The following is a 1,153,433-nucleotide window of genomic DNA, read 5'->3' as shown; positions in this document are numbered from 1 at the left end:
TTAGAGGATTACGCCGGTTATGTCTCGGTTAGTTCTGGTATTTGCAATCATCTGGCTCGTGCCTTCGCATTTTTCGCATTCTTGTTGGGAAGATCCTGTGTTTTTTCTGGTTGGGATCCCGTAGTAATGTGGTTCCACACCGAAACAGTCAATCAAACCTGGTTCCGATTAGTATTTTAGAGGATAACGCTGGTTATGTCTGGGTTAGTTCTGGTATTTGCAATCATCTGGCTCGTACCTTCGCATTTTTCGCATACTTGTTGGCCAGATCCTCACCTTTTTCTGGTTTGGATCACGTAGTAATGCAGTACCACACCGAAACAGTCAATTAAACTTGTTTGCGCTTAATATATTAGAGGATAACGCCGGTTATGTCTCGGTTAGGTCTGGGATTTGCCCTCATCTGGCTCGTACTTTCGCATTTTTCGCATTCTGGTTGGCCAGATCCTGGGATATTTCTGATTTGCATCACGTAATAGTGAGGTACCACACCGAAACAGTCATTTAGACCTGGTTGCGATTAATATTATAGAGGTTAACGCCGGTTATGTCTCGGTTAGGTCTGGTATTTGCCCTCATCTGTCTCGTACTTTGGCATTTTTCGCATACTTGTTGGCCAGATCCTCACCTTTTTCAGGTTTGGATCACGCAGTAATGCGGTACCACACCGAAACAGTCAATTAAACCTGGTTGCGATTCATATTTTAGAGGATAACGCCGGTTATGTCTCGGTCAGGTCTGGTACTTGCCCTCATCTGGCTCGTACTTTCGCATTTTTCGCATACTTGTTGGCCAGGTCCAGGGCTTTTTCTGGATTGGATCACGTAGTAATGCGGTACCACACCGAAACATTCAATTAAGCATGGCTGCGATTAATATTTTAGAGGATAACGCCGGTTATGTCTGTGTTAGGTCTGGTATTTGCCCTCATCTGGCTCGTACTTTCGCATTTTTCGCATACTTGTTGGCCAGATCCAGGGCTATTTCTAGATTGGATCACGTAGTAATGCGATACCACGCCGAAACTGTTAATAAAACCTGGTTGTGATTAATATTTTAGAGGATAACGCCGGATATGTCTCGGTTAGTTCTGGGATTTGCCCTCATCTGGCTCGTTCTTTCGCGTTTTTCGCATACTTGCTGGCCAGATCCGGGGTTTTTTCTGGTTTGGATCCCGTTGAAATGTGGTTCCACACCGAAACAGTCAATTAAACCCGATTGCGATTAATATTTTAGAGGAGAACGCCGGTTATGTCTCGGTTAGGTCTGGGATTTGCCCTCATCTGGCACGTACTTTCGCATTTTTCGCATTCTGGTTGGCCAGATCCTGGGATATTTCTGATTTGCATCACGTAATAGTGAGGTACCACACCGAAACAGTCATTTAGACCTGGTTGCGATTAATATTATAGAGGTTAACGCCGGTTATGTCTCGGTTAGGTCTGGTATTTGCCCTCATCTGTCTCGTACTTTGGCATTTTTCGCATACTTGTTGGCCAGATCCTCACCTTTTTCAGGTTTGGATCACGCAGTAATGCGGTACCACACCGAAACAGTCAATTAAAACTGGTTGCGATTAATATTTAAGAGGATAACGCCAGTTATGTCTCGGTTAGGTCTGGGATTTGACCTCATCTGGCTCGTACTTTCGCATTTTTCGCATACTTGTTGGCCAGATACAGTGCTCTTTCTGGCTTGTATCACGTAGTAATGCGGCACCACACCGAAACAGTCAATTAAAGCAGGTGGCGATTAATATTATAGAGGATAACGCCGGTTATGTCTCGGTTACGTCTGGGGTTTGCCCTCATCTGCCTCGTACTCTCGCATTTTTCGCATACTTGTTGGTCAGGTCCTGGCTTTTTTCTGGCTTGGACCACGTAGTAATGTGGTACCACACTGAAACAGCCAATAAAAGCTTGTTCCGATTAGTATTTTACAGGATAAAGCTGGTTATGACTGGGTCACGTCTGGTATTTGCCCTCCCCTGGCTCGTACGTTCGCATTTTTCGGATATTTGTTGGCCAGATCCTCGCCATTTTCTCGTTTGGATCACGCAGTAATGCGGTTCCACACCGAAATGGTCAATGAAACCTGGTTGCGAGTAATATTTTAGAGGATAACGCTGGTTATGTCTGGGTTAGGTCTGGTATTTGCCCTGATCTGGCTCGTACCTTCGCATTTTTCGCATACTTCTTGACATCATCCTGGCCTTTTTCAGGTTTGGAACACGTAGTAATGCGGTGCCACACCGATACAGTCAAGTAAACCTGGTTGCGCTTAATATTTAAGAGGATAACGCCGGTTATGTCTCGGTTAGGTCTGGGATTTGCCCTCATCTGGCTCGTACTTTCGCAATTTTCGCATACTTGTTCGCCAGATCCTGGGCATTTTCTGGCTTGCATCACGTAGTAATGCGGTACCACATCGAAACAGTCAATTAAACCTGGTTGCGATTAATATTTTCGTGGATAACGCCGGTTATGTCTCGGATAGGTCTGGGATTTGCCCTCATCTGGCTCGTACTTTCGCATTTTTCGCTTACTTGTTGGCCAGATCCTGGCCTCTTTCTGCTTTGGATCCCGCACTAATGTGGTTCCGCACCAAAACAGTCAATTAAACCTGGTTGCGATTAATATTTTAGAGGATAACGCCGGTTATGTCTGGGTTAGTCATGGTATTTACAATCATCTGGCTCATACTTTCGCGTTTTCCGCATACTTGTTGGCCAGATCCACGCCTTTTTCTGGTTTGGATCACGCAGTAATGCGGTACCACACCGAAATGGTCAATGAAACCTGGTTGCGAGTAATATTTTAGAGGATAACGCCGGTTATGTCTCGGTTAGGTCTGGGATTTGCCCTCATCTGGCTCGTGCTTTCGCATTTTTCGCTTACTTGTTGGCCAGATCCTGGCCTCTTTCTGGTTTGGATCACGTAGTAATGCGGTACCACACCGAAACAGTCAATTAAACCTGGTTGCGATTAATATTTTCGTGGATAACGCCGGCTATATCTCGGTTAGGTCTGGGATTTGCCCTCATCTGGCTCGTACTTTCGCATTTTTCGCATACTTGATGGCCAGATCCTGGCCTTTTTCTGGTTTGGACCACGTAGTAATGCGGTACCACACCGAAACAGTCCATTAAACCTGGTTGCGATTAATATTTTGGTGGATAACGCCGGTTATGTCTTGGTTAGCACTGGGATTTGCCCTCATCTGCCTCGGTACTTTCGCATTTATCTTATAATTGTTGGCCAGGTCCTGGCTTTTTTCTGGTTTGGACCACGTAGTAATGTGGTACCACACTGAAACAGTCAATAAAAGCTTGTTCCGATTAGTATTTTAGAGGAAGACTCTGGTTATGTCTGGGTTAGTTCTGGTATCTGCAATCATCTGGCTCGTACTTTGGCATTTTCCGCATACTTGTTGGCCAGATCCTCGCCTTTTTCTGGTTTGGATCACGCAGTAATGCGGTACCACACCGAAGCAGTCAATTAAACCTGGTTGCGATTAATATTTAAGAGGATAACGCCGGTTATGTCTCTGTTAGGTCTGGGATATGCCCGCATCTGGCTCGTACTTTCGCATTTTTCGCATACTTGATGGCCAGATCCTGGCCCCTTTCTGGTTTGGATCCCGCACTAATGTGGTTCCGCACCGAAACAGTCATTTAAACCTGGTTGCGATTAATATTTTAGAGGATAACGCCGGTTATGTCTCGGTTAGGTCTGGGATTTGAGCTCATCTGGCTCGTACTTTCGCATTTTTCGCATATTTGTTGGCCAGATCCTGGCCTTTTTCTGGTTTGGATCAGGTAGTAATGCGGTACCACGCAGAAACAGTCAATTAAACCAGGTTGCGATTAATGTTTTAGAGGTTATCGCCGGTTATGTCTCGGTTAGGTCTGGTATTTCCAATCATTTGGCACATACCTTCGCTTTTTTCGCATACTTGTTGGCCATATCCTGGGCTTTTTCAGGTTTGGATCACGTAGTAATGTGGTACCACACCGAAACAATCAATTAAACCTGGTTGCGATTAATATTTAAGAGGATAACGCCAGTTATGTCTAGGTTAGGTCTGGGATTTGCCCTCATCTGGCTCGTACTTTCGCATTTTTCGCATACTTGTTGGCCAGATACAGGGCTCTTTCTGGCTTGTATCACGCAGTAATGCGGTACCACACCGAAACAGTTAATTAAACCAGGTTGCGATTAATATTTTAGAGGATAACGCCGGTTATGTCACGGTTAGGTCTGGGATACGCCCGCATCTGGCTCGTACTTTCGCATTTTTCGCATACTTGATGGCCAGATCCTGGCCTCTTTCTGGTTTCGATCCCGCACTAATGTGGTTCCACACCGAAACAGTCAATTAAACCTGGTTGCGATTAATATTTTAGGGGATAACGCCGGTTATGTCTCGGTTAGGTCTGGGATTTGAGCTCATCTGGCTCGTACTTTCGCATTTTTCGCATACTTGTTGGCCAGATCCTGGCCTTTTTCTGGTTTGGATCAGGTAGTAATGCGGTACCACGCTGAAGCAGTCAATTAAACCTGGTTGCGATTAATATTTTAGAGGTTATCGCCGGTTATGTCTCGGTTAGGTCTGGGATATGCCCGCATCTGGCTCGTACTTTCGCCTTTTTCGCATACTTGATGGCCAGATCCTGGCCTCTTTCTGGTTTGGATCCCGCACGAATGTGGTTCCGCACCAAAACAGTCAATTAAACCTGGTTGCGATTAATATTTTAGAGGATAACGCCGGTTATGTCTGGGTTAGTCATGGTATTTACAATCATCTGGCTCATACTTTTGCGTTTTTCGCATACTTGTTGGCCAGATCCTGACCTCTTTCTGGTATGGATCCCGCACAAATGTGGTTCCACACCGAAACAGTCAATTAAACCTGGTTGCGATTAATATTTTCGAGGATAACGCCGGTTATGTCTCGGTTAGGTCTGGGATTTGCCTTCATCTGGCTTGTACTTTCGCATTTTCCGCATACTTGTTGGCCAGATACAGGGCTTTTTCTGGCTTGTATCACGTAGTAATGGGGTACCACACCGAAACAGTCGATTAAACCAGGTTGCGATTAATATTTTAGAGGATAACGCCCGTTATGTCTGGGTTAGGTCTGGGGTTTGCCCTCATCAGGTTCGTACTTTCGCATTTTTCGCATACTTGTTGGCCAGATACAGGGCTCTTTCTGGCTTGTATCACGCAGTAATGCGGTACCACACCGAAACAGTTAATTAAACCAGGTTGCGATTAATATTTTAGAGGATAACGCCGGTTATGTCACGGTTAGGTCTGGGATACGCCCGCATCTGGCTCGTACTTTCGCATTTTTCGCATACTTGATGGCCAGATCCTGGCCTCTTTCTGGTTTCGATCCCGCACTAATGTGGATCCACACCGAAACAGTCAATTAAACCTGGTTGCGATTAATATTTTAGAGGATAACGCCGGTTATGTCTCGGTTAGGTCTGGGGTTTGCCCTCATCTGGCCAGTACCTTCGCATTTTTCGCATACTTGTTGGCAAGATCCTGGGCTTTTTCTGGTTTGGATCACGTAGTAATGCTGTACCACACCGAAGCAGTCAATTAAACCTGGTTGCGATTAATATTTTCGAGGATAACGCCGGTTATGTCTGGGTTAGGTCTGGTATTTGCCCTGATCTGGCACGTACTTTCGCATTTTTCGCATACTTGTTCGCCAGATCCTGAGCATTTTCTGGCTTGCATCACGTAGTAATGCGGTACCACATCGAAACAGTCAATTAAACCTGGTTGCGATTAATATTTTAGAGGATAACGCCCGTTATGTCTGGGTTAGGTCTGGGGTTTGCCCTCATCAGGTTCGTACCTTCGCATTTTTCGCATACTTGTTGGCCAGGTCCTGGCTTTTTTCTGGTTTGGACCACGTAGTAATGTGGTACCACACTGAAACAGTCAATAAAAGCTTGTTCCGATTAGTATTTTAGAGGAAGACTCTGGTTATGTCTGGGTTAGTTCTGGTATTTGCAATCATCTGGCTCATACTATCGCGTTTTTCGCATACTTGTTGGCCAGATCCTGGCGTCATTCTGGTATGGATCCCGCACAAATGTGGTTCCACACCGAAACAGTCAATTAATCCTGGTTGCGATTAATAATTTAGAGGATAACGCCGGTTATGTCTCGGTTAGGTCTGGGATTTGCCTTCATCTGGCTTGTACTTTCGCATCTTCCGCATACTTGTTGGCCAGATACAGGGCTTTTTCTGGCTTGTATCACGTAGTAATGCGGTACCACACCGAAACAGTCAATTAAACCAGGTTGCGATTAATATTTTGGTGGATAACGCCGGTTATGTCTCGGTTAGGTCTGGGATTTGCCCCCATCTGGCTCGTACTTTCGCATTTTTCGCATACTTGTAGGCCAGATCCTGGCCTTTTGCTGGTTTGGATCACGTAGTAATGCGGTACCACACCGAAGCAGTCAATTAAACCTGGTTGCGATTAATATTTTGGTGGATCACGCCGGTTATGTCTCGGTTAGGTCTGGGATTTGCACACATCTGGCTCGTACTTTCGCAATTTCCACATACTTGTTGGCCAGATCATGGCCTCTGTCTGGTATGGATCCCGCACTAATGTGGTTCCACACCGAAACAGTCAATTAAACCTGGTTGCGATTAATATTTTCGAGGATAACGCCGGTTATGACTCGGTTAGGTCTGGGATTTGCCCTCATCTGGCTTGTACTTTCGCATTTTCCGCTTACTTGTTGGCCAGATCCTGGCCTCTTTCTGGTTTGGATCACGTAGTAATGCGGTACCACACCGAAACAGTCAATTAAACCTGGTTGCGATTAATATTTTCGTGGATAACGCCGGCTATATCTCGGTTAGGTCTGGGATTTGCCCTCATCTGGCTCGTACTTTCGCATTTTTCGCATACTTGATGGCCAGATCCTGGCCTTTTTCTGGTTTGGATCACGTAGTAATGCGGTACCACACCGAAACAGTCCATTAAACCTGGTTGCGATTAATATTTTGGTGGATAACGCCGGTTATGTCTTGGTTAGCACTGGGATTTGCCCTCATCTGCCTCGGTACTTTCGCATTTATCTTATAATTGTTGGCCAGGTCCTGGCTTTTTTCTGGTTTGGACCACGTAGTAATGTGGTACCACACTGAAACAGTCAATAAAAGCTTGTTCCGATTAGTATTTTAGAGGAAGACTCTGGTTATGTCTGGGTTAGTTCTGGTATCTGCAATCATCTGGCTCGTACTTTGGCATTTTCCGCATACTTGTTGGCCAGATCCTCGCCTTTTTCTGGTTTGGATCACGCAGTAATGCGGTACCACACCGAAGCAGTCAATTAAACCTGGTTGCGATTAATATTTAAGAGGATAACGCCGGTTATGTCTCTGTTAGGTCTGGGATATGCCCGCATCTGGCTCGTACTTTCGCATTTTTCGCATACTTGATGGCCAGATCCTGGCCCCTTTCTGGTTTGGATCCCGCACTAATGTGGTTCCGCACCGAAACAGTCATTTAAACCTGGTTGCGATTAATATTTTAGAGGATAACGCCCGTTATGTCTCGGTTAGGTCTGGGATTTGAGCTCATCTGGCTCGTACTTTCGCATTTTTCGCATATTTGTTGGCCAGATCCTGGCCTTTTTCTGGTTTGGATCAGGTAGTAATGCGGTACCACGCAGAAACAGTCAATTAAACCAGGTTGCGATTAATGTTTTAGAGGTTATCGCCGGTTATGTCTCGGTTAGGTCTGGTATTTCCAATCATTTGGCACATACCTTCGCTTTTTTCGCATACTTGTTGGCCATATCCTGGGCTTTTTCAGGTTTGGATCACGTAGTAATGTGGTACCACACCGAAACAATCAATTAAACCTGGTTGCGATTAATATTTAAGAGGATAACGCCAGTTATGTCTAGGTTAGGTCTGGGATTTGCCCTCATCTGGCTCGTACTTTCGCATTTTTCGCATACTTGTTGGCCAGATACAGGGCTCTTTCTGGCTTGTATCACGCAGTAATGCGGTACCACACCGAAACAGTTAATTAAACCAGGTTGCGATTAATATTTTAGAGGATAACGCCGGTTATGTCACGGTTAGGTCTGGGATACGCCCGCATCTGGCTCGTACTTTCGCATTTTTCGCATACTTGATGGCCAGATCCTGGCCTCTTTCTGGTTTCGAACCCGCACTAATGTGGTTCCACACCGAAACAGTCAATTAAACCTGGTTGCGATTAATATTTTAGGGGATAACGCCGGTTATGTCTCGGTTAGGTCTGGGATTTGAGCTCATCTGGCTCGTACTTTCGCATTTTTCGCATACTTGTTGGCCAGATCCTGGCCTTTTTCTGGTTTGGATCAGGTAGTAATGCGGTACCACGCTGAAGCAGTCAATTAAACCTGGTTGCGATTAATATTTTAGAGGTTATCGCCGGTTATGTCTCGGTTAGGTCTGGGATATGCCCGCATCTGGCTCGTACTTTCGCCTTTTTCGCATACTTGATGGCCAGATCCTGGCCTCTTTCTGGTTTGGATCCCGCACGAATGTGGTTCCGCACCAAAACAGTCAATTAAACCTGGTTGCGATTAATATTTTAGAGGATAACGCCGGTTATGTCTGGGTTAGTCATGGTATTTACAATCATCTGGCTCATACTTTTGCGTTTTTCGCATACTTGTTGGCCAGATCCTGACCTCTTTCTGGTATGGATCCCGCACAAATGTGGTTCCACACCGAAACAGTCAATTAAACCTGGTTGCGATTAATATTTTCGAGGATAACGCCGGTTATGTCTCGGTTAGGTCTGGGATTTGCCTTCATCTGGCTTGTACTTTCGCATTTTCCGCATACTTGTTGGCCAGATACAGGGCTTTTTCTGGCTTGTATCACGTAGTAATGGGGTACCACACCGAAACAGTCGATTAAACCAGGTTGCGATTAATATTTTAGAGGATAACGCCCGTTATGTCTGGGTTAGGTCTGGGGTTTGCCCTCATCAGGTTCGTACTTTCGCATTTTTCGCATACTTGTTGGCCAGATACAGGGCTCTTTCTGGCTTGTATCACGCAGTAATGCGGTACCACACCGAAACAGTTAATTAAACCAGGTTGCGATTAATATTTTAGAGGATAACGCCGGTTATGTCACGGTTAGGTCTGGGATACGCCCGCATCTGGCTCGTACTTTCGCATTTTTCGCATACTTGATGGCCAGATCCTGGCCTCTTTCTGGTTTCGATCCCGCACTAATGTGGATCCACACCGAAACAGTCAATTAAACCTGGTTGCGATTAATATTTTAGAGGATAACGCCGGTTATGTCTCGGTTAGGTCTGGGGTTTGCCCTCATCTGGCCAGTACCTTCGCATTTTTCGCATACTTGTTGGCAAGATCCTGGGCTTTTTCTGGTTTGGATCACGTAGTAATGCTGTACCACACCGAAGCAGTCAATTAAACCTGGTTGCGATTAATATTTTCGAGGATAACGCCGGTTATGTCTGGGTTAGGTCTGGTATTTGCCCTGATCTGGCACGTACTTTCGCATTTTTCGCATACTTGTTCGCCAGATCCTGAGCATTTTCTGGCTTGCATCACGTAGTAATGCGGTACCACATCGAAACAGTCAATTAAACCTGGTTGCGATTAATATTTTAGAGGATAACGCCCGTTATGTCTGGGTTAGGTCTGGGGTTTGCCCTCATCAGGTTCGTACCTTCGCATTTTTCGCATACTTGTTGGCCAGGTCCTGGCTTTTTTCTGGTTTGGACCACGTAGTAATATGGTACCACACTGAAACAGTCAATAAAAGCTTGTTCCGATTAGTATTTTAGAGGAAGACTCTGGTTATGTCTGGGTTAGTTCTGGTATTTGCAATCATCTGGCTCATACTATCGCGTTTTTCGCATACTTGTTGGCCAGATCCTGGCGTCATTCTGGTATGGATCCCGCACAAATGTGGTTCCACACCGAAACAGTCAATTAATCCTGGTTGCGATTAATAATTTAGAGGATAACGCCGGTTATGTCTCGGTTAGGTCTGGGATTTGCCTTCATCTGGCTTGTACTTTCGCATCTTCCGCATACTTGTTGGCCAGATACAGGGCTTTTTCTGGCTTGTATCACGTAGTAATGCGGTACCACACCGAAACAGTCAATTAAACCAGGTTGCGATTAATATTTTGGTGGATAACGCCGGTTATGTCTCGGTTAGGTCTGGGATTTGCCCCCATCTGGCTCGTACTTTCGCATTTTTCGCATACTTGTAGGCCAGATCCTGGCCTTTTGCTGGTTTGGATCACGTAGTAATGCGGTACCACACCGAAGCAGTCAATTAAACCTGGTTGCGATTAATATTTTGGTGGATCACGCCGGTTATGTCTCGGTTAGGTCTGGGATTTGCACACATCTGGCTCGTACTTTCGCAATTTCCACATACTTGTTGGCCAGATCATGGCCTCTGTCTGGTATGGATCCCGCACTAATGTGGTTCCACACCGAAACAGTCAATTAAACCTGGTTGCGATTAATATTTTCGAGGATAACGCCGGTTATGACTCGGTTAGGTCTGGGATTTGCCCTCATCTGGCTTGTACTTTCGCATTTTCCGCATACTTGTTGGCCAGATACAGGGCTTTTTCTGGCTTGGATCACGTAGTAATGCTGTACCACGCCGAAACAGTCAATTAAACCTGGTTGCGATTAATATTTAACTGGATAACGCCGGTTATGTCTCGGTTAGGTCTGGGATTTGCCCTCATCTGGCTCGTACTTTCGCATTTTTCGCTTACTTGTTGGCCAGATCCTGGCCTTTTTCAGGTTTGGAACACGTAGTAATGCGGTACCACACCGAAGCAGTCAATTAAACCTGGTTGCGATTAATATTTTGGTGGATCACGCCGGTTATGTCTCGGTTAGGTCTGGGATTTGCACACATCTGGCTCGTACTTTCGCAATTTCCACATACTTGTTGGCCAGATCATGGCCTCTGTCTGGTATGGATCCCGCACTAATGTGGTTCCACACCGAAACAGTCAATTAAACCTGGTTGCGATTAATATTTTCGAGGATAACGCCGGTTATGTCTCGGTTAGGTCTGGGATTTGCACACATCTGGCTCGTACTTTCGCAATTTCCACATACTTGTTGGCCAGATCATGGCCTCTGTCTGCTTTGGATCCCGCACTAATGTGGTTCCGCACCAAAACAGTCAATTAAACCTGGTTGCGATTAATATTTTAGAGGATAACGCCGGTTATGTCTGGGTTAGTCATGGTATTTACAATCATCTGGCTCATACTTTCGCGTTTTCCGCATACTTGTTGGCCAGATCCTCGCCTTTTTCTGGTTTGGATCACGCAGTAATGCGGTACCACACCGAAATAGTCAATGAAACCTGGTTGCGAGTAGTATTTTAGAGGATAACGCCGGTTATGTCTCGGTTAGGTCTGGGATTTGCCCTCATCTGGCTCGTACTTTCGCATTTTTCGCATACTTGTTCGCCAGATCCTGGGCATTTTCTGGCTTGCATCACGTAGTAATGCGGTACCACATCGAAACAGTCAATTAAACCTGGTTGCGATTAATATTTTCGTGTATAACGCCGGTTAAGTCTCGGTTAGGTCTCGTTATTGCCCTCATCTAGCTCATACTTTCACATTTTTCACATACTTGTTGGCCAGATCCTCGCCTTTTTCTCGTTTGGATCACGCAGTAATGCGGTACCACACCGAAATGGTCAATGAAACCTCGTTGCGAGTAATATTTTAGAGGATAACGCCGGTTATGTCTGGGTTAGGTCTGGTATTTGCTCTGATCTGGCTCGTACTTTCGCATTTTTCGCATACTTCTTGACCTCCTCCTTGCCTTTTTCAGGTTTGGAACACGTAGTAATGCGGTACCACACCGATACAGTCAATTAAACCTGGTTGCGATTAATATTTTCGTGGATAACGCCGGTTATGTCTCGGATAGGTCTGGGATTTGCCCTCATCTGGCCAGTACCTTCGCATTTTTCGCATACTTGTTGGCAAGATCCTGGGCTTTTTCTGGTTTGGATCACGTAGTAATGCTGTACCACACCGAAGCAGTCAATTAAACCTGGTTGCGATTAATATTTTCGAGGATAACGCCGGTTATGTCTGGGTTAGGTCTGGTATTTGCCCTGATCTGGCACGTACTTTCGCATTTTTCGCATACTTGTTCGCCAGATCCTGAGCATTTTCTGGCTTGCATCACGTAGTAATGCGGTACCACATCGAAACAGTCAATTAAACCTGGTTGCGATTAATATTTTCGAGGATAACGCCGGTTATGTCTCGGTTAGGTCTGGGATTTGCCCTCATCTGGCTCGTACTTTCGCATTTTTCTTATACTTGTTGGCCAGGTCCTGGCTTTTTTCTGACTTGGACCACGTAGTAATGTGGTACCACACTGAAACAGTCAATAAAAGCTTTTTCCGATTAATATTTTAGAGGATAACGCTGGTTATGACAGGGTTAGTCATGGTATTTGCAATCGTCTGGCTCATACTTTCGCGTTTTTCGCATACTTGTTGGCCAGATCCTGGACTTTTTCCGGTTTGGATCACGTAGTAATGCGGTACCACACCGAAACAGTCAATTAAACCTGGTTGCGATTAATATTTAACAGGATAACGCCGGTTATGTCTTGGTTAGGTCTGGGATTTGCAGTCATCTGGCTCGTACTTTCGCATTTTCCGCATAATTGTTGACCAGATACAGGGCTTTTTCTGGCTTGTATCACGTAGTAATGCGGTACCACACCGAAACAGTCAATTAAACCAGGTTGCGATTTATATTTTAGAGGATAACGCCGGTTATGTCTGGGTTAGTTCTGGGGTTTGCCCCCATTTAAGGTCGTACCTTCGCATTTTTCTTATACTTGTTGGCCAGGTCCTGGCTTTTTTCTGGTTTGGACCACGTAGTAATGTGGTACCACACTGAAACAGTCAATAAAAGCTTGTTCCGAATAGTATTTTAGAGCAAGACTCTGGTTATGTCTGGGTTAGTTCTGGTATTTGCAATCATCTGGATCATACTTTCGCAATATTCGCATACTCCTTGACCTCATCCTGGCCTTTTTCTGGTTTGGAACACGTAGTAATGCGGTACCACACCGATACAGTCAATTAAACCTGGTTTCGATTAATATTTAGGAGGTTAACGCCGGTTATGTCTCGGTTAGGTCTGGGATTTGCCCTCATCTGGCTCGTGCTTTCACATTTTTCGCATACTTGTTCGCTAGATCCTGGGCATTTTCTGGCTTGCATCACGTAGTAATGCGGTACCACATCGAAACAGTCAATTAAACCTGATTGCGATTAATATTTTCGAGGATAACGCCGGTTATCTCTCGGTTAGGTCTGGGATTTGCCCCTATCTGGCTCGTACTTTCGCATTTTTCGCATACTTGATGGCCAGATCCTGGCCTTTTTCTGGTTTGGATCACGTAGTAATGCGGTACCACACCGAAACAGTCCATTAAACCTGGTTGCGATTAATATTTTGGTGGATAACGCCGGTTATGTCTTGGTTAGCACTGGGATTTGCCCTCATCTGCCTCGGTACTTTCGCATTCATCTTATAATTGTTGGCCAGGTCCTGGCTTTTTTCTGGTTTGGACCACGTAGTAATGTGGTACCACACTGAAACAGTCAATAAAAGCTTGTTCCGATTAGTATTTTAGAGGAAGACTCTGGTTATGTCTGGGTTAGTTCTGGTATTTGCAATCATCTGGCTCGTACTTTGGCATTTTCCGCATACTTGTTGGCCAGATCCTCGCCTTTTTCTGGTTTGGATCACGCAGTAATGCGGTACAACACCGAAGCAGTCAATTAAACCTGGTTGCGATTAATATTTAAGAGGATAACGCCGGTTATGTCTCTGTTAGGTCTGGGATATGCCCGCATCTGGCTCGTACTTTCGCATTTTTCGCATACTTGATGGCCAGATCCTGGCCCCTTTCTGGTTGGGATCCCGCACTAATGTGGTTCCGCACCGAAACAGTCATTTAAACCTGGTTGCGATTAATATTTTAGAGGATAACGCCGGTTATGTCTCGGTTAGGTCTGGGATTTGAGCTCATCTGGCTCGTACTATCGCATTTTTCGCATATTTGTTGGCCAGATCCTGGCCTTTTTCTGGTTTGGATCAGGTAGTAATGCGGTACCACGCTGAAACAGTCAATTAAACCAGGTTGCGATTAATATTTTAGAGGTTATCGCCGGTTATGTCTCGGTTAGGTCTGGTATTTCCAATCATTTGGCACATACTTTCGCTTTTTTCGCATACTTGTTGGCCATATCCTGGGCTTTTTCAGGTTTGGATCACGTAGTAATGTGGTACCACACCGAAACAATCAATTAAACCTGGTTGCGATTAATATTTAAGAGGATAACGCCAGTTATGTCTAGGTTAGGTCTGGGATTTGCCCTCATCTGGCTCGTACTTTCGCATTTTTCGCATACTTGTTGGCCAGATACAGGGCTCTTTCTGGCTTGTATCACGCAGTAATGCGGTACCACACCGAAACAGTTAATTAAACCAGGTTGCGATTAATATTTTAGAGGACAACGCCGGTTATGTCACGGTTAGGTCTGGGATACGCCCGCATCTGGCTCGTACTTTCGCATTTTTCGCATACTTGATGGCCAGATCCTGGCCTCTTTCTGGTTTCGATCCCGCACTAATGTGGTTCCACACCGAAACAGTCAATTAAACCTGGTTGCGATTAATATTTTAGAGGATAACGCCGGTTATGTCTCGGTTAGGTCTGGGGTTTGCCCTCATCTGGCCAGTACCATCGCATTTTTCGCATACTTGTTGGCAAGATCCTGGGCTTTTTCTGGTTTGGATCACGTAGTAATGCTGTACCACACCGAAGCAGTCAATTAAACCTGGTTGCGATTAATATTTTCGAGGATAATGCCGGTTATGTCTGGGTTAGGTCTGGTATTTGCCCTGATCTGGCACGTACTTTCGCATTTTTCGCATACTTGTTCGCCAGATCCTGAGCATTTTCTGGCTTGCATCACGTAGTAATGCGGTACCACATCGAAACAGTCAATTAAACCTGGTTGTGATTAATATTTTCGAGGATAACGCCGGTTATGTCTCGGTTAGGTCTGGGATTTGCCCTCATCTGGCTCGTACTTTCGCATTTTTCTTATACTTGTTGGCCAGGTCCTGGCTTTTTTCTGACTTGGACCACGTAGTAATGTGGTACCACACTGAAACAGTCAATAAAAGCTTGTTCCGAATAGTATTTTAGAGCAAGACTCTGGTTATGTCTGGGTTAGTTCTGGTATTTGCAATCATCTGGATCATACTTTCGCAATATTCGCATACTCCTTGACCTCATCCTGGCCTTTTTCTGGTTTGGAACACGTAGTAATGCGGTACCACACCGATAGAGTCAATTAAACCTGGTTTCGATTAATATTTTAGAGGATAACGCCCGTTATGTCTGGGTTAGGTCTGGGGTTTGCCATCATCAGGTTCGTACCTTCGCATTTTTCGCATACTTGTTGGCCAGGTCCTGGCTTTTTTCTGGTTTGGACCACGTAGTAATGTGGTACCACACTGAAACAGTCAATAAAAGCTTGTTCCGATTAGTATTTTAGAGGAAGACTCTGGTTATGTCTGGGTTAGTTCTGGTATTTGCAATCATCTGGCTCATACTATCGCGTTTTTCGCATACTTGTTGGCCAGATCCTGGCGTCATTCTGGTATGGATCCCGCACAAATGTGGTTCCACACCGAAACAGTCAATTAATCCTGGTTGCGATTAATAATTTAGAGGATAACGCCGGTTATGTCTCGGTTAGGTCTGGGATTTGCCTTCATCTGGCTTGTACTTTCGCATCTTCCGCATACTTGTTGGCCAGATACAGGGCTTTTTCTGGCTTGTATCACGTAGTAATGCGGTACCACACCGAAACAGTCAATTAAACCAGGTTGCGATTAATATTTTGGTGGATAACGCCGGTTATGTCTCGGTTAGGTCTGGGATTTGCCCCCATCTGGCTCGTACTTTCGCATTTTTCGCATACTTGTAGGCCAGATCCTGGCCTTTTGCTGGTTTGGATCACGTAGTAATGCGGTACCACACCGAAGCAGTCAATTAAACCTGGTTGCGATTAATATTTTGGTGGATCACGCCGGTTATGTCTCGGTTAGGTCTGGGATTTGCACACATCTGGCTCGTACTTTCGCATTTTCCACATTCTTGTTGGCCAGATCATGGCCTCTGTCTGGTATGCATCCCGCACTAATGTGGTTCCACACCGAAACAGTCAATTAAACCTGGTTGCGATTAATATTTTCGAGGATAACGCCGGTTATGTCTGGGTTAGGTGTTTGCCTTCATCTGTCTCATACTTTGGCATTTTTCGCATACTTGTTGGCCAGATCCTCGCCTTTTTCAGGTTTGGATCACGCAGTAGTGCGGTACCACACCGAAACAGTCAATTAAACCTGGTTGCGATTAATATTTTCGAGGATAACGCCGGTTATGACTCGGTTAGGTCTGGGATTTGCCCTCATCTGACTTGTACTTTCGCATTTTCCGCATACTTGTTGGCCAGGTACAGGGCTCTTTCTGGCTTGTATAACGTAGTAATGCTGTACCACACCGAAGCAGTCAATTAAACCTGGTTGCGATTAATATTTTCGAGGATAACGCCGGTTATGTCTGGGTTGGTCATGGTATTTGCAATCATCTGGCTCATACTTTCTCGTTTTTCGCATACGTGTTGGCCAGATCCTGGCCTCATTCTGGTTTGGATCCCGCACTAATGTGGTTCCACACCGAAACAGTCAATTGAACCTGGTTGGGATTAATATTTTAGAGGATAACGCCGGTTATGGCTTGGTTAGCACTGGGATTTGCCCTCATCTGGCTCGTACTTTCGCATTTTTCTTATACTTGTTGGCCAGCTCCTGGCTTTTTCCTGGCTTGTATCACGTAGTAATGCGGTACCACACCGAAACAGTCAATTAAACCAGGTTGCGATTAATATTTTAGAGGATAACGCCGGTTATGTCTCGGTTAGGTCTGGGATACGCCAGCATCTGGCTCGTACTTTCGCATTTTTCGCATACTTGATGGCCAGATCCTGGCCTCTTTCTGGTTTGGATCCCGCACTAATGTGGTACCACACTGAAACAGTCAATTAAGCCTGGTTCCGATTAATATTTTAGAGGATAACGCCGGTTATGTCTCGGTCAGGTCTCGTAATTGCCTTCATATAGCTCGTACTTTCACATTTTTAGCATACTTGTTGGCCAGATCCTCGCCTTTTTCTGGTTTGGATCACGCAGTAATGCGGTACCACACCGAAATAGTCAATGAAACCTGGTTGCGAGTAATATTTTAGAGGATAACGCCGGTTATGTCTGGGTTAGGTCTGGGGTTTGCCCTCATCTGGCCCGTACCTTCGCATTTTTCGCATACTTGTTGGCAGGATCCTGGGCTTTTTCTGGTTTGGATCACGTAGTAATGCTGTACCACACCGAAGCAGTCAATTAAACCTGGTTGCGATTAATATTTTCGAGGATAACGCCGGTTATGTCAGGGTTAGGTCCGGTATTTGCCCTGATCTGGCTCGTACTTTCGAATTTTTCGCATACTTCTTGACCTCATCCTGGCCTCTTTCAGGTTTGGAACACGTAGTAATGCGGTACCACACCGATACAGTCAATTAAACCTGGTTGCGATTAATATTTAAGAGGATAACGCCGGTAATGTCTCGGTTAGGTCTGGGATTTGCCCTCATCTGGCTCGTACTTTCGCATTTTTCGCATACTTGTTCGCCAGATCCTGGGCATTTTCTGGCTTGCATCACGTAGTAATGCGGTACCACATCGAAACAGTCAATTAAACCTGGTTGCGATTAATATTTTCGTGGATAACGACGGTTATGTCTCGGTTAGGTCTGGGATTTGCCCTCATCTGGCTCGTACTTTCGCATTTTTCGCATACTTGTTGGCCAGATCCAGCCCTTTTTTTAGCTTGGCCCACGTAGTAATGTAGTGCCACACTGAAACAGACAATTATACCTGGTTCCGATTAATATTTTAGAGGATAACGTCGGTTATGTCAGGGTTAGTTCAGCTATTTGCAATCATCTGGCTCATACTTTCGCGTTTCTCGCATACTTGTTGGCCAGATACTCGCCTTTTTCTGGTTTGGATCACGTAGTAATGCGGTACCATACCGAAACAGTCAATTAAACCTGGTTGCGATTAATATTTTAGAGGATAACGCCGGTTATGTCTGGGTTAGGTATGAGATTTGCCCTCATCTGGCTCGTACTTTCGCAATTTTCGCATACTTGTTGGCCAGATCGTGGCCTTTTTCTGGTTTGGTACACGTAGTAATGCGGTACCACACTGAAAGAGTCAATTAAACCTGGTTGTGATTAATATTTAAGAGGATAACGCCGGTTATGTCTGGGTTAGGCCTGGTATATGCCCTCATCTGGCTCGTACTTTCGCATTTTCCGCATACTTGTTGGCCAGATACAGGGCTTTTTCTGGCTTGTATCACGTAGTAATGCGGTACCACACTGAAACAGTCAATTAAACCTGGTTGCGATTAATACTTTAGAGGATAACGCCGGTTATGTCTGGGTTAGGTCTGGGGTTTGCCCTTATCTGGTTCGTACCTTCGCAGTTTTCGCATACTTGTTGGCAATATCCTGGGCTTTTTCTGGTTTGGATCACATAGTAATGCGGTACCACAGCGAAACAGACAATTAAGCCTGGTTGCGATTAATATTTAAGAGGAAAACGCCGGTTATGTCTTAGTTAGCACTGGGATTTGCCCTCATCTGGCTCGTACTTTCGCAATTTTCTTATACTTGTTGGCCAGGTCCTGGGATTTTTCTGGTTTGGATCACGTAGTAATGTGGTACCACACTGAAACAGTCAATAAAAGCTTGCTCCGATTAGTATTTTAGAGGAAAACTCTGGTTATGTCAGGGTTAGTTCTGGTATATGCAATCATCTGGCTCTTACTTTCGCGTTTTTCGCATACTTGTTGGCCAGATCCAGCGCTCTTTCAGGTTTGTGTCACGTAGTAAGGAGGTATCACACTGAAACAGTCAATAAAAGCTTGTCCCGATTAGTATTTTAGAGGATAATGCTGGTTATGACTGGGTTAGTCATGGTATTTGCAATCATCTGGCTCATACTTTCGCGTTTTTCGCATACTAGTTGGCCAGATCCTGGCCTCTTTCTGGTTTGGATCCCGCACTAATGTGGTTCCACACCGAAACAGTCAATTAAACCTGGTTGCGATTAATATTTAAGAGGATAACGCCGGTTATGTCCCGGTTAGGTCTGGGATTTGCCCTCATCTGGCTCGTACTTTCGCATTTTTCGCATACTTGTAGGCCAGATCCTGGCCTTTTGCTGGTTTGGATCACGTAGTAATGCGGTACCACACCGAAGCAGTCAATTAAACCTGGTTGCGATTAATATTTTGGTGGATCACGCCGGTTATGTCTCGGTTAGGTCTGGGATTTGCACACATCTGGCTCGTACTTTCGCATTTTCCACATTCTTGTTGGCCAGATCATGGCCTCTGTCTGGTATGGATCCCGCACTAATGTGGTTCCACACCGAAACAGTCAATTAAACCTGGTTGCGATTAATATTTTCGAGGATAACGCCGGTTATGACTCGGTTAGGTCTGGGATTTGCCCTCATCTGACTTGTACTTTCGCATTTTCCGCATACTTGTTGGCCAGATACAGGGCTTTTTCTGGCTTGTATCACGTAGTAATGCTGCACCACACCGAAACAGTCAATTAAACCAGGTTGCGATTAATATTTTAGAGGATAACGCCGGCTATGGCTGGGTTAGGTCTGGGGTTTGCCCTCATCAGGTTCGTACCTTCGCATTTTTCGCATACTTGTTGGCAAGATCCTGCGCTTTTTCTGGTTTGGATCACGTAGTAATGTGGTACCACACCGAAACAGTCAATAAAAGCTTGTTCCGATTAGTATTTTAGAGGATAACGCTGGTTATGACTGGGTTAGTCATGGTATTTGCAATCGTCTGGCTCATACTTTCGCGTTTTTCGCATACTTGTTGGCCAGATCCTGGGCTTTTTCTGGTTTGGATCACGTAGTAATGCGGTACCACACCGAAACAGTCAATTAAACCTGGTTGCGATTAATAATTTAGAGGATAACGCCGGCTATGTCTCGGTTAGGTCTGGGATTTGCCCCCATCTGACACGTACTTTCGCATTATTCGCATACTTGTAGGCCAGATCCTGGCCTTTTGCTGGTTTGGATCACGTAGTAATGCGGTACCACACCGAAGCAGTCAATTAAACTTGGTTGCGATTAATATTTTGGTGGATCACGCCGGTTATGTCTCGGTTAGGTCTGGGACTTGCGCCCATCTGGCTCGTACTTTCGCATTTTTCGCATACTTGTAGGCCAGATCCTGGCCTTTTTCTGGTTTGGATCACGTAGTAATGCGGTGCCACACCGAAGCAGTCAATTAAACCTGGTTGCGATTAATATTTTGGTGGATCACGCCGGTTATGTCTTTGTTAGCACTGGGATTTGCCCTCATCTGGATCGTACTTTCGCATTTTTCTGTTACTTGTTGGCCAGGTCCTGGCTTTTTTCTGACTTGTACCACGTAGCAATGTGGTACCACACCGAAACAGTCAATTAAACCTGGTTGCGATTAATATTTAACAGGATAACGCCGGTTATGTCTCGGTTAGGTCTGGGATTTGCACTCATCTGGCTCGTACTTTCGCATTTTCCACATACTTGTTGGCCAGATCATGGCCTCTGTCTGGTATGGATCCCGCACTAATGTGGTTCCACACCGAAACAGTCAATTAAACCTGGTTGCGATTAATATTTTCGAGGATAACGCCGGTTATGTCTCGGTTAGGTCTGGGATTTGCCCTCATCTGGCATGTACTTTCGCATTTTCCGCATACTTGTTGGCCAGATACAGGGCTTTTTCTGGCTTGTATCACGTAGTAATGCGGCACCACACCGAAACAGTCAAATAAACCAGGTTGCGATTAATATTTTAGAGGATAACGCCGGTTATGTCTGGGTTAGGTCTGGGGTTTGCCCTCATCAGGTTCGTACCTTCGCATTTTTCGCATACTTGTTGGCGAAATCCTGCGCTTTTTCTGGTTTGGATCACGTAGTAATGTGGTACCACACCGAAACAGTCAATAAAAGCTTGTTCCGATTAGTATTTTAGAGGATAACGCTGGTTATGACTGGGTTAGTCATGGTATTTGCAATCGTCTGGCTCATACTTTCGCGTTTTTCGCATACTTGTTGGCCAGATCCTGGGCTTTTTCTGGTTTGGATCACGTAGTAATGCGGTACCACACCGAAACAGTCAATTAAACCTGGTTGCGATTAATATTTTACAGGATAACGCCGGTTATGTCTCGGTTAGGTCTGGGATACGCCCGCATCTGGCTCGTACTTTCGCATTTTCCGCATACTTGTTGGCCAGATCCTGGCCTCTTTCTGGTTTGGATCCCGCACTAATGTGGTTCCACACCGAAACAGTCAATTAAACCTGGTTGCGATTAACATTTTGGAGGATAACGCCGGTTATGTCTGGGTTAGCACTGGGATTTGCCCTCATCTGGCTCGTACTTTCGCATTTTTCGCATACTTGTTGGCCAGATCCCGGCCTTTTTCTGGTTTGGATCACGTAGTAATGCGGTACCACACGGAAACTGTCAATTAAACCTGGTTGCGATTAATATTTTGGTGGATAACGCCGGTTATGGCTTGGTTAGCACTGGGATTTGCCCTCATCTGGCTCGTACTTTCGCATTTTTCTTATACTTGTTGGCCAGCTCCTGGCTTTTTTCTGGTTTGGATCGCGCAGTAATGTGGTACCACACTGAAACAGTCAATAAAAGCTTGTTCCGATTAGTATTTTAGTTGAAAACTCTGCTTATGTCTGGGTTAGTTCTGGTATTTGCAATCATCTGGCTCATACATTCGCATTTTTCGCATACTTGTTGGCCAGATACAGGGCTTTTTCAGGTTGGGATCACATAGTAATGCGGTACCACACCGAGACAGTCAATTAAACCTGGTTGCGATTAATATTTTAGAGGGTAACGCCGGTTATGTCTCGGTTAGGTCTGGGATTTGCCCCCATCTGGCTCGTACTTTCGCATTTTTCGCATACTTGTTGGCCAGATCCTGGCCTTTTTTTGGCTTGGCCCACGTAGTAATCTAGTGCCACACTGAAACAGACAATTAAACCTGGTTCCGATTAATATTTTAGAGGATAACGTCGGTTATGTCAGGGATAGTTCAGCTATTTGCAATCATCTGGCTCATACTTTCGCGTTTTTCGCATACTTGTTGGCCAGATCCAGCGCTCTTTCAGGTTTGTGTCACGTAGTAATGTGGTACCACACTGAAACAGTCAATAAAAGCGTGTTCCGATTAGTATTTTAGAGGATAACGCTGGTTATGACTGGGTTAGTCATTGTATTTGCCCTCATCTAGCTCGTACTTTCGCATTTTTCGCATACCTGTTGGCCAGATCGTGGCCTTTTTCTGGTTTGGAACACGTAGTAATGCGGTACCACACAGAAACAGTCAATTAAACCTGGTTGTGATTAATATTTAAGAGGATAACGCCGGTTATGTCAGGGTTAGGCCTGGTATATGCCCTCATCTGGCTCGTACTTTCGCATTTTCCGCATACTTGTTGGCCAGATACGGGGCTTTTTCTGGCTTGTATCACGTAGTAATGCGGTACCACACCGAAACAGTCAATTAAACCAGGTTGCGATTAATACTTTAGAGGATAACGCCGGTTATGTCTGGGTTAGGTCTGGGGTTTGCCCTTATCTGGCTCGTACCTTCGCAGTTTTCGCATACTTGTTGGCAATATCCTGGGCTTTTTCTGGTTTGGATCACATAGTAATGCGGTACCACACGGAAACAGTCAATTAAACCTGGTTGCGATTAATATTTTGGTGGATAACGCCGGTTATGGCTTGCTTAGCACTGGGATTTGCCCTCATCTGGCTCGTACTTTCGCATTTTTCTTATACTTCTTGGCCAGCTCCTGGCTTTTTTCTGGATTGGATCGCGCAGTAATGTGGTACCACACGGAAACAGTCAATTAAACCTGGTTGCGATTAATATTTTGGTGGATAACGCCTGTTATGTCTGGGCTAGGTCTGAGGTTTGCCCTCATCTGGCTCGTGCCTTCGCATTTTTCGCATACTTGTTGGCAAGATCCTGGGCTTTTTCTGGTTTGGATCACGTAGTAATGCGGTACCACACCGAAGCAGTCAATTGAACCTGGTTGCGATTATTATTTTAGAGGATAACGCTGGTTATGACTGGGTTAGTCATGGTATTTGCAATCATCTGGCTCATACTTTCGCGTTTTTCGCAAACTTGTTGGCCAGATCCTGGCCTCTTTCTGGTTTGGATCCCGCACTAGTGTGGTTCCACACCGAAACAGTCAATTAAACCTGGTTGCGATTAATATTTTAGAGGATAACGCCGGTTATGTCTGGGCTAGGTCTGAGGTTTGCCCTCATCTGGCTCGTGCCTTCGCATTTTTCGCATACTTGTTGGCAAGATCCTGGGCTTTTTCTGGTTTGGATCACGTAGTAATGCGGTACCACACCGAAGCAGTCAATTGAACCTGGTTGCGATTAATATTTTTGAGGATAAGGCCGGTTACGTCTGGGTTAGGTCTGGGATTTTCCCTCATCAGGCTCGTACTTTCGCATTTTTCGCTTACTTGTTGGCCAGATACAGGGCTTTTTCTGGCTTGTATCACGTAGTAATGCGGTACCACACCGAAACAGTCAATTAAACCTGGTTGCGATTAATATTTTAGAGGGTAACGCCGGTTATGTCTCGGTTAGGTCTGGGATTTGCCCCCATCTGGCTCGTACTTTCGCATTTTTCGCCAACTTGTTGGCCAGATACTCGCCTTTTTCTGGTTTGGATCACGTAGTAATGCGGCACCATACCGAAACTGTCAATTAAACCTGGTTGCGATTAATATTTAAGAGGAAAACGCCGGTTATGTCTTAGTTAGCACTGGGATTTGCCCTCATCTGGCTTGTACTTTCGCATTTTTCTTATACTTGTTGGCCAGGTCCTGGGCTTTTTCTGGTTTGGATCACGTAGTAATGTGGTTCCACACCGAAACAGTCAATTAAACCTGGTTGCGATTAATATTTAAGAGGATAACGCCGGTTATGTCTCGGTTAGGTCTGGGATTTGCCCTCATCTGGGTCGTACCTTCGCATTTTTCTTATACTTGTTGGCCAGGTCCTGGCTTTTTTCTGATTTGGACCACGTAGTAATGTGGTACCATACTGAAACAGTCAATAAAATCTTGTTCCGATTAGTATTTTAGAGGAAGACTCTGGTTATGTCTGGCTTAGTTCTGGTATTTGCAATCATCTGGCTCATACTTTCGCATTTTTCGCATACTTGTTGGCCAGATCCTGGGCTTTCTCTGGTTTGGATCACGTAGTAATGCGGTACCACACCGAAACAGTCAATTAAACCTGGTTGCGATTAATAATTTAGAGGATAACGCCGGTTATGTCAGGGTTAGGCCTGGTATATGCCCTCATCTGGCTCGTACTTTCGCATTTTCCGCATACTTGTTGGCCAGATACGGGGCTTTTTCTGGCTTGTGTCACGTAGTAATGCGGTACCACACCGAAACAGTCAATTAAACCAGGTTGCGATTAATACTTTAGAGGATAACGCCGGTTATGTCTGGGTTAGGTCTGGGGTTTGCCCTTATCTGGCTCGTACCTTCGCAGTTTTCGCATACTTGTTGGCAATATCCTGGGCTTTTTCTGGTTTGGATCACATAGTAATGCGGTACCACACGGCAACAGTCAATTAAACCTGGTTGCGATTAATATTTTGGTGGATAACGCCGGTTATGGCTTGCTTAGCACTGGGATTTGCCCTCATCTGGCTCGTACTTTCGCATTTTTCTTATACTTGTTGGTCAGGTCCTGGGCTTTTTCTGGTTTGGATCACGTAGTAATGTGGTTCCACACCGAAACAGTCAATTAAACCTGGTTGCGATTAATATTTAAGAGGATAACGCCGGTTATGTCTCGGTTAGGTCTGGGATTTGGCCTCATCTGGCTCGTACTTTCGCAATTTTCGCATACTTGTTCGCCAGATCCTGGGCATTTTCTGGCTTGTATCACGTAGTAATGCGGTACCACATCGAAACAGTCAATTAAACCTGGTTGCGATTAATATTTAAGAGGATAACGCCGGTTATGTCTTAGTTAGCACTGGGATTTGCCCTCATCTGGCTTGTACTTTCGCATTTTTCTTATACTTGTTGGTCAGGTCCTGGGCTTTTTCTGGTTTGGATCACGTAGTAATGTGGTTCCACACCGAAACAGTCAATTAAACCTGGTTGCGATTAATATTTAAGAGGATAACGCCGGTTATGTCTCGGTTAGGTCTGGGATTTGGCCTCATCTGGCTCGTACTTTCGCAATTTTCGCATACTTGTTCGCCAGATCCTGGGCATTTTCTGGCTTGTATCACGTAGTAATGCGGTACCACATCGAAACAGTCAATTAAACCTGGTTGCGATTAATATTTAAGAGGATAACGCCGGTTATGTCTCGGTTAGGTCTGGGATTTGCCCTCATCTGGGTCGTACCTTCGCATTTTTCTTATTCTTGTTGGCCAGGTCCTGGCTTTTTTCTGATTTGGACCACGTAGTAATGTGGTACCATACTGAAACAGTCAATAAAAGCTTGTTCCGATTAGTATTTTAGATGAAGACTCTGGTTATGTCTGGGTTAGTTCTGGTATTTGCAATCATCTGGCTCATACTTTCGCATTTTTCGCATACTTGTTGGCCAGATCCTGGGCTTTCTCTGGTTTGGATCACGTAGTAATGCGGTACCACACCGAAACAGTCAATTAAACCTGGTTGCGATTAATATTTAAGAGGATAACGCCGGTAATGTCTCGGTTAGGTCTGGGATTTGCCCTCATCTGGCTCGTACTTTTTTTTTTTTTTTTTTTTTTTTTTTTGTCGTGGGGAAAATCTTCGAAAGACTCCCTCCCACCTCCTTGGGGAGAGGTGGGAGGGGTGTGTGGGATTCCCCGCGCCCGTACAACGACAGGCGCGGGACCTACCCACTAAAAACCCCACGGTGACCCTTCGGCACGCTTTGGGAGGATACCGGGAATCGCTCGAAGCATTCTTCCGGTATCCTCCCCGTGCCCGCGCTTTCGCGCCCATCCCCCGGGGGGACAATCGGTCCCCCCAGTAGACACACTGCCTCATAGCGGCGGGACGGGGCCACTCCATCCCGCCGCTATCCGTCCCGGGGCCGCGTTTAGTGGCGGCTGCGAGCCCCAACTCGCAACCGCCCGCGACCCCGTTTCCACCCCTCGGCGGCCGGGCGTTCATGGCCGCACCAGACCGCCGAGGGTGCCTCCCCTTGCGTCGGACCGGTAGGGGGAGGCACTCCTACCCCCAACCGGTCCGACCCGGCGCCGCCTGGCGGGAGGAGGGTCCCCTCAGGACCCCCCTCCCAGCCTAGGTCATCCGCCACGCCGAGGCGGCCGCCCGTGACGCCTCGCGACCGGGCGACGACCTCGGGCCACCGCACGAGCGCGAGCTTCAGCACGCCGCTGAAGCTCGCGCTCCCTCCCCGCGGCCTCCTTCTGCAACATTACGTTCTCGCAGAAGGAGGCCACGGCCCTCCACTTCTCCTCGCTGCCGAGCATGGCGCGCACCACGCCCGGCAGCGAGACATCCCGCCCGACGACGCCGACCAGGACATGGCGCTCCCCCTCCCACGCGGGGCATACCTCCAGGGTATGATCCGCCGTGTCCTGCTCAGCGTCGCAGTGGCAGCAACGCGCCGTCGGCTCCTTCCCTATCCGGCACAGGTACCTTCCGAAGCTGCCATGCCCGGAAAATACCTGTGCCAGCCGGTAGGTGAGGCTGCCATGGCCTCTGTCCAGCCACTCCTTCAGGAGTGGCCGAACAGCCCCGACAGTCCGGTGCCCCGCGGTTGGCAGAGCCAGCCGCTCCTGCCACGCGAGCAACACGGACTGCCGGGCCTGGCGCTTCAAATCGCCCCAAGCAGGTTCCTGCCCGCCCGGGACCGCCCCCACCCCCGCGCGACGGTCGACGCGGTGCCGGTACATCACCGCGTGCGACCGCGCGAGCAGGTCCATGGGCGGCATCCCCGCTAGAACCGTCGCCGCCTCATGTGACATGGTCCGATACCCGCGGACGACCCTGAGCGCCATGCGCCTCTGCACCCGACGCAGCATAGTCATGCTGCGCCGGGAGGCAGCCAGGTCGTCCGCCCAGACGGGGGCCCCGTATAGGGCCACCGACTGGACCATTGCCACATAGAGGCGACGAACTCGGCCCGCCGGGCCCCCCAAGTTGGGCAGGATCCGGCCCAGAGCCGCAACCATCCTTTCCAACCGGGGGACCAGGCAGCGGAAATGCTTCTCGAAACGCCAGTGGCTATCGAGGATCAGCCCCAGATACCTGATCTGGGGCTTCACCTCGATGTCAGCCCCACCCACCCGAATCAGAGGGGGTGGCGGATCCTGCCGAGGTGAATGAAACGCAATCACCTCGGTCTTATGGACCGCCACCGTCAACCCCATCCCCCTGATCTGGTCGACGACGCGTTGCGACCCCTCCTCCGCGCGACGCATGGCCCTCCCCCAGTGCGCCCCGACGGCCAGCACCAGTGTGTCATCCGCATAACACACCGTGCTGACGCCGTCGGGGAGGCCGGCCCGCAACACCGAGTCGTACGCGATGTTCCACAGGAGTGGACCGAGGACCGACCCCTGCGGAACACCGCAGTACACCTCCCTCCGCATATCACCATCCCGGCCCGGATACTCGATCCACCTGCCGCGGAGATAATCCCCGACGACCGCCCTGAGACAAGGGGGGACTCGATGATATTCGAGTCCCCTCCTTATCTCTTCCCAGGGGAGGGTGTTAAAGGCATTGGCAATATCCAAGGATACTGCCAATGCCACCCCTCCCCGGGAGACGGCAGCCTCCGAGAGGGCCCTCACACGACCTATCGCGTCGATAGTCGATCGGCCCCCCCGGAAACCGAACTGGCAGTCGGCCAGACCGGGATCACCCCGCGACAGGTGCTCGACGAGGCGGGCAGCAATCACACGCTCGAAGAGCTTGCCCACCTCGTCGAGGAGACAAATGGGCCGGTATGCGGAGGGAGACTCCGCGGGCCGACCCTCCTTCCGGAGGAGGACCATCCTCGCCACCTTCCAACTGGGGGGGAATCGCCCGTCCCTCAGGCAGCGGTCGAACAACCGCCTGAGGTCGGCCCCAAGGACGCCCTGGGTCAAGACCCAAACCCGGCCGGGCACACCATCCGGACCCGGGGCCGTGTTACGAACCCCGAGCCGTCTGATGGCCGCTGCCAGCTCCTCCTGCGTGACCCCCAGCTCGGCCGTCCACTCCACTGGGACAGCCGCCGCCGCCGGAGGACGCGGTCCCCTCTCCCCAATTGGGAAGAGTGTATTGACCACGTCCTCCAGCAGCCGGGGGTCAAGACCCTCGGTGACTGGGGGCGCCCACGGGCGGAGCTTATTCAGCACCACCTTATATGGGCGCCCCCATGGATCGTCATCAAGAGTCTGGAGGAGCTCCTTCCATGCCTGGGTCTTGGCCCGTTTGATGGCGACCTGCAGAGCAACCCGCGCCACGCGGTATGCTCCATACAGGTCATCAGCTGCCCTCGCTCGCGCCACGCCGTCGCCTGTACGTATCTGGCTCGTACTTTCGCATTTTTCGCATACTTGTTCGCCAGATCCTGGGCATTTTCTGGCTTGCATCACGTAGTAATGCGGTACCACATCGAAACAGTCAATTAAACCTGGTTGCGATTAATATTTTCGTGGATAACGACGGTTATGTCTCGGTTAGGTCTGGGATTTGCCCTCATCTGGCTCGTACTTTCGCATTTTTCGCATACTTGTTGGCCAGATCCAGCCCTTTTTTTGGCTTGACCCACGTAGTAATGTAGTGCCACACTGAAACAGACAATTATACCTGGTTCCGATTAATATTTTAGAGGATAACGTCGGTTATGTCAGGGTTAGTTCAGCTATTTGCAATCATCTGGCTCATACTTTCGCGTTTTTCGCATACTTGTTGGCCAGACGCTCGCCTTTTTCTGGTTTGGATCACGTAGTAATGCGGTACCATACCGAAACAGTCAATTAAACCTGGTTGCGATTAATATTTTAGAGGATAACGCCGGTTATGTCTGGGTTAGGTCTGAGATTTGCCCTCATCTGGCTCGTACTTTCGCAATTTTCGCATACTTGTTGGCCAGATCGTGGCCTTTTTCTGGTTTGGAACACGTAGTAATGCGGTACCACACTGAAAGAGTCAATTAAACCTGGTTGTGATTAATATTTAAGAGGATAACGCCGGTTATGTCTGGGTTAGGCCTGGTATATGCCCTCATCTGGCTCGTACTTTCGCATTTTCCGCATACTTGTTGGCCAGATACAGGGCTTTTTCTGGCTTGTATCACGTAGTAATGCGGTACCACACTGAAACAGTCAATTAAACCTGGTTGCGATTAATACTTTAGAGGATAACGCCGGTTATGTCTGGGTTAGGTCTGGGGTTTGCCCTTATCTGGTTCGTACCTTCGCAGTTTTCGCATACTTGTTGGCAATATCCTGGGCTTTTTCTGGTTTGGATCACATAGTAATGCGGTACCACACCGAAACAGACAATTAAGCCTGGTTGCGATTAATATTTAAGAGGAAAACGCCGGTTATGTCTTAGTTAGCACTGGGATTTGCCCTCATCTGGCTCGTACTTTCGCAATTTTCTTATACTTGTTGGCCAGGTCCTGGGCTTTTTCTGGTTTGGATCACGTAGTAATGTGGTACCACACTGAAACAGTCAATAAAAGCTTGTTCCGATTAGTATTTTAGAGGAAAACTCTGGTTATGTCTGGGTTAGTTCTGGTATATGCAATCATCTGGCTCTTACTTTCGCGTTTTTCGCATACTTGTTGGCCAGATACAGGGCTTTTTCTGGTTGGGATCACATAGTAATGCGGTACCACACTGAAACAGTCAATAAAAGCTTGTCCCGATTAGTATTTTAGAGGGTAACGCCGGTTATGTCTCGGTTAGGTCTGGGATTTGCCCCCATCTGGCTCGTATTTTCGCATTTTTCGCATACTTGTTGGCCAGATCCTGGCCTTTTTTTGGCTTGGCCCACGTAGTAATGTAGTGCCACACTGAAACAGACAATTAAACCTGGTTCCGATTAATATTTTAGAGGATAACGTCGGTTATGTCAGGGTTAGTTCAGCTATTTGCAATCATCTGGCTCATACTTTCGCGTTTTTCGCATACTTGTTGGCCAGATCCAGCGCTCTTTCAGGTTTGTGTCACGTAGTAATGTGGTACCACACTGAAACAGTCAATAAAAGCGTGTTCCGATCAGTATTTTAGAGGATAACGCTGGTTATGACTGGGTTAGTCATGGTATTTGCCCTCATCTGGCTCGTACTTTCGCATTTTTCGCATACTTGTTGGCCAGATCGTGGCCTTTTTCTGGTTTGGAACACGTAGTAATGCGGTACCACACAGAAACAGTCAATTAAACCTGGTTGTGATTAATATTTAAGAGGATAACGCCGGTTATGTCAGGGTTAGGCCTGGTATATGCCCTCATCTGGCTCGTACTTTCGCATTTTCCGCATACTTGTTGGCCAGATACGGGGCTTTTTCTGGCTTGTATCACGTAGTAATGCGGTACCACACCGAAACAGTCAATTAAACCAGGTTGCGATTAATACTTTAGAGGATAACGCCGGTTATGTCTGGGCTAGGTCTGAGGTTTGCCCTCATCTGGCTCGTGCCTTCGCATTTTTCGCATACTTGTTGGCAAGATCCTGGGCTTTTTCTGGTTTGGATCACGTAGTAATGTGGTTCCACACCGAAACAGTCAATTAAACCTGGTTGCGATTAATATTTAAGAGGAAAACGCCGGTTATGTCTTAGTTAGCACTGGGATTTGCCCTCATCTGGCTTGTACTTTCGGATTTTTCTTATACTTGTTGGCCAGGTCCTGGGCTTTTTCTGGTTTGGATCACGTAGTAATGTGGTTCCACACCGAAACAGTCAATTAAACCTGGTTGCGATTAATATTTAAGAGGATAACGCCGGTTATGTCTCGGTTAGGTCTGGGATTTGCCCTCATCTGGCTCGTACTTTCGCAATTTTCGCATACTTGTTCGCCAGATCCTGGGCATTTTCTGGCTTGCATCACGTAGTAATGCGGTACCACATCGAAACAGTCAATTAAACCTGGTTGCGATTAATATTTAAGAGGATAACGCCGGTTATGTCTCGGTTAGGTCTGGGATTTGCCCTCATCTGGGTCGTACCTTCGCATTTTTCTTATACTTGTTGGCCAGGTCCTGGCTTTTTTCTGATTTGGACCACGTAGTAATGTGGTACCATACTGAAACAGTCAATAAAAGCTTGTTCCGATTAGTATTTTAGAGGAAGACTCTGGTTATGTCTGGGTTAGTTCTGGTATTTGCAATCATCTGGCTCATACTTTCGCATTTTTCGCATACTTGTTGGCCAGATCCTGGGCTTTCTCTGGTTTGGATCACGTAGTAATGCGGTACCACACCGAAACAGTCAATTAAACCTGGTTGCGATTAATATTTAAGAGGATAACGCCGGTAATGTCTCGGTTAGGTCTGGGATTTGCCCTCATCTGGCTCGTACTTTCGCATTTTTCGCATACTTGTTCGCCAGATCCTGGGCATTTTCTGGCTTGCATCACGTAGTAATGCGGTACCACATCGAAACAGTCAATTAAACCTGGTTGCGATTAATATTTTCGTGGATAACGACGGTTATGTCTCGGTTAGGTCTGGGATTTGCCCTCATCTGGCTCGTACTTTCGCATTTTTCGCATACTTGTTGGCCAGATCCAGCCCTTTTTTTGGCTTGGCCCACGTAGTAATGTAGTGCCACACTGAAACAGACAATTATACCTGGTTCCGATTAATATTTTAGAGGATAACGTCGGTTATGTCAGGGTTAGTTCAGCTATTTGCAATCATCTGGCTCATACTTTCGCGTTTTTCGCATACTTGTTGGCCAGATACTCGCCTTTTTCTGGTTTGGATCACGTAGTAATGCGGTACCATACCGAAACAGTCAATTAAACCTGGTTGCGATTAATATTTTAGAGGATAACGCCGGTTATGTCTGGGTTAGGTCTGAGATTTGCCCTCATCTGGCTCGTACTTTCGCAATTTTCGCATACTTGTTGGCCAGATCGTGGCCTTTTTCTGGTTTGGAACACGTAGTAATGCGGTACCACACTGAAAGAGTCAATTAAACCTGGTTGTGATTAATATTTAAGAGGATAACGCCGGTTATGTCTGGGTTAGGCCTGGTATATGCCCTCATCTGGCTCGTACTTTCGCATTTTCCGCATACTTGTTGGCCAGATACAGGGCTTTTTCTGGCTTGTATCACGTAGTAATGCGGTACCACACTGAAACAGTCAATTAAACCTGGTTGCGATTAATACTTTAGAGGATAACGCCGGTTATGTCTGGGTTAGGTCTGGGGTTTGCCCTTATCTGGTTCGTACCTTCGCAGTTTTCGCATACTTGTTGGCAATATCCTGGGCTTTTTCTGGTTTGGATCACATAGTAATGCGGTACCACACCGAAACAGACAATTAAGCCTGGTTGCGATTAATATTTAAGAGGAAAACGCCGGTTATGTCTTAGTTAGCACAGGGATTTGCCCTCATCTGGCTCGTACTTTCGCAATTTTCTTATACTTGTTGGCCAGGTCCTGGGCTTTTTCTGGTTTGGATCACGTAGTAATGTGGTACCACACTGAAACAGTCAATAAAAGCTTGTTCCGATTAGTATTTTAGAGGAAAACTCTGGTTATGTCTGGGTTAGTTCTGGTATATGCAATCATCTGGCTCTTACTTTCGCGTTTTTCGCATACTTGTTGGCCAGATACAGGGCTTTTTCTGGTTTGGATCACGTAGTAATGTGGTTCCACACCGAAACAGTCAATTAAACCTGGTTGCGATTAATATTTAAGAGGAAAACGCCGGTTATGTCTTAGTTAGCACTGGGATTTGCCCTCATCTGGCTTGTACTTTCGCATTTTTCTTATACTTGTTGGCCAGGTCCTGGGCTTTTTCTGGTTTGGATCACGTAGTAATGTGGTTCCACACCGAAACAGTCAATTAAACCTGGTTGCGATTAATATTTAAGAGGATAACGCCGGTTATGTCTCGGTTAGGTCTGGGATTTGCCCTCATCTGGCTCGTACTTTCGCATTTTCCGCATACTTGTAGGCCAGATCATGGCCTCTGTCTGGTATGGATCCCGCACTAATGTGGTTCCACACCGAAACAGTCAATTAAACCTGGTTGCGATTAATATTTTCGAGGATAACGCCGGTTATGTCTCGGTTAGGTCTGGGATTTGCCCTCATCTGGGTCGTACCTTCGCATTTTTCTTATACTTGTTGGCCAGGTCCTGGTTTTTTTCTGATTTGGACCACGTAGTAATGTGGTACCATACTGAAACAGTCAATAAAAGCTTGTTCCGATTAGTATTTTAGAGGAAGACTCTGGTTATGTCTGGGTTAGTTCTGGTATTTGCAATCATCTGGCTCATACTTTCGCATTTTTCGCATACTTGTTGGCCAGATCCTGGCCTTTTTCTGGTTTGGATCACGTAGTAATGCGGTACCACACCGAAGCAGTCAATTAAACCTGGTTGCGATTAATATTTTGGTGGATCACGCCGGCTATGTCTCGGTTAGGTCTGGGATTTGCCCCCATCTGGCTCGTACTTTCGCATTTTTCGCATAGTTGTAGGCCAGATCCTGGCCTTTTTCTGGTTTGGATCACGTAGTAATGCGGTACCACACCGAAGCAGTCAATTAAACCTGGTTGCGATTAATATTTAACAGGATAACGCCGGTTATGTCTCGGTTAGGTCTGGGATTTGCACTCATCTGGCTCGTACTTTCGCATTTTCCGCATACTTGTTCGCCAGATCCTGGGCATTTTCTGGCTTGCATCACGTAGTAATGCGGTACCGCATCGAAACAGTTAATTAAACCTGGTTCCGATTAATATTTTCGTGGATAACGCCGGTTATGTCTCGGTTAGGTCTGGGATTTGCCCTCATCTGACTCGTACTTTCGCATTTTTCTTATACTTGTTGGCCAGGTCCTGGCTTTTTTCTGATTTGGACCACGTAGTAATGTGGTACCACACTGAAACAGTCAATAAAAGCCTTTCCGATTAGTATCTTAGAGGAAGAGATTGGTTATGTCTGGGATAGTTCTGGTATTTGCAATCATCTGGCTCATACTTTCGCGTTTTTCGCATACTTGTTGGCCAGATCCTGGCCTCTTTCTGGTATGGATCCCGCACTAATGTGGTTCCACACCGAAGCAGTCAATTAAACCTGGTTGCGATTAATATTTTCGAGGATAACGCCAGTTATGTATCGGTTAGGTCTAGGATTTGCCCTCATCTGGCTTGTACTTTCGCATTTTCCGCATACTTGTTGGCCAGATACAGGGCTTTTTCTGGCTTGTATCACGTAGTAATGCGGTACCGCACCGAAACAGTCAATTAAACCAGGTTGCGATTAATAATTTAGAGGATAACGCCGGTTATGTCTGGGTTAGGTTTGGGGTTTGCCCTCATCAGGTTCGTACCTACGCATTTTTCGCATACTTGTAGGCCAGATCCGGCCCTTTTTCTGGTTTGGATCACGTAGTAATGTAGTACCACACCGAAACAGTCAATAAATCTTGTTCCGATTAGTATTTTAGAGGATAACGCTGGTTATGACAGGGATAGTCATGCTATTTGCAATCGTCTGGCTCATACTTTCGCGTTTTTCGCATACTTGTTGGCCAGATCCTGGGCTTTTTCTGGTTTGGATCACGTAGTAATGTGGTACCACACCGACACAGTCAATTAAACCAGGTTGCGATTTAAACTTTAGAGGATAACGCCGGTTATGTCTGGGTTAGGTCTGGGGTTTGCCTTCATCTGGGTCGTACCTTCGCATTTTTCTTATACTTGTTGGCCAGGTCCTGGCTATTTTCTGATTTGGACCACGTAGTAATGTGGTACCACACTGAAGCAGTCAATAAAAGCTTGTTCCGATTAGTATTTTAGAGGATAACGCTGGTTATGACAGGGATAGTCATGGTATTTGCAATCGTCTGGCTCATACTTTCGCGTTTTTCGTATAGTTGTTGGCCAGATCCTGGGCTTTCTCTGGTTTGGATCACGTAGTAATGCGGTACCACACCGAAACAGTCAATTAAACCTGGTTGCGATTAATAATTTAGAGGATAACGCCGGTTATGTCTCGGTTAGGTCTGGGATTTACACTCATCTGGCTCGTACTTTCGCATTTTCCGCATACTTGTTGGCCAGCTCCAGGGCTTTTTCTGGCTTGTATCACGTAGTAATGCGGTACCACGCCGAATCAGTCAATTAAACCAGGTTGCGATTAATATTTTAGAGGATAACGCCGGTTATGTCTCGGTTAGGTCTGGGATTTGCTCTCATCTGGCTCGTACTTTCGCGTTTTTCGCATATTTGTTGGCCAGATCCTGGCCTTTCTCTGGTTTGGATCACGTAGTAATGCGGTACCACACCGAAACAGTCAATTAAACCTGGTTGCGATTGATAATATAGAGGATAACGCCGGTTATGTCTCGGTAAGGTCTGGGATTTGCACTCATCTGGCTCGTACTTTCGCATTTTTCTTATACTCGTTGGCCAGATTCTGGGCTTTTTCTGGTTTGGATCACGTAGTAATGTGGTACGACACTGAAACAGTCAATAAAAGCTTGTTCCGATTGTTATTTTAGAGGAAAACTCTGTATATGTCTGGGTAGGTTCTGGAATTTACAATCATCTGGCTGATACTTTCGCGTTTTTCGCATACTTGTTGGCCATATCCAGCGCTTTTTCTGGTTTGGGTCACGTAGTAATGTGGTACCACACTGAAACAGTCAATTAAACCTGGTTGCGATTAATATTTTAGAGGATAACACCGGTTATGTTTGGGATAGGTCTAGTATTTGCCCTCACCTGGCTCGTACTTTCGCATTTTTCGCATACTTGCTGGCCAGATCCTGGCCTTTTTCAGGTTTGGAACACGTAGTAATGCGGTACCACACCGAAACAGTCAATTAAACCTGGTTGCGATTAATATTTAAGAGGATAACACCGGTTATGTCTGGGTTCGGTCTGGGATTTGCCCTCATCTGGCTCGTACTTTCGCATTTTCGTATAATTGTTGGCCAGATCCGGGGCTTTTTCTCGCTTGCGTCACGTAGCAATGCGGTACCACACCGAAACAGTCAATTAAACCTGGTTGCGATTAATATTTATGTGGATAACGCCGGTTATGTCATGGTTAGCACTGGGATATGCCCCCATCTGGCTCGTACTTTCGCATTTTTCGCATACTTGTTGGCCAGATACAGGCCTTTTTCTGATTTGGATCACGTAGTAACGCGGTACCACACCGAAACAGTCAATTAAACCTGGTTGCGATTAATATTTTAGAGGATAACGCCGGTTATGGCTTGGTTAGGTCTGGGATTTGCCCTCACCTGGCTCGTACATTCGCATTTTTCGCATAATTGTTGGCCAGATCCAGGGCTTTTTCTGGCTCGCATCACGTAGTAATGCGGTACCACACCGAAACAGTCAATTAAACCTGGTTGCGATTAATATTTTAGAGGAAAACTCTGGTTATGCCTGGGTAGGTTCTGGTATTTGCAATCATCTGGCTCATACTTTCGCGTGTTTCGCATACTTGTTGGCCAGATCCTGGCCTCATTCTGGTTTGGATGCCGCACTAATGTGGTTCCACACCGAAACAGTCAACTAAACCTGGTTGCAATTAATATTTTAGTGGATAACGCCGGTTATGTCTGGGTTAGGTCTGGTATTTGCCCTCATCTGGCTCGTACATTCGCATTTTTCGCATACATGTTCCCGGATCCTGGGCTTTTTCTGGCTTGGATCACGCAGTAATGTGGGACCACACTGAAACAGTTAATAAAAGCTGGTTCGATTAGTATTTTAGAGGACAACGCTTGTTATGTCTCGGTTAGGTCTGGGATACGCCCGCATCTGGCTCGTGCCTTCGCATTTTTCGCATACTTGTTGGCAAGATACAGGGCTTTTTCTGGCTTGTATCACGTAGTAATGCGGTACCACAGCCGAAACAGTCAATTAAACCTGGTTGGCGTTAATATTTATGTGGATAACGCCGGTTATGTCATGGTTAGCACTGGGATATGCCCCCATCTGGCTCGTACTTTCGCATTTTTCGCATACTTGTTGGCCAGATACAGGCCTTTTTCTGATTTGGATCACGTAGTAACGCGGTACCACACCGAAACAGTCAATTAAACCTGGTTGCGATTAATATTTTAGAGGATAACGCCGGTTATGGCTTGGTTAGGTCTGGGATTTGCCCCCAACTGGCTCGTACTTTCGCATTTTTCGCATAATTGTTGGCCAGATCCAGGGCTTCTTCTGGCTTGGATCACGTAGTAATGCGGTACCACAGCCGAAACAGTCAATTAAACCTGGTTGGCGTTAATATTTTGGAGGATAACGACGGTTATGTCTTGGTTAGCACTGGGATTTGCCCTCATCTGGCTCGTACTTTCGCATTTTTCTCATACTTGTTGGCCAGATCCCGGCCTTTTTCTGGTTTAGAACACGTAGTAATGCGGTACCACACCGAAACAGTCAATTAAACCTGGTTGCGATTAATATTTAAGAGGATAACGCCAGTTATGTCTCGGTTATGTCTGGGATTTGCCCCCATCTGGCTCGTACTTTCGCATTTTTCGCATACTTGTTGGCCAGATACGGGGCTCTTTCTGGCTTGTATAACGTAGTAATGCGGTACCACACAGAAACAGTCAATTAAACCAGCTTGCGATTAATATTTTAGAGGATAACGCCGGTTATGTCTCGGTTAGGTCTGGGATACGCCCGCATCTGGCTCGTGCCGTCGCATTTTTCGCATACTTGTTGGCAAGATACAGGGCTTTTTCTGGCTTGTATCACGTAGTAATGCGGTACCACACCGAAACAGTCAATTAAACCTGGTTGCGATTAATATTTTAGAGGAAAACTCTGGTTATGCCTGGGTAGGTTCTGGTATTTGCAATCATCTGGCTCATACTTTCGCGTGTTTCGCATACTTGTTGGCCAGATCCTGGCCTCATTCTGGTTTGGATGCCGCACTAATGTGGTTCCACACCGAAACAGTCAACTAAACCTGGTTGCAATTAATATTTTAGTGGATAACGCCGGTTATGTCTGGGTTAGGTCTGGTATTTGCCCTCATCTGGCTCGTACATTCGCATTTTTCGCATACATGTTCCCGGATCCTGGGCTTTTTCTGGCTTGGATCACGCAGTAATGTGGGACCACACTGAAACAGTTAATAAAAGCTGGTTCGATTAGTATTTTAGAGGACAACGCTTGTTATGTCTCGGTTAGGTCTGGGATACGCCCGCATCTGGCTCGTGCCTTCGCATTTTTCGCATACTTGTTGGCAAGATACAGGGCTTTTTCTGGCTTGTATCACGTAGTAATGCGGTACCACAGCCGAAACAGTCAATTAAACCTGGTTGGCGTTAATATTTATGTGGATAACGCCGGTTATGTCATGGTTAGCACTGGGATATGCCCCCATCTGGCTCGTACTTTCGCATTTTTCGCATACTTGTTGGCCAGATACAGGCCTTTTTCTGATTTGGATCACGTAGTAACGCGGTACCACACCGAAACAGTCAATTAAACCTGGTTGCGATTAATATTTTAGAGGATAACGCCGGTTATGGCTTGGTTAGGTCTGGGATTTGCCCCCAACTGGCTCGTACTTTCGCATTTTTCGCATAATTGTTGGCCAGATCCAGGGCTTCTTCTGGCTTGGATCACGTAGTAATGCGGTACCACAGCCGAAACAGTCAATTAAACCTGGTTGGCGTTAATATTTTGGAGGATAACGACGGTTATGTCTTGGTTAGCACTGGGATTTGCCCTCATCTGGCTCGTACTTTCGCATTTTTCTCATACTTGTTGGCCAGATCCCGGCCTTTTTCTGGTTTAGAACACGTAGTAATGCGGTACCACACCGAAACAGTCAATTAAACCTGGTTGCGATTAATATTTAAGAGGATAACGCCAGTTATGTCTCGGTTATGTCTGGGATTTGCCCCCATCTGGCTCGTACTTTCGCATTTTTCGCATACTTGTTGGCCAGATACGGGGCTCTTTCTGGCTTGTATAACGTAGTAATGCGGTACCACACAGAAACAGTCAATTAAACCAGCTTGCGATTAATATTTTAGAGGATAACGCCGGTTATGTCTCGGTTAGGTCTGGGATACGCCCGCATCTGGCTCGTGCCGTCGCATTTTCCGCATACTTGTTGGCCAGATACAGGGCTTTTTCTGGCTTGTACCACGTAGTAATGCGGTACCACACCGAAACGGTCAATTAAACCAGGTTGCGATTAATATTTTAGAGGATAACGCCGGTTATGTCTGGGTTAGGTCTGGGGTTTGCCCTTATCTGGCTCGTACCTTCCCAGTTTTCGCATACTTGTTGGCAAGATCCTGGGCTTTTTCTGGTTTGGATCACATAGTAATGCGGTACCACACCGAAACAGACAATTAAGCCTGGTTGCGATTAATATTTTCGTGGATAACGCCGGTTATGTCTCGGTTAGGTCTGGGATTTGCCCTCATCTGGCTCGTACTTTCGCATTTTTCTTATACTTGTTGGCCAGGTCCTGGCTTTTTTCTGACTTGGACCACGTAGTAATGTGGTACCACACTGAAACAGTCAATAAAAGCTTTTTCCGATTAGCATCTTAGAGGAAGACATTGGTTATGTCTGGGATAGTTCTGGTATTTGCAATTATCTGGCTCATTCTTTCGCGTTTTTCGCATACTTGTTGGCCTGATCCTGGCCACTTTCTGGTATGGATCCCGCTCTAATGTGGTTCCACGCCGAAGCAGTCAATTAATCCTGGTTGCGATTAATATTTTCGAGGATAACGCCGGTTATGTCTCGGTTAGGTCTGGGATTTGCCCTCATCTGGCTTGTACTTTCGCATTTTCCCCATACTTGTTGGCCAGATACAGGGCTTTTTCTGGCTTGTATCACGTAGTAATGCGGTACCACACCGTAACAGTCAATTAAACCAGGTTGCGATTAATAATTTAGAGGATAACGCCGGTTATGTCTGGGTTAGGTTTGGGGTTTGCCCTCATCAGGTTCGTACCTTCGCATTTTTCGCATACTTGTAGGCAAGATCCTGGGCTTTTTCTGGTTTGGATCACGTAGTAATGCGGTACCACACAGAATCAGTCAATGAAAGCTTGTTCCGATTAGTATTCTAGAGGAAAACTCTGGTTATGTCAGGGTTAGTTCTGGTATTTGCAACCATCTGGCTCATACTTTCGCGTTTTTCGCATACTTGTTGGCCAGATCCAGCGCTCTTTCAGGTTTGTGTCACGTAGTAATGTGGTACCACACAGAAACAGTCAATAAAAGCTTGTTCCGATTAGTATTTTAGAGGATAACGCTTGTTTGACTGGGTTAGTCATGGTATTTGCAATCATCTGGCTCATACTTTCGCGTTTTTCGCATACTTGTTGGCCAGATCCTGGCCTCTTTCTGGTTTGGATCCCGCACTAATGTGGTTCCACACCGAAACAGTCAATTAAACCTGGTTGCGATTAATATTTTAGAGGATAACACCGGTTATGTCTGGGATAGGTCTGAGGTTTGCCCTCATCTGGCACGTGCCTTCGCATTTTTCGCATACTTGTTGGCACGATCCTAGGCTTTTTCTGGTTTGGATCACGTAGTAATGCGGTACCACACTGAAGCAGTCAATTGAACCTGGTTGCGATTAATATTTTCGAGGATAACGCCGGTTACGTCTGGGTTAGGTCTGGGATTTGCCCTGATCTGGCTCGTACTTTTGCAATTTTCGCTTACTTCTTGGCCAGATACAGGGCTTTTTCTGGCTTGTATCACGTAGTAATGCGGTACCACACCGAAGCAGTCAATTAAACCTGGTTGCGATTAATATTTTAGAGGGTAACGCCGGTTATGTCTCGGTTAGGTCTGGGATTTGCCCCCATCTGGCTCGTACTTTCGCATTTTTCGCATACTTGTTGGCCAGATCCTGGTCTTTTTCTGGCTTGGCCCACGTAGTAATGTAGTACCACACTGAAACAGTCAATTAAACCTGGTTGCGATTGATAATATAGAGGATAACGCCGGTTATGTCTCGGTAAGGTCTGGGATTTGCACTCATCTGGCTCGTACTTTCGCATTTTTCTTATACTCGTTGGCCAGATTCTGGGCTTTTTCTGGTTTGGATCACGTAGTAATGTGGTACCACACTGAAACAGTCAATAAAAGCTTGTTCCGATTGTTATTTTAGAGGCAAACTCTGTATATGTCTGGGTAGGTTCTGGAATTTACAATCATCTGGCTGATACTTTCGCGTTTTTCGCATACTTGTTGGCCATATCCAGCGCTTTTTCTGGTTTGGGTCACGTAGTAATGTGGTACCACACTGAAACAGTCAATTAAACCTGGATGCGATTAATATTTTAGAGGATAACACCGGTTATGTTTGGGATAGGTCTAGTATTTGCCCTCTCCTGGCTCGTACTTTCGCATTTTTCGCATACTTGTTGGCCAGAACCTGGCCTTTTTCAGGTTTGGAACACGTAGTAATGCGGTACCACACCGAAACAGTCAATTAAACCTGGTTGCGATTAATATTTAAGAGGATAACACCGGTTATGTCTGGGTTCGGTCTGGGATTTGCCCTCATCTGGCTCGTACTTTCGCATTTTTCGCATACTTGTTGGCCAGATACAGGCCTTTTTCTGATTTGGATCACGTAGTAATGCGGTACCACACCGAAACAGTCAATTAAACCTGGTTGCGATTAATATTTTAGAGGAAAACTCTGGTTATGCCTGGGTAGGTTCTGGTATTTGCAATCATCTGGCTCATACTTTCGCGTGTTTCGCATACTTGTTGGCCAGATCCTGGCCTCATTCTGGTTTGGATGCCGCACTAATGTGGTTCCACACCGAAACAGTCAACTAGACCTGGTTGCAATTAATATTTTAGTGGATAACGCCGGTTATGTCTGGGTTAGGTCTGGTATTTGCCCTCATCTGGCTCGTACATTCGCATTTTTCGCATACTTGTTGCCGGATTCTGGGCTTTTTCTGGCTTGGATCACGCAGTAATGTGGGACCACACTGAAACAGTTAATAAAAGCTGGTTCGATTAGTATTTTAGAGGACAACGCTTGTTATGTCTGGTTTCGGTCTGGGATTTGCCCCCAACTGGCTCGTACTTTCGCATTTTTCGCATAATTGTTGGCCAGATCCAGGGCTTCTTCTGGCTTGGATCACGTAGTAATGCGGTACCACACCGAAACAGTCAATTAAACCTGGTTGGCGTTAATATTTTGGAGGATAACGACGGTTATGTCTTGGTTAGCACTGGGATTTGCCCTCATCTGGCTCGTACTTTCGCATTTTTCTCATACTTGTTGGCGAGATCCCGGCCTTTTTCTGGTTTAGAACACGTAGTAATGCGGTACCACACCGAAACAGTCAAGCAACAGTGGTTGCGATTAATATTTTAGAGGATAACGCCGGTTATGTCTGGGTTAGGTATTTGCCCTCATCTGTCTCATACTTTGGCATTTTTCGCATACTTGTTGGCCAGATACAGGGCTCTTTCTGGCTTGTATAACGTAGTAATGCGGTACCACACAGAATCAGTCAATTAAACCAGCTTGCGATTAATATTTTAGAGGATAACGCCGGTTATGTCTCGGTTAGGTCTGGGATTTGCCCTCATCTGGCTCGTACTTTCGCATTTTTCTTATACTTGTTGGCCAGGTCCTGGCTTTTTTCTGACTTGGACCACGTAGTAATGTGGTACCACACTGAAACAGTCAATAAAAGCTTTTTCCGATTAGTATCTTAGAGGAAGACATTGGTTATGTCTGGGATAGTTCTGGTATTTGCAATTATCTGGCTCATTCTTTCGCGTTTTTCGCATACTTGTTGGCCTGATCCTGGCCACTTTCTGGTATGGATCCCGCTCTAATGTGGTTCCACGCCGAAGCAGTCAATTAATCCTGGTTGCGATTAATATTTTCGAGGATAACGCCGGTTATGTCTCGGTTAGGTCTGGGATTTGCCCTCATCTGGCTTGTACTTTCGCATTTTCCGCATACTTGTTGGCCAGATACAGGGCTTTTTCTGGCTTGTATCACGTAGTAATGCGGTACCACACCGTAACAGTCAATTAAACCAGGTTGCGATTAATAATTTAGAGGATAACGCCGGTTATGTCTGGGTTAGGTTTGGGGTTTGCCCTCATCAGGTTCGTACCTTCGCATTTTTCGCATACTTGTAGGCAAGATCCTGGGGTTTTTCTGGTTTGGATCACATAGTAATGCGGTACCACACCGAAACTGTCAATTAAACCTGGTTGCGATTATTATTTAAGAGGAAAACGCCGGTTATGTCTTAGTTAGCACTGGGATTTGCCCTCATCTGGCTTGTACTTTCGCATTTTTCTTATACTTGTTGGCCAGATCCTGGCCTCTTTCTGGTTTGGATCCCGCACTAATGTGGTTCCACACCGAAACAGTCAATTAAACCTGGTTGCGATTAATATTTTAGAGGATAACACCGGTTATGTCTGGGCTAGGTCTGAGGTTTGCCCTCATCTGGCACGTGCCTTCGCATTTTTCGCATACTTGTTGGCACGATCCTAGGCTCTTTCTGGTTTGGATCGCGTAGTAATGCGGTACCACACTGAAGCAGTCAATTGAACCTGGTTGCGATTAATATTTTCGAGGATAACGCCGGTTACGTCTGGGTTAGGTCTGGGATTTGCCCTGATCTGGCTCGTACTTTTGCAATTTTCGCTTACTTCTTGGCCAGATGCAGGGGTTTTTCTGGCTTGTATCACGTAGTAATGCGGTACCACACCGAAGCAGTCAATTAAACCTGGTTGCGATTAATATTTTAGAGGGTAACGCCGGTTATGTCTCGGTTAGGTCTGGGATTTGCCCCCATCTGGCTCGTACTTTCGCATTTTTCGCATACTTGTTGGCCAGATCCTGGTCTTTTTCTGGCTTGGCCCACGTAGTAATGTAGTACCACACTGAAACAGTCAATTAAACCTGGTTCCGATTAATATTTTAGAGGATAACGTCGGTTATGTCGGGGTTAGGTCTGGTATTTGCCCTCATCTGGCTCGAACGTTCGCATTTTTCGCTTACTTGTTGGCCAGATACTGGCCTTTTTCTGGTTTGGATCACGTAGTAATGCGGTACCATACCGAAAAAGTCAATTAAACCTGGCTGCGATTAATATTTTAGAGGGTAACGCCGGTTATGTCTGGGTTAGGTCTGGTATTTGCCCTCATCTGGCTCGTACTTTCGCATTTTCCGCATACTTGTTGGCCAGATACAGGGCTTTTTCTGGCTTGTATCACGTAGTAATGCGGTACCACACCGAAACGGTCAATTAAACCTGGTTGCGATTAATATTTAAGAGGAAAACGCCGGTTTTGTCTTAGTTAGCACTGGGATTTGCCCTTATCTGGCGTGTACTTTCGCATTTTTCTTATACTTGTTGGCCAGATCCAGGGCTTTTTCTAGATTGGATCACGTAGTAATGTGGTACCATACTGAAACAGTCAATAAAAGCTTGTTCCGAATAGTATTTTAGAGGAAAACTCTGGATATGTCAGGGTTAGTTCTGCTATTTGCAATCATCTGGCTCATACTTTCGCGTTTTTCGCTTACTTGTTGGCCAGATCCAGCGCTCTTTCAGGTTTGTGTCACGTAGTAATGTGGTACCACACTGAAACAGTCAATAAAAGCTTGTTCCGATTAGTATTTTAGAGGATAACGCCGGTTATGTCTCGGTTAGGTCTGGGATTTGCCCTCAACTGGCTCGTACTTTCGCATTTTTAGCTTACTTGTTGGCCAGATCCTGGGCTTTTTCTGGTTTGGTTCACGTAGTAATGTGGTACCACACCGAAACAGTCACTTAAACCTGGCTGCGATTAATATTCAAGAGGATAACGCCGGTTATGTCTTGGTTAGGTCTGGGATTTGCCCTCATCCGGCCCGTACTTTCGCAGTTTTCGCATACTTGTTGGCAAGATCCTGGGCTTTTTCTGGTTTGGATCACGTGGTAATGCGGGACCACACCGAAGCAGTCAATTAAACCTGGTGGCGATTAATATTTTCGTGGATAACGCCGGTTACGTCTGGGTTAGGTCTGGGATTTTCCCTCATCTGGCTCGTACTTTCGCATTTTTCGCTTACTTGTTGGCCAGATACAGGGCTTTTTCTGGCTTGTATCACGTAGTAATGCGGTACCACACCGAAACAGTCAATTAAACCTGGTTGCGATTAATATTTTGGAGGATAACGCCAGTTATGTCTAGGTTAACACTGGGATTTGCCCTCATCTGGCTCGTACTTTCGCATTTTTCGCATACTTGTTGGCCAGATCCTGGCATTTTTCTGGTTTGGATCACGTAGTAATGTGGTACGACAGTGAAACAGTCAATAAAATGTGGTTCCGATTAGGATTTTAGGGGATAACACGGGTTATGTCTGGGTTAGTTCAGGTATTTGCAATCATCTGGCTCATACTTTCGCATTTTCGCATACTTGTTGGCCAGATCCTGGCCATTTTCTGGTTTGGATCACGTAGTAATGAGGTACCACACTGAAACTGTCAATAAAAGCTGGTTCCGATTAATATTTTCGAGGATAACGCCGGTTATGTCTCGGTTAAGTCTGGGATTTGCCCTCATCTGGCTCGTACTTTCGCATTTTTCTTATACCTGTTGGCCAGGTCCTGACTTTTTTCTGGCTTGGACCACGTAGTAATGTGGTAACACACTGAAACAGTCAATAAAAGCTTGTTCCGATTAGTATTTTAGCGGATAACGCCGGTTATGTCTGGGTTAGGTCTGGGATTTGCCCTCAACTGGCTCGTACTTTCGCATTTTTAGCTTAATGTTGGCCAGATCCTGGGCTTTTTCTGGTTTGGTTCACGTAGTAATGTGGTACCACACCGAAACAGTCACTTAAAACTGGTTGCGATTAATATTTAAGAGGATAACGCCGGTTATGTCTTGGTTAGGTCCGGGATTTGCCCTCATCCGGCCCGTACTTTCGCATTTTTCGCATACTTGTTGGCCAGATCCTCGCCTTTTTCTGGTTTGGATCACGCTGTAATGCGGTACCACACCGAAATAGTCAATTAAACCTGGTTGCGAGTAATATTTTAGAGGATAACGCCGGTTATGTCTGGGTTAGGTCTGGTATTTGCCCTCATCTGGCTCGTGCTTTCGCATTTTCCGCATACTTGTTGGCAAGATCCTGGGCTTTTTCTGGTTTGGATCACGTAGTAATGCGGTACCACACCGAAGCAGTCAATTGAACCTGGTTGCGATTAATATTTTCGAGGATAACGCCGGTTACGTCTTAGTTAGCACTCGGATTTGCCCTCATCTGGCTCGTTCTTTCGCATTTTTCGCTTACTTCTTGGCCAGATACAGGGCTTTTTCTGGCTTGTATCACGTAGTAATGCGGTACCACACCGAAACAGTCAATTAAACCTGGTTGCGATTAATATTTTAGAGGATAACGCCGGTTATGTCTGGGCTAGGTCTGGTATTTGCCCTCATCTGGCTCGTGCCTTCGCATTTTTCGCATACTTGTTGGCAAGATCCTGGGCTTTTTCTGGTTTGGATTACATAGTAATGCGATACCACACCGAAGCTGTCAATTAAACCTGGTGGCGATTAATATTTTCGAGGATAACGCCGGTTACGTCTGGGTTAGGTCTGGGATTTGCCCTCATCTGGCTCGTACTTTCGCATTTTTCACTTACTTGTTGGCCAGATACAGGGCTTTTTCTGGCTTGTATCACGTAGTAATGCGGTACCACACCGAAACTGTCAATTAAACCTGGTTGCGATTAATATTTTAGAGAATAACGCCGGTTATGTCTCGGTTAGGTCTGGGATTTGCCCTCAACTGGCTCGTACTTTCGCATTTTTCACTTACTTGTTGGCCAGATACAGGGCTTTTTCTGGCTTGTATCACGTAGTAATGCGGTACCACACCGAAACAGTAAATTAAACCTGGTTGCGATTAATATTTAAGAGGATAACGCCGGTTATGTCTTGGTTAGGTCTGGGATTTGCCCTCATCTGGCTCATACTTCCGCGTTTTTCGCATACTTGTTGGCCAGATCCTGGCCTCCTTCTGGTTTGGATCCCGCACTTATGTAATTCCATGCCGAAACAGGCAATTAAACCTGGTTGCGATTAATATTTCCGAGGATAACGCCGGTTATGTCTGGGTTAGGTCTGGTATTTGCCCTCATCTGACTCGTGCCTTCGCATTTTCCGCATACTTGATGGGCAGATCCTGGCGTTTTTCTGGCTTGGAACACGTAGTAATGCGGTACCACACCGAAACAGTCATGTAAACATGGTTGCGATTAATATTTAAGTGGAGAACGCCGGTTATGTCTTAGTTAGCACTGGGATTTGCCCTCATCTGGCTCATACTTTCGCGTCATTCGCATACTTGTTGGCCAGATCCAGCGCTTTTTCTGGTTTGGATCACGTAGTAATGTTGTACCACACTGCAACAGTCAATAAAAGCTTGTTCCGATTATTATTTTAGAGGAAAACTCTGGTTATGTCTGGGTAGGTTCTGGCATTTGCAATCATCTGGCACATACTCCCGCATTTTTCGCATACTTGTTGTACAGATCCTGGGCTTTTTCTGGTTTGGATCACGTAGTAATGAGGTACCACACTGAAACTGACAATAAAAGCTGGCTCCGATCAATATTTTCGAGGATAACGCCGGTTATGTCTCGGTTAAGTCTGGGATTTGCCCTCATCTGGCTCGTACTTTCGCATTTATCTTATACTTGTTGGCCAGGTCCTGACTTTTTTCTGGCTTGGACCACGTAGTAATGTGGTACCACACTGAAACAGTCAATAAAAGCTTGTTCTGATTAGTATTTTAGCGGATAACGCTGGTTATGTTTGGGTTAGTTCTGGTATTTGCTATCATCTGGCACATGCTTCCGCATTTTTCGCATACTTGTTGGCCAGATCCTGGGATATTTCAGGTTTGGATCACGTAGTAATGCGGTACCACACCGAAGCAGTCAATTAAACCTGGTTTGGGATTAATATTACAGTGGATAACGCCGGTTATGTTTCGGTTAGGTCTGGTATTTGCCCTCATCTGGCTCGGACTTTCGCATTTTTCGCATACTTGTTGGCAAGATTCTGGGCTTTTTCTGGTTTAGATCACGTTGTAATGCGGTACCACACCGAAGCAGTCAATGAAACCTGGTTGCGATTAATATTTTCGAGGATAACGCCGGTTATGTCTGGGTTAGGTCTGGTATTTGCCTTTATCTGGCTCGTACTTTCGCATTTTTCGCATACTTGTTGGCCAGATCCTGGCCTTTTTCTGGTTTGGATCACATAGTAATGGGGTACCACACCGAAACATTCAATTAAACCTGGTTGCGATTAATATTTAAGAAGAGAACGCCGGTTTTGTCTTAGTTAGCGCTGGGATTTGCCCTCATCTGGCTTGTACTTTCGCATTTTTCTTATACTTGGTGGCCAGATCCAGGGCTTTTTCTGGTTTGGATCACGTAGTAATGTGGTACCACACTGAAACAGGCAATAAAATCTGGTTGCGATTAATATTTTAGAGGATAACGCCGGTTATGTCTGGGCTAGGTCTGAGGTTTGCCCTCATCTGGCTCGGACTTTCGCATTTTTCGCATACTTGTTGGCAAGATCCTGGGCTTTTTCTGGTTTGGATCACGTAGTAATGCGGTACCACACCGAAGCAGTCAATTGAACCTGGTTGCGATTAATGTTTCCGAGGATAACGCCGGTTATGTCTGGGTTAGGTCTGGTATTTGCCCTCATCTGGCTCGTACTTTCGCATCTTTCGCATACTTGTTGGCCAGATCCTCGCCTTTTTCTGGTTTGGATCACGCTGTAGTGCGGTACCACACCGAAATAGTCAATTAAACCTGGTTCCGAGTAATATTTTAGAGGATAACGCCGGTTATGTCTGGGTTAGGTCTGGTATTTGCCCTCATCTGGCTCGTGCTTTCGCATTTTCCGCATACTTGTTGGGCAGATCCTGGCCTCTTTCTGGCTTGGAACACGTAGTAATGCGGTACCACACCGAAACAGTCAAGTAAACCTGGTTGCGATTAATATTTTAGAGGATAACGCCGGTTATGTCTGGGTTAGGTCTGGTATTTGCCCTCATCTGGCTCGTACTTTCGCATTTTTCGCATACTTGTTGGCCAGATCCGCGCCTTTGACTGGTTTGGATCACGCAGTATTGTGGTACCACACCGAAACAGTCACTTCAACCTGGTTGCGATTAATATTCAAGAGGATAACGCCGGTTATGTCTCGGTTAGGTCTGGGATTTGCCCTCATCTTGCTCGTACTTTCGCATTTTTCGCATACTTGTTGGCCAGATACAAGCGTTTTTCTGGCTTGTATCACGGAGAAATGCGGTACCACACCGAAACAGTCAATTAAACCAGGTTGCGATTAATATTTTAGAGGATAACGCCGGTTATGTCTCGGTTAGGTCTGGGATATGCCCGCATCTGGCTTGAACTTTCGCATATTTCGCATACTTGTTGGCCAGATCCTCGCCTTTTTCTGGTTTGGATCACGCTGTAATGGGGTACCACACCGAAATAGTCAATTAAAGCTGGTTGCGAGTAATATTTTCGAGGATAACGCCGGTTATGTCCGGGTTAGGTCTGGTATTTGCCCTCATCTGGCTCGTGCTTTCGAATTTTTCGCATACCTGTTGGGCAGATCCCGGCCTTTTTCTGGTTTGGAACACGTAGTAATGCGGTACCACACCGAAACAGTCACTTCAACCTGGTTGCGATTAATATTCAAGAGGATAACGCCGGTTATGTCTCGGTTAGGTCTGGGATATGCCCGCATCTGGCTTGAACTTTCGCATATTTCGCATACTTGTTGGCCAGATCCTCGCCTTTTTCTGGTTTGGATCACGCTGTAATGGGGTACCACACCGAAATAGTCAATTAAAGCTGGTTGCGATTAATATTTTGGAGGATAACGCTGGTTATGTTTGGGTTAGTTCTGGTATTTGCAATCATCTGGCTCATACTTTCGCATTTTTCGCATACTTGTTGGCCAGATCCTGGGTTTCTTCTGGTTTGGATCCCGTAGTAAAGTGGTTCCACACTGAAACAGTCAATTAAACCTGCTTGCGATTAATATTTTAGAGGATAACGCCGGTTATGTCTCGGTTATGTCTGGGATATGCCCTCATCTGGCTCGTACCTTCGCATTTTTCGCATACCTGTTGGCAAGATCCTGGGCTTTTTCTGGTTTGGATCACGTAGTAATGCGGTACCACGCCGAAACAGTCAACTAAACCTGGTTGCGATTAATATTTTAGAGGATAACGTCAGTTATGTCTCGTTTGGGTCTGGAATTTGCTCTCATCCGGCACGTACTTTCGCATTTTTCGCATACTTGTTGGCCATATCCTGCGCTTTTTCTGGATTGGATCACATAGTAATGCGGTACCACACCGAAACAGTCAATCAAACCTGGTTGCGATTAATATTTTGGAGGATAACGCTGGTTATGTTTGGGTTAGTTCTGGTATTTGCAATCATCTGGCTCATACTTCCGCGTTTTTCACATACTTGTTGGCCAGATCCTGGGTTGTTTCTGGTTTGGATCCCGTAGTAATGTGGTTCCACACCGAAACAGTCATTTAAACCTGGTTGCGATTAATATTTTAGAGGATAACGCCGGTTATGTCTCGGTTAGGTCTGGGATTTGAACTCATCTGGCTCGTACTTTCGCATTTTTCGCATACTTGTTGGCCAGATCCTGGCCTTTTTCTGGTTTGTATCAGGTAGTAATGCGGTACCACGCCGAAACAGTCAACTAAACCTGGTTGCGATTAATATTTTAGAGGTTAACGCCGGTTATGTCTCGGTTAGGTTTAGTATTTGCCCTCATCTGGCTCGTACATTCGCATTTGTCGCATACTTGTTGGGCAGATCCCGGCCTTTTTCTGGTTTGGAACACGTAGTAATGCGGTACCACACCGAAACAGTCAAGTAAACCTGGTTGCGATTAATATTTAAGTGGAAATCGCCGGTTATGGCTTAGTTAGCACTGGGATTTGCCCTCATCTGGCTCGTACTTTCGCATTTTTCGCATACTTGTCGGCCAGATCCTCGCCTTTTTCTGGTTTGGATCACGTCGTAATGTGGTACCACACTGAAACAGTCAATAAAAGCTTGTTCCGATTAGTATTTTAGAGGAAAACTCTGGTTATGTCTGGGTTTGGTCTGGGATTTGCCGTCATCTGACTCATACTTTCGCGTTTTTCACATACTTGTTGGCCAGATCCTGGGTTTTTTCTGGTTTGGATCACGTAATAATGTGTTACCACACCGAAACAGTCAATTAAATCTGGTTGCCCTTAATATTTTAGAGGATAACACCGTTTAGGTTTGTGTTAGGTCTGGTACTTGCAATCATCTGGCTCATACTTTCGCATTTTTCGCATACTTTTTGGCCAGATCCTGGCTTTATCTGGTTTGGATCACGTAGTAATATGGTACCAGAATGAAACAGTCAATTAAACCTGGATTCGATCAATATTTTAGAGGATCACACCGGTTATGTCGAGGTTTGGCCTGGTCATTGCCATCACCTAGGTCATACTTCCGCATTTTTCGCATACTTCTTGGCCAGATCCTGGGTTTTTTCTGGTTTGGATCCCGTAGTAATGTGGTTCCACACCGAAACAGTCAACTAAACCTGGTTCCGATTAGTATTTTAGAGGATAACGCTGGTTATGTTTGGGTTGGTTCTGCTATTTGCAATCATCTGGCACATACTTCCGGCTTTTTCGCATACTAGTTGGCCAGATCCTGGGATATTTCTGGTTTGGATCACGTAGTAATGTGGTACCACACCGAAACAGTCAATTAAACCTGTTTGCGATTAATATTCTTGAGGATAACGCCGGTTATGTCTCGTTTAGTTCTGGTATTTGCAATCATCTGGCTCATACTTTCTCGTTTTTCGCATACTTGTTGGCCAGATCCTGGTCTTTTTCTGGTTTGGACCAGGTAGTAATGCGGTACCACGCCGAAACAGTCAATTAAACCTGGTTGCGATTAATATTTTAGAGGTTAACGCCGGTTATGTCTCGGTTAGGTCTGGTATTTGCCCTCATCAGGCACATACTTTCGCTTTTTTCGCATACTTGTTGGCCAGATCCTGGGATTTTTCTGGTTTGGATCACGTAGTAATGTGGTACCACACCGAGACAGTCAATTAAACCTGGTTGCGATTAAGATTTTAGTGGATAACGCCGGTTATGTCTCGGTTAGGTCTGGGATTTGCCCTCATCTGCCTCGTACCTTCGCATTTTTCGCATACTTGTTGGCAAGATCCTGGGCTTTTTCTGGTTTGGATCACGTGGTAATATGGTACCAGAATGAAACAGTCAATTAAACCTGGATTCGATCAATATTTTAGAGGATCACACCGGTTATGTCGAAGTTTGGCCTGGTCATTGCCATCAACTAGGTCATACTTTCGCATTTTTCGCATACTTGTTGGCCAGACCCTGGGTTTTTTCTGGTTTGGATCCCGTAGTAATGTGGTTCCACACCGAAACAGTCAACTAAACCTGGTTCCGATTAATATTTAAGAGGATAACGCTGGTTATGTTTGGGTTAGTTCTGCTATTTGCAATCATCTGGCTCATACTTTCGCGATTTTCGCACACTTGTTGGCCAGATCCTGGGTTTTTTCTGGTTTGGATCCCGTAGTAATGTGGTTCCACACCGAAACAGTCAACTAAACCTGGATCCGATTAGTATTTTAGAGGATAACGCTGGTTATGTTTGGGTTAGTTCTGCTATTTGCAATCATCTGGCACATACTTCCGCATTTCTCACATACTTGTTGGCCAGATCCTGGGTTTTTTCTGGTTTGGATCCCGTAGTAATGTGGTTCCACACCGAAACAGTCATTTAAACCTGGTTGCGATTAATATTTGTGAAGATAACGTCAGTTATGTCTCGGTTGGGTCTGGTATTTGCCCTCATCCGGCTCATACTTTCGCATTTTTCGCATACTTGTTGGCCAGATCCTGGGTTTTTTCTGGATTGGATCACATAGTAATGGGGTACCACACCGAGACAGTCAATTAAACCTGGTTGCGATTAATATTTTGGAGGATAACGCTGGTTATGTTTGGGTTAGTTCTGGTATTTGCAATCATCTGGCTCATACTTTCGCATTTTTCGCATACTTGTTGGCCAGATCCTGGGTTTCTTCTGGTTTGGATCCCGTAGTAAAGTGGTTCCACACTGAAACAGTCAATTAAACCTGCTTGCGATTAATATTTTAGAGGATAACGCCGGTTATGTCTCGGTTATGTCTGGGATATGCCCTCATCTGGCTCGTACCTTCGCATTTTTCGCATACCTGTTGGCAAGATCCTGGGCTTTTTCTGGTTTGGATCACGTAGTAATGCGGTACCACGCCGAAACAGTCAACTAAACCTGGTTGCGATTAATATTTTAGAGGATAACGTCAGTTATGTCTCGTTTGGGTCTGGAATTTGCTCTCATCCGGCACGTACTTTCGCATTTTTCGCATACTTGTTGGCCATATCCTGCGCTTTTTCTGGATTGGATCACATAGTAATGCGGTACCACACCGAAACAGTCAATTAAACCTGGTTGCGATTAATATTTTGGAGGATAACGCTGGTTATGTTTGGGTTAGTTCTGGTATTTGCAATCATCTGGCTCATACTTCCGCGTTTTTCACATACTTGTTGGCCAGATCCTGGGTTGTTTCTGGTTTGGATCCCGTAGTAATGTGGTTCCACACCGAAACAGTCATTTAAACCTGGTTGCGATTAATATTTTAGAGGATAACGCCGGTTATGTCTCGGTTAGGTCTGGGATTTGAACTCATCTGGCTCGTACTTTCGCATTTTTCGCATACTTGTTGGCCAGATCCTGGCCTTTTTCTGGTTTGTATCAGGTAGTAATGCGGTACCACGCCGAAACAGTCAACTAAACCTGGTTGCGATTAATATTTTAGAGGTTAACGCCGGTTATGTCTCGGTTAGGTTTAGTATTTGCCCTCATCTGGCTCGTACATTCGCATTTGTCGCATACTTGTTGGCCAGATCTAGGGCTTTTTCTGGTTTGGATCACGTAGTAACATGGTACCAGAATGAAACAGTCAATTAAACCTGGATTCGATCAATCTTTTAGAGGATAACACCGGTTATGTCGAGGTTTGGCCTGGTCATTGCCATCACCTAGGTCATACTTCCGCATTTTTCGCATACTTGTTGGCCAGATCCTGGGTTTCTTCTGGTTTGGATCCCGTAGTAATGTGGTTCCACACCGAAACAGTCAACTAAACCTGGTTCCGATTAATATTTTAGAGGATAACGCTGGTTATGTTTGGGTTAGTTCTGCTATTTGCAATCCTCTGGCACATACTTCCGCATTTTTCGCATACTAGTTGGCCAGATCCTGGGATATTTCTGGTTTGGATCACGTAGTAATGTGGTTCCACACCGAAACTGTCATTTAAACCTGGTTGCGATTATTATTTTAGAGGATAACGTCAGTTATGTCTCGGTTGGGTCTGGTATTTGCCCTCATCCGGCTCGTACTTTCGCATTTTTCGCATACTTGTTGGCCAGATCCTGGGTTTTTTCTGGATTGGATCACATAGTAATGGGGTACCACACCGAGACAGTCAATTAAACCTGGTTGCGATTAATATTTTGGAGGATAACGCTGGTTATGTTTGGGTTAGTTCTGGTATTTGCAATCATCTGGCTCATACTTTCGCATTTTTCGCATACTTGTTGGCCAGATCCTGGGTTTCTTCTGGTTTGGATCCCGTAGTAAAGTGGTTCCACACTGAAACAGTCAATTAAACCTGCTTGCGATTAATATTTTAGAGGATAACGCCGGTTATGTCTCGGTTATGTCTGGGATTTGCCCTCATCTGGCTCGTACCTTCGCATTTTTCGCATACCTGTTGGCAAGATCCTGGGCTTTTTCTGGTTTGGATCACGTAGTAATGCGGTACCACGCCGAAACAGTCAACTAAACCTGGTTGCGATTAATATTTTAGAGGATAACGTCAGTTATGTCTCGTTTGGGTCTGGAATTTGCTCTCATCCGGCACGTACTTTCGCATTTTTCGCATACTTGTTGGCCATATCCTGCGCTTTTTCTGGATTGGATCACATAGTAATGCGGTACCACACCGAAACAGTCAATTAAACCTGGTTGCGATTAATATTTTGGAGGATAACGCTGGTTATGTTTGGGTTAGTTCTGGTATTTGCAATCATCTGGCTCATACTTCCGCGTTTTTCACATACTTGTTGGCCAGATCCTGGGTTGTTTCTGGTTTGGATCCCGTAGTAATGTGGTTCCACACCGAAACAGTCATTTAAACCTGGTTGCGATTAATATTTTAGAGGATAACGCCGGTTATGTCTCGGTTAGGTCTGGGATTTGAACTCATCTGGCTCGTACTTTCGCATTTTTCGCATACTTGTTGGCCAGATCCTGGCCTTTTTCTGGTTTGTATCAGGTAGTAATGCGGTACCACGCCGAAACAGTCAACTAAACCTGGTTGCGATTAATATTTTAGAGGTTAACGCCGGTTATGTCTCGGTTAGGTTTAGTATTTGCCCTCATCTGGCTCGTACATTCGCATTTGTCGCATACTTGTTGGCCAGATCTAGGGCTTTTTCTGGGTTGGATCACGTAGTAATGTGTTACCACACCGAAACAGTCAATTAATCCTAGTTGCCCTTAATATTTTAGAGGATAACACCGTTTAGGATTGTGTTAGGTCTGGTATTTGCAATCATCTGGCTCATACTTTCGCATTTTTTGCATACTTGTTGGCCAGATCCTGGGCTTTTTCTGGTTTGGATCACGTAGTAATATGGTACCAGAATGAAACAGTCAATTAAACCTGGATTCGATCAATATTTTAGAGGATAACACCGGTTATGTCCAGGTTTGGCCTGGTCATTGCCATCACCTAGGTCATACTTCCGCATTTTTCGCATACTTGTTGGCCAGATCCTGGGTTTCTTCTGGTTTGGATCCCGTAGTAATGTGGTTCCACACCGAAACAGTCAACTAAACCTGGTTCCGATTAATATTTTAGAGGACAACGCTGGTTATGTTTGGGTTAGTTCTGCTATTTGCAATCCTCTGGCACATACTTCCGCATTTTTCGCATACTAGTTGGCCAGATCCTGGGATATTTCTGGTTTGGATCACGTAGTAATGTGGTTCCACACCGAAACAGTCATTTAAACCTGGTTGCCCTTAATATTTTAGAGGATAACACCGTTTAGGTTTGTGTTAGGTCTGGTATTTGCAATCATCTGGCTCATAATTTCGCGTTTTTCACATACTTGTTGGCCAGATCCTGGGCTTTTTCTGGTTTGGATCACGTAGTAATGTGGTACCACACCGAAACTGTCAATTAAACCTGGTTGCGATTAATATTTTAGTGGATAACGCCGGTTATGTCTCGGTTAGGTCTGGGATTTGCCCTCATCTGCCTCGTACTTTCGCATTTTTCGCATACTTGTTGGCCAGATCCTGGCCTTTTTCTGGTTTGGATCACGTAGTAATGTGGTACCGCACTGAAACAGTCAATAGAAGCTGGTTCCGAATAGTATTTTAGATGATAACGCCGGTTATGTCTCGGCGAGGTCTGGTCTTTGCCCTCATCTGGCTCGTACTTTCGCATTTTTCGCATACTTGTTGGCCAGATCCTGGGTTTTTTCTGGTTTGGATCACGTAGTACTGCGGTACCACACCGAAGGAGTCAATTAAACCTGGTTGCGATTAATATTATAGAGGATAACGCCGGTTATGTCCCGGTTAGGTTTGCTATTTGCCCTCATCTGGCACATACTTTCGCGTTTTTCGCATACTTGTTGGCTAGATCTTGGGTTTTTTGTGGGTTGTATCCCGTCGTAATGTGGTTCCACACCGAAACAGTCAATTAAACGTGGTTGCGATTAATATTTTGGTGGATAACGCTGGTTATGTTTGGGTTAGTTCTGGTGTTTGCCCTCATCTGGCTCGTACTTTCGCATATTTCGCATACTTGTTGGCCAGATCCTGGCCTTTTTCTGGCTTGGACAAAGCAGTAATGTGATTCCACGCCGAAACAGTCAATTAAACCTGTTTGCGATTAATATTTTTGAGTATAACGGCGGTTATGTTTCGGTTAGGTCTAGGATTTGCCCTCATCTGGCTCGTACTTTCGCATTTTTCGCATACTAGTTGGCCAGATCCTGGGATATTTCTGGTTTGGACCACGTAGTAATGTGGTACCACACCGAAACAGTCAATTAAACCTGTTTGCGATTAATATTTTTCAGGATAACGCCGGTTATGTCTCGGTTATGTCTGGGATTTGCCCTTCATCTGGCTTGTACCTTCGCATTTTTCGCATACTTGTTGGCAAGATCCTGGGTTTTTTCTGTTTTGGATCCCGTAGTAATGTGGTTCCACACCGAAACAGTCAACTAAACCTGGTTCCGATTAATATTTTAGAGGATAACGCCGGTTATGTCTCGGTTATGTCTGGGATTTGCCCTCATCTGGCTCGTACCTTCGCATTTTTCGCATACCTGTTGGCAAGATCCTGGGCTTTTTCTGGTTTGGATCACGTAGTAATGCGGTACCACGCCGAAACAGTCAACTAAACCTGGTTGCGATTAATATTTTAGAGGATAACGTCAGTTATGTCTCGTTTGGGTCTGGAATTTGCTCTCATCCGGCACGTACTTTCGCATTTTTCGCATACTTGTTGGCCATATCCTGCGCTTTTTCTGGATTGGATCACATAGTAATGCGGTACCACACCGAAACAGTCAATTAAACCTGGTTGCGATTAATATTTTGGAGGATAACGCTGGTTATGTTTGGGTTAGTTCTGGTATTTGCAATCATCTGGCTCATACTTCCGCGTTTTTCACATACTTGTTGGCCAGATCCTGGGTTGTTTCTGGTTTGGATCCCGTAGTAATGTGGTTCCACACCGAAACAGTCATTTAAACCTGGTTGCGATTAATATTTTAGAGGATAACGCCGGTTATGTCTCGGTTAGGTCTGGGATTTGAACTCATCTGGCTCGTACTTTCGCATTTTTCGCATACTTGTTGGCCAGATCCTGGCCTTTTTCTGGTTTGTATCAGGTAGTAATGCGGTACCACGCCGAAACAGTCAACTAAACCTGGTTGCGATTAATATTTTAGAGGTTAACGCCGGTTATGTCTCGGTTAGGTTTAGTATTTGCCCTCATCTGGCTCGTACATTCGCATTTGTCGCATACTTGTTGGCCAGATCTAGGGCTTTTTCTGGGTTGGATCACGTAGTAATGTGTTACCACACCGAAACAGTCAATTAATCCTAGTTGCCCTTAATATTTTAGAGGATAACACCGTTTAGGATTGTGTTAGGTCTGGTATTTGCAATCATCTGGCTCATACTTTCGCATTTTTTGCATACTTGTTGGCCAGATCCTGGGCTTTTTCTGGTTTGGATCACGTAGTAATATGGTACCAGAATGAAACAGTCAATTAAACCTGGATTCGATCAATATTTTAGAGGATAACACCGGTTATGTCCAGGTTTGGCCTGGTCATTGCCATCACCTAGGTCATACTTCCGCATTTTTCGCATACTTGTTGGCCAGATCCTGGGTTTCTTCTGGTTTGGATCCCGTAGTAATGTGGTTCCACACCGAAACAGTCAACTAAACCTGGTTCCGATTAATATTTTAGAGGACAACGCTGGTTATGTTTGGGTTAGTTCTGCTATTTGCAATCCTCTGGCACATACTTCCGCATTTTTCGCATACTAGTTGGCCAGATCCTGGGATATTTCTGGTTTGGATCACGTAGTAATGTGGTTCCACACCGAAACAGTCATTTAAACCTGGTTGCGATTATTATTTTAGAGGATAACGTCAGTTATGTCTCGGTTGGGTCTGGTATTTGCCCTCATCCGGCTCGTACTTTCGCATTTTTCGCATACTTGTTGGCCAGATCCACGGCTTTTTCTGGGTTGGATCACGTAGTAATGTGTTACCACACCGAAACAGTCAATTAAACCTGGTTGCCCTTAATATTTTAGAGGATAACACCGTTTAGGTTTGTGTTAGGTCTGGTATTTGCAATCATCTGGCTCATAATTTCGCGTTTTTCACATACTTGTTGGCCAGATCCTGGGCTTTTTCTGGTTTGGATCACGTAGTAATGTGGTACCACACCGAAACTGTCAATTAAACCTGGTTGCGATTAATATTTTAGTGGATAACGCCGGTTATGTCTCGGTTAGGTCTGGGATTTGCCCTCATCTGCCTCGTACTTTCGCATTTTTCGCATACTTGTTGGCCAGATCCTGGCCTTTTTCTGGTTTGGATCACGTAGTAATGTGGTACCGCACTGAAACAGTCAATAGAAGCTGGTTCCGAATAGTATTTTAGATGATAACGCCGGTTATGTCTCGGCGAGGTCTGGTCTTTGCCCTCATCTGGCTCGTACTTTCGCATTTTTCGCATACTTGTTGGCCAGATCCTGGGTTTTTTCTGGTTTGGATCACGTAGTACTGCGGTACCACACCGAAGCAGTCAATTAAACCTGGTTGCGATTAATATTATAGAGGATAACGCCGGTTATGTCCCGGTTAGGTTTGCTATTTGCCCTCATCTGGCACATACTTTCGCGTTTTTCGCATACTTGTTGGCTAGATCTTGGGTTTTTTGTGGGTTGTATCCCGTCGTAATGTGGTTCCACACCGAAACAGTCAATTAAACGTGGTTGCGATTAATATTTTGGTGGATAACGCTGGTTATGTTTGGGTTAGTTCTGGTGTTTGCCCTCATCTGGCTCGTACTTTCGCATATTTCGCATACTTGTTGGCCAGATCCTGGCCTTTTTCTGGCTTGGACCAAGCAGTAATGTGATTCCACGCCGAAACAGTCAATTAAACCTGTTTGCGATTAATATTTTTGAGTATAACGGCGGTTATGTTTCGGTTAGGTCTAGGATTTGCCCTCATCTGGCTCGTACTTTCGCATTTTTCGCATACTAGTTGGCCAGATCCTGGGATATTTCTGGTTTGGACCACGTAGTAATGTGGTACCACACCGAAACAGTCAATTAAACCTGTTTGCGATTAATATTTTTCAGGATAACGCCGGTTATGTCTCGGTTATGTCTGGGATTTGCCCTTCATCTGGCTTGTACCTTCGCATTTTTCGCATACTTGTTGGCAAGATCCTGGGTTTTTTCTGTTTTGGATCCCGTAGTAATGTGGTTCCACACCGAAACAGTCAACTAAACCTGGTTCCGATTAATATTTTAGAGGATAATGCTGGTTATGTTTGGGTTAGTTCTGGTATTTGCAATCATCTGGCTCATACTTTCGCGTTTTTCACATACTTGTTGGCCAGATCCAGGGCTTTTTCTGGGTTGGATCACGTAGTAATGTGTTACCACACCGAAACAGTCAATTAAACCTGGTTGCCCTTAATATTTTAGAGGATAACACCGTTTAGGTTTGTGTTAGGTCTGGTACTTGCAACCATCTGGCTCATACTTTCGCATTTTTCGCATACTTCTTGGCCAGATCCTGGGCTTTTTCTGGTTTGGATCACGTAGTAATATGGTACCAGAATGAAACAGTCAATTAAACCTGGATTCGATCAATATTTTAGAGGATCACACCGGTTATGTCGAGGTTTGGCCAGGACATTGCCATCACCTAGGTCATACTTCCGCATTTTTCGCATACTAGTTGGCCAGATCCTGGGATATTTCTGGTTTGGACCACGTAGTAATGTGGTACCACACCGAAACAGTCAATTAAACCTGTTTGCGATTAATATTCTTGAGGATAACGCCGGTTATGTCTCGGTTAGTTCTGGTATTTGCAATCATCTGGCTCATACTTTCGCGTTTTTCACATACTTGTTGGCCAGATCCTGGCCTTTTTCAGGCTTGGACCAAGTAGTAATGTGGTTCCACACCGAAACAGTCAATTAAACCTGTTTGCGATTAATATTTTGGAGTATAACGCCGGTTATGACTCGGTTAGTTCTGGTATTTGCAACCATCTGGCTCATACTTTCGCATTTTTCGCATAATTGTTGGCCAGATCCTCGCCTATTTCTGGTTTGGATCACGTAGTAATGCGGTACCACACCGAAATAGTCAATTAAACCCGGTTGCGATTAATATTTTAGAGGATAACGACGGTTATGTCTGGGTTAGGTCTGGGATTTGCCGTCATCTGGCTCGTACTTTCGCATTTTTCGCATACTTGATGGCCAGATCCAGGGCTTTTTCCGGTTTGGATCACGTAGTAATGCGGTACCACACCGAAACAGTCAATTAAACCTGGTTGCGATTAATATTTTAGAGGATAACGCCGGTTTTGTCTCGGCCAGGTCTGGGATTTCCACTCATCTGGCTCGTACTTCGCATTTTTCGCATACTTGTTGGCCAGATCCTGGGCTTTTTCTGGTTTGGATCACGTAGTAATGTGGTACCACACTGAAACAGTCAATAAAAGCTTTTTCCGATTAGTATTTTAGAGGATAACCCTGGTTTTGTCTGGGTTAGTTCTGGTATTTGCAATCATCTGGCTCATACTTTCGCGTTTTTCTCATTGTTGTTGGCCAGATCCTGGGCTTTTTCTGGATTGGATCACACAGTAGTGCGGTACCACACCGAAACAGTCAATTAAACCTGGTTCCGATTAATATTTTGGAGGATAACGCTGGTTATGTTTGGGTTAGTTCTGGTATGTGCAATCATCGGGCGCATTCTTTCGCATTTTTCGCATACTTGTTGGCCAGATCCTGGGCTTTTTCTGGATTGGATCACATAGTAGTGCGGTACCACACCGAAACAGTCAATTAAACCTGGTTCCGATTAATATTTTAGAGGATAACGCCGGTTATGTCTCGGTTATGTCTGGGATATGCCCTCATCTGGCTCGTACCTTCGCATTTTTCGCATACCTGTTGGCAAGATCCTGGGCTTTTTCTGGTTTGGATCACGTAGTAATGCGGTACCACGCCGAAACAGTCAACTAAACCTGGTTGCGATTAATATTTTAGAGGATAACGTCAGTTATGTCTCGTTTGGGTCTGGAATTTGCTCTCATCCGGCACGTACTTTCGCATTTTTCGCATACTTGTTGGCCATATCCTGCGCTTTTTCTGGATTGGATCACATAGTAATGCGGTACCACACCGAAACAGTCAATTAAACCTGGTTGCGATTAATATTTTGGAGGATAACGCTGGTTATGTTTGGGTTAGTTCTGGTATTTGCAATCATCTGGCTCATACTTCCGCGTTTTTCACATACTTGTTGGCCAGATCCTGGGTTGTTTCTGGTTTGGATCCCGTAGTAATGTGGTTCCACACCGAAACAGTCAACTAAACCTGGTTCCGATTAATATTTTAGAGGATAACGCTGGTTATGTTTGGGTTAGTTCTGCTATTTGCAATCATCTGGCACATACTTCCGCATTTTTCGCATACTAGTTGGCCAGATCCTGGGATATTTCTGGTTTGGACCACGTAGTAATGTGGTACCACACCGAAACAGTCAATTAAACCTGTTTGCGATTAATATTCTTGAGGATAACGCCGGTTATGTCTCGGTTAGTTCTGGTATTTGCAATCATCTGGCTCATACTTTCGCGTTTTTCACATACTTGTTGGCCAGATCCTGGCCTTTTTCAGGCTTGGACCAAGTAGTAATGTGGTTCCACACCGAAACAGTCAATTAAACCTGTTTGCGATTAATATTTTGGAGTATAACGCCGGTTATGACTCGGTTAGTTCTGGTATTTGCAACCATCTGGCTCATACTTTCGCGTTTTTCTCATTGTTGTTGGCCAGATCCAGCGTTTTTTCTGGATTGGATCACATAGTAATGCCGTACCACACCGAGACAGTCAATTAAACCTGGTTGCGATTAATATTTTGGAGGATAACGCTGGTTATGTTTGGGTTAGTTCTGGTATTTGCAATCATCTGGGTCATACTTTCGCGTTTTTCAGATACGTGTTGGCCAGATCCTGGGTTTTTTCTGGTTTGGATACCGTAGTAATGTGGTTCCACACCGAAACAGTCAATGAAACCTGGTTGCGATTAATATTTTAGAGGATACCGCCGGTAATGTCTGGGTTAAGTCTGGTATTTGCCCTCATCTGGCTCGTACTTTCGCATTTTTCGCATAATTGTTGGCCAGATCCTCGCCTATTTCTGGTTTGGATCACGTAGTAATGCGGTACCACACCGAAATAGTCAATTAAACCCGGTTGCGATTAATATTTTAGAGGATAACGACGGTTATGTCTGGGTTAGGTCTGGGATTTGCCGTCATCTGGCTCGTACTTTCGCATTTTTCGCATACTTGATGGCCAGATCCAGGGTTTTTTCCGGTTTGGATCACGTAGTAATGCGGTACCACACCGAAACAGTCAATTAAACCTGGTTGCGATTAATATTTTAGAGGATAACGCCGGTTTTGTCTCGGCCAGGTCTGGGATTTCCACTCATCTGGCTCGTTCTTCGCATTTTTCGCATACTTGTTGGCCAGATCCTGGGCTTTTTCTGGTTTGGATCACGTAGTAATGTGGTACCACACTGAAACAGTCAATAAAAGCTTTTTCCGATTAGTATTTTAGAGGATAACCCTGGTTTTGTCTGGGTTAGTTCTGGTATTTGCAATCATCTGGCTCATACTTTCGCGTTTTTCTCATTGTTGTTGGCCAGATCCTGGGCTTTTTCTGGATTGGATCACACAGTAGTGCGGTACCACACCGAAACAGTCAATTAAACCTGGTTCCGATTAATATTTTGGAGGATAACGCTGGTTATGTTTGGGTTAGTTCTGGTATGTGCAATCATCGGGCGCATTCTTTCGCATTTTTCGCATACTTGTTGGCCAGATCCTGGGCTTTTTCTGGATTGGATCACATAGTAGTGCGGTACCACACCGAAACAGTCAATTAAACCTGGTTCCGATTAATATTTTAGAGGATAACGCCGGTTATGTCTCGGTTATGTCTGGGATATGCCCTCATCTGGCTCGTACCTTCGCATTTTTCGCATACCTGTTGGCAAGATCCTGGGCTTTTTCTGGTTTGGATCACGTAGTAATGCGGTACCACGCCGAAACAGTCAACTAAACCTGGTTGCGATTAATATTTTAGAGGATAACGTCAGTTATGTCTCGTTTGGGTCTGGAATTTGCTCTCATCCGGCACGTACTTTCGCATTTTTCGCATACTTGTTGGCCATATCCTGCGCTTTTTCTGGATTGGATCACATAGTAATGCGGTACCACACCGAAACAGTCAATTAAACCTGGTTGCGATTAATATTTTGGAGGATAACGCTGGTTATGTTTGGGTTAGTTCTGGTATTTGCAATCATCTGGCTCATACTTCCGCGTTTTTCACATACTTGTTGGCCAGATCCTGGGTTGTTTCTGGTTTGGATCCCGTAGTAATGTGGTTCCACACCGAAACAGTCAACTAAACCTGGTTGCGATTAATATTTTAGAGGATAACGTCAGTTATGTCTCGTTTGGGTCTGGAATTTGCTCCCATCCGGCACGTACTTTCGCATTTTTCGCATACTTGTTGGCCAGATCCACGGCTTTTTCTGGGTTGGATCACGTAGTAATGTGTTACCACACCGAAACAGTCAATTAAACCTGGTTGCCCTTAATATTTTAGAGGATAACACCGTTTAGGTTTGTGTTAGGTCTGGTATTTGCAATCATCTGGCTCATAATTTCGCGTTTTTCACATACTTGTTGGCCAGATCCTGGGCTTTTTCTGGTTTGGATCACGTAGTAATGTGGTACCACACCGAAACTGTCAATTAAACCTGGTTGCGATTAATATTTTAGAGGATAACGCCTGTTATGTCTCAGTTAGGTCTGGAATTTGCCCTCATCTGGCTCGTACTTTCGCATTTTTCGCATACTTGTTGGCCAGATCCAGGGCTATTTCTGGTTTGGATCACGCAGTAATGCGATACCACGCCGAAACAGTCAATAGAACCTGGTTGTGATTAATATTATAGAGGTTAACGCCGGTTATGTCTCGGTTAGTTCTGGGATTTGCCCTCATCTGGCTCGTACTTTCGCATTTTTCGCATACTTGTTGGCCAGATCCTGGGTTTTTTCAGGCTTGGATCCCGAAGTAATGTGGTTCCACACCGAAACAGTCAATTAAACCTGGTTGCGATTAATATTTTAGAGGATAACGCCTGTTATGTCTCAGTTAGGTCTGGAATTTGCCCTCATCTGGCTCGTACTTTCGCATTTTTCGCATACTTGTTGGCCAGATCCAGGCCTTATTCTGGTTTGGATCACGAAGTAATGCGGTACCATACAGAAACAGTCAATCAATCCTGGTTGCGATTAATATTTTAGAGGATAACGCCGGTTTTGTCTCGGTTAGGTCTGGGATTTACCCTCATCTGGCTCGTACTTTCGCATTTTTCGCATACTTGTTGGCCAGATCCAGGGCTATTTCTGGTTTGGATCACGTAGTATTGCGGCATCACACCGAAACAGACAGTTAAACCTGGTTGCGATTAATATTTTCGAGGATAAAGCCGCTTATGTCTGGGTTAGTTCTGGTATTTGCAATCATCTGGCTCATACCTTCGCGTTTTTCGCATTCTTGTTGGCCAGATCCTCACCTTTTTCTGATTTGGATCACGTAGTAATGCGGTACCACACCGAAACAGTCAATTATACCAATTTGCGCTTAATATTTTAGAGGATAACGCCGGTTGTGTCTCGGTTAGGTCTGGGATTTGCCCTCATCAGGCTCGTACTTTCGCGTTTTTCGCCTACTTCTTGGCCAAATCCTGGAGCTTTTTCTGGTTTGGATCCCGTAGTAATGTGAAAACACACCGAAACAGTCAATAAAAGCTGTTTCCGATTAGTAGTTTAGAGGATAGCGCTGGTTATGTCTGGGTTAGTTCTGGTATTATCCCTCATCTGGCTCGCACTTTCGCATTTTTCGCATACTTGTTGGTCAGATCCAGGGCTTTTTCTGGTTTAGATCACGTAGTATTGCGTTACCACACCGAAACAGTCAATTAAACCTTGTTGCGATTAATATTTTAGAGGATAACGCCGGTTATGTCTCGGTTAGGTCTGGGATTTGCCCTCATCTGGCTCGTACTTTCGCATTTTTCGCATACTTGTTGGCCAGATCCAGGGCTTTTTCTGGTTTGGATCACGTAGTATTGCGTTACCACACCGAAACAGTCAATTAAACCTTGTTGCGATTAATATTTTAGAGGATAACGCCGGTTATGTCTCGGTTAGGTCTGGGATTTGCCCTCATCGGGCTCGTGCTTTCGCATTTTACGCATACTTGTTGGCCAGATCCTGGGATATTTCTGGTTTGGATCACGAAGTAATGTGGTTCCACACCGAAACAGTCAATTAAACCTGGTTGCGATTAATATTTTAGAGGATAACGCCGGTTATGTCTCGGTTAGGTCTGGGATTTACCCTCATCTGGCTCGTACTTTCGCATCTTTCGCATATTTGTTGGCCAGATCCAGGGCTATTTCTGGATTGGAACACGTAGTATTGCGGTACCACACCGAAACAGACAGTTAAACCTGGTTGCGATTAATATTTTCGAGGATAACGCCGCTTATCTCTGGGGTAGTTCTGGTATTTGCAATCATCTGGCTCATACTTTCACGTTTTTCGCATTCTTGTTGGCCAGATCCTCGCCTTTTTCTAATTTGGATCACGTAGTAATGCGGTACCACACCGAAACAGTCAATTAAACCTGGTTGCGATTAATATTTTAGAGGAGAACGCCGGTGATGTCTCGGTTAGTTCTGGGATTTGGCCTCATCTGGCTCGTACATTCGCATTTTTCGCATACTTGTTGGCCAGATCCTGGCCTTTTCCTGGTTTGGATCACGTAGTAATGCGGTTCCACACCGAAACAGTCAATTAAACCTGGTTGCGATTAATATTTTAGAGGATAACGCCTGTTATGTCTCAGTTAGGTCTGGAATTTGCCCTCATCTGGCTCGTACTTACGCATTTTTCGCATTCTGGTTGGCCAGATCCTGGGATATTTCTGGTTTGGATCACGTAGTAATGCGGTACCACACAGAAACAGTCAATTAAACCTGGTTGCGATTAATATTTTAGAGGATAACGCCGGTTATGTCTCGGTTAGGTCTGGGATTTACCCTCTTCTGGCTCGTACATTCGCATTTTTCGCATATTTGTTGGCCAGATCCAGGACTATTTCTGGTTTGGATCACGTAGTATTGCGGTACCACACCGAAACAGACAGTTAAACCTGGTTGCGATTATTATTTTCGAGGATAACGCCGCTTATGTCTGGGTTAGGTCTGGGATTTGCCCTCATCTGGCTCGTACTTTCGCGTTTTTCGCATACCCGTTGGCCAGATCCTGGGATTTTTCAGGCTTGGATCCCGAAGTAATGTGGTTCCACACCGAAACAGTCAATTAAACCTGGTTGCGATTAATATTTTAGAGGATAACGCCGGTGATGTCTCGGTTAGTTCTGGGATTTGGCCTCATCTGGCTCGTACATTCGCATTTTTCGCATACTTGTTAGCCAGATCCTGGCCTTTTCCTGGTTTGGATCACGTAGTAATGCGGTTCCACACCGAAACAGTCAATTAAACCTGGTTGCGATTAATATTTTAGAGGATAACGCCTGTTATGTCTCAGTTAGGTCTGGAATTTGCCCTCATCTGGCTCGTACTTTCGCATTTTTCGCATACTTGTTGGCCAGATCCAGGGCTATTTCTGGTTTGGATCACGCAGTAATGCGATACCACGCCGAAACAGTCAATAGAACCTGGTTGTGATTAATATTATAGAGGTTAACGCCGGTTATGTCTCGGTTAGTTCTGGGATTTGCCCTCATCTGGCTCGTACTTTCGCATTTTTCGCATACTTGTTGGCCAGATCCTGGGTTTTTTCAGGCTTGGATCCCGAAGTAATGTGGTTCCACACCGAAACAGTCAATTAAACCTGGTTGCGATTAATATTTTAGAGGATAACGCCTGTTATGTCTCAGTTAGGTCTGGAATTTGCCCTCATCTGGCTCGTACTTTCGCATTTTTCGCATACTTGTTGGCCAGATCCAGGCCTTATTCTGGTTTGGATCACGAAGTAATGCGGTACCATACAGAAACAGTCAATCAATCCTGGTTGCGATTAATATTTTAGAGGATAACGCCGGTTTTGTCTCGGTTAGGTCTGGGATTTACCCTCATCTGGCTCGTACTTTCGCATTTTTCGCATACTTGTTGGCCAGATCCAGGGCTATTTCTGGTTTGGATCACGTAGTATTGCGGCATCACACCGAAACAGACAGTTAAACCTGGTTGCGATTAATATTTTCGAGGATAAAGCCGCTTATGTCTGGGTTAGTTCTGGTATTTGCAATCATCTGGCTCATACCTTCGCGTTTTTCGCATTCTTGTTGGCCAGATCCTCATCTTTTTCTGATTTGGATCACGTAGTAATGCGGTCCCACACCGAAACAGTCAATTAAACCTGTTTGCGCTTAATATTTTAGAGGATAACGCCGGTTATGTCTCGGTTAGGTTTGGGATTTGCCCTCATCCGGCTCGTACTTTCGCGTTTTTCGCATACCCGTTGGCCACATCCTGGGTTTTCTCTGGTTTGGATCCCGTAGTAATGTGGTTCCACACCGAAACAGTCAATTAAACCTGGTTGCGATTAATATTTTAGAGGAGAACGCCGGTGATGTCTCGGTTAGTTCTGGGATTTGGCCTCATCTGGCTCGTACATTCGCATTTTTCGCATACTTGTTAGCCAGATCCTGGCCTTTTCCTGGTTTGGATCACGTAGTAATGCGGTTCCACACCGAAACAGTCAATTAAACCTGGTTGCGATTAATATTTTAGAGGATAACGCCTGTTATGTCTCAGTTAGGTCTGGAATTTGCCCTCATCTGGCTCGTACTTTCGCATTTTTCGCATACTTGTTGGCCAGATCCAGGGCTATTTCTGGTTTGGATCACGCAGTAATGCGATACCACGCCGAAACAGTCAATAGAACCTGGTTGTGATTAATATTATAGAGGTTAACGCCGGTTATGTCTCGGTTAGTTCTGGGATTTGCCCTCATCTGGCTCGTACTTTCGCATTTTTCGCATACTTGTTGGCCAGATCCTGGGTTTTTTCAGGCTTGGATCCCGAAGTAATGTGGTTCCACACCGAAACAGTCAATTAAACCTGGTTGCGATTAATATTTTAGAGGATAACGCCTGTTATGTCTCAGTTAGGTCTGGAATTTGCCCTCATCTGGCTCGTACTTTCGCATTTTTCGCATACTTGTTGGCCAGATCCAGGCCTTATTCTGGTTTGGATCACGAAGTAATGCGGTACCATACAGAAACAGTCAATCAATCCTGGTTGCGATTAATATTTTAGAGGATAACGCCGGTTTTGTCTCGGTTAGGTCTGGGATTTACCCTCATCTGGCTCGTACTTTCGCATTTTTCGCATACTTGTTGGCCAGATCCAGGGCTATTTCTGGTTTGGATCACGTAGTATTGCGGCATCACACCGAAACAGACAGTTAAACCTGGTTGCGATTAATATTTTCGAGGATAAAGCCGCTTATGTCTGGGTTAGTTCTGGTATTTGCAATCATCTGGCTCATACCTTCGCGTTTTTCGCATTCTTGTTGGCCAGATCCTCATCTTTTTCTGATTTGGATCACGTAGTAATGCGGTCCCACACCGAAACAGTCAATTAAACCTGTTTGCGCTTAATATTTTAGAGGATAACGCCGGTTATGTCTCGGTTAGGTTTGGGATTTGCCCTCATCCGGCTCGTACTTTCGCGTTTTTCGCATACCCGTTGGCCACATCCTGGGTTTTTTCTGGTTTGGATCCCGTAGTAATGTGGTTCCACACCGAAACAGTCAATTAAACCTGGTTGCGATTAATATTTTAGAGGAGAACGCCGGTGATGTCTCGGTTAGTTCTGGGATTTGGCCTCATCTGGCTCGTACATTCGCATTTTTCGCATACTTGTTAGCCAGATCCTGGCCTTTTCCTGGTTTGGATCACGTAGTAATGCGGTTCCACACCGAAACAGTCAATTAAACCTGGTTGCGATTAATATTTTAGAGGATAACGCCTGTTATGTCTCAGTTAGGTCTGGAATTTGCCCTCATCTGGCTCGTACTTTCGCATTTTTCGCATACTTGTTGGCCAGATCCAGGGCTATTTCTGGTTTGGATCACGCAGTAATGCGATACCACGCCGAAACAGTCAATAGAACCTGGTTGTGATTAATATTATAGAGGTTAACGCCGGTTATGTCTCGGTTAGTTCTGGGATTTGCCCTCATCTGGCTCGTACCTTCGCATTTTTCGCGTACTTGTTGGCAGGATCCTGGGCTTTACAGGTTTGGATCACGTAGTAAGGCGGTACCACACGGAAACAGTCAATGAAACCTCGTCGCGATTAATATTTTAGAGGATACCGCTGGTTATGTCTGGGTTAGTTCTGGTATTTGCAATCATCTGGCTCATACTTTCGCAATTTTCGCATACGTGTTGGCCAGATCCTGGGTTTTTTCTGGCTTGGATCCCGTAGTATTGAGGTTTCACACCGGAACAGTCAATTACACCCGGTTGCGATTAATATTTTAGAGGATAACGCTGGTTATGTCTTGGTTAGTTCTGGTATTTGCAATCATCTGGCTCGTACCTTCGCATTCTTCGCATCCTTGTTGGCAAGATCCTGGCCTTTTTCTGGTTTGGATCACGTAGTAATGCGGTTCCACACCGAAACAGTCAATTAAACCTGGTTGCGATTAATATTTCAGAGGCTAACGCCGGTTGTGTCTCGGTTAGGTCTGTGATTTGCCATCATCTTGCTCATGCTTTCGGGTTTTTCTCATACTTGTGGGCCAGATCCAGGGGTTTTTCTGGATTGGATCATGTAGTATTGCGGTACCACACCTAAACAGTCAATTAAACCTTGTGGCGATTAATATTTTAGAGGATAACGCCGGTTATGTCTCGGTTAGGTCTGGGATTTGCCCTCATCTGGCTCGTATTTACGCGTTTTTCCCATTCCTGTTGGTCAGATCCTCGCCTTTTTCTGGCTTGGATGACGTAGTAATGCGGTACCACGCCGAAACAGTCAACCAAACTTGTTTGCGCTTAATATTTTAGAGGATAACGCCGGTTATGTCTCGGTTAGTTCTGGGATTTGCCCTCATCTGGCTCATACTTTCGCGTTTTTCGCATACTTGTTGGCCATGTCCTCGCCTTTTTCTGATTTGGATCACGTAGTAATGAGGTACCACACCGAAACAGTCAACTAAACCTGGTTGCGATTAATATTTTAGGGGACAACGCCGGTTATGTCTGGGATTTGCCCTCATCTGGCTCGTACTTTCGCATTTAACGCATATTTGTTGGCCAGATCCTGAGATATTTCTGGTATGGATCACGTAGTAATGCGGTACCACACCGAAATTGTCAATTAAACCTGGTTGCGATTAATATTTTAGAAGATAACGCCGGTTATGTCTGGGTTAGGTCTGGTATTTGCCCTCATCTGGCTCATACTTTCGGGTTTTTCGCTTACATGTTGGCCAGATCCTCGCCTTTTTCTGGTTTGGATCACGTAGTAATGCGGTACCACACCGAAACAGTCAATTAAACCTGTTTGCGCTTAATATTTTAGAGGATAACGCCGGTTATGTCTGGGTTAGTTCTGGTATTTGCCCTCATCTGGCTCGTACTTTCGCATTTTTCGCATACTTGTTGGCCAGATCCAGGGCTTTTTCTGGTTTAGATCACGTAGTATTGCGTTACCACACCGAAACAGTCAATTAAACCTTGTTGCGATTAATATTTTAGAGGATAACGCCGGTTATGTCTGGGTTAGGTCTGGTATTTGCCCTCATCTGGCTCATACTTTCGCGTTTTTCGCATACTTGTTGGCCAGATCCAGGGCTTTTTCTGGTTTGGATCACGTAGTATTGCGTTACCACACCGAAACAGTCAATTAAACCTTGTTGCGATTAATATTTTAGAGGACACCGCCGGTTATGTCTGGGATTTGCCCTCATCTGGCTCGTACTTTCGCATTTAACGCATATTTGTTGGCCAGATCCTGAGATATTTCTGGTATGGATCACGTAGTAATGCGGTACCACACCGAAATTGTCAATTAAACCTGGATGCGATTAATATTTTAGAAGATAACGCCGGTTATGTCTGCGTTAGGACTGGTATTTGCCCTCATCTGGCTCATACTTTCGGGTTTTTCGCTTACTTGTTGGCCAGATCCTCGCCTTTTTCTGGTTTGGATCACGTAGTAATGCGGTACCACACCGAAACAGTCAATTATACCAGTTTGCGCTTAATATTTTACAGGATAACGCCGGTTGTGTCTCGGTTAGGTCTGGGATTTGCCCTCATCAGGCTCGTACTTTCGCGTTTTTCGCATACTTGTTGGCCAAATCCTGGAGCTTTTTCTGGTTTGGATCCCGTAGTAATGTGAAAACACACCGAAACAGTCAATAAAAGCTGTTTCCGATTAGTATTTTAGAGGATAGCGCTGGTTATGTCTGGGTTAGTTCTGGTATTTGCCCTCATCTGGCTCGCACTTTCGCATCTTTCGCATATTTGTTGGCCAGATCCAGGGCTATTTCTGGATTGGATCACGTAGTATTGCGGTACCACACCGAAACAGACAGTTAAACCTGGTTGCGATTAATATTTTCGAGGATAACGCCGCTTATGTCTGGGGTAGTTCTGGTATTTGCAATCATCTGGCTCATACTTTCGCGTTTTTCGCATACCCGTTGGCCACATCCTGGGTTTTTTCTGGCTCGGATCCCGTAGTAATGTGGTTCCACACCGAAACAGTCAATTAAACCTTGTTGCGATTAATATTTTAGAGGAGAACGCCGGTGATGTCTCGGTTAGTTCTGGGATTTGGCCTCATCTGGCTCGTACATTCGCATTTTTCGCATACTTGTTGGCCAGATCCTGGCCTTTTCCTGGTTTGGATCACGTAGTAATGCGGTTCCACACCGAAACAGTCAATTAAACCTGGTTGCGATTAATATTTTAGAGGATAACGCCTGTTATGTCTCAGTTAGGTCTGGAATTTGCCCTCATCTGGCTCGTACTTACGCATTTTTCGCATTCTGGTTGGCCAGATCCTGGGATATTTCTGGTTTGGATCACGTAGTAATGCGGTACCACACAGAAACAGTCAATTAAACCTGGTTGCGATTAATATTTTAGAGGATAACGCCGGTTAGGTCTCGGTTAGGTCTGGGATTTGCCCTCATCCGGCTCATACTTTCGCGTTTTTCGCATACCTGTTGGCCAGATCCAGGGCTATTTCTGGTTTGGATCACGTAGTATTGCGGTACCACACCGAAACAGACAGTTAAACCTGGTTGGGATTAATATTTTCAAGGATAACGCCGCTTATGCCTGGGTTAGTTCTGGTATTTGCAATCATCTGGCTCATACTTTCGCGTTTTTCGCATTCTTGTTGGCCAGATCCTCGCCTTTTTGTGATTTGGATCACGTAGTAATGCAGTACCACACCGAAACAGTCAATTAAACCTGTTTGCGCTTAATATTTTAGAGGATAACGCCGGTTATGTCTCGGTTAGGTCTGGGATTTGCCCTCATCCGGCTCGTACTTTCGCGTTTTTCGCATACCTGTTGGCCAAATCCTGGGTTTTTTCTGGCTTGGATCACGTAGTAATGAGATTCCACACCGGAACAGTCAACTACACCTGGTTGCGATTAATATTTTAGAGGATAACGCTGGTTATGTCTGGGTTAGTTCTGGGATTTGCCCTCATCTGGCTCGTACTTTCGCATTTTTCGCATACTTGTTGGCCAGATCCTGGGTTTTTTCAGGCTTGGATCCCGAAGTAATGTGGTTCCACACCGAAACAGTCAATTAAACCTTGTTGCGATTAATATTTTAGAGGATAACGCCGGTTATGTCTCGGTTAGGTCTGGGATTTGCCCTCATCTGGCTCGTACTTTCGCGTTTTTCGCATACTTGTTGGCCAGATCCTGGGTTTTTTCTGGCTTGGATCCCGAAGTAATGTGGTTCCACACCGAAACAGTCAATTAAACCTTGTTGCGATTAATATTTTAGAGGATAATGCCGGTTATGTCTGGGTTAGTTCTGGTATTTGCCCTCATCTGGCTCGTACTTTCGCATTTTTCGCATACTTGTTGGCCAGATCCAGGGGTTTTTCTGGTTTGGATCACGTAGTATTGCGGTACCACACCGAAACAGTCAATTAAACCTGGTTGCGATTAATATTTTAGAGGATAACGCCGGTTATGTCTCGGTTAGGTCTGGGATTTGCCCTCATCGGGCTCGTGCTTTCGCATTTTACGCATACTTGTTGGCCAGATCCTGGGATATTTCTGGTTTGGATCACGAAGTAATGTGGTTCCACACCGAAACAGTCAATTAAACCTGGTTGCGATTAATATTTTAGAGGATAACGCCGGTTATGTCTCGGTTAGGTCTGGGATTTACCCTCATCTGGCTCGTACTTTCGCATCTTTCGCATATTTGTTGGCCAGATCCAGGCCTATTTCTGGATTGGAACACGTAGTAATGCGGTACCACACCGAAACAGTCAATTAAACCTGGTTGCGATTAATATTTTAGAGGAGAACGCCGGTGATGTCTCGGTTAGTTCTGGGATTTGGCCTCATCTGGCTCGTACATTCGCATTTTTCGCATACTTGTTGGCCAGATCCTGGCCTTTTCCTGGTTTGGGTCACGTAGTAATGCGGTTCCACACCGAAACAGTCAATTAAACCTGGTTGCGATTAATATTTTAGAGGATAACGCCTGTTATGTCTCAGTTAGGTCTGGAATTTGCCCTCATCTGGCTCGTACTTACGCATTTTTCGCATTCTGGTTGGCCAGATCCTGGGATATTTCTGGTTTGGATCACGTAGTAATGCGGTACCACACAGAAACAGTCAATTAAACATGGTTGCGATTAATATTTTAGAGGATAACGCCGGTTATGTCTCGGTTAGGTCTGGGATTTACCCTCTTCTGGCTCGTACATTCGCATTTTTCGCATATTTGTTGGCCAGATCCAGGACTATTTCTGGTTTGGATCACGTAGTATTGCGGTACCACACCGAAACAGACAGTTAAACCTGGTTGCGATTATTATTTTCGAGGATAACGCCGCTTATGTCTGGGTTAGGTCTGGGATTTGCCCTCATCTGGCTCGTACTTTCGCGTTTTTCGCATACCCGTTGGCCACATCCTGGGTTTTTTCTGGTTTGGATCCCGTAGTAATGTGGTTCCACACCGAAACAGTCAATTAAACCTGGTTGCGATTAATATTTTAGAGGAGAACGCCGGTGATGTCTCGGTTAGTTCTGGGATTTGGCCTCATCTGGCTCGTACATTCGCATTTTTCGCATACTTGTTAGCCAGATCCTGGCCTTTTCCTGGTTTGGATCACGTAGTAATGCGGTTCCACACCGAAACAGTCAATTAAACCTGGTTGCGATTAATATTTTAGAGGATAACGCCTGTTATGTCTCAGTTAGGTCTGGAATTTGCCCTCATCTGGCTCGTACTTTCGCATTTTTCGCATACTTGTTGGCCAGATCCAGGGCTATTTCTGGTTTGGATCACGCAGTAATGCGATACCACGCCGAAACAGTCAATAGAACCTGGTTGTGATTAATATTATAGAGGTTAACGCCGGTTATGTCTCGGTTAGGTCTGGGATTTACCCTCATCTGGCTCGTACTTTCGCATTTTTCGCATACTTGTTGGCCAGATCCAGGGCTATTTCTGGTTTGGATCACGTAGTATTGCGGCATCACACCGAAACAGACAGTTAAACCTGGTTGCGATTAATATTTTCGAGGATAAAGCCGCTTATGTCTGGGTTAGTTCTGGTATTTGCAATCATCTGGCTCATACCTTCGCGTTTTTCGCATTCTTGTTGGCCAGATCCTCATCTTTTTCTGATTTAGATCATTTTAGAGGATAACGCCGGTTATGTCTCGGTTAGGTTTGGGATTTGCCCTCATCCGGCTCGTACTTTCGCGTTTTTCGCATACCTGTTGGCCAAATCCTGGGTTTTCCCTGGCTTGGATCCCGTAGTAATGAGGTTCCACACCGGAACAGTTAATTACACCCGGTTGCGATAAATATTTTATAGGATAACGCTGGTTATGTCTTGGTTAGGTATGGGATATGCCCTCATCTGGCTTGTACTTTCGCATTTTTCGCATACTAGTTGGTCAGATCCAGGGCTATTTCTAGTTTGGATCACGTAGTAATGCGATACCACGCCGAAACAGTCAATAAAACCTGGTTGTGATTAATAGTTTAGAGGATAACGCCGGATATGTCTCGGTTAGTTCTGGGATTTGCCATCATCTGGCTCGTTCTTTCACGTTTTTCGCATACTTGCTGGCCAGATCCGGGGTTTTTTCTGTTATGGATCCCGTTGAAATGTGGTTCCACACCGAAACAGTCAATTAAGCCCTGTGGCGATTAATATTTTAGAGGAGAACGCCGGTTATGTCTGGGTTAGTTCTGGGATTTGCCCTCATCTGGCTCGTACCTTCGCATTTTTCGCGTACTTGTTGGCAGGATCCTGGGCTTTACAGGTTTGGATCACGTAGTAAGGCGGTACCACACGGAAACAGTCAATGAAACCTCGTCGCGATTAATATTTTAGAGGATACCGCTGGTTATGTCTGGGTTAGTTCTGGTATTTGCAATCATCTGGCTCATACTTTCGCAATTTTCGCATACGTGTTGGCCAGATCCTGGGTTTTTTCTGGCTTGGATCCCGTAGTATTGAGGTTTCACACCGGAACAGTCAATTACACCCGGTTGCGATTAATATTTTAGAGGATAACGCTGGTTATGTCTTGGTTAGTTCTGGTATTTGCAATCATCTGGCTCGTACCTTCGCATTCTTCGCATCCTTGTTGGCAAGATCCTGGCCTTTTTCTGGTTTGGATCACGTAGTAATGCGGTTCCACACCGAAACAGTCAATTAAACCTGGTTGCGATTAATATTTCAGAGGCTAACGCCGGTTGTGTCTCGGTTAGGTCTGTGATTTGCCATCATCTTGCTCGTACTTTCGCGTTTTTCGCATACTTGTCGGCCAAATCCTGGGGTTTTTTCTGGTTTGGATCTCGTAGTAATGTGGTACCACACTGAAACAGTCAATAAAAGCTGGTTCCGATTAGTATTTTAGAGGATAACGCTGGTTATGGCTGGGTTAGTTCTGGTATTTGCAATCATCTGGCTCGTACCTTCGCATTTTTCGCATTCTTGTTGCAAGATCCTGGGTTTTTTCTGGTTTGGATCCCGTAGTAATGTGGTTCCACACCGAAACAGTCAATCAAACCTGGTTGCGATTAATATTTTAGAGGATAACGCCGGTTATGTCTGGGTTAGTTCTGGGATTTGCCCTCATCTGGCTCGTACCTTCGCATTTTTCGCGTACTTGTTGGCAGGATCCTGGGCTTTACAGGTTTGGATCACGTAGTAAGGCGGTACCACACGGAAACAGTCAATGAAACCTCGTCGCGATTAATATTTTAGAGGATACCGCTGGTTATGTCTGGGTTAGTTCTGGTATTTGCAATCATCTGGCTCATACTTTCGCAATTTTCGCATACGTGTTGGCCAGATCCTGGGTTTTTTCTGGCTTGGATCCCGTAGTAATGTGGTTCCACACCGAAACAGTCAATTACACCTGGTTGCGATTAATATTTTAGAGGATAACGCTGGTTATGTCTGGGTTAGTTCTGGTATTTGCAATCATCTGGCGCATACTTTCGCGTTTTTCGCACACTTGTTGGCCACATCCTCGCCTTTTTCTGGTTCGGATCACGTAGTAATGTGGTACCACACAGAAACAGACAGTTAAACCTGGTTGCCATTAATATTTTAGAGGATAACGCCGTTATGTCTCGGTTAGGTCTGGGATTTGCCCTCATCTGGCTCGTACCTTCGCATTTTTCCCATACTTGTTGGCAGGATCCTGGGATTTTTCTGGTTTGGATCACGTAGTAATGCGGTACCAAAGCGAAACAGTCAATTAAACCTGGTTGCGATTAATATTTTAGAGGATAACGCCGGTTATGTCTGGGTTAGGTCTGGGATTTGCCCTCATCTGGCTCGTACTTTCGCATTTTTCGCATACTTATTGGCCAGATCCTGGCCATTTTCTGACTTGGCCCACGTAGTAATGCTGTACCAGACTGAAACAGTCAATAAAAGCTGGTCCAGATTAGTAGTTTAGATGATAACGCTGGTTATGTCTGGGTTAGTTCGGGTATTTGCAGCCATCTGGCACATACTTTCGCGTTTTTTGCATACTTGTTGGGCAGATCTTGGGTTTTTCCTGGCTTGGATCCCGTAGTAATGTGGGTTCACAACAAAGCAGACACTAAAAGCTGGTTCCGATTTATATTTTAGAGGAGAACGCCGGTTATGCCTGGGTAAGGTCTGGTATTTGCCATCATCTAGCTCATACTTCCGCATTTTTCGCATACTTGTTGATCAGATCCTGGCCTTTTTCTGGTTTGGATCACGCAGTAATGCGGTACCACACCGAAACAGTCAATTAAACCTGGTTGCGATTAATATTTTGGAGGATAACGCTGGTTATGTCTGGGGTAGTTCTGGTATTTGCAATCATCTGGCTCATGCTTTCGGGTTTTTCTCATACTTGTGGGCCAGATCCAGGGGTTTTTCTGGATTGGATCATGTAGTATTGCGGTACCACACCTAAACAGTCAATTAAACCTTGTGGCGATTAATATTTTAGAGGATAACGCCGGTTATGTCTCGGTTAGGTCTGGGATTTGCCCTCATCTGGCTCGTATTTACGCGTTTTTCCCATTCCTGTTGGTCAGATCCTCGCCTTTTTCTGGCTTGGATGACGTAGTAATGCGGTACCACGCCGAAACAGTCAACCAAACTTGTTTGCGCTTAATATTTTAGAGGATAACGCCGGTTATGTCTCGGTTAGTTCTGGGATTTGCCCTCATCTGGCTCATACTTTCGCGTTTTTCGCATACTTGTTGGCCATGTCCTCGCCTTTTTCTGATTTGGATCACGTAGTAATGAGGTACCACACCGAAACAGTCAACTAAACCTGGTTGCGATTAATATTTTAGGGGACAACGCCGGTTATGTCTGGGATTTGCCCTCATCTGGCTCGTACTTTCGCATTTAACGCATATTTGTTGGCCAGATCCTGAGATATTTCTGGTATGGATCACGTAGTAATGCGGTACCACACCGAAATTGTCAATTAAACCTGGTTGCGATTAATATTTTAGAAGATAACGCCGGTTATGTCTGGGTTAGGTCTGGTATTTGCCCTCATCTGGCTCATACTTTCGGGTTTTTCGCTTACATGTTGGCCAGATCCTCGCCTTTTTCTGGTTTGGATCACGTAGTAATGCGGTACCACACCGAAACAGTCAATTAAACCTGTTTGCGCTTAATATTTTAGAGAATAACGCCGGTTATGTCTGGGTTAGTTCTGGTATTTGCCCTCATCTGGCTCGTACTTTCGCATTTTTCGCATACTTGTTGGCCAGATCCAGGGCTTTTTCTGGTTTAGATCACGTAGTATTGCGTTACCACACCGAAACAGTCAATTAAACCTTGTTGCGATTAATATTTTAGAGGATAACGCCGGTTATGTCTGGGTTAGGTCTGGTATTTGCCCTCATCTGGCTCATACTTTCGCGTTTTTCGCATACTTGTTGGCCAGATCCAGGGCTTTTTCTGGTTTGGATCACGTAGTATTGCGTTACCACACCGAAACAGTCAATTAAACCTTGTTGCGATTAATATTTTAGAGGACACCGCCGGTTATGTCTGGGATTTGCCCTCATCTGGCTCGTACTTTCGCATTTAACGCATATTTGTTGGCCAGATCCTGAGATATTTCTGGTATGGATCACGTAGTAATGCGGTACCACACCGAAATTGTCAATTAAACCTGGATGCGATTAATATTTTAGAAGATAACGCCGGTTATGTCTGGGTTAGGACTGGTATTTGCCCTCATCTGGCTCATACTTTCGGGTTTTTCGCTTACTTGTTGGCCAGATCCTCGCCTTTTTCTGGTTTGGATCACGTAGTAATGCGGTACCACACCGAAACAGTCAATTATACCAGTTTGCGCTTAATATTTTACAGGATAACGCCGGTTGTGTCTCGGTTAGGTCTGGGATTTGCCCTCATCAGGCTCGTACTTTCGCGTTTTTCGCATACTTGTTGGCCAAATCCTGGAGCTTTTTCTGGTTTGGATCCCGTAGTAATGTGAAAACACACCGAAACAGTCAATAAAAGCTGTTTCCGATTAGTATTTTAGAGGATAGCGCTGGTTATGTCTGGGTTAGTTCTGGTATTTGCCCTCATCTGGCTCGCACTTTCGCATCTTTCGCATATTTGTTGGCCAGATCCAGGGCTATTTCTGGATTGGATCACGTAGTATTGCGGTACCACACCGAAACAGACAGTTAAACCTGGTTGCGATTAATATTTTCGAGGATAACGCCGCTTATGTCTGGGGTAGTTCTGGTATTTGCAATCATCTGGCTCATACTTTCGCGTTTTTCGCATTCTTGTTGGCCAGATCCTCGCCTTTTTCTGATTTGGATCACGTAGTAATGCGGTACCACACCGAAACTGTCAGTTAAACCTGTTTGCGCTTAATATTTTAGAGGATAACGCCGGTTATGTCACGGTTAGGTCTGGGATTTGCCCTCATCTGGCTCGTACTTTCGCGTTTTTCGCATACCCGTTGGCCACATCCTGGGTTTTTTCTGGCTCGGATCCCGTAGTAATGTGGTTCCACACCGAAACAGTCAATTAAACCTTGTTGCGATTAATATTTTAGAGGAGAACGCCGGTGATGTCTCGGTTAGTTCTGGGATTTGGCCTCATCTGGCTCGTACATTCGCATTTTTCGCATACTTGTTGGCCAGATCCTCGCCTTTTCCTGGTTTGGATCACGTAGTAATGCGGTTCCACACCGAAACAGTCAATTAAACCTGGTTGCGATTAATATTTTAGAGGATAACGCCTGTTATGTCTCAGTTAGGTCTGGAATTTGCCCTCATCTGGCTCGTACTTACGCATTTTTCGCATTCTGGTTGGCCAGATCCTGGGATATTTCTGGTTTGGATCACGTAGTAATGCGGTACCACACAGAAACAGTCAATTAAACCTGGTTGCGATTAATATTTTAGAGGATAACGCCGGTTATGTCTCGGTTAGGTCTGGGATTTGCCCTCATCCGGCTCATACTTTCGCGTTTTTCGCATACCTGTTGGCCAGATCCAGGGCTATTTCTGGTTTGGATCACGTAGTATTGCGGTACCACACCGAAACAGACAGTTAAACCTGGTTGGGATTAATATTTTCAAGGATAACGCCGCTTATGCCTGGGTTAGTTCTGGTATTTGCAATCATCTGGCTCATACTTTCGCGTTTTTCGCATTCTTGTTGGCCAGATCCTCGCGTTTTTGTGATTTGGATCACGTAGTAATGCAGTACCACACCGAAACAGTCAATTAAACCTGTTTGCGCTTAATATTTTAGAGGATAACGCCGGTTATGTCTCGGTTAGGTCTGGGATTTGCCCTCATCCGGCTCGTACTTTCGCGTTTTTCGCATACCTGTTGGCCAAATCCTGGGTTTTTTCTGGCTTGGATCACGTAGTAATGAGATTCCACACCGGAACAGTCAACTACACCTGGTTGCGATTAATATTTTAGAGGATAACGCTGGTTATGTCTGGGTTAGTTCTGGTATTTGCAATCATCTGGCTCGTACCTTCGCAATTTTCGCATTCTTGTTGGCCAGATCCAGGGCTATTTCTGGTTTGGATCACGTAGTAATGCGATACCACGCCGAAACAGTCAATAGAACCTGGTTGTGATTAATATTATAGAGGTTAACGCCGGTTATGTCTCGGTTAGTTCTGGGATTTGCCCTCATCTGGCTCGTACTTTCGCATTTTTCGCATACTTGTTGGCCAGATCCTGGGTTTTTTCAGGCTTGGATCCCGAAGTAATGTGGTTCCACACCGAAACAGTCAATTAAACCTTGTTGCGATTAATATTTTAGAGGATAACGCCGGTTATGTCTCGGTTAGGTCTGGGATTTGCCCTCATCTGGCTCGTACTTTCGCGTTTTTCGCATACTTGTTGGCCAGATCCTGGGTTTTTTCTGGCTTGGATCCCGAAGTAATGTGGTTCCACACCGAAACAGTCAATTAAACCTTGTTGCGATTAATATTTTAGAGGATAATGCCGGTTATGTCTGGGTTAGTTCTGGTATTTGCCCTCATCTGGCTCGTACTTTCGCATTTTTCGCATACTTGTTGGCCAGATCCAGGGGTTTTTCTGGTTTGGATCACGTAGTATTGCGGTACCACACCGAAACAGTCAATTAAACCTGGTTGCGATTAATATTTTAGAGGATAACGCCGGTTATGTCTCGGTTAGGTCTGGGATTTGCCCTCATCTGGCTCGTACTTTCGCATTTTTCGCATACTTGTTGGCCAGATCCAGGGCTTTTTCTGGTTTGGATCACGTAGTGTTGCGTTACCACACCGAAACAGTCAATTAAACCTTGTTGCGATTAATATTTTAGAGGATAACGCCGGTTATGTCTCGGTTAGGTCTGGGATTTACCCTCATCTGGCTCGTACTTTCGCATTTTACGCATACTTGTTGGCCAGATCCTGGGATATTTCTGGTTTGGATCACGAAGTAATGCGGTACCATACAGAAACAGTCAATAAAACCTGGTTGTGATTAATATTATAGAGGCTAACGCCGGTTATGTCTCGGATATGTCTGGGATTTGCCCTCATCTGGCTCGTACTTTCGCATTTTTCGCATAATTGTTGGCCAGATCCACGCCTTTTTGTGATTTGGATCACGTAGTAATGCGGTACCACACCGAAACAGTCAATTAAACCTGTTTGCGCTTAATATTTTAGAGGATAACGCCGGTTATGTCTCGGTTATGTCTGGGATTTGCCCTCACCTGGCTCGTACTTTCGCATTTGTCGCATAGTTGTTGGCCAGATCCTGGGTTTTTTCAGGCTTGGATCCCGAAGTAATGTGGTTCCACACCGAAACAGTCAATTAAACCTTGTTGCGATTAATATTTTAGAGGATAACGCCGGTTATGTCTCGGTTAGGTCTGGGATTTGCCCTCATCCGGCTCGTACTTTCGCGTTTTTCGCATACCTGTTGGCCAAATCCTGGGTTTTTTCTGGCTTGGATCACGTAGTAATGAGGTTCCACACCGGAACAGTCAACTACACCTGGTTGCGATTAATATTTTAGAGGATAACGCTGGTTATGTCTGGGTTAGTTCTGGTATTTGCTATCATCTGGCTCGTACCTTCGCAATTTTCGCATTCTTGTTGGCCAGATCCTGGGTTTTCTCAGGCTTGGATCCCGAAGTAATGTGGTTCCACACCGAAACAGTCAATTAAACCTTGTTGCGATTAATATTTTAGAGGATAACGCCGGTTATGTCTCGGTTAGGTCTGGGATTTGCCCTCACCTGGCTCGTACTTTCGCATTTGTCGCATAGTTGTTGGCCAGATCCTGGGTTTTTTCTGGCTTGGATCCCGAAGTAATGTGGTTCCACACCGAAACAGTCAATTAAACCTTGTTGCGATTAATATTTTAGATGATAACGCCGTTTATGCCCCGGTTATGTCTGGGATATGCTTTCATCTGGCTTGTACATTCGCATTTTTCGCATTCTGGTTGGCCTGATCCTGGGAGATTTGTGGTTTGGATCACGTAGTATTGCGGTACCACGCCGAAACAGACAATTAAACCTGGTTGCGATTAATATTTTAGAGGATAACGCCGGTTGTGTCTCGGTTATGTCTGTGATTTGCCATCATCTTGCTCGTACTTTCGCGTTTTTCGCATACCTGTTGGCCAAATCCTGGGTTTTTTCTGGCTTGGATCACGTAGTAATGAGATTCCACACCGGAACAGTCAACTACACCTGGTTGCGATTAATATTTTAGAGGATAACGCTGGTTATGTCTGGGTTAGTTCTGGTATTTGCAATCATCTGGCTCGTACCTTCGCAATTTTCGCATTCTTGTTGGCCAGATCCAGGGCTATTTCTGGTTTGGATCACGTAGTAATGCGATACCACGCCGAAACAGTCAATAGAACCTGGTTGTGATTAATATTATAGAGGTTAACGCCGGTTATGTCTCGGTTAGTTCTGGGATTTGCCCTCATCTGGCTCGTACTTTCGCATTTTTCGCATACTTGTTGGCCAGATCCTGGGTTTTTTCAGGCTTGGATCCCGAAGTAATGTGGTTCCACACCGAAACAGTCAATTAAACCTTGTTGCGATTAATATTTTAGAGGATAACGCCGGTTATGTCTCGGTTAGGTCTGGGATTTGCCCTCATCTGGCTCGTACTTTCGCGTTTTTCGCATACTTGTTGGCCAGATCCTGGGTTTTTTCTGGCTTGGATCCCGAAGTAATGTGGTTCCACACCGAAACAGTCAATTAAACCTTGTTGCGATTAATATTTTAGAGGATAATGCCGGTTATGTCTGGGTTAGTTCTGGTATTTGCCCTCATCTGGCTCGTACTTTCGCATTTTTCGCATACTTGTTGGCCAGATCCAGGGGTTTTTCTGGTTTGGATCACGTAGTATTGCGGTACCACACCGAAACAGTCAATTAAACCTGGTTGCGATTAATATTTTAGAGGATAACGCCGGTTATGTCTCGGTTAGGTCTGGGATTTGCCCTCATCTGGCTCGTACTTTCGCATTTTTCGCATACTTGTTGGCCAGATCCAGGGCTTTTTCTGGTTTGGATCACGTAGTGTTGCGTTACCACACCGAAACAGTCAATTAAACCTTGTTGCGATTAATATTTTAGAGGATAACGCCGGTTATGTCTCGGTTAGGTCTGGGATTTACCCTCATCTGGCTCGTACTTTCGCATTTTACGCATACTTGTTGGCCAGATCCTGGGATATTTCTGGTTTGGATCACGAAGTAATGCGGTACCATACAGAAACAGTCAATAAAACCTGGTTGTGATTAATATTATAGAGGCTAACGCCGGTTATGTCTCGGATATGTCTGGGATTTGCCCTCATCTGGCTCGTACTTTCGCATTTTTCGCATACTTGTTGGCCAGATCCACGCCTTTTTGTGATTTGGATCACGTAGTAATGCGGTACCACACCGAAACAGTCAATTAAACCTGTTTGCGCTTAATATTTTAGAGGATAACGCCGGTTATGTCTCGGTTATGTCTGGGATTTGCCCTCACCTGGCTCGTACTTTCGCATTTGTCGCATAGTTGTTGGCCAGATCCTGGGTTTTTTCAGGCTTGGATCCCGAAGTAATGTGGTTCCACACCGAAACAGTCAATTAAACCTTGTTGCGATTAATATTTTAGAGGATAACGCCGGTTATGTCTCGGTTAGGTCTGGGATTTGCCCTCATCCGGCTCGTACTTTCGCGTTTTTCGCATACCTGTTGGCCAAATCCTGGGTTTTTTCTGGCTTGGATCACGTAGTAATGAGGTTCCACACCGGAACAGTCAACTACACCTGGTTGCGATTAATATTTTAGAGGATAACGCTGGTTATGTCTGGGTTAGTTCTGGTATTTGCTATCATCTGGCTCGTACCTTCGCAATTTTCGCATTCTTGTTGGCCAGATCCTGGGTTTTCTCAGGCTTGGATCCCGAAGTAATGTGGTTCCACACCGAAACAGTCAATTAAACCTTGTTGCGATTAATATTTTAGAGGATAACGCCGGTTATGTCTCGGTTAGGTCTGGGATTTGCCCTCACCTGGCTCGTACTTTCGCATTTGTCGCATAGTTGTTGGCCAGATCCTGGGTTTTTTCTGGTTTGGATCCCGTAGTAATGGGGTACCACACTGAAACAGTCAATAAAAGCTGGTTCCGATTAGTATTTTAGAGGATAACGCTGGTTATGTCTGGGTTAGTTCTGGTATTTGCAATCATCTGGCTCGTACCTTCGCATTTTTCGCATTCTTGTTGCAAGATCCTGGGTTTTTTCTGGTTTGGATCCCGTTGTAATGTGGTTCCACACCGAAACAGTCAACTACACCTGGTTGCGATTAATATTTTACAGGATAACGCCGGTTATGTCTGGGTTAGTTCTGGTATTTGCAAACATCTGGTTCATACTTTTGCGTTTTTCGCATACTTGTTGGCCAGATCCTCGCCTTTTGCTGGTTTGGATCACATAGTAATGCGGTACCACACCGAAGCTGTCAATTAAACCTGTTTGCGCTTAATATTTTAGAGGATAACGCCGGTTATGTCTCGGTTAGTTCTGGGATTTGCCCTCATCCGGCTCGTACCTTCGCAATTTTCGCATTCTTGTTGGCAAGATCCTGGGCTTCTTCTGGTTTGGATCACGTAATAATGCGGTACCACACCGAAATAGTCAATTAAACCTGGTTGCGATTAATATTTTAGAGGATAACTCCGGTTATGTCTGGGTTAGTTCTGGGATTTGCCCTCATCTGGCTCGTACTTTCGCATTTTTCGCATACTTGTTGGCCAGATCCTGGGTTTTTTCTGGCTTGGAAACCGAAGTAATGTGGTTCCACACCGAAACAGTCAACTAAACATTGTTGCGATTAATATTTTAGAGGATAACGCCGGTTATGTCTCGGTTAGGTCTCGGATTTGCCCTCATCTGGCTCGTACTTTCGCATTTTTCGCATACTTGTTGGCCAGATCCAGGGCTTTTTCCGGTTTGGATCACGTAGTATTGCGTTACCACACCGAAACAGTCAATTAAACCTTGTTGCGATTAATATTTAAAGAGGATAACGCCGGTTATGTCTCGGTTAGGTCTGGGATTTGCCCTCACCTGGCTCGTATTTACGCGTTTTTCGCCTACTTGTTGCCAGATACTGGCCTCTTTCTGGTTTGCATCACGTAGTAATGCGATACCGCACAGAAACAGTCAATTAAACCAGGTTGCGATTAATATTTTAGAGGATAAAGCCGGTTATGTCTCGGTTAGGTCTGGGATTTGCCTTCATCTGGCTCGTACTTTCGCGTTTTTCGCATACCTGTTGGCCACATCCTGGGTTTTTTTCTGGCTTGGATCCCGTAGTAATGTGGTTCCACACCGAAACAGTCAATTAAACCTGGTTGCGAATAATATTTTAGAGGAGAACGCCGGTTATGTCTCGGTTAGGTCTGGGATTTGCCCTCATCTGGCTCGTATTTACGCGTTTTTCGCATACTTGTTTGCCAGATCCTGGCCTTTTTCTGGTTTGGATCACGTAGTAATGCGATACCACACCGAAACAGTCAATTAAACCTGGTTGCAATTAATATTTTAGAGGATAACGCCGGTTGTAACTCGGTTAGTTCTGGGATTTGCCCTCATCTGGCTCGTACTTTCGCATTTTTCGCATACTTGTTGGCCAAATCCTGGGTTTTTTCTGGCTTGGATCCCGTAGTAATGTGGTTTTACACCGAAACAGCCAATTAAACCTGGTTGCGATTAATATTTTAGAGGAGAACGCCGGTTATGTCTCGGTTAGGTCTGGGATTTGCCCTCATCGGGCTCGTACTTTCGCATTTTACGCTTACTTGTTGGCCAGATCCAGGGCTATTCCTGGTTTGGATTACGTAGTAATGCGGTACCACACAGAAACAGTCAATTAAACCTGGTTGCGATTAATGTTTTAGAGGATAACGCCGGTTATGTCTCCGTTAGGTCTGGGATTTGCCCTCATCTGGCTCGAACTTTCGCATTTTACGCATACTTGTTGGCCAGATCCTGGGATATTTCTGGTTTGGATCCCGTAGTAATGTGGTTCCACACCGAAACAGTCAATTAAACCTGGTTGCGATTAATATGATAGAGGAGAACGCCGGTTATGTCTCGGTTAGTTCTGGGATTTGCCCTCATCTGGCTCGTACTTTCGCATTTTTCGCATACTTGTTGGCCAGATCCTGGGTTTTTTCTGGCTTGGATCCCGAAGTAATGTGGTTCCACACCGAAACAGTCAATTAAACCTTGTTGCGATTAATATTTTAGAGGATAACGCCGGTTATGTCTCGGTTAGGTCTGGGATTTGCCCTCATCTGGCTCGTACTTTCGCATTTTTCGCATACTTGTTGGCCAGATCCAGGGCTTTTTCTGGATTGGATCACGTAGTATTGCGTTACCTCACCGAAACAGTCAATTAAACCGTGTTGCGATTAATATTTTAGAGGATAACGTCGGTTATGTCTCGGTTAGGTCTGGGATTTGCCCTCATCGGGCTCGTACATTCGCATTTTACGCATACCTGTTGGCCAGATCCTGGGATATTGCTGGTTTGGATCACGTAGTAATGCGGTACCACACCGAAATTGTCAATTAAACCTTGTTGCGATTAATATTTTAGAGGATAACGCCGGTTATGTCTGGGATTTGCCCTCATCGGGCTCGTACTTTCGCATTTTACGCATACTTGTTGGCCAGATCCTGGAATATTGCTGGTTTGGATCACGTAGTAATGCGGTACCGCACCGAAACAGTCAATTAAACCTGTTTGCGGTTAATATTTTAGAGGACACCGCCGGTTATGTCTGGGATTTGCCCTCATCTGGCTCGTACTTTCGCATTTAACGCATATTTGTTGGCCAGATCCTGAGATATTTCTGGTATGGATCACGTAGTAATGCGGTACCACACCGAAATTGTCAATTAAACCTGGATGCGATTAATATTTTAGAAGATAACGCCGGTTATGTCTGGGTTAGGACTGGTATTTGCCCTCATCTGGCTCATACTTTCGGGTTTTTCGCTTACTTGTTGGCCAGATCCTCGCCTTTTTCTGGTTTGGATCACGTAGTAATGCGGTACCACACCGAAACAGTCAATTATACCAGTTTGCGCTTAATATTTTACAGGATAACGCCGGTTGTGTCTCGGTTAGGTCTGGGATTTGCCCTCATCAGGCTCGTACTTTCGCGTTTTTCGCATACTTGTTGGCCAAATCCTGGAGCTTTTTCTGGTTTGGATCCCGTAGTAATGTGAAAACACACCGAAACAGTCAATAAAAGCTGTTTCCGATTAGTATTTTAGAGGATAGCGCTGGTTATGTCTGGGTTAGTTCTGGTATTTGCCCTCATCTGGCTCGCACTTTCGCATCTTTCGCATATTTGTTGGCCAGATCCAGGGCTATTTCTGGATTGGATCACGTAGTATTGCGGTACCACACCGAAACAGACAGTTAAACCTGGTTGCGATTAATATTTTCGAGGATAACGCCGCTTATGTCTGGGGTAGTTCTGGTATTTGCAATCATCTGGCTCATACTTTCGCGTTTTTCGCATTCTTGTTGGCCAGATCCTCGCCTTTTTCTGATTTGGATCACGTAGTAATGCGGTACCACACCGAAACTGTCAATTAAACCTGTTTGCGCTTAATATTTTAGAGGATAACGCCGGTTATGTCACGGTTAGGTCTGGGATTTGCCCTCATCTGGCTCGTACTTTCGCGTTTTTCGCATACCCGTTGGCCACATCCTGGGTTTTTTCTGGCTCGGATCCCGTAGTAATGTGGTTCCACACCGAAACAGTCAATTAAACCTTGTTGCGATTAATATTTTAGAGGAGAACGCCGGTGATGTCTCGGTTAGTTCTGGGATTTGGCCTCATCTGGCTCGTACATTCGCATTTTTCGCATACTTGTTGGCCAGATCCTGGCCTTTTCCTGGTTTGGATCACGTAGTAATGCGGTTCCACACCGAAACAGTCAATTAAACCTGGTTGCGATTAATATTTTAGAGGATAACGCCTGTTATGTCTCAGTTAGGTCTGGAATTTGCCCTCATCTGGCTCGTACTTACGCATTTTTCGCATTCTGGTTGGCCAGATCCTGGGATATTTCTGGTTTGGATCACGTAGTAATGCGGTACCACACAGAAACAGTCAATTAAACCTGGTTGCGATTAATATTTTAGAGGATAACGCCGGTTATGTCTCGGTTAGGTCTGGGATTTGCCCTCATCCGGCTCATACTTTCGCGTTTTTCGCATACCTGTTGGCCAGATCCAGGGCTATTTCTGGTTTGGATCACGTAGTATTGCGGTACCACACCGAAACAGACAGTTAAACCTGGTTGGGATTAATATTTTCAAGGATAACGCCGCTTATGCCTGGGTTAGTTCTGGTATTTGCAATCATCTGGCTCATACTTTCGCGTTTTTCGCATTCTTGTTGGCCAGATCCTCGCCTTTTTGTGATTTGGATCACGTAGTAATGCGGTACCACACCGAAACAGTCAATTAAACCTGTTTGCGCTTAATATTTTAGAGGATAACGCCGGTTACGTCTCGGTTAGGTCTGGGATTTGCCCTCATCCGGCTCGTACTTTCGCGTTTTTCGCATACCTGTTGGCCAAGTCCTGGGTTTTTTCTGGCTTGGATCACGTAGTAATGAGATTCCACACCGGAACAGTCAACTACACCTGGTTGCGATTAATATTTTAGAGGATAACGCTGGTTATGTCTGGGTTAGTTCTGGTATTTGCAATCATCTGGCTCGTACCTTCGCAATTTTCGCATTCTTGTTGGCCAGATTCAGGGCTATTTCTGGTTTGGATCACGTAGTAATGCGATACCACGCCGAAACAGTCAATAGAACCTGGTTGTGATTAATATTATAGAGGTTAACGCCGGTTATGTCTCGGTTAGTTCTGGGATTTGCCCTCATCTGGCTCGTACTTTCGCATTTTTCGCATACTTGTTGGCCAGATCCTGGGTTTTTCAGGCTTGGATCCCGAAGTAATGTGGTTCCACACCGAAACAGTCAATTAAACCGTGTTGCGATTAATATTTTAGAGGATAACGGCTGTTATGTCTCGGTTAGGTCTGGGATTTGCCCTCATCTGGCTCGTACTTTCGCGTTTTTCGCATACTTGTTGGCCAGATCCTGGGTTTTTTCTGGCTTGGATCCCGAAGTAATGTGGTTCCACACCGAAACAGTCAATTAAACCTTGTTGCGATTAATATTTTAGAGGATAATGCCGGTTATGTCTGGGTTAGTTCTGGTATTTGCCCTCATCTGGCTCGTACTTTCGCATTTTTCGCATACTTGTTGGCCAGATCCAGGGCTTTTTCTGGTTTGGATCACGTAGTGTTGCGGTACCACACCGAAACAGTCAATTAAACCTGGTTGCGATTAATATTTTAGAGGATAACGCCGGTTATGTCTCGGTTAGGTCTGGGATTTGCCCTCATCTGGCTCGTACTTTCGCATTTTTCGCATACTTGTTGGCCAGATCCAGGGCTTTTTCTGGTTTGGATCACGTAGTGTTGCGTTACCACACCGAAACAGTCAATTAAACCTTGTTGCGATTAATATTTTAGAGGATAACGCCGGTTATGTCTCGGTTAGGTCTGGGATTTACCCTCATCTGGCTCGTACTTTCGCATTTTACGCATACTTGTTGGCCAGATCCTGGGATATTTCTGGTTTGGATCACGAAGTAATGTGGTACCATACTGAAACAGTCAATAAAACCTGGTTGTGATTAATATTATAGAGGCTAACGCCGGTTATGTCTCGGATATGTCTGGGATTTGCCCTCATCTGGCTCGTACTTTCGCATTTTTCGCATACTTGTTGGCCAGATCCACGCCTTTTTGTGATTTGGATCACGTAGTAATGCGGTACCACACCGAAACAGTCAATTAAACCTGTTTGCGCTTAATATTTTAGAGGATAACGCCGGTTATGTCTCGGTTAGGTCTGGGATTTGCCCTCATCCGGCTCGTACTTTCGCGTTTTTCGCATACCTGTTGGCCAAATCCTGGGTTTTTTCTGGCTTGGATCACGTAGTAATGAGGTTCCACACCGGAACAGTCAACTACACCTGGTTGCGATTAATATTTTAGAGGATAACGCTGGTTATGTCTGGGTTAGTTCTGGTATTTGCTATCATCTGGCTCGTACCTTCGCAATTTTCGCATTCTTGTTGGCCAGATCCAGGCCTATTTCTGGTTTGGATCACGTAGTAATGCGATACCACGCCGAAACAGTCAATAAAACCTGGTTGTGATTAATATTATAGAGGTTAACGCCGGTTATGTCTCGGATATGTCTGGGATTTGCCCTCATCTGGCTCGTACTTTCGCATTTTTCGCATACTTATTGGCCAGATCCTGGGTTTTCTCAGGCTTGGATCCCGAAGTAATGTGGTTCCACACCGAAACAGTCAATTAAACCTTGTAGCGATTAATATTTTAGAGGATAACGCCGGTTATGTCGCGGTTAGGTCTGGGATTTGCCCTCACCTGGCTCGTACTTTCGCATTTGTCGCATAGTTGTTGGCCAGATCCTGGGTTTTTTCTGGCTTGGATCCCGAAGTAATGTGGTTCCACACCGAAACAGTCAATTAAACCTTGTTGCGATTAATATTTTAGAGGATAACGCCGGTTATGTCTCGGTAAGGTCTGGGATTTGCCCTCATCTGGCTCGTACTTTCGCATTTTTCGCGTACTTGTTGGCCAGATCCTCGCCTTTTTCTGATTTGGATCACGTAGTAATGCGGTACCACACCGAAACAGTCAATTAAACCAGTTTGCGCTTAACATTTTAGATGATAACGCCGTTTATGCCCCGGTTATGTCTGGGATATGCATTCATCTGGCTTGTACATTCGCATTTTTCGCATTCTGGTTGGCCTGATCTTGGGAGATTTGTGGTTTGGATCACGTAGTATTGCGGTACCACACTGAAACAGACAATTAAACCTGGTTGCGATTAATATTTTAGAGGATAACGCCGGTTGTGTCTCGGTAATGTCTGTGATTTGCCATCATCTTGCTCGTACTTTCGCGTTTTTCGCATACTTGTTGGCCAAATCCGGGGGTTTTTTCTGGTTTGGATCCCGTAGTAATGTGGTACCACACTGAAACAGTCAATAAAAGCTGGTTCCGATTAGTATTTTAGAGGATAACGCTGGTTATGTCTGGGTTAGTTCTGGTATTTGCAATCATCTGGCTCGTACCTTCGCATTTTTCGCATTCTTGTTGCAAGATCCTGGGTTTTTTCTGGTTTGGATCCCGTTGTAATGTGGTTCCACACCGAAACAGTCAACTACACCTGGTTGCGATTAATATTTTACAGGATAACGCCGGTTATGTCTGGGTTAGTTCTGGTATTTGCAATCATCTGGTTCATACTTTTGCGTTTTTCGCATACTTGTTGGCCAGATCCTCGCCTTTTGCTGGTTTGGATCACATAGTAATGCGGTACCACACCGAAGCTGTCAATTAAACCTGTTTGCGCTTAATATTTTAGAGGATAACGCCGGTTATGTCTCGGTTAGGTCTGGGATTTGCCCTCATCCGGCTCGTACTTTCGCGTTTTTCGTATACCTGTTGGCCAAATCCTGGGTTTTTTCTGGCTTGGATCACGTAGTAATGAGGTTCCACACCGGAACAGTCAACTACACCTGGTTGCGATTAATATTTTAGAGGATAACGCTGGTTATGTCTGGGTTAGTTCTGGTATTTGCTATCATCTGGCTCGTACCTTCGCAATTTTCGCATTCTTGTTGGCAAGATCCTGGGCTTCTTCTGGTTTGGATCACGTAATAATGCGGTACCACACCGAAATAGTCAATTAAACCTGGTTGCGATTAATATTTTAGAGGATAACTCCGGTTATGTCTGGGTTAGTTCTGGGATTTGCCCTCATCTGGCTCGTACTTTCGCATTTTTCGCATACTTGTTGGCAAGATCCTGGGTTTTTTCTGGCTTGGAACCCGAAGTAATGTGGTTCCACACCGAAACAGTCAACTAAACATTGTTGCGATTAATATTTTAGAGGATAACGCCGGTTATATCTCGGTTAGGTCTCGGATTTGCCCTCATCTGGCTCGTACTTTCGCATTTTTCGCATACTTGTTGGCCAGATCCAGGGCTTTTTCTGGTTTGGATCACGTAGTATTGCGTTACCACACCGAAACAGTCAATTAAACCTTGTTGCGATTAATATTTAAAGAGGATAACGCCGGTTATGTCTCGGTTAGGTCTGGGATTTGCCCTCACCTGGCTCGTATTTACGCGTTTTTCGCCTACTTGTTGCCAGATACTGGCCTCTTTCTGGTTCGCATCACGTAGTAATGCGATACCACACAGAAACAGTCAATTAAACCAGGTTGCGATTAATATTTTAGAGGATAAAGCCGGTTATGTCTCGGTTAGGTCTGGGATTTGCCCTAATCTGGCTCGTACTTTCGCGTTTTTCGCATACCTGTTGGCCACATCCTGGGTTTTTTTCTGGCTTGGATCCCGTAGTAATGTGGTTCCACACCGAAACAGTCAATTAAACCTGGTTGCGAATAATATTTTAGAGGAGAACGCCGGTTATGTCTCGGTTAGGTCTGGGATTTGCCCTCATCTGGCTCGTATTTATGCGTTTTTCGCATACTTGTTTGCCAGATCCTGGCCTTTTTCTGGTTTGGATCACGTAGTAATGCGATACCACACCGAAACAGTCAATTAAACCTGGTTGCAATTAATATTTTAGAGGATAACGCCGGTTGTAACTCGGTTAGTTCTGGGATTTGCCCTCATCTGGCTCGTACTTTCGCATTTTTCGCATACTTGTTGGCCAAATCCTGGGTTTTTTCTGGCTTGGATCCCGTAGTAATGTGGTTTTACACCGAAACAGTCAATTAAACCTGGTTGCGATTAATATTTTAGAGGAGAACGCCGGTTATGTCTCGGTTAGGTCTGGGATTTGCCCTCATCGGGCTCGTACTTTCGCATTTTACGCTTACTTGTTGGCCAGATCCAGGGCTATTCCTGGTTTGGATTACGTAGTAATGCGGTACCACACAGAAACAGTCAATTAAACCTGGTTGCGATTAATATTATAGAGGATAACGCCGGTTATGTCTCCGTTAGGTCTGGGATTTGCCCTCATCTGGCTCGTACTTTCGCATTTTACGCATACTTGTTGGCCAGATCCTGGGATATTGCTGGTTTGGATTACGTAGTAATGCGGTACCACACCGAAACAGTCAATTAAACTTGTTTGCACTTAATATTTTAGAGTATAACGCCGGTTATGTCTCGGTTAGGTCTGGGATTTGCCCTCATCGAGCTCGAACTTTCGCATTTTACGCATACTTGTTGGCCAGATCCTGGGATATTTCTGGTTTGGATCCCGTAGTAATGTGGTTCCACACCGAAACAGTCAATTAAACCTGGTTGCGATTAATATGATAGAGGAGAACGCCGGTTATGTCTCGGTTAGGTCAGGGATTTGCCCTCATCTGGCTCGTACTTTCGCATTTTTCGCATACTTGTTGGCCAGATCCAGGGCTTTTTCTGGATTGGATCACGTAGTATTGCGTTACCTCACCGAAACAGTCAATTAAACCGTGTTGCGATTAATATTTTAGAGGATAACGTCGGTTATGTCTCGGTTAGGTCTGGGATTTGCCCTCATCGGGCTCGTACATTCGCATTTTACGCATACCTGTTGGCCAGATCCTGGGATATTGCTGGTTTGGATCACGTAGTAATGCGGTACCACACCGAAATTGTCAATTAAACCTTGTTGCGATTAATATTTTAGAGGATAACGCCGGTTATGTCTGGGATTTGCCCTCATCGGGCTCGTACTTTCGCATTTTACGCATACTTGTTGGCCAGATCCTGGGATATTGCTGGTTTGGATCACGTAGTAATGCGGTACCGCACCGAAACAGTCAATTAAACCTGTTTGCGGTTAATATTTTAGAGGATAACGCCGGTTATGTCTCGGTTTGTTCTGGGATTTGCCCTCATCTGGCTCGTACTTTCGCGTTTTTCGCATACCTGTTGGCCACATCCTGGGTTTTTTCTGGCTTGGATCCCGTAGTAATGTGGTTCCACACAGAAACAGTCAATTAAACCTGGTTGCGAATAATATTTTAGAGGTGAACGCCAGTTATGTCTCGCTTAGTTCTGGGATTTGCCCTCATCTGGCTCGTACATTCGCATTTTTCGCATACTTGATGGCCAGATCCTGGCCTTTTTCTGGTTTGGATCACGTAGTAATGCGGTTCCACACCGAAACAGTCAATTAAACCTGGTTGCGATTAATATTTTAGAGGATAACGCCGGTTATGTCTCAGTTAGGACTGGAATTTGCCCTCATCTGGCTCGTACTTTCGCATTTTTCGCATACTTGTTGACCAGATCCTGGGTTTTTTCTGGTTTGGATCCCGTAGTAATGTGGTTCCACACCGAAACAGTCAATCAAACCTGGTTGCGATTAATATTTTAGAGGATAACGCCGGTTATGTCTGGGTTAGTTCTGGTATTTGCAATCATCTGGTTCATACCTTCGCATTTTTCGCATACTTGTTGGCCAGATCCTGGGTTTTTTCTGGCTTGGAACCCGAAGTAATGTGGTTCCACACCGGAACAGTCAATTAAACCTTGTTGCGATTAATATTTCAGAGGATAACGCCGGTTATGTCTCGGTTAGGTCTGGGATTTGGCCTCATCTGGCTCGTACTTTCGCATTTTTCGCATACTTGTTGACCAGATCCAGGGCTATTCCTGGTTTGGATTACGTAGTAATGCGGTACCACACAGAAACAGTCAATTAAACCTGGTTGCGATTAATATTTTCGGGGATAACGCCGGTTATGTCTGGGTTAGTTCTGGTATTTGCAACCATCTGGCTCATACTTTCGCGTTTTTCGCATACTTGTTGGCCAGATCCTCGCCTTATTCTGGTTTGGATCACGTAGTAATGCAGTACCACACCGAAACAGTCAATTAAACTTGTTTGCGCTTAATATATTAGAGGATAACGCCGGTTATGTCTCGGTTAGGTCTGGGATTTGCCCTCATCGGGCTCGTACTTTCGCATTTTACGCATACTTGTTGGCCAGATCCTTGGATATTGTTGGTTTGGATCACGTAGTAATGCGGTACCACACCGAAATAGTCAATTAAACCCGGTTGCGATTAATATTTTAGAGGATAACGCCGGTTATGTCTGGGATTTGCCCTCATCGGGCTCGTACTTCCGCATTTTACGCATACTTGTTGCAAGATCCTGGGTTTTTTCTGGTTTGGATCCCGTTGTAATGTGGTTCCACACCGAAACAGTCAATCAAACCTGGTTGCGATTAATATTTTAGAGGATAACGCCAGTTATGTCTGGGTTAGTTCTGGTATTTGCAATCATCTGGTTCGTGCCTTCGCATTTTTCGCATTCTTGTTGGGAAGATCCTGTGTCTTTTCTGGTTGGGATCCCGTAGTAATGTGGTTCCACACCGAAACAGTCAATCAAACCTGGTTCCGATTAGTATTTTAGAGGATAACGCTGGTTATGTCTGGGTTAGTTCTGGTATTTGCAATCATCTGGCTCGTACCTTCGCATTTTTCGCATTCTTGTTGGCAAGATCCTGGGCTTCTTCTGGTTTGGATCACGTAATAATGCGGTACCACACCGAAATAGTCAATTAAACCTGGTTGCGATTAATATTTTAGAGGATAACTCCGGTTATGTCTGGGTTAGTTCTGGGATTTGCCCTCATCTGGCTCGTACTTTCGCATTTTTCGCATACTTGTTGGCCAGATCCAGGGCTTTTTCTGGTTTGGATCACGTAGTATTGCGTTACCACACCGAAACAGTCAATTAAATCTTGTTGCGATTAATATTTAAAGAGGATAACGCCGGTTATGTCTCGGTTAGGTCTGGGATTTGCCCTCACCTGGCTCGTACTTACGCGTTTTTCGCCTACTTGTTGCCAGATACTGGCCTCTTTCTGGTTTGCATCACGTAGTAATGCGATACCACACAGAAACAGTCAATTAAACCAGGTTGCGATTAATATTTTAGAGGATAACGCCGGTTATGTCTCGGTTAGGTCTGGGATTTGCCCTCATCTGGCTCGTACTTTCGCGTTTTTCGCATACCTGTTGGCCACATCCTGGGTTTTTTCTGGCTTGGATCCCGTAGTAATGTGGTTCCACACCGAAACAGTCAATTAAACCTGGTTGCGAATTATATTTTAGAGGAGAACGCCGGTTATGTCTCGGTTAGGTCTGGGATTTGCCCTCATCTGGCTCGTATTTACGCGTTTTTCGCATACTTGTTTGCCAGATCCTGGCCATTTCTGGTTTGGATCACGTAGTAATGCGATACCACACCGAAACAGTCAATTAAACCTGGTTGCAATTAATATTTTAGAGGATAACGCCGGTTGTAACTCGGTTAGGTCTGGGATTTGCCCTCATCTGGCTCGTACTTTCGCATTTTTCGCATACTTGTTGGCTAAATCCTGGGTTTTTTCTGGCTTGGATCCCGTAGTAATGTGGTTCTACACCGAAGCAGTCAATTAAACCTAGTTGCGATTAATATTTTAGAGGAGAACGCCGGTTATGTCTCGGTTAGGTCTGGGATTTGCCCTCATCGGGCTCGTACTTTCGCATTTTACGCTTACTTATGGCCAGATCCAGGGCTATTCCTGGTTTGGATTACGTAGTAATGCGGTACCACACAGAAACAGTCAATTAAACCTGGTTGCGATTAATATTTTAGAGGATAACGCCGGTTATGTCTCCGTTAGGTCTGGGATTTGCCCTCATCTGGCTCGTACTTTCGCATTTTACGCATACTTGTTGGCCAGATCCTGGGATATTGCTGTTTTGGATCACGTAGTAATGCGGTACCGCACCGAAACAGTCAATTAAACCTGTTTGCGCTCAATATTTTAGAGGATAACGCCGGTTATGTCTCGGTTTGTTCTGGGATTTGCCCTCATCTGGCTCGTACTTTCGCGTTTTTCGCATACCTGTTGGACACATCCTGGGTTTTTTCAGGCTTGGATCCCGTAGTAATGTGGTTCCACACTGAAACAGTCAATTAAACCTGGTTGCGATTATTATTTTAGAGGAGAACGCCAGTTATGTCTCGGTTAGTTCTGGGATTTGCCCTCATCTTGCTCGTACATTCGCATTTTTCGCATACTTGTTGGCCAGATCCTGGCCTTTTTCTGGTTTGGATCACGTAGTAATGCGGTTCCACACCGAAACAGTCAATTAAACCTGTTTGCGCTTAATATTTTAGAGGAGAACGCCGGTTATGTCTCGGTTAGGTCTGGGATTTGCCCTCATCTGGCTCGTACTTTCACATTTTTCGCATACTTGTTGGCCAGATCCTGGGTTTTTTCTGGCTTGGATCCCGAAGTAATGTGGTTCCACACCGAAACAGTCAATTAAACCTGGTTGCGATTAATATTTTAGAGGATAACGTCGGTTATGTCTCGGTTAGGTCTGGGATTTGCCCTCATCGGGCTCGTACTTTCGCATTTTACGCATACTCGTTGGCCAGATCCTGGGATATTTCTGGTTTGGATCCCGTAGTAATGTGGTTCCACACCGAAACAGTCAATTAAACCTTGTTGCGATTAATATTTTAGAGGATAACGCCGGTTATGTCTCGGTTAGGTCAGGGATTTGCCCTCATCTGGCTCGTACTTTCGCGTTTTTCGCATACTTGTTGGCCAGATCCTCGCCTTTTTCTGGTTTGGATCACGTAGTAATGCAGTACCACACCGAAACTGTCAATTAAACTTGTTTGCGCTTAATATTTTAGAGGATAACGCCGGTTATGTCTCGGTTAGGTCTGGGATTTGCTCTCATCGGGCTCGTACTTTCGCATTTTACGCATACTTGTTGGCCAGATCCTGCGATATTGCTGGTTTGGATCACGTAGTAATGCGGTACCACACCGAAATTGTCAATTAAACCTTGTTGCGATTAATATTTTCGAGGATAACGCCGGTTATGTCTGGGATTTGCCCTCATCGGGCTCGTACTTTCGCATTTTACGCATACTTGTTGGCCAGATCCTGGGATATTGCTGGTTTGGATCACGTAGTAATGCGTGACCGCACCGAAACAGTCAATTAAACCTGTTTGCGGTTAATATTTTAGAGGATAACGCCGGTTATGTCTCGGTTTGTTCTGGGATTTGCCCTCATCTGGCTCGTACTTTCGCGTTTTTCGCATACCTGTTGGCCACATCCTGGGTTTTTTCTGGCTTGGATCCCGTAGTAATGTGGTTCCACACAGAAACAGTCAATTAAACCTGGTTGCGAATAATATTTTAGAGGAGAACGCCAGTTATGTCTCGCTTAGTTCTGGGATTTGCCCTCATCTGGCTCGTACATTCGCATTTTTCGCATACTTGATGGCCAGATCCTGGCCTTTTTCTGGTTTGGATCACGTAGTAATGCGGTTCCACACAGAAACAGTCAATTAAACCTGGTTGCGATTAATATTTTCGGGGATAACGCCGGTTATGTCTGGGTTAGTTCTGGTATTTGCAACCATCTGGCTCATACTTTCGCGTTTTTCGCATACTTGTTGGCCAGATCCTCGCCTTTTTCTGGTTTGGATCACGTATTAGTGCGGTACCACACCGAAACTGTCAATTAAACCTGTTTGCCCCTAATATTTTAGAGGATAACGCCGGTTATGTCTCGGTTAGTTCTGGTATTTGCAATCATCTGGCTCATACTTTCGCGTTTTTCGCATTCTTGTTGACCAGATCCTCGCCTTTTGCTGGTTTGGATCACATAGTAATGCGGTACCACACCGAAGCTGTCAATTAAACCTGTTTGCGCATAATATTTTAGAGGATTACGCCGGTTATGTCTCGGTTAGTTCTGGTATTTGCAATCATCTGGCTCGTGCCATCGCATTTTTCGCATTCTTGTTGGGAAGATCCTGTGTTTTTTCTGGTTGGGATCCCGTAGTAATGTGGTTCCACACCGAAACAGTCAATCAAACCTGGTTCCGATTAGTATTTTAGAGGATAACGCTGGTTATGTCTGGGTTAGTTCTGGTGTTTGCAATCATCTGGCTCGTACCTTCGCATTTTTCGCATACTTGTTGGCCAGATCCTCACCTTTTTCTGGTTTGGATCACGTAGTAATGCAGTACCACACCGAAACAGTCAATTAAACTTGTTTGCGCTTAATATATTAGAGGATAACGCCGGTTATGTCTCGGTTAGGTCTGGGATTTGCCCTCATCTGGCTCGTACTTTCGCATTTTTCGCATTCTGGTTGGCCAGATCCTGGGATATTTCTGATTTGCATCACGTAATAGTGAGGTACCACACCGAAACAGTCATTTAGACCTGGTTGCGATTAATATTATAGAGGTTAACGCCGGTTATGTCTCGGTTAGGTCTGGTATTTGCCCTCATCTGTCTCGTACTTTGGCATTTTTCGCATACTTGTTGGCCAGATCCTCACCTTTTTCAGGTTTGGATCACGCAGTAATGCGGTACCACACCGAAACAGTCAATTAAACCTGGTTGCGATTCATATTTTAGAGGATAACGCCGGTTATGTCTCGGTCAGGTCTGGTACTTGCCCTCATCTGGCTCGTACTTTCGCATTTTTCGCATACTTGTTGGCCAGGTCCAGGGCTTTTTCTGGATTGGATCACGTAGTAATGCGGTACCACACCGAAACATTCAATTAAGCATGGCTGCGATTAATATTTTAGAGGATAACGCCGGTTATGTCTGTGTTAGGTCTGGTATTTGCCCTCATCTGGCTCGTACTTTCGCATTTTTCGCATACTTGTTGGCCAGATCCAGGGCTATTTCTAGATTGGATCACGTAGTAATGCGATACCACGCCGAAACTGTTAATAAAACCTGGTTGTGATTAATATTTTAGAGGATAACGCCGGATATGTCTCGGTTAGTTCTGGGATTTGCCCTCATCTGGCTCGTTCTTTCGCGTTTTTCGCATACTTGCTGGCCAGATCCGGGGTTTTTTCTGGTTTGGATCCCGTTGAAATGTGGTTCCACACCGAAACAGTCAATTAAACCCGATTGCGATTAATATTTTAGAGGAGAACGCCGGTTATGTCTCGGTTAGGTCTGGGATTTGCCCTCATCTGGCTCGTACTTTCGCATTTTTCGCATTCTGGTTGGCCAGATCCTGGGATATTTCTGATTTGCATCACGTAATAGTGAGGTACCACACCGAAACAGTCATTTAGACCTGGTTGCGATTAATATTATAGAGGTTAACGCCGGTTATGTCTCGGTTAGGTCTGGTATTTGCCCTCATCTGTCTCGTACTTTGGCATTTTTCGCATACTTGTTGGCCAGATCCTCACCTTTTTCAGGTTTGGATCACGCAGTAATGCGGTACCACACCGAAACAGTCAATTAAAACTGGTTGCGATTAATATTTAAGAGGATAACGCCAGTTATGTCTCGGTTAGGTCTGGGATTTGACCTCATCTGGCTCGTACTTTCGCATTTTTCGCATACTTGTTGGCCAGATACAGTGCTCTTTCTGGCTTGTATCACGTAGTAATGCGGCACCACACCGAAACAGTCAATTAAAGCAGGTAGCGATTAATATTATAGAGGATAACGCCGGTTATGTCTCGGTTACGTCTGGGGTTTGCCCTCATCTGCCTCGTACTCTCGCATTTTTCGCATACTTGTTGGTCAGGTCCTGGCTTTTTTCTGGCTTGGACCACGTAGTAATGTGGTACCACACTGAAACAGCCAATAAAAGCTTGTTCCGATTAGTATTTTACAGGATAAAGCTGGTTATGACTGGGTCACGTCTGGTATTTGCCCTCCCCTGGCTCGTACGTTCGCATTTTTCGGATATTTGTTGGCCAGATCCTCGCCATTTTCTCGTTTGGATCACGCAGTAATGCGGTTCCACACCGAAATGGTCAATGAAACCTGGTTGCGAGTAATATTTTAGAGGATAACGCTGGTTATGTCTGGGTTAGGTCTGGTATTTGCCCTGATCTGGCTCGTACCTTCGCATTTTTCGCATACTTCTTGACATCATCCTGGCCTTTTTCAGGTTTGGAACACGTAGTAATGCGGTGCCACACCGATACAGTCAAGTAAACCTGGTTGCGCTTAATATTTAAGAGGATAACGCCGGTTATGTCTCGGTTAGGTCTGGGATTTGCCCTCATCTGGCTCGTACTTTCGCAATTTTCGCATACTTGTTCGCCAGATCCTGGGCATTTTCTGGCTTGCATCACGTAGTAATGCGGTACCACATCGAAACAGTCAATTAAACCTGGTTGCGATTAATATTTTCGTGGATAACGCCGGTTATGTCTCGGATAGGTCTGGGATTTGCCCTCATCTGGCTCGTACTTTCGCATTTTTCGCTTACTTGTTGGCCAGATCCTGGCCTCTTTCTGCTTTGGATCCCGCACTAATGTGGTTCCGCACCAAAACAGTCAATTAAACCTGGTTGCGATTAATATTTTAGAGGATAACGCCGGTTATGTCTGGGTTAGTCATGGTATTTACAATCATCTGGCTCATACTTTCGCGTTTTCCGCATACTTGTTGGCCAGATCCACGCCTTTTTCTGGTTTGGATCACGCAGTAATGCGGTACCACACCGAAATGGTCAATGAAACCTGGTTGCGAGTAATATTTTAGAGGATAACGCCGGTTATGTCTCGGTTAGGTCTGGGATTTGCCCTCATCTGGCTCGTGCTTTCGCATTTTTCGCTTACTTGTTGGCCAGATCCTGGCCTCTTTCTGGTTTGGATCACGTAGTAATGCGGTACCACACCGAAACAGTCAATTAAACCTGGTTGCGATTAATATTTTCGTGGATAACGCCGGCTATATCTCGGTTAGGTCTGGGATTTGCCCTCATCTGGCTCGTACTTTCGCATTTTTCGCATACTTGATGGCCAGATCCTGGCCTTTTTCTGGTTTGGATCACGTAGTAATGCGGTACCACACCGAAACAGTCCATTAAACCTGGTTGCGATTAATATTTTGGTGGATAACGCCGGTTATGTCTTGGTTAGCACTGGGATTTGCCCTCATCTGCCTCGGTACTTTCGCATTTATCTTATAATTGTTGGCCAGGTCCTGGCTTTTTTCTGGTTTGGACCACGTAGTAATGTGGTACCACACTGAAACAGTCAATAAAAGCTTGTTCCGATTAGTATTTTAGAGGAAGACTCTGGTTATGTCTGGGTTAGTTCTGGTATCTGCAATCATCTGGCTCGTACTTTGGCATTTTCCGCATACTTGTTGGCCAGATCCTCGCCTTTTTCTGGTTTGGATCACGCAGTAATGCGGTACCACACCGAAGCAGTCAATTAAACCTGGTTGCGATTAATATTTAAGAGGATAACGCCGGTTATGTCTCTGTTAGGTCTGGGATATGCCCGCATCTGGCTCGTACTTTCGCATTTTTCGCATACTTGATGGCCAGATCCTGGCCCCTTTCTGGTTTGGATCCCGCACTAATGTGGTTCCGCACCGAAACAGTCATTTAAACCTGGTTGCGATTAATATTTTAGAGGATAACGCCGGTTATGTCTCGGTTAGGTCTGGGATTTGAGCTCATCTGGCTCGTACTTTCGCATTTTTCGCATATTTGTTGGCCAGATCCTGGCCTTTTTCTGGTTTGGATCAGGTAGTAATGCGGTACCACGCAGAAACAGTCAATTAAACCAGGTTGCGATTAATGTTTTAGAGGTTATCGCCGGTTATGTGTCGGTTAGGTCTGGTATTTCCAATCATTTGGCACATACCTTCGCTTTTTTCGCATACTTGTTGGCCATATCCTGGGCTTTTTCAGGTTTGGATCACGTAGTAATGTGGTACCACACCGAAACAATCAATTAAACCTGGTTGCGATTAATATTTAAGAGGATAACGCCAGTTATGTCTAGGTTAGGTCTGGGATTTGCCCTCATCTGGCTCGTACTTTCGCATTTTTCGCATACTTGTTGGCCAGATACAGGGCTCTTTCTGGCTTGTATCACGCAGTAATGCGGTACCACACCGAAACAGTTAATTAAACCAGGTTGCGATTAATATTTTAGAGGATAACGCCGGTTATGTCACGGTTAGGTCTGGGATACGCCCGCATCTGGCTCGTACTTTCGCATTTTTCGCATACTTGATGGCCAGATCCTGGCCTCTTTCTGGTTTCGATCCCGCACTAATGTGGTTCCACACCGAAACAGTCAATTAAACCTGGTTGCGATTAATATTTTAGGGGATAACGCCGGTTATGTCTCGGTTAGGTCTGGGATTTGAGCTCATCTGGCTCGTACTTTCGCATTTTTCGCATACTTGTTGGCCAGATCCTGGCCTTTTTCTGGTTTGGATCAGGTAGTAATGCGGTACCACGCTGAAGCAGTCAATTAAACCTGGTTGCGATTAATATTTTAGAGGTTATCGCCGGTTATGTCTCGGTTAGGTCTGGGATATGCCCGCATCTGGCTCGTACTTTCGCCTTTTTCGCATACTTGATGGCCAGATCCTGGCCTCTTTCTGGTTTGGATCCCGCACGAATGTGGTTCCGCACCAAAACAGTCAATTAAACCTGGTTGCGATTAATATTTTAGAGGATAACGCCGGTTATGTCTGGGTTAGTCATGGTATTTACAATCATCTGGCTCATACTTTTGCGTTTTTCGCATACTTGTTGGCCAGATCCTGACCTCTTTCTGGTATGGATCCCGCACAAATGTGGTTCCACACCGAAACAGTCAATTAAACCTGGTTGCGATTAATATTTTCGAGGATAACGCCGGTTATGTCTCGGTTAGGTCTGGGATTTGCCTTCATCTGGCTTGTACTTTCGCATTTTCCGCATACTTGTTGGCCAGATACAGGGCTTTTTCTGGCTTGTATCACGTAGTAATGGGGTACCACACCGAAACAGTCGATTAAACCAGGTTGCGATTAATATTTTAGAGGATAACGCCCGTTATGTCTGGGTTAGGTCTGGGGTTTGCCCTCATCAGGTTCGTACTTTCGCATTTTTCGCATACTTGTTGGCCAGATACAGGGCTCTTTCTGGCTTGTATCACGCAGTAATGCGGTACCACACCGAAACAGTTAATTAAACCAGGTTGCGATTAATATTTTAGAGGATAACGCCGGTTATGTCACGGTTAGGTCTGGGATACGCCCGCATCTGGCTCGTACTTTCGCATTTTTCGCATACTTGATGGCCAGATCCTGGCCTCTTTCTGGTTTCGATCCCGCACTAATGTGGATCCACACCGAAACAGTCAATTAAACCTGGTTGCGATTAATATTTTAGAGGATAACGCCGGTTATGTCTCGGTTAGGTCTGGGGTTTGCCCTCATCTGGCCAGTACCTTCGCATTTTTCGCATACTTGTTGGCAAGATCCTGGGCTTTTTCTGGTTTGGATCACGTAGTAATGCTGTACCACACCGAAGCAGTCAATTAAACCTGGTTGCGATTAATATTTTCGAGGATAACGCCGGTTATGTCTGGGTTAGGTCTGGTATTTGCCCTGATCTGGCACGTACTTTCGCATTTTTCGCATACTTGTTCGCCAGATCCTGAGCATTTTCTGGCTTGCATCACGTAGTAATGCGGTACCACATCGAAACAGTCAATTAAACCTGGTTGCGATTAATATTTTAGAGGATAACGCCCGTTATGTCTGGGTTAGGTCTGGGGTTTGCCCTCATCAGGTTCGTACCTTCGCATTTTTCGCATACTTGTTGGCCAGGTCCTGGCTTTTTTCTGGTTTGGACCACGTAGTAATGTGGTACCACACTGAAACAGTCAATAAAAGCTTGTTCCGATTAGTATTTTAGAGGAAGACTCTGGTTATGTCTGGGTTAGTTCTGGTATTTGCAATCATCTGGCTCATACTATCGCGTTTTTCGCATACTTGTTGGCCAGATCCTGGCGTCATTCTGGTATGGATCCCGCACAAATGTGGTTCCACACCGAAACAGTCAATTAATCCTGGTTGCGATTAATAATTTAGAGGATAACGCCGGTTATGTCTCGGTTAGGTCTGGGATTTGCCTTCATCTGGCTTGTACTTTCGCATCTTCCGCATACTTGTTGGCCAGATACAGGGCTTTTTCTGGCTTGTATCACGTAGTAATGCGGTACCACACCGAAACAGTCAATTAAACCAGGTTGCGATTAATATTTTGGTGGATAACGCCGGTTATGTCTCGGTTAGGTCTGGGATTTGCCCCCATCTGGCTCGTACTTTCGCATTTTTCGCATACTTGTAGGCCAGATCCTGGCCTTTTGCTGGTTTGGATCACGTAGTAATGCGGTACCACACCGAAGCAGTCAATTAAACCTGGTTGCGATTAATATTTTGGTGGATCACGCCGGTTATGTCTCGGTTAGGTCTGGGATTTGCACACATCTGGCTCGTACTTTCGCAATTTCCACATACTTGTTGGCCAGATCATGGCCTCTGTCTGGTATGGATCCCGCACTAATGTGGTTCCACACCGAAACAGTCAATTAAACCTGGTTGCGATTAATATTTTCGAGGATAACGCCGGTTATGACTCGGTTAGGTCTGGGATTTGCCCTCATCTGGCTTGTACTTTCGCATTTTCCGCTTACTTGTTGGCCAGATCCTGGCCTCTTTCTGGTTTGGATCACGTAGTAATGCGGTACCACACCGAAACAGTCAATTAAACCTGGTTGCGATTAATATTTTCGTGGATAACGCCGGCTATATCTCGGTTAGGTCTGGGATTTGCCCTCATCTGGCTCGTACTTTCGCATTTTTCGCATACTTGATGGCCAGATCCTGGCCTTTTTCTGGTTTGGATCACGTAGTAATGCGGTACCACACCGAAACAGTCCATTAAACCTGGTTGCGATTAATATTTTGGTGGATAACGCCGGTTATGTCTTGGTTAGCACTGGGATTTACCCTCATCTGCCTCGGTACTTTCGCATTTATCTTATAATTGTTGGCCAGGTCCTGGCTTTTTTCTGGTTTGGACCACGTAGTAATGTGGTACCACACTGAAACAGTCAATAAAAGCTTGTTCCGATTAGTATTTTAGAGGAAGACTCTGGTTATGTCTGGGTTAGTTCTGGTATCTGCAATCATCTGGCTCGTACTTTGGCATTTTCCGCATACTTGTTGGCCAGATCCTCGCCTTTTTCTGGTTTGGATCACGCAGTAATGCGGTACCACACCGAAGCAGTCAATTAAACCTGGTTGCGATTAATATTTAAGAGGATAACGCCGGTTATGTCTCTGTTAGGTCTGGGATATGCCCGCATCTGGCTCGTACTTTCGCATTTTTCGCATACTTGATGGCCAGATCCTGGCCCCTTTCTGGTTTGGATCCCGCACTAATGTGGTTCCGCACCGAAACAGTCATTTAAACCTGGTTGCGATTAATATTTTAGAGGATAACGCCGGTTATGTCTCGGTTAGGTCTGGGATTTGAGCTCATCTGGCTCGTACTTTCGCATTTTTCGCATATTTGTTGGCCAGATCCTGGCCTTTTTCTGGTTTGGATCAGGTAGTAATGCGGTACCACGCAGAAACAGTCAATTAAACCAGGTTGCGATTAATGTTTTAGAGGTTATCGCCGGTTATGTCTCGGTTAGGTCTGGTATTTCCAATCATTTGGCACATACCTTCGCTTTTTTCGCATACTTGTTGGCCATATCCTGGGCTTTTTCAGGTTTGGATCACGTAGTAATGTGGTACCACACCGAAACAATCAATTAAACCTGGTTGCGATTAATATTTAAGAGGATAACGCCAGTTATGTCTAGGTTAGGTCTGGGATTTGCCCTCATCTGGCTCGTACTTTCGCATTTTTCGCATACTTGTTGGCCAGATACAGGGCTCTTTCTGGCTTGTATCACGCAGTAATGCGGTACCACACCGAAACAGTTAATTAAACCAGGTTGCGATTAATATTTTAGAGGATAACGCCGGTTATGTCACGGTTAGGTCTGGGATACGCCCGCATCTGGCTCGTACTTTCGCATTTTTCGCATACTTGATGGCCAGATCCTGGCCTCTTTCTGGTTTCGATCCCGCACTAATGTGGTTCCACACCGAAACAGTCAATTAAACCTGGTTGCGATTAATATTTTAGGGGATAACGCCGGTTATGTCTCGGTTAGGTCTGGGATTTGAGCTCATCTGGCTCGTACTTTCGCATTTTTCGCATACTTGTTGGCCAGATCCTGGCCTTTTTCTGGTTTGGATCAGGTAGTAATGCGGTACCACGCTGAAGCAGTCAATTAAACCTGGTTGCGATTAATATTTTAGAGGTTATCGCCGGTTATGTCTCGGTTAGGTCTGGGATATGCCCGCATCTGGCTCGTACTTTCGCCTTTTTCGCATACTTGATGGCCAGATCCTGGCCTCTTTCTGGTTTGGATCCCGCACGAATGTGGTTCCGCACCAAAACAGTCAATTAAACCTGGTTGCGATTAATATTTTAGAGGATAACGCCGGTTATGTCTGGGTTAGTCATGGTATTTACAATCATCTGGCTCATACTTTTGCGTTTTTCGCATACTTGTTGGCCAGATCCTGACCTCTTTCTGGTATGGATCCCGCACAAATGTGGTTCCACACCGAAACAGTCAATTAAACCTGGTTGCGATTAATATTTTCGAGGATAACGCCGGTTATGTCTCGGTTAGGTCTGGGATTTGCCTTCATCTGGCTTGTACTTTCGCATTTTCCGCATACTTGTTGGCCAGATACAGGGCTTTTTCTGGCTTGTATCACGTAGTAATGGGGTACCACACCGAAACAGTCGATTAAACCAGGTTGCGATTAATATTTTAGAGGATAACGCCCGTTATGTCTGGGTTAGGTCTGGGGTTTGCCCTCATCAGGTTCGTACTTTCGCATTTTTCGCATACTTGTTGGCCAGATACAGGGCTCTTTCTGGCTTGTATCACGCAGTAATGCGGTACCACACCGAAACAGTTAATTAAACCAGGTTGCGATTAATATTTTAGAGGATAACGCCGGTTATGTCACGGTTAGGTCTGGGATACGCCCGCATCTGGCTCGTACTTTCGCATTTTTCGCATACTTGATGGCCAGATCCTGGCCTCTTTCTGGTTTCGATCCCGCACTAATGTGGATCCACACCGAAACAGTCAATTAAACCTGGTTGCGATTAATATTTTAGAGGATAACGCCGGTTATGTCTCGGTTAGGTCTGGGGTTTGCCCTCATCTGGCCAGTACCTTCGCATTTTTCGCATACTTGTTGGCAAGATCCTGGGCTTTTTCTGGTTTGGATCACGTAGTAATGCTGTACCACACCGAAGCAGTCAATTAAACCTGGTTGCGATTAATATTTTCGAGGATAACGCCGGTTATGTCTGGGTTAGGTCTGGTATTTGCCCTGATCTGGCACGTACTTTCGCATTTTTCGCATACTTGTTCGCCAGATCCTGAGCATTTTCTGGCTTGCATCACGTAGTAATGCGGTACCACATCGAAACAGTCAATTAAACCTGGTTGCGATTAATATTTTAGAGGATAACGCCCGTTATGGTTGGGTTAGGTCTGGGGTTTGCCCTCATCAGGTTCGTACCTTCGCATTTTTCGCATACTTGTTGGCCAGGTCCTGGCTTTTTTCTGGTTTGGACCACGTAGTAATGTGGTACCACACTGAAACAGTCAATAAAAGCTTGTTCCGATTAGTATTTTAGAGGAAGACTCTGGTTATGTCTGGGTTAGTTCTGGTATTTGCAATCATCTGGCTCATACTATCGCGTTTTTCGCATACTTGTTGGCCAGATCCTGGCGTCATTCTGGTATGGATCCCGCACAAATGTGGTTCCACACCGAAACAGTCAATTAATCCTGGTTGCGATTAATAATTTAGAGGATAACGCCGGTTATGTCTCGGTTAGGTCTGGGATTTGCCTTCATCTGGCTTGTACTTTCGCATCTTCCGCATACTTGTTGGCCAGATACAGGGCTTTTTCTGGCTTGTATCACGTAGTAATGCGGTACCACACCGAAACAGTCAATTAAACCAGGTTGCGATTAATATTTTGGTGGATAACGCCGGTTATGTCTCGGTTAGGTCTGGGATTTGCCCCCATCTGGCTCGTACTTTCGCATTTTTCGCATACTTGTAGGCCAGATCCTGGCCTTTTGCTGGTTTGGATCACGTAGTAATGCGGTACCACACCGAAGCAGTCAATTAAACCTGGTTGCGATTATTATTTTGGTGGATCACGCCGGTTATGTCTCGGTTAGGTCTGGGATTTGCACACATCTGGCTCGTACTTTCGCAATTTCCACATACTTGTTGGCCAGATCATGGCCTCTGTCTGGTATGGATCCCGCACTAATGTGGTTCCACACCGAAGCAGTCAATTAAACCTGGTTGCGATTAATATTTTCGAGGATAACGCCGGTTATGACTCGGTTAGGTCTGGGATTTGCCCTCATCTGGCTTGTACTTTCGCATTTTCCGCATACTTGTTGGCCAGATACAGGGCTTTTTCTGGCTTGGATCACGTAGTAATGCTGTACCACGCCGAAACAGTCAATTAAACCTGGTTGCGATTAATATTTAACTGGATAACGCCGGTTATGTCTCGGTTAGGTCTGGGATTTGCCCTCATCTGGCTCGTACTTTCGCATTTTTCGCTTACTTGTTGGCCAGATCCTGGCCTTTTTCAGGTTTGGAACACGTAGTAATGCGGTACCACACCGAAGCAGTCAATTAAACCTGGTTGCGATTAATATTTTGGTGGATCACGCCGGTTATGTCTCGGTTAGGTCTGGGATTTGCACACATCTGGCTCGTACTTTCGCAATTTCCACATACTTGTTGGCCAGATCATGGCCTCTGTCTGGTATGGATCCCGCACTAATGTGGTTCCACACCGAAACAGTCAATTAAACCTGGTTGCGATTAATATTTTCGAGGATAACGCCGGTTATGTCTCGGTTAGGTCTGGGATTTGCACACATCTGGCTCGTACTTTCGCAATTTCCACATACTTGTTGGCCAGATCATGGCCTCTGTCTGCTTTGGATCCCGCACTAATGTGGTTCCGCACCAAAACAGTCAATTAAACCTGGTTGCGATTAATATTTTAGAGGATAACGCCGGTTATGTCTGGGTTAGTCATGGTATTTACAATCATCTGGCTCATACTTTCGCGTTTTCCGCATACTTGTTGGCCAGATCCTCGCCTTTTTCTGGTTTGGATCACGCAGTAATGCGGTACCACACCGAAATAGTCAATGAAACCTGGTTGCGAGTAGTATTTTAGAGGATAACGCCGGTTATGTCTCGGTTAGGTCTGGGATTTGCCCTCATCTGGCTCGTACTTTCGCATTTTTCGCATACTTGTTCGCCAGATCCTGGGCATTTTCTGGCTTGCATCACGTAGTAATGCGGTACCACATCGAAACAGTCAATTAAACCTGGTTGCGATTAATATTTTCGTGTATAACGCCGGTTAAGTCTCGGTTAGGTCTCGTTATTGCCCTCATCTAGCTCATACTTTCACATTTTTCACATACTTGTTGGCCAGATCCTCGCCTTTTTCTCGTTTGGATCACGCAGTAATGCGGTACCACACCGAAATGGTCAATGAAACCTCGTTGCGAGTAATATTTTAGAGGATAACGCCGGTTATGTCTGGGTTAGGTCTGGTATTTGCCCTGATCTGGCTCGTACTTTCGCATTTTTCGCATACTTCTTGACCTCCTCCTTGCCTTTTTCAGGTTTGGAACACGTAGTAATGCGGTACCACACCGATACAGTCAATTAAACCTGGTTGCGATTAATATTTAAGAGGATAACGCCGGTTAAGTTTCGGTTAGGTCTGGGATTTGCCCTCATCTGGCTCGTACTTTCGCAATTTTCGCATACTTGTTCGCCAGATCCTGGGCATTTTCTGGCTTGCATCACGTAGTAATGCGGTACCACATCGAGACAGTCAATTAAACCTGGTTGCGATTAATATTTTCGTGGATAACGCCGGTTATGTCTCGGATAGGTCTGGGATTTGCCCTCATCTGGCCAGTACCTTCGCATTTTTCGCATACTTGTTGGCAAGATCCTGGGCTTTTTCTGGTTTGGATCACGTAGTAATGCTGTACCACACCGAAGCAGTCAATTAAACCTGGTTGCGATTAATATTTTCGAGGATAACGCCGGTTATGTCTGGGTTAGGTCTGGTATTTGCCCTGATCTGGCACGTACTTTCGCATTTTTCGCATACTTGTTCGCCAGATCCTGAGCATTTTCTGGCTTGCATCACGTAGTAATGCGGTACCACATCGAAACAGTCAATTAAACCTGGTTGCGATTAATATTTTCGAGGATAACGCCGGTTATGTCTCGGTTAGGTCTGGGATTTGCCCTCATCTGGCTCGTACTTTCGCATTTTTCTTATACTTGTTGGCCAGGTCCTGGCTTTTTTCTGACTTGGACCACGTAGTAATGTGGTACCACACTGAAACAGTCAATAAAAGCTTTTTCCGATTAATATTTTAGAGGATAACGCTGGTTATGACAGGGTTAGTCATGGTATTTGCAATCGTCTGGCTCATACTTTCGCGTTTTTCGCATACTTGTTGGCCAGATCCTGGACTTTTTCCGGTTTGGATCACGTAGTAATGCGGTACCACACCGAAACAGTCAATTAAACCTGGTTGCGATTAATATTTAACAGGATAACGCCGGTTATGTCTTGGTTAGGTCTGGGATTTGCAGTCATCTGGCTCGTACTTTCGCATTTTCCGCATAATTGTTGACCAGATACAGGGCTTTTTCTGGCTTGTATCACGTAGTAATGCGGTACCACACCGAAACAGTCAATTAAACCAGGTTGCGATTTATATTTTAGAGGATAACGCCGGTTATGTCTGGGTTAGTTCTGGGGTTTGCCCCCATTTAAGGTCGTACCTTCGCATTTTTCTTATACTTGTTGGCCAGGTCCTGGCTTTTTTCTGGTTTGGACCACGTAGTAATGTGGTACCACACTGAAACAGTCAATAAAAGCTTGTTCCGAATAGTATTTTAGAGCAAGACTCTGGTTATGTCTGGGTTAGTTCTGGTATTTGCAATCATCTGGATCATACTTTCGCAATATTCGCATACTCCTTGACCTCATCCTGGCCTTTTTCTGGTTTGGAACACGTAGTAATGCGGTACCACACCGATACAGTCAATTAAACCTGGTTTCGATTAATATTTAGGAGGTTAACGCCGGTTATGTCTCGGTTAGGTCTGGGATTTGCCCTCATCTGGCTCGTGCTTTCACATTTTTCGCATACTTGTTCGCTAGATCCTGGGCATTTTCTGGCTTGCATCACGTAGTAATGCGGTACCACATCGAAACAGTCAATTAAACCTGATTGCGATTAATATTTTCGAGGATAACGCCGGTTATCTCTCGGTTAGGTCTGGGATTTGCCCCTATCTGGCTCGTACTTTCGCATTTTTCGCATACTTGATGGCCAGATCCTGGCCTTTTTCTGGTTTGGATCACGTAGTAATGCGGTACCACACCGAAACAGTCCATTAAACCTGGTTGCGATTAATATTTTGGTGGATAACGCCGGTTATGTCTTGGTTAGCACTGGGATTTGCCCTCATCTGCCTCGGTACTTTCGCATTCATCTTATAATTGTTGGCCAGGTCCTGGCTTTTTTCTGGTTTGGACCACGTAGTAATGTGGTACCACACTGAAACAGTCAATAAAAGCTTGTTCCGATTAGTATTTTAGAGGAAGACTCTGGTTATGTCTGGGTTAGTTCTGGTATTTGCAATCATCTGGCTCGTACTTTGGCATTTTCCGCATACTTGTTGGCCAGATCCTCGCCTTTTTCTGGTTTGGATCACGCAGTAATGCGGTACAACACCGAAGCAGTCAATTAAACCTGGTTGCGATTAATATTTAAGAGGATAACGCCGGTTATGTCTCTGTTAGGTCTGGGATATGCCCGCATCTGGCTCGTACTTTCGCATTTTTCGCATACTTGATGGCCAGATCCTGGCCCCTTTCTGGTTGGGATCCCGCACTAATGTGGTTCCGCACCGAAACAGTCATTTAAACCTGGTTGCGATTAATATTTTAGAGGATAACGCCGGTTATGTCTCGGTTAGGTCTGGGATTTGAGCTCATCTGGCTCGTACTATCGCATTTTTCGCATATTTGTTGGCCAGATCCTGGCCTTTTTCTGGTTTGGATCAGGTAGTAATGCGGTACCACGCTGAAACAGTCAATTAAACCAGGTTGCGATTAATATTTTAGAGGTTATCGCCGGTTATGTCTCGGTTAGGTCTGGTATTTCCAATCATTTGGCACATACTTTCGCTTTTTTCGCATACTTGTTGGCCATATCCTGGGCTTTTTCAGGTTTGGATCACGTAGTAATGTGGTACCACACCGAAACAATCAATTAAACCTGGTTGCGATTAATATTTAAGAGGATAACGCCAGTTATGTCTAGGTTAGGTCTGGGATTTGCCCTCATCTGGCTCGTACTTTCGCATTTTTCGCATACTTGTTGGCCAGATACAGGGCTCTTTCTGGCTTGTATCACGCAGTAATGCGGTACCACACCGAAACAGTTAATTAAACCAGGTTGCGATTAATATTTTAGAGGATAACGCCGGTTATGTCACGGTTAGGTCTGGGATACGCCCGCATCTGGCTCGTACTTTCGCATTTTTCGCATACTTGATGGCCAGATCCTGGCCTCTTTCTGGTTTCGATCCCGCACTAATGTGGTTCCACACCGAAACAGTCAATTAAACCTGGTTGCGATTAATATTTTAGAGGATAACGCCGGTTATGTCTCGGTTAGGTCTGGGGTTTGCCCTCATCTGGCCAGTACCATCGCATTTTTCGCATACTTGTTGGCAAGATCCTGGGCTTTTTCTGGTTTGGATCACGTAGTAATGCTGTACCACACCGAAGCAGTCAATTAAACCTGGTTGCGATTAATATTTTCGAGGATAATGCCGGTTATGTCTGGGTTAGGTCTGGTATTTGCCCTGATCTGGCACGTACTTTCGCATTTTTCGCATACTTGTTCGCCAGATCCTGAGCATTTTCTGGCTTGCATCACGTAGTAATGCGGTACCACATCGAAACAGTCAATTAAACCTGGTTGTGATTAATATTTTCGAGGATAACGCCGGTTATGTCTCGGTTAGGTCTGGGATTTGCCCTCATCTGGCTCGTACTTTCGCATTTTTCTTATACTTGTTGGCCAGGTCCTGGCTTTTTTCTGACTTGGACCACGTAGTAATGTGGTACCACACTGAAACAGTCAATAAAAGCTTGTTCCGAATAGTATTTTAGAGCAAGACTCTGGTTATGTCTGGGTTAGTTCTGGTATTTGCAATCATCTGGATCATACTTTCGCAATATTCGCATACTCCTTGACCTCATCCTGGCCTTTTTCTGGTTTGGAACACGTAGTAATGCGGTACCACACCGATAGAGTCAATTAAACCTGGTTTCGATTAATATTTTAGAGGATAACGCCCGTTATGTCTGGGTTAGGTCTGGGGTTTGCCATCATCAGGTTCGTACCTTCGCATTTTTCGCATACTTGTTGGCCAGGTCCTGGCTTTTTTCTGGTTTGGACCACGTAGTAATGTGGTACCACACTGAAACAGTCAATAAAAGCTTGTTCCGATTAGTATTTTAGAGGAAGACTCTGGTTATGTCTGGGTTAGTTCTGGTATTTGCAATCATCTGGCTCATACTATCGCGTTTTTCGCATACTTGTTGGCCAGATCCTGGCGTCATTCTGGTATGGATCCCGCACAAATGTGGTTCCACACCGAAACAGTCAATTAATCCTGGTTGCGATTAATAATTTAGAGGATAACGCCGGTTATGTCTCGGTTAGGTCTGGGATTTGCCTTCATCTGGCTTGTACTTTCGCATCATCCGCATACTTGTTGGCCAGATACAGGGCTTTTTCTGGCTTGTATCACGTAGTAATGCGGTACCACACCGAAACAGTCAATTAAACCAGGTTGCGATTAATATTTTGGTGGATAACGCCGGTTATGTCTCGGTTAGGTCTGGGATTTGCCCCCATCTGGCTCGTACTTTCGCATTTTTCGCATACTTGTAGGCCAGATCCTGGCCTTTTGCTGGTTTGGATCACGTAGTAATGCGGTACCACACCGAAGCAGTCAATTAAACCTGGTTGCGATTAATATTTTGGTGGATCACGCCGGTTATGTCTCGGTTAGGTCTGGGATTTGCACACATCTGGCTCGTACTTTCGCATTTTCCACATTCTTGTTGGCCAGATCATGGCCTCTGTCTGGTATGCATCCCGCACTAATGTGGTTCCACACCGAAACAGTCAATTAAACCTGGTTGCGATTAATATTTTCGAGGATAACGCCGGTTATGACTCGGTTAGGTCTGGGATTTGCCCTCATCTGACTTGTACTTTCGCATTTTCCGCATACTTGTTGGCCAGATACAGGGCTTTTTCTGGCTTGTATCACGTAGTAATGCGGCACCACACCGAAACAGTCAATTAAACCAGGTTGCGATTAATATTTTACAGGATAACGCCGGCTATGTCTGGGTTAGGTCTGGGGTTTGCCCTCATCAGGTTCGTACCTTCGCATTTTTCGCATACTTGTTGGCAAGATCCTGCGCTTTTTCTGGTTTGGATCACGTAGTAATGTGGTACCACACCGAAACAGTCAATAAAAGCTTGTTCCGATTAGTATTTTAGAGGATAACGCTGGTTATGACTGGGTTAGTCATGGTATTTGCAATCGTCTGGCTCATACTTTCGCGTTTTTCGCATACTTGTTGGCCAGATCCTGGGCTTTTTCTGGTTTGGATCACGTAGTAATGCGGTACCACACCGAAACAGTCAATTAAACCTGGTTGCGATTAATATTTAACAGGATAACGCCGGTTATGTCTCGGTTAGATCTGGGATACGCCCGCATCTGGCTCGTACTTTCGCATTTTCCGCATACTTGTTGGCCAGATCCTGGCCTCTTTCTGGTTTGGATCCCGCACTAATGTGGTTCCACACCGAAACAGTCAATTAAACCTGGTTGGCGTTAATATTTTGGAGGATAACGACGGTTATGTCTTGGTTAGCACTGGGATTTGCCCTCATCTGGCTCGTACTTTCGCATTTTTCTCATACTTGTTGGCCAGATCCTGGCCTTTTTCTGGTTTAGAACACGTAGTAATGCGGTACCACACCGAAACAGTCAATTAACAGTGGTTGCGATTAATATTTTAGAGGATAACGCCGGTTATGTCTGGGTTAGGTGTTTGCCTTCATCTGTCTCATACTTTGGCATTTTTCGCATACTTGTTGGCCAGATCCTCGCCTTTTTCAGGTTTGGATCACGCAGTAGTGCGGTACCACACCGAAACAGTCAATTAAACCTGGTTGCGATTAATATTTTCGAGGATAACGCCGGTTATGACTCGGTTAGGTCTGGGATTTGCCCTCATCTGACTTGTACTTTCGCATTTTCCGCATACTTGTTGGCCAGGTACAGGGCTCTTTCTGGCTTGTATAACGTAGTAATGCTGTACCACACCGAAGCAGTCAATTAAACCTGGTTGCGATTAATATTTTCGAGGATAACGCCGGTTATGTCTGGGTTGGTCATGGTATTTGCAATCATCTGGCTCATACTTTCTCGTTTTTCGCATACGTGTTGGCCAGATCCTGGCCTCATTCTGGTTTGGATCCCGCACTAATGTGGTTCCACACCGAAACAGTCAATTGAACCTGGTTGGGATTAATATTTTAGAGGATAACGCCGGTTATGGCTTGGTTAGCACTGGGATTTGCCCTCATCTGGCTCGTACTTTCGCATTTTTCTTATACTTGTTGGCCAGCTCCTGGCTTTTTCCTGGCTTGTATCACGTAGTAATGCGGTACCACACCGAAACAGTCAATTAAACCAGGTTGCGATTAATATTTTAGAGGATAACGCCGGTTATGTCTCGGTTAGGTCTGGGATACGCCAGCATCTGGCTCGTACTTTCGCATTTTTCGCATACTTGATGGCCAGATCCTGGCCTCTTTCTGGTTTGGATCCCGCACTAATGTGGTACCACACTGAAACAGTCAATTAAGCCTGGTTCCGATTAATATTTTAGAGGATAACGCCGGTTATGTCTCGGTCAGGTCTCGTAATTGCCTTCATATAGCTCGTACTTTCACATTTTTAGCATACTTGTTGGCCAGATCCTCGCCTTTTTCTGGTTTGGATCACGCAGTAATGCGGTACCACACCGAAATAGTCAATGAAACCTGGTTGCGAGTAATATTTTAGAGGATAACGCCGGTTATGTCTGGGTTAGGTCTGGGGTTTGCCCTCATCTGGCCCGTACCTTCGCATTTTTCGCATACTTGTTGGCAGGATCCTGGGCTTTTTCTGGTTTGGATCACGTAGTAATGCTGTACCACACCGAAGCAGTCAATTAAACCTGGTTGCGATTAATATTTTCGAGGATAACGCCGGTTATGTCAGGGTTAGGTCCGGTATTTGCCCTGATCTGGCTCGTACTTTCGAATTTTTCGCATACTTCTTGACCTCATCCTGGCCTCTTTCAGGTTTGGAACACGTAGTAATGCGGTACCACACCGATACAGTCAATTAAACCTGGTTGCGATTAATATTTAAGAGGATAACGCCGGTAATGTCTCGGTTAGGTCTGGGATTTGCCCTCATCTGGCTCGTACTTTCGCATTTTTCGCATACTTGTTCGCCAGATCCTGGGCATTTTCTGGCTTGCATCACGTAGTAATGCGGTACCACATCGAAACAGTCAATTAAACCTGGTTGCGATTAATATTTTCGTGGATAACGACGGTTATGTCTCGGTTAGGTCTGGGATTTGCCCTCATCTGGCTCGTACTTTCGCATTTTTCGCATACTTGTTGGCCAGATCCAGCCCTTTTTTTAGCTTGGCCCACGTAGTAATGTAGTGCCACACTGAAACAGACAATTATACCTGGTTCCGATTAATATTTTAGAGGATAACGTCGGTTATGTCAGGGTTAGTTCAGCTATTTGCAATCATCTGGCTCATACTTTCGCGTTTCTCGCATACTTGTTGGCCAGATACTCGCCTTTTTCTGGTTTGGATCACGTAGTAATGCGGTACCATACCGAAACAGTCAATTAAACCTGGTTGCGATTAATATTTTAGAGGATAACGCCGGTTATGTCTGGGTTAGGTATGAGATTTGCCCTCATCTGGCTCGTACTTTCGCAATTTTCGCATACTTGTTGGCCAGATCGTGGCCTTTTTCTGGTTTGGTACACGTAGTAATGCGGTACCACACCGAAGCAGTCAATTAAACTTGGTTGCGATTAATATTTTGGTGGATCACGCCGGTTATGTCTCGGTTAGGTCTGGGACTTGCGCCCATCTGGCTCGTACTTTCGCATTTTTCGCATACTTGTAGGCCAGATCCTGGCCTTTTTCTGGTTTGGATCACGTAGTAATGCGGTGCCACACCGAAGCAGTCAATTAAACCTGGTTGCGATTAATATTTTGGTGGATCACGCCGGTTATGTCTTTGTTAGCACTGGGATTTGCCCTCATCTGGATCGTACTTTCGCATTTTTCTGTTACTTGTTGGCCAGGTCCTGGCTTTTTTCTGACTTGTACCACGTAGCAATGTGGTACCACACCGAAACAGTCAATTAAACCTGGTTGCGATTAATATTTAACAGGATAACGCCGGTTATGTCTCGGTTAGGTCTGGGATTTGCACTCATCTGGCTCGTACTTTCGCATTTTCCACATACTTGTTGGCCAGATCATGGCCTCTGTCTGGTATGGATCCCGCACTAATGTGGTTCCACACCGAAACAGTCAATTAAACCTGGTTGCGATTAATATTTTCGAGGATAACGCCGGTTATGTCTCGGTTAGGTCTGGGATTTGCCCTCATCTGGCATGTACTTTCGCATTTTCCGCATACTTGTTGGCCAGATCCTCGCCTTTTTCTGGTTTGGATCACGCAGTAATGCGGTACCACACCGAAATAGTCAAATAAACCAGGTTGCGATTAATATTTTAGAGGATAACGCCGGTTATGTCTGGGTTAGGTCTGGGGTTTGCCCTCATCAGGTTCGTACCTTCGCATTTTTCGCATACTTGTTGGCGAAATCCTGCGCTTTTTCTGGTTTGGATCACGTAGTAATGTGGTACCACACCGAAACAGTCAATAAAAGCTTGTTCCGATTAGTATTTTAGAGGATAACGCTGGTTATGACTGGGTTAGTCATGGTATTTGCAATCGTCTGGCTCATACTTTCGCGTTTTTCGCATACTTGTTGGCCAGATCCTGGGCTTTTTCTGGTTTGGATCACGTAGTAATGCGGTACCACACCGATACAGTCAATTAAACCTGGTTGCGATTAATATTTAAGAGGATAACGCCGGTAATGTCTCGGTTAGGTCTGGGATTTGCCCTCATCTGGCTCGTACTTTCGCATTTTTCGCATACTTGTTCGCCAGATCCTGGGCATTTTCTGGCTTGCATCACGTAGTAATGCGGTACCACATCGAAACAGTCAATTAAACCTGGTTGCGATTAATATTTTCGTGGATAACGACGGTTATGTCTCGGTTAGGTCTGGGATTTGCCCTCATCTGGCTCGTACTTTCGCATTTTTCGCATACTTGTTGGCCAGATCCAGCCCTTTTTTTAGCTTGGCCCACGTAGTAATGTAGTGCCACACTGAAACAGACAATTATACCTGGTTCCGATTAATATTTTAGAGGATAACGTCGGTTATGTCAGGGTTAGTTCAGCTATTTGCAATCATCTGGCTCATACTTTCGCGTTTCTCGCATACTTGTTGGCCAGATACTCGCCTTTTTCTGGTTTGGATCACGTAGTAATGCGGTACCATACCGAAACAGTCAATTAAACCTGGTTGCGATTAATATTTTAGAGGATAACGCCGGTTATGTCTGGGTTAGGTATGAGATTTGCCCTCATCTGGCTCGTACTTTCGCAATTTTCGCATACTTGTTGGCCAGATCGTGGCCTTTTTCTGGTTTGGTACACGTAGTAATGCGGTACCACACTGAAAGAGTCAATTAAACCTGGTTGTGATTAATATTTAAGAGGATAACGCCGGTTATGTCTGGGTTAGGCCTGGTATATGCCCTCATCTGGCTCGTACTTTCGCATTTTCCGCATACTTGTTGGCCAGATACAGGGCTTTTTCTGGCTTGTATCACGTAGTAATGCGGTACCACACTGAAACAGTCAATTAAACCTGGTTGCGATTAATACTTTAGAGGATAACGCCGGTTATGTCTGGGTTAGGTCTGGGGTTTGCCCTTATCTGGTTCGTACCTTCGCAGTTTTCGCATACTTGTTGGCAATATCCTGGGCTTTTTCTGGTTTGGATCACATAGTAATGCGGTACCACAGCGAAACAGACAATTAAGCCTGGTTGCGATTAATATTTAAGAGGAAAACGCCGGTTATGTCTTAGTTAGCACTGGGATTTGCCCTCATCTGGCTCGTACTTTCGCAATTTTCTTATACTTGTTGGCCAGGTCCTGGGATTTTTCTGGTTTGGATCACGTAGTAATGTGGTACCACACTGAAACAGTCAATAAAAGCTTGCTCCGATTAGTATTTTAGAGGAAAACTCTGGTTATGTCAGGGTTAGTTCTGGTATATGCAATCATCTGGCTCTTACTTTCGCGTTTTTCGCATACTTGTTGGCCAGATCCAGCGCTCTTTCAGGTTTGTGTCACGTAGTAAGGAGGTATCACACTGAAACAGTCAATAAAAGCTTGTCCCGATTAGTATTTTAGAGGATAATGCTGGTTATGACTGGGTTAGTCATGGTATTTGCAATCATCTGGCTCATACTTTCGCGTTTTTCGCATACTAGTTGGCCAGATCCTGGCCTCTTTCTGGTTTGGATCCCGCACTAATGTGGTTCCACACCGAAACAGTCAATTAAACCTGGTTGCGATTAATATTTAAGAGGATAACGCCGGTTATGTCCCGGTTAGGTCTGGGATTTGCCCTCATCTGGCTCGTACTTTCGCATTTTTCGCATACTTGTAGGCCAGATCCTGGCCTTTTGCTGGTTTGGATCACGTAGTAATGCGGTACCACACCGAAGCAGTCAATTAAACCTGGTTGCGATTAATATTTTGGTGGATCACGCCGGTTATGTCTCGGTTAGGTCTGGGATTTGCACACATCTGGCTCGTACTTTCGCATTTTCCACATTCTTGTTGGCCAGATCATGGCCTCTGTCTGGTATGGATCCCGCACTAATGTGGTTCCACACCGAAACAGTCAATTAAACCTGGTTGCGATTAATATTTTCGAGGATAACGCCGGTTATGACTCGGTTAGGTCTGGGATTTGCCCTCATCTGACTTGTACTTTCGCATTTTCCGCATACTTGTTGGCCAGATACAGGGCTTTTTCTGGCTTGTATCACGTAGTAATGCGGCACCACACCGAAACAGTCAATTAAACCAGGTTGCGATTAATATTTTAGAGGATAACGCCGGCTATGGCTGGGTTAGGTCTGGGGTTTGCCCTCATCAGGTTCGTACCTTCGCATTTTTCGCATACTTGTTGGCAAGATCCTGCGCTTTTTCTGGTTTGGATCACGTAGTAATGTGGTACCACACCGAAACAGTCAATAAAAGCTTGTTCCGATTAGTATTTTAGAGGATAACGCCGGTTATGTCTCGGTTAGTCATGGTATTTGCAATCGTCTGGCTCATACTTTCGCGTTTTTCGCATACTTGTTGGCCAGATCCTGGGCTTTTTCTGGTTTGGATCACGTAGTAATGCGGTACCACACCGAAACAGTCAATTAAACCTGGTTGCGATTAATAATTTAGAGGATAACGCCGGCTATGTCTCGGTTAGGTCTGGGATTTGCCCCCATCTGACACGTACTTTCGCATTATTCGCATACTTGTAGGCCAGATCCTGGCCTTTTGCTGGTTTGGATCACGTAGTAATGCGGTACCACACCGAAGCAGTCAATTAAACTTGGTTGCGATTAATATTTTGGTGGATCACGCCGGTTATGTCTCGGTTAGGTCTGGGACTTGCGCCCATCTGGCTCGTACTTTCGCATTTTTCGCATACTTGTAGGCCAGATCCTGGCCTTTTTCTGGTTTGGATCACGTAGTAATGCGGTGCCACACCGAAGCAGTCAATTAAACCTGGTTGCGATTAATATTTTGGTGGATCACGCCGGTTATGTCTTTGTTAGCACTGGGATTTGCCCTCATCTGGATCGTACTTTCGCATTTTTCTGTTACTTGTTGGCCAGGTCCTGGCTTTTTTCTGACTTGTACCACGTAGCAATGTGGTACCACACCGAAACAGTCAATTAAACCTGGTTGCGATTAATATTTAACAGGATAACGCCGGTTATGTCTCGGTTAGGTCTGGGATTTGCACTCATCTGGCTCGTACTTTCGCATTTTCCACATACTTGTTGGCCAGATCATGGCCTCTGTCTGGTATGGATCCCGCACTAATGTGGTTCCACACCGAAACAGTCAATTAAACCTGGTTGCGATTAATATTTTCGAGGATAACGCCGGTTATGTCTCGGTTAGGTCTGGGATTTGCCCTCATCTGGCATGTACTTTCGCATTTTCCGCATACTTGTTGGCCAGATACAGGGCTTTTTCTGGCTTGTATCACGTAGTAATGCGGCACCACACCGAAACAGTCAAATAAACCAGGTTGCGATTAATATTTTAGAGGATAACGCCGGTTATGTCTGGGTTAGGTCTGGGGTTTGCCCTCATCAGGTTCGTACCTTCGCATTTTTCGCATACTTGTTGGCGAAATCCTGCGCTTTTTCTGGTTTGGATCACGTAGTAATGTGGTACCACACCGAAACAGTCAATAAAAGCTTGTTCCGATCAGTATTTTAGAGGATAACGCTGGTTATGACTGGGTTAGTCATGGTATTTGCAATCGTCTGGCTCATACTTTCGCGTTTTTCGCATACTTGTTGGCCAGATCCTGGGCTTTTTCTGGTTTGGATCACGTAGTAATGCGGTACCACACCGAAACAGTCAATTAAACCTGGTTGCGATTAATATTTTACAGGATAACGCCGGTTATGTCTCGGTTAGGTCTGGGATACGCCCGCATCTGGCTCGTACTTTCGCATTTTCCGCATACTTGTTGGCCAGATCCTGGCCTCTTTCTGGTTTGGATCCCGCACTAATGTGGTTCCACACCGAAACAGTCAATTAAACCTGGTTGCGATTAACATTTTGGAGGATAACGCCGGTTATGTCTGGGTTAGCACTGGGATTTGCCCTCATCTGGCTCGTACTTTCGCATTTTTCGCATACTTGTTGGCCAGATCCCGGCCTTTTTCTGGTTTGGATCACGTAGTAATGCGGTACCACACGGAAACAGTCAATTAAACCTGGTTGCGATTAATATTTTGGTGGATAACGCCGGTTATGGCTTGGTTAGCACTGGGATTTGCCCTCATCTGGCTCGTACTTTCGCATTTTTCTTATACTTGTTGGCCAGCTCCTGGCTTTTTTCTGGTTTGGATCGCGCAGTAATGTGGTACCACACTGAAACAGTCAATAAAAGCTTGTTCCGATTAGTATTTTAGTTGAAAACTCTGCTTATGTCTGGGTTAGTTCTGGTATTTGCAATCATCTGGCTCATACATTCGCATTTTTCGCATACTTGTTGGCCAGATACAGGGCTTTTTCAGGTTGGGATCACATAGTAATGCGGTACCACACCGAGACAGTCAATTAAACCTGGTTGCGATTAATATTTTAGAGGGTAACGCCGGTTATGTCTCGGTTAGGTCTGGGATTTGCCCCCATCTGGCTCGTACTTTCGCATTTTTCGCAAACTTGTTGGCCAGATCCTGGCCTTTTTTTGGCTTGGCCCACGTAGTAATATAGTGCCACACTGAAACAGACAATTAAACCTGGTTCCGATTAATATTTTAGAGGATAACGTCGGTTATGTCAGGGATAGTTCAGCTATTTGCAATCATCTGGCTCATACTTTCGCGTTTTTCGCATACTTGTTGGCCAGATCCAGCGCTCTTTCAGGTTTGTGTCACGTAGTAATGTGGTACCACACTGAAACAGTCAATAAAAGCGTGTTCCGATTAGTATTTTAGAGGATAACGCTGGTTATGACTGGGTTAGTCATTGTATTTGCCCTCATCTAGCTCGTACTTTCGCATTTTTCGCATACCTGTTGGCCAGATCGTGGCCTTTTTCTGGTTTGGAACACGTAGTAATGCGGTACCACACAGAAACAGTCAATTAAACCTGGTTGTGATTAATATTTAAGAGGATAACGCCGGTTATGTCAGGGTTAGGCCTGGTATATGCCCTCATCTGGCTCGTACTTTCGCATTTTCCGCATACTTGTTGGCCAGATACGGGGCTTTTTCTGGCTTGTATCACGTAGTAATGCGGTACCACACCGAAACAGTCAATTAAACCAGGTTGCGATTAATACTTTAGAGGATAACGCCGGTTATGTCTGGGTTAGGTCTGGGGTTTGCCCTTATCTGGCTCGTACCTTCGCAGTTTTCGCATACTTGTTGGCAATATCCTGGGCTTTTTCTGGTTTGGATCACATAGTAATGCGGTACCACACGGAAACAGTCAATTAAACCTGGTTGCGATTAATATTTTGGTGGATAACGCCGGTTATGGCTTGCTTAGCACTGGGATTTGCCCTCATCTGGCTCGCACTTTCGCATTTTTCTTATACTTCTTGGCCAGCTCCTGGCTTTTTTCTGGATTGGATCGCGCAGTAATGTGGTACCACACGGAAACAGTCAATTAAACCTGGTTGCGATTAATATTTTGGTGGATAACGCCTGTTATGTCTGGGCTAGGTCTGAGGTTTGCCCTCATCTGGCTCGTGCCTTCGCATTTTTCGCATACTTGTTGGCAAGATCCTGGGCTTTTTCTGGTTTGGATCACGTAGTAATGCGGTACCACACCGAAGCAGTCAATTGAACCTGGTTGCGATTATTATTTTAGAGGATAACGCTGGTTATGACTGGGTTAGTCATGGTATTTGCAATCATCTGGCTCATACTTTCGCGTTTTTCGCAAACTTGTTGGCCAGATCCTGGCCTCTTTCTGGTTTGGATCCCGCACTAGTGTGGTTCCACACCGAAACAGTCAATTAAACCTGGTTGCGATTAATATTTTAGAGGATAACGCCGGTTATGTCTGGGCTAGGTCTGAGGTTTGCCCTCATCTGGCTCGTGCCTTCGCATTTTTCGCATACTTGTTGGCAAGATCCTGGGCTTTTTCTGGTTTGGATCACGTAGTAATGCGGTACCACACCGAAGCAGTCAATTGAACCTGGTTGCGATTAATATTTTTGAGGATAACGCCGGTTACGTCTGGGTTAGGTCTGGGATTTTCCCTCATCAGGCTCGTACTTTCGCATTTTTCGCTTACTTGTTGGCCAGATACAGGGCTTTTTCTGGCTTGTATCACGTAGTAATGCGGTACCACACCGAAACAGTCAATTAAACCTGGTTGCGATTAATATTTTAGAGGGTAACGCCGGTTATGTCTTAGTTAGCACTGGGATTTGCCCTCATCTGGCTCGTACTTTCGCAATTTTCTTATACTTGTTGGCCAGGTCCTGGGCTTTTTCTGGTTTGGATCACGTAGTAATGTGGTACCACACTGAAACAGTCAATAAAAGCTTGTTCCGATTAGTATTTTAGAGGAAAACTCTGGTTATGTCTGGGTTAGTTCTGGTATATGCAATCATCTGGCTCTTACTTTCGCGTTTTTCGCATACTTGTTGGCCAGATACAGGGCTTTTTCTGGTTGGGATCACATAGTAATGCGGTACCACACTGAAACAGTCAATAAAAGCTTGTCCCGATTAGTATTTTAGAGGGTAACGCCGGTTATGTCTCGGTTAGGTCTGGGATTTGCCCCCATCTGGCTCGTATTTTCGCATTTTTCGCATACTTGTTGGCCAGATCCTGGCCTTTTTTTGGCTTGGCCCACGTAGTAATGTAGTGCCACACTGAAACAGACAATTAAACCTGGTTCCGATTAATATTTTAGAGGATAACGTCGGTTATGTCAGGGTTAGTTCAGCTATTTGCAATCATCTGGCTCATACTTTCGCGTTTTTCGCATACTTGTTGGCCAGATCCAGCGCTCTTTCAGGTTTGTGTCACGTAGTAATGTGGTACCACACTGAAACAGTCAATAAAAGCGTGTTCCGATCAGTATTTTAGAGGATAACGCTGGTTATGACTGGGTTAGTCATGGTATTTGCCCTCATCTGGCTCGTACTTTCGCATTTTTCGCATACTTGTTGGCCAGATCGTGGCCTTTTTCTGGTTTGGAACACGTAGTAATGCGGTACCACACAGAAACAGTCAATTAAACCTGGTTGTGATTAATATTTAAGAGGATAACGCCGGTTATGTCAGGGTTAGGCCTGGTATATGCCCTCATCTGGCTCGTACTTTCGCATTTTCCGCATACTTGTTGGCCAGATACGGGGCTTTTTCTGGCTTGTATCACGTAGTAATGCGGTACCACACCGAAACAGTCAATTAAACCAGGTTGCGATTAATACTTTAGAGGATAACGCCGGTTATGTCTGGGCTAGGTCTGAGGTTTGCCCTCATCTGGCTCGTGCCTTCGCATTTTTCGCATACTTGTTGGCAAGATCCTGGGCTTTTTCTGGTTTGGATCACGTAGTAATGTGGTTCCACACCGAAACAGTCAATTAAACCTGGTTGCGATTAATATTTAAGAGGAAAACGCCGGTTATGTCTTAGTTAGCACTGGGATTTGCCCTCATCTGGCTTGTACTTTCGGATTTTTCTTATACTTGTTGGCCAGGTCCTGGGCTTTTTCTGGTTTGGATCACGTAGTAATGTGGTTCCACACCGAAACAGTCAATTAAACCTGGTTGCGATTAATATTTAAGAGGATAACGCCGGTTATGTCTCGGTTAGGTCTGGGATTTGCCCTCATCTGGCTCGTACTTTCGCAATTTTCGCATACTTGTTCGCCAGATCCTGGGCATTTTCTGGCTTGCATCACGTAGTAATGCGGTACCACATCGAAACAGTCAATTAAACCTGGTTGCGATTAATATTTAAGAGGATAACGCCGGTTATGTCTCGGTTAGGTCTGGGATTTGCCCTCATCTGGGTCGTACCTTCGCATTTTTCTTATACTTGTTGGCCAGGTCCTGGCTTTTTTCTGATTTGGACCACGTAGTAATGTGGTACCATACTGAAACAGTCAATAAAAGCTTGTTCCGATTAGTATTTTAGAGGAAGACTCTGGTTATGTCTGGGTTAGTTCTGGTATTTGCAATCATCTGGCTCATACTTTCGCATTTTTCGCATACTTGTTGGCCAGATCCTGGGCTTTCTCTGGTTTGGATCACGTAGTAATGCGGTACCACACCGAAACAGTCAATTAAACCTGGTTGCGATTAATATTTAAGAGGATAACGCCGGTAATGTCTCGGTTAGGTCTGGGATTTGCCCTCATCTGGCTCGTACTTTCGCATTTTTCGCATACTTGTTCGCCAGATCCTGGGCATTTTCTGGCTTGCATCACGTAGTAATGCGGTACCACATCGAAACAGTCAATTAAACCTGGTTGCGATTAATATTTTCGTGGATAACGACGGTTATGTCTCGGTTAGGTCTGGGATTTGCCCTCATCTGGCTCGTACTTTCGCATTTTTCGCATACTTGTTGGCCAGATCCAGCCCTTTTTTTGGCTTGGCCCACGTAGTAATGTAGTGCCACACTGAAACAGACAATTATACCTGGTTCCGATTAATATTTTAGAGGATAACGTCGGTTATGTCAGGGTTAGTTCAGCTATTTGCAATCATCTGGCTCATACTTTCGCGTTTTTCGCATACTTGTTGGCCAGATACTCGCCTTTTTCTGGTTTGGATCACGTAGTAATGCGGTACCATACCGAAACAGTCAATTAAACCTGGTTGCGATTAATATTTTAGAGGATAACGCCGGTTATGTCTGGGTTAGGTCTGAGATTTGCCCTCATCTGGCTCGTACTTTCGCAATTTTCGCATACTTGTTGGCCAGATCGTGGCCTTTTTCTGGTTTGGAACACGTAGTAATGCGGTACCACACTGAAAGAGTCAATTAAACTTGGTTGTGATTAATATTTAAGAGGATAACGCCGGTTATGTCTGGGTTAGGCCTGGTATATGCCCTCATCTGGCTCGTACTTTCGCATTTTCCGCATACTTGTTGGCCAGATACAGGGCTTTTTCTGGCTTGTATCACGTAGTAATGCGGTACCACACTGAAACAGTCAATTAAACCTGGTTGCGATTAATACTTTAGAGGATAACGCCGGTTATGTCTGGGTTAGGTCTGGGGTTTGCCCTTATCTGGTTCGTACCTTCGCAGTTTTCGCATACTTGTTGGCAATATCCTGGGCTTTTTCTGGTTTGGATCACATAGTAATGCGGTACCACACCGAAACAGACAATTAAGCCTGGTTGCGATTAATATTTAAGAGGAAAACGCCGGTTATGTCTTAGTTAGCACAGGGATTTGCCCTCATCTGGCTCGTACTTTCGCAATTTTCTTATACTTGTTGGCCAGGTCCTGGGCTTTTTCTGGTTTGGATCACGTAGTAATGTGGTACCACACTGAAACAGTCAATAAAAGCTTGTTCCGATTAGTATTTTAGAGGAAAACTCTGGTTATGTCTGGGTTAGTTCTGGTATATGCAATCATCTGGCTCTTACTTTCGCGTTTTTCGCATACTTGTTGGCCAGATACAGGGCTTTTTCTGGTTTGGATCACGTAGTAATGTGGTTCCACACCGAAACAGTCAATTAAACCTGGTTGCGATTAATATTTAAGAGGAAAACGCCGGTTATGTCTTAGTTAGCACTGGGATTTGCCCTCATCTGGCTTGTACTTTCGCATTTTTCTTATACTTGTTGGCCAGGTCCTGGGCTTTTTCTGGTTTGGATCACGTAGTAATGTGGTTCCACACCGAAACAGTCAATTAAACCTGGTTGCGATTAATATTTAAGAGGATAACGCCGGTTATGTCTCGGTTAGGTCTGGGATTTGCCCTCATCTGGCTCGTACTTTCGCATTTTCCGCATACTTGTAGGCCAGATCATGGCCTCTGTCTGGTATGGATCCCGCACTAATGTGGTTCCACACCGAAACAGTCAATTAAACCTGGTTGCGATTAATATTTTCGAGGATAACGCCGGTTATGTCTCGGTTAGGTCTGGGATTTGCCCTCATCTGGGTCGTACCTTCGCATTTTTCTTATACTTGTTGGCCAGGTCCTGGTTTTTTTCTGATTTGGACCACGTAGTAATGTGGTACCATACTGAAACAGTCAATAAAAGCTTGTTCCGATTAGTATTTTAGAGGAAGACTCTGGTTATGTCTGGGTTAGTTCTGGTATTTGCAATCATCTGGCTCATACTTTCGCATTTTTCGCATACTTGTTGGCCAGATCCTGGCCTTTTTCTGGTTTGGATCACGTAGTAATGCGGTACCACACCGAAGCAGTCAATTAAACCTGGTTGCGATTAATATTTTGGTGGATCACGCCGGCTATGTCTCGGTTAGGTCTGGGATTTGCCCCCATCTGGCTCGTACTTTCGCATTTTTCGCATAGTTGTAGGCCAGATCCTGGCCTTTTTCTGGTTTGGATCACGTAGTAATGCGGTACCACACCGAAGCAGTCAATTAAACCTGGTTGCGATTAATATTTTGGTGGATCACGCCGGTTATGTCTTTGTTAGCACTGGGATTTGCCCTCATCTGGAACGTACTTTCGCATTTTTCTGATACTTGTTGGCCAGGTCCTGGCTTTTTTCTGACTTGTACCACGTAGCAATGTGGTACCACACCGAAACAGTCAATTAAACCTGGTTGCGATTAATATTTAACAGGATAACGCCGGTTATGTCTCGGTTAGGTCTGGGATTTGCACTCATCTGGCTCGTACTTTCGCATTTTCCGCATACTTGTTGGCCAGATTATGGCCTCTGTCTGGTATGGATCCCGCACTAATGTGGTTCCACACCGAAACAGTCAATTAAACCTGGTTGCGATTAATATTTTCGAGGATAACGCCGGTTATGTCTCGGTTAGGTCTGGGATTTGCCCTCATCTGGCTTGTACTTTCGCATTTTCCGCATACTTGTTGGCCAGATACAGGGCTTTTTCTGGCTTGTATCACGTAGTAATGCGGCACCACACCGAAACAGTCAATTAAACCAGGTTGCGATTAATATTTTAGAGGATAACGCCGGTTATGTCTGGGTCAGGTCTGGGGTTTGCCCTCATCAGGTTCGTACCTTCGCATTTTTCGCATACTTGTTGGCAAGATACTGCGCTTTTTCTGGTTTGGATCACGTAGTAATGCGGTACCACACCGAAAGAGTCAATAAAAGCTTGTTCCGATTAGTATTTTAGAGGATAACGCTGGTTATGTCTGGGTTAGTCATGGTATTTGCAATCGTCTGGCTCATACTTTCGCGTTTTTCGCATACTTGTTGGCCAGATCCTGGGCTTTTTCTGGTTTGGATCACGTAGTAATGCGGTACCACAGCGAAACAGTCAATTAAACCTGGTTGCGATTAATATTTAACAGGATAACGCCGGTTATGTCTCGGTTAGGTCTGGGATTTGCACTCAGCTGGCTCGTACTTTCGCATTTTTCGCATACTTGTTGGCCAGATCCTGAGCTTTTTCTGGTATGGATCACGTAGTAATGCGGTACCACACCGAAGCAGTCAATTGAACCTGGTTGCGATTAATATTTTAGAGGGTAACGCCGGTTATGTCTCGGTTAGGTCTGGGATTTGCCCCCATCTGGCTCGTACTTTCGCATTTTTCGCTTACTTGTTGGCCAGTTACTCGACTTTTTCTGGTTTGGATCACGTAGTAATGCGGTACCATACCGAAACAGTCAATTAAACCTGGTTGCGATTAATATTTTAGAGGATAACGCCGGTTATGTCTGGGTTAGGTCTGCTTTTTGCCCTCATCTGGCTCGTACTTTCGGATTTTTCGCATACTTGTTGGCCAGATCGTGGCCTTTTTCTGGTTTGGAACACGTAGTAATGCGGTACCACTCCGAAACAGACAATTAAGCCTGGTTGCGATTAATATTTTAGAGGGTAACGCCGGTTATGTCTCGGTTAGGTCTGGGATTTGCCCCCATCTGGCTCGTACTTTCGCATTTTTCGCATACTTGTTGGCCACATCCTGGCCTTTTTTTGGCTTGGCCCACGTAGTAATGTAGTGCCACACTGAAACAGACAATTAAACCTGGTTCCGATTAATATTTTAGAGGATAACGTCGGTTATGTCGGGGTTAGGTCTGGTATTTGCCCTCATCTGGCTCGTACGTTCGCATTTTTCGCTTACTTGTTGGCCAGATCCTGGCCTCTTTCTGGTTTGGACCACGTAGTAATGTGGTACCACACTGAAACAGTCAATTAAGCCTGGTTCCGATTAATATTTTAGAGGATAACGCCGGTTATGTCTCGGTCAGGTCTCGTAATTGCCCTCATCTAGCTCGTACTTTCACATTTTTCGCATACTTATTGGTCAGATCCTCGCCTTTTTCTGGTTTGGATCACGCAGTAATGCGGTACCACACCGAAATAGTCAATTAAACCTGGTTGCGATTAATATTTTAGAGGGTAACGCCGGTTATGTCTCGGTTAGGTCTGGGATTCGCCCTCATCTGGCTCGTACTTTCGCAATTTTCGCATACTTGTTCGCCAGATCCTGGGCATTTTCTGGCTTGCATCACGTAGTAATGCGGTACCACATCGAAACAGTCAATTAAACCTGGTTGCGATTAATATTTTCGTGGGTAACGCCGGTTATGTCTCGGTTAGGTCTGGGATTTGCCCTCATCTGGGTCGTACCTTCGCATTTTTCTTATACTTGTTAGCCAGGTCCTGGCTTTTTTCTGATTTGGACCACGTAGTAATGTGGTACCATACTGAAACAGTCAATAAAAGCTTGTTCCGATTAGTATTTTAGAGGAAGACTCTGGTTATGTCTGGGTTAGTTCTGGTATTTGCAATCATCTGGCTCATACTTTCGCATTTTTCGCATACTTGTTGGCCAGATCCTGGGCTTTCTCTGGTTTGGATCACGTAGTAATGCGGTACCACACCGAAACAGTCAATTAAACCTGGTCGCGATTAATAATTTAGAGGATAACGCCGGTTATGACTCGGTTAGGTCTGGGATTTGCCCCCATCTGACTCGTACTTTCGCATTTTTCGCATACTTGTATGCCAGATCCTGGCCTTTTTCTGGTTTGGATCACGTAGTAATGCGGTACCACACCGAAGCAGTCAATTAAACCTGGTTGCGATTAATATTTAACAGGATAACGCCGGTTATGTCTCGGTTAGGTCTGGGATTTGCACTCATCTGGCTCGTACTTTCGCATTTTCCGCATACTTGTTCGCCAGATCCTGGGCATTTTCTGGCTTGCATCACGTAGTAATGCGGTACCGCATCGAAACAGTTAATTAAACCTGGTTCCGATTAATATTTTCGTGGATAACGCCGGTTATGTCTCGGTTAGGTCTGGGATTTGCCCTCATCTGACTCGTACTTTCGCATTTTTCTTATACTTGTTGGCCAGGTCCTGGCTTTTTTCTGATTTGGACCACGTAGTAATGTGGTACCACACTGAAACAGTCAATAAAAGCTTTTCCGATTAGTATCTTAGAGGAAGAGATTGGTTATGTCTGGGATAGTTCTGGTATTTGCAATCATCTGGCTCATACTTTCGCGTTTTTCGCATACTTGTTGGCCAGATCCTGGCCTCTTTCTGGTATGGATCCCGCACTAATGTGGTTCCACACCGAAGCAGTCAATTAAACCTGGTTGCGATTAATATTTTCGAGGATAACGCCAGTTATGTATCGGTTAGGTCTAGGATTTGCCCTCATCTGGCTTGTACTTTCGCATTTTCCGCATACTTGTTGGCCAGATACAGGGCTTTTTCTGGCTTGTATCACGTAGTAATGCGGTACCGCACCGAAACAGTCAATTAAACCAGGTTGCGATTAATAATTTAGAGGATAACGCCGGTTATGTCTGGGTTAGGTTTGGGGTTTGCCCTCATCAGGTTCGTACCTTCGCATTTTTCGCATACTTGTAGGCCAGATCCGGCCCTTTTTCTGGTTTGGATCACGTAGTAATGTAGTACCACACCGAAACAGTCAATAAATCTTGTTCCGATTAGTATTTTAGAGGATAACGCTGGTTATGACAGGGATAGTCATGCTATTTGCAATCGTCTGGCTCATACTTTCGCGTTTTTCGCATACTTGTTGGCCAGATCCTGGGCTTTTTCTGGTTTGGATCACGTAGTAATGTGGTACCACACCGACACAGTCAATTAAACCAGGTTGCGATTTAAACTTTAGAGGATAACGCCGGTTATGTCTGGGTTAGGTCTGGGGTTTGCCTTCATCTGGGTCGTACCTTCGCATTTTTCTTATACTTGTTGGCCAGGTCCTGGCTATTTTCTGATTTGGACCACGTAGTAATGTGGTACCACACTGAAGCAGTCAATAAAAGCTTGTTCCGATTAGTATTTTAGAGGATAACGCTGGTTATGACAGGGATAGTCATGGTATTTGCAATCGTCTGGCTCATACTTTCGCGTTTTTCGTATAGTTGTTGGCCAGATCCTGGGCTTTCTCTGGTTTGGATCACGTAGTAATGCGGTACCACACCGAAACAGTCAATTAAACCTGGTTGCGATTAATAATTTAGAGGATAACGCCGGTTATGTCTCGGTTAGGTCTGGGATTTACACTCATCTGGCTCGTACTTTCGCATTTTCCGCATACTTGTTGGCCAGCTCCAGGGCTTTTTCTGGCTTGTATCACGTAGTAATGCGGTACCACGCCGAATCAGTCAATTAAACCAGGTTGCGATTAATATTTTAGAGGATAACGCCGGTTATGTCTCGGTTAGGTCTGGGATTTGCTCTCATCTGGCTCGTACTTTCGCGTTTTTCGCATATTTGTTGGCCAGATCCTGGCCTTTCTCTGGTTTGGATCACGTAGTAATGCGGTACCACACCGAAACAGTCAATTAAATCTGGTTGCGATTGATAATATAGAGGATAACGCCGGTTATGTCTCGGTAAGGTCTGGGATTTGCACTCATCTGGCTCGTACTTTCGCATTTTTCTTATACTCGTTGGCCAGATTCTGGGCTTTTTCTGGTTTGGATCACGTAGTAATGTGGTACGACACTGAAACAGTCAATAAAAGCTTGTTCCGATTGTTATTTTAGAGGAAAACTCTGTATATGTCTGGGTAGGTTCTGGAATTTACAATCATCTGGCTGATACTTTCGCGTTTTTCGCATACTTGTTGGCCATATCCAGCGCTTTTTCTGGTTTGGGTCACGTAGTAATGTGGTACCACACTGAAACAGTCAATTAAACCTGGTTGCGATTAATATTTTAGAGGATAACACCGGTTATGTTTGGGATAGGTCTAGTATTTGCCCTCACCTGGCTCGTACTTTCGCATTTTTCGCATACTTGCTGGCCAGATCCTGGCCTTTTTCAGGTTTGGAACACGTAGTAATGCGGTACCACACCGAAACAGTCAATTAAACCTGGTTGCGATTAATATTTAAGAGGATAACGTCAGTTATGTCTCGTTTGGGTCTGGAATTTGCTCTCATCCGGCACGTACTTTCGCATTTTTCGCATACTTGTTGGCCATATCCTGCGCTTTTTCTGGATTGGATCACATAGTAATGCGGTACCACACCGAAACAGTCAATTAAAGCTGGTTGCGATTAATATTTTGGAGGATAACGCTGGTTATGTTTGGGTTAGTTCTGGTATTTGCAATCATCTGGCTCATACTTTCGCATTTTTCGCATACTTGTTGGCCAGATCCTGGGTTTCTTCTGGTTTGGATCCCGTAGTAAAGTGGTTCCACACTGAAACAGTCAATTAAACCTGCTTGCGATTAATATTTTAGAGGATAACGCCGGTTATGTCTCGGTTATGTCTGGGATATGCCCTCATCTGGCTCGTACCTTCGCATTTTTCGCATACCTGTTGGCAAGATCCTGGGCTTTTTCTGGTTTGGATCACGTAGTAATGCGGTACCACGCCGAAACAGTCAACTAAACCTGGTTGCGATTAATATTTTAGAGGATAACGTCAGTTATGTCTCGTTTGGGTCTGGAATTTGCTCTCATCCGGCACGTACTTTCGCATTTTTCGCATACTTGTTGGCCATATCCTGCGCTTTTTCTGGATTGGATCACATAGTAATGCGGTACCACACCGAAACAGTCAATTAAACCTGGTTGCGATTAATATTTTGGAGGATAACGCTGGTTATGTTTGGGTTAGTTCTGGTATTTGCAATCATCTGGCTCATACTTCCGCGTTTTTCACATACTTGTTGGCCAGATCCTGGGTTGTTTCTGGTTTGGATCCCGTAGTAATGTGGTTCCACACCGAAACAGTCATTTAAACCTGGTTGCGATTAATATTTTAGAGGATAACGCCGGTTATGTCTCGGTTAGCACTGGGATTTGCCCTCATCTGGCTCGTACTTTCGCATTTTTCGCATACTTGTCGGCCAGATCCTCGCCTTTTTCTGGTTTGGATCACGTCGTAATGTGGTACCACACTGAAACAGTCAATAAAAGCTTGTTCCGATTAGTATTTTAGAGGAAAACTCTGGTTATGTCTGGGTTTGGTCTGGGATTTGCCGTCATCTGACTCATACTTTCGCGTTTTTCACATACTTGTTGGCCAGATCCTGGGTTTTTTCTGGTTTGGATCACGTAATAATGTGTTACCACACCGAAACAGTCAATTAAATCTGGTTGCCCTTAATATTTTAGAGGATAACACCGTTTAGGTTTGTGTTAGGTCTGGTACTTGCAATCATCTGGCTCATACTTTCGCATTTTTCGCATACTTTTTGGCCAGATCCTGGCTTTATCTGGTTTGGATCACGTAGTAATATGGTACCAGAATGAAACAGTCAATTAAACCTGGATTCGATCAATATTTTAGAGGATCACACCGGTTATGTCGAGGTTTGGCCTGGTCATTGCCATCACCTAGGTCATACTTCCGCATTTTTCGCATACTTCTTGGCCAGATCCTGGGTTTTTTCTGGTTTGGATCCCGTAGTAATGTGGTTCCACACCGAAACAGTCAACTAAACCTGGTTCCGATTAGTATTTTAGAGGATAACGCTGGTTATGTTTGGGTTGGTTCTGCTATTTGCAATCATCTGGCACATACTTCCGGCTTTTTCGCATACTAGTTGGCCAGATCCTGGGATATTTCTGGTTTGGATCACGTAGTAATGTGGTACCACACCGAAACAGTCAATTAAACCTGTTTGCGATTAATATTCTTGAGGATAACGCCGGTTATGTCTCGTTTAGTTCTGGTATTTGCAACCATCTGGCTCATACTTTCTCGTTTTTCGCATACTTGTTGGCCATATCCTGGGATATTTCTGGTTTGGATCACGTAGTAATGCTGTACCACACCGAAACAGTCAATTAAACCTGGTTGCGCTTAATATTTTAGAGGATAACGTCAGTTATGTCTCGGTTCGGTCTGGTATTTGCCCTCATCCGGCTCGTACTTTCGCATTTTTCGCATACTTGTTGGCCAGATCCACGGCTTTTTCCGGATTGGATCACATAGTAATGCGGTTCCACACCGAAACAGTCATTTAAACCTGGTTGCGATTAATATTTTAGAGGATAACGCCGGTTATGACTCGGTTAGGTCTGGGATTTGAGCTCATCTGTCTCGTACTTTCGCATTTTTCGCATACTTGTTGGCCAGATCCTGGTCTTTTTCTGGTTTGGACCAGGTAGTAATGCGGTACCACGCCGAAACAGTCAATTAAACCTGGTTGCGATTAATATTTTAGAGGTTAACGCCGGTTATGTCTCGGTTAGGTCTGGTATTTGCCCTCATCAGGCACATACTTTCGCTTTTTTCGCATACTTGTTGGCCAGATCCTGGGATTTTTCTGGTTTGGATCACGTAGTAATGTGGTACCACACCGAGACAGTCAATTAAACCTGGTTGCGATTAAGATTTTAGTGGATAACGCCGGTTATGTCTCGGTTAGGTCTGGGATTTGCCCTCATCTGCCTCGTACCTTCGCATTTTTCGCATACTTGTTGGCAAGATCCTGGGCTTTTTCTGGTTTGGATCACGTGGTAATATGGTACCAGAATGAAACAGTCAATTAAACCTGGATTCGATCAATATTTTAGAGGATCACACCGGTTATGTCGAAGTTTGGCCTGGTCATTGCCATCAACTAGGTCATACTTTCGCATTTTTCGCATACTTGTTGGCCAGACCCTGGGTTTTTTCTGGTTTGGATCCCGTAGTAATGTGGTTCCACACCGAAACAGTCAACTAAACCTGGTTCCGATTAATATTTAAGAGGATAACGCTGGTTATGTTTGGGTTAGTTCTGCTATTTGCAATCATCTGGCTCATACTTTCGCGATTTTCGCACACTTGTTGGCCAGATCCTGGGTTTTTTCTGGTTTGGATCCCGTAGTAATGTGGTTCCACACCGAAACAGTCAACTAAACCTGGATCCGATTAGTATTTTAGAGGATAACGCTGGTTATGTTTGGGTTAGTTCTGCTATTTGCAATCATCTGGCACATACTTCCGCATTTCTCACATACTTGTTGGCCAGATCCTGGGTTTTTTCTGGTTTGGATCCCGTAGTAATGTGGTTCCACACCGAAACAGTCATTTAAACCTGGTTGCGATTAATATTTGTGAAGATAACGTCAGTTATGTCTCGGTTGGGTCTGGTATTTGCCCTCATCCGGCTCATACTTTCGCATTTTTCGCATACTTGTTGGCCAGATCCTGGGTTTTTTCTGGATTGGATCACATAGTAATGGGGTACCACACCGAGACAGTCAATTAAACCTGGTTGCGATTAATATTTTGGAGGATAACGCTGGTTATGTTTGGGTTAGTTCTGGTATTTGCAATCATCTGGCTCATACTTTCGCATTCTTCGCATACTTGTTGGCCAGATCCTGGGTTTCTTCTGGTTTGGATCCCGTAGTAAAGTGGTTCCACACTGAAACAGTCAATTAAACCTGCTTGCGATTAATATTTTAGAGGATAACGCCGGTTATGTCTCGGTTATGTCTGGGATATGCCCTCATCTGGCTCGTACCTTCGCATTTTTCGCATACCTGTTGGCAAGATCCTGGGCGTTTTCTGGTTTGGATCACGTAGTAATGCGGTACCACGCCGAAACAGTCAACTAAACCTGGTTGCGATTAATATTTTAGAGGATAACGTCAGTTATGTCTCGTTTGGGTCTGGAATTTGCTCTCATCCGGCACGTACTTTCGCATTTTTCGCATACTTGTTGGCCATATCCTGCGCTTTTTCTGGATTGGATCACATAGTAATGCGGTACCACACCGAAACAGTCAATTAAACCTGGTTGCGATTAATATTTTGGAGGATAACGCTGGTTATGTTTGGGTTAGTTCTGGTATTTGCAATCATCTGGCTCATACTTCCGCGTTTTTCACATACTTGTTGGCCAGATCCTGGGTTGTTTCTGGTTTGGATCCCGTAGTAATGTGGTTCCACACCGAAACAGTCATTTAAACCTGGTTGCGATTAATATTTTAGAGGATAACGCCGGTTATGTCTCGGTTAGGTCTGGGATTTGAACTCATCTGGCTCGTACTTTCGCATTTTTCGCATACTTGTTGGCCAGATCCTGGCCTTTTTCTGGTTTGTATCAGGTAGTAATGCGGTACCACGCCGAAACAGTCAACTAAACCTGGTTGCGATTAATATTTTAGAGGTTAACGCCGGTTATGTCTCGATTAGGTTTAGTATTTGCCCTCATCTGGCTCGTACATTCGCATTTGTCGCATACTTGTTGGCCAGATCTAGGGCTTTTTCTGGTTTGGATCACGTAGTAACATGGTACCAGAATGAAACAGTCAATTAAACCTGGATTCGATCAATCTTTTAGAGGATAACACCGGTTATGTCGAGGTTTGGCCTGGTCATTGCCATCACCTAGGTCATACTTCCGCATTTTTCGCATACTTGTTGGCCAGATCCTGGGTTTCTTCTGGTTTGGATCCCGTAGTAATGTGGTTCCACACCGAAACAGTCAACTAAACCTGGTTCCGATTAATATTTTAGAGGATAACGCTGGTTATGTTTGGGTTAGTTCTGCTATTTGCAATCCTCTGGCACATACTTCCGCATTTTTCGCATACTAGTTGGCCAGATCCTGGGATATTTCTGGTTTGGATCACGTAGTAATGTGGTTCCACACCGAAACTGTCATTTAAACCTGGTTGCGATTATTATTTTAGAGGATAACGTCAGTTATGTCTCGGTTGGGTCTGGTATTTGCCCTCATCCGGCTCGTACTTTCGCATTTTTCGCATACTTGTTGGCCAGATCCTGGGTTTTTTCTGGATTGGATCACATAGTAATGGGGTACCACACCGAGACAGTCAATTAAACCTGGTTGCGATTAATATTTTGGAGGATAACGCTGGTTATGTTTGGGTTAGTTCTGGTATTTGCAATCATCTGGCTCATACTTTCGCATTTTTCGCATACTTGTTGGCCAGATCCTGGGTTTCTTCTGGTTTGGATCCCGTAGTAAAGTGGTTCCACACTGAAACAGTCAATTAAACCTGCTTGCGATTAATATTTTAGAGGATAACGCCGGTTATGTCTCGGTTATGTCTGGGATTTGCCCTCATCTGGCTCGTACCTTCGCATTTTTCGCATACCTGTTGGCAAGATCCTGGGCTTTTTCTGGTTTGGATCACGTAGTAATGCGGTACCACGCCGAAACAGTCAACTAAACCTGGTTGCGATTAATATTTTAGAGGATAACGTCAGTTATGTCTCGTTTGGGTCTGGAATTTGCTCTCATCCGGCACGTACTTTCGCATTTTTCGCATACTTGTTGGCCATATCCTGCGCTTTTTCTGGATTGGATCACATAGTAATGCGGTACCACACCGAAACAGTCAATTAAACCTGGTTGCGATTAATATTTTGGAGGATAACGCTGGTTATGTTTGGGTTAGTTCTGGTATTTGCAATCATCTGGCTCATACTTCCGCGTTTTTCACATACTTGTTGGCCAGATCCTGGGTTGTTTCTGGTTTGGATCCCGTAGTAATGTGGTTCCACACCGAAACAGTCATTTAAACCTGGTTGCGATTAATATTTTAGAGGATAACGCCGGTTATGTCTCGGTTAGGTCTGGGATTTGAACTCATCTGGCTCGTACTTTCGCATTTTTCGCATACTTGTTGGCCAGATCCTGGCCTTTTTCTGGTTTGTATCAGGTAGTAATGCGGTACCACGCCGAAACAGTCAACTAAACCTGGTTGCGATTAATATTTTAGAGGTTAACGCCGGTTATGTCTCGGTTAGGTTTAGTATTTGCCCTCATCTGGCTCGTACATTCGCATTTGTCGCATACTTGTTGGCCAGATCTAGGGCTTTTTCTGGGTTGGATCACGTAGTAATGTGTTACCACACCGAAACAGTCAATTAATCCTAGTTGCCCTTAATATTTTAGAGGATAACACCGTTTAGGATTGTGTTAGGTCTGGTATTTGCAATCATCTGGCTCATACTTTCGCATTTTTTGCATACTTGTTGGCCAGATCCTGGGCTTTTTCTGGTTTGGATCACGTAGTAATATGGTACCAGAATGAAACAGTCAATTAAACCTGGATTCGATCAATATTTTAGAGGATAACACCGGTTATGTCCAGGTTTGGCCTGGTCATTGCCATCACCTAGGTCATACTTCCGCATTTTTCGCATACTTGTTGGCCAGATCCTGGGTTTCTTCTGGTTTGGATCCCGTAGTAATGTGGTTCCACACCGAAACAGTCAACTAAACCTGGTTCCGATTAATATTTTAGAGGACAACGCTGGTTATGTTTGGGTTAGTTCTGCTATTTGCAATCCTCTGGCACATACTTCCGCATTTTTCGCATACTAGTTGGCCAGATCCTGGGATATTTCTGGTTTGGATCACGTAGTAATGTGGTTCCACACCGAAACAGTCATTTAAACCTGGTTGCCCTTAATATTTTAGAGGATAACACCGTTTAGGTTTGTGTTAGGTCTGGTATTTGCAATCATCTGGCTCATAATTTCGCGTTTTTCACATACTTGTTGGCCAGATCCTGGGCTTTTTCTGGTTTGGATCACGTAGTAATGTGGTACCACACCGAAACTGTCAATTAAACCTGGTTGCGATTAATATTTTAGTGGATAACGCCGGTTATGTCTCGGTTAGGTCTGGGATTTGCCCTCATCTGCCTCGTACTTTCGCATTTTTCGCATACTTGTTGGCCAGATCCTGGCCTTTTTCTGGTTTGGATCACGTAGTAATGTGGTACCGCACTGAAACAGTCAATAGAAGCTGGTTCCGAATAGTATTTTAGATGATAACGCCGGTTATGTCTCGGCGAGGTCTGGTCTTTGCCCTCATCTGGCTCGTACTTTCGCATTTTTCGCATACTTGTTGGCCAGATCCTGGGTTTTTTCTGGTTTGGATCACGTAGTACTGCGGTACCACACCGAAGGAGTCAATTAAACCTGGTTGCGATTAATATTATAGAGGATAACGCCGGTTATGTCCCGGTTAGGTTTGCTATTTGCCCTCATCTGGCACATACTTTCGCGTTTTTCGCATACTTGTTGGCTAGATCTTGGGTTTTTTGTGGGTTGTATCCCGTCGTAATGTGGTTCCACACCGAAACAGTCAATTAAACGTGGTTGCGATTAATATTTTGGTGGATAACGCTGGTTATGTTTGGGTTAGTTCTGGTGTTTGCCCTCATCTGGCTCGTACTTTCGCATATTTCGCATACTTGTTGGCCAGATCCTGGCCTTTTTCTGGCTTGGACAAAGCAGTAATGTGATTCCACGCCGAAACAGTCAATTAAACCTGTTTGCGATTAATATTTTTGAGTATAACGGCGGTTATGTTTCGGTTAGGTCTAGGATTTGCCCTCATCTGGCTCGTACTTTCGCATTTTTCGCATACTAGTTGGCCAGATCCTGGGATATTTCTGGTTTGGACCACGTAGTAATGTGGTACCACACCGAAACAGTCAATTAAACCTGTTTGCGATTAATATTTTTCAGGATAACGCCGGTTATGTCTCGGTTATGTCTGGGATTTGCCCTTCATCTGGCTTGTACCTTCGCATTTTTCGCATACTTGTTGGCAAGATCCTGGGTTTTTTCTGTTTTGGATCCCGTAGTAATGTGGTTCCACACCGAAACAGTCAACTAAACCTGGTTCCGATTAATATTTTAGAGGATAACGCCGGTTATGTCTCGGTTATGTCTGGGATTTGCCCTCATCTGGCTCGTACCTTCGCATTTTTCGCATACCTGTTGGCAAGATCCTGGGCTTTTTCTGGTTTGGATCACGTAGTAATGCGGTACCACGCCGAAACAGTCAACTAAACCTGGTTGCGATTAATATTTTAGAGGATAACGTCAGTTATGTCTCGTTTGGGTCTGGAATTTGCTCTCATCCGGCACGTACTTTCGCATTTTTCGCATACTTGTTGGCCATATCCTGCGCTTTTTCTGGATTGGATCACATAGTAATGCGGTACCACACCGAAACAGTCAATTAAACCTGGTTGCGATTAATATTTTGGAGGATAACGCTGGTTATGTTTGGGTTAGTTCTGGTATTTGCAATCATCTGGCTCATACTTCCGCGTTTTTCACATACTTGTTGGCCAGATCCTGGGTTGTTTCTGGTTTGGATCCCGTAGTAATGTGGTTCCACACCGAAACAGTCATTTAAACCTGGTTGCGATTAATATTTTAGAGGATAACGCCGGTTATGTCTCGGTTAGGTCTGGGATTTGAACTCATCTGGCTCGTACTTTCGCATTTTTCGCATACTTGTTGGCCAGATCCTGGCCTTTTTCTGGTTTGTATCAGGTAGTAATGCGGTACCACGCCGAAACAGTCAACTAAACCTGGTTGCGATTAATATTTTAGAGGTTAACGCCGGTTATGTCTCGGTTAGGTTTAGTATTTGCCCTCATCTGGCTCGTACATTCGCATTTGTCGCATACTTGTTGGCCAGATCTAGGGCTTTTTCTGGGTTGGATCACGTAGTAATGTGTTACCACACCGAAACAGTCAATTAATCCTAGTTGCCCTTAATATTTTAGAGGATAACACCGTTTAGGATTGTGTTAGGTCTGGTATTTGCAATCATCTGGCTCATACTTTCGCATTTTTTGCATACTTGTTGGCCAGATCCTGGGCTTTTTCTGGTTTGGATCACGTAGTAATATGGTACCAGAATGAAACAGTCAATTAAACCTGGATTCGATCAATATTTTAGAGGATAACACCGGTTATGTCCAGGTTTGGCCTGGTCATTGCCATCACCTAGGTCATACTTCCGCATTTTTCGCATACTTGTTGGCCAGATCCTGGGTTTCTTCTGGTTTGGATCCCGTAGTAATGTGGTTCCACACCGAAACAGTCAACTAAACCTGGTTCCGATTAATATTTTAGAGGACAACGCTGGTTATGTTTGGGTTAGTTCTGCTATTTGCAATCCTCTGGCACATACTTCCGCATTTTTCGCATACTAGTTGGCCAGATCCTGGGATATTTCTGGTTTGGATCACGTAGTAATGTGGTTCCACACCGAAACAGTCATTTAAACCTGGTTGCGATTATTATTTTAGAGGATAACGTCAGTTATGTCTCGGTTGGGTCTGGTATTTGCCCTCATCCGGCTCGTACTTTCGCATTTTTCGCATACTTGTTGGCCAGATCCACGGCTTTTTCTGGGTTGGATCACGTAGTAATGTGTTACCACACCGAAACAGTCAATTAAACCTGGTTGCCCTTAATATTTTAGAGGATAACACCGTTTAGGTTTGTGTTAGGTCTGGTATTTGCAATCATCTGGCTCATAATTTCGCGTTTTTCACATACTTGTTGGCCAGATCCTGGGCTTTTTCTGGTTTGGATCACGTAGTAATGTGGTACCACACCGAAACTGTCAATTAAACCTGGTTGCGATTAATATTTTAGTGGATAACGCCGGTTATGTCTCGGTTAGGTCTGGGATTTGCCCTCATCTGCCTCGTACTTTCACATTTTTCGCATACTTGTTGGCCAGATCCTGGCCTTTTTCTGGTTTGGATCACGTAGTAATGTGGTACCGCACTGAAACAGTCAATAGAAGCTGGTTCCGAATAGTATTTTAGATGATAACGCCGGTTATGTCTCGGCGAGGTCTGGTCTTTGCCCTCATCTGGCTCGTACTTTCGCATTTTTCGCATACTTGTTGGCCAGATCCTGGGTTTTTTCTGGTTTGGATCACGTAGTACTGCGGTACCACACCGAAGCAGTCAATTAAACCTGGTTGCGATTAATATTATAGAGGATAACGCCGGTTATGTCCCGGTTAGGTTTGCTATTTGCCCTCATCTGGCACATACTTTCGCGTTTTTCGCATACTTGTTGGCTAGATCTTGGGTTTTTTGTGGGTTGTATCCCGTCGTAATGTGGTTCCACACCGAAACAGTCAATTAAACGTGGTTGCGATTAATATTTTGGTGGATAACGCTGGTTATGTTTGGGTTAGTTCTGGTGTTTGCCCTCATCTGGCTCGTACTTTCGCATATTTCGCATACTTGTTGGCCAGATCCTGGCCTTTTTCTGGCTTGGACCAAGCAGTAATGTGATTCCACGCCGAAACAGTCAATTAAACCTGTTTGCGATTAATATTTTTGAGTATAACGGCGGTTATGTTTCGGTTAGGTCTAGGATTTGCCCTCATCTGGCTCGTACTTTCGCATTTTTCGCATACTAGTTGGCCAGATCCTGGGATATTTCTGGTTTGGACCACGTAGTAATGTGGTACCACACCGAAACAGTCAATTAAACCTGTTTGCGATTAATATTTTTCAGGATAACGCCGGTTATGTCTCGGTTATGTCTGGGATTTGCCCTTCATCTGGCTTGTACCTTCGCATTTTTCGCATACTTGTTGGCAAGATCCTGGGTTTTTTCTGTTTTGGATCCCGTAGTAATGTGGTTCCACACCGAAACAGTCAACTAAACCTGGTTCCGATTAATATTTTAGAGGATAATGCTGGTTATGTTTGGGTTAGTTCTGGTATTTGCAATCATCTGGCTCATACTTTCGCGTTTTTCACATACTTGTTGGCCAGATCCAGGGCTTTTTCTGGGTTGGATCACGTAGTAATGTGTTACCACACCGAAACAGTCAATTAAACCTGGTTGCCCTTAATATTTTAGAGGATAACACCGTTTAGGTTTGTGTTAGGTCTGGTACTTGCAACCATCTGGCTCATACTTTCGCATTTTTCGCATACTTCTTGGCCAGATCCTGGGCTTTTTCTGGTTTGGATCACGTAGTAATATGGTACCAGAATGAAACAGTCAATTAAACCTGGATTCGATCAATATTTTAGAGGATCACACCGGTTATGTCGAGGTTTGGCCAGGACATTGCCATCACCTAGGTCATACTTCCGCATTTTTCGCATACTAGTTGGCCAGATCCTGGGATATTTCTGGTTTGGACCACGTAGTAATGTGGTACCACACCGAAACAGTCAATTAAACCTGTTTGCGATTAATATTCTTGAGGATAACGCCGGTTATGTCTCGGTTAGTTCTGGTATTTGCAATCATCTGGCTCATACTTTCGCGTTTTTCACATACTTGTTGGCCAGATCCTGGCCTTTTTCAGGCTTGGACCAAGTAGTAATGTGGTTCCACACCGAAACAGTCAATTAAACCTGTTTGCGATTAATATTTTGGAGTATAACGCCGGTTATGACTCGGTTAGTTCTGGTATTTGCAACCATCTGGCTCATACTTTCGCATTTTTCGCATAATTGTTGGCCAGATCCTCGCCTATTTCTGGTTTGGATCACGTAGTAATGCGGTACCACACCGAAATAGTCAATTAAACCCGGTTGCGATTAATATTTTAGAGGATAACGACGGTTATGTCTGGGTTAGGTCTGGGATTTGCCGTCATCTGGCTCGTACTTTCGCATTTTTCGCATACTTGATGGCCAGATCCAGGGCTTTTTCCGGTTTGGATCACGTAGTAATGCGGTACCACACCGAAACAGTCAATTAAACCTGGTTGCGATTAATATTTTAGAGGATAACGCCGGTTTTGTCTCGGCCAGGTCTAGGATTTCCACTCATCTGGCTCGTACTTCGCATTTTTCGCATACTTGTTGGCCAGATCCTGGGCTTTTTCTGGTTTGGATCACGTAGTAATGTGGTACCACACTGAAACAGTCAATAAAAGCTTTTTCCGATTAGTATTTTAGAGGATAACCCTGGTTTTGTCTGGGTTAGTTCTGGTATTTGCAATCATCTGGCTCATACTTTCGCGTTTTTCTCATTGTTGTTGGCCAGATCCTGGGCTTTTTCTGGATTGGATCACACAGTAGTGCGGTACCACACCGAAACAGTCAATTAAACCTGGTTCCGATTAATATTTTGGAGGATAACGCTGGTTATGTTTGGGTTAGTTCTGGTATGTGCAATCATCGGGCGCATTCTTTCGCATTTTTCGCATACTTGTTGGCCAGATCCTGGGCTTTTTCTGGATTGGATCACATAGTAGTGCGGTACCACACCGAAACAGTCAATTAAACCTGGTTCCGATTAATATTTTAGAGGATAACGCCGGTTATGTCTCGGTTATGTCTGGGATATGCCCTCATCTGGCTCGTACCTTCGCATTTTTCGCATACCTGTTGGCAAGATCCTGGGCTTTTTCTGGTTTGGATCACGTAGTAATGCGGTACCACGCCGAAACAGTCAACTAAACCTGGTTGCGATTAATATTTTAGAGGATAACGTCAGTTATGTCTCGTTTGGGTCTGGAATTTGCTCTCATCCGGCACGTACTTTCGCATTTTTCGCATACTTGTTGGCCATATCCTGCGCTTTTTCTGGATTGGATCACATAGTAATGCGGTACCACACCGAAACAGTCAATTAAACCTGGTTGCGATTAATATTTTGGAGGATAACGCTGGTTATGTTTGGGTTAGTTCTGGTATTTGCAATCATCTGGCTCATACTTCCGCGTTTTTCACATACTTGTTGGCCAGATCCTGGGTTGTTTCTGGTTTGGATCCCGTAGTAATGTGGTTCCACACCGAAACAGTCAACTAAACCTGGTTCCGATTAATATTTTAGAGGATAACGCTGGTTATGTTTGGGTTAGTTCTGCTATTTGCAATCATCTGGCACATACTTCCGCATTTTTCGCATACTAGTTGGCCAGATCCTGGGATATTTCTGGTTTGGACCACGTAGTAATGTGGTACCACACCGAAACAGTCAATTAAACCTGTTTGCGATTAATATTCTTGAGGATAACGCCGGTTATGTCTCGGTTAGTTCTGGTATTTGCAATCATCTGGCTCATACTTTCGCGTTTTTCACATACTTGTTGGCCAGATCCTGGCCTTTTTCAGGCTTGGACCAAGTAGTAATGTGGTTCCACACCGAAACAGTCAATTAAACCTGTTTGCGATTAATATTTTGGAGTATAACGCCGGTTATGACTCGGTTAGTTCTGGTATTTGCAACCATCTGGCTCATACTTTCGCGTTTTTCTCATTGTTGTTGGCCAGATCCAGCGTTTTTTCTGGATTGGATCACATAGTAATGCCGTACCACACCGAGACAGTCAATTAAACCTGGTTGCGATTAATATTTTGGAGGATAACGCTGGTTATGTTTGGGTTAGTTCTGGTATTTGCAATCATCTGGGTCATACTTTCGCGTTTTTCAGATACGTGTTGGCCAGATCCTGGGTTTTTTCTGGTTTGGATACCGTAGTAATGTGGTTCCACACCGAAACAGTCAATGAAACCTGGTTGCGATTAATATTTTAGAGGATACCGCCGGTAATGTCTGGGTTAAGTCTGGTATTTGCCCTCATCTGGCTCGTACTTTCGCATTTTTCGCATAATTGTTGGCCAGATCCTCGCCTATTTCTGGTTTGGATCACGTAGTAATGCGGTACCACACCGAAATAGTCAATTAAACCCGGTTGCGATTAATATTTTAGAGGATAACGACGGTTATGTCTGGGTTAGGTCTGGGATTTGCCGTCATCTGGCTCGTACTTTCGCATTTTTCGCATACTTGATGGCCAGATCCAGGGTTTTTTCCGGTTTGGATCACGTAGTAATGCGGTACCACACCGAAACAGTCAATTAAACCTGGTTGCGATTAATATTTTAGAGGATAACGCCGGTTTTGTCTCGGCCAGGTCTGGGATTTCCACTCATCTGGCTCGTTCTTCGCATTTTTCGCATACTTGTTGGCCAGATCCTGGGCTTTTTCTGGTTTGGATCACGTAGTAATGTGGTACCACACTGAAACAGTCAATAAAAGCTTTTTCCGATTAGTATTTTAGAGGATAACCCTGGTTTTGTCTGGGTTAGTTCTGGTATTTGCAATCATCTGGCTCATACTTTCGCGTTTTTCTCATTGTTGTTGGCCAGATCCTGGGCTTTTTCTGGATTGGATCACACAGTAGTGCGGTACCACACCGAAACAGTCAATTAAACCTGGTTCCGATTAATATTTTGGAGGATAACGCTGGTTATGTTTGGGTTAGTTCTGGTATGTGCAATCATCGGGCGCATTCTTTCGCATTTTTCGCATACTTGTTGGCCAGATCCTGGGCTTTTTCTGGATTGGATCACATAGTAGTGCGGTACCACACCGAAACAGTCAATTAAACCTGGTTCCGATTAATATTTTAGAGGATAACGCCGGTTATGTCTCGGTTATGTCTGGGATATGCCCTCATCTGGCTCGTACCTTCGCATTTTTCGCATACCTGTTGGCAAGATCCTGGGCTTTTTCTGGTTTGGATCACGTAGTAATGCGGTACCACGCCGAAACAGTCAACTAAACCTGGTTGCGATTAATATTTTAGAGGATAACGTCAGTTATGTCTCGTTTGGGTCTGGAATTTGCTCTCATCCGGCACGTACTTTCGCATTTTTCGCATACTTGTTGGCCATATCCTGCGCTTTTTCTGGATTGGATCACATAGTACTGCGGTACCACACCGAAACAGTCAATTAAACCTGGTTGCGATTAATATTTTGGAGGATAACGCTGGTTATGTTTGGGTTAGTTCTGGTATTTGCAATCATCTGGCTCATACTTTCGCGTTTTTCACATACTTGTTGGCCAGATCCTGGGTTGTTTCTGGTTTGGATCCCGTAGTAATGTGGTTCCACACCGAAACAGTCAACTAAACCTGGTTCCGATTAATATTTTAGAGGATAACGCTGGTTATGTTTGGGTTAGTTCTGCTATTTGCAATCATCTGGCACATACTTCCGCATTTTTCGCATACTAGTTGGCCAGATCCTGGGATATTTCTGGTTTGGACCACGTAGTAATGTGGTACCACACCGAAACAGTCAATTAAACCTGTTTGCGATTAATATTCTTGAGGATAACGCCGGTTATGTCTCGGTTAGTTCTGGTATTTGCAATCATCTGGCTCATACTTTCGCGTTTTTCACATACTTGTTGGCCAGATCCTGGCCTTTTTCAGGCTTGGACCAAGTAGTAATGTGGTTCCACACCGAAACAGTCAATTAAACCTGTTTGCGATTAATATTTTGGAGTATAACGCCGGTTATGACTCGGTTAGTTCTGGTATTTGCAACCATCTGGCTCATACTTTCGCGTTTTTCTCATTGTTGTTGGCCAGATCCAGCGTTTTTTCTGGATTGGATCACATAGTAATGCCGTACCACACCGAGACAGTCAATTAAACCTGGTTGCGATTAATATTTTGGAGGATAACGCTGGTTATGTTTGGGTTAGTTCTGGTATTTGCAATCATCTGGGTCATACTTTCGCGTTTTTCAGATACGTGTTGGCCAGATCCTGGGTTTTTTCTGGTTTGGATACCGTAGTAATGTGGTTCCACACCGAAACAGTCAATGAAACCTGGTTGCGATTAATATTTTAGAGGATACCGCCGGTAATGTCTGGGTTAAGTCTGGTATTTGCCCTCATCTGGCTCGTACTTTCGCATTTTTCGCATAATTGTTGGCCAGATCCTCGCCTATTTCTGGTTTGGATCACGTAGTAATGCGGTACCACACCGAAATAGTCAATTAAACCCGGTTGCGATTAATATTTTAGAGGATAACGACGGTTATGTCTGGGTTAGGTCTGGGATTTGCCGTCATCTGGCTCGTACTTTCGCATTTTTCGCATACTTGATGGCCAGATCCAGGGTTTTTTCCGGTTTGGATCACGTAGTAATGCGGTACCACACCGAAACAGTCAATTAAACCTGGTTGCGTTTAATATTTTAGAGGATAACGCCGGTTTTGTCTCGGCCAGGTCTGGGATTTCCACTCATCTGGCTCGTTCTTCGCATTTTTCGCATACTTGTTGGCCAGATCCTGGGCTTTTTCTGGTTTGGATCACGTAGTAATGTGGTACCACACTGAAACAGTCAATAAAAGCTTTTTCCGATTAGTATTTTAGAGGATAACCCTGGTTTTGTCTGGGTTAGTTCTGGTATTTGCAATCATCTGGCTCATACTTTCGCGTTTTTCTCATTGTTGTTGGCCAGATCCTGGGCTTTTTCTGGATTGGATCACACAGTAGTGCGGTACCACACCGAAACAGTCAATTAAACCTGGTTCCGATTAATATTTTGGAGGATAACGCTGGTTATGTTTGGGTTAGTTCTGGTATGTGCAATCATCGGGCGCATTCTTTCGCATTTTTCGCATACTTGTTGGCCAGATCCTGGGCTTTTTCTGGATTGGATCACATAGTAGTGCGGTACCACACCGAAACAGTCAATTAAACCTGGTTCCGATTAATATTTTAGAGGATAACGCCGGTTATGTCTCGGTTATGTCTGGGATATGCCCTCATCTGGCTCGTACCTTCGCATTTTTCGCATACCTGTTGGCAAGATCCTGGGCTTTTTCTGGTTTGGATCACGTAGTAATGCGGTACCACGCCGAAACAGTCAACTAAACCTGGTTGCGATTAATATTTTAGAGGATAACGTCAGTTATGTCTCGTTTGGGTCTGGAATTTGCTCTCATCCGGCACGTACTTTCGCATTTTTCGCATACTTGTTGGCCATATCCTGCGCTTTTTCTGGATTGGATCACATAGTAATGCGGTACCACACCGAAACAGTCAATTAAACCTGGTTGCGATTAATATTTTGGAGGATAACGCTGGTTATGTTTGGGTTAGTTCTGGTATTTGCAATCATCTGGCTCATACTTCCGCGTTTTTCACATACTTGTTGGCCAGATCCTGGGTTGTTTCTGGTTTGGATCCCGTAGTAATGTGGTTCCACACCGAAACAGTCAATTAAACCTGGTTGCGATTAATATTTTGGAGGATAACGCTGGTTATGTTTGGGTTAGTTCTGGTATTTGCAATCATCTGGCTCATACTTCCGCGTTTTTCACATACTTGTTGGCCAGATCCTGGCCTTTTTCTGGCTTGGACCAAGCAGTAATGTGATTCCACGCCGAAACAGTCAATTAAACCTGTTTGCGATTAATATTTTTGAGTATAACGGCGGTTATGTTTCGGTTAGGTCTAGGATTTGCCCTCATCTGGCTCGTACTTTCGCATTTTTCGCATACTAGTTGGCCAGATCCTGGGATATTTCTGGTTTGGACCACGTAGTAATGTGGTACCACACCGAAACAGTCAATTAAACCTGTTTGCGATTAATATTTTTCAGGATAACGCCGGTTATGTCTCGGTTATGTCTGGGATTTGCCCTTCATCTGGCTCGTACCTTCGCATTTTTCGCATACTTGTTGGCAAGATCCTGGGTTTTTTCTGTTTTGGATCCCGTAGTAATGTGGTTCCACACCGAAACAGTCAACTAAACCTGGTTCCGATTAATATTTTAGAGGATAATGCTGGTTATGTTTGGGTTAGTTCTGGTATTTGCAATCATCTGGCTCATACTTTCGCGTTTTTCACATACTTGTTGGCCAGATCCAGGGCTTTTTCTGGGTTGGATCACGTAGTAATGTGTTACCACACCGAAACAGTCTATTAAACCTGGTTGCCCTTAATATTTTAGAGGATAACACCGTTTAGGTTTGTGTTAGGTCTGGTACTTGCAACCATCTGGCTCATACTTTCGCATTTTTCGCATACTTCTTGGCCAGATCCTGGGCTTTTTCTGGTTTGGATCACGTAGTAATATGGTACCAGAATGAAACAGTCAATTAAACCTGGATTCGATCAATATTTTAGAGGATCACACCGGTTATGTCGAGGTTTGGCCAGGACATTGCCATCACCTAGGTCATACTTCCGCATTTTTCGCATACTTGTTGGCCAGATCCTGGGTTTTTTCTGGTTTGGATCCCGTAGTAATGTGGTTCCACACCGAAACAGTCAACTAAACCTGGTTCCGATTAATATTTTAGAGGATAACGCTGGTTATGTTTGGGTTAGTTCTGCTATTTGCAATCATCTGGCATATACTTCAGCATTTTTCGCATACTAGTTGGCCAGATCCTGGGATATTTCTGGTTTGGACCACGTAGTAATGTGGTACCACACCGAAACAGTCAATTAAACCTGTTTGCGATTAATATTCTTGAGAATAACGCCGGTTATGTCTCGGTTAGTTCTGGTATTTGCAATCATCTGGCTCATACTTTCGCGTTTTTCACATACTTGTTGGCCAGATCCTGGGATATTTCAGGCTTGGACCAAGTAGTAATGTGGTTCCACACCGAAACAGTCAATTAAACCTGTTTGCGATTAATATTTTAGAGGATAACGCCGGTTATGTCTCGGTTATGTCTGGGATTTGCCCTCATCTGGCTCGTACCTACGCATTTTTCGCATACTTGTTGGCGAGATCCTGGGGTTTTTCTGGTTTGGATCCCGTAGTAATGTGGTTCCACACCGAAACAGTCAATTAAACCTGTTTGCGATTAATATTTTGGAGTATAACGCCGGTTATGACTCGGTTAGTTCTGGTATTTGCAACCATCTGGCTCATACTTTCTCGTTTTTCGCATACTTGTTGGCCAGATCCTGGGATATTTCTGGTTTGGATCACGTAGTAATGCTGTACCACACCGAAACTGTCAATTAAACTTGGATGCGATTAATATTTTAGAGGATAACGCGGGTTATGTCTCTGTTGGGTCTGGTATTTGCCCTCATCTGGCTCGTACTTTCGCATTTTTCTCATACTTGTTGGCCAGATCCTGGGTTTCTTCTGGTTTGGATCCCGTAGTAAAGTGGTTCCACACTGAAACAGTCAATTAAACCTGCTTGCGATTAATATTTTAGAGGATAACGCCGGTTATGTCTCGGTTATGTCTGGGATTTGCCCTCATCTGGCTCGTACCTACGCATTTTTCGCATACTTGTTGGCGAGATCCTGGGGTTTTTCTGGTTTGGATCCCGTAGTAATGTGGTTCCACACCGAAACAGTCAACTAAACCTGGTTCCGATTAATATTTTAGAGGATAACACTGGTTAAGTTTGGGTTAGCTCTGCTATGTGCAATCATCTGGCACATACTTCCGCATTTTTCGCATACTAGTTGGCCAGATCCTGGGATATTTCTGGTTTGGATCACGTAGTAATGCGGTACCACACCGAAACAGTCAATTAAACCTGTTTGCGATTAATATTCTTGAGGATAACGCCGGTTATGTCTCGGTTAGTTCTGGTATTTGCAACCATCTGGCTCATACTTTCGCGTTTTGCACATACTTATTGGCCAGATCCTGGCCTTTTTCTGGTTTGGATCACGTAGTAATGTGGTACCGCAATGAAACAGTCAATAGAAGCTGGTTCCGAATAGTATTTTAGATGATAACTCTAGTTATTTCTGGGTTTGTTCCGGTATTTGCAATCATCTGGCTCATACTTTCGCATTTTTCTCATACTTGTTGGCCAGATCCTGGGTTTCTTCTGGTTTGGATCCCGTAGTAAAGTGGTTCCACACTGAAACAGTCAATTAAACCTGCTTGCGATTAATATTTTAGAGGATAACGCCGGTTATGTCTCGGTTATGTCTGGGATTTGCCCTCATCTGCCTCGTACTTTCGCGTTTTTCACATACTTGTTGGCCAGATCCTGGGCTTTTTCTGGTTTGGATCACGTAGTAATGTGGTACCACACCGAAACTGTCAATTAAACCTGGTTGCGATTAATATTTTAGTGGATAACGCCGGTTATGTCTCGGTTAGGTCTGGGATTTGCCCTCATCTGCCTCGTACTTTCGCATTTTTTGCATACTTGTTGGCCAGATCCTGGCCTTTTTCTGGTTTGGATCACGTAGTAATGTGGTACCGCACTGAAACAGTCAATAGAAGCTGGTTCCGAATAGTATTTTAGATGATAACGCCGGTTATGTCTCGGCGAGGTCTGGTCTTTGCCCTCATCTGGCTCGTACTTTCGCATTTTTCGCATACTTGTTGGCCAGATCCTGGGTTTTTTCTGGTTTGGATCACGTAGTACTGCGGTACCACACCGAAGCAGTCAATTAAACCTGGTTGCGATTAATATTATAGAGGATAACGCCGGTTATGTCCCGGTTAGGTTTGCTATTTGCCCACATCTGGCACATACTTTCGCGTTTTTCGCATACTTGTTGGCTAGATCTTGGGTTTTTTGTGGGTTGTATCCCGTCGTAATGTGGTTCCACACCGAAACAGTCAATTAAACGTGGTTGCGATTAATATTTTGGTGGATAACGCTGGTTATGTTTGGGTTAGTTCTGGTGTTTGCCCTCATCTGGCTCGTACTTTCGCATATTTCGCATACTTGTTGGCCAGATCCTGGCCTTTTTCTGGCTTGGACCAAGCAGTAATGTGATTCCACGCCGAAACAGTCAATTAAACCTGTTTGCGATTAATATTTTTGAGTATAACGGCGGTTATGTTTCGGTTAGGTCTAGGATTTGCCCTCATCTGGCTCGTACTTTCGCATTTTTCGCATACTAGTTGGCCAGATCCTGGGATATTTCTGGTTTGGACCACGTAGTAATGTGGTACCACACCGAAACAGTCAATTAAACCTGTTTGCGATTAATATTTTTCAGGATAACGCCGGTTATGTCTCGGTTATGTCTGGGATTTGCCCTTCATCTGGCTCGTACCTTCGCATTTTTCGCATACTTGTTGGCAAGATCCTGGGTTTTTTCTGTTTTGGATCCCGTAGTAATGTGGTTCCACACCGAAACAGTCAACTAAACCTGGTTCCGATTAATATTTTAGAGGATAATGCTGGTTATGTTTGGGTTAGTTCTGGTATTTGCAATCATCTGGCTCATACTTTCGCGTTTTTCACATACTTGTTGGCCAGATCCAGGGCTTTTTCTGGGTTGGATCACGTAGTAATGTGTTACCACACCGAAACAGTCTATTAAACCTGGTTGCCCTTAATATTTTAGAGGATAACACCGTTTAGGTTTGTGTTAGGTCTGGTACTTGCAACCATCTGGCTCATACTTTCGCATTTTTCGCATACTTCTTGGCCAGATCCTGGGCTTTTTCTGGTTTGGATCACGTAGTAATATGGTACCAGAATGAAACAGTCAATTAAACCTGGATTCGATCAATATTTTAGAGGATCACACCGGTTATGTCGAGGTTTGGCCAGGACATTGCCATCACCTAGGTCATACTTCCGCATTTTTCGCATACTTGTTGGCCAGATCCTGGGTTTTTTCTGGTTTGGATCCCGTAGTAATGTGGTTCCACACCGAAACAGTCAACTAAACCTGGTTCCGATTAATATTTTAGAGGATAACGCTGGTTATGTTTGGGTTAGTTCTGCTATTTGCAATCATCTGGCATATACTTCAGCATTTTTCGCATACTAGTTGGCCAGATCCTGGGATATTTCTGGTTTGGACCACGTAGTAATGTGGTACCACACCGAAACAGTCAATTAAACCTGTTTGCGATTAATATTCTTGAGAATAACGCCGGTTATGTCTCGGTTAGTTCTGGTATTTGCAATCATCTGGCTCATACTTTCGCGTTTTTCACATACTTGTTGGCCAGATCCTGGGATATTTCAGGCTTGGACCAAGTAGTAATGTGGTTCCACACCGAAACAGTCAATTAAACCTGTTTGCGATTAATATTTTAGAGGATAACGCCGGTTATGTCTCGGTTATGTCTGGGATTTGCCCTCATCTGGCTCGTACCTACGCATTTTTCGCATACTTGTTGGCGAGATCCTGGGGTTTTTCTGGTTTGGATCCCGTAGTAATGTGGTTCCACACCGAAACAGTCAATTAAACCTGTTTGCGATTAATATTTTGGAGTATAACGCCGGTTATGACTCGGTTAGTTCTGGTATTTGCAACCATCTGGCTCATACTTTCTCGTTTTTCGCATACTTGTTGGCCAGATCCTGGGATATTTCTGGTTTGGATCACGTAGTAATGCTGTACCACACCGAAACTGTCAATTAAACTTGGATGCGATTAATATTTTAGAGGATAACGCGGGTTATGTCTCTGTTGGGTCTGGTATTTGCCCTCATCTGGCTCGTACTTTCGCATTTTTCTCATACTTGTTGGCCAGATCCTGGGTTTCTTCTGGTTTGGATCCCGTAGTAAAGTGGTTCCACACTGAAACAGTCAATTAAACCTGCTTGCGATTAATATTTTAGAGGATAACGCCGGTTATGTCTCGGTTATGTCTGGGATTTGCCCTCATCTGGCTCGTACCTACGCATTTTTCGCATACTTGTTGGCGAGATCCTGGGGTTTTTCTGGTTTGGATCCCGTAGTAATGTGGTTCCACACCGAAACAGTCAACTAAACCTGGTTCCGATTAATATTTTAGAGGATAACACTGGTTAAGTTTGGGTTAGCTCTGCTATGTGCAATCATCTGGCACATACTTCCGCATTTTTCGCATACTAGTTGGCCAGATCCTGGGATATTTCTGGTTTGGATCACGTAGTAATGCGGTACCACACCGAAACAGTCAATTAAACCTGTTTGCGATTAATATTCTTGAGGATAACGCCGGTTATGTCTCGGTTAGTTCTGGTATTTGCAACCATCTGGCTCATACTTTCGCGTTTTGCACATACTTATTGGCCAGATCCTGGCCTTTTTCTGGTTTGGATCACGTAGTAATGTGGTACCGCAATGAAACAGTCAATAGAAGCTGGTTCCGAATAGTATTTTAGATGATAACTCTAGTTATTTCTGGGTTTGTTCCGGTATTTGCAATCATCTGGCTCATACTTTCGCATTTTTCTCATACTTGTTGGCCAGATCCTGGGTTTCTTCTGGTTTGGATCCCGTAGTAAAGTGGTTCCACACTGAAACAGTCAATTAAACCTGCTTGCGATTAATATTTTAGAGGATAACGCCGGTTATGTCTCGGTTATGTCTGGGATTTGCCCTCATCTGCCTCGTACTTTCGCGTTTTTCACATACTTGTTGGCCAGATCCTGGGCTTTTTCTGGTTTGGATCACGTAGTAATGTGGTACCACACCGAAACTGTCAATTAAACCTGGTTGCGATTAATATTTTAGTGGATAACGCCGGTTATGTCTCGGTTAGGTCTGGGATTTGCCCTCATCTGCCTCGTACTTTCGCATTTTTCGCATACTTGTTGGCCAGATCCTGGCCTTTTTCTGGTTTGGATCACGTAGTAATGTGGTACCGCACTGAAACAGTCAATAGAAGCTGGTTCCGAATAGTATTTTAGATGATAACGCCGGTTATGTCTCGGCGAGGTCTGGTCTTTGCCCTCATCTGGCTCGTACTTTCGCATTTTTCGCATACTTGTTGGCCAGATCCTGGGTTTTTTCTGGTTTGGATCACGTAGTACTGCGGTACCACACCGAAGCAGTCAATTAAACCTGGTTGCGATTAATATTATAGAGGATAACGCCGGTTATGTCCCGGTTAGGTTTGCTATTTGCCCACATCTGGCACATACTTTCGCGTTTTTCGCATACTTGTTGGCTAGATCTTGGGTTTTTTGTGGGTTGTATCCCGTCGTAATGTGGTTCCACACCGAAACAGTCAATTAAACGTGGTTGCGATTAATATTTTGGTGGATAACGCTGGTTATGTTTGGGTTAGTTCTGGTGTTTGCCCTCATCTGGCTCGTACTTTCGCATATTTCGCATACTTGTTGGCCAGATCCTGGCCTTTTTCTGGCTTGGACCAAGCAGTAATGTGATTCCACGCCGAAACAGTCAATTAAACCTGTTTGCGATTAATATTTTTGAGTATAACGGCGGTTATGTTTCGGTTAGGTCTAGGATTTGCCCTCATCTGGCTCGTACTTTCGCATTTTTCGCATACTAGTTGGCCAGATCCTGGGATATTTCTGGTTTGGACCACGTAGTAATGTGGTACCACACCGAAACAGTCAATTAAACCTGTTTGCGATTAATATTTTTCAGGATAACGCCGGTTATGTCTCGGTTATGTCTGGGATTTGCCCTTCATCTGGCTCGTACCTTCGCATTTTTCGCATACTTGTTGGCAAGATCCTGGGTTTTTTCTGTTTTGGATCCCGTAGTAATGTGGTTCCACACCGAAACAGTCAACTAAACCTGGTTCCGATTAATATTTTAGAGGATAATGCTGGTTATGTTTGGGTTAGTTCTGGTATTTGCAATCATCTGGCTCATACTTTCGCGTTTTTCACATACTTGTTGGCCAGATCCAGGGCTTTTTCTGGGTTGGATCACGTAGTAATGTGTTACCACACCGAAACAGTCTATTAAACCTGGTTGCCCTTAATATTTTAGAGGATAACACCGTTTAGGTTTGTGTTAGGTCTGGTACTTGCAACCATCTGGCTCATACTTTCGCATTTTTCGCATACTTCTTGGCCAGATCCTGGGCTTTTTCTGGTTTGGATCACGTAGTAATATGGTACCAGAATGAAACAGTCAATTAAACCTGGATTCGATCAATATTTTAGAGGATCACACCGGTTATGTCGAGGTTTGGCCAGGACATTGCCATCACCTAGGTCATACTTCCGCATTTTTCGCATACTTGTTGGCCAGATCCTGGGTTTTTTCTGGTTTGGATCCCGTAGTAATGTGGTTCCACACCGAAACAGTCAACTAAACCTGGTTCCGATTAATATTTTAGAGGATAACGCTGGTTATGTTTGGGTTAGTTCTGCTATTTGCAATCATCTGGCATATACTTCAGCATTTTTCGCATACTAGTTGGCCAGATCCTGGGATATTTCTGGTTTGGACCACGTAGTAATGTGGTACCACACCGAAACAGTCAATTAAACCTGTTTGCGATTAATATTCTTGAGAATAACGCCGGTTATGTCTCGGTTAGTTCTGGTATTTGCAATCATCTGGCTCATACTTTCGCGTTTTTCACATACTTGTTGGCCAGATCCTGGGATATTTCAGGCTTGGACCAAGTAGTAATGTGGTTCCACACCGAAACAGTCAATTAAACCTGTTTGCGATTAATATTTTAGAGGATAACGCCGGTTATGTCTCGGTTATGTCTGGGATTTGCCCTCATCTGGCTCGTACCTACGCATTTTTCGCATACTTGTTGGCGAGATCCTGGGGTTTTTCTGGTTTGGATCCCGTAGTAATGTGGTTCCACACCGAAACAGTCAATTAAACCTGTTTGCGATTAATATTTTGGAGTATAACGCCGGTTATGACTCGGTTAGTTCTGGTATTTGCAACCATCTGGCTCATACTTTCTCGTTTTTCGCATACTTGTTGGCCAGATCCTGGGATATTTCTGGTTTGGATCACGTAGTAATGCTGTACCACACCGAAACTGTCAATTAAACTTGGATGCGATTAATATTTTAGAGGATAACGCGGGTTATGTCTCTGTTGGGTCTGGTATTTGCCCTCATCTGGCTCGTACTTTCGCATTTTTCTCATACTTGTTGGCCAGATCCTGGGTTTCTTCTGGTTTGGATCCCGTAGTAAAGTGGTTCCACACTGAAACAGTCAATTAAACCTGCTTGCGATTAATATTTTAGAGGATAACGCCGGTTATGTCTCGGTTATGTCTGGGATTTGCCCTCATCTGGCTCGTACCTACGCATTTTTCTCATACTAGTTGGACAGATCCTGGGATATTTCTGGTTTGGATCACGTAGTAATGCGGTACCACACCGAAACAGTCAATTAAACCTGTTTGCGATTAATATTCTTGAGGATAACGCCGGTTATGTCTCGGTTAGTTCTGGTATTTGCAACCATCTGGCTCATACTTTCGCGTTTTGCACATACTTATTGGCCAGATCCTGGCCTTTTTCTGGTTTGGATCACGTAGTAATGTGGTACCGCAATGAAACAGTCAATAGAAGCTGGTTCCGAATAGTATTTTAGATGATAACTCTAGTTATTTCTGGGTTTGTTCCGGTATTTGCAATCATCTGGCTCATACTTTCGCATTTTTCTCATACTTGTTGGCCAGATCCTGGGTTTCTTCTGGTTTGGATCCCGTAGTAAAGTGGTTCCACACTGAAACAGTCAATTAAACCTGCTTGCGATTAATATTTTAGAGGATAACGCCGGTTATGTCTCGGTTATGTCTGGGATTTGCCCTCATCTGGCTCGTACCTACGCATTTTTCGCATACTAGTTGGCCAGATCCTGGGATATTTCTGGTTTGGATCACGTAGTAATGCGGTACCACACCGAAACAGTCAATGAAACCTGGTTGCGATTAATATTTTAGAGGATACCGCCAGTAATGTCTGGGTTAAGTCTGGTATTTGCCCTCATCTGGCTCGTACTTTCGCATTTTTCGCATAATTGTTGGCCAGATCCTCGCCTATTTCTGGTTTGGATCACGTAGTAATGCGGTACCACACCGAAATAGTCAATTAAACCTGGTTGCGATTAATATTTTAGAGGATAACGACGGTTATGTCTGGGTTAGGTCTGGGATTTGCCGTCATCTGGCTCGTACTTTCTCATTTTTCGCATACTTGATGGCCAGATCCAGGGCTTTTTCCGGTTTGGATCACGTAGTAATGCGGTACCACACCGAAACAGTCAATTAAACCTGGATGCGATTAATATTTTAGAGGATAACGCCGGTTTTGTCTCGGCCAGGTCTGGGATTTCCACTCATCTGGCTCGTACTTCGCATTTTTCGCATACTTGTTGGCCAGATCCTGGGCTTTTTCTGGTTTGGATCACGTAGTAATGTGGTACCACACTGAAACAGTCAATAAAAGCTTTTTCCGATTAGTATTTTAGAGGATAACCCTGGTTTTGTCTGGGTTAGTTCTGGTATTGGCAATCATCTGGCTCATACTTTCGCGTTTTTCTCATTGTTGTTGGCCAGATCCTGGGCTTTTTCTGGATTGGATCACATAGTAGTGCGGTACCACACCGAAACAGTCAATTAAACCTGGTTCCGATTAATATTTTGGAGGATAACGCTGGTTATGTTTGGGTTAGTTCTGGTATGTGCAATCATCGGGCTCATTCTTTCGCGTTTTTCACATACTTGTTGGCCAGATCCTGGGTTTTTTCTGGTTTGGATCCCGTAGTAATGTGGTTCCACACCGAAACAGTCATTTAAACCTGGTTGCGATTAATATTTTAGAGGATAACGCCGGTTATGTCTCGGTTACGTCTGGGATTTGAGCTCATCTGGCTCGTACCTTCGCATTTTTCGCATACTTGTTGGCCAGATCCAGGACTTTATCTCGATTGGATCACATAGTAATGCGGTACCACACCGAAACAGTCAATAAAAGCTGGCTCCCATTAGTATTTTAGAGGATAACGCTGGTTATGTCTGGGTTAGTTCTGGTATTTGCAATCATCTGGCTTATACTTTCGCGTTTTTCGCATAGTTGTTGGCCAGATCCAGCGTTTTTTCTGGATTAGAACCCGTAGTAATGTGGTTCCACACCGAAGCAGTCAATTAAACCTGGTTGCGATTAATATTTTGGAGGATAACTCTGGTTGTGTTTGGGTTAGATGTGGTACTTGCAATCATCTGGAACATACTTTCGCATTTTTCGCATACTTGTTGGCCAGATCCTGGGTTTTTTCTGGTTTGGATTCCGTAGTAATGTGGTTCCACACCGAAACAGTCAACTAAACCTGGTTCCGATTAATATTTTAGAGGATAACGCTGGTTATGTTTGGGTTAGTTCTGCTATTTGCAATCATCTGGAACATACTTTCGCATTTTTCGCATACTTGTTGGCCAGATCCTGGCCTTTTTCTGGTTTGGATCAGGTAGTAATGCGGTACCACGCCGAAGCAGTCAATTAAACCAAGTTGCGATTAATATTTTTGTGGATAACGCCGGTTATGTCTCGGTTAGGTCTGGTATATGCAACCATCTGGCTCATACTTTCTCGTTTTTCGCATACTTGTGGCCAGATCCAGGGATATTTCTGGTTTGGATCACGTAGTAATGTGGTACCACACCGAAACAGTCAATTAAACCTGTTTGCGATTAATATTTTTGAGGATAACGCCGGTTATGTCTCGGTTAGGTCTGGTATTTGCAACCATCCGGCTCATTCTTTCTCGTTTTTCGCATACTTGTTGGCCAGATCCTGGGATATTTCTGGTTTGGATCACGTAGTAATGCTGTACCACACCGATACAGTCAATGAAACCTGGTTGTGATTAATATTTTAGAGGATAACGCCGGTTATGCCTCAGTTATGTTTGGGATTTGCCCTCATCTGGCTCGTACCTTCGCATTTTTCGCATACTTGTTGGCCATATCCAGGGCTTTTTCTGGATTGGATCACATAGTAGTGCGGTACCACACCGAAACAGTCAATTAAACCTGGTTCCGATTAATATCTTGGAGGATAGCGCTGGTTATGTTTGGGTTAGTTCTGGTATGTGCAATCATCGGGCTCATTCTTTCGCGTTTTTCACATACTTGTTGGCCAGACCCTGGGTTTTTTCTGGTTTGGATCCCGTAGTAATGTGGTTCCACACCGAAACAGTCATTTAAACCTGGTTGCGATTAATATTTTAGAGGATAACGCCGGTTATGTCTCGGTTAGGTCTGGGATTTGAGCTCATCTGGCTCGTACCTTCGCATTTTTCGCATACTTGTTGGCCAGATCCAGGACTTTTTCTCGATTGGATCACATAGTAATGCGGTACCACACCGAAACAGTCAATTAAACCTGCTTGCGATTAATATTTTAGAGGATAACGCCGGTTATGTCTCGGTTATGTCTGGGATTTGCAATCATCGGGCTCATACTTTCGCGTTTTTCACATACTTGTTGGCCAGATCCTGGGTTTTTTCTGGTTTGGATCCCGTAGTAATGTGGTTCCACACCGAAACAGTCAACTAAACCTGGTTCCGATTACTATTTTAGAGGAGAACGCTGGTTATGTTTGGGTTAGTTCTGCTATTTGGAATCAACTGGCACATACTTCCGCATTTTTCGCATACTTGTTGGCCAGATCCTGGCCTTTTTCTGATTTGGATCAGGAAGTAATGTGGTTCCACACCGAGGCAGTCAATTAAACCTGGTTGCGATTAATATTTTGGAGGATAACGCTGGTAATGTTTGGGTTAGATGTGGTATTTGCAATCATCTGGCACATACTTTCGCTTTTTTCGCATACTTGTTTGCCAGATCCTGGGATATTTCTGGTTTGGATCACGTAGTAATGCTGTACCACACCGATACAGTCAATTAAACCTGGTTGCGATTAATATTTTAGAGGATAACGCCGGTTATGTCTCGGCCAGGTCTGGGATTTGCCCTCATCTGGCTCGTACATTCGCATTTTTCGCATACTAGTTGGCCAGATCCTGGGATATTTCTGGCTTGGACCACGTAGTAATGTGGTACCACACCGAAACAGTCAATTAAACCTGTTTGCGATTAATATTTTTGTGGATAACGCCGGTTATGTCTCGGTTAGGTCTGGTATTTGCAACCATCCGGCTCATTCTTTCTCGTTTTTCGCATACTTGTTGGCCAGATCCTGGGATATTTCTGGTTTGGATCACGTAGTAATGCTGTACCACACCGTTACAGTCAATTAAACCTGGTTGTGATTAATATTTTAGAAGATAACGCCGGTTATGTCTCGGTTAGGCCTGGTATTTGCCCTCATCTGGCTGGTACTTTCGCATTTTTCGCATACTTGTTGGCCAGATCCTGGCCTTTTTCTGGCTTGGACCAAGTAGTAATGTGGTTCCACACCGAAACAGTCAACTAAACCTGGTTCCGATTAATATTTTAGAGGATAACACTGGTTAAGTTTGGGTTAGCTCTGCTATGTGCAATCATCTGGCACATACTTCCGCATTTTTCGCATACTAGTTGGCCAGATCCTGGGATATTTCTGGTTTGGATCACGTAGTAATGCGGTACCACACCGAAACAGTCAATTAAACCTGTTTGCGATTAATATTCTTGAGGATAACGCCGGTTATGTCTCGGTCAGTTCTGGTATTTGCAACCATCTGGCTCATACTTTCGCGTTTTGCACATACTTATTGGCCAGATCCTGGCCTTTTTCTGGTTTGGATCACGTAGTAATGTGGTACCGCAATGAAACAGTCAATAGAAGCTGGTTCCGAATAGTATTTTAGATGATAACTCTAGTTATTTCTGGGATTGTTCCGGTATTTGCAATCATCTGGCTCATACTTTCGCATTTTTCTCATACTTGTTGGCCAGATCCTGGGTTTCTTCTGGTTTGGATCCCGTAGTAAAGTGGTTCCACACTGAAACAGTCAATTAAACCTGCTTGCGATTAATATTTTAGAGGATAACGCCGGTTATGTCTCGGTTATGTCTGGGATTTGCCCTCATCTGGCTCGTACCTACGCATTTTTCGCATACTAGTTGGCCAGATCCTGGGATATTTCTGGTTTGGATCACGTAGTAATGCGGTACCACACCGAAACAGTCAATGAAACCTGGTTGCGATTAATATTTTAGAGGATACCGCCAGTAATGTCTGGGTTAAGTCTGGTATTTGCCCTCATCTGGCTCGTACTTTCGCATTTTTCGCATAATTGTTGGCCAGATCCTCGCCTATTTCTGGTTTGGATCACGTAGTAATGCGGTACCACACCGAAATAGTCAATTAAACCTGGTTGCGATTAATATTTTAGAGGATAACGACGGTTATGTCTGGGTTAGGTCTGGGATTTGCCGTCATCTGGCTCGTACTTTCTCATTTTTCGCATACTTGATGGCCAGATCCAGGGCTTTTTCCGGTTTGGATCACGTAGTAATGCGGTACCACACCGAAACAGTCAATTAAACCTGGATGCGATTAATATTTTAGAGGATAACGCCGGTTTTGTCTCGGCCAGGTCTGGGATTTCCACTCATCTGGCTCGTACTTCGCATTTTTCGCATACTTGTTGGCCAGATCCTGGGCTTTTTCTGGTTTGGATCACGTAGTAATGTGGTACCACACTGAAACAGTCAATAAAAGCTTTTTCCGATTAGTATTTTAGAGGATAACCCTGGTTTTGTCTGGGTTAGTTCTGGTATTGGCAATCATCTGGCTCATACTTTCGCGTTTTTCTCATTGTTGTTGGCCAGATCCTGGGCTTTTTCTGGATTGGATCACATAGTAGTGCGGTACCACACCGAAACAGTCTATTAAACCTGGTTCCGATTAATATTTTGGAGGATAACGCTGGTTATGTTTGGGTTAGTTCTGGTATGTGCAATCATCGGGCTCATTCTTTCGCGTTTTTCACATACTTGTTGGCCAGATCCTGGGTTTTTTCTGGTTTGGATCCCGTAGTAATGTGGTTCCACACCGAAACAGTCATTTAAACCTGGTTGCGATTAATATTTTAGAGGATAACGCCGGTTATGTCTCGGTTACGTCTGGGATTTGAGCTCATCTGGCTCGTACCTTCGCATTTTTCGCATACTTGTTGGCCAGATCCAGGACTTTATCTCGATTGGATCACATAGTAATGCGGTACCACACCGAAACAGTCAATAAAAGCTGGCTCCCATTAGTATTTTAGAGGATAACGCTGGTTATGTCTGGGTTAGTTCTGGTATTTGCAATCATCTGGCTTATACTTTCGCGTTTTTCGCATAGTTGTTGGCCAGATCCAGCGTTTTTTCTGGATTAGAACCCGTAGTAATGTGGTTCCACACCGAAGCAGTCAATTAAACCTGGTTGCGATTAATATTTTGGAGGATAACTCTGGTTGTGTTTGGGTTAGATGTGGTACTTGCAATCATCTGGAACATACTTTCGCATTTTTCGCATACTTGTTGGCCAGATCCTGGGTTTTTTCTGGTTTGGATTCCGTAGTAATGTGGTTCCACACCGAAGCAGTCAACTAAACCTGGTTCCGATTAATATTTTAGAGGATAACGCTGGTTATGTTTGGGTTAGTTCTGCTATTTGCAATCATCTGGAACATACTTTCGCATTTTTCGCATACTTGTTGGCCAGATCCTGGCCTTTTTCTGGTTTGGATCAGGTAGTAATGCGGTACCACGCCGAAGCAGTCAATTAAACCAAGTTGCGATTAATATTTTTGTGGATAACGCCGGTTATGTCTCGGTTAGGTCTGGTATATGCAACCATCTGGCTCATACTTTCTCGTTTTTCGCATACTTGTGGCCAGATCCAGGGATATTTCTGGTTTGGATCACGTAGTAATGTGGTACCACACCGAAACAGTCAATTAAACCTGTTTGCGATTAATATTTTTGAGGATAACGCCGGTTATGTCTCGGTTAGGTCTGGTATTTGCAACCATCCGGCTCATTCTTTCTCGTTTTTCGCATACTTGTTGGCCAGATCCTGGGATATTTCTGGTTTGGATCACGTAGTAATGCTGTACCACACCGATACAGTCAATGAAACCTGGTTGTGATTAATATTTTAGAGGATAACGCCGGTTATGCCTCAGTTATGTTTGGGATTTGCCCTCATCTGGCTCGTACCTTCGCATTTTTCGCATACTTGTTGGCCATATCCAGGGCTTTTTCTGGATTGGATCACATAGTAGTGCGGTACCACACCGAAACAGTCAATTAAACCTGGTTCCGATTAATATCTTGGAGGATAGCGCTGGTTATGTTTGGGTTAGTTCTGGTATGTGCAATCATCGGGCTCATTCTTTCGCGTTTTTCACATACTTGTTGGCCAGACCCTGGGTTTTTTCTGGTTTGGATCCCGTAGTAATGTGGTTCCACACCGAAACAGTCATTTAAACCTGGTTGCGATTAATATTTTAGAGGATAACGCCGGTTATGTCTCGGTTAGGTCTGGGATTTGAGCTCATCTGGCTCGTACCTTCGCATTTTTCGCATACTTGTTGGCCAGATCCAGGACTTTTTCTCGATTGGATCACATAGTAATGCGGTACCACACCGAAACAGTCAATTAAACCTGCTTGCGATTAATATTTTAGAGGATAACGCCGGTTATGTCTCGGTTATGTCTGGGATTTGCAATCATCGGGCTCATACTTTCGCGTTTTTCACATACTTGTTGGCCAGATCCTGGGTTTTTTCTGGTTTGGATCCCGTAGTAATGTGGTTCCACACCGAAACAGTCAACTAAACCTGGTTCCGATTACTATTTTAGAGGAGAACGCTGGTTATGTTTGGGTTAGTTCTGCTATTTGGAATCAACTGGCACATACTTCCGCATTTTTCGCATACTTGTTGGCCAGATCCTGGCCTTTTTCTGATTTGGATCAGGAAGTAATGTGGTTCCACACCGAGGCAGTCAATTAAACCTGGTTGCGATTAATATTTTGGAGGATAACGCTGGTAATGTTTGGGTTAGATGTGGTATTTGCAATCATCTGGCACATACTTTCGCTTTTTTCGCATACTTGTTTGCCAGATCCTGGGATATTTCTGGTTTGGATCACGTAGTAATGCTGTACCACACCGATACAGTCAATTAAACCTGGTTGCGATTAATATTTTAGAGGATAACGCCGGTTATGTCTCGGCCAGGTCTGGGATTTGCCCTCATCTGGCTCGTACATTCGCATTTTTCGCATACTAGTTGGCCAGATCCTGGGATATTTCTGGCTTGGACCACGTAGTAATGTGGTACCACACCGAAACAGTCAATTAAACCTGTTTGCGATTAATATTTTTGTGGATAACGCCGGTTATGTCTCGGTTAGGTCTGGTATTTGCAACCATCCGGCTCATTCTTTCTCGTTTTTCGCATACTTGTTGGCCAGATCCTGGGATATTTCTGGTTTGGATCACGTAGTAATGCTGTACCACACCGTTACAGTCAATTAAACCTGGTTGTGATTAATATTTTAGAAGATAACGCCGGTTATGTCTCGGTTAGGCCTGGTATTTGCCCTCATCTGGCTGGTACTTTCGCATTTTTCGCATACTTGTTGGCCAGATCCTGGCCTTTTTCTGGCTTGGACCAAGTAGTAATGTGGTACCACACCGAAACAGTCAATTAAACCTGGTTGCGATTAATATTTTAGTGGATAACGCCGGTTATGTCTCGATTAGGTTTGGGATTTGCCGTCATCTGTCTCGTACATTCGCATTTCTCGCATACTTGTTGGCCAGATCCTGGGCTTTTTCTGGTTTGAATCACGTAGTAATGTGGTACCACACAGAAACAGTCAATAAAAGCTGGTTCCGAATAGTATTTTAGGGGATAACGCTGGTTATGTCTGGGTTAGTTCTGGTATTTGCAATCATCTGGCTTATACTTTCGCGTTTTTCGCATAGTTGTTGGCCAAATCCAGCGTTTTTTCTGGTTTGGAACCCGTAGTAATGTGGTTCCACACCGAAGCAGTCAATTAAACCTGGTTGCGATTAATATTTTGGAGGATAACGCTGGTTATGTTTGGGTTACATGTGGTATTTGCAATCATCTGGCACATACTTTCGCTATTTCGCATACTTGTTGTCCAGATCCTGGGCTTTTTCTGGTTTGGATCACGTACTAATGTGGTACCACACCGAAACAGTCAATTACACCTGGTTGCGATTAATATTTTAGTGGATAACGCCGGTTATGTCTCGGTTAGGTCTGGGATCTGCCCTCATCTGGCTCGTACTTTCGCATTTTTCGCATACTTGTTGGCCAGATCCTGACCTTATTCTGGCTTGGACCAAGTAGTAATGTGGGACCACTCTGGAACAGTCAATTAAACCTGGTTGCGATTAATATTTTAGAGGATAACGCTGGTTATGTTTGGGTTAGATGTGGTATTTGCAATCATCTGGCACATACTTTCGCTTTTTTCGCATACTTGTTGGCCAGATCCTGGCCTTTTTCTGGCTTGGACCAAGTAGTAATGTGGGACCACACTGAAACAGTCAATTAAACCTGGTTGCGATTAATATTTTAGAGGATAACGCCGGTTATGTCTCGGTTAGGTCTGGGATTTGCCGTCATCTGTCTCGTACATTCGCATTTTTCGCAAACTTGTTGGCCACATCCTGGCCTTTTTCTGGCCTGGACCAAGTAGTAATGTGGGACCACACTGGAACAGTCAATTAAACCTGGTTGCGATTACTATTTTAGAGGATAACGCTGGTTATGTTTGGGTTAGTTCTGCTATTTGCAATCATCTGGCACATACTTCCGCATTTTTCGCATACTTGTTGGCCGGATCCAGGGCTTTTTCTGGTTTGGATCAGGAAGTAATGCGGTACCACACCGATACAGTCAATTAAACCTGGTTGTGATTAATATTTTAGAAGATAACGCCGGTTATGTCTCGGTTAGGCCTGGTATTTGCCCTTATCTGGCTCGTACTTTCGCATTTTTCGCATACTTGTTGGCCAGATCCAGGGCTTTTTCTGGTTTGGATACCGTACTAATGTGGTTCCACACTGAAACAGTCAATGAAAGCTGCTTGAAATTAATATTTTAGAGGATAACGCCGGTTATGCCTCAGTTATGTCTGGGATTTGCCCTCATCTGGCTCGTACCTTCGCATTTTTCGCATACTTGTTGGCCATATCCAGGGCTTTTTCTGGATTGGATCACATAGTAATGCGGTACCACACCGAAACAGTCAATTAAACCTGGTTCCGATTAATATTTTGGAGGATAACGCTGGTTATGTTTGGGTTAGTTCTGGTATGTGCAATCATCGGGCTCATAATTTCGCGTTTTTCACATACTTGTTGACCAGATCCTCGGTTTTTTATGGTTGGATCCCGTAGTAATGAGGTTCCACACCGAAACAGTCATTTAAACCTGGTTGCGATTAATATTTTAGAGGATAACGCCGGTTATGTCTCGGTTAGGTCTGGGATTTCAGCTCATCTGGCTCGTACCTTCGCATTTTTCGCATACTTGTTGGCCAGATCCAGGACTTTTTCTGGATTGGATCACATAGTAATGCGGGACCACACCGAAATAGTCAATTCAACCTGCTTGCGATTAATATTTTAGAGGATAACGCCGGTTATGCCTCAGATATGTCTGGGATTTGCCCTCATCTGGCTCGTACCTTCGCATTTTTCGCATACTTGTTGGCCATATCCAGGGCTTTTTCTGAATTGGATCACATAGTAATGCGGTACCACACCGAAACAGTCAATTAAACCTGGTTCCGATTAATATTTTGGAGGATAGCGCTGGTTATGTTTGGGTTAGTTCTGGTATGTGGAATCATCGGGCTCATAATTTCGCGTTTTTCACATACTTGTTGACCAGATCCTGGGTTTTTTCTGGTTGGATCCCGTAGTAATGTGGTTCCACACCGAATCAGTCATTTAAACCTGGTTGCGATTAATATTTTAGAGGATAACGCCGGTTATGTCTCGGTTAGGTCTGGGATTTGTGCTCATCTGGCTCATACTTTCGCGTTTTTCACATACTTGTGGGCCAGATACTGGGTTTTTTTTGTTTGGGATCCCGTAGTAATGTGGTTCCACACCGAAACAGTCAACTAAACCTGGTTCCGATTAATATTTTAGAGGATAACGCTGGTTATGTTTGGGTTAGTTCTGCTATTCGGAGTCATCTGGCACATACGTCCGCATTTTTCGCATACTTGTTGGCCAGATCCTGGCCTTTTTCTGGTTTGGATCGGGAAGTAATGTGGTTCCACACCGAAACAGTCATTTAAACCTGGTTGCGATTAATATTTTAGAGGATAACGCCGGTTATGTCTCGGTTAGGTCTGGGATTTGTGCTCATCTGGCTCGTACCTTCGTATTTTTCGCATACTTGTTGGCCAAATCCAGGACTTTTTCTGGATTGGATCACATAGTAATGCGGTACCACACCGAAACAGTCAATTAAACCTGCTTGCGATTAATATTTTAGAGGATAACGCCGGTTATGTCTCGGTTATGTCTGGGATTTGCAACCATCGGGCTCATACTTTCGCGTTTTTCACATACTTGTTGGCCAGATCCTGGGTTTTTTCTGGTTTGGATCCCGTAGTAATGTGGTTCCACACCGAAACAGTCAACTAAACCTGGTTCCGATTAATATTTTAGAGGATAGCGCTGGTTATGTTTGGGTTAGTTCTGCTATTTGGAGTCATCTGGCACATACCTCCGCATTTTTCGCATACTTGTTGGCCAGATCCTGGCCTTTTTCTGGTTTGGATCAGGAAGTAATGTGGTTCCACACCGAGGCAGTCAATTAAACCTGGTTGCGATTAATATTTTGGAGGATAACGCTGGTAATGTTTGGGTTCGATGTGGTATTTGCAATCATCTGGCACATACTTTCGCTTTTTTCGCATACTTGTTGGCCAGATCCTGGGATATTTCTGGTTTGGATCACGTAGTAATGCTGTACCACACCGATACAGTCAATTAAACCTGGTTGCGATTAATATTTTAGAGGATAACGCCGGTTATGTCTCGGCCAGGTCTGGGATTTGCCCTCATCTGGCTCGTACATTCGCATTTTTCGCATACTAGTTGGCCATATCCTGGGATATTTCTGGCTTGGACCACGTAGTAATGTGGTACCACACCGAAACAGTCAATTAAACCTGTTTGCGATTAATATTTTTGTGGATAACGCCGGTTATGTCTCGGTTAGGTCTGGTATTTGCAACCATCCGGCTCATTCTTTCTCGTATTTCGCATACTTGTTGGCCAGATCCTGGGATATTTCTGGTTTGGATCACGTAGTAATGCTGTACCACACCGTTACAGTCAATTAAACCTGGTTGCGATTAATATTTTAGTGGATAACGCCGGTTATGTCTCGATTAGGTTTGGGATTTGCCGTCATCTGTCTCGTACATTCGCATTTTTCGCATACTTGTTGGCCAGATCCTGGGCTTTTTCTGGTTTGATTCACGTAGTAATGTGGTACCACACAGAAACAGTCAATAAAAGCTGGTTCCGAATAGTATTTTAGGGGATAACGCTGGTTATGTCTGGGTTAGTTCTGGTATTTGCAATCATCTGGCTTATACTTTCGCGTTTTTCGCATAGTTGTTGGCCAAATCCAGCGTTTTTTCTAGATTGGAACCCGTAGTAATGTGGGTCCACAATGAAACAGTCAATTAAAGCTGCTTGAAATTAATATTTTAGAGGATAACGCCGGTTATGCCTCAGTTATGTCTGGGATTTGCCCTCATCTGGCTCGTACCTTCGCATTTTTCGCATACTTGTTGGCCATATCCAGGGCTCTTTCTGGATTGGATCACATAGTAATGCGGTACCACACCGAAACAGTCAATTAAACCTGGTTCCGATTAATATTTTGGAGGATAACGCTGGTTATGTTTGGGTTAGTTCTGGTATGTGCAATCATCGGGCTCATAATTTCGCGTTTTTCACATACTTGTTGACCAGATCCTCGGTTTTTTCTGGTTGGATCCCGTAGTAATGAGGTTCCACACCGAAACAGTCATTTAAACCTGGTTGCGATTAATATTTTAGAGGATAACGCCGGTTATGTCTCGGTTAGGTCTGGGATTTGAGCTCATCTGGCTCGTACCTTCGCATTTTTCGCATACTTGTTGGCCAGATCCAGGACTTTTACTGGACTGGATCACATAGTAATGCGGTACCACACCGAAACAGTCAATTAAACCTGCCTGTGATTAATATTTTAGAGGACAACGCCGGTTATGTCTCGGTTATGTCTGGGATTTGCAATCATCGGGCTCATTCTTTCGCGTTTTTCACATACTTGTTGGCCAGATCCTGGGTTTTTTCTGGTTTGGATCCCGTAGTAATGTGGTTCCACACCGAAACAGTCAACTAAACCTGGTTCCGATTAATATTTTAGAGGATAACGCTGGTTATGTTTGGGATAGTTCTGCTATTTGGAGTCATCTGGCTCATACTTCCTCATTTTTCGCATACTTGTTGGCCAGATCCTGGCCTTTTTCTGGTTTGGATCAGGAAGTAATGCGGTACCACGCCAAAGCAGTCAATTAAACCAGGTTGCGATTAATATTTTAGCGGATAACGCCGGTTATGTCCCGGTTAGGTCTGGGATTTGCCCTCATCTGGCTCGTACTTTCGCATTTTTCGCATACTTGTTGGCCAGATCCCGGCCTTCTTCTGGCTTGGACCATGTAGTAATGTGGGACCACTCTGAAACAGTCAATTAAACCTGGTCGCGATTAATATTTTAGAGGATAACGCCTGTTATGTCTCGGTTAGGTCTGGGATTTGCCCTCATCTGGCTCGTACTTTCGCATTGTTCGCATACTTGTTGTCCAGATCCTGGGCTTTTTCTGGTTTGGATCACGTACTAATGTGGTACCACACCGAAACAGTCAATTAAACCTGGTTGCAATTAATATCTTAGAGGATAACGCCGGTTATGTCTCGGTTAGGCCTGGTATTTGCCCTTATCTGGCTCGTACTTTCGCATTTTTCGCATTCTTGTTGGCCAGATCTTGGGTTTTTTGTGGGTTTTATCCCGTCGTAATGTGGTACCACACAGAAACAGTCAATAAAAGCTGGCTCCCATTAGTGTTTTAGAGGATAACGCTGGTTATGTCTGGGTTAGTTCTGGTACATTGCAATCATCTGGCTTATACTTTCGCGTTTTTCGCATAGTTGTTGGCCAGATCCAGCGTTTTTTCTGGATTGGAACCCGTAGTAATGTGGTTCCACACCGAGGCAGTCAATTAAACCTGGTTGCGATTAATATTTTGGAGGATAACGCTGGTAATGTTTGGGTTAGATGTGGTATTTGCAATCATCTGGCACATACTTTAGCTTTTTTCGCATACTTGTTGGCCAGATCCTGGGATATTTCTGGTTTGGATCACGTAGTAATGCTGTACCACACCGATACAGTCAATTAAACCTGGTTGCGATTAATATTTTAGAGGATAACGCCGGTTATGTCTCGGCCAGGTCTGGGATTTGCCCTCATCTGGCTCGTACATTCGCATTTTTCGCATACTAGTTGGCCAGATCCTGGGATATTTCTGGCTTGGACCACGTAGTAATGTGGTACCACACCGAAACAGTCAATTAAACCTGTTTGCGATTAATATTTTTGTGGATAACGCCGGTTATGTCTCGGTTAGGTCTGGTATTTGCAACCATCCGGCTCATTCTTTCTCGTTTTTCGCATACTTGTTGGCCAGATCCTGGGATATTTCTGGTTTGGATCACGTAGTAATGCTGTACCACACCGTTACAGTCAATTAAACCTGGTTGTGATTAATATTTTAGAAGATAACGCCGGTTATGTCTCGGTTAGGCCTGGTATTTGCCCTTATCTAGCTCGTACTTTCGCATTTTTCGCATACTTGTTGGCCAGATCCTGGCCTTTTTCTGGCTTGGACCATGTAGTAATGTGGGACCACTCTGAAACAGTCAATTAAACCTGGTTGCGATTAATATTTTAGAGGATAACGCCTGTTATGTCTCGGTTAGGTCTGGGATTTGCCCTCATCTGGCTGGTACTTTCGCATTTTTCGCATACTTGTTGGCCAGATCCTGGCCTTTTTCTGGCTTGGACCAAGTAGTAATGTGATACCACACCGGAACAGTCAATTAAACCTGGTTGCGATTAATATTTTAGTGGATAACGCCGGTTATGTCTCGATTAGGTTTGGGATTTGCCGTCATCTGTCTCGTACATTCGCATTTTTCGCATACTTGTTGGCCAGATCCTGGGCTTTTTCTGGTTTGAATCACGTAGTAATGTGGTACCACACAGAAACAGTCAATAAAAGCTGGTTCCGAATAGTATTTTAGGGGATAACGCTGGTTATGTCTGGGATAGTTCTGGTATTTGCAATCATCTGGCTTATACTTTCGCGTTTTTCGCATAGTTGTTGGCTAAATCCAGCGTTTTTTCTAGTTTGGAACCCGTAGTAATGTGGGTCCACACTGAAACAGTCAATTAAAGCTGCTTGAAATTAATATTTTAGAGGATAACGCCGGTTATGCCACAGTTATGTCTGGGATTTGCCCTCATCTGGCTCGTACCTTCGCATTTTTCGCATACTTGTTGGCCATATCCAGGGCTTTTCTGGATTGGATCACATAGTAATGCGGTACCACACCGAAACAGTCAATTAAACCTGGTTCCGATTAATATTTTGGAGGATAACGCTGGTTATGTTTGGGTTAGTTCTGGTATGTGCAATCATCGGGCTCATAATTTCGCGTTTTTCACATACTTGATGGTCAGATCCTGGGCTTTTTCTGGTTTGGATCACGTAGTAATGTGGTACCACACCGAAACAGTCAATTACACCTGGTTGCGATTAATATTTCAGAGGATAACGCCTGTTATGTCTCGGTTAGGTCTGGGATTTGCCCTCATCTGGCTCGTACTTTCGCATTTTTCGCATACTTGTTGGCCAGATCCTGGCCTTTTTCTGGCTTGGACCAAGTAGTAATGTGGTACCACACCGAAACAGTCAATTAAACCTGGTTGCGATTAATATTTTAGTGGATAACGCCGGTTATGTCTCGATTAGGTCTGGGATTTGCCGTCATCTGTCTCGTACATTCGCATTTTTCGCATACTTGATGGTCAGATCCTGGGCTTTTTCTGGTTTGGATCACGTAGTAATGTGGTACCACACCGAAACAGTCAATTAAACCTGGTTGCGATTAATATTTTTGAGGATAACGCCGGTTATGTCTCGGTTAGGTCTGGTATTTGCAACCATCCGGCTCATTCTTTCTCGTTTTTCGCATACTTGTTGGCCAGATCCTGGGATATTTCTGGTTTGGATCACGTAGTAATGCTGTACCACACCGATACAGTCAATTAAACCTGGTTGTGATTAATATTTTAGAAGATAACGCCGGTTATGTCTCGGTTAGGCCTGGTATTTGCCCTTATCTGGCTCGTACTTTCGCATTTTTCGCATACTTGTTGGCCAGATCCTGGCCTTTTTCTGGCTTGGACCAAGTAGTAATGTGGTACCACACCGAAACAGTCAATTAAACCTGGTTGCGATTAATATTTTAGTGGATAACGCCGGTTATGTCTCGATTAGGTCTGGGATTTGCCGTCATCTGTCTCGTACATTCGCATTTTTCGCATACTTGTTGGCTAGATCCTGGGCTTTTTCTGGTTTGGATCACGTAGTAATGTGGTACCACACAGAAACAGTCAACTAAACCTGGTTCCGATTAATATTTTAGAGGATAGCGCTGGTTATGTTTGGGTTAGTTCTGCTATTTGGAGTCATCTGGCACATACCTCCGCATTTTTCGCATACTTGTTGGCCAGATCCTGGCCTTTTTCTGGTTTGGATCAGGAAGTAATGTGGTTCCACACCGAGGCAGTCAATTAAACCTGGTTGCGATTAATATTTTGGAGGATAACGCTGGTAATGTTTGGGTTCGATGTGGTATTTGCAATCATCTGGCACATACTTTCGCTTTTTTCGCATACTTGTTGGCCAGATCCTGGGATATTTCTGGTTTGGATCACGTAGTAATGCTGTACCACACCGATACAGTCAATTAAACCTGGTTGCGATTAATATTTTAGAGGATAACGCCGGTTATGTCTCGGCCAGGTCTGGGATTTGCCCTCATCTGGCTCGTACATTCGCATTTTTCGCATACTAGTTGGCCATATCCTGGGATATTTCTGGCTTGGACCACGTAGTAATGTGGTACCACACCGAAACAGTCAATTAAACCTGTTTGCGATTAATATTTTTGTGGATAACGCCGGTTATGTCTCGGTTAGGTCTGGTATTTGCAACCATCCGGCTCATTCTTTCTCGTATTTCGCATACTTGTTGGCCAGATCCTGGGATATTTCTGGTTTGGATCACGTAGTAATGCTGTACCACACCGTTACAGTCAATTAAACCTGGTTGCGATTAATATTTTAGTGGATAACGCCGGTTATGTCTCGATTAGGTTTGGGATTTGCCGTCATCTGTCTCGTACATTCGCATTTTTCGCATACTTGTTGGCCAGATCCTGGGCTTTTTCTGGTTTGATTCACGTAGTAATGTGGTACCACACAGAAACAGTCAATAAAAGCTGGTTCCGAATAGTATTTTAGGGGATAACGCTGGTTATGTCTGGGTTAGTTCTGGTATTTGCAATCATCTGGCTTATACTTTCGCGTTTTTCGCATAGTTGTTGGCCAAATCCAGCGTTTTTTCTAGATTGGAACCCGTAGTAATGTGGGTCCACAATGAAACAGTCAATTAAAGCTGCTTGAAATTAATATTTTAGAGGATAACGCCGGTTATGCCTCAGTTATGTCTGGGATTTGCCCTCATCTGGCTCGTACCTTCGCATTTTTCGCATACTTGTTGGCCATATCCAGGGCTCTTTCTGGATTGGATCACATAGTAATGCGGTACCACACCGAAACAGTCAATTAAACCTGGTTCCGATTAATATTTTGGAGGATAACGCTGGTTATGTTTGGGTTAGTTCTGGTATGTGCAATCATCGGGCTCATAATTTCGCGTTTTTCACATACTTGTTGACCAGATCCTCGGTTTTTTCTGGTTGGATCCCGTAGTAATGAGGTTCCACACCGAAACAGTCATTTAAACCTGGTTGCGATTAATATTTTAGAGGATAACGCCGGTTATGTCTCGGTTAGGTCTGGGATTTGAGCTCATCTGGCTCGTACCTTCGCATTTTTCGCATACTTGTTGGCCAGATCCAGGACTTTTACTGGACTGGATCACATAGTAATGCGGTACCACACCGAAACAGTCAATTAAACCTGCCTGTGATTAATATTTTAGAGGACAACGCCGGTTATGTCTCGGTTATGTCTGGGATTTGCAATCATCGGGCTCATTCTTTCGCGTTTTTCACATACTTGTTGGCCAGATCCTGGGTTTTTTCTGGTTTGGATCCCGTAGTAATGTGGTTCCACACCGAAACAGTCAACTAAACCTGGTTCCGATTAATATTTTAGAGGATAACGCTGGTTATGTTTGGGATAGTTCTGCTATTTGGAGTCATCTGGCTCATACTTCCTCATTTTTCGCATACTTGTTGGCCAGATCCTGGCCTTTTTCTGGTTTGGATCAGGAAGTAATGCGGTACCACGCCAAAGCAGTCAATTAAACCAGGTTGCGATTAATATTTTAGCGGATAACGCCGGTTATGTCCCGGTTAGGTCTGGGATTTGCCCTCATCTGGCTCGTACTTTCGCATTTTTCGCATACTTGTTGGCCAGATCCCGGCCTTCTTCTGGCTTGGACCATGTAGTAATGTGGGACCACTCTGAAACAGTCAATTAAACCTGGTCGCGATTAATATTTTAGAGGATAACGCCTGTTATGTCTCGGTTAGGTCTGGGATTTGCCCTCATCTGGCTCGTACTTTCGCATTGTTCGCATACTTGTTGTCCAGATCCTGGGCTTTTTCTGGTTTGGATCACGTACTAATGTGGTACCACACCGAAACAGTCAATTAAACCTGGTTGCAATTAATATCTTAGAGGATAACGCCGGTTATGTCTCGGTTAGGCCTGGTATTTGCCCTTATCTGGCTCGTACTTTCGCATTTTTCGCATTCTTGTTGGCCAGATCTTGGGTTTTTTGTGGGTTTTATCCCGTCGTAATGTGGTACCACACAGAAACAGTCAATAAAAGCTGGCTCCCATTAGTGTTTTAGAGGATAACGCTGGTTATGTCTGGGTTAGTTCTGGTACATTGCAATCATCTGGCTTATACTTTCGCGTTTTTCGCATAGTTGTTGGCCAGATCCAGCGTTTTTTCTGGATTGGAACCCGTAGTAATGTGGTTCCACACCGAGGCAGTCAATTAAACCTGGTTGCGATTAATATTTTGGAGGATAACGCTGGTAATGTTTGGGTTAGATGTGGTATTTGCAATCATCTGGCACATACTTTAGCTTTTTTCGCATACTTGTTGGCCAGATCCTGGGATATTTCTGGTTTGGATCACGTAGTAATGCTGTACCACACCGATACAGTCAATTAAACCTGGTTGCGATTAATATTTTAGAGGATAACGCCGGTTATGTCTCGGCCAGGTCTGGGATTTGCCCTCATCTGGCTCGTACATTCGCATTTTTCGCATACTAGTTGGCCAGATCCTGGGATATTTCTGGCTTGGACCACGTAGTAATGTGGTACCACACCGAAACAGTCAATTAAACCTGTTTGCGATTAATATTTTTGTGGATAACGCCGGTTATGTCTCGGTTAGGTCTGGTATTTGCAACCATCCGGCTCATTCTTTCTCGTTTTTCGCATACTTGTTGGCCAGATCCTGGGATATTTCTGGTTTGGATCACGTAGTAATGCTGTACCACACCGTTACAGTCAATTAAACCTGGTTGTGATTAATATTTTAGAAGATAACGCCGGTTATGTCTCGGTTAGGCCTGGTATTTGCCCTTATCTAGCTCGTACTTTCGCATTTTTCGCATACTTGTTGGCCAGATCCTGGCCTTTTTCTGGCTTGGACCATGTAGTAATGTGGGACCACTCTGAAACAGTCAATTAAACCTGGTTGCGATTAATATTTTAGAGGATAACGCCTGTTATGTCTCGGTTAGGTCTGGGATTTGCCCTCATCTGGCTGGTACTTTCGCATTTTTCGCATACTTGTTGGCCAGATCCTGGCCTTTTTCTGGCTTGGACCAAGTAGTAATGTGATACCACACCGGAACAGTCAATTAAACCTGGTTGCGATTAATATTTTAGTGGATAACGCCGGTTATGTCTCGATTAGGTTTGGGATTTGCCGTCATCTGTCTCGTACATTCGCATTTTTCGCATACTTGTTGGCCAGATCCTGGGCTTTTTCTGGTTTGAATCACGTAGTAATGTGGTACCACACAGAAACAGTCAATAAAAGCTGGTTCCGAATAGTATTTTAGGGGATAACGCTGGTTATGTCTGGGATAGTTCTGGTATTTGCAATCATCTGGCTTATACTTTCGCGTTTTTCGCATAGTTGTTGGCTAAATCCAGCGTTTTTTCTAGTTTGGAACCCGTAGTAATGTGGGTCCACACTGAAACAGTCAATTAAAGCTGCTTGAAATTAATATTTTAGAGGATAACGCCGGTTATGCCACAGTTATGTCTGGGATTTGCCCTCATCTGGCTCGTACCTTCGCATTTTTCGCATACTTGTTGGCCATATCCAGGGCTTTTCTGGATTGGATCACATAGTAATGCGGTACCACACCGAAACAGTCAATTAAACCTGGTTCCGATTAATATTTTGGAGGATAACGCTGGTTATGTTTGGGTTAGTTCTGGTATGTGCAATCATCGGGCTCATAATTTCGCGTTTTTCACATACTTGTTGACCAGATCCTCGGTTTTTTCTGGTTGGATCCCGTAGTAATGAGGTTCCACACCGAAACAGTCATTTAAACCTGGTTGCGATTAATATTTTAGAGGATAACGCCGTTTATGTCTCGGTTAGGTCTGGGATTTGAGCTCATCTGGCTCGTACCTTCGCATTTTTCGCATACTTGTTGGCCAGATCCAGGACTTTTTCTGGATTGGATCACATAGTAATGCGGTACCACACCGAAACAGTCAATTAAACCTGCTTGCGATTAATATTTTAGAGGATAACGCCGGTTATGTCTCGGCCAGGTCTGGGATTTGCCCTCATCTGGCTCATACTTTCTCGTTTTTCGCATACTAGTTGGCCAGATCCTGGGATATTTCTGGCATGGACCACGTAGTAATGTGGTACCACACCGAAACAGTCAATTAAACCTGTTTGCGATTAATATTTTTGAGGATAACGCCGGTTATGTCTCGGTTAGGTCTGGTATTTGCAACCATCCGGCTCATTCTTTCTCGTTTTTCGCATACTTGTTGGCCAGATCCTGGGATATTTCTGGTTTGGATCACGTAGTAATGCTGTACCACACCGATACAGTCAATTAAACCTGGTTGTGATTAATATTTTAGAAGATAACGCCGGTTATGTCTCGGTTAGGCCTGGTATTTGCCCTTATCTGGCTCGTACTTTCGCATTTTTCGCATACTTGTTGGCCAGATCCAGGGCTTTTTCTGGTTTGGATCCCGTAGTAATGTGGTTCCACACTGAAACAGTCAATTAAAGCTGCTTGCGATTAATATTTTAGAGGATAACGCCGGTTATGCCTCAGTTATGTCTGGGATTTGCCCTCATCTGGCTCGTACCTTCGCATTTTTCGCATACTTGTTGGCCATATCCAGGGCTTTTTCTGGTTTGGATCCCGTAGTAATGCTGTACCACACCGATACAGTCAATTAAACCTGGTTGCGATTAATATTTTAGGGGATAACGCCGGTTATGTCTCGGCCAGGCCTGGGATTTGCCCTCATCTGGGTCGTACTTTCGCATTTTTCGCATACTTGTTGGCCAGATCTTGGGGTTTTTGTGGGTTGTATCCCGTCGTAATGTGGTTCCGCACCGAAACAGTCTATTAAAATTTGTTCCGATTAATATTTTGGTGAATAACGCTGGTTATGTCTCGATTAGGTATGGGATTTGCCGTCATCTGTCTCGTACATTCGCATTTTTCGCATACTTGATGGTCAGATCCTGGGCTTTTTCTGGCTTGGACCAAGTAGTAATGTGGTACCACACCGAAACAGTCAATTAAGCCTGGTTGCGATTAATATTTTAGTGGATAACGCCGGCTATGTCTCGATTAGGTCTGGGATTTGCCGTCATCTGTCTCGTACATTCGCATTTTTCGCATACTTGATGGTCAGATCCTGGGCTTTTTCTGGTTTGGATCACGTAGTAATGTGGTACCACACCGAAACAGTCAATTACACCTGGTTGCGATTAATATTTCAGAGGATAACGCCTGTTATGTCTCGGTTAGGTCTGGGATTTGCCCTCATCTGGCTCGTACTTTCGCATTTTTCGCATACTTGTTGGCCAGATCCTGGCCTTTTTCTGGCTTGGACCAAGTAGTAATGTGGTACCACACCGAAACAGTCAATTAAACCTGGTTGCGATTAATATTTTAGTGGATAACGCCGGTTATGTCTCGATTAGGTCTGGGATTTGCCGTCATCTGTCTCGTACATTCGCATTTTTCGCATACTTGATGGTCAGATCCTGGGCTTTTTCTGGTTTGGATCACGTAGTAATGTGGTACCACACCGAAACAGTCAATTAAACCTGGTTGCGATTAATATTTTTGAGGATAACGCCGGTTATGTCTCGGTTAGGTCTGGTATTTGCAACCATCCGGCTCATTCTTTCTCGTTTTTCGCATACTTGTTGGCCAGATCCTGGGATATTTCTGGTTTGGATCACGTAGTAATGCTGTACCACACCGATACAGTCAATTAAACCTGGTTGTGATTAATATTTTAGAAGATAACGCCGGTTATGTCTCGGTTAGGCCTGGTATTTGCCCTTATCTGGCTCGTACTTTCGCATTTTTCGCATACTTGTTGGCCAGATCCTGGCCTTTTTCTGGCTTGGACCAAGTAGTAATGTGGTACCACACCGAAACAGTCAATTAAACCTGGTTGCGATTAATATTTTAGTGGATAACGCCGGTTATGTCTCGATTAGGTCTGGGATTTGCCGTCATCTGTCTCGTACATTCGCATTTTTCGCATACTTGTTGGCTAGATCCTGGGCTTTTTCTGGTTTGGATCACGTAGTAATGTGGTACCACACAGAAACAGTCAATAAAAGCTGGTTCCGAATAGTATTTTAGGGGATAACGCTGGTTATGTCTGGGTTAGTTCTGGTATTTGCAATCATCTGGCTTATACTTTCGCGTTTTTCGCATAGTTGTTGGCCAGATCCAGCGTTTTTTCTGGTTTGGAACCCGTAGTAATGTGGTTCCACACCGAAGCAGTCAATTAAACCTGGTTGCGATTAATATTTTGGAGGATTACGCTGGTTATGTTTGGGTTAGATGTGGTATTTGCAATCATCTGGCACATACTTTCGCTTTTTTCGCATACTTGTTGTCCAGATCCTGGGCTTTTTCTGGTTTGGATCACGTACTAATGTGGTACCATACCGAAACAGTCAATTAAACCTGTTTGCGATTAATATTTTGGACTATAACGCCGGTTATGTCACGATTAGGTCTGGGATTTGCCGTCATCTGTCTCGTACATTCGCATTTTTCGCATACTTGTTGGCTAGATCCTGGGCTTTTTCTGGTTTGGATCACGTAGTAATGTGGTACCACACAGAAACAGTCAATAAAAGCTGGTTCCGAATAGTATTTTAGGGGATAACGCTGGTTATGTCTGGGATAGTTCTGGTATTTGCAATCATCTGGCTTATACTTTCGCGTTTTTCGCATAGTTGTTGGCTAAATCCAGCGTTTTTTCTAGTTTGGAACCCGTAGTAATGTGGGTCCACACTGAAACAGTCAATTAAAGCTGCTTGAAATTAATATTTTAGAGGATAACGCCGGTTATGCCACAGTTATGTCTGGGATTTGCCCTCATCTGGCTCGTACCTTCGCATTTTTCGCATACAAGTTGGCCATATCCAGGGCTTTTTCTGGATTGGATCACATAGTAATGCGGTACCACACCGAAACAGTCAATTAAACCTGGTTCCGATTAATATTTTGGAGGATAACGCTGGTTATGTTTGGGTTGTTTCTGGTATGTGCAATCATCGGGCTCATAATTTCGCGTTTTTCACATATTTGTTGACCAGATCCTCGGTTTTTTCTGGTTGGATCCCGTAGTAATGAGGTTCCACACCGAAACAGTCATTTAAACCTGGTTGCGATTAATATTTTAGAGGATAACGCCGGTTATGTCTCGGTTAGGTCTGGGATTTGAGCTCATCTGGCTCGTACCTTCGCATTTTTCGCATACTTGTTGGCCAGATCCAGGACTTTTTCTGGATTGGATCACATAGTAATGCGGTACCACACCGAAACAGTCAATTAAACCTGCTTGCGATTAATATTTTAGAGGATAACGCCGGTTATGTCTCTGTTATGTCTGGGATTTGCGATCATCTGGCTCATACTTCCGCATTTTTCGCATACTTGTTGGCCAGATCCTGGCCTTTTTCTGGTTTGGATCAGGAAGTAATGCGGTACCACGCCGAAGCAGTCAATTAAACCAGGTTGCGATTAATATTTTAGTGGATAACGCCGGTTATGTCCCGGTTAGGTCTGGGATTTGCCCTCATCTGGCTCGTACTTTCGCATTTTTCGCATACTTGTTGGCCAGATCCTGGCCTTTTTCTGGCTTGGACCATGTAGTAATGTGGGACCACTCTGAAACAGTCAATTAAACCTGGTTGCGATTAATATTTTAGAGGATAACGCCTGTTATGTCTCGGTTAGGTCTGGGATTTGCCCTCATCTGGCTCGTACTTTCGCATTGTTCGCATACTTGTTGGCCAGATCCTGGCCTTTTTCTGGCTTGGACCATGTAGTAATGTGGTACCACACCGAAACAGTCAATTAAACCTGGTTGCGATTAATATTTTGGAGGATAACGCTGGTTATGTTTGGGTTAGATGTGGTACATTGCAATCATCTGGCTTATACTTTCGCGTTTTTCGCATAGTTGTTGGCCAGATCCAGCGTTTTTTCTGGATTGGAACCCGTAGTAATGTGGTTCCACACCGAGGCAGTCAATTAAACCTGGTTGCGATTAATATTTTGGAGGATAACGCTGGTAATGTTTGGGTTAGATGCGGTATTTGCAATCATCTGGCACATACTTTCGCTTTTTTCGCATACTTGTTGGCCCGATCCTGGGATATTTCTGATTTGGATCACGTAGTAATGCTGTACCACACCGATACAGTCAATTAAACCTGGTTGCGATTAATATTTTAGAGGATAACGCCGGTTATGTCTCGGCCAGGTCTGGGATTTGCCCTCATCTGGCTCATACTTTCGCATTTTTCGCATACTTGTTGGCCAGATCTTGGGGTTCTTGTGGGTGGTATCCCGTCGTAGTTTGGTTCCGCACCGAAACAGTCAATTAAAATTTGTTCCGATTAATATATTGGTGGATAACGCTGGTTATGTTTGGGTTAGTTCTGGTATTTGCAATCATCTGGCACATACTTTCGCTTTTTTCGCATACTTGTTGGCCAGATCCTGGGCTTTTTCTGGTTTGGATCACGTAGTAATGTGGTACCACACCGAAACAGTCAATTACACCTGGTTGCGATTAATATTTTAGTGGATAACGCCGGTTATGTCTCGGTTAGGTCTGGGATTTGCCCTCATCTGGCTCGTACTTTCACATTTTTCGCATACTTGTTGGCCAGATCCTGGCCTGTTTCTGGCTTGGACCAAGTAGTAATGTGGTACCACACCGAAACAGTCAATTAAACCTGCTTGCGATTAATATTTTAGTGGATAACGCCGGTTATGTCTCGATTAGGTCTGGGACTTGCCGTCATCTGTCTCGTACATTCGCATTTTTCGCATACTTGATGGTCAGATCCTGGGCTTTTTCTGGTTTGGATCACGTAGTAATGTGGTACCACACCGAAACAGTCAATTACACCTGGTTGCGATTAATATTTTGGTGGATAACGCCGGTTATGTCTCGGTTAGGTCTGGGATTTGCCCTCATCTGGCTCGTACTTTCACATTTTTCGCATACTTGTTGGCCAGATCCTGACCTCATTCTGGCTTGGACCAAGTAGTAATGTGGGACCATTCTGGAACAGTCAATTAAACCTGGTTGCGATTAATATTTTAGAGGATAACGCTGGTTATGTTTGGGTTAGATGTGGTATTTGCAATCATCTGGCACATACTTTCGCTTTTTTCGTATACTTGTTGGCCAGATCCGGGCCTTTTTGTGGCCTGGACCAAGTAGTAATGTGGGACCACACTGAAACAGTCAATTAAACCTGGTTGCGATTAATATTTTAGAGGATAACGCTGGTTATGTTTGGGTTAGTTCTGCTATTTGCAATCATCTGGCACATACTTCCGCATTTTTCGCATACTTGTTGGCCAGATCCTGGGCTTTTTCCGGATTGGAACCCGTAGTAATGTGGTTCCACACCGAAGCAGTCAATTAAACCAGGTTGCGATTAATATTTTGGAGAATAATGCTGGTTATGTTTGGGTTAGATGTGGTATTTGCAATCATCTGGCACATACTTTCGCTTTTTTCGTATACTTGTAGTCCAGATCCTGGGCTTTTTCTGGTTTGGATCACGTAGTAATGTGGTACCACACCGAAACAGTCAATTAAACCTGTTTGCGATTAATATTTTGGAGTATAACGCCGGTTATGTCTCGGTTAGGTCTGGGATTTGCTGTCATCCGGCTCGTACTTTCGCATTTTTCGCATACTTGATGGTCAGATCCAGGGCTTTTTCTGGTTTGGATCACATAGTAATGCGGTACCACACCGAAACAGTCAATTACACCTGGTTGCGATTAATATTGTAGTGGATAACGCCGGTTATGTCTCGGTTAGGTCTGGGATTTGCCCTCATCTGGCTCGAACTTTCGCATTTTTCGCATACTTGAATGGTCGGATCCTGCCTTTTTCTGGGTAGGACCACGTAGTAATGTGGTACGACACCGAAACAGTCAATTAAACCTGGTTGCGATTAATATTTTAGAGGATAACGCCAGTTATGACTTGGTTACGGCTGGTATTTGCAATCATCTTCCTCATACTTTCGCATTTTTCCCATACTTGTTGGCCATGTCCAGGACTTTTTCTGGTTTGGAGCACGTAGTAATGTGGTACCACACTGAAACAGTCAATGAAAGCTGGTTCCGATTACTATTTTAGAGGATAACGCTGGTTATGTCTGGGTTAGTTCTGGTATTTGCAATCATCTGGCTCATACTTTCGCATTCTTCGCATACTGGTTGGCCAGATCCTGTGTTTCTTTCTGGTGTGGATCACGTAGTAAAGTGGTATCAGACTGAAACAGCCAATTCAACTTGGTTTCGATCAATATTTTGGAGGATAGCGCTGGTTATGTTTGGGTTAGATGTGGTATTTGCAATCATCTGTCACATACTTTCGCTTTTTTCGCATACTTGTTTTCCAGATCCTGGGCATTTTCTGGTTTGGATCACGTAGTAATGTGGTACCACACCGAAACAGTCAATTACACCTGGTTGCGATTAATTTTTCAGAGGATGACGCCGGTTATGTCTCGGCCAGGCCTGGGATTTGCCCTCAGCTGGGTCGTACTTTCGCATTTTTCGCATACTTGAATGGTCAGATCCTTGCCTTTTTCTGGGTAGGACCACGTAGTAATGTGGTACGACACCGAAACAGTCAATTAAACCTGGTTGCGATTAATATTTTAGGGGATAACGCCAGTTATGACTTGGTTACGTCTGGTATTTGCAATCATCTTCCTCATACTTTCGCATTTTTCCCATACTTGTTGGCCATGTCCAGGACTTTTTCTGGTTTGGAGCACGTAGTAATGTGGTACCACACTGAAACAGTCAATGAAAGCTGGTTCCGATTAGTATTTTAGAGGATAACGCTTGTTATGTCTGGGTTAGTTCTGGTATTTGCAATCATCTGGCTCATACTTTCGCATTCTTCCCATACTGGTTGGCCAGATCCTGTGTTTCTTTCTGGTGTGGATCACGTAGTAAAGTGGTATCAGACTGAAACAGCCAATTCAACTTGGTTTCGATCAATATTTAAGAGGATAACACCGTTTAGGTTTGTGTTAGGTCTGGTATTTGCAATCATCTGGCTCATACTTTCGCATTTTTCGCATACTTGTTGGCCAGATCCTGGGCTTTTTCTGGATTGGAACCCGTAGTAATGTGGTTCCACACCGAAGCAGTCAATTAAACCAGGTTGCGATTAATATTTTGGAGGATAATGCTGGTTATGTTTAGGTTAGATGTGGTATTTGCAATCATCTGGCTCATACTTTCGCATTTTTCGCATACTTGATGGTCAGATCCAGGGCTTTTTCTGGTTTGGATCACATAGTAATGCGGTACCACACCGAAACAGTCAATTACACCTGGTTGCGATTAATATTTTAGAGGATAACGCCGGTTATGTCTCGGTTAGGTCTGGGATTTGCCCTCATCTGGCTCGTACTTTCGCATTTTTCGCGTACTTGTTGGCCAGATCCTGGCCTTTTTCTGGCTTGGACCAAGTAGTAATGTGGGACCACTCTGAAACAGTCAATAAAACCTGGTTGCGATTAATATTTTAGAGGATAACGCCGGTTATGTCTCGGTTAGGTCTGGGATTTGCCGTCATCAGTCTCGTACATTCGCATTTTTCGCATACTTGTTGGCCAGATCCTGGGCTTTTTCTGGTTTGGATCACGTACTAATGTGGTACCACACAGAAACAGTCAATGACAGCTGGTTCCGATTAGTATTTTAGAGGATAACGCTGGTTATGTCTTGGTTAGTTCTGGTATTTGCAATCATCTGGCTTATACTTTCGCGTCTTTCGCATAGTTGTTGGCCAGATCCAGCGATTTTTCTGGTTTGGATCACGTAGTAATGTGGTACCACACCGAAACAGTCAATTAAACCTGTTTGCGATTAATATTTTGCTGGATAACGCTGGTTATGTTTGGGTTAGATGTGGTATTTGCAATCATCTGGCACATACTTTCGCTTTTTTCGCATACTTGTTGGCCAGATCCTGGGCTTTTTCTGGATTGGAACCCGTAGTAATGTGGTTCCACACCGAAGCAGTCAATTAAACCTGGTTGCGATTAATATTTTGGAGGATAACGCTGGTTATGTTTGGGTTAGATGTGGTATTTGCAATCATCTGGCACATACTTTCGCTTTTTTCGTATACTTGTTGTCCAGATCCTGGGCTTTATCTGGTTTGGATCACGTAGTAATGTGGTACCACACCGAAACAGTCAATTAAACCTGTTTGCGATTAATATTTTGGAGTATAACGCCGGTTATGTCTCGGTTAGGTCTGGGAATTGCCGTCATCTGGCTCGTACTTTCGCATTTTTCGCATACTTGATGGCCAGATCCAGGGCATTTTCTGGTTTGGATCACGTAGTAATGCGGTACCACACCGAAACAGTCAATTACACCTGGTTGCGATTAATTTTTCAGAGGATAACGCCGGTTATGCCTCGGCCAGACCTGGGATTTGCCCTCATCTGGGTCGTACTTTCACATTTTTCGCATACTTGTTGGCCAGATCTTGGGGTTTTTGTGGGTTGTATCCCGTCGTAATGTGGTTCCGCACCTAAACAGTCAATTAAAATTTGTTCCGATTAATATTTTGGTGGATAACGCTGGTTATGTTTGGGTTAGTTCTGGTATTTGCAATCATCTGGCACATACTTTCGCTTTTTTCGCATACTTGTTGGCCAGATCCTGGGCTTTTTCTGGTTTGGATCACGTAGTAATGCGGTACCACACCGAAACAGTCAATTACACCAGGTTGCGATTAATATTCTCGTGGATAACGCCGGTTATGTCTCGGTTAGGTCTGGGATTTGCCCTCATCTGGCTCGTAACTTTCGCATTTTTCGCATACTTGTTGGTCAGATCCTGGCCTCTTTCTGGCTTGGACCAAGTTGTAATGTGGGACCACTCTGAAACAGTCAATTAAACCTGGTTGCGATTAATATTTTTGAGGATAACGCCGGTTATGTCTCGGTTAGGTCTAGTATTTGCAACCATCTGGCTCATACTTTCTCGTTTTTCGCATACTTGTTGGCCATATCCTGGGATATTTTTGGTTTGGATCACGTAGTAATGCTGTACCACACCCAAACAGTCAATTAAACCTAGTTGCGATTAATATCTTAGAGGATAACGCCGGTTATGTCTCGGTTAGGTCTGGGATTTGCCCTCATCTGGCTCGTACTTTCGCATTTTTCGCATACTTGTTGGCCAGATCTTGGTTTTTTTGTGGGTTTTATCCCGTCGTAATGTGGTACCACACAGAAACAGTCAATAAAAGCTGGCTCCCATTAGTATTTTAGAGGATAACGCTGGTTATGTCTGGGTTAGTTCTGGTATTTGCAATCATCTGGCTTATACTTTCGCGTTTTTCGCATAGTTGTTGGCCCGATCCAGCGTTTTTTCTGGATTGGAACCCGCAGTAATGTGGTTCCACACCGAAGCAGTCAATTAAACCTGGTTGCGATTAATATTTTGGAGGACAACGCTGGTAATGTTTGGGTTAGATGTGGTATTTGCAATCATCTGGCACATACTTTCGCTTTTTTCGCATACTTGTTGGCCAGATCCTGGCCTTTTTCTGGCTTGGACCAAGTAGTAATGTGGGACCACACTGAAACAGTCAATTAAACCTGGTTGCGATTATTATTTCAGAGGATAACGCCGGTTATGTCTCGGTTAGGCCTGGTATTTGCCCTTATCTGGCTCGTACTTTCGCATTTTTCGCATACATGTTGGCCAGATCCTGGGATATTTCTGGTTTGGATCACGTAGTAATGCTGTACCACACCGATACAGTCAATTAAACCTGGTTGCGATTAATATTTTAGAGGATAACGTCGGTTATGTCTCGGCCAGGTCTGGGATTTGCCCTCATCTGGCTCGTACATTCGCATTTTTCGCATACTAGTTGGCCAGATCCTGGGATATTTCTGGTTTGGATCACGTAGTAATGTGGTACCACACCGAAACAGTCAATTAAACCTGTTTGCGATTAATATTTTTGAGGATAACGCCGGTTGTGTCTCGTTTAGGTCTGGTATTTGCAACCATCTGGCTCATACTTTCTCGTATTTCGCATACTTGTTGGCCAGATCCTGGGATATTTCTGGTTTGGATCACGTAGTAATGCTGTACCACACCGAAACAGTCAATTAAAGCTGGTTGCGATTAATATTTTAGAGGATCTCACCGGTTATGTCTCGGTTAGGTCTGGGATTTGCCCTCATCTGGCTCGTACTTTCGCATTTTTCGCATACTGGTTGGCCAGATCCTGGGATATTTCTGGTTTGGACTACGTAGTAATGTGGTACCACACCGAAACAGTCAACTAAACCTGTTTGCGATTAATATTTTTGAGGATAACGCCGGTTATGTCTCGGATAGGTCTGGTATTTGCAACCATCCGTCTCATTCTTTCTCGTTTTTCGCATACTTGTTGGCCAGATCCTGGTATATTTCTGGTTTGGATCACGTAGTAATGCTGTACCACACCGATACAGTCAATTAAACCTGGTTGTGATTAATTTTTCAGAGGATAACGCCGGTTATGTCTCGGCCAGGCCTGGGATTTGCCCTCATCTGGGTCGTACTTTCACATTTTTCGCATACTTGTTGGCCAGATCTTGGGGTTTTTGTGGGTTGTATCCCGTCGTAGTGGTGTTCCGCACCGAAACAGTCAATTAAAATTTGTTCCGATTAATATTTTGGTGGATAACGCCGGTTATGTTTGGGTTAGTTCTGGTATTTGCAATCATCTGGCACATACTTTCGCTTTTTCGCATACTTGTTGGCCAGATCCTGGGCTTTTTCTGGTTTGGATCACGTAGTAATGTGGTACCACACCGAAACAGTCAATTACACCTGGTTGCGATTAATATTTTAGTGGATAACGCCGTTATGTCTCGGTTAGGTCTGGGATTTGCCCTCATCTGGCTCGTACTTTCGCATTTTTCGCATACTTGTTGGCCAGATCCTGGCCTTTTTCTGGCTTGGACCAAGTAGTAATGTGGTACCACACCGAAACAGTCAATTAAACCTGGTGGCGATTAATATTTTAGTGGATAACGCCGGTTATGTCTCGATTAGGTCTGGGATTTGCCGTCATCTGTCTCGTACATTCGCATTTTTCGCATACTTGATGGTCAGAACCTGGGCTTTTTCTGGTTTGGATCACGTAGTAATGTGGTACCACACCGAAACAGTCAATTACACCTGGTTGCGATTAATATTTTAGTGGATAACGCCGGTTATGTCTCGGTTAGGTCTGGGATTTGCCCTCATCTGGCTCGTACTTTCGCATTTTTCGCATACTTGTTGGCCAGATCCTGACCTCATTCTGGCTTGGACCAAGTAGTAATGTGGGACCACTCTGGAACAGTCAATTAAACCTGGTTGCGATTAATATTTTAGAGGATAACACTGGTTATGTTTGGGTTAGATGTGGTATTTGCAATCATCTGGCACATACTTTCGCTTTTTTCGCATACTTGTTGGCCAGATCCTGGCCTTTTTCTGGCTTGGACCAAGTAGTAATGTGGGACCACACTGAAACAGTCAATTAAACCTGGTTGCGATTAATATTTTAGAGGATAACGCCGGTTATGTCTCGGTTAGGTCTGGGATTTGCCGTCATCTGTCTCGTACATTCGCATTTTTCGCAAACTTGTTGGCCAGATCCTGGCCTTTTTCTGGCCTGGACCAAGTAGTAATGTGGGACCACACTGAAACAGTCAATTAAACCTGGTTGCGATTAATATTTTCGAGGATAACGCTGGTTATGTTTGGGTTAGTTCTGCTATTTGCAATCATCTGGCACATACTTCCGCATTTTTCGCATACTTGTTGGCCAGATCCTGACCTTATTCTGGCTTGGACCAAGTAGTAATGTGGGACCACTCTGGAACAGTCAATTAAACCTGGTTGCGATTAATATTTTAGAGGATAACGCCGGTTATGTCTCGGTTAGGTCTGGGATTTACCCTCATCTGGCTCGTACTTTCGCATTTTTCGCGTACTTGTTGGCCAGATCCTGGCCTTTTTCTGGCTTGGACCAAGTAGTAATGTGGGACCACTCTGAAACAGTCAATTAAACCTGGTTGCGATTAATATTTTAGAGGATAACGCCGGTTATGTCTCGGTTAGGTCTGGGATTTACCCTCATCTGGCTCGTACTTTCGCATTTTTCGCGTACTTGTTGGCCAGATCCTGGCCTTTTTCTGGCTTGGACCAAGTAGTAATGTGGGACCACACGGAAACAGTCATTTAAACCTGGTTGCGATTAATATTTTAGAGGATAACGCTGGTTATGTTTGGGTTAGTTCTGCTATTTGCAATCATCTGGCACATACTTCCGCATTTTTCGCATACTTGTTGGCCGGATCCAGGGCTTTTTCTGGTTTGGATCACGTAGTAATGCGGTACCACAGCGAAACAGTCAATTAAACCTGGTTGCGATTAATATTTTAGAGGATAACGCCGGTTATGTCTCGGCCAGGTCTAGGATTTGCCCTCATCTGGCTCGTACTTTCGCATTTTTCGCATACTAGTTGGCCAGATCCTGGGATATTTCTGGTTTGGATCACGTAGTAATGTGGTACCACACCGAAACAGTCAATTAAACCTGTTTGCGATTAATATTTTAGAGGATAACGCCGGCTATGTCTCGGTTAGGTCTGGTATTTGCAACCATCTGGCTCATACTTTCTCGGTTTTCGCATACTTGTTGGCCAGATCCTGGGATATTTCTGGTTTGGAACACGTAGTAATGCTGTACCACACCGAAACAGTCAATTAAACCTGGTTGCGATTAATATTTTAGAGGATAACGCCGGTTATGTCTCGGTTAGGCCAGGGATTTGCCGTCATCAGTCTCGTACATTCGCAATTTTCGCATACTTGTTGGCCAGATCCTGGGCTTTTTCTGGTTTGGATCACGTAATAATGTGGTACCACACAGAAACAGTCAATGACAGCTGGTTCCGATTAGTATTTTAGAGGATAACGCTGGTTATGGCTTGGTTAGTTCTGGTATTTGCAATCATCTGGCTTATACTTTCGCGTCTTTCGCATAGTTGTTGGCCAGATCCAGCGTTTTTTCTGGTTTGGATCACGTAGTAATGTGGTACCACACCGAAACAGTCAATTAAACCTGTTTGAGATTAATATTTTGCAGGATAACGCTGGTTATGTTTGGGTTAGATGTGGTATTTGCAATCATCTGGCATATACTTTCGCTTTTTTCGCATACTTGTTGGCCAGATCCTGGGCTTTTTCTGGTTTGGATCACCTAGTAATGTGGTACGACACCGAAACAGTCAATTAAACCTGGTTGCGATTAATATTTTAGAGGATAACGCCAGTTATGACTTGGTTACGTCTGGTATTGGAATCATCTTCCTCATACTTTCGCATTTTTCCCATACTTGTTGGCCATATCCAGGACTTTTTCTGGTTTGGAGCACGTAGTAGTGTGGTACCACACTGAAACAGTCAATGAAAGCTGGTTCCGATTAGTATTTTAGAGGATAACGCTGCTTATGTCTGGGTTAGTTCTGGCATTTGCAATCATCTGGCTCATACTTTCGCATTCTTCGTATACTGGTTTGCCAGATCCTGTGTTTCTTTCTGGTGTGGATCACGTAGTAAAGAGGTATCAGACTGAAACAGCCAATTCAACTTGGTTTCGATCAATATTTAAGAGGATAACACCGTTTAGGTTTGTGTTAGGTCTGGTATTTGCAATCATCTGGCTCATACTTTCGCATTTTTCGCATACTTGTTGGCCAGATCCTGGGCTTTTTCTGGATTGGAACCCGTAGTAATGTGGTTCCACACCGAAGCAGTCAATGAAAGCTGGTTCCGATTAGTATTTTAGAGGACAACGCTGCTTATGTCTGGGTTAGTTCTGGCATTTGCAATCATCTGGCTCATACTTTCGCATTCTTCGTATACTGGTTTGCCACATCCTGTGTTTCTTTCTGGTGTGGATCACGTAGTAAAGAGGTATCAGACTGAAACAGCCAATTCAACTTGGTTTCGATCAATATTTAAGAGGATAACACCGTTTAGGTTTGTGTTAGGTCTGGTATTTGCAATCATCTGGCTCATACTTTCGCTTTTTTCGTATACTTGTTGGCCAGATCCTGGCCTTTTTCTGGCTTGGACCAGGTAGTAATGTGGGACCACACTGAAACAGTCAATTAAACCTGGTTGCGATTAATATTTTAGAGGATAACGCCGGTTATGTCTCGGTTAGGTCTGGGATTTGCCGTCATCTGTCTCGTACATTCGCATTTTTCGCATACTTGTTGGCCAGATCCTGGGCTTTTTCTGGATTGGAACCCGTAGTAATGTGGTTCCACACCGAAGCAGTCAATTAAACCAGGTTGCGATTAATATTTTGGAGAATAATGCTGGTTATGTTTGGGTTAGATGTGGTATTTGCAATCATCTGGCACATACTTTCGCTTTTTTCGTATACTTGTAGTCCAGATCCTGGGCTTTTTCTGGTTTGGATCACGTAGTAATGTGGTACCACACCGAAACAGTCAATTAAACCTGTTTGCGATTAATATTTTGGAGTATAACGCCGGTTATGTCTCGGTTAGGTCTGGGATTTGCTGTCATCTGGCTCGTACTTTCGCATTTTTCGCATACTTGATGGTCAGATCCAGGGCTTTTTCTGGTTTGGATCACATAGTAATGCGGTACCACACCGAAACAGTCAATTACACCTGGTTGCGATTAATATTGTAGTGGATAACGCCGGTTATGTCTCGGTTAGGTCTGGGATTTGCCCTCATCTGGCTCGAACTTTCGCATTTTTCGCATACTTGAATGGTCGGATCCTTGCCTTTTTCTGGGTAGGACCACGTAGTAATGTGGTACGACACCGAAACAGTCAATTAAACCTGGTTGCGATTAATATTTTAGAGGATAACGCCAGTTATGACTTGGTTACGGCTGGTATTTGCAATCATCTTCCTCATACTTTCGCATTTTTCCCATACTTGTTGGCCATGTCCAGGACTTTTTCTGGTTTGGAGCACGTAGTAATGTGGTACCACACTGAAACAGTCAATGAAAGCTGGTTCCGATTACTATTTTAGAGGATAACGCTGGTTATGTCTGGGTTAGTTCTGGTATTTGCAATCATCTGGCTCATACTTTCGCATTCTTCGCATACTGGTTGGCCAGATCCTGTGTTTCTTTCTGGTGTGGATCACGTAGTAAAGTGGTATCAGACTGAAACAGCCAATTCAACTTGGTTTCGATCAATATTTAAGAGGATAACACCATTTAGGCTTGTGTTAGGTCTGGTATTTGCAATCATCTGGCTCATACTTTCGCATTTTTCGCATACTTGTTGGCCAGATCCTGGGCTTTTTCTGGATTGGAACCCGTAGTAATGTGGTTCCACACCGAAGCAGTCAATTAAACCAGGTTGCGATTAATATTTTGGAGGATAATGCTGGTTATGTTTGGGTTAGATGTGGTATTTGCAATCATCTGGCACATACTTTCGCTTTTTTCGCATACTTGTTGGACAGATCCTGGGCTTTTTCTGGTTTGGATCACGTAGTAATGTGGTACCACACAGAAACAGTCAATAAAAGCTGGTTCCGAATAGTATTTTAGGGGATAACGCTGGTTATGTCTGGGATAGTTCTGGTATTTGCAATCATCTGGCTTATACTTTCGCGTTTTTCGCATAGTTGTTGGCCAGATCCGGCGTTTTTTCTGGATTGGAACCCGTAGTAATGTGGTTCCACACCGAAGCAGTCAATTAAACCTGGTTGCGATTAATATTTTGGAGGATAGCGCTGGTTATGTTTGGGTTAGATGTGGTATTTGCAATCATCTGTCACATACTTTCGCTTTTTTCGCATACTTGTTTTCCAGATCCTGGGCATTTTCTGGTTTGGATCACGTAGTAATGTGGTACCACACCGAAACAGTCAATTACACCTGGTTGCGATTAATTTTTCAGAGGATGACGCCGGTTATGTCTCGGCCAGGCCTGGGATTTGCCCTCATCTGGGTCGTACTTTCGCATTTTTCGCATACTTGAATGGTCAGATCCTTGCCTTTTTCTGGGTAGGACCACGTAGTAATGTGGTACGACACCGAAACAGTCAATTAAACCTGGTTGCGATTAATATTTTAGGGGATAACGCCAGTTATGACTTGGTTACGTCTGGTATTTGCAATCATCTTCCTCATACTTTCGCATTTTTCCCATACTTGTTGGCCATGTCCAGGACTTTTTCTGGTTTGGAGCACGTAGTAATGTGGTACCACACTGAAACAGTCAATGAAAGCTGGTTCCGATTAGTATTTTAGAGGATAACGCTTGTTATGTCTGGGTTAGTTCTGGTATTTGCAATCATCTGGCTCATACTTTCGCATTCTTCCCATACTGGTTGGCCAGATCCTGTGTTTCTTTCTGGTGTGGATCACGTAGTAAAGTGGTATCAGACTGAAACAGCCAATTCAACTTGGTTTCGATCAATATTTAAGAGGATAACACCGTTTAGGTTTGTGTTAGGTCTGGTATTTGCAATCATCTGGCTCATACTTTCGCATTTTTCGCATACTTGTTGGCCAGATCCTGGGCTTTTTCTGGATTGGAACCCGTAGTAATGTGGTTCCACACCGAAGCAGTCAATTAAACCAGGTTGCGATTAATATTTTGGAGGATAATGCTGGTTATGTTTAGGTTAGATGTGGTATTTGCAATCATCTGGCTCATACTTTCGCATTTTTCGCATACTTGATGGTCAGATCCAGGGCTTTTTCTGGTTTGGATCACATAGTAATGCGGTACCACACCGAAACAGTCAATTACACCTGGTTGCGATTAATATTTTAGAGGATAACGCCGGTTATGTCTCGGTTAGGTCTGGGATTTGCCCTCATCTGGCTCGTACTTTCGCATTTTTCGCGTACTTGTTGGCCAGATCCTGGCCTTTTTCTGGCTTGGACCAAGTAGTAATGTGGGACCACTCTGAAACAGTCAATAAAACCTGGTTGCGATTAATATTTTAGAGGATAACGCCGGTTATGTCTCGGTTAGGTCTGGGATTTGCCGTCATCAGTCTCGTACATTCGCATTTTTCGCATACTTGTTGGCCAGATCCTGGGCTTTTTCTGGTTTGGATCACGTACTAATGTGGTTCCACACCGAAGCAGTCAATTAAACCTGGTTGCGATTAATATTTTGGAGGATAACGCTGGTTATGTTTGGGTTAGATGTGGTATTTGCAATCATCTGGCACATACTTTCGCTTTTTTCGTATACTTGTTGTCCAGATCCTGGGCTTTATCTGGTTTGGATCACGTAGTAATGTGGTACCACACCGAAACAGTCAATTAAACCTGTTTGCGATTAATATTTTGGAGTATAACGCCGGTTATGTCTCGGTTAGGTCTGGGAATTGCCGTCATCTGGCTCGTACTTTCGCATTTTTCGCATACTTGATGGCCAGATCCAGGGCATTTTCTGGTTTGGATCACGTAGTAATGCGGTACCACACCGAAACAGTCAATTACACCTGGTTGCGATTAATTTTTCAGAGGATAACGCCGGTTATGCCTCGGCCAGACCTGGGATTTGCCCTCATCTGGGTCGTACTTTCACATTTTTCGCATACTTGTTGGCCAGATCTTGGGGTTTTTGTGGGTTGTATCCCGTCGTAATGTGGTTCCGCACCTAAACAGTCAATTAAAATTTGTTCCGATTAATATTTTGGTGGATAACGCTGGTTATGTTTGGGTTAGTTCTGGTATTTGCAATCATCTGGCACATACTTTCGCTTTTTTCGCATACTTGTTGGCCAGATCCTGGGCTTTTTCTGGTTTGGATCACGTAGTAATGCGGTACCACACCGAAACAGTCAATTACACCAGGTTGCGATTAATATTCTCGTGGATAACGCCGGTTATGTCTCGGTTAGGTCTGGGATTTGCCCTCATCTGGCTCGTAACTTTCGCATTTTTCGCATACTTGTTGGTCAGATCCTGGCCTCTTTCTGGCTTGGACCAAGTTGTAATGTGGGACCACTCTGAAACAGTCAATTAAACCTGGTTGCGATTAATATTTTTGAGGATAACGCCGGTTATGTCTCGGTTAGGTCTAGTATTTGCAACCATCTGGCTCATACTTTCTCGTTTTTCGCATACTTGTTGGCCATATCCTGGGATATTTTTGGTTTGGATCACGTAGTAATGCTGTACCACACCCAAACAGTCAATTAAACCTAGTTGCGATTAATATCTTAGAGGATAACGCCGGTTATGTCTCGGTTAGGTCTGGGATTTGCCCTCATCTGGCTCGTACTTTCGCATTTCTCGCATACTTGTTGGCCAGATCTTGGTTTTTTTGTGGGTTTTATCCCGTCGTAATGTGGTACCACACAGAAACAGTCAATAAAAGCTGGCTCCCATTAGTATTTTAGAGGATAACGCTGGTTATGTCAGGGTTAGTTCTGGTATTTGCAATCATCTGGCTTATACTTTCGCGTTTTTCGCATAGTTGTTGGCCCGATCCAGCGTTTTTTCTGGATTGGAACCCGCAGTAATGTGGTTCCACACCGAAGCAGTCAATTAAACCTGGTTGCGATTAATATTTTGGAGGACAACGCTGGTAATGTTTGGGTTAGATGTGGTATTTGCAATCATCTGGCACATACTTTCGCTTTTTTCGCATACTTGTTGGCCAGATCCTGGCCTTTTTCTGGCTTGGACCAAGTAGTAATGTGGGACCACACTGAAACAGTCAATTAAACCTGGTTGCGATTATTATTTCAGAGGATAACGCCGGTTATGTCTCGGTTAGGCCTGGTATTTGCCCTTATCTGGCTCGTACTTTCGCATTTTTCGCATACATGTTGGCCAGATCCTGGGATATTTCTGGTTTGGATCACGTAGTAATGCTGTACCACACCGATACAGTCAATTAAACCTGGTTGCGATTAATATTTTAGAGGATAACGTCGGTTATGTCTCGGCCAGGTCTGGGATTTGCCCTCATCTGGCTCGTACATTCGCATTTTTCGCATACTAGTTGGCCAGATCCTGGGATATTTCTGGTTTGGATCACGTAGTAATGTGGTACCACACCGAAACAGTCAATTAAACCTGTTTGCGATTAATATTTTTGAGGATAACGCCGGTTGTGTCTCGTTTAGGTCTGGTATTTGCAACCATCTGGCTCATACTTTCTCGTTTTTCGCATACTTGTTGGCCAGATCCTGGGATATTTCTGGTTTGGATCACGTAGTAATGCTGTACCACACCGAAACAGTCAATTAAAGCTGGTTGCGATTAATATTTTAGAGGATCTCACCGGTTATGTCTCGGTTAGGTCTGGGATTTGCCCTCATCTGGCTCGTACTTTCGCATTTTTCGCATACTGGTTGGCCAGATCCTGGGATATTTCTGGTTTGGACTACGTAGTAATGTGGTACCACACCGAAACAGTCAACTAAACCTGTTTGCGATTAATATTTTTGAGGATAACGCCGGTTATGTCTCGGATAGGTCTGGTATTTGCAACCATCCGTCTCATTCTTTCTCGTTTTTCGCATACTTGTTGGCCAGATCCTGGTATATTTCTGGTTTGGATCACGTAGTAATGCTGTACCACACCGATACAGTCAATTAAACCTGGTTGTGATTAATTTTTCAGAGGATAACGCCGGTTATGTCTCGGCCAGGCCTGGGATTTGCCCTCATCTGGGTCGTACTTTCACATTTTTCGCATACTTGTTGGCCAGATCTTGGGGTTTTTGTGGGTTGTATCCCGTCGTAGTGGTGTTCCGCACCGAAACAGTCAATTAAAATTTGTTCCGATTAATATTTTGGTGGATAACGCCGGTTATGTTTGGGTTAGTTCTGGTATTTGCAATCATCTGGCACATACTTTCGCTTTTTCGCATACTTGTTGGCCAGATCCTGGGCTTTTTCTGGTTTGGATCACGTAGTAATGTGGTACCACACCGAAACAGTCAATTACACCTGGTTGCGATTAATATTTTAGTGGATAACGCCGTTATGTCTCGGTTAGGTCTGGGATTTGCCCTCATCTGGCTCGTACTTTCGCATTTTTCGCATACTTGTTGGCCAGATCCTGGCCTTTTTCTGGCTTGGACCAAGTAGTAATGTGGTACCACACCGAAACAGTCAATTAAACCTGGTGGCGATTAATATTTTAGTGGATAACGCCGGTTATGTCTCGATTAGGTCTGGGATTTGCCGTCATCTGTCTCGTACATTCGCATTTTTCGCATACTTGATGGTCAGAACCTGGGCTTTTTCTGGTTTGGATCACGTAGTAATGTGGTACCACACCGAAACAGTCAATTACACCTGGTTGCGATTAATATTTTAGTGGATAACGCCGGTTATGTCTCGGTTAGGTCTGGGATTTGCCGTCATCTGTCTCGTACATTCGCATTTTTCGCAAACTTGTTGGCCAGATCCTGGCCTTTTTCTGGCCTGGACCAAGTAGTAATGTGGGACCACACTGAAACAGTCAATTAAACCTGGTTGCGATTAATATTTTCGAGGATAACGCTGGTTATGTTTGGGTTAGTTCTGCTATTTGCAATCATCTGGCACATACTTCCGCATTTTTCGCATACTTGTTGGCCAGATCCTGACCTTATTCTGGCTTGGACCAAGTAGTAATGTGGGACCACTCTGGAACAGTCAATTAAACCTGGTTGCGATTAATATTTTAGAGGATAACGCCGGTTATGTCTCGGTTAGGTCTGGGATTTACCCTCATCTGGCTCGTACTTTCGCATTTTTCGCGTACTTGTTGGCCAGATCCTGGCCTTTTTCTGGCTTGGACCAAGTAGTAATGTGGGACCACTCTGAAACAGTCAATTAAACCTGGTTGCGATTAATATTTTAGAGGATAACGCCGGTTATGTCTCGGTTAGGTCTGGGATTTGCCCTCATCTGGCTCGTACTTTCGCATTTTTCGCATACTAGTTGGCCAGATCCTGGGATATTTCTGGTTTGGATCACGTAGTAATGTGGTACCACACCGAAACAGTCAATTAAACCTGTTTGCGATTAATATTTTAGAGGATAACGCCGGTTATGTCTCGGTTAGGCCAGGGATTTGCCGTCATCAGTCTCGTACATTCGCAATTTTCGCATACTTGTTGGCCAGATCCTGGGCTTTTTCTGGTTTGGATCACGTAGTAATGTGGTACCACACAGAAACAGTCAATGACAGCTGGTTCCGATTAGTATTTTAGAGGATAACGCTGGTTATGGCTTGGTTAGTTCTGGTATTTGCAATCATCTGGCTTATACTTTCGCGTCTTTCGCATAGTTGTTGGCCAGATCCAGCGTTTTTTCTGGTTTGGATCACGTAGTAATGTGGTACCACACCGAAACAGTCAATTAAACCTGTTTGAGATTAATATTTTGCAGGATAACGCTGGTTATGTTTGGGTTAGATGTGGTATTTGCAATCATCTGGCATATACTTTCGCTTTTTTCGCATACTTGTTGGCCAGATCCTGGGCTTTTTCTGGTTTGGATCACCTAGTAATGTGGTACGACACCGAAACAGTCAATTAAACCTGGTTGCGATTAATATTTTAGAGGATAACGCCAGTTATGACTTGGTTACGTCTGGTATTGGAATCATCTTCCTCATACTTTCGCATTTTTCCCATACTTGTTGGCCATATCCAGGACTTTTTCTGGTTTGGAGCACGTAGTAGTGTGGTACCACACTGAAACAGTCAATGAAAGCTGGTTCCGATTAATATTTTAGAGGATAACGCCGGTTATGTCTCGGTTAGGCCAGGGATTTGCCGTCATCAGTCTCGTACATTCGCAATTTTCGCATACTTGTTGGCCAGATCCTGGGCTTTTTCTGGTTTGGATCACGTAGTAATGTGGTACCACACAGAAACAGTCAATGACAGCTGGTTCCGATTAGTATTTTAGAGGATAACGCTGGTTATGGCTTGGTTAGTTCTGGTATTTGCAATCATCTGGCTTATACTTTCGCGTCTTTCGCATAGTTGTTGGCCAGATCCAGCGTTTTTTCTGGTTTGGATCACGTAGTAATGTGGTACCACACCGAAACAGTCAATTAAACCTGTTTGAGATTAATATTTTGCAGGATAACGCTGGTTATGTTTGGGTTAGATGTGGTATTTGCAATCATCTGGCATATACTTTCGCTTTTTTCGCATACTTGTTGGCCAGATCCTGGGCTTTTTCTGGTTTGGATCACCTAGTAATGTGGTACGACACCGAAACAGTCAATTAAACCTGGTTGCGATTAATATTTTAGAGGATAACGCCAGTTATGACTTGGTTACGTCTGGTATTGGAATCATCTTCCTCATACTTTCGCATTTTTCCCATACTTGTTGGCCATATCCAGGACTTTTTCTGGTTTGGAGCACGTAGTAGTGTGGTACCACACTGAAACAGTCAATGAAAGCTGGTTCCGATTAGTATTTTAGAGGATAACGCTGCTTATGTCTGGGTTAGTTCTGGCATTTGCAATCATCTGGCTCATACTTTCGCATTCTTCGTATACTGGTTTGCCAGATCCTGTGTTTCTTTCTGGTGTGGATCACGTAGTAAAGAGGTATCAGACTGAAACAGCCAATTCAACTTGGTTTCGATCAATATTTAAGAGGATAACACCGTTTAGGTTTGTGTTAGGTCTGGTATTTGCAATCATCTGGCTCATACTTTCGCATTTTTCGCATACTTGTTGGCCAGATCCTGGGCTTTTTCTGGATTGGAACCCGTAGTAATGTGGTTCCACACCGAAGCAGTCAATTAAACCAGGTTGCGATTAATATTTTGGAGGATAACGCTGGTTATGTTTGGGTTAGATGTGGTATTTGCAATCATCTGGCACATACTTTCGCTTTTTTCGTATACTTGTTGTCCAGATCCTGGGCTTTTTCTGGTTTGGATCACGTAGTAATGTGGTACCACACCGAAACAGTCAATTAAACCTGTTTGCGATTAATATTTTGGAGTATAACGCCGGTTATGTCTCGGTTAGGTCTGGGATTTGCCGTCATCTGGCTCGTACTTTCGCATTTTTCGCATACTTGATGGCCAGATCCAGGGCTTTTTCTGGTTTGGATCACGTAGTAATGCGGTACCACACCGAAACAGTCAATTACACCTGGTTGCGATTAATTTTTCAGAGGATAACGCCGGTTATGCCTCGGCCAGGCCTGGGATTTGCCCACATCTGGGTCGTACTTTCACATTTTTCGCATACTTGTTGGCCAGATCTTGGGGTTTTTGTGGGTTGTATCCCGTCGTAATGTGGTTCCGCACCGAAACAGTCAATTAAAATTTGTTCCGATTAATATTTTGGTGGATAACGCTGGTTATGTTTGGGTTAGTTCTGGTATTTGCAATCATCTGGCACATACTTTCGCTTTTTTCGCATACTTGTTGGCCAGATCCTGGGCTTTTTCTGGTTTGGATCACGTAGTAATGCGGTACCACACCGAAACAGTCAATTACACCTGGTTGCGATTCATATTTTCGTGGATAACGCCGGTTATGTCTCGGTTAGGTATGGGATTTGCCCTCATCTGGCTCGTACTTTCGCATTTTTCGCATACTTGTTGGCCAGATCCTGGCCTCTTTCTGGCTTGGACCAAGTAGTAATGTGGGACCACTCTGAAACAGTTAATTAAACCTGGTTGCGATTAATATTTTGGAGGATAACGCCGGTTATGTCTCGGTTAGGTCTTGGATTTGCCGTCATCTGTCTCGTACATTCGCATTTTTCGCATACTTCATGGCCAGATCCAGGGCTTTTTCTGGTTTGGATCACGTAGTAATGTGGTACCACACCGAAACAGTCAATTAAACCTGTTTGCGATTAATATTTTTGAGGATAACGCCGGTTATGTCTCGGTTAGGTCTAGTATTTGCAACCATCTGGCTCATACTTTCTCGTTTTTCGCATACTTGTTGGCCATATCCTGGGATATTTTTGGTTTGGATCACGTAGTAATGCTGTACCACACCGAAACAGTCAATTAAACCTGTTTGCGATTAATATTTTTGAGGATAACGCCGGTTATGTCTCGGTTAGGTCTGGGATTTGCCCTCATCTGGCTCGTACTTTCGCATTTTTCGCATACTTGTTGGCCAGATCTTGGGTTTTTTGTGGGTTTTATCCCGTCGTAATGTGGTACCACACAGAAACAGTCAATAAAAGCTGGCTCCCATTAGTATTTTAGAGGATAACGCTGGTTATGTCTGGGTTAGTTCTGGTATTTGCAATCATCTGGCTTATACTTTCGCGTTTTTCGCATAATTGTTGGCCCGATCCAGCGTTTTTTCTGGATTGGAACCCGTAGTAATGTGGTTCCACACCGAAGCAGTCAATTAAACCTGGTTGCGATTAATATTTTGGAGGATAACGCTGGTAATGTTTGGGTTAGATGTGGTATTTGCAATCATCTGGCACATACTTTCGCTTTTTTCGCATACTTGTTGGCCAGATCCTGGCCTTTTTCTGGCTTGGACCAAGTAGTAATGTGGGACCACACTGAAACAGTCAATTAAACCTGGTTGCGATTAATATTTCAGAGGATAACGCCGGTTATGTCTCGGTTAGGCCTGGTATTTGCCCTTATCTGGCTCGTACTTTCGCATTTTTCGCATACTTGTTGGCCAGATCCTGGGATATTTCTGGTTTGGATCACGTAGTAATGCTGTACCACACCGATACAGTCAATTAAACCTGGTAGCGATTAATATTTTAGAGGATAACGCCGGTTATGTCTCGGCCAGGTCTGGGATTTGCCCTCATCTGGCTCGTACTTTCGCATTTTTCGCATACTAGTTGGCCAGATCCTGGGATATTTCTGGTTTGGCTCACGTAGCAATGTGGTACCACACCGAAACAGTCAATTAAACCTGTTTGCGATTAATATTTTTGAGGATAACGCCGGTTATGTCTCGTTTAGGTCTGGTATTTGCAACCATCTGGCTCATACTTTCTCGTTTTTCGCATACTTGTTGGCCAGATCCTGGGATATTTCTGGTTTGGATCACGTAGTAATGCTGTACCACACCGAAACAGTCAATTAAACCTGGTTGCGATTAATATTTTAGAGGATCTCACCGGTTATGTCTCGGTTAGGTCTGGGATTTGCCCTCATCTGGCTCGTACTTTCGCATTTTTCGCATACTGGTTGGCCAGATCCTGCGATATTTCTGGTTTGGACCACGTAGTAATGTGGTACCACACCGAAACAGTCAACTAAACCTGTTTGCGATAAATATTTTTGAGGATAACGCTGGTAATGTTTTGGTTAGATGTGGTATTTGCAACCATCCGGCTCATTCTTTCTCGTTTTTCGCATACTTGTTGGCCAGATCCTGGGATATTTCTGGTTTGGATCACGTAGTAATGCTGTACCACACCGATACAGTTAATTAAACCTGGTTGTGATTAATATTTTAGAAGATAACGCCGGTTATGTCTCGGTTAGGCCTGGTATTTGCCCTTATCTGGCTCGTACTTTCGCATTTTTCGCATACTTGTTGGCCAGATCTTGGGGTTCTTGTGGGTGGTATCCCGTCGTAGTTTGGTTCCGCACCGAAACAGTCAATTAAAATTTGTTCCGATTGATATATTGGTGGATAACGCTGGTTATGTTTGGGTTAGTTCTGGTATTTGCAATCATCTGGCACATACTTTCGCATTTTTCGCATACTTGTTGGCCAGATCCTGGGCTTTTTCTGGTTTGGAGCACGTAGTAATGTGGTACCACACTGAAACAGTCAATGAAAGCTGGTTCCGATTAGTATTTTAGAGGATAACGCTGGTTATGTCTGGGTTAGTTCTGGTATTTGCAATCATCTGGCTCATACTTTCGCATTCTTCGCATACTGGTTGGCCAGATCCTGCGTTTCTTTCTGGTGTGGATCACGTAGTAATGTGGTACCACACCGAAACAGTCAATTAAACCTGTTTGCGATTAATATTTTGGAGTATAACGCCGGTTATGTCTCGGTTAGGTCTGGGATTTGCTGTCATCTGGCTCGTACTTTCGCATTTTTCGCATACTTGATGGTCAGATCCAGGGCTTTTTCTGGTTTGGATCACATAGTAATGCGGTACCACACCGAAACAGTCAATTACACCTGGTTGCGATTAATATTTTAGAGGATAACGCCGGTTATGTCTCGGTTAGGTCTGGGATTTGCCCTCATCTGGCTCGTACTTTCGCATTTTTCGCATACTTGTTGGCCAGATCCTGGCCTTTTTCTGGCTTGGACCAAGTAGTAATGTGGGACCACTCTGAAACAATCAATTAAACCTGGTTGCGATTAATATTTTAGAGGATAACGCAGGTTATGTCTCGGTTAGGTCTGGTATTTGCAACCATCTGGCTCATACTTTCTCGGTTTTCGCATACTTGTTGGACAGATCCTGGGATATTTCTGGTTTCGAACACGTAGTAATGCTGTACCACACCGAAACAGTCAATTAAACCTGGTTGCGATTAATATTTTAGAGGATAACGCCGGTTATGTCTCGGTTAGGTCTGGGATTTGCCGTCATCAGTCTCGTACATTCGCATTTTTCGCATACTTGTTGGCCAGATCCTGGGCTTTTTCTGGTTTGGATCACGTACTAATGTGGTACCACACAGAAACAGTCAATGACAGCTGGTTCCGATTAGTATTTTAGAGGATAACGCTGGTTATGTCATGGTTAGTTCTGGTATTTGCAATCATCTGGCTTATACTTTCGCGTTTTTCGCATAGTTGTTGGCCAGATCCAGCGTTTTTTCTGGATTGGAACCCGTAGTAATGTGGTTCCACACCGAAGCAGTCAATTAAACCTGGTTGCGATTAATATTTTGGAGGATAGCGCTGGTTATGTTTGGGTTAGATGTGGTATTCGCAATCATCTGTCACATACTTTCGCTTTTTTCGCATACTTGTTTTCCAGATCCTGGCCATTTCCTGGTTTGGATCACGTAGTAATGTGGTACCACACCGAAACAGTCAATTACACCTGGTTGCGATTAATTTTTCAGAGGATAACGCCGGTTATGTCTCGGCCAGGTCTGGGATTTGCCCTCATCTGGGTCGTACTTTCGCATTTTTCGCATACATGTTGGCCAGATCTTGGGGTTTTTGGGGGTTGTATCCCGTCGTAATGTGGTTCCGCACCGAAACAGTCAATTAAAATTTGTTCCGATTAATATTTTGGTGGATAACGCTGGTTATGTTTGGGTTAGTTCTGGTATTTGCAATCATCTGCCACATACTTTCGCTTTTTTCGCATACTTGTTGGCCAGATCCTGGGCTTTTTCTGGTTTGGATCACGTAGTAATGTGGTACCACACCGAAACAGTCAATTACACCTGGTTGCGATTAATATTGTAGTGGATAACGCCGGTTATGTCTCGGTTAGGTCTGGGATTTGCCCTCATCTGGCTCGAACTTTCGCATTTTTCGCATACTTGAATGGTCGGATCCTTGCCTTTTTCTGGGTAGGACCACGTAGTAATGTGGTACGACACCGAAACAGTCAATTAAACCTGGTTGCGATTAATATTTTAGAGGATAACGCCAGTTATGACTTGGTTACGGCTGGTATTTGCAATCATCTTCCTCATACTTTCGCATTTTTCCCATACTTGTTGGCCATGTCCAGGACTTTTTCTGGTTTGGAGCACGTAGTAATGTGGTACCACACTGAAACAGTCAATGAAAGCTGGTTCCGATTAGTATTTTAGAGGATAACGCTGGTTATGTCTGGGTTAGTTCTGGTATTTGCAATCATCTGGCTCATACTTTCGCATTCTTCGCATACTGGTTGGCCAGATCCTGTGTTTCTTTCTGGTGTGGATCACGTAGTAAAGTGGTATCAGACTGAAACAGCCAATTCAACTTGGTTTCGATCAATATTTAAGAGGATAACACCATTTAGGTGTGTGTTAGGTCTGGTATTTGCAATCATCTGGCTCATACTTTCGCATTTTTCGCATACTTGTTGGCCAGATCCTGGGCTTTTTCTGGATTGGAACCCGTAGTAATGTGGTTCCACACCGAAGCAGTCAATTAAACCAGGTTGCGATTAATATTTTGGAGAATAATGCTGGTTATGTTTGGGTTAGATGTGGTATTTGCAATCATCTGGCACATACTTTCGCTTTTTTCGTATACTTGTAGTCCAGATCCTGGGCTTTTTCTGGTTTGGATCACGTAGTAATGTGGTACCACACCGAAACAGTCAATTAAACCTGTTTGCGATTAATATTTTGGAGTATAACGCCGGTTATGTCTCGGTTAGGTCTGGGATTTGCTGTCATCTGGCTCGTACTTTCGCATTTTTCGCATACTTGATGGTCAGATCCAGGGCTTTTTCTGGTTTGGATCACATAGTAATGCGGTACCACACCGAAACAGTCAATTACACCTGGTTGCGATTAATATTTTAGAGGATAACGCCGGTTATGTCTCGGTTAGGTCTGGGATTTGCCCTCATCTGGCTCGTACTTTCGCATTTTTCGCATACTTGTTGGCCAGATCCTGGCCTTTTTCTGGCTTGGACCAAGTAGTAATGTGGGACCACTCTGAAACAATCAATTAAACCTGGTTGCGATTAATATTTTAGAGGATAACGCAGGTTATGTCTCGGTTAGGTCTGGTATTTGCAACCATCTGGCTCATACTTTCTCGGTTTTCGCATACTTGTTGGACAGATCCTGGGATATTTCTGGTTTCGAACACGTAGTAATGCTGTACCACACCGAAACAGTCAATTAAACCTGGTTGCGATTAATATTTTAGAGGATAACGCCGGTTATGTCTCGGTTAGGTCTGGGATTTGCCGTCATCAGTCTCGTACATTCGCATTTTTCGCATACTTGTTGGCCAGATCCTGGGCTTTTTCTGGTTTGGATCACGTACTAATGTGGTACCACACAGAAACAGTCAATGACAGCTGGTTCCGATTAGTATTTTAGAGGATAACGCTGGTTATGACATGGTTAGTTCTGGTATTTGCAATCATCTGGCTTATACTTTCGCGTTTTTCGCATAGTTGTTGGCCAGATCCAGCGTTTTTTCCTGATTGGAACCCGTAGTAATGTGGTTCCACACCGAAGCAGTCAATTAAACCTGGTTGCGATTAATATTTTCGAGGATAGCGCTGGTTATGTTTGGGTTAGATGTGGTATTCGCAATCATCTGTCACATACTTTCGCTTTTTTCGCATACTTGTTTTCCAGATCCTGGGCATTTCCTGGTTTGGATCACGTAGTAATGTGGTACCACACCGAAACAGTCAATTACACCTGGTTGCGATTAATATTGTAGTGGATAACGCCGGTTATGTCTCGGCCAGGTCTGGTATTTGCAATCATCTGGCTTATACTTTCGCGTTTTTCGCATAGTTGTTGGCCCGATCCAGCGTTTTTCCTGGATTGGAACCCGCAGTAATGTGGTTCCACACCGAAGCAGTCAATTAAACCTGGTTGCGATTAATATTTTGGAGGACAACGCTGGTAATGTTTGGGTTAGATGTGGTATTTGCAATCATCTGGCACATACTTTCGCTTTTTTCGCATACTTGTTGGCCAGATCCTGGGCTTTTTCTGGTTTGGATCACGTAGTAATGCGGTACCACACCGAGACAGTCAATTACACCTGGTTGCGATTAATTTTTCAGAGGATAACGCCGGTTATGCCTCGGCCAGACCTGGGATTTGCCCTCATCTGGGTCGTACTTTCACATTTTTCGCATACTTGTTGGCCAGATCTTGGGGTTTTTGTGGGTTGTATCCCGTCGTAATGTGGTTCCGCACCTAAACAGTCAATTAAAATTTGTTCCGATTAATATTTTGGTGGATAACGCTGGTTATGTTTGGGTTAGTTCTGGTATTTGCAATCATCTGGCACATACTTTCGCTTTTTTCGCATACTTGTTGGCCAGATCCTGGGCTTTTTCTGGTTTGGATCACGTAGTAATGCGGTACCACACCGAAACAGTCAATTACACCAGGTTGCGATTAATATTCTCGTGGATAACGCCGGTTATGTCTCGGTTAGGTCTGGGATTTGCCCTCATCTGGCTCGTACTTTCGCATTTTTCGCATACTTGTTGGTCAGATCCTGGCCTCTTTCTGGCTTGGACCAAGTTGTAATGTGGGACCACTCTGAAACAGTCAATTAAACCTGGTTGCGATTAATATTTTTGAGGATAACGCCGGTTATGTCTCGGTTAGGTCTAGTGTTTGCAACCATCTGGCTCATACTTTCTCGTTTTCCCCATACTTGTTGGCCATATCCTGGGATATTTTTGGTTTGGATCACGTAGTAATGCTGTACCACACCGAAACAGTCAATTAAACCTAGTTGCGATTAATATCTTAGAGGATAACGCCGGTTATGTCTCGGTTAGGTCTGGTATTTGCAATCATCTGGCTTATACTTTCGCGTTTTTCGCATAGTTGTTGGCCCGATCCAGCGTTTTTCCTGGATTGGAACCCGCAGTAATGTGGTTCCACACCGAAGCAGTCAATTAAACCTGGTTGCGATTAATATTTTGGAGGACAACGCTGGTAATGTTTGGGTTAGATGTGGTATTTGCAATCATCTGGCACATACTTTCGCTTTTTTCGCATACTTGTTGGCCAGATCCTGGCCTTTTTCTGGCTTGGACCAAGTAGTAATGTGGGACCACACTGAAACAGTCAATTAAACCTGGTTGCGATTATTATTTCAGAGGATAACGCCGGTTATGTCTCGGTTAGGCCTGGTATTTGCCCTTATCTGGCTCGTACTTTCGCATTTTTCGCATACATGTTGGCCAGATCCTGGGATATTTCTGGTTTGGATCACGTAGTAATGCTGTACCACACCGATACAGTCAATTAAACCTGGTTGCGATTAATATTTTAGAGGATAACGCCGGTTATGTCTCGGCCAGGTCTGGGATTTGCCCTCATCTGGCTCGTACTTTCGCATTTTTCGCATACTAGTTGGCCAGATCCTGGGATATTTCTGGTTTGGATCACGTAGTAATGTGGTACCACACCGAAACAGTCAATTAAACCTGTTTGCGATTAATATTTTTGAGGATAACGCCGGTTGTGTCTCGTTTAGGTCTGGTATTTGCAACCATCTGGCTCATACTTTCTCGTTTTTCGCATACTTGTTGGCCAGATCCTGGGATATTTCTGGTTTGGATCACGTAGTAATGCTGTACCACACCGAAACAGTCAATTAAACCTGGTTGCGATTAATATTTTAGAGGATCTCACCGGTTATGTCTCGGTTAGGTCTGGGATTTGCCCTCATCTGGCTCGTACTTTCGCATTTTTCGCATACTGGTTGGCCAGATCCTGGGATATTTCTGGTTTGGACCACGTAGTAATGTGGTACCACACCGAAACAGTCAACTAAACCTGTTTGCGATTAATATTTTTGAGGATAACGCCGGTTATGTCTCGGATAGGTCTGGTATTTGCAACCATCCGTCTCATTCTTTCTCGTTTTTCGCATACTTGTTGGCCAGATCCTGGGCTTTTTCTGGTTTGGATCACGTAGTAATGTGGTACCACACAGAAACAGTCAATTACACCTGGTTGCGATTAATATTTTAGTGGATAACGCCGTTATGTCTCGGTTAGGTCTGGGATTTGCCCTCATCTGGCTCGTACTTTCGCATTTTTCGCATACTTGTTGGCCAGATCGTGGCCTTTTTCTGGCTTGGACCAAGTAGTAATGTGGTACCACACCGAAACAGTCAATTAAACCTGGTGGCGATTAATATTTTAGTGAATAACGCCGGTTATGTCTCGATTAGGTCTGGGATTTGCCGTCATCTGTCTCGTACATTCGCATTTTTCGCATACTTGATGGTCAGATCCTGGGCTTTTTCTGGTTTGGATCACGTAGTAATGTGGTACCACACCGAAACAGTCAATTACACCTGGTTGCGATTAATATTTTAGTGGATAACGCCGGTTATGTCTCGGTTAGGTCTGGGATTTGCCCTCATCTGGCTCGTACTTTCGCATTTTTCGCATACTTGTTGGCCAGATCCTGACCTCATTCTGGCTTGGACCAAGTAGTAATGTGGGACCACTCTGGAACAGTCAATTAAACCTGGTTGCGATTAATATTTTAGAGGATAACGCTGGTTATGTTTGGGTTAGATGTGGTATTTGCAACCATCTGGCACATACTTTCGCTTTTTTCGCATACTTGTTGGCCAGATCCTGGCCTTTTTCTGGCTTGGACCAAGTAGTAATGTGGGACCACACTGAAACAGTCAATTAAACCTGGTTGCGATTAATATTTTAGAGGATAACGCCGGTTATGTCTCGGTTAGGTCTGGGATTTACCCTCATCTGGCTCGTACTTTCGCATTTTTCGCGTACTTGTTGGCCAGATCCTGGCCTTTTTCTGGCTTGGACCAAGTAGTAATGTGGGACCACTCTGAAACAGTCAATTAAACCTGGTTGCGATTAATATTTTAGAGGATAACGCCGGCTATGTCTCGGTTAGGTCTGGGATTTACCCTCATCTGGCTCGTACTTTCGCATTTTTCGCGTACTTGTTGGCCAGATCCTGGCCTTTTTCTGGCTTGGACCAAGTAGTAATGTGGGACCACTCTGAAACAGTCAATTAAACCTGGTTGCGATTAATATTTTAGAGGATAACGGCGGTTATGTCTCGGTTAGGTCTGGGATTTGCCGTCATCTGTCTCGTACTTTCGCATTTTTCGCGTACTTGTTGGCCAGATCCTGGCCTTTTTCTGGCTTGGACCAAGTAGTAATGTGGGACCACTCTGAAACAGTCAATTAAACCTGGTTGTGATTAATATTTTAGAGGATAACGCCGGTTATGTCTCGATTAGGTCTGGGATTTGCCGTCATCTGGCTCGTACTTTCGCATTTTTCGCATACATGATGGTCAGATCCAGGGCTTTTTCTGGTTTGGATCACATAGTAATGCGGTACCACACCGAAACAGTCAATTACACCTGGATGCGATTAATTTTTCAGAAGATAACGCCGGTTATGCCTCGGCCACGCCTGGGATTTGCCCTCATCTGGGTCGTACTTTCGCATTTTTCGCATACTTGTTGGCCAGATCTTGGGGTTTTTGTGGGTTGTATCCCGTCGTAATGTGGTTCCGCACCGAAACAGTCAATTAAAATTTGTTCCGATTAATATTTTGGTGGATAACGCTGGTTATGTTTGGGTTAGTTCTGGTATTTGCAATCATCTGGCACATACTTTCGCATTTTTCGCATACTTGTTGGCCAGATCCTGGCCTTTTTCTGGCTTGGACCAAGTAGTAATGTGGGACCACTCTGAAACAGTCAATTAAACCTGGTTGCGATTAATATTTTAGAGGATAACGGCGGTTATGTCTCGGTTAGGTCTGGGATTTGCCGTCATCTGTCTCGTACATTCGCATTTTTCACATACTAGATGGCCAGATCCAGGGCTTTTTCTGGTTTGGATTACGTAGTAATGCGGTACCACGCCGAAACAGTCAATTAGACCTGGTTGCGATTACTATTTTAGAGGATAATGCCGGTTATGTCTCGGCCAGGTCTGGGATTTGCCCTCACCTGGCTCGTACTTTCGCACTTTTCGCATACTTGAATGGTCAGATCCTTGCCTTTTTCTGGGTTGGACCACGTAGTAATGTGGTACGACACCGAAACAGTCAATTAAACCTGGTTGCGATTAATATTTTAGAGGATAACGCCAGTTATGACTGGGTTACGTCTGGTATTTGCAATCATCTTCCTCATACTTTCGCATTTTTCCCATACTTGTTGGCCATATCCAGGACTTTTTCTGGTTTGGAGCACGTAGTAATGTGGTACCACACTGAAACAGTCAATGAAAGCTGGTTCCGATTAGTATTTTAGAGGATAACGCTGGTTATGTCTGGGTTAGTTCTGGTATTTGCAATCATCTGACTCATACTTTCGCATTTTTCGCATACTGGTTGGCCAGATCCTGTGTTTCTTTCTGGTGTGGATCACGTAGTAAAGTGGTATCAGACTGAGACAGTCAATTAAGCCTGGATTCGATCAATATTTTAGAGGATATCACCGTTTAGGTTTGTGTTAAGTCTGGTACTTGCAATCATCTGGCTCATACTTTCGCATCCTTCGCACACTAGTTTGCCATATCCTGGGCTTTTTCTGGTTTGGATCACGTAGTAATGTGGTATCAGACTGAAACAGCTAATTCAACTTGGTTTCGATCAATATTTAAGAGGGTAACACCGTTTAGGTTTGTGTTAGGTCTGTTATTTGCAATCATCTGGCTCGTACTTACGCATTTTTCGCATACTTGTTGGCCAGATCCTGGGCTTTCACTGGATTGGATCACGTAGAAATGTGGTACCAGAGTGAAACAGTCAACTAAACCTGGATTCGATCAATATTTTAGAGTTTCACACCAGTTAGGTTTGTGTTAGGTCTGGTATTTGCAATCATCTGGCTCATACTTTCGCATTCTTCACATACTTGTTAGCCAGATCCTGGGCTTTTTCTGCTTTGGATCACGTAGTAATGTGGTACCACACAGAAACAGTCAATTACACCTGGTTGCGATTAATTTTTCAGAGGATAACGTCGGTTATGTCTCGGCCAGGCCTGGGATTTGCCCTCATCTGGGTCGTACATTCGCACTTTTCGCATACATGTTGGCCAGATCTTGGGGTTTTTGGGGGTTGTATCCCGTCGTAATGTGGCTCCGCACCGAAACAGTCAATTAAAATTTGTTCCGATTAATATTTTGGTGGATAACGCTGGTTATGTTTGGGTTAGTTCTGGTATTTGCAATCATCTGCCACATACTTTCGCTTTTTTCGCATACTTGTTGGCCAGATCCTGGGCTTTTTCTGGTTTGGATCACGTAGTAATGTGGTACCACACCGAAACAGTCAATTACACCTGGTTGCGATTAATATTTTAGTGGATAACGCCGGTTATGTCTCGGTTAGGTCTGGGATTTGCCCTCATCTGGCTCGTACTTTCGCATATTTCCCATACTTGTTGGCCATGTCCAGGACTTTTTCTGGTTTGGAGCACGTAGTAATGTGGTACCACACTGAAACAGTCAATGAAAGCTGGTTCCGATTAGTATTTTACAGGATAACGCTGGTTATGTCTGGGTTAGTTCTGGTATTTGCAATCATCTGGCTCATACTTTCGCATTCTTCGCATACTGGTTGGCCAGATCCTGTGTTTCTTTCTGGTGTGGATCACGCAGTAAAGTTGTATCAGACTGAAACAGCCAATTCAACTTGGTTTCGATCAATATTTAAGAGGATAACACCGTTTAGGTTTGTGTTAGGTCTGGTATTTGCAATCATCTGGCTCATACTTTCGCATTTTTCGCATACTTGTTGGCCAGATCCTGGGCTTTTTCTGGATTGGAACCCGTAGTAATGTGGTTCCACACCGAAGCAGTCAATTAAACCAGGTTGCGATTAATATTTTGGAGGATAATGCGGGTTATGTTTGTGTTAGATGTGGTATTTGCAATCATCTGGCACATACTTTCGCTTTTTTCGTATACTTGTAGTCCAGATCCTGGGCTTTTTCTGGTTTGGATCACGTAGTAATGCGGTACCACACCGAAACAGTCAATTACACCTGGTTGCGATTAATATTTTCGTGGATAACGCCGGTTATGTCTCGGTTAGGTCTGGGATTTGCCCTCATCTGGCTCGTACTTTCGCATTTTTCGCATACTTGTTGGCCAGATCCTGGCCTTTTTCTGGCTTGGACCAAGTAGTAATGTGGGACCACTCTGAAACAGTCAACTAAACCTGGTTGCGATTAATATTTTAGAGGATATCACCGTTTAGGTTTGTGTTAAGTCTGGTACTTGCAATCATCTGGCTCATACTTTCGCATCCTTCGCACACTAGTTTGCCTTATCCTGGGCTTTTTCTGGTTTGGATCACGTAGTAATGTGGTATCAGACTGAAACAGCTAATTCAACTTGGTTTCGATCAATATTTAAGAGGATAACACCGTTTAGGTTTGTGTTAGGTCTGGTATTTGCAATCATCTGGCTCGTACTTTCGCATTTTTCGCATACTTGTTGGCCAGATCCTGGGCTTTCTCTGGTTTGGATCACGTAGAAATGTGGTACCAGAGTGAAACAGTCAACTAAACCTGGATTCGATCAATATTTTAGAGTTTCACACCAGTTAGGTTTGTGTTAGGTCTGGTATTTGCAATCATCTGGCTCATACTTTCGCATTTTTCACATACTTGTTAGCCAGATCCTGGGCTTTTTCTGGTTTGGATCACGTACTAATGTGGTACCACACAGAAACAGTCAATAAAAGCTGGTTCCGAATAGTATTTTAGGGGATAACGCTGGTTATGTCTGGGATAGTTCTGGTATTTGCAATCATCTGGCTTATACTTTCGCGTTTTTCGCATAGTTGTTGGCCAGATCCAGCGTTTTTTCTGGATTGGAACCCGTAGTAATGTGGTTCCACACCGAAGCAGTCAATTAAACCTGGTTGCGATTAATATTTTGGAGGATAGCGCTGGTTATGTTTGGGTTAGATGTGGTATTTGCAATCATCTGTCACATACTTTCGCTTTTTTCGCATACTTGTTTTGCAGATCCTGGGCATTTTCTGGTTTGGATCACGTAGTATTGCGGTACCACACCGAAACAGTCAATTACACCTGGTTGCGATTAATTTTTCAGAAGATAACGCCGGTTATGTCTCGGCCAGGCCTGGGATTTGCCCTCATCTGGGTCGTACTTTCGCATTTTTCGCATACATGTTGGCCAGATCTTGGGGTTTTTGGGGGTTGTATCCCGTCGTAATGTGGTTCCGCACCGAAACAGTCAATTAAAATTTGTTCCGATTAATATTTTGGTGGATAACGCTGGTTATGTTTGGGTTAGTTCTGGTATTTGCAATCATCTGGCTCATACTTTCGCATTCTTCACATACTGGTTGGCCAGATCCTGTGTTCCTTTCTGGTGTGGATCACGTAGTAATGTGGTACGACACCGAAACAGTCAACTAAACCTGGATTCGATCAATATTTTAGAGGATCACACCGGTTTGGTTTGTGTTAGGCCTGGTATTTGCAATCCTCTGGCTCATACTTTCGCATTTTTCGCATACTTGTTGGCCAGATCCTGGACTTTTTCTGGTTTGGATCTCGTAGTAATGTGGTACCACACTGGAACAGTCAGTTAAACGTGGCCGCGATCAATATTTTATAGGATAACTCCGGTTGGGTCTCCTTTAGGTCTGGGATTTGCCCTCATCTGGCTAATACTTTCGCATTTTTCGCATGCTTGTCGGCCAGATTCTGGGCTTTTTCTTGTGTGGATCACGTAGTAAAGTGGTATCAGAATGAAACAGCTAATTCAACTTGGTTTCGATCAATATTTAAGAGGATAACACTGTTTAGGTTTGTGTTAGGTCTGGTATTTGCAATCATCTGGCTCATACTTTCGCATTTTTCGCATACTTGTTGGCCAGATTCCTGACTTTTTCAGTTTTGGATCACGTAGTAATGCGGTGCCACACTGAAACAGTCAACTAAACCTGCCCACGATCAATATTTTAAAGTATAACGCCGGTAGGGTCACGTTGAGGTCTGGAATTTGCAATCATCTGGTTCATACTTCCGCATTTTTCGCATACTTGTTGGCCAGATCCTGTGTTTTTTTCTGGTGTGGATCACGTAGTAAAGTGGTATCAGACTGAAACAGCTAATTCAAGAGGTAATTTTAGAGCTAATTTTAGAGGATCACACCGGTTAGGTTTGTGTTAGGCCTGGTATTTGCAATTATCTGGCTCATACTTTCGCTTTCTTCGGACACTTATTTGCCAGATCCTGTACTTTTTCTGGTTTGGATCTCGTAGTAATGTGGTACCACACTGAAACAGTCAGTTAAATGTGGCCTCGATCAATATTTTAAAGGAAAACTCCGGTTGGGTATCGTTTAGGTCTGGGATTGGCCCACATTTTTTTTTGTCGTGGGGAAAATCTTCGAAAGACTCCCTCCCACCTCTTTGGGGAGAGGCGGGAGGGTTGTGTGGGATTCCCCGCGCCCGTAGAATGACGGGCGCGGGACCTACCCACTAAAAACCCCACGGTGACCCTTCCGCACGATTTAGGAGGATACCGGGAATCGCTCGAAGCATTCTTCCGGTATCCTCCCCGTGCCCGCGGCTTGCGCCCATCCCCGGGGGGGACAAACGGTCCCCCCTGTAGGCACTCTGTCTCATAGCGGCAGGACGGGGCCACTCCATCCCGCCGCCATCCGTCCCGGGGCCGCATTTAGTGGCGGGCTGCGAGCCCCAACTCGCACCCGCCTGCGACCCCGTTTCTACCCCTCGGCGGCCGGAAGCTCATGGCCGCTCCAGGCCACCGAGGGTGCCTCCCCGTGGGCCGGACCCACCCGGTCCGACCCATCGCCGCTTGGCGGGAGGAGGCTCCCCTCAGGGCCCCCCTCCCAGCCAGGGTCATCCGCCGCGCAAAGGCCGCCGCCCGCGACGCCCTCGCGCCACCATACGAGCGCGAGCCTCAGCGCGCCGCTGAAGCTCGCGCTCCCTTCCCGCGGCCTCCTTCTGCAGCATTACGGTCTCGCAGAAGGAGGCCACGGCCCTCCACTTCCTCTCGCTGCCGAGCATGGCGCGCACCACACCCGGCAGCGAGACATCCCGCCCTATGACGCCGACCAGGACACGGCGCTCCCCCTCCCACGCTGGGCATACCTGGAAGGTATGATCAGCCGTGTCCTGCTCGGCGTCACAATGGTAGCAACGCGCCGTCGGCTCCTTCCCTATCCGGCACAGGTATCTTCCGAAGCTACCATGCCCGGAAAATACCTGTGCCATCCGGTAAGTAAGGCTTCCATGGCCTCTGTCCAGCCACTCACACAGGAGTGGCCGAACTGCCCCGACTGTCCGGTGCCCCGCAGTTGGCAGGGCCAACCGCTCCTGCCACGCGAGCACCACGAATTGCCTGACCTGGCGCTTCATATCGCCCCAAGCAGGTTCCTCCTCCCCCGGGACCGCCCTCACTCCCGCGCGACGGTCGACACGATGACGATACATCATCGCGTGCGACCGCGCGAGGAGATCCATGGGCGGCATCCCCGCAAGAACCGTCGCCGCCTCATGCGACACGGTCCGGTAGCCGCGGACGACCCTCAGCGCCATCCGCCTCTGCACCCGACGCAGCATCGTCATGCTGCGCCGGGAGGCCGCCAGGTCGTCCGCCCAGACGGGGGCCCCGTATAGGGCCACCGACTGAACCATTGCCACATAGAGGCGGCGAACTCGTCCTGCCGGGCCCCCCAGGTTGGGGAGGATCCGGCCTAAAGCCGAGACCATCCTCCCCAACCGGGGAACCAGGCAGCGGAAATGCTCCTCGAAGCGCCAGTGGCTATCGAGGATCAGCCCCAGATACCTCATCCGGGGCTTCACCTCGATATCAGCCCCACCCACCCGGATCAGAGGGGGTGGCGGATCCTGCCGAGGTGAATGGAACGCTATCACCTCGGTCTTATGGACCGCGACCGTCATCCCCATCCCCCTGATCCGGTCGACGACGCGTTGCGCCCCCTCCTCGGCGAGGCGCTTGGCCCTCCCCCACTGAGCCCCGACGGCCAGCACCAGTGTGTCATCCGCGTAACACACGGCACTGACGCCGTCGGGGAGGTCGGCCCGCAACACCGCGTCGTACGCGATGTTCCGCAGGAGTGGCCCGAGGATCGACCCCTGCGGAACCCCGCAGTAGACCTCCCTCCGCATATCACCATCCCGGCCCGGATACTCGATCCACCTGCCGCGGAGATAATCCCCGACGACTGCCCTGAGACACGGGGGTACCCGATGATATTCGAGCCCCCTCCGTATCTCCCCCCAGGGAAGGGTGTTAAACGCGTTGGCAATATCCAGCGATACCGCTAACGCCAACCCTCCCCGGGAGACGGCCGACTCCGAGAGGACCCTGACCCGACTGATCGCGTCGACAGTCGACCGGCCCCCCCGGAAACCGTACTGGCAGTCGGCCAGGCCCGGAGCACCCCGCGACAGGTGCTCGACGAGGCGGGCAGCAATCACTCGCTCGAAGAGCTTGCCCACCTCGTCGAGGAGACAGATGGGCCGGTATGCGGATGGAGACTCCGCGGGCCGACCCTCCTTCCGGAGGAGGACCATCCTCGCCACCTTCCAACTGGCGGGGAATCGCCCGTCCCTCAGGCATCGGTTGAACAACCGCCTGAGGTCGGCCCCAAGGACGCCGTGGGTTAAGACCCAAACCCGGCCAGGCACACCATCCGGACCCGGGGCCGTGTTACGCGCCCCGAGCCGTCTGATGGCCGCGGCCAGCTCCCCCTGCGTGACCCCCGGCTCGGCCACCCACTCTAACGGGGCCATCGCCTCTGCCGGAGGACGTGGTCCCATCTCCCCAATAGGGAAGAGAGTATTGACCACGCCCTCCAGCAGCAGGGGGTCAAGACCCTCGGTGACGGGGGGCGCCCACGGGCGGAGCTTGTTCAACACCACCTTATAAGGGCGCCCCCAAGGGTCGTCATCAAGGGTCTCGAGGAGCTCCTTCCATGCCCGGGTCTTGGCCCGTTTGATGGCGACCTGCAGAGACATCCGCGACATGCGGTATGCCTCATACAGGTCATCTGCCCTCGCTCGCGCCACGCTATCGTCTCTCCGTAGACGACGGCGCGCGCGGGTGTACTGGCGTCGGGCGCAGACACTCGCGTCTCGCATTTCCGCGATCGCGGCCGGCCACCAGTACACCGCCCGGCGAGGAGAAGCCCGCCCGACCCGGGGCATCGCCGCGTCACATATGTTCGCGACCATCCCCCCGAGCCAGGCGACCTCCTCCTCTATACTCGGCAACTCGGCCGCCCCCTGCGGCCAAGTTACAGCGAGGGCAGCTGCCATCAGGGCGTCCTTGTCCAGGCGCCGAAGCGCCCAGCGGCGCGGTGGGTTACCACCCGGACGGTGGTGTCGGGATGCATCCCCCGCGGCGGCAGAGACCTCCACCCGGATATACCGGTGGTCCGAGAGTGTCTCTGCCCCCGCGACCACGTGCCACCCCGACACCATGCGCACGGCGTTGGGGGTCGCGAATCCAACATCCACGATAGACCCCCCATATCGCCGCACACATGTGTGCTCCGACCCCCGGTTCAGTAACCGAAGGTCGAGCCCCGCCGCCCAGTCACCCAGGATCCCGCCGCGAACGGAAGTCCTGGGGGACCCCCACGCCACCGACTTGGCGTTGAAGTCCCCCAGGACGAGCACCGGCCGGGCCGCGCAGCGCTGCACGTATGCCGCGACCTCGGCCAGGTACTGCTCGAACGCGACGTGACCGCTGCGAGGCGATATGTAGCACCCCACCACGGCGACTCCCCCCCAGTCCACGGCGACGAATCCCCGACCGCGCTCCAGCATGGAGTCGCCACCTCCCCATACTGTCGCCACCAAGCCGTCCGCGTCGCCCACCCAATAAGGGTGATCAGGGACGCGGTACGGCTCGGCGGCGACAGCCAGGCCAACCCCCCACTCCGCGAGGACTTGGGACATCATATCCTGTGCCACGCGGCAGTGGTTGAGGTTGGCCTGGAGGAGGAGGCGGGGCGGCATTAATTAATGGCCGCGCCAGCCTCCTCCCGGCCGTCCGTCCCCGTAGCACCGTCCACCTCCATGGAGGACGATGCCACCGCCCTCGGCACCGGAGCCGGTGCAGCCCGCCTCTTCCTCTCCTTCCGGGAGGGGGGGGAGCACTTCTTGCTCCCCACCCTGTGATCGGCTGGCCTCCCCATGTCCGCACACAGCGGGCAGTGGAGGGCCGCCGAGCACTGGCTCGCACGGTGCTCTTTGGCACCGCAGCGGTAACACTGACCGCTGCGGTCCACCGGCGAGGTGCACCACTGCCTCACGTGCCCCAATTCGAGGCAGCGGTGACACTGGAGCGGGCGCGGCGCGAGAATTTCCACTCGCGCCGAAACCCACCCCACCAACACCCTCCCGGATTCCGCCACCTTACGGGCGGCGGAGAGGGGGCAGCGGGCCCACACGGACCCCAGGCCGGAAGGAGATCTGCGGATCTCCCCGACCCGCAAATCCCCCTCACGGCAATCCCCCGCCCTTGCTAGGGCACGCGCCACGTCCTCCGCGGTGGCCGAGTCGTCCAGCCCACACACGCGCATCTCCGTGCGCTTCGTGGGCCGGGCGACCCGGACACCCCGCTCGCCCAGCTGCTCCCGGAGCCTCTGGGCGAGTCGGTCGGCCTTCACGCCGCCGTCTGGACCGGGGATCTCCAGCAGCAGACCCCCAGTCACGGCCCGCTTCGCCCTGACGGAAGCGATGCCAAGCTCTTCCAGGGACACATTGTCCCTGGCGAGCCGCATCGCCTCCGCGAGGGTCATGTCGCACCCCTGCGCAACGGTCAGCGCTACCGCTGCCGTTTTAGGGGGGCGGGCAAGTCGCGCCTTCGCGGGCTTTCCTTTGGCCGTGGGCGGCGGGGGCGGAGGCTGCGCCTGCGAGGCCTTCCTCGCCGCCCTTCTCGCCCTCCGCCCCCCAAAACCTCGCTCCACGACACCCCCCCTTGGGGCGGTGCCGCGGAGGACGCGGGAACCGGGACCACGCGTACGCTTCCCCCCTTGGGGGTCACGACCCGTGGCCCCGGAGTCGCCATGGTGGGCGGAGCCTTCGCTCCCCCCACCTTCGCCTTCCCCGACCTTGCTGGCACTGGTCGGGGTTGCACCACCCTCCCACCGACCGCTCTTCCGGGGAGGAGCTCCTCCCGGAAGGCGGCCAGCCTCTTATCAATCATGTCCCCTATCCTCCTCAGGAGATCGCTCTCTGAGGAGGATGGGGACCTCTGCGCGGGCGGAGTGCGTGTGGAAGGGCCCGTGCGGGCCCGCACCTCTGTTCCAGCGCACCTCTGCCCTCATCCTCCCCCGTCGCTCCTCCTCCAACAGGAGCTGCAGACGGACGTTTCGCCCGCTTAGCTCCCGCGCCGCGTCCCTCATCATTTGGGCAGCCTCCCTCAGAGCCTCTGCCCGCCGCTCTTCTGCCCCTTAAAAGAGCAGGCAGCGGCCACTTTCTCCACTCTTCTCAGGGACGAGGAGATCCTCTCCGATATCTCCTCAGTCACCTCGTCCCTGAGACAACTTATCCGGACAACCGGGCTCATCGCCCTGCCCACTCCATTGACGGCCTGCCCCGTCCTCTTTCTCTTGGAGTCTATGAGGCTTCTGGTGGAGGAGAAGGACGAGACTGACACAGTCTCGTCGTCCTCCTGCACCCTCCACGAAGCCGGGCCAGGCGCTGGAGGCGGCGCGAGCGCCGTCACTCCAGTCCCAACACCGCCTTCGTCCTCCTCCTCTGACTTACCCCGTCCCATCCCCGTTTTAATTTTGAACTCCATAGTATTCCCACGAGCAGGTCGGAAGAAAAGGTCCGCCCGGGCAGAGCCGCCTTACCCGGGTAAGCCTATATACTCCGGGGGTTCGGCAGGTGCCCCGGAGGTGGTCGCTTGGGATTGGGCCTCCTCCCCCAACCATGCATCCCATCGCCGCGCACCATAACTTAGGATTGGAGGGCGATTTTATAGAGTCGCCATACTCGCGGTCCCGGGCGGTTAAGCCAAGGCCCCCGTTCCTCCTGCCGTCACGTACCATTCACAAAACCAAAAAAGGAATTGTGAATGGGTCTTTGCGACGACCAACAGGAGGCTTACGGTGTGATAAGCATCAGGTACCTCGGGTTCGCTACGCCCCGTACTGCGGCCGACGATTGCCGGACACAGCCCCTGAGGAACTGGCTCGTACCTTCGCATTTTTCGCTTACCTGTTGGCCAGATCTCGGGTTTTTTGGGGTTTGAAACTCGTCGTAATGTGGTTCCACACCGAAACCGTCAATTAAACCTGGTTGCGATTAATATTTTAGAGGATAGCGCCGGTTATGTCTCGGTTAGGTCTGGTAATTGCCCTCATCTGGCTCGTACTTTCGCATTTTTCGCATACTTGTTGCCCAGATCCAGGGATTTTTCTGGTTTGGATCACGTAGTAATGCGGTACCACACCATAACAGTCAATTAAACCTGGTGGCGATTAATATTTTAGAGGATAACGCCGGTTATGTCTCGGTTAGGTCTGGTATTTGCCATCATCTAGCTCATACTTCCGCAATTTTCGCATACTTGAATGGCAAGATCCTGGGTGTATTCTGGTTTGGATCCCGTAGTAATGTGGTACCACGCCGAAACAGGCAATGAAACCTGGTTGCGATTAATATTTTAGGGGGTAACGCCGGTTATGTCTGGGTTAGGTTTGGTAATTGCCAAGATCTGGCTCATACTGTCGCATTTTTCGCGTACTTGTTGGACAGATCCAGGGCTTTTTCTGGTTTGGATCACGTAGTAATGTGGTACCACACTGAAACATTCAATAAAAGCTGGTGTGATTAATATTTTAGTGGAGAACGCCGGTTATGCCTGGATTAGGTCTGGTATTTGCCATCATTTAGTACATACTTTCGCATTTTTCACATACTTGTTGGCCAGATCTTGGGTTTCTTGTGGTTTGGATCCCGTCGTAATGTGGTTCCACACCGCAACACCCAGTTAAACGTGGTTGCGATTGATATTTTAGTGGATAACGCCGGTTACGTCTCGGTTAAGTCTGGTATTTGCCCCCATATGGCTCGTACTTTCGCATTTTTCGCATACTTGCTGGACAGATCCTGGGCTTTTTCTGGTTTGCATCACGTAGTAATGCGTTACCACACCGCAACAGTCAATTAAACCTGGTTGCGATTAATATTTTAGATGATAACGCCGGTTATGACTGGGTTACGTGTGGTATTTGCATTTATCTTCCTCATACTTTCGCACTTTTGACATACTTGTTGGCCAGATCCTGGGCATTTTCTGGCTTGGCCCACGTAGTAATGTGGTACCACACTGAAACTGACAATTAAACCTGGTTCCGATTGATATTTAAGAGGATAACGCTGGTTATATCTGGGTTAGATCTGGTATTTGCAATCATCCGGCACATACTTTCGCATTTTTCGCATACTTGCTTGCCAGATCCTGGGCTTTTTCTGGTTTGGATCACGTAGTAATGCGTTACCACACCGCAACAGTCAATTAAACTTGGTTGCGATTAGTATTTTAGAGGATAACGCCGGTTATGTCTCGGTTAGGTCTGCGCTTTGCCCTCAACAGCTCGCACTTTCGCATTTTTCGCATACTTGTTGGCCAGATCCTGGCCTTTTTCTGTTTTGTATCACGTAGTAATGCGTTACCACATCGGAGCAGTCATTTAAACCTGTTTGCGATTAATATTTTAGACGATAACGCCGGTTATGTCTCGGTTAGGTCTGGGATTTGAGCTCATCTGGCTCGTACTGTCGCATTTTTCGCATACTTGTTGGCCAGATCCAGGGCTTTTTCTGGTTTGGATCACGTAGTAATGTGGTACCACAATGAAACATTCAATAAAAGCTGGTCCGATTAATATTTTAGAGGATAACGCTGGTTATGTCTGGGTTAGTTCTGGTATTTCCAATCATCTGGCTCATACTTTCGCATTTTTCGCATACTTGTTGCCCAGAATCCGGGGTTTATTCTAACTCGGATCACGTACTAATGCGGTACCACACCGAAACAGTCAATTAAAACTTGTTGCGATTAATATTTTAGAGGATAACGCCGGTTATGTCTGGGTTAGGTCTGGGATTTGCCTTCATCTGGCTCGTACTTTTGCATTTTTCGCATACTTGTTGGCCTGATCCAGGGCTTTTTCTGGTTTGGATCACGTAGTAATGCGGTACCACACCGGAACAGTCAATTAAACCTGGTTGCGATTAATATTTTAGAGGATAACGCCGGTTATGTCTCGGTTCGGTCTGCGATTTGCCCTCAACAGCTCGTACTTTCGCATTTTTCGCATAGTTGTTGGCCAGACCCAGGGCTTTTTCTGGTTTGGATCACGTAGTAATGCGGTACCACACCGGAACAGTCAATTAAACCTGGTTGCGATTAATATTTTAGAGGACAACGCCGGTTATGTCTCGGTTAGGCCTGGGAATTGCCCTCATCTGGCTCGTACTTTCGCATTTTTCGCATACTTGTTGCCAGATCCTAGGATATTTCTGGTTTGGATCACGTATTAATGTGGTACCACAACGAAACATTCAATAAAAGCTGGTTCCGATTAATATTTTAGAGGATAGCGCTGGTTAGGTCTGGGTTAGATCTGGTATTTGCCCTCATCTGGCTCGTACTTTCGCATTTTTCGCGTACTTGTTGCCAGATCTTGGGATATTTCTGGCTTGGACCCCGTAGTAATGCGGTACCATAACGAGACAGTCAATTAAACCTGGTTGCGATTAATATTTTAGTGGATAATGTCGGTTATGTCTCGGCTAGGTCTGGTATTTGCCCTCATCTGGCTCGTACTTTCGCATTTTTCGCATACTTGTTGGCCAGATCCTGGCCTTTTTCTATTTTGGATCACGTAGTAATGCGTTACCACACCGGAGCAGTTATTTAAACCTGGTTGCGATTAATATTTTAGACGATAATGCCGGTTATGGCTCGGTTAGGTCTGGGATTTGAGCTCATCTGGCTCGTACTTTCGCATTTTTCGCATACTTGTTGGCCAGATCCTGGGCTTTTTCTGGTTTGGATCACGTAGTAATGTGGTACCACACTGAAACAGTCAATTAAACCTGGTTGCGATTAACATTTTAGAGGATAATGCCGGTTATGGCTGGGTTACGTCTGGTATTCGCAATTATCTTCCTCATACTTTCGCACTTTTGACATACTTGTTGGCCAGATCCTGGGCTTTTTCTGGTTTGGATCACGTAGTAATGTCGTACCACACTGAAACGGTCAATAAAAGCTGGTGTGATTAATATTTTAGTGGAGAACGCCGGTTATGCCTGGGTTAGGTCTGGTATTTGCCATCATTTAGTACATACTTTCGCATTTTTCACATACTTGTTTGCCAGATCTTGGGTTTCTTGTGGTTTGGATCCCGTCGTAATGTAGTTCCACACCGCAACAGTCAGTTAAACCTGGTTGCGATTAATATTTTAGAGGATAACGCCGGTTACGTCTAAGTTAGGTCTGGTATTTGCCCCCATATGGCTCGTACTTTCGCATTTTTCGCATACTTGTTGGCCAGATCCTGGGCTTTTTCTGGTTTGGATCACGTAGTAATGTGGTACCACACTGAAACATTCAATAAAAGCTGGTCCGGTTAATATTTTAGAGGATAACGCTGGTTATGACTGGGTTAGTTCTGGTATTTCCAATCATCTGGCTCATACTTTCGCATTTTTCGCATACTTGTTGGCCAGATCATGGGTTTTTTCTGGCATGGACCCCGTAGTAATGCGGTACCACACCGAAACAGTCAATTAAACCTGGTTGCGATTAACATTTTAGAGGATAATGCCGGTTACGTCTAAGTTAGGTCTGGTATTTGCCCCCATATGGCTCGTACTTTCGCATTTTTCGCATACTTGTTGGCCAGATCCTGAGCTTTTTCTGGTTTGGATCACGTAGTAATGCGGTACCACAACGGAACAGTCTATTAAACCTGGTTGCGATTAATATTTTAGAGGATAGCGACGGGTATGTCTCGGTTAGGACTGGGATTTGCCCTCATCTGGCTCGTACTTTCGCATTTTTCGCATACTTGCTGGCCAAATCCTGGGCTTTTTCTGGTTTGGATCACGTAGTAATGCGTTACCACACCGCAACAGTCAATTAAACCTGGTTGCGATTAATATTTTAGAGGATAACGCCGGTTATGCCACGGTTAGGTCTGGTTTTTGCCCTCATCTGGCTCGTACTTTCGCATTTTTCGCATACTTGTTGGCCAGATCCAGGGATTTTTCTGGTTTGGATCACGTAGTAATGCGGTACCACACCGAAACAGTCAATTAAACCTGGTTGCGATTAATATTTTAAAGTATAACACCGGTTGGTTCGCGTCTAGGTCTGGGATTTGCCCTCATCTGGCTCGTACTTTCGCATTCTTCGGACACTTGTTTGCCTTATCCTGGGCTTTTTCTGGTTTGGATCACGCAGTAATGTGGGACCACACTGAACAGTCAGTTAAATGTGTCCTCGATCAATATTTTAAAGGAAAACTCCGGTTGGCCATCGTTTATGTCTGGGATTTGCCCACACCTGGCTCGTACCTTCGCATTTTTCGCTTACTTGTTGGCCAGATGCTGGGTTTCTTCTGGTTTGGATCACGTAGTAATGTGGTACAACACTGAAACAGTCAATAAAAGCTGGTTCCGATTTGTATTTTAGAGGAAAACGCTGGATATGTCTGGGTTAGTTCTGGTATTTGCAATCATCTGGCTCATACTATCGCGTTTTTCGCATACTTGTTCGCCAGATCCTGGGTTTTTTCTGGTATGGATCACGTAGTAATGCGGAAACACGGCGAAACAGTCAATTAAACCTGGTTCCGATTAATATTTTAGACGATAACGCCGGTTATGTCTCGGTTAGGTCTGGGATTTGAGCACATCTGGCTCGTACTTTCGCATTTTTCGCATACTTGTTGGCCAGATCCTGGGCTTTTTCTGGTTTGGATCACGTAGTAATGTGGTACCACACTGAAACATTCAATAAAAGCTGGTTCCGATTAATATTTTAGAGGATAACGCTGGTTATGTCTGGGTTAGATCTGGTATTTGCAATCATCTGGCTCATACTGTCTCATTTTTCGCATACTTGTTGGCCAGAGCCAGGGCTTTTTCTGGTTTGGATCACGTAGTAATGCGCTACCACACCGGAACAGTCAATTAAACCTGGTTGCGATTAATATTTTAGAGGATAACGCCGGTTATGTATCGGTTTGGTCAGGGATTTGCCCTCATGAGCTCGTGCTTTCCCATTTTTCGCATACTTGTTGGCCAGACCCAGGGCATTTTCTGGTTTGGATCACGTAGTAATGCGGTACCACACCGGAACAGTCAATTAAACCTGGTTGCGATTAATATTTTAGAGGATAACGCCGGTTATGTCTCGGTTAGGTCTGGGAATTGCCCTCATCTGGCTCGTACTTTGGCATTTTTCGCTTAGTTGTTGCCAGATGCTGGGATATTTCTTGTTTGGATCACGTATTAATGTGGTACCACAACGAAACATTCAATAAAAGCTGGTTCCGATTAATATTTTAGAGGATAACGCTGGTCATATCTGGGTTAGATCTGGTATTTGCAATCATCTGGCTCATACTGTCGCATTTTTCGCATACTTGTTGGCCAGATCATGGGTTTTTTCTGGCTTGGACCCCGTAGTAATGCGGTACCACACCGAAACAGTCAATTAAACCTGGTTGCGATTAACATTTTAGAGGATAATGCCGGTTATGACTGGGTTACGTCTGGTATTTGCAATTATCTTCCTCATACTTTCGCACTTTCGACATACTTGTTGGCCAGATACTGGGCTTTTTCTGGTTTGGATCACGTAGTAATGTGGTACCACACTGAAACGGTCAATAAAAGCTGGTGTGATTAATATTTTAGTGGAGAACGCCGGTTATGCCTGGGTTAGGTCTGGTATTTGCCATCATTTAGTACATACTTTCGCATTTTTCACATACTTGTTGGCCAGATCTTGGGTTTCTTGTGGTTTGGATCCCGTCGTAATGTGGTTCCACACCGCAACACCCAGTTAAACGTGGTTGCGATTGATATTTTAGTGGATAACGCCGGTTACGTCTCGGTTAAGTCTGGTATTTGCCCCCATATGGCTCGTACTTTCGCATTTTTCGCATACTTGCTGGACAGATCCTGGGCTTTTTCTGGTTTGGATCACGTAGTAATGCGTTACCACACCGCAACAGTCAATTAAACCTGGTTGCGATTAATATTTTAGATGATAACGCCGGTTATGACTGGGTTACGTGTGGTATTTGCATTTATCTTCCTCATACTTTCGCACTTTTGACATACTTGTTGGCCAGATCCTGGGCTTTTTCTGGTTTGGGTCACGTATTAATGTGGTACCACAACGAAACATTCAATAAAAGCTGGTTCCGATTAATATTTTAGAGGATAACGCTGGTTAGGTCTGGGTTAGATCTGGTATTTGCAATCATCTGGCTCATACTGTCGCATTTTTCGCATACTTGTAGGCCAGATCCTGGGCTTTTTCTGGCTTGGACCCCGTAGTAATGCGGTACCACACCGAAACAGCCAATTAAACCTGGTTGCGATTAACACTTTAGAGGATAATGCCGGTTATGTCTCGGTTAGGTCTGGTATTTGCCCTCATCTGGCTCGTACTTTCGCATTTTTCGCATACTTGTTGCCAGATCCTAGGATCTTTCTGGTTTGGATCACGTAGTAATGCGGTACCATAACGAAACAGTCAATTAAGCCTGGTTGCGATTAATATTTTAGTGGATAATGTCGGTTATGTCTCGGCTAGGTCAGGTATTTGCCCTCATCAGGCTCGTACTTTCGCATTTTTCGCATACTTGTTGGCCAGATCCAGGGCTTTTTCTGGTTTGGATCACGTAGTAATGTGGTACCACACTGAAACATTCAATAAAAGCTGGTCCGATTAATATTTTAGAGGATAACGCCGGTTATGTCTCGGTTCGGTCTGCGATTTGCCCTCAACAGCTCGTACTTTCGCATTTTTCGCATAGTTGTTGGCCAGACCCAGGGCTTTTTCTGGTTTGGATCACGTAGTAATGCGGTACCACACCCGAACAGTCAATTAAACCTGGTTGCGATTAATATTTTAGAGGATAACGCCGGTTATGTCTCGGTTAGGTCTGGGATTTGCCCCTCATCTGGCTCGTACCTTCGCATTTTTCGCATACTTGTTGGCCAGATCCTGGGTTTCTTCTGGTTTGGATCCCGTAGATATGTGGCTCCACACCGAAACAGTCAATTAAACCTGGTTGCGGTTCATATTTTAGAGGATAACGCCGGTTATGGCTCGGTTAGGTCTGGGATTTGAGCTCATCTGGCTCGTACTTTCGCATTTTTCGCATACTTGTTGGCCAGATCCTGGGCTTTTTCTGGTTTGGATCACGTAGTAATGTGGTACCACACTGAAACATTCAATAAAAGCTGGTCCGATTAATATTTTAGAGGATAACGCTGGTTATGTCTGGGTTAGTTCTGGTATTTCCAATCATCTGGCTCATACTTTCGCATTTTTCGCATACTTGTTGCCCAGAATCCGGGGTTTATTCTAACTCGGATCACGTACTAATACGATACCACACCGAAACAGTCAATTAAAACTTGTTGCGATTAATATTTTAGAGGATAACGCCGGTTATGTCTGGGTTAGATCTGGTATTTGCAATCATCTGGCTCATACTGTCTCCTTTTTCGCATACTTGTTGGCCAGAGCCAGGGCTTTTTCTGGTTTGGATCACGTAGTAATGCGGTACCACACCGGAACAGTCAATTAAACCTGGTTGCGATTAATATTTTAGAGGATAACGCCGGTTATGTATCGGTTTGGTCTGGGATTTGCCCTCATCTGGCTCGTACTTTCGCATTTTTCGCTTAGTTGTTGCCAGATGCTGGGATATTTCTGGTTTGGATCACGTATTAATGTGGTACCACAACGAAACATTCAATAAAAGCTGGTTCCGATTAATATTTTAGAGGATAACGCTGGTCATATCTGGGTTAGATCTGGTATTTGCAATCATCTGGCTCATACTGTCGCATTTTTCGCATACTTGTTGGCCAGATCATGGGTTTTTTCTGGCTTGGACCCCGTAGTAATGCGGTACCACACCGAAACAGTCAATTAAACCTGGTTGCGATTAACATTTTAGAGGATAATGCCGGTTATGACTGGGTTACGTCTGGTATTTGCAATTATCTTCCTCATACTTTCGCACTTTCGACATACTTGTTGGCCAGATACTGGGCTTTTTCTGGTTTGGATCACGTAGTAATGTGGTACCACACTGAAACGGTCAATAAAAGCTGGTGTGATTAATATTTTAGTGGAGAACGCCGGTTATGCCTGGGTTAGGTCTGGTATTTGCCATCATTTAGTACATACTTTCGCATTTTTCACATACTTGTTGGCCAGATCTTGGGTTTCTTGTGGTTTGGATCCCGTCGTAATGTGGTTCCACACCGCAACACCCAGTTAAACCTGGTTGCGATTGATATTTTAGTGGATAACGCCGGTTACGTCTCGGTTAAATCTGGTATTTGCCCCCATATGGCTCGTACTTTCGCATTTTTCGCATACTTGCTGGACAGATCCTGTGCTTTTTCTGGTTTGGATCACGTAGTAATGCGTTACCACACCGCAACAGTCAATTAAACCCGGTTGCGATTAATATTTTAGATGATAACGCCGGTTATGACTGGGTTACGTCTGGTATTTGCATTTATCTTCCTCATACTTTCGCACTTTTGACATACTTGTTGGCCAGATCCTGGGCTTTTTCTGGTTTAGATCACGTACCAATGTGGTAGCACACTGAAACAGTCAATTAAACCAGGTTCCGAGTAATATTTTGGAGGATAACGCCGGTTATGTCTGGGTTAGGTCTGGTATTTGCCATCATCTAGCACATACTTTCGCACCTTTCGCATACTTGAATGGTCAGATCCTGGCCTTTTTCTGGCTTGGCCCACGTAGTAATGTGGTACCACACTGAAACTGTCAATTAAACCTGGTTCCGATTGATATTTTAGAGGATAACGCTGGTTATATCTGGGTTAGGTCTGGTATTTGTAATCATCCGGCTCATACTTTCGCATTTTTCGCATACTTGCTTGCCAGATCCTGGGCTTTTTCTGGTTTGGATCACGTAGTAATGCGTTACCACACAGCAACAGTCAATTAAACCTGGTTGCGATTAGTATTTTAGAGGATAACGCCGGTTATGTCTCGGTTAGGTCTGGGATTTGCCCCTCATCTGGCTCGTACCTTCGCATTTTTCGCATACTTGTTGGCCAGATCCTGGGTTTCTTCTGGTTTGGATCCCGTAGATATGTGGTTCCACACCGAAACAGTCAATTAAACCTGGTTGCGGTTCATATTTTAGAGGATAACGCCGGATATGTCTCGGTTAGGTCTGGGAATTGCCCTCATCTGGCTCGTACTTTCGCATTTTTCGCATACTTGTTGCCAGATCCTGGGATATTTCTGGTTTGGATCACGTATTAATGTGGTACCACAACGAAACATTCAATAAAAGCTGGTTCCGATTAATATTTTAGAGGATAACGCTGGTTATGTCTGGGTTAGATCTGGTATTTGCAATCATCTGGCTCATACTGTCGCATTTTTCGCATACTTGTGGGCCAGATCCAGGGCTTTTTCTGGTTTGGATCACGTAGTAATGCGGTACCACACCGGAACAGTCAATTAAACCTGGTTGCGATTAATATTTTAGAGGATAGCGACGGTTATGTCTCGTTTAGGACTGGGATTTGCCCTCATCTGGCTCGTACTTTCGCATTTTTCGCATACTTGAATGGTCAGATCCTTGCCTTTTTCTGGGTTGGACCACGTAGTAATGTGGTACGGCACCGAAACAGTCAATTAAACCTGGTTGCGATTAATATTTTAGAGGATAACGCCAGTTATGTCTGGGTTACGTCTGGTATTTGCAATCATCTTTGTTTAAATATGTTAAAAAACTATTTAAAATCGCGTTAGTCTGAAAACATAAATTCTCGGCTGCGATTCCCGTATCCGTTTGTGTACGTGACACTGCGGAAGGTTAAGCGTTCGTCAGGTTCGTTGAACGTTCGGACGATTTAAAACCGCGGCCGTTTACGTGTTTTTGTACGCCGACCTCACGCGAAGATTCGCTTCGCACCGGTTTAAACGGTATCGTGACGTCAGCGTCGAGAGAGAGAACCGTATAATATATTGAAAAGAGATCGATAGCTGAATTCGGCAGCGCCGCGTCGCGACGACAAGGCGCGACCGAGTCTTCGTCTGTCGATCCGCGACGATATTCGTAATTATTCACGAGCCGACTGCCAACGGGAGCGGATCCCAGAAGATCTCGCTCCTCAAGTACGGACTCACATAATATTTGGACTTGTTTAACAAAGAATTCTCTCCGTTGCTGCGGTTAGAGTTTCCCAGACAAAAGGGAGGTCGTAATACACGCTGCGCGTGACGCGACCGCCTTCGCTAGGAAGGATTGTACGTTGCAGTCGTTGCCGCGACCGCGACGTAAGGGACTCAGGGTGCTCCCACCCAGAATCCCTTTAAAGCTATACGGCTTTGGAGCCTCCCAAAGGTCATACCGTTGAATCGGTACCGCCTCGTGTAGTGCTCTTCGTGCAAAGGTCGCCAAAAAACCCTCTCCAAAAACCCGTCGGTGTAGGAGTCGACCGTACACCCTACGGAGGAGTTCGGGTTCAAGGTCGCCTCACCTTCCGTCACGCCGCCTACCAAATACGGTCCCCGTGCAACACGGTCGCCGGGTAGGCTTTATAGTGCGGTTGGACCCGCGAGGGATTTTTTGCAAAGGACACTTTACTGTCACGGTCCCCGGTAGAAACGGTCGCCGTGCAGTAATTTTACAGTGTCGCAGGAAATCTCCTCGCACGACGTTCCTACGTCACCCGCACGGAGAGCGTGCTCACGGGATCCACCCATTTGGAGCTTTACGACCTCCATTTGGTGACCCGTCCGTGGCTAAGTCGCCCCCGACAGATACGAGTGAATTCTCTTCTGTTCAGGGCAAAAGTATCGCTGATAATTTCAATAAATAATTATCAGCGTACAAGTACAAATTTACAGTCCACTGATTCACGTTAAACGACAGCTGATTCCCCCCTCCCTGCGCACCGCTGGTCACTAGGAGAGCAAGGCGAACAGCTGACGAGCGTGTTTACGATACGTGTACGCACGTATTTAATCTGAACAAACCTTTGTTCCAGCAACCAAGGTCCATCCCAACCGGGGCAACGCCGGTGAAGCCACACCCCTGGCTGGATTATAAAATAATTCTTTTTGTAATTTATATTTTTTTTTATTTTTTTCATTTTTTTGTTAAATTTAAATAAAAGGCTTGTCGCGAAGCGACAAGCGAAAATTACAAAATAAAAAACTTATCAATCACTCTCCCTAGTATTTCCCTCGTCCGGACCCCGGTTAGAACCCTTAGTTTCTAACAAACGGTCCTTCGAGCCGGATCGAGGTTGAAGGAACAGGAAAGAGTTGCAAGTACGTTCACGTAAGTCGCTGCTTACGGGACAACTTAATTTCGAGTAGATTGTAAAATCCTCGAATCAGAGATCACCATGTCTGTCGCCAAGGATGAAGGTCGAAGCGAGTTCGAAGGCGATCTCGACGACCTGATCACCCGGTTCGACATGATGTCAAGGTCGATCTCTTATTTAAAGAAACGGGGCCGAGCTCAATTCACTGAGGAGCTCCTCAGGACAAAGCTCGCCACCGTATCCGAACAATACAAGGAAGCTATTGAGCAGTACTTGTCGATTCGGAGAAAATATGCCCCTGCGAAACGCATCACGTGCGACTTCCTCGCAAAAGGTGGCGTAGAGAATAAGGAGACGGAATATATGGATTTCCAGGCGTACGTTACCACGGAGCTGACTAGACTGGCCGCTGAATCAAAAGCGGCACCCACGTCGGTCAGCCCCCATGACGTCGCTATCGAACTTCCAAAACAACGGCTCCCCAAGTTCGGAGGTGACCCACGTGAATGGAGACATTTCGCGGATCTGTTCACCTCCGGCATAATAAATAATCCGAGGCTTGCAGATGTGCATCGATTGCAATATCTGAACGCCTGTCTGGAGGATAAAGCGTTGGCAGCGATCGCGCACCTCGAAGTTACCGATGAGAATTTCGAAGTGGCGTGGAAAACCCTGAAAGAACAATTCGGGTTACCACGTATCGTGACCGCCAAATTGCTTAATCAACTGACCAAATTGAAAACGATCAAAAGAGATGATCTCGATAGCCTAAATCAGGTCGTCGTCGTTTTCAAACAGGCCCTTGCGGCATTCGAAAAACAGGGCACGATTTTACAGCAGCGAAATTGGCTGCTAGCCCATACTATTCGAAGCCATTTAGAAGGGCCTCTGAAAGCTGAGTGGGAACGGTCGCAACGTCTCACCCCGGACTATCCCTCGCATATCGAGCTGATAGAGTTCCTGGAGGGGCATGCAAGGGCTCTAACTATGTTAGATGAAGGTCCGAGCAAGCCTGCGACCGAACACCCACCGAAACATAAAGTACGGAGTCACAACTCCGTTCTAGAAAGTCCAGCTGAGAAAACTGTGACCTGCGGATTTTGCGGCCTTGAGCACAGAATGACCAAATGTGGTGCATTCAGAAACTTGACGCCGAACCGCCGCTATCAGTTTATAAAAGATAGCCAGCGGTGCATTCTCTGCTTGTCACCTCAGCATGGAAACGCGCGTTGTCCATCCAAGGAGGGGTGCCCGAAGTGCAATGGCAGACATCATGCTCTGCTGCATTTTGAGACCTTTCGGAACGAAACCGAAAGTCGCAAACCTGCGACAACGGTTTCGTCGGACAAACGCCCGAAAAAGCGGTATACGGCTCCATCGAGCCGGCCGCAACCTGCCGAACGAGCAGCTCGTACCACGACGTCACAGGCAACGACGTCGCAGCCCGGTACGTCACACTGTACCGCGCTCGGTGCAGACGTACCGAAGGCTGTGCTGTTAGCCACGGCGAGCGTGCGTGTGTACGGAGAGAACGGTGCGTCGCGAATCGCGCGCGCACTGATCGATCAGGGTTCCGAGTCGTCTTTCATCTCCGCGAATTTGACAAATGACCTCAAATTCTCGCGGAGGAAATCCCCAGCCACAGTGACGGGCTTGGGGGGCGGCCGAACCCAACAAATTAAATACAGCGTGCAGATGCATTTGGGAACGGTACAAGATACCGCGCCGATAGTCGAGACGAGAGCGTACATCGTACACAAAATTACGAGCTACGCCTCGCCCTTGGCCGGTGCACTCAAATGCGACGCGCTGCGGGATCTGCCGCTTGCAGATCCAAATCCAGCTTCCGGTCAACCGATTGAAGTGTTGATCGGTGCGGACCTGTACGCGCAAATTATTCGACCGGGTTTCCGTCGAATAAGCAGTACAGGTCCAATCGCCCAAGAAACTGCATTTGGCTGGATTCTTTCCGGCCCAATAAATGCTCAGGGCAGTAAAAACAAAACTTTGCGGACGTTGCACTGTAACGTCCTCGAATCGCTGGCCACGGCGATTCGCAAGTTTTGGGAAGTCGAAGAACTCCCTTCGACCTCGGTACACACCAAGGCGGAGGAGGAGTGTGAAACGCACTTCCAAAAAACCGTCGCTCGAGATGCGACAGGACGGTTTGTCGTCCGATTGCCTTTTTCTCACCCGAGACCGGACGAAGCGTTAGGAAACTCCTATCGCATCGCTCTCTCCGCCCTTGGGAGGTTGAGGAAAAAATTGGACACAGACCAGACCCTCGTAAGAGAATATACGACGTTTCTCGAGGAATATGAGGAGCTGGGTCATATGACTCGCATAGAGCCTATTGACGAGACCAGACTCTATATTCCACATCGAGCGGTCATACGCACCGAGAGTGCAACGACTAAATTAAGAGTCGTATTTAACGCGACAAGCCGAACTACCGACGGTCGTTCATTAAATGACATCCTACACGTAGGTCCAAAATTGCAGAACGACATCACGTCAGTCTTGACCCGATGGCGTCTGTATGAATACGTGTTGGTGGCTGACATTGAGAAAATGTTCCGACAGATTCTCGTCGCCCCGCAGGATCGTCGTTTTCAATGCATCCTATGGCGCACACCCGAAAACGAACAGCTCAATGCGTTCGAATTAAATACCGTAACGTACGGTACGGCGTGTGCACCATACCTGTCGATGCGAACCCTCCTTGAGTTAAAAAATCAGGACGGGCACAGGTACCCCCTTGCCGCCCCGATTCTCGAGCAGGACATTTATGTAGACGACGTTTTTATGGGAGCACCCGATACGTCTTTGTTGGAGAAAATTCGCAACCAAGTTTGCGAGCTCCTACAAAGAGGTGGGTTTAAGCTGCGAAAATGGGCAGGAAATTCGCCATTGTTATTGCGAAATATCCCCCAAAGCGCTCACTCCCACGCCGTCGACCTTACCTTGTTCGATGACAGCGAATTAAAGGTATTAGGTTTACGCTGGATACCGTCCGGCGATTATTTTTATTTCAATCTGCAACGGTTTCAGCCGTCTGCCTTGCCGATGACAAAACGGAATTTGTTTTCGGAGATTGCTAAGTTGTTCGATCCGCTCGGCTGGTTATCACCAGTCGTGATTCGCGCAAAGATTCTGATGCAATCCCAATGGCTGGAAAAAATCCAGTGGGATGATCAAATCTCAGCGAATACGCTCAATACGTGGAATACGTTTTGCGTGGATTGGAGCAGCTTAAATAAGCTAAAAATCCCCAGATGGATTAATTATGGAGCCGACACAATTTCCGTGGAAATTCATGAATTTTGTGACGCTTCGCTCGCAGCCTACTCAGCGGTCACTTACTTATGAGTGACCACAATGAGCAATGTCACCTCCTCGACATTGATAATGGCAAAAACGCGAGTGGCTCCAATTAAAACGCAGTCAATTCCTGTACTGGAATTGAACGGCGCCGTGCTGCTCGCCGAGCTTATTGTGCACGTGGAGAAGTCACTTTCATTGAAGGTCGACAGAATAATCTGCTGGACAGATTCCACGATCGCATTGGCATGGTTGAGAAAGCACGCCTCCACATGGAAGGTTTTAATCGCCAACCGTGTGTCAAAGGTCCAAACGTTACTTCCGAAGGCTGAATGGAGGCACGTTCCCACCCGCTTCAATCCCGCGGATCTGAATTCGCGCGGAGTGGAAGCTGCGGAACTCCTTCAATCTAAGCTGTGGATTTCAGGACCAAGTTGGCTAACGGAATCGAAAGATTGTTGGCCGAAAACGCCTTCGTCCATCGAGACCGAAGAAGGGAAGCGCAAAGTGCACGCCCACGTAGCAATTCCGGAGAAAGAATGGGAATTTGTATTTCGATTCTCGACCTGGAATAAGCTACTTCGCGTAACCGCATACTGTCTCCGACTGAGGGGACCGATGCAAGGTGAGCGAAGGTCGTATGATGCGAAGATCGTTGACGCGTCTGAGATGCAGCTCGCAAGCGAGAGAATTGTCCGCTACATCCAGCGCACGCATTTTGCAAAGGAGTACCGGTGTTTGAAAAACCACCGAAAAATCCCAGCAAAATCAACATTAAAAAGTCTGAACCCTTTTCTCGATGACAAAGATGTCTTGAGAGTCGGAGGCAGACTGGAAAATACAACACTGTCATGGGAAACCAAGCACCCCATAATTTTGCCGAAACATCACGTTTCCACGATGATAATTCGGCAGTGCCACATTGACACGTTGCACGGGGGATTGCAGTTGACCATGTACACAGTAAGACAAAGATTTTGGATTCTCGGCTGTCGAAATGCAGCGCGAACGGTAATCCATGGATGCATGCGATGCGTTAGATGGAGGGCAAAAACCTCCACGCAAATCATGCAGGATTTAATACCTGAGCGTTGCCGCGAGGCGAGAGCATTTTCGAGCTGTGGAGTGGATTATGCGGGACCTTTTCGTGTCCGCGACTCCGCCGGTCGAGGAAAAACCGCCCACAAAGCGTACATAGCAGTTTTTGTCTGTTACGCGACACGGGCCATCCACATCGAACTCGTCCACGATTATACAACGAGTGCCTTTTTGGCAGCATTAGATCGATTCATTGCACGAAGGGGAGTTCCGTCCTGCATTTTCAGTGACAATGGAACGAACTTTGTCGGGGCAGATCGAGAATTACGTGAAAATTTCGAAGCAGTGTACAACACGCAAGAAATGCGTAATAAATGCAGTCAAAAAGGAATTAGATGGAAATTTAACCCACCGAGTGCACCGCACTTCGGTGGCATGCAAGAGGCCGGTGTGAAATCAGTGAAATTTCACCTGAAGCGGACTCTGGGTGAATTCACTCCCACAAGCGAAGAGTTACAAACATTGCTTTGTAAAATCGAAGCGAGTTTAAACTCGCGACCGATTGCCGCTTTGAGTGATAGCCCGGACGATTACGCGCCGCTCACACCGGGGCATTTCTTAGACGGAAGTCCGCTGAACGCGCTTCCGACACAATCAGTGGAAACTGAAAAACTCTCCCGTTTGACACGATGGAGGGCGATTCAAAAATTCCACGAACAAATCTGGAGGCATTGGACACGTGATTATCTCACGCACCTCCAGAATCGTTATAAGTGGCGTACAGCCCAAAAAACATTAAAACTAAACGACTTAGTTTTAGTGCAAAATCCTCTCCTCCCCCCGAATCAATGGGAAATGGGACGAGTAGAGGAGGTATTCACCGGCAGGGATGGAAATGCACGTGTTGTTAAAATACGCACGGAAAAATCCATTTTTACGCGACCTATTACGCGGTTGTGTAAGCTGCCTGTGGAAGAAACCGAGTCGGCAACGGTTAGCGACGCCGACGAGGTCACATGAAAACCATAACATCCAACGGCCGAAAGTGATCGAAAGGTGAGAAACGACCGTTTCTAGTAATAAACGGTGTTGATTCTCACCTGACCGTTGTCACTGAAAGTTCAAACGGATTAGTGGGGGTTACGAATCCACCGATCTGAGTTGGATTATTGGTAGGGCGTAACGAATAATCCGAGCGCCCCCGAATCGTAACGGAATTCGCGGAATCGAAAACCGCTCAGTTCCTAAACGACAGCAATGAGCGACGCAAGCTTTGAAGTCAGTTCGGTCGCCGATAGCCGGGAGGAAGAGCTTTCGATCTCGGGCGACCCCGAGATCGACGAAAGGTTCGGACGCATTCTTCAGCTGGGCGAAGCTTCTAGATCGGGGGGCTCCACCCAGGTACCCGAACCAGCGGCGGAGCCCGAAATCACACTGTGTTTCGGTAGAGAGACGTTCAAGATCCCGGCACGGATCCCGTTGACCTCCCGAAAATACCACTGCCGGTTTTCCGGAGGGCAGTATGTGATACGATGGGGCCCGGAGGGACAACTCCGGTCCTGTAACTGGAAGGCAGACAAGCCCGCGGACCCCATCCCACCACCCGCGCCGACCACGGCCACGGCCGCCTCCGCGGAGGGAGTCCCGCAGCCGAAAAAGCGGAAACGGAGGAAACCGGCGAAACCCGCCCCGGCCACCCCTGGACCGTCCACCAGCGGCCTGCAGCCGCAGACCCCAGCGGCCCCGGCAAAGAAAAAAAGAAGGACCTGGCAGCCGGCGTTCGGTCAGATCGCCATGGCTTTCGCCATGGCGGACCAGATGCTGACCACGTCCATGAGATTCCTTCAACAGGCTGCAGCTGGTCAACAGTAAGTACTTTTGATTTTTTACAATTAAAAGTGCGCGAGTTCTCTCTCTCCGCGTAAAAAAGTGACCGTACGGGACTACCGCGTCCTCCGGGTATTGCACAATTCGTGCAAGGGGGGCGGTATGTTTAAATATGTTAAAAAACTATTTAAAATCGCGTTAGTCTGAAAACATTAAATTCTCGGCTGCGATTCCCGTATCCGTTTGTGTACGTAACACTGCGGAAGGTTAAGCGTTCGTCAGGTTCGTTGAACGTTCGGACGATTTAAAACCGCGGCCGTTTACGTGTTTTTGTACGCCGACCTCACGCGAAGATTCGCTTCGCACCGGTTTAAACGGTATCGTGACGTCAGCGTCGAGAGAGAGAACCGTATAATATATTGAAAAGAGATCGATAGCTGAATTCGGCAGCGCCGCGTCGCGACGACAAGGCGCGACCGAGTCTTCGTCTGTCGATCCGCGACGATATTCGTAATTATTCACGAGCCGACTGCCAACAGGAGCGGATCCCAGAAGATCTCGCTCCTCAAGTACGGACTCACATAATATTTGGACTTGTTTAACAAAGAATTCTCTCCGTTGCTGCGGTTAGAGTTTCCCAGAACAATCTACCTGCGACAAAAGGGAGGTCATAATACACGCTGCGCGTGACGCGACCGCCTTCGCTAGGAAGGATTGTACGTTGCAGTCGTTGCCGCGACCGCGACGTAAGGGACTCAGGGTGCACCCACCCAGAATCCCTTTAAAGCTATACGGCTTTGGAGCCTCCCAAAGGTCATACCGTTGAATCGGTACCGCCTCGTGTAGTGCTCTTCGTGCAAAGGTCGCCAAAAAACCCTCTCCAAAAACCCGTCGGTGTACGAGTCGACCGTACACCCTACGGAGGAGTTCGGGTTCAAGGTCGCCTCACCTTCCGTCACGCCGCCTACCAAATACGGTCCCCGTGCAACACGGTCGCCGGGTAGGCTTTATAGTGCGGTTGGACCCGCGAGGGATTTTTTGCAAAGGACACTTTACTGTCACGGTCCCCGGTAGAAACGGTCGCCGTGCAGTAATTTTACAGTGTCGCAGGAAATCTCCTCGCACGACGTTCCTACGTCACCCGCACGGAGAGCGTGCTCACGGGATCCACCCATTTGGAGCTTTACGACCTCCATTTGGTGACCCGTCCGTGGCTAAGTCGCCCCCGACAGATACGAGTGAATTCTCTTCTGTTCAGGGCAAAAGTATCGCTGATAATTTCAATAAATAATTATCAGCGTACAAGTACAAATTTACAGTCCACTGATTCACGTTAAACGACAGCTGATTCCCCCCTCCCTGCGCACCGCTGGTCACTAGGAGAGCAAGGCGAACAGCTGACGAGCGTGTTTACGATACGTGTACGCACGTATTTAATCTGAACAAACCTTTGTTCCAGCAACCAAGGTCCATCCCAACCGGGGCAACGCCGGTGAAGCCACACCCCTGGCTGGATTATAAAATAATTCTTTTTGTAATTTATATTTTTTTTTATTTTTTTCATTTTTTTGTTAAATTTAAATAAAAGGCTTGTCGCGAAGCGACAAGCGAAAATTACAAAATAAAAAACTTATCAATCACTCTCCCTAGTATTTCCCTCGTCCGGACCCCGGTTAGAACCCTTAGTTTCTAACAATCTTCCTCATACTTTTTTTTTTTTTTTTTTTTTTTTTGTCGTGGGGAAAATCTTCGAAAGACTCCCTCCCACCTCCTTGGGGAGAGGTGGGAGGCGTGTGTGGGATTCCCCGCGCCCGTACAACGACAGGCGCGGGACCTACCCACTAAAAACCCCACGGTGACCCTTCGGCACGCTTTGGGAGGATACCGGGAATCGCTCGAAGCATTCTTCCGGTATCCTCCCCGTGCCCGCGCTTTCGCGCCCATCCCCCGGGGGGACACTCGGTCCCCCCAGTAGACACACTGCCTCATAGCGGCGGGACGGGGCCACTCCATCCCGCCGCTATCCGTCCCGGGGCCGCGTTTAGTGGCGGCTGCGAGCCCCAACTCGCAACCGCCCGCGACCCCGTTTCCATCCCTCGGCGGCCGGGCGTTCATGGCCGCACCAGACCGCCGAGGGTGCCTCCCCTTGCGTCGGACCGGTAGGGGAAGGCACTCCTACCCCCAACCGGTCCGACCCGGCGCCGCCTGGCGGGCGGAGGGTCCCCTCAGGACCCCCCTCCCAGCCTAGGTCATCCGCCACGCCGAGGCGGCCGCCCGCGACGCCTCGCGACCGGGCGACGACCTCGGGCCACCGCACGAGCGCGCGCTTCAGCACGCCGCTGAAGCTCGCGCTCCCTCCCCGCGGCCTCCTTCTGCAACATTACGTTCTCGCAGAAGGAGGCCACGGCCCTCCACTTCTCCTCGCTGCCGAGCATGGCGCGCACCACGCCCGGCAGCGAGACATCCCGCCCGACGACGCCGACCAGGACACGGCGCTCCCCCTCCCACGCGGGGCATACCTCCAGGGTATGATCCGCCGGGTCCTGCTCAGCGTCGCAGTGGCAGCAACGCGCCGTCGGCTCCTTCCCTATCCGGCACAGGTATCTTCCGAAGCTGCCATGCCCGGAAAATACCTGTGCCAGCCGGTAGGTGAGGCTGCCATGGCCTCTGTCCAGCCACTCCTTCAGGAGTGGCCGAACAGCCCCGACAGTCCGGTGCCCCGCGGTTGGCAGAGCCAGCCGCTCCTGCCACGCGAGCAACACGGACTGCCGGGCCTGGCGCTTCAAATCGCCCCAAGCAGGTTCCTGCCCGCCCGGGACCGCCCCCACCCCCGCGCGACGGTCGACGCGGTGCCGGTACATCACCGCGTGCGACCGCGCGAGCAGGTCCATGGGCGGCATCCCCGCTAGAACCGTCGCCGCCTCATGTGACATGGTCCGATACCCGCGGACGACCCTGAGCGCCATGCGCCTCTGCACCCGACGCAGCATAGTCATGCTGCGCCGGGAGGCAGCCAGGTCGTCCGCCCAGACGGGGGCCCCGTATAGGGCCACCGACTGGACCATTGCCACATAGAGGCGACGAACTCGGCCCGCCGGGCCCCCCAGGTTGGGCAGGATCCGGCCCAGAGCCGCAACCATCCTTTCCAACCGGGGGACCAGGCAGCAGAAATGCTTCTCGAAACGCCAGTGGCTATCGAGGATCAGCCCTAGATACCTGATCTGGGGCTTCACCTCGATGTCAGCCCCACCCACCCGAATCAGAGGGGGTGGCGGATCCTGCCGAGGTGAATGAAACGCAATCACCTCGGTCTTATGGACCGCCACCGTCATCCCCATCCCCCTGATCCGGTCGACGACGCGTTGCGACCCCTCCTCCGCGCGACGCATGGCCCTCCCCCAGTGCGCCCCGACGGCCAGCACCAGTGTGTCATCCGCATAACACACCGTGCTGACGCCGTCGGGGAGGCCGGCCCGCAACACCGAGTCGTACGCGATGTTCCACAGGAGTGGCCCGAGGACCGACCCCTGCGGAACACCGCAGTACACCTCCCTCCGCATATCACCATCCCGGCCCGGATACTCGATCCACCTGCCGCGGAGATAATCCCCGACGACCGCCCTGAGACAAGGGGGGACTCGATGATATTCGAGTCCCCTCCTTATCTCTTCCCAGGGGAGGGTGTTAAAGGCATTGGCAATATCCAAGGATATTGCCAATGCCACCCCTCCCCGGGAGACGGCCGCCTCCGAGAGGGCCCTCACACGACCTATCGCGTCGATAGTCGATCGGCCCCCCCGGAAACCGAACTGGCAGTCGGCCAGACCGGGATCACCCCGCGACAGGTGCTCGACGAGGCGGGCAGCAATCACACGCTCGAAGAGCTTGCCCACCTCGTCGAGGAGACAAATGGGCCGGTATGCGGAGGGAGACTCCGCGGGCCGACCCTCCTTCCGGAGGAGGACCATCCTCGCCACCTTCCAACTGGGGGGGAATCGCCCGTCCCTCAGGCAGCGGTCGAACAACCGCCTGAGGTCGGCCCCAAGGACGCCCTGGGTCAAGACCCAAACCCGGCCGGGCACACCATCCGGACCCGGGGCCGTGTTACGAACCCCGAGCCGTCTGATGGCCGCTGCCAGCTCCTCCTGCGTGATTCCCAGCTCGGCCGTCCACTCCACTGGGACAGCCGCCGCCGCCGGAGGACGCGGTCCCCTCTCCCCAATTGGGAAGAGTGTATTGACCACGTCCTCCAGCAGCCGGGGGTCAAGACCCTCGGTAACGGGGGCCGCCCACAGGCGGAGCTTATTCAGCACCACCTTATATGGGCGCCCCCATGGATCGTCATCAAGGGTCTGGAGGAGCTCCTTCCATGCCTGGGTCTTGGCCCGTTTGATGGCGACCTGCAGAGCAACCCGCGCCACGCGGTATGCTCCATACAGGTCATCAGCTGCCCTCGCTCGCGCCACGCCGTCGCCTGTACGTTGACGACGGCGCGCGCGGGTGTACTGGCGTCGGGCGCGGACAGTCGCGACTCGCAACTCCGCGATCGCGTCCGACCACCAGTACACCGCCCGGCGAGGAGAAGCCCGCCCGACCCGAGGCATCGCCGCGTCGCAAATACCCGCGACCAATGCTCCGAGCCGGGCGACCTCCTCCTCTATGCTCGGCAACTCGGCCGCTCCCTGCGGCCAAGTTGCAGCGAGGGCAGCTGCCATCAGGGCGTCCTTGTCCAGGCGCCGAAGCGCCCAGCGGCGTGGTGGGGTGCCACGCAGGCGGCCGTGTCGGGATGCACTCGCGGCGGCAGAGACCTCCATCCGGATGTACCGGTGATCGGAGAGTGTCTCTGCCCCCGCGACCACGTGCCAACCCGACACCATGCGCACGGCGTTGGGGGTCGCGAATCCAACATCCACGATGGACCCCCCATATCGCCGCACGCATGTGTTCTCCGACCCCCGGTTCAATACCCGGAGGTCGAGCCCCGCCGCCCAATCGCCAAGGATCCCGCCGCGAACGGAGGTCCTGGGGGATCCCCAAGCCACCGACTTGGCATTAAAATCCCCCAGGACCAGCACCGGCCGGGCCGCGTAGCGCTGCACGCATGCCGCGACCTCGGCCAAGTACAGCTCGAACGCAGCGTGACCGCTACGGGGCGAAATGTAGCACCCCACCACAGCGACTCCCCCCCAGTCCACGGCGACGAATCCCCGACCGCGCTCCAACAAGGAGAACGGTGGGGACCCGTCGCCCCCTCCCCATACCGTCGCCACCAAGCCGTCCGCGTCGCCCACCCAATGAGGGTGATCAGGGACGCGGTACGGCTCGGCGGCGACCGCCAGGCCAACCCCCCACTCCGCGAGGACTTGGGACATCAAGTCCTGTGCCGCGCGGCAGTGGTTGAGGTTGGCCTGGAGGAGGAGGCGGGGCGGCATTAATTAATGGCCGCGCCAGCCTCCTCCCGGCCGTCCGTCCCCGTAGCACCGTCCACCTCCATGGAGGACGATGCCACCGCCCTCGGCACCGGAGCCGGTGCAGCCCGCCTCTTCCTCTCCTTCCGGGAGGGGGGGGAGCACTTCTTGCTCCCCACCCTGTGATCGGCTGGCCTCCCCATGTCCGCACACAGCGGGCAGTGGGGGGCCGCCGAGCACTGGCTCGCACGGTGCTCTTTGGCACCGCAGCGGTAACACTGACCGCTGCGGTCCACCGGCGAGGTGCACCACTGCCTCACGTGCCCCAATTCGAGGCAGCGGTGACACTGGAGCGGGCGCGGCGCGAGAATTACCACTCGCGCCGAAACCCACCCCACCAACACCCTCCCGGATTCCGCCACCTTACGGGCGGCGGAGAGGGGGCACCGGGCCCACACCGACCCGAGGCCGGAGGGCGACCTGCGGATCTCTCCGATCCGCAGGTCCTCCACAGGACAGTCCCCCGCCCTCGCAAGGGCACGGGACACATCCTGTGCGCTGACCGAGTCGTCCAGCCCACAAACGCGCATCTCCGTGCGCTTCGTGGGCCGGGCGACCCGGACACCTCGCTCGCCCAGCTGCTCCCGGAGCCTCTGGGCGAGACGATCCGCCTTCGCGCCGCCTTCTGCACCGGGGATCTCCAGCAAGAGACCCCCGGTCACGGCCCTCTTCGCCCTCACGGAGGCGATGCCCAGCTCTTCCAGGGAGATATTCTCCCTGGCGAGCCGCATCGCCTCCGCGAGGGTCAGGTCGCCCCCCTGCGCAACGGTCAGCGTCACCGCTGCCGTTTTTGGGGGACGACCTGGTCGTGCCTTCCCGACCTTCGCGGCCTTTACCTTGGCCGCCGGCGGCGGAGGCGGAGGCTGCGGTTGCGAGGCCTTCCTCGCCGCCCGCTTCGCCTTCCGCCCCACCACCTCACTCCACGCCACCCCCTCTTGGGAGGGTGCTGTGGAGGACGCGACCACCGCGACCACGGGTACACCACCCCCCTTGGGGGTCGCGACCCGGGGCCCTGGTGCCGCAACGCTGGGCGGAGCCTTCACTCCGCCCTTCTTTGCCTTCCCCGACTGTACCGGAACAGGTCGGGGAGGCACCGCCTTCCTGCTGACCGCTCTTCCGGCGAGGAGCTCCTCCCGGAAGGCGGCCAGCTTGCCATCAATCATGTCCCCAATCCTCCTCAGAAGATCGTCTTTTGAGGAGGACGGGGACTTCTTCACGGGCGGAGTGCGGGTGGAGGGGCCCGCGGTGCCCCGCACCACTGCTGCCGCACCCCGTTTATTTACCTCCGCCGAGGGACGCGGCGGTGGAGGAGGAGGGAGGATGGGAGGGAGGGCCGCGCTGTTCCACAGCGCCTCTGCCCTCCTCCTCCCCTGTCGCTCCTCCTCCAACAGGAGCTGCAGACGGGCGTTCCGCCCTCTGAGCTCCCGCGCCGCCTCCCTCATTTCCTCCGCCGCGGCCTTCAGGGCCTCCGCGCCACCGCTTTTCTGCCCCTTAAAGGCGCAGGCAGCGGCGACTTTCTCCACCCGCCTCAGGGACGAGGAGATCCTCTCCGATATCTCCTCGGTCACCTCGTCCCTGAGGCAACTCAGCCTCACCGACGGGCTCATCGCCCCGCCCACCTCGACGACGGCCTGCCCCGTCCTCTTCCTCTTAGAGCCTATGTGGCTCGTGCTGGAGGAGAAGGACGAGACCGACGCCGTCTCGTCGTCCTCCTCCACCCTCCACGAAGCCGGACCTGGCGCTGAGTGGGGCGCGAGCGCCGCCACCCTAACCCCAACCCCGTCTCCGTCCTCCCCAACCGACAAAACCCGCCCCATCCCCATTTTATTTTCTGTGTCCATAATAGTCCCACGAGATGGTCGGAAATAAAGGTCCACCCGGGCAGAGCCGCCTTACCCGGGTAAGCCTAATACTCCGGGGGTTCGGCAGGTTCCCCGGAGGTGGTCGCTTGGGATTGGGCCTTCTCCCCCAACCATGCATCCCATCGCCGCGCACCATAGCTTAGGATTGGAGGGCGATTTTATAGAGTCGCCATACTCGTGGCCCAGGCGGTTAAGCCAAGACCCCCGTTCCTCCTGCCGTCACGTACCATTCACAAAACCAATAGGGAATTGTGAATGGGTCGTTGTGACGACCAACAGGAGGCTTACGGTGTGTGTATGACTCGGGTACCCCGGGTTCGTTAAGCCCGTACTGCAGCTGAAAGGCTGGCAGCCCCTGAGGGTATCTTCCTCATACTTTCGCATTTTTCGCATACTTGATGGCCAGATCCTGGGCATTTTCTGGTTTGGCTCACGTAGTAATGTGGTACGACACCGAAACAGTCAATTAAACCTGGTTCCTAGTAATATTTTGGAGGATAACGCCGGTTATGTCTCGGTTAGGTCTGGTATTTGCCCCCATATGGCTCGTACTTTCGCATTTTTCGCATCCTTGCTGGCCAGATCCTGGGCTTTTTCTGGTATGGATCACGTAGTAATGCGTTACCACACCGCAACAGTCAATTAAACCTGGTTGCGATTAATATTTTAGAGGATAACGTCGGTTATGTCTCGGCTAGGTCTGGTATTTGCCCTCATCTGGCTCGTACTTTTTTTTTTTTTTTTTTTTTTTTTTTTTTTTTTTTTTTGTCGTGGGGAAAATCTTCGAAAGACTCCCTCCCACCTCCTTGGGGAGAGGTGGGAGGGGTGTGTGGGATTCCCCGCGCCCGTACAACGACAGGCGCGGGACCTACCCACTAAAAACCCCACGGTGACCCTTCGGCACGCTTTGGGAGGATACCGGGAATCGCTCGAAGCATTCTTCCGGTATCCTCCCCGTGCCCGCGCTTTCGCGCCCATCCCCCGGGGGGACCGGTCCCCCCAGTAGACACACTGCCTCATAGCGGCGGGACGGGGCCACTCCATCCCGCCGCTATCCGTCCCGGGGTCGCGTTTAGTGGCGGCTGCGAGCCCCAACTCGCAACCGCCCGCGACCCCGTTTCCACCCCTCGGCGGCCGGGCGTTCATGGCCGCACCAGACCGCCGAGGGTGCCTCCCCTTGCGTCGGATCGGTAGGGTGAGGCACTCCTACCCCCAACCGGTCCGACCTGGCGCCGCCTGGCGGGAGGAGGGTCCCCTCAGGACCCCCCTCCCAGCCTAGGTCATCCGCCACGCCGAGGCGGCCGCCCGCGACGCCTCGCGACCGGGCGACGACCTCGGGCCACCGCACGAGCGCGCGCTTCAGCACGCCGCTGAAGCTCGCGCTCCCTCCCCGCGGCCTCCTTCTGCAACATTACGTTCTCGCAGAAGGAGGCCACGGCCCTCCACTTCTCCTCGCTGCCGAGCATGGCGCGCACCACGCCCGGCAGCGAGACATCCCGCCCGACGACGCCGACCAGGACACGGCGCTCCCCCTCCCACGCGGGGCATACCTCCAGGGTATGATCCGCCGTGTCCTGCTCAGCGTCGCAGTGGCAGCAACGCGCCGTCGGCTCCTTCCCTATCCGGCACAGGTATCTTCCGAAGCTGCCATGCCCGGAAAATACCTGTGCCAGCCGGTAGGTGAGGCTGCCATGGCCTCTGTCCAGCCACTCCTTCAGGAGTGGCCGAACAGCCCCGACAGTCCGGTGCCCCGCGGTTGGCAGAGCCAGCCGCTCCTGCCACGCGAGCAACACGGACTGCCGGGCCTGGCGCTTCAAATCGCCCCAAGCAGGTTCCTGCCCGCCCGGGACCGCCCCCACCCCCGCGCGACGGTCGACGCGGTGCCGGTACATCACCGCGTGCGACCGCGCGAGCAGGTCCATGGGCGGCATCCCCGCTAGAACCGTCGCCGCCTCATGTGACATGGTCCGATACCCGCGGACGACCCTGAGCGCCATGCGCCTCTGCACCCGACGCAGCATAGTCATGCTGCGCCGGGAGGCAGCCAGGTCGTCCGCCCAGACGGGGGCCGCGTATAGGGCCACCGACTGGACCATTGCCACATAGAGGCGACGAACTCGGCCCGCCGGGCCCCCCAGGTTGGGCAGGATCCGGCCCAGAGCCGCAACCATCCTTTCCAACCGGGGGACCAGGCAGCGGAAATGCTTCTCGAAACGCCAGTGGCTAATCTGGCTCGTACTTTCGCATTTTTCGCATACTTGTTGGCCAGATCCTGGCCTTTTTCTGTTTTGTATCACGTAGTAATGCGTTACCACATCGGAGCAGTCATTTAAACCTGGTTGCGATTAATATTTTAGACGATAACGCCGGTTATGTCTCGGTTAGGTCTGGGATTTGAGCTCATCTGGCTCGTACTGTCGCATTTTCCGCATACTTGTTGGCCAGATCCAGGGCTTTTTCTGGTTTGGATCACGTAGTAATGTGGTACCACACTGAAACATTCAATAAAAGTTGGTCCGATTAATATTTTAGAGGATAACGCTGGTTATGTCTGGGTTAGTTCTGGTATTTCCAATAATCTGGCTCATACTTTCGCATTTTTGACATACTTGTTGGCCAGATCCTGGGCTTTTTCTGACTTAGATCACGTAGCAATGTGGCACCACACTGAAACAGTCAATTAAACCTGGTTCCGAGTAATATTTTGGAGGATAACGCCGGTTATGTCTCGATAGGGCTTGTATTTGCCCCCATATGGCTCGTACTTTCGCATTTTTCGCATACTTGTTGGCCAGATCCAGGGATTTTTCTGATTTGGATCACGTAGTAATGCGGTACCACACCGAAACAGTCAATTAAACCTGGTTGCGATTAATATTTTAAAGTATAACACCGGTTGGTTCGCGTCTAGGTCTGGGATTTGCCCTCATCTGGCTCGTACTTTCGCATTCTTCGCACACTTGTTTGCCTTATCCTGGGCTTTTTCTGGTTTGGATCACGCAGTAATGTGGGACCACACTGAACAGTCAGTTAAATGTGTCCTCGATCAATATTTTAAAGGAAAACTCCGGTTGGGCATCGTTTAGGTCTGGGATTTGCCCACATCTGGCTCGTACCTTCGCATTTTTCGCTTACTTGTTGGCCAGATGATGGGTTTCTTCTGGTTTGGATCACGTAGTAGTGTGGTACAACACTGAAACAGTCAATAAAAGCTGGTTCCGATTTGTATTTTAGAGGAAAACGCTGGATATGTCTGGGTTAGTTCTGGTATTTGCAATCATCTGGCTCATACTATCGCGTTTTTCGCATACTTGTTCGCCAGATCCTGGGTTTTTTCTGGTATGGATCACGTACTAATGCGGAAACACGGCGAAACAGTCAATTAAACCTGGTTGCGATTAATATTTTAGACGATAACGCCGGTTATGTCTCGGTTAGGTCTGGGATTTGTGCACATCTGGCTCGTACTTTCGCATTTTTCGCATACTTGTTGGCCAGATCCTGGGCTTTTTCTGGTTTGGATCACGTAGTAATGGGGTACCACACTGAAACATTCAATAAAAGCTGGTTCCGATTAATATTTTAGAGGATAACGCCGGTTATGTCTGGGTTAGGTCTGGTATTTGTCATCATCTAGCACATACTTTCGCACTTTTCGCATACTTGAATGGTCACATCCTGGCCTTTTTCTGGCTTGGCCCACGTAGTAATGTGGTACCACACTGAAACTGTCAATTAAACCTGGTTCCGATTGATATTTTAGAGGATAACGCTGGTTATATCTGGGTTAGATCTGGTATTTGCAATCATCCGGCTCATACTTTCGCATTTTTTGCATACTTGCTTGCCAGATCCTGGGCTTTTTCTGGTTTGGATCACGTAGTAATGCGTTACCACACCGCAACAGTCAATTAAACCTGGTTGCGATTAGTATTTTAGAGGATAACGCCGGTTATGTCTCTGTTAGGTCTGGGATTTGCCCCTCATCTGGCTCGTACCTTCGCATTTTTCGCATACTTGTTGGCCAGATCCTGGGTTTCTTCTGGTTTGGATCCCGTAGATATGTGGTTCCACACCGAAACAGTCAATTAAACCTGGTTGCGATTCATATTTTAGAGGATAACGCCGGTTTTGTCTCGGTTAGGTCTGGGAATTGCCCTCATCTGACTCGTGCTTTCGCATTTTTCGCATACTTGTTGCCAGATCCTGGGATATTTCTGGTTTGGGTCACGTATTAATGTGGTACCACAACGAAACATTCAATAAAAGCTGGTTCCGATTAATATTTTAGAGGATAACGCTGGTTATATCTGGGTTAGATCTGGTAGTTGCAATCATCTGGCTCATCCTGTCGTTTTTTTCGCATACTTGTGGGCAAGATCCAGGGCTTTTTCAGGTTTGGATCACGTATTAATGCGGTACCACACCGGAACAGTCAATTAAACCTGGTTGCGATTAATATTTTAGAGGATAGCGACGGTTATGTCTCGTTTAGGACTGGGATTTGCCCTCATCTGGCTCGTACTTTCGCATTTTTCGCATACTTGAATGGTCAGATCCTTGCCTTTTTCTGGGTTGGACCACGTAGTAATGAGGTACGACAACGAAACATTCAATAAAAGCTGGTTCCGATTAATATTTTAGAGGATAACGCTGGTTATATCTGGGTTAGATCTGGTATTTGCAATCATCTGGCTCATACTGTCGCATTTTTCGCATACTTGTTGGCCAGATCCTGGGTTTCTTCTGGTTTGGATCCCGTAGAAATGTGGTTCCACACCGAAACAGTCAATTAAACCTGGTTGCGATTCATATTTTAGAGGATAACGCCGGTTATGTCACGGTTAGGTCTGGGAATTGCCCTCATCTGGCTCGTACTTTCGCATTTTTCGCATACTTGTTGCCAGATCCTGGGATATTTCTGGTTTGGATCACGTATTACTGTGGTACCACAACGAAACATTCAATAAAAGCTGGTTCCGATTAATATTTTAGAGGATAACGCTGGTTATATCTGGGTTAGATCTGGTATTTGCAATCATCTGGCTCATACTGTCGCATTTTTCGCATACTTGTCGGCCAGATCCTGGGTTTTTTCTGGTATGGATCACGTAGTAATGCGGCAACACGGCGAAACAGTCAATTAAACCTGGTTGCGATTAATATTTTAGACGATAACGCCGGTTATGTATCGGTTAGGTCTGGGATTTGCCCCTCATCTGGCTCGTACCTTCGCATTTTTCGCATACTTGTTGGCCAGATCCAGGGCTCTTTCTGGTTTGGATCACGTAGTAATGTGGTACCACACTGAAACATTCAATAAAAGCTGGTTCCGGTTAATATTTTAGAGGATAACGCTGGTTATGGCTGGGTTAGATCTGGTATTTGCAATCATCTGGCTCATACTGTCGCATTTTTCGCATACTTGTTGGCCAGAGCCCGGGCTTTTTCTGGTTTGGATCACGTAGTAATGCGGTACCACACCGGAACAGTCAATTAAACCTGGTTGCGACTAATATTTTAGAGGATAACGCGGTTATGTCTCGGTTTGGTCTGGGATTTGCCCTCAAGAGCTCGTACTTTCGCATTTTTCGCATACTTGTTGGCCAGACCCAGGGCTTTTTCTGGTTTGGATCACGTAGTAATGCGGTACCACACCGGAACAGTCAATTAAACCTGGTTGCGATTAATATTTTAGAGGATAACGCCGGTTATGTCTCGGTTAGGTCTGGGAATTGCCCTCATCTGGCTCGTACTGTCGCATTTTTCGCATACTTGTTGGCCAGACCCAGGGCTTTTTCTGGTTTGGATCACGTAGTAATGCGGTACCACACCGGAACAGTCAATTAAACCTGGTTGCGATTAATATTTTAGAGGATAACGCCGGTTATGTCTCGGTTAGGTCTGGGAATTGCCCTTATCTGGCTCGTACAGTCGCATTTTTCGCATACTTGTTGGCCAGATCATGGGTTTTTTCTGGCTTGGAACCCGTAGTAATGCGGTACCACACCGAAACAGTCAATTAAACCTGGTTGCGAATAACATTTTAGAGGATAATGCCGGTTATGACTGAGTTACGTCTGGTATTTGCAATTATCTTCCTCATACTTTCGCACTTTTGACATACTTGTTGGCCAGATACTGGGCTTTTGCTGGTTTGGATCACGTACCAATGTGGTACCACATTGAAACAGTCAATTAAACCAGGTTCCGAGTAATATTTTGGAGGATAACGCCGGTTATGTCTGGGTTAGGTCTGGTATTTGCCATCATCTAGCACATACTTTCGCACTTTTCGCATACTTGAATGGTCAGATCCTGGCCTTTTTCTGGCTTGGCCCACGTAGTAATGTGGTACCACACTGAAACTGTCAATTAAACCTGGTTCCGATTGATATTTTAGAGGATAACGCTGGTTATATCTGGGTTAGATCTGATATTTGCAATCATCCGGCTCATACTTTCGCATTTTTCGCATACTTGTTGGCCAGATGCTGGACTTTTTCTGGTTTGGATCACGTAGTAATGCGGTACCACACCGGAAGAGTCAATTAAACCTGGTTGCGATAAAGATTTTAGAGGATACCGCCGGTTATGACTGGGTTACGTCTGGTATTTGCAATCATCTTCCCCATACTTTCGCATTTTAGACATACTTGTTGGCCAGATCCTGGGCTTTTTCTGACTTAGATCACGTGGCAATGTGGTACCACACTGAAACAATCAATTAAACCTGGTTCCGAGTAATATTTTGGAGGATAACGCCGGTTATGTCTTGGTTAGGTCTGGAATTTGCCATCATCTAGCTCATACTTTCGCATTTTGCGCACACTTGATGGCCAGATCCTGGCATTTTTCAGGCTTGGACCACGTAGTAATGTGGTACGTCACCGAAACAGTCAATTAAACCTGGTTGCGATTAATATTTTAGAGGATAACGCCAGGTATGTCTGGGTTGCGTCTGGTATTTGCAATCATCTTCCTCATACTTTCGCATTTTTCGCATACTTGTTGGCCAGATCCTGGGCTTTTCCTGGTTTGGATCACGTAGTAATGCGTTACCACACCGCAACAGTCAATTAAACCTGGTTGCTATTAATATTTTAGAGGATAACGCCGGTTATGTCTCGGTTAGGTCTGGGATTTGCCCCTCATCTGGCCCGTACCTTCGCATTTTTCGCATACTTGTTGGCCAGATCCTGGGCTTTTTCTGGTTTGGATCACGTAGTAATGTGGTACCACACTGAAACAGTCAAGAAAACCTGGTTACGAACAATATTTCAGAGGGTGACACCGGTTAGGTCTGGGTTAGGTCTGGAATTTGCCATCATCTAGCTCATACTTTCGCATTTTGCGCACACTTGTTGGCCAGATCCTGGCATTTTTCAGACTTGGACCACGTAGTAATGTGGTGCCACACCGAAACTGTCAATTAAACCTGGTTGCGATTAATATTTTACAGGATAACGCCGGTTATGTCTGGGTGAGTTCTGGTATTTGCAATCATCGGGACTCATACTTTCGCATTTTTCGCATACCTGTTGGCCAGCTCCTGGGCTTTTTCTGGTTTGGACCACGTAGTAATGTGGTACCACACCGCAACAGTCAATTAAACCAGGTTGCTATTAATATTTTAGAGGAAAACGCCGGTTATGTCTCGGTTAGGTCTGGTATTTGCCCCCATATGGCTCGTACTTTCGCATTTTTCGCATACTTGCTGGCCAAATCCTGGGCTTTTTCTGGTTTGGATCACGTAGTAGTGCGTTACCACACCGCAACAGTCAAGAAAACCTGGTTACGAACAATATTTCAGAGGGTGACACCGGTTAGGTCTGGGTTAGGTCTGGTATTTGCCATCATCTAGCACATACTTTCGCATCTTTCGCATACTTGTTGGCCAGGTCCTGGGTTTTTTTCTGGTTGGACCACGTAGTACTGTGGTACGGCACCGAAACAGTCAATTAAACCTGGTTGCGATTAATATTTTAGAGGATAACGCCATGTATGTCTGGGTTAGGTCTGGTTTTTGCAATCATCTTCCTCATACTTTCGCATTTTTGACATACTTGTTGGCCTGATCTTGGGCTTTTTCTGGTTTGGATCACGTAGTAATGTGGTACGACACCGAAACAGTCAATTAAACCTGGTTGCGATAATGATTTTAGAGGATACCGCCGGTTATGTCTGGGTTACGGCTGGTATTTGCAATAATCTTCCTCATACTTTCGCATTTTTGACATACTTGTTGGCCAGATCCTGGGCTTTTTCTGACTTAGATCATGTAGCAATGTGGTACCACACTGAAACAGTCAATTAAACCTGGTTCCGAGTAATATTTTGGAGGATAACGCCGGTTATGTCTGGGTTAGGTCTGGTATTTGCCATCATCTAGCACATACTTTCGCATCTTTCGCATACTTGTTGGCCAGGCCCTGGGTTTTTTTCTGGTTGGGATCACGTATTAATGTGGTACCACACTGAAACAGTCAAGTAAACCTGGTTTCGAACAATATTTCAGAGGATAACACCGGTTAGGTCTGGGTTAGGACTGGAATTTGCCATCATCTAGCTGATACTTTCGCATTTTGCGCACACTTGTTGGCCAGATCCTGGCATTTTTCAGGCTTGGACCACGTAGTAATGTGGTACCACACTGAAACAGTCAATTAAACCAGGTTCCGAGTAATATTTTGGAGGATAACGCCGGTTATGTCTGGGTTAGGTCTGGGGTTTGCCCTCATCTGGCTCGTACCTTCGCATTTTTGGCATACTTTTTGGCAAGATCCTGGGCTTTTTCTGGTTTGGACCACGTAGTAATGCGGTACCACACCGAAACAGTCAATTAAACCTGGTTGCGATTAATAGTTGAGAGGATAATGCCGGTTATGTCTTGGTTAGCACTGGGATTTGCCCTCATCTGGCTCGTACTTTCGCATTTTTCGCATACTTGTTCGCCAGATCCTGGCCTTTTTCTGGTTTGGATGACGTAGTAATGTGGTACCACACCGAAACAGCCAATTAAACCTGGTTGCGATTAATATTTAAGAGGATAACGCCGGTTATGTCTTGGTTAGCACTGGGATTTGCCCTCATCTGGCTCGTACTTTCGCATTTTTCGCATACTTGTTCGCCAGATCCTGGGCATTTTCTGAGTTTGACCACGTAGTAATGTGGTACCACTCTGAAACAGTCAATAAAAGCTTTTTCCGATTAGTATTTTACAGGAAGTCACTGGTTATGTCTGGGATAGTTCTGGTATTTGCAATCATCTGGCTCATACTTTCGCGTTTTTCGCATACTTGTTGGCCAGATCCTCGCCTTTTTCAGGTTTGGATCACGCAGTAATGCGGTACCACACCGAAGCAGTCAATTAAACCTGGTTGCAATTAATATTTAAGAGGATAACGCCGGTTATGTCTCGGTTAGGTCTGGTATTTGCCATCATCTAGCACATACTTTCGCATCTTTCGCATACTTGTTGGCCAGGCCCTGGGTTTTTTTCTCGTTGGGATCACGTATTAATGTGGTACCACAGTGAAACAGTCAAGTAAACCTGGTTTCGAACAATATTTCAGAGGATAACACCGGTTAGGTCTGGGTTAGGTCTGGAATTTGCCATCATCTAGCTGATACTTTCGCATTTTGCGCACACTTGTTGGCCAGATCCTGGCATTTTTCAGGCTTGGACCACGTAGTAATGTGGTACCACACTGAAACAGTCAATTAAACCAGGTTCCGAGTAATATTTTGGAGGATAACGCCGGTTATGTCTGGGTTAGGTCTGGGGTTTGCCCTCATCTGGCTCGTACCTTCGCATTTTTGGCATACTTTTTGGCAAGATCCTGGGCTTTTTCTGGTTTGGACCACGTAGTAATGCGGTACCACACCGAAACAGTCAATTAAACCTGGTTGCGATTAATAGTTGAGAGGATAATGCCGGTTATGTCTTGGTTAGCACTGGGATTTGCCCTCATCTGGCTCGTACTTTCGCATTTTTCGCATACTTGTTCGCCAGATCCTGGCCTTTTTCTGGTTTGGATGACGTAGTAATGTGGTACCACACCGAAACAGCCAATTAAACCTGGTTGCGATTAATATTTAAGAGGATAACGCCGGTTATGTCTTGGTTAGCACTGGGATTTGCCCTCATCTGGCTCGTACTTTCGCATTTTCCGCATACTTGATGGCCAGATCCTGGCCTTTTTCTGGTTTGGAACACGTTGCAATGCGGTACCACACCGAAACAGCCAATTAAACCTGGTTGCGATTAATATTTAAGAGGATAACGCCGGTTATGTCTGTGTTAGGTCTGGGGTTTGCCCTCATCAGGTTCGTACCTTCGCATTTTTCGCATACTTGTTGGCCAGGTCCTGGCTTTTTTGTGGTTTGGATCACGCAGTAATGCGGTACCACACCGAAGCAGTCAATTAAACCTGGTTGCGATTAATATTTAAGAGGATAACGCCAGTTATGTCTCGGTTAGGTCTGGGATTTGCCCTCAACTTGCTCGTACTTTCGCATTTTTCGCATTCTTGTTGGCCAGATACAGGGCTCTTTCTGGCTTGTATCACATAGTAATGCGGTACCACACCGAAACAGTCAATTAAACCAGGTTGCGATTAATATTTTAGAGGATAACGCCGGTTATGTCTCGGTTAGGTCTGGGATACGCCCGCATCTGGCTCGTTCTTTCGCATTTTTCGCATACTTGATGGCCAGATCCTGGCCTCTTTCTGGTTTGGATCACGTAGTAATGTGATACCACACCGAAACAGTCAATTGAACCTGGTTGCGATTAATAATTTAGAGGATAACGCCGGTTATGTCTCGGTTAGGTCTAGGATTTAACCGCATCTGGCTCGTACTATCGCATTTTCCGCATACTTGTTGGCCAGATACAGGGCTTTTTCTGGCTTGTATCACGTAGTAATGAATGCGGTACCACACCGAAACAGTCAATTAAACCACGTTGCGATTAATATTTAAGAGCATAACGCCGGTTATGGCTGGGTTAGGTCTGGGGTTTGCCCTCATCTGGCTCGTACCTTCGCATTTTTGGCATACTTTTTGGCAAGATCCTGGGCTTTTTCTGGTTTGGACCACGAAGTAATGCGGTACCACACCGAAACAGTCAATTAAACCTGGTTGCGATTAATAGTTGAGAGGATAATGCCGGTTATGTCTCGGTTAGGTCCGGGATTTGCCCGCATCTGGCTCGTACTTTCGCATTTTTCGCATACTTGTTCGCCAGATCCTGGCCTTTTTCTGGTTTGGATCACGTAGTAATGTGGTACCACACCGAAACAGACAATTAAACCTGGTTGCGATTAATATTTAAGAGGATAACGCCGGTTATGTCTTGGTTAGCACTGGGATTTGCCCTCATCTGGCTCGTACTTTCGCATTTTTCGCATACTTGTTCGCCAGATCCTGGGCATTTTCTGACTTGGACCACGTAGTAACGTGGTACCACACTGAAACAGTCAATAAAAGCATTTTCCGATTAGTATTTTAGAGGAAGTCACTGGTTATGTCTGGGATAGATCTGGTATTTGCAATCAGCTGGCTCATACTTTCGCGTTTTTCGCATACTTGTTGGCCAGATCCTTGCATCTTTCTGGTATGGATACAGCACTAATGTGGTTCCACACCGAAACAGTCAATTAAACCTGGTTGCGATTAATATTTTCGATGATAACGCCGGTTATGTCTCGGTTAGGTCTGGGATTTGCCCTCATCTGGCTTGTACTTCCGCATTTTCCGCATACTTGTTGGCCAGATACATGGCTTTTTCTGGCTTGTATCACGTAGTAATGCGGTACCACACCGAAACAGTCAATTACACCAGGTTGCGATTAATATTTTAGAGGATAACGCCGGTTATGTCTCGGTTAGGTCTGGGGTTTGCCCTCATCAGGTTCGTACCTTCGCATTTTTCGCATACTTGTTGGCCAGGTCCTGGCTTTTTTCTGGTTTGGACCACGCAGTAATGCGGTATCACACCGAAACAGTCAATTAAACCTGGTTGCGATTAATATTTAAGAGGATAACGCCGGTTATGTCTCGGTTAGGTCTGGGGTTTGCCCTCATCAGGTTCGTACCTTCGCATTTTTCGCATACTTGTTGGCTAGTTCCTGGCTTTTTTCTGGTTTGGACCACGCAGTAATGCGGTATCACACCGAAACAGTCAATTAAACCTGGTTGCGATTAATATTTAAGAGGATAACGCCGGTTATGTCTCGGTTAGGTCTGGGGTTTGCCCTCATCAGGTTCGTACCTTCGCATTTTTCGCATACTTGTTGGCTAGTTCCTGGCTTTTTTCTGGTTTGGACCACGCAGTAATGCGGTATCACACCGAAACAGTCAATTAAACCTGGTTGCGATTAATATTTAAGAGGATAACGCCAGTTATGTCTCGGTTAGTACTGGGATTTGCCCTCATCTGGCTCGTACTTTCGCATTTTCCGCATACTTGTTGGCCAGATACAGGGCCCTTTCTGGCTTGTATCACATAGTAATGCGGTACCACACCGAAACAGTCAATTAAACCAGGTTGCGATTAATATTTTAGAGGATAACGCCGGTTATGTCTGTGTTAGGTCTGGGGTTTGCCCTCATCAGGTTCGTACCTTCGCATTTTTCGCATACTTGTTGGCCAGGTCCTGGCCTTTTTCTGGTTTGGACCACGTAGTAATGTGGTACCACACTGAAACAGTCAATAAAAGCTTGTTCCGAGTTGTATTTTAGAGGATAACGCTGGTTATGACTGGGTTAGTCATGGTATTTGCAATCATCTGGCTCATACTTTCGCGTTTTTCGCATACTTGTTGGCCAGATCCTGGCCTCTTTCTGGTTTGGACCACGTAGTAATGTGGTACCACACTGAAACAGTCAATTAAGCCTGGTTCCGATTAATATTTTAGAGGATAACGCTGGTTATGTCTCGGTCAGGTCTGGTAATTGCCCTCATCTGGCTCGTAGTTTCGCATTTTTCGCATACTTGTTGGCCAGATCCTGGGCTTTTTCTGATTTGGACCACGTAGTAATGCGGTACCACACCGAAACAGTCAAGTGAACCTGGTTGCGATTAATAGTTGAGAGGATAATGCCGGTTATGTCTCGGTTAGGTCTGGGATTTGCCCGCATCTGGCTCGTACTTTCGCATTTTTCGCATACTTGTTCGCCAGATCCTGGCCTTTTTCTGGTTTGGATCACGTAGTAATGTGGTACCACACCGAAACAGTCAATAAAAGCTTGTTCCGAGTTGTATTTTAGAGGATAACGCTGGTTATGACTGGGTTAGTCATGGTATTTGCAATCATCTGGCTCATACTTACGCGTTTTTCGCATACTTGTTGGCCAGATCCTGGCCACTTTCTGGTTTGGATCCCGCACTAATGTGGGTCCGCACCGAAACAGTCAATTAAACCTGGTTGCGATTAATATTTTAGAGGATAACGCCGGTTATGTGTGGGTTAGGTCTGGTATTTGCCCTGATCTGGCTCGTACTTTCGCATTTTTCGCATACTTGTTCGCCAGATCCAGAGCATTTTCTGGCTTGCATCACTTAGTAATGCGGTATCACATCGAAACGGTCAATTAAACCTGGTTGCGATTAACATTTTCGAGGATAACGCCGGTTATGTCTCGGTTAGGTCTGGGATTTGCCCTCATCTGGCTCGTACTTTCGCATTTTTCGCATACTTGTTGGCCAGATCCTCGCCTTTTTCAGGTTTGGATCACGTAGTAATGCGGTACCACAGCGAAACAGCCAATTAAACCTGGTTGTATTAATATTTAAGAGGATAACGCCGGTTATGTCTGTGTTAGGTCTGGGGTTTGCCCTCATCAGGTTCGTACCTTCGCATTTTTCGCATACTTGTTGGCCAGGTCCTGGCTTTTTTGTGGTTTGGATCACGCAGTAATGCGGTACCACACCGAAGCAGTCAATTAAACCTGGTTGCGATTAATATTTAAGAGGATAACGCCAGTTATGTCTCGGTTAGGTCTGGGATTTGCCCTCAACTTGCTCGTACTTTCGCGTTCTTCGCATACTTGTTGGCCAGATCCTGGCCTCTTTCTGGATTGGACTACGTAGTAATGTGGTACCACACTGAAACAGTCAATTAAGCCTGGTTGCGATTAATATTTTAGAGGATAACGCTGGTTATGTCACGGTCAGGTCTGGTATTTGCCATCATCTAGCACATACTTTCGCATCTTACGCATACTTGTTGGCCAGGTCCTGGGTTTTTTTCTGGTTGGGATCACGTATTAATGTGGTACATCACTGAAACAGTCAAGTAAACCTGGTTTCGACCAATATTTCAGAGGATAACACCGGTTAGGTCTGGGTTAGGTCTGGTATTTGCAATCATCTGGCTCATACTTTCGCATTTTTCGCATACTTGTTGGCCAGATCCTGGGCTTTTTCTGGTTTGGATCACGTAGTAATGCGGTACCACACCGGAACGGTCAATTAAACCTGGTTGCGATTAATATTTTACAAGATAGCGACGACTATGTCTCGGTTAGGACTGGGATTTGCCCTCATCTGGCTCGTACTTTCGCATTTTTCGCATACTTGAATGGTCAGATCCTTGCCTTTTTCTGGGTTGGACCACGTAGTAATGTGGTACGACACCGAAACAGTCAATTAAACCTGGTTGCGATTAATATTTTAGAGGATAACGCCAGTTATGTCTGGGTTACGTCTGGTATTTGCAATCATCTTCCTCATACTTTCGCATTTTTCGCATACTTGTTGGCCAGATCCTGGGCTTTTCCTGGTTTGGATCACGTAGTAATGCGTTACCACACCGCAACAGTCAATTAAACCTGGTTGCTATTAATATTTTAGAGGATAATGCCGGTTATGTCTCGGTTAGGTCTGGGGGTTTGCCCCTCATCTGGCTCGTACCTTCGCATTTTTCGCATACTTGTTGGCCAGATCCTGGGCTTTTTCTGGTTTGGATCACGTAGTAATGCGGTACCACACCGAAACAGTCAATTAAACCTGGTTGCGATTAATATTTTAGAGGAAGTCACTGGTTATGTCTGGGATAGTTCTGGTATTTGCAATCATCTGGCTCATACTTTCGCGTTTTTCGCATACTTGTTGGCCAGATCCTGGCCTCTTTCTGGTATGGATCCCGCACTAATGTGGTTCCACACCGAAACAGTCAATTAAACCTGGTTGCGATTAATATTTAAGAGGCTAACGCCAGTTATGTCTCGGTTAGGTCTGGGATTTGCAACCATCTGGCTCGTACTTTCGCATTTTTCGCATACTTGTTGGCCAGATACAGGGCTCTTTCTGGCTTGTATCACATAGTAATGCGGTACCACACCGAAACAGTCAATTAAACCAGGCTGCGATTAATATTTTAGAGGATAACGCCGGTTATGTCTCGGTTAGGTCCGGGATACGCCCGCATCCGGCTCGTACTTTCGCATTTTTCGCATACTTGATGGCCAGATCCTGGCCTCTTTCTGGTTTGGATCACGTAGTAATGCGGTACCACACCGAAGCAGTCAATTAAACCTGGTTGCGATTAATATTTAAGAGGATAACGCCAGTTATGTCTCGGTTAGGTCTGGGATTTGCCCTCATCTTGCTCGTACTTCCGCATTTTTCGCATTCTTGTTGGCCAGATACAGGGCTCTTTCTGGCTTGTATCACATAGTAATGCGGTACCACACCGAAACAGTCAATTAAACCAGGTTGCGATTAATATTTTAGAGGATAACGCCGGTTATGTCTCGGTTAGGTCTGGGATACGCCCGCATCTGGCTCGTACTTTCGCATTTTTCACACACTTGATGGCCAGATCCTGGCCTCTTTCTGGTTTGGATCCCGCACTAATGTGGTTCCACACCGAAACAGTCAATTAAACCTGGTTGCGATTAATATTTTAGAGGATAACGCCGGTTATGTCTGGGTTAGGTCTGGTATTTGCCCTCATCTGGCTCGTGCTTTGGCACTTTTCGCATACTTGTTGGCCAGATCCTCGCCATTTTCTAGTTTGGATCACGCAGTAATGCGGTACCACACCGAAACAGTCAATTAAACCTGGTTGCGATTAATATTTAAGAGGATAACGCCGGTTATGTCTCGGTTAGGTCTGGGGTTTGCCCTCATCTGGCTCGTACCTTCGCATTTTTGGCATACTTTTTGGCAAGATCCTGGGCTTTTTCTGGTTTGGAACACGTAGTAATGCGGTACCACACCGAAACAGTCAATTAAACCTGGTTGCGATTAATAGTTGAGAGGATAATGCCGGTTATGTCTTGGTTAGCACTGGGATTTGCCCTCATCTGGCTCGTACTTTCGCATTTTTCGCATACTTGTTCGCCAGATCCTGGCCTTTTTCTGGTTTGGATCACGTAGTAATGTGGTACCACACCGAAACAGCCAATTAAACCTGGTTGGGATTAATATTTAAGAGGATAACGCCGGTTATGTCTTGGTTAGCACTGGGATTTGCCCTCATCTGGCTCGTACTTTCGCATTTTTCGCATACTTGTTCGCCAGATCCTGGCCTTCTTCTGGTTTGGATCACGTAGTAATGTGGTACCACACCGAAACAGTCAATTAAACCTGGTTGCGATTAATATTTTCGAGGATAACGCCGGTTATGTCTGGGTTAGGTCTGGTATTTGCCCTGATCTGCCTCGTACTTTCGCATTTTTCGCATACTTCTTGACCTCATCCTGGCCTTTTTCTGGTTTGGAACACGTAGTAATGCGGTACCACACCGAAACAGCCAGTTAAACCTGGTTGCGATTAATATTTAAGAGGATAAAGCCGGTTATGGCGTGGTTAGCACTGGGATTTGCCCTCATCTGTCTCGTACTATCGCATTTTTCGCATACTTGTTCGCCAGATCCTGGGCATTTTCTGAGTTTGACCACGTAGTAATGTGGTACCACTCTGAAACAGTCAATAAAAGCTTTTTCCGATTAGTATTTTAGAGGAAGTCACTGGTTATGTCTGGGATAGTTCTGGTATTTGCAATCATCTGGCTCATACTTTCGCGTTTTTCGCATACTTGTTGGCCAGATCGTGGCCTCTTTCTGGTTTGGATCACGTAGTAATGTGGTACCACACCGAAGCAGCCAATTAAACCTGGTTGCGATTAATATTTAAGAGGATAACGCCGGTTATGTCTTGGTTAGCTCTGGGATTTGCCCTCATCTGGCTCGTACTTTCGCATTTTTCGCATACTTGTTCGCCAGATCCTGGGCATTTTCTGACTTTGACCACGTAGTAACGTGGTACCACACTGAAACAGTCAATAAAAGCTTTTTCCGATTAGTATTTTAGAGGAAGTCACTGGTTATGTCTGGGATAGTTCTGGTATTTGCAATCATCTGGCCCATACTTTCGCGTTTTTCGCATACTTGTTGGCCAGATCCTTGCATCTTTCTGGTATGGATACCGCACCAATGTGGTTCCACACCGAAACAGTCAATTAAACCTGGTTTGCGATTAATATTTTCGAGGATAACGCCGGTTATGTCTCGGTTAGGTCTGTTATTTGCCCTCATCTGGCTTGTACTTTCGCATTTTCCGCATACTTGTTGGCCAGATACAGGGCTTTTTCTGGCTTGTATCACGTAGTAATGCGGTACCACACCGGAACAGTCAATTGAACCTGGTTGCGATTAATAATTTAGAGGATAACGCCGGTTATGTCTCGGTTAGGTCTGGGATTTAACCGCATCTGGCTCGTACTTTCGCATTTTCCGCATACTTGTTGGCCAGATACAGGGCTTTTTCTGGCTTGTATCACGTAGTAATGCGGTACCACACCGAAACAGTCAATTAAACCAGGTTGCGATTAATATTTAAGAGGATAACGCCGGTTATGGCTGGGTTAGGTCAGGGGTTTGCCCTCATCTGGCTCGTACCTTCGCATTTTTGGCATACTTGTTGGCAAGATCCTGGGCTTTTTCTTGTTTGGACCACGAAGAAATGCGGTACCACACCGAAACAGTCAATTAAACCTGGTTGCGATTAATAGTTGAGAGGATAATGCCGGTTATGTCTCGGTTAGGTCTGGGATTTGCCCGCATCTGGCTCGTACTTTCGCATTTTTCGCATACTTGTTCGCCAGATCCTGGGCATTTTCTGAGTTGGACCACGTAGTAATGTGGTACCACACTGAAACAGTCAATAAAAGCTTTTTCCGATTAGTATTTTAGAGGAAGTCACTGGTTATGTCTGGGATAGTTCTGGTATTTGCAATCATCTGGCTCATACTTTCGCGTTTTTCGCATACTTGTTGGCCAGATCCTGGCCTCTTTCTGGTTTGGACCACGTAGTAATGTGGTACCACACTGAAACAGTCAATTAAGCCTGGTTCCGATTAATATTTTAGAGGATAACGCTGGCTATGTCTCGGTCAGGTCTGGTAATTGCCCTCATCTGGCTCGTAGTTTCGCATTTTTCGCATACTTGTTGGCCAGATCCTGGGCTTTTTCTGATTTGGACCACGTAGTAAAGCGGTACCACACCGAAACAGTCAAGTAAACCTGGTTGCGATTAATAGTTGAGAGGATAATGCCGGTTATGTCTCGGTTAGGTCTGGGATTTGCCCGCATCTGGCTCGTACTTTCGCATTTTTCGCATACTTGTTCGCCAGATCCTGGCCTTCTTCTGGTTTGGATCACGTAGTAATGTGGTACCACACCGAAACAGTCAATAAAAGCTTGTTCCGAGTTGTATTTTAGAGGATAACGCTGGTTATGACTGGGTTAGTCATGGTATTTGCAATCATCTGGCTCATACTTTCGCGTTTTTCGCATACTTGTTGGCCAGATCCTGGCCACTTTCTGGTTTGGATCCCGCACTAATGTGGGTCCGCACCGAAACAGTCAATTAAACCTGGTTGCGGTTAATATTTTAGAGGATAACGCCGGTTATGTGTGGGTTAGGTCTGGTATTTGCCCTGATCTGGCTCGTACTTTCGCATTTTTCGCATACTTGTTCGCCAGATCCTGAGCATTTTCTGGCTTGCATCACTTAGTAATGCGGCATCACATCGAAACGGTCAATTAAACCTGGTTGCGATTAATATTTTCGAGGATAACGCCGGTTATGTCTCGGTTAGGTCTGGGATTTGCCCTCATCTGGCTCGTACTTTCGCATTTTTCGCATACTTGTAGGTCAGATCCTGGCCTTTTTCTGGTTTGGATCACGTAGTAATGCGGTACCACACCGAAACAGACAATTAAACCTGGTTGCGGTTAATATTTTAAAGGATAACGCCGGTGTTGCCTGGGTTGGTCATGGTATTTGCAATCATCTGGCTCGTACTTTCGCATTTTTCGCATACTTGTTGGCGAGATCCTGGCCTTTTTCTGGTTTGGATCACGTAGTAATGCTGTACCACACCGAAGCAGTCAATTAAACCTGGTTGCGATTAATATTTTCGAGGATAACGCCGGTTATGTCTCGGTTAGGTCTGGGATTTGCCCTCATCTGGCTCGTACTTTCGCATTTATCGCATACTTGTTGGCCAGATCCTGGCCTTTTTCTGGTTTGGATCACGTAGTAATGCGGTACCACACCGAAACAGTCAATTAAACCTGGCTGCGATTAATATTTTAGAGGATAACGCCGGTGTTGCCTGGGTTAGTCATGGTATTTGCAATCATCTGGATCATACTTTCGCGGTTTTCGCATACTTGTTGGCCAGATCCTGGCCTCTTTCTGGTTTGGACCACGTAGTAATGTGGTACCACACTGAAACAGTCAATTACGCCTGGTTCCGATTAATATTTTAGAGGATAACGCTGGTTACGTCTCGGTCAGGTCTGGTAATTGCCCTCATCTGGCTCGTACTTTCGCATTTTTCGCATACTTGTTGGCGAGATCCTGGCCTTTTTCTGGTTTGGATCACGTAGTATTGCTGTACCACACCGAAGCAGTCAATTAAACCTGGTTGCGTTTAATATTTTCGAGGATAACGCCGGTTATGTCTGGGTTAGGTCTGGTATTTGCCCTGATCTGGCGCGTACTTTCGCATTTTTCGCATACTTCTTGACCTCATCCTGGCCTTTTTCTGGCTTGTATCACGTAGTAATGCGGTACCACACCGAAACAGTCAATGAAACCAGGTTGCGATTAATATTCTAGAGGATAACGCCGGTTATGTCTGTGTTAGGTCTGGGGTTTGCCCTCATCAGGTTCGTACCTTCGCATATTTCGCATACTTGTTGGCCAGGTCCTGGCTTTTTCTGGTTTGGACCACGTAGTAATGTCGTACCACACTGAAACAGTCAATAAAAGCTTTTTCCGATTAGTATTTTGAGGAAGACTCTGGTTATGTCTGGGTTAATTCTGGTATTTGCAATCATCTGGCTCATACTTTCGCGTTTTTCGCATACTTGTTGGCCAGATCCTCGCCTTTTTCAGGTTTGGATCACGCAGTAATGCGGTACCACACCGAAGCAGTCAATTAAACCTGGTTGCGATTAATATTTAAGAGGATAACGCCAGTTATGTCTCGGTTAGGTCTGGCATTTGCCCTCATCTGGCTCGTACTTTCGCATTTTTCGCATACTTGTTGGCCAGATACAGGGCTCTTTCTGGCTTGTATCACATAGTAATGCGGTACCACACCGAAACAGTCAATTAAACCAGGTTGCGATTAATATTTTAGAGGATAACGCCGGTTATGTCTCGGTTAGGTCTGGGATACGCCCGCATCCGGCTCGTACTTTCGCATTTTTCGCATACTTGATGGCCAGATCCTGGCCTCTTTCTGGTTTGGATCACGCAGTAATGCGGTAACACACCGAAGCAGTCAATTAAACCTGGTTGCGATTAATATTTTAGAGGATAACGCCGGTTATGTCTGGGTTAGGTCTGGTATTTGCCCTCATCTGGCTCGTGCTTTGGCATTTTTCCCATACTTGTTGGCCAGATCCTGGCCTCTTTCTGGTATGGATCCCGCACTAATATGGTTCCACACCGAAACACTCAATTAAACCTGGTTGCGATTAATATTTTCGAGGATAACACCGGTTATGTCTCCGTTAGGTCTGGGGTTTTCCCTCATCTGGCTCGTACCTTCGCATTTTTCGCATACTTGTTGGCAAGATCCTGGGCTTTTTCTTGTTTAGACCACGTAGTAATGCGGTACCACACCGAAACAGTCAATTAAACCTGGTTCCGATTAATATTTTAGAGGATAACGCTGGTTATGTCTCGGTCAGGTCTGGTAATTGCCCTCATCTGGCTCGTACTTTCGCATTTTTCGCATACTTGTTGGCCAGATCCAGGCCTTTTTCTGGTTTGGATCACGTAGTAATGCTGTACCACACCGAAGCAGTCAACTAAACCTGGTTGCGATTAATATTTTCGAGGATAACGCCGTTTATGTCTCGGGTTAGGTCTGGCATTTGCCCTCATCTGGCTCGTACTTTCGCATTTTTCGCATACTTGATGGCCAGATGCAGGGCTTTTTCTGGCTTGTATCACGTAGTAATGCGGTACCACACCGAAACAGACAATTAAACCAGGTTGCGATTAATATTTTAGAGGATAACGCCGGTTATGTCTGTGTTAGGTCTGGGGTTTGCCCTCATCAGGTTCGTACCTTCGCATTTTTCGCATACTTGTTGGCAAGATCCTGGGCTTTTTCTTGTTTAGACCACGTAGTAATGCGGTACCACACCGAAACAGTCAATTAAACCTGGTTGCGATTAATAGGTGAGAGGATGATGCCGTTTATGTCTCGGGTTAGGTCTGGCATTTGCCCTCATCTGGCTCGTACTTTCGCATTGTTCGCATACTTGTTGGCAAGATCCTGGGCTTTTTCTGGTTTGGACCACGTAGTAATGCGGTACCACACCGAAACAGTCAATTAAACCTGGTTGCGATTAATATTTAAGAGGATAACACCGGTTATGGCTGCGTTAGGTCTGGGGTTTGCCCTCATCTGGCTCGTACCTTCGCATTTTTCGCATACTTGTTGGCAAGATCCTGGGCTTTTTCTTGTTTAGACCACGTAGTAATGCGGTACCACACCGAAACAGTCAATTAAACCTGGTTGCGATTAATAGTTGAGAGGATAATGCCGGTTATGTCTCGGTTAGGTCTGGGATTTGCCCGCATCCGGCTCGTACTTTCGCATTTTTCGCATACTTGTTCGCCAGATCCTGGCCTCTTTCTGGTTTGGATCACGCAGTAATGCGGTAACACACCGAAGCAGTCAATTAAACCTGGTTGCGATTAATATTTTAGAGGATAACGCCAGTTATGTCTGGGTTAGGTCTGGCATTTGCCCTGATCTGGCTCGTACTTTCGCATTTTTCGCATTCTTGTTGGCCAGATACAGGGCTCTTTCTGGTATGGATCCCGCACTAATGTGGTTCCACACCGAAACAGTCAATTAAACCTGGTTGCGATTAATATTTTCGAGGATAACGCTGGTTATGTCTCGGTTAGGTCTGGGATTTGCCCGCATCTGGCTTGTACTTTCGCATTTTCCGCATACTTGTTGGCCAGATACAGGGCTTTTTCTGGCTTGTATCACGTAGTAATGCGGTACCACACCGAAACAGACAATTAAACCAGGTTGCGATTAATATTTAAGAGGATAACGCCGGTTATGTCTTGGTTAGCACTGGGATTTGCCCTCATCTGGCTCGTACTTTCGCATTTTTCGCATACTTGTTCGCCAGGTCCTGGCTTGTTTCTGGTTTGGACCACGTAGTAATGGGGTACCACACCGAAACAGTCAATTAAACCTGGTTGCGATTAATATTTTCGAGGATAAGGCCGGTTATGTCTGGGTTAGGTCTGGTATTTGCCCTGATCTGGCTCGTACTTTCGCATTTTTCGCATACTTCTTGACCTCATCCTGGCCTTTTTCTGATTTGGAACACGTAGTATTGCGGCACCACACCGAAACAGCCAGTTAAACCTGGTTGCGATTAATATTTAAGAGGATAAAGCCGGTTATGGCGTGGTTAGCACTGGGATTTGCCCTCATCTGGCTCGTACTATCGCATTTTTCGCATACTTGTTCGCCAGATCCTGGGCATTTTCTGAGTTTGACCACGTAGTAATGTGGTACCACTCTGAAACAGTCAATAAAAGCTTTTTCCGATTAGTATTTTAGAGGAAGTCACTGGTTATGTCTGGGATAGTTCTGGTATTTGCAATCATCTGGCCCATACTTTCGCGTTTTTCGCATACTTGTTGGCCAGATCCTTGCATCTTTCTGGTATGGATACCGCACCAATGTGGTTCCACACCGAAACAGTCAATTAAACCTGGTTTGCGATTAATATTTTCGAGGATAACGCCGGTTATGTCTCGGTTAAGTCTGTGATTTGCCCTCATCTGGCTCGTACCTTCGCATTTTTGGCATACTTGTTGGCAAGATCCTGGGCTTTTTCTGGTTTGGACCACGAAGTAATGCGGTACCACACCGAAACAGTCAATTAAACATGGTTGCGATTAATAGTTGAGAGGATAATGCCGGTTATGTCTCGGTTAGGTCTGGGATTTGCCCGCATCTGGCTCGTACTTTCGCATTTTTCGCATACTTGTTCGCCAGATCCTGGGCATTTTCTGAGTTCGACCACGTAGTAATGTGGTACAACACTGAAACAGTCAATAAAAGCTTTCTCCGATTAGTATTTTAGAGGAAGTCACTGGTTATGTCTGGGATAGTTCTGGTATTTGCAATCATCTGGCTCATACTTTCGCGTTTTTCGCATACTTGTTGGCCAGATCCTGGCCTCTTTCTGGTTTGGACCACGTAGTAATGTGGTACCACACTGAAACAGTCAATTAAGCCTGGTTCCGATTAATATTTTAGAGGATAACGCTGGTTATGTCTCGGTCAGGTCTGGTAATTGCCCTCATCTGGCTCGTAGTTTCGCATTTTTCGCATACTTGTTGGCCAGATCCTGGGCTTTTTCTGATTTGGACCACGTGGTAAAGCGGTACCACACCGAAACAGTCAAGTAAACCTGGTTGCGATTAATAGTTGAGAGGATAATGCCGGTTATATCTCGGTTAGGTCTGGGATTTGCCCGCATCTGGCTCGTACTTTCGCATTTTTCGCATACTTGTTCGCCAGATCCTGGCCTTTTTCTGGTTTGGATCACGTAGTAATGTGGTACCACACCGAAACAGTCAATAAAAGCTTGTTCCGAGTTGTATTTTAGAGGATAACGCTGGTTATGACTGGGTTAGTCATGGTATTTGCAATCATCTGGCTCATACTTTCGCGTTTTTCGCATACTTGTTGGCCAGATCCTGGCCACTTTCTGGTTTGGATCCCGCACTAATGTGGGTCCGCACCGAAACAGTCAATTAAACCTGGTTGCGATTAATATTTTAGAGGATAACGCCGGTTATGTGTGGGTTAGGTCTGGTATTTGCCCTGATCTGGCTCGTACTTTCGCATTTTTCGCATACTTGTTCGCCAGATCCTGAGCATTTTCTGGCTTGCATCACTTAGTAATGCGGCATCACATCGAAACGGTCAATTAAACCTGGTTGCGATTAATATTTTCGAGGATAACGCCGGTTATGTCTCGGTTAGGTCTGGGATTTGCCCTCATCTGGCTCGTACTTTCGCATTTTTCGCATACTTGTAGGTCAGATCCTGGCCTTTTTCTGGTTTGGATCACGTAGTAATGCGGTACCACACCGAAACAGACAATTAAACCTGGTTGCGGTTAATATTTTAAAGGATAACGCCGGTGTTGCCTGGGTTGGTCATGGTATTTGCAATCATCTGGCTCGTACTTTCGCATTTTTCGCATACTTGTTGGCGAGATCCTGGCCTTTTTCTGGTTTGGATCACGTAGTAATGCTGTACCACACCGAAGCAGTCAATTAAACCTGGTTGCGATTAATATTTTCGAGGATAACGCCGGTTATGTCTCGGTTAGGTCTGGGATTTGCCCTCATCTGGCTCGTACTTTCGCATTTATCGCATACTTGTTGGCCAGATCCTGGCCTTTTTCTGGTTTGGATCACGTAGTAATGCGGTACCACACCGAAACAGTCAATTAAACCTGGCTGCGATTAATATTTTAGAGGATAACGCCGGTGTTGCCTGGGTTAGTCATGGTATTTGCAATCATCTGGATCATACTTTCGCGTTTTTCGCATACTTGTTGGCCAGATCCTGGCCTCTTTCTGGTTTGGACCACGTAGTAATGTGGTACCACACTGAAACAGTCAATTACGCCTGGTTCCGATTAATATTTTAGAGGATAACGCTGGTTACGTCTCGGTCAGGTCTGGTAATTGCCCTCATCTGGCTCGTACTTTCGCATTTTTCGCATACTTGTTGGCGAGATCCTGGCCTTTTTCTGGTTTGGATCACGTAGTATTGCTGTACCACACCGAAGCAGTCAATTAAACCTGGTTGCGTTTAATATTTTCGAGGATAACGCCGGTTATGTCTGGGTTAGGTCTGGTATTTGCCCTGATCTGGCGCGTACTTTCGCATTTTTCGCATACTTCTTGACCTCATCCTGGCCTTTTTCTGGCTTGTATCACGTAGTAATGCGGTGCCACACCGAAACAGTCAATTAAACCAGGTTGCGATTAATATTCTAGAGGATAACGCCGGTTATGTCTGTGTTAGGTCTGGGGTTAGCCCTCATCAGGTTCGTACCTTCGCATATTTCGCATACTTGTTGGCCAGGACCTGGCTTTTTCTGGTTTGGACCACGTAGTAATGTCGTACCACACTGAAACAGTCAATAAAAGCTTTTCCCGATTAGTATTTTGAGGAAGACTCTGGTTATGTCTGGGTTAATTCTGGTATTTGCAATCATCTGGCTCATACTTTCGCGTTTTTCGCATACTTGTTGGCCAGATACAGGGCTCTTTCTGGCTTGTATCACATAGTAATGCGGTACCACACCGAAACAGTCAATTAAACCAGGTTGCGATTAATATTTTAGAGGATAACGCCGGTTATGTCTCGGTTAGGTCTGGGATACGCCCGCATCCGGCTCGTACTTTCGCATTTTTCGCATACTTGATGGCCAGATCCTGGCCTCTTTCTGGTTTGGATCACGCAGTAATGCGGTAACACACCGAAGCAGTCAATTAAACCTGGTTGCGATTAATATTTTAGAGGATAACGCCGGTTATGTCTGGGTTAGGTCTGGTATTTGCCCTCATCTGGCTCGTGCTTTGGCATTTTTCCCATACTTGTTGGCCAGATCCTGGCCTCTTTCTGGTATGGATCCCGCACTAATATGGTTCCACACCGAAACACTCAATTAAACCTGGTTGCGATTAATATTTTCGAGGATAACACCGGTTATGTCTCCGTTAGGTCTGGGGTTTTCCCTCATCTGGCTCGTACCTTCGCATTTTTCGCATACTTGATGGCCATATACAGGGCTTTTTCTGGCTTGTATCACGTAGTAATGCGGTACCACACCGAAACAGACAATTAAACCAGGTTGCGAATAATATTTTAGAGGATAACGCCGGTTATGTCTGTGTTAGGTCTGGGGTTTGCCCTCATCAGGTTCGTACCTTCGCATTTTTCGCATACTTGTTGGCAAGATCCTGGGCTTTTTCTTGTTTAGACCACGTAGTAATGCGGTACCACACCGAAACAGTCAATTAAACCTGGTTGCGATTAATAGGTGAGAGGATAATGCCGTTTATGTCTCGGGTTAGGTCTGGCATTTGCCCTCATCTGGCTCGTACTTTCGCATTGTTCGCATACTTGTTGGCAATATACTGGGCTTTTTCTGGTTTGGACCACGTAGTAATGCGGTACCACACCGAAACAGTCAATTAAACCTGGTTGCGATTAATATTTAAGAGGATAACACCGGTTATGGCTCCGTTAGGTCTGGGGTTTGCCCTCATCTGGCTCGTACCTTCGCATTTTTCGCATACTTGTTGGCAAGATCCTGGGCTTTTTCTTGTTTAGACCACGTAGTAATGCGGTACCACACCGAAACAGTCAATTAAACCTGGTTGCGATTAATAGTTGAGAGGATAATGCCGGTTATGTCTCGGTTAGGTCTGGGATTTGCCCGCATCCGGCTCGTACTTTCGCATTTTTCGCATACTTGTTCGCCAGATCCTGGCCTCTTTCTGGTTTGGATCACGCTGTAATGCGGTAACACACCGAAGCAGTCAATTAAACCTGGTTGCGATTAATATTTTAGAGGATAACGCCAGTTATGTCTGGGTTAGGTCTGGCATTTGCCCTGATCTGGCTCGTACTTTCGCATTTTTCGCATTCTTGTTGGCCAGATACAGGGCTCTTTCTGGTATGGATCCCGCACTAATGTGGTTCCACACCGAAACAGTCAATTAAACCTGGTTGCGATTAATATTTTCGAGGATAACGCTGGTTATGTCTCGGTTAGCTCTGGGATTTGCCCGCATCTGGCTTGTACTTTCGCATTTTCCGCATACTTGTTGGCCAGATACAGGGCTTTTTCTGGCTTGTATCACGTAGTAATGCGATACCACACCGAAACAGACAATTAAACCAGGTTGCGATTAATATTTTAGAGGATAACGCCGGTTATGTCTGTGTTAGGTCTGGGGTTTGCCCTCATCAGGTTCGTACCTTCGCATTTTTCGCATACTTGTTGGCCAGGTCCTGGCTTGTTTCTGGTTTGGACCACGTAGTAATGGGGTACCACACTGAAACAGTCAATAAAAGCTTGTTCCGATTAGTATTTTAGAGGAAGACTCTGGTTATGTCTGGGTTAATTCTGGTATTTGCAATCATCTGGCTCATACTTTCGCGTTTTTCGCATACTTGTTGGCCAGATCCTCGCCTTTTTCAGGTTTGGATCACGCAGTAATGCGGTACCACACCGAAACAGTCAATTAAACCAGGTTGCGATTAATATTTTAGAGGATAACGCCGGTTATGTCTCGGTTAGGTCTGGGATACGCCCGCATCCGGCTCGTACTTTCTCATTTTTCGCATACTTGATGGCCAGATCCTGGCCTATTTCTGGTTTGGATCACGCAGTAATGCGGTACCACACCGAAGCAGTCAATTAAACCTGGTTGCGATTAATATTTAAGAGGATAACGACAGTTATGTCTCGGTTAGGTCTGGGATTTGCCCTCATCTGGCTCGTGCTTTGGCATTTTTCGCATACTTGTTGGCCAGAGCCTCGCCATTTTCTGGTTTGGATCACGCAGTAATGCGGTACCACACCGAAACAGTCAATTAAACCTGGTTGCGATTAATATTTAAGAGGATAACGCCGGTTATGTCTCGGTTAGGTCTGGGGTTTGTCCTCATCTGGCTCGTACCTTCGCATTTTTCGCATTCTTGTTGGCCAGATCCTGGCCTCTTTCTGGTTTGGATCCCGCACTAATGTGGTTCCACAGCGAAACAGTCAATTAAACCTGGTTGCGATTAATATTTTAGAGGATAACGCCGGTTATGTCTGGGTTAGGTCTGGTATTTACCCTCATCTGGCTCGTGCTTTGGCATTTTTCGCATACTTGTTGGCCAGATCCTCGCCATTTTCTGGTTTGGATCACGCAGTAATGTGTTACCACACTGAAACAGTCAATAAAAGCTTTTTCCGATTAGTATTTTAGAGGAAGACACTGGTTATGTCTTGGTTAGCACTGGGATTTGCCCTCATCTGGCTCGTACTTTCGCATTTTTCGCATTCTTGTTGGCCAGATCCTGGCCTCTTTCTGGTTTGGATCACGTAGTAATGTGGTACCACACCGAAACAGTCAATAAAAGCTTGTTCCGATTTGTATTTTAGAGGATAACGCTGGTTATGACTGGGTTAGTCATGGTATTTCCAATCATCTGGCTCATACTTTCGCGTTTTTTGCATACTTGTTGGCCAGATCCTGGCCTCTTTCAGGTTTGGATCCCGCACTAATGTGGTTCCACGCCGAAACAGTCAATTAAGCCTGGTTGTGATTAATATTTTAGAGGATAACGCCGGTTATGTCTGGGTTAGGCCTGGGATTTGCCCCCATCTGGCTCGTACTTTCGCATTTTTCGCATACTTGTTGGCCAGATCCTGAGCATTTTCTGGCTTGCATCACTTAGTAATGCGGTATCACATCGAAACGGTCAATTAAACCTGGTTGCGATTAATATTTTCGAGGATAACGCCGGTTATGTCTCGGTTAGGTCTGGGATTTGCCCTCATCTGGCTCGTACTTTCGCATTTTTCGCATTCTTGTTGGCCAGATACAGGGCTCTTTCTGGTATGGATCCCGCACTAATGTGGTTCCACACCGAAACAGTCAATTAAACCTGGTTGCGATTAATATTTTCGAGGATAACGCTGGTTATGTCTGGGTCTGGTCTGGTAATTGCCCTCATCTGGCTCGTACTTTCGCATTTTTCGCATACTTGTTGGCCCGATCCTGGCCTTTTTCTGGTTTGGATCACGTAGTAATGCGGTACCACACCGAAACAGTCAATTAAACCTGGTTGCGATTAATATTTTAGAGGATAACGCCGGTGTTGCCTGGGTTAGTCATGGTATTTCCAAGCATCTGGATCATACTTTCGCGTATTTCGCATACTTGTTGACCTCATCCTGGCCTTTTTCTGGTTTGGAACACGTAGTAATGCGGTACCACACCGAAACAGCCAATTAAACCTGGTTGCGATTAATATTTAAGAGGATAACGCCGGTTATGTCATGGTTAGCACTGGGATTTGCCCTCATCTGGCTCGTAGTTTCGCATTTTTCGCATAGTTGTTGGCCAGATACAGGGCTCTTTCTGGCTTGTATCACATAGTAATGCGGTACCACACCGAAACAGTCAATTAAACCAGGTTGCGATTAATATTTTAGAGGATAACGCCGGTTATGTCTCGGTTAGGTCTGGGATACGCCCGCATCCGGCTCGTACTTTCGCATTTTTCGCATACTTGATGGCCAGATCCTGGACTCTTTCTGGTTTGGATCACGCAGTAATGCGGTACCACACCGAAGCAGTCAATTAAACCTGGTTGCGATTAATATTTAAGAGGATAACGCCGGTTATGTCTCGGTTAGGTCTGTGATACGCCCGCATCTGGCTCGTACTTTCGCATTTTACGCATACTTGATGGCCAGATCCTGGCCTCTTTCTGGTTTGGATCCCACACTAATGTGGTTCCACAGCGAAACAGTCCATTAAACCTGGTTGCGATTAATATTTTAGTGGATAACGCCGGTTATGTCTGGGTTAGGTCTGGTATTTGCCCTCATCTGGCTCGTGCTTTGGCATTTTTCGCATACTTGTTGGGCAGATCCTCGCCATTTTCTGGTTTGGATCACGCAGTAATGCGGTACCACACCGAAACAGTCAATTAAACCTGGTTGCGATTAATATTTAAGAGGATAACGCCGGTTATGTCTCGGTTAGGTCTGGGGTTTGCCCTGATCTGGCTCGTACCTTCGCATTTTTCGCATACTTGTTGGCAAGATCCTGGGCTTTTTCTGGTTTGGACCACGTAGTAATGCGGTACCACACCGAAACAGTCAATTAAACCTGCTTGCGATTAATAGTTGAGAGGATAGTGCCGGTTATGTCTCGGTTAGGTCTGGGATTTGACCGCATCTGGTTCGTACTTTCGCATTTTTCGCATACTTGTTCGCCAGATCCTGGCCTTATTCTGGTTTGGATCACGTAGTAATGTGGTACCACACCTAAACAGCCAATTAAACCTGGTTGCGATTAATATTTGAGAGGATAACGCCGGTTATGTCTTGGTTACCACTGGGATTTGCCCTCATCTGGCTCGTACTTTCGCATTTTTCTTATACTTGTTGGCCAGACCCTGGCTTTTTTCTGGCTTGGACCACGTAGTAATGTGTTACCACCCTGAAACAGTCAATAAAAGCTTTTTCCGATTAGTATTTTAGAGGAAGACACTGGTTATGTCTGGGTTAGTTCTGGTATTTGCAATCATCTGGCTCATACTTTCGCGTTTTTCGCATACTTGTTGGCCAGATACAGAGCTCTTTCTGGCTTGTATCACATAGTAATGCGGTACCACACCGATACAGTCAATTAAACCTGGTTGCGATTAATATTATCGAGGATAACGCCGGTTATGTCTGGGTTAATTCTGGTATTTGCAATCATCTGGCTCATACTTTCGCGTTTTTCGCATACTTGTTGGCCAGATCCTCGCCTTTTTCAGGTTTGGATCACGCAGTAATGCGGTACCACACCGAAGCAGTCAATTAAACCTGGTTGCGATTAATATTTAAGAGGATAACGCCAGTTATGTCTCGGTTAGGTCTGGGATTTGCCCTCATCTGGCTCGTACTTACGCATTTTTCGCATACTTGTTGGCCAGATACAGAGCTCTTTCTGGCTTGTATCACATAGTAATGCGGTACCACACCGAAACAGTCAATTAAACCAGGTTGCGATTAATATTTTAGAGGATAACGCCGGTTATGTCTCGGTTTGTTCTGGGTTACGCCCGCATCCGGCTCGTACTTTCGCATTTTTCGCATACTTGATGGCCAGATCCTGGCCTCTTTCTGGTTTGGATCACGCAGTAATGCGGTACCACACCGAAGCAGTCAATTAAACCTGGTTGCGATTAATATTTAAGAGGATAACGCCAGTTATGTCTTGGTTAGGTCTGGGATTTGCCCTCATCTTGCTCGTACTTTCGCATTTTTCGCATTCTTGTTGGCCAGATACAGGGCTCTTTCTGGCTTGTATCACATAGTAATGCGGTACCACACCGAGACAGTCAATTAAACCAGGTTGCGATTAATATTTTAGAGAATAACGCCGGTTATGTCTCGGATAGTTCTGGGATACGCCAGCATCTGGCTCGTACTTTCGCATTTCTCGCATACTTGATGGCCAGATCCTGGCCTCTTTCTGGTTTGGATCCCGCACTAATGTGGTTCCACACCGAAACAGTCAATTAAACCTGGTTGCGATTAATATTTTAGAGGATAACGCCGGTTATGTCTGGGTTAGTCATTGTATTTGCTACCATCTGGATCATAATTTCGCGTTTTTCGCATACTTGTTGGCCAGATCCTGGCCTCTTTCTGGTTTGGATCACATAGTAATGCGGTACCACACCGAAAGAGCCAATTAAACCTGGTTGCGATTAATATTTTGGTGGATAACGCCGGTTATGTCTTGGTTAGCACTGGGATTTGCCCTCATCTGGCTCGTACTTTCGCATTTCTCGCATACTTGTTGGCCAGATCCTGGCCTTTTTCTGGTTTGGATCACGTAGTAATGCGGTACCACACCGAAACAGTCAATTAAACCTGGTTCCGATTAATAGTTTGGTGGATAACGCCGGTTATGTCTTGGTTAGCACTGGGATTTGCCTTCATCTGGCTCGGTACTTTCGCATTTTTCTGATAATTGTTGGGCAGGTCCTGGCTTTTTTCTGGTTTGGACCACGTAGTAATGTGGTACCACACTGAAACAGCCAATAAAAGCTTGTTCCGATTAGTATTTTAGAGGAAGACTCTGGTTTTGTCTGGGTTAGTTCTGGTATTTGCAATCATCTGGCTCATACTTTCGCGTTTCTCGCATACTTGTTGGCCAGATCCTGGCCTCTTTCTGGTTTGGATCCCGCACTAATGTGGTTCCACACCGAAACGGTCAATTAAACCTGGTTGCGATTAATATTTAAGGGGATAACGCCGGTTATGTCTCGGTTAGGTCTGGGATATGCCCGCATCTGGCTCGTACTTTCGCATCTTTCGCATACTTGATGGCCAGATCCTGGCCTCTTTCTGGTTTGGATCCCGCACTATTGTGGTTCCGCACCAAAACACTCAATTAAACCTGGTTGCGATTAATATTTTAGAGGATAACGCCGGTTATGTCTGGGTTAGTCATGGTATTTACAATCATCTGGCTCATACTTCCGCGTTTTTCGCATACTTGTTGGCCAGATCCTAGCCTGATTCTGGTTTGGATCCCGCACTAATGTGGTTCCACACCGAAACAGTCAATTAAACCTGGTTGCGATTAATATTTTAGAGGATAACGCCGGTTATGACTGGGTTAGTCATGGTATTTGCAATCATCTGGATCATACTTTCGCGTTTTTCGCATACTTGTTGGCCAGATCCTGGCCTCTCCCTGGTTTGGACCACGTAGTAATGTGTTACCACACTGAAACAGTCAATTAAGCCTGGTTCCGATTAATATTTTAGAGGATAACGCCGGTTATGTCACGGTCAGGTCTGGTAATTGCCCTCATCTAGCTCGTACTTTCACATTTTTCGCATACTTGTTGGCCAGATCCTCGCCTTTTTCTGGTTTGGATCACGCAGTAATGCGGTACCACACCGAAATAGTCAATGAAACCTGGTTGCGAGTAATATTTTAGAGGATAACGCCGGTTATGTCTGGGTTAGGTCTGGGGTTTGCCCTCATCTGGCTCGTACTTTCGCATTTTTCTTATACTTGTTGGCCAGGTCCTGGCCTTTTTCTGGTTTGGATCACGTAGTAATGCGGTACCACACCGAAATAGTCAATGAAACCTAGTTGCGAGTAATATTTAAGAGGATAACGCCGGTTATGTCTCGGATAGGTCTGGGATTTGCCCTCATCTGGCTCGTACTTTCGCATTTTTCGCATACTTGTTCGCCAGATCCTGGGCATTTTCTGGCTTGCATCACGTAGTAATGCGGTATCACATCGAAACAGTCAATTAAACCTGGTTGCGATTAATATTTTGGTGGATAACGCCGGTTATGTCTTGGTTAGCATTGGGATTTGCCCTCATCTGTCTCGTACTTTCGCATTTTTCGCATACTTGTTGGCCAGTTCCTGGCCTTTTTCTGGTTTGCATCACGTAGTAATGCGGTATCACATCGAAACAGTCAATTAAACCTGGTTGCGATTAATATTTTCGTGGATAACGCCGGCTATGTCTCGGTTAGGTCTGGGATTTGCCCTCATCTGTCTCGTACTTTCGCATTTTTCGCATATTTGTTGGCCAGATCCTGGCCTTTTTCTGGTTTGGATCACGTAGTAATGCGGTACCACACCGAAACAGTCAATTAAACCTGGTTCCGATTAATAGTTTGGTGGATAACGCCGGTTATGTCTTGGTTAGCACTGGGATTTGCCTTCATCTGGCTCGGTACTTTCTCATTTTTCTTATAATTGTTGGGCAGGTCCTGGCTTTTTTCTGGTTTGGACCACGTAGTAATGTGGTACCACACTGAAACAGTCAATAAAAGCTTGTTCCGATTAGTATTTTAGAGGAAGACTCTGGTTTTGTCTGGGTTAGTTCTGGTATTTACAATCATCTGGCTCATACTTTCGCGTTTTTCGCATACATGTTGGCCAGATCCTGGCCTCTTTCTGGTTTGGATCCCGCACTAATGTGGTTCCACACCGAAACGGTCAATTAAACCTGGTTGCGATTAATATTTAAGGGGATAACGCCGGTTATGTCTCGGTTAGGTCTGGGATATGCACGCATCTGGCTCGTACTTTCGCATTTTTCGCATACTTGATGGCCAGATCCTGGCCTCTTTCTGGTTTGGATCCCGCACTATTGTGGTTCCGCACCAAAACACTCAATTAAACCTGGTTGCGATTAATATTTTAGAGGATAACGCCGGTTATGTCTGGGTTAGTCATGGTATTTACAATCATCTGGCTCATACTTTCGCGTTTTTCGCTTACTTGTTGGCCAGATCCTGGCCTCATTCTGGGTTGGATCCCGCACTAATGTGGTTCCACACCGAAACAGTCAATTAAACCTGGTTGCGATTAATATTTTAGAGGATAACGCCGGTTATGTCTGGGTTAGGTCTAGGGTTTGCCCTCATCTGGCTCGTACTTTCGCATTTTTCTTATACTTGTTGGCCAGGTCCTGGCCTCTTTCTGGTTTGGATCACGTAGTAATGCGGTACCACACCGAAATAGTCAATGAAACCTGGTTGCAAGTAATATTGTTTAAAGACCTTAACCGCCCTAAGGGGGGGGTTATTTTAGTCTGACGTGGTCCGGATTACGAGGGAAAGGACACTGGGAAAAAGTATTGAATAAATTGATGCACCAGAATTTGCTCAAGAAATTAACGTTTATTTCAATCAAAAAAGAAAAAAAGGAACGGAAAAAAACCGCCTAGACGTCGGTCCGACGTCTGGGGAAAAAAACCTGGGCCGGCTTCTCCTGGCCAAGTTCGCGATGTGTTGTTCTGTAACAAGGAAAGGCAAAGCTGGATTTAAATACCTATTAACGCTTGTCGCGTCGCCTGTCTCGCTCTATCTTGCACGCTCCTGTCTGTGCCGTTCGCACTCGAGAGCGGAGATTACAGACACGTCTCGACGAACTGAGATATGTATAAGTGGACTGTATATGTGAACGTTCTCACAAATCGAGAACGTTCGATCGCTGTGCGGAAGAAGAGATCTAATTTCTCAATTCTCCGCTTTTTAGCGATCGTTGAATGCCGCAGGAAAGGACAACAGGTGGAGGTCGTAAAGCTCCAAATGCTGTCCAAACCGCAGTTTCTCACCGTTCCCTGCGTACAAGACGCGGTGTGGTGTAGCCCTTAACGGCGCACGTAGCGTCTTACGTTTAAAGGAGCATACACCACGGTGCTCATTATGCGTTGCTCTACGCACAGGGTACGTACTCACTGGCGGTCGAGGAGCGTTTCTCGAGCCGGTTGAGCTAAGAAGTCCGGAATTTCTTAGCCCCGACCTGAGAAACGGTGAGCCCACGTAGGGTATCGGTCAGAGACCACCCTAGGGGTGATATACAAAACCGTGCGGACAATTCAACTTGTCGCACGACCGCGTCAAATGCAGCAGTCCGTACGACAAATTCTTACACGACCGCGAAACTCAAACGTCACGTGAAGATAATCAGCCTCACACGACCGCGTCAAATGCAGCAGTCCGTGGAGAAATCAGTAGTGAGTTGGCCGTAGCCACTGGCCGAAACTGGACTTCTGACGACCGCTGGTTGCAGCGAGACGTTGGAAAGTCAGCCTCACGACCGCGTCAAATGCAGCAGTCCGTGATAATGCCAGCCTCGCACGACCGCGTCAAATGCAGCAGTCCGTGGAGTCGTCAGTACTGATCGGGCCGTAGCCCTTGCTGAGACTGGAGTTTCGACATACGGGAAACGATTCTTATCTCGATTCCCCTTTCATGACCGCGTAGCACAAACGTCACATGAAAGTTGGACGAAAACCCACAGTCTTTTAAATTTTATTAATAATCTCGCCAAGCGGGAACCGAAGTTTTTTCAATTCCCTCACACGACCACGTAGCTCGAGCGTCACGTGCTATTCGGCGAGATTGTACAGTCAATAATCGGGGCTGATAAAATGCCTCACCGATTTAGTTAATCTTGAGCAATAATTTAAACTTCTCAACGAAAGGTTCGAGTGTTCTCAGAACCTATATTCGGAGATTTGGTTTCGTCGCGGAGCGGAATCGTTTGTCGATCTGCTCGCTGCGCGGACTCGCTATCGAGTCTTGCAGCTAAGAAGCGAACAGACACCCGCAGTCGCGGCCACGAGAGGGGTAATCACCACCTCGCGGCGCTATCTCTGCTCTTCAATGTCTATCTCTTCTTAATTTCAATATTCCTCTACCCTCTCTGTTTATGGATCTTCGACGATCGATCCCAAGTAAATATATTGGGTCGATCACGTGACTGAGAGCAACCAACACTCGCGTATGGTTTTTCTAACCTGTATCGTTCCGTGTACCGAACTACGCATCAGAGAGTCTCTGGAATGTCGCGTACACGAAAAACAATACCGTACGAGGAATTTATGGTTCCCAGATATAATTCACGTTAACTTGATGTTTCTCTAAACGGTTCTCAAATCCGTCAATTAACGCGATATTTAAACAAATATTTAAGAGGATAACGCCGGTTATGTCTCGGATAGGTCTGGGACTTGCCCTCATCTGGATCGTACTTTCGCATTTTTCGCATACTTGTTCGCCAGATCCTGGGCATTTTCTGGCTTGCATCACGTAGTAATGCGGTATCACATCGAAACAGTCAGTTAAACTTAGTTGCGATTAATATTTTAGAGAATAACGCTGGTTATGTCTCGGTCAGGTCTGGTAAATGCCCTCATCCAGCTCGTACTTTCACATTTTTCGCATACTTGTTGGCCAGATCCTCGCCTTTTTCTGGTTTGGATCACGCAGTAATGCGGTACCACACCGAAATAGTCAATGAAACCTGGTTGCGAGTAATATTTTAGAGGATAACGCTGGTTATGTCTGTGTTAGTTCTGGTATTTGCAATCATCTGGCTCATACATTCGCGTTTTTCGCATACTTGTTGGCCCAATCCTGGGATTTTTCTGGTTTGGATCACGTAGTAATGCGGTACCACACCGAAATAGTCAATGAAACCTGGTTGCGAGTAATATTTAAGAGGATAACGCCGGTTATGTCTCGGATAGGTCTGGGATTTGCCCTCATCTGGCTCGTACTTTCGCATTTTTCGCATACTTGTTCGCCAGATCCTGGGCATTTTCTGGCTTGCATCACGTAGTAATGCGGTATCACATCGAAACAGTCAATTAAACCTGGTTGCGATTAATATTTTGGTGGATAACGCCGGTTATGTCTTGGTTAGCACTGGGATTTGCCCTCATCTGGCTCGTACTTTCGCATTTTTCGCATACTTGTTGGCCAGTTCCTGGCCTTTTTCTGGTTTGCATCACGTAGTAATGCGGTATCACATCGAAACAGTCAATTAAACCTGGTTGCGATTAATATTTTCGTGGATAACGCCGGCTATGTCTCGGTTAGGTCTGGGATTTGCCCTCATCTGTCTCGTACTTTCGCATTTTTCGCATACTTGTTGGCCAGATCCTGGCCTTTTTCTGGTTTGGATCCCGTCGTAATGTGGTTCCACACCGAAACAGTCAATTAAACCTGCTTGCGATTATTATTTTAGAGGATAACGCCGGTTATGTCTCGGTTAGTCATGGTATTTGCAATCATCTGGCTCATACTTTCGCGTTTTTCGCATACATGTTGGCCAGATCCTGGCCTCTTTCTGGTTTGGATCCCGCACTAATGTGGTTCCACATCGAAACGGTCAATTAAACCTGGTTGCGATTAATATTTAAGGGGATAACGCCGGTTATGTCTCGGTTAGGTCTGGGATATGCACGCATCTGGCTCGTACTTTCGCATTTTTCGCATACTTGATGGCCAGATCCTGGCCTCTTTCTGGTTTGGATCCCGCACTATTGTGGTTCCGCACCAAAACACTCAATTAAACCTGGTTGCGATTAATATTTTAGAGGATAACGCCGGTTATGTCTGGGTTAGTCATGGTATTTACAATCATCTGGCTCATACTTTCGCGTTTTTCGCTTACTTGTTGGCCAGATCCTGGCCTCATTCTGGGTTGGATCCCGCACTAATGTGGTTCCACACCGAAACAGTCAATTAAACCTGGTTGCGATTAATATTTTAGAGGATAACGCCGGTTATGTCTGGGTTAGGTCTAGGGTTTGCCCTCATCTGGCTCGTACTTTCGCATTTTTCTTATACTTGTTGGCCAGGTCCTGGCCTCTTTCTGGTTTGGATCACGTAGTAATGCGGTACCACACCGAAATAGTCAATGAAACCTGGTTGCAAGTAATATTGTTTAAAGACCTTAACCGCCCTAAGGGGGGGGTTATTTTAGTCTGACGTGGTCCGGATTACGAGGGAAAGGACACTGGGAAAAAGTATTGAATAAATTGATGCACCAGAATTTGCTCAAGAAATTAACGTTTATTTCAATCAAAAAAGAAAAAAAGGAACGGAAAAAAACCGCCTAGACGTCGGTCCGACGTCTGGGGAAAAAAACCTGGGCCGGCTTCTCCTGGCCAAGTTCGCGATGTGTTGTTCTGTAACAAGGAAAGGCAAAGCTGGATTTAAATACCTATTAACGCTTGTCGCGTCGCCTGTCTCGCTCTATCTTGCACGCTCCTGTCTGTGCCGTTCGCACTCGAGAGCGGAGATTACAGACACGTCTCGACGAACTGAGATATGTATAAGTGGACTGTATATGTGAACGTTCTCACAAATCGAGAACGTTCGATCGCTGTGCGGAAGAAGAGATCTAATTTCTCAATTCTCCGCTTTTTAGCGATCGTTGAATGCCGCAGGAAAGGACAACAGGTGGAGGTCGTAAAGCTCCAAATGCTGTCCAAACCGCAGTTTCTCACCGTTCCCTGCGTACAAGACGCGGTGTGGTGTAGCCCTTAACGGCGCACGTAGCGTCTTACGTTTAAAGGAGCATACACCACGGTGCTCATTATGCGTTGCTCTACGCACAGGGTACGTACTCACTGGCGGTCGAGGAGCGTTTCTCGAGCCGGTTGAGCTAAGAAGTCCGGAATTTCTTAGCCCCGACCTGAGAAACGGTGAGCCCACGTAGGGTATCGGTCAGAGACCACCCTAGGGGTGATATACAAAACCGTGCGGACAATTCAACTTGTCGCACGACCGCGTCAAATGCAGCAGTCCGTACGACAAATTCTTACACGACCGCGAAACTCAAACGTCACGTGAAGATAATCAGCCTCACACGACCGCGTCAAATGCAGCAGTCCGTGGAGAAATCAGTAGTGAGTTGGCCGTAGCCACTGGCCGAAACTGGACTTCTGACGACCGCTGGTTGCAGCGAGACGTTGGAAAGTCAGCCTCACGACCGCGTCAAATGCAGCAGTCCGTGATAATGCCAGCCTCGCACGACCGCGTCAAATGCAGCAGTCCGTGGAGTCGTCAGTACTGATCGGGCCGTAGCCCTTGCTGAGACTGGAGTTTCGACATACGGGAAACGATTCTTATCTCGATTCCCCTTTCATGACCGCGTAGCACAAACGTCACATGAAAGTTGGACGAAAACCCACAGTCTTTTAAATTTTATTAATAATCTCGCCAAGCGGGAACCGAAGTTTTTTCAATTCCCTCACACGACCACGTAGCTCGAGCGTCACGTGCTATTCGGCGAGATTGTACAGTCAATAATCGGGGCTGATAAAATGCCTCACCGATTTAGTTAATCTTGAGCAATAATTTAAACTTCTCAACGAAAGGTTCGAGTGTTCTCAGAACCTATATTCGGAGATTTGGTTTCGTCGCGGAGCGGAATCGTTTGTCGATCTGCTCGCTGCGCGGACTCGCTATCGAGTCTTGCAGCTAAGAAGCGAACAGACACCCGCAGTCGCGGCCACGAGAGGGGTAATCACCACCTCGCGGCGCTATCTCTGCTCTTCAATGTCTATCTCTTCTTAATTTCAATATTCCTCTACCCTCTCTGTTTATGGATCTTCGACGATCGATCCCAAGTAAATATATTGGGTCGATCACGTGACTGAGAGCAACCAACACTCGCGTATGGTTTTTCTAACCTGTATCGTTCCGTGTACCGAACTACGCATCAGAGAGTCTCTGGAATGTCGCGTACACGAAAAACAATACCGTACGAGGAATTTATGGTTCCCAGATATAATTCACGTTAACTTGATGTTTCTCTAAACGGTTCTCAAATCCGTCAATTAACGCGATATTTAAACAAATATTTAAGAGGATAACGCCGGTTATGTCTCGGATAGGTCTGGGACTTGCCCTCATCTGGATCGTACTTTCGCATTTTTCGCATACTTGTTCGCCAGATCCTGGGCATTTTCTGGCTTGCATCACGTAGTAATGCGGTATCACATCGAAACAGTCAGTTAAACTTAGTTGCGATTAATATTTTAGAGAATAACGCTGGTTATGTCTCGGTCAGGTCTGGTAAATGCCCTCATCCAGCTCGTACTTTCACATTTTTCGCATACTTGTTGGCCAGATCCTCGCCTTTTTCTGGTTTGGATCACGCAGTAATGCGGTACCACACCGAAATAGTCAATGAAACCTGGTTGCGAGTAATATTTTAGAGGATAACGCTGGTTATGTCTGTGTTAGTTCTGGTATTTGCAATCATCTGGCTCATACATTCGCGTTTTTCGCATACTTGTTGGCCCAATCCTGGGATTTTTCTGGTTTGGATCACGTAGTAATGCGGTACCACACCGAAATAGTCAATGAAACCTGGTTGCGAGTAATATTTAAGAGGATAACGCCGGTTATGTCTCGGATAGGTCTGGGATTTGCCCTCATCTGGCTCGTACTTTCGCATTTTTCGCATACTTGTTCGCCAGATCCTGGGCATTTTCTGGCTTGCATCACGTAGTAATGCGGTATCACATCGAAACAGTCAATTAAACCTGGTTGCGATTAATATTTTGGTGGATAACGCCGGTTATGTCTTGGTTAGCACTGGGATTTGCCCTCATCTGGCTCGTACTTTCGCATTTTTCGCATACTTGTTGGCCAGTTCCTGGCCTTTTTCTGGTTTGCATCACGTAGTAATGCGGTATCACATCGAAACAGTCAATTAAACCTGGTTGCGATTAATATTTTCGTGGATAACGCCGGCTATGTCTCGGTTAGGTCTGGGATTTGCCCTCATCTGTCTCGTACTTTCGCATTTTTCGCATACTTGTTGGCCAGATCCTGGCCTTTTTCTGGTTTGGATCCCGTCGTAATGTGGTTCCACACCGAAACAGTCAATTAAACCTGCTTGCGATTATTATTTTAGAGGATAACGCCGGTTATGTCTCGGTTAGTCATGGTATTTGCAATCATCTGGCTCATACTTTCGCGTTTTTCGCATACGTGTTGGCCAATCCTGGCCTCTTTCTGGTTTGGATCCCGCACTAATGTGGTTCCACACCGAAACAGTCAATTAAACCTAGTTGCGATTAATATTTTCGAGGATAACGCCGGTTATGTCTGGGTTAGTTCTGGTATTTGCAATCATCTGGCTCATACATTCGCGTTTTTCGCATACTTGTTGGCCCAATCCTGGGATTTTTCTGGTTTGGATCACGTAGTAATGCGGTACCACACCGAATAGTCAATGAAACCTGGTTGCGAGTAATATTTAAGAGGATAACGCCGGTTATGTCTCGGATAGGTCTGGGATTTGCCCTCATCTGGCTCGTACTTTCGCATTTTTCGCATACTTGTTCGCCAGATCCTGGGCATTTTCTGGCTTGCATCACGTAGTAATGCGGTATCACATCGAAACAGTCAATTAAACCTGGTTGCGATTAATATTTTGGTGGATAACGCCGGTTATGTCTTGGTTAGCACTGGGATTTGCCCTCATCTGGCTCGTACTTTCGCATTTTTCGCATACTTGTTGGCCAGTTCCTGGCCTTTTTCTGGTTTGCATCACGTAGTAATGCGGTATCACATCGAAACAGTCAATTAAACCTGGTTGCGATTAATATTTTCGTGGATAACGCCGGCTATGTCTCGGTTAGGTCTGGGATTTGCCCTCATCTGTCTCGTACTTTCGCATTTTTCGCATACTTGTTGGCCAGATCCTGGCCTTTTTCTGGTTTGGATCCCGTCGTAATGTGGTTCCACACCGAAACAGTTAAGTAAACCTGCTTGCGATTATTATTTTAGAGGATAACGCCGGTTATGTCTGTGTTAGGTCTGGCTTTGCCCTCATCTGGCTCGTACTTTCGCGTTTTTCGCATACTTGTTGGCCAATCCTGGCCTCATTCTGGTTTGGATCCCGCACTAATGTGGTTCCACACCGAAACAGTCAATTAAACCTGGTTGCGATTAATATTTTAGAGGATAACGCCGGTTATGTCTCGGTTAGTCATGGTATTTGCAATCATCTGGCTCATACTTTCGCGTTTTTCGCATACTTGTTGGCCAATCCTGGCCTCATTCTGGTTTGGATCCCGCACTAATGTGGTTCCACACCGAAACAGTCAATTAAACCTAGTTGCGATTAATATTTTCGAGGATAACGCCGGTTATGTCTGGGTTAGGTCTGGGGTTTGCCCTCATCTGCCTCGTACTTTCGTATTTTTCGCATACTTGTTGGCCAGGTCCTGGCATTTTCTGGCTTGGACCACGTAGTAATGTGGTACCACACTGAAACAGTCAATACAAGCTTGTTCCGATCAGTATTTTAGAGGATAACGCTGGTTATGACTGGGTCAGGTCTGGTATTTGCCCTCACCTGGCTCGTACTTTCGCATTTTTCGCATACTTGTTGGCCAATCCTGGCCACATTCTGGTTTGGATCCCGCACTAATGTGGTTCCACACCGAAACAGTCAATTAAACCTAGTTGCGATTAATATTTTCGAGGATAACGCCGGTTATGTCTGGGTTAGGTCTGGGGTTTGCCCTCATCTGCCTCGTACTTTCGTATTTTTCGCATACTTGTTGGCCAGGTCCTGGCCTTTTTCTGGCTTGGACCACGTAGTAATGTGGTACCACACTGAAACTGTCAATAAAAGCTTGTTCCGATCAGTATTTTAGAGGATAACGCCGGTAATGTCACGGTCAGGTCTGTTAATTGCCCTCATCTAGCTCGTACTTTCACATTTTTCGCATACTTGTTGGCCAGATCCTGGCCTTTTTCTGGTTTGGAACACGTAGTAATGCGGTACCACACCGAAACAGTCAATTAAACCTGGTTGCGATTAATATTTAAGAGGATAACGCCGGTTATGTCTCGGTTCGGTCTGGGATTTACCCTCATCTGGCTCGTACTTTCGCATTTTTCGCATAATTATTGGGCAGATCCAGGGCTTTTTCTAGCTTGCATCACGTAGGAATGCGGTACCACACCCAAACTTTCAATTAACCCTGGTTGGCGTTAATATTTTGGAGGATAACGACGGTTATGTTTTGGTTAGCACTGGGATTTGCCCTCATCTGTCTCGTGCTTTCGCATTTTTCGCATACTTGTTGGCCAGATCCTGGCCTTTTTCTGGTTTTGATCACGCAGTAATGCGGCACCACACCGAAACAGTCAATTAAACCTGGTTGCGATTAATATTTAAGAGGATAACGCCGGTTATGTCTCGGTTCGGTCTGGGATTTACCCTCATCTGGCTCGTACTTTCGCATTTTTCGTATAATTATTGGGCAGATCCAGGGCTTTTTCTAGCTTGCATCACGTAGGAATGCGGTACCACACCAATACTGTCAATTAACCCTGGTTGGCGTTAATATTTTGGAGGATAACGACGGTTATGTTTTGGTTAGCACTGGGATTTGCCCTCATCTGTCTCGTGCTTTCGCATTTTTCGCATGCTTGTTGGCCAGATCCTGGCCTTTTTCTGGTTTGGATCACGCAGTAATGCGGCACCACACCGAAACAGTCAATTAAGCCTGGTTGCGATTAATATTTTAGAGGATAACGCTGGTTATGTCTCGGTCAGGTCTGGTAAATGCCCTCATCCAGCTCGTACTTTCACATTTTTCGCATACTTGTTGGCCAGATCCTCGCCTTTTTCTGGTTTGGATCACGCAGTAATGCGGTACCACACCGAAATAGTCAATGAAACCTGGTTGCGAGTAATATTTTAGAGGATAACGCTGGTTATGTCTGGGTTTGGTCTGGGGTTTGCCCTCATCTGGCTCGTACTTTCGCATTTTTCTTATACTTGTTGGCCAGGTCCTGGCCTTTTTCTGGTTTGGATCACGTAGTAATGCGGTACCACACCGAAATAGTCAATGAAACCTGGTTGCGAGTAATATTCAAGAGGATAACGCCGGTTATGTCTCGGATAGGTCTGGGATTTGCCCTCATCTGGCTCGTACTTTCGCATTTTTCGCATACTTGTTCGCCAGATCCTGGGCATTTTCTGGCTTGCATCACGTAGTAATGCGGTATCACATCGAAACAGTCAATTAAACCTGGTTGCGATTAATATTTTCGAGGATAACGCCGGTTATGTCTCGGTTAGGTCTGGGATTTGCCCTCATGTGGCTCATACTTTTGCATTTTTCGCATACTTGTTGGCCAGATCCTGGCCTTTTGCTGGTTTGGATCACGTAGTAATGCGGTACCACACCGAAACAGTCAATGAAACCTGGTTGCGATTAATATTTTGGTGAGTAACGCCGGTTATGTCATGGTTAGCACTGGGATTTGCCCTCATCTGGCTCGGTACTTTCGCATTTTTCTTATACTTGTTGGCCAGGTCCTGGCTTTTTTCTGGTTTGGACCACGTAGTAATGTGGTTCCACACTGAAACAGTCAATAAAAGCTTGTTCCGATTAGTATTTTAGAGGAAGACTCTGGTTATGTCTGGGCTAATTCTGGTATTTGCAATCATCTGGCTTATACTTTCGCGTTTTTCGCATACTTGTTGGCCAGATCCTGGCCTCTTTCTGGTTTGGATCCCGCACTAATGGGGTTCCACACCGGAGCAGTCAATTAAACCTGGTTGCGATTAATATTTAAGAAGATAATGCCGGTTATGTCTCGGTTAGGTCTGGGAAATGCCCGCATCTGGCTCGTACTTTCGCATTTTTCGCATACTTGATGGCCAGACCCTGGCCTCATTCTGGTTTGGATCCCGCACTAATGTGGTTCCGCAACGAAACAGTCAAATAAACCTAGTTGCGATTAATATTTTCGGGGATATCGCCGGTTATGTCACGGTTAGGTCTGGTATTTGCCCTCATCTGGCACATGCTTTCGCAATTTTCGCATAATTGTTGGCCAGCTCTTGGGTTTTTTGTGGTTTGGATCCCGTCGTAATGTGGTTGCACACCGAAACAGTCAATTAAACCTGCTTGCGATTAATATTTTAGAGGATAACGCCGGTTATGTCTGTGTTAGGTCTGGTTTTGCCCTCATCAGGCTCGACTTCCGCGTTTTTCGCATAGTTGTTGGCCAGTTCCTTGCCTTTTTCTGGTTTGCATCACGTAGTAATGTGGTACCACACGGAGACACTCAATAAAAGCACCAGCTCCGATTAGAATTTTAGAGGATAACGCTGGTTATGTCTGGGTTAGTTCTGGTATTTGCTATCATATGGCACATACTTTCGCGTCTTTCGCATACTTGTTGGCCAGATCCTTAACTTTTTCTGGTTTGGATCCCGTAGTAATGTGGTACCACACCGAAACAGTCAATTAAACCTGGTTGCGATTAATATTTTAGAGGATAACGGTGGTTATGCTTGAGTTAGGTCTGGTTTTGCCCTCACCTGGCTCGTACTTTCGCATTTTTTGCATACTTGTTGGCCAGATCCTCGCCTTTTTCTGGCTTGGACCAAGTAGTAATGTGGGGCCACACTGAAACAGTCAATAGAAGCTGGTTCCGATTAGTATTTTAGAGGATAACGCTGGTTACGTCTGGGTCAGTTCTGGTATTTGGAATCATCTGGCACATACTTTCGCGTTTTTCATATACCTGTTGGCCAGATTCTGTGTTTTTTCTGGTTTGGATCACGTAGTAACGCGGTACCACACCGAAACAGTCAATTAAACCTGGTTGCGATTAATATTTTAGAGGATAACGCCGGTTATGTCTCGGGTAGGTCTGGGATTTGTCCTCATCTGGCTCGTACATTCGCGTTTCTCGCATACTTGTTGGCCAGATCCTGGCCTTTTTCTGGTTTGGATCACGTAATAATGTGGTACCACACTGAAACAGTCAATAGAAGCTGGTTCCGATTAGTATTTTAGAGGATAACGCTGGTTATGTCTGGGTTAGTTCTGGTATTTGCAGTCACCTGGCTCCTACTATCGCGTTTTTCGCATACTTGTTGGCCAGATCCTGGGTTTTCTCAGGTTTGGATCCAGTAGTAATGTGGTTCCACACCGAAACGATCAATTTAACCCGGCAGCGATTAATATTTTAGAGGATAGCGCCGGTGATGTCTGGGTTAGGTCTGGTATTTGCCCTCATCTGGCTCGTACTTTCGCATTTTTCGCACACTTGTTGGCCAGATCTTGGGTTTTTTGTGGATTGGATCCCGTAGTAATGTGGGGCCACACTGAAACAGTCAATAGAAGCTGGTTCCGATTAGTATTTTAGAGGATAACGCTGGTTATGTCTGGGTTAGTTCTGGTATTTGCAATCATCTGGCTCCTACTTTCGCGTTTTTCGCATACTTGTTGGCCATATCCTCGCCTTTTTCTGGCTTGGACCAAGTAGTAATGTGGGGCCACACTGAAGCAGTCAATTAAACCTGGTTGCGATTAAGATTTTAGAGGATATCGCCGGTTATGTCTCGGTTAGGTCTAGTATTTGCCCTCATCTGGTACATACTTTCGCAATTTTCGCATAATTCTTGGCCAGCTCTTGGGTTTTTTGTGGATTGGATCCCGTGGTAATGTGGTTCCACACCGAAACAGTCAATTAAACCTGGTTCCGATTAATATTTTAGAGGATAACGCCGGTTATGTCTAGGTTAGGTCCGGTATTTGTCCTCATCTGGCTCGTACTTTCGCGTTTTTCGCATACTTCTTGGCCAGATCCTGGATTTTTTCTGGTTTGGATCCCGTAGTAATGTGGTTCCACACCGAAACTGTCAATTAAACGTGGTTGCGATTAATATTTTAGAGGATAACGCCGGTTATGTCTCTGGTAGGTCTGGGATTTGTCCTCGTCTGGCTCGTACTTTCGCTTTTTTCGCATACTTGTTGGCCAGATCCTGGCCTTTTTCTGGCTTGGACCCCGTAGTAATGTGGTATCACACTGAAACAGTCATTTAAACCTGGGTCCGATTAATATTTTAGAGGATAACGCCGGTTATGTCTGGGTTATGTCTGGTATTTGCCGTCATCTGTCACATACTTTTGCAATTTTCGCATAATTCTTGGCTAGCTCTTGGGTTTTTTGTGGATTGGATCCCGTCGTAATGTGGTTCCACACCGAAACAGTCAATTAAACCTGGTTGCGATTAATATTGTTGCGCCGGGGCGGGGCTTTCTTCCAATAACTCATATTGACACAACACAATTAAAATACCACAACGTAACACAACTAATGCAAACTAGGAACTTTATTAACAAGAGTGCTTTTCGATACGTTTGTTCGCCTTGCGATCTGTCGTAATTCTAATCTTCAAAACGTTGCCGGTTTCTCAGCAACCGGAAGGCTCGGGATCTCGCATTCGCTCGTTTTTGTGTGGCAGCTTCACCTCATCGCGAAGCCTCTTCACACCATTGCGACGATGCAATTTCGCGGTATTGCGCGGCATCTTCATACCGTCGCAACACTGCTCCCTCTTCCTTCAGAGCGGTCGTCCCGACCGCTGCAAATTCCGTTCGAACAGCCAACTTCACCCGTAGTCTCCTAACCTCCGGGTTGTCACGAAGCTGCGTCGAACCTGTACACCTCTGTCTGTAAAGTAGATAAACTAATAGGTCGAACATTTACCTGAGTGGCCTTTATCAGACAGTCAGCGCCTTGACATTCGTCCTTCGTCCCAAGGAAAACCACTCAAAAACCTTGAGCAAGTCGCCGGTGTAAGTCCTTTGTGCGATTCCTCTGGATGGAACTTAAATCTCGACCGCTCCTCGCCCTCCTCTTGACTCTTACGACTTGCGTACTTCTTTCTTGATGTCTTCCCGGATGCGGATTCCCCCCCAGCATCACGAGAGAACTTTCCATGGGATGTTCCCCAATCTCCAAGGAGAATTTCCTCGTAGATCGGTTGTGGAACATACCACAATTCCGCCATCCGACCGTCTGTGCCCCAGTCCGCTATTAGAGTCGAGCATGACTGGGGGGCGACCCTCCCCGGGGAGAATCGCACTTCCCCGGCCGTTCTGACCTGCGGAAATGGAGAGTCCTCCGCGGCCGGTAAGAAAACCCGATCCTCGCCTTCTGCGATGAAACGTCCTCTTCTTGGGCGAAGATGTCGGCCATCTTTCTCAATCCTCACCTCGCAGTTCCTTCGCAGGGGGCCTCTCGTGAATCGTACCGGGCCAGTCGATTCACATGCACCACCCTTGGTTTGGACTTCGGGGAACGGACTATCCGGTAGATCAACTCATTCAGCCGATTTTTCACCTCGTAGGGTCCTTCCCAGTCGTATTGGAGCTTCGGGCATCTTCCTTTCGTCCTTCGAGGATTGTATAACCACACCCTCTCTCCTGGAGCAAAGGAAATTGATCTCGAGAACGAATCATACCACGATTTCGTCCTCTCCGAACAAATTCGCATCCGCTGTCGAACGAATTTGTGTACTTCTTCAATCCTTTTCTTGGTTTCCTCAATGAAATCATCTTCATCCTTTCTCTCAGCAGGAACAGCTCCCCTTAGAAGATCCAGAGGAAGGCGCAGCTCCCGTCCCGTGAGGACCATCGACGGAGTATTCTGTGTCACTTCATGTTGCGAGGAACGATAAGCAAGCAAGAACGTTGGAATCCATTCGTCCCAGTCCTTTTGATGTTCTGCAACAAACTGAGACAAATATCGCAACAAGGTTCTAATCATCCGCTCAACGAGCCCGTCCGACTGAGGGTGTAATGGAGTTGTCCTTGTTTTCTTAATTCCAAGTATCTTCATCAGTTCTCTGAAGATGCTTGATTCGAAACTCCGACCCTGATCAGAATGCAGCTCTAGCGGAACTCCATGTCGGCTTATCACTTCCTTCAGCAACGCCGTGGAAATCGTTGTCGCCCGCTGGTTGGGAAGTGGAATAACCTCTGGCCACTTTTTTTTTTTTTTTTTTTTTTTTTTTTTTTTGTCGTGGGGAAAAATCTTCGAAAGACTCCCTCCCACCTCCTTGGGGAGAGGTGGGAGGGGTGTGTGGGATTCCCCGCGCCCGTACAACGACAGGCGCGGGACCTACCCACTAAAAACCCCACGGTGACCCTTCGGCACGCTTTGGGAGGATACCGGGAATCGCTCGAAGCATTCTTCCGGTATCCTCCCCGTGCCCGCGCTTTCGCGCCCATCCCCCGGGGGGACAATCGGTCCCCCCAGTAGACACACTGCCTCATAGCGGCGGGACGGGGCCACTCCATCCCGCCGCTATCCGTCCCGGGGCCGCGTTTAGTGGCGGCTGCGAGCCCCAACTCGCAACCGCCCGCGACCCCGTTTCCACCCCTCGGCGGCCGGGCGTTCACGGCCGCACCAGACCGCCGAAGGTGCCTCCCCTTGCGTCGGACCGGTAGGGGGAGGCACTCCTACCCCCAACCGGTCCGACCCGGCGCCGCCTGGCGGGAGGAGGGTCCCCTCAGGACCCCCCTCCCAGCCTAGGTCATCCGCCACGCCGTGGCGGCCGCCCGCGACGCCTCGCGACCGGGCGACGACCTCGGGCCACCGCACGAGCGCGAGCTTCAGCGCGCCGCTGAAGCTCGCGTTCCCTCCCCGCGGCCTCCTTCTGCAGCATTACGTTCTCGCAGAAGGAGGCCACGGCCCTCCACTTCTCCTCGCTGCCGAGCATGGCGCGCACCACGCCCGGCAGCGAGACATCCCGCCCGACGACGCCGACCAGGACACGGCGCTCCCCCTCCCACGCGGGGCATACCTCCAGGGTATGATCCGCCGTGTCCTGCTCAGCGTCGCAGTGGCAGCAACGCGCCGTCGGCTCCTTCCCTATCCGGCACAGGTATCTTCCGAAGCTGCCATGGCCGGAAAATACCTGTGCCATCCGGTAGGTGAGGCCGCCATGGCCTCTGTCCAGCCACTCCTTCAGGAGTGGCCGAACCGCCCCGACAGTCCGGTGCCCCGCGGTTGGCAGAGCCAGCCGCTCCTGCCACGCGAGCAACACGGACTGCCGGGCCTGGCGCTTCAAATCGCCCCAAGCAGGTTCCTGCCCGCCCGGGACCGCCCCCACCCCCGCGCGACGGTCGACGCGGTGCCGGTACATCACCGCGTGCGACCGCGCGAGCAGGTCCATGGGCGGCATCCCCGCTAGAACCGTCGCCGCCTCATGTGACATGGTCCGATACCCGCGGACGACCCTGAGCGCCATGCGCCTCTGCACCCGACGCAGCATAGTCATGCTGCGCCGGGAGGCAGCCAGGTCGTCCGCCCAGACGGGGGCCCCGTATAGGGCCACCGACTGGACCATTGCCACATAGAGGCGACGAACTCGGCCCGCCGGGCCCCCCAGGTTGGGCAGGATCCGGCCCAGAGCCGCAACCATCCTTTCCAACCGGGGGACCAGGCAGCGGAAATGCTCCACGAAACGCCAGTGGCTATCGAGGATCAGCCCCAGATACCTGATCTGGGGCTTCACCTCGATGTCAGCCCCACCCACCCGGATCAGAGGGGGTGGCGGATCCTGCCGAGGTGAATGAAACGCAATCACCTCGGTCTTATGGACCGCCACCGTCATCCCCATTCCCCTGATCCGGACCTCTGGCCACTTCGAAAAATAATCCATCACAACCAGCGCGAATCTGTTCCCAGCGAAAGACCTCGGCAGGGGACCAACAACGTCGAGCGCTATCCTCTCAAAAGGTGCTCCTACGTTATAAACCTTCATGGTTCCTCTTCCCTTCTCCGCAGGTCCTTTCCTCGCAGAACAGCTATGGCACCGGCGACACCAATCTTCCACGTCCCGACGGTGGTTCGGCCAAAAGAAGCGCTGTCGAATTTTCGCCAATGTCTTCCTCACCCCAAAGTGTCCTCCAGAAGGCGCATCATGGCATTCCTGAAGGGCTTCGGCAATTTTGCTTTTCGGTACAACCAATAACCGATTGAACTCATTTCCATCAGCAGATTCCCACCTCCGGAACAATAATCCACGTTGTACTTCCAAGGAATCCCACGTTTTCCAGAAGTACTTCGCTTCAGGAGAAAGTGCTGAAACATCCTGCCAAGTAGGCTTATTCTCTTCAATCTTCGCTTGTCGAATAAATCGCAGATCCTCATCCTCTTCCTGGGCCTTAATTCAATCTTCCGTCTTCGCAGATACGCAGGTGGTCCTGAGAACAAGATGCTCTTCTTCGCGATCTTGCTCCAGACGTAAGCAGCGTTTGCATTGCAAAGCTTCGCATGGTCTCCGGGAAAGGCTGTCTGCATTCCCGTGGTTCTTTCCTTCACGATGTTTGATCTCGAACTCGTACTGTTGAAGACGCTCTATCCATCTTGCAGTTTGTCCTTCGGGATTCTTGAAAGAGAGGAGCCATCTTAAGGAAGCATGATCCGTCCTCACCAAGAACTTGCGGCCATAGAGGTAATGGTGGAAATGCTCAATGGATTTTACGATGGCTAATAGTTCCCTTCTTGTCACACAATAATTTCTTTCCGCCTTTCCCAGCACCTTCGAGAAATACGCAATCACCTTTTCCTGCCCACCTTGAATCTGGGAAAGGACTGCACCAATTCCATTGCTCGATGCGTCGGTGTCCACGATGAAATCCGCATCAGGCAAGGGGTAAGCCAAGATAGGGGACTTCGCAAGATGTGTCTTCAAGTCTTCGAATACCTTCTGGCATTCCTCTGTCCATTGGAGCGAAACCTTACTCTCCGTCAAACGATACAAGGGCTTTGCAATCGCTGAAAAGTTTCGGACAAATTTCCTGTAATAAGTGCAAAGTCCTAAGAAACTTCGCAGTTCCGTCTGATTTTTGGGTACAGGCCATTCTCGTACCGCGGCTATCTTCTCGGGGTCCGTCTTAACGCCTTGCTCGGAAACCATGTGACCGAGGTATTTAACCTCCCGGCAAAAGAAATTGCATTTCTTCGGGCTCATGACCAATTTCGCCTTGCGCAGGCGGGTGAAAACTTTCCTCAAATTTTCAATTTCCTCCTCGAAACTTCTTTCGAAAATTATAACATCGTCCAGGTATACCAGACAGATTTTCCAGTTTAAATCCGTCAATACTGTATCCATAAGACGTTCGAAAGTAGCAGGGGCATTGCAGAGTCCAAACGGCATCACCTTGAATTGCCAAAGACCAGCACCAACACAAAAGGCGGTTTTCTCCTTATCCTCTTCGTGTACAGCAATTTGCCAGTAACCACTTTGCAAATCTATCGTCGAGAACCAGGTTGCACCAGCCAGGGCATCCAGCGTGTCCTCAATCCTGGGAAGCGGATAGGAGTCCTTCTTCGAGACTTCGTTAAGACGACGATAGTCTACACAGAATCGGGTGCTTCCATCCTTCTTCTTCACCAGTACAATTGGAGAAGACCACGGACTTCCTGATTTCTCAATTACTCCCTGCCTTTCCATTTTCGCAAGCAGCTCTTCAACTTCACCACGACGATGTATAGGCAAACGCCGCGGTGGTTGTTTAATCGGACGATGATCCCCAGTGTCAATTCTGTGTTGAACGACATCGCATCTTCCTACTTGATCGGGATCCCTTGCGAAAACGTCTTGAAATTCGTTTAATAACTTTCGGAATTCAGTCTTCTGCTGTTCGGAAAGGTCGACAGAACAACGTCCATACAGATCTTGAAGAAATTCCGGAGTAGAAGCTTCGTTCTTCATTTCCGCAAGCCTCAAGACCTGGTCTTCAGGATGATTCCTCTTCAAATCCATATCTTGATGTCCTTTAATCCGGAGTTTTCGTAGGATGAAATCCAGCTGGCAAGAATGCTTTCGGAGAAAGTTCGTTCCTAAAATGCATTCTTCAACCATTCCAATCAAAAGAAAATCTTCCTCGGTTCGGAGGCTACCAATGGTAACAGAGAAACGTCGTTTTCCTAGAATTTGTAACTTTTCACCGGAAACAGAGTAAATGTTAATGTTTTCTTGTACTCCCGCCGCGCAAGACTTGTCATTCTTGTGAAATTTCATTAAGTTCACACTTGAGCCCGTGTCGATGACGAACCGACACCTCCTTCCCTCGACGGTTCCCTCGACGCTAGTCGAATCTTCTGACAAGTTTGTCTTCCTTACGATGGGGGTAGAAGAAAACGAAGCCGGAGTCTCCCCCTTTACGCCGACTTCTTCAAGTTTCCCTTCTTCATGTTCTTCTTAGGACAGTCTCGCTGCATGTGTCCGGTTTGTTTACAATTCCAACATTCCACGATCCTCTCGCTACCATCCTCCTTGCCCAAAAGTTTTCCTTCTTCGTCCTGAAATCTCCGTTTGCGGGGCTCTCCCCCCGAAAAAGAAAAAGGTTTGAATGACCGTTCGGGCCTCACATACGGCGTCGATACTGCCTCGACGGCTTCAATTTCGAGAGCTCTCACGACGGCGGCTCGCAACGAAATGAAACCGCCGAGTCGCAAGGTCCGCCTCATCTCTTCATTGACCAGCGCAGCAATGAATTGAGAGGCCGCGAGCTTGTCTCTGACTTCGGCCGGGCAATCGCCGAACGCAGCCTGCGCCAGCCTCTCAATCTCCGCTGCCAAATCGGAGATGGACTCCCCTCTCCGTTGTTTATAATTTTGGAACCTTACGTAATTTAAATTAGCGAAATTTTTCATTCCATAACGGAATTCCAAAGCCGAAATCAACGCGGTGTAATCGAAGCGTCTTTCAACGGGGAGAGTCGTCAAAATGCTTCGAGCCGGTCCCTCCAACGATGAGACCAAGGCCAACGCCTTCCTTGGTCCATCCCATCCGTTCGCCTCCGCAACGGTCTCGAATTGGATCTTGTACTCTTCCCAACAAGATTTTTCATCAAACACAGAGGGTTTCAGAGTGTAACCCAAATCGGAAACACTCCCATCCACCCTTCTCCCACCTTGAGGGACCGACTGTGAAGTTGAAAGGCCCGCGAGCCCGTCAGAAGTAACAGGCTCGCGCTCCCTATCGCGGACCGTGGCTCCCGAAAGCCGTTCTAAAATTCGCTCGACATTTGAGGATAGGACCTGATACTGGTCTTTGACCGCTCCGATCCTCTCCTCGACGGCAGCGTCTCTGGCCGAAGCGGCAGCCCTCTCCATTGTCCGCCTCTCTTCGGCTCGCTCCCGTTCCTCAGCAAATAAGCGTTGCTGCTCCTGGAACTGCGTTGCGATGTTCCGCTGTAGCCCTTCCAAGAGCACCTCCAACGACGAAAAAGTCTCCGCCCTGGCAGCAGAACGAGTCGTAATCCCACTTCTGACACCACTGTTGCGCCGGGGCGGGGCTTTCTTCCAATAACTCATATTGACACAACACAATTAAAATACCACAACGTAACACAACTAATGCAAACTAGGAACTTTATTAACAAGAGTGCTTTTCGATACGTTTGTTCGCCTTGCGATCTGTCGTAATTCTAATCTTCAAAACGTTGCCGGATTCTCAGCAACCGGAAGGCTCGGGATCTCGCATCCGCTCGTTTTTGTGTGGCAGCTTCAACTCATCGCGAAGCTTCTTCACACCATTGCGACGATGCAATTTCGCGGTATTGCGCGGCATCTTCATACCGTCGCAACAATATCTTAGAGGATAACGCTTGTTACGTCTAGGTCAGTTCTGGTATTTGGAATCATCTAGCACATACTTTCGCGTTTTTCGCATATCTGTTGGCCAGATCCTGGGTTTCTTCTGGTTTCGATCACGTTGTAAAGTGGTACCACACTGAAACAGTCAATTAAACCTGGTTTCGATCAATATTTTTGAGGATAACGCAAGTTAGGTCTGGGATAGGTCTGGAATTTGGCCCCATCAGGTTCATATTTTCGCGTTCTTCACATACTTGTTGAACAGATCCTGGGTTTTTTCTGGTTTGGATCACGTAGTAATGTGGTACCACACTGAAACAGTCCATTAAACCTGGTTTCGATCAATATTTTAGAGAATAACGCATGTTAGGTCTTGGTTAGGTCTGGGATTTGCCCTCATCAGGGTCATACATTCGCATATTTCTAATACTTGATTGCTAGATCCTGGGCTTTTTCTGGATTGGATCACGTAGTAATGTGGTACCACACTGAAACAGTCAATTAAACCTGGAAGCGATTAATATTTTAGAGGATAACACTGGTTATGTGTCGGGTAGGTCTGGGATTTGCCCTCATCTGGCTCGTACTTTCGCATATTTCTCATACTTGATGGCCAGATCCTGGCCTTTTTGTGGCTTGGATCACGTAGTAATGCGGTACCACACCGAAACAGTCAATTAAACCTGGAAGCGATTAATATTTTAGAGGATAACACTGGTTATGTGTCGGGTAGGTCTGGGATTTGCCCTCATCTGGCTCGTACTTTCGCTTTCTTCGTATACATGTTGGCCAGATCCTGGGCTTTTTCCGGTTTCGATCACGTTGTAAAGTGGTACCACACTGAAACAGTCAATTAAACCTGGTTTCGATCAATATTTTTGAGGATAACGCAAGTTAGGTCTGGGATAGGTCTGGAATTTGGCCCCATCAGGTTCATATTTTCGAATTTTCACATTTTTGTTGAACAGATCCCTGGACTTTTCTGGTTTGGATCACGTAGTAATGTGGTACCACACTGAAACAGTCCATTAAACCTGGTTTCGATCAATATTTTAGAGGTTAACGCATGTTAGGTCTGGGATAGTTCTGGGATTTGCCCTCATCAGGCTCATACTTTCGCATATTTCTCATACTTGATGGCTAGATCCTGGGCTTTTTCTGGATTGGATCACGTATTAATGTGGTACCACACTGAAACAGTCGATTAAACCTGGTTTCGATCAATATTTTTGAGGGTAACGCATGTTAGGTCTAGGTTAGGCCTGGGATTTTCCCTCATCAGATACATACTTTCGCATTCTCTACATACTTGTTGTACAGATCCTGCGTTTTTTTCTGGTTTGGATCACGTAGTAATGTGGTACCACACTGAAACAGACGATCAAACCTGGTTTCGATCAATATCTTTGAGGGAAACGCATGTTAGGTCTAGGTTAGTCCTGGGATTTCCCCACATCGGACACATACTATCGCATTCTTCACATACTTCTTGTACGGATCCTGTGTCTTTTTGGTTTGAATCACGTAGTAATGTGGTACCACACTGAAACAATCCATTAAACCTTGTCTCGATCAATATATTAGAGGATAAAGCATGTTATGTCTAGGTTAGGCCTGGGATTTGCCCTCATCAGGGTCATATTTTCGCGTTCTTCACATACTTGTTGAACAGATCCTGGGTTTTTTCTGGTTTGGATCACGTAGTAATGTGGTACCACACTGAAACAGTCCATTAAACCTGGTTTCGATCAATATTTTAGAGAATAACGCATGTTAGGTCTTGGTTAGGTCTGGGATTTGCCCTCATCAGGGTCATACATTCGCATATTTCTAATACTTGATTGCTAGATCCTGGGCTTTTTCTGGATTGGATCACGTAGTAATGTGGTACCACACTGAAACGGTCCATTTAACCTGGGGTCGTTCAATATTTTAGAGGATAACGCAAGTTATGTCTGGGATAGTACTGAGATTTGCCCTCATCAGGCTCATACTTTCGCGTTTTTCACATACTAGTTGAACAGATCCTGGGTTTTTTCTGGATTGGATCACGTAGTAATATGGTACCACACTGTGACATTCAAATAGACCTGGTCTTGATAAATATTTTAGAGGATAACGCATGATAGGTCTGGGTTAGGTCTAGGATTTGCCCTCAGCAGGCTCATACTTTCGCATATTTCTCATACTTCATGGCCAGATTCTGGGCTTTTTCTGGTTTGGATCACGTAGTAATGTGGTACCACACTGAAACAATCGATTAAACCTGGTTTCGATCAATATTTTAGAGGATAACGCAAGTTAAGTCTGGGATAGTTCTGGCATTTGCCCTCATCAGGGTCATACATTCGCATATTTCTCATAGTTGATGGCCAGATCCCTGGCTTTTTCTGGTTTGGATCACGTTGCAAAGAGGTACCATCCTGAAACAGTCAATTAAGCCTGGTTTCGATCAATATTTTATAGGATAACGCATGTTAGGTCTAGGTTAGGCCTGGGATTTTCCCTCATCAGACACATACTTTCGCATTCTCCACATACTTGTTGAACAGATCCTGGGTTTTTTTCTGGTTTGGATCACGTACCAATGTAGTACCACACTAAAACAGTAAACTAAACCTCGATTCGATCAATATTTTAGAGGATAACGCAAGCTTGGTCTGGGGAAGGTCTGGGATTTGCCCTCATCAGGGTCATATTTTCGCATTTTTCACATACTTGTTGAACAGATCCCTGGCTTTTTCTGGTTTGGATCACGTTGTAATTTGGTACCAAACAGTAACAGTCCATTAAACCTGGTTTCGATCAATATTTTAGAGGATAACGCATGTTATGTCTAGTTTAGGCCGGGGATTTGCCCTCATCAGGGTCATATTTACGCGTTCTTCACATACTTGTTAAACAGATCCTGGGTATTTTTCTGGTTTGGATCAGGTAGTAATGTGGTACCACACTGAAACAGTCGTTTAAACCTGGTTTCGATCAATATTTTTGAGGATAACGCATGTTAGGTCTTGGTTGGGCCTGCGATTTTCCCTCATCAGACACATACATTCGCATTCTCCACACACTTGTTCAACGGATCCTGGGTTTTTTCTGGTTTGCATCACGTAGTAATGCGGTACCACACTGAAGCAGTCCATTAAACCTGGTTTCGATCAATATTTAAGAGGATAACGCATGTTAGGTCTGAGATAGGTCTGGGATTTGCCCTCATCAGGGTCATATTTTCGCATTTTTCACATACTTGTTGTACAGATCCCTGGCTTTTTCTGGTTTGGATCACGTAGAAATGTGGTACCACACTGAAACAGTCCATTAAACCTGGTTTCGATCAATATTTAAGAGGATAACGCATGTTAGGTCTGAGATAGGTCTGGGATTTGCCCTCATCAGGCTCATAGTTTCGCGTTTTTCACATACTTGTTGAATAGATTCTGGGTTTTTTCTGGTTTGGATCACGTAGTAATGTGGTACAACACTGCAACAGTCCATTAAACCTGGTTTCGATCAATATTTTAGAGGATAACGCATGTTATGTCTAGTTTAGGCCGGGGATTTGCCCTCATCAGGGTCATATTTTCGCGTTCTTCACATACTTGTTAAACAGATCCTGGGTATTTTTCTGGTTTGGATCAGGTAGTAATGTGGTACCACACTGAAACAGTCGTTTAAACCTGGTTTCGATCAATATTTTTGAGGATAACGCATGTTAGGTCTTGGTTGGGCCTGCGATTTTCCCTCATCAGACACATACATTCGCATTCTCCACATACTTGTTCAACGGATCCTGGGTTTTTTCTGGTTTGCATCACGTAGTAATGCGGTACCACACTGAAGCAGTCCATTAAACCTGGTTTCGATCAATATTTAAGAGGATAACGCATGTTAGGTCTGAGATAGGTCTGGGATTTGCCCTCATCAGGGTCATATTTTCGCATTTTTCACATACTTGTTGTACAGATCCCTGGCTTTTTCTGGTTTGGATCACGTAGAAATGTGGCACCACACTGAAACAGTCCATTAAACCTGGTTTCGATCAATATTTAAGAGGATAACGCATGTTAGGTCTGAGATAGGTCTGGGATTTGCCCTCATCAGGCTCGTACTTTCACATATTTCTCATAGTTGATGGCCAGATTCTGGGCTTTTTCTGGTTTGGATCAGGTAGTAATGTGCTACCGCATTGAAACAGTCGATTAAACCTGGTTTCGATCAATATTTTTGAGGATAACGCATGGTAGGTCTAGGTTAGGCCTGGGATTTTCCTTCATCAGACTCATACCTTCGCATTCCTTACATACTTGTTGCACGGATCCTGGGTTTTTTCTGGTTTGGATCACGTAGTAATGTGGTACCACACAGAAACAGTCCATTAACCCTGGTTTCGATCAATATTTTAGAGAATAACGCTTGTTAGGTCTTGGTTAGGTCTGGGATTTGCTCTCATCAGGCTCGTACTTTCACATATTTCTCATAGTTGATGGCCAGATTCCGGGCTTTTTCTGGTCTGGATCACGTAGTAATGTGGTACCACACTGGAACAGTCCATTAAACCTGGCTTCGATCCATATTTTAGAGAATAACGCATGTTACGTCTTGGTTAGGTCAGGGATTTGCTCTCATCAGGCTCGTACTTTCGCTTTCTTCACATACTCGTTGTACAGATCCTGGGTTTCTTTCTGGTTTGGATCAAGTAGTAATGTGGTACCCCACTGAAACAGTCCATCAAACCTGGTTTTGATCAATATTTTAGAGAATAACGCTTGTTAGGTCTTGGTTAGGTCTGGGATTTGTTCTCATCAGGGTAATACTTTCGCGTTTTTCACATTCTTGTTGAACAGATCCCTGACTTATTCTGGTTTGGCTCACGTACTAATGTGGTACCACACTGAAACAGTTCATTAAACCTGGTTTCGATCAATATTTTAGAGGACAACGCATGTTAGGAGTGGGATATGTCAGGGATTTGCCCTCATCAGGCTCATTGTTTCGCGTTTTTCACATACATGTTGAACAGATCCTGGGTTTTTTCTGGTTTGGATCACGTAGTAATGCGGTACAACACTGAAACAGTCCATTAAACCTGGTTTCGATCAATATTTAAGAGAATAACGCATGTTAGGTCTTGGTTAGGTCTGGGATTTGCTCTCATCAGGGTCATACTTTCGCGTTTTTCACATTCTTGTTGAACAGATTCCTGGCCTTCTCTGGTTTGGAACACGTAGTTATGTGGTACCACACTGAAACAGTCGATTAAATCTGGTTCCGATCAATACTTTAGAGGATAATGCAAGTTATGTCTGGGATAGGACTGGGATTTGCCCTCATCAGGCTCATACTTTCGCGTTTTTCACATACATGTTGAACAGATCCTGGGTTTTTTCTGGTTTGGATAACGTAGTAATGTGGTACAACACTGAAACAGTCCATTAAACCTGGTTTCGATCATTATTTAAGAGAATAACGCATGTTAGGTCTGGGTTAGGTCTAGGATTTGCCCTCAGCAGGCTCATACTTTCGCATATTTCTCATACTTCATGGCCAGATTCTGGGCTTTTTCAGGTTTGGATCACGTAGTAATGTGGTACCCCACTGAAACAGTCCATTAAGCCTGGTTTCGATCAATATTTTATAGGATAACGCATGTTAGGTCTAGGTTAGGACCTGGGATTTTCCCTCATCAGACACATACTTTCGCATTCTCCCCATAATTGTTGAACAGATCCTGGGTTTTTTTCTGGTTTGGATCACGTGCCAATGTAGTACCACACTGAAACAGTAAACTAAACCTCGTTTCGATCAATATTTTAGAGGATAACGCAAGCTTGGTCTGGGGAAGGTCTGGGATTTGCCCTCATCAGGGTCATATTTTCGCATTTTTCACATACTTGTTGAACAGATCCCTGGCTTTTTCTGGTTTGGATCACGTTGTAATGTGGTACCACACTGAAACAGTACATTAAACCTGGTTTCGATCAATATTTTAGAGGATAATGCATGTTAGGTCATGGTTAGGCCTGGGATTTGCCCTCATCAGGGTCATACTTTCGCATATTTCTCATTCTTGGTGGCCAGATTCCGGGCTTCTTCTGGTTTGGATCACGTTGCAAAGTGGTACCACACTGAATCAGTCCATTAAACTGGTTTCGATCAATATTTTAGAGGATAACGCATGTTAGGTCTTGGTTAGGTCTGGGATTTGCTCTCATCAGGCTCGTACTTTCGCATATTTCCCATAGTTGGTGGCCAGATTCTTGGTTTTTCTGGTTTGGATCACGTAGTAATGTGGTTCCACTCTGAAACAGTCCATTAACCTGGTTTCGATCAATATTTTAGAGAATAACGCATGTTATGTCTAGGTTAGTCCTGGGATTTGCCCTCATGAGGGTCATACTTTCGCAGTTTTAACATACATACTGACCTGATCGAGGGTTTTTTCTACTTTCGATCACGTAATAAAGTGGTACCACACTGCAACAGTCAATTAAACCTGGTTTCGATCAATATTTTTGAGGATAAAGCATGTTAGGTCTTGGTTAGGCCTGGGATTTGCCCTCATCAGGGTCATACTTTCGCATATTTCTCATACTTCATGGCCAGATTCTGGGCTTTTTCTGGTTTGGATCACGTAGTAATGTGGTACCACACTGAAACAGTCCATTAAACCTGGTTTCGATCAATATTTTAGAGGATAACGCTAGTTATGTCTGGGATAGGTTAGGGATTTGCCCTCGTCAGGCTCATACTTTCGCATTCCTCACATACTTGTTGTACAGATCCTGGGTTTTTTCTGGATTGGATCACGTAGTAATGTGGTACCACACTGAAACGGTCCATTTAACCTGGGGTTGTTCAATATTTTAGAGGATAACGCAAGTTATGTCTGGGATAGTACTGATATTTGCCCTCATCAGGCTCATACTTTCGCGTTTTTCACATACTTGTTGAACAGATCCTGGGTTTTTTCTGGATTGGATCACGTAGTAATGTGGTACCACACTGTGACATTCCACTAGACTTGGTCTTGATAAATATTTTAAAGGATAACGCATGTTAGATCTGGGTTAGGTCTAGGATTTGCCCACAGCAGGCTCATACTTTCGCATATTACTCATACTTCATGGCCAGATTCTGGGCTTTTTCTGGTTTGGATCACGTAGTAATGTGGTGCCACACTGAAACAGTCCATTAAACCTGGTTTCGATCAATATTTTAGAGGATAACGCATGTTATGTCTAGGTTAGGCCTGGGATTTGCCCTCATCAGGGTCATATTTTCGCGTGCTTCACATACTTGTTGAAGAGATCCTGGGTATTTTTCTGGTTTGGATCACGTAGTAATGCGGTACCACACTGAAACAGTCCATTAAACCTGGTTACGATCAATGTTTTAGAGGATAACGCATGTTATGTCTAGGTTAGGCCTGGGACATGCCCTCATCAGACACATACTTTCGCATTCTCCACATACTTGTTGAACAGATCCTGTGTTTTTCTCTGGTTTGGATCACGTACCAATGTGGTACCACACTGAAACAGTCCATTAAACCTGGTTTCGATCAATATTTTAGAGAATAACGCATGTTATGTCTAGGTTAGGCCTGGGATTTGCCCTCATCAGGGTCATATTTTGGCGTTCTTCACATACTTGTTGTACAGATCCTGCGTTTTTTTCTGGTTTGGTTCACGTAGTAATGTGGTACCACACTGAAACAGACGATCAAACCTGGTCTCGATCAATATCATTGAGGGTAACGCATAACCAGGGATAGGTCTGGGATTTGCCCTCATCAGGGTCATACTTTCGCGTTTTTCACATACTTGTTGAACAGATCCTGGGTTTTTTCTGGTTTGAATCACGTAGTAATGTGGTACCACACTGAAACAGTCAATTAAACCTGGTTTCGATCAATATTTTAGAGGATAACGCAATTTATGTCTGGGATAGGTCTGGGATTTGCCCACATCAGGCTCATACTTTCGCATATTTCTCATACTTCATGGCTAGATCCTGAGCTTTTTCTGGATTGAATCGCGTAGTAATATGGTACCACACTGAAACAGTCAACAAAACCTGGTTTCGATCAATATTTTAGAGGATAACGCATGTTATGTCCAGGTTAGGCCTGGGAGTTGCCCACATCCGGGTCATACTTTCGCAGTTTTAATATACATGTTGTCCAGATCGAGGGTTTTTTCTGCTTTGGATCACGTAGTTATGTGGTACCACACTGAAACAGTCAATCAAACCAGGTTTCGATCAACATTTTAGAGGATAACGTAAGTTATGTTTGGGATAGGTCTCGGGATTTGCCCTCATGAGGCTCATACTTTCGCGTTTTTCATATACTTGTTGAACAGATCCTGGCTTTTTTCTGGTTTGGATCACGGTGTCATGTGGTACCACACTGAAACAGTCCATTAAACCTCTCTTCGATCAATATTTTAGAGGATAACGCATGTTAGGTCTTGGTTAGGCCTGGGATTTGCCCCTATTAGGGTCATACTTTCGCAGTTTTAACATACATGTTGACCTGTTCGAGGGTTTTTTCTGCTTTGGATCACCTAGTAAGGTGGTACCACACTAAAACAGTCCATTAAACCTGGTTTCGATCAATATTTTAGAGGATAACGCAAGTTAGGTCTGGGATAGGTCTGGGATTTGCCCTCATCAGGCTCATACTTTCGCGTTTTTCACATACTTGTTGAACAGATCCTGGTTTTCTTCTGGATTGGATCATGTAGTAATGTGGTACCACACTGAGACATTCAAATAAACCTGGTCTTGATAAATATTTTAGAGGATAACGCATGTTAGGTCTGGGTTAGGTCTAGGATTAGCCCTCAGCAGGCTCATACTTTCGCGTATTTCACATACTTCATGGTCAGATTCTGGGGTTTTTCTGGTTTGGATCACGTAGTAATGTGGTACCACACTGAAGCAGTCGATTAAACCTGGTTTCGATCAATTTCATAGAGGATAACGCATGTTAGGTCTTGGTTAGGCCTGGGATTTGCCATCATCAGGGTAATACTTTCGCAGTTTTAATATACATGTTTACCTGATCGAGGGTTTTTTCTGCTTTGGATCACGTAGTAAAGTGGTACCACACTGAAACAGTCAATTAAACCTGGTTTGGATCAATATTTTTGAGGATAACGCAAGTTAGGTCAGGATATGTCTGGGATTTGGCCTCATCAGGGTCATATTTTCGCATTTTTCACATATTTGTTGAACAGATCCCTGGCATTTTCTGGTTTGGATCACGTAGTAATGTGGTACCACACTGAAGCAGTCGATTAAACCTGGTTTCGATCAATTTCATAGAGGATAACGCAAGTTAGGTCTAGGTTAGGCCTGGGATTTGCCCTAATCAGGGTCATACTTTCGCAGTTTTAACATACATGTTGACATGATCGAGGGTTTTTTCTATTATCGATCACGTAGTAAAGTGGTACCACACTGCAACCGTCAATTAAACCTGGTTTCGATCAATATTTAAGAGGATAACGCATGTTAGGTCTAGGATAGGTCAGGGATATGCTCTCATCAGGCTCGTACTTTCGTATGTTTCTCATACTTGATGGTCAGATTCTGGGCTTTTTCCGGTTTCGATCACGTTGTAAAGTGGTACCACACTGAAACAGTCAATTAAACCTGGTTTCGATCAATATCTTTGAGGATAACGCAAGTTAGGTCTGGGATAGGTCTGGAATTTGGCCCCATCAGGTTCATATTTTCGAATTTTTCACATTTTTGTTGAACAGATCCCTGGACTTTTCTGGTTTGGATCACGTAGTAATGTGGTACCACACTGAAACAGTCCATTAAACCTGGTTTCGATCAATATTTTAGAGGTTAACGCATGTTAGGTCTGGGATAGTTCTGGGATTTGCCCTCATCAGGCTCATACTTTCGCATATTTCTCATACTTGATGGCTAGATCCTGGGCTTTTTCTGGATTGGATAACGTATTAATGTGGTACCACACTGAAACAGTCGATTAAACCTGGTTTCGATCAATATTTTTGAGGGTAACGCATGTTACGTCTAGGTTAGGCCTGGGATTTTCCCTCATCAGATACATACTTTCGCATTCTCTACATACTTGTTGTACAGATCCTGCGTTTTTTTCTGGTTTGGATCACGTAGTAATGTGGTACCACACTGAAACAGACGATCAAACCTGGTTTCGATCAATATCTTGGAGGGAAACGCATGTTAGGTCTAGGTTAGTCCTGGGATTTTCCCACATCGGACACATACTATCGCATTCTTCACATACTTCTTGTACGGATCCTGTGTCTTTTCTGGTTTGAATCACGTAGTAATGTGGTACCACACTGAAACAATCCATTAAACCTTGTCTCGATCAATATATTAGAGGATAAAGCATGTTATGTCTAGGTTAGGCCTGGGATTTGCCCTCATCAGGGTCATATTTTCGCGTTCTTCACAAACTTGTTGAACAGATCCTGGGTTTTTTCTGGTTTGGATCACGTAGTAATGTGGTACCACACTGAAACAGTCCATTAAACCTGGTTTCGATCAATATTTTAGAGAATAACGCATGTTAGGTCTTGGTTAGGTCTGGGATTTGCCCTCATCAGGGTCATACATTTGCATATTTCTAATACTTGATTGCTAGATCCTGGGCTTTTTCTGGATTGGATCACGTAGTAATGTGGTACCACACTGAAACGGTCCATTTAACCTGGGGTCGTTCAATATTTTAGAGGATAACGCAAGTTATGTCTGGGATAGTACTGAGATTTGCCCACATCAGGCTCATACTTTCGCATTCTCCACATACTTGTTGAACAGATCCTGGGTTTTTCTCTGGTTTGGATCACGTACCAATGTAGTACCACACTAAAACAGTAAACTAAACCTCGATTCGATCAATATTTTAGAGGATAACGCAAGCTTGGTCTGGGGAAGGTCTGGGATTTGCCCTCATCAGGGTCATATTTTCGCATGTTTCACATACTTGTTGAACAGATCCCTGGCTTTTTCTGGTTTGGATCACGTTGTAATGTGGTACCACACAGTAACAGTCCACTAAACCTGGTTTCGATCAATATTTTAGAGGATAACGCATGTTATGTCTAGTTTAGGCCGGGGATTTGCCCTCATCAGGGTCATATTTTCGCGTTCTTCACATACTGGTTAAACAGATCCTGGGTATTTTTCTGGTTTGGATCAGGTAGTAATGTGATACCACACTGAAACAGTCGTTTAAACCTGGTTTCGATCAATATTTTTGAGGATAACGCATGTTATGTCTAGGTTAGGCCTGGGATTTGCCCTCATCAGGGTCATATTTTGGCGTTCTTCACATACTTGTTGTACAGATCCTGCGTTTTTTTCTGGTTTGGTTCACGTAGTAATGTGGTACCACACTGAAACAGACGATCAAACCTGGTCTCGATCAATATCATTGAGGGTAACGCATAACCAGGGATATGTCTGGGATTTGCCCTCATCAGGGTCATACTTTCGCGTTTTTCACATACTTGTTGAACAGATCCTGGGTTTTTTCTGGTTTGAATCACGTAGTAATGTGGTACCACACTGAAACAGTCAATTAAACCTGGTTTCGATCAATATTTTAGAGGATAACGCAATTTAGGTCTGGGATAGGTCTGGGATTTGCCCACATCAGGCTCATACTTTCGCATATTTCTCATATTTCATGGCTAGATCCTGAGCTTTTTCTGGATTGAATCGCGTAGTAATATGGTACCACACTGAAACAGTCAACAAAACCTGGTTTCGATCAATATTTTAGAGGATAACGCATGTTATGTCCAGGTTAGGCCTGGGAGTTGCCCTCATCCGGGTCATACTTTCGCAGTTTTAATATACATGTTGTCCAGATCGAGGGTTTTTTCTGCTTTGGATCACGTAGTTATGTGGTACCACACTGAAACAGTCAATCAAACCAGGTTTCGATCAACATTTTAGAGGATAACGTAAGTTATGTTTGGGATAGGTCTCGGGATTTGCCCTCATGAGGCTCATACTTTCGCGTTTTTCATATACTTGTTGAACAGATCCTGGCTTTTTTCTGGTTTGGATCACGGTGTCATGTGGTACCACACTGAAACAGTCCATTAAACCTCTCTTCGATCAATATTTTAGAGGATAACGCATGTTAGGTCTTGGTTAGGCCTGGGATTTGCCCTCATCAGGCTCATACTTTCGCGTTTTTCACATACTTGTTGAACAGATCCTGGTTTTTTTCTGGATTGGATCATGTAGTAATGTGGTACCACACTGAGACATTCAAATAAACCTGGTCTTGATAAATATTTTAGAGGATAACGCATGTTAGGTCTGGGTTAGGTCTAGGATTAGCCCTCAGCAGGCTCATACTTTCGCGTATTTCACATACTTCATGGTCAGATTCTGGGGTTTTTCTGGTTTGGATCACGTAGTAATGTGGTACCACACTGAAGCAGTCGATTAAACCTGGTTTCGATCAATTTCATAGAGGATAACGCAAGTTAGGTCTAGTTTAGGCCTGGGATTTTCCCTAATCAGGGTCATACTTTCGCAGTTTTAACATACATGTTGACATGATCGAGGGTTTTTTCTATTATCGATCACGTAGTAAAGTGGTACCACACTGCAACCGTCAATTAAACCTGGTTTCGATCAATATTTTTGAGGATAACGCATGTTAGGTCTTGGTTAGGCCTGGGATTTGCCATCATCAGGGTAATACTTTCGCAGTTTTAATATACATGTTTACCTGATCGAGGGTTTTTTCTGCTTTGGATCACGTAGTAAAGTGGTACCACACTGAAACAGTCAATTAAACCTGGTTTGGATCAATATTTTTGAGGATAACGCAAGTTAGGTCAGGATATGTCTGGGATTTGGCCTCATCAGGGTCATATTTTCGCATTTTTCACATATTTGTTGAACAGATCCCTGGCATTTTCTGGTTTGGATCACGTAGTAATGTGGTACCACACTGAAGCAGTCGATTAAACCTGGTTTCGATCAATTTCATAGAGGATAACGCAAGTTAGGTCTAGGTTAGGCCTGGGATTTGCCCTAATCAGGGTCATACTTTCGCAGTTTTAACATACATGTTGACATGATCGAGGGTTTTTTCTATTATCGATCACGTAGTAAAGTGGTACCACACTGCAACCGTCAATTAAACCTGGTTTCGATCAATATTTTTGAGGATAACGCATGTTAGGTCTTAGTTAGGTCAGGGATATGCTCTCATCAGGCTCGTACTTTCGTATGTTTCTCATACTTGATGGTCAGATTCTCGGCTTTTTCCGGTTTCGATCACGTTGTAAAGTGGTACCACACTGAAACAGTCAATTAAACCTGGTTTCGATCAATATCTTTGAGGATAACGCAAGTTAGGTCTGGGATAGGTCTGGAATTTGGCCCCATCAGGTTCATATTTTCGAATTTTTCACATTTTTGTTGAACAGATCCCTGGACTTTTCTGGTTTGGATCACGTAGTAATGTGGTACCACACTGAAACAGTCCATTAAACCTGGTTTCGATCAATATTTTAGAGGTTAACGCATGTTAGGTCTGGGATAGTTCTGGGATTTGCCCTCATCAGGCTCATACTTTCGCATATTTCTCATACTTGATGGCTAGATCCTGGGCTTTTTCTGGATTGGATAACGTATTAATGTGGTACCACACTGAAACAGTCGATTAAACCTGGTTTCGATCAATATTTTTGAGGGTAACGCATGTTACGTCTAGGTTAGGCCTGGGATTTTCCCTCATCAGATACATACTTTCGCATTCTCTACATGCTTGTTGTACAGATCCTGCGTTTTTTTCTGGTTTGGATCACGTAGTAATGTGGTACCACACTGAAACAGACGATCAAACCTGGTTTCGATCAATATCTTGGAGGGAAACGCATGTTAGGTCTAGGTTAGTCCTGGGATTTTCCCACATCGGACACATACTATCGCATTCTTCACATACTTCTTGTACGGATCCTGTGTCTTTTCTGGTTTGAATCACGTAGTAATGTGGTACCACACTGAAACAATCCATTAAACCTTGTCTCGATCAATATATTAGAGGATAAAGCATGTTATGTCTAGGTTAGGCCTGGGATTTGCCCTCATCAGGGTCATATTTTCGCGTTCTTCACAAACTTGTTGAACAGATCCTGGGTTTTTTCTGGTTTGGATCACGTAGTAATGTGGTACCACACTGAAACAGTCCATTAAACCTGGTTTCGATCAATATTTTAGAGAATAACGCATGTTAGGTCTTGGTTAGGTCTGGGATTTGCCCTCATCCGGGTCATACATTTGCATATTTCTAATACTTGATTGCTAGATCCTGGGCTTTTTCTGGATTGGATCACGTAGTAATGTGGTACCACACTGAAACGGTCCATTTAACCTGGGGTCGTTCAATATTTTAGAGGATAACGCAAGTTATGTCTGGGATAGTACTGAGATTTGCCCACATCAGGCTCATACTTTCGCATTCTCCACATACTTGTTGAACAGATCCTGGGTTTTTCTCTGGTTTGGATCACGTACCAATGTAGTACCACACTAAAACAGTAAACTAAACCTCGATTCGATCAATATTTTAGAGGATAACGCAAGCTTGGTCTGGGGAAGGTCTGGGATTTGCCCTCATCAGGGTCATATTTTCGCATGTTTCACATACTTGTTGAACAGATCCCTGGCTTTTTCTGGTTTGGATCACGTTGTAATGTGGTACCACACAGTAACAGTCCACTAAACCTGGTTTCGATCAATATTTTAGAGGATAACGCATGTTATGTCTAGTTTAGGCCGGGGATTTGCCCTCATCAGGGTCATATTTTCGCGTTCTTCACATACTGGTTAAACAGATCCTGGGTATTTTTCTGGTTTGGATCAGGTAGTAATGTGATACCACACTGAAACAGTCGTTTAAACCTGGTTTCGATCAATATTTTTGAGGATAACGCATGTTAGGTCTTGGTTGGGCCTGCGGTTTTCCCTCATCAGACACATACATTCGCATTCTCCACATACTTGTTCAACGGATCCTGGGTTTTTTCTGGTTTGCATCACGTAGTAATGCGGTACCACACTGAAGCAGTCCATTAAACCTGGTTTCGATCAATATTTAAGAGGATAACGCATGTTAGGTCTAGGATAGGTCAGGGATATGCTCTCATCAGGCTCGTACTTTCGTATGTTTCTCATACTTGATGGTCAGATTCTGGGCTTTTTCCGGTTTCGATCACGTTGTAAAGTGGTACCACACTGAAACAGTCAATTAAACCTGGTTTCGATCAATATCTTTGAGGATAACGCAAGTTAGGTCTGGGATAGGTCTGGAATTTGGCCCCATCAGGTTCATATTTTCGAATTTTTCACATTTTTGTTGAACAGATCCCTGGACTTTTCTGGTTTGGATCACGTAGTAATGTGGTACCACACTGAAACAGTCCATTAAACCTGGTTTCGATCAATATTTTAGAGGTTAACGCATGTTAGGTCTGGGATAGTTCTGGGATTTGCCCTCATCAGGCTCATACTTTCGCATATTTCTCATACTTGATGGCTAGATCCTGGGCTTTTTCTGGATTGGATAACGTATTAATGTGGTACCACACTGAAACAGTCGATTAAACCTGGTTTCGATCAATATTTTTGAGGGTAACGCATGTTACGTCTAGGTTAGGCCTGGGATTTTCCCTCATCAGATACATACTTTCGCATTCTCTACATACTTGTTGTACAGATCCTGCGTTTTTTTCTGGTTTGGATCACGTAGTAATGTGGTACCACACTGAAACAGACGATCAAACCTGGTTTCGATCAATATCTTGGAGGGAAACGCATGTTAGGTCTAGGTTAGTCCTGGGATTTTCCCACATCGGACACATACTATCGCATTCTTCACATACTTCTTGTACGGATCCTGTGTCTTTTCTGGTTTGAATCACGTAGTAATGTGGTACCACACTGAAACAATCCATTAAACCTTGTCTCGATCAATATATTAGAGGATAAAGCATGTTATGTCTAGGTTAGGCCTGGGATTTGCCCTCATCAGGGTCATACATTTGCATATTTCTAATACTTGATTGCTAGATCCTGGGCTTTTTCTGGATTGGATCACGTAGTAATGTGGTACCACACTGAAACGGTCCATTTAACCTGGGGTCGTTCAATATTTTAGAGGATAACGCAAGTTATGTCTGGGATAGTACTGAGATTTGCCCACATCAGGCTCATACTTTCGCATTCTCCACATACTTGTTGAACAGATCCTGGGTTTTTCTCTGGTTTGGATCACGTACCAATGTAGTACCACACTAAAACAGTAAACTAAACCTCGATTCGATCAATATTTTAGAGGATAACGCAAGCTTGGTCTGGGGAAGGTCTGGGATTTGCCCTCATCAGGGTCATATTTTCGCATGTTTCACATACTTGTTGAACAGATCCCTGGCTTTTTCTGGTTTGGATCACGTTGTAATGTGGTACCACACAGTAACAGTCCACTAAACCTGGTTTCGATCAATATTTTAGAGGATAACGCATGTTATGTCTAGTTTAGGCCGGGGATTTGCCCTCATCAGGGTCATATTTTCGCGTTCTTCACATACTGGTTAAACAGATCCTGGGTATTTTTCTGGTTTGGATCAGGTAGTAATGTGATACCACACTGAAACAGTCGTTTAAACCTGGTTTCGATCAATATTTTTGAGGATAACGCATGTTAGGTCTTGGTTGGGCCTGCGGTTTTCCCTCATCAGACACATACATTCGCATTCTCCACATACTTGTTCAACGGATCCTGGGTTTTTTCTGGTTTGCATCACGTAGTAATGCGGTACCACACTGAAGCAGTCCATTAAACCTGGTTTCGATCAATATTTAAGAGGATAACGCATGTTAGGTCTAGGATAGGTCTGGGATTTGCCCTCATCAGGGTCATATTTTCGCATTTTTCACATTTTTGTTGAACAGATCCCTGGACTTTTCTGGTTTGGATCACGTAGTAATGTGGTACCACACTGAAACAGTCCATTAAACCTGGTTTCGATCAATATTTTAGAGGTTAACGCAAGTTAGGTCTAGGTTAGGCCTGGGATTTGCCCTAATCAGGGTCATACTTTCGCAGTTTTAACATACATGTTGACATGATCGAGGGTTTTTTCTATTATCGATCACGTAGTAAAGTGGTACCACACTGCAACCGTCAATTAAACCTGGTTTCGATCAATATTTTTGAGGATAACGCATGTTAGGTCTTAGTTAGGTCAGGGATATGCTCTCATCAGGCTCGTACTTTCGTATGTTTCTCATACTTGATGGTCAGATTCTGGGCTTTTTCCGGTTTCGATCACGTTGTAAAGTGGTACCACACTGAAACAGTCAATTAAACCTGGTTTCGATCAATATCTTTGAGGATAACGCAAGTTAGGTCTGGGATAGGTCTGGAATTTGGCCCCATCAGGTTCATATTTTCGAATTTTTCACATTTTTGTTGAACAGATCCCTGGACTTTTCTGGTTTGGATCACGTAGTAATGTGGTACCACACTGAAACAGTCCATTAAACCTGGTTTCGATCAATATTTTAGAGAATAACGCATGTTAGGTCTTGGTTAGGTCTGGGATTTGCCCTCATCAGGGTCATACATTTGCATATTTCTAATACTTGATTGCTAGATCCTGGGCTTTTTCTGGATTGGATCACGTAGTAATGTGGTACCACACTGAAACGGTCCATTTAACCTGGGGTCGTTCAATATTTTAGAGGATAACGCAAGTTATGTCTGGGATAGTACTGAGATTTGCCCACATCAGGCTCATACTTTCGCATTCTCCACATACTTGTTGAACAGATCCTGGGTTTTTCTCTGGTTTGGATCACGTACCAATGTAGTACCACACTAAAACAGTAAACTAAACCTCGATTCGATCAATATTTTAGAGGATAACGCAAGCTTGGTCTGGGGAAGGTCTGGGATTTGCCCTCATCAGGGTCATATTTTCGCATGTTTCACATACTTGTTGAACAGATCCCTGGCTTTTTCTGGTTTGGATCACGTTGTAATGTGGTACCACACAGTAACAGTCCACTAAACCTGGTTTCGATCAATATTTTAGAGGATAACGCATGTTATGTCTAGTTTAGGCCGGGGATTTGCCCTCATCAGGGTCATATTTTCGCGTTCTTCACATACTGGTTAAACAGATCCTGGGTATTTTTCTGGTTTGGATCAGGTAGTAATGTGATACCACACTGAAACAGTCGTTTAAACCTGGTTTCGATCAATATTTTTGAGGATAACGCATGTTAGGTCTTGGTTGGGCCTGCGGTTTTCCCTCATCAGACACATACATTCGCATTCTCCACATACTTGTTCAACGGATCCTGGGTTTTTTCTGGTTTGCATCACGTAGTAATGCGGTACCACACTGAAGCAGTCCATTAAACCTGGTTTCGATCAATATTTAAGAGGATAACGCATGTTAGGTCTAGGATAGGTCTGGGATTTGCCCTCATCAGGGTCATATTTTCGCATTTTTCACATACTTGTTGTACAGATCCCTGGCTTTTTCTGGTTTGGATCACGTAGAAATGTGGTACCACACTGAAACAGTCCATTAAACCTGGTTTCGATCAATATTTAAGAGGATAACGCATGTTAGGTCTGAGATAGGTCTGGGATTTGCCTTCATCAGGCTCATAGTTTCGCGTTTTTCACATACTTGTTGAATAGATTCTGGGTTTTTTCTGGTTTGGATCACGTAGTAATGTGGTACAACACTGCAACAGTCCATTAAACCTGGTTTCGATCAATATTTAAGAGGATAACGCATGTTAGGTCTGAGATAGGTCTGGGATTTGCCTTCATCAGGCTCATAGTTTCGCGTTTTTCACATACTTGTTGAATAGATTCTGGGCTTTTTCTGGTTTGGATCAGGTAGTAATGTGCTACCGCATTGAAACAGTCGATTAAACCTGGTTTCGATCAATATTTTTGAGGATAACGCATGGTAGGTCTAGGTTAGGCCTGGGATTTTCCTTCATCAGACTCATACCTTCGCATTCTTTACATACTTGTTGCACGGATCCTGGGTTTTTTCTGGTTTGGATCACGTAGTAATGTGGTACCACACAGAAACAGTCCATTAACCCTGGTTTCGATCAATATTTTAGAGAATAACGCTTGTTAGGTCTTGGTTAGGTCTTGGTTAGGTCTGGGATTTGCTCTCATCAGGCTCGTACTTTCACATATTTCTCATAGTTGATGGCCAGATTCCGGGATTTTTCTGGTCTGGATCACGTAGTAATGTGGTACCACACTGGAACAGTCCATTAAGCCTGGCTTCGATCCATATTTTAGAGAATAACGCATGTTACGTCTTGGTTAGGTCAGGGATTTGCTCTCATCAGGCTCGTACTTTCGCATTCTTCACATACTCGTTGTACAGATCCTGGGTTTCTTTCTGGTTTGGATCAAGTAGTAATGTGGTACCCCACTGAAACAGTCCATTAAACCTGGTTTTGATCAATATTTTAGAGAATAACGCATGTTAGGAGTGGGATATGTCAGGGATTTGCCCTCATCAGGCTCATTGTTTCGCGTTTTTCACATACATGTTGAACAGATCCTGGGTTTTTTCTGGTTTGGATCACGTAGCAATGTGGTACAACACTGAAACAGTCCATTAAACCTGGTTTCGATCAATATTTAAGAGAATAACGCATGTTAGGTCTTGGTTAGGTCTGGGATTTGCTCTCATCAGGGTCATACTTTCGCGTTTTTCACATTCTTGTTGAACAGATTCCTGGCCTTTTCTGGTTTGGAACACGTAGTAATGTGGTACCACACTGAAACAGTCGATTAAATCTGGTTCCGATCAATACTTTAGAGGATAATGCAAGTTATGTCTGGGATAGGACTGGGATGTGCCCTCATCAGGCTCATACTTTCGCGTTTTTCACATACATGTTGAACAGATCCTGGGTTTTTTCTGGTTTGGATAACGTAGTAATGTGGTACAACACTGAAACAGTCCATTAAACCTGGTTTCGATCATTATTTAAGAGAATAACGCATGTTAGGAGTGGGATATGTCAGGGATTTGCCCTCATCAGGCTCATTGTTTCGCGTTTTTCACATACATGTTGAACAGATCCTGGGTTTTTTCTGGTTTGGATCACGTAGTAATGTGGTACCCCACTGAAACAGTCCATTAAGCCTGGTTTCGATCAATATTTTATAGGATAACGCATGTTAGGTCTAGGTTAGGACCTGGGATTTTCCCTCATCAGACACATACTTTCGCATTCTCCCCATACTTGTTGAACAGATCCTGGGTTATTTTCTGGTTTGGATCACGTACCAATGTAGTACCACACTGAAACAGTAAACTAAACCTCGATTCGATCAATATTTTAGAGGATAACGCAAGCTTGGTCTGGGGAAGGTCTGGGATTTGCCCTCATCAGGGTCATATTTTCGCATTTTTCACATACTTGTTGAACAGATCCCTGGCTTTTTCTGGTTTGGATCACGTTGTAATGTGGTACCACACTGAAAGAGTACATTAAACCTGGTTTCGATCAATATTTTAGAGGATAACGCATGTTAGGTCATGGGTAGGCCTGGGATTTGCCCTCATCAGGGTCATACTTTCGCAGTTTTAATATACATGTTTACCTGATCGATGGTTTTTTCTGCTTTGGATCATGTAGTAAAGTGGTACCACACTGAAACAGTCAATTAAACCTGGTTTCGACCGATATTTTTGAGGATAACGCAAGTTAGGCTGGGATAGGTCTGGGATTTGGCCTCATCAGGGTCATATTTTCGCATTTTTCATATATTTGTTGAACAGATCCCTGGCTTTTTCTGGTTTGGATCACGTAGTAATGTGGTACCACACTGGAGCAGTCCATTAAACCTGGTTTCGATCCATATTTTAGAGAATAACGCATGTTAGGTCTTGGTTAGGTCAGGGATTTGCTCTCATCAGGCTCGTACTTTCGCATATTTCTCTTACTTGATGGCCAGATTCTGGGCTTTTTCTGCTTTGGATCACGTATTAAAGTGGTACCACACTGAAACAGTAAATTAAACCTGGTTTCGATCAATATTTTAGAGGATAACGCAAGTTAGGTCTGGTATAGGTCTTGGATCTGCCCACATCAGGCTCATACCTTCGCATTTTTCACATACTTGTTTAACAGATCCTGGGTTATTCTGTTTTGGATCACGTAGTAATGTGGTACCACACTGAAACTGTCCATTGAACCTGGTTTCCATCAATATTTTAGAGGATAACGCAAGTTAGCTCTGGTATAGTTCATGGATCTGCCCACATCAGGCTCAAACCTTCGCATTTTTCTCATACTTGTATAACAGATCCTGGGTTTTTTCTAGATTGGATCACTTAGTAATGTGGTACCTCACTGAAACATTCAATTAAACCTGGTCTTGATAAATATTTTAGAGGATAACGCATGTTAGGTCTGGGTTAGGTCTAGGATTTGCCCTCAGCAGGCTCATACTTTCGCATATTTCTCTTACTTGATGGCAACTAGATCCTGGGCATTTTCTGGATTGGATCACGTAGTAATGTGGGTACCACACTGAAACAGTCCATTAAACCTCTTTTCGATCAATATTTTACAGGATTACGCAAGTTATGTTTGGAATAGGTCCGGGGATTTGCCCTCATCAGGCTCATTCTTTCGCGTTTTTCATATACTTGTTGAACAGATCCCGGCTTTTTTCTGGTTTGGATCACGTAGTCATGTGGTACCACACTGAAACAGTCCATTAAACCTATTTTCGATCAATATTTAAGAGGATAACGCATGTTAGGTCTAGGTTAGGCCTGGCATTTGCCCCTATTAGGGTCATACTTTCGCAGTTTTAACATACATGTTGACCTGTTCGAGGGTTTTTTCTGCTTTGGATCACCTAGTAAAGTGGTACCACACTAAAACAGTCAATTAAACCTGGTTTCGATCAATATTTTAGAGGATAACGCAAGTTATGTTTGGGATAGGTCTGGGGATTTGCCCTCATCAGGCTCATACTTTCGCGTTTTTCATATACTTGTTGAACAGATCCTGGCTTTTTTCTGGTTTTGATCACGTAGTCATGTGGTACCACACTGAAGCAGTCCATTAAACCTCTTTTCGATCAATATTTTAGAGGATAACGCATGTTAGGTCTAGGTTAGGCCTGGGATTTGCCCCTATTAGGGTCATACTTTCGCAGTTTTAACATACATGTTGACCTTTTCGAGGGTTTTTTCTGCATTGGATCACCTAGGAAAGTGGTACCACACTAAAACAGTCAATTAAACCTGGTTTCGATCAATATTTTAGAGGATAACGCAAGTTAGGTCTGGGATAGGTCTGGGATTTGCCCTCATCAGGGTCATACTTTCGCATTTTTCACATACCTGTTGAACAGATCCCTGGCTTTTTCTAGTTTGGATCACGTAGTAATGTGGTACCACACTGAAGCATTCAATTAAACCTCTTTTCGATCAATATTTTAGAGGATAACGCATGTTAGGTCTAGGTTAGGCCTGGGATTTGCCCCTATTAGGGTCATACTTTCGCAGTTTTAACATACATGTTGACCTTTTCGAGGGTTTTTTCTGCTTTGGATCACCTAGTAAAGTGGTACCACACTAAAACAGTCAATTAAACCTGGTTTCGATCAATATCATAGAGGATAACGCAAGTTAGGTCTAGGTTAGGCCTGGGATTTGCCCTAATCAGGGTCATACTTTCGCAGTTTTAACATACATGTTGACCTGATCGAGGGTTTTTTCTACTTTCGATCACGCAGTAAAGTGGTACCACACTGCAACAGTCAATTAAACCTGGTTTCGATCAATATTTTAGAGGTTAACGCATGTTAGGTCTGGGTTAGGTCTGGGATTTGCCCTCATCAGGCTCATTGTTTCGCGTTTTTCACATACATGTTGAACAGATCCTGGGTTTTTTCTGGTTTGGATAACGTAGTAATGTGGTACAACACTGAAACAGTCCATTAAACCTGGTTTCGATCATTATTTAAGAGAATAACGCATGTTAGGTCTTGGTTAGGCCTGGGATTTGCCCTCACCAGGGTAATACTTTCGCAGTTTTAATATACATGTTTACCTGATCGAGGGTTTTTTCTGCTTTGGATCACGTAGTAAAGTGGTACCACACTGAAACAGTCAATTAAACCTGGTTTGGATCAATATTTTTGAGGATAACGCAAGTTAGGTCAGGATCTGCAACTTGGCCGCAGGGAGCGGCCGAGTTGCCGAGCATAGAGGAGGAGGTCGCCCGGCTCGGGGCATTGGTCGCGGGTATTTGCGACGCGGCGATGCCTCGGGTCGGGCGGGCTTCTCCTCGCCGGGCGGTGTACTGGTGGTCGGACGCGATCGCGGAGTTGCGAGTCGCGACTGTCCGCGCCCGACGCCAGTACACCCGCGCGCGCCGTCGTCAACGTACAGGCGACGGCGTGGCGCGAGCGAGGGCAGCTGATGACCTGTATGGAGCATACCGTGTGGCGCGGGTTGCTCTGCAGGTCGCCATCAAACGGGCCAAGACCCAGGCATGGAAGGAGCTCCTCCAGACCCTTGATGACGATCCATGGGGGCGCCCATATAAGGTGGTGCTGAATAAGCTCCGCCCGTGGGCGCCCCCCGTCACCGAGGGTCTTGACCCCCGGCTGCTGGAGGACGTGGTCAATACACTCTTCCCAATTGGGGAGAGGGGACCGCGTCCTCCGGCGGCGGCAGCTGTCCCAGTGGAGTGGACGGCCGAGCTGGGGGTTACGCAGGGGGAGCTGGCAGCGGCCATCAGACGGCTCGGGGTTCGTAACACGGCCCCGGGTCCGGATGGTGTGCCCGGCCGGGTTTGGGTCTTGACCCAGGGCGTCCTTGGGGCCGACCTCAGGCGGTTGTTCGACCGCTGCCTGAGGGATGGGCGATTCCCCCCCAGTTGGAAGGTGGCGAGGATGGTCCTCCTCCGGAAGGAGGGTCGGCCCGCGGAGTCTCCCTCCGCATACCGGCCCATTTGTCTCCTCGACGAGGTGGGCAAGCTCTTCGAGCGGGTGATTGCTGCCCGCCTCGTCGAGCACCTGTCGCGGGGTGATCCCGGTCTGGCCGACTGCCAGTTCGGTTTCCGGGGGGGCCGATCGACTATCGACGCGATAGGTCGTGTGAGGGCCCTCTCGGAGGCGGCCGTCTCCCGGGGAGGGGTGGCATTGGCAATATCCTTGGATATTGCCAATGCCTTTAACACCCTCCCCTGGGAAGAGATAAGGAGGGGACTCGAATATCATCGGGTCCCCCCTTGTCTCAGGGCGGTCGTCGGGGATTATCTCCGCGGCAGGTGGATCGAGTATCCGGGCCGGGATGGTGATATGCGGAGGGAGGTGTACTGCGGTGTTCCGCAGGGGTCGGTCCTCGGGCCACTCCTGTGGAACATCGCGTACGACTCGGTGTTGCGGGCCGGCCTTCCCGACGGCGTCAGCACGGTGTGTTATGCGGATGACACACTGGTGCTGGCCGTCGGGGCGCACTGGGGGAGGGCCATGCGTCGCGCGGAGGAGGGGTCGCAACGCGTCGTCGACCGGATCAGGGGGATGGGGATGACGGTGGCGGTCCATAAGACCGAGGTGATTGCGTTTCATTCACCTCGGCAGGATCCGCCACCCCCTCTGATCCGGGTGGGTGGGGCTGACATCGAGGTGAAGCCCCAGATCAGGTATCTGGGGCTGATCCTCGATAGCCACTGGCGTTTCGAGAAGCATTTCCGCTGCCTGGTCCCCCGGTTGGAAAGGATGGTTGCGGCTCTGGGCCGGATCCTGCCCAACCTGGGGGGCCCGGCGGGCCGAGTTCGTCGCCTCTATGTGGCAATGGTCCAGTCGGTGGCCCTATACGGGGCCCCCGTCTGGGCGGACGACCTGGCTGCCTCCCGGCGCAGCATGACTATGCTGCGTCGGGTGCAGAGGCGCATGGCGCTCAGGGTCGTCCGCGGGTATCGGACCATGTCACATGAGGCGGCGACGGTTCTAGCGGGGATGCCGCCCATGGACCTGCTCGCGCGGTCGCACGCGGTGATGTACTGGCACCGCGTCGACCGTCGCGCGGGGGTGGGTGCGGTCCCGGGCGGGCAGGAACCTGCTTGGGGCGATTTGAAGCGCCAGGCCCGGCAGTCCGTGTTGCTCGCGTGGCAGGAGCGGCTGGCTCTGCCAACCGCGGGACACCGGACTGTCGGGGCGGTTCGGCCACTCCTGAAGGAGTGGCTGGACAGAGGCCATGGCAGCCTCACCTACCGGATGGCACAGGTATTTTCCGGGCATGGCAGCTTCGGAAGATACCTGTGCCGGATAGGGAAGGAGCCGACGGCGCGTTGCTGCCACTGCGACGCTGAGCAGGACACGGCGGATCATACCCTGGAGGTATGCCCCGCGTGGGAGGGGGAGCGCCGTGTCCTGGTCGGCGTCGTCGGGCGGGATGTCTCGCTGCCGGGCGTGGTGCGCGCCATGCTCGGCAGCGAGGAGAAGTGGAGGGCCGTGGCCTCCTTCTGCGAGAACGTAATGTTGCAGAAGGAGGCCGCGGGGAGGGAGCGCGAGCTTCAGCGGCGCGCTGAAGCTCGCGCTCGTGCGGTGGCCCGAGGTCGTCGCCCGGACGCGAGGCGTCGCGGGCGGCGGCCTCGGCGTGGCGGATGACCTAGGCTGGGAGGCGGGTCCTGAGGGGACCCTCCTCCCGCCAGGCGGCGCCGGGTCGGACCGGTTGGGGGTAGGAGTGCCTCCCCCTACCGGTCCGACGCAAGGGGAGGCACCCTCGGCGGTCTGGTGCGGCCATGAACGCCCGGCCGCCGAGGGGTGGAAACGGGGTCGCGGGCGGATGCGAGTTGGGGCTCGCAGCCGCCACTAAACGCGGCCCCGGGACGGATAGCGGCGGGATGGAGTGGCCCCGTCCCGCCGCTATGAGGCAGTGTGTCTACTGGGAGGACCGATTGTCCCCCCGGGGGTGGGCGCGAAAGCGCGGGCACGGGGAGGATACCGGAAGAATGCTTCGAGCGATTCCCGGTATCCTCCCAAAGCGTGCCGAAGGGTCACCGTGGGGTTTTTAGTGGGTAGGTCCCGCGCCTGTCGTTGTACGGGCGCGGGGAATCCCACACACCCCTCCCACCTCTCCCCAAGGAGGTGGGAGGGAGTCTTTCGAAGATTTTCCCCACGACAAAAAAAAAAAAAAAAAAAAAAAAAACAGTTAGGTCAGGATATGTCTGGGATTTGGCCTCATCAGGGTCATATTTTCGCATTTATCACATATTTGTTGAACAGATCCCTGGCATTTTCTGGTTTGGATCACGTAGTAATGTGGTACCACACTGGAACAGTCCATTAAACCTGGTTTCGATCCATATTTTAGAGAATAACGCATGTTAGGTCTTAGTTAGGTCAGGGATATGCTCTCATCAGGCTCGTACTTTCGTATGTTTCTCATACTTGATGGTCAGATTCTGGGCTTTTTCCGGTTTCGATCACGTTGTAAAGTGGTGCCACACTGAAACAGTCAATTAAACCTGGTTTCGATCAATATTTTTGAGGATAACGCAAGTTAGGTCTGGGATAGGTCTGGAATTTGGCCCCATCAGGTTCATATTTTCGAATTTTTCACATTTTTGTTGAACAGATCCCTGGACTTTTCTGGTTTGGATCACGTAGTAATGTGGTACCACACTGAAACAGTCCATTAAACCTGGTTTCGATCAATATTTTAGAGGTTAACGCATGTTAGGTCTGGGACAGTTCTGGGATTTGCCCTCATCAGGCTCATACTTTCGCATATTTCTCATACTTGATGGCTAGATCCTGGGCTTTTTCTGGATTGGATAACGTATTAATGTGGTACCACACTGAAACAGTCGATTAAACCTGGTTTCGATCAATATTTTTGAGGGTAACGCATGTTAGGTCTAGGTTAGGCCTGGGATTTTCCCTCATCAGACACATACATTCGCATTCTCCACATACTTGTTCAACGGATCCTGGGTTTTTTCTGGTTTGCATCACGTAGTAATGCGGTACCACACTGAAACAGTCGTTTAAACCTGGTTTCGATCAATATTTTTGAGGATAACGCATGTTAGGTCTTGGTTGGGCCTGCGATTTTCCCTCATCAGACACATACATTCGCATTCTCCACATACTTGTTCAACGGATCCTGGGTTTTTTCTGGTTTGCATCACGTAGTAATGCGGTACCACACTGAAGCAGTCCATTAAACCTGGTTTCGATCAATATTTAAGAGGATAACGCATGTTAGGTCTAGGATAGGTCTGGGATTTGCCCTCATCAGGGTCATATTTTCGCATTTTTCACATACTTGTTGTACAGATCCCTGGCTTTTTCTGGTTTGGATCACGTAGAAATGTGGTACCACACTGAAACAGTCCATTAAACCTGGTTTCGATCAATATTTAAGAGGATAACGCATGTTAGGTCTGAGATAGGTCTGGGTTTTGCCTTCATCAGGCTCATAGTTTCGCGTTTTTCACATACTTGTTGAATAGATTCTGGGTTTTTTCTGGTTTGGATCACGTAGTAATGTGGTACAACACTGCAACAGTCCATTAAACCTGGATTCGATCAATATTTTAGAGGATAACGCATGTTATGTCTAGTTTAGGCCGGGGATTTGCCCTCATCAGGGTCATATTTTCGCGTTCTTCACATACTTGTTAAACAGATCCTGGGTATTTTTCTGGTTTGGATCAGGTAGTAATGTGGAAGCACACTGAAACAGTCGTTTAAACCTGGTTTCGATCAATATTTTTGAGGATAACGCATGTTAGGTCTTGGTTGGGCCTGCGATTTTCCCTCATCAGACACATACATTCGCATTCTCCACATACTTGTTCAACGGATCCTGGGTTTTTTCTGGTTTGCATCACGTAGTAATGCGGTACCACACTGAAGCAGTCCATTAAACCTGGTTTCGATCAATATTTAAGAGGATAACGCATGTTAGGTCTTAGTTAGGTCAGGGATATGCTCTCATCAGGCTCGTACTTTCGTATGTTTCTCATACTTGATGGTCAGATTCTGGGCTTTTTCCGGTTTCGATCACGTTGTAAAGTGGTGCCACACTGAAACAGTCAATTAAACCTGGTTTCGATCAATATTTTTGAGGATAACGCAAGTTAGGTCTGGGATAGGTCTGGAATTTGGCCCCATCAGGTTCATATTTTCGAATTTTTCACATTTTTGTTGAACAGATCCCTGGACTTTTCTGGTTTGGATCACGTAGTAATGTGGTACCACACTGAAACAGTCCATTAAACCTGGTTTCGATCAATATTTTAGAGGTTAACGCATGTTAGGTCTGGGACAGTTCTGGGATTTGCCCTCATCAGGCTCATACTTTCGCATATTTCTCATACTTGATGGCTAGATCCTGGGCTTTTTCTGGATTGGATAACGTATTAATGTGGTACCACACTGAAACAGTCGATTAAACCTGGTTTCGATCAATATTTTTGAGGGTAACGCATGTTAGGTCTAGGTTAGGCCTGGGATTTTCCCTCATCAGACACATACATTCGCATTCTCCACATACTTGTTCAACGGATCCTGGGTTTTTTCTGGTTTGCATCACGTAGTAATGCGGTACCACACTGAAACAGTCGTTTAAACCTGGTTTCGATCAATATTTTTGAGGATAACGCATGTTAGGTCTTGGTTGGGCCTGCGATTTTCCCTCATCAGACACATACATTCGCATTCTCCACATACTTGTTCAACGGATCCTGGGTTTTTTCTGGTTTGCATCACGTAGTAATGCGGTACCACACTGAAGCAGTCCATTAAACCTGGTTTCGATCAATATTTAAGAGGATAACGCATGTTAGGTCTAGGATAGGTCTGGGATTTGCCCTCATCAGGGTCATATTTTCGCATTTTTCACATACTTGTTGTACAGATCCCTGGCTTTTTCTGGTTTGGATCACGTAGAAATGTGGTACCACACTGAAACAGTCCATTAAACCTGGTTTCGATCAATATTTAAGAGGATAACGCATGTTAGGTCTGAGATAGGTCTGGGTTTTGCCTTCATCAGGCTCATAGTTTCGCGTTTTTCACATACTTGTTGAATAGATTCGGGGTTTTTTCTGGTTTGGATCACGTAGTAATGTGGTACAACACTGCAACAGTCCATTAAACCTGGATTCGATCAATATTTTAGAGGATAACGCATGTTATGTCTAGTTTAGGCCGGGGATTTGCCCTCATCAGGGTCATATTTTCGCGTTCTTCACATACTTGTTAAACAGATCCTGGGTATTTTTCTGGTTTGGATCAGGTAGTAATGTGGAAGCACACTGAAACAGTCGTTTAAACCTGGTTTCGATCAATATTTTTGAGGATAACGCATGTTAGGTCTTGGTTGGGCCTGCGATTTTCCCTCATCAGACACATACATTCGCATTCTCCACATACTTGTTCAACGGATCCTGGGTTTTTTCTGGTTTGCATCACGTAGTAATGCGGTACCACACTGAAGCAGTCCATTAAACCTGGTTTCGATCAATATTTAAGAGGATAACGCATGTTAGGTCTGAGATAGGTCTGGGATTTGCCCTCATCAGGGTCATATTTTCGCATTTTTCACATACTTGTTGTACAGATCCCTGGCTTTTTCTGGTTTGGATCACGTAGAAATGTGGCACCACACTGAAACAGTCCATTAAACCTGGTTTCGATCAATATTTAAGAGGATAACGCATGTTAGGTCTGAGATAGGTCTGGGATTTGCCCTCATCAGGCTCATAGTTTCGCGTTTTTCACATACTTGTTGAACAGATTCTGGGTTTTTTCTGGTTTGGATCACGTAGTAATGTGGTACAACACTGCAATAGTCCATTAAACCTGGTTTCGATCAATATTTTAGAGAATAACGCATGTTAGGTCTTGGTTAGGTCTGGGATTTGCTCTCATCAGGCTCGTACTTTCGCATATTTCTCATAGTTGATGGCCAGATTCTGGGCTTTTTCTGGTTTGGATCAGGTAGTAATGTGCTACCGCATTGAAACAGTCGATTAAACCTGTTTTCGATCAATATTTTTGAGGATAACGCATGGTAGGTCTAGGTTAGGCCTGGGATTTTCCTTCATCAGACTCATACCTTCGCATTCTTTACATACTTGTTGCACGGATCCTGGGTTTTTTCTGGTTTGGATCACGTAGTAATGTGGTACCACACAGAAACAGTCCATTAACCCTGGTTTCGATCAATATTTTAGAGAATAACGCTTGTTAGGTCTTGGTTAGGTCTTGGTTAGGTCTGGGATTTGCTCTCATCAGGCTCGTACTTTCACATATTTCTCATAGTTGATGGCCAGATTCCGGGCTTTTTCTGGTCTGGATCACGTAGTAATGTGGTACCACACTGGAACAGTCCATTAAACCTGGCTTCGATCCATATTTTAGAGAATAACGCATGTTACGTCTTGGTTAGGTCAGGGATTTGCTCTCATCAGGCTCGTACTTTCGCATTCTTCACATACTCGTTGTACAGATCCTGGGTTTCTTTCTGGTTTGGATCAAGTAGTAATGTGGTACCCCACTGAAACAGTCCATTAAACCTGGTTTTGATCAATATTTAAGAGAATAACGCATGTTAGGTCTTGGTTAGGTCTGGGATTTGCTCTCATCAGGGTCATACTTTCGCGTTTTTCACATTCTTGTTGAACAGATCCCTGACTTATTCTGGTTTGGCTCACGTACTAATGTGGTACCACACTGAAACAGTCGATTAAATCTGGTTTCGATCAATATTTTAGAGGACAACGCATGTTAGGAGTGGGATATGTCAGGGATTTGCCCTCATCAGGCTCATTGTTTCGCGTTTTTCACATACATGTTGAACAGATCCTGGGTTTTTTCTGGTTTGGATCACGCAGTAATGTGGTACAACACTGAAACAGTCCATTAAACCTGGTTTCGATCAATATTTAAGAGAATAACGCATGTTAGGTCTTGGTTAGGTCTGGGATTTGCTCTCATCAGGGTCATACTTTCGCGTTTTTCACATTCTTGTTGAACAGATTCCTGGCCTTTTCTGGTTTGGAACACGTAGTAATGTGGTACCACACTGAAACAGTCGATTAAATCTGGTTCCGATCAATACTTTAGAGGATAATGCAAGTTATGTCTAGGTTAGGACCTGGGATTTTCCCTCATCAGACACATACTTTCGCATTCTCCCCATACTTGTTGAACAGATCCTGGGTTTTTTTCTGGTTTGGATCACGTACCAATGTAGTACCACACTGAAACAGTAAACTAAACCCCGATTCGATCAATATTTTAGAGGATAACGCAAGCTTGGTCTGGGGAAGGTCTGGGATTTGCCCTCATCAGGGTCATATTTTCGCATTTTTCACATACTTGTTGAACAGATCCCTGGCTTTTTCTGGTTTGGATCACGTTGTAATGTGGTACCACACTGAAACAGTACATTAAACCTGGTTTCGATCAATATTTTAGAGGATAACGCATGTTAGGTCATGGTTAGGCCTGGGATTTGCCCTCATCAGGGTCATACTTTCGCAGTTTTAATATACATGTTTACCTGATCGATGGTTTTTTCTGCTTTGGATCACGTAGTAAAATGGTACCACACTGAAACAGTCAATTAAACCTGGTTTCGACCGATATTTTTGAGGATAACGCAAGTTAGGCTGGGATAGGTCTGGGATTTGGCCTCATCAGGGTCATATTTTCGCATTTTTCACATATTTGTTGAACAGATCCCTGGCTTTTTCTGGTTTGGATCACGTAGTAATGTGGTACCACACTGGAACAGTCCATTAAACCTGGTTTCGATCCATATTTTAGAGAATAACGCATGTTAGGTCTTGGTTAGGTCAGGGATTTGCTCTCATCAGGCTCGTACTTTCGCATATTTCTCTTACTTGATGGCCAGATTCTGGGCTTTTTCTGCTTTGGATCACGTATTAAAGTGGTACCACACTCAAACAGTAAATTAAACCTGGTTCGATCAATATTTTAGAGGATAACGCAAGTTAGGTCTGGTATAGGTCTTGGATCTGCCCACATCAGGCTCATACCTCCGCATCTTTCTCATACTTGTTTAACAGATCCTGGGTTATTCTGTTTTGGATCACGTAGTAATGTGGTACCACACTGAAACTGTCCATTGAACCTGGTTTCCATCAATATTTTAGAGGATAACGCAAGTTAGCTCTGGTATAGTTCATGGATCTGCCCACATCAGGCTCAAGCCTTCGCATTTTTCTCATACTTGTATAACAGATCCTGGGTTTTTTCTAGATTGGATCGCTTAGTAATGTGGTACCTCACTGAAACATTCAATTAAACCTGGTCTTGATAAATATTTTAGAGGATAACGCATGTTAGGTCTGGGTTAGGTCTAGGATTTGCCCTCAGCAGGCTCATACTTTCGCATATTTCTCTTACTTGATGGCAACTAGATCCTGGGCATTTTCTGGATTGGATCACGTAGTAATGTGGGTACCACACTGAAACAGTCCATTAAACCTCTTTTCGATCAATATTTTACAGGATTACGCAAGTTATGTTTGGAATAGGTCCGGGGATTTGCCCTCATCAGGCTCATTCTTTCGCGTTTTTCATATACTTGTTGAACAGATCCCGGCTTTTTTCTGGTTTGGATCACGTAGTCATGTGGTACCACACTGAAACAGTCCATTAAACCTATTTTCGATCAATATTTAAGAGGATAACGCATGTTAGGTCTAGGTTAGGCCTGAGATTTGCTCCTATTAGGGTCATACTTTCGCAGTTTTAACATACATGTTGACCTGTTCGAGGGTTTTTTCTGCTTTGGATCACCTAGTAAAGTGGTACCACACTAAAACAGTCAATTAAACCTGGTTTCGATCAATATTTTAGAGGATAACGCAAGTTATGTTTGGGATAGGTCTGGGAATTTGCCCTCATCAGGCTCATACTTTCGCGTTTTTCATATACTTGTTGAACAGATCCTGGCTTTTCTCTGGTTCTGATCACGTAGTCATGTGGTACCACACTGAAGCAGTCCATTAAACCTCTTTTCGATCAATATTTTAGAGGATAACGCATGTTAGGTCTAGGTTAGGCCTGGGATTTGCCCTAATCAGGGTCATACTTTCGCAGTCTTAATATACATGTTTACCTGATCGAGGGTTTTTTCTGCTTTGGATCACGTAGTAAAGTGGTACCACACTGAAACAGTCCGTTAAACCTGGTTTCGATCAATATTTTAGAGGTTAACGCATGATAGGTCTGGGATAGTTCTGGGATTTGCTCTCATCAGGCTCGTACTTTCGTATGTTTCTCATACTTGATGGTCAGATTCTGGGCTTTTTCCGGTTTCGATCACGTTGTAAAGTGGTACCACACTGAAACAGTCAACTAAACATGGTTTCGATCAACATTTTTGAGGATACCGCATATTAGGTCTGGGATAGGTCTGGGATTTGGCCCCATCAGGGTCATATTTTCGAATTTTTCACATATTTGTTGAACAGATCCCTGGTTTTTTCTGGTTTGGATCGCGTAGTAATGTGGTACCACACTGAAACAGTCCATTAAACCTGGTTTCGATCAATATTTTAGAGGTTAACGCATGATAGGTCTGGGATAGTTCTGGGATTTGCCCTCATCAGGCTCATACTTTCGCATATTTCTCATACTTGATGGCTAGATCCTGGGCTTTTTCTGGATTGGATCACGTAGTAATGTTGTACCACACTGAAACAGTCCATTAAACCTGGTTTCGATCAATATTTTAGAGGATAACGCATGTTATGTGTGGGATAGGTCAGGGATTCGCCCGCGACAGTCTCATACTTTCGCATTCTTCACATACTTGTTGTACAGATCCTAGGTTTTTTTCTGGTTTGGATCACGTAGTAATGTGGTACCACACTGAAACAGTCGATTAAACCTGTTTTCGATCAATATTTTTGAGGGTAACGCATGTTAGGTCAAGGTTAGGCCAAGGATTTGCTCCCATCAGGCTCGTACTTACGCATATTTCTCATACTTGATGACCAAATTCTGGGCTTTTTCTGGTTTCGATCCCGTAGTAGTGTGGTACCGCACTGAAAGAGTCCATTAAACCTGGTTTCGATCAATATTTTAGAGAATAACGCATGTTATGTCTAGGTTAGTCCTGTGATTTGCCCTCATCAGGGTCATATTTTCGCGTTCTTCACATACTTGTTGTACAGATCCTGGGTATTTTTCTCGTTTTGATCAGGTAGTAATGTGGTACCACACTGAAACAGTCCATTAAACCTGGTTTCGTTCAATATTTTAGAGGATAACGCATGTTAGGTCTTGGTTAGGTCTGGGATTTGCTCTCATCAGGCTCGTACTTTCGCATATTTCTCATTGTTGATGGCCAGATTCTTGGTTTTTCTGGTTTGGATCACGTAGTAATGTGGTTCCACTCTGAAACAGTCCATTAAACTGGTTTCGATAAATATTTTAGAGAATAACGCATGTTATGTCTAGGTTAGTCCTGGGATTTGCCCTCATGAGGGTCATACTTTCGCAGTTTTAACAAACATACTGACCTGATCGAGGGTTTTTTCTACTTTCGATCACGTAATAAAGTGGTACCACACTGCAACAGTCAATTAAACCTGGTTTCGATCAATATTTTTGAGGATAAAGCATGTTAGGTCTTGGTTAGGCCTGGGATTTGCCCTCATCAGGGTCATACTTTCGCATATTTCTCATACTTCATGGCCAAATTCTGGGCTTTTTCTGGTTTGGATCACGTAGTAATGTGGTACCACACTGAAACAGTCCATTAAACCTGGCTTCGATCAATATTTTAGAGGATAACGCTAGTTATGTCTGGGATAGGTTAGGGATTTGCCCTCTCAGGCTCATACTTTCGCATTCCTCACATACTTGTTGTACAGATCCTGGGCTTTTTCTGGATTGGATCACGTAGTAATGTGGTACCACACTGAAACGGTCCATTTAACCTGGGGTCGTTCAATATTTTAGAGGATAACGCAAGTCATGTCTGGGATAGTACTGAGATTTTCCCACATCGGACACATACTATCGCATTCTTCACATGCTTCTTGAACGGATCCTGTATCTTTTCTGGTTTGAATCACGTAGTAATGTGGTACCACACTGAAACAGGCCATTAAACCTGGTTTCGATCAATGTATTAGAGGATAACGCATGTTATGTCTAGGTTAGGCCTGGGATTTGCCTTCATCAGGGTCATATTTTCGCGTTCTTCACATACTTGTTTAACAGATCCCTGGCTTTTTCTGGTTTGGATCACGTAGTAATGTGGTACCACACTGAAACAGTCCATTAAACCTGGTTTCGATCAATATTTTAGAGGATAACGCATGTTATGTCTAGGTTAGGCCAGGGATTTGCCCTCATCAGGGTCATATTTTCGCGTGCTTCACATACTTGTTGAAGAGATCCTGGGTATTTTTCTGGTTTGGATCAGGTAGTAATACGGTACCACACTGAAACAGTCGATTAAACCTGGTTTCGATCAATATTTTTGAGGATAACGCATGTTAGGTCTAGGTTAGGCCTGGGATTTTCCCTCATCAGACACATACTTTCGCATTCTCCACATACTTGTTGAACATATCCTGGCTTTTTTCTGGTTTGGATCACGTAGTAATGTGGTACCACACTGAAACAGTCCATTAAACATGGTTTCGTTCAATATTTTAGAGGATAACGCATGTTAGGTCTGGGGTATGTCTGGGATTTGCGCTCATCAGGCTCATACTTTCGCGTTTTTCATATACTTGTTGAACAGATCCTGACTTTTTTCTGGTTTGGATCACGTAGTCATGTGGTACCACACTGAAACAGTCGATTAAACCTGGTTTCGATCAATATTATCCCCCCGGGGGATGGGCGCGAAAGCGCGGGCACGGGGAGGATACCGGAAGAATGCTTCGAGCGATTCCCGGTATCCTCCCAAAGCGTGCCGAAGGGTCACCGTGGGGTTTTTAGTGGGTAGGTCCCGCGCCTGTCGTTGTACGGGCGCGGGGAATCCCACACACCCCTCCCACCTCTCCCCAAGGAGGTGGGAGGGAGTCTTTCGAAGATTTTCCCCACGACAAAAAAAAAAAAAAAAAAAAAAAAAAAAGTTAGGTCAGGATATGTCTGGGATTTGGCCTCATCAGGGTCATATTTTCGCATTTATCACATATTTGTTGAACAGATCCCTGGCATTTTCTGGTTTGGATCACGTAGTAATGTGGTACCACACTGGAACAGTCCATTAAACCTGGTTTCGATCCATATTTTAGAGAATAACGCATGTTAGGTCTTAGTTAGGTCAGGGATATGCTCTCATCAGGCTCGTACTTTCGTATGTTTCTCATACTTGATGGTCAGATTCTGGGCTTTTTCCGGTTTCGATCACGTTGTAAAGTGGTGCCACACTGAAACAGTCAATTAAACCTGGTTTCGATCAATATTTTTGAGGATAACGCAAGTTAGGTCTGGGATAGGTCTGGAATTTGGCCCCATCAGGTTCATATTTTCGAATTTTTCACATTTTTGTTGAACAGATCCCTGGACTTTTCTGGTTTGGATCACGTAGTAATGTGGTACCACACTGAAACAGTCCATTAAACCTGGTTTCGATCAATATTTTAGAGGTTAACGCATGTTAGGTCTGGGACAGTTCTGGGATTTGCCCTCATCAGGCTCATACTTTCGCATATTTCTCATACTTGATGGCTAGATCCTGGGCTTTTTCTGGATTGGATAACGTATTAATGTGGTACCACACTGAAACAGTCGATTAAACCTGGTTTCGATCAATATTTTTGAGGGTAACGCATGTTAGGTCTAGGTTAGGCCTGGGATTTTCCCTCATCAGACACATACATTCGCATTCTCCACATACTTGTTCAACGGATCCTGGGTTTTTTCTGGTTTGCATCACGTAGTAATGCGGTACCACACTGAAGCAGTCCATTAAACCTGGTTTCGATCAATATTTAAGAGGATAACGCATGTTAGGTCTGAGATAGGTCTGGGATTTGCCCTCATCAGGGTCATATTTTCGCATTTTTCACATACTTGTTGTACAGATCCCTGGCTTTTTCTGGTTTGGATCACGTAGAAATGTGGCACCACACTGAAACAGTCCATTAAACCTGGTTTCGATCAATATTTAAGAGGATAACGCATGTTAGGTCTGAGATAGGTCTGGGATTTGCCCTCATCAGGCTCATAGTTTCGCGTTTTTCACATACTTGTTGAACAGATTCTGGGTTTTTTCTGGTTTGGATCACGTAGTAATGTGGTACAACACGGCAATAGTCCATTAAACCTGGTTTCGATCAATATTTTAGAGAATAACGCATGTTAGGTCTTGGTTAGGTCTGGGATTTGCTCTCATCAGGCTCGTACTTTCGCATATTTCTCATAGTTGATGGCCAGATTCTGGGCTTTTTCTGGTTTGGATCAGGTAGTAATGTGCTACCGCATTGAAACAGTCGATTAAACCTGTTTTCGATCAATATTTTTGAGGATAACGCATGGTAGGTCTAGGTTAGGCCTGGGATTTTCCTTCATCAGACTCATACCTTCGCATTCTTTACATACTTGTTGCACGGATCCTGGGTTTTTTCTGGTTTGGATCACGTAGTAATGTGGTACCACACAGAAACAGTCCATTAACCCTGGTTTCGATCAATATTTTAGAGAATAACGCTTGTTAGGTCTTGGTTAGGTCTTGGTTAGGTCTGGGATTTGCTCTCATCAGGCTCGTACTTTCACATATTTCTCATAGTTGATGGCCAGATTCCGGGCTTTTTCTGGTCTGGATCACGTAGTAATGTGGTACCACACTGGAACAGTCCATTAAACCTGGCTTCGATCCATATTTTAGAGAATAACGCATGTTACGTCTTGGTTAGGTCAGGGATTTGCTCTCATCAGGCTCGTACTTTCGCATTCTTCACATACTCGTTGTACAGATCCTGGGTTTCTTTCTGGTTTGGATCAAGTAGTAATGTGGTACCCCACTGAAACAGTCCATTAAACCTGGTTTTGATCAATATTTAAGAGAATAACGCATGTTAGGTCTTGGTTAGGTCTGGGATTTGCTCTCATCAGGGTCATACTTTCGCGTTTTTCACATTCTTGTTGAACAGATCCCTGACTTATTCTGGTTTGGCTCACGTACTAATGTGGTACCACACTGAAACAGTCGATTAAATCTGGTTCCGATCAATATTTTAGAGGATAACGCATGTTAGGTCATGGTTAGGCCTGGGATTTGCCCTCATCAGGGTCATACTTTCGCAGTTTTAATATACATGTTTACCTGATCGATGGTTTTTTCTGCTTTGGATCACGTAGTAAAATGGTACCACACTGAAACAGTCAATTAAACCTGGTTTCGACCGATATTTTTGAGGATAACGCAAGTTAGGCTGGGATAGGTCTGGGATTTGGCCTCATCAGGGTCATATTTTCGCATTTTTCACATATTTGTTGAACAGATCCCTGGCTTTTTCTGGTTTGGATCACGTAGTAATGTGGTACCACACTGGAACAGTCCATTAAACCTGGTTTCGATCCATATTTTAGAGAATAACGCATGTTAGGTCTTAGTTAGGTCAGGGATATGCTCTCATCAGGCTCGTACTTTCGTATGTTTCTCATACTTGATGGTCAGATTCTGGGCTTTTTCCGGTTTCGATCACGTTGTAAAGTGGTGCCACACTGAAACAGTCAATTAAACCTGGTTTCGATCAATATTTTTGAGGATAACGCAAGTTAGGTCTGGGATAGGTCTGGAATTTGGCCCCATCAGGTTCATATTTTCGAATTTTTCACATTTTTGTTGAACAGATCCCTGGACTTTTCTGGTTTGGATCACGTAGTAATGTGGTACCACACTGAAACAGTCCATTAAACCTGGTTTCGATCAATATTTTAGAGGTTAACGCATGTTAGGTCTGGGACAGTTCTGGGATTTGCCCTCATCAGGCTCATACTTTCGCATATTTCTCATACTTGATGGCTAGATCCTGGGCTTTTTCTGGATTGGATAACGTATTAATGTGGTACCACACTGAAACAGTCGATTAAACCTGGTTTCGATCAATATTTTTGAGGGTAACGCATGTTAGGTCTAGGTTAGGCCTGGGATTTTCCCTCATCAGACACATACATTCGCATTCTCCACATACTTGTTCAACGGATCCTGGGTTTTTTCTGGTTTGCATCACGTAGTAATGCGGTACCACACTGAAGCAGTCCATTAAACCTGGTTTCGATCAATATTTAAGAGGATAACGCATGTTAGGTCTGAGATAGGTCTGGGATTTGCCCTCATCAGGGTCATATTTTCGCATTTTTCACATACTTGTTGTACAGATCCCTGGCTTTTTCTGGTTTGGATCACGTAGAAATGTGGCACCACACTGAAACAGTCCATTAAACCTGGTTTCGATCAATATTTAAGAGGATAACGCATGTTAGGTCTGAGATAGGTCTGGGATTTGCCCTCATCAGGCTCATAGTTTCGCGTTTTTCACATACTTGTTGAACAGATTCTGGGTTTTTTCTGGTTTGGATCACGTAGTAATGTGGTACAACACGGCAATAGTCCATTAAACCTGGTTTCGATCAATATTTTAGAGAATAACGCATGTTAGGTCTTGGTTAGGTCTGGGATTTGCTCTCATCAGGCTCGTACTTTCGCATATTTCTCATAGTTGATGGCCAGATTCTGGGCTTTTTCTGGTTTGGATCAGGTAGTAATGTGCTACCGCATTGAAACAGTCGATTAAACCTGTTTTCGATCAATATTTTTGAGGATAACGCATGGTAGGTCTAGGTTAGGCCTGGGATTTTCCTTCATCAGACTCATACCTTCGCATTCTTTACATACTTGTTGCACGGATCCTGGGTTTTTTCTGGTTTGGATCACGTAGTAATGTGGTACCACACAGAAACAGTCCATTAACCCTGGTTTCGATCAATATTTTAGAGAATAACGCTTGTTAGGTCTTGGTTAGGTCTTGGTTAGGTCTGGGATTTGCTCTCATCAGGCTCGTACTTTCACATATTTCTCATAGTTGATGGCCAGATTCCGGGCTTTTTCTGGTCTGGATCACGTAGTAATGTGGTACCACACTGGAACAGTCCATTAAACCTGGCTTCGATCCATATTTTAGAGAATAACGCATGTTACGTCTTGGTTAGGTCAGGGATTTGCTCTCATCAGGCTCGTACTTTCGCATTCTTCACATACTCGTTGTACAGATCCTGGGTTTCTTTCTGGTTTGGATCAAGTAGTAATGTGGTACCCCACTGAAACAGTCCATTAAACCTGGTTTTGATCAATATTTAAGAGAATAACGCATGTTAGGTCTTGGTTAGGTCTGGGATTTGCTCTCATCAGGGTCATACTTTCGCGTTTTTCACATTCTTGTTGAACAGATCCCTGACTTATTCTGGTTTGGCTCACGTACTAATGTGGTACCACACTGAAACAGTCGATTAAATCTGGTTCCGATCAATATTTTAGAGGATAACGCATGTTAGGTCATGGTTAGGCCTGGGATTTGCCCTCATCAGGGTCATACTTTCGCAGTTTTAATATACATGTTTACCTGATCGATGGTTTTTTCTGCTTTGGATCACGTAGTAAAATGGTACCACACTGAAACAGTCAATTAAACCTGGTTTCGACCGATATTTTTGAGGATAACGCAAGTTAGGCTGGGATAGGTCTGGGATTTGGCCTCATCAGGGTCATATTTTCGCATTTTTCACATATTTGTTGAACAGATCCCTGGCTTTTTCTGGTTTGGATCACGTAGTAATGTGGTACCACACTGGAACAGTCCATTAAACCTGGTTTCGATCCATATTTTAGAGAATAACGCATGTTAGGTCTTGGTTAGGTCAGGGATTTGCTCTCATCAGGCTCGTACTTTCGCATATTTCTCTTACTTGATGGCCAGATTCTGGGCTTTTTCTGCTTTGGATCACGTATTAAAGTGGTACCACACTCAAACAGTAAATTAAACCTGGTTCGATCAATATTTTAGAGGATAACGCAAGTTAGGTCTGGTATAGGTCTTGGATCTGCCCACATCAGGCTCATACCTCCGCATCTTTCTCATACTTGTTTAACAGATCCTGGGTTATTCTGTTTTGGATCACGTAGTAATGTGGTACCACACTGAAACTGTCCATTGAACCTGGTTTCCATCAATATTTTAGAGGATAACGCAAGTTAGCTCTGGTATAGTTCATGGATCTGCCCACATCAGGCTCAAGCCTTCGCATTTTTCTCATACTTGTATAACAGATCCTGGGTTTTTTCTAGATTGGATCGCTTAGTAATGTGGTACCTCACTGAAACATTCAATTAAACCTGGTCTTGATAAATATTTTAGAGGATAACGCATGTTAGGTCTGGGTTAGGTCTAGGATTTGCCCTCAGCAGGCTCATACTTTCGCATATTTCTCTTACTTGATGGCAACTAGATCCTGGGCATTTTCTGGATTGGATCACGTAGTAATGTGGGTACCACACTGAAACAGTCCATTAAACCTCTTTTCGATCAATATTTTACAGGATTACGCAAGTTATGTTTGGAATAGGTCCGGGGATTTGCCCTCATCAGGCTCATTCTTTCGCGTTTTTCATATACTTGTTGAACAGATCCCGGCTTTTTTCTGGTTTGGATCACGTAGTCATGTGGTACCACACTGAAACAGTCCATTAAACCTATTTTCGATCAATATTTAAGAGGATAACGCATGTTAGGTCTAGGTTAGGCCTGAGATTTGCTCCTATTAGGGTCATACTTTCGCAGTTTTAACATACATGTTGACCTGTTCGAGGGTTTTTTCTGCTTTGGATCACCTAGTAAAGTGGTACCACACTAAAACAGTCAATTAAACCTGGTTTCGATCAATATTTTAGAGGATAACGCAAGTTATGTTTGGGATAGGTCTGGGAATTTGCCCTCATCAGGCTCATACTTTCGCGTTTTTCATATACTTGTTGAACAGATCCTGGCTTTTCTCTGGTTTTGATCACGTAGTCATGTGGTACCACACTGAAGCAGTCCATTAAACCTCTTTTCGATCAATATTTTAGAGGATAACGCATGTTAGGTCTAGGTTAGGCCTGGGATTTGCCCTAATCAGGGTCATACTTTCGCAGTCTTAATATACATGTTTACCTGATCGAGGGTTTTTTCTGCTTTGGATCACGTAGTAAAGTGGTACCACACTGAAACAGTCCGTTAAACCTGGTTTCGATCAATATTTTAGAGGTTAACGCATGATAGGTCTGGGATAGTTCTGGGATTTGCTCTCATCAGGCTCGTACTTTCGTATGTCTCTCATACTTGATGGTCAGATTCTGGGCTTTTTCCGGTTTCGATCACGTTGTAAAGTGGTACCACACTGAAACAGTCAACTAAACATGGTTTCGATCAACATTTTTGAGGATACCGCATATTAGGTCTGGGATAGGTCTGGGATTTGGCCCCATCAGGGTCATATTTTCGAATTTTTCACATATTTGTTGAACAGATCCCTGGTTTTTTCTGGTTTGGATCGCGTAGTAATGTGGTACCACACTGAAACAGTCCATTAAACCTGGTTTCGATCAATATTTTAGAGGTTAACGCATGATAGGTCTGGGATAGTTCTGGGATTTGCCCTCATCAGGCTCATACTTTCGCATATTTCTCATACTTGATGGCTAGATCCTGGGCTTTTTCTGGATTGGATCACGTAGTAATGTTGTACCACACTGAAACAGTCCATTAAACCTGGTTTCGATCAATATTTTAGAGGATAACGCATGTTATGTGTGGGATAGGTCAGGGATTCGCCCGCGACAGTCTCATACTTTCGCATTCTTCACATACTTGTTGTACAGATCCTAGGTTTTTTTCTGGTTTGGATCACGTAGTAATGTGGTACCACACTGAAACAGTCGATTAAACCTGTTTTCGATCAATATTTTTGAGGGTAACGCATGTTAGGTCAAGGTTAGGCCAAGGATTTGCTCCCATCAGGCTCGTACTTACGCATATTTCTCATACTTGATGACCAAATTCTGGGCTTTTTCTGGTTTCGATCCCGTAGTAGTGTGGTACCGCACTGAAAGAGTCCATTAAACCTGGTTTCGATCAATATTTTAGAGAATAACGCATGTTATGTCTAGGTTAGTCCTGTGATTTGCCCTCATCAGGGTCATATTTTCGCGTTCTTCACATACTTGTTGTACAGATCCTGGGTATTTTTCTCGTTTTGATCAGGTAGTAATGTGGTACCACACTGAAACAGTCCATTAAACCTGGTTTCGTTCAATATTTTAGAGGATAACGCATGTTAGGTCTTGGTTAGGTCTGGGATTTGCTCTCATCAGGCTCGTACTTTCGCATATTTCTCATTGTTGATGGCCAGATTCTTGGTTTTTCTGGTTTGGATCACGTAGTAATGTGGTTCCACTCTGAAACAGTCCATTAAACTGGTTTCGATAAATATTTTAGAGAATAACGCATGTTATGTCTAGGTTAGTCCTGGGATTTGCCCTCATGAGGGTCATACTTTCGCAGTTTTAACAAACATACTGACCTGATCGAGGGTTTTTTCTACTTTCGATCACGTAATAAAGTGGTACCACACTGCAACAGTCAATTAAACCTGGTTTCGATCAATATTTTTGAGGATAAAGCATGTTAGGTCTTGGTTAGGCCTGGGATTTGCCCTCATCAGGGTCATACTTTCGCATATTTCTCATACTTCATGGCCAAATTCTGGGCTTTTTCTGGTTTGGATCACGTAGTAATGTGGTACCACACTGAAACAGTCCATTAAACCTGGCTTCGATCAATATTTTAGAGGATAACGCTAGTTATGTCTGGGATAGGTTAGGGATTTGCCCTCTCAGGCTCATACTTTCGCATTCCTCACATACTTGTTGTACAGATCCTGGGTTTTTTCTGGATTGGATCACGTAGTAATGTGGTACCACACTGAAACGGTCCATTTAACCTGGGGTCGTTCAATATTTTAGAGGATAACGCAAGTCATGTCTGGGATAGTACTGAGATTTTCCCACATCGGACACATACTATCGCATTCTTCACATGCTTCTTGAACGGATCCTGTATCTTTTCTGGTTTGAATCACGTAGTAATGTGGTACCACACTGAAACAGGCCATTAAACCTGGTTTCGATCCATATTTTAGAGAATAACGCATGTTAGGTCTTAGTTAGGTCAGGGATATGCTCTCATCAGGCTCGTACTTTCGTATGTTTCTCATACTTGATGGTCAGATTCTGGGCTTTTTCCGGTTTCGATCACGTTGTAAAGTGGTGCCACACTGAAACAGTCAATTAAACCTGGTTTCGATCAATATTTTTGAGGATAACGCAAGTTAGGTCTGGGATAGGTCTGGAATTTGGCCCCATCAGGTTCATATTTTCGAATTTTTCACATTTTTGTTGAACAGATCCCTGGACTTTTCTGGTTTGGATCACGTAGTAATGTGGTACCACACTGAAACAGTCCATTAAACCTGGTTTCGATCAATATTTTAGAGGTTAACGCATGTTAGGTCTGGGACAGTTCTGGGATTTGCCCTCATCAGGCTCATACTTTCGCATATTTCTCATACTTGATGGCTAGATCCTGGGCTTTTTCTGGATTGGATAACGTATTAATGTGGTACCACACTGAAACAGTCGATTAAACCTGGTTTCGATCAATATTTTTGAGGGTAACGCATGTTAGGTCTAGGTTAGGCCTGGGATTTTCCCTCATCAGACACATACATTCGCATTCTCCACATACTTGTTCAACGGATCCTGGGTTTTTTCTGGTTTGCATCACGTAGTAATGCGGTACCACACTGAAGCAGTCCATTAAACCTGGTTTCGATCAATATTTAAGAGGATAACGCATGTTAGGTCTGAGATAGGTCTGGGATTTGCCCTCATCAGGGTCATATTTTCGCATTTTTCACATACTTGTTGTACAGATCCCTGGCTTTTTCTGGTTTGGATCACGTAGAAATGTGGCACCACACTGAAACAGTCCATTAAACCTGGTTTCGATCAATATTTAAGAGGATAACGCATGTTAGGTCTGAGATAGGTCTGGGATTTGCCCTCATCAGGCTCATAGTTTCGCGTTTTTCACATACTTGTTGAACAGATTCTGGGTTTTTTCTGGTTTGGATCACGTAGTAATGTGGTACAACACGGCAATAGTCCATTAAACCTGGTTTCGATCAATATTTTAGAGAATAACGCATGTTAGGTCTTGGTTAGGTCTGGGATTTGCTCTCATCAGGCTCGTACTTTCGCATATTTCTCATAGTTGATGGCCAGATTCTGGGCTTTTTCTGGTTTGGATCAGGTAGTAATGTGCTACCGCATTGAAACAGTCGATTAAACCTGTTTTCGATCAATATTTTTGAGGATAACGCATGGTAGGTCTAGGTTAGGCCTGGGATTTTCCTTCATCAGACTCATACCTTCGCATTCTTTACATACTTGTTGCACGGATCCTGGGTTTTTTCTGGTTTGGATCACGTAGTAATGTGGTACCACACAGAAACAGTCCATTAACCCTGGTTTCGATCAATATTTTAGAGAATAACGCTTGTTAGGTCTTGGTTAGGTCTTGGTTAGGTCTGGGATTTGCTCTCATCAGGCTCGTACTTTCACATATTTCTCATAGTTGATGGCCAGATTCCGGGCTTTTTCTGGTCTGGATCACGTAGTAATGTGGTACCACACTGGAACAGTCCATTAAACCTGGCTTCGATCCATATTTTAGAGAATAACGCATGTTACGTCTTGGTTAGGTCAGGGATTTGCTCTCATCAGGCTCGTACTTTCGCATTCTTCACATACTCGTTGTACAGATCCTGGGTTTCTTTCTGGTTTGGATCAAGTAGTAATGTGGTACCCCACTGAAACAGTCCATTAAACCTGGTTTTGATCAATATTTAAGAGAATAACGCATGTTAGGTCTTGGTTAGGTCTGGGATTTGCTCTCATCAGGGTCATACTTTCGCGTTTTTCACATTCTTGTTGAACAGATCCCTGACTTATTCTGGTTTGGCTCACGTACTAATGTGGTACCACACTGAAACAGTCGATTAAATCTGGTTTCGATCAATATTTTAGAGGACAACGCATGTTAGGAGTGGGATATGTCAGGGATTTGCCCTCATCAGGCTCATTGTTTCGCGTTTTTCACATACATGTTGAACAGATCCTGGGTTTTTTCTGGTTTGGATCACGCAGTAATGTGGTACAACACTGAAACAGTCCATTAAACCTGGTTTCGATCAATATTTAAGAGAATAACGCATGTTAGGTCTTGGTTAGGTCTGGGATTTGCTCTCATCAGGGTCATACTTTCGCGTTTTTCACATTCTTGTTGAACAGATTCCTGGCCTTTTCTGGTTTGGAACACGTAGTAATGTGGTACCACACTGAAACAGTCGATTAAATCTGGTTCCGATCAATACTTTAGAGGATAATGCAAGTTATGTCTAGGTTAGGACCTGGGATTTTCCCTCATCAGACACATACTTTCGCATTCTCCCCATACTTGTTGAACAGATCCTGGGTTTTTTTCTGGTTTGGATCACGTACCAATGTAGTACCACACTGAAACAGTAAACTAAACCCCGATTCGATCAATATTTTAGAGGATAACGCAAGCTTGGTCTGGGGAAGGTCTGGGATTTGCCCTCATCAGGGTCATATTTTCGCATTTTTCACATACTTGTTGAACAGATCCCTGGCTTTTTCTGGTTTGGATCACGTTGTAATGTGGTACCACACTGAAACAGTACATTAAACCTGGTTTCGATCAATATTTTAGAGGATAACGCATGTTAGGTCATGGTTAGGCCTGGGATTTGCCCTCATCAGGGTCATACTTTCGCAGTTTTAATATACATGTTTACCTGATCGATGGTTTTTTCTGCTTTGGATCACGTAGTAAAATCGTACCACACTGAAACAGTCAATTAAACCTGGTTTCGACCGATATTTTTGAGGATAACGCAAGTTAGGCTGGGATAGGTCTGGGATTTGGCCTCATCAGGGTCATATTTTCGCATTTTTCACATATTTGTTGAACAGATCCCTGGCTTTTTCTGGTTTGGATCACGTAGTAATGTGGTACCACACTGGAACAGTCCATTAAACCTGGTTTCGATCCATATTTTAGAGAATAACGCATGTTAGGTCTTGGTTAGGTCAGGGATTTGCTCTCATCAGGCTCGTACTTTCGCATATTTCTCTTACTTGATGGCCAGATTCTGGGCTTTTTCTGCTTTGGATCACGTATTAAAGTGGTATCACACTCAAACAGTAAATTAAACCTGGTTCGATCAATATTTTAGAGGATAACGCAAGTTAGGTCTGGTATAGGTCTTGGATCTGCCCACATCAGGCTCATACCTCCGCATCTTTCTCATACTTGTTTAACAGATCCTGGGTTATTCTGTTTTGGATCACGTAGTAATGTGGTACCACACTGAAACTGTCCATTGAACCTGGTTTCCATCAATATTTTAGAGGATAACGCAAGTTAGCTCTGGTATAGTTCATGGATCTGCCCACATCAGGCTCAAGCCTTCGCATTTTTCTCATACTTGTATAACAGATCCTGGGTTTTTTCTAGATTGGATCGCTTAGTAATGTGGTACCTCACTGAAACATTCAATTAAACCTGGTCTTGATAAATATTTTAGAGGATAACGCATGTTAGGTCTGGGTTAGGTCTAGGATTTGCCCTCAGCAGGCTCATACTTTCGCATATTTCTCTTACTTGATGGCAACTAGATCCTGGGCATTTTCTGGATTGGATCACGTAGTAATGTGGGTACCACACTGAAACAGTCCATTAAACCTCTTTTCGATCAATATTTTACAGGATTACGCAAGTTATGTTTGGAATAGGTCCGGGGATTTGCCCTCATCAGGCTCATTCTTTCGCGTTTTTCATATACTTGTTGAACAGATCCCGGCTTTTTTCTGGTTTGGATCACGTAGTCATGTGGTACCACACTGAAACAGTCCATTAAACCTATTTTCGATCAATATTTAAGAGGATAACGCATGTTAGGTCTAGGTTAGGCCTGAGATTTGCTCCTATTAGGGTCATACTTTCGCAGTTTTAACATACATGTTGACCTGTTCGAGGGTTTTTTCTGCTTTGGATCACCTAGTAAAGTGGTACCACACTAAAACAGTCAATTAAACCTGGTTTCGATCAATATTTTAGAGGATAACGCAAGTTATGTTTGGGATAGGTCTGGGAATTTGCCCTCATCAGGCTCATACTTTCGCGTTTTTCATATACTTGTTGAACAGATCCTGGCTTTTCTCTGGTTTTGATCACGTAGTCATGTGGTACCACACTGAAGCAGTCCATTAAACCTCTTTTCGATCAATATTTTAGAGGATAACGCATGTTAGGTCTAGGTTAGGCCTGGGATTTGCCCTAATCAGGGTCATACTTTCGCAGTCTTAATATACATGTTTACCTGATCGAGGGTTTTTTCTGCTTTGGATCACGTAGTAAAGTGGTACCACACTGAAACAGTCCGTTAAACCTGGTTTCGATCAATATTTTAGAGGTTAACGCATGATAGGTCTGGGATAGTTCTGGGATTTGCTCTCATCAGGCTCGTACTTTCGTATGTTTCTCATACTTGATGGTCAGATTCTGGGCTTTTTCCGGTTTCGATCACGTTGTAAAGTGGTACCACACTGAAACAGTCAACTAAACATGGTTTCGATCAACATTTTTGAGGATACCGCATATTAGGTCTGGGATAGGTCTGGGATTTGGCCCCATCAGGGTCATATTTTCGAATTTTTCACATATTTGTTGAACAGATCCCTGGTTTTTTCTGGTTTGGATCGCGTAGTAATGTGGTACCACACTGAAACAGTCCATTAAACCTGGTTTCGATCAATATTTTAGAGGTTAACGCATGATAGGTCTGGGATAGTTCTGGGATTTGCCCTCATCAGGCTCATACTTTCGCATATTTCTCATACTTGATGGCTAGATCCTGGGCTTTTTCTGGATTGGATCACGTAGTAATGTTGTACCACACTGAAACAGTCCATTAAACCTGGTTTCGATCAATATTTTAGAGGATAACGCATGTTATGTGTGGGATAGGTCAGGGATTCGCCCGCGACAGTCTCATACTTTCGCATTCTTCACATACTTGTTGTACAGATCCTAGGTTTTTTTCTGGTTTGGATCACGTAGTAATGTGGTACCACACTGAAACAGTCGATTAAACCTGTTTTCGATCAATATTTTTGAGGGTAACGCATGTTAGGTCAAGGTTAGGCCAAGGATTTGCTCCCATCAGGCTCGTACTTACGCATATTTCTCATACTTGATGACCAAATTCTGGGCTTTTTCTGGTTTCGATCCCGTAGTAGTGTGGTACCGCACTGAAAGAGTCCATTAAACCTGGTTTCGATCAATATTTTAGAGAATAACGCATGTTATGTCTAGGTTAGTCCTGTGATTTGCCCTCATCAGGGTCATATTTTCGCGTTCTTCACATACTTGTTGTACAGATCCTGGGTATTTTTCTCGTTTTGATTAGGTAGTAATGTGGTACCACACTGAAACAGTCCATTAAACCTGGTTTCGTTCAATATTTTAGAGGATAACGCATGTTAGGTCTTGGTTAGGTCTGGGATTTGCTCTCATCAGGCTCGTACTTTCGCATATTTCTCATTGTTGATGGCCAGATTCTTGGTTTTTCTGGTTTGGATCACGTAGTAATGTGGTTCCACTCTGAAACAGTCCATTAAACTGGTTTCGATAAATATTTTAGAGAATAACGCATGTTATGTCTAGGTTAGTCCTGGGATTTGCCCTCATGAGGGTCATACTTTCGCAGTTTTAACAAACATACTGACCTGATCGAGGGTTTTTTCTACTTTCGATCACGTAATAAAGTGGTACCACACTGCAACAGTCAATTAAACCTGGTTTCGATCAATATTTTTGAGGATAAAGCATGTTAGGTCTTGGTTAGGCCTGGGATTTGCCCTCATCAGGGTCATACTTTCGCATATTTCTCATACTTCATGGCCAAATTCTGGGCTTTTTCTGGTTTGGATCACGTAGTAATGTGGTACCACACTGAAACAGTCCATTAAACCTGGCTTCGATCAATATTTTAGAGGATAACGCTAGTTATGTCTGGGATAGGTTAGGGATTTGCCCTCTCAGGCTCATACTTTCGCATTCCTCACATACTTGTTGTACAGATCCTGGGTTTTTTCTGGATTGGATCACGTAGTAATGTGGTACCACACTGAAACGGTCCATTTAACCTGGGGTCGTTCAATATTTTAGAGGATAACGCAAGTCATGTCTGGGATAGTACTGAGATTTTCCCACATCGGACACATACTATCGCATTCTTCACATGCTTCTTGAACGGATCCTGTATCTTTTCTGGTTTGAATCACGTAGTAATGTGGTACCACACTGAAACAGGCCATTAAACCTGGTTTCGATCAATGTATTAGAGGATAACGCATGTTATGTCTAGGTTAGGCCTGGGATTTGCCTTCATCAGGGTCATATTTTCGCGTTCTTCACATACTTGTTTAACAGATCCCTGGCTTTTTCTGGTTTGGATCACGTAGTAATGTGGTACCACACTGAAACAGTCCATTAAACCTGGTTTCGATCAATATTTTAGAGGATAACGCATGTTATGTCTAGGTTAGGCCAGGGATTTGCCCTCATCAGGGTCATATTTTCGCGTGCTTCACATACTTGTTGAAGAGATCCTGGGTATTTTTCTGGTTTGGATCAGGTAGTAATACGGTACCACACTGAAACAGTCGATTAAACCTGGTTTCGATCAATATTTTTGAGGATAACGCATGTTAGGTCTAGGTTAGGCCTGGGATTTTCCCTCATCAGACACATACTTTCGCATTCTCCACATACTTGTTGAACATATCCTGGCTTTTTTCTGGTTTGGATCACGTAGTAATGTGGTACCACACTGAAACAGTCCATTAAACATGGTTTCGTTCAATATTTTAGAGGATAACGCATGTTAGGTCTGGGGTATGTCTGGGATTTGCGCTCATCAGGCTCATACTTTCGCGTTTTTCATATACTTGTTGAACAGATCCTGACTTTTTTCTGGTTTGGATCACGTAGTCATGTGGTACCACACTGAAACAGTCGATTAAACCTGGTTTCGATCAATATTTTAGAGAATAACGTATGTTATGTCTAGGTTAGTCCTGTGATTTGCCCACATCAGGGTCATATTTTCGCGTGCTTCACATACTTGTTGAAGAGATCCTGGGTATTTTTCTGGTTTGGATCACGTAGTTATGCGGTACCACACTGAAACAGTCGATTAAACCTGGTTTCGATCAATATTTTAGAGGATAACGCAAGTTATGTCTGGGATAGGTTTGTGATTTGCCCTCGTGAGGCTCATACTTTCGCATTCCTCACATACTTGTTGTACAGATCCTGGGTTTTTTCTGGTTTGGATCACGTAGTTATGTGGTACCACACTGAAACAGTCCATTAAACCTGGTTTCGATCAATATTTTAGAGAATAACGCATGTTAGGTCTAGGTCAGGTCTGGGTCTTGCTCTCATCAGGCTCGTACTTTCGCATATTTCTCAAAGTTGATGGCCAGGTTCTTTTGATGGTTTGGATCACGTAGCAATGTGGTACCACACTGAAACAGTCGATTAAACCTGGTTTCGATCAATATCTTACAGGATAGCGCAAGTTATGTCTGGGATAGGTCTGGGATTTGCCCACGTCAGGCTCATACTTTCGCATTCTTCACATACTTGTTGTACTGATCCTGGGTTTTTCTCTGGTTTGGATCACGTAGTAATGTGGTACCACACTGAAACAGTCGATTAACACTGGTTTCGATCAATATTTTTGAGGGTAACGCATGTTAGGTCTAGGTTAGGCCTGGGATTTGCCCTCACCAGGGTCATATTTTCGCGTTCTTCACATACTTGTTGTACAGATCCTGCGTTTTTTTCTGGTTTGGATCACGTAGTAATGTGGTACCACACTGAAACAGTCCATTAAACATGGTTTCGATCAATATTTTAGAGGATAACGCATGTTAGGTCTGGGGTATGTCTGGGATTTGCGCTCATCAGGCTCATACTTTCGCGTTTTTCATATACTTGTGAACAGATCCTGACTTTTTTCTGGTTTGGATCACGTAGTCATGTGGTACCACACTGAAACAGTCGATTAAACCTGGTTTCGATCAATATTTTAGAGAATAACGCATGTTATGTCTAGGTTAGTCCTGTGATTTGCCCACATCAGGGTCATATTTTTGCGTGCTTCACATACTTGTTGAAGAGATCCTGGGTATTTTTCTGGTTTGGATCACGTAGTTATGCGGTACCACACTGAAACAGTCGATTAAACCTGGTTTCGATCAATATTTTAGAGGATAACGCAAGTTATGTCTGGGATAGGTTTGTGATTTGCCCTCGTGAGGCTCATACTTTCGCATTCCTCACATACTTGTTGTACAGATCCTGGGTTTTTTCTGGTTTGGATCACGTAGTTATGTGGTACCACACTGAAACAGACGATCAAACCTGGTCTCGATCAATATCATTGAGGGTAACGCATGTTAGGTCTAGGTTAGTCCTGGGATTTTCGCACATCGGACACATACTATCGCATTCTTCACATACTTCTTGAACGGATCCAGTGTCTTTTCTGGTTTGAATCACGTAGTAATGTGGTACCACACTGAAACAGTCTATTAAACCTGGTCTCGATCAATATATTAGAGGATAACGCTTGTTATGTCTAGGTTAGGCCTGGGATTTGCCCTCATGAGGGTCATATTTTCGCATTTTTCACATACCTGTTGAAAAGATCGCTGGTTGTTTCTAGTTTGGATCACGTAGTAATGTGGTACCACACTGAAGCATTCAATTAAACCTGGTTTCGATCAATATTTTAGGGGATAACGCAAGTTAGGTCTGGGATAGATCTGGGATTTGCACTCATCAGGGTCGTACTTTCGCGTTTTTCATATACTTGTTGAACAGATCCTGGCTTTTTTCTGGTTTGGATCACGTAGTCATGTGGTACCACACTGAAACAGTCCATTAAACCTCTTTTCGATCAATATTTTAGAGAATAACGCATGTTAGGTCTAGGTTAGGTCTCGGATTTGCTCTCATCAGGCACGTACTTTCGCATATTTCACATACTTCATGGCCAGATTCTGGGCTTTTTCTGGTTTGGATCACGTAGTAATGTGGTACCACAGTGAAACAGTCCATTAAACCTGGTTTCGATCAATATTTTAGAGGATAACGCATGTTATGTGTGGGATAGGTCAGGGATTTGCCCTCGTCAGGCTCATACTTTCGCATTCCTCACATACTTGTTGTACAGATCCTGGGTTTTTTCTGGATTGGATCACGTAGTAATGTGGTACCACACTGAAACGGTCCATTTAACCTGGGGTCGTTCAATATTTTAGAGGATAACGCAAGTTATGTCTGGGATAGTACAGAGATTTTCCCACATCGGACACATACTATCGCATTCTTCACATACTTCTTGAACGGATCCTGTATCTTTTCTGGTTTGAATCACGTAGTAATGTGGTACCACACTGAAACAGGCCATTAAACCTGGTTTCGATCAATGTATTAGAGGATAACGCAAGTTATGTCTAGGTTAGGCCTGGGATTTGCCTTCATCAGGGTCATATTTTCGCGTTCTTCACATACTTGTTTAACAGATCCCTGGCTTTTTCTGGTTTGGATCACGTAGTAATGTGGTACCACACTGAAACAGTCGATTAAACCTGGTTTCGATCAATATTTTTGAGGATAACGCATGTTAGGTCTAGGTTAGGCCTGGGATTTTCCCTCATCAGACACATACTTTCGCATTCTCCACATACTTGTTGAACATATCCTGGCTTTGTTCTGGTTTGGATCACGTAGTAATGTGGTACCACACTGAAACAGTCCATTAAACATGGTTTCGATCAATATTTTAGAGGATAACGCATGTTAGGTCTGGGGTATGTCTGGGATTTGCGCTCATCAGGCTCATACTTTCGCGTTTTTCATATACTTGTTGAACAGATCCTGACTTTTTTCTGGTTTGGATCACGTAGTAATGTGGTACCACACTGAAACAGTCCATTAAACATGGTTTCGATCAATATTTTAGAGGATAACGCATGTTAGGTCTGGGGTATGTCTGGGATTTGCGCTCATCAGGCTCATACTTTCGCGTTTTTCATATACTTGTTGAACAGATCCTGAATTTTTTCTGGTTTGTATCACGTAGTCATGTGGTACCACACTGAAACAGTCGATTAAACCTGGTTTCGATCAATATTTTAGAGAATAACGCATGTTATGTCTAGGTTAGTCCTGTGATTTGCCCACATCAGGGTCATATTTTCGCGTGCTTCACATACTTGTTGAAGAGATCCTGGGTATTTTTCTGGTTTGGATCACGTAGTTATGCGGTACCACACTGAAACAGTCGATTAAACCTGGTTTCGATCAATATTTTAGAGGATAACGCAAGTTATGTCTGGGATAGGTTTGTGATTTGCCCTCGTGAGGCTCATACTTTCGCATTCCTCACTTACTTGTTGTACAGATCCTGGGTTTTTTCTGGTTTGGATCACGTAGTTATGTGGTATCACACTGAAACAGTCCATTAAACCTGGTTTCGATCAATATTTTAGAGAATAACGCATGTTAGGTCTAGGTCAGGTCTGGGTCTTGCTCTCATCAGGCTCGTACTTTCGCATATTTCTCAAAGTCGATGGCCGGGTTCTTATGATGGTTTGGATCACGTAGTAATGTGGTACCACACTGAAACAGTCGATTAAACCTGGTTTCGATCAATATCTTAGAGGATAGCGCACGTTATGTCTGGGATAGGTCTGGGATTTGCCCACGTCAGGCTCATACTTTCGCATTCTTCACATACTTGTTGTACAGATCCTGGGTTTTTCTCTGGTTTGGATCACGTAGTAATGTGGTACCACACTGAAACAGTCGATTAACACTGGTTTCGATCAATATTTTTGAGGGTAACGCATGTTAGGTCTAGGTTAGGCCTGGGATTTGCCCTCACCAGGGTCATATTTTCGCGTTCTTCACATACTTGTAGTACAGATCCTGCGTTTTTTTCTGGTTTGGATCACGTAGTAATGTGGTACCACACTGAAACAGTCCATTAAACATGGTTTCGATCAATATTTTAGAGGATAACGCATGTTAGGTCTGGGGTATGTCTGGGATTTGCGCTCATCAGGCTCATACTTTCGCGTTTTTCATATACTTGTTGAACAGACCCTGACTTTTTTCTGGTTTGGATCACGTAGTCATGTGGTACCACACTGAAACAGTCGATTAAACCTGGTTTCGATCAATATTTTAGAGAATAACGCATGTTATGTCTAGGTTAGTCCTGTGATTTGCCCACATCAGGGTCATATTTTCGCGTGCTTCACATACTTGTTGTACAGATCCTGGGTTTTTCTCTGGTTTGGATCACGTAGTAATGTGGTACCACACTGAAACAGTCGATTAACACTGGTTTCGATCAATATTTTTGAGGGTAACGCATGTTAGGTCTAGGTTAGGCCTGGGATTTGCCCTCATCAGGGACATATTTTCGCGTTCTTCACATACTTGTTGTACAGATCCTGCGTTTTTTTCTGGTTTGGATCACGTAGTAATGTGGTACCACACTGAAACAGACGATCAACCCTGGTTTCGATCAATATCTTTGAGGGTAACGCATGTTAGGTCTAGGTTAGTCCTGGGATTTTCCCACATCGGACACATACTATCGCATTCTTCACATACTTCTTGAACGGATCCTGTGTCTTTTCTGGTTTGAATCACGTAGTAATGTGGTACCACACTGAAACAGTCCATTAAACCTGGTCTCGATCAATATATTAGAGGATAACGCATGTTATGTCTAGGTTAGGCCTGGGTTTCGCCCTCATCAGGGTCATATTTTCGCGTTCTTCACATACTTGTTTAACAGATCCCTGGCTTTTTCTGGTTTGGATCACGTAGTAATGTGGTACCACACTGAAACAGTCCATTAGACCCGGTTTCGATCGATATTTTAGAGGATAACGCATGTTAGGTTTGTGTTACGTCTGGGATTTGCCCTCATCAGGCTCATCCTTTCGTATTTTTCATATACTAGTTGAACAGATCCAGGGTTTTTTCAGGTTTGGATCACGTAGTAATGTGGTACCACACTGAAACAGTCCATTAAACCTGGTTTCGATCAATATTTTAGAGGATAACGCATGTTAGGTCTTGGTTAGGTCTAGGATTTGCCCTCAGCAGGCTCATACTTTCGCATCTTTCTCATACTTGATGGCCAGATCCTGGGCTTTTTCTGGAGTGGTTCACGTAGTAATGTGGTACCACACTGAAACAGTCCATTAAACATGGTTTCGATCAATATTTTTGAGGATAACGCATGTTAGGTCTAGGTTAGGCCTGGGATTTTCCCTCATCAGACACATACTTTCGCATTCTCCACATACTTGTTGAACAGATCCTGGGTTTTTTCTGGTTTGGATCACGTAGTCATGTGGTACCACACTGAAACAGTCGATTAAACCTGGTTTCGATCAATATTTTAGAGAATAACGCATGTTATGTCTAGGTTAGTCCTGTGATTTGCCCACATCAGGGTCATATTTTCGCGTGCTTCACATACGTGTTGAAGAGATCCTGGGTATTTTTCTGGTTTGGATCACGTAGTTATGCGGTACCACACTGAAACAGTCGATTAAACCTGGTTTCGATCAATATTTTAGAGGATAACGCAACTTACGTCTGGGATAGGTTTGTGATTTGCCCTCGTGAGGCTCGTACTTTCGCATTCCTCACATACTTGTTGTACAGATCCTGGGTTTTTTCTGGTTTGGATCACGTAGTTATGTGGTACCACACGGAAACAGTCCATTAAACCTGGTTTCGATCAATATTTTAGAGAATAACGCATGTTAGGTCTAGGTCAGGTCTGGGTCTTGCTCTCATCAGGCTCGTACTTTCGCATATTTCTCAAAGTTGATGGCCAGGTTCTTTTGATGGTTTGGATCACGTAGCAATGTGGTACCACACTGAAACAGTCGATTAAACCTGGTTTCGATCAATATCTTACAGGATAGCGCAAGTTATGTCTGGGATAGGTCTGGGATTTGCCCACGTCAGGCTCATGCTTTCGCATTCTTCACATACTTGTTGTACAGATCCTGGGTTTTTCTCTGGTTTGGATCACGTAGTAATGTGGTACCACACTGAAACAGTCGATTAACACTGGTTTCGATCAATATTTTTGAGGGTAACGCATGTTAGGTCTAGGTTAGGCCTGGGATTTGCCCTCACCAGGGTCATATTTTCGCGTTCTTCACATACTTGTAGTACAGATCCTGCGTTTTTTTCTGGTTTGGATCACGTAGTAATGTGGTACCACACTGAAACAGTCCATTAAACATGGTTTCGATCAATATTTTAGAGGATAACGCATGTTAGGTCTGGGGTATGTCTGGGATTTGCGCTCATCAGGCTCATACTTTCGCGTTTTTCATATACTTGTTGAACAGACCCTGACTTTTTTCTGGTTTGGATCACGTAGTCATGTGGTACCACACTGAAACAGTCGATTAAACCTGGTTTCGATCAATATTTTAGAGAATAACGCATGTTATGTCTAGGTTAGTCCTGTGATTTGCCCACATCAGGGTCATATTTTCGCGTGCTTCACATACTTGTTGTACAGATCCTGGGTTTTTCTCTGGTTTGGATCACGTAGTAATGTGGTACCACACTGAAACAGTCGATTAACACTGGTTTCGATCAATATTTTTGAGGGTAACGCATGTTAGGTCTAGGTTAGGCCTGGGATTTGCCCTCATCAGGGACATATTTTCGCGTTCTTCACATACTTGTTGTACAGATCCTGCGTTTTTTTCTGGTTTGGATCACGTAGTAATGTGGTACCACACTGAAACAGACGATCAACCCTGGTTTCGATCAATATCTTTGAGGGTAACGCATGTTAGGTCTAGGTTAGTCCTGGGATTTTCCCACATCGGACACATACTATCGCATTCTTCACATACTTCTTGAACGGATCCTGTGTCTTTTCTGGTTTGAATCACGTAGTAATGTGGTACCACACTGAAACAGTCCATTAAACCTGGTCTCGATCAATATATTAGAGGATAACGCATGTTATGTCTAGGTTAGGCCTGGGTTTCGCCCTCATCAGGGTCATATTTTCGCGTTCTTCACATACTTGTTTAACAGATCCCTGGCTTTTTCTGGTTTGGATCACGTAGTAATGTGGTACCACACTGAAACAGTCCATTAGACCCGGTTTCGATCGATATTTTAGAGGATAACGCATGTTAGGTTTGTGTTACGTCTGGGATTTGCCCTCATCAGGCTCATCCTTTCGTATTTTTCATATACTAGTTGAACAGATCCAGGGTTTTTTCAGGTTTGGATCACGTAGTAATGTGGTACCACACTGAAACAGTCCATTAAACCTGGTTTCGATCAATATTTTAGAGGATAACGCATGTTAGGTCTTGGTTAGGTCTAGGATTTGCCCTCAGCAGGCTCATACTTTCGCATCTTTCTCATACTTGATGGCCAGATCCTGGGCTTTTTCTGGAGTGGTTCACGTAGTAATGTGGTACCACACTGAAACAGTCCATTAAACATGGTTTCGATCAATATTTTTGAGGATAACGCATGTTAGGTCTAGGTTAGGCCTGGGATTTTCCCTCATCAGACACATACTTTCGCATTCTCCACATACTTGTTGAACAGATCCTGGGTTTTTTCTGGTTTGGATCACGTAGTCATGTGGTACCACACTGAAACAGTCGATTAAACCTGGTTTCGATCAATATTTTAGAGAATAACGCATGTTATGTCTAGGTTAGTCCTGTGATTTGCCCACATCAGGGTCATATTTTCGCGTGCTTCACATACGTGTTGAAGAGATCCTGGGTATTTTTCTGGTTTGGATCACGTAGTTATGCGGTACCACACTGAAACAGTCGATTAAACCTGGTTTCGATCAATATTTTAGAGGATAACGCAACTTACGTCTGGGATAGGTTTGTGATTTGCCCTCGTGAGGCTCGTACTTTCGCATTCCTCACATACTTGTTGTACAGATCCTGGGTTTTTTCTGGTTTGGATCACGTAGTTATGTGGTACCACACGGAAACAGTCCATTAAACCTGGTTTCGATCAATATTTTAGAGAATAACGCATGTTAGGTCTAGGTCAGGTCTGGGTCTTGCTCTCATCAGGCTCGTACTTTCGCATATTTCTCAAAGTTGATGGCCAGGTTCTTTTGATGGTTTGGATCACGTAGCAATGTGGTACCACACTGAAACAGTCGATTAAACCTGGTTTCGATCAATATCTTACAGGATAGCGCAAGTTATGTCTGGGATAGGTCTGGGATTTGCCCACGTCAGGCTCATGCTTTCGCATTCTTCACATACTTGTTGTACAGATCCTGGGTTTTTCTCTGGTTTGGATCACGTAGTAATGTGGTACCACACTGAAACAGTCGATTAACACTGGTTTCGATCAATATTTTTGAGGGTAACGCATGTTAGGTCTAGGTTAGGCCTGGGATTTGCCCTCACCTGGGTCATATTTTCGCGTTCTTCACATACTTGTTGTACAGATCCTGCGTTTTTTTCTGGTTTGGATCACGTAGTAATGTGGTACCACACTGAAACAGTCCATTAAACATGGTTTCGATCAATATTTTAGAGGATAACGCATGTTAGGTCTGGGGTATGTCTGGGATTTGCGCTCATCAGGCTCATACTTTCGCGTTTTTCATATACCTGTTGAACAGATCCTGAATTTTTTCTGGTTTGGATCACGTAGTCATGTGGTACCACACTGAAACAGTCGATTAAACCTGGTTTCGATCAATATTTTAGAGAATAACGCATGTTATGTCTAGGTTAGTCCTGTGATTTGCCCACATCAGGGTCATATTTTCGCGTGCTTCACATACTTGTTGAAGAGATCCTGGGTATTTTTCTGGTTTGGATCACGTAGTTATGCGGTACCACACTGAAACAGTCGATTAAACCTGGTTTCGATCAATATTTTAGAGGATAACGCAAGTTATGTCTGGGATAGGTTTGTGATTTGCCCTCGTGAGGCTCATACTTTCGCATTCCTCACATACTTGTTGTACAGATCCTGGTTTTTTTCTGGTTTGGATCACGTAGTTATGTGGTACCACACTGAAACAGTCCATTAAACCTGGTTTCGATCAATATTTTAGAGAATAACGCATGTTAGGTCTAGGTCAGGTCTGGGTCTTGCTCTCATCAGGCTCGTACTTTCGCATATTTCTCAAAGTCGATGGCCAGGTTCTTATGATGGTTTGGATCACGTAGTAATGTGGTACCACACTGAAACAGTCGATTAACACTGGTTTCGATCAATATTTTTGAGGGTAACGCATGTTAGGTCTAGGTTAGGCCTGGGATTTGCCCTCACCAGGGTCATATTTTCGCGTTCTTCACATACTTGTAGTACAGATCCTGCGTTTTTTTCTAGTTTGGATCACGTAGTAATGTGGTACCACACTGAAACAGTCCATTAAACATGGTTTCGATCAATATTTTAGAGGATAACGCATGTTAGGTCTGGGGTATGTCTGGGATTTGCGCTCATCAGGCTCATACTTTCGCGTTTTTCATATACTTGTTGAACAGATCCTGACTTTTTTCTGGTTTGGATCACGTAGTCATGTGGTACCACACTGAAACAGTCGATTAAACCTGGTTTCGATCAATATTTTAGAGAATAACGCATGTTATGTCTAGGTTAGACCTGTGATTTGCCCACATCAGGGTCATATTTTCGCGTGCTTCACATACTTGTTGAAGAGATCCTGGGTATTTTTCTGGTTTGGATCACGTAGTTATGCGGTACCACACTGAAACAGTCGATTAAACCTGGTTTCCATCAATATTTTAGAGGATAACGCAAGTTATGTCTGGGATAGGTTTGTGATTTGCCCTCGTGAGGCTCATACTTTCGCATTCCTCACATACTTGTTGTACAGATCCTGGGTTTTTTCTGGTTTGGATCACGTAGTTATGTGGTACCACACTGAAACAGTCCATTAAACCTGGTTTCGATCAATATTTTAGAGAATATCGCATGTTAGGTCTAGGTCAGGTCTGGGTCTTGCTCTCATCAGGTTCGTACTTTCGCATATTTCTCAAAGTTGATGGCCAGGTTCTTTTGATGGTTTGGATCACGTAGTAATGTGGTACCACACTGAAACAGTCGATTAAACCTGGTTTCGATCAATATCTTAGAGGATAGCGCAAGTTATGTCTGGGATAGGTCTGGGATTTGCCCTCATCAGGCTCATCCTTTCGTATTTTTCATATACTAGTTGAACAGATCCAGGGTTTTTTCAGGTTTGGATCACGTAGTAATGTGGTACCACACTGAAACAGTCCATTAAACCTGGTTTCGATCAATATTTTAGAGGATAACGCATGTTAGGTCTTGGTTAGGTCTAGGATTTGCACTCAGCAGGCTCATACTTTCGCATCTTTCTCATACTTGATGGCCAGATCCTGGGCTTTTTCTGGAGTGGTTCACGTAGTAATGTGGTACCACACCGGAACAGTCGATTAAACCTGGTTTCGATCAATATTTTTGAGGATAACGCATGTTAGGTCTAGGTTAGGCCTGGGATTTTCCCTCATCAGACACATACTTTCGCATTCTCCACATACTTGTTGAACAGATCCTGGGTTTTTTCTGGATTGGATCACGTAGTAATGCGGTACCACACTGTGACATTGAAATAGTCCTGGTGTTGATAAATATTTTAGAGGATAACGCATGTTAGGTCTGGGTTAGGTCTAGGATTTGCCCTCAGCAGGCTCATACTTTCGCATATTTCTCATACTTCATGGCCAGATTCTGGGCTTTTTCTGGTTTGGATCACGTAGTAATGTGGTACCACACTGAAACAATCGATTAAACCTGGTTTCGATCAATATTTTAGAGGATAACGCAAGCTAAGTCTGGGATAGTTCTGGGATTTGCCCTCATCAGGCTCATACATTCGCATATTTCTCATAGTTGATGGCCAGATCCCTGGCTTTTTCTGGTTTGGATCACGTTGCAAACTGGTACCTTACTGAAACAGTCAATTAAGCCTGGTTTCGATCAATATTTTATAGGATAACGCATGTTAGGTCTAGGTTAGGCCTGGGATTTTCCCTCATCAGACACATATTTTCGCATTCTCCACATACTTGTTGTACACATTCTGGGTTTCTCTCTGGTTTGGATCACGTAGTAATGTGGTACCACACTGAAACAGTCGATTAAACCTGGTTTCGATCAATATTTTTGAGGGTAACGCATGTTAGGTCTAGGTTAGGCCTGGGATTTTCCCTCATCAGACACATCCTTTCGCATTCTTCACATACTTGTTGAACGGATCCTAGGTTTTTTCTGGATTGGATCACGTAGTAATTTGGTACCACACTGAAAGAGTCCATTAAACCTGGTTTCGATCAATGTTTTAGAGGATAACGCATGTTATGTCTAGGTTAGGCCTGGGATATGCCCTCATCAGACACATACTTTCGCATTCTCCACATACTTGTTGAACAGACCCTGGGTTTTTCTCTGGTTTGGATCACGTACCAATGTTGTACCACACAGAAACAGTCCAATAAACCCGGTTTCGATCTATATTTTAGAAGATAACGCATGTTAGGTCTTGGTTAGGTCTGGGATTTGCTCCCATCAGGCTCGTACTTACGCATATTTCTCATACTTGAACGACCAGATTCTGGGCTTTTTCTGGTTTCGATCCCGTAGTAGTGGGGTACCACACTGAAACAGTCCATTAAACCTGGTCTCGATCAATATATTACAGGATAACGCATGTTATGTCTAGGTTAGGCCTGGGATTTGCCCTCATCAGGGTCATATTTTCGCGTTCTTCACGTACTTGTTTAACAGATCCCTGGCTTTTTCTGGTTTGAATCACGTAGTAATGTGGTACCACACTGAAACAGTCCATTAGACCCGGTTTCGATCGATATTTTAGAGGATAACGCATGTTAGGTTTGTGTTACGTCTGGGATTTGCCCTCATCAGGCTCATACTTTCGTATTTTTCACATACTATTTGAACAGATCCAGGGTTTTTTCAGGTTCGGATCACGCAGTAATGTGGTACCACACAGAAACAGTCCACTAAACTTGGTTTCGATCAATATTTTAGAGAATAACTCATGTTAGGTCTAGGATAGGTCTGGGATTTGCCCTCATCAGGCTCATACTTTCGCGTTTTTCACATACTTGTTGAACAGATCCTGGGTTCTTTCTGCTTTGGATCACATAGTAATGTGGTACCACACGGAAACAGTCCATTAAACCTGGTTTCGATCAACATTTTAGTGGATAACGCATGTTAGGTCTAGGCTAGGCCTGGGATTTGCCCTCATCAGGGTCATATTTTCGCGTTCTTCACATACTTGTTGTACAGATCCTGCGTTTTTTTCTGGTTTGGATCAGGTAGTAATGTGGTACCACACTGAAACAGACGATCAAACCTGGTTTCGATCAATATCTTTGAGGGTAACGCATGTTAGGTCTAGGTTAGTCCTGGGATTTTCCTACATCGGACACATACTATCGCATTCTTCACATACTTCTTGAACAGATCCTGTGTCTTTTCTGGTTTGAATCACGTAGTAATGTGGTACCACACTGAAACAGTCCATTAAACCTGGTTTCGATCAATGTATTAGAGGATAACGCATGTTATGTCTAGGTTAGGCCTGGGATTTGCCCTCATCAGTGTCATATTTTCGCATTCTCCACATACTTGTTGAACAGATCCTGGGTTTTTTCTGGTTTGGATCACGTAGTAGTGTGGTACCACACTGAAACAGTCCATTAAACCTGGTTTCGATCAACATTTTAGAGGATAACGCATGTTAGGTCTGGGTTAGGTCTAGGATTTGACCTGAGCAGGCTCATACTTTTGCATATTTCTCATACTTGATTGCTAGATCCTGGGCTTTTTCTGGATTGGATCACGTAGTAATGTGGTACCACACTGAAACGGTCCATTTAACCTGGGGTCGTTCAATATTTTAGAGGATAACGCAAGTTATGTCTGGGATAGTACTGAGATTTGCCCGCGTCAGGCTCATACTTTCGCGTTTTTCACATACTTGTTGAACAGATCCTGGGTTTTTTCTGGATTGGATCACGTAGTAATGCGGTACCACACTGTGACATTCAAATAGACCTGGTGTTGATAAATATTTTAGAGGATAACGCATGTTAGGTCTGGGTTAGGTCTAGGATTTGCCCTCAGCAGGCTCATACTTTCGCATATTTCTCATACTTCATGGCCAGATTCTGGGCTTTTTCTGGTTTGGATCACGTAGTAATGTGGTACCACACTGAAACAATCGATTAAACCTGGTTTCGATCAATATTTTAGAGGATAACGCAAGTTAAGTCTGGGATAGTTCTGGGATTTGCCCTCATCAGGCTCATACATTCGCATATTTCTCATAGTTGATGGCCAGATCCCTGGCTTTTTCTGGTTTGGATCACGTTGCAAAGTGGTACCTTACTGAAACAGTCAATTAAGCCTGGTTTCGATCAATATTTTATAGGATAACGCATGTTAGGTCTAGGTTAGGCCTGGGATTTTCCCTCATCAGACACATATTTTCGCATTCTCCACATACTTGTTGTACAGATTCTGGGTTTCTCTCTGGTTTGGATCACGTAGCAATGTGGTACCACACTGAAACAGTCGATTAAACCTGGTTTCGATCAATATTTTTGAGGGTAACGCATGTTAGGTCTAGGTTAGGCCTGGGATTTTCCCTCATCAGACACATCCTTTCGCATTCTTCACATACTTGTTGAACGGATCCTAGGTTTTTTCTGGTTTGGGTCACGTAGTAATTTGGTACCACACTGAAAGGGTCCATTGAACCTGGTTTCGATCAATGTTTTAGAGGATAACGCATGTTATGTCTAGGTTAGGCCTGGGATATGCCCTCATCAGACACATACTTTCGCATTCTCCACATACTTGTTGAACAGATCCTGGGTTTTTCTCTTTGTTTGGATCACGTACCAATGTGGTACCACACTGAAACAGTCCATTAAACCTGGTTTCGATCAATATCTTTGAGAATAACTCATGTTAGGTCTAGGTCAGGTCTGGGATTTGCTCTCATCAGGCTCGCACTTTCGCATATTTCTCATTCTTGATGGCCAGATTCCGGGCTTTTTCTGGTTTGGATCCCGTAGTAATGTGGTACCACACTGAAACAGTCCATTAAACCTGGTTTCGATCAATGTTTTAGAGGATAACGCATGTTATGTCTAGGTTAGGCCTGGGATATGCCCTCATCAGACACATACTTTCGCATTCTCCACATACTTGTTGAACAGATCCTGGGTTTTTCTCTGGTTTGGATCACGTACCAATGCGGTACCACACTGAAACAGTTCAATAAACCGGGTTTCGATCTATATTTTAGAGGATAACGCATGTTAGGTCTTGGTTAGGTCTGGGATTTGCTCCCATCAGGCTCGTACTTACGCATATTTCTCATACTTGAACGACCAGATTCTGGGCTTTTTCTGGTTTCGATCCCGTAGTAGTCGGGTACCACACTGAAACAGTCCATTAAACCTGGTTACGATCAATGTTTTAGAGGATAACGCATGTTATGTCTAGGTTAGGCCTGGGATATGCCCTCATCAGACACATACTTTCGCATTCTTCACATACTTGTTGAACGGATCCTAGGTTTTTTCTGGTTTGGATCACGTAGTAATTTGGTACCACACTGAAACAGTCCATTAAACCTGGTTTCGATCAATATTTTAGAGAATAACGCATGTTATGTCTAGGTTAGGCCTGGGATTTGCCCTCATCAGGGTCATATTTTCGCGTTCTTCACATACTTGTTGTACAGATCCTGCGTTTTTTTCTGGTTTGGACCACGTAGTAATGTGGTACCACACTGAAACAGACGATCAAACCTGGTTTCGATCAATATCTTTGAGGGTAACGCATGTTAGGTCTAGATTTGTCCTGGGATTTTCCCACATCGGACACATACTATCGCATTCTTCACATACTTCTTGAACGGATCCTGTGTCTTTTCTGATTTGAATCACGTAGTAATGTGGTACCACACTGAAACAGTCCATTAAACCTGGTCTCGATCAATATATTAGAGGATAACGCATGTTATGTCTAGGTTAGGCCTGGGATTTGCCCTCATCAGGGTCATATTTTCGCGTTCTTCACGTACTTGTTTAACAGATCCCTGGCTTTTTCTGGTTTGGGTCACGTAGTAATGTGGTACCACACTGAAACAGTCCATTAAACCTGGTTTCGATCAATATTTTAGCGGGTAACGCATGTTATGTCTAGGTTAGGCCTGGGATTTGCCCTAATCAGGCTCATAATTTCGCATATTTCTCATACTTCAAGGCTTGATCCTGGGCTTTTTCTGGATTGGATCACGTAGTAATGTGGTACCACACTGAAACAGTAAACTAAACCTCGATTCGATCAATATTTTAGAGGATAACGCAAGCTTGGTCTGGGGAAGGTCTGGGATTTGCCCTCATCAGGGTCATATTTTCGCATTTTTCACATACTTGTTGAACAGATCCCTAGCTTTTTCTGGTTTGGATCACGTTGTAATGTGGTACCACACTGAAACAGTTCATTAAACCTGGGCTCGATCAATATTTTAGAGGATAGCGCATGTTATGTCTGGGATAGGTCTGGGATTTGCCCTCATCAGACACATACTTTCGCATTCTCCACATACTTGTTAAACAGATCCTGGGTTTTTTCTGGTCTGGATCACGTAGTAATGTGGTACCACACTGAAACAGACGATCAAACCTGGTTTCGATCATTATCTTTGAGGGTAACGCATGGTAGGTCTAGGTTAGTCCTGGGATTTGCCCACGTCAGGCTCGTACTTTCGCATTCTTCACATACTTGTTGTACAGATCCTGCGTTTTTTTCTGGTTTGAATCACGTAGTAATGTGGTACCACACTGAAACAGACGATTAAACCTGGTTTCGATCAATATTTTAGAGAATAACTCATGTTAGGTCTAGGTTAGGTCTGGGATTTTCCTTCAACAGACACATACTATCGCATTCTTCACATACTTGTTGAACGGATCCTGGGTTTTTTCTGGTTTGGATCACGTAGTAATGTGGTACCACACTGAAACAGTAAATTAAACCAGGTTTCGATCAATATTTTAGAGGATAACGCATGTTAGGTCTGGGTTAGGTCTAGGATTTGCCCTCATCAGGCTCATACTTTCGCATATTTCTCATACTTGATGGCTAAAACCTGGGCTTTTTCTGGATTGGATAACGTAGTAATGTGGTACCACACTGAAACAGTCCATTAAACCTGGTTTCGATCAATGTTTTAGAGAATAACTCATGTTAGGTCTAGGTCAGATCTGGGAATTGCTCTCATCAGGCTCGTACTTTCGCATATTTCTCATACTTGATGGCCAGATTCTGGGCTTTTTCTGGTTTGGATCCCGTAGTAATGTGATACCACAATGAAACTGTCAATTAAACCTGGTTTCGATCAATATTTTAGAGGATAACGCATGTTATGTCTAGTTTAGGCCGGGGTTTTGCCCTCATCAGGGTCATATTTTCGCGTTCTTCACATACTTGTTAAACAGATCCTGTGTATTTTTCTTGTTTGTATCAGGTAGTAATGTGGTACCACACTGAAACAGTCGTTTAAACCTGGTTTCGATCAATATTTCTGAGGATAACGCATGTTAGGTCTTGGTTGGGCCTGGGATTTTCCCTCATCAGACACATACATTCGCATTCTCCACAAACTTGTTGAACGGATCCAGGGTTTTTTCTGGTTTGCATCACGTAGTAATGTGGTACCACACTGAAACAGTCCATTAAACCTGGTTTCGATCAATATTTAAGAGGATAACGCATGTTAGGTCTGAGATAGTTCCTGGATTTGCGCTCATCAGGCTCATAGTTTCGCGTTTTTCACATACTTGTTGAACAGATTCTGGGTTTTTTCTGGTTTGGTTCACGTAGTAATGTGGTGCAACACTTGAACAGTCCATTAAACCTGGTTTCGATCAATATTTTAGAGAATAACGCATGTTAGGTCTTGGTTAGGTCTGGGATTTGCTCTCATCAGGCTCGTACTTTCGCATATTTCTCATAGTTGATGGCCAGATTCTGGGCTTTCTCTGGTTTGGATCAGGTAGTAATGTGCTACCACGTTGAAACAGTCGATTAAACCTGGTTTCGATCAATATTTTTGAGGATAACGCATGTTATGTCTAGGTTAGGCCTGGGATATGCCCTCATCAGACACATACTTTCGCATTCTCCACATACTTGTTGAACAGACCCTGGGTTTTTCTCTGGTTTGGATCACGTACCAATGTGGTACCACACAGAAACAGTCCAATAAACCCGGTTTCGATCTATATTTTAGAAGATAACGCATGTTAGGTCTTGGTTAGGTCTGGGATTTGCTCCCATCAGGCTCGTACTTACGCATATTTCTCATACTTGAACGACCAGATTCTGGGCTTTTTCTGGTTTCGATCCCGTAGTAGTGGGGTACCACACTGAAACAGTCCATTAAACCTGGCCTCGATCAATATATTACAGGATAACGCATGCTATGTCTAGGTTAGGCCTGGGATTTGCCCTCATCAGGGTCATATTTTCGCGTTCTTCACGTACTTGTTTAACAGATCCCTGGCTTTTTCTGGTTTGAATCACGTAGTAATGTGGTACCACACTGAAACAGTCCATTAGACCCGGTTTCGATCGATATTTTAGAGGATAACGCATGTTAGGTTTGTGTTACGTCTGGGATTTGCCCTCATCAGGCTCATACTTTCGTATTTTTCACATACTAGTTGAACAGATCCAGGGTTTTTTCAGGTTCGGATCACGCAGTAATGTGGTACCACACAGAAACAGTCCACTAAACTTGGTTTCGATCAATATTTTAGAGAATAACTCATGTTAGGTCTAGGATAGGTCTGGGATTTGCCCTCATCAGGCTCATACTTTCGCGTTTTTCACATACTTGTTGAACAGATCCTGGGTTCTTTCTGCTTTGGATCACATAGTAATGTGGTACCACACGGAAACAGTCCATTAAACCTGGTTTCGATCAACATTTTAGTGGATAACGCATGTTAGGTCTAGGCTAGGCCTGGGATTTGCCCTCATCAGGGTCATATTTTCGCGTTCTTCACATACTTGTTGTACAGATCCTGCGTTTTTTTCTTGTTTGGATCACGTAGTAATGTGGTACCACACTGAAACAGACGATCAAACCTGGTTTCGATCAATATCTTTGAGGGTAACGCATGTTAGGTCTAGGTTAGTCCTGGGATTTTCCTACATCGGACACATACTATCGCATTCTTCACATACTTCTTGAACAGATCCTGTGTCTTTTCTGGTTTGAATCACGTAGTAATGTGGTACCACACTGAAACAGTCCATTAAACCTGGTTTCGATCAATGTATTAGAGGATAACGCATGTTATGTCTAGGTTAGGCCTGGGATTTGCCCTCATCAGTGTCATATTTTCGCGTTCTTCACATACTTGTTTAACAGATCCCTGGCTTTTTCTGGTTTGGATCACGTAGTAATGTGGTACCACACTGAAACAGTCCATTAAACCTGGTTTCGATCAATATTTTAGAGGATAACGCATGTTAGGTCTTGGTTAGGTCTAGGATTTGCCCTCAGCAGGCTCATACTTTCGCATCTTTCTCATACTTGATGGCCAGATCCTGGGCTTTTTCTGGAGTGGTTCACGTAGTAATGTGGTACCACTCCGGAACAGTCGATTAAACCTGGTTTCGATCAATATTTTTGAGGATAACGCATGTTAGGTCTAGGTTAGGCCTGGGATTTTCCCTCATCAGACACATACTTTCGCATTCTCCACATACTTGTTGAACAGATCCAGGGTTTTTTCTGGTTTGGATCACGTAGTAGTGTGGTACCACACTGAAACAGTCCATTAAACCTGGTTTCGATCAACATTTTAGAGGATAACGCATGTTAGGTCTGGGTTAGGTCTAGGATTTGCCCTGAGCAGGCTCATACTTTTGCATATTTCTCATACTTGATTGCTAGATCCTGGGCTTTTTCTGGATTGGATCACGTAGTAATGTGGTACCACACTGAAACGGTCCATTTAACCTGGGGTCGTTCAATATTTTAGAGGATAACGCAAGTTATGTCTGGGATAGTACTGAGATTTGCCCTCATCAGGCTCATACTTTCGCGTTTTTCACATACTTGTTGAACAGATCCTGGGTTTTTTCTGGATTGGATCACGTAGTAGTGCGGTACCACACTGTGACATTCAAATAGTCCTGGTGTTGATAAATATTTTAGAGGATAACGCATGTTAGGTCTGGGTTAGGTCTAGGATTTGCCCTCAGCAGGCTCATACTTTCGCATATTTCTCATACTTCATGGCCAGATTCTGGGCTTTTTCTGGTTTGGATCACGTAGTAATGTGGTACCACACTGAAACAATCGATTAAACCTGGTTTCGATCAATATTTTAGAGGATAACGCAAGTTAAGTCTGGGATAGTTCTGGGATTTGCCCTCATCAGGCTCATACATTCGCATATTTCTCATAGTTGATGGCCAGATCCCTGGCTTTTTCTGGTTTGGATCACGTTGCAAAGTGGTACCTTACTGAAACAGTCAATTAAGCCTGGTTTCGATCAATATTTTATAGGATAACGCATGTTAGGTCTAGGTTAGGCCTGGGATTTTCCCTCATCAGACACATATTTTCGCATTCTCCACATACTTGTTGTACAGATTCTGGGTTTCTCTCTGGTTTGGATCACGTAGCAATGTGGTACCACACTGAAACAGTCGATTAAACCTGGTTTCGATCAATATTTTTGAGGGTAACGCATGTTAGGTCTAGGTTAGGCCTGGGATTTTCCCTCATCAGACACATCCTTTCGCATTCTTCACATACTTGTTGAACGGATCCTAGGTTTTTTCTGGTTTGGGTCACGTAGTAATTTGGTACCACACAGAAAGAGTCCATTAAACCTGGTTTCGATCAATGTTTTAGAGGATAACGCATGTTATGTCTAGGTTAGGCCTGGGATATGCCCTCATCAGACACATACTTTCGCATTCTCCACATACTTGTTGAACAGATCCTGGGTTTTTCTCTTTGTTTGGATCACGTACCAATGTGGTACCACACTGAAACAGTCCATTAAACCTGGTTTCGATCAATATCTTTGAGAATAACTCATGTTAGGTCTAGGTTAGGTCTGGGATTTGCTCTCATTAGGCTCGTACTTTCGCATATTTCTCATTCTTGATGGCCAGATTCCCGGCTTTTTCTGGTTTGGATCCCGTAGTAATGTGGTACCACACTGAAACAGTCCATTAAACCTGGTTTCGATCAATATTTTTGAGGGTAACTCATGTTAGGTATAGGTTAGGTCTGGGATTTGCTCTCATCTGGCTCGTACTTTCGCATACTTCACATACTTGTTGAACAGATCCTGGATTTTTTTCTGGTTTCGATCCCGTAGTAGTGGGGTACCACACTGAAACAGTCCATTAAACCTGGTTTCGATCAATGTTTTAGAGGATAACGCATGTTATGTCTAGGTTAGGCCTGGGATATGCCCTCATCAGACACATACTTTCGCTTTCTCCACATACTTGTTGAACAGATCCTGGGTTTTTCTCTGGTTTGGATCACGTACCAATGCGGTACCACACTGAAACAGTCCAATAAACCCGGTTTCGATCTATATTTTAGAGGATAACGCATGTTAGGTCTTGGTTAGGTCTGGGATTTGCTCCCATCAGGCTCGTACTTACGCATATTTCTCATACTTGAACGACCAGATTCTGGGCTTTTTCTGGTTTCGATCCCGTAGTAGTCGGGTACCACACTGAAACAGTCCATTAAACCTGGTTACGATCAATGTTTTAGAGGATAACGCATGTTATGTCTAGGTTAGGCCTGGGATTTGCCCTCATCAGGGTCATATTTTCGCGTTCTTCACATACTTGTTGTACAGATCCCTGGCTTTTTCTGGTTTGGATCACGTAGTAATGTGGTACCACACTGAAACAGTCCATTAAACCTGGTTTCGATCAATATTTTAGCGGGTAACGCATGTTATGTCTAGGTTAGGCCTGGGATTTGCCCTAATCAGGCTCATAATTTCGCATATTTCTCATACTTCAAGGCTTGATCCTGGGCTTTTTCTGGATTGGATCACGTAGTAATGTGGTACCACACTGAAACAGTAAACTAAACCTCGATTCGATCAATATTTTAGAGGATAACGCAAGCTTGGTCTGGGGAAGGTCTGGGATTTGCCCTCATCAGGGTCATATTTTCGCATTTTTCACATACTTGTTGAACAGATCCCTAGCTTTTTCTGGTTTGGATCACGTTGTAATGTGGTACCACACTGAAACAGTAAATTAAACCAGGTTTCGATCCATATTTTAGAGGATAACGCATGTTAGGTCTGGGTTAGGTCTAGGATTTGCCCTCATCAGGCTCATACTTTCGCATATTTCTCATACTTGATGGCTAAAACCTGGGCTTTTTCTGGATTGGATAACGTAGTAATGTGGTACCACACTGAAACAGTCCATTAAACCTGGTTTCGATCAATGTTTTAGAGAATAACTCATGTTAGGTCTAGGTCAGATCTGGGAATTGCTCTCATCAGGCTCGTACTTTCGCATATTTCTCATACTTGATGGCCAGATTCTGGGCTTTTTCTGGTTTGGATCCCGTAGTAATGTGATACCACAATGAAACTGTCAATTAAACCTGGTTTCGATCAATATTTTAGAGGATAACGCATGTTATGTCTAGTTTAGGCCGGGGTTTTGCCCTCATCAGGGTCATATTTTCGCGTTCTTCACATACTTGTTAAACAGATCCTGGGTATTTTTCTTGTTTGTATCAGGTAGTAATGTGGTACCACACTGAAACAGTCGTTTAAACCTGGTTTCGATCAATATTTCTGAGGATAACGCATGTTAGGTCTTGGTTGGGCCTGGGATTTTCCCTCATCAGACACATACATTCGCATTCTCCACAAACTTGTTGAACGGATCCAGGGTTTTTTCTGGTTTGCATCACGTAGTAATGTGGTACCACACTGAAACAGTCCATTAAACCTGGTTTCGATCAATATTTAAGAGGATAACGCATGTTAGGTCTGAGATAGTTCTGGGATTTGCGCTCATCAGGCTCATAGTTTCGCGTTTTTCACATACTTGTTGAACAGATTCTGGGTTTTTTCTGGTTTGGTTCACGTAGTAATGTGGAGCAACACTTGACCAGTCCATTAAACCTGGTTTCGATCAATATTTTAGAGAATAACGCATGTTAGGTCTTGGTTAGGTCTGGGATTTGCTCTCATCAGGCTCGTACTTTCGCAAATTTCTCATAGTTGATGGCCAGATTCTGGGCTTTCTCTGGTTTGGATCAGGTAGTAATGTGCTACCACGTTGAAACAGTCGATTAAACCTGGTTTCGATCAATATTTTTGAGGATAACGCATGGTAGGTCTAGGTTAGGCCTGAGATTTTCCTTCATCAGACTCATACCTTCGCATTCTTCACATACTTGTTGCACGGATCCTGGGTTTTTTCTGGTTTGAATCACGTAGTAATGTGGTACCACACCGAAAAAGTCCAATAAACCTGGTTTCGATGAATATTTTAGAGGATAACGCAAGTTAGGTCTGGGATAGGTCTGGGTTTTGCCCTCATCAGGGTCATATTTTCGCATTTTTCACATACTTGTTGAACAGATCCTGGGTTTCTTCTGGTTTGGATCACGTAGTAATGTGGTACCACACTGAAACAATCCATTTAACCTGGTTCCGATCAATATTTTAGAGGATAACACATGTTAGGTCTGGGATAGGTCTGGCAGTTGCCCTCATCAGGCTCATAGTTTCGCGTTTTTCACATAATTGTTGAACAGATCCTGGGTTTTTTCTAGTTTGGATCACGTAGTAATGTGGTACCACACAGAAACAGTCCATTAAACCTGGTTTCGATCAATATATAAGAGAATAACGCATGTTAGGTCTTGGTTAGGTCTGGGATTTTCCCTCAACAGACACATACTATCGCATTCTTCACATACTTGTTGAACGGATCCTGGGTTTTTTCTGGTTTGAATCACGTAGTAATGTGGTACCACACCGAAAAAGTCCAATAAACCTGGTTTCGATGAATATTTTAGAGGATAACGCAAGTTAGGTCTGGGATAGGTCTGGGTTTTGCCCTCATCAGGGTCATATTTTCGCATTTTTCACATACTTGTTGAACAGATCCTGGGTTTCTTCTGGTTTGGATCACGTAGTAATGTGGTACCACACTGTAACATTCGATTAAACCTTGTTTCGATCAATATTTTTGAGGATAACGCATGGTAGGTCTAGGTTAGGCCTGGGATTTTCCTTCATCAGACTCATACTTTCGCATTCTTCACATACTTGTTGAACGGATCCTGGGTTTTTTCTGGTTTGGATCACGTAGTAATGTGGTACCACACTGAAACAATCAATTAAACCTGGTCTGGATAAATATTTTAGAGGATAGCGCATGTTAGGTCTGGGTTAGGTCTAGGATTTGCTCTAATCAGGCTCATAATTTCGCATATTTCTCATACTTCATGGCTACATCCTGGGCTTTTTCTGGTCTGGATCACGTAGTAATGTGGTACCACACTGGAACAGTCCATTAAACCTGGTTTCGATCCATATTTAAGAGAATCACGCATGTTAGGTCTTGGTTAGGTCAGGGATTTGCTCTCATCAGGCTCGTACTTTCGCATTTTTCCCATACTTGTTGAACAGATCCTGGGTTTTTCTGGTTTGGATCACGTAGGAAATGTGGTACCACACTGGAACTGTCCATTTAACCTGGTTTCGATCAATACTTTAGAGGATCACACATGTTAGGTCTGGGATAGGTCTAGGATTTGCCCTCATCAGGCTCATAGTTTCGCGATTTTCACATACTTGTTGAACAGATCCTGGGTTTTTTCTGGTTTGGATCACGTAGTAATGGGGTACCCCACTGAAACAGTCCATTAAACCTGGTTTTGATCAATATTTTAGAGGATAGCGCATGTTATGTCTAGGTTAGGCCTGGGACTTGCCCTCATCAGGTTCATATTTTCGCATTCTTCACATACTTGTTGAACGGATCCTGGGTTTTTTCTGGATTGGATCACGTAGTAATGTGGTACCACACTGAAACAGTCCACTAAACCTGGTTTCGATCAATGTTTTAGAGAATAACTCATGTTAGGTCTAGGTCAGGTCTGGGAATTGCTCTCATCAGGCTCGTACTTTCGCATATTTCTCATACTTGATGGCCAGATCCTGGGCTTTTTCTGGTTTGGATCCCGTAGTAATGTGATACCACAATGAAACTGTCAATTAAACCTGGTTTCGATCAATATTTTAGGGGATAACGCATGTTATGTCTAGTTTAGGCCGGGGTTTTGCCCTCATCAGGGTCATATTTTCGCGTTCTTCACATACTTGTTAAACAGATCCTGGGTATTTTTCTGGTTTGTATCAGGTAGTAATGTGGTACCACACTGAAACAGTCGTTTAAACCTGGTTTCGATCAATATTTCTGAGGATAACGCATGTTAGGTCTTGGTTGGGCCTGGGATTTTCCCTCATCAGACACATACATTCGCATTCTCCACAAACTTGTTGAACGGATCCAGGGTTTTTTCTGGTTTGCATCACGTACCAATGTGGTACCACACTGAAACAGTCCATTAAACCTGGTTTCGATCAATATCTTTGAGAATAACTCATGTTAGGTCTAGGTTAGGTCTGGGATTTGCTCTCATCAGGCTCGTACTTTCGCATATTTCTCATTCTTGATGGCCAGATTCCGGGCTTTTTCTGGTTTGGATCCCGTAGTAATGTGGTACCACACTGAAACAGTCCATTAAACCTGGTTTCGATCAATATTTTTGAGGGTAACTCATGTTAGGTCTAGGTTAGGTCTGGGATTTGCTCTCATCTGGCTCGTACTTTCGCATACTTCACATACTTGTTGAACAGATCCTGGATTTTTTTCTGGTTTCGATCCCGTAGTAGTGGGGTACCACACTGAAACAGTCCATTAAACCTGGTTTCGATCAATGTTTTAGAGGATAACGCATGTTATGTCTAGGTTAGGCCTGGGATATGCCCTCATCAGACACATACTTTCGCTTTCTCCACATACTTGTTGAACAGATCCTGGGTTTTTCTCTGGTTTGGATCACGTACCAATGCGGTACCACACTGAAACAGTCCAATAAACCCGGTTTCGATCTATATTTTAGAGGATAACGCATGTTAGGTCTTGGTTAGGTCTGGGATTTGCTCCCATCAGGCTCGTACTTACGCATATTTCTCATACTTGAACGACCAGATTCTGGGCTTTTTCTGGTTTCGATCCCGTAGTAGTCGGGTACCACACTGAAACAGTCCATTAAACCTGGTTACGATCAATGTTTTGGAGGATAACGCATGTTATGTCTAGGTTAGGCCTGGGATTTGCCCTCATCAGGGTCATATTTTCGCGTTCTTCACATACTTGTTGTACAGATCCCTGGCTTTTTCTGGTTTGGATCACGTAGTAATGTGGTACCACACTGGAACAGTCCATTAAACCTGGTTTCGATCAATATTTTAGCGGGTAACGCATGTTATGTCTAGGTTAGGCCTGGGATTTGCCCTAATCAGGCTCATAATTTCGCATATTTCTCATACTTCAAGGCTTGATCCTGGGCTTTTTCTGGATTGGATCACGTAGTAATGTGGTACCACACTGAAACAGTAAACTAAACCTCGATTCGATCAATATTTTAGAGGATAACGCAAGCTTGGTCTGGGGAAGGTCTGGGATTTGCCCTCATCAGGGTCATATTTTCGCATTTTTCACATACTTGTTGAACAGATCCCTAGCTTTTTCTGGTTTGGATCACGTTGTAATGTGGTACCACACTGAAACAGTAAATTAAACCAGGTTTCGATCAATATTTTAGAAGATAACGCATGTTAGGTCTGGGTTAGGTCTAGGATTTGCCCTCATCAGGCTCATACTTTCGCATATTTCTCATACTTGATGGCTAAAACCTGGGCTTTTTCTGGATTGGATAACGTAGTAATGTGGTACCACACTGAAACAGTCCATTAAACCTGGTTTCGATCAATGTTTTAGAGAATAACTCATGTTAGGTCTAGGTCAGATCTGGGAATTGCTCTCATCAGGCTCGTACTTTCGCATATTTCTCATACTTGATGGCCAGATTCTGGGCTTTTTCTGGTTTGGATCCCGTAGTAATGTGATACCACAATGAAACTGTCAATTAAACCTGGTTTCGATCAATATTTTAGAGGATAACGCATGTTATGTCTAGTTTAGGCCGGGGTTTTGCCCTCATCAGGGTCATATTTTCGCGTTCTTCACATACTTGTTAAACAGTTCCTGGGTATTTTTCTTGTTTGTATCAGGTAGTAATGTGGTACCACACTGAAACAGTCGTTTAAACCTGGTTTCGATCAATATTTCTGAGGATAACGCATGTTAGGTCTTGGTTGGGCCTGGGATTTTCCCTCATCAGACACATACATTCGCATTCTCCACAAACTTGTTGAACGGATCCAGGGTTTTTTCTGGTTTGCATCACGTAGTAATGTGGTACCACACTGAAACAGTCCATTAAACCTGGTTTCGATCAATATTTAAGAGGATAACGCATGTTAGGTCTGAGATAGTTCTGGGATTTGCGCTCATCAGGCTCATAGTTTCGCGTTTTTCACATACTTGTTGAACAGATTCTGGGTTTTTTCTGGTTTGGTTCACGTAGTAATGTGGTGCAACACTTGAACAGTCCATTAAACCTGGTTTCGATCAATATTTTAGAGAATAACGCATGTTAGGTCTTGGTTAGGTCTGGGATTTGCTCTCATCAGGCTCGTACTTTCGCATATTTCTCATAGTTGATGGCCAGATTCTGGGCTTTCTCTGGTTTGGATCAGGTAGTAATGTGCTACCACGTTGAAACAGTCGATTAAACCTGGTTTCGATCAATATTTTTGAGGATAACGCATGGTAGGTCTAGGTTAGGCCTGAGATTTTCCTTCATCAGACTCATACCTTCGCATTCTTCACATACTTGCTGCACGGATCCTGGGTTTTTTCTGGTTTGAATCACGTAGTAATGTGGTACCACACCGAAAAAGTCCAATAAACCTGGTTTCGATGAATATTTTAGAGGATAACGCAAGTTAGGTCTGGGATAGGTCTGGGTTTTGCCCTCATCAGGGTCATATTTTCGCATTTTTCACATACTTGTTGAACAGATCCTGGGTTTCTTCTGGTTTGGATCACGTAGTAATGTGGTACCACACTGAAACAATCCATTTAACCTGGTTCCGATCAATATTTTAGAGGATAACACATGTTAGGTCTGGGATAGGTCTGGCAGTTGCCCTCATCAGGCTCATAGTTTCGCGTTTTTCACATAAATGTTGAACAGATCCTGGGTTTTTTCTAGTTTGGATCACGTAGTAATGTGGTACCACACAGAAACAGTCCATTAAACCTGGTTTCGATCAATATATAAGAGAATAACGCATGTTAGGTCTTGGTTAGGTCTGGGATTTTCCCTCAACAGACACATACTATCGCATTCTTCACATACTTGTTGAACGGATCCTGGGTTTTTTCTGGTTTGAATCACGTAGTAATGTGGTACCACACCGAAGAAGTCCAATAAACCTGGTTTCGATGAATATTTTAGAGGATAACGCAGGTCTGGGATAGGTCTGGGTTTTGCCCTCATCAGGGTCATATTTTCGCATTTTTCACATACTTGTTGAACAGATCCTGGGTTTCTTCTGGTTTGGATCACGTAGTAATGTGGTACCACACTGTAACATTCGATTAAACCTTGTTTCGATCAATATTTTTGAGGATAACGCATGGTAGGTCTAGGTTAGGCCTGGGATTTTCCTTCATCAGACTCATACTTTCGCATTCTTCACATACTTGTTGAACGGATCCTGGGTTTTTTCTGGTTTGGATCACGTAGTAATGTGGAACCACACTGAAACAATCAATTAAACCTGGTCTGGATAAATATTTTAGAGGATAGCGCATGTTAGGTCTGGGTTAGGTCTAGGATTTGCTCTAATCAGGCTCATAATTTCGCATATTTCTCATACTTCATGGCTACATCCTGGGCTTTTTCTGGTCTGGATCACGTAGTAATGTGGTACCACACTGGAACAGTCCATTAAACCTGGTTTCGATCCATATTTAAGAGAATCACGCATGTTAGGTCTTGGTTAGGTCAGGGATTTGCTCTCATCAGGCTCGTACTTTCGCATTTTTCCCATACTTGTTGAACAGATCCTGGGTTTTTCTGGTTTGGATCACGTAGGAAATGTGGTACCACACTGGAACTGTCCATTTAACCTGGTTTCGATCAATACTTTAGAGGATCACACATGTTAGGTCTGGGATAGGTCTAGGATTTGCCCTCATCAGGCTCATAGTTTCGCGATTTTCACATACTTGTTGAACAGATCCTGGGTTTTTTCTGGTTTGGATCACGTAGTAATGGGGTACCCCACTGAAACAGTCCATTAAACCTGGTTTTGATCAATATTTTAGAGGATAGCGCATGTTATGTCTAGGTTAGGCCTGGGACTTGCCCTCATCAGGTTCATATTTTCGCATTCTTCACATACTTGTTGAACGGATCCTGGGTTTTTTCTGGATTGGATCACGTAGTAATGTGGTACCACACTGAAACAGTCCACTAAACCTGGTTTCGATCAATGTTTTAGAGAATAACTCATGTTAGGTCTTGGTTAGGTCTGGGATTTGCTCTCATCAGGCTCGTACTTTCGCATATTTCTCATACTTGATGGCCAGATCCTGGGCTTTTTCTGGTTTGGATCCCGTAGTAATGTGATACCACAATGAAACTGTCAATTAAACCTGGTTTCGATCAATATTTTAGGGGATAACGCATGTTATGTCTAGTTTAGGCCGGGGTTTTGCCCTCATCAGGGTCATATTTTCGCGTTCTTCACATACTTGTTAAACAGATCCTGGGTATTTTTCTGGTTTGTATCAGGTAGTAATGTGGTACCACACTGAAACAGTCGTTTAAACCTGGTTTCGATCAATATTTCTGAGGATAACGCATGTTAGGTCTTGGTTGGGCCTGGGATTTTCCCTCATCAGACACATACATTCGCATTCTCCACAAACTTGTTGAACGGATCCAGGGTTTTTTCTGGTTTGCATCACGTAGTAATGTGGTACCACACTGAAACAGTCCATTATACCTGGTTTCGATCAATATTTAAGAGGATAACGCATGTTAGGTCTGAGATAGTTCTGGGATTTGCACTCATCAGGCTCATAGTTTCGCGTTTTTCACATACTTGTTGAACAGATTCTGGGTTTTTTCTGGTTTGGTTCACGTAGTAATGTGGTGCAACACTTGAACAGTCCATTAAACCTGGTTTCGATCAATATTTTAGAGAATATCGCATGTTAGGTCTTGGTTAGGTCTGGGATTTGCTCTCATCAGGCTCGTACTTTCGCATATTTCTCATAGTTGATGGCCAGATTCTGGGCTTTCTCTGGTTTGGATCAGGTAGTAATGTGCTACCACATTGAAACAGTCGATTAAACCTGGTTTCGATCAATATTTTTGAGGATAACGCATGGTAGGTCTAGGTTAGGCCTGAGATTTTCCTTCATCAGACTCATACCTTCGCATTCTTCACATACTTGTTGCACGGATCCTGGGTTTCTTCTGGCTTGGATCACGTAGTAATGTGGTACCACCCAGAAACAGTCCATTAATGCTGGTTTCGATTAATATTTTAGAGAATAACGCTTGTTAGGTCTTGGTTAGGTCTGGTATTTGCTCTCATCAGGCTCGTACTTTCACATATTTCGCATAGTTGGTGGCCAAATTCCGGGCTTTTTCTGGTCTGGATCACGTAGTAATGTGGTACCACACTGGAACAGTCCATTAAACCTGGCTTCGATCCATATTTTAGAGAATAACGCATGTTAGGTCTTGGTTAGGTCAGGGATTTGCTCTCATCAGGCTCGTACTCTCGCATTCTTCACATACTCGTGGTACAGATCCTGGGTTTCTTTCTGGCTTGGATCAAGTAGTAATGTGGTACCACACTGAAACATTCAATTAAACCTGGTCTTGATAAATATATTAGAGGATAACGCATGTTAGGTCTATGTTAGGCCTGGGATTTTCCCTCATCAGACTCATACTTTCGCATTCCTCACATACTTGTTGAACGGATCCTGGGTTTTTTCTGGTTTGGATCACGTTGTAATGTGGTACCACACTGAAACAGTCCATTTAACCTGGTTCCGATCAATATTTTAGAGGATAACACATGTTAGGTCTGGGATAGGTCTGGCGTTTGCCCTCATCAGGCTCATAGTTTCGCGTTTCTCACATACTTGTTGAACAGATCCTGGGTTTTTTCTAGTTTGGATCACGTAGTAATGTGGTACCACACAGAAACAGTCCATTAAACCTGGTTTCGATCAATATATAAGAGAATAACGCATGTTAGGTCTTGGTTAGGTCTGGGATTTTCCCTCAACAGACACATACTATCGCATTCTTCACATACTTGTTGAACGGATCCTGGGTTTTTTCTGGTTTGAATCACGTAGTAATGTGGTACCACACCGAAAAAGTCCAATAAACCTGGTTTCGATGAATATTTTAGAGGATAACGCAAGTTAGGTCTGGGATAGGTCTGGGTTTTGCCCTCATCAGGGTCATATTTTCGCATTTTTCACATACTTGTTGAACAGATCCTGGGTTTCTTCTGGTTTGGATCACGTAGTAATGTGGTACCACACTGTAACAGTCGCTTAAACCTTGTTTCGATCAATATTTTTGAGGATAACGCGTGGTAGGTCTAGGTTAGGCCTGGGATTTTCCTTCATCAGACTCATACTTTCGCATTCTTCACATACCTGTTGAACGGATCCTGGGTTTTTTCTGGTTTGGATCACGTAGTAATGTGGTACCACACTGAAACAATCAATTAAACCTGGTCTGGATAAATATTTTAGAGGATAGCGCATGTTAGGTCTGGGTTAGGTCTAGGATTTGCTCTAATCAGGCTCATAATTTCGCATATTTCTCATACTTCATGGCCACATCCTGGGCTTTTTCTGGTCTGGATCACGTAGTAATGTGGTACCACATTGGAGCAGTCCATTAAACCTGGTTTCGATCCATATTTAAGAGAATCACGCATGTTAGGTCTTGGTTAGGTCAGGGATTTGCTCTCATCAGGCTCGTACTTTCGCATTTTCCCCATACTTGTTGAACAGATCCTGGGTTTTTCTGGTTTGGATCACGTAGGAAATGTGGTACCACACTGAAACTGTCCATTTAACCTGGTTTCGATCAATACTTTAGTGGATCACACATGTTAGGTCTGGGATAGGTCTAGGATTTGCCCTCATCAGGCTCATAGTTTCGCGATTTTCACATACTTGTTGAACAGTTCCTGGGTTTTTTCTGGTTTGGATCACGTAGTAATGGGGTACCCCACTGAAACAGTCGATTAAACCTGGTTTCGATCAATATCTTAGAGGATAGCGCAAGTTATGTCTGGGATAGGTCTGGGACTTGCCCTCATCAGGTTCATATTTTCGCATTCTTCACATACTTGTTGAACGGATCCCGGGTTTTTTCTGGTTTGGATCACGTAGTCATGTGGTAACACACTGAAACATTCAATTAAACCTGGTCTTGATATATATTTTAGGGGATAACTCATGTTAGGTCTGGGTTAGGTCTAGGATTTGCCCTCATCAGGCTCATACTTTCGTATTTTTCACATACTAGTTGAACAGATCCAGGGTTTTTTCAGGTTCGGATCACGCAGTAATGTGGTACCACACAGAAACAGTCGATTAAACCTGGTTTCGATCAATATTTTAGAGAATAACGCATGTTAGGTCTAGGTCAGGTCTGGGTCTTGCTCTCATCAGGCTCGTACTTTCGCATATTTCTCAAAGTTGATGGCCAGGTTCTTTTGATGGTTTGGATCACGTAGTAATGTGGTACCACACTGAAACAGTCGATTAAACCTGGTTTCGATCAATATCTTAGAGGATAGCGCAAGTTATGTCTGGGATAGGTCTGGGATTTGCCCACGTCAGGCTCATACTTTCGCATTCTTCACATACTTGTTGTACAGATCCTGGGTTTTTCTCTGGTTTGGATCACGTAGTAATGTGGTACCACACTGAAACAGTCGATTAACACTGGTTTCGATCAATATTTTTGAGGGTAACGCATGTTAGGTCTAGGTTAGGCCTGGGATTTGCCCTCATCAGGGTCATATTTTCGCGTTCTTCACATACTTGTTGTACAGATCCTGCGTTTTTTTCTGGTTTGGATTACGTAGTAATGTGGTACCACACTGAAACAGACGATCAACCCTGGTTTCGATCAATATCTTTGAGGGTAACGCATGTTAGGTCTAGGTTAGTCCTGGGATTTTCCCACATCGGACACATACTATCGCATTCTTCACATACTTCTTGAACGGATCCTGTGTCTTTTCTGGTTTGAATCACGTAGTAATGTGGTACCACACTGAAACAGTCCATTAAACCTGGTTTCGATCAATATTTTAGAGGATAACGCATGTTATGTCTAGGTTAGGCCAGGGATTTGCCCTCATCAGGCTCATACTTTCGCGTTTTTCACATACTTGTTGAACAGATCCTGGGTTTTTTCTGGATCGGATCACGTAGTAATGCGGTACCACACTGTGACATTCAAATAGACCTGGTGTTGATAAATATTTTAGAGGATAACGCATGTTAGGTCTGGGTTAGGTCTAGGATTTGCCCTCAGCAGGCTCATACTTTCGCATATTTCTCATACTTCATGGCCAGATTCGGGGCTTTTTCTGGTTTGGATCACGTAGAAATGTGGTACCACACTGAAACAATCGATTAAACCTGGTTTCGATCAATATTTTAGAGGATAACGCAAGTTAGGTCTAGGTTAGGCCTGGGATTTTCCCTCATCAGACACATCCTTTCGCATTCTTCACATACTTGTTCAACGGATCCTAGGTTTTTTCTGGTTTGGATCACGTAGTAATTTGGTACCACACTGAAAGAGTCCATTAAACCTGGTTTCGATCAATGTTTTAGAGGATAACGCATGTTATGTCTAGGTTAGGCCTGGGATATGCCCTCATCAGACACATACTTTCGCATTCTCCACATACTTGTTGAACAGATCCTGGGTTTTTCTCTGGTTTGGATCACGTACCAATGTGGTACCACACTGAAACAGTCCATTAAACCTGGTTTCGATCAATATCTTTGAGAATAACTCATGTTAGGTCTAGGTTAGGTCTGGGATTTGCTCTCATCAGGCTCGTACTTTCGCATATTTCTCATTCTTGATGGCCAGATTCCGGGCTTTTTCTGGTTTGGATCCCGTAGTAATGTGGTACCACACTGAAACAGTCCATTAAACCTGGTTTCGATCAATATTTTTGAGGGTAACGCATGTTAGGTCTGCGATAGTTCTGGGATTTGCTCCCATCAGGCTCGTACTTACGCATATTTCTCATACTTGATGAACAGATTCTGGGCTTTTTCTGGTTTCGATCCCGTAGTAGTGGGGTACCACACTGAAACAGTCCATTAAACCTGGTTTCGATCAATGTTTTAGAGGATAACGCATGTTATGTCTAGGTTAGGCCTGGGATATGCCCTCATCAGACACATACTTTCGCATTCTCCACATACTTGTTGAACAGACCCTGGGTTTTTCTCTGGTTTGGATCACGTACCAATGTGGTACCACACAGAAACAGTCCAATAAACCCGGTTTCGATCTATATTTTAGAGGATAACGCATGTTAGGTCTTGGTTAGGTCTGGGATTTGCTCCCATCAGGCTCGTACTTACGCATATTTCTCATACTTGAACGACCAGATTCTGGGCTTTTTCTGGTTTCGATCCCGTAGTAGTGGGGTACCACACTGAAACAGTCCATTAAACCTGGTCTCGATCAATATATTAGAGGATAACGCATGTTATGTCTAGGTTAGGCCTGGGATTTGCCCTCATCAGGGTCATATTTTCGCGTTCTTCACGTACTTGTTTAACAGATCCCTGGCTTTTTCTGGTTTGGATCACGTAGTAATGTGGTACCACACTGAAACAGTCCATTAGACCCGGTTTCGATTGATATTTTAGAGGATAACGCATGTTAGGTTTGTGTTACGTCTGGGATTTGCCCTCATCAGGCTCATACTTTCGTATTTTTCACATACTAGTTGAACAGATCCAGGGTTTTTTCAGGTTCGGATCACGCAGTAATGTTGTACCACACAGAAACAGTCCACTAAACTTGGTTTCGATCAATATTTTAGAGAATAACTCATGTTAGGTCTAGGATAGGTCTGGGATTTGCCCTCATCAGGCTCATACTTTCGCGTTTTTCACATACTTGTTGAACAGATCCTGGGTTCTTTCTGCTTTGGATCACGTAGTAATGTGGTACCACACGGAAACAGTCCATTAAACCTGGTTTCGATCAACATTTTAGTGGATAACGCATGTTAGGTCTAGGCTAGGCCTGGGATTTGCCCTCATCAGGGTCATATTTTCGCGTTCTTCACATACTTGTTGTACAGATTCTGCGTTTTTTTCTGGTTTGGATCACGTAGTAATGTGGTACCACAATGAAACAGACGATCAAACCTGGTTTCGATCAATATCTTTGAGGGTAACGCATGTTAGGTCTAGGTTAGTCCTGGGATTTTCCCACATCGGACACATACTATCGCATTCTTCACATACTTCTTGAACAGATCCTGTGTCTTTTCTGGTTTGAATCACGTAGTAATGTGGTACCACACTGAAACAGTCCATTAAACCTGGTTTCGATCAATGTATTAGAGGATAACGCATGTTATGTCTAGGTTAGGCCTGGGATTTTCCCTCATCAGACACATACTTTCGCATTCTCCACATACTTGTTGAACAGATCCTGGGTTTTTTCTGGTTTGGATCACGTAGTAATGTGGTACCACACTGAAACAGTCCATTAAACCTGGTTTCGATCAACATTTTAGAGGATAACGCATGTTAGGTCTGGGTTAGGTCTAGGATTTGCCCTGAGCAGGCTCATACTTTTGCATATTTCTCATACTTGATTGCTAGATCCTGGGCTTTTTCTGGAGTGGTTCACGTAGTAATGTGGTACCACACCGGAACAGTCGATTAAACCTGGTTTCGATCAATATTTTTGAGGATAACGCATGTTAGGTCTAGGTTAGGCCTGGGATTTTCCCTCATCAGACACATACTTTCGCATTCTCCACATACTTGTTGAACAGATCCTGGGTTTTTTCTGGTTTGGATCACGTAGTAATGTGGTACCACACTGAAACAGTCCATTAAACCTGGTTTCGATCAACATTTTAGAGGATAACGCATGTTAGGTCTGGGTTAGGTCTAGGATTTGCCCTGAGCAGGCTCATACTTTTGCATATTTCTCATACTTGATTGCTAGATCCTGGGCTTTTTCTGGATTGGATCACGTAGTAATGTGGTACCACACTGAAACGGTCCATTTAACCTGGGGTCGTTCAATATTTTAGAGGATAACGCAAGTTCTGTCTGGGATAGTACTGAGATTTGCCCTCAGCAGGCTCATACTTTTGCATATTTCTCATACTTGATTGCTGGATCCTGGGTTTTTTCTGGATTGGATCACGTAGTAATGCGGTACCACACTGTGACATTCAAATAGACCTGGTGTTGATAAATATTTTAGAGGATAACGCATGTTAGGTCTGGGTTAGGTCTAGGATTTGCTCTCAGCAGGCTCATACTTTCGCATATTTCTCATACTTCATGGCCAGATTCTGGGCTTTTTCTGGTTTGGATCACGTAGTAATGTGGTACCACACTGAAACAATCGATTAAACCTGGTTTCGATCAATAATTTAGAGGATAACGCAAGTTAAGTCTGGGATAGTTCTGGGATTTGCCCTCATCAGGCTCATACATTCGCATATTTCTCATAGTTGATGGCCAGATCCCTGGCTTTTTCTGGTTTGGATCACGTTGCAAAGTGGTACCTTACTGAAACAGTCAATTAAGCCTGGTTTCGATCAATATTTTATAGGATAACGCATGTTAGGTCTAGGTAGGCCTGGGATTTTCCCTCATCAGACACATATTTTCGCATTCTCCACATACTTGTTGTACAGATTCTGGGTTTCTCTCTGGTTTGGATCACGTAGTAATGTGGTACCACACTGAAACAGTCGATTAAACCTGGTTTCGATCAATATTTTTGAGGGTAACGCATGTTAGGTCTAGGTTAGGCCTGGGATTTTCCCTCATCAGACACATCCTTTCGCATTCTTCACATACTTGTTGAACGGATCCTAGGTTTTTTCTGGTTTGGATCACGTAGTAATTTGGTACCACACTGAAAGAGTCCATTAAACCTGGTTTCGATCAATGTTTTAGAGGATAACGCATGTTATGTCTAGGTTAGGCCTGGGATATGCCCTCATCAGACACATACTTTCGCATTCTCCACATACTTGTTGAACAGATCCTGGGTTTTTCTCTGGTTTGGATCACGTACCAATGTGGTACCACACTGAAACAGTCCATTAAACCTGGTTTCGATCAATATCTTTGAGAATAACTCATGTTAGGTCTAGGTTAGGTCTGGGATTTGCTCTCATCAGGCTCGTACTTTCGCATATTTCTCATTCTTGATGGCCAGATTCCGGGCTTTTTCTGGTTTGGATCCCGTAGTAATGTGGTACCACACTGAAACAGTCCATTAAACCTGGTTTCGATCAATATTTTTGAGGGTAACGCATGTTAGGTCTGCGATAGTTCTGGGATTTGCTCCCATCAGGCTCGTACTTACGCATATTTCTCACACTTGATGACCAGATTCTGGGCTTTTTCTGGTTTCGATCCCGTAGTAGTGGGGTACCACACTGAAACAGTCCATTAAACCTGGTTTCGATCAATGTTTTAGAGGGTACCGCATGTTACGTCTAGGTTAGGCCGTGGATATGCCCTCATCAGACACATACTTTCGCATTCTCCACATACTTGTTGAACAGACCCTGGGTTTTTCTCTGGTTTGGATCACGTACCAATGTGGTACCACACAGAAACAGTCCAATAAACCCGGTTTCGATCTATATTTTAGAGGATAACGCATGTTAGGTCTTGGTTAGGTCTGGGATTTGCTCCCATCAGGCTCGTACTTACGCATATTTCTCATACTTGAACGACCAGATTCTGGGCTTTTTCTGGTTTCGATCCCGTAGTAGTGGGGTACCACACTGAAACAGTCCATTAAACCTGGTCTCGATCAATATATTAGAGGATAACGCATGTTATGTCTAGGTTAGGCCTGGGATTTGCCCTCATCAGGGTCATATTTTCGCGTTCTTCACGTACTTGTTTAACAGATCCCTGGCTTTTTCTGGTTTGGATCACGTAGTAATGTGGTACCACACTGAAACAGTCCATTAGACCCGGTTTCGATCGATATTATAGAGGATAACGCATGTTAGGTTTGTGTTACGTCTGGGATTTGCCCTCATCAGGCTCATACTTTCGTATTTTTCACATACTAGTTGGACAGATCCAGGGTTTTTTCAGGTTCGGATCACGCAGTAATGTGGTACCACACAGAAACAGTCCACTAAACTTGGTTTCGATCAATATTTTAGAGAATAACTCATGTTAGGTCTAGGATAGGTCTGGGATTTGCCCTCATCAGGCTCATACTTTCGCGTTTTTCACATACTTGTTGAACAGATCCTGGGTACTTTCTGCTTTGGATCACGTAGTAATGTGGTACCACACGGAAACAGTCCATTAAACCTGGTTTCGATCAACATTTTAGTGGATAACGCATGTTAGGTCTAGGCTAGGCCTGGGATTTGCCCTCATCAGGGTCATATTTTCGCGTTCTTCACATACTTGTTGTACAGATCCTGCGTTTTTTTTCTGGTTTGGATCACGTAGTAATGTGGTACCACACTGAAACAGACGATCAAACCTGGTTTCGATCAATATCTTTGAGGGTAACGCATGTTAGGTCTAGGTTAGTCCTGGGATTTTCCTACATCGGACACATACTATCGCATTCTTCACATACTTCTTGAACAGATCCTGTGTCTTTTCTGGTTTGAATCACGTAGTAATGTGGTACCACACTGAAACAGTCCATTAAACCTGGTTTCGATCAATGTATTAGAGGATAACGCATGTTATGTCTAGGTTAGGCCTGGGATTTTCCCTCATCAGACACATACTTTCGCATTCTCCACATACTTGTTGAACAGATCCTGGGTTTTTTCTGGTTTGGATCACGTAGTAATGTGGTACCACACTGAAACAGTCCATTAAACCTGGTTTCGATCAACATTTTAGAGGATAACGCATGTTAGGTCTGGGTTAGGTCTAGGATTTGCCCTGAGCAGGCTCATACTTTTGCATATTTCTCATACTTGATTGCTAGATCCTGGGCTTTTTCTGGAGTGGTTCACGTAGTAATGTGGTACCACACCGGAACAGTCGATTAAACCTGGTTTCGATCAATATTTTTGAGGATAACGCATGTTAGGTCTAGGTTAGGCCTGGGATTTTCCCTCATCAGACACATACTTTCGCATTCTCCACATACTTGTTGAACAGATCCTGGGTTTTTTCTGGTTTGGATCACGTAGTAATGTGGTACCACACTGAAACAGTCCATTAAACCTGGTTTCGATCAACATTTTAGAGGATAACGCATGTTAGGTCTGGGTTAGGTCTAGGATTTGCCCTGAGCAGGCTCATACTTTTGCATATTTCTCATACTTGATTGCTAGATCCTGGGCTTTTTCTGGATTGGATCACGTAGTAATGTGGTACCACACTGAAACGGTCCATTTAACCTGGGGTCGTTCAATATTTTAGAGGATAACGCAAGTTCTGTCTGGGATAGTACTGAGATTTGCCCTCAGCAGGCTCATACTTTTGCATATTTCTCATACTTGATTGCTGGATCCTGGGTTTTTTCTGGATTGGATCACGTAGTAATGCGGTACCACACTGTGACATTCAAATAGACCTGGTGTTGATAAATATTTTAGAGGATAACGCATGTTAGGTCTGGGTTAGGTCTAGGATTTGCTCTCAGCAGGCTCATACTTTCGCATATTTCTCATACTTCATGGCCAGATTCTGGGCTTTTTCTGGTTTGGATCACGTAGTAATGTGGTACCACACTGAAACAATCGATTAAACCTGGTTTCGATCAATAATTTAGAGGATAACGCAAGTTAAGTCTGGGATAGTTCTGGGATTTGCCCTCATCAGGCTCATACATTCGCATATTTCTCATAGTTGATGGCCAGATCCCTGGCTTTTTCTGGTTTGGATCACGTTGCAAAGTGGTACCTTACTGAAACAGTCAATTAAGCCTGGTTTCGATCAATATTTTATAGGATAACGCATGTTAGGTCTAGGTAGGCCTGGGATTTTCCCTCATCAGACACATATTTTCGCATTCTCCACATACTTGTTGTACAGATTCTGGGTTTCTCTCTGGTTTGGATCACGTAGTAATGTGGTACCACACTGAAACAGTCGATTAAACCTGGTTTCGATCAATATTTTTGAGGGTAACGCATGTTAGGTCTAGGTTAGGCCTGGGATTTTCCCTCATCAGACACATCCTTTCGCATTCTTCACATACTTGTTGAACGGATCCTAGGTTTTTTCTGGTTTGGATCACGTAGTAATTTGGTACCACACTGAACGAGTCCATTAAACCTGGTTTCGATCAATGTTTTAGAGGATAACGCATGTTATGTCTAGGTTAGGCCTGGGATATGCCCTCATCAGACACATACTTTCGCATTCTCCACATACTTGTTGAACAGATCCTGGGTTTTTCTCTGGTTTGGATCACGTACCAATGTGGTACCACACTGAAACAGTCCATTAAACCTTGTTTCGATCAATATCTTTGAGAATAACTCATGTTAGGTCTAGGTTAGGTCTGGGATTTGCTCTCATCAGGCTCGTACTTTCGCATATTTCTCATTCTTGATGGCCAGATTCCGGGCTTTTTCTGGTTTGGATCCCGTAGTAATGTGGTACCACACTGAAACAGTCCATTAAACCTGGTTTCGATCAATATTTTTGAGGGTAACGCATGTTAGGTCTTGGTTAGGTCTGGGATTTGCTCCCATCAGGCTCGTACTTACGCATATTTCTCATACTTGAACGACCAGATTCTGGGCTTTTTCTGGTTTCGATCCCGTAGTAGTGGGGTACCACACTGAAACAGTCCATTAAACCTGGTCTCGATCAATATATTAGAGGATAACGCATGTTATGTCTAGGTTAGGCCTGGGATTTGCCCTCATCAGGGTCATATTTTCGCGTTCTTCACGTACTTGTTTAACAGATCCCTGGCTTTTTCTGGTTTGGATCACGTAGTAATGTGGTACCACACTGAAACAGTCCATTAGACCCGGTTTCGATCGATATTATAGAGGATAACGCATGTTAGGTTTGTGTTACGTCTGGGATTTGCCCTCATCAGGCTCATACTTTCGTATTTTTCACATACTAGTTGGACAGATCCAGGGTTTTTTCAGGTTCGGATCACGCAGTAATGTGGTACCACACAGAAACAGTCCACTAAACTTGGTTTCGATCAATATTTTAGAGAATAACTCATGTTAGGTCTAGGATAGGTCTGGGATTTGCCCTCATCAGGCTCATACTTTCGCGTTTTTCACATACTTGTTGAACAGATCCTGGGTTCTTTCTGCTTTGGATCACGTAGTAATGTGGTACCACACGGAAACAGTCCATTAAACCTGGTTTCGATCAACATTTTAGTGGATAACGCATGTTAGGTCTAGGCTAGGCCTGGGATTTGCCCTCATCAGGGTCATATTTTCGCGTTCTTCACATACTTGTTGTACAGATCCTGCGTTTTTTTTCTGGTTTGGATCACGTAGTAATGTGGTACCACACTGAAACAGACGATCAAACCTGGTTTCGATCAATATCTTTGAGGGTAACGCATGTTAGGTCTAGGTTAGTCCTGGGATTTTCCTACATCGGACACATACTATCGCATTCTTCACATACTTCTTGAACAGATCCTGTGTCTTTTCTGGTTTGAATCACGTAGTAATGTGGTACCACACTGAAACAGTCGATTAAACCTGGTTTCGATCAATATCTTAGAGGATAGCGCAAGTTATGTCTGGGATAGTTCTGGGATTTGCCCACGTCAGGCTCATACTTTCGCATTCTTCACATACTTGTTGCACAGATCCTGGGTTTTTCTCTGGTTTGGATCACGTAGTAATGTGGGACCACACTGAAACAGTCGATTAACACTGGTTTCGATCAATATTTTTGAGGGTAACGCATGTTAGGTCTAGGTTAGGCCTGGGATTTGCCCTCACCAGGGTCATATTTTCGCGTTCTTCACATACTTGTTGTACAGATCCTGCGTTTTTTTCTGGTCTGGATCACGTAGTAATGTGGTACCACACTGAAACAGTCCATTAAACATGGTTTCGATCAATATTTTAGAGGATAACGCATGTTAGGTCTGGGGTATGTCTGGGATTTGCGCTCATCAGGCTCATACTTTCGCGTTTTTCATATACTTGTTGAACAGATCCTGACTTTTTTCTGGTTTGGATCACGTAGTCATGTGGTACCACACTGAAACAGTCGATTAAACCTGGTTTCGATCAATATTTTAGAGAATAACGCATGTTATGTCTAGGTTAGTCCTGTGATTTGCCCACATCAGGGTCATATTTTCGCGTGCTTCACATACTTGTTGAAGAGATCCTGGGTATTTTTCTGGTTTGGATCACGTAGTTATGCGGTACCACACTGAAACAGTCGATTAAACCTGGTTTCCATCAATATTATAGAGGATAACGCAAGTTATGTCTGGGATAGGTTTGTGATTTGCCCTCGTGAGGCTCATACTTTCGCATTCCTCACATACTTGTTGTACAGATCCTGGGTTTTTTCTGGTTTGGATCACGTAGTTATGTGGTACCACACTGAAACAGTCCATTAAACCTGGTTTCGATGAATATTTTAGAGAATAACGCATGTTAGGTCTAGGTCAGGTCTGGGTCTTGCTCTCATCAGGCTCGTACTTTCGCATATTTCTCAAAGTTGATGGCCAGGTTCTTTTGATGGTTTGGATCACGTAGTAATGTGGTACCACACTGAAACAGTCGATTAAACCTGGTTTCGATCAATATCTTAGAGGATAGCGCAAGTTATGTCTGGGATAGGTCTGGGATTTGCCCACGTCAGGCTCATACTTTCGCATTCTTCACATACTTGTTGTACAGATCCTGGGTTTTTCTCTGGTTTGGATCACGTTGTAATGTGGTACCACACTGAAACAGTCGATTAACACTGGTTTCGATCAATATTTTTGAGGGTAACGCATGTTAGGTCTAGGTTAGGCCTGGGATTTGCCCTCATCAGGGTCATATTTTCGCGTTCTTCACATACTTGTTTAACAGATCCCTGGCTTTTTCTGGTTTGGATCACGTAGTAATGTGGTACCACACTGAAACAGTCCATTAGTCCCGGTTTCGATCGATATTTTAGAGGATAACGCATGTTAGGTTTGTGTTACGTCTGGGATTTGCCCTCATCAGGCTCATACTTTCGTATTTTTCACATACTAGTTGAACAGATCCAGGGTTTTTTCAGGTTCGGATCACGCAGTAATGTGGTACCACACAGAAACAGTCCACTAAACTTGGTTTCGATCAATATTTTAGAGAATAACTCATGTTAGGTCTAGGATAGGTCTGGGATTTGCCCTCATCAGGCTCATACTTTCGCGTTTTTCACACACTTGTTGAACAGATCCTGGGTTCTTTCTGCTTTGGATCACGTAGTAATGTGGTACCACACGGAAACAGTCCATTAAACCTGGTTTCGATCAACATTTTATTGGATAACGCATGTTAGGTCTAGGCTAGGCCTGGGATTTGCCCTCATCAGGGTCATATTTTCGCGTTCTTCACATACTTGTTGTACAGATCCTGCGTTTTTTTCTGGTTTGGATCTCGTAGTAATGTGGTACCACACTGAAACAGACGATCAAACCTGGTTTCGATCAATATCTTTGAGGGTAACGCATGTTAGGTCTAGGTTAGTTCTGGGATTTTCCCACATCGGACACATACTATCGCATTCTTCACATACTTCTTGAACAGATCCTGTGTCTTTTCTGGTTTGAATCACGTAGTAATGTGGTACCACACTGAAACAGTCCATTAAACCTGGTTTCGATCAATGTATTAGAGGATAACGCATGTTATGTCTAGGTTAGGCCTGGGATTTGCCCTCATCAGGGTCATATTTTCGCGTTCTTCACATACTTGTTTAACAGATCCCTGGCTTTTTCTGGTTTGGATCACGTAGTAATGTGGTACCACACTGAAACAGTCCATTAAACCTGGTTTCGATCAATATTTTAGAGGATAACGCATGTTAGGTCTTGGTTAGGTCTAGGATTTGCCCTCAGCAGGCTCATACTTTCGCATCTTTCTCATACTTGGTGGCCAGATCCTGGGCTTTTTCTGGAGTTGTTCACGTAGTAATGTGGTACCACACCGGAACAGTCGATTAAACCTGGTTTCGATCAATATTTTTGAGGATAACGCATGTTAGGTCTAGGTTAGGCCTGGGATTTTCCCTCATCAGACACATACTTTCGCATTCTCCACATACTTGTTGAACAGATCCTGGGTTTTTTCTGGTTTGGATCACGTAGTAATGTGGTACCACACTGAAACAGTCCATTAAACCTGGTTTCGATCAACATTTTAGAGGATAACGCATGTTAGGTCTGGGTTAGGTCTAGGATTTGCCCTGAGCAGGCTCATACTTTTGCAGATTTCTCATACTTGATTGCTAGATCCTGGGCTTTTTCTGGATTGGATCACGTAGTAATGTGGTACCACACTGAAACGGTCCATTTAACCTGGGGTCGTTCAATATTTTAGAGGATAACGCAAGTTCTGTCTGGGATAGTACTGAGATTTGCCCTCATCAGGCTCATACTTTCGCGTTTTTCACATACTTGTTGAACAGATCCTGGGTTTTTTCTGGATTGGATCACGTAGTAATGCGGTACCACACTGTGACATTCAAATAGACCTGTTGTTGATAAATATTTTAGAGGATAACGCATGTTAGGTCTGGGTTAGCTCTAGGATTTGCCCTCAGCAGGCTCATACTTTCGCATATTTCTCATACTTCATGGCCAGATTCTGGGCTTTTTATGTTTGGATCACGTAGTAATGTGGTACCACACTGAAACAATCGATTAAACCTGGTTTCGATCAATATTTTAGAGGATAACCCAAGTTAAGTCTGGGATAGTTCTGGGATTTGCCCTCATCAGGCTCATACATTCGCATATTTCTCATAGTTGATGGCCAGATCCCTGGCTTTTTCTGGTTTGGATCACGTTGCAAAGTGGTACCTTACTGAAACAGTCAATTAAGCCTGGTTTCGATCAATATTTTATAGGATAGCGCATGTTAGGTCTAGGTTAGGCCTGGGATTTTCCCTCATCAGACACATATTTTCGCGTTCTCCACATACTTGTTGTACAGATTCTGGGTTTCTCTCTGGTTTGGATCACGTAGTAATGTGGTACCACACTGAAACAGTCGATTAAACCTGGCTTCGATCAATATTTTTGAGGGTAACGCATGTTAGGTCTAGGTTAAGCCTGGGATTTTCCCTCATCAGACACATCCTTTCGCATTCTTCACATACTTGTTGAACGGATCCTAGGTTTTTTCTGGTTTGGATCACGTAGTAATTTGGTACCACACTGAAAGAGACCATTAAACCTGGTTTCGATCAATGTTTTAGAGGATAACGCATGTTATGTCTAGGTTAGGCCTGGGATATGCCCTCATCAGACACATACTTTCGCATTCTCCACATACTTGTTGAACAGATCCTGGGTTTTTCTCTGGTTTGGATCACGTACCAATGTGGTACCACACTGAAACAGTCCATTAAACCTGGTTTCGATCAATATCTTTGAGAATAACTCATGTTAAGTCTAGGTTAGGTCTGGGATTTGCTCTCATCAGGCTCGTACTTTCGCATATTTCTCATTCTTGATGGCCAGATTCCGGGCTTTTTCTGGTTTGGATCCCGTAGTAATGTGGTACCACACTGAAGCAGTCCATTAAACCTGGTTTCGATCAATATTTTTGAGGGTAACGCATGTTAGGTCTGCGATAGTTCTGGGATTTGCTCCCATCAGGCTCGTACTTACGCATATTTCTCATACTTGATGACCAGATTCTGGGCTTTTTCTGGTTTCGATCCCGTAGTAGTGGGGTACCACACTGAAACAGTCCATTAAACCTGGTTTCGATCAATGTTTTAGAGGATAACGCATGTTATGTCTAGGTTAGGCCTGGGATATGCCCTCATCAGACACATACTTTCGCATTCTCCACATACTTGTTGAACAGACCCTGGGTTTTTCTCTGGTTTGGATCACGTACCAATGTGGTACCACACAGAAACAGTCCAATAAACCCGGTTTCGATCTATATTTTAGAGGATAACGCATGTTAGGTCTTGGTTAGGTCTGGGATTTGCTCCCATCAGGCTCGTACTTACGCATATTTCTCATACTTGAACGACCAGATTCTGGGCTTTTTCTGGTTTCGATCCCGTAGTAGAGGGGTACCACACTGAAACAGTCCATTGAACCTGGTCTCGATCAATATATTAGAGGATAACGCACGTTATGTCTAGGTTAGGCCTGGGATTTGCCCTCATCAGGGTCATATTTTCGCGTTCTTCACGTACTTGTTTAACAGATCCCTGGCTTCTTCTGGTTTGGATCACGTAGTAATGTGGTACCACACTGAAACAGTCCATTAGACCCGGTTTCGATCGATATTTTAGAGGATAACGCATGTTAGGTTTGTGTTACGTCTGGGATTTGCCCTCATCAGGCTCATACTTTCGTATTTTTCACATACTAGTTGAACAGATCCAGGGTTTTTTCAGGTTCGGATCACGCAGTAATGTGGTACCACACAGAAACAGTCCACTAAACTTGGTTTCGATCAATATTTTAGAGAATAACTCATGTTAGGTCTAGGATAGGTCCAGGATTTGCCCTCATCAGGCTCATACTTTCGCGTTTTTCACATACTTGTTGAACAGATCCTGGGTTCTTTCTGCTTTGGATCACGTAGTAATGTGGTACCACACGGAAACAGTCCATTAAACCTGGTTTCGATCAACATTTTAGTGGATAACGAATGTTAGGTCTAGGCTAGGCCTGGGATTTGCCCTCATCAGGGTCATATTTTCGCGTTCTTCACATACTTGTTGTACAGATCCTGCGTTTTTTTCTGGTTTGGATCACGTAGTAATGTGGTACCACACTGAAACAGACGATCAAACCTGGTTTCGATCAATATCTTTGAGGGTAACGCATGTTAGGTCTAGGTTAGTCCTGGGATTTTCCTACATCGGACACATACTATCGCATTCTTCACATACTTCTTGAACAGATCCTGTGTCTTTTCTGGTTTGAATCACGTAGTAATGTGGTACCACACTGAAACAGTCCATTAAACCTGGTTTCGATCAATGTATTAGAGGATAACGCATGTTATGTCTAGGTTAGGCCTGGGATTTGCCCTCATCAGGGTCATATTTTCGCGTTCTTCACATACTTGTTTAACAGATCCCTGGCTTTTTCTGGTTTGGATCACGTAGTAATGTGGTACCACACAGAAACAGTCCATTAAACCTGGTTTCGATCAATATTTTAGAGGATAACGCATGTTAGGTCTTGGTTGGGTCTAGGATTTGCCCTCAGCAGGCTCATACTTTCGCATCTTTCTCATACTTGATGGCCAGATCCTGGGCTTTTTCTGGAGTGGTTCACGTAGTAATGAGGTACCACTCCGGAACAGTCGATTAAACCTGGTTTCGATCAATATTTTTGAGGATAACGCATGTTAGGTCTAGGTTAGGCCTGGGATTTTCCCTCATCAGACACATACTTTCGCATTCTCCACATACTTGTTGAACAGATCCTGGGTTTTTTCTGGTTTGGATCACGTAGTAATGTGGTACCACACTGAAACAGTCCATTAAACCTGGTTTCGATCAACATTTTAGAGGATAACGCATGTTAGGTCTGGGTTAGGTCTAGGATTTGCCCTCATCAGGCTCATACTTTCGCATATTTCTCATACTTGATGGCTAAAACCTGGGCTTTTTCTGGATTGGATAACGTAGTAATGTGGTACCACACTGAAACAGTCCATTAAACCTGGTTTCGATCAATGTTTTAGAGAATAACTCATGTTAGGTCTAGGTCAGATCTGGGAATTGCTCTCATCAGGCTCGTACTGTCGCATATTTCTCATACTTGATGGCCAGATTCTGGGCTTTTTCTGGTTTGGATCCCGTAGTAATGTGATACCACAATGAAACTGTCAATTAAACCTGGTTTCGATCAATATTTTAGAGGATAACGCATGTTATGTCTAGTTTAGGCCGGGGTTTTGCCCTCATCAGGGTCATATTTTCGCGTTCTTCACATACTTGTTAAACAGATCCTGGGTATTTTTCTGGTTTGTATCAGGTAGTAATGTGGTACCACACTGAAACAGTCGTTTAAACCTGGTTTCGATCAATATTTCTGAGGATAACGCATGTTACGTCTTGGTTGGGCCTGGGATTTTCCCTCATCAGCCACATACATTCGCATTCTCCACAAACTTGTTGAACGGATCCAGGGTTTTTTCTGGTTTGCATCACGTAGTAATGTGGTACCACACAGTAACAGTCCATTAATGCTGGTTTCGATTAATATTTTAGAGAATAACGCATGTTAGGTCTTGGTTAGGTCTGGGATTTGCTCTCATCAGGCTCGTACTTTCGCATATTTCTCATAGTTGATGGCCAGATTCTGGGCTTTCTCTGGTTTGGATCAGGTAGTAATGTGCTACCACATTGAAACAGTCGATTAAACCTGGTTTCGATCAATATTTTTGAGGATAACGCATGGTAGGTCTAGGTTAGGCCTGAGATTTTCCTTCATCAGACTCATACCTTCGCATTCTTCACATACTTGTTGCACGGATCCTGGGTTTTTTCTGGTTTGGATCACGTAGTAATGTGGTACCACACTGAAACGGTCCATTTAACCTGGGGTCGTTCAATATTTTAGAGGATAACGCAAGTTCTGTCTGGGATAGTACTGAGATTTGCCCTCAGCAGGCTCATACTTTTGCATATTTCTCATACTTGATTGCTGGATCCTGGGTTTTTTCTGGATTGGATCACGTAGTAATGCGGTACCACACTGTGACATTCAAATAGACCTGGTGTTGATAAATATTTTAGAGGATAACGCATGTTAGGTCTGGGTTAGGTCTAGGATTTGCTCTCAGCAGGCTCATACTTTCGCATATTTCTCATACTTCATGGCCAGATTCTGGGCTTTTTCTGGTTTGGATCACGTAGTAATGTGGTACCACACTGAAACAATCGATTAAACCTGGTTTCGATCAATAATTTAGAGGATAACGCAAGTTAAGTCTGGGATAGTTCTGGGATTTGCCCTCATCAGGCTCATACATTCGCATATTTCTCATAGTTGATGGCCAGATCCCTGGCTTTTTCTGGTTTGGATCACGTTGCAAAGTGGTACCTTACTGAAACAGTCAATTAAGCCTGGTTTCGATCAATATTTTATAGGATAACGCATGTTAGGCCTAGGTAGGCCTGGGATTTTCCCTCATCAGACACATATTTTCGCATTCTCCACATACTTGTTGTACAGATTCTGGGTTTCTCTCTGGTTTGGATCACGTAGTAATGTGGTACCACACTGAAACAGTCGATTAAACCTGGTTTCGATCAATATTTTTGAGGGTAACGCATGTTAGGTCTAGGTTAGGCCTGGGATTTTCCCTCATCAGACACATCCTTTCGCATTCTTCACATACTTGTTGAACGGATCCTAGGTTTTTTCTGGTTTGGATCACGTAGTAATTTGGTACCACACTGAAAGAGTCCATTAAACCTGGTTTCGATCAATGTTTTAGAGGATAACGCATGTTATGTCTAGGTTAGGCCTGGGATATGCCCTCATCAGACACATACTTTCGCATTCTCCACATACTTGTTGAACAGATCCTGGGTTTTTCTCTGGTTTGGATCACGTACCAATGTGGTACCACACTGAAACAGTCCATTAAACCTGGTTTCGATCAATATCTTTGAGAATAACTCATGTTAGGTCTAGGTTAGGTCTGGGATTTGCTCTCATCAGGCTCGTACTTTCGCATATTTCTCATTCTTGATGGCCAGATTCCGGGCTTTTTCTGGTTTGGATCCCGTAGTAATGTGGTACCACACTGAAACAGTCCATTAAACCTGGTTTCGATCAATATTTTTGAGGGTAACGCATGTTAGGTCTGCGATAGTTCTGGGATTTGCTCCCATCAGGCTCGTACTTACGCATATTTCTCACACTTGATGACCAGATTCTGGGCTTTTTCTGGTTTCGATCCCGTAGTAGTGGGGTACCACACTGAAACAGTCCATTAAACCTGGTTTCGATCAATGTTTTAGAGGGTACCGCATGTTATGTCTAGGTTAGGCCGTGGATATGCCCTCATCAGACACATACTTTCGCATTCTCCACATACTTGTTGAACAGACCCTGGGTTTTTCTCTGGTTTGGATCACGTACCAATGTGGTACCACACAGAAACAGTCCAATAAACCCGGTTTCGATCTATATTTTAGAGGATAACGCATGTTAGGTCTTGGTTAGGTCTGGGATTTGCTCCCATCAGGCTCGTACTTACGCATATTTCTCATACTTGAACGACCAGATTCTGGGCTTTTTCTGGTTTCGATCCCGTAGTAGTGGGGTACCACACTGAAACAGTCCATTAAACCTGGTCTCGATCAATATATTAGAGGATAACGCATGTTATGTCTAGGTTAGGCCTGGGATTTGCCCTCATCAGGGTCATATTTTCGCGTTCTTCACGTACTTGTTTAACAGATCCCTGGCTTTTTCTGGTTTGGATCACGTAGTAATGTGGTACCACACTGAAACAGTCCATTAGACCCGGTTTCGATCGATATTATAGAGGATAACGCATGTTAGGTTTGTGTTACGTCTGGGATTTGCCCTCATCAGGCTCATACTTTCGTATTTTTCACATACTAGTTGGACAGATCCAGGGTTTTTTCAGGTTCGGATCACGCAGTAATGTGGTACCACACAGAAACAGTCCACTAAACTTGGTTTCGATCAATATTTTAGAGAATAACTTATGTTAGGTCTAGGATAGGTCTGGGATTTGCCCTCATCAGGCTCATACTTTCGCGTTTTTCACATACTTGTTGAACAGATCCTGGGTTCTTTCTGCTTTGGATCACGTAGTAATGTGGTACCACACGGAAACAGTCCATTAAACCTGGTTTCGATCAACATTTTAGTGGATAACGCATGTTAGGTCTAGGCTAGGCCTGGGATTTGCCCTCATCAGGGTCATATTTTCGCGTTCTTCACATACTTGTTGTACAGATCCTGCGTTTTTTTTCTGGTTTGGATCACGTAGTAATGTGGTACCACACTGAAACAGACGATCAAACCTGGTTTCGATCAATATCTTTGAGGGTAACGCATGTTAGGTCTAGGTTAGTCCTGGGATTTTCCTACATCGGACACATACTATCGCATTCTTCACATACTTCTTGAACAGATCCTGTGTCTTTTCTGGTTTGAATCACGTAGTAATGTGGTACCACACTGAAACAGTCGATTAAACCTGGTTTCGATCAATATCTTAGAGGATAGCGCAAGTTATGTCTGGGATAGGTCTGGGATTTGCCCACGTCAGGCTCATACTTTCGCATTCTTCACATACTTGTTGCACAGATCCTGGGTTTTTCTCTGGTTTGGATCACGTAGTAATGTGGGACCACACTGAAACAGTCGATTAACACTGGTTTCGATCAATATTTTTGAGGGTAACGCATGTTAGGTCTAGGTTAGGCCTGGGATTTGCCCTCACCAGGGTCATATTTTCGCGTTCTTCACATACTTGTTGTACAGATCCTGCGTTTTTTTCTGGTTTGGATCACGTAGTAATGTGGTACCACACTGAAACAGTCCATTAAACATGGTTTCGATCAATATTTTAGAGGATAACGCATGTTAGGTCTGGGGTATGTCTGGGATTTGCGCTCATCAGGCTCATACTTTCGGGTTTTTCATATACTTGTTGAACAGATCCTGACTTTTTTCTGGTTTGGATCACGTAGTCATGTGGTACCACACTGAAACAGTCGATTAAACCTGGTTTCGATCAATATTTTAGAGAATAACGCATGTTATGTCTAGGTTAGTCCTGTGATTTGCCCACATCAGGGTCATATTTTCGCGTGCTTCACATACTTGTTGAAGAGATCCTGGGTATTTTTCTGGTTTGGATCACGTAGTTATGCGGTACCACACTGAAACAGTCGATTAAACCTGGTTTCCATCAATATTATAGAGGATAACGCAAGTTATGTCTGGGATAGGTTTGTGATTTGCCCTCGTGAGGCTCATACTTTCGCATTCCTCACATACTTGTTGTACAGATCCTGGGTTTTTTCTGGTTTGGATCACGTAGTTATGTGGTACCACACTGAAACAGTCCATTAAACCTGGTTTCGATGAATATTTTAGAGAATAACGCATGTTAGGTCTAGGTCAGGTCTGGGTCTTGCTCTCATCAGGCTCGTACTTTCGCATATTTCTCAAAGTTGATGGCCAGGTTCTTTTGATGGTTTGGATCACGTAGTAATGTGGTACCACACTGAAACAGTCGATTAAACCTGGTTTCGATCAATATCTTAGAGGATAGCGCAAGTTATGTCTGGGATAGGTCTGGGATTTGCCCACGTCAGGCTCATACTTTCGCATTCTTCACATACTTGTTGTACAGATCCTGGGTTTTTCTCTGGTTTGGATCACGTTGTAATGTGGTACCACACTGAAACAGTCGATTAACACTGGTTTCGATCAATATTTTTGAGGGTAACGCATGTTAGGTCTAGGTTAGGCCTGGGATTTGCCCTCATCAGGGTCATATTTTCGCGTTCTTCACATACTTGTTTAACAGATCCCTGGCTTTTTCTGGTTTGGATCACGTCGTAATGTGGTACCACACTGAAACAGTCCATTAGTCCCGGTTTCGATCGATATTTTAGAGGATAACGCATGTTAGGTTTGTGTTACGTCTGGGATTTGCCCTCATCAGGCTCATACTTTCGTATTTTTCACATACTAGTTGAACAGATCCAGGGTTTTTTCAGGTTCGGATCACGCAGTAATGTGGTACCACACAGAAACAGTCCACTAAACTTGGTTTCGATCAATATTTTAGAGAATAACTCATGTTAGGTCTAGGATAGGTCTGGGATTTGCCCTCATCAGGCTCATACTTTCGCGTTTTTCACACACTTGTTGAACAGATCCTGGGTTCTTTCTGCTTTGGATCACGTAGTAATGTGGTACCACACGGAAACAGTCCATTAAACCTGGTTTCGATCAACATTTTAGTGGATAACGCATGTTAGGTCTAGGCTAGGCCTGGGATTTGCCCTCATCAGGGTCATATTTTCGCGTTCTTCACATACTTGTTGTACAGATCCTGCGTTTTTTTCTGGTTTGGATCACGTAGTAATGTGGTACCACACTGAAACAGACGATCAAACCTGGTTTCGATCAATATCTTTGAGGGTAACGCATGTTAGGTCTAGGTTAGTCCTGGGATTTTCCTACATCGGACACATACTATCGCATTCTTCACATACTTCTTGAACAGATCCTGTGTCTTTTCTGGTTTGAATCACGTAGTAATGTGGTACCACACTGAAACAGTCCATTAAACCTGGTTTCGATCAATGTATTAGAGGATAACGCATGTTATGTCTAGGTTAGGCCTGGGATTTGCCCTCATCAGGGTCATATTTTCGCGTTCTTCACATACTTGTTTAACAGATCCCTGGCTTTTTCTGGTTTGGATCACGTAGTAATGTGGTACCACACTGAAACAGTCCATTAAACCTGGTTTCGATCAATATTTTAGAGGATAACGCATGTTAGGTCTTGGTTAGGTCTAGGATTTGCCCTCAGCAGGCTCATACTTTCGCATATTTCTCATACTTCATGGCCAGATTCTGGGCTTTTTCTGGTTTGGATCACGTAGTAATGTGGTACCACACTGAAACAATCGATTAAACCTGGTTTCGATCAATATTTTAGAGGATAACCCAAGTTAAGTCTGGGATAGTTCTGGGATTTGCCCTCATCAGGCTCATACATTCGCATATTTCTCATAGTTGATGGCCAGATCCCTGGCTTTTTCTGGTTTGGATCACGTTGCAAAGTTGTACCTTACTGAAACAGTCAATTAAGCCTGGTTTCGATCAATATTTTATAGGATAGCGCATGTTAGGTCTAGGTTAGGCCTGGGATTTTCCCTCATCAGACACATATTTTCGCGTTCTCCACATACTTGTTGTACAGATTCTGGGTTTCTCTCTGGTTTGGATCACGTAGTAATGTGGGACCACACTGAAACAGTCGATTAACACTGGTTTCGATCAATATTTTTGAGGGTAACGCATGTTAGGTCTAGGTTAGGCCTGGGATTTGCCCTCACCAGGGTCATATTTTCGCGTTCTTCACATACTTGTTGTACAGATCCTGCGTTTTTTTCTGGTTTGGATCACGTAGTAATGTGGTACCACACTGAAACAGTCCATTAAACATGGTTTCGATCAATATTTTAGAGGATAACGCATGTTAGGTCTGGGGTATGTCTGGGATTTGCGCTCATCAGGCTCATACTTTCGCGTTTTTCATATACTTGTTGAACAGATCCTGACTTTTTTCTGGTTTGGATCACGTAGTCATGTGGTACCACACTGAAACAGTCGATTAAACCTGGTTTCGATCAATATTTTAGAGAATAACGCATGTTATGTCTAGGTTAGTCCTGTGATTTGCCCACATCAGGGTCATATTTTCGCGTGCTTCACATACTTGTTGAAGAGATCCTGGGTATTTTTCTGGTTTGGATCACGTAGTTATGCGGTACCACACTGAAACAGTCGATTAAACCTGGTTTCCATCAATATTATAGAGGATAACGCAAGTTATGTCTGGGATAGGTTTGTGATTTGCCCTCGTGAGGCTCATACTTTCGCATTCCTCACATACTTGTTGTACAGATCCTGGGTTTTTTCTGGTTTGGATCACGTAGTTATGTGGTACCACACTGAAACAGTCCATTAAACCTGGTTTCGATGAATATTTTAGAGAATAACGCATGTTAGGTCTAGGTCAGGTCTGGGTCTTGCTCTCATCAGGCTCGTACTTTCGCATATTTCTCAAAGTTGATGGCCAGGTTCTTTTTCTGGTTTGGATCACGTAGTAATGTGGTACCACACTGAAACAGTCCATTAGTCCCGGTTTCGATCGATATTTTAGAGGATAACGCATGTTAGGTTTGTGTTACGTCTGGGATTTGCCCTCATCAGGCTCATACTTTCGTATTTTTCACATACTAGTTGAACAGATCCAGGGTTTTTTCAGGTTCGGATCACGCAGTAATGTGGTACCACACAGAAACAGTCCACTAAACTTGGTTTCGATCAATATTTTAGAGAATAACTCATGTTAGGTCTAGGATAGGTCTGGGATTTGCCCTCATCAGGCTCATACTTTCGCGTTTTTCACACACTTGTTGAACAGATCCTGGGTTCTTTCTGCTTTGGATCACGTAGTAATGTGGTACCACACGGAAACAGTCCATTAAACCTGGTTTCGATCAACATTTTATTGGATAACGCATGTTAGGTCTAGGCTAGGCCTGGGATTTGCCCTCATCAGGGTCATATTTTCGCGTTCTTCACATACTTGTTGTACAGATCCTGCGTTTTTTTCTGGTTTGGATCTCGTAGTAATGTGGTACCACACTGAAACAGACGATCAAACCTGGTTTCGATCAATATCTTTGAGGGTAACGCATGTTAGGTCTAGGTTAGTTCTGGGATTTTCCCACATCGGACACATACTATCGCATTCTTCACATACTTCTTGAACAGATCCTGTGTCTTTTCTGGTTTGAATCACGTAGTAATGTGGTACCACACTGAAACAGTCCATTAAACCTGGTTTCGATCAATGTATTAGAGGATAACGCATGTTATGTCTAGGTTAGGCCTGGGATTTGCCCTCATCAGGGTCATATTTTCGCGTTCTTCACATACTTGTTTAACAGATCCCTGGCTTTTTCTGGTTTGGATCACGTAGTAATGTGGTACCACACTGAAACAGTCCATTAAACCTGGTTTCGATCAATATTTTAGAGGATAACGCATGTTAGGTCTTGGTTAGGTCTAGGATTTGCCCTCAGCAGGCTCATACTTTCGCATCTTTCTCATACTTGGTGGCCAGATCCTGGGCTTTTTCTGGAGTTGTTCACGTAGTAATGTGGTACCACACCGGAACAGTCGATTAAACCTGGTTTCGATCAATATTTTTGAGGATAACGCATGTTAGGTCTAGGTTAGGCCTGGGATTTTCCCTCATCAGACACATACTTTCGCATTCTCCACATACTTGTTGAACAGATCCTGGGTTTTTTCTGGTTTGGATCACGTAGTAATGTGGTACCACACTGAAACAGTCCATTAAACCTGGTTTCGATCAACATTTTAGAGGATAACGCATGTTAGGTCTGGGTTAGGTCTAGGATTTGCCCTGAGCAGGCTCATACTTTTGCAGATTTCTCATACTTGATTGCTAGATCCTGGGCTTTTTCTGGATTGGATCACGTAGTAATGTGGTACCACACTGAAACGGTCCATTTAACCTGGGGTCGTTCAATATTTTAGAGGATAACGCAAGTTCTGTCTGGGATAGTACTGAGATTTGCCCTCATTTGGCTCATACTTTCGCGTTTTTCACATACTTGTTGAACAGATCCTGGGTTTTTTCTGGATTGGATCACGTAGTAATGCGGTACCACACTGTGACATTCAAATAGACCTGTTGTTGATAAATATTTTAGAGGATAACGCATGTTAGGTCTGGGTTAGCTCTAGGATTTGCCCTCAGCAGGCTCATACTTTCGCATATTTCTCATACTTCATGGCCAGATTCTGGGCTTTTTCTGGTTTGGATCACGTAGTAATGTGGTACCACACTGAAACAATCGATTAAACCTGGTTTCGATCAATATTTTAGAGGATAACCCAAGTTAAGTCTGGGATAGTTCTGGGATTTGCCCTCATCAGGCTCATACATTCGCATATTTCTCATAGTTGATGGCCAGATCCCTGGCTTTTTCTGGTTTGGATCACGTTGCAAAGTGGTACCTTACTGAAACAGTCAATTAAGCCTGGTTTCGATCAATATTTTATAGGATAGCGCATGTTAGGTCTAGGTTAGGCCTGGGATTTTCCCTCATCAGACACATATTTTCGCGTTCTCCACATACTTGTTGTACAGATTCTGGGTTTCTCTCTGGTTTGGATCACGTAGTAATGTGGTACCACACTGAAACAGTCGATTAAACCTGGCTTCGATCAATATTTTTGAGGGTAACGCATGTTAGGTCTAGGTTAAGCCTGGGATTTTCCCTCATCAGACACATCCTTTCGCATTCTTCACATACTTGTTGAACGGATCCTAGGTTTTTTCTGGTTTGGATCACGTAGTAATTTGGTACCACACTGAAAGAGACCATTAAACCTGGTTTCGATCAATGTTTTAGAGGATAACGCATGTTATGTCTAGGTTAGGCCTGGGATATGCCCTCATCAGACACATACTTTCGCATTCTCCACATACTTGTTGAACAGATCCTGGGTTTTTCTCTGGTTTGGATCACGTACCAATGTGGTACCACACTGAAACAGTCCATTAAACCTGGTTTCGATCAATATCTTTGAGAATAACTCATGTTAAGTCTAGGTTAGGTCTGGGATTTGCTCTCATCAGGCTCGTACTTTCGCATATTTCTCATTCTTGATGGCCAGATTCCGGGCTTTTTCTGGTTTGGATCCCGTAGTAATGTGGTACCACACTGAAACAGTCCATTAAACCTGGTTTCGATCAATATTTTTGAGGGTAACGCATGTTAGGTCTGCGATAGTTCTGGGATTTGCTCCCATCAGGCTCGTACTTACGCATATTTCTCATACTTGATGACCAGATTCTGGGCTTTTTCTGGTTTCGATCCCGTAGTAGTGGGGTACCACACTGAAACAGTCCATTAAACCTGGTTTCGATCAATGTTTTAGAGGATAACGCATGTTATGTCTAGGTTAGGCCTGGGATATGCCCTCATCAGACACATACTTTCGCATTCTCCACATACTTGTTGAACAGACCCTGGGTTTTTCTCTGGTTTGGATCACGTACCAATGTGGTACCACACAGAAACAGTCCAATAAACCCGGTTTCGATCTATATTTTAGAGGATAACGCATGTTAGGTCTTGGTTAGGTCTGGGATTTGCTCCCATCAGGCTCGTACTTACGCATATTTCTCATACTTGAACGACCAGATTCTGGGCTTTTTCTGGTTTCGATCCCGTAGTAGAGGGGTACCACACTGAAACAGTCCATTGAACCTGGTCTCGATCAATATATTAGAGGATAACGCACGTTATGTCTAGGTTAGGCCTGGGATTTGCCCTCATCAGGGTCATATTTTCGCGTTCTTCACGTACTTGTTTAACAGATCCCTGGCTTCTTCTGGTTTGGATCACGTAGTAATGTGGTACCACACTGAAACAGTCCATTAGACCCGGTTTCGATCGATATTTTAGAGGATAACGCATGTTAGGTTTGTGTTACGTCTGGGATTTGCCCTCATCAGGCTCATACTTTCGTATTTTTCACATACTAGTTGAACAGATCCAGGGTTTTTTCAGGTTCGGATCACGCAGTAATGTGGTACCACACGGAAACAGTCCATTAAACCTGGTTTCGATCAACATTTTAGTGGATAACGAATGTTAGGTCTAGGCTAGGCCTGGGATTTGCCCTCATCAGGGTCATATTTTCGCGTTCTTCACATACTTGTTGTACAGATCCTGCGTTTTTTTCTGGTTTGGATCACGTAGTAATGTGGTACCACACTGAAACAGACGATCAAACCTGGTTTCGATCAATATCTTTGAGGGTAACGCATGTTAGGTCTAGGTTAGTCCTGGGATTTTCCTACATCGGACACATACTATCGCATTCTTCACATACTTCTTGAACAGATCCTGTGTCTTTTCTGGTTTGAATCACGTAGTAATGTGGTACCACACTGAAACAGTCCATTAAACCTGGTTTCGATCAATGTATTAGAGGATAACGCATGTTATGTCTAGGTTAGGCCTGGGATTTGCCCTCATCAGGGTCATATTTTCGCGTTCTTCACATACTTGTTTAACAGATCCCTGGCTTTTTCTGGTTTGGATCACGTAGTAATGTGGTACCACACAGAAACAGTCCATTAAACCTGGTTTCGATCAATATTTTAGAGGATAACGCATGTTAGGTCTTGGTTGGGTCTAGGATTTGCCCTCAGCAGGCTCATACTTTCGCATCTTTCTCATACTTGATGGCCAGATCCTGGGCTTTTTCTGGAGTGGTTCACGTAGTAATGAGGTACCACTCCGGAACAGTCGATTAAACCTGGTTTCGATCAATATTTTTGAGGATAACGCATGTTAGGTCTAGGTTAGGCCTGGGATTTTCCCTCATCAGACACATACTTTCGCATTCTCCACATACTTGTTGAACAGATCCTGGGTTTTTTCTGGTTTGGATCACGTAGTAATGTGGTACCACACTGAAACAGTCCATTAAACCTGGTTTCGATCAACATTTTAGAGGATAACGCATGTTAGGTCTGGGTTAGGTCTAGGATTTGCCCTCATCAGGCTCATACTTTCGCATATTTCTCATACTTGATGGCTAAAACCTGGGCTTTTTCTGGATTGGATAACGTAGTAATGTGGTACCACACTGAAACAGTCCATTAAACCTGGTTTCGATCAATGTTTTAGAGAATAACTCATGTTAGGTCTAGGTCAGATCTGGGAATTGCTCTCATCAGGCTCGTACTTTCGCATATTTCTCATACTTGATGGCCAGATTCTGGGCTTTTTCTGGTTTGGATCCCGTAGTAATGTGATACCACAATGAAACTGTCAATTAAACCTGGTTTCGATCAATATTTTAGAGGATAACGCATGTTATGTCTAGTTTAGGCCGGGGTTTTGCCCTCATCAGGGTCATATTTTCGCGTTCTTCACATACTTGTTAAACAGATCCTGGGTATTTTTCTGGTTTGTATCAGGTAGTAATGTGGTACCACACTGAAACAGTCGTTTAAACCTGGTTTCGATCAATATTTCTGAGGATAACGCATGTTACGTCTTGGTTGGGCCTGGGATTTTCCCTCATCAGCCACATACATTCGCATTCTCCACAAACTTGTTGAACGGATCCAGGGTTTTTTCTGGTTTGCATCACGTAGTAATGTGGTACCACACAGTAACAGTCCATTAATGCTGGTTTCGATTAATATTTTAGAGAATAACGCATGTTAGGTCTTGGTTAGGTCTGGGATTTGCTCTCATCAGGCTCGTACTTTCGCATATTTCTCATAGTTGATGGCCAGATTCTGGGCTTTCTCTGGTTTGGATCAGGTAGTAATGTGCTACCACATTGAAACAGTCGATTAAACCTGGTTTCGATCAATATTTTTGAGGATAACGCATGGTAGGTCTAGGTTAGGCCTGAGATTTTCCTTCATCAGACTCATACCTTCGCATTCTTCACATACTTGTTGCACGGATCCTGGGTTTTTTCTGGTTTGGATCACGTAGTAATGTGGTACCACACAGTAACAGTCCATTAATGCTGGTTTCGATTAATATTTTAGAGAATAACTCTTGTTAGGTCTTGGTTAGGTCTGGTATTTGCTCTCATCAGGCTCGTACTTTCACATATTTCTCATAGTTGGTGGCCAGATCCTGGGTTTTTTCTAGTTTGGATCACGTAGTAATGTGGTACCACACTGGAACAGTCCATTAAACCTGGCTTCGATCCATATTTTAGAGAATAACGCATGTTAGGTCTTGGTTAGGTCAGGGATTTGCTCTCATCAGGCTCGTACTCTCGCATTCTTCACATACTCGTTGTACAGATCCTGGGTTTCTTTCTGGCTTGGATCAAGTAGTAATGTGGTACCACACTGAAACATTCAATTAAACCTGGTCTTGATAAATATATTAGAGGATAACGCCATGTTAGGTCTATGTTAGGCCTGGGATTTTCCCTCATCAGACTCATACTTTCGCATTCCTCACATACTTGTTGAACGGATCCTGGGCTTTTTCTGGTCTGGATCACGTAGTAATGTGGTACCACACTGGAACAGTCCATTAAACCTGGTTTCGATCCATATTTAAGAGAATCACGCATGTTAGGTCTTGGTTAGGTCAGGGATTTGCTCTCATCAGGCTCGTACTTTCGCATTTTTCCCATACTTGTTGAACAGAGCCTGGGTTTTTCTGGTTTGGATCACGTAGGAAATGTGGTACCACACTGAAACTGTCCATTTAACCTGGATTCGATCAACATTTTAGTGGATAACGCATGTTAGGTCTAGGCTAGGCCTGGGATTTGCCCTCATCAGGGTCATATTTTCGCGTTCTTCACATACTTGTTGTACAGATCCTGCGTTTTTTTCTGGTTTGGATCACGTAGTAATGTGGTACCACACTGAAACAGACGATCAAACCTGGTTTCGATCAATATCTTTGAGGGTAACGCATGTTAGGTCTAGGTTAGTCCTGGGATTTTCCCACATCGGACACATACTATCGCATTCTTCACATACTTCTTGAACAGATCCTGTGTCTTTTCTGGTTTGAATCACGTAGTAATGTGGTACCACACTGAAACAGTCCATTAAACCTGGTTTCGATCAATGTATTAGAGGATAACGCATGTTATGTCTAGGTTAGGCCTGGGATTTGCCCTCATCAGGGTCATATTTTCGCGTTCTTCACATACTTGTTTAACAGATCCCTGGCTTTTTCTGGTTTGGATCACGTAGTAATGTGGTACCACACTGAAAAAGTCCATTAAACCTGGTTTCGATCAATATTTTAGAGGATAACGCATGTTAGGTCTTGGTTAGGTCTAGGATTTGCCCTCAGCAGGCTCATACTTTCGCATCTTTCTCATACTTGATGGCCAGATCCTGGGCTTTTTCTGGAGTGGTTCACGTAGTAATGTGGTACCACACCGGAACAGTCGATTAAACCTGGTTTCGATCAATATTTTTGAGGATAACGCATGTTAGGTCTAGGTTAGGCCTGGGATTTTCCCTCATCAGACACATACTTTCGCATTCTCCACATACTTGTTGAACAGATCCTGGGTTTTTTCTGGTTTGGATCACGTAGTAATGTGGTACCACACTGAAACAGTCCATTAAACCTGGTTTCGATCAACATTTTAGAGGATAACGCATGTTAGGTCTGGGTTAGGTCTAGGATTTGCCCTGAGCAGGCTCATACTTTTGCATATTTCTCATACTTGATTGCTAGATCCTGGGCTTTTTCTGGATTGGATCACGTAGTAATGTGGTACCACACTGAAACGGTCCATTTAACCTGGGGTCGTTCAATATTTTAGAGGATAACGCAAGTTCTGTCTGGGATAGTACTGAGATTTGCCCTCAGCAGGCTCATACTTTTGCATATTTCTCATACTTGATTGCTAGATCCTGGGTTTTTTCTGGATTGGATCACGTAGTAATGCGGTACCACACTGTGACATTCAAATAGACCTGGTGTTGATAAATATTTTAGAGGATAACGCATGTTAGGTCTGGGTTAGGTCTAGGATTTGCTCTCAGCAGGCTCATACTTTCGCATATTTCTCATACTTCATGGCCAGATTCTGGGCTTTTTCTGGTTTGGATCACGTAGTAATGTGGTACCACACTGAAACAATCGATTAAACCTGGTTTCGATCAATATTTTAGAGGATAACGCAAGTTAAGTCTGGGATAGTTCTGGGATTTGCCCTCATCAGGCTCATACATTCGCATATTTCTCATAGTTGATGGCCAGATCCCTGGCTTTTTCTGGTTTGGATCACGTTGCAAAGTGGTATCTTACTGAAACAGTCAATTAAGCCTGGTTTCGATCAATATTTTATAGGATAACGCATGTTAGGTCTAGGTAGGCCTGGGATTTTCCCTCATCAGACACATATTTTCGCATTCTCCACATACTTGTTGTACAGATTCTGGGTTTCTCTCTGGTTTGGATCACGTAGTAATGTGGTACCACACTGAAACAGTCGATTAAACCTGGTTTCGATCAATATTTTTGAGGGTAACGCATGTTAGGACTAGGTTAGGCCTGGGATTTTCCCTCATCAGACACATCCTTTCGCATTCTTCACATACTTGTTGAACGGATCCTAGGTTTTTTCTGGTTTGGATCACGTAGTAATTTGGTACCACACTGAAAGAGTCCATTAAACCTGGTTTCGATCAATGTTTTAGAGGATAACGCATGTTATGTCTAGGTTAGGCCTGGGATATGCCCTCATCAGACACATACTTTCGCATTCTCCACATACTTGTTGAACAGATCCTGGGTTTTTCTCTGGTTTGGATCACGTACCAATGTGGTACCACACTGAAACAGTCCATTAAACCTGGTTTCGATCAATATCTTTGAGAATAACTCATGTTAGGTCTAGGTTAGGTCTGGGATTTGCTCTCATCAGGTTCGTACTTTCGCATATTTCTCATTCTTGATGGCCAGATTCCGGGCTTTTTCTGGTTTGGATCCCGTAGTAATGTGGTACCACACTGAAACAGTCCATTAAACCTGGTTTCGATCAATATTTTTGAGGGTAACGCATGTTAGGTCTGCGATAGTTCTGGGATTTGCTCCCATCAGGCTCGTACTTACGCATATTTCTCACACTTGATGACCAGATTCTGGGCTTTTTCTGGTTTCGATCCCGTAGTAGTGGGGTACCACACTGAAACAGTCCATTAAACCTGGTTTCGATCAATGTTTTAGAGGGTAACGCATGTTATGTCTAGGTTAGGCCGTGGATATGCCCTCATCAGACACATACTTTCGCATTCTCCACATACTTGTTGAACAGACCCTGGGTTTTTCTCTGGTTTGGATCACGTACCAATGTGGTACCACACAGAAACAGTCCAATAAACCCGGTTTCGATCTATATTTTAGAGGATAACGCATGTTAGGTCTTGGTTAGGTCTGGGATTTGCTCCCATCAGGCTCGTACTTACGCATATTTCTCATACTTGAACGACCAGATTCTGGGCTTTTTCTGGTTTCGATCCCGTAGTAGTGGGGTACCACACTGAAACAGTCCATTAAACCTGGTCTCGATCAATATATTAGAGGATAACGCATGTTATGTCTAGGTTAGGCCTGGGATTTGCCCTCATCAGGGTCATATTTTCGCGTTCTTCACGTACTTGTTTAACAGATCCCTGGCTTTTTCTGGTTTGGATCACGTAGTAATGTGGTACCACACTGAAACAGTCCATTAGACCCGGTTTCGATCGATATTATAGAGGATAACGCATGTTAGGTTTGTGTTACGTCTGGGATTTGCCCTCATCAGGCTCATACTTTCGTATTTTTCACATACTAGTTGGACAGATCCAGGGTTTTTTCAGGTTCGGATCACGCAGTAATGTGGTACCACACAGAAACAGTCCACTAAACTTGGTTTCGATCAATATTTTAGAGAATAACTCATGTTAGGTCTAGGATAGGTCTGGGATTTGCCCTCATCAGGCTCATACTTTCGCGTTTTTCACATACTTGTTGAACAGATCCTGGGTTCTTTCTGCTTTGGATCACGTAGTAATGTGGTACCACACGGAAACAGTCCATTAAACCTGGTTTCGATCAACATTTTAGTGGATAACGCATGTTAGGTCTAGGCTAGGCCTGGGATTTGCCCTCATCAGGGTCATATTTTCGCGATCTTCACATACTTGTTGTACAGATCCTGCGTTTTTTTTCTGGTTTGGATCACGTAGTAATGTGGTACCACACTGAAACAGACGATCAAACCTGGTTTCGATCAATATCTTTGAGGGTAACGCATGTTAGGTCTAGGTTAGTCCTGGGATTTTCCTACATCGGACACATACTATCGCATTCTTCACATACTTCTTGAACAGATCCTGTGTCTTTTCTGGTTTGAATCACGTAGTAATGTGGTACCACACTGAAACAGTCGATTAAACCTGGTTTCGATCAATATCTTAGAGGATAGCGCAAGTTATGTCTGGGATAGGTCTGGGATTTGCCCACGTCAGGCTCATACTTTCGCATTCTTCACATACTTGTTGTACAGATCCTGGGTTTTTCTCTGGTTTGGATCACGTAGTAATGTGGGACCACACTGAAACAGTCGATTAACACTGGTTTCGATCAATATTTTTGAGGGTAACGCATGTTAGGTCTAGGTTAGGCCTGGGATTTGCCCTCACCAGGGTCATATTTTCGCGTTCTTCACATACTTGTTGTACAGATCCTGCGTTTTTTTCTGGTTTGGATCACGTAGTAATGTGGTACCACACTGAAACAGTCCATTAAACATGGTTTCGATCAATATTATAGAGGATAACGCATGTTAGGTCTGGGGTATGTCTGGGATTTGCGCTCATCAGGCTCATACTTTCGCGTTTTTCATATACTTGTTGAACAGATCCTGACTTTTTTCTGGTTTGGATCACGTTGTCATGTGGTACCACACTGAAACAGTCGATTAAACCTGGTTTCGATCAATATTTTAGAGAATAACGCATGTTATGTCTAGGTTAGTCCTGTGATTTGCCCACATCCGGGTCATATTTTCGCGTGCTTCACATACTTGTTGAAGAGATCCTGGGTATTTTTCTGGTTTGGATCACGTAGTTATGCGGTACCACACTGAAACAGTCGATTAAACCTGGTTTCCATCAATATTATAGAGGATAACGCAAGTTATGTCTGGGATAGGTTTGTGATTTGCCCTCGTGAGGCTCATACTTTCGCATTCCTCACATACTTGTTGTACAGATCCTGGGTTTTTTCTGGTTTGGATCACGTAGTTATGTGGTACCACACTGAAACAGTCCATTAAACCTGGTTTCGATCAATATTTTAGAGAATAACGCATGTTAGGTCTAGGTCAGCTCTGGGTCTTGCTCTCATCAGGCTCGTACTTTCGCATATTTCTCAAAGTTGATGGCCAGGTTCTTTTGATGGTTTGGATCACGTAGTAATGTGGTACCACACTGAAACAGTCGATTAAACCTGGTTTCGATCAATATCTTAGAGGATAGCGCAAGTTATGTCTGGGATAGGTCTGGGATCTGCCCACGTCAGGCTCATACTTTCGCATTCTTCACATACTTGTTGTACAGATCCTGGGTTTTTCTCTGGTTTGGATCACGTAGTAATGTGGTACCACACTGAAACAGTCGATTAACACTGGTTTCGATCAATATTTTTGAGGGTAACGCATGTTAGGTCTAGGTTAGGCCTGGGATTTGCCCTCATCAGGGTCATATTTTCGCGTTCTTCACATACTTGTTGTACAGATCCTGCGTTTTTTTCTGGTTTGGATCACGTAGTAATGTGGTACCACACTGAAACAGACGATCAACCCTGGTTTCGATCAATATCTTTGAGGGTAACGCATGTTAGGTCTAGGTTAGTCCTGGGATTTTCCCACATCGGACACATACTATCGCATTCTTCACATACTTCTTGAACGGATCCTGTGTCTTTTCTGGTTTCAATCACGTAGTAATGTGGTACCACACTGAAACAGTCCATTAAACCTGGTCTCGATCAATATATTAGAGGATAACGCATGTTATGTCTAGGTTAGGCCTGGGTTTCGCCCTCATCAGGGTCATATTTTCGCGTTCTTCACATACTTGTTTAACAGATCCCTGGCTTTTTCTGGTTTGGATCACGTAGTAATGTGGTACCACACTGAAACAGTCCATTAGACCCGGTTTCGATCGATATTTTAGAGGATAACGCATGTTAGGTTTGTGTTACGTCTGGGATTTGCCCTCATCAGGCTCATACTTTCGTATTTTTCACATACTAGTTGAACAGATCCAGGGTTTTTTCAGGTTCGGATCACGCAGTAATGTGGTACCACACAGAAACAGTCCACTAAACTTGGTTTCGATCAATATTTTAGAGAATAACTCATGTTAGGTCTAGGATAGGTCTGGGATTTGCCCTCATCAGGCTCATACTTTCGCGTTTTTCACACACTTGTTGAACAGATCCTGGGTTCTTTCTGCTTTGGATCACGTAGTAATGTGGTACCACACGGAAACAGTCCATTAAACCTGGTTTCGATCAACATTTTATTGGATAACGCATGTTAGGTCTAGGCTAGGCCTGGGATTTGCCCTCATCAGGGTCATATTTTCGCGTTCTTCACATACTTGTTGTACAGATCCTGCGTTTTTTTCTGGTTTGGATCTCGTAGTAATGTGGTACCACACTGAAACAGACGATCAAACCTGGTTTCGATCAATATCTTTGAGGGTAACGCATGTTAGGTCTAGGTTAGTTCTGGGATTTTCCCACATCGGACACATACTATCGCATTCTTCACATACTTCTTGAACAGATCCTGTGTCTTTTCTGGTTTGAATCACGTAGTAATGTGGTACCACACTGAAACAGTCCATTAAACCTGGTTTCGATCAATGTTTTAGAGGATAACGCATGTTATGTCTAGGTTAGGCCTGGGATATGCCCTCATCAGACACATACTTTCGCATTCTCCACATACTTGTTGAACAGATCCTGGGTTTTTCTCTGGTTTGGATCACGTACCAATGTGGTACCACACTGAAACAGTCCATTAAACCTGGTTTCGATCAATATCTTTGAGAATAACTCATGTTAAGTCTAGGTTAGGTCTGGGATTTGCTCTCATCAGGCTCGTACTTTCGCATATTTCTCATTCTTGATGGCCAGATTCCGGGCTTTTTCTGGTTTGGATCCCGTAGTAATGTGGTACCACACTGAAACAGTGCATTAAACCTGGTTTCGATCAATATTTTTGAGGGTAACGCATGTTAGGTCTGCGATAGTTCTGGGATTTGCTCCCATCAGGCTCGTACTTACGCATATTTCTCATACTTGATGACCAGATTCTGGGCTTTTTCTGGTTTCGATCCCGTAGTAGTGGGGTACCACACTGAAACAGTCCATTAAACCTGGTTTCGATCAATGTGTTAGAGGATAACGCATGTTATGTCTAGGTTAGGCCTGGGATATGCCCTCATCAGACACATACTTTCGCATTCTCCACATACTTGTTGAACAGACCCTGGGTTTTTCTCTGGTTTGGATCACGTACCAATGTGGTACCACACAGAAACAGTCCAATAAACCCGGTTTCGATCTATATTTTAGAGGATAACGCATGTTAGGTCTTGGTTAGGTCTGGGATTTGCTCCCATCAGGCTCGTACTTACGCATATTTCTCATACTTGAACGACCAGATTCTGGGCTTTTTCTGGTTTCGATCCCGTAGTAGAGGGGTACCACACTGAAACAGTCCATTAAACCTGGTCTCGATCAATATATTAGAGGATAGCGCACGTTATGTCTAGGTTAGGCCTGGGATTTGCCCTCATCAGGGTCATATTTTCGCGTTCTTCACGTACTTGTTTAACAGATCCCTGGCTTCTTCTGGTTTGGATCACGTAGTAATGTGGTACCACACTGAAACAGTCCATTAGACCCGGTTTCGATCGATATTTTAGAGGATAACGCATGTTAGGTTTGTGTTACGTCTGGGATTTGCCCTCATCAGGCTCATACTTTCGTATTTTTCACATACTAGTTGAACAGATCCAGGGTTTTTTCAGGTTCGGATCACGCAGTAATGTGGTACCACACAGAAACAGTCCACTAAACTTGGTTTCGATCAATATTTTAGAGAATAACTCATGTTAGGTCTAGGATAGGTCTGGGATTTGCCATCATCAGGCTCATACTTTCGCGTTTTTCACATACTTGTTGAACAGATCCTGGGTTCTTTCTGCTTTGGATCACGTAGTAATGTGGTACCACACGGAAACAGTCCATTAAACCTGGTTTCGATCAACATTTTAGTGGATAACGAATGTTAGGTCTAGGCTAGGCCTGGGATTTGCCCTCATCAGGGTCATATTTTCGCGTTCTTCACATACTTGTTGTACAGATCCTGCGTTTTTTTCTGGTTTGGATCACGTAGTAATGTGGTACCACACTGAAACAGACGATCAAACCTGGTTTCGATCAATATCTTTGAGGGTAACGCATGTTAGGTCTATGTTAGTCCTGGGATTTTCCTACATCGGACACATACTATCGCATTCTTCACATACTTCTTGAACAGATCCTGTGTCTTTTCTGGTTTGAATCACGTAGTAATGTGGTACAACACTGAAACAGTCCATTAAACCTGGTTTCGATCAATGTATTAAAGGATAACGCATGTTATGTCTAGGTTAGGCCTGGGATTTGCCCTCATCAGGGTCATATTTTCGCGTTCTTCACATACTTGTTTAACAGATCCCTGGCTTTTTCTGGTTTGGATCACGTAGTAATGTGGTACCACACAGAAACAGTCCATTAAACCTGGTTTCGATCAATATTTTAGAGGATAACGCATGTTAGGTCTGGGATAGTTCTGGGATTTGCCCTCATCAGGCTCATACATTCGCATATTTCTCATAGTTGATGGCCAGATCCCTGGCTTTTTCTGGTTTGGATCACGTTGCAAAGTGGTACCTTACTGAAACAGTCAATTAAGCCTGGTTTCGATCAATATTTTATAGGATAACGCATGTTAGGTCTAGGTTAGGCCTGGGATTTTCCCTCATCAGACACATATTTTCGCGTTCTCCACATACTTGTTGTACAGATTCTGGGTTTCTCTCTGGTTTGGATCACGTAGTAATGTGGTACCACACTGAAACAGTCGATTAAACCTGGTTTCGATCAATATTTTTGAGGGTAACGCATGTTAGGTCTAGGTTAAGCCTGGGATTTTCCCTCATCAGACACATCCTTTCGCATTCTTCACATACTTGTTGAACGGATCCTAGGTTTTTTCTGGTTTGGATCACGTAGTAATTTGGTACCACACTGAAAGAGTCCATTAAACCTGGTTTCGATCAATGTTTTAGAGGATAACGCATGTTATGTCTAGGTTAGGCCTGGGATATGCCCTCATCAGACACATACTTTCGCATTCTCCACATACTTGTTGAACAGATCCTGGGTTTTTCTCTGGTTTGGATCACGTACCAATGTGGTACCACACTGAAACAGTCCATTAAACCTGGTTTCGATCAATATCTTTGAGAATAACTCATGTTAAGTCTAGGTTAGGTCTGGGATTTGCTCTCATCAGGCTCGTACTTTCGCATATTTCTCATTCTTGATGGCCAGATTCCGGGCTTTTTCTGGTTTGGATCCCGTAGTAATGTGGTACCACACTGAAACAGTGCATTAAACCTGGTTTCGATCAATATTTTTGAGGGTAACGCATGTTAGGTCTGCGATAGTTCTGGGATTTGCTCCCATCAGGCTCGTACTTACGCATATTTCTCATACTTGATGACCAGATTCTGGGCTTTTTCTGGTTTCGATCCCGTAGTAGTGGGGTACCACACTGAAACAGTCCATTAAACCTGGTTTCGATCAATGTGTTAGAGGATAACGCATGTTATGTCTAGGTTAGGCCTGGGATATGCCCTCATCAGACACATACTTTCGCATTCTCCACATACTTGTTGAACAGACCCTGGGTTTTTCTCTGGTTTGGATCACGTACCAATGTGGTACCACACAGAAACAGTCCAATAAACCCGGTTTCGATCTATATTTTAGAGGATAACGCATGTTAGGTCTTGGTTAGGTCTGGGATTTGCTCCCATCAGGCTCGTACTTACGCATATTTCTCATACTTGAACGACCAGATTCTGGGCTTTTTCTGGTTTCGATCCCGTAGTAGAGGGGTACCACACTGAAACAGTCCATTAAACCTGGTCTCGATCAATATATTAGAGGATAACGCACGTTATGTCTAGGTTAGGCCTGGGATTTGCCCTCATCAGGGTCATATTTTCGCGTTCTTCACGTACTTGTTTAACAGATCCCTGGCTTCTTCTGGTTTGGATCACGTAGTAATGTGGTACCACACTGAAACAGTCCATTAGACCCGGTTTCGATCGATATTTTAGAGGATAACGCATGTTAGGTTTGTGTTACGTCTGGGATTTGCCCTCATCAGGCTCATACTTTCGTATTTTTCACATACTAGTTGAACAGATCCAGGGTTTTTTCAGGTTCGGATCACGCAGTAATGTGGTACCACACAGAAACAGTCCACTAAACTTGGTTTCGATCAATATTTTAGAGAATAACTCATGTTAGGTCTAGGATAGGTCTGGGATTTGCCATCATCAGGCTCATACTTTCGCGTTTTTCACATACTTGTTGAACAGATCCTGGGTTCTTTCTGCTTTGGATCACGTAGTAATGTGGTACCACACGGAAACAGTCCATTAAACCTGGTTTCGATCAACATTTTAGTGGATAACGAATGTTAGGTCTAGGCTAGGCCTGGGATTTGCCCTCATCAGGGTCATATTTTCGCGTTCTTCACATACTTGTTGTACAGATCCTGCGTTTTTTTCTGGTTTGGATCACGTAGTAATGTGGTACCACACTGAAACAGACGATCAAACCTGGTTTCGATCAATATCTTTGAGGGTAACGCATGTTAGGTCTAGGTTAGTCCTGGGATTTTCCTACATCGGACACATACTATCGCATTCTTCACATACTTCTTGAACAGATCCTGTGTCTTTTCTGGTTTGAATCACGTAGTAATGTGGTACAACACTGAAACAGTCCATTAAACCTGGTTTCGATCAATGTATTAGAGGATAACGCATGTTATGTCTAGGTTAGGCCTGGGATTTGCCCTCATCAGGGTCATATTTTCGCGTTCTTCACATACTTGTTTAACAGATCCCTGGCTTTTTCTGGTTTGGATCACGTAGTAATGTGGTACCACACAGAAACAGTCCATTAAACCTGGTTTCGATCAATATTTTAGAGGATAACGCATGTTAGGTCTTGGTTGGGTCTAGAATTTGCCCTCAGTAGGCTCATACTTTCGCATCTTTCTCATACTTGATGGCCAGATCCTGGGCTTTTTCTGGAGTGGTTCACGTAGTAATGAGGTACCACTCCGGAACAGTCGATTAAACCTGGTTTCGATCAATATTTTTGAGGATAACGCATGTTAGGTCTAGGTTAGGCCTGGGATTTTCCCTCATCAGACACATACTTTCGCATTCTCCACATACTTGTTGAACAGATCCTGGGTTTTTTCTGGTTTGGATCACGTAGTAATGTGGTACCACACTGAAACAGTCCATTAAACCTGGTTTCGATCAACATTTTAGAGGATAACGCATGTTAGGTCTGGGTTAGGTCTAGGATTTGCCCTCATCAGGCTCATACTTTCGCATATTTCTCATACTTGATGGCTAAAACCTGGGCTTTTTCTGGATTGGATAACGTAGTAATGTGGTACCACACTGAAACAGTCCATTAAACCTGGTTTCGATCAATGTTTTAGAGAATAACTCATGTTAGGTCTAGGTCAGATCTGGGAATTGCTCTCATCAGGCTCGTACTTTCGCATATTTCTCATACTTGATGGCCAGATTCTGGGCTTTTTCTGGTTTGGATCCCGTAGTAATGTGATACCACAATGAAACTGTCAATTAAACCTGGTTTCGATCAATATTTTAGAGGATAACGCATGTTATGTCTAGTTTAGGCCGGGGTTTTGCCCTCATCAGGGTCATATTTTCGCGTTCTTCACATACTTGTTAAACAGATCCTGGGTATTTTTCTGGTTTGTATCAGGTAGTAATGTGGTACCACACTGAAACAGTCGTTTAAACCTGGTTTCGATCAATATTTCTGAGGATAACGCATGTTACGTCTTGGTTGGGCCTGGGATTTTCCCTCATCAGACACATACATTCGCATTCTCCACAAACTTGTTGAACGGATCCAGGGTTTTTTCTGGTTTGCATCACGTAGTAATGTGGTACCACACTGAAACAGTCCATTAAACCTGGTTTCGATCAATATTTAAGAGGATAACGCATGTTAGGTCTGAGATAGTTCTGGGATTTGCCCTCATCAGGCTCATAGTTTCGCGTTTTTCACATACTTGTTGAACAGATTCTGGGTTTTTTCTGGTTTGGTTCACGTAGTAATGTGGTGCAACACTTGAACAGTCCATTAAACCTGGTTTCGATCAATATTTTAGAGAATAACGCATGTTAGGTCTTGGTTAGGTCTGGGATTTGCTCTCATCAGGCTCGTACTTTCGCATATTTCTCATAGTTGATGGCCAGATTCTGGGCTTTCTCAGGTTTGGATCAGGTAGTAATGTGCTACCACATTGAAACAGTCGATTAAACCTGGTTTCGATCAATATTTTTGAGGATAACGCATGGTAGGTCTAGGTTAGGCCTGAGATTTTCCTTCATCAGACTCATACCTTCGCATTCTTCACATACTTGTTGCACGGATCCTGGGTTTTTTCTGGTTTGGATCACGTAGTAATGTGGTACCACACAGTAACAGTCCATTAATGCTGGTTTCGATTAATATTTTAGAGAATAACTCTTGTTAGGTCTTGGTTAGGTCTGGTATTTGCTCTCATCAGGCTCGTACTTTCACATATTTCTCATAGTTGGTGGCCTGATCCTGGGTTTTTTCTAGTTTGGATCACGTAGTAATGTGGTACCACACTGGAACAGTCCATTAAACCTGGCTTCGATCCATATTTTAGAGAATAACGCATGTTAGGTCTTGGTTAGGTCAGGGATTTGCTCTCATCAGGCTCGTACTCTCGCATTCTTCACATACTCGTTGTACAGATCCTGGGTTTCTTTCTGGTTTGGATCAAGTAGTAATGTGGTACCACACTGAAACATTCAATTAAACCTGGTCTTGATAAATATATTAGAGGATAACGCCATGTTAGGTCTATGTTAGGCCTGGGATTTTCCCTCATCAGACTCATACTTTCGCATTCCTCACATACTTGTTGAACGGATCCTGGGCTTTTTCTGGTCTGGATCACGTAGTAATGTGGTACCACATTGGAACAGTCCATTAAACCTGGTTTCGATCCATATTTAAGAGAATCACGCATGTTAGGTCTTGGTTAGGTCAGGGATTTGCTCTCATCAGGCTCGTACTTTCGCATTTTTCCCATACTTGTTGAACAGATCCTGGGTTTTTCTGGTTTGGATCACGTAGGAAATGTGGTACCACACTGAAACTGTCCATTTAACCTGGTTTCGATCAATACTTTAGAGGATCACACATGTTAGGTCTGGGATAGGTCTAGGATTTGCCCTCATCAGGCTCATAGTTTCGCATTTTTCCCATACTTGTTGAACAGATCCTGGGTTTTTCTGGTTTGGATCACGTAGGAAATGTGGTACCACACTGAAACAGTCCATTAAACCTGGTTTTGATCAATATTTTAGAGGATAACGCATGTTATGTCTAGGTTAGGCCTGGGACTTGCCCTCATCAGGTTCATATTTTCGCATTCTTCACATACTTGTTGAACGGATCCTGGGTTTTTTCTGGTTTGGATCACGTAGTCATGTGGTAACACACTGAAACATTCAATTAAACCTGGTCTTGATATATATTTTAGAGGATAACGCAAGCTAGGTCTGGGGTAGGTCTGGGATTTGCCCTCATCAGGGTCATATTTTCGCATTTTTCACATACTTATTGAACAGATCCCTGGCTTTTTCTGGTTTGGATCACGTTGTAATGTGGTACCACACTGAAACAGTAACCAAAACCTCGATTCGATCAATATTTTAGAGGATAACGCAAGCTAGGTCTGGGGTAGGTCTGGGATTTGCCCTCATCAGGGTCATATTTTCGCATTTTTCACATACTTATTGAACAGATCCCTGGCTTTTTCTGGTTTGGATCACGTTGTAATGTGGTACCACACTGAAACAGTAACCAAAACCTCGATTCGATCAATATTTTAGAGGGTAACGCAAGCTAGGTCTGGGGTAGGTCAGGGATTTGCCCTCATCAGGGTCATATTCTCGCATTTTTCACATACTTATTGAACAGATCCCTGGCTTTTTCTGGTTTGGATCACGTTGTAATGTGGTACCACACTGAAACAGTTCATTAAACCTGGTTTCACTCAATATTTTAGAGGATAACGCATGTTATGTCTGGAATAGGTCTGGGATTTGCCCACGTCAGGCTCATACTTTCGCATTCTTCACATACTTGTTGTACAGATCCTGCGTTTTTTTCTGGTTTGAATCACGTAGTAATGTGGTACCACACTGAAACACACGACTAAACCTGGTTTCGATCAATATTTTAGAGAATAATTCATGTTAGATCTAGGTCAGGTCTGGGATTTTCCCACAACAGACACATACTATCGCATTCTTCACATACTTGTTGAACGGATCCTGGGTTTTTTCTGGTTTGAAACACGTAGTAATGTGGTACCACACTGAAACAGTCCATTAAAACTGGTTTCGATCAATATTTTAGAGAATAACTCATGTTAGGTCTAGGTTAGGTCTGGGATTTGCTCTCATCAGGCTCGTACTTTCGCATATTTCTCATACTTGATGGCCAGATTCTGGGCTTTTTCTGGTTTGTATCCCGTAGTAATGTCGTACCACTCTGAAACAGTCAGTTAAACCTGGTTTCGATCAATATTCTTGAGAGTAACGCATGTTAGGTCTAGGTTAGGCCTGAGATTTTCCTTATCAGACACATACTTTCGCGTTCTTCAAATACTTGTTAAACAGATCCTGGGTATTTTTCTGGTCTTGATCAGGTAGTAATGTGGTACCACACTGAAACAGTTCATTAAACCTGGTTTCGATCAATATTTTAGAGGATAACGCATGTTATGTCTAGGTTAGGTTGTAATGTGGTACCACACTGCAACAGTTCATTAAACCTGGTTTCGATCAATATTTAAGAGGATAACGCATGTTAGGTCTGGGATAGGTCCGGGATTTGCCCACATCAGGGTCATATTTTCGCATTTTTCACATACTTGTTGTACAGATCCCTGGCTTTTTCTGGTTTGGATCACGTAGTAATGTGGTACCACACTGAAACAGTCCATTAAACCTGGTTTCTTTCAATATTTAAGAGGATAACGCATGTTAGGTCTGAGATAGGTCTGGGATTTGCTCTCATCAGGCTCCTAGTTTCGCGTTTTTCACATACTTGTTGAACAGATCCAGGCTTTTTTTCTGGTTTGGATCACGTAGTAATGTGGTATCACACTAAAACAGTCCATTAAACCTGGTTTCGATCAATATTTTAGAGAATAACGCATGTTAGGTTTTGGATAGGTCTGGGATTTGCTCACATCAGGCTCACACTTTCGCTTTCTTTACATACTAGTTGTACAGATCCTGGGTTTTTTTCTGGTTTGGATCACGTAGTAATGTGGTATCACACTAAAACTTTCAATTAATTCTGGTTTCGATCAATATTCTAGAGGATAACGCAAGTTAGGTCTGGGATAGGTCCGGGATTTGCCCTCATCAGTGTCATATTTTCGCATTTTTCACATACTTGTTGAACAGATCCCTGGCATTTTCTGGTTTGGATCAAGTAGTAATGTGGTACCACACTGAAACAGTCCATTAAACCTGGTTTCGATCAATATTTTAGAGGATAACGCATGTTATGTCTAGTTTAGGCCGGGGATTTGCCCTCATCAGGGTCATATTTTCGCGTTCTTCACATACTTGTTAAACAGATCCTGGGTATTTTTCTGGTTTGGATCAGGTGGTAATGTGGTACCACACTGAAACAGTCGATTAAACCTGGTTTCGATCAATATTTTAGAGAATAATTCATGTTAGGTCTAGGTTAGGTCTGGGATTTTCCCTCATCAGACACATACATTCGCATTCTCCACATACTTGTTGAACGGATCCTGGGTTTTTTCTGGTTTGGATCACGTAGTAATGCGGTTCCACACTGAAACATTCAATTTAACCTGGTTTCGATCAATATTTTAGAGAATAACGCATGTTATGTCTAGGTTAGTCCTGGGATTTGCCCTCATCAGAGTCATATTTTCGCGTTCTACACATACTTGTTGAACAGATCCTGGGTATTTTTCTGGTTTTGATCAGGTAGTAATGTGGTACCACACTGAAACAGTCCATTAAACCTGGTTTCGATCAATATTTTAGAGAATAACGCATGTTATGTCTATGTTAGGCCTGGGATTTGCCCTCATCAGGGTCATATTTTCGCGTTCTTCACATACTTGTTGTACAGATCCTGCGTTTTTTTCTGGTTTGGATCACGTAGTAATCTGGTTCCACACAGAAACAGACGATCAAACCTGGTTTCGATCAATATCTTTGAGGGTAACGCATGTTAGGTCTAGGTTAGTCCTGGGATTTTCCCACATCGGAGACATACTATCGCATTCTTCACACACTTCTTGAACGGATCCTGTGTCTTTTCTGGTTTGAATCTCGTAGTAATGTGGTACCACACAGAAACAGTCCATTAATGCAGGTTTCGATTAATATTTTAGAGAATAACGCTTGTTAGGTCTTGGTTAGGTCTGGTATTTGCTCTCATCAGGCTCGTACTTTCACATATTTCTCATAGTTGGTGGCCAGATTCCGGGCTTTTTCTGGTCTGGATCACGTAGTAATGTGGTACCACACTGGAACAGTCCATTAAACCTGGCTTCGATCCATATTTTAGAGAATAACGCATGTTAGGTCTTGGTTAGGTCAGGGATCAGCTCTCATGAGGCTCGTACTCTCGCATTCTTCACATACTCGTTGTACAGATCCTGGGTATCTTTCTGGTTTGGATCAAGTAGTAATGTGGTACCACACTGAAACATTCAATTATACCTGGTCTTGATAAATATATTAGAGGATAACGCATGTTAGGTCTATGTTAGGCCTGGGATTTTCCCTCATCAGACTCATACTTTCGCATTCCTCACATACTTGTGGAACGGATCCTGGGTTTTTTCTGGTTTGGATCACGTTGTAATGTGGTACCACACTGAAACAGTCCATTTAACCTGGTTCCGATCAATATTTTAGAGGATAACACATGTTAGGTCTGGGATAGGTCTGGCGTTTGCCCTCATCAGGCTCATAGTTTCGCGTTTCTCACATACTTGTTGAACAGATCCTGGGTTTTTTCTAGTTTGGATCACGTAGTAATGTGGTACCACACAGAAACAGTTCATTAAACCTGGTTTCGATCAATATATAAGAGAATAACGCATGTTAGGTCTTGGTTAGGTCTGGGATTTTCCCTCAACAGACACATACTATCGCATTCTTCACATACTTGTTGAACGGATCCTGGGTTTTTTCTGGTTTGAATCACGTAGTAATGTGGTACCACACTGAAACAGTCCATTAAACCTGGTTTCTTTCAATATTTAAGAGGATAACGCATGTTAGGTCTGAGATAGGTCTGGCGTTTGCCCTCATCAGGCTCATAGTTTCGCATTTTTCACATACTTGTTGAACAGATCCTGTGTTTCTTCTGGTTTGGATCACGTAGTAATGTGGTACCACACTGTAACAGTCGATTAAACCTTGTTTCGATCAATATTTTTGAGGATAACGCGTGGTAGGTCTAGGTTAGGCCTGGGATTTTCCTTCATCAGACTCATACTTTCGCATTCTTCACATACCTGTTGAACGGATCCTGGGTTTTTTCTGGTTTGGATCACGTAGTAATGTGGTACCACACTGAAACAATCAATTAAACCTGGTCTGGATAAATATTTTAGAGGATAGCGCATGTTAGGTCTGGGTTAGGTCTAGGATTTGCTCTAATCAGGCTCATAATTTCGCATATTTCTCATACTTCATGGCCACATCCTGGGCTTTTTCTGGTCTGGATCACGTAGTAATGTGGTACCACATTGGAACAGTCCATTAAACCTGGTTTCGATCCATATTTAAGAGAATCACGCATGTTAGGTTTTGGTTAGGTCAGGGATTTGCTCTCATCAGGCTCGTACTTTCGCATTTTTCCCATACTTGTTGAACAGATCCTGGGTTTTTCTGGTTTGGATCACGTAGGAAATGTGGTACCACACTGAAACTGTCCATTTAACCTGGTTTTGATCAATATTTTAGAGGATAACGCATGTTATGTCTAGGTTAGGCCTGGGACTTGCCCTCATCAGGTTCATATTTTCGCATTCTTCACATACTTGTTGAACGGATCCTGGGTTTTTTCTGGTTTGGATCACGTAGTCATGTGGTAACACACTGAAACAATCAATTAAACCTGGTCTGGATAAATATTTTAGAGGATCACACATGTTAGGTCTGGGATAGGTCTAGGATTTGCCCACATCAGGCTCATAGTTTCGCGATTTTCACATACTTGTTGAACAGATCCTGGGTTTTTTCTGGTTTGGATCACGTAGTAATGGGGTACCCCACTGAAACAGTCCATTAAACCTGATTTTGATCAATATTTTAGAGGATAACGCATGTTATGTCTAGGTTAGGCCTGGGACTTGCCCTCATCAGGTTCATATTTTCGCATTCTTCACATACTTGTTGAACGGATCCTGGGTTTTTTCTGGTTTGGATCACGTAGTCATGTGGTGACACACTGAAACATTCAATTAAACCTGGTCTTGATATATATTTTAGAGGATAACTCATGTTAGGTCTGGGTTAGGTCTAGGATTTGCCCTCATCAGGCTCATACTTTCGCAATATTTCTCAAACTTGATGGCCGGATTCTGGGCTGTTTCTGGTTTGGATCCCGTAGCAATGTGGTACCACACTGAAACAGTAAACTAAACCTCGATTCGATCAATATTTTAGAGGATAACGCAAGCTAGGTCTGGGGTAGGTCTGGGATTTGCCCTCATCAGGGTCATGTTTTCGCATTTTTCACATACTTGTTGAACAGATCCATGGCTTTTTCTGGTTTGGATCACGTTGTAGTGTGGTACCACACTGAAACAGTCTATTAAACCTGGTTTCGATCAATATTTTAGAGGATAACGCATGTTATGTCTTGGTTAGGCCTGGGATTTGCCCTAATCAGGCTCATAATTTCGCATATTTCTCATACTTGATGGCCAGATTCTGGGCTTTTTCTGGTTTGGATCCCGTAGTAATGTGGTACCACTCTGAAACAGTCAGTTAAACCTGGTTTCGATCAATATTTTTGAGGGTAACGCATGTTAGGTCTAGGTTAGGCCTGAGATTTTCCTTATCAGACACATACTTTCGCATTCTTCACATACTTGTTGAACGGATCCTGGGTTTCTTCTGGTTTGGATCACGTAGTAATGTGGTACCACACTGAAACAATCAATTAAACCTGGTCTGGATAAATATTTTAGAGGATAGCGCATGTTAGGTCTGGGTTAGGTCTAGGATTTGCTCTAATCAGGCTCATAATTTCGCATATTTCTCATACTTCATGGCCACATCCTGGGCTTTTTCTGGTCTGGATCACGTAGTAATGTGGTACCACATTGGAACAGTCCATTAAACCTGGTTTCGATCCATATTTAAGAGAATCACGCATGTTAGGTCTTGGTTAGGTCAGGGATTTGCTCTCATCAGGCTCGTACTTTCGCATTTTTCCCATACTTGTTGAACAGATCCTGGGTTTTTCTGGTTTGGATCACGTAGGAAATGTGGTACCACACTGAAACTGTCCATTTAACCTGGTTTCGATGAATACTTTAGAGGATCACACATGTTAGGTCTGGGATAGGTCTAGGATTTGCCCTCATCAGGTTCATATTTTCGCATTCTTCACATACTTGTTGAACGGATGCTGGGTTTTTTCTGGTTTGGATCACGTAGTCATGTGGTAACACACTGAAACATTCAATTAAACCTGGTCTTGATATATATTTTAGAGGATAACTCATGTTAGGTCTGGGTTAGGTCTAGGATTTGCCGTCATCAGGCTCATACTTTCGCAATATTTCTCAAACTTGATGGCCGGATTCTGGGCTGTTTCTGGTTTGGATCCCGTAGTAATGTGGTACCACACTGAAACAGTAAACTAAATCTCGATTCGATCAATATTTTAGAGGATAACGCAAGCTAGGTCTGGGGTAGGTCTGGGATTTGCCCTCATCAGGGTCATATTTTCGCATTTTTCACATACTTATTGAACAGATCCCTGGCTTTTTCTGGTTTGGATCACGTTGTAATGTGGTACCACACTGAAACAGTAACCAAAACCTCGATTCGATCAATATTTTAGAGGATAACGCATGTTATGTCTGGAATAGGTCTGGGATTTGCCCACGTCAGGCTCATACTTTCGCATTCTTCACATACTTGTTGTACAGATCCTGCGTTTTTTTCTGGTTTGAATCACGTAGTAATGTGGTACCACACTGAAACACACGACTAAACCTGGTTTCGATCAATATTTTAGAGAATAATTCATGTTAGATCTAGGTCAGGTCTGGGATTTTCCCACAACAGACACATACTATCGCATTCTTCACATACTTGTTGAACGGATCCTGGGTTTTTTCTGGTTTGAAACACGTAGTAATGTGGTACCACACTGAAACAGTCCATTAAAACTGGTTTCGATCAATATTTTAGAGAATAACTCATGTTAGGTCTAGGTTAGGTCTGGGATTTGCTCTCATCAGGCTCGTACTTTCGCATATTTCTCATACTTGATGGCCAGATTCTGGGCTTTTTCTGGTTTGTATCCCGTAGTAATGTCGTACCACTCTGAAACAGTCAGTTAAACCTGGTTTCGATCAATATTCTTGAGAGTAACGCATGTTAGGTCTAGGTTAGGCCTGAGATTTTCCTTATCAGACACATACTTTCGCGTTCTTCAAATACTTGTTAAACAGATCCTGGGTATTTTTCTGGTCTTGATCAGGTAGTAATGTGGTACCACACTGAAACAGTTCATTAAACCTGGTTTCGATCAATATTTTAGAGGATAACGCATGTTATGTCTAGGTTAGGTTGTAATGTGGTACCACACTGCAACAGTTCATTAAACCTGGTTTCGATCAATATTTAAGAGGATAACGCATGTTAGGTCTGGGATAGGTCCGGGATTTGCCCACATCAGGGTCATATTTTCGCATTTTTCACATACTTGTTGTACAGATCCCTGGCTTTTTCTGGTTTGGATCAGGTAGTAATGTGGTACCACACTGAAACAGTCCATTAAACCTGGTTTCTTTCAATATTTAAGAGGATAACGCATGTTAGGTCTGAGATAGGTCTGGGATTTGCTCTCATCAGGCTCCTAGTTTCGCGTTTTTCACATACTTGTTGAACAGATCCAGGCTTTTTTTCTGGTTTGGATCACGTAGTAATGTGGTATCACACTAAAACATTCCATTAAACCTGGTTTCGATCAATATTTTAGAGAATAACGCATGTTAGGTTTTGGATAGGTCTGGGATTTGCTCACATCAGGCTCGTACTTTCGCATATTTCTCATAGTTGATGCCAGATTCTGGGCTTTTTCTGGTTTGGATCACGTAGTAATGTGGTACCACACTGAAACAGTCGATTAAAACAGGTTTCGGTCAATATTTTAGATGATAACGCAAGTTATGTCTCGGATAGGTCTGGGATTTGCCATCGTCAGGCTCATACTTTCGCTTTCTTTACATACTAGTTGTACAGATCCTGGGTTTTTTTCTGGTTTGGATCACGTAGTAATGTGGTATCACACTAAAACTTTCAATTAATTCTGGTTTCGATCAATATTCTAGAGGATAACGCAAGTTAGGTCTGGGATAGGTCCGGGATTTGCCCTCATCAGTGTCATATTTTCGCATTTTTCACATACTTGTTGAACAGATCCCTGGCATTTTCTGGTTTGGATCAAGTAGTAATGTGGTACCACACTGAAACAGTCCATTAAACCTGGTTTCGATCAATATTTTAGAGGATAACGCATGTTATGTCTAGTTTAGGCCGGGGATTTGCCCTCATCAGGGTCATATTTTCGCGTTCTTCACATACTTGTTAAACAGATCCTGGGTGTTTTTCTGGTTTGGATCAGGTAGTAATGTGGTACCACACTGAAACAGTCGATTAAACCTGGTTTCGATCAATATTTTAGAGAATAATTCATGTTAGGTCTAGGTTAGGTCTGGGATTTTCCCTCATCAGACACATACATTCGCATTCTCCACATACTTGTTGAACGGATCCTGGGTTTTTTCTGGTTTGGATCACGTAGTAATGCGGTTCCACACTGAAACATTCAATTTAACCTGGTTTCGATCAATATTTTAGAGAATAACGCATGTTATGTCTAGGTTAGTCCTGGGATTTGCCCTCATCAGAGTCATATTTTCGCGTTCTACACATACTTGTTGAACAGATCCTGGGTATTTTTCTGGTTTTGATCAGGTAGTAATGTGGTACCACACTGAAACAGTCCATTAAACCTGGTTTCGATTAATATTTTAGAGAATAACGCATGTTATGTCTATGTTAGGCCTGGGATTTGCCCTCATCAGGGTCATATTTTCGCGTTCTTCACATACTTGTTGTACAGATCCTGCGTTTTTTTCTGGTTTGGATCACGTAGTAATCTGGTTCCACACTGAAACAGACGATCAAACCTGGTTTCGATCAATATCTTTGAGGGTAACGCATGTTAGGTCTAGGTTAGTCCTGGGATTTTCCCACATCGGAGACATACTATCGCATTCTTCACACACTTCTTGAACGGATCCTGTGTCTTTTCTGGTTTGAATCTCGTAGTAATGTGGTACCACACTGAAACAGTCCATTAAACCTGGTCTCGATCAATATATTAGAGGATAACGCATGTTATGTCTAGGTTAGGCCTGGGATTTGCCCGCATCAGGCTCATATTTTCGCGTTCTTCACATACTTGTTTAACAGATCCCTGGCTTTTTCTTGTTTGGATCACGTAGTAATGTGGTACCACACTGAAACAGTCCATTAAACCTGGTTTCGATCAATATTTTTGAGGGTAACGCATGTTAGGTCTAGGTTAGGCGTGAGATTCTCCTTATCAGACACATACTTTCGCATTGTTCACATACTTGTTAAACGGATCCTGGGTTTCTTCCGGTTTGGATCACGTAGTAATGTGGTACCACACTGAAACAGTAAGCTAAACCTCGATTCGATCAATATTTTAGAGGATAACGCAAGCTTGGTCTGGGGAAGGTCAGGGATTTGCCCTCATCAGGGTCATATTTTCGCATTTTTCACACACTTGTTGAACAGATCCCTGGCTTTTTCTGGTTTGGATCACGTTGTAATGTGGTACCGCACTGAGACAGTTCATTAAACCTGGTTTCGATCAATATTTTAGAGGATAACGCATGTTATGTCTGGGATAGGTCTGGGATTTGCCCACGTCAGGCTCATACTTTCGCATTCTTCACATACTTGTTGTACAGATCCTGGGTTTTTTTCTGGTTTGGATCACGTAGTAATGTGGTACCACACTGAAACAGTCCATTAAACCTGGTTTCGATCAATATTGTAGAGAATAACTCATGATAGGTCTAGGTCAGGTCTGGGAATTGCTCTCATCAGGCTCGTACTTTCGCATATTTCTCATACTTGATGGCCAGATTCTGGGCTTTTTCTGGTTTGGATCCCGTAGTAATGTGATACCACAATGAAACTGTCAATTAAACCTGGTTTCGATCAATATTTAAGAGGATAACGCATGTTAGGTCTGAGATAGTTCTGGGATTTGCCCTCATCAGGCTCATAGTTTCGCGTTTTTCACATACTTGTTGAACAGATTCTGGGTTTTTTCTGGTTTGGTTCACGTAGTAATGTGGTGCAACACTTGAACAGTCCATTAAACCTGGTTTCGATCAATATTTTAGAGAATAACTCATGTTAGGTCTAGGTTAGGTCTGGGATTTGCTCTCATCAGGCTCGTACTTTCGCATATTTCTCATACTTCATGGCTTGATCCTGGGCTTTTTCTGGATTGCATCACCTAGTAATGTGGTACCACACTGAAACAGTAACCTAAACCTCGATTCGATCAATATTTTAGAGGATAACGCAAGCTAGGTCTGGGGTAGGTCAGGGATTTGCCCTCATCAGGGTCATATTTTCGCATTTTTCACATACTTATTGAACAGATCCCTGGCTTTTTCTGGTTTGGATCACGTTGTAATGTGGTACCACACTGAAACAGTTCATTAAACCTGGTTTCACTCAATATTTTAGAGGATAACGCATGTTATGTCTGGAATAGTTCTGGGATTTGCCCACGTCAGGCTCATACTTTCGCGTTTCTCACATACTTGTTGAACGGATCCTGGGTTTTTTCTGGTTTGAAACACGTAGTAATGTGGTACCACACTGAAGCAGTCCATTAAAACTGGTTTCGATCAATATTTTAGAGAATAACTCATGTTAGGTCTAGGTTAGGTCTGGGATTTGCTCTCATCAGGCTCGTACTTTCGCATATTTCTCATACTTGATGGCCAGATTCTGGGCTTTTTCTGGTTTGGATCCCGTAGTAATGTGGTACCACTCTGAAACAGTCAGTTAAACCTGGTTTCGATCAATATTTTTGAGGGTAACGCATGTTAGGTCTAGGTTAGGCCTGAGATTTTCCTTATCAGACACATACTTTCGCATTCTTCACATACTTGTTGAACGGATCCTGGGTTTCTTCTGGTTTGGATCACGTAGTAATGTGGTACCACACTGAAACAATCAATTAAACCTGGTCTGGATAAATATTTTAGAGGATAGCGCATGTTAGGTCTGGGTTAGGTCTAGGATTTGCTCTAATCAGGCTCATAATTTCGCATATTTCTCATACTTCATGGCCACATCCTGGGCTTTTTCTGGTCTGGATCACGTAGTAATGTGGTACCACATTGGAACAGTCCATTAAACCTGGTTTCGATCCATATTTAAGAGAATCACGCATGTTAGGTCTTGGTTAGGTCAGGGATTTGCTCTCATCAGGCTCGTACTTTCGCATTTTTCCCATACTTGTTGAACAGATCCTGGGTTTTTCTGGTTTGGATCACGTAGGAAATGTGGTACCACACTGAAACTGTCCATTTAACCTGGTTTCGATCAATACTTTAGAGGATCACACATGTTAGGTCTGGGATAGGTCTAGGATTTGCCCTCATCAGGTTCATATTTTCGCATTCTTCACATACTTGTTGAACGGATCCTGGGTTTTTTCTGGTTTGGATCACGTAGTCATGTGGTAACACACTGAAACATTCAATTAAACCTGGTCTTGATATATATTTTAGAGGATAACTCATGTTAGGTCTGGGTTAGGCCTGAGATTTTCCTTATCAGACACATACTTTCGCGTTCTTCAAATACTTGTTAAACAGATCCTGGGTATTTTTCTGGTCTTGATCAGGTAGTAATGTGGTACCACACTGAAACAGTTCATTAAACCTGGTTTCGATCAATATTTTAGAGGATAACGCATGTTATGTCTAGGTTAGGTTGTAATGTGGTACCACACTGCAACAGTTCATTAAACCTGGTTTCGATCAATATTTAAGAGGATAACGCATGTTAGGTCTGGGATAGGTCCGGGATTTGCCCACATCAGGGTCATATTTTCGCATTTTTCACATACTTGTTGTACAGATCCCTGGCTTTTTCTGGTTTGGATCAGGTAGTAATGTGGTACCACACTGAAACAGTCCATTAAACCTGGTTTCTTTCAATATTTAAGAGGATAACGCATGTTAGGTCTGAGATAGGTCTGGGATTTGCTCTCATCAGGCTCCTAGTTTCGCGTTTTTCACATACTTGTTGAACAGATCCAGGCTTTTTTTCTGGTTTGGATCACGTAGTAATGTGGTATCACACTAAAACATTCCATTAAACCTGGTTTCGATCAATATTTTAGAGAATAACGCATGTTAGGTTTTGGATAGGTCTGGGATTTGCTCACATCAGGCTCGTACTTTCGCATATTTCTCATAGTTGATGCCAGATTCTGGGCTTTTTCTGGTTTGGATCACGTAGTAATGTGGTACCACACTGAAACAGTCGATTAAAACAGGTTTCGGTCAATATTTTAGATGATAACGCAAGTTATGTCTCGGATAGGTCTGGGATTTGCCATCGTCAGGCTCATACTTTCGCTTTCTTTACATACTAGTTGTACAGATCCTGGGTTTTTTTCTGGTTTGGATCACGTAGTAATGTGGTATCACACTAAAACTTTCAATTAATTCTGGTTTCGATCAATATTCTAGAGGATAACGCAAGTTAGGTCTGGGATAGGTCCGGGACTTGCCCTCATCAGTGTCATATTTTCGCATTTTTCACATACTTGTTGAACAGATCCCTGGCATTTTCTGGTTTGGATCAAGTAGTAATGTGGTACCACACTGAAACAGTCCATTAAACCTGGTTTCGATCAATATTTTAGAGGATAACGCATGTTATGTCTAGTTTAGGCCGGGGATTTGCCCTCATCAGGGTCATATTTTCGCGTTCTTCACATACTTGTTAAACAGATCCTGGGTGTTTTTCTGGTTTGGATCAGGTAGTAATGTGGTACCACACTGAAACAGTCGATTAAACCTGGTTTCGATCAATATTTTAGAGAATAATTCATGTTAGGTCTAGGTTAGGTCTGGGATTTTCCCTCATCAGACACATACATTCGCATTCTCCACATACTTGTTGAACGGATCCTGTGTCTTTTCTGGTTTGAATCTCGTAGTAATGTGGTTCCACACTGAAACATTCAATTTAACCTGGTTTCGATCAATATTTTAGAGAATAACGCATGTTATGTCTAGGTTAGTCCTGGGATTTGCCCTCATCAGAGTCATATTTTCGCGTTCTACACATACTTTTTGAACAGATCCTGGGTATTTTTCTGGTTTTGATCAGGTAGTAATGTGGTACCACACTGAAACAGTCCATTAAACCTGGTTTCGATTAATATTTTAGAGAATAACGCATGTTATGTCTATGTTAGGCCTGGGATTTGCCCTCATCAGGGTCATATTTTCGCGTTCTTCACATACTTGTTGTACAGATCCTGCGTTTTTTTCTGGTTTGGATCACGTAGTAATCTGGTTCCACACTGAAACAGACGATCAAACCTGGTTTCGATCAATATCTTTGAGGGTAACGCATGTTAGGTCTAGGTTAGTCCTGGGATTTTCCCACATCGGAGACATACTATCGCATTCTTCACACACTTCTTGAACGGATCCTGTGTCTTTTCTGGTTTGAATCTCGTAGTAATGTGGTACCACACTGAAACAGTCCATTAAACCTGGTCTCGATCAATATATTAGAGGATAACGCATGTTATGTCTAGGTTAGGCCTGGGATTTGCCCGCATCAGGCTCATATTTTCGCGTTCTTCACATACTTGTTTAACAGATCCCTGGCTTTTTCTTGTTTGGATCACGTAGTAATGTGGTACCACACTGAAACAGTCCATTAAACCTGGTTTCGATCAATATTTTTGAGGGTAACGCATGTTAGGTCTAGGTTAGGCGTGAGATTCTCCTTATCAGACACATACTTTCGCATTGTTCACATACTTGTTAAACGGATCCTGGGTTTCTTCCGGTTTGGATCACGTAGTAATGTGGTACCACACTGAAACAGTAAGCTAAACCTCGATTCGATCAATATTTTAGAGGATAACGCAAGCTTGGTCTGGGGAAGGTCAGGGATTTGCCCTCATCAGGGTCATATTTTCGCATTTTTCACACACTTGTTGAACAGATCCCTGGCTTTTTCTGGTTTGGATCACGTTGTAATGTGGTACCGCACTGAGACAGTTCATTAAACCTGGTTTCGATCAATATTTTAGAGGATAACGCATGTTATGTCTGGGATAGGTCTGGGATTTGCCCACGTCAGGCTCATACTTTCGCATTCTTCACATACTTGTTGTACAGATCCTGGGTTTTTTTCTGGTTTGGATCACGTAGTAATGTGGTACCACACTGAAACAGTCCATTAAACCTGGTTTCGATCAATATTGTAGAGAATAACTCATGATAGGTCTAGGTCAGGTCTGGGAATTGCTCTCATCAGGCTCGTACTTTCGCATATTTCTCATACTTGATGGCCAGATTCTGGGCTTTTTCTGGTTTGGATCCCATAGTAATGTGATACCACAATGAAACTGTCAATTAAACCTGGTTTCGATCAATATTTAAGAGGATAACGCATGTTAGGTCTGAGATAGTTCTGGGATTTGCCCTCATCAGGCTCATAGTTTCGCGTTTTTCACATACTTGTTGAACAGATTCTGGGTTTTTTCTGGTTTGGTTCACGTAGTAATGTGGTGCAACACTTGAACAGTCCATTAAACCTGGTTTCGATCAATATTTTAGAGAATAACGCATGTTAGGTCTTGGTTAGGTCTGGGATTTGCTCTCATCAGGCTCGTACTTTCGCATATTTCTCATAGTTGATGGCCAGATTCTGGGCTTTCTCTGATTTGGATCAGGTAGTAATGTGCTACCACATTGAAACAGTCGATTAAACCTGGTTTCGATCAATATTTTTGAGGGTAACGCATGTTAGGTCTAGGTTAGGCGTGAGATTCTCCTTATCAGACACATACTTTCGCATTGTTCACATACTTGTTAAACGGATCCTGGGTTTCTTCCGGTTTGGATCACGTAGTAATGTGGTACCACACTGAAACAGTAAACTAAACCTCGATTCGATCAATATTTTAGAGGATAACGCAAGCTTGGTCTGGGGAAGGTCAGGGATTTGCCCTCATCAGGGTCATATTTTCGCATTTTTCACATACTTGTTGAACAGATCCCTGGCTTTTTCTGGTTTGGATCACGTTGTAATGTGGTACCGCACTGAGACAGTTCATTAAACCTGGTTTCGATCAATATTTTAGAGGATAACGCATGTTATGTCTGGGATAGGTCTGGGATTTGCCCACGTCAGGCTCATACTTTCGCATTCTTCACATACTTGTTGCACGGATCCTGGGTTTTTTCTGGTTTGGATCACGTAGTAATGTGGTACCACACAGAAACAGTCCATTAATGCAGGTTTCGATTAATATTTTAGAGAATAACGCTTGTTAGGTCTTGGTTAGGTCTGGTATTTGCTCTCATCAGGCTCGTACTTTCACATATTTCTCATAGTTGGTGGCCAGATTCCGGGCTTTTTCTGGTCTGGATCACGTAGTAATGTGGTACCACACTGGAACAGTCCATTAAACCTGGCTTCGATCCATATTTTAGAGAATAACGCATGTTAGGTCTTGGTTAGGTCAGGGATCAGCTCTCATGAGGCTCGTACTCTCGCATTCTTCACATACTCGTTGTACAGATCCTGGGTATCTTTCTGGTTTGGATCCCGTAGTAATGTGGTACCACACTGAAACATTCAATTATACCTGGTCTTGATAAATATATTAGAGGATAACGCATGTTAGGTCTATGTTAGGCCTGGGATTTTCCCTCATCAGACTCATACTTTCGCATTCCTCACATACTTGTGGAACGGATCCTGGGTTTTTTCTGGTTTGGATCACGTTGTAATGTGGTACCACACTGAAACAGTCCATTTAACCTGGTTCCGATCAATATTTTAGAGGATAACACATGTTAGGTCTGGGATAGGTCTGGCGTTTGCCCTCATCAGGCTCATAGTTTCGCGTTTCTCACATACTTGTTGAACAGATCCTGGGTTTTTTCTAGTTTGGATCACGTAGTAATGTGGTACCACACAGAAACAGTTCATTAAACCTGGTTTCGATCAATATATAAGAGAATAACGCATGTTAGGTCTTGGTTAGGTCTGGGATTTTCCCTCAACAGACACATACTATCGCATTCTTCACATACTTGTTGAACGGATCCTGGGTTTTTTCTGGTTTGAATCACGTAGTAATGTGGTACCACACCGAAAAAGTCCAATAAACCTGGTTTCGATGAATATTTTAGAGGATAACGCAAGTTAGGTCTGGGATAGGTCTGGGTTTTGCCCTCATCAGGGTCATATTTTCGCATTTTTCACATACTTGTTGAACAGATCCTGGGTTTCTTCTGGTTTGGATCACGTAGTAATGTGGTACCACACTGTAACAGTCGATTAAACCTTGTTTCGATCAATATTTTTGAGGATAACGCGTGGTAGGTCTAGGTTAGGCCTGGGATTTTCCTTCATCAGACTCATACTTTCGCATTCTTCACATACCTGTTGAACGGATCCTGGGTTTTTTCTGGTTTGGATCACGTAGTAATGTGGTACCACACTGAAACAATCAATTAAACCTGGTCTGGATAAATATTTTAGAGGATAGCGCATGTTAGGTCTGGGTTAGGTCTAGGATTTGCTCTAATCAGGCTCATAATTTCGCATATTTCTCATACTTCATGGCCACATCCTGGGCTTTTTCTGGTCTGGATCACGTAGTAATGTGGTACCACATTGGAACAGTCCATTAAACCTGGTTTCGATCCATATTTAAGAGAATCACGCATGTTAGGTTTTGGTTAGGTCAGGGATTTGCTCTCATCAGGCTCGTACTTTCGCATTTTTCCCATACTTGTTGAACAGATCCTGGGTTTTTCTGGTTTGGATCACGTAGGAAATGTGGTACCACACTGAAACTGTCCATTTAACCTGGTTTTGATCAATATTTTAGAGGATAACGCATGTTATGTCTAGGTTAGGCCTGGGACTTGCCCTCATCAGGTTCATATTTTCGCATTCTTCACATACTTGTTGAACGGATCCTGGGTTTTTTCTGGTTTGGATCACGTAGTCATGTGGTAACACACTGAAACAATCAATTAAACCTGGTCTGGATAAATATTTTAGAGGATCACACATGTTAGGTCTGGGATAGGTCTAGGATTTGCCCACATCAGGCTCATAGTTTCGCGATTTTCACATACTTGTTGAACAGATCCTGGGTTTTTTCTGGTTTGGATCACGTAGTAATGGGGTACCCCACTGAAACAGTCCATTAAACCTGATTTTGATCAATATTTTAGAGGATAACGCATGTTATGTCTAGGTTAGGCCTGGGACTTGCCCTCATCAGGTTCATATTTTCGCATTCTTCACATACTTGTTGAACGGATCCTGGGTTTTTTCTGGTTTGGATCACGTAGTCATGTGGTAACACACTGAAACATTCAATTAAACCTGGTCTTGATATATATTTTAGAGGATAACTCATGTTAGGCCTGGGTTAGGTCTAGGATTTGCCCTCATCAGGCTCATACTTTCGCAATATTTCTCAAACTTGATGGCCGGATTCTGGGCTGTTTCTGGTTTGGATCCCGTAGCAATGTGGTACCACACTGAAACAGTAAACTAAACCTCGATTCGATCAATATTTTAGAGGATAACGCAAGCTAGGTCTGGGGTAGGTCTGGGATTTGCCCTCATCAGGGTCATGTTTTCGCATTTTTCACATACTTGTTGAACAGATCCATGGCTTTTTCTGGTTTGGATCACGTTGTAGTGTGGTACCACACTGAAACAGTCTATTAAACCTGGTTTCGATCAATATTTTAGAGGATAACGCATGTTATGTCTTGGTTAGGCCTGGGATTTGCCCTAATCAGGCTCATAATTTCGCATATTTCTCATACTTCATGGCTTGATCCTGGGCTTTTTCTGGATTGCATCACCTAGTAATGTGGTACCACACTGAAACAGTAACCTAAACCTCGATTCGATCAATATTTTAGAGGATAACGCAAGCTAGGTCTGGGGTAGGTCAGGGATTTGCCCTCATCAGGGTCATATTTTCGCATTTTTCACATACTTATTGAACAGATCCCTGGCTTTTTCTGGTTTGGATCACGTTGTAATGTGGTACCACACTGAAACAGTTCATTAAACCTGGTTTCACTCAATATTTTAGAGGATAACGCATGTTATGTCTGGAATAGTTCTGGGATTTGCCCACGTCAGGCTCATACTTTCGCGTTTCTCACATACTTGTTGAACGGATCCTGGGTTTTTTCTGGTTTGAAACACGTAGTAATGTGGTACCACACTGAAACAGTCCATTAAAACTGGTTTCGATCAATATTTTAGAGAATAACTCATGTTAGGTCTAGGTTAGGTCTGGGATTTGCTCTCATCAGGCTCGTACTTTCGCATATTTCTCATACTTGATGGCCAGATTCTGGGCTTTTTCTGGTTTGGATCGCGTAGTAATGTGGTACCACTCTGAAACAGTCAGTTAAACCTGGTTTCGATCAATATTTTTGAGGGTAACGCATGTTAGGTCTAGGTTAGGCCTGAGATTTTCCTTATCAGACACATACTTTCGCATTCTTCACATACTTGTTGAACGGATCCTGGGTTTCTTCTGGTTTGGATCACGTAGTAATGTGGTACCACACTGAAACAGTCCATTAAACCATGTTTCGATCAATATTTTAGCGGATAACGCATGTTATGTCTAGGTTAGGCCTGGGATTTGCCCTAATCAGGCTCATAATTTCGCATATTTCTCATACTTCAAGGCTTGATCCTGGGCTTTTTCTGGATTGGATCACGTAGTAATGTGGTACCACACTGAAACAGTAAACTAAACCTCGATTCGATCAATATTTTAGAGGATAACGCAAGCATGGTCTGGGGTAGGTCTGGGATTTGCCCTCATCAGGGTCATGTTTTCGCATTTTTCACATACTTGTTGAACAGATCCCTGGCTTTTTCTGGTTTGGATCACGTTGTAATGTGGTACCACACTGAAACAGTTCATTAAACCTGGTTTCGATCAATATTTTAGAGGATAACGCGTGTTATGTCTGGGATAGGTCTGGGATTTGCCAACGTCAGGCTCATACTTTCGCATACTTCACAAACTTGTTGTACAGATCCTGCGTTTTTTTCTGGTTTGAATCACGTAGTAATGTGGTACCACACTGAAACACACGATTAAACCTGGTTTCGATCAATATTTTAGAGAATAATTCATGTTAGGTCTAGGTTAGGTCTGGGATTTGCTCTCATCAGGCTCGTACTTTCGCATGTTTCTCATACTTGATGGCCAGATTCTGGGCTTTTTCTGGTTTGTATCCCGTAGTAATGTGGTACCACTCTGAAACAGTCAGTTAAACCTGGTTTCGATCAATATTTTAGAGGATAGCGCATGTTATGTCTAGGTTAGGTTGTAATGTGGTACCACACTGCAACAGTTCATTAAACCTGGTTTCGATCAATATTTAAGAGGATAACGCATGTTAGGTCTGGGATAGGTCCGGGATTTGCCCACATCAGGGTCATATTTTCGCATTTTTCACATACTTGTTGTACAGATCCCTGGCTTTTTCTGGTTTGGATCACGTAGTAATGTGGTACCACACTGAAACAGTCCATTAAACCTGGTTTCTTTCAATATTTAAGAGGATAACGCATGTTAGGTCTGAGATAGGTCTGGCGTTTGCCCTCATCAGGCTCATAGTTTCGCGTTTCTCACATACTTGTTGAACAGATCCTGGGTTTTTTCTAGTTTGGATCACGTAGTAATGTGGTACCACACAGAAACAGTTCATTAAACCTGGTTTCGATCAATATATAATAGAATAACGCATGTTAGGTCTTGGTTAGGTCTGGGATTTTCCCTCAACAGACACATACTATCGCATTCTTCACATACTTGTTGAACGGATCCTGGGTTTTTTCTGGTTTGAATCACGTAGTGATGTGGTACCACACCGAAAAAGTCCAATAAACCTGGTTTCGATGAATATTTTAGAGGATAACGCAAGTTAGGTCTGGGATAGGTCTGGGTTTTGCCCTCATCAGGGTCATATTTTCGCATTTTTCCCATACTTGTTGAACAGATCCTGGGTTTTTCTGGTTTGGATCACGTAGGAAATGTGGTACCACACTGAAACTGTCCATTAAACCTGGTTTTGATCAATATTTTAGAGGATAACGCATGTTATGTCTAGGTTAGGCCTGGGACTTGCCCTCATCAAGTTCATATTTTCGCATTCTTCACATACTTGTTGAACGGATCCTGGGTTTTTTCTGGTTTGGACCACGTAGTACTGTGGTACCACACTAAAACAGTAAACTAAACCTCGATTCGATCAATATTTTAGAGGATAACGCAAGCTAGGTCTGGGGTAGGTCTGGGATTTGCCCTCATCAGGGTCATATTTTCGCATTTTTCACATACTTGTTGAACAGATCCATGGCTTTTTCTGGTTTGGATCACGTTGTAGTGTGGTACCACACTGAAACAGTCTATTAAACCTGGTTTCGATCAATATTTTAGAGGATAACGCATGTTATGTCTTGGTTAGGCCTGGGATTTGCCCTAATCAGGCTCATAATTTCGCATATTTCTCATACTTCATGGCTTGATCCTGGGCTTTTTCTGGATTGCATCACCTAGTAATGTGGTACCACACTGAAACAGTAACCTAAACCTCGATTCGATCAATATTTTAGAGGATAACGCAAGCTAGGTCTAGGGTAGGTCAGGGATTTGCCCTCATCAGGATCATATTTTCGCATTTTTCACATACTTATTGAACAGATCCCTGGCTTTTTCTGGTTTGGATCACGTTGTAATGTGGTACCACACTGAAACAGTTCATTAAACCTGGTTTCACTCAATATTTTAGAGGATAACGCATGTTATGTCTGGAATAGGTCCGGGATTTGCCCACGTCAGGCTCATACTTTCGCATTCTTCACATACTTGTTGTACAGATCCTGCGTTTTTTTCTGGTTTGAATCACGTAGTAATGTGGTACCACACTGAAACACACGATTAAACCTGGTTTCGATCAATATTTTAGAGAATAATTCATGTTAGATCTAGGTTAGGTCTGGGATTTTCCCACAACAGACACATACTATCGCATTCTTCACATACTTGTTGAACGGATCCTGGGCTTTTTCTGGATTGGATCACGTAGTAATGTGGTACCACACTGAAACAGTAAACTAAACCTCGATTCGATCAATATTTTAGAGGATATCGCAAGCATGGTCTGGGGTAGGTCTGGGATTTGCCCTCATCAGGGTCATGTTTTCGCATTTTTCACATACTTGTTGAACAGATCCCTGGCTTTTTCTGGTTTGGATCACGTTGTAATGTGGTACCACACTGAAACAGTTCATTAAACCTGGTTCCACTCAATATTTTAGAGGATAAAGCATGTTATGTCTGGAATAGGTCTGGGATTTGCCCACGTCAGGCTCATACTTTCGCATTCTTCACATACTTGTTGTACAGATCCTGCGTTTTTTTCTGGTTTGAATCACGTAGTAATGTGGTACCACACTGAAACACACGATTAAACCTGGTTTCGATCAATATTTTAGAGAATAATTCATGTTAGATCTAGGTCAGGTCTGGGATTTTCCTACAACAGACACATACTATCGCATTCTTCACATACTTGTTGAACGGATCCTGGGTTTTTTCTGGTTTGAAACACGTAGTAATGTGGTACCACACTGAAACAGTCCATTAAAACTGGTTTCGATCAATATTTTAGAGAATAACTCATGTTAGGTCTAGGTCAGGTCTGGGAATTGCTCTCATCAGGCTCGTACTTTCGCATATTTCTTATACTTGATGGCCAGATTCTGGGCTTTTTCTGGTTTGGATCCCGTAGTAATGTGATACCACAATGAAACTGTCAATTAAACCTGGTTTCGATCAATATTTTAGAGGATAACGCATGTTATGTCCAGGTTGGACCTGGGATGTGCCCTCATCAGACACATACTTTCGCATTCTCCACATACTTGTTAAAGAGATCCTGGGTTTTTTCTGGTCTGGATCACGTAGACATGTGGTACCACACTGGAACATTCAATTAAATCTGGTTTCGATCAATATTTTAGAGAATAACGCATGTTAGGTCTTGGTTAGGTCTGGGATTTGCTCACATCAGGCTCGTACTTTCGCATATTTCTCATAGTTGATGGCCAGATTCTGGGCTTTTTCTGGTTTGGATCACGTAGTAATGTGGTACCACACTGAAACAGTCGATTAAAACAGGTTTCGGTCAATATTTTAGATGATAACGCAAGTTATGTCTCGGATAGGTCTGGGATTTGCCATCGTCAGGCTCATACTTTCGCTTTCTTTACATACTAGTTGTACAGATCCTGGGTTTTTTTCTGGTTTGGATCACGTAGTAATGTGGTATCACACTAAAACTTTCAATTAATTCTGGTTTCGATCAATATTCTAGAGGATAACGCAAGTTAGGTCTGGGACAGGTCCGGGATTTGCCCTCATCAGTGTCATATTTTCGCATTTTTCACATACTTGTTGAACAGATCCCTGGCATTTTCTGGTTTGGATCACGTAGTAACGTGGTACCACACTGTAGCAGTCCATTAAACCTGGTTTCGATCAATATTTTAGAGGATAACGCATGTTATGTCTAGTTTAGGCCGGGGATTTGCCCTCATCAGGGTCATATTTTCGCGTTCTTCACATACTTGTTAAACAGATCCTGGGTTTTTTTTCTGGTTTGGATCAGGTAGTAATGTGGTACCACACTGAAACAGTCGATTAAACCTGGTTTCGATCAATATTTAAGAGAATAATTCATGTTAGGTCTAGGTTAGGTATGGGATTTTCCCTCATCAGACACATACATTCGCATTCTCCACATACTTGTTGAACGGATCCTGGGGTTTTTCTGGTTTGGATCACGTAGTAATGCGGTTCCACACTGAAACTTTCAATTTAACGTGGTTTCGATCAATATTTTAGATAATAACGCATGTTATGTCTAGGTTAGTCCTGGGATTTGCCCTCATCAGAGTCATATTTTCGCGTTCTACACATACTTGTTGAACAGATCCTGGGTATTTTTCTGGTTTTGATCAGGTAGTAATGTGGTACCACACTGAAACAGTAGATTAAACCTGGTTTCGATCAATATTTTTGAGGGTAACGCATGTTAGGTCTGGTATTGTTCTGGGATTTGCTCCCATCAGGCTCGTACTTACGCATATTTCTCATACTTGATGACCAGATTCTGGGCTTTTTCTGGTTTCGATCCCGTAGTAGTGTGGTACCACACTGAAACAGTCCATTAAACCTGGTTTCGATCAATATTTTAGAGGATAACGCATGTTATGTCTATATTAGGCCTGGGATTTGCCCCCATCAGGGTCATATTTTCGCGTTCTTCACATACTTGATGTACAGATCCTGCGTTTTTTTCTGGTTTGGATCACGTAGTAATGTGGTACCACACTGAAGCAGACGATCAAACCTGGTTTCGATCAATAACTTTGAGGGTAACGCATGTTAGGTCTAGGTTAGTCCTGGGATTTTCCCACATCGGAGACATACTATCGCATTCTTCACATACTTGTTGAACAGATCCTGTGTCTTTTCTGGTTTGAATCTCGTAGTAATGTGGTACCACACTGGAACAGTCCATTAAACCAGGTTTCGATCAATATTGTAGAGAATAACACATGTTAGGTCTTGGTTAGGTCAGGGATTTGCTCTCATCAGGCTCGTACTTTCGAATATTTCTCATAGTTGATGGCCAGATTCTGGGCTTTTTCTGGTTTGGATCAGGTGGTAATGTGCTACCACATTGAAGCAGTCGATTAAACCTGGTTTCGATCAATATTTTTGAGGATAACGCATGGTAGATATAGGTTAGGCCTGGGATTTTCCTTCATCAGACTCATACCTTCGCATTCTTCACATACTTGTTGCACGGATCCTGGGATTTTTCTGGTTTGGATCACGTAGTAATGTGGTACCACACTGGAACAGTCCATTAAACGTGGCTTCGATCCATATTTTAGAGAATAACGCATGTTAGGTCTCGGTTAGGTCAGGGATTTGCCCTCATCAGGCTCGTACTCTCGCATTCTTCACATACTCGTTGTACAGATCCTGGGTTTCTTTCTGGTTTGGATCAAGTAGTAATGTGGTACCACACTGAAACATTCAATTAAACCTGGTCTTGATAAATATATTAGAGGATAACGGATGTTAGGTCTATGTTAGGCCTGGGATTTTCCCACATCAGACTCATACTTTCGCATTCCTCACATACTTGTTGAACGGATCCTGGGTTTTTTCTGGTTTGGATCACGTTGTAATGTGGTACCACACTGAAACAGTCCATTTAACCTGGTTCCGATCAATATTTTAGAGGATAACACATGTTAGGTCTGGGATAGGTCTGGCATTTGCCCTCATCAGGCTCATAGTTTCGCGTTTTTCACATACTTGTTGAACAGATCCTGGGTTTTTTCTGGTTTGGATCACGTAGTAATGTGGTACCACACTGGAACAGACGATTAAACCTGGTTTCGATCAATATTTTTAAGGGTAAAGCATGTTAGGTCAAGGTTAGGCCTGGGATTTTCCCTCAACAGACACATACTATCGCATTCTTCACATACTTATTGAACGGATCCTGGGTTTTTTCTGGTTTGAATCACGTAGTAATGTGGTACCACTCTGGCAAAGTCCATTAAACCTGGTTTCGATGAATATTTTAGAGGATAACGCAAGTTAGGTCTGGGGTAGTTCTGGGATTTGCCCTCATCAGGGTCATATTTTCGCATTTTTCACATACTTGTTGAACAGATCCTGGGTTTCTTCTGGTTTGGATCACGTAGTAATGTGGTACCACACTGTAACAGTCGATTAAACCTTGTTTCGATCAATATTTTTGAGGATAACGCATGGTAGGTCTAGGTTAGGCCTGGGATTTTCCTTCATCAGACTCATACTTTCGCATTCTTCACATTCTTGTTGAACGGATCCCGGGCTTTTCCCGGTTTGGATCACGTAGTAATGTGGTACCACACTGAAACAATCAATTAAACCTGGTCTGGATAAATATTTTACAGGATAACTCATGTTAGGTCTGGGTTGGGTCTAGGATTTGCCCTCATCAGGCTCATACTTTCGCATATTTCTCATACTTGATGGCCGGATTCTGGGTTTTTTCTGGTTTGAATCACGTAGTAATGTGGTACCACACTGGCAAAGTCCATTAAACCTGGTTTCGATGAATATTTTAGAGGATAACGCATGTTAGGTCTGGGGTAGGTCTGGGATTTGCTCTAATCAGGCTCATAATTTCGCATATTTCTCATACTTCATGGCGAAATCCTGGGCTTTTTCTGGTCTGGATCACGTAGTAATGTGGTACCACACTGGAACAGTCCATTAAACCTGGTTTCGATGAATATTTTAGAGGATAACGCATGTTAGGTCTGGGGTAGGTCTGGGATTTGCTCTAATCAGGCTCATAATTTCGCATATTTCTCATACTTCATGGCTAAATCCTGGGCTTTTTCTGGTCTGGATCACGTAGTAATGTGGTACCACACTGGAACAGTCCATTAAACCTGGTTTCGATGAATATTTTAGAGGATAACGCATGTTAGGTCTGGGATAGGTCTAGGATTTGCCCACATCAGGCTCATAGTTTCGTTATTTTCACATACTTGTTGAACAGATCCTGGGTTTTTTCTGGTTTGGATCACGTAGTAATGGGGTACCCCACTGAAACAGTCCATTAAACCTGGTTTTGATCAATATTCTAGAGGATAACGCATGTTATGTCTAGGTTAGGCCTGGGACTTGCCCTCATCAGGTTCATATTTTCGCATTCTTCACATACTTGTTGAACGGATCCTGGGTTTTTTCTGGTTTGCATCACGTAGTCATGTGGTAACACACTGAAACATTCAATTAAACCTGGTCTTGATAAATATTTTACAGGATAACTCATGTTAGGTCTGGGTTAGGTCTAGGATTTGCCCTCATCAGGCTCATACTTTCGCATATTTCTCATACTTGATGGCCGGATTCTGGGCTGTTTCTGGTTTGGATCCCGTAGTAATGTGGTACCACACTGAAACAGTAAACTAAACCTCGATTCGATCAATATTTTAGAGGATAACGCAAGCTAGGTCTGGGGTAGGTCAGGGATTTGCCCTCATCAGGGTCATATTTTCGCATTTTTCACATACTTGTCGAACAGATCCATGGCTTTTTTTGGTTTGGATCACGTTGTAATGTGGTACCACACTGAAACAGTCCATTAAACCTGGTTTCGATCAATATTTTAGAGGATAACGCATCTTATGTCTAGGTTAGGTTGTAATGTGGTACCGCACTGCAACAGTTCATTAAACCTGGTTTCGATCAATATTTTAGAGGATAACGCATGTTATGTCTGGGATAGGTCTGGGATTTGCCCACGTCCGGCTCATACTTTCGCATTCTTCACATACTTGTTGTACAGATCCTGGGTTTTTTTCTGGTTTGAATCACGTAGTAATGTGGTACCACACTGAAACACACGATTAAACCTGGTTTCGATCAATATTTTAGGGAATAACTCATGTTCGGTCTAGGTTAGGTCTGGGATTTTCCCACAACAGACATATTCTATCGCATTCTTCACATACTTGTTGAACGGATCCTGGGTTTTTTCTGGTTTGAAACACGTAGTAATGTGGTACCACACTGAAACAGTCCATTAAAACTGATTTCGATCAATATTTTAGAGAATAACTCATGTTAGGTCTAGGTTAGGTCTGGGATTTGCTCTCATCAGGCTCGTACTTTCGCATATTTCTCATACTTGATGGCCAGATTCTGGGCTTTTTCTGGTTTGGATCCCGCAGTAATGTGGTACCACTCTGAAACAGTCAGTTAAACCTGGTTTCGATCAATATTTTTGAGGGTATCGCATGTTAGGTCTAGGTTAGGCCTGCGATTTTCCTTATCAGACACATACTTTCGCATTCTTCACATACTTGTTGTACGGATCCTGGGTTTTTTCTGATTTGAATCACGTAGTAATGTGGTACCACACTGAAACACACGATTAGACCTGGTTTCGATCAATATTTTAGAGAATAACTCATGTTAGGTCTAGGTTAGGTCTGGGATTTTCCCACAACAGACACATACTATCGCATTCTTCACATACTTGTTGAACGGATCCTGGGTTTTTTCTGGTTTGAAACACGTAGTAATGTGGTACCACACTGAAGCAGTCCATTAAAACTGGTTTCGATCAATATTTTAGAGAATAACTCATGTTAGGTCTAGGTTAGGTCTGGGATTTGCTCTCATCAGGCTCGTACTTTCGCATATTTCTCACACTTGATGGCCAGATTCTGGGCTTTTTCTGGTTTGGATCCCGTAGTAATGTGGTACCACTCTGAAACAGTCAGTTAAACCTGGTTTCGAACAATATTTTTGAGGGTAACGCATGTTAGGTCTAGGTTAGGCCTGGGATTTGCTCTCATCAGGCTCGTACTCTCGCATTCTTCACATACTCGTTGTACAGATCCTGGGTTTCTTTCTGGTTTGGATCAAGTAGTAATGTGGTACCACACTGAAACATTCAATTAAACATGGTCTTGATAAATATATTAGAGGATAACGGATGTTAGGTCTATGTTAGGCCTGGGATTTTCCCTCATCAGACTCATACTTTCGCATTCCTCACATACTTGTTGAACGGATCCTGGGTTTTTTCTGGTTTGGATCACGTTGTAATGTTGTACCACACTGAAACAGTCCATTTAACCTGGTTCCGATCAATATTTTAGAGGATAACACATGTTAGGTCTGGGATAGGCCTGGCATTTGCCCTCATCAGGCTCATAGTTTCGCGTTTTTCACATACTTGTTGAACAGATCCTGGGTTTTTTCAGGTTTGGATCGCGTAGTAATCTGGTACCCCACTGAAACAGTCCCTTAAACCTGGTTTTGATCAATATTTTAGATAATAACGCATGTTAGGTCTTGGTTAGGTCTGGGATTTGCTCTCATCAGGGTCATACTTTCGCGTTTTTCACATTCTTGTTGAACAGATCCCTGGCTTATTCTGGTTTGGCTCACGTACTAATGTGGTACCACACTGAAACAGTACATTAAACCTGGTTTCGAACAATATTTTAGAGGATAACGCATGTTAGGTGTGGGATAGATCAGGGATTTGCCCTCATCAGGCTCATAGTTTCGCGTTTTTCACATACTTGTTGAACAGATCCTGGGTTTTTTCTGGTTCGGATCACGTAGTAATGTGGTACCACACTGAAACAGTCCATTAAACCTGGTTTCGATCAATATTTAAGAGAATAACGCATGTTAGGTCTTGGTTAGGTCTGGGATTTGCTCTCATCAGGGTCATACTTTCGCGTTTTTCACATTCTTGTTGAACAGATCCCTGGCTTATTCTGGTTTGGATCACGTAGTAATGTGGTACCACACTGGAACAGACGATTAAACCTGGTTTCGATCAATATTTTAGCGGATAACGCACGTTATGTCTAGGTTAGGCCTGGGATTTGCCCTAATCAGGCTCATAATTTCGCATATTTCTCAAACTTCAAGGCTTGATCCTGGGCTTTTTCTGGATTGGATCACGTAGTAATGTGGTACCACACTGAAACTGTCAATTAAACCTCGATTCTATCAATATTTTAGAGGATAACGCAAGCTTGGTCTGGAGTACGTCTGGGATTTGCCCTCACCAGGGTCATATTTTCGCATATTTCACATACTTGTTGAACAGATCCCTGGCTTTTTCCGGTTTGGATCACGTTGTAATGTGGTACCACAATGAAACTGCCAATTAAACCTGGTTTCGATCAATATTTTAGAGGATAACGCATGTTATGTCCAGGTTGGACCTGGGATTTGCCCTCATCAGGGTCATATTTTCGCGTTCTTCACATACTTGTTAAACAGATCCTGGGTATTTTTCTGGTGTGGATCAGGTAGTAATGTGGTACCACACTGAAACAATGAATTAAACCTGGTCTGGATAAATATTTTAGAGGATAGCGCATGTTAGGTCTGGGTTAGGTCTAGGATTTGCTCTAATCAGGCTCATAATTTCGCATATTTCTCATACTTCATGGCTAAATCCTGGGCTTTTTCTGGTCTGGATCACGTAGTAATGTGGTACCACACTGGAACAGTACATTAAACCTGGTTTCGATCCATATTTTAGAGAATCACGCATGTTAGGTCTTGGTTAGGTCAGGGATTTGCTCTCATCAGGCTCGTACTTTCGCATTTTTCTCATACTTGTTGAACAGATCCTGGGTTTTTCTGGTTTGGATCACGTAGAAAATGTGGTACCACACTGAAACTGTCCATTTAACCTGGTTTCGATCAATATTTTAGAGGATCACACATGTTAGGTCTGGGATAGGTCTAGGATTTGCCCTCATCAGGCTCACAGTTTCGTGATTTTCACATACTTGTTGAACAGATCCTGGGTTTTTTCTTGTTTGGATCACGTAGTAATGGGGTACACACTGAAACATTCAATTAAACCTGGTCATGATAAATATTTTAGAGAATAGCTCATGTTAGGTCTGGGTTAGGTCTAGGATTTGCCCTAATCAGGCTCATAATTTCGCATATTTCTCATACTTCATGGCTTGATCCTGGGCTTTTTCTGGATTGCATCACCTAGTAATGTGGTACCACACTGAAACAGTAAACTAAACCTCGATTCGATCAATATTTTAGAGGATAACGCAAGCAAGGTCGGGGGTAGGTCTGGGATTTGCCCTCATCAGGGTCATATTTTCGCATTTTTCACATACTTGTTGAACATATCCCTGGCTTTTTCTGGTTTGGATCACGTTGTAATGTGGTACCACACTGAAACAGACGATTAAACCTGGTTTCGATCAATATTTTTGAGGGTAAAGCATGTTAGGTCAAGGTTAGGCCTGGGATTTTCCCTCAACAGACACATACTATCGCATTCTTCACATACTTGTTGAACGGATCCTGGGTTTTTTCTGGTTTGAATAACGTAGTAATGTGGTACCACACTGGCAGAGTCCATTAAACCTGGTTTCGATGAATATTTTAGAGGATAACGCAAGTTAGGTCTGGGGTAGTTCTGGGATTTGCCCTCATCAGGGTCATATTTTCGCATTTTTCACATACTTGTTGAACAGATCCTGGGTTTCTTCTGGTTTGGATCACGTAGTAATGTGGTACCACACTGTAACAGTCGATTAAACCTTGTTTCGATCAATATTTTTGAGGATAACGCATGGTAGGTCTAGGTTAGGCCTGGGATTTTCCTTCATCAGACTCATACTTTCGCATTCTTCACATACTTGTTGAACAGATCCATGGCTTTTTTTGGTTTGGATCACGTTGTAATGTGGTACCACACTGAAACAGTCCATTAAACCTGGTTTCGATCAATATTTTAGAGGATAACGCATGTTATGTCTAGGTTAGGTTGTAATGTGGTACCGCACTGCAACAGTTCATTACACCTGGTTTCGATCAATATTTTAGAGGATAACGCATGTTATGTCTGGGATTGGTCTGGGATTTGCCCACGTCCGGCTCATACTTTCGCATTCTTCACATACTTGTTGTACAGATCCTGGGTTTTTTTCTGGTTTGAATCACGTAGTAATGTGGTACCACACTGAAACACACGATTAAACCTGGTTTCGATCAATATTTTAGAGAATAACTCATGTTCGGTCTAGGTTAGGTCTGGGATTTTCCCACAACAGACACATTCTATCGCATTCTTCACATACTTGTTGAACGGATCCTGGGTTTTTTCTGGTTTGAAACACGTAGTAATGTGGTACCACACTGAAACAGTCCATTAAAACTGGTTTCGATGAATATTTTAGAGAATAACTCATGTTAGGTCTAGGTTAGGGCTGGGATTTGCTCTCATCAGGCTCATACTATCGCATATTTCTCATACTTGATGGCCAGATTCTGGGCTTTTTCTGGTTTGGATCCCGTAGTAATGTGGTACCACTCTGAAACAGTCAGTTAAACATGGTTTCGATCAATATTTTTGAGGGTATCGCATGTTAGGTCTAGGTTAGGCCTGCGATTTTCCTTATCAGACACATACTTTCGCATTCTTCACATACTTGTTGAACGGATCCTGGGTTTTTTCTGATTTGAATCACGTAGTAATGTGGTACCACACTGAAACACACGATTAGACCTGGTTTCGATCAATATTTTAGAGAATAACTCATGTTAGGTCTAGGTTAGGCCTGAGATTTTCCTTATCAGACACATACTTTCGCATTCCTCACATACCTGTTGAACGGATCCTGGGTTTCTTCTGGTTTGGATCACTTAGTAATGTGGTACCACACTGAAACAATCCATTAAACCTGGTTTCGATCAATATTTTAGCGGATAACGCACGTTATGTCTAGGTTAGGCCTGGGATTTGCCCTAATCAGGCTCATAATTTCGCATATTTCTCAAACTTCAAGGCTTGATCCTGGGCTTTTTCTGGATTGGATCACGTAGTAATGTGGTACCACACTGAAACTGTCAATTAAACCTCGATTCTATCAATATTTTAGAGGATAACGCAAGCTTGGTCTGGAGTACGTCTGGGATTTGCCCTCATCAGGGTCATATTTTCGCATATTTCACATACTTGTTGAACAGATCCCTGGCTTTTTCCGGTTTGGATCACGTTGTAATGTGGTACCACAATGAAACTGCCAATTAAACCTGGTTTCGATCAATATTTTAGAGGATAACGCATGTTATGTCCAGGTTGGACCTGGGATTTGCCCTCATCAGGGTCATATTTTCGCGTTCTTCACATACTTGTTAAACAGATCCTGGGTATTTTTCTGGTGTGGATCAGGTAGTAATGTGGTACCACACTGAAACAATGAATTAAACCTGGTCTGGATAAATATTTTAGAGGATAGCGCATGTTAGGTCTGGGTTAGGTCTAGGATTTGCTCTAATCAGGCTCATAATTTCGCATATTTCTCATACTTCATGGCTAAATCCTGGGCTTTTTCTGGTCTGGATCACGTAGTAATGTGGTACCACACTGGAACAGTACATTAAACCTGGTTTCGATCCATATTTTAGAGAATCACGCATGTTAGGTCTTGGTTAGGTCAGGGATTTGCTCTCATCAGGCTCGTACTTTCGCATTTTTCTCATACTTGTTGAACAGATCCTGGGTTTTTCTGGTTTGGATCACGTAGAAAATGTGGTACCACACTGAAACTGTCCATTTAACCTGGTTTCGATCAATATTTTAGAGGATCACACATGTTAGGTCTGGGATAGGTCTAGGATTTGCCCTCATCAGGCTCACAGTTTCGTGATTTTCACATACTTGTTGAACAGATCCTGGGTTTTTTCTTGTTTGGATCACGTAGTAATGGGGTAACACACTGAAACATTCAATTAAACCTGGTCATGATAAATATTTTAGAGAATAGCTCATGTTAGGTCTGGGTTAGGTCTAGGATTTGCCCTAATCAGGCTCATAATTTCGCATATTTCTCATACTTCATGGCTTGATCCTGGGCTTTTTCTGGATTGCATCACCTAGTAATGTGGTACCACACTGAAACAGTAAACTAAACCTCGATTCGATCAATATTTTAGAGGATAACGCAAGCAAGGTCGGGGGTAGGTCTGGGATTTGCCCTCATCAGGGTCATATTTTCGCATTTTTCACATACTTGTTGAACATATCCCTGGCTTTTTCTGGTTTGGATCACGTTGTAATGTGGTACCACACTGAAACAGTTCATTAAACCTGGTTTCGATCAATATTTTAGAGGATAACGCATGTTATGTCTAGGTTAGGTTGTAATGTGGTACCACACTGCAACAGTTCATTAAACCTGGTTTCGATCAATATTTTAGAGGATAACGCATGTTATGTCTGGGATAGGTCTGGGATTTGCCCACGTCCGGCTTATACTTTCGCAATCCTTCACATACTTGTTGTACAGATCCTGCGATTTTTTCTGGTTTGAATCACGTAGTAATGTGGTACCACACTGAAACACACGATTAAACCTGGTTTCGATCAATATTTTAGAGAATAACTCATGTTAGGTCTAGGTTAGGTCTGGGATTTGCCCTCATCAGGGTCATATTTTCGCATTTTTCACATACTTGTTGAACAGATCCCTGGCTTTTTCTGGTTTGGATCACGTTGTAATGTGGTACCACACTGGAACAGACGATTAAACCTGGTTTCGATCAATATTTTTGAGGGTAAAGCATGTTAGGTCTAGGTTAGGCCTGGGATTTTCCCTCAACAGACACATACTATCGCATTCTTCACATACTTGTTGAACGGATCCTGGGTTTTTTCTGGTTTGAATCACGTAGTAATGTGGTACCACACCGGCAAAGTCCATTAAACCTGGTTTCTGGTCTGGGGTAGTTCTGGTATTTGCCCTCATCAGGGTCATATTTTCGCATTTTTCACATACTTGTTGAACAGATCCTGGGTTTCTCTGGTTTGGATCACGTAGTAATGTGGTACCACACTGTAACAGTCGACTAAACCTTGTTTCGATCAATATTTTTGAGGATAACGCATGGTAGGTCTAGGTTAGGCCTGGGATTTTCCTTCATCAGACTCATACTTTCGCATTCTTCACATACTTGTTGAACGGATCCCGGGTTTTTTTCTGGTTTGGATCACGTAGTAATGTGGTACCACACTGAAACAATCACTTAAACCTGGCCTGGATAAATATTTTAGAGGATAGCGCATGTTAGGTCTGGGTTAGGTCTAGGATTTGCTCTAATGAGGCTCATAATTTCGCATATTTCTCATACTTCATGGCTAAATCCTGGGCTTTTTCTGGTCTGGATCACGTAGTAATGTGGTACCACACTGGAACAGTCCATTAAACCTGGTCTCGATCCATATTTTAGAGAATCACGCATGTTAGGTCTGGGATAGGTCTAGGATTTGCCCACATCAGGCTCATAGTTTCGTGATTTTCAGATACTTGTTGAACAGATCCTGGGTTTTTTCTGGTTTGGATCACGTAGTAATGGGATACCCCAATGAAACAGTCCATTAAACTTGGTTTTGACCAATATCTTAGAGGATAACGCATGTTATGTCTAGGTTAGACCTGGGACTTGCCCTCATCAGGTTCATATTTTCGCATTCTTCACATACTTGTTGAACGGATCCTGGGTTTTTTCTGCTTTGGATCACGTAGTCATGTGGTAACACACTGAAACATTCATTTAAACCTGGTCTTGATAAATATTTTAGAGGATAACTCATGTTAGGTCTGGGTTAGGTCTAGGATTTGTCCTCATCAGGCTCGTACTTTCGCATATTTCTCATACTTGATGGCCAGATTCTGGGCTTTTTCTGGTTTGGATCCCGTAGTAATGTGGTACCACTCTGAAACAGTCAGTTAAACCTGGTTTCGATCAATATTTTTGAGGGTATCGCATGTTAGGTCTAGGTTAGGCCTGAGATTTTCCGTATCACACACATACTTTCGCATTCTTCACATACTTGTTGAACGGATCCTGGGTTTCTTCTGGTTTGGATCACGTAGTAATGTGGTACCACACTGAAACAGTAAACTAAACCTCGATTCGATCAATATTTTAGAGGATAACGCAAGCTTGGTCTGGGGTAGGTCTGGGATTTGCCCTCATCAGGGTCATATTTTCGCATTTTTCACATACTTGTTGAACAGATCCCTGGCTTTTTCTGGTTTGGGTCACGTTGTAATGTGGTACCACACTGAAACAGTTCACTAAACCTGGTTTCGATCAATATTTTAGAAGATAACGCATGTTATGTCTGGGATAGGTCTGGGATTTGCCCACGTCAGGCTCATACTTTCGCATACTTCACATACTTGTTATACAGATCCTGCGTTTTTTTCTGGTTTGAATCACGTAGTAATGTGGTACCACACTGAAACAGTCCATTAAACCTGGTTTCGATCAATATTTTAGCGGATAACGCATGTTATGTCTAGGTTAGGCCTGGGATTTGCCCTAATCAGGCTCATAATTTCGCATGTTTCTCAAACTTCAAGGCTTGATCCTGGGCTTTTTCTGGATTGGATCACGTGGTAATGTGGTACCACACTGAAACAGTAAACTAAACCTCGATTCGATCAATATTTTAGAGGATAACGCAACCTTGGTCTGGGGTAGGTCTGGGATTTGCCCTCATCAGGGTCATATTTTCGCGTTCTTCACATACTTGTTGTACAGATCCTGCGTTTTTTTCTGGTTTGGATCACGTAGTAATCTGGTTCCACACTGAAACAGACGATCAAACCTGGTTTCGATCAATATCTTTGAGGGTAACGCATGTTAGGTCTAGGTTAGTCCTAGGATTTTCCCACATCGGAGACATACTATCGCATTCTTCACACACTTCTTGAACGGATCCTGTGTCTTTTCTGGTTTGAATCTCGTAGTAATGTGGTACCACACTGAAACAGTCCATTAAACCTGGTCTCGATCAATATATTAGAGGATAACGCATGTTATGTCTAGGTTAGGCCTGGGATTTGCCCGCATCAGGCTCATATTTTCGCGTTCTTCACATACTTGTTTAACAGATCCCTGGCTTTTTCTTGTTTGGATCACGTAGTAATGTGGTACCACACTGAAACAGTCCATTAAACCTGGTTTCGATCAATATTTTTGAGGGTAACGCATGTTAGGTCTAGGTTAGGCGTGAGATTCTCCTTATCAGACACATACTTTCGCATTGTTCACATACTTGTTAAACGGATCCTGGGTTTCTTCCGGTTTGGATCACGTAGTAATGTGGTACCACACTGAAACAGTAAGCTAAACCTCGATTCGATCAATATTTTAGAGGATAACGCAAGCTTGGTCTGGGGAAGGTCAGGGATTTGCCCTCATCAGGGTCATATTTTCGCATTTTTCACACACTTGTTGAACAGATCCCTGGCTTTTTCTGGTTTGGATCACGTTGTAATGTGGTACCGCACTGAGACAGTTCATTAAACCTGGTTTCGATCAATATTTTAGAGGATAACGCATGTTATGTCTGGGATAGGTCTGGGATTTGCCCACGTCAGGCTCATACTTTCGCATTCTTCACATACTTGTTGTACAGATCCTGGGTTTTTTTCTGGTTTGGATCACGTAGTAATGTGGTACCACACTGAAACAGTCCATTAAACCTGGTTTCGATCAATATTGTAGAGAATAACTCATGATAGGTCTAGGTCAGGTCTGGGAATTGCTCTCATCAGGCTCGTACTTTCGCATATTTCTCATACTTGATGGCCAGATTCTGGGCTTTTTCTGGTTTGGATCCCGTAGTAATGTGATACCACAATGAAACTGTCAATTAAACCTGGTTTCGATCAATATTTAAGAGGATAACGCATGTTAGGTCTGAGATAGTTCTGGGATTTGCCCTCATCAGGCTCATAGTTTCGCGTTTTTCACATACTTGTTGAACAGATTCTGGGTTTTTTCTGGTTTGGTTCACGTAGTAATGTGGCGCAACACTTGAACAGTCCATTAAACCTGGTTTCGATCAATATTTTAGAGAATAACGCATGTTAGGTCTTGGTTAGGTCTGGGATTTGCTCTCATCAGGCTCGTACTTTCGCATATTTCTCATAGTTGATGGCCAGATTCTGGGCTTTCTCTGATTTGGATCAGGTAGTAATGTGCTACCACATTGAAACAGTCGATTAAACCTGGTTTCGATCAATATTTTTGAGGGTAACGCATGTTAGGTCTAGGTTAGGCGTGAGATTCTCCTTATCAGACACATACTTTCGCATTGTTCACATACTTGTTAAACGGATCCTGGGTTTCTTCCGGTTTGGATCACGTAGTAATGTGGTACCACACTGAAACAGTAAACTAAACCTCGATTCGATCAATATTTTAGAGGATAACGCAAGCTTGGTCTGGGGAAGGTCAGGGATTTGCCCTCATCAGGGTCATATTTTCGCATTTTTCACATACTTGTTGAACAGATCCCTGGCTTTTTCTGGTTTGGATCACGTTGTAATGTGGTACCGCACTGAGACAGTTCATTAAACCTGGTTTCGATCAATATTTTAGAGGATAACGCATGTTATGTCTGGGATAGGTCTGGGATTTGCCCACGTCAGGCTCATACTTTCGCATTCTTCACATACTTGTTGCACGGATCCTGGGTTTTTTCTGGTTTGGATCACGTAGTAATGTGGTACCACACAGAAACAGTCCATTAATGCAGGTTTCGATTAATATTTTAGAGAATAACGCTTGTTAGGTCTTGGTTAGGTCTGGTATTTGCTCTCATCAGGCTCGTACTTTCACATATTTCTCATAGTTGGTGGCCAGATTCCGGGCTTTTTCTGGTCTGGATCACGTAGTAATGTGGTACCACACTGGAACAGTCCATTAAACCTGGCTTCGATCCATATTTTAGAGATTAACGCATGTTAGGTCTTGGTTAGGTCAGGGATCAGCTCTCATGAGGCTCGTACTCTCGCATTCTTCACATACTCGTTGTACAGATCCTGGGTATCTTTCTGGTTTGGATCCCGTAGTAATGTGGTACCACACTGAAACATTCAATTATACCTGGTCTTGATAAATATATTAGAGGATAACGCATGTTAGGTCTATGTTAGGCCTGGGATTTTCCCTCATCAGACTCATACTTTCGCATTCCTCACATACTTGTGGAACGGATCCTGGGTTTTTTCTGGTTTGGATCACGTTGTAATGTGGTACCACACTGAAACAGTCCATTTAACCTGGTTCCGATCAATATTTTAGAGGATAACACATGTTAGGTCTGGGATAGGTCTGGCGTTTGCCCTCATCAGGCTCATAGTTTCGCGTTTCTCACATACTTGTTGAACAGATCCTGGGTTTTTTCTAGTTTGGATCACGTAGTAATGTGGTACCACACAGAAACAGTTCATTAAACCTGGTTTCGATCAATATATAAGAGAATAACGCATGTTAGGTCTTGGTTAGGTCTGGGATTTTCCCTCAACAGACACATACTATCGCATTCTTCACATACTTGTTGAACGGATCCTGGGTTTTTTCTGGTTTGAATCACGTAGTAATGTGGTACCACACCGAAAAAGTCCAATAAACCTGGTTTCGATGAATATTTTAGAGGATAACGCAAGTTAGGTCTGGGATAGGTCTGGGTTTTGCCCTCATCAGGGTCATATTTTCGCATTTTTCACATACTTGTTGAACAGATCCTGGGTTTCTTCTGGTTTGGATCACGTAGTAATGTGGTACCACACTGTAACAGTCGATTAAACCTTGTTTCGATCAATATTTTTGAGGATAACGCGTGGTAGGTCTAGGTTAGGCCTGGGATTTTCCTTCATCAGACTCATACTTTCGCATTCTTCACATACCTGTTGAACGGATCCTGGGTTTTTTCTGGTTTGGATCACGTAGTAATGTGGTACCACACTGAAACAATCAATTAAACCTGGTCTGGATAAATATTTTAGAGGATAGCGCATGTTAGGTCTGGGTTAGGTCTAGGATTTGCTCTAATCAGGCTCATAATTTCGCATATTTCTCATACTTCATGGCCACATCCTGGGCTTTTTCTGGTCTGGATCACGTAGTAATGTGGTACCACATTGGAACAGTCCATTAAACCTGGTTTCGATCCATATTTAAGAGAATCACGCATGTTAGGTTTTGGTTAGGTCAGGGATTTGCTCTCATCAGGCTCGTACTTTCGCATTTTTCCCATACTTGTTGAACAGATCCTGGGTTTTTCTGGTTTGGATCACGTAGGAAATGTGGTACCACACTGAAACTGTCCATTTAACCTGGTTTTGATCAATATTTTAGAGGATAACGCATGTTATGTCTAGGTTAGGCCTGGGACTTGCCCTCATCAGGTTCATATTTTCGCATTCTTCACATACTTGTTGAACGGATCCTGGGTTTTTTCTGGTTTGGATCACGTAGTCATGTGGTAACACACTGAAACAATCAATTAAACCTGGTCTGGATAAATATTTTAGAGGATCACACATGTTAGGTCTGGGATAGGTCTAGGATTTGCCCACATCAGGCTCATAGTTTCGCGATTTTCACATACTTGTTGAACAGATCCTGGGTTTTTTCTGGTTTGGATCACGTAGTAATGGGGTACCCCACTGAAACAGTCCATTAAACCTGATTTTGATCAATATTTTAGAGGATAACGCATGTTATGTCTAGGTTAGGCCTGGGACTTGCCCTCATCAGGTTCATATTTTCGCATTCTTCACATACTTGTTGAACGGATCCTGGGTTTTTTCTGGTTTGGATCACGTAGTCATGTGGTAACACACTGAAACATTCAATTAAACCTGGTCTTGATATATATTTTAGAGGATAACTCATGTTAGGTCTGGGTTAGGTCTAGGATTTGCCCTCATCAGGCTCATACTTTCGCAATATTTCTCAAACTTGATGGCCGGATTCTGGGCTGTTTCTGGTTTGGGTCCCGTAGCAATGTGGTACCACACTGAAACAGTAAACTAAACCTCGATTCGATCAATATTTTAGAGGATAACGCAAGCTAGGTCTGGGGTAGGTCTGGGATTTGCCCTCATCAGGGTCATGTTTTCGCATTTTTCACATACTTGTTGAACAGATCCATGGCTTTTTCTGGTTTGGATCACGTTGTAGTGTGGTACCACACTGAAACAGTCTATTAAACCTGGTTTCGATCAATATTTTAGAGGATAACGCATGTTATGTCTTGGTTAGGCCTGGGATTTGCCCTAATCAGGCTCATAATTTCGCATATTTCTCATACTTCATGGCTTGATCCTGGGCTTTTTCTGGATTGCATCACCTAGTAATGTGGTACCACACTGAAACAGTAACCTAAACCTCGATTCGATCAATATTTTAGAGGATAACGCAAGCTAGGTCTGGGGTAGGTCAGGGATTTGCCCTCATCAGGGTCATATTTTCGCATTTTTCACATACTTTTTGAACAGATCCCTGGCTTTTTCTGGTTTGGATCACGTTGTAATGTGGTACCACACTGAAACAGTTCATTAAACCTGGTTTCACTCAATATTTTAGAGGATAACGCATGTTATGTCTGGAATAGTTCTGGGATTTGCCCACGTCAGGCTCATACTTTCGCGTTTCTCACATACTTGTTGAACGGATCCTGGGTTTTTTCTGGTTTGAAACACGTAGTAATGTGGTACCACACTGAAACAGTCCATTAAAACTGGTTTCGATCAATATTTTAGAGAATAACTCATGTTAGGTCTAGGTTAGGTCTGGGATTTGCTCTCATCAGGCTCGTACTTTCGCATATTTCTCATACTTGATGGCCAGATTCTGGGCTTTTTCTGGTTTGGATCCCGTAGTAATGTGGTACCACTCTGAAACAATCAGTTAAACCTGGTTTCGATCAATATTTTTGAGGGTAACGCATGTTAGGTCTAGGTTAGGCCTGAGATTTTCCTTATCAGACACATACTTTCGCATTCTTCACATACTTGTTGAACGGATCCTGGGTTTCTTCTGGTTTGGATCACGTAGTAATGTGGTACCACACTGAAACAGTCCATTAAACCATGTTTCGATCAATATTTTAGCGGATAACGCATGTTATGTCTAGGTTAGGCCTGGGATTTGCCCTAATCAGGCTCATAATTTCGCATATTTCTCATACTTCAAGGCTTGATCCTGGGCTTTTTCTGGATTGGATCACGTAGTAATGTGGTACCACACTGAAACAGTAAACTAAACCTCGATTCGATCAATATTTTAGAGGATAACGCAAGCATGGTCTGGGGTAGGTCTGGGATTTGCCCTCATCAGGGTCATGTTTTCGCATTTTTCACATACTTGTTGAACAGATCCCTGGCTTTTTCTGGTTTGGATCACGTTGTAATGTGGTACCACACTGAAACAGTTCATTAAACCTGGTTTCGATCAATATTTTAGAGGATAACGCGTGTTATGTCTGGGATAGGTCTGGGATTTGCCCACGTCAGGCTCATACTTTCGCATACTTCACAAACTTGTTGTACAGATCCTGCGTTTTTTTCTGGTTTGAATCACGTAGTAATGTGGTACCACACTGAAACACACGATTAAACCTGGTTTCGATCAATATTTTAGAGAATAATTCATGTTAGGTCTAGGTTAGGTCTGGGATTTGCTCTCATCAGGCTCGTACTTTCGCATGTTTCTCATACTTGATGGCCAGATTCTGGGCTTTTTCTGGTTTGTATCCCGTAGTAATGTGGTACCACTCTGAAACAGTCAGTTAAACCTGGTTTCGATCAATATTTTAGAGGATAGCGCATGTTATGTCTAGGTTAGGTTGTAATGTGGTACCACACTGCAACAGTTCATTAAACCTGGTTTCGATCAATATTTAAGAGGATAACGCATGTTAGGTCTGGGATAGGTCCGGGATTTGCCCACATCAGGGTCATATTTTCGCATTTTTCACATACTTGTTGTACAGATCCCTGGCTTTTTCTGGTTTGGATCACGTAGTAATGTGGTACCACACTGAAACAGTCCATTAAACCTGGTTTCTTTCAATATTTAAGAGGATAACGCATGTTAGGTCTGAGATAGGTCTGGCGTTTGCCCTCATCAGGCTCATAGTTTCGCGTTTCTCACATACTTGTTGAACAGATCCTGGGTTTTTTCTAGTTTGGATCACGTAGTAATGTGGTACCACACAGAAACAGTTCATTAAACCTGGTTTCGATCAATATATAATAGAATAACGCATGTTAGGTCTTGGTTAGGTCTGGGATTTTCCCTCAACAGACACATACTATCGCATTCTTCACATACTTGTTGAACGGATCCTGGGTTTTTTCTGGTTTGAATCACGTAGTGATGTGGTACCACACCGAAAAAGTCCAATAAACCTGGTTTCGATGAATATTTTAGAGGATAACGCAAGTTAGGTCTGGGATAGGTCTGGGTTTTGCCCTCATCAGGGTCATATTTTCGCATTTTTCCCATACTTGTTGAACAGATCCTGGGTTTTTCTGGTTTGGATCACGTAGGAAATGTGGTACCACACTGAAACTGTCCATTAAACCTGGTTTTGATCAATATTTTAGAGGATAACGCATGTTATGTCTAGGTTAGGCCTGGGACTTGCCCTCATCAAGTTCATATTTTCGCATTCTTCACATACTTGTTGAACGGATCCTGGGTTTTTTCTGGTTTGGACCACGTAGTACTGTGGTACCACACTAAAACAGTAAACTAAACCTCGATTCGATCAATATTTTAGAGGATAACGCAAGCTAGGTCTGGGGTAGGTCTGGGATTTGCCCTCATCAGGGTCATATTTTCGCATTTTTCACATACTTGTTGAACAGATCCATGGCTTTTTCTGGTTTGGATCACGTTGTAGTGTGGTACCACACTGAAACAGTCTATTAAACCTGGTTTCGATCAATATTTTAGAGGATAACGCATGTTATGTCTTGGTTAGGCCTGGGATTTGCCCTAATCAGGCTCATAATTTCGCATATTTCTCATACTTCATGGCTTGATCCTGGGCTTTTTCTGGATTGCATCACCTAGTAATGTGGTACCACACTGAAACAGTAACCTAAACCTCGATTCGATCAATATTTTAGAGGATAACGCAAGCTAGGTCTGGGGTAGGTCAGGGATTTGCCCTCATCAGGGTCATATTTTCGCATTTTTCACATACTTATTGAACAGATCCCTGGCTTTTTCTGGTTTGGATCACGTTGTAATGTGGTACCACACTGAAACAGTTCATTAAACCTGGTTTCACTCAATATTTTAGAGGATAACGCATGTTATGTCTGGAATAGGTCTGGGATTTGCCCACGTCAGGCTCATACTTTCGCATTCTTCACATACTTGTTGTACAGATCCTGCGTTTTTTTCTGGTTTGAATCACGTAGTAATGTGGTACCACACTGAAACACACGATTAAACCTGGTTTCGATCAATATTTTAGAGAATAATTCATGTTAGATCTAGGTTAGGTCTGGGATTTTCCCACAACAGACACATACTATCGCATTCTTCACATACTTGTTGAACGGATCCTGGGCTTTTTCTGGATTGGATCACGTAGTAATGTGGTACCACACTGAAACAGTAAACTAAACCTCGATTCGATCAATATTTTAGAGGATATCGCAAGCATGGTCTGGGGTAGGTCTGGGATTTGCCCTCATCAGGGTCATGTTTTCGCATTTTTCACATACTTGTTGAACAGATCCCTGGCTTTTTCTGGTTTGGATCACGTTGTAATGTGGTACCACACTGAAACAGTTCATTAAACCTGGTTCCACTCAATATTTTAGAGGATAAAGCATGTTATGTCTGGAATAGGTCTGGGATTTGCCCACGTCAGGCTCATACTTTCGCATTCTTCACATACTTGTTGTACAGATCCTGCGTTTTTTTCTGGTTTGAATCACGTAGTAATGTGGTACCACACTGAAACACACGATTAAACCTGGTTTCGATCAATATTTTAGAGAATAATTCATGTTAGATCTAGGTCAGGTCTGGGATTTTCCTACAACAGACACATACTATCGCATTCTTCACATACTTGTTGAACGGATCCTGGGTTTTTTCTGGTTTGAAACACGTAGTAATGTGGTACCACACTGAAACAGTCCATTAAAACTGGTTTCGATCAATATTTTAGAGAATAACTCATGTTAGGTCTAGGTCAGGTCTGGGAATTGCTCTCATCAGGCTCGTACTTTCGCATATTTCTTATACTTGATGGCCAGATTCTGGGCTTTTTCTGGTTTGGATCCCGTAGTAATGTGATACCACAATGAAACTGTCAATTAAACCTGGTTTCGATCAATATTTTAGAGGATAACGCATGTTATGTCCAGGTTGGACCTGGGATTTGCCCTCATCAGACACATACTTTCGCATTCTCCACATACTTGTTAAAGAGATCCTGGGTTTTTTCTGGTCTGGATCACGTAGACATGTGGTACCACACTGGAACATTCAATTAAATCTGGTTTCGATCAATATTTTAGAGAATAACGCATGTTAGGTCTTGGTTAGGTCTGGGATTTGCTCACATCAGGCTCGTACTTTCGCATATTTCTCATAGTTGATGGCCAGAGTCTGGGCTTTTTCTGGTTTGGATCACGTAGTAATGTGGTACCACACTGAAACAGTCGATTAAAACAGGTTTCGGTCAATATTTTAGATGATAACGCAAGTTATGTCTCGGATAGGTCTGGGATTTGCCATCGTCAGGCTCATACTTTCGCTTTCTTTACATACTAGTTGTACAGATCCTGGGTTTTTTTCTGGTTTGGATCACGTAGTAATGTGGTATCACACTAAAACTTTCAATTAATTCTGGTTTCGATCAATATTCTAGAGGATAACGCAAGTTAGGTCTGGGACAGGTCCGGGATTTGCCCTCATCAGTGTCATATTTTCGCATTTTTCACATACTTGTTGAACAGATCCCTGGCATTTTCTGGTTTGGATCACGTAGTAACGTGGTACCACACTGTAGCAGTCCATTAAACCTGGTTTCGATCAATATTTTAGAGGATAACGCATGTTATGTCTAGTTTAGGCCGGGGATTTGCCCTCATCAGGGTCATATTTTCGCGTTCTTCACATACTTGTTAAACAGATCCTGGGTTTTTTTTCTGGTTTGGATCAGGTAGTAATGTGGTACCACACTGAAACAGTCGATTAAACCTGGTTTCGATCAATATTTAAGAGAATAATTCATGTTAGGTCTAGGTTAGGTATGGGATTTTCCCTCATCAGACACATACATTCGCATTCTCCACATACTTGTTGAACGGATCCTGGGGTTTTTCTGGTTTGGATCACGTAGTAATGCGGTTCCACACTGAAACTTTCAATTTAACGTGGTTTCGATCAATATTTTAGATAATAACGCATGTTATGTCTAGGTTAGTCCTGGGATTTGCCCTCATCAGAGTCATATTTTCGCGTTCTACACATACTTGTTGAACAGATCCTGGGTATTTTTCTGGTTTTGATCAGGTAGTAATGTGGTACCACACTGAAACAGTAGATTAAACCTGGTTTCGATCAATATTTTTGAGGGTAACGCATGTTAGGTCTGGTATTGTTCTGGGATTTTCCCACATCGGAGACATACTATCGCATTCTTCACATACTTGTTGAACAGATCCTGTGTCTTTTCTGGTTTGAATCTCGTAGTAATGTGGTACCACACTGGAACAGTCCATTAAACCAGGTTTCGATCAATATTGTAGAGAATAACACATGTTAGGTCTTGGTTAGGTCAGGGATTTGCTCTCATCAGGCTCGTACTTTCGAATATTTCTCATAGTTGATGGCCAGATTCTGGGCTTTTTCTGGTTTGGATCAGGTGGTAATGTGCTACCACATTGAAGCAGTCGATTAAACCTGGTTTCGATCAATATTTTTGAGGATAACGCATGGTAGATATAGGTTAGGCCTGGGATTTTCCTTCATCAGACTCATACCTTCGCATTCTTCACATACTTGTTGCACGGATCCTGGGATTTTTCTGGTTTGGATCACGTAGTAATGTGGTACCACACTGGAACAGTCCATTAAACGTGGCTTCGATCCATATTTTAGAGAATAACGCATGTTAGGTCTCGGTTAGGTCAGGGATTTGCCCTCATCAGGCTCGTACTCTCGCATTCTTCACATACTCGTTGTACAGATCCTGGGTTTCTTTCTGGTTTGGATCAAGTAGTAATGTGGTACCACACTGAAACATTCAATTAAACCTGGTCTTGATAAATATATTAGAGGATAACGGATGTTAGGTCTATGTTAGGCCTGGGATTTTCCCACATCAGACTCATACTTTCGCATTCCTCACATACTTGTTGAACGGATCCTGGGTTTTTTCTGGTTTGGATCACGTTGTAATGTGGTACCACACTGAAACAGTCCATTTAACCTGGTTCCGATCAATATTTTAGAGGATAACACATGTTAGGTCTGGGATAGGTCTGGCATTTGCCCTCATCAGGCTCATAGTTTCGCGTTTTTCACATACTTGTTGAACAGATCCTGGGTTTTTTCTGGTTTGGATCACGTAGTAATGTGGTACCACACTGGAACAGACGATTAAACCTGGTTTCGATCAATATTTTTAAGGGTAAAGCATGTTAGGTCAAGGTTAGGCCTGGGATTTTCCCTCAACAGACACATACTATCGCATTCTTCACATACTTATTGAACGGATCCTGGGTTTTTTCTGGTTTGAATCACGTAGTAATGTGGTACCACTCTGGCAAAGTCCATTAAACCTGGTTTCGATGAATATTTTAGAGGATAACGCAAGTTAGGTCTGGGGTAGTTCTGGGATTTGCCCTCATCAGGGTCATATTTTCGCATTTTTCACATACTTGTTGAACAGATCCTGGGTTTCTTCTGGTTTGGATCACGTAGTAATGTGGTACCACACTGTAACAGTCGATTAAACCTTGTTTCGATCAATATTTTTGAGGATAACGCATGGTAGGTCTAGGTTAGGCCTGGGATTTTCCTTCATCAGACTCATACTTTCGCATTCTTCACATTCTTGTTGAACGGATCCCGGGCTTTTCCCGGTTTGGATCACGTAGTAATGTGGTACCACACTGAAACAATCAATTAAACCTGGTCTGGATAAATATTTTACAGGATAACTCATGTTAGGTCTGGGTTGGGTCTAGGATTTGCCCTCATCAGGCTCATACTTTCGCATATTTCTCATACTTGATGGCCGGATTCTGGGTTTTTTCTGGTTTGAATCACGTAGTAATGTGGTACCACACTGGCAAAGTCCATTAAACCTGGTTTCGATGAATATTTTAGAGGATAACGCATGTTAGGTCTGGGGTAGGTCTGGGATTTGCTCTAATCAGGCTCATAATTTCGCATATTTCTCATACTTCATGGCGAAATCCTGGGCTTTTTCTGGTCTGGATCACGTAGTAATGTGGTACCACACTGGAACAGTCCATTAAACCTGGTTTCGATGAATATTTTAGAGGATAACGCATGTTAGGTCTGGGGTAGGTCTGGGATTTGCTCTAATCAGGCTCATAATTTCGCATATTTCTCATACTTCATGGCTAAATCCTGGGCTTTTTCTGGTCTGGATCACGTAGTAATGTGGTACCACACTGGAACAGTCCATTAAACCTGGTTTCGATGAATATTTTAGAGGATAACGCATGTTAGGTCTGGGATAGGTCTAGGATTTGCCCACATCAGGCTCATAGTTTCGTTATTTTCACATACTTGTTGAACAGATCCTGGGTTTTTTCTGGTTTGGATCACGTAGTAATGGGGTACCCCACTGAAACAGTCCATTAAACCTGGTTTTGATCAATATTCTAGAGGATAACGCATGTTATGTCTAGGTTAGGCCTGGGACTTGCCCTCATCAGGTTCATATTTTCGCATTCTTCACATACTTGTTGAACGGATCCTGGGTTTTTTCTGGTTTGGATCACGTAGTCATGTGGTAACACACTGAAACATTCAATTAAACCTGGTCTTGATAAATATTTTACAGGATAACTCATGTTAGGTCTGGGTTAGGTCTAGGATTTGCCCTCATCAGGCTCATACTTTCGCATATTTCTCATACTTGATGGCCGGATTCTGGGCTGTTTCTGGTTTGGATCCCGTAGTAATGTGGTACCACACTGAAACAGTAAACTAAACCTCGATTCGATCAATATTTTAGAGGATAACGCAAGCTAGGTCTGGGGTAGGTCAGGGATTTGCCCTCATCAGGGTCATATTTTCGCATTTTTCACATACTTGTCGAACAGATCCATGGCTTTTTTTGGTTTGGATCACGTTGTAATGTGGTACCACACTGAAACAGTCCATTAAACCTGGTTTCGATCAATATTTTAGAGGATAACGCATCTTATGTCTAGGTTAGGTTGTAATGTGGTACCGCACTGCAACAGTTCATTAAACCTGGTTTCGATCAATATTTTAGAGGATAACGCATGTTATGTCTGGGATAGGTCTGGGATTTGCCCACGTCCGGCTCATACTTTCGCATTCTTCACATACTTGTTGTACAGATCCTGGGTTTTTTTCTGGTTTGAATCACGTAGTAATGTGGTACCACACTGAAACACACGATTAAACCTGGTTTCGATCAATATTTTAGGGAATAACTCATGTTCGGTCTAGGTTAGGTCTGGGATTTTCCCACAACAGACATATTCTATCGCATTCTTCACATACTTGTTGAACGGATCCTGGGTTTTTTCTGGTTTGAAACACGTAGTAATGTGGTACCACACTGAAACAGTCCATTAAAACTGATTTCGATCAATATTTTAGAGAATAACTCATGTTAGGTCTAGGTTAGGTCTGGGATTTGCTCTCATCAGGCTCGTACTTTCGCATATTTCTCATACTTGATGGCCAGATTCTGGGCTTTTTCTGGTTTGGATCCCGTAGTAATGTGGTACCACTCTGAAACAGTCAGTTAAACCTGGTTTCGATCAATATTTTTGAGGGTATCGCATGTTAGGTCTAGGTTAGGCCTGCGATTTTCCTTATCAGACACATACTTTCGCATTCTTCACATACTTGTTGTACGGATCCTGGGTTTTTTCTGATTTGAATCACGTAGTAATGTGGTACCACACTGAAACACACGATTAGACCTGGTTTCGATCAATATTTTAGAGAATAACTCATGTTAGGTCTAGGTTAGGTCTGGGATTTTCCCACAACAGACACATACTATCGCATTCTTCACATACTTGTTGAACGGATCCTGGGTTTTTTCTGGTTTGAAACACGTAGTAATGTGGTACCACACTGAAGCAGTCCATTAAAACTGGTTTCGATCAATATTTTAGAGAATAACTCATGTTAGGTCTAGGTTAGGTCTGGGATTTGCTCTCATCAGGCTCGTACTTTCGCATATTTCTCACACTTGATGGCCAGATTCTGGGCTTTTTCTGGTTTGGATCCCGTAGTAATGTGGTACCACTCTGAAACAGTCAGTTAAACCTGGTTTCGATCAATATTTTTGAGGGTAACGCATGTTAGGTCTAGGTTAGGCCTGGGATTTGCTCTCATCAGGCTCGTACTCTCGCATTCTTCACATACTCGTTGTACAGATCCTGGGTTTCTTTCTGGTTTGGATCAAGTAGTAATGTGGTACCACACTGAAACATTCAATTAAACATGGTCTTGATAAATATATTAGAGGATAACGGATGTTAGGTCTATGTTAGGCCTGGGATTTTCCCTCATCAGACTCATACTTTCGCATTCCTCACATACTTGTTGAACGGATCCTGGGTTTTTTCTGGTTTGGATCACGTTGTAATGTTGTACCACACTGAAACAGTCCATTTAACCTGGTTCCGATCAATATTTTAGAGGATAACACATGTTAGGTCTGGGATAGGCCTGGCATTTGCCCTCATCAGGCTCATAGTTTCGCGTTTTTCACATACTTGTTGAACAGATCCTGGGTTTTTTCAGGTTTGGATCGCGTAGTAATCTGGTACCCCACTGAAACAGTCCCTTAAACCTGGTTTTGATCAATATTTTAGAGAATAACGCATGTTAGGTCTTGGTTAGGTCTGGGATTTGCTCTCATCAGGGTCATACTTTCGCGTTTTTCACATTCTTGTTGAACAGATCCATGGCTTATTCTGGTTTGGCTCACGTACTAATGTGGTACCACACTGAAACAGTACATTAAACCTGGTTTCGAACAATATTTTAGAGGATAACGCATGTTAGGTGTGGGATAGATCAGGGATTTGCCCTCATCAGGCTCATAGTTTCGCGTTTTTCACATACTTGTTGAACAGATCCTGGGTTTTTTCTGGTTCGGATCACGTAGTAATGTGGTACCACACTGAAACAGTCCATTAAACCTGGTTTCGATCAATATTTAAGAGAATAACGCATGTTAGGTCTTGGTTAGATCTGGGATTTGCTCTCATCAGGGTCATACTTTCGCGTTTTTCACATTCTTGTTGAACAGATCCCTGGCTTATTCTGGTTTGGATCACGTAGTAATGTGGTACCACACTGGAACAGACGATTAAACCTGGTTTCGATCAATATTTTAGCGGATAACGCACGTTATGTCTAGGTTAGGCCTGGGATTTGCCCTAATCAGGCTCATAATTTCGCATATTTCTCAAACTTCAAGGCTTGATCCTGGGCTTTTTCTGGATTGGATCACGTAGTAATGTGGTACCACACTGAAACTGTCAATTAAACCTCGATTCTATCAATATTTTAGAGGATAACGCAAGCTTGGTCTGGAGTACGTCTGGGATTTGCCCTCATCAGGGTCATATTTTCGCATATTTCACATACTTGTTGAACAGATCCCTGGCTTTTTCCGGTTTGGATCACGTTGTAATGTGGTACCACAATGAAACTGCCAATTAAACCTGGTTTCGATCAATATTTTAGAGGATAACGCATGTTATGTCCAGGTTGGACCTGGGATTTGCCCTCATCAGGGTCATATTTTCGCGTTCTTCACATACTTGTTAAACAGATCCTGGGTATTTTTCTGGTGTGGATCAGGTAGTAATGTGGTACCACACTGAAACAATGAATTAAACCTGGTCTGGATAATTATTTTAGAGGATAGCGCATGTTAGGTCTGGGTTAGGTCTAGGATTTGCTCTAATCAGGCTCATAATTTCGCATATTTCTCATACTTCATGGCTAAATCCTGGGCTTTTTCTGGTCTGGATCACGTAGTAATGTGGTACCACACTGGAACAGTACATTAAACCTGGTTTCGATCCATATTTTAGAGAATCACGCATGTTAGGTCTTGGTTAGGTCAGGGATTTGCTCTCATCAGGCTCGTACTTTCGCATTTTTCTCATACTTGTTGAACAGATCCTGGGTTTTTCTGGTTTGGATCACGTAGAAAATGTGGTACCACACTGAAACTGTCCATTTAACCTGGTTTCGATCAATATTTTAGAGGATCACACATGTTAGGTCTGGGATAGGTCTAGGATTTGCCCTCATCAGGCTCACAGTTTCGTGATTTTCACATACTTGTTGAACAGATCCTGGGTTTTTTCTTGTTTGGATCACGTAGTAATGGGGTAACACACTGAAACATTCAATTAAACCTGGTCATGATAAATATTTTAGAGAATAGCTCATGTTAGGTCTGGGTTAGGTCTAGGATTTGCCCTAATCAGGCTCATAATTTCGCATATTTCTCATACTTCATGGCTTGATCCTGGGCTTTTTCTGGATTGCATCACCTAGTAATGTGGTACCACACTGAAACAGTAAACTAAACCTCGATTCGATCAATATTTTAGAGGATAACGCAAGCAAGGTCGGGGGTAGGTCTGGGATTTGCCCTCATCAGGGTCATATTTTCGCATTTTTCACATACTTGTTGAACATATCCCTGGCTTTTTCTGGTTTGGATCACGTTGTAATGTGGTACCACACTGAAACAGACGATTAAACCTGGTTTCGATCAATATTTTTGAGGGTAAAGCATGTTAGGTCAAGGTTAGGCCTGGGATTTTCCCTCAACAGACACATACTATCGCATTCTTCACATACTTGTTGAACGGATCCTGGGTTTTTTCTGGTTTGAATAACGTAGTAATGTGGTACCACACTGGCAGAGTCCATTAAACCTGGTTTCGATGAATATTTTAGAGGATAACGCAAGTTAGGTCTGGGGTAGTTCTGGGATTTGCCCTCATCAGGGTCATATTTTCGCATTTTTCACATACTTGTTGAACAGATCCTGGGTTTCTTCTGGTTTGGATCACGTAGTAATGTGGTACCACACTGTAACAGTCGATTAAACCTTGTTTCGATCAATATTTTTGAGGATAACGCATGGTAGGTCTAGGTTAGGCCTGGGATTTTCCTTCATCAGACTCATACTTTCGCATTCTTCACATACTTGTTGAACAGATCCATGGCTTTTTTTGGTTTGGATCACGTTGTAATGTGGTACCACACTGAAACAGTCCATTAAACCTGGTTTCGATCAATATTTTAGAGGATAACGCATGTTATGTCTAGGTTAGGTTGTAATGTGGTACCGCACTGCAACAGTTCATTACACCTGGTTTCGATCAATATTTTAGAGGATAACGCATGTTATGTCTGGGATTGGTCTGGGATTTGCCCACGTCCGGCTCATACTTTCGCATTCTTCACATACTTGTTGTACAGATCCTGGGTTTTTTTCTGGTTTGAATCACGTAGTAATGTGGTACCACACTGAAACACACGATTAAACCTGGTTTCGATCAATATTTTAGAGAATAACTCATGTTCGGTCTAGGTTAGGTCTGGGATTTTCCCACAACAGACACATTCTATCGCATTCTTCACATACTTGTTGAACGGATCCTGGGTTTTTTCTGGTTTGAAACACGTAGTAATGTGGTACCACACTGAAACAGTCCATTAAAACAGGTTTCGATGAATATTTTAGAGAATAACTCATGTTAGGTCTAGGTTAGGGCTGGGATTTGCTCTCATCAGGCTCATACTATCGCATATTTCTCATACTTGATGGCCAGATTCTGGGCTTTTTCTGGTTTGGATCCCGTAGTAATGTGGTACCACTCTGAAACAGTCAGTTAAACATGGTTTCGATCAATATTTTTGAGGGTATCGCATGTTAGGTCTAGGTTAGGCCTGCGATTTTCCTTATCAGACACATACTTTCGCATTCTTCACATACTTGTTGAACGGATCCTGGGTTTTTTCTGATTTGAATCACGTAGTAATGTGGTACCACACTGAAACACACGATTAGACCTGGTTTCGATCAATATTTTAGAGAATAACTCATGTTAGGTCTAGGTTAGGCCTGAGATTTTCCTTATCAGACACATACTTTCGCATTCCTCACATACCTGTTGAACGGATCCTGGGTTTCTTCTGGTTTGGATCACTTAGTAATGTGGTACCACACTGAAACAATCCATTAAACCTGGTTTCGATCAATATTTTAGCGGATAACGCACGTTATGTCTAGGTTAGGCCTGGGATTTGCCCTAATCAGGCTCATAATTTCGCATATTTCTCAAACTTCAAGGCTTGATCCTGGGCTTTTTCTGGATTGGATCACGTAGTAATGTGGTACCACACTGAAACTGTCAATTAAACCTCGATTCTATCAATATTTTAGAGGATAACGCAAGCTTGGTCTGGAGTACGTCTGGGATTTGCCCTCATCAGGGTCATATTTTCGCATATTTCACATACTTGTTGAACAGATCCCTGGCTTTTTCCGGTTTGGATCACGTTGTAATGTGGTACCACAATGAAACTGCCAATTAAACCTGGTTTCGATCAATATTTTAGAGGATAACGCATGTTATGTCCAGGTTGGACCTGGGATTTGCCCTCATCAGGGTCATATTTTCGCGTTCTTCACATACTTGTTAAACAGATCCTGGGTATTTTTCTGGTGTGGATCAGGTAGTAATGTGGTACCACACTGAAACAATGAATTAAACCTGGTCTGGATAAATATTTTAGAGGATAGCGCATGTTAGGTCTGGGTTAGGTCTAGGATTTGCTCTAATCAGGCTCATAATTTCGCATATTTCTCATACTTCATGGCTAAATCCTGGGCTTTTTCTGGTCTGGATCACGTAGTAATGTGGTACCACACTGGAACAGTACATTAAACCTGGTTTCGATCCATATTTTAGAGAATCACGCATGTTAGGTCTTGGTTAGGTCAGGGATTTGTTCTCATCAGGCTCGTACTTTCGCATTTTTCTCATACTTGTTGAACAGATCCTGGGTTTTTCTGGTTTGGATCACGTAGAAAATGTGGTACCACACTGAAACTGTCCATTTAACCTGGTTTCGATCAATATTTTAGAGGATCACACATGTTAGGTCTGGGATAGGTCTAGGATTTGCCCTCATCAGGCTCACAGTTTCGTGATTTTCACATACTTGTTGAACAGATCCTGGGTTTTTTCTTGTTTGGATCACGTAGTAATGGGGTAACACACTGAAACATTCAATTAAACCTGGTCATGATAAATATTTTAGAGAATAGCTCATGTTAGGTCTGGGTTAGGTCTAGGATTTGCCCTAATCAGGCTCATAATTTCGCATATTTCTCATACTTCATGGCTTGATCCTGGGCTTTTTCTGGATTGCATCACCTAGTAATGTGGTACCACACTGAAACAGTAAACTAAACCTCGATTCGATCAATATTTTAGAGGATAACGCAAGCAAGGTCGGGGGTAGGTCTGGGATTTGCCCTCATCAGGGTCATATTTTCGCATTTTTCACATACTTGTTGAACATATCCCTGGCTTTTTCTGGTTTGGATCACGTTGTAATGTGGTACCACACTGAAACAGTTCATTAAACCTGGTTTCGATCAATATTTTAGAGGATAACGCATGTTATGTCTAGGTTAGGTTGTAATGTGGTACCACACTGCAACAGTTCATTAAACCTGGTTTCGATCAATATTTTAGAGGATAACGCATGTTATGTCTGGGATAGGTCTGGGATTTGCCCACGTCCGGCTTATACTTTCGCAATCCTTCACATACTTGTTGTACAGATCCTGCGATTTTTTCTGGTTTGAATCACGTAGTAATGTGGTACCACACTGAAACACACGATTAAACCTGGTTTCGATCAATATTTTAGAGAATAACTCATGTTAGGTCTAGGTTAGGTCTGGGATTTGCCCTCATCAGGGTCATATTTTCGCATTTTTCACATACTTGTTGAACAGATCCCTGGCTTTTTCTGGTTTGGATCACGTTGTAATGTGGTACCACACTGGAACAGACGATTAAACCTGGTTTCGATCAATATTTTTGAGGGTAAAGCATGTTAGGTCTAGGTTAGGCCTGGGATTTTCCCTCAACAGACACATACTATCGCATTCTTCACATACTTGTTGAACGGATCCTGGGTTTTTTCTGGTTTGAATCACGTAGTAATGTGGTACCACACCGGCAAAGTCCATTAAACCTGGTTTCTGGTCTGGGGTAGTTCTGGTATTTGCCCTCATCAGGGTCATATTTTCGCATTTTTCACATACTTGTTGAACAGATCCTGGGTTTCTCTGGTTTGGATCACGTAGTAATGTGGTACCACACTGTAACAGTCGACTAAACCTTGTTTCGATCAATATTTTTGAGGATAACGCATGGTAGGGCTAGGTTAGGCCTGGGATTTTCCTTCATCAGACTCATACTTTCGCATTCTTCACATACTTGTTGAACGGATCCCGGGTTTTTTTCTGGTTTGGATCACGTAGTAATGTGGTACCACACTGAAACAATCACTTAAACCTGGCCTGGATAAATATTTTAGAGGATAGCGCATGTTAGGTCTGGGTTAGGTCTAGGATTTGCTCTAATGAGGCTCATAATTTCGCATATTTCTCATACTTCATGGCTAAATCCTGGGCTTTTTCTGGTCTGGATCACGTAGTAATGTGGTACCACACTGGAACAGTCCATTAAACCTGGTCTCGATCCATATTTTAGAGAATCACGCATGTTAGGTCTGGGATAGGTCTAGGATTTGCCCACATCAGGCTCATAGTTTCGTGATTTTCAGATACTTGTTGAACAGATCCTGGGTTTTTTCTGGTTTGGATCACGTAGTAATGGGATACCCCAATGAAACAGTCCATTAAACTTGGTTTTGACCAATATCTTAGAGGATAACGCATGTTATGTCTAGGTTAGGCCTGGGACTTGCCCTCATCAGGTTCATATTTTCGCATTCTTCACATACTTGTTGAACGGATCCTGGGTTTTTTCTGCTTTGGATCACGTAGTCATGTGGTAACACACTGAAACATTCATTTAAACCTGGTCTTGATAAATATTTTAGAGGATAACTCATGTTAGGTCTGGGTTAGGTCTAGGATTTGCCCTCATCAGGCTCGTACTTTCGCATATTTCTCATACTTGATGGCCAGATTCTGGGCTTTTTCTGGTTTGGATCCCGTAGTAATGTGGTACCACTCTGAAACAGTCAGTTAAACCTGGTTTCGATCAATATTTTTGAGGGTATCGCATGTTAGGTCTAGGTTAGGCCTGAGATTTTCCGTATCACACACATCCTTTCGCATTCTTCACATACTTGTTGAACGGATCCTGGGTTTCTTCTGGTTTGGATCACGTAGTAATGTGGTACCACACTGAAACAGTAAACTAAACCTCGATTCGATCAATATTTTAGAGGATAACGCAAGCTTGGTCTGGGGTAGGTCTGGGATTTGCCCTCATCAGGGTCATATTTTCGCATTTTTCACATACTTGTTGAACAGATCCCTGGCTTTTTCTGGTTTGGGTCACGTTGTAATGTGGTACCACACTGAAACAGTTCACTAAACCTGGTTTCGATCAATATTTTAGAAGATAACGCATGTTATGTCTGGGATAGGTCTGGGATTTGCCCACGTCAGGCTCATACTTTCGCATACTTCACATACTTGTTATACAGATCCTGCGTTTTTTTCTGGTTTGAATCACGTAGTAATGTGGTACCACACTGAAACAGTCCATTAAACCTGGTTTCGATCAATATTTTAGCGGATAACGCATGTTATGTCTAGGTTAGGCCTGGGATTTGCCCTAATCAGGCTCATAATTTCGCATGTTTCTCAAACTTCAAGGCTTGATCCTGGGCTTTTTCTGGATTGGATCACGTGGTAATGTGGTACCACACTGAAACAGTAAACTAAACCTCGATTCGATCAATATTTTAGAGGATAACGCAACCTTGGTCTGGGGTAGGTCTGGGATTTGCCCTCATCAGGGTCATATTTTCGCATTTTTCACATACTTGTTGAACAGATCCCTGGCTTTTTCTGGTTTGGATCACGTTGTAATGTGGTACCACACTGAAACAGTTCATTAAACCTGGTTTCGATCAATATTTTAGAGAATCACGCATGTTAGGTCTTGGTTAGGTCAGGGATTTGCTCTCATCAGGGTCATACTTTCGCGTTTTTCACATTCTTGTTGAACAGATCCCTGGCTTATTCTGGTTTGGCTCACGTACTAATGTGGTACCACACTGAAACAGTCCATTAAACCTGGTTTCGATCAATATTTTAGAGGATAACGCATGTTAGGTCTGGGTTAGGTCTAGGGTTTGCCCTCATCAGGCTCATACTTTCGCATATTTCTCATACTTGATGGCTAGAACCTGGGCTTTTTCTGGATTGGATCACGTAGTAATGTGGTACCACACTGAAACAGTGCATTAAACCTGGTTTCGATCAATATTTTAGAGGATAACGCATGTTATGTCTTGGTTAGGCCTGGGATTTGCCCTAATCAGGCTCATAATTTCGCATATTTCTCATACTTCATGGCTTGATCCTGGGCTTTTTCTGGATTGCATCACCTAGTAATGTGGTACCACACTGAAACAGTAAACTAAACCTCGATTCGATCAATATTTTAGAGGATAACGCAAGCTAGGTCGGGGGTAGGTCTGGGATTTTCCCACAACAGACACATTCTATCGCATTCTTCACATACTTGTTGTACGGATCCTGGGTTTTTTCTGGTTTGAAACACGTAGTAATGTGGTACCACACTGAAACAGTCCATTAAAGCTGGTTTCGATCAATATTTAGAGGATAACGCAAGCTAGGTCGGGGGTAGGTCTGGGATTTGCCCTCATCAGGGTCATACTTTCGCATATTTCTCATACTTGATGGCTAGAACCTGGGCTTTTTCTGGATTGGATCACGTAGTAATGTGGTACCACACTGAAACAGTGCATTAAACCTGGCTTCGATCAATATTTTAGAGAATAACTCATGTTAGGTCTAGGTTAGGTCTGGGATTTTTCCACAACAGACACATTCTATCGCATTCTTCACATACTTGTTGTACGGATCCTGGGTTTTTTCTGGTTTGAGACACGTAGTAATGTGGTACCACACTGAAACAGTCCACTAAAACTGGATTCGATCAATATTTTAGAGAATAACTCATGTTAGGTCTAGGTTAGGTCTGGGATTTGCTCTCATCAGGCTCGTACTTTCGCATATTTCTCATACTTGATGGCTAGAACCTCGGCTTTTTCTGGATTGGATCACGTAGTAATGTGGTACCACACTGAAACAGTCAGTTAAACCTGATTTCGATCAATATTTTTGAGGGTAACGCATGTTAGGTCTAGGTTAGGCCTGCGATTTTCCTTATCAGACACATACTTTCGCATTTTTCACATACTTGTTGAACAGATCCCTGGCTTTTTCTGGTTTGGATCACGTTGTAATGTGGTACCACACTGAAACAGTTCATTAAACCTGGTTTCGATCAATATTTAGAGGATAACGCATGTTAGGTCTGGGTTAGGTCTAGGGTTTGCCCTCATCAGGCTCATACTTTCGCATATTTCTCATACTTGATGGCTAGAACCTGGGCTTTTTCTGGATTGGATCACGTAGTAATGTGGTACCACACTGAAACAGTCAGTTAAACCTGATTTCGATCAATATTTTAGAGGATAACGCATGTTATGTCTTGGTTAGGCCTGGGATTTGCCCTAATCAGGCTCATAGTTTCGCATATTTCTCATACTTCATGGCTTGATCCTGGGCTTTTTCTGGATTGCATCACCTAGTAATGTGGTACCACACTGAAACAGTAAACTAAACCTCGATTCGATCAATATTTTAGAGGATATCGCAAGCTAGGTCGGGGGTAGGTCTGGGATTTGCCCTCATCAGGGTCATATTTTCGCATTTTTCACATACTTGTTGAACATATCCATGGCTTTTTCTGGTTTGGATCACGTTGTAATGTGGTACCACACTGAAACAGTTCATTAAACCTGGTTTCGATCAATATTTTAGAGGATAACGCATGTTATGTCTAGGTTAGGTTGTAATGTGGTACCACACTGCAACAGTTCATTAAACCTGGTTTCGATCAATATTTTAGAGGATAACGCATGTTAGGTCTGGGTTAGGTCTAGGGTTTGCCCTCATCAGGCTCATACTTTCGCATATTTCTCATACTTGATGGCTAGAACCTCGGCTTTTTCTGGATTGGATCACGTAGTAATGTGGTACCACACTGAAACAGTCCATTAAACCTAGTTTCGATCAATATTTTAGAGAATCACGCATGTTAGGTCTTGGTTAGGCCTGGGATTTGCCCTAATCAGGCTCATAATTTCGCGTATTTCTCATACTTCATGGCTTGATCCTGGGCTTTTTCTGGATTGCATCACCTAGTAATGTGGTACCACACTGAAACAGTAAACTAAACCTCGATTCGATCAATATTTTAGAGGATAACGCAAGCTAGGTCTGGGGTAGGTCTGGGATTTGCCCTCATCAGGGTCATATTTTCGCATTTTTCACATACTTGGTGATCAGATCCCTGGCTTTTTCTGGTTTGGATCACGTTGTAATGTGGTACCACACTGGAACAGACGATTAAACCTGGTTTCGATCAATATTTTTGAGGGTAAAGCATGTTAGGTCTAGGTTAGGCCTGGGATTTTCCCTCAACAGACACATACTATCGCATTCTTCACATACTTGTTGAACGGATCCTGGGTTTTTTCTGGTTTGAATCACGTAGTAATGTGGTACCACACTGGCAAAGTCCATTAAACCTGGTTTCGATGAATATTTTAGAGGATAACGCAAGTTAGGTCTGGGGTAGTTCTGGGATTTACCCTCATCAGGGTCATATTTTCGCATTTTTCACATACTTGTTGAACAGATCCTGGGTTTTTTCTGGTTTGGATCACGTAGTAATGTGGTACCACACTGTAACAGTCGATTAAACCTTGTTTCGATCAATATTTTTGAGGATAACGCATGTTATGTCTGGGATAGGTCTGGGATTTGCCCACGTCCGGCTCGTACTTTCGCATTCTTCACATACTTGTTGTACAGATCCTGCGATTTTTTCTAGTTTGAATCACGTAGTAATGTGGTACCACTCTGAAACACACGATTAAACCTGGTTTCGATCAATATTTTAGAGAATATCTCATGTTAGGTCTAGGTTAGGTCTGGGATTTTCCCACAACAGACACATTCTATCGCATTCTTCACATACTTGTTGTACGGATCCTGGGTTTTTTCACGTTTGAAACACGTAGTAATGTGGTATCACACTGAAACAGTCCATTAAAACTGGATTCGATCAATATTTTAGACAATAACTCATGTTAGGTCTAGGTTAGGTCTGGGATTTGCTCTCATCAGGCTCATACTTTCGCATATTTCTCATACTTGATGGCCAGATTCTGGGCTTTTTCTGGTTTGGATCCCGTAGTAATGTGGTACCACTCTGAAACAGTCAGTTAAACCTGGTTTCGATCAATATTTTAGAGAATCACGCATGTTAGGTCTTGGTTAGGCCTGGGATTTGCCCTAATCAGGCTCATAATTTCGCGTATTTCTCATACTTCATGGCTTGATCCTGGGCTTTTTCTGGTTTGGATCCCGTAGTAATGTGGTACCACTCTGAAACAGTCAGTTAAACCTGGTTTCGATCAATATTTTAGAGAATCACGCATGTTAGGTCTTGGTTAGGCCTGGGATTTGCCCTAATCAGGCTCATAATTTCGCGTATTTCTCATACTTCATGGCTTGATCCTGGGCTTTTTCTGGATTGCATCACCTAGTAATGTGGTACCACACTGAAACAGTCCATTCAAACTGGTTTCGATCAATATTTTAGACAATAACTCATGTTAGGTCTAGGTTAGGTCTGGGATTTGCTCTCATCAGGCTCATACTTTCGCATATTTCTCATACTTGATGGCCAGATTCTGGGCTTTTTCTGGTTTGGATCCCGTAGTAATGTGGTACCACTCTGAAACAGTCAGTTAAACCTGGTTTCGATCAATATTTTTGAGGGTAACGCATGTTAGGTCTAGGTTAGGCCTGAGATTTTCCTTATCAGACACATACTTTCGCATTCTTCACATACTTGTTGAACGGATCCTGGGTTTCTTCTGGTTTGGATCACTTAGTAATGTGGTACCACACTGAAACAATCCATTAAACCTGGTTTCGATCAATATTTTAGCGGTTAACGCATGTTATGTCTAGGTTAGGCCTGGGATTTGCCCTAATAAGGCTCATAATTTCGCATATTTCTCAAACTTCAAGGCTTGATCCTGGGCTTTTTCTGGATTGGATCACGTAGTAATGTGGTACCACACTGAAACTGTCAATTAAACCTGGTTTCGATCAATATTATAGAGGATAACGCAAGCTTGGTCTGGGGTAGGTCTGGGATTTGCCCTCATCAGGGTCATATTTTCGCATTTTTCACATACTTGTTGAACAGATCCCTGGCTTTTTCTGGTTTGGATCACGTTGTAATGTGGTACCACAATGAAACTGTCAATTAAACCTGGTTTCGATCAATATTTTAGAGGATAACGCATGTTATGTCCAGGTTGGACCTGGGATTTGCCCTCATCAGGGTCATATTTTCGTGTTCTTCACATACTTGTTAAACAGATCCTGGGTATTTTTCTGGTGTGGATCAGGTAGTAATGTGGTACCACACTGAAACAATGAATTAAACCTGGTCTGGATAAATATTTTAGAGGATAGCGCATGTTAGGTATGGGTTAGGTCTAGGATTTGCTCTAATCAGGCTCATAATTTCGCATATTTCTCATACTTCATGGCTAAATCCTGGGCTTTTTCTGGTCTGGATCACGTAGTAATGTGGTACCACACTGGAACAGTACATTAAACCTGGTTTCGATCCATATTTTAGAGAATCACGCATGTTAGGTCTTGGTTAGGTCAGGGATTTGCTCTCATCAGGCTCGTACTTTCGCATTTTTCTCATACTTGTTGAACAGATCCTGGGTTTTTCCGGTTTGGATCACGTAGAAAATGTGGTACCACACTGAAACTGTCCATTTAACCTGGTTTCCATCAATATTTTAGAGGATCACACATGTTAGGTCTGGGATAGGTCTAGGATTTGCCCTCATCAGGCTCATAGTTTCGTGATTTTCACATACTTGTTGAACAGATCCTGGGTTTTCTCTGGTTTGGATCACGTAGTAATGGGGTAACACACTGAAACATTCAATTAAACCTGGTCTTGATAAATATTTTAGAGGATAGCTCATGTTAGGTCTGGGTTAGGTCTAGGATTTGCCCTCATCAGGCTCATACTTTCGCATATTTCTCATACTTGATGGCCGGATTCTGGGCTCATTCTGGATTGGATCACTTAGTAATGTGGTACCACACTGAAACTGTCAATTAAACCTGGTTTCGATCAATATTTTAGAGGATAACGCAAGCTTGGTCTGGGGTAGGTCTGGGATTTGCCCTCATCAGGCTCATAATTTCGCATATTTCTCATACTTCATGGCTTGATCCTGGGCTTTTTCTGGATTGCATCACCTAGTAATGTGGTACCACACTGAAACAGTAAACTAAACCTCGATTCGATCAATATTTTAGAGGATAACGCAAGCTAGGTCGGGGGTAGGTCTGGGATTTGCCCTCATCAGGGTCATATTTTCGCATTTTTCACATACTTGTTGAACATATCCCTGGCTTTTTCTGGTTTGGATCACGTTGTAATGTGGTACCACACTGAAACAGTTCATTAAACCTGGTTTCGATCAATATTATAGAGGATAACGCATGTTATGTCTAGGTTAGGTTGTAATGTGGTACCACACTGCAACAGTTCATTAAACCTGGTTTCGATCAATATTTTAGAGGATAACGCATGTTATGTCTGGGATAGGTCTGGGATTTGCCCACGTCCGGCTCATACTTTCGCATATTTCTCATACTTGATGGCCAGATTCTGGGCTTTTTCTGGTTTGGATCCCGTAGTAATGTGGTACCACTCTGAAACAGTCAGTTAAACCTGGTTTCGATCAATATTTTAGTGAATAACTCATGTTAGGTCTAGGTTAGGTCTGGGATTTTCCCACAACAGACACATTCTATCGCATTCTTCACATACTTGTTGTACGGATCCTGGGTATTTTCTGGTTTGAAACACGGCGTAATGTGGTACCACACTGAAACAGTCCATTAAAACTGGATTCGATCAATATTTTAGACAATAACTCATGTTAGGTCTAGGTTAGGTCTGGGATTTGCTCTCATCAGGCTCATACTTTCGCATATTTCTCATACTTGATGGCCAGATTCTGGGCTTTTTCTGGTTTGGATCCCGTAGTAATGTGGTACCACTCTGAAACAGTCAGTTAAACCTGGATTCGATCAATATTTTAGTGAATAACTCATGTTAGGTCTAGGTTAGGTCTGGGATTTTCCCACAACAGACACATTCTATCGCATTCTTCACATACTTGTTGTACGGATCCTGGGTTTTTTCTGGTTTGAAACACGTAGTAATGTGGTACCACACTGAAACAGTCCATTAAAGCTGGTTTCGATCAATATTTAGAGGATAACGCATGTTAGGTCTGGGTTAGGTCTAGGGTTTGCCCTCATCAGGCTCATACTTTCGCATATTTCTCATACTTGATGGCTAGAACCTGGGCTTTTTCTGGATTGGATCACGTAGTAATGTGGTACCACACTGAAACAGTGCATTAAACCTGGTTTCGATCAATATTTTAGAGGATAACGCATGTTATGTCTTGGTTAGGCCTGGGATTTGCCCTAATCAGGCTCATAATTTCGCATATTTCTCATACTTCATGGCTTGATCCTGGGCTTTTTCTGGATTGCATCACCTAGTAATGTGGTACCACACTGAAACAATAAACTAAACCTCGATTCGATCAATATATTAGAGGATAACGCAAGCTAGGTCGGGGGTAGGTCTGGGATTTGCCCTCATCAGGGTCATACTTTCGCATATTTCTCATACTTCATGGCTTGATCCTGGGCTTTTTCTGGATTGCATCACCTAGTAATGTGGTACCACACTGAAACAGTAAACTAAACCTCGATTCGATCAATATTTTAGAGGATAACGCAAGCTAGGTCGGGGGTAGGTCTGGGATTTGCCCTCATCAGGGTCATACTTTCGCATATTTCTCATACTTGATGGCTAGAACCTGGGCTTTTTCTGGATTGGATCACGTAGTAATGTGGTACCACACTGAAACAGTGCATTAAACCTGGTTTCGATCAATATTTTAGAGAATAACTCATGTTAGGTCTAGGTAGGTCTGGGATTTTCCCACAACAGACACATTCTATCGCATTCTTCACATACTTGTTGTACGGATCCTGGGTTTTTTCTGGTTTGAAACACGTAGTAATGTGGTACCACACTGAAACAGTCCACTAAAACTGGATTCGATCAATATTTTAGAGAATAACTCATGTTAGGTCTAGGTTAGGTCTGGGATTTGCTCTCATCAGGCTCGTACTTTCGCATATTTCTCATACTTGATGGCCAGATTCTGGGCTTTTTCTGGTTAGGATCCCGTAGTAATGTGGTACCACTCTGAAACAGTCAGTTAAACCTGGTTTCGATCAATATTTTTGAGGGTAACGCATGTTAGGTCTAGGTTAGGCCTGAGATTTTCCTTATCACACACATACTTTCGCATTCTTCACATCCTTGTTGAACGGATCCTGGGTTTTTTCTGGTTTGAATCACGTAGTAATGTGGTACCACACTGAAACACACGATTAAACCTCGTTTCGGTCAATATTTTAGAGAATAACTCATGTTAGGTCTAGGTTAGGTCTGGGATTTTCCCACAACAGACACATACTATCGCATTCTTCACATACTTGTTGAACGGATCCTGGGTTTTTTCTGGTTTGAAACACGTAGTAATGTGGTACCACTCTGAAACAGTCAGTTAAACCTGGTTTCGATCAATATTTTTGAGGGTAACGCATGTTAGGTCTAGGTTAGGCCTGCGATTTTCCTTATCAGACACATACTTTCGCATTTTTCACATACTTGTTGAACAGATCCCTGGCTTTTTCTGGTTTGGATCACGTTGTAATGTGGTACCACACTGAAACAGTTCATTAAACCTGGTTTCGATCAATATTTAGAGGATAACGCATGTTAGGTCTGGGTTAGGTCTAGGGTTTGCCCTCATCAGGCTCATACTTTCGCATATTTCTCATACTTGATGGCTAGAACCTGGGCTTTTTCTGGATTGGATCACGTAGTAATGTGGTAACACACTGAAACAGTGCATTAAACCTGGTTTCGATCAATATTTTAGAGGATAACGCATGTTATGTCTTGGTTAGGCCTGGGATTTGCCCTAATCAGGCTCATAGTTTCGCATATTTCTCATACTTCATGGCTTGATCCTGGGCTTTTTCTGGATTGCATCACCTAGTAATGTGGTACCACACTGAAACAGTAAACTAAACCTCGATTCGATCAATATTTTAGAGGATATCGCAAGCTAGGTCGGGGGTAGGTCTGGGATTTGCCCTCATCAGGGTCATATTTTCGCATTTTTCACATACTTGTTGAACATATCCATGGCTTTTTCTGGTTTGGATCACGTTGTAATGTGGTACCACACTGAAACAGTTCATTAAACCTGGTTTCGACCAATATTTTAGAGGATAACGCATGTTATGTCTAGGTTAGGTTGTAATGTGGTACCACACTGCAACAGTTCATTAAACCTGGTTTCGATCAATATTTTAGAGGATAACGCATGTTAGGTCTGGGTTAGGTCTAGGGTTTGCCTTCATCAGGCTCATACTTTCGCATATTTCTCATACTTGATGGCTAGAACCTCGGCTTTTTCTGGATTGGATCACGTAGTAATGTGGTACCACACTGAAACAGTCCATTAAACCTATTTTCGATCAATATTTTAGAGAATCACGCATGTTAGGTCTTGGTTAGGCCTGGGATTTGCCCTAATCAGGCTCATAATTTCGCGTATTTCTCATACTTCATGGCTTGATCCTGGGCTTTTTCTGGATTGCATCACCTAGTAATGTGGTACCACACTGAAACAGTAAACTAAACCTCGATTCGATCAATATTTTAGAGGATAACGCAAGCTAGGTCTGGGGTAGGTCTGGGATTTGCCCTCATCAGGGTCATATTTTCGCATTTTTCACATACTTGGTGAACGGATCCTGGGTTTTTTCTGGTTTGAATCACGTAGTAATGTGGTACCACACTGGCAAAGTCCATTAAACCTGGTTTCGATGAATATTTTAGAGGATAACGCAAGTTAGGTCTGGGGTAGTTCTGGGATTTACCCTCATCAGGGTCATATTTTCGCATTTTTCACATACTTGTTGAACAGATCCTGGGTTTCTTCTGGTTTGGATCACGTAGTAATGTGGTACCACACTGTAACAGTCGATTAAACCTTGTTTCGATCAATATTTTTGAGGATAACGCATGTTATGTCTGGGATAGGTCTGGGATTTGCCCACGTCCGGCTCGTACTTTCGCATTCTTCACATACTTGATGTACAGATCCTGCGATTTTTCCTTGTTTGAATCACGTAGTAATGTGGTACCACTCTGAAACACACGATTAAACCTGGTTTCGATCAATATTTTAGAGAATAACTCATGTTAGGTCTAGGTTAGGTCTGGGATTTTCCCACAACAGACACATTCTATCGCATTCTTCACATACTTGTTGTACGGATCCTGGGTTTTTTCAGGTTTGAAACACGCAGTAATGTGGTACCACACTGAAACAGTCCATTAAAACTGGATTCGATCAATATTTTAGACAATAACTCATGTTAGGTCTAGGTTAGGTCTGGGATTTGCTCTCATCAGGCTCATACTTTCGCATATTTCTCATACTTGATGGCCAGATTCTGGGCTTTTTCTGGTTTGGATCCCGTAGTAATGTGGTACCACTCTGAAACAGTCAGTTAAACCTGGTTTCGATCAATATTTTTGAGGGTAACGCATGTTAGGTCTAGGTTAGGCCTGAGATTTTCCTTTTCAGACACATACTTTCGCATTCTTCACATACTTGTTGAACGGATCCTGGGTTTTTTCTGGTTTGAATCACGTAGTAATGTGGTACCACACTGAAACACACGATTAAACCTGGTATCGGTCAATATTTTAGAGAATAACTCATGTTAGGTCTAGGTTAGGTCTGGGATTTTCCCACAACAGACACATACTATCGCATTCATCACATACTTGTTGAACGGATCCTGGGTTTGTTCTGGTTTGAAACACGTAGTAATGTGGTACCACACTGAAACAGTCCACTAAAACTTGTTTCGATCAATATTTTAGAGAATAACTCATGTTAGGTCTAGGTTAGGTCTGGGATTTGCTCTCATCAGGCTCGTACTTTCGAATATTTCTCATACTTGATGGCCAGATTCTGGGCTTTTTCTGGTTTGGATCCCGTAGTAATGAGGTACCACTCTGAAACAGTCAGTTAAACCTGGTTTCGATCAATATTTTTGAGGGTAACGCATGTTAGGTCTAGGTTAGGCCTGAGATTTTCCTTATCAGACACATACTTTCGCATTCTTCACATACTTGTTGAACGGATCCTGGGTTTCCTCTGGTTTGGATCACGTAGTAATGTGGTACCACACTGAAACAGACCATTAAAACTGGTTTCGATCAATATTTTAGAGAATAACTCATGTTAGGTCTAGGTTAGGCCTGGGATTTGCCCTAATCAGGCTCATAATTTCGCATATTTCTCAAACTTCAAGGCTTGATCCTGGGCTTTTTCTGGATTGGATCACGTAGTAATGTGGTACCACACTGAAACAGTAAACTAAATCTCGATTCGATCAATATTTTAGAGGATAACGCAAGCTTGGCCTGGGGTATGTCAGGGATTTGCCCTCATCAGGGTCATATTTTCGCATTTTTCACATACTTGTTGAACAGATCCCTGGCTTTTTCTGGTTTAGATCCCGTAGTTATGTGGTACCACTCTGAAACAGCCAGTTAAACCTGGTTTCGATCAATATTTTTGAGGGTAACGCATGTTAGGTCTAGGTTAGGCCTGAGATTTGCCCACGTCAGGCTCATACTTTCGCATACTTCACATACTTGTTGTACAGATCCTGCGTTTTATTCTGGTTTGAATCACGTAGTAATGTGGTACCACACTGAAACAGTCCATTAAACCTGGTTTCGATCAATATTTTAGTGGATAACGCATGTTAGGTCTGGGTTAGGTCTGGGAGTTGCTCTCATCAGGCTCGTACTTTCGCATATTTCTCATACTTCATGGCCAGATTCTGGGCTTTTTCTGGATTGGATCCCGTAGTAATGTGTTACCACAATGAAACTGTCAATTAAACCTGGTTTCGATCAATATTTTAGAGGATAACGCATGTTATGTCTTGGTTAGGCCTGGGATTTGCCCTAATCAGGCTCATAATTTCGCATATTTCTCATACTTGATGGCTAGAACCTGGGCTTTTTCTGGATTGGATCACGTAGTAATGTGGTACCACACTGAAACAGTCCATTAAACCTGGTTTCGATCAATATTTTAGAGAATAACTCATGTTAGGTCTAGGTTAGGTCTGGGAATTGCTCTCATCAGGCTCGTACTTTCGCATATTTCTCATACTTCATGGCCAGATTCTGGGCTTTTTCTGGATTGGATCCCGTAGTAATGTGTTACCACAATGAAACTGTCAATTAAACCTGGTTTCGATCAATATTTTAGCGGATAACGCATGTTATGTCTAGGTTAGGCCTGGGATTTGCCCTAATCAGGCTCATAATTTCGCATATTTCTCATACTTTAAGGCTTGATCCTGGGCTTTTTCTGGATTGGATCACGTAGTATTCTGGTACCACACTGAAACAGCAAACTAAACCTCGATTCGATCAATATTTTAGAGGATAACGCAAGCTTGGTCTGGGATAGGTCTGGGATTTGCCCACGTCAGGCTCATACTTTCGCATACTTCACATACTTGTTGTACAGATCCTGCGTTTTTTTCTGGTTTGAATCACGTAGTAATGTGGTACCACACTGAAACAGTCCATTAAACCTGGTTTCGATCAATATTTTAGAGAATAACTCATGTTAGGTCTAGGTTAGGTCTGGGATTTTCCCACAACAGACACATTCTATCGCATTCTTCACATACTTGTTGAACGGATCCTGGGTATTTTCTGGTTTGAAACACGTAGTAATGTGGTACCACACTGAAACAGTCCATTAAAACTGGTTTCGATCAATATTTTAGAGAATAACTCATGTTAGGTCTAGGTTAGGTCTGGGATTTTCCCACAACAGACACATACTATCGCATTCTTCACATACTTCTTGAACGGATCCTGGGTTTTTTCTGGTTTGAAACACGTAGTAATGTGGTACCACACTGAAACAGTCCATTAAAACTGGTATCGATCAATATCTTAGAGAATAACTCATGTTAGGTCTAGGTTAGGTCTGGAATTTGCTCTTATCAGGCTCGTACTTTCGCATATTTCTCATACTTGATGGCCAGATCCCTGGCTTTTTCTGGTTTGTATCACGTTGTAATGTGGTACCACACTGAAACAGTTCATTAAACCTGGTTTCGATCAATATGTTAGAGGATAACGCATGTTATGTCTAGGTTAGGTTGTAATGTGGTACCGCACTGCAACAGTTCATTAAACCTGGTTTCGGTCAATATTTTAGAGGATAACGCATGTTATGTCTGGGATTGGTCTGGGATTTGCCCACGTCCGGCTCATACTTTCGCATTCTCCACATACTTGTTGTACAGATCCTGCGTTTTTTTCTGGTTTGAATCACGTAGTAATGTGGTACCACACTGAAACACACGATTAAACCTGGTTTCGATCAATATTTTAGAGAATAACTCATGTTAGGTCTAGGTTAGGTCTGGGATTTTCCCACAACAGACACATTCTATCGCATTCTTCACATACTTGTTGAACGGATCCTGGGTATTTTCTGGTTTGAAACACGTAGTAATGTGGTACCACACTGAAACAGTCCATTGAAACTGGTTTCGATCAATATTTTAGAGAATAACTCATGTTAGGTCTAGGTTAGGTCTGGGATTTGCTCTCATCAGGCTCGTACTTTCGCATATTTCTCATACTTGATGGCCAGATTCTGGGCTTTTTCTGGTTTGGATCCCGTAGTAATGTGGTACCACTCTGAAACAGTCAGTTAAACCTGGTTTCGATCAATATTTTTGAGGGTAACGCATGTTAGGTCTAGGTTACGCCTGAGATTTTCCTTATCAGACACATACTTTCGCATTCTTCACATACTTGTTGAACGGATCCTGGGTTTCTTCTGGTTTGGATCACGTAGTAATGTGGTACCACACTGAAACAGTCCATTAAACCTGGTTTCGATCAATATTTTAGCGGATAGCGCATGTTATGTCTAGGTTAGGCCTGGGATTTGCCCTAATCAGGCTCATAATTTCGCATATTTCTCATACTTCAAGGCTTGATCCTGGGCTTTTTCTGGATTGGATCACGTAGTAATGTGGTACCAAACTGAAACAGTAAACTAAACCTCGATTCGATCAATATTTTAGAGGATAACGCAAGCTTGGTCTGGGGTAGGTCTGGGATTTGCCCTCATCAGGGTCATATTTTCGCATTTTTCACATACTTGTTGAACAGATCCCTGGCTTTTTCTGGTTTGGATCACGTTGTAATGTGGTACCACACTGAAACAGTTCATTAAACCTGGTTTCGATCAATATTTTAGAAGATAACGCATGTTATGTTTGGGATAGGTCTGGGATTTGCCCACGTCAGGCTCATACTTTCGCATACTTCACATACTTGTTGTACAGATCCTGCGTTTTTTTCTGGTTTGAATCACGTAGTAATGTGGTACCACACTGAAACAGTCCATTAAACCTGGTTTCGATCAATATTTTAGAGGATAACGCATGTTAGGTCTGGGTTAGGTCTAGGGTTTGCCCTCATCAGGCTCATACTTTCGCATATTTCTCATACTTGATGGCTAGAACCTGGGCTTTTTCCTGATTGTATCACGTAGTAATGTGGTACCACACTGAAACAGTCCATTAAACCTGGTTTCGATCAATATTTTAGAGAATAACTCATGTTAGGTCTAGGTCAGGTCTGGGGATTGCTCTCATCAGGCTCGTACTTTCGCATATTTCTCATACTTCATGACCAGATTCTGGGCTTTTTCTGGTTTGGATCCCGTAGTAATGTGTTACCACAATGAAACTGTCAATTAAACCTGGTTTCGATCAATATTTTAGAGGATAACGCATGTTATGTCCAGGTTGGACCTGGGATTTGCCCTCATCAGGGTCATATTTTCGCGTTCTTCGCATACTTGTTAAACAGATCCTGGGTATTTTTCTGGTTTGGATCACGTAGTAATGTGGTACCACACTGAAACAGTCCATTAAACCTGGTTTCGATCAATATTTTAGAGGATAACGCATGTTAGGTCTTGGTTAGGTCTGGGATTTGCTCTCTTCAGGCTCGTACTTTCGCATATTTCTCGTACTTGATGGCCAGATTCTGGGCTTTTTCTGGTTTGGATCCCGTAGTAATGTGTTACCACAATGAAACTGTCAATTAAACCTGGTTTCGATCAATATTTTAGAGGATAACGCACGGTATGTCCAGGTTGGACCTGGGATTTGCCCTCATCAGACACATACTTTCGCATTCTCCACGTACTTGTTAAACAGAACCTGGGTTTTTTCTGGTCTGGATCACGTAGACATGTGGTACCACACTGAAACATTCAATTAAACCTGGTTTCGATCAATATTTTAGAGGATAACGCATGCTAGGTCTGGGTTAGGTCTAGGATTTGCCCTCATCAGGCTCATACTTTCGCATATTTCTCATACTTGATGGCCAGATTCTGGGCTTTTTCTGGACTCGATCCCGTAGTAATGTGGTACCACACAGAAACAGTTCATTAAACCTGGTTTCGATCAATATTTTAGAGGATAACGCATGTTATGTCCAGGTTGGACCTGGGATTTGCCCTCATCAGGGTCATATTTTCGCGTTCTTCACATACTTGTTAAACAGATCCAGGGTATTTTTCTGGCTTGGATCAGGTAGTAATGTGGTACCACACTGAAACAGTCGTTTAACCCTGGTTTCGATCAATATTTTTGAGGATAGCGCATGTTAGGTCTTGGTTGGGCCTGGGATTTTCCCTCATCAGACACATACATTCGCATTCTCCACATACTTGTTGAAAGGATCCTGGGCTTTTTCTGGTTTGGATCACGTAGTAATGCGGTCCCACACTGATACATTCAATTTAACCTGGTCTTGATATATATTTTAGAGGATAACGCATGTTAGGTCTGAGATAGGACTGGGATTTGCCCTCATCAGGCTCATAGTTTCGCGTTTTTCACATACTTGTTGGACAGATTCTGGGTTTTTTCTGGTTTGGATCACGTAGTGATGTGGCACCACACTGAAACAGTCCATTAAACCTGGTTTCGATCAATATTTTAGAGGATAACGCATGTTAGGTCTGGGTTAGGTGTAGGATTTGCCCTAATCAGGCTCATAATTTCGCATATTTCTAATACTTCATGGCTAGTTCCCGGGCTTTTTCTGGATTGGATCTCGTAGTAATGTGGTACCACACTGAAACAGTCGATTAAAACAGGTTTCAGTCAATATTTTAGTTGATAACGCAAGTTATGTCTGGTATAGGTCTGGGATTTGCCCTCATCAGGCTCATAGTTTCGCGTTTTTCACATACTTGATGAACAGATTCTGGGTTTTTTCTGGTTTGGATCACGTAGTAATGTGGTACCTCACTGAAACAGTCCATTAAACCTGGTTTCGATCAATATTTTAGAGAATAACGCATGGTAGGTCTTGGTTAGGTCTGCGATTTGCTCTCATCAGGCTCGTACTTTCGTGTTCTTCACATACTTGTTAAACAGATCCTGCGTATTTTTCTGGTTTGGATCACGTAGAAATGTGGTACCACACTGAAACAGTCCATTAAACCTGGTTTCGATCAATATTTTAGAGGATAACGCATGTTAGGTCTGGGATAGGTCTGGGATTTGCCCTCATCAGGCTCATGGTTTCGCGTTTTTCACATACTTGATGAACAGATTCTGGGTTTTTTCTGGTTTGGATCACGTAGTAATCTGGTACCACACTGAAACAGTCCATTAAACCTGGATTCGATCAATATTTTAGAGAATAACGCATGTTATGTCTGGGATAGGTCTGGGATTTGCCCACGTCCGGCTCATACTTTCGCATTCTTCACATACTTGTAGTACAGATCCTGCGTTTTTTTCTGGTTTGAATCACGTAGTAATGTGGTACCACACTGAAACACACGATTAAACCTGGTTTCGATCAATATTTTAGAGAATAACGCATGGTACGTCTTGGTTAGGTCTGGGATTTGCTCTCATCAGGCTCGTACTTTCGCGTTCTTCACATACTTGTTAAAAAGATTCTGGGTTTTTTCTGGTTTGGATCACGTAGTAATATGGTACCACACTGAAACAGTCCATTAAACCTGGTTTCGATCAATATTTTAGAGGATAACGCATGTTAGGTCTTGGTTAGGTCTGGGATTTGCTCTCATCAGGCTCGTACTTTCGCGTTCTTCACATACTTGTTGAACGGATCCTGGGTTTTTTCTTGTTTGGATCACGTAGTAATGTGGTACCACACTGAAACAGTCGATTAAAACAGGTTTCGGTCAATATTTTAGATGATAACGCAAGTTTTGTCTGTGATAGGTCTGGGATCTGCCCCCATCAGGGTCATATTTTCGCGTTCTTCACATACTTGTTGAACAGATCCTGGGTATTTTTCTGGTTTGGATCAGGTAGTAATGTGGTACCACACTGAAACAGTCGTTTAAACCTGGTTTCGATCAATATTTTTGAGGATAACGCATGTTAGGTCATGGTTGGGCCTGGGATTTGCCCTCATCAGGCTCATAGTTTCGCGTTTTTCACATACTTGTTCGACAGATTCTGGCTTTTTTCTGGTTTGGATCACGTAGTGATGTGGTACCACACTGAAACAGTCCATTAAACCTGGTTTCGATCAATATTTTAGAGGATAACGCATGTTAGGTCTGGGTTAGGTGTAGGATTTGCCCTAATCAGGCTCATAATTTCGCATATTTCTGATACTTCATGGCTAGTTCCCGGGCTTTTTCTGGATTGGATCTCGTAGTAATGTGGTACCACACTGAAACAGTCGATTAAAACAGGTTTCGGTCAATATTTTAGATGATAACGCATGTTAGGTCTGGGATAGGTTTGGGATTTGCCATCATCGGGCTCATAGTTTCGCGTTTTTCACATACTTGTTGAAAAGATTCTGGGTTTTTTCTGGTTTGGAACACGTAGTAATGTGGTACCACACTGAAACAGTCCATTAAACCTGGTTTCGATCAATATTTTAGAGGATAACGCATGTTAGGTCTGGGATAGGTCTGGGATTTGCCCTCATCAGGCTCATAGTTTCGCATTCTTCACATACTTGTAGTACAGATCCTGCGATTTTTTCTGGTTTGAATCACGTAGTAATGCGGTACCACACTGAAACACACAATTAAACCTGGTTTCGATCGATATTTTAGAGAATAACGCATGTTATGTCTAGGTTAGGCCTGGGATTTGCCCTAATCAGGCTCATAATTTCGCATATTTCTCATACTTCAAGGCTTTATCCTGGGCTTTTTCTGGATTGGATCACGTAGTAATGTGGTACCACACTTAAACAGTAAACTAAACCTCGATTCGATCAATATTTTAGAGGATAACGCATGTTAGGTCTGGGATAGGTCTGGGATTTGCCCTCATCGGGCTCATAGTTTCGCATTCTTCACATACTTGTAGTACAGATCCTGCGTTTTTTTCTGGTTTGAATCACGTAGTAATGTGGTACCACACTGAAACACACAATTAAACCTGGTTTCGATCGATATTTTAGAGGATAACTCAAGCTTGGTCTGGGGTAGGTCTGGGATTTGCCCTCATCAGGGTCATATTTTCGCATTTTTCACATACTTGTTGAACAGATCCCTGGCTTTTTCTGGTTTGGATCACGTTGTAATGTGGTACCACACTGAAACAGTTCATTAAACCTGGTTTCGATCAATATTTTAGAGGATAACGCATGTTAGGTCTGGGTTAGGTCTAGGATTTGCCCTCATCAGGCTCATAGTTTCGCGTTTTTCACATACTTGTTGGACAGATTCTGGGTTTTTTCTGGTTTGGATCACGTAGTAATGTGGTACCACACTGAAACAGTCCATTAAACCTGGTTTCGATCAATATTTTAGAGAATAACGCATGGTAGGTCTTGGTTAGGTCTGCGATTTGCTCTCATCAGGCTCGTACTTTTGCATATTTCTCATACTTGATGGCCAGATTCTGGGCTTTTTCTGGTTTGGATCCCGTAGTAATGTGGTACCACACTGAACCAGTCCATTAAACCTGGTTTCGATGAATATTTTAGAGGATAACGCATGTTATGTCTAGGATAGGCCTGGGATTTGCCCTCATCAAGCTCGTACTTTCGCGTTCTTCACATACTTGTTGAACGGATCCTGGGTTTTTTCTGGTTTGGATCACGTAGTAATGTCGTCCCACACTGAAACAGTCGATTAAAACTGGTTTCGGTCAATATTTTAGATGATAACGCAAGTTATGTCTGGGATAGGACTGGGATTTGCCCTCATCAGGGACATTTTTTCGCGTTCTTCACATACTTGTTGAACAGATCCTGGGTATTTTTCTGGTTTGGATCACGTAGAAATGTGGTACCACACTGAAACAGTCCATTAAAGCTGGTTTCGATCAATATTTTAGAGGATGACGCATGTTAGGTCTGGGTTAGGTCTTGGATTTGCCCCCAGCGGGCTCATACTTTCGCATATTTCTCATACTTGATGGCTAGATCCTGGGCTTTTTCTGGATTGGATCACGTAGTAATGTGGTACCACACTGAAACAGTCCATTAAACCTGGTTTCGATCAATATTTTAGAGGATAACGCAAGTTATGTCTGGGATAGGTCTGGGATTTGCCCTCGTCAGGCTCATACTTTCGCATTCTTCACATACTTGTTGAACGGATCCTGGGTTTTTTCAGGTTTGGATCACGTAGTAATGTGGTACCACACTGAAAAAGTCCATTAAACATGGTTTCGAAGAATATTTTAGAGAATAACTCATGTTAGGGTTAAGTTAGGTCTGGGATTTGCTCTCATCAGGCTCGTACTTTTGCATATGTCTCATACTTGATGGCCAGATTCTGGGCTTTTCCTGGATTGGATCACGTAGTAATGTGGTACCACATTGAAACAGTCCATTGCATCTGGTTTCGATCAATATTTAAGAGGACAACGCATGCTATGTCTAGGTTGGGCCTGGGTTTTGCCCTCATCAGGCTCATACTTTCGCATTCTCCACATACTTGTTGAACACATCCTGGGTTTTTTGTGGTTTGGATCACGTAGTAATGTGGTACCACACTGAAGCATTCAATTAAACCTGGTCTTGGTAAATATTTTAGAGGATAACGCATGTTAGATCTTGGTTAGGCCTAGGATTTGCCCTAATCAGGCTCATAATTTCGCATATTTCTCATACTTCATGGCTAGATCCCGGGCTTTTTCTGGATTGGATCACGTAGTAATGTGGTACCACACTGAAACAGTAAATTAAACCTGGTTTCGATCAATATTTTAGAGGATAACGCAAGTTAGGTCTGGGATATGACCGGGATTTGCCCTCATCAGGGTCATATTTTCGCATTTTTCACATACTTGTTGAACAGATCCCTGGCTTTTTCTGGTTTGGGTCACGTAGTAATGTGGTACCAAACTGAAACAGTCAATTAAACCTGGTTTCGATCAATATTTTAGAGGACATCGCATGTTATGTCCAGGTTGGGCCTGGGTTTTGCCCTCATCAGACACATACTTTCGCATTCTCCACATACTTGTTGAACAGATCCTGGGTTTTTTGTGGTTTGGATCACGTAGTAATGTGGTACCACACTGAAACATTCAATTAAATCTAGTTCTGATAAATATTTTAGAGGATAACGCATGTTAGGTTTGGGTTAGTTCTAGGATTTGCCCTCAGCGGGCTCATACTTTCGCATATTTCTCATGCCTGATGGCTAGAACCTGGGCTTTTTCTGGATTGGATCACGTAGTAATGTGGTATCACACCGAAACATTCAATTAAACCAGGTTTCAATCAATATTTTAGAGGATAACGCATGTTATGTCTTGGTTAGGTCTGGGATTTGCCCTCATCAGGGTCATACTTTCGCATTTTTCACATACATGTTGCACAGATCCTGGGTTTTTCTGGTTGGGATCTCGAAGTAATGTGGCACCACACTGAAACAGTCCATTAAACCTGGTTTCCGTCAATATTTTAGAGGACAACGCAAGTTAGGTCTGGGATAGGTCTGGGATTTGCCTTCATCAGAGTCATACTTCCGCATTTTTACCATACTTGTTGAACGGATCCTGGGCTTTTTCTGGTTTGGATTACGTAGTAATGTGGTACCACACTGAAACAGTCCATTAAACCTGGTTTCGATCCATATTTTAGAGGATATCGCATGTTAGGTCTGGGATAGGTCTGGGATTTGCCCTCATCAGGCTCATACTTTCGCATATTTCTCATACTTGATGGCTAGATCCTGGGCTTTTTCTGGATTGGGTCACGTAGTAGTGTGGTACCACACTGAAACAGTCCACTAAATCTGGTTTCGATCAATATTTTAGAGGATAACGCATGTTAGATCTGGATTAGGTCTAGGATTTGCCCTAGTCAGGCTCATAATTTCGCATATTTCTCATACTTCGTGGCTAGATCCTGGGCTTTTTCTGGATAGGATCACGTAGTAATGTGGTACCACACTGAAACAGTAAATTAAACCTGGTTTCGATCAATAGTTTAGAGGATAACGCAAGTTAGGTCTGGGATAGGTCCGGGATTTGCCCTCATCAGGGTCATGTTTTCGCATTTTTCACATACTTGTTGAACAGATCCCTGGCTTTTTCTGGTTTGGATCACGTAGTAATGTGGAACCACACTGAAGCAGTCCATTAAACCTTGTTTCGATCAATATTTTAGAGAATAACGCATGTTAGGTCTTGGTTAGGTCTGGGATTTGCCCTCATCAGGCTCATAGTTTCGCGTTTTTCACACACTTGTTGAAAAGATTCTGGGTTTTTTCTGGTTTGGATCACGTAGTAATGTGGTACCACACTGAAACAGTCCATTAAACCTGGTTTCGATCAATATTTTAGAGAATAACGCATGGTAGGTCTTGGTTAGGTCTGGGATTTGCCCTCATCAGGCTCATTTTTTCGCGTTCTTCACACACTTGTTAAACAGATCCTGGGTATTTTTCTAGTTTGGATCATGTAGTAATGTGGTACCACACTGAAACAGTAAATTAAACCTGGACTTGATAAATATTTTAGAGGATAACGCATGTTAGGTCTGTGTTAGGTCCAGGATTGGCCCTCACCAGGCTCATACTTTCGCATATTTCAAATACTTGATGGCCAGATACTGGGCTTTTTCTGGATTGGATCACGTAGAAATGTGGTACCACACTGAAACAGTCCATTAAACCTGGTTTCGATCAATATTTTTGAGGATAACGCAAGTTAGGTCTAGGTTACGCCTGGGATTTTCCCTAATCAGACACATACTTTCGCATTCTTCACATACTTGTTGAACGGATCCTGGGTTTTTTCTGGTTTGGATCACGTAGCAATGTGGTACCACACTGATACAGTCGATTAAACCTGGCCTTGATAAATATTTTAGAGGATAACGCATGTTAGGTCTGGGTTAGGTGTAGGATTTGCCCTAATCAGGCTCATAATTTCGCATATTTCTCATACTTCATGGCTAGATCCCGGGCTTTTTCTGGATTGGATCACGTAGTAATGTGGTACCACACTGAAACAATCAATTAAACCTGGTTTCGATCAATATTTTAGAGGATATCGCATGTTATGTCTAGGTTGGGCCTGGGTTTTGCCCTCATCAGACACATACTTTCGCATTCTCCACATACTTGTTGAACAGATCCTGGGTTTTTTCTGGATTGGATCACGTAGTAATGTGGTACCACACTGAAACAGCCGAATAAACCTGGCCTTGATAAATATTTTAGAGGATAACGCATGTTAGGTCTGGGTTAGGTCTAGGATTTGCCCTCATCAGGGTCATATTTTCGCGTTCTTCACATACTTGTTAAACAGATCCTGGGTATTTTTCTGGTTTGGATCACGTAGTCATGTGGTAGCACACTGAAACATTCAATTAAACCTGGTCTTGATAAATATTTTAGAGGATAACGCATGTTAGGTCTGGGTTAGGGCCAGGATTTGCCATAATCAGGCTCATAATTTCGCACATTTCTCATACTTCATGGCTAGATCCTGGGCTTTTTCTGGATTGTATCACGTAGTAATGTGGTACCACACTGAAACAGTCCATTAAACCTGGTTCCGATCAATATTTTAGAGAATAACTCATGGTAGGTCTAGGTCAGATCTGGGAATTGCTCTCATCAGGCTCGTACTTTCGCATATTTCTCATACTTGATGGCCAGATTCTGGGCTTTTTCTGGTTTGGATCCCGTAGTAATGTGTTACCACAATGAAACTGTCAATTAAACCTGGTTTCGATCAATATTTTAGAGGATAACGCATGTTATGTCCAGGTTGAACCTGGGATTTGCCCTCATCAGACACATACTTTCGCATTCTCCACGTACTTGTTAAACAGATCCTGGGTTTTTTCTGGTCTGGATCACGTAGACATGTGGTACCACACTGAAACATTCAATTAAATCTGGTCTTGATAAATATTTTAGAGGATAACGCATGTTAGGTCTGGGTTAGGCCGGGGATTTGCCCTCATCAGGGTCATATTTTCGCGTTCTTCACATACTTGTTAAACAGATCCTGGGTATTTTTCTGGTTTGGATCAGGTAGTAATGTGGTACCACACTGAAACAGTCGTTTAAACCTGGTTTCGATCAATATTTTTGAGGATAACGCATGTTAGGTCATGGTTGGGCCTGGGATTTGCCCTCATCAGGCTCATAGTTTCGCGTTTTTCACATACTTGTTCGACAGATTCTGGCTTTTTTCTGGTTTGGATCACGTAGTGATGTGGTACCACACTGAAACAGTCCATTAAACCTGGTTTCGATCAATATTTTAGAGGATAACGCATGTTAGGTCTGGGTTAGGTGTAGGATTTGCCCTAATCAGGCTCATAATTTCGCATATTTCTGATACTTCATGGCTAGTTCCCGGGCTTTTTCTGGATTGGATCTCGTAGTAATGTGGTACCACACTGAAACAGTCGATTAAAACAGGTTTCGGTCAATATTTTAGATGATAACGCATGTTAGGTCTGGGATAGGTTTGGGATTTGCCATCATCGGGCTCATAGTTTCGCGTTTTTCACATACTTGTTGAAAAGATTCTGGGTTTTTTCTGGTTTGGAACACGTAGTAATGTGGTACCACACTGAAACAGTCCATTAAACCTGGTTTCGATCAATATTTTAGAGGATAACGCATGTTAGGTCTGGGATAGGTCTGGGATTTGCCCTCATCAGGCTCATAGTTTCGCATTCTTCACATACTTGTAGTACAGATCCTGCGATTTTTTCTGGTTTGAATCACGTAGTAATGCGGTACCACACTGAAACACACAATTAAACCTGGTTTCGATCGATATTTTAGAGAATAACGCATGTTATGTCTAGGTTAGGCCTGGGATTTGCCCTAATCAGGCTCATAATTTCGCATATTTCTCATACTTCAAGGCTTTATCCTGGGCTTTTTCTGGATTGGATCACGTAGTAATGTGGTACCACACTGAAACAGTAAACTAAACCTCGATTCGATCAATATTTTAGAGGATAACGCATGTTAGGTCTGGGATAGGTCTGGGATTTGCCCTCATCGGGCTCATAGTTTCGCATTCTTCACATACTTGTAGTACAGATCCTGCGTTTTTTTCTGGTTTGAATCACGTAGTAATGTGGTACCACACTGAAACACACAATTAAACCTGGTTTCGATCGATATTTTAGAGAATAACTCATGTTAGGTCTAGGTTAGGTCTGGGATTTTACCCACAACAGACACATACTGTCGCATTCTTCACATACTTGTTGAACGGATCCTGGGTTTTTTCTGGTTTGAATCACGTAGTAATGCGGTACCACACTGAAACACACAATTAAACCTGGTTTCGATCGATATTTTAGAGAATAACGCATGTTATGTCTAGGTTAGTCCTGGGATTTGCCCTAATCAGGCTCATAATTTCGCATATTTCTCATACTTCAAGGCTTTATCCTGGGCTTTTTCTGGATTGGATCACGTAGTAATGTGGTACCACACTGAAACAGTAAACTAAACCTCGATTCGATCAATATTTTAGAGGATAACTCAAGCTTGGTCTGGGGTAGGTCTGGGATTTGCCCTCATCAGGGTCATATTTTCGCATTTTTCACATACTTGTTGAACAGATCCCTGGCTTTTTCTGGTTTGGATCACGTTGTAATGTGGTACCACACTGAAACAGTTCATTAAACCTGGTTTCGATCAATATTTTAGAGGATAACGCATGTTAGGTCTGGGTTAGGTCTAGGATTTGCCCTCATCAGGCTCATAGTTTCGCGTTTTTCACATACTTGTTGGACAGATTCTGGGTTTTTTCTGGTTTGGATCACGTAGTAATGTGGTACCACACTGAAACAGTCCATTAAACCTGGTTTCGATCAATATTTTAGAGGATAACGCATGTTAGGTCTGGGTTAGGTGTAGGATTTGCCCTAATCAGGCTCATAATTTCGCATATTTCTGATACTTCATGGCTAGTTCCCGGGCTTTTTCTCGATTGGATCTCGTAGTAATATGGTACCACACTGAAACAGTCGATTAAAACAGGTTTCGGTCAATATTTTAGATGATAACGCAAGTTATGTCTGGGATAGGTCTGGGATTTGCCCCCATCAGGCTCATAATTTCGCGTTTTTCACATACTTGATGAACAGGTTCTGGGTTTTTTCTGGTTTGGATCACGTAGTAATGTGGTACCACACTGAAACAGTCCATTAAACCTGGTTTCGATCAATATTTTAGAGAATAACGCATGGTAGGTCTTGGTTAGGTCTGCGATTTGCTCTCATCAGGCTCGTACTTTTGCATATTTCTCATACTTGATGGCCAGATTCTGGGCTTTTTCTGGTTTGGATCCCGTAGTAATGTGGTACCACACTGAACCAGTCCATTAAACCTGGTTTCGATGAATATTTTAGTGGATAACGCATGTTATGTCTAGGATAGGCCTGGGATTTGCCCTCATCAAGCTCGTACTTTCGCGTTCTTCACATACTTGTTGAACGGATCCTGGGTTTTTTCTGGTTTGGATCACGTAGTAATGTCGTCCCACACTGAAACAGTCGATTGAAACAGGTTTCGGTCAATATTTTAGATGATAACGCAAGTTATGTCTGGGATAGGACTGGGATTTGCCCTCATCAGGGACATTTTTTCGCGTTCTTCACATACTTGTTGAACAGATCCTGGGTATTTTTCTGGTTTGGATCACGTAGAAATGTGGTACCACACTGAAACAGTCCATTAAAGCTGGTTTCGATCAATATTTTAGAGGATGACGCATGTTAGGTCTGGGTTAGGTCTTGGATTTGCCCCCAGCGGGCTCATACTTTCGCATATTTCTCATACTTGATGGCTAGATCCTGGGCTTTTTCTGGATTGGATCACGTAGTAATGTGGTACCACACTGAAACATTCAATTAAATCTGGTCTTGATAAATATTTTAGAGGATGACGCATGTTAGGTCTGGGATAGGTCTGGGATTTGCCCCCGTCAGGCTCATACTTTCGCATTCTTCACATAGTTGTTGAACAGATTCTGAGTTTTTTCTGGTTTGGATCTCGTAGTAATGTGGTACCACACTGAAACAGTCCATTAAACCTGGTTTCGATCAGTATTTGAGAGAATAACGCATGTTAGGTCTTGGTTAGGTCTGGGATTTGCTCTCATCAGGCTCGTACTTTCGCATATTTCTCATAGTTGATGGCCAGATTCTGGGCTTTTTCTGGTTTGGATCACGTAGTAATGTGACGCCACACTGCAACAGTCGATTAAAACAGGTTTCGAACAATATTTTTGAGGGTAACGCATGTTAGGTCTAGGTTAGTCCTGGAATTTTCCCTGATCAGACACATACTTTCGCATTCTTCACATACTTGTTGAACGGATCCTGGGTTTTTTCTGGTTTGGATCACGTAGTAATGTGGTACCACACAGAAACAGTCCATTAAACCTGGTTTCGATCCATATTTTAGAGGATAACGCATGTTAGGTCTGGGATAGGTCTGGGATTTGCCCTCATCAGGCTCATACTTTCGCATATTTCTCATACTTGATGGCTAGATCCTGGGCTTTTTCGGGATTGGATCACGTAGTAATGTGGTACCACACTGAAACAGTCCATTAAACCTGGTTTCGATCAATATTTTAGAGGATAACGCAAGTTATGTCTGGGATAGGTCTGGGATTTGCCCTCGTCAGGCTCATACTTTCGCATTCTTCACATACTTGTTGAACGGATCCTGGGTTTTTTCAGGTTTGGATCACGTAGTAATGTGGTACCACACTGAAAAAGTCCATTAAACATGGTTTCGAAGAATATTTTAGAGAATAACTCATGTTAGGGTTAAGTTAGGTCTGGGATTTGCTCTCATCAGGCTCGTACTTTTGCATATGTCTCATACTTGATGGCCAGATTCTGGGCTTTTCCTGGATTGGATCACGTAGTAATGTGGTACCACATTGAAACAGTCCATTGCATCTGGTTTCGATCAATATTTAAGAGGACAACGCATGCTATGTCTAGGTTGGGCCTGGGTTTTGCCCTCATCAGGCTCATACTTTCGCATTCTCCACATACTTGTTGAACACATCCTGGGTTTTTTGTGGTTTGGATCACGTAGTAATGTGGTACCACACTGAAGCATTCAATTAAACCTGGTCTTGGTAAATATTTTAGAGGATAACGCATGTTAGATCTTGGTTAGGCCTAGGATTTGCCCTAATCAGGCTCATAATTTCGCATATTTCTCATACTTCATGGCTAGATCCCGGGCTTTTTCTGGATTGGATCACGTAGTAATGTGGTACCACACTGAAACAGTAAATTAAACCTGGTTTCGATCAATATTTTAGAGGATAACGCAAGTTAGGTCTGGGATATGACCGGGATTTGCCCTCATCAGGGTCATATTTTCGCATTTTTCACATACTTGTTGAACAGATCCCTGGCTTTTTCTGGTTTGGGTCACGTAGTAATGTGGTACCAAACTGAAACAGTCAATTAAACCTGGTTTCGATCAATATTTTAGAGGACATCGCATGTTATGTCCAGGTTGGGCCTGGGTTTTGCCCTCATCAGACACATACTTTCGCATTCTCCACATACTTGTTGAACAGATCCTGGGTTTTTTGTGGTTTGGATCACGTAGTAATGTGGTACCACACTGAAACATTCAATTAAATCTAGTTCTGATAAATATTTTAGAGGATAACGCATGTTAGGTTTGGGTTAGTTCTAGGATTTGCCCTCAGCGGGCTCATACTTTCGCATATTTCTCATGCCTGATGGCTAGAACCTGGGCTTTTTCTGGATTGGATCACGTAGTAATGTGGTATCACACCGAAACATTCAATTAAACCAGGTTTCAATCAATATTTTAGAGGATAACGCATGTTATGTCTTGGTTAGGTCTGGGATTTGCCCTCATCAGGGTCATACTTTCGCATTTTTCACATACATGTTGCACAGACCCTGGGTTTTTCTGGTTGGGATCTCGAAGTAATGTGGCACCACACTGAAACAGTCCATTAAACCTGGTTTCCGTCAATATTTTAGAGGACAACGCAAGTTAGGTCTGGGATAGGTCTGGGATTTGCCTTCATCAGAGTCATACTTCCGCATTTTTACCATACTTGTTGAACGGATCCTGGGCTTTTTCTGGTTTGGATTACGTAGTAATGTGGTACCACACTGAAACAGTCCATTAAACCTGGTTTCGATCCATATTTTAGAGGATATCGCATGTTAGGTCTGGGATAGGTCTGGGATTTGCCCTCATCAGGCTCATACTTTCGCATATTTCTCATACTTGATGGCTAGATCCTGGGCTTTTTCTGGATTGGGTCACGTAGTAGTGTGGTACCACACTGAAACAGTCCACTAAATCTGGTTTCGATCAATATTTTAGAGGATAACGCATGTTAGATCTGGATTAGGTCTAGGATTTGCCCTAGTCAGGCTCATAATTTCGCATATTTCTCATACTTCGTGGCTAGATCCTGGGCTTTTTCTGGATAGGATCACGTAGTAATGTGGTACCACACTGAAACAGTAAATTAAACCTGGTTTCGATCAATAGTTTAGAGGATAACGCAAGTTAGGTCTGGGATAGGTCCGGGATTTGCCCTCATCAGGGTCATGTTTTCGCATTTTTCACATACTTGTTGAACAGATCCCTGGCTTTTTCTGGTTTGGATCACGTAGTAATGTGGAACCACACTGAAGCAGTCCATTAAACCTTGTTTCGATCAATATTTTAGAGAATAACGCATGTTAGGTCTTGGTTAGGTCTGGGATTTGCCCTCATCAGGCTCATAGTTTCGCGTTTTTCACACACTTGTTGAAAAGATTCTGGGTTTTTTCTGGTTTGGATCACGTAGTAATGTGGTACCACACTGAAACAGTCCATTAAACCTGGTTTCGATCAATATTTTAGAGAATAACGCATGGTAGGTCTTGGTTAGGTCTGGGATTTGCCCTCATCAGGCTCATTTTTTCGCGTTCTTCACACACTTGTTAAACAGATCCTGGGTATTTTTCTAGTTTGGATCATGTAGTAATGTGGTACCACACTGAAACAGTAAATTAAACCTGGTTTCGATCAATATTTTAGAGGATAACGCAAGTTAGGTCTGGGATAGGTCCGGGATTTGCCTTCATCAGGGTCATACTTTCGCATTTTTAACATACTTGTTGAACAGATCCTGGGTTTTTCTGGTTTGGATCACGTAGTAATGTGGTACCACACTGAAACAGTCCATTAAACCTGGTTTCGGTCAATATTTTAGAGGATATCGCATGTTATGTCTAGTTTAGGCCGGGGATTTGCCCTCATCAGGGTCATATTTTCGCGTTCTTCACTTACTTGTTAAACAGATCCTGGGTATTTTTCTGGTTTGGATCATGTAGTAATGTGGTACCACACTGAAACAGTCGATTAAACCTGGTTTCGATCAATATTTTTGAGGATAACGCATGTTAGGTCTTGGTTAGGCCTGGGATTTTCCCTCATCAGGCTCGTACTTTCGCATATTTCTGATAGTTGATGGCCAGATTCTGGGCTTTTTCTGGTTTGGATCACGTAGTAATGTGGAACTACACTGAAACAGTCGATTAAAACAGGATTCGGTCAATATTTTAGATGTTAACGCATGTTAGGTCTTGGATAGGCCTGGGATTTGCTCTCATCAGGCTCGTACTTTCGCATATTTCTCATACTTGATGGCCAGATTCTGGGCTTTTTCTGGTTTGGATCACGTAGTAATGTGGTACCACACTGAAACAGTCGACTAAAACAGGTTTCGATCAATATTTTTGAGGGTAACGCATGTTAGGTCTAGGTTAGGCCTGCGATTTTCCCTCATCAGACACATACTTTCGCATTCTTCAGATACTTGTTGAACGGATCCTCGGTTTTTTCTGGTTTGGATCATGTAGCAATGTGGTACCACACTGAAACAGTCGATTAAACCTGGACTTGATAAATATTTTAGAGGATAACGCATGTTAGGTCTGTGTTAGGTCCAGGATTGGCCCTCACCAGGCTCATACTTTCGCATATTTCAAATACTTGATGGCCAGATACTGGGCTTTTTCTGGATTGGATCACGTAGAAATGTGGTACCACACTGAAACAGTCCATTAAACCTGGTTTCGATCAATATTTTTGAGGATAACGCAAGTTAGGTCTAGGTTACGCCTGGGATTTTCCCTAATCAGACACATACTTTCGCATTCTTCACATACTTGTTGAACGGATCCTGGGTTTTTTCTGGTTTGGATCACGTAGCAATGTGGTACCACACTGATACAGTCGATTAAACCTGGCCTTGATAAATATTTTAGAGGATAACGCATGTTAGGTCTGGGTTAGGTGTAGGATTTGCCCTAATCAGGCTCATAATTTCGCATATTTCTCATACTTCATGGCTAGATCCCGGGCTTTTTCTGGATTGGATCACGTAGTAATGTGGTACCACACTGAAACAATCAATTAAACCTGGTTTCGATCAATATTTTAGAGGATATCGCATGTTATGTCTAGGTTGGGCCTGGGTTTTGCCCTCATCAGACACATACTTTCGCATTCTCCACATACTTGTTGAACAGATCCTGGGTTTTTTCTGGATTGGATCACGTAGTAATGTGGTACCACACTGAAACAGCCGAATAAACCTGGCCTTGATAAATATTTTAGAGGATAACGCATGTTAGGTCTGGGTTAGGTCTAGGATTTGCCCTCATCAGGCTCATAGTTTCGCGTTTTTCACATACTTGTAGAACAAATCCTGGGTTTTTTCTGGTTTGGATCACGTAGTAATGCGGTACCACACTGAAACAGCCCATTAAACCTGGTTTCGATCAATATTTTAGAGAATAACGCAAGTTAGGTCTGGGATAGGTCCGGGATTTGCCCTCATCAGGGTCATATTTTCGCATTTTTCACATACTTGTTGAACAGATCCCTGGCTTTTTGTGGTTTGGATCACGTAGTAATGTGGTACCACACTGAAACAGTCCATTAAACCTGGTTTCGATCAATACTTTTGAGGGCAACGCATGTTAGGTCTAGGTTAGGCCTGGGATTTTCCCTCATCAGACACATACTTTCGCATTCTTTACATACATGTTGAACGGATCCTGGGTTCTTTCAAGTTTGGATCACGTAGTAATGTGGTACCACACTGAAAAAGTCCATTAAACCTGGTTTCGATGAATATTTTAGAGAATAATTCATGTTAGGTCTTGGTTAGGTCTGTGATTTGCTCTGATCACGCTCGTACTTTCGCTTATTTCTCATAGTTGATGGCCAGATTCTGGCCTTTTTCTGGTTTGGAACCCGTAGCAATGTGGCACCACACTGAAACAGTCGATTAAACCTGGCCTTGATAAATATTTTAGAGGATAACGCATGTTAGATCTGGGTTAGGTCTAGGATTTGCTCTAATCAGGCTCATAATTTCGCATATTTCTAAAACTCCATGGCTAGATCCTGGGCTTTTTCTGGATTGGATCACGTAGTAATGTGGTAGCACACAGAAACAGTAAATTAAACCTGGTCTCGATCAATATCTTATTGGATAACGCAAGTTAGATCTGGGATTTGTCTGGGATCTGCCCTCATCAGACTCATACTTTCGCATTCTTCACATACTTGTTGAACAGATCCTGGGTCTTTGTCTGGTTTGGATCAGGTAGTAATGTGGTACCACACTGAAACATTCAATTAAATCTGGTCTTGATAAATATTTTAGAGGATAACGCATGTTAGGTTTGGGTTAGGTCTAGGATTTGCCCTCAGCGGGCTCATAATTTCGCATATTTCTCATACTTCATGGCTAGATTCTAGGCTTTTTCTGGATTGTATCACGTAGTAATGTGGTACCACACTGAAACAGTAAATTAAACCAGGTTTCGATCAATATTTTAGAGGATAACGCATGTTATGTCTTGGTTAGGTCTGGGATTTGCCCTCATCAGGGTCATACTTTCGCATTTTTCACATACATGTTGCACAGATCCTGGGTTTTTCTGGTTTGGATCTCGATGTAATGTGGTACCACACTGAAACAGTCCATTAAACCTGGTTTCGATCAATATTTTAGAGGATAACGCAAGTTAGGTCTGGGATAGTTCCGGGATTTGCCCTCATCAGTGTCATACTTTCGCACTTTTAACATACTTGTTGAACAGATCCCTGGCTTTTTCTGGTTTCGATCACGTGGTAATGTGGTACCACACTGAAACAGTCCATTAAACCTGGTTTCGATCAATATTTTAGAGGATAACGCATGTTAGGTCTGGGTTAGGTCTAGGATTTGCCCTCATCAGTGTCATACTTTCGCATTTTTAACATACTTGTTAAACAGATCCTGGGTATTTTTCTGGTTTGGATCACGTAGCAATGTGGTACCACACTGAAACATTCAATTAAATCTGGTCTTGATAAATATTTTAGAGGATAACGCATGTTAGGTCTGGGTTAGGTCCAGGATTTGCCCTCACCAGGCTCATACTTTCGCATATTTCTCGTACTTGATGGCCAGATCCTGGGCTTTTTCTGAATTAGACCACGTAGTAATGTGGTACCACACTGAAACAGTAAATTAAACCAGGTTTCGATCAATATTTTAGAGGATAACGCAAGTTAGGTCTGGGATAGTTCCGGGATTTGCCCCCATCAGTGTCATATTTTCGCATTTTTCACATACTTGTTGAACAGATCCCTGGCTTTTTCTGGTTTGGATCACGTAGTAATGTGGTACCACACTGAAACAGTCCATTAAACCTGGTTTCGATCAATATTTTAGAGGATAACGCATGTTAGGTCTGTGTTAGGTCCAGGATTGGCCCTCACCAGGCTCATACTTTCGCATATTTCAAATACTTGATGGCCAGATACTGGGCTTTTTCTGGATTGGATCACGTAGAAATGTGGTACCACACTGAAACAGTCCATTAAACCTGGTTTCGATCAATATTTTTGAGGATAACGCAAGTTAGGTCTAGGTTACGCCTGGGATTTTCCCTAATCAGACACATACTTTCGCATTCTTCACATACTTGTTGAACGGATCCTGGGTTTTTTCTGGTTTGGATCACGTAGCAATGTGGTACCACACTGATACAGTCGATTAAACCTGGCCTTGATAAATATTTTAGAGGATAACGCATGTTAGGTCTGGGTTAGGTGTAGGATTTGCCCTAATCAGGCTCATAATTTCGCATATTTCTCATACTTCATGGCTAGATCCCGGGCTTTTTCTGGATTGGATCACGTAGTAATGTGGTACCACACTGAAACAATCAATTAAACCTGGTTTCGATCAATATTTTAGAGGATATCGCATGTTATGTCTAGGTTGGGCCTGGGTTTTGCCCTCATCAGACACATACTTTCGCATTCTCCACATACTTGTTGAACAGATCCTGGGTTTTTTCTGGATTGGATCACGTAGTAATGTGGTACCACACTGAAACAGCCGAATAAACCTGGCCTTGATAAATATTTTAGAGGATAACGCATGTTAGGTCTGGGTTAGGTCTAGGATTTGCCCTCATCAGGCTCATAGTTTCGCGTTTTTCACATACTTGTAGAACAAATCCTGGGTTTTTTCTGGTTTGGATCACGTAGTAATGCGGTACCACACTGAAACAGCCCATTAAACCTGGTTTCGATCAATATTTTAGAGAATAACGCAAGTTAGGTCTGGGATAGGTCCGGGATTTGCCCTCATCAGGGTCATATTTTCGCATTTTTCACATACTTGTTGAACAGATCCCTGGCTTTTTGTGGTTTGGATCACGTAGTAATGTGGTACCACACTGAAACAGTCCATTAAACCTGGTTTCGATCAATACTTTTGAGGGCAACGCATGTTAGGTCTAGGTTAGGCCTGGGATTTTCCCTCATCAGACACATACTTTCGCATTCTTTACATACATGTTGAACGGATCCTGGGTTCTTTCAAGTTTGGATCACGTAGTAATGTGGTACCACACTGAAAAAGTCCATTAAACCTGGTTTCGATGAATATTTTAGAGAATAATTCATGTTAGGTCTTGGTTAGGTCTGTGATTTGCTCTGATCACGCTCGTACTTTCGCTTATTTCTCATAGTTGATGGCCAGATTCTGGCCTTTTTCTGGTTTGGAACCCGTAGCAATGTGGCACCACACTGAAACAGTCGATTAAACCTGGCCTTGATAAATATTTTAGAGGATAACGCATGTTAGATCTGGGTTAGGTCTAGGATTTGCTCTAATCAGGCTCATAATTTCGCATATTTCTAAAACTCCATGGCTAGATCCTGGGCTTTTTCTGGATTGGATCACGTAGTAATGTGGTAGCACACAGAAACAGTAAATTAAACCTGGTCTCGATCAATATCTTATTGGATAACGCAAGTTAGATCTGGGATTTGTCTGGGATCTGCCCTCATCAGACTCATACTTTCGCATTCTTCACATACTTGTTGAACAGATCCTGGGTCTTTGTCTGGTTTGGATCAGGTAGTAATGTGGTACCACACTGAAACATTCAATTAAATCTGGTCTTGATAAATATTTTAGAGGATAACGCATGTTAGGTTTGGGTTAGGTCTAGGATTTGCCCTCAGCGGGCTCATAATTTCGCATATTTCTCATACTTCATGGCTAGATACTAGGCTTTTTCTGGATTGTATCACGTAGTAATGTGGTACCACACTGAAACAGTAAATTAAACCAGGTTTCGATCAATATTTTAGAGGATAACGCATGTTATGTCTTGGTTAGGTCTGGGATTTGCCCTCATCAGGGTCATACTTTCGCATTTTTCACATACATGTTGCACAGATCCTGGGTTTTTCTGGTTTGGATCTCGATGTAATGTGGTACCACACTGAAACAGTCCATTAAACCTGGTTTCGATCAATATTTTAGAGGATAACGCAAGTTAGGTCTGGGATAGTTCCGGGATTTGCCCTCATCAGTGTCATACTTTCGCACTTTTAACATACTTGTTGAACAGATCCCTGGCTTTTTCTGGTTTCGATCACGTGGTAATGTGGTACCACACTGAAACAGTCCATTAAACCTGGTTTCGATCAATATTTTAGAGGATAACGCATGTTAGGTCTGGGTTAGGTCTAGGATTTGCCCTCATCAGTGTCATACTTTCGCATTTTTAACATACTTGTTAAACAGATCCTGGGTATTTTTCTGGTTTGGATCACGTAGCAATGTGGTACCACACTGAAACATTCAATTAAATCTGGTCTTGATAAATATTTTAGAGGATAACGCATGTTAGGTCTGGGTTAGGTCCAGGATTTGCCCTCACCAGGCTCATACTTTCGCATATTTCTCGTACTTGATGGCCAGATCCTGGGCTTTTTCTGAATTGGACCACGTAGTAATGTGGTACCACACTGAAACAGTAAATTAAACCAGGTTTCGATCAATATTTTAGAGGATAACGCAAGTTAGGTCTGGGATAGTTCCGGGATTTGCCCCCATCAGTGTCATATTTTCGCATTTTTCACATACTTGTTGAACAGATCCCTGGCTTTTTCTGGTTTGGATCACGTAGTAATGTGGTACCACACTGAAACAGTCCATTAAACCTGGTTTCGATCAATATTTTAGAGGATAACGCATGTTAGGTTTGGGTTATGTCTAGGATTTGCCCTCAGCGGGCTCATACTTTCGCATATTTCTCATACCTGATGGCTAGAACCTGAGCTTTTTCTGGATTGGATCACGTAGTAATGTGGTGCCACACAGAAACAGTAAATTAAACCTGGCTTCGATCAATATTTTAGAGGATAACGCAAGTTAGGTCTGGGATAGGTCTGGGATTTGCCCCCATCAGGCTCATAGTTTCGCGTTTTTCACATACTTGTTGAACAGATCCTGGGTATTTTTCTGGTTTGGATCATGTAGTAATGTGGTACCACACTGAAACAGACGATTAAACCTGGTTTCGATCAATATTTTTGAGTATAAGGCATGTTAGGTCTTGGTTAGGCCTTGGGTTTTCCCTCATCAGACACATACTTTCGCATACTCCACATACTTATTGAACGGATCCTGGGTTTTTTCTGGTTTGGATCACGTAGTAATGCGGCACCACACTGAAGCATTCAATTAAACCTGGTCTTGATAAATATTTTAGAGGATAACGCATGTCAGGTCTGGGTTAGGTCTAGGATTTGCCCTAATCAGGCTCATAATTTCGCATATTTCTCATACTTCATGGCTAGATCCCGGGCTTTTTCTGGATTGGATCACGTAGTAATGTGGTACCACACTGAAACAGTCAATTAAACCTGGTTTCGATCAATATTTTAGAGAATAACGCATGTTATGTCTTGGTTAGGTCTGGGATTTGCACTTATCAGGGTCATACCTTCGCATTTTTCACATACTTGTTGCACAGATCTTGGGTTTCTCTGGTTTGGATCACGTAGTAATGTGGTACCACACTGAAACAGTCCATTAAACCTGGTTTCGATCAATATTATAGAGGATAACGCATGTTATGTCTAGTTTAGGCCGGGGATTTGCCCTCATCAGGGTCATATTTTCGCGTTCTTCACATACTTGTTAAACAGATCCTGGGTATTTTTCTGGTTTAGATCACGTAGTAATGCGGTACCACACTGAAACTGCCCATTAAACCTGGTTTCGATCAATATTTTAGAGAATAACGCATGTTATGGCTTGGTTAGGTCTGGGATTTGCACTCATCAGGGTCATACTTTCGCATTTTTAACATACTTGTTGAACAGATCCTGGGTTTTTCTGATTTGGATCACGTAGTAATGTGGTACCACACTGAAACAGTCCATTAAACCTGGTTTCGATCAATATTATAGAGGATAACGCATGTTATGTCTAGTTTAGGCCGGGGATTTGCCCTCATCAGGGTCATATTTTCGCGTTCTTCACATACTTGTTAAATAGATCCTGGGTACTTTTCTGGCTTGGATCATGTAGTAATGTGGTACCACACTGAAACAGTAAATTAAACCTGGTTTCGATCAATATTTTAGAGGACAACGCAAGTTAGGTCTGGGACAGGTCCGGGATTTGCCCTCATCAGGGTCATATTTTCGCATTTTTCACATACTTGTTGAACAGATCCCTGGCTTTTTCTGGTTTGGATCACGTAGGTATGTGGTACCACACTGAAACAGTCGAATAAACCTGGTCTTGATATATATTTTAGAGGATAACGCATGTTAAATCTAGTTTAGGCTGGGGATTTGCCCTCATCAAGGTCATATTTTCGCGTTTTTCACATACTTCTTAAACAGATCCTGGGTATATTTCTGGTTGGGATCGTGTAGTAATATGGTACCACACTGAAACAGTCGATTAAAACAGGTTTCGGTCAATATTTTAGATGATAACGTAAGTTATGTCTGGGATAGGTCTGGGATTTGCCCTCGTCAGGCTCATACTTTCGCATTCTCCACATACTTGTTGAACAGATCCTGCGTTTTTTCTGGTTTGGATCACGTAGGTATATGGTACCACACTGAAACAGTCCATTAAACCTGGTTTCGATCAATAATTAAGAGGATAACGCATGTTAGGTCTGGGATAGGTCTGGGATTTGCCCTCATCAGGCTCATAGTTTCGCGTTTTTCACATACATGTTGAACAGATCCTTCATTTTTTTCTGGTTTGGGTCACGTAGTAATGTGGTACCACACTGAAACAGTCCATTAAACCTGGTTTCGATTAATATTTTTGAGAATAACGCATGTTATGTCATGGTTAGGTCTGGGATTTGCTCTCATCAGGCTCGTACTTTCGCATATTTCTCATAGTTGATGGCCAGAATCTGGGCTTTTTCAGGATTGGCTCATGTAGTCATGTGGTACCACACTGAAACAGTCCATTAAACCTTGTTTCGATCAATATTTTAGAGGATAACGCAAGTTAGGTCTAGGTTAGGCCTGGGATTTTCCCTCATCAGGCTCATAATTTCGCATATTTCTCATACTTCATGGCTAGATCCTGGGCTTTATCTGGATTGGATCACGTAGTAATGTGGTACCATACTGAAACAGTAAATTAAACCTGGTTTCGATCAATAGTTTAGAGGATAACGCAAGTTAGGTCTGGGATAGGTCCGGGATTTGTCCTTATCAGGGTCATATTTTCGCATTTTACACATACTTGTTGAACAGATCCCTGGCTTTTTCTGGTTTGGATCACGTAGTAATGTGGTACCACACTGAAACAGTCAATTAAACCTGGTTTCGATCAATATTTTAGAGAATAACGCATGTTAGATCTTGGTTAGGTCTGGGATTTGCCCTCATCAGGGCCATATTTTCGCATTTTACACATACTTGTTGAACAGATCCCTGGCTTTTTCTGGTTTGGATCACGTAGTCATGTGGTACCACACTGAAACAGTCCATTAAACCTGGTTTCGATCATTATTTTAGAGGATAACGCATGTTAGGTCTGGGATAGGTCTGGGATTTGCCCTCATCAGTGTCATACTTTCGCATTTTTAACATACTTGTTAGACAGATCCTGGGTATTTTTCTGGTTTGGATCACGTAGCAACGTGGTACCACACTGAAACATTCAATTAAATCTGGTCTTGGTAAATATTTTAGAGGATAACGCATGATAGGTCTGGGACAGGTCCAGGATTTGCCCTGACCAGGCTCATACTTTCGCATATTTCTCGTACTTGATGGCCAGATCCTGGGCTTCTTCTGGATTGGATCACGTAGTAATGTGGTACCACACTGAAACAGTAAATTAAACCTGGTTTCGATCAATATTTTAGAGGATAACGCAAGTTAGGTCTGGGATAGGTCCGGGATTTGCCCTCATCAGGGTCATATTTTCGCATTTTTCACATACTTGTTGAGCAGATCCCTGGCTTTTTCTGGTTTGGATCACGTAATAATGTGGTACCACATTGAAACAGTCCATTAAACCTGGTTTCGATCAATATTTTAGAGAATAACGCATGTTAGATCTTGGTTAGGTTTGGGATTTGCTCTCATGAGGCTCGTACTTTCGCATATTTCTCATAGTTGATGGCCAGATTCTGGGCTTTTTCTGGTTTGGATCACGTAGTTACGTGGTACCACACTGAAGCAGTCGATTAAAACAGGTTTCGATCAATATTTTTGAGGGTAACGCATCTTAGGTCTAGGTTAGGCCTGGGATTTGCCCTCATCAGGGCCATATTTTCGCATTTTTCACATACTTGTTGAACAGATCCCTGGCTTTTTCTGGTTTGGATCACGTAGTAATGTGGTACCACACTGAAACAGTCCATTAAACCTGGTTTCGATAAATATTTTAGAGGATAACGCATGTTAGGTCTGGGATAGGTCTGGGATTTGCCCTCATCAGGGTCATACTTTCGCATTTTTAACATACTTGTTAAACAGATCCTGGGTATTTTTTCGGTTTGGATCACGTAGTAACGTGGTACCACACTGAAACAATCCATTAAACCTGGTTTCGATCAATATTTTAGAGGATAACGCATGTTAGGTCTGGGATAGGTCTGGGATTTGCCCTCATCAGGGTCATACTTTCGCATTTTCAACATACTTGTTAAACAGATCCTGGGTATTTTTTCGGTTGGGATCATGTAGTAATGTGGTACAACACTGAAACAGTCGATTAAACCTGGTTTCGATCAATATTTTTGAGGATAACGCATGTTAGGTCTTGGTTAGGCCTGGGATTTTCCCTCATCAGACTCATACTTTCGCATTCTCCACATACTTGTTGAACGGATCCGGGGTTTTTTCTGGTTTGGATCACGTAGCAATGTGGTACCACACTGAAACAGTCCATTAAACCTGGTTTCGATCAATATTTTAGAGGATAACGCATGTTAGGTCTGGGATAGGTCTGGGATTTGCCCTCATCAGGGTCATACTTTCGCAGTTTTAACATACATGTTGACCTGATCGATGGTTTTTTCTGCTTTCGATCACGTAGCAAAGTGGCACCACACTGAAACAGTCGATTAAACCTGGTTTCGATCAATATTTTAGAGAATAATTCATGTTAGGTCTGGGATAGGTCTGGGATTTGCCCTCATCAGGGTCATACTTTCGTATTTTTCACATACTTGTTGAACAGATCCCTGGCTTTTTCTGGTTTGGATCACGTTGTAAAGTGGCACCACACTGAAACAGTCGATTAAACCTGGTTTCGATCAATATTTTAGAGAATAATTCATGTTAGGTCTGGGATAGGTCTGGGATTTGCCCTCATCAGGGTCATACTTTCGTATTTTTCACATACTTGTTGAACAGATCCCTGGCTTTTTCTGGTTTGGATCACGTAGTAAAGTGGCACCACACTGAAACAGTCCATTAAACGAGGATTCGATCAATATTTTAGAGGATAACGCATGTTAGGTCTGGGTTAGGTCTAGGATTTGCCCTCATCAGGCTCATTCTTTCGCATATTTCTCATACTTGATGGCTAGATCCTGGACTTTTTCTGGATTGGATCACGTAGTAATGTGGTAGCACACTGAAACAGTCAATTAAAACTGGTTTCCATCAATATTTTAGAGGATATCGCATGTTAGGTCTAGGTTAGGCCTGCGATTTGCCCTAATCAGGGTCATACTTTCGCAGTTTTAACATACATGTTGACCTGATCGAGTTTTTTTTCTACTTTGGATCACGTAGTAAAGTTGTACCACACTGAAACAGTCAATTAAACCTGGTTTCGATCAATATTTTAGAGGATAACGCATGTCAGGTCTGGGTTAGGTCTAGGATTTGCCCTCATCAGACTCATTCTTTCGCATAGTTCTCATACTTGAGGGCTAAATCCTGGGCTTTTTCTGGATTGGATCACGTAGTAATGTGGTACCACACTGAAACAGTCGATTAAACACGGTTTCGATCAATATGTTGCGCCGGGGAGTATTGCTCGTCGCTCGCCTCATATTGTCACACAATTAAAACAGCACAACGTAACACAACTAATGCAAACTAGGAACTTTATTAACAAGAGTGCTTTTCGATACGTTTGTTCGCCTTGCGATCTGTCGTAATTCTAATCTTCAAATCGCTGCCGGTTTCTCAGCAACCGGAAGGCTCGGGATCTCGTATCCGCTCGTTTTCGTGTGGCAGCTTCACCTCATCGCGAAGCCTCTTCACACCATTGCGACGATGCAATTTCGCGGTATTGCGCGGCATCTTCATACCGTCGCAACACTGCTCCCTCTTCCTTCAGAGCGGTCGTCCCGACCGCTGCAAATTCCGTTCGAACAGCCAACTTCACCCGTAGTCTCCTAACCTCCGGGTTGTCGCGAAGCTGCGTCGAACCTGTACACCTCTGTCTGTAAAGTAGATAAACTAATAGGTCGAACATTTACCTGAGTGGTCTTTATCAGACAGTCAGCGCCTTGACATTCGTCCTTCGTCCCAAGGAAAACCACTCAAAAGCCTTGAGCAAGGCGCCGGCGTAAGTCCTTTGTGTGATTCCTCTGGATGGAACTTAAATCCCGACCGCTCCTCGCCCTCCTCTTGACTCTTACGACTTGCGTACTTCTTTCTTGATGTCTTCCCGGATGCGGATCCCCCCCAGCCTCACGAGAGAACTTCCCATGGGATATTCCCCAATCTCCAAGGAGAATTTCCTCGAAGATCGGTTGTGGAACATACCACAATTCCGCCGTCCGACCGTCTGTGCCCCACTCCGCTATTAGTGTCGAGCATGACTGGGGGGCGACCCTCCCCGGGGAGAATCGCACTTCCCCGGCCGTTCTGACCTGCGGAAATGGAGAGTCCTCCGCGGCCGGTAAGAAAACCCGATCCTCGCCGTCTGCGATGAAACGTCCTCTTCTTGGGCGAAGATGTCGCCCATCTTTCTTAATCCTCACCTCGCAGTTCCTTCGCAGGGGGCCTCTCGTGAATCGTACCGGGCCAGTCGATTCACATGCACAACCCTTGGTTTGAACATCGGGGAACGGACTATCCGGTAGATCAACTCATTCAGCCGATTTTTCACCTCGTAGGGTCCTTCCCAGTCGTATTGGAGCTTCGGGCATCTTCCCTTCGTCCTTCGAGGATTGTATAGCCACACCTTCTCTCCTGGAGCAAAGGAAATTGATCTCGAGAACGAATCATACCACGATTTCGTCCTCTCCGAACAAATTCGCATGCGCTGTCGAACGAATTTGTGAACTTCTTCAATCCTTTTCTTGGTTTCCTCAATGAAATCATCTTCATCCTTTCTCTCAGCAGGAACAGCTCCCCTTAGAAGATCCAGAGGAAGGCGCAGCTCCCGTCCCGTGAGGACCATCGACGGAGTATTCTGTGTCACTTCATGTTGCGAGGAACGATAAGCAAGCAAGAACGTTGGAATCCATTCGTCCCAGTCCTTTTGATGTTCTGCAACAAACTGAGACAAATATCGCAACAAGGTTCTAATCATCCGCTCAACGAGCCCGTCCGACTGAGGGTGTAATGGAGTTGTCCTTGTCTTCTTAATTCCAAGTATCTTCATCAGTTCCCTGAAGATGCTTGATTCGAAACTCCGACCCTGATCAGAATGCAGCTCTAGCGGAACTCCATGTCGGCTTATCACTTCCTTCAGCAACGCCGTGGAAATCGTTGTCGCCCGCTGGTTGGGAAGTGGAATAACCTCTGGCCACTTCGAAAAATAATCCATCACAACCAGCGCGAATTTGTTCCCAGCGAAAGACCTCGGCAGGGGACCAACAACGTCGAGCGCTATCCTCTCAAAAGGTGCTCCTACGTTATAAACCTTCATGGTTCCTCTTCCCTTCTCCGCAGGTCCTTTCCTCGCAGAACAGCTATGGCACCGGCGACACCAATCTTCCACGTCCCGACGGTGGTTCGGCCAAAAGAAGCGCTGTCGAATTTTCGCCAATGTCTTCCTCACCCCAAAGTGTCCTCCAGAAGGCGCATCATGGCATTCTTGAAGGGCTTCGGCAATTTTGCTTTTCGGTACAACCAATAACCGATTGAACTCATTTCCATCAGCAAATTCCCACCTCCGGAACAATAATCCACATTGTACTTCCAAGGAATCCCACGTTTTCCAGAAGTACTTCGCTTCAGGAGAAAATGCTGAAACATCCTGCCAAGTAGGCTTATTCTCTTCAATCTTCGCTTGTCGAATAAATCGCAGATCCTCATCCTCTTCCTGGGCCTTAATCCAATCTTCCGTCTTCGCAGATACGCAGGTAGTCCTGAGAACAAGATGCTCTTCTTCGCGATTTTGCTCCAGACGTAAGCAGCGTTTGCATTGCAAAGCTTCGCATGGTCTCCGGGAAAGGTTGTCTGCATTCCCGTGGTTCTTTCCTTCACGATGTTTGATCTCGAACTCGTACTGTTGAAGACGCTCTATCCATCTTGCAGTTTGTCCTTCGGGATTCTTGAAAGAGAGGAGCCATCTTAAGGAAGCATGATCCGTCCTCACCAAGAACTTGCGGCCATAGAGGTAATGGTGGAAATGCTCAATGGATTTTACGATGGCTAATAGTTCCCTTCTTGTCACACAATAATTTCTTTCCGCCTTTCCCAGCACCTTCGAGAAATACGCAATCACCTTTTCTTGCCCATCTTGAATCTGGGAAAGGACTGCACCAATTCCATTGCTCGATGCGTCGGTGTCCAAGATGAAATCCACATCAGGCAAGGGGTAAGCCAAGATAGGGGACTTTGCAAGATGTGTCTTCAAATCCTCGAATACCTTGTGGCATTCCTCTGTCCATTGGAAAGAAACCTTACTCTCCGTCAAACGATACAAGGGCTTTGCAATCGCTGAAAAGTTTCGGACAAATTTCCTGTAATAAGTGCAAAGTCCTAAGAAACTTCGCAGTTCCGTCTGATTTTTGGGTACAGGCCATTCTCGTACCGCGGCTATCTTCTCGGGGTCCGTCTTAACGCCTTGCTCGGAAACCATGTGACCGAGGTATTTAACCTCCCGGCAAAAGAAATTGCATTTCTTCGGGCTCATGACCAATTTCGCCTTGCGCAGGCGGGTGAAAACTTTCCTCAAATTTTCAATTTCCTCCTCGAAACTTCTTCCGAAAATTATAACATCGTCTAGGTATACCAGACAGATTTTCCAGTTTAAATCCGTCAATACTGTATCCATAAGACGTTCGAAAGTAGCAGGGGCATTGCAGAGTCCAAACGCCATCACCTTGAATTGCCAAAGACCAGCACCAACACAAAAGGCGGTTTTCTCCTTATCCTCTTCGTGTACAGCAATTTGCCAGTAACCACTTTGCAAATCTTCGTTAAGACGACGATAGTCTACACAGAATCGGGTGATTCCATCCTTCTTCTTCACCAGTACAATTGGAGAAGACCACGGACTTCCTGATTTCTCAATTACTCCCTGCCTTTCCATTTTCGCAAGCAGCTCTTCAACTTCACCACGGCGATGTATAGGCAAACGCCGCGGTGGTTGTTTAATCGGACGATGATCCCCAGTGTCAATTCTGTGTTGAACGACATCGCATCTTCCTACTTGATCGGGATCCCTTGCGAAAACGCCTTGAAATTCGTTTAATAACTTTCGGAATTCAGTCTTCTGCTGTTCGGAAAGGTCAAAAGAGCAACGTCCATACAGATCTTGAAGAAATTCCGGAGTAGAAGCTTTGTTCTTCATTTCCGCAAGCCTCAAGACCCGGTCTTCAGGATGATTCATCTTCAAATCCATATCTTGATGTCCTTTAATCCGGAGTTTTCCTAGGATGAAATCCAGCTGGCAAGAATGCTTTCGGAGAAAGTTCGTTCCTAAAATGCATTCCTCAACCATTCCAATCAAAAGAAAATCTTCCTCGGTTCGGAGGCTACCAATGGTAACAGAGAAACGTTGTATTCCTAGAATTTGTAACTTTTCACCGGAAACAGAGTAAATGTTAATGTTTTCTTGTACTCCCGCCGCGCAAGACTTGTCATTCTTGTGAAATTTCATTAAGTTCACACTTGAGCCCGTGTCGATGACGAACCGACACCTCCTTCCCTCGACGGTTCCCTCGACGCTAGTCGAATATTCTGACAAGTTTGTCTTCCTTACGACGGGGGTAGAAGAAAATGAAGCCGGAGTCTCCCCCTCTACGCCGACTTCTTCAAGTTTCCCTTCTTCGAGGGGGCCTCTTCTCTCCTCCTCTTCTTCGGGCAGTTCCGCTGTAAATGTCCCTCCTGTCCGCAGTTCCAGCACTCCGAGACCGGCTTCTCAGCAGTCCTCTTCTCCAACTTTCCCTTGGGAAAACAAGTGACACCCTGAATGCAGTCCTTAACACGGCAAGGACCAGGGGCCACAGACTCGACGGCCTCAATCTCCAGGGCTCTGATCACAGCCGCCCTGAGAGTAGTGAAACCGCCTAGCCTCAGCGTCCTCCTCATTTCCTCATTGGCCAGGGCGGAGACGAACTGAGAGGCGGCCAGCTTATCCCTGACTTCCATTGGACAATCACAAAAGGAAGCCTGCGCCAACCTCTCAATCTCCGAAGCCAAATCAGAAATCGACTCCCCCTTCCGTTGAGTATAATTTTGGAATTTCACGTAATTTAGATTCGCGAAATTCTTGGTTCCGAAACAGAACTCCAAAGCGGAAACCAAGACACCAAAATCACAACGCGACTCCTCGTAAAGTGTAGTCAAAACACTCCAAGCGGGTCCCTCCAGACATGCGACCAAGGCCAAAGCCTTCCTTGGTGCATCCCATCCATTCGCCTTCGCAATCGCCTCGAATTGCACCCGGTACACCTCCCAACAAGCTCTTCCATCAAACGCTGGTGGTTTTAGGACGTACCCCAGAAATCGACCAGTCGCTTCCAACGGAGGAGCCGACTGCGAAGTGGAAGGCATCGCGAGTCCAGCAACAACAGGATTATCCCTAACAAAATTATTAACAAGGCTGGACTCGCGATCCTCGCTACGGAACGCCGCGGCCGACAGGTTATCAATCACACTTTTAAAATTCTCTGAAAGCACCTGATAACGGTCTTCCATGGCCCTCATCCTTCCTTCCACAGCAGCCTCCTTCGCCGAAACGACAGCCTCCCTCGCGGCCTGCCTCTCTTCGGTCCGCTTCCGATCTTCTTCCCACCTGGACTCGAAAGTTCTCTGCTGCTCCTGGAACTGCGCCGCGAGGCTCCTCTGCAGGCCCTCGAACAACAGTTCCAAGGAAGGAACGGCCTTTTCCTCCCCGGCGGTAGATCGGGTCGACATCACACTTCTGACACCACTGTTGCGCCGGGGAGTATAGTTCGACGCTCGCGTTTGTTCGCCTTGCGATCTGCCGTAATTCTAATCTTCAAATCGTTTACGGTCTCTCAGCAACCGGAAGGCTCGGGATCTCGCATCCGCTCGTTTTCGTGTGGCAGCTTCACCTCAACGCCAAGCCTCTCCACACCATTGCGACGATGCAATTTCGCGGTATTGCGAGGCATCTTCATACCGTCGCAACAAATATTTTACAGGATAACGCAAGTTAGGTCTGGGATAGGTCTGGGATTTGCCCTCATCAGGGTCATATTTTCGTATTTTTCATATACTTGTTGAACAGCTCCCTGGCTTTTTCTGGTTTGGATCACGTAGTAATGTGGTACCACAACTGAAACAGTCCATTAAACCTGGTTACGATCAATATATTAGAGAATAATTCATGTTAGGTCTAGGTTAGGTCTGGGATTTCCTCTCATCAGGCTCATTCTTTCGCATATTTCTCATACTTCATAGCTAGATCCTGGGCTATTTCTGGATTGGATCACGTAATAATGTGGTACCACACTGAAACAGTCAATTAAACCTGGTTTCGATCAATATTTTAGAGGATAACGCATGTTATGTCTAGGTTAGGCCTGGGATTTGCCCTCATCAGACCCATACTTTCGCATACTTCACATACTTTTTGAACAGATCCTGGGTTTTTTCCTGGTTTGGATCACGTAGTAATGTGGTACCACACTGAAACATTCAATTAAACCTGGTCTTGATAAATATTTTAGAGGATAACGCATCTTAGGTCTGGGTTAGGTCTAGGATTTGCCCTCGTCAGGCTCATACTTTCGCATATTTCTCATACTTCATGGCTAGATCCTGGGCTTTTTCTGGATTGGATCACGTAGTGATGTGGTACCACACTGAAACAGTCAATTAAACCTGGTTTCGATCAATAATTTAGAGGATATCGCATGTTAGGTCCAGGTTAGGCCTGGGATTTGCGCTAATCAGGGTCATACTTTCGCAGTTTTAACGTAAATGTAGTCCTGATCGAGGATTTTTTCTAGTTTGGATCACGTAGTAAAGTGGTACCACACTGAAACAGTCTATTAAACCTGGTTTCGTACAATATTTTAGAGGATAACTCATGTTAGGTCTGTGTTAGGTCTAGGATTTGCCCTCATCAGGCTCATTCTTTCGCATATGTCTCATACTTGATGGCTAGATCCTGGGTTTTTTTCTGGTTTGGATCACGTAGTAATGTGGTACCACACTGAAACAGTCGATTAAACCTGGTTGCGATCAATATTTTTGAGGATAACGCATGTTAGGTCTGGGTTAGGTCTAGGATTTGCCTCATCAGGCTCATACTTTCGCATACTTCACATACTTGTTGAACAGATCCTGCGTTTTTTACAGGTTTGGATCAGGTAGTAATGTGGTACCACACTGAAACATTCAATTGAACCTGGTCTTAAATATTTTAGAGGATAACGCATGTTAGGTCTGGGTTAGGTCTAGGATTTGCCCTCGTCAGGGTCATACTTTCGCAGTTTTAACATACATGTTGACCTGATCGAGGGTTTTTTCTGCTCTGGATCACGTAGTAAAGTGGTACCACACTAAAACAGTCAATAAAACCTGGTTTCTATCAATATTTTAGAGGATAACGCTAGTTAGGTCTGGGATAGATCTGGGATTTGCCCTCATCAGACTGATACTTTCGCATACTTCACATACTCGTTGAACAGATCCTGAGTTTTTTTCTGGTTTGGATCAAGTAGTAATGTGGTACCACACTGAAACAGTCGATTAAGCCAGGTTTCGATCAATATTTTTTAGGATAACACATGTTAGGTCTAGGTTAGGCCTGGGGCTGCACCCATCAGGCCCATACTTTCGTATTCCTCACATACTTGTTGAACGGATGCTGGGTTTTCTCTCGTCTGGATCACGTAGTAATGTGGTACCACACTGAAACATTCAATTAAGCCTCGTCTTGATAAATATTTTAGGGGATAATGCATGTTAGGTCTGGGTAAGGTCTAGGTTTTGCCCTCATCAGGCACATACTTTCGCATATTTCTCATACTTCATGGCTAGATACTGGGCTATTTCTGGATTGGATCACGTAGTAATGTGGCACCACACTGAAACAGTCTATTAAACCTGGTTTCGATCAATATTTTAGAGCATAACGCAAGTTAGGTCTGGGTTAGGTCTAGGATTTGCCTCATCAGGCTCATACTTTCGCATACTTCACATACTTGTTGAACAGGTCCTGCGTTTTTTACAGGTTTGGATCACGTAGTAATGTGGTACCACACTTAAGCATTCAATTGAACCTGGTCTTAAATATTTTAGAGGATAACGCATGTTAGGTCTGGGTTAGGTCTAGGATTTGCCCTCGTCAGGCTCATACTTTCGCATATTTCTCATACTTCATGGCTAGATCCTGGACTTTTTCTGGATTGGATCACGTAGTAATGTGGTACCACACTGAAACAGTCAATTAAACCCGGTTTCGATCAATATTTTAGAGGATATCTCAAGTTAGGTCTGGGATAGGTGTGGGATTTGCCCTCATCAGGCTCGCACTTTCGCGTTTTTCACACACTTGTTGATCAGATCCTGTGTTTTTTCTGGTTTGGACCACGTAGAAATGTGGGGTACCAAACTGTAACACTCCATTAAACCTGGTTTCGATCAATATTTTAGATAGTAACGCATGTTAGGTCTAGGTTAGGCCTGGGATTTGCCCTCATCAGGGTCATACTTTCGCAGTTTTAACATACATGTTGACCTGGTCAGGGGTTTTTTCTGCTTTGGATCAGGTAGTACAGTGGGACCACACTAAAACAGTCAATTAAACCTGTTTTCGATCAATATTTTTGAGGCCAACGCAAGTTATGTCTAGGTTAGGTCTGGGATTTGCCCTCATCAGGGACATAGTTTCGCATTTTTCACGTACTTGTTGAACAGATCCCTGGCTTTTTCTGGTTTGGATCACGTAGTAATGTGGTACCACACTGAAACAGTCCACTAAACCTGGTTACGATCAATATTTTAGACAATAATTCATGTTAGGTCTAGGTTAGGTGTAGGATTTGCCCTCATCAGTCTCATACTGTCGCACTCTTCACATACTTCTTGAACAGATCCTGGGATTTTTCTGGTTTCGATCAGGTAGTAATGTGGTACCACACTGAAGCAGACCATTAAACCTGGTTTCGATCAATATTTTAGAGGACAGCGCAAGTTATGTCTGGGATAGGTCTGGGATTTGCTCTCATCAGGGTCATACTTTCGCAGTTTTAACATACATGTTGACCTGATCGAGGGTTTTTTTTGCTTTGGATCACGTAGTAAAGTGGGTCCACACCAAAGCAGTCGATTAAACCTGGCTTCGATCAATATTTTAGAGGACAGCGAAAGTTAGGTCTGAGATAGGTCTGGGATATCCCCTCATCAGGCTCATACTCTCGCGTTTTTCATATACTTGTTGAACAGACCCTGGGTTTTTTCTGGTTTGGATCACGTAGTAATGTGGTACCACACTGAAACAGTCAATTAAACCTGGTTTCGATCAATAATTTAGAGGGTATCGCAAGTTAGGTCTAGTTTAGGCCTGGGATTTGCGCTAATCAGGGTCATAATTTCGCAGTTTTAACATACATGTTGTCCTGATCGAGGATTTTTTCTACTTTGGATCGCGTAATAAAGTGGTACCACACTGAAACAGTCTATTAAACCTGGTTTCGATCAATATTTTAGAGGATAACTCATGTGAGGTCTGGGTTAGGTCTAGGATTTGCCCTCATCAGGGTCATAGTTTCGCATTTTTCACATACTTGTTGAACAGATCCCTGGCTTTTTCTGGTTTGGATCACGTAGTAATGTGGTACCACACTGAAACAGTCCACTAAACCTGGTTTCCATCAATATTTTAGTGGACTATGCAAGTTAGGTCTGGGATAGGTCTGCGATTTGCTCTCATCAGGGCCATACTTTCGCATTTTTCACATACTTGTTGAACAGATCCCTGGCTTTTTCTGGTTTGGATCACGTAGTAATGTGGTACCACACTGAAACAGTCCACTAAACCTGGTTTCGATCAATATTTTAGGGAATAACGCATGTTATGTCTAGGTTAGGCCTGGGATTTGCCTTCATCAGACTCATACTTTCGCATACTTCACATACTTCTTGAACAGATCCCTGGCTTTTTCTGGTTTGGATCACGTAGTAATGTGGTACCACACTGAAACAGTCCACTAAACCTGGTTTCGGTCAATATTTTAGAGGATAACTCTTGTTAGGTCTGGGTTAGGTCTAGGATTTGCCCTCATCAGGGTCATAGTTTCGCATTTTTCACATACTTGTTGAACAGATCCCTGGCTTTTTCTGGTTTGGATCACGTAGTAATGTGGTACCACACTGACACAGTCCACTAAACCTGGTTTCCATCAATATTTTAGAGGACAACGCAAGTTAGGTCTGGGATAGGTCTGCGATTTGCCCTCATCAGGGTCATACATTCGCATTTTTCACATACTTGTTGAACAGATCCCTGGCTTTCTCAGGTTTGGATCACGTAGTAATGCGGTACCACACCGAAATAGTCCACTAAACCTGGTTTCGATCAATATTTTAGAGAATAACGCATGTTATGTCTAGGTTAGGCCTGGGATTTGCCTTCATCAGACTCATACTTTCGCATACTTCACATACTTGTTGAAGAGATCCTGGGTTTTTTACAGGTTTGGATCACGTAGTAATGTGTTACCACACTGAAACATTCAATTGAACCTGGTCTTGATAAATATTTTAGAGGATAACGCATGTTAGGTCTGGGTTGGGTCTAGGATTTGCCCACGTCAGGCTCATACTTTCGCATTCTTCTTATACTTGTTGAAGGGATCCTGGGTTTTTTTCTGGTTTGGATCACGTAGTAATGTGGTACCACACTGAAACATTCAATTTAACCAGGTCTTGATAAATATTTTAGAGGATAACGCATCTTAGGTCTGGGTTAGGTCCAGGATTTGCCCTCGTCAGGCTCATACTCTCGCATATTTCTCATAATTCATGGCTAGGTCCTGGGCTATTTCTGTATTGGATTACGTAGTAATGTGGTACCACACTGAAACAATCACTTAAACGTGGTTTCGATTAATATTTTTGAGGATAACGCATGTTAGGTCTAGGTTAGGCCTGGGATTTTCACTCACAAGACCCATACTTTCGCATTCTTCACATACTTGTTGAACGGATCATGGGTTTTTTCTGGTTTCGATTACGTAGTAATCTAGTACAACACTGAAGCAGACCATTAAACCTGGTTTCGATTATTATTTTAGAGGATAAAACATGTTAGGTCTAGGTTAGGTCTGGGATTTGCTCAAATCAGGCTCATTCTTTCGCGTTTTTCACATACTTGTTGAACAGATCCTGGGTTTTTTCTGGTTTGGATCACGTAGTAATGTGGTACTACACTGATACAGTCCACTAAACCTGGTGTCGATCAATATTTTAGAGAATAACGCATGTTATGTCTAGGTTAGGCCTGGGATTTGCCCTCATCAGACTCATACTTTCGCATACTTAACATACTTGTTGAACAGATCCCTGGCTTTTTCTGGTTTGGATCACGTAGTAATGTGGTACTACACTGATACAGTCCACTAAACCTGGTGCCGATCAATATTTTAGAGAATAACGCATGTTATGTCTAGGTTAGGCCTGGGATTTGCCCTCATCAGACTCATACTTTCGCATACTACACATACTTGTCGAACAGATACTGGGTTTTTTAGAGGTTTGGACCACGTAGTAATGTGGTACCACACTGAAACATTCAATTGAACCTGGTCTTGATGAATATTTTAGAGGATAACGCATGCTAGGTCTGGGTTGGGTCTAGGATTTGCCCTCGTCAGGCTCATACTTTCGCATTCTTCACATACCTGTTGAACGGATCCTGGGTTTTTTCTGGTTTGGATCACGTAGTAATGTGGTACCACACTGAAACATGACATTAAACCTGGTCTTGATAAATATTTTAGAGTATAACGCATGTTAGGTCTGGGTAAGGTTTAGGATTTGCCCTCATCAGGCTCATACTTTCGCATATTTCTCATACTTCATGGCTAGATCCTGGGCTATTTCTGGATTGGATCACGTAGTAATGTGGTACCACACGGAAACAGTCAATTAAACCTGGTTTCGATCAATATTTTTGAGGATAACGTATGTTAGGTCTCTGTTAGGCCTGGGATTTTCACTCATCAGACTCATACTTTCGCACTCTTCACATACTTGTTGAACAGATCCTGGGTTTTTTACAGGTTCGGATCACGTAGTAATGTGGTACCACACTGAAACATTCAATTGAACCTGGTCTTGATAAATATTTTAGAGGATAACGCATGTTAGGTCTGGGTTGGGTTTAGGATTTGCCCTCGTCAGGCTCATACTTTCGCATTCTTCACATCCTTGTTGAACGGATCCTGGGTTTTTTCTGGTTTGGATCACGTAGTAATGTGGTACCACACTGAAACATTCAATTAAACCTGGTCTTGATAAATATTTTAGAGTATAACGCATGTTAGGTCTGGGTAAGGTCTAGGATTTGCCCTCGTCAGGCTCATACTTTCGCATTCTTCACATCCTTGTTGAACGGATCCTGGGTTTTTTACACGTTTGGATCACGTAGTAATGTGGTTCCACACTGAATCAGTCCATTAAGCCTGGTTTCGATCAATATTTTAGAGGATAAGGCATGTTATGTCTAGGTTAGGTGTAGGATTTGCCCTCATCAGGGTCATAGTTTCGCATTCTTCACATACCTCTTGAACAGATCCTGGGTTTTTTCTGGTTTCGATTACGTAGTAATCTGGTACCACACTGAAGCAGACCATTAAACCTGGTATCGATTATTATCTTAGAGGATAACACATGTTAGGTCTAGGTTAGGTCTGGGATTTGCTCAAATCAGGCTCATTCTTCCGCATATTTCTCATTCGTGATGGCTAGATCCTGGGCATTTTCTGGATTGGATCGCGTAGTAATGTGGGTTCCTCACTGAAACAGTCAATTATACCTGGTTTCGATCAATATTTTGGAGGATAACGCAAGTTATGTCTGCGATAGGTCTGGGTTTTGCCCCCATCAGGCTCATACTGTCGCGGTTTTCACTTACTTGTTGAACAGATCCTGGGTTTTTTCTGGTTTGGATCACGTAGTAGTGTGGTACCACACTGAAACAGTCACTTAAACCTGGTTTCGATCAACATTTTAGAGGATAACGCATGTTAGGTCTAGGTTAGGCCTGGGATTTGCCCTCATCAGGGTCATACCTTCGCAGTTTTAACGTACATGTTGACCTGATCGAGGATTTTTTCTGCTTTGGATCACGTAGTATTGTGGTACTACACTGAAACATTCAATTAAACCTGGTCTTGATAAATATCTTAGAGGATAACGCATGTTAGTTCTGGTTTAGGTCTAAGATTTGCCCTCATCAGGCTCATTCTCTCGCATATTTCTCATACTTGATGGCTAGATCCTGGGCTTTTTCTGGTTTGCATCACGTAGTAATGTAGTACCACACTGAAACCGTCCACTAAACCTGGTTTCGATCAATATTTTAGAGGATAACGCATGTTATGTCTAGGTTAGGCCTGGGATTTGCCCTCATCAGGCTCATACTTTCGCATACTTCACATACTTGTTGAACAGTTCCCCGGCTTTTTCTGGTTTGGATCACGTAGTAATGTGGTACTACACTGATACAGTCCACTAAACCTTGTGTCGATCAATATTTTAGAGAATAACGCATGTTATGTCTAGGTTAGGCCTGGGATTTGCCCTCATCAGGCTCATACTTTCGCATACTTCACATACTTGTTGAACAGATCACTGGCTTTTTCTGGTTTGGATCACGTAGTAATGTGGTACTACACTGATACAGTCCACTAAACCTTGTGTCGATCAATATTTTAGAGAATAACGCATGTTATGTCTAGGTTAGGCCTGGGATTTGCCCTCATCAGACTCATACTTTCGCATTCTTCACATACTTGTTGATCAGATCCTGGGTTATTTCTGGTCTGGATCACGTAGTAATGTAGTACCACACTGAAACCGTCCACTAAACCTGGATACGATCAATATTTTAGAGAATAATTCATGTTAGGTCTAGGTTAGGCCTGGGATTTGCCCTCATCAGACTCATACTTTCGCATACTTCACATACCTGTTGAACAGATCCTGGGTTTCTTACAGGTTTGGATCACGTAGTAATGTGGTACCACACCGAAACGGTCCACTAAACCTGGTTTCGATCAATATTTTACAGGTTAACACACGTTAGGTCTAGGTTAGGCCTGGGATTTGCCCTCATCAGGGTCATACTTTCGCAGTTTTAACATATATGTTGACCTGATCAAGGGTTTTTTCTGCTTTGGATCACGTAGTAAAGTGGTACCACACTAAAACAGTCAATTAAACCTGGTTTCGATCAGTATTCTAGAGGATAACGCAAGTTATGTCAGGGATAGGTTTGGGATTTGCCCTCATCAGGCCCATACTATCGCATATTTCTCATACTTGATGGCTAGATCCTGGGCTTTTTCTGGTTTGCATCACGTAGTAATGTAGTACCACACTGAAACCGTCCACTAAACCTGGTTTCGATCAATATTTTAGAGGATAACGCATGTTATGTCTAGGTTAGGCCTGGGATTTGCCCTCATCAGGCTCATACTTTCGCATACTTCACATACTTGTTGAACAGATCCCTGGCTTTTTCTGGTTTGGATCACGTAGTAATGTGGTACTACACTGATACAGTCCACTAAACCTTGTGTCGATCAATATTTTAGAGTATAACGCATGTTAGGTCTGGGTAAGGTCTAGGATTTGCCCTCATCAGGCTCATACTTTCGCATATTTCTCATACTTCATGGCTAGATCCTGAGCTTTTTCTGGATTGGATCACGTGATAATGTGGTACCACACTGAAACAGTCAATTAAACCTGGTTTCGATCAATATATTGGAGGATAACGCAAGTTATGTCTGGGATAGGTCTGGGATTTAACCTCATCAGGCTCATACTGTCGCGTTTTTCACATACTTATTGAACAGATCCCTGGCTTTTTCTGGTTTCGATCACGTAGTAATGTGGTACCAAACTGAAGCAGACGATTAACCCTGGTTTCGATTATTATTTTAGAGGATAACACATGTTAGGTCTAGGTTATGTCTGGGATTTGCTCTCATCAGGCTCATTCTTTCGCATATTTCTCATACTTCATGGCTAGATCCGGGGCTATTTCTGGATTGGATCACGTAGTAATGTGGTACCACACTGAAACAGTCCATTAAACCTGGTTTCGATCAATATTTTTGAGGATAACGCATGTTAGGCCTAGGTTAGGCCTGGGATTTTCACTCATCAGGCTCATACTTTCGCATTCTTCACATACTTGTTGAACAGATCCTAGGTTTTTTCTGGTTTGGATTACGTAGTAATGTGGTACCACACTGAAACAGTCCATTAAACCTGGATACGATCAATATTTTAGAGAATAATTCATGTTAGGTCTAGGTTAGGTCTGGGGTTTGCCCTCATCAGACTCATACTTCCGCATTCTCCACATACTTGTTGAACGGATCCAGGGTTTTTTCTGGTTTGGATCACGTAGTAATGTGGTACCACACTGAAACATTCAATTAAACCTGGTCTTGATAAATAATTTAGACGATATCGCATGTTAGGTCTAGGTTAGGCCTGGGATTTGCGCTAATCGGGGTCATACTGTCGCAGTTTTGACATACATGTTGTCCTGATCGAGGATTTTTTCTACTTTGGATCACGTAGTAAAGTGGTACCACACTGAAACAGTCTATTAAACCTGGTTTCGATCAATATTTTAGAGGATAACTCATGTTAGGTCTGGGTTAGGTCTAGGATTTGCCCTCATCAGGGTCATACTTTCGCATACTTCACATACTTGTTGAACAGATCCTGGGTTTTTTTCTGGTTTGGATCACGTAGTAATGTGGTACCACACTGAAACATTCAATTAAACCTGGTTACGATCAATATTTTATAGGATAACGCAAGTTAGGTCTGAGATAGGTCTGGGATTTGCCCTCATCAGGGTCATACTTTCGCAGTTTTAACATATATGTTGAACAGATCCTGGGTTTTTTCTGGTTTGGATCACGTAGTAATGTGGTACCACACTGAAACAGTCCATTAAACCTGGTTGCGATCAATATTTTACAGAATAATTCATGTTAGGTCGAGGTTAGGTCTGAGATTTGCTCTCATAAGGCTCATACTTTCGCATTCTTGACATACTTGTTGAACGGATCCTGGGTTTTTTCTGGTTTGGATCACGTAGTAATGTGGTACCACACTGAAGCAGACCATTAAACCTGGTTTGATTATAATTTTAGAGGATAACACATGTTAGGTCTAGGTTCAGTCTGGGATTTGCTCTCATCAGGCTCATTCTTTCGCATATATCTCATACTTGATGGATAGATTCTGGGCTTTTTCTGGATTGGATCACGTAGTAATGTGGGTACCACACTGAGATAGTCAATTAAACCTGGCTTCGATCAATATTTTGGAGGATAACGCAAGTTATGTCTGGGGTAGGTCTGGGATTTGCCCTCATCAGGCTCATACCGTCGCGTTTTTCACATACTAGTTGAACAGGTGCCTGGTTTTTTCTGGATTGATTCACGTAGTAATGTGGTACCACACTGAAACAGTCCATTAAACCTGGTTGCGATCAATATTTTATAGGATAACGCAAGTTAGGTCTGAGATAGGTCTAGGATTTGCCCTCGTCAGGCTCATACATTCGCATTCTTCACATACTTGCTGAACGGATCCTGGGTTTTATCTGGTTTGGATCACGTAGTAATGTGGTACCACACTGAAACATTCAATTAAACCTGGTCTTGATAAATATTTTAGAGTATAACGCATGTTAGGTCTGGGTAAGGTCTAGGATTTGCCCTCATCAGGCGCATACTTTCGCATATTTCTCATACTTCATGGCTAGATCCTGGGCTATTTCTGGATTGGATCACGTAGTAATGTGGTACCACACTGAAACAGTCAATTAAACCTGGTTTCGATCAATATTTTTGAGGATAGCGTATGTTAGGTCTCTGTTAGGCCTGGGATTTTCACTCATCAGACTCATACTTTCGCATTCTTCACATACTTGTTGAACAGATCCTGGGTTTTTTACAGGTTTGGATCACGTAGTAATGTGGAACCACACTGAATCAGTCCATTAAGCCTGGTTTCGATCAATATTTTAGAGGATAAGGGATGTTATGTCTAGGTTAGGCGTAGGATTTGCCCTCATCAGACTCATACTTTCGCATTCTTCACATACTTGTTGAACAGATCCTGGGTTTTTTCTGGTTTGGATCACGTAGTAATGTGGTACCACACTGAAACAGTCACTTAAACCTGGTTTCGATCAACATTTTAGAGGATAACGCATGTTAGGTCTAGGTTAGGCCTAGGATTTGCCCTCATCAGGGTCATACTTTCGCAGTCTTAACGTACATGTTGACCTGATCGAGGATTTTTTCTGCTTTGGATCACGTAGTATTGTGGTACTACACTGTAACATTCAATTAAACCTGGTCTTGATAAATATTTTAGAGGATAACGCATGTTAGTTCTGGTTTAGGTCTAGGATTTGCCCTCATTAGGCTCATTCTCTCGCATATTTCTCATACTTCATGGCTAGATCCTGAGCTTTTTCTGGATTGGATCACGTGATAATGTGGAACCACACTGAAACAGTCAATTAAACCTGGTTTCGATCAATATTTTGGAGGATAACGCAAGTTATGTCTGGGATAGGTCTGGGATTTGCCCTCATCAGGCTCATACTGTCGCGTTTTTCACATACTTATTGAACAGATCCCTGGCTTTTTCTGGTTTGGATCACGTAGTAATGTGGTACTACACTGATACAGTCCACTAAACCTGGTGTCGATCAATATTTTAGAGAATGACGCATGTTATGTCTAGGTTAGGCCTGGGATTTGCCCTCATCAGACTCATACTTTCGCATTCTTCACATACCTGTTGAACAGATCCTGGGTTTTTTACAGGTTTGGATCACGTAGTAATGTGGTACCACACCGAAACAGTCCACTAAACCTGGTTTCGATCAATATTATACAGGTTAACGCACGTTAGGTCTAGGTTAGGCCTGGGATTTGCCCTCATCAGGGTCATACTTTCGCAGTTTTAACATATACGTTGACCTGATCGAGGGTTTTTTCTGCTTTGGATCACGTAGTAAAGTGGTACCACACTAAAACAGTCAATTAAACCTGGTTTCGATCAGTATTTTAGAGGATAACGCAAGTTATGTCAGGGATAGGTTTGGGATTTGCCCTCATCAGGCCCATACTATCGCATATTTCTCATACTTGATGGCTAGATCCTGGGCTTTTTCTGGTTTGCATCACGTAGTAATGTAGTACCACACTGAAACCGTCCACTAAACCAGGTTTCGATCAATATTTTAGAGGATAACGCATGTTATGTCTAGGTTAGGCCTGGGATTTGCCCTCATCAGGCTCATACTTTCGCATACTTCACATACTTGTTGAACAGAGCCCTGGCTTTTTCTGGTTTGGATCACGTAGTAATGTGGTACTACACTGATACAGTCCACTAAACCTTGTGTCGATCAATATTTTAGAGAATAACGCATGTTATGTCTAGGTTAGGCCTGGGATTTGCCCTCATCAGACTCATACTTTCGCATTCTTCACATACTTGTTGAACAGATCCTGGGTTTTTTCTGGTCTGGATCACGTAGTAATGTGGTACCACACTGAAACATGTAATTAAACCTGGTCTTGATAAATATTTTAGAGTATAACGCATGTTAGGTCTGGGTAAGGTCTAGGATTTGCCCTCGTCAGGCTCATACTTTCCCATATTTCTCATACTTCATGGCTAGATCCTGGGCTATTTCTGGATTGGATCACGTAGTAATGTGGTACCACACTGAAACAGTCAATTAAACCTGGTTTCGATCAATATTTTTGAGGATAACGTATGTTAGGTCTCTGTTAGGCCTGGGATTTTCACTCATTAGACTCATACTTTCGCATTCTTCACATACTTGCTGAACAGATCCTGGGTTTTTTACAGGTTTGGATCACGTAGTAATGTGGTACTACACTGAAACATTCAATTAAACCTGGTCTTGATAAATATTTTAGAGGATAACGCATGTTAGTTCTGGTTTAGGTCTAGGATTTGCCCTCATCAGGCTCATACTTTCGCATATTTCTCATACTTCATGGCTAGATCCTGGGCTATTTCTGGATTGGATCACGTAGTAATGTGGTACCACACTGAAACAGTCAATTAAACCTGGTTTCGATCAATATTTTTGAGGATAACGTATGTTAGGTCTCTGTTAGGCCTGGGATTTTCACTCATTAGACTCATACTTTCGCATTCTTCACATACTTGTTGAACGGATCCTGGGTTTTTTCTGGTTTGGATCACGTAGTAATGTGGTACCACACTGAAGCAGACCATTAAACCTGGTTTCGATTATTATTTTAGAGGATAACACATGTTAGGTCTAGGTTCAGTCTGGGATTTGCTCTCATCAGGCTCATTCTTTCGCATATATCTCATACTTGATGGATAGATTCTGGGCATTTTCTGGATTGGATCACGTAGTAATGTGGTACCACACTGAAACAGTCCATTAAACCTGGTTTCGATCAATATTTTAGAGGATAACGCATGTTATGTCTAGGTTAGGCCTGTGATTTGCCCTGATCAGACTCATACTTTCGCATACTTCACAGACTTGTTGAACAGATCCTGGGTTTTTTCTGGTTTGGATCACGTAGTAATGTGGTACTACACTGAAGCAGACCATCAAACCTGGTTTCGATAATTATTTTAGAGGATAACACTTGTTAGGTCTAGGTTAGGCTTGGGATTTTCACTCATCAGACTCATACTTTCGCATTCTTCACATACTTGTTGAACGGATCCTGGGTTTTTTCTGGTTTCGATTGCGTAGTAATCTGGTACCACACTGAAGCAGACCATTAAACCTGGTTTCGATTATTATTTTAGAGGATAACACATGTTAGGTCTCGGTTAGGTCTGGGATTTGCTCAAATCAGGCTCATTCTTTCGCATATTTCTCATACTTGATGGCTAGATCCTGGCTTTCTCTGGATTGCATCACCTAGTAGTGTGGTACCACAATGAAACAGCCCACTAAACCTGGTTTCGACCAATATTTTAGAGGCTAACGCATGTTAGTTCTAGGTTAGGCCTGGGATTTTCACTCATCAGACACATACTTTCGCATTCTTCACATACTTGTTGAACGGATCCTGGGCTTTTTCTGGATTGGATCACGTAGTAATGTAGTACCACACAGAAACAGTAGATTAAACCTGGCTTCGACCAATATTTTAGAGGACAACGCAAGTTATATCTGGGATAGTTCTGGGATTTGCCCTCATCAAGTCATACTTCCGCAATTTTAACATACATGTTGACCAGATCGAGGGTTTTTTCTGCTTTGGATCACGTAGCAAAGTGGTACCACACTGAGACAGTCTATTAAATCTGGTTTCGCTCAATATTTTAGAGGATAACGCATGTTAGGTCTGGGATAGGTCTGCGATTTGCCCTCATCAGTGTCATACTTTCGCATTTATCACATACTTGTTGAACAGATCCTGGGTTTTTTCTGGTTTGGATCGCATAGTAATGTGGTACCACACTGAAACAGTCAATTAAACCTGGTTTCGATCAATATTTTAGAGAATAATTCATGTTAGGTCGAGGTTAGGTCTGGGATTTGCTCTCATCAGGCTCATTCTTTCGCATATTTCTAATACTTCATGGCTAGATCCTGCGCTATTTCTGGATTGGACCACGTAGTAATGTGGTACCACACTGAAACCGTCCACCAAACCTGGTTTCGACCAATATTTTAGTGGATAACGCATGTTAGGTCTAGGTTAGGCCTGGGATTTGCCCTCATCAGACACATACTTTCGCATTCTTCACATATTTGTTGAACAGATCCTGGGTTTTTTTCAGGTTTGGATCACGTAGCAATGTGCTACCACACTGAAGCAGACCATTAAACCTGGTTTCGATCAATATTTTAGAGAATAATTAAATGTTAGGTCTAGGTTAGGTCTGGGATTTGCTCTCATCAGGGTCATAGTTTCGCAGTTTTTACATACATGTTGACCTGATCGATGGTTTTTTCTGTATTGGATCTCGTAGTAATGTGGTACCACACTGGGACAGTCAATTAAACCTGTTTTCGATCAATATATTAGAGGATAACGCATGATATGTCTATGTTAGGCCTGGGATTTTCCCTCCTCGGAGTCATACTTTCGCGTTTTTCACATTCCTGTTGAACAGATCCTGGGTTTCTACTGGTTTGGATCACGCAGCAAAGTGGTACCACACTGAAACTGTCAATTAAACCTGGTATCGATCAATATTTTATAGGATAACGCAAGTTAGGTCTGAGATAGGTCTGGGATTTGCCCTCATCAGGGTCATACTTTCGCAATTTTAACATACATGTTGACCTGATCGAGGGTTTTTTCTGCTTTGGATCACGTAGTAATATGGTACCACACTGAAGCAGTCCATTAAACCTGGTTTCGATCAATAGTTTAGAGGATAACGCATGTTAGGTCTAGGTTATGCCTGGGATTTGCTCAAATCAGGCTCATTCTTTCGCATATTTCTCATTCGTGATGGCTAGATCCTGGGCATTTTCTGGATTGGATCGCGTAGTAAGGTGGGTACCTCACTGAAACAGTCAATTATACCTGGTTTCGATCAATATTTTGGAGGATAACGCAAGTTATGTCTGCGATAGGTCTGGGTTTTGCCCCCATCAGGCTCATACTGTCGCGGTTTTCACATACTTGTTGAACAGATCCTGGGTTTTTTCTGGTTTGGATCACGTAGTAATGTGGTACCACACTGAAACAGTCACTTAAACCTGGTTTCGATCAACATTTTAGAGGATAACGCATGTTAGGTCTAGGTTAGGCCTAGGATTTGCCCTCATCAGGGTCATACTTTCGCAGTCTTAACGTACATGTTGACCTGATCGAGGATTTTTTCTGCTTTGGATCACGTAGTATTGTGGTACTACACTGAAACATTCAATTAAACCTGGTCTTGATAAATATTTTAGAGGATAACGCATGTTAGTTCTGGTTTAGGCCTGGGATTTTCACTCATTAGACTCATACTTTCGCATTCTTCACATACTTGCTGAACAGATCCTGGGTTTTTTACAGGTTTGGATCACGTAGTAATGTGGTACTACACTGAAACATTCAATTAAACCTGGTCTTGATAAATATTTTAGAGGATAACGCATGTTAGTTCTGGTTTAGGTCTAGGATTTGCCCTCATCAGGCTCATACTTTCGCATATTTCTCATACTTCATGGCTAGATCCTGGGCTATTTCTGGATTGGATCACGTAGTAATGTGGTACCACACTGAAACAGTCAATTAAACCTGGTTTCGATCAATATTTTTGAGGATAACGTATGTTAGGTCTCTGTTAGGCCTGGGATTTTCACTCATTAGACTCATACTTTCGCATTCTTCACATACTTGTTGAACGGATCCTGGGTTTTTTCTGGTTTGGATCACGTAGTAATGTGGTACCACACTGAAGCAGACCATTAAACCTGGTTTCGATTATTATTTTAGAGGATAACACATGTTAGGTCTAGTTTCAGTCTGGGATTTGCTCTCATCAGGCTCATTCTTTCGCATATATCTCATACTTGATGGATAGATTCTGGGCATTTTCTGGATTGGATCACGTAGTAATGTGGTACCACACTGAAACAGTCCATTAAACCTGGTTTCGATCAATATTTTAGAGGATAACGCATGTTATGTCTAGGTTAGGCCTGTGATTTGCCCTGATCAGACTCATACTTTCGCATACTTCACAGACTTGTTGAACAGATCCTGGGTTTTTTCTGGTTTGGATCACGTAGTAATGTGGTACTACACTGAAGCAGACCATCAAACCTGGTTTCGATAATTATTTTAGAGGATAACACTTGTTAGGTCTAGGTTAGGCTTGGGATTTTCACTCATCAGACTCATACTTTCGCATTCTTCACATACTTGTTGAACGGATCCTGGGTTTTTTCTGGTTTCGATTGCGTAGTAATCTGGTACCACACTGAAGCAGACCATTAAACCTGGTTTCGATTATTATTTTAGAGGATAACACATGTTAGGTCTCGGTTAGGTCTGGGATTTGCTCAAATCAGGCTCATTCTTTCGCATATTTCTCATACTTGATGGCTAGATCCTGGCTTTCTCTGGATTGCATCACCTAGTAATGTGGTACCACAATGAAACAGCCCACTAAACCTGGTTTCGATCAATATTTTAGAGGCTAACGCATGTTAGTTCTAGGTTAGGCCTGGGATTTTCACTCATCAGACACATACTTTCGCATTCTTCACATACTTGTTGAACGGATCCTGGGCTTTTTCTGGATTGGATCACGTAGTAATGTAGTACCACACAGAAACAGTAGATTAAACCTGGCTTCGACCAATATTTTAGAGGACAACGCAAGTTATGTCTGGGATAGTTCTGGGATTTGCCCTCATCAGGGTCATACTTCCGCAATTTTAACATACATGTTGACCAGATCGAGGGTTTTTTCTGCTTTGGATCACGTAGCAAAGTGGTACCACACTGAGACAGTCTATTAAATCTGGTTTCGCTCAATATTTTAGAGGATAACGCATGTTAGGTCTGGGATAGGTCTGCGATTTGCCCTCATCAGTGTCATACTTTCGCATTTATCACATACTTGTTGAACAGATCCTGGGTTTTTTCTGGTTTGGATCGCATAGTAATGTGGTACCACACTGAAACAGTCAATTAAACCTGGTTTCGATCAATATTTTAGAGAATAATTCATGTTAGGTCGAGGTTAGGTCTGGGATTTGCTCTCATCAGGCTCATTCTTTCGCATATTTCTAATACTTCATGGCTAGATCCTGCGCTATTTCTGGATTGGACCACGTAGTAATGTGGTACCACACTGAAACCGTCCACTAAACCTGGTTTCGACCAATATTTTAGTGGATAACGCATGTTAGGTCTAGGTTAGGCCTGGGATTTGCCCTCATCAGACACATACTTTCGCATTCTTCACATATTTGTTGAACAGATCCTGGGTTTTTTTCAGGTTTGGATCACGTAGCAATGTGCTACCACACTGAAGCAGACCATTAAACCTGGTTTCGATCAATATTTTAGAGAATAATTAAATGTTAGGTCTAGGTTAGGTCTGGGATTTGCTCTCATCAGGGTCATAGTTTCGCAGTTTTTACATACATGTTGACCTGATCGATGGTTTTTTCTGTATTGGATCTCGTAGTAATGTGGTACCACACTGGGACAGTCAATTAAACCTGTTTTCGATCAATATATTAGAGGATAACGCATGATATGTCTATGTTAGGCCTGGGATTTTCCCTCCTCGGAGTCATACTTTCGCGTTTTTCACATTCCTGTTGAACAGATCCTGGGTTTCTACTGGTTTGGATCACGCAGCAAAGTGGTACCACACTGAAACTGTCAATTAAACCTGGTATCGATCAATATTTTATAGGATAACGCAAGTTAGGTCTGAGATAGGTCTGGGATTTGCCCTCATCAGGGTCATACTTTCGCAATTTTAACATACATGTTGATCTGATCGAGGGTTTTTTCTGCTTTGGATCACGTAGTAATATGGTACCACACTGAAGCAGACCATTAAACCTGGTTTCGATCAATATTTTAGAGAATAATTAAATGTTAGGTCTAGGTTAGGTCTGGGATTTGCTTTCATCAGGCTCATTCTTTCGCATATTACTCATACTTGATGGCTAGATCCTGGGCTGTTTCTGGATTGCATCACGTAGTAATGTAGTACCACACTGAAACCGTCCACTAAACCTGGTTTCGATTATTATTTTAGAGGATAGCACATGTTAGGTCTAGGTTAGGTGAGGGGTTTGCCCTCATCAGGGTCATATTTTCGCAGTTTTGACATACATGTTGACCTGATCGATGGTTTTTTCTGTATTGGATCTCGTAGTAATGTGGAACCATACTGGGACAGTCAATTAAACCTGGTTTCGATCAATATATTAGAGGATAACGCATGATATGTCTATGTTAGGCCTGGGGTTTTCCCTCCTCGGAGTCATACTTTCGCGTTTTTCACAATCCTGTTAAACAGATCCTGGGTTTCTACTGGTTTGGATCACGTAGTAATGTGGTACCACACTGCAACATTCAATTAAACCTGGTCCTGATAAATATTTTGGAGGATAACGCATACAAGTTCTGGGTTAGGTCTAGGATTTGCCCTCATCAGGCTCATACTTTCACATTCTTCACATACTTCTTGAACAGATCCTGGGTTTTTTCTGGTTTCGATCACGTAGTAATGTGGTACCACACTGAAGCAGAACCATTAAACCTGGTTTCGATTATTATTTTAGAGGATAACACATGTTAGGTCTAGGTTAGGTCTGGGATTTGCCCTCATCAGGGTCATAGTTTCGCAGTTTCAACATACATTTTGACCTGATCGAGGGTTTTTTCTGCTTTGGATCACGTAGTAATGTGGTACCACACTGAAACAGCCTGTTAAACCTGGTTTCGATCAATATTTTAGAGAATAATTAAATGTTAGGTCTAGGTTTGTTCTGGGATTTGCTCTCATCAGGCTCATTCTTTCGCATATTACTCATACTTGATGGCTAGATCCTGGGCTTTTTCTGGATTGCATCACGTCGTAATGTAGTAGCACACTGAAACCGTCCACTAAACCTGGTTTCGATCAATATTTTAGAGGATAACGCATGTTATGTCTAGGTTAGGCCTGGGATTTGCCCTCATCAGACTCATACTTTCGCATACTTCACATACTTGTTGAACAGATCCTGTGTTTTTTCTGGTTTAGATCACGTAGTAATGTGGAACCACACTGAAACATTCAATTAAACCTGGTCTTGATCAATATTTTAGAGGATATCGCATGTTAGGTCTGGGTAAGGTCTGGGATTTGCCCACATCAGGGTCATACTTTCGCATATTTCTCATACTTGATGGCTAGATCCTGGGCTTTTTCTGGATTGCATCACGTAGTAATGTAGTGCCACACTGAAACAGTCAATGAAACCTGGTTTCCATCAATACTTTAGAGGACAACGCAAGTTAGGTCTGGGATAGGTCTGGGATTTGCCCTCATCAGGCTCATTCTTTCGCATATTTCTCATACTTGATGGCTAGATCCTGGGCTTTTTCTGGATTGGATCGCGTAGTAATGTGGGTACCTCACTGAAACAGTCAATTAAACCTGGTTTCGATCAATATTTTGGAGGATAACGCAAGTTATGTCTGGGATAGGTCTGGGATTTGCCCTCATCAGGCTCACACTGTCGCGATTTTCACATACTTGTTGAACAGATCCCTGGCTTTTTCTGGTTTGGATCACGTAGTAATGTGGTACCACACTGAAACAGTCAATTAAACCTGGTTTCGATCAATATTTTATAGGATAACGCTAGTTAGGTCTGAGATAGGTCTGGGATTTGCCCTCATCAGGGTCATACTTTCGCAGTTTTAACATACATGTTGAACAGATCCTGGTTTTTTTCTGGTTTGGATCACGTAGTAATGTGGTACCACACTGAAACAGTCCATTAAACCTGGTTTCGATCAACATTTTAAAGGATAACGCATGTTAGGTCTAGGTTAGGCCTGGGATTTGCCCTCATCAGGGTCATACTTTCGCAGTTTTAACATACATGTTGACCTGATCGAGGATTTTTTCTGCTTTGGATCACGTAGTAATGTGGTACTACACTGAAACATTCAATTAAACCTGGTCTTGATAAATATTTTAGAGGATAACGCATGTTAGTTCTGGTTTAGGTCTGGGATTTGCCCTCATCAGGCTCATACTGTCGCGTTTTTCACATACTTGTTGAACAGATCCCTGGCTTTTTCTGGTTTGGATCACGTAGTAATGTGGTACTACACTGAACCAGTCCACTAAACCTGGTGTCGATCAATATTTTAGAGAATAACGCATGTTATGTCTAGGTTAGGCCTGGGATTTGCCCTCATCAGACTCATACTTTCGCATACTTCACATACTTCTTGAACAGGTCCTGGGTTTTTTTACAGGTTTGGATCACGTAGTAATGTGGTACCACACTGAAACATTCAATTGAACCTGGTCTTGATAAATATTTTAGAGGATAACGCATGTTAGGTCTGGGTTTGGTTTAGCGATTTGCCCTCGTCGGGCTCATACTTTCGCATATTTCTCATACTCCATGGCTAGATCCTGGGCTATTTCTGGATTGGATCACGTAGTAATGTGGTACCACACTGAAACAGTCAATTAAACCTGGTTTCGATCAATATTTTATAGGATAACGCTAGTTAGGTCTGAGATAGGTCTGGGATTTGCCCTCATCAGGGTCATACTTTCGCAGTTTTAACATACATGTTGAACAGATCCTGTTTTTTTTCTGGTTTGGATCACGTAGTAATGTGGTACCACACTGAAACAGTCCATTAAACCTGGTTTCGATCAACATTTTAAAGGATAACGCATGTTAGGTCTAGGTTAGGCCTGGGATTTGCCCTCATCAGGGTCATACTTTCGCAGTTTTAACATACATGTTGACCTGATCGAGGATTTTTTCTGCTTTGGGTCACGTAGTAATGTGGTACTACACTGAAACATTCAATTAAACCTGGTCTTTTTTTTTTTTTTTTTTTTTTTTTTTGTCGTGGGGAAAATCTTCGAAAGACTCCCTCCCACCTCCTTGGGGAGAGGTGGGAGGGGTGTGTGGGATTCCCCGCGCCCGTACAACGACAGGCGCGGGACCTACCCACTAAAAACCCCACGGTGACCCTTCGGCACGCTTTGGGAGGATACCGGGAATCGCTCGAAGCATTCTTCCGGTATCCTCCCCGTGCCCGCGCTTTCGCGCCCATCCCCCGGGGGACAATCGGTCCCCCCAGTAGACACACTGCCTCATAGCGGCGGGACGGGGCCACTCCATCCCGCCGCTATCCGTCCCGGGGCCGCGTTTAGTGGCGGCTGCGAGCCCCAACTCGCAACCGCCCGCGACCCCGTTTCCACCCCTCGGCGGCCGAGCGTTCATGGCCGCACCAGACCGCCGAGGGTGCCTCCCCTTGCGTCGGACCGGTAGCAGGAGGCACTCCTACCCCCAACCGGTCCGACCCGGCGCCGCCTGGCGGGAGGAGGGTCCCCTCAGGACCCCCCTCCCAGCCTAGGTCATCCGCCACGCCGAGGCGGCCGCCCGCGACGCCTCGCGACCGGGCGACGATCTCGGGCCACCGCACGAGCGCGAGCTTCAGCGCGCCGCTGAAGCTCACGCTCCCTCCCCGCGGCCTCCTTCTGCAACATTACGTTCTCGCAGAAGGAGGCCACGGCCCTCCACTTCTCCTCGCTGCCGAGCATGGCGCGCACCACGCCCGGCAGCGAGACATCCCGCCCGACGACGCCGACCAGGACACGGCGCTCCCCCTCCCACGCGGGGCATACCTCCAGGGTATGATCCGCCGTGTCCTGCTCAGCGTCGCAGTGGCAGCAACGCGCCGTCGGCTCCTTCCCTATCCGGCACAGGTATCTTCCGAAGCTGCCATGCCCGGAAAACACCTGTGCCATCCGGTAGGTGAGGCTGCCATGGCCTCTGTCCAGCCACTCCTTCAGGAGTGGCCGAACCGCCCCGACAGTCCGGTGCCCCGCGGTTGGCAGAGCCAGCCGCTCCTGCCACGCGAGCAACACGGACTGCCGGGCCTGGCGCTTCAAATCGCCCCAAGCAGGTTCCTGCCCGCCCGGGACCGCCCCCACCCCCGCGCGTCGGTCGACGCGGTGCCGGTACATCACCGCGTGCGACCGCGCGAGCAGGTCCATGGGCGGCATCCCCGCTAGAACCGTCGCCGCCTCATGTGACATGGTCCGATACCCGCGGACGACCCTGAGCGCCATGCGCCTCTGCACCCGACGCAGCATAGTCATGCTGCGCCGGGAGGCAGCCAGGTCGTCCGCCCAGACGGGGGCCCCGTATAGGGCCACCGACTGGACCATTGCCACATAGAGGCGACGAACTCGGCCCGCCGGGCCCCCCAGGTTGGGCAGGATCCGGCCCAGAGCCGCAACCATCCTTTCCAACCGGGGGACCAGGCAGCGGAAATGCTCCTCGAAACGCCAGTGGCTATCGAGGATCAGCCCTAGATACCTGATCTGGGGCTTCACCTCGATGTCAGCCCCACCCACCTGGATCAGAGGGGGTGGCGGATCCTGCCGAGGTGAATGAAACGCAATCACCTCGGTCTTATGGACCGCCACCGTCATGCCCATCCCCCTGATCCGGTCGACGACGCGTTGCGACCCCTCCTCCGCGCGACGCATGACGCTCCCCCAGTGCGCCCCGACGGCCAGCACCAGTGTGTCATCCGCATAACACACCGTGCTGACGCCGTCGGGGAGGCCGGCCCGCAACACCGAGTCGTACGCGATGTTCCACAGGAGTGGCCCGAGGACCGACCCCTGCGGAACACCGCAGTACACCTCCCTCCGCATATCACCATCCCGGCCCGGATACTCGATCCACCTGCCGCGGAGATAATCCCCGACGACCGCCCTGAGACAAGGGGGGACCCGATGATATTCGAGTCCCCTCCTTATCTCTTCCCAGGGGAGGGTGTTAAAGGCATTCGCAATATCCAAGGATATTGCCAATGCCACCCCTCCCTGGGAGACGGCCGCCTCCGAGAGGGCCCTCACACGACCTATCGCGTCGATAGTCGATCGGCCCCCCCGGAAACCGAACTGGCAGTCGGCCAGACCGGGATCACCCCGCGACAGGTGCTCGACGAGGCGGGCAGCAATCACACGCTCGAAGAGCTTGCCCACCTCGTCGAGGAGACAAATGGGCCGGTATGCGGAGGGAGACTCCGCGGGCCGACCCTCCTTCCGGAGGAGGACCATCCTCGCCACCTTCCAACTGGGGGGGAATCGCCCGTCCCTCAGGCAGCGGTCGAACAACCGCCTGAGGTCGGCCCCAAGGACGCCCTGGGTCAAGACCCAAACCCGGCCGGGCACACCATCCGGACCCGGGGCCGTGTTACGAACCCCGAGCCGTCTGATGGCCGCTGCCAGCTCCTCCTGCGTGACCCCCAGCTCGGCCGTCCACTCCACTGGGACAGCCGCCGCCGCCGGAGGACGCGGTCCCCTCTCCCCAATTGGGAAGAGTGTATTGACCACGTCCTCCAGCAGCCGGGGGTCAAGACCCTCGGTGACGGGGGGCGCCCACGGGCGGAGCTTATTCAGCACCACCTTATATGGGCGCCCCCATGGATCGTCATCAAGGGTCTGGAGGAGCTCCTTCCATGCCTGGGTCTTGGCCCGTTTGATGGCGACCTGCAGAGCAACCCGCGCCACGCGGTATGCTCCATACAGGTCATCAGCTGCCCTCGCTCGCGCCACGCCGTCGCCTGTACGTTGACGACGGCGCGCGCGGGTGTACTGGCGTCGGGCGCGGACAGTCGCGACTCGCAACTCCGCGATCGCGTCCGACCACCAGTACACCGCCCGACGAGGAGAAGCCCGCCCGACCCGAGGCATCGCCGCGTCGCAAATACCCGCGACCAATGCCCCGAGCCGGGCGATCTCCTCCTCTATGCTCGGCAACTCGGCCGCTCCCTGCGGCCAAGTTGCAGCGAGGGCAGCTGCCATCAGGGCGTCCTTGTCCAGGCGCCGAAGCGCCCAGCGGCGTGGTGGGGTGCCACGCAGGCGGCCGTGTCGGGATGCACTCGCGGCGGCAGAGACCTCCATCCGGATGTACCGGTGATCGGAGAGTGTCTCTGCCCCCGCGACCACGTGCCAACCCGACACCATGCGCACGGCGTTGGGGGTCGCGAATCCAACATCCACGATGGACCTCCCATATCGCCGCACGCATGTGTGCTCCGACCCCCGGTTCAATACCCGGAGGTCGAGCCCCGCCGCCCAATCGCCCAGGATCCCGCCGCGAACGGAAGCCACCGACTTGGCATTAAAATCCCCCAGGACCAGCACCGGCCGGGCCGCGTAGCGCTGTACGCATGCCGCGACCTCGGCCAAGTACAGTTCGAACGCAGCGTGACCGCTACGGGGCGAAATGTAGCACCCCACCACAGCGACTCCCCCCCAGTTCACGGCGACGAATCCCCGACCGCGCTCCAACAAGGAGAACGGTGGGGACCCGTCGCCCCCTCCCCATACCGTCGCCACCAAGCCGTCCGCGTCGCCCACCCAATGAGGGTGATCAGGGACGCGGTACGGCTCGGCGGCGACCGCCAGGCCAACCCCCCACTCCGCGAGGACTTGGGACATCAAGTCCTGTGCCGCGCGGCAGTGGTTGAGGTTGGCCTGGAGGAGGAGGCGGGGCGGCATTAATTAATGGCCGCGCCAGCCTCCTCCCGGCCGTCCGTCCCCGTAGCACCGTCCACCTCCATGGAGGACGATGCCACCACCCTCGGCACCGGAGCCGGTGCAGCCCGCCTCTTCCTCTCCTTCCGGGAGGGGGGGGAGCACTTCTTGCTCCGCACCCTGTGATCGGCTGGCCTCCCCATGTCCGCACACAGCGGGCAGTGGGGGGCCGCCGAGCACTGGCTCGCACGGTGCTCTTTGGCACCGCAGCGGTAACACTGACCGCTGCGGTCCACTGGCGAGGTGCACCACTGCCTCACGTGCCCCAATTCGAGGCAGCGGTGACACTGGAGCGGGCGCGGCGCGAGGATTTCCACTCGCGCCGAAACCCACCCCACCAACACCCTCCCGGATTCCGCCACCTTACGGGCGGCGGAGAGGGGGCACCGGGCCCACACCGACCCGAGGCCGGAGGGCGACCTGCGGATCTCTCCGATCCGCAGGTCCTCCACAGGACAGTCCCCCGCCCTCGCAAGGGCACGGGACACATCCTGTGCGCTGACCGAGTCGTCCAGCCCACAAACGCGCATCTCCGTGCGCTTCGTGGGCCGGGCGACCCGGACACCTCGCTCGCCCAGCTGCTCCCGGAGCCTCTGAGCGAGACGATCCGCCTTCGCGCCGCCTTCTGCACCGGGGATCTCCAGCAAGAGACCCCCGGTCACGGCCCTCTTCGCCCTCACGGAGGCGATGCCCAGCTCTTCCAGGGAGATATTCTCCCTGGCGAGCCGCATCGCCTCCGCGAGGGTCAGGTCGCCCCCCTGCGCAACGGTCAGCGTCACCGCTGCCGTTTTTGGAGGACGACCTGGTCGTGCCTTCCAGGCCTTCGCGGCCTTTACCTTGGCCGCCGGCGGCGGAGGCGGAGGCTGCGGTTGCGAGGCCTTCCTCGCCGCCCGCTTCGCCTTCCGCCCCACCACCTCACTCCACGCCACCCCCCCTTGGGAGGGTGCTGTGGAGGACGCGACCACCGCGACCACGGGTACACCACCCCCCTTGGGGGTCGCGACCCGGGGCCCTGGTGCCGCAACGCTGGGCGGAGCCTTCACTCCGCCCTTCTTTGCCTTCCCCGACTGTACCGGAACAGGTCGGGGAGGCACCGCCTTCCTGCTGACCGCTCTTCCGGCGAGGAGCTCCTCCCGGAAGGCGGCCAGCTTGCCATCAATCATGTCCCCAATCCTCCTCAGAAGATCGTCTTCTGAGGAGGACGGGGACTTCTTCACGAGCGGAGTGCGGGTGGAGGGGCCCGCGGTGCCCCGCACCACTGCCGCCGCACTCCGCTTATTTACCTCCGCCGAGGGACGCGGCGGTGGTGGAGGAGGGAGGATGGGAGGGAGGGCCGCGCTGTTCCACAGCGCCTCTGCCCTCCTCCTCCCCTGTCGCTCCTCCTCCAACAGGAGCTGCAGACGGGCGTTCCGCCCTCTGAGCTCCCGCGCCGCCTCCCTCATTTCCTCCGCCGCGGCCTTCAGGGCCTCCGCGCCACCGCTTTTCTATCCCTTAAAGGCGCAGGCAGCGGCGACTTTCTCCACCCGCCTCAGGGACGAGGAGATCCTCTCCGATATCTCCTCGGTCACCTCGTCCCTGAGGCAACTCAGCCTCACCGACGGGCTCATCGCCCCGCCCACCTCGACGACGGCCTGCCCCGTCCTCTTCCTCTTAGAGCCTATGTGGCTCGTGCTGGAGGAGAAGGACGAGACCGACGCAGTCTCGTCGTCCTCCTCCACCCTCCACGAAGCCGGACCTGGCGCTGAGTGGGGCGCGAGCGCCGCCACCCTAACCCCAACCCCGTCTCCGTCCTCCCCAACCGACAAAACCCGCCCCATCCCCATTTTATTTTCTGTGTCCATAATAATCCCACGAGATGGCCGGAAATAAAGGTCCACCCGGGCAGAGCCGCCTTACCCGGGTAAGCCTAATACTCCGGGGGTTCGGCAGGTTCCCCGGAGGTGGTCGCTTGGGATTGGACCTTCTCCCCCAATCATGCATCCCATCGCCGCGCACCATAGCTTAGGATTGGAGGGCGATTTTATAGAGTCGCCATACTCGTGGCCCAGGCGGTTAAGCCAAGACCCCCGTTCCTCCTGCCGTCACGTACCAATCACAAAACCAATAGGAAATTGTGAATGGGTCGTTGTGACGACCAACAGGAGGCTTACGGTGTGTGTATGACTCGGGTACCCCGGGTTCGTTAAGCCCGTACTGCAGCTGAAAGGCTGGCAGCCCCTGAGGGGATCAGACACATACTTTCGCATTTTTCACATACTTGTTGAACAGATCCCTGGCTTTTTCTGGTTTGGATCACGTAGTAATGTGGTACCACACTCAAACAATCAATTAAATCTGGTCTTGATAAATATTTTAGAGGATAACGCACGTTAGGTCTGGGTAAGGTCTAGGATTTGCCCTCAGCGGGCTCATACTTTCGCATATTTCTCATACTTGATGGCTAGAACCTGGGCTTTTTCTGGATTGGATCACGTAGTAATGTGCTATCACACATTTATACATTCAATTAAACCTGGTTTCGATCAATAATTTAGAGGATAACGCATGTTATGTCTAGGTTAGGCCTGGGATTTGCCCTCATCAGGGTCATACTGTCGCGTTTTTCACATACTTGTTGAACAGATCCTGGGTTTTTTCTGGTTTGGATCACGTAGTAATGTGGTACCGCACTGAAACAGTCCATTAAACCTGGTTTCGAGCAATATTTTAGAGGATAAGGCGTGTTATGTCTAGGTTAGGTGTAGGATTTGCCCTGATCAGTCTCATACCTTCGCATTCTTCACATACTTCATGGCTAGATCCTGCGCTATTTCTGGATTGGACCACGTAGTAAAGTGGTACCAAACTAAAACAGTCAATTAAACCTGGTTTCGAACAATATTTTAGAGGAGAACGCAAGTTATGTCTGGGATAGGTCTAGGGATTTGCCCTCATCAGTCTCATACTTTCGCGTTTTTCACATTCTTGATGAACAGATCCTGGGTTTTTTCTGGTTTGGATCACGTAGTAACGTGGTACCACACTGGAACAGTCCATTAAGCCTGGTTTCGATCAATATTTTAGAGAATAATTCATGTTAGGTCTAGGTTCGGTCAGGGATTTGCTCTCATCAGGCTCATACCTTCGCATATTTCTAATACTTCATGGCTAGATCCTGGGCTATTTCTGGATTGGATCACGTAGTAATGTGGTACCACACTGAAACAGTCCATTAAACCTGGTTTCGATCAATATTTTAGAGGATAACGCAAGATATGTCTGGGATATGACTGGGATTTGCCCTCAGCAGGCTCATACTTTCGCGTTTTTCACATACTTGTTGAACAGATTCTGGGTTTTTTCTGGTTTGGATCACGTAGTAATGCGGTACCACACTGAAACATTCAATTAAACCAGGTCTTGATAAATATTTTAGGGGATAAAGCATGTTAGGTCTGGGTTTGGTCTAGGATTTGCCCTCATCAGGCTCATACTTTCGCGTTTTTCACATACTTGTTGAACAGATTCTGGGTTTTTTTCTGGTTTGGATCACGTAGTAATGTGGTACCACACTGAAACAGTCCACTAAACCTGATTTCGATCAATATTTTAGAGGATAACACATGTTAGGTCTGGGTAAGGTCTAGGATTTGCCCTCATCAGGCTCATACTTTCGCATATTTCTAATACTTCATGGCTAGATCCTGGGGTATTTCTGGATTGGATCACGTAGTAATGTGGTACCACACTGAAACAGTCCATTAAACCTGGTTTCGATCAATATTTTAGAGGATAACGCATGTTAGGTCTCGGTAAGGTCTAGGATTTGCCCTCATCAGACTCATACTTTCGCGATTTACACATACTTGTTGAACAGATTCTGGGTTTTTTCTGGTTTGGATCACGTAGTAATGTGGTACCACACTGAAACAATCCACTAAACCTGGTTTCGATCAATATTTTTGAGGATAACGCATGTTATGTCTAGGTTAGGCAAGGGATTTGCCCTCATCAGACTCATACTTTCGCATACTTCACATACTTGTTGAACACATCCTGGGTTTTTTTCTGGTGTGGACCACGTAGTAATGTGGTACCACACTGAAACAGTCAATTAAACCTGGTTTCGATCAATATATTAGAGGATAACGCATGTTAGGTCTAGGCTAGGCCTGGGATTTGCCCTCATCAGGGTCATACTTTCGCAGTTTTAACATACATGTTGACCTGATCGAGGGATTCTTCTGCTTTGGATCACGTAGTAATGTGGTACCACACTAAAGCAGTCAATTAAACCTGGTTTCGATCAATATTTTAGAGGATAACGCAAGATATGTCTGGGATAGGTCTGCGATTTGCCCTCATCAGGCTCATGCTTTCGCATTTTTCACATACTTGTTGAACAGATTCTGGGTTTTTTCTGGTTTGGATCGCGTAGTAATGTGGTACCACAGTGAGGCAGTCCACTAAACCTGGTTTCGATCAATATTTTTGAGGATAACGCATGTTATGTCTAGGTTAGGCAAGGGATTTGCCCTCATCAGTCTCATACTTTCGCATACTTCACATACTTGTTGAACAGATCCTGGGTTTTTTTCTGTTGTGGATCACGTAGTAATATGGTACCACGCTAAAACAGTCAATTAAACCTGGTTTCGATCAATATTTTGGAGGATAACGCATGTTATGTCTAGGGTAGGCCTGGGCTTTGCCCTCATCAGACTCATACTTTCGCATACTCCACATACTTGTTGAACAGATCCTGGGTTTTTTACAGGTTTGGATCACGTAGTAATGTGGTACCACACTGAAACATTCAATTGAACCTGGTCGTGATAAATATGTTAGAGTATAACGCATGTTAGGTCTGGGTAAGGTCTAGGATTTGCCCTCATCAGGCACATACTTTCGCATATTTCTCATACTTCATGGCTAGATCCTGGGCTATTTCTGGATTGGAACACGTAGTAATGTGGTACCACACTGAAACAGTCAATTAAACCTGGTTTCGATCAATATTTTTGAGGATAACGTATGTTAGGTCTAGGTTAGGCCTGGGATTTTCACTCATCAGACTCATACTTTCGCATTCTTCACATACTTGTTGAACGGATCCTGGGGTTGTTCTGGTTTGGATCACGTAGTAATGTGGTACCGCACTGAAACATTCAATTAAACCTGGTCTTGATAAATATTTTAGAGGATAACGCATGTTAGGTCTGGTAAGGTCTAGGATTTGCCCTCATCAGGCTCATACTTTCGCATATTTCTCATAATTCATGACTAGATCCTGGGCTATTTCTGGATTGGATCACGTAGTAATGTGGTGCCACAATGAAACAGTCAATTAAACCTGGTTTCGATCAATATTTTGGAGGATAACCTAAGTTAGGTCTGAGATAGTTCTGGGATTTGCCCTCATCAGGGTCATACTTTCGCAGTTTTAACATACATGTTGACCTGATCGATGGTTTCTTCTGCTTTGGATCACGTAGCAAAGTGGTACCACACTGAAACAGTCAATTAAACCTGGTATCGATCAATATTTTATAGGATAACCCAAATTAGGTCTGAGATAGTTCTGGGATTTGCCCTCATCAGGGTCATACTTTCGCAGTTTTAACATACATGTTGACCTGATCGAGGGTTTTTGCTGCTTTGGATCACGTAGTAAAGTGGTGCCACACTGAAACAGTCCATTAAACCTGGTTTCGATCAATATTTTATAGGATAACCTAAGTTAGGTCTGAGATAGTTCTGGGATTTGCCCTCATCAGGGTCATACTTTCGCAGTTTTAACATACATGTTGACCTGATCGATGGTTTCTTCTGCTTTGGATCACGTAGCAAAGTGGTACCACACTGAAACAGTCAATTAAACCTGGTATCGATCAATATTTTAGAGGAGAACGCATGTTATGTCTGGGATAGGTCTGGGATTTGCCCTCATCAGGCTCATACTGTCGCGTTTTTCACATACTTGTTGAACAGATCCTGGGTTTTTTCTGGATTGGAACACGTAGTACCGTGGTACCACACTGGAACAGTCCATTAAACCTGGTTTCGATCAATATTTTAGAGAATAATTCATGTTAGGTCTAGGTTCGGTCAGGGATTTGCCCTGATCAGTCTCATACCTTCGCATTCTTCACATACTTCATGGCTAGATCCTGCGCTATTTCTGGATTGGACCACGTAGTAAAGTGGTACCAAACTAAAACAGTCAATTGAACCTGGTTTCGAACAATATTTTAGATGATAACGCAAGTTATGTCTGGGATAGGTCTGGGGATTTGCCCTCATCAGTCTCATACTTTCGCGTTTTTCACATTCTTGATGAACAGATCCTGGGTTTTTTCTGGTTTGGATCACGTAGTACCGTGGTACCACACTGGAACAGTCCATTAAACCTGGTTTCGATCAATATTTTAGAGAATAATTCATGTTAGGTCTAGGTTCGGTCAGGGATTTGCTCTCATCAGGCTCATACTTTCGCATATTTCTAATACTTCATGGCTAGATCCTGGGCTATTTCAGGTTTGGATCACGTAGTAATGCGGTACCACACTGAAACATTCAATTAAACCAGGTCTTGATAAATATTTTAGGGGATAAAGCATGTTAGGTCTGGGTTTGGTCTAGGATTTGCCCTCATCAGGCTCATACTTTCGCGTTTTTCACATACTTGTTGAACAGATTCTGGGTTTTTTTCTGGTTTGGATCACGTAGTAATGTGGTACCACACTGAAACAGTCCACTAAACCTGGTTTCGATCAATATTTTAGAGGATAACACATGTTAGGTCTGGGTAAGGTCTAGGATTTGCCCTCATCAGGCTCATACTTTCGCATATTTCTGATACTTCATGGCTAGATCCTGGGCTATTTCTGGATTGGATCACGTAGTAATGTGGTACCACACTGAAACAGTCCATTAAACCTGGTTTCGATCAATATTTTAGAGGATAACGCATGTTAGGTCTCGGTAAGGTCTAGGATTTGCCCTCATCAGACTCATACTTTCGCATACTTCACATACTTGTTGAACACATCCGGGGTTTTTTTCTGGTGTGGACCACGTAGTAATGTGGTACCACACTGAAACAGTCAATTAAACCTGGTTTCGATCAATATATTAGAGGATAACGCATGTTAGGTCTAGGCTAGGCCTGGGATCTGCCCTCATCAGGGTCATACTTTCGCAGTTTTAACATACATGTTGACCTGATCGAGGGATTCTTCTGCTTTGGATCACGTAGTAATGTGGTACCACACTAAAGCAGTCAATTAAACCTGGCTTCGATCAATATTTTAGAGGAAAACGCAAGATATGTCTGGGATAGGTCTGGGATTTGCCCTCATCAGGCTCATGCTTTCGCATTTTTCACATACTTGTTGAACAGATTCTGGGTTTTTTCTGGTTTGGATCGCGTAGTAATGTGGTACCACACTGAGGCAGTCCACTAAACCTGGTTTCGATCAATATTTTAGAGGAAAACGCAAGATATGTCTGGGATAGGTCTGGGATTTGCCCTCATCAGGCTCATACTTGCGCATTCTTCACATTCTTGTTGAACGGATCCTGGGTTTTTTCTGGTTTGGATCACGTAGTAATGTGGTACCACACCGAATCAGTCCATTAAACCTGGTTTCGCACAATATTTTGGAGGATAACGCATGTTATGTCTAGGTTAGGTCAGGGATTTGCTCTCATCAGGCTCGTACTTTCGCACATTTCTCATACTTGATGGACAGATTCTGGGCTTTTTCTGGTTTGGATCACGTAGTAATATGGTACCACACTGAAACAGTCCATTAAACCTGGTTTCGAGCAATAGTTTAGAGGATAACGCATGTTATGTCTAGGTTAGGCCTGGGATTTGCCCTCATCAGACTCATACTTTCGCATACTTCACATACTTGTTGAACAGATCCTGTGTTATTTCTAGTTTAGATCACGTAGTAATGTGGAACCACACTGAAACAGTCAATTAAACCTGGTCTTGATAAATATTTTAGAGGATAACGCATGTTAGGTCTGGGTAAGGTCTGGGATTTGCCCACATCAGGGTCATACTTTCGCATATTTCTCATACTTGATGGCTAGATCCTGGGCTTTTTCTGGATTGCATCACGTTAATGTAGTACCACACTGAAACAGTCAATTAAACCTGGTTTCCATCAATATTTTAGAGGACAACGCAAGTTAGGTCTGGGATAGGTCTGGGATTTGCCCTCATCAGGGTCATACTTTCGCATTTTTCACATACATGTTGAACAGTTCCTGGGTTTTTTCTGGTTTGGATCACGCAGTAATGTGGTACCACACTGAAACAGTCCACCAAACCTGGTTTCGATCAATATTTTTGAGTATAACGCATGTTAGGTCTAGGTTAGGCCTGGGATTTTCACTCATCAGACTCAACTTTCGCATTCTTCACATACTTGTTGAACAGATCCTGGGCTGTTTCTGGTTTGGATCACCCAGTAATGCGGTACCACACTGAAACATTCAATTAAACCTGGTCTTGATAAATATTTTGGAGGATAACGCATGTTAGGTCTGGGTTAGGTCTAGGATTGGCCCTCAGCAGGCTCATACTTTCGCATATTTCTCTTACTTGATGGCTAGATCCTGGGCTTTTTCTGGATTGGATCACGTAGTAATGTGGGTACCACACTGAAACAGTCAATTAAACCTGGTTTCGATCAATATTTTGGAGGATAACGCAAGTAATGTCTGGGATAGGTCTTGGATTTGCCTTCATCAGGCTCATACTTTCGCGTTTTTCACATACTTGTTGAACAGATTCTGGGTTTTCTCTGGTTTGGATCACGTAGTAATGTGGTACCACACTGAAACAGTCCACTAAACCTGGTTTCGATCAATATTTTAGAGGATAACACATGTTAGGTCTGGGTAAGGTCTAGGATGTGCCCTCATCAGGCTGATACTTTCGCATATTTCTAATACTTCATGGCTAGATCCTGGGCTATTTCTGGATTGGATCACGTAGTAATGTGGTACCACACTGAAACAGTCCATTAAACCTGGTTTCGATCAATATTTTTGAGGATAACGCATGTTAGGTCTACGTTAGGCCTGGGATTTTCACTCATCAGACTCATACTTTCGCATTCTTCACATACTTGTTAAACGGATCCTGGGTTTTTTCTGGTTTGGATCACGTAGTAATGTGGTACCACATTGAAACATTCAATTAAACCTGGTCTTGATAAATATTTTAGAGGATAACGCATGTTAGGTCTGGGTAAGGCCTGGGATTTGCCATCACCTGTCTCATACTTTCGCATTTTTCGCATACTCGTTGGCCAGATCCTGGGCTTTTTCTGCTTTGGATCACGTAGTAAAGTGGTACCACACTGAAACAGTCCATTAAACCTGGTTTCGATCAGTATTTTAGAGGATAACGCATGTTATGTCTGGGTTAGGTCTAGGATTTGCCCTCATCAGGGTCATACTAACGCAGTTTTAACATACATGTTGACCTGATCGAGGGTTTTTTCTGCTTTGGATCACGTATTAAAGTGGTACCACACTAATACAGTCAATTAAACCTGGTTTCGATCAATATTTTAGAGGATAACGCATGTTAGGTCTGGGTTAGGTCTAGGATTTGCCCTCATCAGTCTCATACTTCCGCACATTTCTAATACTTCATGGCTAGATCCTGGGCTATTTCTGGATTGGATCGCGTAGTAATGTGGTACCACACTGAGGCAGTCCACTAAACCTGGTTTCGATCAATATTTTTGAGGATAACGCATGTTATGTCTAGGTTAGGCAAGGGATTTGCCCTCATCAGTCTCATACTTTCGCATACTTCACATATTTGTTGAACAGATCCTGGGTTTATTTCTGGTGTGGATCACGTAGTAATGTGGTACCACACTAAAACAGTCAATTAAACCTGGTTTCGATCAATATTTTAGAGGATAACGCATTTTAGGTCTAGGCTAGGCCTGGGATTTGCCCTCATCAGGGTCATACTTTCGCAGTTTTGACATACATGTTGACCTGATCGAGGGATTCTTCTGCTTTGGATCACGTAGTAATGTGGTACCACACTAAAGGAGCCAATTAAACCTGGTTTCGATCAATATTTTAGAGGATAACGCAAGATATGTCTGGGATAGGTCTGGGATTTGCCCTCATCAGGCTCATGCTTTCGCATTTTTCACATACTTGTTGAACAGATTCTGGGTTTTTTCTGGTTTGGATCACGTAGTAATGTGGTACCACATTGAGGCAGTCCACTAAAACTGGTTTCGATCAATATTTTAGAGGATAACGCATGTCAGGTCTGGGTAAGGTCTAGGATTTGCCCTCATCAGGCTCATACTTCCGCATATTTCTAACACTTCATGGCTAGATCCTGGGCTATTTCTGGATTGGCTCACGTAGTAATGTGGTACCACACTGAAACAGTCCATTAAACCTGGTTTCGATCAATATTATTGAGGATAACGCATGTTTGGTCTAGGTTAGGCCAGGGATTTGCCCTCATCAGACTCATACTTTCGCATACTTCACATACTTGTTGAACAGATCCTGGGTTTTTTCTGGTTTCGATCATGTAGTAATGTGGTACCTCACTGAAGCAGACCATTAAACCTGGTTTCGATTATTATTTTAGAGGATAACACATGTTAGGTCTAGGTTAGGTCTGGGATTTGCTCTCATCAGGCTCATTCGTTCGCATATTTCTGATACCTGATGGCTAGATCCTGGGCTTTTTCTGGATTGGATCACGTAGTAATGTACTACCACACTGAGACAGTCGATTAAACCAGGCTTCGATCAGTATTTTAGAGGTTAACGCATGTTATGTCTAGGTTAGGCCTGGGATTAGCCCCCATCAGACTCATTCTTTCGCATATTTCTAATACTTCATGGCTATATCCGGGGCTATTTCTGGATTGGATCACGTAGTAATGTGGTACCACACTGAAACAGTCCATTAAACCTGGTTTCGATCAATATTTTAGAGGATAACGCAAGATATGTCTGGGATAGGTCTGGGATTTGCCCTCATCAGGCTCATGCTTTCGCATTTTTCACATACTTGTTGAACAGATTCTGGGTTTTTTCTGGTTTGGATCGCGTAGTAATGTGGTACCACACTGAGGCAGTCCACTAAACCTGGTTTCGATCAATATTTTTGAGGATAACGCATGTTATGTCTAGGTTAGGCAAGGGATTTGCCCTCATCAGACTCATACTTTCGCATTCTTCGCATACTTGTTGAACAGATCCTAGGTTTTTTCTGGTTTGGATCACGTAGAAATGTGGTACCACACTGAAACAGTCAATTAAACCTGGTATCGATCAATATTTTATAGGATAACTCAAGTTAGGTCTGAGATAGGCCTGGGATTTGCCCTCATCAGACACATACTTTCGCATTCTTCACATACTTGTTGAACAGATCCTCGGTTTTTTCTGGTTTGGATCACGTAGTAATGTGGTACCACACTGAAGCAGGCCATTAAACCTGGTTTCGATTAATATTTTAGAGAATAATTCATGTTATGTCTCGGTTAGGTCTGGGATTTGTTCTCATCAGGCTCATACTTGCGCATTCTTCACATATTTGTTGAACGGATCCTGGGTTTTTTCTGGTTTGGATCACGTAGTAATGAGGTACCACACTGAATCAGTCCATTAAACCTGGTTTCGCACAATATTTTGGAGGATAACGCCTGTTATGTCTAGGTTAGGTCAGGGATTTGCTCTCATCAGGCTCGTACTTTCGCACATTTCTCATACTTGATGGACAGATTCTGGGCTTTTTCTGGTTTGGATCACGTAGTAATATGGTACCACACTGAAACAGTCCATTAAACCTGGTTTCGATCAATATTTTAGAGGACAACGCAAGTTAGGTCTGGGATAGGTCTGGGATTTGCCCTCATCAGGGTCATACTTTCGCATTTTTCACATACATGTTGATCAGTTCCTGGGTTTTTTCTGGTTTGGATCACGCAGTAATGTGGTACCACACTGAAACAGTCCACCAAACCTGGTTTCGATCAATATTTTTGAGTATAACGCATGTTAGGTCTAGGTTAGGCCTGGGATTTTCACTCATCAGACTCAACTTTCGCATTCTTCACATACTTGTTGAACAGATCCTGGGCTGTTTCTGGTTTGGATCACCCAGTAATGCGGTACCACACTGAAACATTCAATTAAACCTGGTCTTGATAAATATTTTGGAGGATAACGCATGTTAGGTCTGGGTTAGGTCTAGGATTGGCCCTCAGCAGGCTCATACTTTCGCATATTTCTCTTACTTGATGGCTAGATCCTGGGCTTTTTCTGGATTGGATCACGTAGTAATGTGGGTACCACACTGAAACAGTCAATTAAACCTGGTTTCGATCAATATTTTGGAGGATAACGCAAGTAATGTCTGGGATAGGTCTTGGATTTGCCTTCATCAGGCTCATACTGTCGCGTTTTTCACATACTTGTTGAACAGATCCTGGGTTTTTTCTGGTTTGGATCACGTAGCAATGCGGTACCACACAGAAACGGTCCATTAAACCCGGTTTCGATCAATATTTTAGAGGATAACGCAAGATATGTCTGGGATAGGGCTGGGATTTGCCCTCAGCAGGCTCATACTTTCGCGTTTTTCACATACTTGTTGAACAGATTCTGGGTTTTTTCTGGTTTGGAGCACGTAGTAATGCGGTACCACACTGAAACATTCAATTAAACCAGGTCTTGATAAATATTTTACAGGATAAAGCATATTAGGTCTGGGTTTGGTCTAGGATTTGCCCTCATCAGGCTCATACTTTCGCGTTTTTCTCATACTTGTTGAACAGATTCTGGGTTTTTTCTGGTTTGGATCACGTAGTAATGTGGTACCACACTGAAACAGTCCACTAAACCTGGTTTCGATCAATATTTTAGAGGATAACACATGTTAGGTCTGGGTAAGGTCTAGGATGTGCCCTCATCAGGCTGATACTTTCGCATATTTCTAATACTTCATGGCTAGATCCTGGGCTATTTCTGGATTGGATCACGTAGTAATGTGGTACCACACTGAAACAGTCCATTAAACCTGGTTTCGATCAATATTTTTGAGGATAACGCATGTTATGTCTACGTTAGGCCTGGGATTTTCACTCATCAGACTCATACTTTCGCATTCTTCACATACTTGTTAAACGGATCCTGGGTTTTTTCTGGTTTGGATCACGTAGTAATGTGGTACCACATTGAAACATTCAATTAAACCTGGTCTTGATAAATATTTTAGAGGATAACGCATGTTAGGTCTGGGTAAGGCCTGGGATTTGCCATCACCTGTCTCATACTTTCGCATTTTTCGCATACTCGTTGGCCAGATCCTGGGCTTTTTCTGCTTTGGATCACGTAGTAAAGTGGTACCACACTGAAACAGTCCATTAAACCTGGTTTCGATCAGTATTTTAGAGGATAACGCATGTTATGTCTGGGTTAGGTCTAGGATTTGCCCTCATCAGGGTCATACTAACGCAGTTTTAACATACATGTTGACCTGATCGAGGGTTTTTTCTGCTTTGGATCACGTATTAAAGTGGTACCACACTAAAACAGTCAATTAAACCTGGTTTCGATCAATATTTTAGAGGATAACGCATGTTAGGTTTGGTTTAGGTCTAGGATTTGCCGTCATCAGGCTCATACTTCCGCACATTTCTAATACTTCATGGCTAGATCCTGGGCTATTTCTGGATTGGATCACGCAGTAATGTGGTACCACACTGAAACAGTCCATTAAACCTGGTTTCGATGAATATTTTTGAGGATAACGCATGGTTGGTCTAGGTTAGGCCTGGGATTCGCCCTCATCAGGGTCATACTATCGCAGTTTTAACATACATGTTGACCTGATCGAGGGTTTTTTCTGCTTTGGATCACGTATTAAAGTGGTACCACACTAATACAGTCAATTAAACCTGGTTTCGATCAATATTTTAGAGGATAACGCATGTTAGGTCTGGGTTAGGTCTAGGATTTGCCCTCATCAGGCTCATACTTCCGCACATTTCTAATACTTCATGGCTAGATCCTGGGCTATTTCTGGATTGGATCGCGTAGTAATGTGGTACCACACTGAGGCAGTCCACTAAACCTGGTTTCGATCAATATTTTTGAGGATAACGCATGTTATGTCTAGGTTAGGCAAGGGATTTGCCCTCATCAGTCTCATACTTTCGCATACTTCACATATTTGTTGAACAGATCCTGGGTTTATTTCTGGTGTGGATCACGTAGTAATGTGGTACCACACTAAAACAGTCAATTAAACCTGGTTTCGATCAATATTTTAGAGGATAACGCATTTTAGGTCTAGGCTAGGCCTGGGATTTGCCCTCATCAGGGTCATACTTTCGCAGTTTTGACATACATGTTGACCTGATCGAGGGATTCTTCTGCTTTGGATCACGTAGTAATGTGGTACCACACTAAAGGAGCCAATTAAACCTGGTTTCGATCAATATTTTAGAGGATAACGCAAGATATGTCTGGGATAGGTCTGGGATTTGCCCTCATCAGGCTCATGCTTTCGCATTTTTCACATACTTGTTGAACAGATTCTGGGTTTTTTCTGGTTTGGATCACGTAGTAATGTGGTACCACACTGAGGCAGTCCACTAAAACTGGTTTCGATCAATATTTTAGAGGATAACGCATGTCAGGTCTGGGTAAGGTCTAGGATTTGCCCTCATCAGGCTCATACTTCCGCATATTTCTAACACTTCATGGCTAGATCCTGGGCTATTTCTGGATTGGCTCACGTAGTAATGTGGTACCACACTGAAACAGTCCATTAAACCTGGTTTCGATCAATATTTTTGAGGATAACGCATGTTTGGTCTAGGTTAGGCCAGGGATTTGCCCTCATCAGACTCATACTTTCGCATACTTCACATACTTGTTGAACAGATCCTGGGTTTTTTCTGGTTTCGATCATGTAGTAATGTGGTACCTCACTGAAGCAGACCATTAAACCTGGTTTCGATTATTATTTTAGAGGATAACACATGTTAGGTCTAGGTTAGGTCTGGGATTTGCTCTCATCAGGCTCATTCGTTCGCATATTTCTGATACCTGATGGCTAGATCCTGGGCTTTTTCTGGATTGGATCACGTAGTAATGTACTACCACACTGAGACAGTCGATTAAACCAGGCTTCGATCAGTATTTTAGAGGTTAACGCATGTTATGTCTAGGTTAGGCCTGGGATTTGCCCCCATCAGACTCATTCTTTCGCATATTTCTAATACTTCATGGCTATATCCGGGGCTATTTCTGGATTGGATCACGTAGTAATGTGGTACCACACTGAAACAGTCCATTAAACCTGGTTTTGATCAATATTTTAGAGGATAACGCAAGATATGTCTGGGATAGGTCTGGGATTTGCCCTCATCAGGCTCATGCTTTCGCATATTTCACATACTTGTTGAACAGATTCTGACTTTTTTCTGGTTTGGATCGCGTAGTAATGTGGTACCACACTGAGGCAGTCCACTAAACCTGGTTTCGATCAATATTTTTGAGGATAACGCATGTTATGTCTAGGTTAGGCAAGGGATTTGCCCTCATCAGACTCATACTTTCGCATTCTTCGCATACTTGTTGAACAGATCCTAGGTTTTTTCTGGTTTGGATCACGTAAGAAATGTGGTACCACACTGAAACAGTCAATTAAACCTGGTATCGATCAATATTTTATAGGATAACTCAAGTTAGGTCTGAGATAGGCCTGGGATTTGCCCTCATCAGACACATACTTTCGCATTCTTCACATACTTGTTGAACAGATGCTCGGTTTTTTCTGGTTTGGATCACGTAGTAATGTGGTACCACACTGAAGCAGGCCATTAAACCTGGTTTCGATTAATATTTTAGAGAATAATTCATGTTATGTCTCGGTTAGGTCTGGGATTTGTTCTCATCAGGCTCATACTTGCGCATTCTTCACATACTTGTTGAACGGATCCTGGGTTTTTTCTGGTTTGGATCACGTAGTAATGAGGTACCACACTGAAACAGTCGATTAAACCTGGTTTCGATCAATATTTTAGAGGATAACGCATGTTATGTCTAGGTTAGGCCTGGGATTTGCCCTCATCAGACTCATACTTTCGCATACTTCACATACTTGTTGAACAGATCCTGTGTTATTTCTAGTTTAGATCACGTAGTAATATGGAACCACACTAAAACAGTCAATTAAACCTGGTCTTGATAAATATTTTAGAGGATAACGCATGTTAGGTCTGGGTAAGATCTGGGATTTGCCCACATCAGGGTCATACTTTCGCATATTTCTCATACTTGATGGCTAGATCCTGGGCTTTTTCTAGATTGCATCACGTTAATGTAGTACCACACTGAAACAGTCAATTAAACCTGGTTTCCATCAATATTTTAGAGGACAACGCAAGTTAGGTCTGGGATAGGTCTGGGATTTGCCCTCATCAGGGTCATACTTTCGCATTTTTCACATACATGTTAAACAGTTCCTGGGTTTTTTCTGGTTTGGATCACGCAGTAATGTGGTACCACACTGAAACAGTCCACCAAACCTGGTTTCGATCAATATTTTAGAGGATAACGCATGTTATGTCTGGGTTAGGGCTAGGATTTCCCATTACCTGTCTCATACTTTCGCATTTTTCGCATACTCGTTGGCCAGATCCTGGGCTTTTTCTGGTTTGGATCACGTAGTAATGTGGTACCACACTGAAACAGTCAATCAAACCTGGTTTCGATCAATATTTTTGAGTATAACGCATGTTAGGTCTAGGTTAGGCCTGGGATTTTCACTCATCAGACTCAACTTTCGCATTCTTCACATACTTGTTGAACAGATCCTGGGCTTTTTCTGGTTTGGATCACCCAGTAATGCGGTACCACACTGAAACATTCAATTAAACCTGGTCTTGATAAATATTTTAGAGGATAACGCATGTTAGGTCTGGGTTAGGTCTAGGATTGGCCCTCAGCAGGCTCATACTGTCGCGTTTTTCACAAACTTGTTGAACAGATCCTGGGTTTTTTCTGGTTTGGATCTCGTAGCAATGTGGTACCACACAGAAACAGTCCATTAAACCTGGTTTCGATCAATATTTTAGAGGATAACGCATGTTAGGTCTGGGTAAGGTCTAGGATTTGCCCTCATCAGGCTCATACTTTCGCATATTTCTAATACTTCATGGCTAGATGCTGGGCTATTTCTGGTCTGGATCACGCAGTAATATGGTACCACACTGAAACAGTCCACTAAACCTGGTTTCGATCAATATTTTAGAGGATAACGCAGGTTATGTCTAGGTGAGGCCTGGGATTTGCCATCACCTGTCTCATACTTTCGCATTTTTCGCATACTCGTTGGCCAGATCCTGGGCTTTTTCTGCTTTGGATCACGTAGTAAAGTGGTACCACACTGAAACAGTCCATTAAACCTGGTTTCGATCAGTATTTTAGAGGATAACGCATGTTATGTCTGGGTTAGGTCTAGGATTTGCCCTCATCAGGGTCATACTAACGCAGTTTTAACATACATGTTGACCTGATCGAGTGTTTTTTCTGCTTTGGATCACGTATTAAAGTGGTACCACACTAAAACAGTCAATTAAACCTGGTTTCGATCAATATTTTAGAGGATAACGCATGTTAGGCCTGGGTTAGGTCTAGGATTTGCCCTCATCAGGCTCATACTTCCGCACATTTCTAATACTTCATGGCTAGATCCTGGGCTATTTCTGGATTGGATCACGCAGTAATGTGGTACCACACTGAAACAGTCCATTAAACCTGGTTTCGATGAATATTTTTGAGGATAACGCATGGTTGGTCTAGGTTAGGCCTGGGATTCGCCCTCATCAGGGTCATACTATCGCAGTTTTAACATACATGTTGACCTGATCGAGGGTTTTTTCTGCTTTGGATCACGTATTAAAGTGGTACCACACTAAAACAGTCAATTAAACCTGGTTTCGATCAATATTTTAGAGGATAACGCATGTTAGGTCTGGGTTAGGACTAGGATTTGCCCTCATCAGGCTCATACTTCCGCACATTTCTAATACTTCATGGCTAGATCCTGGGCTATTTCTGGATTGGATCGCGTAGTAATGTGGTACCACACTGAGGCAGTCCACTAAACCTGGTTTCGATCAATATTATTGAGGATATCGCATGTTATGTCTAGGTTAGGCAAGGGATTTGCCCTCATCAGACTCATACTTTCGCATACTTCACATACTTGTTGAACAGATCCTGGGTTTTTTTTCTGGTGTGGATCACGTAGTAATGTGGTACCACACTAAAACAGTCAATTAAACTTGGTTTCGATCAATATTTTAGAGGATAACGCATTTTAGGTCTGGGTAAGGTCTAGGATTTGCCCTCATCAGGCTCATACTTCCGCATATTTCTAATACTTCATGGCTAGATCCTGGGCTATTTCTGGATTGGATCATGTAGTAATGAGGTACCACACTGAAACAGTCCATTAAACCTGGTTTCGATCAATATTTTTGAGGATAACGCATGTTTGGTCTAGGTTAGGCCAGGGATTTGCCCTCATCAGACTCATACTTTCGCATACTTCACATACTTGTTGAACAGATCCTTGGTTTTTTCTGGTTTCGATCATGTAGTAATGTGGTACCTCACTGAAGCAGACCATTAAACCTGGTTTGGATTATTATCTTAGAGGATAACACATGTTAGGTCTAGGTTAGGTCTGGGATTTGCTCTCATCAGGCTCATACTTTCGCATTCTTCGCATACTTGTTGAACGGATCCTGGGTTTTTTTCTGGTTTGGATCACGTAGTAATGTGGTACCACACTGAAGCAGGCCATTAAACCTGGTTTCGATTAATATTTTAGAGAATAATTCATGTTATGTCTCGGTTAGGTCTGGGATTTGTTCTCATCAGGCTCATACTTGCGCATTCTTCACATACTTGTTGAACAGATCCTGGGTTTTTTTCTGGCGTGGATCACGTAGTAATGTGGTACCACACTGAAGCAGACCATTAAACCTGGTTTCGATTATTATTTTAGAGGATAACACATGTTGGGTCTAGGTTAGGTCTGGGATTTGCTCTCATCAGGCTCATTCGTTCGCATATTTCTGATACCTGATGGCTAGATCCGGGGCTTTTTCTGGATTGGATCACGTAGTAATGTAGTACCACACTGAAACAGTCGATTAAACCAGGCTTCGATCAATATTTTAGAGGACAACGCAAGTTATGTCTGGGATAGGTCTGGGATTTGCCCTCATCAGGCTCATACTTCCGCATAGTTCTAATACTTCATGGCTAGATCCTGGGCTATTTCTGGATTGGATCACGTAGTGATGTGGTACCACACTGAAACAGTCCATTAAACCTGGTTTCGATCAATATTTTTGAGGATAACGCATGTTATGTCTAGGTTAGGCAAGGGATTTGCCCTCATCAGACTCATACTTTCGCAACCTTCACATACTTGTTGAACAGATCCTGGGTTTTTTTCTGGTGTGGATCACATAGTAATGTGGTACCACACTAAAACAGTCAATTAAACCTGGTTTCGATCAATATTTTAGAGGATAACGCATGTTAGGTCTGGGTAAGGTCTAGGATTTGCCCTCATCAGGCTCATACTTCCGCATATTTCTAATACTTCATGGCTAGATCCTGGGCTATTTCTGGATTGGATCACGTAGTGATGTGGTACCACACTGAAACAGTCCATTAAACCTGGTTTCGATCAATATTTTTGAGGATAACGCATGTTTGGTCTAGGTTAGGCCTGGGATTTGCCCTCATCAGACTCATACTTTCGCATACTTCACATACTTGTTGAACAGATCCTGGGTTTTTTCTGGTTTCGATCACGTTGTAATGTGGTACCTCACTGAAGCAGACCATTAAACCTGGTTTCGATCAATATTTTAGAGGATAGCGCAAGTCATGTCTGGGATAGGTCTGGGGATTTGCCCTCATCAGGCTCATACTTTCCCGTTTTTCACATACTTGTTGAACAGATCCCTGCCTTTTTTCTGGTTTGGATCACGTTGTAATGTGGTACCACACTGAAACAGTCCATTAAACCTGGCTCTGATCAATATTTTAGAGGACAACGCAGGTTATGTCTGGGATAGGTCTGGGATTTGCCCTCATAGGGGTCATAGTTTCGCAGTTTTAACATCCATGTTAACCTGATCGATGGTTTCTTCTGCTTTGGATCACGTAGCAAAGTGGTACCACACTGAAACAGTCAATTAAACCTGGTATCGATCAATATTTTATAGGATAACTCAAGTTAGGTCTGAGATAGGTCTGTGATTTGCCCTCATCGGGGTCATACTTTTGCAGTTTTAACATACATGTTGACCTGATCGAGGGTTTTTTCTGCTTTGGATCACGTAGTAAAGTGGTACCACACTGAAACAGTCGACTAAACCTGGTTTCGATCAATATTTTAGAGGATAGCGCAAGTCATGTCTGGGATAGGTCTGGGGATTTGCCCTCATCAGGCTCATACTTTCCCGTTTTTCACATACTTGTTGAACAGATCCCTGCCTTTTTTCTGGTTTGGATCACGTTGTAATGTGGTACCACACTGAAACAGTCCATTAAACCTGGCTCTGATCACTATTTTAGAGAATAACGCATGTTAGGTCTTGGTTAGGTCTGGGATTTGCTCTCATCAGGGTCATACTTTCGCAGTTTTAACATGCATGTTGACCTGATCGAGGGTTTTTTCAGCTTTGGATCACGTAGTAAAGTGGTACAACACTAAAACAGTCACTTAAACCTGGTTTCGATCAATATTTTTGAGGATAACGCATGTTAGGTCTAGGTTAGGCCTGAGATTTTCACTCATCAGTCTCATACTTTCGCATTCTTCACATACTTGTTGAAAGGATCCTGGGCTTTTTCTGGTTTGGATCACGTAGTAATGTGGTACCACACTGAAGCATTCAATTGAACCAGGTCTTGATAAATATTTTAGAGGATAACGCATGTTAGGTCTGGGTAAGGTCTAGGATTTGCCCTCATCAGGCTCATACTTTCGCATATTTCTCATACTTCATGGCTAGATCCTGGGCTATTTCTGGATTGGATCACGTACTATTGTGGAACCACACTGAAACAGTCCATTAAACCTGGTTTCGATCAATATCTTTGAGAATAACTCATGTTAGGTCTAGGTTAGGTCTGGGATTTGCTCTCATCAGGGTCATACTTTCGCAGTTTTAACATGCATGTTGACCTGATCGAGGGTTTTTTCAGCTTTGGATCACGTAGTAAAGTGGTACAACACTAAAACAGTCACTTAAACCTGGTTTCGATCAATATTTTTGAGGATAACGCATGTTAGGTCTAGGTTAGGCCTGAGATTTTCACTCATCAGTCTCATACTTTCGCATTCTTCACATACTTGTTGAAAGGATCCTGGGCTTTTTCTGGTTTGGATCACGTAGTAATGTGGTACCACACTGAAGCATTCAATTGAACCAGGTCTTGATAAATATTTTAGAGGTTAACGCATGTTAGGTCTGGGTAAGGTCTAGGATTTGCCCTCATCAGGCTCATACTTTCGCATATTTCTCATACTTCATGGCTAGATCCTGGGCTATTTCTGGATTGGATCACGTACTATTGTGGAACCACACTGAAACAGTCCATTAAACCTGGTTTCGATCAATATTTTTGAGGATAACGCATGTTATGTCTAGGTTAGGCCTGGGATTTGCCCTCATCAGACTCATACTTTCGCATACTTTACATACTTGGTGAACAAATCCTGGGTTTTTTCTGGTTTGGATCACGTAGTCATGTGGTACCACACTGAAACAGTCAATTATACCTGGTTTCGATCAATATTTTAGAGGATAACGCATGTTAGGTCTAGGTTAGGCCTGGGATTTGCCCTCATCAGGGTCATACTTTCGCAGTTTTAACATACATGTTGACCTGATCGAGGGATTCTTCTGCTTTGGATCACGAGGTAATGTGGTACCATACTAAAGCAGTCAATTAAACCTGGTTTCGATCAACATTTTAGAGGATAACGCAAGATATGTCTTGGATAGGTCTGGGATTTGCCCTCATCAGGCTCATGCTTTCGCGTTTTTCACATACTTGTTGAACTGATTCTGGGTTTTTTCTGGTTTGGATCGCGTAGTAATGTGGTACCACACTGAAGCAGTCCACTAAACCTGGTTTCGATGAATATTTTAGAGGATAACGCATGTTAGGTCTGGGTAAGGTCTAGGATTTGCCCTCATCAGGCTCATACTTTCGCGATTTACACATACTTGTTGAACAGATTCTGGGTTTTTTCTGGTTTGGATCACGTAGTAATGTGGTACCACACTGAAACAGTCCACTAAACCTGGTTTCAATCAATATTTTTGAGGATAACGCATGTTATGTCTAGGTTAGGCAAGGGATTTGCCCTCATCAGACTCATACTTTCGCATACTTCACATACTTGTTGAACAGATCCTCGGTTTTTTTCTGGTGTGGATCACGTAGTAATGTGGTACCACACTAAAACAGTCAACTAAACCTGGTTTCGATCAATATTTTAGAGGATAACGCATGTTAGGTCTGGGTAAGGTCTTGGATTTGCCCTCATCAGGCTCATACTTCCGCATATTTCTAATACTTCATGGCTAGATCCTGGGCTATTTCTGGATTGGATCACGTAGTAATGTGTTACCGCACCGAAACAGTCGATTAAACCTGGTTTCGATCAATCTTTTTGAGGATAACGCTTGTTACGTCTAGGTTAGGTCTGGGATTTGCTCTCATCAGGCTCATACTTTCGCATATTTCTCATTCTTGTTGGCCAGATCCTGGGCTTCCACTGGTTTGCATCACGTAGTAATGTCATTCCACACTGAAACAGTCAATAAAACCTGGCCTTGATAAATATTTTAGAGGATAACGCATGTTAGGTCTGGGTTAGGTCTAGGATTTGCCCTCATCAGGGTCATACTAACGCAGTTTTAACATACATGTTGACCTGATCGAGTGTTTTTTCTGCTTTGGATCACGTATTAAAGTGGTACCACACTAAAACAGTCAATTAAACCTGGTTTCGATCAATATTTTAGAGGATAACGCATGTTAGGTCTGGGTTAGGTCTAGGATTTGCCCTCATCAGGCTCATACTTCCGCACATTTCTAATACTTCATGGCTAGATCCTGGGCTATTTCTGGATTGGATCGCGTAGTAATGTGGTACCACACTGAGGCAGTCCACTAAACCTGGTTTCGATCAATATTATTGAGGATATCGCATGTTATGTCTAGGTTAGGCAAGGGATTTGCCCTCATCAGACTCATACTTTCGCATACTTCACATACTTGTTGAACAGATCCTGGGTTTTTTTTCAGGTGTGGATCACGTAGTAATGTGGTACCACACTAAAACAGTCAATTAAACTTGGTTTCGATCAATATTTTAGAGGATAACGCATTTTAGGTCTGGGTAAGGTCTAGGATTTGCCCTCATCAGGCTCATACTTCCGCATATTTCTAATACTTCATGGCTAGATCCTGGGCTATTTCTGGATTGGATCATGTGGTAATGAGGTACCACACTGAAACAGTCCATTAAACCTGGTTTCGATCAATATTTTTGAGGATAACGCATGTTTGGTCTAGGTTAGGCCAGGGATTTGCCCTCATCAGACTCATACTTTCGCATACTTCACATACTTGTTGAACAGATCCTTGGTTTTTTCTGGTTTCGATCATGTAGTAATGTGGTACCTCACTGAAGCAGACCATTAAACCTGGTTTGGATTATTATCTTAGAGGATAACACATGTTAGGTCTAGGTTAGGTCTGGGATTTGCTCTCATCAGGCTCATACTTTCGCATTCTTCGCATACTTGTTGAACGGATCCTGGGTTTTTTTCTGGTTTGGATCACGTAGTAATGTGGTACCACACTGAAGCAGGCCATTAAACCTGGTTTCGATTAATATTTTAGAGAATAATTCATGTTATGTCTCGGTTAGGTCTGGGATTTGTTCTCATCAGGCTCATACTTGCGCATTCTTCACATACTTGTTGAACAGATCCTGGGTTTTTTTCTGGCGTGGATCACGTAGTAATGTGGTACCACACTGAAGCAGACCATTAAACCTGGTTTCGATTATTATTTTAGAGGATAACACATGTTGGGTCTAGGTTAGGTCTGGGATTTGCTCTCATCAGGCTCATTCGTTCGCATATTTCTGATACCTGATGGCTAGATCCGGGGCTTTTTCTGGATTGGATCACGTAGTAATGTAGTACCACACTGAAACAGTCGATTAAACCAGGCTTCGATCAATATTTTAGAGGACAACGCAAGTTATGTCTGGGATAGGTCTGGGATTTGCCCTCATCAGGCTCATACTTCCGCATAGTTCTAATACTTCATGGCTAGATCCTGGGCTATTTCTGGATTGGATCACGTAGTGATGTGGTACCACACTGAAACAGTCCATTAAACCTGGTTTCGATCAATATTTTTGAGGATAACGCATGTTATGTCTAGGTTAGGCAAGGGATTTGCCCTCATCAGACTCATACTTTCGCAACCTTCACATACTTGTTGAACAGATCCTGGGTTTTTTTCTGGTGTGGATCACATAGTAATGTGGTACCACACTAAAACAGTCAATTAAACCTGGTTTCGATCAATATTTTAGAGGATAACGCATGTTAGGTCTGGGTAAGGTCTAGGATTTGCCCTCATCAGGCTCATACTTCCGCATATTTCTAATACTTCATGGCTAGATCCTGGGCTATTTCTGGATTGGATCACGTATTGATGTGGTACCACACTGAAACAGTCCATTAAACCTGGTTTCGATCAATATTTTTGAGGATAACGCATGTTTGGTCTAGGTTAGGCCTGGGATTTGCCCTCATCAGACTCATACTTTCGCATACTTCACATACTTGTTGAACAGATCCTGGGTTTTTTCTGGTTTCGATCACGTTGTAATGTGGTACCTCACTGAAGCAGACCATTAAACCTGGTTTCGATTATTATTTTAGAGGATAACACATGTTAGGTCTAGGTTAGGTCTGGGATTTGCTCTCATCCGGCTCATTCGTTCGCATATTTCTGATACCTGATGGCTAGATCCTGGGCTTTTTCTGGATTGGATCACGTAGTAATGTAGTACCACACTGAAACAGTCGATTAAACCAGGCTTCAATCAATATTTTAGAGGACAACGCAAGTTATGTCTGGGATAGGTCTGGGATTTGCCCTCATAGGGGTCATAGTTTCGCAGTTTTAACATCCATGTTAACCTGATCGATGGTTTCTTCTGCTTTGGATCACGTAGCAAAGTGGTACCACACTGAAACAGTCAATTAAACCTGGTATCGATCAATATTTTATAGGATAACTCAAGTTAGGTCTGAGATAGGTCTGTGATTTGCCCTCATCGGGGTCATACTTTTGCAGTTTTAACATACATGTTGACCTGATCGAGGGTTTTTTCTGCTTTGGATCACGTAGTAAAGTGGTACCACACTGAAACAGTCGACTAAACCTGGTTTCGATCAATATTTTAGAGGATAGCGCAAGTCATGTCTGGGATAGGTCTGGGGATTTGCCCTCATCAGGCTCATACTTTCCCGTTTTTCACATACTTGTTGAACAGATCCCTGCCTTTTTTCTGGTTTGGATCACGTTGTAATGTGGTACCACACTGAAACAGTCCATTAAACCTGGCTCTGATCACTATTTTAGAGAATAACGCATGTTAGGTCTTGGTTAGGTCTGGGATTTGCTCTCATCAGGGTCATACTTTCGCAGTTTTAACATGCATGTTGACCTGATCGAGGGTTTTTTCAGCTTTGGATCACGTAGTAAAGTGGTACAACACTAAAACAGTCACTTAAACCTGGTTTCGATCAATATTTTTGAGGATAACGCATGTTAGGTCTAGGTTAGGCCTGAGATTTTCACTCATCAGTCTCATACTTTCGCATTCTTCACATACTTGTTGAAAGGATCCTGGGCTTTTTCTGGTTTGGATCACGTAGTAATGTGGTACCACACTGAAGCATTCAATTGAACCAGGTCTTGATAAATATTTTAGAGGATAACGCATGTTAGGTCTGGGTAAGGTCTAGGATTTGCCCTCATCAGGCTCATACTTTCGCATATTTCTCATACTTCATGGCTAGATCCTGGGCTATTTCTGGATTGGATCACGTACTATTGTGGAACCACACTGAAACAGTCCATTAAACCTGGTTTCGATCAATATTTTTGAGGATAACGCATGTTATGTCTAGGTTAGGCCTGGGATTTGCCCTCATCAGACTCATACTTTCGCATACTTTACATACTTGGTGAACAAATCCTGGGTTTTTTCTGGTTTGGATCACGTAGTCATGTGGTACCACACTGAAACAGTCAATTATACCTGGTTTCGATCAATATTTTAGAGGATAACGCATGTTAGGTCTAGGTTAGGCCTGGGATTTGCCCTCATCAGGGTCATACTTTCGCAGTTTTAACATACATGTTGACCTGATCGAGGGATTCTTCTGCTTTGGATCACGAGGTAATGTGGTACCATACTAAAGCAGTCAATTAAACCTGGTTTCGATCAACATTTTAGAGGATAACGCAAGATATGTCTTGGATAGGTCTGGGATTTGCCCTCATCAGGCTCATGCTTTCGCGTTTTTCACATACTTGTTGAACAGATTCTGGGTTTTTTCTGGTTTGGATCGCGTAGTAATGTGGTACCACACTGAAGCAGTCCACTAAACCTGGTTTCGATGAATATTTTAGAGGATAACGCATGTTAGGTCTGGGTAAGGTCTAGGATTTGCCCTCATCAGGCTCATACTTTCGCGATTTACACATACTTGTTGAACAGATTCTGGGTTTTTTCTGGTTTGGATCACGTAGTAATGTGGTACCACACTGAAACAGTCCACTAAACCTGGTTTCAATCAATATTTTAGAGGATAACGCATGTTATGTCTAGGTTAGGCAAGGGATTTGCCCTCATCAGACTCATACTTTCGCATACTTCACATACTTGTTGAACAGATCCTCGGTTTTTTTCTGGTGTGGATCACGTAGTAATGTGGTACCACACTAAAACAGTCAACTAAACCTGGTTTCGATCAATATTTTAGAGGATAACGCATGTTAGGTCTGGGTAAGGTCTTGGATTTGCCCTCATCAGGCTCATACTTCCGCATATTTCTAATACTTCATGGCTAGATCCTGGGCTATTTCTGGATTGGATCACGTAGTGATGTGGTACCACACTGAAACAGTCCATTAAACCTGGTTTCGATCAATATTTTTGAGGATAACGCATGTTTGGTCTAGGTTAGGCCTGGGATTTGCCCTCATCAGACTCATACTTTCGCATACTTCACATACTTGTTGAACAGATCCTGGGTTTTTTCTGGTTTCGATCACGTTGTAATGTGGTACCTCACTGAAGCAGACCATTAAACCTGGTTTCGATTATTATTTTAGAGGATAACACATGTTAGGTCTAGGTTAGGTCTGGGATTTGCTCTCATCCGGCTCATTCGTTCGCATATTTCTGATACCTGATGGCTAGATCCTGGGCTTTTTCTGGATTGGATCACGTAGTAATGTAGTACCACACTGAAACAGTCGATTAAACCAGGCTTCAATCAATATTTTAGAGGACAACGCAAGTTATGTCTGGGATAGGTCTGGGATTTGCCCTCATAGGGGTCATAGTTTCGCAGTTTTAACATCCATGTTAACCTGATCGATGATTTCTTCTGCTTTGGATCACGTAGCAAAGTGGTACCACACTGAAACAGTCAATTAAACCTGGTATCGATCAATATTTTATAGGATAACTCAAGTTAGGTCTGAGATAGGTCTGTGATTTGCCCTCATCGGGGTCATACTTTTGCAGTTTTAACATACATGTTGACCTGATCGAGGGTTTTTTCTGCTTTGGATCACGTAGTAAAGTGGTACCACACTGAAACAGTCGACTAAACCTGGTTTCGATCAATATTTTAGAGGATAGCGCAAGTCATGTCTGGGATAGGTCTGGGGATTTGCCCTCATCAGGCTCATACTTTCCCGTTTTTCACATACTTGTTGAACAGATCCCTGCCTTTTTTCTGGTTTGGATCACGTTGTAATGTGGTACCACACTGAAACAGTCCATTAAACCTGGCTCTGATCACTATTTTAGAGAATAACGCATGTTAGGTCTTGGTTAGGTCTGGGATTTGCTCTCATCAGGGTCATACTTTCGCAGTTTTAACATGCATGTTGACCTGATCGAGGGTTTTTTCAGCTTTGGATCACGTAGTAAAGTGGTACAACACTAAAACAGTCACTTAAACCTGGTTTCGATCAATATTTTTGAGGATAACGCATGTTAGGTCTAGGTTAGGCCTGAGATTTTCACTCATCAGTCTCATACTTTCGCATTCTTCACATACTTGTTGAAAGGATCCTGGGCTTTTTCTGGTTTGGATCACGTAGTAATGTGGTACCACACTGAAGCATTCAATTGAACCAGGTCTTGATAAATATTTTAGAGGATAACGCATGTTAGGTCTGGGTAAGGTCTAGGATTTGCCCTCATCAGGCTCATACTTTCGCATATTTCTCATACTTCATGGCTAGATCCTGGGCTATTTCTGGATTGGATCACGTACTATTGTGGAACCACACTGAAACAGTCCATTAAACCTGGTTTCGATCAATATTTTTGAGGATAACGCATGTTATGTCTAGGTTAGGCCTGGGATTTGCCCTCATCAGACTCATACTTTCGCATACTTTACATACTTGGTGAACAAATCCTGGGTTTTTTCTGGTTTGGATCACGTAGTCATGTGGTACCACACTGAAACAGTCAATTATACCTGGTTTCGATCAATATTTTAGAGGATAACGCATGTTAGGTCTAGGTTAGGCCTGGGATTTGCCCTCATCAGGGTCATACTTTCGCAGTTTTAACATACATGTTGACCTGATCGAGGGATTCTTCTGCTTTGGATCACGAGGTAATGTGGTACCATACTAAAGCAGTCAATTAAACCTGGTTTCGATCAACATTTTAGAGGATAACGCAAGATATGTCTTGGATAGGTCTGGGATTTGCCCTCATCAGGCTCATGCTTCCGCGTTTTTCACATACTTGTTGAACAGATTCTGGGTTTTTTCTGGTTTGGATCGCGTAGTAATGTGGTACCACACTGAAGCAGTCCACTAAACCTGGTTTCGATGAATATTTTAGAGGATAACGCATGTTAGGTCTGGGTAAGGTCTAGGATTTGCCCTCATCAGGCTCATACTTTCGCGATTTACACATACTTGTTGAACAGATTCTGGGTTTTTTCTGGTTTGGATCACGTAGTAATGTGGTACCACACTGAAACAGTCCACTAAACCTGGTTTCAATCAATATTTTAGAGGATAACGCATGTTATGTCTAGGTTAGGCAAGGGATTTGCCCTCATCAGACTCATACTTTCGCATACTTCACATACTTGTTGAACAGATCCTCGGTTTTTTTCTGGTGTGGATCACGTAGTAATGTGGTACCACACTAAAACAGTCAACTAAACCTGGTTTCGATCAATATTTTAGAGGATAACGCATGTTAGGTCTGGGTAAGGTCTTGGATTTGCCCTCATCAGGCTCATACTTCCGCATATTTCTAATACTTCATGGCTAGATCCTGGGCTATTTCTGGATTGGATCACGTAGTAATGTGTTACCGCACCGAAACAGTCGATTAAACCTGGTTTCGATCAATCTTTTTGAGGATAACGCTTGTTACGTCTAGGTTAGGTCTGGGATTTGCTCTCATCAGGCTCATACTTTCGCATATTTCTCATTCTTGTTGGCCAGATCCTGGGCTTCCACTGGTTTGCATCACGTAGTAATGTCATTCCACACTGAAACAGTCAATAAAACCTGGCCTTGATAAATATTTTAGAGGATAACGCATGTTAGGTCTGGGTTAGGTCTAGGATTTGCCCTCATCAGGCTCATACTTTCGCATACTTCTCATACTCGATGGCTAGATCCAGGGCTTTTTCTTGTTTGGATCGCGTAGTTATGTGGTACCACACTGAAACAGTTGATTAAACCTGGTTTCGATCAATATTTTTCAGCATAACGCATGCTACGTCTAGGTTAGGTCTGGGATTTGCTCTCATCAGGCTCATACTTTCACATAGTTCTCATTCTTGTTTGCCAGATCCTGGGTTTTTTCTGGTTTGTATCACGTAGTAATGTGGTACCACACTGAAACAGTCCATTAAACCTGGTTTCGATCAATATTTTTGAGGATAACGCATGTTATGTCTAAGTTAGGCAAGGGATTTGCCCTCATCAGACTCATACTTTCGCAACCTTCACATACTTGTTGAACAGATCCTGGGTTTTTTTCTGGTGTGGATCACGTAGTAATGTGGTACCACACTAAAACAGTCAATTAAACCTGGTTTCGATCAATATTTTAGAGGATAACGCATGTTAGGTCTGGGTAAGGTCTAGGATTTGCCCTCATCAGGCTCATACTTCCGCATAGTTCTAATACTTCATGGCTAGATCCTGGGCTATTTCTGGATTGGATCACGTACTATTGTGGAACCACACTGAAACAGTCCATTAAACCTGGTTTCGATCAATATTTTTGAGGATAACGCATGTTATGTCTAGGTTAGGCCTGGGATTTGCCCTCATCAGACTCATACTTTCGCATACTTTACATACTTGGTGAACAAATCCTGGGCTTTTTCTGGATTGGATCACGTAGTAATGTAGTACCACCCTGAAACAGTCGATTAAACCAGGCTTTGATCAATATTTTAGAGGACAACGCAAGTTATGTCTGGGATAGGTCTGGGATTTGCCCTCATAGGGGTCATATTTTCGCAGTTTTAACATACATGTTAACCTGATCGATGGTTTCTTCTGCTTTGGATCACGTAGCAAAGTGGTACCACACTGAAACAGTCAATTAAACCTGGTATCGATCAATATTTTATAGGATAACTCAAGTTAGGTCTGAGATAGGTCTGTGATTTGCCCTCATCGGGGTCATACTTTTGCAGTTTTAACATACATGTTGACCTGATCGAGGGTTTTTTCTGCTGTGGATCACGTAGTAAAGTGGTACCACACTGAAACAGTCGACTAAACCTGGTTTCGATCAATATTTTAGAGGATAGCGCATGTTATGTCTAGGTTAGGCCTGGGATTTTCACTCATCAGACTCATACTTTCGCATTCTTCACATACTTGTTGAACGGATCCTGGGTTTTTTCTGGTTTCGATCTCGTAGTAATGTGGTGCCACACTGAAACATTCAATTAAACCTGGTCTTGATAAGTATTTTAGAGGATAACGCATGTTAGTTCTGGGTTAGGTCTAGGATTTGCCCTCATCAGGCTCATACATTCGCATATTTCCCATACTTCATGGCTAGATCCTGGGTTATTTCTGGATTGGATCACGTAGTAATGTGGTACCACACTGAAACAGTCGATTAAACCTGGTTTCGATCAATATTTTAGAGGATAACGCATGTTAGTTCTGGGATAGGTCTGGGATTTGCCCTCATCTGGCTCATACTTTCGCATATTTCTCATACTTGTTGAACAGATCCTGGGTTTTTTCTGATTTAGATCACGTAGTAATGTGGTACCACACTGAAGCAGTCCACTAAACCTGGTTTCAATCAATATTTTTGAGGATAACGCATGTTAGGTCTAGGTTAGGCCTGAGATTTTCACTCATCAGTCTCATACTTTCGCATTCTTCACATACTTGTTGAAAGGATCCTGGGCTTTTTCTGGTTTGGATCACGTAGTAATGTGGTACCACACTGAAGCATTCAATTGAACCAGGTCTTGATAAATATTTTAGAGGATAACGCATGTTAGGTCTGGGTAAGGTCTAGGATTTGCCCTCATCAGGCTCATACTTTCGCATATTTCTCATACATCATGGCTAGATCCTGGGCTATTTCTGGATTGGATCACGTACTATTGTGGAACCACACTGAAACAGTCCATTAAACCTGGTTTCGATCAATATTTTTGAGGATAACGCATGTTATGTCTAGGTTAGGCCTGGGATTTGCCCTCATCAGACTCATACTTTCGCATACTTTACATACTTGGTGAACAAATCCTGGGTTTTTTCTGGTTTGGATCACGTAGTCATGTGGTACCACACTGAAACAGTCAATTATACCTGGTTTCGATCAATATTTTAGAGGATAACGCATGTTAGGTCTAGGTTAGGCCTGGGATTTGCCCTCATCAGGGTCATACTTTCGCAGTTTTAACATACATGTTGACCTGATCGAGGGATTCTTCTGCTTTGGATCACGTAGTAATGTGGTACCATACTAAAGCAGTCAATTAAACCTGGTTTCGATCAACATTTTAGAGGATAACGCAAGATATGTCTTGGATAGGTCTGGGATTTGCCCTCATCAGGCTCATGCTTTCGCGTTTTTCACATACTTGTTGAACAGATTCTGGGTTTTTTCTGGTTTGGATCGCGTAGTAATGTGGTACCACACTGAAGCAGTCCACTAAACCTGGTTTCGATGAATATTTTAGAGGATAACGCATGTTAGGTCTGGGTAAGGTCTAGGATTTGCCCTCATCAGGCTCATACTTTCGCGATTTACACATACTTGTTGAACAGATTCTGGGTTTTTTCTGGTTTGGATCACGTAGTAATGTGGTACCACACTGAAACAGTCCACTAAACCTGGTTTCAATCAATATTTTTGAGGATAACGCATGTTATGTCTAGGTTAGGCAAGGGATTTGCCCTCATCAGACTCATACTTTCGCATACTTCACATACTTGTTGAACAGATCCTGGGTTTTTTTCTGGTGTGGATCACGTAGTAATGTGGTACCACACTAAAACAGTCAATTAAACCTGGTTTCGATCAATATTTTAGAGGATAACGCATGTTAGGTCTGGGTTAGGCCTGGGATTTTCACTCATCAGACTCATACTTTCGCATTCTTCACATACTTGTTGAACGGATCCTGGGTTTTTTCTGGTTTCGATCTCGTAGTAATGTGGTACCACACTGAAACATTCAATTAAACCTGGTCTTGATAAGTATTTTAGAGGATAACGCATGTTAGTTCTGGGTTAGGTCTAGGATTTGCCCTCATCAGGCTCATACATTCGCATATTTCCCATACTTCATGGCTAGATCCTGGGTTATTTCTGGATTGGATCACGTAGTAATGTGGTACCACACTGAAACAGTCGATTAAACCTGGTTTCGATCAATATTTTAGAGGATAACGCATGTTATTTCTGGGATAGCTCTGGGATTTGCCCTCATCTGGCTCATACTTTCGCATATTTCTCATACCTCATGGCTACATTCAGAGCTTTTTCTGGATTGGATCACGTAGTAATGTGGTACCACACTGAAACAGTCAATTAAACCTCGTTTCGATCAATATTTTAGAGGATAACGCATGTTAGGTCTGGGTAAGGTCTAGGATTTGCCCTCATCAGGCTCATACTTCCGCATATTTCTAATACTTCATGGCTAGATCCTGGGCTATTTCTGGATTGGATCACGTAGTGATGTGGTACCACACTGAAACAGTCAATTAAACCTGGTTTCGATCAATATTTTAGAGGATAACGCATCTTAGGTCTGGGTAAGGTCTAGGATTTGCCCTCATCAGACTCATACTTTCGCATACTCCACATACTTATTGAACAGATCCTGGGTTTTTTTCTGGTTTGGATCACTTAGTAATGTGGTACCACACTGAAACAGTCCACTAAACCTGGTTTCGATCAATATTTTTGAGGATAACGCATGTTATGTCTAGGTTAGGCAAGGGATTCGCCCTCATCAGACTCATACTTTCGCATACTTCACATACTTGTTGAACAGATCCTGGGTTTTTTTCTGGATTGGATCACGTAGTAATGTGTTACCGCACCGAAACAGTCGATTAAACCTGGTTTCGATCAATCTTTTTGAGGATAACGCTTGTTACGTCTAGGTTAGGTCTGGGATTTGCTCTCATCAGGCTCATACTTTCGCATATTTCTCATTCTTGTTGGCCAGATCCTGGGCTTCCACTGGTTTGCATCACGTAGTAATGTCATTCCACACTGAAACAGTCAATAAAACCTGGCCTTGATAAATATTTTAGAGGATAACGCATGTTAGGTCTGGGTTAGGTCTAGGATTTGCCCTCATCAGGCTCATACTTTCGCATACTTCTCATACTCGATGGCTAGATCCAGGGCTTTTTCTTGTTTGGATCGCGTAGTTATGTGGTACCACACTGAAACAGTTGATTAAACCTGGTTTCGATCAATATTTTTCAGCATAACGCATGCTACGTCTAGGTTAGGTCTGGGATTTGCTCTCATCAGGCTCATACTTTCACATAGTTCTCATTCTTGTTTGCCAGATCCTGGGTTTTTTCTGGTTTGTATCACGTAGTAATGTGGTACCACACTGAAACAGTCCATTAAACCTGGTTTCGATCAATATTTTTGAGGATAACGCATGTTATGTCTAAGTTAGGCAAGGGATTTGCCCTCATCAGACTCATACTTTCGCAACCTTCACATACTTGTTGAACAGATCCTGGGTTTTTTTCTGGTGTGGATCACGTAGTAATGTGGTACCACACTAAAACAGTCAATTAAACCTGGTTTCGATCAATATTTTAGAGGATAACGCATGTTAGGTCTGGGTAAGGTCTAGGATTTGCCCTCATCAGGCTCATACTTCCGCATAGTTCTAATACTTCATGGCTAGATCCTGGGCTATTTCTGGATTGGATCACGTACTATTGTGGAACCACACTGAAACAGTCCATTAAACCTGGTTTCGATCAATATTTTTGAGGATAACGCATGTTATGTCTAGGTTAGGCCTGGGATTTGCCCTCATCAGACTCATACTTTCGCATACTTTACATACTTGGTGAACAAATCCTGGGCTTTTTCTGGATTGGATCACGTAGTAATGTAGTACCACCCTGAAACAGTCGATTAAACCAGGCTTTGATCAATATTTTAGAGGACAACGCAAGTTATGTCTGGGATAGGTCTGGGATTTGCCCTCATAGGGGTCATATTTTCGCAGTTTTAACATACATGTTAACCTGATCGATGGTTTCTTCTGCTTTGGATCACGTAGCAAAGTGGTACCACACTGAAACAGTCAATTAAACCTGGTATCGATCAATATTTTATAGGATAACTCAAGTTAGGTCTGAGATAGGTCTGTGATTTGCCCTCATCGGGGTCATACTTTTGCAGTTTTAACATACATGTTGACCTGATCGAGGGTTTTTTCTGCTGTGGATCACGTAGTAAAGTGGTACCACACTGAAACAGTCGACTAAACCTGGTGTCGATCAATATTTTAGAGGATAGCGCATGTTATGTCTAGGTTAGGCCTGGGATTTTCACTCATCAGACTCATACTTTCGCATTCTTCACATACTTGTTGAACGGATCCTGGGTTTTTTCTGGTTTCGATCTCGTAGTAATGTGGTGCCACACTGAAACATTCAATTAAACCTGGTCTTGATAAGTATTTTAGAGGATAACGCATGTTAGTTCTGGGTTAGGTCTAGGATTTGCCCTCATCAGGCTCATACATTCGCATATTTCCCATACTTCATGGCTAGATCCTGGGTTATTTCTGGATTGGATCACGTAGTAATGTGGTACCACACTGAAACAGTCGATTAAACCTGGTTTCGATCAATATTTTAGAGGATAACGCATGTTATTTCTGGGATAGCTCTGGGATTTGCCCTCATCTGGCTCATACTTTCGCATATTTCTCATACCTCATGGCTAGATCCTGGGCTATTTCTGGATTGGATCACGTAGTGATGTGGTACCACACTGAAACAGTCAATTAAACCTGGTTTCGATCAATATTTTAGAGGATAACGCATGTTAGGTCTGGGTAAGGTCTAGGATTTGCCCTCATCAGGCTCATACTTCCGCATATTTCTAATACTTCATGGCTAGATCCTGGGCTATTTCTGGATTGGATCACGTAGTGATGTGGTACCACACTGAAACAGTCCATTAAACCTGGTTTCGATCAATATTTTTGAGGATAACGCATGTTTGGTCTAGGTTAGGCCTGGGATTTGCCCTCATCAGACTCATACTTTCGCATACTTCACATACTTGTTGAACAGATCCTGGGTTTTTTATGGTTTCGATCACGTTGTAATGTGGTACCTCACTGAAGCAGACCATTAAACCTGGTTTCGATTATTATTTTAGAGGATAACACATGTTAGGTCTAGGTTAGGTCTGGGATTTGCTCTCATCCGGCTCATTCGTTCGCATATTTCTGATACCTGATGGCTAGATCCTGGGCTTTTTCTGGATTGGATCACGTAGTAATGTAGTACCACACTGAAACAGTCGATTAAACCAGGCTTCAATCAATATTTTAGAGGACAACGCAAGTTATGTCTGGGATAGGTCTGGGATTTGCCCTCATAGGGGTCATAGTTTCGCAGTTTTAACATCCATGTTAACCTGATCGATGGTTTCTTCTGCTTTGGATCACGTAGCAAAGTGGTACCACACTGAAACAGTCAATTAAACCTGGTATCGATCAATATTTTATAGGATAACTCAAGTTAGGTCTGAGATAGGTCTGTGATTTGCCCTCATCGGGGTCATACTTTTGCAGTTTTAACATACATGTTGACCTGATCGAGGGTTTTTTCTGCTTTGGATCACGTAGTAAAGTGCTACCACACTGAAACAGTCGACTAAACCTGGTTTCGATCAATATTTTAGTGGATAGCGCATGTTATGTCTAGGTTAGGCCTGGGATTTTCACTCATCAGACTCATACTTTCGCATTCTTCACATACTTGTTGAACGGATCCTGGGTTTTTTCTGGTTTCGATCTCGTAGTAATGTGGTACCACACTGAAACATTCAATTAAACCTGGTCTTGATAAGTATTTTAGAGGATAACGCATGTTAGTTCTGGGTTAGGTCTTGAATTTGCCCTCATCAGGCTCATACATTCGCATATTTCCCATACTTCAAGGCTAGATCCTGGGTTATTTCTGGATTGGATCAGGTAGTAATGTGGTACCACACTGAAACAGTCGATTAAACCTGGTTTCGATCAATATTTTAGAGGATAACGCAAGTTATGTCTGGGATAGGTCCGGGGTTTTGCCCTCATCAGGGTCATACTTTCGCAGTTTTAACATACATGTTGACCTGATCGAGGGTTTTTTCTGCTTTGGATCACGTAGTAAAGTGGTACCACACTAAAACATTCAACTAAACCTGGTTTCGATCAATATTTTAGAGGATAGCGCAAGTCATGTCTGGGATAGGTCTGGGGATTTGCCCTCATCAGGCTCATACTTTCCCGTTTTTCACATACTTGTTGAACAGATCCCTGCCTTTTTTATGGTTTGGATCACGTTGTAATGTGGTACCACACTGAAACAGTCCATTAAACCTGGCTCTGATCACTATTTTAGAGAATAACGCATGTTAGGTCTTGGTTAGGTCTGGGATTTGCTCTCATCAGGGTCATACTTTCGCAGTTTTAACATGCATGTTGACCTGATCGAGGGTTTTTTCAGCTTTGGATCACGTAGTAAAGTGGTACCACACTAAAACAGTCACTTAAACCTGGTTTCGATCAATATTTTTGAGGATAACGCATGTTAGGTCTAGGTTAGGCCTGAGATTTTCACTCATCAGTCTCATACTTTCGCATTCTTCACATACTTGTTGAAAGGATCCTGGGCTTTTTCTGGTTTGGATCACGTAGTAATGTGGTACCACACTGAAGCATTCAATTGAACCAGGTCTTGATAAATATTTTAGAGGATAATGCATGTTAGGTCTGGGAGAGGTCTAGGATTTGCCCTCATCAGGCTCATACTTTCGCATATTTCTCATACTTCATGGCTAGATCCTGGGCTATTTCTGGATTGGATCACGTACTATTGTGGAACCACACTGAAACAGTCCATTAAACCTGGTTTCGATCAATATTTTTGAGGATAACGCATGTTATGTCTAGGTTAGGCCTGGAATTTGCCCTCATCAGACTCATACTTTCGCATACTTTACATACTTGGTGAACAAATCCTGGGTTTTTTCTGGTTTGGATCACGTAGTCATGTGGTACCACACTGAAACAGTCAATTATACCTGGTTTCGATCAATATTTTAGAGGATAACGCATGTTAGGTCTAGGTTAGGCCTGGGATTTGCCCTCATCAGGGTCATACTTTCGCAGTTTTAACATACATGTTGACCTGATCGAGGGATTCTTCTGCTTTGGATCACGAGGTAATGTGGTACCATACTAAAGCAGTCAATTAAACCTGGTTTCGATCAACATTTTAGAGGATAACGCAAGATATGTCTTGGATAGGTCTGGGATTTGCCCTCATCAGGCTCATGCTTTCGCGTTTTTCACATACTTGTTGAACAGATTCTGGGTTTTTTCTGGTTTGGATCGCGTAGTAATGTGGTACCACACTGAAGCAGTCCACTAAATCTGGTTTCGATGAATATTTTAGAGGATAACGCATGTTAGGTCTCGGTAAGGTCTAGGATTTGCCCTCATCAGGCTCATACTTTCGCGATTTACACATACTTGTTGAACAGATTCTGGGTATTTCTGGTTTGGATCACGTAGTAATGTGGTACCACACTGAAACAGTCCACTAAACCTGGTTTCAATCAATATTTTTGAGGATAACGCATGTTATGTCTAGGTTAGGCAAGGGATTTGCCCTCATCAGACTCATACTTTCGCATACTTCACATACTTGTTGAACAGATCCTCGGTTTTTTTCTGGTGTGGATCACGTAGTAATGTGGTACCACACTAAAACAGTCAACTAAACCTGGTTTCGATCAATATTTTAGAGGATAACGTATGTTAGGTCTGGGTAAGGTCTTGGATTTGCCCTCATCAGGCTCATACTTCCGCATATTTCTAATACTTCATGGCTAGATCCTGGGCTATTTCTGGATTGGATCACGTAGTAATGTGTTACCGCACCGAAACAGTCGATTAAACCTGGTTTCGATCAATCTTTTTGAGGATAACGCTTGTTACGTCTAGGTTAGGTCTGGGATTTGCTCTCATCAGGCTCATACTTTCGCATATTTCTCATTCTTGTTGGCCAGATCCTGGGCTTCCACTGGTTTGCATCACTTAGTAATGTCATTCCACACTGAAACAGTCAATAAAACCTGGCCTTGATAAATATTTTAGAGGATAACGCATGTTAGGTCTGGGTTAGGTCTAGGATTTGCCCTCATCAGGCTCATACTTTCGCATACTTCTCATACTCGATGGCTAGATCCTGGGCTTTTTCTTGTTTGGATCGCGTAGTTATGTGGTACCACACTGAAACAGTTGATTAAACCTGGTTTCGATCAATATTTTTCAGCATAACGCATGCTACGTCTAGGTTAGGTCTGGGATTTGCTCTCATCAGGCTCATACTTTCACATAGTTCTCATTCTTGTTTGCCAGATCCTGGGTTTTTTCTGGTTTGTATCACGTAGTAATGTGGTACCACACTGAAACAGTCCATTAAACCTGGTTTCGATCAATATTTTTGAGGATAACGCATGTTATGTCTAAGTTAGGCAAGGGATTTGCCCTCATCAGACTCATACTTTCGCAACCTTCACATACTTGTTGAACAGATCCTGGGTTTTTTTCTGGTGTGGATCACGTAGTAATGTGGTACCACACTAAAACAGTCAATTAAACCTGGTTTCGATCAATATTTTAGAGGATAACGCATGTTAGGTCTGGGTAAGGTCTAGGATTTGCCCTCATCAGGCTCATACTTCCGCATAGTTCTAATACTTCATGGCTAGATCCTGGGCTATTTCTGGATTGGATCACGTAGTGATGTGGTACCACACTGAAACAGTCCATTAAACCTGGTTTCGATCAATATTTTTGAGGATAACGCATGTTTGGTCTAGGTTAGGCCTGGGATTTGCCCTCATCAGACTCATACTTTCGCATACTTCACATACTTGTTGAACAGATCCTGGGTTTTTTCTGGTTTCGATCACGCAGTAATGTGGTACCTCACTGAAGCAGACCATTAAACCTAGTTTCGATTATTATTTTAGAGGATAACACATGTTAGGTCTAGGTTAGGTCTGGGATTTGCTCTCATCCGGCTCATTCGTTCGCATATTTCTGATACCTGATGGCTAGATCCTGGGCTTTTTCTGGATTGGATCATGTAGTAATGTAGTACCACCCTGAAACAGTCGATTAAACCAGGCTTTGATCAATATTTTAGAGGACAACGCAAGTAATGTCTGGGATAGGTCTGGGATTTGCCCTCATAGGGGTCATATTTTCGCAGTTTTAACATACATGTTGACCTGATCGAGGGATTCTTCTGCTTTGGATCACGTAGTAATGTGGTACCATACTAAAGCAGTCAATTAAACCTGGTTTCGATCAACATTTTAGAGGATAACGCAAGATATGTCTTGGATAGGTCTGGGATTTGCCCTCATCAGGCTCATGCTTTCGCGTTTTTCACATACTTGTTGAACAGATTCTGGGTTTTTTCTGGTTTGGATCGCGTAGTAATGTGGTACCACACTGAAGCAGTCCACTAAACCTGGTTTCGATGAATATTTTAGAGGATAACGCATGTTAGGTCTGGGTAAGGTCTAGGATTTGCCCTCATCAGGCTCATACTTTCGCGATTTACACATACTTGTTGAACAGATTCTGGGTTTTTTCTGGTTTGGATCACGTAGTAATGTGGTACCACACTGAAACAGTCCACTAAACCTGGTTTCAATCAATATTTTTGAGGATAACGCATGTTATGTCTAGGTTAGGCAAGGGATTTGCCCTCATCAGACTCATACTTTCGCATATTTTTCATACCTCATGGCTACATCCAGAGCTTTTTCTGGATTGGATCACGTAGTAATGTGGTACCACACTGAAACAGTCCATTAAACCTCGTTTCGATCAATATTTTAGAGGATAACGCAAGTTAGGTCTGGGATAGGTCTGGGGTTTGCCCTCATCAGGCTCATACTGTCGCATTTTCACATACTTGGTGAACAGATCCTGGGTTTTTTCTGGTTTAGATCACGTAGTAATGTGGCACCACACTGAAACAGTCCATTGAACCCCTTTTCGTTCAATATTTTAGAGAATAACGCATGTTAGGTCCTGGTTAGGTCTGGGATTTGCTCTCATCAGGCTCGTACTTTCGCATATTTCTCATACTTGATGGCCAGATTCTGGGCCCTTTCTGGTTTGGATCACGTTGTAATGTGGTACCACACTGAAACAGTCCATTAAACCTGGCTCTGATCACTATTTTAGAGAATAACGCATGTTAGGTCTTGGTTAGGCCTGGGATTTGCTCTCATCAGGGTCATACTTTCGCAGTTTTATCATGCATGTTGACCTGATCGAGGGTTTTTTCAGCTTTGGATCACGTAGTAAAGTGGTACAACACTAAAACAGTCACTTAAACCTGGTTTCGATCAATATTTTGTGAGGATAACGCAAGATAGGTCTGGGATTGGTCTGTGATTTGCCCTCATCAGACTCATACTTTCGCATTCTTCACATACTTGTTGAACGGATCCTGGGTTTTTTCTGGTTTGGATCACGTAGTAATGTGGTACCACACTGAAGCATTCAATTGAACCTGGTCTTGATAAATATTTTAGAGGATAACGCATGTTAGGTCTGGGTAAGGTCTAAGATTTGCCCTCATCAGGCTCATACTTTCGCATATTTCTCATACTTCATGGCTAAATCCTGGGCTATTTCTGGATTGGATCACGTAGTATTGTGGAACCACACTGAAACAGTCCATTAAACCTGGTTTCGATCAATATTTTTGAGGATAACGCATGTTAAGTCTAGGTTAGGCCTGGGATTTTCACTCATCAGACTCATACTTTCGCATTCTTCACATACTTGTTGAACAGATCCTTGGTTTTTTTCTGGTGTGGATCAGGTAGTAATGTGGTACCATACTAAAGCAGTCAATTAAACCTGGTTTCCATCAACATTTTAGAGGATAACGCAAGATATGTCTTGGATAGGTCTGGGATTTGCCCTCATCAGGCTCATGCTTTCGCGTTTTTCACATACTTGTTGAACAGATTCTGGGTTTTTTCTGGTTTGGATCGCGTAGTAATGTGGTACCACACTGAAACATTCCATTAAACCTGGTCTTGATAAGTATTTTAGAGGATAACGCATGTTAGGTCTGGGTAAGGTCTAAGATTTGCCCTCATCAGCCTCATACTTCCGCATATTTCTAATACTTCATGGCTAGATCCTGGGCTATTTCTGGATTGGATCACGTAGTAATGTGGTACCACACTGAAACAGGCCATTAAACCTGGCTTCGATCAATATTTTAGAGAATAACGCATGTTAGGTGTAGGTGAGTTCTGGGATTTGCTCTCATCAGGCTGATACATTCGCATATTTCTCATACTTGATGGCCAGATTCTGGGCTTTTTCTGGTTTGGATCAGGTAGTAATGTGATACCGCACTGAAACAGTCGATTAAACCTGGTTTCGATCAATCTTTTTGAGGATAACGCTTGTTACGTCTAGGTTAGTTCTGGGATTTGCTCTCATCAGGCACATACTTTCGCATATTTCTCATTCTTGTTGGCCAGATCCTGGGCTTCCACTGGTTTGCATCACGTAGTAATGTCATTCCACACTGAAACAGTCAATTAAACCTGGCCTTGATAAATAGTTTAGAGGATAACGCATGTTAGGTCTGGGTTAGGTCTAGGATTTGCCCTCATCAGGCTCATACTTTCGCATACTTCTCATACTCGATGGCTAGATCCTGGGCCTTTTCTGGTTTGGATCGCGTAGTTATGTGGTACCACACTGAAACAGTTGATTAAACCTGGTTTCGATCAATATTTTTAAGCATAACGCATGTTACGTCTAGGTTAGGTCTGGGATTTGCTCTCATCAGGCTCATACTTTCACATAGTTCTCATTCTTGTTGGCCAGATCCTGGGTTTTTTCTGGTTTGGATCACGTAGTAATGTGGTACCACACTGAAACAGTCCATTAAACCTGGTTTCGATCAATATTTTTGAGGATAACGCATGTTAGGTATAGGTTAGTCCTGGGATTTTTACTCATCAGACTCATACTTTCGCATTCTTCACATACTTGTTGAACGGATCCTGGGTTTTTTCTGGTTTGGATCACGTAGTAATGTGGTACCACACTGAACCATTCAATTAAACCTGGTCTTGATAAGTATTTTAGAGGATAACGCATGTTAGGTCTGGGTAAGGTCTAGGATTTGCACTCATCAGGCTCATACTTTCGCATATTTCTCATACTTCATGTCTAGATCCTGGGTTATTTCTGGATTGGATCACGTAGTAATGTGGTACCACACTGAAGCAGTCGATTAAACCTGGTTTCGATCAATATTTTAGAGGATAACGCATGTTAGTTCTGGGATAGGTCTGGGATTTGCCCTCATCTGGCTCATACTTTCGCATATTTCTCATACTTCATGGCTACATGCTGAGCTTTTTCTGGTTTCGATCACGGAGTAATGTGGTACCACACTGAAACAGTCCATTTAACCTGGTTTCGATCAATATTTTAGAGGATAGCGCAAGTCATGTCTGGGATAGGTCTGGGGATTTGCCCTCATCAGGCTCATACTTTCCCGTTTTTCACATACTTGTTGAACAGATCCCTGCCTTTTTTCTGGTTTGGATCACGTAGTAATGTGGCACCACACTGAAACAGTCCATTGAACCACTTTTCGTTCAATATTTTAGAGAATAACGCATGTTAGGTCCTGGTTAGGTCTGGGATTTGCTCTCATCAGGCTCGTACTTTCGCATATTTCTCATACTTGATGGCCAGATTCTGGGCCCTTTCTGGTTTGGATCACGTTGTAATGTGGTACCACACTGAAACAGTCCATTATACCTGGCTCTGATCACTATTTTAGAGAATAACGCATGTTAGGTCTTGGTTAGGTCTGGGATTTGCTCTCATCAGGGTCATACTTTCGCAGTTTTAACATGCATGTTGACCTGATCGAGGGTTTTTTCAGCTTTGGATCACGTAGTAAAGTGGTACAACACTAAAACAGTCACTTAAACCTGGTTTCGATCAATATTTTAGAGGATAACGCAAGATAGGTCTGGGATAGGTCTGTGATTTGCCCTCATCAGACTCATACTTTCGCATTCTTCACATACTTGTTGAACGGATCCTGGGTTTTTTCTGGTTTGGATCACGTAGTCATGTGGTACCACACTGAAGCATTCAATTGAACCTGGTCTTGATAAATATTTTAGAGGATAACGCATGTTAGGTCTGGGTAAGGTCTAGGATTTGCCCTCATCAGGCTCATACTTTCGCATATTTCTCATACTTCATGGCTAGATCCTGGGCTATTTCTGGATTGGATCACGTAGTATTGTGGAACCATACTGAAACAGTCCATTAAACCTGGTTTCGATCAATATTTTTGAGGATAACGCATGTTAAGTCTAGGTTAGGCCTGGGATTTTCACTCATCAGACTCATACTTTCGCATTCTTCACATACTTGTTGAACAGATCCTTGGTTTTTTTCTGGTGTGGATCACGTAGTAATGTGGTACCACACTAAAACAGTCAATTAAACCTGGTTTCGATCAATATTTTAGAGGATAACGCATGTTATGTCTAGGTTAGGCCTGGGATTTGCCCTCATCAGACTCATACTTTCGCATACTTTACATACTTGGTGAACAAATCCTGGGTTTTTTCTGGTTTGGATCACGTAGTCATGTGGTACCACACTGAAACAGTCAATTATACCTGGTTTCGATCAATATTTTAGAGGATAACGCATGTTAGGTCTAGGTTAGGCCTGGGATTTGCCCTCATCAGGGTCATACTTTCGCAGTTTTAACATACATGTTGACCTGATCGAGGGATTCTTCTGCTTTGGATCACGTAGTAATGTGGTACCATACTAAAGCAGTCAATTAAACCTGGTTTCGATCAACATTTTAGTGGATAACGCAAGATATGTCTTGGATAGGTCTGGGATTTGCCCTCATCAGGCTCATGCTGTCGCGTTTTTCACATACTTGTTGAACAGATTCTGGGTTTTTTCTGGTTTGGATCGCGTAGTAATGTGGTACCACACTGAAGCAGTCCACTAAACCTGGTTTCGATGAATATTTTAGAGGATAACGCATGTTAGGTCTGGGTAAGGTCTAGGATTTGCCCTCATCAGGCTCATACTTTCGCGATTTACACATACTTGTTGAACAGATTCTGGGTTTTTTCTGGTTTGGATCACGTAGTAATGTGGTACCACACTGAAACATTCAATTAAACCTGGTCTTGATAAGTATTTTAGAGGATAACGCATGTTAGGTCTGGGTAAGGTCTAGGATTTGCCCTCATCAGGCTCATACTTTCGCATATTTCTCATACTTCATGGCTAGATCCTGGGTTATTTCTGGATTGGATCACGTAGTAATGTGGTACCACACTGAAACAGTCGATTAAACCTGGTTTCGATCAATATTTTAGAGGATAACGCATGTTAGTTCTGGGATAGGTCTGGGATTTGCCCTCATCTGGCTCATACTTTCGCATATTTCTCATACTTCATGGCTACATGCTGAGCTTTTTCTGGATTGGATCACGTAGTAAAGTGGTACTACACCAAAACAGTCAATTAAACCTGGTTTCGATCAATATTTTAGAGGATAAAGCAATTTAGGTCTGGGATAGTTCTGAGATTTGCCCCCATCAGCCTCATACTTTCGCACACTTCACATACTCGTTGGACGGATCCTGGGTTTTTTCTGGTTTGGATCACGTAGTAATGTCGTACCACACTGAAACATTCAATTAAACCTGGTCTTGATAAATATTTCAGAGGATAACGCATGTTAGGTCTGGGATAGGTCTAGGATTTGCCCTCATCAGGCTCATACTTTCGCATATTCCTCATACTTCATGGCTAGATACTGGGCTATTTCTGGATTGGATCACGGAGTAATGTGGTACCACACTGAAACAGTCCATTAAACCTGGTCTTGATAAGTATTTTAGAGGATAACGCATGTTAGGTCTGGGTAAGGTCTAGGATTTGCCCTCATCAGGCTCATACTTCCGCATATTTCTAATACTTCATGGCTAGATCCTGGGCTATTTCTGGATTGGATCACGTAGTAATGTGGTACCACACTGAAACAGGCCATTAAACCTGGCTTCGATCAATATTTTAGAGAATAACGCATGTTAGGTGTAGGTGAGTTCTGGGATTTGCTCTCATCAGGCTGATACATTCGCATATTTCTCATACTTGATGGCCAGATTCTGGGCTTTTTCTGGTATGGATCAGGTAGTAATGTGATACCGCACTGAAACAGTCGATTAAACCTGGTTTCGATCAATCTTTTTGAGGATAACGCTTGTTACGTCTAGGTTAGGTCTGGGATTTGCTCTCATCAGGCTCATACTTTCGCATATTTCTCATTCTTGTTGGCCAGATCCTGGGCTTCCACTGTTTTGCATCACGTAGTAATGTCATTCCACACTGAAACAGTCAATTAAACCTGGCCTTGATAAATATTTTAGAGGATAACGCATGTTAGGTCTGGGTTAGGTCTAGGATTTGCCCTCATCAGGCTACTACTTTCGCATACTTCTCATACTCGATGGCTAGATCCTGGGCTTTTTCTGGTTTGGATCGCGTAGTTATGTGGTACCACACTGAAACAGTTGATTAAACCTGGTTTCGATCAATATTTTTCAGCATAACGCATGTTACGTCTAGGTTAGGTCTGGGATTTGCTCTCATCAGGCTCATACTTTCACATAGTTCTCATTCTTGTTGGCCAGATCCTGGGTTTTTTCTGGTTTGGATCACGTAGTAATGTGGTACCACACTGAAACAGTCCATTAAACCTGGTTTCGATCAATATTTTTGAGGATAACGCATGTTAGGTATAGGTTAGGCCTGGGATTTTTACTCATCAGACTCATACTTTCGCATTCTTCACATACTTGTTGAACGGATCCTGGGTTTTTTCTGGTTTGGATCACGTAGTAATGTGGTACCACACTGAAACATTCCATTAAACCTGGTCTTGATAAGTATTTTAGAGGATAACGCATGTTAGGTCTGGGTAAGGTCTAGGATTTGCCCTCATCAGGCTCATACTTTCGCATATTTCTCATACTTCATGGCTAGATCCTGGGCTATTTCTGGATTGGATCACGTAGTATTGTGGAACCATACTGAAACAGTCCATTAAACCTGGTTTCGATCAATATTTTTGAGGATAACGCATGTTAAGTCTAGGTTAGGCCTGGGATTTTCACTCATCAGACTCATACTTTCGCATTCTTCACATACTTGTTGAACAGATCCTTGGTTTTTTTCTGGTGTGGATCACGTAGTAATGTGGTACCACACTAAAACAGTCAATTAAACCTGGTTTCGATCAATATTTTAGAGGATAACGCATGTTATGTCTAGGTTAGGCCTGGGATTTGCCCTCATCAGACTCATACTTTCGCATACTTTACATACTTGGTGAACAAATCCTGGGTTTTTTCTGGTTTGGATCACGTAGTCATGTGGTACCACACTGAAACAGTCAATTATACCTGGTTTCGATCAATATTTTAGAGGATAACGCATGTTAGGTCTAGGTTAGGCCTGGGATTTGCCCTCATCAGGGTCATACTTTCGCAGTTTTAACATACATGTTGACCTGATCGAGGGATTCTTCTGCTTTGGATCACGTAGTAATGTGGTACCATACTAAAGCAGTCAATTAAACCTGGTTTCGATCAACATTTTAGTGGATAACGCAAGATATGTCTTGGATAGGTCTGGGATTTGCCCTCATCAGGCTCATGCTGTCGCGTTTTTCACATACTTGTTGAACAGATTCTGGGTTTTTTCTGGTTTGGATCGCGTAGTAATGTGGTACCACACTGAAGCAGTCCACTAAACCTGGTTTCGATGAATATTTTAGAGGATAACGCATGTTAGGTCTGGGTAAGGTCTAGGATTTGCCCTCATCAGGCTCATACTTTCGCGATTTACACATACTTGTTGAACAGATTCTGGGTTTTTTCTGGTTTGGATCACGTAGTAATGTGGTACCACACTGAAACATTCAATTAAACCTGGTCTTGATAAGTATTTTAGAGGATAACGCATGTTAGGTCTGGGTAAGGTCTAGGATTTGCCCTCATCAGGCTCATACTTTCGCATATTTCTCATACTTCATGGCTAGATCCTGGGTTATTTCTGGATTGGATCACGTAGTAATGTGGTACCACACTGAAACAGTCGATTAAACCTGGTTTCGATCAATATTTTAGAGGATAACGCATGTTAGTTCTGGGATAGGTCTGGGATTTGCCCTCATCTGGCTCATACTTTCGCATATTTCTCATACTTCATGGCTACATGCTGAGCTTTTTCTGGATTGGATCACGTAGTAAAGTGGTACTACACCAAAACAGTCAATTAAACCTGGTTTCGATCAATATTTTAGAGGATAAAGCAATTTAGGTCTGGGATAGTTCTGAGATTTGCCCCCATCAGCCTCATACTTTCGCACACTTCACATACTCGTTGGACGGATCCTGGGTTTTTTCTGGTTTGGATCACGTAGTAATGTCGTACCACACTGAAACATTCAATTAAACCTGGTCTTGATAAATATTTCAGAGGATAACGCATGTTAGGTCTGGGATAGGTCTAGGATTTGCCCTCATCAGGCTCATACTTTCGCATATTCCTCATACTTCATGGCTAGATACTGGGCTATTTCTGGATTGGATCACGGAGTAATGTGGTACCACACTGAAACAGTCCATTAAACCTGGTCTTGATAAGTATTTTAGAGGATAACGCATGTTAGGTCTGGGTAAGGTCTAGGATTTGCCCTCATCAGGCTCATACTTCCGCATATTTCTAATACTTCATGGCTAGATCCTGGGCTATTTCTGGATTGGATCACGTAGTAATGTGGTACCACACTGAAACAGGCCATTAAACCTGGCTTCGATCAATATTTTAGAGAATAACGCATGTTAGGTGTAGGTGAGTTCTGGGATTTGCTCTCATCAGGCTGATACATTCGCATATTTCTCATACTTGATGGCCAGATTCTGGGCTTTTTCTGGTATGGATCAGGTAGTAATGTGATACCGCACTGAAACAGTCGATTAAACCTGGTTTCGATCAATCTTTTTGAGGATAACGCTTGTTACGTCTAGGTTAGGTCTGGGATTTGCTCTCATCAGGCTCATACTTTCGCATATTTCTCATTCTTGTTGGCCAGATCCTGGGCTTCCACTGTTTTGCATCACGTAGTAATGTCATTCCACACTGAAACAGTCAATTAAACCTGGCCTTGATAAATATTTTAGAGGATAACGCATGTTAGGTCTGGGTTAGGTCTAGGATTTGCCCTCATCAGGCTACTACTTTCGCATACTTCTCATACTCGATGGCTAGATCCTGGGCTTTTTCTGGTTTGGATCGCGTAGTTATGTGGTACCACACTGAAACAGTTGATTAAACCTGGTTTCGATCAATATTTTTCAGCATAACGCATGTTACGTCTAGGTTAGGTCTGGGATTTGCTCTCATCAGGCTCATACTTTCACATAGTTCTCATTCTTGTTGGCCAGATCCTGGGTTTTTTCTGGTTTGGATCACGTAGTAATGTGGTACCACACTGAAACAGTCCATTAAACCTGGTTTCGATCAATATTTTTGAGGATAACGCATGTTAGGTATAGGTTAGGCCTGGGATTTTTACTCATCAGACTCATACTTTCGCATTCTTCACATACTTGTTGAACGGATCCTGGGTTTTTTCTGGTTTGGATCACGTAGTAATGTGGTACCACACTGAAACATTCCATTAAACCTGGTCTTGATAAGTATTTTAGAGGATAACGCATGTTAGGTCTGGGTAAGGTCTAGGATTTGCCCTCATCAGGCTCATACTTTCGCATATTCCTCATACTTCATGGCTAGATACTGGGCTATTTCTGGATTGGATCACGGAGTAATGTGGTACCACACTGAAACAGTCCATTTAACCTGGTTTCGATCAATATTTTTGAGGATAACGCATGTTAGGTCTAGGTTAGACCTGGGATTTTCACTCATCAGGCTCATACTTTCGCATTCTTCACATACTTGTTGAACAGATCCTTGGTTTTTTTCTGGTGTGGATCACGTAGTAATGTGGTACCACACTAAAACAGTCAATTAAACCTGGTTTCGATTAATATTTTAGAGGATAACGCATGTTATGTCTAGGTTAGGCCTGGGATTTGCCCTCATCAGACTCATACTTTCGCATACTTTACATACTTGGTGAACAAATCCTGGGATTTTTCTGGTTTCGATCACGTAGTAATGTGTTACCACACTGAAGCAGACAATTAAACCTGGTTTCGATTATTGTTTTAGATGATAACACATGTTAGGTCAAGGTTAGGTCTGGGATTTGCCCTCATCAGGGTCATAGTTTCGCAGTCTTAACGTACATGTTGACCTGATCGATGGTTTTTTCTGGATTGGATCCCGTAGTAATGTGGTACCACACTGAAACAGTTAATTAAACCTGGGTTCGATGAATATTTTAGAGGATAACGCATGTTATGTCTAGGTTAGGCCTGGGATTTGCCCTCATCAGGCTCATACTTTCGCATATTTCTCATACTTCATGTCTAGATCCTGAGCTTTTTCTGGATTGGATCACGTTGTAATGTGGTACCACACTGAAACATTCAATTAAACCTAGTCTTGATAAATATTTTAGAGGATAACGCATGTTATGTCTAGGTTAGGTCTTGGATTTGCCCTCATCGGTCTCATAGTTTCGCATTCTTCACATACTTCTTGAACAGATCCTGTTTTTTTTCTGGTGTGGATCACGTAGTAATGTGGTACCACACTAAAACAGTCAATTAAACCTGGTTTCGATCAATATTTTAGAGGATAACGCATTTTAGGTCTGGGTAAGGTCTAGGATTTGCCCTCATCAGGCTCATACTTTCGCATATTTCTAATACTTCATGGCTAGATCCTGGGCTATTTCTGGATTCGATCACGTAGTAATGTGGTACCACACTGAAACAGTCAATTAAACCTGGCCTTGATAAATATTTTAGAGGATAACGCATGTTAGGTCTGGGTTAGGTCTAGGATTTGCCCTCATCAGGCTCATACTTTCGCATACTTCTCATACTCGATGGCTAGATCCTGGGCTTTTTCTGGTTTGGATCGCGTAGTTATGTGGTACCACACTGAAACAGTTGATTAAACCTGGTTTCGATCAATATTTTTCAGCATAACGCATGTTACGTCTAGGTTAGGTCTGGGATTTGCTCTCATCAGGCTCATACTTTCTCATAGTTCTCATTCTTGTTGGCCAGATCCTGGGTTTTTTCTGGTTTGGATCACGTAGTAATGTGGTACCACACTGAAACAGTCCATTAAACCTGGTTAAGATCAATATTTTTGAGGATAACGCATGTTAGGTCTAGGTTAGTCCTGGGATTTTTACTCATCAGACTCATACTTTCGCATTCTTCACATACTTGTTGAACGGATCCTGGGTTTTTTCTGGTTTGGATCACGTAGTAATGTGGTACCACACTGAAACATTCAATTAAACCTGGTCTTGATAAGTATTTTAGAGGATAACGCATGTTAGGTCTGGGTAAGGTCTAGGATTTGCCCTCATCAGGCTCATACTTTCGCATATTTCTCATACTTCATGGCTAGATCCTGGGTTATTTCTGGATTGGATCACGTAGTAATGTGGTACCACACTGAAACAGTCGATTAAACCTGGTTTCGATCAATATTTTAGAGGATAACGCATGTTAGTTCTGGGATAGGTCTGGGATTTGCCCTCATCTGGCTCATACTTTCGCATATTTCTCATACTTCATGGCTACATGCTGAGCTTTTTCTGGATTGGATCACGTAGTAAAGTGGTACTACACCAAAACAGTCAATTAAACCTGGTTTCGATCAATATTTTAGAGGATAAAGCAATTTAGGTCTGGGATAGTTCTGAGATTTGCCCCCATCAGCCTCATACTTTCGCACACTTCACATACTCGTTGGACGGATCCTGGGTTTTTTCTGGTTTGGATCACGTAGTAATGTCGTACCACACTGAAACATTCAATTAAACCTGGTCTTGATAAATATTTCAGAGGATAACGCATGTTAGGTCTGGGATAGGTCTAGGATTTGCCCTCATCAGGCTCATACTTTCGCATATTCCTCATACTTCATGGCTAGATACTGGGCTATTTCTGGATTGGATCACGGAGTAATGTGGTACCACACTGAAACAGTCCATTAAACCTGGTCTTGATAAGTATTTTAGAGGATAACGCATGTTAGGTCTGGGTAAGGTCTAGGATTTGCCCTCATCAGGCTCATACTTCCGCATATTTCTAATACTTCATGGCTAGATCCTGGGCTATTTCTGGATTGGATCACGTAGTAATGTGGTACCACACTGAAACAGGCCATTAAACCTGGCTTCGATCAATATTTTAGAGAATAACGCATGTTAGGTGTAGGTGAGTTCTGGGATTTGCTCTCATCAGGCTGATACATTCGCATATTTCTCATACTTGATGGCCAGATTCTGGGCTTTTTCTGGTATGGATCAGGTAGTAATGTGATACCGCACTGAAACAGTCGATTAAACCTGGTTTCGATCAATCTTTTTGAGGATAACGCTTGTTACGTCTAGGTTAGGTCTGGTATTTGCTCTCATCAGGCTCATACTTTCGCATATTTCTCATTCTTGTTGGCCAGATCCTGGGCTTCCACTGTTTTGCATCACGTAGTAATGTCATTCCACACTGAAACAGTCAATTAAACCTGGCCTTGATAAATATTTTAGAGGATAACGCATGTTAGGTCTGGGTTAGGTCTAGGATTTGCCCTCATCAGGCTACTACTTTCGCATACTTCTCATACTCGATGGCTAGATCCTGGGCTTTTTCTGGTTTGGATCGCGTAGTTATGTGGTACCACACTGAAACAGTTGATTAAACCTGGTTTCGATCAATATTTTTCAGCATAACGCATGTTACGTCTAGGTTAGGTCTGGGATTTGCTCTCATCAGGCTCATACTTTCACATAGTTCTCATTCTTGTTGGCCAGATCCTGGGTTTTTTCTGGTTTGGATCACGTAGTAATGTGGTACCACACTGAAACAGTCCATTAAACCTGGTTTCGATCAATATTTTTGAGGATAACGCATGTTAGGTATAGGTTAGGCCTGGGATTTTTACTCATCAGACTCATACTTTCGCATTCTTCACATACTTGTTGAACGGATCCTGGGTTTTTTCTGGTTTGGATCACGTAGTAATGTGGTACCACACTGAAACATTCCATTAAACCTGGTCTTGATAAGTATTTTAGAGGATAACGCATGTTAGGTCTGGGTAAGGTCTAGGATTTGCCCTCATCAGGCTCATACTTTCGCATATTCCTCATACTTCATGGCTAGATACTGGGCTATTTCTGGATTGGATCACGGAGTAATGTGGTACCACACTGAAACAGTCCATTTAACCTGGTTTCGATCAATATTTTTGAGGATAACGCATGTTAGGTCTAGGTTAGACCTGGGATTTTCACTCATCAGGCTCATACTTTCGCATTCTTCACATACTTGTTGAACAGATCCTTGGTTTTTTTCTGGTGTGGATCACGTAGTAATGTGGTACCACACTAAAACAGTCAATTAAACCTGGTTTCGATTAATATTTTAGAGGATAACGCATGTTATGTCTAGGTTAGGCCTGGGATTTGCCCTCATCAGACTCATACTTTCGCATACTTTACATACTTGGTGAACAAATCCTGGGATTTTTCTGGTTTCGATCACGTAGTAATGTGTTACCACACTGAAGCAGACAATTAAACCTGGTTTCGATTATTGTTTTAGATGATAACACATGTTAGGTCAAGGTTAGGTCTGGGATTTGCCCTCATCAGGGTCATAGTTTCGCAGTCTTAACGTACATGTTGACCTGATCGATGGTTTTTTCTGGATTGGATCCCGTAGTAATGTGGTACCACACTGAAACAGTTAATTAAACCTGGGTTCGATGAATATTTTAGAGGATAACGCATGTTATGTCTAGGTTAGGCCTGGGATTTGCCCTCATTAGGCTCATACTTTCGCATATTTCTCATACTTCATGTCTAGATCCTGAGCTTTTTCTGGATTGGATCACGTTGTAATGTGGTACCACACTGAAACATTCAATTAAACCTAGTCTTGATAAATATTTTAGAGGATAACGCATGTTATGTCTAGGTTAGGTCTTGGATTTGCCCTCATCGGTCTCATAGTTTCGCATTCTTCACATACTTCTTGAACAGATCCTGTTTTTTTTCTGGTGTGGATCACGTAGTAATGTGGTACCACACTAAAACAGTCAATTAAACCTGGTTTCGATCAATATTTTAGAGGATAACGCATTTTAGGTCTGGGTAAGGTCTAGGATTTGCCCTCATCAGGCTCATACTTTCGCATATTTCTAATACTTCATGGCTAGATCCTGGGCTATTTCTGGATTCGATCACGTAGTAATGTGGTACCACACTGAAACAGTCAATTAAACCTGGCCTTGATAAATATTTTAGAGGATAACGCATGTTAGGTCTGGGTTAGGTCTAGGATTTGCCCTCATCAGGCTCATACTTTCGCATACTTCTCATACTCGATGGCTAGATCCTGGGCTTTTTCTGGTTTGGATCGCGTAGTTATGTGGTACCACACTGAAACAGTTGATTAAACCTGGTTTCGATCAATATTTTTCAGCATAACGCATGTTACGTCTAGGTTAGGTCTGGGATTTGCTCTCATCAGGCTCATACTTTCTCATAGTTCTCATTCTTGTTGGCCAGATCCTGGGTTTTTTCTGGTTTGGATCACGTAGTAATGTGGTACCACACTGAAACAGTCCATTAAACCTGGTTAAGATCAATATTTTTGAGGATAACGCATGTTAGGTCTAGGTTAGTCCTGGGATTTTTACTCATCAGACTCATACTTTCGCATTCTTCACATACTTGTTGAACGGATCCTGGGTTTTTTCTGGTTTGGATCACGTAGTAATGTGGTACCACACTGAAACATTCAATTAAACCTGGTCTTGATAAGTATTTTAGAGGATAACGCATGTTAGGTCTGGGTAAGGTCTAGGATTTGCCCTCATCAGGCTCATACTTTCGCATATTTCTCATACTTCATGGCTAGATCCTGGGTTATTTCTGGATTGGATCACGTAGTAATGTGGTACCACACTGAAACAGTCGATTAAACCTGGTTTCGATCAATATTTTAGAGGATAACGCATGTTAGTTCTGGGATAGGTCTGGGATTTGCCCTCATCTGGCTCATACTTTCGCATATTTCTCATACTTCATGGCTACATGCTGAGCTTTTTCTGGATTGGATCACGTAGTAAAGTGGTACTACACCAAAACAGTCAATTAAACCTGGTTTCGATCAATATTTTAGAGGATAAAGCAATTTAGGTCTGGGATAGGTCTGAGATTTGCCCCCATCAGACTCATACTTTCGCACACTTCACATACTCGTTGAACGGATCCTGGGTTTTTTCTGGTTTCGATCACGTAGTAATGTGGTACCACACTGAAACATTCAATTAAACCTGGTCTTGATAAATATTTCAGAGGATAACGCATGTTAGGTCTGGGATAGGTCTAGGATTTGCCCTCATCAGGCTCATACTTTCGCATATTCCTCATACTTCATGGCTAGATACTGGGCTATTTCTGGATTGGATCACGGAGTAATGTGGTACCACACTGAAACAGTCCATTTAACCTGGTTTCGATCAATATTTGTGAGGATAGCGCAAGTCATGTCTGGGATAGGTCTGGGGATTTGCCCTCATCAGGCTCATACTTTCCCGTTTTTCACATACTTGTTGAACAGATCCCTGCCTTTTTTCTGGTTTGGATCACGTAGTAATGTGGCACCAAACTGAAACAGTCCATTGAACCCCTTTTCGTTCAATATTTTAGAGAATAACGCATGTTAGGTCCTGGTTAGGTCTGGGATTTGCTCTCATCAGGCTCGTACTTTCGCATATTTCTCATACTTGATGGCCAGATTCTTGGCCCTTTCTGGTTTGGATCACGTTGTAATGTGGTACCACACTGAAACAGTCCATTAAACCTGGCTCTGATCACTATTTTAGAGAATAACGCATGTTAGGTCTTGGTTAGGTCTGGGATTTGCTCTCATCAGGGTCATACTTTCGCAGTTTTAACATGCATGTTGACCTGATCGAGGGTTTTTTCAGCTTTGGATCACGTAGTAAAGTGGTACAACACTAAAACAGTCACTTAAACCTGGTTTCGATCAATATTTTAGAGGATAACGCAAGATAGGTCTGGGATAGGTCTGTGATTTGCCCTCATCAGACTCATACTTTCGCATTCTTCACATACTTGTTGAACGGATCCTGGGTTTTTTCTTGTTTGGATCACGTAGTAATGTGGTACCACACTGAAGCATTCAATTGAACCTGGTCTTGATAAATATTTTAGAGGATAACGCATATTAGGTCTGGGTAAGGTCTAGGATTTGCCCTCATCAGGCTCATACTTTCGCATATTCCTCATACTTCATGGCTAGATACTGGGCTATTTCTGGATTGGATCACGGAGTAATGTGGTACCACACTGAAACAGTCCATTAAACCTGGTCTTGATAAGTATTTTAGAGGATAACGCATGTTAGGTCTGGGTAAGGTCTAGGATTTGCCCTCATCAGGCTCATACTTCCGCATATTTCTAATACTTCATGGCTAGATCCTGGGCTATTTCTGGATTGGATCACGTAGTAATGTGGTACCACACTGAAACAGGCCATTAAACCTGGCTTCGATCAATATTTTAGAGAATAACGCATGTTAGGTGTAGGTGAGTTCTGGGATTTGCTCTCATCAGGCTGATACATTCGCATATTTCTCATACTTGATGGCCAGATTCTGGGCTTTTTCTGGTATGGATCAGGTAGTAATGTGATACCGCACTGAAACAGTCGATTAAACCTGGTTTCGATCAATCTTTTTGAGGATAACGCTTGTTACGTCTAGGTTAGGTCTGGGATTTGCTCTCATCAGGCTCATACTTTCGCATATTTCTCATTCTTGTTGGCCAGATCCTGGGCTTCCACTGGTTTGCATCACGTAGTAATGTCATTCCACACTGAAACAGTCAATTAAACCTGGCCTTGATAAATATTTTAGAGGATAACGCATGTTAGGTCTGGGTTAGGTCTAGGATTTGCCCTCATCAGGCTCATACTTTCGCATACTTCTCATACTCGATGGCTAGATCCTGGGCTTTTTCTGGTTTGGATCGCGTAGTTATGTGGTACCACACTGAAACAGTTGATTAAACCTGGTTTCGATCAATATTTTTCAGCATAACGCATGTTACGTCTAGGTTAGGTCTGGGATTTGCTCTCATCAGGCTCATACTTTCACATAGTTCTCATTCTTGTTGGCCAGATCCTGGGTTTTTTCTGGTTTGGATCACGTAGTAATGTGGTACCACACTGAAACAGTCCATTAAACCTGGTTTCGATCAATATTTTTGAGGATAACGCATGTTAGGTATAGGTTAGGCCTGGGATTTTTACTCATCAGACTCATACTTTCGCATTCTTCACATACTTGTTGAACGGATCCTGGGTTTTTTGTGGTTTGGATCACGTAGTAATGTGGTACCACACTGAAACATTCCATTAAACCTGGTCTTGATAAGTATTTTAGAGGATAACGCATGTTAGGTCTGGGTAAGGTCTAGGATTTGCCCTCATCAGGCTCATACTTTCGCATATTTCTCATACTTCATGGCTAGATCCTGGGTTATTTCTGGATTGGATCACGTAGTACTGTGGTACCACACTGAAACAGTCGATTAAACCTGGTTTCGATAAATATTTTAAAGGATAACGCATGTTAGTTCTGAGATAGGTCTGGGATTTGCCCTCATCTGGCTCATACTTTCGCATATTTCTCATACTTCATGGCTACATCCTGAGCTTTTTCTGGATTGGATCACGTAGTAATGTGGTACCACACTGAAACAGTCCATTAAACTTGGTCTTGATAAATATTTTAGAGGATAACGCATGTTAGGTCTGGGATAGGTCTAGGATTTGCCCTCATCGGTCTCATAGTTTCGCATTCTTCACATACTTCTTGAACAGATCCTGTGTTTTTTCTGGTTTGGATCACGTAGTAATGTGGTACCAGACTCAAACAGTCCACTAAACCTGGTTTCAATCAATATTTTTGAGGATAACGCATGTTATGTCTAGGTTAGGCAAGGGATTTGCCCTCATCAGACTCATACTTTCGCATACTTTACATACTTGGTGAACAAATCCTGGGATTTTTCTGGTTTCGATCACGTAGTAATGTGTTACCACACTGAAGCAGACAATTAAACCTGGTTTCGATTATTGTTTTAGATGATAACACATGTTAGGTCAAGGTTAGGTCTGGGATTTGCCCTCATCAGGGTCATAGTTTCGCAGTCTTAACGTACATCCCCTCAGGGGCTGCCAGCCTTTCAGCTGCAGTACGGGCTTAACGAACCCGGGGTACCCGAGTCATACACACACCGTAAGCCTCCTGTTGGTCGTCACAACGACCCATTCACAATTCCCTATTGGTTTTGTGAATGGTACGTGACGGCAGGAGGAACGGGGGTCTTGGCTTAACCGCCTGGGCCACGAGTATGGCGACTCTATAAAATCGCCCTCCAATCCTAAGCTATGGTGCGCGGCGATGGGATGCATGGTTGGGGGAGAAGGCCCAATCCCAAGCGACCACCTCCGGGGAACCTGCCGAACCCCCGGAGTATTAGGCTTACCCGGGTAAGGCGGCTCTGCCCGGGTGGACCTTTATTTCCGACCATCTCGTGGGACTATTATGGACACAGAAAATAAAATGGGGATGGGGCGGGTTTTGTCGGTTGGGGAGGACGGAGACGGGGTTGGGGTTAGGGTGGCGGCGCTCGCGCCCCACTCAGCGCCAGGTCCGGCTTCGTGGAGGGTGGAGGAGGACGACGAGACGGCGTCGGTCTCGTCCTTCTCCTCCAGCACGAGCCACATAGGCTCTAAGAGGAAGAGGACGGGGCAGGCCGTCGTCGAGGTGGGCGGGGCGATGAGCCCGTCGGTGAGGCTGAGTTGCCTCAGGGACGAGGTGACCGAGGAGATATCGGAGAGGATCTCCTCGTCCCTGAGGCGGGTGGAGAAAGTCGCCGCTGCCTGCGCCTTTAAGGGGCAGAAAAGCGGTGGCGCGGAGGCCCTGAAGGCCGCGGCGGAGGAAATGAGGGAGGCGGCGCAGGAGCTCAGAGGGCGGAACGCCCGTCTGCAGCTCCTGTTGGAGGAGGAGCGACAGGGGAGGAGGAGGGCAGAGGCGCTGTGGAACAGCGCGGCCCTCCCTCCCATACTCCCTCCTCCTCCACCGCCGCGTCCCTCGGCGGAGGTAAATTAACGGGGTGCGGCGGCAGTGGTGCGGGGCACCGCGGGCCCCTCCACCCGCACTCCGCCCGTGAAGAAGTCCCCGTCCTCCTCAGAAGACGATCTTCTGAGGAGGATTGGGGACATGATTGATGGCAAGCTGGCCGCCTTCCGGGAGGAGCTCCTCGCCGGAAGAGCGGTCAGCAGGAAGGCGGTGCCTCCCCGACCTGTTCCGGTACAGTCGGGGAAGGCAAAGAAGGGCGGAGTGAAGGCTCCGCCCAGCGTTGCGGCACCAGGGCCCCGGGTCGCGACCCCCAAGGGGGGTGGTGTACCCGTGGTCGCGGTGGTCGCGTCCTCCACAGCACCCTCCCAAGGGGGGGTGGCGTGGAGTGAGGTGGTGGGGCGGAAGGCGAAGCGGGCGGCGAGGAAGGCCTCGCAACCGCAGCCTCCGCCTCCGCCGCCGGCGGCCAAGGTAAAGGCCGCGAAGGTCGGGAAGGCACGACCAGGTCGTCCCCCAAAAACGGCAGCGGTGACGCTGACCGTTGCGCAGGGGGGCGACCTGACCCTCGCGGAGGCGATGCGGCTCGCCAGGGAGAATATCTCCCTGGAAGAGCTGGGCATCGCCTCCGTGAGGGCGAAGAGGGCCGTGACCGGGGGTCTCTTGCTGGAGATCCCCGGTGCAGAAAGCGGCGCGAAGGCGGATCGTCTCGCCCAGAGGCTCCGGGAGCAGCTGGGCGAGCGAGGTGTCCGGGTCGCCCGGCCCACGAAGCGCACGGAGATGCGCGTTTGTGGGCTGGACGACTCGGTCAGCGCACAGGATGTGTCCCGTGCCCTTGCGAGGGCGGGGGACTGTCCTGTGGAGGACCTGCGGATCGGAGAGATCCGCAGGTCGCCCTCCGGCCTCGGGTCGGTGTGGGCCCGGTGCCCCCTCTCCGCCGCCCGTAAGGTGGCGGAATCCGGGAGGGTGTTGGTGGGGTGGGTTTCGGCGCGAGTGGAAATCCTCGCGCCGCGCCCGCTCCAGTGTCACCGCTGCCTCGAATTGGGGCACGTGAGGCAGTGGTGCACCTCGCCGGTGGACCGCAGCGGTCAGTGTTACCGCTGCGGTGCCAAAGAGCACCGTGCGAGCCAGTGCTCGGCGGCCCCCCACTGCCCGCTGTGTGCGGACATGGGGAGGCCAGCCGATCACAGGGTGGGGAGCAAGAAGTGCTCCCCCCCCTCCCGGAAGGAGAGGAAGAGGCGGGCTGCACCGGCTCCGGTGCCGAGGGCGGTGGCATCGTCCTCCATGGAGGTGGACGGTGCTACGGGGACGGACGGCCGGGAGGAGGCTGGCGCGGCCATTAATTAATGCCGCCCCGCCTCCTCCTCCAGGCCAACCTCAACCACTGCCGCGCGGCACAGGACTTGATGTCCCAAGTCCTCGCGGAGTGGGGGGTTGGCCTGGCGGTCGCCGCCGAGCCGTACCGCGTCCCTGATCACCCTCATTGGGTGGGCGACGCGGACGGCTTGGTGGCGACGGTATGGGGAGGGGGCGACGGGTCCCCACCGTTCTCCTTGTTGGAGCGCGGTCGGGGATTCGTCGCCGTGGACTGGGGGGGAGTCGCTGTGGTGGGGTGCTACATTTCGCCCCGTAGCGGTCACGCTGCGTTCGAGCTGTACTAGGCCGAGGTCGCGGCATGCGTGCAGCGCTACGCGGCCCGGCCGGTGCTGGTCCTGGGGGATTTTAATGCCAAGTCGGTGGCTTGGGGATCCCCCAGGACCTCCGTTCGCGGCGGGATCCTGGGCGATTGGGCGGCGGGGCTCGACCTCCGGGTATTGAACCGGGGGTCGGAGAACACATGCGTGCGGCGATATGGGGGGTCCATCGTGGATGTTGTATTCGCGACCCCCAACGCCGTGCGCATGGTGTCGGGTTGGCACGTGGTCGCGGGGGCAGAGACACTCTCCGATCACCGGTACATCCGGATGGAGGTCTCTGCCGCCGCGAGTGCATCCCGACACGGCCGCCTGCGTGGCACCCCACCACGCCGCTGGGCGCTTCGGCGCCTGGACAAGGACGCCCTGATGGCAGCTGCCCTCGCTGCAACTTGGCCGCAGGGAGCGGCCGAGTTGCCGAGCATAGAGGAGGAGGTCGCCCGGCTCGGAGCATTGGTCGCGGGTATTTGCGACGCGGCGATGCCTCGGGTCGGGCGGGCTTCTCCTCGCCGGGCGGTGTACTGGTGGTCGGACGCGATCGCGGAGTTGCGAGTCGCGACTGTCCGCGCCCGACGCCAGTACACCCGCGCGCGCCGTCGTCAACGTACAGGCGACGGCGTGGCGCGAGCGAGGGCAGCTGATGACCTGTATGGAGCATACCGCGTGGCGCGGGTTGCTCTGCAGGTCGCCATCAAACGGGCCAAGACCCAGGCATGGAAGGAGCTCCTCCAGACCCTTGATGACGATCCATGGGGGCGCCCATATAAGGTGGTGCTGAATAAGCTCCGCCCGTGGGCGCCCCCCGTCACCGAGGGTCTTGACCCCCGGCTGCTGGAGGACGTGGTCAATACACTCTTCCCAATTGGGGAGAGGGGACCGCGTCCTCCGGCGGCGGCGGCTGTCCCAGTGGAGTGGACGGCCGAGCTGGGGGTCACGCAGGAGGAGCTGGCAGCGGCCATCAGACGGCTCGGGGTTCGTAACACGGCCCCGGGTCCGGATGGTGTGCCCGGCCGGGTTTGGGTCTTGACCCAGGGCGTCCTTGGGGCCGACCTCAGGCGGTTGTTCGACCGCTGCCTGAGGGACGGGCGATTCCCCCCCAGTTGGAAGGTGGCGAGGATGGTCCTCCTCCGGAAGGAGGGTCGGCCCGCGGAGTCTCCCTCCGCATACCGGCCCATTTGTCTCCTCGACGAGGTGGGCAAGCTCTTCGAGCGTGTGATTGCTGCCCGCCTCGTCGAGCACCTGTCGCGGGGTGATCCCGGTCTGGCCGACTGCCAGTTCGGTTTCCGGGGGGGCCGATCGACTATCGACGCGATAGGTCGTGTGAGGGCCCTCTCGGAGGCGGCCGTCTCCCGGGGAGGGGTGGCATTGGCAATATCCTTGGATATTGCCAATGCCTTTAACACCCTCCCCTGGGAAGAGATAAGGAGGGGACTCGAATATCATCGAGTCCCCCCTTGTCTCAGGGCGGTCGTCGGGGATTATCTCCGCGGCAGGTGGATCGAGTATCCGGGCCGGGATGGTGATATGCGGAGGGAGGTGTACTGCGGTGTTCCGCAGGGGTCGGTCCTCGGGCCACTCCTGTGGAACATCGCGTACGACTCGGTGTTGCGGGCCGGCCTCCCCGACGGCGTCAGCACGGTGTGTTATGCGGATGACACACTGGTGCTGGCCGTCGGGGCGCACTGGGGGAGGGCCATGCGTCGCGCGGAGGAGGGGTCGCAACGCGTCGTCGACCGGATCAGGGGGATGGGGATGACGGTGGCGGTCCATAAGACCGAGGTGATTGCGTTTCATTCACCTCGGCAGGATCCGCCACCCCCTCTGATTCGGGTGGGTGGGGCTGACATCGAGGTGAAGCCCCAGATCAGGTATCTAGGGCTGATCCTCGATAGCCACTGGCGTTTCGAGAAGCATTTCCGCTGCCTGGTCCCCCGGTTGGAAAGGATGGTTGCGGCTCTGGGCCGGATCCTGCCCAACCTGGGGGGCCCGGCGGGCCGAGTTCGTCGCCTCTATGTGGCAATGGTCCAGTCGGTGGCCCTATACGGGGCCCCCGTCTGGGCGGACGACCTGGCTGCCTCCCGGCGCAGCATGACTATGCTGCGTCGGGTGCAGAGGCGCATGGCGCTCAGGGTCGTCCGCGGGTATCGGACCATGTCACATGAGGCGGCGACGGTTCTAGCGGGGATGCCGCCCATGGACCTGCTCGCGCGGTCGCACGCGGTGATGTACCGGCACCGCGTCGACCGTCGCGCGGGGGTGGGGGCGGTCCCGGGCGGGCAGGAACCTGCTTGGGGCGATTTGAAGCGCCAGGCCCGGCAGTCCGTGTTGCTCGCGTGGCAGGAGCGGCTGGCTCTGCCAACCGCGGGGCACCGAACTGTCGGGGCTGTTCGGCCACTCCTGAAGGAGTGGCTGGACAGAGGCCATGGCAGCCTCACCTACCGGCTGGCACAGGTATTTTCCGGGCATGGCAGCTTCGGAAGATACCTGTGCCGGATAGGGAAGGAGCCGACGGCGCGTTGCTGCCACTGCGACGCTGAGCAGGACACGGCGGATCATACCCTGGAGGTATGCCCCGCGTGGGAGGGGGAGCGCCTTGTCCTGGTCGGCGTCGTCGGGCGGGATGTCTCGCTGCCGGGCGTGGTGCGCGCCATGCTCGGCAGCGAGGAGAAGTGGAGGGCCGTGGCCTCCTTCTGCGAGAACGTAATGTTGCAGAAGGAGGCCGCGGGGAGGGAGCGCGAGCTTCAGCGGCGTGCTGAAGCGCGCGCTCGTGCGGTGGCCCGAGGTCGTCGCCCGGTCGCGAGGCGTCGCGGGCGGCCGCCTCGGCGTGGCGGATGACCTAGGCTGGGAGGGGGGTCCTGAGGGGACCCTCCTCCCGCCAGGCGGCGCCGGGTCGGACCGGTTGGGGGTAGGAGTGCCTTCCCCTACCGGTCCGACGCAAGGGGAGGCACCCTCGGCGGTCTGGTGCGGCCATGAACGCCCGACCGCCGAGGGATGGAAACGGGGTCGCGGGCGGTTGCGAGTTGGGGCTCGCAGCCGCCACTAAACGCGGCCCCGGGACGGATAGCGGCGGGATGGAGTGGCCCCGTCCCGCCGCTATGAGGCAGTGTGTCTACTGGGGGGACCGATTGTCCCCCCGGGGGATGGGCGCGAAAGCGCGGGCACGGGGAGGATACCGGAAGAATGCTTCGAGCGATTCCCGGTATCCTCCCAAAGCGTGCCGAAGGGTCACCGTGGGGTTTTTAGTGGGTAGGTCCGGCGCCTGTCGTTGTACGGGCGCGGGGAATCCCACACACGCCTCCCACCTCTCCCCAAGGAGGTGGGAGGGAGTCTTTCGAAGATTTTCCCCACGACAAAAAAAAAAAAAAAAAAAAAAAAAAAAAAAAGTCTTAACGTACATGTTGACCTGATCGATGGTTTTTTCTGGATTGGATCCCGTAGTAATGTGGTACCACACTGAAACAGTTAATTAAACCTGGGATCGATGAATATTTTAGAGGATAACGCATGTTATGTCTAGGTTAGGCCTGGGATTTGCCCTCATCAGGCTCATACTTTCGCATATTTCTCATACTTCATGGCTAGATCCTGAGCTTTTTCTGGATTGGATCACGTTGTAATGTGGTACCACACTGAAACATTCAATTAAACCTAGTCTTGATAAATATTTTAGAGGATAACGCATGTTATGTCTAGGTTAGGTCTTGGATTTGCCCTCATCGGTCTCATAGTTTCGCATTCTTCACATACTTCTTGAACAGATCCTGTGTTTTTTCTGGTTTGGATCACGTAGTAATGTGGTACCAGACTCAAACAGTCCACTAAACCTGGTTTCAATCAATATTTTTGAGGATAACGCATGTTATGTCTAGGTTAGGCAAGGGATTTGCCCTCATCAGACTCATACTTTCGCATACTTCACATACTTGTTGAACAGATCCTGGGTTTTTTTCTGGTGTGGATCACGTAGTAATGTGGTACCACACTAAAACAGTCAATTAAACCTGGTTTCGATCAATATTTTAGAGGATAACGCATTTTAGGTCTGGGTAAGGTCTAGGATTTGCCCTCATCAGGCTCATACTTCCGCATATTTCTAATACTTCATGGCTAGATCCTGGGCTATTTCTGGATTGGATCACGTAGTAATGTGGTACCACACTGAAACAGGCCATTAAACCTGGCTTCGATCAATATTTTAGAGAATAACGCATGTTAGGTGTAGGTGAGTTCTGGGATTTGCTCTCATCAGGCTGATACATTCGCATATTTCTCATACTTGATGGCCAGATTCTGGGCTTTTTCTGGTTTGGATCAGGTAGTAATGTGATACCGCACTGAAACAGTCGATTAAACCTGGTTTCGATCAATCTTTTTGAGGATAACGCTTGTTACGTCTGGGTTAGGTCTAGGATTTGCCCTCATCAGGCTCATACTTTCGCATACTTCTCATACTCGATGGCTAGATCCTGGGCTTTTTCTGGTTTGGATCGCGTAGTTATGTGGTACCACACTGAAACAGTTGATTAAACCTGGTTTCGATCAATATTTTTCAGCATAACGCATGTTACGTCTAGGTTAGGTCTGGGATATGCTCTCATCAGGCTCATACTTTCACATAGTTCTCATTCTTGTTGGCCAGATCCTGGGTTTTTTCTGGTTTGGATCACGTAGTAATTTGGTACCACACTGAAACAGTCCATTAAACCTGGTTACGATCAATATTTTTGAGGATAACGCATGTTAGGTCTAGGTTAGTCCTGGGATTTTTACTCATCAGACTCATACTTTCGCATTCTTCACATACTTGTTGAACGGATCCTGGGTTTTTTCTGGTTTGGATCACGTAGTAATGTGGTACCACACTGAAACATTCAATTAAACCTGGTCTTGATAAATATTTTAGAGGATAACGCATGTTATGTCTAGGTTAGGTCTTGGATTTGCCCTCATCGGTCTCATAGTTTCGCATTCTTCACATACTTCTTGAACAGATCCTGTGTTTTTTCTGGTTTGGATCACGTAGTAATGTGGTACCAGACTCAAACAGTCCACTAAACCTGGTTTCAATCAATATTTTTGAGGATAACGCATGTTATGTCTAGGTTAGGCAAGGGATTTGCCCTCATCAGACTCATACTTTCGCATACTTCACATACTTGTTGAACAGATCCTGGGTTTTTTTCTGGTGTGGATCACGTAGTAATGTGGTACCACACTAAAACAGTCAATTAAACCTGGTTTCGATCAATATTTTAGAGGATAACGCATTTTAGGTCTGGGTAAGGTCTAGGATTTGCCCTCATCAGGCTCATACTTCCGCATATTTCTAATACTTCATGGCTAGATCCTGGGCTATTTCTGGATTGGATCACGTAGTAATGTGGTACCACACTGAAACAGGCCATTAAACCTGGCTTCGATCAATATTTTAGAGAATAACGCATGTTAGGTGTAGGTGAGTTCTGGGATTTGCTCTCATCAGGCTGATACATTCGCATATTTCTCATACTTGATGGCCAGATTCTGGGCTTTTTCTGGTTTGGATCAGGTAGTAATGTGATACCGCACTGAAACAGTCGATTAAACCTGGTTTCGATCAATCTTTTTGAGGATAACGCTTGTTACGTCTGGGTTAGGTCTAGGATTTGCCCTCATCAGGCTCATACTTTCGCATACTTCTCATACTCGATGGCTAGATCCTGGGCTTTTTCTGGTTTGGATCGCGTAGTTATGTGGTACCACACCGAAACAGTTGATTAAACCTGGTTTCGATCAATATTTTTCAGCATAACGCATGTTACGTCTAGGTTAGGTCTGGGATATGCTCTCATCAGGCTCATACTTTCACATAGTTCTCATTCTTGTTGGCCAGATCCTGGGTTTTTTCTGGTATGGATCACGTAGTAATTTGGTACCACACTGAAACAGTCCATTAAACCTGGTTACGATCAATATTTTTGAGGATAACGCATGTTAGGTCTAGGTTAGTCCTGGGATTTTTACTCATCAGACTCATACTTTCGCATTCTTCACATACTTGTTGAACGGATCCTGGGTTTTTTCTGGTTTGGATCACGTAGTAATGTGGTACCACACTGAAACATTCAATTAAACCTGGTCTTGATAAGTATTTTAGAGGATAACGCATGTTAGGTCTGGGTAAGGTCTAGGATTTGCCCTCATCAGGCTCATACTTTCGCATATTTCTCATACTTCGTGGCTAGATCCTGGGTTATTTCTGGATTGGATCACGTAGTAATGTGGTACCACACTGAAACAGTCGGTTAAACCTGGTTTCGATCAATATTTTAGAGGATAACGCATGTTAGTTCTGGGATAGGTCTGGGATTTGCCCTCATCTGGCTCATACTTTCGCATATTTCTCATACTTCATGGCTACATGCTGAGCTTTTTCTGGATTGGATCACGTAGTAAAGTGGTACTACACCAAAACAGTCAATTAAACCTGGTTTCGATCAATATTTTAGAGGATAAAGCAATTTAGGTCTGGGATAGGTCTGAGATTTGCCCCCATCAGACTCATACTTTCGCACACTTCACATACTCGTTGAACGGATCCTGGGTTTTTTCTGGTTTGGATCACGTAGTAATGTGGTACCACACTGAAACATTCAATTAAACCTGGTCTTGATAAATATTTCAGAGGATAACGCATGTTAGGTCTGGGATAGGTCTAGGATTTGCCCTCATCAGGCTCATACTTTCGCATATTCCTCATACTTCATGGCTAGATACTGGGCTATTTCTGGATTGGATCACGGAGTAATGTGGTACCACACTGAAACAGTCCAATTAACCTGGTTTCGATCAATATTTTAGAGGATAGCGCAAGTCATGTCTGGGATAGGTCTGGGGATTTGCCCTCATCAGGCTCATACTTTCCCGTTTTTCACATACTTGTTGAACAGATCCCTGCCTTTTTTCTGGTTTGGATCACGTAGTAATGTGGCACCAAACTGAAACAGTCCATTGATCCCCTTTTCGTTCAATATTTTAGAGAATAACGCATGTTAGGTCCTGGTTAGGTCTGGGATTTGCTCTCATCAGGCTCGTACTTTCGCATATTTCTCATACTTGATGGCCAGATTCTGGGCCCTTTCTGGTTTGGATCACGTTGTAATGTGGTACCACACTGAAACAGTCCATTAAACCTGGCTCTGATCACTATTTTAGAGAATAACGCATGTTAGGTCTTGGTTAGGTCTGGGATTTGCTCTCATCAGGGTCATACTTTCGCAGTTTTAACATGCATGTTGACCTGATCGAGGGTTTTTTCAGCTTTGGATCACGTAGTAAAGTGGTACAACACTAAAACAGTCACTTAAACCTGGTTTCGATCAATATTTTAGAGGATAACGCAAGATAGGTCTGGGATAGGTCTGTGATTTGCCCTCATCAGACTCATACTTTCGCATTCTTCACATACTTGTTGAACGGATCCTGGGTTTTTTCTGGTTTGGATCACGTAGTAATGTGGTACCACACTGAAGCATTCAATTGAACCTGGTCTTGATAAATATTTTAGAGGATAACGCATATTAGGTCTGGGTAAGGTCTAGGATTTGCCCTCATCAGGCTCATACTTTCGCATATTTCTCATACTTCATGGCTAGATCCTGGGCTATTTCTGGATTGGATCACGTAGTAATGTGGTACCACACTGAAACAGTCCATTTAACCTGGCTCTGATCACTATTTTAGAGGATAACGCATGTTAGGTCTGGGTAAGGTCTAGGATTTGCCCTCATCAGGCTCATACTTTCGCATATTTCTCATACTTCATGGCTAGATCCTGGGCTATTTCTGGATTGGATCACGTAGTATTGTGGAACCACACTGAAACAGTCCATTAAACCTGGTTTCGATCAATATTTTTGAGGATAACGCATGTTAAGTCTAGGTTAGGCATGGGATTTTCACTCATCAGACTCATACTTTCGCATTCTTCACATACTTGTTGAACAGATCCTTGGTTTTTTCTGGTTTGGATCACGTAGTCATGTGGTACCACACTGAAACAGTCAATTATACCTGGTTTCGATCAATATTTTAGAGGATAACGCATGTTAGGTCTGGGTAAGGTCTAGGATTTGCCCTCATCAGGCTCATACTTTCGCATACTTCTCATACTCGATGGCTAGATCCTGGGCTTTTTCTGGTTTGGATCGCGTAGTTATGTGGTACCACACTGAAACAGTTGATTAAACCTGGTTTCGATCAATATTTTTCAGCATAACGCATGTTACGTCTAGGTTAGGTCTGGGATTTGCTCTCATCAGGCTCATACTTTCACATAGTTCTCATTCTTGTTGGCCAGATCCTGGGTTATTTTTGGATTGGATCACGTGGTAATGTGGTACCACACTGAAACAGTCGATTAAACCTGGTTTCGATCAATATTTTAAAGGATAACGCATGTTAGTTCTGAGATAGGTCTGGGATTTGCCCTCATCTGGCTCATACTTTCGCATATTTCTCATACTTCATGGCTACATCCTGAGCTTTTTCTGGATTGGATCACGTAGTAATGTGGTACCACACTGAAACAGTCCATTAAACCTGGTCTTGATAAATATTTTAGAGGATAACACATGTTAGGTCTGGGATAGGTCTAGGATTTGCCCTCATCAGGCTCATACTTTCGCATATTCCTCATACTTCATGGCCAGATCCTGGGTTATTTCTGGATTGGATCACGTAGTAATGTGGTACCACACTGAAACAGTCGATTAAACCTGGTTTCGATCAATATTTTAGAGGATAACGCATGTTAGTTCTGGGATAGGTCTGGGATTTGCCCTCATCTGGCTCATACTTTCGCATATTTCTCATACTTCATGGCTACATGCTGAGCTTTTTCTGGATTGGATCACGTAGTAAAGTGGTACTACACCAAAACATTCAATTAAACCTGGTTTCGATCAATATTTTAGAGGATAAAGCAATTTAGGTCTGGGATAGTTCTGAGATTTGCCCCCATCAGACTCATACTTTCGCACACTTCACATACTCGTTGAACGGATCCTGGGTTTTTTCTGGTTTGGATCACGTAGTAATGTGGTACCACACTGAAACATTCAATTAAACCTGGTTTCGATCAATATTTTAGAGGATAACGCATGTTATGTCTAGGTTAGGCCTGGGATTTGCCCTCATCAGACTCATACTTTCGCATACTTTACATACTTGGTGAACAAATCCGGGGTTTTTTCTGGTTTGGATCACGTAGTCATGTGGTACCACACTGAGACAGTCAATTATACCTGGTTTCGATCAATATTTTAGAGGATAACGCATGTTAGGTCTAGGTTAGGCCTGGGATTTGCCCTCATCAGGGTCATACTTTCGCAGTTTTAACATACATGTTGACCTGATCGAGGGATTCTTCTGCTTTGGATCACGTAGTAATGTGGTACCATACTAAAGCAGTCAATTAAACCTGGTTTCGATCAACATTTCAGAGGATAACGCAAGATATGTCTTGGATAGGTCTGGGATTTGCCCTCATCAGGCTCATGCTTTCGCGTTTTTCACATACTTGTTGAACAGATTCTGGGTTTTTTCTGGTTTGGATCGCGTAGTAATGTGGTACCACACTGAAGCAGTCCACTAAACCTGGTTTCGATGAATTTTTTAGAGGATAACGCATGTTAGGTCTCGGTAAGGTCTAGGATTTGCCCTCATCAGGCTCATACTTTCGCGATTTACACATACTTGTTGAACAGATTCTGGGTTTTTTCTGGTTTGGATCACGTAGTAATGTGGTACCACACTGAAACAGTCCACTAAACCTGGTTTCGATCAATATTTTTCAGCATAACGCATGTTACGTCTAGGTTAGGTCTGGGATTTGCTGTCATCAGGCTCATACTTTCGCATACTTCACATACTTGTTGAACAGATCCTGGGTTTTTTTCTGGTGTGGATCACGTAGTAATGTGGTACCACACTAAAACAGTCAATTAAACCTGGTTTCGATCAATATTTTAGAGGATAACGCATGTTGGGTCTGGGTAAGGTCTAGGATTTGCCCTCATCAGGCTCATACTTCCGCATATTTCTAATACTTCATGGCTAGATCCTGGGCTATTTCTGAATTGGATCACGTAGTAATGTGGTACCACACTGAAACAGGCCATTAAACCTGGCTTCGATCAATATTTTAGAGAATAACGCATGTTAGGTGTAGGATAGTTCTGGGATTTGCTCTCATCAGGCTGACACATTCGCATATTTCTCATACTTGATGGCCAGATTCTGGGCTTTTTCTGGTTTGGATCAGGTAGTAATGTGATACCGCACTGATACAGTCGATTAAACCTGGTTTCGATCAATCTTTTTGAGGATAACGCTTGTTACGTCTAGGTTAGGTCTGGGATTTGCTCTCATCAGGCTCATACTTTCGCATATTTCTCATTCTTGTTGGCCAGATCCTGGGCTTCCACTCGTTTGCATCACGTAGTAATGTCATTCCACACTGAAACAGTCAATTAAACCTGGCCTTGATAAATATTTTAGAGGATAACGCATGTTAGGTCTGGGTTAGGTCTAGGTTTTGCCCTCATCAGGCTCATACTTTCGCATACTTCTCATACTCGATGGCTAGATCCTGGGCTTTTTCTGGTTTGGATCGCGTAGTTATGTGGTACCACACTGAAACAGTTGATTAAACCTGGTTTCGATCAATATTTTTAAGCATAACGCATGTTACGTCTGGGTTAGGTCTGGGATTTGCTCTCATCAGGCTCATACCTTCACATATTTCTCATACTTCATGGCAAGATCCTGGGTTATTTCTGGATTGGATCACGTAGTAATGTGGTACCACACTGAAACAGTCGATTAAACCTGGTTTCGATCAATATTTTAATGGATAACGCATGTTAGTTCTGAGATAGGTCTGGGATTTGCCCTCATCAGGCTCATACCTTCGCGATTTACACATACTTGTTGAACAGATTCTGGGTTTTTTCTGGCTTGGATCACGTAGTAATGTGGCACCACACTGAAACAGTCCACTAAACCTGGTTTCAATCAATATTTTTGAGGATAACGCATGTTATGTCTAGGTTAGGCAAGGGATTTGCCCTCATCAGACTCATACTTTCGCATACTTCACATACTTGTTGAACAGATCCTGGGTTTTTTTCTGGTGTGGATCACGTAGTAATGTGGTACCACACTAAAACAGTCAATTAAACCTGGTTTCGATCAATATTTTAGAGGATAACGCATGTTGGGTCTGGGTAAGGTCTAGGATTTGCCCTCATCAGGCTCATACTTCCGCATATTTCTAATACTTCATGGCTAGATCCTGGGCTATTTCTGGATTGGATCACGTAGTAATGTGGTACCACACTGAAACAGGCCATTAAACCTGACTTCGATCAATATTTTAGAGAATAACGCATGTTAGGTGTAGGTTAGTTCTGGGATTTGCTCTCATCAGGCTGACACATTCGCATATTTCTCATACTTGATGGCCAGATTCTGGGCTTTTTCTGGTTTGGATCAGGTAGTAATGTGGTACCACACTGAAACATTCAATTAAACCAGGTTTCGATCAATATTTTAGAGGATAACGCATGTTATGTCTAGGTTAGGCCTGGGATTTGCCCTCATCAGACTCATACTTTCGCATACTTTACATACTTGGTGAACAAATCCTGGGTTTTTTCTGGTTTGGATCACGTAGTCATGTGGTACCACACTGAAACAGTCAATTATACCTGGTTTCGATCAATATTTTAGAGGATAACGCATGTTAGGTCTAGGTCAGGCCTGGGATTTGCCCTAATCAGGGTCATACTTTCGCAGTTTTAACATACATGTTGACCTGATCGAGGGATTCTTCTGCTTTGGATCACGTAGTAATGTGGTACCATACTAAAGCAGTCAATTAAACCTGGTTTCGATCAACATTTCAGAGGATAACGCAAGATATGTCTTGGATAGGTCTGGGATTTGCCCTCATCAGGCTCATGCTTTCGCGTTTTTCACATACTTGTTGAACAGATTCTGGGTTTTTTCTGGTTTGGATCGCGTAGTAATGTGGTACCACACTGAAGCAGTCCACTAAACCTGGTTTCGATGAATTTTTTAGAGGATAACGCATGTTAGGTCTCGGTAAGGTCTAGGATTTGCCCTCATCAGGCTCTTACTTTCGCGATTTACACATACTTGTTGAACAGATTCTGGGTTTTTTCTGGTTTGGATCACGTAGTAATGTGGTACCACACTGAAACAGTCCACTAAACCTGGTTTCGATCAATATTTTTCAGCATAACGCATGTTACGTCTAGGTTAGGTCTGGGATTTGCTCTCATCAGGCTCATACTTTCGCATACTTCACATACTTGTTGAACAGATCCTGGGTTTTTTTCTGGTGTGGATCACGTAGTAATGTGGTACCACACTAAAACAGTCAATTAAACCTGGTTTCGATCAATATTTTAGAGGATAACGCATGTTGGGTCTGGGTAAGGTCTAGGATTTGCCCTCATCAGGCTCATACTTCCGCATATTTCTAATACTTCATGGCTAGATCCTGGGCTATTTCTGGATTGGATCACGTAGTAATGTGGTACCACACTGAAACAGGCCATTAAACCTGGCTTCGATCAATATTTTAGAGAATAACGCATGTTAGGTGTAGGTTAGTTCTGGGATTTGCTCTCATCAGGCTGACACATTCGCATATTTCTCATACTTGATGGCCAGATTCTGGGCTTTTTCTGGTTTGGATCAGGTAGTAATGTGATACCGCACTGATACAGTCGATTAAACCTGGTTTCGATCAATCTTTTTGAGGATAACGCTTGTTACGTCTAGGTTAGGTCTGGGATTTGCTCTCATCAGGCTCATACTTTCGCATATTTCTCATTCTTGTTGGCCAGATCCTGGGCTTCCACTCGTTTGCATCACGTAGTAATGTCATTCCACACTGAAACAGTCAATTAAACCTGGCCTTGATAAATATTTTAGAGGATAACGCATGTTAGGTCTGGGTTAGGTCTAGGTTTTGCCCTCATCAGGCTCATACTTTCGCATACTTCTCATACTCGATGGCTAGATCCTGGGCTTTTTCTGGTTTGGATCGCGTAGTTATGTGGTACCACACTGAAACAGTTGATTAAACCTGGTTTCGATCAATATTTTTAAGCATAACGCATGTTACGTCTGGGTTAGGTCTGGGATTTGCTCTCATCAGGCTCATACTTTCACATATTTCTCATACTTCATGGCTAGATCCTGGGTTATTTCTGGATTGGATCACGTAGTAATGTGGTACCACACTGAAACAGTCGATTAAACCTGGTTTCGATCAATATTTTAAAGGATAACGCATGTTAGTTCTGAGATAGGTCTGGGATTTGCCCTCATCAGGCTCATACCTTCGCGATTTACACATACTTGTTGAACAGATTCTGGGTTTTTTCTGGCTTGGATCACGTAGTAATGTGGTACCACACTGAAACAGTCCACTAAACCTGGTTTCAATCAATATTTTTGAGGATAACGCATGTTATGTCTAGGTTAGGCAAGGGATTTGCCCTCATCAGACTCATACTTTCGCATACTTCACATACTTGTTGAACAGATCCTGGGTTTTTTTCTGGTGTGGATCACGTAGTAATGTGGTACCACACTAAAACAGTCAATTAAACCTGGTTTCGATCAATATTTTAGAGGATAACGCATGTTGGGTCTGGGTAAGGTCTAGGATTTGCCCTCATCAGGCTCATACTTCCGCATATTTCTAATACTTCATGGCTAGATCCTGGGCTATTTCTGGATTGGATCACGTAGTAATGTGGTACCACACTGAAACAGTCCATTTAACCTGGCTCTGATCACTATTTTAGAGGATAACGCATGTTAGGTCTGGGTAAGGTCTAGGATTTGCCCTCATCAGGCTCATACTTTCGCATATTTCTCATACTTCATGGCTAGATCCTGGGCTATTTCTGGATTGGATCACGTAGTATTGTGGAACCACACTGAAACAGTCCATTAAACCTGGTTTCGATCAATATTTTTGAGGATAACGCATGTTAAGTCTAGGTTAGGCATGGGATTTTCACTCATCAGACTCATACTTTCGCATTCTTCACATACTTGTTGAACAGATCCTTGGTTTTTTCTGGTTTGGATCACGTAGTCATGTGGTACCACACTGAAACAGTCAATTATACCTGGTTTCGATCAATATTTTAGAGGATAACGCATGTTAGGTCTGGGTAAGGTCTAGGATTTGCCCTCATCAGGCTCATACTTTCGCATACTTCTCATACTCGATGGCTAGATCCTGGGCTTTTTCTGGTTTGGATCGCGTAGTTATGTGGTACCACACTGAAACAGTTGATTAAACCTGGTTTCGATCAATATTTTTCAGCATAACGCATGTTACGTCTAGGTTAGGTCTGGGATTTGCTCTCATCAGGCTCATACTTTCACATAGTTCTCATTCTTGTTGGCCAGATCCTGGGTTATTTCTGGATTGGATCACGTGGTAATGTGGTACCACACTGAAACAGTCGATTAAACCTGGTTTCGATCAATATTTTAAAGGATAACGCATGTTAGTTCTGAGATAGGTCTGGGATTTGCCCTCATCTGGCTCATACTTTCGCATATTTCTCATACTTCATGGCTACATCCTGAGCTTTTTCTGGATTGGATCACGTAGTAATGTGGTACCACACTGAAACAGTCCATTAAACCTGGTCTTGATAAATATTTTAGAGGATAACACATGTTAGGTCTGGGATAGGTCTAGGATTTGCCCTCATCAGGCTCATACTTTCGCATATTTCTCATACTTCATGGCTAGATCCTGGGCTATTTCTGGATTGGATCACGTAGTATTGTGGAACCACACTGAAACAGTCCATTAAACCTGGTTTCGATCAATATTTTTGAGGATAACGCATGTTAAGTCTAGGTTAGGCATGGGATTTTCACTCATCAGACTCATACTTTCGCATTCTTCACATACTTGTTGAACAGATCCTTGGTTTTTTCTGGTTTGGATCACGTAGTCATGTGGTACCACACTGAAACAGTCAATTATACCTGGTTTCGATCAATATTTTAGAGGATAACGCATGTTAGGTCTGGGTAAGGTCTAGGATTTGCCCTCATCAGGCTCATACTTTCGCATACTTCTCATACTCGATGGCTAGATCCTGGGCTTTTTCTGGTTTGGATCGCGTAGTTATGTGGTACCACACTGAAACAGTTGATTAAACCTGGTTTCGATCAATATTTTTCAGCATAACGCATGTTACGTCTAGGTTAGGTCTGGGATTTGCTCTCATCAGGCTCATACTTTCACATAGTTCTCATTCTTGTTGGCCAGATCCTGGGTTATTTCTGGATTGGATCACGTGGTAATGTGGTACCACACTGAAACAGTCGATTAAACCTGGTTTCGATCAATATTTTAAAGGATAACGCATGTTAGTTCTGAGATAGGTCTGGGATTTGCCCTCATCTGGCTCATACTTTCGCATATTTCTCATACTTCATGGCTACATCCTGAGCTTTTTCTGGATTGGATCACGTAGTAATGTGGTACCACACTGAAACAGTCCATTAAACCTGGTCTTGATAAATATTTTAGAGGATAACACATGTTAGGTCTGGGATAGGTCTAGGATTTGCCCTCATCAGGCTCATACTTTCGCATATTCCTCATACTTCATGGCTAGATCCTGGGTTATTTCTGGATTGGATCACGTAGTAATGTGGTACCACACTGAAACAGTCGATTAAACCTGGTTTCGATCAATATTTTAGAGGATAACGCATGTTAGTTCTGGGATAGGTCTGGGATTTGCCCTCATCTGGCTCATACTTTCGCATATTTCTCATACTTCATGGCTACATGCTGAGCTTTTTCTGGATTGGATCACGTAGTAAAGTGGTACTACACCAAAACATTCAATTAAACCTGGTTTCGATCAATATTTTAGAGGATAAAGCAATTTAGGTCTGGGATAGTTCTGAGATTTGCCCCCATCAGACTCATACTTTCGCACACTTCACATACTCGTTGAACGGATCCTGGGTTTTTTCTGGTTTGGATCACGTAGTAATGTGGTACCACACTGAAACATTCAATTAAACCTGGTTTCGATCAATATTTTAGAGGATAACGCATGTTATGTCTAGGTTAGGCCTGGGATTTGCCCTCATCAGACTCATACTTTCGCATACTTTACATACTTGGTGAACAAATCCTGGGTTTTTTCTGGTTTGGATCACGTAGTCATGTGGTACCACACTGAAACAGTCAATTATACCTGGTTTCGATCAATATTTTAGAGGATAACGCATGTTAGGTCTAGGTTAGGCCTGGGATTTGCCCTCATCAGGGTCATACTTTCGCAGTTTTAACATACATGTTGACCTGATCGAGGGATTCTTCTGCTTTGGATCACGTAGTAATGTGGTACCATACTAAAGCAGTCAATTAAACCTGGTTTCGATCAACATTTCAGAGGATAACGCAAGATATGTCTTGGATAGGTCTGGGATTTGCCCTCATCAGGCTCATGCTTTCGCGTTTTTCACATACTTGTTGAACAGATTCTGGGTTTTTTCTGGTTTGGATCGCGTAGTAATGTGGTACCACACTGAAGCAGTCCACTAAACCTGGTTTCGATGAATTTTTTAGAGGATAACGCATGTTAGGTCTCGGTAAGGTCTAGGATTTGCCCTCATCAGGCTCATACTTTCGCGATTTACACATACTTGTTGAACAGATTCTGGGTTTTTTCTGGTTTGGATCACGTAGTAATGTGGTACCACACTGAAACAGTCCACTAAACCTGGTTTCGATCAATATTTTTCAGCATAACGCATGTTACGTCTAGGTTAGGTCTGGGATTTGCTGTCATCAGGCTCATACTTTCGCATACTTCACATACTTGTTGAACAGATCCTGGGTTTTTTTCTGGTGTGGATCACGTAGTAATGTGGTACCACACTAAAACAGTCAATTAAACCTGGTTTCGATCAATATTTTAGAGGATAACGCATGTTGGGTCTGGGTAAGGTCTAGGATTTGCCCTCATCAGGCTCATACTTCCGCATATTTCTAATACTTCATGGCTAGATCCTGGGCTATTTCTGGATTGGATCACGTAGTAATGTGGTACCACACTGAAACAGGCCATTAAACCTGGCTTCGATCAATATTTTAGAGAATAACGCATGTTAGGTGTAGGTTAGTTCTGGGATTTGCTCTCATCAGGCTGACACATTCGCATATTTCTCATACTTGATGGCCAGATTCTGGGCTTTTTCTGGTTTGGATCAGGTAGTAATGTGATACCGCACTGATACACTCGATTAAACCTGGTTTCGATCAATCTTTTTGAGGATAACGCTTGTTACGTCTAGGTTAGGTCTGGGATTTGCTCTCATCAGGCTCATACTTTCGCATATTTCTCATTCTTGTTGGCCAGATCCTGGGCTTCCACTCGTTTGCATCACGTAGTAATGTCATTCCACACTGAAACAGTCAATTAAACCTGGCCTTGATAAATATTTTAGAGGATAACGCATGTTAGGTCTGGGTTAGGTCTAGGTTTTGCCCTCATCAGGCTCATACTTTCGCATACTTCTCATACTCGATGGCTAGATCCTGGGCTTTTTCTGGTTTGGATCGCGTAGTTATGTGGTACCACACTGAAATAGTTGATTAAACCTGGTTTCGATCAATATTTTTAAGCATAACGCATGTTACGTCTGGGTTAGGTCTGGGATTTGCTCTCATCAGGCTCATACTTTCACATATTTCTCATACTTCATGGCTAGATCCTGGGTTATTTCTGGATTGGATCACGTAGTAATGTGGTACCACACTGAAACAGTCGATTAAACCTGGTTTCGATCAATATTTTAAAGGATAACGCATGTTAGTTCTGAGATAGGTCTGGGATTTGCCCTCATCAGGCTCATACCTTCGCGATTTACACATACTTGTTGAACAGATTCTGGGTTTTTTCTGGCTTGGATCACGTAGTAATGTGGCACCACACTGAAACAGTCCACTAAACCTGGTTTCAATCAATATTTTTGAGGATAACGCATGTTATGTCTAGGTTAGGCAAGGGATTTGCCCTCATCAGACTCATACTTTCGCATACTTCACATACTTGTTGAACAGATCCTGGGTTTTTTTCTGGTGTGGATCACGTAGTAATGTGGTACCACACTAAAACAGTCAATTAAACCTGGTTTCGATCAATATTTTAGAGGATAACGCATGTTGGGTCTGGGTAAGGTCTAGGATTTGCCCTCATCAGGCTCATACTTCCGCATATTTCTGATACTTCATGGCTAGATCCTGGGCTATTTCTGGATTGGATCACGTAGTAATGTGGTACCACACTGAAACAGGCCATTAAACCTGACTTCGATGAATATTTTAGAGAATAACGCATGTTAGGTGTAGGTTAGTTCTGGGATTTGCTCTCATCAGGCTGACACATTCGCATATTTCTCATACTTGATGGCCAGATTCTGGGCTTTTTCTGGTTTGGATCAGGTAGTAATGTGGTACCACACTGAAACATTCAATTAAACCTGGTTTCGATCAATATTTTAGAGGATAACGCATGTTATGTCTAGGTTAGGCCTGGGATTTGCCCTCATCAGACTCATACTTTCGCATACTTTACATACTTGGTGAACAAATCCTGGGTTTTTTCTGGTTTGGATCACGTAGTCATGTGGTACCACACTGAAACAGTCAATTATACCTGGTTTCGATCAATATTTTAGAGGATAACGCATGTTAGGTCTAGGTTAGGCCTGGGATTTGCCCTCATCAGGGTCATACTTTCGCAGTTTTAACATACATGTTGACCTGATCGAGGGATTCTTCTGCTTTGGATCACGTAGTAATGTGGTACCATACTAAAGCAGTCAATTAAACCTGGTTTCGATCAACATTTCAGAGGATAACGCAAGATATGTCTTGGATAGGTCTGGGATTTGCCCTCATCAGGCTCATGCTTTCGCGTTTTTCACATACTTGTTGAACAGATTCTGGGTTTTTTCTGGTTTGGATCGCGTAGTAATGTGGTACCACACTGAAGCAGTCCACTAAACCTGGTTTCGATGAATTTTTTAGAGGATAACGCATGTTAGGTCTCGGTAAGGTCTAGGATTTGCCCTCATCAGGCTCATACTTTCGCGATTTACACATACTTGTTGAACAGATTCTGGGTTTTTTCTGGTTTGGATCACGTAGTAATGTGGTACCACACTGAAACAGTCCACTAAACCTGGTTTCGATCAATATTTTTCAGCATAACGCATGTTACGTCTAGGTTAGGTCTGGGATTTGCTGTCATCAGGCTCATACTTTCGCATACTTCACATACTTGTTGAACAGATCCTGGGTTTTTTTCTGGTGTGGATCACGTAGTAATGTGGTACCACACTAAAACAGTCAATTAAACCTGGTTTCGATCAATATTTTAGAGGATAACGCATGTTGGGTCTGGGTAAGGTCTAGGATTTGCCCTCATCAGGCTCATACTACCGCATATTTCTAATACTTCATGGCTAGATCCTGGGCTATTTCTGGATTGGGTCACGTAGTAATGTGGTACCACACTGAAACAGGCCATTAAACCTGGCTTCGATCAATATTTTAGAGAATAACGCATGTTAGGTGTAGGTTAGTTCTGGGATTTGCTCTCATCAGGCTGACACATTCGCATATTTCTCATACTTGATGGCCAGATTCTGGGCTTTTTCTGGTTTGGATCAGGTAGTAATGTGATACCGCACTGATACAGTCGATTAAACCTGGTTTCGATCAGTCTGTTTGAGGATAACGCTTGTTACGTCTAGGTTAGGTCTGGGATTTGCTCTCATCAGGCTCATACTTTCGCATATTTCTCATTCTTGTTGGCCAGATCCTGGGCTTCCACTCGTTTGCATCACGTAGTAATGTCATTCCACACTGAAACAGTCAATTAAACCTGGCCTTGATAAATATTTTAGAGGATAACGCATGTTAGGTCTGGGTTAGGTCTAGGTTTTGCCCTCATCAGGCTCATACTTTCGCATACTTCTCATACTCGATGGCTAGATCCTGGGCTTTTTCTGGTTTGGATCGCGTAGTTATGTGGTACCACACTGAAATAGTTGATTAAACCTGGTTTCGATCAATATTTTTAAGCATAACGCATGTTACGTCTGGGTTAGGTCTGGGATTTGCTCTCATCAGGCTCATACTTTCACATATTTCTCATACTTCATGGCTAGATCCTGGGTTATTTCTGGATTGGATCACGTAGTAATGTGGTACCACACTGAAACAGTCGATTAAACCTGGTTTCGATCAATATTTTAAAGGATAACGCATGTTAGTTCTGAGATAGGTTTGGGATTTGCCCTCATCAGGCTCATACCTTCGCGATTTACACATACTTGTTGAACAGATTCTGGGTTTTTTCTGGCTTGGATCACGTAGTAATGTGGCACCACACTGAAACAGTCCACTAAACCTGGTTTCAATCAATATTTTTGAGGATAACGCATGTTATGTCTAGGTTAGGCAAGGGATTTGCCCTCATCAGACTCATACTTTCGCATACTTCACATACTTGTTGAACAGATCCTGGGTTTTTTTCTGGTGTGGATCACGTAGTAATGTGGTACCACACTAAAACAGTCAATTAAACCTGGTTTCGATCAATATTTTAGAGGATAACGCATGTTGGGTCTGGGTAAGGTCTAGGATTTGCCCTCATCAGGCTCATACTTCCGCATATTTCTAATACTTCATGGCTAGATCCTGGGCTATTTCTGGATTGGATCACGTAGTAATGTGGTACCACACTGAAACAGGCCATTAAACCTGACTTCGATCAATATTTTAGAGAATAACGCATGTTAGGTGTAGGTTAGTTCTGGGATTTGCTCTCATCAGGCTGACACATTCGCATATTTCTCATACTTGATGGCCAGATTCTGGGCTTTTTCTGGTTTGGATCAGGTAGTAATGTGGTACCACACTGAAACATTCAATTAAACCTGGTTTCGATCAATATTTTAGAGGATAACGCATGTTATGTCTAGGTTAGGCCTGGGATTTGCCCTCATCAGACTCATACTTTCGCATACTTTACATACTTGGTGAACAAATCCTGGGTTTTTTCTGGTTTGGATCACGTAGTCATGTGGTACCACACTGAAACAGTCAATTATACCTGGTTTCGATCAATATTTTAGAGGATAACGCATGTTAGGTCTAGGTCAGGCCTGGGATTTGCCCTCATCAGGGTCATACTTTCGCAGTTTTAACATACATGTTGACCTGATCGAGGGATTCTTCTGCTTTGGATCACGTAGTAATGTGGTACCATACTAAAGCAGTCAATTAAACCTGGTTTCGATCAACATTTCAGAGGATAACGCAAGATATGTCTTGGATAGGTCTGGGATTTGCCCTCATCAGGCTCATGCTTTCGCGTTTTTCACATACTTGTTGAACAGATTCTGGGTTTTTTCTGGTTTGGATCGCGTAGTAATGTGGTACCACACTGAAGCAGTCCACTAAACCTGGTTTCGATGAATTTTTTAGAGGATAACGCATGTTAGGTCTCGGTAAGGTCTAGGATTTGCCCTCATCAGGCTCTTACTTTCGCGATTTACACATACTTGTTGAACAGATTCTGGGTTTTTTCTGGTTTGGATCACGTAGTAATGTGGTACCACACTGAAACAGTCCACTAAACCTGGTTTCGATCAATATTTTTCAGCATAACGCATGTTACGTCTAGGTTAGGTCTGGGATTTGCTCTCATCAGGCTCATACTTTCGCATACTTCTCATACTCGATGGCTAGATCCTGGGCTTTTTCTGGTTTGGATCGCGTAGTTATGTGGTACCACACTGAAACAGTTGATTAAACCTGGTTTCGATCAATATTTTTAAGCATAACGCATGTTACGTCTGGGTTAGGTCTGGGATTTGCTCTCATCAGGCTCATACTTTCACATATTTCTCATACTTCATGGCTAGATCCTGGGTTATTTCTGGATTGGATCACGTAGTAATGTGGTACCACACTGAAACAGTCGATTAAACCTGGTTTCGATCAATATTTTAAAGGATAACGCATGTTAGTTCTGAGATAGGTCTGGGATTTGCCCTCATCAGGCTCATACCTTCGCGATTTACACATACTTGTTGAACAGATTCTGGGTTTTTTCTGGCTTGGATCACGTAGTAATGTGGTACCACACTGAAACAGTCCACTAAACCTGGTTTCAATCAATATTTTTGAGGATAACGCATGTTATGTCTAGGTTAGGCAAGGGATTTGCCCTCATCAGACTCATACTTTCGCATACTTCACATACTTGTTGAACAGATCCTGGGTTTTTTTCTGGTGTGGATCACGTAGTAATGTGGTACCACACTAAAACAGTCAATTAAACCTGGTTTCGATCAATATTTTAGAGGATAACGCATGTTGGGTCTGGGTAAGGTCTAGGATTTGCCCTCATCAGGCTCATACTTCCGCATATTTCTAATACTTCATGGCTAGATCCTGGGCTATTTCTGGATTGGATCACGTAGTAATGTTGTACCACACTGAAACAGGCCATTAAACCTGACTTCGATCAATATTTTAGAGAATAACGCATGTTAGGTGTAGGTTAGTTCTGGGATTTGTTCTCATCAGGCTGACACATTCGCATATTTCTCATACTTGATGGCCAGATTCTGGGCTTTTTCTGGTTTGGATCAGGTAGTAATGTGATACCGCACTGATACAGTCGATTAAACCTGGTTTCGATCAATCTTTTTGAGGATAACGCTTGTTACGTCTAGGTTAGGTCTGGGATTTGCTCTCATCAGGCTCATACTTTCGCATATTTCTCATTCTTGTTGGCCAGATCCTGGGCTTCCACTCGTTTGCATCACGTAGTAATGTCATTCCACACTGAAACAGTCAATTAAACCTGGCCTTGATAAATATTTTAGAGGATAACGCATGTTAGGTCTGGGTTAGGTCTAGGTTTTGCCCTCATCAGGCTCATACTTTCGCATACTTCTCATACTCGATGGCTAGATCCTGGGCTTTTTCTGGTTTGGATCGCGTAGTTATGTGGTACCACACTGAAACAGTTGATTAAACCTGGTTTCGATCAATATTTTTAAGCATAACGCATGTTACGTCTGGGTTAGGTCTGGGATTTGCTCTCATCAGGCTCATACTTTCACATATTTCTCATACTTCATGGCTAGATCCTGGGTTATTTCTGGATTGGATCACGTAGTAATGTGGTACCACACCGAAACAGTCGATTAAACCTGGTTTCGATCAATATTTTAAAGGATAACGCATGTTAGTTCTGAGATAGGTCTGGGATTTGCCCTCATCAGGCTCATACCTTCGCGATTTACACATACTTGTTGAACAGATTCTGGGTTTTTTCTGGCTTGGATCACGTAGTAATGTGGTACCACACTGAAACAGTCCACTAAACCTGGTTTCAATCAATATTATTGAGGATAACGCATGTTATGTCTAGGTTAGGCAAGGGATTTGCCTTCATCAGACTCATACTTTCGCATACTTCACATACTTGTTGAACAGATCCTGGGTTTTTTTCTGGTGTGGATCACGTAGTAATGTGGTACCACACTAAAACAGTCAATTAAACCTGGTTTCGATCAATATTTTAGAGGATAACGCATGTTGGGTCTGGGTAAGGTCTAGGATTTGCCCTCATCAGGCTCATACTTCCGCATATTTCTAATACTTCATGGCTAGATCCTGGGCTATTTCTGGATTGGATCACGTAGTAATGTGGTACCACACTGAAACAGGCCATTAAACCTGACTTCGATCAATATTTTAGAGAATAACGCATGTTAGGTGTAGGTTAGTTCTGGGATTTGCTCTCATCAGGCTGACACATTCGCATATTTCTCATACTTGATGGCCAGATTCTGGGCTTTTTCTGGTTTGGATCAGGTAGTAATGTGATACCGCACTGATACAGTCGATTAAACCTGGTTTCGACCAATCTTTTTGAGGATAACGCTTGTTACGTCTAGGTTAGGTCTGGGATTTGCTCTCATCAGGCTCATACTTTCGCATATTTCTCATTCTTGTTGGCCAGATCCTGGGCTTCCACTCGTTTGCATCACGTAGTAATGTCATTCCACACTGAAACAGTCAATTAAACCTGGCCTTGATAAATATTTTAGAGGATAACGCATGTTAGGTCTGGGTTAGGTCTAGGTTTTGCCCTCATCAGGCTCATACTTTCGCATACTTCTCATACTCGATGGCTAGATCCTGGGCTTTTTCTGGTTTGGATCGCGTAGTTATGTGGTACCACACTGAAACAGTTGATTAAACCTGGTTTCGATCAATATTTTTAAGCATAACGCATGTTACGTCTGGGTTAGGTCTGGGATTTGCTCTCATCAGGCTCATACTTTCACATATTTCTCATACTTCATGGCTAGATCCTGGGTTATTTCTGGATTGGATCACGTAGTAATGTGGTACCACACTGAGACAGTCGATTAAACCTGGTTTCGATCAATATTTTAAAGGATAACGCATGTTAGTTCTGAGATAGGTCTGGGATTTGCCCTCATCTGGCTCATACTTTCGCATATTTCTCATACTTCATGGCTATATCCTGAGCTTTTTCTGGATTGGATCACGTAGTAATGTGGTACCACACTGAAACAGTCCATTAAACCTGGTCTTGATAAATATTTTAGAGGATAACACATGTTAGGTCTGGGATAGGTCTAGGATTTGCCCTCATCAGGCTCATACTTTCGCATATTCCGCATACTTCATGGCTAGATACTGGGCTATTTCTGGATTGGATCACGGAGTAATGTGGTACCACACCGAAACAGTCCATTTAACCTGGTTTCGATCAATATTTTTGAGGATAACGCATGTTAGGTCTAGGTTAGGCCTGGGATTTTCACTCATCAGACTCATACTTTCGCATTCTTCTCATACTTTTTGAACAGATCCTTGGTTTTTTTCTTGTGTGGATCACGTAGTAATGTGGTAACACACTAAAACAGTCAATTAAACCTGGTTTCGATCAATACTTTAGAGGATAACGCATGCTATGTCTAGGTTAGGCCTGGGATTTGCCCTCATCAGACTCATACTTTCGCATACTTTACATACTTGGTGAACAAATCCTGGGTTTTTTCTGGTTTGGATCTCGTAGTCATGTGGCACCACACTGAAACAGTCAATTAAACCTGGTTTGGATCAATATTTTAGAGGATAACGCATGTTATGTCTAGGTTAAGCCTGGGATTTGCCCCCATCAGGGTCATACTTTCGCAGTTTTAACATACATGTTGACCTGATCGAGGGATTCTTCTGCTTTGGATCAGGTAGTAATGTGGTACCACACTAAAGCAGTCAATTAAACCTGGTTTCGATCAAGATTTTAGAGGATAACGCAAGATATGTCTGGGATAGGTCTGGGATTTGCCCTCATCAGGCTCATGCTTTCGCGTTTTTCACATACTTGTTGAACAGATTCTGGGTTTTTTCTGGTTTGGATCGCGTAGTAATGTGGTACCACACTGAAGCAGTCCACTAAACCTGGTTTCAATCAATATTTTTGAGGATAACGCATGTTATGTCTAGGTTAGGCAAGGGATTTGCCCTCATCAGACTCATACTTTCGCATACTTCACATACTTGTTGAACAGATCCTGGGTTTTTTTCTGGTGTGGATCACGTAGTAATGTGGTACCACACTAAAACAGTCAATTAAACCTGGTTTCGATCAATATTTTAGAGGATAACGCATGTTGGGTCTGGGTAAGGTCTAGGATTTGCCCTCAACAGGCTCATACTTCCGCATATTTCTAATACTTCATGGCTAGATCCTGGGCTATTTCTGGATTGGATCACGTAGTAATGTTGTACCACACTGAAACAGGCCATTAAACCTGACTTCGATCAATATTTTAGAGAATAACGCATGTTAGGTGTAGGTTAGTTCTGGGATTTGCTCTCATCAGGCTGACACATTCGCATATTTCTCATACTTGATGGCCAGATTCTGGGCTTTTTCTGGTTTGGATCAGGTAGTAATGTGATACCGCACTGATACAGTCGATTAAACCTGGTTTCGATCAATCTTTTTGAGGATAACGCTTGTTACGTCTAGGTTAGGTCTGGGATTTGCTCTCATCAGGCTCATACTTTCGCATATTTCTCATTCTTGTTGGCCAGATCCTGGGCTTCCACTCGTTTGCATCACGTAGTAATGTCATTCCACACTGAAACAGTCAATTAAACCTGGCCTTGATAAATATTTTAGAGGATAACGCATGTTAGGTCTGGGTTAGGTCTAGGTTTTGCCCTCATCAGGCTCATACTTTCGCATACTTCTCATACTCGATGGCTAGATCCTGGGCTTTTTCTGGTTTGGATCGCGTAGTTATGTGGTACCACACTGAAACAGTTGATTAAACCTGGTTTCGATCAATATTTTTAAGCATAACGCATGTTACGTCTGGGTTAGGTCTGGGATTTGCTCTCATCAGGCTCATACTTTCACATATTTCTCATACTTCATGGCTAGATCCTGGGTTATTTCTGGATTGGATCACGTAGTAATGTGGTACCACACTGAAACAGTCGATTAAACCTGGTTTCGATCAATATTTTAAAGGATAACGCATGTTAGGTCTAGGTTAGGCCTGGGATTTTCACTCATCAGACTCATACTTTCGCATTCTTCTCATACTTTTTGAACAGATCCTTGGTTTTTTTCTTGTGTGGATCACGTAGTAATGTGGTAACACACTAAAACAGTCAATTAAACCTGGTTTCGATCAATACTTTAGAGGATAACGCATGTTAGGTCTGGGTTAGGTCTAGGTTTTGCCCTCATCAGGCTCATACTTTCGCATACTTCTCATACTCGATGGCTAGATCCTGGGCTTTTTCTGGTTTGGATCGCGTAGTTATGTGGTACCACACTGACACAGTTGATTAAACCTGGTTTCGATCAATATTTTTAAGCATAACGCATGTTACGTCTGGGTTAGGTCTGGGATTTGCCCTCATCTGGCTCATACTTTCGCATATTTCTCATACTTCATGGCTATATCCTGAGCTTTTTCTGGATTGGATCACGTAGTAATGTGGTACCACACTGAAACAGTCCATTAAACCTGGTCTTGATAAATATTTTAGAGGATAACACATGTTAGGTCTGGGATAGGTCTAGGATTTGCCCTCATCAGGCTCATACTTTCGCATATTCCTCATACTTCATGGCTAGATACTGGGCTATTTCTGGATTGGATCACGGAGTAATGTGGTACCACACCGAAACAGTCCATTTAACCTGGTTTCGATCAATATTTTTGAGGATAACGCATGTTAGGTCTAGGTTAGGCCTGGGATTTTCACTCATCAGACTCATACTTTCGCATTCTTCTCATACTTTTTGAACAGATCCTTGGTTTTTTTCTTGTGTGGATCACGTAGTAATGTGGTAACACACTAAAACAGTCAATTAAACCTGGTTTCGATCAATACTTTAGAGGATAACGCATGCTATGTCTAGGTTAGGCCTGGGATTTGCCCTCATCAGACTCATACTTTCGCATACTTTACATACTTGGTGAACAAATCCTGGGTTTTTTCTGGTTTGGATCACGTAGTCATGTGGCACCACACTGAAACAGTCAATTAAACCTGGTTTGGATCAATATTTTAGAGGATAACGCATGTTATGTCTAGGTTAGGCCTGGGATTTGCCCCCATCAGGGTCATACTTTCGCAGTTTTAACATACATGTTGACCTGATCGAGGGATTCTTCTGCTTTGGATCAGGTAGTAATGTGGTACCACACTAAAGCAGTCAATTAAACCTGGTTTCGATCAAGATTTTAGAGGATAACGCAAGATATGTCTGGGATAGGTCTGGGATTTGCCCTCATCAGGCTCATGCTTTCGCGTTTTTCACATACTTTTTGAACAGATTCTGGGTTTTTTCTGGTTTGGATCGCGTAGTAATGTGGTACCACACTGAAGCAGTCCACTAAACCTGGTTTCAATCAATATTTTTGAGGATAACGCATGTTATGTCTAGGTTAGGCAAGGGATTTGCCCTCATCAGACTCATACTTTCGCATACTTCACATACTTGTTGAACAGATCCTGGGTTTTTTTCTGGTGTGGATCACGTAGTAATGTGGTACCACACTAAAACAGTCAATTAAACCTGGTTTCGATCAATATTTTAGAGGATAACGCATGTTGGGTCTGGGTAAGGTCTAGGATTTGCCCTCATCAGGCTCATACTTCCGCATATTTCTAATACTTCATGGCTAGATCCTGGGCAATTTCTGGATTGGATCACGTAGTAATGTTGTACCACACTGAAACAGGCCATTAAACCTGACTTCGATCAATATTTTAGAGAATAACGCATGTTAGGTGTAGGTTAGTTCTGGGATTTGCTCTCATCAGGCTGACACATTCGCATATTTCTCATACTTGATGGCCAGATTCTGGGCTTTTTCTGGTTTGGATCAGGTAGTAATGTGATACCGCACTGATACAGTCGATTAAACCTGGTTTCGATCAATCTTTTTGAGGATAACGCTTGTTACGTCTAGGTTAGGTCTGGGATTTGCTCTCATCTGGCACGAACTTTCGCATTTTTCGCATACTTGTTCAGTTCCTGGCCTTCTTCTGGTTTGGGTCACGTAGTAATGTGGTACCACACTGAAACAGACAATTAAACCTAGTTGCGATTAATATTTTGGGGGATAACGCTGGTTATGTTTGGGTTACTTCTGGTATTTGCAATCATCAGGCACATACTTTCGCATTTTTCGCATACTTGTTGGCCAGATCCTGGGCTTTTCCTGGTTTGGATCACGTAGCAATGTGGTACCACACTGGAACAGACAATTAAACCTGGTTGCGAATAATGTTTTAGAGGATAAAGCCGGTAATGTCTCGGTTAGGTCTCGTATTTGCCCTCATCTGGTTCGTTCTTTCGCATTTTTCGCATACTTGTTGGCCAGATCCTGGCCTTCTTCAGGCTGGATCCCGTAGTAATGCGATACAACACCGAAACAGTCAATTAAAGCTGGTTGCGATTAATATTTTAGAGGATAACGCCGGTTATGTCTCGGTCAGGTCTGGGATTTGCACTCATCTGTCTCGTACTTTCGCACTTTTCGCATACTTGTTGGGCAGATCCTGGGTTTTTTCTGGCTTGGACCACGTAGTAACGTGGTACCAGTCAAATAATCCTGGTTGCGATTAGTATTTTAGAGGATAACGCCGGTTATGTATAGGTTAGGTCTGGTATTTGCCCTCATCAGGCTCGTCCTTTCGCATTTTTCGCATACTTGTAGGCCTGATCCTGGGTTTCTTCGGGTTTGGATCCCGTAGTGATGTGGTTCCACACCGAGACGGTAAATTAAACCTGGTTGCGATTAATATTTTAGAGCATAAAGCCGGTTATGTCTCGGTTAGGTCTGGGATTTGCCCTCATCTGGCACGTACTTTCGCATTTTTCGCATACGTGTTCAGTTCCTGGCCTTTTTCTGGTTTGGGTCACGTAGTAATGTGGTACCACACTGAAACAGACAATTAAACCTGGTTGCGATTAATATTTTGGAGGATAACGCTGGTTATGTTTGGGTTAGTTCTGGTATTTGCAATCATCAGGCACATACTTTCGCATTTTTCGCATACTTGTTGGCCAGATCCTGGCCGTTTTCTGGCTTGGACCACGTAGTAATGTGGTACCACACCGAAACAGTCAATTAAACCTGGTTGCGAATAATATTTTAGAGGATAACGCTGGTTATGTCTGGGTTAGTTCTGGTAGATACCACATTACCACGTGATCCAAATCAGAAAAAGCAATGGATCTGGCTAACAAGTATGAGAAATATGCGACAGTATGAGCCTGATGAGGGTAAATCCTAGACCTAACCCAGACCTAACATGCGTTATCCTCTAAAATATTGATCGAAACCAGGCTTAATCGAATGTTTCAGTGTGGTACCACATTACTACGTGATCCAAACCAGAGAAAAACCAAGGATCTGTGCAACAAGTATGTGAAGATTGCGAAAGTACGAGCCTGACGAGGGCAAATCCCAGACCTATCCTAGACATAACTTGCGTTATCCTCTAAAATATTGATCGATACCAGGCTTAATCGAATGTTTCAGTGTGGTACCACATTACTACGTGATCCAAACCAGAAAAAAACCCAGAATCTGGCCATCAACTATGAGAAATATGCGAAAGTATGAGCCTGCTGAGGGCAAATCCCAGGCCTAACCTAGACCTAACATGCGTTAACATCTAAAATATTGATCGAAACCAGGTTTAATGGACTGTTTCAGTGTGGTACCACATTACAACGTGATCCAGACCAGAAAAAGCCCTGGATCTGGCGTACAAGTATGAGAAATATGCGAAATTATGAGCCTGATGCGGGCAAATCCTGGACCTAACCCAGACCTAACATGCGTTATCCTCTAAAATATTGATCGAGACCAGGTATAATTGACTGTTTCAGTGTGGTACTACATCAGTATGTGATCCAATCCAGAAAAAGCAACGTATCTGGCCAACAGGTATGAGAAATATGCGAAAGTATGAGCCTGATGAGGGCAAATCCCACACCTAACCGAGTCCTAACCGGCGTTATCCTTTAAAATGTTGATTGTGTCCAGATTTAATCGACTGTTTCAGTGTGGTACCACACTACTACCTGATCCAAACCAGAAATAACCCAGGATCTGTTCAACAAGTATGTGAAGAATGCGAAAGTACGAGCCTGACGAGGGCAAATCCCAGACCTTTCCCCAGACGTAACATGCGTTATCCTCTAAAATATTGGTCGGAACCAGGTTTCATGGACTGTTTCAGTGTGATACCACATTACCACGTGCTCCAAACCAGAAAAAGCAATGGATCTGTCTAACAAGTATGAGAAATATGCGACAGTATGAGCCTGATGAGGGCAAATCCCACAACTAACCGTGTCCTAACCGGCGTTATCCTGTAAAATGTTGAACGAGACCAGGATTAATCGACTGTTTCAGTGTGGTACCACTTTACTACGTGATCCAATCCAGAAAAAGCCAGGGATCTGTTCAACAGGTATGTGAAATATGCCAAAAGTATGAGTCTGATGAGGGCAAATCCCAGGCCTAACCTAGACCTAACATGCGTTATCCTCTAAAATATTGATCGAAACCAGGTTTCATGGACTGTTTCAGTGTGATACCACATTACCACGTAATCCAAACCAGAAAAAGCAATGGATCTGGCTAACAAGTATGAGAGATATGCGACAGTATGAGCCTGATGAGGGCAAATCCCACACCTAACCGTGTCCTAACCTGCGTTATCCTATAAAATGTTGATCGAGACCAGGATTAATCGACTGTTTCAGGGTGGTACCACTTTACGACGTGATCCAATCCAGAAAGAGCCCAGGATCTAGCCATCAAGTATGAGAAATATGCGAAATTATGAGCCTGATTCGGGCAAATACTAGACCTAACCCAGACCTAACATGCGTTATCCTCCAAAATATATATCAAGACCAGGTTTAATTGAATGTTTCAGTGTGGTACCACATTACTACGTGATCCAAACCAGAAAAAACCCAGGGTCCGTTCAACAAGTATGTGAAGAATGCGAAAGTATGAGTCTGATGAAGGAAAATCCCAGGCCTAACTTAGACCTAACATGCGTTATCCTCAAAAATATTGATCGAAACCAGGTTTAATCGACTGTTTCAGTGTGGTCCCACATTACTACCAGATCCAAACCAGAAAAATACCCTGGATCTGTTCAACAAGTATGTGAATAACGCGAAAATATGACCCTGATGAGGGCAAACCCAGACCAAACCTAGACATAACATGCGTTATCCTCTAAAATATTGATCAAAACAATGTTTAATCGACTGTTTCAGTGTGGTACCACATTACTATGTGATCCAAACCAGAAAAAGCCCAGAATCTGGTAATCAAGTATGAGAAATATGCGAAAATACGAGCCTGATGAGAGAAAATCCCAGACCTAACCAAGACCTAACATGCGTTATTCTCTAAAATATTGATCGAAACCAGGTTTAATGGACTGTTTCAGTGTGGTACCACAATACTACGGGATCCAAACCACTAGAAAGCCCAGAATCTGGCCATCAAGTATGAGAAATATGCGAAAGTACGAGCCTGATGAGAGAAATTCCCAGACCTAACCAAGACCTAACATGCGTTATTCTCTAAAATATTGATCGAAACCAGGTTTAATGGACTGTTTCAGTGTGGTACCACATTACTATGTGATCCAAACCAGTTATAGAACCCAGGATCTGTACAACAAGTATGTGAAGAATGCGAAAGTATGAGCCTGTCGAGGGCAAATCCCGGAACTATCCCAGACATAACTTGCGTTATCCTCTAAAATATTGATCGAAACCAGGTTTAATCGACTACTTCAGTGTGGTACCACATTACTACGTGATCCAAACCAGAAAAAACCCAGGATCCGGTCAACAAGTATGTGAAGAATGCGAAAGTATGAGTCTGATGAAGGAAAATCCCAGGCCTAACCTAGACCTAACATGCCTTATCCTCAAAAATATTGATCGAAACCAGGTTTAATCGACTGTTTCAGTGTGGTACCACATTACTACGTGATCCAAACCGGAAGAAAACCCAGGATCTGTTCAACAAGTATATGAAAAATGCGAAAGTATGAGCCTGATGAGGGCAAATCCCAGACCCATCCCAGACCTGACTTGCGTTATCCTCTAAAATATTGATCGAAACTAGGTTTAATTTACTGTTCCAGTGTGGTACCACATTACTACGTGATCCAATCCAGAAAAAGCCCAGGTTCTAGCCATAAAGTATGAGAAATATGCGAAATTATGAGCCTGATTAGGGCTAATCCTAGACCTAACCCAGATCTAACATGCGTTATCCTGTAAAATATTTATCAAGACCTGGTTTAATTGAATGTTTCAGTGTGGTACCACATTACTACGTGATCCAAACCAGAAAAAACCCAGGATCCGTTCAACAAGTATGTGAAGAATCCGAAAGTATGAGTCTGATGAAGGAAAATCCCAGGCCTAACCTAGACATAACTTTTTTTTTTTTTTTTTTTTTTTTTTGTCGTGGGGAAAATCTTCGAAAGACTCCCTCCCACCTCCTTGAGGAGAGGTGGGAGGGGTGTGTGGGATTCCCCGCGCCCGTACAACGACAGGCGCGGGACCTACCCACTAAAAACCCCACGGTGACCCTTCGGCACGCTTTGGGAGGATACCGGGAATCGCTCGAAGCATTCTTCCGGTATCCTCCCCGTGCCCGCGCTTTCGCGCCCATCCCCCGGGGGGACAATCGGTCCCCCCAGTAGACACACTGCCTCATAGCGGCGGGACGGGGCCACTCCATCCCGCCGCTATCCGTCCCGGGGCCGTATTTAGTGGCGGCTGCGAGCCCCATCTCGCAACCGCCCGCGACCCCGTTTCCACCCCTCGACGGCCGGGCGTTCATGGCCGCACCAGACCGCCGAGGGTGCCTCCCCTTGCGTCGGACCGGTAGGGGGAGGCACTCCTACCCCCAACCGGTCCGACCCGGCGCCGCCTGGCGGGAGGAGGGTCCCCTCAGGACCCCCCTCCCAGCCTAGGTCATCCGCCACGCCGAGGCGGCCGCCCGCGACGCCTCGCGACCGGGCGACGACCTCGGGCCACCGCACGAGCGCGAGCTTCAGCGCGCCGCTGAAGCTCGCGCCCCCTCCCCGAGGCCTCCTTCTGCAACATTACGTTCTCGCAGAAGGAGGCCACGGCCCTCCACTTCTCCTCGCTGCCGAGCATGGCGCGCACCACGCCCGGCAGCGAGACATCCCGCCCGACGACGCCGACCAGGACACGGCGCTCCCCCTCCCACGCGGGGCATACCTCCAGGGTATGATCCGCCGTGTCCTGCTCAGCGTCGCAGTGGCAGCAACGCGCCGTCGGCTCCTTCCCTATCCGGCACAGGTATCTTCCGAAGCTGCCATGCCCGGAAAACACCTGTGCCATCCGGTAGGTGAGGCTGCCATGGCCTCTGTCCAGCCACTCCTTCAGGAGTGGCCGAACCGCCCCGACAGTCCGGTGCCCCGCGGTTGGCAGAGCCAGCCGCTCCTGCCACGCGAGCAACACGGACTGCCGAGCCTGGCGCTTCAAATCGCCCCAAGCAGGTTCCTGCCCGCCCGGGACCGCCTCCACCCCCGCGCGACGGTCGACGCGGTGCCGGTACATCATCGCGTGCGACCGCGCGAGCAGGTCCATGGGCGGCATCCCCGCTAGAACCGTCGCCGCCTCACGTGACATGGTCCGATACCCGCGGACGACCCTGAGCGCCATGCGCCTCTGCACCCGACGCAGCATAGTCATGCTGCGCCGGGAGGCAGCCAGGTCGTCCGCCCAGACGGGGGCCCCGTATAGGGCCACCGACTGGACCATTGCCACATAGAGGCGACGAACTCGGCCCGCCGGGCCCCCCAGGTTGGGCAGGATCCGGCCCAGAGCCGCAACCATCCTTTCCAACCGGGGGACCAGGCAGCGGAAATGCTCCTCGAAACGCCAGTGGCTATCGAGGATCAGCCCTAGATACCTGATCCGGGGCTTCACCTCGATGTCAGCCCCACCCACCCGGATCAGAGGGGGTGGCGGATCCTGCCGAGGTGAATGAAACGCAATCACCTCGGTCTTATGGACCGCCACCGTCATCCCCATCCCCCTGATCCGGTCGACGACGCGTTGCGACCCCTCCTCCGCGCGACGCATGGCCCTCCCCCAGTGCGCCCCGACGGCCAGCACCAGTGTGTCATCCGCATAACACACCGCGCTGACGCCGTCGGGGAGGCCGGCCCGCAACACCGAGTCGTACGCGATGTTCCACAGGAGTGGCCCGAGGACCGACCCCTGCGGAACACCGCAGTACACCTCCCTCCGCATATCACCATCCCGGCCCGGATACTCGATCCACCTGCCGCGGAGATAATCCCCGACGACCGCCCTGAGAGAAGGGGGGACTCGATGATATTCGAGTCCCCTCCTTATCTCTTCCCAGGGGAGGGTGTTAAAGGCATTGGCAATATCCAAGGATATTGCCAATGCCACCCCTCCCCGGCAGACGGCCGCCTCCGAGAGGGCCCTCACACGACCTATCGCGTCGATAGTCGATCGGCCCCCCCGGAAACCGAACTGGCAGTCTGCCAGACCGGGATCACCCCGCGACAGGTGCTCGACGAGGCGGGCAGCAATCACACGCTCGAAGAGCTTGCCCACCTCGTCGAGGAGACAAATGGGCCGGTATGCGGAGGGAGACTCCGCGGGCCGACCCTCCTTCCGGAGGAGGACCATCCTCGCCACCTTCCAACTGGGGGGGAATCGCCCGTCCCTCAGGCAGCGGTCGAACAACCGCCTGAGGTCGGCCCCAAGGACGCCCTGGGTCAAGACCCAAACCCGGCCGGGCACACCATCCGGACCCGGGGCCGTGTTACGAACCCCGAGCCGTCTGATGGCCGCTGCCAGCTCCTCCTGCGTGACCCCCAGCTCGGCCGTCCACTCCAAAGGGACAGCCGCCGCCGCCGGAGGACGCGGTCCCCTCTCCCCAATGGGGAAGAGTGTATTGACCACGTCCTCCAGCAGCCGGGGGTCAAGACCCTCGGTGACGGGGGGCGCCCACGGGCGGAGCTTATTCAGCACCACCTTATATGGGCGCCCCCATGGATCGTCATCAAGGGTCTGGAGGAGCTCCTTCCATGCCCGGGTCTTGGCCCGTTTGATGGCGACCTGCAGAGCAACCCGCACCACGCGGTATGCTCCATACAGGTCATCAGCTGCCCTCGCTCGCGCCACGCCGTCGCCTGTACGTTGACGACGGCGCGCGCGGGTGTACTGGCGTCGGGCGCGGACAGTCGCGACTCGCAACTCCGCGATCGCGTCCGACCACCAGTACACCGCCCGGCGAGGAGAAGCCCGCCCGACCCGAGGCATCGCCGCGTCGCAAATACCCGCGACCAATGCCCCGAGCCGGGCGACCTCCTCCTCTATGCTCGGCAACTCGGCCGCTCCCTGCGGCCAAGTTGCAGCGAGGGCAGCTGCCATCAGGGCGTCCTTGTCCAGGCGCCGAAGCGCCCAGCGGCGTGGTGGGGTGCCACGCAGGCGGCCGTGTCGGGATGCACTCGCGGCGGCAGAGACCTCCATCCGGATGTACCGGTGATCGGAGAGTGTCTCTGCCCCCGCGACCACGTGCCAACCCGACACCATGCGCACGGCGTTGGGGGTCGCGAATCCAACATCCACGATGGACCCCCCATATCGCCGCACGCATGTGTGCTCCGACCCCCGGTTCAATACCCGGAGGTCGAGCCCCGCCGCCCAATCGCCCAGGATCCCGCCGCGAACGGAGGTCCTGGGGGATCCCCAAGCCACCGACTTGGCATTAAAATCCCCCAGGACCAGCACCGGCCGGGCCGCGTAGCGCTGCACGCATGCCGCGACCTCGGCCAAGTACCGCTCGAACGCAGCGTGACCGCTACGGGGCGAAATGTAGCACCCCACCACAGCGACTCCCCCCCAGTCCACGGCGACGAATCCCCGACCGCGCTCCAACAAGGAGAACGGTGGGGACCCGTCGCCCCCACCTAGACATAACTTGCGTTATCCTCCAAAATATATATCAAGACCAGGTTTAATTGAATGTTTCAGTGTGGTACCACATTACTACGTGATCCAAACCAGAAAAAACCCAGGATCCGTTCAACAAGTATGTGAAGAATGTGAAAGCATGAGTCTGATGAAGGAAAATCCCAGGCCTAACCTAGACCTAACATGCGTTATCCTCAAAAATATTGATCGAAACCAGGTTTAATCGATTGTTTCAGTGTGGTCCCACATTACTACCAGATCCAAACCTGAGAAATGCCCAGGATCTGTTCAACAAGTATGTGAATAACGCGAAAATATGACCCTGATGAGGGCAAACCCAGGCCAAACCTAGACATAACATGCGTTATCCTCTAAAATATTGATCAAAACAATGTTTAATCGAATGTTTCAGTGTGGTACCACATTACTATGTGATCCAAACCAGAAAAAGCCCTGAATCTGGTAATCAAGTATGAGAAATATGCGAAAATACGAGCCTGATCAGGGCAAATCCCAGACCTATCCCAGACCTACCTTGCGTTGTCCTCTAAAATATTGATGGAAACCAGGTTTAATTGACTGTTTCAGTGTGGTACCACATTACTACGTGATCCAATCCAGAAAAAGCCCTGGATCTAGCCATCAAGTATCAGAAATATGCGAAATTATGAGCCTGATTAGGGCTAATCCTAGACCTAACCCAGATCTAACATGCGTTATCCTGTAAAATATTTACCAAGACCAGGTTTAATTGAATGTTTCAGTGTGGTACCACAATACTACGGGATCCAAACCACTAGAAAGCCCAGAATCTGGCCATCAAGTATGAGAAATATGCGAAAGTACGAGCCTGATGAGAGCAAATCCCAGACCTAACCTAGACCTAACATGAGATATTCTCTAAAATATTGATCGAAACCAGGTTTAATGGACTGTTTCAGTGTGCTACCACATTACTACGTGATCCAAGCCAGAAAAAACCCAGGATCCGTTCAACATGTATGTGAAGAATGCGAAAGTATGTGTCTGATCAGGGAAAATCCCAGGCCCAACCTAGACCTAACATGCGTTACCCTCAAAAATACTGATCGAAACCAGGTTTAATCGACTGTTTCGGTGTGGTACCACATTACTACGTGATCCAAACCAGAAGAAAACCCAGGATCTGTTCAACAAGTATGTGAAGAATGCGAAAGTATGAGCCTGATGAGGGCAAATCCCAGACCCATCCCAGACCTGACTTGCGTTATCCTCTAAAATATTGATCGAAACTAGGTTTAATTTACTGTTCCAGTGTGGTACCACATTACTACGTGATCCAATCCGGAAGAAGCCCAGGTTCTAGCCATAAAGTATGAGAAATATGCGAAATTATGAGCCTGATTAGGGCTAATCCTAGACCTAACCCAGATCTAACATGCGTTATCCTGTAAAATATTTATCAAGACCAGGTTTAATTGAATGTTTCAGTGTGGTACCACAATACTACGGGTTCCAAACCACTAGAAAGCCCAGGATCTGTACAACAAGTATGTGAATAACGCGAAAATATGACCCTGATGAGGGCAAACCCAGGCCTAACCTAGACCTAACATGCGTTATCCTCAAAAATATTGATCGAAACCAGGTTTAATCGACTGTTTCAGTGTGGTACCACATTACTACGTGATCCAAACCAAAAAAAACCCAGGATCTGTTCAACAAGTATGTGGAGAATGCGAAAGTATGAGTCTGATGAAGGAAAATCCCAGGCCTAACCTAGACACAACTTGCGTTATCCTCCAAAATATATATCAAGCCCAGGTTTAATTGAATGTTTCAGTGTGGTACCACATTACTACGTGATCCAAACCAGAAAAAACCCAGGATCCGTTCAACAAGTATGTGAAGAATGCGAAAGTATGAGTCTGATGAAGGAAAATCCCAGGCCTAACCTAGACCTAACATGCGTTATCCTCAAAAATATTGATCGAAACCAGGTTTAATCGACTGTTTCAGTGTGGTCCCACATTACTACCAGATCCAAACCAGAAAAATACCCAGGATCTGTTCAACAAGTATGTGAATAACGCGAAAATATGACCCTGATGAGGGCAAACCCAGGCCAAACCTAGACATAACATGCGATATCCTCTAAAATATTGATCTAAAGAATGTTTCATCGACTGTTTCAGTGTGGTACCACATTACTATGTGATCCAAACCAGAAAAAGCCCAGAATCTGACCATCAACTATGAGAAATATGCGAAAGTACGAGCCTGATGAGAGAAAATCCCAGATCTAACCAAGACCTAACATGCGTTATTCCCTAAAATATTGATCGAAACCAGGTTTAATGGACTGTTTCAGTGTGGTACCACATTACTATGTGATCCAAACCAGTTATAAAACCCAGGATCTGTACAACAAGTATGTGAAGAATGCGAAAGTATGAGCCTGTCGAGGGCAAATCCCGGAACTATCCCAGACATAACTTGCGTTATCCTCTAAAATATTGATCGAAACCAGGTTTAATCGACTATTTCAGTGTGGTACCACATTACTACGTGATCCAAACCAGAAAAAACCCAGGATCCGGTCAACAAGTATGTGAAGAATGCGAAAGTATGAGTCTGATGAAGGAAAATCCCAGACCTATCCCAGACCTACCTTGCGTTGTCCTCTAAAATATTGATGGAAACCAGGTTTAATTGACTGTTTCAGTGTGGTACTACATTACTACGTGATCCAATCCAGAAAAAGCCCTGGATCTAGCCATCAAGTATGAGAAATATGAGAAAGTACGAGCCTGATGAGAGCAAATCCCAGACCTAACCTAGACCTAACATGAGATATTCTCTAAAATATTGATCGAAACCAGGTTTAATAGACTGTTTCAGTGTGCTACCACATTACTACGTCATCCAAACCAGAAAAAACCCAGGATCCGTTCAACATGTATGTGAAGAATGCGAAAGTATGTGTCTGATGAGGGAAAATCCCAGGCCTAACCTAGACCTAACATGCGTTACCCTCAAAAATACTGATCGAAACCAGGTTTAATCGACTGTTTCAGTGTGGTACCACATTACTACGTGATCCAATCCAGAAAAAGCCCAGGTTCTAGCCATGAAGTATGAGAAATATGCGAAATTATGAGCCTGATTAGGGCTAATCCTAGACCTAACCCAGATCTAACATGCGTTATCCTGTAAAATATTTATCAAGACCAGGTTTAATTGAATGTTTCAGTGTGGTACCACAATGCTACGGGATCCAAACCACTAGAAAGCCCAGAATCTGGCCATCAAGTATGAGAAATATGCGAAAGTACGAGCCTGATCAGGGCAAATCCCAGACCTATCCCAGACCTAACTTGCGTTGTCCACTAAAATATTGATCGAAACCAGGTTTAATCGACTGTTTCAGTGTGGTACCACATTACTATGTGATCCAAACCAGAAAAAAACCCAGGATCTGGACAACAAGTATGTGAAGAATGCGAAAGTATGAGCCTGCTGATGGCAAATCCTAGACCTAACCCAGACCAAACTTGCGTTATCCTCTAAAATATTGATCGAAACCAGGTTTAATCGACTATTTCTGTGTTGTGCCACATTACTACGTGTTCCAATCCAGAAAAAGCCCAGGATCTGGCCATCAAGTATAAGAAATATGCGAAAGTATGAGCCTGCTGATGGCAAATCCTAGACCTAACCAAGACCTAACATGCGTTATTCTCTAAAATATTGATCGAAACCAGGTTTAATGGACTGTTTCAGTGAGGTACCACATTACTACCTGATCCAAACCAGAAAAAACCCAGGATCTGTTCAACAAGTATGTGAAGAATGCGAAAGTATGTGTCTGATGAGGGAAAATCCCAGGCCTAACCTAGACCTAACATGCGTTACCCTCTAAAATACTGACCGAAACCAGGTTTAATGGACTGTTTCAGTGCGGTACCACATTACTATGTGATCCAAACCAGAAAAAACCCCAGGATCTGTACAACAAGTTTGTGAAGAATGCGAAAGTATGTGTCTGATGAGGGAAAATCCCAGGCCTAACCTAGACCTAACATGCGTTACCCTCAAAAATACTGATCGAAACCAGGTTTAGTCGACTGTTTCAGTGTGGTACCACATTACTATGTGATCCAAACCAGAAAAAGCAATGGATCTGGCTAACAAGTATGATAAATATGCGACAGTATGAGCCTGATGAGGGCAAATCCCACACCTAACCGTGTCCTAACCTGCGATATCCTATAAAATGTTGATCGAGACCAGGATTAATCGACTGTTTCAGTGTGGTGCCACATTACTACGTGATCCAAACCAGAGAAAAACCCAGGATCTGTTCAACAAGTATGTGGAGAATGCGAAAGTATGTGTCTGATTAGGGCAAATCCCTGGCCTAACCTAGGCATAACATGCGTTATCCTCTAAAATATTGATCGAAACCAGGTTTAATGGACTGTTTCAGTGTGGTACCACATTACTACGGCATCCAAACTAGAAAAAGCCCAGAATCTATTCAACAAGTCTGTGAAGAATGCGAAAGTATGTGTCTGATGCGGGAAAATACCAGGCGTAACCTAGACCTAACATGCGTTACCCTCAAAAATATTGATCGAAACCAGGTTTAATCGAGTATTACAGTGTGGTACCACATTACTATGTGATCCAAACCAGAAAAAGCCCAGAATCTGGCCATCAACTACGAGAAATATGCGAAAGTACGAGCCTGATGAGAGAAAATCCCAGACCTAACCAAGACCTAACATGCGTTATTCTCTAAAATATTGATCGAAACCAGGTTTAATGGACTGTTTCAGTGTGGTACCACATTACTATGTGATCCAAACCAGTTATAATACCCAGGATCTGTACAACAAGTATGTGAAGAATGCGAAAGTATGAGCCTGTCGAGGGCAAATCCCGGAACTATCCAAGACATAACTTGCGTTATCCTCTAAAATATTGATCGAAACCAGGTTTAATCGACTATTTCAGTGTGCTACCACATTACTACGTGATCCAAACCAGAAAAAACCCAGGATCCGTTCAACATGTATGTGAAGAATGCGAAAGTATGTGTCTGATCAGGGAAAATCCCAGGCCTAACCTAGACCTAACATGCGTTACCCTCAAAAATACTGATCGAAACCAGGTTTAATCGACTGTTTCAGTGTGGTACCACATTACTACCAGATCCAACCAGAAAAAAACCAAGGATCTGTTCAAAAAGTATGTGAAGAATGCGAAAGTATGAGCCTGATGAGGGCAAATCCCGGGCCTAACCTAGACCTAACATGCGTTATCCTCAAAAATACTGATCGAAACCAGGTTTAATCGACTGTTTCAGTGTGGTACCACATTAGTACCTGATCCAAACCAGAAAAATACCCAGGATCTGTTCAACAAGTATGTGAAGAACGCGAAAATATAACCCTGATGAGGGCAAATCCCAGACCTATACCAGACCTAACTTGCGTTGTCCTCTAAAGTATTGATGGAAACCAGGTTTAATTGACTGTTTCAGTGTGGTACCACATTACTACGTGATCCAATCCAGAAAAAGCCCAGGATCTGGCCATCAAGTATGAGAAATATGCGAAAGTATGAGCCTGCTGATGGCAAATCCTAGACCTAACCCAGACCTAACATGCGTTATCCTCTAAAATATTGATCGATGCCAGGTTTAATCGACTAATTCTGTGTTGTGCCACATTCCTACGTGATCCAAACCAGAAAAAGCCCAGAATCTGGCCATGAACTATGAGGAATATGCGAAAGTACGAGCCTGATGAGAGCAAATCTCAGACCTAACCAAGACCTAACATGCGTTATTCTCTAAAATATTGATCGAAACCAGGTTTAATGGACTGTTTCAGTGAGGTACCACATTACTACCTGATCCAAACCAGAAAAAACCCAGGATCTGTTCAACAAGTATGTGAAGAATGCGAAAGTATGTGTCTGATGAGGGAAAATCCCAGGCCTAACCTAGACCTAACATGCGTTACCCTCAAAAATACTGACCGAAACCAGGTTTAATCGACTGTTCCAGTGCGGTACCACATTACTATGTGATCCAAACCAGAAAAAAACCCAGGATCTGTACAACAAGTATGTGAAGAATGCGAAAGTATGTGTCTGATGAGGGAAAATCCCAGGCCTAACCTAGACCTAACATGCGTTACCCTCAAAAATACTGATCGAAACCAGGTTTAATCGACTGTTTCAGTGTGGTACCACATTACTATGTGATCCAAACCAGAAAAAGCAATGGATCTGGCTAACAAGTATGAGAAATATGCGACAGTATGAGCCTGATGAGGGCAAATCCCACACCTAACCGTGTCGTAACCTGCGTTGTCCTCTAAAATGTTGATCGAGACCAGGATTAATAGACTGTTTCAGTGTGGTACCACATTACTATGTGATCCAAACCAGTTATAAAACCCAGGATCTGTACAACAAGTATGTGAAGAATGCGAAAGTATGAGCCTGTCGAGGGCAAATCCCGGAACTATCCCAGACATAACTTGCGTTATCCTCTAAAATATTGATCGAAACAAAGGTTTAATCGACTATTTCAGTGTGGTACCACATTACTACGTGATCCACACCAGAAAAAACCCAGGATCCGGTCAACAAGTATGTGAAGAATGCGAAAGTATGAGTCTGATGAAGGATAATCCCAGGCCTAACCTAGACATAACATGCGTTATCCTCTAAAATATTGATCAAAACTATGTTTAATCGACTGTTTCAGTGTGGTACCACATTACTACGTGATCCAAACCAGAAAAAACCCAGGATCTGTTCAACAAGTATGTGGAGAATGCGAAAGTACGAGCCTGATCAGGGCAAATCCCAGACCTATCCCAGACCTAACATGCGTTATCCTCTAAAATATTTATCAAGACCAGGTTTAATCGACTGTTTCAGTGTGGTTCCACATTACTATGTGATCCAAACCTGGAAAAACCCAGGATCTGTTCAACAAGTATGTGAAGATCGCGGAAATATGACCCTGATGAGGGCAAATCCCGGGCCTAACCTAGACCTAACATGCGTTATCCTCAAAAATACTGATCGAAACCAGGTTTAATCGACTGTTTCAGTGTGGTCCCACATTACTACCAGATCCAACCAGAAAAATACCCAGGATCTGTTCAACAATTATGTGAATAACGCGAAAATATGACCCTGATGAGGGCAAACCCAGGCCAAACCTAGACATAACATGCGTTATCCTCTAAAATATTGATCGAGACCAGGTTTAATGCACTGTTTCAGTGTGCTACCACGTTACTACGTGATCCAAACCAGAAAAAACCCAGGATCCGTTCAACATGTATGTGAAGAATACGAAAGTATGTGTCTGATCAGGGAAAATCCCAGACCTATTCCAGACCTAACTTGCGTTGTCCTCTAAAGTATTGATGGAAACCAGGTTTAATTGACTGTTTCAGTGTGGTACCACATTACTACGTGATCCAATCCAGAAAAAACCCAGGATCTGTTCAACAAGTATGTGGAGGATGCGAAAGTATGTGTCTGATGAGGGAAAATCCCAGGCCTAACCTAGACCTAACATGCGTTATCCTCAAAAATACTGATCGAAACCAGGTTTAATCGACTGTTTCAGTGTGGTCCCACATTACTACCAGATCCAACCAGAAAAAAACCCAGGATATGTTCAACAAGTATGTGAAGATCGCGGAAATATGACCCTGATGAGGGCAAATCCCGGGCCTAACCTAGACCTAACATGCGTTATCCTCAAAAATACTGATCGAAACCAGGTTTAATCGACTGTTTCAGTGTGGTACCACATTACTACCAGATCCAACCAGAAAAAAACCCAGGATATGTTCAACAAGTATGTGAAGATCGCGGAAATATGACCCTGATGAGGGCAAATCCCAGGCCTAACCTAGACATAACATGCGTTATCCTCTATAATATTGATCGAAACCAGGTTGAATGGACTGTTTCAGTGTGGTACCACATTACTCCAGGATCCAAACTAGAAAAAGCCCAGAATCTGGCGATCAAGTATGAGAAATATGCGAAAGTACGAGGCTGATGAGAGCAAATCCCAGACCTAACCATGACCTAACATGCGTTATTCTCTAAAATATTGATCGAAACCAGGTTTAATGGACTGTTTCAGTGGGGTACCACATTTCTACGTGGTCCAAACCAGAAAAAACCCAGGATCTGTTCAACAAGTATGTGAAGAATGCGAAAGTATGTGTCTGATGAGGGCAAATCCTAGCCCTAACCCAGACCTAACATGCGTTATCATCAAAAATATTGATCGATACCAGGTTTAATCGACTGTTTCAGAGTGGTACCACATTACTACGTGATCCAAACCAGAAAAAGCCCTGGATCTGGCCAACAAGTATGAGAAATATGCGAAAGTATGAGCCTGATGCGGGCAAATCCTGCACCTAACCCAGATCTAACATGCGTTATCCTCTAAAATATTGATCGAAACCAGGTATAATTGACTGTTTCAGTGTGGTACCACATTATTACGTGATCCAAACCAGAAAAACCCAGGATCTGTTCAACAAGCATGTGAAGTATGCGAAGGTATGTGTCTGATGAGGGCAGATCCCAGACCTATCCCAGACCTAACATGCGTTATCATTTAACATATTGATCAAAACCAGGTTTAATGGACTGTTTCAGTGTGGTACCACCTTGCTACGTGATCCAAACCAGAAAAAGCCCTGTATCTGGCCAACAAGTATGTGAAAAATGCGAAAATATGACCATGGTGAGGGCAAATCCCAGACCTATCCCAGACCTAATTTGCGTTTTCCTCTAAAATATTGATCGAAACTAGGTTTAATTTACTGCTTCAGAGTGGTACCACATTACTACGTGATCCAATCCAGAAAAAGCCCAGGATCTAGCCATGAAGTATGAGAAATATGCGAAAGTATGAGCCTGATGCGGGCAAATCCTGGACCTAACCCAGACCTAACATGCGTTATCCTCTAAAATATTGATCGAGACCAGGTATAATTGACTGTTTCAGTGTGGTACTACATCAGTGTGTGATCCAAACCAGAAAAAGCAACGTATCTGGCCAACAGGTATGAGAAATATGCGAAACTATGTGCATGATGAGGGCAAATCCCAGACCTATCCCAGACCTAACATGCGTTATCCTCTAAAATATTTATCAAGACCAGGTTTAATTGAACGTTTCAGTGTGGTACCACATTACTACGTGATCCAAACCAGAAAAACCCAGGATCTGATCATCAAGCATGTGAAGAATGCGAAGGTATGAGTCTGATGAGGGCAGATCCCAGACCTAACATGCGTTATCATCTAAAACATTGATCAAAACCAGGTTTAATGGACTGTTTCAGTGTGGTACCACCTTACTACGTGATCCAAACCAGGAAAAGCCAGGGATCTGTTCAACAGGTATGTAAAATATGCAAAAGTATGAGTCTGATGAGGGCAAATCCCAGGACTAACCGAGCCCTAACATGCGTTATCCTCTAAAATACTGATCGAAACCAGGTTTCATGGACGGTTTCAGTGTGATACCACATTACCACATGATCCAAACCAGAGAAAGCAATGGATCTGGCTAACAAGTATGAGAAATATGCGACAGTATTAGCCTGATGAGGGCAAATCCCACACATAACCGTGTCCTAACCGGCGTTATCCTGTAAAATGTTGAACGAGACCAGGTTTAATCGACTATTTCAGTGTGGTACCACTTTACTACGTGATCCAAACCAGAAAAAGCCAGGGATCTGTTCAACAAGTATGTAAAATATGCGAAAGTATGAGTCTGATGAGGGCAAATCCCAGGCCTAACCGAGCCCTAACATGCGTTATCCTCTAAAATACTGATAGAAACCAGGTTTCATGGACGGTTTCAGTGTGCTACCACATTACCACGTGATCCAAACCAGTGAAAGCAATGGATCTGGCTAACAAGTATGAGAAATATGCGAACGTACGAGCCTGATGAGAGCAAATCCCAGACCTAACCAAGACCTAACATGCGTTATTCTCTAGAATATTGATCGATACCAGGTTTAATCGACTGTTTCAGTGTGGTACCACATTACTACGTGATCCAAACCAGAAAAAAACCAAGGATCTGTACAGCAAGTATGTGAAGATTGCGAAAGTACGAGCCTGACGAGGGCAAATCCCAGACCTATCCCAGACATAACTTGCGTTATCCTCTAAAATATTGATCGATAGCAGGTTTAATCGAATATTTCAGTGTGGTACCACATTACTACGTGATCCAAACCAGAAAAAAAGCCCTGGATCTGGCCAACAAGTATGAGAAATATGCGAAAGTATGAGCCTGATGCGGGCAAATCCTGGTCCTAACCCAGACCTAACATGGGTTATCCTCTAAAATATTGATCGAGACCAGGTATAATTGACTGTTTCAGTGTGGTACTACATCAGTATGTGATCCAATCCTGACAAAGCAACGTATCTGGCCAACAGGTATGAGAAATATGCGAAAGTATGAGCCTGATGAGGGCAAATCCCACACCTAACCGAGTCCTAACCGGCGTTATCCTCTAAAATGTTGATCGTGTCCAGGTTTAATCGACTGTTTCAGTGTGGTACCACATTACTACCTGATCCAAACCAGAAATAACCCAGGATCTGTTCAACAAGTATGTGAAGAATACGAAAGTACGAGCCAGACGAGGGCAAATCCCAGACCATTCCCAGACATAACATGCGTTATCCTCTAAAATATTGGTCGGAACCAGGTTTCATGGACTGTTTCAGTGTGATACCACATTACCACGTGCTCCAAACCAGAAAAAGCAATGGATCTGGCTAACAAGTATGAGAAATATGCGACAATATGAGCCTGATGAGGGCAAATCCCACACCTAACCGTGTCCTAACCGGCGTTATCCTGTAAAATGTTGAACGAGACCAGTATTAATCGACGGTTTTAGTGTGGTACCGCTTTACTACGTGATCCAAACCAGAAAAAGCCAGGGATCTGTTCAACAGGTATGTGAAATATGCGAAAGTATGAGTCTGATGAGGGCAAATCCCAGGCCTAGCCTAGACCTAACATGCGCTATTCTCTAAAATATAGTTCTAAACCAGGTTTCATGGACTGTTTCAGTGTAATACCACATTACTACGTGATCCAATCCAGAAAGAGCCCAGCATCTAGCCATCAAGTATGAGAAATATGCGAAATTATGAGCCTGATTAGGGCAAATCCCAGGCCTAACCCAGACCTAACATGCGTTATCCTCCAAAATATTTATCAAGACCAGGTTCAATTGAATGTTTCAGTGTGGTACCACATTACTACGGCATCCAAACCAGAAAAAGCCCAGAATCCGGCCATCAAGTATGAGAAATATGCGAACGTACGAGCCTGATGAGGGCAAATCCCAGGCCTAACCTAGACATAACATGCGTTATCCTCTAAAATATTGATCGAAACCAGGTTTAATGGTCTGATTCAGTGTGCTACCACATTACTACGTGATCCAAACCAGAAAAAACCCAGGATCCGTTCAACAAGTATGTGAAGAATGCGAAAGTATGTGTCTGATGAGGGCAAATCACAGGCCTAACCTAGACATAACATGAGCTATCCTCTAAAATATTGATCGAAACAAGGTTTAATGGACTGTTTTAGTGTCGTACCACATTACTACGTGATCCAAACCAGAAAAATACCCAGGATCTGTTTAACAAGTATGTGAAGAACGCGAAAATATGAACCTGTTGAGGGCAAATCTCAGACCTAACCTAGACCTAACATGAGTTATTCTCTAAAATATTCATCGAAACCAAGTTTAATGGACTGTTTCAGTGTGCTACCACATTACTACGTGATCCAAACCAGAAAAAACCCAGGATCCGTTCAACAAGTATGTGAAGAATGCGAAAGTATGTGTCTGATGAGGGAAAATCCCAGGCCTAACCTAGACCTAACATGCGATTCCCTCAAAAATACTGATCGAAACCAGGTTTAATCGACTGTTTCAGTGTGGTACCACATTACTATGTGATCCAAACCAGAAAAAAAGCCAGGATCTGTACAACAAGTATGTGAAGAATGCGAATATATGAGCCTGACGAGGGCAAATCACGGACCTATCCCAGAAATAACTTGCGTTATCCTCAAAAATATTTATCAGTACCAGGTTTAATTGAATGTTTCAGTGTGGTACCACATTTCTACGCGATCTAAACCAGAAAAAGCCAGGGATCTGTTCAACAAGTATGTGAAAAATGCGAAAATATGACCCTGATGAGGGCAAATCCCAGACCTAACCCAGACCTAACTTGCATTATCCTCTAAAATATTGATCGAAACTAGGTTTAATTTACTGTTTCAGTGTGGTACCACATTACTATGTGATCCAATCCTGAAAAAACCCAGGCTCTGTTCAACAAGTATGTGAAGAATGCGAAAGTATGTGTCTGATGAGGGAAAATCCCAGGCCTAACCTAGACCTAACATGCGTTACCCTCAAAAATACTGATCGAAACCAGGTTTAATCGACTGTTTCAGTGTGGTACCACATTACTATGTGATCCAAACCAGAAAAAGCCCAGAATCTGGCCATGAACTATGAGAAATATGCGAAAGTACAAGCCTGATGAGAGCAAATCTCAGACCTAACCAAGACCTAACAAGCGTTATTCTCTAAAATATTGATCGAAACCAGGTTTAATGTACTGTTTCAATGAGGTACTACATTAATACCTCATCCAAACCAGATAAAAGCCAGGATCTGTTCAACAAGTATGTGAAGAATGCGAAAGTATGTGTCTGATGAGGGAAAATCCCAGGCCTAACCTAGACCTAACATGCGTTCCCCTCAAAAATACTGATCGAAACCAGGTTTAATCGACTGTTTCAGTGTGGTACCACATTACTATGTAATCCAAACCAGAAAAAAAGCCAGGATCTGTACAACAAGTATGTGAAGAATGCGAAAATATGAGCCTGACGAGGGCAAATCACGGATCTATCCCAGAAATAACTTGCGTTATCCTCTAAAATATTGATCGAAACCAGGTTTAATCGACTGTTTCAGTGAGGTACTACATTAATACCTGATCCAAACCAGATAAAAGCCAGGATCTGTTCAACACGTATGTGAAGAATGCGAAAGTATGTGTCTGATGAGGGAAAATCCCAGGCCTAACCTAGACCTAACATGCGTTACCCTCAAAAATACTGATCGAAACCAGGTTTAATCGACTGTTTCAGTGTGGTACCACATTACTATGTGATCCAAACCAGAAAAAAAGCCAGGATCTGTACAACAAGTATGTGAAGAATGCGAAAATATGAGCCTGACGAGGGCAAATCACGGATCTATCCCAGAAATAACTTGCGTTATCCTCTAAAATATTGATCGAAACCAGGTTTAATCGACTATTTCAGTGTGGTACCACATTACTACGTGATGCAAACCAGAAAAATACCCAGGATCTGTTCAACAAGTATGTGAAGAACGCGGGAATATGACCCTGATGAGGGCAAATCCCGGGCCTAACCTAGACCTAACATGAGTCATCCTCAAAAATATTGACCGAAACCAGGTTTAATCGACTGTTTCAGTGTGGTGCCACATTACTACCTGATCCAAACCAGAAAAATACCCAGGATCTGTTCAACAAGTATGTGTAGAACGCGAAAATATGACCCTGATGAGGGCAAATCCCAGACCTATACCAGACCTAACTTGCGTTGAACTCTAAAATATTGATGGAAACCAGGTTTAATTGACTGTTTCTGTGTGGTACCACATTACTACGTGATCCAATCCAGAAAAAAACCCAGGATCTGTACAACAAGTATGTGAAGAATGCGAAAGTATGAGCCTGACACTGGCAAATCCCGGACCTATCCCAGACATAACTTGCGTTATCCTCTAAAATATTGATCGAAACCAGGTTTAATCGACTATTTCAGTGTGGTACCACATTACTACGTGATGCAAACCAGAAAAATACCCAGGATCTGTTCAACAAGTATGTGAAGAACGCGGAAATATGACGCTGATGAGGGCAAATCCCGGGCCTAACCTAGACCTAACATGAGTTATCCTCAAAAATATTGACCGAAACCAGGTTTAATCGACTGTTTCAGTGTGGTGCCACATTACTACCTGATCCAAACCAGAAAAATACCCAGGATCTGTTCAACAAGTATGTGTAGAACGCGAAAATATGACCCTGATGAGGGCAAATCCCAGACCTATACCAGACCTAACTTGCGTTGAACTCTAAAATATTGATGGAAACCAGGTTTAATTGACTGTTTCAGTGTGGTACCACTTTACTACGTGATCCAAACCAGAAAAAGCCAGGGATCTGTTCAACAAGTATGTAAAATATGCGAAAGTATGAGTCTGATGAGGGCAAATCCCAGGCCTAACCGAGCCCTAACATGCGTTATCCTCTAAAATACTGATCGAAACCAGGTTTCATGGACGGTTTCAGTGTGATACCACATTACCACGTGATTCAAACCAGAGAAAGCAATGGATCTGGCTAACAAGTATGAGAAATATGCGAACGTACGAGCCTGATGAGAGCAAATCCCAGACCTAACCAAGACCTAACATGCGTTATTCTCTAGAATATTGATCGATACCAGGTTTAATCGACTGTTTCAGTGTGGTACCACATTACTACGTGATCCAAACCAGAAAAAAACCAAGGATCTGTACGACAAGTATGTGAAGATTGCGAAAGTACGAGCCTGACGAGGGTTAATCCCAGACCTATCCCAGACATAACTTGCGTTATCCTCTAAAATATTGATCGATAGCAGGTTTAATCGAATATTTCAGTGTGGTACCACATTACTACGTGATCCAAACCAGAAAAAAGCCCTAGATCTGGCCAACAAGTATGAGAAATATGCGAAAGTATGAGCCTGATGCGGGCAAATCCTGGACCTAACCCAGACCTAACATGGGTTGTCCTCTAAAATATTGATCGAGACCAGGTATAATTGATTGTTTCAGTGTGGTACTACATCAGTATGTGATCCAATCCTGACAAAGCAACGTATCTGGCCAACAGGTATGAGAAATATGCGAAAGTATGAGCCTGATGAGGGCAAATCCCACACCTAACCGAGTCCTAACCGGCGTTATCCTCTAAAATGTTGATCGTGTCCAGGTTTAATCGACTGTTTCAGTGTGGTACCACATTACTACCTGATCCAAACCAGAAATAACCCAGGATCTGTTCAACAAGTATGTGAAGAATACGAAAGTACGAGCCAGACGAGGGCAAATCCTGGACTTAACCCAGACATAACATGCGTTATCCTCTAAAATATTGGTCGGAACCAGGTTTCATGGACTGTTTCAGTGTGATACCACATTACCACGTGTTCCAAACCAGAAAAAGCAATGGATCTGGCTAACAAGTATGAGAAATATGCGACAATATGAGCCTGATGAGGGCAAATCCCACACCTAACCGTGTCCTAACCGGCGTTATCCTGTAAAATGTTGAACGAGACCAGTATTAATCGACGGTTTTAGTGTGGTAACACTTTACTACGTGATCCAAACCAGAAAAAGCCAGGGATCTGTTCAACAGGTATGTGAAATATGCGAAAGTATGAGTCTGATGAGGGCAAATCCCAGGCCTAACCTAGACCTAACATGCGCTATCCTCTAAAATATAGATCTAAACCAGGTTTCATGGACTGTTTCAGTGTAATACCACATTACTACGTGATCCAATCCAGAAAGAGCCCAGGATCTAGCCATCAAGTATGAGAAATATGCGAAATTATGAGCCTGATTAGGGCAAATCCCTGGCCTAACCCAGACCTAACATGCGTTATCCTCCAAAATATTTATCAAGACCAGGTTTAATTGAATGTTTCAGTGTGGTACCACATTACTACGGCATCCAAACCAGAAAAAGCCCAGAATCCGGCCATCAAGTATGTGAAGAATGCGAAAGTATGTGTCTGATGAGGGCAAATCACAGGCCTAACCTAGACATAACATGAGCTATCCTCTAAAATATTGATCGAAACCAGGTTTAATCGACTGTTTCAGTGTGGTACCACATTACTATGTGATCCAAACCAGAAAAAAAGCCAGGATCTGTACAACAAGTATGTGAAGAATGCGAAAATATGAGCCTGACGAGGGCAAATCACGGACCTATCCCAGAAATAATTTGCGTTATCCTCAAAAATATTTATCAGTACCAGGTTTAATTGAATGTTTCAGTGTGGTACCACATTTCTACGTGATCTAAACCAGAAAAAGCCAGGGATCTGTTCAACAAGTATGTGAAAAATGCGAAAATATGACCCTGATGAGGGCAAATCCCAGACCTAACCCAGACCATACTTGCGTTATGCTCTAAAATATTGATCGAAACTAGGTTTAATTTACTGTTTCAGTGTGGTACCACATTACTACGTGATCCAATCCTGAAAAAGCCCAGAATCTGGTCATGAACTATGAGAAATATGCGAAAGTACGAGCCTGATGAGAGCAAATCTCAGACCTAACCAAGACCTAACAAGCGTTATTCTCTAAAATATTGATCGAAACCAGATTTAATGGACTGTTTCAGTGAGGTACTACATTAATACCTGATCCAAACCAGATAAAAGCCAGGATCTGTTCAACAAGTATGTGAAGAATGCGAAAGTATGTGTCTGATGGGGGAAAATCCCAGGCCTAACCTAGACCTAACATGCGTTACCCTCAAAAATACTGATCGAAACCAGGTTTAATTGACTGTTTCAGTGTGGTACCACATTACTATGTGATCCAAACCAGAAAAAAAGCCAGGATCTGTACAACAAGTATGTGAAGAATGCGAAAGTATGACCCTGACGAGGGCAAATCACGGATCTATCCCAGAAATAACTTGCGTTATCCTCTAAAATATTGATCGAAACCAGGTTTAATCGACTATTTCAGTGTGGTACCACATTACTACGTGATGCAAACCAGAAAAATACCCAGGATCTGTTCAACAAGTATGTGAAGAACGCGGATATATGACCCTGATGAGGGCAAATCCCGGGCCTAACCTAGACCTAACATGAGTTATCCTCAAAAATATTGACCGAAACCAGGTTTAATCGACTGTTTCAGTGTGGTACCGCATTACAACCTGATCCAAACCAGAAAAATACCCAGGATCTGTTCAACAAGTATGTGAAGAACGCGAAAATATGACCCTGATGAGGGCAAATCCCAGACCTATACCAGACCTAACTTGCGTTGAACTCTAAAATATTGATGGAAACCAGGTTTAATTGACTGTTTCTGTGTGGTACCACACTACTACGTGATCCAATCCAGAAAAAAACCCAGGATCTGTACAACAAGTATGTGAAGAATGCGAAAGTATGACCCTGATGAGGGCAAATCCCGGGCCTAACCTAGACCTAACATGAGTAATCCTCAGAAATATTGATCGAAACCACGTTTAATCGACTGTTTCAATGTGGTACCACATTACTACCTGATCCAAACCAGAAAAATACCCAGGATCTGTTCAACAAGTATGTGAAGAATGCGAAAGTATGTGTCTGATGAGGGAAAATCCCCGGCCTAACCTAGACCTAACATGCGTTACCCTCAAAAATACTGATCGAAACCAGGTTTAATCGACTGTTTCAGTGTGGTACCACATTACTATGTGATCCAAACCAGAAAAAAAGCCAGGATCTGTACAACAAGTATGTGAAGAATGCGAAAGTATGACCCTGACGAGGGCAAATCACGGATCTATCCCAGAAATAACTTGCGTTATCCTCTAAAATATTGATCGAAACCAGGTTTAATCGACTATTTCAGTGTGGTACCACATTACTACGTGATGCAAACCAGAAAAATACCCAGGATCTGTTCAACAAGTATGTGAAGAACGCGGATATATGACCCTGATGAGGGCAAATCCCGGGCCTAACCTAGACCTAACATGAGTTATCCTCAAAAATATTGACCGAAACCAGGTTTAATCGACTGTTTCAGTGTGGTACCGCATTACTACCTGATCCAAACCAGAAAAATACCCAGGATCTGTTCAACAAGTATGTGAAGAACGCGAAAATATGACCCTGATGAGGGCAAATCCCAGACCTATACCAGACCTAACTTGCGTTGAACTCTAAAATATTGATGGAAACCAGGTTTAATCGACTGTTTCAGTGTGGTCCCACATTACTACCAGATCCAACCAGAAAAATACCCAGGATCTGTTCAACAATTATGTGAATAACGCGATAATATGACCCTGATGAGGGCAAACCCAGGCCAAACCTAGACATAACATGCGTTATCCTCTAAAATATTGATCGAGACCAGGTTTAATGCACTGTTTCAGTGTGCTACCACGTTACTACGTGATCCAAACCAGAAAAAACCCAGGATCCGTTCAACATGTATGTGAAGAATACGAAAGTATGTGTCTGATCAGGGAAAATCCCAGACCTATACCAGACCTAACTTGCGTTGTCCTCTAAAGTATTGATGGAAACCAGGTTTAATTGACTGTTTCAGTGTGGTACCACATTACTACGTGATCCAATCCAGAAAAAACCCAGGATCTGTTCAACAAGTATGTGGAGGATGCGAAAGTATGTGTCTGATGAGGGAAAATCCCAGGCCTAACCTAGACCTAACATGCGTTATCCTCAAAAATACTGATCGAAACCAGGTTTAATCGACTGTTTCAGTGTGGTCCCACATTACTACCAGATCCAACCAGAAAAAAACCCAGGATATGTTCAACAAGTATGTGAAGAATGCGAAAGTATGTGTCTGATGAGGGCAAATCCTAGCCCTAACCCAGACCTAACATGCGTTATCATCAAAAATATTGATCGATACCAGGTTTAATCGACTGTTTCAGAGTGGTACCACATTACTACGTGATCCAAACCAGAAAAAGCCCTGGATCTGGCCAACAAGTATGAGAAATATGCGAAAGTATGAGCCTGATGCGGGCAAATCCTGCACCTAACCCAGATCTAACATGCGTTATCCTCTAAAATATTGATCGAAACCAGGTATAATTGACTGTTTCAGTGTGGTACCACATTACTACGTGATCCAAACCAGAAAAACCCAGGATCTGTTCAACAAGCATGTGAAGTATGCGAAGGTATGTGTCTGATGAGGGCAGATCCCAGACCTATCCCAGACCTAACATGCGTTATCATTTAACATATTGATCAAAACCAGGTTTAATGGACCGTTTCAGTGTGGTACCACCTTGCTACGTGATCCAAACCAGAAAAAGCCCTGTATCTGGCCAACAAGTATGTGAAAAATGCGAAAATATGACCATGGTGAGGGCAAATCCCAGACCTATCCCAGACCTAATTTGCGTTTTCCTCTAAAATATTGATCGAAACTAGGTTTAATTTACTGCTTCAGAGTGGTACCACATTACTACGTGATCCAATCCAGAAAAAGCCCAGGATCTAGCCATGAAGTATGAGAAATATGCGAAAGTATGAGCCTGATGCGGGCAAATCCTGGACCTAACCCAGACCTAACATGCGTTATCCTCTAAAATATTGATCGAGACCAGGTATAATTGACTGTTTCAGTGTGGTACTACATCAGTATGTGATCCAATCCTGACAAAGCAACGTATCTGGCCAACAGGTATGAGAAATATGCGTAAGTATGAGCCTGATGAGGGCAAATCCCACACCTAACCGAGTCCTAACCGGCGTTATCCTCTAAAATGTTGATCGTGTCCAGGTTTAATCGACTGTTTCAGTGTGGTACCACATTACTACCTGATCCAAACCAGAAGTAACCCAGGATCTGTTCAACAAGTATGTGAAGAATACGAAAGTACGAGCCAGACGAGGGCAAATCCCAGACCATTCCCAGACATAACATGCGTTATCCTCTAAAATATTGGTCGGAACCAGGTTTCATGGACTGTTTCAGTGTGATACCACATTACCACGTGCTCCAAACCAGAAAAAGCAATGGATCTGGCTAACAAGTATGAGAAATATGCGACAATATGAGCCTGATGAGGGCAAATCCCACACCTAACCGTGTCCTAACCGGCGTTATCCTGTAAAATGTTGAACGAGACCAGTATTAATCGACGGTTTTAGTGTGGTACCACTTTACTACGTGATCCAAACCAGAAAAAGCCAGGGATCTGTTCAACAGGTATGTGAAATATGCGAAAGTATGAGTCTGATGAGGGCAAATCCCAGGCCTAGCCTAGACCTAACATGCGCTATCCTCTAAAATATAGTTCTAAACCAGGTTTCATGGACTGTTTCAGTGTAATACCACATTACTACGTGATCCAAACCAGAAAAAACCCAGGATCCGTTCAACAAGTATGTGAAGAATGCGAAAGTATGTGTCTGATGAGGGAAAATCCCAGGCCTAACCTAGACCTAACATGCGATTCCCTCAAAAATACTGATCGAAACCAGGTTTAATCGACTGTTTCAGTGTGGTACCACATTACTATGTGATCCAAACCAGAAAAAAAGCCAGGATCTGTACAACAAGTATGTGAAGAATGCGAATATATGAGCCTGACGAGGGCAAATCACGGACCTATCCCAGAAATAACTTGCGTTATCCTCAAAAATATTTATCAGTACCAGGTTTAATTGAATGTTTCAGTGTGGTACCACATTTCTACGCGATCTAAACCAGAAAAAGCCAGGGATCTGTTCAACAAGTATGTGAAAAATGCGAAAATATGACCCTGATGAGGGCAAATCCCAGACCTAACCCAGACCTAACTTGCATTATCCTCTAAAATATTGATCGAAACTAGGTTTAATTTACTGTTTCAGTGTGGTACCACATTACTACGTGATCCAATCCTGAAAAAACCCAGGCTCTGTTCAACAAGTATGTGAAGAATGCGAAAGTATGTGTCTGATGAGGGAAAATCCCAGGCCTAACCTAGACCTAATATGCGTTACCCTCAAAAATACTGATCGAAACCAGGTTTAATCGACTGTTTCAGTGTGGTACCACATTACTATGTGATCCAATCCTGAAAAAACCCAGGCTCTGTTCAACAAGTATGTGAAGAATGCGAAAGTATGTGTCTGATGAGGGAAAATCCCAGGCCTATACCAGACCTAACTTGCGTTGAACTCTAAAATATTGATGGAAACCAGGTTTAATTGACTGTTTCTGTGTGGTACCACATTACTACGTGATCCAAACCAGAAAAAGCCCAGAATCTGGCCATGAACTATGAGAAATATGCGAAAGTACAAGCCTGATGAGAGCAAATCTCAGACCTAACCAAGACCTAACAAGCGTTATTCTCTAAAATATTGATCGAAACCAGGTTTAATGGACTGTTTCAATGAGGTACTACATTAATACCTCATCCAAACCAGATAAAAGCCAGGATCTGTTCAACAGGTATGTGAAGAATGCGAAAGTATGTGTCTGATGAGGGAAAATCCCAGGCCTAACCTAGACCTAACATGCGTTACCCTCAAAAATACTGATCGAAACCAGGTTTAATCGACTGTTTCAGTGTGGTACCACATTACTATGTAATCCAAACCAGAAAAAAAGCCAGGATCTGTACAACAAGTATGTGAAGAATGCGAAAATATGAGCGTGACGAGGGCAAATCACGGATCTATCCCAGAAATAACTTGCGTTATCCTCTAAAATATTGATCGAAACCAGGTTTAATCGACTGTTTCAGTGAGGTACTACATTAATACCTGATCCAAACCAGATAAAAGCCAGGATCTGTACAACAAGTATGTGAAGAATGCGAAAATATGAGCCTGACGAGGGCAAATCACGGATCTATCCCAGAAATAACTTGCGTTATCCTCTAAAATATTGATCGAAACCAGGTTTAATCGACTATTTCAGTGTGGTACCACATTACTACGTGATGCAAACCAGAAAAATACCCAGGATCTGTTCAACAAGTATGTGAAGAACGCGGGAATATGACCCTGATGAGGGCAAATCCCGGGCCTAACCTAGACCTAACATGAGTCATCCTCAAAAATATTGACCGAAACCAGGTTTAATCGACTGTTTCAGTGTGGTGCCACATTACTACCTGATCCAAACCAGAAAAATACCCAGGATCTGTTCAACAAGTATGTGTAGAACGCGAAAATATGACCCTGATGAGGGCAAATCCCAGACCTATACCAGACCTAACTTGCGTTGAACTCTAAAATATTGATGGAAACCAGGTTTAATTGACTGTTTCTGTGTGGTACCACATTACTACGTGATCCAATCCAGAAAAAAACCCAGGATCTGTACAACAAGTATGTGAAGAATGCGAAAGTATGAGCCTGACACTGGCAAATCCCGGACCTATCCCAGACATAACTTGCGTTATCCTCTAAAATATTGATCGATAGCAGGTTTAATCGAATATTTCAGTGTGGTACCACATTACTACGTGATCCAAACCAGAAAAAAGCCCTAGATCTGGCCAACAAGTATGAGAAATATGCGAAAGTATGAGCCTGATGCGGGCAAATCCTGGACCTAACCCAGACCTAACATGGGTTGTCCTCTAAAATATTGATCGAGACCAGGTATAATTGATTGTTTCAGTGTGGTACTACATCAGTGAATCCTGACAAAGCAACGTATCTGGCCAACAGGTATGAGAAATATGCGAAAGTATGAGCCTGATGAGGGCAAATCCCACACCTAACCGAGTCCTAACCGGCGTTATCCTCTAAAATGTTGATCGTGTCCAGGTTTAATCGACTGTTTCAGTGTGGTACCACATTACTACCTGATCCAAACCAGAAATAACCCAGGATCTGTTCAACAAGTATGTGAAGAATACGAAAGTACGAGCCAGACGAGGGCAAATCCCAGACCATTCCCAGACATAACATGCGTTATCCTCTAAAATATTGGTCGGAACCAGGTTTCATGGACTGTTTCAGTGTGATACCACATTACCACGTGTTCCAAACCAGAAAAAGCAATGGATCTGGCTAACAAGTATGAGAAATATGCGACAATATGAGCCTGATGAGGGCAAATCCCACACCTAACCGTGTCCTAACCGGCGTTATCCTGTAAAATGTTGAACGAGACCAGTATTAATCGACGGTTTTAGTGTGGTAACACTTTACTACGTGATCCAAACCAGAAAAAGCCAGGGATCTGTTCAACAGGTATGTGAAATATGCGAAAGTATGAGTCTGATGAGGGCAAATCCCAGGCCTAACCTAGACCTAACATGCGCTATCCTCTAAAATATAGATCTAAACCAGGTTTCATGGACTGTTTCAGTGTAATACCACATTACTACGTGATCCAATCCAGAAAGAGCCCAGGGTCTAGCCATCAAGTATGAGAAATATGCGAAATTATGAGCCTGATTAGGGCAAATCCCAGGCCTAACCCAGACCTAACATGCGTTATCCTCAAAAATATTTATCAGTACCAGGTTTAATTGAATGTTTCAGTGTGGTACCACATTTCTACGTGATCTAAACCAGAAAAAGCCAGGGATCTGTTCAACAAGTATGTGAAAAATGCGAAAATATGACCCTGATGAGGGCAAATCCCAGACCTAACCCAGACCTTACTTGCGTTATGCTCTAAAATATTGATCGAAACTAGGTTTAATTTACTGTTTCAGTGTGGTACCACATTACTACGTGATCCAATCCTGAAAAAGCCCAGAATCAGGCCATGAACTATGAGAAATATGCGAAAGTACGAGCCTGATGAGAGCAAATCTCAGACCTAACCAAGACCTAACAAGCGTTATTCTCTAAAATATTGATCGAAACCAGATTTAATGGACTGTTTCAGTGAGGTACTACATTAATACCTGATCCAAACCAGATAAAAGCCAGGATCTGTTCAACAAGTATGTGAAGAATGCGAAAGTATGTGTCTGATGGGGGAAAATCCCAGGCCTAACCTAGACCTAACATGCGTTACCCTCAAAAATACTGATCGAAACCAGGTTTAATTGACTGTTTCAGTGTGGTACCACATTACTATGTGATCCAAACCAGAAAAAAAGCCAGGATCTGTACAACAAGTATGTGAAGAATGCGAAAGTATGACCCTGACGAGGGCAAATCACGGATCTATCCCAGAAATAACTTGCGTTATCCTCTAAAATATTGATCGAAACCAGGTTTAATCGACTATTTCAGTGTGGTACCACATTACTACGTGATGCAAACCAGAAAAATACCCAGGATCTGTTCAACAAGTATGTGAAGAACGCGGATATATGACCCTGATGAGGGCAAATCCCGGGCCTAACCTAGACCTAACATGAGTTATCCTCAAGAATATTGACCGAAACCAGGTTTAATCGACTGTTTCAGTGTGGTACCGCATTACAACCTGATCCAAACCAGAAAAATACCCAGGATCTGTTCAACAAGTATGTGAAGAACGCGAAAATATGACCCTGATGAGGGCAAATCCCAGACCTATACCAGACCTAACTTGCGTTGAACTCTAAAATATTGATGGAAACCAGGTTTAATTGACTGTTTCTGTGTGGTACCACACTACTACGTGATCCAATCCAGAAAAAAACCCAGGATCTGTACAACAAGTATGTGAAGAATGCGAAAGTATGAACCTGATGAGGGCAAATCCCGGGCCTAACCTAGACCTAACATGAGTTATCCTCAGAAATATTGATCGAAACCACGTTTAATCGACTGTTTCAATGTGGTACCACATTACTACCTGATCCAAACCAGAAAAATACCCAGGATCTGTTCAACAAGTATGTGAAGAATGCGAAAGTATGTGTCTGATGAGGGAAAATCCCCGGCCTAACCTAGACCTAACATGCGTTACCCTCAAAAATATTTATCAGTACCAGGTTTAATTGAATGTTTCAGTGTGGTACCACATTACTACAGGATCCAATCCAGAAAAAGCCCTGGATCTAGTATGGCTCAAGTATGAGAAATATGCGAAAGTATGAGCCTGATGAGGGCAAATCCCAGAGCTATTCCAGACCTAACTTGCGTTGTCCACTAAAATATTGACCGAAACCAGGTTTAATCGACTGTTTCAGTGTGGTACAACATTACTATGTGATCCAAACCAGAAAAAAACCCAGGATCTGTACAACAAGTATGTGAAGAATGCGAAAGTATGAGCCTGACGAGGGCAAATCCCGGACCTATCCCAGACATAACTTGCGCTATCCTCTAAAATATTGATCGAAACCAGGATTAATCGACTATTTCAGTGTGGTACCACATTACTACGTGATCCAAACCAGAAAAATACCCAGGATCTGTTCAACAAGTATGTGAAGAACGCGGAAATATGACCCTGATGAGGGTAAATCCCGGGCCTAACCTAGACCTAAAATGCGTTATCCTCCAAAATATTGATCGAAACCAGGTTTAATCGACTATTTCAGTGTGGTACCACATTACTACAGGATCCAATCCAGAAAAAGCCCTGGATCTAGTATGGCTCAAGTATGAGAAATATGCGAAAGTATGAGCCTGATGAGGGCAAATCCTAGACCTAACCCAGACCTAACATGCGTTATCCTCTAAAATATTTATCAAGACCAGGTTTAATTGAATGTTTCAGTGTGGTACCACATTACTACGTGATCCAAACCTGAAAAAACCCAGGATCTGTTCAACAAGTATGTGGAGAATGCGAAAGTATGTGTCTGATGAGGGCAAATCCCAGGCCTAACCTAGACATAACATGCGTTATCCTCTATAATATTGATCGAAACCAGGTTAAATGGACTGTTTCAGTGTGGTACCACATTACTACCTGATCCAAACCAGAAAAATACCCAGGATCTGTTCAACAAGTATGTGAAGAACGCGGAAATATGACCCTGATGAGGGCAAATCCCGGGCCTAACCTAGACCTAACATGAGTTATCCTCAAAAATATTGACCGAAACCAGGTTAAATGGACTGTTTCAGTGTGGTACCACATTACTACAGGATCCAAACTAGAAAAAACCCAGGATCCGTTCAACAAGTATGTGAAGAACGCGAAAATATGAACCTGATGAGGGCAAATCCCAGACCTAACCTAGACCTAACATGTGCTATCCTCAAGAATATTGATCGAAACCAGGTTTAATCGTCTGTTTCAGTGTGGTACCACATTACTACGTGATCCAAACCAGAAAAAACCCAGGATCTGTTCAACAAGTATGTTAAAAACGCGATACTATGAGCCTGATGAGGGCAAATCCCAGACCTATCCCAGACCTAACATGCGTTATCCTCTAAAATATTGATCGAAGCCAGGTTTAATGGACTGTTTCAGTGTGGTACCACATTATTACTTGATCCAAACCAGAAAAAGTCTGGAATCTGTTCAACAGGTATGTTAAAAATGCGAAAATATGACACTGATGAGGGCAAATCCCAGACCTATCCCAGACCTAACTTGCGTTATCCACTAAAATATTGATCGAAACCGGGCTTAATGCTCTGTTTCAGTGTGGTACCACATTACTACGTGATCCAAACCAGAAAAATACCCAGGATCTGTTCAACAAGTATGTGAAGAACGCGAAAATATGAACCTGATGAGGGCAAATCCCAGACCTGACCTAGACCTAACATGTGCTATCCTCAAGAATATTGATCGAAACCAGGTTTAATCGTCTGTTTCAGTGTGGTACCACATTACTACCTGATCCAAACCTGAAGAATACCCAGGATCTGTTCAACAAGTATGTGGAGAATGCGAAATTATGTGTCTGATGAGGGCAAATCCCAGGCCTAACCTAGATCTAACATGCGTCATCCTCAAAAATATTGATCGAAACCAGGTTTAATGGACTGTTTCAGTGTGCTACCACATTACTACGTTATCCAAACCAGAAAAATACCCAGGTTCTGTTCAACATGTATGTGGAAAATGCGAAAGTATGTGTCTGATGAGGGCAAACCCCAGGCCTAACCTAGACAGAACATGCGTTATCCTCTAAAATATTGATCGAAACCAGGTTTAATGGACTGTTTCAGTGTGCTACCACATTAATACGTGATCCAAACCAGAAAAAACCCACGATCCGTTCGACAAGTATGTGAAGAATGCGAAAGTATGTGTCTGATGAGGGAAAATCCCAGGCCTAACCTAGACCTAACATGCGTTACCCTCAAAAATATTTATCAGTACCAGGTTTAATTGAATGTTTCAGTGTGGTACCACATTTCTACGTGATCCAAACCAGAAAAAGCCAGGGATCAGTTCAACAAGTATGTGAAAAATGCGAAAATATGACCCTGATGAGGGCAAATCCCAGACCTATCCCAGACCTAACTTGCGTTATCCTCTAAAATATTGATCGAAATTAGGTTTAATTTACTGTTTCAATGTGGTACCACATTACTACGTGATCCAATCCTGAAAAAGCCCAGTATCAAGCCATGAAGTATGAGAAATATGCGAATTTATGAGCCTGATTTGGGCAAATCCTAGACATAACCCAGATCTAACATGCGTTATCCTCTAAAATATTTATCAAGACCAGGTTTAATTGATTGTTTCAGTGTGGTACCACATTACTACCTGATCCAAACCAGAAAAATACCCAGGATCTGTTCAACAAGTATGTGAAGAATGCGAAAGTATGTGTCTGATGAGGGAAAATCCCCGGCCTAACCTAGACCTAACATGCGTTACCCTCAAAAATATTTATCAGTACCAGGTTTAATTGAATGTTTCAGTGTGGTACCACATTACTACAGGATCCAATCCAGAAAAAGCCCTGGATCTAGTATGGCTCAAGTATGAGAAATATGCGAAAGTATGAGCCTGATGAGGGCAAATCCTAGACCTACCCAGACCTAACATGCGTTATCCTCTAAAATATTTATCAAGACCAGGTTTAATTGAATGTTTCAGTGTGGTACCACATTACTGCGTGATCCAAACCTGAAAAAACCCAGGATCTGTTCAACAAGTATGTGGAGAATGCGAAAGTATGTGTCTGATGAGGGCAAATCCCAGGCCTAACCTAGACATAACATGCGTTATCCTCTAAAATATTGATCGAAACCAGGTTAAATGGACTGTTTCAGTGTGCTACCACATTACTACGTGATCCAAACCAGAAAAATACCCAGGATCTGTTCAACAAGTATGTGAAGAATGCGAAAGTATGTGTCTGATGAGGGAAAATCCCCGGCCTAACCTAGACCTAACATGCGTTACCCTCAAAAATATTTATCAGTACCAGGTTTAATTGAATGTTTCAGTGTGGTACCACATCACTACGTGATCCAAACCAGAAAAATACCCAGGATCTGTTCAACAAGTATGTGAAGAACGCGAAAGTACGAGCCTGATCAGGGCAAATCCCAGAGCTATTCCAGACCTAACTTGCATTGTCCACTAAAATATTGACCGAAACCAGGTTTAATCGACTGTTTCAGTGTGGTACAACATTACTATGTGATCCAAACCAGAAAAAAACCCAGGATCTGTACAACAAGTATGTGAAGAATGCGAAAGTATGAGCCTGACGAGGGCAAATCCCGGACCTATCCCAGACATAACTTGCGCTATCCTCTAAAATATTGATCGAAACCAGGTTTAATCGAATATTTCAGTGTGGTACCACATTACTACGTGATCCAAACCAGAAAAATACCCAGGATCTGTTCAACAAGTATGTGAAGAACGCGGAAATATGACCCTGATGAGGGTAAATCCCGGGCCTAACCTAGACCTAAAATGCGTTATCCTCCAAAATATTGATCGAAACCAGGTTTAATCGACTATTTCAGTGTGGTACCACATTACTACAGGATCCAATCCAGAAAAAGCCCTGGATCTAGTATGGCTCAAGTATGAGAAATATGCGAAAGTATGAGCTTGATGAGGGCAAATCCTAGACCTAACCCAGACCTAACATGCGTTATCCTCTAAAATATTTATCAAGACCAGGTTTAATTGAATGTTTCAGTGTGGTACCACATTACTACGTGATCCAAACCTGAAAAAACCCAGGATCTGTTCAACAAGTATGTGGAGAATGCGAAAGTATGTGTCTGATGAGGGCAAATCCCAGGCCTAACCTAGACATAACATGCGTTATCCTCTATAATATTGATCGAAACCAGGTTAAATGGACTGTTTCAGTGTGGTACCACATTACTACCTGATCCAAACCAGAAAAATACCCAGGATCTGTTCAACAAGTATGTGAAGAACGCGGAAATATGACCCTGATGAGGGCAAATCCCGGGCCTAACCTAGACCTAACATGAGTTATCCTCAAAAATATTGACCGAAACCAGGTTAAATGGACTGTTTCAGTGTGGTACCACATTACTACAGGATCCAAACTAGAAAAAACCCAGGATCCGTTCAACAAGTATGTGAAGAACGCGAAAATATGAACCTGATGAGGGCAAATCCCAGACCTAACCTAGACCTAACATGTGCTATCCTCAAGAATATTGATCGAAACCAGGTTTAATCGTCTGTTTCAGTGTGGTACCACATTACTACGTGATCCAAACCAGAAAAAACCCAGGATCTGTTCAACAAGTATGTTAAAAACGCGAAACTATGAGCCTGATGAGGGCAAATCCCAGACCTATCCCAGACCTAACATGCGTTATCCTCTAAAATATTGATCGAAGCCAGGTTTAATGGACTGTTTCAGTGTGGTACCACATTATTACTTGATCCAAACCAGAAAAAGTCAGGAATCTGTTCAACAGGTATGTTAAAAATGCGAAAATATGACACTGATGAGGGCAAATCCCAGACCTATCCCAGACCTAACTTGCGTTATCCACTAAAATATTGATCGAAACCGGGCTTAATGCACTGTTTCAGTGTGGTACCACATTACTACGTGATCCAAACCAGAAAAATACCCAGGATCTGTTCAACAAGTATGTGAAGAACGCGAAAATATGAACCTGATGAGGGCAAATCCCAGACCTGACCTAGACCTAACATGTGCTATCCTCAAGAATATTGATCGAAACCAGGTTTAATCGTCTGTTTCAGTGTGGTACCACATTACTACCAGATCCAAACCTGAAGAATACCCAGGATCTGTTCAACAAGTATGTGGAGAATGCGAAATTATGTGTCTGATGAGGGCAAATCCCAGGCCTAACCTAGATCTAACATGCGTCATCCTCAAAAATATTGATCGAAACCAGGTTTAATGGACTGTTTCAGTGTGCTACCACATTACTACGTGATCCAAACCAGAAAAATACCCAGGTTCTGTTCAACATGTATGTGGAAAATGCGAAAGTATGTGTCTGATGAGGGCAAACACCCAGGCCTAACCTAGACAGAACATGCGTTATCCTCTAAAATATTGATCGAAACCAGGTTTAATGGACTGTTTCAGTGTGCTACCACATTAATACGTGATCCAAACCAGAAAAAACCCACGATCCGTTCGACAAGTATGTGAAGAATGCGAAAGTATGTGTCTGATGAGGGAAAATCCCAGGCCTAACCTAGACCTAACATGCGTTACCCTCAAAAATATTTATCAGTACCAGGTTTAATTGAATGTTTCAGTGTGGTACCACATCACTACGTGATCCAAACCAGAAAAATACCCAGGATCTGTTCAACAAGTATGTGAAGAACGCGAAAGTACGAGCCTGATCAGGGCAAATCCCAGAGCTATTCCAGACCTAACTTGCGTTGTCCACTAAAATATTGACCGAAACCAGGTTTAATCGACTGTTTCAGTGTGGTACCACATTACTACGTGATCCAAACCAGAAAAATACCCAGGATCTGTTCAACAAATATGTGAAGAACGCGGAAATATGACCCTGATGAGGGTAAATCCCGGGCCTAACCTAGACCTAAAATGCGTTATCCTCCAAAATATTGATCGAAACCAGGTTTAATCGACTATTTCAGTGTGGTACCACATTACTACCTGATCCAAACCTGAAGAATACCCAGGATCTGTTCAACAAGTATGTGGAGAATGCGAAATTATGTGTCTGATGAGGGCAAATCCCAGGCCTAACCTAGATCTAACATGCGTCATCCTCAAAAATATTGATCGAAACCAGGTTTAATGGACTGTTTCAGTGTGCTACCACATTAATACGTGATCCAAACCAGAAAAAAACCCAGGATCTGTACAACAAGTATGTGAAGAATGCGAAAGTATGAGCCTGACGAGGGCAAATCCCGGACCTATCCCAGACATAACTTGCGCTATCCTCTAAAATATTGATCGAAACCAGGTTTAATCGACTATTTCAGTGTGGTACCACATTACTACGTGATCCAAACCAGAAAAATACCCAGGATCTGTTCAACAAATATGTGAAGAACGCGGAAATATGACCCTGATGAGGGTAAATCCCGGGCCTAACCTAGACCTAAAATGCGTTATCCTTCAAAATATTGATCGAAACCAGGTTTAATCGACTATTTCAGTGTGGTACCACATTACTACAGGATCCAATCCAGAAAAAGCCCTGGATCTAGTATGGCTCAAGTATGAGAAATATGCGAAAGTATGAGCCTGATGAGGGCAAATCCTAGACCTAACCCAGACCTAACATGCGTTATCCTCTAAAATATTTATCAAGACCAGGTTTAATTGAATGTTTCAGTGTGGTACCACATTACTACGTGATCCAAACCTGAAAAAACCCAGGATCTGTTCAACAAGTATGTGGAGAATGCGAAAGTATGTGTCTGATGAGGGCAAATCCCAGGCCTAACCTAGACATAACATGCGTCATCCTCTATAATATTGATCGAAACCAGGTTAAATGGACTGTTTCAGTGTGGTACCACATTACTACCTGATCCAAACCAGAAAAATACCCAGGATCTGTTCAACAAGTATGTGAAGAACGCGGAAATATGACCCTGATGAGGGCAAATCCCGGGCCTAACCTAGACCTAACATGAGTTATCCTCAAAAATATTGACCGAAACCAGGTTAAATGGACTGTTTCAGTGTGGTACCACATTACTACAGGATCCAAACTAGAAAAAACCCAGGATCCGTTCAACAAGTATGTGAAGAACGCGAAAATATGAACCTGATGAGGGCAAATCCCAGACCTAACCTAGACCTAACATGTGCTATCCTCAAGAATATTGATCGAAACCAGGTTTAATCGTCTGTTTCAGTGTGGTACCACATTACTACCTGATCCAAACCTGAAGAATACCCAGGATCTGTTCAACAAGTATGTGGAGAATGCGAAATTATGTGTCTGATGAGGGCAAATCCCAGGCCTAACCTAGATCTAACATGCGTCATCCTCAAAAATATTGATCGAAACCAGGTTTAATGGACTGTTTCAGTGTGCTACCACATTACTACGTGATCCAAACCAGAAAAATACCCAGGTTCTGTTCAACATGTATGTGGAAAATGCGAAAGTATGAGTCTGATGAGGGCAAACCCCAGGCCTAACATAGACAGAACATGCGTTATCCTCTAAAATATTGATCGAAACCAGGTTTAATGGACTGTTTCAGTGTGCTACCACATTAATACGTGATCCAAACCAGAAAAAACCCACGATCCGTTCGACAAGTATGTGAAGAATGCGAAAGTATGTGTCTGATGAGGGAAAATCCCAGGCCTAACCTAGACCTAACATGCGTTACCCTCAAAAATATTTATCAGTACCAGGTTTAATTGAATGTTTCAGTGTGGTACCACATTTCTACGTGATCCAAACCAGAAAAAGCCAGGGATCTGTTCAACAAGTATGTGAAAAATGTGAAAATATGACCCTGATGAGGGCAAATCCCAGACCTATCCCAGACCTAACTTGCGTTATCCTCTAAAATATTGATCGAAATTAGGTTTAATTTACTGTTTCATTGTGGTACCACATTACTACGTGATCCAATCCTGAAAAAGCCCAGTATCTAGCCATGAAGTATGAGAAATATGCGAATTTATGAGCCTGATTTGGGCAAATCCTAGACATAACCCAGATCTAACATGCGTTATCCTCTAAAATATTTATCAAGACCAGGTTTAATTGATTGTTTCAGTGTGGTACCACAATACTACGGGATCCAAACCAGAAAAAGTCCAGAATCTGGCCACCGAGTATGAGCAATATGCGAAAGTGCGAGCCTGATCAGGGCAAATCCCAGACCTATCCCAGACCTAACTTGCGTTATCCTCTAAAATATTGATCGAAACCAGGTTTAATCGACTGTTTCAGTGTGGTATCACACTACTACGTGACCCAAACCAGAAAAAATCCAGGATCTGTTCAACAAGTATGTGAAGAATGCGAAAGTATGTGTCTGATGAGGGAAAATCCCAGGCCTAACCTAGACAGAACATGCGTTATCCTCTAAAATATTGATCGAAACCAGGTTTAATGGACTGTTTCAGTGTGCTATCACATTACTACGTGATCCAAACCAGAAAAAGCCAGGGATCTGTTCAACAAGTATGTGAAAAATGCGAAAATATGACCCTCGTGAGGGCAAATCCCAGACCTATCCCAGACCTAATTTGCGTTTTCCTCTAAAACATTGATCGAAACTAGGTTTAATTTACTGCTTCAGAGTGGTACCACATGACTACGTGATCCAATCCTGAAAAAGCCCAGTATCTAGCCATGAAGTATGAGAAATATGCGAATTTATGAGCCTGATTTGGGCAAATCCTAGACATAACCCAGATCTAACATGCGTTATCCTCTAAAATATTTATCAAGACCAGGTTTAATTGATTGTTTCAGTGTGGTACCACAATACTACGGGATCCAAACCAGAAAAAGTCCAGAATCTGGCCACCAAGTATGAGAAATATGCGAAAGTACGAGCCTGATCAGGGCAAATCCCGGACCTATCCCAGACATAACTTGTGTTATCCTCTAAAATATTAATCGAAGCCAGGTTTAATCGACTATTTCAGTGTGGTACCACATTACTACGTGATCAAAACCAGAAAAATACCCAGGATCTGTTCAACAAGTATGTGAAGAACGCGGAAATATGACCCTGATGAGGGCAAATCCCTGGCCTAACCTAGACCTAACATGAGTTATCCTCAAAAATATTGACCGAAACCAGGTTTAATCGACTGTTTCAGTGTGGTACCACATTACTACCTGATCCAAACCAGAAAAACACCCAGGATCTGTTCAACAAGTATGTGAAGTACGCGAAAATATGACCCTGATGAGGGCAAATCCCAGACCTATACCAGACCTAACTTGCGTTGAACTCTAAAATATTGATAGAAACCAGGTTTAATTGACTGTTTCAGTGTGGTACCACATTACTACGTGATCCAATCCAGAAAAAGCCCTGGATCTAGCCATCAAGTATGAGTAATATGCGAAAGTATGAGCCTGATGAGGGCAAATCCTAGTCCAAACCCATAACCTAACATGCGTTATCCTCTAAAATATTTATCAAGACCAGGTTTAATTGAATGTTTCAGTGTCGTACCACATTACTACGTGATCCAAACCTGAAAAAACCCAGGATTCGTTCAACAAGTATGTGAAGAATGCGAAAGTATGTGTCTGATGAGGGAAAATCCCCGGCCTAACCTAGACCTAACATGCGTTACCCTCAAAAATATTTATCAGTACCAGGTTTAATTGAATGTTTCAGGGTGGTACCACATCATTACGTGATCCAAACCAGAAAAATACCCAGGATCTGTCAACAAGTATGTGAAGAACGCGAAAGTACGAGCCTGATCAGGGCAAATCCCCGACCTATCCCAGACCTAACTTGCGTTGTCCACTAAAATATTGATCGAAACCAGGTTTAATCGACTGTTTCAGTGTGGTACCACATTACTATGTGATCCAAACCAGAAAAAAACCCAGGATCTGTACAACAAGTATGTGAAGAATGCGAAAGTATGAGCCTGACGAGGGCAAATCCCGGACCTATCCCAGACATAACTTGCGTTATCCTCTAAAATATTGATCGAAACCAGGTTTAATCGACTATTTCAGTGTGGTACCACATTACTACGTGATCCAAACCAGAAAAATACCCAGGTTCTGTTCAACAAGTATGTGAAGAACGCGGAAATATGACCCTGATGAGGGCAAATCCCGGGCCTAACCTAGACCTAACATGAGTTATCCTCAGAAATATCGATCGAAACCAGGTCTAATCGACTGTTTCAGTGTGGTACCACATTACTATGTGATCCAAACCAGAAAAATACCTAGGATCAGTTCAACAAGTATGTGAAGAACGCGAAAATATGACCCTGATGAGGGCAAATCCCAGACCTATCCCAGACCTAACTTGCGTTGTCCTCTGAAATATTGATCGAAACCAAGTTTAATCGACTGTTTCAGTGTGGTACCACATTACTATGTGATCCAAACCAGAAAAAATCCCAGGATCTGTACAACAAGTATGTGAAGAATGCGAAATTATGAGCCTGACGAGGGCAAATCCCGGAACTATCCCAGACATAACTAGCGTTATCCTCTAAAATACTGATCGAAAACAGGTTTAATCGACTATTTCAGTGTGGTACCACATTACTGCGTGATCCAAACCAGAAAAATACCCAGGATCTGTTCACCAAGTATGTGAAGAGCGCGGAAATAGGACCCTGGTGAGGGCAAATCCCAGACCTACACCAGACCTAACTTGCGTTGTCCTCTAAAATATTGATGGAAACCAGGTTTAATCGACTGTTTCAGTGTGGTACCACATTGCTACGTGATCCAATCCAGAAAAAGCCCTGGATCTAGCCATCAAGTATGGGAAATATGCGAAAGTATGAGCCTGATGAGGGCAAATCCTAGACCTAACCCATAACCTAACATGCGTTATCCTCTAAAATATTTATCAAGACCAGGTTTAATTGAATGTTTCAGTGTGGTACCTCGTTACTACGTGATCCAAACCTGAAAAAAACCAGGATCTGCTGAACAAGTATGTGGAGAATGCGGAAGTACGAGCCTGATGAGTGCAAATCCCAGACCTAACCATGACCTAACATGAGTTATTCTCTAAAATATTGATCGAAACCAGGTTTAATGGACTGTTTCAGTGTGGTACCACATTACTACGTGATCCAAAACAGAAAAAACCCAGGATCTGTTCAACAAGTATGTGAAAAACGCGAAACTATGAGCCTGTTGAGGGCAAATTCCAGACCTATCCCAGACACAACATGCGTAATCCTCTAAAACATTTATCAAGACCAGGTTTAATTGAATGTTTCAGTGTGGTACCACATTACTACGTGATCCAAACCACAAAAAACCCAGGATCCGTTCAACAAGTATGTGAAGAATGCGAAAGTATGTGTCTGATGAGGGAAAATCCCCGGCCTAACCTAGACCTAACATGCGTTACCCTCAAAAATATTTATCAGTACCAGGTTTAATTGAATGTTTCAGTGTGGTACCACATCACTACGTGATCCAAACCAGAAAAATACCCAGGATCTGTCAACAAGTATGTGAAGAACGCGAAAGTACGAGCCTGATCAGGGCAAATCTCAGACCTATCCCAGACCTAACTTGCGTTGTCCACTAAAATATTGATCGAAACCAGGTTTAATCGACTGTTTCCGTGTGGTACCACATTACTATGTGATCCAAACCAGAAAAAAACCCAGGATCTGTGCAACAAGTATGTGAAGAATGCGAAAGTGTGAGCCTGACGAGGGCAAATCCCGGACCTATCCCAGACATAACTTGCGTTATCCTCTAAAATATTGATCGAAACCAGGTTTAATCGACTATTTCAGTGTGGTACCACATTACTACGTGATCCAAACCAGAAAAATACCCAGGTTCTGTTCAACAAGTATGTGAAGAACGCGGAAATATGACCCTGATGAGGGCAAATCCCAGGCCTAACCTAGACAGAACATGCGTTATCCTCTAAAATATTGATCGAAACCAGGTTTAATGGACTGTTTCAGTGTGCTACCACATTTCTACGTGATCCAAACCAGAAAAAGCCAGGGATCTGTTCAACAAGTATGTGAAAAATGCGAAAATATGACCCTGGTGAGGCCAAATCCCAGACCTATCCCAGACCTAATTTGCGTTTTCCTCTAAAACATTGATCGAAACTAGGTTTAATTTACTGCTTCAGAGTGGTACCACATTACTACGTGATCCAATCCAGAAAAAGCCCAGGATCTAACCATGAAGTATGAGAAATATGCGTAATTATGAGCCAGATTAGGGCAAATCCTAGACATAACCCAGATCTAACATGCGTTATCCTCTAAAATATATATCAAGACCTGGTTTAATTGAATGTTTCAGTGTGGTACCACAATACTACGGGATCCAAACCAGAAAAAGCCCAGACTCTGGCCACCAAGTATGAGAAATATGCGAAAGTACGAGCCTGATCAGGGCAAATCCCGGACCTATCCCAGACATAACTTGCGTTATCCTCTAAAATATTGATCGAAACCAGGTTTAATCGACTATTTCAGTGTGGTACCACATTACTACGTGATCAAAACCAGAAAAATACCCAGGATCTGTTCAACAAGTATGTGAAGAACGCGGAAATATGACCCTGATGAGGGCAAATCCCTGGCCTAACCTAGACCTAACATGAGTTATCCTCAAAAATATTGACCGAAACCAGGTTTAATCGACTGTTTCAGTGTGGTACCACATTACTACCTGATCCAAACCAGAAAAATACCCAGGATCTGTTCAACAAGTATGTGAAGAACGCGAAAATATGACCCTGATGAGGGCAAATCCCAGACCTATACCAGACATAACTTGCGTTGTCCTCTAAAATATTTATCACGACCAGGTTTAATGGACTGTTTCAGTGTGGTACCACATTACTACAGGATCCAATCCAGAAAAAGCCCTGGATCTAGTATGGCTCAAGTATGAGAAATATGCGAAAGTATGAGCCTCATGAGGGCAAATCCTAGACCTAACCCAGGCCTAACATGCGTTATCCTCTAAAATATCTATCAAGACCAGGTTTAATTGAATGTTTCAGTGTGGTGCCACATTACTACGTGATCCAAACCTGAAAAAACCCAGGATCTGTTCAACAAGTATGTGGAGAATGCGAAAGTATGTGTCTGATGAGGGCAAATCCCAGGCCTAACCTAGACATAACATGCGTTATCCTCTATAATATTGATCGAAACCAGGTTAAATGGACTGTTTCAGTGTGGTACCACATTACTACAAGATCCAAACTAGAAAAAGCCCAGAATCTGGCCATCAAGTATGAGAAATATGCGAAAGTACGAGCCTGATGAGAGCAAATCCCAGACCTAACCATAACCTAACATGCGTTATTCTCTAAAATATTGATCGAAACCAGGTTTAATGGACTGTTTCAGTGTGGTACCACATTACTACGTGATACAAACCAGAAAAAACCCAGGATCTGTTCAACAAGTATGTTAAAAACGCGAAACTATGAGCCTGATGAGGGCAAATCCCAGACCTATCCCAGACCTAACATGCGTTATCCTCAAAAATATTGATCGAAACCAGGTTTAATCGACTGCTTCAGTGTGGTACCACGTTACTACCTGATCCAAACCAGAAAAATACCCAGGATCTGTTCAACAAGTATGTTAAAAATGCGAAAATATGACACTGATGAGGGCAAATACCAGACCTATCCCAGACCTAACTTGCGTTATCCACTAAAATATTGATCGAAACCGGGTTTAATGGACTGTTTCAGTGTGGTACCACATTACTACGTGATCCAAACCAGAAAAATACCCAGGATCTGTTCAACAAGTATGTGAAGAACGCGAAAATATGAACCTGATGTGGCCAAATCCCAGACCTAACCTAGACCTAACATGTGTTATCCTCAAGAATATTGGTCGAAACCAGGTTTAATCGACTGTTTCAGTGTGGTACCACAGTACTACCTGATCCAAACCAGAAGAATACCCAGGATCTGTTCAACAAGTATGTGGAGAATGCGAAAGTATGTGTCTGATGAGGGCAAATCCCAGGCCTAACCTAGATCTAACATGCATTATCCTCAAAAACATTGATCGAAACCAGGTTTAATGGACTGTTTCAGTGTGCTACCACATTCCTACGTGATCCAAACCAGAAAAAACCCAGGATCTGTTCAACATGTATGTGGAAAATACGAAAGTATGTGTCTGATGAGGGCAAATCCCCGGCCTAACCTAGCCAGAACATGCGTTATCCTCTAAAATATTGATCGAAACCAGGTTTAATGGACTGTTTCAGTGTGCTACCACATTACTACGTGATCCAAACCAGAAAAAACCCAGGATCCGTTCAACAAGTATGTGAAGAATGCGAAAGTATGTGTCTGATGAGGGAAAATCCCAGGCCTAACCTAGACCTAACATGCATTACCCTCAAAAATATTTATCAGTACCAGGTTTAATGGACTGTTTCAGTGTGGTACCACATTACTACCTGATCCAATCCAGAAAGAGCCCAGAATCTGGCCATGAACTATGAGAAATATGCCAAGTACGAGCCTGATGAGAGCAAATACCAGACCTATCCCAGACCTAGCATGCGTTCTCCTCTAAAATATTGATCGAAACCAGGTTTAATCGCCTGTTTCAGTGTGGTACCACATTACTATGTTATCCAAACCAGAAAAAAACCCAGGATCTGTACAACAAGTATGTGAAGAATGCGAAAGTATGTGTCAGATGAGGGAAAATCCCAGGCCTAACCTAGACAGAACATGCGTTATCCTCTAAAATATTTATCAAGACCAGGTTTAATGGACTGTTTTTGTGTGGTACCACATTACTACCTGATCCAATCCAGAAAATGCCCCGAATCTGGCCATGAACTATGAGAAATATGCGAAAGTACGAGCCTGATGAGAGCAAATCTCAGACCTAACAAAGACCGAACAAGCGTTATTCTCTAAAATATTGATCGAAACCAGGTTTAATGGACTGTTTCAGTGAGGTACCACATTACTACGTCATCCAAACCAGAAAAAACCCAGGATCTGTTCAACAAGTATGTGAAGAATGCGAAAGTATGTGTCTGATGAGGGAAAATCCCAGGCCTAACCTAGACCTAACATGCGTTGTCCTCTAAAATCTTGATCGAAACTAGGTTTAATTTTCTGTTTCAGAGTGGTACCACTTTACTACGTGATCCAATCCAGAAAAAGCCCAGGATCTAGCCATGAAGTATGAGAAATATGCGAAATTATGAGCCTGATGAGGGCAAATCCTAGACCTAACCCAGATCTAACATGCGTTATCCTCTAAAATATTGATCGAAGCCAGGTTTAATGGACTGTTTCAGTGTGGTACCACGTTACTACGGGATCCAAACCACAAGAAGCACAGAATCTGGCCATCAAGTATGAGAAATTTGCGAAAGTACGAGCCTGATGAGAGCAAATCCCAGACCTATCCTAGACCTAACATGAGTTATTCTCTAAAATATTGATCGAAACCAGGTTTAATCGACTATTTCAGTGTGGTACCACATTACTACGTGATCCAAACCAGAAAAATACCCAGGATCCGTTCAACAAGTATGTGAAGAATGCGAAAGTATGTGTCTGATGAGGGGAAATCCCAGACCTAACCCAGATCTAACATGCGTTATCCTCTAAAATATTGATCGAAGCCAGGTTTAATGGACTGTTTCAGTGTGGTACCACATTACTACGTGATCCAAAACAGAAAAAACCCAGGATCTGTTCAAGAAGTATGTGAAAAACGCGAAACTATGAGCCTGTTGAGGGCAAATCCCAGACCTATCCCAGACACAACATGCGTAATCCTCTAAAACATTTATCAAGACCAGGTTTAATTGAATGTTTCAGTGTGGTACCACATTACTACGTGATCCAAACCACAAAAAACCCAGGATCCGTTCAACAAGTATGTGAAGAATGCGAAAGTATGTGTCTGATGAGGGCAAATCCCAGGCCTAACCTAGACAGAACATGCGTTATCCTCTAAAATATTGATCGAAACCAGGTTTAATGGACTGTTTCAGTGTGCTACCACATTTCTACGTGATCCAAACCAGAAAAAGCCAGGGATCTGTTCAACAAGTATGTGAAAAATGCGAAAATATGACCCTGGTGAGGCCAAATCCCAGACCTATCCCAGACCTAATTTGCGTTTTCCTCTAAAACATTGATCGAAACTAGGTTTAATTTACTGCTTCAGAGTGGTACCACATTACTACGTGATCCAATCCAGAAAAAGCCCAGGATCTAACCATGAAGTATGAGAAATATGCGTAATTATGAGCCAGATTAGGGCAAATCCTAGACATAACCCAGATCTAACATGCGTTATCCTCTAAAATATATATCAAGACCTGGTTTAATTGAATGTTTCAGTGTGGTACCACAATACTACGGGATCCAAACCAGAAAAAGCCCAGACTCTGGCCACCAAGTATGAGAAATATGCGAAAGTACGAGCCTGATCAGGGCAAATCCCGGACCTATCCCAGACATAACTTGCGTTATCCTCTAAAATATTGATCGAAACCAGGTTTAATCGACTATTTCAGTGTGGTACCACATTACTACGTGATCAAAACCAGAAAAATACCCAGGATCTGTTCAACAAGTATGTGAAGAACGCGGAAATATGACCCTGATCGAGGGCAAATCCCTGGCCTAACCTAGACCTAACATGAGTTATCCTCAAAAATATTGACCGAAACCAGGTTTAATCGACTGTTTCAGTGTGGTACCACATTACTACCTGATCCAAACCAGAAAAATACCCAGGATCTGTTCAACAAGTATGTGAAGAACGCGAAAATATGACCCTGATGAGGGCAAATCCCAGACCTATACCAGACATAACTTGCGTTGTCCTCTAAAATATTTATCACGACCAGGTTTAATGGACTGTTTCAGTGTGGTACCACATTACTACAGGATCCAATCCAGAAAAAGCCCTGGATCTAGTATGGCTCAAGTATGAGAAATATGCGAAAGTATGAGCCTCATGAGGGCAAATCCTAGACATAACCCAGGCCTAACATGCGTTATCCTCTAAAATATTTATCAAGACCAGGTTTAATTGAATGTTTCAGTGTGGTGCCACATTACTACGTGATCCAAACCTGAAAAAACCCAGGATCTGTTCAACAAGTATGTGGAGAATGCGAAAGTATGTGTCTGATGAGGGCAAATCCCAGGCCTAACCTAGACATAACATGCGTTATCCTCTATAATATTGATCGAAACCAGGTTAAATGGACTGTTTCAGTGTGGTACCACATTACTACAAGATCCAAACTAGAAAAAGCCCAGAATCTGGCCATCAAGTATGAGAAATATGCGAAAGTACGAGCCTGATGAGAGCAAATCCCAGACCTAACCATAACCTAACATGCGTTATTCTCTAAAATATTGATCGAAACCAGGTTTAATGGACTGTTTCAGTGTGGTACCACATTACTACGTGATACAAACCAGAAAAAACCCAGGATCTGTTCAACAAGTATGTTAAAAACGCGAAACTATGAGCCTGATGAGGGCAAATCCCAGACCTATCCCAGACCTAACATGCGTTATCCTCAAAAATATTGATCGAAACCAGGTTTAATCGACTGCTTCAGTGTGGTACCACGTTACTACCTGATCCAAACCAGAAAAATACCCAGGATCTGTTCAACAAGTATGTTAAAAATGCGAAAATATGACACTGATGAGGGCAAATACCAGACCTATCCCAGACCTAACTTGCGTTATCCACTAAAATATTGATCGAAACCGGGTTTAATGGACTGTTTCAGTGTGGTACCACATTACTACGTGATCCAAACCAGAAAAATACCCAGGATCTGTTCAACAAGTATGTGAAGAACGCGAAAATATGAACCTGATGTGGCCAAATCCCAGACCTAACCTAGACCTAACATGTGTTATCCTCAAGAATATTGGTCGAAACCAGGTTTAATCGACTGTTTCAGTGTGGTACCACAGTACTACCTGATCCAAACCAGAAGAATACCCAGGATCTGTTCAACAAGTATGTGGAGAATGCGAAAGTATGTGTCTGATGAGGGCAAATCCCCGGCCTAACCTAGCCAGAACATGCGTTATCCTCTAAAATATTGATCGAAACCAGGTTTAATGGACTGTTTCAGTGTGCTACCACATTACTACGTGATCCAAACCAGAAAAAACCCAGGATCCGTTCAACAAGTATGTGAAGAATGCGAAAGTATGTGTCTGATGAGGGAAAATCCCAGGCCTAACCTAGACCTAACATGCATTACCCTCAAAAATATTTATCAGTACCAGGTTTAATGGACTGTTTCAGTGTGGTACCACATTACTACCTGATCCAATCCAGAAAGAGCCCAGAATCTGGCCATGAACTATGAGAAATATGCCAAGTACGAGCCTGATGAGAGCAAATACCAGACCTATCCCAGACCTAGCATGCGTTATCCTCTAAAACATTGATCGAAACTAGGTTTAATTTACTGCTTCAGTGTGGTACCACATTACTACGTGATCCAATCATGAAAAAGCACAGTATCTAGCCATGAAGTATGAGAAATATGCGGAATTATGAGCCTGATTTGGGCAAATCCTAGTCATAACCCAGATCTAACATGCGTTATCCTCTAAAATATTTATCAAGACCAGGTTTAATTGAATGTTTCATTCAGTGTGGTACCACAATACTACGGGATCCAAACCAGAAAAAGCCCAGAATCCGGCCACCGAGTATGAGAAATATGCGAAAGTACGAGCCTGATCAGGGCAAACCCCAGACCTATCCCAGACCTAACTTGCGTTCTCCTCTAAAATATTGATCGAAACCAGGTTTAATCGCCTGTTTCAGTGTGGTACCACATTACTATGTTATCCAAACCAGAAAAAAACCCAGGATCTGTACAACAAGTATGTGAAGAATGCGAAAGTATGTGTCAGATGAGGGAAAATCCCAGGCCTAACCTAGACAGAACATGCGTTATCCTCTAAAATATTTATCAAGACCAGGTTTAATGGACTGTTTCAGTGTGGTACCACATTACTACCTGATCCAATCCAGAAAATGCCCCGAATCTGGCCATGAACTATGAGAAATATGCGAAAGTACGAGCCTGATGAGAGCAAATCTCAGACCTAACAAAGACCGAACAAGCGTTATTCTCTAAAATATTGATCGAAACCAGGTTTAATGGACTGTTTCAGTGAGGTACCACATTACTACGTCATCCAAACCAGAAAAAACCCAGGATCTGTTCAACAAGTATGTGAAGAATGCGAAAGTATGTGTCTGATGAGGGAAAATCCCAGGCCTAACCTAGACCTAACATGCGTTGTCCTCTAAAATCTTGATCGAAACTAGGTTTAATTTTCTGTTTCAGAGTGGTACCACTTTACTACGTGATCCAATCCAGAAAAAGCCCAGGATCTAGCCATGAAGTATGAGAAATATGCGAAATTATGAGCCTGATGAGGGCAAATCCTAGACCTAACCCAGATCTAACATGCGTTATCCTCTAAAATATTGATCGAAGCCAGGTTTAATGGACTGTTTCAGTGTGGTACCACGTTACTACGGGATCCAAACCACAAGAAGCACAGAATCTGGCCATCAAGTATGAGAAATTTGCGAAAGTACGAGCCTGATGAGAGCAAATCCCAGACCTATCCTAGACCTAACATGAGTTATTCTCTAAAATATTGATCGAAACCAGGTTTAATCGACTATTTCAGTGTGGTACCACATTACTACGTGATCCAAACCAGAAAAATACCCAGGATCCGTTCAACAAGTATGTGAAGAATGCGAAAGTATGTGTCTGATGAGGGGAAATCCCAGGCCTAACCTAGACCTAACATGCGTTATCCTCAAAAATATTGATCGAAACCAGGTTTGATCGACCGTTTCAGTGTGGTACCACATTACTACGTGATCCAATCCAGAAAAAGCCCTGGATCTAGCCATCAAGTATGAGTAATATGCGAAAGTATGAGCCTGATGAGGGCAAATCCTAGACCTAACCCAGACCTAACATGCGTTATCCTCAAAAATATTGATCGAAACCAGGTTTAATGGACTGTTTCAGTGTGGTATCGCATTACTACGTGATCCAAACCAGAAAAATACCCAGGATCTGTTTAACAAGTATGTGAAGAACGCGAAAATATGAACCTGTTGAGGGCAAATCCCAGACCTAACTTAGACCTAACATGAGTTATTCTCCAAAATATTGATTGAAACCAGGTTTAATGGACTGTTTCAGTGTGGTACCACATTGCTACGTGATCCAAACCAGAAAAAGCCAGGAATCTGTTCAACAAGTATGTGAAAAATGCGAAAATATGACCCTGATGAGGGCAAATCCCAGACCTATCCCAGACCTAGCTTGCGTTATCCTCTACAATATTGATTGAAACCAGGTTTAATGGACTGTTTCAGTGAGGTACCACATTACTACGTCATCCAAACCAGAAAAAACCAAGGATCTGTTCAAAAAGTATGTGAAGAATGCGAAAGTATGTGTCTGATGAGGGAAAATCCCAGGCCTAACCTAGACAGAACATGCGTTATCCTCTAAAATATTTGTCAAGACCAGGTTTAATTGAATGTTTCAGTGTGGTACCGCATCACTACGTGATCCAAACCAGAAAAATACCCAGGATCTGTACAACAAGTATGTGAAGAATGCGAAAGTATGAGCCTGACGAGGGCAAATCCCGGACCTATCCCAGACATAACTTGCGTTATCCTCTAAAATATATATCAAGACCAGGTTTAATTGAATGTTTCAGTGTCGTACCACATTACTACGTGATCCAAACCTTCAAAAACCCAGGATTCGTTCAACAAGTATGTGAAGAATGCGAAAGTATGAGCCTGACGAGGGCAAATCCCGGAACTATCCCAGACATAACTTGCGTTATCCTCTAAAATATTGATCGAAAACAGGTTTAATCGACTATTTCAGTGTGGTACCACATTACTGCGTGATCCAAACCAGAAAAATACCCAGGATCTGTTCACCAAGTATGTGAAGAGCGCGGAAATATGACCCTGGTGAGGGCAAATCCCGGGCCTAACCTAGACCTAACATGCGTTATCCTCAAAAATATTGATCGAAACCAGGTTTAATCGACTGCTTCAGTGTGGTACCACGTTACTACCTGATCCAAACCAGAAAAACACCCAGGATCTGTTCAACAAGTATGTGAAGAACGCGAAAATATGACCCTGATGAGGGCAAATCCCAGACCTATACCAGACCTAACTTGCGTTGTCCTCTAAAATATTGATGGAAACCAGGTTAAATCGACTGTTTCAGTGTGGTACCACATTACTACGTGATCCAATCCAGAAAAAGCCCTGAATCTAGCCATCAAGTATGGGAAATATGCGAAAGTATGAGCCTGATGAGGGCAAATCCTAGACCTAACCCATAACCTAACATGCGTTATCCTCTAAAATATTTATCAAGACCAGGTTTAATTGAATGTTTCAGTGTGGTACCTCATTACTACGTGATCCAAACCTGAAAAAACCCAGGATCTGTTCAACAAGTATGTGGAGAATGCGGAAGTACGAGCCTGATGAGTGCAAATCCCAGACCTAACCATGACCTAACATGCGTTATTCTCTAAAATATTGATCGAAACCAGGTTTAATGGACTGTTTCAGTGTGGTACCACATTACTACGTGATCCAAAACAGAAAAAACCCAGGATCTGTTCAACAAGTATGTGAAAAACGCGAAACTATGAGCCTGATGAGGGCAAATCCCAGACCTATCCCAGACACAACATGCGTAATCCTCTAAAACATTTATCAAGACCAGGTTTAATTGAATGTTTCAGTGTGGTACCACATTACTACGTGATCCAAACCACAAAAAACCCAGGATCCGTTCAACAAGTATGTGACGAATGCGAAAGTATGTGTCTGATGAGGGCAAATCCCAGGCCTAACCTAGATCCAACATGCGTTATCCTCAAAAATATTGGTCGAAACCAGGTTTAATGGACTGTTTCAGTGTGGTACCACATCACTACGTGATCCAAACCAGAAAAATACCCAGGATCCGTTCAACAAGTATGTGAAGAATGCGAAAGTATGTGTCTGATGAGGGCAAATCCCGGGCCTAACCTAGACCTAACATGAGTTATCCTCTAAAATATTGATCGAAACCAGGTTTAATGGACTGTTTCAGTGTGGTACCACAATACTACGGGTTCCAAACGAGAAAAAGCCCAGAATGTGGCCCCCAAGTATGAGAAATATGTGAAAGTACGAGCCTGATCAGGGCAAATCCCAGACCTATCCCAGACCTAACTTGCGTTGTCCACTAAAATATTGATCGAAACCAAGTTTAATCGACTGTTTCAGTGTGGTACCACATTACTATGTGATCCAAACCAGACAAAATCCCAGGATCTGTACAACAGGTATGTGAAGAATGCGAAAGTATGATCCTGACGAGGGCAAATCCCGGAACTATCCCAGACATAACTTGCGTTATCCTCTAAAATATTGATCGAAAACAGGTTTAATCGACTTTTTCAGTGTGGTACCACATTACTGCGTGATCCAAACCAGAAAAATACCCAGGATCTGTTCACCAAGTATGTGAAGAGCGCGGAAATATGACCCTGGTGAGGGCAAATCCCGGGCCTAACCTAGACCTAACATGCGTTATCCTCAAAAATATTGATCGAAACCAGGTTTAATCGACTGCTTCAGTGTGGTACCACGTTACTACCTGATGCAAACCAGAAAAATACCCAGGATCTGTTCAACAAGTATGTGAAGAACGCGAAAATATGACCCTGATGAGGGCAAATCCCAGACCTATACCAGACCTAACTTGCGTTGTCCTCTAAAATATTGATGGAAACCAGGTTTAATCGACTGTTTCAGTGTGGTACCACATTACTACGTGATCCAATCCAGAAAAAGCCCTGAATCTAGCCATCAAGTATGGGAAATATGCGAAAGTATGAGCCTGATGAGGGCAAATCCTAGACCTAACCCATAACCTAACATGCGTTATCCTCTAAAATATTTATCAAGACCAGGTTTAATTGAATGTTTCAGTGTGGTACCTCATTACTACGTGATCCAAACCTGAAAAAACCCAGGATCTGTTCAACAAGTATGTGGAGAATGCGGAAGTACGAGCCTGATGAGTGCAAATCCCAGACCTAACCATGACCTAACATGCGTTATTCTCTAAAATATTGATCGAAACCAGGTTTAGTTGAATGTTTCAGTGTGGTACCTCATTACTACGTGATCCAAACCTGAAAAAACCCAGGATCTGTTCAACAAGTATGTGGAGAATGCGGAAGTACGAGCCTGATGAGTGCAAATCCCAGACCTAACCATGACCTAACATGCGTTATTCTCTAAAATATTGATCGAAACCAGGTTTAATGGACTGTTTCAGTGTGGTACCACATTACTACGTGATCCAAAACAGAAAAAACCCAGGATCTGTTCAACAAGTATGTGAAAAACGCGAAACTATGAGCCTGATGAGGGCAAATCCCAGACCTATCCCAGACACAACATGCGTAATCCTCTAAAACATTTATCAAGACCAGGTTTAATTGAATGTTTCAGTGTGGTACCACATTACTACGTGATCCAAACCACAAAAAACCCAGGATCCGTTCAACAAGTATGTGACGAATGCGAAAGTATGTGTCTGATGAGGGCAAATCCCAGGCCTAACCTAGATCCAACATGCGTTATCCTCAAAAATATTGGTCGAAACCAGGTTTAATGGACTGTTTCAGTGTGGTACCACATCACTACGTGATCCAAACCAGAAATATACCCAGGATCCGTTCAACAAGTATGTGAAGAATGCGAAAGTATGTGTCTGATGAGGGCAAATCCCGGGCCTAACCTAGACCTAACATGAGTTATCTTCTAAAATATTGATCGAAACCAGGTTTAATGGACTGTTTCAGTGTGGTACCACAATACTACGGGTTCCAAACGAGAAAAAGCCCAGAATGTGGCCCCCAAGTATGAGAAATATGCGAAAGTACGAGCCTGATCAGGGCAAATCCCAGACCTATCCCAGACCTAACTTGCGTTGTCCACTAAAATATTGGTCGAAACCAAGTTTAATCGACTGTTTCAGTGTGGTACCACATTACTATGTGATCCAAACCAGAAAAAATCCCAGGATCTGTACAACAGGTATGTGAAGAATGCGAAAGTATGATCCTGACGAGGGCAAATCCCGGAACTATCCCAGACATAACTTGCGTTATCCTCTAAAATATTGATCGAAAACAGGTTTAATCGACTTTTTCAGTGTGGTACCACATTACTGCGTGATCCAAACCAGAAAAATACCCAGGATCTGTTCACCAAGTATGTGAAGAGCGCGGAAATATGACCCTGGTGAGGGCAAATCCCGGGCCTAACCTAGACCTAACATGCGTTATCCTCAAAAATATTGATCGAAACCAGGTTTAATCGACTGCTTCAGTGTGGTACCACGTTACTACCTGATGCAAACCAGAAAAATACCCAGGATCTGTTCAACAAGTATGTGAAGAACGCGAAAATATGACCCTGATGAGGGCAAATCCCAGACCTATACCAGACCTAACTTGCGTTGTCCTCTAAAATATTGATGGAAACCAGGTTTAATCGACTGTTTCAGTGTGGTACCACATTACTACGTGATCCAATCCAGAAAAAGCCCTGAATCTAGCCATCAAGTATGGGAAATATGCGAAAGTATGAGCCTGATGAGGGCAAATCCTAGACCTAACCCATAACCTAACATGCGTTATCCTCTAAAATATTTATCAAGACCAGGTTTAATTGAATGTTTCAGTGTGGTACCTCATTACTACGTGATCCAAACCTGAAAAAACCCAGGATCTGTTCAACAAGTATGTGGAGAATGCGGAAGTACGAGCCTGATGAGTGCAAATCCCAGACCTAACCATGACCTAACATGCGTTATTCTCTAAAATATTGATCGAAACCAGGTTTAGTTGAATGTTTCAGTGTGGTACCTCATTACTACGTGATCCAAACCTGAAAAAACCCAGGATCTGTTCAACAAGTATGTGGAGAATGCGGAAGTACGAGCCTGATGAGTGCAAATCCCAGACCTAACCATGACCTAACATGCGTTATTCTCTAAAATATTGATCGAAACCAGGTTTAATGGACTGTTTCAGTGTGGTACCACATTACTACGTGATCCAAAACAGAAAAAACCCAGGATCTGTTCAACAAGTATGTGAAAAACGCGAAACTATGAGCCTGATGAGGGCAAATCCCAGACCTATCCCAGACACAACATGCGTAATCCTCTAAAACATTTATCAAGACCAGGTTTAATTGAATGTTTCAGTGTGGTACCACATTACTACGTGATCCAAACCACAAAAAACCCAGGATCCGTTCAACAAGTATGTGACGAATGCGAAAGTATGTGTCTGATGAGGGCAAATCCCAGGCCTAACCTAGATCCAACATGCGTTATCCTCAAAAATATTGATCGAAACCAGGTTTAATGGACTGTTTCAGTGTGGTACCACATCACTACGTGATCCAAACCAGAAAAATACCCAGGATCCGTTCAACAAGTATGTGAAGAATGTGAAAGTATGTGTCTGATGAGGGAAAATCCCAGGCCTAACCTAGACCTAACATGCGTTATCCTCAAAAATATTGATCGAAACCAGGTTTAATCGACTGTTTCAGTGCGGTACCACATTACTACGTGATCCAATCCAAAAAAAGCCCTGGATCTAGCCATCAAGTATGAGGAATATGCGAATGTATGAGCCTGATGAGGGCAAATCCTAGACCTAACCCAGACCTAACATGCGTTATCCTCTAAAATATTTATCAAGACCAGGTTTAATTGAATGTTTCAGTGTGGTACCACATTACTACGTGATCCAAACCACAAAAAACCCAGGATCCGTTCAACAAGTATGTGACGAACTCCCCGACGGCGTCAGCACGGTGTGTTATGCGGATGACACACTGGTGCTGGCCGTCGGGGCGCACTGGGGGAGGGCCATGCGTCGCGCGGAGGAGGGGTCGCAACGCGTCGTCGACCGGATCAGGGGGATGGGGATGACGGTGGCGGTCCATAAGACCGAGGTGATTGCGTTTCATTCACCTCGGCAGGATCCGCCACCCCCTCTGATTCGGGTGGGTGGGGCTGACATCGAGGTGAAGCCCCAGATCAGGTATCTGGGGCTGATCCTCGATAGCCACTGGCGTTTCGAGAAGCATTTCCGCTGCCTGGTCCCCCGGTTGGAAAGGATGGTTGCGGCTCTGGGCCGGATCCTGCCCAACCTGGGGGGCCCGGCGGGCCGAGTTCGTCGCCTCTATGTGGCAATGGTCCAGTCGGTGGCCCTATACGGGGCCCCCGTCTGGGTGGATGACCTGGCTGCCTCCCGGCGCAGCATGACTATGCTACGTCGGGTGCAGAGGCGCATGGCGCTCAGGGTCGTCCGCGGGTATCGGACCATGTCACATGAGGCGGCGACGGTTCTAGCGGGGATGCCGCCCATGGACCTGCTCGCGCGGTCGCACGCGGCGATGTACCGGCACCGCGTCGACCGTCGCGCGGGGGTGGGGGCGGTCCCGGGCGGGCAGGAACCTGCTTGGGGCGATTTGAAGCGCCAGGCCCGGCAGTCCGTGTTGCTCGCGTGGCAGGAGCGGCTGGCTCTGCCAACCGCGGGGCACCGGACTGTCGGGGCTGTTCGGCCACTCCTGAAGGAGTGGCTGGACAGAGGCCATGGCAGCCTCACCTACCGGCTGGCACAGGTATTTTCCGGGCATGGCAGCTTCGGAAGATACCTGTGCCGGATAGGGAAGGAGCCGACGGCGCGTTGCTGCCACTGCGACGCTGAGCAGGACACGGCGGATCATACCCTGGAGGTATGCCCCGCGTGGGAGGGGGAGCGCCGTGTCCTGGTCGGCGTCGTCGGGCGGGATGTCTCGCTGCTGGGCGTGGTGCGCGCCATGCTCGGCAGCGAGGAGAAGTGGAGGGCCGTGGCCTCCTTCTGCGAGAACGTAATGTTGCAGAAGGAGGCCGCGGGGAGGGAGCGCGAGCTTCAGCGGCGCGCTGAAGCTCGCGCTCGTGCGGTGGCCCGAGGTCGTCGCCCGGTCGCGAGGCGTCGCGGGCGGCCGCCTCGGCGTGGCGGATGACCTAGGCTGGGAGGGGGGTCCTGAGGGGACCCTCCTCCCGCCAGGCGGCGCCGGGTCGGACCGGTTGGGGGTAGGAGTGCCTCCCTCTACCGGTCCGACGCAAGGAGAGGCACCCTCGGCTGTCTGGTGCGGCCATGAACGCCCGGCCGCCGAGGGGTGGAAACGGGGTCGCGGGCGGTTGCGAGTTGGGGCTCGCAGCCGCCACTAAACGCGGCCCCGGGACGGATAGCGGCGGGATGGAGTGGCCCCGTCCCGCCGCTATGAGGCAGTGTGTCTACTGGGGGGACCGATTGTCCCCCCGGGGGATGGGCGCGAAAGCGCGGGCACGGGGAGGATACCGGAAGAATGCTTCGAGCGATTCCCGGTATCCTCCCAATGCGTGCCGAAGGGTCACCGTGGGGTTTTTAGTGGGTAGGTCCCGCGCCTGTCGTTGTACGGGCGCGGGGAATCCCACACACCCCTCCCACCTCTCCCCAAGGAGGTGGGAGGGAGTCTTTCGAAGATTTTCCCCACGACAAAAAAAAAAAAAAAAAAAAAAAGTATGTGACGAATGCGAAAGTATGTGTCTGATGAGGGCAAATCCCAGGCCTAACCTAGATCCAACATGCGTTATCCTCAAAAATATTGATCGAAACCAGGTTTAATGGACTGTTTCAGTGTGGTACCACATTACTACGTGATCCAAACCAGAAAAATACCCAGGACCTGTTCAACAAGTATGTGAAGAACGCGGAAATATGACCCTGATGAGGGCAAATCCCGGGCCTAACCTAGACCTAACATGAGTTATCCTCAAAAATATTGATCGAAACCAGGTTTAATCGACTGTTTCAGTGTGGTACCACATTACTACCTGATCCAAACCAGAAAAATGCCCAGGATCTGTTCAAGAAGTATGTGAAGAACGCGAAAATATGACCCTGATGAGGGCAAATCCCAGACCAATACCAGACCTAACTTGCGTTGTCCTCTAAAATATTGATGGAAACCAGGTTTAATTGACTGTTTCAGTGTGGTACCACATTACTACGTGATCCAATCCAGAAAAAGCCCTGGATCTAGCCATCAAGTATGAGTAATATGCGAAAGTATGTGTCTGATGAGGGCAAATCCCAGGCCTAACCTAGACATAACATGCGTTATCCTCTAAAATATTGATAGAAACCAGGTTAAATGGACTGTCTCAGTGTGGTACCACATTACTACAGGGTCCAAACTAGAAAAAGCCCAGAATCTGGCCACCAAGTATGAGAAATATGCGAAAGTACGAGCCTGATCAGGGCAAATCCCAGACCTATCCCAGACGTAACTTGCGTTGTCCTCTAAAATATTGATCGAAACCAGGTTTAATCGACTATTTCTGTGTGGTACCACATTACTACGTGATCCAAACCAGAAAAATACCCAGGATCTGTTCAACAAGTATGTGAAGAACGCGGAAATATGACCCTGATGAGGGCAAATCCCGGGCCTAACCTAGACCTAACATGCGTTATCCTCAAAAATATTGATCGAAACCAGGTTTAATCGACTGTTTCAGTGTGGTACCACATTACTACCTGATCCAATCCTGAAAAAACCCGGGCTCTGTTCAACAAGTACGTGAAGAACGCGAAAGTATGTGTCTGATGAGGGCAAATCCCAGGCCTAACCTAGATCTAACATGCATTATCCTCAAAAATATTGATCGAAACCAGGTTTAATGGACTGTTTCAGTGTGCTACCACATTACTACGTGATCCAAACCAGAAAAAACCCAGGATCTGTTCAACAAGTATGTTAAAAACGCGAAACTATGAGCCTGATGAGGGCAAATCCCAGACCTATCCCAGACCTAACATGCGTTATCCTCAAAAATATTGATCGAAACCAGGTTTAATCGACTGCTTCAGTGTGGTACCACGTTACTACCTGATCCAAACCAGAAAAATACCCAGGATCTGTTCAACAAGTATGATAAAAATGCGAAAATATGACACTGATGAGGGCAAATCCCTGACCTATCCCAGACCTAACTTGCGTTATCCACTAAAATATTGATCGAAACCGGGTTTAATGGACTGTTTCAGTGTGGTACCACATTACTACGTGATCCAAACCAGAAAAATACCCAGGATCTGTTCAACAAGTATGTGAAGAACGCGAAAATATGAACCTGATGTGGGCAAATCCCAGACCTAACCTAGACCTAACATGTGTTATCCTCAAGAATATTGGTCGAAACCAGGTTTAATCGACTGTTTCAGTGTGGTACCACATTACTACCTGATCCAAACCAGAAGAATACCCAGGATCTGTTCAACAAGTATGTGGAGAATGCGAAAGTATGTGTCTGATGAGGGCAAATCCCAGGCCTAACCTAGATCTAACATGCATTATCCTCAAAAATATTGATCGAAACCAGGTTTAATGGACTGTTTCAGTGTGCTACCACATCACTACGTGATCCAAACCAGAAAAAACCCAGGATCTGTTCAACATGTATGTGGAAAATACGAAAGTATGTGTCTGATGAGGGCAAATCCCCGGCCTAACCTAGCCAGAACATGCGTTATCCTCTAAAATATTGATCGAAACCAGGTTTGATGGACTGTTTCAGTGTGCTACCACATTACTACGTGATCCAAACCAGAAAAAACCCAGGATCCGTTCAACAAGTATGTGAAGAATGCGAAAGTAAGTGTCTGATGAGGGAAAATCCCAGGCCTAACCTAGACCTAACATGCATTACCCTCAAAAATATTTATCAGTACCAGGTTTAATGGACTGTTTCTGTGTGGTACCACATTACTACCTGATCCAAGCCAGAAAGAGCCCAGAATCTGGCCATGAACTATGAGAAATATGCCAAGTACGAGCCTGATGAGAGCAAATCTCAGACCTAACCAAGACCGAACAAGCGTTATTCTCTAAAATATTGATCGAAACCAGGTTTAATGGACTGTTTCAGTGTGCTACCACATTACTACGTGATCCAAACCAGAAAAAACCCGGGATCTGTTCAACAAGTATGTTAAAAACGCGAAACTATGAGCCTGATGAGGGCAAATCCCAGACCTATCCCAGACCTAACATGCGTTATCCTCAAAAATATTGATCGAAACCGGGTTTAATGGACTGCTTCAGTGTGGTACCACATTACTACGTGATCCAAACCAGAAAAATACCCAGGATCTGTTCAACAAGTATGTGGAGAATGCGAAAGTATGTGTCTGATGAGGGCAAATCCCAGGCCTAACCTAGATCTAACATGCATTATCCTCAAAAATATTGATCGAAACCAGGTTTAATGGACTGTTTCAGTGTGCTACCACATTACTACGTGATCCAAACCAGAAAAAACCCAGGATCTGTTCAACATGTATGTGGAAAATACGAAAGTACGAGCCTGATCAGGGCAAATCCCAGACCTATCCCAGACCTAGCTTGCGTTATCCTCTAAAATATTGATCGAAACTAGGTTTAATTTACTGCTTCAGTGTGGTACCACATTACTACGTGATCCAATCCTGAATAAGCCCAGTATCTAGCCATGAAGTATGAGAAATATGCGGAATTATGAGCCTGATTTGGGCAAATCCTAGTCATAACCCAGATCTAACATGCGTTATTCTCTAAAATATTTATCAAGACCAGGTTTAATTGAATGTTTCAGTGTGGTACCACAATACTACGGGATCCAAACCAGAAAAAGCCCAGAATCTGGCCACCGAGTATGAGAAATATGCGAAAGTACGAGCCTGATCAGGGCAAATCCCAGACCTAACCCAGACCTAACTTGCGTTCTCCTCCAAAATATTGATCGAAACCAGGTTTAATCGCCTGTTTCAGTGTGGTACCACATTACTATGTTATCCAAACCAGAAAAAAACCCAGGATCTGTACAACAAGTATGTGAAGAATGCGAAAGTATGTGTCAGATGAGGGAAAATCCCAGGCCTAACCTAGACAGAACATGCGTTATCCTCTAAAATATTTATCAAGACCAGGTTTAATTGAATGTTTCAGTGTGGTACCACATTACTACGTGATCCAATCCAGAAAAAGCCCTGGATCTAGCCACCGAGTATGAGAAATATGCGAAAGTACAAGCCTGATCAGGGCAAATCCCAGACCTATCCCAGACCTAACTTGCATGTCCTCTAAAATATTGATCGACACCAGGTTTAATCGCCTGTTTCAGTGTGGTACCACATTACTATGTGATCCAAACCAGAAAAAAACCCAGGATCTGTACAACAAGTATGTGAAGAATGCGAAAGTATGTGTCTGATGAGGGGAAATCCCAGGCCTAACCTAGACCTAACATGCGTTATCCTCTAAAATATTGATCGAAACCAGGTTTGATCGACCGTTTCAGTGTGGTACCACATTACTACGTGATCCACTCCAGAAAAAGCCCTGGATCTAGCCATCAAGTATGAGTAATATGCGAAAGTATGAGCCTGATGAGGGCAAATCCTAGACCTAACCCAGACCTAACATGCGTTATCCTCAAAAATATTGATTGAAACCAGGTTTAATGGACTGTTTCAGTGTGGTACCACATTGCTACGTGATCCAAACCAGAAAAAGCCAGGGATCTGTTCAACAAGTATGTGAAAAATGCGAAAATATGACCCTGATGAGGGCAAATCCCAGACCTATCCCAGACCTAGCTTGCGTTATCCTCTACAATATTGATCGAAACTAGGTTTAATTTACTGCTTCAGTGTGGTACCACATTACTACATGATCTAATCCTGAAAAAGCCCAGTATCTAGCCATGAAGTATGAGAAATATGCGAAATTATGAGCCTGATTTTGGCAAATCCTAGTCATAACCCAGATCTAACATGCGTTATCCTCTGAAATATTTATCAAGACCAGGTTTAATTGAATGTTTCAGTGTGGTACCACAATACTACGGGATCCAAACCAGAAAAAGCCCAGAATCTGGCCACCGAGTATGAGAAATATGCGAAAGTACGAGCCTGATCAGGGCAAATCCCAGACCTACCCCAGACCTAACTTGCGTTCTCCTCTAAAATATTGATCGACACCAGGTTTAATCGCCTGTTTCAGTGTGGTACCATATTACTATGTGATCCAAACCAGAAAAAAACCCAGGATCTGTACAACAAGTATGTGAAGAATGCGAAAGTATGTGTCTGATGAGGGAAAATCCCAGGCCTAACCTAGACAGAACATGCGTTATCCTCTAAAATATTTATCAAGACCAGGTTTAATTGAATGTTTCAGTGTGGTACCACAATACTACGGGATCCAAACCAGAAAAAGCCCAGAATCTGGCCACCGAGTACGAGAAATATGCGAAACTACAAGCCTGATCAGGGCAAATCCCAGACCTATGCCAGACGTAACTTGCGTTGTCCTCTAAAATATTGATCGAAACCAGGTTTAATGGACTGTTTCAGTGTGGTACCACATTACTACCTGATCCAATCCAGAAAAAGCCCAGAATCTGGCCATGAACTATGAGAAATATGCGAAAGTACGAGCCTGATGAGAGCAAATCTCAGACCTAACCAAGACCGAACAAGCGTTATTCTCTAAAATATTGATCGAAACCTGGTTTAATTGACTGCTTCAGTGAGGTACCACATTACTACGTCATCCAAACCAGAAAAAACCCAGGATCTGTTCAACAAGTATGTGAAGAATGCGAAAGTATGTGTCTGATGAGGGAAAATCCCAGGCCTAACCTAGACCTAACATGCGTTACCCTCAAAAATACTGATCGAAACCAGGTTTAATCGGCTGTTTCAGTGTGGTACCACAATACTACGGGATCCAAACCTGAAAAAGCCCAGAATCTGGCCACCGAGTATGAGAAATATGCGAGAGTACGAGCCTGATCAGGGCAAATCCCAGACCTATCCCAGACCTAACTTGCGTTGTCCTCTAAAATATTGATCGAAACCAGGTTTAATGGACTGTTTCAGTGTGGTACCACATTACTACCTGATCCAATCCAGAAAAAGCCCAGAATCTGGACATGAACTATGAGAAATATGCGAAAGTACGAGCCTGATGAGAGCAAATCTCAGACCTAACCAAGACCGAACAAGCGTTATTCTCTAAAATATTGATCGAAACCAGGTTTAATGGACTGTTTCAGTGTGGTACCACATTACTATGTGATCCAAACCAGAAAAAAACCCAGGATCTGTACAACAAGTATGTGAAGAATGCGAAAGTATGAGCCTGACGAGGGCAAATCCCGGACCTATCCCAGACCTAACTTGCGTTGTCCTCTAAAATATTGATCGAAACCAGGTTTAATGGACTGTTTCAGTGTGGTACCACATTACTACCTGATCCAATCCAGAAAAAGCCCAGAATCTGGCCATGAACTATGAGAAATATGCGAAAGTACGAGCCTGATGAGAGCAAATCTCAGACCTAACCAAGACCGAACAAGCGTTATTCTCTAAAATATTGATCGAAACCAGGTTTAATGGACTGTTTCAGTGTGGTACCACATTACTATGTGATCCAAACCAGAAAAAAACGCCGGATCTGTACAACAAGTATTAGAAGAATGCAAAAGTATGAGCCTGACGAGGGCAAATCCCGGACCTATCCCAGACCTAACTTGCGTTGTCCTCTAAAATATTGATCGAAACCAGGTTTAATGGACTGTTTCAGTGTGGTACCACATTACTACCTGATCCAATCCAGAAAAAGCCCAGGATCTAGCCATGAAGTATGAGAAATATGCGAAATTATGAGCCTGATTTTGGCAAATCCTAGTCATAACCCAGATCTAACATGCGTTATCCTCTAAAATATTGATCGAAACCAGGTTTGATCGACCGTTTCAGTGTGGTACCACATTACTACGTGATCCAATCCAGAAAATGCCCTGGATCTAGCCACCGAGTATGAGAAATATGCGAAGGTACAAGCCTGATCAGGGGAAATCCCAGACCTATCCCAGACCTAACTTGCGTTGTCCTCTAAAATATTGATCGACACCAGGTTTAATCGCCTGTTTCAGTGTGGTACCACATTACTATGTGATCCAAACCAGAAAAAAACCCAGGATCTGTACAACAAGTATGTGAAGAATGCGAAAGTATGTGTCTGATGAGGGAAAATCCCAGGCCTAACCTAGACCTAACATGCGTTACCCTCAAAAATACTGATCGAAACCAGGTTTAATCGGCTGTTTCAGTGTGGTACCACAATACTACGGGATCCAAACCTGAAAAAGCCCAGAATCTGGCCACCGAGTATGAGAAATATGCGAGAGTACGAGCCTGATCAGGGCAAATCCCAGACCTATCCCAGACCTAACTTGCGTTGTCCTCTAAAATATTGATCGAAACCAGGTTTAATGGACTGTTTCAGTGTGCTACCACATTACTACGTGATCCGAACCAGAAAAATACCCAGGATCTGTTCAGCAAGTATGTGAAGAACGCGAAAGTATGAACCTGATGAGGGCAAATCCCAGACCTAACCTAGACCTAACATGAGTTATTCTCTAAAATATTGATCGAAACCAGGTTTAATGGACTGTTTCAGTGTGCTACCACATTACTACGTCATCCAAACCAGAAAAACCCCAGGATCTGTTCAACAAGTATGTGAAGAACGCGAAAATATGAACCTGATGACGGCAAATCCCAGACCTAACCTAGGCCCAACATGAGTTATTCTCTAAAATATTGATCGAAACCAGGTTTAATGGACTGTTTCAGTGTGCTACCACATTACTACGTCATCCAAACCAGAAAAAACCCAGGATCCGTTCAACAAGTATGTGAAGAAAGCGAAAGTATGTGTCTGATGAGGGAAAATCCCAGGCCTAAGCTAGACCTAACATGCGTTACCCTCAAAAATATTTATCAGTACCAGGTTTAGTTGAATGTTTCAGTGTAGTACCACATTTCTACGTGATCCAAACCAGAAAAAGCCAGGGATCTGTTCAACAAGTATGTGGAGAATGCGAAAGTATGTGCCTGATGAGGGCAAATCCCAGGCCTAACCTAGACAGAACATGCGTTATCCTCTAAAATATTGATCGAAACCAGGTTTGATCGACCGTTTCAGTGTGGTACCACATTACTACGTGATCCAATCCAGAAAAAGCCCTGGATCTAGCCATCAAGTATGAGTAATATGCGAAAGTATGAGCCTGATGAGGGCAAATCCAAGACCTAACCCCGACCTAACATGCGTTATCCTCAAAAATATTGATCGAAACCAGGTTTAATGGACTGTTTCAGTGTGGTACCGCATTACTACGTGATCCAAACCAGAAAAAGCCCTGGATCTAGCCATCAAGTATGAGTAATATGCGAAAGTATGAGCCTGATGAGGGCAAATCCTAGACCTAACCCAGACCTAACATGCGTTATCCTCAAAAATATTGATTGAAACCAGGTTTAATGGACTGTTTCAGTGTGGTACCACATTGCTACGTGATCCAAACCAGAAAAAGCCAGGGATCTGTTCAACAAGTATGTGAAAAATGCGAAAATATGACCCTGATGAGGGCAAATCCCAGACCTATCCCAGACCTAGCTTGTGTTATCCTCTACAATATTGATCGAAACTAGGTTTAATTTACTGCTTCAGTGTGGTACCACATTACTACATGATCCAATCCTGAAAAAGCCCAGTATCTAGCCATGAAGTATGAGAAATATGCGAAATTATGAGCCTGATTTTGGCAAATCCTAGTCATAACCCAGATCTAACATGCGTTATCCTCTAAAATATTTATCAAGACCAGGTTTAATTGAATGTTTCAGTGTGGTACCACAATACTACGGGATCCAAACCAGAAAAAGCCCAGAATCTGGCCACCGAGTATGAGAAATATGCGAAAGTACGAGCCTGATCAGGGCAAATCCCAGACCTACCCCAGACCTAACTTGCGTTCTCCTCTAAAATATTGATCGACACCAGGTTTAATCGCCTGTTTCAGTGTGGTACCACATTACTATGTGATCCAAACCAGAAAAAAACCCAGGATCTGTACAACAAGTATGTGAAGAATGCGAAAGTATGTGTCTGATGAGGGAAAATCCCAGGCCTAACCTAGACAGAACATGCGTTACCCTCAAAAATACTGATCGAAACCAGGTTTAATCGGCTGTTTCAGTGTGGTACCACAATACTACGGGATCCAAACCTGAAAAAGCCCAGAATCTGGCCACCGAGTATGAGAAATATGCGAAAGTACGAGCCTGATCAGGGCAAATCCCAGACCTATCCCAGACCTAACTTGCGTTGTCCTCTAAAATATTGATCGAAACCAGGTTTAATGGACTGTTTCAGTGAGGTACCACATTACTACCTGATCCAATCCAGAAAAAGCCCAGAATCTGGCCATGAACTATGAGAAATATGCGAAAGTACGAGCCTGATGAGAGCAAATCTCAGACCTAACCAAGACCGAACAAGCGTTATTCTCTAAAATATTGATCGAAACCAGGTTTAATGGACTGTTTCAGTGTGGTACCACATTGCTATGTGATCCAAACCAGAAAAAAACCCAGGATCTGTACAACAAGTATGTGAAGAATGCGAAAGTATGAGCCTGATGAGGGCAAATCCCGGACCTATCCCAGACCTAACTTGCGTTGTCCTCTAAAATATTGATCGAAACCAGGTTTAATGGACTGTTTCAGTGTGGTACCACATTACTACCTGATCCAATCCAGAAAAAGCCCAGAATCTGGCCATGAACTATGAGAAATATGCGAAAGTACGAGCCTGATGAGAGCAAATCTCAGACCTAACCAAGACCGAACAAGCGTTATTCTCTAAAATATTGATCGAAACCAGGTTTAATGGACTGTTTCAGTGTGGTACCACATTACTATGTGATCGAAACCAGAAAAAAACCCCGGATCTGTACAACAAGTATTAGAAGAATGCAAAAGTATGAGCCTGACGAGGGCAAATCCCGGACCTATCCCAGACATAACTTGCGTTATCCTCTAAAATATTGATCGAAACCAGGTTTAATGGACTGTTTCGGTGTGCTACCACATTACTACGTGATCCGAACCAGAAAAATACCCAGGATCTGTTCAACAAGTATGTGAAGAACGCGAAAGTATGAACCTGATGAGGGCAAATCCCAGACCTAACCTAGACCTAACATGAGTTATTCTCTAAAATATTGATCGAAACCAGGTTTAATGGACTGTTTCAGTGTGGTACCACATTACTACCTGATCCAATCCAGAAAAAGCCCAGAATCTGGCCATGAACTATGAGAAATATGCGAAAGTACGAGCCTGATGACAGCAAATCTCAGACCTAACCAAGACCGAACAAGCGTTATTCTCTAAAATATTGATCGAAACCAGGTTTAATGGACTGTTTCGGTGAGGTACCACATTACTACGTCATCCAAACCAGAAAAAACCCAGGATCTGTTCAACAAGTATGTGAAGAATGCGAAAGTATGTGTCTGATGAGGGAAAATCCCAGGCCTAACCTAGACCTAACATGCGTTACCCTCAAAAATACTGATCGAAACCAGGTTTAATCGACTGTTTCAGTGTGGTACCACATTACTATGTGATCCAAACCAGAAAAAAACCCAGGATCTGTACAACAAGTATGTGAAGAACGCGAAAATATGACCCTGATCAGGGCAAATCCCAGACCTATCCCAGACCTAACTTGCGTTGTCCTCTAAAATATTGATGGAAACCAGGTTTAATTGACTGTTTCAGTGTGGTACCACATTACTACGTGATCCAATCCAGAAAAAGCCCTGGATCTAGCCATCAAGTATGAGTAATATGCGAAAGTATGAGCCTGATGAGGGCAAATCCTAGACCTAACCCAGACCTAACATGCGTTATCCTCTAAAATATTTATCAAGACCAGGTTTAATTGAATGTTTCAGTGTGGTACCACATTACTACGCGATCCAAACCAGAAAAAACCCAGGATCCGTTCAACTAGTATGTGAAGAATCCAGAAAAAGAAAAAGCCCTGGATCTAGCCATCAAGTATGAGTAATATGCGAAAGTATGAGCCTGATGAGGGCAAATCCTAGACCTAACCCAGACCTAACATACGTTATCCTCAAAAATATTGATCGAAACCAGGTTTAATGGACAGTTTCAGTGTGGTACCGCATTACTACGTGATCCAAACCAGAAAAATACCCAGGCTCTGTTTAACAAGTATGTGAAGAACGCGAAAATATGAACCTGTTGAGGGCAAATCCCAGACCTAACTTAGACCTAACATGAGTTATTCTGCAAAATATTGATTGAAACCAGGTTTAATGGACTGTTTCAGTGTGGTACCACATTGCTACGTGATCCAAACCAGAAAAAGCCAGGGATCTGTTCAACAAGTATGTGAAAAATGCGAAAATATGACCCTGATGAGGGCAAATCCCAGACCTATCCCAGACCTAGCTTGCGTTATCCTCTACAATATTGATCGAAACTAGGTTTAATTTACTGCTTCAGTGTGGTACCACATTACTGCATGATCCAATCCTGAAAAAGCCCAGTATCTAGCCATGAAGTATGAGAAATATGTGAAATTATGAGCGTGATTTTGGCAAATCCTAGTCATAACCCAGATCTAACATGCGTTATCCTCTAAAATATTTATCAAAACCAGGTTTAATTGAATGTTTCAGTGTGGTACCACAATACTACGGGATCCAAACCAGAAAAAGCCCAGAATCTGGCCACCGAGTATGAGAAATATGCGAAAGTACGAGCCTGATCAGGGCAAATCCCAGACCTACCCCAGACCTAACTTGCGTTCTCCTCTAAAATATTGATCGACACCAGGTTTAATCGCCTGTTTCAGTGTGGTACCACATTACTATGTGATCCAAACCAGAAAAAAACCCAGGATCTGTACAACAAGTATGTGAAGAATGCGAAAGTATGTGTCTGATGAGGGAAAATCCCAGGCCTAACCTAGACAGAACATGCGTTATCCTCTAAAATATTTATCAACACCAGGTTTAATTGAATGTTTCAGTGTGGTACCACAATACTACGGGATCCAAACCAGAAAAAGCCCAGAATCTGGCCACCGAGTATGAGAAATATGCGAAACTACAAGCCTGATCAGGGCAAATCCCAGACCTATCCCAGACCTAACTTGCGTTGTCCTCTAAAATATTGATCGACACCAGGTTTAATGGACTGTTTCAGTGTGGTACCACATTACTACCTGATCCAATCCAGAAAAAGCCCAGGATCTGGCCATGAACTATGAGAAATATGCGAAAGTACGAGCCTGATGAGAGCAAATCTCAGACCTAACCAAGACCGAACAAGCGTTATTCTCTAAAATATTGATTGAAACCAGGTTTAATTGACTGTTTCAGTGAGGTACCACATTACTACGTCATCCAAACCAGAAAAAACCCAGGATCTGTTCAACAAGTATGTGAAGAATGCGAAAGTATGTGCCTGATGAGGGAAAATCCCAGGCCTAACCTAGACCTAACATGCGTTACCCTCAAAAATACTGATCGAAACCAGGTTTAATCGGCTGTTTCAGTGTGGTACCACAATACTACGGGATCCAAACCTGAAAAAGCCCAGAATCTGGCCACCGAGTATGAGAAATATGCGAAAGTACGAGCCTGATCAGGGCAAATCCCAGACCAATCCCAGACCTAACTTGCGTTGTCCTCTAAAATATTGATCGAAACCAGGTTTAATGGACTGTTTCAGTGTGGTACCACATTACTACCTGAACCAATCCAGAAAAAGCCCAGAATCTGGCCATGAACTATGAGAAATATGCGAAAGTACGAGCCTGATGAGAGCAAATCTCAGACCTAACCAAGACCGAACAAGCGTTATTCTCTAAAATATTGATCGAAACCAGGTTTAATGGACTGTTTCAGTGTGGTACCACATTACTATGTGATCCAAACCAGAAAAAAACCCAGGATCTGTACAACAAGTATGTGAAGAATGCGAAAGTATGAGCCTGACGAGGGCAAATCCCGGACATATCCCAGACCTAACTTGCGTTGTCCTCTAAAATATTGATCGAAACCAGGTTTAATGGACTGTTTCAGTGTGGTACCACATTACTACCTGATCCAATCCAGAAAAAGCCCAGAATCTGGCCATGAACTATGAGAAATATGCGAAAGTACGAGCCTGATGAGAGCAAATCTCAGACCTAACCAAGACCGAACAAGCGTTATTCTCTAAAATATTGATCGAAACCAGGTTTAATGGACTGTTTCAGTGTGGTACCACATTACTATGTGATCCAAACCAGAAAAAAACCCCGGATCCGTACAACAAGTATTAGAAGATTGCAAAAGTATGAGCCTGACGAGGGCAAATCCCGGACCTATCCCAGGCATAACTTGCGTTATCCTCTAAAATATTGATCGAAACCAGGTTTAATGGACTGTTTCAGTGTGCTACCACATTACTACGTGATCCGAACCAGAAAAATACCCAGGATCTGTTCAACAAGTATGTGAAGAACGCGAAAGTATGAACCTGATGAGGGCAAATCCCAGACCTAACCTAGGCCTAACATGTGTTATTCTCTAAAATATTGATCGAAACCAGGTTTAATGGACTGTTTCAGTGTGCTACCACATTACTACGTCATCCAAACCAGAAAAAACCCAGGATCCGTTCAACAAGTATGTGAAGAAAGCGAAAGTATGTGTCTGATGAGGGAAAATCCCAGGCCTAAGCTAGACCTAACATGCGTTACCCTCAAAAATATTTATCAGTACCAGGTTTAGTTGAATGTTTCAGTGTAGTACCACATTTCTACGTGATCCAAACCAGAAAAAGCCAGGGATCTGTTCAACAAGTATGTGGAGAATGCGAAAGTATGTGCCTGATGAGGGCAAATCCCAGGCCTAACCTAGACAGAACATGCGTTATCCTCTAAAATATTTATCAAGACCAGGCTTAATTGAATGTTTCAGTGTGGTACCACAATACTACGGGATCCAAACCAGAAAAAGCCCAGAATCTGGCCACCGAGTATGAGAAATATGCGAAAGTACGAGCCTGATCAGGGCAAATCCCAGACCTATCCCAGACCTAACTTGCGTTGTCCTCTAAAATATTAATCGAAACCAGGTTTAATGGACTGTTTCAGTGTGGTACCACATTACTACCTGATCCAATCCAGAAAAAGCCCAGAATCTGGCCATGAACTACGAGAAATATGCGAAAGTACGAGCCTGATGACAGCAAATCTCAGACCTAACCAAGACCGAACAAGCGTTATTCTCTAAAATATTGATCGAAACCAGGTTTAATGGACTGTTTCGGTGAGGTACCACATTACTACGTCATCCAAACCAGAAAAAACCCAGGATCTGTTCTACAAGTATGTGAAGAATGCGAAAGTATGTGTCTGATGAGGGAAAATCCCAGGCCTAACCTAGACCTAACATGCGTTACCCTCAAAAATACTGATCGAAACCAGGTTTAATCGACTGTTTCAGTGTGGTACCACATTACTATGTGATCCAAACCAGAAAAAAACCCAGGATCTGTACAACAAGTATGTGAAGAATGCGAAAGTATGAGCCTGACGAGTGCAAATCCCGGACCTATCCCAGACATAACTTGCGTTATCCTCTAAAATATTGGTCGAAACCAGGTTTAATCGACTATTTCAGTGTGGTACCACATTACTACGTGATCCAAACCAGAAAAATACCCGGGATCTGTTCAACAAGTATGTGAAGAACGCGGAAATATGACCCTGATGAGGGCAAATCCCGGGCCCAACCTAGACCTAACATGAGGTATCCTCAAAAATATTGATCGAAACCAGGTTTAATCGGCTGTTTCAGTGTGGTACCACAATACTACGGGATCCAAACCTGAAAAAGCCCAGAATCTGGCCACCGAGTATGAGAAATATGCGAAAGTACGAGCCTGATCAGGGCAAATCCCAGACCTATCCCAGACCTAACTTGCGTTGTCCTCTAAAATATTGATCGAAACCAGGTTTAATGGACTGTTTCAGTGTGGTACCACATTACTATGTGATCCAAACCAGAAAAAAACCCAGGATCTGTACAACAAGTATGTGAAGAATGCGAAAGTATGTGTCTGATGAGGGGAAATCCCAGGCCTAACCTAGACCTAACATGCGTTATCCTCTAAAATATTGATCGAAACCAGGTTTGATCGACCGTTTCAGTGTGGTACCACATTACTACGTGATCCAATCCAGAAAAAGCCCTGGATCTAGCCATCAAGTATGAGTAATATGCGAAAGTATGAGCCTGATGAGGGCAAATCCTAGACCTAACCCAGACCTAACATGCGTTATCCTCAAAAATATTGATTGAAACCAGGTTTAATGGACTGTTTCAGTGTGGTACCACATTGCTACGTGATCCAAACCAGAAAAAGCCAGGGATCTGTTCAACAAGTATGTGAAAAATGCGAAAATATGACCCTGATGAGGGCAAATCCCAGACCTATCCCAGACCTAGCTTGCGTTATCCTCTACAATATTGATCGAAACTAGGTTTAATTTACTGCTTCAGTGTGGTACCACATTACTACATGATCTAATCCTGAAAAAGCCCAGTATCTAGCCATGAAGTATGAGAAATATGCGAAATTATGAGCCTGATTTTGGCAATTCCTAGTCATAACCCAGATCTAACATGCGTTATCCTCTAAAATATTTATCAAGACCAGGTTTAATTGAATGTTTCAGTGTGGTACCACAATACTACGGGATCCAAACCAGAAAAAGCCCAGAATCTGGCCACCGAGTATGAGAAATATGCGAAAGTACGAGCCTGATCAGGGCAAATCCCAGACCTACCCCAGACCTAACTTGCGTTCTCCTCTAAAATATTGATCGACACCAGGTTTAATCGCCTGTTTCAGTGTGGTACCATATTACTATGTGATCCAAACCAGAAAAAAACCCAGGATCTGTACAACAAGTATGTGAAGAATGCGAAAGTATGTGTCTGATGAGGGAAAATCCCAGGCCTAACCTAGACAGAACATGCGTTATCCTCTAAAATATTTATCAAGACCAGGTTTAATTGAATGTTTCAGTGTGGTACCACAATACTACGGGATCCAAACCAGAAAAAGCCCAGAATCTGGCCACCGAGTACGAGAAATATGCGAAACTACAAGCCTGATCAGGGCAAATCCCAGACCTATCCCAGACGTAACTTGCGTTGTCCTCTAAAATATTGATCGAAACCAGGTTTAATGGACTGTTTCAGTGTGGTACCACATTACTACCTGATCCAATCCAGAAAAAGCCCAGAATCTGGCCATGAACTATGAGAAATATGCGAAAGTACGAGCCTGATGAGAGCAAATCTCAGACCTAACCAAGACCGAACAAGCGTTATTCTCTAAAATATTGATCGAAACCAGGTTTAATTGACTGCTTCAGTGAGGTACCACATTACTACGTCATCCAAACCAGAAAAAACCCAGGATCTGTTCAACAAGTATGTGAAGAATGCGAAAGTATGTGTCTGATGAGGGAAAATCCCAGGCCTAACCTAGACCTAACATGCGTTACCCTCAAAAATACTGATCGAAACCAGGTTTAATCGGCTGTTTCAGTGTGGTACCACAATACTACGGGATCCAAACCTGAAAAAGCCCAGAATCTGGCCACCGAGTATGAGAAATATGCGAGAGTACGAGCCTGATCAGGGCAAATCCCAGACCTATCCCAGACCTAACTTGCGTTGTCCTCTAAAATATTGATCGAAACCAGGTTTAATGGACTGTTTCAGTGTGGTACCACATTACTACCTGATCCAATCCAGAAAAAGCCCAGAATCTGGACATGAACTATGAGAAATATGCGAAAGTACGAGCCTGATGAGAGCAAATCTCAGACCTAACCAAGACCGAACAAGCGTTATTCTCTAAAATATTGATCGAAACCAGGTTTAATGGACTGTTTCAGTGTGGTACCACATTACTATGTGATCCAAACCAGAAAAAAACCCAGGATCTGTACAACAAGTATGTGAAGAATGCGAAAGTATGAGCCTGACGAGGGCAAATCCCGGACCTATCCCAGACCTAACTTGCGTTGTCCTCTAAAATATTGATCGAAACCAGGTTTAATGGACTGTTTCAGTGTGGTACCACATTACTACCTGATCCAATCCAGAAAAAGCCCAGAATCTGGCCATGAACTATGAGAAATATGCGAAAGTACGAGCCTGATGAGAGCAAATCTCAGACCTAACCAAGACCGAACAAGCGTTATTCTCTAAAATATTGATCGAAACCAGGTTTAATGGACTGTTTCAGTGTGGTACCACATTACTATGTGATCCAAACCAGAAAAAAACGCCGGATCTGTACAACAAGTATTAGAAGAATGCAAAAGTATGAGCCTGACGAGGGCAAATCCCGGACCTATCCCAGACCTAACTTGCGTTGTCCTCTAAAATATTGATCGAAACCAGGTTTAATGGACTGTTTCAGTGTGGTACCACATTACTACCTGATCCAATCCAGAAAAAGCCCAGGATCTAGCCATGAAGTATGAGAAATATGCGAAATTATGAGCCTGATTTTGGCAAATCCTAGTCATAACCCAGATCTAACATGCGTTATCCTCTAAAATATTGATCGAAACCAGGTTTGATCGACCGTTTCAGTGTGGTACCACATTACTACGTGATCCAATCCAGAAAATGCCCTGGATCTAGCCACCGAGTATGAGAAATATGCGAAGGTACAAGCCTGATCAGGGGAAATCCCAGACCTATCCCAGACCTAACTTGCGTTGTCCTCTAAAATATTGATCGACACCAGGTTTAATCGCCTGTTTCAGTGTGGTACCACATTACTATGTGATCCAAACCAGAAAAAAACCCAGGATCTGTACAACAAGTATGTGAACAATGCGAAAGTATGTGTCTGATGAGGGAAAATCCCAGGCCTAACCTAGACCTAACATGCGTTACCCTCAAAAATACTGATCGAAACCAGGTTTAATCGGCTGTTTCAGTGTGGTACCACAATACTACGGGATCCAAACCTGAAAAAGCCCAGAATCTGGCCACCGAGTATGAGAAATATGCGAGAGTACGAGCCTGATCAGGGCAAATCCCAGACCTATCCCAGACCTAACTTGCGTTGTCCTCTAAAATATTGATCGAAACCAGGTTTAATGGACTGTTTCAGTGTGCTACCACATTACTACGTGATCCGAACCAGAAAAATACCCAGGATCTGTTCAGCAAGTATGTGAAGAACGCGAAAGTATGAACCTGATGAGGGCAAATCCCAGACCTAACCTAGACCTAACATGCGTTACCCTCAAAAATATTTATCAGTACCAGGTTTAGTTGAATGTTTCAGTGTAGTACCACATTTCTACGTGATCCAAACCAGAAAAAGCCAGGGATCTGTTCAACAAGTATGTGGAGAATGCGAAAGTATGTGCCTGATGAGGGCAAATCCCAGGCCTAACCTAGACAGAACATGCGTTATCCTCTAAAATATTGATCGAAACCAGGTTTGATCGACCGTTTCAGTGTGGTACCACATTACTACGTGATCCAATCCAGAAAAAGCCCTGGATCTAGCCATCAAGTATGAGTAATATGCGAAAGTATGAGCCTGATGAGGGCAAATCCAAGACCTAACCCAGACCTAACATGCGTTATCCTCAAAAATATTGATCGAAACCAGGTTTAATGGACTGTTTCAGTGTGGTACCGCATTACTACGTGATCCAAACCAGAAAAAGCCCTGGATCTAGCCATCAAGTATGAGTAATATGCGAAAGTATGAGCCTGATGAGGGCAAATCCTAGACCTAACCCAGACCTAACATGCGTTATCCTCAAAAATATTGATTGAAACCAGGTTTAATGGACTGTTTCAGTGTGGTACCACATTGCTACGTGATCCAAACCAGAAAAAGCCAGGGATCTGTTCAACAAGTATGTGAAAAATGCGAAAATATGACCCTGATGAGGGCAAATCCCAGACCTATCCCAGACCTAGCTTGCGTTATCCTCTACAATATTGATCGAAACTAGGTTTAATTTACTGCTTCAGTGTGGTACCACATTACTACATGATCCAATCCTGAAAAAGCCCAGTATCTAGCCATGAAGTATGAGAAATATGCGAAATTATGAGCCTGATTTTGGCAAATCCTAGTCATAACCCAGATCTAACATGCGTTATCCTCTAAAATATTTATCAAGACCAGGTTTAATTGAATGTTTCAGTGTGGTACCACAATACTACGGGATCCAAACCAGAAAAAGCCCAGAATCTGGCCACCGAGTATGAGAAATATGCGAAAGTACGAGCCTGATCAGGGCAAATCCCAGACCTACCCCAGACCTAACTTGCGTTCTCCTCTAAAATATTGATCGACACCAGGTTTAATCGCCTGTTTCAGTGTGGTACCACATTACTATGTGATCCAAACCAGAAAAAAACCCAGGATCTGTACAACAAGTATGTGAAGAATGCGAAAGTATGTGTCTGATGAGGGAAAATCCCAGGCCTAACCTAGACAGAACATGCGTTACCCTCAAAAATACTGATCGAAACCAGGTTTAATCGGCTGTTTCAGTGTGGTACCACAATACTACGGGATCCAAACCTGAAAAAGCCCAGAATCTGGCCACCGAGAATGAGAAATATGCGAAAGTACGAGCCTGATCAGGGCAAATCCCAGACCTATCCCAGACCTAACTTGCGTTGTCCTCTAAAATATCGATCGAAACCAGGTTTAATGGACTGTTTCAGTGAGGTACCACATTACTACCTGATCCAATCCAGAAAAAGCCCAGAATCTGGCCATGAACTATGAGAAATATGCGAAAGTACGAGCCTGATGAGAGCAAATCTCAGACCTAACCAAGACCGAACAAGCGTTATTCTCTAAAATATTGATCGAAACCAGGTTTAATGGACTGTTTCAGTGTGGTACCACATTACTATGTGATCCAAACCAGAAAAAAACCCAGGATCTGTACAACAAGTATGTGAAGAATGCGAAAGTATGAGCCTGATGAGGGCAAATCCCGGACCTATCCCAGACCTAACTTGCGTTGTCCTCTAAAATATTGATCGAAACCAGGTTTAATGGACTGTTTCAGTGTGGTACCACATTACTACCTGATCCAATCCAGAAAAAGCCCAGAATCTGGCCATGAACTATGAGAAATATGCGAAAGTACGAGCCTGATGAGAGCAAATCTCAGACCTAACCAAGACCGAACAAGCGTTATTCTCTAAAATATTGATCGAAACCAGGTTTAATGGACTGTTTCAGTGTGGTACCACATTACTATGTGATCGAAACCAGAAAAAAACCCCGGATCTGTACAACAAGTATTAGAAGAATGCAAAAGTATGAGCCTGACGAGGGCAAATCCCGGACCTATCCCAGACATAACTTGCGTTATCCTCTAAAATATTGATCGAAACCAGGTTTAATGGACTGTTTCGGTGTGCTACCACATTACTACGTGATCCGAACCAGAAAAATACCCAGGATCTGTTCAACAAGTATGTGAAGAACGCGAAAGTATGAACCTGATGAGGGCAAATCCCAGACCTAACCTAGACCTAACATGAGTTATTCTCTAAAATATTGATCGAAACCAGGTTTAATGGACTGTTTCAGTGTGGTACCACATTACTACCTGATCCAATCCAGAAAAAGCCCAGAATCTGGCCATGAACTATGAGAAATATGCGAAAGTACGAGCCTGATGACAGCAAATCTCAGACCTAACCAAGACCGAACAAGCGTTATTCTCTAAAATATTGATCGAAACCAGGTTTAATGGACTGTTTCGGTGAGGTACCACATTACTACGTCATCCAAACCAGAAAAAACCCAGGATCTGTTCAACAAGTATGTGAAGAATGCGAAAGTATGTGTCTGATGAGGGAAAATCCCAGGCCTAACCTAGACCTAACATGCGTTACCCTCAAAAATACTGATCGAAACCAGGTTTAATCGACTGTTTCAGTGTGGTACCACATTACTATGTGATCCAAACCAGAAAAAAACCCAGGATCTGTACAACAAGTATGTGAAGAACGCGAAAATATGACCCTGATCAGGGCAAATCCCAGACCTATCCCAGACCTAACTTGCGTTGTCCTCTAAAATATTGATGGAAACCAGGTTTAATTGACTGTTTCAGTGTGGTACCACATTACTACGTGATCCAATCCAGAAAAAGCCCTGGATCTAGCCATCAAGTATGAGTAATATGCGAAAGTATGAGCCTGATGAGGGCAAATCCTAGACCTAACCCAGACCTAACATGCGTTATCCTCTAAAATATTTATCAAGACCAGGTTTAATTGAATGTTTCAGTGTGGTACCACATTACTACGCGATCCAAACCAGAAAAAACCCAGGATCCGTTCAACTAGTATGTGAAGAATCCAGAAAAAGAAAAAGCCCTGGATCTAGCCATCAAGTATGAGTAATATGCGAAAGTATGAGCCTGATGAGGGCAAATCCTAGACCTAACCCAGACCTAACATACGTTATCCTCAAAAATATTGATCGAAACCAGGTTTAATGGACAGTTTCAGTGTGGTACCGCATTACTACGTGATCCAAACCAGAAAAATACCCAGGCTCTGTTTAACAAGTATGTGAAGAACGCGAAAATATGAACCTGTTGAGGGCAAATCCCAGACCTAACTTAGACCTAACATGAGTTATTCTGCAAAATATTGATTGAAACCAGGTTTAATGGACTGTTTCAGTGTGGTACCACATTGCTACGTGATCCAAACCAGAAAAAGCCAGGGATCTGTTCAACAAGTATGTGAAAAATGCGAAAATATGACCCTGATGAGGGCAAATCCCAGACCTATCCCAGACCTAGCTTGCGTTATCCTCTACAATATTGATCGAAACTAGGTTTAATTTACTGCTTCAGTGTGGTACCACATTACTGCATGATCCAATCCTGAAAAAGCCCAGTATCTAGCCATGAAGTATGAGAAATATGTGAAATTATGAGCGTGATTTTGGCAAATCCTAGTCATAACCCAGATCTAACATGCGTTATCCTCTAAAATATTTATCAAAACCAGGTTTAATTGAATGTTTCAGTGTGGTACCACAATACTACGGGATCCAAACCAGAAAAAGCCCAGAATCTGGCCACCGAGTATGAGAAATATGCGAAAGTACGAGCCTGATCAGGGCAAATCCCAGACCTACCCCAGACCTAACTTGCGTTCTCCTCTAAAATATTGATCGACACCAGGTTTAATCGCCTGTTTCAGTGTGGTACCACATTACTATGTGATCCAAACCAGAAAAAAACCCAGGATCTGTACAACAAGTATGTGAAGAATGCGAAAGTATGTGTCTGATGAGGGAAAATCCCAGGCCTAACCTAGACAGAACATGCGTTATCCTCTAAAATATTTATCAACACCAGGTTTAATTGAATGTTTCAGTGTGGTACCACAATACTACGGGATCCAAACCAGAAAAAGCCCAGAATCTGGCCACCGAGTATGAGAAATATGCGAAACTACAAGCCTGATCAGGGCAAATCCCAGACCTATCCCAGACCTAACTTGCGTTGTCCTCTAAAATATTGATCGACACCAGGTTTAATGGACTGTTTCAGTGTGGTACCACATTACTACCTGATCCAATCCAGAAAAAGCCCAGGATCTGGCCATGAACTATGAGAAATATGCGAAAGTACGAGCCTGATGAGAGCAAATCTCAGACCTAACCAAGACCGAACAAGCGTTATTCTCTAAAATATTGATTGAAACCAGGTTTAATTGACTGTTTCAGTGAGGTACCACATTACTACGTCATCCAAACCAGAAAAAACCCAGGATCTGTTCAACAAGTATGTGAAGAATGCGAAAGTATGTGCCTGATGAGGGAAAATCCCAGGCCTAACCTAGACCTAACATGCGTTACCCTCAAAAATACTGATCGAAACCAGGTTTAATCGGCTGTTTCAGTGTGGTACCACAATACTACGGGATCCAAACCTGAAAAAGCCCAGAATCTGGCCACCGAGTATGAGAAATATGCGAAAGTACGAGCCTGATCAGGGCAAATCCCAGACCAATCCCAGACCTAACTTGCGTTGTCCTCTAAAATATTGATCGAAACCAGGTTTAATGGACTGTTTCAGTGTGGTACCACATTACTACCTGAACCAATCCAGAAAAAGCCCAGAATCTGGCCATGAACTATGAGAAATATGCGAAAGTACGAGCCTGATGAGAGCAAATCTCAGACCTAACCAAGACCGAACAAGCGTTATTCTCTAAAATATTGATCGAAACCAGGTTTAATGGACTGTTTCAGTGTGGTACCACATTACTATGTGATCCAAACCAGAAAAAAACCCAGGATCTGTACAACAAGTATGTGAAGAATGCGAAAGTATGAGCCTGACGAGGGCAAATCCCGGACATATCCCAGACCTAACTTGCGTTGTCCTCTAAAATATTGATCGAAACCAGGTTTAATGGACTGTTTCAGTGTGGTACCACATTACTACCTGATCCAATCCAGAAAAAGCCCAGAATCTGGCCATGAACTATGAGAAATATGCGAAAGTACGAGCCTGATGAGAGCAAATCTCAGACCTAACCAAGACCGAACAAGCGTTATTCTCTAAAATATTGATCGAAACCAGGTTTAATGGACTGTTTCAGTGTGGTACCACATTACTATGTGATCCAAACCAGAAAAAAACCCCGGATCCGTACAACAAGTATTAGAAGATTGCAAAAGTATGAGCCTGACGAGGGCAAATCCCGGACCTATCCCAGGCATAACTTGCGTTATCCTCTAAAATATTGATCGAAACCAGGTTTAATGGACTGTTTCAGTGTGCTACCACATTACTACGTGATCCGAACCAGAAAAATACCCAGGATCTGTTCAACAAGTATGTGAAGAACGCGAAAGTATGAACCTGATGAGGGCAAATCCCAGACCTAACCTAGGCCTAACATGTGTTATTCTCTAAAATATTGATCGAAACCAGGTTTAATGGACTGTTTCAGTGTGCTACCACATTACTACGTCATCCAAACCAGAAAAAACCCAGGATCCGTTCAACAAGTATGTGAAGAAAGCGAAAGTATGTGTCTGATGAGGGAAAATCCCAGGCCTAAGCTAGACCTAACATGCGTTACCCTCAAAAATATTTATCAGTACCAGGTTTAGTTGAATGTTTCAGTGTAGTACCACATTTCTACGTGATCCAAACCAGAAAAAGCCAGGGATCTGTTCAACAAGTATGGGGAGAATGCGAAAGTATGTGCCTGATGAGGGCAAATCCCAGGCCTAACCTAGACAGAACATGCGTTATCCTCTAAAATATTTATCAAGACCAGGTTTAATTGAATGTTTCAGTGTGGTACCACAATACTACGGGATCCAAACCAGAAAAAGCCCAGAATCTGGCCACCGAGTATGAGAAATATGCGAAAGTACGAGCCTGATCAGGGCAAATCCCAGACCTATCCCAGACCTAACTTGCGTTGTCCTCTAAAATATTAATCGAAACCAGGTTTAATGGACTGTTTCAGTGTGGTACCACATTACTACCTGATCCAATCCAGAAAAAGCCCAGAATCTGGCCATGAACTACGAGAAATATGCGAAAGTACGAGCCTGATGACAGCAAATCTCAGACCTAACCAAGACCGAACAAGCGTTATTCTCTAAAATATTGATCGAAACCAGGTTTAATGGACTGTTTCGGTGAGGTACCACATTACTACGTCATCCAAACCAGAAAAAACCCAGGATCTGTTCTACAAGTATGTGAAGAATGCGAAAGTATGTGTCTGATGAGGGAAAATCCCAGGCCTAACCTAGACCTAACATGCGTTACCCTCAAAAATACTGATCGAAACCAGGTTTAATCGACTGTTTCAGTGTGGTACCACATTACTATGTGATCCAAACCAGAAAAAAACCCAGGATCTGTACAACAAGTATGTGAAGAATGCGAAAGTATGAGCCTGACGAGTGCAAATCCCGGACCTATCCCAGACATAACTTGCGTTATCCTCTAAAATATTGATCGAAACCAGGTTTAATCGACTATTTCAGTGTGGTACCACATTACTACGTGATCCAAACCAGAAAAATACCCGGGATCTGTTCAACAAGTATGTGAAGAACGCGGAAATATGACCCTGATGAGGGCAAATCCCGGGCCCAACCTAGACCTAACATGAGGTATCCTCAAAAATATTGATCGAAACCAGGTTTAATCGGCTGTTTCAGTGTGGTACCACAATACTACGGGATCCAAACCTGAAAAAGCCCAGAATCTGGCCACCGAGTATGAGAAATATGCGAAAGTACGAGCCTGATCAGGGCAAATCCCAGACCTATCCCAGACCTAACTTGCGTTGTCCTCTAAAATATTGATCGAAACCAGGTTTAATGGACTGTTTCAGTGTGGTACCACATTACTATGTGATCCAAACCAGAAAAAAACCCAGGATCTGTACAACAAGTATGTGAAGAATGCGAAAGTATGAGCCTGACGAGGGCAAATCCCGGACATATCCCAGACCTAACTTGCGTTGTCCTCTAAAATATTGATCGAAACCAGGTTTAATGGACTGTTTCAGTGTGGTACCACATTACTACCTGATCCAATCCAGAAAAAGCCCAGAATCTGGCCATGAACTATGAGAAATATGCGAAAGTACGAGCCTGATGAGAGCAAATCTCAGACCTAACCAAGACCGAACAAGCGTTATTCTCTAAAATATTGATCGAAACCAGGTTTAATGGACTGTTTCAGTGTGGTACCACATTACTATGTGATCCAAACCAGAAAAAAACCCCGGATCCGTACAACAAGTATTAGAAGATTGCAAAAGTATGAGCCTGATGAGGGCAAATCCCAGACCTAACCTAGGCCTAACATGAGTTATTCTCTAAAATATTGATCGAAACCAGGTTTAATGGACTGTTTCAGTGTGCTACCACATTACTACGTCATCCAAACCAGAAAAAACCCAGGATCCGTTCAACAAGTATGTGAAGAAAGCGAAAGTATGTGTCTGATGAGGGAAAATCCCAGGCCTAAGCTAGACCTAACATGCGTTACCCTCAAAAATATTTATCAGTACCAGGTTTAGTTGAATGTTTCAGTGTAGTACCACATTTCTACGTGATCCAAACCAGAAAAAGCCAGGGATCTGTTCAACAAGTATGTGGAGAATGCGAAAGTATGTGCCTGATGAGGGCAAATCCCAGGCCTAACCTAGACAGAACATGCGTTATCCTCTAAAATATTTATCAAGACCAGGTTTAATTGAATGTTTCAGTGTGGTACCACAATACTACGGGATCCAAACCAGAAAAAGCCCAGAATCTGGCCACCGAGTATGAGAAATATGCGAAAGTACGAGCCTGATCAGGGCAAATCCCAGACCTATCCCAGACCTAACTTGCGTTGTCCTCTAAAATATTAATCGAAACCAGGTTTAATGGACTGTTTCAGTGTGGTACCACATTACTACCTGATCCAATCCAGAAAAAGCCCAGAATCTGGCCATGAACTATGAGAAATATGCGAAAGTACGAGCCTGATGACAGCAAATCTCAGACCTAACCAAGACCGAACAAGCGTTATTCTCTAAAATATTGATCGAAACCAGGTTTAATGGACTGTTTCGGTGAGGTACCACATTACTACGTCATCCAAACCAGAAAAAACCCAGGATCTGTTCTACAAGTATTAGAAGATTGCAAAAGTATGACCCTGATGAGGGCAAATCCCGGGCCCAACCTAGACCTAACATGAGGTATCCTCAAAAATATTGATCGAAACCAGGTTTAATCGACTGTTTCAGTGTGTTACCACATTACTACCTGATCCAAACCAGAAAAATACCCAGGATCTGTTCAACAAGTATGTGAAGAACGCGAAAATATGACCCTGATCAGGGCAAATCCCAGACCTATCCCAGACCTAACTTTTTTTTTTTTTTGTCGTGGGGAAAATCTTCGAAAGACTCCCTCCCACCTCCTTGGTGGGGGTGGGAGGCGTGTGTGGGATTCCCCGCGCCCGTACAACGACAGGCGCGGGACCTACCCACTAAAAACCCCACGGTGACCCTTCGGCACGCTTTGGGAGGATACCGGGAATCGCTCGAAGCATTCTTCCGGTATCCTCCCCGTGCCCGCGCTTTCACGCCCATCCCCCGGGGGGACAATCGTTCCCCCCAGTAGACACACTGCCTCATAGCGGCGGGACGGGGCCACTCCATCCCGCCGCTATCCGTCCCGGGGCCGCGTTTAGTGGCGGCTGCGAGCCCCAACTCGCAACCGCCCGCGACCCCGTTTCCACCCCTCGGCGGCCGGGCGTTCATGGCCGCACCAGACCGCCGAGGGTGCCTCCCCTTGCGTCGGACCGGTAGGGGAAGGCACTCCTACCCCCAACCGGTCCGACCCGGCGCCGCCTGGCGGGAGGAGGGTCCCCTCAGGACCCCCCTCCCAGCCTAGGTCATCCGCCACGCCGAGGCGGCCGCCCGCGACACCTCGCGACCGGGCGACGACCTCGGGCCACCGCACGAGCGCGCGCTTCAGCACGCCGCTGAAGCTCGCGCTCCCTCCCCGCGGCCTCCTTCTGCAACATTACGTTCTCGCAGAAGGAGGCCACGGCCCTCCACTTCTCCTCGCTGCCGAGCATGGCGCGCACCACGCCCGGCAGCGAGACATCCCGCCCGACGACGCCGACCAGGACACGGCGCTCCCCCTCCCACGCGGGGCATACCTCCAGGGTATGATCCGCCGTGTCCTGCTCAGCGTCGCAGTGGCAGCAACGCGCCGTCGGCTCCTTCCCTATCCGGCACAGGTATCTTCCGAAGCTGCCATGCCCGGAAAATACCTGTGCCAGCCGGTAGGTGAGGCTGCCATGGCCTCTGTCCAGCCACTCCTTCAGGCGTGGCCGAACAGCCCCGACAGTCCGGTGCCCCGCGGTTGGCAGAGCCAGCCGCTCCTGCCACGCGAGCAACACGGACTGCCGGGCCTGGCGCTTCAAATCGCCCCAAGCAGGTTCCTGCCCGCCCGGGACCGCCCCCACCCCCGCGCGACGGTCGACGCGGTGCCGGTACATCACCGCGTGCGACCGCGCGAGCAGGTCCATGGGCGGCATCCCCGCTAGAACCGTCGCCGCCTCATGTGACATGGTCCGATACCCGCGGACGACCCTGAGCGCCATGCGCCTCTGCACCCGACGCAGCATAGTCATGCTGCGCCGGGAGGCAGCCAGGTCGTCCGCCCAGACGGGGGCCCCGTATAGGGCCACCGACTGGACCATTGCCACATAGAGGCGACGAACTCGGCCCGCCGGGCCCCCCAGGTTGGGCAGGATCCGGCCCAGAGCCGCAACCATCCTTTCCAACCGGGGGACCAGGCAGTGGAAATGCTTCTCGAAACGCCAGTGGCTATCGAGGATCAGCCCTAGATACCTGATCTGGGGCTTCACCTCGATGTCAGCCCCACCCACCCGAATCAGAGGGGGTGGCGGATCCTGCCGAGGTGAATGAAACGCAATCACCTCGGTCTTATGGACCGCCACCGTCATCCCCATCCCCCTGATCCGGTCGACGACGCGTTGCGACCCCTCCTCCGCGCGACGCATGGCCCTCCCCCAGTGCGCCCCGACGGCCAGCACCAGTGTGTCATCCGCATAACACACCGTGCTGACGCCGTCGGGGAGGCCGGCCCGCAACACCGAGTCGTACGCGATGTTCCACAGGAGTGGCCCGAGGACCGACCCCTGCGGAACACCGCAGTACACCTCCCTCCGCATATCACCATCCCGGCCCGGATACTCGATCCACCTGCCGCGGAGATAATCCCCGACGACCGCCCTGAGACAAGGGGGGACTCGATGATATTCGAGTCCCCTCCTTATCTCTTCCCAGGGGAGGGTGTTAAAGGCATTGGCAATATCCTTGGATATTGCCAATGCCACCCCTCCCCGGGAGACGGCCGCCTCCGAGAGGGCCCTCACACGACCTAACGCGTCGATAGTCGATCGGCCCCCCCGGAAACCGAACTGGCAGTCGGCCAGACCGGGATCACCCCGCGACAGGTGCTCGACGAGGCGGGCAGCAATCACACGCTCGAAGAGCTTGCCCACCTCGTCGAGGAGACATATGGGCCGGTATGCGGAGGGAGACTCCGCGGGCCGACCCTCCTTCCGGAGGAGGACCATCCTCGCCACCTTCCAACTGGGGGGGAATCGCCCGTCCCTCAGGCAGCGGTCGAACAACCGCCTGAGGTCGGCCCCAAGGACGCCCTGGGTCAAGACCCAAACCCGGCCGGGCACACCATCCGGACCCGGGGCCGTGTTACGAACCCCGAGCCGTCTGATGGCCGCTGCCAGCTCCTCCTGCGTGACCCCCAGCTCGGCCGTCCACTCCACTGAGACAGCCGCCGCCGCCGGACGACGCGGTCCCCTCTCCCCAATTGGGAAGAGTGTATTGACCACGTCCTCCAGCAGCCGGGGGTCAAGACCCTCGGTGACGGGGGGCGCCCACGGGCGGAGCTTATTCAGCACCACCTTATATGGGCGCCCCCATGGATCGTCATCAAGGGTCTGGAGGAGCTCCTTCCATGCCTGGGTCTTGGCCCGTTTGATGGCGACCTGCAGAGCAACCCGCGCCACGCGGTATGCTCCATACAGGTCATCAGCTGCCCTCGCTCGCGCCACGCCGTCGCCTGTACGTTGACGACGGCGCGCGCGGGTGTACTGGCGTCGGGCGCGGACAGTCGCGACTCGCAACTCCGCGATCGCGTGCGACCACCAGTACACCGCCCGGCGAGGAGAAGCCCGCCCGACCCGAGGCATCGCCGCGTCGCAAATACCCGCGACCAATGCTCCGAGCCGGGCGACCTCCTCCTCTATGCTCGGCAACTCGGCCGCTCCCTGCGGCCAAGTTGCAGCGAGGGCAGCTGCCATCAGGGCGTCCTTGTCCAGGCGCCGAAGCGCCCAGCGGCGTGGTGGGGTGCCACGCAGGCGGCCGTGTCGGGATGCACTCGCGGCGGCAGAGACCTCCATCCGGATGTACCGGTGATCGGAGAGTGTCTCTGCCTCCGCGACCACGTGCCAACCCGACACCATGCGCACGGCGTTGGGGGTCGCGAATCCAACATCCACGATGGACCCCCCATATCGCCGCACGCATGTGTGCTCCGACCCCCGGTTCAATACCCGGAGGTCAAGCCCCGCCGCCCAATCGCCCAGGATCCCGCCGCGAACGGAGGTCCTGGGGGATCCCCAAGCCACCGACTTGGCATTAAAATCCCCCAGGACCAGCACCGGCCGGCCCGCGTAGCGCTGCACGCATGCCGCGACCTCGGCCAAGTACAGCTCGAACGCAGCGTGACCGCTACGGGGCGAAATGTAGCACCCCACCACAGCGACTCCCCCCCAGTCCACGGCGACGAATCCCCGACCGCGCTCCAACAAGGAGAACGGTGGGGACCCGTCGCCCCCTCCCCATACCGTCGCCACCAAGCCGTCCGCGTCGCCCACCCAATGAGGGTGATCAGGGACGCGGTACGGCTCGGCGGCGACCGCCAGGCCAACCCCCCACTCCGCGAGGACTTGGGACATCAAGTCCTGTGCCGCGCGGCAGTGGTTGAGGTTGGCCTGGAGGAGGAGGCGGGGCGGCATTAATTAATGGCCGCGCCAGCCTCCTCCCGGCCGTCCGTCCCCGTAGCACCGTCCACCTCCATGGAGGACGATGCCACCGCCCTCGGCACCGGAGCCGGTGCAGCCCGCCTCTTCCTCTCCTTCCGGGAGGGGGGTAGCACTTCTTGCTCCCCACCCTGTGATCGGCTGGCCTCCCCATGTCCGCACACAGCGGGCAGTGGGGGGCCGCCGAGCACTGGCTCGCACGGTGCTCTTTGGCACCGCAGCGGTAACACTGACCGCTGCGGTCCACCGGCGAGGTGCACCACTGCCTCACGTGCCCCAATTCGAGGCAGCGGTGACACTGGAGCGGGCGCGGCGCGAGGATTTCCACTCGCGCCGAAACCCACCCCACCAACACCCTCCCGGATTCCGCCACCTTACGGGCGGCGGAGAGGGGGCATCGGGCCCACACCGACCCGAGGCCGGAGGGCGACCTGCGGATCTCTCCGATCCGCAGGTCCTCCACAGGACAGTCCCCCGCCCTCGCAAGGGCACGGGACACATCCTGTGCGCTGACCGAGTCGTCCAGGCCACAAACGCGCATCTCCGTGCGCTTCGTGGGCCGGGCGACCCGGACACCTCGCTCGCCCAGCTGCTCCCGGAGCCTCTGGGCGAGACGATCCGCCTTCGCGCCGCCTTCTGCACCGGGGATCTCCAGCAAGAGACCCCCGGTCACGGCCCTCTTCGCCCTCACGGAGGCGATGCCCAGCTCTTCCAGGGAGATATTCTCCCTGGCGAGCCGCATCGCCTCCGCGAGGGTCAGGTCGCCCCCCTGCGCAACGGTCAGCGTCACCGCTGCCGTTTTTGGGGGACGACCTGGTCGTGCCTTCCCGACCTTCGCGGCCTTTACCTTGGCCGCCGGCGGCGGAGGCGGAGGCTGCGGTTGCGAGGCCTTCCTCGCCGCCCGCTTCGCCTTCCGCCCCACCACCTCACTCCACGCCACCCCCCCCTTGGGAGGGTGCTGTGGAGGACGCGACCACCGCGACCACGGGTACACCACCCCCCTTGGGGGTCGCGACCCGGGGCCCTGGTGCCGCAACGCTGGGCGGAGCCTTCACTCCGCCCTTCTTTGCCTTCCCCGACTGTACCGGAACAGGTCGGGGAGGCACCGCCTTCCTGCTGACCGCTCTTCCGGCGAGGAGCTCCTCCCGGAAGGCGGCCAGCTTGCCATCAATCATGTCCCCAATCCTCCTCAGAAGATCGTCTTCTGAGGAGGACGGGGACTTCTTCACGGGCGGAGTGCGGTTGGAGGGGCCCGCGGTGCCCCGCACCACTGCCGCCGCACCCCGCTTATTTACCTCCGCCGAGGGACGCGGCGGTGGAGGAGGAGGGAGGATGGGAGAGAGGGCCGCGCTGTTCCACAGCGCCTCTGCCCTCCTCCTCCCCTGTCGCTCCTCCTCCAACAGGAGCTGCAGACGGGCGTTCCGCCCTCTGAGCTCCCGCGCCGCCTCCCTCATTTCCTCCGCCGCGGCCTTCAGGGCCTCCGCGCCACCGCTTTTCTGCCCCTTAAAGGCGCAGGCAGCGGCGACTTTCTCCACCCGCCTCAGGGACGAGGAGATCCTCTCCGATATCTCCTCGGTCACCTCGTCCCTGAGGCAACTCAGCCTCACCGACGGGCTCATCGCCCCGCCCACCTCGACGACGGCCTGCCCCGTCCTCTTCCTCTTAGAGCCTATGTGGCTCGTGCTGGAGGAGAAGGACGAGACCGACGCCGTCTCGTCGTCCTCCTCCACCCTCCACGAAGCCGGACCTGGCGCTGAGTGGGGCGCGAGCGCCGCCACCCTAACCCCAACCCCGTCTCCGTCCTCCCCAACCGACAAAACCCGCCCCATCCCCATTTTATTTTCTGTGTCCATAATAGTCCCACGAGATGGTCGGAAATAAAGGTCCACCCGGGCAGAGCCGCCTTACCCGGGTAAGCCTAATACTCCGGGGGTTCGGCAGGTTCCCCGGAGGTGGTCGCTTGGGATTGGGCCTTCTCCCCCAACCATGCATCCCATCGCCGCGCACCATAGCTTAGGATTGGAGGGCGATTTTATAGAGTCGCCATACTCGTGGCCCAGGCGGTTAAGCCAAGACCCCCGTTCCTCCTGCCGTCACGTACCATTCACAAAACCAATAGGGAATTGTGAATGGGTCGTTGTGACGACCAACAGGAGGCTTACGGTGTGTGTATGACTCGGGTACCCCGGGTTCGTTAAGCCCGTACTGCAGCTGAAAGGCTGGCAGCCCCTGAGGGATCCCAGACCTAACTTGCGTTGTCCTCTAAAATATTGATGGAAACCAGGTTTAATTGACTGTTTCAGTGTGGTACCACATTACTACGTGATCCAATCCAGAAAAAGCCCTGGATCTAGCCATCAAGTATGAGTAATATGCGAAAGTATGAGCCTAATGAGGGCTAATCCTAGACCTAACCCAGATCTAACATGCGTTATCCTCTAAAATATTTATCAAGACCAGGTTTAATTGAATGTTTCAGTGTGGTACCACATTACTACGTGATCCAAACCTGAAAAAACCGAGGATCTGTTCAACAAGTATGTGGAGAATGCGAAAGTATGTGTCTGATGAGGGCAAATCCCAGGCCTAACCTAGACAGAACATGCGTTATCCTCTAAAATATTGATCGAAACTAGGTTTAATTTACTGTTTCAGTGTCGTACCACATTACTACGTGATCCAATCCTGAAAAAGCCCAGTATCTAGCCATGAAGTATGAGAAATATGCGAAATTATGAGCCTGATGAGGGCTAATCCTAGACCTAACCCAGATCTAACATGCGTTATCCTCTGAAATATTTATCAAGACCAGGTTTAATTGAATGTTTCAGTGTGGTACCACAATACTACGGGATCCAAACCAGAAAAAGCCCAGAATCTGGCCACCGAGTATGAGAAATATGCGAAAGTACGAGCCTGATCAGGGCAAATCCCAGACCTATCCCAGACCTAACTTGCGTTGTCCTCTAAAATATTTATCAAGACCAGGTTTAATTGAATGTTTCAGTGTGGTACCACATTACTACGTGATCCAAACCTGAAAAAACCCAGGATCTCTTCAACAAGTATGTGAAGAACGCGAAAATATGACCCTGATGAGGGCAAATCCCAGACCTAACTTGCGTTGTCCTCTAAAATATTGATGGAAACCAGGTTTAATTGACTGTTTCAGTGTGGTACCACATTACTACGTGATCCAATCCAGAAAAAGCCCTGGATCTAGCCATCAAGTATGAGTAATATGCGAAAGTATGAGCCTGATGGGGGCTAATCCTAGACCTAACCCAGACCTAACATGCGTTATCCTCTAAAATATTGATCGAAACCAGGTTTAATCGACTATTTCAGTGTGGTACCACATTACTACGTGATCCAAACCAGAAAAATACCCAGGATCTGTTCAACAAGTATGTGAAGAACGCGGAAATATGACCCAGATGTGGGTAAATCCCGGGCCTAACCTAGACCTAACTTGAGTTATCCTCAATAATATTGATCGAAACCAGGTTTAATCGACTGTTTCAGTGTGGTACTACATTACTACCTGATCCAAACCAGAAAAATACCCAGGATCTGTTCAACAAGTATGTGAAGAACGCGGAAATATGACCCTGATGAGGGCAAATCCCAGACCTATACCAGACCTAACTTGCGTTGTCCTCTAAAATATTGATGGAAACCAGGTTTAATTGACTGTTTCAGTGTGCTACCACATCACTACGTGATCCAAACCAGAAAAATACCCAGGCTCTGTTCAACAAGTATGTGAAGAACGCGAAAATATGAACCTGATGAGGGCAAATCCCAGGCCTAACCTAGACAGAACATGCGTTATCCTCTAAAATATTGATCGAAACCAGGTTTAATGGACTGTTTCAGTGTGCTACCACATTACTACGTGATCCAAACCAGAAAAAGCCAGGGATCTGATCAACAAGTATGTGAAAAATGCGAAAATATGACCCTCATGAGGGCAAATCCCAGACCTATCCCAGACCTAACTTGCGTTATCCTCTAAAATATTGATCGAAACTAGGTTTAATTTACTGTTTCAGTGTCGTACCACATTACTACGTGATCCAATCCAGAAAAAGCCCAGGATCTAGCCATGAAGTATGAGAAATATGCGAAATTATGAGCCAGATTAGGGCAAATCCTAGACATAACACAGATCTAACATGCGTTATCCTCTAAAATATATATCAAGACCTGGATTAATTGAATGTTTCAGTGTGGTACCACAATACTACGGGATCGAAACCAGAAAAAGCCCAGAATCTGCCCACCAAGTATGAGAAATATGCGAAAGTACGAGCCTGATCATGGCAAATCCCAGACCTATCCCAGACCTAACTTGCTTTGTCCTGTAAAATATTGATCGAAACCAGGTTTAATGGACTGTTTCAGTGTGGTACCACATTACTACGTGATCCAAAACAGAAAAAACACAGGATCTGTTCAACAAGTATGTGAAAAACGCGAAACTATGAGCCTGATGAGGGCAAATCCCAGACCTATCCCGGCCCCAACATGCGTCATCCTCTAAAACATTTATCAAGACCAGGTTTAATTGAATGTTTCAGTGTGGTACCACATTACTACGTGATCCAAACCACAAAAAACCCTGGATTCGTTCAACAAGTATGTGACGAATGCGAAAGTATGTGTCTCATGAGGGCAAATCCGAGGCCTAACCTAGATCTAACATGCGTTATCCTCTAAAATATTGATCGAAACCAGGTTTAATGGACTGTTTCAGTGTGGTACCACATCACTACGTGATGCAAACCAGAAAAATACCCAGGATCCGTTCAACAAGTATGTGAAAAATGCGAAAGTATGTGTCTGATGAGGGAAAATCCGAGGCCTAACCTAGACCTAACATGCGTTACCCTCAAAAATATTTATCAGTACCAGGTTTAATTTAATGTTTCAGTGTGGTACCACATTTCTACGTGATCTAAACCAGAAAAAACCCAGGATCTGTTCAACAAGTATGTGGAAAATGCGAAAGTATGTGCCTGAGGAGGGCAAATCCTAGACCTAACCCAGACCTAACATGCGTTATCCTCTAAAATATTTATCAAGACCAGGTTTAATTGAATGTTTCAGTGTGGTACCACACTACTACGTTGTCCAAACCTGAAAAAACCCAGGATCCGTTCAACAAGTATGTGACGAATGCGAAAGTATGTGTCTGATGTGGGCAAATCCCAAGCCTAACCTAGACATAACATGCGTTATCCTGTAAAATATTGATCGAAACCAGGTTAAATGGACTGTTTCAGTGTGGTACCACATTACTACGGGATCCAAACTAGAAAAAGCCCAGAATCTGGCCATCAAGTATGAGATATGCGAAAGTACGAGCCTGATGAGAGCAAATCCCAGACCTAACCATGACCTAACATGCGTTATCCTCTAAAATATTGATCCAAACCAGGTTTAATGGACTGTTTCAGTGTGGTACCACACTACTACGTGAACCAAACCAGAAAAAACCCAGGATCCGTTCAACAAGTATGTGAAGAATGCGAAAGTATGAGTCTGATGAGTGAAAATCCCCGACCTAACCTAGACCTAACATGCGTTATCCTCTAAAATATTGATCCAAACCAGGTTTAATAGACTGTTTCAGTGTGGTACCACACTACTACGTGATCCAAACCTGAAAAAACCCAGGATCCGTTCAACAAGTATGTGACGAATGCGAAAGTATGAGTCTGATGAGGTCAAATCCCAGACCAATCCCAGACTTAACATGAGTTATTCTCAAAAATATTGATCGAAAGCAGGTTTAATCGACAGTTTCAGTGAGGTACCACATTACTACGTGATCCAAACCAGAAAAAACCCAGGATCAGTTCAACAAGTATGTGAAGAATGCGAAAGTATGTGTCTGATGAGGGAAAATCCGAGGCCTAACCTAGACCTAACATGCGTTACCCTCAAAAATATTTATCAGTACCAGGTTTAATTTAATGTTTCAGTGTGGTACCACATTTCTACGTGATCTAAACCAGAAAAAACCCAGGATCTGTTCAACAAGTATGTGGAAAATGCGAAAGTATGTGCCTGAGGAGGGCAAATCCTAGACCTAACCCAGACCTAACATGAGTTATTCTCAAAAATATTGATCGAAAGCAGGTTTAATCGACAGTTTCAGTGAGGTACCACATTACTACGTGATCCAAACCAGAAAAAACCCAGGATACGTTCAACAAGTATGTGAAGAATGCGTAAGTATGTGTCTGATGAGGGAAAATCCCAGGCCTAACTTAGACCTAACATGCGTTATCCTGTAAAATATTGATCGAAACCAGGTTAAATGGACTGTTTCAGTGTGGTACCACATTACTACGGGATCCAAACTAGAAAAAGCCCAGAATCTGGCCATCAAGTATGAGATATGCGAAAGTACGAGCCTGATGAGAGCAAATCCCAGACCTAACGATGACCTAACATGCGTTATCCTCTAAAATATTGATCCAAACCAGGTTTAATGGACTGTTTCAGTGTGGTACCACACTACTACGTGAACCAAACCAGAAAAAACCCAGGATCCGTTCAACAAGTATGTGAAGAATGCGAAAGTATGTGTCTGATGAGGGAAAATCCGAGGCCTAACCTAGACCTAACATGCGTTACCCTCAAAAATATTTATCAGTACCAGGTTTAATTTAATGTTTCAGTGTGGTACCACATTTCTACGTGATCTAAACCAGAAAAAACCCAGGATCTGTTCAACAAGTATGTGGAAAATTCGAAAGTATGTGCCTGAGGAGGGCAAATCCTAGACCTAACCCAGACCTAACATGCGTTATCCTCTAAAATATTTATCAAGACCAGGTTTAATTGAATGTTTCAGTGTGGTACCACACTACTACGTTGTCCAAACCTGAAAAAACCCAGGATCCGTTCAACAAGTATGTGACGAATGCGAAAGTATGTGTCTGATGTGGGCAAATCCCAAACCTAACCTAGACATAACATGCGTTATCCTGTAAAATATTGATCGAAACCAGGTTAAATGGACTGTTTCAGTGTGGTACCACATTACTACGGGATCCAAACTAGAAAAAGCCCAGAATCTGGCCATCAAGTATGAGATATGCGAAAGTACGAGCCTGATGAGAGCAAATCCCAGACCTAACGATGACCTAACATGCGTTATCCTCTAAAATATTGATCCAAACCAGGTTTAATGGACTGTTTCAGTGTGGTACCACACTACTACGTGAACCAAACCAGAAAAAACCCAGGATCCGTTCAACAAGTATGTGAAGAATGCGAAAGTATGAGTCTCATGAGTGAAAATCCCAGGGCTAACCTAGACCTAACATGCGTTATCCTCAAAAATATTGATCGAAACCTGGTTTAATCGACTGTTTCAGTGTGGTACCACATTACTATGTGATCCAAACCAGAAAATAACCCAGGATCTGTTCAACGAGTATGTGAAGTGTGCGAAAGTATGAGTCTGATGAGGTCAAATCCCAGACCAATCCCAGACTTAACTTGCGTTATCCTCTAAAATATTGATCGAAACCAGGTTTAATTGACTGTTTCAGTGTGGTACCACATTACTACGTGATCCAAACCAGGAAAAACCCAGGATCAGTTCAACAAGTATGTGAAGAATGCGAAAGTATGAGTCTGATGAGTGAAAATCCCAGGGCTAACCTAGACCTAACATGCGTTGTCCTCTAAAATATTGATCGAAACCAGGTTTAATTGACCGTTTCAGTGTGGTACCATATTACTACGTGATCCAAACCAGAAAAAACCCAGGATGCGTTCAACAAGTATGTGAAGAATGCGAAAGTATGAGTCTGATCAGTGAAAATCTCAGGCCTTACCTAGACCTAACTTGCGTTGTCCTCTAAAATATTGATGGAAACCAGGTTTCATTGACTGTTTCAGTGTGGTACGACATTACTACGTGATGCAATCCAGAAAAAGCCCAGGATCTAGCCATCAAGTATGAGAAATATGCGAAAGAATGAGCCTGATGAGAGCAGATCACAGACCTAACCTAGACCTAACATGCGTTATCCTCTAAAATATTGAGCGAAACCAGGTTTAATGGACTGTTTCAGTGTGGTACCACACTACTTCGTGATCTAAACCAGAAAAAACCCAGGATCTGTTCAACAAGTATGTGAAAAACGCGAAACTGTGAGCCTGATGAGGGCAAATCTTAGACCTAACCCAGACCTAAGATGCGTTATCCACTAAAATATTTATCCAGACCAGGTTTAATTGATTGTTTCACTGTGGTCCCACATTACTACGTGATCCAAACCAGAAAAACTCAGGATCTGTTCAACAAGTATGTGAAAAACGCGAATGTATGAGCCCGATGAGGGCAAATCCCAGACAGATCACAAACCTAACTTGGGTTGTCCTCTAAGATATTGATGGAAACCATGTTTAATTGACTGTTTCAGTGTGGTACCACACTACTACGTGATCCAAACCAGAAAAAACCCAGGATCTGTTCAACAAGTATGTGAAAAACGCGAATGTATGAGCCCGATGAGGGCAAATCCCAGACAGATCCCAGACCTAACTTGCGTTGTCCTCTAAGATATTGATGGAAACCATGTTTAATTGACTGTTTCAGTGTTGTACTTCATTACTACGTGATGCAATCCAGAAAAAGCCCAGGATCTAGCCATCAAGTATTAGAAATATGCGAAAGAATGAGCCTGATGAGAGCAAATCCCAGACCTAACCTAGACCTAACATGAATTATTCTCTAAAATATTGATCGAAACCAGGTTTAATTGACTGTTTCAGAGTGGTCCCACATTACTACGTGATCCAAACCAGAAAAAACCCAGGATCCGTTCAACAAGTATGTGAAGAATGCGAAAGTATGAGTCTGATGAGTGAAAATCCCAGGCCTAACCTAGACCTAACATGCGTTATCCTCAAAAATATTGATCGAAACCTGGTTTAATCGACTGTTTCTGTGTGGTACCACATTACTACCTGATCCAAACCAGAAAAAACCCAGGATCAGTTCAACAGGTATGTGAAGAATGCGAAAGTATGAGCCTGATGAGTGAAAATCCCAGGGCTAACCTAGACCTAACATGCGTTATCCTCTAAAATATTGATCGAAACCAGGTTTAATCGACTGCTTCAGTGTGGTATCACACTACTACGTGACCCAAACCAGAAAAAACCCAGGATCTGTTCAACAAGTATGAGATATGCGAAAGTACGAGCCTGATGAGAGCAAATCCCAGACCTAACCATGACCTAACATGCGTTATCCTCTAAAATATTGATCCAAACCAGGTTTAATGGACTGTTTCAGTGTGGTACCACACTACTACGTGAACCAAACCAGAAAAAACCCAGGATCCGTTCAACAAGTATGTGAAGAATGCGAAAGTATGAGTCTGATGAGTGAAAATCCCAGGGCTAACCTAGACCTAACATGCGTTATCCTCAAAAATATTGATCGAAACCTGGTTTAATCGACTGTTTCAGTGTGGTACCACATTACTATGTGATCCAAACCAGAAAATAAGCCAGGATCTGTTCAACGAGTATGTGAAGTGTGCGAAAGTATGAGTCTGATGAGGTCAAATCCCAGACCAATCCCAGACTTAACTTGCGTTATCCTCTAAAATATTGATCGAAACCAGGTTTAATCGACTGTTTCAGTGTGGTACCACATTACTACGTGATCCAAACCAGAAAAAACCCAGGATCAGTTCAACAAGTATGTGAAGAATGCGAAAGTATGAGTCTGATGAGTGAAAATCCCAGGGCTAACCTAGACCTAACATGCGTTATCCTCTAAAATATTGATCGAAACCAGGTTTAATTGACCGTTTCAGTGTGGTACCACATTACTACGTGATCCAAACCAGAAAAAACCCAGGATGCGTTCAACAAGTATGTGAAGAATGCGAAAGTATGAGTCTGATCAGTGAAAATCTCAGGCCTTACCTAGACCTAACTTGCGTTGTCCTCTAAAATATTGATGGAAACCAGGTTTCATTGACTGTTTCAGTGTGGTACGACATTACTACGTGATGCAATCCAGAAAAAGCCCAGGATCTAGCCATCAAGTATGAGAAATATGCGAAAGAATGAGCCTGATGAGAGCAAATCACAGACCTAACCTAGACCTAACATGCGTTATCCTCTAAAATATTGAGCGAAACCAGGTTTAATGGACTGTTTCAGTGTGGTACCACACTACTTCGTGATCTAAACCAGAAAAAACCCAGGATCTGTTCAACAAGTATGTGAAAAACGCGAATGTATGAGCCCGATGAGGGCAAATCCCAGACAGATCACAAACCTAACTTGGGTTGTCCTCTAAGATATTGATGGAAACCATGTTTAATTGACTGTTTCAGTGTTGTACTTCATTACTACGTGATGCAATCCAGAAAAAGCCCAGGATCTAGCCATCAAGTATGAGAAATATGCGAAAGACTGAGCCTGATGAGTGAAAATCCCAGGGCTAACCTAGACCTAACATGCGTTATCCTCTAAAATATTGATCGAAACCAGGTTTAATCGACTGCTTCAGTGTGGTATCACACTACTACGTGACCCAAACCAGAAAAAACCCAGGATCTGTTCAACAAGTATGAGATATGCGAAAGTACGAGCCTGATGAGAGCAAGTCCCAGAACTAACCATGACCTAACATGCGTTATCCTCTAAAATATTGATCCAAACCAGGTTTAATGGACTGTTTCAGTGTGGTACCACACTACTACGTGAACCAAACCAGAAAAAACCCAGGATCCGTTGAACAAGTATGTGGAGAATGCGAAAGTATGAGTCTGATGAGTGAAAATCCCAGGGCTAACCTAGACCTAACATGCGTTATCCTCAAAAATATTGATCGAAACCTGGTTTAATCGACTGTTTCAGTGTGGTACCACATTACTATGTGATCCAAACCAGAAAATAACCCAGGATCTGTTCAACGAGTATGTGAAGTGTGCGAAAGTATGAGTCTGATGAGGTCAAATCCCAGACCAATCCCAGACTTAACTTGCGTTATCCTCCAAAATATTGATCGAAACCAGGTTTAATCGACTGTTTCAGTGTGGTACCACATTACTACGTGATCCAAACCAGAAAAAACCCAGGATCAGTTCAATAAGTATGTGAAGAATGCGAAAGTATGAGTCTGATGAGTGAAAATCCCAGGGCTAACCTAGACCTAACATGCGTTATCCTCTAAAATATTGATCGAAACCAGGTTTAATTGACCGTTTCAGTGTGGTACCACATTACTACGTGATCCAAACCAGAAAAAACCCAGGATGCGTTCAACAAGTATGTGAAGAATGCGAAAGTATGAGTCTGATCAGTGAAAATCTCAGGCCTTACCTAGACCTAACTTGCGTTGTCCTCTAAAATATTGATGGAAACCAGGTTTCATTGACTGTTTCAGTGTGGTACGACATTACTACGTGATGCAATCCAGAAAAAGCCCAGGATCTAGCCATCAAGTATGAGAAATATGCGAAAGAATGAGCCTGATGAGAGCAAATCACAGACCTAACCTAGACCTAACATGCGTTATCCTCTAAAATATTGAGCGAAACCAGGTTTAATGGACTGTTTCAGTGTGGTACCACACTACTTCGTGATCTAAACCAGAAAAAACCCAGGATCTGTTCAACAAGTATGTGAAAAACGCGAAACTGTGAGCCTGATGAGGGCAAATCTTAGACCTAACCCAGACCTAAGATGCGCTATCCACTAAAATATTTATCCAGACCAGGTTTAATTGATTGTTTCACTGTGGTCCCACATTACTACGTGATCCAAACCAGAAAAAACTCAGGATCTGTTCAACAAGTATGTGAAAAACGCGAATGTATGAGCCCGATGAGGGCAAATCCCAGACAGATCACAAACCTAACTTGGGTTGTCCTCTAAGATATTGATGGAAACCATGTTTAATTGACTGTTTCAGTGTGGTACCACACTACTACGTGATCCAAACCAGAAAAAACCCAGGATCTGTTCAACAAGTATGTGAAAAACGCGAATGTATGAGCCCGATGAGGGCAAATCCCAGACAGATCCCAGACCTAACTTGCGTTGACCTCTAAGATATTGATGGAAACCATGTTTAATTGACTGTTTCAGTGTTGTACTTCATTACTACGTGATGCAATCCAGAAAAAGCCCAGGATCTAGCCATCAAGTATGAGAAATATGCGAAAGAATGAGCCTGATGAGAGCAAATCCCAGACCTAACCTAGACCTAACATGAATTATTCTCTAAAATATTGATCGAAACCAGGTTTAATTGACTGTTTCAGAGTGGTCCCACATTACTACGTGATCCAAACCAGAAAAAACCCAGGATCCGTTCAACAAGTATGTGAAGAATGCGAAAGTATGAGTCTGATGAGTGAAAATCCCAGGCCTAACCTAGACCTAACATGCGTTATCCTCAAAAATATTGTTCGAAACCTGGTTTAATCGACTGTTTCAGTGTGGTACCACATTACTACCTGATCCAAACCAGAAAAAACCCAGGATCAGTTCAACAGGTATGTGAAGAATGCGAAAGTATGAGCCTGATGAGTGAAAATCCCAGGGCTAACCTAGACCTAACATGCGTTATCCTCTAAAATATTGATCGAAACCAGGTTTAATCGACTGCTTCAGTGTGGTATCACACTACTACGTGACCCAAACCAGAAAAAACCCAGGATCTGTTCAACAAGTATGTGAAAAACGCGAAAGTTTGAGCCTGACGAGGGCAAATCCCAGACCTATCCCAGACCTAACTTGCGTTATCCTCTAAACTATTGATCGAAACCAGGTTTTATCGACTATTTCAGTGTGGTACCACATTACTACGTGATCCAATCCAGAAAAATACCCAGGATCTGTTCAACAAGTATGTGAAAAATGCGAAAATATGACCCTGATGAGGGCAAATCCCAGACCTATCCCAGACCTAACTTGCGTTATCCTCTATAATATTGATCGAAACTAGGTTTAATTTACTGTTTCAGTGTCGTACCACATTACTACGTGATCCAATCCTGAAAAAGCCCAGTATCTAGCCATGAAGTATGAGAAATATGCGAAATTATGAGCCTGATGAGGGCTAATCCTAGACCTAACCCAGATCTAACATGCGTTATCCTCTGAAATATTTATCAAGACCAGGTTTAATTGAATGTTTCATTGTGGCACCACATTACTACGTGATCCAAACCTGAAAAAACCCAGGATCTCTTCAACAAGTATGTGAAGAACGCGAAAATATGACCCTGATGAGGGCAAATCCCAGACCTAACTTGCGTTGTCCTCTAAAATATTGATGGAAACCAGGTTTAATTGACTGTTTCAGTGTGGTACCACATTACTACGTGATCCAATCCAGAAAAAGCCCTGGATCTAGCCATCAAGTATGAGTAATATGCGAAAGTATGAGCCTGATGGGGGCTAATCCTAGACCTAACCCAGACCTAACATGCGTTATCCTCTAAAATATTTATCAAGACCAGGTTTAATTGAATGTTTCAGTGTGGTACCACATTACTACGTGATCCTAACCTGAAAAAACCGAGGATCTGTTCAACAAGTATGTGGAGAATGCGAAAGTATGTGTCTGATGAGGGCAAATCCCAGGCCTAACCTAGACAGAACATGCGTTATCCTCTAAAATATTGATCGAAACCAGGTTTACTGGACTGTTTCAGTGTGCTACCACATTACTACGTGATCCAAACCAGAAAAAAACCCGGGATCTGTACAACAAGTATGTGAAGAATGCGAAAGTATGAGCCTGACGAGGACAAATCCCGGACCTATCCCAGACATAACTTGCGTTATCCTCTAAAATATTGATCGAAACCAGGTTTAATCGACTATTTCAGTGTGGTACCACATTACTACGTGATCCAAACCAGAAAAATACCCAGGATCTGTTCAACAAGTATGTGAAGAACGCGGAAATATGACCCTGATGAGGGCAGATCCCAGACCTATACCAGACCTAACTTGCGTTGTCCTCTAAAATATTGATGGAAACCAGGTTTAATTGACTGTTTCAGTGTGCTACCACATTACTACGTGATCCAAACCAGAAAAATACCCAGGCTCTGTTCAACAAGTATGTGAAGAACGCGAAAATATGAACCTGATGAGGGCAAATCCCAGGCCTAACCTAGACAGAACATGCGTTATCCTCTAAAATATTTATCAAGACCAGGTTTAATTGAATGTGTCAGTGTGGTACCACATTACTACGTGATCCAAACCAGAAAAATACCCAGGATCTGTTCAACAGGTATGTGAAGAATGCGAAAGTATGAGCCTGATGAGTGAAAATCCCAGACCTATCCCAGACCTAATTTGCGTTTTCCTCTAAAATATTGATCGAAACTAGGTTTAATTTACTGCTTCAGAGTGGTACCACATTACTACGTGATCCAATCCAGAAAAAGCCCAGGATCTAGCCATGAAGTATGAGAAATATGCGAAATTATGAGCCAGATTAGGGCAAATCCTAGACATAACACAGATCTAACATGCGTTATCCTCTAAAATATATATCAAGACCTGGATTAATTGAATGTTTCAGTGTGGTACCACAATACTACGGGATCGAAACCAGAAAAAGCCCAGAATCTGGCCACCAACTATGAGAAATATGCGAAAGTACGAGCCTGATCATGGCAAATCCCAGACCTATCCCAGACCAAACTTGCTTTGTCCTGTAAAATATTGATCGAAACCAGGTTTAATGGACTGTTTCAGTGTGGTACCACATTACTACGTGATCCAAAACAGAAAAAACACAGGATCTGTTCAACAAGTATGTGAAAAACGCGAAACTATGAGCCTGATGAGGGCAAATCCCAGACCTATCCCAGCCCCAACATGCGTTATCCTCTAAAACATTTATCAAGACCAGGTTTAATTGAATGTTTCAGTGTGGTACCACAGTACTACGTGATCCAAACCACAAAAAACCCTGGATTCGTTCAACAAGTATGTGACGAATGCGAAAGTATGTGTCTGATGAGGGCAAATCCGAGGCCTAACCTAGATCTAACATGCGTTATCCTCAAAAATATTGATCGAATCCAGGTTTAATGGACTGTTTCAGTGTGATACCACATCACTACGTGATCCAAACCAGAAAAATACCCAGGATCCGCTCAACAAGTATGTGAAGAATGCGAAAGTATGTGTCTGATGAGGGAAAATCCCAGGCCAAACCTAGACCTAACATGCGTTATCCTCTAAAATATTGATCGAAACCAGGTTTAATGGACTGTTTCAGTGTGGTACCACATTTCTACGTGATCCAAACCAGAAAAAACCCAGGATCTGTTCAACAAGTATGTGGAAAATGCGAAAGTATGTGCCTGAGGAGGGCAAATCCTAGACCTAACCCAGACCTAACATGTGTTATCCTCTAAAATATTTATCAAGACCAGGTTTAATTGAATGTTTCAGTGTGGTACCACACTACTACGTTGTCCAAACCTGAAAAAACCCAGGATCCGTTCAACAAGTATGTGACGAATGCGAAAGTATGTGTCTGATGTGGGCAAATCCCAAGACTAACCTAGACATAACATGCGTTATCCTGTAAAATATTGATCCAACCCAGGTTTAATGGACTGTTTCAGTGTGGTACCACACTACTACGTGAACCAAACCAGAAAAAACCCAGGATCCGTTCAACAAGTATGTGAAGAATGCGAAAGTATGAGTCTGATGAGTGAAAATCCCCGACCTAACCTAGACCTAACATGCGTTATCCTCTAAAATATTGATCCAAACCAGGTTTAATAGACTGTTTCAGTGTGGTACCACACTACTACGTGATCCAAACCAGAAAAAACCCAGGATCTGTTCAACAAGTATGTGAAAAACGCGAATGTATGAGCCCGATGAGGGCAAATCCCAGACATATCCCAGACCTAACTTGCGTTGTCCGCTAAGATATTGATGGAAACCATGTTTAATTGACTGTTTCAGTGTTGTACTTCATTACTACGTGATGCAATCCAGAAAAAGCCCAGGATCTAGCCATCTAGTATGAGAAATATGCGAAAGAATGAGCCTGGTGAGAGCAAATCCCAGACCTAACCTAGACCTAACATGAATTATTCTCTGAAATATTGATCGAAACCAGGCTTAATTGACTGTTTCAGTGTGGTCCCACATAACTACGTGATCCAAACCAGAAAAAACCCAGGATCCGTTCAACAAGTATGTGAAGAATGCGAAAGTATGAGTCTGATGAGTGAAAATCCCAGGGCTAACCTAGACCTAACATGCGTTATCCTCTAAAATATTGATCGAAACCAGGTTTAATCGACTGCTTCAGTGTGGTATCACACTACTACGTGACCCAAACCAGAAAAAACCCAGGATCTGTTCAACAAGTATGTGAAAAACGCGAATGTGTGAGCCCGATGAGGGCAAATCCCAGACAGATCCCAGACCTAACTTGCGTTGTCCGCTAAGATATTGATGGAAACCATGTTTAATTGACTGTTTCAGTGTTGTACTTCATTACTACGTGATGCAATCCAGAGAAAGCCCAGGATCTAGCCATCTAGTATGAGAAATATGCGAAAGAATGAGCCTGATGAGAGCAAATCACAGACCTAACCTAGACCTAACATGCGTTATCCTCTAAAATATTGAGCGAAACCAGGTTTAATGGACTGTTTCAGTGTGGTACCACACTACTTCGTGATCCAAACCAGAAAAAACCCAGGATCTGTTCAACAAGTATGTGAAAAACGCGAAACTGTGAGCCTGATGAGGGCAAATCTTAGACCTAACCCAGACCTAAGATGCGTTATCCACTAAAATATTTATCCAGACCAGGTTTAATTGATTGTTTCACTGTGGTCCCACATTACTACGTGATCCAAACCAGAAAAAACCCAGGATCAGTTCAACAAGTATGTGAAGAATGCGTAAGTATGTGTCTGATGAGGGAAAATCCCAGGCCTAACTTAGACCTAACATGCGTTATCCTCTAAAATATTGTTCGAAACCAGGTTTAATGGACTGTTTCAGTGTGGTACCACACTACTACGTGATCCAAACCTGAAAAAACCCAGGATCCGTTCAACAAGTATGTGACGAATGCGAAAGTATGTGTCTGATGTGGGCAAATCCCAAGCCTAACCTAGACCTAACTTGCGTTGTCCGCTAAGATATTGATGGAAACCATGTTTAATTGACTGTTTCAGTGTTGTACTTCATTACTACGTGATGCAATCCAGAAAAAGCCCAGGATCTAGCCATCTAGTATGAGAAATATGCGAAAGAATGAGCCTGAGGAGAGCAAATCCCAGACCTAACCTAGACCTAACATGAATTATTCTCTGAAATATTTATCGAAACCAGGTTTAATTGACTGTTTCAGTGTGGTCCCACATAACTACGTGATCCAAACCAGAAAAAACCCAGGATCAGTTCAACAAGTATGTGAAGAATGCGAAAGTATGTGTCTGATGAGGGAAAATCCGAGGCCTAACCTAGACCTAACATGCGTTACCCTCAAAAATATTTATCAGTACCAGGTTTAATTTAATGTTTCAGTGTGGTACCACATTTCTACGTGATCTAAACCAGAAAAAACCCAGGATCTGTTCAACAAGTATGTGGAAAATGCGAAAGTATGTGCCTGAGGAGGGCAAATCCTAGACCTAACCCAGACCTAACATGAGTTATTCTCAAAAATATTGATCGAAAGCAGGTTTAATCGACAGTTTCAGTGAGGTACCACATTACTACGTGATCCAAACCAGAAAAAACCCAGGATACGTTCAACAAGTATGTGAAGAATGCGTAAGTATGTGTCTGATGAGGGAAAATCCCAGGCCTAACTTAGACCTAACATGCGTTATCCTCTAAAATATTGTTCGAAACCAGGTTTAATGGACTGTTTCAGTGTGGTACCACATCACTACGTGATGCAAACCAGAAAAATACCCAGGATCCGTTCAACAAGTATGTGAAAAATGCGAAAGTATGTGTCTGATGAAGGAAAATCCGAGGCCTAACCTAGACCTAACATGCGTTACCCTCAAAAATATTTATCAGTACCAGGTTTAATTTAATGTTTCAGTGTGGTACCACATTTCTACGTGATCTAAACCAGAAAAAACCCAGGATCTGTTCAACAAGTATGTGGAAAATGCGAAAGTATGTGCCTGAGGAGGGCAAATCCTAGACCTAACCCAGACCTAACATGCGTTATCCTCTAAAATATTTATCAAGACCAGGTTTAATTGAATGTTTCAGTGTGGTACCACACTACTACGTTGTCCAAACCTGAAAAAACCCAGGATCCGTTCAACAAGTATGTGACGAATGCGAAAGTATGTGTCTGATGTGGGCAAATCCCAAGCCTAACCTAGACATAACATGCGTTATCCTGTAAAATATTGATCGAAACCAGGTTAAATGGACTGTTTCGGTGTGGTACCACATAACTACGGGATCCAAACTAGAAAAAGCCCAGAATCTGGCCATCAAGTATGAGATATGCGAAAGTACGAGCCTGATGAGAGCAAATCCCAGACCTAACCATGACCTAACATGCGTTATCCTCTAAAATATTGATCCAAACCAGGTTTAATCGACTCTTTCAGTGTGGTACCACATTACTATGTGATCCAAACCAGAAAATAACCCAGGATCTGTTCAACAAGTATGTGAAAAACGCGAATGTGTGAGCCCGATGAGGGCAAATCCCAGACAGATCCCAGACCTAACTTGCGTTGTCCGCTAAGATATTGATGGAAACCATGTTTAATTGACTGTTTCAGTGTTGTACTTCATTACTACGTGATGCAATCCAGAGAAAGCCCAGGATCTAGCCATCTAGTATGAGAAATATGCGAAAGAGTGAGCCTGATGAGAGCAAATCACAGACCTAACCTAGACCTAACATGCGTTATCCTCTAAAATATTGAGCGAAACCAGGGTTAATGGACTGTTTCAGTGTGGTACCACACTACTTCGTGATCTAAACCAGAAAAAACCCAGGATCTGTTCAACAAGTATGTGAAAAACGCGAAACTGTGAGCCTGATGAGGGCAAATCTTAGACCTAACCCAGACCTAAGATGCGTTATCCACTAAAATATTTATCCAGACCAGGTTTAATTGATTGTTTCACTGTGGTCCCACATTACTACGTGATCCAAACCAGAAAAAACTCAGGATCTGTTCAACAAGTATGTGAAAAACGCGAATGTATGAGCCCGATGAGGGCAAATCCCAGACAGATCACAAACCTAACTTGGGTTGTCCTCTAAGATATTGATGGAAACCATGTTTAATTGACTGTTTCAGTGTGGTACCACACTACTACGTGATCCAAACCAGAAAAAACCCAGGATCTGTTCAACAAGTATGTGAAAAACGCGAATGTATGAGCCCGATGAGGGCAAATCCCAGACAGATCCCAGACCTAACTTGCGTTGTCCTCTAAGATATTGATGGAAACCATGTTTAATTGACTGTTTCAGTGTTGTACTTCATTACAACGTGATGCAATCCAGAAAAAGCCCAGGATCTAGCCATCAAGTATTAGAAATATGCGAAAGAATGAGCCTGATGAGAGCAAATCCCAGACCTAACCTAGACCTAACATGAATTATTCTCTAAAATATTGATCGAAACCAGGTTTAATTGACTGTTTCAGAGTGGTCCCACATTACTACGTGATCCAAACCAGAAAAAACCCAGGATCCGTTCAACAAGTATGTGAAGAATGCGAAAGTATGAGTCTGATGAGTGAAAATCCCAGGCCTAACCTAGACCTAACATGCGTTATCCTCAAAAATATTGATCGAAACCTGGTTTAATCGACTGTTTCAGTGTGGTACCACATTACTACCTGATCCAAACCAGAAAAAACCCAGGATCAGTTCAACAGGTATGTGAAGAATGCGAAAGTATGAGCCTGATGAGTGAAAATCCCAGGGCTAACCTAGACCTAACATGCGTTATCCTCTAAAATATTGATCGAAACCAGGTTTAATCGACTGCTTCAGTGTGGTATCACACTACTACGTGACCCAAACCAGAAAAAACCCAGGATCTGTTCAACAAGTATGAGATATGCGAAAGTACGAGCCTGATGAGAGCAAATCCCAGACCTAACCATGACCTAACATGCGTTATCCTCTAAAATATTGATCCAAACCAGGTTTAATGGACTGTTTCAGTGTGGTACCACACTACTACGTGAACCAAACCAGAAAAAACCCAGGATCCGTTCAACAAGTATGTGAAGAATGCGAAAGTATGAGTCTGATGAGTGAAAATCCCAGGGCTAACCTAGACCTAACATGCGTTATCCTCAAAAATATTGATCGAAACCTGGTTTAATCGACTGTTTCAGTGTGGTACCACATTACTATGTGATCCAAACCAGAAAATAACCCAGGATCTGTTCAACGAGTATGTGAAGTGTGCGAAAGTATGAGTCTGATGAGGTCAAATCCCAGACCAATCCCAGACTTAACTTGCGTTATCCTCTAAAATATTGATCGAAACCAGGTTTAATCGACTGTTTCAGTGTGGTACCACATTACTACGTGATCCAAACCAGAAAAAACCCAGGATCAGTTCAACAAGTATGTGAAGAATGCGAAAGTATGAGTCTGATGAGTGAAAATCCCAGGGCTAACCTAGACCTAACATGCGTTGTCCTCTAAAATATTGATCGAAACCAGGTTTAATTGACCGTTTCAGTGTGGTACCACATTACTACGTGATCCAAACCAGAAAAAACCCAGGATGCGTTCAACAAGTATGTGAAGAATGCGAAAGTATGAGTCTGATCAGTGAAAATCTCAGGCCTTACCTAGACCTAACTTGCGTTGTCCTCTAAAATATTGATGGAAACCAGGTTTCATTGACTGTTTCAGTGTGGTACGACATTACTACGTGATGCAATCCAGAAAAAGCCCAGGATCTAGCCATCAAGTATGAGAAATATGCGAAAGAATGAGCCTGATGAGAGCAAATCACAGACCTAACCTAGACCTAACATGCGTTATCCTCTAAAATATTGAGCGAAACCAGGTTTAATGGACTGTTTCAGTGTGGTACCACACTACTTCGTGATCTAAACCAGAAAAAACCCAGGATCTGTTCAACAAGTATGTGAAAAACGCGAAACTGTGAGTCTGATGAGGGCAAATCTTAGACCTAACCCAGACCTAAGATGCGTTATCCACTAAAATATTTATCCAGACCAGGTTTAATTGATTGTTTCACTGTGGTCCCACATTACTACGTGATCCAAACCAGAAAAAACTTAGGATCTGTTCAACAAGTATGTGAAAAACGCGAATGTATGAGCCCGATGAGGGCAAATCCCAGACAGATCACAAACCTAACTTGGGTTGTCCTCTAAGATATTGATGGAAACCATGTTTAATTGACTGTTTCAGTGTGGTACCACACTACTACGTGATCCAAACCAGAAAAAACCCAGGATCTGTTCAACAAGTATGTGAAAAACGCGAATGTATGAGCCCGATGAGGGCAAATCCCAGACAGATCCCAGACCTAACATGCGTTATCCTCTAAAATATTGATCGAAACCAGGTTTAATCGACTGCTTCAGTGTGGTATCACACTACTACGTGACCCAAACCAGAAAAAACCCAGGATCTGTTCAACAAGTATGTGAAAAACGCGAAAGTATGAGCCTGACGAGGGCAAATCCCAGACCTATCCCAGACCTAACTTGCGTTATCCTCTAAACTATTGATCGAAACCAGGTTTTATCGACTATTTCAGTGTGGTACCACATTACTACGTGATCCAATCCAGAAAAATACCCAGGATCTGTTCAACAAGTATGTGAAAAATGCGAAAATATGACCCTGATGAGGGCAAATCCCAGACCTATCCCAGACCTAACTTGCGTTATCCTCTATAATATTGATCGAAACTAGGTTTAATTTACTGTTTCAGTGTCGTACCACATTACTACGTGATCCAATCCTGAAAAAGCCCAGTATCTAGCCATGAAGTATGAGAAATATGCGAAATTATGAGCCTGATGAGGGCTAATCCTAGACCTAACCCAGATCTAACATGCGTTATCCTCTGAAATATTTATCAAGACCTGGTTTAATTGAATGTTTCAGTGTGCTACCACATTACTACGTGATCCAAACCAGAAAAAAACCCAGGATCTGTACAACAAGTATGTGAAGAATGCGAAAGTATGAGCCTGACGAGGACAAATCCCGGACCTATCCCAGACATAACTTGCGTTATCCTCTAAAATATTGATCGAAACCAGGTTTAATCAACTATTTCAGTGTGGTACCACATTACTACGTGATCCAAACCAGAAAAATACCCAGGATCTGTTCAACAAGTATGTGAAGAACGCGGAAATATGACCCTGATGAGGGCAGATCCCAGACCTATACCAGACCTAACTTGCGTTGTCCTCTAAAATATTGATGGAAACCAGGTTTAATTGACTGTTTCAGTGTGCTACCACATTACTACGTGATCCAAACCAGAAAAATACCCAGGCTCTGTTCAACAAGTATGTGAAGAACGCGAAAATATGAACCTGATGAGGGCAAATCCCAGGCCTAACCTAGACAGAACATGCGTTATCCTCTAAAATATTTATCAAGACCAGGTTTAATTGAATGTTTCAGTGTGGTACCACATTACTACGTGATCCAAACCAGAAAAATACCCAGGATCTGTTCAACAGGTATGTGAAGAATGCGAAAGTATGAGCCTGATGAGTGAAAATCCCAGACCTATCCCAGACCTAATTTGCGTTTTCCTCTAAAATATTGATCGAAACTAGGTTTAATTTACTGCTTCAGTGTGGTACCACATTACTACGTGATCCAATCCAGAAAAAGCCCAGGATCTAGCCATGAAGTATGAGAAATATGCGAAATTATGAGCCAGATTAGGGCAAATCCTAGACATAACACAGATCTAACATGCGTTATCCTCTAAAATATATATCAAGACCTGGATTAATTGAATGTTTCAGTGTGGTACCACAATACTACGGGATCGAAACCAGAAAAAGCCCAGAATCTGGCCACCAAGTATGAGAAATATGCGAAAGTACGAGCCTGATCATGGCAAATCCCAGACCTATCCCAGACCAAACTTGCTTTGTCCTGTAAAATATTGATCGAAACCAGGTTTAATGGACTGTTTCAGTGTGGTACCACATTACTACGTGATCCAAAACAGAAAAAACACAGGATCTGTTCAACAAGTATGTGAAAAACGCGAAACTATGAGCCTGATGAGGGCAAATCCCAGACCTATCCCAGCCCCAACATGCGTTATCCTCTAAAACATTTATCAAGACCAGGTTTAATTGAATGTTTCAGTTTGGTACCACATTACTACGTGATCCAAACCACAAAAAACCCTGGATTCGTTCAACAAGTATGTGACGAATGCGAAAGTATGTGTCTGATGAGGGCAAATCCGAGGCCTAACCTAGATCTAACATGCGTTATCCTCAAAAATATTGATCGAATCCAGGTTTAATGGACTGTTTCAGTGTGGTACCACATTTCTACGTGATCCAAACCAGAAAAAACCCAGGATCTGTTCAACAAGTATGTGGAAAATGCGAAAGTATGTGTCTGATGAGGGCAAATCACAGGCCTAACCTAGACATAACATGCGTTATCCTCTAAAATATTGATCGAAACCAGGTTTAATGGACTCTTTCAGTGTGGTACCACATTACTACGGGATCCAAACCAGAAAAAGCACAGAATCTGGCCATCAAGTATGAGAAATTTGCGAAAGTACGAGCTCGATGAGAGCAAATCCCAGACCTAACCTAGTCCTAACATGAGTTATTCTCAAAAATATTGATCGAAAGCAGGTTTAATCGACAGTTTCAGTGAGGTACCACATTACTACGTGATCCAAACCAGAAAAAACCCAGGATACGTTCAACAAGTATGTGAAGAATGCGTAAGTATGTGTCTGATGAGGGAAAATCCCAGGCCTAACTTAGACCTAACATGCGTTATCCTCTAAAATATTGTTCGAAACCAGGTTTAATGGACTGTTTCAGTGTGGTACCACATCACTACGTGATGCAAACCAGAAAAATACCCAGGATCCGTTCAACAAGTTTGTGAAAAATGCGAAAGTATGTGTCTGATGAGGGAAAATCCGAGGCCTAACCTAGACCTATCATGCGTTACCCTCAAAAATATTTATCAGTACCAGGTTTAATTTAATGTTTCAGTGTGGTACCACATTTCTACGTGATCTAAACCAGAAAAAACCCAGGATCTGTTCAACAAGTATGTGGAAAATGCGAAAGTATGTGCCTGAGGAGGGCAAATCCTAGACCTAACCCAGACCTAACATGTGTTATCCTCTAAAATATTTATCAAGACCAGGTTTAATTGAATGTTTCAGTGTGGTACTACACTACTACGTTGTCCAAACCTGAAAAAACCCAGGATCCGTTCAACAAGTATGTGACGAATGCGAAAGTATGTGTCTGATGTGGGCAAATCCCAAGCCTAACCTAGACATAACATGCGTTATCCTGTAAAATATTGATCGAAACCAGGTTAAATGGACTGTTTCAGTGTGGTACCACATTACTACGGGATCCAAACTAGAAAAAGCCCAGAATCTGGCCATCAAGTATGAGATATGCGAAAGTACGAGCCTGATGAGAGCAAATCCCAGACCTAACCATGACCTAACATGCGTTATCCTCTAAAATATTGATCCAAACCAGGTTTAATGGACTGTTTCAGTGTGGTACCACACTACTACGTGAACCAAACCAGAAAAAACCCAGGATCCGTTCAACAAGTATGTGAAGAATGCGAAAGTATGAGTCTGATGAGTGAAAATCCCAGGGCTAACCTAGACCTAACATGCGTTATCCTCTAAAATATTGATCGAAACCAGGTTTAATCGACTGTTTCAGTGTGGTATCACACTACTACGTGACCCAAACCAGAAAAAACCCAGGATCTGTTCAACAAGTATGTGAAAAACGCGAAACTGTGAGCCTGATGAGGGCAAATCTTAGACAGATCCCAGACCTAACTTGCGTTGTCCGCTAAGATATTGATGGAAACCATGTTTAATTGACTGTTTCAGTGTTGTACTTCATTACTACGTGATGCAATCCAGAAAAAGCCCAGGATCTAGCCATCTAGTATGAGAAATATGCGAAAGAATGAGCCTGATGAGAGCAAATCACAGACCTAACCTAGACCTAACATGCGTTATCCTCTAAAATATTGAGCGAAACCAGGTTTAATGGACTGTTTCAGTGTGGTACCACACTACTTCGTGATCCAAACCAGAAAAAACCCAGGATCTGTTCAACAAGTATGTGAAAAACGCGAAACTGTGAGCCTGATGAGGGCAAATCTTAGACCTTACCCAGACCTAAGATGCGTTATCCACTAAAATATTTATCCAGACCAGGTTTAATTGATTGTTTCACTGTGGTCCCACATTACTACGTGATCCAAACCAGAAAAAACACAGGATCTGTTCAACAAGTATGTGAAAAACGCGAATGTATGAGCCCGATGAGGGCAAATCCCAGACAGATCCCAGACCTAACTTGCGTTGTCCTCCAAGATATTGATGGAAACCATGTTTAATTGACTGTTTCAGTGTGGTACCACACTACTACGTGATCCACACCAGAAAAAACCCAGGATCTGTTCAACAAGTATGTGAAAAACGCGAATGTATGAGCCCGATGAGGGCAAATCCCAGACAGATCCCAGACCTAACTTGCGTTGTCCTCTAAGATATTGATGGTAACCATGTTTAATTGACTGTTTCAGTGTTGTGCTTCATTACTACGTGATGCAATCCAGAAAAAGCCCAGGATATAGCCATCAAGTATGAGAAATATGCGAAAGAATGAGCCTGATGAGAGCAAATCCCAGACCTAACCTAGACCTAACATGAATTATTCTCTAAAATATTGATCGAAACCAGGTTTAATTGACTGTTTCAGAGTGGTCCCACATTACTACGTGATCCAAACAAGAACAAACCCAGGATCCGTTCAACAAGTATGTGAAGAATGCGAAAGTATGAGTCTGATGAGTGAAAATCCCAGGCCTAACCTAGACCTAACATGCGTTATCCTCAAAAATATTGATCGAAACCTGGTTTAATCGACTGTTTCAGTGTGGTACCACATTACTACGTGATCCAAACCAGAAAAAACCCAGGATCAGTTCAACAGGTATGTGAAGAATGCGAAAGTATGAGCCTGATGAGTGAAAATCCCAGGGCTAACCTAGACCTAACATGCGTTATCCTCTAAAATATTGATCGAAACCAGGTTTAATCGACTGCTTCAGTGTGGTATCACACTACTACGTGACCCAAACCAGAAAAAACCCAGGATCTGTTCAACAAGTATGTGAATAACGCGATAGTATGAGCCTGACGAGGGCAGATCCCAGACCTAACTTGCGTTATCCTCTAAAATATTGATCGAAACCAGGTTTAATTGACCGTTTCAGTGTGGTACCACATTACTACGTGATCCAAACCAGAAAAAACCCAGGATCCGTTCAACAAGTATGTGAACAATGCGAAAGTAAGGGTCTGATCAATGGAAAATCTCAGGCCTTACCTAGACCTAACTTGCGTTGTCCTCTAAAATATTGATGGAAACCAGGTTCCATTGACTGTTTCAGTGTGGTACTACATTACTACGTGATGCAATCCAGAAAAAGCCCAGGATCTAGCCATCAAGTATGAGAAATATGCGAAAGAATGAGCCTGATGAGAGCAAATCCCAGACCTAACCTAGACCTAACATGCGTTATCCTCTAAAATATTGAGCGAAACCAGGTTTAATGGACTGTTTCAGTGTGGTATCACACTACTACGTGACCCAAACCAGAAAAAATCCAGGATCTGTTCAACAAGTATGTGAAAAACGCGAAAGTATGAGTCTGATGAGTGAAAATCCCCGACCTAACCTAGACCTAACATGCGTTATCCTCTAAAATATTGATCCAAACAAGGTTTAATGGACTGTTTCAGTGTGGTACCACACTACTACGTGATCCAAACCAGAAAAAACCCAGGATCTGTTCAACAAGTATGTGAAAAACGCGAATGTATGAGTCTGATGAGTGAAAATCCCAGGGCTAACCTAGTCCTAACATGCGTTATCCTCTAAAATATTGATCGGAACCAGGTTTAATCGACTGTTTCAGTGTGGTATCACACTACTACGTGACCCAGACCAGAAAAAACCCAGGATCAGTTCAACAAGTATGTGAAAAACGCGAAAGTATGAGCCTGACGAGGGCAAATCCCAGACCTATCCCAGACCTAACTTGCGTTATCCTCTAAAATATTGATCGAAACCAGGTTTAATTGACCGTTTCAGTGTGGTACCACATTACTACGTGATCCAAACCAGAAAAAACCCAGGATCCGTTCAACAAGTATGTGAAGAATGCGAAAGTATGAGTCTGATCAATGGAAAATCTCAGGCCTTATCTAGACCTAACTTGCGTTGTCCTCTAAAATATTGATGGAAACCAGGTTTCATTGACAGTTTCAGTGTGGTACTACATTACTACGTGATGCAATCCAGAAAAAGCCCAGGATCTAGCCATCAAGTATGTGAAAAACGCGAAAGTATGAGCCCGACGAGGGCAAATCCCAGACCTAACCTAGACCTAACATGCGTTATCCTCTAAAATATTGAGCGAAACCAGGTTTAATGGACTGTTTCAGTGTGGTACCACATTACTACGTGATCCAAACCAGAAAAAACTCAGGATCTGTTCAACAAGTATGTGAAAAACGCGAATGTATGAGCCCGATGAGGACAAATCCCAGACAGATCCCAGACCTAACTTGCGTTGTCCTCCAAGATATTGATGGAAACCATGTTTAATTGACTGTTTCAGTGTGGTACCACACTACTAGGTGATCCACACCAGAAAAAACCCAGGATCTGTTCAACAAGTATGAAGAAAAACGCGAATGTATGAGCCCGATGAGGGCAAATCCCAGACAGATCCCAGACCTAACTTGCGTTGTCCTCTAAGATATTGATGGAAACCATGTTTAATTGACTGTATCAGTGTTGTGCTTCATTACTACGTGATGCAATCCAGAAAAAGCCAAGGATCTAGCCATCAAGTATGAGAAATATGCGAAAGAATGAGCCTGATGAGAGCAAATCCCAGACCTAACCTAGACCTAACATGAATTATTCTCTAAAATATTGATCGATACCAGGTTTAATTGACTGTTTCAGAGTGGTCCCACATTACTACGTGATCCAAACCAGAAAAAACCCAGGATCCGTTCAACAAGTATGTGAAGAATGCGAAAGTATGAGTCTGATGAGTGAAAATCCCAGGCCTAACCTAGACCTAACATGCGTTATCCTCAAAAATATTGATCGAAACCTGGTTTAATGGACAGTTTCAGTGTGGTACCACACTACTACGTGACCCAAACCAGAAAAAATCCAGGATCTGTTCAACAGGTATGTGAAGAATGCGAAAGTATGAGCCTGATGAGTGAAAATCCCAGGGCTAACCTAGACCTAACATGCGTTATCCTCTAAAATATTGATCGAAACCAGGTTTAATCGACTGCTTCAGTGTGGTATCACACTACTACGTGACCCTAACCAGAAAAAACCCAGGATCTGTTCAACAAGTATGTGAAAAAAGCGAAAGTATGAGCCTGACGAGGGCAAATCCCAGACCTAACTTGCGTTATCCTCTAAAATATTGATCGAAACCAGGTTTAATTGACCGTTTCAGTGTGGTATCACATTACTACGTGATCCAAACCAGAAAAAACCCAGGATCCGTTCAACAAGTATGTGAAGAATGCGAAAGTATGAGTCTGATCAATGGAAAATCTCAGGCCTTACCTAGACCTAACTTGCGTTGTCCTCTAAAATATTGATGGAAACCAGGTTTCATTGACTGTTTCAGTGTGGTACTACATTACTACGTGATGCAATCCAGAAAAAGCCCAGGATCTAGCCATCAAGTATGAGAAATATGGGAAAGAATGAGCCTGATGAGAGCAAATCCCAGACCTAACCTAGACCTAACATGCGTTATCCTCTAAAATATTGAGCGAAACCAGGTTTAATGGACAGTTTCAGTGTGGTACCACACTACTACGTGACCCAAACCAGAAAAAATCCAGGATCTGTTCAACAAGTATGTGAAAAACGCGAAAGTATGAGCCCGACGAGGGCAAATCCCAGACCTATCCCAGACCTAACTTGCGTTATCCTCTAAAATATTGATCGAAACCAGGTTTAATTGACCGTTTCAGCGTGGTACCACATTACTACGTGATCCAAACCAGAAAAAACCCAGGATCCGTTCAACAAGTATGTGAAGAATGCGAAAGTATGAGTCTGATCAATGGAAAACCTCAGGCCTTACCTAGACCTAACTTGCGTTGTCCTCTAAAATATTGATGGAAACCAGGTTTCATTGACTGTTTCAGTGTGGTACTACATTACTACGTGATGCAATCCAGAAAAAGCCCAGGATCTAGCCATCAAGTATGAGAAATATGCGAAAGAATGAGCCTGATGAGAGCAAATCACAGACCTAACCTTGACCTAACATGCGTTATCCTCTAAAATATTGAGCGAAACCAGGTTTAATGGACTGTTTCAGTGTGGTACCACACTACTTCGTGATCCAAACCAGAAAAAACCCAGGATCTGTTCAACAAGTATGTGAAAAACGCGAAACTGTGAGCCTGATGAGGGCAAATCTTAGACCTAACCCAGACCTAAGATGCGTTATCCACTAAAATATTGATCGAAACCAGGTTTAATCGACTGTTTCAGTGTGGTACCACATTACTATGTGATCCAAACCAGAAAAAACCCAGGATCTGTTCAACAAGTATGTGAAAAACGCGGAAGTATGAGCCTGATGAGGTCAAATCCCAGACCAATCCCAGACTTAACTTGCGTTATCCTCTAAAATATTGATCGAAACCAGGTTTAATCGACTGTTTCAGTGTGGTACCACACTACTACGTGACCCAAACCAGAAAAAACCCAGGATCTGTTCAACAAGTATGTGAAAAACGCGAAAGTATGAGCCTGATGAGGTCAAATCCCAGACCAATCCCAGACTTAACTTGCGTTATCCTCTAAAATATTGATCGAAACCAGGTTTAATCGACTGTTTCAGTGTGGTATCACACTACTACGTGACCCAAACCAGAAAAAACCCAGGATCTGTTCAACAAGTATGTGAAAAACGCGGAAGTATGAGCCTGATGAGGTCAAATCCCAGACCAATCCCAGACTTAACTTGCGTTATCCTCTAAAATATTGATCGAAACCAGGTTTAATCGACTGTTTCAGTGTGGTATCACACTACTACGTGACCCAAACCAGAAAAAACCCAGGATCTGTTCAACAAGTATGTGAAAAACGCGAAAGTATGAGCCTGATGAGGGCAAATCCTAGACCTAACCCAGACCTAACATGCGTTATCCTCTAGAATACTTATCAAGACCAGGTTTAATTGATTGTTTCAGTGTGGTCCCACATTACTACGTGATCCAAACCAGAAAAAACTCAGGATCCGTTCAACAAGTATGTGTAGAATGCGAAAGTATGAGTCTGATGAGTGAAAATCCCAGACCTAACCTAAACCTAACATGCCTTATCCTCAAAAATATTGATCGAAACCAGGTTTGATCGACTGTTTCAGTGTGGTACCACATTACTATGTGATCCAAACCAGAAAATAACCCAGGATCTGTTCAACGAGTATGTGAAGTGTGCGAAAGTATGAGTCTGATGAGGTCAAATCCCAGACCAATCCCAGACTTAACTTGCGTTATCCCCTAAAATATTGATCGAAACCAGGTTTAATCGACTGTTTCAGTGTGGTACCACATTACTACGTGATCCAAACCAGAAAAAACCCAGGATCAGTTCAACAAGTATGTGAAGAATGCGAATGTATGAGTCTGATGAGTGAAAATCCCAGGGCTAACCTACACCTAGCATGCGTTATCCTCTAAAATATTGATCGAAACCAGGTTTAATCGACTGTTTCAGTGTTGTATCACACCACTACGTGGCCCAAACCAGAAAAAGCCCAGGATCTGTTCAACAAGTATGTGAAAAACGCGAATGTATGAGCCTGATGAGGGCAAATCCCAGAACTATCCCTGACCTAACTTGCGTTATCCTCTAAAATATTGATGGAAACCATGTTTAATTGACTGTTTCAGTGTTGTACTTCATTACTACGTGATGCAATCCAGAAAAAGCCCAGGATCTAGCCATCTAGTATGAGAAATATGCGAAAGAATGAGCCTGATGAGAGCAAATTCCAGACCTAACCTAGACCTAACATGAATTATTCTCTGAAATATTGATCGAAACCAGGTTTAATTGTCTGTTTCAGTTTGGTCCCACATTACTACGTGATCCAAACCAGAGAAAACCCAGGATCCGTTCAACAAGTATGTGAAGAATGCGAAAGTATGAGTCTGATGAGTGAAAATCCCAGGGCTAACCTAGACCTAACATGCGTTATCCTCAAAAATATTGATCGAAACTTGGTTTAATCGACTGTTTCAGTGTGGTACCACTTTACTATGTGATCCAAACCAGAAAAAACCCGGGATCAGTTCAACAAGTATGTGAAGAATGCGAAAGTATGAGTCTGATGAGTGAAAATCCCAGGGCTAACCTAGACCTAACATGCGTTATCCTCTAAAATATTGATCCAAACCAGGTTTAATAGACTGTTTCAGTGTGGTACCACACTACTACGTGATCCAAACCAGAAAAAACCCAGGATCTGTTCAACGAGTATGTGAAGTGTGCGAAAGTATGAGTCTGATGAGGTCAAATCCCAGACCAATCCCAGACTTAACTTGCGTTATCCTCTAAAATATTGATCGAAACCAGGTTTAATCGACTGTTTCAGTGTGGTACCACATTACTACGTGATCCAAACCAGAAAAAACCCAGGATCAGTTCAACAAGTATGTGAAGAATGCGAAAGTATGAGTCTGATGAGTGAAAATCCCAGGGCTAACCTAGACCTAACATGCGTTATCCTCAAAAATATTGATCGAAACTTGGTTTAATCGACTGTTTCAGTGTGGTACCACATTACTACGTGATCCAAACCAGAAAAAACCCAGGATCAGTTCAACAAGTATGTGAAGAATGCGAAGGTATGAGTGTGATGAGTGAAAATCCCAGGGCTAACCGAGACCTAACATGCGTCATCCTCTAAAATATTGATCCAAACCAGGTTTAACAGACTGTTTCAGTGTGGTACCACACTACTACGTGATCCAAACCAGAAAAAACCCAGGATCTGTTCAACGAGTATGTGAAGTGTGCGAAAGTATGAGTCTGATGAGGTCAAATCCCAGACCAATCCCAGACTTAACTTGCGTTATCCTCTAAAATATTGATCGAAACCAGGTTTAATCGACTGTTTCAGTGTGGTACCACATTACTACGTGATCCAAACCAGAAAAAACCCAGGATCAGTTCAACAAGTATGTGAAGAATGCGAAAGTATGAGTCTGATCAATGGAAAATCTCAGGCCTTACCTAGACCTAACATGCGTTGTCCTCTAAGATATTGATGGAAACCAGGTTTCATTGACTGTTCCAGTGTGGTACTACATTACTACGTGATGCAATCCAGAAAAAGCCCAGGATCTAGCCATCAAGTATGAGAAATATGCGAAAGAATGAGCCTGATGAGAGCAAATCCCAGACCTAGCCTAGACCTAACATGCGTTATCCTCTAAAATATTGAGCGAAACCAGGTTTAATGGACTGTTTCAGTGTGGTATCACACTACTACGAGACCCAAACCAGAAAAAATCCAGGATCTGTTCAACAAGTATATGAAAAACGCGAATGTATGAGCCTGACGAGGGCAAATCCCAGACCTGTCCCAGACCTAACTTGCGTTATCCTCTAAAATACTTATCAAGACCAGGTTTAATTGATTGTTTCAGTGTGGTCCCACATTACTACGTGATCAAAACCAGAAAAAACCCAGGATCCGTTCCACAAGTATGTGTAGAATGCGAAATTATGAGTCTGATGAGTGAAAATCCCAGACCTAACCTAGACCTAACATGTCTTATCCTCTAAAATATTGATCCAAACCAGGTTTAATGGACAGTTTCAGTGTGGTACCACACTACTACCTGATCCAAACCAGAAAAAACCCAGGATACGTTCAACAAGTATGTGAAGAATGCGTAAGTATGAGTCTGATGAGTGAAAATCCCCGACCTAACCTAGACCTAACATGCGTTATCCTCTAAAATATTGATCCAAACAAGGTTTAATGGACTGTTTCAGTGTGGTACCACACTACTACGTGATCCAAACCAGAAAAAACCCAGGATCTGTTCAACAAGTATGTGAAAAACGCGAATGTATGAGCCCGATGAGGGCAAATCCCAGACATATCCCAGACCTAACTTGCGTTGTCCTCTAAGATATTGTTGGAAACCATGTTTAATTGACTGTTTCAGTGTTGTACTTCATTATTACGTGATGCAATCCAGAAAAAGCCCAGGATCTAGCCATCAAGTATGAGAAATATGCGAAAGAATGAGCCTGATGAGAGCAAATCCCAGACCTAACCTAGACCTAACATGAATTATTCTCTAAAATATTGATCGAAACCAGGTTTAATTGACTGTTTCAGTGTGGTCCCACATTACTACATGATCCAAACCAGAAAAAACCCAGGATCCGTTCAACATGTATGTGAAGAATGCGAAAGTATGAATCTGATGAGTGAAAATCCCTGGGCTAACCTAGTCCTAACATGCGATATCCTCTAAAATATTGATCGAAACCAGGTTTAATCGACTGTTTCAGTGTGGTATCACACTACTACGTGACCCAATCCGGAAAAACCCAGGATCTGTTCAACAAGTATGTGAAAAATGCGAAAGTATGAGCCTGACGAGGGCAAATCCCAGACCTATCCCAGACCTAACTTGCGTTATCCTCTAAAATATTGATCGAAACCAGGTTTAATTGACTGTTTCAGTGTGGTCCCACATTACTACGTGATCCAAACCAGAAAAAACCCAGGATCCGTTCAACAAGTATGTGAAGAATGCGAAAGTATGAGTCTGATCAATGGAAAACCTCAGGCCTTACCTAGACCTAACTTGCGTTGTCCTCTAAAATATTGATGGAAACCAGGTTTCATTGACTGTTTCAGTGTGGTACTACATTACTACGTGATGCAATCCAGAAAAAGCCCAGGATCTAGCCATCAAGTATGAGAAATATGCGAAAGAATGAGCCTGACGAGAGGAAATCCCAGACCTAACGTAGACCTAACATGCGTTATCCTCTAAAATATTGAGCGAAGCCAGGTTTAATCGACTGTTTCAGTGTGGTACGACATTACTACGTGATCCAAACCAGAAAAAACCCAGGATCAGTTCAACAGGTATGTGAAGAATGCGAAAGTATGAGTCTGATGAGTGAAAATCCCAGGGCTAACCTAGACCTAACATGCGTTATCCTCTAAAATATTGATCGAAACCAGGTTTAATCGACAGTTTCAGTGTGGTATCACACTACTACGTGATCCAAACCAGAAAAAACCCAGGATCCGTTCAACAGGTATGTGAAGAATGCGAAAGTATGAGTCTGATGAGTGAAAATCCCAGACCTAACCTAGACCTAACATGCGTTATCCTCAAAAATATTGATCGAAACCAGGTTTAATCGACTGTTTCAGTGTGGTACCACGTTACTACGTGATCCAAACCAGAAAAAACCCAGGATCAGTTCAACAAGTATGTGAAGAATGCGAAAGTATGAGTCTGATGAGTGAAAATCCCAGGGCTAACCTAGACCTAACATGCGTTATCCTCTAAAATATTGATCGAAACCAGGTTTAATCGACTGTTTCAGTGTGGTATCACACTACTACGTGACCGAAACCAGAAAAAACCCAGGATCTGTTCAACAAGTATGTGAAAAACGCGAGAGTATGAGTCTGATGAGTGAAAATCCCAGACCTAACCTAGACCTAACATGCCTTATCCTCTAAAATATTGATCCAAACCAGGTTTAATGGACTGTTTCAGTGTGGTACCACACTACTACGTGATACAAACCAGAAAAAACCCAGGATATGTTCGACAAGTATGTGAAAAACGCGAATGTATGAGCCAGATGAAGGCTAATCCCAGACATAACCCAGACCTAACTTGCGTTGTCCTCTAAGATATTGATGGAAACCATGTTTAATTGACTGTTTCAGTGTTGTACTTCATTACTACGTGATGCAATCCAGAAAAAGCCCAGGATTTAGCCATCAAGTATGAGAAATATGCGAAAGTATGAGCCTGACGAGGGCAAATCCCAGACCTATCCCAGACCTAACTTGCGTTATCCTCTAAAATATTGATCGAAACCAGGTTTAATTGACCGTTTCAGTGTGGTACCACATTACTACGTGATCCAAACCAGAAAAAACCCAGGATCAGTTCAACAGGTATGTGAAGAATGCGAAAGTATGAGTCTGATGAGTGAAAATCCCAGGGCTAACCTAGACCTAACATGCGTTATCCTCTAAAATATTGATCGAAACCAGGTTTAATCGACAGTTTCAGTGTGGTATCACACTACTACGTGACCCAAACCAGAAAAAACCCAGGATCTGTTCAACAACTACGTGAAAAACGCGAAAGTATGAGCCTGACGAGGGCAAATCCCAGACCTGTCCCAGACCTAACTTGCGTTATCCTCTAAAATACTTATCAAGACCAGGTTTAGTTGATTGTTTCAGTGTGGTCCCACATTACTACGTGATCCAAACCAGAAAAAACCCAGGATCCGTTCAACAAGTATGTGTAGAATGCGAAAGTATGAGTCTGATGAGTGAAAATCCCAGACCTATCCCAGACCTAACTTGCGTTATCCTCTAAAATATTGATCGAAACCAGGTTTAATAGACTGTTTCAGTGTGGTATCACACTACTACGTGACCCAAACCAGAAAAAACCCAGGATCTGTTCAACATGTATGTGAAGAATGCGAAAGTATGAATCTGATGAGTGAAAATCCCAGGGCTAACCTAGTCCTAACATGCGATATCCTCTAAAATATTGATCGAAACCAGGTTTAATCGACTGTTTCAGTGTGGTATCACACTACTACGTGACCCAATCCGGAAAAACCCAGGATCTGTTCAACAAGTATGTGAAAAACGCGAAAGTATGAGCCTGACGAGGGCAAATCCCAGACCTATCCCAGACCTAACTTGCGTTATCCTCTAAAATATTGATCGAAACCAGGTTTAATCGACTGTTTCAGTGTGGTATCACACTACTACGTGACCCAAACCAGAAAAAACCCAGGATCTGTTCAACATGTATGTGAAGAATGCGAAAGTATGAATCTGATGAGTGAAAATCCCAGGGCTAACCTAGTCCTAACATGCGATATCCTCTAAAATATTGATCGAAACCAGGTTTAATCGACTGTTTCAGTGTGGTATCACACTACTACGTGACCCAATCCGGAAAAACCCAGGATCTGTTCAACAAGTATGTGAAAAACGCGAAAGTATGAGTCTGATGAGTGAAAATCCCAGACCTAACCTAGACCTAACATGCCTTATCCTCTAAAATATTGATCCAAACCAGGTTTAATGGACTGTTTCAGTGTGGTACCACACTACTACGTGATCCAAACCAGAAAAAACCCAGGATATGTTCGACAAGTATGTGAAAAACGCGAATGTATGAGCCAGATGAAGGCTAATCCCAGACATATCCCAGACCTAACTTGCGTTGTCCTCTAAGATATTGATGGAAACCATGTTTAATTGACTGTTTCAGTGTTGTACTTCATTACTACGTGATGCAATCCAGAAAAAGCCCAGGATTTAGCCATCAAGTATGAGAAATATGCGAAAGTATGAGCCTGACGAGGGCAAATCCCAGACCTATCCCAGACCTAACTTGCGTTATCCTCTAAAATATTGATCGAAACCAGGTTTAATTGACCGTTTCAGTGTGGTACCACATTACTACGTGATCCAAACCAGAAAAAACCCAGGATCAGTTCAACAGGTATGTGAAGAATGCGAAAGTATGAGTCTGATGAGTGAAAATCCCAGGGCTAACCTAGACCTAACATGCGTTATCCTCTAAAATATTGATCGAAACCAGGTTTAATCGACAGTTTCAGTGTGGTATCACACTACTACGTGACCCAAACCAGAAAAAACCCAGGATCTGTTCAACAACTACGTGAAAAACGCGAAAGTATGAGCCTGACGAGGGCAAATCCCAGACCTATCCCAGACCTAACTTGCGTTATCCTCTAAAATATTGATCGAAACCAGGTTTAATTGACCGTTTCAGTGTGGTACCACATTACTACGTGATCCAAACCAGAAAAAACCCAGGATCCGTTCACCAAGTATGTGAAGAATGCGAAAGTATGAGTCTGATCAATGGAAAATCTCAGGCCTTACCTAGACCTAACATGCGTTGTCCTCTAAAATATTGATGGAAACCAGGTTTCATTGACTGTTCCAGTGTGGTACTACATTACTACGTGATGCAATCCAGAAAAAGCCCAGGATCTAGCCATCAAGTATGAGAAATATGCGAAAGAATGAGCCTGATGAGAGCAAATCCCAGACCTAACCTAGACCTAACATGCGTTATCCTCTAAATTATTGAGCGAAACCAGGTTTAATGGACTGTTTCAGTGTGGTATCACACTACTACGTGACCCAAACCAGAAAAAATCCAGGATCTGTTCAACAAGTATATGAAAAACGCGAATGTATGAGCCTGACGAGGGCAAATCCCAGACCTGTCCCAGACCTAACTTGCGTTATCCTCTAAAATACTTATCAAGACCAGGTTTAGTTGATTGTTTCAGTGTGGTCCCACATTACTACGTGATCCAAACCAGAAAAAACCCAGGATCCGTTCAACAAGTATGTGTAGAATGCGAAAGTATGAGTCTGATGAGTGAAAATCCCAGACCTAACCTAGACCTAACATGTCTTATCCTCTAAAATATTGATCCAAACCAGGTTTAATGGACAGTTTCAGTGTGGTACCACACTACTACCTGATCCAAACCAGAAAAAACCCAGGATACGTTCAACAAGTATGTGAAGAATGCGTAAGTATGAGTCTGATGAGTGAAAATCCCCGACCTAACCTAGACCTAACATGCGTTATCCTCTAAAATATTGATCCAAACAAGGTTTAATGGACTGTTTCAGTGTGGTACCACACTACTACGTGATCCAAACCAGAAAAAACCCAGGATCTGTTCAACAAGTATGTGAAAAACGCGAATGTATGAGCCCGATGAAGGCAAATCCCAGACATATCCCAGACCTAACTTGCGTTATCCTCTAAAATATTGATCGAAACCAGGTTTAATCGACTGTTTCAGTGTGGTATCACACTACTACGTGACCCAAACCAGAAAAAACCCAGGATCTGTTCAACATGTATGTGAAGAATGCGAAAGTATGAATCTGATGAGTGAAAATCCCAGGGCTAACCTAGTCCTAACATGCGATATCCTCTAAAATATTGATCGAAACCAGCTTTAATCGACTGTTTCAGTGTGGTATCACACTACTACGTGACCCAATCCGGAAAAACCCAGGATCTGTTCAACAAGTATGTGAAAAACGCGAAAGTATGAGCCTGACGAGGGCAAATCCCAGACCTATCCCAGACCTAACTTGCGTTATCCTCTAAAATATTGATCGAAACCAGGTTTAATTGACTGTTTCAGTGTGGTCCCACATTACTACGTGATCCAAACCAGAAAAAACCCAGGATCCGTTCAACAAGTATGTGAAGAATGCGAAAGTATGAGTCTGATCAATGGAAAACCTCAGGCCATACCTAGACCTAACTTACGTTGTCCTCTAAAATATTGATGGAAACCAGGTTTCATTGACTGTTTCAGTGTGGTACTACATTACTACGTGATGCAATCCAGAAAAAGCCCAGGATCTAGCCATCAAGTATGAGAAATATGCGAAAGAATGAGCCTGATGAGAGGAAATCCCAGACCTAACGTAGACCTAACATGCGTTATCCTCTAAAATATTGAGCGAAGCCAGGTTTAATCGACTGTTTCAGTGTGGTACGACATTACTACGTGATCCAAACCAGAAAAAACCCAGGATCAGTTCAACAGGTAGGTGAAGAATGCGAAAGTATGAGTCTGATGAGTGAAAATCCCAGGGCTAACCTAGACCTAACATGCGTTATCCTCTAAAATATTGATCGAAACCAGGTTTAATCGACAGTTTCAGTGTGGTATCACGTTACTACGTGATCCAAACCAGAAAAAACCCAGGATCAGTTCAACAAGTATGTGAAGAATGCGAAAGTATGAGTCTGATGAGTGAAAATCCCAGGGCTAACCTAGACCTAACATGCGTTATCCTCTAAAATATTGATCGAAACCAGGTTTAATCGACTGTTTCAGTGTGGTATCACACTACTACGTGACCGAAACCAGAAAAAACCCAGGATCTGTTCAACAAGTATGTGAAAAGCGCGAAAGTATGAGTCTGATGAGTGAAAATCCCAGACCTAACCTAGACCTAACATGCCTTATCCTCTAAAATATTGATCCAAACCAGGTTTAATGGACTGTTTCAGTGTGGTACCACACTACTACGTGATCCAAACCAGAAAAAACCCAGGATATGTTCGACAAGTATGTGAAAAACGCGAATGTATGAGCCAGATGAAGGCTAATCCCAGACATATCCCAGACCTAACTTGCGTTGTCCTCTAAGATATTGATGGAAACCATGTTTAATTGACTGTTTCAGTGTTGTACTTCATTACTACGTGATGCAATCCTGAAAAAGACCAGGATTTAGCCATCAAGTATGAGAAATATGCGAAAGTATGGGCCTGACGAGGGCAAATCCCAGACCTATCCCAGACCTAACTTGCGTTATCCCCTAAAATATTGATCGAAACCAAGTTTAATTGACCGTTTCAGTGTGGTACCACATTACTACGTGTTCCAAACCAGAAAAAACCCAGGATCAGTTCAACAAGTATGTGAAGAATGCGAAAGTATGAGTCTGATCAATGGAAAACCTCAGGCCATACCTAGACCTAACTTACGTTGTCCTCTAAAATATTGATGGAAACCAGGTTTCATTGACTGTTTCAGTGTGGTACTACATTACTACGTGATGCAATCCAGAAAAAGCCCAGGATCTAGCCATCAAGTATGAGAAATATGCGAAAGAATGAGCCTGATGAGAGGAAATCCCAGACCTAACGTAGACCTAACATGCGTTATCCTCTAAAATATTGATCGAAACCAGGTTTAATCGACAGTTTCAGTGTGGTATCACGTTACTACGTGATCCAAACCAGAAAAAACCCAGGATCAGTTCAACAAGTATGTGAAGAATGCGAAAGTATGAGTCTGATGAGTGAAAATCCCAGGGCTAACCTAGACCTAACATGCGTTATCCTCTAAAATATTGATCGAAACCAGGTTTAATCGACTGTTTCAGTGTGGTATCACACTACTACGTGACCGAAACCAGAAAAAACCCAGGATCTGTTCAACAAGTATGTGAAAAGCGCGAAAGTATGAGTCTGATGAGTGAAAATCCCAGACCTAACCTAGACCTAACATGCCTTATCCTCTAAAATATTGATCCAAACCAGGTTTAATGGACTGTTTCAGTGTGGTACCACACTACTACGTGATCCAAACCAGAAAAAACCCAGGATATGTTCGACAAGTATGTGAAAAACGCGAATGTATGAGCCAGATGAAGGCTAATCCCAGACATATCCCAGACCTAACTTGCGTTGTCCTCTAAGATATTGATGGAAACCATGTTTAATTGACTGTTTCAGTGTTGTACTTCATTACTACGTGATGCAATCCTGAAAAAGACCAGGATTTAGCCATCAAGTATGAGAAATATGCGAAAGTATGGGCCTGACGAGGGCAAATCCCAGACCTATCCCAGACCTAACTTGCGTTATCCCCTAAAATATTGATCGAAACCAAGTTTAATTGACCGTTTCAGTGTGGTACCACATTACTACGTGTTCCAAACCAGAAAAAACCCAGGATCAGTTCAACAGGTATGTGAAGAATGCGAAAGTATGAGTCTGATGAGTGAAAATCCCAGGGCTAACCTAGACCTAACATGCGTTATCCTCTAAAATATTGATCGAAACCAGGTTTAATCGACAGTTTCATTGTGGTATCACACTACTACGTGACCCAAACCAGAAAAAACCCAGGATCTGTTCAACAACTACGTGAAAAACGCGAAAGTATGAGCCTGACGAGGGCAAATCCCAGACCTATCCCAGACCTAACTTGCGTTATCCTCTAAAATACTTATCAAGACCAGGTTTAGTTGATTGTTTCAGTGTGGTCCCACATTACTACGTGATCCAAACCAGAAAAAACCCAGGATCCGTTCAACAAGTATGTGTAGAATGCGAAAGTATGAGTCTGATGAGTGAAAATCCCAGGGCTAACCTAAACCTAACATGCGTTATCCTCTAAAATATTGATCCAAACCAGGTTTAATGGACTGTTTCAGTGTGGTACCACACTACTGCGTGACCCAAACCAGAAAAAACCCAGGATCTGTTCAACAACTACGTGAAAAACGCGAAAGTATGAGCCTGACGAGGGCAAATCCCAGACCTATCCCAGACCTAACTGGCGTTATCCTCTAAAATATTGATCGAAACCAGGTTTAATTGACCGTTTCAGTGTGGTACCACATTACTACGTGATCCAAACCAGAAAAAACCCAGGATCCGTTCAACAAGTATGTGAAGAATGCGAAAGTATGAGTCTGATCAATGGAAAATCTCAGGCCTTACCTAGACCTAACATGCGTTGTCCTCTAAAATATTGATGGAAACCAGGTTTCATTGACTGTTCCAGTGTGGTACTACATTACTACGTGATGCAATCCAGAAAAAGCCCAGGATCTAGCCATCAAGTATGAGAAATATGCGAAAGAATGAGCCTGATGAGAGCAAATCCCAGACCTAACCTAGACCTAACATGCGTTATCCTCTAAAATATTGAGCGAAACCAGGTTTAATGGACTGTTTCAGTGTGGTATCACACTACTACGTGACCCAAACCAGAAAAAATCCAGGATCTGTTCAACAAGTATATGAAAAACGCGAATGTATGAGCCTGACGAGGGCAAATCCCAGACCTGTCCCAGACCTAACTTGCGTTATCCTCTAAAATACTTATCAAGACCAGGTTTAATTGATTGTTTCAGTGTGGTCCCACATTACTACGTGATCCAAACCAGAAAAAACCCAGGATCCGTTCAACAAGTATGTGTAGAGTGCGAAAGTATGAGTCTGATGAGTGAAAATCCCAGACCTAACCTAGACCTAACATGTCTTATCCTCTAAAATATTGATCCAAACCAGGTTTAATGGACAGTTTCAGTGTGGTACCACACTACTACCTGATCCAAACCAGAAAAAACCCAGGATACGTTCAACAAGTATGTGAAGAATGCGTATGTATGAGTCTGATGAGTGAAAATCCCCGACCTAACCTAGACCTAACATGCGTTATCCTCTAAAATATTGATCCAAACAAGGTTTAATGGACTGTTTCAGTGTGGTACCACACTACTACGTGATCCAAACCAGAAAAAACCCAGGATCTGTTCAACAAGTATGTGAAAAACGCGAATGTATGAGCCCGATGAGGGCAAATCCCAGACATATCCCAGACCTAACTTGCGTTGTCCTCTAAGATATTGATGGAAACCATGTTTAATTGACTGTTTCAGTGTTGTACTTCATTATTACGTGATGCAATCCAGAAAAAGCCCAGGATCTAGCCATCAAGTATGAGAAATATGCGAAAGAATGAGCCTGATGAGAGCAAATCCCAGACCTAACCTAGACCTAACATGAATTATTCTCTAAAATATTGATCGAAACCAGGTTTAATTGACTGTTTCAGTGTGGTCCCACATTACTACATGATCCAAACCAGAAAAAACCCAGGATCCGTTCAACATGTATGTGAAGAATGCGAAAGTATGAATCTGATGAGTGAAAAGCCCAGGGCTAACCTAGTCCTAACATGCGATATCCTCTAAAATATTGATCGAAACCAGGTTTAATCGACTGTTTCAGTGTGGTATCACACTACTACGTGACCCAATCCGGAAAAACCCAGGATCTGTTCAACAAGTATGTGAAAAACGCGAAAGCATGAGCCTGACGAGGGCAAATCCCAGACCTATCCCAGACCTAACTTGCGTTATCCTCTAAAATATTGATCGAAACCAGGTTTAGTTGACTGTTTCAGTGTGGTCCCACATTACTACGTGATCCAAACCAGAAAAAACCCAGGATCCGTTCAACAAGTATGTGAAGAATGCGAAAGTATGAGTCTGATCAATGGAAAACCTCAGGCCTTACCTAGACCTAACTTGCGTTGTCCTCTAAAATATTGATGGAAACCAGGTTTCATTGACTGTTTCAGTGTGGTACTACATTACTACGTGATGCAATCCAGAAAAAGCCCAGGATCTAGCCATCAAGTATGAGAAATATGCGAAAGAATGAGCCTGATGAGTGGAAATCCCAGACCTAACGTAGACCTAACATGCGTTATCCTCTAAAATATTGAGCGAAACCAGGTTTAATCGACTGTTTCAGTGTGGTCCCACATTACTACATGATCCAAACCAGAAAAAACCCAGGATCCGTTCAACATGTATGTGAAGAATGCGAAAGTATGAATCTGATGAGTGAAAATCCCAGGGCTAACCTAGACCTAACATGCGTTATCCTCTAAAATATTGATCGAAACCAGGTTTAATCGACAGTTTCAGTGTGGTATCACACTACTACGTGACCCAAACCAGAAAAAACCCAGGATCTGTTCAACAACTACGTGAAAAACGCGAAAGTATGAGCCTGACGAGGGCAAATCCCAGACCTATCCCAGACCTAACTTGCGTTATCCTCTAAAATATTGATCGAAACCAGGTTTAATTGACCGTTTCAGTGTGGTACCACATTACTACGTGATCCAAACCAGAAAAAACCCAGGATCCGTTCACCATGTATGTGAAGAATGCGAAAGTATGAGTCTGATCAATGGAAAATCTCAGGCCTTACCTAGACCTAACATGCGTTATCCTCTAAAATATTGAGCGAAACCAGGTTTAATGGACTGTTTCAGTGTGGTCCCACATTACTACCTGATCCAAACCAGAAAAAACCCAGGATCCGTTCAACAAGTATGTGTAGAATGCGAAAGTATGAGTCTAATGAGTGAAAATCCCAGACCTAACCTAGACCTAACATGTCTTATCCTCTAAAATATTGATCCAAACCAGGTTTAATGGACTGTTTCAGTGTGGTACCACACTACTACCTGATCCAAACCAGAAAAAACCCAGGATACGTTCAACAAGTATGTGAAGAATGCGTAAGTATGAGTCTGATGAGTGAAAATCCCCGACCTAACCTAGACCTAACATGCGTTATCCTCTAAAATATTGATCCAAACAAGGTTTAATGGACTGTTTCAGTGTGGTACCACACTACTACGTGATCCAAACCAGAAAAAACCCAGGATCTGTTCAACAGGTATGTGAAAAACGCGAATGTATGAGCCCGATGAGGGCAAATCCCAGACATATCCCAGACCTAACTTGCGTTGTCCTCTAAGATATTGATGGAAACCATGTTTAATTGACTGTTTCAGTGTTGTACTTCATTACTACGTGATGCAATCCAGAAAAAGCCCAGGATCTAGCCATCAAGTATGAGAAATATGCGAAAGAATGAGCCTGATGAGAGCAAATCCCAGACCTAACCTAGACCTAACATGAATTATTCTCTAAAATATTGATCGAAACCAGGTTTAATTGACTGTTTCAGTGTGGTCCCACATTACTACATGATCCAAACCAGAAAAAACCCAGGATCCGTTCAACATGTATGTGAAGAATGCGAAAGTATGTATCTGATGAGTGAAAATCCCAGGGCTAACCTAGTCCTAACATGCGATATCCTCTAAAATATTGATCGAAACCAGGTTTAATCGACTGTTTCAGTGTGGTATCACACTACTACGTGACCCAATCCGGAAAAACCCAGGATCTGTTCAACAAGTATGTGAAAAACGCGAAAGTATGAGCCTGACGAGGGCAAATCCCAGACCTATCCCAGACCTAACTTGCGTTATCCTCTAAAATATTTACCGAAACCAGGTTTAATTGACCGTTTCAGTGTGGTACCACATTACTACGTGATCCAAACCAGAAAAAACCCAAGATCCGTTCAACAAATATGTGAAGAATGCGAAAGTATGAGTCTGATGAGTGAAAATCCCAGGGCTAACCTAGACCTAACATGCGTTATCCTCTAAAATATTTATCGAAACCAGGTTTAATTGACCGTTTCAGTGTGGTACCACATTACTACGTGATCCAAACCAGAAAAAACCCAGGATGCGTTCAACAAGTATGTGAAGAATGCGAAAGTATGAGTCTGATCAGTGAAAATCTCAGGCCTTACCTAGAACTAACTTGCGTTGTCCTCTAAAATATTGATGGAAACCATGTTTAATTGACTGTTTCAGTGTTGTACTTCATTACTACGTGATGCAATCGAGAAAAAGCCCAGGATCAAGCCATCAAGTATGAGAAATATGCGAAAGAATGAGCCTGATGAGAGCAAATCCCAGGCCTAACCTAGACCTAACATGCGTTATCCTCTAAAATATTGAGCGAAACCAGGTTTAATGGACTGTTTCAGTGTGGTACCACACTACTTCGTGATCCAAACCAGAAAAAACCCAGGATCTGTTCAACAAGTATGTGAAGAATGCGAAAGTATGAGTCTGATCAGTGAAAATCTCAGGCCTCACCTAGACCTAACTTGCGTTGTCCTGTTAAATATTGATGGAAACCAGGTTTCATTGACTGTTTCAGTGTGGTCCCACATTACTACATGATCCAAACCAGAAAAAACCCAGGATCCGTTCAACAAGTATGTTAAAACTGCGAAAGTATGATCCTGATGAGGGCAAATCCCAGGCCTAACCTAGACCTAACATGCGTTGCCCTCTAAAATATTGATGGAAACCAGGTTTAATTGACTGTTTCAGTGTTGTACTTCATTACTACGTGATGGAATCCAGAAAAAGCCCAGGATCTAGCCATCAAGTATCAGAAATATGCGAAAGAATGAGCCTGATGAGAGCAAATCCCAGACCTAACCTAGACCAAACATGAATTATTCTCTAAAATATTGATCAAAACCAGGTTTAATTGATTGTTTCAGTGTGGTCCCACATTACTACGTGATACAATCCAGAAACAGCCCAGGATCTAGCCATGAAGTATGAGAAATATGCGAAAGTATGAGCCTGATGAGGGCAAATCCTAGACCTAACCCAAACCTAACATGCGTTATCCTCTAAAATATTGATCCAAACCAGGTTTAATGGACTGTTTCAGTGTGGTACCACATTACTACGCGATCCAAACCAGTAAAAAACCAGGATCCGTTCAACAAGTATGTGAAGAATGCGAAAGTATGAATCTGATGAGTGAAAATCCCCGGCCTAACCTAGACCTAACATGCGTTGTCCTCAAAAATATTGATCGAAACCAGGTTTAATCGACTGTTTCAGTGTGGTACCACATTACTATGTGATCCAAACCAGAAAAAACCCTGTATCTGTTCAACAAGTATGTGAAGAATGCGCATGTATGAGTCTGATGAGTGAAAATCCCAGGGCTATCCAAGACCTAACATGCGTTATTCTCTAAAATATTGATCCAAACAAGGTTTAATGGACAGTTTCAGTGTGGTACCACGTTACTACGCGATCCAAAGCAGAAAAAACCATCGATCACGTCAACATGTATGTTAAAACTGCGAAAGTATGATCCTGATGAGTGAAAATCCCCGGCCTAACCTAGACCTAACATGCGTTGTCCTCAAAAATATTGATCGAAACCAGGTTTAATCGACTGTTTCAGTGTGGTACCACACTACTACGTGACCCAAACCGGAAAAAACCCATGATCTGTTCAACAAGTATGTGAAAAACGCGAATGTGTGACCCTGATGAGGGCAAATCCCAGTCCTATCCCAGACCTAAGATGCGTTGTCCTTTAAAATATTGATGGAAACCAGGTTTAATTGACTGTTTCAGTGTTGCACTTCATTACTACGTGATCTAAACCAGTAAAAACCCAGGATCCGTTCAACAAGTATGTGAAGAATGCGAAAGTATAAGTGTGATGAGTGAAAGACCCCGGCCTAACCTAGACCTAACATGCGTTATCCTCAAAAATATTGATCGAAACCTGGTTTAATCGTCTGTTTCAGTGTGGTACCACATTACTATGTGATCCAAACCAGAAAATAACCCAGGATCTGTTCAACGAGTATGTGAAGTTCGCGAAAGTATGAGTCAGATGAGGGCAAATCCCAGACCTATCCCAGACCTAACATGCATTATCCTCTAAAATATTTATCAAGACCAGGCTTAATTGATTGTTTCAGTGTGGTCCCACATTACTACGTGATACAATCCAGAAACAGCCCAGGATCTAGCCATGAAGTATGAGAAATATGCGAAAGTATGAGCCTGATGAGGGCAAATCCTAGACCTAAGCCAAACCTAACATGAGTTATCCTCTAAAATATTTATCAAGACCAGGTTTAATTGAATGTTTCAGTGTGGTACCACATTACCACGTGATCCAATCCAGTAAAAACCCAGGATCCGTTCAACAAGTATGTGGAGAATGCGAAAGTATGAGCCTGATGAGAGAAAATCCCAGGGCTAACCTAGACCTAACATGCGTTATCCTCTAAAATATTGATCGAAACCAGGTATAATCGACTGTTTCAGTGTGGTACGACATTACTACGTGATCCAAACCAGAAAAAACCCAGGATCAGTTCAACAAGTATGTGAAGAATGCGAAAGTATGAGTCTGATGAGAGAAAATCCCAGGGCTAACCTAGACCTAACATGCGTTATCCTCTAAAATATTGATCGAAACCAGGTTTAATCGACTGTTTCAGTGTGGTATCACACTACTACGTGACCCAAACCAGAAAAAACCCAGGATCTGTTCAACAAGTATGTGAAAAACGCGAAAGTATGAGCCTGATGAGGGCAAATCCCAGACCTATCCCTGACCTAACTTGCGTTATCCTCTAAAATATTTACCGAAACCAGGTTTAATTGACCGTTTCAGTGTGGTACCACATTACTACGTGATCCAAACCAGAAAAAACCCAAGATCCGTTCAACAAATATGTGAAGAATGCGAAAGTATGAGTCTGATGAGTGAAAATCCCAGGGCTAACCTAGACCTAACATGCGTTATCCTCTAAAATATTTATCGAAACCAGGTTTAATTGACCGTTTCAGTGTGGTACCACATTACTACGTGATCCAAACCAGAAAAAACCCAGGATGCGTTCAACAAGTATGTGAAGAATGCGAAAGTATGAGTCTGATCAGTGAAAATCTCAGGCCTTACCTAGAACTAACTTGCGTTGTCCTCTAAAATATTGATGGAAACCATGTTTAATTGACTGTTTCAGTGTTGTACTTCATTACTACGTGATGCAATCGAGAAAAAGCCCAGGATCAAGCCATCAAGTATGAGAAATATGCGAAAGAATGAGCCTGATGAGAGCAAATCCCAGGCCTAACCTAGACCTAACATGCGTTATCCTCTAAAATATTGAGCGAAACCAGGTTTAATGGACTGTTTCAGTGTGGTACCACACTACTTCGTGATCCAAACCAGAAAAAACCCAGGATCTGTTCAACAAGTATGTGAAGAATGCGAAAGTATGAGTCTGATCAGTGAAAATCTCAGGCCTCACCTAGACCTAACTTGCGTTGTCCTGTTAAATATTGATGGAAACCAGGTTTCATTGACTGTTTCAGTGTGGTCCCACATTACTACATGATCCAAACCAGAAAAAACCCAGGATCCGTTCAACAAGTATGTTAAAACTGCGAAAGTATGATCCTGATGAGGGCAAATCCCAGGCCTAACCTAGACCTAACATGCGTTGCCCTCTAAAATATTGATGGAAACCAGGTTTAATTGACTGTTTCAGTGTTGTACTTCATTACTACGTGATGGAATCCAGAAAAAGCCCAGGATCTAGCCATCAAGTATCAGAAATATGCGAAAGAATGAGCCTGATGAGAGCAAATCCCAGACCTAACCTAGACCAAACATGAATTATTCTCTAAAATATTGATCAAAACCAGGTTTAATTGATTGTTTCAGTGTGGTCCCACATTACTACGTGATACAATCCAGAAACAGCCCAGGATCTAGCCATGAAGTATGAGAAATATGCGAAAGTATGAGCCTGATGAGGGCAAATCCTAGACCTAACCCAAACCTAACATGCGTTATCCTCTAAAATATTGATCCAAACCAGGTTTAATGGACTGTTTCAGTGTGGTACCACATTACTACGCGATCCAAACCAGTAAAAACCCAGGATCCGTTCAACAAGTATGTGAAGAATGCGAAAGTATGAGTCTGATGAGTGAAAATCCCCGGCCTAACCTAGACCTAACATGCGTTGTCCTCAAAAATATTGATCGAAACCAGGTTTAATCGACTGTTTCAGTGTGGTACCACATTACTATGTGATCCAAACCAGAAAGAACCCTGTATCTGTTCAACAAGTATGTGAAGAATGCGCATGTATGAGTCTGATGAGTGAAAATCCCAGGGCTATCCAAGACCTAACATGCGTTATCCTCTAAAATATTGATCCAAACAAGGTTTAATGGACAGTTTCAGTGTGGTACCACGTTACTACGCGATCCAAAGCAGAAAAAACCATCGATCACGTCAACATGTATGTTAAAACTGCGAAAGTATGATCCTGATGAGTGAAAATCCCCGGCCTAACCTAGACCTAACATGCGTTGTCCTCAAAAATATTGATCGAAACCAGGTTTAATCGACTGTTTCAGTGTGGTACCACACTACTACGTGACCCAAACCGGAAAAAACCCATGATCTGTTCAACAAGTATGTGAAAAACGCGAATGTGTGACCCTGATGAGGGCAAATCCCAGTGCTATCCCAGACCTAACATGCGTTGTCCTTTAAAATATTGATCGAAACCAGGTTTAATCGACTGTTTCAGTGTGGTACCACATTACTACGTGATCCAAACCAGAAAAAACCCAGGACCAGTTCAACAAGTATGTGAAGAATGCGAAAGTATGAGTCTGATGAGTGAAAATCCCTGGGCTAACCTAGACCTAACATGCGTTATCCTCTAAAATATTGATCGAAACCAGGTTTAATCGACTGTTTCAGTGTGGTACCACATTACTACGTGATCCAAACCAGAAAAAACCCAGGATCCGTTCGACAAGTATGTGTAGAATGCGAAAGTATGAGTCTGATGAGTGAAAATCCCAGGGCTAACCTAGACCTAACATGCGTTATCCTCTAAAATATTGAGCGAAACCAGGTTTAATGGACTGTTTCAGTGTGGTACCACACTACTTCGTGATCCAAACCAGAAAAAATCCAGGATCTGTTCAACAAGTATGTGAAAAACGCGAAAGTATGAGTCTGATCAATGGAAAATCTCAGGCCTTACCTAGACCTAACTTGCGTTGTCCTCTAAAATATTGATGGAAACCAGGTTTCATTGACTGTTTCAGTGTGGTACTACATTACTACGTGATGCAATCCAGAAAAAACCCAGGATCTGTTCAACAAGTATGTGAAAAACGCGAATGTATGAGCCCGATGAGGGCAAATCCCAGACATATCCCAGACCTAACTTGCGTTGTCCTCTAAGATATTGATGGAAACCGTGTTTAATTGACTGTTTCAGTGTTGTACTTCATTACTACGTGATGCAATCGAGAAAAAGCCCAGGATCAAGCCATCAAGTATGAGAAATATGCGAAAGAATGAGCCTGATGAGAGCAAATCCCAGGCCTAACCTAGACCTAACATGCGTTATCCTCTAAAATATTGAGCGAAACCAGGTTTAATGGACTGTTTCAGTGTGGTACCACACTACTTCGTGATCCAAACCAGAAAAAACCCAGGATCTGTTCAACAAGTATGTGAAGAATGCGAAAGTATGAGTCTGATCAGTGAAAATCTCAGGCCTCACCTAGACCTAACTTGCGTTGTCCTGTTAAATATTGATGGGAACCAGGTTTCATTGACTGTTTCAGTGTGGTCCCACATTACTACATGATCCAAACCAGAAAAAACCCAGGATCCGTTCAACAAGTATGTTAAAACTGCGAAAGTATGATCCTGATGAGGGCAAATCCCAGGCCTAACCTAGACCTAACATGCGTTGCCCTCTAAAATATTGATGGAAACCAGGTTTAATTGACTGTTTCAGTGTTGTACTTCATTACTACGTGATGGAATCCAGAAAAAGCCCAGGATCTAGCCATCAAGTATCAGAAATATGCGAAAGAATGAGCCTGATGAGAGCAAATCCCAGACCTAACCTAGACCAAACATGAATTATTCTCTAAAATATTGATCAAAACCAGGTTTAATTGATTGTTTCAGTGTGGTCCCACATTACTACGTGATACAATCCAGAAACAGCCCAGGATCTAGCCATGAAGTATGAGAAATATGCGAAAGTATGAGCCTGATGAGGGCAAATCCTAGACCTAACCCAAACCTAACATGCGTTATCCTCTAAAATATTGATCCAAACCAGGTTTAATGGACTGTTTCAGTGTGGTACCACATTACTACGCGATCCAAACCAGTAAAAAACCAGGATCCGTTCAACAAGTATGTGAAGAATGCGAAAGTATGAATCTGATGAGTGAAAATCCCCGGCCTAACCTAGACCTAACATGCGTTGTCCTCAAAAATATTGATCGAAACCAGGTTTAATCGACTGTTTCAGTGTGGTACCACATTACTATGTGATCCAAACCAGAAAAAACCCTGTATCTGTTCAACAAGTATGTGAAGAATGCGCATGTATGAGTCTGATGAGTGAAAATCCCAGGGCTATCCAAGACCTAACATGCGTTATTCTCTAAAATATTGATCCAAACAAGGTTTAATGGACAGTTTCAGTGTGGTACCACGTTACTACGCGATCCAAAGCAGAAAAAACCATCGATCACGTCAACATGTATGTTAAAACTGCGAAAGTATGATCCTGATGAGTGAAAATCCCCGGCCTAACCTAGACCTAACATGCGTTGTCCTCAAAAATATTGATCGAAACCAGGTTTAATCGACTGTTTCAGTGTGGTACCACACTACTACGTGACCCAAACCGGAAAAAACCCATGATCTGTTCAACAAGTATGTGAAAAACGCGAATGTGTGACCCTGATGAGGGCAAATCCCAGTCCTATCCCAGACCTAAGATGCGTTGTCCTTTAAAATATTGATGGAAACCAGGTTTAATTGACTGTTTCAGTGTTGCACTTCATTACTACGTGATCTAAACCAGTAAAAACCCAGGATCCGTTCAACAAGTATGTGAAGAATGCGAAAGTATAAGTGTGATGAGTGAAAGACCCCGGCCTAACCTAGACCTAACATGCGTTATCCTCAAAAATATTGATCGAAACCTGGTTTAATCGTCTGTTTCAGTGTGGTACCACATTACTATGTGATCCAAACCAGAAAATAACCCAGGATCTGTTCAACGAGTATGTGAAGTTCGCGAAAGTATGAGTCTGATGAGGGCAAATCCCAGACCTATCCCAGACCTAACATGCATTATCCTCTAAAATATTTATCAAGACCAGGCTTAATTGATTGTTTCAGTGTGGTCCCACATTACTACGTGATACAATCCAGAAACAGCCCAGGATCTAGCCATGAAGTATGAGAAATATGCGAAAGTATGAGCCTGATGAGGGCAAATCCTAGACCTAAGCCAAACCTAACATGAGTTATCCTCTAAAATATTTATCAAGACCAGGTTTAATTGAATGTTTCAGTGTGGTACCACATTACCACGTGATCCAATCCAGTAAAAACCCAGGATCCGTTCAACAAGTATGTGGAGAATGCGAAAGTATGAGTCTGATGAGTGAAAATCCTCGGCCTAACCTAGACCTAACATGCGTTGTCCTCTAAAATATTGATGGAAACCAGGTTTAATTGACTGTTTCAGTCTGGTACCACATTACTATGTGATCCAAACCAGAAAAAACCCTGTATCTGTTCAACAAGTATGTGAAGAATGCGCATGTATGAGTCTGATGAGTGAAAATCCCAGGGCTATCCTAGACCTAACATGCGTTATCCTCTAAAATATTGATCCAAACGAGGTTTAATGGACTGTTTCAGTGTGGTACCACGTTACTACGTGATCCAATCCAGAAAAAGCCCAGGATCTAGCCATCAAGTATGAGAAATATGCGAAAGAATGAGCCAGATGAGAGCAAATCCCAGACCTAACCTAGACCTAACATGAATTATTCTCTAAAATATTGATCAAATCCAGGTTTAATTGACTGTTTCAATTTGGTACCACATTTCTACGTGATCCAATCCAGAAATAGCCCAGGGTCCAGCCATGAAGTATGAGAAATATGCGAAAGTATGAGTCTGATGGGGGCAAATCCTAGACCTAACCCAGACCTAACATGCGTTATCCTCTAAAATATTTATCAAGACCGGGTTTAATTGAATGTTTCAGTGTGGTACCACATTACTACGCGATCCAAACCAGTAAAAACCCAGGATCCGTTCAACAAGTATGTGAAGAATGCGAAAGTATGAGTCTGATGAGTGAAAATCCCCGGCCTAACCTAGACCTAACATGCGTTGTCCTCAAAAATATTGATCGAAACCAGGTTTAATCGACTGTTTCAGTGTGGTACCACACTACTACGTGACCCAAACCGGAAAAAACCCATGATCTCTTCAACAAGTATGTGAAAAACGCGAATGTGTGACCCTGATGAGGGCAAATCCCAGTCCTATCCCAGACCTAACATGCGTTGTCCTTTAAAATATTGATGGAAACCAGGTTTAATTGACTGTTTCAGTGTTGCACTTCATTACTACGTGATCTAAACCAGTAAAAACCCAGGATCCGTTCAACAAGTATGTGAGGAATGCGAAAGTATGAGTGTGATGAGTGAAAAACCACGGCCTAACCTAGACCTAACATGCGTTATCCTCAAAAATATTGTTCGAAACCTGGTTTAATCGTCTGTTTCAGTGTGGTACCACATTACTATGTGATCCAAACCAGAAAATAACCCAGGATCTGTTCAACGAGTATGTGAAGTTCGCGAAAGTATGAGTCTGATGAGGGCAAATCCCAGACCTATCCCAGACCTAACATGCATTATCCTCTAAAATATTTATCAAGACCAGGCTTAATTGATTGTTTCAGTGTGGTCCCACATTACTACGTGATACAATCCAGAAACAGCCCAGGATCTAGCCATGAAGTATGAGAAATATGCGAAAGTATGAGCCTGATGAGGGCAAATCCTAGACCTAACCCAAACCTAACATGAGTTATCCTCTAAAATATTTATCAAGACCAGGTTTAATTGAATGTTTCAGTGTGGTACCACATTACCACGTGATCCAATCCAGTAAAAACCCAGGATCCGTTCAACAAGTATGTGGAGAATGCGAAAGTATGAGTCTGATGAGTGAAAATCCTCGGCCTAACCTAGACCTAACATGCGTTGTCCTCTAAAATATTGATGGAAACCAGGTTTAATTGACTGTTTCAGTGTGGTACCACATTACTATGTGATCCAAACCAGAAAAAACCCTGTATCTGTTCAACAAGTATGTGAAGAATGCGCATGTATGAGTCTGATGAGTGAAAATCCCAGGGCTATCCTAGACCTAACATGCGTTATCCTCTAAAATATCGACCCAAACAAGGTTTAATGGACAGTTTCAGTGTGGTACCACGTTACTACGTGATCCAAAGCAGAAAAAACCATCGATCACGTCAACATGTATGTTAAAACTGCGAAAGTATGATCCTGATGAGGGCAAATCCCAGGCCTAACCTAGACCTAACATGCGTTGCCCTCTAAAATATTGATGGAAACCAGGTTTAATTGACTGTTTCAGTGTTGTACTTCATTACTACGTGATGAAATCCAGAAAAAGCCCAGGATCTAGCCATCAAGTATCAGAAATATGCGAAAGAATGAGCCTGATGAGAGCAAATCCCAGACCTAACCTAGACCAAACATGAATTATTCTCTAAAATATTGATCAAAACCAGGTTTAATTGATTGTTTCAGTGTGGTCCCACATTACTCCGTGATACAATCCAGAAACAGCCCAGGATCTAGCCATGAAGTATGAGAAATATGCGAAAGTATGAGCCTGATGAGGGCAAATCCTAGACCTAACCCAAACCTAACATGCGTTATCCTCTAAAATATTGATCCAAACCAGGTTTAATGGACTGCTTCAGTGTGGTACCACATTACTACGTGACGCAAACCAGAAAAAACCCAGGATCTGTTCAACAAGTATGTGAAAAACGCGAAAGAATGAGCCTGATGAGAGCAAATCCCAGACCTAACCTAGGGTTAACATGTGTTATCCTCAAAAATATTGATCGAAACCAGGTTTAATGGACTGTTTCAGTGTGGTACAACATTAATACGTGATCCAATCCAGAAAAAGCCCAGGATCTAGCCATCAAGTATGAGAAATATGCGAAAGAATGAGCCAGATGAGAGCAAATCCCAGACCTAACCTAGACCTAACATGAATTATTCTCTAAAATATTGATCAAATCCAGGTTTAATTGACTGTTTCAATTTGGTACCACATTTCTACGTGATCCAATCCAGAAATAGCCCAGGATCCAGCCATGAAGTATGAGAAATATGCGAAAGTATGAGCCTGATGGGGGCAAATCCTAGACCTAACCCAGACCTAACATGCGTTATCCTCTAAAATATTTATCAAGACCAGGTTTAATTGAATGTTTCAGTGTGGTACCACATTACTACGCGATCCAAACCAGTAAAAACCCAGGATCCGTTCAACAAGTATGTGAAGAATGCGAAAGTATGAGTCTCATGAGTGAAAATCCCCGGCCTAACCTAGACCTAACATGCGTTGTCCTCAAAAATATTGATCGAAACCAGGTTTAATCGACTGTTTCAGTGTGGTACCACACTACTACGTGACCCAAACCGGAAAAAACCCATGATCTGTTCAACAAGTATGTGAAAAACGCGAATGTGTGACCCTGATGAGGGCAAATCCCAGTCCTATCCCAGACCTAACATGCGTTGTCCTTTAAAATATTGATGGAAACCGGGTTTAATTGACTGTTTCAGTGTTGCACTTCATTACTACGTGATCTAAACCAGTAAAAACCCAGGATCCGTTCAACAAGTATGTGAGGAATGCGAAAGTATGAGTGTGATGAGTGAAAAACCCCGGCCTAACCTAGACCTAACATGCGTTATCCTCAAAAATATTGTTCGAAACCTGGTTTAATCGTCTGTTTCAGTGTGGTACCACATTACTATGTGATCCAAACCAGAAAATAACCCAGGATCTGTTCAACGAGTATGTGAAGTTCGCGAAAGTATGAGTCTGATGAGGGCAAATCCCAGACCTATCCCAGACCTAACATGCATTATCCTCTAAAATATTTATCAAGACCAGGCTTAATTGATTGTTTCAGTGTGGTCCCACATTACTACGTGATACAATCCAGAAACAGCCCAGGATCTAGCCATGAAGTATGAGAAATATGCGAAAGTATGAGCCTGATGAGGGCAAATCCTAGACCTAACCCAAACCTAACATGAGTTATCCTCTAAAATATTTATCAAGACCAGGTTTAATTGAATGTTTCAGTGTGGTACCACATTACCACGTGATCCAATCCAGTAAAAACCCAGGATCCGTTCAACAAGTATGTGGAGAATGCGAAAGTATGAGTCTGATGAGTGAAAATCCTCGGCCTAACCTAGACCTAACATGCGTTGTCCTCTAAAATATTGATGGAAACCAGGTTTAATTGACTGTTTCAGTGTGGTACCACATTACTATGTGATCCAAACCAGAAAAAACCCTGTATCTGTTCAACAAGTATGTGAAGAATGCGCATGTATGAGTCTGATGAGTGAAAATCCCAGGGCTATCCTAGACCTAACATGCGTTATCCTCTAAAATATCGATCCAAACAAGGTTTAATGGACAGTTTCAGTGTGGTACCACGTTACTACGTGATCCAAAGCAGAAAAAACCATCGATCACGTCAACATGTATGTTAAAACTGCGAAAGTATGATCCTGATGAGGGCAAATCCCAGGCCTAACCTAGACCTAACATGCGTTGCCCTCTAAAATATTGATGGAAACCAGGTTTAATTGACTGTTTCAGTGTTGTACTTCATTACTACGTGATGTAATCCAGAAAAAGCCCAGGATCTAGCCATCAAGTATCAGAAATATGCGAAAGAATGAGCCTGATGAGAGCAAATCCCAGACCTAACCTAGACCAAACATGAATTATTCTCTAAAATATTGATCAAAACCAGGTTTAATTGATTGTTTCAGTGTGGCCCCACATTACTACGTGATACAATCCAGCAACAGCCCAGGATCTAGCCATGAAGTATGAGAAATATGCGAAAGTATGAGCCTGATGAGGGCAAATCCTAGACCAAACCCAAACCTAACATGCGTTATCCTCTAAAATATTGATCCAAACCAGGTTTAATGGACTGTTTCAGTGTGGTACCACATTACTACGTGACGCAAACCAGAAAAAACCCAGGATCTGTTCAACAAGTATGTGAAAAACGCGAAAGAATGAGCCTGATGAGAGCAAATCCCAGACCTAACCTAGACCTAACATGTGTTATCCTCAAAAATATTGATCGAAACCAGGTTTAATGGACTGTTTCAGTGTGGTACAACATTAATACGTGATCCAATCCAGAAAAAGCCCAGGATCTAGCCATCAAGTATGAGAAATATGCGAAAGAATGAGCCAGATGAGAGCAAATCCCAGACCTAACCTAGACCTAACATGAATTATTCTCTAAAATATTGATCAAATCCAGGTTTAATTGACTGTTTCAATTTGGTACCACATTTCTACGTGATCCAATCCAGAAATAGCCCAGGATCCAGCCATGAAGTATGAGAAATATGCGAAAGTATGAGCCTGATGGGGGCAAATCCTAGACCTAACCCAGACCTAACATGCGTTATCCTCTAAAATATTTATCAAGACCAGGTTTAATTGAATGTTTCAGTGTGGTACCACATTACTACGCGATCCAAACCAGTAAAAACCCAGGATCCGTTCAACAAGTATGTGAAGAATGCGAAAGTATGAGTCTGATGAGTGAAAATCCCCGGCCTAACCTAGACCTAACATGCGTTGTCCTCAAAAATATTGATCGAAACCAGGTTTAATCGACTGTTTCAGTGTGGTACCACACTACTACGTGACCCAAACCGGAAAAAACCCATGATCTGTTCAACAAGTATGTGAAAAACGCGAATGTGTGACCCTGATGAGGGCAACTCCCAGTCCTATCCCAGACCTAACATGCGTTGTCCTTTAAAATATTGATGGAAACCAGGTTTAATTGACTGTTTCAGTGTTGCACTTCATTACTACGTGATCTAAACCAGTAAAAACCCAGGATCCGTTCAACAAGTATGTGAAGAATGCGAAAGTATGAGTGTGATGAGTGAAAAACCCCGGCCTAACCTAGACCTAACATGCGATATCCTCAAAAATATTGATCGAAACCTGGTTTAATCGTCTGTTTCAGTGTGGTACCACATTACTATGTGATCCAAACCAGAAAATAACCCAGGATCTAGCCATGAAGTATGAGAAATATGCGAAAGTATGAGCCTGATGAGGGCAAATCCCAGACCTATCCCAGACCTAACATGCATTATCCTCTAAAATATTAATCAAGACCAGGCTTAATTGATTGTATCAGTGTGGTACCACATTACCACGTGATCCAATCCAGTAAAAACCCAGGATCCGTTCAACAAGTATGTGGAGAATGCGAAAGTATGAGTCTGATGAGTGAAAATCCACGGCCTAACCTAGACCTAACATGCGTTGTCCTCTAAAGTATTGATGGAAACCAGGTTTAATTGACTGTTTCAGTCTGGTACCACATTACTATGTGATCCAAACCAGAAAAAACACTGTATCTGTTCAACAAGTATGTGAAGAATGCGCATGTATGAGTCTGATGAGTGAAAATCCCAGGGCTATCCTAGACCTAACATGCGTTATCCTCTAAAATATTGATCCAAACAAGGTTTAATGGACTGTTTCAGTGTGGTACCACGTTACTACGTGATCCAAAGCAGAAAAAACCATCGATCACGTCAACATGTATGTTAAAACTACGAAAGTATGATCCTGATGAGGACAAATCCCAGGCCTAACCTAGACCTAACATGCGTTGCCCTCTAAAATATTGATGGAAACCAGGTTTAATGGACTGTTTCAGTGTGGTACCACATTACTACGTGACGCAAACCAGAAAAAACCCAGGATCTGTTCAACAAGTATGTGAAAAACGCGAAAGTATGAGTCTGATGAGGGCAAATCCCAGGCCTAACCTAGACCTAACATGCGTTGTCCTCAACAATATTGATCGAAACCAGGTTTAATCGACTGTTTAAGTGTGGTACCACACTACTACGTGACCCAAACCTGAAAAAACCCAGGATCTGTTCAACAAGTATGTGAAAAACGCGAAAGTATGAGTCTGATGAGGGCAAATCCCAGACCTATCCCAGACCTAACATGCATTATCCTCTAAAATATTTATCAAGACCAGGCTTAATTGATTGTTTCAGTGTGGTCCCACATTACTACGTGATACAATCCAGAAACAGCCCAGGATCTAGCCAGGAAGTGTGAGAAATATGCGAAAGTATGAGCCTGATGAGGGCAAATCCTAGACCTAACCCAAACCTAACATGCGTTATCCTCTAAAATATTTATCAAGACCAGGTTTAATTGAATGTTTCAGTGTGGTACCACATTACTACGTGAACCAAACCAGAAAAAACACAGGAGCCGTCCAACAAGTATGTGAAGAATGCGATAGTATGAGTCTGATGAGTGAACATCCCAGGCCTAACCCAGACCTAACATGCGTTATCCTCTAAAACATTGATCGAAACCAGGTTTAATGGACTGTTTCAGTCTGGTACCGCTTTACTACGTGGTCCAAAGCAGAAAAAACCCTCGATCAGGTCAACATGTATGTTAAAACTGCGAAAGTATGACCCTGATGAGGGCAAATCCCAGGCCTAACCTATACCTAACATGCGTTGTCCTCTAAAATATTGATGGAAACCAGGTTTAATTGATTGTTTCAGTGTCGTACTTCATTACTACGTGATCCAATCCAGAAAAAGCCCAGGATCTGTTCAACAAGTATGTGAAAAATGCGAAAGGATGATCCTGATGAGGGCAAATCCCAGACCTATCCCAGACCTAACTTGCGTTGTCCTTTAAAATAGTGATCGAAACCAGGTTTAATGGACTGCATCAGTGTGGTACCACATTACTACGTGATGCAATCCAGAAAAAGACCAGGATCTAGCCATCAAGTATGAGAAATATGCGAAAGTATAACCCTGATGAGGGCAAATCCCAGACCTATCCCAGACCTAACTTGCGTTGTCCTCTAAAATATTGATCGAAACCAGTATGAGCCTGATAAGGGCGAATCCCAGACCTATCTCAGACCTAACTTGCGTTATCCTCAAAAATATTGATCGAAACCAGGTTTAATTGTCTGTTTCAGCGTGGTGCCACATTACTACGTGATACAATCCAGAAATAGCCCAGGATCTAGCCATGAAGTATGAGAAATATGCGAAAGTATGAGCCTGATGAGGGCAAATCCTAGACGTAACCCAGACCTAACAATCGTTATCCTCTAAAATGTTTATCAAGACCAGGTTTAATTGAATGTTTCAGTGTGGTACCACATTACTACGTGAACCAAACCGGAAAAAACCCAGGATCCGTTCAACAAGTATGTGAAGAATGCGAAAGTATGAGTCTGATCAGTGAAAATCCCAGGCCTAACCTAGACCTAACATGCGTTATCCTCTAAAATATTGATCGAAACCAGGTTTAATGGACTGTTTCAGTGTGGTACCACATTATTATGTGATCCAAGCCAGAAAATAACCCAGGATCTGTTCAACGAGTATGTGAAGTGTGCGAAAGTATGTGTCTGATGGGGGCAAATCCCAGTCCTATCCCAGACATAACTTGCGTTATCCTCTAAAGTATTGATCGAAACCAGGTTTAATCGACTGTTTCAGTGTGGTACCACATTACTACGTGATCCAAACCAGAAAGAACCCGGGATCAGTTCAAGAGGTATGTGAAAAACGCGAAAGTATGAGCCTGATGAGGGCAAATCCCAGTCCTATCCCAGACATAACTTGCGTTATCCTCTAAAATATTGATCGAAACCAGGTTTAATCGACTGTTTCAGTGTGGTACCACTTTACTACGTGATCCAAAGCAGAAAAAACCCTCGATCAGGTCAACATGTATGTTAAAACTGCGAAAGTATGACCCTGATGAGGGCAAATCTCAGGCCTAAGCTATACCTAACATGCGTTGTCCTCTAAAATATTGATGGAAACCAGGTTTAATTGACTGTTTCAGTGTCGTACTTCATTACTACGTGATGCTATCCAGACAAAGCCCTGGATCTAGCTATCAAGTATGAGAAATATGCGAAAGAATGAGCCTGATGAGAGCAAATCCCAGACCTATACCAGACATAACTTGCGTTATCCTCTAAAATATTGATTGAAACCAGGTTTAATTGACTGTTTCGGTGTGCTACCACATTACTACGTGATCCAATCCAGAAATAGCCCACGATCTATCCATGAAGTATGAGAAATATGCGAAAGTATGAGCCTGATGAGGGCAAATCCTAGACCTAACCCAGACCTAACATGCGTTAGCCTCAAAAATATTTATCAAGACCAGGTTTAATTGAATGTTTCAGTGTGCTACCACATTACTACGTGATCCATACCAGAAAAAACCCAGGATCTGTTCAACAAGTATGTGAAAAATGCGAAAGTATGATCCTGATGAGGGCAAATCCCAGACCAATCCCAGTCCTAACTTGGGATGTCCTCTAAAATATTGATCGGAACCAGGTTTAATGGACTGTTTCAGTGTGGTACCACATTACTACGTGATGCAATCCAGAAAAAGACCAGGATCTAGCCATCAAGTATGAGAAATATGCGAAAGAATGAGCCTGATGAGGTCGAATCCCAGACATATCTCAGACCTAACTTGCGTTATCCTCAATAATATTGATCGAAACCAGGTTTAATCGACAGTTTCAGTGTGGTACCACGTTACTACGTGATCGAAACCAGAAAAAACCCAGGATCTGTTCAACAAGTATGTGAAAAACGCGAAAGTATGATCCTGATGAGGGCAAATCCTAGACGTAACCCAGACCTAACATACGTTATCCTCCAATATGTTTATCAAGACCAGGTTTAATTGAATGTTTCAGTGTGGTATCACACTACTGCGTGATCCAATCCAGAAAGAGCCCAGGATCTAGCCATGAAGTATTAGAAATATGCGAAAGTATGAGCCTGATGAGGGCAAATCCTAGACCTCACCCTGACGTAACATGCGTTATCCTCTAAAATATTTATCAAGACCAGGTTTAATTGAATGTTTCAGTGTGGTAACACATTACTACGTGATCCAAACCAGAAAGAACACAGGATCCGTTCAACAAGTATGAGAAGAATGCGAAAGTATGAGTCTGATGAGTGAAAATCCCAGACCTATCCCAGACCTAACATGCGTTATCCTCTAAAATAGTGATCGAAACCAGAGTTAATTAACAGTTTCAGTGTGGTTCTACATTACTAAGTGATCCAATCCAGAAAAAGCTCAGGATCTAGCCATCAAGTATGAGAAATATGCGAAAGAATGAGCCTGATGAGAGCAAATCACAGACCTAACCTAGACCTAACATGAATTATTCTCTAAAATATTGATCGAAACCTGGTTTAATGGACTGTTTCAGTGTGGTACCACGTTACTACGTGATGCAATCCAGAAATAGCCCAGGATCTAGCCATGAAGTATGAGAAATATGCGAAAGTATGAGCCTGGTGAGGGCAAATCCCAGGCCTAACATAGACATAACATGCGTTATCCTCTAAAATATTGATGGAAACCAGGTTTAATTGACTGTTTCAGAGTGGTACTACATTACTACGTGATGCAATCCAGAAATAGCCCAGGATCTAGCCATGAAGTATGAGAAATATGCGAAAGTATGAGCCTGATGAGGGCAAATCCTAGACCTAACCCAGGGCTAACATGCGTTATCCTCAAAGATATTGATCGAAACCAGGTTTAATGGACTGTTTCAGTGTGGTACCACATTACTGCGAAATCCGAATCAGAAAAAACCCAGGATCTGTTCAACAAGTATGTGAAAAACGCGAAAGTATGAGCCTGATGTGGGCATATCCCAGACCTATCCTAAACATAACTTGCGTTATCCGCTAAAACATTGATGGAAACCAGGTTTAATTGACTGTTTCAGTGTGGTACTACATTACTACGTGATGGAATCCAGAAATAGCCCAGGATCTAGCCATGAAGTATGAGAAATATGCGAAAGTATGGGTCTGATGAGGGCAAATCCCAGACCTAACCTAGACCTAACATGTGTTATCCTCAAAAATATTGATCGAAACCAGGTTTAATCGACAGTTTCAGTGTGGTACCACATTACTACGTGATCCAAACCAGAAAAAAATCCAGGATCTAGCCACGAAGTATGAGAAATGTGCGAAAGTATGAGCCTGATGAGGGCAAATCCTAGACGTAACCCAGACCTAACATACGTTATCCTCCAAAATGTTTATTAAGACCAGGTTTAATTGAATGTTTCAGTGTGGTACCACATTGTTACGCGAACCAAACCGGAAGAAACGCAGGATCCGTTCAACAAGTATGTGAAGAATGCGAAAGTATGAGTCTGATGAGTGAAAATCCCAGACCTATCCCAGACCTAACATGCGTTATCTTCTAAAATAGTGATCGAAACCAGAGTTAATTGACTGTTTCAGTGTGGTTCCACATGACTACGTGATCCAATCCAGAAAAAGCCCAGGATCTAGCCATCAAGTATGAGAAATATGCGAAAGAATGAGCCTGATGAGAGCAAATCCCAGACCTAACCTAGACCTATCATGTGTTATCCTCAAAAATATTGATCGAAACCTGGTTGAGTGGTCTGTTTCAGTGTGGTACCACATTACTGCATGATCCAAACCAGAAAAAACCCTCGATCTGTTCAACAAGTATGTGAAATATGCGAAAGTATGAGCCTGATTAGTGCAAATCCTTGACCTTACCCTGACGTAACATGCGTTATCCTCTAAAATATTTATCAAGACCAGGTTTAATTCAATGTTTCAGTGTGGTATCACACTACTGCGTGATCCAAACCAGAAAAAACCCAGGTTCTGTTCAACAAGTATGTGAAAAATGCGAAAGTATGATCCTGACGAGGGCAAATCCTAGACCTAACCCAGACCTAACATGCGTTATCCTCAAAAATATTGATCGAAACCAGGTTTAGTGGACTGTTTCAGTGTTGCACTTCATTACTACGTGATCCAAACCAGTAAAAACCCAGGATCCGTTCAACAAGTATGTGAAGAATGCGAAAGTATGAGTGTGATGAGTGAAAAACCCCGGCCTAACCTAGACCTAACATGCGTTATCCTCAAACATATTGATCGAAACCAGGTTTAATCGACTGTTTCAGTGTGGTACCACATTACTACGTGATCCAAACCAGAAAAAAACCCAGGATCTTGTCAACGAGTATGTGAAGTGTGCGAAAGTATGAGTCTGATGAGGGCAAATCCCAGGCCTAACCTAGACCTAGCATGCGTTATCCTCTAAAATATTTTTCAAGACCAGGTTTAATTGAATGTTTCAGTGTGGTGCCACATTACTACGTGATCCAAACCAGAAAGAGCCCAGGATCTAGCCATGAAGTATTAGAAATATGCGAAAGTATGAGCCTGATGAGGGCAAATCCTAGACCTTACCCTGACGTAACATGCGTTATCCTCTAAAATATTTATCAAGACCAGGTTTAATTGAATGTTTCAGTGTGGTGTCACACTACTGCGTGATCCAATCCAGAAAGAGCCCAGGATCTAGCCATGAAGTATTAGAAATATGCGAAAGTATGAGCCTGATGAGGGCAAATCCTAGACCTTTCCCTGACGTAACATGCGTTATCCTCTAAAATATTTATCAAGACCAGGTTTAATTGAATGTTTCAGTGTGGTATCACACTACTGCGTGATCCAAACCAGAAAAAACCCAGGTTCTGTTCAACAAGTATGTGAAAAATGCGAAAGTATGAGCCTGATGAGGGCAAATCCTAGACCTTACCCTGACGTAACATGCGTTATCCTCTAATATATTTATCAAGACCAGGTTTAATTGAATGTTTCAGTGTGGTACCACATTACTACGTGATCCAAACCAGAAAGAACACAGGATCCGTTCAACAAGTATGAGAAGAATGCGAAAGTATGAGTCTGATGAGTGAAAATCCCAGACCTATCCCAGACCTAACATGCGTTATCCTCTAAAATAGTGATCGAAACCAGAGTTAATTAACAGTTTCAGTGTGGTTCTACATTACTAAGTGATCCAATCCAGAAAAAGCTCAGGATCTAGCTATCAAGTATGAGAAATATGCGAAAGAATGAGCCTGATGAGAGCAAATCACAGACCTAACCTAGACCTAACATGTGTTATCCCCAAAAATATTGATCGAAACCAGGTTTAATGGACTGTTTCAGTGTGGTACAACATTAATACGTGATCCAATCCAGAAAGAGCCTAGGATCTAGCCATGAAGTATTAGAAATATGCGAAAGTATGAGCCTGGTGAGGGCAAATCCCAGGCCTAACCTAGACATAACATGCGTTATCCTCTAAAATATTGATGGAAACCAGGTTTAATTGACTGTTTCAGAGTGGTACTACATTACTACGTGATGCAATCCAGAAATAGCCCAGGATCTAGCCATGAAGTATGAGAAATATGCGAAAGTATGAGCCTGATGAGGGCAAATCCTAGACCTAACCCAGAGCTAACATGCGTTATCCTCAAAGATATTGATCGAAACCAGGTTTAATGGACTGTTTCAGTGTGGTACCACATTACTGCGAAATCCGAATCAGAAAAAACCCAGGATCTGTTCAACAAGTATGTGAAAAACGCGAAAGTATGAGCCTGATGTGGGCATATCCCAGACCTATCCTAAACATAACTTGCGTTATCCGCTAAAACATTGATGGAAACCAGGTTTAATTGACTGTTTCAGTGTGGTACTACATTACTACGTGATGGAATCCAGAAATAGCCCAGGATCTAGCCATGAAGTATGAGAAATATGCGAAAGTATGGGTCTGATGAGGGCAAATCCCAGACCTAACCTAGACCTAACATGTGTTATCCTCAAAAATATTGATCGAAACCAGGTTTAATCGACTGTTTCAGTGTGGTACCACACTACTACGTGACCCAAACCTGAAAAAACCCAGGCTCTGTTCAACAAGTATGTGAAAAACGCGAAAGTATGAGTCTGATGAGGGCAAATCCTAGACCTATCCCAGACCTAACATGCATTATCCTCTAAAATATTTATCAAGACCAGGCTTAATTGATTGTTTCAGTGTGGTCCCACATTACTACGTGATACAATCCAGAAACAGCCCAGGATCTAGCCAGGAAGTGTGAGAAATATGCGAAAGTATGAGCCTGATGAGGGCAAATCCTAGACCTAACCCAAACCTAACATGCGTTATCCTCTAAAATATTTATCAAGACCAGGTTTAATTGAATGTTTCAGTGTGGTACCACATTACTACGTGAACCAAACCAGAAAAAACACAGGAGCCGTCCAACAAGTATGTGAAGAATGCGATAGTATGAGTCTGATGAGTGAACATCCCAGGCCTAACCCAGACCTAACATGCGTTATCCTCTAAAACATTGATCGAAACCAGGTTTAATGGACGGCATCAGTGTGGTACCACATTACTACGTGATGCAATCCAGAAAAAGACCAGGATCTAGCCATCAAGTATGAGAAATATGCGAAAGTATAACCCTGATGAGGGCAAATCCCAGACCTATCCCAGACCTAACTTGCGTTGTCCTCTAAAATATTGATCGAAACCAGAATGAGCCTGATAAGGGCGAATCCCAGACCTATCTCAGACCTAACTTGCGTTATCCTCAAAAATATTGATCGAAACCAGGTTTAATTGTCTGTTTCAGCGTGGTACCACATTACTACGTGATACAATCCAGAAATAGCCCAGGATCTAGCCATGAAGTATGAGAAATATGCGAAAGTATGAGCCTGATGAGGGCAAATCCTAGACGTAACCCAGACCTAACAATCGTTATCCTCTAAAATGTTTATCAAGACCAGGTTTAATTGAATGTTTCAGTGTGGTACCACATTACTACGTGAACCAAACCGGAAAAAACCCAGGATCCGTTCAACAAGTATGTGAAGAATGCGAAAGTATGAGTCTGATCAGTGAAAATCCCAGGCCTAACCTAGACCTAACATGCGTTATCCTCTAAAATATTGATCGAAACCAGGTTTAATGGACTGTTTCAGTGTGGTCACATTATTATTTGATCCAAGCCAGAAAATAACCCAGGATCTGTTCAACGAGTATGTGAAGTGTGCGAAAGTATGTGTCTGATGGGGGCAAATCCCAGTCCTATCCCAGACATAACTTGCGTTATCCTCTAAAGTATTGATCGAAACCAGGTTTAATCGACTGTTTCAGTGTGGTACCACATTACTACGTGAACCAAACCGGAAAAAACCCAGGATCCGTTCAACAAGTATGTGAAGAATGCGAAAGTATGAGTCTGATCAGTGAAAATCCCAGGCCTAACCTATACCTAACATGCGTTGTCCTCTAAAATATTGATGGAAACCAGGTTTAATTGACTGTTTCAGTGTCGTACTTCATTACTACGTGATGCAATCCAGACAAAGCCCTGGATCTAGCTATCAAGTATGAGAAATATGCGAAAGAATGAGCCTGATGAGAGCAAATCCCAGACCTATACCAGACATAACTTGCGTTATCCTCTAAAATATTGATTGAAACCAGGTTTAATTGACTGTTTCGGTGTGCTACCACATTACTACGTGATCCAATCCAGAAATAGCCCACGATCTATCCATGAAGTATGAGAAATATGCGAAAGTATGAGCCTGATGAGGGCAAATCCTAGACCTAACCCAGACCTAACATGCGTTAGCCTCAAAAATATTTATCAAGACCAGGTTTAATTGAATGTTTCAGTGTGCTACCACATTACTACGTGATCCATACCAGAAAAAACCCAGGATCTGTTCAACAAGTATGTGAAAAATGCGAAAGTATGATCCTGATGTGGGCAAATCCCAGACCTATCCCAGACCTAACTTGGGTTGTCCTCTAAAATATTGATCGGAACCAGGTTTAATGAACTGTTTCAGTGTGGTACCACATTACTACGTGATGCAATCCAGAAAAAGACCAGGATCTAGCCATCAAGTATGAGAAATATGCGAAAGAATGAGCCTGATGAGGGCAAATCCCAGACCTATCCCAGACCTAACATGAATTATTCTCTAAAATATTGATCGAAACCAGGTTTAATGGACTGTTTCAGTGTGGTACCACATTACTACGTGATCGAAACCAGAAAAAACCCAGGATCTGTTCAACAAGTATGTGAAAAACGCGAAAGTATGAGCCTGATGAGGGCAAATCCTAGACCTAACCCAGACCTAACATACGATATCCTCTAAAATATTTATCAAGACCAGGTTTAATTCAATGTTTCAGTGTGGTATCACACTACTGCGTGATCCAAACCAGAAAAAACCCAGGTTCTGTTCAACAAGTATGTGAAAAATGCGAAAGTATGATCCTGACGAGGGCAAATCCTAGACCTAACCCAGACCTAACATGCGTTATCCTCAAAAATATTGATCGAAACCAGGTTTAGTGGACTGTTTCAGTGTTGCACTTCATTACTACGTGATCCAAACCAGAAAAAACCCAGGATCTGTTCAACAAGTATGTGAAAAACGCGAAAGTATGAGCCTGATGAGAGCAAATCCCAGAGCTATCCCAGACCTAACTTCCGTTATCCTCTAAAATATTGATCGAAACCAGGTTTAATTGACTGTTTCAGTGTGGTACCACATTACTGCGTGATCCAAACCAGAAAAAAACCCGGGATCTGTTCAACGAGTATGTGAAGTGTGCGAAACTATGAGTCTGATGAGGGCAAATCCCAGTACTATCCCAGACCTAACATGCCTTATCCTCTAAGATAGTGATCGAAACCAGGGTTAATTGACTGTTTCAGTGTGGTTCTACATTACTACGTGATCCAATCCAGAAAAAGCCCAGGATCTAGCCATCAAGTATGAGAAATATGCGAAAGAATGAGCCTGATGAGAGCAAATCCCAGACCTAACCTAGACCTATCATGTGTTATCCTCAAAAATATTGATCGAAACCAGGTTTAATGGACTGTTTCGGTGTGCTACCACATTACTACGTGATCCAATCCAGAAATAGCCCACGATCTATCCATGAAGTATGAGAAGTATGCGAAAGTATGAGCCTGATGAGGGCAAATCCTAGACCTAACCCAGACCTAACATACGTTATCCTCCAAAATGTTTATTAAGACCAGGTTTAATTGAATGTTTCAGTGTGGTACCACATTATTACGCGAACCAAACCGGAAGAAACGCAGGATCCGTTCAACAAGTATGTGAAGAATGCGAAAGTATGAGTCTGATGAGTGAAAATCCCAGACCTATCCCAGACCTAATATGCGTTATCTTCTAAAATAGTGATCGAAACCAGAGTTAATTGACTGTTTCAGTGTGGTTCCACATGACTACGTGATCCAATCCAGAAAAAGCCCAGGATCTAGCCATCAAGTATGAGAAATATGCGAAAGTATGAGCCTGAAGAGGGCAAATCCTAGACCTTACCCAGACCTAACATGCGTTATCCTCTAAAATATTTACCAAGACCAGGTTTAATTGAATGTTTCAGTGTGGTACCACATTACTACGTGAACCAAACCATTAAAAACACAGGATCCGTTCAACAAGTATGTGAAGAATGCGAAAGTATGGGTCTGATGAGTGAAAATCCCAGGACTATCCTAGACCTAACATGCGTTATCCTCAATAATATTGATCGAAACCAGGTTTAATCGACTGTGTCAGTGTGGTACCGCATTACTACGTGATCCAAACCAGAAAAAAACCCGGGATCTGTTCAACGAGTATGTGAAGTGTGCGAAACTATGAGTCTGATGAGGGCAAATCCCAGTAGTATCCCAGACCTAACATGCCTTATCCTCTAAGATAGTGATCGAAACCAGGGTTAATTGACTGTTTCAGTGTGGTTCTACATTACTACGTGATCCAATCCAGAAAAAGCCCAGGATCTAGCCATCAAGTATGAGAAATATGCGAAAGAATGAGCCTGATGAGAGCAAATCCCAGACCTAACCTAGACCTAACATGTGTTATCCTCAATAATATTGATCGAAACCAGGTTTAATGGACTGTTTCAGTGTGGTACCTCATTACTACGCGATCCAATCCAGAAAGAGCCCAGGATCTAGCCATTAAGTATTAGAAATATGCGAAAGTATGACCCTGAAGAGGGCAAATCCTAGACCTTACCCAGACCTAACATGCGTTATCCTCTAAAATATTTACCAAGACCAGGTTTAATTGAATGCTTCAGTGTGGTACCACGTTACTACGTGAACCAAACCAGTAATAACACAGGATCCGTTCAACAAGTATGTGAAGAATGCGAAAGTATGAGTCTGATGAGTGAAAATCCCAGGACTAACCTAGACCTAACATGCGTTAGCCTCAATAATATTGATCGAAACCAGGTTTAATCGACTGTGTCAGTGTGGTACCGCATTACTACCTGATCCAAACCAGAAAAAAACCCGGGATCTGTTCAACGAGTATGTGAAGTGTGCGAAACTATGAGTCTGATGAGGGCAAATCCCAGAACTATCCCAGACCTAACATGCGTTATCCTCTAAGATAGTGATCGAAACCAGGTTTAATTGACTGTTTCAGTGAGGTACTACATTACTACGTGATGCAATCCAGAAATAGCCCAGGATCTAGCCATGAAGTATTAGAAATATGCGGAAGTATGAGCCTGATGAGGGCAAATCCTAGACCTTACCCTGACGTAACATGCGTTATCCTCTAAAATATTTATCAAGACCAGGTTTAATTGAATGTTTCACTGTGGTATCACACTACTGCGTGATCCAAACCAGAAAAAACCCAGGATCTGTTCAACAAGTATGTGAAAAACGCGAAAGTATGAGCCTGATGAGGGCGAATCCCAGACCTATCCCAGACCTAACTTGCGTTATCCTCTAAAATATTGATCGAAACCAGGTTTAATGGACTGTTTCAGTGTGGTACCACATTACTACGTGATCCAATCCAGAAAGAGCCCAGGATCTAGCCATGAAGTATTAGAAATATGCGAAAGTATGAGCCAGATGAGGGCAAATACTAGACCTTACCCTGACGTAACATGCGTTATCCTCTAAAATATTGATCGAAACCTGGTTTAATTGACTGTTTCAGTGCGGTACCACACTACTACGTGATCCAAACCAGAAAAAAACCCAGTATCTGTTCAACAAGTATGTGAAAAACGCGAAAGTATGACCCTGATGAGGGCAAATCCCAGGCCTAACCTAGACCTAACATGCGTTATCCTGAAAGATATTGATCGAAACCAGGTTTAATGGACTGTTTCAGTGTGGTACCACATTACTACGTGATCCAAACCAGAAAAAAACCCAGTATCTGTCAAACAAGTATGTGAAAAACGCGAAAGTATGACCCTGATGAGGGCAAATCCCAGGCCTAACCTAGACATAACATGCGTTATCCTCTAAAATATTGATCGAAACCTGGTTTAATGGACTGTTTCAGTGTGGTACCACATTACTATGTGTTCCAGACCAGAAAAAACTCAGGATATTGTCAACGAGTATGTGAAGAGTGCGAAAGTATGAGTCTGATGAGGGCAAATCCCAGACCTGTCCCAGACCTAACTTGCGTTATCCTCTAAAATATTGATCGAAACCTGGTTTAATCGACTGTTTCAGTGTGGTACCACATTACTACGTGATCCAAACCAGACAAAAACCCAGGATATTGTCAACGAGTATGTGAAGAGTGCGAAAGTATGAGTCTGATGAGGGCAAATCCCAGACCTGTCCAAGTCCTAACTTGCGTTATCCTGTAAAATATTGATCGAAACCTGGTTTACTTGACTGTTTCAGTGCGGTACCACACTACTACGTGATCCAAACCAGAAAAAAACCCAGTATCTGTTCAACAAGTATGTGAAAAACGCGAAAGTATGACCCTGATGAGGGCAAATCCCAGGCCTAACCTAGACCTAACATGCGTTATCCTCAAAAATATTGATCGAAACCAGGTTTAATCGACTGTTTCAGTGTGGTACCACATTACTACGCGATCCAATCCAGAAAGAGCCCAGGATCTAGCCATTAAGTATTAGAAATATGCGAAAGTATGAACCTGAAGAGGGCAAATCCTAGACCTTACCCAGACCTAACATGCGTTATCCTCTAAAATATTTATCAAGACCAGGTTTAATTGAATGTTTCAGTGTGGTACCACACTACTGCGTGTTCCAAACCAGAAAAAACCCAGGATCTGTTCAACAAGTATGTGAAAAATGCGATAGTATGAGTCTGATGAGTGAAAATCCCAGGCCTAACCTAGACCTAACATGCGTTATCCTCAAAAATATTGATCGAAACCAGGTTTAATCGACTGTTTCAGTGTGGTACCACATTACTACGTGATCCAAACCAGAAAAAAACCCAGTATCTGTCCAACAAGTATGTGAAAAACGCGAAAGTATGACCCTGATGAGGGCAAATCCCAGGCCTAACCTAGACCTAACATGCATTATCCTCTAAAATATTGATCGAAACCTGGTTTAATGGACTGTTTCAGTGTGGTACCACATTACTATGTGTTCCAGACCAGAAAAAACTCAGGATCTGTTCAAGAAGTATGTGAAAAACGCGAAAGTATGAGCCTGATGGGGGCGAATCCCAGACCTATCCCAGACCTAAATTGCGTTATCCTCTAAAATATTGATCGAAACCAGGTTTAATCAACTGTTTCAGTGTGGTACCACATTACTACGTGGTCCAAACCAGAAAAAAACCCAGGAGCTGTTCAACAAGTACGTAAAGAATGCGAAAGTATGTGTCTGATGAGGGCAAATCCCAGGCCTATGCTAGACCTAACATGCGTTATCTTCTAAAATATCGATCGAAACCAGGTCTAATGGACTGTTTCCGTGTGGTACCACATTACTACGTGATCCAAACCAGAAAAAGCCCAGGATCTAGCCATGAAGTATGAAAAATATGCGAAAGTATGAGCCTGACGAGGGCGAATCCCAGACTTATCCCAGACCTAACTTGCGTTATCCTCTAAAATATTGATCGAAACCAGGTTTAATCGACTGTTTCAGTGTGGTACCACATTACTACGTGATCCAAACCAGAAAACAACCCAGGATCTTGTCAACGAGTATGTGAAGTGTGCGAAAGTATGAGTCTGATGAGGACAAATCCCAGACCTGTCCCAGACCTAACTTGCGTTATCCTCTAAAATATTGATCGAAACCTGGTTTAATTGACTGTTTCAGTGCGGTACCACACTACTACGTGATCCAAACCAGAAAAAAACCCAGGAGCTGTTCAACAAGTACGTGAAGAATGCGAAAGTATGTGTCTGATGAGGGCATATCACAGGCCTAACCTAGACCTAACATGCGTTATCTTCTAAAATATTGATCGAAACCAGGTTTAATGGTCTGTTTCGGTGTGGTACCACATTACTACGTGATCCAAACCAGAAAAAGCCCAGAATCAGCCCATCAAGTATGAGAAATATGCGAAAGTACGAGCCTGATGAGAGCAAATCCCAGAAATAACGAAGACCTAACATGAATTATTCTCCAAAATATTGATCGAAACCAGGTTTAATGGACTGTCTCAGTGTGTTACCACATTACTAGGTGATCCAAGCCAGAAAAAACCCAGGATCTGTTCAACTCGAATGTGAAAAACGCGACAGTATGGGCCTGATGAGGGCAAATCCCAGGCCTAACCTAGACCTAACATGCGTTATCGTCTAAAATATTGATAGAAACCAGGTTTAATTGACAGTTTTAGTGAGGCTCCACTTTACTACGTGATCCAAAGCAGAAAAAACCCTGGATGAGGTCACCATGTATGTTAAAACTGCGAAAGTATGACCCTGACGAAGGCATATCCCAGGCCTAACATAGAGCTAACATGCGTTATCCTCTAAAATATTGATCGAAACCAGGGTTAATCGACTGTATCAGTGTGGTACTACATTACTACGTGATCCAATCTAGAAAAAGCCCAGGATCTAGCAATCAAGTATGAAAAATATGCGAAAGTATGAGCCTGATGAGGGCAAATTCTAGACCTATCCCAGACCTAACATGCGTTATCCTCTAAAATATTCATCGAAACCAGGTTTAATGGACTGTTTCAGTGTGGTACCACATTACTACGTGATCCAAACCAGAAAAAAACCCAGGATCTGTTCAACGAGTATGTGAAGTGTGCGAAAGTATGAGTCTGATGAGGGCAAATCCCAGGCCTAACCTAGACCTAACATGCGTTATCCTCTAAGATATTGAGCGAAACCAGATTTAATGTACTGTTTCAGTGTGGTACCACACTACTTCGTGATCCAAACCAGAAAAAACCCAGGATCTGTTCAACAAGTATGTGAAAAACGCGAAACTGCGAGCCTGATGAGGGCAAATCTTAGACCTAACCTTGACCTAACATGCGTTATCCTCCAAAATATCGAGCGAAACCAGGTTTAATGGACTGTTTCAGTGTGGTAGCACACTACTACGGGATCCAAACCAGAAAAAACCCAGGATCTGTTCAACAAGTATGTGAAAAACGCGAAAGTATGAGCCTGATGAGGGCAAATCCCAGACCTATCCCAGACCTAACTTGCGTTGTCCTCTAAAATATTGATGGAAACCAGGTTTTATTGATTGTTTCAGTGTGGTCCCACATTACTACGTGATCCAAACCAGAAAAAACCCAGGATCCGTTCAACAAGTATGTGAAGAATGCGAAAGTATGAGTCTGATGAGTGAAAATCCCAGACCTAACCTAGACCTAACATGCGTTATCCTCTAAAATATTGATCGAAACCTGGTTTAATCGACTGTTTCAGTGTGGTACCACATTACTATGTGATCGAAACCAGAAAATAACCCAGGATCTGTTCAACGAGTATGTGAAGTGTGCGAAAGTATGAGTCTGATGAGGTCAAATCCCAGACCTATCCCAGACCTAACTTGCGTTATCCTCTAAAATATTGTTCGAAACCAGGTTTAATCGACTGTGTCAGTGTGGTACCACATTACTACGTTAACCAAACCAGAAAAAACCCAGGATCCGCTCAAGAAGTATGTGAAGAATGCGAAAGTATGAGTCTGATGAGTGAAAATCCCAGACCTAACCTAGACCTAACATGCGTTATCCTCTAAAATATTGAGCGAAACCAGGTTTAATGGACTGTCTCAGTGTGGTACCACATTACTACGTGATCCAAACCAGAAAAAAACCCGGTATCTGTTCAACAAGTATGTGAAAAACGCGAAAGCATGACCCTGATGAGGGCAAATCCCAGGCCTAACCTAGACCTAACATGCATTATCCTCTAAAATATTGATCGAAACCAGGTTTAATGGACTGTTTCAGTGTGGTACCACATTACTATGTGTTCCAAACCAGAAAAAACCCAGGATCTGTTCAAGAAGTATGTGAAAAACGCGAAAGTATGAGCCTGATGAGGGCGAATCCCAGACCTATCCCAGACCTAAATTGCGTTATCCCCTAAAATATTGATCGAAACCAGGTTTAATGGACTGTTTCAGTGTGGTACCACTTTACTACGTGATCCAAAGCAGAAAAAACCCTCGATCAGGTCAACATGTATGTTAAAACTGCGAAAGTATGACCCTGACGAGGGCATATCCCAGGCCTAGCCTAGACCTAACAATCATTATCCTCTAAAATATTGATCGAAACCAGGGTTAATCGACTGTATCAGTGTGGTACTACATTACTACGTGATCCAATCTAGAAAAAGCCCAGGATCTAGCCATCAAGTATGAAAAATATGCGATAGTATGAGCCTGATGAGGGCAAATTCTTGACCTATCCCAGACCTAACATGCGTTATCCTCTAAAATATTTATCAAGACCAGGTTTAATTGAATGTTTCAGTGTGGTACCACATTACTACGTGATCCAAACCAGAAAGAACACAGGATCCGTTCAACAAGTATGAGAAGAATGCGAAAGTATGAGTCTGATGAGTGAAAATCCCAGACCTATCCCATACCTAACATGCGTTATCCTCTAAAATAGTGATTGAAACCAGAGTTAATTTACTGTTTCAGTGCGGTTCTACATTGCTAAGTGATCCAATCCAGAAAAAGCTCAGGATCTAGCCATCAAGTATGAGAAATATGCGAAAGTATGAGCCTGATGAGAGCAAATCCCAGAACTAATCTAGACCTAACATGAATTATTCTCTAAAATATTGATCGAAACCAGGTTTAATGGACTGTCTCAGTGTGGTACCACATTACTACGTGAACCAAACCAGAAAAAACCCGCGATCCGCTCAACAAGTATGTGAAGAATGCGAAAGTATGAGTCCGATGAGTGAAAATCCCAGACCTAACCTAGACCTAACATGCGTTATCCTCTATAATATTGATCCAAACCAGGTTTAATGGATTGTTTCAGTGTGGTACCACACTACTACGTGATCCAATCCAGAAAAAACCCAGGATCTGTTCAACAAGTATGTGAAAAACGCGAAAGTATGAGCCTGATGGGGGCAAATCCTAGACCTAACCCAGACCTAACATGCGTTATCCTCTAAAATATTTATCAAGACCGGGTTTAATTGAATGTTTCAGTGTGGTACCACATTACTACGCGATCCAAACCAGTAAAAACCCAGGATCCGTTCAACAAGTATGTGAAGAATGCGAAAGTATGAGTCTGATGAGTGAAAATCCCCGGCCTAACCTAGACCTAACATGCGTTGTCCTCAAAAATATTGATCGAAACCAGGTTTAATCGACTGTTTCAGTGTGGTACCACACTACTACGTGACCCAAACCGGAAAAAACCCATGATCTGTTCAACAAGTATGTGAAAAACGCGAATGTGTGACCCTGATGAGGGCAAATCCCAGTCCTATCCCAGACCTAACATGCGTTGTCCTTTAAAATATTGATGGAAACCGGGTTTAATTGACTGTTTCAGTGTTGCACTTCATTACTACGTGATCTAAACCAGTAAAAACCCAGGATCCGTTCAACAAGTATGTGAGGAATGCGAAAGTATGAGTGTGATGAGTGAAAAACCCCGGCCTAACCTAGACCTAACATGCGTTATCCTCAAAAATATTGTTCGAAACCTGGTTTAATCGTCTGTTTCAGTGTGGTACCACATTACTATGTGATCCAAACCAGAAAATAACCCAGGATCTGTTCAACGAGTATGTGAAGTTCGCGAAAGTATGAGTCTGATGAGGGCAAATCCCAGACCTATCCCAGACCTAACATGCATTATCCTCTAAAATATTTATCAAGACCAGGCTTAATTGATTGTTTCAGTGTGGTCCCACATTACTACGTGATACAATCCAGAAACAGCCCAGGATCTAGCCATGAAGTATGAGAAATATGCGAAAGTATGAGCCTGATGAGGGCAAATCCTAGACCTAACCCAAACCTAACATGAGTTATCCTCTAAAATATTTATCAAGACCAGGTTTAATTGAATGTTTCAGTGTGGTACCACATTACCACGTGATCCAATCCAGTAAAAACCCAGGATCCGTTCAACAAGTATGTGGAGAATGCGAAAGTATGAGTCTGATGAGTGAAAATCCTCGGCCTAACCTAGACCTAACATGCGTTGTCCTCTAAAATATTGATGGAAACCAGGTTTAATTGACTGTTTCAGTGTGGTACCACATTACTATGTGATCCAAACCAGAAAAAACCCTGTATCTGTTCAACAAGTATGTGAAGAATGCGCATGTATGAGTCTGATGAGTGAAAATCCCAGGGCTATCCTAGACCTAACATGCGTTATCCTCTAAAATATCGATCCAAACAAGGTTTAATGGACAGTTTCAGTGTGGTACCACGTTACTACGTGATCCAAAGCAGAAAAAACCATCGATCACGTCAACATGTATGTTAAAACTGCGAAAGTATGATCCTGATGAGGGCAAATCCCAGGCCTAACCTAGACCTAACATGCGTTGCCCTCTAAAATATTGATGGAAACCAGGTTTAATTGACTGTTTCAGTGTTGTACTTCATTACTACGTGATGTAATCCAGAAAAAGCCCAGGATCTAGCCATCAAGTATCAGAAATATGCGAAAGAATGAGCCTGATGAGAGCAAATCCCAGACCTAACCTAGACCAAACATGAATTATTCTCTAAAATATTGATCAAAACCAGGTTTAATTGATTGTTTCAGTGTGGCCCCACATTACTACGTGATACAATCCAGCAACAGCCCAGGATCTAGCCATGAAGTATGAGAAATATGCGAAAGTATGAGCCTGATGAGGGCAAATCCTAGACCAAACCCAAACCTAACATGCGTTATCCTCTAAAATATTGATCCAAACCAGGTTTAATGGACTGTTTCAGTGTGGTACCACATTACTACGTGACGCAAACCAGAAAAAACCCAGGATCTGTTCAACAAGTATGTGAAAAACGCGAAAGAATGAGCCTGATGAGAGCAAATCCCAGACCTAACCTAGACCTAACATGTGTTATCCTCAAAAATATTGATCGAAACCAGGTTTAATGGACTGTTTCAGTGTGGTACAACATTAATACGTGATCCAATCCAGAAAAAGCCCAGGATCTAGCCATCAAGTATGAGAAATATGCGAAAGAATGAGCCAGATGAGAGCAAATCCCAGACCTAACCTAGACCTAACATGAATTATTCTCTAAAATATTGATCAAATCCAGGTTTAATTGACTGTTTCAATTTGGTACCACATTTCTACGTGATCCAATCCAGAAATAGCCCAGGATCCAGCCATGAAGTATGAGAAATATGCGAAAGTATGAGCCTGATGGGGGCAAATCCTAGACCTAACCCAGACCTAACATGCGTTATCCTCTAAAATATTTATCAAGACCAGGTTTAATTGAATGTTTCAGTGTGGTACCACATTACTACGCGATCCAAACCAGTAAAAACCCAGGATCCGTTCAACAAGTATGTGAAGAATGCGAAAGTATGAGTCTGATGAGTGAAAATCCCCGGCCTAACCTAGACCTAACATGCGATATCCTCAAAAATATTGATCGAAACCTGGTTTAATCGTCTGTTTCAGTGTGGTACCACATTACTATGTGATCCAAACCAGAAAATAACCCAGGATCTAGCCATGAAGTATGAGAAATATGCGAAAGTATGAGCCTGATGAGGGCAAATCCCAGACCTATCCCAGACCTAACATGCATTATCCTCTAAAATATTAATCAAGACCAGGCTTAATTGATTGTATCAGTGTGGTACCACATTACCACGTGATCCAATCCAGTAAAAACCCAGGATCCGTTCAACAAGTATGTGGAGAATGCGAAAGTATGAGTCTGATGAGTGAAAATCCACGGCCTAACCTAGACCTAACATGCGTTGTCCTCTAAAGTATTGATGGAAACCAGGTTTAATTGACTGTTTCAGTCTGGTACCACATTACTATGTGATCCAAACCAGAAAAAACACTGTATCTGTTCAACAAGTATGTGAAGAATGCGCATGTATGAGTCTGATGAGTGAAAATCCCAGGGCTATCCTAGACCTAACATGCGTTATCCTCTAAAATATTGATCCAAACAAGGTTTAATGGACTGTTTCAGTGTGGTACCACGTTACTACGTGATCCAAAGCAGAAAAAACCATCGATCACGTCAACATGTATGTTAAAACTACGAAAGTATGATCCTGATGAGGACAAATCCCAGGCCTAACCTAGACCTAACATGCGTTGCCCTCTAAAATATTGATGGAAACCAGGTTTAATGGACTGTTTCAGTGTGGTACCACATTACTACGTGACGCAAACCAGAAAAAACCCAGGATCTGTTCAACAAGTATGTGAAAAACGCGAAAGTATGAGTCTGATGAGGGCAAATCCCAGGCCTAACCTAGACCTAACATGCGTTGTCCTCAACAATATTGATCGAAACCAGGTTTAATCGACTGTTTAAGTGTGGTACCACACTACTACGTGACCCAAACCTGAAAAAACCCAGGATCTGTTCAACAAGTATGTGAAAAACGCGAAAGTATGAGTCTGATGAGGGCAAATCCCAGACCTATCCCAGACCTAACATGCATTATCCTCTAAAATATTTATCAAGACCAGGCTTAATTGATTGTTTCAGTGTGGTCCCACATTACTACGTGATACAATCCAGAAACAGCCCAGGATCTAGCCAGGAAGTGTGAGAAATATGCGAAAGTATGAGCCTGATGAGGGCAAATCCTAGACCTAACCCAAACCTAACATGCGTTATCCTCTAAAATATTTATCAAGACCAGGTTTAATTGAATGTTTCAGTGTGGTACCACATTACTACGTGAACCAAACCAGAAAAAACACAGGAGCCGTCCAACAAGTATGTGAAGAATGCGATAGTATGAGTCTGATGAGTGAACATCCCAGGCCTAACCCAGACCTAACATGCGTTATCCTCTAAAACATTGATCGAAACCAGGTTTAATGGACTGTTTCAGTCTGGTACCGCTTTACTACGTGGTCCAAAGCAGAAAAAACCCTCGATCAGGTCAACATGTATGTTAAAACTGCGAAAGTATGACCCTGATGAGGGCAAATCCCAGGCCTAACCTATACCTAACATGCGTTGTCCTCTAAAATATTGATGGAAACCAGGTTTAATTGATTGTTTCAGTGTCGTACTTCATTACTACGTGATCCAATCCAGAAAAAGCCCAGGATCTGTTCAACAAGTATGTGAAAAATGCGAAAGGATGATCCTGATGAGGGCAAATCCCAGACCTATCCCAGACCTAACTTGCGTTGTCCTTTAAAATAGTGATCGAAACCAGGTTTAATGGACTGCATCAGTGTGGTACCACATTACTACGTGATGCAATCCAGAAAAAGACCAGGATCTAGCCATCAAGTATGAGAAATATGCGAAAGTATAACCCTGATGAGGGCAAATCCCAGACCTATCCCAGACCTAACTTGCGTTGTCCTCTAAAATATTGATCGAAACCAGTATGAGCCTGATAAGGGCGAATCCCAGACCTATCTCAGACCTAACTTGCGTTATCCTCAAAAATATTGATCGAAACCAGGTTTAATTGTCTGTTTCAGCGTGGTGCCACATTACTACGTGATACAATCCAGAAATAGCCCAGGATCTAGCCATGAAGTATGAGAAATATGCGAAAGTATGAGCCTGATGAGGGCAAATCCTAGACGTAACCCAGACCTAACAATCGTTATCCTCTAAAATGTTTATCAAGACCAGGTTTAATTGAATGTTTCAGTGTGGTACCACATTACTACGTGAACCAAACCGGAAAAAACCCAGGATCCGTTCAACAAGTATGTGAAGAATGCGAAAGTATGAGTCTGATCAGTGAAAATCCCAGGCCTAACCTAGACCTAACATGCGTTATCCTCTAAAATATTGATCGAAACCAGGTTTAATGGACTGTTTCAGTGTGGTACCACATTATTATGTGATCCAAGCCAGAAAATAACCCAGGATCTGTTCAACGAGTATGTGAAGTGTGCGAAAGTATGTGTCTGATGGGGGCAAATCCCAGTCCTATCCCAGACATAACTTGCGTTATCCTCTAAAGTATTGATCGAAACCAGGTTTAATCGACTGTTTCAGTGTGGTACCACATTACTACGTGATCCAAACCAGAAAGAACCCGGGATCAGTTCAAGAGGTATGTGAAAAACGCGAAAGTATGAGCCTGATGAGGGCAAATCCCAGTCCTATCCCAGACATAACTTGCGTTATCCTCTAAAATATTGATCGAAACCAGGTTTAATCGACTGTTTCAGTGTGGTACCACTTTACTACGTGATCCAAAGCAGAAAAAACCCTCGATCAGGTCAACATGTATGTTAAAACTGCGAAAGTATGACCCTGATGAGGGCAAATCTCAGGCCTAACCTATACCTAACATGCGTTGTCCTCTAAAATATTGATGGAAACCAGGTTTAATTGACTGTTTCAGTGTCGTACTTCATTACTACGTGATGCTATCCAGACAAAGCCCTGGATCTAGCTATCAAGTATGAGAAATATGCGAAAGAATGAGCCTGATGAGAGCAAATCCCAGACCTATACCAGACATAACTTGCGTTATCCTCTAAAATATTGATTGAAACCAGGTTTAATTGACTGTTTCGGTGTGCTACCACATTACTACGTGATCCAATCCAGAAATAGCCCACGATCTATCCATGAAGTATGAGAAATATGCGAAAGTATGAGCCTGATGAGGGCAAATCCTAGACCTAACCCAGACCTAACATGCGTTAGCCTCAAAAATATTTATCAAGACCAGGTTTAATTGAATGTTTCAGTGTGCTACCACATTACTACGTGATCCATACCAGAAAAAACCCAGGATCTGTTCAACAAGTATGTGAAAAATGCGAAAGTATGATCCTGATGAGGGCAAATCCCAGACCAATCCCAGTCCTAACTTGGGATGTCCTCTAAAATATTGATCGGAACCAGGTTTAATGGACTGTTTCAGTGTGGTACCACATTACTACGTGATGCAATCCAGAAAAAGACCAGGATCTAGCCATCAAGTATGAGAAATATGCGAAAGAATGAGCCTGATGAGGTCGAATCCCAGACATATCTCAGACCTAACTTGCGTTATCCTCAATAATATTGATCGAAACCAGGTTTAATCGACAGTTTCAGTGTGGTACCACGTTACTACGTGATCGAAACCAGAAAAAACCCAGGATCTGTTCAACAAGTATGTGAAAAACGCGAAAGTATGATCCTGATGAGGGCAAATCCTAGACGTAACCCAGACCTAACATACGTTATCCTCCAAAATGTTTATCAAGACCAGGTTTAATTGAATGTTTCAGTGTGGTATCACACTACTGCGTGATCCAATCCAGAAAGAGCCCAGGATCTAGCCATGAAGTATTAGAAATATGCGAAAGTATGAGCCTGATGAGGGCAAATCCTAGACCTCACCCTGACGTAACATGCGTTATCCTCTAAAATATTTATCAAGACCAGGTTTAATTGAATGTTTCAGTGTGGTAACACATTACTACGTGATCCAAACCAGAAAGAACACAGGATCCGTTCAACAAGTATGAGAAGAATGCGAAAGTATGAGTCTGATGAGTGAAAATCCCAGACCTATCCCAGACCTAACATGCGTTATCCTCTAAAATAGTGATCGAAACCAGAGTTAATTAACAGTTTCAGTGTGGTTCTACATTACTAAGTGATCCAATCCAGAAAAAGCTCAGGATCTAGCCATCAAGTATGAGAAATATGCGAAAGAATGAGCCTGATGAGAGCAAATCACAGACCTAACCTAGACCTAACATGAATTATTCTCTAAAATATTGATCGAAACCTGGTTTAATGGACTGTTTCAGTGTGGTACCACGTTACTACGTGATGCAATCCAGAAATAGCCCAGGATCTAGCCATGAAGTATGAGAAATATGCGAAAGTATGAGCCTGGTGAGGGCAAATCCCAGGCCTAACATAGACATAACATGCGTTATCCTCTAAAATATTGATGGAAACCAGGTTTAATTGACTGTTTCAGAGTGGTACTACATTACTACGTGATGCAATCCAGAAATAGCCCAGGATCTAGCCATGAAGTATGAGAAATATGCGAAAGTATGAGCCTGATGAGGGCAAATCCTAGACCTAACCCAGGGCTAACATGCGTTATCCTCAAAGATATTGATCGAAACCAGGTTTAATGGACTGTTTCAGTGTGGTACCACATTACTGCGAAATCCGAATCAGAAAAAACCCAGGATCTGTTCAACAAGTATGTGAAAAACGCGAAAGTATGAGCCTGATGTGGGCATATCCCAGACCTATCCTAAACATAACTTGCGTTATCCGCTAAAACATTGATGGAAACCAGGTTTAATTGACTGTTTCAGTGTGGTACTACATTACTACGTGATGGAATCCAGAAATAGCCCAGGATCTAGCCATGAAGTATGAGAAATATGCGAAAGTATGGGTCTGATGAGGGCAAATCCCAGACCTAACCTAGACCTAACATGTGTTATCCTCAAAAATATTGATCGAAACCAGGTTTAATCGACAGTTTCAGTGTGGTACCACATTACTACGTGATCCAAACCAGAAAAAAATCCAGGATCTAGCCACGAAGTATGAGAAATGTGCGAAAGTATGAGCCTGATGAGGGCAAATCCTAGACGTAACCCAGACCTAACATACGTTATCCTCCAAAATGTTTATTAAGACCAGGTTTAATTGAATGTTTCAGTGTGGTACCACATTGTTACGCGAACCAAACCGGAAGAAACGCAGGATCCGTTCAACAAGTATGTGAAGAATGCGAAAGTATGAGTCTGATGAGTGAAAATCCCAGACCTATCCCAGACCTAACATGCGTTATCTTCTAAAATAGTGATCGAAACCAGAGTTAATTGACTGTTTCAGTGTGGTTCCACATGACTACGTGATCCAATCCAGAAAAAGCCCAGGATCTAGCCATCAAGTATGAGAAATATGCGAAAGAATGAGCCTGATGAGAGCAAATCCCAGACCTAACCTAGACCTATCATGTGTTATCCTCAAAAATATTGATCGAAACCTGGTTGAGTGGTCTGTTTCAGTGTGGTACCACATTACTGCATGATCCAAACCAGAAAAAACCCTTGATCTGTTCAACAAGTATGTGAAGTATGCGAAAGTATGAGCCTGATTAGTGCAAATCCTTGACCTTACCCTGACGTAACATGCGTTATCCTCTAAAATATTTATCAAGACCAGGTTTAATTCAATGTTTCAGTGTGGTATCACACTACTGCGTGATCCAAACCAGAAAAAACCCAGGTTCTGTTCAACAAGTATGTGAAAAATGCGAAAGTATGATCCTGACGAGGGCAAATCCTAGACCTTACCCAGACCTAACATGCGTTATCCTCAAAAATATTGATCGAAACCAGGTTTAGTGGACTGTTTCAGTGTTGCACTTCATTACTACGTGATCCAAACCAGTAAAAACCCAGGATCCGTTCAACAAGTATGTGAAGAATGCGAAAGTATGAGTGTGATGAGTGAAAAACCCCGGCCTAACCTAGACCTAACATGCGTTATCCTCAAACATATTGATCGAAACCAGGTTTAATCGACTGTTTCAGTGTGGTACCACATTACTACGTGATCCAAACCAGAAAAAAACCCAGGATCTTGTCAACGAGTATGTGAAGTGTGCGAAAGTATGAGTCTGATGAGGGCAAATCCCAGGCCTAACCTAGACCTAGCATGCGTTATCCTCTAAAATATTTTTCAAGACCAGGTTTAATTGAATGTTTCAGTGTGGTGCCACATTACTACGTGATCCAAACCAGAAAGAGCCCAGGATCTAGCCATGAAGTATTAGAAATATGCGAAAGTATGAGCCTGATGAGGGCAAATCCTAGACCTTACCCTGACGTAACATGCGTTATCCTCTAAAATATTTATCAAGACCAGGTTTAATTGAATGTTTCAGTGTGGTATCACACTACTGCGTGATCCAATCCAGAAAGAGCCCAGGATCTAGCCATGAAGTATTAGAAATATGCGAAAGTATGAGCCTGATGAGGGCAAATCCTAGACCTTTCCCTGACGTAACATGCGTTATCCTCTAAAATATTTATCAAGACCAGGTTTAATTGAATGTTTCAGTGTGGTATCACACTACTGCGTGATCCAAACCAGAAAAAACCCAGGTTCTGTTCAACAAGTATGTGAAAAATGCGAAAGTATGAGCCTGATGAGGGCAAATCCTAGACCTTACCCTGACGTAACATGCGTTATCCTCTAAAATATTTATCAAGACCAGGTTTAATTGAATGTTTCAGTGTGGTACCACATTACTACGTGATCCAAACCAGAAAGAACACAGGATCCGTTCAACAAGTATGAGAAGAATGCGAAAGTATGAGTCTGATGAGTGAAAATCCCAGACCTATCCCAGACCTAACATGCGTTATCCTCTAAAATAGTGATCGAAACCAGAGTTAATTAACAGTTTCAGTGTGGTTCTACATTACTAAGTGATCCAATCCAGAAAAAGCTCAGGATCTAGCTATCAAGTATGAGAAATATGCGAAAGAATGAGCCTGATGAGAGCAAATCACAGACCTAACCTAGACCTAACATGTGTTATCCCCAAAAATATTGATCGAAACCAGGTTTAATGGACTGTTTCAGTGTGGTACAACATTAATACGTGATCCAATCCAGAAAGAGCCTAGGATCTAGCCATGAAGTATTAGAAATATGCGAAAGTATGAGCCTGGTGAGGGCAAATCCCAGGCCTAACCTAGACATAACATGCGTTATCCTCTAAAATATTGATGGAAACCAGGTTTAATTGACTGTTTCAGAGTGGTACTACATTACTACGTGATGCAATCCAGAAATAGCCCAGGATCTAGCCATGAAGTATGAGAAATATGCGAAAGTATGAGCCTGATGAGGGCAAATCCTAGACCTAACCCAGAGCTAACATGCGTTATCCTCAAAGATATTGATCGAAACCAGGTTTAATGGACTGTTTCAGTGTGGTACCACATTACTGCGAAATCCGAATCAGAAAAAACCCAGGATCTGTTCAACAAGTATGTGAAAAACGCGAAAGTATGAGCCTGATGTGGGCATATCCCAGACCTATCCTAAACATAACTTGCGTTATCCGCTAAAACATTGATGGAAACCAGGTTTAATTGACTGTTTCAGTGTGGTACTACATTACTACGTGATGGAATCCAGAAATAGCCCAGGATCTAGCCATGAAGTATGAGAAATATGCGAAAGTATGGGTCTGATGAGGGCAAATCCCAGACCTAACCTAGACCTAACATGTGTTATCCTCAAAAATATTGATCGAAACCAGGTTTAATCGACTGTTTCAGTGTGGTACCACACTACTACGTGACCCAAACCTGAAAAAACCCAGGCTCTGTTCAACAAGTATGTGAAAAACGCGAAAGTATGAGTCTGATGAGGGCAAATCCTAGACCTATCCCAGACCTAACATGCATTATCCTCTAAAATATTTATCAAGACCAGGCTTAATTGATTGTTTCAGTGTGGTCCCACATTACTACGTGATACAATCCAGAAACAGCCCAGGATCTAGCCAGGAAGTGTGAGAAATATGCGAAAGTATGAGCCTGATGAGGGCAAATCCTAGACCTAACCCAAACCTAACATGCGTTATCCTCTAAAATATTTATCAAGACCAGGTTTAATTGAATGTTTCAGTGTGGTACCACATTACTACGTGAACCAAACCAGAAAAAACACAGGAGCCGTCCAACAAGTATGTGAAGAATGCGATAGTATGAGTCTGATGAGTGAACATCCCAGGCCTAACCCAGACCTAACATGCGTTATCCTCTAAAACATTGATCGAAACCAGGTTTAATGGACGGCATCAGTGTGGTACCACATTACTACGTGATGCAATCCAGAAAAAGACCAGGATCTAGCCATCAAGTATGAGAAATATGCGAAAGTATAACCCTGATGAGGGCAAATCCCAGACCTATCCCAGACCTAACTTGCGTTGTCCTCTAAAATATTGATCGAAACCAGAATGAGCCTGATAAGGGCGAATCCCAGACCTATCTCAGACCTAACTTGCGTTATCCTCAAAAATATTGATCGAAACCAGGTTTAATTGTCTGTTTCAGCGTGGTACCACATTACTACGTGATACAATCCAGAAATAGCCCAGGATCTAGCCATGAAGTATGAGAAATATGCGAAAGTATGAGCCTGATGAGGGCAAATCCTAGACGTAACCCAGACCTAACAATCGTTATCCTCTAAAATGTTTATCAAGACCAGGTTTAATTGAATGTTTCAGTGTGGTACCACATTACTACGTGAACCAAACCGGAAAAAACCCAGGATCCGTTCAACAAGTATGTGAAGAATGCGAAAGTATGAGTCTGATCAGTGAAAATCCCAGGCCTAACCTAGACCTAACATGCGTTATCCTCTAAAATATTGATCGAAACCAGGTTTAATGGACTGTTTCAGTGTGGTCACATTATTATTTGATCCAAGCCAGAAAATAACCCAGGATCTGTTCAACGAGTATGTGAAGTGTGCGAAAGTATGTGTCTGATGGGGGCAAATCCCAGTCCTATCCCAGACATAACTTGCGTTATCCTCTAAAGTATTGATCGAAACCAGGTTTAATCGACTGTTTCAGTGTGGTACCACATTACTACGTGAACCAAACCGGAAAAAACCCAGGATCCGTTCAACAAGTATGTGAAGAATGCGAAAGTATGAGTCTGATCAGTGAAAATCCCAGGCCTAACCTATACCTAACATGCGTTGTCCTCTAAAATATTGATGGAAACCAGGTTTAATTGACTGTTTCAGTGTCGTACTTCATTACTACGTGATGCAATCCAGACAAAGCCCTGGATCTAGCTATCAAGTATGAGAAATATGCGAAAGAATGAGCCTGATGAGAGCAAATCCCAGACCTATACCAGACATAACTTGCGTTATCCTCTAAAATATTGATTGAAACCAGGTTTAATTGACTGTTTCGGTGTGCTACCACATTACTACGTGATCCAATCCAGAAATAGCCCACGATCTATCCATGAAGTATGAGAAATATGCGAAAGTATGAGCCTGATGAGGGCAAATCCTAGACCTAACCCAGACCTAACATGCGTTAGCCTCAAAAATATTTATCAAGACCAGGTTTAATTGAATGTTTCAGTGTGCTACCACATTACTACGTGATCCATACCAGAAAAAACCCAGGATCTGTTCAACAAGTATGTGAAAAATGCGAAAGTATGATCCTGATGAGGGCAAATCCCAGACCTATCCCAGACCTAACTTGGGTTGTCCTCTAAAATATTGATCGGAACCAGGTTTAATGAACTGTTTCAGTGTGGTACCACATTACTACGTGATGCAATCCAGAAAAAGACCAGGATCTAGCCATCAAGTATGAGAAATATGCGAAAGAATGAGCCTGATGAGGGCAAATCCCAGACCTATCCCAGACCTAACATGAATTATTCTCTAAAATATTGATCGAAACCAGGTTTAATGGACTGTTTCAGTGTGGTACCACATTACTACGTGATCGAAACCAGAAAAAACCCAGGATCTGTTCAACAAGTATGTGAAAAACGCGAAAGTATGAGCCTGATGAGGGCAAATCCTAGACCTAACCCAGACCTAACATACGATATCCTCTAAAATATTTATCAAGACCAGGTTTAATTCAATGTTTCAGTGTGGTATCACACTACTGCGTGATCCAAACCAGAAAAAACCCAGGTTCTGTTCAACAAGTATGTGAAAAATGCGAAAGTATGATCCTGACGAGGGCAAATCCTAGACCTAACCCAGACCTAACATGCGTTATCCTCAAAAATATTGATCGAAACCAGGTTTAGTGGACTGTTTCAGTGTTGCACTTCATTACTACGTGATCCAAACCAGAAAAAACCCAGGATCTGTTCAACAAGTATGTGAAAAACGCGAAAGTATGAGCCTGATGAGAGCAAATCCCAGAGCTATCCCAGACCTAACTTCCGTTATCCTCTAAAATATTGATCGAAACCAGGTTTAATTGACTGTTTCAGTGTGGTACCACATTACTGCGTGATCCAAACCAGAAAAAAACCCGGGATCTGTTCAACGAGTATGTGAAGTGTGCGAAACTATGAGTCTGATGAGGGCAAATCCCAGTACTATCCCAGACCTAACATGCCTTATCCTCTAAGATAGTGATCGAAACCAGGGTTAATTGACTGTTTCAGTGTGGTTCTACATTACTACGTGATCCAATCCAGAAAAAGCCCAGGATCTAGCCATCAAGTATGAGAAATATGCGAAAGAATGAGCCTGATGAGAGCAAATCCCAGACCTAACCTAGACCTATCATGTGTTATCCTCAAAAATATTGATCGAAACCAGGTTTAATGGACTGTTTCGGTGTGCTACCACATTACTACGTGATCCAATCCAGAAATAGCCCACGATCTATCCATGAAGTATGAGAAGTATGCGAAAGTATGAGCCTGATGAGGGCAAATCCTAGACCTAACCCAGACCTAACATACGTTATCCTCCAAAATGTTTATTAAGACCAGGTTTAATTGAATGTTTCAGTGTGGTACCACATTATTACGCGAACCAAACCGGAAGAAACGCAGGATCCGTTCAACAAGTATGTGAAGAATGCGAAAGTATGAGTCTGATGAGTGAAAATCCCAGACCTATCCCAGACCTAATATGCGTTATCTTCTAAAATAGTGATCGAAACCAGAGTTAATTGACTGTTTCAGTGTGGTTCCACATGACTACGTGATCCAATCCAGAAAAAGCCCAGGATCTAGCCATCAAGTATGAGAAATATGCGAAAGTATGAGCCTGAAGAGGGCAAATCCTAGACCTTACCCAGACCTAACATGCGTTATCCTCTAAAATATTTACCAAGACCAGGTTTAATTGAATGTTTCAGTGTGGTACCACATTACTACGTGAACCAAACCAGTAAAAACACAGGATCCGTTCAACAAGTATGTGAAGAATGCGAAAGTATGGGTCTGATGAGTGAAAATCCCAGGACTATCCTAGACCTAACATGCGTTATCCTCAATAATATTGATCGAAACCAGGTTTAATCGACTGTGTCAGTGTGGTACCGCATTACTACGTGATCCAAACCAGAAAAAAACCCGGGATCTGTTCAACGAGTATGTGAAGTGTGCGAAACTATGAGTCTGATGAGGGCAAATCCCAGTACTATCCCAGACCTAACATGCCTTATCCTCTAAGATAGTGATCGAAACCAGGGTTAATTGACTGTTTCAGTGTGGTTCTACATTACTACGTGATCCAATCCAGAAAAAGCCCAGGATCTAGCCATCAAGTATGAGAAATATGCGAAAGAATGAGCCTGATGAGAGCAAATCCCAGACCTAACCTAGACCTAACATGTGTTATCCTCAATAATATTGATCGAAACCAGGTTTAATGGACTGTTTCAGTGTGGTACCTCATTACTACGCGATCCAATCCAGAAAGAGCCCAGGATCTAGCCATTAAGTATTAGAAATATGCGAAAGTATGACCCTGAAGAGGGCAAATCCTAGACCTTACCCAGACCTAACATGCGTTATCCTCTAAAATATTTACCAAGACCAGGTTTAATTGAATGCTTCAGTGTGGTACCACGTTACTACGTGAACCAAACCAGTAATAACACAGGATCCGTTCAACAAGTATGTGAAGAATGCGAAAGTATGAGTCTGATGAGTGAAAATCCCAGGACTAACCTAGACCTAACATGCGTTAGCCTCAATAATATTGATCGAAACCAGGTTTAATCGACTGTGTCAGTGTGGTACCGCATTACTACCTGATCCAAACCAGAAAAAAACCCGGGATCTGTTCAACGAGTATGTGAAGTGTGCGAAACTATGAGTCTGATGAGGGCAAATCCCAGAACTATCCCAGACCTAACATGCGTTATCCTCTAAGATAGTGATCGAAACCAGGGTTAATTGACTGTTTCAGTGTGGTTCTACATTACTACGTGATCCAATCCAGAAAAAGCCCAGGATCTAGCCATCAAGCATGTGAAATATGCGAAAGAATGAGCCTGATGTGAGCAAATCCCAGACCTAACCTAGACCTAACATGTGTTATCCTCAAAAATATTGATCGAAACCAGGTTTAATGGACTGTTTCAGTGTGGTACCACATTACTACGTGATCCAATCCAGAAAGAGCCCAGGATCTAGCCATGAAGTATTAGAAATATGCGAAAGTATGAGCCAGATGAGGGCAAATACTAGACCTTACCCTGACGTAACATGCGTTATCCTCTAAAATATTTATCAAGACCAGGTTTAGTTGAATGTTTCAGTGTGGTACCACACTACTGCGTGATCCAAACCAGAAAAAAACCCAGGATCTGTTCAACAAGTATGTGAAAAATGCGAAAGTATGATCCTGACGAGGGCAAATCCCAGACCTATCCCAGACCTAACTTGAGTTGTCCTCTAAAATAGTGATGGAAACCAGGTTTAATTGACTGTTTCAGTGAGGTACTACATTACTACGTGATGCAATCCAGAAATAGCCCAGGAGCTAGCCATGAAGTATTAGAAATATGCGGAAGTATGAGCCTGATGAGGGCAAATCCTAGACCTTACCCTGACGTAACATGCGTTATCCTCTAAAATATTTATCAAGACCAGGTTTAATTGAATGTTTCACTGTGGTATCACACTACTGCGTGATCCAAACCAGAAAAAACCCAGGATCTGTTCAACAAGTATGTGAAAAATGCGAAAGTATGATCCTGACGAGGGCAAATCCTAGACCTAACCCAGACCTAACATGCGTTATCCTCAAAAATATTGATCGAAACCAGGTTTAATGGACTGTTTCAGTGTGGTACCACATTACTACGTGATCCAAACTAGAAAAAACCCAGGATCTGTTCAACAAGTATGTGAAGAATGCGAAAGTATGAGTCTGATGAGTGAAAATCCCAGGCCTAACCTAGACCTAACATGCGTTATCCTCAAAAATATTTATCGAAACCAGGTTTAATCGACTGTTTCAGTGTGGTACCACATTACTACGTGATCCAAACCAGAAAAAAACCCAGTATCTGTTCAAGAAGTATGTGAAAAACGCGAAAGTATGAGCCTGATGAGGGCGAATCCCAGACCTATCCCAGACCTAACTTGCGTTATCCTCTAAAATATTGATCGAAACCAGGTTTAATGGACTGTTTCAGTGTGGTACCACATTACTACGTGATCCAATCCAGAAAGAGCCCAGGATCTAGCCATGAAGTATTAGAAATATGCGAAAGTATGAGCCAGATGAGGGCAAATACTAGACCTTACCCTGACGTAACATGCGTTATCCTCTAAAATATTGATCGAAACCTGGTTTAATTGACTGTTTCAGTGCGGTACCACACTACTACGTGATCCAAACCAGAAAAAAACCCAGTATCTGTTCAACAAGTATGTGAAAAACGCGAAAGTATGACCCTGATGAGGACAAATCCCAGGCCTAACCTAGACCTAACATGCGTTATCCTGAAAGATATTGATCGAAACCAGGTTTAATGGACTGTTTCAGTGTGGTACCACATTACTACGTGATCCAAACCAGAAAAAAACCCAGTATCTGTCAAACAAGTATGTGAAAAACGCGAAAGTATGACCCTGATGAGGGCAAATCCCAGGCCTAACCTAGACATAACATGCGTTATCCTCTAAAATATTGATCGAAACCTGGTTTAATGGACTGTTTCAGTGTGGTACCACATTACTATGTGTTCCAGACCAGAAAAAACTCAGGATATTGTCAACGAGTATGTGAAGAGTGCGAAAGTATGAGTCTGATGAGGGCAAATCCCAGACCTGTCCCAGACCTAACTTGCGTTATCCTCTAAAATATTGATCGAAACCTGGTTTAATCGACTGTTTCAGTGTGGTACCACATTACTACGTGATCCAAACCAGACAAAAACCCAGGATATTGTCAACGAGTATGTGAAGAGTGCGAAAGTATGAGTCTGATGAGGGCAAATCCCAGACCTGTCCAAGTCCTAACTTGCGTTATCCTGTAAAATATTGATCGAAACCTGGTTTACTTGACTGTTTCAGTGCGGTACCACACTACTACGTGATCCAAACCAGAAAAAAACCCAGTATCTGTTCAACAAGTATGTGAAAAACGCGAAAGTATGACCCTGATGAGGGCAAATCCCAGGCCTAACCTAGACCTAACATGCGTTATCCTCAAAAATATTGATCGAAACCAGGTTTAATCGACTGTTTCAGTGTGGTACCACATTACTACGCGATCCAATCCAGAAAGAGCCCAGGATCTAGCCATTAAGTATTAGAAATATGCGAAAGTATGAACCTGAAGAGGGCAAATCCTAGACCTTACCCAGACCTAACATGCGTTATCCTCTAAAATATTTATCAAGACCAGGTTTAATTGAATGTTTCAGTGTGGTACCACACTACTGCGTGTTCCAAACCAGAAAAAACCCAGGATCTGTTCAACAAGTATGTGAAAAATGCGATAGTATGAGTCTGATGAGTGAAAATCCCAGGCCTAACCTAGACCTAACATGCGTTATCCTCAAAAATATTGATCGAAACCAGGTTTAATCGACTGTTTCAGTGTGGTACCACATTACTACGTGATCCAAACCAGAAAAAAACCCAGTATCTGTCCAACAAGTATGTGAAAAACGCGAAAGTATGACCCTGATGAGGGCAAATCCCAGGCCTAACCTAGACCTAACATGCATTATCCTCTAAAATATTGATCGAAACCTGGTTTAATGGACTGTTTCAGTGTGGTACCACATTACTATGTGTTCCAGACCAGAAAAAACTCAGGATCTGTTCAAGAAGTATGTGAAAAACGCGAAAGTATGAGCCTGATGGGGGCGAATCCCAGACCTATCCCAGACCTAAATTGCGTTATCCTCTAAAATATTGATCGAAACCAGGTTTAATCAACTGTTTCAGTGTGGTACCACATTACTACGTGGTCCAAACCAGAAAAAAACCCAGGAGCTGTTCAACAAGTACGTAAAGAATGCGAAAGTATGTGTCTGATGAGGGCAAATCCCAGGCCTATCCTAGACCTAACATGCGTTATCTTCTAAAATATCGATCGAAACCAGGTCTAATGGACTGTTTCCGTGTGGTACCACATTACTACGTGATCCAAACCAGAAAAAGCCCAGGATCTAGCCATGAAGTATGAAAAATATGCGAAAGTATGAGCCTGACGAGGGCGAATCCCAGACTTATCCCAGACCTAACTTGCGTTATCCTCTAAAATATTGATCGAAACCAGGTTTAATCGACTGTTTCAGTGTGGTACCACATTACTACGTGATCCAAACCAGAAAACAACCCAGGATCTTGTCAACGAGTATGTGAAGTGTGCGAAAGTATGAGTCTGATGAGGACAAATCCCAGACCTGTCCCAGACCTAACTTGCGTTATCCTCTAAAATATTGATCGAAACCTGGTTTAATTGACTGTTTCAGTGCGGTACCACACTACTACGTGATCCAAACCAGAAAAAAACCCAGGAGCTGTTCAACAAGTACGTGAAGAATGCGAAAGTATGTGTCTGATGAGGGCATATCACAGGCCTAACCTAGACCTAACATGCGTTATCTTCTAAAATATTGATCGAAACCAGGTTTAATGGTCTGTTTCGGTGTGGTACCACATTACTACGTGATCCAAACCAGAAAAAGCCCAGAATCAGCCCATCAAGTATGAGAAATATGCGAAAGTACGAGCCTGATGAGAGCAAATCCCAGAAATAACGAAGACCTAACATGAATTATTCTCCAAAATATTGATCGAAACCAGGTTTAATGGACTGTCTCAGTGTGTTACCACATTACTAGGTGATCCAAGCCAGAAAAAACCCAGGATCTGTTCAACTCGAATGTGAAAAACGCGACAGTATGGGCCTGATGAGGGCAAATCCCAGGCCTAACCTAGACCTAACATGCGTTATCGTCTAAAATATTGATAGAAACCAGGTTTAATTGACAGTTTTAGTGAGGCTCCACTTTACTACGTGATCCAAAGCAGAAAAAACCCTGGATGAGGTCACCATGTATGTTAAAACTGCGAAAGTATGACCCTGACGAAGGCATATCCCAGGCCTAACATAGAGCTAACATGCGTTATCCTCTAAAATATTGATCGAAACCAGGGTTAATCGACTGTATCAGTGTGGTACTACATTACTACGTGATCCAATCTAGAAAAAGCCCAGGATCTAGCAATCAAGTATGAAAAATATGCGAAAGTATGAGCCTGATGAGGGCAAATTCTAGACCTATCCCAGACCTAACATGCGTTATCCTCTAAAATATTCATCGAAACCAGGTTTAATGGACTGTTTCAGTGTGGTACCACATTACTACGTGATCCAAACCAGAAAAAAACCCAGGATCTGTTCAACGAGTATGTGAAGTGTGCGAAAGTATGAGTCTGATGAGGGCAAATCCCAGGCCTAACCTAGACCTAACATGCGTTATCCTCTAAGATATTGAGCGAAACCAGATTTAATGTATTGTTTCAGTGTGGTACCACACTACTTCGTGATCCAAACCAGAAAAAACCCAGGATCTGTTCAACAAGTATGTGAAAAACGCGAAACTGCGAGCCTGATGAGGGCAAATCTTAGACCTAACCTTGACCTAACATGCGTTATCCTCCAAAATATCGAGCGAAACCAGGTTTAATGGACTGTTTCAGTGTGGTAGCACACTACTACGGGATCCAAACCAGAAAAAACCCAGGATCTGTTCAACAAGTATGTGAAAAACGCGAAAGTATGAGCCTGATGAGGGCAAATCCCAGACCTATCCCAGACCTAACTTGCGTTGTCCTCTAAAATATTGATGGAAACCAGGTTTTATTGATTGTTTCAGTGTGGTCCCACATTACTACGTGATCCAAACCAGAAAAAACCCAGGATCCGTTCAACAAGTATGTGAAGAATGCGAAAGTATGAGTCTGATGAGTGAAAATCCCAGACCTAACCTAGACCTAACATGCGTTATCCTCTAAAATATTGATCGAAACCTGGTTTAATCGACTGTTTCAGTGTGGTACCACATTACTATGTGATCGAAACCAGAAAATAACCCAGGATCTGTTCAACGAGTATGTGAAGTGTGCGAAAGTATGAGTCTGATGAGGTCAAATCCCAGACCTATCCCAGACCTAACTTGCGTTATCCTCTAAAATATTGTTCGAAACCAGGTTTAATCGACTGTGTCAGTGTGGTACCACATTACTACGTGAACCAAACCAGAAAAAACCCAGGATCCGCTCAAGAAGTATGTGAAGAATGCGAAAGTATGAGTCTGATGAGTGAAAATCCCAGACCTAACCTAGACCTAACATGCGTTATCCTCTAAAATATTGAGCGAAACCAGGTTTAATGGACTGTCTCAGTGTGGTACCACATTACTACGTGATCCAAACCAGAAAAAAACCCGGTATCTGTTCAACAAGTATGTGAAAAACGCGAAAGCATGACCCTGATGAGGGCAAATCCCAGGCCTAACCTAGACCTAACATGCATTATCCTCTAAAATATTGATCGAAACCAGGTTTAATGGACTGTTTCAGTGTGGTACCACATTACTATGTGTTCCAAACCAGAAAAAACCCAGGATCTGTTCAAGAAGTATGTGAAAAACGCGAAAGTATGAGCCTGATGAGGGCGAATCCCAGACCTATCCCAGACCTAAATTGCGTTATCCCCTAAAATATTGATCGAAACCAGGTTTAATGGACTGTTTCAGTGTGGTACCACTTTACTACGTGATCCAAAGCAGAAAAAACCCTCGATCAGGTCAACATGTATGTTAAAACTGCGAAAGTATGACCCTGACGAGGGCATATCCCAGGCCTAGCCTAGACCTAACAATCATTATCCTCTAAAATATTGATCGAAACCAGGGTTAATCGACTGTATCAGTGTGGTACTACATTACTACGTGATCCAATCTAGAAAAAGCCCAGGATCTAGCCATCAAGTATGAAAAATATGCGATAGTATGAGCCTGATGAGGGCAAATTCTTGACCTATCCCAGACCTAACATGCGTTATCCTCTAAAATATTTATCAAGACCAGGTTTAATTGAATGTTTCAGTGTGGTACCACATTACTACGTGATCCAAACCAGAAAGAACACAGGATCCGTTCAACAAGTATGAGAAGAATGCGAAAGTATGAGTCTGATGAGTGAAAATCCCAGACCTATCCCATACCTAACATGCGTTATCCTCTAAAATAGTGATTGAAACCAGAGTTAATTTACTGTTTCAGTGCGGTTCTACATTGCTAAGTGATCCAATCCAGAAAAAGCTCAGGATCTAGCCATCAAGTATGAGAAATATGCGAAAGTATGAGCCTGATGAGAGCAAATCCCAGAACTAATCTAGACCTAACATGAATTATTCTCTAAAATATTGATCGAAACCAGGTTTAATGGACTGTCTCAGTGTGGTACCACATTACTACGTGAACCAAACCAGAAAAAACCCGCGATCCGCTCAACAAGTATGTGAAGAATGCGAAAGTATGAGTCCGATGAGTGAAAATCCCAGACCTAACCTAGACCTAACATGCGTTATCCTCTATAATATTGATCCAAACCAGGTTTAATGGATTGTTTCAGTGTGGTACCACACTACTACGTGATCCAATCCAGAAAAAACCCAGGATCTGTTCAACAAGTATGTGAAAAACGCGAAAGTATGAGCCTGATGAGGGCAAATCCCAGACCTATCCCAGACCTAACTTGCGTTGTCCTCTAAGATATTGATGGAAACCAGGTTTAATTGACTGTTTCAGTGTTGTACTTCATTACTACGTGATGCAATCCAGAAAAAGCCCAGGATCTGTTCAACAAGTATGTGAAGAATGCGAAAGTATGAGTCTGATGAGTGAAAATCCCAGGCCTAACCTAGACCTAACATGCGTTATCCTCTAAAATATTGAGCGAAACCAGGTTTAATGGACTGTTTCAGTGTGGTACCACACTACTTCGTGATCCAAACCAGAAAAAACCCAGGATCCGCTCAAGAAGTATGTGAAGAATGCGAAAGTATGAGTCTGATGAGTGAAAATCCCAGACCTAACCTAGACCTAACATGCGTTATCCTCTAAAATATTGAGCGAAACCAGGTTTAATGGACTGTCTCAGTGTGGTACCACATTACTACGTGAACCAAACCAGAAAAAACCCGCGATCCGCTCAACAAGTATGTGAAGAATGCGAAAGTATGAGTCCGATGAGTGAAAATCCCAGACCTAACCTAGACCTAACATGCGTTATCCTCTATAATATTGATCCAAACCAGGTTTAATGGATTGTTTCAGTGTGGTACCACACTACTACGTGATCCAAACCAGAAAAAACCCAGGATCTGTTCAACAAGTATGTGAAAAACGCGAAAGTATGATCCTGACGAGGGCAAATCCTAGACCTTACCCTGACGTAACATGCGTTATCCTCTAAAATATTTATCAAGACCAGGTTTAATTGAATGTTTCAGTATGGTACCACACTACTGCGTGATCCAAACCTGAAAAAACCCAGGATCTGTTCAACAAGTATGTGAAAAATGCGAAAGTATGAGTCTGATGAGTGAAAATCCCAGGCCTAACCTAGACCTAACATGCGTTATCCTCAAAAATATTGATCGAAACCAGGTTTAATCGACTGTTTCAGTGTGGTACCACATTACTACGTGATCCAAACCAGAAAAAAACCCAGTATCTGTACAACAAGTATGTGAAAAATGCGAAAGTATGATCCTGACGAGGGCAAATCCCAGGCCTAACCTAGACCTAACATGCGTTATCCTCAAAAATATTGATCGAAACCAGGTTTAATCGACTGTTTCAGTGTGGTACCACATTACTACGTGATCCAAACCAGAAAAAAACCCGGTATCTGTTCAACAAGTATGTGAAAAACGCGAAAGCATGACCCTGATGAGGGCAAATCCCAGGCCTAACCTAGACCTAACATGCATTATCCTCTAAAATATTGATCGAAACCAGGTTTAATGGACTGTTTCAGTGTGGTACCACATTACTATGTGTTCCAAACCAGAAAAAACCCAGGATCTGTTCAAGAAGTATGTGAAAAACGCGAAAGTATGAGCCTGATGAGGGCGAATCCCAGACCTATCCCAGACCTAAATTGCGTTATCCCCTAAAATATTGATCGAAACCAGGTTTAATGGACTGTTTCAGTGTGGTACCACTTTACTACGTGATCCAAAGCAGAAAAAACCCTCGATCAGGTCAACATGTATGTTAAAACTGCGAAAGTATGACCCTGACGAGGGCATATCCCAGGCCTAACCTAGACCTAACAATCATTATCCTCTAAAATATTGATCGAAACCAGGGTTAATCGACTGTATCAGTGTGGTACTACATTACTACGTGATCCAATCTAGAAAAAGCCCAGGATCTAGCCATCAAGTATGAAAAATATGCGATAGTATGAGCCTGATGAGGGCAAATTCTTGACCTATCCCAGACCTAACATGCGTTATCCTCTAAAATATTTATCAAGACCAGGTTTAATTGAATGTTTCAGTGTGGTACCACATTACTACGTGATCCAAACCAGAAAGAACACAGGATCCGTTCAACAAGTATGAGAAGAATGCGAAAGTATGAGTCTGATGAGTGAAAATCCCAGACCTATCCCATACCTAACATGCGTTATCCTCTAAAATAGTGATTGAAACCAGAGTTAATTTACTGTTTCAGTGCGGTTCTACATTGCTAAGTGATCCAATCCAGAAAAAGCTCAGGATCTAGCCATCAAGTATGAGAAATATGCGAAAGTATGAGCCTGATGAGAGCAAATCCCAGAACTAATCTAGACCTAACATGAATTATTCCCTAAAATATTGATCGAAACCAGGTTTAATTGACTGTTTCAGTGTGGTCCCACGTTACTACGTGATCTAAACCAGAAAAAACCCAGGATCCGTTCAACAAGTATGTGAAGAATGCGAAAGTATGAGTCTGATGAGGTCAAATCCCAGACCTATCCCAAACCTAACTTGCGTTATCCTCTAAAATATTGATCGAAACCAGGTTTAATCGACTGTTTCAGTGTGGTACCACATTACTACGTGATCCAAACCAGAAAAAAACCCAGGATCTGATCAACGAGCATGTCAAGTGTGCGAAAGTATGAGTCTGATGAGGGCAAATCCCAGACCTATCCCAGACCTAACTTGCGATGTCCTCTAAAATATTGATCGAAACCAGGTTTAATTGACTGTTTTATTGTGGTACCACTTTACTATGTGATCCAAAGCAGAAGAAACCCTCGATCAGGTCAACATGCATGTTAAAACTGGGAAAGTATGAGCCTGATGAGGGCAAATCCCAGACCTATCCCAGACCTAACATGCGTTATCCTCAAAAATATTGATCGAAACCAGGTTTAATCGACTGTTTCAGTGTGGTACCACATTACTACGTGATCCAAACCAGAAAAAAACCCAGGACCTTGTCAACGAGCATGTGAAGTGTGCGAAAGTATGAGTCTGATGAGGGCTAATCCCAGACCTATCCCAGACCTAACATGCGTTATCCTCTAAAATATTGATCAAAACCAGGTTTAATTGACTGTTTTAGTGTGGTACCATATTACTACGTGATCCAAACCAGAAAAAACCCTGGATCTGTTCAACAAGTATGTGAAGAATGCGAAAGTATGAGTCTAATCAGTGAAAATCTCAGGCCTTACCTAGACCTAGCTTGCGTTGTCCTCTAAAATATTGATGGAAACCTGGTTTCATTGACTGTTTCAGTGTGGTACTACATTACTACGTGATGCAATCTAGAAAAAGCCCAGGATCTAGCCATCAAGTATGAGAAATATGCTAAAGAATGAGCCTGATGACAGCAAATCCCAGACCTAACCTAGACCTAACATGCGTTATCCTCTAAAATATTGAGCGAAACCAGGTTTAATGGACTGTTTCAGTGTGGTACCACACCACTTCGTGATCCAAACCAGAAAAAACACAGGATCTGTTCAACAAGTAGGTGAAAAACGCGAAACTGTGAGCCTGATGAGGGCAAATCTTAGATCTAACCCAGACCTAGCTTGCGTTATCCTCTAAAATATTGATCGAAACGAGGTTTAATTGACTGTTTCAGCATGGTACCACATTACTACGTGATACAATCCAGAAACAGCCCAGGATCTAGCCATGAAGTATGAGAAATATGCGAAAGTATGAGCCTGATGAGGGCAAATCCTAGACCTAACCCAGACCTAACATACGTTATCCTCTAAAATATTTATCAAGACCAGGTTTAATTGACTGTTTCAGTGTTGTACTTCATTACTACGTGATCCAATCCAGAAATAGCCCAGGATCTAGCCATGAAGTATGAGAAATATGCGAAAGTATGAGCCTGATGAGGGCAAATCCTAGACCTAACCCAGACCTAACATGCGTTATCCTCAAAAATATTGATCGAAACCAGGTTTAATCGACTGTTTCAGTGTGGTACCACACTACTACCTGACCCAAACCAGAAAAATCCCAGGATCTGTTCAACAAGTATGTGAAAAACGCGAAAGTATGAGCCTTATGAGGGCAAATCCCAGGCCTAACCTAGACCTCACATGCGTTATCCTCAATAATATTGATCGAAACCAGGTTTAATCGACTGTTGCAGTGTGGTACCACATTACTACGTGATCCAAACCAGAAAAAAACCCAGGATCTGATCAACGATTATGTCAAGTGTGCGAAAGTATGAGTCTGATGAGGACAAATCCCAGACCTATCCCAGACCTAACTTGCGATATCCTCTAAAATATTGATCGAAACCAGGTTTAATTGACTGTTTTATTGTGGTACCACTTTACTACCTGATCCAAAGCAGAAAAAACCCTCGATCAGGTCAACATGCATGTTAAAACTGGGAAAGTATAAGCCTGATGAGGGCAAATCCAAGACCTGTCCCAGACCTAACATGCGTTATCCTCAAAAATATTGAACCAAACCAGGTTTAATTGAATGTTTCAGTGTGGTACCACATTACTACGTGATCCAAACCAGAAGCAACCCAGGTTCTGTTCAACAAGTATGTGAAAAACGCGAAACTCTGAGCCTGATGAGGACAAATCATAGACCTAACCTTGACCTAACATGCGTTATCCTCTAAAATATTTATCCAGACCAGGTTTCATTGAATGTTTCAGTGTGGTACCACTTTAGTACGTGATCCAATCCAGAAATAGCCCAGGATCCGTTCAACAAGTATGTGAAGAATGCGAAAGTATGAGTCTGATGAGTGAAAATCCCAGGCCTAACCTAGACCTAACATGCTTTATCCTCAAAAATATTGATCGAAACCTGGTTTAATCGACTGTTTCAGTGTGGTACCACATTACTATGTGATCCAAACCAGAAAATAACCCAGGATCTGTTCAACGAGTATGTGAAGGGTGCGAAAGTATGAGTCTGACGAGGTCAAATCCCAGACCTATCCCAGACCTAACTTGCGTTATCCTCTAAAATATTGATCGAAACCAGGTTTAATCGTCTGTTTCAGTGTGGTACCACATTACTACCTGATCCAAACCAGAAAAAACCCAGGATCAGTTCAACAAGTATGTGAAAAAGGCGAAAGTATGAGCCTGATTAGGGCGAATCCCAGACCTATCCCAGACTTAACTTGCGTTATCCTCTAAAATACCGATCGAAACCAGGTTTAATCGACTGTTTCAGCGTGGTACCACATTACTACGTGATACAATCCAGGAACAACCCAGGATCTAGCCATGAAGTATGAGAAATATGCGAAAGTATGAGCCAGATGAGGGCAAATTCTAGACCTAACCCAAACCTAGCATGCGTTATCCTCTAAAATATTTATCAAGACCAGGTTTAATTGAATGTTTCAGTGTGGTCCCACATTACTACGTGAACCAAACCAGAAAAAACCCAGGACCCGTTCAACAAGTATGTTAAAACTGCGACAGTATGACCCTGATGAGGGCAAATCCCAGGCCTAACCTAGACCTAACATGCGTTGTCCTCTAAAATATTGTTGGAAACCAGGTTTTATGGACTGTTTCAGTGTGGCACCACTTTACTACGTGATCCAAAGCAGAAAAATCCCTCGATCAGGCCAACATGTATGTTAAAACTGCGAAAGTATGACCCTGATGAGGGCAAATCCCAGGCCTAACCTAGACCTAATATGCGTTGTCCTCTAAAATATTGATAGAAACCAGGTTTAATTGACTGTTTCAGTGTTGTACTTCATTACTACGTTATGCAATCCAGAAGAAGCCCAGGATCTAGCCACCAAGTATGAAAAATATGCGAAAGAATGAGCCTGATAACAGCAAATACCAGACCTAACCTAGACCTAACATGAATTAGTCTCTAATATACTCATCGAAACCAGGTTTAATTGACTGTCTCAGTGTGGTCCCACATTACTACGTGATCCAAACCAGAAAAAACCCAAGATCCGTTCAACAAGTATGTGAAGAATGCGAAAGTATGAGTCTGATGAGTGAAAATCCCAGACCTATCCCAGATCTAACTTGCGATATCCTCTAAAATATTGATCGAAACCAGATTTAATTGACTGTTTTATTGTGGTACCACTTTACTACGTGATCCAAAGCAGAAAAAACCCAGGATCTGTTCAACAAGTATGTGAAGAACGCGAGAGTATGAGTCTGATGAGGGCAAATCCCAGACCTATCCCAGACCTAACTTGCGTTGTCCTCTAAGATATTGATGGAAACCAGGTTTAATTGACTGTTTCAGTGTTGTACTTCAATACTACGTGATGCAATCCAGAAAAAGCCCAGGATCTAGCCATCAAGTATGAGAAATATGCGAAAGTATGAGCCTGACGAGGGCAAATCCTAGACCTAACCCAAACCTAACATGCGTTATCCTCTAAAATATTTATCAAGACCAGGTTTAATTGATTGTTTCATTGTGGTCCCACATTACTACGTGATCCAAACCAGAAAAAACCCAGGATCCGTTCAACAAGTATGTGAAGAATGCGAAAGTATGAGTCTGATGAGTGAAAATCCCAGACCTAACCTAGACCTAAGATGCATTATCCTCTAAAATATTTATCCAGACCAGGTTTCGTTGAATGTTTCAGTGTGGTACCACTTTACTACGTGATCCAATCCAGAAATAGCCCAGGATCTAGCCATGAAGTATGAGAAATATGCGAAAGTAAGAGCCTGATGAGGGCAAATCCTAGACCTATCCCAGACCTAACTTGCGTTATCCTCCAAAATATTGATCGAAACCAGGTTTAATTGACTGTTTCAGCGTGGTACCACATTACTACGTGATCCAATCCAGAAATAGCCCAGGATCTAGCCATGAAGTATGAGAAATATGCGAAAGTATGAGCCTGACGAGAGCAAATCCTAGACTTAACCCAGAACTAACATGCGTTATCCTCAAAGATATTGATCGAAACCTGGTTTAATCGACTGTTTCAGTGTGGTACCACATTACTACGTGATGCAAACCAGAAAAAACCCAGGATCCGTTCAACAAGTATGTGAAGAATGCGAAAGTATGAGTCTGATGAGTGAAAATCCCAGGCCTAACCTAGACCTAACATGCGTTATCCTCAATAATATTGATCGAAACCAGGTTTAATCGACTGTTTCAGTGTGGTACCACATTACTACGTGATCCAAACCAGAAAAAAACCCAGGATCTGATCCACGATTATGTCAAGTGTGCGAAAGTATGAGTCTGATGAGGGCAAATCCCAGACCTATCCCAGACCTAACTTGCGATATCCTGTAAAATATTGATCGAAACCAGGTTTAATTGACTGTTTTATTGTGGTACCACTTTACTACGTGATCCAAAGCAGAAAAAACCCTCGATCAGGTCAACATCATGTTAAAACAGGGAAAGTATGACCCTGATGACGGCAAATCACAGACGTAACCCAGACCTAACATGCGTTATCCTCTAAAATATTTATCCAGACCAGGTTTCATTGAATGTTTCAGTGAGGTACCACTTTACTATGTGATCCAATCCAGAAATAGCCCAGGATCTAGCCATGAAGTATGAGAAATATGCGAAAGTAAGAGCCTGATGAGTGAAAATCCCAGGCCTAACCTAGACCTAACATGCGTTATCCTCAAAAATATTGATCGAAACCTGGTTTAATCGACTGTTTCAGTGTGGTACCACATTACTATGTGATCCAAACCAGAAACAGCCTAGGATCTAGCCATGAAGTATGAGAAATATGCGAAAGTAAGAGCCTGATGAGTGAAAATCCCAGGCCTAACCTAGACCTAACATGCGTTATCCTCTAAAATATTGATCGAAACCAGGTTTAGTCAACTGTTTCAGTGTGGTACCACATTACTACGTGATCCAAACCAGAAAAAATCCAGGATCCGTTCAACAAGTATGTGAAGAATGCGAAAGTATGAGTCTGATGTGTGAAAATGCCAGACCTAACCTAGACCTAACGTGCGTTAACCTCTAAAATATTGATCCAAACCAGGTTTAATGGACTGTTTCAGTGTGGCACCACACTACTACGTGATCCAAACCAGAAAAAACCCAGGATCTGTTCAACAAGTATGTGAAGAACGCGAAAGTATGAGTCTGATGGGGGCAAATCCCAGACCTATCCCAGACCTAACTTGCGTTGTCCTCTAAGATATTGATGGAAACCAGGTTTAATTGACTGTTTCAGTGTTGTACTTCATTACTACGTGATGCGATCCAGAAAAAGCCCAGGATCTAGCCATCAAGTATGAGAAATATGCGAAAGAATGAGCCTGATGAGAGCAAATCCCAGACCTAACCTAGACCTAACCTGAATTATTCTCTAAAATATTGATCGAAACCAGGTTTAATCGACTGTTTCAGTGTGGTACCACATTACTACGTGATCCAAACCAGAAAAAACCCAGGATCCGTTCAACAAGTATGTGAAGAATGCGAAAGTATGAGTCTGATGAGTGAAAATCCCAGGCCTAACCTAGACCTCACATGCGTTATCCTCAATAATATTGATCGAAACCAGGTTTAATCGACTGTTGCAGTGTGGTACCACATTACTACGTGATCCAAACCAGAAAAAAACCCAGGATCTGATCAACGATTATGTCAAGTGTGCGAAAGTATGAGTCTGATGAGGGCAAATCCCAGACCTAACTTGCGATATCCTCTAAAATATTGATCGAAACCAGGTTTAATTGACTGTTTTATTGTGGTACCACTTTACTACCTGATCCAAAGCAGAAAAAACCCTCGATCAGGTCAACATGCATGTTAAAACTGGGAAAGTATGAGCCTGATGAGGGCAAATCCAAGACCTGTCCCAGACCTAACATGCGTTATCCTCAAAAATATTGAACCAAACCAGGTTTAATTGAATGTTTCAGTGTGGTACCACATTACTACGTGATCCAAACCAGAAGCAACCCAGGTTCTGTTCAACAAGTATGTGAAAAACGCGAAACTCTGAGCCTGATGAGGGCAAATCATAGACCTAACCTTGACCTAACATGCGTTATCCTCTAAAATATTTATCCAGACCAGGTTTCATTGAATGTTTCAGTGTGGTACCACTTTAGTACGTGATCCAATCCAGAAATAGCCCAGGATCTAGCCATAAAGTATGAGAAATATGCGAAAGTATGAGCCTGATGAGGGCAAATCCTAGACCTAACCCAGACCTAACATGCGTTATTCTCTAAAATATTGATCGAAACCAGATTTAATTGACTGTTTCAGTGTGGTCCCACATTACTACGTGATCCAAACCAGAAAAAACCCAGCGTCCGTTCAACAAGTATGTGAAGAATGCGAAAGTATGAGTCTGATGAGTGAAAATCCCAGGCCTAACCTAGACCTAACATGCTTTATCCTCAAAAATATTGATCGAAACCTGGTTTAATCGACTGTTTCAGTGTTGTACTTCAATACTACGTGATGCAATCCAGAAAAAGCCCAGGATCTAGCCATCAAGTATGAGAAATATGCGAAAGTATGAGCCTGACGAGGGCAAATCCTAGACCTAACCCAAACCTAACATGCGTTATCCTCTAAAATATTTATCAAGACCAGGTTTAATTGATTGTTTCATTGTGGTCCCACATTACTACGTGATCCAAACCAGAAAAAACCCAGGATCCGTTCAACAAGTATGTGAAGAATGCGAAAGTATGAGTCTGATGAGTGAAAATCCCAGACCTAACCTAGACCTAAGATGCATTATCCTCTAAAATATTTATCCAGACCAGGTTTCGTTGAATGTTTCAGTGTGGTACCACTTTACTACGTGATCCAATCCAGAAATAGCCCAGGATCTAGCCATGAAGTATGAGAAATATGCGAAAGTAAGAGCCTGATGAGGGCAAATCCTAGACCTATCCCAGACCTAACTTGCGTTATCCTCCAAAATATTGATCGAAACCAGGTTTAATTGACTGTTTCAGCGTGGTACCACATTACTACGTGATCCAATCCAGAAATAGCCCAGGATCTAGCCATGAAGTATGAGAAATATGCGAAAGTATGAGCCTGACGAGAGCAAATCCTAGACTTAACCCAGAACTAACATGCGTTATCCTCAAAGATATTGATCGAAACCTGGTTTAATCGACTGTTTCAGTGTGGTACCACATTACTACGTGATCCAAACCAGAAAAAACCCAGGATCCGTTCAACAAGTATGTGAAGAATGCGAAAGTATGAGTCTGATGAGTGAAAATCCCAGGCCTAACCTAGACCTAACATGCGTTATCCTCAATAATATTGATCGAAACCAGGTTTAATCGACTGTTTCAGTGTGGTACCACATTACTACGTGATCCAAACCAGAAAAAAACCCAGGATCTGATCCACGATTATGTCAAGTGTGCGAAAGTATGAGTCTGATGAGGGCAAATCCCAGACCTATCCCAGACCTAACTTGCGATATCCTGTAAAATATTGATCGAAACCAGGTTTAATTGACTGTTTTATTGTGGTACCACTTTACTACGTGATCCAAAGCAGAAAAAACCCTCGATCAGGTCAACATCATGTTAAAACAGGGAAAGTATGACCCTGATGACGGCAAATCACAGACGTAACCCAGACCTAACATGCATTATCCTCTAAAATATTTATCCAGACCAGGTTTCATTGAATGTTTCAGTGTGGTCCCACATTACTACGAGATCCAAACCAGAAAAAACCCAGGATCCGTTCAACAAGTATGTGAAGAATGCGAAAGTAAGAGCCTGATGAGTGAAAATCCCAGGCCTAACCTAGACCTAACATGCGTTATCCTCAAAAATATTGATCGAAACCTGGTTTAATCGACTGTTTCAGTGTGGTACCACATTACTACGTGATCCAATCCAGAAATAGCCCAGGATCTAGCCATGAAGTATGAGAAATATGCGAAAGTAAGAGCCTGATGAGGGCAAATCCTAGACCTATCCCAGACCTAACTTGCGTTATCCTCTAAAATATTGATCGAAACCAGGTTTAGTTGACTGTTTCAGCGTGGTACCACATTACTACGTGATACAATCCAGAGACAGCCCAGGATCTAGCCATGAAGTATGAGAAATATGCGAAAGTATGAGCCTGATGAGGGCAAATCCTAGACCTAACCCAGACCTAACATGCGTTATCCTCTAAAATATTTATCCAGACCAGGTTTCATTGAATGTTTCAGTGTGGTCCCACATTACTACGAGATCCAAACCAGAAAAAACCCAGGATCCGTTCAACAAGTATGTGAAGAATGCGAAAGTATGAGTCTGATGAGTGAAAATCCTAGGCCTAACCTAGACCTAACATGAATTATTCTCTAAAATATTGATCGAAACCAGATTTAATTGACTGTTTCAGTGTGGTCCCACATTACTACGTGATCCAAACCAGAAAAAACCCAGCGTCCGTTCAACAAGTATGTGAAGAATGCGAAAGTATGAGTCTGATGAGTGAAAATCCCAGGCCTAACCTAGACCTAACATGCTTTATCCTCAAAAATATTGATCGAAACCTGGTTTAATCGACTGTTTCAGTGTTGTACTTCATTACTACGTGATGCAATCTAGAAAAAGCCCAGGATCTAGCCATCAAGTGTGAGAAATATGCTTAAGAATGAGCCTGATGACAGCAAATCCCAGACCTAACTTAGACCTAACATGCGTTACCCTCAATAATATTGATCGACACCTGGTTTAATCGACTGTTTCAGTGTGGTACCACATTACTATGTGATCCAAACCAGAAAATAACCCAGGATCTGTTCAACAAGTATGTTAAAACTGCGACAGTATGAGTCTGATGAGGGCAAATCCCAGACCTATCCCAGACCTAACATGCGTTATCCTCTAAAATATTTATCCAGACCAGGTTTCATTGAATGTTTCAGTGTGGTACCACTTTACTACGAGATCCAATCCAGAAACAGCCCAGGATCTAGCCACGAAGTATGAGAAATATGCGAAAGTATGAGCCTGATGAGGGCAAATACTAGACCTAACCCAGACCTAACATGCGTTATCCTCTAAAATATTTATCCAGACCAGGTTTCATTGAATGTTTCAGTGTGGTACCACTTTACTACGAGATCCAATCCAGAAATAGCCCAGGATCTAGCCATGAAGTATGAGAAATATGCGAAAGTATGAGCCTGATTAGGGCAAATCCCAGGCCTAACCTAGACCTAACATGCGTTGTCCTCTAAAATATTGATGGAAACCAAGTTTAATTGACTGTTTCAGTGTTGTACTCCATTACTACGTGATGCAATCTAGAAAAAGCCCAGGATCTAGCCATCAAGTGTGAGAAATATGCTTAAGAATGAGCCTGATGACAGCAAATCCCAGACCTAACTTAGACCTAACATGCGTTACCCTCAATAATATTGATCGACACCTGGTTTAATCGACTGTTTCAGTGTGGTACCACATTACTATGTGATCCAAACCAGAAAATAACCCAGGATCTGTTCAACGAGTATGTGAAGGGTGCGAAAGTATGAGTCTGATGAGGTCAAATCCCAGACCTATCCCAGACCTAACATGAATTACTCTCTAAAATATTGATCGCAACCAGGTTTAATGGACCGTTTCAGTGTGGTACCACACTACTACGTGATCCAAACCAGAAAAAACCCAGGATCCGTTCAACAAGTATGTTAAAACTGCGACAGTATGAGTCTGATGAGGGCAAATCCAAGACCTGTCCCAGACTTAACTTGCGTTATCCTCTAAAATATTGATCGAAACCAGGTTTAATCGACTGTTTCAGCGTGGTTCCACATTACTACGTGATCCAATCCAGAAAAAACCCAGGATCTGTTCAACAAGTATGTGAAAAACGCGAAAGTATGAGCCTGATGAGGGCAAATCCCAGACCTATCCCAGACCTAAAATGCGTTATCCTCTAAAATATTTATCCAGACCAGGTTTCATTGAATGTTTCAGTGTGGTACCACTTTACTACGAGATCCAATCCAGAAATAGCCCAGGATCTAGCCATGAAGTATGAGAAATATGCGAAAGTATGAGCCTGATTAGGGCAAATCCCAGGCCTAACCTAGACCTAACATGCGTTGTCCTCTAAAATATTGATCGAAACCAGTATGAGCCTGATGAGGTCGAATCCCAGACATATCTCAGACCTAACTTGCGTTATCCTCAATAATATTGATCGAAACCAGGTTTAATCGACAGTTTCAGTGTGGTACCACTTTACTACGTGAGCCAAACCAGAAAATCCCAGGATCTGTTCAACAAGTATGTTAAAACTGCGACAGTATGAGTCTGATGAGGGCAAATCCAAGACCTGTCCCAGACTTAACTTGCGTTATCCTCTAAAATATTGATGGAAACCAAGTTTAATTGACTGCTTCAGTGTTGTACTTCATTACTACGTGATGCAATCTAGAAAAAGCCCAGGATCTAGCCATCAAGTGTGAGAAATATGCGAAAGAATGAGCCTGATGACAGCAAATCCCAGACCTAACCAAGACCTAACATGAATTATTCTCTAAAATATTGATCGAAACCAGGTTTAATTGACAGTTTCAGTGTGGTCCCACATTACTACGTGATCCAAACCAGAAAAAACCCAGGATCCGTTCAACAAGTATGTGAAGAATGCGAAAGTATGAGTCTGATAAGAGCAAATCCTAGATCTAACCCAGACCTAACATGCGTTATCCTCTAAAATATTGATCGCAACCAGGTTTAATGGACTGTTTCAGTGTGGTACCACACTACTACGTGATGCAGTCCAGAAAAAGCCCAGGATCTAGCCATGAAGTATGAGAAATATGCGAAAGAATGAGCCTGATGAGAGCAAATCCCAGACCTATCCCAGACCTAACATGAATTATTCTCTAAAATATTGATCGAAACCAGGTTTAATGGACTGTTTCAGTGTGGTACCACATTACTACGTGATCGAAACCAGAAAAAACCCAGGATCTGTTCAACAAGTATGTGAAAAACGCGAAAGTATGAGCCTGATGAGGGCAAATCCTAGACCTAACCCAGACCTAACATACGATATCCTCTAAAATATTTATCAAGACCAGGTTTAATTCAATGTTTCAGTGTGGTATCACACTACTGCGTGATCCAAACCAGAAAAAACCCAGGTTCTGTTCAACAAGTATGTGAAAAATGCGAAAGTATGATCCTGACGAGGGCAAATCCTAGACCTAACCCAGACCTAACATGCGTTATCCTCAAAAATATTGATCGAAACCAGGTTTAGTGGACTGTTTCAGTGTTGCACTTCATTACTACGTGATCCAAACCAGAAAAAACCCAGGATCTGTTCAACAAGTATGTGAAAAACGCGAGAGTATGAGCCTGATGAGGGCAAATCCCAGAGCTATCCCAGACCTAACTTCCGTTATCCTCTAAAATATTGATCGAAACCAGGTTTAATTGACTGTTTCAGTGTGGTACCACATTACTACGTGGTCCAATCCAGAAATAGCCCAGGATCTAGCCATGAAGTATGAGAAATATGCGAAAGTATGACCCTGATGAGGGCAAATCCCAGACCTATCCCAGACCTAACTTGCGTTGTCCTCTAAAATATTGATCGAAACCAGTATGAGCCTGATGAGGTTGAATCCCAGACATATCTCAGACCTAACTTGCGTTATCCTCAATAATATTGATCGAAACCAGGTTTAATCGACAGTTTCAGTGTGGTACCACTTTACTACGTGAGCCAAACCAGAAAATCCCAGGATCTGTTCAACAAGTACGTGAAGAATGCGAAAGTATGTGTCTGATGAGGGCAAATCCCAGAGCTATACCAGACATAACTTCCGTTATCCTCTAAAATATTGATCGAAACCAGGTTTAATTGACTGTTTCAGTGTGGTGCCACATTACTACGTGGTCCAATCCAGAAATAGCCCAGGATCTAGCCATGAAGTATGAGAAATATGCGAAAGTATGACCCTGATGAGGGCAAATCCCAGACCTATCCCAGACCTAACTTGCGTTGTCCTCTAAAATATTGATCGAAACCAGTATGTGCCTGATGAGGTCGAATCCCAGACCTATCTCAGACCTAACTTGCGTTATCCTCAATAATATTGATCGAAACCAGGTTTAATCGACAGTTTCAGTGTGGTACCACATTACTACGTGATCCAAACCAGAAAAAAATCCAGGATCTAGCCATGAAGTATGAGAAATGTGCGAAAGTATGAGCCTGATGAGGGCAAATCCTAGACTTAACCCAGACCTAACATACGTTATCCTCCAAAATGTTTATTAAGACCAGGTTTAATTGAATGTTTCAGTGTGGTACCACATTATTACGCGAACCAAACCGGAAAAAACGCAGGATCCGTTCAACAAGTATGTGAAGAATGCGAAAGTATGAGTCTGATGAGTGAAAATCCCAGACCTATCCCAGACCTAACATGCGTTATCTTCTAAAATAGTGATCGAAACCAGAGTTAATTGACTGTTTCAGTGTGGTTCCACATGACTACGTGATCCAATCCAGAAAAAGTCCAGGATCTAGCCATCAAGTATGAGAAATATGCGAAAGAATGAGCCTGATGAGAGCAAATCCCAGACCTAACCTAGACCTATCATGTGTTATCCTCAAAAATATTGATCGAAACCTGGTTGAGTGGACTGTTTCAGTGTGGTACCACATTACTGCATGATCCAAACCAGAAAAAACCCTCGATCTGTTCAACAAGTATGTGAAATATGCGAAAGTATGAGCCTGATTAGTGCAAATCCTTGACCTTACCCTGACGTAACATGCGTTATCCTCTAAAATATTTATCAAGACCAGGTTTAATTCAATGTTTCAGTGTGGTATCACACTACTGCGTGATCCAAACCAGAAAAAACCCAGGTTCTGTTCAACAAGTATGTGAAAAATGCGAAAGTATGATCCTGACGAGGGCAAATCCTAGACCTAACCCAGACCTAACATGCGTTATCCTCAAAAATATTGATCGAAACCAGGTTTAGTGGACTGTTTCAGTGTTGCACTTCATTACTACGTGATCCAAACCAGTAAAAACCCAGGATCCGTTCAACAATTATGTGAAGAATGCGAAAGTATGAGTGTGATGAGTGAAAAACCCCGGCCTAACCTAGACCTAACATGCGTTATCCTCAAACATATTGATCGAAACCAGGTTTAATCGACTGTTTCAGTGTGGTACCACATTACTACGTGATCCAAACCAGAAAAAAACCCTCGATCTGTTCAACAAGTATGTGAAATATGCGAAAGTATGAGCCTGATTAGTGCAAATCCTTGACCTTACCCTGACGTAACATGCGTTATCCTCTAAAATATTTATCAAGACCAGGTTTAATTGAATGTTTCAGTGTGGTATCACACTACTGCGTGATCCAATCCAGAAAGAGCCCAGGATCTAGCCATGAAGTATTAGAAATATGCGAAAGTATGAGCCTGATGAGGACAAATCCTAGACCTTACCCTGACGTAACATGCGTTATCCTCTAAAATATTTATCAAGACCAGGTTTAATTGAATGTTTCAGTGTGGTATCACACTACTGCGTGATCCAAACCAGAAAAAACCCAGGTTCTGTTGAACAAGTATGTGAAAAATGCGAAAGTATGAGCCTGATGAGGGCAAATCCTAGACCTTACCCTGACGTAACATGCGTTATCCTCTAAAATATTTATCAAGACCAGGTTTAATTGAATGTTTCAGTGTGGTACCACATTACTACGTGATCCAAACCAGAAAGAACACAGGATCCGTTCAACAAGTATGAGAAGAATGCGAAAGTATGAGTCTGATGAGTGAAAATCCCAGACCTATCCCAGACCTAACATGCGTTATCCTCTAAAATAGTGATCGAAACCAGAGTTAATTAACAGTTTCAGTGTGGTTCTACATTACTAAGTGATCCAATCCAGAAAACGCTCAGGATCTAGCCATCAAGTATGAGAAATATGCGAAAGAATGAGCCTGATGAGAGCAAATCACAGACCTAACCTAGACCTAACATGTGTTATCCCCAAAAATATTGATCGAAACCAGGTTTAATGGACTGTTTCAGTGTGGTACAACATTAATACGTGATCCAATCCAGAAAGAGCCTAGGATCTAGCCATGAAGTATTAGAAATATGCGAAAGTATGAGCCTGGTGAGGGCAAATCCCAGGCCTAACCTAGACATAACATGCGTTATCCTCTAAAATATTGATGGAAACCAGGTTTAATTGACTGTTTCAGTGTGGTACCACATTACTGCGAAATCCGAATCAGAAAAAACCCAGGATCTGTTCAACAAGTATGTGAAAAACGCGGAAGTATGAGCCTGATGTGGGCATATCCCAGACCTATACTAAACATAACTTGCGTTATCCGCTAAAACATTGATGGAAACCAGGTTTAATTGACTGTTTCAGTGTGGTACTACATTACTACGTGATGGAATCCAGAAATAGCCCAGGATCTAGCCATGAAGTATGAGAAATATGCGAAAGTATGGGTCTGATGAGGGCAAATCCCAGACCTAACCTAGACCTAACATGTGTTATCCTCAAAAATATTGATCGAAACCAGGTTTAATCGACTGTTTCAGTGTGGTACCACACTACTACGTGACCCAAACCTGAAAAAACCAAGGCTCTGTTCAACAAGTATGTGAAAAACGCGAAAGTATGAGTCTGATGAGGGCAAATCCCAGACCTATCCCAGACCTAACATGCATTATCCTCTAAAATATTTATCAAGACCAGGCTTAATTGATTGTTTCAGTGTGGTCCCACATTACTACGTGATACAATCCAGAAACAGCCCAGGATCTAGCCAAGAAGTGTGAGAAATATGCGAAAGTATGAGCCTGATGAGGGCAAATCCTAGACCTAACCCAAACCTAACATGCGTTATCCTCTAAAATATTTATCAAGACCAGGTTTAATTGAATGTTTCAGTGTGGTACCACATTACTACGTGACCCAAACCAGAAAAAACACAGGAGCCGTCCAACAAGTATGTGAAGAATGCGATAGTATGAGTCTGATGAGTGAACATCCCAGGCCTAACCCAGACCTAACATGCGTTATCCTCTAAAACATTGATCGAAACCAGGTTTAATGGACTGTTTCAGTGTGGTACCACTTTACTACGTGGTCCAAAGCAGAAAAAACCCTCGATCAGGTCAACATGTATGTTAAAACTGCGAAAGTATGACCCTGATGAGGGCAAATCCCAGGCCTAACCTATACCTAACATGCGTTGTCCTCTAAAATATTGATGGAAACCAGGTTTAATTGACTGTTTCAGTGTCGTACTTCATTACTACGTGATCCAATCCAGAAAAAGCCCAGGATCTGTTCAACAAGTATGTGAAAAATGCGAGAGGATGATCCTGATGAGGGCAAATCCCAGACCTATCCCAGACCTAACTTGCGTTGTCCTTTAAAATATTGATCGAAACCAGGTTTAATGGACTGCATCAGTGTGGTACCACGTTACTACGTGATGCAATCCAGAAAAAGACCAGGATCTAGCCATCAAGTATGAGAAATATGCGAAAGTATAACCCTGATGAGGGCAAATCCCAGACCTATCCCAGACCTAACTTGCGTTGTCCTCTAAAATATTGATCGAAACCAGTATGAGCCTGATAAGGGCGAATCCCAGACCTATCTCAGACCTAACTTGCGTTATCCTCAAAAATATTGATCGAAACCAGGTTTAATTGTCTGTTTCAGCGTGGTACCACATTACTACGTGATACAATCCAGAAATAGCCCAGGATCTAGCCATGAAGTATGAGAAATATGCGAAAGTATGAGCCTGATGAGGGCAAATCCTAGACGTAACCCAGACCTAACAATCGTTATCCTCTAAAATGTTTATCAAGACCAGGTTTAATTGAATGTTTCAGTGTGGTACCACATTACTACGTGAACCAAACCGGAAAAAACCCAGGATCCGTTCAACAAGTATGTGAAGAATGCGAAAGTATGAGTCTGATCAGTGAAAATCCCAGGCCTAACCTAGACCTAACATGCGTTATCCTCTAAAATATTGATCGAAACCAGGTTTAATGGACTGTTTCAGTGTGGTACCACATTATTATGTGATCCAAGCCAGAAAATAACCCAGGATCTGTTCAACGAGTATGTGAAGTGTGCGAAAGTATGTGTCTGATGGGGGCAAATCCCAGTCCTATCCCAGACATAAATTGCGTTATCCTCTAAAATATTGATCGAAACCAGGTTTAATCGACTGTTTCAGTGTGGTACCACTTTACTACGTGATCCAAAGCAGAAAAAACCCTCGATCAGGTCAACATGTATGTTAAAACTGCGAAAGTATGACCCTGATGAGGGCAAATCTCAGACCTATCCCAGACCTAACTTGCGTTGTCCTCTAAAATATTCATCGAAACCAGTATGAGCCTGATGAGGTCGAATCCCAGACATATCTCAGACCTAACTTGCGTTATCCTCAATAATATTGATCGAAACCAGGTTTAATCGACAGTTTCAGTGTGGTACCACATTACTACGTGATCCAAACCGGAAAAAAATCCAGGATCTAGCCATGAAGTATGAGAAATATGCGAAAGTATGAGCTTGATGAGGTCGAATCCCAGACATATCTCAGACCTAACTTGCGTTATCCTCAATAATATTGATCGAAACCAGGTTTAATCGACAGTTTCAGTGTGGTACCACATTACTACGTGATCCAAACCGGAAAAAAATCCAGGATCTAGCCATGAAGTATGAGAAATGTGCGAAAGTATGAGCCTGATGAGGGCAAATCCTAGACGTAACCCAGACCTAACATACGTTATCCTCCAAAATGTTTATTAAGACCAGGTTTAATTGAATGTTTCAGTGTGGTACCACATTATTACGCGAACCAAACCGGAAAAAACGCAGGATCCGTTCAACAAGTATGTGAAGAATGCGAAAGTATGAGTCTGATGAGTGAAAATCCCAGACCTATCCCAGACCTAACATGCGTTATCTTCTAAAATAGTGATCGAAACCAGAGCTAATTGACTGTTTCAGTGTGGTTCCACATGACTACGTGATCCAAACCAGAAAAAAACCCTCGATCTGTTCAACAAGTATGTGAAATATGCGAAAGTATGAGCCTGATTAGTGCAAATCCTTGACCTTACCCTGACGTAACATGCGTTATCCTCTAAAATATTTATCAAGACCAGGTTTAATTTAATGTTTCAGTGTGGTATCACACTACTGCGTGATCCAATCCAGAAAGAGCCCAGGATCTAGCCATGAAGTATTAGAAATATGCGAAAGTATGAGCCTGATGAGGGCAAATCCTAGACCTTACCCTGACGTAACATGTGTTATCCTCTAAAATATTTATCAAGACCAGGTTTAATTGAATGTTTCAGTGTGGTATCACACTACTGCGTGATCCAAACCAGAAAAAACCCAGGTTCTGTTCAACAAGTATGTGAAAAATGCGAAAGTATGAGCCTGATGAGGGCAAATCCTAGACCTTACCCTGACGTAACATGCGTTATCCTCTAAAATATTTATCAAGACCAGGTTTAATTGAATGTTTCAGTGTGGTACCACATTACTACGTGATCCAAACCAGAAAGAACACAGGATCCGTTCAACAAGTATGAGAAGAATGCGAAAGTATGAGTCTGATGAGTGAAAATCCCAGACCTATCCCAGACCTAACATGCGTTATCCTCTAATATAGTGATCGAAACCAGAGTTAATTAACAGTTTCAGTGTGGTTCTACATTACTAAGTGATCCAATCCAGAAAACGCTCAGGATCTAGCCATCAAGTATGAGAAATATGCGAAAGAATGAGCCTGATGAGAGCAAATCACAGACCTAACCTAGACCTAACATGTGTTATCCCCAAAAATATTGATCGAAACCAGGTTTAATGGACTGTTTCAGTGTGGTACAACATTAATACGTGATCCAATCCAGAAAGAGCCTAGGATCTAGCCATGAAGTATTAGAAATATGCGAAAGTATGAGCCTGGTGAGGGCAAATCCCAGGCCTAACCTAGACATAACATGCGTCATCCTCTAAAATATTGATGGAAACCAGGTTTAATTGACTGTTTCAGAGTGGTACTACATTACTACGTGAACCAAACCGGAAAAAACCCAGGATCCGTTCAACAAGTATGTGAAGAATGCGAAAGTATGAGTCTGATCAGTGAAAATCCCAGGCCTAACCTAGACCTAACATGCGTTATCCTCTAAAATATTGATCGAAACCAGGTTTAATGGACTGTTTCAGTGTGGTACCACATTATTATGTGATCCAAGCCAGAAAATAACCCAGGATCTGTTCAACGAGTATGTGAAGTGTGCGAAAGTATGTGTCTGATGGGGGCAAATCCCAGTCCTATCCCAGACATAACTTGCGTTATCCTCTAAAATATTGATCGAAACCAGGTTTAATCGACTGTTTCAGTGTGGTACCACTTTACTACGTGATCCAAAGCAGAAAAAACCCTCGATCAGGTCAACATGTATGTTAAAACTGCGAAAGTATGACCCTGATGAGGGCAAATCTCAGGCCTAACCTATACCTAACATGCGTTGTCCTCTAAAATATTGATGGAAACCAGGTTTAATTGACTGTTTCAGTGTCGTACTTCATTACTACGTGATGCAATCCAGACAAAGCCCTGGATCTAGCTATCAAGTATGAGAAATATGCGAAAGAATGAGCCTGATGAGAGCAAATCCCAGACCTATACCAGACATAACTTGCGTTATCCTCTAAAATATTGATTGAAACCAGGTTTAATTGACTGTTTCGGTGTGCTACCACGTTACTACGTGATCCAATCCAGAAATAGCCCACGATCTATCCATGAAGTATGAGAAATATGCGAAAGTATGAGCCTGATGAGGGCAAATCCTAGACCTAACCCAGACCTAACATGCGTTAGCCTCAAAAATATTTATCAAGACCAGGTTTAATTGAATGTTTCAGTGTGCTACCACATTACTACGTGATCCATACCAGAAAAAACCCAGGATCTGTTCAACAAGTATGTGAAAAATGCGAAAGTATGATCCTGATGAGGGCAAATCCCAGACCTATCCCAGACCTAACTTGGGTTGTCCTCTAAAATATTGATCGGAACCAGGTTTAATGGACTGTTTCAGTGTGGTACCACATTACTACGTGATGCAATCCAGAAAAAACCCAGGATCTGTTCAACAAGTATGTGAAAAACGCGAAAGTATGAGCCTGATGAGGGCAAATCCTAGACCTAACCCAGACCTAACATACGATATCCTCTAAAATATTTATCAAGACCAGGTTTAATTCAATGTTTCAGTGTGGTATCACACTACTGCGTGATCCAAACCAGAAAAAACCCAGGTTCTGTTCAACAAGTATGTGAAAAATGCGAAAGTATGATCCTGACGAGGGCAAATCCTAGACCTAACCCAGACCTAACATGCGTTATCCTCAAAAATATTGATCGAAACCAGGTTTAGTGGACTGTTTCAGTGTTGCACTTCATTACTACGTGATCCAAACCAGAAAAAACCCAGGATCTGTTCAACAAGTATGTGAAAACCACGAAAGTATGAGCCTGATGAGAGCAAATCCCAGAGCTATCCCAGACCTAACTTCCGTTATCTTCTAAAATATTGATCGAAACCAGGTTTAATTGACTGTTTCAGTGTGGTACCACATTACTACGTGATCCAATCCAGAAATAGCCCAGGATCTAGCCATGAAGTATGAGAAATATGCGAAAGTATGACCCTGATGAGGGCAAATCCCAGACCTATCCCAGACCTAACTTGCGTTGTCCTCTAAAATATTGATCGAAACCAGTATGAGCCTGATGAGGTCGAATCCCAGACATATCTCAGACCTAACTTGCGTTATCCTCAATAATATTGATCGAAACCAGGTTTAATCGACAGTTTCAGTGTGGTACCACATTACTACGTGATCCAAACCGGAAAAAAATCCAGGATCTAGCCATGAAGTATGAGAAATATGCGAAAGTATGAGCCTGATGAGGTCGAATCCCAGACATATCTCAGACCTAACTTGCGTTATCCTCAATAATATTGATCGAAACCAGGTTTAATCGACAGTTTCAGTGTGGTACCACATTACTACGTGATCCAAACCGGAAAAAAATCCAGGATCTAGCCATGAAGTATGAGAAATGTGCGAAAGTATGAGCCTGATGAGGGCAAATCCTAGACGTAACCCAGACCTAACATACGTTATCCTCCAAAATGTTTATTAAGACCAGGTTTAATTGAATGTTTCAGTGTGGTACCACATTATTACGCGAACCAAACCGGAAAAAACGCAGGATCCGTTCAACAAGTATGTGAAGAATGCGAAAGTATGAGTCTGATGAGTGAAAATCCTAGACCTAACCCAGACCTAACATGCGTTATCCTCGAAAATATTGATCGAAACCTGGTTGAGTGGACTGTTTCAGTGTGGTACCACATTACTGCGTGATCCAAACCAGAAAAAACCCTCGATCTGTTCAACAAGTATGTGAAATATGCGAAAGTATGAGCCTGATTAGTGCAAATCCTTGACCTTACCCTGACGTAACATGCGTTATCCTCTAAAATATTTATCAAGACCAGGTTTAATTCAATGTTTCAGTGTGGTATCCCACTACTGCGTGATCCAAACCAGAAAAAACCCAGGTTCTGTTCAACAAGTATGTGAAAAATGCGAAAGTATGATCCTGACGAGGGCAAATCCTAGACCTAACCCAGACCTAACATGCGTTATCCTCAAAAATATTGATCGAAACCAGGTTTAGTGGACTGTTTCAGTGTTGCACTTCATTACTACGTGATCCAAACCAGTAAAAACCCAGGATCCGTTCAACAAGTATGTGAAGAATGCGAAAGTATGAGTGTGATGAGTGAAAAACCCCGGCCTAACCTAGACCTAACATGCGTTATCCTCAAACATATTGATCGAAACCAGGTTTAATCGACTGTTTCAGTGTGGTACCACATTACTACGTGATCCAAACCAGAAAAAAACCCAGGATCTTGTCAACGAGTATGTGAAGTGTGCGAAAGTATGAGTCTGATGAGGGCAAATCCCAGGCCTAACCTAGACCTAGCATGCGTTATCCTCTAAAATATTTTTCAAGACCAGGTTTAATTGAATGTTTCAGTGTGGTGCCACATTACTACGTGATCCAAACCAGAAAGAGCCCAGGATCTAGCCATGAAGTATTAGAAATATGCGAAAGTATGAGCCTGATGAGGGCAAATCCTAGACCTTACCCTGACGTAACATGCGTTATCCTCTAAAATATTTATCAAGACCAGGTTTAATTGAATGTTTCAGTGTGGTATCACACTACTGCGTGATCCAATCCAGAAAGAGCCCAGGATCTAGCCATGAAGTATTAGAAATATGCGAAAGTATGAGCCTGATGAGGGCAAATCCTAGACCTTACCCTGACGTAACATGCGTTATCCTCTAAAATATTTATCAAGACCAGGTTTAATTGAATGTTTCAGTGTGGTATCACACTACTGCGTGATCCAAAGCAGAAAAAACCCAGGTTCTGTTCAACAAGTATGTGAAAAATGCGAAAGTATGAGCCTGATGAGGGCAAATCCTAGACCTTACCCTGACGTAACATGCGTTATCCTCTAAAATATTTATCAAGACCCGGTTTAATTGAATGTTTCAGTGTGGTACCACATTACTACGTGATCCAAGCCAGAAAGAACACAGGATCCGTTCAACAAGTATGAGAAGAATGCGAAAGTATGAGTCTGATGAGTGAAAATCCCAGACCTATCCCAGACCTAACATGCGTTATCCTCTAAAATAGTGATCGAAACCAGAGTTAATTAACAGTTTCAGTGTGGTTCTACATTACTAAGTGATCCAATCCAGAAAAAGCTCAGGATCTAGCCATCAAGTATGAGAAATATGCGAAAGAATGAGCCTGATGAGAGCAATCACAGACCTAACCTAGACCTAACATGTGTTATCCCCAAAAATATTGATCGAAACCAGGTTTAATGGACTGTTTCAGTGTGGTACAACATTAATACGTGATCCAATCCAGAAAGAGCCTAGGATCTAGCCATGAAGTATTAGAAATATGCGAAAGTATGAGCCTGGTGAGGGCAAATCCCAGGCCTAACCTAGACATAACATGCGTTATCCTCTAAAATATTGATGGAAACCAGGTTTAATTGACTGTTTCAGAGTGGTACTACATTACTACGTGATGCAATCCAGAAATAGCCCAGGATCTAGCCATGAAGTATGAGAAATATGCGAAAGTATGAGCCTGATGAGGGCAAATCCTAGACCTAACCCAGAGCTAACATGCGTTATCCTCTAAAATATTGATAGAAACCAGGTTTAATGGACTGTTTCAGTGTGGTACCACATTACTACGTGATCCAATCCAGAAAGAGCCCAGGATCTAGCCATTAAGTATTAGAAATATGCGAAAGTATGAGCCTGAAGAGGGCAAATCCTAGACCTTACCCAGACCTAACATGCGTTATCCTCTAAAATATTTACCAAGACCAGGTTTAATTGAATGTTTCAGTGTGGTACCACATTACTACGTGAACCAAACCAGTAAAAACACAGGATCCGTTCAACAAGTATGTGAAGAATGCGAAAGTGTGGGTATGATGAGTGAAAATCCCAGGACTATCCTAGACCTAACATGCGTTATCCTCAATAATATTGATCGAAACCAGGTTTAATCGACTGTGTCAGTGTGGTACCGCATTACTACGTGATCCAAACCAGAAAAAAACCCGGGATCTGTTCAACGAGTATGAGAAGTGTGCGAAACTATGAGTCTGATGAGGGCAAATCCCAGTACTATCCCAGACCTAACATGCCTTATCCTCTAAGATAGTGATCGAAACCAGGGTTAATTGACTGTTTCAGTGTGGTTCTACATTACTACGTGATCCAATCCAGAAAAAGCCCAGGATCTAGCCATCAAGTATGAGAAATATGCGAAAAAATGAGCCTGATGAGAGCAAATCCCAGACCTAACCTAGACCTAACATGTGTTATCCTCAATAATATTGATCGAAACCAGGTTTAATGGACTGTTTCAGTGTGGTACCTCATTACTACGCGATCCAATCCAGAAAGAGCCCAGGATCTAGCCATTAAGTATTAGAAATATGCGAAAGTATGACCCTGAAGAGGGCAAATCCTAGACCTTACCCAGACCTAACATGCGTTATCCTCTAAAATATTTACCAAGACCAGGTTTAATTGAATGCTTCAGTGTGGTACCACGTTACTACGTGAACCAAACCAGTAATAACACAGGATCCGTTCAACAAGTATGTGAAGAATGCGAAAGTATGAGTCTGATGAGTGAGAATCCCAGGACTAACCTAGACCTAACATGCGTTAGCCTCAATAATATTGATCGAAACCAGGTTTAATCGACTGTGTCAGTGTGGTACCGCATTACTACCTGATCCAAACCAGAAAAAAACCCGGGATCTGTTCAACGAATATGTGAAGTGAGCGAAACTATGAGTCTGATGAGGGCAAATCCCAGAACTATCCCAGACCTAACATGCGTTATCCTCTAAGATAGTGATCGAAACCAGGGTTAATTGACTGTTTCAGTGTGGCTCTACATTACTACGTGATCCAATCCAGAAAGAGCCCAGGATCTAGCCATGAAGTATTAGAAATATGCGAAAGTATGAGCCAGATGAGGGCAAATACTAGACCTTACCCTGACGTAACATGCGTTATCCTCTAAAATATTTATCAAGACCAGGTTTAGTTGAATGTTTCAGTGTGGTACCACACTACTGCGTGATCCAAACCAGAAAAAAACCCAGGATCTGTTCAACAAGTATGTGAAAAATGCGAAAGTATGATCCTGACGAGGGCAAATCCCAGACCTATCCCAGACCTAACTTGAGTTGTCCTCTAAAATAGTGATGGAAACCAGGTTTAATTGACTGTTTCAGTGAGGTACTACATTACTACGTGATGCAATCCAGAAATAGCCCAGGATCTAGCCATGAAGTATTAGAAATATGCGGAAGTATGAGCCTGATGAGGGCAAATCCTAGACCTTACCCTGACGTAACATGCGTTATCCTCTAAAATATTTATCAAGACCAGGTTTAATGGACTGTTTCAGTGTGGTACCACATTACTATGTGTTCCAAACTAGAAAAAACCCAGGATCTGTTCAAGAAGTATGTGAAAAACGCGAAAGTATGAGCCTGATGAGGGCGAATCCCAGACCTATCCCAGACCTAACTTGTGTTATCCTCTAAAATATTGATCAAAACCAGGTTTAATCGACTGTTTCGGTGTGGTACCACATTACTACGTGATCCAAACCAGACAAAAACCCAGGATATTGTCAACGAGTATGTGAAGAGTGCGAAAGTATGAGTCTGATGAGGGCAAATCCCAGACCTTTCCCAGACCTAACTTGCGTTATCCTCTAAAATATTTATCGAAACCTGGTTTAATTGACTGTTTCAGTGCGGTACCACACTACTACGTGATCCAAACCAGAAAAAACCCAGGTTCTGTTCAACAAGTATGTGAAAAATGCGAAAGTATGAGCCTGATGAGGGCAAATCCTAGACCTTACCCTGACGTAACATGCGTTATCCTCTAAAATATTTATCAAGACCAGGTTTAATTGAATGTTTCAGTGTGGTACCACATTACTACGTGATCCAAACCAGAAAGAACACAGGATCCGTTCAACAAGTATGAGAAGAATGCGAAAGTATGAGTCTGATGAGTGAAAATCCCAGACCTATCCCAGACCTAACATGCGTTATCCTCTAAAATAGTGATCGAAACCAGAGTTAATTAACAGTTTCAGTGTGGTTCTACATTACTAAGTGATCCAATCCAGAAAACGCTCAGGATCTAGCCATCAAGTATGAGAAATATGCGAAAGAATGAGCCTGATGAGAGCAAATCACAGACCTAACCTAGACCTAACATGTGTTATCCCCAAAAATATTGATCGAAACCAGGTTTAATGGACTGTTTCAGTGTGGTACAACATTAATACGTGATCCAATCCAGAAAGAGCCTAGGATCTAGCCATGAAGTATTAGAAATATGCGAAAGTATGAGCCTGGTGAGGGCAAATCCCAGGCCTAACCTAGACATAACATGCGTTATCCTCTAAAATATTGATGGAAACCAGGTTTAATTGACTGTTTCAGAGTGGTACTACATTACTACGTGAACCAAACCGGAAAAAACCCAGGATCCGTTCAACAAGTATGTGAAGAATGCGAAAGTATGAGTCTGATCAGTGAAAATCCCAGGCCTAACCTAGACCTAACATGCGTTATCCTCTAAAATATTGATCGAAACCAGGTTTAATGGACTGTTTCAGTGTGGTACCACATTATTATGTGATCCAAGCCAGAAAATAACCCAGGATCTGTTCAACGAGTATGTGAAGTGTGCGAAAGTATGTGTCTGATGGGGGCAAATCCCAGTCCTATCCCAGACATAACTTGCGTTATCCTCTAAAATATTGATCGAAACCAGGTTTAATCGACTGTTTCAGTGTGGTACCACTTTACTACGTGATCCAAAGCAGAAAAAACCCTCGATCAGGTCAACATGTATGTTAAAACTGCGAAAGTATGACCCTGATGAGGGCAAATCTCAGGCCTAACCTATACCTAACATGCGTTATCCTCTAAAATATTGATTGAAACCAGGTTTAATTGACTGTTTCGGTGTGCTACCACATTACTACGTGATCCAATCCAGAAATAGCCCACGATCTATCCATGAAGTATGAGAAATATGCGAAAGTATGAGCCTGATGAGGGCAAATCCTAGACCTAACCCAGACCTAACATGCGTTAGCCTCAAAAATATTTATCAAGACCAGGTTTAATTGAATGTTTCAGTGTGCTACCACATTACTACGTGATCCATACCAGAAAAAACCCAGGATCTGTTCAACAAGTATGTGAAAAATGCGAAAGTATGATCCTGATGAGGGCAAATCCCAGACCTATCCCAGACCTAACTTGGGTTGTCCTCTAAAATATTGATCGGAACCAGGTTTAATGGACTGTTTCAGTGTGGTACCACATTACTACGTGATGCAATCCAGAAAAAACCCAGGATCTGTTCAACAAGTATGTGAAAAACGCGAAAGTATGAGCCTGATGAGGGCAAATCCTAGACCTAACCCAGACCTAACATACGATATCCTCTAAAATATTTATCAAGACCAGGTTTAATTCAATGTTTCAGTGTGGTATCACACTACTGCGTGATCCAAACCAGAAAAAACCCAGGTTCTGTTCAACAAGTATGTGAAAAATGCGAAAGTATGATCCTGACGAGGGCAAATCCTAGTCCTAACCCAGACCTAACATGCGTTATCCTCAAAAATATTGATCGAAACCAGGTTTAGTGGACTGTTTCAGTGTTGCACTTCATTACTACGTGATCCAAACCAGAAAAAACCCAGGATCTGTTCAACAAGTATGTGAAAACCACGAAAGTATGAGCCTGATGAGAGCAAATCCCAGAGCTATCCCAGACCTAACTTCCGTTATCTTCTAAAATATTGATCGAAACCAGGTTTAATTGACTGTTTCAGTGTGGTACCACATTACTACGTGATCCAATCCAGAAATAGCCCAGGATCTAGCCATGAAGTATGAGAAATATGCGAAAGTATGACCCTGATGAGGGCAAATCCCAGACCTATCCCAGACCTAACTTGCGTTGTCCTCTAAAATATTGATCGAAACCAGTATGAGCCTGATGAGGTCGAATCCCAGACATATCTCAGACCTAACTTGCGTTATCCTCAATAATATTGATCGAAACCAGGTTTAATCGACAGTTTCAGTGTGGTACCACATTACTACGTGATCCAAACCGGAAAAAAATCCAGGATCTAGCCATGAAGTATGAGAAATATGCGAAAGTATGAGCCTGATGAGGTCGAATCCCAGACATATCTCAGACCTAACTTGCGTTATCCTCAATAATATTGATCGAAACCAGGTTTAATCGACAGTTTCAGTGTGGTACCACATTACTACGTGATCCAAACCGGAAAAAAATCCAGGATCTAGCCATGAAGTATGAGAAATGTGCGAAAGTATGAGCCTGATGAGGGCAAATCCTAGACGTAACCCAGACCTAACATACGTTATCCTCCAAAATGTTTATTAAGACCAGGTTTAATTGAATGTTTCAGTGTGGTACCACATTATTACGCGAACCAAACCGGAAAAAACGCAGGATCCGTTCAACAAGTATGTGAAGAATGCGAAAGTATGAGTCTGATGAGTGAAAATCCCAGACCTATCCCAGACCTAACATGCGTTATCTTCTAAAATAGTGATCGAAACCAGAGTTAATTGACTGTTTCAGTGTGGTTCCACATGACTACGTGATCCAATCCAGAAAAAGCCCAGGATCTAGCCATCAAGTATGAGAAATATACGAAAGAATGAGCCTGATGAGAGCAAATCCCAGACCTAACCTAGACCTATCATGTGTTATCCTCGAAAATATTGATCGAAACCTGGTTGAGTGGACTGTTTCAGTGTGGTACCACATTACTGCGTGATCCAAACCAGAAAAAACCCTCGATCTGTTCAACAAGTATGTGAAATATGCGAAAGTATGAGCCTGATTAGTGCAAATCCTTGACCTTACCCTGACGTAACATGCGTTATCCTCTAAAATATTTATCAAGACCAGGTTTAATTCAATGTTTCAGTGTGGTATCCCACTACTGCGTGATCCAAACCAGAAAAAACCCAGGTTCTGTTCAACAAGTATGTGAAAAATGCGAAAGTATGATCCTGACGAGGGCAAATCCTAGACCTAACCCAGACCTAACATGCGTTATCCTCAAAAATATTGATCGAAACCAGGTTTAGTGGACTGTTTCAGTGTTGCACTTCATTACTACGTGATCCAAACCAGTAAAAACCCAGGATCCGTTCAACAAGTATGTGAAGAATGCGAAAGTATGAGTGTGATGAGTGAAAAACCCCGGCCTAACCTAGACCTAACATGCGTTATCCTCAAACATATTGATCGAAACCAGGTTTAATCGACTGTTTCAGTGTGGTACCACATTACTACGTGATCCAAACCAGAAAAAAACCCAGGATCTTGTCAACGAGTATGTGAAGTGTGCGAAAGTATGAGTCTGATGAGGGCAAATCCCAGGCCTAACCTAGACCTAGCATGCGTTATCCTCTAAAATATTTTTCAAGACCAGGTTTAATTGAATGTTTCAGTGTGGTGCCACATTACTACGTGATCCAAACCAGAAAGAGCCCAGGATCTAGCCATGAAGTATTAGAAATATGCGAAAGTATGAGCCTGATGAGGGCAAATCCTAGACCTTACCCTGACGTAACATGCGTTATCCTCTAAAATATTTATCAAGACCAGGTTTAATTGAATGTTTCAGTGTGGTATCACACTACTGCGTGATCCAATCCAGAAAGAGCCCAGGATCTAGCCATGAAGTATTAGAAATATGCGAAAGTATGAGCCTGATGAGTGCAAATCCTAGACCTTACCCTGACGTAACATGCGTTATCCTCTAAAATATTTATCAAGACCAGGTTTAATTGAATGTTTCAGTGTGGTATCACACTACTGCGTGATCCAAAGCAGAAAAAACCCAGGTTCTGTTCAACAAGTATGTGAAAAATGCGAAAGTATGAGCCTGATGAGGGCAAATCCTAGACCTTACCCTGACGTAACATGCGTTATCCTCTAAAATATTTATCAAGACCCGGTTTAATTGAATGTTTCAGTGTGGTACCACATTACTACGTGATCCAAGCCAGAAAGAACACAGGATCCGATCAACAAGTATGAGAAGAATGCGAAAGTATGAGTCTGATGAGTGAAAATCCCAGACCTATCCCAGACCTAACATGCGTTATCCTCTAAAATAGTGATCGAAACCAGAGTTAATTAACAGTTTCAGTGTGGTTCTACATTACTAAGTGATCCAATCCAGAAAAAGATCAGGATCTAGCCATCAAGTATGAGAAATATGCGAAAGAATGAGCCTGATGAGAGCAATCACAGACCTAACCTAGACCTAACATGTGTTATCCCCAAAAATATTGATCGAAACCAGGTTTAATGGACTGTTTCAGTGTGGTACAACATTAATACGTGATCCAATCCAGAAAGAGCCTAGGATCTAGCCATGAAGTATTAGAAATATGCGAAAGTATGAGCCTGGTGAGGGCAAATCCCAGGCCTAACCTAGACATAACATGCGTTATCCTCTAAAATATTGATGGAAACCAGGTTTAATTGACTGTTTCAGAGTGGTACTACATTACTACGTGATGCAATCCAGAAATAGCCCAGGATCTAGCCATGAAGTATGAGAAATATGCGAAAGTATGAGCCTGATGAGGGCAAATCCTAGACCTAACCCAGAGCTAACATGCGTTATCCTCTAAAATATTGATAGAAACCAGGTTTAATGGACTGTTTCAGTGTGGTACCACATTACTACGTGATCCAATCCAGAAAGAGCCCAGGATCTAGCCATTAAGTATTAGAAATATGCGAAAGTATGAGCCTGAAGAGGGCAAATCCTAGACCTTACCCAGACCTAACATGCGTTATCCTCTAAAATATTTACCAAGACCAGGTTTAATTGAATGTTTCAGTGTGGTACCACATTACTACGTGAACCAAACCAGTAAAAACACAGGATCCGTTCAACAAGTATGTGAAGAATGCGAAAGTATGGGTAGGATGAGTGAAAATCCCAGGACTATCCTAGACCTAACATGCGTTATCCTCAATAATATTGATCGAAACCAGGTTTAATCGACTGTGTCAGTGTGGTACCGCATTACTACGTGATCCAAACCAGAAAAAAACCCGGGATCTGTTCAACGAGTATGAGAAGTGTGCGAAACTATGAGTCTGATGAGGGCAAATCCCAGTACTATCCCAGACCTAACATGCCTTATCCTCTAAGATAGTGATCGAAACCAGGGTTAATTGACTGTTTCAGTGTGGTTCTACATTACTACGTGATCCAATCCAGAAAAAGCCCAGGATCTAGCCATCAAGTATGAGAAATATGCGAAAAAATGAGCCTGATGAGAGCAAATCCCAGACCTAACCTAGACCTAACATGTGTTATCCTCAATAATATTGATCGAAACCAGGTTTAATGGACTGTTTCAGTGTGGTACCTCATTACTACGCGATCCAATCCAGAAAGAGCCCAGGATCTAGCCATTAAGTATTAGAAATATGCGAAAGTATGACCCTGAAGAGGGCAAATCCTAGACCTTACCCAGACCTAACATGCGTTATCCTCTAAAATATTTACCAAGACCAGGTTTAATTGAATGTTTCAGTGTGGTACCACGTTACTACGTGAACCAAACCAGTAATAACACAGGATCCGTTCAACAAGTATGTGAAGAATGCGAAAGTATGAGTCTGATGAGTGAGAATCCCAGGACTAACCTAGACCTAACATGCGTTAGCCTCAATAATATTGATCGAAACCAGGTTTAATCGACTGTGTCAGTGTGGTACCGCATTACTACCTGATCCAAACCAGAAAAAAACCCGGGATCTGTTCAACGAATATGTGAAGTGTGCGAAACTATGAGTCTGATGAGGGCAAATCCCAGAACTATCCCAGACCTAACATGCGTTATCCTCTAAGATAGTGATCGAAACCAGGGTTAATTGACTGTTTCAGTGTGGCTCTACATTACTACGTGATCCAATCCAGAAAGAGCCCAGGATCTAGCCATGAAGTATTAGAAATATGCGAAAGTATGAGCCAGATGAGGGCAAATACTAGACCTTACCCTGACGTAACATGCGTTATCCTCTAAAATATTTATCAAGACCAGGTTTAGTTGAATGTTTCAGTGTGGTACCACACTACTGCGTGATTCAAACCAGAAAAAAACCCAGGATCTGTTCAACAAGTATGTGAAAAATGCGAAAGTATGATCCTGACGAGGGCAAATCCCAGACCTATCCCAGACCTAACTTGAGTTGTCCTCTAAAATAGTGATGGAAACCAGGTTTAATTGACTGTTTCAGTGAGGTACTACATTACTACGTGATGCAATCCAGAAATAGCCCAGGATCTAGCCATGAAGTATTAGAAATATGCGGAAGTATGAGCCTGATGAGGGCAAATCCTAGACCTTACCCTGACGTAACATGCGTTATCCTCTAAAATATTTATCAAGACCAGGTTTAATGGACTGTTTCAGTGTGGTACCACATTACTACGTGATCCAAACTAGAAAAAACCCAGGATCTGTTCAACAAGTATGTGAAAAACGCGAAAGTATGACCCTGATGAGGGCAAATCCCAGGCCTAACCTAGACCTAACATGCATTATCCTCTAAAATATTGATCGAAACCAGGTTTTATGGACTGTTTCAGTGTGGTACCACATTACTATGTGTTCCAAACTAGAAAAAACCCAGGATCTGTTCAAGAAGTATGTGAAAAACGCGAAAGTATGAGCCTGATGAGGGCGAATCCCAGACCTATCCCAGACCTAACTTGTGTTATCCTCTAAAATATTGATCAAAACCAGGTTTAATCGACTGTTTCGGTGTGGTACCACATTACTACGTGATCCAAACCAGACAAAAACCCAGGATATTGTCAACGAGTATGTGAAGAGTGCGAAAGTATGAGTCTGATGAGGGCAAATCCCAGACCTTTCCCAGACCTAACTTGCGTTATCCTCTAAAATATTGATCGAAACCTGGTTTAATTGACTGTTTCAGTGCGGTACCACACTACTACGTGATCCAAACCAGAAAAAAACCCAGTATCTGTTCAACAAGTATGTGAAAAACGCGAAAGTATGACCCTGATGAGGGCAAATCCCAGGCCTAACCTAGACCTAACATGCGTTATCCTGAAAGATATTGATCGAAACCAGGTTTAATGGCCTGTTTCAGTGTGGTACCACATTACTACGTGATCCAAACCAGAAAAAAACCCAGTATCTGTCCACCAAGTATGTGAAAAACGCGAAAGTATGACCCTGATGAGGGCAAATCCCAGGCCTAACCTAGACATAACATGCGTTATCCTCTAAAATATTGATCGAAACCAGGTTTAATCGACAGTTTCAGTGTGGTACCACATTACTACGTGATCCAAACCAGACAAAAACCCAGGATATTGTCAACGAGTATGTGAAGAGTGCGAAAGTATGAGTCTGATGAGGGCAAATCCCAGACCTGTCCCAGACCTAACTTGCGTTATCCTCTAAAATATTGATCGAAACCTGGTTTAATCGACTGTTTCAGTGTGGTACCACATTACTACGTGATCCAAACCAGACAAAAACCCAGGATATTGTCAACGAGTATGTGAAGAGTGCGAAAGTATGAGTCTGATGAGGGCAAATCCCAGACCTGTCCCAGTCCTAACTTGCGTTATCCTGTAAAATATTGATCGAAACCTGGTTTAATTGACTGTTTCAGTGCGGTACCACACTACTACGTGATCCAAACCAGAAAAAAACCCAGTATCTGTTCAACAAGTATGTGAAAAACGCGAAAGTATGACCCTGATGAGGGCAAATCCCAGGCCTAACCTAGACCTAACATGCGTTATCCTCAAAAATATTGATCGAAACCAGGTTTAATGGACTGTTTCAGTGTGGTACCACATTACTACGCGATCCAATCCAGAAAGAGCCCAGGATCTAGCCATTAAGTATTAGAAATATGCGAAAGTATGAGCCTGAAGAGGGCAAATCCTAGACCTTACCCAGACCTAACATGCGTTACCCTCTAAAATATTTATCAAGACCAGGTTTAATTGAATGTTTCAGTGTGGTACCACACTACTGCGTGTTCCAAACCAGAAAAAACCCAGGATCTGTTCAACAAGTATGTGAAAAATGCGATAGTATGAGTCTGATGAGTGAAAATCCCAGGCCTAACCTAGACCTAACATGCGTTATCCTCAAAAATATTGATCGAAACCAGGTTTAATCGACTGTTTCAGTGTGGTACCACATTACTACGTGATCCAAACCAGAAAAAAACCCAGTATCTGTCCAACAAGTATGTGAAAAACGCGAAAGTATGACCCTGATGAGGGCAAATCCCAGGCCTAACCTAGACCTAACATGCATTATCCTCTAAAATATTGATCGAAACCTGGTTTAATGGACTGTTTCAGTGTGGTACCACATTACTATGTGTTCCAAACCAGAAAAAACTCAGGATCTGTTCAAGAAGTATGTGAAAAACGCGAAAGTATGAGCCTGATGGGGGCGAATCCCAGACCTATCCCAGACCTAAATTGCGTTATCCTCTAAAATATTGATCGAAACCAGGTTTAATCAACTGTTTCAGTGTGGTACCACATTACTACGTGATCCAAACCAGAAAAAAACCCAGGAGCTGTTCAACAAGTACGTAAAGAATGCGAAAGTATGTGTCTGATGAGGGCAAATCCCAGGCCTATCCTAGACCTAACATGCGTTATCTTCTAAAATATCGATCGAAACCAGGTCTAATGGACTGTTTCCGTGTGGTACCACATTACTACGTGATCCAAACCAGAAAAAGCCCAGGATCTAGCCATGAAGTATGAAAAATATGCGAAAGTATGAGCCTGACGAGGGCGAATCCCAGACTTATCCCAGACCTAACTTGCGTTATCCTCTAAAATATTGATCGAAACCTGGTTTAATTGTCTGTTTCAGTGCGGTACCACACTACTACGTGATCCAAACCAGAAAAAAACCCAGGAGCTGTTCAACAAGTACGTGAAGAATGCGAAAGTATGTGTCTGATGAGGGCATATCACAGGCCTAACCTAGACCTAACATGCGTTATCTTCTAAAATATTGATCGAAACCAGGTTTAATGGTCTGTTTCGGTGTGGTACCACATTACTACGTGATCCAAACCAGAAAAAGCCCAGAATCAGCCCATCAAGTATGAGAAATATGCGAAAGTACGAGCCTGATGAGAGCAAATCCCAGAAATAACCAAGACCTAACATGAATTATTCTCCAAAATATTGATCGAAACCAGGTTTAATGGACTGTCTCAGTGTGGTACCACATTACTAGGTGATCCAAGCCAGAAAAAACCCAGGATCTGTTCAACGAGTATGTGAAGTGTGCGAAAGTATGAGTCTGATGAGGGCAAATCCCAGACCTATCCCAGACCTAACTTGCGTTATCCTCCTAAATATTGTTCGAAACCAGGTTTAATGTACTGTTTCAGTGTGGTACCACACTACTTCGTGATCCAAACCAGAAAAAACCCTGGATGAGGTCACCATGTATGTTAAAACTGCGAAAGTATGACCCTGACGAAGGCATATCCCAGGCCTAACATAGAGCTGACATGCGTTATCCTCTAAAATATTGATCGAAACCAGGGTTAATCGACTGTATCAGTGTGGTACTACATTACTACGTGATCCAAACCAGAAAAAAACCCAGGATCTGTTCAACGAGTATGTGAAGTTGTGCGAAAGTATGAGTCTGATGAGGGCAAATCCCAGACCTATCCCAGACCTAACTTGCGTTATCCTCTAAAATATTGTTCGAAACCAGGTTTAATGTACTGTTTCAGTGTGGTACCACACTACTTCGTGATCCAAACCAGAAAAAACCCAGGATCTGTTCAACAAGTATGTGAAAAACGCGAAACTGCGAGCCTGATGAGGGCAAATCCCAGACCTATCCCAGACCTAACTTGCGTTGTCCTCTAAAATATTGATGGTAACCAGGTTTTATTGATTGTTTCAGTGTGGTCCCACATTACTACGTGATCCAAACCAGAAAAAAACCCAGGATCTGTTCAACGAGTATGTGAAGTGTGCGAAAGTATGAGTCTGATGAGGGCAAATCCCAGGCCTAACCTAGACCTAACATGCGTTATCCTCTAAGATATTGAGCGAAACCAGATTTAATGTACTGTTTCAGTGTGGTACCACACTACTTCGTGATCCAAACCAGAAAAAACCCAGGATCTGTTCAACAAGTATGTGAAAAACGCGAAACTGCGAGCCTGATGAGGGCAAATCTTAGACCTAACCTTGACCTAACATGCGTTATCCTCCAAAATATCGAGCGAAACCAGGTTTAATGGACTGTTTCAGTGTGAAAGCACACTACTACGGGATCCAAACCAGAAAAAACCCAGGATCTGTTCAACAAGTATGTGAAAAACGCGAAAGTATGAGCCTGATGAGGGCAAATCCCAGACCTATCCCAGACCTAACTTGCGTTGTCCTCTAAAATATTAATGGAAACCAGGTTTTATTGATTGTTTCAGTGTGGTCCCACATTACTACGTGATCCAAACCAGAAAAAACCCAGGATCCGTTCAACAAGTATGTGAAGAATGCGAAAGTATGAGTCTGATGAGTGAAAATCCCAGACCTAACCTAGACCTAACATGCGTTATCCTCTAAAATATTGATCGAAACCTGGTTTAATCGACTGTTTCAGTGTGGTACCACATTACTATGTGATCGAAACCAGAAAATAACCCAGGATCTGTTCAACGAGTATGTGAAGTGTGCGAAAGTATGAGTCTGATGAGGTCAAATCCCAGACCTATCCCAGACCTAACTTGCGTTATCCTCTAAAATATTGTTCGAAACCAGGTTTAATCGACTGTGTCAGTGTGGTACCACATTACTACGTGAACCAAACCAGAAAAAACCCAGGATCAGCTCAAGAAGTATGTGAAGAATGCGAAAGTATGAGTCTGATGAGTGAAAATCCCAGACCTAACCTAGACCTAACATGCGTTATCCTCTAAAATATTGAGCGAAACCAGGTTTAATGGACTGTTTCAGTGTGGTAGCACACTACTACGGGATCCAAACCAGAAAAAACCCAGGATCTGTTCAACAAGTATGTGAAAAACGCGAAAGTATGATCCTGACGAGGGCAAATCCTAGACCTAACCAAGACCTAACATGCGTTATCCTCAAAAATATTGATCGAAACCAGGTTTAATGGACTGTTTCAGTGTGGTACCACATTACTACCTGATCCAAACTAGAAAAAACCCAGGATCTGTTCAACTAGTATGTGAAGAATGCGAAAGTATGAGTCTGATGTGTGAAAATCCCAGGCCTAACCTAGACCTAACATGCGTTATCCTCAAAAATATTGATCGAAACCAGGTTTAATCGACTGTCTCAGTGTGGTACCACATTACTACGTGATCCAAACCAGAAATAAACCCAGTATATGTTCAACAGGTATGTGAAAAACGCGAAAGTATGACCCTGATGAGGGCATATCCCAGGCCTAACCTAGACCTAACATGCGTTATCCTCTATAATATTGATCCAAACCAGGTTTAATGGATTGTTTCAGTGTGGTACCACACTACTACGTGATCCAAACCAGAAAAAACCCAGGATCTGTTCAACAAGTATGTGAAAAACGCGAAAGTATGATCCTGACGAGGGCAAATCCTAGACCTTACCCTGACGTAACATGCGTTATCCTCTAAAATATTTATCAAGACCAGGTTTAATTGAATGTTTCAGTATGGTACCACACTACTGCGTGATCCAAACCTGAAAAAACCCAGGATCTGTTCAACAAGTATGTGAAAAATGCGAAAGTATGAGTCTGATGTGTGAAAATCCCAGGCCTAACCTAGACCTAACATGCGTTATCCTCAAAAATATTGATCGAAACCAGGTTTAATCGACTGTTTCAGTGTGGTACCACATTACTACGTGATCCAAACGAGAAAAAAACCCAGTATCTGTACAACAAGTATGTGAAAAATGCGAAAGTATGACCCTGATGAGGGCAAATCCCAGGCCTAACCTAGACCTAACATGCATTATCCTCTAAAATATTGATCGAAACCAGGTTTAATGGACTGTTTCAGTGTGGTACCACATTACTATGTGTTCCAAACCAGAAAAAACCCAGGATCTGTTCAAGAAGTATGTGAAAAACGCGAAAGTATGAGCCTGATGAGGGCGAATCCCAGACCTATCCCAGACCTAAATTGCGTTATCCCCTAAAATATTGATCGAAACCAGGTTTCATGGACTGTTTCAGTGAGGTACCACTTTACTACGTGATCCAAAGCAGAAAAAACCCTCGATCAGGTCAACATGTATGTTAAAACTGCGAAAGTATGACCCTGACGAGGGCATATCCCAGGCCTAACCTAGACCTAACAATCGTTATCCTCTAAAATATTGATCGAAACCAGGGTTAATCGACCGTATCAGTGTGGTACTACATTACTACGTGATCCAATCTAGAAAAAGCCCAGGATCTAGCCATCAAGTATGAAAAATATGCGATAGTATGAGCCTGATGAGGGCAAATTCTTGACCTATCCCAGACCTAACATGCGTTATCCTCTAAAATATTTATCAAGACCAGGTTTAATTGAATGTTTCAGTGTGGTACCACATTACTACGTGATCCAAACCAGAAAGAACACAGGATCCGTTCAACAAGTATGAGAAGAATGCGAAAGTATGAGTCTGATGAGTGAAAATCCCAGACCTATCCCATACCTAACATGCGTTATCCTCTAAAATAGTGATTGAAACCAGAGTTAATTTACTGTTTCAGTGCGGTTCTACATTACTAAGTGATCCAATCCAGAAAAAGCTCAGGATCTAGCCATCAAGTATGAGAAATATGCGAAAGTATGAGCCTGATGAGAGCAAATCCCAGAACTTATCTAGACCTAACATGAATTATTCTCTAAAATATTGATCGAAACCAGGTTTAATGGACTGTCTCAGTGTGGTACCACATTACTACGTGAACCAAACCAGAAAAAACCCGCGATCCGCTCAACAAGTATGTGAAGAATGCGAAAGTATGAGTCCGATGAGTGAAAATCCCAGACCTAACCTAGACCTAACATGCGTTATCCTCTATAATATTGATCCAAACCAGGTTTAATGGATTGTTTCAGTGTGGTACCACACTACTACGTGATCCAAACCAGAAAAAACCCAGGATCTGTTCAACAAGTATGTGAAAAACGCGAAAGTATGAGCCTGATGAGGGCAAATCCCAGAACTATCCCAGACCTAACTTGCGTTGTCCTCTAAGATATTGATGGAAACCAGGTTTAATTGACTGTTTCAGTGTTGTACTTCATTACTACGTGATGCAATCCAGAAAAAGCCCAGGATCTGTTCAACAAGGATGTGAAAAACGCGAAAGTATGAGCCTGATGACGGCAAATCCCAGACCTAACCCAGACCTAACATGCGTTATCCTCTAAAATATTGATCGAAACCTGGTTTAATCGACTGTTTCAGTGTTGTACTTCATTACTACGTGATGCAATCCGGAAAAAGCCCAGGATCTAGCCATCAAGTATGAGAAATATGCGAAAGAATGAGCCTGATGACAGCAAATCCCAGACATAACCTAGACCTAACATGAATTATTCTGTAAAATATTGATCGAAACCAGGTTTCATTGACTGTTTCAGTGTGGTCCCACATTACTACGTGATCCAAACCAGAAGAAACCCAGGATCCGTTCAACAAGTATGTGAAGAATGCGAAAGTATGAGTCTGATGAGTGAAAATCCCAGGCCTAACCTAGACCTAACATGCGTTATCCTCTAAAATATTGATCGAAACCATGGTTTAATTGACTGTTTTAGTGTGGTACCACTTTACTACGTGATCCAATCCAGAAATAGCCCAGGATCTAGCCATGAAGTATTAGAAATATGCGAAAGTATGAGCCTGATGAGGGCAAATCCTAGACCTAACCCGGACCTAACATGCGTTATTCTCTAAAATATTTATCAAGGCCAGGTTTAATCGACTGTTGCAGTGTGGTACCACATTACTATGTGATGCAATGTAGACAAAGCCCAGGATCTAGCCATCAAGTATGAGAAATATGCGAAAGAATGAGCCTGATGACAGCAAATCCCAGACCTGACCTAGACCTAACATGAATTATTCTCTAAAATATTGATCGAAAACAGGTTTAATTGACTGTTTCAGTGTTGTACTTCGTTACTACGTGATGCAATCCAGAAAAAGCCCAGGATCTAGCCATCAAGTATGAGAAATATGCGATAGAATGAGCCTGATGAGGGCAAATCCTAGACCTAACCCAGACCTAACATGCGTTATCCTCTAAAATATTGATCGAAACCTGGTTTAATTGACTGTTTCAGTGTGGTACCACATTACTATGTGATCCAAACCAGAAAATTACCCAGGATCTGTTCAAGGAGTATGTGAGTGTGCGAAAGTATGAGCCTGATGAGGGCAAATCCTAGACCTAACTCAAACCTAACATGCGTTATCCTCTAAAATATTAATCAAGACCAGGTTTAATTGACTGTTTCAGTGTTGTACTTCATTACTACGTGATCCAATCCAGAAATAGCCCGGGATCTAGCCATGAAGTATGAGAAATATGCGAAAGTATGAGCCTGACGAGAGCAAATCCTTGACCTAACCCAGCCCTAACATGCGCTATCCTCTAAAATAGTTATCAAGACCAGGATTAATTGATTGTTTCAGTGTGGTCCCACGTTACTACGTGATCCAATCCAGAAAAAGCCCAGGATCTAGCCATCAAGTATGAGTAATATGCGAAAGTATGAGCCTGATGAGAGTAAATCCCAGACCTAACCTAGACCTAACATGAATTATTCTCTAAAATATCGATCCAAACCAGGTTTAATTGACTGTTTCAGTGTGGTCCCACATTACTACGTGATCCAAACCAGGAGAAACCCAGGATCCGTTCAACAAGTATGTGAAGAATGCGATAGTATGAGTCTGATGAGTGAAAATCCCAGGCCTAACCTAGACCTAACATGCGTTATCCTCTAAAATATTGATCGAAACCAGGTTTAATTGACTGTTTTAGTGTGGTACCACTTTACTACGTGATCCAAAGCAAAGAAAACCCTCGATCAGGTCAACATGCATGTTAAAACTGGGAAAGTATGACCCTGATGAGGGCAAATCACAGACGTAACCCAGACCTAACATGCGTTATCCTCTAAAACATTTATCAAGACCATGTTTAATTGAATGTTTCAGTGTGGTACCACATTACTACGTGATCCAAGCCAGAAAAAACCCAGGATCTGTTCAACAAGTATGTGAAAGACGCGAAACTGTGAGCCTGATGAGGGCAAATCTTAGACCTAACCTTGACCTAACATGCGTTATCCTCTAAAATATTTATCCAGACCAGGTTTCATTGAATGTTTCAGTGTGGTACCACATTACTACGTGATCCAAACCAGAAAAAACCGAGGATCTGTTCAACATGTATGTGAAAAACGCGATAGTATGTGTCTGATGAGTGAAAATCCCAGGCCTAACCTAGACCTAACATGCGTTATCCTCTAAAATATTGATCGAAACCAGGTTTAATTGACTGTTTCAGTGTTGTACTTCATTACTACGTGATCCAATCCAGAAATAGCCCGGGATCTAGCCATGAAGTATGAGAAATATGCGAAAGTATGAGCCTGACGAGAGCAAATCCTTGACCTAACCCAGACCTAACATGCGCTATCCTCTAAAATATTTATCAAGACCAGGATTAATTGATTGTTTCAGTGTGGTCCCACGTTACTACGTGATCCAATCCAGAAAAAGCCCAGGATCTAGCCATCAAGTATGAGTAATATGCGAAAGTATGAGCCTGATGAGAGTAAATCCCAGACCTAACCTAGACCTAACATGAATTATTCTCTAAAATATTGATCGAAACCAGGTTTAATTGACTGTTTCAGTGTGGTCCCACATTACTACGTGATCCAAACCAGGAGAAACCCAGGATCCGTTCAACAAGTATGTGAAGAATGCGAAAGTATGAGTCTGATGAGTGACAATCCCAGGCCTAACCTAGACCTAACATGCGTTATCCTCTAAAATATTGATCGAAACCATGGTTTAATTGACTGTTTTAGTGTGGTACCACTTTACTACGTGATCCAATCCAGAAATAGCCCAGGATCTAGCCATGAAGTATTAGAAATATGCAAAAGTATGAGCCTGATGAGGGCAAATCCTAGACCTAACCCAGACCTAACATGCGTTATTCTCTAAAATATTTATCAAGACCAGGTTTAATTGAATGTTTCAGTGTGGTACCACATTACTATGTGATGCAATGTAGACAATGCCCAGGATCTAGCCATCAAGTATGAGAAATATGCGAAAGAATGAGCCTGATGACAGCAAATCCCAGACCTGACCTAGACCTAACATGCGTTATCCTCTAAAGTATTGATCGAAACCAGGTTTAATTGACTGTTTCAGCGTGGTACCACATTACTACGTGATACAATCCAGAAACAGCCCAGGATCTAGCCATGAAGTATGAGAAATATGCGAAAGTATGAGCCTGATGAGGGCAAATCCTAGACCTAACCCAGACCTAACATGCGTTATCCTCTAAAATATTGATCGAAACCAGGTTTAATTGACTCTTTTAGTGTGGTACCACTTTACTACGTGATCCAAAGCAAAGAAAACCCTCGATCAGGTCAACATGCATGTTAAAACTGGGAAAGTATGACCCTGATGAGGGCAAATCACAGACGTAACCCAGACCTAACATGCGTTATCCTCTAAAATATTTATCAAGACCATGTTTAATTGAATGTTTCAGTGTGGTACCACATTACTACGTGATCCAAACCAGAAAAAACCCAGGATCTGTTCAACATGTATGTGAAAAACGCGAAACTGTGAGCCTGATGAGGGCAAATCTTAGACCTAACCTTGACCTAACATGCGTTATCCTCTAAAATATTTATCCAGACCAGGTTTCATTGAATGTTTCATTGTGGTACCACTTTACTACGTAATCCAATCCAGAAATAGCCCAGGATCTAGCCATGAAGTATGAGAAATATGCGAAAGTATGAGCCCGATGAGGGCAAATGCTAGACCTAACCCAGACCTAGCATGCGTTATTCTCTAAAATATTTATCAAGACCAGGTTTAATTGAATGTTTCAGTGTGGTACCACATTACTACGTGATCCAAACCAGAAAAAACCCAGGATCCGTTAAACAAGTATGTGAAGAATGCGAAAGTATGAGTCTGATAAGGGCAAATCCCAGACCTATCCCAGACCTAACATGCGCTATCCTCTAAAATATTTATCGAGACCAGGTTTAATTGATTGTTTCAGTGTGGTACCACATTACTACGTGATACAATCCAGAAACAGCCCAGGATCTAGCCATGAAGTATGAGAAATATGCGAAGGTATGAGCCTGATGAGGGCAAATCCCAGACCTAACCTAGACCTAACATGAATTATTCTCTAAAATATTGATCGAGACCAGGTTTAATTGACTGTTTCAGTGTGGTCCCACATTACTACGTGATCCAAACCAGAAAAAACCCAGGATCCGTTCAACAAGTATGTGAAGAATGCGAAAGTATGAGTCTGATGAGTGAAAATCCCAGGCCTAACCTAGACCTAGCATGCGTTATCCTCTAAAATATTGATCGAAACCAGGTTTAATTGATTGTTTCTGTGTGGTCCCACATTACTACGTGATCCAATCCAGAAAAATCCCAGGATCTAGCCATCAAGTATGAGAAATATGCGAAAGTATGAGCCTGATGAGGGCAAATCCCAGACCTAACCTAGACGTAACATGAATTATTCTCTAAAATATTTATCAAGACCAGGTTTAGTTGAATGTTTCAGTGTGGTACCACATTACTACGTGATCCAAACCAGAAAAATCCCAGGATCTGTTCGACAAGTATGTGAAAAACGCGAAACTGTGAGCCGGATGAGGGCAAATCTTAGACCTAACCTTGGCCTAACATGCGTTATCCTCTAAAATATTTATCCAGACCAGGTTTCATTGAATGTTTCAGTGTGGTACCACTTTACCACGTGATCCAATCCAGAAATAGCCCAGGATCTAGCCATGAAGTATGAGAAATATGCGAAAGTATGAGCCTGATGGGGGCAAATCCTAGAAGTAACCCAGACCTAACATGCGTTATTCTCTAAAATATTTATCAAGACCAGGATTAATTGATTGTTTCAGTGTGGTCCCACATTACTACGTGATCCAAACCAGAAAAAACCCAGGATCCGTTCAACAAGTATGTGAAGAATGCGAAAGTATGTGTCTGATGAGTGAAAATCCCAGACCTAACCTAGACCTAACTTGCGTTATCCTCTAAAATATTGATCGAAACCAGGTTTAATTGACTGTTTCAGTGTTGTACTTCACTATTACGTGATGCAATCCAGAAAAAGCCCAGGATATAGCCATCAAGTATGAGAAATATGCGAAAGAATGAGCCTGATGAGGGCAAATCCTAGACCTAACCCAGACCTAACATGCGTTATCCTCTAAAATATTCATCGAAACCTGGTTTAATTGAATGTTTCAGTGTGGTACCACATTACTATGTGATGCAATGTAGACAAAGCCCAGGATCTAGACATCAAGTATGAGAAATATGCGAAAGAATGAGCCTGATGACAGCAAATCCCAGACGTAACCTAGACCTAACGTGAATTATTCTCTAAAATATTGATCGAAACCAGGTTAAATTGACTGTTTCAGTGTTGTACTTCATTACTACGTGATGCAATCCAGAAAAAGCCCAGGATCTAGCCATCAAGTATGAGAAATATGCGAGAGAATGAGCCTGATGAGGGCAAATCCTAGACCTAACCCAGACCTAACATGCGTTATCCTCTAAGATATTGATCGAAACCTGGTTTAATCGACTGTTTCAGTGTTGTACTTCATTACTACGTGATGCAATCCAGAAAAAGCCCAGGATCTAGCCATCAAGTATGAGAAATATGCGAAAGAATGAGCCTGATGACAGCAAATCCCAGACCTAACCTAGACCTAACATGAATTATTCTCTAAAATATTGATCGAAACCAGGTTTAATTGACTGTTTCAGTGTGGTCCCACATTACTACGTGATCCAAACCAGGAGAAACCCAGGATCCGTTCAACAAGTATGTGAAGAATGCGAAAGTATGAGTCTGATGAGTGAAAATCCCAGGCCTAACCTAGACCTAACATGCGTTATCCTCTAAAATATTGATCGAAACCTGGTTTAATCGACTGTTTCAGTGTTGTACTTCATTACTACGTGATGCAATCCAGAAAAAGCCCAGGATCTAGCCATGTAGTATGAGAAATATGCGATAGTATGAGCCTGATGAGGGCAAATCCTAGACCTAACCCAGACCTAACATGCGTTATCCTCTAAAATATTTACCAAGGCCAGCTTTAATTGATTGTTTCAGTGTGGTCTCACATTACTACGTGATCCAAACCAGAAATAGCCCGGGATCTAGCCATGGAGTATGAGAAATATGCGAAAGTATGAGCCTGACGAGAGCAAATCCTTGACCTAACCCAGCCCTAACATGCGCTATCCTCTAAAATAGTTATCAAGACCAGGATTAATTGATTGTTTCAGTGTGGTCCCACGTTACTACGTGATCCAATCCAGAAAAAGCCCAGGATCTAGCCATCAAGTATGAGTAATATGCGAAAGTATGAGCCTGATGAGAGTAAATCCCAGACCTAACCTAGACCTAACATGAATTATTCTCTAAAATATCGATCCAAACCAGGTTTAATTGACTGTTTCAGTGTGGTCCCACATTACTACGTGATCCAAACCAGGAGAAACCCAGGATCCGTTCAACAAGTATGTGAAGAATGCGATAGTATGAGTCTGATGAGTGAAAATCCCAGGCCTAACCTAGACCTAACATGAGTTATCCTCTAAAATATTGATCGAAACCAGGTTTAATTGACTGTTTTAGTGTGGTACCACTTTACTACGTGATCCAAAGCAAAGAAAACCCTCGATCAGGTCAACATGCATGTTAAAACTGGGAAAGTATGACCCTGATGAGGGCAAATCACAGACGTAACCCAGACCTAACATGCGTTATCCTCTAAAACATTTATCAAGACCATGTTTAATTGAATGTTTCAGTGTGGTACCACATTACTACGTGATCCAAACCAGAAAAAACCCAGGATCTGTTCAACAAGTATGTGAAAAACGCGAAACTGTGAGCCTGATGAGGGCAAATCTTAGACCTAACCTTGACCTAACATGCGTTATCCTCTAAAATATTTATCCAGACCAGGTTTCATTGAATGTTTCAGTGTGGTACCACATTACTACGTGATCCAAACCAGAAAAAACCGAGGATCTGTTCAACAAGTATGTGAAAAACGCGATAGTATGAGTCTGATGACTGAAAATCCCAGGCTTAACCTAGACCTAACATGCGTTATCCTCTAAAATATTGATCGAAACCAGGTTTAATTGACTGTTTGAGTGTTGTACTTCATTACTACGTGATGCAATCCAGAAAAAGCCCAGGATCTAGCCATGTAGTATGAGAAATATGCGATAGTATGAGCCTGATGAGGGCAAATCCTAGACCTAACCCAGACCTAACATGCGTTATCCTCTAAAATATTTACCAAGGCCAGCTTTAATTGATTGTTTCAGTGTGGTCTCACATTACTACGTGATCCAAACCAGAAAAAACCCAGGATCCGTTCAACAAGTATGTGAAGAATGCGAAAGTGTGAGTCTGATGAGTGAAAATCCCAGACCTAACCTAGACCTAACTTGCGTTATCCTCTAAAATATTGATCGAAACCAGGTTTAATGGACTGTTTCAGTGTGGTACCACATTACTACGTGATCCAAACCAGAAAAAACCCAGGATCCGTTCAACAAGTATGAGAAATATGCGAAAGAATGAGCCTGATGAGAGCAAATCCCAGACCTAACCTAGACCTAACATGAATTATTCTCTAAAATATTGATCGAAACCAGGTTTAATTGACTGTTTCAGTGTTGTACTTCATTACTACGTGATGCAATCCAGAAAAAGCCCAGGATCTAGCCATCAAGTATGAGAAACATGCGAAGGAATGAGCCTGATGAGGGCAAATCCTAGACCTAACCCAGACCTAACATGCGTTATCCTCTAAAATATTGATCGAAACCTGGTTTAATCGACTGTTTCAGTGTGGTACCACATTACTATGTGATCCAAACCAGAAAATTACCCAGGATCTGTTCAAGGAGTATGTGAGTGTGCGAAAGTATGAGCCTGATGAGGGCAAATCCTAGACCTAACCCAAACCTAACATGCGTTATCCTCTAAAATATTAATCAAGACCTGGTTTAATTGAATGTTTCAGTGTGGTACCACATTACTACGTGATCCAATCCAGAAATAGCCCGGGATCTAGCCATGAAGTATGAGAAATATGCGAAAGTATGAGCCTGACGAGAGCAAATCCTTGACCTAACCCAGACCTAACATGCGCTATCCTCTAAAATATTTATCAAGACCAGGATTAATTGATTGTTTCAGTGTGGTCCCACGTTACTACGTGATCCAATCCAGAAAAAGCCCAGGATCTAGCCATCAAGTATGAGTAATATGCGAAAGTATGAGCCTGATGAGAGTAAATCCCAGACCTAACCTAGACCTAACATGAATTATTCTCTAAAATATTCATTGAAACCAGGTTTAATTGACTGTTTCAGTGTGGTCCCACATTACTACGTGATCCAAACCAGGAGAAACCCAGGATCCGTTCAACAAGTATGTGAAGAATGCGAAAGTATGAGTCTGATGAGTGAAAATCCCAGACCTAACCTAGACCTAACATGCGTTGTCCTCTAAAATATTGATCCAAACCAGGTTTAATTGAGTGTTTCAGTGTGGTCCCACATTACTACGTGATCCAAACCAGAAAAAACCCGGGATCCGTTCAACAAGTATGTGAAGAATGAGAAAGTATGAGTCTGATGAGGTTAAATCCCAGACCTAACCTAGACCTAACATGCGTTATCCTCTAAAGTATTGATCGAAACCAGGTTTAATTGACTGTTTCAGCGTGGTACCACATTACTACGTGATACAATCCAGAAACAGCCCAAGATCTAGCCATGAAGTATGAGAAATATGCGAAAGTATGAGCCTGATGAGGGCAAATCCTAGACCTAACCCAGACCTAACATGCGTTATCCTCTAAGATATTTATCAAGACCAGGTATAATTGATTGTTTCAGTGTGGTCCCACATTATTACGTGATCCAAACCAGAAAAAACCCAGGATCCGTTCAACAAGTATGTGAAGAATGCGAAAGTATGAGTCTGATGAGTGAAAATCCCAGACTTAACCTAGACCTAAGATGCGTTATCCTCTAAAATATTGATCCAAACAAGGTTTAATTGACTGCTTCCGTGTGGTCCCACATTACTACGTGATCCAAACCAGAAAAAACCCAGGATCTGTTCAACAAGTATGTGAAAAACGCGAAAGTATGAGCCTGATAAGGGCAAATCCCAGAACTATCCCAGACCTAACTTGCGTTGTCCTCTAAGATATTGATGGAAACCAGGTTTAATTGACTGTTTCAGTGTTGTACTTCATTAGTACGTAATGCGATCCAGAAAAAGCCCAGGATCTAGCTATCAAGTATGAGAAATATGCGAAAGAATGAGCCTGATGAGAGCAAATCCCAGACCTAACCTAGACCTAACATGAATTATTCTCTAAAATATTGATCGAAACCAGGTTTAATTGACTGTTTCAGTGTTGTACTTCATTACTACGTGATGCAATCCAGAAAAAGCCCAGGATCTAGCCATCAAGTATGAGAAATATGCGAAAGAATGAGCCTGATGAGAGCAAATCCCAGACCTAACCTAGACCTAACATGAATTATTCTCTAAAATATTGATCGAAACCTGGTTTAATCGACTGTTTCAGTGTGGTACCACATTACTATGTGATCCAAACCAGAAAATTACCCAGGATCTGTTCAAGGAGTATGTGAGTGTGCGAAAGTATGAGCCTGATGAGGGCAAATCCTAGACCTAACTCAAACCTAACATGCGTTATCCTCTAAAATATTTATCAAGACCAGGTTTAATTGACTGTTTCAGTGTTGTACTTCATTACTACGTGATCCAATCCAGAAATAGCCCGGGATCTAGCCATGAAGTATGAGAAATATGCGAAAGTATGAGCCTGGCGAGAGCAAATCCTTGACCTAACCCAGACCTAACATGCGCTATCCTCTAAAATATTTATCAAGACCAGGATTAATTGATTGTTTCAGTGTGGTCCCACGTTACTACGTGATCCAATCCAGAAAAAGCCCAGGATCTAGCCATCAAGTATGAGTAATATGCGAAAGTATGAGCCTGATGGGAGTAAATCCCAGACCTAACCTAGACCTAACATGAATTATTCTCTAAAATATTGATCGAAACCAGGTTTAATTGACTGTTTCAGTGTGGTCCCACATTACTACGTGATCCAAACCAGGAGAAACCCAGGATCCGTTCAACAAGTATGTGAAGAATGCGAAAGTATGAGTCTGATGAGTGAAAATCCCAGGCCTAACCTTGACCTAACATGCGTTATCCTCTAAAATATTGATCGAAACCATGGTTTAATTGACTGTTTTAGTGTGGTACCACTTTACTACGTGATCCAATCCAGAAATAGCCCAGGATCTAGCCATGAAGTATTAGAAATATGCGAAAGTATGAGCCTGATGAGGGCAAATCCTAGACCTTTTTTTTTTTTTTTTTTAACGTGGTGAAATCCTCATGGACACCCCGGCTCCCTGGGGGGGGAGGCCGGGGTAGTGCCGGACTCTTACCGGCTAAAACACCACGGTGACCGCCTGCGCCCTTTATCTGGGGAGAGCCGCGGGAACCAAACTAGCGATACTACCGTGACTCTCCCCGTTGGCGCAACGCCCTACTACGGGCCCTTCCCGGGGGAGGAGATGTGATCCTCCTCCCCCAATGGGGGGCAAACATAATTGATTGCCCCAAGCAAATCCTAGACCTAACCCAGACCTAACATGCGTTATCCTCTAAAATATTTATCAAGACCATGTTTAATTGAATGTTTCAGTGTGGTACCACATTACTACGTGATCCAAACCAGAAAAAACCCAGGATCTGTTCAACAAGTATGTGAAAAACGCGGAACTGTGAGCCTGATGAGGGCAAATCTTAGACCTAACCTTGACCTAACATGCGTTATCCTCTAAAATATTTATCCAGACCAGGTTTCATTGAATGTTTCAGTGTGGTGCCACATTACTACGTGATCCAAACCAGAAAAAACCCAGGATCTGTTCAACAAGTATGTGAAAAACGCGAAACTGTGAGCCTGATGAGGGCAAATCTTAGACCTAACCTTGACCTAACATGCGTTATCCTCTAAAATATTTATCCAGACCAGGTTTCATTGAATGTTTCAGTGTGGTACCACTTTACTACGTGATCCAATCCAGAAATAGCCCAGGATCTAGCCATGAAGTATGAGAAATATGCGAAAGTATGAGCCTGATGAGGGCAAATGCTAGACCTAACCCAGACCTAACATGCGTTATCCTCTAAAATATTTATCAAGGCCAGGTTTAATTGAATGTTTCAGTGTGGTACCACATTACTACGTGATCCAAACCAGAAAAAACCCAGGATCTGTTCAACAAGAATGTGAAAAACGCGAAACTGTGAGCCTGATGAGGGCAAATCTTAGACCTAACCTTGACCTAACATGCGTTATCCTCTAAAATATTGATCGAAACCTGGTTTAATCGACTGTTTCAGTGTGGTACCACATTACTATGTGATCCAAACCGGAAAATTACCCAGGAACTGTTCAAGGAGTATGTGAGTGTGCGAAAGTATGACCCTGATGAGGGCAAATCACAGACGTAACCCAGACCTAACATGCGTTATCCTCTAAAATATTTATCAAGACCATGTTTAATTGAATGTTTCAGTGTGGTACCACATTACTACGTGATCCAAACCAGAAAAAACCCAGGATCTGTTCAACAAGAATGTGAAAAACGCGAAACTGTGAGCCTGATGAGGGCAAATCTTAGACCTAACCTTGACCTAACATGCGTTATCCTCTAAAATATTTATCCAGACCAGGTTTCATTGAATGTTTCATTGTGGTACCACTTTACTACGTAACCCAATCCAGAAATAGCCCAGGATCTAGCCATGAAGTATGAGAAATATGCGAAAGTATGAGCCCGATGAGGGCAAATCCTAGACCTAACCCAGACCTAACATGCGTTATTCTCTAAAATATTTATCAAGACCAGGTTTAATTGAATGTTTCAGTGTGGTACCACATTACTACGTGATCCAAACCAGAAAAAAACCAAGGATCCGTTCAACAAGTATGTGAAGAATCAGAAAGTATGAGTCTGATGAGGTTAAATCCCAGACCTAACCTAGACCTAACATGCGTTATCCTCTAAAGTATTGATCGAAACCAGGTTTAATTGACTGTTTCAGCGTGGTACCACATTACTACGTGATACAATCCAGAAACAGCCCAGGATCTAGCCATGAAGTATGAGAAATATGCGAAAGTATGAGCCTGATGAGGGCAAATTCTAGACCTAACCCAGACCTAACATGCGTTATCCTCTAAAATATTTATCAAGACCAGGTATAATTGATTGTTTCGGTGTGGTTCCACATTACTACGTGATCCAAACCAGAAAAAACCCAGGATCCGTTCAACAAGTATGTGAAGTGTGCGAAAGTATGAGTCTGATGAGGTCAAATCCCAGGCCTAACCCAGACCCAACATGCGTTATGCTCTAAAATATTTATCAAGACCAGGTATAATTGATTGTTTCGGTGTGGTTCCACATTACTACGTGAACCAAACCAGAAAAAACCCAGGATCTGTTCAACGAGTATGTGAAGTGTGCGAAAGTATGAGTCTGATGAGGGCAAATCCCAGACCTATCCCAAACCTAACATGCGTTATCCTCTAAAATATTGATCGAAACCTGGTTTAATCGACTGTTTCAGTGTGGTACCACATTACTATGTGATCCAAACCAGAAAAAACCCAGGATCAGGTCAACAAGTATGTGAAGGATGCGAAAGTATGAGTCTGATGAGTGAAAATCCCAGACCTAACCAAGACCTAACATGCGTTGTCCTCAAAAATATTGATCGAAACCTGGTTTAATCGACAGTTTCAGTGTGGTACCACATTACTATGTGATCCAAACCAGAAAATAACCCAGGATCTGTTCAACGAGTATGTGAAGTGTGCGAAAGTATGAGTCTGATGAGGGCAAATCCCAGACCTATCCCAAACCTAACATGCGTTATCCTCTAAAATATTGATCGAAACCAGGTTTAATCGACTGTTTCAGTGTGGTACCACATTACTACGTGATCGGAACCAGAAAAAACCCAGGATCAGTTCAACAAGTATGTGAAGAATGCGAAACTATGAGTCTGATGAGTGAAAATCCCAGACCTAACCAAGACCTAACATGCGTTGTCCTCAAAAATATTGATCGAAACCTGGTTTAATCGACTGTTTCAGTGTGGTACCACATTACTATGTGATCCAAACCAGAAAATAACCCAGGATCTGTTCAACAAGTATGTGAAAAACGCGAAAGTATGAGTCTGATGAGGGCAAATCCCAGACCTATCCCAAACCTAACATGCGTTATCCTCTAAAATATTGATCGAAACCAGGTTTAATCGACTGTTTCAGTGTGGTACCACATTACTACGTGATCCAAACCAGAAAAAACCCAGGATCAGTTCAACAAGTATGTGAAGGATGCGAAAGTATGAGTCTGATGAGTGAAAATCCCAGGGCTAACCTAGACCTAACATGCGTTATCCTCTAAAATATTGATCGAAACCAGGTTTAATCGACTGTTTCAGTGTGGTACCACACTACTACGTGATCCAAACCAGAAAAAACCCAGGATCTGTTCAACAAGTATGTGAAAAACGCGAAAGTATGAGCCTGATGAGGGCAAATCCCAGAACTATCCCAGACCTAACTTGCGTTGTCCTCTAAGATATTGATGGAAACCAGGTTTAATTGACTGTTTCAGTGTGGTACCACATTACTACGTGATGCAATCCAGAAAAAGCCCAGGATCTAGCCATCAAGTATGAGAAATATACGAAAGAATGAGCCTGATGAGGGCAAATCCTAGACCTAACCCAGACCTAACATGCGTTATCCTCTAAAATATTAATCGAAACCTGGTTTAATCGACTGTTTCAGTGTGGTACCACATTACTACGTGATCCAAACCAGAAAAAACTCAGGAACCGTTCAACAAGTATGTGAAGAATGCGAAAGTATGAGTCTGATGAGTGAAAATCCCAGACCTAACCCAGACCTAACATGCGTTATCCTCTAAAATATTTATCAAGACCAGGTTTAATTGATTGTTTCAGTGTGGTCCCTCATTACTACGTGATCCAAACCAGAAAAAACCCAGGATCAGTTCAACAAGTATGAGAAGAATGCGAAACTATGAGTCTGATGAGTGAAAATCCCAGACCTAACCAAGACCTAACATGCGTTGTCCTCAAAAATATTGATCGAAACCTGGTTTAATCGACTGTTTCAGTGTGGTACCACATTACTATGTGATCCAAACCAGAAAATAACCCAGGATCTGTTCAACAAGTATGTGAAAAACGCGAAAGTATGAGTCTGATGAGGGCAAATCCCAGACCTATCCCAAACCTAACATGCGTTATCCTCTAAAATATTGATCGAAACCAGGTTTAATCGACTGTTTCAGTGTGGTACCACATTACTACGTGATCCAAACCAGAAAAAACCCAGGATCAGTTCAACAAGTATGTGAAGGATGCGAAAGTATGAGTCTGATGAGTCAAAATCCCAGGGCTAACCTAGACCTAACATGCGTTATCCTCTAAAATATTGATCGAAACCAGGTTTAATCGACTGTTTCAGTGTGGTACCACACTACTACGTGATCCAAACCAGAAAAAACCCAGGATCTGTTCAACAAGTATGTGAAAAACGCGAAAGTATGAGCCTGATGAGGGCAAATCCCAGAACTATCCCAGACCTAACTTGCGTTGTCCTCTAAGATATTGATGGAAACCAGGTTTAATTGACTGTTTCAGTGTGGTACCACATTACTACGTGATGCAATCCAGAAAAAGCCCAGGATCTAGCCATGAAGTATGAGAAATATGCGAAAGTATGAGCCTGATGAGGGCAAATCCTAGACCTAACCCAGACCTAACATGCGTTATCCTCTAAAATATTTATCAAGACCAGGTTTCATTGATTGTTTCAGTTAGGTCCCACATTACTACGTGATCCAAACCAGAAAAAACCCAGGATCCGTTCAACAAGTATGTGAAGAATGCGAAAGTATGAGTCTGATGAGTGAAAATCCCAGACCTAACCTAGACCTAACATGCGTTATCCTCTAAAATATTGATCCAAACCAGGTTTAATTGACTGTTTCAGTGTGGTCCCACATTACTACGTGATCCAAACCAGAAAAAACCCGGGATCCGTTCAACAAGTATGTGAAGAATGCGAAAGTATGAGTCTGATGAGGTCAAATCCCAGACCTATCCCAGACCTAACTTGCGTTATCCTCTAAAATATTGATCGAAACCAGGTTTAATCGACTGTTTCAGTGTGGTACCACATTACTACGTGATCCAAACCAGAAAAAACCCAGGATCCGTTCAACAAGTATGTGAAGAATGCGAAAGTATGAGTCTGATGAGTGAAAATCCCAGACCTAACCTAGACCTAACATGCGTTATCCTCTAAAATATTGATCCAAACCAGGTTTAATGGACTGTTTCAGTGTGGTACCACACTACTACGTGATCCAAACCAGAAAAAACCCAGGATCTGTTCAACAAGTATGTGAAAAACGCGAAAGTATGAGCCTGATGAGGGCAAATCCCAGAACTATCCCAGACCTAACTTGCGTTGTCCTCTAAGATATTGATGGAAACCAGGTTTAATTGACTGTTTCAGTGTGGTACCACATTACTACGTGATGCAATCCAGAAAAAGCCCAGGATCTAGCCATCAAGTATGAGAAATATACGAAAGAATGAGCCTGATGAGAGCAAATCCCAGACCTAACCTAGACCTAACATGAATTATTCTCTAAAATATTGATCGAAACCAGGTTTAATTGACTGTTTCAGTGTTGTACTTCATTACCACGTGATGCAATCCAGAAAAAGCCCAGGATCTAACCATCAAGTATGAGAAATATGCGAAAGAATGAGCCTGATGAGAGCAAATCCCTGACCTAACATAGACCTAACATGAATTATTCTCTAAAATATAGATCAAAAGCAGGTTTAATTGACTGTTTCAGTGTGGTACCACTTTACTACGTGATCCAATCCAGAAATAGCCCAGGATCTAGCCATGAAGTATGAGAAATATGCGAAAATATGAGCCTGATGAGGGCAAATCCTAGACCTAATCCAGACCTAACATGCGTTATTCTCTAAAATATTTATCAAGACCAGGTTTAATTGAATGTTTCAGTGTGGTACCACATTACTACGTGATCCAAACCAGAAAAAACCCAGGATCTGTTCAACGAGTATGTGAAGTGTGCGAAAGTATGAGTCTGATGAGGGCAAATCCCAGACCTATCCCAAACCTAACATGCGTTATCCTCTAAAATATTGATCGAAACCTGGTTTAATCGACTGTTTCAGTGTGGTACCACATTACTATGTGATCCAAACCAGAAAAAACCCAGGATCAGTTCAACAAGTATGTGAAGAATGCGAAAGTATGAGTCTGATGAGTGAAAATCCCAGACCTAACCTAGACCTAACATGCGTTATCCTCTAAAATATTGATCCAAACCAGGTTTAATGGACTGTTTCAGTGTGGTACCACACTACTACGTGATCCAAACCAGAAAAAAACCCAGGATCCGTTCAACAAGTATGTGAAGTGTGCGAAAGTATGAGTCTGATGAGGTCAAATCCCAGGCCTAACCCAGACCTAACATGCGTTATGCTCTAAAATATTTATCAAGACCAGGTATAATTGATTGTTTCGGTGTGGTTCCACATTACTACGTGATCCAAACCAGAAAAAACCCAGGATCTGTTCAACGAGTATGTGAAGTGTGCGAAAGTATGAGTCTGATGAGGGCAAATCCCAGACCTATCCCAAACCTAACATGCGTTATCCTCTAAAATATTGATCGAAACCTGGTTTAATCGACTGTTTCAGTGTGGTACCACATTACTATGTGATCCAAACCAGAAAAAACCCAGGATCAGTTCAACAAGTATGTGAAGGATGCGAAAGTATGAGTCTGATGAGTGAAAATCCCAGACCTAACCAAGACCTAACATGCGTTGTCCTCAAAAATATTGATCGAAACCTGGTTTAATCGACAGTTTCAGTGTGGTACCACACTACTATGTGATCCAAACCAGAAAATAACCCAGGATCTGTTCAACGAGTATGTGAAGTGTGCGAAAGTATGAGTCTGATGAGGGCAAATCCCAGACCTATCCCAAACCTAACATGCGTTATCCTCTAAAATATTGATCGAAACCAGGTTTAATCGACAGTTTCAGTGTGGTACCACACTACTATGTGATCCAAACCAGAAAATAACCCAGGATCTGTTCAACGAGTATGTGAAGTGTGCGAAAGTATGTGCCTGATGAGGGCAAATCCTAGACCTAACCCAGACCTAACATGCGTTATCCTCTAAAATATTTATCAAGACCAGGTTTCATTGATTGTTTCAGTTAGGTCCCACATTACTACGTGATCCAAACCAGAAAAAACCCAGGATCCGTTCAACAAGTATGTGAAGAATGCGAAAGTATGAGTCTGATGAGTGAAAATCCCAGACCTAACCTAGACCTAACATGCGTTATCCTCTAAAATATTGATCCAAACCAGGTTTAATGGACTGTTTCAGTGTGGTACCACACTACTACGTGATCCAAACCAGAAAAAACCCAGGATCTGTTCAACAAGTATGTGAAAAACGCGAAAGTATGAGCCTGATGAGGGCAAATCCCAGAACTATCCCAGACCTAACTTGCGTTGTCCTCTAAGATATTGATGGAAACCAGGTTTAATTGACTGTTTCAGTGTGGTACCACATTACTACGTGATGCAATCCAGAAAAAGCCCAGGATCTAGCCATCAAGTATGAGAAATATACGAAAGAATGAGCCTGATGAGAGCAAATCCCAGACCTAACCTAGACCTAACATGAATTATTCTCTAAAATATTGATCGAAACCAGGTTTAATTGACTGTTTCAGTGTTGTACTTCATTACCACGTGATGCAATCCAGAAAAAGCCCAGGATCTAACCATCAAGTATGAGAAATATGCGAAAGAATGAGCCTGATGAGAGCAAATCCCTGACCTAACATAGACCTAACATGAATTATTCTCTAAAATATAGATCAAAAGCAGGTTTAATTGACTGTTTCAGTGTGGTACCACTTTACTACGTGATCCAATCCAGAAATAGCCCAGGATCTAGCCATGAAGTATGAGAAATATGCGAAAATATGAGCCTGATGAGGGCAAATCCTAGACCTAATCCAGACCTAACATGCGTTATTCTCTAAAATATTTATCAAGACCAGGTTTAATTGAATGTTTCAGTGTGGTACCACATTACTACGTGATCCAAACCAGAAAAAAACCCAGGATCCGTTCAACAAGTATGTGAAGTGTGCGAAAGTATGAGTCTGATGAGGTCAAATCCCAGGCCTAACCCAGACCTAACATGCGTTATGCTCTAAAATATTTATCAAGACCAGGTATAATTGATTGTTTCGGTGTGGTTCCACATTACTACGTGATCCAAACCAGAAAAAACCCAGGATCTGTTCAACGAGTATGTGAAGTGTGCGAAAGTATGAGTCTGATGAGGGCAAATCCCAGACCTATCCCAAACCTAACATGCGTTATCCTCTAAAATATTGATCGAAACCTGGTTTAATCGACTGTTTCAGTGTGGTACCACATTACTATGTGATCCAAACCAGAAAAAACCCAGGATCAGTTCAACAAGTATGTGAAGGATGCGAAAGTATGAGTCTGATGAGTGAAAATCCCAGACCTAACCAAGACCTAACATGCGTTGTCCTCAAAAATATTGATCGAAACCTGGTTTAATCGACAGTTTCAGTGTGGTACCACACTACTATGTGATCCAAACCAGAAAATAACCCAGGATCTGTTCAACGAGTATGTGAAGTGTGCGAAAGTATGAGTCTGATGAGGGCAAATCCCAGACCTATCCCAAACCTAACATGCGTTATCCTCTAAAATATTGATCGAAACCAGGTTTAATCGACAGTTTCAGTGTGGTACCACACTACTATGTGATCCAAACCAGAAAATAACCCAGGATCTGTTCAACGAGTATGTGAAGTGTGCGAAAGTATGTGCCTGATGAGGGCAAATCCTAGACCTAACCCAGACCTAACATGCGTTATCCTCTAAAATATTTATCAAGACCAGGTTTCATTGATTGTTTCAGTTAGGTCCCACATTACTACGTGATCCAAACCAGAAAAAACCCAGGATCCGTTCAACAAGTATGTGAAGAATGCGAAAGTATGAGTCTGATGAGTGAAAATCCCAGACCTAACCTAGACCTAACATGCGTTATCCTCTAAAATATTGATCCAAACCAGGTTTAATTGACTGTTTCAGTGTGGTCCCACATTACTACGTGATCCAAACCAGAAAAAACCCGGGATCCGTTCAACAAGTATGTGAAGAATGCGAAAGTATGAGTCTGATGAGGTCAAATCCCAGACCTATCCCAGACCTAACTTGCGTTATCCTCTAAAATATTGATCGAAACCAGGTTTAATCGACTGTTTCAGTGTGGTACCACATTACTACGTGATCCAAACCAGAAAAAACCCAGGATCCGTTCAACAAGTATGTGAAGAATGCGAAAGTATGAGTCTGATGAGTGAAAATCCCAGACCTAACCTAGACCTAACATGCGCTATCCTCTAAAATATTGATCCAAACCAGGTTTAATGGACTGTTTCAGTGTGGTACCACACTACTACGTGATCCAAACCAGAAAAAACCCAGGATCTGTTCAACAAGTATGTGAAAAACGCGAAAGTATGAGCCTGATGAGGGCAAATCCCAGAACTATCCCAGACCTAACTTGCGTTGTCCTCTAAGATATTGATGGAAACCAGGTTTAATTGACTGTTTCAGTGTGGTACCACATTACTACGTGATGCAATCCAGAAAAAGCCCAGGATCTAGCCATCAAGTATGAGAAATATACGAAAGAATGAGCCTGATGAGAGCAAATCCCAGACCTAACCTAGACCTAACATGAATTATTCTCTAAAATATTGATCGAAACCAGGTTTAATTGACTGTTTCAGTGTTGTACTTCATTACCACGTGATGCAATCCAGAAAAAGCCCAGGATCTAACCATCAAGTATGAGAAATATGCGAAAGAATGAGCCTGATGAGAGCAAATCCCTGACCTAACCTAGACCTAACATGAATTATTCTCTAAAATATAGATCAAAAGCAGGTTTAATTGACTGTTTCAGTGTGGTACCACTTTACTACGTGATCCAATCCAGAAATAGCCCAGGATCTAGCCATGAAGTATGAGAAATATGCGAAAATATGGGCCTGATGAGGGCAAATCCTAGACCTAATCCAGACCTAACATGCGTTATTCTCTAAAATATTTATCAAGACCAGGTTTAATTGAATGTTTCAGTGTGGTACCACATTACTACGTGATCCAAACCAGAAAAAAACCCAGGATCCGTTCAACAAGTATGTGAAGTGTGCGAAAGTATGAGTCTGATGAGGTCAAATCCCAGGCCTAACCCAGACCTAACATGCGTTATGCTCTAAAATATTTATCAAGACCAGGTATAATTGATTGTTTCGGTGTGGTTCCACATTACTACGTGATCCAAACCAGAAAAAACCCAGGATCTGTTCAACGAGTATGTGAAGTGTGCGAAAGTATGAGTCTGATGAGGGCAAATCCCAGACCTATCCCAAACCTAACATGCGTTATCCTCTAAAATATTGATCGAAACCTGGTTTAATCGACTGTTTCAGTGTGGTACCACATTACTATGTGATCCAAACCAGAAAAAACCCAGGATCAGTTCAACAAGTATGTGAAGGATGCGAAAGTATGAGTCTGATGAGTGAAAATCCCAGACCTAACCAAGACCTAACATGCGTTGTCCTCAAAAATATTGATCGAAACCTGGTTTAATCGACAGTTTCAGTGTGGTACCACACTACTATGTGATCCAAACCAGAAAATAACCCAGGATCTGTTCAACGAGTATGTGAAGTGTGCGAAAGTATGAGTCTGATGAGGGCAAATCCCAGACCTATCCCAAACCTAACATGCGTTATCCTCTAAAATATTGATCGAAACCAGGTTTAATCGACTGTTTCAGTGTGGTACCACATTACTACGTGATCGAAACCAGAAAAAACCCAGGATCAGTTCAACAAGTATGTGAAGAATGCGAAACTATGAGTCTGATGAGTGAAAATCCCAGACCTAACCAAGACCTAACATGCGTTGTCCTCAAAAATATTGATCGAAACCTGGTTTAATCGACTGTTTCAGTGTGGTACCACATTACTATGTGATCCAAACCAGAAAATAACCCAGGATCTGTTCAACGAGTATGTGAAGTGTGCGAAAGTATGAGTCTGATGAGGGCAAATCCCAGACCTATCCCAAACCTAACATGCGTTATCCTCTAAAATATTGATCGAAACCAGGTTTAATCGACTGTTTCAGTGTGGTACCACATTACTACGTGATCCAAACCAGAAAAAACCCAGGATCAGTTCAACAAGTATGTGAAGGATGCGAAAGTATGAGTCTGATGAGTGAAAATCCCAGGGCTAACCTAGACCTAACATGCGTTATCCTCTAAAATATTGATCGAAACCAGGTTTAATCGACTGTTTCAGTGTGGTACCACATTACTACGTGATCCAAACCAGAAAAAACCCAGGATCAGTTCAACAAGTATGTGAAGGATGCGAAAGTATGAGTCTGATGAGTGAAAATCCCAGGGCTAACCTAGACCTAACATGCGTTATCCTCTAAAATATTGATCGAAACCAGGTTTAATCGACTGTTTCAGTGTGGTATCACACTACTACGTGACCCAAACCAGAAAAAACCCATGATCTGTTCAACAAGTATGTGAAAAACGCGAAAGTATGAGTCTGATCAGTGAAAATCTCAGGCCTTACCTAGACCTAACTTGCGTTGTACTCTAAAATATTGATGAAAACCAGGTTTCATTGACTGCTTCAGTGTGGTACCACATTACTACGTGACCCAAACCAGAAAAAACCCAGGATCAGTTCAACAAGTATGTGAAGAATGCGAAAGTATGAGTCTGATGAGTGAGAATCCCAGGGCTAACCTAGACCTAACATGCGTTATCCTCTAAAATATTGATCGAAACCAGGTTTAATCGACTGTTTCAGTGTGGTACCACATTACTACGTGACCCAAACCAGAAAAAACCCAGGATCAGTTCAACAAGTATGTGAAGAAGGCGAAAGTATGAGTCTGATGAGTGAAAATCCCAGGGCTAACCTAGACCTAACATGCGTTATCCTCTAAAATATTGATCGAAACCAGGTTTAATCGACTGTTTCAGTGTGGTACCACATTACTACGTGATCCAAACCAAAAAAACCCAGGATCAGTTCAACAAGTATGAGAAGAATGCGAAAGTATGAGTCTGATCAGTGAAAATCTCAGGCCTTACCTAGACCTAACTTGCGTTGTACTCTAAAATATTGATGAAAACCAGGTTTCATTGACTGTTTCAGTGTGGTACTACATTACTACGTGAAGCAATCCAGAAATAGCCCAGGATCTAGCCATCAAGTATGAGAAATATGCGAAAGAATGAGCCTGATGACAGCAAATCCCAGACCTAAGCTAGACCTAACATGCGTTATCCTCTAAAGTATTTATCAAGACCAGGTTTAATTGATTGTTTCAGTGTGGTCCCACACTACTACGTGATCCAAACCAGAAAAAACCCATGATCTGTTCAACAAGTATGTGAAAAACGCGGAAAGTATGAGCCTGATGAGGGCAAATCCCAGACCTATCCCAGACCTAACTTGCGTTGTCCTCTAAGATATTGATGGAAACCAGATTTAATTGATTGTTTCAGTGTAGTACTTAAATTACTACGTGATCCAATCCAGAAAATAACCCAGGATCTGCCAAACGAGTATGTGAAGTGTGCGAAAGTATGAGCCTGATGAGAGCAAATCTCAGACCTAACCTAGACCTAACATGAATTATTCTCTAAAATATTGATCGAAACCAGGTTTAATTGACTGTTTCAGTGTGGTACCACATTACTACGTGATCCAAACCAGAAAAAACCCAGGATCAGTTCAACAAGTATGTGAAGAATGCGAAAGTATGAGTCTGATGAGTGAAAATCCCAGGGCTAACCTAGACCTAACATGCGTTATCCTCTAAAATATTGATCGAAACCAGGTTTAATCGACTGTTTCAGTGTGGTATCACACTACTACGTGACCCAAACCAGAAAAAACCCATGATCTGTTCAACAAGTATGTGAAAAACGCGAAAGTATGAGCCTGAAGAGGGCAAATCCCAGACCTATTCCAGACCTAACATGCGTTATCCTCTAAAATATTGAGCGAAACCAGGTTTAATGAACTGTTTCAGTGTGGTCCCACATTACTACGTGATTCAAACCAGAAAAAACCTAGGGTCCGTTCAACAAGTATGTGAAGAAAGCGAAAGTATGAGTCTGATGAGTGAAAATCCCAGACCTAGCCTAGACCTAACATGCGTTATCCCCTAAAATATTGATCCAAACCAGGTATAATGGACTGTTTCAGTGTGGTACCACACTACTACGTGATCCAAACCAGAAAAAACCCAGGATCAGTTCAACAAGTATGTGAAGAATGCGAAAGTATGAGTCTGATGAGTGAAAATCCCAGGGCTAACCTAGACCTAACATGCGTTATCCTCTAAAATATTGATCGAAACCAGGTTTAATCGACTGTTTCAGTGTGGTACCACATTACTACGTGATCCAAACCAGAAAAAACCCAGGATCAGTTCAACAAGTATGTGAAGAATGCGAAAGTATGAGTCTGATGAGTGAAAATCCCAGGGCTAACCTAGACCTAACATGCGTTATCCTCTAAAATATTGATCGAAACCAGGTTTAATCGACTGTTTCAGTGTGGTATCACATTACTACGTGATCCAAACCAGAAAAAACCCAGGATCCGTTCAACAAGTATGTGTTGAATGCGAATGTATGAGCCTGATGAGTGAAAATCCCAGACCTAACCTAGACCTAACATGCGTTATCCTCTAAAACATTGATCCAAACCAGGTTTCAGTGTGGTACCACACTACTACGTGATCCAAACCAGAAAAAACCCAGGATCTGTTCAACAAGTATGTGAAAAACGCGAAAGTATGAGCCTGATGAGGGCAAATCCCAGACATATCCCAGACCTAACTTGCGTTGTCCTCTAAGATATTGATGGAAACCAGGTTTAATTGACTGTTTCAGTGTTGTACTTCATTACTACGTGATGCAATCCTGAAAAAGCCCAGGATCTAGCCATCTAGTACGAGAAATATGCGAAAGAATGAGCCTGATGAGAGCAAATCCCAGACCTAACCTAGACCTAACATGAATTGTTCTCTAAAATATTGATCGAAACCAGGTTTAATTGACTGTTTCAGTGTGGTCCCACATTACTACGTGATCCAAACCAGAAAAAACCCAGGATCAGTTCAACAAGTATGTGAAGAATGCGAAAGTATGAGTCTGATGAGTGAAAATCCCAGGGCTAACCTAGACCTAACATGCGTTATCCTCTAAAATACTGATCGAAACCAGGTTTAATCGACTGTTTCAGTGTGGTATCACACTACTACGTGACCCAAACCAGAAAAAACCCATGATCTGTTCAACAAGTATGTGAAAAACGCGAAAGTATGAGCCTGATGAGGGCAAATCCCAGACCTATTCCAGACCTAACATGCGTTATCCTCTAAAATATTGAGCGAAACCAGGTTTAATGAACTGTTTCAGTGTGGTCCCACATTCCTACGTGATTCAAACCAGAAAAAACCCAGGGTCCGTTCAACAAGTATGTGAAGAAAGCGAAAGTATGAGTCTGATGAGTGAAAATCCCAGACCTAGCCTAGACCTAACATGCGTTATCCCCTAAAATATTGATCCAAACCAGGTATAATGGACTGTTTCAGTGTGGTACCACACTACTACGTGATCCAAACCAGAAAAAACCCAGGATCAGTTCAACAAGTATGTGAAGAATGCGAAAGTATGAGTCTGATGAGTGAAAATCCCAGGGCTAACCTAGACCTAAGATGCGTTATCCTCTAAAATATTGATCGATACCAGGTTTAATCGACTGTTTCAGTGTGGTACCACATTACTACGTGATCCAAACCAGAAAAAACCCAGGATCAGTTCAACAAGTATGTGAAGAATGCGAAAGTCTGAGTCTGATGAGTGAAAATCCCAGGGCTAACCTAGACCTAACATGCGTTATCCTCTAAAATATTGATCGAAACCAGGTTTAATGGACTGTTTCAGTGTGGTATCACATTACTACGTGATCCAAACCAGAAAAAACCCAGGATCCGTTCAACAAGTATGTGAAGAATGCGAAAGTATGAGCCTGATGAGTGAAAATCCCAGACCTAACCTAGACCTAACATGCGTTATCCTCTAAAACATTGATCCAAACCAGGTTTCAGTGTGGTACCACACTACTACGTGATCCAATCCAGAAATAGCCCAGGATCTAGCCATGAAGTATGTGAAAAACGCGAAAGTATGAGCCTGATGAGGGCAAATCCCAGACATATCCCAGACCTAACTTGCGTTGTCCTCTAAGATATTGATGGAAACCAGGTTTAATTGACTGTTTCAGTGTTGTACTTCATTACTACGTGATGCAATCCTGAAAAAGCCCAGGATCTAGCCATCTAGTACGAGAAATATGCGAAAGAATGAGCCTGATGAGAGCAAATCCCAGACCTAACCTAGACCTAACATGAATTGTTCTCTAAAATATTGATCGAAACCAGGTTTAATTGACTGTTTCAGTGTGGTCCCACATTACTACGTGATCCAGACCAGAAAAAACCCAGGATCCGTTCAACAAGTATGTGAAGAATGCGAAAGTATGAGTCTGATGAGTGAAAATCCCAGGCCTAACCTAGACCTAACATGCGTTATCCTCAAAAATATTGATCGAACCCTGGTTTAATCGACTGTTTCAATGTGGTACCACATTACTATGTGATCCAAACCAGAAAATAACCCAGGATCTGTTCAACGAGTATGTGAAGTGTGCGAAAGTATGAGTCTGATGAGGTCAAACCCCAGACCAATCCCAGACTTAACTTGCGTTATCCTCTAAAATATTGATCGAAACCAGGTTTAATCGACTGTTTCAGTGTGGTACCACATTACTACGTGATCCAAACCAGAAAAAACCCACGATCTGTTCAACAAGTATGTGAAAAACGCGAAAGTATGAATCTGATGAGGTCAAATCCCAGACCTATCCCAGACTTAACTTGCGTTATCCTCTAAAATATTGATCGAAACCAGGTTTAATCGACTGTTTCAGCGTGGTACCACATTACTACGTGATACAATCCAGAAACAGCCCAGGATCTAGCCATGAAGTATGAGAAATATCCGAAAGTATGAGCCTGATGAGGGCAAATCCTAGACCTAACCCAAACCTAACATGCGTTATCCTCTAAAATATTTATCAAGACCAGGTTTAGTTGAATGTTTCAGTGTGGTACCACATTACTACATGAACCAAACCAGAAAAAACCCAGGATCCGTTCAACAAGTATGTTAAAACTGCGACAGTATGACCCTGATGAGGGCAAATCCCAGGCCTAACCTAGACCTAACATGCGTTGTCCTCTAAAATATTGATGGAAACCAGGTTTAATTGACTGTTTCAGTGTTGTACTTCATTACTACGTGATGCAATCCAGAAAAAGCCAAGGATCTAGCCATCAAGTATGAGAAATATGCGAAAGAATGAGCCTGATGAGAGCAAATCCCAGACCTAACCTAGACCTAACATGAATTACTCTCTAAAATATTGATCGAAAACAGGTTTAATTGACTGTTTCAGTGTTGTACCACATTACTATGTGATCCAAACCAGAAAATAATCCAGGATCTGTTCAACAAGTATGTGAAGAATGCGAAAGTGTGAGCCTGATGGGTGAAAATCCCCGGCCTAACCTAGACCTAACATGCCTTATCCTCAAAAATATTGATCGAAACCAGGTTTTATCGACTGTTTCAGTGTGGTACCACATTACTATGTGATCCAAACCAGAAAAAACCCAGGATCAGTTCAACAAGTATGTGAAGAATGCGAAAGTATGAGTCTGATGAGTGAAAATCCCAGGGCTAACCTAGACCTAAGATGCGTTATCCTCTAAAATATTGATCGAAACCAGGTTTAATCGACTGTTTCAGTGTGGTACCACATTACTATGTGATCCAAACCAGAAAATAACCCAGGATCTGTTCAACGAGTATGTGAAGTGTGCGAAAGTATGAGTCTGATCAGGTCAAATCCCAGGCCTAACCCAGACCTAACATGCGTTATCCTCTAAAATATTGATCGAAACCAGGTTTAATCGACTGTTTCAGTGTGGTATCACACTACTACGTGACCCAAACCAGAAAAAACCCATGATCCTTTCAACAAGTATGTGAAGAATGCGAAAGTATGAGTCTGATGAGCGAAAATCCCAGACCTAACCAAGGCCTAACATGCGTTATCCTCATAAATATTGATCGAAACCTGGTTTAATCGACTGTTTCAGTGTGGTACAACATTACTATGTGATCCAAACCAGAAAATAACCCAGGATCTGTTCAACGAGTATGTGTAGTGTGCGAAAGTATGAGTCTGATGAGGTCAAATCCCAGGCCTAACCCAGACCTAACATGCGTTATCCTCTAAAATATTTATCAAGACCAGGTTTAATTGATTGTTTCGGTGTGGTTCCACATTACTACGTGATCCAAACCAGAAAATAACCCAGGATCTGTTCAACGAGTATGTGATGTGTGCGAAAGTATGAGTCTGATGAGGTCAAATCCCAGGCCTAACCCAGACCTAACATGCGTTATCCTCTAAAATATTGATCGAAACCAGGTTTTATCGACTGTTTCAGTGTGGTATCACACTACTACGTGACCCAAACCAGAAAAAACCCATGATCCTTTCAACAAGTATGTGAAGAATGCGAAGGTATGAGTCTGATGAGTGAAAATCCCAGGCCTAACCTAGACCTAGCATGCGTTATCCTCTAAAATATTGATCGAAACCAGGTTTAATTGATTGTTTCAGTGTGGTCCCACATTACTACGTGATCCAATCCAGAAAAAGCCCAGGATCTAGCCATCAAGTATGAGAAATATGCGAAAGTATGAGCCTGATAAGGGCAAATCCCAGACCTAACCTAGACCTAACATGAATTATTCTCTAAAATATTTATCAAGACCAGGTTTAATTGAATGTTTCAGTGTGGTACCACATTACTACGTGATCCAAACCAGAAAAAACCCAGGATCTGTTCAACAAGTATGTGAAAAACGCGAAAGTATGAATCTGATGAGGTCAAATCCCAGACATATCCCAGACTTAACTTGCGTTATCCTCTAAAATATTGATCGAAACCAGGTTTAATCGACTGTTTCAGCGTGGTACCACATTACTACGTGATACAATCCAGAAACAGCCCAGGATCTAGCCATGAAGTATGAGAAATATTCGAAAGTATGAGCCTGATGAGGGCAAATCCTAGACCTAACCCAAACCTAACATGCGTTATCCTCTAAAATATTTATCAAGACCAGGTTTAATTGAATGTTTCAGTGTGGTACCACATTACTACGTGATCCAAACCAGAAAAAACCCAGGATCTGTTCAACAAGTATGTGAAAAACGCGAAAGTATGAATCTGATGAGGTCAAATCCCAGACCTATCCCAGACTAAACTTGCGTTGTCCTCTAAAATATTGATGGAAACCAGGTTTAATTGACTGTTTCAGTGTTGTACTTCATTACTACGTGATGCAATCCAGAAAAAACCAAGGATCTAGCCATCAAGTATGAGAAATATGCGAAAGAATGAGCCTGATGAGAGCAAATCCCAGACCTAACCTAGACCTAACATGAATTACTCTCTAAAATATTGATCGAAAACAGGTTTAATTGACTGTTTCAGTGTGGTACCACACTACTACGTGATCCAAACCAGAAAAAACCCAGGATCCGTACAACAAGTATGTGAAGAATGCGAAAGTATGAGTCTGATGAGTGAAATTCCCAGACCTAACCTAGACCTAACATGCGTTATCCTCTAAAATATTGATCCAAACCAGGTTTATGGACTGTTTCAGTGAGGTACCACACTACTACGTGATCCAAACCAGAAAACACCCAGGATCTGTTCAAAAAGTATGTGAAATCGCGAAAGTATGAGCCTGATGAGGGCAAATCCAAGACCTATCCCAGACCTAACTTGCGTTGTCCTCTAAGATATTGATGGAAACCAGGTTTAATTGACTGTTTCAGTATGGTACCACATTACTACGTGATCTAATCCAGAAATAGCCCAGGATCTAGCCATGAAGTATGAGAAATATGCGAAAGTATGGGCCTGACGAGGGCAAATCCTAGACCTAACCCAGACCTAACATGCGTTATCCTCTAAAATATTTATCAGGACCAGGTTTAATTGATTGGTTTAGTGTGGTCCCACATTACTACGTGATCCAAACCAGAAAAAACCCATGATCCGTTAACAAGTATGTGAAGTGTGCGAAAGTATGAGCCTGATGAGGGCAAATCCCAGACCTATCCCAGACCTAACTTGCGTTGTCCACTAAGATATTGATGGAAACCAGGTTTAATTGACTGTTTCAGTGTTGTACTTCATTACTACGTGATGCAATCCAGAAAAAGCCCAGCATCTAGCCATCAAGTATGAGAAATATGCGAAAGAATGAGCCTGATGAGAGCAAATCCCAGACCTAACCTAGACCTAACGTGTATTATTCTCTAAAATATTGATCGAAGCCAGGTTTAATTGACTGTTTCAGTGTGGTACCACATTACTACGTGATCCAAACCAGAAAAAACCCAGGATCAGTTCAACAAGTATGAGAAGAATGCGAAAGTATGAGTCTGATCAGTGAAAATCTCAGGCCTTACCTAGACCTAACCTGCGTTGTACTCTAAAATATTGATGAAAACCAGGTTTCATTGATTGTTTCAGTGTGGTACTACATTACTACGTGAAGCAATCCAGAAATAGCCCAGGATCTAGCCATCAAGTATGAGAAATATGCGAAAGAATGAGCCTGTTGACAGCAAATCCCAGACCTAACCTAGACCTAACATGCGTTATTCTCTAAAGTATTGATCCAAACCTGGTTTAATCGACTGTTTCAGTGTGGTACCACATTACTATGTGATCCAAACCAGAAAATTACCCAGGATCTGTTCAAGGAGTATGTGAGTGTGCGAAAGTATGAGCCTGATGAGGGCAAATCCTAGACCTAACTCAAACCTAACATGCGTTATCCTCAAAAATATTTATCAAGACCAGGTTTAATTGACTGTTTCAGCGTGGTACCACATTACTACGTGATACAATCCAGAAACAGCCCAGGATCTAGCCATGAAGTATGAGAAATATGCGAAAGTACGAGCCTGATCAGGGCAAATCCTAGACCTAACCCAGACCTAACATGCGTTATCCTCTAAAATATTTATCAAGACCAGGTTTAATTGATTGTTTCAGTGTGGTCCCACATTACTACGTGATCCAAACCAGAAAAAACCAAGGATCCGTTCAACAAGTAGGAGATGAATGCGAAAGTATGAGTCTGATGAGTGAAAATCCCAGACCTAACCTAGACCTAACATGAATTATTCTCTAAAATATTGATCGAAACCAGGTTTAATTGACTGTTTCAGTGTTGTACTTCATTACTACGTGATGCAATCCAGATAAAGCCCAGGATCTAGCCATCAAGTATGAGAAATATACGAAAGAATGAGCCTGATGAGGGCAAATCCTAGACCTAACCCAGACCTAACATGCGTTATCCTCTAAAATATTGATCGAAACCAGGTTTAATCGACTGTTTCAGTGTGGTACCACATTACTACGTGATCCAAACCAGAAATAACCCAGGATCAGTTCAACAAGTATGAGAAATATGCGAAAGTATGAGTCTGATGAGTGAAAATCCCAGGGCTAACCTAGACCTAACATGCGTTATCCTCTAAAATATTGATCGAAACCAGGTTTAATCGACTGTTTCAGTGTGGTATCACACTACTACGTGATCCAAACCAGAAAAAACCCAGGATCCGTTCAACAAGTATGTGAAGAATGCGAAAGTATGAGTCTGATGAGTGAAAATCCCAGGCCTTACCTAGACCTAACATGCGTTAGCCTCAAGAATATTGATCGAAACCTGGCTTAATCGACTGTTTCAGTGTGGTACCACATTACTGTGTGATCCAAACCAGAAAATACCCCAGGATCTATCCATGAAGTATAAGAAATATGTGAAAGTATGAGCCTGATGAGGGCAAATCCTAGACCTAACCCAGACCTAACATGCGTTATCCTCAAAAATATTTATCAAGACCAGGTTTAACTGAATGTTCCAGTGTGGTGCCACATTACTACGTGATCCATACCAGAAAAGACCCAGGATCTGTTCAACAAGTATCTGAAGAATGCGAAAGCACGAGTCTGATGAGAGCTAATCCCAGGCCTAACCTAGACATAACTTTCGTTATCCTCTAAAATATTGATCGAAACCAGGTTTAATTGATTGTTTCAGTGTGGTACCACATTACTACGTGATACTATCCTGAAACAGCCCAGGATCTAGCCATGAAGTATGAGAAATATGCGAAAGTATGAGCCTGACGAGGGCAAATCCTAGACCTAACCCAAACCTAACATGCGTTATCCTCTAAAATATTGATCCAAACCTGGTTTAATGGACTGCTTCAGTGTGGTACAACATTACTACGTGATCCAAACCAGAAAAAACCCAGGATCAGTTCAACAAGTATGTGAAAAACGCGAAAGTATGGGCCTGATGAGGGCAAATCCCAGACCTATCCCAGACCTAGCTTGCGTCGTCCTCTAAGATATTGATGGAAACCAGGTTTAATTGACTGTTTCAGTGTGGTACCACATTACTACGTGATCCAATCCAGAAATAGCCCAGGATCTAGCCATGAAGTATGAGAAATATGCGAAAGTATGAGCCTGATGAGGGCAAATCCTAGACCTAACCCAGACCTAACATGCGTTATCATCTAAAATATTTATCAAGACCTGGTTTAATTGATTGTTTCAGTGTGGTACCACATTACTATGTGAACCAAACCAGAAAAAACCCAGGATCCGTTCAACAGGTATGTGAAGAATGCGAAAGAATGAGTCTGATGAGTGAAAATCCCAGGCCTTACCTAGACCTAACATGCGTTATCCTCAAGAATATTGATCGAAACCTGGTTTAATCGACTGTTTCAGTGTGGTACCACATTACTATGTGATCCAAACCAGAAAATAGCCCAGGATCTATCCATGAAGTATAAGAAATATGCGAAAGTATGAGCCTGATGAGGGCAAATCCTAGACCAAACCCAGACCTAACATGCGTTATCCTCAAAAATATTTATCAAGACCAGGTTTAACTGAATGTTTCAGTGTGGTACCACATTACTACGTGATCCATACCAGAAAAAACCCAGGATCTGTTCAACAAGTATCTGAAGAATGCGAAAGCACGAGTCTGATGAGAGCAAATCCCAGGCCTAACCTAGACATAACTTTCGTTATCCTCTAAAATATTGATCGAAACCAGGTTTAGTGGGCTGTTTCAGTGCGGTACCACATTACTGCCCGATCCAAAGCAGAAAAAACCCAGGATCTGTTCAACAAGTATGTGAAAAATGCGAAAGTATGACCCAGATGTGGGCATATCCCAGACCTATCCCAGACCTAACTTGCATTGACCTCGAAAATATTGATCGAAACCAGGTTTAATTGATTGTTTCAGTGTGGTACCACATTACTACGTGATCCAATCCAGAAATAGCCCAGGATCTAGCCATGAAGTATGAGAAATATGCGAAGGTATGAGCCTGATGTGGGCAAATCCTAGACCTAACCCAGACCTAACATGCGTTATCCTCTAAAATATTTATCAAGACCAGGTTTAATTGATTGTTTCAGTGTGGTCCCACATTACTACGTGATCCAAACCAGAAAAAACCCAGGATCCGTTCAACAGGTATGTGAAGAATGCGAACGAATGAGTCTGATGAGTGAAAATCCCAGGCCTTACCTAGACCTAACATGCGTTAGCCTCAAGAATATTGATCGAAACCTGGCTTAATCGACTGTTTCAGTGTGGTACCACATTACTGTGTGATCCAAACCAGAAAATACCCCAGGATCTATCCATGAAGTATAAGAAATATGTGAAAGTATGAGCCTGATGAGGGCAAATCCTAGACCTAACCCAGACCTAACATGCGTTATCCTCAAAAATATTTATCAAGACCAGGTTTAACTGAATGTTCCAGTGTGGTGCCACATTACTACGTGATCCATACCAGAAAAGACCCAGGATCTGTTCAACAAGTATCTGAAGAATGCGAAAGCACGAGTCTGATGAGAGCTAATCCCAGGCCTAACCTAGACATAACTTTCGTTATCCTCTAAAATATTGATCGAAACCAGGTTTAATTGATTGTTTCAGTGTGGTACCACATTACTACGTGATACTATCCTGAAACAGCCCAGGATCTAGCCATGAAGTATGAGAAATATGCGAAAGTATGAGCCTGACGAGGGCAAATCCTAGACCTAACCCAAACCTAACATGCGTTATCCTCTAAAATATTGATCCAAACCTGGTTTAATGGACTGCTTCAGTGTGGTACAACATTACTACGTGATCCAAACCAGAAAAAACCCAGGATCAGTTCAACAAGTATGTGAAAAACGCGAAAGTATGGGCCTGATGAGGGCAAATCCCAGACCTATCCCAGACCTAGCTTGCGTCGTCCTCTAAGATATTGATGGAAACCAGGTTTAATTGACTGTTTCAGTGTGGTACCACATTACTACGTGATCCAATCCAGAAATAGCCCAGGATCTAGCCATGAAGTATGAGAAATATGCGAAAGTATGAGCCTGATGAGGGCAAATCCTAGACCTAACCCAGACCTAACATGCGTTATCATCTAAAATATTTATCAAGACCTGGTTTAATTGATTGTTTCAGTGTGGTACCACATTACTATGTGAACCAAACCAGAAAAAACCCAGGATCCGTTCAACAAGTATCTGAAGAATGCGAAAGTATGAGTCTGATGAGTGAAAATCTCAGGGCTAACCTAGACCTAACATGCATTATCCTCTAAAATATTGATCCAAACCAGGTTTAGTGTACTGTTTCAGTGTGGTACCACTTTACTACGTGATCCAAAGCAGAAAATACCCTCGATCAGGTCAACACGTATGTTAGAACTGCGATAGTATGACCCTGATGAGGGCAAATCCCAGGCCTAACCTAGACCTAACATGAATTATTCTCTAAAATATTTATCGAAACCACGTTTAATTGACTGTTTCAGTGTTGTACTTCATTACTACGTGATGCAATCCAGAAAAAGCCCAGGATCTAGCCATGAAGTATGAGAAATATGCGAAAGTATGAGCCTGATGAGGGCAAATCCTAGACCTAACCCAGACCTAACATGCGTTATCCTCTAAAATATTTATCAAGACCAGGTTTAATTGATTGTTTCAGTGTGGTCCCACATTACTACGTGATCCAAACCAGAAAAAACCCAGGATCCGTTCAACAAGTATGTGAAAAACGCGAACGTATGAGTCTGATGAGGGCAAATCCCAGACCTATCCCAGACCTAACTTGCGTTGTCCTCTAAGATATTCATGGAAACCAGGTTTAATTGACTGTTTCAGTGTTGTACTTCATTACTACGTGATGCAATCCAGAAAATCCCAGGATCTAGCCATCAAGTATGAGAAATATGCGAAAGTATGAGCCTGACGAGAGCAAATCCTAGACCTAACCCAGACCTAACATGCGTTATCCTCAAAAATATTTATCAAGACCAGGTTTAACTGAATGTTTCAGTATGGTACCACATTACTACGTGAACCATACCAGAAAAAACCCAGGATCTGTTCAACAAGTATGTGAAAAATGCGAAAGCATGAGTCTGATGAGGGCAAATCCCAGACCTATCCCAGACCTAACTTGCGTCGTCCTCTAAGATATTGATGGAAACCAGGTTTAATTGACTGTTTCAGTGTGGTACCACATTACTACGTGATCCAATCCAGAAATAGCCCAGGATCTAGCCATGAAGTATGAGAAATATGCGAAAGTATGAGCCTGATGAGGGCAAATCCTAGACCTAACCCAGACCTAACATGCGTTATCATCTAAAATATTTATCAAGACCTGGTTTAATTGATTGTTTCAGTGTGGTACCACATTACTATGTGAACCAAACCAGAAAAAACCCAGGATCCGTTCAACAAGTATCTGAAGAATGCGAAAGTATGAGTCTGATGAGTGAAAATCTCAGGGCTAACCTAGACCTAACATGCATTATCCTCTAAAATATTGATCCAAACCAGGTTTAGTGTACTGTTTCAGTGTGGTACCACTTTACTACGTGATCCAAAGCAGAAAATACCCTCGATCAGGTCAACACGTATGTTAGAACTGCGATAGTATGACCCTGATGAGGGCAAATCCCAGGCCTAACCTAGACCTAACATGAATTATTCTCCAAAATATTTATCGAAACCACGTTTAATTGACTGTTTCAGTGTTGTACTTCATTACTACGTGATGCAATCCAGAAAAAGCCCAGGATCTAGCCATGAAGTATGAGAAATATGCGAAAGTATGAGCCTGATGAGGGCAAATCCTAGACCTAACCCAGACCTAACATGCGTTATCCTCTAAAATATTTATCAAGACCAGGTTTAATTGATTGTTTCAGTGTGGTCCCACATTACTACGTGATCCAAACCAGAAAAAACCCAGGATCCGTTCAACAAGTATGTGAAAAACGCGAACGTATGAGTCTGATGAGGGCAAATCCCAGACCTATCCCAGACCTAACTTGCGTTGTCCTCTAAGATATTGATGGAAACCAGGTTTAATTGACTGTTTCAGTGTTGTACTTCATTACTACGTGATGCAATCCAGAAAATCCCAGGATCTAGCCATCAAGTATGAGAAATATGCGAAAGTATGAGCCTGACGAGAGCAAATCCTAGACCTAACCCAGACCTAACATGCGTTATCCTCAAAAATATTTATCAAGACCAGGTTTAACTGAATGTTTCAGTATGGTACCACATTACTACGTGAACCATACCAGAAAAAACCCAGGATCTGTTCAACAAGTATGTGAAAAATGCGAAAGCATGAGTCTGATGAGGGCAAATCCCAGACCTATCCCAGACCTAACTTGCGTTATCCTCTAAAATATTGATCGAAACAAGGTTTAATTGACTGTTTCAGCGTGGTACCACATTACTACGTGATACAATCCAGAAACAGCCCAGGATCTAGCCATGAAGTATGAGAAATATGCGAAAGTATGAGCCTGATGTGGGCAAATCCTAGACCTAACCCAAACCTAACATACATTATCCTCTAAAATATTATCAAGACCAGGTTTATTTGAATGTTTCAGTGTGGTCCCACATTACTACGTGATCCAAACCAAAAAAAACCCAGGATCCGTTCAACAAGTATGTGAAGTATGCGAAAGAATGGGTCTGTTGAGTGAAAATCCCAGGCCTAACCTAGACCTAACATGCGTTATCCTCAAAAATATTGATCGAAACCTGGTTTAATCGACTGTTTCAGTGTGGTACCACATTACTATGTGATCCAAACCAGAAAATAGCCCAGGATCTATCCATGAAGTATAAGAAATATGCGAAAGTATGAGCCCGATGAGGGCAAATTCTCGACCTATCCCAGGCCTCACTTGCGTTATCCTCTAAAATATTGATCGAAACCAGGTTTCATTGACTGTTTCAGTGTGGTACCACTTTACTACGTGATCCAAAGCAGAAAAAACCCTCGATCAGGTCAACATGCATGTTAAAACTGCGAAAGTATGACCCTGATGAGGGCAAATGCCAGGCCTAACCTAGACCTAACATGCGTTATCCTCTAAAATATTGATCCAAACCTGGTTTAATGGACTGCTTCAGTGTGGTACAACATTACTACCTGATCCAAACCAGAAAAAACCCAGGATCCGTTCAACAAGTATGTGAAGAATGCGAAAGTATGAGTCTGATGAGTGAAAATCCCAGGCCTAACCTAGACCTAACATGCGTTATCCTCAAAAATATTGATCGAAACCTGGTTTAATCGACTGTTTCAGTGTGGTACCACATTACTATGTGATCCAAACCAGAAAATAGCCCAGGATCTATCCATGAATTATAAGAAATATGCGAAAGTATGAGCCTGATGAGGGCAAATCCTAGACCTAACCCAGACCTACCATGCGTTATCCTTAAAAATATTTATCAAGACCAGGTTTAACTGAATGTTTCAGTATGGTACCACATTACTACGTGATCCATACCAGAAAAATCCGAGGATCTGTATAACAAGTATGTGAAAAATGCGAAAGCATGAGTCTGATGAGGGCAAATCCCAGGCCTAACCTAGACATAACTTTCGTTATACTCTAAAATATTGATTGAAACCAGGTTTAGTGGGCTGTTTCAGTGTGGTACCACATTACTGCGCGATCCAAACCAGAAAAACCCCAGGATCTGTTCAAGAAGTATGTGAAAAATGCGAACGTATGACCCTGATGTGGGCAAATCCCAGACCTATCCCAGACCTAACTTGCGTTATCCTCTAAAATATTGATCGAAACGAGGTTTAATTGACTGTTTCAGCGTGGTACCACATTACTACGTGATACAGTCCAGAAGTAGCCCAGGATCTAGCCATGAAGTATAAGAAATATGCGAAAGTATGAGCCTGATGAGGGCAAATCCTAGACCTAACCCAAACCTAACATGCGTTATCCTCTAAAATATTGATCAAGACCAGGTTTAATTGAATGTTTCAGTGTGGTACCACATTACTACGTGATCCAAACCAGAAAAAACCCAGGATCCGTTCAACAAGTATGTGAAATACGCGAACGTATGAGTCTGATGAGGGCAAATCCCAGACCTATCCCAGACCTAACTTGCGTTGTCCTCTAAGATATTGATGGAAACCAGGTTTAATTGACTGTTTCAGTGTTGTACTTCATTACTACGTGATGCAATCCAGAAAAAGCCCAGGATCTAGCCATCAAGTATGAGAAATATGCGAAAGTATGAGCCTGACGAGAGCAAATCCTAGACCTAACCCAGACCTAACATGAATTATTCTCTAAAATATTGATCGAAACCAGGTATAATTGACTGCTTCAGTGTTGTACTTCATTACTACGTGATGCAATCCAGAAAAAGCCCAGGATCTAGCCGTCAAGTATGAGAAATATGCGAAAGAATGAGCCTGATGAGAGCAAATCCCAGACCTAACCTAGACCTAACATGAATTATTCTCTAAAATATTTATCAAGACCTGGTTTAATTGATTGTTTCAGTGTGGTACCACATTACTATGTGAACCATACCAGAAAAACCCCAGGATCCGTTCAACAAGTATGTGAAGAATGCGAAAGTATGAGTCTGATGAGGGCAAATCCCAGACCTATTCCAGACCTAACTTGCGTTGTCCTCTAAGATATTGATGGAAACCAGGTTTAATTGACTGTTTCAGTGTGGTACAACATTACTACGTGATCCAATCCAGAAATAGCCCAGGATCTAGCCATGAAGTATGAGAAATATGCGAAAGTATGAGCCTGATGAGGGCAAATCCTAGACCTAACCCAGACCTAACATGCGTTATCATCTAAAATATTTATCAAGACCTGGTTTAATTGATTGTTTCAGTGTGGTACCACATTACTATGTGAACCATACCAGAAAAACGCCAGGATCCGTTCAACAAGTATGTGAAGAATGCGAAAGTATGAGTCTGATGAGTGAAAATCCCCGGCCTAATCTAGACCTAACTTGCGTTATCCTCAAAAATATTGATCCAAACCAGGTTTAATGGACTGTTTCAGTGTGGTACCACTTTACTACGTGATCCAAAGCAGAAAAAACCCTCGATCAGACCAACATGTATGTTAAAACTGCGACAGTATGACCCCTATGAGAGCAAATCCCAAACCTAACCTAGACCTGACATGCGTTGTCCTCTAAAATATTGATGGAAACCAGGTTTAATTGACTGTTTCTGTGTTGTACTTCATTACTACGTGATGCAATCCAGAGAAAGCCCAGGATCTAGCTATCAAGTATGAGAAATATGCGAAAGAATGAGCCTGATGAGGGCAAATCCTAGACCTAACCCAGACCTAACATGCGTTATCCTCTAAAATATTTATCAAGACCAGGTTTAATTGATTGTTTCAGTGTGGTCCCACATTACTACGTGATCCAAACCAGAAAAAACCCAGGATCCGTTCAACAAGTATGTGAAAAACGCGAACGTATGAGTCTGATGAGGGCAAATCCCAGACCTATCCCAGACCTAACTTGCGTTGTCCTCTAAGATATTCATGGAAACCAGGTTTAATTGACTGTTTCAGTGTTGTACTTCATTACTACGTGATGCAATCCAGAAAATCCCAGGATCTAGCCATCAAGTATGAGAAATATGCGAAAGTATGAGCCTGACGAGAGCAAATCCTAGACCTAACCCAGACCTAACATGCGTTATCCTCAAAAATATTTATCAAGACCAGGTTTAACTGAATGTTTCAGTATGGTACCACATTACTACGTGAACCATACCAGAAAAAACCCAGGATCTGTTCAACAAGTATGTGAAAAATGCGAAAGCATGAGTCTGATGAGGGCAAATCCCAGACCTATCCCAGACCTAACTTGCGTCGTCCTCTAAGATATTGATGGAAACCAGGTTTAATTGACTGTTTCAGTGTGGTACCACATTACTACGTGATCCAATCCAGAAATAGCCCAGGATCTAGCCATGAAGTATGAGAAATATGCGAAAGTATGAGCCTGATGAGGGCAAATCCTAGACCTAACCCAGACCTAACATGCGTTATCATCTAAAATATTTATCAAGACCTGGTTTAATTGATTGTTTCAGTGTGGTACCACATTACTATGTGAACCAAACCAGAAAAAACCCAGGATCCGTTCAACAAGTATCTGAAGAATGCGAAAGTATGAGTCTGATGAGTGAAAATCTCAGGGCTAACCTAGACCTAACATGCATTATCCTCTAAAATATTGATCCAAACCAGGTTTAGTGTACTGTTTCAGTGTGGTACCACTTTACTACGTGATCCAAAGCAGAAAATACCCTCGATCAGGTCAACACGTATGTTAGAACTGCGATAGTATGACCCTGATGAGGGCAAATCCCAGGCCTAACCTAGACCTAACATGAATTATTCTCCAAAATATTTATCGAAACCACGTTTAATTGACTGTTTCAGTGTTGTACTTCATTACTACGTGATGCAATCCAGAAAAAGCCCAGGATCTAGCCATGAAGTATGAGAAATATGCGAAGGTATGAGCCTGATGTGGGCAAATCCTAGACCTAACCCAGACCTAACATGCGTTATCCTCTAAAATATTTATCAAGACCAGGTTTAATTGATTGTTTCAGTGTGGTCCCACATTACTACGTGATCCAAACCAGAAAAAACCCAGGATCCGTTCAACAGGTATGTGAAGAATGCGAACGAATGAGTCTGATGAGTGAAAATCCCAGGCCTTACCTAGACCTAACATGCGTTAGCCTCAAGAATATTGATCGAAACCTGGCTTAATCGACTGTTTCAGTGTGGTACCACATTACTGTGTGATCCAAACCAGAAAATACCCCAGGATCTATCCATGAAGTATAAGAAATATGTGAAAGTATGAGCCTGATGAGGGCAAATCCTAGACCTAACCCAGACCTAACATGCGTTATCCTCAAAAATATTTATCAAGACCAGGTTTAACTGAATGTTCCAGTGTGGTGCCACATTACTACGTGATCCATACCAGAAAAGACCCAGGATCTGTTCAACAAGTATCTGAAGAATGCGAAAGCACGAGTCTGATGAGAGCTAATCCCAGGCCTAACCTAGACATAACTTTCGTTATCCTCTAAAATATTGATCGAAACCAGGTTTAATTGATTGTTTCAGTGTGGTACCACATTACTACGTGATACTATCCTGAAACAGCCCAGGATCTAGCCATGAAGTATGAGAAATATGCGAAAGTATGAGCCTGACGAGGGCAAATCCTAGACCTAACCCAAACCTAACATGCGTTATCCTCTAAAATATTGATCCAAACCTGGTTTAATGGACTGCTTCAGTGTGGTACAACATTACTACGTGATCCAAACCAGAAAAAACCCAGGATCAGTTCAACAAGTATGTGAAAAACGCGAAAGTATGGGCCTGATGAGGGCAAATCCCAGACCTATCCCAGACCTAGCTTGCGTCGTCCTCTAAGATATTGATGGAAACCAGGTTTAATTGACTGTTTCAGTGTGGTACCACATTACTACGTGATCCAATCCAGAAATAGCCCAGGATCTAGCCATGAAGTATGAGAAATATGCGAAAGTATGAGCCTGATGAGGGCAAATCCTAGACCTAACCCAGACCTAACATGCGTTATCATCTAAAATATTTATCAAGACCTGGTTTAATTGATTGTTTCAGTGTGGTACCACATTACTATGTGAACCAAACCAGAAAAAACCCAGGATCCGTTCAACAAGTATCTGAAGAATGCGAAAGTATGAGTCTGATGAGTGATAATCTCAGGGCTAACCTAGACCTAACATGCATTATCCTCTAAAATATTGATCCAAACCAGGTTTAGTGTACTGTTTCAGTGTGGTACCACTTTACTACGTGATCCAAAGCAGAAAATACCCTCGATCAGGTCAACACGTATGTTAGAACTGCGATAGTATGACCCTGATGAGGGCAAATCCCAGGCCTAACCTAGACCTAACATGAATTATTCTCTAAAATATTTATCGAAACCACGTTTAATTGACTGTTTCAGTGTTGTACTTCATTACTACGTGATGCAATCCAGAAAAAGCCCAGGATCTAGCCATGAAGTATGAGAAATATGCGAAAGTATGAGCCTGATGAGGGCAAATCCTAGACCTAACCCAGACCTAACATGCGTTATCCTCTAAAATATTTATCAAGACCAGGTTTAATTGATTGTTTCAGTGTGGTCCCACATTACTACGTGATCCAAACCAGAAAAAACCCAGGATCCGTTCAACAAGTATGTGAAAAACGCGAACGTATGAGTCTGATGAGGGCAAATCCCAGACCTATCCCAGACCTAACTTGCGTTGTCCTCTAAGATATTCATGGAAACCAGGTTTAATTGACTGTTTCAGTGTTGTACTTCATTACTACGTGATGCAATCCAGAAAATCCCAGGATCTAGCCATCAAGTATGAGAAATATGCGAAAGTATGAGCCTGACGAGAGCAAATCCTAGACCTAACCCAGACCTAACATGCGTTATCCTCAAAAATATTTATCAAGACCAGGTTTAACTGAATGTTTCAGTATGGTACCACATTACTACGTGAACCATACCAGAAAAAACCCAGGATCTGTTCAACAAGTATGTGAAAAATGCGAAAGCATGAGTCTGATGAGGGCAAATCCCAGACCTATCCCAGACCTAACTTGCGTCGTCCTCTAAGATATTGATGGAAACCAGGTTTAATTGACTGTTTCAGTGTGGTACCACATTACTACGTGATCCAATCCAGAAATAGCCCAGGATCTAGCCATGAAGTATGAGAAATATGCGAAAGTATGAGCCTGATGAGGGCAAATCCTAGACCTAACCCAGACCTAACATGCGTTATCATCTAAAATATTTATCAAGACCTGGTTTAATTGATTGTTTCAGTGTGGTACCACATTACTATGTGAACCAAACCAGAAAAAACCCAGGATCCGTTCAACAAGTATCTGAAGAATGCGAAAGTATGAGTCTGATGAGTGAAAATCTCAGGGCTAACCTAGACCTAACATGCATTATCCTCTAAAATATTGATCCAAACCAGGTTTAGTGTACTGTTTCAGTGTGGTACCACTTTACTACGTGATCCAAAGCAGAAAATACCCTCGATCAGGTCAACACGTATGTTAGAACTGCGATAGTATGACCCTGATGAGGGCAAATCCCAGGCCTAACCTAGACCTAACATGAATTATTCTCCAAAATATTTATCGAAACCACGTTTAATTGACTGTTTCAGTGTTGTACTTCATTACTACGTGATGCAATCCAGAAAAAGCCCAGGATCTAGCCATGAAGTATGAGAAATATGCGAAAGTATGAGCCTGATGAGGGCAAATCCTAGACCTAACCCAGACCTAACATGCGTTATCCTCTAAAATATTTATCAAGACCAGGTTTAATTGATTGTTTCAGTGTGGTCCCACATTACTACGTGATCCAAACCAGAAAAAACCCAGGATCCGTTCAACAAGTATGTGAAAAACGCGAACGTATGAGTCTGATGAGGGCAAATCCCAGACCTATCCCAGACCTAACTTGCGTTGTCCTCTAAGATATTGATGGAAACCAGGTTTAATTGACTGTTTCAGTGTTGTACTTCATTACTACGTGATGCAATCCAGAAAATCCCAGGATCTAGCCATCAAGTATGAGAAATATGCGAAAGTATGAGCCTGACGAGAGCAAATCCTAGACCTAACCCAGACCTAACATGCGTTATCCTCAAAAATATTTATCAAGACCAGGTTTAACTGAATGTTTCAGTATGGTACCACATTACTACGTGAACCATACCAGAAAAAACCCAGGATCTGTTCAACAAGTATGTGAAAAATGCGAAAGCATGAGTCTGATGAGGGCAAATCCCAGACCTATCCCAGACCTAACTTGCGTTATCCTCTAAAATATTGATCGAAACAAGGTTTAATTGACTGTTTCAGCGTGGTACCACATTACTACGTGATACAATCCAGAAACAGCCCAGGATCTAGCCATGAAGTATGAGAAATATGCGAAAGTATGAGCCTGATGTGGGCAAATCCTAGACCTAACCCAAACCTAACATACATTATCCTCTAAAATATTATCAAGACCAGGTTTATTTGAATGTTTCAGTGTGGTCCCACATTACTACGTGATCCAAACCAAAAAAAACCCAGGATCCGTTCAACAAGTATGTGAAGTATGCGAAAGAATGGGTCTGTTGAGTGAAAATCCCAGGCCTAACCTAGACCTAACATGCGTTATCCTCAAAAATATTGATCGAAACCTGGTTTAATCGACTGTTTCAGTGTGGTACCACATTACTATGTGATCCAAACCAGAAAATAGCCCAGGATCTATCCATGAAGTATAAGAAATATGCGAAAGTATGAGCCCGATGAGGGCAAATTCTCGACCTATCCCAGGCCTCACTTGCGTTATCCTCTAAAATATTGATCGAAACCAGGTTTCATTGACTGTTTCAGTGTGGTACCACTTTACTACGTGATCCAAAGCAGAAAAAACCCTCGATCAGGTCAACATGCATGTTAAAACTGCGAAAGTATGACCCTGATGAGGGCAAATGCCAGGCCTAACCTAGACCTAACATGCGTTATCCTCTAAAATATTGATCCAAACCTGGTTTAATGGACTGCTTCAGTGTGGTACAACATTACTACCTGATCCAAACCAGAAAAAACCCAGGATCCGTTCAACAAGTATGTGAAGAATGCGAAAGTATGAGTCTGATGAGTGAAAATCCCAGGCCTAACCTAGACCTAACATGCGTTATCCTCAAAAATATTGATCGAAACCTGGTTTAATCGACTGTTTCAGTGTGGTACCACATTACTATGTGATCCAAACCAGAAAATAGCCCAGGATCTATCCATGAATTATAAGAAATATGCGAAAGTATGAGCCTGATGAGGGCAAATCCTAGACCTAACCCAGACCTACCATGCGTTATCCTTAAAAATATTTATCAAGACCAGGTTTAACTGAATGTTTCAGTATGGTACCACATTACTACGTGATCCATACCAGAAAAATCCGAGGATCTGTATAACAAGTATGTGAAAAATGCGAAAGCATGAGTCTGATGAGGGCAAATCCCAGGCCTAACCTAGACATAACTTTCGTTATACTCTAAAATATTGACTGAAACCAGGTTTAGTGGGCTGTTTCAGTGTGGTACCACATTACTGCGCGATCCAAACCAGAAAAAACCCAGGATCTGTTCAAGAAGTATGTGAAAAATGCGAACGTATGACCCTGATGTGGGCAAATCCCAGACCTATCCCAGACCTAACTTGCGTTATCCTCTAAAATATTGATCGAAACGAGGTTTAATTGACTGTTTCAGCGTGGTACCACATTACTACGTGATACAGTCCAGAAGTAGCCCAGGATCTAGCCATGAAGTATAAGAAATATGCGAAAGTATGAGCCTGATGAGGGCAAATCCTAGACCTAACCCAAACCTAACATGCGTTATCCTCTAAAATATTGATCAAGACCAGGTTTAATTGAATGTTTCAGTGTGGTACCACATTACTACGTGATCCAAACCAGAAAAAACCCAGGATCCGTTCAACAAGTATGTGAAATACGCGAACGTATGAGTCTGATGAGGGCAAATCCCAGACCTATCCCAGACCTAACTTGCGTTGTCCTCTAAGATATTGATGGAAACCAGGTTTAATTGACTGTTTCAGTGTTGTACTTCATTACTACGTGATGCAATCCAGAAAAAGCCCAGGATCTAGCCATCAAGTATGAGAAATATGCGAAAGTATGAGCCTGACGAGAGCAAATCCTAGACCTAACCCAGACCTAACATGAATTATTCTCTAAAATATTGATCGAAACCAGGTATAATTGACTGCTTCAGTGTTGTACTTCATTACTACGTGATGCAATCCAGAAAAAGCCCAGGATCTAGCCGTCAAGTATGAGAAATATGCGAAAGAATGAGCCTGATGAGAGCAAATCCCAGACCTAACCTAGACCTAACATGAATTATTCTCTAAAATATTTATCAAGACCTGGTTTAATTGATTGTTTCAGTGTGGTACCACATTACTATGTGAACCATACCAGAAAAACCCCGGGATCCGTTCAACAAGTATGTGAAGAATGCGAAAGTATGAGTCTGATGAGGGCAAATCCCAGACCTATTCCAGACCTAACTTGCGTTGTCCTCTAAGATATTGATGGAAACCAGGTTTAATTGACTGTTTCAGTGTGGTACAACATTACTACGTGATCCAATCCAGAAATAGCCCAGGATCTAGCCATGAAGTATGAGAAATATGCGAAAGTATGAGCCTGATGAGGGCAAATCCTAGACCTAACCCAGACCTAACATGCGTTATCATCTAAAATATTTATCAAGACCTGGTTTAATTGATTGTTTCAGTGTGGTACCACATTACTATGTGAACCATACCAGAAAAACGCCAGGATCCGTTCAACAAGTATGTGAAGAATGCGAAAGTATGAGTCTGATGAGTGAAAATCCCCGGCCTAATCTAGACCTAACTTGCGTTATCCTCAAAAATATTGATCCAAACCAGGTTTAATGGACTGTTTCAGTGTGGTACCACTTTACTACGTGATCCAAAGCAGAAAAAACCCTCGATCAGACCAACATGTATGTTAAAACTGCGACAGTATGACCCCTATGAGAGCAAATCCCAAACCTAACCTAGACCTGACATGCGTTGTCCTCTAAAATATTGATGGAAACCAGGTTTAATTGACTGTTTCTGTGTTGTACTTCATTACTACGTGATGCAATCCAGAGAAAGCCCAGGATCTAGCTATCAAGTATGAGAAATATGCGAAAGAATGAGCCTGATGAGAGCAAATCCCAGACCTAACCTAGACCTAACATGAATTATTCTCTAAAATATTGATCGAAACCAGGTATAATTGACTGCTTCAGTGTTGTACTTCATTACTACGTGATGCAATCCAGAAAAAGCCCAGGATCTAGCCGTCAAGTATGAGAAATATGCGAAAGAATGAGCCTGATGAGAGCAAATCCCAGACCCAACCCAGACCTAACATGAATTATTCTCTAAAATATTCATCAAAACCAGGTTTAATTGACTGTTTCAGAGTGGCACCACATTACTACGTGATCCAATCCAGAAAAAGCCCAGGATCCAGCCATGAAGTATGAGAAATATGCGAAAGTATGAGCCTGATGAGGGCAAATCCTAGACCTAACCCAGACCTAACATGCGTTATCCTCTAAAATATTTATCAAGACCAGGTTTAATTCATTGTTTCTGTGTGGTACCACATTACTACGTGATACAATCCAGAAATAGCCCAGGATCTAGCCATGAAGTATGAGAAATATGCGAAAGTATGAGCCTGACGAGGGCAAATCCTAGACCTAACCCAGACCTAACATGCGTTATCCTCTAAAATATTTATCAAGACCAGGTTTAATTGATTGTTTCTGTGTGGTCCCACATTACTACGTGATCCAAACCAGAAAAAACCCAGGATCCGTTCAACATGTATGAGAAGAATGTGAAAGTATGAGTCTGACGAGTGAAAATCCCAGGCCTAACCTAGACCTAACATGCGTTATCCTCAAAGATATTGATCGAAACCTGGTTTAATCGACTGTTTCAGTGTGGTACCACATTACTATGTGATCCAAACCAGAAAATAACCCAGGATCTGTTCAACGAGTATGTGAAGTGTGCGAAAGTATGAGCCTGACGAGGGCAAATCCTAGACCTAACCCAGACCTAACATGCGTTATCCTCTAAAATATTTATCAAAACCAGGTTTAATTGACTGTTTCAGAGTGGCACCACATTACTACGTGATCCAATCCAGAAATAGCCCAGGATCCAGCCATGAAGTATGAGAAATATGCGAAAGTATGAGCCTGATGAGGGCGAATCCCAGGCCTATCTCAGACCTAACTTTTTTTTTTTTTTCTTTTCGTGGGGAAAATCTTCGAAAGACTCCCTCCCGCCTCCTTGGGGAGAGGTGGGAGGGGTGTGTGGGATTCCCCGCGCCCGTACAACGACAGGCGCGGGACCTACCCACTAAAAACCCCACGGTGACCCTTCGGCACGCTTTGGGAGGATACCGGGAATCGCTCGAAGCATTCTTCCGGTATCCTCCCCGTGCCCGCGCTTTCGCGCCCATCCCCCGGGGGGACAATCGGTCCCCCCAGTAGACACACTGCCTCATAGCGGCGGGACGGGGCCACTCCATCCCGCCGCTATCCGTCCCGGGGCCGCGTTTAGTGGCGGCTGCGAGCCCCAACTCGCAACCGCCCGCGATCCCGTTTCCACCCCTCGGCGGCCGGGCGTTCATGGCCGCACCAGACCGCCGAGGGTGCCTCCCCTTGCGTCGGACCGGTAGGGGGAGGCACTTCTACCCCCAACCGGTCCGACCCGGCGCCGCCTGGCGGGAGGAGGGTCCCCTCAGGACCCCCCTCCCAGCCTAGGTCATCCGCCACGCCGAGGCGGCTGCCCGCGACGCCTCGCGACCGGGCGACGACCTCGGGCCACCGCACGAGCGTGAGCTTCAGCGCGCCGCTGAAGCTCGCGCTCCCTCCCCGCGGCCTCCTTCTGCAACATTACGTTCTCGCAGAAGGAGGCCACGGCCCTCCACTTCTCCTCGCTGCCGAGCATGGCGCGCACCACGCCCGGCAGCGAGACATCCCGCCCGACGACGCCGACCAGGACACGGCGCTCCCCCTCCCACGCGGGGCATACCTCCAGGGTATGATCCGCCGTGTCCTGCTCAGCGTCGCAGTGGCAGCAACGCGCCGTCGGCTCCTTCCCTATCCGGCACAGGTATCTTCCGAAGCTGCCATGCCCGGAAAATACCTGTGCCAGCCGGTAGGTGAGGCTGCCATGGCCTCTGTCCAGCCACTCCTTCAGGAGTGGCCGAACAGCCCCGACAGTCCGGTGCCCCGCGGTTGGCAGAGCCAGCCGCTCCTGCCACGCGAGCAACACGGACTGCCGGGCCTGGCGCTTCAAATCGCCCCAAGCAGGTTCCTGCCCGCCCGGAACCGCCCCCACCCCCGCGCGACGGTCGACGCGGTGCCGGTACATCGCCGCGTGCGACCGCGCGAGCAGGACCATGGGCGGCATCCCCGCTAGAACCGTCGCCGCCTCATGTGACATGGTCCGATACCCGCGGACGACCCTGAGCGCCATGCGCCTCTGCACCCGACGCAGCATAGACATGCTGCGCCGGGAGGCAGCCAGGTCGTCCGCCCAGACGGGGGCCCCGTATAGGGCCACCGACTGGACCACTGCCACATAGAGGCGACGAACTCGGCCCGCCGGGCCCCCCAGGTTGGGCAGGATCCGGCCCAGAGCCGCAACCATCCTTTCCAACCGGGGGACATCTCAGACCTAACTTGCGCTATCCTCTAAAATATTGATCGAAACCAGGTTTAATTGACTGTTTCAGCGTGGTACCACATTACTACGTGATCCAAACCAGAAAAAAAACCCAGGATCTGTTCAACGAGTATGTGAAGTGTGCGAAAGTATGAGTCTGATGAGGGCAAATCTCAGACCTATCCCGGACCTAACTTGCGTTATCCTCTAAAATATTGATCGATACCAGGTTTAATGGACTGTTTCAGTGTGGTACCACTTTACTACGTGATCCAAAGCAGAAAAAACACTCGATCAGGTCAACATGTATGTTAAAACTGCGAAAGTATGACCCTGATGTGGGCAAATCCCAGGCCTAACCTATACCTAACATGCGTTGTCCTCTACAACATTGATGGAAACCAGGTTTAATTGACTGTTTCAGTGTCGTACTTCATTACTACGTGAAGCAATCCAGAAAAAGCCCCGGATCTAGCCATCAAGTATGAGAAATGTGCGAAAGAATGAGCCTGATGGGAGCAAATCCCAGACCTATACCAGACATAACTTGCGTTATCATCTAAAATATTGATCGAAACCAGGTTTAATTGCCTGTGTCGGTGTGGTACAACATTACTACGTGATCCAATCCAGAAATAGCCCAGGATCTATTCATGAAGTATAAGAAATATGTGAAACTATGAGCCTGATGAGGGCAAATCCTAGACCTAACCCAGACCTAACATGCGTTATCCTCTAAAATATTTATCAAGAACAGGTTTAATTGATTGTTTCAGTGTGGTACCACATTACTACGTGATCCACACCAGAAAAAACCCAAGATCCGTTCAACAAGTATTTGAGGAATGCGAATGTATGAGTCTGATGAGTGAAAATCCCAGGCCTAACCTAGACCTAACATGCGTTGTCCTCAATAATATTGATCGAAACCAGGTTTAATCGACTGTTTCAGTGTGGTACCACATTACTACGTGATCCAAACCAGAAAAATTCCAGGATCTGTACAACGAGTATGTGAAGTGTGCGAAAGTATGAGTCTGATGAGGGCAAATCTCAGACCTATCCCGGACCTAACTTGCGTTATCCTCTAAAATATTGATCGAAACCAGGTTTAATTGACTGTTTCAGAGTGGTACCACTTTCCTACGTGTTCCAAAGCAGAAAGAACCCACGATCAGGTCAACATGCATGTTAAGACTGCAAAAGTATGACCCTGATGAGGGCAAATCCCAGGCCTAACCTAGACCTAACATGCGTTATCTTCTAAAATATTGAGCGAAACCGGTTTAATGGACTGTTTCAGTTTGGTACCACACTACTTCGTGATCCAAACCAGAAAAAACCCAGGATCTGTTCAACAAGTATGTGAAAAACACGAAACTGTGTGCCTGATGAGGGCAAATCTTAGACCTAACCCAGACCTAAGATGCGTTATCCTCTAAACTATTTATCTAGACCAGGTTTCATTGAATGTTTCAGTGTGGTACCACTTTACTACGTGATCCAAAGCAGAAAAAACCATCGATCAGGTCAACATGTATGTTAAAACTGCGAAAGTATGACCCTGATGAGAGCAAATCCCAGGCCTAACCTAGACCTAACATGCGTTGTCCTCTAAAATATTGATGGAAACCAGGTTTAATTGACTGTTTCAGTGTTGTACTTCATTACCACGTGATGCAATCCAGAGAAAGCCCAGGATCGAGCCGTCAAGTATGAGAAATATGCGAAAGAATGAGCCTGATGAGAGCGAATCCCAGACCTAACCTAGACCTAACATGAATTATTCTCTAAAATATTGATCGAAACCAGGTTTAATTGACTGTTTCAGTGTTGTACTTCATTACTACGTGATGCAATCCAGAAAAAGCCCAGGATCTAGCCGTCAAGTATGAGAAATATGCGAAAGTATGAGCCTGATGAGGGCAAATCCTAGACCTAACCCAGACCTAACATGCGTTATCCTCTAAAATATTTATCAAGATCAGGTTTAATTGATTGTTTCAGTGTGGTACCACATTACTACGTGATCCACACCAGAAAAAATCCAAGATCCGTTCAACAAATATGTGAAGAATGCGAAAGTATGAGTCTGATGAGTGAAAATCCCAGGCCTAACCTAGACCTAACATGCGTTATCCTCAATAATATTGATCGAAACCAGGTTTAATTGAGTGTTTCAGTGTTGTACTTCATTACTACGTGATGCAATACAGAAAAAGCCCAGGATCTAGCCATCTAGTATGAGAAATATGCGAAAGAATGAGCCTGATGAGAGCAAATCCCTGACCTAACCTAGACCTAACATGAATTATTCTCTAAAATATTCATCAAAACCAGGTTTAATTGACTGTTTCAGTGTGGTACCACATTACTACGTGATCGAATCCAGAAATAGCCCAGGATCCAGCCATGAAGTATGAGAAATATGCGAAAGCATGAGCCTGATGAGGGCAAATCCTAGACCTAACCCAGACCTAACATTCGTTATCCTCTAAAATATTTATCAAGACCAGGTTTAATTGAATGTTTCAGTGTGGTACTACATTACTACGTGATCCAAACCGGTAAAAACCCAGGATCCGCTCAACAGGTATGTGAAGAATGCGAAAGTATGAGTCTGATGAGTGAAAATCCCCGGCCTAACCTAGACCTAACATGCGTTATCCTCAAAAATATAGATCCAAACCAGGTTTAATGGACTGTTTCAGTGTGGTACCACACTACTACGTGATCCAAACCAGAAGAAACCCAGGATCTGTTCAACAAGTATGTGAAAAACGCGAAAGTATGAGTCTGATGAGGGCAAATCCGAGACCTAACCTAGACCTAACATGCGTTATCCTCTAAAATATAGATCCAAACCAGGTTTAATGGACTGTTTCAGTGTGGTACCACACTACTACGTGATCCAAACCAGAAAAAACCCAGGATCAGTTCAACAAGTATGTGAAAAACGCGAAAGTATGAGCCTGATGAGGGCGAATCCCAGACCTATGCCAGACCAAACTTGCGTTATCCTCAAAAATATTGATCGAAGCCAGGTTTAATTGACTGTTTCAGCGTGGTACCACATTACTACGTGATACAATCCAGAAACAGCCCAGGATCTAGCCATGAAGTGTGAGAGATATGCGAAAGTATGAGCCTGATGAGGGCAAATCCTAGACCTAACACAAACGTAACATGCGTTATCCTCTAAAATATTTATCAAGACCAGGTTTAATTGAATGTTTCAGTGTGGTACCACATTACTACGTGATCCAATCCAGAAATAGCCCAGGATCCAGCCATGAAGTATGAGAAATATGCGAAAGTATGAGCCTGATGTGGGCAAATCCTAGACCTAACCCAGACCTAACATGCGTTATCCTCTAAAATATTGAGCGAAACCAGGTTTAATGGTGTGTTTCAGTGTGGTAGCACACTACTACGTGATCCAAACCAGAAAAAACCCAGGATCCGTTCATCAAGTATGTGAAGTGTGCGAAAGTATGAGCCTGATGAGAGCAAATCCCAGACCTAACCTAGACCTAACATGAATTATTCTCTAAAATATTGGTCGCAACCAGGTTTAATGGAATGTTTCAGTGTGGTACCACACTACTACGTGATCCAAAGCAGAAAAAACCATCGATCAGGTCAACATGTATGTTAAAACTGCGAAAGTATGACCCTGATGAGAGCAAATCCCAGGCCTAACCTAGACCTAACATGCGTTGTCCTCTAAAATATTGATGGAAACCAGGTTTAATTGACTGTTTCAGTGTTGTACTTCATTACTACGTGATGCAATCCAGAGAAAGCCCAGGATCGAGCCGTCAAGTATGAGAAATATGCGAAAGAATGAGCCTGATGAGAGCGAATCCCAGACCTAACCTAGACCTAACATGAATTATTCTCTAAAATATTGATCGAAACCAGGTTTAATTGACAGTTTCAGTGTTGTACTTCATTACTACGTGATGCAATCCAGAAAAAGCCCAGGATCTAGCCGTCAAGTATGAGAAATATGCGAAAGTATGAGCCTGATGAGGGCAAATCCTAGACCTAACCAAGACCTAACATGCGTTATCCTCTAAAATATTTATCAAGATCAGGTTTAATTGATTGGTTCAGTGTGGTACCACATTACTACGTGATCCACACCAGAAAAAACCCAAGATCCGTTCAACAAGTATTTGAGGAATGCGAATGTATGAGTCTGATGAGTGAAAATCTCAGGCCTAACCTAGACCTAACATGCGTTATCCTCAAAAATATAGATCCAAACCAGGTTTAATGGACTGTTTCAGTGTGGTACCACACTACTACGTGATCCAAACCAGAAAAAACCCAGGATCAGTTCAACAAGTATGTGAAAAACGCGAAAGTATGAGCCTGATGAGGGCGAATCCCAGACCTATGCCAGACCAAACTTGCGTTATCCTCAAAAATATTGATCGAAGCCAGGTTTAATTGACTGTTTCAGCGTGGTACCACATTACTACGTGATACAATCCAGAAACAGCCCAGGATCTAGCCATGAAGTGTGAGAGATATGCGAAAGTATGAGCCTGATGAGTTCAAGTCCTAGACCTAACACAAACGTAACATGCGTTATCCTCTAAAATATATATCAAGACCAGGTTTAATTGAATGTTTCAGTGTGGTACCACATTACTACGTGATCCAATCCAGAAATAGCCCAGGATCTGTTCAACAAGTATGTGAAAAATGCGAAAGTATGACCCTGATGTGGGCAAATCCCAGACCTATCCCAGACCTAACTTGCATTGACCTCGAAAATATTGATCGAAACCAGGTTTAATTGATTGTTTCAATGTGGTACCACATTACTATGTGATCCAATCCAGAAATAGCCCAGGATCTAGCCATGAAGTATGAGAAATATGCGAAAGTATGAGCCTGATGTGGGCAAATCCTAGACCTAACCCAGACCTAACATGCGTTATCCTCTAAAATATAGATCCAAACCAGGTTTAATGGACTGTTTCAGTGTGGTACCACAGTACTACGTGAACCATACCAGAAAAAACCCAGGATCCGTTCAACAAGTATCTGAAGAATGCGAAAGTATGAGTCTGATGAGTGAAAATCCTCGGCCTAACCTAGACCTAACATGCGTTATCCTCAAAAATATTGATCCAAACCAGGTTTAATGGACTGCTTCAGTGTTGTACTTCATTACTACGTGATGCAATCCAGAAAAAGCCCAGGATCTAGCCATCAAGTTTGAGAAATATGCGAAAGTATGAGCCTGACGAGAGCAAATCCTAGACCTAACCCAGACCTAACATGCGTTATCCTCTAAAATATTTATCAAGACCCGGTTTAATTGATTGTTTCAGTGTGGTCCCACATTACTACGTGATCCAAACCAGAAAAAACCCAGGATCCGTTCAACAGGTATGTGAAGAATGCGAAAGAATGAGTCTGATGAGTGAAAATCCCAGGCCTTACCTAGACCTAACATGCGTTATCCTCAAGAATATTGATCGAAACCTGGTTTAATCGACTGTTTCAGTGTGGTACCACATTACTATGTGATCCAAACCAGAAAATAGCCCAGGATCTATCCATGAAGTATAAGAAATATGCGAAAGTATGAGCCTGATGAGGGCAAATCCTAGACCAAACCCAGACCTAACATGCGTTATCCTCAAAAATATTTATCAAGACCAGGTTTAACTGAATGTTTCAGTGTGGTACCACATTACTACGTGATCCATACCAGAAAAAACCCAGGATCTGTTCAACAAGTATCTGAAGAATGCGAAAGCACGAGTCTGATGAGAGCAAATCCCAGGCCTAACCTAGACATAACTTTCGTTATCCTCTAAAATATTGATCGAAACCAGGTTTAGTGGGCTGTTTCAGTGCGGTACCACATTACTGCCCGATCCAAAGCAGAAAAAACCCAGGATCTGTTCAACAAGTATGTGAAAAATGCGAAAGTATGACCCAGATGTGGGCATATCCCAGACCTATCCCAGACCTAACTTGCATTGACCTCGAAAATATTGATCGAAACCAGGTTTAATTGATTGTTTCAGTGTGGTACCACATTACTACGTGATCCAATCCAGAAATAGCCCAGGATCTAGCCATGAAGTATGAGAAATATGCGAAGGTATGAGCCTGATGTGGGCAAATCCTAGACCTAACCCAGACCTAACATGCGTTATCCTCTAAAATATTTATCAAGACCAGGTTTAATTGATTGTTTCAGTGTGGTCCCACATTACTACGTGATCCAAACCAGAAAAAACCCAGGATCCGTTCAACAGGTATGTGAAGAATGCGAACGAATGAGTCTGATGAGTGAAAATCCCAGGCCTTACCTAGACCTAACATGCGTTAGCCTCAAGAATATTGATCGAAACCTGGCTTAATCGACTGTTTCAGTGTGGTACCACATTACTGTGTGATCCAAACCAGAAAATACCCCAGGATCTATCCATGAAGTATAAGAAATATGTGAAAGTATGAGCCTGATGAGGGCAAATCCTAGACCTAACCCAGACCTAACATGCGTTATCCTCAAAAATATTTATCAAGACCAGGTTTAACTGAATGTTCCAGTGTGGTGCCACATTACTACGTGATCCATACCAGAAAAGACCCAGGATCTGTTCAACAAGTATCTGAAGAATGCGAAAGCACGAGTCTGATGAGAGCTAATCCCAGGCCTAACCTAGACATAACTTTCGTTATCCTCTAAAATATTGATCGAAACCAGGTTTAATTGATTGTTTCAGTGTGGTACCACATTACTACGTGATACTATCCTGAAACAGCCCAGGATCTAGCCATGAAGTATGAGAAATATGCGAAAGTATGAGCCTGACGAGGGCAAATCCTAGACCTAACCCAAACCTAACATGCGTTATCCTCTAAAATATTGATCCAAACCTGGTTTAATGGACTGCTTCAGTGTGGTACAACATTACTACGTGATCCAAACCAGAAAAAACCCAGGATCAGTTCAACAAGTATGTGAAAAACGCGAAAGTATGGGCCTGATGAGGGCAAATCCCAGACCTGTCCCAGACCTAGCTTGCGTCGTCCTCTAAGATATTGATGGAAACCAGGTTTAATTGACTGTTTAAGTGTGGTACCACATTACTACGTGATCCAATCCAGAAATAGCCCAGGATCTAGCCATGAAGTATGAGAAATATGCGAAAGTATGAGCCTGATGAGGGCAAATCCTAGACCTAACCCAGACCTAACATGCGTTATCATCTAAAATATTTATCAAGACCTGGTTTAATTGATTGTTTCAGTGTGGTACCACATTACTATGTGAACCAAACCAGAAAAAACCCAGGATCCGTTCAACAAGTATCTGAAGAATGCGAAAGTATGAGTCTGATGAGTGAAAATCTCAGGGCTAACCTAGACCTAACATGCATTATCCTCTAAAATATTGATCCAAACCAGGTTTAGTGTACTGTTTCAGTGTGGTACCACTTTACTACGTGATCCAAAGCAGAAAATACCCTCGATCAGGTCAACACGTATGTTAGAACTGCGATAGTATGACCCTGATGAGGGCAAATCCCAGGCCTAACCTAGACCTAACATGAATTATTCTCTAAAATATTTATCGAAACCACGTTTAATTGACTGTTTCAGTGTTGTACTTCATTACTACGTGATGCAATCCAGAAAAAGCCCAGGATCTAGCCATGAAGTATGAGAAATATGCGAAAGTATGAGCCTGATGAGGGCAAATCCTAGACCTAACCCAGACCTAACATGCGTTATCCTCTAAAATATTTATCAAGACCAGGTTTAATTGATTGTTTCAGTGTGGTCCCACATTACTACGTGATCCAAACCAGAAAAAACCCAGGATCCGTTCAACAAGTATGTGAAAAACGCGAACGTATGAGTCTGATGAGGGCAAATCCCAGACCTATCCCAGACCTAACTTGCGTTGTCCTCTAAGATATTCATGGAAACCAGGTTTAATTGACTGTTTCAGTGTTGTACTTCATTACTACGTGATGCAATCCAGAAAATCCCAGGATCTAGCCATCAAGTATGAGAAATATGCGAAAGTATGAGCCTGACGAGAGCAAATCCTAGACCTAACCCAGACCTAACATGCGTTATCCTCAAAAATATTTATCAAGACCAGGTTTAACTGAATGTTTCAGTATGGTACCACATTACTACGTGAACCATACCAGAAAAAACCCAGGATCTGTTCAACAAGTATGTGAAAAATGCGAAAGCATGAGTCTGATGAGGGCAAATCCCAGACCTATCCCAGACCTAACTTGCGTCGTCCTCTAAGATATTGATGGAAACCAGGTTTAATTGACTGTTTCAGTGTGGTACCACATTACTACGTGATCCAATCCAGAAATAGCCCAGGATCTAGCCATGAAGTATGAGAAATATGCGAAAGTATGAGCCTGATGAGGGCAAATCCTAGACCTAACCCAGACCTAACATGCGTTATCATCTAAAATATTTATCAAGACCTGGTTTAATTGATTGTTTCAGTGTGGTACCACATTACTATGTGAACCAAACCAGAAAAAACCCAGGATCCGTTCAACAAGTATCTGAAGAATGCGAAAGTATGAGTCTGATGAGTGAAAATCTCAGGGCTAACCTAGACCTAACATGCATTATCCTCTAAAATATTGATCCAAACCAGGTTTAGTGTACTGTTTCAGTGTGGTACCACTTTACTACGTGATCCAAAGCAGAAAATACCCTCGATCAGGTCAACACGTATGTTAGAACTGCGATAGTATGACCCTGATGAGGGCAAATCCCAGGCCTAACCTAGACCTAACATGAATTATTCTCCAAAATATTTATCGAAACCACGTTTAATTGACTGTTTCAGTGTTGTACTTCATTACTACGTGATGCAATCCAGAAAAAGCCCAGGATCTAGCCATGAAGTATGAGAAATATGCGAAAGTATGAGCCTGATGAGGGCAAATCCTAGACCTAACCCAGACCTAACATGCGTTATCCTCTAAAATATTTATCAAGACCAGGTTTAATTGATTGTTTCAGTGTGGTCCCACATTACTACGTGATCCAAACCAGAAAAAACCCAGGATCCGTTCAACAAGTATGTGAAAAACGCGAACGTATGAGTCTGATGAGGGCAAATCCCAGACCTATCCCAGACCTAACTTGCGTTGTCCTCTAAGATATTGATGGAAACCAGGTTTAATTGACTGTTTCAGTGTTGTACTTCATTACTACGTGATGCAATCCAGAAAATCCCAGGATCTAGCCATCAAGTATGAGAAATATGCGAAAGTATGAGCCTGACGAGAGCAAATCCTAGACCTAACCCAGACCTAACATGCGTTATCCTCAAAAATATTTATCAAGACCAGGTTTAACTGAATGTTTCAGTATGGTACCACATTACTACGTGAACCATACCAGAAAAAACCCAGGATCTGTTCAACAAGTATGTGAAAAATGCGAAAGCATGAGTCTGATGAGGGCAAATCCCAGACCTATCCCAGACCTAACTTGCGTTATCCTCTAAAATATTGATCGAAACAAGGTTTAATTGACTGTTTCAGCGTGGTACCACATTACTACGTGATACAATCCAGAAACAGCCCAGGATCTAGCCATGAAGTATGAGAAATATGCGAAAGTATGAGCCTGATGTGGGCAAATCCTAGACCTAACCCAAACCTAACATACATTATCCTCTAAAATATTATCAAGACCAGGTTTATTTGAATGTTTCAGTGTGGTCCCACATTACTACGTGATCCAAACCAAAAAAAACCCAGGATCCGTTCAACAAGTATGTGAAGTATGCGAAAGAATGGGTCTGTTGAGTGAAAATCCCAGGCCTAACCTAGACCTAACATGCGTTATCCTCAAAAATATTGATCGAAACCTGGTTTAATCGACTGTTTCAGTGTGGTACCACATTACTATGTGATCCAAACCAGAAAATAGCCCAGGATCTATCCATGAAGTATAAGAAATATGCGAAAGTATGAGCCCGATGAGGGCAAATTCTCGACCTATCCCAGGCCTCACTTGCGTTATCCTCTAAAATATTGATCGAAACCAGGTTTCATTGACTGTTTCAGTGTGGTACCACTTTACTACGTGATCCAAAGCAGAAAAAACCCTCGATCAGGTCAACATGCATGTTAAAACTGCGAAAGTATGACCCTGATGAGGGCAAATGCCAGGCCTAACCTAGACCTAACATGCGTTATCCTCTAAAATATTGATCCAAACCTGGTTTAATGGACTGCTTCAGTGTGGTACAACATTACTACCTGATCCAAACCAGAAAAAACCCAGGATCCGTTCAACAAGTATGTGAAGAATGCGAAAGTATGAGTCTGATGAGTGAAAATCCCAGGCCTAACCTAGACCTAACATGCGTTATCCTCAAAAATATTGATCGAAACCTGGTTTAATCGACTGTTTCAGTGTGGTACCACATTACTATGTGATCCAAACCAGAAAATAGCCCAGGATCTATCCATGAATTATAAGAAATATGCGAAAGTATGAGCCTGATGAGGGCAAATCCTAGACCTAACCCAGACCTACCATGCGTTATCCTTAAAAATATTTATCAAGACCAGGTTTAACTGAATGTTTCAGTATGGTACCACATTACTACGTGATCCATACCAGAAAAATCCGAGGATCTGTATAACAAGTATGTGAAAAATGCGAAAGCATGAGTCTGATGAGGGCAAATCCCAGGCCTAACCTAGACATAACTTTCGTTATACTCTAAAATATTGATTGAAACCAGGTTTAGTGGGCTGTTTCAGTGTGGTACCACATTACTGCGCGATCCAAACCAGAAAAAACCCAGGATCTGTTCAAGAAGTATGTGAAAAATGCGAACGTATGACCCTGATGTGGGCAAATCCCAGACCTATCCCAGACCTAACTTGCGTTATCCTCTAAAATATTGATCGAAACGAGGTTTAATTGACTGTTTCAGCGTGGTACCACATTACTACGTGATACAGTCCAGAAGTAGCCCAGGATCTAGCCATGAAGTATAAGAAATATGCGAAAGTATGAGCCTGATGAGGGCAAATCCTAGACCTAACCCAAACCTAACATGCGTTATCCTCTAAAATATTGATCAAGACCAGGTTTAATTGAATGTTTCAGTGTGGTACCACATTACTACGTGATCCAAACCAGAAAAAACCCAGGATCCGTTCAACAAGTATGTGAAGAACGCGAACGTATGAGTCTGATGAGGGCAAATCCCAGACCTATCCCAGACCTAACTTGCGTTGTCCTCTAAGATATTGATGGAAACCAGGTTTAATTGACTGTTTCAGTGTTGTACTTCATTACTACGTGATGCAATCCAGAAAAAGCCCAGGATCTAGCCATCAAGTATGAGAAATATGCGAAAGTATGAGCCTGACGAGAGCAAATCCTAGACCTAACCCAGACCTAACATGCGTTATCCTCAAAAATATTTATCAAGACCAGGTTTAACTGAATGTTTCAGTATGGTACCACATTACTACGTGAACCATACCAGAAAAAACCCAGGATCTGTTCAACAAGTATGTGAAAAACGCGAAAGCATGAGTCTGATGAGGGCAAATCCCAGACCTATCCCAGACCTAACTTGCGTTATCCTCTAAAATATTGATCGAAACAAGGTTTAATTGACTGTTTCAGCGTGGTACCACATTACTACGTGATACAATCTAGAAACAGCCCAGGATCTAGCCATGAAGTATGAGAAATATGCGAAAGTATGAGCCTGATGTGGGCAAATCCTAGACCTAACCCAAACCTAACATACGTTATCCTCTAAAATATTTATCAAGACCAGGTTTATTTGAATGTTTCAGTGTGGTACCACATTACTACGTGTTCCAAACCAGAAAAAACCCAGGATCCGTTCAACAAGTATGTGAAAAACTCGAACGTATGACTCAGATGAGGGCAAATCCCAGACCTATTCCAGACCTAACTTGCGTTGTCCTCTAAGATATTGATGGAAACCAGGTTTAATTGACTGTTTCAGTGTTGTACTTCATTACTACGTGATGCAATCCAGAAAAAGCCCAGGATCTAGCCATCAAGTATGAGAAATATGCGAAAGTATGAGCCTGACGAGAGCAAATCCTAGACCAAACCCAGACCTAACATGCGTTATCCTCTAAAATATTTATCAAGACCAGGTTTAATTGATTGTTTCAGTGTGGTACCACATTGCTACGTGATCCAAACCAGAAAAAACCCAGGATCAGTTCAACAAGTATGTGAAAAACGCGAAAGTATGAGCCTGATGAGGGCGAATCCCAGACCTATCCCAGACCTAGCTTGCGTGATCCTCTAAAATATTGATCGAAACCAGGTTTAATTGACTGTTTCAGTGTGGTACCACTTTACTACGTGATCCAAACCAGAAAAAACCCTCGATCAGGTCAACATGCATGTTAAAACTGCGAAAGTATGAGCCTGATGAGGGCGAATCCCAGACCTATCCCAGACCTAACTTGCGTTATCCTCTCAAATATTGATCGACCCCAGGTTTAATTGACTGTTTCAGCGTGGTACCACATTACTGCGTGATACAATCCAGAAACAGCCCAGGATCTAGCCATGAAGTATGAGAAATATGCGAAAGTATGAGCCTGATGTGGGCAAATCCTAGACCTAACCCAAACCTAACATGCGTTATCCTCTAAAATATTTATCATGACCAGGTTTAATTGAATGTTTCAGTGTGGTACCACATTACTACGTGATCCAAACCAGAAAAAACCCAGGATCTGTTTAACAAGTATGTGAAAAACGCGAACGTATTAGTCTGATGAGGGCAAATCCCAGACCTATTCCAGACCTAACTTGCGTTGTCCTCTAAGATATTGATGGAAACCAGGTTTAATTGACTGTTTCAGTGTGGTACCACATTACTACGTGATCCAATCCAGAAATAGCCCAGGATCTAGCCATGAAGTATGAGAAATATGCGAAAGTATGAGCCTGATGAGGGCAAATCCTAGACCTAACCCAGACCTAACATGCGTTATCATCTAAAATATTTATCAAGACCTGGTTTAATTGATTGTTTCAGTGTGGTACCACATTACTATGTGAACCAAACCAGAAAAAACCCAGGATCCGTTCAACAAGTATCTGAAGAATGCGAAAGTATGAGTCTGATGAGTGAAAATCTCAGGGCTAACCTAGACCTAACATGCATTATCCTCTAAAATATTGATCCAAACCAGGTTTAGTGTACTGTTTCAGTGTGGTACCACTTTACTACGTGATCCAAAGCAGAAAATACCCTCGATCAGGTCAACACGTATGTTAGAACTGCGATAGTATGACCCTGATGAGGGCAAATCCCAGGCCTAACCTAGACCTAACATGAATTATTCTCCAAAATATTTATCGAAACCACGTTTAATTGACTGTTTCAGTGTTGTACTTCATTACTACGTGATGCAATCCAGAAAAAGCCCAGGATCTAGCCATGAAGTATGAGAAATATGCGAAAGTATGAGCCTGATGAGGGCAAATCCTAGACCTAACCCAGACCTAACATGCGTTATCCTCTAAAATATTTATCAAGACCAGGTTTAATTGATTGTTTCAGTGTGGTCCCACATTACTACGTGATCCAAACCAGAAAAAACCCAGGATCCGTTCAACAAGTATGTGAAAAACGCGAACGTATGAGTCTGATGAGGGCAAATCCCAGACCTATCCCAGACCTAACTTGCGTTGTCCTCTAAGATATTGATGGAAACCAGGTTTAATTGACTGTTTCAGTGTTGTACTTCATTACTACGTGATGCAATCCAGAAAATCCCAGGATCTAGCCATCAAGTATGAGAAATATGCGAAAGTATGAGCCTGACGAGAGCAAATCCTAGACCTAACCCAGACCTAACATGCGTTATCCTCAAAAATATTTATCAAGACCAGGTTTAACTGAATGTTTCAGTATGGTACCACATTACTACGTGAACCATACCAGAAAAAACCCAGGATCTGTTCAACAAGTATGTGAAAAATGCGAAAGCATGAGTCTGATGAGGGCAAATCCCAGACCTATCCCAGACCTAACTTGCGTTATCCTCTAAAATATTGATCGAAACAAGGTTTAATTGACTGTTTCAGCGTGGTACCACATTACTACGTGATACAATCCAGAAACAGCCCAGGATCTAGCCATGAAGTATGAGAAATATGCGAAAGTATGAGCCTGAAGTGGGCAAATCCTAGACCTAACCCAAACCTAACATACATTATCCTCTAAAATATTATCAAGACCAGGTTTATTTGAATGTTTCAGTGTGGTCCCACATTACTACGTGATCCAAACCAAAAAAAACCCAGGATCCGTTCAACAAGTATGTGAAGTATGCGAAAGAATGGGTCTGTTGAGTGAAAATCCCAGGCCTAACCTAGACCTAACATGCGTTATCCTCAAAAATATTGATCGAAACCTGGTTTAATCGACTGTTTCAGTGTGGTACCACATTACTATGTGATCCAAACCAGAAAATAGCCCAGGATCTATCCATGAAGTATAAGAAATATGCGAAAGTATGAGCCCGATGAGGGCAAATTCTCGACCTATCCCAGGCCTCACTTGCGTTATCCTCTAAAATATTGATCGAAACCAGGTTTCATTGACTGTTTCAGTGTGGTACCACTTTACTACGTGATCCAAAGCAGAAAAAACCCTCGATCAGGTCAACATGCAAGTTAAAACTGCGAAAGTATGACCCTGATGAGGGCAAATGCCAGGCCTAACCTAGACCTAACATGCGTTATCCTCTAAAATATTGATCCAAACCTGGTTTAATGGACTGCTTCAGTGTGGTACAACATTACTACCTGATCCAAACCAGAAAAAACCCAGGATCCGTTCAACAAGTATGTGAAGAATGCGAAAGTATGAGTCTGATGAGTGAAAATCCCAGGCCTAACCTAGACCTAACATGCGTTATCCTCAAAAATATTGATCGAAACCTGGTTTAATCGACTGTTTCAGTGTGGTACCACATTACTATGTGATCCAAACCAGAAAATAGCCCAGGATCTATCCATGAATTATAAGAAATATGCGAAAGTATGAGCCTGATGAGGGCAAATCCTAGACCTAACCCAGACCTACCATGCGTTATCCTTAAAAATATTTATCAAGACCAGGTTTAACTGAATGTTTCAGTATGGTACCACATTACTACGTGAACCATACCAGAAAAATCCGAGGATCTGTATAACAAGTATGTGAAAAATGCGAAAGCATGAGTCTGATGAGGGCAAATCCCAGGCCTAACCTAGACATAACTTTCGTTATACTCTAAAATATTGATTGAAACCAGGTTTAGTGGGCTGTTTCAGTGTGGTACCACATTACTGCGCGATCCAAACCAGAAAAAACCCAGGATCTGTTCAAGAAGTATGTGAAAAATGCGAACGTATGACCCTGATGTGGGCAAATCCCAGACCTATCCCAGACCTAACTTGCGTTATCCTCTAAAATATTGATCGAAACGAGGTTTAATTGACTGTTTCAGCGTGGTACCACATTACTACGTGATACAGTCCAGAAGTAGCCCAGGATCTAGCCATGAAGTATAAGAAATATGCGAAAGTATGAGCCTGATGAGGGCAAATCCTAGACCTAACCCAAACCTAACATGCGTTATCCTCTAAAATATTGATCAAGACCAGGTTTAATTGAATGTTTCAGTGTGGTACCACATTACTACGTGATCCAAACCAGAAAAAACCCAGGATCCGTTCAACAAGTATGTGAAAAACGCGAACGTATGAGTCTGATGAGGGCAAATCCCAGACCTATCCCAGACCTAACTTGCGTTGTCCTCTAAGATATTGATGGAAACCAGGTTTAATTGACTGTTTCAGTGTTGTACTTCATTACTACGTGATGCAATCCAGAAAAAGCCCAGGATCTAGCCATCAAGTATGAGAAATATGCGAAAGTATGAGCCTGACGAGAGCAAATCCTAGACCTAACCCAGACCTAACATGCGTTATCCTCAAAAATATTTATCAAGACCAGGTTTAACTGAATGTTTCAGTATGGTACCACATTACTACGTGAACCATACCAGAAAAAACCCAGGATCTGTTCAACAAGTATGTGAAAAACGCGAAAGCATGAGTCTGATGAGGGCAAATCCCAGACCTATCCCAGACCTAACTTGCGTTATCCTCTAAAATATTGATCGAAACAAGGTTTAATTGACTGTTTCAGCGTGGTACTACATTACTACGTGATACAATCTAGAAACAGCCCAGGATCTAGCCATGAAGTATGAGAAATATGCGAAAGTATGAGCCTGATGTGGGCAAATCCTAGACCTAACCCAAACCTAACATACGTTATCCTCTAAAATATTTATCAAGACCAGGTTTATTTGAATGTTTCAGTGTGGTACCACATTACTACGTGTTCCAAACCAGAAAAAACCCAGGATCCGTTCAACAAGTATGTGAAAAACGCGAACGTATGACTCTGATGAGGGCAAATCCCAGACCTATTCCAGACCTAACTTGCGTTGTCCTCTAAGATATTGATGGAAACCAGGTTTAATTGACTGTTTCAGTGTTGTACTTCATTACTACGTGATGCAATCCAGAAAAAGCCCAGGATCTAGCCATCAAGTATGAGAAATATGCGAAAGTATGAGCCTGACGAGAGCAAATCCTAGACCAAACCCAGACCTAACATGCGTTATCCTCTAAAATATTTATCAAGACCAGGTTTAATTGATTGTTTCAGTGTGGTACCACATTGCTACGTGATCCAAACCAGAAAAAACCCAGGATCAGTTCAACAAGTATGTGAAAAACGCGAAAGTATGAGCCTGATGAGGGCGAATCCCAGACCTATCCCAGACCTAGCTTGCGTGATCCTCTAAAATATTGATCGAAACCAGGTTTAATTGACTGTTTCAGTGTGGTACCACTTTACTACGTGATCCAAACCAGAAAAAACCCTCGATCAGGTCAACATGCATGTTAAAACTGCGAAAGTATGAGCCTGATGAGGGCGAATCCCAGACCTATCCCAGACCTAACTTGCGTTATCCTCTCAAATATTGATCGACCCCAGGTTTAATTGACTGTTTCAGCGTGGTACCACATTACTGCGTGATACAATCCAGAAACAGCCCAGGATCTAGCCATGAAGTATGAGAAATATGCGAAAGTATGAGCCTGATGTGGGCAAATCCTAGACCTAACCCAAACCTAACATGCGTTATCCTCTAAAATATTTATCATGACCAGGTTTAATTGAATGTTTCAGTGTGGTACCACATTACTACGTGATCCAAACCAGAAAAAACCCAGGATCTGTTTAACAAGTATGTGAAAAACCCGAAACTGTGAGCCTGATGAGGTCAAATCCCAGACCTATCCCAGACCTAACTTGCGTTATCCTCTAAAATATTGATCGAAGCCAAGTTTAATCGACTGTTTCAGTGTGGAACCACATTACTACGTGATCCAAGCCAGAAAAAAACCCAGAATCTTGTCAACGTGTATGTGAAGTTTGCGAAAGTATGAGTCTGATGAGGGCTAATCCCAGACCTATCCCAGACCTAGCTTGCGTGATCCTCTAAAATATTGATCGAAACCAGGTTTAATTGACTGTTTTAGTGTGGTACCACATTACTACCTGATCCAAACCAGAAAAAACCCAGGATCTGTTTAACAAGTATGTGAAAAACGCGAACGTATGAGTCTGATGAGGGCAAATCCCAGACCTATTCCAGACCTAACTTGCGTTGTCCTCTAAGATATTGATGGAAACCAGGTTTAATTGACTGTTTCAGTGTGGTACCACATTACTACGTGATCCAATCCAGAAATAGCCCAGGATCTAGCCATGAAGTATGAGAAATATGCGAAAGTATGAGCCTGATGAGGGCAAATCCTAGACCTAACCCAGACCTAACATGCGTTATCATCTAAAATATTTATCAAGACCTGGTTTAATTCATTGTTTCAGTGTGGTACCACATTGCTATGTGAACCATACCAGAAAAAACCCAGGATCCGTTCAACAAGTATCTGAAGAATGCGAAAGTATGAGTCTGATGAGTGAAAATCTCGGGGCTAACCTAGACCTAACATGCATTATCCTCTAAAATATTGATCCAAACCAGGTTTAGTGTACTGTTTCAGTGTGGTACCACCTTACTACGTGATCCAAAGCAGAAAATACCCTCGATCAGGTCAACACGTATGTTAGAACTGCGATAGTATGACCCTGATGAGGGCAAATCCCAGGCCTAACCTAGACCTAACATGAATTATTCTCTAAAATATTTATCGAAACCACGTTTAATTGACTGTTTCAGTGTTGTACTTCATTACTACGTGATGCAATCCAGAAAAAGCCCAGGATCTAGCCATGAAGTATGAGAAATATGCGAAAGTATGAGCCTGATGAGGGCAAATCCTAGACCTAACCCAGACCTAACATGCGTTATCCTCTAAAATATTTATCAAGACCAGGTTTAATTGATTGTTTCAGTGTGGTCCCACATTACTACGTGATCCAAACCAGAAAAAACCCAGGATCCGTTCAACAAGTATGTGAAAAACGCGAACGTATGAGTCTGATGAGGGCAAATCCCAGACCTATCCCAGACCTAACTTGCGTTGTCCTCTAAGATATTCATGGAAACCAGGTTTAATTGACTGTTTCAGTGTTGTACTTCATTACTACGTGATGCAATCCAGAAAATCCCAGGATCTAGCCATCAAGTATGAGAAATATGCGAAAGTATGAGCCTGACGAGAGCAAATCCTAGACCTAACCCAGACCTAACATGCGTTATCCTCAAAAATATTTATCAAGACCAGGTTTAACTGAATGTTTCAGTATGGTACCACATTACTACGTGAACCATACCAGAAAAAACCCAGGATCTGTTCAACAAGTATGTGAAAAATGCGAAAGCATGAGTCTGATGAGGGCAAATCCCAGACCTATCCCAGACCTAACTTGCGTCGTCCTCTAAGATATTGATGGAAACCAGGTTTAATTGACTGTTTCAGTGTGGTACCACATTACTACGTGATCCAATCCAGAAATAGCCCAGGATCTAGCCATGAAGTATGAGAAATATGCGAAAGTATGAGCCTGATGAGGGCAAATCCTAGACCTAACCCAGACCTAACATGCGTTATCATCTAAAATATTTATCAAGACCTGGTTTAATTGATTGTTTCAGTGTGGTACCACATTACTATGTGAACCAAACCAGAAAAAACCCAGGATCCGTTCAACAAGTATCTGAAGAATGCGAAAGTATGAGTCTGATGAGTGAAAATCTCAGGGCTAACCTAGACCTAACATGCATTATCCTCTAAAATATTGATCCAAACCAGGTTTAGTGTACTGTTTCAGTGTGGTACCACTTTACTACGTGATCCAAAGCAGAAAATACCCTCGATCAGGTCAACACGTATGTTAGAACTGCGATAGTATGACCCTGATGAGGGCAAATCCCAGGCCTAACCTAGACCTAACATGAATTATTCTCCAAAATATTTATCGAAACCACGTTTAATTGACTGTTTCAGTGTTGTACTTCATTACTACGTGATGCAATCCAGAAAAAGCCCAGGATCTAGCCATGAAGTATGAGAAATATGCGAAAGTATGAGCCTGATGAGGGCAAATCCTAGACCTAACCCAGACCTAACATGCGTTATCCTCTAAAATATTTATCAAGACCAGGTTTAATTGATTGTTTCAGTGTGGTCCCACATTACTACGTGATCCAAACCAGAAAAAACCCAGGATCCGTTCAACAAGTATGTGAAAAACGCGAACGTATGAGTCTGATGAGGGCAAATCCCAGACCTATCCCAGACCTAACTTGCGTTGTCCTCTAAGATATTGATGGAAACCAGGTTTAATTGACTGTTTCAGTGTTGTACTTCATTACTACGTGATGCAATCCAGAAAATCCCAGGATCTAGCCATCAAGTATGAGAAATATGCGAAAGTATGAGCCTGACGAGAGCAAATCCTAGACCTAACCCAGACCTAACATGCGTTATCCTCAAAAATATTTATCAAGACCAGGTTTAACTGAATGTTTCAGTATGGTACCACATTACTACGTGAACCATACCAGAAAAAACCCAGGATCTGTTCAACAAGTATGTGAAAAATGCGAAAGCATGAGTCTGATGAGGGCAAATCCCAGACCTATCCCAGACCTAACTTGCGTTATCCTCTAAAATATTGATCGAAACAAGGTTTAATTGACTGTTTCAGCGTGGTACCACATTACTACGTGATACAATCCAGAAACAGCCCAGGATCTAGCCATGAAGTATGAGAAATATGCGAAAGTATGAGCCTGATGTGGGCAAATCCTAGACCTAACCCAAACCTAACATACATTATCCTCTAAAATATTATCAAGACCAGGTTTATTTGAATGTTTCAGTGTGGTCCCACATTACTACGTGATCCAAACCAAAAAAAACCCAGGATCCGTTCAACAAGTATGTGAAGTATGCGAAAGAATGGGTCTGTTGAGTGAAAATCCCAGGCCTAACCTAGACCTAACATGCGTTATCCTCAAAAATATTGATCGAAACCTGGTTTAATCGACTGTTTCAGTGTGGTACCACATTACTATGTGATCCAAACCAGAAAATAGCCCAGGATCTATCCATGAAGTATAAGAAATATGCGAAAGTATGAGCCCGATGAGGGCAAATTCTCGACCTATCCCAGGCCTCACTTGCGTTATCCTCTAAAATATTGATCGAAACCAGGTTTCATTGACTGTTTCAGTGTGGTACCACTTTACTACGTGATCCAAAGCAGAAAAAACCCTCGATCAGGTCAACATGCATGTTAAAACTGCGAAAGTATGACCCTGATGAGGGCAAATGCCAGGCCTAACCTAGACCTAACATGCGTTATCCTCTAAAATATTGATCCAAACCTGGTTTAATGGACTGCTTCAGTGTGGTACAACATTACTACCTGATCCAAACCAGAAAAAACCCAGGATCCGTTCAACAAGTATGTGAAGAATGCGAAAGTATGAGTCTGATGAGTGAAAATCCCAGGCCTAACCTAGACCTAACATGCGTTATCCTCAAAAATATTGATCGAAACCTGGTTTAATCGACTGTTTCAGTGTGGTACCACATTACTATGTGATCCAAACCAGAAAATAGCCCAGGATCTATCCATGAATTATAAGAAATATGCGAAAGTATGAGCCTGATGAGGGCAAATCCTAGACCTAACCCAGACCTACCATGCGTTATCCTTAAAAATATTTATCAAGACCAGGTTTAACTGAATGTTTCAGTATGGTACCACATTACTACGTGATCCATACCAGAAAAATCCGAGGATCTGTATAACAAGTATGTGAAAAATGCGAAAGCATGAGTCTGATGAGGGCAAATCCCAGGCCTAACCTAGACATAACTTTCGTTATACTCTAAAATATTGATTGAAACCAGGTTTAGTGGGCTGTTTCAGTGTGGTACCACATTACTGCGCGATCCAAACCAGAAAAAACCCAGGATCTGTTCAAGAAGTATGTGAAAAATGCGAACGTATGACCCTGATGTGGGCAAATCCCAGACCTATCCCAGACCTAACTTGCGTTATCCTCTAAAATATTGATCGAAACGAGGTTTAATTGACTGTTTCAGCGTGGTACCACATTACTACGTGATACAGTCCAGAAGTAGCCCAGGATCTAGCCATGAAGTATAAGAAATATGCGAAAGTATGAGCCTGATGAGGGCAAATCCTAGACCTAACCCAAACCTAACATGCGTTATCCTCTAAAATATTGATCAAGACCAGGTTTAATTGAATGTTTCAGTGTGGTACCACATTACTACGTGATCCAAACCAGAAAAAACCCAGGATCCGTTCAACAAGTATGTGAAAAACGCGAACGTATGAGTCTGATGAGGGCAAATCCCAGACCTATCCCAGACCTAACTTGCGTTGTCCTCTAAGATATTGATGGAAACCAGGTTTAATTGACTGTTTCAGTGTTGTACTTCATTACTACGTGATGCAATCCAGAAAAAGCCCAGGATCTAGCCATCAAGTATGAGAAATATGCGAAAGTATGAGCCTGACGAGAGCAAATCCTAGACCTAACCCAGACCTAACATGCGTTATCCTCAAAAATATTTATCAAGACCAGGTTTAACTGAATGTTTCAGTATGGTACCACATTACTACGTGAACCATACCAGAAAAAACCCAGGATCTGTTCAACAAGTATGTGAAAAACGCGAAAGCATGAGTCTGATGAGGGCAAATCCCAGACCTATCCCAGACCTAACTTGCGTTATCCTCTAAAATATTGATCGAAACAAGGTTTAATTGACTGTTTCAGCGTGGTACTACATTACTACGTGATACAATCTAGAAACAGCCCAGGATCTAGCCATGAAGTATGAGAAATATGCGAAAGTATGAGCCTGATGTGGGCAAATCCTAGACCTAACCCAAACCTAACATACGTTATCCTCTAAAATATTTATCAAGACCAGGTTTATTTGAATGTTTCAGTGTGGTACCACATTACTACGTGTTCCAAACCAGAAAAAACCCAGGATCCGTTCAACAAGTATGTGAAAAACGCGAACGTATGACTCTGATGAGGGCAAATCCCAGACCTATTCCAGACCTAACTTGCGTTGTCCTCTAAGATATTGATGGAAACCAGGTTTAATTGACTGTTTCAGTGTTGTACTTCATTACTACGTGATGCAATCCAGAAAAAGCCCAGGATCTAGCCATCAAGTATGAGAAATATGCGAAAGTATGAGCCTGACGAGAGCAAATCCTAGACCAAACCCAGACCTAACATGCGTTATCCTCTAAAATATTTATCAAGACCAGGTTTAATTGATTGTTTCAGTGTGGTACCACATTGCTACGTGATCCAAACCAGAAAAAACCCAGGATCAGTTCAACAAGTATGTGAAAAACGCGAAAGTATGAGCCTGATGAGGGCGAATCCCAGACCTATCCCAGACCTAGCTTGCGTGATCCTCTAAAATATTGATCGAAACCAGGTTTAATTGACTGTTTCAGTGTGGTACCACTTTACTACGTGATCCAAACCAGAAAAAACCCTCGATCAGGTCAACATGCATGTTAAAACTGCGAAAGTATGAGCCTGATGAGGGCGAATCCCAGACCTATCCCAGACCTAACTTGCGTTATCCTCTCAAATATTGATCGACCCCAGGTTTAATTGACTGTTTCAGCGTGGTACCACATTACTGCGTGATACAATCCAGAAACAGCCCAGGATCTAGCCATGAAGTATGAGAAATATGCGAAAGTATGAGCCTGATGTGGGCAAATCCTAGACCTAACCCAAACCTAACATGCGTTATCCTCTAAAATATTTATCATGACCAGGTTTAATTGAATGTTTCAGTGTGGTACCACATTACTACGTGATCCAAACCAGAAAAAACCCAGGATCTGTTTAACAAGTATGTGAAAAACCCGAAACTGTGAGCCTGATGAGGTCAAATCCCAGACCTATCCCAGACCTAACTTGCGTTATCCTCTAAAATATTGATCGAAGCCAAGTTTAATCGACTGTTTCAGTGTGGAACCACATTACTACGTGATCCAAGCCAGAAAAAAACCCAGAATCTTGTCAACGTGTATGTGAAGTTTGCGAAAGTATGAGTCTGATGAGGGCTAATCCCAGACCTATCCCAGACCTAGCTTGCGTGATCCTCTAAAATATTGATCGAAACCAGGTTTAATTGACTGTTTTAGTGTGGTACCACATTACTACCTGATCCAAACCAGAAAAAACCCAGGATCTGTTTAACAAGTATGTGAAAAACGCGAACGTATGAGTCTGATGAGGGCAAATCCCAGACCTATTCCAGACCTAACTTGCGTTGTCCTCTAAGATATTGATGGAAACCAGGTTTAATTGACTGTTTCAGTGTGGTACCACATTACTACGTGATCCAATCCAGAAATAGCCCAGGATCTAGCCATGAAGTATGAGAAATATGCGAAAGTATGAGCCTGATGAGGGCAAATCCTAGACCTAACCCAGACCTAACATGCGTTATCATCTAAAATATTTATCAAGACCTGGTTTAATTCATTGTTTCAGTGTGGTACCACATTGCTATGTGAACCATACCAGAAAAAACCCAGGATCCGTTCAACAAGTATCTGAAGAATGCGAAAGTATGAGTCTGATGAGTGAAAATCTCGGGGCTAACCTAGACCTAACATGCATTATCCTCTAAAATATTGATCCAAACCAGGTTTAGTGTACTGTTTCAGTGTGGTACCACCTTACTACGTGATCCAAAGCAGAAAATACCCTCGATCAGGTCAACACGTATGTTAGAACTGCGATAGTATGACCCTGATGAGGGCAAATCCCAGGCCTAACCTAGACCTAACATGAATTATTCTCTAAAATATTTATCGAAACCAGGTTTAATTGACTGTTCCAGTGTTGTACTTCATTACTACGTGATGCAATCCAGAAAAAGCCCAGGATCTAGCCATGAAGTATGAGAAATATGCGAAAGTATGAGCCTGATGAGGGCAAATCCTAGACCTAACCCAGACCTAACATGCGTTATCCTCTAAAATATTTATCAAGACCAGGTTTAATTGATTGTTTCAGTGTGGTACCACATTACTACGTGTTCCAAACCAGAAAAAACCCAGGATCCGTTCAACAAGTATGTGAAAAACGCGAACGTATGAGTCTGATGAGGGCAAATCCCAGACCTATTCCAGACCTAACTTGCGTTGTCCTCTAAGATATTGATGGAAACCAGGTTTAATTTACTGTTTCAGTGTTGTACTTCATTACTACGTGATGCAATCCAGAAAAAGCCCAGGATCTAGCCATCAAGTATGAGAAATATGCGAAAGTATGAGCCTGACGAGAGCAAATCCTAGACCTAACCCAGACCTAACATGCGTTATCCTCAAAAATATTTATCAAGACCAGGTTTAACTGAATGTTTCAGTATGGTACCACATTACTACGTGAACCATACCAGAAAAAACCCAGGATCAGTTCAACAAGTATGTGAAAAACGCGAAAGTATGAGCCTGATGAGGGCGAATCCCAGACCTATCCCAGACCTAACTTGCGTTATCCTCTCAAATATTGATCGACCCCAGGTTTAATTGACTGTTTCAGCGTGGTACCACATTACTGCGTGATACAATCCAGAAACAGCCCAGGATCTAGCCATGAAGTATGAGAAATATGCGAAAGTATGAGCCTGATGTGGGCAAATCCTAGACCTAACCCAAACCTAACATGCGTTATCCTCTAAAATATTTATCATGACCAGGTTTAATTGAATGTTTCAGTGTGGTACCACATTACTACGTGATCCAAACCAGAAAAAACCCAGGATCTGTTTAACAAGTATGTGAAAAACCCGAAACTGTGAGCCTGATGAGGTCAAATCCCAGACCTATCCCAGACCTAACTTGCGTTATCCTCTCAAATATTGATCGACCCCAGGTTTAATTGACTGTTTCAGCGTGGTACCACATTACTGCGTGATACAATCCAGAAACAGCCCAGGATCTAGCCATGAAGTATGAGAAATATGCGAAAGTATGAGCCTGATGTGGGCAAATCCTAGACCTAACCCAAACCTAACATGCGTTATCCTCTAAAATATTTATCATGACCAGGTTTAATTGAATGTTTCAGTGTGGTACCACATTACTACGTGATCCAAACCAGAAAAAACCCAGGATCTGTTTAACAAGTATGTGAAAAACCCGAAACTGTGAGCCTGATGAGGTCAAATCCCAGACCTATCCCAGACCTAACTTGCGTTATCCTCTAAAATATTGATCGAAGCCAAGTTTAATCGACTGTTTCAGTGTGGAACCACATTACTACGTGATCCAAGCCAGAAAAAAACCCAGAATCTTGTCAACGAGTATGTGAAGTGTGCGAAAGTATGAGTCTGATGAGGGCTAATCCCAGACCTATCCCAGACCTAGCTTGCGTGATCCTCTAAAATATTGATCGAAACCAGGTTTAATTGACTGTTTTAGTGTGGTACCACATTACTACCTGATCCAAACCAGAAAAAACCCAGGATCTGTTTAACAAGTATGTGAAAAACGCGAACGTATGAGTCTGATGAGGGCAAATCCCAGACCTATTCCAGACCTAACTTGCGTTGTCCTCTAAGATATTGATGGAAACCAGGTTTAATTGACTGTTTCAGTGTGGTACCACATTACTACGTGATCCAATCCAGAAATAGCCCAGGATCTAGCCATGAAGTATGAGAAATATGCGAAAGTATGAGCCTGATGAGGGCAAATCCTAGACCTAACCCAGACCTAACATGCGTTATCATCTAAAATATTTATCAAGACCTGGTTTAATTGATTGTTTCAGTGTGGTACCACATTGCTATGTGAACCATACCAGAAAAAACCCAGGATCCGTTCAACAAGTATCTGAAGAATGCGAAAGTATGAGTCTGATGAGTGAAAATCTCAGGGCTAACCTAGACCTAACATGCATTATCCTCTAAAATATTGATCCAAACCAGGTTTAGTGTACTGTTTCAGTGTGGTACCACCTTACTACGTGATCCAAAGCAGAAAATACCCTCGATCAGGTCAACACGTATGTTAGAACTGCGATAGTATGACCCTGATGAGGGCAAATCCCAGGCCTAACCTAGACCTAACATGAATTATTCTCTAAAATATTTATCGAAACCAGGTTTAATTGACTGTTCCAGTGTTGTACTTCATTACTACGTGATGCAATCCAGAAAAAGCCCAGGATCTAGCCATGAAGTATGAGAAATATGCGAAAGTATGAGCCTGATGAGGGCAAATCCTAGACCTAACCCAGACCTAACATGCGTTATCCTCTAAAATATTTATCAAGACCAGGTTTAATTGATTGTTTCAGTGTGGTCCCACATTACTACGTGATCCAAACCAGAAAAAACCCAGGATCCGTTCAACAAGTATGCGAAGTATGCGAAAGAATGAGTCTGATGAGTGAAAATCCCAGGCCTAACCTAGACCTAACATGCGTTATCCTCAAAAATATTGATCGAAACCTGGTTTAATCGACTGTTTCAGTGTGGTACCACATTACTATGTGATCCAAACCAGAAAATAGCCCAGGATCTATCCATGAAGTATAAGAAATATGCGAAAGTATGAGCCCGATGAGGGCAAATTCTCGACCTATCCCAGGCCTCACTTGCGTTATCCTCTAAAATATTGATCGAAACCAGGTTTAATTGACTGTTTCAGTGTGGTACCACTTTACTACGTGATCCAAAGCAGAAAAAACCCTCGATCAGGTCAACATGCATGTTAAAACTGCGAAAGTATGACCCTGATGAGGGCAAATGCCAGGCCTAACCTAGACCTAACATGCGTTATCCTCTAAAATATTGATCCAAACCTGGTTTAATGGACTGCTTCAGTGTGGTACAACATTACTACCTGATCCAAACCAGAAAAAACCCAGGATCCGTTCAACAAGTATGTGAAAAACGCGAACGTATGAGTCTGATGAGGGCAAATCCCAGACCTATCCCAGACCTAACTTGCGTTGTCCTCTAAGATATTGATGGAAACCAGGTTTAATTGACTGTTTCAGTGTTGTACTTCATTACTACGTGATGCAATCCAGAAAAAGCCCAGGATCTAGCCATCAAGTATGAGAAATATGCGAAAGTATGAGCCTGACGAGAGCAAATCCTAGACCTAACCCAGACCTAACATGCGTTATCCTCAAAAATATTTATCAAGACCAGGTTTAACTGAATGTTTCAGTATGGTACCACATTACTACGTGAACCATACCAGAAAAAACCCAGGATCTGTTCAACAAGTATGTGAAAAATGCGAAAGCATGAGTCTGATGAGGGCAAATCCCAGACCTATCCCAGACATAACTTGCGTTATCCTCTAAAATATTGATCGAAACAAGGTTTAATTGACTGTTTCAGCGTGGTACCACATTACTACGTGATACAATCCAGAAACAGCCCAGGATCTAGCCATGAAGTATGAGAAATATGCGAAAGTATGAGCCTGATGTGGGCAAATCCTAGACCTCACCCAAACCTAACATACATTATCCTCTAAAATATTTATCAAGACCAGGTTTATTTGAATGTTTCAGTGTGGTACCACATTACTACGTGTTCCAAACCAGAAAAAACCCAGGATCCGTTCAACAAGTATGTGAAAAACGCGAACGTATGAGTCTGATGAGGGCAAATCCCAGACCTATTCCAGACCTAACTTGCGTTGTCCTCTAAGATATTGATGGAAACCAGGTTTAATTGACTGTTTCAGTGTTGTACTTCATTACTACGTGATGCAATCCAGAAAAAGCCCAGGATCTAGCCATCAAGTATGAGAAATATGCGAAAGTATGAGCCTGACGAGAGCAAATCCTAGACCTAACCCAGACCTAACATGCGTTATCCTCAAAAATATTTATCAAGACCAGGTATAACTGAATGTTTCAGTATGGTACCACATTACTACGTGAACCATACCAGAAAAAACCCAGGATCTGTTCAATAAGTATGTGAAAAATGCGAAAGCATGAGTCTGATGAGGGCAAATCCCAGGCCTATCCCAGACCTAACTTGCGTTATCCTCTAAAATATTGATCGAAACAAGGTTTAATTGACTGTTTCAGCGTGGTACCACATTACTACGTGATACAATCCAGAAACAGCCCAGGATCTAGCCATGAAGTATGAGAAATATGCGAAAGTATGAGCCTGATGTGGGCAAATCCTAGACCTAACCCAAACCTAACATACGTTATCCTCTAAAATATTTATCAAGACCAGGTTTATTTGAATGTGTCAGTGTGGTACCACATTACTACGTGTTCCAAACCAGAAAAAACCCAGGATCCGTTCAACAAGTATGTGAAAAACGCGAACGTATGAGTCTGATGAGGGCAAATCCTAGACCTAACCCAAACCTAACATGCGTTATCCTCTAAAATATTGATCAAGACCAGGTTTAATTGAATGTTTCAGTGTGGTACCACATTACTACGTGATCCAAACCAGAAAAAACCCGGGATCCGTTCAACAAGTATGTGAAAAACGCGAACGTATGAGTCTGATGAGGGCAAATCCCAGACCTATCCCAGACCTAACTTGCGTTGTCTTCTAAGATATTGATGGAAACCAGGTTTAATTGACTGTTTCAGTGTTGTACTTCATTACTACGTGATGCAATCCAGAAAAAGCCCAGGATCTAGCCATCAAGTATGAGAAATATGCGAAAGTATGAGCCTGACGAGAGCAAATCCTAGACCAAACCCAGACCTAACATGCGTTATCCTCTAAAATATTTATCAAGACCAGGTTTAATTGATTGTTTCAGTGTGATCCCACATTACTACGTGATCCAAACCAGAAAAAACCCAGGATCCGTTCAACAGGTATGTGAAGAATGTGAAAGAACGAGTCTGATGAGTGAAAATCCCAGGCCTTACCTAGACCTAACATGCGTTATCCTCAAAAATATTGATCGGAACCTGGTTTAATCGACTGTTTCAGTGTGGTACCACAATACTACGTGATGCAATCCAGAAAATGCCCAGGATCTATCCATGAAGTATAAGAAATATGCGAAAGTATGAGCCTGATGAGGGCAAATCCTAGACCTAACCCAGACCTAACACGCGTTATCCTCAAAAATATTTATCAAGACCAGGTTTAACTGAATGTTTCAGTATGGTACCACATTACTACGTGAACCATACCAGAAAAAACCCAGGATCTGTTCAACAAGTATGTGAAAAACGCGAACGTATGAGTCTGATGAGGGCAAATCCCAGACCTATTCCAGACCTAACTTGCGTTGTCCTCTAAGATATTGATGGAAATCAGGTTTAATTGACTGTTTCAGTGTGGTACAACATTACTACGTGATCCAATCCAGAAATAGCCCAGGATCTAGCCATGAAGTATGAGAAATATGCGAAATTATGAGCCTGATGAGGGCAAATCCTAGACCTAACCCAGACCTAACATGCGTTATCCTCTAAAATATTTATCAAGACCAGGTTTAATTGATTGTTTCAGTGTGGTCCCACATTACTACGTGATCCAAACCAGAAAAAACCCAGGATCCGTTTAACAAGTATGCGATGTATGCGAAAGAATGAGTCTGATGAGTGAAAATCCCAGGCCTAACCTAGACCTAACATGCGTTATCCTCAAAAATATTGATCGAAACCTGATTTAATCGACTGTTTCAGTGTGGTACCACATTACTATGTGATCCAAACCAGAAAATAGCCCAGGATCTATCCATGAAGTATAAGAAATATGCGAAAGTATGAGCCTGATGAGGGCAAATCCTAGACCTAACCCAGACCTACCATGCGTTATCCTTAAAAATATTTATCAAGACCAGGTTTAACTGAATGTTTCAGTATGGTACCACATTACTACGTGATCCATACCAGAAAAATCCGAGGATCTGTTCAACAAGTATGTGAAAAATGCGAAAGCATGAGTCTGATGAGGGCAAATCCCAGTCCTAACCTAGACATAACTTTCGTTATCCTCTAAAATATTGATTGAAACCAGGTTTAGTGGGCTGTTTCAGTGTGGTATCACATTACTGCGCGATCCAAACCAGAAAAAACCCAGGATCTGTTCAACAAGTATGTGAAAAATGCGAACGTATGACCCTGATGTGGGCAAATCCCAGACCTATCCCAGACCTAACTTTTTTTTTTTTTTTTTTTTTTTTTTTTTTTTTTTTTTTTTTGTCGTGGGGAAAATCTTCGAAAGACTCCCTCCCACCTCCTTGGGGAGAGGTGGGAGGGGTGTGTGGGATTCCCCGCGCCCGTACAACGACAGGCGCGGGACCTACCCACTAAAAACCCCACGGTGACCCTTCGGCACGCTTTGGGAGGATACCGGGAATCGCTCGAAGCATTCTTCCGGTATCCTCCCCGTGCCCGCGCTTTCGCGCTCATCCCCCGGGGGGACAATCGGTCCCCCCAGTAGACACACTGCCTCATAGCGGCGGGACGGGGCCACTCCATCCCGCCGCTATCCGTCCCGGGGCCGCGTTTAGTGGCGGCTGCGAGCCCCAACTCGCAACCGCCCGCGACCCCGTTTCCACCCCTCGGCGGCCGGGCGTTCATGGCCGCACCAGACCGCCGAGGGTGCCTCCCCTTGCGTCGGACCGGTAGGGGGAGGCACTCCTACCCCCAACCGGTCCGACCCGGCGCCGCCTGGCGGGAGGAGGGTCCCCTCAGGACCCCCCTCCCAGCCTAGGTCATCCGCCACGCCGAGGCGGCCGCCCGCGACGCCTCGCGACCGGGCGACGACCTCGGGCCACCGCACGAGCGCGAGCTTCAGCACGCCGCTGAAGCTCGCGCTCCCTCCCCGCGGCCTCCTTCTGCAACATTACGTTCTCGCAGAAGGAGGCCACGGCCCTCCACTTCTCCTCGCTGCCGAGCATGGCGCGCACCACGCCCGGCAGCGAGACATCCCGCCCGACGACGCCGACCAGGACACGGCGCTCCCCCTCCCACGCGGGGCATACCTCCAGGGTATGATCCGCCGTGTCCTGCTCAGCGTCGCAGTGGCAGCAACGCGCCGTCGGCTCCTTCCCTATCCGGCACAGGTATCTTCCGAAGCTGCCATGCCCGGAAAATACCTGTGCCAGCCGGTAGGTGAGGCTGCCATGGCCTCTGTCCAGCCACTCCTTCAGGAGTGGCCGAACAGCCCCGACAGTCCGGTGCCCCGCGGTTGGCAGAGCCAGCCGCTCCTGCCACGCGAGCAACACGGACTGCCGGGCCTGGCGCTTCAAATCGCCCCAAGCAGGTTCCTGCCCGCCCGGAACCGCCCCCACCCCCGCGCGACGGTCGACGCGGTGCCGGTACATCGCCGCGTGCGACCGCGCGAGCAGGACCATGGGCGGCATCCCCGCTAGAACCGTCGCCGCCTCATGTGACATGGTCCGATACCCGCGGACGACCCTGAGCGCCATGCGCCTCTGCACCCGACGCAGCATAGTCATGCTGCGCCGGGAGGCAGCCAGGTCGTCCGCCCAGACGGGGGCCCCGTATAGGGCCACCGACTGGACCATTGCCACATAGAGGCGACGAACTCGGCCCGCCGGGCCCCCCAGGTTGGGCAGGATCCGGCCCAGAGCCGCAACCATCCTTTCCAACCGGGGGACCAGGCAGCGGAAATGCTTCTCGAAACGCCAGTGGCTATCGAGGATCAGCCCCAGATACCTGATCTGGGGCTTCACCTCGATGTCAGCCCCACCCACCCGAATCAGAGGGGGTGGCGGATCCTGCCGAGGTGAATGAAACGCAATCACCTCGGTCTTATGGACCGCCACCGTCATCCCCATCCCCCTGATCCGGTCGACGACGCGTTGCGACCCCTCCTCCGCGCGACGCATGGCCCTCCCCCAGTGCGCCCCGACGGCCAGCACCAGTGTGTCATCCGCATAACACACCGTGCTGACGCCGTCGGGGAGGCCGGCCCGCAACACCGAGTCGTACGCGATGTTCCACAGGAGTGGCCCGAGGACCGACCCCTGCGGAACACCGCAGTACACCTCCCTCCGCATACCACCATCCCGGCCCGGATACTCGATCCACCTGCCGCGGAGATAATCCCCGACGACCGCCCTGAGACAAGGGGGGACTCGATGATATTCGAGTCCCCTCCTTATCTCTTCCCAGGGGAGGGTGTTAAAGGCATTGGCAATATCCAAGGATACTGCCAATGCCACCCCTCCCCGGGAGACGGCCGCCTCCGAGAGGGCCCTCACACGACCTATCGCGTCGATAGTCGATCGGCCCCCCCGGAAACCGAACTGGCAGTCGGCCAGACCGGGATCACCCCGCGACAGGTGCTCGACGAGGCGGGCAGCAATCACACGCTCGAAGAGCTTGCCCACCTCGTCGAGGAGACAAATGGGCCGGTATGCGGAGGGAGACTCCGCGGGCCGACCCTCCTTCCGGAGGAGGACCATCCTCGCCACCTTCCAACTGGGGGGGAATCGCCCGTCCCTCAGGCAGCGGTCGAACAACCGCCTGAGGTCGGCCCCAAGGACGCCCTGGGTCAAGACCCAAACCCGGCCGGGCACACCATCCGGACCCGGGGCCGTGTTACGAACCCCGAGCCGTCTGATGGCCGCTGCCAGCTCCTCCTGCGTGACCCCCAGCTCGGCCGTCCACTCCACTGGGACAGCCGCCGCCGCCGGAGGACGCGGTCCCCTCTCCCCAATTGGGAAGAGTGTATTGACCACGTCCTCCAGCAGCCGGGGGTCAAGACCCTCGGTGACGGGGGGCGCCCACGGGCGGAGCTTATTCAGCACCACCTTATATGGGCGCCCCCATGGATCGTCATCAAGGGTCTGGAGGAGCTGCTTCCATGCCTGGGTCTTGGCCCGTTTGATGGCGACCTGCAGAGCAACCCGCGCCACGCGGTATGCTCCATACAGGTCATCAGCTGCCCTCGCTCGCGCCACGCCGTCGCCTGTACGTTGACGACGGCGCGCGCGGGTGTACTGGTGTCGGGCGCGGACAGTCGCGACTCGCAACTCCGCGATCGCGTCCGACCACCAGTACACCGCCCGGCGAGGAGAAGCCCGCCCGACCCGAGGCATCGCCGCGTCGCAAATACCCGCGACCAATGCTCCGAGCCGGGCGACCTCCTCCTCTATGCTCGGCAACTCGGCCGCTCCCTGCGGCCAAGTTGCAGCGAGGGCAGCTGCCATCAGGGCGTCCTTGTCCAGGCGCCGAAGCGCCCAGCGGCGTGGTGGGGTGCCACGCAGGCGGCCGTGTCGGGATGCACTCGCGGCGGCAGAGACCTCCATCCGGATGTACCGGTGATCGGAGAGTGTCTCTGCCCCCGCGACCACGTGCCAACCCGACACCATGCGCACGGCGTTGGGGGTCGCGAATCCAACATCCACGATGGACCCCCCATATCGCCGCACGCATGTGTGCTCCGACCCCCGGTTCAATACCCGGAGGTCGAGCCCCGCCGCCCAATCGCCCAGGATCCCGCCGCGAACGGAGGTCCTGGGGGATCCCCAAGCCACCGACTTGGCATTGAAATCCCCCAGGACCAGCACCGGCCGGGCCGCGTAGCGCTGCACGCATGCCGCGACCTCGGCCAGGTACAGCTCGAACGCAGCGTGACCGCTACGGGGCGAAATGTAGCACCCCACCACAGCGACTCCCCCCCAGTCCACGGCGACGAATCCCCGACCGCGCTCCAACAAGGAGAACGGTGGGGACCCGTCGTCCCCTCCCCATACCGTCGCCACCAAGCCGTCCGCGTCGCCCACCCAATGAGGGTGATCAGGGACGCGGTACGGCTCGGCGGCGACCGCCAGGCCAACCCCCCACTCCGCGAGGACTTGGGACATCAAGTCCTGTGCCGCGCGGCAGTGGTTGAGGTTGGCCTGGAGGAGGAGGCGGGGCGGCATTAATTAATGGCCGCGCCAGCCTCCTCCCGGCCGTCCGTCCCCGTAGCACCGTCCACCTCCATGGAGGACGATGCCACCGCCCTCGGCACCGGAGCCGGTGCACTTCTTGCTCCCCACCCTGTGATCGGCTGGCCTCCCCATGTCCGCACACAGCGGGCAGTGGGGGGCCGCCGAGCACTGGCTCGCACGGTGCTCTTTGGCACCGCAGCGGTAACACTGACCGCTGCGGTCCACCGGCGAGGTGCACCACTGCCTCACGTGCCCCAATTCGAGGCAGCGGTGACACTGGAGCGGGCGCGGCGCGAGGATTTCCACTCGCGCCGAAACCCACCCCACCAACACCCTCCCGGATTCCGCCACCTTACGGGCGGCGGAGAGGGGGCACCGGGCCCACACCGACCCGAGGCCGGAGGGCGACCTGCGGATCTCTCCGATCCGCAGGTCCTCCACAGGACAGTCCCCCGCCCTCGCAAGGGCACGGGACACATCCTGTGCGCTGACCGAGTCGTCCAGCCCACAAACGCGCATCTCCGTGCGCTTCGTGGGCCGGGCGACCCGGACACCTCGCTCGCCCAGCTGCTCCCGGAGCCTCTGGGCGAGACGATCCGCCTTCGCGCCGCCTTCTGCACCGGGGATCTCCAGCAAGAGACCCCCGGTCACGGCCCTCTTCGCCCTCACGGAGGCGATGCCCAGCTCTTCCAGGGAGATATTCTCCCTGGCGAGCCGCATCGCCTCCGCGAGGGTCAGGTCGCCCCCCTGCGCAACGGTCAGCGTCACCGCTGCCGTTTTTGGGGGACGACCTGGTCGTGCCTTCCCGACCTTCGCGGCCTTTACCTTGGCCGCCGGCGGCGGAGGCGGAGGCTGCGGTTGCGAGGCCTTCCTCGCCGCCCGCTTCGCCTTCCGCCCCACCACCTCACTCCACGCCACCCCCCCTTGGGAGGGTGCTGTGGAGGACGCGACCACCGCGACCACGGGTACACCACCCCCCTTGGGGGTCGCGACCCGGGGCCCTGGTGCCGCAACGCTGGGCGGAGCCTTCACTCCGCCCTTCTTTGCCTTCCCCGACTGTACCGGAACAGGTCGGGGAGGCACCGCCTTCCTGCTGACCGCTCTTCCGGCGAGGAGCTCCTCCCGGAAGGCGGCCAGCTTGCCATCAATCATGTCCCCAATCCTCCTCAGAAGATCGTCTTCTGAGGAGGACGGGGACTTCTTCACGGGCGGAGTGCGGGTGGAGGGGCCCGCGGTGCCCCGCACCACTGCCGCCGCACTCCGCTTATTTACCTCCGCCGAGGGACGCGGCGGTGGAGGAGGAGGGAGGATGGGAGGAAGGGCCGCGCTGTTCCACAGCGCCTCTGCCCTCCTCCTCCCCTGTCGCTCCTCCTCCAACAGGAGCTGCAGACGGGCGTTCCGCCCTCTGAGCTCCCGCGCCGCCTCCCTCATTTCCTCCGCCGCGGCCTTCAGGGCCTCCGCGCCACCGCTTTTCTGCCCCTTAAAGGCGCAGGCAGCGGCGACTTTCTCCACCCTCCTCAGGGACGAGGAGATCCTCTCCGATATCTCCTCGGTCACCTCGTCCCTGAGGCAACTCAGCCTCACCGACGGGCTCATCGCCCCGCCCACCTCGACGACATCCTGCCCCGTCCTCTTCCTCTTAGAGCCTATGTGGCTCGTGCTGGAGGGGAAGGACGAGACCGACGCCGTCTCGTCGTCCTCCTCCACCCACCACGAAGCTGGACCTGGCGCTGAGTGGGGCGCGAGCGCCGCCACCCTAACCCCAACCCCGTCTCCGTCCTCCCCAACCGACAAAACCCGCCCCATCCCCATTTTATTTTCTGTGTCCATAAAAATCCCACGAGATGGTCGGAAATAAAGGTCCACCCGGGCAGAGCCGCCTTACCCGGGTAAGCCTAATACTCCGGGGGTTCGGCAGGTTCCCCGGAGGTGGTCGCTTGGGATTGGGCCTTCTCCCCCAACCATGCATCCCATCGCCGCGCACCATAGCTTAGGATTGGAGGGCGATTTTATAGAGTCGCCATACTCGTGGCCCAGGCGGTTAAGCCAAGACCCCCGTTCCTCCTGCCGTCACGTACCATTCACAAAACCAATAGGGAATTGTGAATGGGTCGTTGTGACGACCAACAGGAGGCTTACGGTGTGTGTATGACTCGGGTACCCCGGGTTCGTTAAGCCCGTACTGCAGCTGAAAGGCTGGCAGCCCCTGAGGGAATCCCAGACCTAACTTGCGTTATCCTCTAAAATATTGATCGAAACCAGGTTTAATTGACTGTTTCAGCGTGGTACCACATTACTACGTGATACAGTCCAGAAGTAGCCCAGGATCTAGCCATGAAGTATAAGAAATATGCGAAAGTATGAGCCTGATGTGGGCAAATCCTAGACCTAACCCAAACCTAACATGCGTTATCCTCTAAAATATTTATCAAGACCAGGTTTAATTGATTGTTTCAGTGAGGACCCACAATACTACGTGATCCAAACCAGAAGAAACCCAGGATCCGTTCAACAAGTATGTGAAGAATGCGAAAGTATGAGTCTGATGAGTGAAAATCCCAGGCCTGACCTAGACCTAACATGCGTTATCCTCTAAAATATTGAGCGAAACCAGGTTTAATGGACTGTTTCAGTGTGGTACCACACTACTACGGGATCCAAACCAGAAAAAACCCTGGATCTGTTCAACAAGTATGTGAAGTGTGCGAAAGTATGAGTCTGATGAGGTCAAAACCCAGACCAATCCCAGGCTTAACTTGCGTTATCCTCTAAAATATTGATCGGAACCAGGTTTAATCGACTGTTTCAGCGTGGTACCACATTACTACGTGATACAATCCAGAAATAGCCCAGGATCTAGCCATGATGTATGAGAAAGATGCGAAAGTATGAGCATGATGAGGGCAAATTCTAGACCTGACCCAGACCTAACATGCGTTATCCTCTAAAATATTTATCAAGACCAGGTTTAATCTCCCCGACGGCGTCAGCACGGTGTGTTATGCGGATGACACACTGGTGCTGGCCGTCGGGGCGCACTGGGGGAGGGCCATGCGTCGCGCGGAGGAGGGGTCGCAACGCGTCGTCGACCGGATCAGGGGGATGGGGATGACGGTGGCGGTCCATAAGACCGAGGTGATTGCGTTTCATTCACCTCGGCAGGATCCGCCACCCCCTGTGATCCGGGTGGGTGGGGCTGACATCGAGGTGAAGCCCCAGATCAGGTATCTGGGGCTGATCCTCGATAGCCACTGGCGTTTCGGGGAGCATTTCCGCTGCCTGGTCCCCCGGTTGGAAAGGATGGTTGCGGCTCTGGGCCGGATCCTGCCCAACCTGGGGGGCCCGTCGGGCCGAGTTCGTCGCCTCTATGTGGCAATGGTCCAGTCGGTGGCCCTATACGGGGCCCCCGTCTGGGCGGACGACCTGGCTGCCTCCCGGCGCAGCATGACTATGCTGCGTCGGGTGCAGAGGCGCATGGCGCTCAGGGTAGTCCGCGGGTATCGGACCATGTCACATGAGGCGGCGACGGTTCTAGCGGGGATGCCGCCCATGGACCTGCTCGCGCGATCGCACGCGGTGATGTACCGGCACCGCGTCGACCGTCGCGCGGGGGTGGGGGCGGTCCCGGGCGGGCAGGAACCTGCTTGGGGCGATTTGAAGCGCCAGGCCCGGCAGTCCGTGTTGCTCGCGTGGCAGGAGCGGCTGGCTCTGCCAACCGCGGGGCACCGGACTGTCGGGGCGGTTCGGCCACTCCTGAAGGAGTGGCTGGACAGAGGCCATGGCAGCCTCACCTACCGGATGGCACAGGTATTTTCCGGGCATGGCAGCTTCGGAAGATACCTGTGCCGGATAGGGAAGGAGCCGACGGCGCGTTGCTGCCACTGCGACGCTGAGCAGGACACGGCGGATCATACCCTGGAGGTATGCCCCGCGTGGGAGGGGGAGCGCCGTGTCCTGGTCGGCGTCGTCGGGCGGGATGTCTCGCTGCCGGGCGTGGTGCGCGCCATGCTCGGCAGCGAGGAGAAGTGGAGGGCCGTGGCCTCCTTCTGCGAGAACGTAATGTTGCAGAAGGAGGCCGCGGGGAGGGAGCGCGAGCTTCAGCGGCGCGCTGAAGCTCGCGCTCGTGCGGTGGCCCGAGGTCGTCGCCCGGTCGCGAGGCGTCGCGGGCGGCCGCCTCGGCGTGGCGGATGACCTAGGCTGGGAGGGGGGTCCTGAGGGGACCCTCCTCCCGCCAGGCGGCGCCGGGTCGGACCGGTTGAGGGTAGGAGTGCCACCCCCTGCCGGTCCGACGCAAGGGGAGGCACCCTCGGCGGTCTGGTGCGGCCATGAACGCCCGGCCGCCGAGGGGTTGAAACGGGGTCGCGGACGGTTGCGAGTTGGGGCTCGCAGCCGCCACTAAACGCGGCCCCGGGACGGATAGCGGCGGGATGGAGTGGCCTCGTCCCGCCGCTATGAGGCAGTGTGTCTACTGGGGGGACCGATTGTTCCCCCGGGGGATGGGCGCGATAGCGCGGGCACGGGGAGGATACCGGAAGAATGCTTCGAGCGATTCCCGGTATCATCCAAAAGCGTGCCGAAGGGTCACCGTGGGGTTTTTAGTGGGTAGGTCCCGCGCCTGTCGTTGTACGGGCGCGGGGAATCCCACACACCCCTCCCACCTCTCCCCAAGGAGGTGGGAGGGAGTCTTTCGAAGATTTTCCCCACGACAAAAAAAAAAAAAAAAAAAAAAAAAAAAAAAGACCAGGTTTAATTGACTGTTTCAGTGTGGCCCCACATTACTACATGATCCAAACCAGAAAAAACCCAGGATCCGTTCTACAAGTATGTGAAGAATGCGAAAGTATGAGCCTGATGAGTGAAAATCCCAGGCCTAACCTAGACCTAACATGCGTTATCCTCAAAAATATTGATCGAAACCTGGTTTAATCGACTGTTTCAGTGTGGTACCACATTACTATGTGATCCAAACCAGAAAATAACCCAGGATCTGTTCAACGAGTATGTGAAGTGTGCGAAAGTATGAGTCTGATGAGGTCAAATCCCAGACCAATCCCAGACTTAACTTGCGTTATTCTCTAAGATATTGATCGAAACCAGGTTTAATCGACTGTTTCAGTGTGGTACCACATTACTACGTGATCCAAACCAGAAAAAACCCAGGATCAGTTCAACAAGTATGAGAAGAATGCGATAGTATGAGTCTGATGAGTGAAAATCCCAGGGCTAACCTAGACCTAACATGCGTTATCCTCTAAAATATTGATAAAAACCAGGTTTGATCGACTGTTTCAGCGTGGTACCACATTACTACGTGATACAATCCAGAAAAAACCCAGGATCCGTTCAACAAGTATGTGAAGAATGCGAAAGTATGAGCCTGATGAGGGCGAATCCCAGACCTATGCCAGACCTAACTTGCGTTATCCTCTAAAATATTGATGGAAACCAGGTTTAATTGACTGTTTCAGCGTGGTACCACATTACTACGTGATACAATCCAGAAACAGCCCAGGATCTAGCCATGAAGTATGAGAGATACGCGAAAGTATGAGCCTGCTGAGGGCAAATCCTAGACCTAACCCAAACCTAACATGCGTTATCCTCTAAAATATTTATCAAGACCAGGTTTAATTGAATGTTTCAGTGTGGTACCACATTACTACCTGAACCAAACCAGAAAAAACCCAGGATCCGTTCAACAAGTATGTGAAGAATGCGAAAGTATGAGTCTCATGAGCGAAAATCCCAGACCTAACCTAGACCTAACATGCGTTATCCTCTAAAATATTGATCCAAACCAGGTTTAATGGACTGTTTCAGTGTGGTACCACCCTACTACGTGATCCAAACCAGAGAAAACCCAGGATCTGTTCAACAAGTATGTGAAAAACGCGAAAGTATGAGCCTGATGAGGGCAAATCCCAGACCTATCCCAGACCTAACTTGCGTTGTCCTCTAAGATATTGATGGAAACCAGGTTTAATTGACTGTTTCAGTGTTGTACTTCATTAGTACGTGATGCAATCCGGAAAAAGCCCAGGATCTAGCCATCAAGTATGAGAAATATGCGAAAGAACGAGCCTGATGAGAGCAAATCCCAGACCTAACCCAGACCTAACATGAATTATTCTCTAAAATATTGATCGAAACCAGGTTTAATCGACTGTTTCAGTGTGGTACCACATTACTATGTGATCCAAACCAGAAAATAACCCAGGATCTGTTCAACGAGTATGTGAAGTGTGCGAAAGTATGAGACTGATGAGGTGAAATCCCAGACCTATCCCAAACCTAACTATGCGTTATCCTCTAAAATTTTTATCCAGACCAGGTTTCATTGAATGTCTCAGTGTGGTACCACTTTACTACGTGATCCAATCCAGAAATAGCCCAGGATCTAGCCATGAAGTATGAGATATATGCGAAAGTATGAGCCTGATGAGGGCAAATCCTAGACCTAACCCAGACCTAACATGCGTTATTCTCTAAAATATTTATCAAGACCAGGTTTAATTGAATGTTTCAGTGTGTTACCACATTACTACGTGTTCCAAACCAGAAAAAACCCAGGATCCGTGCAACAAGTATGTGAAGAAGGCGAAATTATGAGTCTGATCAGTGAAAATCTCAGGCCTTACCTAGACCCAACTTGCATTGTCCTCTAAAATATTGATGGAAACCAGGCTTCATTGACTGTTTCAGTGTGGTACTACATTACTACGTGATGCAATCCAGAAAAAGCCCATGATGTAGCCATCAAGTATGAGAAATATGCGAAAGAATGAGCCTAATGAGAGCAAATCCCAGACCTAACCTAGACCTAACATGCGTTATCCTCTAAAATATTGAGCGAAACCAGGTTTAATGGACTGTTTCAGTGTGGTACCACACTACTACGGGATCCAAACCAGAAAAAACCCAGGATCTGTTCAACAAGTATGTGAAAAACGCGAAAGTATGAGACTGATGAGTGAAAATCCCAGGCCTAACCTAGACCAAACATGCGTTATCCTCAAAAATATTGATCGAAACCTGGTTTAATCGACTGTTTCAGTGTGGTACCACATTACTATGTGATCCAAACCAGAAAATAACCCGGGATCTGTTCAACGAGTATGTGAAGTATGCGAAAGTATGAGTCTGATGAGGGCAAATCCCGTACCTATCCCAGACCTAACATGCGTTATCCTCTAAAATATTTATCAAGACCAGGTTTAATTGATTGTTTCAGTGTGGACCCACAATACTACGTGGTCCAAACCAGAAAAAACCCAGGATCAGTTCAACAAGTATGAGAAGAATGCGAAAGTATGAGTCTGATGAGTGAAAATCCCAGGGCTAACCTAGACCTAACATGCGTTATCCTCTAAACAATTGATCCAAACCAGGTTTAATGGACTGTTCCAGTGTGGTACCACACTACTACGTGATACAAACCAGAAAAAACCGAGGAACTGTCCAACAAGTATGTGAAAAACGCGAAAGTATGAGCCTGATGCGGGCGAATCCCAGACCTATGCCAGACCTAACTTGCGTTATCCTCTAAAATATTGATCGAAACCAGGTTTAATTGACTGTTTCAGTGTTGTACTTCATTAGTACGTGATGCAATCCAGAAAAAGCCCAGGATCTAGCCATCAAGTATGAGAAATATGCGAAAGAACGAGCCTGATGAGAGCAAATCCCAGACCTAACCCAGACCTAACATGAATTATTCTCTAAAATATTGATCGAAACCAGGTTTAATCGACTGTTTCAGTGTGGTACCACATTACTATGTGATCCAAACCAGAAAATAACCCAGGATCTGTTCAACGAGTATGTGAAGTGTGCGAAAGTATGAGTCTGATGAGGTCAAATCCCAGACCTATCCCAAACCTAACTATGCGTTATCCTCTAAAATTTTTATCCAGACCAGGTTTCATTGAATGTTTCAGTGTGGTACCACTTTACTACGTGACACAATCCAGAAACAGCCCAGGATCTAGCCATGAAGTATGAGAAATATGCGAAAGTATGAGCCTGCTGAGGGCTAATCCTAGACCTAACCCAAACCTAACATGCGTTATCCTCTAAAATATTTATCAAGACCAGGTTTAATTGATTGTTTCAGTGTGGTCCCACACTACAACGTGATCCAAACCAGAAAAAACCCAGGATCCGTTCAACAAGTATGTGAAGAATGCGAAAGTATGAGTCTGATGAGTGAAAATCCCAGGCCTAACCAAGACCTAACATGCGTTATCCTCAAAAATATTGATCGAAACCTGGTTTAATCGACTGTTTCAGTGTGGTGCACATTACTATGTGATCCAAACCAGAAAATAACCCAGGATCTGTTCAACGAGTATGTGAAGTGTGCGAAAGTATGAGTCTGATGAGGGCAAATCCCGTACCTATCCCAGACCTAACATGCGTTATCCTCTAAAATATTTATCAAGACCAGGTTTAATTGATTGTTTCAGTGAGGACCCACAATACTACGTGATCCAAACCAGAAGAAACCCAGGATCCGTTCAACAAGTATGTGAAGAATGCGAAAGTATGAGTCTGATGAGTGAAAATCCCAGGCCTGACCTAGACCTAACATGCGTTATCCTCTAAAATATTGAGCGAAACCAGGTTTAATGGACTGTTTCAGTGTGGTACCACACTACTACGGGATCCAAACCAGAAAAAACCCTGGATCTGTTCAACAAGTATGTGAAGTGTGCGAAAGTATGAGTCTGATGAGGTCAAAACCCAGACCAATCCCAGACTTAACTTGCGTTGTCCTCTAAAATATTGATCGGAACCAGGTTTAATCGACTGTTTCAGCGTGGTACCACATTACTACGTGATACAATCCAGAAATAGCCCAGGATCTAGCCATGATGTATGAGAAAGATGCGAAAGTATGAGCATGATGAGGGCAAATTCTAGACCTGACCCAGACCTAACATGCGTTATCTTCTAAAATATTTATCAAGACCAGGTTGAATTGACTGTTTCAGTGTGGCCCCACATTACTACGTGATCCAAACCAGAAAAAACCCAGGATCCGTTCTACAAGTATGTGAAGAATGCGAAAGTATGAGCCTGATGAGTGAAAATCCCAGGCCTAACCTAGACCTAACATGCGTTATCCTCAAAAATATTGATCGAAACCTGGTTTAATCGACTGTTTCAGTGTGGTACCACATTACTATGTGATCCAAACCAGAAAATAACACAGGATCTGTTCAACGAGTATGTGAAGTGTGCGAAAGTATGAGTCTGATGAGTTCAAATCCCAGACCAATCCCAGACTTAACTTGCGTTATCCTCTAAGATATTGATCGAAACCAGTTTTAATCGACTGTTTCAGTGTGGTACCACATTACTACGTGATCCAAACCAGAAAAAACCCAGGATCAGTTCAACAAGTATGAGAAGAATGCGATAGTATGAGTCTGATGAGTGAAAATCCCAGGGCTAACCTAGACCTAACATGCGTTATCCTCTAAACAATTGATCCAAACCAGGTTTAATGGACTGTTCCAGTGTGGTACCACACTACTACGTGATACAAACCAGAAAAAACCGAGGAACTGTCCAACAAGTATGTGAAAAACGCGAAAGTATGAGCCTGATGCGGGCGAATCCCAGACCTATGCCAGACCTAACTTGCGTTATCCTCTAAAATATTGATCGAAACCAGGTTTAATTGACTGTTTCAGTGTTGTACTTCATTAGTACGTGATGCAATCCAGAAAAAGCCCAGGATCTAGCAATCAAGTATGAGAAATATGCGAAAGAACGAGCCTGATGAGGGCAAATCCTAGACCTAACCCAGACCTAACATGCGTTATTCTCTAAAATATTTATCAAGACCAGGTTTAATTGAATGTTTCAGTGTGGTACCACATTACTACGTGTTCCAAACCAGAAAAAACCCAGGATCCGTGCAACAAGTATGTGAAGAAGGCGAAATTATGAGTCTGATCAGTGAAAATCTCAGGCCTTACCTAGACCTAACTTGCATTGTCCTCTAAAATATTGATGGAAACCAGGTTTCGTTGACTGTTTCAGTGTGGTACTACATTACTACGTGATGCAATCCAGAAAAAGCCCATGATCTAGCCATCAAGTATGAGAAATATGCGAAAGAATGAGCCTAATGAGAGCAAATCCCAGAACTAACCTAGACCTAACATGCGTTATCCTCTAAAATATTGAGCGAAACCAGGTTTAATGGACTGTTTCAGTGTGGTACCACACTACTTCGTGATCCAAACCAGAAAAAACCCAGGATCTGTTTAACAGGTATGTGAAAAACTCCAAACTGTGAGCCTGATGAGGGCAAATCTTAGACCTAAGCTTAACATAACATGCGTTATCCTCTAAAACATTGAGCGAAACCAGGTTTGATGGACTGTTTCAATGTGGTACCACACTACTACGGGATCCAAACCAGGAAAAACCCAGGATCTGTTCAACAAATATGTGAAAAACGCGAAAGTATGAGCCTGATGAGGTCAAATCCCACACCAATCCCAGACTTAACTTTCGTTATCCTCTTAGATATTGATCGAAACCAGGTTTAATCGTCTGTTTCAGTGTGGTACCACATTACTACGTGATCCAAACCAGGAAAAACCCAGGATCTGTTCAACAAGTATGCGAAAAACGCGTAAGTATGAGCCTGATGAGGGCGAATCCCAGACCTATGCCAGACCTAACTTGCGTTTTCCTCTAAAATATTGATCGAAACCAGGTTTAATTGACTGTTTCAGCGTGGTACCACATTACTACGTGATACAATCCAGAAACAGCCCAGGATCTAGCCATGAAGTATGAGAGATATGCGAAAGTATGAGCCTGCTGAGGGCTAATCCTAGACCTAACCCAAACCTAACATGCGTTATCCTCTAAAATATTTATCAAGACCAGGTTTAATTGATTGTTTCAGTGTGGTCCCACACTACAACGTGATCCAAACCAGAAAAAACCCAGGATCCGTTCAACAAGTATGTGAAGAATGCGAAAGTATGAGACTGATGAGTGATTATCCCAGGCCTAACCTAGATCTAACATGCGTTATCCTCAAAAATATTGATCGAAACCTGGTTTAATCGACTGTTTCAGTGTGGTACCACATTACTATGTGGTCCAAACCAGAAAATAACCCAGGATCTGTTCAACGAGTATGTGAAGCATGCGAAAGTATGAGTCTGATGAGGGCAAATCCCGTACCTATCCCAGACCTAACATGCGATATCCTGTAAAATATTTATCAAGACCAGGTTTAATTGATTGTTTCTGTGTGGACCCACAATACTACGTGATCCAAACCAGAAAAAACCCAGGATCCGTTCAACAAGTATGTGAAGAATGCGAAAGTATGAGTCTGATGAGTGAAAATCCCCGCCCTGACCTAGACCTAACATGCGTTATCCTCTAAAATATTGAGCGAAACCAGGTTTAATGGACTGTTTCAGTGTGGTACCACACTACTACGGGATCCAAACCAGAAAAAACCCTGGATCTGTTCAACAAGTATGTGAAGTGTGCGAAAGTATGAGTCTGATGAGGTCAAATCCCAGACCAATCCCAGACTTAACTTGCGTTATCCTCTAAAATATTGATCGGAACCAGGTTTAATCGACTGTTTCAGCGTGGTACCACATTACTACGTGATACAATCCAGAAATAGCCCAGGATCTAGCCATGATGTATGAGAAAGATGCGAAAGTATGAGCATGATGAGGGCAAATTCTAGACCTGACCCAGACCTAACATGCGTTATCCTCTAAAATATTTATCAAGACCAGGTTTAATTGACTGTTTCAGTGTGGCCCCACATTACTACGTGATCCAAACCAGAAAAAACCCAGGATACGTTCTACAAGTATGTGAAGAATGCGAAAGTATGAGCCTCATGAGTGAAAATCCCAGGCCTAACCTAGACCTAACATGCGTTATCCTCAAAAATATTGATCGAAACCTGGTTTAATCGACTGTTTCAGTGTGGTACCACATTACTATGTGATCCAAACCAGAAAATAACCCAGGATCTGTTCAACGAGTATGTGAAGTGTGCGAAAGTATGAGTCTGATGAGGTCAAATCCCAGACCAATCCCAGACTTAACTTGCGTTATCCTCTAAGATATTGATCGCAACCAGGTTTAATCGACTGTTTCAGTGTGGTACCACACTACTTCGTGATCCAAACCAGAAAAAACCCAGGATCTGTTTAACAGGTATGTGAAAAACTCGAAAGTATGAGCCTGATGAGGTCAAATCCCAGACCAATCCCAGACTTAACTTTCGTTATCCTCTAAGATATTGATCGAAACCAGGTTTAATCGTCTGTTTCAGTGTGGTACCACATTACTACGTGATCCAAACCAGAAGAAACCCAGGATCAGTTCAACAAGTATGAGAAGAATGCGAAAGTATGAGTCTGATGAGTGAAAATCCCAGGGCAAACCTAGGTCTTACATGCGTTATCCTCTAAAATATTCATCCAAACCAGGTTTAATGGACTGTTTCAGTGTGGTACCACAGTACTGCGTGATACAAACCAGAAAAAACCCAGGATCTGTTCAACAAGTATGTGAAAAACGCGAAAGTATGAGCCTGATGAGGGCGAATCCCAGACGTATGCCAGACCTAACTTGCGTTATCCTCTAAAGTATTGATCGAAACCAGGTTTAATTGACTGTTCCAGCGTGGTACCACATTACTACGTGATACAACCCAGAAACAGCCCAGGATCTAGCCATGAAGTATGAGAGATATGCGAAAGTATGAGCCTGCTGAGGGCTAATCCTAGACCTAACCCAAACCTAACATGCGTTATCCTCTAAAATATTTATCAAGACCAGGTTTAATTGATTGTTTCAGTGTGGTCCCACACTACAACGTGATCCAAACCAGAAAAAACCCAGGATCCGTTCAACAAGTATGTGAAGAATGCGAAAGTATGAGTCTGATGAGTGAAAATCCCAGGCCTAACCTAGACCTAACATGCGTTATCCTCAAAAATATTGATCGAAACCTGGTTTAATCGACTGTTTCAGTGTGGTACCACATTACTATGTGATCCAAACCAGAAAATAACCCAGGATCTGTTCAACGAGTATGTGAAGTGTGCGAAAGTATGAGTCTGATGAGGTCAAATCCCAGACTAATCCCAGACTTAACTTGCGTTATCCTCTAAGATATTGATCGAAACCAGGTTTAATCGACTGTTTCAGTGTGGTACCACATTACTACGTGATCCAAACCAGAAAAAACCCAGGATCAGTTCAACAAGTATGAGAAGAATGCGAAAGTATGAGTCTGATGAGTGAAAATCCCAGGGCTAACCTAGACCTAACATGCGTTATCCTCTAAACAATTGATCCAAACCAGGTTTAATGGACTGTTCCAGTGTGGTACCACACTACTACGTGATACAATCCAGAAACAGCCCAGGATCTAGCCATGAAGTATGAGAGATATGCGAAAGTATGAGCCTGCTGAGGGCTAATCCTAGACCTAACCCAAACCTAACATGCGTTATCCTCTAAAACATTGAGCGAAACCAGGTTTGATGGACTGTTTCAGTGTGGTACCACACTACTACGGGATCCAAACCAGGAAAAACCCAGGATCTGTTCAACAAGTATGTGAAAAACGCGAAAGTATGAGCCTGATGAGGTCAAATCCCAGACCAATCCCAGACTTAACTTTCGTTATCCTCTAAGATATTGATCGAAACCAGGTTTAATCGTCTGTTTCAGTGTTGTACTTCATTAGTACGTGATGCAATCCAGAAAAAGCCCAGGATCTAGCCATCAAGTATGAGAAATATTCGAAAGAACGAGCCTGATGAGAGCAAATCCCAGACCTAACCCAGACCAAACATGAAGTATTCTCTAAAATATTGATCGAAACCAGGTTTAATCGACTGTTTCAGTGTGGTACCACATTACTATGTGATCCAAACCAGAAAATAACCCAGGATCTGTTCAACGAGTATGTGAAGTGTGCGAAAGTATGAGTCTGATCAGTGAAAATCTCAGGCCTTACCTAGACCTAACTTGCATTGTCCTCTAAAATATTGATGGAAACCAGGTTTCATTGACTGTTTCAGTGTGGTACTACATTACTACGTGATGCAATCCAGAAAAAGCCCATGATCTAGCCATCAAGTATGAGAAATATGCGAAAGAATGAGCCTAATGAGAGCAAATCCCAGAACTAACCTAGACCTAACATGCGTTATCCTCTAAAATATTGAGCGAAACCAGGTTTAATGGACTGTTTCAGTGTGGTACCACACTACTTCGTGATCCAAACCAGAAAAAACCCAGGATCTGTTTAACAGGTATGTGAAAAACTCGAAACTGTGAGCCTGATGAGGGCAAATCTTAGACCTAAGCTTAACCTAACATGCGTTCTCCTCTAAAACATTGAGCGAAACCAGGTTTGATGGACAGTTTCAGTGTGGTACCACACTACTACGGGATCCAAACCAGGAAAAACCCAGGATCTGTTCAACAAGTATGTGAAAAACGCGAAAGTATGAGCCTGATGAGGTCAAATCCCAGACCAATCCCAGACTTAACTTTCGTTATCCTCTAAGATATTGATCGAAACCAGGTTTAATCGTCTGTTTCAGTGTGGTACCACATTACTACGTGATCCAAACCAGAAGAAACCCAGGATCAGTTCAACAAGTATGAGAAGAATGCGAAAGTATGAGTCTGATGAGTGAAAATCCCAGGCCTGACCTAGACCTAACATGCGTTATCCTCTAAAATATTGATGGAAACCAGGTTTCATTGACTGTTTCAGCGTGGTACCACATTACTACGTGATACAATCCAGAAACAGCCCAGGATCTAGCCATGAAGTATGAGAGATATGCGAAAGTATGAGCCTGCTGAGGGCTAATCCTAGACCTAACCCAAACCTAACATGCGTTATCCTCTAAAATATTTATCAAGACCAGGTTTAATTGATTGTTTCAGTGTGGGCCCACACTACAACGTGATCCAAACCAGAAAAAACCCAGGATCCGTTCAACAAGTATGTGAAGAATGCGAAAGTATGAGCCTGATGAGTGAAAATCCCAGGCCTAACCTAGACCTAACATGCGTTATCCTCAAAAATATTGATCGAAACCTGGTTTAATCGACTGTTTCAGTGTGGTACCACATTACTATGTGATCCAAACCAGAAAATAACCCAGGATCTGTTCAACGAGTATGTGAAGTGTGCGAAAGTATGAGTCTGATGAGGGCAAATCCCGTACCTATCCCAGACCTAACATGCGTTATCCTCTAAAATATTTATCAAGACCAGGTTTAATTGATTGTTTCAGTGTGGACCCACAATACTACGTGATCCAAACCGGAAAAAACCCAGGATCCGTTCAACAAGTATGTGAAGAGTGCGAAAGTATGAGTCTGATGAGTGAAAATCCCAGGCCTGACCTAGACCTAACATGCGTTATCCTCTAAAATATTCATCCAAACCAGGTTTAATGGACTGTTTCAGTGTGGTACCACAGTACTGCGTGATACAATCCAGAAAAAACCCAGGATCTGTTCAACAAATATGTGAAAAACGCGAAAGTATGAGCCTGATGAGGGCGAATCCCAGACGTATGCCAGACCTAACTTGCGTTATCCTCTAAAATATTGATCGAAACCAGGTTTAATTGACTGTATCAGCGTGGTACCACATTACTACGTGATACAACCCAGAAACAGCCCAGGATCTAGCCATGAAGTATGAGAGATATGCGAAAGTATGAGCCTGCTGAGGGCTAATCCTAGACCTAACCCAAACCTAACATGCGTTATCCTCTAAAATATTTATCAAGACCAGGTTTAATTGATTGTTTCAGTGTGGGCCCACACTACAACGTGATCCAAACCAGAAAAAACCCTGGATCCGTTCAACAAGTATGTGAAGAATGCGAAAGTATGAGCCTGATGAGTGAAAATCCCAGGCCTAACCTAGACCTAACATGCGTTATCCTCAAAAATATTGATCGAAACCTGGTTTAATCGACTGTTTCAGTGTGGTACCACATTACTATGTGATCCAAACCAGAAAATAACCCAGGATCTGTTCAACGAGTATGTGAAGTGTGCGAAAGTATGAGTCTGATTGGGGCAAATCCCGTACCTATCCCAGACCTAACATGCGTTATCCTCTAAAATATTTATCAAGACCAGGTTTAATTGATTGTTTCAGTGTGGTCCCACACTACAACGTGATCCAAACCAGAAAAAACCCAGGATCCGTTCAACAAGTATGTGAAAAATGCGAAAGTATGAGTCTGATGAGGTCAAATCCCAGACCAATCCCAGACTTAACTTGCGCTATCCTCTAAAATATTGATCGGAACTAGGTTTAATCGACTGTTTCAGAGTGGTACCACATTACTACGTGATACAATCCAGAAATAGCCCAGGATCTAGCCATGATGTATGAGAAAGATGCGAAAGTATGAGCATGATGAGGGCAAATTCTAGACCTGACCCAGACCTAACATGCGTTATCCTCTAAAATATTTATCAAGACCAGGTTTAATTGACTGTTTCAGTGTGGCCCCACATTACTACGTGATCCAAACCAGAAAAAACCCAGGATCCGTTCTACAAGTATGTGAAGAATGCGAAAGTATGAGCCTGATGAGTGAAAATCCCAGGCCTAACCTAGACCTAACATGCGTTATCCTCAAAAATATTGATCGAAACCTGGTTTAATCGACTGTTTCAGTGTGGTACCACATTACTATGTGATCCAAACCAGAAAATAACCCAGGATCTGTTCAACGAGTATGTGAAGTGTGCGAAAGTATGAGCCTGATGAGGTCAAATCCCAGACCAATCCCAGACTTAACTTTCGTTATCCTCCAAGATATTGATCGAAACCAGGTTTAATCGACTTTTTCAGTGTGGTACCACATTACTACGTGATCCAAACCAGAAAAAACCCAGGAACAGTTCAACAAGTATGGAAGAATGCGATAGTATGAGTCTGATGAGTGAAAATCCCAGGGCTAACCTAGACCTAACATGCGTTATCCTCTAAACTATTGATCCAAACCAGGTTTAATGGACTGTTCCAGTGTGGTACCACACTACTACGTGATACGAACCAGAAAAAACCCAGGATCTGTCCAACAAGTATGTGAAAAACGCGAAAGTATGAGCCTGATGAGGGCGAATCCCAGACCTATGCCAGGCCTAACTTGCGTTATCCTCTAAAATATTGATCGAAACCAGGTTTAATTGACTGTTTCAGCGTGGTACCACATTACTACGTGATACAATCCAGAAACAGCCCAGGATCTAGCCATGAAGTATGAGAGATACGCGAAAGTATGAGCCTGCTGGGGGCAAATCCTAGACCTAACCCAAACCTAACATGCGTTATCCTCTAAAATATTTATCAAGACCAGGTTTAATTGAATGTTTCAGTGTGGTACCACATTACTACCTGAACCAAACCAGAAAAAACCCAGGATCCGTTCAACAAGTATGTGAAGAATGCGAAAGTATGAGTCTCATGAGCGAAAATCCCAGACCTAACCTAGACCTAACATGCGTTATCCTCTAAAACATTGAGCGAAACCAGGTTTGATGGACTGTTTCAGTGTGGTACCACACTACTACGGGATCCAAACCAGAAAAAACCCAGGATCTGTTCAACAAGTATGTGAAAAATGCGAAAGTATGAGTCTGATGAGTGAAAATCCCAGGGCTAACCTAGACCTAAGATGCGTTATCCTCTAAACAATTGATCCAAACCAGGTTTAATGGACTGTTCCAGTGTGGTACCACACTACTACGTGATACAATCCAGAAACAGCCCAGGATCTAGCCATGAAGTATGAGAGATATGCGAAAGTATGAGCCTGCTGAGGGCTAATCCTAGACCTAACCCAAACCTAACATGCGTTATCCTCTAAAACATTGAGCGAAACCAGGTTTGATGGACTGTTTCAGTGTGGTACCACACTACTACGGGATCCAAACCAGGAAAAACCCAGGATCTGTTCAACAAGTATGTGAAAAACGCGAAAGTATGAGCCTGATGAGGTCAAATCCCAGACCAATCCCAGACTTAACTTTCGTTATCCTCTAAGATATTGATCGAAACCAGGTTTAATCGTCTGTTTCAGTGTTGTACTTCATTAGTACGTGATGCAATCCAGAAAAAGCCCAGGATCTAGCCATCAAGTATGAGAAATATGCGAAAGAACGAGCCTGATGAGAGCAAATCCCAGACCTAACCCAGACCAAACATGAAGTATTCTCTAAAATATTGATCGAAACCAGGTTTAATCGACTGTTTCAGTGTGGTACCACATTACTATGTGATCCAAACCAGAAAATAACCCAGGATCTGTTCAACGAGTATGTGAAGTGTGCGAAAGTATGAGTCTGATCAGTGAAAATCTCAGGCCTAACCTAGACCTAACTTGCATTGTCCTCTAAAATATTGATGGAAACCAGGTTTCATTGACTGTTTCAGTGTGGTACTACATTACTACGTGATGCAATCCAGAAAAAGCCCATGATCTAGCCATCAAGTATGAGAAATATGCGAAAGAATGAGCCTAATGAGAGCAAATCCCAGAACTAACCTAGACCTAACATGCGTTATCCTCTAAAATATTGAGCGAAACCAGGTTTAATGGACTGTTTCAGTGTGGTACCACACTACTTCGTGATCCAAACCAGAAAAAACCCAGGATCTGTTTAACAGGTATGTGAAAAACTCGAAACTGTGAGCCTGATGAGGGCAAATCTTAGACCTAAGCTTAACCTAACATGCGTTCTCCTCTAAAACATTGAGCGAAACCAGGTTTGATGGACAGTTTCAGTGTGGTACCACACTACTACGGGATCCAAACCAGGAAAAACCCAGGATCTGTTCAACAAGTATGTGAAAAACGCGAAAGTATGAGCCTGATGAGGTCAAATCCCAGACCAATCCCAGACTTAACTTTCGTTATCCTCTAAGATATTGATCGAAACCAGGTTTAATCGTCTGTTTCAGTGTGGTACCACATTACTACGTGATCCAAACCAGAAGAAACCCAGGATCAGTTCAACAAGTATGAGAAGAATGCGAAAGTATGAGTCTGATGAGTGAAAATCCCAGGCCTGACCTAGACCTAACATGCGTTATCCTCTAAAATATTGATGGAAACCAGGTTTCATTGACTGTTTCAGCGTGGTACCACATTACTACGTGATACAATCCAGAAACAGCCCAGGATCTAGCCATGAAGTATGAGAGATATGCGAAAGTATGAGCCTGCTGAGGGCTAATCCTAGACCTAACCCAAACCTAACATGCGTTATCCTCTAAAATATTTATCAAGACCAGGTTTAATTGATTGTTTCAGTGTGGGCCCACACTACAACGTGATCCAAACCAGAAAAAACCCAGGATCCGTTCAACAAGTATGTGAAGAATGCGAAAGTATGAGCCTGATGAGTGAAAATCCCAGGCCTAACCTAGACCTAACATGCGTTATCCTCAAAAATATTGATCGAAACCTGGTTTAATCGACTGTTTCAGTGTGGTACCACATTACTATGTGATCCAAACCAGAAAATAACCCAGGATCTGTTCAACGAGTATGTGAAGTGTGCGAAAGTATGAGTCTGATGAGGGCAAATCCCGTACCTATCCCAGACCTAACATGCGTTATCCTCTAAAATATTTATCAAGACCAGGTTTAATTGATTGTTTCAGTGTGGACCCACAATACTACGTGATCCAAACCGGAAAAAACCCAGGATCCGTTCAACAAGTATGTGAAGAGTGCGAAAGTATGAGTCTGATGAGTGAAAATCCCAGGCCTGACCTAGACCTAACATGCGTTATCCTCTAAAATATTCATCCAAACCAGGTTTAATGGACTGTTTCAGTGTGGTACCACAGTACTGCGTGATACAATCCAGAAAAAACCCAGGATCTGTTCAACAAGTATGTGAAAAACGCGAAAGTATGAGCCTGATGAGGGCGAATCCCAGACGTATGCCAGACCTAACTTGCGTTATCCTCTAAAATATTGATCGAAACCAGGTTTAATTGACTGTATCAGCGTGGTACCACATTACTACGTGATACAACCCAGAAACAGCCCAGGATCTAGCCATGAAGTATGAGAGATATGCGAAAGTATGAGCCTGCTGAGGGCTAATCCTAGACCTAACCCAAACCTAACATGCGTTATCCTCTAAAATATTTATCAAGACCAGGTTTAATTGATTGTTTCAGTGTGGGCCCACACTACAACGTGATCCAAACCAGAAAAAACCCTGGATCCGTTCAACAAGTATGTGAAGAATGCGAAAGTATGAGCCTGATGAGTGAAAATCCCAGGCCTAACCTAGACCTAACATGCGTTATCCTCAAAAATATTGATCGAAACCTGGTTTAATCGACTGTTTCAGTGTGGTACCACATTACTATGTGATCCAAACCAGAAAATAACCCAGGATCTGTTCAACGAGTATGTGAAGTGTGCGAAAGTATGAGTCTGATGAGGGCAAATCCCGTACCTATCCCAGACCTAACATGCGTTATCCTCTAAAATATTTATCAAGACCAGGTTTAATTGATTGTTTCAGTGTGGACCCACAATACTACGTGATCCAAACCGGAAAAAACCCAGGATCCGTTCAACAAGTATGTGAAGAGTGCGAAAGTATGAGTCTGATGAGTGAAAATCCCAGGCCTGACCTAGACCTAACATGCGTTATCCTCTAAAATATTCATCCAAACCAGGTTTAATGGACTGTTTCAGTGTGGTACCACAGTACTGCGTGATACAATCCAGAAAAAACCCAGGATCTGTTCAACAAGTATGTGAAAAACGCGAAAGTATGAGCCTGATGAGGGCGAATCCCAGACGTATGCCAGACCTAACTTGCGTTATCCTCTAAAATATTGATCGAAACCAGGTTTAATTGACTGTATCAGCGTGGTACCACATTACTACGTGATACAACCCAGAAACAGCCCAGGATCTAGCCATGAAGTATGAGAGATATGCGAAAGTATGAGCCTGCTGAGGGCTAATCCTAGACCTAACCCAAACCTAACATGCGTTATCCTCTAAAATATTTATCAAGACCAGGTTTAATTGATTGTTTCAGTGTGGGCCCACACTACAACGTGATCCAAACCAGAAAAAACCCTGGATCCGTTCAACAAGTATGTGAAGAATGCGAAAGTATGAGCCTGATGAGTGAAAATCCCAGGCCTAACCTAGACCTAACATGCGTTATCCTCAAAAATATTGATCGAAACCTGGTTTAATCGACTGTTTCAGTGTGGTACCACATTACTATGTGATCCAAACCAGAAAATAACCCAGGATCTGTTCAACGAGTATGTGAAGTGTGCGAAAGTATGAGTCTGATTGGGGCAAATCCCGTACCTATCCCAGACCTAACATGCGTTATCCTCTAAAATATTTATCAAGACCAGGTTTAATTGATTGTTTCAGTGTGGTCCCACACTACAACGTGATCCAAACCAGAAAACACCCAGGATCCGTTCAACAAGTATGTGAAAAATGCGAAAGTATGAGTCTGATGAGGTCAAATCCCAGACCAATCCCAGACTTAACTTGCGCTATCCTCTAAAATATTGATCGGAACCAGGTTTAATCGACTGTTTCAGAGTGGTACCACATTACTACGTGATACAATCCAGAAATAGCCCAGGATCTAGCCATGATGTATGAGAAAGATGCGAAAGTATGAGCATGATGAGGGCAAATTCTAGACCTGACCCAGACCTAACATGCGTTATCCTCTAAAATATTTATCAAGACCAGGTTTAATTGACTGTTTCAGTGTGGCCCCACATTACTACGTGATCCAAACCAGAAAAAACCCAGGATCCGTTCTACAAGTATGTGAAGAATGCGAAAGTATGAGTCTGATGAGTGAAAATCCCAGGCCTAACCTAGACCTAACATGCGTTATCCTCAATAATATTGATCGAAACCAGGTTTAATCGACTGTTTCAGTGTGGCCCCACATTACTACGTGATCCAAACCAGAAAAAACCCAGGATCCGTTCTACAAGTATGTGAAGAATGCGAAAGTATGAGCCTGATGAGTGAAAATCCCAGGCCTAACCTAGACCTAACATGCGTTATCCTCAAAAATATTGATCGAAACCAGGTTTAATCGACTGTTTCAGTGTGGTACCACATTACTATGTGATCCAAACCAGAAAATAACCCAGGATCTGTTCAACGAGTATGTGAAGTGTGCGAAAGTATGAGTCTGATGAGGGCAAATCCCGTACCTATCCCAGGCCTAACTTGCGTTATCCTCTAAAATATTGATCGAAACCAGGTTTAATTGACTGTTTCAGCGTGGTACCACATTACTACGTGATACAATCCAGAAACAGCCCAGGATCTAGCCATGAAGTATGAGAGATACGCGAAAGTATGAGCCTGCTGGGGGCAAATCCTAGACCTAACCCAAACCTAACATGCGTTATCCTCTAAAATATTTATCAAGACCAGGTTTAATTGAATGTTTCAGTGTGGTACCACATTACTACCTGAACCAAACCAGAAAAAACCCAGGATCCGTTCAACAAGTATGTGAAGAATGCGAAAGTATGAGTCTCATGAGCGAAAATCCCAGACCTAACCTAGACCTAACATGCGTTATCCTCTAAAACATTGAGCGAAACCAGGTTTGATGGACTGTTTCAGTGTGGTACCACACTACTACGGGATCCAAACCAGAAAAAACCCAGGATCTGTTCAACAAGTATGTGAAAAATGCGAAAGTATGAGTCTGATGAGTGAAAATCCCAGGGCTAACCTAGACCTAAGATGCGTTATCCTCTAAACAATTGATCCAAACCAGGTTTAATGGACTGTTCCAGTGTGGTACCACACTACTACGTGATACAATCCAGAAACAGCCCAGGATCTAGCCATGAAGTATGAGAGATATGCGAAAGTATGAGCCTGCTGAGGGCTAATCCTAGACCTAACCCAAACCTAACATGCGTTATCCTCTAAAACATTGAGCGAAACCAGGTTTGATGGACTGTTTCAGTGTGGTACCACACTACTACGGGATCCAAACCAGGAAAAACCCAGGATCTGTTCAACAAGTATGTGAAAAACGCGAAAGTATGAGCCTGATGAGGGCGAATCCCAGACGTATGCCAGACCTAACTTGCGTTATCCTCTAAAATATTGATCGAAACCAGGTTTAATTGACTGTATCAGCGTGGTACCACATTACTACGTGATACAACCCAGAAAAAGCCCAGGATCTAGCCATCAAGTATGAGAAATATGCGAAAGAACGAGCCTGATGAGAGCAAATCCCAGACCTAACCCAGACCAAACATGAAGTATTCTCTAAAATATTGATCGAAACCAGGTTTAATCGACTGTTTCAGTGTGGTACCACATTACTATGTGATCCAAACCAGAAAATAACCCAGGATCTGTTCAACGAGTATGTGAAGTGTGCGAAAGTATGAGTCTGATCAGTGAAAATCTCAGGCCTAACCTAGACCTAACTTGCATTGTCCTCTAAAATATTGATGGAAACCAGGTTTCATTGACTGTTTCAGTGTGGTACTACATTACTACGTGATGCAATCCAGAAAAAGCCCATGATCTAGCCATCAAGTATGAGAAATATGCGAAAGAATGAGCCTAATGAGAGCAAATCCCAGAACTAACCTAGACCTAACATGCGTTATCCTCTAAAATATTGAGCGAAACCAGGTTTAATGGACTGTTTCAGTGTGGTACCACACTACTTCGTGATCCAAACCAGAAAAAACCCAGGATCTGTTTAACAGGTATGTGAAAAACTCGAAACTGTGAGCCTGATGAGGGCAAATCTTAGACCTAAGCTTAACCTAACATGCGTTCTCCTCTAAAACATTGAGCGAAACCAGGTTTGATGGACAGTTTCAGTGTGGTACCACACTACTACGGGATCCAAACCAGGAAAAACCCAGGATCTGTTCAACAAGTATGTGAAAAACGCGAAAGTATGAGCCTGATGAGGTCAAATCCCAGACCAATCCCAGACTTAACTTTCGTTATCCTCTAAGATATTGATCGAAACCAGGTTTAATCGTCTGTTTCAGTGTGGTACCACATTACTACGTGATCCAAACCAGAAGAAACCCAGGATCAGTTCAACAAGTATGAGAAGAATGCGAAAGTATGAGTCTGATGAGTGAAAATCCCAGGCCTGACCTAGACCTAACATGCGTTATCCTCTAAAATATTGATGGAAACCAGGTTTCATTGACTGTTTCAGCGTGGTACCACATTACTACGTGATACAATCCAGAAACAGCCCAGGATCTAGCCATGAAGTATGAGAGATATGCGAAAGTATGAGCCTGCTGAGGGCTAATCCTAGACCTAACCCAAACCTAACATGCGTTATCCTCTAAAATATTTATCAAGACCAGGTTTAATTGATTGTTTCAGTGTGGGCCCACACTACAACGTGATCCAAACCAGAAAAAACCCAGGATCCGTTCAACAAGTATGTGAAGAATGCGAAAGTATGAGCCTGATGAGTGAAAATCCCAGGCCTAACCTAGACCTAACATGCGTTATCCTCAAAAATATTGATCGAAACCTGGTTTAATCGACTGTTTCAGTGTGGTACCACATTACTATGTGATCCAAACCAGAAAATAACCCAGGATCTGTTCAACGAGTATGTGAAGTGTGCGAAAGTATGAGTCTGATGAGGGCAAGTCCCGTACCTATCCCAGACCTAACATGCGTTATCCTCTAAAATATTTATCAAGACCAGGTTTAATTGATTGTTTCAGTGTGGACCCACAATACTACGTGATCCAAACCGGAAAAAACCCAGGATCCGTTCAACAAGTATGTGAAGAGTGCGAAAGTATGAGTCTGATGAGTGAAAATCCCAGGCCTGACCTAGACCTAACATGCGTTATCCTCTAAAATATTCATCCAAACCAGGTTTAATGGACTGTTTCAGTGTGGTACCACAGTACTGCGTGATACAATCCAGAAAAAACCCAGGATCTGTTCAACAAGTATGTGAAAAACGCGAAAGTATGAGCCTGATGAGGGCGAATCCCAGACGTATGCCAGACCTAACTTGCGTTATCCTCTAAAATATTGATCGAAACCAGGTTTAATTGACTGTATCAGCGTGGTACCACATTACTACGTGATACAACCCAGAAACAGCCCAGGATCTAGCCATGAAGTATGAGAGATATGCGAAAGTATGAGCCTGCTGAGGGCTAATCCTAGACCTAACCCAAACCTAACATGCGTTATCCTCTAAAATATTTATCAAGACCAGGTTTAATTGATTGTTTCAGTGTGGGCCCACACTACAACGTGATCCAAACCAGAAAAAACCCTGGATCCGTTCAACAAGTATGTGAAGAATGCGAAAGTATGAGCCTGATGAGTGAAAATCCCAGGCCTAACCTAGACCTAACATGCGTTATCCTCAAAAATATTGATCGAAACCTGGTTTAATCGACTGTTTCAGTGTGGTACCACATTACTATGTGATCCAAACCAGAAAATAACCCAGGATCTGTTCAACGAGTATGTGAAGTGTGCGAAAGTATGAGTCTGATGGGGGCAATTCCCGTACCTATCCCAGACCTAACATGCGTTATCCTCTAAAATATTTATCAAGACCAGGTTTAATTGATTGTTTCAGTGTGGTCCCACACTACAACGTGATCCAAACCGGAAAAAACCCAGGATCCGTTCAACAAGTATGTGAAAAATGCGAAAGTATGAGTCTGATGAGGTCAAATCCCAGACCAATCCCAGACTTAACTTGCGCTATCCTCTAAAATATTGATCGGAACCAGGTTTAATCGACTGTTTCAGAGTGGTACCACATTACTACGTGATACAATCCAGAAATAGCCCAGGATCTAGCCATGATGTATGAGAAAGATGCGAAAGTATGAGCATGATGAGGGCAAATTCTAGACCTGACCCAGACCTAACATGCGTTATCCTCTAAAATATTTATCAAGACCAGGTTTAATTGACTGTTTCAGTGTGGCCCCACATTACTACGTGATCCAAACCAGAAAAAACCCAGGATCCGTTCTACAAGTATGTGAAGAATGCGAAAGTATGAGCCTGATGAGTGAAAATCCCAGGCCTAACCCAGACCTAACATGCGTTATCCTCAAAAATATTGATCGAAACCTGGTTTAATCGACTGTTTCAGTGTGGTACCACATTACTATGTGATCCAAACCAGAAAATAACCCAGGATCTGTTCAACGAGTATGTGAAGTGTGCGAAAGTATGAGTCTGATGAGGTCAAATCCCAGACCAATCCCAGACTTAACTTGCGTTATCCTCCAAGATATTGATCGAAACCAGGTTTAATCGACTTTTTCAGTGTGGTACCACATTACTACGTGATCCAAACCAGAAAAAACCCAGGAACAGTTCAACAAGTATGGAAGAATGCGATAGTATGAGTCTGATGAGTGAAAATCCCAGGGCTAACCTAGACCTAACATGCGTTATCCTCTAAACAATTGATCCAAACCAGGTTTAATGGACTGTTCCAGTGTGGTACCACACTACTACGTGATACGAACCAGAAAAAACCCAGGATCTGTCCAACAAGTATGTGAAAAACGCGAAAGTATGAGCCTGATGAGGGCGAATCCCAGACCTATGCGAGGCCTAACTTGCGTTATCCTCTAAAATATTGATCGAAACCAGGTTTAATTGACTGTTTCAGCGTGGTACCACATTACTACGTGATACAATCCAGAAACAGCCCAGGATCTAGCCATGAAGTATGAGAGATACGCGAAAGTATGAGCCTGCTGGGGGCAAATCCTAGACCTAACCCAAACCTAACATGCGTTATCCTCTAAAATATTTATCAAGACCAGGTTTAATTGAATGTTTCAGTGTGGTACCACATTACTACCTGAACCAAACCAGAAAAAACCCAGGATCCGTTCAACAAGTATGTGAAGAATGCGAAAGTATGAGTCTCATGAGCGAAAATCCCAGACCTAACCTAGACCTAACATGCGTTATCCTCTAAAACATTGAGCGAAACCAGGTTTGATGGACTGTTTCAGTGTGGTACCACACTACTACGGGATCCAAACCAGAAAAAACCCAGGATCTGTCCAACAAGTATGTGAAAAATGCGAAAGTATGAGTCTGATGAGGTCAAATCCCAGACCAATCCCAGACTTAACTTTCGTTATCCTCTAAGATATTGATCGAAACCAGGTTTAATCGTCTGTTTCAGTGTTGTACTTCATTAGTACGTGATGCAATCCAGAAAAAGCCCAGAATCTAGCCATCAAGTATGAGAAATATGCGAAAGAACGAGCCTGATGAGAGCAAATCCCAGACCTAACCCAGACCTAACATGAATTATTCTCTAAAATATTGATCGAAACCAGGTTTAATCGACTGTTTCAGTGTGGTACCACATTACTATGTGATCCAAACCAGAAAATAATCCAGGATCTGTTCAACGAGTATGTGAAGTGTGTGAAAGTATGAGTCTGATGAGGTCAAATCCCAGACCTATCCCAAACCTAACTATGCGTTATCCTCTAAAATTTTTATCCAGACAAGGTTTCATTGAATGTTTCAGTGTGGTACCACTTTACTACGTGATCCAATCCAGAAATAGCCCAGGATCTAGCCATGAAGTATGAGAAATATGCGAAAGTATGAGCCTGATGAGGGCAAACCCTAGACCTAACCCAGACCTAACATGCGTTATTCTCTAAAATATTTATCAAGACCAGGTTTAATTGAATGTTTCAGTGTGGTACCACATTACTACGTGTTCCAAACCAGAAAAAACCCAGGATCCGTGCAACAAGTATGTGAAGAAGGCGAAATTATGAGTCTGATCAGTGAAAATCTCAGGCCTTACCTAGACCTAACATGCGTTATCCTCTAAACTATTGAGCGAAACCAGGTTTAATTGACTGTATCAGCGTGGTACCACATTACTACGTGATACAACCCAGAAAAAGCCCAGGATCTAGCCATCAAGTATGAGAAATATGCGAAAGAACGAGCCTGATGAGAGCAAATCCCAGACCTAACCCAGACCAAACATGAAGTATTCTCTAAAATATTGATCGAAACCGGGTTTAATCGACTGTTTCAGTGTGGTACCACATTACTATGTGATCCAAACCAGAAAATAACCCAGGATCTGTTCAACGAGTATGTGAAGTGTGCGAAAGTATGAGTCTGATCAGTGAAAATCTCAGGCCTAACCTAGACCTAACTTGCATTGTCCTCTAAAATATTGATGGAAACCAGGTTTCATTGACTGTTTCAGTGTGGTACTACATTACTACGTGATGCAATCCAGAAAAAGCCCATGATCTAGCCATCAAGTATGAGAAATATGCGAAAGAATGAGCCTAATGAGAGCAAATCCCAGAACTAACCTAGACCTAACATGCGTTATCCTCTAAAATATTGAGCGAAACCAGGTTTAATGGACTGTTTCAGTGTGGTACCACACTACTTCGTGATCCAAACCAGAAAAAACCCAGGATCTGTTTAACAGGTATGTGAAAAACTCGAAACTGTGAGCCTGATGAGGGCAAATCTTAGACCTAAGCTTAACCTAACATGCGTTCTCCTCTAAAACATTGAGCGAAACCAGGTTTGATGGACAGTTTCAGTGTGGTACCACACTACTACGGGATCCAAACCAGGAAAAACCCAGGATCTGTTCAACAAGTATGTGAAAAACGCGAAAGTATGAGCCTGATGAGGTCAAATCCCAGACCAATCCCAGACTTAACTTTCGTTATCCTCTAAGATATTGATCGAAACCAGGTTTAATCGTCTGTTTCAGTGTGGTACCACATTACTACGTGATCCAAACCAGAAGAAACCCAGGATCAGTTCAACAAGTATGAGAAGAATGCGAAAGTATGAGTCTGATGAGTGAAAATCCCAGGCCTGACCTAGACCTAACATGCGTTATCCTCTAAAATATTGATGGAAACCAGGTTTCATTGACTGTTTCAGCGTGGTACCACATTACTACGTGATACAATCCAGAAACAGCCCAGGATCTAGCCATGAAGTATGAGAGATATGCGAAAGTATGAGCCTGCTGAGGGCTAATCCTAGACCTAACCCAAACCTAACATGCGTTATCCTCTAAAATATTTATCAAGACCAGGTTTAATTGATTGTTTCAGTGTGGGCCCACACTACAACGTGATCCAAACCAGAAAAAACCCAGGATCCGTTCAACAAGTATGTGAAGAATGCGAAAGTATGAGCCTGATGAGTGAAAATCCCAGGCCTAACCTAGACCTAACATGCGTTATCCTCAAAAATATTGATCGAAACCTGGTTTAATCGACTGTTTCAGTGTGGTACCACATTACTATGTGATCCAAACCAGAAAATAACCCAGGATCTGTTCAACGAGTATGTGAAGTGTGCGAAAGTATGAGTCTGATGAGGGCAAATCCCGTACCTATCCCAGACCTAACATGCGTTATCCTCTAAAATATTTATCAAGACCAGGTTTAATTGATTGTTTCAGTGTGGACCCACAATACTACGTGATCCAAACCGGAAAAAACCCAGGATCCGTTCAACAAGTATGTGAAGAGTGCGAAAGTATGAGTCTGATGAGTGAAAATCCCAGGCCTGACCTAGACCTAACATGCGTTATCCTCTAAAATATTCATCCAAACCAGGTTTAATGGACTGTTTCAGTGTGGTACCACAGTACTGCGTGATACAATCCAGAAAAAACCCAGGATCTGTTCAACAAGTATGTGAAAAACGCGAAAGTATGAGCCTGATGAGGGCGAATCCCAGACGTATGCCAGACCTAACTTGCGTTATCCTCTAAAATATTGATCGAAACCAGGTTTAATTGACTGTATCAGCGTGGTACCACATTACTAAGTGATACAACCCAGAAACAGCCCAGGATCTAGCCATGAAGTATGAGAGATATGCGAAAGTATGAGCCTGCTGAGGGCTAATCCTAGACCTAACCCAAACCTAACATGCGTTATCCTCTAAAATATTTATCAAGACCAGGTTTAATTGATTGTTTCAGTGTGGGCCCACACTACAACGTGATCCAAACCAGAAAAAACCCTGGATCCGTTCAACAAGTATGTGAAGAATGCGAAAGTATGAGCCTGATGAGTGAAAATCCCAGGCCTAACCTAGACCTAACATGCGTTATCCTCAAAAATATTGATCGAAACCTGGTTTAATCGACTGTTTCAGTGTGGTACCACATTACTATGTGATCCAAACCAGAAAATAACCCAGGATCTGTTCAACGAGTATGTGAAGTGTGCGAAAGTATGAGTCTGATGGGGGCAAATCCCGTACCTATCCCAGACCTAACATGCGTTATCCTCTAAAATATTTATCAAGACCAGGTTTAATTGATTGTTTCAGTGTGGTCCCACACTACAACGTGATCCAAACCGGAAAAAACCCAGGATCCGTTCAACAAGTATGTGAAAAATGCGAAAGTATGAGTCTGATGAGGTCAAATCCCAGACCAATCCCAGACTTAACTTGCGCTATCCTCTAAAATATTGATCGGAACCAGGTTTAATCGACTGTTTCAGAGTGGTACCACATTACTACGTGATACAATCCAGAAATAGCCCAGGATCTAGCCATGATGTATGAGAAAGATGCGAAAGTATGAGCATGATGAGGGCAAATTCTAGACCTGACCCAGACCTAACATGCGTTATCCTCTAAAATATTTATCAAGACCAGGTTTAATTGACTGTTTCAGTGTGGCCCCACATTACTACGTGATCCAAACCAGAAAAAACCCAGGATCCGTTCTACAAGTATGTGAAGAATGCGAAAGTATGAGCCTGATGAGTGAAAATCCCAGGCCTAACCCAGACCTAACATGCGTTATCCTCAAAAATATTGATCGAAACCTGGTTTAATCGACTGTTTCAGTGTGGTACCACATTACTATGTGATCCAAACCAGAAAATAACCCAGGATCTGTTCAACGAGTATGTGAAGTGTGCGAAAGTATGAGTCTGATGAGGTCAAATCCCAGACCAATCCCAGACTTAACTTGCGTTATCCTCCAAGATATTGATCGAAACCAGGTTTAATCGACTTTTTCAGTGTGGTACCACATTACTACGTGATCCAAACCAGAAAAAACCCAGGAACAGTTCAACAAGTATGGAAGAATGCGATAGTATGAGTCTGATGAGTGAAAATCCCAGGGCTAACCTAGACCTAACATGCGTTATCCTCTAAACAATTGATCCAAACCAGGTTTAATGGACTGTTCCAGTGTGGTACCACACTACTACGTGATACGAACCAGAAAAAACCCAGGATCTGTCCAACAAGTATGTGAAAAACGCGAAAGTATGAGCCTGATGAGGGCGAATCCCAGACCTATGCGAGGCCTAACTTGCGTTATCCTCTAAAATATTGATCGAAACCAGGTTTAATTGACTGTTTCAGCGTGGTACCACATTACTACGTGATACAATCCAGAAACAGCCCAGGATCTAGCCATGAAGTATGAGAGATACGCGAAAGTATGAGCCTGCTGGGGGCAAATCCTAGACCTAACCCAAACCTAACATGCGTTATCCTCTAAAATATTTATCAAGACCAGGTTTAATTGAATGTTTCAGTGTGGTACCACATTACTACCTGAACCAAACCAGAAAAAACCCAGGATCCGTTCAACAAGTATGTGAAGAATGCGAAAGTATGAGTCTCATGAGCGAAAATCCCAGACCTAACCTAGACCTAACATGCGTTATCCTCTAAAACATTGAGCGAAACCAGGTTTGATGGACTGTTTCAGTGTGGTACCACACTACTACGGGATCCAAACCAGAAAAAACCCAGGATCTGTCCAACAAGTATGTGAAAAATGCGAAAGTATGAGTCTGATGAGGTCAAATCCCAGACCAATCCCAGACTTAACTTTCGTTATCCTCTAAGATATTGATCGAAACCAGGTTTAATCGTCTGTTTCAGTGTTGTACTTCATTAGTACGTGATGCAATCCAGAAAAAGCCCAGAATCTAGCCATCAAGTATGAGAAATATGCGAAAGAACGAGCCTGATGAGAGCAAATCCCAGACCTAACCCAGACCTAACATGAATTATTCTCTAAAATATTGATCGAAACCAGGTTTAATCGACTGTTTCAGTGTGGTACCACATTACTATGTGATCCAAACCAGAAAATAATCCAGGATCTGTTCAACGAGTATGTGAAGTGTGTGAAAGTATGAGTCTGATGAGGTCAAATCCCAGACCTATCCCAAACCTAACTATGCGTTATCCTCTAAAATTTTTATCCAGACAAGGTTTCATTGAATGTTTCAGTGTGGTACCACTTTACTACGTGATCCAATCCAGAAATAGCCCAGGATCTAGCCATGAAGTATGAGAAATATGCGAAAGTATGAGCCTGATGAGGGCAAACCCTAGACCTAACCCAGACCTAACATGCGTTATTCTCTAAAATATTTATCAAGACCAGGTTTAATTGAATGTTTCAGTGTGGTACCACATTACTACGTGTTCCAAACCAGAAAAAACCCAGGATCCGTGCAACAAGTATGTGAAGAAGGCGAAATTATGAGTCTGATCAGTGAAAATCTCAGGCCTTACCTAGACCTAACTTGCATTGTCCTCTAAAATATTGATGGAAACCAGGTTTCATTGACTGTTTCAGTGTGGTACTACATTACTACGTGATGCAATCCAGAAAAAGCCCATGATCTAGCCATCAAGTATGAGAAATATGCGAAAGAATGAGCCTAATGAGAGCAAATCCCAGACCTAACCTAGACCTAACATGCGTTATCCTCTAAACTATTGAGCGAAACCAGGTTTAATGGACTGTTTCAGTGTGGTACCACACTACTTCGTGATCCAAACCAGAAAAAACCCAGGATCTGTTTAACAGGTATGTGAAAAACTCGAAACTGTGAGCCTGATGAGGGCAAATCTTAGACCTAACCTTAACCTAACATGCGTTATCCTCTAAAACATTGAGCGAAACCAGGTTTGATGGACTGTTTCAGTGTGGTACCACACTACTACGGGATCCAAACCAGAAAAAACCCAGGATCTGTTCAACAAGTATGTGAAAAACGCGAAAGTATGAGCCTGATGAGGTCAAATCCCAGACCAATCCCAGACTTAACTTTCGTTATCCGCTAAGATATTGATCGAAACCAGGTTTAATCGTCTGTTTCAGTGTGGTACCACATTACTACGTGATCCAAACCAGAAGAAACCCAGGATCAGTTCAACAAGTATGAGAAGAATGCGAAAGTATGAGTCTGATGAGTGAAAATCCCAGGGCAAACCTAGACCTTACATGTGTTATCCTCTAAAATATTCATCCAAACCAGGTTTAATGGACTGTTTTAGTGTGGTACCACAGTACTGCGTGATACAAACCAGAAAAAACCCAGGATCTGTTCAACAAGTATGTGAAAAACGCGAAAGTATGAGCCTGATGAGGGCGAATCCCAGACGTATGCCAGACCTAACTTGCGTTATCCTCTAAAATATTGATCGAACCCAGGTTTAATTGACTGTTTCAGCGTGGTACCACATTACTACGTGATACAATCCAGAAACAGCTCAGGATCTAGCCATGAAGTATGAGAGATATGCGAAAGTATGAGCCTGCTGAGGGCTAATCCGAAGACCTAACCCAAACCTAACATGCGCTATCCTCTAAAATATTTATCAAGACCAGGTTTAATTGATTGTTTCAGTGTGGTCCCACACTACAACGTGATCCAAACCAGAAAAAACCCAGGATCCGTTCAACAAGTATGTGAAGAATGCGAAAGTATGAGTCTGATGAGTGAAAATCCCAGGCCTAACCTAGACCTAACATGCGTTATCCTCAAAAATATTGATCGAAACCTGGTTTAATCGACTGTTTCAGTGTGGTACCACATTACTATGTGATCCAAACCAGAAAATAACCCAGGATCTGTTCAACGAGCATGTGAAGTGTGCGAAAGTATGAGTCTGATGAGGGCAAATCCCGTACCTATCCCAGACCTAACATGCGTTATCCTCTAAAATATTTATCAAGACCAGGTTTAATTGATTGTTTCAGTGTGGTACCACATTACTACGTGATACAATTCAGAAACAGCTCAGGATCTAGCCATGAAGTATGAGAGATATGCGAAAGTATGAGCATGCTGAGGGCAAATCCTAGACATAACCCAAACCTAACATGCGTTATCCTCTAAAATATTTATCAAGACCAGGTTTAATTGAATGTTTCAGTGTGGTACCACATTACTACCTGAACCAAACCAGAAAAAACCCAGGATCCGTTCAACAAGTATGTGAAAAATGCGAAAGTATGAGTCTCATGAGCGAAAATCCCAGACCTAACCTAGACCTAACATGCGTTATCCTCTAAAATATTGATCCAAACCAGGTTTAATGGACTGTTTCAGTGTGGTACCACACTACTACGTAATCCAAACCACAAAAAACCCAGGATCTGTTCAACAAGTATGTGAAAAACGCGAAAGTATGAGCCTGATGAGGGCAAATCCCAGACCAATCCCAGACCTAACTTGCGTTGTCCTGTAAGATATTGATGGAAACCAGTTTAACTGACTGTTTCAGTGTTGTACTTCATTACTACGTGATGCAATCCAGAAAAAGCCCAGGATCTAGCCATGAAGTATGATAAATATGCGAAAGAACGAGCCTGATGAGAGCAAATCCCAGACCTAACCTAGACCTAACATGAATTATTCTCTAAAATATTGATCGAAACCAGGTTTCATTGAATGTTTCAGTGTGGTCCCACATTACTACGTGATCCAAACCAGAAAAAACCCAGGATCCGTTCAACAAGTATGCGAAGAATGCGAAAGTATGAGTCTGATGAGTGAAAATCCCAGGCCTAACCTAGACCTAACATGCGTTATCTTCAAAAATATTGATCGAAACCTGGTTTAATCGACTGTTTCAGTGTGGTACCACATTACCATGTGATCCAAACCAGAAAATAACCCAGGATCTGTTCAACGAGTATGTGAAGTGTGCGAAAGTATGAGTCTGATGAGGTCAAATCCCAGACCAATCCCAGACTTAACTTGCGTTATCCTCTAAGATATTGATCGAAACCAGGTTTAATCGACTGTTTCAGTGTGGTACCACATTACTACGTGATCGAAACCAGAAAAATCCCAGGATCAGTTCAGCAAGTATGAGAAGAATGCGAAAGTATGAGTCTGATGAGTGAAAATCCCAGGGCTAACCTAGACCTAACATGCGTTATCCTCTAAAATATTGATCCAAACCAGGTTTAATGGACTGTTTCAGTGTGGTACCACACTACTACGTGATAGAAACCAGAAAAAACCCAGGATCTGTTCAACAAATATGTGAAAAACGCGAAAGTATGAGCCTGATGAGGGCGAATCCCAGACCTATGCCAGACCTAACTTGCGTTGTCCTCTAAGATATTGATGGAAACCAGGTTTAATTGACTGTTTCAGTGTTGTACTTCATTACTACGTGATGCAATCCAGAAAAAGCCCAGGATATAGCCATCAAGTATGAGAAATATGCGAAAGAATGAGCCTGATGAGAGCAAATCCCAGACCTAACCTAGACCTAACATGAATTATTCTCTAAAGTATTGATCGAAACCAGGTTTAATTGACTGTTTCAGTGTTGTACTTCATTACTACGTGATGCAATCCAGAAAAAGCCCAGGATATAGCCATCAAGTATGAGAAATATGCGAAGGAATGAGCCTGATGAGGGCAAATCCTAGACCTAACCCAGACCTAACATGCGTTATCCTCTAAAATGTTTATCAAGACCAGGTTTAATTGAATGTTTCAGTGTAGTATCACACTACTACGTGACCCAAACCAGAAAAAACCCAGGATCTGTTCAACAAGTATGTGAAAAACGCGAAAGTATGAGCCTGATGAGGGCAAATCCCGGACCTATCCCAGACCTAACTTGCGTTATCCTCTAAAATATTGATCGAAACCAGGTTTAATTGAATGTTTCAGTGTGGTACCACATTACTACGTGATCCAAACCAGTAAAAACCCAGGATCCGTTCTACAAGTATGTGAAGAGTGCGAAAGTATGAGTCTGATGAGTGAAAATCCCAGGCCTAACTTAGACCTAACATGCGTTATCCTGAAAAATATTGATCGAAACCTGGTTTAATCGTCTGTTTCAGTGTGGTACCACATTTCTATGTGATCCAAACCAGAAAATAACCCAGGATCTGTTCAACGAGTATGTGAAGTGTGCGAAAGTATGAGTCTTATGAGGGCAAATCCCAGACTTATCCCAGACCTAACATGTGTTATCCTCTAAAATATTTATCAAGACCAGGTTTAATTGATTGTTTCAGTGTGGACCCACATTACTACGTGATCCAAACCAGAAAAAACCCAGGATCCGTTCAACAAGTATGTGAAGAATGCGAAAGTATGAGTTTGATGAGTGAAAATCCCAGGCCTAACCTAGACCTAACATGCGTTATCCTCAAAAATATTGATCGAAACCTGGTTGAATCGACTGTTTCAGTGTGGTACCACATTACTATGTGATCCAAACCAGAAAATAACCCAGGATCTGTTCAACGAGTATGTGAAGTGTGCGAAAGTATGAGTCTGATGAGGTCAAATCCCAGACCTATCCCTGGCCTAACTTGCGTTGTCCTCTAAGATATTGGTGGAAACCAGGTTTAATTGACTGTTTCAGTGTTGTACTTCATTACTACGTGATGCAATCCAGAAAAAGCCCAGGATCTAGCCATGAAGTATGAGAAATATGCGAAAGAACGAGCCTGATGAGAGCAAATCCCAGACCTAACCTAGACCTAACATGAATTATTCTCTAAAATATTGATCCAAACCAGGTTTAATGGACTGTTTCAGTGTGGTACCACACTACTACGCGATCCAAACCAGAGAAAACCCAGGATCTGTTCAACAAGTATGTGAAAAACGCGAAAGTATGAGCCTGTTGGGGGCAAATCCCAGACCTATCCCAGACCTAACATGCGTTGTCCTCTAACATATTGATGGAAACCAGGTTTAATTGACTGTTTCAGTGTTGTACTTCATTAGTACGTGATGCAATCCAGAAAAAGCCCAGGATCTAGCCATCGCAGTATGAGAAATATGCGAAAGAACGAGCCTGATGAGAGCAAATCCCAGACCTAACCCAGACCTAACATGAGTTATTCTCTAAAATATTGATGGAAACCAGGTTTAATCGACTGTTTCAGTGTGGTACCACATTACTATGTGATCCAAACCAGAAAATAACCCAGGATCTGTTGAACGAGTATGTGAAGTGTGCGAAAGTATGAGTCTGATGAGGTCAAATCCCAGACCAATCCCAGACTTAACTTGCGTTATCCTCTAAGATATTGATAGAAGCCAGGTTTTATCGACTGTTTCAGTGTGGTACCACATTACTACGTGATCCAAACCAGAAAAAACCCAGGATCAGTTCAACAAGTATGAGAAGAATGCGAAAGTATGAGTCTGATGAGTGAAAATCCCTGGGCTAACCTAGACCTAACATGCGTTATCCTCTAAACAATTGATCCAAACCAGGTTTAATGGACTGTTTCAGTGTGGTACCACACTACTACGTGATACAAACCAGAAAAAACCCAGGATCTGTTCAACAAGTATGTGAAAAACGCGAAAGTATGAGCCTGATGAGGGCGAATCCCAAACCTATGCCAGGCCTAACTTGCGTTATCCTCTAAAATATTGATCGAAACCAGGTTTAATTGACTGTTTCAGCGTGGTACCACATTACTACGTGATACAAACCAGAAACAGCCCAGGATGTAGCCATGAAGTATGAGAAATATGCGAAAGTATGAGCCTGCTGAGGGCAAATCCTAGACCTAAGCCAAACCTAACATGCGTTATCCTCTAAAATATTAATCAAGACCAGGTTTAGTTGACTGTTTCAGCGTGGTACCACATTACTACGTGATACAAACCAGAAACAGCCCAGGATGTAGCCATGAAGTATGAGAAATATGCGAAAGTATGAGCCTGCTGAGGGCAAATCCTAGACCTAAGCCAAACCTAACATGCGTTATCCTCTAAAATATTAATCAAGACCAGGTTTAATTGAATGTTTCAGTGTGGTACCACATTACTACATGAACCAAACCAGAAAAAACCCAGGATCCGTTCAACAAGTATGTGAAGAATGCGAAAGTATGAGTCTCACGAGCGAAAATCCCGGACCTAACCTAGACCTAACATGCGCTGTCCTCTAAAATATTGATGGAAACCAGGTTTAATTGACTGTTTCAGTGTTGTTCTTCATTACTACATGATCCAATCCAGAAAAAGCCCAGGATCTAGCCATCAAGTATGAGAAATATGCGAAAGAATGAGCCTGATGAGAGAAAATCCCAGACCTAACCTTGACCTAACATGAATTATTCTCTAAAATGTTGGTCGAAACCAGGTTTAATTGACTGATTCAGTGTGGTCCCACATTACTACGTGATCCAAACCAGAAAAAACCCAGGATACCGTCAACAAGTATGTGAAGAATGCGAAAGTATGAGTCTGATGAGTGAAAATCCCAGGCCTAACCTAGACCTAGCATGCGTTGTCCTCTAAGATATTGATGGAAACCAGGTTTAATTGACTGTTTCAGTGTTGTACTTCATTACTACGTGATCCAATCCAGAAATAGCCCAGGATCTAGCCATGAAGTATGGGAAATATGCGAAAGTATGAGCCTGATGAGGGCAAATCCTAGACCTAACCCAGACCTAACATGCGTTATCCTCTAAAATATTTATCAAGACCAGGTTTAATTGAATGTTTCAGTGTGGTACCACATTACTATGTGATCCAAACCGGAAAATAACGCAGGATCAGTTCAACGAGTATGTGAAGTGTGCGAAAGTATGAGTCTGATGAGGGCAAACCCCAGACCTATCCCAGACCTAACATGCGTTATCCTCTAAAATATTTATCAAGACCAGGTTTAATTGATTGTTTCAGTGTGGACCCACATTACTACGTGATCCAAACCAGAAAAAACCCCAGGATCCGTTCAACAAGTATGTGAAGAATCCGAAAGTATGAGTCTGATGAATGAAAATCCCAGGACTGACCTAGACCTAACATGCGTTATCCTCTAAAATATTGAGCGAAACCAGGTTTAATGGACTGTTTCAGTGTGGTACCACACTACTACGTGATCCAAACCAGAAAAAACCCAGGATCCGTTCAACAAGTATGTGAAGTGTGCGAAAGTATGAGCCTGATGAGAGCAAATCCCAGACCTAACCTAGACCTAACATGAATTATTCTCTAAAATATTGTTCGAAACCAGGTTTAATTGACTGTTACAGTGTGGTCCCACATTACTAGGTGACCCAAACCAGAAAAAACCCAGGATCCGTTCAACAAGTATGTGAAAACGCGAAAGTATGAGCCTGATGAGTGCAAATCCCAGACCTATCCCAGACCTAACTTGCGTTATCCTCTAAAATATTGATCGAAGCCAAGTTTAATCGACTGTTTCAGTGTGGAACCACATTACTACGTGATCCAAGCCAGAAAAAAACCCAGGATCTTGTCAACGAGTATGTGAAGTGTGCGAAAGTATGAGTCTGATGAGGGCTAATCCCAGACCTATCCCAGACCTAGCTTGCGTGATCCTCTAAAATGTTGATCGAAACCAGGTTTAATCGACTGTTTCAGTGTGGTACCACATTACTGCGTGATCCAAACTAGAAAAAAACCCAGGAACTCGTCAACGAGTATGTGAAGTGTGCGAAAGTATGAGTCTGATGAGGGTTATCCCAGACCTATCCCAGACCTAACATGCGTTATCCTCTAAAATATTTATCAAGACCAGGTTTAATTGAATGTTTCAGTGTGGTACCACATTACTACATGAACCAAACCAGAAAAAACCCAGGATCTGTTCGACAAGTATGTGAAGAAGGCGAAAGTATGAGTCTGATCAGTGAAAATCTCAGGCCTTACCTAGACCTAACTTGCGTTGTCCTCTAAAATATTGAGCGAAACCAGGTTTAGTGGACTGCTTCAGTGTGGTACGACACTACTTCGTGATCCAAACCAGAAAAAACCCAGGATATGTTCATCAAGTATGTGAAAAACTCGAAACTGTGAGCCTGATGAGGGCAAACCTTAGACCTAACCTTGACCTAACATGCGTTATCCTCTAAAATACTCAGCGAAACCAGGTTTGATGGACTGTTTCAGTGTGGTACCACACTACTACGGGATCCAAACCAGAAAAAACCCAGGATCTGTTCAACAAGTATGTGAAAAACGCGAAAGTATGAGCCTGATGAGGTCAAATCCCAGACCAATCCCAGACTTAACTTTCGTTATCCTCTAAGATATTGATCGAAACCAGGTTTAATCGTCTGTTTCAGTGTGGTACCACATTACTACGTGATCCAAACCAGAAAAAACCCAGGATCAGTTCAACAAGTATGAGAAGAATGCGAAAGTATGAGTCTGATGGGTGAAAATCCCAGGGCTAACCTAGACCTTACATGCGTTATCCTCTAAAATATTCATCCAAACCTGGTTTAATGGACTGTTTCAGTGTGGTACCACACTACTGCGTGATACAAACCAGGAAAAACCCAGGATCTGTTCAACAAGTATGTGAAAAACGCGTAAGTATGAGCCTGATGAGGGCGAATCCCAGACCTATGCCAGACCTAACTTGCGTTTTCCTCTAAAATATTGATCGAAACCAGGTTTAATTGACTGTTTCAGCGTGGTACCACATTACTACGTGATACAATCCAGAAACAGCCCAGGATCTAGCCATGAAGTATGAGAGATATGCGAGAGTATGAGCCTGCTGAGGGCAAATCCTAGACCTAACCCAAACCTAACATGCGTTATCCTCTAAAATATTTATCAAGACCAGGTTTAATTGATTGTTTCAGTGTGGTCCCACACTACAACGTGATCCAAACCAGAAAAAACCCAGGATCCGTTCAACAAGTATGTGAAGAATGCGAAAGTATGAGTCTGATGAGTGAAAATCCCAGGCCTAACCTAGACCTAACATGCGTTATCCTCAAAAATATTGATCGAAACCTGGTTTAATCGACTGTTTCAGTGTGGTACCACTTTACTATGTGATCCAAAACAGAAAATAACCCAGGATCTGTTCAACGAGTATGTGAAGTGTGCGAAAGTATGAGTCTGATGAGGGCAAATCCCATACCTATCCCAGACCTAACATGCGTTATCCTCTAGAATATTTATCAAGACCAGGTTTAATTGATTGTTTCAGTGTGGACCCACATTACTACGTGATCCAAATCAGAAAAAACCCAGGATCCGTTCAACGAGTATGTGAAGAATGCGAAAGTATGAGTCTGATGAGTGAAAATCCCAGGCCTGACCTAGACCTAACATGCGTTATTCTCTAAAATATTGAGCGAAACCAGGTTTAATGGACTGTTTCAGAGTGGTACCACACTACTACGGGATCCAAACCAGAAAAAACCCAGGATCTGTTCAACATGAATGGGAAGTGTGCGAAAGTATGAGTCTGATGAGGTCAAATCCCAGACCAATCCCAGACTTAACTTGCCTTATCCTCTAAAATATTGATCGGAACCAGGTTTAATCGACTGTTTCAGCGTGGTACCATATTACTACAGGATACAATCCAGAAATAGCCCAGGATCTAGCCATGATGTATGAGAAAGATGCGAAAGTATGAGCATGATGAGGGCAAATTCTAGACCTGACCCGGACCTAACATGCGTTATCCTCTAAAATATTTATCAAGACCAGGTTTAATTGACTGTTTCTGTGTGGCCCCACATTACTACGTGATCCAAACCAGAAAAAACCCAGGATCTAGCCATGAAGTATGAGAAATATGCGAAAGTATGAGCCTGATGAGGGCAAATCCTAGACCTAACCCAATCCTAACATGCGTTACCCTCTAAAATATTGATCAAAACCAGGTTTGATCGACTGTTTCAGCGTGGTACCACATTACTACGTGATACAATCCAGAAAAAACCCAGGATCCGTTCAACAAGTATGTGAAGAATGCGAAAGTATGAGTCTGAAGGGTGAAAATTCCAGACCTAACCTAGACCTAACATGCGTTATCCTCTAAAATATTGATCAAAACCAGGTTTGATCGACTGTTTCAGCGTGGTACCACATTACTACGTGATACAATCCAGAAAAAACCCAGGATCCGTTCAACAAGTATGTGAAGAATGCGAAAGTATGAGTCTGAAGGGTGAAAATTCCAGACCTAACCTAGACCTAACATGCGTTATCCTCTAAAATATTGATCGAAACCAGGTTTAATTGACTGTTTCAGCGTGGTACCACATTACTACGTGATACAATCCAGAAACAGCCCAGGATCTAGCCATGAAGTATGAGAGATATGCGAAAGTATGAGCCTGCTGAGAGCAAATCCTAGACCTAACCCAAACCTAACATGCTTTATCCTCTAAAATATTTATCAAGACCAGGTTTAATTGATTGTTTCAGTGTGGTCCCACACTACAACGTGATCCAAACCAGAAAAAACCCAGGATCCGTTCAACGAGTATGTGAAGAATGCGAAAGTATGAGTCTGATGAGTGAAAATCCCAGGCCTGACCTAGACCTAACATGCGTTATCCTCTAAAATATTTATCAAGACCAGGTTTAATTGAATGTTTCAGTGTGGTACCACATTACTACGTGAACCAAACCAGAAAAAACCCAGGATCTGTTCAACAAGTATGTGAAGTGTGCGAAAGTATGAGTCTGATGAGGGCAAATCCCATACCTATCCCAGACCTAACATGCGTTATCCTCTAAAATATTGATCCAAACCAGGTTTAATGGACTGTTTCAGTGTGGTACCACACTACTACGAGATCGAAACCAGAGAAAACCCAGGATCTAGCCATCAAGTATGAGACAAATGCGAAACAATGAGCCTGATGAGAGCAAATCCCAGACCTAACCTAGACCTAACATGTGTTATCCTCTAAAATATTGAGCGAAACCAGGTTTAATGGACGGTTTCAGTGTGGTAACACACTACTTCGTGATCCAAACCAGAAAAAACCCAGGATCTGTTCAACAGGTATGCGAAAAACGCGAAAATGTGAGCCTGATGAGGGCAAATCTTAGACCTATCCCAGACCTAAGATGCGTTGTCCTCTAAAATATTTATCCAGACCAGGTTTCATTGAATGTTTCAGTGTGGTACCACTTTACTACGTGATCCAATCCAGAAATAGCCCAGGATCTAGCCATGAAGTATGAGAAATATGCGAAAGTATGAGCCTGATGAGGGCAAATCCTAGACCTAACCCAGACCTAACATGCGTTATGCTCTAAAATATTTAACAAGACCAGGTTTAATTGAATGTTTCAGTGTGGTACCACATAACTATGTGATCCAAACCAGAAAATAACGCAGGATCTGTTCAACGAGTATGTGAAGTGGGCGAAAGTATGATGAAATATGCCTGATGAGGGCAAATCCCAGACCTATCCCAGACGTAACATGCGTTATCCTCTAAAATATTTATCAAGACCAAGTTTAATTGATTGTTTCAGTGTGGACCCACATTACTACGTGATCCAAACCAGAAAAAACCCAGGATCCGTTCAACAAGTATGTGAAGAATGCGAAAGTATGAGTCTGATGAGTGAAAATCCCAGGCCTGACCTAGACCTAACATGCGTTATCCTCTAAAATATTGAGCGAAACCAGGTTTAATGGACTGTTTCAGTGTGGTACCACACTACTACGTGATCCAAACCAGAAAAAACCCAGGATCCGTTCAACAAGTATGTGAAGTGTGCGAAAGTATGAGCCTGATGAGAGCAAATCCCAGACCTAACCTAGACCTAACATGAATTATTCTCTAAAATATTGGTCGAAACCAGGTTTAGTTGACTGTTTCAGTGTGGTCCCACATTAGTACGTTACCCAAACCAGAAAAAACCCAGGACCCGTTCAACAAGTATGTGAAGAATGCGAAAGTATGAGTCTGATAAGTGAAAAAACCAGGCCTGACCTAGACCTAACATGCGTTATCCTCTAAAATATTGAGCGAAACCAGGTTTAATGGACTGTTTCAGTGTGGTACCACACTACTACGGGATCCAAACCAGAAAAAACCCAGGATCTGTTCAACTAGCATGTGAAAAACGCGAAAGTATGAGCCTGATGAGGGCAAATCCCAGACCTATCCCAGACCTAACTTGCGTTATCCTCTAAAATATTGACCGAAACCAGGTTTAATCGACTGTTTCAGTGTGGAACCACATTACTACGTGATCCAAACCAGAAAAGAACCCAGGATCTTGTCAACGAGTATGTGAAGTGCGCGAAAGTATGAGCCTGATGAGGGCAAATCCCAGACCTATCCCAGACCTAACTTGCGTTATCCTCTAAAATATTGACCGAAACCAGGTTTAATCGACTGTTTCAGTGTGGAACCACATTACTACGTGATCCAAACCAGAAAAGAACCCAGGATCTTGTCAACGAGTATGTGAAGTGCGCGAAAGTATGAGTCTGATGAGGGCTAATCCCAGACCTATCCCAGACCCAGCTTGCGTTATCCTCTAAAATATTGATCGAAACCAGGTTTAATTGACTGTTTTAGTGTGGTACCACATTACTACGTGATCCAAACCAGTAAAAACCCTGGATCCGTTCAACAAGTATGTGGAGAATGCGAAAGTATGAGCTTGATGAGTGAAAATCCTCGGCCTAACCTATACCTAACATGCGTTATCCTCAAAAATATTGATCGAAACCAGGTTTAATCGACTGTTTCAGTGTGGTACCACATTACTACGTGATCCAAACCAGTAAAAACCCAGGACCCGTTCAACAAGTATGTGAAGAATGCGAAAGTATGAGTCTGATAAGTGAAAAAACCAGGCCTGACCTAGACCTAACATGCGTTATCCTCTAAAATGTTTATCAAGACCAGGTTTAATTGATTGTTTCAGTGTGGTCCCACATTACTACGTGACACAATCCAGAAACAGCCCAGGATCTAGCCATGAAGTATGAGAAATATGCGAAAGTATGAGCCTGATGAGGGCAAATCCTAGACCTAACCCAAACCTAACATGCGTTATCCTCTAAAATATTTATCAAGACCATCTTTAATTGAATGTTTCAGTGTGGTACCACATTACTACGTGAACCAATCCAGTAAAAACCCAGGATCCGTTCAACAAGTATGTGGAGAATGCGAAAGTATGAGTCTGATGAGTGAAAATCCTCGGCCTAACCTAGACCTAACATGCGCTGTCCTCTAAAATATTGATGGAAACCAGGTTTAATCGACTGTTTCAGTGTGGTACCACACTACTATGTGATCCAAACCAGAAAATAACCCAGGATCTGTTCAACGGGTATGTGAAGTGTGCGAAAGTATGAGTCTGATGAGGGCAAATCCCAGACCTATCCCAGACCTAACATGCATTATCCTCTAAAATATTTATCAAGACCAGGTTTAATTGATTGTTTCTGTGTGGTCCCACATTACTACGTGACACAATCCAGAAACAGCCCAGGATCTAGCCATGAAGGTTGAGAAATATGCGAAAGTATGAGCCTGATGAGGGCAAATCCTAGACCTAACCCAAACCTAACATGCGTTATCCTCTAAAATATTTATCAAGACCAGCTTTAATTGAATGTTTCAGTGTGGTACCACATTACTACGTGATCCAAACCAGTAAAAACCCAGGATCCGTTCAACAAGTATGTGGAGAATGCGAAAGTATAAGTTTGATGACTGAAAATCCTCGGCCTAACCTATACCTAACATGCGTTATCCTCAAAAATATTGATCGAAACCAGGTTTAATCGACTGTTTCAGTGTGGTACCACATTACTACGTGATCCAAACCAGTAAAAACCCAGGATCCGTTCAACAAGTATGTGGAGAATGCGGAAGTATGAGTCTGATGAGTGAAAATCCTCGGCCTAACCTAGACCTAACATGCGCTGTCCTCCAAAATATTGATGGAAACCAGGTTTAATCGACTGTTTCAGTGTGGTACCACATTACTATGTGATCCAAACCAGAAAATAATCCAGGATCTGTTCAACGAGTATGTGAAGTGTGCGAAAGTATGAGTATGATGAGGGCAAATCCCAGACCTATCCCAGACCTAACATGCATTATCCTCTAAAATGTTTATCAAGACCAGGTTTAATTGATTGTTTCAGTGTGGTCCCACATTACTACGTGACACAATCCAGAAACAGCCCAGGATCTAGCCATGAAGTATGAGAAATATGCGAAAGTATGAGCCTGATGAGGGCAAATCCTAGACCTAACCCAAACCTAACATGCGTTATCCTCTAAAATATTTATCAAGACCAGCTTTAATTGAATGTTTCAGTGTGGTACCACATTACTACGTGAACCAATCCAGTAAAAACCCAGGATCCGTTCAACAAGTATGTGGAGAAAGCGAAAGTATGAGTCTGATGAGTGAAAATCCTCGGCCTAACCTAGACCTAACATGCGTTGTCCTCTAACATATTGATGGAAACCAGGTTTAATTGACTGTTTCAGTGTTGCACTTCATTACTACGTGATCCAAACCAGTAAAAACCCAGGATCCGTTCAACAAGTATGTGAAGAATGCGAAAGTATGAGTGTGATGAGTGAAAAACCCCGGCCTAACCTAGACCTAACATGAATTATTCTCTAAAATATTGGTCAAAACCAGGTTTAATTGACTGTTCCAATGTGGTACCACATTTCTACGTGATCCAAACCAGTAAAAACCCAGGATCCGTTCAACAAGTATGTGGAGAATGCGAAAGTATGAGTCTGATGAGTGAAAATCCTCGGCCTAACCTAGACCTAACATGCGCTGTCCTCTAAAATATTGATGGAAACCAGGTTTAATCGACTGTTTCAGTGTGGTACCACATTACTACGTGATCCAAACCATTAAAAACCCAGGATCCGTTCAACAAGTATGTGAAGAATGTGAAAGTATGAGTGTGATGAGTGAAAAACCCCGGCCTAACCTAGACCTAACATGCGTTATCCTCAAAAATATTGATCGAAACCTGGTTTAATCGTCTGTTTCAGTGTGGTACCACATTACTATGTGATCCAAACCAGAAAAAAACTCTGTATCTGTTCAACAAGTATGTGAAGAATGCGAAAGTATGAGTCTGATGAGTGAAAATCCCAGGGCTATCCTATACCTAACATGCGTTACCCTCTAAAATATTGATCCAAACAAGGTTTAATGGACCGTTTCAGTGTGGTACCACTTTACTACGTGATCCAAAGCAGAAAAAACCCTCGATCACGTCAACATGTATGTTAAAACTGCGAAAGTATGACCCTGATGAGGGCAAATCCCAGGCCTAACCTAGACCTAACATGAATTATTCTCTAAAATATTGATCAAAACCAGGTTTAATTGACTGTTTCAATGTGGTACCACATTTCTACGTGATCCAATCCAGAAATAGCCCAGGATCCTGCCATGAAGTATGAGAAATATGCGAAAGTATGAGCCTGATGTGGGCAAATCCTAGACCTAACCCAGACCTAACATGCGTTATCCTCTAAAATATTTATCAAGACCAGGTTTAATTGAATGTTTCAGTGTGGTACCACATTACTACGTGATCCAAACCAGTAAAAACCCAGGATCCGTTCAACAAGTATGTGGAGAATGCGAAAGTATGAGTTTGATGAGTGAAAATCCTCGGCCTAACCTATACCTAACATGCGTTACCCTCAAAAATATTGATCGAAAGCTGGTTTAATCGTCTGTTTCAGTGTGGTGTCACATTACTATGTGATCCAAACCAGAAAATAACCCAGGATCTGTTCAACGGGTATGTGAAGTGTGCGAAAGTATGAGTATGATGAGGGCAAATCCCAGACCTATCCCAGACCTAACATGCATTATCCTCTAAAATATTTATCAAGACCAGGTTTAATTGATTGTTTCAGTGTGGTCCCACATTACTACGTGATCCAAACCAGTAAAAACCCAGGATCCGTTCACCAAGTCTGTGAAGAATGCGAAAGTATGAGTGTGATGAGTGAAAAACCCCGGCCTAACCTAGACCTAACATGCATTATCCTCTAAAATATTTATCAAGACCAGGTTTAATTGAATGTTTCAGTGTGGTACCACATTACTACGTGATCCAATCCTGTAAAAACCCAGGATCCGTTCAACAAGTACGTGGAGAATGCGAAAGTATGAGTCTGATGAGTGAAAATCCACGGCCTAACCTAGACCTAACATGCGTTGTCCTCTAAAATATTGATGGAAACCAGGTTTAATTGACTGTTTCAGTGTTGCACTTCATTACTACGTGATCCAAACCAGTAAAAACCCAGGATCCGTTCAACAAGTATGTGAAGAATGCGAAAGTATGAGTCTGATGAGTGAAAATCCCAGGGCTAACCTAGACCTAACATGCGTTACCCTCTAAAATATTGATCCAAACAAGGTTTAATGGACTGTTTCAGTGTGGTACCACTTTACTACGCGATCCAAAGCAGAAAAAACCCTCGATCACGTCAACATGTATGTTAAAACTGCGAATGTATGACCCTGATGAGGGCAAATCCCAGGCCTAACCTAGACCTAACATGAATTATTCTCTAAAATATTGATCAAACCAGCTTTAATTGACTGTTTCAATGTGGTACCTCATTTCTACGTGATCCAATCCAGAAATAGCCCAGGATCCAGCCATGAAGTATGAGAAATATGCGAAAGTATGAGCCTGATGTGGGCAAATCCTAGACCTAACCCAGACCTAACATGCGTTATCCTCTAAAATATTTATCAAGACCAGGTTTAATTGAATGTTTCAGAGTGGTACCACATTACTACGTGATCCAAACCAGTAAAAACCCAGGATCCGTTCACCAAGTCTGTGAAGAATGCGAAAGTATGAGTGTGATGAGTGAAAAACCCCGGCCTAACCTAGACCTAACATGCGTTATCCTCAAAAAGATTGATCGAAACCTGGTTTAATCGTCTGTTTCAGTGTGGTACCACATTACTATGTGATCCAAACCAGAAAAAAACCCTGTATCTGTTCAACAAGTATGTGAAGAATGCGAAAGTATGACCCTGATGAGTGAAAATCCCAGGCCTAACCTAGACCTAACATGAATTATTCTCTAAAATATTGATCAAGACCAGCTTTAATTGAATGTTTCAGTGTGGTACCACATTACTACGTGATCCAATCCAGTAAAAACCCAGGATCCGTTCAACAAGTACGTGGAGAATGCGAAAGTATGAGTTTGATGAGTGAAAATCCTCGGCCTAACCTGGACCTAACAAGCGTTATCCTCTAAAATATTTATCAAGACCAGGTTTAATTGACTGTTTCACCGTGGTACCACATTACTACGTGACACAATCCAGAAACAGCCGAGGATCTAGCCATGAAGTATGAGAAATATGCGAAAGTATGAGCCTGATGAGGGCAAATCCTAGACCTAACCCAAACCTAACATGCGTTATCCTCTAAAATATTTATCAAGACCAGGTTTAATTGATTGTTTCAGTGTGGTCCCACATTACTACGTGATCGAGACCAGAAAAAACCCAGGATCCGTCCAACAAGTATGTGAAGAATGCGAAAGTATGAGTCTGATGAGTGAAAGTCCCAGGCCTAGCCTAGACCTAACATGAATTATTCTCTAAAATATTGATCAAAACCAGGTTTAGTTGACTGTTTCAGTGTGGTACCACATTACTACGTGATCCAATCCAGAAATAGCCCAGGATCCAGCCATGAAGTATGAGAAATATGCGAAAGTATGAGCCTGATGGGGGCAAATCCTAGACCTAACCCTAACCTAACATGCCTTATCCTCTAAAATATTTATCAAGACCAGGTTTAATTGAATGTTTCAGTGTGGTACCACATTACTACGTGAACCAAACCAGAAAAAACCCAGGAGCCGTTCAACAACTATGTGAAGAATGCGAAAGTATGAGTCTGATGAGTGAATATCCCCGGCCTAACCTAGACCTAACATGCGTTATCCCCAAAAATATTGATCGAAACCAGGTTTAATTGACTGTTTCAGTGTGGTACCATACTACTACATGACACAAACCGGAAAAAACCCAGGATCTGTTCAACAGGTATGTGAAAAACGCGAAAGTATGAGCCTGATGAGGGCAAATCCCAGACCTATCCCAGACCTAACTTGCGTTATCCTCAAAAATATTGATCGAAACCTGCTTTAATCGACTGTTTCAGTGTGGTACCACAATACTACGTGATCCAATCCAGAAATAGCCCCGGATCTAGCCATGAAGTATGAGAAATATGCGAAAGTATGAGCCTGACGAGGGCAAATCCTAGACCTAACCCAGACCTAACATGCGTTATCCTCAAAAATATTGATCGAAACCTGGTTTAATCGACTGTTTCAGTGTGGTACCACATTACTATGTGATCCAAACTAGAAAATAACCCAGGATCTGTTCAACGAGTATGTGAAGTGTGCGAAAGTATGAGCCTGATGAGAGCAAATCCCAGACCTAACCTTGACCTAACGTGAATTATTCTCTAAAATATTGATCGAAACCAGGTTCAATTGACTGTTTCAGTGTGGTACCACATTACTACATGATCCAAACCAGTAAAAACCCAGGATCCGTTCAACAAGTATGTGAAGAATGCGAAAGTATGAGTCTGATGAGTGAAAATCCTCGGCCTAACCTAGACCTAACATGCGTTATCCTCAAAAATATTGATCGAAACCAGGTTTAATCGACTGTTTCGGTGTGGTACCACATTACTACGTGATCCAAACCAGAAAAAAACCCAGGATCTGTTCAACAAGTATGTGAAGTATGCGAAAGTATGAGTCTGATGAGGGCAAATCCCAGACCTAAACTAGTCATAACTTTCGTTATCCTCTAAAATATTGATCGAAACCAGGTTTAATTGACTGTTTTAGTGTGGTACCACTTTACTACGTGATCCAAAGCCGAAAAAACCCTCGATCATGTCAACATGCATGTTAAAACTGCGAAAGTATGACCCTGATGAGGGCAAATCCCAGGCCTAACCTAGACCTAACATGCGTTATCTTCTAAAATATTTATCAAGACCAGGTTTAATTGATTGTTTCAGTGTGGTCCCACATTACTACGTGATCAAATCCAGAAATAGCCCAGGATCTAGCCATGAAGTATGAGAAATATGCGAAAGTATGAGTCTGGTGAGGGCAAATCCTAGACCTAACTCAGACCTAACATGCGTTATCCTCTAAAATATTTATCAAGACCAGGTTTAATTGATTGTTTCTGTGTGGTCCCACATTACTACGTGATCCAAACTAGAAAAAACCCAGGATCCGTTCAACAAGTATGTGAAGAATGCGAAAGTATGAGTCTGATGAGTGAAAATCCCAGGCCTAACCTAGACCTAACATGCGTTATCCTCAAAAATATTGATCGAAACCTGGTTTAATCGACTGTTTCAGTGTGGTACCACATTACTATGTGATCCAAACTAGAAAATAACCCAGGATCTGTTCAACGAGTATGTGAAGTGTGCGAAAGTATGAGCCTGATGAGAGCAAATCCCAGACCTAACCTTGACCTAACGTGAATTATTCTCTAAAATATTGATCGAAACCAGGTTCAATTGACTGTTTCAGTGTGGCACCACATTACTACATGAACCAAACCAGTAAAAACCCAGGATCCGTTCAACAAGTATGTGAAGAATGCGAAAGTATGAGTCTGATGAGTGAAAATCCTCGGCCTAACCTAGACCTAACATGCGTTATCCTCAAAAATATTGATCGAAACCAGGTTTAATCGACTGTTTCGGTGTGGTACCACATTACTACGTGATCCAAACCAGAAAAAAACCCAGGATCTGTTCAACAAGTATGTGAAGTATGCGAAAGTATGAGTCTGATGAGGGCAAATCCCAGACCTAAACTAGACATAACTTTCGTTATCCTCTAAAATATTGATCGAAACCAGGTTTAATTGATTGTTTCAGTGTGGTCCCACATTACTACGTGATCAAATCCAGAAATAGCCCAGGATCTAGCCATGAAGTATGAGAAATATGCGAAAGTATGAGTCTGGTGAGGGCAAATCCTAGACCTAACTCAGACCTAACATGCGTTATCCTCTAAAATATTTATCAAGACCAGGTTTAATTGATTGTTTCTGTGTGGTCCCACATTACTACGTGATCCAAACTAGAAAAAACCCAGGATCCGTTCAACAAGTATGTGAAGAATGCGAAAGTATGAGTCTGATGAGTGAAAATCCCAGGCCTAACCTAGACCTAACATGCGTTATCCTCAAAAATATTGATCGAAACCTGGTTTAATCGACTGTTTCAGTGTGGTACCACATTACTATGTGATCCAAACTAGAAAATAACCCAGGATCTGTTCAACGAGTATGTGAAGTGTGCGAAAGTATGAGCCTGATGAGAGCAAATCCCAGACCTAACCTTGACCTAACGTGAATTATTCTCTAAAATATTGATCGAAACCAGGTTCAATTGACTGTTTCAGTGTGGCACCACATTACTACATGATCCAAACCAGTAAAAACCCAGGATCCGTTCAACAAGTATGTGAAGAATGCGAAAGTATGAGTCTGATGAGTGAAAATCCTCGGCCTAACCTAGACCTAACATGCGTTATCCTCAAAAATATTGATCGAAACCAGGTTTAATCGACTGTTTCGGTGTGGTACCACATTACTACGTGATCCAAACCAGAAAAAAACCCAGGATCTGTTCAACAAGTATGTGAAGTATGCGAAAGTATGAGTCTGATGAGGGCAAATCCCAGACCTAAACTAGACATAACTTTCGTTATCCTCTAAAATATTGATCGAAACCAGGTTTAATTGACTGTTTTAGTGTGGTACCACTTTACTACGTGATCCAAAGCAGGAAAAACCCTCGATCAGGTCAACATGCATGTTAAAACTGCGAAAGTATGACCCTGATGAGGGCAAATCCCAGGCCTAACCTAGACCTAACATGCGTTATCTTCTAAAATATTGAGCGAAACCAGGTTTAATTGACTGTTTCAGTGTGGTACCACATTACTACGTGATCCAATCCAGAAATAGCCCAGGATCTAGCCATGAAGTATGAGAAATATGCGAAAGTATGAGTCTGGTGAGGGCAAATCCTAGACCTAACCCAGACCTAACATGCGTTATCCTCTAAAATATTTATCAAGACCAGGTTTAATTGATTGTTTCTGTGTGGTCCCACATTACTACGTGATCCAAACTAGAAAAAACCCAGGATCCGTTCAACAAGTATGTGAAGAATGCGAAAGTATGAGTCTGATGAGTGAAAATCCCAGGCCTAACCTAGACCTAACATGCGTTACCCTCAAAAATATTGATCGAAACCTGGTTTAATCGACTGTTTCAGTGTGGTACCACATTACTATGTGATCCAAAATAGAAAATAACCCAGGATCTGTTCAACGAGTATGTGAAGTGTGCGAAAGTATGAGCCTGATGAGAGCAAATCCCAGACCTAACCTTGACCTAACGTGAATTATTCTCTAAAATATTGATCGAAACCAGGTTCAATTGACTGTTTCAGTGTGGTACCACATTACTACATGATCCAAACCAGTAAAAACCCAGGATCCGTTCAACAAGTATGTGAAGAATGCGAAAGTATGAGTCTGATGAGTGAAAATCCTCGGCCTAACCTAGACCTAACATGAATTATTCTCTAAAATATTGATCAAAACCAGGTTTAATTGACTGTTTCAATGTGGTACCACATTTCTACGTGATCCAATCCAGAAATAGCCCAGGATCCAGCCATGAAGTATGAGAAATATGCGAAAGTATGTGCCTGATGTGGGCAAATCCTAGACCTAACCCAGACCTAACATGAGTTATCCTCTAACATATTTATCAAGACCAGGTTTAATTGAATGTTTCAGTGTGGTACCACATTACTACGTGATCCAAACCAGTAAAAACCCAGGATCCGTTCAACAAGTATGTGGAGAATGCGAAAGTATGAGTTTGATGAGTGAAAATCGTCGGCCTAACCTATACCTAACATGCGTTACCCTCAAAAATATTGATCGAAACCAGGTTTAATCGACTGTTTCAGTGTGGTACCACATTACCACGTGATCCAAACCAGTAAAAACCCAGGATCCGTTCAACAAGTATGTGGAGAATGCGAAAGTATGAGTCTGATGAGTGAAAATCCTCGGCCTAACCTAGACCTAACATGCGCTGTCCTCTAAAATATTGATGGAAACCAGGTTTAATCGACTGTTTCAGTGTGGTACCACATTACTATGTGGTCCAAACCAGAAAATAATCCAGGATCTGTTCAGCGAGTATGTGAAGTGTGCGAAAGTATGAGTATGATGAGGGCAAATCCCAGACCTATCCCAGACCTAACATGCATTATCCTCTAAAATATTTATCAAGACCAGGTTTAATTGATTGTTTCAGTGTGGTCCCACATTACTACGTGACACAATCCAGAAACAGCCCAGGATCTAGCCATGAAGTATGAGAAATATGCGAAAGTATGAGCCTGATGAGGGCAAATCCTAGACCTAACCCAAACCTAACATGCGTTATCCCCTAAAATATTTATCAAGACCAGGTTTAATTGAATGTTTCAGTGTGGTACCACATTACTACGTGATCCAAACCAGTAAAAACCCAGGATCCGTTCAACAAGTATGTGAAGAATGTGAAAGTATGAGTGTGATGAGTGAAAAACCCCGGCCTAACCTAGACCTAACATGCGTTATCCTCAAAAATATTGATCGAAACCTGGTTTAATCGTCTGTTTCAGTGTGGTACCACATTACTATGTGATCCAAACCAGAAAAAAACCCTGTATCTGTTCAACAAGTATGTGAAGAATGCGAAAGTATGAGTCTGATGAGTGAAAATCCCAGGGCTATCCTATACCTAACATGCGTTACCCTCTAAAATATTGATCCAAACAAGGTTTAATGGACTGTTTCAATGTGGTGCCACATTACTATGTGATCCAAACCAGAAAATAACCCAGGATCTGTTCAACGAGTATGTGAAGTGTGCGAAAGTATGAGTATGATGAGGGCAAATCCCAGACCTATCCCAGACCTAACATGCGTTATCCTCTAAAATATTTATCAAGACCAGGTTTAATTGATTGTTTCAGTGTGGTCCCACATTACTACGTGACACAATCCAGAAACAGCCCAGGATCTAGCCATGAAGTATGAGAAATATGCGAAAGTATGAGCCTGATGAGGGCAAATCCTAGACCTAACCCAATCCTAACATGCGTTATCCTCTAAAATATTTATCAAGACCAGCTTTAATTGAATGTTTCAGTGTGGTACCACATTACTACGTGAACCAATCCAGTAAAAACCCAGGATCCGTTCAACAAGTATGTGGAGAATGCGAAAGTATGAGTCTGATGAGTGAAAATCCTCGGCCTAACCTAGACCTAACATGCGTTGTCCTCTAAAATATTGATGGAAACCAGGTTTAATTGACTGTTTCAGTGTTGCACTTCATTACTACGTGATCCAAACCAGTAAAAACCCAGGATCCGTTCAACAAGTATGCGAAGAATGCGAAAGTATCAGTGTGATGAGTGAAAAACCCCGGCCTAACCTAGACCTAACATGCGTTATCCTCAAAAATATTGCTCGAAACCTGGTTTAGTCGTCTGTTTCAGTGTGGTACCACATTACTATGTGATCCAAACCAGAAAAAACCCTGTATCTGTTCAACAAGTATGTGAAGAATGCGAAAGTATGAGTCTGATGAGTGAAAATCCCAGGGCTAACCTAGACCTAACATGCGCTACCCTCTAAAATATTGATCCAAACAAGGTTTAATGGACTGTTTCAGTGTGGTACCACTTTACTACGTGATCCAAAGCATAAAAAACCCTCGATCACGTCAACATGTATGTTAAAACTGCGAAAGTATGACCCTGATGAGGGCAAATCCCAGGCCTAACCTAGACCTAACATGAATTATTCTCTAAAATATTGATCAAACCAGCTTTAATTGACTGTTTCAATGTGGTACCTCATTTCTACGTGATCCAATCCAGAAATAGCCCAGGATCCAGCCATGAAGTATGAGAAATATTGCGAAAGTATGAGCCTGATGTGGGCAAATCCTAGACCTAACCCAGACCTAACATGCGTTATCCTCAAAAATATTTATCAAGACCAGGTTTAATTGAATGTTTCAGTGTGTTACCACATTACTACGTGATCCAAACCAGTAAAAACCCTCGATCACGTCAACATGTATGTTAAAACTGCGAAAGTATGACCCTGATTAGGGCAAATCCCAGGCCTAACCTAGACCTAACATGAATTATTCTCTAAAATATTGATCAAAACCAGGTTTAATTGACTGTTTCAATGTGGTACCACATTTCTACGTGATCCAATCCAGAAATAGCCCAGGATCCAGCCATGAAGTATGAGAAATATGCGAAAGTATGAGCCTGATGTGGGCAAATCCTAGACCTAACCCAGACCTAACATGCGTTATCCTCTAAAATATTTATCAAGACCAGCTTTAATTGAATGTTTCAGTGTGGTACCACATTACTACGTGATCCAAACCAGTAAAAACCCAAGATCCGTTCACCAAGTCTGTGAAGAATGCGAAAGTATGAGTGTGATGAGTGAAAAACCCCGGCCTAACCTAGACCTAACATGCGTTATCCTCAAAAATATTGATCGAAACCTGGTTTAATCGTCTGTTTCAGTGTGGTACCACATTACTATGTGATCCAAACCAGAAAAAAACCCTGTATCTGTTCAACAAGTATGTGAAGAATGCGAAAGTATGAGTCTGATGAGTGAAAATCCCAGGGCTATCCTAGACCTAACAAGCGTTATCCTCTAAAATATTTATCAAGACCAGGTTTAATTGACTGTTTCACCGTGGTACCACATTACTACGTGACACAATCCAGAAACAGCCGAGGATCTAGCCATGAAGTATGAGAAATATGCGAAAGAATGAGCCTGATGAGAGCAAATCCCAGACCTAACCTAGACCTAACATGAATTATTCTCTAAAATATTGATCAAAACCAGGTTTAATTGACTGTTTCAGTGTGGTACCACATTACTACCGGACCCAAACCAGAAAAAGCCCAGGATCTGTTCAACAAGTATGTGAAGAATGCGAAGGTATGAGTCTGATGAGTGAAAATCCCAGACCTATCCCAGACCAAACTTGCGTTATCCTCTAAAATATTGATCCAAACCAGGTTTAATGGACTGTTTCAGTGTGGTACCACTTTACTACGTGATCCAAAGCAGAAAAAACACTCGATCAGGTCAACACGTATGTTAGAATTGCGAAAGTATGACCCTGATGAGGGCAAATCCCAGACCTATCCCAGACCTAACTTGCGTTGTACTCTAAGATATTGATGGAAACCAGGTTTAATTGACTGTTCCAGTGTTGTACTTCATTACTACGTAATGCAATCCAGAAAAAGCCCAGGATCTAGCCATCAAGTATGAGAAATATGCGAAAGAATGAGCCTGATGAGAGCAAATCCCAGACCTAACCTAGACCTAACATGAATTATTCTCTAAAATATTGATCAAAACCAGGTTTAATTGACTGTTTCAGTGTGGTACCACATTACTACGTGATCCAATCCAGAAATAGCCCAGGATCCAGCCATGAAGTATGAGAAATATGCGAAAGTATGAGCCTGATGGGGGCAAATCCTAGACCTAACCCTAACCTAACATGCCTTATCCTCTAAAATATTTATCAAGACCAGCTTTAATTGAATGTTTCAGTGTGGTACCACATTACTACGTGAACCAATCCAGTAAAAACCCAGGATCCGTTCAACAAGTATGTGGAGAAAGCGAAAGTATGAGTCTGATGAGTGAAAATCCTCGGCCTAACCTAGACCTAACATGCGTTGTCCTCTAAAATATTGATGGAAACCAGGTTTAATTGACTGTTTCAGTGTTGCACTTCATTACTACGTGATCCAAACCAGTAAAAACCCAGGATCCGTTCAACAAGTATGTGAAGAATGCGAAAGTATGAGTGTGATGAGTGAAAAACCCCGGCCTAACCTAGACCTAACATGCGTTATCCTCAAAAATATTGATCGAAACCTGGTTTAATCGACTGTTTCAGTGCGGTACCACATTACTATGTGATCCAAACTAGAAAATAACCCAGGATCTGTTCAACGAGTATGTGAGGTGTGCGAAAGTATGAGCCTGATGAGAGCAAATCCCAGACCTAACCTTGACCTAACGTGAATTATTCTCTAAAATATTGATCGAAACCAGGTTCAATTGACTGTTTCAGTGTGGCACCACATTACTACATGATCCAAACCAGTAAAAACCCAGGATCCGTTCAACAAGTATGTGAAGAATGCGAAAGTATGAGTCTGATGAGTGAAAATCCTCGGCCTAACCTAGACCTAACATGCGTTATCCTCAAAAATATTGATCGAAACCTGGTTTAATCGACTGTTTCAGTGCGGTACCACATTACTATGTGATCCAAACTAGAAAATAACCCAGGATCTGTTCAACGAGTATGTGAGGTGTGCGAAAGTATGAGCCTGATGAGAGCAAATCCCAGACCTAACCTTGACCTAACGTGAATTATTCTCTAAAATATTGATCGAAACCAGGTTCAATTGACTGTTTCAGTGTGGCACCACATTACTACATGATCCAAACCAGTAAAAACCCAGGATCCGTTCAACAAGTATGTGAAGAATGCGAAAGTATGAGTCTGATGAGTGAAAATCCTCGGCCTAACCTAGACCTAACATGCGTTATCCTCAAAAATATTGATCGAAACCAGGTTTAATCGACTGTTTCGGTGTGGTACCACATTACTACGTGATCCAAACCAGAAAAAAACCCAGGATCTGTTCAACAAGTATGTGAAGTATGCGAAAGTATGAGTCTGATGAGGGCAAATCCCAGACCTAAACTAGACATAACTTTCGTTATCCTCTAAAATATTGATCGAAACCAGGTTTAATTGACTGTTTTAGTGTGGTACCACTTTACTACGTGATCCAAAGCAGAAAAAACCCTCGATCAGGTCAACATGCATGTTAAAACTGCGAAAGTATGACCCTGATGAGGGCAAATCCCAGGCCTAACCTAGACCTAACATGCGTTATCTTCTAAAATATTGAGCGAAACCAGGTTTAATTGACTGTTTCAGTGTGGTACCACATTACTACGTGATCCAATCCAGAAATAGCCCAGGATCTAGCCATGAAGTATGAGAAATATGCGAAAGTATGAGACTGGTGAGGGCAAATCCTAGACCTAACCCAGATCTAACATGCGTTATCCTCTAAAATATTTATCAAGACCAGGTTTAATTGATTGTTTCTGTGTGGTCCCACATTACTACGTGATCCAAACTAGAAAAAACCCAGGATCCGTTCAACAAGTATGTGAAGAATGCGAAAGTATGAGTCTGATGAGTGAAAATCCCAGGCCTAACCTAGACCTAACATGCGTTATCCTCAAAAATATTGATCGAAACCTGGTTTAATCGACTGTTTCAGTGTGGTACCACATTACTATGTGATCCAAAATGGAAAATAACCCAGGATCTGTTCAACGAGTATGTGAAGTGTGCGAAAGTATGAGCCTGATGAGAGCAAATCCCAGACCTAACCTTGACCTAACGTGAATTATTCTCTAAAATATTGATCGAAACCAGGTTCAATTGACTGTTTCAGTGTGGTACCACATTACTACATGATCCAAACCAGTAAAAGCCCAGGATCCGTTCAACAAGTATGTGAAGAATGCGAAAGTATGAGTCTGATGAGTGAAAATCCTCGGCCTAACCTAGACCTAACATGAATTATTCTCTAAAATATTGATCAAAACCAGGTTTAATTGACTGTTTCAATGTGGTACCACATTTCTACGTGATCCAATCCAGAAATAGCCCAGGATCCAGCCATGAAGTATGAGAAATATGCGAAAGTATGAGCCTGATGTGGGCAAATCCTAGACCTAACCCAGACCTAACATGAGTTATCCTCTAACATATTTATCAAGACCAGGTTTAATTGAATGTTTCAATGTGGTACCACATTACTACGTGATCCAAACCAGTAAAAACCCAGGATCCGTTCAACAAGTATGTGGAGAATGCGAAAGTATGAGTTTGATGAGTGAAAATCCTCGGCCTAACCTATACCTAACATGCGTTACCCTCAAAAATATTGATCGAAACCAGGTTTAATCGACTGTTTCAGTGTGGTACCACATTACCACGTGATCCAAACCAGTAAAAACCCAGGATCCGTTCAACAAGTATGTGGAGAATGCGAAAGTATGAGTCTGATGAGTGAAAATCCTCGGCCTAACCTAGACCTAACATGCGCTGTCCTCTAAAATATTGATCGAAACCAGGTTTAATCGACTGTTTCAGTGTGGTACCACATTACTATGTGGTCCAAACCAGAAAATAATCCAGGATCTGTTCAGCGAGTATGTGAAGTGTGCGAAAGTATGAGTCTGATGAGTGAAAATCCCAGGGCTATCCTATACCTAACATGCGTTACCCTCTAAAATACTGATCCAAACAAGGTTTAATTGACTGTTTCAATGTGGTACCACATTTCTACGTGATCCAATCCAGAAATAGCCCAGGATCCAGCCATGAAGTATGAGAAATATGCGAAAGTATGAGCCTGATGTGAGCAAATCCTAGACCTAACCCAGACCTAACATGAGTTATCCTCTAACATATTTATCAAGACCAGGTTTAATTGAATGTTTCAGTGTGGTACCACATTACTACGTGATCCAAACCAGTAAAAACCCAGGATCCGTTCAACAAGTATGTGGAGAATGCGAAAGTATGAGTTTGATGAGTGAAAATCCTTGGCCTAACCTATACCTAACATGCGTTACCCTCAAAAATATTCATCGAAAGCTGGTTTAATCGTCTGTTTCAGTGTGGTGCCACATTACTATGTGATCCAAACCAGAAAAAAACCCTGTATCTGTTCAACAAGTATGTGAAGAATGCGAAAGTATGAGTCTGATGAGTGAAAAACCCCGGCCTAACCTAGACCTAACATGCGTTATCCTCAAAAATATTGATCGAAACCTGGTTTAATCGTCTGTTTCAGTGTGGTACCACATTACTATGTGATCCAAACTAGAAAATAACCCAGGATCTGTTCAACGAGTATGTGAAGTGTGCGAAAGTATGAGCCTGATGAGAGCAAATCCCAGACCTAACCTTGACCTAACGTGAATTATTCTCTAAAATATTTATCAAGACCAGGTTTAATTGATTGTTTCAGTGTGGTCCCACATTACTACGTGACACAATCCAGAAACAGCCCAGGATCTAGCCATGAAGTATGAGAAATATGCGAAAGTATGAGCCTGATGAGGGCAAATCCTAGACCTAACCCAAACCTAAGATGCGTTATCCTCTAAAATATTTATCAAGACCAGGTTTAATTGAATGTTTCAGTGTGGTACCACATTACTACGTGATCCAAACCAGTAAAAACCCAGGATCCGTTCAACAAGTATGTGAAGAATGTGAAAGTATGAGTGTGATGAGTGAAAAACCCCGGCCTAACCTAGACCTAACATGCGTTATCCTCAAAAATATTGATCGAAACCTGGTTTAATCGTCTGTTTCAGTGTGGTACCACATTACTATGTGATCCAAACCAGAAAAAAACCCTGTATCTGTTCAACAAGTATGTGAAGAATGCGAAAGTATGAGTCTGATGAGTGAAAAACCCCGGCCTAACCTAGACCTAACATGCGTTATCCTCAAAAATATTGATCGAAACCTGGTTTAATCGTCTGTTTCAGTGTGGTACCACATTACTATGTGATCCAAACCAGAAAAAAACCCTGTATCTGTTCAACAAGTATGTGAAGAATGCGAAAGTATGAGTCTGATGAGTGAAAATCCCAGGGCTATCCTATACCTAACATGCGTTACCCTCTAAAATATTGATCCAAACAAGGTTTAATTGACTGTTTCAATGTGGTACCACATTTCTACGTGATCCAATCCAGAAATAGCCCAGGATCCAGCCATGAAGTATGAGAAATATGCGAAAGTATGAGCCTGATGTGAGCAAATCCTAGACCTAACCCAGACCTAACATGCGTTATCCTCTAAAATATTTATCAAGACCAGGTTTAATTGAATGTTTCAGTGTGATACCACATTACTACGTGATCCAAACCAGTAAAAACCCAGGATCCGTTCAACAAGTATGTGGAGAATGCGAAAGTATGAGTTTGATGAGTGAAAATCCTTGGCCTAACCTATACCTAACATGCGTTACCCTCAAAAATATTCATCGAAAGCTGGTTTAATCGTCTGTTTCAGTGTGGTGCCACATTACTATGTGATCCAAACCAGAAAATAACCCAGGATCTGTTCAACGAGTATGTGAAGTGTGCGAAAGTATGAGTATGATGAGGGCAAATCCCAGACCTATCCCAGACCTAACATGCGTTATCCTCTAAAATATTTATCAAGACCAGGTTTAATTGATTGTTTCAGTGTGGTCCCACATTACTACGTGACACAATCCAGAAACAGCCCAGGATCTAGCCATGAAGTATGAGAGATATGCGAAAGTATGAGCCTGATGAGGGCAAATCCTAGACCTAACCCAATCCTAACATGCGTTATCCTCTAAAATATTTATCAAGACCAGGTTTAATTGATTGTTTCAGTGTGGTCCCACATTACTACGTGACACAATCCAGAAACAGCCCAGGATCTAGCCATGAAGTATGAGAAATATGCGAAAGTATGAGCCTGATGAGGGCAAATCCTAGACCTAACCCGGACCTAACATGCGTTGTCCTCTAAAATATTTATCAAGACCAGGTTTAATTGATTGTTTCAGTGTGGTCCCACATTACTACGTGATCAAATCCAGAAATGGCCCAGGATCTAGCCATGAAGTATGAGAAATATGCGAAAGTATGAGTCTGGTGAGGGCAAATCCTAGACCTAACCCAGACCTAACATGCGTTATCCTCTAAAATATTTATCAAGACCAGGTTTAATTGATTGTTTCTGTGTGGTCCCACATTACTACGTGATCCAAACTAGAAAAAACCCAGGATCCGTTCAACAAGTATGTGAAGAATGCGAAAGTATGAGTCTGATGAGTGAAAAACCCCGGCCTAACCTAGACCTAACATGCGTTATCCTCAAAAATATTGATCGAAACCTGGTTTAATCGTCTGTTTCAGTGTGGTACCACATTACTATGTGATCCAAACCAGAAAAAAACCCTGTATCTGTTCAACAAGTATGTGAAGAATGCGAAAGTATGAGTCTGATGAGTGAAAATCCCAGGGCTATCCTATACCTAACATGCGTTACCCTCTAAAATATTGATCCAAACAAGGTTTAATTGACTGTTTCAATGTGGTACCACATTTCTACGTGATCCAATCCAGAAATAGCCCAGGATCCAGCCATGAAGTATGAGAAATATGCGAAAGTATGAGCCTGATGTGAGCAAATCCTAGACCTAACCCAGACCTAACATGCGTTATCCTCTAAAATATTTATCAAGACCAGGTTTAATTGAATGTTTCAGTGTGGTACCACATTACTACGTGATCCAAACCAGTAAAAACCCAGGATCCGTTCAACAAGTATGTGGAGAATGCGAAAGTATGAGTTTGATGAGTGAAAATCCTTGGCCTAACCTATACCTAACATGCGTTACCCTCAAAAATATTCATCGAAAGCTGGTTTAATCGTCTGTTTCAGTGTGGTGCCACATTACTATGTGATCCAAACCAGAAAATAACCCAGGATCTGTTCAACGAGTATGTGAAGTGTGCGAAAGTATGAGTATGATGAGGGCAAATCCCAGACCTATCCCAGACCTAACATGCGTTATCCTCTAAAATATTTATCAAGACCAGGTTTAATTGATTGTTTCAGTGTGGTCCCACATTACTACGTGACACAATCCAGAAACAGCCCAGGATCTAGCCATGAAGTATGAGAGATATGCGAAAGTATGAGCCTGATGAGGGCAAATCCTAGACCTAACCCAATCCTAACATGCGTTATCCTCTAAAATATTTATCAAGACCAGGTTTAATTGATTGTTTCAGTGTGGTCCCACATTACTACGTGACACAATCCAGAAACAGCCCAGGATCTAGCCATGAAGTATGAGAAATATGCGAAAGTATGAGCCTGATGAGGGCAAATCCTAGACCTAACCCGGACCTAACATGCGTTGTCCTCTAAAATATTTATCAAGACCAGGTTTAATTGATTGTTTCAGTGTGGTCCCACATTACTACGTGATCAAATCCAGAAATAGCCCAGGATCTAGCCATGAAGTATGAGAAATATGCGAAAGTATGAGTCTGGTGAGGGCAAATCCTAGACCTAACCCAGACCTAACATGCGTTATCCTCTAAAATATTTATCAAGACCAGGTTTAATTGATTGTTTCTGTGTGGTCCCACATTACTACGTGATCCAAACTAGAAAAAACCCAGGATCCGTTCAACAAGTATGTGAAGAATGCGAAAGTATGAGTCTGATGAGTGAAAATCCCAGGCCAAACCTAGACCTAACATGCGTTATCCTCAAAAATATTGATCGAAACCTGGTTTAATCGACTGTTTCAGTGTGGTACCACATTACTATGTGATCCAAACTAGAAAATAACCCAGGATCTGTTCAACGAGTATGTGAAGTGTGCGAAAGTATGAGCCTGATGAGAGCAAATCCCAGACCTAACCTTGACCTAACGTGAATTATTCTCTAAAATATTGATCGAAACCAGGTTCAATTGACTGTTTCAGTGTGGCACCACATTACTACATGATCCAAACCAGTAAAAACCCAGGATCCGTTCAACAAGTATGTGAAGAATGCGAAAGTATGAGTCTGATGAGGGCAAATCCCAGACCTAAACTAGACATAACTTTCGTTATCCTCTAAAATATTGATCGAAACCAGGTTTAATTGACAGTTTTAGTGTGGTACCACTTTACTACGTGATCCAAAGCAGAAAAAACCCTCGATCAGGTCAACATGCATGTTAAAACTGCGAAAGTATGACCCTGATGAGGGCAAATCCCAGGCCTAACCTAGACCTAACATGCGTTATCTTCTAAAATATTGAGCGAAACCAGGTTTCATTGACTGTTTCAGTGTGGTACCACATTACTACGTGATCCAATCCAGAAATAGCCCAGGATCTAGCCATGAAGTATGAGAAATATGCGAAAGTATGAGCCTGATGTGGGCAAATCCTAGACCTAACCCAAACCTAACATGCGTTATCCTCTAAAATATTTATCAAGACCAGCTTTAATTGAATGTTTCAGTGTGGTACCACATTACTACGTGATCCAATCCAGTAAAAACCCAGGATCCGTTCAACAAGTACGTGGAGAATGCGAAAGTATGAGTTTGATGAGTGAAAATCCTCGGCCTAACCTGGACCTAACATGCGTTATCCTCTAAAATATTGATCCAAACCAGGTTTAATGGACTGTTTCAGTGTGGTACCACTTTACTACGTGATCCAAAGCAGAAAAAACACTCGATCAGGTCAACATGTATGTTAGAACTGCGAAAGTATGACCCTGATGAGGGCAAATCCCAGACCTATCCCAGACCTAACTTGCGTTGTACTCTAAGATATTGATGGAAACCAGGTTTAATTGACTGTTCCAGTGTTGTACTTCATTACTACGTGATGCAATCCAGAAAAAGCCCAGGATCTAGCCATCAAGTATGAGAAATATGCGAAAGAATGAGCCTGATGAGAGCAAATCCCAGACCTAACCTAGACCTAACATGAATTATTCTCTAAAATATTGATCAAAACCAGGTTTAATTGACTGTTTCAGTGTGGTACCACATTACTACGTGATCCAATCCAGAAATAGCCCAGGATCCAGCCATGAAGTATGAGAAATATGCGAAAGTATGAGCCTGATGGGGGCAAATCCTAGACCTAACCCTAACCTAACATGCCTTATCCTCTAAAATATTTATCAAGACCAGGTTTAATTGAATGTTTCAGTGTGGTACCACATTACTACGTGAACCAAACCAGAAAAAACCCAGGAGCCGTTCAACAACTATGTGAAGAATGCGAAAGTATGAGTCTGATGAGTGAATATCCCCGGCCTAACCTAGACCTAACATGCGTTATCCCCAAAAATATTGATCGAAACCAGGTTTAATTGACTGTTTCAGTGTGGTACCACACTACTACGTGACACAAACCGGAAAAAACCCAGGATCTGTTCAACAGGTATGTGAAAAACGCGAAAGTATGAGCCTGATGAGGGCAAATCCCAGACCTATCCCAGACCTAACTTGCGTTATCCTCAAAAATATTGATCGAAACCTGCTTTAATCGACTGTTTCAGTGTGGTACCACATTACTACGTGATCCAATCCAGAAATAGCCCCGGATCTAGCCATGAAGTATGAGAAATATGCGAAAGTATGAGCCTGACGAGGGCAAATCCTAGACCTAACCCAGACCTAACATGCGTTATCCTCTAAAATATTTATCAAAACCAGGTTTAATTGATTGTTTCAGTGTGGTCCCACATTACTACGTGATCCAAACTAGAACAAACCCAGGATCCGTTCAACAAGTATGTGAAGAATGCGAAAGTATGAGTCTGATGAGTGAAAATCCCAGGCCTAACCTAGACCTAACATGCGTTATCCTCAAAAATATTGATCGAAACCTGGTTTAATCGACTGTTTCAGTGTGGTACCACATTACTATGTGATCCAAACTAGAAAATAACCCAGGATCTGTTCAACGAGTATGTGAAGTGTGCGAAAGTATGAGCCTGATGAGAGCAAATCCCAGACCTAACCTTGACCTAACGTGAATTATTCTCTAAAATATTGATCGAAACCAGGTTCAATTGACTGTTTCAGTGTGGTACCACATTACTACATGATCCAAACCAGTAAAAACCCAGGATCCGTTCAACAAGTATGTGAAGAATGCGAAAGTATGAGTCTGATGAGTGAAAATCCTCGGCCTAACCTAGACCTAACATGCGTTATCCTCAAAAATATTGATCGAAACCAGGTTTAATCGACTGTTTCGGTGTGGCACCACATTACTACGTGATCCAAACCAGAAAAAAACCCAGGATCTGTTCAAAAAGTATGTGAAGTATGCGAAAGTATGAGTCTGATGAGGGCAAGTCCCAGACCTAAACTAGACATAACTTTCGTTATCCTCTAAAATATTGATCGAAACCAGGTTTAATTGACTGTTTTAGTGTGGTACCACTTTACTACGTGATCCAAAGCAGAAAAAACCCTCGATCAGGTCAACATGCATGTTAAAACTGCGAAAGTATGACCCTGATGAGGGCAAATCCCAGGCCTAACCTAGACCTAACATGCGTTATCTTCTAAAATATTGAGCGAAACCAGGTTTAGTTGACTGTTTCAGTGTGGTACCACATTACTACGTGATCCAATCCAGAAATTGCCCAGGATCTAGCCATGAAGTATGAGAAATATGCGAAAGTATGAGCCTGATGAGGGCAAATCCTAGACCTAACCCAGACCTAACATGCGTTGTCCTCTAAAATATTTATCAAGATCAGGTTTAATTGATTGTTTCAGTGTGGTCCCACATTACTACGTGATCAAATCCAGAAATAGCCCAGGATCTAGCCATGAAGTATGAGAAATATGCGAAAGTATGAGTCTGGTGAGGGCAAATCCTAGACCTAACTCAGACCTAACATGCGTTATCCTCTAAAATATTTATCAAGACCAGGTTTAATTGATTGTTTCTGTGTGGTCCCACATTACTACGTGATCCAAACTAGAAAAAACCCAGGATCCGTTCAACAAGTATGTGAAGAATGCGAAAGTATGAGTCTGATGAGGGCAAATCCCAGACCTAAACTAGACATAACTTTCGTTATCCTCTAAAATATTGATCGAAACCAGGTTTAATTGACTGTTTTAGTGTGGTACCACTTTACTACGTGATCCAAAGCAGAAAAAACCCTCGATCAGGTCAACATGCATGTTAAAACTGCGAAAGTATGACCCTGATGAGGGCAAATCCCAGGCCTAACCTAGACCTAACATGCGTTATCTTCTAAAATATTGAGCGAAACCAGGTTTAATTGACTGTTTTAGTGTGGTACCACATTACTACCTGATCCAATCCAGAAATAGCCCAGGATCCAGCCATGAAGTATGAGAAATATGCGAAAGTATGAGCCTGATGTGGGCAAATCCTAGACCTAACCCAGACCTAACATGCGTAATCCTCAAAAATATTTATCAAGACCAGGTTTAATTGAATGTTTCAGTGTGTTACCACATTACTACGTGATCCAAACCAGTAAAAACCCTCGATCACGTCAACATGTATGTTAAAACTGCGAAAGTATGACCCTGATTAGGGCAAATCCCAGGCCTAACCTAGACCTAACACGAATTATTCTCTAAAATATTGATCAAAACCAGGTTTAATTGACTGTTTCAATGTGGTACCACATTTCTACGTGATCCAATCCAGAAATAGCCCAGGATCCAGCCATGAAGTATGAGAAATATGCGAAAGTATGAGCCTGATGTGGGCAAATCCTAGACCTAACCCAGACCTAACATGCGTTATCCTCTAAAATATTTATCAAGACCAGGTTTAATTGAATGTTTCAGTGTGGTACCACATTACTACGTGATCCAAACCAGTAAAAACCCAGGATCCGTTCACCAAGTCTGTGAAGAATGCGAAAGTATGAGTGTGATGAGTGAAAAACCCCGGCCTAACCTAGACCTAACATGCGTTATCCTCAAAAATATTGATCGAAACCTGGTTTAATCGTCTGTTTCAGTGTGGTACCACATTACTATGTGATCCAAACCAGAAAAAAAACCCTGTATCTGTTCAGCAAGTATGTGAAGAATGCGAAAGTATGAGTCTGATGAGTGAAAATCCCAGGGCTATCCTAGACCTAACAGGCGTTATCCTCTAAAATATTTATCAAGACCAGGTTTAATTGACTGTTTCACCGTGGTACCACATTACTACGTGACACAATCCAGAAACAGCCGAGGATCTAGCCATGAAGTATGAGAAATATGCGAAAGTATGAGCCTGATGAGGGCAAATCCTAGACCTAACCCAAACCTAACATGCGTTATCCTCTAAAATATTTATCAAGACAAGGTTTAATTGATTGTTTCAGTGTGGTCCCACATTACTACGTGATCGAGACCAGAAAAAACCCAGGATCCGTCCAACAAGTATGTGAAGAATGCGAAAGTATGAGTCTGATGAGTGAAAGTCCCAGGCCTAACCTAGACCTAACATGCGTTATCCTCAAAAATATTGATCGAAACCTGGTTTAATCGACTGTTTCAGTGTGGTACCACATTACTACCGGACCCAAACCAGAAAAAGCCCAGGATCTGTTCAGCAAGTATGTGAAGAATGCGAAGGTATGAGTCTGATGAGTGAAAATCCCAGACCTATCCCAGACCAAACTTGCGTTATCCTCTAAAATATTGATCCAAACCAGGTTTAATGGACTGTTTCAGTGTGGTACCACTTTACTACGTGATCCAAAGCAGAAAAAACACTCGATCAGGTCAACATGTAAGTTAGAACTGCGAAAGTATGACCCTGATGAGGGCAAATCCCAGACCTATCCCAGACCTAACTTGCGTTGTACTCTAAGACATTGATGGAAACCAGGTTTAATTGACTGTTCCAGTGTTGTACTTCATTACTACGTGATGCAATCCAGAAAAAGCCCAGGATCTAGCCATCAAGTATGAGAAATATGCGAAAGAATGAGCCTGATGAGAGCAAATCCCAGACCTAACCTAGACCTAACATGAATTATTCTCTAAAATATTGATCAAAACCAGGTTTAATTGACTGTTTCAGTGTGGTACCACATTACTACGTGATCCAATCCAGAAATAGCCCAGGATCCAGCCATGAAGTATGAGAAATATGCAAAAGTATGAGCCTGATGGGGGCAAATCCTAGACCTAACCCTAACCTAACATGCCTTATCCTCTAAAATATTTATCAAGACCAGGTTTAATTGAATGTTTCAGTGTGGTACCACATTACTACGTGAACCAAACCAGAAAAAACCCAGGAGCCGTTCAACAACTATGTGAAGAATGCGAAAGTATGAGTCTGATGAGTGAATATCCCCGGCCTAACCTAGACCTAACATGCGTTATCCCCAAAAATATTGATCGAAACCAGGTTTAATTGACTGTTTCTGTGTGGTACCACACTACTACGTGACACAAACCGGAAAAAACCCAGGATCTGTTCAACAGGTATGTGAAAAACGCGAAAGTATGAGCCTGATGAGGGCAAATCCCAGACCTATCCCAGACCTAACTTGCGTTATCCTCAAAAATATTGATCGAAACCTGCTTTAATCGACTGTTTCAGTGTGGTACCACATTACTACGTGATCCAATCCAGAAATAGCCCCGGATCTAGCCATGAAGTATGAGAAATATGCGAAAGTATGAGCCTGACGAGGGCAAATCCTAGACCTAACCCAGACCTAACATGCGTTATCCTCTAAAATATTTATCAAAACCAGGTTTAATTGATTGTTTCAGTGTGGTCCCACATTACTACGTGATCCAAACTAGAAAAAACCCAGGATCCGTTCAACAAGTATGTGAAGAATGCGAAAGTATGAGTCTGATGAGTGAAAATCCTCGGCCTAACCTAGACCTACCATGCGTTATCCTCAAAAATATTGATCGAAACCAGGTTTAATCGACTGTTTCGGTGTGGTACCACATTACTACGTGATCCAAACCAGAAAAAAACCCAGGATCTGTTCAACAAGTATGTGAAGTATGCGAAAGTATGAGTCTGATGAGGGCAAATCCCAGACCTAAACTAGACATAACTTTCGTTATCCTCTAAAATATTGATCGAAACCAGGTTTAATTGACTGTTTTAGTGTGGTACCACTTTACTACGTGATCCAAAGCAGAAAAAACCCTCGATCAGGTCAACATGCATGTTAAAACTGCGAAAGTATGATCCTGATGAGGGCAAATCCCAGGCCTAACCTAGACCTAACATGCGTTATCTTCTAAAATATTGAGCGAAACCAAGTTTAATTGACAGTTTCAGTGTGGTACCACATTACTACGTGATCCAATCCAGAAATAGCCCAGGATCTAGCCATGAAGTATGAGAAATATGCGAAAGTATGAGCCTGATGAGGGCAAATCCTAGACCTAACCCAGACCTAACATGCGTTGTCCTCTAAAATATTTATCAAGACCAGGTTTAATTGATTGTTTCAGTGTGGTCCCACATTATTACGTGATCAAATCCAGAAATAGCCCAGGATCTAGCCATGAAGTATGAGAAATATGCGAAAGTATGAGTCTGGTGAGGGCAAATCCTAGACCTAACCCAGACCTAACATGCGTTATCCTCTAAAATATTTATCAAGACCAGGTTTAATTGATTGTTTCTGTGTGGTCCCACATTACTACGTGATCCAAACTAGAAAAAACCCAGGATCCGTTCAACAAGTATGTGAAGAATGCGAAAGTATGAGTCTGATGAGTGAAAATCCCAGGCCTAACCTAGACCTAACATGCGTTATCCTCAAAAATATTGATCGAAACCTGGTTTAATCGACTGTTTCAGTGTGGTACCACATTACTATGTGATCCAAACTAGAAAATAACCCAGGATCTGTTCAACGAGTATGTGAAGTGTGCGAAAGTATGAGCCTGATGAGAGCAAATCCCAGACCTAACCTTGACCTAACGTGAATTATTCTCTAAAATATTGATCGAAACCAGGTTCAATTGACTGTTTCAGTGTGGCACCACATTACTACATGATCCAAACCAGTAAAAACCCAGGATCCGTTCAACAAGTATGTGAAGAATGCGAAAGTATGAGTCTGATGAGTGAAAATCCTCGGCCTAACCTAGACCTAACATGCGTTATCCTCAAAAATATTGATCGAAACCAGGTTTAATCGACTGTTTCGGTGTGGTACCACATTACTACGTGATCCAAACCAGAAAAAAACCCAGGATCTGTTCAACAAGTATGTGAAGTATGCGAAAGTATGAGTCTGATGAGGGCAAATCCCAGACCTAAACTAGACGTAACTTTCGTTATCCTCTAAAATATTGATCGAAACCAGGTTTAATTGACTGTTTTAGTGTGGTACCACTTTACTACGTGATCCAAAGCAGAAAAAACCCTCGATCAGGTCAACATGCATGTTAAAACTGCGAAAGTATGACCCTGATGAGGGCAAATCCCAGGCCTAACCTAGACCTAACATGCGTTATCTTCTAAAATATTGAGCGAAACCAGGTTTAATTGACTGTTTCAGTGTGGTACCACATTACTACGTGATCCAATCCAGAAATAGCCCAGGATCTAGCCATGAAGTATGAGAAATATGCGAAAGTATGAGCCTGATGAGGGCAAATCCTAGACCTAACCCAGAACTAACATGCGTTGTCCTCTAAAATATTTATCAAGACCAGGTTTAATTGATTGTTTCAGTGTGGTCCGACATTACTACGTGATCAAATCCAGAAATAGCCCAGGATCTAGCCATGAAGTATGAGAAATATGCGAAAGTATGAGTCTGGTGAGGGCAAATCCTAGACCTAACCCAGACCTAACATGCGTTATCCTCTAAAATATTTATCAAGACCAGGTTTAATTGATTGTTTCTGTGTGGTCCCACATTACTACGTGACACAATCCAGAAACATCCCAGGATCTAGCCATGAAGTATGAGAAATATGCGAAAGTATGAGCCTGATGAGGGCAAATCCTAGACCTAACCCAAACCTAACATGCGTTATCCTCTAAAATATTTATCAAGACCAGCTATAATAGAATGTTTCAGTGTGGTAGCACATTACTACGTGATCCAAACCAGTAAAAACCCAGGATCCGTTCAACAAGTATGTGGAGAATGCGAAAGTATGAGTCTGATGAGAGAAAATCCTCGGCCTAACCTAGACCTAACATGCGCTGTCCTCTGAAATATTGATGGAAACCAGGTTTAATCGACTGTTTCAGTGTGGTACCACATTACTATGTGATCCAAACCAGAAAATAATCCAGGATCTGTTCAACGAGTATGTGAAGTGTGCGAAAGTATGAGTATGATGAGGGCAAATCCCAGACCTATCCCAGACCAAACATGCATTATCCTCTAAAATATTTATCAAGACCAGGTTTAATTGATTGTTTCAGTGTGGTCCCACATTACTACGTGACACAATCCAGAAACAGCGCAGGATCTAGCCATGAAGTATGAGAAATATGCGAAAGTATGAGCCTGATGAGGGCAAATCCTAGACCTAACCCAAACCTAACATGCGTTATCCTCTAAAATATTTATCAAGACCAGGTTTAATTGAATGTTTCAGTGTGGTACCACATTACTACGTGATCCAATCCAGTAAAAACCCAGGATCCGTTCAACAAGTATGTGGAGAATGCGAGAGTATGAGTTTGATGAGTGAAAATCCTCGGCCTAACCTATACCTAACAAGCGTTATCCTCTAAAATATTTATCAAGACCAGGTTTAATTGAATGTTTCAGTGTGGTACCACATTACTACGTGATCCAAACCAGTAAAAACCCAGGATCCGTTCAACAAGTATGTGGAGAATGCGAAAGTATGAGTCTGATGAGTGAAAATCCTCGGCCTAACCTAGACCTAACATGCGTTGTCCTCTAAAATATTGATGGAAACCAGGTTTAATTGACTGTACCAGTGTTGCACTTCATTACTACGTGATCCAAACCAGAAAAAAACCCAGGACCTGTTCAACAAGTATTTGATGTATGCGAAAGTATGAGTCCGATGAGGGCAAATCCCAGACGTATCCCAGACCTAACATGCGTTATCCTCTAAAATATTTATCAAGACCAGGTTTAATTGATTGTTTCAGTGTGGTCCCACATTACTACGTGATCCAGACCAGAAAAAACCCAGGATCCGTCCAACAAGTATGTGAAGAATGCGAAAGTATGAGTCTGATGAGTGAAAATCCCCGGCCTAACCTAGACCTAACATGCGTTATCCTCAAAAATATTGATCGAAACCAGGTTTAATCGACTGTTTCAGTGTGGTACCACACTACTACGTGACCCAAACCGGAAAAAACCCAGGATCTGTTCAACAAGTATGTGAAAAACGCGAAAGTATGAGCCTGATGAGGGCAAATCCCAGACCTATCCCAGACCTAACTTGCGTTATCCTCAAAAATATTTATCAAGACCAGGTTTAATTCATTGTTTCAGTGTGGTCCCACATTACTACATGATCCAAACCAGAAAAAACCCAGGATCCGTTCAACAAGTATGTGAAGAATGCGAAAGTATGAGTCTGATGAGTGAAAGTCCCAGGCCTAACCTAGACCTGACATGCGTTATCCTCAAAAATATTGATCGAAACCTGGTTTAATCGACTGTTTCAGTGTGGTACCACATTACTACCGGACCCAAACCAGAAAAAACCCAGGATCTGTTCAACAAGTATGTGAAGAATGCGAAGGTATGAGTCTGATGAGTGAAAATCCCAGACCTATCCCAGACCAAACTTGCGTTATCCTCTAAAATATTGATCCATACCAGGTTTAATGGACTGTTTCAGTGTGGTACTTCTTTACTACGTGATCCAAAGCAGAAAAAACACTCGATCAGGTCAACATGTATGTTAGAACTGCGAAAGTATGACCCTGATGAGGGCAAATCCCAGACCTATCCCAGACCTAACTTGCGTTGTACTCTAAGATATTGATGGAAACCAGGTTTAATTGACTGTTCCAGTGTTGTACTTCATTACTACGTGATGCAATCCAGAAAAAGCCCAGGATCTAGCCATGAAGTATGAGAAATATGCGAAAGTATGAGCCTGATGAGGGCAAATCCTAGACCTAACCCAAACCTAACATGCGTTATCCTCTAAAATATTTATCAAGACCAGGTTTAATTGAATGTTTCAGTGTGGTCCCACATTACTACGTGACACAATCCAGAAATAGCCCAGGATCCAGCCATGAAGTATGAGAAATATGCGAAAGAATGAGCCTGATGAGAGCAAATCCCAGACCTAACCTGGACCTAACATGAATTATTCTCTAAAATATTGATCAAAACCAGTGTTTAAAGACCTTAACCGCCCTAAGGGGGGGGGGGGGGTTATTTTAGTCTGACGTGGTCCGGATTACGAAGGAAAGGACACTGGGAAAAAGTATTGAATAAATTGATGCACCAGAATTTGCTCAAGAAATTAACGTTTATTTTTAATCAAAAAAGAAAAAAAAACGGAAAAAAAACCGCCTAGACGTCGGTCCGACGTCTGGGGAAAAAAACCTGGGCCGGCTTCTCCTGGCCAAGTTCGCGATGTGTTGTTCTGTAACAAGGAAAGACAAGGCTGGATTTAAATACCTATTAACGCTTGTCGCGTCGCCTGTCTCGCTCTATCTCGCACGCTCCTGTCTGTGCCGTTCGCACTCGAGAGCGGAGATTACAGACACGTCTCGACGAACTGAGATATGTATAAGTGGACTGTATATGTGAACGTTCTCACAAATCGAGAACGTTCGATCGCTGTGCGGAAGAAGAGATCTAATTTCTCAATTCTCCGCTTTTTAGCGATCGTTGAATGCCGCAGGAAAGGACAACAGGTGGAGGTCGTAAAGCTCCAAATGCTGTCCAAACCGCAGTTTCTCACCGTTCCCTGCGTACAAGACGCGGTGTGGTGTAGCCCTTAACGGCGCACGTAGCGTCTTACGTTTAAAGGAGCATACACCACGGTGCTCATTATGCGTTGCTCTACGCACAGGGTACGTACTCACTGGCGGTCAAGGAGCGTTGCTCGAGCAGGTTGAGCTAAGAAGTCCGGAATTTCTTAGCCCCGACCTGAGAAACGGTGAGCCCACGTAGGGTATCGGTCAGAGACCAGGATCCAGCCATGAAGTATGAGAAATATGCGAAAGTATGAGCCTCATGGGGGCAAATCCTAGACCTAACCCTAACCTAACATGCGTTATCCTCTAAAATATTTATCAAGACCAGGTTTAATTGAATGTTTCAGTGTGGTACCACATTACTACGTGAACCAAACCAGAAAAAACCCAGGAGCCGTTCAACAACTATGTGAAGAATGCGAAAGTATGAGTCTGATGAGTGAATATCCCCGGCCTAACCTAGACCTAACATGCGTTATCCCCAAAAATATTGATCGAACCCAGGTTTAATTGACTGTTTCAGTGTGGTACCACACTACTACGTGACACAAACCGGAAAAAACCCAGGATCTGTTCAACAGGTATGTGAAAAACGCGAAAGTATGAGCCTGATGAGGGCAAATCCCAGACCTATCCCAGACCTAACTTGCGTTATCCTCAAAAATATTGATCGAAACCTGCTTTAATCGACTGTTTCAGTGTGGTACCACATTACTACGTGATCCAATCCAGAAATAGCCCCGGATCTAGCCATGAAGTATGAGAAATATGCGAAAGTATGAGCCTGACGAGGGCAAATCCTAGACCTAACCCAGACCTAACATGCGTTATCCTCTAAAATATTTATCAAAACCAGGTTTAATTGCTTGTTTCAGTGTGGTCCCACATTACTACGTGATCCAAACTAGAAAAAACCCAGGATCCGTTCAACAAGTATGTGAAGAATGCGAAAGTATGAGTCTGATGAGTGAAAATCCCAGGCCTAACCTAGACCTAACATGCGTTATCCTCAAAAATATTGATCGAAACCTGGTTTAATCGACTGTTTCAGTGTGGTACCACATTACTATGTGATCCAAACCAGAAAATAACCCAGGATCTGTTCAACGACTATGTGAAGTGTGCGAAAGTATGAGCCTGATGAGAGCAAATCCCAGACCTAACCTTGACCTAACGTGAATTATTCTCTAAAATATTGATCGAAACCAGGTTCAATTGACTGTTTCAGTGTGGTACCACATTACTACATGATCCAAACCAGTAAAAACCCAGGATCCGTTCAACAAGTATGTGAAGAATGGCAAGCTGGCCGCCTTCCGGGAGGAGCTCCTCGCCGGAAGAGCGGTCAGCAGGAAGGCGGTGCCTCCCCGACCTGTTCCGGTACAGTCGGGGAAGGCAAAGAAGGGCGGAGTGAAGGCTCCGCCCAGCGTTGCGGCACCAGGGCCCCGGGTCGCGACCCCCAAGGGGGGTGGTGTACCCGTGGTCGCGGTGGTCGCGTCCTCCAAAGCACCCTCCCAAGGGGGGGTGGCGTGGAGTGAGGTGGTGGGGCGGAAGGCAAAGCGGGCGGCGAGGAAGGCCTCGCAACCGCAGCCTCCGCCTCCGCTGCCGGCGGCCAAGGTAAAGGCCGCGAAGGTCGGGAAGGCACGACCAGGTCGTCCCCCAAAAACGGCAGCGGTGACGCTGACCGTTGCGCAGGGGGGCGACCTGACCCTCGCGGAGGCGATGCGGCTCGCCAGGGAGAATATCTCCCTGGAAGAGCTGGGCATCGCCTCCGTGAGGGCGAAGAGGGCCGTGACCGGGGGTCTCTTGCTGGAGATCCCCAGTGCAGAAGGCGGCGCGAAGGCGGATCGTCTCGCCCAGAGGCTCCGGGAGCAGCTGGGCGAGCGTGGTGTCCGGGTCGCCCGGCCCACGAAGCGCACGGAGATGCGCGTTTGTGGGCTGGACGACTCGGTCAGCGCACAGGATGTGTCCCGTGCCCTTGCGAGGGCGGGGGACTGTCCTGTGGAGGACCTGCGGATCGGAGAGATCCGCAGGTCGCCCTCCGGCCTCGGGTCGGTGTGGGCCCGGTGCCCCCTTTCCGCCGCCCGTAAGGTGGCGGAATCCGGGAGGGTGTTGGTGGGGTGGGTTTCGGCGCGAGTGGAAATCCTCGCGCCGCGCCCGCTCCAGTGTCACCGCTGCCTCGAATTGGGGCACGTGAGGCAGTGGTGCACCTCGCCGGTGGACCGCAGCGGTCAGTGTTACCGCTGCGGTGCCAAAGAGCACCGTGCGAGCCAGTGCTCGGCGGCCCCCCACTGCCCGCTGTGTGCGGACATGGGGAGGCCAGCCGATCACAGGGTGGGGAGCAAGAAGTGCTCCCCCCCCTCCCGGAAGGAGAGGAAGAGGCGGGCTGCACCGGCTACGGTGCCGAGGGCGGTGGCATCGTCCTCCATGGAGGTGGACGGTGCTACGGGGACGGACGGCCGGGAGGAGGCTGGCGCGGCCATTAATTAATGCCGCCCCGCCTCCTCCTCCAGGCCAACCTCAACCACTGCCGCGCGGCACAGGACTTGATGTCCCAAGTCCTCGCGGAGTGGGGGGTTGGCCTGGCGGTCGCCGCCGAGCCGTACCGCGTCCCTGATCACCCTCATTGGGTGGGCGACGCGGACGGCTTGGTGGCGACAGTATGGGGAGGGGGCGACGGGTCCCCACCGTTCTCGTTGTTGCAGCGCGGTCGGGGATTCGTCGCCGTGGACTGGGGGGGAGTCGCTGTGGTGGGGTGCTACATTTCGCCCCGTAGCGGTCACGCTGCGTTCGAGCTGTACTTGGCCGATGTCGCGGCATGCGTGCAGCGCTACGCGGCCCGGCCGGTGCTGGTCCTGGGGGATTTTAATGCCAAGTCGGTGGCTTGGGGATCCCCCAGGACCTCCGTTCGCGGCGGGATCCTGGGCGATTGGGCGGCGGGGCTCGACCTCCGGGTATTGAACCGGGGGTCGGAGAACACATGCGTGCGGCGATATGGGGGGTCCATCGTGGATGTTGGATTCGCGACCCCCAACGCCGTGCGCATGGTGTCGGGTTGGCACGTGGTCGCGGGGGCAGAGACACTCTCCGATCACCGGTACATCCGGAAGGAGGTCTCTGCCGCCGCGAGTGCATCCCGACACGGCCGCCTGCGTGGCACCCCACCACGCCGCTGGGCGCTTCGGCGCCTGGACAAGGACGCCCTGATGGCAGCTGCCCTCGCTGCAACTTGGCCGCAGGGAGCGGCCGAGTTGCCGAGCATAGAGGAGGAGGTCGCCCGGCTCGGAGCATTGGTCGCGGGTATTTGCGACGCGGCGATGCCTCGGGTCGGGCGGGCTTCTCCTCGCCGGGCGGTGTACTGGTGGTCGGACGCGATCGCGGAGTTGCGAGTCGCGACTGTCCGCGCCCGACGCCAGTACACCCGCGCGCGCCGTCGTCAACGTACAGGCGACGGCGTGGCGCGAGCGAGGGCAGCTGATGACCTGTATGGAGCATACCGCGTGGCGCGGGTTGCTCTGCAGGTCGCCATCAAACGGGCCAAGACCCAGGCATGGAAGGAGCTCCTCCAGACCCTTGATGACGATCCATGGGGGCGCCCATATAAGGTGGTGCTGAATAAGCTCCGCCCGTGGGCGCCCCCCGTCACCGAGGGCCTTGACCCCCGGCTGCTGGAGGACGTGGTCAATACACTCTTCCCAATTGGGGAGAGGGGACCGCGTCCTCCGGCGGCGGCGGCTGTCCCAGTGGAGTGGACGGCCGAGCTGGGGGTCACGCAGGAGGAGCTGGCAGCGGCCATCAGACGGCTCGGGGTTCGTAACACGGCCCCGGGTCCGGATGGTGTGCCCGGCCGGGTTTGGGTCTTGACCCAGGGCGTCCTTGGGGCCGACCTCAGGCGGTTGTTCGACCGCTGCCTGAGGGACGGGCGATTCCCCCCCAGTTGGAAGGTGGCGAGGATGGTCCTCCTCCGGAAGGAGGGTCGGCCCGCGGAGTCTCCCTCCGCATACCGGCCCATTTGTCTCCTCGACGAGGTGGGCAAGCTCTTCGAGCGTGTGATTGCTGCCCGCCTCGTCGAGCACCTGTCGCGGGGTGATCCCGGTCTGGCCGACTGCCAGTTCGGTTTCCGGGGGGGCCGATCGACTATCGACGCGATAGGTCGTGTGAGGGCCCTCTCGGAGGCGGCCGTCTCCCGGGGAGGGGTGGCATTGGCAATATCCAAGGATATTGCCAATGCCTTTAACACCCTCCCCTGGGAAGAGATAAGGATGGGACTCGAATATCATCGAGTCCCCCCTTGTCTCAGGGCGTTCGTCGGGGATTATCTCCGCGGCAGGTGGATCGAGTATCCGGGCCGGGATGGTGATATGCGGAGGGAGGTGTACTGCGGTGTTCCGCAGGGGTCGGTCCTCGGGCCACTCCTGTGGAACATCGCGTACGACTCGGTGTTGCGGGCCGGCCTCCCCGACGGCGTCAGCACGGTGTGTTATGCGGATGACACACTGGTGCTGGCCGTCGGGGCGCACTGGGGGAGGGCCATGCGTCGCGCGGAGGAGGGGTCGCAACGCGTCGTCGACCGGATCAGGGGGATGGGGATGATGGTGGCGGTCCATAAGACCGAGGTGATTGCGTTTCATTCACCTCGGCAGGATCCGCCACCCCCTCTGATTCGGGTGGGTGGGGCTGCCATCGAGGTGAAGCCCCAGATCAGGTATCTAGGGCTGATCCTCGATAGCCACTGGCGTTTCGAGAAGCATTTCCGCTGCCTGGTCCCCCGGTTGGAAAGGATGGTTGCGGCTCTGGGCCGGATCCTGCCCAACCTGGGGGGCCCGGCGGGCCGAGTTCGTCGCCTCTATGTGGCAATGGTCCAGTCGGTGGCCCTATACGGGGCCCCCGTCTGGGCGGACGACCTGGCTGCCTCCCGGCGCAGCATGACTATGCTGCGACGGGTGCAGAGGCGCATGGCGCTCAGGGTCGTCCGCGGGTATCGGACCATGTCACATGAGGCGGCGACGGTTCTAGCGGGAATGCCGCCCATGGACCTGCTCGCGCGGTCGCACGCGGTGATGTACCGGCACCGCGTCGACCGTCGCGCGGGGGTGGGGGCGGTCCCGGGCGGGCAGGAACCTGCTTGGGGCGATTTGAAGCGCCAGGCCCGGCAGTCCGTGTTGCTCGCGTGGCAGGAGCGGCTGGCTCTGCCAACCGTGTGGCACCGGACTGTCGGGGCTGTTCGGCCACTCCTGAAGGAGTGGCTGGACAGAGGCCATGGCAGCCTCACCTACCGGCTGGCACAGGTATTTTCCGGGCATGGCAGCTTCGGAAGATACCTGTGCCGGATAGGGAAGGAGCCGACGGCGCGTTGCTGCCACTGCGACGCTGAGCAGGACACGGCGGATCATACCCTGGAGGTATGCCCCGCGCGGGAGGGGGAGCGACGTGTCCTGGTCGGCGTCGTCGGGCGGGATGTCTCGCTGCCGGGCGTGGTGCGCGCCATGCTCGGCAGCGAGGAGAAGTGGAGGGCCGCGGCCTCCTTCTGCGAGAACGTAATGTTGCAGAAGGAGGCCGCGGGGAGGGAGCGCGAGCTTCAGCGGCGTCCTGAATCGCGCGCTCGTGCGGTGGCCCGAGGTCGTCGCCCGGTCGCGAGGCGTCGCGGGCGGCCGCCTCGGCGTGGCGGATGACCTAGGCTGGGAGGGGGGTCCTGAGGGGACCCTCCTCCCGCCAGGCGGCGCCGGGTCGGACCGGTTGGGGGTAGGAGTGCCTTCCCCTACCGGTCCGACGCAAGGGGAGGCACCCTCGGCGGTCTGGTGCGGCCATGAACGCCCGGCCGCCGAGGGATGGAAACGGGGTCGCGGGCGGTTCCGAGTTGGGGCTCGCAGCCGCCACTAAACGCGGCCCCGGGACGGATAGCGGCGGGATGGAGTGGCCCCGTCCCGCCGCTATGAGGCAGTGTGTCTACTGGGGGGACCGATTGTCCCCCCGGGGGATGGGCGCGAAAGCGCGGGCACGGGGAGGATACCGGAAGAATGCTTCGAGCGATTCCCGGTATCCTCCCAAAGCGTGCCGAAGGGTCACCGTGGGGTTTTTAGTGGGTAGGTCCCGCGCCTGTCGTTGTACGGGCGCGGGGAATCCCACACACGCCTCCCACCTCTCCCCAAGGAGGTGGGAGGGAGTCTTTCGAAGATTTTCCCCACGACAAAAAAAAAAAAAAAAAAAAAAAAAAAAAAAAAGTATGTGAAGAATGCGAAAGTATGAGTCTGATGAGGGCATATCCTAGACCTAACCCAGACCTAACATGCGTTGTCCTCTAAAATATTTATCAAGACCAGGTTTAATTGATTGTTTCAGTGTGGTCCCACATTACTACGTGATCCAAACCAGAAAAAACCCAGGATCTGTTCAACAAGTATGTGAAAATCGCGAAAGTATCAGCCTGATGAGGGCAAATCCCAGACCTATCCCAGACCAAACTTGCGTTTTCCTCTAAAATATTGATCGAAACCAGGTTTAATCGACTGTTTCAGTGTGGTACCACATTGCTACGTGATCCAAACCAGAAAAAACCCAGGATCAGTTCAACAAGTATGTGAAAAACGCGAAAGTATGAGCCTGATGAGGGCGTATCCCAGACCTATCCCAGACCTAACTTTTTTTTTTTTTTTTTTTTTTTTGTCGTGGGGAAAATCTTCGAAAGACTCCCTCCCACCTCCTTGGGGAGAGGTGGGAGGGGTGTGTGGGATTCCCCGCGCCCGTACAACGACAGGCGCGGGACCTACCCACTAAAAACCCCACGGTGACCCTTCGGCACGCTTTGGGAGGATACCGGGAATCGCTCGAAGCATTCTTCCGGTATCCTCCCCGTGCCCGCGCTTTCGCGCCCATCCCCCGGGGGGACAATCGGTCCCCCCAGTAGACACACTGCCTCATAGCGGCGGGACGGGGCCACTCCATCCCGCCGCTATCCGTCCCGGGGCCGCGTTTAGTGGCGGCTGCGAGCCCCAACTCGCAACCGCCCGCGACCCCGTTTCCACCCCTCGGCGGCCGGGCGTTCGTGGCCGCACCAGACCGCCGAGGGTGCCTCCCCTTGCGTCGGACCGGTAGGGGGAGGCACTCCTACCCCCAACCGGTACGACCCGGCGCCGCCTGGCGGGAGGAGGGTCCCCTCAGGACCCCCCTCCCAGCCTAGGTCATCCGCCACGCCGAGGCGGCCGCCCGCGACGCCTCGCGACCGGGCGACGACCTCGGGCCACCGCACGAGCGCGAGCTTCAGCGGCGCGCTGAAGCTCGCGCTCCCTCCCCGCGGCCTCCTTCTGCAACATTACGTTCTCGCAGAAGGAGGCCACGGCCCTCCACTTCTCCTCGCTGCCGAGCATGGCGCGCACCACGCCCGGCAGCGAGACATCCCGCCCGACGACGCCGACCAGGACACGGCGCTCCCCCTCCCACGCGGGGCATACCTCCAGGGTATGATCCGCCGTGTCCTGCTCAGCGTCGCAGTGGCAGCAACGCGCCGTCGGCTCCTTCCCTATCCGGCACAGGTATCTTCCGAAGCTGCCATGCCCGGAAAATACCTGTGCCAGCCGGTAGGTGAGGCTGCCATGGCCTCTGTCCAGCCACTCCTTCAGGAGTGGCCGAACAGCCCCGACAGTCCGGTGCCCCGCGGTTGGCAGAGCCAGCCGCTCCTGCTACGCGAGCAACACGGACTGCCGGGCCTGGCGCTTCAAAACGCCCCAAGCAGGTTCCTGCCCGCCCGGGACCGCCCCCACCCCCGCGCGACGGTCGACGCGGTGCCGGTACATCGCCGCGTGCGACCGCGCGAGCAGGTCCATGGGCGGCATCCCCGCTAGAACCGTCGCCGCCTCATGTGACATGGTCCGATACCCGCGGACGACCCTGAGCGCCATGCGCCTCTGCACCCGTCGCAGCATAGTCATGCTGCGCCGGGAGGCAGCCAGGTCGTCCGCCCAGACGGGGGCCCCGTATAGGGCCACCGACTGGACCATTGCCACATAGAGGCGACGAACTCGGCCCGCCGGGCCCCCCAGGTTGGGCAGGATCCGGCCCAGAGCCGCAACCATCCTTTCCAACCGGGGGACCAGGCAGCGGAAATGCTTCTCGAAACGCCAGTGGCTATCGAGGATCAGCCCCAGATACCTGATCTGGGGCTTCACCTCGATGTCAGCCCCACCCACCCGAATCAGAGGGGGTGGCGGATCCTGCCGAGGTGAATGAAACGCAATCACCTCGGTCTTATGGACCGCCACCGTCATCCCCATCCCCCTGATCCGGTCGACGACGCGTTGCGACCCCTCCTCCGCGCGACGCATGGCCCTCCCCCAGTGCGCCCCGACGGCCAGCACCAGTGTGTCATCCGCATAACACACCGTGCTGACGCCGTCGGGGAGGCCGGCCCGCAACACCGAGTCGTACGCGATGTTCCACAGGAGTGGCCCGAGAACCGACCCCTGCGGAACACCGCAGTACACCTCCCTCCGCATATCACCATCCCGGCCCGGATACTCGATCCACCTGCCGCGGAGATAATCCCCGACGACCGCCCTGAGACAAGGGGGGACTCGATGATATTCGAGTCCCATCCTTATCTCTTCCCAGGGGAGGGTGTTAAAGGCATTGGCAATATCCTTGGATATTGCCAATGCCACCCCTCCCCGGGAGACGGCTGCCTCCGAGAGGGCCCTCACACGACCTATCGCGTCGATAGTCGATCGGCCCCCCCGGAAACCGAACTGGCAGTCGGCCAGACCGGGATCACCCCGCGACAGGTGCTCGACGAGGCGGGCAGCAATCACACGCTCGAAGAGCTTGCCCACCTCGTCGAGGAGACAAATGGGCCGGTATGCGGAGGGAGACTCCGCGGGCAGACCCTCCTTCCGGAGGAGGACCATCCTCGCCACCTTCCAACTGGGAGGGAATCGCCCGTCCCTCAGGCAGCGGTCGAACAACCGCCTGAGGTCGGCCCCAAGGACGCCCTGGGTCACGACCCAAACCCGGCCGAGCACACCATCCGGACCCGGGGCCGTGTTACGAACCCCGAGCCGTCTGATGGCCGCTGCCAGCTCCTCCTGCGTGACCCCCAGCTCGGCCGTCCACTCCACTGGGACAGCCGCCGCCGCCGGAGGACGCGCTCCACTCTCCCCAATTGGGAAGAGTGTATTGACCACGTCCTCCAGCAGCCGGGGGTCAAGACCCTCGGTGACGGGTGGCGCCCACGGGCGGAGCTTATTCAGCACCACCTTATATGGGCGCCCCCATGGATCGTCATCAAGGGTCTGGAGGAGCTCCTTCCATGCCAGGGTCTTGGCCCGTTTGATGGCGACCTGCAGAGCAACCCGCGCCACGCGGTATGCTCCATACAGGTCATCAGCTGCCCTCGCTCGCGCCACGCCGTCGCCTGTACGTTGACGACGGCGCGCGCGGGTGTACTGGCGTCGGGCGCGGACAGTCGCGACTCGCAACTCCGCGATCGCGTCCGACCACCAGTACACCGCCCGGCGAGGAGAAGCCCGCCCGACCTGAGGCATCGCCGCGTCGCAAATACCCGCGACCAATGCTCCGAGCCGGGCGACCTCCTCCTCTATGCTCGGCAACTCGGCCGCTCCCTGCGGCCAAGTTGCAGCGAGGGCAGCTGCCATCAGGGCGTCCTTGTCCAGGCGCCGAAGCGCCCAGCGGCGTGGTGGGGTGCCACGCAGGCGGCCGTGTCGGGATGCACTCGCGGCGGCAGAGACCTCCATCCGGATGTACCGGTGATCGGAGAGTGTCTCTGCCCCCGCGACCACGTGCCAACCCGACACCATGCGCACGGCGTTGGGGGTCGCGAATCCAACATCCACGATGGACCCCCCATATCGCCGCACGCATGTGTGCTCCGACCCCCGGTTCAATACCCGGAGGTCGAGCCCCGCCGCCCAATCGCCCAGGATCCAGCCGCGAACGGAGGTCCTGGGGGATCCCCAAGCCACCGACTTGGCATTAAAATCCCCCAGGACCAGCACCGGCCGGGCCGCGCAGCGCTGCACGCATGCCGCGACCTCGGCCAGGTACAGCTCGAACGCAGCGTGACCGCTACGGGGCGAAATGTAGCACCCCACCACAGCGACTCCCCCCCAGTCCACGGCGACGAATCCCCGACCGCGCTCCAACAAGGAGAACGGTGGGGACCCGTCGCCCCCTCCCCATACCGTCGCCACCAAGCCGTCCGCGTCGCCCACCCAATGAGGGTGATCAGGGACGCGGTACGGCTCGGCGGCGACCGCCAGGCCAACCCCCCACTCCGCGAGGACTTGGGACATCAAGTCCTGTGCCGCGCGGCAGTGGTTGAGGTTGGCCTGGAGGAGGAGGCGGGGCGGCATTAATTAATGGCCGCGCCAGCCTCCTCCCGGCCGTCCGTCCTCGTAGCACCGTCCACCTCCATGGAGGACGATGCCACCGCCCTCGGCACCGGAGCCGGTGCAGCCCGCCTCTTCCTCTCCTTCCGGGAGGGGGGGGAGCACTTCTTGCTCCCCACCCTGTGATCGGCTGGCCTCCCCATGTCCGCACACAGCGGGCAGTGGGGGGCCGCCGAGCACTGGCTCGCACGGTGCTCTTTGGCACCGCAGCGGTAACACTGACCGCTGCGGTCCACCGGCGAGGTGCACCACTGCCTCACGTGCCCCAATTCGAGGCAGCGGTGACACTGGAGCGGGCGCGGCGCGAGGATTTCCACTCGCGCCGAAACCCACCCCACCAACACCCTCCCGGATTCCGCCACCTTACGGGCGGCGGAGAGGGGGCACCGGGCCCGCACCGACCCGAGGCCGGAGGGCGACCTGCGGATCTCTCCGATCCGCAGGTCCTCCACAGGACAGTCCCCCGCCCTCGCAAGGGCACGGGACACATCCTGTGCGCTGACCGAGTCGTCCAGCCCACAAACGCGCATCTCCGTGCGCTTCGTGGGCCGGGCGACCCGGACACCTCGCTCGCCCAGCTGCTCCCGGAGCCTCTGGGCGAGACGATCCGCCTTCGCGCCGCCTTCTGCACCGGGGATCTCCAGCAAGAGACCCCCGGTCACGGCCCTCTTCGCCCTCACGGAGGCGATGCCCAGCTCTTCCAGGGAGATATTCTCCCTGGCGAGCCGCATCGCCTCCGCGAGGGTCAGGTCGCCCCCCTGCGCAACGGTCAGCGTCACCGCTGCCGTTTTTGGGGGACGACCTGGTCGTGCCTTTCCGACCTTCGCGGCCTTTACCTTGGCCGCCGGCGGCGGAGGCGGAGGTTGCGGTTGCGAGGCCTTCCTCGCCGCCCGCTTCGCCTTCCGCCCCACCACCTCACTCCACGCCACCCCCCCTTGGGAGGGTGCTGTGGAGGACGCGACCTCCGCGACCACGGGTACACCACCCCCCTTGGGGGTCGCGACCCGGGGCCCTGGTGCCGCAACGCTGGGCGGAGCCTTCACTCCGCCCTTCTTTGCCTTCCCCAACTGTACCGGAACAGGTCGGGGAGGCACCGCCTTCCTGCTGACCGCTCTTCCGGCGAGGAGCTCCTCCCGGAAGGCGGCCAGCTTGCCATCAATCATGTCCCCAATCCTCCTCAGAAGATCGTCTTCTGAGGAGGACGGGGACTTCTTCACGGGCGGAGTGCGGGTGGAGGGGCCCGCGGTGCCCCGCACCACTGCCGCCGCACTCCGCTTATTTACCTCCGCCGAGGGACGCGGCGGTGGAGGAGGAGGGAGGATGGGAGGGAGGGCCGCGCTGTTCCACAGCGCCTCTGCCCTCCTCCTCCCTGTCGCTCCTCCTCCAACAGGAGCTGCAGACGGGCGTTCCGCCCTCTGAGCTCCCGCGCCGCCTCCCTCATTTCCTCCGCCGCGGCCTTCAGGGCCTCCGCGCCACCGCTTTTCTGCCCCTTAAAGGCGCAGGCAGCGGCGACTTTCTCCACCCGCCTCAGGGACGAGGAGATCCTCTCCGATATCTCCTCGGTCACCTCGTCCCTGAGGCAACTCAGCCTCACCGACGGGCTCATCGCCCCGCCCACCTCGACGACGGCCTGCCCCGTCCTCTTCCTCTTAGAGCCTATGTGGCTCGTGCTGGAGGAGAAGGACGAGACCGACGCCGTCTCGTCGTCCTCCTCCACCCTCCACGAAGCTGGACCTGGCGCTGAGTGTGGCGCGAGCGCCGCCACCCTAACCCCAACCCCGTCTCCGTCCTCCCCAACCGACAAAACCCAACCCATCCCCATTTTATTTTCTGTGTCCATAAAAATCCCACGAGATGGACGGAAATAAAGGTCCACCCGGGCAGAGCCGCCTTACCCGGGTAAGCCTAATACTCCGGGGGTTCGGCACGTTCCCCGGAGGTGGTCGCTTGGGATTGGGCCTTCTCCCCCAACCATGCATCCCATCGCCGCGCACCATAGCTTAGGATTGGAGGGCGATTTTATAGAGTCGCCATACTCGTGGCCCAGGCGGTTAAGCCAAGACCCCCGTTCCTCCTGCCGTCACGTACCATTCACAAAACCAATAGGGAATTGCGAATGGGTCGTTGTGACGACCAACAGGAGGCTTACGGTGTGTGTATGACTCGGGTACCCCGGGTTCGTTAAGCCCGTACTGCAGCTGAAAGGCTGGCAGCCCCTGAGGGGATCCCAGACCTAACTTGCGTTATCCTCTAAAATATTGAACGAAACCAGGTTTAATTGACTGTTTCAGCGTGGTACCACATTACTACGTGATACAATCCAGAAACCGCCCAGGATCTAGCCATCAAGTATGAGAAATATGCGAAAGTATGAGCCTGATGTGGGCAAATCCCAGGCCTAACCTAGACCTAACATGCGTTGTCCTCTAAAATATTGATCGAAACCAGGTTTAATTGACTGTTTTAGTGTGGTACCACTTTACTACGTGATCCAAAGCAGAAGAAACCCTCGATCAGGTCAACATGCATGTTAAAACTGCAAAAGTATGAGCCTGATGGCGGCAAATCCCAGACCTATCTCAGACCTAACATGCGTTATCCTCAGAAATATTAATCGAAACCAGGTTTAATCGACTGTTTCAGTGTGGTACCACATTACTACGTGATCCAAACTAGAAAAAAACCCAGGATCTTGTCAACGAGTATGTGAAGTGTGCGAAAGTATGAGTCTGATGAGGGCTAATCCCAGACCTATCCCAGACCTAACTTGCGTTATCCTCTAAAATAGTGATCGAAACCAGGTTTAAGTGACTGTTTTAGTTGTGGTACCACTTTACTACGTGATCCAAAGCAGAAAAAACACTCGAACAGGTCAACATGCATGTTAAAACTGCGAAAGTATGATCCTGATGAGGGCAAATCCCAGGCCTAACCTAGGCCTAACATGCGTTATCCTCAAAAATATTGATCGAAACCTGGTTTAATCGACTGTTTCAGTGTGGTACCACATAACTATGTGATCCAAACCAGAAAATAACCCAGGATCTGTTCAACAAGTATATGAAGTGTGCGAAAGTATGAGTCTGATGAGGGCAAATCCCAGATCTATCCCAGACCTAACTTGCGTTGTCCTCTAAGATATTGATGGAAACCAGGTTTAATTGACTGTTTCAGTGTTGTACTTCATTACTACGTGATGCAATCCAGAAAAAGCCCAGGATCTTGCCATGAAGTATGAGAAATATGCGAAAGTATGAGCCTGATGAGGGCAAATCCTAGACCTAACCCAGACCTAACATGCGTTATCCTCTAAAATATTTATCAAGACCAGGTTTAATTGAATGTTTCAGTGTGGTACCACATTACTACGTGAACCAAACCAGAAAAAACCCAGGATCCGTTCAACAAGTATGTGAAGAATGCGAAAGTATGAGTCTGATGAGTGAAAATCCCCGGCCTAACCTAGACCTAACATGCGTTATCCTCAAAACTATTGATCGAAACCAGGTTTAATCGACTGTTTCAGTGTGGCACCACACTACTACGTGACCCAAGCCGGAAAAAACCCAGGATCTGTTCAACAAGTATGTGAAAAACGCGAAAGTATGAGCCTGATGAGGGCAAATCCCAGACCTAACCTTGACCTAACGTGAATTATTCTCTAAAATATTGATCGAAACCAGGTTCAATTGACTGTTTCAGTGTGGTACCACATTACTACATGATCCAAACCAGTAAAAACCCAGGATCCGTTCAACAAGTATGTGAAGAATGCGAAAGTATGAGTCTGATGAGGGCAAATCCCAGAGCTAAACTAGACATAACTTTCATTATCCTCTAAAATATTGATCGAAACCAGGTTTAATTGACTGTTTTAGTGTGGTACCACTTTACTACGTGATCCAAAGCAGAAAAAACCCTCGATCAGGTCAACATGCATGTTAAAACTGCGAAAGTATCAGCCTGATGAGGGCAAATGCCAGACCTATCCCAGACCTAACATGCGTTATCCTCAAAAATATTAATCGAATCCAGGCTTAATCGACTGTTTCAGTGTGGTACCGCATTACTACGTGATCCAAACCAGAAAAAATCCCGGGATCTTGTCAACGAGTATGTGAAGTGTGCGAAAGTATGAGTCTGATGAGGGCTAATCCCAGACCTATCCCAGACCTAACTTGCGTTATCCTCTAAAATAGTGATCGAAACCAGGTTTAATTGACTGTTTTAGTTGTGGTACCACTTTACTACGTGATCCAAAGCAGAAAAAACCCTCGATCAGGTCAACATGCATGTTAAAACTGCGAAAGTATGACCCTGATGAGGGCAAATCCCAGGCCTAACCTAGACCTAACATGCGTTATCTTCTAAAATATTGAGCGAAACCAGGTTTAATTGACTGTTTCAGTGTGGTACCACATTACTACGTGATCCAATCCAGAAATAGCCCAGGATCTAGCCATGAAGTATGAGAAATATGCGAAAGTATGAGCCTGATGAGGGCAAATCCTAGACCTAACCCTGACCTAACATGCGTTGTCCTCTAAAATATTTATCAAGACCAGGTTTAATTGATTGTTTCAGTGTGGTCCCACATTACTACGTGATCAAATCCAGAAATAGCCCAGGATCTAGCCATTAAGTATGAGAAATATGCGAAAGTATGAGCGTGTCGAGGGCAAATCCTAGACCTAACCCAGACCTAACATGCGTTATCCTCTAAAATATTTATCATGACCAGGTTTAATTGATTGTTTCAGTGTGGTCCCACATTACTACGTGACCCAAACCAGAAAAAACCCAGGATCTGTTCAACAAGTATGTGAAAAACGCGAAAGTATGAGCCTGATGAGGGCGTATCCCAGACCTACCCCAGACCTAACTTGCGTTATCCTCTAAAATATTGATGGAAACCAGGTTTAATTGTCTGTTTCAGTGTTGTACTTCATTACTACGTGATGCAATCCAGAAAAAGCCCAGGATCTAGCCATCAAGTATGAGAAATATGCGAAAGAATGAGCCTGATGAGAGCAAATCCCAGACCTAACCTAGACCTAACATGAAATATTCTCCAAAACATTGATCGAAACCAGGTTTAATTGACTGTTTCAGTGTGGTCCCACATTACTACGTGATCCAAATCAGAAAAAACCCAGGATCTGATCAACAAGCATGTGAAAAACGCGAAAGTATGAGCCTGATGAGGGCAAATCCCAGACCTATCCCAGACCTAACTTGCGTTATCCTCTAAAATATTGATCGAAACAAGGTTTAATTGACTGTTTCAGTGTGGTACCACATTACTACGTGATCGAATCCAGAAATAGCCCAGGATCTAGCCATGAAGTATAAGAAATATGCGAATGTATGAGTCTGACGAGGAAAATCCTAGACCTAACCCAGACCTAACATGCGTTATCCTCTAAAATATTTATCATGACCTGGTTTAATTGATTGTTTCAGTGTGGTCCCACATTACTACGTGATCCAAACCAGAAAAAACCCAGAGTCCGTTCAACAAGTATGTGAAGAAGGCGAAAGTATGAGTCTGATGAGTGAAAATCCCCGGCCTAACCTAGACCTAACATGCGTTATCCTCAAAACTATTGATCGAAACCAGGTTTAATCGACTGTTTCAGTGAGGTACCACACTACTACGTGACCCAAGCCGGAAAAAACCCAGGATCCGTTCAACAAGTATGTGAAAAACGCGAAAGTATGAGCCTGATGAGGGCAAATCCCAGACCTATCCCAGACCTAACTTGCGTTATCCTCTAAAATATTGAACGAAACCGGGTTTAATTGAGTGTTTCAGCGTGGTACCACATTACTACGTGATACAATCCAGAAACAGCCCAGGATCTAGCCATGAAGTATGAGAAATATGCGAAAGTATGAGCCTGATGTGGGCAAATCCCTGGCCTAACCTAGACCTAACATGCGTTGTCCTCTAAAATATTGATCGAAACCAGGTTTAATTGACTGTTCTAGTGTGGTACCACTTTACTACGTGATCCAAAGCAGAAAAAACCCTCGATCAGGTCAACATGCATGTTAAAACTGCAAAAGTATGAGCCTGATGGGGGCAAATCCCAGACATATCGCAGGCCTAACATGCGTTATCCTCAGAAATATTAATCGAAACCAGGTTTAATCGACTGTTTCAGTGTGGTACCACATTACTACGTGATCCAAACCAGAAAAAATCCCGGGATCTTGTCAACGAGTATGTGAAGTGTGCGAAAGTATGAGTCTGATGAGGGCTAATCCCAGACCTATCCCAGACCTAACTTGCGTTATCCTCTAAAATAGTGATCGAAACCAGGTTTAATTGACTGTTTTAGTTGTGGTACCACTTTACTACGTGATCCAAAGCAGAAAAAACCCTCGATCAGGTCAACATGCATGTTAAAACTGCGAAAGTATGACCCTGATGAGGGCAAATCCCAGGCCTAACCTAGACCTAACATGCGTTATCTTCTAAAATATTGAGCGAAACCAGGTTTAATTGACTGTTTCAGTGTGGTCCCACATTACTACGTGATCCAAATCAGAGAAAACCCAGGATCCGTTCAACAAGTATGTGAAGAATGCGAAAGTATGTGTCTGATGAGTGAAAATCCCAGGCCTAACCTAGACTTAACATGCGTTATCCTCAAAAATATTGATCGAAACCTGGTTTAAACGACTGTTTCAGTGTGGTACCACATTAGTACGTGACCCAAACCAGAAAAAACCCAGGATCTGATCAACAAGCATGTGAAAAACGCGAAAGTATGAGCCTGATGAGGGCAAATCCCAGACCTATCCCAGACCTAACTTGCGTTATCCTCTAAAATATTGATCGAAACAAGGTTTAATTGACTGTTTCAGTGTGGTACCACATTACTACGTGATCGAATCCAGAAATAGCCCAGGATCTAGCCATGAAGTATGAGAAATATGCGAATGTATGAGTCTGACGAGGGCAAATCCTAGACCTAACCCAGACCTAACATGCGTTATTCTCTAAAATATTTATCATGACCAGGTTTAATTGATTGTTTCAGTGTGGCCCCACATTACTACGTGATCCAAACCAGAAAAAACCCAGAATCCGTTCAACAAGTATGTGAAGAAGGCGAAAGTATGAGTCTGATGAGTGAAAATCCGAGGCCTAGCCTAGACCTAACATGCGTTATCCTCAAAAATATTGATCAAAACCTGGTTTAATCGACTGTTTCAGTGTGGCCCCACATTACTACGTGATCCAAACCAGAAAAAACCCAGAATCCGTTCAACAAGTATGTGAAGAAGGCGAAAGTATGAGTCTGATGAGTGAAAATCCCCTGCCTAACCTAGACCTAACATGCGTTATCCTCAAAACTATTGATCGAAACCAGGTTTAATCGACTGTTTCAGTGTGGTACCACACTACTACGTGACCCAAGCCGGAAAAAACCCAGGATCCGTTCAACAAGTATGTGAAAAACGCGAAAGTATGAGCCTGATGAGGGCAAATCCCAGACCTATCCCAGACTTAACTTGCGTTATCCTGTAAAATATTGAACGAAACCAGGTTTAATTGACTGTTTCAGCGTGGTACCACATTACTACGTGATACAATCCAGAAACAGCCCAGGATCTGTTCAACAAGTATGAGAAATATGCGAAAGTATGAGCCTGATGTGGGCAAATCCCTGGCCTAACCTAGACCTAACATGCGTTGTCCTCTAAAATATTGATCGAAACCAGGTTTAATTGACTGTTTTAGTGTGGTACCACTTTACTACGTGATCCAAAGCAGAAAAAACCCTCGATCAGGTCAACATGCATGTTAAAACTGCAAAAGTATGAGCCTGATGGGGGCAAATCCCAGACCTATCGCAGGCCTAACATGCGTTATCCTCAGAAATATTAATCGAAACCAGGTTTAATCGACTGTTTCAGTGTGGTACCACATTACTACGTGATCCAAACCAGAAAAAAACCCAGGATCTTGTCAACGTGTATGTGAAGTGTGCGAAAGTATGAGTCGGATGAGGGCTAATCCCAGACCTATCCCAGACCAAACTTGCGTTATCCTCTAAAATAGTGATCGAAACCAGGTTTAAGTGACTGTTTTGGTTGTGGTACCACTTTACTACGTGATCCAAACCAGAAAATAACCCAGGATCTGTTCAACGAGTATGTGAAGTGTGCGAAAGTATGAGTATGATGAGGGCAAATCCCAGACCTATCCCAGACCTAACTTGCGTTATCCTCTAAAATATTGATCGAAATCAGGTTTAATTGACTGTTTCAGCGTGGTACCACATTACTACGTGACCCAAACCGGAAAAAACCCAGGACCTAGCCATCAAGTATGAGAAATATGCGAAAGTTTGAGCCTGATGAGGGCGAATCCCAGACCTATCCCAGACCTAACTTGCGTTATCCTCTAAAATATTGATCGAAATCAGGTTTAATTGACTGTTTCAGCGTGGTACCACATTACTACGTGATACAATCCAGAAACAGCCCAGGGTCTAGCCATGGAGTATGAGAAATATGCGAAAGTATGAGCCTGATGAGGGCAAATCCAAGACCTAACCCAAACCTAACATGAGTTATCCTCTAAAATATTTATCAAGACCAGGTTTAATTGAATGTTTCAGTGTGGTACCACATTACTACGTGATCCAAACCAGAAAAAACCCTGTATCTGTTCAACAAGTTTGTGAAGAATGCGAAAGTATGAGTCTGATGAGTGAAAATCCCAGGGCTAACCTAGACCTAACAAGCGTTATCCTCTAAAATATTGATCCAAACCAGGTTTAATGGACTGTTCCAGTGTGGTACCACTTTACTGCGTGATCCAAAGCAGAAAAACCCTCGATGAGGTCAACATGTATGTTAAAACTGCGAAAGTATGATCCTGATGTGGGCAAATCCCAGGCCTAACCTAGACCTAACATGCGTTGTCCTCTAAAATATTGATGGAAACCAGGTTTAATTGACTGTTTCAGTGTTGCACTTCATTACTACGTGATCCAAACCAGTAAAAACCCAGGATCCGTTCAACAAGTATGTGAAGAATGCGAAAGTATGAGTGTGATGAGTGAAAACCCCCGGCCTAACCTAGACCAAACATGCGTTATCCTCAAATATATTGATCGAAACCTGGTTTAATCGTCTGCTTCAGTGTGTTACCACATTACTATGTGATCCAAACCAGAAAATAACCCAGGATCTGCTCAACGAGTATGTGAAGTGTGCGAAAGTATGAGTCTGATGAGGGCAAATCCCAGACCTATCCGAGACCTAACATGCATTATCCTCTAAAATATTTATCAAGATCAGGTTTAATTGATTGTTTCAGTGTGGTCCCACATTACTACGTGATACAATCCAGAAACAGCCCTGGATCTAGCCATGAAGTATGAGAAATATGCGAAAGTATGAGCCTGACGAGGGCAAATCCTAGACCTAACCCAGACCTAACTTGCGTTATCCTCTAAAATATTGATGGAAACCAGGTTTAATTGTCTGTCTCAGTGTTGTACTTCATTACTACGTGATGCAATCCAGAAAAAGCCCAGGATCTAGCCATCAAGTATGAGAAATATGCGAAAGAATGAGCCTGATGAGAGCAAATCCCAGACCTAACCTAGACCTAACATGAAATATTCTCCAAAACATTGATCGAAACCAGGTTTAATTGACTGTTTCAGTGTGGTCCCACATTACTACGTGATCCAAATCAGAGAAAACCCAGGATCCGTCCAACAAGTATGTGAAGAATGCGAAAGTATGTGTCTGATGAGTGAAAATCCCAGGCCTAACCTAGACTTAACATGCGTTATCCTCAAAAATATTGATCGAAACCTGGTTTAAACGACTGTTTCAGTGTGGTACCACATTAGTACGTGACCCAAACCAGAAAAAACCCAGGATCTGATCAACAAGCATGTGAAAAACGCGAAAGTATGAGCCTGATGAGGGCAAATCCCAGACCTATCCCAGACCTAACTTGCGTTATCCTCTAAAATATTGATCGAAACAAGGTTTAATTGACTGTTTCAGTGTGGTACCACATTACTACGTGATCGAATCCAGAAATAGCCCAGGATCTAGCCATGAAGTATGAGAAATATGCGAATGTATGAGTCTGACGAGGGCAAATCCTAGACCTAACCCAGACCTAATATGCGTTATCCTCTAAAATATTTATCATGACCAGGTTTAATTGATTGTTTCAGTGTGGCCCCACATTACTACGTGATCCAAACCAGAAAAAAACCAGAATCCGTTCAACAAGTATGTGAAGAAGGCGAAAGTATGAGTCTGATGAGTGAAAATCCGAGGCCTAGCCTAGACCTAACATGCGTTATCCTCAAAAATATTGATCAAAACCTGGTTTAATCGACTGTTTCAGTGTGGCCCCACATTACTACGTGATCCAAACCAGAAAAAACCCAGAATCCGTTCAACAAGTATGTGAAGAAGGCGAAAGTATGAGTCTGATGAGTGAAAATCCCCTGCCTAACCTAGACCTAACATGCGTTATCCTCAAAACTATTGATCGAAACCAGGTTTAATCGACTGTTTCAGTGTGGCACCACACTACTACGTGACCCAAGCCGGAAAAAACCCAGGATCCGTTCAACAAGTATGTGAAAAACGCGAAAGTATGAGCCTGATGAGGGCAAATCCCAGACCTATCCCAGACTTAACTTGCGTTATCCTGTAAAATATTGAACGAAACCAGGTTTAATTGACTGTTTCAGCGTGGTACCACATTACTACGTGATACAATCCAGAAACAGCCCAGGATCTGTTCAACAAGTATGAGAAATATGCGAAAGTATGAGCCTGATGTGGGCAAATCCCTGGCCTAACCTAGACCTAACATGCGTTGTCCTCTAAAATATTGATCGAAACCAGGTTTAATTGACTGTTTTAGTGTGGTACCACTTTACTACGTGATCCAAAGCAGAAAAAACCCTTGATCAGGTCAACATGCATGTTAAAACTGCAAAAGTATGAGCCTGATGGGGGCAAATCCCAGACCTATCGCAGGCCTAACATGCGTTATCCTCAGAAATATTAATCGAAACCAGGTTTAATCGACTGTTTCAGTGTGGTACCACATTACTACGTGATCCAAACCAGAAAAAAACCCAGGATCTTGTCAACGTGTATGTGAAGTGTGCGAAAGTATGAGTCGGATGAGGGCTAATCCCAGACCTATCCCAGACCTAACTTGCGTTATCCTCTAAAATAGTGATCGAAACCAGGTTTAAGTGACTGTTTTGGTTGTGGTACCACTTTACTACGTGATCCAAACCAGAAAATAACCCAGGATCTGTTCAACGAGTATGTGAAGTGTGCGAAAGTATGAGTATGATGAGGGCAAATCCCAGACCTATCCCAGACCTAACTTGCGTTATCCTCTAAAATATTGATCGAAATCAGGTTTAATTGACTGTTTCAGCGTGGTACCACATTACTACGTGACCCAAACCGGAAAAAACCCAGGACCTAGCCATCAAGTATGAGAAATATGCGAAAGTTTGAGTCTGATGAGGGCGAATCCCAGACCTATCCCAGACCTAACTTGCGTTATCCTCTAAAATATTGATCGAAATCAGGTTTAATTGACTGTTTCAGCGTGGTACCACATTACTACGTGATACAATCCAGAAACAGCCCAGGGTCTAGCCATGGAGTATGAGAAATATGCGAAAGTATGAGCCTGATGAGGGCAAATCCAAGACCTAACCCAAACCTAACATGAGTTATCCTCTAAAATATTTATCAAGACCAGGTTTAATTGAATGTTTCAGTGTGGTACCACATTACTGCGTGATCCAAACCAGAAAAAACCCTGTATCTGTTCAACAAGTTTGTGAAGAATGCGAAAGTATGAGTCTGATGAGTGAAAATCCCAGGGCTAACCTAGACCTAACAAGCGTTATCCTCTAAAATATTGATCCAAACCAGGTTTAATGGACTGTTCCAGTGTGGTACCACTTTGCTGCGTGATCCAAAGCAGAAAAACCCTCGATGAGGTCAACATGTATGTTAAAACTGCGAAAGTATGATCCTGATGTGGGCAAATCCCAGGCCTAACCTAGACCTAACATGCGTTGTCCTCTAAAATATTGATGGAAACCAGGTTTAATTGACTGTTTCAGTGTTGCACTTCATTACTACGTGATCCAAACCAGTAAAAACCCAGGATCCGTTCAACAAGTATGTGAAGAATGCGAAAGTATGAGTGTGATGAGTGAGAACCCCCGGCCTAACCTAGACCAAACATGCGTTATCCTCAAATATATTGATCGAAACCTGGTTTAATCGTCTGCTTCAGTGTGTTACCACATTACTATGTGATCCAAACCAGAAAATAACCCAGGATCTGCTCAACGAGTATGTGAAGTGTGCGAAAGTATGAGTCTGATGAGGGCAAATCCCAGACCTATCCGAGACCTAACATGCACTATCCTCTAAAATATTTATCAAGATCAGGTTTAATTGATTGTTTCAGTGTGGTCCCACATTACTACGTGATACAATCCAGAAACAGCCCTGGATCTAGCCATGAAGTATGAGAAATATGCGAAAGTATGAGCCTGACGAGGGCAAATCCTAGACCTAACCCAGACCAAACATGCGTTATCCTCAAAAATATTGATCGAAACCAGGTTTAATCGACTGTTTCAGTGTGGTCCCACATTACTACGTGATCCAAACCAGAAAAAACCCAGGATCCGTTCAACAAGTATGTGAAGAATGCGAAAGTATGAGTCTGATGAGTGAAAATCCCAGGCCTAACCTAGACCTAACATGCGTTATCCTCAAAAATATTGATCAAAACCTTGTTTAATCGACTGTTTCAGTGTGGTACCACATTACTATGTAATACAAACCAGAAAATAACCCAGGATCTGTTCAACGAGTATGTGAAGTGTGCGAAAGTATGAGTATGATGAGGGCAAATCCCAGACCTATCTCAGACCTAACATGCGTTATCCTCTAAAATATTTATCAAGACCAGGTTTAATTGATTGTTTCAGTGTGGTCCCACATTACTACGTGATCCAAACCAGAAATAGCCCAGGATCTAGCCATGAAATATGAGAAATATGCGAAAGTATGAGCCTGACGAGGGCAAATCCTAGACCTAACCCAGACCTAACATGCGTTATCCTCTAAAATATTTATCAAGACCAGGTTTAATTGATTGTTTCAGTGTGGTCCCACATTACTACGTGATCCAAACCAGAAGAAACCCAGGATCCGTTCAACAAATATGTGAAGAATGCGAAAGTATGAGTCTGATGAGTGAAAATCCCAGACCTATCCCAGACCTAACATGCGTTATCCTCCAAAATATTTATCAACACCAGGTTTAATTGAATGTTTCAGTGTGGTACCACATTACTGCCTGAACCAAACCAGAAAAAACCCTGTATCCGTTCAACAAGTATGTGAAGAATGCGAAAGTATGAGTGTGATGAGTGAAAAACCCCGGCCTAACCTAGACCTAACATGCGTTATCCTCAAATATATTGATCGAAAACTGGTTTAATTGACTGTTTCAATGTTGCACTTCATTACTACGTGATCCAAACCATTAAAAACCCAAGATCCGTTCAACAAGTATGTGAAGAATGCAAAAGTATGAGTGTGATGAGTGAAAAACCCCGGCCTAACCTAGACCTAACATGCGTTATCCTCAACAATATTGATCGAAACCTGGTTTAATCGTCTGTTTCAGTGTTGTACCACATTACTATGTGATCCAAACCAGAAAAAACCCTGTATCTGTTCAACAAGTATGTGAAGAATGCGAAAGTATGAGTCTGATGAGTGAAAATCCCAGGGCTAACCTAGACCTAACATGCGTTACCCTCTAAAATATTGATCCAAACAATGTTTAATGGACTGTTTCAGTGTGGTACCACTTTACCACGTGATCCAAAGCAGAAAAAACCCTCGATCACGTCAACATGTATGTTAAAACTGCGAAAGTATGACCCTGGTGAGGGCAAATCCCAGGCCTAACCTAGACCTAACATGAATTATTCTCTAAAATATTGATCAAAACCAGGTTTAATTGACTGTTTCAATGTGGTGCCACATTTCTACGTGATCCAATCCAGAAATAGCCCTGGATCCAGCCATGAAGTATGAGAAATATGCGAAAGTATGAGCCTGATGGGGGCAAATCCCAGTCCTATCCCAGACCTAACTTGCATTATCCTCAAAAATATTGATCGAAACCTGGTTTAATCGACTGTTTCAGTGTGGTACCACAATACTACGTGATCCAATTCAGAAATAGCCGAGGATCTAGCCATGAAGTATGAGAAATATGCGAAAGTATGAGCCTGACGAGGGCAAATCCTAGACCTAACCCAGACCAAACATGCGTTATCCTCAAAAATATTTATCGAAACCAGGTTTAATCGACTGTTTCAGTGTGGTACCACATTACTACATAATCCGAACCAGAAAAAACCCAGGATCCGTTCAACAAGTATGTGAAGAATGCGAAAGTATGAGTCTGATGAGTGAAAATCCGAGGCCTAGCCTAGACCTAACATGCGTTATCCTCAAAAATATTGATCAAAACCTGGTTTAATCGACTGTTTCAGTGAGGTACCACATTACTATGTGATCCAAACCAGAAAATAACCCAGGATCTGTTCAACGAGTATGTGAAGTGTGCGAAAGTATGAGTATGATGAGGGCAAATCCCAGACCTATCCCAGACCTAACTTGCGTTATCCTCAAAAATATTGATAGAAACCTGGTTTAATCGACTGTTTCAGTGTGGTACCACATTACTACGTGATCCAATCCAGAAATAGCCCAGGATCTGTTCAACGAGTATGTGAAGTGTGCGAAAGTATGAGTCTGATGAGGGCAAATCCCAGACCTATCCCAGACCTAACATGCATTATCCTCTAAAATATTTATCAAGATCAGGTTTAATTGATTGTTTCAGTGTGGTCCCACATTACTACGTGATACAATCCAGAAACAGCCCAGGATCTAGCCATGAAGTATGAGAAATATGCGAAAGTATGAGCCTGACGAGGGCAAATCCTAGACCTAACCCAGACCAAACATGCGTTATCCCCAAAAATATTGATCGAAACCAGGTTTAATCGACTGTTTCAGTGTGGTCCCACATTACTACGTGATCCAAACCAGAAAAAACCCAGGATCCGTTCAACAAGTATGTGAAGAATGCGAAAGTATGAGTCTGATGAGTGAAAATCCCAGGCCTAACCTAGACCTAACATGCGTTATCCTCAAAAATATTGATCAAAACCTTGTTTAATCGACTGTTTCAGTGTGGTACCACATTACTATGTAATACAAACCAGAAAATAACCCAGGATCTGTTCAACGAGTATGTGAAGTGTGCGAAAGTATGAGTATGATGAGGGCAAATCCCAGACCTATCCCAGACCTAACATGCGTTATCCTCTAAAATATTTATCAAGACCAGGTTTAATTGATTGTTTCAGTGTGGTCCCACATTACTACGTGATCCAAACCAGAAATAGCCCAGGATCTAGCCATGAAATATGAGAAATATGCGAAAGTATGAGCCTGACGAGGGCAAATCCTAGACCTAACCCAGACCTAACATGCGTTATCCTCTAAAATATTTATCAAGACCAGGTTTAATTGATTGTTTCAGTGTGGTCCCACATTACTACGTGATCCAAACCAGAAGAAACCCAGGATCCGTTCAACAAATATGTGAAGAATGCGAAAGTATGAGTCTGATGAGTGAAAATCCCAGACCTATCCCAGACCTAACATGCGTTATCCTCCAAAATATTTATCAACACCAGGTTTAATTGAATGTTTCAGTGTGGTACCACATTACTGCCTGAACCAAACCAGAAAAAACCCTGTATCCGTTCAACAAGTATGTGAAGAATGCGAAAGTATGAGTGTGATGAGTGAAAAACCCCGGCCTAACCTAGACCTAACATGCGTTATCCTCAAATATATTGATCGAAAACTGGTTTAATTGACTGTTTCAATGTTGCACTTCATTACTACGTGATCCAAACCATTAAAAACCCAAGATCCGTTCAACAAGTATGTGAAGAATGCAAAAGTATGAGTGTGATGAGTGAAAAACCCCGGCCTAACCTAGACCTAACATGCGTTATCCTCAACAATATTGATCGAAACCTGGTTTAATCGTCTGTTTCAGTGTTGTACCACATTACTATGTGATCCAAACCAGAAAAAACCCTGTATCTGTTCAACAAGTATGTGAAGAATGCGAAAGTATGAGTCTGATGAGTGAAAATCCCAGGGCTAACCTAGACCTAACATGCGTTACCCTCTAAAATATTGATCCAAACAATGTTTAATGGACTGTTTCAGTGTGGTACCACTTTACCACGTGATCCAAAGCAGAAAAAACCCTCGATCACGTCAACATGTATGTTAAAACTGCGAAAGTATGACCCTGGTGAGGGCAAATCCCAGGCCTAACCTAGACCTAACATGAATTATTCTCTAAAATATTGATCAAAACCAGGTTTAATTGACTGTTTCAATGTGGTGCCACATTTCTACGTGATCCAATCCAGAAATAGCCCTGGATCCAGCCATGAAGTATGAGAAATATGCGAAAGTATGAGCCTGATGGGGGCAAATCCCAGTCCTATCCCAGACCTAACTTGCATTATCCTCAAAAATATTGATCGAAACCTGGTTTAATCGACTGTTTCAGTGTGGTACCACAATACTACGTGATCCAATTCAGAAATAGCCGAGGATCTAGCCATGAAGTATGAGAAATATGCGAAAGTATGAGCCTGACGAGGGCAAATCCTAGACCTAACCCAGACCAAACATGCGTTATCCTCAAAAATATTTATCGAAACCAGGTTTAATCGACTGTTTCAGTGTGGTACCACATTACTACATAATCCGAACCAGAAAAAACCCAGGATCCGTTCAACAAGTATGTGAAGAATGCGAAAGTATGAGTCTGATGAGTGAAAATCCGAGGCCTAGCCTAGACCTAACATGCGTTATCCTCAAAAATATTGATCAAAACCTGGTTTAATCGACTGTTTCAGTGAGGTACCACATTACTATGTGATCCAAACCAGAAAATAACCCAGGATCTGTTCAACGAGTATGTGAAGTGTGCGAAAGTATGAGTATGATGAGGGCAAATCCCAGACCTATCCCAGACCTAACTTGCGTTATCCTCAAAAATATTGATAGAAACCTGGTTTAATCGACTGTTTCAGTGTGGTACCACATTACTACGTGATCCAATCCAGAAATAGCCCAGGATCTGTTCAACGAGTATGTGAAGTGTGCGAAAGTATGAGTCTGATGAGGGCAAATCCCAGACCTATCCCAGACCTAACATGCATTATCCTCTAAAATATTTATCAAGATCAGGTTTAATTGATTGTTTCAGTGTGGTCCCACATTACTACGTGATACAATCCAGAAACAGCCCAGGATCTAGCCATGAAGTATGAGAAATATGCGAAAGTATGAGCCTGACGAGGGCAAATCCTAGACCTAACCCAGACCAAACATGCGTTATCCCCAAAAATATTGATCGAAACCAGGTTTAATCGACTGTTTCAGTGTGGTCCCACATTACTACGTGATCCAAACCAGAAAAAACCCAGGATCCGTTCAACAAGTATGTGAAGAATGCGAAAGTATGAGTCTGATGAGTGAAAATCCCAGGCCTAACCTAGACCTAACTTGCATTATCCTCAAAAATATTGATCGAAACCTGGTTTAATCGACTGTTTCAGTGTGGTACCACATTACTACGTGATCCAATCCTGAAATAGCCGAGGATCTAGCCATGAAGTATGAGAAATATGCGAAAGTATGAGCCTGACGAGGGCAAATCCTAGACCTAACCCAGACCAAACATGCGTTATCCTCAAAAATATTGATCGAAACCAGGTTTAATCGACTGTTTCAGTGTGGTACCACATTACTACATGATCCGAACCAGAAAAAACCCAGGATCCGTTCAACAAGTATGTGAAGAATTCGAAAGTATGAGTCTGATGAGTGAAAATCCGAGGCCTAACCTAGACCTAACATGCGTTATCCTCAAAAATATTGATCAAAACCTGGTTTAATCGACTGTTTCAGTGTGGTTCCACATTACTATGTGATACAAACCAGAAAATAACCCAGGATCTGTTCAACGAGTATGTGAAGTGTGCGAAAGTATGAGTATGATGAGGGCAAATCCCAGACCTATCCCAGACCTAACTTGCGTTATCCTCAAAAATGTTGATAGAAACCTGGTTTAATCGACTGTTTCAGTGTGGTACCACATTACTACGTGATCCAATCCAGAAATAGCCCAGGATCTGTTCAACGAGTATGTGAAGTGTGCGAAAGTATGAGTCTGATGAGGGCAAATCCCAGACCTATACCAGACCTAACATGCATTATCCTCTAAAATATTTATCAAGACCAGGTTTAATTGATTGTTTCAGTGTGGTCCCACATTACTACGTGACACAATCCAGAAACAGCCCAGGATCTAGCCATGAAATATGAGAAATATGCGAAAGTATGAGTCTGATGAGGTCAAATCCCAGACCTATCCCAGACCTAACTTGCGTTATCCTCTAAAATATTGATCGAAACCAGGTTTACTCGACTGATTCAGTGTGGTACCACATTACTACGTGATCCAAACCAGAAAAAACCCAGGATCCGTTCAACAAGTATGTGAAGAATGCGAATGTATGAGTCTGATGAGTGAAAATCCTAGACCTAACCCAAACCTAACATGCGTTTTCCTCTAAAATATTTATCAAGACCAGGTTTAGTTGAATGTTTCAGCGTGGTACCACATTACTACATGATCCAAACCAGAAAAAACCCAGGATCCGTTCAACAAGTATGTGAAGAATGCGAAAGTATGAGTCTGATGAGTGAAAATCCGAGGCCTAAAATAGACCTAACATGCGTTATCCTCAAAAATATTGATCAAAACCTGGTTTAATCGACTGTTTCAGTGAGGTACCACATTACTATGTGATCCAAACCAGAAAATAACCCAGGATCTGTTCAACGAGTATGTGAAGTGTGCGAAAGTATGAGTATGATGAGGGCAAATCCCAGACCTATCCCAAACCTAACTTGCATTATCCTCAAAAATATTGATCGAAACCTGGTTTAATCGACTGTTTCAGTGTGGTACCACATTACGACGTGATCCAATCCAGAAATAGCCGCGGATCTAGCCATGAAGTATGAGAAATATGCGAAAGTATGAGCCTGACGAGGGCAAATCCTAGACCTAACCCAGACCAAACATGCGTTATCCTCAAAAATATTGATCGAAACCAGGTTTAATCGACTGTTTCAGTGTGGTACCACATTACTACATGATCCAGACCAGAAAAAACCCAGGATCCGTTCAACAAGTATGTGAAGAATGCGAAAGTATGAGTCTGATGAGTGAAAATCCGAGGCCTAACCTAGACCTAACATGCGTTATCCTCAAAAATATTGATCAAAACCTGGTTTAATCGACTGTTTCAGTGAGGCACCACATTACTATGTGATCCAAACCAGAAAATAACCCAGGATCTGTTCAACGAGTATGTGAAGTGTGCGAAAGTATGAGTATGATGAGGGCAAATCCCAGACCTATCCCAGACCTAACTTGCGTTATCCTCAAAAATATTGATAGAAACCTGGTTTAATCGAGTGTTTCAGTGTGGTACCACATTACTACGTGATCCAATGCAGAAATAGCCCAGGATCTGTTCAACGAGTATGTGAAGTGCGCGAAAGAATGAGTCTGATGAGGGCAAATCCCAGACCTATCCCAGACCTAACATGCATTATCCTCTAAAATATTTATCAAGACCAGGTTTAATTGATTGTTTCAGTGTGGTCCCACATTACTACGTGACACAATCCAGAAACAGCCCGGATCTAGCCATGAAATATGAGAAATATGCGAAAGTATGAGCCTGACGAGGGCAAATCCTAGACCTAACCCAGACCTAACATGCGTTATCCTCTAAAATATTTATCAAGACCAGGTTTAATCGACTGTTTCAGTGTGGTACCACATTACTACGTGATCCAAACCAGAAAAAACCCAGGATCCGTTCAACAAATATGTGAAGAATGCGAAAGTATGAGTGTGATGAGTTAAAATCCCAGACCTATCCCAGACCTAACATGCGTTATCCTCTAAAATATTTATCAAGACCAGGTTTAATTGAATGTTACAGTGTGGTACCACATTACTACGTGAACCGAACCAGAAAAAACTCTGTATCTGTTCAACAAGTATGTGAAGAATGCGAAAGTATGAGTGTGATGAGTGAAAAACCCCGGCCTAACCTAGACCAAACATGCGTGATCCTCAAAAATATTGATCGAAAGCTGGTTTTATCGTCTATTTCAGTGTGGTACCATATTACTATGTGATCCAAACCAGAGAATAACCCAGGATCTGTTCAACGAGTATGTGAAGTGTGCGAAAGTATGAGTCTGATGAGGGCAAATCCCAGACCTATCCCAGACCTAACATGCATTATCCTCTAAAATATTTATCATGACCAGGTTTAATTGATTGTTTCAGTGTGGTCCCACATTACTACGTGACACAATCCAGAAACAGCCCAGGATCTAGCCATGAAATATGAGAAATATGCGAAAGTATGAGCCTGACGAGGGCAAATCCTAGACCTAACCCAGACCTAACATGCGTTATCCTCTAAAATATTTATCAAGACCAGGTTTAATTGATTGTTTCAGTGTGGTCACACATTACTACGTGATCCAAACCAGAAAAAACCCAGGATCTGTTCAACATGTACGAGAAATATGCGAAAGAATGAGCCTGATGAGAGCAAATCCCAGACCTAACCTAGACCTAACATGCGTTATCCTCTAAAATATTGAGCGAAACCAGGTTTAATAGACTGTTTCAGTGTGGTACCACACTACTTCGTGATCCAAACCAGAAAAAACCCAGGATCTGTTCAACAAGTATGTGAAAAACGCGAAAGTATGAGCCTGATGAGGGTAAATCCCAGACCTATCCCAGACCCAACTTGCGTTATCCTCTAAAATTTTGATCGAAACCAGGTTTAATCGACTGTTTCAGTGTGGTACCACACTACTTCGTGATCCAACCCAGAAAAAACCCAGGATCTGTTCAACAAGTATGTGAAAAACGCGAAAGTATGAGCCTGATGAGGGCAAATCCCAGACCTATCCCAGACCTAACTTGCGTTATCCTCTAAAATATTGATCGAAACCAGGTTTAATCGACTGTTTCAGTGTGGTACCAAATTACCACGTGATCCAAACCAGAAAAAACACAGGATCTAGCTATGAAGTATGAGAAATATGCGAAAGTATGAGCCTGATGAGGGCAAATCCTAGACCTAACCCAGACCTAACATGCGTTATTCTCTAAAATATTTATCAAGACCAGGTTTAATTGATTGTTTCAGTGTGGTCCCACATTACTACGTGATACAATCCAGAAACAGCCCAGGATCTAGCCATGAAGTATGAGAAATATGCGAAAGTATGAGCCTGATGAGGGCAAATCCTAGACCTAACCCAGACCTAACATGCGTTATCCTCTAAAATATTGATCGAAACCAGGTTTAATTGACTGTTTTAGTGTGGTACCACTTTACTACGTGATCCAAAGCAGAAAAAACCCTCGATCAGTTCAACAAGTATGTGAAGAATGCGAAAGTATGATTCTGATGAGTGAAAATCCCAGGGCTAACCTAGACCTAACATGCGTTATCCTCTAAAATATTGATCCAAACCAGGTTTAATGGACTGTTTCAGTGTGGTGCCACACTACTACGTGATACAAACCAGAAACAGCCCAGGATCTAGCCATGAAGTATGAGAAATATGCGAAAGTATGAGCCTGATGAGGGCAAATCCTAGACCTAACCCAGACCTAACATGCGTTATCCTCTAAAATATTTATCAAGACCAGGTTTAATTGATTGTTTCAGTGTGGTCACACATTACTACGTGATACAATCCAGAAACAGCCCAGGATCTAGCCATGAAGTATGAGAAATATGCGAAAGTATGAGCCTGATGAGGGCAAATCCTAGACCTAACCCAGACCTAACATGCGTTATCCTCTAAAATATTTATCAAGACCAGGTTTAGTTTATTGTTTCAGTGTGGTCCCACAATACTACGGGTTCCAAACCAGAAAAAACCCAGGATCCGTTCAACAAGTATGTGAAGAATGCGAAAGTATGAGCCTGATGAGAGCAAATCCCAGACCTAACCTAGACCTAACATGAATTATTCTCTAAAATATTGATCGAAACCAGGTTTTATTGACTGTTTCAGTGTGGTCCCACATTACTACGTGATCCAAACCAGAAAAAACCCAGGCTCCGTTCAACAAGTATGTGAAGAATGCGAAAGTATGAGTCTGATGAGGTCAAATCCCAGACCTATCCCAGACCTAACTTGCGTTATCCTCTAAAATATTGATCGAAACCAGGTTTACTCGACTGTTTCAGTGTGGTACCACATTACTACGTGATCCAAACCAGAAAAAACCCAGGATCCGTTCAACAAGTATGTGAAGAATGCGAATGTATGAGTCTGATGTGTGAAAATCCCAGACCTAACCTAGACCTAACATGCGTTATCCTCTAAAATATTGATCCAAACCAGGTTTAATGGGCTGTTTCAGTGTGGTACCACACTACTACGTGATCCAAACCAGAAAAAACCCAGGATCTGTTCAACAAGTATGTGAAAAATGGGAAAGTATGAGCCTGATGAGGGCAAATCCCAGACATATCCCAGACCTAACTTGCGTTGTCCTCTAAGGTATTGATGGAAACCAGGTTTAATTGACTGTTTCAGGGTTGTACTTCATTACTACGTGATGCAATCCAGAAAAAGCCCAGGATCTAGCCATCAAGTATAAGAAATATGCGAAAGAATGAGCCTGATGAGAGCAAATCCCAGACCTAACCTAGACCTAACATGAATTATTCTCTAAAATATTGATCGAAATCAGGTTTAATTGAATGTTTCAGTGTGGTCCCACATTACTACGTGATCCAAACCAGAGAAAACCCAGGATCCGTTCAACAAGTATGTGAAGAATGCGAAAGTATGAGTCTGATCAGTGAAAATCTCAGGCCTTACCTAGACCTAACTTGCGTTGTCCTCTAAAATAGTGATGGAAACCAGGTTTCATTGACTGTTTCAGTGTGGTACTACATTACTACGTGATGCAATCCAGAAAAAGCCCAGGATCTAGCCATCAAGTATGAGAAATATGCGAGAGAATGATCCTGATGAGAGCAAATCCCAGACCTAACCTAGACCTAACATGCGTTATCCTCTAAAATATTGAGCGAAACCAGGTTTAATGGACTGTTTCAGTGTGGTACCACACTACTACGTGATCCAAACCAGAAAAAACCCAGGTTCCGTTCAACAAGTATGTGAAGAATGCGAAAGTATGAGTCTGATGAGGTCAAATCCCATGCCTAACCTAGACCTAACATGCGTTATCCTCTAAAATATTGATCGAAACCTGGTTTAATCGACTGTTTCAGTGTGGTACCACATTACTATGTGATCCAAACCCAGAAAATAACCCAGGATCTGTTCAAGGAGTATGTGAAGTGTGCGAAAGTATGAGTCTCATGAGGTCAAATCCGAGACCTATCCCAGACCTAACTTGCGTTATCCTCTAAAATTTTGATCGAAACCAGGTTTAATCGACTGTTTCAGTGTGGTACCACATTACTACGTGATCCAAACCAGAAAAAACCCAGGATCCGTTCAACAAGTATGTGAAGAATGCGAAAGTATGAGTGTGATGAGTGAAAATCCCAGACCTAACCTAGACCTAACATGCGTTATCCTCTAAAATATTGATCCAAACCAGGTTTAATGGACTGTTTCAGTGTGGTGCCACACTACTACGTGATACAAACCAGAAACAGCCCAGGATCTAGCCATGAAGTATGAGAAATATGCGAAAGTATGAGCCTGATAAGGGCAAATCCTAGACCTAACCCAGACCTAACATGCGTTATCCTCTAAAATATTTATCAAGACCAGGTTTAATTGATTGTTTCAGTGTGGTCCCACATTACTACGTGATCCAAACCAGAAAAAACCCAGGATCTGTTCAACATGTATGAGAAATATGCGAAAGAATGAGCCTGATGAGAGCAAATCCCAGACCTAACCTAGACCTAACATGCGTTATCCTCTAAAATATTGAGCGAAACCAGGTTTAATAGACTGTTTCAGTGTGGTACCACACTACTTCGTGATCCAAACCAGAAAAAACCCAGGATCTGTTCAACAAGTATGTGAAAAACGCGAAAGTATGAGCCTGATGAGGGCAAATCCCAGACCTAACCTAGACCTAACATGAATTATTCTCTAAAATATTGATCGAAATCAGGTTTAATTGACTGGTTCAGTGTGGTCCCACATTACTACGTGATCCAAACCAGAAAAAAACCCAGGATCTAGCCATCAAGTATGAGAAATATGCGAAAGAATGAGCCTGATGAGAGCAAATCCCAGACCTAACCTAGACCTAACATGCGTTATCCTCTAAAATATTGAGCGAAACCAGGTTTAATAGACTGTTTTTTGTATGAGCCTGATGAGGGCAAATCCCAGACCTATCCAAGACCTAACTTGCGTTGTCCTCTAAGATATTGATAGAAACCAGGTTTAATCGACTGATTCAGTGTTGCACTTCATTACTACGTCATGCAATCCAGAAAAAGCCCAGGATCTAGCCATCAAGTATGAGAAATATGCGAAAGAATGAGCCTGATGAGAGCAAATCCCAGACCTAACCTAGACCTAACATGAATTATTCTCTAAAATATTGATCGAAATCAGGTTTAATTGACTGTTTCAGTGTGGTACCACATTACTATGTGATCCAAACCCAGAAAATAACCCAGGTTCCGTTCAACAAGTATGTGAAGAATGCGAAAGTATGAGTCTGATGAGGTCAAATCCCAGGCCTAACCTAGACCTAACATGCGTTATCCTCTAAAATATTGGTCGAAACCTGGTTTAATCGACTGTTTCAGTGTGGTACCACATTACTATGTGATCCAAACCCAGAAAATAACCCAGGATCTGTTCAAGGAGTATGTGAAGTGTGCGAAAGTATGAGTCTGATGAGGTCAAATCCGAGACCTATCCCAGACCTAACTTGCGTTGTCCTCTAAGATATTGATGGAAACTAGGTTTAATTGACTGTTTCAGTGTTGCACTTCATTACTACGCGATGCAATCCAGAGAAAGCCCAGGATCCAGCCATCAAGTATGAGAGATATGCGAAAGAATGAGCCTGATGAGAGCAGATCCCAGACCTAACCCAGACCTAACATGCGTTATCCTCTAAAATATTTATCAAGACCAGGCTTAATTGATTGTTTCAGTGTGGTTCCACATTACTACGTGATCCAAACCAGAAAAAACCCAGGATCTGTTCAACGAGTTTGTGAAGTGTTGCGAAAGTATGAGTCTGATCAGGGCAAATCCCAGACCTATCCCAGACCTAACATGCGTTATCCTCTAAAATATTGATCCAAACCAGGTTTAATTGATTGTTTCAGTGTGGTCCCACATTACTACGTTATCCAAACCAGAAAAAACCCATGATCCGTTCAGCAAGTATGTGAAGAATGCGAAAGTATGAGCCTGATGAGGGCAAATCCCAGACCTATCCCAGACCTAACTTGCGTTGTCCTCTAAGATATTGATGGAAACCAGGTTTAATTGACTGTTTCAGTGTTGTACTTCATTACTACGTGATGCAATCCAGAAAAAGCCCAGGATCTAGCCATCAAGTATGAGAAATATGCGAAAGAATGAGCCTGATGAGAGCAAATCCCAGACCTAACCTAGACCTAACATGAATTATTCTCTAAAATATTGATCGAAACCAGGTTTAATTGACTGCTTCAGTGTGGTCCCACATTACTACGTGATCCAAACCAGAAAAAACCCAGGATCCGTTCAACAAGTATGTGAAGAATGCGAAAGTATGAGCCTGATGTGGGGAGCAAGAAGTGCTCCCCCCCCCTCCCGGAAGGAGAGGAAGAGGCGGGCTGTACCGGCTCCGGTGCCGAGGGCGGTGGCATCGTCCTCCATGGAGGTGGACGGTGCTACGGGGACGGACGGCCGGGAGGAGGCTGGCGCGGCCATTAATTAATGCCGCCCCGCCTCCTCCTCCAGGCCAACCTCAACCACTGCCGCGCGGCACAGAACTTGATGTCCCAAGTCCTCGCGGAGTGGGGGGTTGGCCTGGCGGTCGCCGCCGAGCCGTACCGCGTCCCTCATCACCCTCATTGGGTGCGCGACGCGGACGGCTTGGTGGCGACGGTATGGGGAGGGGGCGACGGGTCCCCACCGTTCTCCTTGTTGGAGCGCGGTCGGGGATTCGTCGCCGTGGACTGGGGGGGAGTCGCTGTGGTGGGGTGCTACATTTCGCCCCGTAGCGGTCACGCTGCGTTCGAGCTGTACTTGGCCGAGGTCGCGGCATGCGTGCAGCGCTACGCGGCCCGGCCGGTGCTGGTCCTGGGGGATTTTAATGCCAAGTCGGTGGCTTGGGGATCCCCCAGGACCTCCGTTCGCGGCGGGATCCTGGGCGATTGGGCGGCGGGGCTCGACCTCCGGGTATTGAACCGGGGGTCGGAGCACACATGCGTGCGGCGGTATGGGGGGTCCATCGTGGATGTTGGATTCGCGACCCCCAATGCCGTGCGCATGGTGTCGGGTTGGCACGTGGTCGCGGGGGCAGAGACACTCTCCGATCACCGGTACATCCGGATGGAGGTCTCTGCCGCCGCGAGTGCATCCCGACACGGCCGCCTGCGTGGCACCCCACCACGCCGCTGGGCGCTTCGGCGCCTGGACAAGGACGCCCTGATGGCAGCTACCCTCGCTGCAACTTGGCCGCAGGGAGCGGCGATGCCTCGTGTCGGGCGGGCTTCTCCTCGCCGGGCGGTGTACTGGTGGTCGGACGCGATCGCGGAGTTGCGAGTCGCGACTGTCCGCGCCCGACGCCAGTACACCCGCGCGCGCCGTCGTCAACGTACAGGCGACGGCGTGGCGCGAGCGAGGGCAGCTGATGACCTGTATGGAGCATACCGCGTGGCGCGGGTTGCTCTGCAGGTCGCCATCAAACGGGCCAAGACCCAGGCATGGAAGGAGCTCCTCCAGACCCTTGATGACGATCCATGGGGGCGCCCATATAAGGTGGTGCTGAATAAGCTCCGCCCGTGGGCGCCCCCCGTCACCGAGGGTCTTGACCCCCGGCTGCTGGAGGACGTGGTCAATACACTCTTCCCAATTGGGGAGAGGGGACCGCGTCCTCCGGCGGCGGCGGCTGTCCCAGTGGAGTGGACGGCCGAGCTGGGGGTCACGCAGGAGGAGCTGGCAGCGGCCATCAGACGGCTCGGGGTTCGTAACACGGCCCCGGGTCCGGATGGTGTGCCCGGCCGGGTTTGGGTCTTGACCCAGGGCGTCCTTGGGGCCGACCTCAGGCGGTTGTTCGACCGCTGCCTGAGGGACGGGCGATTCCCCCCCAGTTGGAAGGTGGCGAGGATGGTCCTCCTCCGGAAGGAGGGTCGGCCCGCGGAGTCTCCCTCCGCATACCGGCCCATTTGTCTCCTCGACGAGGTGGGCAAGCTCTTCGAGCGTGTGATTGCTGCCCGCCTCGTCGAGCACCTGTCGCGGGGTGATCCCGGTCTGGCCGACTGCCAGTTCGGTTTCCGGGGGGGCCGATCGACTATCGACGCGATAGGTCGTGTGAGGGCCCTCTCGGAGGCGGCCGTCTCCCGGGGAGGGGTGGCATTGGCAGTATCCTTGGATATTGCCAATGCCTTTAACACCCTCCCCTGGGAAGAGATAAGGAGGGGACTCGAATATCATCGAGTCCCCCCTTGTCTCAGGGCGGTCGTCGGGGATTATCTCCGCGGCAGGTGGATCGAGTATCCGGGCCGGGATGGTGATATGCGGAGGGAGCTGTATTGCGGTGTTCCGCAGGGGTCGGTCCTCGGGCCACTCCTGTGGAACATCGCGTACGACTCGGTGTTGCGGGCCGGCCTCCCCGACGGCGTCAGCACGGTGTGTTATGCGGATGACACACTGGTGCTGGCCGTCGGGGCGCACTGGGGGAGGGCCATGCGTCGCGCGGAGGAGGGGTCGCAACGCGTCGTCGACCGGATCAGGGGGATGGGGATGACGGTGGCGGTCCATAAGACCGAGGTGATTGCGTTTCATTCACCTCGGCAGGATCCGCCACCCCCTCTGATCCGGGTGGGTGGGGCTGACATCGAGGTGAAGCCCCAGATCAGGTATCTAGGGCTGATCCTCGATAGCCACTGGCGATTCGAGGAGCATTTCCGCTGCCTGGTCCCCCGGTTGGAAAGGATGGTTGCGGCTCTGGGCCGGAGCCTGCCCAACCTGGGGGGCCCGGCGGGCCGAGTTCGTCGCCTCTATGTGGCAATGGTCCAGTCGGTGGCCCTATACGGGGCCCCCGTCTGGGCGGACGACCTGGCTGCCTCCCGGCGCAGCATGACTATGCTGCATCGGGTGCAGAGGCGCATGGCGCTCAGGGTCGTCCGCGGGTATCGGACCATGTCACATGAGGCGGCGACGGTTCTAGCGGGGATGCCGCCCATGGACCTGCTCGCGCGGTCGCACGCGGTGATGTACCGGCACCGCGTCGACCGTCGCGCGGGGGTGGGGGCGGTCCCGGGCGGGCAGGAACCTGCTTGGGGCGATTTGAAGCGCCAGGCCCGGCAGTCCGTGTTGCTCGCGTGGCAGGAGCGGCTGGCTCTCGTGGCCCGAGGTCGTCGCCCGGTCGCGAGGCGTCGCGGATGACCTAGGCGGCGCCGGGTCGGACCGGTTGGGGGTAGGAGTGCCTCCCCCTACCGGTCCGACGCAAGGGGAGGCACCCTCGGCGGTCTGGTGCGGCCAGGAACGCCCGGCCGCCGAGGGGTGGAAACGGGGTCGCGGGCGGTTGCGAGTTGGGGCTCGCAGCCGCCACTAAACGCGGCCCCGGGACGGATAGCGGCGGGATGGAGTGGCCCCGTCCCGCCGCTATGAGGCAGTGTGTCTACTGGGGGGACCGATTGTCCCCCCGGGGGATGGGCGCGAAAGCGCGGGCACGGGGAGGATACCGGAAGAATGCTTCGAGCGATTCCCGGTATCCTCCCAAAGCGTGCCGAAGGGTCACCGTGGGGTTTTTAGTGGGTAGGTCCCGCGCCTGTCGATGTACGGGCGCGGGGAGTCCCACACACCCCTCCCACCTCTCCCCAAGGAGGTGGGAGGGAGTCTTTCGAAGATTTTCCCCACGACAAAAAAAAAAAAAAAAAAAAAAAAAAAAAAAAAGTATGAGTCTGATAAGGTCAAATCCCAGACCTATCCCAGACCTAACTTGCGTTATCCTCTAAAATATTGATCGAAACCAGGTTTGATCGACTGTTTCAGTGTGGTACCACATTACTACGTGATCCAAACCAGAAAAAAACCCAGGATCTGTTCAACAAGTATGTGAAAAACGCGAAAGTATGAGTCTGATAAGGTCAAATCCCAGACCTATCCCAGACCTAACTTGCGTTATCCTCTAAAATATTGATCGAAACCAGGTTTAATCGACTGTTTCAGTGTGGTACCACATTACTACGTGATCCAAACCAGAAAAAAACCCAGGATCTGTTCAACAAGTATGTGAAAAACGCGAAAGTATGAGCCTGATGAGGGCAAATCCCAGACCTATCCCAGACCTAACTTGCGTTGTCCTCTAAGATATTGATGGAAACCAGGTTTAGTCGACTGTTTCAGTGTGGTACCACATTACTACGTGATCCAAACCAGAAAAAAACCCAGGATCTGTTCAACAAGTATGTGAAGTATGCGAAAGTATGAGTCTGATGAGGGCAAATCCCAGGCCTAACCTAGATCTAACATGCGTTATCCTCAATAATATTGATGGAAACCAGGTTTAATTGAGTGTTTCAGTGTTGTACTTCATTACTACGTGATGCAATCCAGAAAAAGCCCAGGATCTAGCCATCTAGTATGAGAAATATGCGAAAGAATGAGCCTGATGAGAACAAATCCCTGACCTAACCTAGACCTAACATGAATTATTCTCTAAAATATTCATCAAAACCAGGTTTAATAGACTGTTTCAGTGTGGTACCACATTACTACGTGATCCAATCCAGAAATATCCCAGGATCCAGCCATGATGTATGAGAAATATGCGAAAGTATGAGCCTGATGAGGGCAACTCCTAGACCTAACCCAGACCTAACATGCGTTATCCTCTAAAATATTGACCGAAACCAGGTTTAATCGACTGTTTCAGTGTGGTACCACACTACTACGTGACGCAATCCAGAAAAAGCCCAGGATCAGTTCCACAAGTATGTGATAAACGCAAAGTATGAGCCTGATTAGGGCGAATCCCAGATCTATGCCAGACCTAACTTGCGTTATCCTCTAAAATATTGATCGAAACCAGGTTTAATTGACTGTTTCAGCGTGGTACCACATTACTACGTGATACAATCCAGAAACAGCCCAGGATCTAGCCATGAAGTATGAGAAATATGCGAAAGTATGAGCCTGATGAGGGCAAATCTCAGACCTAACCCAGGCCTAACATGCGTTATCCTCTAAAATATTTATCAAGATCAGGTTTAATTGAATGTTTCAGTGTGGTACCACTTTACTACGTGATCCAAAGCAGAAAAAACCCTCGATCAGGTCAACATGTATGTTAAAACTGCGAAAGTATGACCCTGATGAGGGCAAATCCCAGGCCTAACCTAGACATAACATGCGATGTCCTCTAAAATATTGATCGAAACCTGGTTTAATCGACTGTTTCAGTGTGGTACCACATTACTACGTGATCCAAACCAGAAAAAAACCCAGGATCTGTTCAACAAGTATGTGAAAAACGCGAAAGTATGAGTCTGATAAGGTCAAATCCCAGACCTATCCCAGACCTAACTTGCGTTATCCTCTAAAATATTGATCGAAACCAGGTTTAATCGACTGTTTCAGTGTGGTACCACATTACTACGTGATCCAAACCAGAAAAAAACCCAGGATCTGTTCAACAAGTATGTGAAGTATGCGAAAGTATGAGTCTGATGAGGGCAAATCCCAGGCCTAACCTAGATCTAACATGCGTTATCCTCAATAATATTGATGGAAACCAGGTTTAATTGAGTGTTTCAGTGTTGTACTTCATTACTACGTGATGCAATCCAGAAAAAGCCCAGGATCTAGCCATCTAGTATGAGAAATATGCGAAAGAATGAGCCTGATGAGAGCAAATCCCTGACCTAACCTAGACCTAACATGAATTATTCTCTAAAATATTCATCAAAACCAGGTTTAATAGACTGTTTCAGTGTGGTACCACATTACTACGTGATCCAATCCAGAAATATCCCAGGATCCAGCCATGATGTATGAGAAATATGCGAAAGTATGAGCCTGATGAGGGCAACTCCTAGACCTAACCCAGACCTAACATGCGTTATCCTCTAAAATATTGACCGAAACCAGGTTTAATCGACTGTTTCAGTGTGGTACCACACTACTACGTGACGCAATCCAGAAAAAGCCCAGGATCAGTTCCACAAGTATGTGATAAACGCAAAGTATGAGCCTGATTAGGGCGAATCCCAGATCTATGCCAGACCTAACTTGCGTTATCCTCTAAAATATTGATCGAAACCAGGTTTAATTGACTGTTTCAGCGTGGTACCACATTACTACGTGATACAATCCAGAAACAGCCCAGGATCTAGCCATGAAGTATGAGAAATATGCGAAAGTATGAGCCTGATGAGGGCAAATCTTAGACCTAACCCAGGCCTAACATGCGTTATCCTCTAAAATATTGATCGAAACCAGGTTTAATCGGCTGTTTCAGTGTGGTACCACATTACTACGTGATCCAAACCAGAAAAAAACCCAGGATCTGCTCAACAAGTATGTGAAAAACGCGAAAGTATGACCCTGATGAGGGCAAATCCCAGGCCTAACCTAGACATAACATGCGATGTCCTCTAAAATATTGATCGAAACCTGGTTTAATCGACTGTTTCAGTGTGGTACCACATTACTATGTGATCCAAACCAGAAAATAACCCAGGATCTGTTCAACGAGTATGTGAAGTGTGCGAAAGTATGAGTCTGATGAGGTCAAATCCCAGACCTATCCCAGACCTAACTTGCGTTATCCTCTAAAATATTGATCGAAACCAGGTTTAATCGACTGTTTCAGTGTGGTACCACATTACTACGTGATCCAAACCAGAAAAAAACCCAGGATCTGTTCAACAAGTATGTGAAAAACGCGAAAGTATGAGCCTGATGAGGGCAAATCCCAGACCTATCCCAGACCTAACTTGCGTTGTCCTCTAAGATATTGATGGAAACCAGGTTTAATCGACTGTTTCAGTGTGGTACCACATTAATACGTGATCCAAACCAGAAAAAAACCCAGGATCTGTTCAACAAGTATGTGAAGTATGCGAAAGTATGAGTCTGATGAGGGCAAATCCCAGGCCTAAACTCGACATAACTTTGGTTATCCTCTAAAATGTTGATCGAAACAAGGTTTAATTGACTGTTTTAGTGTGGTACACCTTTACTACGTGATCCAATGCAGAAAAAACACTCGATCAGGTCAACATGCATGTTAAAACTGCGAAAGTATGAGCCTGATGAGGGCAAATCCCAGACCTATCCCAGACCTAACATGCGTTATCCTCAAAAATATTAATCGAAACCAGGTTTAATCGAATGTTTCAGTGTGGTCGCACATTACTACGTGATCCAAACCAGAAAAAACCCAGGATCCGTTCAACAAGTATGTGAAGAATGCGAAAGTATGAGTCTGATGAGTGAAAATCCCAGGCCTAACCTAGACCTAACATGCGTCATCCTCAAAAATATTGATCGAAACCTGGTTCAATCGACTGTTTCAGTGTGGTACCATATTACTACGTGATCCAAAGCAGAAAAAACCCTCGATCAGGTCAACATGTATGTTAAAACTGCGAAAGTATGACCCTGATGAGGGCAAATCCCAGGCCTAACCTAGACATACCATGCGATGTCCTCTAAAATATTGATCGAAACCTGGTTTAATCGACTGTTTCAGTGTGGTACCGCATTACTACGTGATCCACACCAGAAAAAACCCAAGATCCGTTCAACAAGTATGTGAAGAATGCGAAAGTATGAGTCTGCTGAGTGAAAATCCCAGGCCTAATCTAGACCTAACATGCGTTATCCTCTAAGATATTGAGCGAAACCAGGTTTAATGGACTGTTTCAGTGTGGTACCACATTACTACGTGAACCAAACCAGAAAAAACCCAGGATCAGTTCAACAAGTATGTGAAAAACGCGAAAGTAAGAGCCTGATGAGGGCGAATCCCAGGCCTAACCTAGACCTAACATGCGTTGTCCTCTAAAATATTGATGGAAACCAGGTTTAATTGACTGTTTCAGTGTTGTACTTCATTACTACGTGATGCAATCCAGAAAAACCCCAGGATCTAGCCATCAAGTATGAGAAATATGCGAAAGAATGAGCCTGATGAGTGAAAATCCTCGGCCTATCCCAGACCTAACTTGCGTTATCCTCTAAAATATTGACCGAAACCAGGCTTAATTGACTGTCTCAGCGTGCTACCGCGTTACTACGTGATACAATCCTGAAACAGCCCAGGATCTAGCCATGAAGTATGAGAAATATGCGAAAGTATGAGCCTGACGAGGGCAAATCCTAGACCTAACCTAAACCTAACTTGCGTTATCCTCTAAAATATTGATCGAAACCAGGTTTAATTGACTGTTTCAGCGTGGTACCGCGTTACTACGTGATACAATCCTGAAACAGCCCAGGATCTAGCCATGAAGTATGAGAAATATGCGAAAGTATGAGCCTGACGAGGGCACACCCTAGACCTAACCCAAACCTAACATGCGTTATCCTCTAAAATATTGATCCAAACCAGGTTTAATGGACTGCTTCAGTGTGATACCACTTTACTACGTGATCCAAAGCAGACAAAACCCTCGATCAGGTCAACATGTATGTTAAAACTGCGAAAGTATGACCCTGATGAGGGCAAATCCCAGGCCTAACCTAGACCTAACATGCGTTGTCCTCTAAAATATTGATGGAAACCAGGTTTAATTGACTGTTTCAGTGTTGTACTTCATTACTACGTGATGCAATCCAGAAAAACCCCAGGATCTAGCCATCAAGTATGAGAAATATGCGAAAGAATGAGCCTGATGAGTGAAAATCCTCGGCCTATCCCAGACCTAACTTGCGTTATCCTCTAAAATATTGACCGAAACCAGGCTTAATTGACTGTCTCAGCGTGCTACCGCGTTACTACGTGATACAATCCTGAAACAGCCCAGGATCTAGCCATGAAGTATGAGAAATATGCGAAAGTATGAGCCTGATGAGGGCAAATCCTAGACCTAACCCAGACCTAACATGCGTTATCCTCTAAAATATTTATCAAGACCAGGTTTAATTGATTGTTTCAGTGTGGTACCACATTACTACGTGATCCACAGCAGAAAAAACCCAAGATCCGTTCAACAAGTATGTGAAGAATGCGAAAGTATGAGTCTGATGAGTGAAAATCCCAGGCCTAACCTAGACCTAACATGCGTTATCCTCAAAAATATTGATCGAAACCAGGTTTAGTGGGCTGTTTCAGTGTGGTACCACATTACTGCGCGATCCAAACCAGAAAAAACCCAGGGGCTGTTCAACAAGTATGTGAAAAATGCGAAAGTATGACCCTGATGTGGGCAAATCCCAGACCTAACCCAGACCTAACTTGCATTGTCCTCTAAAATATTGATCGATACCAGGTTTAATTGACTGTTCCAGTGTGGTACCACATTACTACGTGATCCAATCCAGAAATAGCCCAGGATCTAGCTATGAAGTATGAGAAATATGCGAAAGTATGAGCCTGATGAGGGCAAATCCTAGACCTAACCCAGACCTAACATGCGTTATCATCTAAAATAGTTATCAAGGCCTGGTTTAATTGTTTGTTTCAGTGTGGTACCGCATTACTACGTGAACCAATCCAGAAAAAACCCAGGACCAATTCAACAAGTATGTGAAGAACGCGAAAGTATGAGCCTGATGAGGGCGAATCCCAGACCTATCCCAGACCTAACTTGCGTTATCCTCTAAAATATTGATCGAAACGAGGTTTAATTGACTGTTTCAGCGTGGTACCACATTACTACGTGATACAATCCAGAAACAGCCCGGGATCTAGCCATGAAGTATGAGAAATATGCGAAAGTATGAGCCTGATGAGAGCAAATCCTAGACCTAACCCAAACCTAACATGCGTTATCCTCTAAAATATTGATCCATACCGGGTTTAATGGACGGCTTCAGTGTGGTACCACTTTACTACGTGATCCAAAGCGGAAGAAACCCTCGATCGGGTCAACATTTATGTTAAAACTGCGAAAGTATGACCCTGACGAGGGCAAATCCCAGGCCTAACCTAGACCTAACATGCGTTATCCTCTAAAATATTGATCGAAACCAGGTTTAATTGACTGTTTCAGTGTGGTCCCACATTACTACGTGATCCAAACCAGAAAAAACCCAGGATCCGTTCAACAAGTATGTGAAGAATGCGAAAGTATGAGCCTGATGAGTGAAAATCCCAGGCCTAACCTAGCCCTAACATGCGTTATCCTCAAAAATATTTATCAAGACCAGGTTTAATTGATTGTTTCAGTGTGGACCCACATTACTACGTGATCCAAACCAGAAAAACCCAGGATCCGTTCAACAAGTATGTGAAGAATGCGTAAGTATGAGTCTGATGAGTGAAAATCCCAGACCTAACCTAGACCTAACATGCGTTATCCTCTAAAATATTGATCCAAACCAGGTTTAATGGACTGTTTCAGTGTGGTACCACACTACTACGTGATCCAAACCACAAAAAACCCAGGATCTGTTCAACCAGTATGTGAAAAACGCGAAAGTATGAGCCTGATGAGGGCAAGTTCAAGACCTATCCCAGACCTAACTTGCGTTGTCCTCTAAGATATTGATGGAAACCAGGTTAAATTGACTGTTTCAGTGTTGTACTTCATTACTACGTGTTGCAATCCAGAAAGAGCCCAGGATCTAGCCATCAAGTATGAGAAATATGCGAAAGAATGAGCCTGATGAGAGCAAATCCCAGACCTAACCTAGACCTAACATGCGTTATCCTCTAAAATATTGAGCAAAACCAGATTTAATGGACTGTTTCACTGTGGTACCACACTACTTCGGGATCCAAACCAGAAAAAACCCAGGATCTGTTCAACAAGTATGTGAAAAACGCGAAACTGTGAGCCTGATGAGGGCAAATCTTAGAACTAACCCAGACCTAGGATGCGTTAGCCTCTAAAATATTTATCCAGACCAGGTTTAATTGACTGTTTCAGTGTGGTCCCACATTACTACGTGATCCAAACCAGAAAAAAACCCAGAATCCGTTCAACAAGTATGTGAAGAATGCGAAAGTATGAGTCAGATAAATGAAAATCCCAGGCCTAACCTAGACCTAACATGAGTTATACTCTAAAATATTGATCGAAACCTGGTTTAATCGACTGTTTCAGCGTGGTACCACATTACTATGTGATACAATCCAGAGAAAGCCCAGGATCCAGCCATGAAGTATGAGAAATATGCGAAAGTATGAGCCTGATGAGGACAAATCCTAGACCTAACCCAGACCTAACATGCGTTATCCTCTAAAATATTTATCAAGATCAGGTTTAATTGATTGTTTCAGTGTGGTACCACATTACTACGTGATCCACACCAGAAAAAACCCAAGATCCGTTCAACAAGTATGTGAAGAATGCGAAAGTATGAGTCTGATGAGTGAAAATCCCAGGCCTAACCTAGATCTAACATGCGTTATCCTCAATAATATTGATGGAAACCAGGTTTAATTGAGTGTTTCAGTGTTGTACTTCATTACTACGTGATGCAATCCAGAAAAAGCCCAGGATCTAGCCATCTAGTATGAGAAATATGCGAAAGAATGAGCCTGATGAGAGCAACTCCTAGACCTAACCCAGACCTAACATGCGTTATCCTCTAAAATATTGACCGAAACCAGGTTTAATCGACTGTTTCAGTGTCGTACCACACTACTACGTGACGCAATCCAGAAAAAGCCCAGGATCAGTTCCACAAGTATGTGATAAACGCAAAGTATGAGCCTGATGAGGGCGAATCCCAGACCTATGCCAGACCTAACTTGCGTCATCCTCTAAAATATTGATCGAAACCAGGTTTAATTGACTGTTTCAGCGTGGTACCACATTACTACGTGATACAATCCAGAAACAGCCCAGGATCTAGCCATGAAGTATGAGAAATATGCGAAAGTATGAGCCTGATGAGGGCAAATCTTAGACCTAACCCAGGCCTAACATGCGTTATCCTCTAAAATATTAATCAAGATCAGGTTTAATTGAATGTTTCAGTGTGGTACCACTTTACTACGTGATCCAAAGCAGAAAAAACCCTCGATCAGGTCAACATGTATGTTAAAACTGCGAAAGTATGACCCTGATGAGGGCAAATCCCAGGCCTAACCTAGACATAACATGCGATGTCCTCTAAAATATTGATCGAAACCTGGTTTAATCGACTGTTTCAGTGTGGTACCACATTACTATGTGATCCAAACCAGAAAATAACCCAGGATCTGTTCAACGAGTATGTGAAGTGTGCGAAAGTATGAGCCTGATGAGGGCGAATCCCAGACCTATCCCAGACCTAACTTGCGTTATCCTCTAAAATATTGATCGAAACGAGGTTTAATTGACTGTTTCAGCGTGGTACCACATTACTACGTGATACAATCCAGAAACAGCCCGGGATCTAGCCATGAAGTATGAGAAATATGCGAAAGTATGAGCCTGATGAGAGCAAATCCTAGACCTAACCCAAACCTAACATGCGTTATCCTCTAAAATATTGATCCATACCGGGTTTAATGGACTGCTTCAGTGTGGTACCACTTTACTACGTGATCCAAAGCGGAAGAAACCCTCGATCGGGTCAACATTTATGTTAAAACTGCGAAAGTATGACCCTGACGAGGGCAAATCCCAGGCCTAACCTAGACCTAACATGCGTTATCCTCTAAAATATTGATCGAAACCAGGTTTAATTGACTGTTTCAGTGTGGTCCCACATTACTACGTGATCCAAACCAGAAAAAACCCAGGATCCGTTCAACAAGTATGTGAAGAATGCGAAAGTATGAGCCTGATGAGTGAAAATCCCAGGCCTAACCTAGCCCTAACATGCGTTATCCTCAAAAATATTGATCGAAACGTGGTTTAATCGACTGTTTCAGTGTGGTACCACATTACTATGTGATACAAACCAGAAAATAACCCAGGATCTGTTCAACGAGTACGTGAAGTGTGCGAAAGTATGAGTCTGATGAGGTCAAATCCCAGACCAATCCCAGACTTAACTTGCGTTATCCTCTAAGATATTGATCGAAACCAGGTTTGATCGACTGTTTCAGTGTGGTACCACATTACTACGTGATCCAAACCAGAAAAAACCCAGGATCTGTTCAACGAGTATGTGAAGTGTGCGAAAGTATGAGTCTGATGAGGGTAAATCCCAGACCTATCCCAGACCTAACATGCGTTATCCTCTAAAATATTTATCAAGACCAGGTTTAATTGATTGTTTCAGTGTGGACCCACATTACTACGTGATCCAAACCAGAAAAACCCAGGATCCGTTCAACAAGTATGTGAAGAATGCGTAAGTATGAGTCTGATGAGTGAAAATCCCAGACCTAACCTAGACCTAACATGCGTTATCCTCTAAAATATTGATCCAAACCAGGTTTAATGGACTGTTTCAGTGTGGTACCACACTACTACGTGATCCAAACCACAAAAAACCCAGGATCTGTTCAACCAGTATGTGAAAAACGCGAAAGTATGAGCCTGATGAGGGCAAGTTCAAGACCTATCCCAGACCTAACTTGCGTTGTCCTCTAAGATATTGATGGAAACCAGGTTAAATTGACTGTTTCAGTGTTGTACTTCATTACTACGTGTTGCAATCCAGAAAAAGCCCAGGATCTAGCCATCAAGTATGAGAAATATGCGAAAGAATGAGCCTGATGAGAGCAAATCCCAGACCTAACCTAGACCTAACATGCGTTATCCTCTAAAATATTGAGCAAAACCAGATTTAATGGACTGTTTCACTGTGGTACCACACTACTTCGGGATCCAAACCAGAAAAAACCCAGGATCTGTTCAACAAGTATGTGAAAAACGCGAAACTGTGAGCCTGATGAGGGCAAATCTTAGAACTAACCCAGACCTAGGATGCGTTAGCCTCTAAAATATTTATCCAGACCAGGTTTAATTGACTGTTTCAGTGTGGTCCCACATTACTACGTGATCCAAACCAGAAAAAAACCCAGAATCCGTTCAACAAGTATGTGAAGAATGCGAAAGTATGAGTCAGATAAATGAAAATCCCAGGCCTAACCTAGACCTAACATGAGTTATACTCTAAAATATTGATCGAAACCTGGTTTAATCGACTGTTTCAGCGTGGTACCACATTACTATGTGATACAATCCAGAGAAAGCCCAGGATCCAGCCATGAAGTATGAGAAATATGCGAAAGTATGAGCCTGATGAGGACAAATCCTAGACCTAACCCAGACCTAACATGCGTTATCCTCTAAAATATTTATCAAGATCAGGTTTAATTGATTGTTTCAGTGTGGTACCACATTACTACGTGATCCACACCAGAAAAAACCCAAGATCCGTTCAACAAGTATGTGAAGAATGCGAAAGTATGAGTCTCATGAGTGAAAATCCCAGGCCTAACCTAGATCTAACATGCGTTATCCTCAATAATATTGATGGAAACCAGGTTTAATTGAGTGTTTCAGTGTTGTACTTCATTACTACGTGATGCAATCCAGAAAAAACCCAGGATCTAGCCATCTAGTATGAGAAATATGCGAAAGAATGAGCCTGATGAGAGCAACTCCTAGACCTAACCCAGACCTAACATGCGTTATCCTCTAAAATATTGACCGAAACCAGGTTTAATCGACTGTTTCAGTGTCGTACCACACTACTACGTGACGCAATCCAGAAAAAGCCCAGGATCAGTTCCACAAGTATGTGATAAACGCAAAGTATGAGCCTGATGAGGGCGAATCCCAGACCTATGCCAGACCTAACTTGCGTCATCCTCTAAAATATTGATCGAAACCAGGTTTAATTGACTGTTTCAGCGTGGTACCACATTACTACGTGATACAATCCAGAAACAGCCCAGGATCTAGCCATGAAGTATGAGAAATATGCGAAAGTATGAGCCTGATGAGGGCAAATCTTAGACCTAACCCAGGCCTAACATGCGTTATCCTCTAAAATATTAATCAAGATCAGGTTTAATTGAATGTTTCAGTGTGGTACCACTCTACTACGTGATCCAAAGCAGAAAAAACCCTCGATCAGGTCAACATGTATGTTAAAACTGCGAAAGTATGACCCTGATGAGGGCAAATCCCAGGCCTAACCTAGACATAACATGCGATGTCCTCTAAAATATTGATCGAAACCTGGTTTAATCGACTGTTTCAGTGTGGTACCACATTACTATGTGATCCAAACCAGAAAATAACCCAGGATCTGTTCAACGAGTATGTGAAGTGTGCGAAAGTATGAGTCTGATGAGGTCAAATCGCAGACCTATCCCAGACCTAACTTGCGTTATCCTCTAAAATATTGATCGATACCAGGTTTAATTGACTGTCTCAGCGTGCTACCGCGTTACTACGTGATACAATCCTGAAACAGCCCAGGATCTAGCCATGAAGTATGAGAAATATGCGAAAGTATGAGCCTGACGAGGGCAAATCCTATACCTAACCTAAACCTAACATGCGTTATCCTCTAAAATATTGATCGAAACCAGCTTTAATGGACTGTTTCAGTGTGGTACCACATTACTACGTGATCCAATCCAGTAATAGCCCAGGATCCAGCCATGAAGTATGAGAAATATGCGAAAGTATGAGCTTGATGAGGGCAAATCCTAGACCTAACCCAGACCTAACATGCGTTATCCTCTAAAATATTTATCAAGACCAGGTTTAATTGATTGTTTCAGTGTGGTACCACATTACTACGTGATCCACACCAGAAAAAACCCAAGATCCGTTCAACAAGTATGTGAAGAATGCGAAAGTATGAGTCTGATGAGTGAAAATCCCAGGCCTAACCTAGACCTAACATGCGTTATCCTCAAAAATATTGATCGAAACCAGGTTTAGTGGGCTGTTTCAGTGTGGTACCACATTACTGCGCGATCCAAACCAGAAAAAACCCAGGGTCTGTTCAACAAGTATGTGAAAAATGCGAAAGTATGACCCTGATGTGGGCAAATCCCAGACCTAACCCAGACCTAACTAGCATTGTCCTCTAAAATATTGATCGATACCAGGTTTAATTGACTGTTCCAGTGTGGTACCACATTACTACGTGATCCAATCCAGAAATAGCCCAGGATCTAGCTATGAAGTATGAGAAATATGCGAAAGTATGAGCCTGATGAGGGCAAATCCTAGACCTAACCCAGACCTAACATGCGTTATCATCTAAAATAGTTATCAAGGCCTGGTTTAATTGTTTGTTTCAGTGTGGTACCACATTACTACGTGAACCATACCAGAAAAAACCCAGGATCCGTTCAACAAGTATCTGAAGAATGCGAAAGTATGAGTCTGATGAGTGAAAATTTCAGGGCTAACCTAGACCTAACATGCATTATCCGCTAAAATATTGATCCAAACCAGGTTTTTTGGACAGTTTCAGTGTGGTACCACTTTACTACGTGATCCAAAGCAGAAAAAACCCTCGATCAGGTCAACATGTATGTTAGAACTGCGAAAGTATGACCCTGATGAGGGCAAATCCCAGGCCTAACCTATACCTAACATGAATTATTCTCTAAAATATTGATCGAAACCAGATTTAGTTGACTGTTTCAGTGTTGTACTTCATTACTACGTGATGCAATCGAGAAAAAGCCCAGGATCTAGCCATCAAGTATGAGAGATATGCGAAAGAATGAGCCTGATGGGAGCAAATCCCAGACCTAACCCAGACCTAACTTGCATTGTCCTCTAAAATATTGATCGATACCAGGTTTAATTGACTGTTCCAGTGTGGTACCACATTACTACGGGATCCAATCCAGAAATAGCCCAGGATATAGCTATGAAGTATGAGAAATATGCGAAAGTATGAGCCTGATGAGGGCAAATCCTAGACCTAACCCAGACCTAACATGCGTTATCATCTAAAATAGTTATCAAGGCCTGGTTTAATTGTTTGTATCAGTGTGGTACCACATTACTACGTGAACCATACCAGAAAAAACCCAGGACCCGTTCAACATGTATCTGAAGAATGCGAAAGTATGAGTCTGATGAGTGAAAATTTCAGGGCTAACCTAGACCTAACATGCATTATCCGCTAAAATATTGATCCAAACCAGGTTTTTTGGACTGTTTCAGTGTGGTACCACTTTACTACGTGATCCAAAGCAGAAAAAACCCTCGATCAGGTCAACATGTATGTTAGAACTGCGAAAGTATGACCCTGATGAGTGATAATCCCAGGCCTAACCTAGACCTAACATGCGTTATCCTCAAAAATATTGATCGAAACCTGGTTTAATCGACTGTTTCAGTGTCGTACCACAATACTACGTGATGCAATCCAGAAAAAGCCCAGGATCTAGCCATCAAGTATGAGAAATTTGCGAAAGAATGAGCCTGATGAGGGCAAATCCTAGACCTATCCCAGACCTAACTTGCGTTATCTTCTAAAATATTGAGCGAAACCAGGTTTAATGGACTGTTTCAGTGTGGTACCACATTACTACGTGAACCAATCCAGAAAAAACCCAGGACCAGTTCAACAAGTGTGTGAAAAACGCGAAAGTATGAGCCTGATGAGGGCGAATCCCAGACCTATCCCAGACCTAACTTGCGTTATCCTCTAAAATATTGATCGAAACGAGGTTTAACTGACTGTTTCAGCGTGGTACCACATTACTACGTGATACAATCCAGACACAGCCCGGGATCTAGCCATGAAGTATGAGAAATATGCGAAAGTATGAGCCTGATGAGGGCAAATCCTAGACCTAACCCAGACCTAACATGCGTTATCCTCTAAAATATTTATCAAGACCAGGTTTAATTGATTGTTTCAGTGTGGTACCACTTTACTACGTGATCCACACCAGAAAAAACCCAAGATCCGTTCAACAAGTATGTGAAGAATGCGAAAGTATGAGTCTGATGAGTGAAAATCCCAGGCGTAACCTAGACCTAACATGCGTTATCCTCAAAAATATTGATCGAAACCTGGTTTAATCGACTGTTTCAGTGTGGTACCACAATACTACGTGATGCAATCCAGAAGAAGCCCAGGATCTAGCCATCAAGTATGAGAAATATGCGAAAGAATGAGCCTGATGAGGGCAAATCCTAGAACTATCCCAGACCTAACTTGCGTTATCCTCTAAAATATTGATCGAAACCAGGTTTAATTGACTGTTTTAGTGTGGTACCACTTTACTGCGTGATCCAAAGCAGAAAAAACCCTCGATCAGGTCAACATGCATGTTAAAAATGCGAAAGTATGACCGTGATGAGGGCAAATCCCAGACCTAACCTAGACGTAACATGCGTTATCTTCTAAAATATTGAGCGAAACCAGGTTTAATGGACTGTTTCAGTGTGGTACCACATTACTACGTGAACGAAACCAGAAAAAACCCAGGATCAGTCCAACAAGTATGTGAAGAATGCGAAAGTGTGAGTCTGATGAGTGAAAATCCTCGGCCTAACCTAGACCTAACATGCGTTATCCTCAAAAATATTGATCGAAACCAGGTTTAATCGACTGGTTCAGTGTGGTACCACATTACTACGTGATCCAAACCAGAAAAAAACCCAGGATCTGTTCAACAAGTATGTGAAGTATGCGAAAGTATGAGTCTGATGAGGGCAATACCCAGGCCTAAGCTAGACATAACTTTCGTTATCCTCTAAAATGTTGATCGAAACCAGGTTTAATTGACTGTTTTAGTGTGGTCCCACATTACTACGTGATCCAAACCAGAAAAACCCCAGGATCCGTTCAACAAGTATGTGAAGAATGCGAAAGTATGAGTCTGATGAGTGAAAATCCCAGGCCTAACCTAGACCTAACATGCGTTATCCTCAAAAATATTGATCGAAACCTGGTTTAATCGACTGTTTCAGTGTGGTACCACATTACTACGTGACTCAAACCAGAAAAAACCCAGGATCTGTTCAACAAGTATGTGAAAAACGCGAAAGTATGAGCCTGATGAGGGCGAATCCCAGACCTATCCCAGACCTAACTTGCGTTATCCTCTAAAATATTCATCGAAACGAGGTTTAATTGACTGTTTCTGCGTGGTACCACATTACTACGTGATACAATCCAGAAACAGCCCGGGTTCTAGCCATGAAGTATGAGAAATATGCGAAAGTATGACCCTGATGAGGGCAAATCCTAGACCTAACCCAGACCTAACATGCGTTATCCTCTAAAATATTTATCAAGACCAGGTTTAATTGATTGTTTCAGTGCGGTACCACATTACTACGTGATCCACACCAGAAAAAACCCAGGATCCGTTCAACAAGTATGTGAAGAATGCGAAAGTATGAGTCTGGTGAGTGAAAATCCCAGGCCTAACATAGACCTAACATGCGTTATCCTCAAAAATATTGATCGAAACCTGGTTTAATCGACTGTTTCAGAGTGGTGCCACATTACTACGTGACGCAAACCAGAAAAAACCCAGGATCTGTTCAAGAAGTATGTGAAGAACGCGAAAGTATGAGCCTGATGAGGGCAAATCCCAGACCTATCCCGAACCAAACTTGCGTTATCCTCTAAAATATTGATCGAAACCAGGTTTAATCGACTGCTTCAGTGTGGTGCCACATTGCTACGTGATCCAAACCAGAAATAACCCAGGATCAGTTCAACAAGTATGTGAAAAACGTGAAAGTATGAGCCTGATGAGGGCGAATCCCAGACCTATCCCAGACCTAACTTGCGTTATCCTCTAAAATATTGATCGAAACGAGGTTTAATTGACTGTTTCAGCGTGGTACCACATTACTACGTGACACAATCCAGAAACAGCCTGGGATCTAGCCATGAAGTATGAGAAATATGCGAAAGTATGACCCTGACGAGGGCAAATCCCAGGCCTAACCTAGACCTAACATGCGTTGTCCTCTAAAATATTGATGGAAACCAGGTTTAATTGACTGTTTCAGTGTGGTCCTACATTACTACGTGATCCAAACCAGAAAAAACCCAGGATCCGTTCAACAAGTATGTGAAGAATGCGAAAGAATGAGTCTGATGAGTGAAAATCCCAGGCCTAACCTAGACCTAACATGCGTCATCCTCAAAAATATTGATCGAAACCTGGTTTAATCGACTGTTTCAGTGTGGTACCACATTACTATGTGATCCAAACCAGAAAATAGCCCAGGATCTATCCATGAAGTATAATAAATATGCGAAAGTATGAGCCTGATGAGGGCAAATCCTAGACCTAACCCAGACCTAACATGCGTTATCCTCAAAAATATTTATCAACACCAGGTTTAACTGAATGTTTCAGTGTGGTACCACATTACTACGTGATCCATACCAGAAAAAACCCAGGATCTGTTCAACAAGTATGTGAAAAATGCGAAAGCATGAGTCTGATGAGGGCAAGTCCCAGGCCTAACCTAGACATAACTTTCGTTATCCTCTAAAATATTGATCGAAACCAGGTTTAGTGGGCTGTTTCAGTGTGGTACCACATTACTGCGCGATCCAAACCAGAAAAAACCCAGGATCCGTTCAACAAGTATGTGAAGAATGGGAAAGAATGAGTCTGATGAGTGAAAATCCCAGGCCTAACCTAGACCTAACATGCGTCATCCTCAAAAATATTGATCGAAACCTGGTTTAATCGACTGTTTCAGTGTGGTACCACATTACTATGTGATCCAAACCAGAAAATAGCCCAGGATCTATCCATGAAGTATAATAAATATGCGAAAGTATGAGCCTGATGAGGGCAAATCCTAGACCTAACCTAGACCTAACATGAATTATTCTCTAAAATATTGATCGAAACCAGGTTTAGTGGGCTGTTTCAGTGTGGTACCACATTACTGCGCGATCCAAACCAGAAAAAACCCAGGATCCGTTCAACAAGTATGTGAAGAATGGGAAAGAATGAGTCTGATGAGTGAAAATCCCAGGCCTAACCTAGACCTAACATGCGTTATCTTCTAAAATATTGAGCGAAACCAGGTTTAATGGACTGTTTCAGTGTGGTACCACATTACTACGTGAACCAAACCAGAAAAAACCCAGGATCAGTTCAACAAGTATGTGAAAAACGCGAAAGTAAGAGCCTGATGAGGGCGAATCCCAGACCTATCCCAGACCTAACTTGCGTTATCCTCTAAAATATTGATCGAAACCAGGTTTAATTGACTGTTTCAGTGTGGTACCGCGTTACTACGTGATACAATCCTGAAACAGCCCAGGATCTAGCCATGAAGTATGAGAAATATGCGAAAATATGAGCCTGACGAGGGCAAATCCTAGACCTAACCCAAACCTAACATGCGTTATCCTCTAAAATATTGATCCAAACCAGGTTTAATGGACTGCTTCAGTGTGGTACCACTTTACTACGTGATCCAAAGCGGAAAAAACCCTCGATCAGGTCAACATGTATGTGAAGTATGCGAAAGTATGAGTCTGATGAGGGCAAATCCCAGACCTATCCCAGACCAAACTTGCGTTATCCTCTAAAATATTGATCGAAACCAGGTTTAATCGACTGTTTCAGTGTGGTGCCACATTGCTACGTGATCCAAACCAGAAATAACCCAGGATCAGTTCAACAAGTATGTGAAAAACGTGAAAGTATGAGCCTGATGAGGGCGAATCCCAGACCTATCCCAGACCTAACTTGCGTTATCCTCTAAAATATTGCTCGAAACGAGGTTTAATTGACTGTTTCAGCGTGGTACCACATTACTACGTGATACAATCCAGAAACAGCCCGGGATCTAGCCATGAAGTATGAGAAATATGCGAAAGTATGAGCCTGATGAGGGCAAATCCTAGACCTAACCCAAACCTAACATGCGTTATCCTCTAAAATATTGATCCGAAACGGGTTTAATGGACTGCTTCAGTGTGGTACCACTTTACTACGTGATCCAAAGCGGAAAAAACCCTCGATCAGGTCAACATGTATGTTAAAACTGCGAAAGTATGACCCTGACGAGGGCAAATCCCAGGCCTAACCTAGACCTAACATGCGTTGTCCTCTAAAATATTGATGGAAACCAGGTTTAATTGACTGTTTCAGCGTGGTACCACGTTGCTACTTGATCCAAACCAGAAAATGGCCCAAGATCTATCCATGAAGTATAATAAATATGCGAAAGTATGAGCCTGATGAGGGCAAATCCTAGACCTAACCTAGACCTAACATGAATTATTCTCTAAAATATTGATCGAAACCAGGTTTAGTTGACTGTTTCATTGTGGTACCACATTACTACGTGATCCAAACCAGAAAAAAACCCAGGATCTGTTCAACAAGTATGTGAAAAACGCGGAAGTATGAGCCTGATGAGGGCAAATCCCAGACCTATCCCAGACCTAACTTGCGTTGTCCTCTAAGATATTGATGGAAACCAGGTTTAATCGACTGTTTCAGTGTGGTACCACAATACTACGTGATGCAATCCAGAAAAAGCCCAGAATCTAGCCATCTAGTATGAGATATATGCGAAAGAATGAGCCTGATGAGGGCAAATCCTAGACCTATCCCAGACCTAACTTGCGTTATCCTCTAAAATATTGATCGAAACCAGGTTTAATCGACTGTTTTAGTGTGGTACCACTTTACTACGTGATCCAAAGCAGAAAAAACCCTCGATCAGGTCAACATGCATGTTAAAACTGCGAAAGTATGACCCTGATGAGGGCAAATCCCAGGCCTAACCTAGACCTAACGTGCGTAATCCTCAAAAATATTGATCGAAACCTGGTTTAATGGACTGTTTCAGTGTGGTACCACAATACTACGTGATGCAATCCAGAGAAGCCCAGGATCTAGCCATCAAGTATGAGAAATATGCGAAAGAATGAGCTTGATGAGGGCAAATCCTAGACCTATCCCAGACGTAGCTTGCGTTATCCTCTAAAATATTGATCGAAACCAGGTTTAATTGACTGTTTTAGTGTGGTACCACTTTACTACGTGATCCAAAGCAGAAAAAACCCTCGATCAGGTCAACATGCATGTTAAAACTGCGAAAGTATGACCCTGATGAGGGCAACTCCCAGGCCTAACCTAGACCTAACATGCGTTATCTTCTAAAATATTGAGCGAAACCAGGTTTAATGGACTGTTTCAGTGTGGTACCACATTACTACGTGAACCAAACCAGAAAAAACCCAGGAGCAGTTCAACAAGTATGTGAAAAACGCGAAAGTAAGAGCCTGATGAGGGCGAATCCCAGACCTATCCCAGACCTAACTTGCGTTATCCTCTAAAATATTGATCGAAACCAGGTTTAATCGACTGTTTCAGTGTGGTACCACATTACTACGTGATCCAAACCAGAAAAAAACCCAGGATCTGTTCAACAAGTATGTGAAAAACGCGAAAGTATGAGCCTGATAAGGGCAAATCCCAGACCTATCCCAGACCTAACTTGCGTTGTCCTCTAAGCTATTGATGGAAACCAGGTTTAATCGACTGTTTCAGTGTGGCACCACATTACTACGTGATCCAAACCAGAAAGAAACCCAGGATCTGTTCAACAAATATGTGAAGTATGCGAAAGTATGAGTCTGATGAGGGCAAATCCCAGGCCTAAACTCGACATAACTTTGGTTATCCTCTAAAATGTTGATCGAAACCAGGTTTAATTGACTGTTTTAGAGTGGTACACCTTTACTACGTGATCCAATGCAGAAAAAACCCTCGATCAGATCAACATGCATGTTAAAACTGCGAAAGTATGAGCCTGATGAGGGCAAATCCCAGACCTATCCCAGACCTAACATGCGTTATCCTCAAAAATATTAATCGAAACCAGGTTTAATCGAATGTTTCAGTGTGGTCGCACATTACTACGTGATCCAAACCAGAAAAAACCCAGGATCCGTTCAACAAGTATGTGAAGAATGCGAAAGTATGAGTCTGATGAGTGAAAATCCCAGGCCTAACCTAGACCTAACATGCGTCATCCTCAAAAATATTGATCGAAACCTGGTTCAATCGACTGTTTCAGTGTGGTACCACATTACTACGTGACTCAAACCAGAAAAAACCCAGGATCTGATCAACAAGTATGTGAAAAACGCGAAAGTATGAGCCTGATAAGGGCAAATCCCAGACCTATCCCAGACCAAACTTGCGTTATCCTCTAAAATATTGATCGAAACCAGGTTTAATTGACTGTTTCAGTGTGGTACCACATTACTACGTGATCAAATCCAGTAAAACCCCAGGATCCGTTCAACAAGTATGTGAAGAATGCGAAAGTATCAGTCTGATGAGTGAAAATCCTCGGCCTAACCTAGACCTAACATGCGTTATCCCCAAAAATATTGATCGAAACCAGGTTTAATGGACAATTTCAGTGTGGTACCACACTGCTACGTGATCCAAACCAGAAAAAAACGCAGGATCTGTTCAACAAGTATGTGAAAAACGCGAAAGTATGAGCCTGATGAGGGCAAATCCCAGACCTATCCCAGACCTAACTTTCGTTATCCTCTAAAGTGTTGATCGAAACCAGGTTTAATTGACTGTTTTAGTGTGGTCCCACATTACTGCGTGATCCAAACCAGAAAAAACCCAGGATCCGTTCAACAAGTATGTGAAGAATGCGAAAGTATGAGTCTGATGAGTGAAAATCCCAGGCCTAAGCTAGAGCTAACATGCGTTATCCTCAAAAATATTGATCGAAACCAGGTTTAGTGGCCTGTTTCAGTGTGGTACCACATTACTACGTGATCCACACCAGAAAGAACCCAAGATCCGTTCAACAAGTATGTGAAGAATGCGAAAGTATGAGTCTGCTGAGTGAAAATCCCAGGCCTAACCTAGACCTAACATGCGTTATCCTCTAAGATATTGATGGAAACCAGGTTTAATCGACTGTTTTAGTGTGGTACCACAATACTACGTGATGCAATCCAGAAAAAGCCCAGGATCTAGCCATCAAGTGTGAGAAATATGCGAAAGAATGAGCCTGATGAGGGCAAATCCTAGACCTATCCCAGACCTAGCTTGCGTTATCCTCTAAAATATTGATCGAAACCTGGTTTAATCGACTGTTTCAGTGTGGTACCACATTACTACGGGAACCAAACCAGAAAAAACCCTCGATCAGGTCAACATGTATGTTAAAACTGCGAAAGTATGACCCTGATGTGGGCAAATCCCAGACCTAACCCAGACCTAACTTGCATTGTCCTCTAAAATATTTATCAAGATCAGGTTTAATTGAATGTTTCAGTGTGGTACCACTTTACTACGTGATCCAAAGCAGAAAAAACCCTCGATCAGGTCAACATGTATGTTAAAACTGCGAAAGTATGACCCTGATGAGGGCAAATCCCAGGCCTAACCTAGACATACCATGCGATGTCCTCTAAAATATTGATCGAAACCTGGTTTAATCGACTGTTTCAGTGTGGTACCGCATTACTACGTGATCCACACCAGAAAAAACCCAAGATCCGTTCAACAAGTATGTGAAGAATGCGAAAGTATGAGTCTGCTGTGTGAAAATCCCAGGCCTAATCTAGACCTAACATGCGTTATCCTCTAAGATATTGAGCGAAACCAGGTTTAATGGACTGTTTCAGTGTGGTACCACATTACTACGTGAACCAAACCAGAAAAAACCCAGGATCAGTTCAACAAGTATGTGAAAAACGCGAAAGTAAGAGCCTGATGAGGGCGAATCCCAGACCTATCCCAGACCTAACTTGCGTTATCCTCTAAAATATTGATCGAAACCAGGTTTAATTGACTGTTTCAGCGTGGTACCGCGTTACTACGTGATACAATCCTGAAACAGCCCAGGATCTAGCCATGAAGTATGAGAAATATGCGAAAGTATGAGCCTGACGAGGGCAAACCCTAGACCTAACCCAAACCTAACATGCGTTATCCTCTAAAATATTGATCCAAACCAGGTTTAATGGACTGCTTCAGTGTGATACCACTTTACTACGTGATCCAAAGCAGAAAAAACCCTCGATCAGGTCAACATGTATGTTAAAACTGCGAAAGTATGACCCTGATGAGGGCAAATCCCAGGCCTAACCTAGACCTAACATGCGTTGTCCTCTAAAATATTGATGGAAACCAGGTTTAATTGACTGTTTCAGCGTTGTACTTCATTACTACGTGATGCAATCCAGAAAAACCCCAGGATCTAGCCATCAAGTATGAGAAATATGCGAAAGAATGAGCCTGATGAGTGAAAATCCTCGGCCTATCCCAGACCTAACTTGCGTTATCCTCTAAAATATTGATCGAAACCAGGCTTAATTGACTGTCTCAGCGTGCTACCGCGTTACTACGTGATACAATCCTGAAACAGCCCAGGATCTAGCCATGAAGTATGAGAAATATGCGAAAGTATGAGCCTGACGAGGGCAAATCCTAGACCTAACCTAAACCTAACATGCGTTATCCTCTAAAATATTGATCGAAACCAGGTTTAATGGACTGTTTCAGTGTGGTACCACATTACTACGTGATCCAATCCAATAATAGCCCAGGATCCAGCCATGAAGTATGAGAAATATGCGAAAGTATGAGCCTGATGAGGGCAAATCCTAGACCTAACCCAGACCTAACATGCGTTATCCTCTAAAATATTTATCAAGACCAGGTTTAATTGATTGTTTCAGTGTGGTACCACATTACTACGTGATCCACAGCAGAAAAAACCCAAGATCCGTTCAACAAGTATGTGAAGAATGCGAAAGTATGAGTCTGATGAGTGAAAATCCCAGGCCTAACCTAGACCTAACATGCGTTATCCTCAAAAATATTGATCGAAACCAGGTTTAGTGGGCTGTTTCAGTGTGGTACCACATTACTGCGCGATCCAAACCAGAAAAAACCCAGGGGCTGTTCAACAAGTATGTGAAAAATGCGAAAGTATGACCCTGATGTGGGCAAATCCCAGACCTAACCCAGACCTAACTTGCATTGTCCTCTAAAATATTGATCGATACCAGGTTTAATTGACTGTTCCAGTGTGGTACCACATTACTACGTGATCCAATCCAGAAATAGCCCAGGATCTAGCTATGAAGTATGAGAAATATGCGAAAGTATGAGCCTGATGAGGGCAAATCCTAGACCTAACCCAGACCTAACATGCGTTATCATCTAAAATAGTTATCAAGGCCTGGTTTAATTGTTTGTATCAGTGTGGTACCACATTACTACGTGAACCATACCAGAAAAAACCCAGGATCCGTTCAACAAGTATGTGAAGAATGCGAAAGTATGAGCCTGATGAGTGAAAATCCCAGGCCTAACCTAGACCTAACATGCGTTATCCTCAAAAATATTGATCGAAACCAGGTTTAATTGACTGTTTCAGTGTGGTCCCACATTACTACGTGATCCAAACCAGAAAAAACCCAGGATCCGTTCAACAAGTATGTGAAGAACGCGAAAGTATGAGCCTGATGAGGGCGAATCCCAGACCTATCCCAGACCTAACTTGCGTTATCCTCTAAAATATTGATCGAAACGAGGTTTAATTGACTGTTTCAGCGTGGTACCACATTACTACGTGATACAATCCAGAAACAGCCCGGGATCTAGCCATGAAGTATGAGAAATATGCGAAAGTATGAGCCTGATGAGAGCAAATCCTAGACCTAACCCAAACCTAACATGCGTTATCCTCTAAAATATTGATCCATACCGGGTTTAATGGACTGCTTCAGTGTGGTACCACTTTACTACGTGATCCAAAGCGGAAAAAACCCTCGATCGGGTCAACATTTATGTTAAAACTGCGAAAGTATGACCCTGACGAGGGCAAATCCCAGGCCTAACCTAGACCTAACATGCGTTATCCTCTAAAATATTGATCGAAACCAGGTTTAAATGACTGTTTCAGTGTGGTCCCACATTACTACGTGATCCAAACCAGAAAAAACCCAGGATCCGTTCAACAAGTATGTGAAGAATGCGAAAGTATGAGCCTGATGAGTGAAAATCCCAGGCCTAACCTAGACCTAACATGCGTTATCCTCAAAAATATTGATCGAAACGTGGTTTAATCGACTGTTTCAGTGTGGTACCACATTACTATGTGATACAAACCAGAAAATAACCCAGGATCTGTTCAACGAGTACGTGAAGTGTGCGAAAGTATGAGTCTGATGAGGTCAAATCCCAGACCAATCCAAGACTTAACTTGCGTTATCCTCTAAGATATTGAACGAAACCAGGTTTCATCGACTGTTTCAGTGTGGTACCACATTACTACGTGATCCAAACCAGAGAAAAACACAGGATCTGTTCAACAAGTATGTGAAAAACGCGAAAGTATGAGTCTGATGAGGGTAAATCCCAGACCTATCCCAGACCTAACATGCGTTATCCTCTAAAATATTTATCAAGACCAGGTTTAATTGATTGTTTCAGTGTGGACCCACATTACTACGTGATCCAAACCAGAAAAACCCAGGATCCGTTCAACAAGTATGTGAAGAATGCGTAAGTATGAGTCTGATGAGTGAAAATCCCAGACCTAACCTAGACCTAACATGCGTTATCCTCTAAAATATTGATCCAAACCAGGTTTAATGGACTGTTTCAGTGTGGTACCACACTACTACGTGATCCAAACCACAAAAAACCCAGGATCTGTTCAACCAGTATGTGAAAAACGCGAAAGTATGAGCCTGATGAGGGCAAGTTCAAGACCTATCCCAGACCTAACTTGCGTTGTCCTCTAAGATATTGATGGAAACCAGGTTAAATTGACTGTTTCAGTGTTGTACTTCATTACTACGTGTTGCAATCCAGAAAAAGCCCAGGATCTAGCCATCAAGTATGAGAAATATGCGAAAGAATGAGCCTGATGAGAGCAAATCCCAGACCTAACCTAGACCTAACATGCGTTATCCTCTAAAATATTGAGCAAAACCAGATTTAATGGACTGTTTCACTGTGGTACCACACTACTTCGGGATCCAAACCAGAAAAAACCCAGGATCTGTTCAACAAGTATGTGAAAAACGCGAAACTGTGAGCCTGATGAGGGCAAATCTTAGAACTAACCCAGACCTAGGATGCGTTAGCCTCTAAAATATTTATCCAGACCAGGTTTAATTGACTGTTTCAGTGTGGTCCCACATTACTACGTGATCCAAACCAGAAAAAAACCCAGAATCCGTTCAACAAGTATGTGAAGAATGCGAAAGTATGAGTCAGATAAATGAAAATCCCAGGCCTAACCTAGACCTAACATGAGTTATACTCTAAAATATTGATCGAAACCTGGTTTAATCGACTGTTTCAGTGTGGTACCACATTACTATGTGATCCAAACCAGAAAATAACCCAGGATCTGTTCAACGAGTATGTGAAGTGTGCGAAAGTATGAGCCTGATAAGGGCAAATCCCAGACCTATCCCAGACCTAACTTGCGTTGTCCTCTAAGCTATTGATGGAAACCAGCTTTAATCGACTGTTTCAGTGTGGTACCACATTACTACGTGATCCAAACCAGAAAGAAACCCAGGATCGGTTCAACAAGTATGTGAAGTATGCGAAAGTATGAGTCTGATGAGGGCAAATCCCAGGCCTAAACTCGACATAACTTTGGTTATCCTCTAAAATGTTGATCGAAACCAGGTTTAATTGACTGTTTTAGAGTGGTACACCTTTACTACGTGATCCAATGCAGAAAAAACCCTCGATCAGATCAACATGCATGTTAAAACTGCGAAAGTATGAGCCTGATGAGGGCAAATCCCAGACCTATCCCAGACCTAACATGCGTTATCCTCAAAAATATTAATCGAAACCAGGTTTAATCGAATGTTTCAGTGTGGTCGCACATTACTACGTGATCCAAACCAGAAAAAACCCAGGATCCGTTCAACAAGTATGTGAAGAATGCGAAAGTATGAGTCTGATGAGTGAAAATCCCAGGCCTAACCTAGACCCAACATGCGTCATCCTCAAAAATATTGATCGAAACCTGGTTCAATCGACTGTTTCAGTGTGGTACCACATTACTACGTGACTCAAAACAAAAAAAACCCAGGATCTGTTCAACAAGTATGTGAAAAACGCGAAAGTATGAGCCTGATGAGGGCAAATCCCAGACCCATCCCAGACCTAACTTTCGTTATCCTCTAAAATGTTGATCGAAACCAGGTTTAATTGACTGTTTTAGTGTGGTCCCACATTACTGCGTGATCCAAACCAGAAAAAACCCAGGATCCGTTCAACAAGTATGTGAAGAATGCGAAAGTATGAGTCTGATGAGTGAAAATCCCAGGCCTAAGCTAGACCTAACATGCGTTATCCTCAAAAATATTGATCGAAACCAGGTTTAGTGGGCTGTTTCAGTGTGGTACCACATTACTACGTGATCCACACCAGAAAGAACCCAAGATCCGTTCAACAAGTATGTGAAGAATGCGAAAGTATGAGTCTGCTGAGTGAAAATCCCAGGCCTAACCTAGACCTAACATGCGTTATCCTCTAAGATATTGATGGAAACCAGGTTTAATTGACTGTTTTAGTGTGGTACCACATTACTACGTGAACCAAACCAGAAAAAACCCAGGATCAGTTCAACAAGTATGTGAAAAACGCGAAAGTAAGAGCCTGATGAGGGCGAATCCCAGACCTATCCCAGACCTAACTTGCGTTATCCTCTAAAATATTGATCGAAACCAGGTTTAATTGACTGTTTCAGCGTGGTACCGCGTTACTACGTGATACAATCCTGAAACAGCCCAGGATCTAGCCATGAAGTATGAGAAATATGCGAAAGTATGAGCCTGACGAGGGCAAACCCTAGACCTAACCCAAACCTAACATGCGTTATCCTCTAAAGTATTGATCCAAACCAAGTTTAATGGACTGCTTCAGTGTGATACCACTTTACTACGTGATCCAAAGCAGAAAAAACCCTCGATCAGGTCAACATGTATGTTAAAACTGCGAAAGTATGACCCTGATGAGGGCAAATCCCAGGCCTAACCTAGACCTAACATGCGTTGTCCTCTAAAATATTGATGGAAACCAGGTTTAATTGACTGTTTCAGTGTTGTACTTCATTACTACGTGATGCAATCCAGAAAAACCCCAGGATCTAGCCATCAAGTATGAGAAATATGCGAAAGAATGAGCCTGATGAGTGAAAATCCTCGGCCTATCCCAGACCTAACTTGCGTTATCCTCTAAAATATTGATCGAAACCAGGTTTAATTGACTGTCTCAGCGTGCTACCGCGTTACTACGTGATACAATCCTGAAACAGCCCAGGATCTAGCCATGAAGTATGAGAAATATGCGAAAGTATGAGCCTGACGAGGGCAAATCCTATACCTAACCTAAACCTAACATGCGTTATCCTCTAAAATATTGATCGAAACCAGGTTTAATGGACTGTTTCAGTGTGGTACCACATTACTACGTGATCCAATCCAGTAATAGCCCAGGATCCAGCCATGAAGTATGAGAAATATGCGAAAGTATGAGCTTGATGAGGGCAAATCCTAGACCTAACCCAGACCTAACATGCGTTATCCTCTAAAATATTTATCAAGACCAGGTTTAATTGATTGTTTCAGTGTGGTACCACATTACTACGTGATCCACACCAGAAAAAACCCAAGATCCGTTCAACAAGTATGTGAAGAATGCGAAAGTATGAGTCTGATGAGTGAAAATCCCAGGCCTAACCTAGACCTAACATGCGTTATCCTCAAAAATATTGATCGAAACCAGGTTTAGTGGGCTGTTTCAGTGTGGTACCACATTACTGCGCGATCCAAACCAGAAAAAACCCAGGGTCTGTTCAACAAGTATGTGAAAAATGCGAAAGTATGACCCTGATGTGGGCAAATCCCAGACCTAACCCAGACCTAACTAGCATTGTCCTCTAAAATATTGATCGATACCAGGTTTAATTGACTGTTCCAGTGTGGTACCACATTACTACGTGATCCAATCCAGAAATAGCCCAGGATCTAGCTATGAAGTATGAGAAATATGCGAAAGTATGAGCCTGATGAGGGCAAATCCTAGACCTAACCCAGACCTAACATGCGTTATCATCTAAAATAGTTATCAAGGCCTGGTTTAATTGTTTGTTTCAGTGTGGTACCACATTACTACGTGAACCATACCAGAAAAAACCCAGGATCCGTTCAACAAGTATCTGAAGAATGCGAAAGTATGAGTCTGATGAGTGAAAATTTCAGGGCTAACCTAGACCTAACATGCATTATCCGCTAAAATATTGATCCAAACCAGGTTTTTTGGACAGTTTCAGTGTGGTACCACTTTACTACGTGATCCAAAGCAGAAAAAACCCTCGATCAGGTCAACATGTATGTTAGAACTGCGAAAGTATGACCCTGATGAGGGCAAATCCCAGGCCTAACCTATACCTAACATGAATTATTCTCTAAAATATTGATCGAAACCAGATTTAGTTGACTGTTTCAGTGTTGTACTTCATTACTACGTGATGCAATCGAGAAAAAGCCCAGGATCTAGCCATCAAGTATGAGAGATATGCGAAAGAATGAGCCTGATGGGAGCAAATCCCAGACCTAACCCAGACCTAACTTGCATTGTCCTCTAAAATATTGATCGATACCAGGTTTAATTGACTGTTCCAGTGTGGTACCACATTACTACGTGATCCAATCCAGAAATAGCCCAGGATATAGCTATGAAGTATGAGAAATATGCGAAAGTATGAGCCTGATGAGGGCAAATCCTAGACCTAACCCAGACCTAACATGCGTTATCATCTAAAATAGTTATCAAGGCCTGGTTTAATTGTTTGTATCAGTGTGGTACCACATTACTACGTGAACCATACCAGAAAAAACCCAGGATCCGTTCAACAAGTATCTGAAGAATGCGAAAGTATGAGTCTGATGAGTGAAAATTTCAGGGCTAACCTAGACCTAACATGCATTATCCGCTAAAATATTGATCCAAACCAGGTTTTTTGGACTGTTTCAGTGTGGTACCACTTTACTACGTGATCCAAAGCAGAAAAAACCCTCGATCAGGTCAACATGTATGTTAGAACTGCGAAAGTATGACCCTGATGAGTGATAATCCCAGGCCTAACCTAGACCTAACATGCGTTATCCTCAAAAATATTGATCGAAACCTGGTTTAATCGACTGTTTCAGTGTCGTACCACAATACTACGTGATGCAATACCAGAAAAAGCCCAGGATCTAGCCATCAAGTATGAGAAATTTGCGAAAGAATGAGCCTGATGAGGGCAAATCCTAGACCTATCCCAGACCTAACTTGCGTTATCCTCTAAAATATTGATCGAAACCAGGTTTAATAGACTGTTTTAGTGTGGTACCACTTTACTACGTGATCCAACGCAGAAAAAACCCTCGATCAGGTCAACATGCATGTTAAAACTGCGAAAGTATGATCCTGATGAGGGCAAATCCCAGGCCTAACCTAGACCTAACATGCGTTATCTTCTAAAATATTGAGCGAAGCCAGGTTTAATGGACTGTTTCAGTGTGGTACCACATTACTACGTGAACCAAACCAGAAAAAACCCAGGATCAGTTCAACAAGTATGTGAAAAACGCGAAAGTATGAGCCTGATGAGGGCGAATCCCAGAACTATCCCAGACCTAACTTGCGTTATCCTCTAAAATATTGATCGAAACCAGGTTTAATAGACTGTTTTAGTGTGGTACCACTTTACTACGTGATCCAACGCAGAAAAAACCCTCGATCAGGTCAACATGCATGTTAAAACTGCGAAAGTATGATCCTGATGAGGGCAAATCCCAGGCCTAACCTAGACCTAACATGGGTTATCTTCTAAAATATTGAGCGAAGCCAGGTTTAATGGACTGTTTCAGTGTGGTACCACATTACTACGTGAACCAAACCAGAAAAAACCCAGGATCAGTTCAACAAGTATGTGAAAAACGCGAAAGTATGAGCCTGATGAGGGCGAATCCCAGACCTATCCCAGACCTAACTTGCGTTATCCTCTAAAATATTGATCGAAACCAGGTTTAATTGACTGTTTCAGCGTGGTACCACGTTACTACGTGATACAATCCTGAAACAGCCCAGGATCTAGCCATGAAGTATGAGAAATATGCGAAAGAATGAGCCTGATGAGAGCAAATCCCAGACCTAACCTAGACCTAACATGAATTATTCTCTAAAATGTTGATCGAAACCAGGTTTAATTGACTGTTTTAGTGTGGTACCACTTTACTACGTGACCCAATGCAGGAAAAACCCTCGATCAGGTCAACATGCATGTTAAAACTGCGAAAGTATGAGCCTGATGAGGGCAAATCCCAGACCTATCCCAGACCTAACATGCGTTATCCTCAAAAAAAAAAATCGAAAACAGGTTTAATCGACTGTTTCAGTGTGGTCCCACATTACTACGTGATCCAAACCAGAAAAAACCCAGGATCCGTTCAACAAGTATGTGAAGAATGCGAAAGTATGAGTCTGATGAGTGAAAATCCCAGGCCTAACCTAGACCTAACATGCGTTATCCTCAAAAATATTGATCGAAACCAGGTTTAATTGACTGTTTTAGTGTGGTACCACTTTACTACGTGATCCAACGCAGAAAAAACCCTCGATCAGGTCAACATGCATGTTAAAACTGCGAAAGTATGATCCTGATGAGGGCAAATCCCAGACCTAACCTAGACCTAACATGCGTTATCCTCTAAAATATTGATCCAAACCAGGTTTAATGGACTGTTTCAGTGTGGTACCACACTACTACGTGATCCAAACCACAAAAAACCCAGGATCTGTTCAACCAGTATGTGAAAAACGCGAAAGTATGAGCCTGATGAGGGCAAGTTCAAGACCTATCCCAGACCTAACTTGCGTTGTCCTCTAAGATATTGATGGAAACCAGGTTAAATTGACTGTTTCAGTGTTGTACTTCATTACTACGTGTTGCAATCCAGAAAAAGCCCAGGATCTAGCCATCAAGTATGAGAAATATGCGAAAGAATGAGCCTGATGAGAGCAAATCCCAGACCTAACCTAGACCTAACATGCGTTATCCTCTAAAATATTGAGCAAAACCAGATTTAATGGACTGTTTCACTGTGGTACCACACTACTTCGGGATCCAAACCAGAAAAAACCCAGGATCTGTTCAACAAGTATGTGAAAAACGCGAAACTGTGAGCCTGATGAGGCCAAATCTTAGAACTAACCCAGACCTAGGATGCGTTAGCCTCTAAAATATTTATCCAGACCAGGTTTAATTGACTGTTTCAGTGTGGTCCCACATTACTACGTGATCCAAACCAGAAAAAAACCCAGAATCCGTTCAACAAGTATGTGAAGAATGCGAAAGTATGAGTCAGATAAATGAAAATCCCAGGCCTAACCTAGACCTAACATGAGTTATACTCTAAAATATTGATCGAAACCTGGTTTAATCGACTGTTTCAGCGTGGTACCACATTACTATGTGATACAATCCAGAGAAAGCCCAGGATCCAGCCATGAAGTATGAGAAATATGCGAAAGTATGAGCCTGATGAGGACAAATCCTAGACCTAACCCAGACCTAACATGCGTTATCCTCTAAAATATTTATCAAGATCAGGTTTAATTGAGTGTTTCAGTGTTGTACTTCATTACTACGTGATGCAATCCAGAAAAAGCCCAGGATCTAGCCATCTAGTATGAGAAATATGCGAAAGAATGAGCCTGATGAGAGCAAATCCCTGACCTAACCTAGACCTAACATGAATTATTCTCTAAAATATTCATCAAAACCAGGTTTAATAGACTGTTTCAGTGTGGTACCACATTACTACGTGATCCAATCCAGAAATAGCCCAGGATCCAGCCATGAAGTATGAGAAATATGCGAAAGTATGAGCCTGATGTGGGCAACTCCTAGACCTAACCCAGACCAAACATGCGTTATCCTCTAAGATATTGACCGAAACCAGGTTTAATCGACTGTTTCAGTGTCGTACCACACTACTACGTGACGCAATCCAGAAAAAGCCCAGGATCAGTTCCACAAGTATGTGATAAACGCAAAGTATGAGCCTGATTAGGGCGAATCCCAGACCTATGCCAGACCTAACTTGCGTCATCCTCTAAAATATTGATCGAAACCAGGTTTAATTGACTGTTTCAGCGTGGTACCACATTACTACGTGATACAATCCAGAAACAGCCCAGGATCTAGCCATGAAGTATGAGAAATATGCGAAAGTATGAGCCTGATGAGGGCAAATCTTAGACCTAACCCAGGCCTAACATGCGTTATCCTCTAAAATATTAATCAAGATCAGGTTTAATTGAATGTTTCAGTGTGGTACCACTTTACTACGTGATCCAAAGCAGAAAAAACCCTCGATCAGGTCAACATGTATGTTAAAACTGCGAAAGTATGACCCTGATGAGGGCAAATCCCAGGCCTAACCTAGACATAACATGCGATGTCCTCTAAAATATTGATCGAAACCTGGTTTAATCGACTGTTTCAGTGTGGTACCACATTACTATGTGATCCAAACCAGAAAATAACCCAGGATCTGTTCAACGAGTATGTGAAGTGTGCGAAAGTATGAGCCTGATAAGGGCAAATCCCAGACCTATCCCAGACCTAACTTGCGTTGTCCTCTAAGCTATTGATGGAAACCAGCTTTAATCGACTGTTTCAGTGTGGTACCACATTACTACGTGATCCAAACCAGAAAGAAACCCAGGATCGGTTCAACAAGTATGTGAAGTATGCGAAAGTATGAGTCTGATGAGGGCAAATCCCAGGCCTAAACTCGACATAACTTTGGTTATCCTCTAAAATGTTGATCGAAACCAGGTTTAATTGACTGTTTTAGAGTGGTACACCTTTACTACGTGAGCCAATGCAGAAAAAACCCTCGATCAGATCAACATGCATGTTAAAACTGCGAAAGTATGAGCCTGATGAGGGCAAATCCCAGACCTATCCCAGACCTAACATGCGTTATCCTCAAAAATATTAATCGAAACCAGGTTTAATCGAATGTTTCAGTGTGGTCGCACATTACTACGTGATCCAAACCAGAAAAAACCCAGGATCCGTTCAACAAGTATGTGAAGAATGCGAAAGTATGAGTCTGATGAGTGAAAATCCCAGGCCTAACCTAGACCCAACATGCGTCATCCTCAAAAATATTGATCGAAACCTGGTTCAATCGACTGTTTCAGTGTGGTACCACATTACTACGTGACTCAAACCAGAAAAAACCCAGGATCTGTTCAACAAGTATGTGAAAAACGCGAAAGTATGAGCCTGATGAGGGCAAATCCCAGACCCATCCCAGACCTAACTTTCGTTATCCTCTAAAATGTTGATCGAAACCAGGTTTAATTGACTGTTTTAGTGTGGTCCCACATTACTGCGTGATCCAAACCAGAAAAAACCCAGGATCCGTTCAACAAGTATGTGAAGAATGCGAAAGTATGAGTCTGATGAGTGAAAATCCCAGGCCTAAGCTAGACCTAACATGCGTTATCCTCAAAAATATTGATCGAAACCAGGTTTAGTGGGCTGTTTCAGTGTGGTACCACATTACTACGTGATCCACACCAGAAAGAACCCAAGATCCGTTCAACAAGTATGTGAAGAATGCGAAAGTATGAGTCTGCTGAGTGAAAATCCCAGGCCTAACCTAGACCTAACATGCGTTATCCTCAAAAATATTGATCGAAACCAGGTTTAATTGACTGTTTTAGTGTGGTACCACTTTACTACGTGATCCAACGCAGAAAAAACCCTCGATCAGGTCAACATGCATGTTAAAACTGCGAAAGTATGATCCTGATGAGGGCAAATCCCAGACCTAACCTAGACCTAACATGCGTTATCCTCTAAAATATTGATCCAAACCAGGTTTAATGGACTGTTTCAGTGTGGTACCACACTACTACGTGATCCAAACCACAAAAAACCCAGGATCTGTTCAACCAGTATGTGAAAAACGCGAAAGTATGAGCCTGATGAGGGCAAGTTCAAGACCTATCCCAGACCTAACTTGCGTTGTCCTCTAAGATATTGATGGAAACCAGGTTAAATTGACTGTTTCAGTGTTGTACTTCATTACTACGTGTTGCAATCCAGAAAAAGCCCAGGATCTAGCCATCAAGTATGAGAAATATGCGAAAGAATGAGCCTGATGAGAGCAAATCCCAGACCTAACCTAGACCTAACATGCGTTATCCTCTAAAATATTGAGCAAAACCAGATTTAATGGACTGTTTCACTGTGGTACCACACTACTTCGGGATCCAAACCAGAAAAAACCCAGGATCTGTTCAACAAGTATGTGAAAAACGCGAAACTGTGAGCCTGATGAGGGCAAATCTTAGAACTAACCCAGACCTAGGATGCGTTAGCCTCTAAAATATTTATCCAGACCAGGTTTAATTGACTGTTTCAGTGTGGTCCCACATTACTACGTGATCCAAACCAGAAAAAAACCCAGAATCCGTTCAACAAGTATGTGAAGAATGCGAAAGTATGAGTCAGATAAATGAAAATCCCAGGCCTAACCTAGACCTAACATGAGTTATACTCTAAAATATTGATCGAAACCTGGTTTAATCGACTGTTTCAGCGTGGTACCACATTACTATGTGATACAATCCAGAGAAAGCCCAGGATCCAGCCATGAAGTATGAGAAATATGCGAAAGTATGAGCCTGATGAGGACAAATCCTAGACCTAACCCAGACCTAACATGCGTTATCCTCTAAAATATTTATCAAGGTCAGGTTTAATTGAGTGTTTCAGTGTTGTACTTCATTACTACGTGATGCAATCCAGAAAAAGCCCAGGATCTAGCCATCTAGTATGAGAAATATGCGAAAGAATGAGCCTGATGAGAGCAAATCCCTGACCTAACCTAGACCTAACATGAATTATTCTCTAAAATATTCATCAAAACCAGGTTTAATAGACTGTTTCAGTGTGGTACCACATTACTACGTGATCCAATCCAGAAATAGCCCAGGATCCAGCCATGAAGTATGAGAAATATGCGAAAGTATGAGCCTGATGAGGGCAACTCCTAGACCTAACCCAGACCAAACATGCGTTATCCTCTAAGATATTGACCGAAACCAGGTTTAATCGACTGTTTCAGTGTCGTACCACACTACTACGTGACGCAATCCAGAAAAAGCCCAGGATCAGTTCCACAAGTATGTGATAAACGCAAAGTATGAGCCTGATTAGGGCGAATCCCAGACCTATGCCAGACCTAACTTGCGTCATCCTCTAAAATATTGATCGAAACCAGGTTTAATTGACTGTTTCAGCGTGGTACCACATTACTACGTGATACAATCCAGAAACAGCCCAGGATCTAGCCATGAAGTATGAGAAATATGCGAAAGTATGAGCCTGATGAGGGCAAATCTTAGACCTAACCCAGGCCTAACATGCGTTATCCTCTAAAATATTAATCAAGATCAGGTTTAATTGAATGTTTCAGTGTGGTACCACTTTACTACGTGATCCAAAGCAGAAAAAACCCTCGATCAGGTCAACATGTATGTTAAAACTGCGAAAGTATGACTCTGATGAGGGCAAATCCCAGGCCTAACCTAGACATAACATGCGATGTCCTCTAAAATATTGATCGAAACCTGGTTTAATCGACTGTTTCAGTGTGGTACCACATTACTATGTGATCCAAACCAGAAAATAACCCAGGATCTGTTCAACGAGTATGTGAAGTGTGCGAAAGTATGAGCCTGATAAGGGCAAATCCCAGACCTATCCCAGACCTAACTTGCGTTGTCCTCTAAGCTATTGATGGAAACCAGCTTTAATCGACTGTTTCAGTGTGGTACCACATTACTACGTGATCCAAACCAGAAAGAAACCCAGGATCGGTTCAACAAGTATGTGAAGTATGCGAAAGTATGAGTCTGATGAGGGCAAATCCCAGGCCTAAACTCGACATAACTTTGGTTATCCTCTAAAATGTTGATCGAAACCAGGTTTAATTGACTGTTTTAGAGTGGTACACCTTTACTACGTGAGCCAATGCAGAAAAAACCCTCGATCAGATCAACATGCATGTTAAAACTGCGAAAGTATGAGCCTGATGAGGGCAAATCCCAGACCTATCCCAGACCTAACATGCGTTATCCTCAAAAATATTAATCGAAACCAGGTTTAATCGAATGTTTCAGTGTGGTCGCACATTACTACGTGATCCAAACCAGAAAAAACCCAGGATCCGTTCAACAAGTATGTGAAGAATGCGAAAGTATGAGTCTGATGAGTGAAAATCCCAGGCCTAACCTAGACCCAACATGCGTCATCCTCAAAAATATTGATCGAAACCTGGTTCAATCGACTGTTTCAGTGTGGTACCACATTACTACGTGACTCAAACCAGAAAAAACCCAGGATCTGTTCAACAAGTATGTGAAAAACGCGAAAGTATGAGCCTGATGAGGGCAAATCCCAGACCCATCCCAGACCTAACTTTCGTTATCCTCTAAAATGTTGATCGAAACCAGGTTTAATTGACTGTTTTAGTGTGGTCCCACATTACTGCGTGATCCAAACCAGAAAAAACCCAGGATCCGTTCAACAAGTATGTGAAGAATGCGAAAGTATGAGTCTGATGAGTGAAAATCCCAGGCCTAAGCTAGACCTAACATGCGTTATCCTCAAAAATATTGATCGAAACCAGGTTTAGTGGGCTGTTTCAGTGTGGTACCACATTACTACGTGATCCACACCAGAAAGAACCCAAGATCCGTTCAACAAGTATGTGAAGAATGCGAAAGTATGAGTCTGCTGAGTGAAAATCCCAGGCCTAACCTAGACCTAACATGCGTTATCCTCTAAGATATTGATGGAAACCAGGTTTAATCGACTGTTTTAGTGTGGTACCACATTACTACGTGAACCAAACCAGAAAAAACCCAGGATCAGTTCAACAAGTATGTGAAAAACGCGAAAGTAAGAGCCTGATGAGGGCGAATCCCAGACCTATCCCAGACCTAACTTGCGTTATCCTCTAAAATATTGATCGCAACCAGGTTTAATTGACTGTTTCAGCGTGGTACCGCGTTACTACGTGATACAATCCTGAAACAGCCCAGGATCTAGCCATGAAGTATGAGAAATATGCGAAAGTATGAGCCTGACGAGGGCAAACCCTAGACCTAACCCAAACCTAACATGCGTTATCCTCTAAAGTATTGATCCAAACCAAGTTTAATGGACTGCTTCAGTGTGATACCACTTTACTACGTGATCCAAAGCAGAAAAAACCCTCGATCAGGTCAACATGTATGTTAAAACTGCGAAAGTATGACCCTGATGAGGGCAAATCCCAGGCCTAACCTAGACCTAACATGCGTTGTCCTCTAAAATATTGATGGAAACCAGGTTTAATTGACTGTTTCAGTGTTGTACTTCATTACTACGTGATGCAATCCAGAAAAACCCCAGGATCTAGCCATCAAGTATGAGAAATATGCGAAAGAATGAGCCTGATGAGTGAAAATCCTCGGCCTATCCCAGACCTAACTTGCGTTATCCTCTAAAATATTGATCGAAACCAGGTTTAATTGACTGTCTCAGCGTGCTACCGCGTTACTACGTGATACAATCCTGAAACAGCCCAGGATCTAGCCATGAAGTATGAGAAATATGCGAAAGTATGAGCCTGACGAGGGCAAATCCTATACCTAACCTAAACCTAACATGCGTTATCCTCTAAAATATTGATCGAAACCAGGTTTAATGGACTGTTTCAGTGTGGTACCACATTACTACGTGATCCAATCCAGTAATAGCCCAGGATCCAGCCATGAAGTATGAGAAATATGCGAAAGTATGAGCTTGATGAGGGCAAATCCTAGACCTAACCCAGACCTAACATGCGTTATCATCTAAAATAGTTATCAAGGCCTGGTTTAATTGTTTGTTTCAGTGTGGTACCACATTACTACGTGAACCATACCAGAAAAAACCCAGGATCCGTTCAACAAGTATCTGAAGAATGCGAAAGTATGAGTCTGATGAGTGAAAATTTCAGGGCTAACCTAGACCTAACATGCATTATCCGCTAAAATATTGATCCAAACCAGGTTTTTTGGACAGTTTCAGTGTGGTACCACATTACTACGTGACTCAAACCAGAAAAAACCCAGGATCTGTTCAACAAGTATGTGAAAAACGCGAAAGTATGAGCCTGATGAGGGCAAATCCCAGACCCATCCCAGACCTAACTTTCGTTATCCTCTAAAATGTTGATCGAAACCAGGTTTAATTGACTGTTTTAGTGTGGTCCCACATTACTGCGTGATCCAAACCAGAAAAAACCCAGGATCCGTTCAACAAGTATGTGAAGAATGCGAAAGTATGAGTCTGATGAGTGAAAATCCCAGGCCTAAGCTAGACCTAACATGCGTTATCCTCAAAAATATTGATCGAAACCAGGTTTAGTGGGCTGTTTCAGTGTGGTACCACATTACTACGTGATCCACACCAGAAAGAACCCAAGATCCGTTCAACAAGTATGTGAAGAATGCGAAAGTATGAGTCTGCTGAGTGAAAATCCCAGGCCTAACCTAGACCTAACATGCGTTATCCTCTAAGATATTGATGGAAACCAGGTTTAATTGACTGTTTTAGTGTGGTACCACATTACTACGTGAACCAAACCAGAAAAAACCCAGGATCAGTTCAACAAGTATGTGAAAAACGCGAAAGTAAGAGCCTGATGAGGGCGAATCCCAGACCTATCCCAGACCTAACTTGCGTTATCCTCTAAAATATTGATCGAAACCAGGTTTAATTGACTGTTTCAGCGTGGTACCGCGTTACTACGTGATACAATCCTGAAACAGCCCAGGATCTAGCCATGAAGTATGAGAAATATGCGAAAGTATGAGCCTGACGAGGGCAAACCCTAGACCTAACCCAAACCTAACATGCGTTATCCTCTAAAGTATTGATCCAAACCAAGTTTAATGGACTGCTTCAGTGTGATACCACTTTACTACGTGATCCAAAGCAGAAAAAACCCTCGATCAGGTCAACATGTATGTTAAAACTGCGAAAGTATGACCCTGATGAGGGCAAATCCCAGGCCTAACCTAGACCTAACATGCGTTGTCCTCTAAAATATTGATGGAAACCAGGTTTAATTGACTGTTTCAGTGTTGTACTTCATTACTACGTGATGCAATCCAGAAAAACCCCAGGATCTAGCCATCAAGTATGAGAAATATGCGAAAGAATGAGCCTGATGAGTGAAAATCCTCGGCCTATCCCAGACCTAACTTGCGTTATCCTCTAAAATATTGATCGAAACCAGGTTTAATTGACTGTCTCAGCGTGCTACCGCGTTACTACGTGATACAATCCTGAAACAGCCCAGGATCTAGCCATGAAGTATGAGAAATATGCGAAAGTATGAGCCTGACGAGGGCAAATCCTATACCTAACCTAAACCTAACATGCGTTATCCTCTAAAATATTGATCGAAACCAGGTTTAATGGACTGTTTCAGTGTGGTACCACATTACTACGTGATCCAATCCAGTAATAGCCCAGGATCCAGCCATGAAGTATGAGAAATATGCGAAAGTATGAGCTTGATGAGGGCAAATCCTAGACCTAACCCAGACCTAACATGCGTTATCCTCTAAAATATTTATCAAGACCAGGTTTAATGGATTGTTTCAGTGTGGTACCACATTACTACGTGATCCACACCAGAAAAAACCCAAGATCCGTTCAACAAGTATGTGAAGAATGCGAAAGTATGAGTCTGATGAGTGAAAATCCCAGGCCTAACCTAGACCTAACATGCGTTATCCTCAAAAATATTGATCGAAACCAGGTTTAGTGGGCTGTTTCAGTGTGGTACCACATTACTGCGCGATCCAAACCAGAAAAAACCCAGGGTCTGTTCAACAAGTATGTGAAAAATGCGAAAGTATGACCCTGATGTGGGCAAATCCCAGACCTAACCCAGACCTAACTAGCATTGTCCTCTAAAATATTGATCGATACCAGGTTTAATTGACTGTTCCAGTGTGGTACCACATTACTACGTGATCCAATCCAGAAATAGCCCAGGATCTAGCTATGAAGTATGAGAAATATGCGAAAGTATGAGCCTGATGAGGGCAAATCCTAGACCTAACCCAGACCTAACATGCGTTATCATCTAAAATAGTTATCAAGGCCTGGTTTAATTGTTTGTTTCAGTGTGGTACCACATTACTACGTGAACCATGCCAGAAAAAACCCAGGATCCGTTCAACAAGTATCTGAAGAATGTGAAAGTATGAGTCTGATGAGTGAAAATTTCAGGGCTAACCTAGACCTAACATGCATTATCCGCTAAAATATTGATCCAAACCAGGTTTTTTGGACAGTTTCAGTGTGGTACCACTTTACTACGTGATCCAAAGCAGAAAAAACCCTCGATCAGGTCAACATGTATGTTAGAACTGCGAAAGTATGACCCTGATGAGGGCAAATCCCAGGCCTAACCTATACCTAACATGAATTATTCTCTAAAATATTGATCGAAACCAGATTTAGTTGACTGTTTCAGTGTTGTACTTCATTACTACGTGATGCAATCGAGAAAAAGCCCAGGATCTAGCCATCAAGTATGAGAGATATGCGAAAGAATGAGCCTGATGGGAGCAAATCCCAGACCTAACCCAGACCTAACTTGCATTGTCCTCTAAAATATTGATCGATACCAGGTTTAATTGACTGTTCCAGTGTGGTACCACATTACTACGTGATCCAATCCAGAAATAGCCCAGGATATAGCTATGAAGTATGAGAAATATGCGAAAGTATGAGCCTGATGAGGGCAAATCCTAGACCTAACCCAGACCTAACATGCGTTATCATCTAAAATAGTTATCAAGGCCTGGTTTAATTGTTTGTATCAGTGTGGTACCACATTACTACGTGAACCATACCAGAAAAAACCCAGGATCCGTTCAACAAGTATCTGAAGAATGCGAAAGTATGAGTCTGATGAGTGAAAATTTCAGGGCTAACCTAGACCTAACATGCATTATCCGCTAAAATATTGATCCAAACCAGGTTTTTTGGACTGTTTCAGTGTGGTACCACTTTACTACGTGATCCAAAGCAGAAAAAACCCTCGATCAGGTCAACATGTATGTTAGAACTGCGAAAGTATGACCCTGATGAGTGATAATCCCAGGCCTAACCTAGACCTAACATGCGTTATCCTCAAAAATATTGATCGAAACCTGGTTTAATCGACTGTTTCAGTGTCGTACCACAATACTACGTGATGCAATCCAGAAAAAGCCCAGGATCTAGCCATCAAGTATGAGAAATTTGCGAAAGAATGAGCCTGATGAGGGCAAATCCTAGACCTATCCCAGACCTAACTTGCGTTATCCTCTAAAATATTGATCGAAACCAGGTTTAATAGACTGTTTTAGTGTGGTACCACTTTACTACGTGATCCAACGCAGAAAAAACCCTCGATCAGGTCAACATGCATGTTAAAACTGCGAAAGTATGATCCTGATGAGGGCAAATCCCAGGCCTAACCTAGACCTAACATGCGTTATCTTCTAAAATATTGAGCGAAGCCAGGTTTAATGGACTGTTTCAGTGTGGTACCACATTACTACGTGAACCAAACCAGAAAAAACCCAGGATCAGTTCAACAAGTATGTGAAAAACGCGAAAGTATGAGCCTGATGAGGGCGAATCCCAGACCTATCCCAGACCTAACTTGCGTTATCCTCTAAAATATTGATCGAAACCAGGTTTAATAGACTGTTTTAGTGTGGTACCACTTTACTACGTGATCCAACGCAGAAAAAACCCTCGATCAGGTCAACATGCATGTTAAAACTGCGAAAGTATGATCCTGATGAGGGCAAATCCCAGGCCTAACCTAGACCTAACATGCGTTATCTTCTAAAATATTGAGCGAAGCCAGGTTTAATGGACTGTTTCAGTGTGGTACCACATTACTACGTGAACCAAACCAGAAAAAACCCAGGATCAGTTCAACAAGTATGTGAAAAACGCGAAAGTATGAGCCTGATCAGGGCGAATCCCAGACCTATCCCAGACCTAACTTGCGTTATCCTCTAAAATATTGATCGAAACCAGGTTTAATTGACTGTTTCAGCGTGGTACCACGTTACTACGTGATACAATCCTGAAACAGCCCAGGATCTAGCCATGAAGTATGAGAAATATGCGAAAGAATGAGCCTGATGAGAGCAAATCCCAGACCTAACCTAGACCTAACATGAATTATTCTCTAAAATGTTGATCGAAACCAGGTTTAATTGACTGTTTTAGTGTGGTACCACTTTACTACGTGACCCAATGCAGAAAAAACCCTCGATCAGGTCAACATGCATGTTAAAACTGCGAAAGTATGAGCCTGATGTGGGCAAATCCCAGACCTATCCCAGACCTAACATGCGTTATCCTCAAAAAAAAAAATCGAAAACAGGTTTAATCGACTGTTTCAGTGTGGTCCCACATTACTACGTGATCCAAACCAGAAAAAACCCAGGCTCCGTTCAACAAGTATGTGAAGAATGCGAAAGTATGAGTCTGATGAGTGAAAATCCCAGGCCTAACCTAGACCTAACATGCGTTATCCTCAAAAATATTGATCGAAACCTGGTTTAATCGACTGTTTCAGTGTGGTACCACATTACTACGTGACTCAAACCAGAAAAAACCCAGGATCTGTTCAACAAGTATGTGAAAAACGCGAAAGTATGAGCCTGATGAGGGCAAATCCCAGAACTATCCCAGACCAAACTTGCGTTATCCTCTAAAATATTGATTGAAACCAGGTTTAATCGACTGTTTCAGTGTGGTACCACATTGCTACGTGATCCAAACCAGAAAAAACCCAGGATCAGTTCAACAAGTATGTGAAAAACGTGAAAGTATGAGCCTGATGAGGGCAAATCCCAGACCTATCCCAGACCTAACTTGCGTTGTCCTCTAAGATATTGATGGAAACCACGTTTAATCGACTGTTTCAGTGTGGTACCACATTACTACGTGATCCAAACCAGAAAAAAACCCAGGATCCGTTCAACAAGTATGTGAAGAATGCGAAAGTATGAGTCTGATGAGTGAAAATCCCAGGCCTAACCTAGACCTAACATGCGTCATCCTCAAAAATATTGATCGAAACCTTGTTTAATCGACTGTTTCAGTGTGGTACCACATTACTACGTGACACAAACCAGAAAAAACCCAGGATCTGTTCAACAAGTATGTGAAAAACGCGAAAGTATGAGCCTGAATAGGGCAAATCCCAGACCTATCCCAGACCAAACTTGCGTTATCCTCTAAAATATTGATCGAAAGCAGGTTTAATCGACTGTTTCAGTGTGGTACCACATTACTACGTAATCCAAACAAGAAAAAAACCCAGGATCTTGTCAACGAGTACGTGAAGTGTGCGAAAGTATGAGTCTGATGAGGGCTAATCCCAGACCTAACCTAGACCTAACATGAATTATTCTCTAAAATATTGACCGAACCCAGGTTTAATTAACTGTTTCAGTGTGGTACCACATTACTATGTGATCCAAACCAGAAAAAACCCAGGATCTGTTCAACAAGTATGTGAAAAACGCGAAAGTATGAGCCTGAATAGGGCAAATCCCAGACCTATCCCAGACCTAACTTGCGTTATCCTCTAAAATATTGATCGAAACCAGGTTTAATTGACTGTTTCAGCGTGGTACCACGTTACTACGTGATACAATCCTGAAACAGCCCAGGATCTAGCCATGAAGTATGAGAAATATGCGAAAGAATGAGCCTGATGAGAGCAAATCCCAGACCTAACCTAGACCTAACATGAATTATTCTCTAAAATGTTGATCGAAACCAGGTTTAATTGACTGTTTTAGTGTGGTACCACTTTACTACGTGACCCAATGCAGAAAAAACCCTCGATCAGGTCAACATGCATGTTAAAACTGCGAAAGTATGAGCCTGATGAGGGCAAATCCCAGACCTATCCCAGACCTAACATGCGTTATCCTCAAAAAAAAAAATCGAAAACAGGTTTAATCGACTGTTTCAGTGTGGTCCCACATTACTACGTGATCCAAACCAGAAAAAACCCAGGATCCGTTCAACAAGTATGTGAAGAATGCGAAAGTATGAGTCTGATGAGTGAAAATCCCAGGCCTAACCTAGACCTAACATGCGTTATCCTCAAAAATATTGATCGAAACCTGGTTTAATCGACTGTTTCAGTGTGGTACCACATTACTACGTGACTCAAACCAGAAAAAACCCAGGATCTGTTCAACAAGTATGTGAAAAACGCGAAAGTATGAGCCTGATGAGGGCAAATCCCAGAACTATCCCAGACCAAACTTGCGTTATCCTCTAAAATATTGATCGAAACCAGGTTTAATCGACTGTTTCAGTGTGGTACCACATTGCTACGTGATCCAAACCAGAAAAAACCCAGGATCAGTTCAACAAGTATGTGAAAAACGTGAAAGTATGAGCCTGATGAGGGCGAATCCCAGACCTATCCAGGACCTAACTTGCGTTATCCTCTAAAAGAATGATCGAAACCAGGTTTAATCGACTGTTTCAGTGTGGTACCACATTACTACGTGATCCAAACCAGAAAAAGCCCAGGATCTAGCCATCAAGTATGAGAGATTTGCGAAAGAATGAGCCTGATGAGAGCAAACCCCAGAACTAACCCAGACCTAACATGAATTATTCTCTAAAATATTGATCGAAACCAGGTTTAATTGACTGTTTCAGTGTGGTACCACATTACTGTGTGATCCAAACCAGTAAAAACCCAGGATCCGTTCAATAAGTATGTGAAGAATGCGAAAGTATGAGTCTGATGAGTGAAAATCCTCGGCCTAACTTAGACCTAGCATGCGTTATCCTTAAAAATATTGATCGAAACCATGTTTAATCGACTGTTTCAGTGTGGTACCACATTACTACGTGATCCAAACCAGAAAAAAACCCAGGATCTGTTTAACAAGTATGTGAAGTATGCGAAAGTATGAGTCTGATGAGGGCAAATCCCAGGCCTAAACGAGACATAACTTGCGTTATCCTCTAAAAGAATGATCGAAACCAGGTTTAATCGACTGTTTCAGTGTGGTACCACATTACTACGTGATCCAAACCAGAAAAAGCCCAGGATCTAGCCATCAAGTATGAGAGATTTGCGAAAGAATGAGCCTGATGAGAGCAAACCCCAGAACTAACCCAGACCTAACATGAATTATTCTCTAAAATATTGATCGAAACCAGGTTTAATTGACTGTTTCAGTGTGGTACCACATTACTACGTGATCCAATCCAGTAATAGCCCAGGATCCAGCCATGAAGTATGAGAAATATGCCAAAGTATGAGCCTGATGTGGGCAAATCCTAGACCTAACCCAGACCTAACATGCGTTATCCTCTAAAATATTTATCAAGACCAGGTTTAATTGATTATTTCAGTGTGGTACCACATTACTACGTGATCCAATGCAGCAAAAACCCTCGATCAGGTCAACATGCATGTTAAAACTGCGAAAGTATGAGCCTGATCAGGGCAAATACCAGACCTATCCCAGACCTAACATGCGTTATCCTCAAAAATATTAATCGAAACCAGGTTTAATCGACTGTTTCAGTGTGGTCCCACATTACTACGTGTTCCAAACCAGAAAAAACCCAGGATCCGTTCAACAAGTATGTGAAGAATGCGAAAGTATGAGTCTGATGAGTGAAAATCCCAGGCCTAACCTAGACCTAACATGCGTTATCCTCAAAAATATTGATCGAAACCTGGTTTAATCGACTGTTTCAGTGTGGTACCACATTACTACGTGACTCAAACCAGAAAAAACCCAGGATCTGTTCAACAAGTATGTGAAAAACGCGAAAGTATGAGCCTGATGAGGGCAAATCCCAGAACTATCCCAGACCAAACTTGCGTTATCCTCTAAAATATTGATCGAAACCAGGTTTAATCGGCTGCTTCAGTGTGGTACCACATTGCTACGTGATCCAAACCAGAAAAAACCCAGGATCAGTTCAACAAGTATGTGAAAAACGTGAAAGTATGAGCCTGATGAGGGCGAAACCCAGACCTATCCCAGACCTAACTTGCGTTATCCTCTAAAATATTGATCGAAACCAGGTTTAATCGACTGTTTCAGTGTGGTACCACATTACTACGTGATCCAAACCAGAAAAAAACCCAGGATCTGTTCAACAAGTATGTGAAAAACGCGAAAGTATGAGCCTGATGAGGGCAAATCCCAGACCTATCCCAAACCTAACTTGCGTTGTCCTCTAAGATATTGATGGAAACCAGGTTTAATTGACTGTTTCAGCGTGGTACCACATTACTACGTGATACAATCCAGAAACAGCCCGGGATCTAGCCATGAAGTATGAGAAATATGCGAAAGTATGAGCCTGATGAGGGCAAATCCTAGACCTAACCCAAACCTAACATGCGTTATCCTCTAAAATATTGATCCAAACCGGGTTTAATGGACTGGTTCAGTGTGGTACCACTTTACTACGTGATCCAAAGCGGAAAAAACCCTCGATCGGGTCAACATGTATGTTAAAAATGCGAAAGTATGACCCAGACGAAGGCAAATCCCAGGCCTAAACTAGACCTAACATGCATTGTCCTCTAAAATATTGATGGAAACCAGGTTTAATTGACTGTTTCAGTGTTGTACTTCATTACTACGTGATGCAATCCAGAAAAAGCCCAGGATCTAGACATCTAGTATGAGAAATATGCGAAAGAATGAGCCTGATGAGAGCAAATCCCAGACCAAACCTAGACCGAACATGAAATATTCTTCAAAATATTGATCGAACCCAGGTTTAATTGACTGTTTCAGTGTGGTACCACATTACTATGTGATCCAAACCAGAAAAAACCCAGGATCTCTTCAACAAGTATGTGAAAAACGCGAAAGTATGAGCCTGTTGAGGGCAAATCCCAGACCTCTCCCAGACCTAACTTGCGTTATCCTCTAAAATATTGATCGAAACCAGGTTTAATCGACTGTTTCAGTGTGGTCCCTCATTACTATGTGATCCAAACCAGAAAATAACCCAGGATCTGTTCAACGAGTATGTGAAGTGTGCGAAAGTATGAGTCTGATGAGGGCTAATCCCAGACCTATCCCAGACCTAACTTGCGTTATCCTCTAAAACATTGATCGAAATCAGGCTTAATCGACTCTTTCAGTGTGGTCCCACATTACTATGTGATCCAAACCAGAAAATAACCCAGGATCTGTTCAACGAGTATGTGAAGTGTGCGAAAGTATAAGTCTGATGAGTGAAAATCCCAGATCTAACCTAGACCTAACATGCGTTATCCTCTAAAATATTGATCCAAACCAGGTTTAATTGAAGGTTTCAGTGTGGTACCACATTACTACGTGATCCAATCCAGAAATAGCCCAGGATCCAGCCATGAAGTATGAGAAATATGCGAATGTATGAGCCTGATGGGGGCAAATCCTAGTCCTAACCCAGACCTAACATGCGTTATCCTCTAAAATATTTATCAAGACCAGGTTTAATTGAATGTTTCAGTGTGGTACCACATTACTACGTGAACCAAACCATAAAAAATCCAGGATCTGTTCAACAAGTATGTGAAGAATGCGAAAGTATGAGTCTAATGAGTGAAAATCCCAGGGCTAACCTAGACCTAACATGCGTTATCCTCTAAAATATTGATCCAAACCAGGTTTAATGGACTGTTTTAGTGTGGTACCACTTTACTACGTGATCCAAAGCAGAAAAAACCCTCGATCAGGTCAACATGTATGTTAAAACTGCGGAAGTATGACCCTGATGAGGGCAAATCCCAGGCCTAACCTAGACCTAACATGCGTTGTCCTCTAAAATATTGATGGAAACCAGGTTTAATTGACTGTTTCAGTGTTGTACTTCATTACTACGTGATGCAATCCAGAAAAAGCCCAGGATCTAGCCATCAAGTATGACAAATATGCGAAAGAATGAGCCCGATGAGAGCAAATGCCAGACCTAACCTAGACCTAACATGAATTGTTCTCTAAAATATTGATCAAATCCAGGTTTAATTGACTGTTTCAGTGTGGTACCACATTACTACGCGATCCAATCCAGAAATAGCCCAGGATCCAGCCATGAAGTATGAGAAATATGCGAAAGTATGAGCCTGATGAGGGCGAATCCCAGACCTATCCTGGACCAAACTTGCGTTATCCTCTAAAATATTGATCGAAACCAGTTTTAATTGACTGTTTCAGCGTGGTACCACATTACTACGTGATCCAAACCAGTAAGAACCCAGGATCCGTTCAACAAGTATGTGAAGAATGCGAAAGTATGAGTCTGATGAGTGAAAAACCCCGGCCTAACCTAGACCTAACATGAATTATTCTCTAAAATATTGATCGAAACCAGGTTTAATTGACTGTTTTAGTGTGGTACCACTTTACTACGTGATCCAAAGCAGAAAAAACCCTCGATCAGGTCAACATGCATGTTAAAACTGCGAAAGTATGAGCCTGATGAGGGCAAATCCCAGACCTATCCCAGACCTAACATGCGTTATCCTCAAAAATATTAATCGAAACCAGGTTTAATCGACTGTTTCAGTGTGGTACCACATTACTACGTGATCCAAACCAGAAAAAAACCCAGGATCTTGTCAACGAGTATGTGAAGTGTGCGAAAGTATGAGTCTGATGAGGGATAATCCCAGACCTATCCCAGACCTAACTTGCGTTATCCTCTAAAATAGTGATCGAAACCAGGTTTAAGTGACTGTTTTAGTTGTGGTACCACATTACTATGTGATCCAATCCAGAAATAGCCCAGGATCTAGCCATGAAGTATGAGAAATATGCGAAAGTATGAGCCTGATGGGGGCAAATCCTAGACCTAACCCAGACCTAACATATGTTGTCCTCTAAAATATTTATCAAGACCAGGTTTAATTGATTGTTTCAGTGTGGTCCCACATTACTACGTGATCCAAACCGGAAATAACCCAGGATCCGTTCAATAAGTATGTGAAGAATGCGAAAGTATGAGACTGATGAGTGAAAATCCCAGGCCTAACCTAGACCTAACATGCGTTATCCTCAAAAATATTGATCGAAACCTGGTTTAATCGACTGTTTCAGTGTGGTACCACATTACTATGTGATCCAAACCAGAAAATAACCCAGGATCTGTTCAACGAGTATGTGAAGTGCGCGAAAGTATGAGTCTGATGAGGGCAAATCCCAGACCTATCCCAGACCTAACTTGCGTTGTCTTCTAAGATATTGGTGGAAACCAGGTTCAATTGACTGTTTCAGTGTTGTACTTCATTACTACGTGATGCAATCCAGAAAAAGCCCAGGATCTAGCCATCAAGTATGAGAAATATGCGAAAGTATGAGCCTGATGAGGGCGAATCCCAGACCTATCCCAGACCTAACTTGCGTTATCCTCTAAAATATTGATCGAAATCAGGTTTAATTGACTGTTTCAGCGTGGTACCACATTACTACGTGATACAATCCAGAAACAGCCCAGGATCTAGCCATGAGGTATGAGAAATATGCGAAAGTATGAGCCTGATGAGAGCAAATCCCAGACCTAACCTAGACCTAACATGAATTATTCTCTAAAATATTTATCATGACCAGGTTTAATTGATTGTTTCACTGTGGTACCACATTACTACGTGACCCAATCCAGAAATAGCCCAGGATCCAGCCTTGAAGTATGAGAAATATGCGAAAGTATTAGCCTGATGGGGGCAAATCCTAGACCTAACCCAGACCTAACATGTGTCATCCTCTAAAATATCTATCAAGACCAGGTTTAATTGAATGTTTCAGTGTAGTACCACATTACTACGTGATCCAAACCAGTAAAAACCCAGGATCCGTTCAACAAGTATCTGAAGAATGCGAAAGTATGAGTCTGATGAGTGAAACTCCCAGACCTAACCTAGACCTAACATGCGTTATCCTCTAAAATATTGATCCAAACCAGGTTTAATGGACTGTTTCAGTGTGGTACCACACTACTACGTGATCCAAACCAGAAAAAAACCCAGGATCTGTTCAACAAGTATGTGAAAAACGCGAAAGTATGAGCCTGATGAGGGCAAATCCCAGACCTATCCCAGACCTAACTTGCGTTGTCTTCTAAGATATTAATGGAAACCAGGTTTAATTGACTGTTTCAGTGTTGTACTTCTTTACTACGTGATGCAATCCAGAAAAAGCCCAGGATCTAGCCATCAAGTATGAGAAATATGCGAAAGTATGAGCCTGATGAGGGCAAATCCCAGGCCTAAACTAGACATAACCTTCGTTATCCTCTAAAATATTGATCGAAACCAGGTTTAATTCACTGTTCTAGTGTGGTACCACTTTACTACGTGATCCAAAGCAGAAAAAACCCTCGATCAGGTCAACATGCATGTTAAAACTGCGAAAGTATGAGCCTGATGAGGGCAAATCCCAGACCTATCCCAGACCTAACATGCGTTATCCTCAAAAATATTTATCGAAACCAGGTTTAATCGACTGTTTCAGTGTGGTACCACATTACTACGTGATCCAAACCAGAAAAAAACCCAGGATCTTGTCAACGAGTATGTGAAGTGTGCGAAAGTATGAGTCTGATGAGGGCAAATCCCAGACCTATCCCGGACCTAACTTGCGTTATCCTCAAAAATATTGATCGAAACCTGGTTTAATCGACTGTTTCAGTGTGGTACCACATTACTATGTGATCCAAACCACAAAATAACCCAGGATCTGTTCAACGAGTATGCGAAGTGCGCGAAAGTATGAGTCTGATGAGGGCAAATCCCAGACCTATCCCAGACCTAACTTGCGTTGTCCTCTAAGATATTGGTGGAAACCAGGTTTAATTGACTGTTTCAGTGTTGTGCTTCGTTACTACGTGATGCAATCCAGAAAAAGCCCAGGATCTAGCCATCAAGTATGAGAAATATGCGAAAGTATGAGCCTGATGAGGGCGAATCCCAGACCTATCCCAGACCTAACTTGCGTTATCCTCGAAAATATTGATAGAAACCTGGTTTAATCGACTGTTTCAGTGTGGTACCACATTACTACGAGATCCAATCCAGAAATAGCCCAGGATCTAGCCATGAAGTGTGAGAAATATGCGAATGTATGAGCCTGACGAGGACAAATCCTAGACCTAACCCAGACCTAACATGCGTTATCCTTTAAAATATTTATCAAGACCAGGTTTAATTGATTGTTTCTGTGTGGTCCCATATTACTACGTGATCCAAACCAGAAAAAACCCAGGATCCGTTCAACAAGTATGTGAAGAATGCGAAACTATGAGTCTGATGAGTGAAAATCCCAGGCCTAACCTAGACCTAACATGCGTTATCCTCAAAAATATTGATCGAAACCAGGTTTAATCGACTGTCTCAGTGTGGTACCACATTACTACGTGATCCAAACCAGAAAAAAACCCAGGATCTTGTCAACGAGTATGTGAAGTGTGCGAAAGTATGAGTCTGATGAGGGCTAATCCCAGACCTATCCCAGACCTAACTTGCGTTATCCTCTAAAATAGTGATCGAAACCAGGTTTAAGTGACTGTTTTAGTTGTGGTACCACATTACTATGTGATGCAATCCAGAAAAAGCCCAGGATCTAGCCATGAAGTATGAGAAATATGCGAAAGTATGAGCCTGATGTGGGCAAATCCTAGACCTAACCCAGACCTAACATGCGTTATCCTCTAAAATATTTATCAAGACCAGGTTTAATTGATTGTTTCAGTGTGGTACCACATTGCTACGTGATCCAAACCAGAAAAAACCCAGGATCAGTTCAACAAGTATGTGAAAAACGAGAAAGTATGAGCCAGATGAGGGCGAATCCCAGACCTATCCCAGGCCTAACATGCGTCATCCTCTAAGATATTGATGGAAACCAGGTTTAATCGACTGTTCCAGTGTGGTACTTCATTACTACGTGATGCAATCCAGAAAAAGCCCACGATCTAGACATCAAGTATGAGAAATATGCGAAAGAATGAGCCTGATGAGAGCAAATCCTAGACCTAACCCAAACCTAACATGAATTATTCTCTAAAATATTGATCGAAACCAGGTTTAATTGACTGTTCCAGTGTGGTACCACATTACTATGTGATCCAAACTAGTAAAAACCCAGGATCCGTTCAACAAGTAAGTGAAGAATGCGAAAGTATGAGTCTGATGAGTGAAAATCCTCGGCCTAACCTAGACCTAACATGCGTTATCCTCAAAAATATTGATCGAAACCATGTTTTATCGACTGTTTCAGTGTGGTACCACATTACTACGTGATCCAAACCAGAAAAAAACCCAGGATCTGTTCAACAAGTATGTGAAGTATGCGAAAGTATGAGTCTGATGGGGGCAAATCCCAGGCCTAAACTAGACATAACTTTCGTTATCCTCTAAAATATTGATCGAAACCAGGTTTAATTGACTGCTTTAGTGTGGTACCACATTACTACGTGATCCAAAGCAGAAAAAACCCTCGATCAGGTCAACATGCATGTTAAAACTGCGAAAGTATGAGCCTGATGTGGGCAAATCCCAGACCTATCCCAGACCTAACATGCGTTATCCTCAAAAATATTAATCGAAACCAGGTTTAATTGACTGTTTCAGTGTGGTACCACATTACTACGTGATCCAAACCAGAAAAAAACCCAGGATCTTGTCAACGAGTATGTGAAGTGTGCGAAAGTATGAGTCTGATGAGGGCTAATCCCAGACCTATGCCAGACCTAACTTCCGTTATCCTCTATAATAATGATCGAAACCAGGTTTAATTGACTGTTTTAGTTGTGGGACCACTTTACTACGTGATCCAAAGCAGAAAAATCCCTCGATCAGGTCAACATGCATGTTAAACCTGCGGCAGTATGAGCCTCATGAGGGCAAATCCCAGACCTAACCTAGACCTAACATGCGTTGTCCTCTAAAATATTGATGGAAACCAGGTTTAATTGACTGTTTCAGTGTTGTACTTCATTACTACGTGATGCAATCCAGAAAAAGCCCAGGATCTAGCCATCAAGTATGACAAATATGCGAAAGAATGAGCCGGATGAGAGCAAATGCCAGACCTAACCTAGACCTAACATGAATTGTTCTCTAAAATATTGATCAAATCCAGGTTTAATTGACTGTTTCAGTGTGGTACCACATTACTACGCGATCCAATCCAGAAATAGCCCAGGATCCAGCCATGAAGTATGAGAAATATGCGAAAGTATGAGCCTGATGAGGGCGAATCCCAGACCTATCCTGGACCAAACTTGCGTTATCCTCTAAAATATTGATCGAAACCAGTTTTAATTGACTGTTTCAGCGTGGTACCACATTACTACGTGATCCAAACCAGTAAGAACCCAGGATCCGTTCAACAAGTATGTGAAGAATGCGAAAGTATGAGTCTGATGAGTGAAAAACCCCGGCCTAACCTAGACCTAACATGAATTATTCTCTAAAATATTGATCGAAACCAGGTTTAATTGACTGTTTTAGTGTGGTACCACTTTACTACGTGATCCAAAGCAGAAAAAACCCTCGATCAGGTCAACATGCATGTTAAAACTGCGAAAGTATGAGCCTGATGAGGGCAAATCCCAGACCTATCCCAGACCTAACATGCGTTATCCTCAAAAATATTAATCGAAACCAGGTTTAATCGACTGTTTCAGTGTGGTACCACATTACTACGTGATCCAAACCAGAAAAAAACCCAGGATCTTGTCAACGAGTATGTGAAGTGTGCGAAAGTATGAGCCTGATGAGGGCGAATCCCAGACCTATCCTGGACCAAACTTGCGTTATCCTCTAAAATATTGATCGAAACCAGTTTTAATTGACTGTTTCAGCGTGGTACCACATTACTACGTGATCCAAACCAGTAAGAACCCAGGATCCGTTCAACAAGTATGTGAAGAATGCGAAAGTATGAGTCTGATGAGTGAAAAACCCCGGCCTAACCTAGACCTAACATGAATTATTCTCTAAAATATTGATCGAAACCAGTTTTAATTGACTGTTTCAGCGTGGTACCACATTACTACGTGATCCAAACCAGTAAGAACCCAGGATCCGTTCAACAAGTATGTGAAGAATGCGAAAGTATGAGTCTGATGAGTGAAAAACCCCGGCCTAACCTAGACCTAACATGAATTATTCTCTAAAATATTGATCGAAACCAGGTTTAATTGACTGTTTCAGTGTGGTACCACATTACTACGTGATCCAAACCAGAAAAAAACCCAGGATCTTGTCAACGAGTATGTGAAGTGTGCGAAAGTATGAGTCTGATGAGGGCAAATCCCAGACCTATCCCAGACCTAACTTGCGTTATCCTCAAAAATATTGATCGAAACCTGGTTTAATCGACTGTTTCAGTGTGGTACCACATTACTATGTGATCCAAACCAGAAAATAACCCAGGATCTGTTCAACGAGTATGTGAAGTGCGCGAAAGTATGAGTCTGATGAGGGCAAATCCCAGACCTATCCCAGACCTAACTTGCGTTGTCCTCTAAGATATTGATGGAAACCAGGTTTAATTGACTGTTTCAGTGTTGTGCTTCGTTACTACGTGATGCAATCCAGAAAAAGCCCAGGATCTAGCCATCAAGTATGAGAAATATGCGAAAGTATGAGCCTGATGAGGGCGAATCCCAGACCTATCCCAGACCTAACTTGCGTTATCCTCGAAAATATTGATAGAAACCTGGTTTAATCGACTGTTTCAGTGTGGTACCACATTACTACGAGATCCAATCCAGAAATAGCCCAGGATCTAGCCATGAAGTGTGAGAAATATGCGAATGTATGAGCCTGACGAGGACAAATCCTAGACCTAACCCAGACCTAACATGCGTTATCCTTTAAAATATTTATCAAGACCAGGTTTAATTGATTGTTTCTGTGTGGTCCCATATTACTACGTGATCCAAACCAGAAAAAACCCAGGATCCGTTCAACAAGTATGTGAAGAATGCGAAACTATGAGTCTGATGTGTGAAAATCCCAGGCCTAACCTAGACCTAACATGCGTTATCCTCAAAAATATTGATCGAAACCAGGTTTAATCGACTGTCTCAGTGTGGTACCACATTACTACGTGATCCAAACCAGAAAAAAACCCAGGATCTTGTCAACGAGTATGTGAAGTGTGCGAAAGTATGAGTCTGATGAGGGCTAATCCCAGACCTATCCCAGACCTAACTTGCGTTATCCTCTAAAATAGTGATCGAAACCAGGTTTAAGTGACTGTTTTAGTTGTGGTACCACATTACTATGTGATGCAATCCAGAAAAAGCCCAGGATCTAGCCATGAAGTATGAGAAATATGCGAAAGTATGAGTCTGATGAGGGCAAATCCCAGACCTATCCCAGACCTAACTTGCGTTGTCCTCTAAGATATTGATGGAAACCAGGTTTAATTGACTGTTTCAGTGTTGTACTTCATTACTACGTGATGCAATCCAGAAAAAGCCCAGGATCTAGCCATCAAGTATGAGAAATATGCGAAAGTATGAGCCTGATGAGGGCGAATCCCAGACCTATCCCAGACCTAACTTGCGTTATCCTCTAAAATATTGATCGAAACGAGGTTTAATTGACTGTTTCAGCGTGGTACCACATTACTACGTGATACAATCCAGAAACAGCCCGGGATCTAGCCATGAAGTATGAGAAATATGCGAAAGAATGAGCCTGATGAGAGCAAATCCTAGACCTAACCCAAACCTAACATGAATTATTCTCTAAAATATTGATCGAAACCAGGTTTAATTGACTGTTTCAGTGTGGTACCACATTACTATGTGATCCAAACCAGTAAAAACCCAGGATCCGTTCAACAAGTATGTGAAGAATGCGAAAGTATGAGTCTGATGAATGAAAATCCTCGGCCTAACCTAGACCTAACATGCCTTATCCTTAAAAATATTGATCGAAACCATGTTCAATCGACTGTTTCAGTGTGGTACCACATTACTACGTGATCCAAACCAGAAAAAAACCCAGGATCTGTTCAACAAGTATGTGAAGAATGCGAAAGTATGAGGCTGATGAGTGAAAATCCCAGGCCTAACCTAGACCTAACATGCGTCATCCTCAAAAATATTGATCGAAACCTGGTATAATCGACTGCTTCAGTGTGGTACCACATTACTACGTGACACAAACCAGAAAAAACCCAGGATCTCTTCAACAAGTATGTGAAAAACGCGAAAGTATGATCCTGAATAGGGCAAATCCCAGACCTATCCCAGACCAAACTTGCGTTATCCTCTAAAATATTGATCGAAACCAGGTTTAATCGACTGTTTCAGTGTGGTACCACATTGCTACGTGATCCAAACCAGAAAAAACCCAGGATCAGTTCAACAAGTATGTCAAAAACGCGAAAGTATGAGCCTGTTGAGGGCGAATCCCTGACCTATCCCAGACCTAACTTGCGTTATCCTCTAAAATATTGATCGAAACGAGGTTTAATTGACTGTTTCAGCGTGGTACCACATTACTACGTGATACAATCCAGAAAATGCCCAGGATCTAGCCATCAAGTATGAGAGATATGCGAAAGAATGAGCCTGATGAGAGCAAACCCCAAAACTAACCCAGACCTAACATGAATTATTCTCCAAAATATTGATCGAAACCAGGTTTAATTGACAGTTTCAGTGTGGTACCACATTACTACGTGATCCAATCCAGTAATAGCCCAGGATCCAGCCATGAAGTATGAGAAATATGCGAAAGTATGAGCCTGATGTGGGCAAATCCTAGACCTAACCCAGACCTAACATGCGTTATCCTCTAAAATATTTATCAAGACCAGGTTTAATTGATTGTTTCAGTGTGGTACCACATTGCTACGTGATCCAAACCAGAAAAAACCCAGGATCAGTTCAACAAGTATGTGAAAAACGAGAAAGTATGAGCCTGATGAGGGCGAATCCCAGACCTATCCCAGGCCTAACATGCGTCATCCTCTAAGATATTGATGGAAACCAGGTTTAATCGACTGTTCCAGTGTGGTACTTCATTACTACGTGATGCAATCCAGAAAAAGCCCACGATCTAGACATCAAGTATGAGAAATATGCGAAAGAATGAGCCTGATGAGAGCAAATCCTAGACCTAACCCAAACCTAACATGAATTATTCTCTAAAATATTGATCGAAACCAGGTTTAATTGACTGTTCCAGTGTGGTACCACATTACTATGTGATCCAAACTAGTAAAAACCCAGGATCCGTTCAACAAGTAAGTGAAGAATGCGAAAGTATGAGTCTGATGAGTGAAAATCCTCGGCCTAACCTAGACCTAACATGCGTTATCCTCAAAAATATTGATCGAAACCATGTTTTATCGACTGTTTCAGTGTGGTACCACATTACTACGTGATCCAAACCAGAAAAAAACCCAGGATCTGTTCAACAAGTATGTGAAGTATGCGAAAGTATGAGTCTGATGGGGGCAAATCCCAGGCCTAAACTAGACATAACTTTCGTTATCCTCTAAAATATTGATCGAAACCAGGTTTAATTGACTGCTTTAGTGTGGTACCACATTACTACGTGATCCAAAGCAGAAAAAACCCTCGATCAGGTCAACATGCATGTTAAAACTGCGAAAGTATGAGCCTGATGTGGGCAAATCCCAGACCTATCCCAGACCTAACTTGCGTTATCCTCAAAAATATTAATCGAAACCAGGTTTAATTGACTGTTTCAGTGTGGTACCACATTACTACGTGATCCAAACCAGAAAAAAACCCAGGATCTTGTCAACGAGTATGTGAAGTGTGCGAAAGTATGAGTCTGATGAGGGCTAATCCCAGACCTATGCCAGACCTAACTTCCGTTATCCTCTATAATAATGATCGAAACCAGGTTTAATTGACTGTTTTAGTTGTGGCACCACTTTACTATGTGATCCAAAGCAGAAAAATCCCTCGATCAGGTCAACATGCATGTTAAACCTGCGGCAGTATGAGCCTCATGAGGGCAAATCCCAGACCTATCCCAGACCTAACATGCGTTAACCTCAAAAATATTAGTCGAAACCAGGTTTAATTGACTGTCTTAGTTGTGGCGCCACTTTACTACGTGATCCAAAGCAGAAAAATCCCTCGATCAGGTCAACATGCATGTTAAAACTGCGAAAGTATGAGTCTGATGAGGTCAAATCCCAGATCTATCCCAGACCTAACTTGCGTTATCCTCTAAAATAATGATCGAAACCAGGTTTAATTGACTGTTTTAGTTGTGGCACCACTTTACTACGTGATCCAAAGCAGAAAAATCCCTCGATCAGGTCAACATGCATGTTAAAACTGCGAAAGTATGACCCTGATGAGGGCAAATCCCAGGCCTAACCTAGACCTAACATGCGTTCTCTTCTAAAATATTGAGCGAAACCAGGTTTAATCGACTGTTTCAGTGTGGTCCCTCATTACTATGTGATCCAAACCAGAAAATAACCCAGGATCTGTTCAACGAGTATGTGAAGTGTGCGAAAGTATGAGTCTGATGAGGGCTAATCCCAGACCTATCCCAGACCTAACTTGCGTTATCCTCTAAAATATTGATCGAAATCAGGCGTAATCGACTCTTTCAGTGTGGTCCCACATTACTATGTGATCCAAACCAGAAAATAACCCAGGATCTGTTCAACGAGTATGTGAAGTGTGCGAAAGTAAAAGTCTGATGAGTGAAAATCCCAGATCTAACCTAGACCTAACATGCGTTATCCTCTAAAATATTGATCCAAACCAGGTTTAATGGACTGTTTCAGTGTGGTACCACTTTACTACGTGATCCAAAGCAGAAAAATCCCTCGATCAGGTCAACATGTATGTTAAAACTGCGGAAGTATGACCCTGATGAGGGCAAATCCCAGGCCTAACCTAGACCTAACATGCGTTGTCCTCTAAAATATTGATGGAAACCAGGTTTTATTGTCTGTTTCAGTGTTGTACTTCATTACTACGTGATGCAATCCAGAAAAAGCACAGGATCTAGCCATCAAGTATGAGAAATATGCGAAAGAATGAGCCTGAACGGAGCAAATCCCAGACCTAACCTAGACATAACATGAATTATTCTCTAAAATATTGATCAAAACCAGGTTTAATTGAAGGTTTCAGTGTGGTACCACATTACTACGTGATCCAATCCAGAAATAGCCCAGGATCCAGCCATGAAGTATGAGAAATATGCGAAAGTATGAGCCTGATGGGGGCAAATCCTAGTCCTAACCCAGACCTAACATGCGTTATCCTCTAAAATATTTATCAAGACCAGGTTTAATTGAATGTTTCAGTGTGGTACCACATTACTACGTGAACCAAACCATAAAAAATCCAGGATCTGTTCAACAAGTATGTGAAGAATGCGAAAGTATGAGTCTAATGAGTGAAAATCCCAGGGCTAACCTAGACCTAACATGCGTTATCCTCTAAAATATTGATCCAAACCAGGTTTAATGGACTGTTTTAGTGTGGTACCACTTTACTACGTGATCCAAAGCAGAAAAAACCCTCGATCAGGTCAACATGTATGTTAAAACTGCGGAAGTATGACCCTGATGAGGGCAAATCCCAGGCCTAACCTAGACCTAACATGCGTTGTCCTCTAAAATATTGATGGAAACCAGGTTTAATTGACTGTTTCAGTGTTGTACTTCATTACTACGTGATGCAATCCAGAAAAAGCCCAGGATCTAGCCATCAAGTATGACAAATATGCGAAAGAATGAGCCCGATGAGAGCAAATGCCAGACCTAACCTAGACCTAACATGAATTGTTCTCTAAAATATTGATCAAATCCAGGTTTAATTGACTGTTTCAGTGTGGTACCACATTACTACGCGATCCAATCCAGAAATAGCCCAGGATCCAGCCATGAAGTATGAGAAATATGCGAAAGTATGAGCCTGATGAGGGCGAATCCCAGACCTATCCTGGACCAAACTTGCGTTATCCTCTAAAATATTGATCGAAACCAGTTTTAATTGACTGTTTCATCGTGGTACCACATTACTACGTGATCCAAACCAGTAAGAACCCAGGATCCGTTCAACAAGTATGTGAAGAATGCGAAAGTATGAGTCTGATGAGTGAAAAACCCCGGCCTAACCTAGACCTAACATGAATTATTCTCTAAAATATTGATCGAAACCAGGTTTAATTGACTGTTTTAGTGTGGTACCACTTTACTACGTGATCCAAAGCAGAAAAAACCCTCGATCAGGTCAACATGCATGTTAAAACTGCGAAAGTATGAGCCTGATGAGGGCAAATCCCAGACCTATCCCAGACCTAACATGCGTTATCCTCAAAAATATTAATCGAAACCAGGTTTAATCGACTGTTTCAGTGTGGTACCACATTACTACGTGATCCAAACCAGAAAAAAACCCAGGATCTTGTCAACGAGTATGTGAAGTGTGCGAAAGTATGAGTCTGATGAGGGCTAATCCCAGACCTATCCCAGACCTAACTTGCGTTATCCTCTAAAATAGTGATCGAAACCAGGTTTAAGTAACTGTTTTAGTTGTGGTACCACATTACTATGTGATCCAATCCAGAAATAGCCCAGGATCTAGCCATGAAGTATGAGAAATATGCGAAAGTATGAGCCTGATGGGGGCAAATCCTAGACCTAACCCAGACCTAACATATGTTGTCCTCTAAAATATTTATCAAGACCAGGTTTAATTGATTGTTTCAGTGTGGTCCCACATTACTACGTGATCCAAACCGGAAATAAACCAGGATCCGTTCAATAAGTATGTGAAGAATGCGAAAGTATGAGACTGATGAGTGAAAATCCCAGGCCTAACCTAGACCTAACATGCGTTATCCTCAAAAATATTGATCGAAACCTGGTTTAATCGACTGTTTCAGTGTGGTACCACATTACTATGTGATCCAAACCAGAAAATAACCCAGGATCTGTTCAACGAGTATGTGAAGTGCGCGAAAGTATGAGTCTGATGAGGGCAAATCCCAGACCTATCCCAGACCTAACTTGCGTTGTCTTCTAAGATATTGATGGAAACCAGGTTCAATTGACTGTTTCAGTGTTGTACTTCATTACTACGTGATGCAATCCAGAAAAAGCCCAGGATCTAGCCATCAAGTATGAGAAATATGCGAAAGTATGAGCCTGATGAGGGCGAATCCCAGACCTATCCCAGACCTAACTTGCGTTATCCTCTAAAATATTGATCGAAATCAGGTTTAATTGACTGTTTCAGCGTGGTACCACATTACTACGTGATACAATCCAGAAACAGCCCAGGATCTAGCCATGAGGTATGAGAAATATGCGAAAGTATGAGCCTGATGAGAGCAAATCCCAGACCTAACCTAGACCTAACATGAATTATTCTCTAAAATATTTATCATGACCAGGTTTAATTGATTGTTTCACTGTGGTACCACATTACTACGTGACCCAATCCAGAAATAGCCCAGGATCCAGCCTTGAAGTATGAGAAATATGCGAAAGTATTAGCCTGATGGGGGCAAATCCTAGACCTAACCCAGACCTAACATGTGTCATCCTCTAAAATATTTATCAAGACCAGGTTTAATTGAATGTTTCAGTGTAGTACCACATTACTACGTGATCCAAACCAGTAAAAACCCAGGATCCGTTCAACAAGTATCTGAAGAATGCGAAAGTATGAGTCTGATGAGTGAAACTCCCAGACCTAACCTAGACCTAACATGCGTTATCCTCTAAAATATTGATCCAAACCAGGTTTAATGGACTGTTTCAGTGTGGTACCACACTACTACGTGATCCAAACCAGAAAAAAACCCAGGATCTGTTCAACAAGTATGTGAAAAACGCGAAAGTATGAGCCTGATGAGGGCAAATCCCAGACCTATCCCAGACCTAACTTGCGTTGTCCTCTAAGATATTAATGGAAACCAGGTTTAATTGACTGTTTCAGTGTTGTACTTCTTTACTACGTGATGCAATCCAGAAAAAGCCCAGGATCTAGCCATCAAGTATGAGAAATATGCGAAAGTATGAGCCTGATGAGGGCAAATCCCAGGCCTAAACTAGACATAACCTTCGTTATCCTCTAAAATATTGATCGAAACCAGGTTTAATTCACTGTTTTAGTGTGGTACCACTTTACTACGTGATCCAAAGCAGAAAAAACCCTCGATCAGGTCAACATGCATGTTAAAACTGCGAAAGTATGAGCCTGATGAGGGCAAATCCCAGACCTATCCCAGACCTAACATGCGTTATCCTTTAAAATATTTATCAAGACCAGGTTTAATTGATTGTTTCAGTGTGGTCCCATATTACTACGTGATCCAAACCAGAAAAAACCCAGGATCCGTTCAACAAGTATGTGAAGAATGCGAAACTATGAGTCTGATGAGTGAAAATCCCAGGCCTAACCTAGACCTAACATGCGTTATCCTCAAAAATATTGATCGAAACCAGGTTTAATCGACTGTTTCAGTGTGGTACCACATTACTACGTGATCCAAACCAGAAAAAAACCCAGGATCTGTTCAACGAGTATGTGAAGTGCGCGAAAGTATGAGTCTGATGAGGGCAAATCCCAGACCTATCCCAGACCTAACTTGCGTTATTCTCGAAAATATTGATAGAAACCTGGTTTAATCGACTGTTTCAGTGTGGTACCACATTACTACGTGACCCAATCCAGAAATAGCCCAGGATCCAGCCTTGAAGTATGAGAAATGTGCGAAAGTATTAGCCTGATGGGGGCAAATCCTAGACCTAACCCAGACCTAACATGCGTTATCCTTTAAAATATTTATCAAGACCAGGTTTAATTGATTGTTTCAGTGTGGCCCCATATTACTACGTGATCCAAACCAGAAAAAACCCAGGATCCGTTCAACAAGTATGTGAAGAATGCGAAAGTATGAGTCTGATGAGTGAAAATCCCAGGCCTAACCTAGACCTAACATGCGTTATCCTCAAAAATATTGATCGAAACCTGGTTTAATCGACTGTTTCAGTGTGGTACCACATTACTATGTGATCCAAACCAGAAAATAACCCAGGATCTGTTCAACGAGTATGTGAAGTGCGCGAAAGTATGAGTCTGATGAGGGCAAATCCCAGACCTATCCCAGACCTAACTTGCGTTGTCCAATAAGATATTGATGGAAACCAGGTTTAATTGACTGTTTCAGTGTTGTAGTTCGTTACTACGGGATGCAATCCAGAAAAAGCCCAGGATCTAGCCATCAAGTATGAGAAATATGCGAAAGTATGAGCCTGATGAGGGCAAATCCCAGGCCTAAACTAGACATAACTTTCGTTATCCTCTAAAATATTGATCGAAACCAGGTTTAATTGACTGTTTTAGTGTGGTACCACACTACTACGTGATCCAAACCAGAAAAAACCCAGGATCTGTTCCACAAGTATGTGAAAAACGCGAAAGTATGAGCCTGATGAGGGCAAATCCCAGACCTATCCAAGACCTAACTTGCGTTGTCCTCTATGATATTGATGGAAACCAGGTTTAATCGACTGTTTCAGTGTTGTACTTCATTACTACGTGATGCAATCCAGAAAAAGCCCAGGATCTAGCCATCAGGTATGAGAAATATGCGAAAGTATGAGCCTGATGAGGGCGAATCCCAGACCTGTCCCAGACCTAATTTGCGTTATCCTCTAAAATATTGATGGAAACCAGGTTTAATTGATTGTTTCAGTGTGGTCCCACATTACTACGTGATCCAAACCAGAAAAAACCCAGGATCCGGTCAACAAGTATGTGAAGAACGCGAAAATATGATCCTGATGAGGGCAGATCCCAGGCCTAACCTAGGCCTAACATGCGTTATCCTCAAAAATATTGATCGAAACCTGGTTTAATCGACTGTTTCAGTGTGGTACCACATTACTATGTGATCCAAACCAGAAATAACCCAGGATCCGTTCGATAAGTATGTGAAGAATGCGAAAGTATGAGTCTGATGAGTGAAAATCCCAGGCCTAACCTAGACCTAACATGCGTTATCCTCAAAAATATTGATCGAAACCTGGTTTAATCGACTGTTTCAGTGTGGTACCACATTACTATGTGATCCAAACCAGAAAATAACCCAGGATCTGTTCAACGAGTATGTGAAGTGCGCGAAAGTATGAGTCTGATGAGGGCAAATCCCAGACCTATGCCAGACCTAACTTGCGTTGTCCTCTATGATATTGATGGAAACCAGGTTTAATTGACTGTTTCAGTGTTGTACTTCGTTACTACGTGATGCAATCCAGAAAAAGCCCAGGATCTAGCCATCAAGTATGAGAAATATGCGAAAGTATGAGCCTGATGAGGGCAAATCCCAGGCCTAAACTAGTCATAACTTTCGTTATCCTCTAAAATATTGATCGAAACCAGGTTTAATTGACTGTTTTAGTGTGGTACCACTTTACTACGTGATCCAAAGCAGAAAAAACCCTCGATCAGGTCAACATGCATGTTAAAACTGCGAAAGTATGAGCCTGATGAGGGCAAATCCCAGACCTATCCCAGACCGAACATGCGTTATCCTCAAAAATATTAATCGAAACCAGGTTTAATCGACTGTTTCAGTGTGGTACCACATTACTACGTGATCCAAACCAGAAAAAAACCCAGGATCTTGTCAACGAGTATGTGAAGTGAGCGAAAGTATGAGTCTGATGAGGGCAAATCCCAGACCTATTCCAGACCTAACTTGCGTTGTCTTCTAAGATAATGATGGAAACCAGGTTTAATTGACTGTTTCAGTGTGGTACCGCATTACTACGTGATCCAAACCAGAAAAAAACCCAGGATCTTGTCAACGAGTATGTGAAGTGTGCGAAAGTATGAGTCTGATGAGGGCAAATCCCAGACCTATCCCAGACCTAACTTGCGTTGTCCTCTAAGATATTGATGGAAACCAGGTTTAATTGACTGTTTCAGTGTTGTACTTCGTTACTACGTGATGCAATCCAGAAAAAGCCCAGGATCTAGCCATCAAGTATGAGAAATATGCGAAAGTATGAGCCTGATGAGGGCGAATCCCAGACCTATCCCAGACCTAACTTGCGTTATCCTCAAAAATATTGATAGAAACCTGGTTTAATCGACTGTTTCAGTGTGGTACCACATTACTACGAGATCCAATCCAGAAATAGCCCAGGATCTAGCCATGAAGTATGAGAAATATGCGAATGTATGAGCGTGACGAGGGCAAATCCTAGACCTAACCCAGACCTAACATGCGTTATCCTCTAAAATATTTATCAAGACCAGGTTTAATTGATTGTTTCAGTGTGGTCCCATATTACTACGTGATCCAAACCAGAAAAAACCCAGGATCCGTTCAACAAGTATGTGAAGAATGCGAAAGTATGAGTCTGATGAGTGAAAATCCCAGGCCTAACCTAGACCTAACATGCGTTATCCTCAAAAATATTGATCGAAACCTGGTTTAATCGACTGTTTCAGTGTGGTACCACATTACTATGTGATCCAATCCAGAAAATAACCCAGGATCTGTTCAACGAGAATGTGAAGTGTGCGAAAGTATGAGTCTGATGAGGGCAAATCCCAAACCTATCCCAGACCTAACATGCGTTATCCTCTAAAATATTTATCAAGACCAGGTTTAATTGAATGTTTCAGTGTGGTACCACATTACTACGTGAACCAAACCGGAAAACCCCCAGGATCCGTTCAACAAGTATGTGAAGTATGCGAAAGTATGAGTCTGATGAGTGAAAATCCCAGGCCAAACCCAGACCTAACATGCCTTATCCTCTAAAACATTGATGGAAACCAGGTTTAATTGACTGTTTCAGTGTCGTACTTCATTACTACGTGATGCAATCCAGTAAAAACCCAGGATCCGTTCAACAAGTATGTGAAGAATGCGAAAGTGTAAGTCTGATGAGTGAAAATCCCCGGCCTAACCTAGACCTAACATGCGTTATCCTAAAAAATATTGTTCGAAACCAGGTTTAATCGACTGTTTCAGTGTGGTACCACACTACTACGTGACCCAAACCTGAAAAAACCCAGGATCTAGCCATCAAGTATGAGAAATATGCGAAAGTATGAGCCTGATGAGGGCGAATCCCAGACCTGTCCCAGACCTAACATGCGTTGTCCTCTAAAATATTGATCGAAACCAGGTTTAATGGACTGTTTCGGTGTGGTCCCACATTACTACGAGATCCAAACCAGAAAAAACCCAGGATCCGTTCAACAAGTATGTGAAGAATGCGAAAGTATGAGTCTGATGAGTGAAAATCACAGACCTAACCTAGTCCTAACATGCGTTATCCTCTAAAATATTGATCCAAACCAGGTTTAATGGACTGTTTCAGTGTGGTACCACACTACTACGTGATCCAAACCAGACCTAACCCAGGATTTGATCAACAAGTATGTGAAAAACGCGAAAGTATGAGCCTGATGAGGGCAAATCCCAGACCTATCCAAGACCTAACTTGCGTTGTCCTCTAAGATATTGATAGAAACCAGGTTTAATCGACTGTTTCAGTGTTGTACTTCATTACTACGTGATGCAATCCAGAAAAAGCCCAAGATCTAGCCATCAAGTATGAGACATATGCGAAAGAATGAGCCTGATGAGAGCAAATCCCAGACCTAACCTAGACCTAACATGAATTATTCTCTAAAATATTGATCAAAACCAGGTTTAATTGACTGTCACAGTGTGGTACCACATTGCTACGTGATCCAAACCAGAAAAAACCCAGGATCAGTTCAACAAGTATGTGAAAAACGCGAAAGTATGAGCCTGATGAGGGCAAATCCCAGACCTATCCAAGACCTAACTTGCGTTGTCCTCTAAGATATTGATAGAAACCAGGTTTAATCGACTGTTTCAGTGTTGTACTTCATTACTACGTGATGCAATCCAGAAACAGCCCAGGATCTAGCCATGAAGTATGAGAAATATGCGAAAGTATGAGCCTGATGAGGGCAAATCCTAGACCTAACCCAAACCTAACATGCGTTATCCTCTAAAATATTTATCAAGACCAGGTTTAATTGACTGTTTCCGTGTTACACTTCATTACTACGTGATCCAAACCAGTAAAAACCCAAGATCGGTTCAACAAGTATATGAAGAATGCGAAAGTATGAGTGTGATGAGTGAAAAACCCCGGCCTAACCTAGACCTAACATGCGTTATCCACAAAAATATTTATCGAAACCTGGTTTAATCGTCTGTTTCAGTGCGGTACCACATTACTATGTGATCCAAACCAGAAAATAACCCAGGATCTGTTCAACGAGTATGTGAAGTGTGCGAAAGTATGATTCTGATGAGGGCAAATCCCAGACCTATCCCAGACCTGACATGCGTTATCCTCTAAAATATTTATCAAGACCAGGTTTCATTGATTGTTTCAGTGTGGTCCCACATTACTACGTGATCCAAACCAGAAAAAACCCAGGATCCGTTCAACAAGTATGTGAAGAATGCGAAAGTACGAGTCTGATGAGTGAAAATCACAGACCTAACCTAGACCGAACATACGTTATCCTCTAAAATATTGATCCAAACCAGGTTTAATGGACTGTTTCAGTGTGGTACCACACTACTACGTGATCCAAACCAGAAGAAACCGAGGATCTGTTCAACAAGTATGTGAAGAATGCGAAAGTACGAGTCTGATGAGTGAAAATCACAGACCTAACCTAGTCCTAACATGCGTTATCCTCTAAAATATTGATCCAAACCAGGTTTAATGGACTGTTTCAGTGTGGTACCACACTACTACGTGATCCAAACCAGACCTAACCCAGGATTTGATCAACAAGTATGTGAAAAACGCGAAAGTATGAGCCTGATGAGGGCAAATCCCAGACCTATCCAAGACCTAACTTGCGTTGTCCTCTAAGATATTGATAGAAACCAGGTTTAATCGACTGTTTCAGTGTTGTACTTCATTACTACGTGATGCAATCCAGAAAAAGCCCAAGATCTAGCCATCAAGTATGAGACATATGCGAAAGAATGAGCCTGATGAGAGCAAATCCCAGACCTAACCTAGACCTAACATGAATTATTCTCTAAAATATTGATCAAAACCAGGTTTAATTGACTGTCACAGTGTGGTACCACATTGCTACGTGATCCAAACCAGAAAAAACCCAGGATCAGTTCAACAAGTATGTGAAAAACGCGAAAGTATGAGCCTGATGAGGGCAAATCCCAGACCTATCCAAGACCTAACTTGCGTTGTCCTCTAAGATATTGATAGAAACCAGGTTTAATCGACTGTTTCAGTGTTGTACTTCATTACTACGTGATGCAATCCAGAAACAGCCCAGGATCTAGCCATGAAGTATGAGAAATATGCGAAAGTATGAGCCTGATGAGGGCAAATCCTAGACCTAACCCAAACCTAACATGCGTTATCCTCTAAAATATTTATCAAGACCAGGTTTAATTGAATGTTTCAGTGTGGTACCACATTACTACGTGAACCAAACCAGAAAAAACCCTGTACCTGTTCAACAAGTATGTGAAGAATGCTAAAGTATGAGTCTGATGAGTGAAAATCCCAGGGCTAACCTAGACCTAACATGCGTTATCCTCTAAAATATTGATCCAATCCAGGTTTAATGGACTGTTTCAGTGTGGTACCACTATACTGCGTGATCCAAAGCAGAAAAAACCCTCGATCAGGTCAACATGTATGTTAAAACTGCGAAAGTATGACCCTGATGTGGGCAAATCCCAGGCCTAACCTAGACCTAACATGCGTTGACCTCTAAAATATTGATGGAAACCAGGTTTAATTGACTGTTTCAGTGTTGCACTTCATTACTACGTGATCCAAACCAGTAAAAACCCAGGATCCGTTCAACAAGTATATGAAGAATGCGAAAGTATGAGTGTGATGAGTGAAAAACCCCGGCCTAACCTAGACCTAACATGCGTTATCCTCAAAAATATTTATCGAAACCTGGTTTAATCGTCTGTTTCAGTGTGGTACCACATTATTATGTGATCCAAACCAGAAAATAACCCAGGATCTGTTCAACGAGTATGTGAAGTGTGCGAAAGAATGATTCTGATGAGGGCAAATCCCAGACCTATCCCAGACCTAACATGCGTTATCCTCTAAAATATTTATCAAGACCAGGTTTCATTGATTGTTTCAGTGTGGTCCCACATTACTACGTGATCCAAACCAGAAAAAACCCAGGATCCGTTCAACAAGTATGTGAAGAATGCGAAAGTACGAGTCTGATGAGTGAAAATCACAGACCTAACCTAGACCGAACATGCGTTATCCTCTAAAATATTGATCCAAACCAGGTTTAATGGACTGTTTCAGTGTGGTACCACACTACTACGTGATCCAAACCAGAAGAAACCGAGGATCTGTTCAACAAGTATGTGAAGAATGCGAAAGTACGAGTCTGATGAGTGAAAATCACAGACCTAACCTAGTCCTAACATGCGTTATCCTCTAAAATATTGATCCAAACCAGGTTTAATGGACTGTTTCAGTGTGGTACCACACTAGTACGTGATCCAAACCAGACCTAACCCAGGATCTGTTCAACAAGTATGTGAAAAACGCGAAAGTATGAGCCTGATGAGGGCAAATCCCAGACCTATCCAAGACCTAACTTGCGTTGTCCTCTAAGATATTGATAGAAACCAGGTTTAATCGACTGTTTCAGTGTTGTACTTCATTACTACGTGATGCAATCCAGAAAAAGCCCAGGATCTAGCCATCAAGTATGAGATATATGCGAAAGAATGAGCCTGATGAGAGCAAATCCCAGACCTAACCTAGACCTAACATGAGTTATTCTCTAAAATATTGATCAAAACCAGGTTTAATTGACTGTCACAGTGT

This window comes from Colletes latitarsis, unplaced genomic scaffold (genome assembly GCF_051014445.1).
Source record: "Colletes latitarsis isolate SP2378_abdomen unplaced genomic scaffold, iyColLati1 scaffold0024, whole genome shotgun sequence".
Classification (NCBI taxonomy): Eukaryota; Metazoa; Arthropoda; class Insecta; order Hymenoptera; family Colletidae; genus Colletes; species Colletes latitarsis.
This window is presented reverse-complemented; position numbering follows the sequence as displayed.